General features: G+C 40.0%; 29 protein-coding genes across 59 annotated transcripts in view; 10 read left to right on the top strand and 19 right to left on the bottom strand.

Moving 5' to 3' along the window:
• Positions 1–4,994: 4,994 nt before the first annotated feature.
• On the bottom strand, positions 4,995–22,053 carry LOC141961821 (cytosolic phospholipase A2 epsilon-like). Its single transcript, XM_074909158.1, has 21 exons — positions 22,027–22,053; positions 21,301–21,381; positions 18,355–18,427; positions 17,632–17,768; positions 17,099–17,230; positions 15,595–15,635; positions 14,856–14,898; positions 14,018–14,093; positions 13,648–13,817; positions 13,426–13,506; positions 12,644–12,681; positions 11,844–11,979; positions 11,078–11,214; positions 10,434–10,656; positions 9,665–9,779; positions 9,147–9,284; positions 7,779–7,886; positions 6,909–7,100; positions 6,268–6,434; positions 5,704–5,890; positions 4,995–5,203 (listed from the first exon to the last, which is right to left on the bottom strand). Exons 1-21 carry the CDS (start codon positions 22,051–22,053, stop codon positions 4,995–4,997), a joined length of 2,511 nt encoding a protein of 836 aa, XP_074765259.1.
• Positions 22,054–25,804: 3,751 nt separating this feature from the next.
• LOC141962052 (cytosolic phospholipase A2 epsilon-like) lies at positions 25,805–60,453 on the bottom strand. Its single transcript, XM_074909579.1, has 21 exons — positions 60,358–60,453; positions 59,294–59,383; positions 50,638–50,710; positions 45,389–45,525; positions 44,769–44,900; positions 43,606–43,646; positions 42,454–42,496; positions 41,574–41,631; positions 41,002–41,168; positions 40,798–40,884; positions 39,607–39,644; positions 37,532–37,679; positions 36,509–36,645; positions 35,322–35,544; positions 33,730–33,844; positions 32,497–32,634; positions 30,983–31,090; positions 29,593–29,784; positions 28,628–28,794; positions 27,192–27,378; positions 25,805–26,013 (listed from the first exon to the last, which is right to left on the bottom strand). Exons 1-21 carry the CDS (start codon positions 60,451–60,453, stop codon positions 25,805–25,807), a joined length of 2,586 nt encoding a protein of 861 aa, XP_074765680.1.
• Positions 60,454–68,684: 8,231 nt separating this feature from the next.
• Positions 68,685–102,853, bottom strand: LOC141962053 (cytosolic phospholipase A2 epsilon-like). Its single transcript, XM_074909580.1, has 20 exons — positions 102,827–102,853; positions 100,518–100,590; positions 87,450–87,586; positions 83,801–83,932; positions 82,665–82,705; positions 82,172–82,214; positions 81,359–81,422; positions 80,666–80,829; positions 79,739–79,831; positions 79,153–79,190; positions 78,341–78,476; positions 77,454–77,590; positions 76,748–76,970; positions 76,065–76,179; positions 75,387–75,524; positions 72,209–72,316; positions 70,953–71,147; positions 70,468–70,634; positions 69,116–69,302; positions 68,685–68,893 (listed from the first exon to the last, which is right to left on the bottom strand). The coding sequence occupies exons 1-20, from the start codon at positions 102,851–102,853 to the stop codon at positions 68,685–68,687; spliced, it is 2,427 nt and encodes an 808-aa protein (XP_074765681.1).
• Positions 102,854–107,749: 4,896 nt separating this feature from the next.
• On the bottom strand, positions 107,750–132,612 carry LOC141961822 (cytosolic phospholipase A2 epsilon-like). Its single transcript, XM_074909160.1, has 20 exons — positions 132,586–132,612; positions 130,937–131,009; positions 123,341–123,477; positions 122,871–123,002; positions 121,637–121,677; positions 120,671–120,713; positions 120,020–120,083; positions 118,476–118,636; positions 118,178–118,270; positions 117,477–117,514; positions 116,643–116,799; positions 116,028–116,164; positions 115,251–115,473; positions 113,972–114,086; positions 113,204–113,341; positions 112,379–112,486; positions 111,134–111,325; positions 110,503–110,669; positions 108,851–109,034; positions 107,750–107,988 (listed from the first exon to the last, which is right to left on the bottom strand). Exons 1-20 carry the CDS (start codon positions 132,610–132,612, stop codon positions 107,750–107,752), a joined length of 2,469 nt encoding a protein of 822 aa, XP_074765261.1.
• Positions 132,613–135,863: 3,251 nt separating this feature from the next.
• On the bottom strand, positions 135,864–170,312 carry LOC141961773 (cytosolic phospholipase A2 epsilon-like). Its single transcript, XM_074909090.1, has 21 exons — positions 170,259–170,312; positions 169,774–169,809; positions 163,162–163,234; positions 158,687–158,823; positions 157,856–157,987; positions 157,195–157,235; positions 150,707–150,749; positions 150,052–150,115; positions 148,583–148,725; positions 148,343–148,432; positions 147,605–147,642; positions 145,791–145,926; positions 143,517–143,653; positions 142,097–142,319; positions 141,071–141,185; positions 140,165–140,302; positions 139,787–139,894; positions 138,761–138,952; positions 138,123–138,292; positions 136,936–137,122; positions 135,864–136,072 (listed from the first exon to the last, which is right to left on the bottom strand). Exons 1-21 carry the CDS (start codon positions 170,283–170,285, stop codon positions 135,864–135,866), a joined length of 2,439 nt encoding a protein of 812 aa, XP_074765191.1. The 5' UTR covers positions 170,286–170,312.
• Positions 170,313–177,455: 7,143 nt separating this feature from the next.
• On the bottom strand, positions 177,456–199,320 carry LOC141961772 (cytosolic phospholipase A2 epsilon-like). Its single transcript, XM_074909088.1, has 21 exons — positions 199,294–199,320; positions 198,932–199,015; positions 196,229–196,301; positions 195,305–195,441; positions 193,953–194,084; positions 190,981–191,021; positions 190,495–190,537; positions 189,689–189,752; positions 188,930–189,096; positions 188,673–188,765; positions 188,268–188,305; positions 186,986–187,121; positions 185,409–185,545; positions 183,574–183,796; positions 182,789–182,903; positions 181,804–181,941; positions 181,196–181,303; positions 180,536–180,727; positions 179,844–180,010; positions 178,871–179,051; positions 177,456–177,707 (listed from the first exon to the last, which is right to left on the bottom strand). The coding sequence occupies exons 1-21, from the start codon at positions 199,318–199,320 to the stop codon at positions 177,487–177,489; spliced, it is 2,517 nt and encodes an 838-aa protein (XP_074765189.1). The 3' UTR covers positions 177,456–177,486.
• Positions 199,321–216,288: 16,968 nt separating this feature from the next.
• PLA2G4F (phospholipase A2 group IVF) lies at positions 216,289–241,580 on the bottom strand. The gene is made up of 20 exons (XM_074909091.1): positions 241,470–241,580; positions 237,348–237,420; positions 235,119–235,255; positions 233,663–233,791; positions 232,210–232,250; positions 231,592–231,634; positions 230,287–230,353; positions 229,835–230,004; positions 227,671–227,784; positions 227,118–227,155; positions 226,045–226,180; positions 225,206–225,342; positions 223,900–224,122; positions 223,193–223,307; positions 221,909–222,046; positions 221,312–221,419; positions 220,220–220,414; positions 219,728–219,894; positions 218,891–219,077; positions 216,289–217,614 (listed from the first exon to the last, which is right to left on the bottom strand). Exons 1-20 carry the CDS (start codon positions 241,578–241,580, stop codon positions 217,394–217,396), a joined length of 2,550 nt encoding a protein of 849 aa, XP_074765192.1. The 3' UTR covers positions 216,289–217,393.
• A 2,176-nt stretch (positions 241,581–243,756) lies between these two features.
• Positions 243,757–270,143, bottom strand: VPS39 (VPS39 subunit of HOPS complex). 3 transcript variants are annotated; one of them, XM_074909581.1, is made up of 26 exons: positions 269,951–270,143; positions 268,280–268,345; positions 267,407–267,433; positions 266,894–266,958; positions 265,905–265,947; positions 264,759–264,853; positions 263,420–263,518; positions 262,627–262,719; positions 260,881–261,064; positions 260,244–260,364; positions 259,772–259,892; positions 258,878–259,007; positions 257,542–257,684; positions 256,536–256,679; positions 255,882–256,023; positions 255,517–255,603; positions 252,450–252,523; positions 251,737–251,835; positions 251,361–251,478; positions 250,751–250,879; positions 250,163–250,265; positions 249,177–249,222; positions 248,423–248,572; positions 248,116–248,250; positions 247,433–247,524; positions 243,757–246,288 (listed from the first exon to the last, which is right to left on the bottom strand). In XM_074909581.1, the coding sequence occupies exons 1-26, from the start codon at positions 270,021–270,023 to the stop codon at positions 246,213–246,215; spliced, it is 2,655 nt and encodes an 884-aa protein (XP_074765682.1). In that variant the 5' UTR covers positions 270,024–270,143; the 3' UTR covers positions 243,757–246,212. The 3 variants fall into 3 exon arrangements, with proteins under 3 accessions (XP_074765682.1, XP_074765683.1, XP_074765684.1); XM_074909582.1 differs by having other exon boundaries at positions 267,407–267,439; XM_074909583.1 differs by lacking the exon at positions 267,407–267,433.
• A 2,735-nt stretch (positions 270,144–272,878) lies between these two features.
• On the bottom strand, positions 272,879–301,009 carry TMEM87A (transmembrane protein 87A). Of its 3 annotated transcripts, none has more exons than XM_074909586.1 (20): positions 300,831–301,009; positions 299,736–299,793; positions 295,781–295,878; positions 294,807–294,923; positions 293,080–293,133; positions 292,934–292,990; positions 291,194–291,341; positions 290,393–290,454; positions 288,300–288,483; positions 287,367–287,466; positions 286,532–286,625; positions 285,283–285,355; positions 284,155–284,259; positions 282,933–282,991; positions 282,314–282,417; positions 281,879–281,952; positions 277,612–277,673; positions 276,386–276,441; positions 275,215–275,245; positions 272,879–274,872 (listed from the first exon to the last, which is right to left on the bottom strand). In XM_074909586.1, the coding sequence occupies exons 1-20, from the start codon at positions 300,960–300,962 to the stop codon at positions 274,831–274,833; spliced, it is 1,710 nt and encodes a 569-aa protein (XP_074765687.1). In that variant the 5' UTR covers positions 300,963–301,009; the 3' UTR covers positions 272,879–274,830. The 3 variants fall into 3 exon arrangements, with proteins under 3 accessions (XP_074765687.1, XP_074765688.1, XP_074765685.1); XM_074909587.1 differs by lacking the exon at positions 285,283–285,355 and adding an exon at positions 285,898–285,969 and having other exon boundaries at positions 284,155–284,263; XM_074909584.1 differs by lacking the exon at positions 285,283–285,355 and adding an exon at positions 285,894–285,969.
• Positions 301,010–301,086: 77 nt separating this feature from the next.
• GANC (glucosidase alpha, neutral C) lies at positions 301,087–328,310 on the top strand. Its single transcript, XM_074909588.1, has 24 exons — positions 301,087–301,336; positions 302,331–302,393; positions 303,934–304,042; positions 305,576–305,703; positions 306,233–306,415; positions 307,275–307,320; positions 308,710–308,776; positions 310,144–310,240; positions 310,815–310,995; positions 311,859–312,012; positions 313,186–313,421; positions 314,516–314,642; positions 315,302–315,381; positions 316,281–316,424; positions 316,826–316,922; positions 317,304–317,405; positions 317,891–318,134; positions 319,812–319,876; positions 320,400–320,476; positions 322,360–322,434; positions 322,853–322,966; positions 323,526–323,638; positions 325,131–325,234; positions 326,117–328,310. Exons 1-24 carry the CDS (start codon positions 301,308–301,310, stop codon positions 326,224–326,226), a joined length of 2,745 nt encoding a protein of 914 aa, XP_074765689.1. The 5' UTR covers positions 301,087–301,307; the 3' UTR covers positions 326,227–328,310.
• Positions 328,311–330,674: 2,364 nt separating this feature from the next.
• Positions 330,675–361,983, top strand: CAPN3 (calpain 3). Of its 4 annotated transcripts, XM_074909093.1 has the most exons (25): positions 330,675–331,308; positions 338,185–338,254; positions 340,104–340,222; positions 340,864–340,997; positions 342,064–342,232; positions 342,870–343,010; positions 345,476–345,559; positions 345,958–346,043; positions 346,801–346,878; positions 347,327–347,487; positions 348,031–348,200; positions 348,842–348,853; positions 350,024–350,232; positions 350,927–350,963; positions 352,650–352,667; positions 353,819–353,920; positions 355,295–355,372; positions 356,058–356,115; positions 356,699–356,763; positions 357,785–357,853; positions 358,413–358,491; positions 360,023–360,139; positions 360,485–360,543; positions 361,088–361,160; positions 361,340–361,983. In XM_074909093.1, exons 1-24 carry the CDS (start codon positions 331,015–331,017, stop codon positions 361,112–361,114), a joined length of 2,436 nt encoding a protein of 811 aa, XP_074765194.1. In that variant the 5' UTR covers positions 330,675–331,014; the 3' UTR covers positions 361,115–361,160; positions 361,340–361,983. The 4 variants fall into 4 exon arrangements, with proteins under 4 accessions (XP_074765194.1, XP_074765193.1, XP_074765195.1 ...); XM_074909092.1 differs by having other exon boundaries at positions 361,088–361,983; XM_074909094.1 differs by having other exon boundaries at positions 352,653–352,667; positions 361,088–361,983.
• Positions 361,984–363,082: 1,099 nt separating this feature from the next.
• ZNF106 (zinc finger protein 106) lies at positions 363,083–404,904 on the bottom strand. 4 transcript variants are annotated; one of them, XM_074909589.1, is made up of 23 exons: positions 404,785–404,896; positions 399,822–399,918; positions 395,706–395,791; positions 394,318–394,379; positions 388,015–388,212; positions 383,753–385,852; positions 382,313–382,937; positions 381,336–381,405; positions 379,575–379,729; positions 379,423–379,483; positions 378,761–379,102; positions 375,812–376,592; positions 375,380–375,438; positions 374,789–374,934; positions 374,359–374,493; positions 373,345–373,461; positions 372,338–372,529; positions 371,208–371,270; positions 370,606–370,725; positions 370,082–370,153; positions 369,340–369,411; positions 368,576–368,722; positions 363,083–367,583 (listed from the first exon to the last, which is right to left on the bottom strand). In XM_074909589.1, exons 3-23 carry the CDS (start codon positions 395,757–395,759, stop codon positions 367,527–367,529), a joined length of 5,628 nt encoding a protein of 1,875 aa, XP_074765690.1. In that variant the 5' UTR covers positions 395,760–395,791; positions 399,822–399,918; positions 404,785–404,896; the 3' UTR covers positions 363,083–367,526. The 4 variants fall into 4 exon arrangements, with proteins under 4 accessions (XP_074765690.1, XP_074765692.1, XP_074765693.1 ...); XM_074909591.1 differs by lacking the exon at positions 404,785–404,896 and adding an exon at positions 403,985–404,047; XM_074909592.1 differs by lacking the exon at positions 399,822–399,918 and having other exon boundaries at positions 404,785–404,904.
• A 1,202-nt stretch (positions 404,905–406,106) lies between these two features.
• On the top strand, positions 406,107–428,625 carry SNAP23 (synaptosome associated protein 23). Of its 2 annotated transcripts, none has more exons than XM_074909594.1 (8): positions 406,107–406,219; positions 415,915–416,015; positions 416,577–416,618; positions 418,358–418,406; positions 418,896–419,013; positions 422,654–422,806; positions 423,367–423,511; positions 425,976–428,625. In XM_074909594.1, exons 2-8 carry the CDS (start codon positions 415,959–415,961, stop codon positions 426,039–426,041), a joined length of 630 nt encoding a protein of 209 aa, XP_074765695.1. In that variant the 5' UTR covers positions 406,107–406,219; positions 415,915–415,958; the 3' UTR covers positions 426,042–428,625. The 2 variants fall into 2 exon arrangements, with proteins under 2 accessions (XP_074765695.1, XP_074765696.1); XM_074909595.1 differs by lacking the exon at positions 406,107–406,219 and adding an exon at positions 407,081–407,126.
• Positions 428,626–431,930: 3,305 nt separating this feature from the next.
• On the bottom strand, positions 431,931–437,582 carry LRRC57 (leucine rich repeat containing 57). The gene is made up of 6 exons (XM_074909598.1): positions 437,455–437,582; positions 436,530–436,706; positions 435,155–435,290; positions 434,159–434,427; positions 433,532–433,717; positions 431,931–432,957 (listed from the first exon to the last, which is right to left on the bottom strand). The coding sequence occupies exons 2-6, from the start codon at positions 436,611–436,613 to the stop codon at positions 432,916–432,918; spliced, it is 717 nt and encodes a 238-aa protein (XP_074765699.1). The 5' UTR covers positions 436,614–436,706; positions 437,455–437,582; the 3' UTR covers positions 431,931–432,915.
• Positions 437,583–442,228, top strand: HAUS2 (HAUS augmin like complex subunit 2). Its single transcript, XM_074909597.1, has 6 exons — positions 437,583–437,882; positions 438,419–438,511; positions 439,789–439,858; positions 440,677–440,809; positions 441,466–441,574; positions 441,711–442,228. Exons 1-6 carry the CDS (start codon positions 437,601–437,603, stop codon positions 441,858–441,860), a joined length of 837 nt encoding a protein of 278 aa, XP_074765698.1. The 5' UTR covers positions 437,583–437,600; the 3' UTR covers positions 441,861–442,228.
• A 16,245-nt stretch (positions 442,229–458,473) lies between these two features.
• STARD9 (StAR related lipid transfer domain containing 9) lies at positions 458,474–559,673 on the top strand. The gene is made up of 35 exons (XM_074909161.1): positions 458,474–458,537; positions 459,465–459,612; positions 460,876–460,945; positions 463,801–463,917; positions 496,176–496,292; positions 498,359–498,391; positions 498,481–498,542; positions 499,132–499,244; positions 504,729–504,798; positions 507,929–508,001; positions 508,900–508,967; positions 509,913–510,010; positions 510,229–510,429; positions 510,804–510,901; positions 513,090–513,167; positions 513,982–514,056; positions 514,762–514,941; positions 518,755–518,806; positions 519,660–519,797; positions 520,691–520,773; positions 521,783–521,886; positions 524,148–524,195; positions 531,376–531,566; positions 535,947–536,430; positions 537,477–548,738; positions 549,478–549,666; positions 550,457–550,640; positions 551,979–552,125; positions 552,754–552,859; positions 553,451–553,593; positions 554,226–554,290; positions 554,371–554,576; positions 554,939–555,018; positions 555,415–555,573; positions 556,621–559,673. The coding sequence occupies exons 1-35, from the start codon at positions 458,474–458,476 to the stop codon at positions 556,720–556,722; spliced, it is 15,408 nt and encodes a 5,135-aa protein (XP_074765262.1). The 3' UTR covers positions 556,723–559,673.
• Positions 559,674–559,688: 15 nt separating this feature from the next.
• Positions 559,689–594,103, bottom strand: CDAN1 (codanin 1). 2 transcript variants are annotated; one of them, XM_074909599.1, is made up of 28 exons: positions 593,980–594,103; positions 590,624–591,324; positions 588,830–589,054; positions 586,003–586,196; positions 585,446–585,565; positions 584,462–584,540; positions 583,950–584,070; positions 582,800–582,909; positions 582,010–582,099; positions 580,859–580,934; positions 578,497–578,705; positions 577,649–577,763; positions 576,695–576,838; positions 575,860–576,026; positions 575,159–575,240; positions 574,393–574,482; positions 573,180–573,234; positions 572,031–572,164; positions 571,243–571,346; positions 569,619–569,768; positions 569,099–569,162; positions 568,532–568,610; positions 567,362–567,519; positions 565,653–565,760; positions 565,212–565,275; positions 563,842–564,044; positions 563,003–563,110; positions 559,689–562,256 (listed from the first exon to the last, which is right to left on the bottom strand). In XM_074909599.1, exons 1-28 carry the CDS (start codon positions 594,073–594,075, stop codon positions 562,131–562,133), a joined length of 3,972 nt encoding a protein of 1,323 aa, XP_074765700.1. In that variant the 5' UTR covers positions 594,076–594,103; the 3' UTR covers positions 559,689–562,130. The 2 variants fall into 2 exon arrangements, with proteins under 2 accessions (XP_074765700.1, XP_074765701.1); XM_074909600.1 differs by lacking the exons at positions 559,689–562,256; positions 563,003–563,110; positions 563,842–564,044; positions 565,212–565,275 and having other exon boundaries at positions 565,659–565,862.
• A 112-nt stretch (positions 594,104–594,215) lies between these two features.
• Positions 594,216–597,455, top strand: LOC141961777 (uncharacterized). Its single transcript, XM_074909096.1, has 2 exons — positions 594,216–594,903; positions 595,716–597,455. Exons 1-2 carry the CDS (start codon positions 594,441–594,443, stop codon positions 596,372–596,374), a joined length of 1,122 nt encoding a protein of 373 aa, XP_074765197.1. The 5' UTR covers positions 594,216–594,440; the 3' UTR covers positions 596,375–597,455.
• Positions 597,456–607,246: 9,791 nt separating this feature from the next.
• Positions 607,247–708,935, bottom strand: TTBK2 (tau tubulin kinase 2). 3 transcript variants are annotated; one of them, XM_074909601.1, is made up of 16 exons: positions 708,548–708,935; positions 682,386–682,545; positions 676,997–677,144; positions 671,334–671,407; positions 670,240–670,380; positions 667,771–667,875; positions 642,351–642,416; positions 641,665–641,757; positions 640,611–640,736; positions 637,736–637,893; positions 635,952–636,168; positions 634,364–634,575; positions 631,015–631,618; positions 625,663–625,911; positions 608,835–610,105; positions 607,247–607,829 (listed from the first exon to the last, which is right to left on the bottom strand). In XM_074909601.1, the coding sequence occupies exons 2-16, from the start codon at positions 682,452–682,454 to the stop codon at positions 607,361–607,363; spliced, it is 4,002 nt and encodes a 1,333-aa protein (XP_074765702.1). In that variant the 5' UTR covers positions 682,455–682,545; positions 708,548–708,935; the 3' UTR covers positions 607,247–607,360. The 3 variants fall into 3 exon arrangements, with proteins under 3 accessions (XP_074765702.1, XP_074765703.1, XP_074765704.1); XM_074909602.1 differs by lacking the exon at positions 625,663–625,911; XM_074909603.1 differs by lacking the exons at positions 671,334–671,407; positions 676,997–677,144; positions 682,386–682,545; positions 708,548–708,935 and having other exon boundaries at positions 666,792–667,875; positions 670,240–670,261.
• A 10,703-nt stretch (positions 708,936–719,638) lies between these two features.
• On the top strand, positions 719,639–732,227 carry LOC141961779 (photoreceptor outer segment membrane glycoprotein 2). 3 transcript variants are annotated; one of them, XM_074909100.1, is made up of 4 exons: positions 719,639–719,838; positions 724,519–725,187; positions 730,038–730,284; positions 731,305–732,227. In XM_074909100.1, the coding sequence occupies exons 2-4, from the start codon at positions 724,607–724,609 to the stop codon at positions 731,569–731,571; spliced, it is 1,095 nt and encodes a 364-aa protein (XP_074765201.1). In that variant the 5' UTR covers positions 719,639–719,838; positions 724,519–724,606; the 3' UTR covers positions 731,572–732,227. The 3 variants fall into 3 exon arrangements, with proteins under 3 accessions (XP_074765201.1, XP_074765200.1, XP_074765202.1); XM_074909099.1 differs by having other exon boundaries at positions 719,639–719,810; XM_074909101.1 differs by having other exon boundaries at positions 719,640–719,746.
• Positions 732,228–739,196: 6,969 nt separating this feature from the next.
• UBR1 (ubiquitin protein ligase E3 component n-recognin 1) lies at positions 739,197–814,235 on the bottom strand. 2 transcript variants are annotated; one of them, XM_074909606.1, is made up of 47 exons: positions 814,055–814,235; positions 800,126–800,382; positions 797,953–798,031; positions 795,687–795,797; positions 789,980–790,110; positions 788,195–788,333; positions 786,548–786,610; positions 786,116–786,239; positions 783,273–783,380; positions 782,749–782,837; positions 781,850–781,948; positions 781,037–781,194; positions 780,328–780,427; positions 779,903–780,031; positions 778,926–779,106; positions 777,946–778,007; positions 777,620–777,730; positions 776,633–776,698; positions 776,389–776,490; positions 774,810–774,873; positions 774,261–774,385; positions 773,266–773,318; positions 772,162–772,264; positions 771,593–771,641; positions 769,471–769,625; positions 768,460–768,559; positions 766,720–766,829; positions 765,327–765,416; positions 763,568–763,755; positions 762,230–762,435; positions 758,831–758,924; positions 756,266–756,418; positions 755,715–755,812; positions 754,999–755,092; positions 754,164–754,312; positions 751,831–751,886; positions 751,425–751,521; positions 750,434–750,501; positions 749,361–749,511; positions 748,431–748,518; positions 746,605–746,738; positions 743,553–743,661; positions 741,682–741,738; positions 741,105–741,182; positions 740,303–740,473; positions 739,997–740,098; positions 739,197–739,522 (listed from the first exon to the last, which is right to left on the bottom strand). In XM_074909606.1, the coding sequence occupies exons 1-47, from the start codon at positions 814,133–814,135 to the stop codon at positions 739,381–739,383; spliced, it is 5,274 nt and encodes a 1,757-aa protein (XP_074765707.1). In that variant the 5' UTR covers positions 814,136–814,235; the 3' UTR covers positions 739,197–739,380. The 2 variants fall into 2 exon arrangements, with proteins under 2 accessions (XP_074765707.1, XP_074765706.1); XM_074909605.1 differs by having other exon boundaries at positions 788,195–788,336.
• Positions 814,236–817,857: 3,622 nt separating this feature from the next.
• On the top strand, positions 817,858–841,132 carry TMEM62 (transmembrane protein 62). 5 transcript variants are annotated; one of them, XM_074909609.1, is made up of 14 exons: positions 817,858–818,005; positions 821,499–821,610; positions 823,797–823,934; positions 825,015–825,060; positions 827,671–827,812; positions 829,838–829,962; positions 830,107–830,229; positions 831,079–831,234; positions 832,732–832,891; positions 834,514–834,627; positions 835,594–835,678; positions 837,224–837,328; positions 838,233–838,351; positions 839,225–841,132. In XM_074909609.1, the coding sequence occupies exons 3-14, from the start codon at positions 823,895–823,897 to the stop codon at positions 839,549–839,551; spliced, it is 1,542 nt and encodes a 513-aa protein (XP_074765710.1). In that variant the 5' UTR covers positions 817,858–818,005; positions 821,499–821,610; positions 823,797–823,894; the 3' UTR covers positions 839,552–841,132. The 5 variants fall into 5 exon arrangements, with proteins under 5 accessions (XP_074765710.1, XP_074765709.1, XP_074765708.1 ...); XM_074909608.1 differs by lacking the exon at positions 817,858–818,005 and adding an exon at positions 818,074–818,291 and having other exon boundaries at positions 821,476–821,610; XM_074909607.1 differs by lacking the exon at positions 817,858–818,005 and adding an exon at positions 818,074–818,291.
• A 5,971-nt stretch (positions 841,133–847,103) lies between these two features.
• PTGR2 (prostaglandin reductase 2) lies at positions 847,104–862,067 on the bottom strand. Of its 5 annotated transcripts, none has more exons than XM_074909614.1 (10): positions 862,000–862,067; positions 856,990–857,058; positions 855,472–855,590; positions 853,972–854,163; positions 852,850–853,020; positions 851,619–851,828; positions 850,695–850,816; positions 849,368–849,455; positions 848,599–848,638; positions 847,104–847,323 (listed from the first exon to the last, which is right to left on the bottom strand). In XM_074909614.1, exons 2-10 carry the CDS (start codon positions 857,024–857,026, stop codon positions 847,259–847,261), a joined length of 1,044 nt encoding a protein of 347 aa, XP_074765715.1. In that variant the 5' UTR covers positions 857,027–857,058; positions 862,000–862,067; the 3' UTR covers positions 847,104–847,258. The 5 variants fall into 5 exon arrangements, with proteins under 5 accessions (XP_074765715.1, XP_074765713.1, XP_074765716.1 ...); XM_074909612.1 differs by lacking the exon at positions 862,000–862,067 and adding an exon at positions 861,601–861,729; XM_074909615.1 differs by lacking the exon at positions 862,000–862,067 and adding an exon at positions 857,955–858,006.
• A 14,755-nt stretch (positions 862,068–876,822) lies between these two features.
• Positions 876,823–934,952, top strand: MIDEAS (mitotic deacetylase associated SANT domain protein). 3 transcript variants are annotated; one of them, XM_074909619.1, is made up of 13 exons: positions 876,823–876,912; positions 910,454–912,146; positions 915,042–915,359; positions 915,909–916,254; positions 916,710–916,776; positions 921,619–921,761; positions 922,621–922,724; positions 924,099–924,174; positions 925,349–925,437; positions 926,599–926,748; positions 926,939–927,115; positions 927,509–927,708; positions 928,873–934,952. In XM_074909619.1, the coding sequence occupies exons 2-13, from the start codon at positions 910,689–910,691 to the stop codon at positions 929,096–929,098; spliced, it is 3,354 nt and encodes a 1,117-aa protein (XP_074765720.1). In that variant the 5' UTR covers positions 876,823–876,912; positions 910,454–910,688; the 3' UTR covers positions 929,099–934,952. The 3 variants fall into 3 exon arrangements, with proteins under 3 accessions (XP_074765720.1, XP_074765719.1, XP_074765721.1); XM_074909618.1 differs by lacking the exon at positions 876,823–876,912 and adding an exon at positions 880,054–880,287; XM_074909620.1 differs by lacking the exon at positions 876,823–876,912 and adding an exon at positions 882,136–882,147.
• A 1,898-nt stretch (positions 934,953–936,850) lies between these two features.
• Positions 936,851–953,671, bottom strand: DNAL1 (dynein axonemal light chain 1). 4 transcript variants are annotated; one of them, XM_074909622.1, is made up of 9 exons: positions 953,563–953,671; positions 950,259–950,297; positions 948,314–948,423; positions 947,584–947,639; positions 946,099–946,154; positions 944,757–944,883; positions 944,203–944,349; positions 942,798–942,861; positions 936,851–937,337 (listed from the first exon to the last, which is right to left on the bottom strand). In XM_074909622.1, exons 1-8 carry the CDS (start codon positions 953,563–953,565, stop codon positions 942,815–942,817), a joined length of 585 nt encoding a protein of 194 aa, XP_074765723.1. In that variant the 5' UTR covers positions 953,566–953,671; the 3' UTR covers positions 936,851–937,337; positions 942,798–942,814. The 4 variants fall into 4 exon arrangements, with proteins under 4 accessions (XP_074765723.1, XP_074765726.1, XP_074765725.1 ...); XM_074909625.1 differs by having other exon boundaries at positions 936,851–942,861; positions 944,203–944,295; XM_074909624.1 differs by having other exon boundaries at positions 936,851–942,861; positions 944,203–944,346.
• A 189-nt stretch (positions 953,672–953,860) lies between these two features.
• LOC141962069 (acyl-coenzyme A thioesterase 5-like) lies at positions 953,861–961,648 on the bottom strand. The gene is made up of 3 exons (XM_074909626.1): positions 961,075–961,648; positions 958,064–958,266; positions 953,861–957,225 (listed from the first exon to the last, which is right to left on the bottom strand). The coding sequence occupies exons 1-3, from the start codon at positions 961,604–961,606 to the stop codon at positions 956,650–956,652; spliced, it is 1,311 nt and encodes a 436-aa protein (XP_074765727.1). The 5' UTR covers positions 961,607–961,648; the 3' UTR covers positions 953,861–956,649.
• A 182-nt stretch (positions 961,649–961,830) lies between these two features.
• On the bottom strand, positions 961,831–967,996 carry LOC141962070 (acyl-coenzyme A thioesterase 1). The gene is made up of 3 exons (XM_074909627.1): positions 967,274–967,996; positions 965,473–965,675; positions 961,831–963,724 (listed from the first exon to the last, which is right to left on the bottom strand). Exons 1-3 carry the CDS (start codon positions 967,881–967,883, stop codon positions 963,119–963,121), a joined length of 1,419 nt encoding a protein of 472 aa, XP_074765728.1. The 5' UTR covers positions 967,884–967,996; the 3' UTR covers positions 961,831–963,118.
• Positions 967,997–976,574: 8,578 nt separating this feature from the next.
• RIOX1 (ribosomal oxygenase 1) lies at positions 976,575–978,420 on the bottom strand. The gene has a single exon (XM_074909162.1). It carries the CDS (start codon positions 978,418–978,420, stop codon positions 976,606–976,608), a length of 1,815 nt encoding a protein of 604 aa, XP_074765263.1. The 3' UTR covers positions 976,575–976,605.
• A 9,192-nt stretch (positions 978,421–987,612) lies between these two features.
• The window catches only part of NUMB (NUMB endocytic adaptor protein), a 93,843-nt gene continuing 23,097 nt past the window's right edge, over positions 987,613–1,058,358 (top strand). Inside the window, exons 1-2 of the mRNA XM_074909163.1 lie at positions 987,613–987,707; positions 1,047,825–1,047,968. Coding sequence (XP_074765264.1) covers positions 1,047,843–1,047,968 — 126 coding nt within the window. The 5' untranslated portion in view covers positions 987,613–987,707; positions 1,047,825–1,047,842. The remainder of the gene's footprint in view (positions 987,708–1,047,824; positions 1,047,969–1,058,358) is intronic.

Genomic DNA, 1,058,358 nt, shown 5'->3' on the forward strand with positions numbered 1-1,058,358 from the left:
CTGAGTAGTACTGAGGACAAGTCAATCATACAGAATGACCTGACCTGCTTGATAAACTGACATGATTAACCACAGTTAATTCCAACACATTGAAGTGTGAAGTTATGATGAAAGGAAGGACAAGTGTATGTAACAATTTACTCCCCCTTACGAAAGGGAAAACAGTAGTGTGGAAAACACTAACTCACCAGCTTACGGAAGACAAACAACTCAGCAGAAGTCTCTAATGGCAAATGAGGACAACTGGATTCTGTATGTAGAAACTGGGAAGTCATCTATATGTAAGAATAAAAGAATAACAAGGCAATGTTCATCTCAGTCTATGGCAGTAGTGGGAAGGGTACTGGAGATGGTGTTTGATAAAGGGACAATAAGAGTTGTAGGAAGTGCAAGAACAGAGATACAGCTGGACATAGCAAATAAAGGTTTTTTATAATGACAACCTGAAGGGCTGAATCTACAGGTTTGACAAAAAGAAGACTGTGGTGTAACCTTGATATATTTTATAAAATCGACCCTAATGAAGAAACAGTGGTTATGCAATGGCATTTAAGTTATTAGGAAAAGATTTAACAAGAACTGATGTCTGGGCTCTGGCTAAACTAAATGAGGCTAGAAACCAGGTGCATACTTATTGCTGGAAGGTGATCACTCACTAGAACATGCTTCTATGAAATATCAACATTCCTGATAACTTTAAAAGAAAAGAGCTCATTTTTTCTTCAAGAAGGACTCTGGTCAGCCACAGGTGAGCAGGATTAACATTTAAGTAACTGCATGGCAGGTAACAGGCCTGACATTTAACAGGTCTAACAAGATGATCTGATGGTACTTCTGGCTTTTATAAATCTATGGGAAGAAATAAGATGAATAATCTAGTACAAATACAAAACTGTATTCGCTGTCTTACTTTGTTCTTCCACAGCCTAATAGGAGCTAACCAGAGCTAAACAATTAAAGAGCTCTGTGCAGTGTTATAAAATGTAGTTAATAAAGAAGTGTAAGCTGGTGGGGCCACTTAGCAAGCAGCAGTGGGAAAACCATACCCCAGAAAATTGTTCCTGAACATTTTGCTAAAAGCTTATCATTATGTACTTGCAAACAATGATTGCAAAGGCAAAGGATGCAAAGATAAATACCCCTTCAGGGGTTTTTAGCCTCCAAGACTTTCGCCTCCAAGACTTTCACAGCCTTCCTCACCTCTCCTAAGACATTCCAGTCTTATTTACTGCAGCCTACTGCTGCTCCTTGCTGAACATCATGGTTTCGCATGTGAAAGGTGTAAAAAGCCTCCTTCAAGCTTGTTGAATCCTGAGTTAGGCCTGACTGAGCAAAACCATGTCCCAAAAAATGCCTAAAATGAGACATTCTGCAAATGACCACAGTCATTTAAAAGAGTCTATCCATCTGAGGGGCAACCTAGAAGAAAAGGCAAGCACAACACCACATGGGAGATACACAGCTCCCCACTAGTGTGTGAACAGAAACTAGTGATACTGTAAGGAAATGACATCTGACCTGTTTGTAGCTGTAAGAACCATCCCTTGAGAGGTTCACACTGACTGTGCAAAGAAAGTGAGCTGGTCATGAGAAAATCAGTCCAGGCTAACTACAAACAGATCAACTCTCAAAGTTTTGTTCTGGAAGGATAAATGAAAAGTGAAGAAGAACCGAGAGCCAGAACCTGTCCATAATCCACAAGAAGTATCTTCTGAGAATCTACCCTGGACAAACAGGGTACAGCAGTACAGAAATAAACGTGTGACTATATCCAGAGAGCTCCCTTACAGGAACAAGGCAGGCATTCCACAGACACCTCTCCCATCCACTGACACTCCTCCTCCCCTGTATTTTAAAATAGGGAGCTGCACAGAGCACTTTTGTCCTTGTCTGGCTTGTCATTACAGAAACACTGTGTCCTGCTCCCTCTACCAGGCTCTTATGATGCTATTTAAAGCTTCAGAGTGACATGACTCAGCCAAGCACACTGTGGGTACCTTTATCTACTCATTAGCAAAGTACAGATAAAATCCTGCATGTGAGCCTTGAAATGTGGCTCGAAGCCACCCCAACAATGCCTCACCTCACTACCAAAACCTCTCTATATAAACCCAGGACTGATTCCTGTACACCAGGCACAAGTATAAACTGGGAGAGGAGTGGCTGGAGAGCAGCCCTGCAGAAGGGACCTGGGGGTGCTGGTGGGCAGCAGGCTCACTGGGAGGCAGCCGTGTGCCCCGGCAGCCACGAGGACAAAGCGGCCCCTGGGGTGCATCACACACAGTCAGTAGAACCCCCCAGTCCCCGGCGGGGATTATCCCGCTGGATTCAGCGGCGCGGCCTCCCCTGGAGCCCTGTGTGCAGGGCTGGGCCCCGCAATTCAAGAAGGGCCTCGAATGGCTCCAGAGGAGGGCAACAGAGCTGGTGAAAGGGCTGGAAGGAACGTCCTGTGAGGAGCCGCTAAGGACATTGGGCTTGTCTACCTGGGAGAAAAGGAGGCTGAGGGGCGACCTCACGGCTCTCTACAGCCTCCTGAGGAGGGGAAGTGGAGAGGGAGGTCTGGGGTCCAGTGGTAGGACACACGGGAATGGTTCAAAGGTTTGGACTGGACACCAGGAACCATTTCTTTACCAAGAGGGTGGTCAAACCCTGGACAGTGCCCTTAATACCATGCTTTAACTTTGTCAGCCCTGAAGTGGTCAGGCAGTTGGACTAGATGATCATTTTAGGTCCCTAGCAACTGAAATGTTCTGTTCTATTCTATTCTATTCTATTCTATTCTATTCTATTCTATTCTATTCTATTCCTTCTGCAATCCAAAGAATCATTCAGGTTGGAAAAGACCCTTGGGATCACCGAGTCCAACCATCAGCCCTACTCTACAAAGTTCTTCCCTAAAGAAGTTCTCCCTGAAGAAGTGAATGCTCTGGGAGAAACATGAAATAACTCAACCGGTTTGCATAGTATTACTGTGGTTTGTGTTATTAATTCAACCTAGAGCACAGGTTGCCTGCAATGAACTTAATCAAAATAATCTATTTGTGTGTTTGGAAAGAAATACTCTTGTGTATTCATATTTCTATAACCATGTGATCCAGGTTTGCATGTTTTTTAATCTCATGAGGCTGTTTCTCTACTGCTTATTTTTTTCTAATGACAAGTAAAGCATCTTAACCATAGGGAACAAATCAGGCAGTGAGACACATGCAAGAGGAGCTGGAGGATCTTTGCTGTGGGTGCAAGCAAAGCAAAGCGCCCCTCTGTCTCCTCCCTCCTGTGAACAGTGACAGAAGACTAAGATGGACAGCCTCTCATCATGGCACATTTGGCCCAAATAGGGAAATTATGCCATGTATGTGCATGTCTGTGCTGGATTTGGTGCAAAGCCAGTCCAAGAGAAACTACAGCTCTGGAGGCACAGATCCTCCTGCAGCAGCTTGCCATGCAGAAGGATGTACTTGCTATAGCAAAGCTTCCCAGAGGTTCCAAGGATCTCTATAGGTCAGCAGTTTCTTGTCTTCTTCACAGCTGGCACAAGGTTCACAAAAACACTCTAATTAAAACAATTTTTTTGCTATATCAGGAGGGGAAAAATAACATTCCTGAGCAGGATATCCTCTTTAGATGCCCTACTGCAAAACACAAGATCTTCCTTCTTGCACCAAGACCATGTAAAGTCCTTTCTCTCCCATTGTTGGTGCCTCCTAATTCTGCAGATGCCAACCTCATGCAAGACCAACAGCAAGGGCAGGCGGAGCTGATAAATTCAAGGGCTTGCACATCCTTGCTCTTGTTTTGAGGGGGTTTAAAGCCAGCAGTGTTATTCTGTCTGACTTTTATTTCTAACTGCTACACTACTACCACTCACACCAGAGGAGGGAAGACGGTTGGGTAGCCAGGAAGCAGTGAGGAAGCACACAGAGCAGATTTGTGGTCAAGTAGTGGAGAACTTCATCAATGCTATTCTGCCTTCTCAGTTGATCTCAGTACCAGAATCACAGAATCATCTAGGTTGGAAAAGACCTTGAAGATCATCCAGTCCAACCATTAACCTAACATTGACAGTTCCCAACGACACCATATCGCTCAGCGCTATGTCAACTCCACTCTTAAACCCCTCCAGGGACGGGGACTCCACCACCTCCCTGGGCAGCCCATTCCAACACCTAACAACCTGTTCTGTAAAGAAATGCTTCCTAATATCCAGTCTAAACCTTCTCCGGTGCAACTTGAGGCCATTCCCTCTTGTCCTATCGCTTATTACTTGGTTAGAGACTCATCCCCAGCTCTCTGCACCCTCCTTTCAGGGAGCTGTAGAGGGCCATGAGGTCTCCCTTCAGCCTCCTCTTCTCCAGACTAAACACCCCCAGTTCCATCAGCTGCTCCTCGTACAACCTGTGCTCCAGACCCTTCACCAGCTTCGCCGCCCTTCTTTGGACACACTCGAATAATTCAATACCCATGGCCTATGCCTCCTCTGCCTCTGACCAAAGCCTCCCTTGGAGGTGATATGAGCCCACAAGATGCCATATCACATGTCCCTTTCTTTAAACACTTGCCATGGTCCCAGTCACAAACCTGGCCCACAGGCTGCTGCTTGCCTCACCACCACCTCACAAACACAAAACACAAACTGAGTTAATAAAATATGCTTTTAATATGGTCTGTTCTGAACATGTTAGACTTAATTATTTCATACTGTTTCTCAAGGCAACTAGCACCATGCTCATCTTAGCACCTTCTTCTTTGTGGCTGCTCATCCTCTGTACCATACAATGACTCATACTCCACGGTTGTAGCTGAACTGCAATGAATTGCTGCAGTGAAATTCTTTGGAGCAAAAAAAAGGTTCTCTTCAGTCTCTTCTTTGTTCATCTGAGATTGCCATTTTGTAGTGTTGAGCAGGAATACTTTGAAGCCTGCTGGCTGATCTTAAAAGAGCTTCAGTCTCTTGGCAGGTTAAGGGACACAAAAGCATCCTCCCTTGTCTCACATTATTTCTTTTTCTGTCTTTTCCTTGCCACAGCTTTATGCAAGGCCTGCATAATGAGGTCTTTGTTATTTAGGATGTTGTATTCACCCAGCTGAACCAGACGGTCATATACCTTCTCAGTGTATTGAACTGAATATGTTGAATAAGGGGAACAGCAACCATAAAGATCAACTTTGCCATCTTCCATCTCTGACTCTAAGCGCTTCTGACCTAGAAGGCAGGGGTGACAAATCACTGCTGATAGATGGGAGTTACTCTGGTCATTAGCAAGCAAACAAAACAACAGGGAAAGGAGACGTCTCTCCACAGAGAGAGCTCATCATTTAAATTACTCTTGTGAGTTTAAACAAAAATTTTAAAACAAATACTTATTTTTCAAACTAAAAGCTCAGTGCCTTTCTCAGGTGGGTATCAGCTGCTTCACATCATGAGGGGAGAAAAATGGTGATTATTCCTCTTACATGGGTCTACACTGCAGTCTGAGCTCATGTAGATACATCAAAGTCACCTGCAAACTAACTAGTTTCAGGATTGAAACAGCACAGCCACGGCATCGAATCTGACATAGTTAAAAAAGTAACATTAAAAAACAGAGGTTTGCTGTATTAAAATAAGCCAACATTGAAGTTCAAGAGTTGGAGTATTAAATATACCTCCTTCAATAGGCTGGCTGTGATGTCACCCTTTTTTAAACATGTTTGATTACTTACCTGGTGCTTTGTATTTTTGGAAGGTATCATTAATTAGTGGGAAAAACAGCAGTACTGGCGCTCCTGGAGTCTCAGCACCATCAAAGAGGTAACACTCCTTCAGGTTTTTCCTGTCTTCTTCACTCAAGTCCACCCTGGGAAAAAGGATTCCCTGCTCCGAGCAGTACTTGCAGGTCTGGTCCAGAGCCTGGATCAATGAACAGAACACTGCTAAGACTTAAAGAGGGTTTCAGTGCTCAGGATTTCTTTGAGTCCAGTAACAAACAGGACATTTTCCAAGCTATCTGTGTGAAAGCTCTGAAATCCCTATTAGAAAGCACTGCATCATTTTAGAGAAGGTTTTTGTTTTCCTCAAGTTCTTAGCACAAAACAGTTGTATCATATAAGAAGAACAAATGGGAATATGTACAGCCTATAAATGAAGTATTGCATTGCAACATTAAGCTAAAAATGCTAGTGGTTAAAGACTTTTAGTAGGAGCAATATAGAAAGCACGGAAGTGTTAAAAACTTCCAGTTATACAGCTGTTGAAGAAGAAGTAGACACTGCTTCAATTCCTCTCACCTGTATCTGGGATCCTGCACTGTAATTTAAATGCAGAATGACATCCACCTTTCTCTCTGGTTTTAAAAGTGGCATGATGCTTGTATTGATGAAAAATCCCGTATCTATCAGAGACAGGAATTCCTCTGATTGTGTCAGCTGGTTGGGAAACGTGTCTAACACAGTATCTAAAAGGAAAGATTTTTCTTGCTGTAATTGCAACAGTGCAAAACTGGTTAGCCTGTTTTCCACTCTTACACAATGACCACAGAGCCCTAACTGGTTACTGTCTTTGCGGAAGGGAGATTTGCCATATCCCTTTTCTGCTCTCCCAACTCCAGCCACATGCAGTTTTGGACCTGCAGTGGCAACATTCATGCAAGGGGTTTCTCGTGCCTCCCCACTGAGTTCAAACAGAGAAAGGGAGAACCACCATCAGGAGCTGGTGCCCCTGCCTCAGGAGGTGTGTGCCACCAGCAAACCATTGGCATGGCGATAACACCATGCCATGCTACATCCTGGTGTGCCACAGCTGGTTGATCTAATAGTGATTCTGCCCAAACGTGGCCTCTAACCTTGGAGAATGGGTTTAATATCAAACCCGGGGTTTAGTTTTGTTCGGATTGTTTATTCTCTCCCCAGGCAGACAGATCTTCTGTTACCTTTCCACCTGCAGAAGTGCTTGTTCTCCAGGTAGTCATTATGCACTTGGAAGCCCTTTAGGAAGTTGTGCTCCTGGGCTACGCAGAAGCGGTCAGTGAGAGCGCTGCGCAGAGCGCTGCCGAGGGGGCCGGCGGGGGTGAACAGGCGAGTCCTCAGCTCGTGCAGCTTCACTGGTAAGAGGGGTTCCTCCTCTGCACAGGAAAAGACTGATAAATTCTAGCTGCCTAGAGCAAGGCAATCCCCCAAGATGTCAAGGTAAGTAACAAAAATCGGCATTTCCTTTATTTAAAAGGCCGAGGATGAAGAGGCTCGATGAGCACAAGTGACCCAATGAAAAAGAAAACAAAATGCTAGTCTTCCCAGCAAAATACCACTTCCTTACACAGTCCAGACTTGGATAAAACACAAGACCCTGTATCAGGCAGCAACAAAAATCTGCACCAGGCATACACACATTTGTGGAACAGTCTGAATGCAGGCTTTGGAAAAGGCTAACTTTTGTACTTATTTGCATTACAGTAGCTACTACTTAATGTAGTCAAAATCTTTTTGCTTTATTAATAATTTACAGATCAGTCTTATTATTCCTGAACATTTTACTCATCTACCAACATCAGTGTTGAGCCCTTAGTGAGCACATATATCACAGGACTGAAGATTTTTAAATTATCCAATCATGCTCTGCAGCATGTGACTTTGAATCCAATACCTTTCAGAAAGGTAATTGTAGTCTTTGAAGAAAGACTCCAAAAAATGCCAACTGTACTGTGCACATGTCACATACCAGATGGGTGTGATGTTTATCTAACATTAACCCTATCTAACAATAAATACACAGTAAGAAAGATGATTAAAATATGATAATTTACCTATATTGTCAATTTTGTCACGGGTCCACCTGTGCCAGAAATCTTCTGAGGAATGGGACAAATTCCATATGTATAACACATTTAGTGAGAATAAACTACTCCACATGCCTGTAAAAAGAAAGAGCTTTCTAACTCAAATATTCACACATCATGAATCTCAAAACTCTTACCATGAGATGAAATCTGCAAGGTTTATGCTTTTTCTTAGTTTGTTTTAAAAGGATGATGTGTCATTTTTGTTTGGCTGATGGCTTTTAAACCTTATTTTGGTCTTCATTTTTTGTCTTATGATACTTAGGGCTGGATATGTATTTTAACAAATGGAGCAATTTTTGTGAATTAATATGATTTAAGGAACTTGAGTTTTCAAAAGAGAAAAAACCCACCAACCAACCAAAAACCAAGTATCACAAGGCTTGTATAAAAAGAAAGAAGGAAAGTTTGCAAACTGAGGGATTTGATGGGGAATTACATTGATAAAGGTCCAAGTATAACATGATCTTACAACTTCTGCATTTATAAGCTTCCATTTTTGAGAATAAGCCTGTTAACACATGGAGGGATCAGTTTTGACTATGCATTTTTGAGCTTGAGAAACAATTTCTTTGGTTATCCCATAGGGCACAAGTTCCCACTGTTTTTTTGTTCAGGAAGTGCAAATGTATGAACATGCAGCATAGGCTTAGGCTAAAACAGTACAGTGTCTCCCTCACTCTAAGCAAAGTGGCCAGTCGAAGAGAAGTTTGCACTCAAACTAGTCACAAGTTGACAGCTTGTCTCTGTCTGGAGAACACAAATCCATGCTCCACTTCAGTCAGTAGCAAAAATTTTTCTGGATATGAATATCCTATTTTCCACCCAGGCTTACCCAGGCAATGTGGAAATTAGAGCCAATGATGTCTGGCCAAAGTAGACTGAAGCAAGGGGGACCTAGCATGCTCAAACATACCCTGATGCAGTGAAGAATCAACATGAAGGCTCACATTAACTGTCTATAGGAAGCACACAAATTACTGACTACCCACGAGATAGGCAAGAGGCTCTGAAGTTCAACCCTCTGGAGTCACATGAGCAGAACCATGGACTCCCAAGGACCTGAATTTTATTGTTGGACTGGAAGTAATAATATATTTATATTCAAAACTAGTTTTAAAAATGAAAATAACTGTGTGTCTGTCACTTAGAATTTTCTTTTTTACAGTAAACTGAATTCATTATAGTAAGAATTAATTCAGCAATGAGATATTTATCCTCTCTGGTGAAACTGCCCTGCCATTCATGCACTAGTGCTTTATTAGTGCGTAGTTTATATAGCTCACAATTTAAAAAAAAAAAAAAAAAATCATTCAGACATTTTTAAAAGATTACCTTCTAAGAAGCAGATCCGGGATTCAGGGACCTTCTTCATCAACCGACCCATGAAAAACTCACTGCCAAAATCCTCAGCACGAACAAAAGCTCCATATTTCTGCAATCCCACCTCATAAGGGGTGAACTCCACCCATTCTGTGAAAAGGAACACAAAAATGAGAACAATGTTTCACTACAGCCCCTTAACTGTAGATAAAAATGATGTTGCTATCACGGGAACAAAAGGAGTTGAAAATTAAAATAATTTCTTAAGTCTAGTGTTTCAGACCAATAATTATGAGTTATAAGCATGGTACAAAATGAAAACTCATGAACATGAAAGGTCTTTGAAATATTTTTGAGTCTGTTGCATTGACAGTCAAACTTTTTCCTGACCACGAGGACATTATTGAAATACACATCAGCCTGACGTTCTGATCTTTAAATGAGAGGGCTTTTTTTAGACTAAAAAGACTGTCCCAGGATTTACCAGCTTAAATATAAAGACAAATGACCCTCAGAAGTCTCATAATTACCTTTGAAATCCAGAGTGCTATAGCTGTTCTTGACATTGACTGCAGTATAGATAGGCAATGGGTTCTGACCACGATCAATGGCCCGTTGCTGATCAGAGAGTCTATGGTTGTCTTTCTGTGATTCCAGAAATACGGTTACACAGATAAAAATTAGCACAGGAATGTTTTCTCTGCATCTAAGATTGTAGGGCAGAAAAATTTCTGCCAGGCTTAGATTCTGAAATGTTCCTTATTTTTCAAAATTCCTTTAAGTGATCGGTTACTGAAAAATCTGCAAGCATCCAATCTGATGCCAGATTATTTGATTAGGATGAAAATGGAAGAAAACGAAGAGCAGAAAACAATGCTTTTGGTATAAGTCATCTTAACACGTTTATATAAGTACAACATATTTCAAAAGTCAGCAGGTCCACTAGTTAATATCTCTCAGAGGCATTAAGATAATGTCTGTAATCTTGCTATTTCTAAATGAAATACTTGCAGAATAAGCAAAAAAAAAAATCTTAAAATATTTTTTTTTTTTTAAACATTAATCTTGGAGTTTTCTCAGAAGAACATATCCAAAATCTAACAAGCAAGAATGCTGATTTCCACCATGGTTGGATATCTAAAAGATTGCTACCAGATATTTTTGAAACAGCTGTATATTTCCATACACAGCCTCATAACAAATTACTTCTCTCAGAACAAACAGGAAAATATCTTCTCCAGAAATTAATTTTCAGAAAATTGTAAGCCACTGTAAATGCTGCTTTATGATATACTGTACCCCATCATGCAACAAAGATTCCAGGACAAGCCCCCAGAGATCTATAAAAGATGTTTTGCGGCCCTCTCTTTTCCGTTGACACAGCTGCTTTTTGTAATACTTTAAATACTCCAAGGAAAGGGAATTTATTTTGCACTTTGTCATATGTTTTCGAGCCTCGTTGATTTGCTTGTCGAGATCCTTTTGTGACCAGTCAGCATCTCTGTACAAGTTTGACATGGTCCTAGGAAGAAGAAATATACATTGAAGAGAGAAAAAAACACACCAAGGTTTGAAATAGGCAATGGCTATATTTTATGTTTCTGTTTTAATTTCTTGATTTGAAATTAAGTAAAGGTTTCCTGTCTTCAGCTCCCTAAGAAACTATCATGTTCCCTTAGAATTCACAGTTATCATCCCTGTCAAAATGGCTTGAGAAATTCACCGTAAGATATTCTTAGAGTAACACTTGTTTTCATGCTGTTGCAAATTATGTGACTTTCCCCCATGTAAAGACTTTAATCTGCCAATTTTGGAAGAAGATCAAAAAAACTGGGCTACTGAGAAGGTATTATAGGTAGACTACTGCATGTCAGCCCCAGCCTACTTCAGTGCCTCGGTGTCATCAGGAAGACTCCAGACAAGAGCTGCCCAGTCCTACTTACCATGTAGTACCAGATAAGCCGGTCAGGTATGTGGCACAGTCCAAGATATTGAGTTTCTTGAGCCCCCTCAGACTGCCATACAGCGCGGTCAAAGATCTCATCCCTCCTCCCGTAGTCATGATGGCCACCACTGGGGTCTGTGCAACACACGGACAGAAAGGGCTGGCGTCAAGCAGCAGGCTGCAGCTGACTGTGGCAGAGACTTCCTACTGACACCACCACACGTGCCCAGGCACTGACTTCTTTCCTAATTATTCCTGCTGAAACATAAGCTACCACTGATTCCATAAAGAAGAACAGGAGTAAAAGTAATGACAATTTTTGCTTAGATAACTGACAATTGTCTCCAATGTGTTCAACACAGACATTTGGTAAAAAACAACTGAAAATGAGTTATTCAAAAGAGACGGTAAAAGAGAAAAAAAACAGTTTTAAAGGCAGGAATTAAACAGAAACCTTCTAGGTCGAAGAGAGGAGGAAGGATTATCAACAAAGATAACAATCATAGGGTAAAGACTGTGGAAGAAGCCATTTCTATATAAGTAATATCTAGCTGGCTGGCAATAACGGTGTAGCAGGAGAAGAGGTAAACTCAGGATAGCAGCTGCAAAAGACACAAACAGCAGGGTGAGATTAGAGGTATGCGGCAGTACTGGAAGTCTACTTAAGTTTAAAGATGAGGAAGGAACAGAAAAAAAAATAACTGGGAAGAAAAAGAGGTCATATTATGCTGTTATTCCCCCACTACTAAGCTGAATCTACAGACCTCATGGTCCAGCAGATCCTGTTCCAGTTGCAGGACCTTTTTCAGAGCAGGAGCAACATAATTCTGTCTTTTGCGTAGAAAGTCTTGCTCCTGCACACAGAGGTCAAACCCTAAACGCACATCAAGGTGATCTGGGCTGGAGCAGAGATCAGGAAAAAAGAATATTCCATTCTATTATTGGTAGACAAGATCAGAGTTTCAAATATAAGGAAATACTACCACATTTACAGGAGAAGCCATTCCTACGCTCCCAAGCAGACATACAATGATGCATGGAAGAACGACAGAAAAAGTGACCACTACATTTCTAAGCAGTTATCAAAACAAAACCTAAGGAACGACATTCCTGCAAATAATTTCTGAGACATCTGCTGTCTGGATTCTCTCACAACTTAGCCTGCACTGAGAACTATAGTAAAAATTTCTCATGTTTGTCTTGAAGTTGGCAACAAAGTTTACCTAGTTCATGATCAGCAGCACCGGGTGACCAGCTGCACTCTTACAGTGTTAAAAAAAAAGGTTAAAGACTGTGCTGAGCATAACACTGACTAGCACAATCGACTTGTAATATTATTTCTTCTATGTTATGCACCTTTTCATTATTCATGTCATAGTATGGATTACCTACACGTATTGTCAATTTAGCACATCTAGTTTGCTTTCAGCTCATGTGAATTCCATATCACTTGGTCACACAACCTACTGTCCTACTGTGAGCGCCTCTTCCCTGGTAAAGGGCCGAGGGTGAGACAAGTTCAGCTAAGGACTAGTTAGCCTCTAAGAGTGGCCAAGTCTCTTACCAGTCTTCTGCCTTTGCATGTAAATCAAATCTTTTATCCTGAAAAGCAAGAGTGAAAAGAGTGTAAGCATGACAACCTGCTTTAGCACCCCTCCCCTGCAGCCCCAGGAGGAATTTTAGCATGTGCCATCCTAGCAACACAGGTACAAATTGGGAGCTCTAAGTAATCCAGCAGCGTATGTGAATTGTCTGCGGTAGTTTATTGTCAGGTAAGTGGTTCAGTAATTCCTAATGTTTTCTAGTGAATGTAACATCTGAGGGTAACTGCTGTTTACAGAGGAAAGTAATGACAGTGTATACCTTACCCACCTCCGCTAACATCACCTCTCGCAGGCAGGCAGCAGCCACATTGCTGTTCTACACAGCAGCATTTGCTCTTCCCTTTCTGTAGCTTATACACCACAACAGCCATGATCCTTTCATTCTATATGGATTTTTTTAGCCATGAATCTGAAAGTGCTTTTCAAAGCATGGTCAGCATCAGCAAGAGACTGGTGCTACCTCAGTTAGTTCAGGTGACCCACTGGTGCGTGAGAAGGAGAAAAGCAAAGCCTCAAAATTTTGCATGAAGTAAGATCAGGATGGAGTTAAGAATCTCCAGTATTCCCATTCGAAGAGAACAAGACACAACCTGGCCTTATCACCTAAAGACCTACCACTGCTAGCCTGTGGCATCTTTTCCTGCAGACTTTCGTCATCAGAAGGTACCCTGGTAATCATCAGGGGGATGCAGACTTCCACACCCAGGTTTCTCAACCTCTCCACAAAAGAGCAGGCACTCACCTCTGCTAAGATCATGTTTTTTCCACTTGGAAGGGAATGAAGTTCCATGTTTGGGGAGCCTGTATCATACACATGGGAACGCTGAAAAAATACAAATACATCCGAGTTTATATTGTAAGAAATGCTACTATTTTTCCACCATGCAAATTAATGTTACTATTTTATGGTGCATGTTACTTTACATCCCATTATTGTGTTTTATAAAGTCCTATTATAACATACAAAGGAGGGCTGTCGTTTCTTCCCTGGTAGTGTAACATCCAGTGTTGGCTGCTTGTATCTTGCATAGTGGAATTTGGCAGGAGCAGAGAAGCCGAAGAACAGATCAGATCCCAGCATAATGTCTTGGGTGCCCTCGTAAGAGCCTTGCACTTTAAAGGAGAATTCTTTCTCTAAGGAACCAACACAAAAGCAGACACAGAGTAGTTTTCTCATCAAAATTGGAAACAAAGGTTCTTGCAGAGTCTACCACAAGGCTGCTCTCATGTTTTGGATTTGTTGGTTTTTTTTTCCCATTCTTACATTAAGCTAAATGCCCTCACAATATTAGAAGATCTTGATTTAAAAATAGCTGATGGAGAAATAATCTCACTTGATAAAGATTTCTTCTCCTTTTTCTTCTTCTTCTTCTCAACCACCTGAACTTCCAAGCAGCAGATTTTGCGAGACTGTAAGAGACACGAACAATAAAATACTTCATGGTAGGGAATTTTCCAGTCCGAGATTCTGTTTCCTAGTCTAAGCTCCTACTGATGATGATACAAATGCTATACAGGCAATGCACTTTGTCTTGAGGAAAACATTTTCTCTCAACCACAACCTCAATTTCAGATGCTGGCTGAACAGGAGGGGACTCTGAGAAACTGGATGCAGGCAGAGCAAGGCTGGGTGTGCAGCATGGATGAACAGGACTTGAAGAAAGGAGAAGGTGAGGGCAAAGTGAAAAACAGCACTCCCAGGATCCTGACTGAGATGCAGAGGACTGATTTAAGCAAAAATAATGAGGAAGCAAAACTAATAGATGAGTGTATGTCATGCTCAGAACTTCTCTGTGTAAAAAGTGCGGTTATGAATGCAGGAAATGGTGTATGCTTGGGACAGGACAAACCTCGTCACTTTGGAAGTACAGGAATTCAGGAGCAGTGATGTCCAAGGGAGACTTCACTGCTGTACCAGTGTCTCAGACCTAAGCCATTTCCATGCATTGCCTTTGCAACACCAGAGGAATGCTAGCATGGGGGATCTCGAGCCACAGCCTCTCCACAGGTGCCATCCACAAGGATGTGTTGTGAGGCAGATGATGAAGTGGGAAATGGTGGTGTTTCAGTGCTGTCTTTGCTCAATCAAAGGGCACGTTGGCCTGATGACTGTGAGTCAAGTGAAACAAGTGTGGCAACAGGACAAGAAAGGTGACAAAGCACAACACTCACCACTAGTACTCCATTAGTAATGATGGTTTCAGGAGGGCCTGAACTAGGAAATAGAAAGAAAAATACATTTTTAATAACTCAGTATAATTACAGTATAATTCATGAGCCGCACCCTTCTCCTGATTTTCCTCTTGCTTATTTTTAGTTGCATATTGGATTTCAAAAAAAAGTCCCAGGAGACTCATGGTACAAGTTTCCTCATGCTACTCTGTCAAGGCACAATCATCATCCTACCGGCTCATCCAGTCCTGGAGCTCAGCAAAAAATAAAGCAGTGCAGTGATTTTATGCTGAGTCCCAAGATATGGCTGCAGATGATTTCACAGAATTCAGTTTTTTAAAATTGCAGTCTGTCAGAGAATGGGACAGAAAGGACTCTAGACTGGAAACCCAGTGCATTGTCCCATGTTGTGCTCTGCAGGGAGGTGAACCCCCCTCTGCTGATCTCAAAGATGAACACGTAACAAAACAGCAGTATTCTGGTCTTAAATAGTATTTATTATGTTAGGCAAAGAAAAGGTTTTACGGTTTCGTCCCTGTCTGCCTGAAGTTCATGGGAGGTCATCCTGGCATGCACCAATTCGTCACCCAGCTCATAGCACAGATTCCTTGGGAAACCGTGTTCATCATCAGCATCATCAAGGAATGATGCTCTCTGGGCAATTAGACTAGATTATTTCATGCCTCTGAATTGCTGTTTCTTTTTGCTGCAGATAATGTTGCATTTCATGTTTACTCACATATTATCCAATGCAAATCCCACCTCTAGCTCCTCTTGTCTCTGGAAAATAAAGAAAGGAAAATGGTTTTGGCACTGTCTACTGGCAGTTCTCACAATGCAAGTTCTCATTCTCACAATATAGGTACGCATGCACTATTTGTGACTGGCAGAGCATTTAAAATAGAGGCACCCACCACCTCACATCAGTGAGCCTTGAGCCTCAAGATTCTTTATTGATAGTAAGTTTCTGGATGGCTGTAATAGCAGTTTTTAACAAAGAAAGTAGTTGGCTTGCCTGCTTCTGCTGGGACACAAGGGACAGACCCAGGCGGAGATGCTGTCTCATACCGAGTCTGTCAGCAAAGAGAAAGAGGGTCTGCTGAGGGGAGCAGCCAAAGACTTCTGATGTAAGGAGGGGAAACGGTAGCATGCAAAGCAACCACTTTGTTTGGCAATGTGCTGAGGGCATTGGGGCAGAGGTAAATCTGACGTTAAGACCTGGTCTGTGGGGTGGTGGAGAAGGCTATAATCCCTAGGAGGAAGAAAGCACAGGAGAGAGGAAAACAAAGGTGGAGACAAAAGGGATGATGAACAGAGAAGTGAGATCATGCTGTATGTTACTTAGTTTCTCAAATTACCTATTGCATTAATGACATCAAAAAGTTATTAATATAAGACCTAAAAAAATTACAAAGGCCTGAAGAATATGAAGTCTAACTACTGTAGCTTTGCAAATGCAGTAATGAAAGGCTTGGTTATGGCACCTGTAACCACCCAGAGAGTAATGAGCTGGGTTACAACTAGCCAGATGGTTTTATTTTACCAAGGGCTAGTAGAAGTCCACACAGCGGACCTCTGGTATTTTGCAGAAAAAGAAATGGTCAAATAAGGCATTTAAAGATAATGAACTGCAGAGCAGAGTTTGGCTGAATTGTGCGTGACAGATGCACAAGAGACTGGAAAGGAACTGGAAAAGGAGAGGGATGGACAGAACATACTGGGAGGTGGGATGTACGACTTTCAGAGCCATTCATGTTTTGAATGTGGACATTCAAAATAGGAATATTTCTTGTTGCCAAGCTGAGTGGCATGACTTAGACACCTTTTTTAAACACCCATGCCACAGTCCATAATTAGCAACTAGTCTGGTTCAACACTTCATTCTGATCACAAAGTTATTACTTCCCAAGTATTAGGTTAAGTGACAAGTTATGACAAAAAGAATCATAGACTGGAGTGGACACACTCCTCAATTGAGGCAGGCTCAGCAAAGTGACAATTTTGCAGAGATGCCTGAAGTCTGTGAGCTTTTATGGCCAACACCAAAAAACCTTCAGTGTGTCTACAGATCCAGATGTGAACAGGCTTTTCCATGTCAGAGTGAAAACCAACTCCCTTTTATGTGGCTGGGCAGTCCGTACACAAGAAAGAAAAAATGAGAGGTTTTGCGAATAACATTTTAGATAGAAAAGCAGACAAACATGTTTGTGCCAACCTATTCCATTTCTTATTTCAGATCTCACCTGTGAATCGCACTTGAAGTGCATGAAGACTTGCTCTCCCAGGGAAAGTTTGGCTATATCGAAGTACACTGTGAAGAGGTGGTCATCTTGAGTAACCACATCCTTATCATAGAGTGCCAGCTCCAGCACATTCTGGGAAGGGAACGGAAAGACTTTAGAAATGTGTCAGTTTTCATTCAAAGCAGGAGATCCTGGGGACAGCTGTTTAGAGTCAGCTGTGAGGAGTGGGAGGATGTAAAGAAAAAAAGCAGGAAGGGAGGGAGGTGGAGGGGAAATCAACTCCATGTAGGCATCTGCCTTTGAGGAATGAGAGGAAATCACAGACATCTCAAAGATCATATTCTACCCAATGGCTGAGAGAGATACTTGTCTTTCATGGCATGGAAAACCATCATAAGGATATGTGTTATTCTCACACCTTTCTGCATTTTTCCTTGCCTCTTGAGAAACTTACTTATGTCCCCTTTTCAAAAGGATAAAACCTGGCAGTTGCTCCCTAGGTCATGGCTAAAAGGCAAGTCCCAGCTCAGTACCTTGACCTGACTCTGGATCCTGAAGTAGAAGGTTTCATTCCAGACTGGATCTTTGCAATTCTTGATGGTTTTAGTCTGAAATTTGTCAGTTGAAGCAGTTGGCAGCCACAGGCTCACATAGCAATCGGTCTGGCTTACTGTATGTTAAAAAACACAAACACATCTAAAATAAGGATTTGCTCTTGAAGAAAGAATGAATTGAACAACACGAAGCTTTGCTTTCAAAGGGATACACTATGATACATGATAACTTACTTGTACAACATAAACATTACAATTTAGTAAGATGAATGGAGAAAAAGGAAGAGGGACATGATTATTCTCTGAATGAATATCATTAGGAACATAACAAATACATTAAAACCAAAGGGTTTTCTCCTCCTTTTGTCCTAGGCAATCAGTTTAACCCAGGATAAAGTCATTCAGGACAACCACAGCACCCTATATCTGCAAGGGTTAAGGAAACAAAGTGATAGCTTCTATTTTAGCCAGATAGTTCATTTAAATAAAGCCCAAAACATTAAAAAAAATACCTCTTGATTTCTGCATAAGTAAAGCTATAATATTCTATTATATTTCAGTTGCAGGTCATCAGAAGTGAGCCTAGAAAATGTCAAAACTTCTAATGGGGTTTTATCATGAAAGCTGGTACACAGGGAATCAGGGACTAGCTAGTAGCCCATGCAGGTTAAGAGGACTGTATAGAGCACTACAGGTACTTACAGACATCTGCCTGGTGGATATTTCTTGCTCTTATGACTCTTATAGTCAGTAAGTAACACAGAGATGATTCTATCTGCAGGGGAAAAAAAAAAACAACAAAACATTCAAAAGACAGGAAGGAATGCTAAAGGTAGATAGCATATTGAGAAAATAAAAATGATCAAGAGAGAAAAATACTTAAATCATGAACAACTTAGTTGACTTTGTTACATAAATATATTCCAGAAGAAAACACAGGATATCTTTCCACATTTTTTGCTTTCAACAGACTGCAGAGTTTTCTCTGCTCTCTTCGGGGATGCAGAGAAATATGTGCAATAGGTACCACTGTGACCTTATAGAGTTCCCATTGCACAGAACAGGGCGATGTGACTATGAAATGGCCAATACATTTATTTTCCTACTAATATCTAAATCAAGTACTAAACGGAAAGACTTCTCTACTTTTATAGCATGATATGTGGACTTGTATTATAGAGAATTTATTTGCTTTCTAACTAAGATCTAGCTGCACAAAGTGGTAAGGTTCAAACTCTGCTTGGGAGATTTACTTGTTAAATTTTCAAGATAGAAAACGAAAAGCTGTCTTAGGCTTTTTCCAAGTGATAAAATCGTCATTGTGGGAATCACTTCCCAAGCAGTCATCACACATGTTCAGTCTCCTGGGCTATGGGATATTATTTTCTCATATTCCTGCTCTTTTAAATGTACAGTACTCCCCAGAATTAAATGTTGACCTCTGATCCCTACGCTGCTTTTAAAGTCAGAGATCGCTGCTATGCCCTTTCACCATGCTACTCACTATGCATGTGATTTTCATTTACAGGGTCATAACTGCCCCTCTTGAGCTGAGCTCACCTCTAACTTTTTCTTCTGAGAAGTTTTTTACTAGTTTTGAACCATGTAAACTCTTTGTGTCCAGAGTTTCTTTGCACTGCTTTGCATAAGAAGTGAAAACAGTGGTTTACACCTGATGAGAAACTCTTATTTGTTCCCTTTGGCTTCCCTCTCTCATACTAGCGCATGTCTCCAACATTAAGGCCTCATGCTTGACTTCTTAGCTGCTCATATTGTTCTGGTCTCATGTTGGAGTCCAAGCATATCCCTTCTCCTTTTAGCATAAAATAACGAAATAAATACCATTGATCTCAATTTCCACCTAACCTTTTATTACTCCAGTCACGGAAAGGGGGAAAAGGCACAAGATGTTGGAATATAAATCAGGAGGAAAATTTTGCTCCAAAAGTTCTAAAATGCAAAAGGCATTTAGTGCAAGTATAGGGCCACAAACAGGTAGTGACACCACCTGCTCATTCCACCTACACTGCAGAAGGACTATAAAAAGACCATTGCCAGTCCTGAAGTGGCATTAGATGACAGTGACCTCATTAGTCCCACTGAGAAGAATGTGTGACACAGGTACCGTGGGAAAGGAGAGCAGGGCTTTTGCTCTAGTTGGTCTGTCTGAGCAAGGCAATTTGATATGTGCCATGCTTACCGTCTGTAAAAAGTGAAGTGATCAGTATTCATGGGCTCAATGGAATATATGTCCACGTGTGATGGCTCTCATAACATTTAACCTGAGTGTATTAATGCATGCAGCCGGGGATAATGAATATACGTTGTTGAGATTGGGGACAGTTAGCAAGTAGGCTAATGAAGAAACAGGTAACATTAGCCACCAGGTAACCAAAGCACCCCATTCTAGGAAAAGGCATCAACGACATTTGTGCCTGTTTGGCTGCACAGCAGGTGACCACATGTGCAAACCAAGGATGTCAAAGCACTGCTGAGAGTCCAAAGAATAGCTGTGGATAAGACCATCAAAGGCACTTCTATGCGTGTCTAAAACCCAACTCCTAAGACACAGAAATGAGGCAGGTATGGGTGGAAAGTGTTCAGTAATTACAGAGCCAGTAACTGGTGCTGCCAGTGGCTGGCTTTGGAGAAGGATCTTTCCTGGAAGGGTTCAACTGAGTTTCAGGGATTGGGTCTCCTGGAACCACCTTTGTGGTTTGTGATGACCCCAAAGCACCAGGGAGGGAGTGCAGATTAACGAAGTACTCAGGCATGTGGATGTGCCCTGTCATAACCAGCAGGCTTTGGCTTAGACATCACAGAGGTATAAAGCAAATGGCCAAAATACCGTCAGCTGTGTGAGTTTTGCCTAAAAAAATTTGTGAGGTCTGGTTTGTTCTTCTGAACCTGCCATGATCCCTGCAGCGTAGAGCTGCATTTTAGAGAATATTTTCTCATCTTTGGGCATTGTATTCAACCAATGAACAGAAAGGTTTGGCTATTCCTTAGAGTGTAAGCACAACACTTGTTGCTCAGCAGCTTAACTCAGCTCAAAACAGAACAAGGTAGAGAACCTAATTATTACCAAATGGCCTCAAACTAGAGATAACAAGGTTAAAAAATCTTTTTGGCACATCTGATCCTCTCATTTCCTAAACAAAAGATTTCCTATAATGTGTCTGAAGTCTTCTGGAGAAGTATTAGTTTTTTGTAGAAACCAAAATAAGGATTAATCCAGGAAATCAGGTGTTGAAAATCCACTTCAAGATTGTGCCATATTCTTTGTGGAAGTAAATGGCACAATTTCACATCTACACTGACAGTAAATTTGCCCTTGTACTTTAGCAAGACATATGCAGCAGAAAGCCTATTCAAACCCATCCTTTTAAAGATACTCGTCTTTTTAAAACAGGATTCATTTCCCACGTGCCAAGAATAAAAAAACAGCACTAGGACTTTAACATGAAGCAAGACTGCGTAAGTGATCAAAATGATAAGTGGGACGGTGTTTCACAGAGGGAGCTGGATGGGTTATGGCAACTAATTAGACTGTTTGGCAGATGCTGAACCCTATCTGTTCTCACCCAAGCTCCACCCAACAGGAAAGTCTCTTTTACAGTTTTCTTTTGAAGTTGTTGTGTGCAGTACCTTTGTAACAGGAGTCCACTGTTCCCTGTCAGGATCCAGCTGCATAATTCCTTCTCCTAGCCAAGTTTGAGTGATGGTCTCCTGCAACAAGAAGGGCCAACGTTACCCCTGGAAAAAACATCCTGTCTCTTAAAAGCAATCCTCATTAGGAACTGAGAACTGCAGGAGAGGAGTGAAGGGGAGCCCCTGGTCAGTGCCGGCCACAGAGCCTTGGCGGGTACAGGTGTCTCCTGCTGTGCTCAGTGCCACTGCCTGCGCCAGGCTTGCCCCAGTAAGCCTGAGCAGAGGCATAGCAGCCAGGGAAGGTCCACCCTTCGCATGACACACAGGGAGGGATGGCAGATCCTGTCCTGGCTGTTAAAGGAACAGCAATGATGTCTCCTGTAAACACACCCTGCCACTTGAAGAACATCTCCATGCTATTTAATACTTATTCTAAGGTTACATACATCACATCTCTAAAAGAAAGAAAAAACCCTAAATATACAAAATGCTCCCTTTTTAAATAAACTTTTACTTCCCAAGCAGTGTTCGCTTCCTTCCTACAGCTTGCTATAATTTTTAAAATATCAGTAATGAGTTCCTGAAGCACTGACTTTCTTCACCCCATGCAGAGCCATTTATAGCCAATGGTAGGTAAGAAAGCAGTACCACCATTGCACTATGTGCAGCATAAATAAACAGCTCAGATCCCAGATGCCTTGCTTTGCTCTGCACCCTTCTTACCTGAGATGAAACGCCATCTTGCTCCATTGTGGTCACTGTCACATACACGTCCAGTGTTATCTCTGGCAATGCAATTTCACATCTCCTAACTTTCACAGACACTGATAGTTAAAATGTCTTATACGCAGGTGAGCAGCTATTTATAAACTGACTCAGAGCCCCACCTCTCCCTGATTTCTTAAACCGAGTTATTCCCCTCCCATTTTCTTACGCTAGGAAGCTGAATCCTGTGGTCGAATAATTAGGAAAAAATACCTTTGCCTGTACAGTAGGTGGAAGTATGCTATTTGAGTCACTTTGCCCAATACTGGCCAATGGAAGCTTTATAACTCATGGTAAGAGAAGGATGTCATTTTATCTGAGTACTGAACTATCCACTTAGCAAGACCTTAAAGCTTACAGAAATACATCCTCTGCAACAAGATGCATCAACAGCACATTAATTGGATTTAGGTTATCTGTGGCAGTAAGCAGATGGGATGAAACAGCTAATGAAAGAAAAAGAGGGACAACACCATTGCTCTCAGACTAAACCAGTTCTTGCAGCAGTTTAAGGGTTCCTGCACCACATGTCCCTGCAATCCCAGGTCTAGGTGTGCAGAGTAGACACACTCATATGGTGGTTTATATCTACTCAGCCTTCATCCAGCAGGCTTGGGTCTCTTTTCAAGTCATTGTATTCTTTGTCCCTTCTTTCCTATGGCTTGTTACTATTTGTTTAGACGAAGAATCCTGAAGCAAAGACTTTCTTTAGTTTAGCTCCACCCCCTGTAAATACTTCTGTTCCGCTTTCCAGCTCAGACTGACTCTAGCTACAATCCAGCTGCATTTAAGTGCCCGTGACTGACACAATGAACCCTGCCAGCCAGAGGCAAAGCTCAGCACCAACTGCTCACTGCCCTCTGCACCGTGCCCGTCACACCTGTGAAGCCACCACCATGGCAGGACACCTGCACCTGCCCCTGTGAGCACTGAGCTGACCCATGCACCATTGAAACCAGCATGGCTCCCAGCCCACTGCAACACGGCAGCCAAAGACATGTATCCTCATCAGGTCATAACAGGTCGAAATCTGGGAGGGAAGGGAAACCCTTGGCTTCCCTGCTCTCCTCGTATATTGCCTATGACCAAAAAGCCACCCATTCCCTGAATGTTCTTGAGATTACTGGTTAAATGTTGCTACCAGTCAGCACAGTTCCCCTGTGCAAATTCCCATGCAAAATAATACCAAGTCATCACGATCGACTTGGTAGAATAAATTTTTGCCATAGGCTATGTTATTTCACAACACCACGAAGAGTTGTGACTACACACATGACATGTTTCCTCCATATGCCAGCTGCAATGATGTAGCTTGATGAAATGCATTTTTCATTAGGTCACAGAAAACAACATTGGCATCTTTCAGTCATAGTCAAAGGCAGTGCTTTATTACGACATCTCCTTGGAGCACCCAGCTATAAACCAGACTGTCCACCCGGACTGGGGCTCTGAGACTGTTGCTCCCACAGTGACAGTGGCCAAAAAGCTCTCATTTTCACAAATAACATTTGCAAGCCACATCAGAGACAGCCCTTGAGGGAGAGGGGGACCATGGCTCGCTTTGTACCCCTGCAATCTGTCTCTGAGACATTCCTTTATTCACAAAGCTCACAGCAAGTATTTGGTATGCTCTTTGCAGAGATAACAACAGTTTTGTTTTTCTGAAACAAGGAACACACTGTTAACCTGGAGCATATTACTGAAATGCCTGAATATGTGGAGCAAGGCAGAATTTTAATTTTGTAAACAAGCCTTTATTGTCCAGTTGTATTGTATACATGAAATATTTGCATGTAAATAACATTTCTTCAGAGCTAGAGGTGGAACAGTTTTATGGCCAAAAACTGTGTTTATTTTTTCACACCAGGGATTTCAGATACACAGACCACGTAGCACCATATTTCTGATTATAACGAGTGAAGCTACCATAGAACAAAAAAAACCCAGCAGAAAATTGCATATTTGTTCAAAACCTAAACAGTTTCAAATGTTAATATTTATGTTCTGATCTTTAGGCTTGCAACATCAGGCTACAGTTGCACAAAACAGTGAGGTTTGGTTTGACATCATAAATGACAAAAGTGTTGGCAAAAGTAATTGTGAACCAATTTGTAAAGATAATTTGTCATTGCTTCTTGCCAAAATTAAAATCCTCAGAGTGGCATTTTGCACCAAGCCAAACATGTTATTTGACTGTAAATGAAACCTGTTATTTTCAGGTTGAGTTCCCTGGGCTGACGAGGTAGGCGGTCTATTAAAAAGAAGCTGTGTTTCAAAACAAAGAAGTTTTGTAAAATTAACATGAAATGTTTCAACTTACCCAAGCATTTTCCCTGGTTTATTTTAGCCCCAGATTATGACATTTAGTTGATAGATCTTTTTCACTGAATAGACTTTGTTCAAAATTTTCCCTGTTGTCATTAGGACACAAAAAAATTATTAATAAAAAAGTATACTTTCAATTTGACTTGCTCCTGGAATGTGAAATTTATTCTGGATTTATAATTTTTACAGCTCACCCTCAGCACTTTCAAAAGTTCAGAAAAGACACTTTCCATAAAAGGGAAAATGAAGAAAGTTTAAAATGCAAACCGACAACAAATATTATTGGTGGTTTTGTGCTAGATGCCATGGAGGGTCTGTTCAGATTGTTTTGAGATGGTCTTAGTTGTTGCAGACTACTAACTCACTCCTGCTTATCTGCATAATTTGTTCAGGCAGAACTAAACAAATAAGCTTTTCTGTTGAAGATCATATGTCCTAAACTGTTTAAACAAATTGCATTTAGTAAAACAACAAAGTTTTTGTTGTGTAGTGGAAGTAAAATATTCTCATTCTAAGAACTTTTTAATTTAAGAAAGGAAGTTTAATATGAGAAGTAATTCAACTGGGAAAAAAAAAAAAATCCAGGGTGTTTTAGTTTGAAAGCTTCAAAATAAAATGTTAACTTTCTTGCATACTGTTTTAACACAAAACAATCAAAACGGACATAAGTTCACAGGAAATTTTGATGTGTCCAAATTACACGTTTCACTTTAAAAATATCTTTACGTGAAATACCTTATGCCACTTCCTCCTAAGTTGCTCCTTCCCATCTACATATGAATCATTCACACCCCAAGAGAGCCCAGGAGGTGGACATAATTCATGGGGCTGGCTGTGTGCACACATTTGTCCCTCTTACATTTCCAGCCTCTGCAGCTGCTCTTCAGGGCATTTGCAAACCAGAATTGATCCAGGGATGCAATGCCAGCTTCCAGTCGTGTCTCAGATATTCTTCATATTCCAGGGTTGGATGCACCTTGTGTTCCACAAAGAAGAATTGTGGGGAGCAGAAGTTTATACCCTCTTCTTATGGCCTGTAGGTGTGTTGGCTGGGTTGTAGTACTGTAGCACTGTGGTAGTAAGAAATTATTTTCCTATATGTCATACATTATAATAAGAGGCTTAAAATAGCACTATTTTAAAAATCTAACAAGGATTTTAGGTAAAGACTGTTTTACAGACAACCTTAATTTAGGGAACCAAGCATATGTAAAAATGTCCCAGGCTATGTCTTTGCCTGTAGAGGCGACTTCTTGGGAATGGAGAAGAAAAAACAACAACAAACCACTGAGCCACCTGGGGTAGTTTCTTTCTGTAGTGCAGAACGGCCAGTGTTCAAAAAGTTATGTCTCTTCTGTGTCCTAGAGTATGAAAAACTCCTCTGAGAAGATAGGGGCAGTTGGAGGGGTGATTAGCACATGTTTTGCCTTCTCCTTTGCATCGCTATCTGCAATGCCTGCATAATCATCTGTGAGTTGTTCAGAATGTTGTATTCGCTGAGGTTCAGCAGCCGGCGGTAGTTCTCATCGGTATATCTAACTGAGAACATGCAGTAGGGGGAAAAGCGACTGGTCAAATCAAGTTGTCCTCCCTCCATCTCTGAGCAACACCGCTTGACACCTGGAGAGAAAGAGAAGTTGCTGCTGTGACATGGCGTTTATCTCAATCAGTGATGAGCTGTCCACAGCAGCCCAAAGAGGGAGACTTTTCTCTGGAAGAAAATTCACAGGGTTTAAATGTATGAATAATGCAGATTATGTATCTCCACCTCTAGTCAAGAGAACGTCATGTGCCTCAAGCGATGAGGGCAGACAGAGAAGTGAGGGATTGCGATGTAATGGTCACCTACAGCTTACTCATTAACATCTGCCTCATTAAAGCCACGGATCAGTCAATGGTGTCAGCCTGAAAGGACACTCCAATAGCCACTGCCAACGCACTGCAGGTCCCATCCTGAGCAACTGGGACCTCTACAAACCCCAGCTGAGGGAAGGGAGTTGATAGTAACAAATTAGAATTTAAGTGAGAAAGAAGTGAAATAGATAGTAACATAATAGAATTTAAGAGAGAAGAAAGAGAAATAGAAACATACAGAAACTTAAAAGTTCCTGTAATCCTGAATGCAGTCTTAGGGGACTTGCCACCAGGATCCATCTCTGCCTTTCCATTTTTTCTGTCTCCCAAATTCCACAAAAGCAGAATTTAGACTACCAAGGAGCAAAGCAAATCCTAATAACTGACAGTAAAGAAGAGGAATACACAGCAGGTGGCCTGGTAGAAAAAGAATGACAGGCCCCAAGCACAGCAGAGTGAGCAAAATGACCCCTGGGCTGATGCTATACCAAAAGGAGACACACTGATCTTGACATTGCAGACTTCAGCCTGAAAGTCAGGTTCTTGCTCCCCCACCATTCATACATGACACTATGCCTTCTCAAGTGTAGAATGAAATCCCTGGAATACAGATAATATAGGAAGAGAAGAATAATCTGAGCATGCTGTACTTTTCCCAGGAAAAAAATCTTTCACTATTAGCTAGCAACACTTTATGTTACAATTGGGAGAGAGATGAAGGTAAATGCCATCCAGAAGACAAGAGCTGTGTCTGTCCTCTAAGGGTCACAAGGATGACATGTATGAACATAGTTTTGGCAGGGGTGGGGAAAACAAGTTTAATTAGCTAAAGTGCTCCCCTGTGAACCCAGCCAGCAAGGATAGCCAGCAGAAGAGAAAAAGGGTCTGTCTGAGTCAGGGAAGCAGGTCTTTTGTTTAATGCTTTGCCACTACTTGTCACTTACCAGGCGCCTTGTACTCTCGGAAGGTATCATTCACAAGGGGAAGAAAAATCACAATCGGACATCCTGGCAAATCTGAATCATGGAAGAGGTAGCACTCCTTCAGATTTTTCTTATCTTCATCAGTCAGAGAAATTTTAGGGAATGGGATTTTCTGCTCTGAGTAGTATTTGTACGCCTTATCTAGAGTCTGGAGTATCACAGAAATGGTCAGCATTGGAATTCAACTTCGTTGTCTTAAAGCCCCCAAATTGTTATCTAGTATTAAGGTTTAGTGACTCAGATCCATAGGGTGGGTTCCTTCTTATCAAGGGTTACTCCACACATAATTATCACACAGGGTAACCAGAATGCTAATCATAAACTGTAAACATAATTTTAGAGTTAGAGAATTAATCCAGAAAACTGCTTTTTAAAAAAATTTAAGCAATTTGCAGAAGTTTAGGGTAAAGCATGTGTTTGTAGTAAATGAAAGAGCCTGTGTTTAATATATTGTATAGAATTAATTAGGAAATAAAACCATTGCAAGAAAATGTTTAAGGTATATTATTAAGTGCTTGGAAGCCAGGAGGTAAGAAAGTTAAGTTTGAATGTGCAATTATGTCTCTGCATGTGCAGACTTTATGGCACAGTGTTAACTGAGGCTGATATTTTACTGAGGAAGTCTGAAGTACTAGGCTATACTGTAGGTTTCCCCTGAAATGTTTAATAAAATACCATGTCCTACTTTGTACTCTGCTCCGTCTAATAGTGGACACTATCAAACAGAAAGCAGTTTCTACAAAAGTGCTTAAAACTGCAACAACCTTTCTTCATAAAATTAATCTAGACAATGTATGAGGTTGAAAAGAAACTTCATTACACGTATGTCTCATGCATAGTATGGCTTATTAACAGTAGCACAGCTGTTCTCATTCACAAAAAGTAATTCCACTTAAGTGGGTCAAGATGCTTAATAGCAAGTTTCTAGCTAACCTCAGTTTCTGTGATGTAAAGAACCAAACTTCTTATGGGCAAGGCCTTATAGACAGCTAACTAACTTTATCTCCATGAAACTGGAGTTTCTGCAGGAAGATGCTTGTCGTTGAATTTTCCTAGTAGCATCTTATTTGTTAGATCAGAAATGATCTGCCTCTGACTGTCCACTTAACCCCTTTTATATTCTAACTTAAGTCAGGAGAAATTGCTTCCTCATCTTTATGCATATTCCTGTGTGGGATCTGGAAACATGTTTGAACCAGCATAAAGCAGAAGAGGCTCTTCCCATCATTCTGGAAGAGACCATGCTGATGTCCTCTTGAATAATTCAACATTTCATAAACCAGCAAGAGAGCTTCCAGGAGTGGCAGAGAGAAATAGCAACAATATTAACTAGCAGTTTTAGGCACCACAGGCTAGACAAAAGGAGGGACAACGCATGGTAACAAGATCATCCTCACCGATGTATGTGATCCAGTAGTATAACTTAAATATATGATGACATCCACTTTCCTCTGAGGCCTTAAAAGTGGTGGACTGCTGGTATTGATGAAAAATCCAGCGTCTATCATGCCCAGGTGATCAGCATTTTGCATCAGCTCATTGGGACGCGAGTCTAACACAGTGTCTAAAAAAAGAAATTATTTCTTGGAATAAGAAATGATATGTAGGCATTCTGACTGGAAAAAAGAAATGCAACGTGGAACTGGCCGTTCCAGAGGCCTGGTTTAATTTAATTGTCACACTACTGGATTGCAAATAGGCGTGGGAGGGACTGCAAAACACCACCTAAATTCTTGTTCTGAAAAATCTTCTATTTTGAGATTGCAGGCAATATATTCCAGTAACTTGTCATACTCATTAGTGACAGTAAACAACTTCTAATACTTAACCTAAATCTGCCTTGCTTCATTTCAGTCCCTGTTTCATCTTTTATCCATCACTGATTTGGAGAACAAGATATTCCCCTAGCGTTTTACATTCAGATTTATGCCCCACTCCCTCGGTCCCCTCTTCTTTGGACTACAAAGCTCCATTCTTTTCCAGTTTTCTCTCCTATGTCATATTTTCCGGGATATTCCAGTTGCTTCTGAAGTCTTTTGGCGCAGTCTTGCCAAATTAAGCTTTCTTCCTTGTTCACTCTGCTCTTTCCCACTTTAAATTCAGTTCTGTTGGCTACAAGTCTACCTTCTTGGTCTGAACCACAGAGATATCAGCTAAAGCACATAAACACATGTTTATATTTAAAAAAACTGTCTTAAATACCTGGCAGCACTGAAGTCTTAGTCTCGTCTCTCCATTCAGAGAAGAGATGATCTTTCAGGAGATTTTTTTTTCCCCTGCCAAGCCTGACAAGGTTTTTTCCTAAATTCCCCACTCCAAAACCCCCTGAAAATGATGCTTATTAAATCTTGGTGCCCCTTACCTTTCCATTGAGAGAAGTGCTCATTCTCCAGGTAGTTGTTATGCAGCTGGTAGCCCTTCAGGAAATTGTGGTGCTGGGCGACAGAGAAGCGGTCAGTCAATGCTCCCCGAAGGGCACTGGACAGGGGGCCAGGAGGAGTGTACATTCGAGTCCTCAGCTCGTGGGGTCTTGTAGGCAACACGGGGTCTTCATCTAAAGGAGGGGAGAAAAATTGGTGAACTGTTTGCTAACTGATGTTCATTTCTGGTTGTCCTGGTGTGTAGGAGACCTCAGGGGTTGTTCTGGGATGATTTACTAAACACAAAAACTATTCTGAAGGGGAGGAGTGGCTGCTGGACAAAGCTCTGCTGATGGTCTTAAACTCTGGCCTGAAGACAGTTCATCAGAAGCAGTCTAGTCCTAGAAAAGGGACACCTTCAGGGAACTAAGCAATTCAGAAAATGTCCTCTCAGAAAGTAAGTTACATACCCTCACAGGAAAATGGCATGAAACAGAGGCAAGGATGGAGTAAATGGGGCTGAAGCATATGCTCCCACTCAGCCAGATGGGCTACAACTGGGCACCACAAGGTCTGTTGCAACCGTGGCAGCTTCTACCTGATAATCATCCATGGCTACATGAACAGATGCTTGATCAGTAGAATGAGAGCACCCTGGGACAACCTGAGGCATACATTTATATTTAGAAACTACAAGTAGTTTTCAGGGTGGCTACATGGCAGCACATGTTGGTGAAAAGTAGAAACGGCACAAGGTGTGGTTTCCTGAATTCACAACCTGCTTTGCCAGACCAAGTGGTTGATGGTGCAGCAGGAGAGACTTGGTGGTTTCCGTGATTGCACAGATGTATTTCTTTATTTTCAGGATGTCTGTAATTATAGTTACTATCGTATTAAATGATTTAGCAATGAAACCACGGTTTCTATATTGCTTCAGAAAATACCCTCTGGGCATCATTTATCTTTGTGCCGGAATGAATCCAATGCAGTAATTGCTGTACTGAGTAATAAAATAAAACCCCAGGAAATATTGATTAACCAATTGATATTCAGGTTTATTCTCTGCACAGGCAGTAAAAATAACTTTATTCTCTGCCAGTGGTTCTTGGTTCTGTATGGCTGAGTGAGAACGGGCAATGCCAAAACACTTCCTGAGAAATGTGTGACCCCTCTAAAACTTCCTCTTAAAGACATAGGTTTTAATCCACAGGGGTTTAGTAAGTCTAGTAATTACAGCAGCATTTCCCTGATTACCCTCTTCCTCTTAGTCTTTACAGAGGGAGGGAAGTTGATATCTTAGGAGGATTCTATGGCTTCAGTGTAGTTGACATGATGCCAAAAGGCATCCAGAAGGCTAAGTGACCATAAATGAAAGGCTTAATATTTTCTCACCAACTTCTTCTATTCTGTCTTGTGTCCATCTCTTCCAGAAGTCTTCTGAACTGTGGGACAGTCCCCATATTTGTAATAGGTTCACAGAAAATATACTGCTCCACATACCTGTAAAAGGAGTTAGTGAACACAAGGACACATTCCAACAAGAAACTGCCTTTTTCCTTCTATTTTGACTTCCTTGATTAATTTTTGAATGGGCTTAACTTAAATATTTCTAAACTTTTGAACTGTTAAATTCCTCTTAGCTTTCTATGACACTGGTTCAGGTCATGCTGCTGTCAGTCCTGTGTCTAACCTACTACATGGTTCTAGCATATGGTAAAGGGAGAGAACAATGGGAGAGCAGTAAATGAGAAAAAAATGCTCACTGGAGAAGCAAAATAAGAACTCAGATAACACAAACATGACAAAAACATCCTTTCCATCCCTGTCTTTGTTACTCCATCTTCTCTTCTTCTGCACACGTTCTGATCAGCTTTCACGCAGCCTGAATTTTTTCACAGCAGGATGAACGGGCTCTTCAGCCATTTGGTTTGTAAGAGAAGATCTCACATGGCAGCATTCAAAGACTTACAGACACAGTGGGCTCCTGCTCCACTGTGCACTCTTTTCTCCATCCAGGATTGCCCTTCTCTTCCTCCTCACAGAGGCACTGGTGGCTTTGTTGACAAAACACAATGCCACCATTTCATCTGCTGTTGTAAATTTAAAGATGTGTTCTAATTAGTCTGCCACAATTGTACTTCTTAGTTTTCAGTGGGGCACAGAAGCCAGTACAGCATACACAGTATGCAGAAAATTAATTTCCCAGTAGTGGACCAGGTAAAAAAGGGCCAGCTCAGAAAGCAGTATTTTAAAGATACTCCTAAGGGTTATAAACTATTTAATATCACAACATGTTTACTGAAACCAATGAGCTTCTAATCAGCATGACTGTAAGAAGTGACAACTGAAACTGAACTTGCACTGCTCTGTGTTCACCTGACAGTGATACTGACTCCTTGGTAAAGGGATATTATTACTTTTACACACAACCCATCAGTACAAATCAGGGACTGACCAGAATGATTCAGAGACCCTTCTCTTCTGGTCTCATTTTTCATCCTGGGCAGCCTGCAACTTTAGTAGCTGGGATTCTCTACATGGAGTAGAAGTTAAGCCTCACAGTAGAAGCACAGCTGTTTCGAAATTTTCATAAGTTGGAGTGCATTCAGAGAGGAATTGGAAGAATAATCAAACAAGTGGGAACTGTTCCTTACAATGAAGGAATTAAGGAGATTTATCTAGTCCATGTTAAAAAGTTTGTACGTACCAAGACAGTGACAAGAAACTGAAAAAATATGTGGAATTTTTTTACTGTATTCTTTTTGCCAGACAACCACATACCCCCATTTCCATGCAGGCAATATTGTAGCCGCTTCCAATATGTTAGCCCAGAAATATCCACCCTTTGTTTCACAGTGTTGCACCCCTCCAAAGTGCCTCTCTGCCAAGATAATGCAATAGATCACCTTGAAGGTAGCAGATCCGGGATTCGGGGAGCTTTTTCAACAAACGTCCCATGAAGAACTCGCTTCCGAAATGCTCCGTGCGAACAAACGCTCCATACTTCAGGAGTCCCACCTCGTAGGGGGTGAACTCGACCCACTCTGCAATACAGCCACAGTGGGACACTTAAGGGACTGTCAGACACATGTGGGGAGCGGGGCAGCTAGGGCATGCATTGCTCAAACTTCTGTTCACTACGCTGGCTTTCCAAAGCCTTGCCAGACTACTGGCAGGGCTGGCAGCTGAGCTCTGCCCCTGTGGCCATGGCGAGGCAGAAGCAGTTACGCTGCTGCTCACGGTGGTGCTGCCAGTGGCACACCATGCACACCGGGAGCACCTCAAGGATCCAGCTCTTACACACACACACAGGGTTCTCCAGCATGTACGATGTTTCACTCTGCCCTTCATACACCACAGCTAGGGGAAAGTATTTCCATTGTTATCAACACAGTTAATTTAACTTCCCTTGAATTATTTGGTTATGTACAAAGACAGGCACTCAGCTCTTCAGAAATCAGGTTTTTTAAGAGACCAATTATATTCTTATGTGTGGTGCTAAGGAAGACAGAACTAGTCCTTGGCTTTCTTGGTTATCCTCTCCAAGTGAAGTGCAGTTGTCTGATATAACTGCAGTGTGAGCAAAGGCTGGGACAGAAAGGTCATGGATCATAACTTCCTTTTGTTCAGAAGTGGTTCAATTTTCACCTCAGCCATAAAAAATTTGACCTGAATTTCTTCTCCACCTCTTCTCCTCCTCCAGCTGCTTCTCCTCATGGAAAAAAATAACCAAAACAATGGGTAAAGCAAAAGATTCTGTTGAGAGTAGGTTGGATGCTTTCCCAAAGTTTACCATAACTATGTGGTCTTTCTTCATATTGAAACTATAACTAGGCATTGACAAAAACAGTATCTAATTCTCAGACAATTCTGATACTGCTAATTCTAGGTGGATCAGATAGTATTTCAAAAATGTCCTTTCTGGCAGGATTTCGACTGTGTATGTCTAGACAGTGAAATACTGATCTCAAAAAACTCTTCAACTAAAATTTTAAGGCATGGAGGTGATGGTTATTTCTCAAAAAAAGCAACTAAAGCACCAGGACAGTTTTCTCCAAGTGATACCAAGCGGAGAAGAGCAAATCACAGGAATCCAGTTGCGAGTTTTAGTCCCACAGGATCTGAATCATCATTCTCACCTTTGAAATCATTGGTGCTGTAGCTGTCCCGAACGCAGACTGACACATAGATGGGCAGTGGGTTCTGGCCATCACACAGTGCTTCTTGCTGCTCTGAAAGTTTGTGAGGGTCTTTCTGGTTTTGAAGAAAAAGAGTTATGTGAGAAGAGATGGAAGCAACACATGGTGAATTTGGTGGCCCCAGTGCTGGAGGGGCCGGGCAGCTCTGCCCCCAGCACACAGGATGGGCCATGGCAGCTCCACTGCACAGATCACCCCAGACACCCACCCACTGGTGACAGACCAGTCTGCCAGCATCGGGCCTGACTTTGTGCACAGCTTCACAAAAAGACGAGGAGAGGGAAAACTACTTCTGCATACGTGTCTGTACGTACTAGAAAGTACTGCCCTGGCAAGCAGGAGAAGAGGTAAGCTGACCCTTAGGATGAGGAGCTGTAGCGAGCAGTCCTTGCTCTCCTGGGGCTGAAAGAAGCCCTTGAGCATGTCAGCACCGAGTCTCCTTTCTTAGCACACAACAGCTATCACAGTCCAACCTTACAAGGGGACTGGAACATGGCAGTAAATTATTTGCATCCCACCCAGATTCTTTTCTGGAAAAGTATATTCTCATTGAAGAGGTTTGTAAAAAACATAAATTCTCATGAACTGCTGTCAAATTTAAGAGCAGCTAGTTCTGGCACATTAGGGAGAGGTTAATGGTTACATAGCAATAGTCAGCACTGCTCAACGGGAAAGATGCTTAGCTAGATTGTGAGGGGGACCTCATCTAGCTGAGATTAAGAATCAGCTATTCAGCTTATACCTTTGTTTAATATGTAGCATTCCTCTCTGTATTTATTTTCTGTTTACATATATATATAATACTATATATGTACTTATATAAAAATAAATAAAACCAAAGGTATGGCTGAATGACTGCAGCATTTCTGCCTCCTCTGGAGGACACTTCCATTCAGTCCTCAACCACTCGTCCCTTCCCACTTCCCAAGTGCCAAACACACATCCTTGAACTGCGGTCTAGCTGGAGAGAAGAGGGAGCAGACTGCTCTACTGTAGGCACAGAAACCACTTCAAATAACAGAAAAGCAAATTTGTTATTGCTTGTAAAAATTAATATCACTTAAACCAGCTACTGTCTGAGTAGTCCTTTTCAGCAAAAGTAAAATATACACTTGCCTCCAGTGTACCTGCAGATCAAATTACCTGCCAGTGGATGCAAATCACCAAGCACTCATAGATATTTCATGCCTGCTTCAGATAGTTTTCACACTGTTGAGATTGCTCTGCTTTGCATCTTGAACTCTTTTTGCATGAGTAATGTGCATTTTAGACAGACTGCCCAAGATTGCCTCCACTTCTATTTAAGTATCAGCCAGAGTTCAAATGGCTATATCCGCAACCTAATTTATTAACATATAGGATGCATTTCTCCCTAGGCAGACTATTAAAGGAAATAAAATAATGTGAGCGTTTGCTGACATGGAAAACACCACTCTATTTTGAGGTACATTCCCTGAAATAATGGGCTAGTTTCCTCTCTGTTCACTAAGACAAAAATACATGACTCTCTAAGAAATGGAAATACGTTATACCCCATCATTTAGTAAGTACTCAATCATGAGCCCCCAAAGATCTATAAATGATGTCCTGTATCCCTCTTCTTTCCGCTGACAAAGCTGCTTGTCATAGTACTTCATGCGATCCATAGAGAAACAGCCCATCTTGCATTTGGTTGCTTGTTTCTGGGCTTCACCAATATGTGAGTCTAGGTCCTTCTGCGACCAGTAGGCATCTCTGTATAAGTTGGCCATGGTCCTGGAGAAAGATAATACAGAAAGCAAAAGTCAAAAGGACCAAAAAAAGACTTAAAATTTTATGCCTTTAGGGAGAGAGGTTTACATTTAGGGATTCACTTCTGCTCGTACATATTCTGGTTTTGCTGCTCCGTCCAGCAGAATGAACACTCCAGAATTTCTATGACTGTTTTAAATCCCTGAAGGATAAGGTGGCTTTTTATGGTTTTTTTTTTTTCTTTTTAAACAGAACTGACAGCAGCTTAAGACATAAAATTGCCAAGTGTGAATATGGGTATATTTTTGAAGCACAAATTAGGAAGAAAATTATAATACATTTTCTTTACTTGTTTTCTAGGACTATAAATTAGTTCACACCAGCTGCTGTTTCCTGGCTTTGCATCATTTAGTGTTAATCTTATGATATCACTATGCTTTCTTTTAACACCATCCTCTATTTTACCAACCTTCCCTACATGGAATCATCAGATGTTGGGCAGTCGTAGGTCCTGTGAGCAGGAAATAACGCTGCCCGGGGGAACTCAGTTCTTTCCCAAACTGACAGGTTGCAGGGGTGAGTGTGCACTGTTCTGCAGTTTTCTCTGCATGACCAGTTAGAAAGCAGAGCCAGTCTCAGAAGTTATTTGGAACAGCAACAACTGGGACATCAGTGGAGGCATGATGCTATGGGCATCCACAGTTACATCCATAGTAACCACTTACTTAGAAACCATTTTGACAAGTGTAATTGTCATATACCTATTTAACTGCTGTAAGTATGGATTTGAAAAGCACGGTAAAGAATTGCTAATAAAAATTCAGTGCCTCTGATCAAGCTAATATGTAGTGGCCTGTTACTGAGAAACAGCTTGTTTCTACAATGTTTGAAGAAAATCTCCCGATTCTTGTCTGCTTTCAGAAGCTCCTCTCTGCAGTAGCATCACCCTCAAAAGGCCTGGTCAAGCCTCCTGCTTGAGTTGGCTTACCACGTGGTGCCAGACAGCCCGCTGATGTACGATATACAGTCCAGGAGATTCAATTTCTTGAGTCCCATGAGGCTGCCGTATAGTCCTGTCATTGATTTCAGTCCTCCGCCTGTCGTGATGATAGCCACAACGGGGACCTGTTGGGCAGAGGAAGGTGGGACATTCACACTGACGGCATTAAACATCACATCCCCGACTGCAGTGGGGTCTGACCACCACACCCAGCCCAGGTCCTGACCTTAGAGACCAGGTCCCTTTTCAGAAGGAATCAAATGCAAAACCATAAACCAAGCAATGGCTGCTACTGCTGCTTCCCTCTGGATAAACTTGGGTTCAGAGTTAACCCAAACCTGGGTTCTTGCCTATCTCCAGGTCAAATATAGGCACAGATGAACAAGCAGAAACCCTTCTGTGGAGGCAACAATGTATTTTCTCTAAATTTCCCACTCCTTTGCCACTTCTTTCTTATTTCACACATCTACTACTACGTTATGAAAATCCATATGCCCACCCCAAGAAGAAATGCACTCAGTTAACAGTGCTGCTAAGCTACTCTCAGCAGTGCTGTTACTCTTCAGTATCATGAAGTTGCTTTGAAATATATTTACTTTAAGGAATTTAAAAACCGCAAGAAAAGGAAGAGATTATAAAAAGCACTCAGAGATGTTTATCCTAAACTCTCACAAAGGATGACATTTGAACAAGGGAAGAAATCTTTGCTATGTAATGTATTTAATATGCACACAGTACTTCTGAACCAAGCAATTTATAGCATAGGATGGCAGGGTTGAACACACCTCACATCTGACAGATTCCAAATTGACAGTCATGAAGGATGCGATTACTGCAACTACTGTTTCTTACAATAACAAACCTTGGCAACAGAAGCAAATGTACTTAAGACACGTGGACAAGCTGGTACCTGCACAACAGATACATGCAGCCCATTTTGCTGACACTCATCTGGAAGAGTACATGAAGGCACTAGAAATTCAAGATCTACCCTCCCCAACAGACACATACTTCAAAATCCTGCAGATCCTGTTGTAGGTGAAATACATTTTTCAGTGCACTTGCTACATATCTTTTTCTTTTCCCCAGGAAAGCCATCTCCTCTGAACATAGTTCAAACCCAAAGCGCATGTCCAGGTCTTGGTGGCACGAACAGTTACTAAGATAAAAAAAAAACCAACACATATTTTACATATTAACACACCCATATCAATCTTAGGACTACAATCGAAGATAATCTACAGTGTCTTTCCTTTCAAACAGGGTGATGCAATATGACAGGAACAAGAGAGAATATTCTATATTTAAAAGTAAAAAAACTTATTTCAATTAGTAAACTTAACCAGTGGCATTATACCCCACTATCTGATGAAGAAAAAATTTATAGTATTTACAAATGAAACCGAATATTTAAATGAATATTTAAAAACTAAAATAATTTCCAGCTTAGAAAATCTGTGCAAATGGTCAAAAGTGAGTGCACTGATTCCAGTTTCACGGGATATTTTCTCATTCTAAATCTGAAACAAAACCCAATTTTCAGATGTTGGCATGTCCAACGTGAAGGAAAGTTCTCGCTTGAGCAGCTGGAGTGGGAGCGCATCCCCCTCTAGCGGTGAGCATGGCTGGGGAGGGAAGCCATCCCCCGCCCGCCGGGCACGGGGGCCGTCACCCTGCTGGCTGGAGGGATGGCCTCGGTGACACCCAGCCCCTGGACGGATGGAGATGGGTCACAGAGTTTTGTGGGGCAGGTTTTCACCCCCACTGCTCTGATCTGTCTGTACTTGCACAAAATGTCTCACAGGTCAACGCTGACAGTTGTATTTCACATCAATCTCGACTCAAAAATTGTAAAACATAATATTCCTCAGAGGAAGATTTCATTTGCATCACTTTTGAAGTGTAATAAGTCATTCCTTAAAACTCCACTGTTGTAGCTTATTTCCCTGGGCATTTGTGCTCTTCTGCTCATTAGCCTCCCTCCTGTCTCTTCCTGACCTGTGCCTACAAGACATCAATGAGCAAGAGGGCTGACATGGTGTCATCAGGCCAGAGCTACCCATGGGCTCCCTGGCTGGCCAGCTACCCTGGCCAGGCTTTGTAAAATGGGAGGGTTTCATTTCCTTTCAGTGACAGAACTTCTCTCTTCTACCGAGTCCAGAATTTCAATGAAACTAGTAATGAAATTTATTTATGAGATGTCTCCACCATCAGACTTGGATGAAATCAGCCAAATGATTACAACTGCATTTGTAAATAAAGATCCCCAAAGGCAATTGAGTTAGGTGGAGCTGAAAAAGCCAGTTTCCACTGTAAATCAAGATACAAACAAATTGTTTTTAACATTCTCTGAAAGTAAAATAAATAAGTGGGAAGCATGTTTTCTGTCCTGGAAAAATGCTGGTTTCACTGTTGTCATTGTTCACTTGCCTTTCTGAAATGAATGATAGAAAACTCTATTTGAATTAAAAATTATTTTTACCTTTTATTTCCTAGTCAGGCACACACACACAAAAAGGATCAGTTTGCCCAGTTCTGTGTGTCACGTATAGATGGATAACATAAAACATCTTCATGTTTACTGATGAATATTAATGAGCATGTCTATAGATATCAAATCACTACCCACATTCTCTACCTTAGTTTCTACTCAATATGCAGTATAACTGGACTTAACAGAATACAAAGTTTATTGCTACTGAATATTGGCAGTTAAGAAAAAAAATTGTCATAATTTCTAATCAAATTTAGTGTATACTACCTTTTAATGTTTACTGTCTATTTTTTTTTAATCAGCTTTCTCATTTTTGTGAATTTCAGAGACTGACATTGATCAAAAATAATATTCTGTGGTCAGAAGGGAAGGGATAATACTAAAATAAATACGTGTTTATTAACATTTATTGATTAAAGCCAAATTTTCCTAAGACTAATTATGTATAATAAACTGTGCATGTATTTTATGTTTTATTAAAAGCAGATTTGAGTTTTCAGACTGAGAATGCCTTCTTGTGTCATTTTCATGTGGCTAAAACAGTATCAAAATCAATAACCCGGGTATTTAGGAATAGAAGAAGATCTCTTACCAGCTCTGTGCTCTCACACTCAAGTCAAATCTTTTCTCCTGGAAAACAGGAATGTGTACAGTAATTTTTTAGTTTTAATTTTAAAATATCTTTTTTCCCTTTCTGTGTTGGTGTCAGAGCTTGATTTACACCCCAGCAAGGTCTGGAAATTGCAAAGTTAAATGTCTGAGATCTTGGAATATATTTCCAAAAGCATTCACTTATCCTTAGTGGAACATCGCTACCCACAGATCCAAACGCTTCAAGGCTGCTGAAACCATTAACAGTCTTGGTATAGGAGGTTCTTGAGACTTATGCAGTAGGTCTCATTTCCCGTGTTATTCACAAGCTTTCTGCAGCATCTTGAAATACCATCTTTTGTACGCTTCCCGTTCTTTATGCTCTAATACACAGCAGATCTTTGACATCCTGGCCCCAGTCTCACAGTGAAGAGACTGCAAGTCTGCGTTTGCTTCTGCCAAGACTTCATCCTGTCTTAAATCATTATTGCAACTTTCATATCAACTGTCAAAAAGTACTCTGTTCTGAGAGGAAGTTTTAGTGGCCCTGAAATCTGATACTCTCCTACTTCTTCACAACATAACAACTAATATTTGGACAAGATTGTCCCTAATAACCGGGACATCTGTAGATTTTTTTTTTAGCAGAAACACAAATTTTATATTAAGGATCTTTTCCTTCTATTCATTTCATTTAAAATTATACAGCACGTATATCTATTTCAAGCAATATTCTCACTACATTCTTTAAAATCCATACACTATATCTAATATTTTCCATGTATTTTCACATAATGTCCTTTGAAGCCATGTTTAACAAAGGGCAGGTTTACTGTTTTTTTTCCTAGCTTGTGTCGAGGGAGCAAAGAGTTTGGACCCTAAGCAAAGGAGGGGTCAATGAGCCTTTGGGTAAACGGGGAGAGATGTACTGAAGGAATCATCATATTTCTGACATCGCTGTTGGTCTCTGTATCCACTACTTGCACATAATGGAGGCTAATAGAGAGACAACCTACTTCTATGGAGAAAACACCTGGAGAAACAAAGCTCTGGTTTGTTCAATGTCTGACAAAAAAAAAAAAAAAAAAATCAGAACATTTCTGACCCTCTTAGCTGCCTTTGGGACAATATTATGAGGAATGGTTTCTACTTGAGTGGCCTTTTATTCCTAACAGCTGAAAGTGATGCTCACCTCTGCAATAGTCATTTTCCTTCCCATGGGCAGTGAATTCAACATCACGGCTGGGGAACCCGTCTCTGTAGTGTACTTACAGGTCCACTGAGAAAACAACATGCTTTAGGACAAAAACGGTAATGGCTTTACCCTCTCCCCCTCCTCCCACTTTCTAAAGAGGCACTCATGGTCAGTTCATCATTAAGGACACTTCTAACATACAGGGTGGTAGCGCCTCTTCTTTGGCAACATGACATCCAGCGTTGGCTCAGCATACTTGATATAGTGGAACTTGGTGGGACCTGATGGGCTGGCCACTCCATCGGGGCCCAACATGATATCCTGCGTCCCCTCAAAAGAGCCTTTCACCGTGAGGGAAAGCTCTTTCTCTGAAAAAGGAAAACAAAGGTCATGAGAAATGTCACTATAATTTAAGCAGAAAAAATTATGGAGTTTGGACTAATGGAAAGGGCTCTGAAGGGAGTGCTGGCAGCAAAGGGAAAGGAGCAAAGCAGATCCTATTTTCATAGAAAGGGGACTCTGACTGTTCTCACTGTTATATAGAACTAGGATTTCAACTTTAATGCAGATCTAATAGACTTTATTTACATATACCTAAGGGAGTATGAGATGCAGTTGTTGAAGTCTGTAACAACCTAATGTGTTTACCTGGTGTTAACTGCACTGAATACTGTAAATACTATTTACTCCACTAACATATTATACGAAAAGGGCATAGTCTTATCAGTAAGCATGCAATTATTGGTAAATAAATAATAAAGCAATAACATCACTTGATTTTTGTTGCATCTTCTCTGTCACTTCAACTTCCAAGCAGCAAAGTTCACGACACTGTAAAAGACAGTGAACAGAAATCTATGAGAAAGATTGTCACATACCAACCTCCTCACTGGGAACTGTGAATCACTCAGCTTTTGGACATGTCCAGCCACCTGAAGTACCTAGTTCCCTGACATTTCTGGACTTTTGCCCAGTAGCCACTGACTAAGGAAAAGGAAAACCTTTGGAGTGAGTTGTAGAGCATCCTGCAGTGAGAATGTCATACAACTGGGCATAGTAAGAGGGAGATACAAAGGAAGAAAAACAGGAGCATTTTCAGGATAGTAGTACAGATACAAAGGGTTAAACTAGGAAAAACATAAATGAAAGATACATTGCTGAGAGATCAAATGTCAGTAGTAGAAATGGTTTCCTGAAGAAACATTGCTGTTAACACTTCGGGTTAGTTTTTTTTTTTGGCACTCGCTCTTCTTTCACATAATGTAATTAGAGTAGGTCAATACTTAGTGCTACGCTTACCCACCAGGCATGGCTCATCTCCCAGGGGAGGAAAGGGCTGGCTAGGCTGTCGGCAAGTGCATTCACAGCCTTTCTACCATTGTACTTTGATGGACAGCAGTACATTTTTTGAAGGAGTACTAGTACTAGAGAAAATCGAAAATCTCTGTGTGTGTGTGTAAAAATATGGGACAAAGGGGAAATAATAGGATATCACCAATGAACAGGGCAATAAAATATCCCATTTTCAAAGTATCTAAATAGAAAAGAGGGAAGAAAGAGAAAGAACTAGCCTACTGGCTTCTCTAACCCCCATTCTCCCTTCGCTTTTATATTAAGGAAACACAGACCGTTTCTTAGGAAAAAGATACATACCACCAGGACTCCATTGGTAGCAATGGCTTCATGAGGACCAGAACTGGGAAGCAAAATGAAAAATATGGATATTTTTATATTAAAGAAATGCCCAGTCATCCTTGCCCAGGGTGTTGCCCTTTCTCCCCATGTAGAAGAATGACGGACAGAGGGACCCCAGCAGGTATGTAACAAGCTCCCTTCCATGCTTGCTTGGGCTGAATACTGCTCTGAGGGGACTTGCCTCTGTACCGAAGCTGAGTGATGTTTATCATGGCTACTTTTTTGCATTGCATTCTCATGATCATCTGAAATGGAATCTGTGGTTAGGCAGTCAAATTCTTTTCCTCACTAGAACATGTAAAGTACATGTATTTCAGCAGTAACGTGCTAATATGCTTGCATACACCCTTTAGGAAGCCCAGTTCTATTTATTTACTGGTATGCAAATAAAAATAAAGAGGCAGAGGGTACCAACTACATGGGGAAAAAGCTTTCAAGATCATTCAGGTAAAGTCAGGACATGGTGCAGAGTGACTTGAATTCTGGTCTTGGCTCCTCACTAATAGAAGGGCTGACCTTAGGCTCGTCACATAATTTCTGCTGTGTCTTAGTTACCTTGTGGCAACACAGAGACAAAAATACTGCTTCATACAGATGGTAGGATAACCATGCTGGAGGAACAACCCTGCAGTAGAGCTTCCAACACGTTGTCATTGTGTTGGGTAGAAAGAAAACAGAATTACTAGGACCAAAACAGTGCTGCAAGGTAAAATCAAAGGAGTCACAGATACACTGGAAACCTAGCCAGGATGGTTCAACATTAGGTGTCTGTCCAATGCCTAAGGTGAAACATGCATGGAGAGATTGATGGACATGTGTGCACACACAAGCGCATGCACACACACTCAGAAAATCTTCTGAAATGTCCTTAGGTAGACAAATCTGACAGGGTGGATAGAAGAGACAGTTCTGGGAGGTGCATCTTTGCAAGCAACTAAATTACAGAGCAAGCTGACTGAAGGGATCAGCTGTGTGTCTGAGACTGCAGTAATGGTGCAGAAGTCTGGCACTTTTTTATAGAAATCCCACAAAGTCTGACTTCTAATGCTATTTCTTTGGCTTAACATTTGGTGATTTTTGCATTTTTAAAATAACCTGTATATTACTTACGCAACCTCCAATTTGAATTCAACCTCTAGCTCCTCCTTGGCCTGAAAGGAAGAACAAGAAATTAAATAAGTAGCTACATAATGCTTTCTCCCTTGTCTAAACCCAGGTCCCTGGTATGCAGTTTTGAAGTAACTGACTGCAATGCACAGCCTGTGATAAGTACTTCAAACTGGAAGGTCTGAAATAACATTTCAAACCAGACAGTTTAATGATTCCTTCCTCACCTCCTTCCTTCTTCAAGGTATCAACAAAGCAACCTGTACTTTCATCTCTTAGCGCGAAGCTGCTGCAATTTGCAACTTGCTTTGACTTCCAAATTCTACCTTTTTCTCTTAACTATTCCTGTCCTGCCATGACTCACTCTCCTTGTTATTAGCTTAGAAGATAAAGATACTTTCCACTCATCACATTAATATAATAAACAGACAGGTATTATTGAGTGATTCAAAGTTACAGTTATGTAACCTCCTGTAAGGCAGCCTTGATATGTATAAGCTAGTTGTGGGTGACCTAGTTTGGGTACCAGAAGCAACCTGCCCAAGAGAGCAAGACTTGCATGCGAGATATTTCACTGTTCTCATCCATAGATCTCAAAGGGAATCAAGACTCTTTTTTCCATTTTATAGACGAGAAACTGAGAAACAGAGTAAACCAGTCATTCAGAGCTTCACACCCGCACTAATTCTGGCAAGTCAGCAGGTTTGGTCCTAGCTGAGGTATCACTGCAGGGGACAGTGCTGGGATACGCACAGAGGCAACTTCAATTTTGCCTTTGGAGTGAAAGTAGATACAATCAAAGGGGCAGAGGTTAGTGGCTACTGGTAACATGGGAAAAAAATTTACAGATTATTCACCCTGCAACAGCTATAAAGCCTTGGTGTTGCTCAGAGATAGCTCACAGTCAGATCCCTCCCCTTCCTATTCCTACCACACTGTTTCAGTCATACGCTTTTAGTAATTTAGAAAAATACTGCAAAGAGGGGATCAGGCTCTCAAATTCAGATTTTTTACCACGTATTTTGTGTTTATATTTTGAATGGTAATTCATGTACCAATTTGGGGGTTAAGTCATCCACAGCAGATTCAGAAATCTCATCCCAAGGTTTTGAAAGTGTTGTGTAACTCTCCACTGGTTTCTTAGTTGCTTTATTTTTTGCTCTCACCTTTGGGTTGGGCTTAAAATACAGGACCACTGTTCTTTCAATTGGAAGTTTAGCGGTATCAAAGAGTGCGCAGAGGAGATGGTCATCTGGAGTAGCAAAATCCTCATCATATACTGTCAGCTCCAGCACATTCTAGAAAAAGGGGGAGAAGAGTTTTTTATAGTTTCCACAGTCTGGACAACATTAGCTCTAGGGAAGAAGGAGTGTTGGGGATGTGCTCGAGAAGAAAAGTGGTAAAATTAAGTATCATCCCCCTTTAGAAAAACATACTGCAAATCAAATATTCATTCTTCCCTAGTTCAGTATAATTGCTGTAACATAAGTAATACATTGGCTATACCTACACAGCAGCTTAGTTAAATCACAGATTCTGTATCCATCTTGCACTGATTCACATGAGTCTCTAATTTCCCTAAAGCTTCAATATTGAGCTCGGTTTCTGGCCCTCCTAAACAGCACCATCGAACAGGCATGGGAACTCAGTCATCTATTCCGTTAAACAATTTGAACAGTCCCTTGTCATGTGCCATCTCTTAAACAATTTCTGGGCACAGTTCAGGAGATAGGTCGGACCCACCATGCACAAAATCTGCTTCAAGCAGACAACTTTGGCTTCTTACCTTGACCTGACTCTGGATCCTGAAGTAGAAGGTTTCATTCCACACTGGATTGTTGGAATTTCTCACAGTTTTAGTGCGGGACCTTTCACATGTTGCAGTTGGCAGCCACAACGACACGTAGCAATCAGCCTGGCTGACTGGGTAGGGAAAGAGGCAAAACACTTGTTAGTGTGGCAAAGTCGGTGGTACTACATGACTCTGGAAAGGTTACTGCATGGTACCAGCAGCAAATATGAGTTATATAAAGGCAGAAATGCCTGATATAATGTAACTCTTTTCAAGATACCATTTTGAGAGGGAAAAAGCACAGACCATAAGATGACCTAGAACAGGAGGTGATTTCTATTCTTCCTTGTGTGAGTTAGAGACAACAGCAATGTTGTATATACAAGCAGGTGGTGAGAATTTCCTCTTCTGGTCAGCCACTTTCTTCAGTTTCTCAACCAACAAGCTTTCCTATGCTCATGTGTGCATGCACACACACACACACTAACCCTCAGCTGCTGTCTGATGAGAGGGGCCTGGGAGCCTCCTCCACCTTTTGAGAACAATTGCAGAAGGTCTCCATCTCTGCCTTGCCTTCAGTAATCTTCTTGGTAAGGGTTTGTGAAAGCAGCTGCAGAACTACCCCTGTTGTAGGAAATGGCAGAGGCTTCTTCCAGAAGGAGGTCATTAAATTAGACATCAGATCAACTGCCACCTTCAGAAATGCACCTTAGTGAAGGATATTCCATCCCATTTCTCAAAGGCACCTAAATTACAACATATCTCAAATGGCTACAACCAAAAATGTAGCGTACAGTGTGCCAGCAGAATGCAATGTTTCTTCCTGCACGTTACACAAAATACTTCAGTAACTTGAACCTCTCTCTTACACAGTTCTTAACAATAAAATTATCAGGTACCATTTAATGCAAAAGGTAACTAACTTTGAGAAGGGATGTCCTTTGATATGAGACTTCTGAGAGAGACAAGCAATAGCAGCAATAAATGGAGAGGGCCCTTCAGCAGCAGGTAAGGACTCTGCAGGTAGATCAGGGGAACAAGAGCTTGCACACTAATTTGTGGGGAAAGGCAAAAACTTGCCTGGCTGCAACAGGAGCTTTTTCTTGTCTTGTCCTTTTCTTTCCTTCTCCAGCAGGTTTTGCCAGGTGTCACCCTACAGCCATTGGGTCTGTATCAAACTGGGTGGAGGCTGCATTTTACGTTGCTGAAAGTGTATTTGTTCAAAAAAAGATTGTTGCTTTTCTGTCCAAGTCAGAATGAAGAACTGAAACTCAGAACTGCTTGAGAAATTACATAGTACATTGTGATATGTCAACCTATGCCTTAATTATTGGTTTTATATTTTTAAAATGTTACAATGCAGAAATGGAAAACCGCTTTTAATTAATTCAATTTTTCCTAAAATCTGTGGAGAGATCAACACATTTCTGCAGAATCAAAAAACCAATACTCCTCTTATGGAAAAATCTGTTTGGAAAATATGCAGCAGGCCATAGCCCTCTCCTTCTCCTGCTCTATTCCACCTTCTATATCTTACTTTGGATTGAAAAAAAAAAAAAAAAAGGGTTCTGACAGCAATTTAAATGTCCTTGTCTGGAGTCATATCTTCCGCTTTCATTCAATTCTACCTTTGCACAACTCTTGTCTCTTAGTCTCCTTCCTTGTACTTTTCTCCCGACTGTTAGTTGGAAGGGCATTCCACCTCCTGCATTCAGGTTTCCTCCTTCCCTTTCCTCAAGGAAAAAAATCCCAAAGGAAAGGAAAAGGGCTGCCATGGGCTGCCTCCTTCTCAAGCCCACAGATGGAAACAACAGAAATTACCCCAGTAGCATCTGTTTCCCTCACACAGATGGCACAATGGGCTTTGCAGACTGATGACTCTGAGAATCATGATTCCCAGGGACGTCTTTTCACATCAGACATTTTGGTTGCATACTACATCCTTTTATCTCCTGCTCTCCTTTCACCCATGCCCACTTTCTGTTAAGGTCTGGGAGACATGCCCAGGTCTTTACAATTCCCATGGATACAGATAAACAATAAGCAGCATCAAAAGCCCCAAAATTTAAGAATATGAACACCCTTGAATGTGTCCAGAGGAGGGCAACAAAGCTGGTGAAAGGGCTGGAAGGAATGTCCTCGTAAGAAACAGCTAAGGACATTGGGCTTGTCTACCTGGGAGAAAAGGAGGCTGAGGGGCGGCCTCACGGCTCTCTACAGCCTCCTGAGGAGGGGAAGTGGAGAGGGAGGTGCTGAGCTCTTCTCCCTCAGATCCAGCGATAGGACACATGGGAGTGGTTCTAAGCTGCACCAGTGGAGGTTTAGACTGGACATGAGGAAGCATTTCTTTACCAAAAGGATGGCCAAACACTGGAACAGGCTTCCTAGAGAAGTGTTCGATGCCTCAAGCCTGTCAGCATTTAAGAGGCGTTTGGACAATGCCCTTAATACCGTGCTTTAACTTGGTCAGCCCTGAATTGGTCAGGCAGTTGGACTAGATGATTGTTGTAAGTCTCTTCCAACTGAAGTTGTCCTGTAGTTCAGTTCAGTTCTATTCTATTCTATTCTATTCTATTCTATTCTATTCTATTCTATTCTATTCTATTCCACTCCATTCCTAATCAATGCAGAAACCCTGCCATACACAGAGTACACAGACGATGCATGTTGCAGCAGGCTGCCAGGAGACATTGAAAACATTGGTTGGTCATACCAAATGTCTCTCCAGTAAGGGTAGGTCTAGTCATCCTGGCCAGTCTGGCTGTCTTACACACTGCCTTGCTTCGGCACATCAGTATCTCTCTGAAGGAGGAAGAAAAATGTCTCATCTGGGACTTTTCCATGCAAAGGAAGTTGCTTGTCTTTATTTAATTTATAGACAGAATTGATTTAAGAACAAGATTTAAGGCTGCCCTTCTTCTGTCTTAAGACACCACTTTTAACTGCCTATTATGTTTCAAATTGCAGCATTCAGTCTACGCATTTCCAGGAAGCATGTCTGTCTTGGACTGGGTATTTCGGGAAAGTCTCATCTGGAAGAGTTTAGCTTTTTTCTAAAGATGAGACAGAAGAAAAAACATTAGGCTTTTTCACATTAAAAAAGAAAATCATATCAGTGCCACGTTATAGTTCTTCTACACCTTCCTCCAGTGTAGAAGTAACAAGATAATTCTAGAGCAGTACTGCACCTGATCCAGCATCCATCATGCCAGAATAACAATCTCCCAAACCACAGTTTGCATTGGGAATTCTGTGGTTAATGACCCTTGCTAGACCTATATGCTCAATGAATAATTTTTTTTTGAACAGATGTATTTTACCCTCCATGCATGCCTGTGACAATGAGTTCCACAATTTATTTGTATATTCCTTTTATTTGTTTTAATTCTCCTGTTTCATAATTTTACTGGGTGCTTCTTTATTCTTACATTGTAAAAAATGGTGAGAAATAACTCCTTATTTGTCTTCCTCCTATTACTTTTTGTAGAAACAGATTCCATGTCCTCCTCAATAATTTCTGTTTCACTCTCAAGGCCAGCCTATTTAGTCCCTCTGAATGTAAAAGTTCTTTCAGATCTGTCATCACAGTTGGTGCCTTTCTACAGCTTCTTTTGTTACTCCATTTCCTCAAGTGTCAGAGGTTTTTGCAGTGGACTTCCCAAGTATATCCCCCCTCAGAGAACTGTATGAGCATTAATTTGATTCTGTATGACTGTTTTTTGTTGTTTTTTTTTTTAATCTCAGAAGTTCTATGTGGATAATAATGCTTTGAATAATGTTGAAACTGCAAAAATAGGTATCTGAATATGTTTGGAGATCCTAGAAGTAATTATATTGATTTTTAAATGTTTTAAAAGTAATTCTGTATGACTACTGCATGACTTCAGGTTTATCATTGGAGATCAATGACTGTTGGCTGGCTGACAAAGTACACTGTTCTACTGATGTGATTCATCATTCTTGTATCTTAACTGTACTTTGAGATACATAGTGTATCAAACAATCCTTAATTATATGAGTACATGCAGGCAAACTAGTCAGCTGTGTATTTAATGCAAACTATTGCTTCAGTTCTGTTTGCACAATCTCTTTCTACAACCTGGTTATTTGTGATTTTGCCTTGTTGCCTGACATGCAGAAGATCTGAGATGAGTCCTTGATGAAACCTTTCTGTGTTATTGCATCATCACACACGTGCCACAGCCATGGACCAGGAGGGGTGTGCAGGTGCAGAGGGTGCGACCCAATGATATGACCTAAGATACGGATAGCATATCGCTGACTCGCAGCTGTGACACAGGGAATCCTCTGGTATACCTTCCAGAAAAACATGTGACAACCACAGGGTAAAATGGGAATGGTACTGCATGATAAATCCAGATCTTCGCTTTTTAGAACATCTTCCCTCGCTCTTCCTGTGCAAGAGACTATAGTGCCAATTGCTGCCGCTCACAGCGAAACAGAAGAATCAAGAGGGATATCAGGGTTACACCATTTCCCTTCCACACTCACCCTAGAGCTAGTTTCAGCATCCTGTCACAGGTGGTCATGTAGCTGTATTGATTCAAACAAAACAAACTGTTAACTTGCCTATTTTGTATGAAAAGCCTCTCCTCAATGCATGCGTGGGTAGTACATGTCCTTTAACTAAACAGTGGTATTTTCCTTTCCTGCTCACTCCCCACCACTTTCCTGCCATGTGACTCACACACTTGCACAAGTCTGCTACAGAAACCTTAAAAGGGACAAGGCATCCAGCTCTCAGTCAGCAGGTTTTTTTCAGGGTAATTAATAATGGCATTAGCCTGGTGGTAATGATTTTGGCAAGTTTTTTTCTCGTTCATTTCATCTGTGTCAGAATCAAGACTGGGAGAGATGAAAAAGTTTGCTCCTCCCAGCCACAGCTCCCAAGGTGCTACAACCAAACAGCAAAACTACCCCTTGCTTTTGAAAACATGGGATGCGACCTTTTTCATCTGTGTCAGAAACTCTCCTTTCTTTCAGAGAAAGTACTTATCCTCAAAAAAACATTCAACTCTTAAAATGAACCAGAACGTACTGGAATAACGTTCAATAAAACAGCAGCAAGAACTGACCTGGTTTATAACAATTAGTTTACACAAACACTGGGTTATTTCAGAAACACTCGGAAAAGGTTGCTATATAATTATTAAAACAAACAAACAAACAACAAACCACCTTGTTGCCTGTACCAAGATATTGCTAAGAATAGAGATACTTACAGGTGTCCACTCGCTGGAGATTTTTCATCCGGATGATCCTTACAGTCAGCAGATAGCAGGGACTGGATTCTATCTGGAGAAGGGCAGTACAAAACAGAGTATGAATAAGCCTTCAGTAGGAAAAAGTGTCAAATGTGCAAACTGAGTGCTACAAAACAATAATGCAGTCAGTAAAAATTGTATCAGCTGTCTCACTACTCTGCAGATGAAAATCTGCAACATAAACTTCTGCTATTAAAGAAGTTTTAACATTTTATACATTTAACTGTCTTTTTGCTGTGTTACACTGAGAGCCTGGACTGCTCATCATAGCAGAAAAGAAATGGATAAATCCCTGCCAATTGATACTGTCTGTGAGACACTTACAAAACCCCTTGCTCTGAAATTGCGGGGATTTAGTTCTACAACATCATTCCAATAAGTGTCTTGAACAGAGTAAATGTACTGGTGGAGCTGGCAAAATACATGCAGTTACAGTCAATCCCCTTATTAACCTCCCACAAGGTCCCATTTCATTGAAAAGAGCATATTTGTTGTCACTGACTCTCACAGGATATACCCAAAGTACCACTCTCTGAGAGATGCTTTTGCTTTCTGCTTCAAAAACATAGATTTCTCTTTTTTTTCACTTTACAGTTGTACTGGGAAAACAGTAACAATAATCTGAGCTTTCGTAAATCAAACTATGTGATAAACCAGTGGTGAAGAATTGTTTCCAGAGGATTTAGGAGGTAAGGAATTAGGTATGGGTTGCCTTTGGAGAAAAATAAAGAACAATACCTCACTTCAAAAAACCCTTAAGATTGAAAGTGCTTAACTTTCTTTGGTCCCTTTGAATGTCTCAACCATAACCTTCTATAAAACAAGCCTCTCCAGATTTTGTGACTGCAGGGACCTCTTCCTATTTACTATTAGAGGATAATATGATTTCCTTCTTCTAAAGAAGGCGGTTTCCTGCTGGCTCATTCCATAAAGCTGTCTCTGGCTCAGACTGATCTGCAAAGGCTGCTATGACAAAGCCAATAAATAAATCAGCATTTCCTGTGGCTGTGACACAGGTTCATTTCCTCACACTCCTAGAAACATTTCCACCTGAATAAGTGGTTATAACAGAGCCCTCCAAATCATTCTTTTTGACAACCGCTATTTTTATCAACTGATTTCCTCTCATTTAGGAGCATCCTTCTATTTCTATAGCACTTCAGAGACTTCCTAGAATGACTATAAACAAGCAGACAGAATAGATGTTAAAGCAGATAAAGAGATGCTGGAAGAATCTCACTTAAAACAATATGTGCAATGTTGCCAATTTTTTTTTTTTTTTTTTTTTTTTTTAAGATAACAGAGCAAAAACAGTCTTATTTTCAGATGGGAAGACAGTTAGGCCTTCTTTGTCACAACAAATTATTTTTTCAGTGTTTTTTAATCTCTCTCCTAACACATCATGTTATGTTAAAATGTTTTTGCTGAGATCTTAAAAATGATTACTGCTTTCACCCCTCCTGTATATGCCTCAAGAATTCTTTGTTTTCTTCCTTTTTTAGTACTTCTGCATGAAATTCACCTTCAGCAATCCATCCACCTTCTATTCCCAGTGTTCTCAAAGGAGCAAAATCCTAACCAAAGCTGCAAAATTTGCAAACAGCTGGTGGAGGGGTATGTCCTCAGAGCTACCCCATGCAAGGACACTGGTTCACATTTCAGAAACAGTATAGCCATATTAATACAGTCCTCCACCCAGTTAATTAACCCTCTTCTCAGCTGGGTAATTAGCAAAGGCGGATCACCACACTCACATGTTAGGAATGAGCTTGGGCACCTCAGCATATGCCCTAGAAGGCAGAAACTCGTTGTTTGGTAGGATCTGCATAAGCACGGGGCAATTCTTGAAGCCGTTTATCTCTGGAGATTGCTCAAGGTGCTGCCAGCTCCTGGATCAGCTCCAGCTATGCTTCCTCAGGCAAAAGTCATTGCTTGAGTGAGAACCGATGGATTCAATATTTGCAAAGCAGTTTGAGATTCTTAGATACAAGACGTTAAGGAAGTGCAGTAGGTTGGGCTTTTTTAAATGATTATTACACGGTTTCTGCCATCTGATCACCAATCTCGTGGTTCCCATGTGATGGCTTTGTAATGTGTTAGCCAAATTTCCCTACCTGTTATGGGGAAATCAATTCTCAGAGGTGCAGTCTTTCACAAAAAGACTTACTGAAGTTTCACCCCCCAAAAAATCAGTGGTTTCACAGAAGCTACAGAAATCAGGGCCTGCGCTTGCACCAGAGGAGAGGCAGATGCCACCAGCCAGTTACCCGAAGAAGAGGCAGCAGCCAGGCATTAGCCATCATGGCAGCTCTGGCACCTTCTGATGGGGGCTAGCAAAGACAACAGGGAGAGTAGAAGTCAGGCTGTGATCAGGCCTTGCTAGTTCTACTACTCCCAGGAGGATTTCCCATTTTAATTAATTCCAGTAACATATTAACCAAAAGAAATGTCTTTAGCAACTACGACAACCATAACATGATGCACTAGGGTCTAGTTATACAAACGAAGAAAATAGTAGCTATGCATGCATAAAGCAAAGGATAGAAACTCTGTTACTCTGTTTACTTAAAGCGTATTATGATGTCTTTAACAGAAAAAAAAAAAAAAAAGGCTGCTGCTGTGTCATGATGTTCCACATATGGAAGTGTTTCCACCTTTGGTGGTGGAAGACCCCAAGCAATGTCTTGCCCTTGGGCTAACAAGGAGATACTACAACAACTGTTTAGCACTGTCACATTGTAGCTTTGCTTTTGATAAAATCAAGATTGGTGTGGTCACTCTGTGACTGTTTCACTGATTGTCTGTCTGTTGGTTTGTCTTCAGTTTGGTGCTTCCCAAACTGTGCTCCCATGTGCTTCTTGTACACATGTGTATAGCATAGATGTGTGCAATATAGCACGCTGCGATGACAGTGCACAAGCAGGGTGTACACTGCTAGTTTCTCTGTACTCCCAGGGAAAAAAAGTTTATTGGGATTTTCCACACAACAGCTCCATCAAACATAGAGCAGATCTCATAGTCTCTTCATCTAATTTTCCACCACTTCCATAAAAAAACCCCAACCTATATGGTATGTTACTTGGCACCAAATTACTATGTTGGTGGGAGTAAAGGATTTCTCTGTCGTGTGAATGATTCCAACTTTCTCCCACCCGGGTGAGTAAGAATTTGAAAACAGAAATTTCTCTGTCGTGAGCGCTCTGGTGATGCAGGCTGTCTGCATTCCTGGCAGATTTGTGCCTCTGTAGGTCTGTCCCAGCCCTCTTTAAAGTCACTTATATTCAGATGTAGGTATGTGTGGTATGCATCCATCTCAAGAAGCATTGCTGTAAATTACTCCACTATTTTAGCTGCTTAATACATCCTGTCACATCACAAGTGGCTGTGTAGCTCAAAAATGTACTCCTTAATGAGACAAGAGTCCATGAGACCAGAGGATGGATATGCCTATTTACCTTTTTTTACTTGCTTTTCTCTCAGTACCTTTCTTCAGCCTCTAGGCTTCTTCATCTAACAGACTCTTCCAGCATTGCTATCAACACCTCCCTGGCTTGCAGTATCAACGGTACGGACATTCACCACTCCACCATGCCTACTGCAGACTAGCCAGTCTCATGATTCCACACCAGTACAGCCAAACGTATGTCAGGTCAATGCATATTATGGTTTTCATTGTTAGCTCCTTGGTTTTTCATACATGTTTGATCAGGTAACAGAATGTTGTAACCGCCTTCCTAAAACAGAGAGCAGTCACCCAGCAACACTGATCCAGAGAGGAGAATTTACACTTGAATGAGCAGGGCCAGCCAACACATTCTCAGACTTGATTGTTGCCCTTTTTAGATTGGTATTTATTTCAAAACAATCATAAAATAACAGAAAAATAATACAGAAATCTTTAAATTCATCTTCAATGTGTGTGATGAAAACTGTTATCACTAAAAAGCAACTGTCCTCCAAGGAGGTGCTCAGCTGTTGCTTCTCTACATGAAATGTGGAATGCCTACCATCTAGTCTCATGAAGAGCTGGCCTTTGTCATGCTGGATGAAACATTATGATGAGGAAGCAGCGAAAATTATATGCCACAGTATGCTGGTACCATTACCTATTTCAGTGCAACCACACTGCATGCTATTCCACAAGCCATCACGCAAAGATCAGACAAGATTTTAAAATACCTTGAAGACAATCAATTTACTTTTTCAGCAGTTGAAAAAGGCCATTTCTGCAGGCCAACCTGAAAAAAATATTATCTATGAAAAGAGTTTCCTTTCCACTCACACATTTTTCCTGCAGTCACCCAATAATAATAACTCTATCTGTTTCTATGTCATCTACTGGCACAGCAGCCTTTCCTGGCACAGATAGCTTCCCTGCCTTGACTAAGGTCCCCCTGCATTCCTGGCCCAGAGAAGCATTCTGCTGAGATGAAATCACACACAGGATGTCACCAAGGCACTCTTTTCTTCATCACCAGGTGCTAATTTAACTAGATGGTAGCAAGGGATCAAATCAAAAGAACTAAAATACTTTGCCGCTGACGGTGTTTCTAGAGCTGGTGGTGTGTGAAGAAGTGCCTATCTTGAGCTGTCTGAGAGTCAGCTTTCCTCAGAGAATGTGCATCCTCAATTTTTTAAAGTTCTAATCGGGTTCCTTCAGGCTGTGGACATCACTCAGCCAAGCCCTGCCCCAGCCTCCTGGCACCTGTCTCCCACTGCTGTGGGATGTGCCAGGGACCCCACTGTGGCACACCGCCTGGGCTGAGCGTGGTTGGCTGCTGTGTTTAGTCATGTCTCCGAAGGTCTTCCTCATTCTTGACAAACCCAGCCTCCACGACAGAAAAGCAGCCACTCTAATTGCTTCCTTCCTTTGCCTCTTCAAGACACTGGGGCTGTGGCAGCTCCGTCCACAGCTGCAGGGCTGGGCAGGGGCTGGGGGGTGCCGAGGACCGCTGCTGTCACCGGCTGGTTTTCACAAGCCGTGTCTTTCATGATTTTTATTAGTAACATAACTTCTTCTCATCAGACCACTTTTCACCAGAATTAGCAGAAATCTGCACTGGATAACGGTGAATCAAAAACTCCCACAGCTGGATGAAAACACCCCTTTCATGCACATGGCCACTGTAACCCTTTTGTTCTGTCTGGGAAAACTTACCTGTGTCCACAGGAGCATGACAGGTGTATGCAAGGCCACAAGAATGGTGTCCTTCAGATCATTGCTTGCTCATACATACATCCACCATGGGACTCTGAACACTTTCAAGGAATAAGACTGTGCAGATGATACTGTGCTTGAAACACATTTCCAACAAGCAGAACTTCAGATATTGATCGACACGACATGGATACTCTCAGTGCACAGTAATAGCAACTTCCGCAGACATTTATTATTTGACTGATAACTCAGGCTAGTTGCATAGCCCTTTCAGTACTGTTAACATTGTCTTCCATCTTTTAGTGTTCCCATATGTTTAACAACCAGATTTTTTTCGGATTTTGAAAAAAAGGTCCATTTGAAAACATAGAGCATGCAACTGCCTGTTCAAAATTATTTCCATATGTAGAACTGTAGCCAGGGGAATAGAATAGTCCATTCATGAAAAGACAGAGTTGCTTTGCCCTTCCCAACCAGAACAAATATGAGAGAAAGAAACTAGAGTGAGCATTAACCATCTGAGTGTTGAGACTCATCACACCTAATTCCAGATAGCTGTAAAATAGGTGTTTACATCTGACAGCTGTTAGGCATTTCTGGAGTCTCATCCTAAGGTAGACATTACCACAGGACATGCATCATACTCTGAAAATCTCTATTTTTCTGACTACTGATTCTTAAGGGAATCTACAGGTCCATCTTAGACATAGATGTTTTACATTTTTGAGGTCAAATGTGGATAAGACAAACTGTATTTCAAAGTTATGAGCTGATGGGAAGTGGCCTCATTTGACCTTGCAAGGTTCATTTTTGAAGTGGGAGGCATGCTGGAGCATGTCATTCATTAAAGCACTCTGCATTTTAGGCATCCCAGACATCCCCATACTACCACTCGGGGTGGCAGGTGAGGCACCTGGGATCGGAACAGCTTCTGCAGCTGAGCAGAGCTGCTGCTGGTGCCACGCTCCTGCAAGAACCACAGGGCTGGGGGTGGCTCAGGAGCTGCTGCCAAGGCTGGAGCTGCTCCTGACAGCAGGCTCTTGTCTCTGTGGGAGACAGGGGCCCCATGCCTGGCACTACCTGCCTGCCTCAGCTCCTGGCTCACATGCTGGAGTCCCACCTCCAACAGAGGCAGCAGCTGCAGCCTCCTCATAAGCTCACCATGCAGCATGGCCGCTCCCCACTGTTCCCATGATCTCAGGAGCTGCTTCCAGCTTCCAAAACCCGGCAGAAGCCAGAGGTCCTGCTCTGCACAAGGGTGAGGGTTTAACCTGCCCCTCTTCTGTTCAAGTACTGCTGTTCTCCCAGCTGCACAAACCCTGCAAGAGCAAGGAGCCCTTGCCTGGCAGGGAAATAAGGAACTCCTTGACCTGAGGTATGAGGCACCTTACCGTTTTTAAGACATGGCTCATGCTGAATTCAGAGCTACGCATTCAATTTTTCCCCTCCCGTTCCCTCATGCTAATTATTGTATGAGACCTGCTGCAATCCTTAAATATTTTAATATAAGCATTGTTGTCTGAAATACCAGAGCTGGCTTTGCCTGCTGCTTTAGCATGGGGCAAAGGACCAGCCAAGGCCTGAATAATATAGATTTCTTAATGAAGATAAAAATCGTTATGTTGGCCTAAAGGTACATGCAGTTGCTGGGATATGCTGTGGTATGCTTCTAACAGATGATCCCTCTTAGCAGGCAGAGACCCTCATATTTAAATCTTCTGGTAGTTTCAGTGATTAAAAATTTACATTTGAAAAAAAACTGAGCCGAAGATAAGAGCATTTATGTGTCCTTCACATAAACACATGATTTGCTACAGCAGTCAAGTCCTGATCATGCAAGTGCATAGGATAGAGTGCTATGTTCTGGTCATAGAGGAAAAACAGTGACTGTAACCAGATGCAAGAACAACTCCTCAGTCCATCACCAATGGATCGTCATGAATTTTTGGAATTATGAAATGTTAAATATAATCCTTAGGTGAGAAACAGGGGCAATATAGTGTCTAGAAGAAGGTTATGGTCCCACACACATAAAATTATTCTTTTGGTCCATTACTGACACACATGCCCCCTTGAAATTTCATGACCCTTAAATGTCTTTGATCTAAACCTGAGTAGATAATGGAAAAACAAACACATCGCTGTGTGGGATTAAGAAATGGAGACAAGAAGCTACATGTCGTATCTGTAATTATCATAGGTAATTATAACCCAGAAGATCAAATCTTTTTGCTTTCTCTCATCATAATTCTAGGTTCCTTACACCTTGTAAGGAGCAGGCGTTATACCAAAGACTGAGCAATTAATTGTTTTTCAGCCTGTTTTAACTATCTACAAAATTATTTATCTTATGCATGGTCCAGAATTTTGGTGTCTCCACAGGCTGGAGATACCAGATATTGTAAGCCAAATATTTGCAAGATGAAATGCCACAAACTCCCAGGACTGATAGAATATATCCTGAGAAAATACAGTATAATCTTTTAATGCCACTGATTTTTTAATCTTTTTAAATGAAAATCCTAACATTGGGCAAACATGAAAGCTAAACTTTGAAAAGTGTGTGTGAAAAAGTAAAGATACTGTAAATGTGAAATAGAATTTGTTTAAATTTCTCAGTGTCTGAATTGTACCAGGACTACCTGATAACTAGCTTATCACAAAACTCACCTGACTGCCTGTTTACAGGATTACTTCAACTTCCAGATAAAATTCCTTTTCAGCTTCATTTTGACTCAGTTTAACTTGTCTGCATGGATTATAATGCAAATTTTCATAGAACTATCTGCCTCAGAAGTAGATGCTTCTTGGGACAACACAGTTATACGAGTCACAGTTCTCTAATCCTCACAGATAGGAAACAATGCCTGTACTTACTGCACAGATAACAAAGTGGCTGAATGAGGACCCCTATCGAAATCAGTTATTTGTAACAAAAATAAACCTATGACATGTTTAAAAACAAGAAATAGCTCTAGTACATTCAAGCATCACTCCTTTCACAGAATCCCCTGTTACAGTTTTCTTCTAATGGAGCACAGAAGAGATGGAAAATGAGGGTTCAATAATCCAGGACTCCCCCCTGAATTGCTAGAATAGAGATGGCACTTTCAAAGCCATTACAGCAGAATATGCATCACTGTTACTTTTGGCCCTTACAAAAATAATTGTGAAGCAGAAAGCTCACCAATGGATTTCTTTCACAAGAAAGTGATTAAAACAGTAGATATTCTGCATGCTCCCAATAAAACTTAAGAGAAATACAACAAGCAATTCTGAAAATCATAAACGTAAGTGGATACAGTAAAATGATACAAACAATAATAAATTTAAGGGTGTTTCCTTTGAAACATTCAAACTGCTGCCATCATTATTTATCTACCTGAGCCTTCTCCCTTTTTGAGGAAAACAAAACCATCAGCCCTCCTTGGTTCTAAGTGCTCTTGTTCATAATACCTTGAAATCACCTTTGTCTGGTACAGTACTTCCTTCGTTTTCTTCCTTCTGTTCACCATCTCCCAAGGAATTGATGTCTGAATCTTCATCCTGAAGAAAGAAAGAAATAATGAATGATAACATTAAAACAACAACAGCCGCATTATCAGGGTAGATAATTAATTCCTACTTGCAATAATTTATGCGGAAACCCCAGTTAGAATAGCTGTTGGTTACACCCAGCTGTGTTACAGTGCTCAGCATAGTGAACAAACCACCACATGGTTCAGCACATATACTTTCAAAATATTTTTACAATGTAAGATGCCCCCTTTTGAAACACTTTACAGGAAAACATCATTAAAGGACAGTCCTTATAAATATTATTGAAAGTATTCTGTTTCTGCTTCCAGAGTACTTCCTGAAGCTACCTGCCTTCATCCAGTCAAAGAGCAGACAGAACAACATACAAGATACTACAGTTAAAATTAAATGCAAATGTTGAAATGACCCAGAGAATGAAAAGTAAAATGGAAAACCCAGAACAAGAATGGGCATGTGGATATAGAATTCCATTCCCTATCCTTATGCTCTATCCTCTCCTTAACCCTCTTCCCATTACAAAAAATGGGGTTTTCGCATTAATATGCATGTCAAAATTATGCTATTGGTACTTATATATTAAGCTTTTAATAAAAGTAGCATTTAATTATGGAAGAAAAAAGATTTTTTTAAGGCTGGGTCTGAATTCAGGCTGATTTTTCAATCCCCTAAAAATTGTTTTCTTCCTTGTTCATTTTTTTCCACTTACTCTTCTTTTTCTGTCCTCTTGCTATGCTAACTTCTCTCATTTTGCCTTTCAAGCTGAGATCTTTGGCTCCAGTGGAATTAGGAGGACTTTTACCACGGGTAGCCGCAAAGAGAACATTTCATCTTAAATTCCTTCAGGCAGAGACATTGCTGCCTAGCTCCATTAGACAGTAACTTTGTACAGTAGCTTGTATATAAACACACTCACAAAGCAGGATTTTGTTTTCTGTCAAATACAGTGGACCTTAAGCAAACTTCTAAAGCTGTTTTCTTACCTGTAGTGCTCTTGCTTTTGATAGCATCATGGCCTTCCCTGGATTCATGTAAGAGAGTGTTTCTGGCACCTCCACGGGCAGCACTTCCTGAGACATGTTTGCAGGATTTACTTCTGTAGGAGTCAATGACAAGTTATTTTATAAAATGACCTGAGGCCCCACCCATCTCATCTCTACAAGTAAAGGACTTCCCTCCCATTGCCGAAGACAGTGGATCGCCAAGGATGACTGCTCCAGGGAAGGATCTTATGGGGCAAGCACAACACCCAAAAGGGATGCAGTACCTTCCTCTGGTTGGGAACCTCTCCCAGCCTGCGCTTGCCCCTTGGGTCCCGCACTGCTGCCACCCTTCTTCTGTGGCGAGCAGAGTCTCGGCCCATCCTGCCAAGCAGAGAAGCATGGAGGGCACCACTGCTGAAGTCTACTGCTTCAAACCCCGCTCTTCCCCACCTGTGGCACAAGGACTGCCCTGAGCAGAGAGTGATGCCAGCTCCTGTGTGGGGGAAACTGAGCCCTGGAAAAAACTTCCGTGTGTAAATAACTCCCAGTGACCTGCCTGCGTGCAGGCACACCTCTCTCCACTTTGACCAAAGCGTCCATATATGCAGGGTGATCCAAACTCGCTGCCTGCAAAGAGGTGCTGCCCTGTGCCACACAGGAACCCCGCTGGAAAGGGCCACCCCCACCACCTGACAGGTACTGCATGGACCAGCAGCTCTCAGCTCCTCCTGGGCTGCTTCTGCTACTTCTTCCCAGGGGAGCAAGGCCAAGGTGTGGGCACAGGACTGGGTCTCTGGTTTGCAGAGGTGAGCTGTAGGTAGGGGAGGTGAGAGGCATGGAGTAACAGTACCAAGATCATGTGCAATACAATGTCAGATGAGAAGGAGGTGGACATTTGCAGAGGGTAGTAGAGATGTTGAGGTCCACACCTGTGGCTACAAGCATTACCCAGAACAACTACTGCACCTGGCAGTACCTCAGATTTGACAAAAAAAAAAAAAAAAAAAAGCAAGGAAATATATAATAGCTGTGCAAAGCAGAGAGGAGTTACGCTTTTGTACGTTTTCCAGAGAAAGGCAATTGAACTTTACACAGAAACTGCAGGAAACTCATGTCAAGATGAAGGGAATATAGTTTCCAGTGGTTTAGTTTTATTAGTTTTATTTCAGAGATTTTGTTCAACCAAAAAGCATGAACAAAAGAGCACATGAACATCTCCAGGCATACCCAGTGGAAATTATGATCTTCAAACACAGAAAAACAAATGAATAACAAACTATCAGCTCCAGTAACAGTAGGCTGTGTCATAGCATCTGCATTTCCAGCATGAAAAGTAGCTCTGCCCACACTACCAGTACAAGAGCATCCTTTGGCCTCAGGTCATGGACACTCAGAGCTGCATCCTGGAGAACTCCTCTTGCAGCTTAATTTAGAAAACAGTCTTTTTTTTTTTTTTTTTAGCCTCATCAGAAAAAAAGACCTGTCTGACCATGGAAGACCTGCCACGGTACACTAAAAATACCATTATACTTATTAGAGCAGGCCAGCTTTCCCAAGGTTGATCAGTTCAGAGGACCATTAGCATAAGTGATGATATTCACCTAGAAACCCCTCTTAAGGTGAATGAATCTTAAGAAAATTGAGATTCCCTGTCCTCAAGGAAACGTGGAGAAGAACAGGCAGATTCTGTGTGCAGGCTTCCATGTCTGCAGTGTTCATTCTCCATTATATGCATACTTGGTTATCTGGAATGATCTGTATGGCCTTCAGCTAAATCAAGGTATTCTGCTCCCACCTGAGCAACAGGGAATGCCATAAAGAAAGAAAACCACAAGGCTCTCATTAACAACTGAACTAGTGTTATCTAATTTTAAATCTGAATGTACAAAGCTGGATGGTCTCAATTTATAGAATGAAAAGCAGAGGCTGCAAGTGGAATTATTTTATTTCTTTACATTTCATATTTAAGTAATTCAAGCATAGATGAAACAAAATAACCCATCTGCTTCAAAGATCTAACCGTAGTTGCCCTGGCAGCAAACAGCACACTACTCTCGTCCTTTAGTGCTGGCTAGACCTCGTACTCCCTCTAATACTTAAGTTTCTTATTCACACTGCAAGCCAGTTTGTAGAAGCATCAGTCACTTGGCAAAGGTACCTGTATTACATCTGACTGTAGAGACAGGCTGTGGAGAAATGGAGCTCCCTGACAAACTTACATTTTTTCAACATGTTTAAATATAGCTTCATGATTTCTTTTATCACAGTCTTGGACTGGACCAAAACTGCTGATGGCCAGCATCCCCTTAACTGCCTTACAACTGTATATGCTTGCCCAGCCTTCGAACAGGCCAGGCAAAATGAGCCTGGGGTTATTCTGGCAAGCTGGAAACACAACCAAGACTGGCTGTGACCACTGTTCATAGCTCTGAATGTAGGTCTACATATATAGGTACTGCTATATAAAAAACAGCGTTGGAGAGCAGAGTCAGATGGGCATTCTGGCTTGGATTTGTCCTCTTCCCGCAGGAAGAGCGGTGTCTTACACCATGACTTGTGCAGTTAGTGAAGGAAGGAGATGTGGAGCAGGAGAGGAAACTTACAGGAGGTAGGGGCACTACTGATGTCTGTCATCTTATCCCTGTCACAGGTAACAAGGAATCTTCTGGGAAATTAATTTGAAAGCAAGTCTTTAACCAAAGAGTTTAAAAGTACTGACATATATTTCTGTTAGGACATGATGATCATACCGAGAAAAGTACGGCACTTTATATCCATTACATATATGCATCAGCGTTTGTATGCATCTACGATATAACTAGTACACAGCTCTGATACTGACAGGTATTACTTTCCCAGTGGAGAGACAGGCATCATTAATGACTTTTTACATCACTGTACTCACAGTTAAATGCTTGTCTATGCTTATTTCCTGTTACAGTTGCTGATACACTGGATAAAGCCCAGCACTTACCATAGCAGTCTTAGAGCAGCCTAACTGAAGTGGAGATTTATGCTTCATTTTATTAACTCTCTCAGATTGTATGCATGTTACAAATGTACAGTCCTCAGTGGTTACCCGTACACCAAGAACGTCCTCTGTGCCTGGAGTTGTCTCACTGTGAGACATTTTCTGTACTTGGAGAAGGTTTCCCAGGAGTGCAGTAAACTAGAAGAGTGGTTCCCAAAGTTTTCTGAATCACTGTTTGCTCTCCACATTTCTGCAGAATACATGCAAGTTCAGCATCTCCTCACGAGCTGGAAACCAGCATGAGGGCAGCATGACCAGTACGGTGCTTCCTCCCACATCCCAGACCAGCTGCAGGTTACAAGCAATTACCTCCTGCACAAGCAGCAGCCATGGACCAGAGTTTAAGAGTGACCAGAAAAGGTATTTGTTAAGGATCTACAAAGGATTTTCTGAATACTGTTCCGCACATGGGACCAAAACATTTAATCTGTAACAAATTCTGTGATATCATATCATCTCTTAAATCTCAAAAATAAACTACCTCATGTTTACAAAGTAGATATCAAACCAAAACAACAGCAGCTCAAGGAGAAACTTGGAGCGTGGCTTACTTTCAAGACTGGTTGGAACAATTTCAGATGTCAGCCAGCTGAGTAACAGAAATTGCAAAATTAAAGAAACAACTGTCAATTGCTCAAGATTTAAAAGTGCATATTAATATGTAGAAACTTACTGCTCCTTACCTGATAGTTATCAGCCTCTAAGGATGCTCCATTACCTCAGCAGAAGAAAGGAAATAGGAGTTGAGAAAACATTTCATATATTTACAACTAATTTACAGATTATTAGCTGAGAGAGAGAAAGGTGCAATAAGCAGCAGCTGACAGGAAAAGTTGTGCTGCTAGGGGCTGAGGGACTGGCTTTTCCTGATGTTTAAGGGCAGAGAAGAGAAGAGAGCTAGGAGCTAGAAAGCACTCACAGCATGCATATCAGGCATCTGTAAACCCAGAGAGGTCAGAATCTCAGCAGTAGGGTTTAATGTTGTCATGTTTTCTGGATTAGGGATTTTTACATGCTATTTTTTTTAAGGGAACAGCCTGTCAAGACTGCTTTGAAGAGGAGGGATATACCTTTAGCTCATTTTAAATACTTGTCTCCACCACCCTTTTGTTTCTGATTTCCTCTTTCTTTTCTTCTTTCCATTCCCTGCCACCTCTTCTTTCCTATTGACTTCTTGGCTTTCCAAAATACCCATTTGCCTTCCTTTGTCCTTTTCAATACCACATAGCTATAGTTCCATTTTCCACTTTTATTTGGGTATTATAAAAAATTTTCTTTCTCCCCTTCCTCCCTCCCTTGCTTTTCACACTATCTCTTTTCTTAATCTTTCCCCTTTCTCTTACATATATTCTCCATACTGAAATGGTACCTCCAGAAGCTTCAAGTCTGAATGATGGAGGTTTGGTCATATTTGGAATGAGCATGAATACTACAAGTGTTAGGGCAGCTGGGATCAGGCTGTGACACCTGGGTGTCACACCAAACTGCATGGAGGAAAGTGGATAAGCAATAGTGGGTTGAGGGGAGTGCCAAGAAGACCTCAGAACCCAAGGAGGAAGGAACTGGACACATGACAAGACATACCAGAGTTTTGATATGAATAGCTGAAGTAATAGGGTAAGTGCTTTATGAATGCTACAGGTGTACTGGGGTCCAGTGGGAACCCTGCAAGGGACAGCCTCTCAGGAGGAGCTCAAAGGTACAAAAGTTCAATAGCATGAAAGACACACAACTCTCACCCATTGCGACCTGTTGACCAGCATACCATGATCAGGGCATGAGGAAACCAGACCTGCTGGAAATGAGGCTCTGATGGACTTCTATGCAGCTTTATCACTCTAGTAAGAGAGTGGGATATTGCACATACACAAAAGAGCTATGAACAGGTTTTGGCACAGGGTTTGTCAGAAGCGCTGAGTCCTGTTCTACCACCCACGTTCTCCTGTATCTGCTGTGGCAGACACAATTCCCATCATTCATGTGGCGCAACCTGTAGTCTCACAAGAAAATAGCTCACTTCACTTGGACTGCAATAATCTTTTGTTTGATCACTCTTGGGGCTACAGTGTAAAATGGTGCTGCCAACCATTCCATTAGTTTCTGCTTCCTCAGCAGCACTCAGCTGACAGGACTGTCACATGCCTCACAAGGGGTTAAAAAAATCCCACTACCGCTTTCCTTAGGTTCCTACTGGCTGACTCACCTCGCTGAGCTGCCCAGTCTTTACACCTTTGTGATAATCAGAAGGGCTGGGGCAAAGGTGCAATTGCATGCTAATCCCTTCACTTACCTACAGATAATGAATAGGTAAGAAGGAAAAGCCAGACACAGAAAAGATGCAGAACATATTAATTACAGTTAAGGAGGTCACCGTGTTAGTGTTTGTAGCTCCTATTACCACAGCTATCGAGATTTCTGTCTTTTAAAACATTTAGGAAAAATCATGCTAACTCCTGTCAGTGCTCACACTGTGATAGATAGAGCATGGGCCTGGATTTTTGCAGTGCTTCTCCCCCCTAGCTTACTTCCTCCCTTGAAGGGATAATTCCATGAAATTACTCCTATTCCCTGTAAAAAGGGACACTCCCAACCTGCAGAACCAAAAGGTCTTTTAAATGCCCACATCTGTAGCTGTTACCTACATTCTTTCAATGCCTCAGTACAGCCCAGAGGCTGAGCATGGGAAACATACCCCATTAGCAGCTAAACCAGAACAAAAATTGCCATAAGACAAAGCCACACAAAGCCTCCACACTGGCCTGCAAGAACTGACAACGAGGATCCTCTGCAAGTGTTCTGTGCAATTAATTAATAATTTTAATGATAAAAAGCAAAGTGAGCCTGACAAATTAAGCAACCCCCTAAATCACAAACAAATCACCTCTATTAAACATGGAACAGGAGTGCTGAGTAGATGGGATTCAGGAGAACAAGGCCATTGTTGAGGAACAGGCACCTGGAGACACCTCTACAATGTCTCAGAGAGGAGGAAACCAACTGTAGATGGCATGATGGGGCTGGTGCCCTTCCCCTCAACTCAAGAGCATTACTTATGTGGCTGCTACATATCTCCAGGTGAAGGCTCCCAGTGCCCCAGAAAAAAGATGGCTGGATGCAGGATTGTTAGACCTTTTTCAGGGTCTACTGTAACGCAGGACATTTAGGCATTTTCTGGGTAACAGCAAGGACTCGTGTGGCTGTGGGTGTATCTGAAAGAAGAAAGTCATGGATGTTTGAGGATTGCAAGGGGAGAATTGACAAGAAGATCCAGTTCTTGTCCAAGAGCTTTACCCATACCGAAAGCACCACTAGGAGCTATCGTCTGGGCCTGTCCAGACTGCTGGGATGGGCTCAGGCCCGGGCAGGTACAGCAGAGCATGCCTTAGTGGCACACTGGGAATAAATGGGGCTTCCCTCTGTTAAACCAACAAACAAAAACACAGCAAGAGAAGCAAAGGGGCATAGTTAAAAACAAGGATGGGAAGAGAGAGGCATGGTTCTTGAAATCTGGTGTCATCAAAAGACTCTGATGGCAGGAGTGTGAACTCCATTTGCAGCTCCTGAAGATGCCTGAAACCCCTGCTGGAAGATGTGCATGTAGAAGCAAACGCATGTGTCACCCTAAGTGGGTTTGCCATAATGATAAACAGAGAAGGTCGAGAGGGAGTTAGAGCTGGGAGAGAGGAGAGGCAATGCCTAAAGGGACTGCATGACTCAGCAGCAGAGATCACAAAGAGAGGAGCCCTTGATGAGCACCAGCAAGTAAACAGCCATTTCAGCACACTGGAGGTTTGAACCAGGGCTGCAAATCAGATGGAGGTGTGAGGGCCTGGAAAAGCAGCTGGGGCAAGGACACACCATCCCTGAGGGGACTGAGGTCATCAGAGGTGAGTACGGGAGACTAAAGATGACAAAGACTAGTGGAAGACAAGGTATGAAGGAATGCTTGAAGAGAGACAGATGATGATAACAAGAGGGAAAAGAAATTTTCAGACTTTTAGAGGTTCACATTTCATTTTGAATTAAGGATTTCTTTTCTATTTTGTCTATGATTCATTGTTCATAGCTCTATGTTTGCCAATACATGTTACCTCAGCACAGACAAGTGACTGCGTTTCATTTAAATTTGAAGTAATTAAGGGCAGCTGATACTGACTGAAGCATTATACTTTTCTTAGATTAGTATCTTTGTTGCAATGAAACAGGCTTACAGAGTATTTGCATTATTAAAATGCTTCATAAAACAAACAATTATTTTGGTCTTCATCTCAGAAATAAGCAGTTTCAGCAAATTGCCTTGTGCTATTTATAGTAGTTATATAGAGCATGTGTTGTTTATATACAGTCAGGGACTGACAAAGTTGTGCAATTACCTATGAATTACTCATGAATCTCAGTGTAAAGCACTTAGCTTGCCTTCTTACCACAAAATCTGAATGCCTCTTAGTTTTTGATGTTTTTATTCTCACAGCATCCCATCCTGTAATAACAAAAAATATTATCAAACCTGTTGAAATTAATGGGACGTGGATGCTGAGCTGGATCCTCTAAATACTATGAGTGTTCAGTGAAAAGCACAACTCGAGGTTAGGTACTTACACATGCACCAAAAGAGCTGATCCTGACTCACAACAGGGTTTGAAATGGTCACTTCCAAGGGGTTTTCCAAATCTAAATATTGCTGATGTAATAAAACTTGTAAATTCAGAAGTATAGAACATTTGTATTTTCCATATAAAATCTCAGATATATCTTATGTTTATTTTTGCATGTTATTTTAACAGAATTCCTTGCTGACACTATAGAAAAATAGTTTTTTTCTTTGAAATTGTCCACATTTATTATGTTTTTTTCTGTTGCTCTAAATTTAAAATAAACTCAATATCTGTAGCTCATTCGTCTTCGCTACACATAAAACTTCTACTAGTATAGTAAATTTTGAAAGAATTTGTATTTCTGTCCCACATTCATGCATTTAAAAAGCTTGTCAATAAGCCCCATATTTCCCAATCTTTGATTGAATGCATATACATGTACATACACGGAAAAAAATGTTCACAAGCAGTGAAATCCAACATAAACATAGTATAAGATTAATCATTACAATGTTCAATCTGTTTATCTAGGATCACCACATATAGTGGAGAAGAACCACAGGCTGAGACAAATCTTTGTACTTTCCCAAGCATGTCATGCTCATTCACAAATAGGTCTCAATTTTTCTACAGGGATTAAAAAAAAAAAAAAAAAAAAAAGAAAAAAGATACAGGTATCTTTCTGAAACTCAGGAGGGCATTTATTTTTTGCACTGTCGTTTCTGCTCTATGGCTGAATTCAGAGCCTGAAGGATCAGATGTTTGTTGTTCTGAATGTTGTAGCTGGTCAGTTCTACCAGCTTGTCAAACTCCTCCTCTGTATAGGTAAAGCTGTTTAAGCAGTATGGGGAAAAACCACTGGAAACATCCACGTTTCCCTGAGCCATCTCAGCAGCGCTGCGCTCCACACCTGAGAAATAAAGAAAGGTCATCAATGGGGTATAGACGCGGTCCCATATCCTGCTTTCCAGATGGGGTACAGCACTGCTCCTCACTACCCAGACATACGCATTGCTCTTCCATGGGAGCCACAGCAGGGGAGGGAGGGGACCATGCTAGGCCATGTCCCCAATCCCAACACAGCCAAAGGGCAGCCAGGTGGTGGGAGGACCATCTCTGTCCTATGGCTTACCAGGCTCTTTGTATTTTCTGAAGGTGTCATTCACCAGCGGGAAAAACACCACTGTCGGTGCCTCTGGGGTCTCTGGGTCTTCAAAGATGTAGCACTCCTTTAAATTTTTCTTTTCTTCTTCACTCAGGTGGATTTTGGGAAATGGGATTCCCTGCTTTAGGAAGTACTTGGAGGCTTCCTCCAAAGGCTGCATTCAGACCAAAAAAAAAAAAAAAGGTCAGAAATTCTGCCACCTCCATAACTTTTCCTAATGCACAACATGTCCATCAAAGGCCCTTCACAAAGATCCAGGAGCAGAGTTTGCTGTCAGTATTCCTTCTGGCCTTTGTCTCTTGCAGGAGATATTAAGTCCTAGTTATTAACAGAAAATGGTTCACAACCCAGTCTCCATCTTCCACTCCTGATTGTTGTCCTACCTCCTTCTCTTCATCAGCATTTATCTGCAAGATAACTAAGATGTTCATGGCTGTGGCCAAGGTTGGCCTATCTGGTTAGGACATAGAAACATGCAACTTACTGAATGAGCAGAACTGACAAGAATCTGAAATGGTACAGTTTTTAAATAGATTCACAAAGGTACAAGCATTTTGTTGACTTGGCAAGAAATACTGAAAAGACTCTAACTGCCTTAGATGCCTTAAGATGGTTGTGAAAAATGATGTAGGCATTTGGGAGCAAACATGATCTTGACTGAAATGTTGATTTAAACTTGTGGGTGTCTAAGTAATTTTTGAAAATAGGATTTTTGTTCCTGAATCTAGTTGGCACATATGAATATTTTAGTCTTCAAGCAATTCTGTTTTATCCATATCTAGTAACATGAATTATAGACCAGGTTATTAGCTAGTATCTGAAGCAGTAAATATGGCATCAGAGGGCAATTCATAACATAAAAAAAAATCCAGTTACTATTCTAAAAACAACTGGACAAATTACTTCTAATTCAACTACATGTAGATATCTTTAGATGGATATCACAAGACAAAATGAGTTCATCAGTGGTGGTACTAGTTCCAGAGAAACATTCCATACATATTGTAGCCTCGATAGCCATATCAAGACCCCAGGAGCACATAGGGTTAGGAAACAGCATTTACCTGGCAGAGTGTTAATTAAAATAAAAGATTTAGAAAATTGATACTACTTCTGTTTTCCTTAGGGGATTTGCCATGGTATACCAGCATCACCAAGAGACCTAGGTATCTACAAAATGGGAGCTGTACACCAAGAATCCTTTTCTCCTAGAATCAGTTTCTTCTACATAAATTATGCTGACTCCTTAGGAGTTAAAAATGGCTAAAAGGGCCAAAAGACAGCAGTCATTATAAAAGAAAATAGAGTGGTCATCGCACCAATGTCTGTGATCCAGAAGAATAGTTTAAGTGTAGGACAACATCCACTTTCCTCTCTGGCCTCATGAGTGGTGGGTAGCTGATATCGATATATCCCGCTGTGTCTGCCAGGCACATGAACTTTGCTGCTTCTGTCAGTTGGTTGGGGAAATTCTCTAGTACAGTATCTAAAAGGAAATATTTGTTATGATGAGTGGTTCAATGAAGAAGTAATATATGGTTGTTTGGTTAACAAGGGAGGAAAATAATCCTCTTGTCTCCCCATTACTTTTGTTTTCCAAGACCCTATCACACGATGGAAGCTCAGCCTTGATACAGAAAAGACCTGTCCAAGGTAAAAAGACAGAACTCCTTCACTTCACATGCTTCTCTTCTTCCATTCCCATTAGCATTAGTTGGCCTTTCCTGGAATCAAGGGACTTCTTGATGCTGATTAAAACACCAGTCATCTAAGCAGAAAAAAATTAATATTCATGGATGTTTACCTTTCCATATAGAGAAGCTTTTGCTCTGGAGGTATTCATTGTGCACCTGGAATCCCTTCAGGAAGTTGTAGAACTTTGAAACCATCACGCGCTCAGTCAGGACCTGCCGAATGATGCCCATGATGCCACATTCAGGGGTGACCAAGTAAGTCTCCAACTCATGGCTCCTGGCTGGTGGGGAAGGCTCATTTCCTTCTGAAGGGCAGAGGAAATGAAGAAGTTGTTGTTTTGATACAGTTCTTTGCAATACTTAAAATACCAAAAGGCATCTAGTATTACCTAGAGGAAAGAAGGTCCTAATAAGACATAGCAAGATACAGTCAAATCAGTGTCAAAGCAGGAAGAAGAAAGTCAATTTTCAGTAAAACATATTCTGTGAAAAACAAAGTCAGAGCGGCAACAAACTTCCTAAAGCTGGAAATAAAGATCTACTGCTTGATAGAAGTCATAGGTGGGTTCCCTGTGTGAAGGTCAGGGTAGGCTGAGAATCTGGACCAGTTTCTTTCAAAACTAGTACAAAAAGGCTTTAAAAAAAAATGCTGCCAGGAGACACTCAGAAAAGAACAGAGATAAAGAGCTGTGCTAAATGGCACCTCGTGAGATTGGGAAAGAGGGCCAAGGACTTTCTATCACAAGCATTTATTGAGCTTGGGTTCTGCAACCATGGAGAAAGTGATGAAAAATCCATAAACCACACTTGCTAACCACATTTGAACACAGGAAGGACAATCAACATGTCCTTTAAGAACACAGTTTTACAACAAGATCAAAGAAAATTGAAATGAAATTCCATGTAATAGATATATCCAAGTCTTCAACAACATACGAAAAGAACTATTTGCTCAGGTAGACAGAGAACACAGCACTGAGATGTTTGTTACAACGTGTAGGTTCACTGAAAGGCTGCTGGCAAAGATGATTTGATAGAAAACTTCAGTAGTTTTATATTTGGTAGCAAATCATCACTTGCATAGATTCAGTCCAAGAGAGACTAAGGGATATAATGTTGCTATGAATGAGTTCAGAGAGGAAACCTAATTAGGTAACAGTGGCAACATGACACCTCTGGGAAACAAAACAAAACAAAACAAAACACCACCAAAACCAAAATAAAAAAAAACAGCAGTGCAGTTTTGGCCTCAGTTTTAAGATTTTAAAAGCTTTCACAAAGATTTCACACTATATGCATCTGAATGTAACAGTCATTTAAATATTTGTAAGACAACAGGTAAAGTAGAAACCGAAACATAACCTACCTACATCAACAGTCCTGTGTTGGGTACACCTCAGTGAGCGCCGTTCTGTTGGGTCCGACGAATGCCAGGCATCCAGCAGGTTGTAGGAAAAGACATTGCTCCACAGGCCTGTGCAATGGTAGAGAACATGGAAACTGCTTTGGAAACATTTTAATGGAAAATGTCCCTTTAAAAAAAAAAAAAAAAAAAAGGTTTCAGCTTTGTAAGGCTTATCAGAAAGCCTCAGGGTTTCCAAACTCTCACCAAAGCTGTACAAAGTTCTCTTGTGGCAACTCACATTCTGTCCTCAAAGAGGAACCTAAATATTTTTAAACATTGTGCCAGGCCTTCAGCCACTGTAATTCATTGTCACATATAGCTGTTGCCGATACACTGCAAGCCAACATTTTCTGTACTATTAGCAACTGTCATCAGAGAGTAAAACCATGCTATTTCCCATAAAATTAGTGTTCAGTCTACAAAATATGTCATATACAACCATATACTCAGTTAAAGGTTTGGAGGCTGCTCCTGAACAGCCACGATTCAACTGTTTAGAGCACAGTTTGGGATAGTTTGCAGAGTAGTCCTCTAAAACAAGGCATCTTTGCTGTCCCTTGTAAGATTTCTTGTCACAAGTTCTTTTGAGTGAGAATCCTCTCCTTCTCCTTGTTATTCTTATCCCAATAGCCCTTTTTCCACTTTTGCCCTCCCACTTAAAAGAACATCTAAAAATGTCCTCCCAGTATAGAAATCTCCAAAAGCCTCTTGGGTCTTGAAAGGTGTTTCTTCCTCCACAGCTCTGCCACAGGCCCTGAGAAGGACTCTGCCAGAGAAGGCAGTGCTGAGCTTTGCCTTGAAAGTCTCTACCAGTGCAAGCTTTGCAAAAGCCATACATCACAAAGGATGCAATAATTTGAAATGGACAATACAATCATTATGCATTCCATAAATTAGTAACAGAAATACAATTCCATTTTAAACCTGGCTTGTTTGTGGAGTGGGACAAGAGTCAAGGGTCTTCTGCTTCACAGGAAGTCTCCACAAGGATGTGACTTGCTTGAGAAACATTAGAAAAACATAATTAAGTCATCAGATAGGGGCTCCCTGGCTCTACACTTAGCTGGCAACCAGAGTTCATTTGCAGATAATTACTGGCCAGTTTCCATCAACACAACCTCATCTCCCTGCAGCTTAAGAAACTTCTGTCCAGGCCTACTGTGAGAAGGCAACTCCTCTCGTTTCTCCTGTCTTCATTTGGTGCCTTCTCACTCCATAACTCTTCTGGCTTCCCAAGTTCCCAGAGTTACACACTGCTCATGCATTTTATTATCTTCCAAACACTGTTGTCGTCCCAGAACTTGGCTGTAATTACATGGCAATTTTTCCCTAACCTCTTGCACTGAATTTTCATGGTACCTGTATTTACTGAAGTAAGAACTATGAGGAGAGCTGGTATCTTTTACTAGGCTGACAGAGTTTAAAATAGCAGATAAGTTTGTATGCACACCAGCCTTTCTTCTGTATCCCCATAAGCTCATCCAATCCTTCCAGCTCTAGCTATTGCTCTTATAAAAAAACCTTTCCTCTCCCTGCAAATGACACCTTGCTTTTACCCTTAACGTATCATGCTGTAACTAATAGTACAACCCAAGAGAGCATTACATATTGTATCGCTAGATGGCAACACTGCTTTAACTCTCCACTCTTGTTATTTCTAAAGATACACCTATTGGCTGTGGGGTCAGCATCCTAACTCCGGTGCTGAGGGTGAGAACAGAGCTCAGCCCAGACTGGATGTGCTGGGTGTACTTGCTACCTGGCCACCGCGGGTATGAACACGCTACACCATTGTCGTTGTGAAACTGCAACGGAGGCACAATGTTCTCAGAAGGGTCGGTAGTCCCACCCAGCTCTGTGATCTACCTCCTATCTCTTGCAGTGAGCACAGAGTGCTTAATGGAAGAATACAAAAAATTGAAAGAATAAAGGGTTCTCTTCTCCAGAGCACTCTCCAGCATCTCCAGGTTCTGGATTTGGTACTTCTAGTGCTGGTGGCTGCATCTGAACTACTGTGTTTCCGAGCCACTAGAGGGACTACCTTCCATGAATTTCTCCTCCCCTTTTCAGACCTATCTATACTCTTGGATCCTGTGTTACCTTCTAAGTCTTTTCCCTCAGCCACCTCTTTTCTTAACTCATGTCACCACTAAATGTTCTAAGCATAGCCATTAAAGCTCTGAGATTTAGAGTCTGTGTGGTTAAGCATAATCTTCTGTTCCTCATGCCCAGCTATTCTTTTGTGATCATGCCAGTATGACTCTGGACTCCTCCTGCATCATACATCGGGGCGTACAACTTCCCTGCACATCAAATAAGGAAAACCACATGGTGTTGCTGGTGATGTGGATTTTTCAGTTCCTAAGTAAACCCTTTCTTAGTGGCATCTTTGGTTTCCTGTTGTGTGTCACGCTTCTTTACATGTAACATATCTGTTGTTCAGGGTGTAAGGAGCAGATGGACTTTTCTGCAGACAGCTTCACCCCAGCGAACCAGCGTACAAAATGATGTGGTAGACGGTTCTACCATTATGCAAAATTAAACCAAGAATTGCATAAAAACTGCAAAGCTGTCTTTCATGCATTACTGGGAACTACCCACTTTACTGAAATAAGGATGACAAAACTCATTAATTTAATCATGCTAGTAAAATTAGAAAGGATTTAGAATAGTATTAAACTTGTAAAAATATCAGTAACAGTCCAGAAAACTACTCAAAATTCCATGTTTTATAACAAACTCAGCAACAACATTGCTTTTTGTTATAAAATCATGACATTCGTAGACAAATTTGGTTTTAAGATTCCACTTTCAAAATACAAGTATTTTCCATGAGGAATTCTGCCGCTGATGGGTTCAGAACAAACCTAATCTCTTTAAGCAGCCCTGAAACTTCAGGCATGAGAGTTACCATTCAAGACAAAAGCAACAGTGAATAGTGTTATTTGAAATCTCCTCTAAGTATCTTTTAGCCCATCTCCAGTGTCTCAGGAATTCAGCCAGAGGTGAGAACAACGTGTTGTATGCTCTGCTTCTGTCCTGCATGTAGGACACTGGTTGCAATATGCAGGGTCTGCATTATATTTTTTTTTAAAGTACATTTTTATGCAATTCAAATTTTAGCAATAGAGCATATCACCTTTCATGAAACAGATGCGGGATTCAGGAAGCTTCTTCATCAAGCGACCCATGAAGAACTCACTGCCAAAATCCTCTGCACGAATGAAGGCTCCGTATTTTAAGAACCCGACCTCATAAGGAGTGAACTCCACCCATTCTGCAGAGGCACAAAATGAACTTTTAAATTTCAATCCTATTCTTACCTCCCTTCAGGAAGGGCTCTGAAGTGACAAGGAACAGCTGAAGGACAAAACCTATCAGCCAGGTGATCACAGACTGGCTTTCCTCAGGGTAAGGAGTTCTCATTCAGCTGGTTTCAGCCACTCACTCAGTAACATATCCCAGACCTGGTCATTCAGAACTTTCCAATGAACCCCTCCAGATAGGACATAAGTGAAGTTTATACCAAAAGGGGGTCAGCCTTTAATTACCCTATATGTGGAGCTAAGGCTTGTGAGTACCTTGGCTGTCCTTAAGCACCTCCCCCGGATTTCTCCTGCCCCATAGAAGATGGGTTCCTCACAGACCCTAGGCACAAAGTCTAGAAATGAAAGAGGAAGAGGAAGTTAAGGAGGAAAAGGAACTGTTTATGAATGCTATGGTTCAGCAGTGCAAGGGATTGCAGAACATGAAGGAACTGATAATGCAGATCGTTTGAACACCAACTGAGTCCAGATACAGCTCATTTAGCCATCACCTTTGAACTCAGAAAGGCTGTAGTCTTCCTTGATGTTGAGGATCATGTAGATAGGTAGGGGATTCTGACCCTGACTCAATGCCTGTCGCTCATCTGAGAGTCTGTGGTTGTTTTTCTGTGAATTGACCAGAAACAGAGAAAGAGAAAACCCAAGGGACCTTCTTGGCATGGTATATGGGCTTGCAAGATTACAGCAAAATAAAAACCTTTTCCCATCTTCATTTTCTAATTCTCTCCACTCGTTTTGAATTCAGACATTTTTTTTATCCAAGGAGTGATCTAAACATTTACACATCCACATAAACTTATTAAATTACAGGTGAACTGTAGGATACTTAGTGATATAATGGCCTCTTGTTCTTCCCAGTAAATGCATCCACTTCACATGCATTATTTAAGTTCTCATAGGGCGGAACGGAGCAAAAAAAACCAAGAGCAGGACTCTGCTGTTAGGAGCTCAGATACTCATACTGGTAGGAGGAGACATGTTTTCTGCTCTACAGAATACCCCTGGGCTGTTAATTATGTGTTGAGAGATACATGGGGATAAATCCCCTTTGTCAGTCAGCAGAAATCATCTGCTGGATAATGCTGGTATGCGCTCAGGATAGCATCTGTCCCCAAAGCTTCACTTTCCGTACAACAGTATTCAGTAGGTGTTAAGGAAAACATAGACACACTACCCCATCACTCAATGCTTTTTCCAGCAGAAGCCCCCAGAAATCAACACTAGAGATCTGGTATCCCTCTTGCTTCCGCAGTTTTAGCTCCTTGTCATAGTACTTCAAGCTCTCCAGTGAAAAGCAGCTTAACTTGCACTTGGTCATGTGTCTGCGGACTTCACCAATTGGTCTGGACAGATTCTTGTGTGACCAGTCAGCACTCTGATACAAATGTGACAAGGCCCTGGGGAAAAGAAAGGAAGTATGTTGTCATATGCTTGAGATGCTCTCACTTTTTAGACTTGGATTTAAGGACCACATCAAATGAACTAGCTGAGGTTCATTAAAAACATCTTTTGGGCTCAGTTTATTATTGGAGAGAAAAGATTTTTTTGATTTAGAGGACTCCCTCAAATCACTAGTGAAACCTGAGGACTTGCAAAAAGTCCCTCTGCATTATGTAGGTTTATGCCCAAGGCTGTGATTTGCACCAGGGCCACTCACTAGGAAAGATCCTGGAGATGAAACAAAGGGTTAAGGAAAATGTTATTCATTGTAAGCAGCACCTAGGCCATACACTGGCTCAGGCGATGTGTTCTTAATGCAACAATAAAAAAAGCTTGAGACTGAAGTAGTACACCTGTCTTTACCAAAACAAAGAGAATAAATCTCTCACACAGCAGACTATGGAGGTGACAAATGATGTATTTGCTCAGGATCTCCTTACCACGTCGAACCAGATGACCCAGTGATGTATGAAACAGCATCTAAGAGATCCAGCTTCTGAAGACCCAGCAGATTGCCTAACAAAGATGTCAGCGCCCGGGTGCCACCTCCTGTTGTCATGACCGCTACAACTGGTACCTGTTTCAACATCAGCAAGCAGGAACATAGTTTAACAGTACATGTGATTAGAGCTGAGTAAATTGCAGCATTTCTGTCCCACATGAAATTCCAACATTTCACCATTTCCCCAAGCAGGGGAGAAAAAGATTAAAACCTGGTATTTTGCACAGAAAAAAAACCAACATATTTTTAAAAATTTGATAATTAGCTAATTTTTACTTTTAAAATCAAAATTAATCAATTTTTATTCTAAATTTTTACATGCTGGCTTACCAAAACAGCTCAAAACTTGTTGTTTCAAAGCATTTCAATGTTAGACTGCATTTTCCTCAGCAGAATATCATCTCATGAGAGCTCTATTGTGACAAGAAGCAAAACTCATCCTCTCTTGTAAGTATAATGACTAGATTACATTTCCTATAAAGTACCTAGAGTACATAATTGCAGTGATGAACCACAAAGCCTAATCACATGGAAATCTAAATTGTGTTACAGGAAGACAAGTTACAGGTCTATAATTCACAGATGAAAAATAAATAAGGCAAGGAAAAAATGCCCGTTTATAGCATTCTGTTTTCTGAGCAAATGTGTAGCAAGTGAGTTTAATACTGCCTATGCTCTCTCGTTGTTTCAGCTAAATATTTCTGGATGCTTTACAAGGGGCACCGGAATACATTAGAGCTGGGTAAGGAACAATACGGGAATGGCTACAAGTATAACACATTCCTGTTACACAGCATGGTCCAGTCCCTGTGATGCCCCCCATACCTCATGGTCTTGAAGGTCTCGCTCTAAATGAAGTGCTTTTTTCAGAGCAGAAGCCACAAACTTCCTCCGTTTCTGTAGGAAATTTTTCTCCTCCGTACACAGATCAAACTCCAAGCGAACATCTAAGTTTCTTGACCTCAAACAAAGCCCAGGGTTGATTAGGATGTGCATGAACACTTACAATTGATGTCTGGACCCATGCTTACAAGTCACAAATTCTACTATTAAGCTTAGAAAAACTGCTATTGCAGCCCCACAAAAGCACATCACAGATGGTATAAGCAAGGTAGAGAAAAGCTTACTGAAACAAATAAACCCCAATCCAAAAAACAAAGCCCAAACCAAAAAAAAACCCCAGAAATATTGTTTATTGCTACACTGCTTTTCAAGAAGTGTCTAACATAACATGCAATCCATATACAGATAACATGAACAGTGGAATATTTAGGATTTGTTGCCTGAAGACCTCCAGATTTTATAAATATAAACACTCTGGATTCTTTACAAGTAAGGAAAGTGAGGTATAAAAACATATTTTTCTAAACTCATAGCTCCATGGATTTTGCAGCCAGAAAAGGTTATTCTCCCCATCCAAAATGAACTCCTGCATAGCAGCATAACAGGAAATTTCACCCAGCACAGTTACCCATGTCCAAAAAGTGAATATTATTAACTAACATGGGGTAAATAGGGGTAAATATAATCATTGACTCAATACTTTCTCCCTTAGTTACAGAACAAGGTAAGAAGGCAAAAAAGTTGGGCAGCATCTCTTTTTCACATCCACAAAACCCCAAACCCAAATTTCTTACCAGTCATTTGACTTCACATTTAAATTGATTGTTTCATCCTAGAAAAAAAAAAAAAAAAAAACCCTAAAAAAAAAAAAACAACAACAAAAAAAAAACACAATATAAGCACTGGAGGTGATTTATATCCTTTCCTTTAAGTCAGCTTTGAAGCCCTTTGTTTTTTCTAAGAGCCATATTGAAGCCACAAGGCCATAACTATCAGAAAATCCATCCCGTTTAACAAACTTCTCCAAGTCCATTCTATTTTTAGTTTTAGTTTTATAATAAAGATACAAAGAGCAGTATACAGTAAAAACCAGCACCAACTCTGCCATCATGCCCCACCTTGCCTCATCATTTGCATTTGTTCTGACCTGTGTTAGTCCCCCAGCTGGTCACAGAAATCCCTCTGTCAAACATTTGGCTGTGGTTTTTGGTTCTAATCAATTTATATGCAAATGTACAGGTCCATAACCCTCTGTTAGGAATGTGAGGGCACTAGCAATTATATATCTAAACCCCTAGTTCACACTGATACAATTAACTCATGCTCACTGATCTGTGGTCTCTAGCTTCACATTTATTCTAAAAAGTTGGTATCAATCACCTTTGCTACTGCTACTTTCTCCTTAAAGGGAAGTGAATCCAGGGGAATGGTGAGGGACATATGACAATCTTTTTTCTCTTCACCTGAAGTACACTGGAAAATAAATGATAATGTAGAAAAATATGTAATGTATATACCACAAAAAAACACTGTCACTAACTTTTTTTTTTTTTTTTTAATGGGGTCACTGTCCCACAGTTTCTAAGTTGGCATCTAATATTTGGGTGTCTTAGGGGATACAGTGCTCTTCCAGAGCAGAAGGTCACAAAAGATGGCTTTTAATTAAAAATACAAATTCTTTCCATTTGCCTCAGTCAAGTATGGAAAACTGTGAGTGTACTATGCTCACTCAAGCTAATCACAGAATCACAGAATCATCTAGGTTGGAAAAGACCTTGAAGATCATCCAGTCCAACCATTAACCTAGCACTGACAGTTCCCAAATACACCAGATCCCTCAGCGCTATGTCAACCCGACTCTTAAACCCCTCCAGGGATGGGGACCCCACCACCGCCCTGGGCAGCCCATTCCAATGCCCAACAACCCCTTCTGTAAAGAAATGCTTCCTAATATTCAGTCTAAACCTTCCCTGGCACAACTTGAGGCTATTCCCTCTTGTCCTATTGCTTGTTACTTGGTTCAAGAGGCTCATCCCCAGCTCTCTGCACCCTCCTTTCAGGGAGCTGTAGAGGGCGATGAGGTCTCCCCTCAGCCTCCTCTTCTCCAGACTAAACCCCCCCAGTTCCCTCAGCCGCTCCCCGTAGGACCTGTGCTCCAGACCCTTCTCTGGACACGCTCGAGTCACTCAATGTCCTTTTTGATGTGAGGGGTCCAAAACTGAACCCAGGAATCGAGGTGTGGCCTCACCAATGCCGAGTACAGGGGTGAGATCCCTTCCCTGTCCCTGATGGCCAATGATCACATACCAAGGAGAAATGAGGTTTCTTCTCTGCCAGACTCACACATAGCTCTGACAGGCTGTACTTGATGTAATGGAAGTTCAGAGGCTCCACTGGTTGCCAGGAGGAGCCCAGTGACAGGGTCTGGCTCTCTTCGTAGGATCCCTTCACTGAAAACAAGAAGTCTTTTTCTAAAAAAAAGTATGAGAAGTATACAGAGAAGTTAATGACTGTGATCTCAGAAATAGAACATCAAATGATCATTCAGAAGTTGTCATTATTATATACAAAACATTCAAAAATGCTTAAAAGCTCCCAGACTCTATTCATCCAACCAGGGAAGATTACAGGAAGAAGGAAAGAAAAAGAAAACAAAGAGCTTATAAAACAGCAGTAGCTGTTTTAAAAATTCAGACATACAGGCAAATCAGTCAAAATGTAAATCACTGAGAAATATATTTTTATTTCTATTTTACAGCACCAATAAGATTCATTATCACTTTAATCATTCACTCTAATTTCAAAGTCCAGTTTTTATAGTTAGTTAGCACAGACACACTATAATTGTTGGATACTGTATATACTCCTAATCATCCAGTTTGTGTGCTCTAAAACTAGGAAAATTACCAGATAAGAAAATGACCAAAAAAAAAAAAAAAAACCCAAACATTTTCAGTTTACTATAAAATAAGAATTTTTCTTTCTAGTTTAAAGTCTAACCTGAAGGTTCTTTCTTCATCCGTCTATTGTCCACCAGGACTTCCAAACAGGAAATTTCACGAGACTAGCAGGGATGAACGATAAGAGACTTAAGTATACAAAACATGCTATGTCTGAGTCACTTCACTGCTACCTGTCACTTGGGTCCCTGGGGTCTGGAAAAATGTCCACCCTGTGTGTGTTTTAGGCTGATAAGAGAAAGACCTTGGCACTCTGAAGGTGTGCTAGGTTTCAGGTGAAAGAAGAATGGCTGTGGTGCTGTGGCCCCTCTACAGGGCCAGGGCCGGGAAGTGAGAGGAAACAACAGGGGAGGGAATGGGAGTGTGCTGAGCCCTCCCGAGGGTGGACTGATGGATTGACTCAATTACAGGGCTGTTCTTGCAGCCATGCTTTGGTGAAGTTGGACAGCCGAGTGTAACATCCTCTGAACTGAGTTAGGGGCAGTCAAGAAAGCAACTTCCACATCATTCTATGGAGGTGGAGAAACAGGATGGCTGTGAGGGGGTCTCAGGAGAAGTCCCCAGAGGGAATGACACGGAGGCAATGAAAGAGCACTTCAGGCTTCGTCAGGAGGCTTGCTATCAGCTGGGGGTGATGGACAGGTCTCTGGGTATCCCCAATGACTGTGTTCACTCTTTCCTTATATGTCCCCCCACAGGGAGTAGCACAACAAGATGGCTGCCAGTGTCCAACCCCCCCCCATCTCCCTCCCCTCCAGCCCTGCAGCAGTGAGGTGTTGGGGCACCTGCCAATTTCACCATTCCCATCACTAGCATGAAAAAAAAACATAGAAGAGAAATAGTTTAAAATTACCACTAATACACCATTAGTGACAAGCTTTTCAGGAGGTACTGGACTGAAAGAGAGAGAAAAAAATGCAGTCAGAACTAATATGACCTAAGTATGTCCTTAATTGAACACCAAGGAATAACACATTTCTTAAAGTTTGCCTTGTCCAGCATTGTCTCAAATATGTCACTGATTTTTAATTTTGGGGGACATCTGAAATGTAACTTCTTTTTTTTTTTTTTTTAATCATAATGGTAAACAGTAGTTGTAATAAGCACAGTGGCTACAGTTCTTATTATCCTCCTCCCTCTTCCAGCAAATAATGGGATAAATTAGTATCCAGCGTGATTCTTGGTAGATAAGGAACAGTGTTTTAGCCAATATGCAAATAATTTGATAAAGATCAGCTGTTACTGTGATGCTGAGCATTTTAAACTATATTATACCAAATGCTAACGTGTTTGACTGCTTGGTTTTGTAAAGTACCATTCTTCAGTCCCTTATGGGTTTTACTCACATGCTCTCTGATGCAAACTCAACCTCCAGCATCTCTTGTGTCTGTAAAAGATTAATTCATTATAAGCATTTGAATTAATTTTATTTCTCACTAATGATGGTTGTCAATGATTATTCTGGCTCCTGAAACAGCTCTTAAAAATCAAATTTCCCTCCTGCTCTAGGGTATGCTCGAATGGGTGAAAACAATCAAGTTAAAGTGATTCTCCCTCCTTCATTAACCATCAGTACCCAGGCTGACTGCCTTTGTCCATTCAATGATAAGACAGAGTAAAATGATCACATAGGTAATCCCCAGTCCTAAACTTGTAATAATTGGTGGCTTAAAACTCTTTAAAGCTTTGGCTTTTTCTGGATAACGTTTATCAGAAGACTGAAACTGTTGGATAGCAAGGGGCATTCTCAATTCTTCTGATCAAAAGGACTCCTATAATATGGACAATACAGTGACCAGTTACCAGACAAATTAATACAAACTGCCTGCTGATATCACCATAGAGCTGAATACCAATACATACCCTATAAGAAAAGTCAGTGAAACAGCATATCTACAAACATATCTAACTCAGACATTCAGATCCCATGTTGAAGTCATCATGTATGCATTCAGGCACACTGAAGTAACAAGGTTGTTACAGTAATTGACCAGCAATGGGTTTTATCACCTCAGCATGGATCATTGTCTTATATTCAAGTATGCACTAAAGAATTACAGAGCAGAGTATCAGCTTTTAAGTGAGTCCTCCAACTTCTGTGCTAGACTGTGCCCAAACTCACAAGTGCTGGTCCCATGAAAAGAAATTCCAACAGAGAAACTGTGCAATGGTGATGAAGTCTTTTATCTCCAGTAAAACCTATTTGAGCAAGAATCAAGAAAAAGGAAAAAAGGGGGAACTCTGCTCTCAGAAAAAACCCTGCTAAGAGTCTTGAGGGGCTAGTAAAAGGTTATGTGCAAGGTAGGGAGGTAAACCTTGTCCACTTTGCTGAACAAGGCTTGGAAGGTAATATACAGGATACATGAAGTGCAAGCCAATAGGAAAGAAACCTCCCACCTACAATTGCTTTACAAGAAGTTATTTAGGAGGTAATAACAAAAATATATTTCTTTCCTGTGGCCAAAGCAGTTTTATTCCTCACCTTCGGGTTTAGCTGAAAAGTCAAGTGAACAGTTTCTCCGAGCTGGATTTTAGAAACATCAAAGAGGACAGTGAAGAGGAGGTCATCTTTAATGATTGCATTTTCATCGTAGACTTTCAGCTCAAGAATATTCTGTGAACAGACATACAGAATTAGGAACATCTCTAATTTGAGACCTTATGGAGGCACAACATGACGTACTCAGCATGTTAAGGAAAGCAGAGAAAGGAAGGGGAGAAGTGAGAGAGCATGCACCACCTTTTCATCCACACGGAGCTGAAGAAAGATATTCTGAACCTAACATAGTTGGGTTTGTTGATGAATTTCCCCTGCAGAGTAATTTAAATGACAAAGGCTAGTAGAATCACTGAATATGTAGCTCCCATGTTAAAAAACATGTCTGACCTCTAATTTGGTTTGAGGTCACCACTTTTCCCTGAACTTTAGGAAACCATCTTGTGGTCAGGGCTTTATTGCTATTAGTGAAAAAAAAAAAAAATTTAAAATCCTTGGATATAAGCAGTAATTAAAATGCATTAAGGAGGTGCCATATAACTCCTGCACAGTTGCATAATTATATGCCGTAAATTATTAAACAGATTACATGAAGATAATTATCATAGAATCTACATAAACTGATACATCTTTTTTAAACCGGTGACAAAATGCACAGAAAGCAGCAGAACAAAGGCCTATTTCCATCGGATTATATCCTACACCTCTCAACCTCCTGTTCCTTCCTCCCACTGCACAAATCTCCTCCTCTCCCTCCTCTGTCACCTGCCAGTTTGGATGGACAGGCAGGGTTAACAGCCCCTGCTGTGCCTGCTTGATAGGTGCACATAGGCTGGCTCAGGGGTGCCTCCCAGAGTGCTGAGTAAATTAACACTAACGGCTGTTTTCTCAGTGGGGAAATAATTCAGGCCTCTCTCCATATATTCAGCATCTCTTTTTCATGTAAATTACAGGGACCTTATCTCAGAGATTCTTACTTATCCGTCAGATTTAACCAAAGTTTGCTAAGAGGTTCAATGCTTATTAAAGACACACAGGCAAATGGTCTCACAAACAAACACATGCTCAAAAAAGAGTGAGCACATGAGCTTCATTGCCTTAAAAGTTCATAATGAATCACAGGAAGGTCCATAATTAAATCTGATAAGTGATTAAATATACAAATATACTGAAAGAAAGATGATCCAGAATCCTAGCATTCAATTTTGACATCTATCATTCCTTTAAGAGACCAGCAAGTGAGAGACAGCAAGCTGGAGTGAACTGGAGTTTGCAGTTTGCTGTCAGAAGACAGAAAAGCTGCCGCCCTTCAAGACCATAAGCATAAATGCATCACACTGTGCTTCAGCCAGAAAAACAATTCTTTTGGGGACTGACAAGGTCAGTCGTGGGTTCCTGCCCACCATGCTTACTAAGAGACACATTCTGAGAAGAGGCAGAGAGAAGCAGCCACAGCAACTCGGTTTACTGGCCAGCCATAAATAGCCTGTAAAGGATTATGGAAAGTGATGCAGGGGATATGCTTAAAAGCAATAGTTTGCAGTGTGTAGAGGGCAGGCTTACACTGAAGACCAGATCAGTTTTCCTGGCTGTGATACTGCAACAGACCATCCTTATTTGGCTAAAATGGCTGACTCATTTTATTAGTGATTGACTGATTTGAAGTCCCTCAGTTACTCCCAGCTAGCCAGGAGGGGCATGCACAGGCTGCTGGCAGGCTAAGGGAGATCTCTGTCTGCACCACTGGGATGCCATGTGGGAAACAGCCAGGGCATTTCACCATTTCTATCTGCTCCTGACAAAGGATATGAGGGCAGCATTGCTGGGAGCCAGGCACCGAGCAGGGCCAGCCCTTGGCAGGGCTGTGTGCCACAAGCTCCAGGCAGGGTGGCCATCCTGAGTTGGGGGAGCACTGCCCACAGCACCAGCCCAGGAAGCCCTTCCTAGCCAACTGTGCTTTGTCGGGTGCTCATCAAAACAGATGCATTTCAGTAAACACTCCCATTGCTGATGGGAACCAGTCTGACATAACCAAACAAAGTTTTCCTCTTCCACAGTGACAGTGTATTATACAATTTTACTGAGCTCTGGCTCCCATGATTTAGGAAGGTGAGTACGTCAATGATACACAAGACAGGCAAGGAGAAAATAACCAGATCAGCAGACTTTGGCTCTGCTTGGAAAGTAATGAGCAGAGCAATTGCAGTGCATGCAGAGAAATCTGAGCGAGCCTTAACTTGGCCTGTTGAGCCCAGACAGCAGCAAGACAGCACTGACAGACATGCTAGAGTGCTTTGGTTGTCACCAATCTCCAGGACACATTGGGGAGCCCACACTGAAGCTACAGCAACCACCTCCACGCTGCTGTTACCAGACACTGAAAATTACTGCAGCTAATGCCATGTGTTTTGTCTCCTGCTGCAAACACTGCAAAGTAAATGTAAGGTCTTCCTAAATACTAATCCATGAAGGACTAGTTCAAGCACCTTCCTGTGGCCAAGATATTTTTTTCAGCTGTAAAGTGTGGTATCACAGTTTCGAAAGACCTGTCAGCCACAAACCATTTCAAGGAGCAGGTGTTCTAGTGCAAGAATTGCAGATCAGTGTGCGCTTTTTCCCATACTACAGTGTTTGTCCCTTGCCTTTCACTTCAGTGATAAACCTGCAGGACTCAGTGAATTGTGCCCCACTGGTATTTTGAAAGAAGTCAGAATTTGTTAAAGTCTGCAAGGAAAGCACTGGATGTAGGCCACAGATGGGCAGATGTGTTAAAGCCAAAAGCTGTACCAAACAGGACCAGTACCACATAACTCTGTGGAAGGAAGCCTGAGAACTTGTACCATGGGCAATTTCTACAGACAAAGGCAAGAGGAATTATTCAATGGAGACCCTGTGGTGTAGCTACACTTTGAGCTATTCTTAATGATCTTTTGGAGAAGTTTATCGATGCTCAAGAGATCTGGGAGACTGGCCTTCTGACTTGGCACCTGGCAGAAATGTTCTTGTCCTGCTCTGACACCAGTACCCAGCACTAGGAACTGAAAGGTGAGAGCTCCCAAGAAGAGTTTAATTGCCCCAGATGTGAAGCAAGCTTGGTTTACTTGGTCTATGACTGATCTATGTGGACACCTAGACTCTGATGATGCTGTCTTTTGGAGGGAGGGGATAGTGAAACTTGCAAATCTTCTTAAACTCTAACATTTATCATCATGGTAAAACTCAGCTGGTCCTCTTTTGCAAATTTTAACTGTTATTTTGTGGGGTTTCCTATTGTAGGTTGTTCCAAAGGAATAGTAAAAAAGTACAGCATTGTGATGCTTCCGCTACTTAGTTCTAACATGTCTTTTATGCTGTTCAATTTACTCTGAGATTCTCACCCTTAATCTTGAAAAGCGATGATTAAAAAAAAAAAGTGGCAAGTGGTAGAACATTATATGAATAGTTGTGAAATATCCTGGCTATCTTTTACATATCAAAAAATAACAATTTTGCTGCTGCATGCTACTCCACATCCCCTTACCTATATCCTTGTAGTCACTCACACATATTTATTTTTATGGTACCATACATATTGATCACACAATGAGATCTCTGCCCCAAAAGAAAAAAGAAAAAAAATCACTTTGCATCTTACTTTTACTTGGCTCTGGATCCTGAAGGAAAATGTTTCATTCCACACTGGATCTTTGCAGTTCTTCACGGTTTTGGTGCGGACAGTCTCAGGGGAAGCAGTGGGCAAGGACAGGCTTACATAGCAATCAGTTTGACTAGCTGTATTTGAAAAGATGTATTGTAACTAACAAATTACTATAAATATCTGAGAGCATAGCCTTACAGCACTGTATAGACATCAAGCTGCATAAAGGATATATTATTTCCATTACTTTTTTACAGGTACTTATTCAATAGCACTCACTACTATTTGTTCCCTCCTGCAGGTGGGAGCTCTGGTCAATAATGAAGATTCAAAAGACAAGAAAAAAATATGCAGAGTTAGTTTTATTTAACAAAACCCATTATTGGTATGTGCCATTTGTCACAAATCAACAGATTTCTGTGACGGAGGAGAAAAAGGTTTACATTTTAGGAGAACCTTTTAACTCTTTGAGCATCTAGACAAGGGTCTGTATTTGTCCTTCACTCTTGAGAGGGGAACAGAAGAGCTGAAGAAGGTCTGGGTATGAAGGATCTTCCCCCCCTCTGGTCTGCTGCCCCCAGGTAGCTGTACCCATTCCATATAATGAGCCAACTGTCTCACCCAACATGCAATCACATCCCTTCACCATGAACAAATATGCAAAAATATCAATGCACTTTTATCTTACTGATCTAAACTCTGAGCCTTGATAGTGAAGAAACTTCTAATTTCTGAGAAAGGTGTTAATGTAACACAAGGTTGCACAATTAGCTACAAGTAAGGCATTAAATCCTCATAGTACAGGGGGGCTACTTTGGGGTTGGCTCCCAGGAACCAGCCCCAGCCCCAATAAGGGGCAAACAGCCTCCTGGCCAGATGAGCGCAGCAATGCCAGGCACTGCTGCAGGGTTTGATGAGTTGTCAAACTCAGGGACTGCCACAGTTTTTGTGTGAGAGGCATGTTGGGTATTTGTATGTCTGTGAAACTAGCTTTCCTTTTGTGTGCTAACCTGATGTATGTAGAGTATTTGGTGGTTAGGATTTTCTCTGATACTGCTAAGGTGATGCTTCTTTTAGCAGGGAGCAGTGCTGGGCATCTGCGCATAAGTGCGTAAGAGTTGATGTCACATGAGCCTGTGGTAATAAACCTGAAAATACAGTGAAGAGTGGTGGGTCTCGCTCTCTCCACACTGTCATTCACCCTTTCCAGCCCTCCCATTTGGAACAAACCTGCTGTCCTTCAGTCCTGTACATTGTTTGCACTTATTTTTAGACAGTGGACATTTCTTTAGTCTGCCGCGCCACTACAGCTGTCTCTAATGTCTCCAGCTCTAGGAACTTGTTTTGTAATCACAGCAACAGGTTGGGTTTGGGTGTAAACTGTGGAATACGTGCTAAGAGGCAGCATGACCAAGTGGGTAACCTTCTGGAAAAGGTGTCATGACATGTTGACTCCAGTCCCAGCTCTGCTCCAGGCTGATAAGTCACTCTGGGCAACTGCTTCCATTTAAATTTAATTTGCTTCTTTGTCTTTATTGTCCCATCAATAAATCAGTGATAATGATCATTTCCTCTTTTGTAATCTGCTTTGACATCCCATGATTAAAAGCATTATACAAAAAATAACTACTGTTATTGCCACATGACCCACAAGAAGAGAGTGCCTTATCAGTAATTATGTTATTCTTTCTCTACCAGTCTCTTGGTTCTTATTGCACACTTTCTTTAAACTTGTGGTGCAACCCTTGTGGCAATGAACAGGTTGTTCCTTAAAGCAATCTATGCAATCACCTTATGTATGATTTATCTTTCAAGTCTTCTGATACCGTCTGAACACAAAACATCTTACAGGTTTTCAGCATGCATTTGATAGTTCCCCCCTTACTGTCCATAGAAGGGAAGAAACTACTTTAACACTGCAAATGCAGATGTCTGTAATTCTTGTAAGTAATATTAAGATATTTTTAGAGTTACTACTGCAATTTTAAAAAGCAGAATATGTGCAATGTACCTGCAGATAACAATTTATTAGTAAAAGCAGTCATAAAATAATTTCTTTAGAGCTCTCCCCCACAATATTTTCTACAATTCTTCCATTGATTTTTAACGTTAGGAAAAGATAATATTACCTTTGCATAGTTACTTCTCCAGATGGTGTCAGAGAATATCTGTTTCTTCAGCAACTGTATCTGTCAGTTAGGGACTACTGAAATATGTGCATTTTAGAGAATTTGTTCATCTGTGGTCTGGAATATCTCTTTGTTGTACATACTAACTATGAATCCTGATTTAGAAGACAGGCACTGGATATTTTCAGAGTCTCAAAGAAGCCCTAAACTTGTGACTTATAATCTTGTATCTACATAGAGCTGTGACTGGATCTCTGTTCAGTTCTTCATCCTTCTTTGAGGACTTACAGCCAACTTGAGAAGTTAGTCCAGTCTTTAGCAAGGCTGTTCACCCTTAATAAGAACAAACCCAAAGTCCCACAACCTGATGAACCACATGTAACACCAGCTCAGTTAGCAACCAGCGAGGCCTCAATCTCAACATAGCCCAAGACAAGAATGCAGATAGAGACAAAGATAGCTGAATCTGAAAACAAGAAATTACAGCCAGGCCACTAACAAATTATGTCCCAGAATTATAATGTTACAAGATTTATCTGGTAAGTTATATATATTACACAGATTTAGATCAATTTTGGACCAGATCCCAAATACACAATGTTAAATGTAAGTGCAGGTGATGAGATTTAGCACTGAGATGTCTTTGCATACACTCCCAGCCCTGGACAGGAACAAGTGGATGCTCAGTGTCTTCTGTGTTGTAGTTCTTTTCCACTCTCCTCCTCCTCACACCATAAAAGGCTTTAACCGTTACCAGCTAATAAAATTAAACATGTCTGTATTGAAGAGGGTTGACTTAGCCTGGCATACGGGAAAGACCTGAAATAATTGGGTTTGTTAATTCAACAACGACAACACAGACTGTCAAATAACATGGTAATCAGCTCTGTAAATCCAGAAGATTGATGCAAAGAAGACAATGATCTGTGGCACTCCATGGCTAGAGGAAAATAAGCAGACAAATATTAGGAAAGCTGCTCTCTCAGAGAGATAGCTCTAGCAAGAGAGATTTTATAAATTTTTCAGGTAACTCATTTCAGAGGGTGCTCAGATATGTATCAAAGAGTGGCAGACAAAGTAAACTTGATCCTGCTTCAGGAGAAGAGGACCAGCACAGGTGAACCTGCAAGGTATCATATGGAATTGCTGCCACACGATGCCCTTGTTTATGCTGGAAGGCAATAAACAAGATAATTATTTCATGTCAATTATATTGCATGGAAACCAACTAACCGGTCTCCCTGTCAGTCTTGCCTGTCAAGGAAGGAAGTGATAGGACACCCTTATATTGTATACCAGCCCAAGAGATCAATTCCCAGATATCTAGGCGCTGTCTCCAAAACAACTCCAAACCTCCTTCTTTGACATGTACAAAGTAAGACTGTAAGTTCATTGGAAAAGTTGCCACCTTTCCTTTCCAAACACATACAGTGCTCAAGTAACAAGGCCTAAATCCATACCTAGGGCCTCTGCATACCATCCCAGTATAAGTGTCAGAAGGAAACAATACAAAAAGCAACACAATGTAATGCAGACAAGTCCACAGACAGCTGTGCTACAATTTCTCCCATTCACCCCCACACCTCCATGAACCAACAGGGGACAAATTATATTGCCTAAGTGGCATTTCGGGTACCTGCAGCTGTTCTTGCGAGATTTGTACATGCTGACAGAGACACAGAGATCATTAGATCACCCTTACATATGCTCTCTTTTGGCAATGTGGAACTAGAAATCATGTATTTCCATAGGTACACCCATTCTTAGACTTTTCATAAACATTGCCACTATTTCACTGTTCCCGCTCTCAGTGTCAGCCAGTAGGAACCAAAAAGCTGTATATTTTTGGCTAAGAGGTATTACTAAGAGGTCAGACTTCCTCTGTTCTACCTCAGACCCTCTTGAAAAGGTATGTGGTGCAGTCTCACATCTATCACTGGAAAATATTTTTTAGAAAGTTCTTTCACTTTCCATTTAAAAATATACTTGCTGAAAATTACATCTTGGCCAGACATCAACACTGTTGATGCATTGTGAGTACTCAGAACTGCTGGGCATCTGAAGAAAACAGTATCAGAGGAAAACATCATGGAAACAGAGTTGGAAACAGGATGAAAGCAGTACACTGAAGTGCCTTGAATTTCAAAGAAAACAGGAGTGGGAACAAAATCAATATCAGAAGCAGCTGAACCAACAGATGAACCCTCACAAATTTTCTTTCTTCAGAAAATATTCCTAAGAATGTTATTCACCTGGTAAGGGAATGAAAACAAAAATGTTTCTAACATGTAGCTAAAACTAATATACTTTTTGCCTTAAACATCATTATTTTGACTCAGAAACACCTCTGACATGCTTTATAAAAACATTTCGTTATGGTACCTTTTCTTGTATTCTCCTCCGGGAGGATTTTTCTGAAAAAGCAGGAGTAATACGTCATGAGAGGTGTAATCTTGTGCAGGAACCGAGGCTAAGCTGCAGCACCGACTGTGCACTGGAGCAGTAATTACAATTTGAACTTTTAAATTGAGATTCAGAGCACTGAAATCAAAACTTTGCTATGAAATAAACTAACTTTATGGCAAGGACAGTTCTTGTAGGTATCTTTTCTTTCAAGTAAAACTTGGTACTGAATGGGAAGTTACCAAAAACCTGTAGCTCAGTTATGATGGTGAAGACAAGGTCAGCTGACTGGCACAAGGTGTTCCTTTTCCACTGGGTTTGGAGTTTTTGAAAACCAGGAGGTGTTTACAAATATGATGAGTGAGGTTAAAAATATCCCAAAGTCTCACAGGTATCAGCTGGCACTGATAATAAGTAGGAGTTTATTGTAGATCTGTATTCATAAATAAAAATAGATACCTGTAGATGTTCTTTGGTTTTTATGGTGGGGACAGAAGAGTTATGCTAAGGAAACAGCATGGAAATAATAAGGCACATTGTTAGAACTGAGTAACAAAAATAGGGTGCAGTCACTTCATTCCCTCACACTATGGTTTGCAGCAGCCAGTATGAAGGTAAAGATCAATACTGATGAGTTAGTTTGGTAAGAAAAATTCCATAATGTACTGGAACAAATCACTGGAAGCAAGAGTGTTTACACCACAATGTAAATGGGTCTTCGTGTTCCTGAGAATTCAGCCTGAAGTCTGTAAATGACAGTCACCATTTTGTGAACTAAATTTTGGACCTACAGGGCACATCACACGTGTGAAGATTACAGTTTGTTTGTTTTGGTTCATTTGTTAAGGAGAGAGCTAATTCAGCCTGGATTAAAAGCTTACATTGCAGCAGCAGTTCATCCTGACATAAATACTACAACCTGGATGTGTTGCCAGCATGCGCTTTGCTTTTGGCAGCCAAGTCTTCACATTTCATACATCTTTTCTACAAAGATGTCACCACCAGTTTCTTTCACATCAAAGTAAGCCACAGATAAACACACAGCCTCCAGACTGTCTTTTATCACAAGACTACAACTAATCCTATTTTCACAGGGAAATTAAATGAGCTCATGTTCTGGCTGGAGTCCTCCAAGACTCCCAACTGATCTAGCAGTCTACAGAAACTTTCCTGTGAGTAAGAATGAATGAAAGCATTAAGAAAAGAGATATCCAGCTTACAAGGAGAATTTATACCCAAGACCTCTTTTGTCTAGTTCTCATCCTTGAACTGAAAGGGAGCTCTTTAAAAAAGGGTAAAGATTGGTTCTTAACAAATAGGAAAAGACGAATACCGTTGCCAGGCAGACAGTCAAACAGATTGTCAACTTAATAGTAGAATACTATGCAAGCACCAATTTTTTAGTGCAAACCAGCACCAATATTTGTGAGTGAATCTTAATTTTAACCTTCACTAACTACTACTGCAGCACTACTTTACCGGCTCCTGATGAGAATACAGTCAAACAAAGTGCCTGGGAGAGAAGCCATAGTCTCATGTGGACACTCTCACGCGTCTTTTCAGCAATGCAGACGATCACAGCCATGTTAAATCCAGCCTCTCTACTTTACATTGGCCTCCCATATAACAGCAAATCACATACTGGGTTCTTGGTCCTTATCTACAAGGTAAACAATGTCCTTGGTTCAGCAAAGAGGTTGCCTGAAGCTCCTCTCTAGAGACCATCACTGACTAAGGTCCCCAAGCTCTGTGAATCTCACCTGTGCATAAGGCTTTCCCTGGCGCTGCTCTGAGCCCTCAGATCAAACCTCCATGGGATCTAAAACATACCACAGACCTTATCACATTGCATTTTTAGAGTACACCTCACCTCAGCAGCACTCATCTAGATGTGTGTGAAAGAGCACTAAGGGAACACAGATGCATAAAACAAAACCGGTCTCTGCTCAGATGGTACGGGAAAGAGTGTAACACTGATTACAGGTATCAGTCACACTGCTTAATGCACAGCTGGATGAACTGCAGATGCTGCTGTCTTGATGAAACCAAAACAACCAGGACAGAACTAGAACAGATTGTGCAGGTTCTTTAACAGTGTATAAGAAAATCTATTGGGAAACAATGAACAAACATGCATTTAAAAGTATTTTTCACAATAAAATACTGAAGCTGAGAAGTTGTACTTTCTTCTCATCAAAGAACTACCTCAAAAAATCCTGAAGCAAGTTCTGCAATAAGTATAAATCTCTGTATCATTCTTCATATTCTTTATGAATTTCTTTGAATGTCCCTTGTAACCACTAATAGTCCTGTAAACACAAATCAGCTGATATTCAATTTGTGGTTACTGTTCAGTGTCAAGCAAAGTATGCTTTGGTCTTAAACTCAATATATTGTTGTGCAATAGTAAGCAAAATACAGAGTAAAATTTGGTCCTTATCAAGGATGATCAAAAACCTCACAGTACAACAACTTTTAAGAAGATGTGGGAGACTGTAAGCATGGGAAAAGGCAATGCTGAGCTTAATTTCTTAAGTGGTGAGAAGGTGTTACACAACTCATCCCAAAGAAATTTGTAAACATAGAAAGCCTATTCAGAAATCAAAGCACGTACTTCATCATCCTTATCTGTTGACAACCGCAGAAGTTGCTTACATATTTATGAAAGAACCTGCATGCTGGCCTTGTGCTATCTGTATCATTTATTAGCACAGCACTTCATGAAACGTGTCTCAGCTTTTGCAGCAACATCCATCCAGGTCTGCTGTAACTTTCTGAGTGCAAACTATAAAGTCACATCCTGAGCGGAGTCTGCCACTGCCTTTTACCTCTGTAAGCCAAATAGCAGAGGAGGAGTGAAGGGTCATGAATCACTGCATGGACCTGTGTCCTCTCAAAGCACTATGTGATTCTACATTGCTGTCATTGTCACCTACCATTCCAGCCTCTCTCCTCCACCCAAGCTTCTCCCTTGTTCATTTCCATTGCCTCCACCCTTTCAAACCTGTTTTAAAACAGGTTTTGACATTTAAAAAAAAAAATTATTAAACATTTAAAAACCTGTTTCAACCACTTGTTAACCAGAAGCTTCCTCTAAACAAGACGATAATGAAGCCTACTAGGAACATGTAGTACTGTCACAAAAGGCTTTAAAGATCATCCATCTCCAACGAAGGACAACAGCTGCAATATCACCTATGCTGAGATGGTATTAGAGCACAGTAGCTGCTCTCATCTTTGCCTTTGAGACAGAGATGAGCCTAACATTTATGTAAGGTTGTTTACTCATTTAACCTGTCCTTCAGCTAGTAATCAGTTCATCCTCCTAATGCCCCTGTGGGGCTCCTAGTGCCCTTGATGCATTCCTTACTTCAGAGATGAGGAACTAAGGTTTTTGAGGAAATTCATCTCCAAGGTTACACCAAGAATCTGGAGGACATCATGGGGGAACATCACACATAATCTTTTAACTGCCAGAACAGCTTTCTGTTCCTGCACACAGGAGTACACAGAAGCCAGCATGGCTGCAAGATGCATGGGTACCTACATACAAACCGCTGATACCTAGCAGTAGAGATGCAATTATTTTCACAGCTGTAAGGAGGTGCCCTGACCAAGATCCCTAAACAAATAACATATTAATGAGCTCCTTGATTATGCATACCATTGTCCTTTTCTGTGGCAGTTTATGACACTATGAAGGCACAGCGCAGGCTTTTCATCACCACACTTCTTACCATGTCTACAATACAATTGTGTATAATGCAATATACGCTACGGTCTATACAATACCCTCCATCATGGCATTTCTGGCGACAATACATTAAAGACTTGAGAAAGGGAAAAACCTTGAAATAATCTCTTAGACTAGAGAACACAAAATGGGTGATCTGAGGGAAACCAGGTTTTTGCATGTGTTTAGATGGTAGCAATGAACTGAGGAAGTGTGGGAGCAGAGTTGGGTAACATGAGTGGATAAAACCAAACAAAATATTGAATGGAAAGAAGGAGAGGTTGTTAACAACTGCAACTGTGAAGCTGATCCACATCGTATTCATCGAGATTATCCACTGATTTTTTAATCGTATTATTAACTGTTGTTATAACTTTGTTATTATAAACATCAGTCAGGACCAGGGCTCCATTTTGACAGGTACCTTAGTAGTTATGCAATTAACTCTTGATCCTGATCTAACCAGCTTACAATTACAACAAGAAAAGCCTTGCTTCAGGATATGACATCACAGGGAGGAGCTTCTGGTGATTAACAGTTGCTTTTGTACCTGTTTCAGTTTCTTAACCAGTGAGGAAATCCTTGTTTACAGGCCTTGTTGCAACTTGGCAGCTATTCATGTAACTACTTGTCTGTCCTTGTGCAGATTCCTACTGCCAAGCGTTTGTCCTGGGCTGCTTTAAGGATTTCTCTCCATTAATGCAAATGCAGCTTGAGCAGCCAGCAGCATCAGGAACTTAGATGAGGTGCCTTGCAAAGACATCAGCGCTCTTTTTCAGAGGACCATGTCCCACAATTTCTCTCAACCATGGCAAAAGTCAGTGATCACATCTGTTTGTGACAGGGAAGTGATTTCTCCCTGAAAGCACACAGGCTGTTAGCACTGGCCAGCCCGGATAGCTGCCTTCTGGAACTGCCCGTGCTGCCTGCCTGCCCTGTTTGCTGCTGCCCCTCACATCAGTCAATGAAAAAGGTAAGAAGTATGTGCAGCTCATTGTGTGCATGTCTTCAATTGGTCCTTTCTGCACACAGTAGTTTCCTTTGGAGAACACGGCAATGAAAGGGGAATCCTTCTTATGATGGTGTCACAGAGGACTTAGGTGATATAAGGGAAAATGTTAGTAATATTGCCTTCCAACTTTTAAAATCACTAGGCAGTGTAGTATTGGGATTTTGCTATGAAATTACATAGCAACAAGGCCCAGATTTAACAAGAACCAAATTTAATACTACAGTTAAAGACAAGCCTATGGTTTTATCTAATGAGAATGCTGATTGAGGTTAACTTGTCATATTAAAGAAAAGAAAAAGTAGTTGTTCACTTCAACTACATTCCAGAAAAAGCTTTCTGGAGCCTTGGACTTTGCTAAATACAAAGTAGGGCAAGCCAATATTTTTAAAAATATTTTTTGCCTCCTGAAGGGAGTATTTCTGTAAAATGCATGTACGTAGGAAATGTTAGTTTATATTTAACTTGTAGCCCATGAAACAAACAGGTTTCTCTCCCATAGGTGTCAATCTGAAGTGTAGAAGGTATTTATTTTCCCTTCTGGAAGACCAGTGAACTCTGCCACCGAGAAAAGGGCCACACTGAACCAGATTTGCCAGCCATGAGAGGCAGCCCATGCCCTGCTGTGACTGCAGTGGCAGCCTCGGGGAACAGCGAGTGCTGGGTGTGCCCCGAGACCCTGCACGGTGAGGCAGGTCTGGGCAGCCACACTTAGAACATCTACTCTGGGGAATTTACACATTGTGGGACTAGTTCTTGTTACAATCGGCACACAAGGAGTGAAATGCAGCGGTGCTTGGGCGGCACAGCAGTCTCCCAGAAAGAAAGTCTCCCATGGTTAAATGGCAAAAATGCAGAGCCTTTCATAAAGGTGGATTCATGGGGATCTCTGAAGAAATGGGTGGGGGAACTTGAAGATGAAAGATATGCCCAGTTCCAGTGAACTTGGCTGGTGGACCAGTCCTTAGCAAGCAAGAGTTTTGTAACCAATCCCTTCCCACACATGGGAAGCCTTCTGAAAGTCAATCTCCACTATGTCAACTGACAAACAAATTAAGGGAAGTCACTGGATGGCAGAACAAATTCAGAGCCTTTCAGCAGTGAAGGTCAAACTGATTTTTGCCACTACAAGAATGAGGCATTGAGACTGCAGCAGAGGTTTTTGTGACATGGAAACCAGAGGCTGGACAAAGACTGTTGCTGATGTATGGGGTTTATGTAGGTTCAAGAGTTGATAGGAGGTGTTGCTGCACTCATAGAAAAACTGTATTTGGCCTGGGAAGTTGCCAACTCTGAAGTGATCAAATGCTGAGAGAGCACAACGTGCAGAGAACACTAGTTTTGCTCTACTCTCATATTCCTGCCCAGGCACCTGCCTCCGGCCACTCTCAAACATGGACGTGAGAGACCTTTGGTCTGATCCAGCGCAGCCATTCTTGTGTCCCTGTGCACTGCAACAGGGTGCAGGAACATGGAGAGTCCAGCCACCTCAGCTTGTGACCCATGATCCTAATGCTGCCCATGGCTCCCTGTTTTGCATGTGCCTCAAGCCAGCCTGGTTGGATGACCAATGTCTGGACTATGGGCAATTAAACACTTCTCTCCAAGATCTCCTCATATCATCCTGTACAGTTGCAAAGAAACAGAACCATCCAGGCAGTGAATCCAGATTTTGCAGGAATGGTGGATGCATTTATGAAGATTTGTGACAGCCACAGAACTTCCACAATTTTAAAGCAAGAGACACCTGCAGTCATGCAGCTGTTACTGATAAGCTTTCTGCCATTTTTTGAATAAATACAAGGGGTCTGTTGTCTTTGTGTAAGAGTTAACCCTAAATAATGTGCAGAAAAGACCTTCTTAGGCCAACCTGAAAAGGGTCAGCTTTTCTCAAGTAGGCATTTCTGCTGCCCATGCAAGGCAAACAAGAGAAAAAAGCAAGTATCTCTAAGTATTTAATTAGCAATATAAGTATAGAGATCTCCCCAAAGAATAATACTCTGAAAATGGGCTTGCTGTTTTCCTATGACACCAAGAAAGAGCATCTGAGTTCCTCTCCAGTGCAAAGTGAGCTGAAAGATACTGAAGTAAAATCCCTTAGTGAGCTCCAAGTGCCAGAAATTTTGGGTATGGCAATAAAATGCAAACACTACTTTTGACTTAGGAGCCAGACCTCTGAGCCACAAACCTCATGAACTGTAGGTCTCTTGAGAGAGTGAGGCAAGGAAAAGCATGCCTCGGTGTTTGCCCTGTCTGAAAGCATTTATTATAGGTCAATTCTGGGGACATACTGTTGATCTGGAGAAACCAGATCTGGACCAGGCTTGTATCACTGTTCTTATGACTCTTGACAGGGGAAATTGAGCCAAACTCAAATTTTCCCAGAAATTTCAACAGCAGTGCCTTGAGAGTGATATATACTATTCAGATTGTAGCTGCCTGATAACCTACATAATGTAGGAGCAAATCCTCCTGATTCATGAGTAAGCCTTATGTGTATCAGATTTCAACACACATTAGTAGCCTAATTCTTGTTATTATGCTCATACCATGTACAAATACAATCTTTTGTCTCACATAAAGGGAAAAGGTCAGGAGATCATGATTATAGATGATTGCCACAGCTATCCTATAATAAAAAAACAAGTCCTATATTATATGACATGTGCAAGACCTAAGGAGGCATGGATGCTGTGGGTTGTGGGTACCAGTTCCTCTGCACAAGGAGGACACTTTAACTGCACAGTGACATAGCTGAAGAAAAGTAAAGTGTACTCATCTTTGACAGTTGGTCTTCCAAAACCCACAGCTTGGTCTAATAAGACTCTGACTCTAGCAAAGACCTGATGGATCTTTGCAGTTTGAATTATTTCTGTGCCATCTTTCAGCTCTCTGATCTCATCTCTGTCTCTTAACAACTTCAAGTTGTACAGAAATAGTGACTGAAACAAATAACTCTGAGGGGTAAACGTAACTGATTCTCCTTCTCCTAAAATAGATTTTGAATTAAATATATTTCAAATTTTTACATATGTTTGAATACATATGTGAATTACATGACAAAATGCATTCCCACAAAAAATATTTTTTTAAATTAATCATTTTTGAGCAAAGACTAGTTTTAAGAAAGTAAATATCTGCAGAAATACAGATATGTATGTCTAACTAGTTATCTTTACTTTTTTCTTATTGTTGCTACATTCAAGCGACTATTTCTATATACAATGAAATGCATAGATTAGGAATCCCCAACTTGCTTTCAAAGTCTCCACTTGTTTCACTGTCCTTAAATGCACTTCAGCCTAAACAACTCTCAACTTGGTATAGACTACAAAGTGAACTTTACTATACATGCCAATACCTCTCTCTTCTGTGGCAGAGGTTTTTAACAGCTTCCTTTAGATCTCTTCCTCTGAGGACTTCTCTCTTTGTTTAGGTATTAAAACCTCTCTGCACAACATTTTGTCAATAGCGAAGGGTCAACATGTACGATATGACACTCTCATACTGTTTTTCTAACTCGATTTGAAGCTTGTTAGTGGTTAAAATACTTTACAGTCTATCACAGTAGATATTTTGATTTGATATTTCCACTAAAAGTAACATTCTCTAAACTGGAAGATATCGTTTATACAAAAGTGTATTCTAAGAATAGTCTGAACTCAAATATGCACCAATATTTGAAACCATGGTGACACTTCATGCACAGATACAAGTTACAGTGCTTACTTATACTTTCTCCTTTCAGAACTGAACTGCTGGGAACCACAAGAAAAGACTGTTATACTCACACAGATCTGCCTTTCTCAGATTTCTCATTCTTATGATTTTTACAGAGAGCGAGCAGCATGGGCATTCTTCACTCTGCAGGAAAATGGCAAAGTTATTACCTGCATACATGTTAAACTGTTTATGCTTCATAAAACATGCCTTTCCATAAGCACATGTTGCAATTTTGAAAGCCATGCAGCAAAATTGGAAGATGAACTACTTGCACTGTTTTGGAAGTTAAAACCCTGTCTATGTAAAAAAAACGAGGCAGAAAAAGAGGAAATAGTCCTCTGTCTATGGAGGCTATTGATGAGAGAAGTAACAGTAGAGCATGTAACACCGTGAAATGGTTTTAAATTCATGCTTGCATTACATGTCAGGGTATTTTAATTTAAAATAAATCTTTATCAGTAATTAAGATGGGAAAATAAGCTATCAAAGAATGGGTGTGCATGAGAAACCTCTTCATTAAACATCTGTAGACAAAAAACGAGTTTTCAATTCTTTTGAACAGTTGAAATTTCACATGGAAAGCAGATAGGTTTTTTTAGTAAAAAATCCAACTTTTCATTTAAAATCTTTATCAGGAACTGCTCCCAGAAATGGTGGAGAGCAAATACATGAAAGGTAGTGAGGTGTTCAGCTGTTGCGGTCAGGAAGAGGAGAATGAAGGGATACAAAGAACTGTTAGGAAACAGAAACAATCCGTGGTAAAACATACAGTCATGATACTGTAGTTTTCAATGTCTTAGTTACGTTCAAAAGAATCATGACCCCAGAGGAAAATTAAACTGTTCGGCGAGACACCACCAGTACAAATGCAGCAGAATCTGCACAAAAGAAAACAACATAGGAAGAGATGTTATCTAAGCTTCCCCACCCAAACCAGATGCTGGATATTTGCAAAAAGGAGCATTAGCTGAAACACTAAATACAGACGGAAAGACAATTAACTAGACACAACCCAAGTAAATTATTAATTCCTGCAGATCTTAGTACCTGAAACTTTAGCTAATGCTTCACTGAAAGTCATTACCTAATCCCTCTCTCAGTCTCTGCTAGCAAAATGACTCTGTATAATACTTTAGGGGGGTTATGTCACTCCTTTTTCTAGTTAGAAATTGACCCAGCTGAGAAGTTGGATGCAAACTCTCCTATCATTCTTGAATTACAATAAGCCAACCTTGGTCTGTATTTTATGTCTCTCTCCAAAACAGAACGTCATGTTTTAATGTCTTCTGTCTGGATTCAGCTTCTGACTGGAACAATTATCCTGCCTCCCCTCACCAAGAAGCCTCTGCTTTTACTCTTTCTCACAAGCCTCCTTCAGTGTTAGGGGCAGGGGCATGAGGAGAGTGGGCAGTCCTATTCCTTGCTTTATGCACAGAGTTTTTGCACAGACCATTGCCAGACTGTTCATGACTCACCCCTCCTTTCAAAAGGATGAACCTGTAGATACTTAGTGTTTCTTTAACCAGTCTGGTTAGACATTCATGTTTTTTGTTTGTTAAGCCATGGGGGCCCTACATTTGAGGTCTCTCCAAGCATCAGTGCACACATGCTAACACACATCCATGTTATGGAGAGAAGCTCTATAATCAGCTCTATAATCTCTATTTTACAGCAGGGAAAGCAGAGCACAGAATGATTTATTAACTCGCTCATAGTCAAACAGCAGGTTAATATCAGAGCTTAGGAGAGAACAGAGCATATGATTCCCTTAAGCCCTAAAGGCAGTTTTAGGGCTTCCCCCAGCCTGAGTTACAGTCCACCAAAAAAAGTAATTAAAAAAAATCTCAGAGATTATGGACAAAGACAGATCAAGAATTTCTTGGGTCTTAGCCATGCACAAATGTTGAACTAGAGTCATCTTTGTTTCCATGATTAAGCACTGGTTTTTGTCAGCGACTTCTCTGCGTACACCACTACCAAGCAGCTGGTAACACAGCTATATGGGCACAGCGTGTGACAATGCTCATAGTTGGCAGATGCTGTGTCATGGAAGAGCCGAACTTACATGAAGCTTGCATCAAAACATAGATTTAGCCCAAATGCACAGCAAGCTCCTTGAGGCACCTCAGACTGCTTCCCAGCCTCCATGTGGATCACTCACTGCAGCTGAACTTCCCTCCACCACCAAAAGTGCCTTCACAGGGCAGCCAGTATCAGCAAAGCTATCAGTCAGCCTGACATAAGTAAGTAAATACATACATGAATTTGGACTAACAATTCCCAGGTCCTCTTCTAGGCACCAGAATCCCAGTCACAAACCCACCTCAGGTTATCTTCAGCTTCTAACGAATTACCATTTGAATTTTCTCACTCTTACCTCACCAGCACTCCAGTATGATCCCATTGTGCTCCCAGCTGCATACAAGGCAGTATGGATGTCACTTCAGCATTAGAGGCAACGGCTGGCAGTGACTCACAAAGTACCTCTGCAAACTTTAAGGAGGCACCTGCTGAGGAGCAAGTGTCTTAGCCATGCCCCACCTTCCTCATTGCCTGAAAGGGAAAGTACGGAGAGAGAAGGGGAGGGATATTTGAATGCTAAGCACCAGAGGTGTGTGTTGGGGGAAGGCTGTACTCACCGAGGTGCCAAGTTATTAGCTATTTAAGATCAGGGAGTGATAACACAGCACTTACGCGTGGATACCTGTGAACTGGCAGCCTAAGCAATGCACAGATCAGAGAAAATAATAGCAGCTACCTATAGGCTGGAGGAAAACAGCTCTACAGCACCCCAATCGACAATTCAAAGTATTGTGGACAAAATAACTTTGAAAGGCCTTCTATTTCAACAAAATTTTATTTATTTTCCTTTTCTTGGAGGTAGGGGGAGTTGAGCTGCTTGCTGGTAGATGTTTCCCTACTTTCATTCATACACACTTGTCAGGTGGAGATATGTTTTCCTGCTTTCAGAACCCTTCCACAAATACAAAACTCCTGAGTGAACCAAGACAAAAGGAACAAATTCTTCTCCAAATTAGAGTATACATTGATTTAGACCAAATGCTAATGTCTAGATGTTTTAAACACGATGTCATCAAATTATGATATAAAAATGACACACAACATTTCCATTTTCTGGCAGAAAACTGCAGCATCAGATACACAGGTGAATAACTCTTGCACAGGTCCCGCTGCTAAAATGACCAGATATCTGCTTTGAAATGACAACTTGAGAACTGCAGGAGGTTACACTATACACTCACAGTACCCATGACCTGTCTTCCCCTTCTACACAAATATATTGAGAAAATGCACAATAAAGGCCTTACAACTTCTCACTGAATTAAAATTACTTTTGTCATCAATGATTTCCGGATTAGAAATCTGCCCTCGGTGCTCTCCTGATTGAAGATGTAAAGTGACACAAGATAATGTTCCCATTAACATTGTGTCTGGCAAAAAAAGACCCTGAATCAGACAAGCAGCCTTGGCTATCAGTCCTAAAACTGATACTTGAAACCTGGACTAAAAGTGGCTAAACCTGGACTTCTTTGCTGGGTTCTGCAAAACTGATGTTTCCTGAGCTGTTCCCCTGAGAAAGCCTAACCTGGGGATGATGGGCTATGGTAGCACCAGGACTACGGAAGATGATGTCTGCCCACAGGGGAAAAAAAAACCCCACCAAATTCAACAAAACACAACACTTAAAAACACTGAGGAGTGTCTAGTTGAGATAGAGAAAGAGGTAGGAAATGGCCAGCTTCCCCCAAAACAGCTGAGAAACAAATGCTTCTTGAATAACTCCAGAAAAGAAACGGAGGCCCAATCTCCAGGCCTCTATCACCTCACCTACCTAGGGGGAATCACAGAATCATCTAGGTTGGAAAGGGTCCTGGAGATCATCTAGTCCAACCGTTCGCCTAGCACAGTTCCCACCTACAGCATACCCTTAAGCTTTAAATCGACCCTACTCTTAAACAGCTCCAGGGATGGGGACTCCACCACCTCCCTGGGCAGCCCATTCCAATGCCCAACAACCCGTTCTGTAAATAAATACTTCCAAATATCTAGTCTAAACTTTCCCTGGTGCAACTTGAGGCCATTCCCTCTTGTCCTGTCACTTTCTGCTAGGCTAAAGAGACTCATCCCCAGCTCTCTGCAGCTTCCTGTCAGGGAGCTGTAGAGGGCGATGAGGTCTCCCCTCAGCCTCCTCTTCTCCAGACTAAACAATCCTAGTTCCCTCAGCCGCTCCTCATAGGACATGTGTTCCAGACCCTGCACCAGCTTTGTAGCCCTTCTTTGGATATGTTCAAGTAACTCTGTCCTTTTTGTAGTGAGGAGCCCAAAACTGAACACAGGAATCAAGTGCCAAGTACGGTGACAAGATCCCTTCCCTGTCCCTGCTGGCCACGCTATTGCTGACACAAGCCAGGATGCCATTGGCCTTCTTGGCCCCCTGGGCACACTGCTGGCTCCTGTTCAGCCGGCTGTCAAACACCCCTCCAGGTCCCTCTCTGACTGGCAGCTCTCCTGCCACTCCTCCCCAAGCCTGTAGCGCTGCTGGGGGTTGTTGTGGCCCAAGGGCACCCCCGGCATTTGCCCTTATTGAAACTCCTCCCGTTGGCCTCAGCCCATGGCTCCAGCCTGTCCAGGTCTCTCTGCAGAGCCTCCTACCCTTGAGCAGATCAACACTCCCACCCAACTGGGTGTCATCTGCAAACTGACTGAGGGTGCACTCGATCCCCTCGTCTAGATCATCAATAAAGATGTTAAACAGGAGTGGCCCCAACATCGAGCCCTGGGGGACATCACTCGTGAACAGCTCTTACAGGAGTTTCCTCCACAGCCAGTGTTGCAGAGCATGGTGCTGGAGGGAGCCTGTCCCAGACACAGGCGGGGAAGTAATTGTCTCTGCTGGAATTGGACCTCGTAGTAGTCCCAGCACAGGCGCTAGGGACAAGATGTCTAGTGTGAACGTACAGCAAATAGCAAACCCAGTAACCCAAAACACTCTGTCTGAAAAACTTCTATCTCTGGTTTGGTTTACATTGTCTGAGATTTTAGGGTGCATCAAATTCTGACAAGGGACATGCAGAAGGTGAAGCAGGCTCTAGGAGGGATCCTCAGAGAACTGTTTCGCTTGTCTCAGAAATACGTGTTTTCTGACCAGTCTGAGGCTGGTAAAACCAGGAAGGAGCGGGTGCTCACCATTTACTATCAGAAAGTCCACAGGTGAAGTCAAGCAGTCTTTTGTCAATCCTGACAAAAAAAGTCCTCAAAGGCGGCCAACAGCTGAAAAGTGAAACTGGACAGGAGTACCTCAGGGAGAGCACAGACTTCGCAAAGCTGATGCAATGCCCAGAACTTTGCAGTAACAGGAGACTGACAAACATGATGACACTCTTCCTGGCAGACATTAAGGAGTCAGTCACGATTCCCATTTTGACAGTTTGGGTACCTTATTTTCAGCTTATCAGTGGCTTCTCAGATGAAAGAGTGGACAGAATTTTAGAAGATAATATTGAAACTATGTACCTTGTTGGTAAATTTCTGGAGAGAAAACACTCTTCTATAGCTCTTCCCTACTTCTTTTAGGCCAATCTACATAGGAGGTGACTCCTGTGAGTCTCAGCCTGGCTGGCCTTTGACAAACCCACAGTTGCCTGTGTTTCACAATGCTTCTATGGGACTGCAACCAAAAATACAGCAAAAACCAACTTCTTAACCAGCTCCAGTTCTAGAAAAAACTATCTCTCTTTCTCCAGTAACTTGCCTCAGAGGAATTATTCAAACTAGAAACAGAAGCTACATGTCTCTTTGCTGGACCTTTTTTGGCCTTTGGTGTGTCTGAGTAGATTCCCTTCTCAAAAGACCTGGGGTTTTGGTTTTGTTTCTTTTTAATCCAAACAGTTAACATTTTTTCATAACATCTGAAAAACTGTCCAAAGGGGCAAAAGGTTTACTTACGAAATGTCTCATTAGCTGAAGAGGAAGAAATGCAAGATATTTGTTCTGTTATATGTGCACATTCAGGTATGTAATTATGGTTGATCAATGTCCATGCTTTGGTGGAAAAGACTCTTGCTTCTTGTAAATGATACATGATTGTTTCCTGTACAGCTTGAAGAGGAGTGCTGCTTTTTGTTAATGGGTGGCTTATCAGGTCCTTCATCAGATGTGTGCAGACATCATTTGGTGCATTCCCAAGATGGACGTTTCTTCTGTTCTTTGGCAACCACACTGGTGTTTGAGAGCTTTTACGGTTCTGTGCTATGTGTGTATAAATCAGCTTTTACCTCTCAGCCACTGCACTTCAATGTACTTGTCAAATAACTAGCTAGACTGTGACAATCATATAATCTTAATTTGCCCTAGCATGCCTAGCAGACCTATTTTACGTTTTATCATTGTTTAACAACTGTGATGCAGTGAACAGAATATTGATATTTTACTCCATTTCTCCAGTGTGCAATTACTATACATCCTGCAATCTCCTTCACAGGCTGTTTCAGTAACATTTCAATTCACTACACTGAACGAGCTCCAGATGATGCTGAAGCAAAACTGCGTTTCAGGGAGAACTGCAGCACACACATGTGATCAGAGACAGAACACAGCTGATTTTGAGGAAATGGCAATGGTCCTTCAAAACAAATTCATAAGTTTGATTTAATTCATAAGACCAAATGTCATCAAAGTCCTAAAAGGCCACCATCCATGCATCTGTCATCCACACATTGAAAAATTAAATATCCTTCATAAGATGCATATATTTCATGACAGTTCCCAACAAAAAAGCATCTGTGAAACAAAATTCTTGAAAGGTAGAACACCATTTAATTCAAGTTATTAAAACCAAGTAAAATTTATTTAAATTGATACTGTATGGTTACCTACCACCTTCTGTGTGTGAAGAGGGCTTTATGGATTTGCTGCCAATGGCCCCAGTGAAATGCCAGAATATTTTGCAGATGAAAAAATGCGAGTAGCCACCAACACAATACAAGTTTACAGAGAGACCTAAAGCTATTTCCCTATCACACATAGCTGAATCTTCACCTTTTGAGCATCACAGTGAGAAGGTGTTAGCAACATAGACAGTTATTTTTGGTATCACAACCCCTGATCAAAAAGCAACTAGTGCCTAGTAAACCAAACCATGTGAAACAAATGCTTCAAGTTATCTTTTTTGAGAAAGCTACTTATTTAGAAAGAGATGGTGCCTGCCACGAACAGTGAAGTAGCTATTGCATTCAATATATAACTGATAAATACTTAGTAAGAGAGAGGAAAATGCTGTTCAGTCAGAGAGCTGTGCTTGTGATACTGGCTGGCTCGGACCTTGTTTCTTCCGTGCCACAGCTGTGCGCAAGGCCTGAAGAATCATGTTCTCATTGTTCATGATGTTGTAATTGGTCAGCTTCAGGAGCTTGTTGAAATCTTCTGCTTTCAGTGAGACCTCCCTGGTTGAATACGGAGAGCAGAAACTGGAGATATCAACCTTGCCCAGTTCCATTTCAGCAGCACTACGTGACATGCCTGTCAAGGTAAAAGAGGAAGATTTTGTATAGTCCCAGGGAATTACACTACTCTGACAGACTGTGTCAAGAATAATTTAGAGAAGTCGCAGATACAATTGATATGAAGACAAGTCCAGTGCTACAGTCTCTAAAAATCTACCTCTGAACAAAGCCTGCTGGAATTAAAAAAAATATAGTTGTGTCATACACCATTCCGTTGCAACCAGCACCTTCTACTGGCCAGTTCATGGCATGTCTTTTTATGTGGTCACAAGTGCTCATCTTCCCCTGCAGGTTCTTGAGTAGAATGTATACTAATGGTAGAAGAAATAATGAGATGTATAGGATAGGAGGAAGCAGAATATTAATAGCCTTGGAAATCATCATGAAAACAAAGCCTGCATCTCAAATACTGGTCCAAAAGGACACTGTGACTGTATTAGTTTATGTACTATTGCTTTGATTTTCCAGCATATACAGCCAACACATTAAACAACCCAAATAGAAAGAACAGTGGCCCTCCACAGAACCATTCTATACTCTACAGGTAGTTGTCCCCTCGATCTGACTGTCATAAAAATATATAATCTAAAAATTATGCTTTGTTCTACACCCTGAAGTAAACTTTTGGAAATCACAAGAATAAACTGGTTCCCATTCATCTGCTTCAGAAGAACATTTTCTTTTTCACTGAATTGCACTAAGACTCAAACTAAAATTATGCACAGGATTTCATACCAAATAGTTTGTGTCATCCTATTTGCAATGTATTTGCTAGTAGAAAGAAGCAATCAAAGGATTTTTGTTTGGCATGAGAAAAAAAACAGTTAGGGAGGAAGAAAGTTCATCGGGTCAATAAAATTAGTAGGGTACTAACTTACCAGGTGCTACATATCTTTGGAAGGTGTCGTTCACTAGAGGAAAATAAAGCAGCATAGGAGCTCCTGGGGTGTCTGCACCATCAAACATGTAACACTCCTTCAGGTTCTTCTCGTCATCTTTCAGCCCAACGCTGGGAAATGGAATTCCCTGTTCTGAGAAGTATTTGCAAGCCTGCTCCAGGGGCTGGTCATGGACCAACAGCAGCAATGCAAGGAAAGGAAGATACACAAGATCAGGCTGCTGCGAATGCCCAGTAATTCTTGCCAGACTGAAAAAAATAGACTGACAGAGCTGGACATCTGGCAATAATGTGAGCACCTGCAACCCCAGGGACTGTTCTTTTATTACCTGAGAAGCTGTTTGAAAATAGTCTTGCAGGAAAACACCCAATATCAAGATGGTAAAGAGAGTTTAAATATGTACCAAGACACTAAAGTAGGAGTATGATTTAGGAACAGAACAGATGAATTCAAAGACTGTTATAAAGCATCATTAATTAAAGGAGAAATAAGTCAGAAAAATTTAGATCTAACCAAAACTAAATTTGCAGCCCAAGACAGTAAGATTCAATCAAGTCATAGCAGTTTATGTAGCAGTGTAACTTGTGAGTAGACCTCAGTAGGCTTTAGCAAGGTTTTGAGACCAGTTTAACCATTTCTATAACTTAGAATTTTAGAAATAATATGAGATTTCAAGCTAACATATTTTAGGTCTCAAAATATAGTTCTAAAAGCATTCATCAGAAAGCTCATTTGTGATGACCAACTTTGTTAAACTATCTAACAAAACACAGAAGTACCACCTCAGTTTGTTTGAATTAATTATTTCCAAAAGACTTGAGATTACAAGAAAGAAATGTAGTGCAAATTATGACATATGCTTTTTTCCAGCTACAGTACAGGAATAATACTTTTTCTCATGGCATCACAATGTAAGAACAGCATTGAGGTTATCTTCCTCTTGTGAAAATGAGGGAACTTTAGCCAGTGAACTTTGTGTTTTCTGTGGTGCCGTTCAGGGACAGGCTTACAATTACAAGTATATATTTGGAAATCTAGATCTTCTTTTTGCATGGTGAGTATCACTTTCAAAATCTATATAACCATTTTAATCAAATGAAATTTTCTGCAAACATAGTAGATGCATTTGATATCTTGCTTCAAGCCCACTATATAAGGATAAAAATTGTATTTATTAAAAGAGGTAAAAATAAAGATGGAGAAATTCTTCAGTTGCCAGGTTGTTCTTGCACAGTTAGAAAACCACATATTAAAATAAAGACAAAGAAAAATTTATATGTTTAAGGAAAATGCAAATTAAATTCAGCATCTGAGTCACAGACACAGTTTTTCCAGCTATATTTATGCTATAAAATCTTCCACATATTGTAATGGAAGTTCCAGCTCAACCATCATAACTTCACTGTGCCACTCTCTCTGTACTTCACTGGTGGAGCACTTAGGGCTATTTCAAAAGTGGTTTTAGAATAGAGATATTTTCCCCTCTGGGAATTTCTATTCTTCTCCTAAGGTCTGGCAACTCCATGTTATTAAATTCCACTAAATTTCACATTTTACAGACACCTGTCTAAAAGCTGTGGAAAGTAAAGGAAAAGCCATTACTGAACAAAGACAGTTTTGAGAGTTCTCACCAAGGTCTGTGATCCACCAGTGTAATTTAAGTGTATGATGACATCCACTTTCCTCTCTGGTCTCATAAGCGGTGGACAGCTGGTTTCAAAGAAGAAAGCTGCATCCACCAACTCCAGGTGCTCCGCGTTGCCTCTCAGGTCATTAGGAGAGGTGTCTAACAAAGTGTCTAAAGATAAAAAGATTCAGAGATATTAGCAAACTGCAGAAAGACATCTATCAAGTTAGAAAGCAAAAGGAAGGCAAGCTTCCCTCCCATCCAGGATTTTCCCTTTGCTTTCACAGCAGTCCTAAAGCTCTATTCAGCCTCTCATGTTTTCCTGGTCTTTCCTACCCATGAATGCACCAAACCCATGGCAGGTTTTACATATGTGCAGAGCCCCACCCCAGTGATTTTCAACCCAGTGAGGACTTTCAGTACCAAACAACCCAAAAATTGAACAGTTGTGTTACTGGAAGTGAAAGACGTGAGGAGTAACTGTTCTTCTTCCTCTTCTCTTAGGAAGCACCAACCACTAACCACAAAACCCACTCAGTTCTTTTTTGGGCTGTATAAATGCCCCTTGCTAAATCCCAGCCCCTGTGCCTTCCCCAATGACTGCTGAGACACGTAGGCAGGAGTGCTGTCCACACCTTTCCATTTTGCGAAATGCTCCTGCTGGATATACTCGTTGTGCATCTGGAAGCCCCTCAGGAAGTTGTGGTACTTGGAGACGGCAGGGCGGTCTGTCAGGATATCCCGGAGAGCCGTGGAAAGACCGCTCGTAGGAGTGAACATGCACGTAGCCATCTCATACGGCTTCTCGGGCAAGTCCGGTTGTTCCTCTGGAGATACATGGCATCAATGACATGCAACTGAATTATAACCACGATTGAGAGGAGGCTAGTCCCAAAGAGGAGAAAGGGTCAGCGACTCTTCTGTACCAACAGTAACCGTGTGTTCATAGCTCTCAGCACTGCATTATTTTTCCCTGTGGTCTGCAGTGAGTTCCATTCAATCTTTTGGCAAAATATAAAATTACTTTTGTTTTCTAAAGCCTGGTTGGTCATGTCTGTCTAAAGGAGCAGTTTTCTCATTAAAAAACCCCATGATCTTAGTACACGTTATATTCACTTTTCCCAGCAAAGAAAAACAGGGAAAATAATTTTATTTCTATATTTGAGGGGATTAGTGCTTTTAGATACTATGTAGGTTAAATCTGAAATTCAAAGCTTATTTATAAAATTAAAATTAAAATTTTAATGTTTTCTTTTCCAATTAAATATTTTTATTTTTAAAAAACAATTTGCTCTATTTGGTTTGGGTTTGGTCAGCTGAATCCAACACAAACTTGCAAATTATTTATATAAACCCAGATGTTTGGGTGTTTTTTTCCAAAAACATAGTCTACAGAATCCTGACTCAAGTCTGTTCACTATGAAATCACTGATTTTGCTTGAATTTTTACATGAAGATGCTCGTGAGTATTTTCAAAGAATGGTCTTTCAGTACAGAGCTGCCTCTCTCAGCTGGTGTAATAGAGCTCCACTCCACTGACCTCTTTTGACCTCCTCTAAATCAATCAGATTTTGAGGGAGGCATGTGCTATGCAGGACAGATATTGGAAAAGGAATTGCTCAAGCTTCTGTCGGGCTAACAAATATTTGACATGAGGCTTTGACAAAAGTTCTTCCAAGTGTTTTAACACACCTTATGTATCCATCCCTATCTTCTTTGCTTATATCACATCGCTTTATTTTCCCAGTGCCTCCCATACCCAGAGTATGAGAGTGACAGGATGACAGAAGAACTCAGAATATGAGAAAATTGAGCACAACTGCCATATCAGAGGGGCCTGGACAAAGGATGCCATAAGTCAAAAGGTACTTGTGATTTACCTATTTCAGTCACTTTGTCTTGGGTCCACCTGTGCCAGAAGTCCTCTGAATTGTCAGCTGCATGCCAGGCATCCAAGAGGTTTTTGGAGAAGATACTACTCCACATTCCTAGGAAGTGGGAATGGTATAATAAGTAGTACTGAGGTAAGCACAAGGAAATTTTTTTTAAAACTGCGTCTCTTCCTTCCACAGATCTTCTCTAACTTTTTTGCATTTCTATCCAACTTTTGATAAGCCCGCACACCTATTTCAGTAGTAGAGTTGAGTTAAAAGGCAAACTTACTTCAGAAGAAATTTCAAACTTTTTTTCCTTCCACCATGTTTTATCTGGAACAACTTTTTTTTTTTTTTTTTTTTTTTAGAAATTTTATATTGTCATTCTCTTGGTTTCATTTCCTTTTTCCTTTGACAGAGAAATCTTTTCAGCCAGTTCCTTCCCTGATTCCCCTCTTTCTTGCCCTATTTATTTCTTCTCAACATTTCCTTCAGCTTCCACAAAGTCTCATAGATTTCCAACTTTCAAAATGTTTTGCAAGCTACAGGAAATGGTGATGCCTCAAAAGCACTCACAAAGGTACATAACAACTTATTTACCATTTTAGTTTCATTTTATCTCAATCCAAATGGTAAAACCATCTCTGCTAGCTGAGCAGTTGAGCAAGTCTTAGGAGACATGCTGAATTTCAGCTGGCTGAGATACTGAGCCATTTCTGATGTGACCCAGTACCCTTGCGGTGACATGCGACACAGCAGGTTGCTGGGGACTAATTTTCAGACCCATTAGTGTTTGTATTTTCTTGTCACTTCCTAAGGCAGGTGAGTCACCTTGCATGAAGCAGATCCGGGACTCGGGGAGCTTCTTCATCAGGCGACCCATGAAGAACTCACTGCCAAAATCCTCTGCGCGAATGAAGGCGCCGTACTTCAGAAAGCCCACCTCGTATGGTGTGAATTCTACCCACTCTGCCAAAACACACACCAACAGTGTTAGCTCTGCTGCTAAAAATGGTCAGGTCACCAATCATGGGATAAACCTTTCAGGCATCAGCCCTCACAGGAGAAATGGGTTAACACGTGCCCTGAGCAAACTCCACTGACAGCCACCTCCAAATCAGCTATCACACTGTCTGCAGGTTTGTGAAAGAACAATGTCAGGGCTAATGAAAAATTTTAATTCTTCTTTCTTTTTGTCTAGCAAGTGGGAAGTTTTCTCATGGAAGGTGGACTAGAACACAGATAGACTTCTACTTCTTTTATTGCCTTTAGCCGACCATGAAAAATATACATTAAGCAACCTTAAAGCTCCAGTGAATCACTTTCTTTAAAAATTCATAGGGTTTCTGAGATGTCACAGATCTATGTTGTGCTATTAGTCTGAAGTTAATGTCTGAATATGCACACTAACATGCCAGGAGATCTCACGAAATAGTTAAATGTTGCTGTCTATCCTGTGGCTGCCCAGTTACTCTTTACATCTCTGAACAAGACTTCTTCTGCCTTGGTATGAGAATTTAAAACAAATCAATATTTACAGTATCCCCATGCTATATCTCCCCAGGTAAAATCAGCTCTTTTCCCGAATTGAAAAATTACCTCTAAAATCTTTGGTGGCAACTTTGTCCTTGACATTGAGGGCAAGGTAGATAGGCAGTGGGTTCTGACCCCAATTCACTGCCCGACGTTGATCAGAAAGTTTGTGATGGCATTTCTGGATTTGGAAAAATAAAACCAACCAGTTAGCTGACAATCAGCTCCTTAAAGATATCAGCTGTCTGAATATGAGGTATCATTTTCCCGAATTCCCTCCTAAATTTGCTTCCATGTGCCTGAATAACAGAGGGCAAGAAAAATGTGGGAATAGGAATAATTGTTAAGATAACCAGCCTTCTTCTACATTCAGTATGCAACAACAGTAATGAGTTGCTTCACATGCTATGCTAACTTTGCATTGCTAAATGTAAGTGAAACAATAGAGCAGATCTGGGTAATTCACCTATTACACACTTTATCTGTTACACATATGAGTTCTTAATGACCCTTCTAGTCAAGATTTCTTTTGAAAATCATATTGAAAGTTAACATCCACAGAGTAAAAATCCTTGAGCTGTCCAATACTAACAATTTATCTTATATATGAAACGGAGTGTACTTCAGCCAAATTAAATTCTAGCAATTTTTGCTATGTACAACTGGGGCCAGAAATAAAATGTGAAATATGTGAAATGAGAGTATTTCATTTTATCTGTTTCACCTAGACAAAATATAAACTATGTTTACAGGATTTTAAAACAAAATAGCTTTTTCTACAGCTATCAATCAGTCTGCTAGCTTACATGGAAAGTTTTGCATATGTCATTACAGCAAAATTAGGAATGGGAGGTCCCAAAAGATCAAATCCAAAGTAGCTGAAAAGCACCTGCAATACCACAGTTTCTGTAACTAGGATGTCTCAGGAGATCTGGATCTGTACACTTCCTCATCACTAAATCACAAAGTGCAGTAAGTGTATCGGGGGTACATCTGCAGTATGTTCAAAGTATGACTGCAACTTGTTTAAATATTACGACCATGGAGACAAAAGCATGGGGCCATAAAAAACCTCTAAAAACCTAAAAAATTTCTTGGACAGCTACAGTGTTTATTAGCATGCTGGTTACTTTAGAGCTAGTCCGAGCATTTCTATGCTACACTTCATGCTGCAGTGTAGACATACACTATGCCTCCAAGTTATTAATGTAAATAAGTGGTGTTCTGCCTACATACCAAACACAGTATTATTGGCCAGGTGTCTCTTCCTAGGGTTTTAATTTCTCATAATTGTCATAAAGATCAAATCAACAGCTTTATGAGAAGAAAGATGTATAGACATTACCCCATCGTTTAACATGGATTCAATCATGAGCCCCCACAGATCAATAAAAGATGTTTTGTGTCCTGCTTGGGTCCTTTGGCTCAGCTCTCTGTAATAATTCCTCATACTTCTCAAGCAAAAAGCCCCCATCTTGCATTTGGCTGCTTGCTTCCGAGCTTCAATAATTATTTCTCCAAGATCCTTACGTGACCAATCAGCATCTTCATACAGTTTCGTCATTGTCCTGCAGACAGGAAACATGATGGAAAGCAGATAGAAATTAAGATGGTTTTGAAACTCAGGATATACTTTGCAGAGCTTTGGGCACTTATTCTTTAATCTTTATGTTACCCTCTTCTTTCAGCTTACTTTGAACAGAAATGCAATTCTAAAGGCAATCAGTCAAAAATCAATTGATCTGGAATCCAACAGAAACAGCTACACCAGAATCCAACACAAACAGCTACACCAGAATCCAACACAAACAGCTACACCAGCTGTCTATGCTGTCTCTGTCCAACAGTAAATAACCATAAAGGATCATTTTGCATACACTTGAGGATGTTTGCACTTGCAAGAAAGTCTCCTCTTGTGGTTAGGTATAAGTTACTTCAGTGACACCAAATGTATGACGTACAAAAAGCCTTTCATGGGTGACCCTGGCATTCACAAACCAAAGGTGGAAGCAATAACTCAATAGACCCCTTTTACCCTCCATGAGATCTAAAGCCCTAGACAAAACATGTGGTTTGCTTAACACAACAAGATCCAAACAACAGTAGAAAAATGTCTCCTCACCATGTTGTGCCAGATGAGCCACTGATGTACGAAACACAATCCAGAACACGCAACTTTTGAAGACCCAAAATGCTGCCATACATGGCAGTGAGTGCTCTTATCCCACATCCTGCTGTGGTCACAGCCACTATAGGCACCTGTTCAACACAAAAAGGGCAGAAAGCATAGGTGGGAAAGTGGCATTAAAGCACATCTATGTCAAAAGATGACAGACATCAAAAAGCAACATCGAAACTAACAAGTTAAAGCATGTAGATTAGAGATAAAGCAACATTGCTCTATGAGTTATAAATAATACAAGTTGCTGGACATGCCTGTGGGGTGTACTAGAAGATCTTGGCTCTTCAGGAAGGATTTTTAAAAAACACAGACCAAACTTATTGGTTTGAAGCACCTTCAAATGATTCAGTTGAAAGCCAAGTGGAAATAGAGACTTTGCTCATCCAGATAGACTGTTGAGCTCTCCAGCTGAGATCACCCTGGCTGCAAACAGTGCCCCGGAGGAGGAGCTGCTGACAGAAATCCTCACTCCTGACCTGGATGGAGGTGAGAAATCACTCCAGGCTTGAGGGAGAAAAAAGAGAAAAATCCCCCAGCAGTGCCTTTTCTGGTTACCTCATGCTCTTGCAGATCTTCCTCCAGATGAAGAACATCCTTCAGTGCAGCAGCAACCACCTTCTTACGGTTTTGTAGGAAAACCTGCTCGTCACTGCACAGGTCAAACCCCAAGCGGGCGTCTAGATTTCTTGGCCTGAAACACATTCCCTGAGTCCTGAGACCAGGGCACGAATATTATATCATTATTGTCCGCAGTGGTCAACTCCAGCTATGCTTGTATGTGTTTGTACAAACCAGTGTATGGACCGTATAATGTAATAAACGAGAAAGAGCAACACCACAGACAGTCCTCTGCTAATTGCTGTAGCTGCTAACAAGAATGCAAATGGGAAGGCAGAGCAGAACATGACATACTCTCCTGGTATGGTAACAAGGTTCCTACAACACACTTCTGGTTTTATTTGCTCATTTTTCAAGTTTCAGTAGTGCCTGCCATACATGCCTCTAACTAGGTAACTGCTGTCAACAGGCACTGCAGTTGATTAGGGAAAGAGCTTACCATGCCTTGGCGTTATTTTATTTGTATAATATGGAAATATTATTTCTTTCTGGAGCTGCTCGCTCCATCTGTGGGCATAACAGCACACACAAATGGGGATCTGCTTACTGAGCTGCACTAACAGCTTGGAAACTTGGAGGAAAAGGGACCCATGATTTAATTCTCCATCACTGAAAACAGAGAACCTGTCAAACAAAAGCCTGCAACCCAAAGATGAACACACCTCCACTTACAACTGAGCCTGCATGGACCCCTGCTGATTTCAAATGAGCTTTGTGTAGGTGCAAAGATCTCCCAGTTACAGGATCAGGTCTTGCTGAAGACTCACTTACCATTCATTTGCCTTTGTGTACAAGTCAATTGTCCTGTCCTGAAAATCGCAATACAAACAGTGTAAGCATGCTCAGGTCATTAATCCTGCGCCTTCCTCCCCCGCTCCATCTATGGGCTGGTTTACTATTTTTGATATCAGCAGTGCAGCTGCAGAATCTGGCCAGCAATGGTCTGGGTTGTGAGAGATATAATGAGCTCCAGTAGAGTCTGAGTGGAATAGAAGTGAGCCATTCATCCAAGCCAGGTGAGCTTAGGGCCCCTCAGCTTTTCATAGCTGAACACCTAGTTTAACCTTCATTTTCTGGGAAGGTCATTGAAAGCTGGGCATCTGAACCACAGGAATATGGGTATTCTCTGGTTTATCTTCTGCTTCAGACTTTCCCTTTGCAAATATAAGTCTTAACTGTCATATCCATTACTGTTAGCTTCTACACTATGTTGATGAACATATATAATATGTCCTGAGGAAATTAATTTAAACTCAGAACAGGGCTGAACAGCATGCCTGAAACCACATGCAGAATAAAAGAAAAAAGAAAAAAAAAAAAAAGCATAGTTGTAGAGTGACTGTAATTCACACCTTACACTGTAGCATGCACTTTGTCTGACAGGAACTGAATCACTGAACTGTAAGATTCTCATCACCCACCAAACTGTGTGTGTGTTGGACTGCTTTTTATTAAGACAGACTTGTTCTCACCTCTGCTATTGTTATTTTCTCTTGTATAGGAAGCGAATTCAGAGGTAGAGTGACAGACTGGTTCATATCGCTTTCATTTTGACTCGACAGAGACTGGAAAAAAAGGTTAAAAACAACGACAGTTAACTAGCATACAAAAGGGGGAAAAAGGGGGAAAAGCAGTCTCTCCTGCCTCTCTTACATACATACACTTACCAATTCCCTGCATACACAGACCTGCAACACACACTCGGGTCTTGGAGGTCCCCAAAGAAATACACAGCAAAAAGCCAGCTACACATTAGCGGAGATCACGTACCCTGCTGAGCCGCCTCCGCCGCGGTAGAGCCACAGTGAGCGCTGACTGGTTATACTTGATGTAATGGAACCTGGCCGGGGAGGTCGGGCAGAGGCAGGAGCTCAGCGTGTGGGTCTGGGTTCCTTCGTATGACCCGTCCACGGTTAATGCAAACTTTCTTTCTGAAGTAAAGGAGTTTCAAACTTAAGTTCTTAAAAAAATGTGTTTCTTTGCACAGCAATGTAATAGATGTTTTTCCTAAGTAATGACCTCATTTTGATACCCAGGTTCTAAGATAATAGACTGACTTTCTGAGCCTTTGGGTTTTGATTTAGAGCTCGTGTGCAGAATATGTTATATAGTAAATGTTGCTATAGTACCACTGCACTTCCATATACACTGTTATTGCTGAGACTACTGCTCTAGTCATTAGATGATGATTCACAGCTGGTAACAGTTTTTGGGGAAAAAAAAGTACTCTCTCCTGAAAGTCTGAAATGTTCAAAGTACTACAGCAATAAGACAGTGTGTGGTACTAAAATATTTTTCTGGTATAATAGTAAGGTATTTTGAAAATTTCAGACTTTTGAGAGACTTTTTTTTTTTTTGTAGCAGAGCACTGTTCTCTTTGGAACCAGTAAAATCTCAGCCCCTCTATCATGTTTCCCTTTACTTCAACCTGTAATATTTCTTCTGAAATAAAATTTCTAACACTTACAAAAATGATGCCTGGTGGTTTTTGGCCTTCATGTAATAAGCCCCAGATACGTCTCTTAAAATAACTGAAAAATGATCTTTTATATAGAATGTTATCAACCCAGGTTCAAGGTGAAATACACTATGTAAATTCAAACACTCAAAGGTATATAGTCACCCTTCAAAAGAATTATCCCACACAAGAATTTTCAGTCCCATCTAGCAAAATTTTTCACTGTGACAGCTGAGTTCAACTTATCATCCATGTGCCAAAGCAGTTTGCAGGATTGGGGCCATCAGATGTCCAAGTGTGATGTTTTAAAAATTGCGTAGGAGATACACAGGTCCACAAGCATGGGCTTGACACTGGAGTGATGCACTGCTTAAAATGTGCAACACGTGTCTTTGGTAATATACTGTGTGTCTTGTGTTTAGCCTATTGGCATGTTTTATGTTGTTACTCCTACAGGAATTTTGAGAAGTTAAATTGATAAAGGAGGCCCAGTCTTCATTCTGCTCATATTCTTTATCTCTGAATTCAGAAACAACAGGAATTTGCTCCTGTTTAAGACTCAGAAAATTCCAATTCCCTGCACAAATATTTTGGAAAGTTATAAGCATCTGATAAGTGGTTATTAGAGAAGAAAGTATTTTGTGGGGAAACCAGACCACATGGTCATCACTCTGCATTTTTTAATAATTTGTATATTTTTGACCAACTACAGCCCCCTCCACAGGCCACTGACATCCATGAGATTTTGTCTTGCATCTTAAATAACTATAAAACAGGGCATTCAAGTGTAAAGCACTGAGCGCTTTTGCCATAAAGCGGCATCCAGATTTGCTCCATAAGTCAGTGAAAGGCTCACCTGTACTGTCCTTCCTCAGCCTCCCGCCGTTCACCTGCACCTCCAAGCATGAAACCTCGCGGGACTATAAGAGACAACCAGGGAAAGAGAAAGAGACATTTGCTGTCAGCAGAGCTCTGCCTCGTCCAGTCCCTTGGGCTCATGCAGGGTGCAGGGGCTTGGGGCCTCAGGGGAGAGATTGTACCAGCCTATAATCCTCCCTACCAGGTCTGGGGAGGTGGCATTGGGTTTCCACGTGGGAAATAACAGATCATGTAGAGACGAGGAAAGAGAAAGGATCTGCTCAGTCCTGCCTGGAGAAGCAGTCCCACAAGGGCATGAGGAGGATGGGCCACAGGGGAAGGGGCGCAGGGCAGGATGCTCATCCCAGCTCTCCACAGGCAGATGGAGGGGTGTCGCTTGCCTGAGCCCAGCTCAGTTTGGGCAGAGACAAGCGCCGGCGACAGCTCACAGCTTTTGCAGTGGCAACCTGTCCCAGCATGAGTCACTAGCGGGGACCGCGCGGGAAAGCCAACATCGACACCAGCTTTAGGCTGCCTCTTGGCCAATGCCTTCATGCCACTGTATGGAGCAGCTGCCCAGTACCTTTGATGCCAGCTTTGCAATAAGCATTACTGTATGACAGAGAAAGGATTATGAAACAAAAATTACCACTAAAACTCCATTAGTAACAATGTTTTCAGGAGCATCCGGACTAAAAGACAAAATGAAAAACAATTAAAAAACAGCTTTCTCCTTTTTCTGTTTTGTTTGTTTAAAAAAAACCTCTTCTTCAAACATTATTTCATCAACTTTATCTTTAAAAGTCCATCTTTGGACAGGCAACATAAACAAACAACATCAGAAATTGTAGCTGGACATGCAATCCTATTTGCCTCTAGGGTTGAGTCTGAACTTTATGTATGGAGATCAGCTCCTCACTGTATAAGACAGGATTGTTTTCTGGCACACTGAAGCAAATTTACACAGGGATAGCATAATTACACTATTGTCCTGTATTCCTCAGTCAAACCTGGGAGATCAGAGCTGAAAAACTAGGGAATTCATCCAACATCCCATAACAAAAAAAGAAAAAATAATACCATTTACCTTAAAAATCAGCTAGCAGCGCTAGGACTGATTTACACACCCATTCTCCCCATCAACTGTGCAGTCAGCATAGAGACACTAAAACCAATTTTTATCTATTCCCACAACTAAAACAAATTCCAAGTATTATTTTCCCACAATCTTACTACAAAGCAAACACCTGAGATCGCACAGTAAGGAACAAGAGGGGTTTGAAACTTAAAAGTTCCTCCTGTGCAGAATATGCCCCTTGCAGCCTAGTGAGCAGCAGCCATCATGGACATCCCTATGCTCCCATCAGCATCTGTGCTAGCTTCTCTGCATGTCTGGATGCCCAGTGTAGATGCACACACATCATGCATGGTCACGCACCCCTTCTCTGTTAAATGTCCTACACAAACATTTCCAGAACACCCAAACTTCCCCCCTGCTTTATTCAGATGGTGACTGAATAAAGTTAGGGGCTGCAAGTGTAAAGTGATGTTTTGTGTCAGTAACGTTTTACCTCTGGCTTACATTTCTACTGATCACCTATTTGACATTACACACCTGCTCTCCATTGTGAATTCAACCTCCAGCTCCTCTTTTCCCTGAAAAAGAAAATGAATGCAGTCACTGCAGGTTGATTCTCTTGCAAAGAGAGATACCCTAAGGAATCTGCTCTTCGGGGGACTCTATAAGCTAGTGTCCACCTTTCGTTACTGCACATGCAACAGATTTGATTTTCTTCATGTTCCATCCACTATACTTCTAGTGTCACATACTTCTAACATCGTATCCATTATTTTAGCAGACTCCTAATTTGGACCTTGCAGGCCAAATGTAATACCTACTACAAGACTCTTGGCGGTTGCTCCCCTTTCTGCAGTCATAGGTTCAATCCCCCACTGTTTCGCAGGCCACCTACAATTCCACTTTCCTGTCCTCCTCCACAAGCTCTCAGTGCTCCCCACTGATCCTCAGCATGTGCAAGGCTGGATTTCTCTGGTGCAGCCAAATCACCCTACCCCTCTCCCAGCCCTCACCCCCAGACTATTACAGATGGGCCTGGTGGCACAATAATATGGTGGGGCACTTGGGCATATAAAATCCAGGGTGTTCTGGAGGGTGTGCTTCTGTTTGCTGGAGTCTGCACACATAGACTCATTGCATGCTGTCTTCATCTTTGTCTTTTGTAATTTCCTCCCCCTGAGATTTCCTTCCTCCTTCACAGGATTGGTGCAACTCCAATTATCTTGTTGGTCCCTAGCAATAATACGGCATGGAGAGCCAGCCTTTACAAAACAGGTATCAAATCAATTCAGGACTCACTGAAGTAAAGTGTTTCTAGGCCTAAACACTGTCCTTAAAATTTCAGTATAAAGTTGTTTCAACCTTATGAATCCAAGACCCGCTGAAAAACTCACTTATTGATATTAAGTTTGCAGCTTATGACTGCAGATCTACTTCTATATTAGCAGAACATAATACAGAGCTCAGAACCACCAGATCCAACTGTAAAGGGATACCGAAAACTATTGGGGTAAACTCTCAATAGTTTGATATCAAGGACAGCAACCAGGCAATCAAGCCAAACAATGTTGGCGAATTCTGTCTGTAGAAGCACTATCCAAAACTTGCAGTAATTACAGAATCAATACTGGGTGTCAACCTCTGAAATAGACATACTCAGATGGCTAAATAGGCAGTAAGAATGGCTTGTGTATGGGACACATGACAAGAAAGATGAATTAACCACATTTTCACCTGACCACGTCTCCTTATCTTTGTCCTTGAATTTTACCTGTGGATTCAGCTGGAAAGACAGTTGAATGTTTTCTCCGAGCTGAATTTTAGAGACATCAAAGAATACAGTGAGGAGATGGTCATCTTGAGTTACTTTATCCTCATCACAAACTTTCAGCTCCAGAATGTTCTGGAATCAAAAAAAAAAAAAAAAAAGCAAAAAGCTTGTATAAGGTGTAACAAACATAAGATGCCACAGATACTTCATTTTAGCTAAAGGAATTTGGGAAAGAAGTTCAAGAATGAAAGCAAAGGCAACAGTAAAATAGACATTTTGCAGCTGTACTCTTACAGACAATAGACCATTCGGAAAGATACAGTCTTATCCAACCACTGAAAGAGAGTAACCACAGTAAAAGAGTGTGAATACTTTGCAAAGGAACTCAGAGAGATCTGCTGTATGGAAGGGCTATACAGCAGGTTTGATATCTGGTAAGAATACCTGTTGGGGATAGCCACCATTCCTACCTTAACCTGGCTCTGAATCGTGAAGTGGAAAGTTTCGTTCCATGTTGGGTTCTTGGTGTTCTGGACTGTTCTGGTGCGGAAATGCTGCACTGAAGCTGTTGGCAGGCTTAGGCTCACGTAGCAGTCTGACTGGGTTACTGTTGAAGAGACAGAAAGATGAAAGCAATGGACCAGTGAAGTACATCTTGTACCCTGTAAGGTGTTGTACTGTGCGAATTTTTAATTTAAAATTTTTAAATTTAAAATTTAAAATTAATTTTTAAATTTAATTTTAACATGCCTTCATGTTTCTGAGGCAGCTCTGGCTGCAAGTTCCATCTTGTCTACATTTTTGGAGCACCTTTCTTTTCTCTAGCACATCTGGCTGCCAGCACAATGGCAACAGAAGCTCATTTCACTGAAGGTTCCCATGAAGCCCCATTGCTGTCACAGAAGGCAAGGTCTTCCACCAAAGCACTTAATCTCAGTGTGCCTTCTTCCCTTTTGAAAAGTTAAAGGGAACACATGCACCCACACCACAGAAATCAACAACAGAGCTTTTCAAGAAAAAAAAAAAATTAGAAAAATTTTCAAGGAAAATAAATTCATCATCTAAGGAAAAGGTGAATTGCATTTAATCTTCTGTGGATTAAAATGAGCACATGTAAGAAAAACATTGAAATGTTGAAGAGTCTGATGGCGTAACATTTGGTTTGAGAAGCAGCTGTCCCAAGGGAGAGTTTTCACCAGTAAAACCATATAAAAATTTATTGCTTAATGCCACTATTTTCACCTGCATCTCTGTGTCGCAGCCAGGAAGGAATAAGAGTATTTGCAACACTTGATGGACAGGTGAAAACTTGTCTGTGCTTCCCAGCACAGAGCAAGGTGATGTTGCTTCTTTGCACAAGATTGCATTGCTTTGGCTTTGCTGTTTCAATTAGAGGCGTGTTCAGGTCATAAAGTTCACCTGTGATTTTAAAATTTTTAGATGTAGGGAGGGCATCTTTAGTATTTTAATTTTCCTCTCCCAGATGAAGAGGCCAATTGTAAACTTTGGATTTCCACCTGAGCTCCCTCATAGGTGAGGGACGTTCAGACCCAAAGATTCAGTAGGAAACAGCAGTTCACAGCAGTCTGCAGTGCTTACATCATCAAGCAGCACTTTCCTTCTGAGGTCAAAATAATCTGCCTGCAAATGTTTTGTCATAGCTGTTAAGTAATAAAAGGCAAACGTGAATCATGAGATCAACAGTCCTGTGGACCCACACTCAAAAGTCAGGGATGATCACCCTACAGAATATGATCTGTTAGGGACAACAACCCACACAAGCACCAAAGATAGCATGGGGGAGTATTGCCCATAAATGCCAATCCCATCATTAGCATTCTATTTCCTCTATGTGTAACACCACCTATTCAAGCATTCCTGCCATTGCATAGCAGACACACCTTCGTCTGACTAGAGTTGGTCTTGTTACTGGTAGACCTGACTCTGGGAAACACAGAACTGACTTAGACCTTTACTGCATTCCATGCGTAATTGAAGAATTAACAAAGCCAGCCTTCTATTTTTTCTTTTTCCCGACTCCCCTGAAACTAAAAAGTCATCTTTTTCTGAGTAACTGAATGACACCAAAATAAAAGTAACTTTGAAGGCAGTTGTGGTATGTACAAAAATACATGAATTCTAACCAAAAAAAAAAATAAATCCAAACACATAGAAAATAGCTGAGTTTGCAACAGTCCTTATCACTCCCAAACTTTTGTGTGTATACAGGAAATGTCCCTATGAAAATCCTTTTTGGCTCTTGGGAAATTCAGATTGATATTAGCACAGTCTGCTGTTGGCTCTTGTCCACACTCGGAGGAGGATCAGAAGGACCCGAGTCCATAAAAGTGTGATCAATCCAAAGTTTATTTCACTGACATTTCCCAAAGAGCAATACATGCTCTGACTAGATCTATGGCAAAGAACAAAATATTTCTTCTGAAGTCCACCAATCTTTTCTTTTCTGCAAGTGATCACTGTATGCTACTGTACTGTATCATGCGCCTTTAATAAATAACTCCTTGTAAGACAAGAGAGTTCTGGCATCTCCTTTCAGATCTCTGACTTTCTCTAGGGGACTTCTGACACAGCCACTAAACGAGCACGCTTCCCTCTTCCCATCTGCAAAACATGTTTGGTGATGCTTTTTGTACTTCAGAGGTGAAACCTACTTGCCTCTTGCTCATGAAGTATTTTCCAGGTGTTATAAGAGAGGCACTTAAAATACCCAGAAATCTTTTTTACATATCTCAGATACTTCAGGCCTGTATTCTGCCCAACCAGCTCCAGGCGCAAGCAGATTCAGGAACTGGAACTCCACAGCTTACTCTGTGCCCACACAGCAAGATCCCATGGCCTTGTATCAAACACTTCTTCACGTATACATACAAGGCTCCCATTGCCAGCCACATGCAAGCAAATCATCATCACTCTGGTACGTAACTACGTACCAGCACCTAACTACGACGATTACGCTCGCACATGGTACACACAGCAGAGTCACAGCAGCGACACGTTGTGTCCCTCCCCTGGACCACAGCACGTGAGCAGCCGTCAAACATGCTTGGGGTGGCAGCCGTGGAGGTATCGCTGTGGGGCAATATCCTGCTAAAAGCAGGCGTGGCAGCAGGTGTTTATTACAGCACGGTCTCTTCGTCCAGTTATTACACTAAGTTTGTAATTATCTTCCAGAATAGCAGCAGGACTGGATCTTAATTGTGTTTTACCATTAAAAAACATTACAGTGACATGACCCATGCTCAGAAACACCATAGCCCCAGCACCACACTAGCACCCCTGACAACAGCAGGGCAACAGCTGTTCTGGCTTGAGCTAAAAATCTCACCTGTCTCATAGACAGCCCAAATTTAAATAAGTTGGGCTCATATTTTATTTCTACCTCCTTTTTGATACTAACCAATGCAACCACCAGCCCACGTGTAACCCAGACAGAAACCTGGACATCCTTCTCCTCTTGGACTGCCTTTAGTTGCTCACATTGAAGCTATTTCTAGGGAGTAGTAGATTTTTTTTCATGACTGTTAGGGTATAGGTTTTTTTATTGTGCTGAAGGGATTCGAACCAAGGATGTGGTCTCAAACACTGGTTTGCCAAGATCATCTCCTTGATCATGTCTCACCTCACTTGGACCCATCCACGTCACCACCAGCTGAGAAAAGCATTTTTCTTCTCCCTCCCATACTGTGGAGCTGAGCAGCAATCTGGCTGAGGGTGGGTAGACAGGCAGGCATTGTTGTTTTATAGAGTGCAGAATATTAGATAATTTAGATAACTGGAAATTTTTATATTCTTTTTTAAATAAGAATGTGGGTTACTTCTGTAAAAGTAAACATCTTTCTTCTCAAGGGCCTTCACAGTCAGGCTATCAGAATTTATTCAGTCCTGGAAGATCGGTTCCAGCCTCCAAGGAGCACTCAACATTAATTTCCTAATAGCTAAACTTCAGCAAAAAGCTTTCACACTTTCTCCCACCTGCCCTTCACGTTTGGTGAAGCACCCTACAAGTATCCCTAATCCAGTACCACTAGTCTCATTTACATCCCTCGTTAAAACATACCTTTATTGAGATGTTACTAAATAACCTTACTTTTTTCCTCCTTTTCTCCTTTCTTTGGCTTTATCAATCTACTTCCTTCTATTTTATAATGAGATTTCAAGCAGCACCTAGAACAATAGGCTGTTGGTATATAATTGTAACTGCTTAAATGGTGAAGTAAGTAATAAACAATGAAACAATAACACCACTGAAAAAAAAAAACAAAAACCCAAGCCACAAAAAAACCAAACCCACCAGAGGAAGTGCAATAAGTATCACATTGGACCATAGTTCCTCAAACAATAATGTATCTCACTGGCTATATTTCTTTTCAGGATGTCAAGGGCCTTTCCATGAGTTGGTCTCATGTATGGCAGAACTGCTATTGCAATGGTATAAAATACTACTTCTGATTAAAATGTAAAACATACTTAATAATTTTATAAAATACCCAAAATAATAAAAGTCTTATATTAAAAAGTCAAAAACTTGGAAGTTTTCAAAATTAACAAGCCTAATTTAGAAAAAAAAAATCCATAAAAGCTTCAAAAATAAAGTTTTCTTACTAAGAAAATGCTGAAGAATATTTTTAACTCTACACCAACCAAGGTCTATTTAGCCCAGAGCCCACAAGCAGTTCCACTGAGGGAACTTGGATGTTTTCAGGAAACAGGGAATAATGGCTTAAATCTGCTGACCTCAGTGTTCCCATCTAGTTGCCTATTTTTAAGTTTTTGTTTAACCCTTAATACTGGTAACTTTTTCATGTGTTAGTTCTACTTAATGATTTTGTTTCTCTCCAGTATCTTGTTCTTTAGCCCCTTTGTCTTTTTTGGGGAAGGATCTTTGGTCTTGTTAGGAATGGACATCAGTGCCAGAGGGGAATAAGGCCCACATTTAGAGGTGGGTGTCTAAGGAAGAGCATGAGAGGGTAATGTGCTCCCAACCATCACAATTCAGAGACTTCCTAAGCCAACCTTCACTGTATTTCTCTTCTAGAAACTTGCCCAGTCTCTGCCTGGAACCCACATAAACTTTTGGCACCTGTGATCTCCTGCCATAGGGAGTTCCAAAACTGAACCACATGCTATGAAAAGACACCCTTCTGTTTGTTCTGGAGCTATGGTGCTTGCCCAAGGACTGTGAGAGGCTGAACTTGAAATCTGAAATTCTCTGCAAAGAAAACCGTGTTTTTAAGGGTGGGTTGGATTGGTGGCACATCCAGGTGTCACCCCATTAGGGAGTCAGGATGAAGATGGGATACACACCCAAATCTGGGAACTGGCAAGCGTTCAGAGGACCAGGAACATCAAGAGCCCCGGTGAGCCTGATGGGGACGTGGGTGTGCTCAGTGGGAAGGGGGAATGTGGAGAACACAAACAAGGCACTAGATTCCCAGGTGTTATCAATGATACCAGCTATGCATCAATACACAAGTGGAAATTAGTGTTATAATTTATACACTTATGGATCAATGAGAAAAGGAGACAGAAAATAGTGCAAGAGGACATAAAAAAGATTTGGGACTTAAAAAGCAGAATGAAACTGTTTAAATTGTCTTAGATAAAAATACTGTCTTATGCACTGAACTTCCATTAAAGGTCTTGTATTATCTATTCTGTAGTAAGTGAGAGTTCAAGAGTCTGTTGTTATGGATTAATTTTCCTGTCTCTGTTACCTGGGAAATGGAGCAGATATAATGAAGTTAACCTGCAGCAACAGGTTGGGAGACCTTCTAAACATCAGATGAGTGTTAAAGTGATCCAAAAACTCTACATAAACCTAGTGCAACAAGGAATCTTGAGAGGAGAAAATAACAAAATGGGATTCACTCTGGAAACAAAAGGATGGGCACAATTGATGAGAGATAGAAGAAGCTGATTTAAAACATTAAAAATTTATAAAATGACTGAGAAATAGGTGACACTTGCCAACTTGTGCTATCTAGAAAAGTTTGCAGGAAAAGGGGAGTGATAAAAACAGAGTTAAGAAAAGGAAGAATGAGAACAAAAAAAAAAAGTGTTAGGAAAATAGTACTGTAAAAAAGTCTACATCACTGGTGATGGAAGTCCACATGCTTCTGGGTTTCCTAAGGCTGTGTCAGGCTAATCTCCAGGGAACTGTAAAGATGACTGAAACAACTCAACAATGTTCCCCCAGTTTTACACACAAGCCAGCAAAACTTTGTACAAGTGGTACATCTTTTATCTTAAGCCTCCCATTTTGCTGCTTCTCAGTGAAAGTCACATAGAGTTACCAACATGCAATTTACACTAGTTTTAACATTGCCAGTGAGTTTAACCAGAGGTTAAATTAATTTATTAAAGCATTCTAAATATAGGTTTATTTTATATGATAAAGAACACGTCATTGAAATATGTGACTTCTACAAGTCTGGCTACATAGAAAACTACATCCTGAAATAGTTTGAAAGCAGATCTTTCTGATAAATGCAACTGACAGATTTTACACTCAGCAAAATCCAGTGTGACTCAAATTAATCAGCTGTCAATCAAAAACAGATTCGACAATTAAGCGTAAAGAAGGCAGTGCCATGACTGATATGATTTTCTTTTCCTACATGATGGAAGTACCCAACAAGCAAAACATTAATGTTTTGTAAGTTTTGGTTTTGTTTTTCTTGTGCAAATTTTTTTCCCCCTCAATATTTTGACTGATACTACCATTTCAAACAGATGATCGCCTGGCAATGTTGGTGGTGAATGTCTGTCATTCCATGACATGTCTTCCACTGGGAAGCAGAAATGCCTGAGCATTTCAGTACCTGCCCCTTGTCTTAGAAACTTTCTAGTATTGGGAAGGACAGCATCAAAACATAGGAAACTCCCTTCAGAATGAGAATAATTTCAAGACTAAAAAAAAAAAAAAAAAAAGAAAAGCATTGATCTAGATGAGAAAAAGGTGGAGAGGAAATTTGGTAAGCTCATTATCATGCAGATGATTTAATAGAACATGATTGCGTGGGGAGATATCTAAGGGCTGTAATTTTCCACAACTCCTTCTTTCAGTTCAGAGCACATGGTTGTACCTTCAAATAGGTTTTAGCTGTAGCAAGGGATTTCTCTCCAGGCTATATCTGAGCTTCAAATCTCCTTTTTGCACTTTAGAAATAGTCCAGTGGGAGGTTCGTACAGACTCTTCTTCCCCATACATTCAGCAACAACAAAGTATCTTCTCTTCAATAAAAATCTGTGTGAGAAACTTCTTCATATACCTTTGGTCTCTAGAGAAACTATAGCAGAACTCAAAGCAAATCACTTTGGAAAGGCCCAAACAGAAGTCTTGTCTTGAAACATTTTAACTGAACAAAATTAGCATCTGGTTTCTATAGAAACTTTCTGGATTCTTATTTGCATAAATGAATAAATGCAAGACCATCCGCCATCTCCTCAGATTGGAGGTGATAGTCATTCACACCTTTTTTCCTAGTGCTTGTAATTCAGATATATATGGAGCATTAATAAACTTTTACGTAACTATCATAACTGGGCATTTTGTAAAGATAGTTAAGAACAGAAGAAACCAACAGTGTGAGCCCTCAACTAAGTTTTGAAACATGGCTGTTCCTATGGCTGAATCAAATTTGGCAGTCCCTGAGAGATGTCATGCATGCAGTCCTGAGCTCACATAAAATGTTCTGCGATAGGCGCAGGGAGATGCACGGGGTGGACATTACTGTAAGAAGGAACATAGAAATAGGTGCCCCATCTAAACTTCCCTGTGAATACAAAACCTTTCTTTGCAGATCCCAATGTGAAACATTTTATGCACTCTGTGCAAACATCTGAACTACAACTCGTGGCTAGACTTCAGCATTACACTGGTGAAGAGTATCTTGTAACTATTCTACCTCACCTTCATCTACAGTCATACATATCTGTCTCTCTCTCCTTTTATAAATACTCTGTAGTGCTTGTGACTCTTGGTTATTTTTCTGAGTAGTTTTACAAACATGTGGATTCTCCAGGGGGAAAAAAAAGATACTCACACAAGTCTGCTTTCCTGGCATTTTTCATCCGTATGATTTTTACAGTGAGCAAGTTGCATGGAGAGGGCTCTGTCTGTTGAACAGCATACAAAATGCACGGGATCAGCATGCAGAGAGAAAGAACAGAAGCACAGTCAGAGAGAGCATTGAATTAAGTATTTCAATTCCAACCATCCAAAACATGAATGGAGGTTCTTCCTTGTGCATTGTCTTGTCCTTTTTCCCAGAGGGTTTGCAGCTGGGTGTGGCCCAAGACCCAAAATGTACATTCAGTCACAGACCAAATCTCTGGTGTACTCCATTTTCCATTCTTAGGAAACCTGTGGTAAGCCTCAACTTGAGGTGTCTGACTCTTACAACCCAATCAGAGAGACATGTATGATAGCGAGCCTTGCTGTGTTACTAATACAGCTGACGCACATCTTGGTCTGTGCAGATTCAAAGGATGTCATATATATCCACTATATTTCACAACAACCAGCAGACAATCTAGCAGGGCAGGAATTAGTAAAGATATCATGGTGTAATGACGCTGCTCATCAGCTGGTTTATAGCTGTATAACTCCATTTTTATGTTTGATGCAGAGCAGTGCTGACTCTTTGAAAATGAGGACCTGAAAGTGTCTTTCAGAGACCTATACCAAACTTCTCAGAAGGGAGCAGTGAAAGCAACAACTTTAATTGTTTCTCTCCAAATAATTCAGTTCATCCAATCTTCCTTTAAGCAAAGTATCAATGAAAATTTTGGGAAACCACTTAAACCTAAGTATCAAAAGACATTTTAAAAACCTACCAGGAAACTGGTTTGGTTTTGTCATCCTCTCTTATCCTAAGCAAGGATCAAACATGATACCTAATCAAAAGTATGGGGACTGAAGGAGAGGCACTTTGTTCCCTAGATAATTTTTTTTAAAGAAAGAAAAGGAGGAAAAGCTGCACATTTAATGCTAAGTGACACAAAAACCCCCAAAAACATACAACAAAAACACAGCTACTAAAACCAACCAAAAAAACCCTTAAAACCACAAAAAACCCAACCAAAATCCAACAACCACGAGAAGTAAAAAAGAAAGAGTATAACTACATAGTGATGGAACAAATGCATATAAGAGGCAGTTCATGCACACTACCTGTCGGGTAGTGCTCAACCAGTAGAGCAGGGACTAGTACTTCAATACATAGATCAATATATGACAATGTGTCACCATTCATTCCCTTATGCCCCAAAACTGCCACAATTTTTAAGAGCTATATGTAACATCTCTCATAATATTAGTTTCCTGGATTTCCCCATGCTCTCACTGACATTAGTGGTACCTTCTTGGTTTTCCTCAGTGGGTCGTTTTGCCTAGCCCAGTTGGATGGAAGTAAAAGAAAACAGCAACAAACAAAGAGATATCTTTTTTTTTTTTTTTTAATTGGGGATTTTCAAAATAATTAAATTACTACAGTATTAAAGTCCTTGCATTCCTGAAGGCCAAAACACAAAGTAGGCACAAAACGCAGACAGAAGCGCCACTTTCCTCTCTGCCTTGGTGCTGAAGAAGAAATCTCACAGCTGAAGATACAGAAGGTAGAAAAACACCTCCTACAGTGGGTCCCCTATTGCCAAGGAGCTCATCGAACAGAGTCCTCTTTCTTTTTCTTACCTGGATCTTACTGTAGAACAGCCCCATCGTGGTCTTTTCCGCGTCCAAGCCAGGTGTAAAATGTGGCAGCGATGGTTACAGGGGAGTCTCAGCCAGGCAGCTTCTTGTGCTTTAAGCTGCCAGGAGCAGGCAGGTGTGTTAGTGACTGACTCACCACCGCCTCACCCCGCCACCACCACTTGAGCAATCCCCAACTCCTCCTCCTCCTCCTCTCTGCCTGGGAGGTGAGTGCATGCTGCACACTCGCACGCAGGCTCCAGCACTGCAGAAGGATCAGCTTTGCAGCTCTAGTTAGAGGGACATTAAGACCTGAAAGGGATCTCCCCTTTACAGTTATGGGTGCTGAGCAAATGCTGTATACTCTAAAGCATCCCCATCGCTTTTTGAGGAAGCCACAGTCCTTCAGCACACTGGAGGGCTGTCAAACTGCAGCCCCTTGTGTGGAGGTGGCTGACACCAGCCAGGGTCCATCTGGATGCCCAGGAGTGGGCAACAAGGATTTCTTTGGCCAAGGACATCCCAACAAACGAATGCACATGCAAAAGACTTTGTAGCTTTTTATTGCCTATAGGAAGTAGGTGGGTCTTTGCTTAAAGACACATCTGAAATAAATGGGTTTTTATCCGCATCTCACCTTCCATTTCATGTTCCATGCTCGACTCATGCAGTAAGCTGTCTTTCAGTGTCATTTACAGTAATAAATATTGCACAAAACAATTCCCAAATCACCCGTTGAAACTATAGGAGAGTTTCCCTTGTAAAGGCAAAGCTTTAAAAATTCACTTACTTTCTCAAAAATTTTGTTACTTTGTGCATCTGAACTAAGGTGCCTCGGTGAATGATCTCCAAGAGAATACATTTGGGAGGGTGAAATTAATGTTGAAATTAATGTTAATTATTCTCTATGTTCTCTTGTATTCTTCATGTCCTCATATTTATAAAGCTTCACTGTGCAGGGCACTGGACGTCATGTCAGGTGGTCCCTGTCTCAGTGAGGGAATACACAAAGTGAATACATAATAAATAAAAAAATGTGAGAATTTAAAAAAAAATCATCCTAGCTATTATGAATTTTAACAAAAATATCAAATTCCAAATAAACTACTTTGCAAAGAACTGAGAACTGATTGATAAAGGTAACTTCACAAGACATGATATCATTTGAATGTCATCAAACATTTGTCATTTTAAGGCACTCTGACTTAAGAACTAGATGCAACAAATGTCACCTAGAAAAACTTTAAACACGTTAAGGATGGATAACTAACAGATCACAAAAAGCAGCAGTCAATGGAAGGTAACCCCAAAGGAAAATAGTCCTAGAGAGATTGCAAACAGCTCAGTTATAAGACTATTGCAATGTTCTTGAAATACTGGAGAAGCTGAAGGAAGAGCTGAAGAATAATCCTGAGTGTAGGAGGAGCTCCCTCAGATAGGGAAAGGCAGGTTTCATATCAGCCAGCAGGACACAATGCAGATATACTCCAAGGCTGACTTGGGATGCAGCACACCTATGTCAGTACAGCAATTAGTCATGGTTATAAGATGGGCTAATTAGCCCCGATGAAAAGCAGGGTTAATCAGGCTCAGGCTGTGTCATACACCTATCTGGCTTTTTTTTCCCATCCTGTTATTGAGTAAGTTTCCCCTGTAAAACAGGCTGAAACATCTTCGTTCCTGCTCTGTTTCATTTCCAGCAAAAAAGTCTTAGCAACCATGGGAGTAAATCCAAAGATATCTCTGGAAAAGACCCAGAGGAAGCCCATGAGCTGATATTCTAGTATTTTGGAGCTGAACCACAATTACAGCTGTCTCACCTGTGAAGGGCTAATAATCTACATTTAAACATGCAATGCTTACCTGAAACCAGGGTTACACCATGCCCTTTCAAGTGTTTCAGGTGCATGAACACAACGAACATGCTCATCGGTGGAAACCATGGCTCACTCCCCCTCTTCCACCATCCAAATTACTCTAAGATGTGCCACCAGCTATTTCTTTTCCCATAGGAGAGGATCTTTCTCTCCCATCCATTTTCCAGAATTTTGTTCCATACAAACAGATTTGTCACTTCTGAGCATAATCGAGACTCTCCTGATCTCAACATCAGTTCTGCTCTGGTGACTCAGTCTGAAGTTCACTGCAACAGTAGGAGCCTTTTATTATCAAAAGAAAGATAATCCCAAGCATTTGTTGAGCTGCTGTGACCAGTCTCTCTGTGTATTTCAGCTCCACAGTGCAGGACTGCTGTTGTGAAAGACCGAGCTTATGACCTGTCTGTGGCAGAGCTGAGAGAAGAGAGACTTTGGCAGTTCCCTTCCCCTAGTAGACCTCTAGGATTTTTGATGAAGAGAAACCACTCTCTCAGAACAATCCCTGCACAAGACCATTTGCAAGTAAGTGTTTAACAGTTGTAAAAAATACATCTGGAAGGGATGTCAAAAGGCCCTTTTGCATTGCAAACAGCTAGCAGCCACTTCCCATCTTATGACACACTGGAAGAAATTGCAATGCCATATTTCAGGGACAGTCAAGGCAGTGGAGATGAGTGAGACGGGATAGTCAGCAGCAACTCCAAGAGAAAATGAAAGTTGGGTAACATGACTACTACTTAGGCTGAATATAAGTGGCTCTGTGAATAGCAGCTCAGAGGACTTGTTTGATTGTCTGAAACAAAGACGACCTAATTCAAGAGTATTTTTATTGATGGTGAAAACTGTACAGATTTTTACAACACCAATAGTAACAACTTATTTTCAAAGATTAGTGAAGAAAACCAATTAAATAAAACTCTTCATAGTGGACAGACAATCAAATCAGAGATGACAACCTTCAATAATTAAGATAAGCAAGACTAACACAATGGAATTTATCTGGTAAATAGTTAATCCAGTTCAAGGGTCTGCTGTTCTTCCAGACAGAAAAAAATTCCATATAAATACTGCTTTGATTCACATTTTAATGTACTACATATTCCATTATCTTACACAACACTGTATTAATTTATACATTTTTTATATATATATAAATTGGTAAAGTAATAAGGTAACAAAACTAAACACGAATTTGCTGCTTTGAAGTTTGTTTTGAATTAAACCACTGGTAAATTCCAATCTGTTCATCTGAACAGCCGTGTAAATAGGATGAATTGGAGTCCAGCACGTTCTCAGAATGATGCAATTTCTACCGCAGGTATCACTGGCAATCATCAAACATCTTGATATTCACCAGATAATAGACAACCCAAGAAACGGAATGTCAAAGCTAGTGGGCAGTGGCTAATAATTCCGCTGCTTCCTCCGTGCCACTGCCAGGCGCAAGGCCTCAATAATAAACTTCTCGTTATTCAGGATGTTGTAATCAGTCAGTTTCACCAGTTTGTCAAAATTCTCTTCACTGAAACACACCTCCCTTGTCGTAAATGGGGAGAGGATGCTGGAGACATCAACTTTGCCTTCAGCCATCTCTTCAGGGCTCCTTTCCACACCTGGGAGACAAACCACAAGGACATGCACCAATAAGGTTTTATTGTAATATGTGTCTCATATCAGTCATTTAAGTAATTATAGGTAGAAAAAGGATATTTGGAGGGAAAGATATGATTTTCCAGAGGGACACAGAACTACTCTAGTAGCACTGTATCCTTCAGCCTCTGGTTCAAACCTCTGTCCAAAAATAATGTAAACACAAAGACCTCAGAATGAGAATAATATTAGCAGCAGCAGCTCTTGTGGACCACTCCTTGGACAACATAAAGTCTTTGTTACCCAAACTAGAAAAGAGCAAGCAAAAGGAAAAGAAGATACTCTTGTATTGGATGAAATAACAACCCTCTCATCGAAAGTTCAGGAGAAACGATGGCACTCAGACAGAGGACATAGTTCATATTAAAAATAAAGTTCTCTGTTGAATGAGTCCTCAATCTGGGAGATTACTTTTAAATATGTGAACAAAACCCAGATGAATGGGCTAACATCAAAACCTCCAGAAGGTTTTGTCTTCACCTTTGTTTGTAAGCAGCAGTGCATAACAAGTCCAAGTCTGTAGAGCAAAACAACTTGTGCTGAGGATCTATCACTGATGCTGTACGTATTTGGGGAGCTTTACCTTCATACTATCTCTTGTAAGTCCTGTGGAGTAAATGGCTATTTTCATCTCAAATGTATTAGGAAAGTTTCAAGAGTTCTGATGGTTCAGACGTACTGACACAGACCAGTTATTTTTGTCAGTGATAAGACTGATAATGCCGGCATTGTAAAGAAGGTCAGAGAGGATGGTGAGATGTTAGATATGGAGAGCACACACCAAGCAACTGAATTTTTATTAGATTGCTAGCTGCAGATGACTCACCAGGAGCTTTATATTTCTTGAAGGTGTCATTTACTAGGGGGAAAAAAAGCACTGTTGGAGCTTGTGGGCTGTCAGCATCTTCAAACACGTAGCACTCCTTCAAGTTTTCCCTGTCTTCCTCACTTATCTCAATTTTGGGAAATGGAATTCCTTGCCCTGAGATGTACTTTGCAATCTGATCCAGAGGCTGGATGTATGAATAAAATAAACAAAATTAATACAAAGAATCAAAACTCAAAAAAGATCCAGAGATCTGGATTTTCTAAACTCCAGCAGCTAACATGAATATTCTAAGGCTTGAATTTTCCTCTGGGAAGGTGTTAAGTTTCAGGTGGAAACAGCCATAACCACACCAGTAATTGCAACTTATCTTATTTTCTGCACTGCTTTAGGCAAAACAAGAAAAGAGTCACTTTCTTTGAGCTTGCAAATGAAGCCAAAAACCACAGGACTGATTTTATAAGTCCAATGAAACAGGTTCAGAAGGGTAAGACAAAGAAACTGCAAGAATGGAGAAGGAACACATCAGTCCAGATTATTCTGCATCAATGTCTTGACCTTGTCATTATTACCACTTTTCCAATCTTTCTCTCCTCTGAATAGTTTCTGATTGTTTGGTAATGACTCCCTATTAAGAAATACATTTATCAACATACGTTATGACCTCATAAAAAAAACTTTAACAGCTATATTTGCTATAAGCCTATGTTTATTTTTATATTATTCTCATTATATATGCAACACTAATTATATTATTGTTCATTATTAATTAAGTCCAGCATCAGCCAGTACATTTCGCTAAGCCTGATATGAGATAAACAGAGACACATAGGCTTTCCCATTTAATCTGTTAAAATATTATGAGGACTTTCCCTTGCCTCTGTAATTTGCTCAGTTCAAGGATAATAAAAGTCTGTATTAGAACTCCAGAACACTCATCAGTCAGATCTTCAAAAAATCTTGGATCCACTGCTGTGAAGACCCTGATGATTTTAAAATGCCTATATCCATCATTGTCTTCTAATATCCTTCTTAGTTACTGAGAAATAAATCACCTAATAATCTAAATAATAAATCAGATAATAATCATCTAATTCCCATTCCAGTACTGGAAAATTAGTTGGTTTAACTGATGAATGCTAGAGAGGAAGAGACCATGAAGGAAAAAATATCATGGCTTTTCTTACCAGTGTCTGGGACCCTCCACTGTAATTTAAATGCAGGATGACATCCACCTCCCTCTTTGATCTCAGAAGTGGTGGGTAGCTGGTATTGATGAAAAAACCAGTATCAACCAGGGAGAGCTCGTCATCTGCTGTTTCCATCAGTTTATTTGGGAAGGAGTCTATTACTGTGTCTGAAACACAAACATTTCTCATTACAACAAATAAAAACCAGGACTGACTGCTGCTCTGCAGAAAGTTAAAGAGGGAAGAATGGAGAATTTTACCCCCCTCCCATTTTCCCTGCCTGCCTTTGACTCGCTAGCAGCACTGATCTAGAGAGGTGACAGCTTTATCCTTTCTTTCTGGGCACCTCAAGCAGCTCTGGCCCCACAGGGGAGATCCCTTCTGTTTCCTCAGGCTGAGCTCACCTTGTCCACTGGGACACAATCGCCAGACAACCAAATTCAATTTCACCCCTCAAACCCCTCAGGAAAATGAAATGCTATTCAAATCTGGGTTCTACGTCTTCCATTTGCAGTAGGGAGGAGTGGAATTTCAGAAGTCAGTTTTGTTTCTTCCTCCTCGTTGGAAATCACAAAGGAATTCCCAAACCTAAACCTCCTCAAAATGTTACTGAAAAAAAGACGGTGTTACTGTGCCTTTCCAAGTAGAAAATCCTTCACTCTCCAGGTACTTGCTGTGCATCTGGAAGCCTCTAATAAAATTAGGATACTGTGCAATGGTTGGGCGTCCTGTTAAGACGTCTCGCAGAGCAGAGGAGAGGACGCTCGAGGGAGTGCATAGACATGTGTCTACCTCATAGGGATTCATGGACAAAAAAGGGTCTTCCTCTGCAAGAAGCAAAATTCAGAGTTTAGGACATTTTTCTGAAATGATCAATATTTTAAAAATGGAGTAATTGATAACCACAGTTGCCATCATCCCCCCACCCCATAGATAAATCAAACGTCATTGTAAGCCCTTAAAGTCTATGCTACCAAATAAAACTCAGCAATAGATAGTGAAATAAATGGCAGCTACTTGCAAGCAGCAAGCTGCCAGGCAGCAAGCACCACCTCCCACTCCAGGCTTCCTCGAACGATGACCACCTCTATTGCAGCGTGTGGTGGAGGGGGGAGCCAAGTCCCAAAACATACAGGAGGAAAACACTGGCATTTGAACAGGACACCTTCAGAATGCTTGTGAATATCACCCAGCTGCAAACATGAGCTAAGTTAAGAGGCCAGTCACTCCAGGTTCCCTGTCTAATGAACAGCAAAATAGAGCTTTCTCCATGGGCAGGCAGCTTAGAGGAGAAAACAGCCCTCTGAAAGAGCCATTTTCTCTGCTGATGGTATTAGTGGCCAAGGAGGACTGTATCCCAACAATCTTGATGTGTTCTTATACAACATGATTTTTACATGCCTGCTGGAGACTGGTTTTATGTCTGTATGTCCTTTAGAAAAAGGTACAGCCTTGTCAAAGCAGCACAATTTAGTTGTTCTAAATCAGGCAGAAAAATTTCTTAGCTGACACCTCTGCTTTGCTTTCCTCATCTCTCTCTCTGACTTTGATAGTATCTCTTTAGGTATTTGACCCCTGCACAGAATATAAGCAATAGAAATTGGTGGTGAAAAAAAAAAAAAAAAACCCCGAAACAAAACCACAACACAAAAACATCTCACCAATATCTTTTACTCTGTCTCTGGTCCACCTGCACCAAAAGTCCTCTGAATCAGTAGCTAAATTCCAGACATACATCACATCTATGGAAAATATACTACTCCACATGCCTGTAATTGAAAGAGAGAATAGAAACTGATTGATGGAGTAGTCTTGGAAGAATTTTAATTGATACATACCTTCAGTCCTTCCCTTTGGATGCTTCCTTTATGTCTGGGTGGATATCTTTGTGGGCATACTTCCTAAGTATATCCTTGCTAAATTCACACCTGCTGAACCTGTTTGCTGGTGTCTTCCCAATGCTGTCCACCACAGACCACGTGCTCACTCACACCAGCTGCCTCCCGTGTAGGCCACTTTTCCCTCTAGGCAGTAGTCACCTTGCATATAGCAGATCCGAGTCTCTGAGAGCCTCTTCACCATCCTTCCCATAAAGAATTCACTTCCAAAATGTTCTGCACGAACAGATGCTCCATATTTCAGGAGACCGACTTCATAAGGAGTGAACTCCAGCCACTCTACAGCAACGGCAGCCAGATCATGAAAAGACAATAGTATGTTATCTATTGCTAAACAGAAGAGTACTAGAGAACAAATTATGAGAAAGACACTGGCTAGTTCATAATATGCCATTCACCAGCTATAGCTGTATCTGTATTGCCTACAGTACTAATGCCCTAAGGTCCTTTCACATCAAGGGAGGGCAGTCCCAGGCGGTGATCCAGCAATCTCCAGCAGAAAAACCTCTGGTTTGAATGAAACCATAAGCATTCCCCACAGTTAATCTTACCCAAAAGTATGTATTACTCATGTATAGCTTGTTCCTTTTAGGGCACCAGTGACAGGGAGTTCAGCTGCTCATATTAAACAAATACTGTGGAAATAAATACTAGAGGAAATAGTGATTTTCCTGCCACTAGACCAAAAATTCATAGTTTTCCCTTTAATCGTCCGAAATAAGACCACATGGAACCATCACACAAGTTAGTTTTGTTAAAAGGTTTTTGTGACCAGGATAAATTGTGAATTTGGCATCTTCTGTGGTATAACTATATTTTTTTGCTTCTGACAATGTAGAGAACCCAAATTCTAAACACTAAAAATGTTTGGATTTTTTATTTTTAAGAGTTAGTCACTGTTATCTGAAATTTTTAAAGGTGGTGGTTTTTTTCTGCTATTAGAATGAAAGGACTATTGTATTATTAAAGCTGATTACATGCGTTTAGTCTTATTTCAGATTACTTAAATTATAAAGTTGTTAGGAAATCTAAATCGTAACCCATTACCTCTGAATGCCTGAGCACTATAGCTGGACTTGAGGTTGATGGCCACATAGATGGGCAGCGGGTTCTGACCATTATCCACTGCCTGCCGTTGGTCCGAGAGTCTATGCTCGTCTTTCTGGTTTTGATTTAAAATGGTTAATGGAATGAGATGAAAAAAAAAACCTTGCACTTGAAATAATATAATGTGAGTTATCGGTTTTATCCAGATTCTCTTTCCTGTTCTCAGCTCACTGAATTGTTCAGAAATACCTACCATGAGATATTCCAAACTTGGCAAGTATCCCATAAGAAGCAGCTACAACCTATAGGGGTTCTCAGATTTTGAGATATGCAGAGAGATTAACTGTAGATTCAGCAAAGGAAAAAAAACATTTGCAGGAAGAAATATGTGGCTAAGGTACTTTCCTTGGCTGGATGTCAGTGAAGAGTTGATCGTATTTTAATACAGTTTACAAGTATATTCATATGCAAGAATATATTCTATTGCACATGACAATTTAAAACTTCCTTGTATAAACATGAGCCAGAAGGAAACCACTTAAGTTATACTATTTTTAAAGTACCAAAATACCTATCACTCTTTCTTGAAACTTGGTAACATATTTAGAGAATGGTCTTTCCCACAATTTGAATCATGTTCCTATGCATTCTATAACTAAGTCACTTTATAAATGTATGTCTTCATTTATGCTAGTGAAATTAAATATTTCAAATTTTTAAGTCTTCTAATCAGACTATTAGCAAAGTGTTTAGTTTACATTTCAAAATAATTTTTGTCAGATTTTTTTTTTTTTCTTTAAGAACAACAAACACCTTTGACTGCAATGCTGTGGCTCCTGCAGTTCAAGGTCAGCCTCACTTCAAAGCAAGAGTAGTGTTTTAATAATGGATGTGAATATACAGAATTTAATCAACCACTAAGCTAATTATTTGCATTAGTAGTCCTGAATGGCATCTCAGGATTTATTTTCTTCTCCTTTACAGCTATAGAAGTTCATCAAGTTTCTGGAAGAAAAGGAGTAGTACCTTATCATGTAACATGGATTCAATGACAAGCCCCCAAAGGTCTATGAAAGAAGTGTTATGTCCTTCTTTAGTCCTCTCCATCAGGTCATTGTAATAGTACTTCAGACAATCCAAAGAAAAACAGCAGATCTTGGATTTGGTTACTTGCTTGCGAGCTTCCTTGATTGCATCCTCCAGGTATTTTTGAGACCAATTAGCATCTTCATATAAGTTTGCCATTGTCCTGAAGAAACATTAGAAGAAAATAATGAAAGAGGAATAATACTGTGGTTTGGCTTCAGAGAACTTTTGTGCAAACTGTTTGCCTGTTTCTTAACTCTTACAGTGTTTTAAACTAAAAATTAAACACACCTAAAACACTCTCATTTCAGGAGCAGACAAAACGTCCAAGCTTTCCTGGTTTTGATGATAAAAGTTTATGTGGGCTCAAAAATGATATGAGAAATTCAAGGGAGGAAAAAAAAGAAACAACTATTCAAGGCTATTAAATACAAAGACCCCACACGTCCTCAGAAAATCCATTTCTTAGAAGGTGGAGAGTGTTCTAGGGAGCAGTCACTACTCTTTCCTCAATCTGCTATCAGCTCCTGCTAGCGAGAGAACTGGGCAGTTCTTGTGTCTTGAGCATGTCCTGGTACAGCCATTCTTACTAAAATTGTAACAGGTACACTCAGATCTCCACATACATACACAGAAGTTAAAAGAATTTTGGCGAATACTTAGGACAAACCTGCCGTTAAGGTTTGGGCTTATATAAAGGACTGACACACAGTTCAGTGCAAATTAACTCTCCACTTCCAACCTGAGGCAGAGGAGTGGAGCTACCTAGAACCCACTTAATTAAATACTTAAGTTATTTTAAGTATGACTTCATCTGCTGTTTGCCCACTGAGAGAAGAGAGCACTTTATAATGAGCAACCATAGCTGCAGTCTCTCTGAGGTCAGTAACTTGGCGTCATGTGTTGGACCGTCTGTGACAGAATTAATTCCACTAGCCCCAAATACATCTTTTACCAGAGGGAGATGCACTCTAAATCCAAAATGGAAGTGAGAATAACCAGCAAATGGCAGGCATAAATTCTTCTTCCCATCTTTCTTCAATTTCCAGTCTAAAGACAAATTCGTTGCATTCAGTCTAAGGTATAATTGATAAAATATGAAAAGGTAATAGAGCATTTACATCAAAATATCAGGCATAGACCATGTCAGTGTGGTGACAAAAGCAGCTGTTGAATGTGATGACTGATTTCTTATTCAATATGTTTTGTTTCTTTGCTCTAAGTGAACACAGAGGAGATTGTGGGGAAAATGGAAATGCTTTTGCTTTACTACATGCCATATAAGCTGATGGGGCTGTACAAATAGTCAACAGTGTTGAGCAGAATGTACAAACATAAACCTTGTTTGGGTCATTCTCACCATGTGGTACCCGATAAACCACCGATGTAGGAAATGCAGTCTAACAGATTGAGTTTCTGGAGACCCAGCAGGCTGCCGTACATCGCTGTCAGCGACCTTGTCCCTCCCCCAGTTGTCGTGATGGCCACCACCGGTACCTGTTCAACACAGCAAGGCAGAAGGAGTGATAACTGTGTGCGTATGAGAGACAGGCAATCCTTCTTACTGCCAAACTCAGATAACAGGTTACAGTCATTGATACAAGAAGTGATGTTACTTCATGCAAAAAACGATGCGATTGTTGCAAAAGGCTTCTGTTGCCACCACCTGCCTGATGGGAGAGGGAAGGCTTATGTCTTACCCACTCAGATCAGGTGGGTGGGAGGCTGTTTACTTAATATGCAATTGGAAATCAACCTCATCACCCTGGAATTCGTCTCAAAGTGTATTATTAGAAGCTGCCAAAAAAAATACAGGATTTACCATGCCAGAGCAGATTAGGGATCTGTGATTCTGCCTCCAACAATGAACAGTGTCTCAGAAGAATGCACAGCACCCTGTAATCGGCTATACCCCACAACAGCCAAAGCATTTCTGGCCTCAGGCCACTAATTACTTTATGTCCTGAAGCACAATCATCAATAGGCCTTCCCCCACTCCAAGGTCCAAGTGTAATTGAAGAGACAGACTATTCTCTTAATCTTTTCCTGATCTAGCACACCCTTCGCTTCCGTTAGCATCTTGAGTTGTGTGATGCTTACATCCCCTATGGAAAATGTCTATTTATACCTTTCAGCTATTAGCTTCTAATTTTATCAGGTGATCTGCTGTTCTAAAGTCAAATAATATCACTTGAAGAAAATATTTCTCCCATTTTATGAAATTAAAAGTCACCCACATAGATATTCTATCTACACAAAACTCAATAAGAATTTAAAATCTAGGAAATGTTATAAAATAATAATGAAAAATCTGATCATCTTAACTAAATTAGAATAATTTCCAAAAGTTATATTTTGCTTTTTACATTTTGTAACCTTTTTCATTATGAATTTAAATTCTAATTATTTTTTCTTTTCCGTTCAAATATATCAGTTAAGAAGGTAGAGGGAATTTTTTCCACAATTTTAAATATATGAATAGGAGAGCCAAAATACATGAACAGGGGAGCCACAGTAATTAGACCTTTTCAAAAAACAGCTTTGGTCTTACCACCTCGACTGCTTTTCTGTGTGTCAGGAAACTCTTAGACAGCTATGTAAAAATATTCTTTCTGGCTTTCTTGAATACTTTATTGCCTGTATTATTCTCTGCTCTGTAATTTTTTTTTTTTTTTTTAAAATCTGTACCCTATCCACAGCATCATTTCTTTTAATTGTCAGCTAAGGAGAATTTTTGCTGTTAGTATGTTTGTACTTTTCTGATTTTCAACAACCCAGCTAGGCATAAGCAGTTACAAAACTTATGACTGTATTATGGAGGTAGAAGCAGGGGCTACAGTGACCAAGCTAGACTTTTCATCAGCTATTTCATCTATACAACTCAAAGATGCTGTAAGATTCACTCTTCCAGCTTGATGGTTTTATTCTAGTAGTCAGTTTTCCCAAAAATACACTTTTTCTGCTACAGAAACCACCCAAAGTATTTTTATTCAGATGTCTGTGTGAAAATTTTTGCTTCCTCCCCTCAAAATCCTTTACAAATGCCATGATTACCACCTTGTCTCTGTTACTGAGCTAAGACACACTATTTCCCAGGCAGCATCCCCCCAGCTGTTCCATGTCTGACCACTATAAATTTTCCTCTCGAGACCCATGAGCAATATCAAGAATAAACAGGAATTGGCTGAAATGAGGAGCTGTTGAGAAGTTTTGGAAGCTGTAAAGGCATTGTCATAGAATCATAGAATGGTTTGGGTTGAACGGGACCTTAAAGTTCATCCATTCCCACCCCACCTGCCATGGGCAGGGACACCTTCCACTAGCCCAGGTTGCCCAAAGCCCCGTCCAACCTGGCCTTGAACACTGCCAGGGAGGGGGCAGCCACAGCTGCTCTGGGCAACCTCTGCCAGTGTCCCACCACCCTCACAGGGAAGAATTTCTTCATTATTATCTGTCTCCCCTGCTCTGCTGCATGAACCAGCTACTGCTTCTCTTGCTCATCTCCCACCCTAGGTGGCCAAGCCTGCCCCAGAACAGCAGGATTAACTGATCTGGTTTTTTATTTGTATTTCAATTTGTGAGCCAGGCCTCAATTCTCAGAGAGGAGTTGCTACCAGGGACTGTATTGGCTTGCCTCATGCTCTTTCAGATCTTCCTCCAAATGAAGAATCTTTTTCAGAGCAGCAGCAACATATTTCTTCCTTTTCTGCAGGAAGTCCTGCTCTTCCATGCACAGACTAAACCCCAAGCGCACATCCAGGTCTCCTGAGCTGCAACAAACAACAGGACAAATCAACACACATGTCATTTATAGCTGATTTCAAGACCTCTAGGGCAGGTAATCAGTAAAGTCCACAAATTATCTGTAAAACAAGCTATTTCCAAGTCTGCACATTGATCAAGGAACAGAAAAAAAAAAAAGAAAAAAAAAAGGAGCATTTCTATTTCCAGCAAGGACTAGCAGTGAGGATGAAGAGAAGTTCCCAAAGTGCTGTAGATTTCTTGTGAACACAGGCACAAAGACAAGACACACAAGTCAGGGAAAGATCACCTAAAGAGGTCATTTCAGGAATAAGTTTTTCTGTATCCATTCCTTTTTGTCACTGTGACATCCTGGAAAACTCAAGTGATGCCACCATCACATGTTCTCAGGTTTTGACAGTTCACTAACAGTATTTAAAGTGTAAGTCCTAATGAGCTGTGTGATGGAGCTTGAACCACAGAGTGAACATCAGTCCCTGCTCAGCCTTTGTCCTGTGAAATCCAGCCTTTTATCTGTGTGTGCGCTGAACAGATTTCTATATAAGCATTTGCAAGCTTCATCCTGCAAATATATAAGAATATCCATCATTTTTTCCACATGGGCAGCCACACTGAATTTTTTTCTTTGAGAAAGGTGAAATGCAATCCAAAAAATTTGCAGAAAGAAAGGTACAAAACCAACCAAATGATAGCTAACATTTTGTGCCTCCAACAACGCAAATGTATTTGTTACTGAGAAGAGCACTCAATATTGACAATCTTCTGGGTCACATCACCCTCTGGTGGCTGCAAACCTTATCCTGAACATTAACTAATATTTCACAAACATGAATGTTTCAAGAGTTAATATTAGTAACCTCTGTTCTCCAGCAAATTTAGTATATCACAATATAATTGTGAAAACAGAACAAGGTCAACTGATTGAACTTATAAAAACAAACAACTTCTAAGCAGTAGATTAAAATTTCCTTTGCTCTCTCTGTAAATCTGTATCTGTTAGATTTACATTTCAATATACTTTGTTAAGGGCTGAGATTGTGCAGGTAGCTCTTTTTCCTATGCTCTGCATTTCATGTGCAGAAACCGCTCCCATGGTCTGAAAATCCACCTGGCTTCCCTTCTGTGTATCACCCAATAGTAAGGATGCTGTGAACCACATGAAGTTTTCAGCTGTACCATAAAAGCTCATTGTCGTCAATTTTACATATCAGTGGTGCAATTCTGCGCCTATGAACAGGTTGGCAGAGGTGCAGCTGGTTTGGTCTCAGCTGCCATTCTGCTCAGTGAAGCTGAAGAAGGGGCAGAAGCCAGGCTGCCTTGTGCTTGTTTGGGTGGCTTTGTGAAGTTAAAGAGGAATAGAGTTTATTTCAGTCATATGCAGATCTGACTGTTGGCATAAATGGGCAATAAAATGAGTATGTGAGTAGTGTAGTTTTACTCATGTTTAAGAACAGTGGTTATAAAATAGGCTAATTTACTCTGAAGAAACATACCAAGGCTTATAAACCCATATTGAAGTGCATGATCCTGTAACTGCAGCAGATTTACACTTACCTCAGGCACCACGTGAGTACAGGACAAAGCACTCACGTGGCAGGTGTTCATCTCTCCACCTGTCATAGAAAAAAACCTAGATAACTAGTTTACAGTAATCCTGGATGATAGGACAAGAAGAGGCTATCTTACCATTTTCTTGCTGTCAAGTACAAGTGAAAGGAATGATCCTAGAAATCCAAAAAATAAAGCTAATTACCAGCAAATTTTAAAACATTTCTTCACTTCAAGCACAAGCAACACTTAGTAAGAGACAAGGTTCTCAAATAATAATTCATATAGATAAGGACATTATTTTGGTACAATTAACCAAAGTCTCACTCGCTGCTCTGGAATCAAATTCTCCCTCATCTAACAGGCCTGTCTGTTTAGGGCAGTTAGTGTGCCAGGAGCTTGCATGTTACACAACCTCATAGTGTGCACACTTAGAAGGAGCAAGAAGAATGAGACATTACCTTATTCAAAAAAAACCCAATTTATATCCAAATGCAGTCTTAGTGTTCCTGTTTAGACAAGAGCTGGCTTAAGCTCATATTCTAGACTATTTTTTTTAATTACTAGCCTTTCTAGAATTACCCCAATACCAAAAAAGAAATTTTTGAATGCCTGTGCATATGACAGTCATTTTTGTACATTGAAACCACTTAATTCTAGTTTTGGGATGCAGGTTTACAATGACTTTTGTATTACTGTAATTATTAACACCTGCTTCCTTAAAAGTGAATATGAGGGTTATTTTTTTTTAACAGTTCCAATAAAGAGCTGTACAATTATACACAGAGATTTTGTTCACTTGGTAACTTTATTTCTAGCAGGACAATATTAAGCACACTTTTAAAATATTTATTTCCAAAGGTTCACAGCACTCACCTCTTCTACTATTATTTCCTTCTGCAAAGGGAGTGAATTCAGAGGGAAAGAAAGGACCCCAGATTTCTCCGTTTCATTTTTATCCGTCAGCTGAAACAATGTAAAAAGTAGTACGGATGTGCACGTGAAAGGTTTGTCATCTCTTCTCCTACTAAGAGTATTAGTCCGGTTCAATGGTTACGTTAATTTCTTTTTCTAATTTCATTGAGGTTAATGGTAACATAGAGAAGGGGAACACACCTCTTCTGGCAATATGACATCCAGTCTCGTCTGCTCATTTATGACACAGTGAAATACGATGATCCTAAGGCTGGGGTCCGAGTCCAGGGAAATCTTCTGGCTTCCTTCATGGGATCCTTTCACTGTAAATGTAAGCTCCTGGTCTAAATATAGAGCCAGGGGACAGAGAATTTTAACTATTCCAAGCAATCACAATTTAATAAATAAAATCCGCTTCTATTCTGCACACTTTTTGTCTGATTTTCCTTGCACCATGATGATTAAGTAGACTTTGGGTGACCAAAACAGATTGAAAACTGATATAAAACATCTTGGTGGATCTGTATAAATCATTAACATACAGAAATCACATATTTTTGAAATACTGCAGCATGCTATTTGGTGGGTGCTTTCCATGAATAAATAAAACCAAGATTTAGATTTAAAGGAGTGTCAGTTTAAAGATATTTTGGGTTATTCACATTGAATAAGAGTTATTCATTTGATGCCAGTCCATTCTGGTTCATCGTGTGCATTTTATTGTATGTTGTGTCCGCTACAATAGTCAAATGATTCAAACCCAAAAATCAAGCAGACTACTTTACACATCACCAAAACTGTCAACCCAAAGGCTGTGTTCCTTGTACAGAAAACCTTTACATTTACAGAAAGACTGTATGCTGTTCTCTTGCAAGATCAGGGCCAAGAGGCATATAATTCTAGATCACTAACCTTTCCTCCCCATGTTACATTTCAGTCTGAAACTTCCTATAATGCAACTCAACCATTGCTACCAATTTCTTCATAAAGGTCAATTTTCTGTTCATTAACTATCTCGAAACAGCCACAATTTTTTGAGGTTTGCCCCATGAGCAGCTTTACACAGGCTACTGTTTATTTGAGTGAACTTAAAGGACTAGTGAAGAGTCCTGCTATATTTATTAGAGCTACATTTTATAGTCGAAGTCCTGATTTGGTGGTGGTTTGCATTTTGTGCAGATGCCTTTGATACAGTTCTACATTTAAACTTAAGATCTTAAGTTTATTATTTTTTGCTCAAGCAACCAAAATAAAAAATCTCTTTCAGAACCCTAAATATGTAGAAACTTTGTACATACTCAAACCCAAATTAAGTACACAGGATTTCTACTTACTAATTATAAAATAATTTTAAAGGAAGCTCCAACTTAGTTAAAAATTTTCATGTTGAACAAGTAATAAACAAAGAGGACTAACAATTCTGAACAAATTTTTAATTCTAGTGTATATAGCTCTATTTTTGCATCAGTTTAAGATTTGCCTCAGAACTAAATACTTGACTAACTTGAATTTGGACAGATACAATCTTGCTGCAAGGCGGGGCATGGCTAAACTAAGTATTATGTGACACAGCTAGAGTAACATGCACAACAGATTATTAATTTTTCTACATCTGTTATAACAAGTGAATCACGCACAAAAACAATAGGTTAATGAAGCAATAATCTCACTTGTGGATTGCTGCTTCAGCTTCCCTGTATCCACTCTAACCTCCAAACAGGAAACCTCACGTGCCTGTAGAAGAGAGAATAAATGACGATTGAAAGAAGCGTAAATGTCATTGCAAGTGATTCATGCTGTTCTCAACCAACCCCTCTAGTTGATCAATGAGGAACACAATTGTTATCTATCGCTATGTCTTCAGATAACATGAGTGCAATAATGACATTTCTAAGTTTGAAAGTAAAGAGGAGCAACTCATGAGCTAATTGAACTTGGAGAGACAGTTAAGTAAAGATGAGATTCATTCAAAATAATAGATGTATTGAGATATGGGACTCTCCTTATGAGCATTTTTTCACTTTCTTCATTAACCCCTATAGTTCTGGGTGTAATGTGGGAATAACGGGTGGGAAACTCAAGTTTATAGAGAAAAGTAGGTGGCACATGCATGCTGACAGCAGCCTCACAGCACGCCTTTGCAGAAGGTGCCAACACAGAGTGATGGGAAAACAGTGATCCTTAGTGCCAACAGCACATCCTTTTTCTCAGTAGGACAGTGTGGCTGATAGTACCAACTTTGGGACACAGCTCAAATTTTCCAGAGTTAAAAATATGAACACTTGTTATGAAGGCACAGGAAAGATAGTAAGAAATATACATTACCACTAGTACTCCATTAGTAATAATGCCATCAGGATAGTCCAGACTGAAAAATAAAATGGAAAATATAATGTAATGGCTGGGACAACTCAAATATTTAAGCCTGTGAGTTAATATATTACTCATTTTCCCCCCCATCAACTTTGACATTTCTGGCTTTAACATTCGCACTCAAAAATACTTCAAAGCTTTTATCAAGCATAGTTCTAGGTGAGAAGCCAAGTTGCAAGTTTTTTCATCCACCCATGATAGAATATGAAGCTGAGCTTCTACTCCTGTGGGTTTTTTCATACTTGATTTAGCAAACCATGTAATGAATTTTGATATGTGACATACTGAGTTTGAGGAGAGCTGGAGGATGTTACATCTATCTTGATTGTTTTGATCCTTACACAGTTTGACCCAAGGTTTTATACTTGAAAACTAATACACTTGCATAGATTTCCACAATTTTCCAAAACTGCCATAACAGTAGAAGAAATTGTACTCACTTCTACAAAGTGATTTGCAAAATGCACAAGAGATTTTAATATATCACTGTATGTGTAGATGTGTTTCCACTTATCCATCAAGGGGCAGAAGTGCATTCATATAATGCAGACACCGAGTTTTATATTCTCAAATAATTTTCCCGCAGAAAAATCAGGCAATGTCTCATTAAGGATTTTTTTTTTTAATTAAATTGCAGATGTAAATTCATACAGTATCTCAGTAACCCAGATTAGTCCAAGGGGAATACACATGTACATAAAATTATAAGGACTGATGACCAACTCCTCAGCCTGCAGACAGCATGACCTGTTTATTCAGACTTTACATATGGATTGTACATTCTGCAGTCTCACATAGTTATACAGATACATATTTCACCTCAGCTGAAACTAGAAAATACACTTCCTTTAAAATCAGATGAATAACACTGTTATCCATTTTACAAAGTTTATCACAACTATTAGATTTCAGTATAAACATGCATGAAAATAGCTTTGTAAAATTTCCCATGACAAAGAATTCTCTCAAAATTTCAAAGCTCAAGCAGTTTAAAGTTTCATGCCCAAATCAGTATTTTCCTTTAAGAGGAAATTATGAACTGGCTAAATACAATGCAGAACACTCAGGAATAAATTTCCAGTTAAAAAAAACCAAAACAAAACAAAACAAAAATGTCAAAACCAACCCCCTCAAAAAACCCCACAATTACAAACTGGAATAAAGAATTTTTCTTACGAATTTTGTAAGATTTTTTTTTAAAGCATATTTTAAAAGAGTTCATAGAACATTGGTCAGGAATGGGAAAAAAATGTTTAGTATTTCTACCTGTGTGCAAGGAAGCAGGTTTAAGTACCACTTAAGTTTTGTTTCAGATACAAAGTTTTGCACTTAATTGCTATTTTGCAGTCAAATAGTTGTAACATTACATGACATATGGTGTCACTATCCTCAAATACTTCATTAAAAAAATAAGGAAAGCAGATAAAGAGCATGGTGGGTATTAAAAGATCCCAGCCTGCATAGTGTGGTGAAATGAAGGGGGAAAGACCCCTCTTTGTAGAGGTAAATATCCAGTAGAGTGTAATATTATCTGAGGTATTGGTATCAGCAAAGTATAAAGTTAGGCTGGTAGTTAGGAGGTCCAAGGCATGACCTTCAACAGGGTGGAAGAACCTACACTGTTCAACAGAACAGCTTGGAAGGCTCAGGACAACACAGGCACTAAGCACTGACATCTGAGATGTCCCTCTTGGGGTGTCACCTCTGCCACCACTGCTGTAAGGAAGCCCAGCTACTGTCACTTGTTGATTATTCTCCACACTGCACTTCCAACTTTTATAACTCAAATTTCAAGACTTCTGCTGGTCACAGTGTAAGACAGATGGTTTTTATTTTTACTTTTCTAATCTGATGATCCATATGCTTGTTTTAAGAAGAGCAAAGGCACGCACTCACCTTTCTCTGAGGCTTTGGAGATTGACTGTGGCTAGAAACACAGCTGAGCTGGGTGCAGAAGAGCTCTTATTATTCAGGTTGGCAGGGACCTTTGAATATTTAGCCTATCTTTGGAGCACTGAATAACATCCACTCCTCAGAACTAGCTGGTAATTTCCCTAACAACCACCCTGCTATTAGACAGCCCTCATTACACATACTAATACTGCTGTCCTCTCCTCCATCACCGTTTGTGATTTGTGGCCTTTCTAAATGCAGACCTCAGTTTTACTATGAGAATTGAGAGCATATTATGGCCTGTGGGAGGGGAAGCCAGGAACAGAGACCCTGGGCATCCTTCTCCACTAAATGTCTATTGAAGGGGTGCCTAAGACTAAGTGCAGGGATCACTTCCCAACACTTGGTACGAATCAAACTGACACCTTCTCCTTTTCAGGTCATGCCTGACTTAATGAAATGGGCAATATTGTATGGGAAGTTACAGGCACACAGATTTTCATATCATGGTTCTCATTCAAAGTAGACCACTGTTCTCATTTCACAAAAAAAATGGATTTTTTTGATACCTATTTACAAAATTTTAATTCTGTCATGTCAGATCCAGCTTCCCCTTCTTTTATTAGCTTACACATAGTGCAGGCTTCATTTCTGAGCTTTCTGATGAGCCAAGAGGAGGGGGATGGTACTATTTCAATTTAAAAAAAACCACCCTGTATCCACCTCTAAGATTCTTTGCTTGTCATCTTTCAACTTAAAACTTTTGCTTTCCGTGCTCCTGAGGCCCTGTGACTTTCTGACACAAACACAAATACTAACAGTACATTTGGCCCCTCATGGATGGAGATTCTGCCTACTCTGAGACTTTCCTCAACAGTGCCCAAACCAAATGGCTAGCATGATCTGCTGGTCCCCCCGCACATGGGAGAAATTTCTTGAAATAACACAGCAGAACTACAGAAAGAAAAAAAGACTTTTATTTTCTAAAAATCATGCTTTTGCCATATTTCAATAATATTTAAATTTTATACAGCTTTTTGTACACCTATTTACATTTATTTGTGTTAGCCGGGCTTTGTTTTAAACATCGTCTTTCACATTTGAAAACAAAGAAAAGGGAGGGGGAGCTGAGAAGAAAGGGTGTGTAAGAGTGGTCCTTCATTCTTCTAGAAGTTGTTTGAGATGCACCTCCTCAACTTGGGACATCTGAAAGATAGAAATAGGCCAAAATGAAGATCAGCAGACCCAGCAAATACTACCCTGGGGCCTTCAGAGCTCTCCTTAGAAACTCCAAGTACCTTTTAGTTCATCAGAAGTCTCTTTGTGGCCCCTCAGTATCAGGTGTGGGCTTCATTAGAAGTCAGAGGGGAGGGGGATGTTGAGCGAGCGAAGCCACCTACTCCAGCGGGACCCTGTCTCTGTAGCAACTCGTACAGGCTCATGTTGATTCTGGACCCTACCAGTGGAAACACAGGGGAGAAAGCCCACGTTACCGTTGATAATCATCAGAAAACAACACAAAAGCACTGAAGTACACAAATCAGCAACCTGTGTACAACGACCTTACCTTTTCCGTCACTGCTGCTCAAGGGCAGCAGCTCTCACGCCAGCTGGGCTTGTGTTATGGGCCCATAAAACACTGGGCAGGCATTTGCAATCCCTTGGCTCAGTTGCTGGTGAAAGGGCACTTGGAGGAAGGAGCATGCCTTCCTCTCTGTGTCGTTAGGCTCAACGCATCTGTCTCTCTGTGCCTGCCACGGGTAGTGGCAGCAGAGAGGTGACCGTTTGCAGGTACTGCAGGAGTGGCATAAGACAGGCAAAGCTAGAGAGGGTATTCATCTTGCAGTTGCAGAAACCGAGCTACCAAAATGAAGGTTTTCTTCCATTTTAAATAAAAGATAGCAGGAATGAATGCAGGAACCAATCTCATACAGCCCACCAGTGTATTGTGAGGGGATTTTACAATGTTCTTTGGTAAAAGTAACACAAAACACAGTTTTTGCAGTGAGGTCAATAGGCAGACAAAAATAGGAGTGACAAAGCCACTATGGTAGGTGCAACCCAGGAAACTTTCTTGGCCTGGGGTTACACTTCATGTGTAATATTATTCATCTGAAATGCTGGAAAGAAAGAACAGGCTAAATACAATAAATTTTGCAACTGGTAAAATCTGAAATGAAGATGTGGAAGGAATGAAAAACTACTTCAGATAAATAGTGTCAGACAAAATGTGATGGTGGGAATAATTATTCATTTCAGAGAGAAACTGCCACTTTTACCCCCAGAAGTACGTTCTCATTGTTCCCATCACAATATCAGATTCATAGAAATTGTCTTGTGTGGTTATCTATACTTCCTGTTAGCACTATGGTTGGGTCTCCCCCTCTGAAAATTATCTCTGTCACCACTTCTTCCATCCAGCAATGCCAAAAATCCTTGCCAAAACCTGCTGGGCTTGTTTAACACAGGAGAGGTTGGTTTGGTCCATAGCTTTCTGGTGACCTATCTCAGCTACTTCAGCTCAGTCTTTCAGAACTTTCCAGGGCTTTTTGGTTTATCACAGGTAATGTGATCCATTGTCTCCAGTTTTAGCACACAAACCCTTTCATTAATTAACTCCTGACATCACTCTTTTTAATGTTGAGGGGAAAAAATACCCCTCTCAATACCCTAACAAAATCACAGTATTTAACCAGTTCAGATGTGCTTACGCCTTTATTCCAGACTTGACTGATGGGCAGAACAGCACTGACTGCCATGCATATGCAAGAAATGCAAATGAGGGATAGTGGGGGAAATGTTTATCTGCCTTCCAACAAGCCCATTTTCCCAAAGAAGCGTCTTCCTTTTTCTCTGTCCTGCTGGAACCTCAGAGGGATATTCCCTGATTTAGGATGCAGCAATTTCTTCCCTTTATGTGTGGAGTTCTTCAGATCACAACTATTAACATGGTCACCCAGGTACCATACTGTGAATTCAAAGTGGATCAGATGTGTTCTCACTGTAGCAACTGAGCCATGACTGTGATTCTTTTTAAAATGTGTTCCTTGGGACTTCCAAGGGTCCTTTTTATTTGTACATCCCAACCATCATCTTCCAACCAGTAAAATTCCTACTCGGACAACACCTAAATTTCTGACTTTATCTATTGAACACATCTCCAGGAAAAGGCCATTGGCTGCAAGGCCAAAGAGAAGAGTTGGATACAGAGCTGGTGCACACATTCTCTGAGACTAATTCCAGCATCCGTCCTCCTATGCAAACCCACTTGGGCATAATATCCAAGCCAGACAACCTACCTGGACCTCCCCCTTCAAAAGACAGGATTATCAAGAGTATGATCCTATGTGCCAACTCCATAAGCCATCCTCTAACTTGCAAATGAAGGAAGACCCGAGACAGGTCATTTGGGATGTCTACTGGAACTCCCTTCCCCCATTACCATTACTGATGTCGTGACACTCTTAAGCTGTGGTAGGCATCATTTGCCTTGTCATTGCTGGGCCTTCTGCCAGTTTTGGTGTAAACAACAAACAATCCACCCTTGTGAGTCTTCATGAGTTGTCACAGGAGGTTCTGAGACTCGTGTATCTCTGATGGCTTTTTTGCTTTTGAACTCTGGGAGATCTTTCCTTCTGCATTCATAACACTGAGCTACTGACTGCCCTTTCTCCATCAAGTCCCAATTTCCCCTTCTGTTAGGAATAAACATGTTATTCAAAATCTCCACCAGTATATTATCCTGCTAGGCCTCCTGAAGTGCCCCAAATGCCTTGAGAAGTTCCCAGCAATACCATCCCTTCACTAAGACTGTTTTAACACCACTTCCAGTCTAATAACGTGGACCAAATTGGTAACAGAAATCCTTTCAAGTAGAATATCTGTGATCTCAAACCAGACTCCTTCTCCAGTTAGAGCAACAGGCTCCCAGATTTCTCCACAGCATGAATTACCTGAAGCAACCACATCCTCTAAACAGTCAGGCTCCACTAATAGCTTTCAAGCCTACCAAGTGAAGCTAGTGCTGCTCCTCCAGTTTTCCTGGTTGCTCGGTCTTCAGCCTCCCACAGTGATCTTTGCTTCTTACTTTATGGAATAATTAGTTCCTCTCCCTGATGGAGCTGATACTCAAGTCTACTGCAGCTACCCATATGTAGCTGGATGAGCTGAACAGATCAACAGAAGAGCATTTTATAATGCTGTGGATTTGAAAAGCTACATTCCCCAAGAAGGGGGTCTAAGGGTCAAAACTTCCTGAATGTTATAATTGTCCTCGTACTTGTGTATCAATTCAGTGACAAAAAGAGAACAGGAGGAAGTTGGTGCCTAGGAGGTAGCAGTCAAACAGGACAAACATGACATTTTCAGATATTTAAAATCTAAGAATATGTATTCTGAAATTCCATTGAACTAGACTTGAGTGAAAACATCTAGATATTGCTTTCAGAGACTGTAGGTTTAAGAAGCACTGTCACATATGAACCATCTTCCCAGACTACTTTTATAATGAATACAACAGTTTATTTAGAATTTAGGACTCTACTCACGTGTTCTGCAATGTGAACTCCACCTCCAGCTCCTCACGTGCCTGAAGAGGGGGGGAAAAAGAAAGGTGCATCACTTTTCCTCATAGCTTTCATCATACAAGTCACATATAATTTGTAAAATATATATATATTTAGAATAACACTTAGGAAAATTCCCAGATCATAAAAATAATTTGAAAACCCATCCTGTGGTGTCAACTGAAGATACTGAATTCTAACATACTGAAAAAGCAGTTGCTAAAACCAGGTTTTTTTAAATCTAAATGACATATAAACCTGCAGATGTAAGAACTGCTATTGTGCTATAACAGCCTTTTTAAGATTTTGATTCCCAACACAAAAAGAATCAGCTGCTTTAATATTATTACAATTTGAAGTGGCTGAAAATTCAGAAATTATACTAACAGCCAACAAACATGCCAGAAATATTCAGAATTAAGTCACTGGATAATTAGATCTAGGTGGTTCCATCCTAGATTTTTAGCAGAGAGATTTGTTCCTAAGAAAATCTAGCATGAAGCACAAATATGGGGATTTAGAGTCTTATAACAGCAGCAAAATACAGTTTAAGTAGATTTTTCCTATAATGAAGCACTGTAAAAGGATATATTTTGATAGAAGGAAAGAATTTGCTTTTGTTCTCACCAATTCCATTGCTCACCTGTGGATTCAGCTGAAACTTCACTCGAACAGTACGCCCTACAGTGAGTTTATCTATGTCAAAGAGAATGGTACAGAGTTCATCATCCCTGGTGACCGTGTCTTCATCACAGACCTTTAGCTCCAGCACATTCTGCAAAAAGAGGTTAACAATATAATGGAGTTATTTCTATATCTAAGAATTCCATAAGGCAGGAAAATCTCAAAATTAAGTTCTCCTCTGTTCCCCTCTCCAGTTTTAGGAGAAGAAGGCAAAAGGAGAAAGAGAAACAGAAAAGGGAAAGAGATTTGGGAGCATTAGACTCCATGTTACTGATAACTGTACATACACAAAGAAGCATGCTTGTCTGCCTGAGGAAATGAAACAAGACACGCAGGTCATGCAGAACATTCATGAATTTGTGATAATAACCATATTAAATGTTTCTACATTTATTTTATGGCCTTTGGCTCTAAGTGTATAAACCAAACAGAGGTACATAAAGAATGTTTAAGGGATTTCCTCTCCACCATACCTAGAACTACTGTTATTTTTATGTGATCTTTATCTTAGGTTTCACTTGTTCATGTCAAGATCAGGAGTAGGATAGTAAGGCCATATTCTGCAGGGCATTTAATTGCTTCTCACTGGTTCAGTATAGTAGATATTTAAGTAACAAATAGCTGGAACACGACAATACCAAGGGGAGTGTAAGCAACAGAGGTTTTTTCGGAGGAATCTTTACCTCCTGCGTTTGGAAACTAACTATATACTTTTTGGTTTATTGTAGTTTTGCATAATCTACTGACTAGCTACAGACAGTAAACGGTGAAAACCATTTATTTTCACTACCTTGACTCGGCGGTCGATCTTATAACAAAAAGCTTCATTCCAGACAGGGTTTTTGCTGTTCCTGATGGTTCTGGTCCGAACCTTCTCGGTTGAGGCAGTAGGCAGCCACAGTGTCACATAACAATCTGAAAGAGTGACTGTATAACAAGAAGATAAGCAGAGTGATAATGTATCCAGAAAGAGAATTACTGCACTGTGCACATTTAACACTCATAAGACACTAAAATATATAGGGTGAGGAGTAAATAACACAGTGAAGCACTCACAGAAAAAGAGAAACATCTTCACACTTTTGCCATGCTCGTTCCCACCTTTTCACTTTTAGTCAGGCTTACTTTTCTTTTAAAACACTACTTTATATTTGAAATAGCACTGTACTCCACATGCAGTACGTGCACACCTATCCATGCTGCATTTAGGTTTATATTCATGACTATCCAAATAACTGGGGCAGTTTAATGTTACCAAACCATGAGGATATCTACCAGTATATGTCCTCTGCCACGTGCACTCACAGCAGCTCTAGGGTGGCTCCTCTGTTGCTCAGACAACACACCTCACAACCTTCTATCTGGGCTATCTGGGCTGCAGACTTGTTTTCTAGCATTTCCTCCCCAGATTTGGTAATTAACTAATTGAAAGCCTTTATCAAAGTGCCGGCTTAAACGAGGAACAACAGATTTTTTTATTTTTTTTTTTTCCAAAAAAAGTAAAGTGTTCGCCCATTAAAGCTGTAAAGTTTGATTTCCTTGTCACAAATCAGAATGTGCCAATTTCATATTCATTCATATATTTGACAAAATTTTTAGAAGTTGTGTCTTTCTTAGCAATCCTTTTGGAAAACAAGATCAGTTCCAGCATCACAGTTAAATTACTATTCATTCTATTCCTTCCTACTACTCTGCCTGCAGACTGGAAGAATCCTGTCATCACTCATATCTGGGGAAGGAAGCCATGAGTGCCAACAAAGACATCAGCTCCTTCTATATTCTGACCTCCCCCCCAGTTTGAAGGAAGAACTGCCAGCAGTGAGACTTGCAGAAGCTTGATGCAGGTGGCAACAGCCTTTTTCTCATACCTATAATGCAAAACATGTGCTCCCTATTTCACATTAGCAATGCTCAACCAGTCACCTGGTTCTTACAGCGACCCTGTGAGTCAGAAGAGGTCAAACAGTTCAACCCACAGTCAATCCCTGCATCACGCTCCAAACCTGTAACAGTGTTATTACATCATATTAAGTACAATTTTCTTCAAGTATTTCCTCTTTATCTTTCAGTAACAACTACAGATTTAGGTTTTTCTACCAGCCATTATTTTTCCAAGCTGTGCCTTTATCATGTAGTTAACCATGCAATCACAATCAGCAAAACCTTGATAATGACTGTGGGAAGGAAAGCGTTCCCAGAAAGTGGCCTTAGCCAAACCTGATCAGAAGTGTAAGACCAATAAGATGTTCAGCAGAGGCACAAGTGTAGGCAGATGAAAATATAAATGGCTAATGATGATTAATGCTACATCTTCCATTTTCAAAGGGCTTGAGACACACTGATGAATTACTTCACAGTGGTAATGTAAGGATTAAGCAAATAAGGACATTGAGAAAACTCGAATGACTTGCCCAAGATCCCACAACATGGTCAGTGTCAGTGCCCAAAACACAGTCTAGATTTCCAGGCCTATACCCAAATCTATTAAAATTATCTTGCTTTGGAACAATGGTAGGGAGAAATATTTTAAAAACATATTGTTTTTCACTGGTGAAGTAGATAAGAATGTGAGAATCAAAGACCAAGAAGAAAGATTTGCTTCAATAAATTAAGCACAAGCACTTCACTAACTAGAAAATATGAAAAAAAAAAAACAACCAAACGTTGACACGGGAAACCCCAAGGTTTAATGAGAAAAACAGGAAAGCTAAAGTGGAGGAAATAAATGTTAACTCAGAATTCTAACAAGCAGAATACTGTTACCATTACAAACAGGTAGAGAAGGGATATTTTCCCACAGCTGAAAATACTGAGGTTTTGGGGAAAACTAACTGAAATGTTTGCCTCTTTAATGCTTCAGAACACATAAAGACTGCCTGAAATATTCTTACCACTGCAAACAAATAATGAACAGGTTTTTCACAATAATTTGAGTTTCTTCAGAAAACAAGTTTTCTGCTGAGAAAATACTCTTCCTGAAAAGTTTTCAAATCTCTCTGCCAGATAGGCTTTAAACAAATCCTTGGGATGTCCAAGTTCTGGATTCAGGGCACCTCAGGTGTGTAAAAATATTATATTAATCTGTTCTTGAGACCAGAATACAAGGTAATAAAGCAGTATGATGTGGCAGACAAGCCAACAGCCTTCATGAAGAAAGGCTGTACAATTCACTGCAGTAAGGAGTGACTGAGCAAGTTGTTTCTGAGGAGGACAGACACAACGATTTGAAGCATAAACAGGCAACCTGCTGGAGTACACAAATGCACATGCAATTGTGCGTGCAGGTTTGCAGATACAACCACAGTGACTGCCTGGTCAGATCACATATTTGGCTGGTGCAAATCACCACTTAGGCATTTGAACACCTGGATTTTGTTAAATAAAAAGTCATGCATACAACTGTAAGCCCACAAAGTGTGTGCTTCTGTACATAAAAATAAGTCTTTAATCTCTAAGAAAATCCAAAACTTTACATTTTTTAAGGTGCTCTCACTCTGTCTAATGAACCAATTCCCTTTTTCAAAATGGCACAATAAATGTTATAAAACAAAGCAGTTTCATCATCCGTCATTTCTAGAGGAAAATCAAGACATAAGCAGAACACAAGGCATTCAGTAAATCATAGCAGAATTTTTAAAGCTGGAAAATAAAAGGAAAAAGCTAAACAGGCACAGTGATATTACACTGCGAAAGACACAGGAGTAACCCAGAGTACCACAAGTAAGTGCAGCAGCAGAGATTTGTTCCCTGATAATCATCATTCATTCAAAAACACTGTTGTTGTTAAGCACAACTTCCACATGTTCCAACCACATCTCTCCTGCCAGAAACCACCAAATCCAACCTCAGATAAGTTTTCCCTCTACTCTTGACACATCACACCAGCTAAAAATCTCAAAATATATAGTAGACTAACTAAAATTTACAGTTGGTTTCCTTAGAAACTACGATGTGCTGCATGAAATTCTGAGTGTAGCAAAAGAAAATTAATTTTGAGCCATATTCAGCAAGATTTGGGCGAACATATTGTGGACCTTTCCTCTTTGTTTTACATCTTTTCATTTTATTCTTGTGGTCTTTAGATCTGAATTTTCTTATTCTCCTTGCCTTTATTACACTGTTTTCTTTCATGCCTTTCCAACCCCTTTAACAAGATGTTTCACCATGCAAATTTCCCCATGAAAGTGACTCAGTAGCAGAATTGTGTTTTGAAAGGCACCTGAACAAGCTTCCGTGCACCCAGGAGGGTGGGTTATGGAGGACCTACGTCTGTGAAATAGAGGCTGTGAGGAAGCTCCTCAATGAGTTTAAAATTCATAATTACACCATTCCTTTTCCTGGGTGAGTCAGTGCCACATCTGGACAGTGAACAAACTGTTCTTTCCACCTATTGCAAGTCTCATTCTCCCACCAAGGATTTTAATTTTAAATTTGCTGCCACGCTCTGATTCAACAAGCTGATGCCCACTAGTCTGCAGAGACAGAGAAGGTGAATTGTTGCAGGGCTTCCACAGGTGGATACTGCCAGACTCTGTAGACTTCCCTACTGCAAAGATTTCTTCTGTCTTGGGCTCTTCTCACTATTAATTCTTGTTCTGTGATCTGGCTATAAACTTTTTTCTCTTGTAGTCTCTATCATAAAAACCGCTCTCTCACTTTCCCTCACTATCCCTCACTCAAACTTCTTTAAAACTCTCAGAGTGGTGCTCTGTATTTTTTTCTGACTTTTAAATTGCTCTCTTCTCTAGGTTAAATAAATTCCCAGACAAAGTGGATTTTATAATCTCTTCTTGCATATTTATAATTTTTGCAGATGAAATAGAATGTTTTTCCTTATACTTCTGTTATTTTCATAGGCTTTCCTACTACTGTTTTTACATTTGCATCACCAGCTCTCTTCTGTCCAGAAATTCTGTAGGGAATACCCAGGTTTCTTACTCAAAAGTACAATAATTGTAATCATTTAAAAAGCAATCCTCTGATCAGCAGCTAAATCTGAAGTCACAAGGGTAGGAAATATGCCTCATACAGTGAGGTATGAAAGCAAGAGATCAAATGCATCACCTTGCTTGAGTTAGCCTTTTTACACTTAGGAGCAGAAAGGAATGCTTCAGTATCACAACAAAAATAATTACACAGTATCACAATTTAAAAAAAATCAGCAACATATCTTTTTATTTCTACACAATTTAAGAACCATAATATTCAACACATATTTTATTTAAAGAATTATAAGAAACATCCAACAATAGTAGAGGTACTCACGCAAGTCTGCCTTCCGGACATTCCTCACTCTTAGTATTTTTACAGTGAGCAAGTTGAAAGGAGATACTGGTCTCTGCATGAACAATTCAAAAGATGAAAAAAGAAAAAAGGTGACATTGAGATTAATATTATAGTCACTACTGTAACCCTGAAGTTCTAATGACGCAGATAAAACAAGATTTTTGAGTCGGTATCATTTATCAAACCAACTGGAGCAGCTGGAAAAACCGTACAAATTTTTGGCACAGAACTCTTTTCAGGTCTGAAATAGAGGCAGCAGATTTCGAAACCACATATGAGTTGAGAATAGGTGCTGAGAGTTTGATTTGATAAAGATCACTTCTTTCTAACACCGCTCCATTATTATCACAGTAAACACCCCTACAGCACATGCATGGGTGTCCTCGCCTCTTACACACCACTGCCTGCAACAGAACAGACTGTTCCTGGGACACCAAGCACTGTCACAGTCGCTGTGCAAGTAGAGCTAAGCAACCAGCATGCACCAGCAAAAGCTCCTGCACCAGCACAAGCTCCCGCACCCAGCCTAAAAGGCCAGACATGCACCTGACAGATGACATGACAGACTTCTCATGAAGACTCTGATCCATCTCTGATCTTCAGACCTGATCACCAGCAGAAAGCGACAAAACTCTTTCCAGAGATGACCTTGGGAATTAACTCACAACTCCACTATATACCAGACACCTTGGGCTCAGAACCATTAATTCTATAATACCTCATAACTCCCATGGCTCATACTAAAGTCTTCATATTCCTCAGGCTATAATTTAACTCTTTCTCCATTTCACCTTGGAGATAACTACTTAACATCTTTCTCTCCCACACCAGTATCTCCTCAGATAGCTTCTTTCCTTTAAAAAACAACGTATGTACAGATATGATTTCTCTCAACACTTACCTAAAATTGGTATTTTGCTTTGAAACTACTGATTCTGGTTTAGAACAGAAACAGGTGTTTTGTGACCAAAACCTTGTTTAATCTTTCTATCTATATGTTGGTAAGAACAGATATAAAGTCTACCCATAAACCCTCTCACTCCTGCATTCATAAACATACTATACCCTAGTAAATTTAATACAGTGTCCTAAAATAAACACATGGGTTTTTTAACTTTGCATCTGCAGTGCCTGTATTAATCCTAAGCAGCAAAAGTAAAAACAACGTACTGATGTTAAGTAGTAAAATGTACATTGCTTCTATTTCCTTCATACATGTTCTACATCGTGGCAGACCATTTGTCTTTCCAGCTGTTGCACAAGGCTTATCCTGAAGTGCTTCACAATGCTTTGATAAAGTGTTCATCAGCTTGGACCATGACATGACATTGGACACTAGCACAATATAATGAAGCAGGTCCTCTGAGCCTGAGCACCTCGAAAACAGAGCAGAGATGAAGAGCAGCCTCCAAAAAAACAGCCTGGGTAATCCCCAGCATACCCTCTTACACTTCCCTTTGGGTTGGTAAGGGGCCTGAAGATGCAGAGCTGAAGGTCAGTGAGACAGCAGCAGGAGGGTCAGAGCAGACACTGATACGGGTACATTTGTCCTGCGTTATCTTAACCTGTCCAGACTCTAGCACAGGGCACAGTTTCATGGTGCACAGTTTGCAAGCACTGGAATTACCAGCTGTGGGACATTTCAGCTGTCTCAAAGAGTATATCACACCTCTGCCTGTTCCATTATCCCAAACATGGCCACAAAGGAGAAACTTTGACAGACACCTTGAAAGAAAAAAAAATAAGATTACAGTCTCCAATCAAAAGCAACTGAAAGACATCATGTCCAGACTATACAGTTGAACTGCCTGAACTACTTTTCCATATGCATTAAATAGAACTGGGTAAAACACAGAATTCCCAGGCACAGGGACTGACAGCCAAGGCTTGGGTATCCTTGTCAAATCTGCTGGCAAGTTTGCTACATTTATGCTTTCCTGCCTTCCCACCCAATAAATTCTAAATCACAGAATCATTCAGGTTGGAAAAGACCCTTGGGATCATCGAGTCCAACCATCAGCCCTACTCTACAAGTTCTTCCCTATACTATATCCCCCAACATCTCATCTAAACGACCCTTAAACACATCCAGGGATGGTGAGTCCACCCCCTCCCTGGGCAGCCTATTCCACTCTCTGACCACTCTTTCTGTGAAAAAATCTTTCCTAATGTCCAGTCTGAACCTCTTCCGTTGGAATTTAAAGCCATTCCCTCTTGTTCTGTCCCTAATTACTTGTGAGAAGAGACCAGCACCAATCCCTCTACAATGTCCTTTCAGGTAGTTGTAGAGAGTGATAAGGTCTCCCCTCTGCCTTTTCTTCCTCAAACTAAACAGCCCCAGCTCCTTCAATCGCTCCTCACAGGATTTATTCTCCAGGCCCTTCACCAGCTTCGTTGCCCTCCTCTGCACTCGCTCCAGCACCTCTCGTATTGAGGTGCCCAAAACTGGACACAACACTCCAGGTGTGGCCTCACCAGTGCAGAGTACAGGAGGACTATCACCTCCCTACTTCTGCTGGTCACACTATTTCTAATACAAGCCAGGATGCCGTTGGCTTTCTTGGCCACCTGGGCACACTGCTGGCTCATGTTCAATTGCTTGTCAATTAGAATCCCCCAATCCTTCTCTAACAGACCTCCCCAAGCCTGTAGCGATGCATGGGCTTGTGGTGCAAGCACAGGACCTGGCACTTGGCCTTGTTGAAGCTCATCCCATTGACATTGGCCCACCGATCCAATCTTTCCAAGTCTCTCTGTAGAGCCTCTCTATCCTCATGCAGATCAACACTCCCGCTTAACTTGGTGTCATCTGCAAGCTTACTGATGATACACTCTAATGTCCTTATCAAGATCAATAAAGATGTTAAACAGAAATGGTCCCAACACCAATCCCTGAGGAATACCACTTCTGACTGGCTGCCAGCTGGATTTAGCTCCATTGACCACCACTCTCTGGGACCGTCCAGCCAGCCAGCACTTGATCCAGGAGACCATTCGCTCATCCAGGCCATAGGCAGTTAGTTTTTCTATGAGAATTCTGTGGGGAACAGTGTCGAATGCTTTTCAAAAATCCAGGTAGACAATATCCACAGCTTTTCCCTCGTCCAAATGTTTCTATCCTCAGCAGTGCTATTTCAGCAGAAGAGGTGCAGCTTATCTTCACCCAGGAAGGACGGAGCTTGCATCCCCTGAACACAGAATGGACCTGTGCAGAAGTTCCCCATTCAGGAAACTGCTGTAACAACTAGGTTTGACACCATTTTAAAGGAATAATCTTTGCTCAGCTCTAAAAAAAATCATCTAGACCTCTACTTTGTGAGACAGGCTCATCTCCTCCAGCCCTAAGTGGCACACAGAGATAGGATCTAATAAGGGTGTTCCTGTGCTCAGCTGTCCCTGTTAGGGGACAGCTGGATGTACCTATTTATGTTCCCTTCTCAGCTGTTACAATTCCCATTCTGGTGTATTTAACTCTCCAAGCATATGAAGTCAATCCTCAGTGCTTCACCCTGGGTTATAGAATTCATTCCCATACTAGAGACTTAGAAGTCAGACCTTATAGCTCCTAACTTTTAGGTGACTGAATGCTTTGTCAAGTCTCGCTGTCAGCAATTTACTCAAAGTCACACAGAAAAACTATTGAGGGTTGTATCTTAAACTGGATAATCTGCTAGTAATAGGCAATGACTTCCACATCTTTCCCTTTAATGTAATGCTGACTATATCGCAGACTGTGTAAGTTCTGAGGCCAGAAGCCTCCCAGGTCAGTTATTACGCACACTTCGACTTTCAGCTTCTGTATTTATTTTGTCTGAGACATGATTGTTACCTCATAAACCGGAAACACAAGCCAGGTATTTTAATAATCACTGCTGAAACTACTTAAATATATGAGATTGCAAATGCAGGACTTGGTCATACTATCCTACGTCAGATAAAAGTTCAATTAGGTCCTGTGGCACACTTGTGCAATCCTTACATATCTAGTGCCAGGGGAGTCAACAGGAGTGTTCATATATGTGAGTGTTCATCCATATGTATTAAAGTCACACAACTGTGCTCTAAAACTTCTCTATTTCAGTAAAATTTCAAGCTTAAAAGTATTTTATAGATTTTTTTTTCTGAAGACACTAGAATGAAACACATACAATATACACAAGTTAAATCAAGAGAAAAGGCAGTTACCGAAGTAAAACACCATGTCAGATTTATTTAGAGCAGACCATTGTTCCCTTAGCTTTCTCTTCTAAAAGGAATAGAAATCTCACACTACTTTACAAATATGAAGACCAACAAAGAAAACATTCAGCCCTGTCAGAAAGAGTGGCAGGACTTTAAAACACCGATCACTGCCTTGCTTCTGACCCTGGGTCAGGTATGTGGCACCTTTTAACTTCAAAGAGTTCTGGAGCCTCAGAGGCAGGCAGGATTTCATTACTTTACTATGTCTACCACCTCAGGCAAGGTCAAATGCATAAGAAACACTTTTCCTCGTACTGAATGTTTTGTATTTATTTCACCCATTTTAAAATATTCCATAGCTGGGTCTTAATAAGCAGCAGAAGTCACTGGGGTTGTTCCAGAATAAAAACAAATGGAGCAGCAGTGACTCAAGGCCTGTTTCTTTCCAAGAGCTATATAAAACTTGCATGGCTTCAAGACTGCCATTTTCGTGTGAATTTTCTCCTCTTCCTGTTTGCAGCTCCACAGCTGGATTTGTATGTTAGAACAAATCCAAATCTTAGAAGAGAAACCACGTCAAGCATTTCCCCAGTTCAGCATGGCTTTTTCTCAAGACCACACTAGCCTACATTATTTTTATATGATACAGTAATCTGAGTAATCCAAAAAGTATTACTTTTTTGCCTGACAGCTTAAGGGCACTACCAACATTTTCTCACCAAATATTTTACATATTCCCTTTAATTTAAATGGCCGCTCAAGTTTAAATCATACACACCCCATGGGTTGTCCTTAAACTGACTGAAGAAAGATGATTTCCTTAACTGAGCCACTGAGTAACAAAAAACAATTCAGATATACTAAGCTTATATATTTATCATCATAAATACCAACTTCAATGGGGGGGAAAAAAAAAAACAACTCAGGTCCTTTCTTATTTTTGCCTCTTGAGCCTCAAAGAGTCAGGGCAGAAAGGGTCTCCAAGTCCTACTCTAAATTGTATTTACTATATTCATGTCAGTTCTGCCACCCTAAATACCCTAAAGACAAGAGGCACAATTTAAAGCCACTGAACTGGACAGTTCTCACACCTAGAGACCTGCTACTGATGTAAAAAGCACTAAGGATTAAAAATAAACCACATCAAAAAACCAAAACAGAAAACACAAAGCACCACAAAAACCAGCTTGATCTTCTAAACACAGGCTGTTTACAGGACTGAAAGTTACAATTTTTACTATCCTAGCATACTTTCTTAGGGCTATGAGACTGTAGACAGAGGCCTAAACATCATTTTAAAAGCTCCTTTTTGAAGAAACTCCGCAGTCTTTGCTTTGTCACCGCATTTCACTTTGAACAGAGAAGGTAAGTGGCTCTCAGGCACAATCAGGCATCAGATTCTGTCAATGCAGCAAACCTTCACAAGGCAGACCAAATTTACCACCATTTGAGAGAATCTCTGTATCACTGCAATCCCCGACATGGAACCAAAGCCCAGAACAAACCAGACTGGGAAACCCCCCCGTCACTGAAGCAGGGGCAAGAGCCCATCTTTCCAACTACAGATCCCCCGCTAGTTGCGACTCACATTGCCAGCCCCAAACCCACTGTAAGTTTCTGAAGACAGCCCCATCCTGTTACCACTGCTGTTATTCCCATTCATCGGCTCACAGCAGCTTATGTGATATATTTTCCTTTATGCTAATATCTGTTAACATGAACATCTGCTAATTGCCCAATGAGTTTTCATTTGCCTGTGCAAAAAATTCATTCTCAGTTCAGCCTTTACAAAACACCTTGTTGCTCTTTTTTTACTTTCAGAGAAGTTTGGGCACTGCTCCCACTCCTATCAGGCTGATGAGATTGGGCTTGTCAGGAGGTTGAACACAAGATATTTGTTCCACAGTTTTACCTGTTCTCACGCTGTGTTTTTAAACACCGTATTACACAGAGATCTGCAAGCTCTACAAAAGGTCATTACACTGCACAAAAATACTACAAGGAATATTAGGGAACTAAACAACTGAAAGACGCATTTAAATGGACTCTTCTTATGAAGAACTAACGTATAAGATAAATGGGTGTTTCATCCAAAGAAATCAAAACACCAAAAAAGGGATGAATTAAAAGATTAATATAGGTGAAGTACAAACCAGTCCAGATACAGCACAACACCTACTCACAGCATCATAAGCATCAGACACCAAAAGAGGCCAGACTATTTGAGAGTTTACTGAAAGCCAAGGCAATATTTTGTCTACAGAGTTGAAGTCGCAGCTCAGCTTTTCATTGTTCAGTAAATATTGCAGTACAGTTTCCCCCGAGCCATTGAATTCCTAACATTTTTTCTGGTGATCTGCATTCAGCACTGGACAGTATTTAATGAAGGGCCAGCTAATTACCACCTACCGTTCTCACCGCTGGTGCTGAAGTGCCCGTAAGTGTCTAGGAAAAACAACACAAGGCAAAGTTAAGAAAACTAATCTACACGTTAAACTCTTATTTTAGGCTGACATTTTAAAACATCTCGCATTCAAAGCCATACTTAGAGCTACGCTCATTAACGATGCTCAGTGGGTGCTTTACAGACCACCAAACCCATCAACCCTGTGCCAGCTTCGTATTTCCTTGACATGAAGCTTTTTCTTAAGGAAGCACAATAAGTAACACCATTAGCCCTAAAACATAGTTTGAAAATGCAGACATGCCACAAGTTCTGTAAAAGAATAGACTAGGAAAATCATCCTTGCAACCACGAGACCTGAGGAACAGCAAACTCGCTTGCCGTGGATCGCCCATACACCTCAAACAGCTGCTTCTCCTCTGTGATCAACTTAACTGAAATATCGTCAATTTTACCCACTTCATGCTTGCCATTGGCCTCCTTTGCTTACCTCATTTGAACTTAAATTTGATCCCATCGCAGCCCCAGTTGCATGTAAGTCCAATGTTAAAAGATACAGAGTCGTACAACTGGCAGGAACTCCTCATGCAGATTAGGGGTGGAGGAATAGGGATTTTATGACAAGGCTCTTCTGCCCCACCCCTTTATTATTTCCAGTCATCAGGCAGTCCCCTCCCTGCTTCCTGCAGCCTATTAGAACACCTCAACTGAGTCAGCAGAACAAAGAGCAATTTCTTTCCTACCTACAGCGATGTTTTGGGGGGTGGGACACTGAAACCCCTTTCTGCCCAGGGATTGCTTTCTTGAAAATACTACTGCTACTGGAAGTTTTGTATTTATGCAAGAACTCTAACCCCCAAGCAAAGCACTTGTGACTAATTAAATCACAGCTCTCAGAGTATCTCTACACTGCCACCATCATACCGCAGGTTAATGGAGAGAGATCTCAACAGCTTCTTTCCAAACCATGAACTCAAATACATGTAGCAGACTTCCCATAGTTCAGCAAGGTAAGTGACCCTATTGCAGCGCCACAACTAAATGATTGCAGGACACATGCTCCCCTGAAGCTATTTTAGGCATCTCTTTGCTATTCAGTGATCTCGCCATGTTCTCAGTATTCTTTGCCTGGATATTTAACATATATCCAAAAGAAAAGTGAATCCACATCAAAAACTCTTGCAGTTTGATTTTAAGTGCAACGAGAGGGAAGGGAGGAGCTATAAGCAGTAGGTGAAACTTGAAGGTGGAAGGGCGAGGCAGGAGAATGTTGTGCTCTCCTTGTGTGGGCTCAGGAGCACAACAGTTCGGCCATACTCAGAGCTTACTTCAAAGGGATCTTGTGTGTGTTTGGTCTCACAGAGGGCAACACTGGGGCACAAAACCCTCCCTGATTCCTCTTCACTCTGGCGTGCAGTGACTCATTGCCTCTAAGAGCAGTGTATTATAGTAGCCTTAAATTAGCATATATGTGCGGGCTAGTAGATTTTGGACTCTGCAAGACCAGACTCCGGCTCTCCCACAATCTTTCCGGTCTCTCTGCTTGATGACAGGAGGCAGCTAGTATTCACTCTTGTATCATGAGATCTAAGTGATTACTTCTAAATCAATCACATTCATATTGATGAATAATTCAATTCATGCAGGTAAAGAAGGTAACCTTGCAAACTGCAGTGGATGCCACCTACATGCACTCCCCTGTGCCATGAAAGCCAGTATCAAAACAATTCTGCACGGAGATACAGAGGTGCTGCTGTCCAAGGAACACTGCTAGAGTAAAACCCCCTCTTTACAGACAAGTTTCTTCATTCTATGTTGATATCTATGTGATGCATATGTGATGACTGTTCAGAAGGTCTTATCCAAAACAGGCAGTGGTACTGCCTGGTGGTTTCCAGGTAAAGCATTTAACAGCCTGCTTCTCGCTCCATTTTGCACAGCCATCTCAATAGATATGGAATCAAAGAAAAACAGCTCATAAATATGAACCTGTGGCATCTGAAATGCTCCTTGAAAGAACAACAAAAAGGTATTTCCAACAGACATGAGCATCTCTACCCCAAAGACAAAATATCTCCCTTAACTTCTATCTTTATATTTGTGCTAAATACTTATGAACAAATTTAGGTGGAGCAGTGACAGCTGAGAATCACTTACTTGCACTCTCGCAAAGCTAGTTTTTCTCTTGAAAGAAGAATGCTTCCCTGGAAAAATTCCAGTATTTAAAGTGGGAATCTTCATTGAAAATATCTGTAAAACATCCTCTATCAAAGGAAAGAAGGTAAGTTACCCAGGTCAACTTCCCTGAGTAGTCCCAGCAGATATATATACACCTATATACATTTAAATCGTTCCAGCTGTTTCATAGACTCTGACACTATTCTCTTACCCACCTTGCTTTTAAGATCCATAAATAAAACACCACTTCAGAATTTAGAACATTATTCCAGAGTCTGTACATCTTGCCCACTGAGTGGTTTCCTGATGTTGAGAATGTTTTCCCTTTCTCAAAATAATATAATTGCCATATCCAAAGCATGTTCCTAAATAATTCTCTCTCTCCTGCTCATGATCACCCCCACATTTTGTAGCTGACATTGTCTTCCCTTAACTACTACTTGTCCAAGTCACAGAAGGCAGCTTTGGAATATAGGATCTTTAAAAGCTTTTTACAAGTCAAGAATTACAATCTCAACAATTTTAATTCAAGCAGTTCATGATAGAACTAAGCACTGAATACTCATAACACCTGTAAGAGGAAGTCCCTGTCACCACTGAGAAAATTTTAACTGTTGATGGCTTATTCACTGGTGTCTATAAGGAGTACAGAATCAGTCCCTAGGTTTATGATTTCAGAAAGTTTAGTATTTCAAATGTTAAGTATCATGTTGCGTATTTTGCATGTCTCCTTAGTTCTTCCACAACTCAAAAAGAATTTCAAGCATGCAGTAAAGCAAATTCATGGGTGAACTTGCGCAAAGTCTAAAGAGCCATAAATGGCTCTTTTTAGCAACGACATTTCCTGAGTAAATAATTTAAAACCAGTAGTGATCTTCATAAACATGCTACTTATACTCTTACTTTGCTTTTTAAAGACTAGTGAGACTGTGTTACTGATGAGAGAACACACAACTGTCTCTTAAAAACTCTGAGCAATAATAAGTAAAAAAGGAAGATACAACTTTCCTCTTCTCTCCATCTACTTTGTAGTGTACATTTACACGCACGTTTTTGTATCTGTGTCTTAAGGCAAAGTGGAGCAAATATAAATATCTTGCTGATCTGAGGCAGTCAAAATTAATCTAAACTACCCTGTTGCAAGCACTAGTTTCCCCAACATGATATTCAGATAGTTGTATATCTAAGTGCAATAGGTTGAGGTAGCAACAATAGCCGCATCCAGTATCCCACAATTACCTTATATATCACTTTGTCACCTTCTGATAACCCAGGACTACAGAAATGTATGACTAATGTGGGATTTCATGTTATTGCAAGACAAAAGTATACTCGTACCACATTTGGTATGACAACTGCAGTTGGTCAGCATTTAAACACCTTGAACGTAACAAGGGTAAAAACCATACTAGAGGTGTTACAAAGTTATAGACAGATGTCACATTAGAAAATAAATACTCAGAATTAACAAATAAACAAATATCTTGTAGGGGATTTTCCATGGCTTTAGCCTTTCATCAGTTTGTTTTCCTTTTTCTTTATTTTCTTTTTTTTTTTTAAATGATTCTGTAAGCTACAAGACCTACACAGATCTCATCCTGCTGATCAAACAAGAGAGCAAGCAATCCAAGTCAAAATCCAGTTACACAATGGATTTAAACTCAATAATCTCTGCACAGAAGAAAATCTACCATGGATGAAAAGTGTCACTTCCTTCCCTATGGTATCAGATTTCAGCCTCTGAAAAATTAAGCTTTGGCTAGATACTTTTTGGCTTGCTACTAATTTAAAGTAACTGTCTGGCATTAAATGTAAGTAAGTAAATAAATATGTATTTTATAGATATAGATATATATATATAACTTTCACATTGCCATGTTGGCATTTCATTTTCATGTTTATACATATACTACTTTCAATACACCTGTCCTTCAATACTCTACAATATCCTTATGTTTTGTATCACATAAGATTAAAAAAAAAAAAAATCGCATAAGATGTAAAAAAATACTTCCTGGGAAAGCATTCTTGGAGAAGGCAACAGGGGTCACAGGTTAGAGAAAAAAGATTTTTCTTTTTTCTGAAAATTTTTGTAACATCCATCTGTAAGCAGGAGACCTTCAATCTGAATCTGAAATTAAATTCCTGAGAATGAAAGATGCAAAACCAGTCACTGGAGAGAGAGACCACATTAGCTGTTTGGGGTGGGGGGGGATTATATTTTTACTTAAGGCACTATTCTGATTATGACATATATGAAGGAGGACTTCTGCCTTCAAAAGACTATTGAGAAACTTGTAAAACAATTCCACATGACTTTGATGTGTTTTGGAGAGATAAGAATCTCACTCCTCCTACTCAGTCACCCGAAGCGATTGGGCAGTTTTGACAACCAAAACACATTAATAAAATACTGGCCCAGCTGTTCCCAATAGATGCAATCTCGCCTTCCGTTTTGTTGCAACAGAATTTCAAATCCAATCCTTGTCTCAAGAAGCAGTAGCTCACAACCCCTTTCTCCAACTCTCACTGTGCTCTGTAGATCTGAGCATCCAGCAGCATCTCTCTTCCTCTTTGCAGGAACAGTCTGAGGTCACCTGACGTTTTCAGGTTCATTCAACACTTCAGACACTGTTGAAGCAGCTTTTTCTCTTTCCTAACCCCATCAGACCACAGGCATGAGGAATACCAGCCCCAGCCTGTGTCAGCTAATTAGCCAGTAATTCCTTTGGCATAAATGTGGCAAGACACATTAGCCCGGGACCTTTACAAGGAAATCTAAAGCCAATTTGAAACTGAACCAATTCTCAGAATATCAGGAAGTCATCTCATGTCACCACCTAATTAAGGGGGTAACTTCATCTACAGTCAGCCTGAGAGATGTTTGAGTCCTAACAAAGACCATAAAGATTCACAGCTAATTGCTTACAGGATCGTGCCATTTTATTTAGCAGAGTTTGTGTGACAGACCACAAACATGTGTTTTCAAAAAGAAAAGAAATTGTTGTTGACCTACCTGGATCTTAAATAGAACAATTATGCCAATTCTAAATCACTTTGAAAAATACAGCCGATGTGTCATTGACCCTCTGCTCCTTCCTTAAAAAATAACCCCAGTAATACTGAATATCTCTCCTTTTTTATTTTTCATTAATAGCTGGCAAGCCACTCAAACATCTCTTCCCCTGTCCTCTTCCACCGCCTTTCACCACCACATCATAGACAGGATTCTGAGGTATTGCTGCAATGCGAACAACACAAACAGTGTTTAAAAGGACAGAAAAAAAAAGTCTTTCCTTCCCCAGACAAGAAACAAAATGAGTCCATTGTGGAGAAAAATCACAAGCCACTAAGGTAAAACCATCAAGCTTGGAGAGCCCAGGGAAAGCATTAGCCTTATACAGTGTTAGATCCCTGGATCCAGGTCCCAACTCAAACACCACAGCTTGGCTTTCCCTCAAGTCAAAATATCAAGCTGCTAAGCTTGGCAACTTTCAGGCAGCCTATGGTTTTTCAGTGGCTTGCTCAACAGGCCCAGATTTCTTAAAATGGACTCCCTTTCCTCAGCTCGTTCTAAGTCACCCTAATTTTCTGGGTCTGCTGCCAAAAGCACACATCATCACCACACCTTGGGTGAGTAAAGCTGAAGGCCCAGTGCCAAGTGTTGCAATCACCAAAAACCAGTTGGTGGAATATACCAGGCACAAACTGCACTGCCTCTGTCACATCTTCCTGAAGCTGTAAAAATTAATCTTGAAAAATCTTTAAAATACTTAAAAGACACTTAGCAAAAAAGATTATTCAAATATTTAAAACCCTATTTCACTGTTTTAAAATAAAATTATGAACACAACTGAGTTTTCAGAGTAACGTCTTCCTTTTCTTTTTTGCTCACAGAAAACTGTTGCTGTCTTACTGGTGAGATACAGTATCAAGGTATCCTAACCAAGGGCAAGAAAAGAAGGTGAAAAATGCTTTCTAGTTAAGAAGCCACAGTGGTAAAAGAAAAATTTATCAGTAACCAAGAAGAAGAAAAGAGTAGTTGGACTTGACCACCTAGCTCCATGAAAAGGAGATGCAAAGGTTACTGCCAGCAATGGCATTGAAAATACAGACAGTGATAGCCAAGTGCTACACTCTGTGTTACTGAATAAATACCTTGGTGTCTGCAAATACCACTATTTGGACTTGTACACTCCTCATTATCACCTTTGCCACCTTTGAAGTGGCAGTTTTTCCTTCAACGCTCCTCCAAGGTCATTAGCAAAGCTCTTGGATGCTTTTGTTCCCTCAGTATTTGATTTCTCAGTATCAGAAGCAAGAAGCATTTCTTCCCAGATCAACTCGCTAGCTGAGCTGAGTCCATAGAACTTAAAAAAAACCCACTTCAATGATTGCATCTTTAAGAGTCTTTAATGTGATTATGCATGGGTACTTAGTATTTGAAAGGTAGCTATTACACTGTATGTATATTGATATATACAAGAGAAAATACGATCTAAGAATGACCAGTTAAATATATTTTCTTAAACAAACATTTATCTCAAATGAATATGAAAATCTCATGAACACTCCTCTGTGTTTTGGATAGCTGTGAGAATAAAACTGTAGCAGCAACTATACACTGACCTTCATAACACTGCAGAAGTCAGATCTGGTTGTCACAAATTTTGTTGCCATCGCAAACACCTGTGAGCTCGCAACAGATTAATAAATGAGGACATGGTTATGGCCAAAGGCTAGGCTGTTAAAACTGTTTTTCCAAACACACTAAGTGTAGGATTTGAAACCTTAACTACTACCCTCAGCTGCAAATTCTATTTGTTAGGCAATAGTTCAGAGAGTTCAGCAAAAATGGATGCAGTCGGATGATTTTTATCAGACAGCTGGCAGAAAAATCAGGATGTTGTGTGTTGATAATTCTGGGGTAGTCCATCAAAAATACAGACTCAGTGCAATGACAGGCAAGCAAATTCACTGAAGGTCAGTCTTCTGCCTAACAGATGGATACTAAGAAAACAGAAGACATCATGTGCAGTTTCATTCTTTAATTATCAGTCTTCTTTCCCCTGGTGCAAACATTTTTGGTATATGGTTTACTCCGTGCAGTCACAAGCAGAGGTCTGTGAACAAGGCAAGGCTTTTCTTGATCTTTGCTTTGATCCCTGGTTCAAAGACCACATACCACCAAGATTTGTATCCAAGTCTGGCACAGACTTTTGTGAGGTTGAAATCTCATTGTTATATGGCTGTATATCCAAATAGGACCCGATAGCTCGACAACTGCCTTTCCATTCCCTAAAGTAGTGAAGAGAAATTTTTAAAGTAATCATAATTTTCCAATTACTTTAATGACAGAACCAGCACTAATCCTCACACACAGTATTGAATAAAACACATAATTTTGTATTTTAACAATCTAACTTGGATGTTCATTCTGTATGGATTCATGTTCCCTGAATATTTATTATTCCATTACCAAAACATTTGTATATCTCCTCCTGATGAGATTCATCAAACTTTAAGAGAGTTTAAGATGACTAAGGTGACGAACACTTTTTAAACTTCTTCTTTCGTTCCACTGCAGTTCTCAAAGCCTGAAGAATTAAGTGTTTATTATTCAGGATGTTGTAGCTGCAGAGGTTCAGCAACTTGTTGAAATTCTCTTCAGTATATGTAAGTAGACCAGTGCCATAGGGAGCAATACAGTTAGACACATCTACTCTTCCCTGCTCCATCTCTGCAGGACTGCGCTCCACATCTGAAATGAGAACATAGCAAAGTTCAATACATCAGTGTTACTGAGATGAAAGACTCCTACCAGGCAAAGAAAAACACACAGTAACAGCCACAATAAACTCAGTTCTCTCAGGGAAATAGTTCAAAATTAAATTACTGTATAAATGCTACATCTGCTGCACTAAAAATCCACTATTTCGCTCCCTGAGTACAGTCACAGCTGATCCAGAACTGACTGGAAGAACAACTTTTCCATGCAAAATGCTTTCCTCTCTAAATTGAAGTTTTCCATCAGAATATTTCACTTCTGCAGATTTGGAATTTTGTTATTTGAACTTTTCCACTGGGTACTGAGATGACAGCTCCTTATCTAGCAACTGGCAGAAAATGACACCAGGAAGCTCCTGGATTGGTAATCCTCCCTCTCAAGTGGCTGAGATTTTAAGCACATGCAGCAGTACAAATATGATGATGAGCTACGTGAAATCTTTTCCAGTAAGTTAGTACATGGATTTTTGTTCTGTTTTTGAGGAAAGTGTCCTGGACCATGCTAAATTAGCAACAAGAAAATCAGGGTTGATGCACGTAAAAGTATTTGTAAACTGAAACTGAATTTGCCAAGTAGTTTTTCTGATGAAACAAACAAATCACTATTTATTCTATTGCTGAACTAGAGAAAAGAATCTGGCAACTTTTCAAAAATAACAGATACCAAAGCAGCTTGTTATCTTGCTAAAGCCTTTGCTTCATTATATGTTTTCAACACTTTCTATTCTCAATTTCTTTTTTCATGTTAACAAAGTAATGAGAGGATTCTATCTTTATTAACAAAGGAAACACAGTATCTCATTACAAGACTGTTAAGTGACAGTGTTAGCTACCAGTGGATATAACATAATAGCTGCCTCCTGTCCTTCATTATCAAAGCAACAGAAACGGTCCCAGATGATAGATAAGGGGTTTTGCCTCATCAAGCTACAGCTATTCATGCTTTTAATTTTGAAACTCTTCAGTTCAGTCCCTGATTAGTTGGCCAACACTACATCAATCACAACAGGACTGGGAATATGATAATTTAGCCAAGTAAGAAGCTTGCCAGTCTCTTGTTTTAGAAGAGGAACAAATTCAGTGGGTAAACTGGATGTGACAACCTCAAAAAATGATTGATTAATGCTGTTAACTTACTTGGTGCCTTGTATTTTTGGAAGGTATCACACACCAGTGGGAAATAGGCCAAGACTGGTGCCTCTAAGCTGTCCTCAAACACATAGCATTCCTTCAGGTGTTCCCGGTCTTCCTGGCTCAGCTCCGTGCTGGGAAATGGGATCCCATGCTCCAAACAGTACTCTGAGAATAGGTCCAGTGGCTGGTTCAACAAAGAGAAGAGTTGCAACACAGAGGTTGAAATAAGGCTACCAAGCCATACTTATGTTTACAAATAAGGCTAACCATGCACTGAAACAAGCATACCCTCCTGATTTTAACATATTTTAGGTAACAGAAATTTGGTTGATTTGCTAACACTGTACATTAAGGCAAGATTACTGATTTCTGAAATTTATACAAAATTCAGATCATTTTTGTAATTTAGTGGGCACAATAGAGGATTTGGACCAGGAAATTTTGATTACACATGGTATCTCAGATCACAGGTTCTTGCATGTTTGCATTCAGGGCATCTAGCAATTAATGTCTTTGTGTCCTCCTACAAAGAGATCACATTAATTTCAATCATATACACCCCTCAGTGTTTCTTCAAACATGGCAGAACAAAAACCTGATTGAAACTTATGCTAACACCAAGAGTCAAACAAAAGAAAAAGTCCAAATTTTCATTCAAAAATAGCAGAATTATGTATTAACTAATCACACTGTAAAACTTAACTAACTACTGAGGAACTTGGTACCAGAATGACAAATCCACACAGATACACAGAATAGGTAATATTTTATGTGTCTGTGTCCAGGTGTGTGTCCCAGAAAGCAGCCAAATATAGCCCCAATAAAGACAGGGACATTATGGTCATGGTGTTGAATAGTAACACTGATATGATCATTTAACTTAGTAAAAATCAGACCATTTTCTGAAAAAAAGAGAAATGTGGTAATTCAGCTGCTGGAGTCATACAGATAAAGAATCACTATTTTAAAACGTCACCAGAGTCTGTGATCCCCCGCTGTAATTTAAATGCAAAATGACATCCACTTTCCTCTCTGGTCTCAGAACAGGTGGGCAGCTGGTGTTGATGAAGAAAGCTGTATCTACCAGCTTGAGGTAGTCACCCATTTCATTCAGCTGATTGGGAGAAGAATCCAGCACTGTGTCTGAAAGTCAAAAACTTACATTATCAATTGATTACTTCAGAAACAAGTCCAGTTTTTTCCAAATCAGCATAACAAGAAAGAAAAGACAGCCCAGACTTACATTAGTCTTTGACACAAAGCCCACAGTTAAATATTTGTCTTTGACACAATTTTAGCATCTACAGCTCAACTCTGAGATCAGTAAGAAGGAGCAGTTCTGAGACTCAGCTTCATTTGAAGTCAGATATTAAGCTGCTTTTTCAACTCATGTAAATTTGTGGCTGTTTAACTTCAGTGGAAGCTCTAAGTCATTCTTTTACGGCTCTTCCTAGGAAGAACAGAATTCAAGCAAGCCTGCTGTGGCTTCTCAAAACAAGACCAGCAGTAAATCATCTGGGGCTCAGCAAAACCAACTCCACAGACATATTAATCAAATATTACTAATCAAAATTTGCCTTTATGCTAAAGCTTATCAAATTTTTGTCCTCAGCAAGTATCAGCACTCAATTCACCTTCAAAGAAGCATCCAAAATAACTTACTATTACCTTTCCACATGCAAAAGCTCTCATTCCCTAAATACTTCTTATGTAGCTGCAAGCCCTTGAGGAAATTATGGTAAGTTGAAACCACCGGGCGTCCGGTCATCATTTCTCGAAGAGTAGTGGAAAGGTAACCTTTGGGAATGGATAAGGAAGTTGTCTGTTCATGAGGCTTCTTGGGCAGAGCAGGGTGTTCCTCTGTAAGATGAATGAGAAGAGGGTATATATCTGCATTTGCTTAGAGTGTTTCTCTGACAGTCATAACAACAAAGAAAAAGGGGCTGGGCAGTCAAGCCACCATGGTCTCATCTGTGATGGAGCGCAGACACCAACATGCAGACTGTTCTGGGCAGAGCTGGGTTTCAGTGTCATAGCATCACCTTGTTGTTACCTGCCTGCCCTCTCCCTCCCCAAAGGACTCATGGTAACACTCTCGTGACTAACAAAACCCCCCAGGGATGTTGGCACAGTGAGCAGCACCATGTTTTTTCCTGTTTTCCAGCACAATTGTTTCTCTCCTGTTTTTCCTTCATTCCCAAAGGCTTGGTGTCCCCTAACCCAGAAATAGGATACAAAACCAAATTCTTTACCAAATGTTATGTTTCACATTTCAGAGAGGTATGAAGACAATGCAGATGCAAATGAAGAGTAATCCAAGTAACTAACCAATGTCATGCTCAGTGTCTCGGGTCCATCTGTGCCAGAAGCTGTCTGAATGACCCGACAGGTAGACAGCGTCCATAAAATTCTGGGAAAATATATTACTCCATGTGCCTTGAGAGTTTAAATTAAAAAAAAAAAAAAAAGCCATACTTAACACCGTGTAAAATTTTTAGAGCACAGCTATGGCAACCTACTTAGATTCAGTCCCTGTGGCTGTTAAGTTATCACTGTTTTAGTCACCAAATATTGTTATTTTTAATATAAATATCAAAGGCCATGCCATTCCACATAACGTAAGGATTATGACTAGGCCATTTTAGAGACTCTGCTGTTTATAAAAGTCAGACTGTGACTTTAAATACTTCAGAAATTCATTTCTAATGTGTGTATTCTGTTTTGGTCTAACTTAAGAAGTTCAACAAATTAATTGTATTTGTCTCAAGAATTTGCTTCCTCTTTTGTCGCTTTTGGCTGGTTCCTTTGAGATTTAAATTGCATCAGATACTGGTACACTAGCAATGCTACTTGCAGACCAGTAGTTATTAGGTGACAATTTTGCATAGCCAACTACATGGTTATAAAATTGATGTTTTTCTGGGATAGTAAATCACCTTCCAAGAAGCAGATGTGGGACTCTGGGATCTTCTTCATCAGGTGGCCCATGAAGAACTCGCTACCAAAATCCTCTGAACGAACAAAGGCCCCATATTTCAAGAAACCCACCTCATAGGGAGTGAACTCCAACCACTCTGCAAATAAGGCATCAAGAAGGACTTACTGCAGGCATCTGAACACATCTTAAAATAACAGCTTACAGAATCAAGTTCAGGTCCATTTCTGTACCAGGAAGCAAAAACAGGGGCTGGAAAACCACTGATTGCACAAGATGTAGTGCTTTTAGTTCTTCTGAGTCAGCAGTGACACTAGCTACCATTCATTCTTATACTCTAATAATCACTGCCTGGGGAAGCTAAAATAACTGACCAAAACCCACCCAAATCTTGGCTGAACACAGTGGGACTGCAGATTGTGTCAAGAAGCAGACAGATGATCATGTTCAGTTGTAGAACCTCCTGCTTCATTTGGGCCAGAAAACACCATGGAAATAGTAACCAGCGTCACTGATCAGGGCACAGAGTGCTGTCCCTCCTCAGACACCTCTCTGCTTGCTGGGAGCTGCCTCCTGCTCCCACCCCTTTCCACATCTCCTCTTCTCCTCCCTTTCTTGCCCTCCTCCCCCAGCTCTTCAGAGCTCTCCTGGACTACTGCTGCCTGGGCAGGAACCCCAGCAGCTGAAAGACGCTGGGAGGAATAGGTGGGGATGAGAGAGAGAATGAACATCAGCAGTGGCTCTCAAGGCTGCCAGCAAAAGGCATCTCCACCCCTCACAGGGCAGTGTCTTTGCACAGGTATCTCCCTACCATAGCATTAGGATGCATGTTTTTCACCCAAGTCCAAACCCAGATGTGAAGACAGGGGAAAAGAAATTATTTAAATGATTTTTTTATCTTGGACTTACAGTAAAAGCTTCTGGCATTCAGCTGGCATGAAAAGAAAAATCCTTACATTTATAAAAGTATGTATAATAATCATTACCTTTAAAATCCAAAGTGCTAAAGTCATCCTTGACATTGAGGGACAGGTATATGGGCAGTGGATTCTGCCCCTGATTTACTGCCAGTTGTTGATCAGAGAGTCTGTGAGTACTTCCCTGTTTATAAAGAGCAGAAGTCATTGTAAAACATGAACACGATGCATGGCCTTAATATGGTATGTAAGCATGGACTATCAATGAAACATCTCCTAAACCTCAGCAGATTTTGTTCCGTTTACTTCAGATGTTTGACCACCCAAATGTGATCAAGTGTTATCCATTAACAACCTTTGCCAAAGCATTATCACTGATGCTTCTGAGAATTTTGGAATGGGTGATAGAGCAAAAATGTAAGAAACTTGTCTGTGCAGTCACTAGGATACGACTTGCTTTAAGGAAAGATAAAGATATTTAGCTACCTTGGAGGTATTGCAGATAAAAGTCTACCAGGGCCCATTCATTCAATAAAGCTTTGTTTGCTGGCATGGCTATATATTGCTATGCCTGAACTTAGCTCTGTCAGTGCCACCTCTCCTTTGTATGTTACTAAAATGCTCATTTGTTCTAAAGTTAAAGATGGAAAATCAGTTCCATTAACACCCTGACTTTTTACATGCTCAGACATTTCCCCTAGATGCTTACACTTTAGTCTTACTGTGGTATTTTTCTTCTAAAAAGCCAAGGAAAGACCCCTCAGAAGTTTTGAGAGCCTTTCCTATAACTGAATCCAGAACTTTAGACATGAAAAGTTAGAAATACTCTGGAATAAGTGATGGATATATAATACCTGATGATGTAACATACAATCAACGAAGAGTCCCCATAAATCTGTAAAGGACAGCTTATGCCCCTCTTGCTTTCTTTCACAAAGCTCCTTTTCATAGTATTTCATATGATCCAATGAGAAACACTGCAGTTTGCTCTTGATCACATGTTTCCTGATATCACCAACTGGCTCCCTGAGATCCTTCTGTGACCAATTTGCATCTTCATATAACTTTGCCATGGTCCTGGTAAAATGAAACATACCGACATACCGTAGTTCATCACTTGGTACACTACAATTCATGGGCTTATACCCCACATAAGTATTTTGTTTCAGGATACAAGAGGCTCTCACCCTTCAACTTTACCTTGGAAGAGCAGTTCAAAGCTGAGGTAGAATTTAGACTATAAAATGATATTTTTGCTGCAGGGATACATTCAAAATCATCCTATCTTGTTTGTTCTTAGAATCAGAAACATAATAAATCAACACCCATAACTTAACACAGCTTTTACTAGAATTACCCTTCGATTGTCCAGGTTCAAGCCACAGCTTCTGTCTGAGGCCAGTTCCCTCAGCTGCTTCAGATGCTGTGTGAAACATTAAGCAGGAGTTTAGCAGCAAACATTGTCCTGGACAAGTGCAAGAGCTCCTCACCTTGGGCACGCAGCCTCTTGGCACACACAGGGCAAGTCTGCCTGAGATTTCAGTTCCCAAAGTTCAAGCAGATTCCAGTCATCCCTTCACACCCCCACCCCACTTGTTCCAGTTCTGTCTCATGTATCTTTTTAGAGCAGCCCTCCAGAGCCAAAACATTTTAAAGCCCGAGACCCCTGCTAGTCATGCAGGGCAGTCAACATCGTGTGGATGACACTCTTTGTTTCTCAAGGCTTTTCTTTTAAATTCTCCTGTCCAGAGCTGCGTAAGAGTTGAGCCAAATATTACAAGAGAATTTCTGAAGTGTTACATGGAAGATAACCCACGAGACTTACAAGGGAGGGGAAAAGAGTATTTCCCTACTTTCATTTCCTCATTGCTCTCAAGCACACTTGGGGATCAGGTCTGCATCTTTTTCAGAGATTCTAGTCCCCAGGACTCCAGCTGCATTTCTTCTCTTGCACATCTGCAGCATCTTCCCTGACTTGTGATTAATATCTCACTCGCCTGCACTGGCAATCAAAAGGTTTACTTCTTCCCCAGGAAGCAATCCCCATTTCTTTCATTCCCAAGGAAATGCTAGCTTTTTGGCCTAGCAGACCCTGTTCAGTCCCTTGTAGATAGCCATAAATAACCACTTTTCATTCCAAGTGAAACACCAAGACACCTCTACCCCGCATCTTAACATAGAAATCTTTTCTGACAGGTAACTGGGAAACGAGAAATGAAACCAAGTCATACAGAATTTTCACCAAAAAATAAACACATTTCCCACCCATTCTCTGTGCCAGATGCTGAGTTTATGACAAAAACAAGTCCAGCACCCAGGAGAACCCATAATGCATGGCATGGCAGAAAGGCACATATTTGAACAGCCATTGGTGGGTTTGTCACCTACACCGAACTGCGGGGAGATACAGGTAAACCATACTGGCTTGTGCTCTTTTCTTTTAGTTTCTGTAAACACTTTTGTGCAATTATAGAAATACAATAGTTCTCACTCAATTTTTTTCTTGTAGCTAGAAGAAATAAGGGCTACAGCACTAAGTGGTGCCATGAAATGGATGAGCACCAAGAGAAAGCCAGGTCCCAGCATCATGCTGAATAAAATTTGTCTGCAATACAATATGCTTCACCAGGTTATCACTCTGCTAACACAAAGCAGAGTGCTTTGCAAGCACTTGCTCAACCCTTCTTACCATGTTGTGGCAGATAAACCACTGATGTATGAAACACAGTCCAAAACACCTAATTCCTGGAGAGCCAGAAGGCTGCCAAACATAGCTGTCATGGACCGCATTCCCCCTGCGGTGGTCACGACTGCCACCACCGGCACCTGCGCAACACACAAAGGCACAGAGTCATTCATCACCAGACAAAACAGAGAAGTGATGGGTATGCAGGTAAAGTAACAACACCACCCTGATTCGGGTAGGTTTGGATTCAATTCACCCTCTTCATGGCAGTGTGTTTGAGTTGTGTATGCTTTGGTGGGACTCGGTGTGTGCTGAAAGTATCTTCCTGATCAGTGATGCTCTGGTAAGTCAGAAGCTGTAAGTACAGCTCTTCTAAGCATAATCTATTTTCAGATTTGTAAAGAGTCTTTTCTGGATGTTTTTCAGTTTTCCTCACGTCTTTCCCTCAAAACACATTTTAAAATCCTCAGTATAACAGAGGTCAGAGGAGTAAAGCATCATTCTTGTTTCCTCTAAGTTTATATACAACATTTACTATTCTCCAGGCAGATGGTGCCGAACTTACAGATTTTAACATCCTCTTCATTACCCAGTTTACCTTCCCCTCCCCTGATATCAATGCTATATGTAATTTGGTCTTACTTTCCTGAGGCATGCAGCAGTTCCGTTAGCCATCCTTCCTTTGCCCCATAGATAGCACTTAAAAACTGAGACAACATATTTATTCAGTTTTAGGAACATATCTTGCCACTACCATTAATCCTGTCTTCATTGTATTTTACCATCTACTTGGGGGGTTGTTCTTTGTTTTTTAATTAATATGACTCAGTAACCCTTTATTCTCATTTAACACTAACAAGTCCTATTCGACTTGTTATTTAAGTTCATAAGCACTGACTTGGCTGACAAGTGCTGTCCTGCACACAGCATCAAGGGATGGGTGTGCTGGGAGCCAAACAGAGCAGTGGAGGAAATCCCACACAGGCACATTCTTCCAGTTGCAGAAGAATGTGTCTCCCTGACTCTTGCTGCAAGCATCACAGCCCCATAACAGGCCCATTACTGTCCTCCAGTAACAGAGCAGCTACCTCTGAGTCCAGGGATCCCCAGGAGAGGAGAAAGCAAGAGGTAACACACCAAAAACGACACAAGATGGATGTTGATGTACCTGCATGGTGAGAGTCACAGCCTTCCTCTCTGAACCTTGTGTAGCAGCAGAGAAGGGGAGAGGTGCCAAACTGAGGAGAAATGGTCTCAGTCCAAGCAACCAAATTTCACCAAGCTTGGCTATACATACATTCATCTCAACAAATTTGTTCTTTGAGTGCCTCTGAGTGAAGATGGAGGCTGGCAGAGAATAAAAGCTATAACTGACATCCTGACAGTTCCTCTTGGATTGGATCCTCTGTGCCAAAAATTCCTGGATATGGTCTTAGGTTCAAGTGACAATCTGGCCTATACATTTTATTCTAGAAGATATGGAAGAGCTATATGGGTAGTCATGCAAGTACCTCACATCCACTTCATTCAAAGTGGGAGGGACAGAATACTTTAAGTTCCCAAGATGCTGTCCCACATACCTCATCCTCCTGCAGGTCTTCATCTAGATGAAGAACATTTTTCAGGGCAGCAGCAACCACCTTCTTCCTTTTACAAATGAAATCCTGCTCCTCTGTGCACAGATCAAACCCCAAACGCAAATCTAAACTCTTGCAACTAGAGCGTAAGAACAGAACAAGACACATTAACTATAAAGCCATTTCTAGAGCCACTGCTTGAACTACCAAGCACAGTCATCAACAAAAATAAACCAGTTTAAAGAAAGGCTACTTCCATGCACATGAATATTGCCCTGTGCAAATTAAAGCAGGTATATGGATATCACAGACCCTGTATTTCTGTCTTCCTGTGGAGATTTTAGACCAGAACCATGTCCTGAACTATTTTAAGCAATCATGAGGAAGTTAAATGAATCAAATTCTCTGCTGATGAAAAACAAGGAACTTAAATGAATTCAAGTTGTTTCATTTTGAGCTCTGAAATTTGGACACCTCTTCATGTTGTCTTGCTATGTATGTCTTTCCTGAAGAGCAGAGGGGGCCCAAGCAGTCACTTAAACTTAATACACTTTAGGTAAAATGTCCCTAATATCGTGTTAGGCTTATCTCTAGTAAGAATGTGTGCTGTAAATACTTGAGTCAGAAGATGTCTCTTCAGTGTATCCCTTACATGATTACAAACATCATGTGCACCGTTAATTCTATAACTTCTATTTTCACAGGGCTACTGTTTCAGGGGGGTTTCAGCCAAACGGTTATTTTGTCCCTTCTGTGACCCATAATTAATATTCAGTAAAAACCTCTAATTTATCATGTCTGCAGTTAGTGCTTGCAATGTATCTAACTAATCAGTAGGGGGTAATGTTGCCCTTCGGAAAGTCACTGCAAGCCAGTCAATAAATTACTGTCCACGTGTTTCATTGAAAAACGACCTGCAGAGGACTGGTACATGCATAACAGTGTTAAACACATGTTAGAAAGGTGTTACACAGAAACCTGTATGTATTATAGATAAAGGTTATGAGACAGAAATTCTTAAGCATCAAAATTAGGAAGAGTCAACATTAGGCATAACATTATGACTGGTTATAACCCATACCTACCCCCTATTCCATGCTGAACTCTTACTGACAATTTAAAAACATGTATAACTTTAAGGAAGACTAAAATATGGGGAAAGGTTAATAATGTTACAATCTTTTTTCCTGCTTTTGAAATGACCTAGTTTAAGCTGTAGTTGGCTTTCCTCTAAAGACAATACTATGAAAGGACAGGAGATAGCCAAAAGAAATAAGAGATTTACCTGTCTTTTTCCTTCACAGACACCTCATAAGATTCACCCTGAGAATCAAGAATGAAAACACCATAAATTTTAATTAGAATTGAAAGTTTGCAAAAGCAAGTTTTACAGTATTAGAAATTATTCAGATATATAGTCTAATGATAAATCTTTGGTCTCTTCTCAGGCCTTCTGCACACAATTATCACTAGGATCCTGCTTTTAAAATACTTTTAAAGCAATCAGAAATTATGAACAGGCTAATTTTTCCCCTGAATAATAGTTATATTTTCAAGTGTATGCAGATCTGAGCACACATATAACTCAGCTAGTATTCTTTTAATATCAAAATTAATAATGAACTGGGTATTACATAGATATAGCTTACACTTGTTGAAATAATTCCAAATGCTCTCAAATGTTACTCACTCTCATCACGGTCACTTCCTTTCCCAGATCCAGAGAATGGAGAGGCACAGCCAGGGGACTACTTACATCCACTTCCCTCCTAGCTGAGCCATGCTGAATTAAAATTGGAAAAAATATATAACATTTTATATATATATAACAACAAGGAGAATATTATTTACAATCCATAGGTACAAATCTATGAGAGAAAGGCTAATTCATTCTGCTTGTCCCAAAAGTTACTTCAGCTGTTATCACCACCCACAAGCAAAACATACACCACAGAAGTAATGCTCCTTTGGCCGTGTCATGTGCAGTCTGGGTTGACTGTGTTTGACATAGTGGAACACAGTGCTTTCACCACTTCCCCGTCTGCAGCAAGGACCTATGGAAACATCCTGAGTTTCTTCATAGGATCCTTTCACTGTGAACGTGAAATCTCTCCCTAAGAAAAAGAAGCAAACCACAGAAAAACATTAACTTTATCAAGCCCTGAAAAATAACAAATAAAAATGCCCCAAGTAAAGTTTGAGCCTTAGTGCAGTCAACATTACTTTGGGCCACAATGTTTTTCCTCCCCCATAACCAGTGTGAGCAAGGGCCAGACTGAATAAGCAGCAAAAGGCCAGTGCAGCATTGCAACTTCTCCCCTGCCAAGCAGCAGAGAGCATGTGTTAGACCAACAGATGCCACTAGCAGCATTCACACCCCCTGAGTTTCCACCACAGTCTTTCCCCTCCCAATAGTTGTGTGTCTCCTCTTCTACTTTCTGTTCTCATCACTGGTATTTCCATTCCTTCACACTGCAGTGATGTTTCTGAATCTCCCAGCCACCTCCACAGTTTCTCTTCAGCTACAGTCACACCATCTCCAGCAAGTAGATAATTCCAAAAACACCTCCATCCCCAAGAAGCCCCGATACAGAGACTAAAACAGATCAAATATTTGTCTAGATTCAGCTGCACCTCCCATGTCACAAAAAGCAGCAACAATATTTAAATACTTAAATATTTAGATATTTAAATCAATAACCTCACTTTTGTAAGGGCTCTTCGTTTTTGTTTCATTCACATGTACTTCCAAACAGGAAACTTCACGAGACTAGAAGAAATAAGCAATAAAATCACCCATCACAGAAACAGTGCAGGATCCTCACTGAGGATCTAGGGGTCCTGTAGAAACACCAGGTTTGGCCATGATGTCCTGTGAACATGAAGAAATCAGAGAGGCTGATTTTCTTGTATAATTCACACAAGCAATACTGTGGTCAAGGGAGCTAAGGTGATCTGTCCCATGACATTTAAATACCATTCAATCCCCAACAGTTAACACAAGAATCTTTTCTCCTCATCTAGGCCATGCTTTAACTTTTGTCCACAGAATAGTGAGCTGAAGGATACCTACAATTCTGCAGAACAACTGGACAGATGGGCCTGTAATACCTTTGGGATGAAGCTGAAACTTCCCAAGAGAGTGCTGCCTAGGAGGAAGTACCAGCACAGGAGCATCACACAGTACTTTGGACATGGTGTGAAAAGGGCCTTCAGCTCCAAGGTAGACATTCAGTAATAAACTCTGCAGTGACACTGGATTCACTCCCTTGCCAGGTTTACTGCCATTTCATCAGTGAGCTGCTCATTAGCACTGTGGCAGAGTGCTGGTCCAAGCCTCTCCCAACACAGAACACCCTACAAGCATGACCAAATTCAAAACTTTACAATCACACCTGTGTCTCATCTGAAAAATAGTAAAGGCTACACCTAAAGGCATAGTTCTTCCAACTACATCCTCCAGTTCTACCCTACCATAAGAATATAAGCATAAAAATAAATGAAACACTTACCACTAGTACGCCATTAGTAATGATGTTCTCAGATACACCTGGACTGAAAAGCAAAAAGGAAAAGGTTTATTTAGGGGTGAGAATATGAGAAGTAATCTTTTAAATGCAAATAGTTATCTGAGCTCAGTTTTTCTAGCTGCCAAGTGCCATCAGCACTTCTATCTTTCACCTCTCTCCTGTCCACCGCCAGGTCACAGTCCCATAGCTCCTAGGGACATTCCCTCTTTCTTACCTCCCCTGACCAGCATTACCTCTCCTTAGGCTGAATTACAAAATAAACACCCACCCTCAGCGATAAATAGTGAGACTGTTGCTCAGGAAGAGATTTCACCAGATTCAGGAGAGAAAAGCAACCACAGAGGAGATGCCAAGATGGAATGTGTGAGCACAGGCGCATGGAGCCAATTCTCCAATGCTGCATTACCACTCTCTCTAAAATGCAAAGTTTTCTGATGACAAATTCCATAACATTTAGGCTTTACTCACATGTTTTCCAGTAGAAATTCCACTTCTAGTTCTTCCTGATTCTGAAATTAAGATTTATTTTTCATTCAAGGAAAATGAACAAATAAACTTTTTCCTTTGACAGAGCTCTGATGATTTTTGCATACCCCTTCCTTGCAAGGCTTTGCTATTCCCACACCCCCTGCATCATAATGTAAATGGATGGAGCCTTCTTTGACCACCCTTTAATTTCATATCTCTCCACACCCTACTGTTTACAAACCAACTGTCCCCCCAAGTGGAAAAGGAGAGTATCATGGAAGAGGGGGTGAAGGTCCCATTATTCTTTTTTTAGTGGGATAAGACATGGGTCAATCAGTGCCGAGGAAGGGAGGCATAACAGGTGAATTATGTAGAACATACTTGAGAATAAATGGACCTAGATGGTCAGTATGTCTGGGTTAAAACAAAGGAATTTTAAGAGTATAATGACTAAACATTAAAAAAGGGTGAGAGAAGAGACCAACTTGGAGAATGAAAACTGCCAGTGTGAAGGGAGGAAGAGAGAGAAGACTGAAGCTGTGAAGGGGAATGAGGGAAAGAGCTCACAAGGGCCAAATCAAGATGAGAAAGGGGGAACAGTGTAAGAGCAGGGAACAGCAACAGAGAAGAGTTAACACATCAACAACATAAGAGGAACTGAATAACCGTATTACTTCACTGCAGCCTTTTGCTGGATCAGTATGTATGGGACACAGCCAATCCAGGAAATGACCCACAATAACATATATCACAGATCTTCTTTATCACCCACAGAGGAGAAAACACTAATTAGTGGAAGATATAAATCTCTTCCTGACAAGTGATGGCAAAATTTTTCATTCTTATTCAGAACTAACCTTTACTGCTAAATATCCCTTCTGTCTGGCTGCACAGCATACTTTAACTTTGTGAAGAGACTGTGAAAACCATAACTGGTCTGATAACATAGCTGCCAAGGTAAAATCATCACTACAATGAAGGAGAAAAGTGAGTATTTTTGTATTTGCTAGTTCATGTCAGTAAATGAGACATCTCAGGTGGCTTCTCAGAGCTGTATCTGTGGCATGTAGCTCAGCAGCAGGTGGTTCTGCTTGCCTGTTTCTCCCAAAGTCTCTCTTTCATGAGAATTAGGGTGGTTGCAACGTAACAGAAGGCTGAGGATGGATTTTACAAAGTAGTGACCGTACAGAGATGCAAGACAGACTTTATCAAGCATCAGATTGTGACCAGTCTGTACTATCCAAATTCAGTGATAGTCTGTTCCAACTTTGTCCAAAGAACAGCGTAAAATGTTCCGGAGACCCTGGCTTGTAGCATCTACCTAATTGTACCCGCTTTATGTTCCCATCCTTCTTATGCTGTTGTACACACACTCACACAAATTGTATTTCTATTAGGCCCTATTCACATTTCTGTGGGTGAAAAACCCAGAGCAAAGCAATGGAAAGACGTGTTAGGCCACACAGTGATCAAGAGGCACAGCAGGAAGCAATCCTGATGCCCTGACATTACCCACCCCCCTCCCAGCCCTCCTTCTGAGATACCTTGATAGAGGAAAGACATCATTATGGGTAGAGGTGGCAGTACTGCCTATTATTAAGCTTGCCCAGCATGTTCCATTACTAAGTCACTTTTTTAAAAAAAAATTAACTGTGTTTTAAAAATCCATGTACAGACCATAATCTGTGATGCCTCATGGGCACCTGAGTATGAGTTGTGATCTGACTAAGGATGGCTTGACCGAAACATTCCTGAGATGCTGGTCACCTTGTCTTATCTCCCCAGCTTCCATCCTGCCAAGCCAATGGGTTAAGCCAATGCTGCACACACTTCAGAGCAAACTCATGGCTTGAATCACATCTGAAATTATCTCAGTCATGTAAGGCTTTTTCTAAGAAAGGCTACAGCCATCTGGAGCAGGTATATTGAAATCTTCAGTAAGGATGGACTTTCCAGAAAAGCAGCTAATAAACACTCTCCAAAGCAATAGTAATATAAAAACCAGGCAAGAGTGTTTTTCGCACAGCTTGAAACAGTGATTTAGAAATAAACAGAGCACACACAATTCTTAGAAACTGTAAATTCAAGCCCTTGTCAGAAGTGTGAAAAAAGCCCTGAAGTCTCGTTACTACAGAGCCTCCAAGTAGAGAAGGTGTTATATTTTGCAAAAAGTAATTTGAGTACATATTTTGCTCTCTTAAAAGATGGGTGTGATTTCTCCACCTGTCCTCTCAGCAACTTCACCCACGAAACATTTCATAAGAAACTCTTAATCCTCTCTTTAATACAACAAAACACAAAATTCTTTGAGACATGCAGCAAATAAAACTCCTAGGTCATACACTGACATAAAAGAATAAAATACTGAGGAGAAGAATAAAATACTGAGGAGAAGAATAAAATACTGAGGAGAAGAATAAAATACTGAGGAAGTTCTCAGCAGCTCGTCCTGAGCTGCTGGTTCAGCCCCTCTAAAAGAAATCTGTAACCCTGTAACAAAAGATCATAAACAGACTTTCTGAGAATTTTAAAAAAGAATGAAAGTTGTTTATCAGAAGGAGGAACAAAATTGAGATACTTTCATGAGAATATATAATAATTCATATATAATCATGTTGCCTCAAAGCACAGAACAAAACCTCCAGTGAAGCTGAGAGGAGGTACCCCTAGTGGAGCTACCAACTCCTGCTTTCTCTGTTTTTTTCTGACATTTTTGAAATCTAAAAAAAAAAAAAAAAAATCAGAATAGGAAAGCAGTTTTGCATCTAATTGCAATCACAACAGAGAAGTGACTGTTTCTGACCTCTCCTAAACCCTGAGCATTTAACTTTTTGCTTTACTGAGGACCTTTTAACAAAGTCTTTGTGTGTGAGAACAACTCTGTTTAATTAGATAGTAACTTGGGACAAAATTCTGATCAAGAGTATTATTTTATCTATCCATTTAATTTCACTCATCTTTTCATTTCTCACCTTTGGATTCAACTCAAAATTCAGGTGAACTTTTTCCCCAGGCTGAATTTTAGCTACATCAAAGTGAACAGTCAGAAGCTGGTCATCTGGTGTAAAAGTATCCTCATCGCAGACTGTCAGCTCCAGGATGTTCTGAGGAAATAGCCAGAGAAGGATGTAAATGCTGTATTCTGGGACTACTGTGCCCAAAAGGAAGGTCTGTCAAGAGTCAGCAGCAGGCAGCCCTCACATTGTTCAATGTTGACAGACTCCTGCACAGTGTGGAGCTCAGTTCAGAGTCCCTGTTGCTCAAACTGCAAAGTCAGGGATGAATCCTAGAAGAGGTAAATCATCAGATTTGGCTATGAGCAAAGAGCTCAAAAGAAAGGCAGCATAAGTGATGTGCATGATGGTAATATGCACTGGACAGAATAGAGATTACACTTACTGTTCATCAGATTCTTTCCAGATTCAAAACTACTATCTCGAGAAGTTTTGGCATATCAGGAAAAAGTAATAATAGAAAGCAAACAATGGAAAGTAAAGCACATTAACAAACTCTTTAACAAGATGTAAATTGTAGTGATTCCCCTTGCAATTCCTCAGTTCTTAGACTACCCATAGCAGCATAAGAAGATGCAACACTATTAAGCCACAGGAAGCTGACCCCATGTCTAGACCTTGTATCGCTCACACTCTGACAATCTATTTCTGCTAACTCTATAGATATTTTAAACAGTTTTTTTACAACTGCTCTGGGACAGAAAGAAGCATTCAACTTTATCCCAGATGATCCATAACACTATGAGTTTACACTCAAAGCATGGGATAGACTTGCAATAGAACCATGACTAAGTCAGACATATGGTTTGCTTTCTTACAGCCTAATAGGCTTCTGAAAATATTCCTGTTTAGTGATGAAATAGTTGAGTATTAAAAGATATTTTTTAAATTTTTAGAAAATGGCATTAAGTTATGGTACCTCTTATAATTTACAAACAGCATCACTGTTACTTTATAAAGCAGGTATTACAAGCTCCTGGTAAAACAGCAAAAATGCCTTCATAGTTGCATAGAAGAAAATATAACTAAACCTCTAAAGAGTTTATAAAACCTCCCATCCAATTCATGGGGTTCTAGTGCTTATAAAACGACAGAGATCAGTCAGGGCACCAGAGAATCCATAGCAAGGCTTGCAATACTTACTCGCTGGTAGGAAACAGCATGTCTCATGCTGTCTGATGCTTTCTGTATCTTTCTGTTACCATCCTATTCCTCAGCATAACTGAGGTCAAGGCTCACATAGAGTCTGCAGCAGCAGGCAATGTATGCTTTAGAAAGCATCTGCTCACTATCACAGGTGCAGATCCTACCTTTACTTCACTTTGTATCATAAACTGAAAAGTTTCATTCCAGACAGGGTTTCTGCAGTTGTGTATAGTTCTTGTCCGGGCTTCTTGACATGAAGCTGTTGGCAGCCACAGCTTGATGTAGCAATCAGTTCGGCTCACTGTGTTAACAAAAGGATGCATAACTAGTACAGCAGTACTTTATTATTTCTTTTGCCCAGTCAGGGAATATTTCATTAGACAGGAGGAAAACATTAGAGTTATTTAACTTTTCTATTTGCATTTATGTCAAATCCAAAAAAAAGTCAATTTTAAACCACTAATTCTATTTGATAACAAAAGCCAAAATATTTGGTTTCAACAGTACTGAAATAAAGCATTCTGGCTCTTCTGATTTTTTAGTTCTGTTTTCAAATATTTGCCAGGCTTCAAGCAAATTCATATATGACTTCATTTCCTGAAACTTCACTTTTTCAAAAAAATTAAGAATTTAGTTTTGGGGATTTTTCTGACCTGGTTCTAATTGTAATGCACAAGTCATCCACAGTGATATAGTAGTGAAGACACAAACACAGCAGCACCCAACACAACTACTGATTTTTCCTTTATCTTTCACAAAGGTGTCCCTTTCAGAAGGGAAACCAGCAACCTGTGGATAAAGGAGCACTGAAAAGTTAGGTGAAAGGGAAATATCACAAAGCAGCTGATGAAGGGAAGGATAACTTTTTTCCCCAACATAGAATTTATGTTCTATTTCATTTCTATTGTTAACTGTTTTCTAAATTATTTTAATTGAGTCTAAACAAAAATGAAAACAAATACAATTTCTTCAGTCAAGAAGCAACCTGAGACATAACTGTAATCTAAGCAACAGGTGTGCAAGAGCATCAAATTCAGATGACAGTGATTTTCTTGCTAACCTATAATCATGCCATCAGTGATACTTACACAGATCTGCTTTGCGGAGATTTCTCATGCTTATAATTTTTACAATCAGCCAGAAAAACTGAGGCACTTCTGGCTGCAAAACAATGAGAAAGATAACTTAATTATTAGCAAATAACTCAGATATAACTAACACAGCCTATCCTATAGCATAAGCAAAGGCCATTCTCACATTAATGGTGTGAATATGTTTTAATTTTAATTATTTGAAACAATTTCTGAGAATAGATTCTTTCTTGTTATTTGACACCATATAATGTCAGATTCCATTTATGTTTTCTAACCACTAATGTTTGAGATTAAGTTTTCTAAAGCTGTAGGTTTCGAAGGTTGTTTAATGCAAGGAATAGTAAGAAATATTACAAGATATTTTTCACACAAAAAGCCCCTACATAACTGCCCTTGTAAAAATCCAGCTGCCTTCAAACTACAAGATTTACTCCTCACATTTCAGGCTGAGTGCAGCAGGTTACAGCACAGCACTTCCCAGTGTGCCAGCTCAGGGACCATGGGATGCCTTCCTTCCTCTAGCAGGGACTGCAGCCCATCTGCAATATATTTTTACTGCAGAACAGGAGAAATACCCTCCATTTATAATGCCCTGGTCCAGATATCACTGCTACTGGCCAACCTGGCTGGGGGATACATAACACCGTAACATCCTTCACCATACTGAAATACCTGACTCTTAAAAGGAAATAAACAACTGAAAGAAGGAAGGAAGAAGTGAACACCCCAGTATGGGACTCCAGAGCTTTTCAGTTACACCAGCAGGAGAAAGGCTGAAACCAGAGGCTTGGGGTAAGCATTCTTCCATTTCACACATAGCTCTAGCATTTCAGTGCAAATTGACATGATCTAAGGCAGAAGAAGCTGTATTCATTCTCTTTTTTTTGGCTCTGTGTGACACTAAGATAACCTGCCATCCATAGATAGAGTCTACATTAATCAGGATGAAAAGACTTTATTTACCACAACATGAAGAACTGATATATGTACATAAACCAGGAGCTGGGGAAAAGCCAGAACTGAGTAAGGCATGAATCACAAAAATCTTTAAACAATTTAAGAAAATAGAAAGTTGCAAACACAAACAGAATTACAGATTTGATAGGATGACAGTAAAATTGTCAGTGTGTTAGATTATGCAATTAAACACAAAGAAGCAAGAATAAAAATTATAATTGTATATGAATGCATATAAACCAAAACAACAACAAAAGAAGCACAAATAGGTGATTCAGAATGTCCTGTCTTATTCAGGACTTCTGCATAATAGATTATTTTAAAAATACATTCACAGGGAAAAACCTTGATTTATCAAGGAGAAGCACCAAGGTATAGCAACACATTGACATCCCTCAGTGTAGGGCTCTACAGGGGAATAGCTTGAAGGCTCTGCAACCTCCTCCATTTTTTGTATTCTCCCTCCACTCCCCATCACAAATACAGCAACTCTATACTTGGTTACAAGAAAAACAAGACAGTCTCAAATATCAGAAATACTACATACAGAAACAGTAGCTCCATTAATTAAATCTGAAAGGAGCAATTAAATCTTGAAAGCATCATGATTTCTGAGAAACTGTCTCCTTAGATCCTCCTTGTGTACCTCTTATTTTGATATGCCAGTGTCCTGACAGGAGCAGATTAACCATCTAAAAAGCAGTAAATCACCGGGTTAGATAGATGGTATTTACAGCCCACTGGAAAAATTCTCAGCCCAGTGGTTTTCTCTCAGAAAATGCCATTTGAACAAAAGCAGTAGGTTTGGAAGAAACCCATCAGCCTCAGCAGAAATTTTGGCAGCAATGTTTCTGGAGATAGAATGACAGGAGTAGATGATCCAAACTGCCAAAAGTTCAACTTTTTGTCCCAAATACAGAGGATTAGTTTTTCATCCTCAGCTATAGTACCATCTTTATTCAGGATTTTGGAGAAAATGTATTCATGAGACGGCTGAAATACTAAGAAAATATGCAAACACAAAAGCAAATACTATTCCATAGTGATAGCAGATAGTGAGTTTACTGCTCTCCCAGATCTAGCAGAGCGCCTCACGCTTATGCACTGAATACAGCTAGGGAGAAGATTCAGGAAACTCAGGGGGAAAACACACACATCATAGATTTTTTTTTTTTTTTAAAGTTACAACTAATATAATTTCAACCAGACATTACTCAGAAAAAGGAATAATTGGTTACATATCCAGTATGTACCATATTCAGCACCTTCCAACACCTTTCACCAGTTCAGTTTCATAAAAATTAGCATTCAGAGTTATTTTAAGTGGCAGACACTGAATAATCCATTTTATCTGCTGATTTGCCTCCATAAACAATTAGAAGACTGAGCCTTGGGTGTTATGAGGTACGATGGCTGTCATATAGTGATGTCACAGTAAAGACTAAAATCCAGCTCTCCCGGTTCCTTGCCCAGCATCTAAACCACAAGTTCATCACCTTCCTCACCTTCCCAACCCCTAAGTCATAGTGAATGTTTTCCACTCTAGAGAGCACACTCACAATAGAAACAAATATTCCCTTAACTAACTGTTAAAAAAATATCACCTCTCATAGTAACAGCTAAGCTGAAGGATAGAGGGGAAAGGCTGATGGAAGACTGCAGGTAGCATGTCCACTGCCACTGTTCATACCCCACAGCCCCTCTCCCTGCAACCCAGAAGCTGCCCTCTCTGTACAGTACCTCATCTTCAGGGCTGTGCAGTCTCTCACGATTCCTCCTCCCGATTCCAATCTTCCTGTCTGGGTTTGCTTGGATGAACCGATCCTGGGGACAAGGACCCGAGAGGGGCCAGTGATTAAAGCCAGCAGCCAACAATTCCTAGTTTTCAGTTGCTACTCAGATTTGCCCTAACAATAGCAGGGAGTCCTACCATTACATCTCCATCTCACCAAGACCATCTATCCGCTGCTCTTACTAATAAATCTGCACACTGCAGATCTGTTTAACATTTAAGGTTGAAAATACCCAAGTACTTGCTTTTGATGAAACTCAGCCAAGACAGTCAAACAGATCCACCTGCCCCAGTGCTGATTTTCTCTTACCAAAGGTGAATAAGCTGATGATCCCATTAGTATCTCTGTTTCATAAAACGCAACACTATAATGGTCCAGTGTGTATGTCTCGCAGCTGGCAGGTGCTCCTGGACCACACTATTTTACAACAGAGGCAGGAAAGAAGAGCTGTATAGATTGACTCATAGCTCCACCTCCCACTGATTTCTAAAGCACAAATTATGCACTTGTTCTGTGCCACATGAGGATTTTTTTTTTTTTTTAACACCACAGTAATTTAGGGGCAAAAGGAGGAGATGGGTCAAACATTTTATCATAGGCTAATCCCAAAATAAAATAGTTATTCACTACCGCAAGGTCTGAATAACCACACACAGAGGGATATCCTGGGGCAGTTGAAACCCTCACAAACTAGAGAAGACCTAACAAAGCATTGCAACTACTGGTATCTACTATTATTTTCTCTAGTTCTAAAATCCTTACCTGCACTTCGGCAGCACTAAGTGGAGTGATCTGAATATCCCAACAGCAGCTCCTCCAGCCAGATGCACAATTGCAAGGGTTTTCACCAAGTTCGCCACAAATTACAGCCACAAAGTGGAGGCTGGCTCTCATGGGCAGCAGTAAATAGTTAAAGAAAACAGCTTGTAGCTTTTCTTCTCTCTTATTTCTTGTTACATAAAGGATGTTACAGGATAAGCATAGCCAGCAGGAGCTTGTTAATGAAATATTTTTTAGTGAAAGTGCTGCTTTCAATTATGTTAGAAACTCATATAAGCTTTAACACAAATAGCTACATATGATTTTTTTTCCAAAATGTTTAAGCATTCATGTCAAAATCAAGTCTGATTTCTTTTTCATTTTAGAATAATTTCACATTATTTTTCTGTAATAGCACTCAATAAATAATAACAAAAGTACCTAACACTATTACTAAAACATGTCAGAAGCCAGCTATTGCATTAAACATTTTTAAACTCACTAAAACGATCTGTTATTTAATAGTGAGAAACTGCAGTTAAAATAAGTTTTTTTAAAAACAGTTTATTTTTTAGAATTCCCAAGTCAGACAGAAAACCCGTTTGAAGCAGCAGGACTTCTTATGAAAAAAAGAAATCTGACTTTCAACCATTTCTAATGAAAGTATCTGACTATTCAAACTGTCCTGTAGAGGCGAGCTGCCTTAGATAAAATTTCAAATGATCATTATAATTAGTCTGGTCTTTCATAGACTCAGACATTGAATACATAACAGTTCCTGCTTTAGGTTTTACTGTCATTCATGCAAAAAAGGGTGATGAGTTCCCAGCTACAGGTTTTTTGTTAGTTTTTTTTATTTTGTGGAGCAGTTTTATTACAATAGAGATTTATTTCACTTTGATTATATGATAATGCTTTTAAAGTAACGCTCCCTGATTTGAAACAAGAGATTCTGCTCATGCTGTTACAAGAGGCCGAACATGACAACCATCATATCACCTAGCTCAGGCTCTTAAAGTCATTTTATAGCTCAGTTTGATGACAGTGGATTCTCACCAGCTCTTCAAGAATTTACCCATCCAGTTAGATAATATGCCATGCTCCCCATGCACCCCACACTTGGGTCTTTTGTGGATTTCATATACTAAATTAAGCAATATTTACTGCTCAAGCAGCTACTGTGCTATACTATACATGCTTGATCTGCACAACGTGAGAAAGAAGAAATACAGCAAAAGCAGACGTAGCCCAGAAACATCAGGAATTTACTTGATAACATGATATTGTGCATCATGAACATTGGTGAAGGTAAATCAGAAGTCAGAAAGCCGCAGGCCAGAAGACAAGATAGTATTTCATCAATACCGTCGTAACAACAGAAGCTTTCAGCAGTACTAATTGCATGGCCACTACACACAACTTGCAGCATAGGTGCCCAGGGTGGCAGAGCAGCAGACTGCTTACAGCAGCACCAGCACAGGCTCAGCAGCCTCTCGAGAGACAGCTGCAAGAGCTGGAGACTCCCATTTGCCACCAAGATCCCAGATCAGTTTTGACATAAGACTCAGAATCACTGTCCTCTCACAGAAATTTGAGACTGGAGATATCACCAATTATCAAATTCTCAACAGGGTTTCTACAGCTATTTGACAACTAATATAAGGCACAGGGGAAAAAGCCCTCAGAGTCTGGTGCAGATGCCTTGCAAGACTGCTAACTTCTGATAGAAAGGTGCTGTGATAAAGAGCTAAAGAGACCTCTTGATACACCAATGCAGCCACAGGGTACAACTTTATTTCTGAAAATACTAATGATTTTCTTCTTCATAATCCTCTAAATAAAAACTGTTGGACACCAACTCTGAATATCAGACTTGATTTACCTGACCCAAATAAAATATCTCAAACCTGGACCACTCATAATCCCTTTTTGGCCTAGATCTGACCAAACCTGAAGTGACATTGATTGAAATCCATAAGAAATTAAGTCTTCATGCAATCTTCAGAGAATCTGTTTAAAGCATTTGGGTAAGATGAAGAACAAGAATGACTTAATATTGTCTGTTGCACGTAAGTTGCACAATTGCGTTCATATCCTATTAAAGTTTTGTTCCAATACATGATTCAGTACATCCAGAAAAAAATTCACACTCACATTGCCAATTTAGGCCTTATTTACAAGTTAGCTGCATCAATTTTCTCAGATTATTTTGTAAGTACTTCAACGCAAGCTGAGATGCGTTGATACAAGTGACAATGGCAACAAATGCACAAGCTGCTTTGTGTTACTGCTGAGGAGACAGCTCCCAAGGACTGAATTACTCAAGAGCACCTTCCTCTCAAACAGCACTACTGGAATCACCCCATTCACCACTGAGGGAACGCTAAGTCACAGCACCCAAGATTCACCTGCATTTTCAGCTCAGACCAGAAGATAACACCTATTTATCACTAACTCATAGGAGACAGGGCAATCCCACACGAGAGACTCTGAATTAGGATCTACACCATCAGTCAAGTGTGTGACTGTGCATGTGGGCTAACAGTCTCCAGACAATGGAATTTATCATGCCCCTAAATCAAAAGAAGACAAGACCTCAAGACATCTTCAGTGCTTGTTCTTTACTGACACTCATTTTTACTGCTTTTTTTTTTATTACAGCTGTGGGCCTTTCCTGCAAAGACATGGGAGGACAGAGATAAGTATTGAGTATGAGTTTAATTGCAGCTGAGTCACTGTCGCTAGTTAATGAAAAGAAACAGGCTAAAATGCTCTCTGGCAGCACCTAAGGGCTGAACTGCTGCTCTTTGGAAGTGCCCAACCCTCTCCAGTGAATGTAATTATCATCTTATACCATTATGACACTTCAGTTATTTACCTACAGCTAGAAGCTTGCTTCTCTCCTCTATTTTTATTTTGGAAAGCATTTGTAGACAATACATCAAAGGAGGGAAGCTTGTAGGTGTGCAGCAGCAGCATCTATGAAGTATTTGAAAAAGCCCACTAACAATGACCTAATGTTTATATACTTTCCCTGGACACTTATTTATGCACAGCAGCAGTGCGCCCAAGTGGCCAAAAAGACCAATAGCATCCTGGCTTGTATCAAATAGTGTGGCCAGCAGAACTAGGGAAGCAATTGTGCCCCTGTACTCAGCACTGGTGAGGCCACACATCAAATGCTGTGTTCAGTTTTGGGCCCCTCACTCCAAGACAGACATTGAGGTGCTGGAGCATGTCCAAAGAAGGGCTACGAAGCTGGTGAAGGGTCTAGAGCACAAGTCTCATGACGAGCAGCTGAGGGCACTGGAGTTGTTTAGCCTGGAGAAAAGGAGGCCCAGGGGAGACCTGAAAGAAGGTTGTAGTAAGGTTGGTGGTTTCTTCTCCCAAGTAACAAGTGATTAGACAAGAGGAAATGGCCTCAAGTTGCATCAGGAAAGGTTTAAACTGGATATTAGGAAAAATTTCCTCAGTGAAAGGTTTGTCAAACATTGGAACGGTGATTCAGTCATTGTCCCTGGAGATATTTAAAAGACTTAGGGACATGATTTAGTGGTGGACTTGGCAGTGTTAGGTTTACAGTTGGACTCGATCTTAAAGGTCTTTTCCAACCTAAATGATTCTATGGATATAAGATTGGTTGGGGTCTTCTGTCAGTTGACCTTACAAGCAAGACTTTGAATCTAGCAGCAATACTCAGGCAGGCCTGATACATGAACTCCACCATGAATAAAAGTGTCATAGTGTCTCAAGCAGAGGAAATTAGGGATTGAACATTTAGACTGCTATATATAAATCTAAAAGAACATTAATCATAAGGCAAAGTCTAGCCTGCAGTCTATGGATTTGTTGCTCTTATCTGACTTAGAAATAAATTAAAGAGATACCTCAGCATAACTATAATAAAGTGTGGTGGGTTGACGCCAGACAGCAGCTAAGCATCCACCTAACTGCTCACTCAGCAGTAGTACAGGTGAGAGAATACAAAGAGCGAAATCAAGAAAACTCTTGGGTGGAAATAAAAACAGTTTAATAAGTGAAGGAAAGAGGATAAGAAACAACTGATGCAAAGGCAGCCACTCACCATCTCTCACAAGCAGGGTGATGCCCAGCCAGTCTTGGAGCAACAGCTACCCTGGAATACTTCACTCAAAGACAGATCTCAGACCAAAGAGTGTCTTAACTTGACACACCTAAAGAGTCATATTATCCATTTGACTTGAGAACAGATGCTCCCTAGCACTGAAGATTTCTCCAGGTGACAACAAAGTGGTCCAGATAAGATCTATATAAGATATCTAATGAAAAGACAACTTCTCTGTTAATACTAAGCATCAGTAATGTTTCGGTTTGATATCCAACCTTAGATATCCAATGTAAAATGGAGAAAAATAGAGTTTTAAATTGGGTAATTTTTTAAATTCACATTCAGAGTGACATGATATATCACATCCCCTAAATTCTTCTGCTTTAGGGTTAGAATGAAGAAAATAGATCACTTAAGGAGATTCAAGTCTTCTAGTACCGATTTCAGTTACTGCTACATTTCTTCCATTCAAAGGCCATGCAAAAAGTCTGCAGAATCTGATCTGTTATGCTGAATACTGTAGTTACTTATAAGAAGCAATTTATCAAAATCACCCTTACAGTGAATCATATTCATCCACTTATATGAAGAGCAGCTGCCAATGAGAGGTACCACTCCGTCTGCCCACACCTGCAGAACTGTGTTCCACTCCTCTGAAAGAGAAGAAAACTGTCCTATTAGCAAAGTTTCAGACTTCAAAGTGGTCACACAGCTGGCATCAGTCTTGACAGCATCTCTGCTTGTGACTGTTATAGACAGTACTTTATAAAATGGCTGCTTAGTGGAAAGATATTTTAAAATTAGTAACCTCAAAACCTGTATTCAAGGAGTCATCAGAAGAACAAGATGACGTGCATGATTCTCTCCTTCAGGAGCAGTGGGTGATGGTTGCTGGTGCAATATACAACATCAGTAAGGCAGAGTTTGTCTTCTGTTGGTGTCAGTTGATCAGGGAGCAAGTCCAGCTGCCAGTCAGGAAAGCAATCACTAGCACAGTATTCAGAGTTGGCCTCTATCTGTCTTCATTTTTCAAGGGAATCAAGCGATTTCAGCTTTCCAGATATGAGGAGCCATGGATAGCTGTCTCCATCACTGTCCCTTTACCCCATCCTAGAATAATTCCTTAGAGTAAAAGAGAGGCTTTGATTTATTAAAGCAATTTAAATTTTACCACAGTGGAATAGGTGCCATAAAAGGAGAACTTAAGGAAAAAATTCAGACATTCAGAAAAACTCAGGTGGTCCTGCAATTCTTGCTTGCAAAAAAAATCCCAAAAGCCATGAAGAATTTCCAAATGCCACAGAGTTTTTCTCATGATTCCACTATGCAAGAATTGGTGTTTTCTATATTCATAGATTCCTATGGGATCATAACAGATGATGACATTTTGCCTTTTATATGTAATTCATAGAGTAGTACACCAGACTAATGAGGTCATGCAATTTCAAAAGTGCCTGTTTTCTTCATTTGTTAAAGGATTATCACACTTTAGCACCAGTTCAAGCAGAATTTACTTAGTGAAGTCACAGCGTGACATCTCATTAATTTTATTTTCTTTTTTGAGGAATTCTTGGGAAATGCAAACCTCCATTCTTTGATCCCTAAATACTTCAGCTTTACAGAACTGAAGGAGAATACTGTGTCATAGGAGGAGCATCTGGATTAGATGCTCTGGACAAGCAGAAGTGTCAGACCTCCAAACAGAAAGCCACATCTCTGGGGTGGTGTTGAGAGTGAAGATCAGGTGTAGCTACACAGCTGCTGTACTCTCCTCTGAAACAGTGCTACCTAAGGGCTGACTGTACGAAGAGTAAGAGCACACAGAAACAACAAGCATTTATGTGAGCCTCAGAAAGCCCACTGAATTACTTATATCATGAATGGAGTTATTTCATGATCATTGGGCTGAAAAAAATAAACATCAGTGGATTTATCAGTATTTCAGAACACTGCAAAGACATACCATAGTATTCTCTTTTGGGGTAGGTCATCCTCAGGGAGAGAGGCATTAATAAAAATCTCAATCCTCTATCCACCCATCTATTTCCACAGGACTGCTAAGGATTTGTCTTCAATAAATAAGTCAAGTTCAGATCAACAACAGGTTAAAAAAAAAAAATATTGGAGTGGAATACACATGCACAGGGAACATGATCTCATAACTTAAGTCATGATCTTCATGACTTAAAAAAATCCAGGAAAAAAAGAGAGAGAAAACACATTCCAATTTCTTGGGAGTTTCTTTCAAATTAATCCTACCTGTATTCCTAAGGGAAACAGGATCCACATAATAAGGCTTCTTGGGATACTGGCACAACACAGCCTGGGAATTTCACACTGACCTCTGAGTCAGGATCAATAGTATAAAGCAAGGAGCAAAAACCAGATATTAAGGTTAAACGCAGAGGGTAAGCATAGTGCTGACTGATAAGTGCATTAAGCATATGTACACTTCTGTGCCACTCAGAACAGAGCAGGATCCATAAACACTTTTGTCTTCCCACACTGCTTGTGCATATTTCCAAAAACACAGTAATGTAGGAAAGAAAAAGTTAGCTGGTTATTATTATTTCTATTGACAGCCCAATACTCATTTTCCCTAGCATTTCTGTGTCCTTCTCACACCAGGAGAAATACCTTAAAAATTGCAGGATTTGCTAAAGAATGCACCTTTTAAAGGATCTTTGAACTTCCTATTGCTTCTGCTAAATATGAATACTGTATACAAAAATAAAAATATCAAAGCAGTCCTCCTGTCACTGAAAACACACACCCTTTGAATTCATACCCCTATGAAAGCAAAATACAATCATGCCTCTAGAATAACGACATCTCAATCAGCAGCAGATAACTGCCAGAGAACCAGGTAAGTAGAGGCAGGGAATTTTGCCCCCAACAGCTGACTGAAGAATAAATATCCCATGACAGTCAGATAGAAAATAGACAGCACACTGTGAGAGAAAACCTGAATTATCTGCTAACTGAATGGAGCTGACTTCAATTTCCTGATGTGTACTGTGAAGCCTACAGGACAGGGACCTCTGCATGTAACCCCAGGTATGTACCATCTGGCATCAGTTCAAACAGAATACATGTTTTCCTGAGGTTTTTTTCCCCTTGTTTCTTCCTGATACATTGCTTTAATGCTATTAACAGATTTTAAATGAACTATGGTGTAATATTTTCCCCAAAGCATCAGATGTATCATTATGCAAATTTCAGTAATGGATTCCCAGTAAAGGCCAAGGTGAAATTCACAGATAAAACATGCTTAAACTTGCCGTGTTTCTCAATGGAGTAATGAACACAGCTGTCCAGATGTCATTTTTCTAGAGCACTCATTACAAAACACAGGCTAACTTCTGCAGACAAAGCATTCACGAAGTACATGTAAAGTACAGTCCCATCCACTCTGATGCTACTATTCTGCCAAGCTTCTCATTTCCAGCTCTGATTTTCAGTTTCCCTGATTTTCTAGCAGAAAAGAAAAAACAAATCCCTGGTGAGTTGGGAAATAAACTTAATAGCAGAAGAGTTCCATTGCTCTACAGTGTTAGTGACCGGCTGTGTGGTGGAAGGCTAAAGTAAAACATCCCCACACCCTACATTTAAAACATGGATATGCCCTCAGTGAGTCTGCTATCTCTGATAAGGGCGTAACAGTGCTACAGTTGTACAATGGTTGCATTACCGTTTAGGTTTAGATGCATATAGCTGCTTTGCAATAGGAACCCGTAGTGCTGGAGATGGAAAAGAATGCATTGCAAAGAGAGAGACTGGTTAACCTCACAGCAATGTTGCACAAACCTACTTCAACTTCCACTTGTTACAAAGCAGAAGGAAATGTTTGTGGTGGTCAGGTGTGGCAGGGCCAGTAACCATAATTAGCCCTTTATAAAGATTTTTGTTGCCCCCCCCCCCCCCCCAATTAGGATTAATGTAATGATACTTTTTGTTCGTTTTAAAGTTGAAGGTTGTATGTAAAATGTAATTACCTATGAGTTGGCAGGAATTTTTTTTTTTTTTTTTTAAGAGAAAGAGATGTGAATTTTTGTCCGTAATTTTCTGAGTAGCTTTTATTCTCCTACAAGATATCACGCCTAGTTAATTGAGCTTTACAGGTCTATGTGTTTACCCTTAAGGTAAACTCAGCCTGACATTTACATCACCACCCTTGGTTGAAACTACACGAGGCATGAATCATAGTCTCTACAGAATTCTCATCACAATTTCTGGTCTGTAGGACATTGATGATACAACTCTTAGCAGACCTGAGCTGACCTAACTGTGATGGTTGGCAACATAATAACCAGTTTACAAATAAAAATAAAATTAAAAAAACAAACACACAAAAAAAAAAACAAAAAAACAAAAAACAAAAAAACAGAAAAAACCTCCACACACCAACAGCATTGCTGAGTTTAACTGCAATTGTGGATAAAAGTGCAGTAGTCAAAATCATAGACATGACCCACAAAACCACAGTAGGGAAGATGGAGTACACAACAAGCTTATAGTTAGGAAATGAGTATTTTCCAGGTCTCTCCTATATTACTAATCCCAATTCTAGCTGACCAGTTTTGCCCTGAAATTGAAAGGTCCTTTTCTAGCAAATACAGTTCAGAGATATTTTCTCACACATTTGCAGAAAATAGGATAGTTGTAAGTATCATTTTATGGCATGCCCACTAAATACAGCAGCCTACTCTTCCAACAGGCTAAGGAGGTTACTGTTTCTGTAGCTCAAAGTCTTGTTTAACGATATTTTAAGATAATAAATACAGCAACCGATGCCTTGTGTTAAGGAGCAGGTGGAGAAACACGGCAGTGCCATGTAAGAGAGCACTATCTCTCTTCAATGCCTTTGAAAATGCGATGGGTGATGGCTACGTGTCAGTGCTAAAGCACAGACTGTACAATCCCATCACTTTCAGGACAAAGTTTCACTCATCGCCACCAAAACAGCAGTGGTGATGGCCTTAGTAAGGGGCATCACTGTTGTGAAAAGGAAGGGTCAACAGAAATGAGGTTTGATACCATCGCTGTGATCTTCCCCCCCCTCCCAGTTTGGTATTTGGGAAAGCCAGTCAGAAGCTATAGTCTCACAGAGAAAAGTTATCATATTCCTTCATGCAATAAAGAATGTTTTCACGGCTTAGAGAAGCAATCTTGTGTTTTTGTGCAATTTTACTGAGTGCTGCTACTGTTTCATCAGGAGACTCAGAAGCATAGCAAGAATTACTAGACATATTCTATATAGATATTGGAATAAGGAGACATTTTCAACTATGCTGATCTGTTCCTTAGACCACAAGAACCACAATTCCTCATAGCAGTGTTTTAATTATATCTTTATGATGAGGAGGGAGCAGCACAGGGATATGCATGAGGATATTCCTTTAATAGCAAGCAGGCTTAGTAGTGCCATGAATTGCAAAAAAATTAGGTCATAAATAAATTTACATTCAACAGCACTTGGCAGGCTCCTCACCCTTCTGCCAAGAAAAATTCTATATCCAACTCCTACATTTCTTCTTTCCCGTCAGAGACATACATGGGCCACCTCAATACATAGTTCATAACCTCAGGGACCACTGGATTTTCCCGACAGTAGCTGCTCAAACATGTCTTTATACTGGGTCTGGCCATCTCTTGGTGAAGCCCCATTTCTGACACAAATGTCATTTGATTTACATCCACATCTTAGTTCCCACCATGTCTCAACCTGTTGCCATCAGGAGTATCTTACCTCCAAGAGAAGAAGTAAGAAGGAAAAAGAAACTGCTCTAGAGTATTACTAGGTGAAAAGGTCTGTTTCCTCAGCTTCATTCAGAACATAATACTTTCACAAAAAAAACCACACCCAGCCAATCTGGGAAGACAGCACTCCTTTGGTGTGCTTGACATGCCGCATGGATTCTCTCAGGGCTCACTCTGCCACAGACGTATGTATATACATCAAATTACCGTGGCTATGATTCTTAAATAGGACTTCACTGGAGGAGACTGGAAAGACAGCAAGAACTGTCCTCAAGCTGCTAGAAAGCCTGTAGTGTCTTACTGCCATATCAGCACACAGCCAAATGAAGCAGGAGCAACAAGGTTTGTGACTGAACTTCTGTGTTACAGCGCAGTTGAAGTAGTGAAATAAACATTTATCCAAATTCCTGAACAAACTCTGCAGCAAGCAGACTAGCCCTAAAGTAAAACATCATTATCTCTACCAGTGTGAGGGATTTATGTCTAAAGACCATTGGCTCAAGCATCTGCATCTACAATGTTCAGGCTTCCATTGACTTCATTTCACAGCCCATCTCTCCCAGTGCTGACAGGGAATACTACAAAGAAACTAGTGTGGTTAAACATCTCATTTCCTAAAAATACAGAATTATATAGGAAGACTGAAGGTTTGAGTAAAAGCTCATCCCCCAACTCCCTGGACATATATAGCCACTGAGCATGTTTGGGTTTTTTACAGCAATAAAAGTATCTTTTTCCATGAAAATTCATGTTGAGCAACTGTATCTTGCTTCAGCTCCTGCAGTAGTTTTTATTTTAAGGAGAAAACAATACAGGCTCCCTTTACTTATATAGAGTCTAGGGAGATAACAGCATTTCTTTTCCTACCAGTTGTTGAGCTCTGATCACAAAACCAGAAGATACACCGCAGCAGAACACAGCTTGGTAACACTGGTATACCTTTGTATAAATTGTTATATCAATTCATCAGCTTCTACTTTCCATAAATAAGTTAGCCTAACCATTGTCAAGTCTTTCATAAGTGACACAAAACTCTGAAACATTCTTTTCATGTTCAGCCTACGTTTATTCCTTAATATATCTGTTCTCACACCAACATTTTCTTTCTAGTTTTATCTCTCTTCTCTAGATTGCTTTCATAATAGACAGGTCCATTCTCAATTGTTTCTGTGACAAGAAAATTAACCTACAGTCATCTGGTGTCCTCTCAAGTAGCAGGTTCTCCCTTTCCCATATTTCCTCATCCATGCATCTGTTATGAGTTGGTTTTCCTTGAACACAGGTGACCAGTCAGCATGCATTGTTCTACATAAGACCTTACCAGAACTTTGACCAATGGTATTAGTATTTCCCCTCTTTCCACTAGAAATGTTTCAACCTCCAACAGCTCTGGATCTCATTACCTTTTTCAAAGACACATTGTATAAATACCATGTTCTGATTAGACACTGCTTCCTGCATTTGCCTTTTTTTCCTTTTGAGGTGTTGAGTAAAGTATCTCACCTGGCAGCTGAGTAGAAATGTGTGATTAAGTCTGTCGTAATATTTGCCACATTAAAAGCAATAGAGATAGCACCACTTCTGCCCCAGTTTAAGATTTTTGGGTGTGATACCAGACACATTTTTTCATCTACTAGAATTAATAATACTGTAAAGATTTTGTACAGCACTATAGAGAGATAAAGTTCAACATAAATAACATTGTTTGGCTTGTAAATAAATTCCTTGGAAAAATGCAAAAATTTCTTTAACCACCCCGCACCCCTGAGAGAACAATACCTTCCCTTTCCTGCTCCAGCACCTTTCCAGGCAATGCTTTTCCTAGGACACTGAGCCCTCTAATAACATTTCTGCTCCACAGAGCTGGCTTAAACATGCACAATGGCAGGCCACCAGTGTCTGCCCTCTCTGCTACCCCTTATCACAAGATTCTGCTCCCTCCTTTGCCCTGGGTATGCTGTTTATTCTGTGTTGCCCTGAGCAACCTAACAAATAAGCATAAATTTTACCTTCATGATATTGTGGTGCCTGCATTTTAAGTTTCATTCCACTTTAAATCACTGCAATTACGGTAAGACCTGTGTTTGGGAAGTGACTGGAGATGCAGTTAGAAGATCTGCCACATAGTAGTTTGCCTTCGACACTGAAAGGGAAGACAAACAAGCAGTTATCCTCATATGAAGTCACTGGTTTTTTAATAGCATATGATGCGCCTTCAGGCTTCAAAAATCCACAACAGAACTTTTCTAAAAAATCTTCCACAGAATTTCATTTAAACAACGTAAGAATTCATTGTTTACTTATACAGTAGCACCAACACTGAGCACAATGAATTACAAAATCTTAGTTGCTAAGCACTATACCTAAAAAGAAGCTTCAGCTCAAGAAGCTTCTCAGCCCCTCAGAACATAACTTGGTCATCATCTGTGGGGGAAAAGAAACCCCTGTTTTTGTGAATGCAAACAGGTCCCTGTCCATGGCAACCTAGCAACACCACAAAAGGAAGGCTACCTTATCTGTAATGCCTGTTTATATGAATAGGTGGTCTTGCAGGTGCAGGCAGTATGCTCTTTTTTAAGGATGATCATAGTTGAAAGATCGGATTGTTAATAGTCTGAAGTACCAGGTTAATTCATTTAGTTCAAACAAAAAAACCCAAACATTTTTTTAAAACTTTTTTTTTAAAAAGTGATTCTGCTGTAGGGACAGCAAAGCCAGGTGATTGCAATTTAAGTGAGAGTCAGTTCCAACTTCTAATTCTTACTAACATAATCCAAACCACAGTCTTCACTTTGACAATTTTGTCTCTTTCAACTTCTCAGTGGAGGTGGGTTTTCCACATTTTTCAGGCTCTTTAGGAAGTAAGTCTGGTATCTTGTTCATTCACCCCTTGATCAAGCGGCCTGTAGTAAACACCAACTATGGTATTTCTTTTGTTGGCTCAGCCTTTTCACCAACAAGCCCTCAACCTGTTCATCGTTATTTTTCAAAGACAGCTTTGTGCAATCAATCTATTTTTTACATATTTAAGGAGTGTACGAAGAAATACCATGAACTATACATACTAACCTATGATGTTTCCAAGTGGATCATCCCTTTGTTCCTCCCTTACCCTTTGGAAGCTCATTACTGTAGGAATGACTGCCAAACCTTGTTTTTCTGCAAATCATCACATGTCATTTCCTACAGAATAAGCAGTAGTTTAGTACTCCACCCTTTTTGGAGTACTAACTTCCTGCCATATATTGCTATCATGGCTTTATATGTGCGTATATATAAAAAAATAGAACTTTATTTCTTTGTTCTTTGTTTTTTCCTTGTTCTCCATATGTTAGAAATTAATTATTTTATGGAAGGGTACAAAAATGTGTTTTACCTGGAACAGAGGAAAAAACAATACCGAAGAGCTGTTGTTACTTGCACATAAATTAAGCTAATTTGGTGTGTACATCCAGGTTCATTTAAATGCTTATCACTTATACAGATCATTGACCCTGAACATTAATGAAGAACTAAAATTAACCCAAGTTAGCCTGCCAGAGGACAAATACAAAAGTGCTGTAAAAACAAGTTGCTGTTACTTATGACCCAGTTTCTCCAGTTCCTTTGATGTCTTCAGCTGACTGCCAGAGTGCAGTCAGTACCCCTTTGACAACTGCATGATGGTGCAAATCTCGTCTCTACTTTGCTGCTCCAAAAACTGACTCTGTGCCACTCACAGATACCTTCTGTCTGCATGCAAAAGCGATGCACGGCTCAGATCCTGTCTGCACTACAGCTTTGCTCACCTGGACCTCAAGCCCACAGCATGAGTAATAGCAAGTGTAGTAACTCAGTCAATTCAAGTGTAGTAATTAGAGCACTGAATTTGTTTGGTTTTCTTTTAGGAGTCCTCTCGTGCCCTGGAACTGCCCCAGTAACTTCTGAGAGCCCAAAGCCAACAACCAGAATAACCTAGTCAGAGCCAGGACTACCCACAATGGCTCAGGGCAAGGAACACTGCCTTGCACCTGGCTTCAAGGTGTACTAGGAGCTAGATGCAATCACCCAGGCTCACTGATAGTTGTAGGACTTGGGATTTTTGCTTCAGTGTGGTTCAGACAGAGATTTTGAGCAACATGTGCAAGAAAAGACAGAAAAGGGAGCTATGTGAATACCTGCTCATAGAAAGATGGAACAGTCAGGATGAGGATTCTGTGCCCACTTCTACAACAGTATTACTATATGAACTAAAATAAATCAATTAAATTTTTAATACTATTGAGTATCAGCATTGCAGCAGCACCAACACCAGCCATATATGGCCTTCAAGTGCTACACACAAAATTTGTTCTTTTGAACAATCACACACAGAGGAGAGGCATGATAAAGGAAACTGAAATGAGAGCCCAGGTAGCACTCTGGGGATAACAGTTGGTAACAACAGTTCCAAGTCACTGCATAATCTCTCTAGAGTAGAATATGAAATATTTTGAATTATTTCTCAGGATTAATCTGAAGATAATGTTGCTTAAATTGTCCAAGTTCCCTTCACCAAGAACACTGAGTCAATAAAACATTTGTTGTGGGGTTTTTCTTCCATTATCCAGCAATCTTCCAGTGTACATATATAAACACATTTAACTGTGGAATACAGAAATTATTCTATGGTGAGCTTTTTATGAAAGACTTGATTCATAAAAAGTGTTTCAAAGGACCCTGCATTATATACAAAAAAAGACTGAAAGCAATGCGTGAGTTATCAAATCCACCAGGTGCAGACAGTGACAGAATAATCAAGAAAAGTTACACGAACTTCCCTTTCCCTAAACTGCCACAAAGTAGGGCCACAAAACACTTCCCAGAACTTCATGATAAATTTTGTCTGCCTAAAGTTAAAAGCCACAATTACAACACATCAAAGATTATATCAAGGATGCCACTTCACGTTCTACATCCTGTTAAGAGAAAGAAATTTGGCAAGTGAAACGCCATGGTACTCCCAAGTAATTTGTGTCCTGCAGGAGACCATAGGACAGTTACCAAAAAGCTTCGTGTTGACAAATTCCCTCTTGAACACTAATATAATGAGTTGTTAAGCATTCTTGGCAAATAAGCAAGTATTTGATACTGCATGGCTAGTTTGGATTATGAAAGGGTATGAATCATGAGAAGTATATGATTAGCTGAGTGCACTGTCTCAGAACAATCAATCTTTACCAACTAGGCCTTCACTGGAATAAAATTAAAATATTAGAAAGACAGATTAGCCTGCAGGCTACTTTTGTACACATCTTGTTTCCAGACTACCAAGCCGCTTGCATGCATATCTACTCTTGTAAATTTATGGCAAGAGCAAGACTTCAACAGCCATGCAAGTTCTTCCTAGGACAAAAAAAAAAAAAAAAGGTGCATTCCTCCCATTTTCAGGGCTCCTCTCCCTACTGACACTCCTTTGTGAGAGCACTCTATCCCTGGAACTTGGCAAAAAACCCAAAAAGCAACAAACCAACACTAAACTTACCCTTCCCATTTCTCCTGAATGTTCATTTGATTTGGGATGCCAGGCTGATTTCTCCTTAATATCTAGGCTTGAATTTAAATGCCAGGACAAAAGACACATTCCTCCTACAAGAGAAGAATCATTTTAACAAGACTGAAGAACATATGCTGTACAGTGAGTGTACAGACTTGTGGACATTTCTCCTGCCATAACATGGAGTTTCAAATGAGGTGGCTACTTACATACCAGTTTAGGAATTAGCCATTAGGGCCCCATATGTTGCTTCAACAAAGAAACCCTGTCACTGTGGAAGAACTTACAGAAAAGCTGTTCCTTAAAAGACTCCACTGTATATGCCTAGCATATTTGAGACATTCCACCTTCCCATCTATATAAGGCTATCTAAATACCTGTATCTTCATAGTGTCCAAGCATTTCTGATTAGGAAAGGATCTCAAAAACAAGGACGTAGAAGTAAATCAAACCATGCAGTTCAACTCAGATTTACATCAAAAAAAAACCCCAACAACAACCAACTCAGGAGGAACAAAGGAAACTCCCATCCTACTACAAACATTCAAAGGCATGGCATGGTGACAGGCTGAAAGGCAGGAATACTTGAAAATCTTACGTGGAAAAAACCACAAAAGTCACTGAAATATGACAGATGTCCAAATCCTTCAAAGCAGGTAGCTGTGTGGCACCAGTTATAAACATTATAAACACCAATTATAAACATTGCTGTTTCTCTTAAAGTTAAAAGTTAAAGCTTAAAGTAAGTGCGTGCTAAGGAAAAAAGGATACGTTCTTACAGATGTCAAGGAATTTTAATCACCCAGATGAAGTAATTGGTTGAAACACATCTAAAAAATTTCAGTTTTGAGCTATGCTTCCTCAAAGAGAAGTCCCACAGTAAAGAAATTACTTTATACTGCTGTGTAGCACCAGTCCAAGATGGATTTGATAAGTCACTTTCCCACTGTCAGGTATCCTGATGCAATATAGTATTACACTGTCTTTTCTGCTTACTTTTTTTTTTTTGGAATAACAAAAAACATACCAAGATAAGAAAAACTGTGAAAAGCACATTAGCAAAACTAATATTTATTAAGAGAGAAACACATTTAAAAATACATCAAGAATCACACCCGTTTATAAGCCTTTACATCATTTCAGAAAAGACAAATTTTCTGTCTCCAGTTTTCAAATACAGAATCAGTACATTCAGCTCAACGTAAAAGCCACAAAAGTAAACAGTGTTTGTTTACTGCCCTTTTGTATTATTTTCCAACTGCTTAATTCAGTTTCCTGAGCTTTCTGCAAAGTAAGGTGAATTCCATCGCACAGCATAGCAGCATCTGACATTTTACTCATTCCCATTCATAAGGTGTGCCTACCTTTATGTTTCTAAAATACAGACACACCCAGAAATTCCTTGAACAAAGGTCTGGATGAACTGCAAGCCCGTGTAAGGAAAAAAATATCTAAATCAGACTCTTCAAAGAAGCCTTCCTTCCTCTTACACAGAAAGATGAGACTTAGAGCATTTTTAAAATTTCACCAGCTCCTGACCATCAAACTGTAGGAAGAAGCAATACAATCCCATGATGCTTCCAACTGTTAAATGTGAAAAAAGGCACTGTTACTTCATCAGAAACAAATGGTTACCAAAGTAAGGTACTCTATATTGAACTTCTGGGAGGCTAAAAGTCCTAATAATCCTTGAGAACAGTAGAAAGGAAATATCACAGAGATCTTTGAAACCATGAATGGCAAAAATGGTTAAGTAGGTAATGACTGTTCAACCTTGAAAGTGCATGGGCATCAGTTGGTAGAAGTTGAAAGCAAACGGACACATTTCCTCTCAGTGCATAGTTACAATCTGTGGACTTCCTTGCCAGATGATGTAAACCGTAAAAGTTCATGGAGGGAAGTTCAAAAAGCAAGGGAGATAAAGGTATAGAAGAAATCCTTGAACACCACCACTGCACGTTTGTCAAAAAGAGGTGCTTCACTCAATGAAGCTTGGAAGATTTTTCTTCAGATGCTGGAACTAGTCATCTGCTACCAGCTACTGTAAAATGAAATACTGGGATAGAGAGTTACTCTTCCCCACGTGACAAAGCAACAGTCCATGTTGTACTGTAAATCCCTTGAGTTTTCGTAAGAGCATTTGTTATCTGGAATGAATTTTCAGTGTCACATGTGCTACTCCCTTCCCAAGAAGGGAGTTTCCAGCTATTAATTTTCAGTATTTCTGTCCTGAACCACACAGCTTTCGTACACTGCAACTTGTCTGTATCCTCAGCTATAGAAGCTGCTCACGTATTGATGGTTTTCTTCAACTTTCTCCTTTGCAGAGCCAAGTTTAGGGTATTGAAGAGAGTGTCCTTGCTGTTCAGAACATTGTAGCGATTCACTTCCACTAACCTGCTGAAATCGTATGGCTCAAAGGTGAAATTTAGTGTACGGTAAGGAGAATCTTTTGACTCAATGACAAAGTCACCAAAGGATTTCTCCTCTTCTGACTCACGTTTAACTCCTGCAGCAAGAACAAAAAAACAAACACGGACAAAAAACCAGCTGTGGTAGACACCCTCCTAGCAGAATCCAGCTAAAATGTATCACAGATAACTCTGTTGAACCTTAATTTTTTTCCCTAAGCTCCTCTGAGGACATTTCAGCTCCTTCAGGGTCCAAAATGCTTGAAAGCTGAAGGTAAAGTATTATTACTCTTTCTATTTCCACTAGACTCCAAAATACGGGACTAAAACACATTTGCATTGTGATAAATTGTTCACATCCACGATTATCATGCTCAAAGTCAGAAATAAAAAGCTCAATGCTTCCTGGAAGTGCTGTTCTACACTAAAATAACACACTAACACCCCGAGTTCAACTGACCTTAGGAGATTAATATATACTCTTCAAAATATGGCAACTCATGTTTTTAGCACCCTGCCATTTAAATTTAAAAACAAATCTTGAAAGATGAACATTAAAGTAATTTGCTAAAACCACTTTTGCTTGCTATTACAGAAGTAGCACTCTTGAGCCATATTCAAGCCCAACACTTTGAAACTATTCATCGTTGATGAGGAAACACAGCCAGGTCCTGGCAGTCATTATATTATTAATACAGACAGCATTAACAGAGCTCCTTACATCTCCCTTGCCTGCGTCAGTCCTGCACATTCTTTTATATGTATTCCAAAGGTTTTCTTCAGGATGCTCTTACTTCCCAGCATGGGAGAAATAGGACACTGAATTTTGTCTTTCTCTTCTTAAAGGTCTGTTTCATCCCAGTGCTCTTGTTTGATTCACTGAGGTGGGTCTTACAGCCTATATTAATCACATTAAATGAAGCCAGGATCATTTATCACTTGACCTAACTCTACAAGCCATTTACCACTGAGTTACATGATCTAACGTACAGATTGGTCCCCAATGCCTTGCTAAGTGGTTTATTCATATCCAGTAAACAAATGAACTGATTATTTAATCTGATTTATAGTGCTTCCCTATATATTCATAGGAATTAGAAGTAACAAAATCAGGTATCAGGGCAGAAAGAAGCAAAAATATTGCTTAATATAGATTCTTCTAGCCTTTACTTTTTTTTTTTTTTTAAATCATCAGCCTACTCTCCCTTACAAAAAACTAGTAGAAGCTGATTCTGCCTTAAATGAAAGTAGCAATTAAAAATTACAGGGTAAAACTAAGAAGAATGAAAGGAGGGACACTGAGCCCGGTGAATTTTCCTTGTCAACACACCCAAGGGATTTAAAAAATAACTCTTGAAGATACAGCTCCCTTACCTGGAGCTTTGTATTTCTGGAAGGTGTCATTCACCAGTGGGAAATGGAGCACAATTGGAGCCTTTGGATTATCATCATCAACAAACATGTAACACTCCTTTGGCTTCTTTTCGTCTTCCTCGCTCAATTTGATTTTTGGAAAAGGAATTTCTCGCTCCTCACAGTATTTCTGAGTCAGCTCTAAAACCTGTTGTCAAAGAACATCAATAATTTCGATAGAATACCAGCAATACCTCTTAAGTTCATCTAATAATAATTCTCAAGGGGAGAGTCACTTTCGTAAAAAAAAGACAGAAATCTATCTTTAAATTAGCAGAAATAGTTTCTCTGGCTGATGATAGGATCAGAAATTATTTCTCTGGCTGAAGAATGCAGAGCAAAACTGAAAACTGCTACCAAACATCAACAGTTTGCAGCTTAAACTTTTTATGTTTTGTTACTCTAAATACATTCACCTTGACTTTTCTGCAATGAAAAATAAATACTTGTATACACAGGAAATAATTTATTTGCATGAAGAAAATCATCAGTAGCTGCTTTTCCATTAGAAGGGTACATCTAAGTAACAAGGATCATATGAGCTAAGCAAATACTCTTATTTTAGGTAATAATCTAAATAAGCTTCTGAAAAGTGTTAAGTCTTACTGCAGTTATCTTCTATCTCCTTGTGACATTCACAGTAAAAAGCATAGTACAATAACATTTGAAAGAGGTAAGGATTTATTTTAATGCATTCTTTCATTAGTGTTTGTATTCCATACCAACTGATCTGCTGCCATTGTGAACATCAGCCTATGCTTTTATCTTCACATAATAATGCTCAGCTACATCTCTCACCTCAAATGGAGCTTCCCAGGAAAAATTGAATGACAGGATAACATCCACATCCCTCTCTGGCTGAAGTACCAAAGGAAAGGGAGAGTTGATAGAAAAGCCACCATCCACTAAATACAAGCTTTCTTCCATGGGGGTCAGCTGGTTGGGAAATGCATCCAGATGAGTGCCTGAAAGACACTCCAAGTAACACAAGTAACTACAATGATTCATTACATACCTCTCAGTACAAGCAACAAACAGAGCTTATGCTGGGGCTGTAAGAAGAAAACAGACAGACATTCCAATATGCGTGTTCATCTGAGACTGGCCTATAAAGTCTGATGATCAGATTGCCTTATATGAGTGGATCCAATTTTTTTGCTACAGTGCAAGAAGGGATAAATTCCCTGACTTCAGTGGAACAAAGGCAAGCTCACTTATGTTCTCTAACACTGCCTGTCACAGAATATTAACACACTATTTTATATGCCAGACACATAGAGACTCATTTACCTCTCCAAGCCACAAATTTCTTGATGTTAACATAATCTTTATGAAGATACAATCCCTGCATGAAGTTGAAGGTCTCTCCACAAGTGACCCGGGACTTGAAGAAATCCTGAAAAATTTGTAACAAGGGGCCCCCAGGTATAACCAAGCGTGTCTTCAGTCGTGTTGGATCTCGGAAATGGAATCTTCGGCAGTCGTCTGCAGAAGCCACAGAAGGATGCAGAACACATAGAAAATGCTTGTCCAGCTCCAACATTTCAATTCAAGACTTTTTTCCGCAATATTTTATCAATTGTCCTAAGGCTGAATTTGCCCTCTAATAAAAAAAGTGTTGTAATGAAATTTAAATGAGCTACATATTCTATAGTTGGATAATTTACCTACCCTGTTTAAAGGCAAGTGCACTGCTCAGAAATCATTGTTCATATTCTTTTAAAACCCACCCCAAAAAAATCCTTGTTACCAAGTGACAACCAATTCTGTCTCATAAGACAACAGTCATCCACACACAGTAGCATTCATAGTTACAGCAGAAGAGTGTGGGGAAAAAAGCACAGAAGAAAAAAATCTCTCCCACCACTACTTACTATAAGGCTGTAACTATGCACCTGAGCAACTCTCAGCTCTCAATATACTGCCTTCTGACTGCTAGGGCAGCATTGTACAAATGGAGGACAACACGTCAACATACAACCAGCTTATCCAAGATTACAAAAATCAGGCCAAGGAGGAAACTGAAAACCTATTTTCCACATCCTGCTTAGCAGTCCAGCTTCTACTTTTCCTCTTCTCATGATTAAGAGCCCTGCACTGCAATATGTGTTTAAGACAGCTCCCAGAACTCACCCAAATTTATAGTCAAAGTCAGATACAAAATTTTTAAAAAAGGAGGAGGAGAAAGTGTACTGCAAAACTGTAATGACTCTCTTCACTATATGTGTGATGGGAGTAATACATAGTACAAGAGAGATCTACCCAAATACATCCTTTATGCTAATCTTGAAAACTACACACAGCAAATTTGAGTCATATTATTTGTATGATCATTCCAAAACCAGTAATCTCTCAAAAAGTCTTATTAATGTATGTTCTTACCTACAACTTTGATAACATCTTTGAAAGAATCTAGAAAGCCCAGTCCTATACCAACCACCTTCAGGCAGATGTCATCCAAGCTTGCAGCAAAGGCACTGCCCCACATTCCTGAAAAAGAAACATGGAAGAAATTAACACTCAAAAGGCTTTTCAGAAGTGTAGCCAAAAGGCCTATAACTCAGCTGTCATTTGTTATGGGAGAGGGCTGTCACTTGACCCCTACTATCCTAATGGTGATGTTTGAATTTAAACCTTTAAGTTAATTATGTGACAAATTCTGATGTAACAATATTATGCAAAAAATTCTCAAGAGAAAAGCTCCTTTATCAGCAAGGGAAAGATGGCAAGAGAACAGGAAGAGCTAAAGCAGAAGTTTTTGACAAGGCAGCTCATAATGGAGTCACCTTGCAGACTCAGAACCATCAGACTGTAATAGTATGAACTTACAGCTAAAGCTCTGAAGAAAGATTTGACATTTTTCCCTACTTAAAATTCTTTAGGAAGGGACATAAAAGGCATGGATTTAAGTTGATGAGTCCCAAAAGCAGCATAGTTCCTTTCTATCTCCCCATTTTATTCATTACTATAAGATCATACCTTGTAGAAAACAAATCCTAGGCTCTGGATGTTTCTGGACAAGCCTTCCCATGAAGAACTCACTGTCAAAGTCCTCTGTTCGGACAAAAGCTCCATATTTGCGAAATCCAACTTCATAGGGAGTGAACTCACACCATTCTAAGAACAAGACAACAGGATATTTACTCATCTCAGAGTAAACATAGGTGAAAATACTCATTTTAATTTCTGTTCACACAAAGGAGACAGAAAGGAGTTTACCCCCACTCTTCACCAATACTATGGATTTCCCTGCCGTTCTTCTCAGTGAGCCTCTATATTACACATGATTAATAAAAGCTCCTGTACAGGCTTTCATTGACTAAATACAATCTTTTTCCTGGCTTTTGGGAAAAAAAAGTCCCATCTTGCTCCATCTTGACTTTGTTACTGCAGAAATAACCTGCCTATTTCACTTCCACTTTAAACCATTCTGATGGCTCCCTTTTCCATCACAGATGGAAGCTACTTCACTCTTCTCAGCCTTTCTCCACATTACTTGCCATCTCTCAGCAACTATTACAGTACTGACTTGAAAACTCAACTGACCTGCTGTGTCTAGACTTCATTGTCTGCTTATCAATGTGTCCCCTCACGCCTGAAAGCCTTCCACAAATATGCAAAAAATTGCCATACACACACCCCTCCAGAACAAAACAAACAAACAAGTCCCACAGTGGTACACAGATGGACACAAGCATTTGTGTTCCTGTGTCACTGTATCTATCCTCACTAGCTGCATCATTTTTAAAGTTTCAAGTGACTTGGAATAGGACTGGCCTTCATTTTTTACTGGAATTGTATGGCCAGCAAGAACTCAGGCTCTAAATAGCACAATTTTGATGATGCATGATACAAAGTCACCGATCCATCATTTTACATGAATTCTACACAAATTGATTATCTGAGACTATAGAAGAAAGTATGTGACCTAATTATCAAGGACTTCCAATTCTTCAATTCAGACGCAGCCTCATTTATTATAACAATGTTCCCTCTCAGCTCCTGAAAATTTCAAGCACTTCCTATCAAAACATGTGGAGTGGCCAGCAGAGTTTAATCTCATTTTTCTGTTAGAGCCATGAAGATGACATTTGTGATGAGGATAACAACACTCTTGACAATCAGTGCCCTATTGCCTCTTGCACTATCAACTGCTGCCTGAGCCATGTTTCCTGTTGTCAGCTACTCACTGCCCAAGGAACTGGATAGGTGGAACGAATTTATGGATTTTAGCAAGCAAAAACAAATTTGCCATGTTTGTACCTGCAAAGTCCCCACTGCTAATATTTGGTCTCACATTGACAGCTGCATAAATAGGGTAGGGGTTCTGGGCCCATTTCACTGCTTCTTGCTGATCCGACAGCTTTGATGGATCTTCCTGATCACAAGCAAGGAAGGAGAAGCACACTTTCGTCAGGCAAGTTCTGTACCCATACTTGGATAATTTTAAGCTGTTGCTTAGCATTTCTGACTAACCATACTACTAATTAAAAATTCCTTTTCCTCCCTCCATCCATGCATATGGTTAGATTTTGCCAGAATATTTCTGCAGTTGCATATTTAGAATGTCTGGTATTATTAATAAACTAGTCACCCCTCTGATTTCCAGTTTCAATTAGCATAGCAAATACTGCACAGTAACACCATATTACAAAACCAACATTATTCCCTCAGGCTTAACCTGCCCAATACAAAAGCTATTAATTTAATAACAGTCATTCCAAATAAACACTACATTTTTCCATAGCACTGATCTATGTAATTTCAAAAATCTTTCTTAAAGAAGGGTGCTGGGAAACCCAGGGCAGGAAGAGATGATAACTCCCTATGTTTATTCCACAACACCATCTATTCCAGAACAGCTCACAAAAGTAGAGAGTAATTGGTTTCTTGACACCCAACACGTGGATGGGCAGAGCTCCCACCTGGAAGACAAACAGCAGTACACATCCAAACGTGAATTCTTTTACCTTCTGTTGTAGGAAATATTCCACAATAAGGCCCCACAAATCTGTAAAGGAAACTCTCCGTCCACTAATCTCCATTGCACTCAGCTCCTGGAAATAGTATTTCAGTCGTTCTGGGGAAAATGCCCCTGCTTTGCTGCTGGACACAGTACCCTGAGCTTTTCTGATTGCATCTTGAAGGTCTTTCTGCGACCAGTCAGGGTCTTGATACAATGTTGATAAACACCTGAAAATGCTTATATTAATGTCATCAGTAATAATTACCCTTGTGTAAACAATAATTTTAGCTAGTTACAATTAGTGTTGCAGCACTGAACTAAAAGCTTGGGAAGTCCAGCTAAAAGATAAAAACATCGTGAAGAGAAAAGAGACCATAATAATGGATCTATGAACTCTGAAATGCTGAAAACCCTGACATCTACGGACTTTATCCTGATTGCTCACCTACCGTTCAAGGATATTCCAAGCATCATATTAGCACACATGAGCCAGTTCATAAATGTGAGTTAACTCCAGGCCATAACAACCCTGAGCGACTGACAGCAAGGGTGCTTCTGCATACAGCAACAGAGGCCATAACCTTCATCAGAACACAGGTCTGATTAAATGAGAAACAAGTATGGACTATTGGCTATCCACATAAACAGATGCCTACACTTGTTTGAAAGTGTCTCTGAATCAAAAGGAGCAGGCCAGATCACAAGGTTAGGGGAAGAATACTAGGTACATAGGAGTTAATTTAACACACAAAGCTCTGGAAGGAAGGATTATACTGTCACATTGCACGACTCCTCAGTTAAATCATTTCACAAAAACAGTGTGTATTTATGAGAGATAATTTCACCACAGACTCCAAGAACTGAGCTACTGAAACATCCCAGCCATGTCTAACATTTCAGCACGTTGCTCCAGTCCACCAAAGGGTGAGCCAGTGCTATTCCCCTATTCAGCCCCATACACCACTTTGGAAGGTGGTGACATAGTGGTCCACGTGGACTTGATTCCAGTGACTCACACCACCTCACTTATGTTCTTGGCAAGAGCAAGGAAACAGGAAAAGTTTTTGAAGGGCTCCGAGGGAATGCACAGCAGTTTTATTTATGTAGTAAGTTCTAATATTCGACTGGTAGGCTTGCAAAAGCAGCAGATTCCTAAATTTAGCCAGTAGCTCTATAGGTTAGAAGTGATAATGAATCTCAGACTCTGTAGGATTCCCACCAGAACTCACAGGTGAGTTTTAGCCTTCTTTTGCATCAACACTACCATATTCACTGATAAGTTTCTAGAATCAATGCCGCAGGTAACTTACCAAGTAGAGCCAGAAATGCCACAGAGGTATATGGCAGCATCCAAAAGGCCCAGCTCCTGAAGCCCAGCCAGACTGCCGTAGAACGATGTCAGTGCTCTCATCCCACCTCCAGATCCCAGTACCGCTACAACTGGAACCTGCAGACAGTCAACTCAGGAGTCACCACCACAGACTTTTGAATTGCCAATAAATTACAGAACTAATCCCACTTAACTCTCATTCTTATAAAAATATGAGATGAAATCTCTATTTCTATTTACATTCCAAGTAATTGCAGGTTTGATTTCAACCAGAACTCCTTTGTAATTGCAATATATTGTTAACTATAAAACCATAGCAGTGTCATTTTAGGGTCAGTCACTTACTGAAATTACATATATTATCACACATTTAACTTGCATGCCATACAAAAGACTCATAAGAACAAAAAAAGGCAACAGTTCTTAGAACAGTAGCCAAAGATCACAGAGCAAGGTATCAGACGTCTAGATATGTATCCTCAAATAAGCAATTAGGAGCTGTTCCTGTAGTCTGAAACACTTTCCCCTCACAATTCAGAGCTCAAAGCCCAAGATACGGGAGTACACCTAAAGAAAGCAGATACAATCAGAAATTTAAATGTTTTTGTGTTCCAAAACACACGCACCCCCTCTCTCAAAATTTTAGATATATAACAACATTTGAGACTTCAGAACTGAAATGTCACAGGGATCTCTCTCACACCCAGGTGAATACAAACCATGTTTTCTGTTGGTTACAGGCAAAGAATCCTACAATACTTAATTATCAATCAAGCACAAAGGATTTTAGGAATCTCACTACAGCACTGTGCTCAATACCTCATCTTTTGGAGGGGATTCTTTTAAGTGAAGAGTCTTCCTCAATGCCTCAGAAACTATTTTCTTCCTCTTGTCCAAAAATTCTCTCTCCTCTTTACAGAGGTCAAAACCCAGACGTATATCAAGATCCCACGTGCTGAAATTGAAATCAAGACCAAAAAAAAAAAAAAAAAAAAAAGTTGGAGGATTTGTAATTACGAGGGAAAAACAATTTCTGTGGACACACAATCTAGGTGCTGATCTGAATCACTGGATCAAACCCTTAAACAAAGTTTTATTGTACATCTATACACCATCTACTTTGTAACAACAGCTTTTGGAATTAAAACTGAAACTTCTCCCTATTGTACTTCTCACTTAACATCTAAATACAAAGCCTGTGTCAAACCGTATTCAGATTAAGCTTCAGAAATTTCACAAAGGAAGAAAAGATTCTCAGCAGATGAAGAAGATCATATGAGAAGCAACTGAGATCACTGTATTGACATGAATGGAGAAATGAGGGGAAGAGTGATTTCAAAACAGAAGTTTCTGAACTTCTGAAGAGGCAGAAGGGGACAACTAAATACCACTAAACTTGCTATGAGGTTGTAAAAGGGGAGCAGAATCTTCAGTTAATGACTATATACCCCATGACCTTATCAACTTACTAGTCCACTGCTTGGTTTTGTTATTCTTCCCTTAACACTTCTTTCTTACACACTTCCTCTATTTTATAGTTCAAGCTCTTCACACACCAAGATGTCCTTTCCTATTTGTCAGCACAGCACATTTTCTGGGAATTATCTGTACTTAAAGCTACTTAATATTTACACCATCAGCTATTTTATGTTTAAGCATTAGGAACACAAATTTGTTCAGGTTTCAGCAGGACTGACACCAATCTGAAGTATGTGCGAAGTGAAGAGTCACAGCCTTCAGAAGAAAAATAACCAAAGAAATTTTTCTTCAATCTATCCCAAGAGATGAATGAAGACAAACCTCCCAGAACCATGGGGAGAGACACTCAGCTCCTTCACTATGAGAATAAAGGCCTTTTTGGATTTTTAGAGGTCTTTGAGGTTCCCACTCACCTCTCTTCAGTTTTCAAACTCATATCCAAACTTTGTCCCTGTGAAGAGAGAGAACACATCTTGCAATCGATAACAACTACATAGGTGGAACAACTAACTAGAGGTTATGACCCCAACACAGTCACTGGATACTAACCAGAACAGCACTCTCACCCACAAAATTGCATCTCTAGAATACCTTTCCCTTGCACCTATTTCAAACATTTCCAATAGTCTCCACAGAAAGTAAAGACATGTACTTAGAGAGCAGGGTGAAAGAAATTATTTCTTCTGCAAATTTCTTGCTTTTCTCCTCCCCTGATATTTTCCTTTCACACCCTAACAGACTTTTTGCTTTGGAAAGTGATGAACTTTATACTTATTTTGCAAGACCCAACCATGAAAATATTTTTAGAAGAACTGCACTGAATAATCTCAGTATTTCATTCTAGGTATCCAAGAAAACAGCACTCATAAGAATCAAGTGCAGCTTAATTTTCCAAATGCCTATAGGCAATGAGGGAAAAAAAGTTATCGCAAGTATGCTAAAACAAGTGCAGAATGTTGACATTACCTCTCCCAGAGAAACAATTCTATCAACTTTTTGTCCAATAGGAAGGGAATTAAGTGGTACAGTCCCCAGTCCCAGAACTGCAGTATGCTTTTCAATATCAGGGTTCATACCATCCTAATAAAAAACAAAACTGTTATTTGAGCTCTCCAAATAAAAGTTAAAGATATGACTTTCATATGCCAAGACAGCAAACAATCCTTAAGATCATTATAATTAAATCTTTCCCAGAAGTTTAGGGCTTTTCAAGCTCATCCTGCTCTCTGCTTGACAGATCTTTGCTAGGATTATTTCTGTTACTCACATAGCTGCTTGCTTTTGTTTGTCTTTTTATATATAGCTGTCTGCCACAAGCAAAAAATTTTCACCTCCAAATATAAAGTTTCCCCCCAAAATAGCTGTGTTCTGACACATGTCAAAGTTCACAAGTGAACTTGTATTCTGTCTTCAAAGATTTGGAAGGATTTGGAAAAGACACCAACAAGGCAACAGCATTAGACATACATAAAAGATACCACAAAATAGTAAGTAAGATAATAACCTTACAGACAAATAGGAGCATGTAATTAAAACATCATCTTTACAAGCAGAGCAAATTAAAGTTTGACAGGAAATCTGAGTTTTCACCCATGTTGTATTAGCAAGCTCTCTTAATGCAGAGCTGTGTACAGATTCTTATAAGAGAGGCATATTAAAATAACCCTCATTATCACAGGGCCACACTCAAACCTACCCAGCCTACCAGGTGGGCTGGAGCCTTTACACCCACCACAGCCCTGGGGAGGAGACAGCACCTTAAGGAAACAACAGGTTGTCAGCCTTCTCAAGAACTGGAGGCAGACAATGAACTACCCACAGATCTCAAACATCTTCTGACCAAAAACAGCTGTCCTGAGTAAAATGTCCCTCTAAATCCACTGTCCTCCTCCTAACAAGGGGCAAATAACATGCATTTAGGTGCAGGGCAAGCAACATCACTACGTTCCTGCCACTCTCCTACCTCTGATAAGAGAGGAAAGGTCAAACTGGGTAGCTTTGTGCTGTTCTATGCCAGCTCTTGAAGGATTATGTTCTGCTAGCTAATGGGGGTGGTTTGGTTGAGGGTTACCACTGGGGCCAGTCTCCATGGTGGACTTTTACCATGTTTTGCCTCGCTCTGAATTTCTGACTAGTTAAGTCCAGGTCTCTCTCTTCAGCTCATGTTTGCTGCCCAACCAACCCCATCGCAAAGCTATACTTTAATATTCTTTTTTGTGTTCTCTTCCCCGTAGCTGCCTCTAAAGCAGTCAAGACCACCATCTGAATTCATGCTGCCGAACTCCTTGTGCGGATGAATAATGTCACAGAATAAATAGTTCCCTTGCTCTCATTTTTGATGTCAGGCCATTGTAGGAGCAGTCATCACAATGAATATTCAGTCACTCCTGTGGGATGTACACACACTGCACAGGTCCCTGTAGAAACTGTGAAGTGACAAAGCTAAATAAACCTTTGCAAGTGCTCTAAAAGTTTCTCCTAGAAAAGACTTGCTATAGAGTATTTTCAACAGCTGAAAGTAAAGACGTCTTCATGTAGTAAGCATGTGCAGATTCAGGTATTTTTTTAATCCCCAAGTCTGAACAGAATTTAAAATTTTGGGGAGGGTACACTTTTAAGACAAGCTCACCTCCTTACCCAGTGTCAAAGATCCAGTGCAAAGTCTGACATTTTTATTCAATTTTTAAAATTATAAAATAGTAGGATGTAAAGAGCAATTGTAGAGAAAACCTTCTCTCTCTGTCCATAAATTCCTAATACATAACCAGAAAAATAATACATCCATTAAAAACGGGCTTCTAGCCTAGAAAATTTTGATATAAGTAGTTACAACATTATAGAATTAAGTTTGATGACAAAGGTATATCTGGAAGTGATTAGTAACCTTCTTAACAGATGGTCCCTAGCACCACATATAGTACTACAGAAGAAACTTGCTTCCAATCAAGCTTTTGACATCCACAGGTACATGAATAATATACCCAAAACAGACATCCCTGAACGTCTGAAGAAGTCCCTGGCCTTCTTATGATCAAATTAAAGCTATTCATTTTATGTTTAAGGAACCTTTCATGGACCAAAAGGGACTGGTTTCAGAGGGGATTTATTTAAAAGTGGGCTGTAGACTTACCTGTAGAACAGATAGGGTTTGCTCCACTTCCACTTGCAGTTTCGGATACATTTCTTTATCCACATGAAAGACAAACGAGGTTCCGTAATCCTTCTCATTGTCTGATCTCCAAGGAATACACAACTGCTTCTGATATGCCCCCGGAACAGACACCTTGACCTCACAGTTCCCTGTACATTAGAAGTTTAAACCACAGAATCCATTTAAATAAATGTTGAAAATCAGATACTTGTTAAGTGTAGCTGAGACTATGAAAACACAAGCAAAAACTTGTGCGGTGCCCAGTGGAAGTTACCAAATATTATTTAGTATTAAAAATAACTTTAAAGGTTAATTTTGTAGTCAGTAAATAAAAACGCACTGTACAGAGAGAGAATCAAGTCTTCCCTCTCTCCCAAGGAATAAACATGCTGAATAGCAGACCTGACTTAAAACTCTGCAAGCAGCCCTACCTTGTTGTTTGTCTTTTGTTTTCTCCTCTGTGTTGACAGTGCCTTGCAGAGACAAGCAAGGATGAACCTATGAAAAGAAAAAAAAAAACGGTCTGTTTATGAGACTGTAGTTCACTTCTTTCTTGAAGCTTAATCCATCTACTATACTAGATGCAGGTTTACAGCTCCAAGCTGTCAAAAAACCCTTAAGGATTATTTTGATCTTTCAAATAAAAAACAAGTTTTGTTTCAGCAGGACAGGATTATTTGCTCTTGCTTCAAAATCAAAACCACCCTTCCTATATCAGTTACTGGGGGTTTTTTGCAACCGGTACCTCACAGTTACAAGTTTTCAACACCTGGGGGCTTTTTTTGTTTTACCTTTTTTTAATGCATGCGTGAATACTTATTCAGAACCTGTTCAGATCCAAGCAAGTAATTCATAAATTCTGCCATGACTTTTGTCCTGGATTGTCCATGTCCTCATGAAATTTAGTCATGAAATGTCCTCATGAAATTCAGCTTCCATTCTAGACCAGCAAATGAGGTACTTAATTGTCCATAATTGCTCTAAAAGACAATAAACTACTTACGCCTCAACATAAGACTGATTTGCTAAAGGAAATAGGAACCCAAAGACCCTCTCCTGTGAAACAGTTTGCAGAACTGTGCTGTTAAATGTCACCATTTTTTCTCTAAAAAAAATGTTATAACTCTACATTTCAACAATGATGAACTCTTTCCCACCTTCTTCTCCTTATTAAAAAACATTACTTCCTTTGGGGGAAGAAAAGAAGAGGTGGTAACACCTTTTTGTATTTTTTATATATAATGCACTGATTTTCTTAGACTGATTGCCCCAAGAGAATAAACAAAGCCATCTAGATGAAAACGCTTGAGTCAGAGTGGGAGGCATCACCTATTTACTAATGGCACTGATAAAAGCTCAGAAATAATAGTTGTTAAGAAGAGGGACTATACCTGGCCAGCATCTAGGCTAGAAAACTCGGTACAATCTGCAAGACTCACTAGCCTCCTAAAGACATTTTCTGTTTACATCTTAAGAGCTCTACTGGAAAAAAACAAACAACCAACCAACCCACAAAAACCAACAACAAAAAAAACCCCTTTCTGTGAGTTTGTACCAGCTTTTAAAAACTGAGGAAGCTTTTTAAACCAGCAAGTTAAGAGAGGCAGATGCTGCAGAGAATATGAGCTATTTGCAAGCAGGAGTGGAATTCTCAACAATTCTTGTCCTCTCACTACCAAAAACCTACCTTCAGAAGTAAGTCCGAACATACATATAATTGACTTTCATGTACTCACCACAAGGACTCCATTAGTCAATACTGCTGTAGGGGCATCTGAGCTGTGAAAGGAATACATTTAATGCAAATGAGTTTTCTTTTTAATTTGCTTTATCCTACTTTACAATCTAATTGCCTGCTTAAGTAGTGGAGGAGAGAGGTCCTCAGTGTGAGAGAGATATGCAAATTAGACTGACAGCAAGAGTATTTCCCTTCACAGAACAACAGGGAAAAAAATTCCAAAGAAAAAATTTGTCTGTAACTATAAGCATGTGCTATAAGGTCTCCTCATGTCAGGTATTTTGATAACCTAGAGAAAAACTGATCTTAGACTACCAGATAAATTTGTTTATATTGCAAGGTTAGGAGTAACTCATCCCCAAAACATTTATTTCCTTTGCAGCACTGCCATTCCCACAAATCCAGTGAATTTTTATTTCTTTTTTGATACCCCAAAAATTTTGGTGATTGGAGCTTTAAGGATATTTCTGATCAGCCATTGGCAAATCAACTCAAACACCACAGAACTGTAAAGCATTAGTCTTATTATGGGCAAAACTGTTCCTGCACAGAAAAAGCAACTAGGACAACATGTCTGCAGAGCACAAGTTCATTCAGCTCTTCAGGTAAGACTCACCATTTCTCCAAGTAAAACTCTACATCCAGCTCTTCATTAGCCTTTGAAAATAAAAGTTGGACACAGGTGACCCTTGATCTTGGATATAATTATGAGAATTTTTTCTAAGAGGTTAAGCTTTTATCCTGTTACAAACTATAGTAATTATTTTTGTTGCTTTTACAAAAGCCCCAGTTAAATTTTACAAGATTTAAATTTATGCTTTTTGTTGATGTTCTTTAAACACTCCTCTCCTCTCAGACATATCCCATATGACCAGACACATGTATGTTTGAGGACACAAGTGAGAGTTGGCTCTCAGAGCCATTACTCTGTCAATGAGAAAAAAAAAACCTTCTGGCTCAAGTACCACTACACCACCACCTCTGCAAACAGCTTCTATATGAGTCTTCGTGCTTCCTCCCATGTACTATTTTAGTAGCTTGCACTCTTAGTTCATTACTGTCTTTGTCTTGTACAGATTTTGATCCAGACATCTTTTCCCCTACCATAGTATACAGTAAATGCTTGATACCAGACCTAACGCACCTTTTAAAATAACTAAGTAGAAGCCAATTTGGGTAATTGTCTTCATCGAAGTTGTTTCCAGTTCCATAATTACTGATCAAGATGATGTAAGCATTTAGCAAACAAGATAGGATTAGTGGGAACAAGGGAGTTACTAAGCCTCTTTCACAAATAATTCAGAGTGCCTATGACACTGACCAACACCTCCCTGCTAACCACATACCAGTTAGTCTGGTTCTGACCACACCAACAGCACTGAAGCCCAGTTTCTCAAGAAAACACATCATTAGCTCATAATCCAGACCTATTGTAGCAATGTGTTTGAGACAGTTACAAAAAAGATGAGACTGGTGACATGGCTTTAGCTATGTAAAACAAGCTGTCTTGTCAGAAGTCCATAAACAGGTGCACAGGGACCAAGAGAAGCTGATATACACCAATGTCACCCACATGTGAAGCAGAGGTTAAACGTAACTGAACATAACTCAGGGAAAATAAGATTTTCTTCGGCTTTTGACTTATTAAATAAAAAGGTAACCTTTGCAGCAATAGATTTCTTTACTGAAAACTGATGATGATTCACTAAGTAAAAGAGTTTGCAGTCCCCACAGTGATTGCTGACTGCAAATGCTTCATTTTAAGCCTAGTTCATGCCCCTCCGGTCTCCTGGAAAAATCAATTCCCTTTAAAGGTGTTTTAACATGTTCTGAAAGACAGCAGTCATCCCAAGTTTCATTTAGCTGGGCATCCCAAAGACTGTGCAACACACAAAAAAAAAAATCACCAGGGACTTTAGAAACATTTCAGATGACAGTAAAACTATATATGCTGTCAGCACCTCCTGGCTTCTATAACACAGATAAATCAAGCAGCATGCACTGCCAAAATTCTGGAATGATGAGCTGCAGCTTTTCACAGTTGACCTGGGAAGAAGCCAGGGACTAACCTCAGGGTTCAACCTGAAAGTGCGCAGCAGGGGCTGACCCAGCTTCATGCCCCCCACATCGAAGACAATAGACGTGAGCTCATCGCTGACAAGGACATCCTTATCATAGAGTGTCAATTCCAAAATGTTCTAAAATCAAACAGAAACAGTTTCAGATGAAGAGACAGAAACACTTAAACAACCTGAGTAGCTGTAGTCACTTTAGGCACTAATCTATAGCCTTCCCCCTTCTCACTCCAAAAAAGAAGTCACTACTTATAGCAGGACTTAGAGCATAGTTAAGCAAAAAGCTCCTAGCTGACAGTATTTAGCTAAAAGATTTTCTGAGTTTCCCAACTAGAGAGAGGCCCCAGCTAAATGCACGTGGCAGTACTCTCCACCAGCTTCAGGCACAGATTTGCCTGAGGAAGCAATAGCAATTTCCACTCTTCAGCACAGTTCAGTCCAGGATGATACAGGGACCTACTCAGCACTGTATTACAGCAGGTAAGTCCAGAAGAAACAAATTGAAGTAGACACAACGAGTACACATGGCACCCAAAAAATGGCCTTGCAGCAACTAGTTTTGAGGAGGCAAGACTGAACTTAGAATTGTGTTGGCACAGCCTCGCAGCAATAACCAGACTGAGGCCTCATGAGCCTGCTGGGAAAGAAAAAGCTCACACGCTCTAAAGCTTAAATTGTAAGAAAATTGCAAACAAAGTCAATTACCATTCCACATTTGTCACCAACCATTATGAAAAGGTATTCCAGTGAGGGTGATAGTTTCTTGTTAATAAGCACCTTATTCCAAAGCCTATTCAGAGCAATAGTGCCATACTAAAACTAATCTTTTAAAGTATAGTTTCCTTTCCTCTACCATTAGTGTCTGCTTCAAGAATGAATACTGACAATCTGAAGACTTTGTTCAAGAGTCTAATAGATCCTGCTCAGACAGCAGACAGAGGTACTGTCTCTTAGTATCTAAGAGTTTGAATTTTATCAGTCATAGGAAGTGATGGCAAAATTTGACTGAATGAACTAAGTGGCAAAGTGATTTGAAATTTAGTTCTCATTATCCTCACTCAGCCACTTGGCTATGTACGGGAAGTACTGCTACAAGAAGGCAAACAGCTACTCTGTGAAAGGAGAAGCAATCCTCAAATAGAAACTTGCTTTATCAAGGCATTTCCTTGAACTCTACCAGGTAGTGCCATAGCTTCCCTTTCCTGAGTTGCATCACAAGGACATTTATGGAAAACTCTAGCTGCAAGTCACATGAGAGTGCAGTTACAGAAGTGCGGTTATCACTGGACGTGCATCGTACAGTTTTTTGTACCACTGAAGACAACTGACACCTTACAAGCAACACTGGTTTTGAGGGTAATAACAATTTTTGGTTTTGAATGAAGTATCAAAAGTAAGCCAGTACACAAATGCAGGTAGCCCAACCAGCTCCACAAAGTGCACTACTTACCTTGACAGCACTATGGATTCGATACTGGAAAGTTTCATTCCACTCTGGGTTATCAGAGTTGTCAACAACCCGAGTACGGGAGACTATGGGAGATGCAGTGGGCAGCTTTAGTTCCACATAGCAGTCTGCCTTGGACACTGGAACAGAGAGTGTAGAGGCAGACATCAGAACAACTTTAAGCAAACATACTTTTTCCCAGGAGCTCCTCATTTTCTAGATCTCATTATATCACAGAAACCTGCAAATTTAAGGCTGGACTTGTAAAGCAAAAGCCTTTAATGAAGTACACATCTTTAAAGAGCAGCAAATTGAACATTAGGTATCTATATTTCTTTTTTCTGGTTCATCCAAACCATAAAGTCTTTCAAAAACAGACTACTATTCAAAACGAGGAAGATGAAATTTTCAGACAGGATTACTGCTGATATTGGGCCCATTAGGTCTTACCCTGTCCCGGGGCACCACTGAAGGAATCTGGCTCCACCTTCCTAACACCTTCCTTTCAGATACTTGTACACATTGATAAGATTGCCCTGAGCCTTCCTCCTATGAGACTGGCTCCAGTCCGTTTACAGTCTTAGTGGCCCTGCACTAGACTCTCTTCAGTGGCTCCAATCTCTCTCTCATAGCGGAGAGCCCAGAAGTAGACAGAGTACTTCAGCTGCAGCCTCACCAGTGCTGAGTAGAGGGGAAGAATCACTTTGCTTGTCCTGTTGGCAGTGCTCCTCCTAATGCAGCCCAGGACACCATTACCCTTCCTTGCAGCAAGAGCACACTGCTGGCTTATGCTCAGCTTGCTGCTCACTAAGCCCCCCAGATTGTTTTCTGCAAGGCTGTTTTCCAGCCAATCCGCCCCCAGCACACACTGGTGCACAGGGCTGTTCCTGCCCAGAGGCAGGACTTCCACTTCTTTTTGTTGAACTTCATGAGGTTCCTGTGAGCCCACTTTTCTAGCCTGTAGAGGTCCATCTGGATAGCAGCATGACCCTTTGGCATACCAGTCACTCCTCCCAGTTTCGTTACATCAGCAAAGTTGCGGAGGGAACGCTTTTCCCCATCATCCAGATCATTAGTGAAGACATTGAACAATATGGGACCCAGAACTGACCTCTACGTTACACCACTAGTCACTGGCTTTCAACTAGACTTTATACCACTGATCAACACGCTCTGAGCGCTGCCATTGAGCCAGTTTTCAATCCTTGTCTGTACATCCAGGCCATACTTCATCAGCATCTCTATGAGAATCTTATAGGAGACTGTCAAAAGCCTTACTAAAGTCCGAGTAAAATATATCCACCACTGCTATATCCTCATCTAGTCTGGCCAGCAGCTATGGTTTCTGTTTCTACTCCTTGAAAATTGCCAACTGTCTCAGAATCCTTCCTTCTTCCAGCTAGAGCCCCTTTAACAACACAAGTATGGGAACCATTTTTCACTCCAGTTCAACAGAAAGGCCATAAAAAGAAATTCTCTTCACAGTGTGATTCTAGCCCTCAGCCTTTCAGGAGGGTTTTTCATTCCCTGGACAGCCGTTTAGCATTCCAGTAGGTCAATGCTAGATGCCAGATATAAACTTAAGGCAGGCAAGGCTACCTTATTGTATTAAATCTGATGGAATTAAATCTCAAATGAGTTTTAAAGATCCAAATGCCTCAAAGAGCCCTGAGAGCTTTACTCAACACAGATGCATAAAAGGAAAGGAATACATACCATGCTATCAAAACCAGGAGCAGGTAAAAAGCAGTTTGTTTTAGAATCATCCAACCATCTACCTCCTTAACAAACTCCAATGACAAACAAAATAGCCAACACATGAAAGAAAGCATCAACACAACTGAGAAAATACACATTTGGAAGCTAATGTTGAGGATCGCTACTTCCAGGTGCAATAAGAGTGTTCAGTAGGAGCAAGGGTGAAATTTGCCACGATCGGAGGGCTGAATCCAGACAAAGGAACATAGAATGAGCAGTAGAAAAAAGGAGCAGGGAACTAAAACATTACCAGGACTTACCTGATCTTGTTTGCAAAGTAGCAGGGTTGATCTGCAGACCGGCCTCACATCAAGCTTTTAAAATACATATAATGCTTTACAAGAGAAGCCTTTGTTCAGACATAAAGGCAATACACTATGTGTAGGTAAGAAGCTTCCCTAACAGTGCTACCTGTGCTGCGGGTATGTACAAAACAAACCATCTGTTTTCATAGCATCTTGACTGAATACTTACATAGATCCGTACCCCTGATGTTTCTGGCCCGGAGGACTTTTACTGTTAGGTTGTAGTAAGGGTGTTTCTCCCACTGAAAAGAGAGGAACAAGCTCAGCATGTAGTTCAACTGCAACGCCTGTCCTATAACCACACTAGTATCAGTCTAGAGAAATGGATCAGACCAGTCAGCTCAAAATAAACTATTAATGAGTCAGTTTGGGAACATATGCAGCACTTCCAGTGTCCTAGAGAAAGACTAAAGTTGTCTAGGAGGAAACTCAATTCCCTTTCAGCATGGCAATGAGCGATGTCTTAGAGTAATTCCTCATGTATTCCAGAAAGTAAGTCCCCTGTTTAGAGTTTCCTCTAATTATAGATCAATTTTGATTTGCTTCATTCCTGCTGAAGGATAAACAGATACTGAAGCTACTCAATTTTAATCATGACTTGGCTAGTTTAAGATTACTTGTCAAGTGCACTTGCATGCTTGGAGTAACAGCAGAGATGGCAAGAATCTTAACGGCATGGTCTAAAGACATAGGAAGCATACACTGTTTGCAATGAGGACAAAACCCACTGTCTTGTAGGAACACATAGTTCATAGCAGTTTGAGCAAGACAAGACAAACCTTAAATTCCTTTTCATTCTGGACTGTTACTGGTATCAACACTTTGAACATGCATGTCACTTTATCAGCATAGATCAAAACATATTCTGTGCTCTTGAAAGCTTCTGGAAGGCTATTTTTGGAAAGTAATACTAGTATCCAAACGCCTGGATGTGAAGAGGGAAAAAAAAGCCTGACCGAATCCTAAGATCATGAAGGAGACATTGGGGGAGGGCAGGGGAAGACAAAAGAAAACAGCCTGAAGGGATTTAGTGCAGAGACTGTACAGAAGCAATTGTGTAATGCTCATTAACAGAATGGGATTCTGCCTCATTTCCACCAGTAATGACAGAAACGTGGCCAGCTAAGAACTTTTTCTATTCTTAAATCCCATTTCAAAATGCTTTTCACAAGTGGTCACTACTTCACATTATCATTTTCTACAGGATTGGCTCAAGACCAGTTTGATATCAGATACACTAAGTATTCATCTACAACTGAATTCAACAGGATCTTCACATATAACAAAATGCTGCAGAGTACCGAATATTATATAAAAACATAGGCCCTACATATCACTAACTAGGATCTCAAAGAAATCAATGAACCTTGAACTGTCAAACTCTCCTTGAATATTCCTTGTTTGATAAATGGAACTGTACTGTTTGTTAAGCAGCCACATACTTGTGGATTTTTCCTTATTTCTTTAAGATACTTGCCAACTTTTGCTAAACAGGGTTTGAAAGACACAATAAAACCAAGACATACATAGTATACTGAACATATTAGTACTGAGTATCACCCACCCTGACCAACAAGCAAAGGGTAAAAGTTACACACATCATCTAAGATATCTCACGTGCAGGTGCCAAATTAAATTTGTGCAAAACAAGCTCCGACTATACTATTTTTACTCTTAAAAGGCTCTTATTTGCAGCATCAACATGTCAAAGACACTTCTTCCCTCATTTGTTTCTGGGAACAAGACATGCCTTCACATCAAATTTCACCATGAGCTCTACTCTTCAGATGCTAGTTTTTCTTCCTTTTTAACCTTTTCTAATCACCTCTATTTTCTTCAATCACTGACACTAGTTTCTCAGGCAAAGCCTGACTTCAAGTTGGGGAATGGACTACAGAAATTCAAGATTGTGTGTTATTCTCACTGACTTCCTAAAGGTGCTGCAACTCTTCAATCTGTTGAGAAATGAAGCTACATAATCACACCCCTACTGCTGCCAACGCATTTTTCACTCATGTAGCCTGACTGTCACCTGGGATTCAGACACTATCAGCAGAGGAAGCACAGAACACCATGAAGATAGCCTATCCTTCCTTTATCGCACACCATCTGTCAACACATATTTAACATGTTCAAAAGAAAGTCCTTTCCAAAGGTCTCTAACAACCTTTGATTTGCAGTCAGTCATTACACAGCCGAGGATACATTTTCCACACCCAGATCATAATTTAAGGGCAGCCATTTCACTGTGCTCCCAAGCCTGTGCTATCAATTATGCCAGAACCTTCCCATGCACCTTTTCTACTTATCTTTTAGTCAAGGCACAGCAAGGTCGTAACATGTTGTGAGTTTGCAGAGTAACGAAGCATGAGAGCATCAGATATGCTGCATCTGAATGCACCAGGGAAAAGGCAGGCAAGAAATCTGTATGGGAAATGAACCAAAAATAATGACTGTTCTGCCTATATCAGTGTATGTGACAGCATACCAATGTATGCAATGGATGCAAGCAACCAGTTTCTACTTTGAAGTTTAATGATTTTTCAGAATCACCCCTTTTCCAGAGGTCAGAAGAGTGCATCTGAAGCAGAAAAAACACCTTGAAATCCATAAATGAGGGTACAAGACTGAATTTTTACACACTCAACCATGCAAACAACTGTAACTTTCATCTAAACTGAAGGTGCTGATGCAGCAGCAAGCAACTGCAAAACAAGATTATCCCAGCTACAGGACCCAGTAGTCTTTCCTCTCATATAGCCTGGAATACTTGCCTTTATACAGTGGGATGTAAGTGCTGGTATCTACTCCACATCTCTCAGTGGATGCAGAGGACTCGCTATAAGCATGTCAGCTTCATTACAAACATATTGTCAGTAGCAAATGAAAATGTAACTTCTAAGCCATATTTTCATGTTCACAGTTAACAGGCAAATCAGGTAGCTCAAAGAAACATCCGGTTTACCAAGGCAGCACTTTCTCCCCACCTTGTTCCTGCTCCCAAGTAAACATTGCTGCCCATAATTCCCTTTGTGGCCAAAGTGCCACAAAGCTGCTTTCAAACCCAAAAGCAAACTCCTGGCTTTCCTAGGCACGCTTTGCACTTTCCCTCTTCCCCCAGAAGCGTGTACCCACAGCTATGAAAGGAAACTTCAGACCCAGCCTAAGAACCACAGACTTCAGGAGGGCAAGTTTTATAATCTTGATATGAGTAGTGCTAGCAGCTCAGTATTACAACAGCAGTGGCAAACACTGGGGTCCTCCCAGGTTATTATTATTGTCTTCAGATGTGTGAAACTAAGGCTAAACTTGGGAAAATTAAAGAGATCTGATCATGTTGAATTCACCTACAAAGCCAAAAGGGGTATCTGCTGCCCCACCCCTTGCTCAAATGCTATTAACTAGTCAATACAAAATCTCTGCCTACCAGCCAGCACAACTTTACTAAGTAGTGTTGAATTTTTTGATTTATTTTTATAGTGAGCATCTAAGGGGAAACATCATATCCAGTAGTTTATGGGTTAATGGAAATCACAGCAGGCTAACACTAGTCTCTTCTACCCTGATTTCCCAAGTACTAAACAACAACATTAAAAAAAAGGTCAAGATAATATTTATCAGACAGCAAGCAGAGGTGCGGAAAGGCATACAGACAGCAAGTCATCTTGTGACATTGAACAGTCACCTCAATTTTAAGTTGTAGATTTGGGGGAGGGGGCGCAGGACAGGTAATCAGATGACAAACCAGATCTCCTGGGCAAAAGCTCCTTCACAAACATTTAGTGCAATTTAAAAATCAAGGTTATTGGCCAGACCATCTTTTACAATAGAATGATTATACACCAGTTAAAGGACAAACAACACTGAAGCCACTTTATCTAATGTGGTTGTACTGCATTATGAACAGGGGGTGAAATCATCGTTAATCTTCACCTACTTTAGATTACCAAGTGATGTGGGATAAGGTTGAGAGCAGAAAGGTAATCAAGGATATTTTGCAAGAAAACACATAAGCACTATTTTGTCTCCACAGATGAGAAATGCAGTATTCTGGACTCTCCCCCAAAAGGGTACATGGCATCAGCTTAATTCTGCTCCCCAAAACCTAAGGAAACAGAGACCTCTCTGCAGTGCCTCACACAGAGACCCTGAATAAAATCCTGGAATCTCCATTAGCACTATTGTTATCCAAAATTTTCCGCTAACAATAAAATTTTTGATCAATTCCCGCAGAAGTGCAAGACAGAAGTCACTGCTGAACACACGGGCTAAGCACTACAATTTGTCTTACCCGCCAGTGATAAAATCCCGTCTCTTTCCTCTCCTTCCTCTGGAAAAGCACAGCTGCCAGAAAAGGCAGCACTCTCGGTGGAAATGGGCCTCGCAACACCTCATGGAACATGGGAGAAACGTCCCGTCGTCTCCACAGAAAACCTGACAGGGAAGCGCAAAAGTGAGGAGGGTCCCCACACGCCCGAGCGCGAAGGGCAGCTCGCTCCAGGCTCGGCGTGAAGCTCTGCGCAGGCCCGGGCTGCGCTCCAGCTCTGAGAAGTGGAGGTGCGGCCTGCGCTTGCCAAACAGCCCAGTTCAAAACCTCGCTGGCAGGTTTTTCAAATGCTGGAGAAAGATAAGGGCAGCAAAGCAGCACGCAACAGGGAAGCCCTGGGCAGGAGGAAGCACCGCTCCGTAATTAAGCCACAGCCTCAAAACCCCCAGCCCAGATTTGCTTTCTGATCTAGGACTCCGGCTGTTTAAACCCTCTCAGAGTTTCAGCATATCCTAGAAGAGTATTTTAAATAGAAAGAAATTCCCATCTTACAAGCCTGAGGCAAAGCTGAATTTGTCATTGACTGTAGCTGTTCAGAGAAGTTTCAGGGAGGCCTGAGCAGAGCCACCACAATTTGGTCTCCATTAGGATGCCTCAGAGAATATTGATTCACCACCATGTCTAACCCCTCACTATGTGAGTGGCCTGCACAAGTCACCCCTTTATTCTCATTTTCATGTAGCACAGTCTTGATTCTTTCACCACAGGTTCTTGAAAAATTGTACAACAGACAGGACAGGGTTTTTTGTTGTGCCTTAAAAAGTATTTAGGTAGTAAAGGAAATTGTTTACATGAAGTCATTCATTTATTAACAGCTGCTGACAGTTGGCTTGTCTGGAGCTTTTTATTGAAGAGCTTAAACTGAAGTAGCAGACCTGAAGACAAACTTAAGTGTTTCAACAATTAGAAAGTGGCAGAGAATGTGTAAAAGCCAGTAATGCAGCATGTCACCAGCTTCACACAAACATGACAACATTCTCAGCAAGGTCCCATTCATTAATCATTTCCTGTCATTAGTGTCAGTCACTAGAACAGAATTTAAGAAAATAAAAGCATAGGCACTAACATTTAGAACACAAACAAGTCAGTACTAGTTAGTGTAATTCACAGACTTAGCATCAATATGCAAGCAAAAAGCAAACATAATGCCATTGCAAAACAGCCAGCAACTGCTGGCTCTCATATGATAATGAATGGTATGGTAAAGATAGACACTGGGCTGAAAAAGCAATGTCTTTGCATTTCTGCATGCCGCTGCTTTGCGAAAGTGAAGGACTGTCATATTAGGTTTTACTTCAAGAAATTGCAGAAACACACATATGATTTATACTTCATGTAATATAGCTCAACTAAATTACAGGAAAATTGAGGCAGCCTCACATAGTAAGGTAACTAGAGAAATCACACCTAGAGTTTATTACAGGCAGTACATAAAGCCTGTATTTTACCTTGTGATGCCCAACTGCATTTAAAATCCAGCTTACCTGCCTTCTGAAGTTCTCTCTCTCCTTCCAGTGAAATCTCAGCACAGGGATCTCATGTTTATATAATTTCTCTTGAATTTCTCTCTCAATAAAAACTGAAAGCTCTTTAGAACATATGCTTAAAAACTGTTTTATAGTCAACAGTGTCTGTGTGCAGTTTTAACTATCTACAGACACTGCTGACAGCCAACTTAATATCCAAAGAGAAGCTGCTCACTTTTGTCATTTCCTAGCAGACTAAGAAAACAGGCAAGCAAAATGGCACCAAAACACAAGGCAACAAAGACAGCCTCACACCTGGTAACTTTACTTCTGCTTGGATTAGCACACCCATAGTAGTAAAGGTAGATGTATATTTATATGTCATTCAATTATTTTTCTGTCAACAAGCATGAACAAATGACACCAACTCCAACTAGATTACATAGCACTTAAAATGTGTGTAGATATCACAAGGGACCCATTTTGCTCCCATTAGCAGCACTATGAGGAGAGCTAGGATGCAGTGCATAATAGAAGAGAGAAAGATTTCAAAGGATACTATCAAGGTTTCAATTTGGGTGATTTTTTGGTAGGTTGGTCTTCTCCAGAAACACCAATATACTCAATTGTCCAACATGGAGCAATTCAAGCAACTGCAAACCTGGGAATCTGAACATTTCCTGATTTGGTCACACAAAGCTCACAGAGCTCAACACCCCTTCCCACCCCAAAATAGCATACCACCACTCAAAAAAAATTGTCAGTAATTTTAGCGTTCTCTAATAAGTACATATTTAATGGTATAAGACTTTCAAAAACGTTATTCAAAGAAAGAATACAAAAGTGGTTTTAGCAGGATTTTGAGAACATTCACAAGCATACTATAAACTTGTAGATTTAAAAACCAAAGCTGAGAAGTGATGACAGCTCTCATATCACATGGCCTCGTTTGAATTACACACAGTAAAGCAGGAGCAATACTGGGAGCCCCTGCACTGAGTCCGATTTCCAAAAGAAAGTAAGGACCAACATATATATATATATATAAAAAAAAATAATATATATATATATATATAAATCTACAGCAGCCCAGAGAAGCTTAACTGCACAAGAAACACACACTGGTTCACAATATTTATTACAATCTATTGCTTTGATAAACCCGCTGTATGGTTAGTAAACCCAAACCACATGGTAAGAACCAACAAAAAAATAAAAAAAAAACAACAGCACAAACTACATCTCTGTAAAAGGTATGCAATGGATGTGAACAGAGGCACAACCTTAACTGTGTAAGTAAAAGCACAATGAAGGTCCTCATATGTGAATACAGCTCTCCTGGTAGCAGATAATGAAGGTAAATAAAAATCAGACTAACAGTACTAAACATAAGATAAGTAAAATTCAGAGCAATATTGTTATATCTGTATACAAAGAATACAGGGCCTTTTTAAATACCCTTTTCATTCTTAATGACCTGTAAACACAACTCTCCCAAACCATCTTCCCTCTGTACCTGAACTAGTATATAAAGATCTATACAGAATGTGCAAATCCAATATAAGTATTTTTAGGCGCTCTTCTTCAAATAGAAGAAATACAAGATTAAAAACATTAACACCACAGATTCCCTCTACCCAGCCTCTGCAGAAAGACATCAGTAGCAATACTGCCCAAGACATCCAAGTACAGAAGTAGTAAAACACTGGACCAAGAAATCCGTAAGAATGCATGGCATAGGAACAATAAATACAAACACATGTGGAAAGGGAAAAACCAAACAGTTATCAAGGAAACTATTAACACTGGCAAATGAAAGTGAATTAGGACTCTTTGTCAGCCTACAGCAGATCTGTTCCTAAAAACCACTCACATAACAAGGGCTTCAGTAAACCTATAATGTTAACCGAGATCCAATTACAACTTAGGCAGACAGGCTTTACTCATTTAGTTTGTTAAGAGGTGATATCTAGTAGTTACATGCCACGCTCCATACTATTTAATAATTACGTATTTATAAGTGTTGCTAGACTAGGACATTAGGAATCAAACAGCCACTCTAGAGTTATTTGCTACTGCTGCCTTTTCATTACCACTGCACGGATTCTTTCTGCACTGATTAAACATTTTAATATCCTCATATCGATCTGCTATAAAGTTTGTGGAAAAATAAGTTAGACAAAAATATTACAGCCTACAAGGAGTATGGTACGATCCAGTTCTTGTAGTTAAGACTTCTGGCCCAGGAGTAACTTCAGAACAGTACCAGCCTGAGCAGAACACAGTTCTAGAGCATTTCAAATAGAGAGATGTTGAAATAGTCTGGATTTTACTTCAGTGCTGTAAAGTGAACCAGAGACCAAAGAACTTATATATACAAATCTCAACTGTAGTCTAGAAGCTCAAGCAATAACTATAGTTCACTCCCTTCAGAAGTTGCTTTACAGGGTGTTCTTTGCTTTTTGGTATGAGTGCAGATGTGAATGTCTTAGAATAGTCTCTGAGCTTGCACTCATGCTAAGAGTGAACATATTCAGTGCAAACAACACACAAGTTAATTCAATTTTCAGCTCTCAAACTAAAGTTTAAAAAAGCGTACTAGTGGTATCTACTGTTTGTCTGACTATCTCCTGTGGAACTGCTTCTTATCAGGTCAGGTGATAACACTGAATATCAATAAAAAGATTCCTCTGGCCAGCACTTAAACATTCCCATTACTGAGATGAAAAGAAATTATATTTTCTAGGTCTAGAAATAGGCACAGAAGCATTCTCTATGCCAAACACCTGGTGATATCCATGCAACACTGATACGGCTGCAGACTTTAAAGGTATTTTCTTTTTTTGAAGAACTATTTACATACAAGACCAAATCACAACATTGTCACCCTAAGGAGGTAAGTTTTAGAGTAAAACTTCACTTGTGGTGAACGCCCAGCAGTTGTCTAACAACTCATTTGCAAAGTTGGAGTGCAATACAAAACTCACTACAAAAATCAGTTTCTATTCTTCATCTGAGTACTGAGAGGTTCAGCGTAGCTGCCAGAACTACAATAACATCGTGAAAGTCATTTTCTAGTAAATCGATATTGCCATAGGTACAGTCAGTCCACAGATACAAATGACTTCTATCCAGTGTAAGAGAACCTAGCAACAAGCCTCAAAAATCTCAGAGGCATCAACTTCTTACATCATCAGTTCTGAATTTCATAAGAATGTTGGGATTATTGACCATGACAAGGTCAGGTGTCCAATGTGTTGACTTCTTTGGAGCAGAAATAATGCACAACTATTGCATTAGGGTATCGAGCAAATGCACTGTAAAGAGAGAGAACACAAAAATCAACTGTCAATACAGCCAAACAGTTTTCCCCATTCAAACAAGAACATCCAAGTTGTGCAGAATCAGAAAAAGACGCTTACATAAAAGCAACACTTTTCTTGCTTAAATTATAGCCTGAATATATTATTGAGAAAACCAGACAAAAGAATTCTATGGATTTTGTTAAGAGTTTCTTTCTTAAAAAATAGTATCTATTTTCAATTCTGTAGGCACAAGTTACTTGGAAGTCACCGGTAACAAAGACTGGGCGACATGCTTGACCTTCAAAACCTTGTTGAACTTAACAGCATTAGAAAAATCCTAGACAACCAAAACTGTACTCCATATGCAAATATAAATTCTGATGCTACATACTAACAGCAAAAATTTGAATATGCACAGCAATAAGTATATTTAAACATATGCTCATTAAAATGTTTTGGAAGAACCACCTTTCCCTATCATTGTGAATGCTACCGATATCTCAGAAGGGTTCACATCAAGAGAAAAAATGAATAAACTAGTCATGTGGCATTTCAGTGGAATTCAAAGAGGAAAACAAAAAAGTGCAAATAAAATTTGCATTCTATCCTAACCCACAATTACCTATTAGGAATGATAGAAGTTATTGGGATCTGGGTATCAAGTGAGTTAGTTCTACTTTTAGATGTCCTAAGACAATTAGGCTACAAAATGTAACTCAGACAGCAAACCACAAAGCCAGATATAGAAAACACATGTATCTTAGTTTGAGATTCCTAATTCTTATATTATCCTTCCTAATTCTAGTTAAGAAGTGGGTAGCAGGCAGTGCCTTAGGAAATTTACCGAATTCCCTATGAGAAGCGATTTTCTGCTTTCTAGACTTGTGACGAAGTCTTATGAGGTTCTGAAAGGATTTTATTTTCCTTTGTTGAAAGCAGGATTAAAACTCTTGTAGTAAACTTCACTGACTAAATCTTTGATGTTTTCCCAGTTGAGTAATGTAATTTGTAATTCAAACACTCTTCAAATGTTTCCCTCACACGGCTGTTCTCTCTGTGTATATACACATTCCAGGTTTTGCAGCATTCTTAGTTTAGGTGTACCAGATTCATATTTGATTCAGTTTCCCAAGCTTTAAGATATATGCTCTCTCACCTGTTACCTATCTTCTTTTTACATACAGTGCACACCTTCTCCTCTGTAATAATGCACTTCACTTGCTGATGCAAGATCCGCTCCTCCTGGACCTAAAGAAGAATTAAAAAAAACCACACAACCTTGCTCAAAAAACAATGCTATACCATAGCTCCTGTCTAGTCTGGTGAAACTGAAAACTGTCACAACTTCTAATTTTCAGTGGCTGTCTACATTAACAAGTTGTACAGCATAAAAGAAGCAGGTCTGTAGAGCAGAGAGGTGGTACTGAACACCCCACACCCACACTATATGAATTGTAAGATTTTACTTTAAACTAGACTGGTCCACAAACTAAAGCATTCTAATCACTAAGGAGTGTTCAAGTGAACTATTGAGCTGCATCATCTGGTTTTGTTTATTTAAAAGAGATCCAATCTATGCTATCCAAGGTCATCCTGTAATGCACCCCAGAGCACAGTGAGTCCAGAGACTCACAGCAAAAACACACACCTCATCCAAACTAAAATGAACGTACTCACCATCTCCTGAAAAAGGACATTCAATCTACTTGATGCACACCTACTAATTTGAAGTGCACTACATCTAGAGGACACACATTCCATATAAGGAACAGTTAATTCAAATACTTAGTATCTGTTTTAAAACACCATTCCAGTAACTGACAGGTGGTGAGTACTTACCCTCAGAAACTCTGCATGGAGAAGATTCTTGAGTACTTGATTAAATCTCTTCTTCTGAGCATTTTCCTCAAGGACTTTCTCTAAGAAGATTCGAATCTCACTAATCTGCGTGTTTGCTGGGAGTAGGTTTATTGCCTGCAGCAAAATATACTCAGTTAGGAAAAATTAAAATGGAATAGAGAACAAAATAGAATAGAAATTGACACATTTAGCTTGACACTGTTACCATCTGTTCTCCTGCCTACTCCAGTACCTTCTGTCACCTTCTGCCAACAGTACACACTGAGAGCCTACAAGTCTTCCTTACCTTGGTGGTATCCAGTTTGCTGTGATGTAGTTCCAAAACCTGCAGAGCAGCCTGCAGATTGGCTTGAGGCTCCAGCACTTCCATCTTGATTGGTCCCAGGCAATGAACACTAGGTGGGGAGAGATACATCCGGAGCAGCGACAGATAGACCTATGGCACACAAAATGAAAGTTCTGAAACCACCACACACATCCACAATTGACAGCGCTGGTAGAACTCAGACATGGTACTAGTAAGTTGTACCCATGCCATTCAAAATTCTGAAGTGCTCATTTAAACAGCTCTTATCTTAAAAGAACAGAAACAAAAAGTACCAATGATGTTCAAGGCCTTCTAAGACTTGCATTCTACACTAAAGTTCTTATAGAAAAGTAGTTTTAAACAAGTCTCCCTCACCTTACAGAACTCATCCATAACCTTTAGAAACCAACACTTCATTGCTTTTTACCATTAACTTTTCTATGGATATATGCAGAATAAGCACAATGTTTTGTCTCCTGAATTATGTCAGAACTTTAGCTACAGTGATCCAGTAACATTCTCAACAAAAACCAAATTTTAAAAAATATAAATCAAAACCCCCCAATCATATAGTAATTCCTAAATTCCAAGAGCTCACACATAAATTCCTGTTCACCTACACAAACCCTGAAAAAGTCTATACAGAGCAAAAACTTTAAAGTCCATAACATGGTATGAATAGTCTTAATACGTTCTCGCTAAAAAGGAAGACTGAAAAGATGAAGCTACTTACATCTTTGTTTCCATCTCTGTTTCTGTCATAATGTTTATGGCAGTAGCTAGAACATAGAAGAATCAAGTGAGATGCAGCGAGTTTTGGAGTCCAGAGAATCAATCCACAAATTAATATTTAAATGCTCTAATTACTGAAGCCATTCAAGTTTGGTGACCATACATTCAATTCTGATCAATTAATCAAGTTGCACAACAAAATTACATTATTTACTCTGCATTACACTGCTGAGAAAATGGAAGGTTTGTGCAAGTCTCCCACTTAATGATGAACTTAAAAAGCTTTAATGCAGAAACTAAATTTAATTCAGCTGCGTAGAAAGGGGAAAAAAATGTCTCCAGTCAACACATCATAGCATAAAAATGTATGTGTAGATACGTCTAATTACTCTGAATCACAAAGACAAGGTGTTCAACAGTGTACACTGCATGCCAGGGTTGAATATCCTCTAATAGATATTTGCTGAAACCAGCTTTAAAAGATGTTATGTTGAACAGGCCCCAATGTTCAGATATACCTGACTGTATCAGATAATTCTACTTTCAGCTAAGTACTTTGGAGTCACTCAGGTGGTTCCCTGACACAGTATATCTAGCAAAATGCAGTATCTTTACTACAGAGGATTCTGCTAACTGAAGGAGCTTCACTTTGCAGTTGGGCAAGTGAATGTCTCTCCAAAGAGAAAGGAAATAAAACAAGATACAGAAGTTCACAAGCTCCTTAGGCAGAAACAAAGGACTCTCTGATGACAGTCATATTGCTCTAAAGTGCAATGACAGAAGAGCATGAAAATGTAAACCTCAAGGGGATGGCAGCATCATCTGTAATGAACAGATACCTGGAAGAGCCTAAAGTCAAGAAAGCATGGAAACCCAGAAGATTCTGAAGGCTTACAGTGCTTATGCTCCACATACAGCAACATTTTACTATACATCAATCCCTAGGACAGCAAGCAAAGTCTTGAAGGAAAAAAAACCAACTCTTACTTTTCAGCCATGTTGGTATCCTTCAAAATATGAACATAAATAAACAGAGCTTGCTCATGCTTCCCCATACGACCCAAGAGCAGAGCACGTTCTTCTAGGAGACCTAGTGACAGGATGAAGGATTAGTCAATAGCTACACAGAGAAATGTCCACATCTCCAAAAGCTCCATCAGTGACCAGACTAACAGAAGGAACTATAAACTGCAGTCTGAGCCCAGGTTAAACTCACACTGAGACTGTAAGTCTACTTCACTAGTCTCAATAACATTTTATGAATTCTTAAGTAACCTTAAGAAACAAGAATCTTCAGATCTGTTGAGCAGTTCAGGCTCATCAGAAAGTTCGGCTAACAACTGAAATGATGGGAGACACCACAAGGTCTTGGGCCAACAGTTACAGGAATCCTGCAGAGAGTGGTAAACCCAACTATGCAAGAAAAGCCAGAGCATACACTAGTATACCACCAGTGGCCTACAGTTACAGCTTTCCTCTCTGTTTCTAGTTACCATGATTCTACACTAAGTGAGGAGGTTTTGCTGTACAAGGTAATAAGGTAGGGTTTCATTAACCTATGGAAAATGAACTCACCATCAAAGGGGAAGTCACTAATTAGTCGACCAGGTTCATACCAGCTAGACTTCTCCAGAAAAAGTAGAAGCTTTTTCCGGTAGTCCCCCAAGTCTCCTCCTTCCTCCCCAGCAGGCACTGGAGTTTTATCTATATGTAAGAAAGCCAACACAAGTTACGATATTACAACTATTTCACTACACCAGCACACAGAAGAAGATAAACAAATCATTATGAGGACAAACCAAATGCTGATGAAACTGTTACATGGGCTGGGATTCTGGTGCACATGCCAAATTACCTCAGCTCCTTCAAACACACCAAGTGACTGGTTAAAAAATAGACTCAGTTATTCAAGACCCCTCCCTACCCTTATCATGAAGAATTCAGGGAGCAGTAGCTGCCATTTTAACTAATTATGAACAAAGTGTCACTTGGTCCCATAGTATCTCTAGAGAGGCAATAAACTAGACTTCCCCACAAACCCACAACTTTTGTTGTTCCAGATCCTTCATCACTTGGGATACTTTCTGCTGGATGTAAACAGGGAAGGGTTACAGCAATACACTGTGAAGGCTCCCCTGAGCTGTTCCATCCCCCTGGTCTTGCCACCAGAATAGGCTAAACATACCTGCAGGGAAAGAACTGAGATATTCTTTCATTAAGCCCTGCACTTTCTCGCAGTACAGCTGGATCAAACAGTTGTGAAAGTCTGCACCAGTTTCTTCCCAGACATGAATGATATGTTCCTGTAAATACATGTTCAGGTTCAGTTACAGACACTTCCACAGGGAAATAATTTGTTATAAGAATGCAACAGTTCCATGCCTGCATTTATCAATCTTGACTTTATAATTTCATATATTTTAATTTTTTTTTCTTTGCACAACTTATGGTAAAGCTAATATTCTCTGAGACAGCATCAGGCTCCTGTGCCTAGAGAACTGAAGCCTTATATCTAACATGTTAGACTGAATGTAATGCACTAGTAGAGACTGAGTTCTTACCAGATAAGGAATAGTCAAGCTTTTAAAATTTTCTATCAAGAAACTGAGCACTTTGTCTCGTGGCAAAGCTTCCACTTCAGGGAGATCTTCTGTAAATATCTGTTAAAAAAATTTTATTCACAGAATAATGATTTTTTTTTTTTTTTAAAGTGCCATGGTGTATTTTCTGAGGCACTGAAGCTCAGCATAACATCACATAATGTCTAAAGAGTAAGCACAGGAAGTATGAAAAAAATCTCAGCAGCTTATTCAGGCACTCAGAAGCTCTCTCACACCTGAACTAACATCCCCACTTCTGCCCTAATTAACATTCTTCTTTTACAGTGCCCAACACCTCCCAAATACAAAAAGTCAATTCTATATCAAAGAGGAGAGAGAAAATACAAAAGGCAAATTGACATTTGCCATTTAAATACTCAATCAGGCTCTTGTGCAAAAAGTGCAACATCAGCAACATTTAAGTGTTGTATCAAAGGTGCCTAGCTACTTATTACAAGATAAGGTACTCCAACAATGGAAAAGCATAAGAAAAACTGAAAGGCTGTTCTGCTCTAATTGCTGCTAATCTTACCACAGTACTGAACACAGAAAATATAAATCATAAATTTAATTGGATTTAACATTAATACATGGATTCTTATATTGAGTTCTCCTAACTACACACACTGCACTAAGAATGTCAATTGCAAGGTGCCAGTTTCAACCACACTTACCTTCAGTCCATCTTCAGGAAAATCTCTCAGCACCCAGACAGAGTAGGAAAATACCAAGTGCAAGTTCTCTGTGCCTGAAATACAAAAAGCAGCGGCGCTCAATGAAAAAATTCTAAAGAACTACTCACAGTACAGCAGATTCTTTCAGAGACAGCAAAGCTTAATCTACAGGAAGAATCCAGTTTGGGTTTTTTCCCTGCTCAAGTCAAGCAAATCACACATCCCAGGCTAAAACCACCATTTCGTTACTTTGCAAACATGATCTCAAACAGAAACAAGAATTAACTCAAATACTAAGTGCCACAAAATGTCAATTCAGACCAAAACCAAGCTCAGTTGTCTTAATCACATTCTAAAAGTCTTCCCTTAAAATTTATTTTTATTAGGGTAGAAGAAGCACTGTACTTCTCACTTGTGTAACTTCCTCAGTCCCTTTCCAGCCTGCCAGACTAATGACTTCTATAGCAAATGGTCAAATACTTCATAGCAAGTAACAAAACATTACAGTACTGAAATAATTGGCATAGAAACTACACAACAGATAACTTTTCCACATTTAAGAAAATTTAGGACATGCCTCTTAAAAAGAAAACTTTCATTTGGACAATTTGGTTCATAAAGTTTATAAAACATGTTAGGAAAACATGACTTCCCCCTCACCCTCCTGATCAGAACCACCAAGGCATTCACTGCCCCAACAATACAACAACACAACTGTATAAGAAACAGAAAGCTACACCAACAAGTCATGGGAGTAAGTTCTCATGCAGAACAAGAGACAGAGAAAGTCTAACTCCTTATAAACAAGTGTGAGACGAATTAGAACATCTCCTTTCTAAAGCACTGATCAAGTTGCCTTTACTGAAATCATGACCAAATCAAGCGTGAAGTTACAACCTACTCAGAACGCTCAAGATGGCAGAAGTTGAGGAAGGGCTCATCAAGCAACTACGAAAGTTTATAGATCAGAGTACTAAAAGGTCAACATCACATCACACCACAAAACAAAACAACGGGCTCCCTCAGCACAGAACCTTCAGCTGCATGGGGATTCACATTGAAGGTCACAGGCAAGGATGTTTTGTGCCGCTAGAATTAAAGCGGACACTGAATTTCTAAACTTTCTCAGCAACAAAACCCTAATTTAAATATGAGCTATAATAAGAAGAAGTTCTGCATAGCACTATTTTAACAGATAAAGAATGGTGTAATACACTATCTACTAAATACTTACCTACCCCTCAAATACATAGTTCTCCTGTGCCTACCTCTGCACAGATGAAGTATATCTTTGATGGACATGGACAGTCACAGAATTAACAATATTTGCTTTGATGCAATAAACAGTAAGTGTTTACCCTGTTGACACACAGTAAGTATCAAATCCAAATCAGTAATACATAATTGCTGATTTAAAAGACCACAACTACAAGCCTGGAGGAAATTTTCCCTACTTAACTGAGAACTATTTAAGAACGTTCAATTGAACGCCCAAAAACCTATAGACAAGAGATGACTAAAGGGTTTCTACTTCACTCAGAATGTAAGTGAAAGCGACTAAAAATACATCTCACACAATTAAAATCTTTAAAATAATTTTTAAAAGATCATTTTTTACTTAGATTAGAAGCTCATAACTACAGAAGCCTCACAAAAGGGGCAGGCAGAAGGAAAAATCTGTAGAAACCCCATACTTCAAAATGTTTTTATCATCTTATTTAAGGGACTCCCAGAAATTACACTTATCAATTAATGAAGGCAGAATGAGCAGTGCAGTTAAAAACACCCTCCCACACACAGTGTTACACTGCTGCTATTTACTTGGGGGAAAAAAATCTGCATTAGTGTAAAACATTCCATTTATTAGCAATAGTTAACCTTCCAGGTTGCTTCCTGTATTTCATTACTCTGAAGTGAATGGACCCAAATATCCTTCATCAGTTTTAAATAGCTGAGCAACAAGCATAGATGAAAACTGATTTTCAGGGGGTCCTGAAACAGAGAAGCTCCAGAAGTCTGAAAGAAATTTAGCAAACTGCCAAGATTTTAAAAAAGTATTCCAGACAACTTGGATAATTACAGGTCTTAAACATCATCAACCTCAGGTAAAACAAACAGCTGACATAGGTCAATCGAGATGAATTTATTTAAAATCTATTCTGTCCTTTTCCTAAGATGAGAATGTTTGTTTTGTAAAGATGTATGCTGAATATAACATACCTACACTTCTCTAAGATGACTGACATTACCAAATGACACCAACGAATAAGTGTAAGAGGCACACATGGCACAAACGGGAAAGCTCTTGATGTCATTGTAAGTAATGTATTACCACTGAATGAACATGTTGCCAATAGAAGCCAGCAGTTCTTGAAAAAAGTAATTATAGAAAAAATACCACTTTGCCAACAGTATAAGACCAGGAGACGAACAAAGGTATTTCCCCTCATAAACTGCTCACTCCCAAACTAGTACTGTGACATTTTTAAAGTGTTGTGCATTTAGAAATAACTAATATTATTGGATTGGAGGAGACTATTCTCAAAAGTAGTAAAACCAAGAAAGGACTTGGGAGTTCACAATGAGTCAACGAAGCAAGTTCCTACCATGATGCTGTGACCAGCAACTGTCAGGTATTTATTATCTAGATCTACCTAAACACAGAAAACAAAAACTTCATATAGGATTCTTCATCTCAGAAAAGATACTACAAGACCCAGCAACTGGAAGTCAGATTTTCGGCTGGAAAGCCTAACCCAGAAGTTAGACTTTCCTTTTGTCAGCGATGGTAAATTCACCATTGGAAGAAAATTCAAAATACTGTGGCATATTTTCTACCAATGGAAATTTTTATCAGAAATAAGGAATGTTCTCCAGTAAGATATTCAAGTTTCAACAATACGCTTGTGAACTAATCCTCAATGTTTGCATTACGCAAGAAACCAGACAAGATGACAAGGATACCCTTTAGCCAGATAATCTCTAGAAAGTTGCTGAACAGCAGAATAATCACTAAGCCCAAAACGAGTAACACCTTCATAAAAACAGCCCTCTCCTTCACACTCACCCAAATGCTGCAGATACTGCACTGTCCTCTCATGACCCTTCAAAGGTGAGTTGGCTTTCTTTGACTGATCCACCAGTACCTGTAATGCTTTCAGAACAACAAACAAGTTCATTCCTTTGTAGCCATAAGTATTATCCCAACTTGAACCACAAAAAAAAGTCTTCCTGTTCTGCTACCAGAGACAAAAAGTTTTGTTTTAAACACACGGACCAAATGGGTAATAGGAACAAACAACAATTTAATCACAAGACAGACCCAGAAACAGTCTCTTCAGAATATTGCCTAATTACTGAAGACAATTTAAAACTCAACACTAGGAATACCTGCTCCTAGCCCTTCTCTCCCCACCCCAACCTCATACCCACCTTTCTCATGCAGACCTTTCTTCTCATACAGTATTATCAGCTCACTATATTTGTGTGCCTTCTTTAGCACATGCTCACTCTCCTCAATATGGCAGTGATTGTTCTCCAGACGTAGCAATGGTGCCACCAGTGCTACATTTGTCTGCAAGAAAAAGGGAGCACTTAAAAATACTTCTAATGTGCACCTCCTAAGATAAGAAATGACAGTTAAACATCTTAGAGCAAGGCCCATCTTCATTTCCATCATTTGTTGGGACAGAAAGAAAACAATATATCAGAGCTATTCCCCTTCAAGGATGGAGATCAGCTCTGAAAAATTGTTGACAGCAAAGACGGTACTCTCCTGCATTTAACAGTACAAGGCAAGACAAAAAGTATTCATTAGATCTTCAAAATACACAGCCGTGGCCACATTCTTTTGACAGAGGCAGAGACCAGAAACAGACACATTGCTTTATTCCAAGAAACTACTTCCTGACCCACAAGCACACCAGCTAGCACCAAAGTTTCACAGATCATTTTTAGACCAAAGACAGATGGTTGTTTGAGAATTTCTGAAGTAGCTCCTTATGCTCCTTCTTAAACATTTCAGCCTGAAATTCCAATAGAGCTTGCACAGTAAAGGAAAGACCTCTAGGTCAGGCAGAAACTCACATGGAGGTAACACTTTAACAGGGTGGTATCAATGATTTGTAGCAGCTTCTTTTTGGATTTGATAGTGGGTGTTCCTTCCATGAGGGGTGAGGTACTGGACTGATGGTCTGAATCGTTTAGCTTCTTCACCAGCTGACTTCTTTTCTGCAGGACATCAAAGGAAATTTTAATAGGAAAAGGCCATGTATTTCTCTGTCCCACCTCAGCAAATATAACCCACCAAGTAAAAAGACTAAATTAAAGCAATTTAGTAACTTGCTTTAATTGTTTCCTAAAGATTTTTTATTAACTATTTAAGTATTCAACACATCATCTTTCCAACCACATTCAGGTGTATACATTTGTTTTATAAATTTATAGTTCTGCAAGATGTCAAGTCTTGAGAAAACAGTCACAAGGAAACTCCGTTAATCTGAACAGAGACATTTTAGAGAAGTCAGGAGACATTTAAAACATATGGAAAACAATTTAAGTTTTAAACCACCAGGCATAAAAACTATCCTCCTTCAGACACAAGCTTCCTTTTACTCTAGCAAGAATAGCAACTGAACAATTCATATTCCAGTTACAATAAAGAGGACAGGAAGTTACAGTACCCACTACCTCCCACTACACATTTTAATGCATGCTTTTGACCTCTCTCCTGGATAGAGTGCCCACCATGATAGCCACCAAACAAGAACAAAAGATCAAGAGCTCAAGTCCTCTTCAGAAGTCTTCTAGAAATTAAATACTGGACTCAATTATATCTGGTCCATAAGTCAATTTTATCCAGTCTTATCAGTCAGATGTGACGTGTCCCACTTATCTGTGGGGAACCTCATGCCTTCCAGTTCCCCTGCTTTCTCAGGAGCTGCTGCCACAGTTCACAACCATGAAGACAAACCATTAAGGCTAGCATGACAGAGCTGGAGCGGGTGTACAGCTTCCTGCACATCAAAGTTTACCAACAAAGTATGCTAAAACCGAATAAGCCTGCTCTGAAAACAGATATAGAGGCACTCACTTGAGTTAGGTAGTCTATCAGAGCTAAATGTGCCTTCTCCAGCTCTGCCCCAGAGAGCCCAGGCAGTGGGTTGGGATACTGTAGCTGTTTCCTGTAATCTGTGGGCAGGAGGTCAGGATACAGACCCATCACATGAGTGGGATCTAAGTAAAAAATAACTAGGATTAGTGACCACTCAGAACATTATTTTTGCAAACTCTTAAATGCATGTAACCTTCACACAAGCTTAGTTTTCCAACAGAGCTCTCTGTAGTCAGTTTGTACGTCCACAAGGTTCCAGATAACAAAATTTGCTCGCTACAGAAAAAAAGCTAAAACAAGGCAAAAGCAGCAAGAATGTTTCAAAGTCCAAGCACAACAAGTTCCAATCTGTGCGCTTGGCAGACCTGGAGGACAAGCCATTATTATAATCCTCTTATTGCTCTTCTTGGAGAATCCCAAAATCAAGAACTCTGACAGTAGGACAGGATTTCTAGGAACAGGCACTGTTTTAAGAGACGATTTGCTATGCTTCTCAAACAAGAACTGAATAGCACCATGTGTAACTAATGAGCAACCATTTTCATGGAGTTTAAGCATATTCAAAATTACTGCCTTCTAATTTAAGTTCCAAGTATTTTGAGATCTCAGTCCTTTTCTTTCACTGTAGTTTTCCAAAGTAAATATGATGTTATGATGTTAAGTGTCATCAAAACAAACAGAAGTTCTAGCTTTAAATGCACAAGGAATGTGCTGTCACCAGTAAAAAGAATCTGTCTTACGCACTATTCTATGGTACAGTCCAGTGTTTAGGTGTTCTTCCAATAATCCTAGTATGAACCAGAGAAATAGCATCAGAGACTACTTTGACCTCCAAACCCACAGAAAAGTCTCCTGGCTTCAGTAGCTTGGTCTATTAAACAGGAAACAGGGTTAAGGGTCCTCAGTCTAGTCCGAGTCCAAGGGTTTATTTAGCAAATCTGCAGAGGTTCCTTATTTTTCATTCCAAGCTACAAGCAGGCTTCTGGTAGCTACTGAAACCCTCAACTTCAAGGGTCTGTGTACACGCTATGCACACTGTAAAACAGCCTACAATACAAATATATTTTGCACAAAGGGCAAAATCATGATTTAACTTAACTCACTGAAGTTAATTAAGTACTATAACCAGTTTCACAGAAAAAATCTAAATAGCTGCCTAGGCTATTTGCCATTCACCGGGGAGGTCTGCACAAGACACCACTGTTTTAAAACAAAAGCAAAAGAAGAAAACAAACAGAAAACCTCACACAACAGTCTGAGAGCTTCATGTCGTTCCTCCTAACCTAGGTATCTCAATGTCAACCCAAGCATTTACCTGTTCCAAGCTTGGCAAAAACCTGCATGGATTCATCAAAGCGCTTCTGGCAGAAGAGGTTGAAGGCAAAGAGGTTCTTTATGTGGTGAATTTGTTGTCGCTTCTCACTATCGGAATCATCTTTCATTTCCTATATACACACAAATTAACAAACATTAAAAACTCTTCAGCCTTGTAAATGAGAAGGAAACACTCTACAGATATAACAGGACTATTATACTTTGGAGAGAGTAAGAAGTAAGATCACCTTCCAAAGTGAACACACCTGGTGGTGATCCTCAGATGCTATGCTTATTATGTCACTGAGATAATGTGGAAGATTTGAGAGCTACCCCTGCTTATCAATATGCTTGTTCTATCAAAGCAACTATCTTTTCACTCATTTGTCTTTTCAAATTTTTTTTTCAAGTTAGCAATATAAAATGCAATTAATTCATTTTAATGTAGTTCCAGGGAAGTTTCTGGAAACCAGAAAAACCTCACAGTAAGAGCAATACAGTTAAATGTACTGCTTCAGCTTCTCTAAGAAATTATTATGTTGCAGGAGTAATGTGCAGGGCCATTACAAAAAAACCTGGTCATTTGACAAAACAACATACACAACTCCATGCAAAACTGTTTACAAGTAGTCTGAAGATTAAACAGCTAAGAGATAACCTTTCACATACAAGATGATATCTCAAAATCTAAACCACAACAGATCAACATGGAGAAATGGCAGCACAAAACTAAAACTTAAGTCAAAAAAGGCCAGAGTTTATCAGTCTGTGCGAAGTGGACAGTAAGGAGATTAAACTCTCCAGACTAGCTACAGTCAAGCAGAAGGCAAACATCCTTTCATGTACTTTTGCACAAGTGCTTCTGTTGCAAACCCAGAGATTTTTGAGTACTTACTGCCAACTGCAAAGCCAACTCAAACTGCTTGTCCTGCAGAAGCTGCTGGATCTGTGTGGCTATGGACACCGGAATGAGCCGCCAAACAAAGTGATTACTTGCCACATATATAATATTTGTGCTGTAAACAAAACAAAAAGATCACTTACTAAGTTCCAGCACTGAGAAAGAATACCTTATCTGAAAAAAACAATCCTGGTTAATACATACATGGATCAGATACAAGGGCAACTTGAGCAATATTGAAAGCAGAAAGGAGGAGAATATTATCTCCTGTGATCAGAAATTCCCAAAGACACTCAATTATTATTTACTCAAGGTACGGCCTCCATTAATCTGTTCATAAAAAACAGACCGCTTCAATGCTACTTAAGCCAAAGGAGTCAGAAAATATCTTCTTCTCCCAGTTCCTCAGAGTGCTATCATACACCCAGACAGCCTGACAAAACTAATAATCAGTTACACTCAATACCCTCCAGAGGTGATGAAGCGTGGTCTCTGCAGCTCGATACTCTGTACCAGCAGGCGGGGTTCAAAAGTGCGGATCTCCACATACCGTGGCAGAACAGCAATGATGTAGGGAGGCTGGTGTTCTGTTAGTGAAACAAGTGAATAATATAAGTTGATTGTTCTCCAGTATTCCTTGAAATAAGCCATGACTTAAAGTAAGACCTCAATTTTTTTTCCCCTTGAAATATGTCCCTTTTTTTGCTTATTAAAAACAAAACTCAATGCCCAACACTGGCAGCATTTTGCTAACAGCCTACTACCAGGCTTTTTGTTCATCTTTCAACATAAGGAATTTATGTGGCACCCAGAAGAACTACAGTGCTTTAACACACTACCTTTCATTTAAAATCTTATCCCTTTATAAAAGACATGCAATATGCCCACTTCCTGAGGAGGAGACAGGCATACAGACCACATGCAAAGACAGGGAAGAAACAAAAATAAACACACAAAACCTTCCACAGAGTACAACTTGAAATACTTTAGAAACTGTCACACTTCAAATCCACCTAGTTATTTAAATACCAGTAACATAACAAATTTGTCATACACAATAGAATAAAGCAGCAAATTTTTAAAAAATTACTGCCAATTCTCACCCATGGCTATAGGAATATCTGTCCAATTCAAGGCACATTTCTGAGTACAGACCCCTTCTTCATTGAGCACAACTGTTAGATCATCTTGGCCAACTGCAACTTTCCCATCTGCTACAGGAGCAACTAATGGTTCCAGCTGCTTCCCTGTGGGAAACAGTTCTTTGATGGATCCTTTTCCATCCACCTAGAATAATTAAGAAAAAAAACACCCTGTTTTTGAAAGTAACTTTTATTTCAAAGCTGCAGAAGACCAAAGCCAAAAACCCCCCAGATAGATTTACAACTCAGACTACTCACTAACAGGACGAGTGCAATCTTAAAGAGTAGCAATAAGATTTTCTGCATATCATCATTTATCTTGCTTATACATAATTTGGAAATAAAGAATTAATACTGTTGCATCTGAGATGATGTATTCCTGTTGCTGTAACAGTATCTAAGCACACAGTACATACAGGTTTATAAAATGCACAGCACAGTAGCAACATCAGTTAAAGTGTCCAAACACTTCTTAGTGTAACCAGAAAATTTCATTTAGGCCAAAACTTTAACATGGTTTTATTCTGGCATGAGTGAATGTTGCCACATAAAGAACAAACTAAAAGCCTAGCAAGCTACTTAGCCTTTTTTCCCTGCCCTAGCCACTCGCTCTTATGCTGTCCAGGGAACTGCACCCACCCAAAAAAACAATTTAAAAAAATCCAAAGAGCTGTTTCATGAGCTGATCTAACATGTCACTGACACCAAAACAGAGAATCCTCCTCCTTCAACTCCAGCTGCATGTTCCCGCTGCTTCCCCTGCAGTACAGCTCAAGCATTCTTACAAATCAACAGCTAGCCAGCAGAAAACAATACCATAAAGACACACTTTTTTTTTTTTTTTGCCTATTTAGTTAAATGAAGCCACTCAAGGATAGGTTAGTCAAGCACCAGAACAACCCAAGTAGATACTTGGACAGCAAGTCTCTATTCTGGTTGCCTGAGCAGCTGCAAAGCTACCCATATCACCGGAATGGGGAATCAACATCTAGGAGAGGGCTGCAGAACAGCATCCCTTATGAGCATTGTCACTTTGAAGTGCCTGTAAAAATTACTGTGCTGTTTTCCTGTCGAATATAAAGCAGTGTTGCCACCCATGTTCATACATATGTGTGGTGCACCTCATCTTCACCCCATTTTCCTGTAGCATCAGTAGAAGCCAATTGTAAAGGCAGAAAAGAGAATCAAATATAGCTGTCAAATGAGGCCCAAGTGGAAACTGTAATACTAAATTACCAACAGTAAGTTTAGAGACTTTCAAACTGAAATGACTACAGTTCAGCAAAAGAATCAAAAAAAGAAAAAAAATGGTTAAGCTTCTTATCTGGCTTATTGGATGAGAAGTGGAGATACTCTTGGTCTTTTTTTCTCTTTTAGAGTTATCTCCTTTCCTAATACATGAAATAAAATGCAAACTGAGCTAACACGGACCACTGCCAAACCAAAAAATCTTTTTCAATGCCTTTTTTCTGCGAGAGCTTCAAAGACTGATTTCAACAGCAATAAACAGAAGAGTGCTTCCTGACAAAACATCAATTTAAAAGGACAGACTTAAGCTGACCTTTCCAAAACCACATATAGCAAGAGTACCAGATGCTGTTTTTCATAAATGTTTGTTAGCTAAATCCCTGAGTACAGGAGTAGCCTCCATAGTGTCTACTGTTACCCAGATCTTCTTAAACACTGTATTCTGAACTCCAGTCTTACCCGTATCAGATAATAGTCCCTCTTGAAGCCTACACAGATGGAGTTTTCACACCAGGCCATAGATTTGGGTACATCAGGTACACTGAAATCCCCCTGAGGGAAACAGGAAGAATAAGTCAAAATGGCTGTTACAAGAGAAGAGAAAAAGTCAAATCTGGCAACACAGAGCGTAACAGGCAGCACTGGTGTTGACACCATATTACCCACCACACGTGCCTGACTTCCGCTGATCAAGGAAGGGCAGTACACAATTAAAAGGCGAGATTCATGCACAGTAAAGAGGTGTGCTCCGAGTTAGCTGTTAACTTCCTAGAAGATATGCATAGCTGAAAAATTCTTTACCCATTTCCATTGGTTATTTTTATCCTTCCGGTGTTCACAAGTGCCGCTCTCTATGCTTCTTGCCAGTAACTACCTTCTGACTTAACAACAGACCTGGAGAACTTTGAGTAGAAGTGGACCCACTTCCATAGCGTTATAGTTAGGTGTACATTTACAGAGGCTGCACGCTAATACATTTCACTGACTTACAGGTGTCCCACAATCAGAATGTTAAAATATAGAACAGCCTTTCATTTAATTTATGACACTCTATTAATGCCATTAATTGCGATTTCAACCATGTATTTTCACTTTTATTTGCTGCTTCATTGTTAAATCACTGCAGAACCAACCGGAGTCAACGCTCTGGAAGTCATCACTGCCTCTGAGTAATAGGGACTGCACAGCAAGCACTAAAGAGCAACTACACTCCCTGTTGAGGCATGCTAGGCTACAGAACAACACAACTCACCTGTAGCTCATGGAACTCTCTGTCCTTCCAAAAATAAAGCTGTAGCTTCTTCCGCACTGCCACACACATTCTCAGCACCTCTTCCCCTGTATCTGACTGCTGTGAAAATAGACAGATGTAACTCACAGGCATTCAAACTAAGAGGCAAATAAGATAATACAAAGCCAAAAGAATCCTTGGCCTGAAGCAAAGCTGCCAGCTGAAGAGCAGCTTTGTTCATCCATGCCAGAAGGGCATTCCCTAAACCAGGAAGCACAGAGAGAGGGAGAGTGAGATACTTAAAAATTAACTTTGGCAGGGATTGTGACACCAAGGAAACACCAAAAAAAAAAGAAAAGGAAGAGCAAAGACACACATGCACACACACATAGATCAGTAGAGCGCTATCAGCCCAGACGTGAAGACTAGGATAAAAAGCTTGAACTCTGCACAGTATAGGATAGGGGAGAAAATGGAACACCACAAAGAATGTGTTATACTGACAGATGAAAACTTCAACAGGCATTTAAAATTCTAGCCTATTGAAAGTTTCCTGACAAGAAATACTAGAAAAGCTAAGCGCCTGCACACTCAAACAACAAGGCACCTCAGAATGACCAGATTTAAAGTTGTGTGGAAAGACATCACTAGTTCTAATACCTAGAAAACCCTAAGTACTTACTACAAAATATTTAACACTAAGCTCCCATAGGACAAAGAGATAAAAAGAAGAGATGAAGAGCACCAAGCCATCTCTTCTGGTTTTGAATAAGGTTTCTGAACAACATGGGTAGGCTAAGAAACTCACTTGGATAGAAATGAGTCACTTAATAAACCACAGCATATGAACAGAGAATTGCTATACTTTATGGAACCATTTTACAGGCTGAATCTACCACAACTGCCCTGGGAATCCCTGAGCCAATACAGTTTAACAGATACAAAACATAACAAAACCTATGATGGAGATGCTTGGCAAAGGTAACCACTATGAGCTTGTATGCTGGCAATTTAAGGGAAGGCAATGGCTTCTATATTGGAAAGGATCTTTCAAAAGGACAGTCAAAGTTACTACAGGATAAGAATGCCTTAAAGTTTTGTATCAGGAGGTTAAAGGCTACAATTACAACAGGCACAAGAAGATATCTCATAAAGCACAAGAAAAAAATTAAGGTGACATTAAAAACAGTTGCCCTAAGCAAAGCTTCAACATGCAGTAGGTACTATCTTTAAAAAGCACTAGTACCCAAGCAACTTGCATGTAACACAAAACTAACAAACCTAATTATACAGCAATAAAAAAAAGTTATCTTTATTACAAACAGTAAGGACATCCATGCCATTGTGTTCCTCCTCTTACCTGAAGATCACAAGTGAAAAGTGATGCACCTTTTGCCTTGGAAACTGTGGTGATTTGTTGAAAAGTCAACAGGTCATGGACATAAATGTTATTTTCTGTTTTAAACAAAATTCCAATTATTATTCAATATTTAACATATGTAAAGCTCACTGCCAATTCAAATAAGTTATCACATTTTATGTTTACATAAAAAGAACTTGTGAAACTAAGAACTGCAAGAAAGGAAAAGGAACATTTTCCCAAAAGCCGAAAAGGAAGTGCTAAGGCACGTACAAGACAATAAATGCAGAAAAGACGACTAACACCAGCATTGGTAAAATTACATGAAGGAACTGAGAACAGGAGCTAACCAAGCAGAGGAAGTGGTAGTGGAAAGGACAGCAGGCAGGCCAGAGCAAAGCAAGTCCATCATGGAAGATCGTATGAGCAAAGACCATTTTGAACTAGCTCCTGAAATTAGTGGAAAGTGAGCAGTTGCAAATGGAGGGTACTGTGGTCAAGTTTTTGTACGCACGAGGACGCAGGCAGCAGAAATCTACACATGCTGGAGTCGGAAGAGCCGGGACTTAGAGATCATAAAGAAGGGAGTAGTGACATAAGCAAAAAAAGACACAGGAAGATTGTAAGGTTAAATAAATATAGCCAGAGACAAGCAAACTTAGATCTTCCTCAAGATGGTAAAGATCGCCATCTGCATATAAACTGAATTTGGTGTAACACATCAACAGTAAGTTTCATACATCAAGTAAGTTTGGACAGAACTTTTAGCCCCTATCATACGGTGCACACGCACGCATGCATGTATGTATATATGTGTATATATACACAGTATGTATATATGTGTATATACACACACCAATACAGACAAACTATATACATACACACACACTTCAGTGCACGTATGTATTTTTTAATCACGAAACTTAGCATTAATACTTTGTTCTCCAAGCTGGCTTACAACAAGCAAAGCTGCTTCTCAATCCATACCGCATAATGCTTCCCCTTCAAAGTGAAAAAGCCTAAACTCTACACAATGACTTTTCAACAACTAAACAGCTATGCGGGTGTGTGGAAAGGGTGCCACATTCAGCCAAGTAACTGCATCAAGAAGAACTCGTTAAATATTAGAACATTTTCTTCACTTACCTAATAGACTGACCAGAATTTTAAACTGAGAAACAACATGAATCTGAAAGAAAGAATTCTATTAGTGAATCCATTCATAAACTAAACCTCTGACCAAAGCTTGATTATAGATAGTCTAAAAAAAAAAATGCATCTTAGATACTCTCAAAATAATGAAAATAGCAAAGCAGCTATCTATGTACAACTTTTCTCCAGCTATTGCAACCCCATTCACTTACACTCAGTTTTTACAAGCTAACACATAGGGCTTGCAACCTAGGATGGTAAAAAATGCTATAATAAGTGGTATGTTACTAGTACAGAAATAATTCTAAAGGATAGGCAGAGTGTTGCTGAAAGAGGCTGCATAATCTTTGAGCTAAGTGCTTTCCTGATATCTTTTATATTATTTATTAAATTATTTATTATCTTTTTATTTATTTTATTATATTATTATTATATTATTATTATATATTTTATAATATTATTTAATATTATAAAAATAATTATATTATATTTTATGCATTTATATTATGTTTTTCAATATAATCAATAAGCAAAAGTTCTCAAAAACCCCCAAAAGTGTATTAAGACTGGCAGTATTTTAGTTCTAAATTCCAAATAAGAGGAATTGCACTCACATTCGTATAGCGCTTTATTCAAGAGTCAACTTCGATATTAGTCTGTTGGTGTATTACCATCATTTTTATAAATGCTCTCAGTCAGAGCAGCTGAAGATCTACTACAAACAACAGCACTTCCACAAAATGCGAAAATAAATCTCTAAGATCCAATTCTTTTCTTTCTGTTTCAGCAACTAAATGAAGTTTATTCCTGTTATGGGAAAAGTGGGCTAAAACACCAGGCTATGCCACCTATAGAAGAATCTATACTTTGAGGGTAATTTTTTGTTAAGCTTTGCAGATATTCCAGAAGTACATTTGATATTTCATTTCTTAGCTGAAAACAAACGAAAATTGTCCCCACATCAAGAAGATGGTATTTCCTACCTGCTGGATCTTTTTTGAGAAGTTCTTGTTGGACTTCTCTAGTGTCACTTCAAACCTATTGCAACCTACCAGAAAGATTTGAGAGAGTATGTAAACTGAAGTTGTCCTTAAATTTATGTCTGAATATATCTTACATTAAATAGATTACAAAGAATTACGAAAGCAAACTTGGCCACTTAACACTAGAAAAATGACTCTTCCAACATATCTGTGCTATCTTTTACTTAATTGCTAAATGCATCAGAAGGACTTCTACATAGTCAGGCAAAAAGATAAATTACACTTCCTGTACCCATCTGAGAGCGTCATCAATAAATTTTTCCCTTGCTAGAATTTTAGATTACAAGAATTACATTTCGAAACCCAGAGACACAAAGATACCCAAAAAGACTTTATCCACACCAATCAAGTACCAGCAATTTAAATTGCTAGGGAACACATCACTGCAAAGTAGACAAGGAATAAACACTACACCACAATGGTTTAAAAGGAGTTTTATGGATAAAGACTTACAGACACTTTCTGATGACATAACCTCTCCTGGCATTGATGCAAAAAAGGGGGAGAAATTTACCATGTGAGATAAGACACTAGCAACTCAAGACTAGCATGTTCTGACTGGAATAGCAGCCTATAAATTTCAGAAAAAGCAAGCTGAATTCAGTCTCTAGAATCCAAATAGCTACAAATGAACAACTTTCCAAGAGCTCATGGACTTGGAAACAAATGTTTATTTTATTCTTTCCTGTCCCAGACTACATGGCATTACTCTGTTCAATAACATCAGTTTCTACATAATAGCGGATAATGCGAAATACAAATATGTTTAGTGAAAATCGATTTTAACTAAACTGAAAATAGAACAGTTCTATTTGTGGCATCTCTAGAACAGACTATGAACACTTATGACTGTCAAAGAGGCAGGGAGAAGAATAAATAGATGACAGAACTAGTTAGGAGGGATCAGTCTTCCCCATCCCTTTGATGCACGTGGACCCGCTGAATAAAGCTGCTCTTTCACTAATCCACTCCTTCATTAACAGAAGACAAATATCAAATCTCTGGCAACTAGTACACTACACTGCTTTTGCGTGTTTGTGCACTGTCTTCACAAAAATTAGACTAACCTCCTATACATTCAAACCTGAGAGACCCGATATAAAACATACTTTAGAACAGAGAAAAGGCTTATACTACTTGCTATCTTTCTTGCACATCTGATGTTATGTACACTTTCACCAGATTCCATACAAATGTTAATTAAACTCTATGTAGGAAAAAATCAGCAACTAAATATACTTGTGTTAACATCACTACAACCTCTTAAAGTGCAGGAAATAAAAATAACCTGACCAACTTTGTGTGCCATTCTTACAATGAACTTACCTATGTCTTTCTTGATCCTGTAAAGCAGAAGGTGCCCTTGTTTGGTACCAACAAGGAGCCATTCCTCTACAAAGACACGAATAAAAAGAGTCTAATTAGCTTCAACAAAGACTGACCTTCCCAGCCAAGTTACATTTATCAGCACACTTGGAAACTTCTTTCAAATGCCAAAGAGGACTTGCTATGGCAACCACATGCATGTCTCCTACCATCTCTCTGGTGGAAGTGTTCGGAAGTAGCTTTCATTCTCAGGAGAGGATGGCCAAAGATCAAGCAGTAAAACAGAGTACAGCCTAGACATCACATCCCGCTTGTTTATACAAAGGCAAAGAAGTAAACTATTGCATCTTTTCTGCAATCAAGAGGCAATAAACTATTCTTCAGACTTTACTATCTCCCAGAGAGCAACAGTGCTACATAATGGGAAGAACAAGAAGCTCTATGTAGGTTTATTTAGGTTTTAAACTAGTCATGTTTTTATAAGAACTCTCTGAAATAATCAGATATGCTTGGAAGGATAGCAGCAGCGTTGCTTAAGTGGCATAAGAATTGCTTCAATGACCAACAGTCATTCAATATTTATAAAAAGGAAACTTTTTGTGTATACACTCCGTGGCAGAGTTTCAGACTCTTCCTATTTACAGCATACAAAAGTGACAGAGTCTTTAATATGACTGAAATCCTTCCTCCTTGCTGAAAACCATATAGAAAAGAAGCATACACGAATACTTTCTACATCTAGTACTCCCTCATTATAACAGATACTTGTATTGTAATAAAATCTTGCTTCATGCAAGACCTTTCTTCCATTACTTGGTAGAAAAGTTGTAGTGACAGAATTGCACCTCTTTTTGCACAACCATAGTTACATGCCTGTAGGTTTAGACTATTTTCTATTTCAGCAAAATAAATTATTTCAAAGAGATGGAAGATAAAAGCCTCAATGCAGGAATAAACTATCTTTACATCTTCTCTACTACATAACTCTAGCATAAACAAGTTATGATTAAACGTGGCAGTACTGTTCAGGCTGTATTTTTTTTCTTGACAGATTGAAGGGGTCACAACTGCACGATGTCTGTTTTTTTTTTTTTTTTTAATTACCAATTTTGTGCTATGTAGTATATATGATGGAAACTGCTCAAGCAGTTTGAAAAGCCTTATCAAGCCTTATCATTACGGGAGCTGGTATAGCCACCTGACCAGAATCTCGACTGTCAAGTATGCCCAAAAATATAACCTATGCTTATATACCACTGACACATGCAGAGTCTCAGCCTAAGGCTTGAACACACACACCGGTGTTCCGAGATAAACTTTAGTCGTAACACAGAGAAGGCTTTTTAGAGAGAAACTAGCCGACCCAGGGTTACAGCACTAGAAATCTTGGCAGCCCCGTCCTCGGCGCCCCCCTCCCGCTGCAGGCACCGAAGGCAACTCAACGAGCCGAAAACGCGGGGAAACGGTCCCGCGCCGCCCGCACGCCCAGGCCCGCGACACGGCAGGGCCACCGGCAGGGCCACGGCCGCCCCGGGGTACAGCCGGCCGGGGGCCGAGCGACACCGCTACCCCGGGGCCGCCACAGAGCACGGCTGAGGGAGCGTCCCGGCTGCCCGGGACGGGAGAGAGGAGCGGCTCGGGCTGCGGCAGCGCCGCGGCCCCCCGGCTCACCCCAGGCCGCCAGGCAGTCAATCTGCAGCGGCAGCTTCTCCAGGATCGGCACATGCTCGAAGGCGTCGTGCATGGCGGCGGCGGCGGCTCCTCCGGGGCCGGCTGCCGCAGCGCCCGCCGACCGGGAAGAGGCAGGCAGTGGGGGGGCGCGGGGGGGGGTCGCGGGGTGAACGGCCCCGACAGCAGCAGCAGCGGCGGCGCCGCCGGCCCACAGCTCCCCGCCCTTCCCGGCAGCCCCCGCGCCCGCCCCGCCGCCGTCGCTTCCGCGCCCAGGCTCCGCCCCCGCGGGCCCGCCCCCTCCGCGCTGCTCCCGCGCTGCTCCCGCCCCCGCCTCGTCCTCTCAGCGACCCCGGCAGGGCCCGGGCGGCTCCGGCCGGTGCAGAGCACCCGCGCCCCGGCGCTCCCCCCGCCGACATCGAGCGGCCTGCCCCCGCGGCGGGGGGCTCGGCCACTACCGGGAAACGCGCGTCGGCACGGCCAGCGGCCGCCGGGGCGGGGGTGCTCCCTGTCCCTGAGGGGACTCGGCTCGCCCCGACGGAACCCTTGTGCATCTTCATACGGCCCGGAAAGGGGATCAGCTGCAAGGCACGCCTGGGGTCTGCCCTCAGCAGTGTTGTATCAGGGTGCCAGGTTGCCAGGTGATAGCAGGTTGGAAAGTCAGCCAGTATATAAAGACAAAAATTGACCAGCATCACCTAAGAAAACGAGGTGAGAACAGCAAAACATCTCTTGCAAGTAAATGTCGATTTTCTGAGGGCCTAAATTGTACTTTAATGAAGTTATCCTATGAAATTGGCCAGTGAAGTTCAATTTCCAGGAGGAAACATTTACTTGTTACCCTGTCCCTTCCAGAACAGGCCACGGTTACATTTACTTGGGCTGTGTGTGGAGAGGTGCAACGCTCACCCCCGCTGACCAAGAAGCTGAAGTAACCAAACTAAAAAAGCACACGTTGCAAAGTTCTCTGAGCATCTTCACCAACAGGGACCACTGTTGTAGCAAACGGGGACTGAAGACACTCTGTGCTGGGCGATCGAAGCACAGAACAGGAGGGACAAGCGTGGTACTCTTGCAGCCAACTTCTTTCCTGCTCAGGAATGAAACCCTGCTAAGGCACAAAACCACGCTGTCACAGCCCTTCACAGATACCAGAACTGCAAATTGCCAAAGGAGTTATGGCTCAGGCATGTATGTCGTCTCCTTCACCTAGCATTCCTGCAAAAGGAAGAGGGATGGAGCAACAATGTAATGAAAGAAACACCAGCTAATAATGACTTCACCTGCAAACGGCTGTAATCTTATTTTTACCAGAGTGCAAATTATGTGCAAGGCTTCAGCCTCTTCAGGTTTTGTTTGGTTCTCCTTTAGCATACGACATAAAATGCCACATAAAGTGAGCAGGAGGATGAAAAAAAAGCCCCAACAATAAGACAAACATACCCTTCCCTACCCCAGGTCTTATGATCCTGACTCACTCTGTGCCTAGCAAGCCTGTTGCAATTCTTTACCATGCCATGTGATCTGTTACTATTCAGTCCCTCCTTCAGAGCTCCTAGCAGGAACAACTTGTCACCCTAATGAAAAGCTGGTCAACATCATCTTCTTCACTATTAACTTTGTTCTCCTTTTTCCGCATGGCAGACACATGCTACAACAATTACATCTGTAGTGTCACGGCTACTTCTTACAAATATACACACACATAGAGAACTAATCAGGCATAAGAACACTAAAAAAATCCCTCTATATTTGACTTCCTGGCAGATGTTTATTTTCTTCCACAAGCAGAGCATTATCTGAATTAGGAACAGCATGTTGAAGATATTTGAAGTCAGTAGCCAAATTTTCTAAAGCAAGTTCAGCTTCCACACACCATTCTAGTCACTAAAAGCTCCTGTAAATCTCAGACCTTAGACGGTTTTTCCGTCTCCCACTCACCAAATCTTCAGAGTAGTCTGTACAGTTTGTTTTAAAATTACCTGTTTTGAAAGAATGGATATAAATTTGAATTGTCTTCCCTGTCTACATAACTAAAGGTAACAATCCTGCAGGATTTCTGGTTTCATGCATTCTAGCAAGCTAGCTTGCTGACAAAGCTTTCCTGACAAGCCATGGAACCCCCATGTCTTTAGGAGCCAAACCAGGAATCAGGAGAGGTGAAGATCTCTGTAGTAGAACCACCGCATCTGACAGAACATGCAATCGGGGAGAGGCCACATTGCCGCAACTCCCTTGCACACATACCCTTCACACCTCACCCACATCTCCTCTACTGCTTTTAGCCACCTCTTCAGCAGTTGTAATTGTGGGAGTACCTGTGCATGTGGTGCAGCCTGTGTGATACTGTTGGAACCGGGCTGTGATACAAGTTCTCCATGAGACTGCAAACAAGGAAGTCACAGCACATGCCTGCTGCATGCTAGGAAGCAGATGCTACCTTCCAAGGATACAGAAACTCTGCCAAATGAGTGGAAAAACAAGGACAGCTAACTAAAGAAGCAACAAGCCCCCTGGGGAATTCAGGACAACTTCAAATCCTGATGTAAGTTACTACAGGGACAGAGGGTAAAAGGCAGAAAGGACTGCCCAAGACTACTGTAGTTGTAGGCTGAAAGCACCACACTGCTACTAGAATTATTTTAGCCTTTAAATTATTAAACTGTGAATGCAATTAGGGAAACTGTTCAGAGATTTCACTTTTGTTCAGAAATTTAAGATTTGGCCTATCTAGATTAGTTTTTCAAATGACAGACTTGCACTCTATTGTCAAGCTTAACAAGAAAAAAAAAAGGCACTACAGGGAATAACTGCATTATAAATCCCATGCAATAAGGAGTTAAAGAAAAGTGAGGGAGCTTTGTGTAAAGATTTAACACTTCTTCATGGAAGAGAACAGGTAGTAAGAAAAAGTGGAAGGACACAATGTAATCCTTTCTACTCTTGGCCTAGCTTTTATTAAATAGTACATACAAACTTCTTTTGTGCTTTGAGTAGAGAACATTTTTCCCAAGTTGTGTCAAAAAACCCCAAACAACCCAAAACAATAGGACTTTAAAAAAAACCTAAAAAACAAAATACCCATTAAATAGCGAGTTGCGTGTAGCTTTATTTCACAAAATTTCCTCTCCCCAAAAGGACATGGAGGTAACTTCTTTTCATCTGTATCAATTAAGCATAGCAAATTAGAAGTGTTTTCTAATTAAAGTTTCTACCTGTGGCCTAAAGGGGATGGCAGAACTCCAGCAACTCTTGCAAAGGCAGGCTGAGGTGGTACAGCCACAGCTTTTCTTCTTTGCCCCTCTGCCGAGGGTTTGCTGCCCCCACAGCACATGTAGCAGAAGCTACTGTACACTTGTGCCTCAGCTACTCTACTGTAAAGTGCCATGTTTCAGCATAAATTGCTGATAAAGATGAACTAGAGCTCAGCTACCAGACCTTACAGTGGAATGAATTAAGTACAGGCACAAGTTCACTTCTGCTGACATAGCTATGAGTGAAGAACCATAGCTGACTCCCTGTGCCATTCCAGCAGCCACCACATCAGCCCCCTGGAAGTCCAGCTGTGCTGCTGCTTGCCTGGTAATTACCAGTTGTAAAGGTTATAAACCCAAATTAGAGCTTTTGTCATACAGTCCACAATGGTGTAAGTTATTGCAAATGAAGCCTCTACAGCCAAGCATAGAATAAAAACAGAACACTGTCCAAAAGCTCTTTTTCATTTGAAAAGGAGAAACAAAAAGCAATTATATAGAAATCTGCAACCTTGACTGAAACACAGTGATCTCAGAGTACCTCTTGGCCACAGGCACCAATTGGGAAAGAAAGCTCACCCATCAAATCACTTACATGGGAGGCAACTCTAAACAGACACTGGGAACAGAACTATCCCAGCACTGTGGACTCCCACTAAAGCATCTTTCAAGTAAGGTAAGCAGTGCGTGCACTCCCAGAAAGCAATGCCCTCTCCTCATAGAAGAGTGCTGACTTACTGGTAAGAGATGTTACATGTGCAGGGAGAAGAGTTCTGCTGAAACCTCTAGTTACTATCTGCTTAACATGAGTTGTCAAGTACTTGTGGAGCACTGTAGGAGTGGGTTTGGTGGTTTGGTTTCTGTTGTTTTTGTGGGGGTTTTTTTTTGTTTTTTTAAATTAAATCATGCAACACATGGAAGGTAGGGGCAAATCGTTTTTCCAGGCAACCACCACATTGCCGGCAATGAGATGTGCCACAACAGCAAGTGTTAGCTCTATGCAGCTGTTACCTATAGGTCAATGGCATTTAAAATAGAAAATCTTTCTTACACAGTGTTATGAATAAAATTGCACTTGGTTTTGTTAAAAACTTGTATCACTGTAACTTTTCCAAATATTTCCTTTCTGGTATCTTCATTTTCTTCATTAACAGGAGCTTCTCTCTAAAAACCTCTCATTCATGTTGGACACAACAGCAGTAAGCCATTATCTACCAGAAAATGGGCCTGTTTCTTCAATGCTTATGTCTATCTGTCCCCACCCTCCCCCCAAAAAGGTACAGGCAGTTCACTTCTAAGTGTCAGTTGTAACATTGAAATATAAACTCCTCAAGCAGACATTAGGAATTTTAGTTTCACAGATTAAATATTTGAAAAGTTACAGAAAGTGCTGGAATAATACACATTTAAACTGTTTACAAATCCAAACTTGCAGCAACTTTGTAAATTCAAATTTCCAAAAGGTTTATAATGTCCTTGTGAACTTCTTCCACAGCAAGACGCCCTCATGACAATAAAGCATCAAACTTCCAAGGCTGAGATCAAGAAACAAGTCAGCAGGATGCACTTGCTCCACCCAAGCAACTTTAAAAGAGGCGTCCCCATTTCCAATAGCAGAAAGCTATTCCTTCATTCCATTTTGGACCTTTCAAAGTGTGTAATCATTCTTTCCTGGAAAATAAAACATCCAGTGTTGTCATTTCCCCCAATTTTATGTTATTCAGAAATAAGGTAGTCAGTTTTGCACATTCACAGCAAACACACACTCATATGCATTTTAAGTCAGGAGTCCAACTTACACAGCAGAGATACCACTCCTTTTAGAATACACATTTGTGTGCTAAGAAGTTGTATTGTGGTTGTCCCCACTATCCTTCCCCCCCTTATCGTATTTCTTTGATCTTGTGAGTCCAGCAGTGAGTCCAGTTCTAATAAGCCAAGTCCTTAACAGCTGACTTATGACTCCTTTGGCATGTCAGAAGACTAATTTGAACTGAAGATTTGTTTACTGACCTCGTCCGAATCCAGAAGAGCTGGAAGAGCACTGTAGTGGGGAGAAAAAAAAAAGTAGTTATGAGAATTAAGAGCACTACTGAAAGCATATTATCAACAACCATTATGAGCCTTATGTTGCACTTTAAGTTTTTTAGGGCACAGGAGAGCAATACTGAAGATAGACATTTCAATTAAACAGATAGATATTAGCAAAAGACAAAGGAGGAAGAGCTCAAGAAGTATCCTCAATGATCTTCATAGAAAAAAACTAATTTTAAAACTATGATAAGTGTTATTACCAGATGAACAATTTCCAAGTTGCCATGACATAAGCCACACATTCATACAGGACCACTGCTGAACTACACTGAAAACATTGACAATATGAGACCATACTGTAAAAACACAGGCTAAAAATCAACAAGGTACAGTGATACCATAGCCTTTTCAGCTGCAATAGATCTCCTTCTATTTGGATCTCACCTCTTCACAACCCTGATCATACTTTGAAGAACAGAAAACCCTGCAGCAGACTACCTCAAAGTACCCTTTCCTAGCTTATACCAGTCTAGTTCTTGTTTGCTTAAGGAATCCTATCATTCTTCAAAAACTAAGTACTGGAACTGGGAAAAACAAATTCAATTGAGAAAATGCACTTTTTCAACGTCTTGAAGCTTCACTTTATTTCTTGTCTTTAACTAACTTCAAGCAGAGTTTTGTACTTAAATCCAGCGCCTCTGCCAAAATTACCTGTTCAGATTTGTGAACATAATTAATCTGTGAACTACTGTTTTGCTGTGAAAAATTTAGACACAGATACTGACATTTTTATGATGTAAAAGTGATTAAAAGCAGGATATGGACTGCCTACATAGCTGACTATATTGCCAGAAGTGTAAAATTGCTCAACAGATACTCCAAATACAATTGAGAACTAAATGACATTATTCAGTGGCAAGACACTCAAAAGGACTTATCAGAGCACTAAAGAGAGAGAGTGGCGTGAACTGTAAGTCCGACAGACTGCACAAAGCCAAGGGGAAACATGCTAAGAAGTCAGAGGCCAATTCCAGGCTGAACTCAGTATCTGCTCATGTAAGCGCAGCACACAAGTCTGTAAGGCATTCTAATTTATTTGTGTTCCTGTGCACAAGGAACCTGCTTTTATTGTGACTATAAAAATACTCACACATCTGTCACCGATGAAGGAACATTCTCCTCTACCCACTTCAGGTCATCCTCCTGCTACAAGGACAGAAATTAAGTGGAAACAAAAGTCAGTTTTCCCAAAACGCTGTCACATGCAAGCCTTTTTGTTCTCAGCCTACTTGACAAAAAACAATGTATTTATACTCAGTTCAAGAAAAATAAAACATCCAAACAAACAAAAAACCCACCAAAAAAACCACCTTCAATTTGATTTCTGAATTACAGAAAACACATTCCAAGAAAAAAAACAAACCCACCCACCTATAACTTACTGTCAACTCCATAATAGTCTAATGGTGACTAGGAAAAGCAGGCCCTCAGGACATTTTGGTTACTTAAATAATCTAGTTTAGTCTCCCACAAAAGAACATTCTCTTTAGATGTTTTAGATGAAAAATTACTATAAAAAGCACAAGCTAGATTTTGCAACAGTAAGTGAAACTGTATCATCAGATTTCTCATTTCTACCTGAGGAGCACTAATTCACAACACACCAACATTTGACCCTTTCTGATCTCACCCGTCCCCAAACTAGAAAAAAATCGATTTTCAAGTAATCCTCAGATAAGTAGTATACAGTTGCAACCAACCTTTGAGAAAAAAAACAATGTTAAGGACAAAAACATTACTGCTATTTTAATGAATTCCTACAGGTTCTTTCCAGTTAAATTTATGCATGAATTCCATTAAAGATTCCGAGACATGTTTTCTACCTCCTAGCTGAATGCAAAACCACCTCTGCTTATAAGACACATGTAAAAAATGCAGATATATTAAAAAATGTTTCACCCAAACTATTAGGTAGCTATGAATCACAAATCTCAAAATTAGAAGGCAATTAGTTTATTTAAAATGTGTCTCAACTTCCCTCTCAGCCTGACAAACTTGTTAAAATAACGTATTATTCATTATCAGAATGTAGTATTATACAGTTCTGTCTATACTGGATTGTGCAAAAATTCCTAAAGAATAGACTGAATTCTAAAGCTTCCATTGCACTTACAGGAAATTAGATAAAAACCCTGTATTTACTTTCTTTTCAGAAGTACTGTAAGCATGTGATACTTTGACTCACTCCCACTCTGAAGCAAACCAGGAAACTCAAATTTATAGGCTGAACACTTCACATATTTATGAGGTACTACTGGGGGGCAACCAAACTAGAGAGAGATCTGTATCTTTTGAAGGTAGGGAGGACATACTCACAGCTTTGTTTGCTTTTGCATTCCCATTTGGTTCTTGCTTTGTACTTCTCATTTTCATTCCCTCTGAAGATAAAAGGAGGAAAAGAGATTGGGATAACTAAAAATATAATTGTTCATAGACCATAAGGAAGTGTTGAGCATTCACTCAGAGTATTTAAGTCAAAAGAGGCAAGACAGACAAGTGAATCACAGAATAGTTTGGGTTGGAAGGGACCTTAAAGATCATCCAGTTCCAGCCCCCTGCCCTGGGCAGGGACACCTTCCACTAGCCCAGGTTGCCCAAAGCCCCGTCCAGCCTGGCCTTGAACACTGCCGGGGAGGGGGCAGCCACAGCTTCCCCGGGCAACCTGTGCCAGGGCCTCACCACCCTCACAGTAAAGAATTTCTTCCTTATATCTAGTCTAAGTCTGCCCTCTTTCCATTTAAAACTGTTACCTCTCATCCTATCGCTACACTAATCAAGAGTCCCTCCCCACCTTTCCTGTAGCCCCTTTAAATACTGGAAGGCTGCTATAAGGTCTCCCTGGAGTCTTCTCTTCCCCAGGCTGAACACCCCCAACTCTCTCAGCCTGTCCTCACAGGGGAGGTGCTCCAGCCCCTGATCATCTTTGTGGCCTCCCCTGGACCCGCTTGAGCAGGTCCGTGTCCTTCTTATGTTGGACACAGCACTGCAGGGCAGGTGGAGTGCATCTCATGAGAACAGAGGGGGAGAATCCCCTCCCTTGACCTGCTGGCCACACTGCTCTTGATGCAGCCCAGGACATGGTTTGCTTTCTGGGCTGAGAGTGCACATTGCTGGCTCACAGTCAGTTTTCCATCTGTGTTTCTCCCCAGAGCTGCTCTCAATCCACTCATCCCCCAGCCTGTGTTTGGGATTGGGATTGCCCTGACCCATGTGCAGGACCTTGCACTTGGCCTGGTTGAACTTCATGAGGTTCACATGGGCCCACCTCTCAACCTGCCCAGGTCCCTCTGGATGGCCCATCCCTTCCCTCCAGGGTGTCGACCATACCACACAGCTCGGTGTCGTCAGCAAACTTGCTGAGGGTGCCCTCAATCCCACTGTCCGTGTCACCAAAGGTGCTGAACAGCGCCGGTCCCAACACCAACCCCTGAGGAACACCACTTGTCACTGCTCTCCGCTCAGACATTGAGCCATTGACCACAACTCTTTGAGCGTGGCCACCCAGCCAATTCCTTATCCACTGAGTGCTCCATCTGTTAAACCCATGTCTCTCCAATTTAGAGACAAGGATGTCATGTGGGACAGTGTCAAAAGCTTTGCAAAAGTTTAAGTAGCTGATGTCAGGTGCTCTTCCTTCATCCACCAGTGCTGTAGTCCCGTTGCAGAACGCCACCACATTCATCAGGCACAATTTGCCCTTAGTGAAGCTATATTGGCCGTCACCAATCACCTGTGTATTTTCTATGTGCCCTAGCATAGTTTCCAGGCAGATCTGCTCCATGATCCTGTCGGACACAGAGGTGAGACTGACTGGCCTGTAGTTCCTTGGATTTTCTTTTTCCCTGCTTTGTAAAAATGGGGGTTATGTTTCCCTTTTTCCAGTCAGGGAGAACTTCACCAGACTGCCACAACTTCTCAGATAGTGGCTTAGCAACTTCATCCACCAGTTCCCTCAGGACCTGCAGACACATCTCATCGAGTCCCATGGACTTGTGCACCTTCAGGTTCCTTAGATGGTCTCGAACCTGATAATCTTCTACACTGGGATTTTCTTCCTTCTCCTAGTCCCCACCTTTGCCTTCTGTGTCTTGGGTGCTGTGGCTGAAGCACTTCTCGTGAAGACCGAGGCAAAAAAAAAAAATCATTGAGTACCTCACACTTCTCCATGTCCCAGGTAACCAGGTCTCCCATTTCCTTCTAGAGGGGGGCCCACATTTTCCTTAGTCTTCCTTTCATCTTATATCCTGCACCTATAAAAATTTTCTGCTTTTCCTTGACATCCCTGGCCAAATTTAATTCTATCAGGGCTTTAGCTTTCCTAACCTGATGCCTGGCTGCTTGGACAATTTCTCTGTATCCCTCTCAGGCTACCCGTCCTCGCTTCCACCTTCTGTAGGCTTCTTTTTTGAGTTTGTCCAGACGCTTCTTGTTCATCCAAGGAGGCCTCCTTGCATTTTTGCCTGACTTCCTCTTTGTTGGAATCCACTCTCCTGAGGTTGGAGGAGGTGATCCTTGAATATTAACCAGCTTTCTTGGGCCCCTCCTCCCTCCAGGACTTGATCCCATGCTACTCTGCCAAGCATATCCCTGAAGAGGCCACAGTCTGCTCTCCTGAAGTCCAGGGTAATGAGCCTGCTGCTCTCTCTCCTCACTGCCCTAAGGATCTTGAACGCCACCATTCCACGGTCACTGCAGCTAAGGCTGCCCTTGAGCTTCACATTCCCCAACAGCCTGTTCCTGTTAGTAAGACTAAGGTCCAGCATAGCACCTCTTCTCGTTGGCTCCTCCATCACTCAGAGAAGGAAGTTATCATCAATTCATTCCGGGAACCTCCTGGATTGCTTACACCCTGCTGTGTTGTCCCTGCAACAGATATCAAGGTGCTGAAGTCCCCCAAGACCAGGGCTTGTGAAGTGCTGCTCCTGTGTGTCTACAGAGGCCCTCATCTGCTTGGTCTTCTTAGTCAGGTGGCCTGTAGCAGACCTCCACTATAACATCTTCTGTCCCTGCCTTCCCTTTAATCCTGACCCAAAAGCTCTCAGCTGACTCCTCATTCATCCCCGAGCGGAGCTCTATGCACTTAAGCTGGTCACTGACATAGAGGGTGCGTGACACCCCCTCCTCATCTCCCCTGCCTGTCCTTCCTAAAGAGCCTGTATCCTTCCATTCCAACACTCCAGTCATAGGAACCATCCCACCACATCTCTGTGATGCCAGTAAGATCGTAGGTGTGCACACATCTCTTAATTCCTGTTTATTCCCCATGCTATTTTCATTTGCATAGAGGCATTTAAGTTGGGTCCCTGATGAAGCTGACTTACTGGCCAGAATTCCTTTGTGCTGCTCTCTTCAGGTGCCCTCCTGCTCACCTGTGATCCTTCTCCAGTCTATGGGCTTCTATTGCTGGCACTGGCATCAATCATTAAGACAATGCTTTCCCTTTGAAAGGCTTGTAGTATTTTTCCTGACAGGTAGAGTACATAGTTTTTCCTGAATTTTGCAATTTTACCTAAGAAATATCTAGTCCTTTTATTTAAGATAAATATAAGCAGCATAGAACTCAAAGACACAGTTCCCCAGAGAGGCTGTGGAAACTCCATCCTTGGAGATACTCAAAAGCCATCTGGACACAGTCCTGGACAAGCAACTAGGTGACCCTGCTTGAGCTGGGGGTTTGGACAGGAAGACCTCCAGATGTCCCTTCCAACCTCAACCATTCTGAGATACATGCAACTCCCAAAATGTATGTACCTACCAACTGCTGACCAGCCACTTCGTTCACTAAAAGCTGAGAAGCAACATGTGTCTCCCAGCCTGGCAGACAGCCAGATATAGCTGATTTAGCAAATGCACCGAAGTCAAACAGCACTGATATATCCAACAGAACTGATTTGTGGACAGAGAGCAGCAGTGGGTGTGTCCCCCTACCTTTTACGCAACTTATATAGTATTGTTATAATAGACACGGTAGGGAGATTGAGGCAGGGATGAGAGAGGATTTTATAGTGGGAGGGGTGCGAGGGGAGAAAAAGATGCAACCTAGTGTTATAGAGCAGGACTCCTATGTAACTCTCATTCATATGTAATTTTATGAATACATAAACATATTCATCTGTATGTTTACACTGAACATTCCTGCAGTAGGCCCAATATGGGAAATGAAGAAGACTACAAAGTTCAGAGAACAGAAAATAGATGAAAATCCTTAAACTGGATTTTAAAAAAGAACTGTAAACTAAACCACTGCCTAGCAACAATATCCGAGAGATCCTTGTCATGACTGGATCCAAACCTACGACTTCACGTATTTAATAAAACAAAGTCCAGCAAACACAGTAAAGAACCATGACAGGAGCAGTGTGTTCAGTGGCACCTGAAAACCCCAGTTAAACAGACAATGTAAACACTAAACCATAAAGCCCAATGTTTCCTCTACAACTGCGTAAATCAGTGGCAAAAGGGAAGCATTGACTCTGCTTTTACAGCAGTAATGAACTTTTTGCCAGAGAACAAGAGACCTCCCTCCACAGAAGTGTCTCTTCAACACTGAAGGTGTTCAGGTGGAAAAAATTTTTTCTCTTACCAAAGCTTTCCTTTAACATTGGCTCTTTCTGCTCATCATCATCCTCCTCTTCAGACAGTGGTGAGAAAGCAAACCTTTAGGAGGGAAAGAATGAAAGCTATCTTAGAATATTAACTCTTGTCACCCAAGAGATTCATTACACCAACATTCACATGACTTGATTATTTTGTGTAGTTTAGTGTTTTGAAGACTTATGCTAAACTACATATTTATAAAGAAGTGACTTAAACTTTTGATTAGAGTCCACCACCGGGAACAGATTGAATTTTATCTATGTGACTTCCTACACTTACTCTTCCTCAACCCCCTACACATGCTGCTTAGTAACCGCATAGATCAGTATACAGCAACTAAAAATCACCCACCAGTACTACTTCGGGTAAGCAAGCATTCCTGAAAAACAGCATTTTTAGAAAGAGTTAAGAACAGCTGTACCTTTGGTTGTTAGCAGATGGTCTCCACAGAATCATGATGACAAAAAGGATCATTGAAAACAATAAACGCCAGATGGCATCATCCACCCATAGCTCCTGCCAGTCCTGTCAAGGCAGCAGCACAAATAGAAAAAGTTGTGAAGGAGAGTCCGTGTCCTCAGCTCTTTCCAAGGGTGAACTAGAGGCATCTGACAAAGGGGTGAACTAGAGGCATCTGACAAAGGGGTGAACTAGAGGCATCTGACAAAGGGGTGAACTAGAGGCATCTGACAAAGGGGTGAACTAGAGGCATCTGACAAAGGGGTGAACTAGAGGCATCTGACAAAGGGGTGAACTAGAGGCATCTGACAAAGGGGTGAACTAGAGGCATCTGACAAAGGGGTGAACTAGAGGCATCTGACAAAGGGGTGAACTAGAGGCATCTGACAAAGGGGTGAACTAGAGGCATCTGACAAAGAGGCTCCTTACCACAACAATGAGGATTTTAGCACATGGTATATTACTCTAGACATAATTCACAGAAAAATCTGTTCTAGAATGCCCAATCTCACTTCTTACAATGCCAAATGTAAAACTTATCAAGTGGCAACAATTGCTGAAAGCATTCAATATAAACTCACCGACTGACAGTCAACCAGCCTGAACTTCATGGTGGTCCAGATGATAAATACAATAGATGCTGCAATATTAAAACAAAGAAGCTGCTTATTACTACAAAACATGTTAATCCGCATAGACTACTAACAGGACTGTGCTTCCCAAACAAAGGGCAAAGACCTGAATAGTGAATTCTTGGAATCCAATTTACTAGTTTTGGAAAAAAGATTGATCTATTGCACTGACCTTATATGGTAATTCAGCCACAGACCAGTATATTTTGCTCTTGGTTCTTCAGAGAAAGGCATAAATCAAGCATGAAGTATTTCGCCAAGTCCTCATCCCTATTCACTATTCTTATATTACTTTCATCTAGCCTCCAAACCATGGTTTCATTATCAGTTGATAATAAAGCCTACCTTGAAGTAACTGAACCATCTGATCTGCCTGAATCCGTAAGCATTCAGATCTTGACACACAGGAGTGGAAATGCTCAAACTATGCTCTCACCACAGTTTTAGATGATGAGACTTCCCTCCAGTAAAGTACTCTATGATGACTAAGAACCAGATGCTGAAAGGAATTTAATCAGAGCTGTTGATTAAAAGGAATACACTTCTCTGTTTGCTTGTTTAAATAAAAAAGCACAGTCCCTATAAGTTTTCTGCTCATCGTATGAATAGCATTTCCAAATAGATGTGGAGCTGAACACCTGGAAGTGCCAACAGAATTATTCTTGAAGTTCAGTTCATCACTACTACTAATGGAAAGAGAATCTGAATCTGTATTCTTCCACAATACAGAGGGCATTATGTTACAATACCAAGAATACTGTTTTTCCAAGAATCACTCTGGTCTTCAGCTATCTGATGTTCAGACATCTTAAAAACCCCACAGTACAAATACTGTGATTTTGACAAAAACTATCTCTGTGAAATTAACAGCATAGGGTAATAATATTTTGCCCCCAGCAACTTTAAGAGGGATCAAAGTACTTCATTAGAGCAGCTGCACAGGACTATTAGTCCTGATCTTAACACCAGGACTAATAATCCACTGCCTCTGAAGTATCAACATAACACTTGGCACAGACCCACTACTAGAAATGTGTCAACTATTAGAAATACCAAATACTTTGAATTTACAGAAAGGTCACCAAACTCAAAAATCTGCTTTAAGGATCAAATCAAGCCATATATGGAAATAGCAAATGCTCTTACTTGATTAACGTAATTTTCTGCTTACCTGCTACTGCCAAGATGAGTGTGTTGGTGAAGTGCCTATACAAAGAGAGTTTCACAACATTCCTTCGAAGTTTTAGCAGTTTCATTGTTTGAGTTAAGCTGATGAATATGTATGGAAAGTCAAGGAAAGCCTCTGAAGGGACAAGCTGGTCACAGACTTAGGAGGACACAGATCTTACAATCAACAGCTCTCCCACCCACACACTTCGCCCTCCAAAAAGATGAGCCAGACTCAGCAGAAGTTCATCCTATGACAAAGGTACCAAAAAGCAGGATCCATCCCCTTCACGCTATTTAGTCATCTACACCTAGAACTCTTGTCACACAAAAACGGTATCCAAGCATCTCTTCTGGATTATGGCCCATTCCTCCAGGAGAGTGTCAGATATACATTCAATAAATGGAAAATCAAGTCTGAACTAGAACTGAGTTAAAATCCAATTAGTGTATATAAGTGTCTCGACCCTTCTGTCTGAAATTTTATTTCCACAGTGACAAAACAAGTGCTTAGGAGAGACATCATGGTAGGAGAGAACTGGGGTTGTCATGGCTGGGCAGCAAGCTGTTCATATTTTTAAAAGTTTTGTGACTGCCTTCCACTAAAAACACTTTGTAGGGATTTTGCTATACATGGCTTTGAGTTCAGCATTTGACAGCAGTGGCTAAAAAGTCACACAAGATTATGGTTATTTGGATGCAATATGTCAAGAGACCAGAAAGTTAACACTACCCCATTTTGTCACCTACTTCAAGATGAGTTCAAATTTTACAGAATTTTAGATTTGATGCTGCTAAGCAACCTTCTCCTCAAAACATAAACGAGTCTGTTCTCCAAAGGCTACTACTATGGTACCATTACTGAGCTACATCAGAACAGACTGATAACGGACAGACTTAACTAACCTATGTTCAGGAGCTGCTCTAACACAAATTTCTACTGGTTACCTAGATTTTCTTGCACCAGCTGTAGCAGAAGTTTACTTCAACACTCAATTACAGAGGTTCTATTAACTCTACCAGAAGTTAAAAGAACATATACTTGAAGCTGATTTAAAAGAGTTCAGCCAAGAAGACTCCCAAAAATACAAATTTGAAAGAAAACACACCCCACCAAGTAAAATAGTGAAGGATATCCACCAGCACAGGGCAGTATCTAGGAAAGCCAGGGGAATAAAAGCCAAGGAGGCAAGATCATTCTGGGCCTGGAGACAAAGAGAGAGCCAATAAGAACAAACTGAAAAGGAAACAAGGTACAGAAGAAGTGAGGAGGGTCAGGCTATTTCATGAGAAACCACAAATACTCCACCACAGTATTTCAAGTTTTACTACAGAAACAAAGGGTTTGAACCAAGAGTTTAGCCCAATGCAGAGAGAAACTGACAATACCACACTGTCCGTTCTCAGTTCTCCACCAGCAAGGCAAGAAGTAATTTTCCAGACAAAGTCAGCCTAGCACCATTAAAAGGAGCCTCTGCTGAGGCAGTGACTGTGACCATGTGCTCTAGCCACTTCCATTACTAGCAATCAGCAGAGATAAATCGTTTACACTATCTATGGACAAACTGAATGCTTCACTGGCAGCCATGAGTTTGGCTAAAAGTGGCAAAAATTCCCTCTGTGTACATCAAAAACTATCAAAGTCCCGACTGAAACAAGCAAAACACCTTTTATTCCTTTTAAGTGTAAGGCAGAAATAATAAGCTGTGAATAAGCTTGTAGCATTCTGCAGTTTATAAAAGGATATCCACAAAATAATACAGGCATCAATCATGGACAGGGCCAAGTTTGCTATCAGAGCCACAGTGTCATAGAAAAACTGAAAAAGTACCAAATATATGACATGTTAAATATCTTATCCCAAAATACCAAAAACAGAACAACAGAAATCCACATCCTGAACGTACTTCTTAGTGAAGCAAGTGCCAGCACCACTAACATGCATTTCCCCAGGTACAGCCTCCAAAACTGGAGTGGTGGTGGGGTGGTTGTTTGGTTTTTTTTTTTCTGTTTGGTTTTGTTTGGTTGGTTTTTTAAGGCTCATGGCCAGGTGACCCCAATCTTTATGTTTGCGTCTGCAACTAGCCCTACCTAATCTGGACTATTACACACTAGGGTCTAGGCAGAATACAGTGGCTGTAACCCGACTAATCAGAAAACTATTAGAATTATTTCAAAATACACAGAATTACATCCCAATTAATAGAGGAGACATCAAACTTAAAATAACTGTCAGTATCTATAACCACAGTCTCAGAGTTTAACCACTTCACTGTCTCGGTTCCTTTCTTTCAGCATCGCACTGGGATTCTCCCTTAGCTTGTAAGTCAATAAAAATAGTATCTGTGGCATATGGGAAAATTCAAGCAGTTATTACTGACCCCTGTGACTCTAAGAACACCTTCCATGCCAGAAAATAATAGATAAAGGGCTCCAGCCATAACCACTTTGTGAAGAGTAACTCCAAGGCGAGGTCTGTAGGAAAACAAAATGAAAGTTAGATTTAAGGGGAGGGGGGAGGGAGTGAAGTCATGTCAACTTCATGAGGCATGAAGCATGTGAATAAAAGGTCCTTGTGACAAGCCACTTCTAGATCCAGAAATAACTGGTGCTCAAAGCTTAGTATTCATTTTGTTTTATGGTAAGATGTGACTAAAGAAGAGATTGGCAACAGTCCTGTTTCCTAGTTAATCTGTTTAGCTTCTTACAACCATTTCAAGAAGCCTCAGCCCACCTTTTCTCCAGTTCCCCCAGCACACCCACACTTGCTAGAAGCTTCCACTGCCACACAGCATGTTGTTTTACCATTGCATACAGCTGGGGACAGAAAGATGAGCAATCTTAGCAGCAAAATGCTCCTAAAGCAGATTCCGTCCCCTATCAGTGATTCTTGACATCCCTCATTTCTAGAAACTCCTCTTTGCCCAGAAGGCAGGCATATAAAGTTCTCATTCCAGTCAGTGAACTATCTCCACAGTGACTCAGAAACCTACCCAGCAGTGGTACATGGAAGGGAGTGGGAAGAACAGTAATCACTGTAAGGAATTCTATGTCTATTGACTAGTGAAGAAGTCTAGACATATACAGCACTTAACTAAAGCACCTACGTTTTAAGTAGCAAAAGTACAGGGAGATGAATACTGCCCTAAGTTATTAAAAAACAAGAATGAAAAGCCTTTTAACAGAACACAACAAACCTGTAGCACAATTACTCACTTGACTATCCCATATCCCAGGCTTACTATGATGACCAGCGTTCGAGCCAATGAGCGCTTCACAGCAGAAAGCAGTTCTGCCAGTATTACTGCTCCTTGAACTACCAAAAGCAAAGAGGAGGAAGCGAGGTTATTAAAATAGAATTTAGGTTTTATTAACTACTGCATGCAACTGTAGTATGAGAGCAGACAATTATTTTCAGAAAGTAAGCTATTAAAGTGTATAATCCTTTTATTACCTACATGTAGACTAAGCTTTCAGAAAAGTCACTTACAATAAAAGATGTTATTGAATAATTTTACATCCATAGAAAGCGGAAAGTGATCCATAAAATGTTTATTCCTAAGATCAGCCTGGGTGATCTTCCAAAGAAGTCAACCAACCTTCTGCACCATGGGTGTGACCAATTAACAAAGTCATGATGAAGTTCTACTTGCAGAGTTTCATTTGTATGCATCCATCCTAAAAACTCTGAGTCCCAAAGTTTTATGTGGAAATAATTGCCTAGGATGGATTATCAGGCTATGGGCTGAACACCGAAAGGCATCAGCAATGCTGTCATGTTTAACAAGGACTTTCAAAGTCTCCTTCCTGGGCCAATACCAATTGTCAGAAATTAATTACAAGCTACACTTAGAAAGTCCTGTTTTAAACTTCAAACCAGAACTACAGTGAATACTCTCCAGAATCTAGCGTATTCTATCCCTAACACATTCAGGAGTCAGAGAAGCAAGAGCATTTTAGCTGTATAAGAACACAGATCATCATATTTACAATATATTAAAAAAATGCAGAAACTCTGTTTCCTTGTTCTTTGTTCTGGAACAATCCTCAAGTGATCATATACTTAATATGCATCTGTAACCCCAATTTAGCAGAAGCCATTAGTGCTATGCCCCATCAATTAAACTGCAAGCTGCCATTGCTACCTACCAGATTCCCCTGTGTAGCGGATGTTCTGGAACTCTGCATAGAAAACTGCTTTCTCAAGCATTCCCAGGAAGATAACAGCACCAATCCAGAACTGGATCCTCAGGAGATCCCGCCAGTAACAGGCTGACCACGCAAGCCATAGAACCCCGAAGAATACGTACACAATACACATCACCATGAAAAACTAGTACACAAAAAGAAACAAGAAATGGGAATCTTAGACCCAGAAAATTAATCTCCTTGTTTCCATTCCACATTCCATTCCAGAGCTGTAAAGACAGCTCTGTTTTCTCCCCGAGTATAGCAACTTTTGAAGTTTTTATATACAGAAGTGACTAGAAACAAGTATTGCTTCTTTTGTCTTCTCTTGATTCTTTCACAGTGACAGTAATTTCTCACTGCCAACAAAGGGAGTCAGAGGAATTGAATTTCTGAGCAATTCCTCTTTTGAAGAGCAGTCTGCCAATTTATTCACAGGCGATTTCACTAAGGAAGAGATCAAGTGCCACTAGCTTTCGAAAACTCAGACAAGACCGCAGGCAAATCATCAAGTACTAGAAACCCTGTCCCTTCTCATATATTTTTATATTACTAACTCAATTTCTATTACTAACTCCATTTACAGTTCTCTGCAAATAAACTTACAAGTCACCTTCACACACCATTCCACAGAACAGAGATAAGCAACTGATGGTTGTAATCCCTCTGCTCAAATAATTTGACAATTTCTCTCAAAAGTTAATTTCCAGCAAACTCAGTTTTTGACCAAGCTTTAGATCAGCCAAAAATCTGGAATTGAAAAAGGAACCCAGATCTTTATTTAAATACCATCATTTTATGCTTTTTTTTTTTCCAGTCCAGTATTACTTGCTGCAGAACTTTCAGAGTACAAGTCTCCTGCAGCAAACAATAAACTTGACAATGCTACTCAGTGCTGAATTTTCTAAATGACAGCACCATACCAGAGCAAGTTAAGTTTTCAAAAAGGAGACCGAGATTAAGAAGAGGGATAAGGAGAGAGTAAGACATCAAATGAATAGCAGGAAATACTTAGCCAAAATATAGGACAGTAATAATGCAGTCTCCTCTTGCAGAAGGCATTTTTTAAACCAATCCATTGAAACTTACACAACTGAAAACAGCTTCCTTAGGAGAACACCTTACTGATCCCTTACAGATTTTCACATCTGACACATGCAGCTCAAATGGGAAGGACCTAAGCGTGCTATTCACATTCAGATGCTCCATTACAAACACATTTAGACAGAGACCTTCTTCCAAGCCGGTGACATGGGGATATTCACACTAGTGAATCACATGTCAATAGAGCTGCTGGAAGCTTTTTACTCCTGCAGGAAGTAAAACATGTTTCAGAAATGCCATCAGGTTCTCCTATTTACAGGCCGCTCTAGCCAATACAGTCAGGCTAGAGACCTTACTTGTTATTGATCCCCAGATAAAGTCTGTCTACACTACATAAATATTTAAGTTCTTTTATTTTCTTAGCCTGCTCGACAGAGGCAACTAGAAACCAAGTCGACAGCTCCTTTGAATAGAAAGGGGATTAGCTCTTTGTAGTTCAGTTATGCCTTCACTGTTAGGCAGTATTAAGGACCTCCTCATGGGGTGCAAGACAGCTGGTGGAGGAAGGAAGATTACACTGTAAAAGAACAAAGAAAGCAGTGACAAATGAAAGGATAGCTGTAAACAAAAGCATAGAATAGCAAGTTTTCCAAGATACAAGCTAAGGAGAAAAACAGCATCAGTAAAACTGCTCAGTTTAGAGCTAATGATACTGATAACTTCTAGAACTACAAATTGATAGACATCTAGTCAAACAATCCAGAGGAGGACAACATCAGTGGCACATGCAAGCATCCAAAATATCTGTGTCTGTTTTCCCTACCCTGTATTTAGTACAAAGAAAAAAAAAAAAAAAAACAACAAAAACCCCCCACAACCAAAACACACCCTCTACTAAATTATTTTTTCTGAGACACTGGCTTCATGTTTCCTCAAGTATGGAAGGAGAGTATTTAACTAAGATTCAAAGCATCTGACTTTATAGGTCAAAGAAAATCTGTTTTACTTACAATCATCAGAGGATAGTCTGCGAGTGAGAGGTACTCATATGGCCCCTTCAGTTCTACTGTCACTGTCAAAAGACAATCCAACAGCCAAAGTGAATAAGAACCAAAAGGAGGAAGCCAGGATAAAGTACTTAACTGATGTTTACTCAAGCTAAAGAAATTCCAAATCTTCACAGAGCTTTTAAACCTAACTTGCACTCTAATCAAAGAAAGTTAAGACCCATAACACACTCAGCTAAAAGCATGCAATTAAAATTACATGCTCCATCACCAGGTAACTCATAGCAGTACTTAAAAGTAATTTGAGCTGGAGATTCACATGTAACAGGAAAGCTCAGAAGCACAAATAAGTTAACTTTTCAAGGGGATTTTCAAACTTCTCTGGAGTCTGTAAAGGTTATCAATGCACTGTTAGACATCCTACAATGTAATTCCAAAGTGACAATTACGATCTTTATTAATAAACTCAATGTCAAATACAAAGTCAGTGTGTTGGTCTGGACATTTTTGAAAAACACCACCAAGCCTCAAAACTGAACTGCCTGGGATTCTTCTTTACTTCCATCACTAAGCTGACAGACCAACAACCTTAGGATCTTCAAGACACTAACAATCACCTATTTGCTCATGATATGAAAAGAGTTGTAGTAGGCAATACTTACATCTATGTGAAGCGAAAGATACTGTCTTGTGAAATTGAACCATACAGCATATATTAAAAGTAACTTAGAATACACTTGGACTGGTATACATAAAAAAAAATGGCACTACATTTTTAGCTTACTGTATAAACAGCTATCTTACTTGTAAAGGGTTTATTTTGATACGAGGAAGGTGTTGTTCTCTCCATTTTTTTAACTTTGGTAGTAGAATCCTTTGCAGTTGTAATTCCAATCTGCACAATAAATATATATGGCCCATCTCGCCAAGTTTTTATAACAGCATTCATTGCCTGAAAACAAAATGCCTACATGTTCACAGTGCATCATCAAGAAGACACAAGAAAGACAGAAGTAGACTCATCATACATAAGTGACATCTTCCACGTAAAGTTCGTATCTTCCCAGCCCTAAAACTTGTTAATAAATATTTGGCACATAAATTTCAAATCTATTTATTAGACATAATAATTAAAATCTAGTGTTTGAATCCAGAAGAATCCTCAAAGACCTAGAGGGTGATCATGGCTTATTTGCAAATCTAATACTGGCTTACTGCAAGAGTCGTCTCAAAGATACTGCTAAACCTACAAAGAATTTAGCAAAGCATCCTATTCTTTGTTTTCAGTCTAGAAACACCAGGACCGTCACAGAGATACTTCTTTCCTCCTGAAATCAATTGTTTGGCAACTGCAGAGCTACATATAACTCTGCTCCCTGGTGAAGGCTGAATTTTTTAGTATAAAAGAGGTAGCTGGGAAGTAAAAGCTTCCCATAGTAGTCATTTCCTGTGGAAACTACTACTGCACCTACAACAGCTCTTATACCTGTAAGACTCAAACCTTGCCAATGATCTAACCGAGGAAGCTTGCCCAGATAAATATTTGCACCATAAAATAAATCAGACACTTCTTTGGGTTCCAGAATACAAAACTGTTAAGTCCACAACTGAAAATGTTCTAACCATCTCAAAAATTGCAATATTTACCAAGAGCTTTAAGGTTAAAACTAGGACTATCTGTAGTATGCCACTCACATGACCACTGCGGCACTACAACAAAGACTTTTTTTATAACAGCCCCTCCAAGACAACTTCAGTATTGAGAGCATGCATCCCTTTTAAGAAACCTCCTGGCAACAAGACCTAAAGCCAACAGAATTTTATGTGTCAAAAAAAGTTTATGTTGATATTGACTGAAATTAAGACTTAAAAAACCAGTAAACTTGAAAGAAAATGGACATTTTTTATATACCATTTTTGCCTATATCTCCATCTCTTCCTGCATTGATCTCTCATTTCACAATTACACACACAGCTATTTATATTCTAGCTTTAAGGTAAACAGCCCCATAAGTACTCAGGGAGTTAAAGACATTTTCTTTGTCGGTATCCAGGGCATTCAATTTGAAGCTATGTTGACAATCGTTCCTGGTTAAGGCTTGAACATAATATGTAATAAAAATACTAACAGATTCAAAAATCAAAAGTAATCACTCAACCTGTTAGGTAAAATGTTTAAAAAGACTGACTAGTTAAAGATGAAACCAAGTGTAATCTCTAAGTATTAGTCACCACTTAAACCACATCATATCAATTATTAAATTACTATGAAAAAATACATTTATTTTTTAATTTATATCATCAGTTTGAATAGTACGAGTTCTGTATTTCACATATAGAACCAGTTACTCTGTTTTCTGTTTTCCCACACAGGGCTACCTAGTTTCAAGCAAAAAAAAATCCAGATGTCAAAAAACCAGAATTGCACCATCCCTGTAAATGCTACCAGTAATTTCTTTGTACAAAACCACAGACATTAAAAAGAAACCCACAACAATTTAAGACTGCTGGATTCCAATCCATGTTTAAATTCAATATACATACAGATTTATCTGCCACCATTGTGTGATTTCCTCCACTTTCCTTCTTATCTTTTAAGCCCTTAAAGATAAACAGAAAAATGGATAAATTAATATGCTAAAACTCTCTTCCACGCCTATACTTACTCATCAGAAGGAAAAAAAAATTACCTCTTGTTTCTCAGGCGAGAGAGGCTCTGGATGAACAAATTCTTTATAGAAAATCTACAAAATATAAGAAAGGTACAGCATTAATAGATACTTCATATTAGCATGACATCACCAGAATGGCTTTCAGTAAACTTGACAAGGAAGGATTGATTCTCTGTATCAGAGATTTCATTCTTCTAAATCAAATAACTGTCCATTTGTGGAGGGAGTCTTGAATACTTAGATAAGTATTTTGTCATTTGAGAATTGCTTTTCCACCCCTGAGACAACAGGTGTCTGTTTTTAGAACTGTACCCACAGACACAACAGTAGTGAAGTTAATTTTATTTTCTGAACATGAATCTGTTGGCTATCTCCATTACTAGATGAACTCTACGCAGACATAAACAGGAATTGGAGATTTCTGCTCTAGTCTATGCAAAAGAAAGTCCCTAGATGAGTGAGCACCTATTAGAGATTCAGATTTTGCCAGCTCTCCCAAATTATGGTGACATGAAATCCAGTGAAACTGCTATACCACAAGGAAAAAGCTGAACAATCAAAAGGAGAAATTGCTGTGAAACTTCAGAAATTAGTATCCAAGAGAAATATATTTTGTTAAAATTTCAGTAAACTTTACAAAGGAATTGGAAGAAAAGTCACTTAAAGTCTTTTAAAACCCCAGTTTTACCAACCTGGACATTCAGTTAAGATGCTCAAGTTCACGTTACACAGCTAAACCCACAAGATCTCTTCGATAAAACCAAGTAAAGTAGAACTGACACTTCTCATATTAAACATAAAAAGCAGGCAGCAGACAGATTCTTTTTTAAAAAACCTTCCAAGCCATCTTTGCATATCAAAGGAATTAGAAGCATGCAAACAGATTATTAAAAACCCTTTTCAAGTCACCCGTAGGCATGTTTTCTTAAAAAAAAACAAAACAAAAAAACCCCAAACAACAAACAAAAACCTGCAACACTAGGTTTGGTAATTATGAGATATTTCCCAGTATTCTGTACCCAAACCCTCTGTCTAAATCAGGAATGCCTGAATACAGATACAACACTAGATGATTTGCCTTGAATTCTTAAGTATGCACACCATTAAAGAAAGACAGCGTGTTACACTGTCATTAGTATGATCACACAGCTTCACTGGTGATATACAGCTGGTGCAGAGCCTATGTTTGCACATTACTTCCCTATGCTGTTCTACATTGTCTTCTCTCTTCCATTTGATTTGTTTCAAACATGTTTTAGCACTACTGATTTTTCATTTTTAGCCTGCCATCAGTGCATAAGTAAACCATTTCTCAACACTCTTTCATTTTCATTATTATAAATTAACATTATCTGAGCAAAAAGTGACAATCCTTTATTGACCCCAAATTTACGGGAGCTTCACTCTGCTGCCAGAGACTCACACTTCTACTCTACTAGCAGTAGCCTTCTGTAAGTGAAACAAATTCAGAACACAGCCACAAACAAAAAGAAGCACTGAACTTTACAGTGGTTTGGGTGTGGGTTTTTTCCCACCATGGTGGGCCAGATGTTGAACAGCAAGTCAGAAGTAAAGCAAAATTATGAAATCTTCATGGCAGTTTGGTTGTCCTAAACAGATAAAAACAAGTACCTCCCAACCTAAAGTGATACTTACATAGGAGGTTAACACATCTAACAGGAACTACCATCTTCTCTGTATATTGATTGAGAGAACAGAACAAACTGTGAAGTTTCTACCCATACCTGAGGCCTGAAGAGCTCAGAGCAATTTGGAAAGAGGAGAGAAGCCGTGGCATAGTATCCTGACCAACCCGGATGTTCTTCAGATGTAGCCCCAAAATAGTACTCTGCCTGTTCATCCTGCCAAACGCAGAACAGAACTTAGGTTAGCATCCAGTATATCAAATGGTTTATCTCAGCAGGCAGCTGCAAGACCTGGAGAGCACCGTAACTTCCCTCTCATCACACTCTCGAACAGAATTTAATAGGATAAAGTCCATCAAGACCACACAAGACTATAAAAACAAGGGCCAAAAACCCCCATACAGAATTTGAGTAAGATTTAATACCTACTTAAAAAAAATTAAAATCCCGGTATTCCTGCAGCAGAGATGCAGCACCAGCATAAACTTCAGTACACACAAACAAACTCTACATTATTATAAAGATTAAAGACCTCACTACTGTGTTCAGTTGTTACAACTGTCACAATATTTTAAGTAAACAGAGAAAGCTGTTACACAGTATAAACCACAGTTATGTTCTACCATATTCAATAGAAACACTATACATTTTATATAAATTACTAATACTTGCAATGTGCCTCCATAAAGAACAGGATTTAGCCTAAATGTGAAAAAGTCCATTTTTTTTCTATTTGCTGTCATTAAGCATTGTCATAAATAATTAGTTCATCTACCATAAACGCACACACTTCAGTTTTGAGTCAATGCACTCATTTAAGATTCTGGGTTTAGAAGAATTCTAACACACACATCCACCTTACCCAAAATCTACAAAAGTCAGCAATTCTACCTAGCTGTGGATCAGTTCCTCTCCATTCCAAATGATCCAGAAATGTGTTATCTTCTAGTGGAGGAGTGTGTCTTTCAGGCCCAAAGAGCAATGACAAGGCAAGTAAGACATCTCCAGACCCCTCACCGCCAGATCTGCTTACCCCTAAAAATGTAACCCAGGTTTTTCCACACAATTCTTACCCCGAAGTTGAAGACTTCATTGTAGCAGTCAGAATATCTTAAGTACCAAGTAACATTGTAACTTTGGGAGGGATCACAGGATTTTTCATCCCCTTCAACTAAAACAAACAGATAAAAACATGTAAGACACCCCCTACCTGCCATGTTTTTCCTCTCATTCTGTGCCAAACTACCCTTATTAATTTTAAACACAAACTTGAAAGCAAAACAATAAAAAAACATTTTCTTCAAGTAATTCATTACTGTTCAGTGAAAGAAAGCAGCATGTAGAAAACAGAACTCCACCATAACGTTACACAATTCTATTAAAGAGCTGAAGATCATTTGGAAACTTTTTGTTTTCAAAACAATCAGGGATACTTTCTCAGCTGCAAATACCAAATGAGAAGGCAGTGACTTATGGTGATTACAATATACAAAAGGATTTCCCTTTCCAAGATGTGGGACACACAGCAGGTAGAGAGAGCTAAGAACAGGTCAATACTATGGGCAATTTGCACAGATAATTTAAATATACCAATACCATCATCAAGAAAATAAATAAAAAGGTAAGATTTTGCAAGTTAACATCCACCCCAACCCCCCCACTCCCAAAAAACAAACAAGCCATCTATACATTAGGTCACTCTGTCAAAGCTGCAGTGCTACCTAAAACTGCAATAAGAACTTTCTACTTTGATTTATTAGAGAACAACACGTATGAAAAGTGAAACACAAGACTTGACCCCCGCCTCAGGAAAGACTGTATGATTTTTGTGTTTCAAATCTCATTCTGAAACTAAAGCCTGATGAATAGAATTTGACATTAAGTAGGCTTCACGCATAAACAAAATGAGCAGTGATACTCAGTCTTGAAAGAGCCATTTAGATGATTATGTTTGGGTTTTGCCAGTCAACAGATGGCAAAACTCTGAAGTTGACAACATGTTTCTAGTGGCTAACAAGTGCCCACACCTTTACAGGCAACATTTATCTCAGACTAGACACCCACAAAGTTGTTACACACACAGTGCTTTTAATGAATGTTTCCATATTGACCACTACAGGTAAAAAACTCAATTAGAAAAAAGACCCTGTCATGGAGTCTTAACTGGCTAACACCACTGTAAACCACATGACTACTAAAGCAAGTATACATAGAACTAAAAACTCAACAACTGAGCCTCTCATACCAAAGATTTAAAAAAAAAAAAAAAAAAAAAAAAAAGACTGGAATGCAATCACTGAAAAATAAGAGTTTTCTTATGACACCTTCTGGTAAGCATGAAAACAAGGCATACATTTTCCATGTAGCCCTAGATGTTGTGGAGGGCACAACAAAGAAACGTAATAGGCGATACAAGCACTGCAATGATATGGGTCGATGGCAAATTCTTAGAAGCCAAAGGTTCTTCTGATAAAAATGATCAAATGAGGAATATCTCAAAAAAGTGCTACCAAAAATAGAAGGGATTTTAAAGACCTTCTTAGCTATTAAAAATAAATAAGATTTCTGAAACTCTGTGTTCAGCAGTAACATCAACTGAAAGTAGAATGGGTCACAACTAGAACAATCCTCCAGTATCTGCAAACACCAAAATTACAGAAACCTTGAAATGGAAACACTCTAAAAGACAGAAAAGGCATCTATGGCATTTACTGAATTCAGTAACGTGGAAATCTAAGATCCTTAGCCTTCAAACACTCAATTCCAATGCAGTTTTTGTATTCATTTACAGAGAGCAGAATTTCTACCATGATCCTAGACAGGAAACCAGATGCCTTCTAGAATAGCACTTAACAAAAGTAGTAGATAAAAATAAATTCATTATTGACAATATTAAACACCAGTGGCAGTCTTCCCAGTCAGAAGCAGAAAGCATCAGACACCAATACACCACAAACACACACGCAAAAAATTAAAAATCAAGAAGGGAAAAGGAAAAGATTGAGGAGGAGGAGATGCAGATGCTCACCAAAAAACATGAACAGCCCATGAGCAATCATGGTGGGCAAGAAGGGTCATATTGTCCACACAAACATCAGCCAACAGACAGCAAACAAAAGAAGAGATGCCAGTTTCCACACAGACATGGGCAGAAAAAAGACAATATGTAGAGTCAAAGCCTCTTGGTATCAAATGCAGTTTAAGTATCATCTACGTTGAGAAACTGAAATTAAGTTCCTAGACATTGTTCCTTCCATCAGTGATTCAGAATCTAAATTCATGTAAATCTTTTAATCACACCAGTATGTAAAACAGGTGTCTTCACTAAAGAATTTTAAGGCTTAATGACTGTTTAAGGCTGACAGCACAGTGTAGTTGAAGTCCATTATCAGGAGCCAGGGGATCAAATTACTACCAGAGTTGCCACAAACCTGTCTTACAACAAACAAATTTTATCTTCTCTGTGCTTCAGTTCCTTCCTTCTCTTGACTAATTCAACCGTACACCTCACAATTAGACATACCACACACTTTACTGTGGGAACCCACCTCTTACATGCTATGTTAGTACGAGTATATGATTCCTGTTAAACTTTAGACAGGGAAGCCCAACACGTACCAAAGCTCCAAATGCCCTTTCAAATGCCCCCGCCTTTTCCCAAGCATCAAATTTGATCCTGCAGCTACACACTTGTAATTATCTTGCTGCAGACACAAAACTCAGCATTTGAGCTACACTTGACAACTGAGCAAACCTTAACCCTGACATGATGGACTAATTTACTAATAATAACCCTGACATGATGGACTGATTTACTAATAACATCTCTAATACTATTGTCATATTTCAGATTCATGCAGGATTAATGGAGGCACTTTAACAAACTCCCTTTGAAACAGTATCCCAAGAAGGACAGGTATCTGAAATTAAACCCAAAAATCAGTAAGGTAAGTACTAAACATAGTAGAGCACAGTAAGATACAATTTCATCAAGAAGCATCAGCTAATCCTTATATCAGCTATACCTTAATTTTCTCAGTTAAAAAAGAACACAATCACTGCAGCAACTGAGTCCTGAAGTAACAAAGGCACAGATCCCACTAATCATCTTTAAAGTTACTTTTATTTCCTCATTTCACACAAGTGCAGAAGGGCTTTCACAGGCACTGTACCTGTATAACTACCCAATTAGCAGCTGGAGATCAAACAGCTTCCCCCCATGGTAAAACTGGTGCAAACAACTCCTTAAAGGGCTCAAAGTACATGGGAAAGATTTCAAGTCTTTCTAAATCGGCTACTGGCTTCCACAAGTCACCTAGATCATCTCTTTACCGTCTAAATACTGCTCATGTTCGCAGATAAGAGGATATTTCCCAGAAACTCTCCTTTGAGCAGCAACCTACATAACCCACCATAGTCCTGGCCAGATCAAAGAGCAGTAAACAGAACAAACAGAAAGGCTGCAAATGTCTGCTATGTAGCACAGACACACTGTGATCAGAAGAAAACAGCTCTCAGGAGAGCTCTGCCATAGTGTGCATCCCCTTATCACTCCCAGAACACCCAGGTAAAAAGGAGCAAGGACTCAAAAAGCACTGCTTCCCGAACACTGGTATCCGTCACCCTGCAACACAAATAGCCCCCCTCCCGGTCTGCACCAGATCTCCTAGATGGAGGAATTTAGCATATCTTAAAATGGGAAAGCGCACCTCACAGCAGGGCTCAGCACGTCCCACACCTCATCACCCACTATCTGAAATGAAGTGGTGCTCCTATTGCCGGTCTTGCCCTCTCCACAGAGGGCCTGAACAGAACCATTAATTTCTGCTACAACCTAAACAGATCACAATTGGGAAGCTTTAAGGTTGTTAAACATACCCAACCATATCAGAGCTATGGCTTTCATCCAGTACTAGATTAGCTGTCACTGCAACCAGCGCAGTTAAAACACTTCACAGTGTTTTGACTCCCAAATGTTTAAGGTGTCAAACAGCAGGGAGAGCAGGTTAATCCCTTGTAACCACTTACATCTCAGGAAAATGGTGGTGTTGCTGAAGAGAATCTTCCCAAAGTTAAACTTCTTCCCCTGCAAAGGCACAAAAAAGTAAGACATATTAGAGGGCTTAATGTCACCGAGTTTAAGTAAACATCTTCCACTTGAGTTTTAAGTCAATACAGCAGTGAAAATGAATGCCAAATCAAGAGCCAGCCTTGCTGGATTTTCCAGTCATGCCTCACCACCCCTACAACCTACTCTTAAAGACAGCTTGTGTCGCTTGGGGCTTTTTTGTTCTGCAAAACTGAATCAATTTCATCGACATCTGTTGAAACGATTAGCATTTTCTTGCTGATGAGAAGGTCTAGACTACCCAACAATAAAAAAACTTTGTTCTAAGTATCAAGAGGAGCGTTCACTGGGATCCTTTAATTTTGTTCCTGAAGCTCAAAAGCCTCACAGAGAGCGTCCGTTACTGCCTTCCACAGCCTGGTAAAGGCTGATTTACCGCGAGGCAAACCAACTTTTCTCCACACAACTCCAAACACGGCCGGTACACTAGAAGCGCTGGAGATCCCTTCGCCTTCCCAGAGGCCCACTCCTCCCTCGGTTCGGCCTTCCAGGGGCGCCAGGCCAGCGCGGGGCCGCCAGCCCAGCCGCACGGGGGGCGCGGGCCGCCCTCTCCCCGCACAGGCCCCACCGAGGCCGGGCCGCGGCCGGCCGCCTCCCTCCCCACCGGCCGCAGTGCGGCCGGCCACCCCCCCTGCCGCTATTCCCCGCAGACGCCTTCTCGCCCCTGTCGCCACCGCCCACCCGCCCGAGGGGGGCTCCAGCCCGGCGGAGAGCCCCGGCAGCGGGGCAGCAGGCGCCCCGCGTCCTCGCAACAGCCCCGGTTGCGGTCAGGCTCCCCCAGGCGCGGCCCGGGCCGGACCGCAGAGGAGCGGGCGGGACAGGCCGCAGCCCTCCTGCGGACCGCCGCGGCGTTCCCCGCCGCCCAGAGAGGACGAGCGGAGCAGCAGCGGCCTCCTACCCCCGCCACGCCACGCACGCTCCGCCCGCCGCCGCAGCCAGCGGGGCCGAGAGCCGCCGGCGCGGCGCAGCGCCGCGGTCGCCCTCCCCGCACTCACCATGAGCACCGGGAGCCGCCATCTGGAGCGCTGCCCAGCGCCCGCCGCGCCCGCCAGCAGCAGCACCGCCAGCAGCCGCAGCAGGACAGCCTCGGGCCGCCGCCACCCCCCGGAGCGCGGCGCCGCCGCCATCCCGCCGCACGGAGGCCGCCGCCGCGCTGGCCGCGCCTCTTCCGCTCCCCGTGGGGGGACGCGGCCGTCGTGGGCCGGCGGGAGCGGCGTGGGGGGCGGAGCCGCTCGCCGGCTGCGCCTGGGCCGTGGCCGCCCCCGGGTGCCAACCGCCGGCCCGGCCGCGCTCGGTGCCCGCCGGCTCCCCCGGTGACGGGCCGCCGCGCCGGGGCCCGGCCGGTACGGGAGGAGCGGCCCCGCTTCCCCGGCTGCCGACCCTCCCCCGGGGGAGCCCCCCGGGCCCTGCAGCCGCCGCCGGCGGGCGGTCACCCCTTCTCCCCGCCGGCGGCCGCTGGGGGCAGCTCCGCTATGGAGGCGGTCACAGCGGGGGCAGTCAGGTAAACGCTTCCCGGCGGCGGCTCCTTGGCCAGCGCTCTCCTCGCTCCCGCTGTGGCCGCGGTAGCCCCTCAGCTTTCCGCGGGTAGCGGGGCCCGGGCCCTGCAGGGCCCCGCAGTCGGCCAGCGGTGGAGACAGGCGGGGGGGGAGGCGGAGGCGGTGCTGTCCGTGCTGTCCCCGCCGCCCCTGCCGGGGCAAAACACCCTCCTGCGTGCCCGGCCGCGGAGCGGGGGCCCAGGGCGGGTGTCAGGGCGCGCAGGCGGCAGGGCGCTTAATAACGGCAGCAGTCCCACAGACCTGGTGCCAAAACCCGAAGGTGCGTGTGTATCTTCAGGCAAAAGTGAGAAGAGTTAAATTGCCTAAATACGTGGTTGCTGTGAGGTCTCTAATAATAATAATCCAGGTCTATTTAGTTCACCGTGGTTGTGACCAAGTCTTCATGGCTGCAGGTTACATGTTGCATGTATATATAGTTAATAAATTTTTCTGTTACCTAATAGATCTAAAAGTTACCTTAAGCCTAGAGGTAACATAGCACTGTTAGCAGGGCCACCAGAAGCCTCCCTACTTCATCGGTTGCACTGCAAGTAGAAGAGAAGGGTGCAGGGTTTCTCCTTTTCTGCCAATCCTGTCTCTTCCTCCATTCTTACTACCGGAACATAATGTTTAACTGTAAGAACTGCCGAGAGATCCGTCTTCAAAATGCAGAGCCCCAAGAATTCACTCATGCTGAAACTGAGCTCTGTTAGTCACAGATTCAACTGTTTGCCAAAATTATCAAAGCTCAAAAGGAAATGGTTTCATATGGAACTAAATGTATAAGAAATTCTTCCCATATCCAAACACAGTAGTTTAAAGTCCAACACATTTTATGTCATCACAGTTGTCTGCACTCTCTTTAATCCTTACCGCTGTTGAGGAGGACTCCCATTATCTGATCATTCAGCAGGTGTTTGGTGAACACGTTTAAAAATTTTCTTTATCTGCTCTTTCTAGTGTCCAAGATGAGGCTGTGGACAAAAGGACCTTTAAGGAATGCAACCAGATTGCTTTTTACAGGTAAAGAGAAGAATTGTAGCATGGGTATTGTTTTTATTAAACTAGTATATTAAAAGATACAGTAAGTAGTTAAACATTGATTTTTAATCACAGGAAGTCTGCTGCTTTGAGGATTTATCTTTCAAAGTGAGCAATTCCACTCACCTGTCAGCAAGCAATAATCAGCATATTTTAAACGATGGAATCTTACATCCAAAACCTCTTCTGTTAAAATTCAAGAGAGTCAGTCCTTTCATCTGACAAAGCCCCAGCAATATTTTAACTACAGGTACACTCAGCCGCAGGTTGTCTTCTTGTTGTAGGTATTTCTTGAATATCTGTAGTTCAAAACAACAGAATTCTCAATAGAAACCATTAGTCTGTGACAATAGCATGCATGATTAGAGTCCTGTTGAGAAAGTACCTTGGCCAGAATGCAGCAGCAGATCTAAATTCTAGCGCATTAGTCTCTTAAAGCTAACCTTGAGCTAACTGATCCTTCTCATCCCATTTCTGAGATACCTCCACCTTTTTTTCCTCCCATCCTCCATTGTCTTTTGTCTCCTGCTGCCTGACTGAAAGGAGTGATTGCCCAGTGTTATTCCAATTAGTCACTGACATACTGCATTATAGTTTCAGATATTAATTTATGTTCTGCAGGAAATTGTGTTCAGAAAACCCCAAATAGCATTTTGCTAGTGGGAGCAGGACTCCTTCCTCTTTTCACACCAGGCCTTTCTAGCCTGTCGAAATTTTAACTTAACACCTCTAATTTCTCAGCAGGAGGTTGCCACACATTGACAAGCATCAGATCCCGTCTTTGCTCTGCTTTTAAAAGAAATCCTTTATCTGATTGCTGTCATTTGTGCAATATCCATTTGTAAGGACACAGAGTCTGTTTATTAATGAAGACGCTTCCCTTTAAGGTAGCCTCCAACACACTTGCCTTCAAATTGTTCATAACCTGGGGTCAGCAAGGAGCATTCTACAAACAGTGGAAAGAGCCTCTATTTCAGGGTCTGTGTTCTAAAAACATCATCAGGGCCATAAGCTGTAGTCAAAACTCTGTGGGCAGCAGGCTTGTTGAAAAACAATTTCCTCTGTGCGGTTACAACGTCGGGAGGTTACAAATTACTGACATCTACTGCTTTATCACCACAGAATGTAGAAGCTGTTCACTGAGGCGTTGCAGACCAAGCAGGGGTATATGACAGAAAATGAAGAATAGCTTGTTTAGCTAAAATTTCTGGGATCATAGAAAGAAGAATAACTGGACAACTGAGAGTTTGGTTGGACACTTGAATTAAGACTATTACTGTTTAAAAAACCCTATAGAGTGGTGATGGGTGGCCACACCCCTCTAACATCTCATTCCTAAACATGTATGTGTGCTCAGAACTGTATTCCTTCTTTTTCTCCTTGACTTGAAGCACTCATAATAATTGCATTTGAAAAAATTCAAGGCAAAATTGTTAAGTTAACATTTCTAACAATATTATGTCCCTCTGTGATATAAGCCACAACAGTTAGGGAGACCAAAAATAATTTTCTGTCTTGACAGGCGTCAGAAACTTCTGCATCCTGGAAAATCCTTGTATCGAGCATTGTTGGATTCAGTCACGTTAAGTGATGAGAATGTCAAATTCCAAATTATTCATGAGGAGAATAAGGTGAGATCCCACCTAGCATAAGAGGGTGCTTACAGAAAGAGCAGTGAGTATTATCCAGTCTGATAATATTTGCAGGTTTTGAGATTCTTTAATGATAGATACTTAAGATGTGATGCAAAGTATCAGTCTAAAGATGTCCTTGCCAATCTGCATTTATTTGATGGCTTGAAGCTGTGCAAGGAGAACAGGTATTTTAAGGAACTTTAAAAAATCTTTAATTACTTCATGAAAATCTGCATAGAACTCTTTTTATCTGAAAAAAAATGTCTTTCAGAGTTTTCTCCACTATTCCAAAATAATAAATTCTTTTTCTGTAATGGAATAAGACCTATGTTCCAGCACCTCTTAACCATACCTTTGTATTCCTGTGTTGGCTCAAAGGCAGCTTTTTGGGAAAAAGAAGCCTTCTTTGCATTTAAGAAGACAGCCAGGAAGAGGAGGGGTGTCTTCTATTTCTCTAATTTAACAATATAGCAGGTAGCACATTCACTTAGGGTATAGGCAACCTAACCCATCCTCCGATTATGGGCATTTGGAACTACAGCTCTCTTCCATGCTCTAAGCATCACACTGTGTAGATACTCTGCATAAATGTATTTTCTGCCTCTCTTGTTAATCCTGGCTTTCCTTGAAGTCAGCTAGAAAAAGGAGTCTGGTTTTTGTCTCGATTTTAACAAGATGAAAGACTGAAGGTTCTGTAGCTTCCTAGAGTATTTGGGAATTTATACAAAGATGGCATAATATATTTCCTAGGAAGCAGGATCTGGAAGTCCAAATGAATCTTTTTTCTCTTGCCTACTCTCCCTCTGGTATTGCAGCTCTTTCATGCCTTTGAAGAGAACATGGCTGACTGGCTTTGAGGTCAAGGGAGAAGATACCAGACCAAAATTCTTCAGCCAGATTTGTGTCTCACAGAAGGAGAGATTAAGAAAGGAAAAAACAGCAGAAAAATTGGATTTGTGGTATAGGGATCCTCCACAAAGGAAAAATGAGTCATTTTATATGAGCTAGAACAGAGGTGACTTCCCAGTTCTCTGAACTCTAAAATAGCAAGTTACAATGGGTAGGGCAGTATTATGCATTTTCTTTAGGTGTCTTTCTGACACAGTTCATCAGTGTCGGCACCCCTGTGAATACTAGTAAACATTGAGCACTGACATTTTTGCAAAAAGCCCATATCTCAGTAGTATGCCACTCTTACATTGACAGCACAGTAATGAAATCGTCCAGACTTTGAGATTAGTGTATACTACCCCTGTTTTCCATGCTTCTTGTGGGGAGGGCTGCAAAACGCTAGACATGATGGACTTGAAGATAAAGAGTCCACTTAAAGAGAGTTTCTTCTTCAAAGGGGAGAAGCAGAGTTAACTGGTGTAAATTCATATGGATGATGATTGTTGCTCAACAGTAGTAATGAACATTAAATCAGAAAGCACGTGGTTTTTTTTTCCAGACAGTGTTTGATGATGCTGAGTTGAAAAATAAGTTGGTATTTTTTATCACTACCAGTTTATCTGTTTTGTTTGCTCCCAGATTCTTCTACAAGTAGAAATTAGTGAAATAGAAGGCAATATTTTCAGGCTTAAAATTGATGAGGCATCTCCTCTCAGAGCAAGATACAAAGTTCCTGATGTTCTTATAAAGGAACCTACAACCCAGAGGTAAGCGATGGAAAGATGATTTAGCACCTCAGTAACTTACAACTTCATTTGCCAATTTTCCCTTCTCCCTCATTTGTGCTACACTGCAGCTGTCTCTCTACCACACAGTGTTTTTACAGGAAGAGAAAATAAAAATGCATGTGGTTAATTTACTTTTAAAAATTCATGTTAAATACATAGGAGAGAGTTTTATCATATACGTAAGAAACTTGAGGCTATTTGACCTAGTGAGAAAACAGCCTACTTGTTATGATGCATCATTTTTACCTGTGGTGTTACCTGTTAATGTGAAAGGAATGCAAACTCTGGATAGTTTTCACGGTAGTTCTGTAGCCACCTGTTGCACTGTGCAGTGAACCCTGAACACAGCATGTATTTCTGGCATTCTTTGCCTCAATATTAGCCTTGAGGTTTTTGTAATGTATGCACATAATCTCAGCCCATCTTTTGTTTCAAATCATTATTTAGTCACAGTGGATTTCACATGCTGCTGGTTCATAAAAAGCTGTTGTTGCTTTTCATTTGCCAGACTCTTCATATCCCAGAAGGAGGCAGGTATTTTGGCACTGTCAAGTGTTAATGAAGACTACAAACTTAAAGTCACAGCAAACCCCTTCCAGGTTGTGATACAGTCCAAGGGTGAGACTGTGCTGAGCATGAATTCCAATGGGTTGTTGTATTTTGAGCACCTACAACCACCCCCTGGTGATAGGTACAGTATCTGTCTTATCGCATCGTAGTATGTACTGTTTGTGCTGTGGCTGAAGATAAACGATTCTATGGAATTGTAGTTTCTGTGATAGAAGCTCTTACACATTGAAATCTGTCTTCTCTTTTACTTCATGCCAGTAAGTACAGTGATGAAGTTTTAACAAAGAAATTCTAGATCAATTAACTGCAGACTGTTTTAATCCCTTGCAGCAGCCATGTGCAAAATACTAACCTCATTTAATGGCCAATTCTGTAAAATACCAAAATATCCTGGTATCCCTTGTCTTTCTTGGGAATGAGTGATGGTAGGTTATTAGTTTTGTCTCCTTTTATGACTAAACTTACTCTTTAGGAAAGTTTTATTCACCATATAAGCTCCTGAAGTAAGTTTTGTTCAACTTACAATGTGCCATATAGCTAGCTGCAAGATTTGACAGGTCAATCCCATGGCAAAGGGTGAGAAACCACAGAGCAGGACACGTCATGACTAGAAAAAGAGCACAGCAAGCATCTCTCCTGAAGAGTGTTATTTCTAAAATTGTAATAAACAGGGAGCCCTTAACAGAGAATGACAAAGAAGAGAGGATCTTCTGGACGGGTAAAATGCTGATGCAGATAGAAATAAATGTGAAAGGCCAAGAAGTCAACCTGACTCAAACATGGAGTGAAGGTTATTTTAAGACATTGGATAGTGAAATGATTTGTCAGTTAGGGCTCTCAACTATGACATCAATTATCAGAATAGTCAAGCACCAGAACTCCTGTATAAGGGAGTGCATAATGCTATATGAATTTTCTGTTTGAAATCTTTCCTTACGGTAACAATAAACTGATAAATTCTATGTATTTGGTTTCACTAGAAAGCCTACAGCAGAAAATGAGGAGGCAGCAAGTGATTCCTCTAAGGTAATCCACATTTACTGCAATTCCAGCATGAATATTTTGTAGGAAAGAGAATTAGAATCACGTTCTAATAAAAAAAAAATTGTCATTTTCCAGTAAAATTCAAAAAGGACCTGGCATTTCATATTGAGATATTTTGCAATTTCATAGTTGAATAAAGGTTTATGTGTTTTACCAGGGCTGTAGAAAGCATCAGTCAGGTAGATCTAGCTCAAAAATGTTTTTACCATGGCCTTTTTATTTAGCATTTCTTTCTCTTTTGTTCTCTCATTCGCTTTGGAGTAGATGTGTAAAAGGGAGTTTTGTGGTAATACTTGGTCATTTTCAAATTCCCTGTTCATTGCAAAGAGACTTTCGAAAGAATGAGACCTGGCTTATAACTGTCAAAAAGTATGCCTCCACATACATTCATGCTTAATACAGAAGTAAGAATCTCTCTGAAAAAAGACCAGGCCTTGGCAGTGCATAAAGGCAGATACTAGTTTTCTCAGGAGGCTGAGTTATGTCCATGATGTAATTTTAGCCTCCTGTAGAGCAGATGGCTGGTTAGTCCACCATCCTGTTATAAATGTCAGGAGCTATGCTGCCTTCGCATACTTGTGTCTGAACTCTGAGTTCTGCCAGGGAGTGTGCTTGCTTTAGGGGAGGCACACAGCTGCAAGAGGCCACGTCTGCTTATTCTGGGATGTATGTAGAAAAGAAAACCAGTAAAGACGCTGCAAAAAGTGGAAATTCTAGGACAACAAATGGCAGGGCACAAGGCTCAAAATTTGAAAGACTAAACGTATCAATTACACACACAGGACTCCAGAGAGTGTGGAGAGTTTTTCTGTTGTCTGACTCTTACTGTTTAGGGGAGTGGGTTGGTTTCTGTTTGTATAGGTTTTCCTGTTTGGTTCCATCTGTGCAATCTTTGCATTTCATAATCATGTTCAGCATCCAGAAGAAAGATACTTTTTACAGTGAGAACAATCATTCAGCAGAACAACCTCCCCAGGGACATGGTAGAGTCCCCGCCACTGGAGGATTTGAAGATGCAATTGGACAGGTTGCTAGATAATCTCATCTAGGCTCCCTTTTTCACGAGAGGTTAGACCAGATGATCTTCTGAGGTCCCTTCCAACCTGGGCTATTCTATGATTCTTTCCAAGACCTCAGGTATTACTTTTATGCTGTAGCAAAGTGCATGTGTGCTCCACTAGCACATCAGTTCTTCAGTGTAAATTCCTGCAGCAGGATCGGAATTGTGTTTGGGATCTATTTATATTAACCATATTTGGCAAAAGAGCAGTTAACAGTGTACAAGTCTTCATGTGAATAAACATATTTTTCTTAGAAATACATGGTGTGAGCAGATGCATTTGCTAGGCTTAGCTGTTTCTGTTTATGCAGAGGAAACAAGAGGATCTAGGTCTCTGGCAAGAGAAATTTGGCACTTTCTTAGACATCAAAGCTCATGGTAAGTCACAGTCTAGTTCTGAAAACAGCTTTACTGCTTTGTATGTGCCTGTGTTCATTCATATTCCTGTCAGCTTTCTGTTTAGCAGCTTAATGTTTATCAATGTCTTGCTCACTCCTGCTTTTAACTTGCCTGTCAGATATCAGTGATGGGTAACACATTTGACAATACAGGAAATATTCATTAGATTTCTGTTCAGAAGGGAATACATGAAATGTGACCCATTTGTGAGCTCCCTGTGTGCCATTTCTGACACAGCATAACCCTATCTCCATTGGCTGACTGGTATATAATGCAATTTTTCCTTTTTTTCCTTTTTTTTTTCTTTTTTAATATTAGCACATAACATTGATTTCACTTATAGTTTTTTCTCATGTCGTCAGAAATCATGATATCTAGGCATTAATAATTTTGACAAACTATTTTTAAGTAGGGGACTATAACAGGAAATACTGAGCAGTCTTAAGGGATAAGAAGGTTATAGAAACATGTAGATCAGTAGCTCAAATACAATTTAAATTAATTAGTAAAATTTATGACCATCTGCTGTCTGTCCAGTTGTATTCTACACTGAGTGAGTTGGTTAGCTTTGTCCATTACCACTGTCATGCAGACTTTTATAGCAGCCAGCACTACCCAGCAGCTGCAGGAGGTAGAGGGAAGTCTGAAAGAGCTTCCTTTTGGTGACAGGAGCTTCTTCAGTCAAGACACAGAGGGGCAGGAAGCTGTTGCCCTTGTTGTTCATGTTGCATCTGGTGTATTAGGCCACCATCATGTTTTTTCATTTCTCTGTGTTGGAGAAATAAAGTCCATATGGTCAGGTTCTGATCCTGAAGCCACTGCTTGTCAGTCTACAGGATCTCTGGTCACCTGCCAAAAATTGCTCTGGATTCAGTAATGTGACAAGATGATGATATTCCTGGCAGAGGCTCTTGTGCATGCTACTCCCCTGGCTGAGGCTGAAGAGCAGTAGAAAACAGGCAACTCTGAAGTCCACTCTGCTATACCACTGTGCTGCAAAGCTTGGCTTGTAGGTACTGGGATAGAAACAGGAGATAATTTTAAGCAGTTTCACTACAGAATAATTAAGTGACCCACTATTCCATGTATTCTTTTTCTATGAAAGTGATTAATTTTATCTTCTTAAGCAGATCAAAATCCGAATAAGTACAATAAAATGTTTCGAATATGACCTCTGTAGTACAGAAGTAATAATGAAAGTGAAATCAAAAGCGAGTATGAAAGAGGTAATTATTAAAAGCTGCTTTTGGGGTTTTTTTTTTCAGTTAGGTTGTTGTGATCTGTTGGTTTCAGCTGAGCCTGAGAATGGAACTCTGTGGTCTTCTCTTTTAATGTTATTCTCACAGGTCCTAGTTCTGTAGGCATGGACTTCTCTTTACATGGATTTGACCATGTTTATGGAATACCACAACACACAGAAACACTTCTTCTCAAAAACACCAGGTAAAGGTGGCAGATTGCTAGTGAAAGCAGTATCATTTTTGCAGCAGAGAACTATAACATTGCCTTACTAATTTAATGGCAACAACAGCTTGAGATATGTACATTATATAGCGTATTTTTTAGTTTAATGATACAGCAAACTGAGTCATAGCCCCTATCCATGTGGAGTAAGTTGATCTGCTTTCCCTTTCCACTCTGCAATTTCGTGAATGACCCCTTCTGTTCTCTTTCAATTTTCCATGCAGTTTCTTTCTGAATTGCAGGATTGGTCATGTTTAAGCAGAACTCCTAAAAGAGCAATTCCACAGGAGGATGAGAGAGTTCAGAATTCATATTTTAGGACTTAGAGCAAATGAGCAGTAGTCTCACTGGCAGCAACAGTGTTGTTTGACTCAGATAGCTAGGACCAAAGCAAAGAAGCAGTAATCTAGACTGTCCACATTTCAGCTCTGGATGCTAAACGAAAGATCATAATACAGTGTGTTCACAGAGTTTAGTGGGATGGCAATAGAGCTAAAATTGGCCTAGTGCAGGATGCTTGCATATAACAAATGCATCTGTTTGTTTGTCCTAGTGATGGTGATGCCTACCGGCTTTATAATTTGGATATCTTCGGCCACAAGATACATGACAAAATAGGCATTTATGGTTCAGTGCCCCTTCTCTTAGCACACAAGCCTAACAGAACTTCAGGGATCTTCTGGCTGAACTCTTCAGAAACGCTGGTGGATATTAATACAAAGGCAGTAGCTGAGGTGAGAGTTGCTCACTTTCCTCAGACTTTGATAATGAAAGAAAACACTCCAGGGCAGGGTCAACAGGAACATAACACTACTGGAGATCTATCTTTTCCTCCCTAATGAAGAATTGTCAATCTTCCTCCTGTCTTCCCTACTACTAAATTTGTTGTATTAAACCACTGAAGAGAACAAGATGACTCCTTTCAAGAGTCAAGTTCTAGAAATTGTATCTTAACAGGTCTACAGGAGAAGGCAGAGAGGAAACAGGTAATGCTGGAGCAGAAAAAATCTGCATAGGTGGCTATAGCAGCTAGAAGAAAGGTTGAACAAAAATTCTGACAATCTCTTGGATATGAAGAATTTTTCTGATTTTTTATATTCTTGGAATTGCCACACATTTCTGCTTAGCAGGCTCATTCCTCTGTGGAATGTGATTTACCTTCAAGAAACATAAAATATTCAGGAAGTGAACTCACTCAACTCTTGAAACACAAACATGAATTCTGTTAAAATTGAAATAGAAAAAACATTCTTGCTTTATTCCAGCACTTCATTACACGGTTAATAACTTACTTTATTACTTATGTCATAGATATTACTCAAAGATCCTGCAGAAAAGGCATAGTCTTTCATTGTAGAGAAGCTTTAAATACTTTGCCTCTCATTACCCGTTTTTCCTCATTAACTATTACGGTATTTTGTATAAGCAGTATGCAAAGTAAAGGATTTGTGAAGGATATGTAAGAAACATTCAGTATCTATTTCTGTTACCTGCCAGGTACGTTTTAGTGAATTTTGTGCGTTTCCATCTTTGCTCCTACACTGAACAAAAGTTTGATAGAGCGAGCTATTCAGTTTTACCTTGGTTTCCTTCAAAGCACATGCCATCTGGATCTGCTGCGGAGACTGCGAAGCAGAGAGCAGTACCTCTAACTGATGTGCGCTGGATGTCAGAAAGCGGCATCATTGATGTCTTTCTGCTGATGGGACCCACTGCTTTTGATCTCTTCAAGCAGTTTGCACAACTGACAGGTACTAATTCACATAGTTGGAGTCAGTACAGCACATTTACCTGGAAAATTCTCTGAGGAACATGCTGTCCCTGAGAATGGGTTAATATTTACCTAGCCATTGTGTGCAGGAGGCCAGTTCCCAAACTGCAGTTTGTAAAGCAAAGGCTGGTGCCTTGTGAAGACAGGCCTCCATCCTTGTTTTACCTAGCATCTGCAGCTTGGTCAAACTTGGCCTTAATTGAGAAGCCAGCGTAATTAAACTGCTATCTGAAACTGCTCCCTCAGAGAGGAGACACAAGGGGCTAGAACTGCCAATCACCATCGAGGCAGGCCACCTTATAATGAGAAAAGACTGAAGTTATGGAGTAACACACCCTGGAGAGTAGAGAACAAATATAGGTGATGGCATGCAGATATGGGAAAGGAAAGAAGAAAGAGGCTCAGGAAAAGACTAAAAAAATGGAGGCAAGAGGGCTAACATCTTATGAAAGCAAAATTCTTTATGTACTAAAGAAATTAACAGCACAGAAACACCCCTGGTAGTTCTTTAGTGTGTTAACAATGATTGATGCACAGTTGTTACAGACATTGTGGCTCAGCTGAACAGGAATAGGAAAGTAGCCAGACTGCAAGAGCATCTTGCCCAGCAGAAGTGCACCCTCAGGAAGGTTTCGCAGCTCCCTTTTGCCATATGCCTACACACGTATTCTAACTTTTAAAATTCCCAACAATTGCAATTCCATGGTTCTCCTTTGTACTGCACCACCTGTGGGCCTGTTTACACTACTCAGGTTCAAGCAGTCACAGGAGTTGCATTCTGCTGATTAAAATCTATTTAATTGTTTGCATTAATGACAAGCTAATTAGAATATTTGTACATTAGAAAAAAATAAAGAATAAAATTATCTTGGTTACTGGAATAACAAGTCAGCATCACGGAACAGCACGTTTCTTCTCATTCTTGTATTATCATTACAGCCCTCTGCTCTTTCTGGCTGTTGAGCTTGTTGTGATGTTTGTTATTTCAAGAGTTCAGACACTTTGGTATGAAGAGCATGCTCTAGATTCAACTTAGGCCAGCGTTCCCTGACTCCAGACAGATACATATTAATCACATTGACTTTTCTAGAGTCTCTAGAGAAAATCTTGAGAGACATTAACAGAGTTGCCTTCATTCATACACTCTTCCTAGGCACTCAGGCCCTGCCCCCACTTTTTTCTCTGGGCTACCATCAGTGCCGGTGGAATTATGAGGATGAGCAAGATGTCAAGGCAGTAAATGCTGGCTTTGATGAACATGACATTCCTTATGATGTGATATGGCTGGACATAGAGCATACAGATGACAAGAGGTATTTTACCTGGGACAAGAAGAAATTCCAGAACCCCAGAAAGATGCAAGAACATCTCAGGAAGAAAAAACGCAAGGTAAATAATATACCAGGAAGGAAGAAAGCATTGCTTTGCAGTGTGAAGCTACCCAATCTAGCTTTAACCAAGGTGCTTCAGATACTGGAAAGTTTAACTCAGCAGAGTAAATTAGACTGTGTTGAGGTCTGGTGATTCTTCCAGTGCACAAGCTATCTTGTTTAATTCAGTTCCTCGTGCCACTTTACTATTTCGTAGTTTGTTCTGTACCCTGACCATGAGGCTAAGTTTGACCCTCATGAAGCTCCATCTTACAGAAACAGACCAGTCCTGTCCTTGAAGGGGACAGGGGAAAATTTTTCTACTTAACATGAGCTTCCATCATTGGTAGTTGCTATGCTTGCTTCAGATTTTCTTTGTATTGATAATACTTTTTATTTTCTGCTTATACTATCTGGGATTGCTACTTTATGTTGCTACGATTGCTTACCATAAGCTAAATGTTTTTTCCTTCTGGTGAATTCCTGGTATGATGTACAGTCTGTTTGCTTAGTTAGTCTTTATTTATTTCTGATTTTAGAGCTAAAATATTTTCCTTGGAATTAAAGAGATGTTAAAATGTACACAGTTAATATCTAAAACTTGTAGCTGTTTCTCAGCTTTACAGCAAGGCAGTTAATGGCAGCAGAAGGTAACTGCAAAATACAACAGATGGATGTTTAAAATATTAGAAACTTCTGTTGCTGTTGTATGCTATATAAACTAAGATATATTTAAATGTCTTAAGGCAAATGATTTTAAGCGGGGACACTAACATGCAAGTCAGACATTTACCCATTCACTGAATACAGCAGTGAATTAAACAGTGTTTTTAGGGGTTGGGGTACTTGCTTTTATCTGCAACAATGTTTTTTGGCCCTTATTTCAGACAAGTAAACATGAATTCATGCTCTCCTTATATATTCAGCTATCATGTATACATAAGTCAAGCATAGTATATACAAGAACTGGTAACTGCTTTCTAAAATCAGTGACACAGCTACCTTCTTTACCTGAACTGAAATCATTATCTGCCTTTTATCAAAAGTGAACTCTTACTGTTTTATTCAGTACAGTTCATGCTAATGATGCATTTTATTTTCTTGTCCTGGCAGCTTGTCGTCATTGTAGATCCTCACATTAAGGTTGATCCCATGTATACCCTGTATTCAGAGGCAAAAGACAAGGGATATTTTGTGAAAGACAGAAGTGGGCAAGATTTTGAGGGCATCTGTTGGCCAGGTAAAAAAACCCACTCTGTCTCTACATTTCAAGCTGTTTATTTTAAAAATCTTGCAGAATAGTTTAATTGGGACCCATGGAAGTGGAATGATATTCTTACATTCCTTGCATTTTTTATAAATATTTAGAATTTCAAATACTTTGTGGTTTCTTTGGTACAGTGATGTTCTAATTGCCTCAGCTGTACAACTTCCTCTGTTATGTCTGTTGGTTCTGCAGATAGTCCCAGTGTCTAGAACTAAAAAAGCTGAATTTGTTGATCAGAACAGCCATCCCTCTGCCCAGCTTGTCTTGGGTGACAGAAATGCAGTCTGGTCTGTTGCAGTGAGCACAGCTTATGTTGGCTGGATGAAGTTAAGGGAACCCTGATATTGAAGACTTTGATTCCATCATAATATAGTGATATGATGTATTATTTTTCATTAGGAGATCTCATTTCAGGGAGAAAAGGAGGTTGTCCCCTTCTTTACAGACAGAAAGCCCACAGTCCTGTCAAAGGAATGAATATGGGAAAAGTCAAGGACATACTACAACTCCAAGTAGCATGGCAGGATGTAGTTATTCAGCTTCTCAGCGACACTTTCCTGTATTTAGGTGCAAAGACAATGCATGCCTGCTCTTAAAATCAGGTAAATAATTGGGATCTCCCACATCCACAGGGTCCTCTTGTTACCTGGATTTCACCAGTCCTGAAGTGCGAAAATGGTATGCAGATCAATTTGCCTTCAAAACATACAAGGTGTGTATTTATTTGCTCTAATCTAAATATCCCAGAAAGCCTGAAAATGGGAAAAAGAGAGAAGATAAACTACTGGCTAAGCAAGTCAGTGGCTTTTGTAGCTGTATTATCACAGTGTAGAGGAAAATACCTTGATAAGCTGAAGTACCACAGAAGAATTTTCTCCATGGACTTGTCTACACTAAGAAAATTGGAACCCATATGCTACCAGTGTACCTGCTCACTTAGTTGCAGCAGCAGGATGGACAAACTTCAGGCATTCTAGCAACCCATAATCTAACACAGCTGCTGCAATTCCAGCTTTTACTACCACGATAGTACACAAGGAGGGATGTGGGAGTACTCTTGTAGCTTGTGGTCACTTCACCCCAACCTTCCTTCCAGCACTCCTGCCTCGTGCTGAAAGTGCCTGGCTGGACACTACTAGACACCTCCAGTTCCCCTCACCCCACCCCAGAGTTCTGCTTTGCAGTAGAGTTGTTGAAACCACTCCCCTAATAGACATTTGAAGTAGACATTTCCCATGCTGCTTTTCCTCTCCAGCTTTTCTTTTCTGGCCTTCTCTGATTCTTTTCCTCATGGCTATTTAATACTTGTCTTTTCCCTGCCTCTTTTTCCTCACCAGAAGGCAAGGAATAATAAGTACCTACTGACCTCTGTAAGAATTGCAAAAATCAAGTGGGCTTGTAGGCTGCCAGCCTGACCACAGAAGGGCCACCAAGAGAGGTGAGATGAATGACTGGCAGCTTTCAAGTGACCACAGGAGTATAATTACCATGTCTCACTTCGCTGCTGCTGTTTCTACTCATACCCCAGACTGGTCTGACACCCACTAGAGATAAACACTCCAAATCATGGCAATACCTCTGTTATGTCCTAATTGCACCCCTGTGTCATAGGGTTCCACTAATATCCTCTATGTATGGAATGATATGAATGAGCCTTCAGTCTTCAAAGGGGCAGAACTAACCATGCAGAAAGATGCTGTGCACTACAACAACTGGGAGCATCGGGAAGTACACAACCTCTACGGATTCTACCAGGTAGAGTATCTGGAGACACAAATCAGCAGTTACTCTCATGGAGTATGTCTAATTAGGTAATTTACACAGTAGTAGGTATTCTGTAACCTCCATTAAGGACTGAAACTCCGCTTTGACAGATATTGCTATATTTGAAATAAACTCTGTGATTGGTCACAGAAAAATGTGACAACATCTGTGTCTTTCTACCATAACAATGTAAATGACATTGGTTGTGACTACACAATATTAATTTTTTTTTACATTCAAGTATATTCTAGTAAGTGTTGCTTTAACAATAGGTATTATTTGTAGAGACAGATTTCTTAATTTTCTTGCCCTAGAAGGACTAGAAAAGGCAGTGGAGCAAATATCCTAATTATAGAATTTGTCTTCCTGACTTTTATACTCATGATTTTCAGCAAATGGCAACTGCAGAAGGACTCATCAGGCGTTCTTCAGGGAAAGAGAGACCATTTGTCCTCACACGATCTTTCTTTGCTGGATCGCAGAAGTATGGTCAGTAATGACTAGCTGGACGCCTTTCATGCTGCTTTGTTCTGTTAAGTTTGGTGTGTTGTAAGGTCTAGAGAGGACAGAAACCATCTCAGAAATACTGACATGGTGAGCTCATAAGAGTGCAAGTGATTTAAAAAGTCAGGAGAGGCTGGCAAAGTGTATACCAGTGAAAGCAGAATAACATCCTGTGTCCTGTGACAAACAAGTGCCAGCGTTCGTTGCATATTTCAGGAGTATGTGTGTATAAAGAAAAAAAAAAGTTGCAGTGAACAGGAGTTCACCAGTAGTTCATCACCATTTTGTCTTCTTTCCTTAACTGCAAGCATAAACTGAAGCATACGCTCAACTTTCCTGTGTAATGCTGAAACTGGGTATTTCCAGGGGCAGTGTGGACTGGAGACAACACAGCAGAGTGGGGTTACTTGAAAATATCCATTCCAATGCTTCTCACCATCAGCATGACAGGCATTTCATTCTGTGGAGGTAAGGTGTTCAGCTGCATAAAATCACTGGTGCCACCAAGCTTGTATCCCAAGATAGATTTCAACACAGATGGTGGAAAGCTTAACAGTGCAGTGCATTTCCAGGCAGTTTCACAGATTAGTCTGGTTTCAGAAGCCAGTAACCTAGCTCTCGCCATCATTTTTTCACTAACTTATGTAGTATTTGCATCTCACCTGGAGCAGCAGTCCTCAGGCGGTGTTCCATGGCATCACTGTGACAGTCCTCTGTCACTGGGGAAGGCACTCCCTTAACCTCCAAAAGCTTTCTTGAGGTTTTTATTAAAGGATAAGTTGCTACACCGGTTTTCCACTCATATTTGGACAAGCAGCTGCCCACAGCAGAACTGCAAGCACACCGTGAAATGCATGGTTTTATACACTTGGAATGTTTGTTAGAGGAGAACTTCACATTTTTCAGAGTAATTTCCAAAAATGTGTATTTTTATTTGTCTGCGCAATGTCTAGCTGATGTGGGAGGGTTTATTGGAGATCCAGAACCAGAATTACTTGTTCGCTGGTATCAGGCTGGAGCCTACCAGCCCTTCTTCAGAGGTCATTCTAACATGGAGAGCAAACGGCGAGAACCGTGGCTCTTTGGGAAGAGGAACACCCAGATCATCAGGGAAGCCATTAGAGAGCGCTACGTCCTCCTGCCATACTTATACACACTGTTCTATCGGGCACACACAGCGGCTGAACCGGTTATGAGGTAAGAGCATGTCAGGAGGTTTAGTAATTATCTTCACAAAGTTACTTGGAGGAAGGAAGTTCAATTACCAGCTCTTACTTTTGTGATTTCTTATTTAAATATTAAAAAAGAAAAAACCCACAGAAATTACCAGATTCTATTTTCATGCATTCTGCAAGCTTTGGTGGGGCTCTCAGAGGAAAATTACATGTTTTGTGGTTTTTTCCAAATGACGCCTGGCACACACTAATTCAATAAACACCGCACAGTCTTTAAACATACTTTTAAAGTACTGTGGCCTCCAAACTTCTCGTCATGATAAAGAACATTATGGAGTATTCCAACCCACACATAAAACAGGTTAATGGACTCCAAAGTTGATGACCTAAAAACAAAATGCCATTTTGCCCCTCATGAAAATATTTGTTACTGCTGAATTGTTAGTTATAAAAGCGTACTTCATATTGATAATCTGATCATTTATCTCTGCAGTATTTCTTAAAATTTTCTTTTAGTAGAGAATCTAATAATCTAGAACATACATGAAGTTAGAAAATAAACTTTTATTCTGCTGCTCTCTAACCTCTAAGAAAGTACCACAGTGGAACTGAGTGCAACAATCCTTTCAGCAAGAGATGAATGTCATTAATCTCCCTGGTATTGCTGTGTCTTTAAGGTTGCCCTAGAACTATTCTTTTGCACCCTTTTGCATTTACCTTTACTTATTGTTACACAAATACAACACATCTCCTAAGTTTTAAAAACATAAAGGTCTTTTTGATAAGAATTGAGTGGTTTGAATTTTGAAGATGATTTGCATTACAGACATAGCGTGAGCATCTGTCTGCACATGTATAGGCATAGATGCCCCTGTTGTATGTGCTGACATAGTGTGTTTCTGACTTTCTTGAAATGAAGCTTACATCGACAGGTGCACTGCCCACAGTATTAAATAAAACTTATTGCGTTAAATTTGCTGGAGTAGGTACAGAATTAGAGAGGAAGCATGGTATTTTTCTCACTGAGACAAGCAGAGTGGAAAATGTGTCTCATTTGCAAGCACAGTGAACAGCAGGGCTGCAGTGAACAAGTGGATGCCTTTGAGTGAGCAGGTGAGCCAGGCTTTTTGGGTAAGGAAACCCAGACTCTGTCTCTGGATGAGTTACTATTGTCATAATATCTCGAACTTTAAATATACAATTCCTGTTCTGTAACCAGATGGTTACTGCACTACCCTTTTTTGAGAAACTGAAAATGAACTTCTGGTGCAAGTTTTTCAGCTGTGACCAGGAGGAGACATGCTGTAAAAGCAGCAGAGAGCTGCTGAGAACAGGAAGGACTGTGCTGCAGGGACTAGCTCATCAGGTGTCAGCGTTGCTGGTGGACTGTGACAGAAAGGCGCATCCATCTCTCCTTTGCTAGAAGGAAGGTATATGTAGTGCAACCTTGTAAGGAGGAAGGCAAAAGGGAAGAAAGTGAGGCTGTGGGAGGCCAAACCATAGGTATATGGGAGTGTCTTAACCCATGCTGTACTGGGAACTCTCATCAGTGACTCAGAAGGGACCTTGCCCTATCTTCAGTTCTTGATAGCTGTACCTTGTAAAAAGGAGAAAATGAAGCCTGAAAATGCCAGGCGCCCTTGAACAGGCTGTTAGGAAGGGAGAAACTAACTGAATCCCACAATCTTTCTTTCTACAGGCCTCTCTGGGTAGAGTTTCCAGAGAAAATAGAAACTTTTGGTGTGGAAAATGAGTACATGCTGGGTAAGCAGGTGTCTTCTCATCCTCTCGATTTTGAGTTAAATATTTTTGAGGTGACAAGAGTGTCGTGTGACAAAAAGAAAACATGAAAACTCTGCCGAAGACTGTTAAAAATTACACTGTAGCTGAATATAGAACGTGAGACCTCTTTAAGGGACCCGGTTTTAACAGCACTTTGAAAATAGGGGTCATATGACATACAAAAACTGATTTCAGTCTCACTAGTCACTAGACTAGACTGGAGCAAACAGGAAATCATCTCTTAGACTATGAGGGACTCAGAAATGCCTCCAAGCTGGTGGGTATAGGATAGAGTGCAGCCCAGCACCATAACAGGAGAAGATCCAAGCGACCATCAGCTCCCTACACATGCCTTTTTATCCAGTGGAAAATGAACCTAAGCACAGGGCGTGCCCAAGCAAGCCCCTAAAATGGCTATGGGAGGCTGACAACCCCAGAGAGTATAGCTTCTGCTTCGATGAGATGCAGCCTTCAGGTTCACAGCCATGTTTATGTTTTTCTCTAGGAAATGCTTTGTTGGTGCATCCAGTCACGGAGCAAGAGGCCAAGGCAGTGAGTGTTCTGCTTCCAGGGTCAGAGGAGGTGAGGAACAATATGAAGTTGCTCAACTCTTTGGCCCAAAGTAGTATTTTATACATCAACCTTCCAGCTCCCCATCTCATAACTGCTGAGCACTGCTGATTTGTCAAGTGCTGGCTAGCCATTCTGCGCCACTCTGAACCTTCCTTCCATCTTGATATCTCACATTCTTGGCTAACAGTAAATTTACTTTCTTGCCTGTTGAAGAGCTGCTGCAAAAATCTCAGATCTCTTTAAATCTCCCCTCAAGGCTTGCTGCTTTTCATGGAACACCAAAAAAACAGCTTCACTAAATTGTTGATTCACTTTTTTCATGTATTTATCTTTGGGTTAAATTTCTCTTTTATGTGGAAGAAGAGGGATCTTTGAAGCAAGGCTATAAAAAAGGCAGAAGAAAGCTGCGGGGAGGAAAAATTATAACAAGGAAATACAAGCTTCAGTAGCCTGGGATGTGTGTAGCAAAGATTTTGACATTTAGAGATCAGTTCCTCTCTGAAGTTATTTATCCACAGGATGGCACTGTCATCCACTCCTCCAAAGAGTGTTCGGCTGCAGCAGCTGAGAGGTGGAGGAAGGGAAAGAATTTGAGGAAAATTCTAAGGGAAAGCCTGAGGTTAGAGAGAACGAGAGGAAACACAACAGCAAAGGGGAGTGTCTGAGACCATGCAGAGCCTTGTGACTCCACTCATACACCTGAGGAAATGTAGAATTCTTAACAATATAAGGAGAAAAACTGACTAGGCTCTCCAAACAAGTTAAAAAATGTATTTTTATCAAGATCTCTGTGGGAATTGACTGCCTGGCACACCTAAAGCAGTTAAACCTGCTGGCAGGTGTGGTGCATAGGAAGTTTGAGATGTAGCTCTTTTTTGCGACCTTGTTACCTGTGTAGAACCAAGTCTGGATAAGTGCCTAGATAGTGGTGGTAGTTAGATACACTGCATTTAATCTTCTAAGGAGGACAGGAGTCATGGCTTTACTATGTAGGCCTCCTTACTTTGTATAAACAATGCAGCCCTAACTAACGACTGGGCCCTTGAGGAGGAACTGAAAGACTAATAACAGGGGAACATCCTGCCCAGAAGATGCCAAAAGTTGAGTAATTGCCAAAGAAACATAAAGTCAGCAAAAAAATCTTTGCTAACTAATGGAAAGGTAAAGGTGGCAGGAAGAGATTGCAACCACCAACTCAATTTAAGACCAAAAAGACTTTCCTCCCTCACCCTTTGAGTTTGTGCAGAAAAATAAGCAGACACCATAACTTTAAATTGAGACGAGACATGTTGGTAACCAGTGAGGGACCAAATGATAAGAAACGAACCCATGATCACTACAACAAACATGTATTCATGTAGTTTGAAGTGTATAAATATGTCTTCTGCCAGTGTGCGGTATGCTGGCTTCGGGGAATTACCACCTAGCACCCATCTCTGCACAAACATGAAACAAAATACCTTTACTCTGTGTGTATATTGGCATCTTACACACTGGTTAAAAGGCCCCAGTTGTGGGACAACAACTTGTTATTAGCAACTTTGTTGTTAATTTTCACTTCAGTATAAATAAGCTTATTATGGAATTTAGCATTTCTAGATTTTTTTTAAAAAAATAAGAGGTATTTCATTGTTTTGCACTTCCAGATGCTTTAAGACAAACAAGATGTTACACAAACTGTAGAAAAGATCAGTTCTTTTTTATGCCTCAGGAATAAGAATTTCTTATTTCCATCAAGAAGGTAATTTGATTTAAAAAGTAAATGCTATTTCTTGCACATCAAATAGGCTGTTAGGAATAGTGACAGTAAGGTTAAGCAGAAGAGTAATTGCATCTGCAGAGGTAACATCTTGCCAGCTATGTCATGCTCGTTCTTTTTCTATTTTTCTTAGATTTGGTATGATTTCAGAAAATTTAAACGAATGGAAGATCCAGGCACTCTGAAGATCCCAGTAACACTGGAAAACGTATGGTTTTGTTTTAAAATACTACTTCCACTGAGCAGGGAAAAAACCAAATGGGCATTTGTTGTGTCAATATTCAAAATCAGGAAAGTGACGTTTCAATTTCCTTGTAGGAACGTAATCTAAAATAGCTTTTATAGAGAAGAAAAGTCCCATCTCCTTTGTTGTTAGATGTAAGACTAAATGTGTCCTGGTGGTAAAGTGAGGTGATGTGACTTCTCCAAGCAAAGATATTTTGCTAGTACACATACAGGAAGATTACTACTGTTCCCATTGTTAATTGAATAGTGTTCTTTATGTACTTGTGGTAGAAATTAAATTCTGAGCTTTGATAAGAGCATGTTTCAGTTATCCCTCTTCCAAGTTAAAATTATATGCTCAGAGTATATGAACCTTTCTATTCTGGCTTTGTTTTTCACAGATTCCTGTATTCCAGCGGGGAGGCACTGTGATACCTCTGAAGACCGCAGCTGGAAAATCCACTGAATGGATGATAGATATTTCTTATGAACTGCACGTGGCCCTGGACACAGAGGTACTCTGAGATGATGAGGTACTCTGAGATGACATGCCCTTTACAGAGTTGCCTTTTACTCCATCTGACCTTTTAAGGTCTTTGCTACCTGTTCAATCAACACAATGGTATTTGCATCTGTATGCCCAATGGCTCTCCTCTGCTTCTGTTTGGGAGGGCTTCCACCTCCCTCCCACCGTTCCCTCAAAGTGAGACCATCTGAGTATAGCAGAGGCAGAATATTTTTCTGACCTTTCTCAGCCCTCGTCTAGTCCCTTGGAAGAAGGAATAGAGAATGAGCAGGCCACAAACTTCCTCTTGGGGACACAGAGAGAATTTCCTATAGCTGTCTTTTCTAATGACATCTGACACCACCCACATCAGTTTACAAAACCAGGACGTCCAAGTCTTCAGGCACTCTCAGAGCTGGACTCTGAGCCTTCCAGGGGTACAAGTCACTAATGAAGAATAAACACACCCCCTTCACTATGAAGCATAACATATAGCAAGATGGTTTTAGTTTCATTGTCCAGCACTAGAAGCTGCTGTTAATTTGTACTCCATCTGGTGTGTTTCACAGGCCTGTGCAGTAGGTGAGCTCTACCTAGATGATGGGCATTCATTTCAGTATCTCCACAAGAAGCAGTTCCTCTATCGGAAATTCACTTTCCACAAGAACATTCTCACTTCCAGGTAACAGCAGTAATGGACAAAAGCCACACTGTCATTGGAAAACCTCGTCTAGTTCGTGAGGCCTTCTTAAAAGCTTAAAATTAGTCTCATCTGTTGCTTAGCAGAGTCCCAGAGCATGCAGAATCTGTCATAAAACTGCTGAGGTAAACAATGTTCTGCAGAAGTCAGAGGACAGCAACACATGAAATCTGAGTTGTCTTATATTGTTTCAGTTTAGTCACATTGGAGATTGTACAGTTTTACTAAAATGCAGAGGAAGTTATCAGCAAGAGTAAAGCCTATCAAAAAGACAAAGAAAGATAAACTGGGAGATTTTCAAATAGGCAACACCTGGAGTGTGTTTTCTAAGATGTATTTTTCTAAGATCTTTAGTGAGAGGGTGGTCAGTCACTGGACCATGCTCCCCAAGGAAGTGGTCACAGCACCAAGCCTGTCAGAGTTCAGGAAGCATCTGAATGATGCTCTTAGTCACATGATTTACTTTTAGATAATTCTGCGAGGAGCAGGGAGTTGGACTTGGTCCTTAGGGGTTCCTTCCAACTTGAGATATTCATGATTCTGTGTGGGTATCACAAACGGACACCATTATATGTAGTCTCCAAATGTCATCAACAAATGCACCATATATATTAGCATGATAAAATATACAAGCATGAGGTCACACAACCTGCAAAGGTTGAGTGAAACAACATGAAAGACAAATATCCATAGCTGCTTGTAAGGAAAGAGATGCTAAATATGTCACTATGACATTTTTACTGTTAAGGTATGTTGCCCATGGGGCTGTACAGTGCATAAACAGTGATTTTACAGGCATTTCTTTATTCCTTCAGGCTTCAAAAATATGCAGGACGTGGTCCTAAAACTACAAAATTTAACACAGAGCAAAACTGTAGACTAGCCTGGATAACATAGTTAAAAGTATGCTTCAAATCTCTTTAACTGGGATACGAAATCTGAAAAGCTTAGAAATGCAGGATAGGAAAGAAAAATGTTGCCATATTGCAAGCAAATCTGGAAGTTGGGGAAAAGTCATTTTGAGATAAATTACGTGATCTGTTCACTCCGGAAAGTTTCATTTTGATTTTTTTTGGAGCTTTTTAATAACAGTTAACAAAATGAAAGGCAGTTATGCCTCAAATTGAAATGTCTTACTTGAAAAATGTAAAAATTAGCTTTACATTTACACTTAGGAGTTTTTACTACCATTTGGCAAAAATCCAGAACTTTTCTGGTTGTCAAAGCCATACTTTTTGCTACAAAAGAGCTTCTCAACCTTTTTTCTTTTAACTTTGTGAAATCTGCTATGCAGTGAAAAATTAGCTGATAATGTGAGAAAGTTCTACTTGTTTTAGAAGAAGGGTAAATAGAGGAAAGGAAACCAGTGTAGGGAATTTTCAGGGTGAGACTGAAGTAGTACTTTCTCTGTACAATGCTGAACTTCTACTGATGGACAGAAACTAATGTCTATGAAATAATTATCTTTTTTCAGCTGCACCGATGAAAGTGGACAATACCACACCACATGTGTGGTTGAACGGGTGATAGTTCTGGGATTTGGACAGCAGCCCACTTCTGTGACAGCCTGTTCCAAGGGTAATGCACTGACTTCTGTTTTACTACAATTTTCTGAAATCCTGTTGCTCTGCGATGGTTCACTAGAGGTGGCAAACTGACAGCTCTACAAGGGAAGTGTTACAGCATAGGGAGCATCTTTTTTTAGTTTTTTTTGCTACTGTCTTTGATATCAAGGACAGAATTCAGTGAAAGGAGCCAACAGCTACTCACCACTAATATTACATGCAGAACTGAAGAGCACTTGCTTTGTAAGGCAACAGATACATGAGTAAAAGTGGTTCAGAATTAACAAGTTTAGGTAACTTTGTCCTGCACAGAGGTAGCATTTCAAATGAGGGGCTGACCATTTGCTCAGATCTGTAAGCCTGCCTAGTCTAGAACAGGAAACTTGCAGACAAGACCAGAATTACTTTTCTATTCTTCTTACTCATTCAAAAGTGTCTGGAGTTCCTGATTATGTGGGGATCTCTAGAAGTTGTGAGGGATCCCATATGGGTAGGTGGTAGTATCTACAGAAAGGGTTTATCATTTCTGGCTGCTTTCTAAGCACATCCCTTCACTTTGGGAATCGTGTGGACATGGACTTTCTGCCTCCACCTGTCAATCTTCAGAACTTTTGGAGGAAAACCTGTGCTGAAACAAGATTTTTTTTTTTTTTTCCCCAGAAAAATCCTTGACTAATTCCATAGTTTGATAAGTCAGAAAAAAAGAAATAGTTTTTCCAATTCTGCTGTCTTCTTGTGTGTATACTGAGCAGATTTAGCTACTATTTCTTTTTTAATTAATCCTTTCCACGAGTGGCAGGGACAGTCTGAATTAAAAACTGGAGTGAGTCATGTGTAACTGTGTTTCATAAGGGTTTGTCTTAAATCATGTAGTAAACTCTCTTGTCCTCTTCAGATGGGAAAGAAATACAAGTGGTGTTCACATATGATATGAAGACCTCTGTGCTGACGCTGGAAAATTTAGCCCTGAGTGTTGATGCTGACTGGGAGATTTGCATCAGCTGAAAGGAGACGCAACTTCTTCAGAGAATTCACTGAAAGGTTGAGGGGAAATAAGTTGGGAAGACTTAAAATGTTCACTTGAATCCAATCAAATCAAGGAATGTGTTTCCCACCCACACCCCCAGACTAACATTTCCTAAAATGTTTCTTTTAAAGCACTAATTTAAACTTGGATAGCTCTTCTATTCGGCAAAAGTAATAGCACTAGGATTGCATATTCAGGGAAAAAAGCTAAATATTATCTGCTCCAGGATAGCTTCAGTTAGGCATTAAGATTGAGTTCTGCCTTCACTTGCAGCAAAAATTTATAAATTGGTGGGGTGAGAATGTGGCTTGTTAGTATGGGGTTAAATATAAGTATTTGGAAATCCCACTATTATGAGACTGGAGCACTTGAGAAGAACAGATCTGGGCCAGTTCGACAAGCAGCATGAGTAGATATGCCAGACACGGAGGTTCTCATTAGAGTTCTGCCTGCAAGCTTCCTTGTGAAAACAAAGACAGAAGGAGCCACCCAGTGTGATTACAGACACTTCCTCTTCCCATCCTTACAACAATGCAACATTAGGCAGTCTGTACAGGAAAGTAAAGAGCAGGCTAGCCAAACAGTCCAGTCACTGAAGGTGAAGTTTGAGTAGGTTGTGCCAGTCAGCTGCATGATAGTAAAAGATAGTAGTGTGGGGAAGTGCAGAAGTCTCTCCAATAGCTGGCTTTGAAGCTGGCATGTGGATTTTGAAAAGGCACAGGTCTACTGTTGTTCACTTTCTTAAGTGCAGTACTGGCTTAGAGTAGCAGCTAGACTCACATGGAAACATATTCCACGTTACTGGTCTCCTCTCTGCAAGTACTACTTTAAGAAAAAGTCTTTTGTTATAAAAGAATTAGCATTTTTCAAGCATTGAATGTCATTGGTTAAAGCCAGCCCAGTGAAGCAACTCTTCTTATGGAGAGCTCTTCTCCACATCTTCCATCTCTTGCCAAGGTTTGGCTTCCTTTACACATATTTTAGTAATTGATCAGTTTTTAGGATCTGGCTAAGATTTGAGCTTGGTATTTATGAAGCAAATTTTTAATTTTAATGGGATTAATTCTGCATTTAGCCACCCCATTTTATGTTTATTCCCCCATTCTTTTACAATTCACCCTAATGTTCCCTTGCCTCCTTTTCCCACCATCTCCGCCAACAGAACTGGTGTGTCCTGATGCTTTTATTCCTGTTCAAAATGAGGAGACATCCTGGGTCCCACATCACCTACATACTGCCTATTCCCACAGCCCTTTCTGTATCAGGCATCTCTTTTCACAGGCTACCATTGCTCCACAGCTCAGGTTGTTTGCCCTTTCCATTTGCTATACTGGACAACTGTATTATTTTAAAACCAGTTGTGCTTTGAGTCAAACCTGAACAAGCCATCAGTTGCAGTTTGTGGATATAGAAGGGCAAAATTGACTTAATTTCTTTTATCAAGATAAGAAAGTATTTAATAAATATTTCAGTAAATTAACTCTTAGGAAACACAAGGATGATCACCATTTTTGCCAACTAAAGATAATGTAACAGTCCATTTGTACGTTGTTCCCTATGCTTCTTCCTAAGCCCTCTCTGTGTGTGGTTGGTCATTCCCACCTGCTGCTGTTTGTCCCCTGCAGGGCAGATTTCTGGGAACAGCAAGTGTGAGAGCAAACTGTGACTGCTCCGCTCTTGACTACTAAGTGCAGTGTGTTCCCCACCAGACCCTTAGATTCCTTCTTTTTCATCCTGGAGAACTGTTTGTCAGCCCCTTCGAGCAGGCAGTGTGAGTCTCCACCCCAGGAACTGGCAGCCTAAATACTGCTGTGCTTAATGCAGACGAGTTAATCCAGGTAGGACAGTAGCAAATAGATCTTTTACAGTTGTGAGAAGAGAGACAGATGCTATTTTTGAGACAGACCCTATTTTTCTATCAGCTTCTAAGCTTTAATTGATGATTGCTTCTTATGTTTAAGCATAGCAGCGCTTCTGAGAGGTTATAATTATTGTATAATAACTGGTATTTCTGAAGTTGGAAAGTAAGTGAAATAAAGTAACAAGCAAGTTATGTGCCTTATTCCTTTCAACCCTCTTTCTACTGTTGAGAATCACTATTGAGTATTCTTCCAAGGGTACCTGATTCAAGTGAATTAATAGCTTTTATACTCTGGCCCTCAGTATATCTACACTATAGTAAGTACTCATGGGTCAAATTTTCAGTGGTATGAAGTGCCTAACTTCTGTGGATTTTGATAGGAATTAGTTGCTGAAAAATTTAGCAGTTGTGTCTGTGTCTGAGGAAAGAAATTTCAAAGAATATAATTTATGTTGATATTTGTAACCACTCACATACTTTCCCATATATTTATGCCATAAATGAAGAAATAGATTTATAGTATATCTTTACAAAAAATAGTAATTGAATTCAATTCAACTGGAGATAAAACTTCATAAAAATTAAATAGATTATCATCCACATAGTTCACTTTTGCTCTGTCTGAACAGGTCAGCTGTTGGGGTACTTCTGTTTGCAAGAAATTCCATCACAAAAAAAGTGGTTTCATTCCTAATTAAGGGTTTATTTTGTTGTTTGTAGCGGTTAGCACATCTTCTCTATGGTAAATTGTATTTCTTTAAAGACAGCATTTGTCTTTAGTTACTAGCAACTGCCGTTTGTCACAAAAAAGACCTACATAGCAAAACTATATTCTGTCCAATAGAAAATAAGAAAAGGAGAAACTGTTTTTTGAAGTATAACCATGAAATGCTCCTGAACATTCCTAAACAGCAGCATGGCCTTATGAGAAGTACGTGCCCACCTGACATTCCCTATGCAGGCAATAGCTAGACTGTTAGCTATAGCAATAGGTCATACCCTGACACTTGCTGATCATCCCAAGATAAAAGAAAAACACATCTCATGCTTCACTTGGTCCTCCCCAGCAGCCCACAGGGAGTTCGGTAAATATCAGACCTGTACTACTGACATTCTTCCCAAAACAAAACTCTGTGTACAAGATGTAATAGATTAATTTTTGTATTGGGCAGGAATAGAGAATATGAAAGAACATATGCACAGGGTCCAATATGAGCACTTTTGCTGAAGGTGTGCAGTGAGAGGCCCTTGCATCTCACTACTTGCATTGCTCTTGAAATATCCTGGAAAGAGTGACAGATGGCTCTGCCAAGCTGTCCTGCAAAGTATTGTCAAATATGAGACCTGCAATCCTTGCATCTAAATGTAACAAGGAAGTCATCAATTCTGCATCTAGACAACCCACCCTGAAGCAATTGCATTCCTATTTCCACAAACACTTGAATCTGTCCTTTCCGATTGCCTTGTTGGTGCAAGAAGGCTTGTGTTCATGATAAAAAGAAAAGGATTTAGGCCACCATTAGAAGACTGAGGATTAACACTCCTAGAGGTTAGTCAAGCTTGCCAACTATATTACCTTTTTTAAAAGTTCTCAGTGGAATTTTTTTAATGACCTGTAGAGATTGTCCGTTGTACTGTTTGTATGAAATGTGTAGAACAAACAAATGGCTGAGAAAGAAAAAAGAATCAGTGCTTTGGAGAACACCATAGTGCTAGGGCAGAAGGTCAGCAATGTGTATATGAGCCAGAGTCCAGAGGCTAGTGTCATTAGGCAAAAATAACACTGATGTCATTATGTAATTTAAGATTTCCCAATCACAGAAAAATCAAGGTGTTAGGGGGCTTTTCTTGACACAAAACAATGTCACCTTTTAAAGAACTGGGTTATAGAGAAGAGCAACATGTTTAGATTTTATTTCACAGAGACTGTGAATTTGTCCCTTATCCCACAGTTGTGTGACAAAATAAATGTGCAGAGTTAGATGTCTGCTATAAAACTACATCCTAACACAGAGAGAAAATCCCAGTTTCCACACTGGGCCCCTTATAAACTTTTTTATCCGTATATGAAAAGGTACCTTTTACATGAGAGGTAGCTATCACCAGGTGAATCTTCGTGCTGGCAAGCTGCTGTCTAGAGCAGCCAAACCTAGCTGGCAGGTGTTGAGCTGACCTCAGTAGCATCAATTTATTACTTTTTTCACCATTAGGAGTGTGTCTTGTGTCTTCAAATAATCCTCTCTACTAGTAACAATCTCTATCTTTTCTGCAGCAAAGGGTATAAACAAGTTGAGCACAACAGTTCCTTCAGGAGTGTCAGGACTAGTTTATTGGCTGGCAGCACTACATAAGCACATTCCCAAAGCAGCAGGAGTTTAGCTTCCAGTTTCACTGGTCTCTCTACTTAAGGAAGAGATGAGCTGCTTTCACCAGGAGTCAGCCTGTGCACAGAGCCTGTCCCAGGAGCATGCCTGGACTTGGCTCAAGCTGCGCAGAAGGCTGACACCATCTCAATAACCCCTCCTTCTCACTTTCCCTCTCTCTCACTCTTTGCCTGTAGTTATTTTTAGATTTTGTGGGTTAAAGCTTGTCACTTCTGGATGCTCATATGCACAGGGCAGCCATACGCACATGCTGTAGATGCTACAACTCGGGCACGGGAGTTAGCCAACAGATCATCTTGTTCCACCTCAAGGAATAAATTCCTATTTCTTATGACAAAATACTGCCCTTTGAGAGGATGCACAACGTGTTCAACCACATGGAATTCTGTTGCTTGCAAATTTGACTAGGAGTCTCAACGGATAGAAAACGCGGTTTACACAGCAACTTCCTCTTTTCTCAAATTTCCTGCCACTTTGCAAGATTTTGCTTTCTTTCAACATTTGCTTTAAGCCTGAATCCCATGCCGTCCGCCATAAATGCAGCTGTGGCTCAGCAGACAGCTGCTGGGTCAGTTCCCAACGCTACTATTAGCACTACAACCGAAGGTGCGGGTGGGGGCACAGGGGGGATTTATTCTGCCATTATAAGTCGCAACCAGCCCATCATCAGAGTAAAGGAGAAGACCTATGAAGAGCTTCACAAGAAGTGCCTGGAGAAAAACATTCTCTATGAAGATCCTGATTTCCCACCAAATGAGTCCTCCCTCTTCTATAGCCAGAAAATCCCCATCAAGTTCGAATGGAAAAGACCACGTGTAAGTAACATGTTTGCTGAGTGCCTTTTACTTTCTGTAAATTGAAGTATTCACCCTGAGCTTGTATTTTTGCAGAAAGTGTGTGTCAGGTGAGGCGGAGGGAATAAGCTGGAAATGTATTTCCTTAGAGCTCTCCTGGAAGATAACTAGTGAGAGCTGTGGAAGTTCAGAGAATGTGTATATAATGGCTAAAATACAATCAACCAAAATGAAACAAACAAACAAAAAAAAAAGTGGAATGAAATATGTAGAAAAATAAATACGGAATTTAGTTTTCTTCTTGCTTGATTTGCTAGGGATTTGCTTGTCTGAAACTACCAAGGAAAAATTCTTTTAATTCTGCAACAAGTTACTGGGTTTGCTGAGGCTTAATTTTTAAACGCTACCTTATTTCACTTACAGCTTCACTTTAGTAGTCTGCTGTTTTCCTAATCCGTGAAAATAAAAGGGCAGGTTATGGTCTGAAACATGCTTTTATTCAGTTGTTTGTTCCCAACATTGCTTAGCAGACTTACAAAGGTTGTTTAGCATATTATCCACTTACCATGAATGTGGGTGTTGTAATCACTGTGAGGACTCACTCCTGCTTACTAATCCCATTTCTTTTTCCTACCTTGTGGGTATTCCCCACCCAGCCTTCCTCTTCTTTCCCCTTCTTTCTGAGTCTCTCTCACAGGCAGAAGACAAATTCCTCTATTCCCAACTGATTCCCCGTCCTACCACAGGAGGAGTTACCCTCTTCCCCTGTCATTCCTGCTGAGCAGCTGCTCCCCTCCAGTGAGGCAGCCCCCAGGACACTGCCCTGGCCCCCGCCGGCCCCCGTCCGGCAGCGAGGACGTGGTTCTGAGGAGCTTCCTCATCTCTCTCTCTGGCAGTTTTTGGCCACCTCTTCTAGATTTTCCATATTCCCCAACACCCAAATCTCTGCTTCAGTGGCAAAGTCAGTGGTTCCTAACCACAGGAACGTAACTAAATGGTGAGACCAGGAGCTCTCATGGGTGACTGTTACAGGGGCAGAGGAAGGCCACATGCTGCTGTCAAAACAACAATGTGAGCAACATGAGTCCCCCATCTGCCGTGCCCTGTGCATACGTGCTCTGTCATTCCTTCATCATCACCAGGGCTGCATCAGTCCCTGGAAATGCATGTGAATGAGTTAAACGCAGCCACAAGTCAGTCATCTTAAAGGGATGGGATTTCCCCTATTTCTACAGAGAGGAAAGTGAGATAGCAGTACAGTGGATGGGTGCCAGCACCCTGGGGCAGACGGACTGCAAGTGTGCATAAAAGAAAGCATCAAAACATTAAAAAAAGTAAAAATGTAACCTCAAACTTGTCTAATAAAACTGAACATGCACAGATCAAGCCCTTGTTTTTGGCAGAGTTCAGACTTAAGGGTCTCTATCCCAAAGATACTTCTTTAAGCCACACAGTAACAAATAAGTTCGGAAGCTCCATACTCTTTATTAATGTAGCAACAATAAACTGAGGATGTATAAGACTCAAAATACAACCTAAACACCAAAATGAAAGCTATTTGTGTTCTTCTGATGCAAGCATTCAGTCACCTGATGGATCTGTGGTGCCAGCTGCAGACAGAGCAGAGGCAAGAGATGCAGAGAGCTGCAGCCTGTGCTGCCTGAGTACTGGCATGCTCTGGGATCATGGACCCCGGCAGAGGTGGCTGTCCTGACGGGGACACACCGGGCCCGATTAGTAAAGATGCCTGTGCCTATTCTTGAAATAGGTTTGTTCTAAAACAAACCGTGTAATTCGGGTTACTGCTGTACCCAGCAGGTCCCCAAAGAGGGGAGACTCACATGCAACCTTTTCTTCTTTTATGACGTGTCCCCTACCTCATCACCCACGCCACAAAAGCAAAGTGAGACTTCTCTTGGGGGCTAATGCAAAAGACCTGTATCTATTCATGCCGATCTCAGATTGATCGCAGGACTTTGCTTCACTGGGTTTTGAAACTGTAGGTTATTTAACACTGGTAAGAGGACTTGTTAGATACACAGATAGCCACAACACACATGTTAATAGAACATCATAAAGTCAAATTAATACAAAGTAGTAATACTGCACTAAAGAGTATTTTGCTAACAGATCAAAGCAATCATTGAAGCAGCAGATGTAAAGGTTCAGCTGCACAGGCCATGTTTTGTAATAGTCTGTAGAGATATGGACATCTTCTGTTCTTAAATTGCAGTGGCATGTTTTTTGACAAAGAAGGTAACTAGCTTATAAATTGTAGTCTTATAAAATGGTAATTTTTAATCACTTTGAAATTCAGGTCAAACTTGAATTGAATCAAACTTGACAATGTATTCTAAAAGAAGACAAAATACAGACAGTTGAGAAGTCCTGAGAGAATATCCTAACACTGGCTTCACCCTAGATACTTTCCCTGATTTCTATAGCATATTTTACATGCCATATACCCCTGGAAATAGCAAATAAACAAGTGATCAATGCTCTAAGATCTCATTTAAAAGAGAGAGCTGGGAAATAGGCAACCTGTTCCTGGCTGCCTCTGGCGTCCTGAGTCACCTTAGTCATGCCACCTAATCAATTTGTTCCCAAGGTATCCCCCCTGCTACACGAGATTAATGTATGAGAATACAATATACATGAAAGATTAATGCTAGCCTTAAATGGCATTATTTGTGATGACATGAATCCACATGGGACTGTTGAATGCAAGTTTTTCCAGAAGCTCCAAGTATTATTTGAGGAATCACAAAGTTAATCTAAGATTTGCCAGTTAGCAACACGATAGCCGAGCACCGGTGATGGTGCCATTCCTCATCTGAACAGTGCTGCTTCGCTCTAGCTCTCAGCATGCTGTGCTGATGTATGGAAAGGCTATGAGTCTGCTTTTGAACTCAGGACCCCACGGCAAGCCAGCTGCATGGATGACACTCCCACGACCCCCGGTTCTGAGCTGAGGTGCCCATTTTGCCCAACGTTGGGCAACTCTGGCTGCCGGGACCTGGGCTCTCTCTGCTTCTCCTGGCAATGGCCGTGCTGTGACTTGACCTTTTTCTTGGGCTCCTGCAATTAGTTACTGAAGTGGGGAGAGGTGTCCAGCATCCCATCCCCAGAGCTACCCCTTTCTCTCACGAGTCTGGCCCTACAGGCTCTTCTCTTTGCAGTCAGAGCTACCCAGAGGTCAAGTCCTCCTCCACCACCTCCCAAAATGACCGGCCTCTGCTGCTGCAAGGGCACGAAAACTGGTCTTGTGCCTTACCAACAGGACGGCTGCCACGCAGGGCAGCTCTGAGCCTTGGCATGGGGCCAGCGAGAAGGCCCCTGTAATTCTACCCAGCTAGTGACTGCCATGCCATGCCATGCTCTGCACAGAGCAGACCTCCTAATACTCAATTTGGGAGAAAGCCAAGTGACAGCCCTGAAAGTTTCCCTGAGCAAAGACTGCAGGATCCATCCAGTGTTTCTGTTCAGAGTATGCATGAGCATGGTTTAGGTACGTAGAGAAGAAATAAAATCCCCCTCAGTTAACGCATAATATTAAATCATTTGCTCACCCACAGAAGGTAAGAGAAGCCCAAAGAACCATTCTCACCTGCACCAGATTCTATCCAGCTCAGTGAGGGGCTATGTTCGGCTTTCTTAATGGCCTCAGCCTCCCACACCTATACTGCCTCCCAGAGCTTCTCTAACCTGAGAGCAGGGATGAGGTCACCAATCTTTGAGAACTGAGAAAAAGCCTGTATTATAACATAATGCAGAGTACTGAGAGGTCCTACTGCAGTCCTGTTTGGATCTAATGACACTAGGACATGAATATGAAGTCTCTGTCATGACACTGTGCTTTCAAACGTACCATTGTCAGTCTTTTGCTGACAGCCAGGATGTCACAGCCCCAACTGCCAGTTTCAATGGCTTCCCTATGATAATCCTCTCCATAGCCAAGAAAATCAGCAGGAGGAACTTTCTTTTCATAACAAACACAAATAAAATCAAGTCAGCAGACTAGTGGATTTTGTTTAGAATAAAAATGAATCAGTCAGTTCATCTGCTGCACAGGTGTGAAGCTGTTTGAATTTAGTAATCACAAAACATGTGCCTCTGCAGCCAGTACCGCAAAGCAAAGATGGCATTTAATGCCACCAAGGCAGGACTTTCAGATGAGTATAATCCAACTCTGAACCTCTAAAACCAGCTTGGTGTCTGATGACATCAAGCTCTGCCTTGAAGTCTGAAGCACAGCTATTTAATAGCATGGTCTAGATAGTGAGAGGCCAAAGGAGAAGCATGAGGTTACGAATTGTCTTGGGCAGGCCAAAGAAGATGCTTCCTCTACTTGATAGGATCAGTTTAGGGAATTTACTTAGAATACCACAGTTTATTTTTAAAGGAATGAATGCCTTTTGCTGCAACAGTGTAAGTTTACTGGAGGATTTTTCCTGACACAGCAGAAAAGCTAATGAAAATATAACAAAGGTCAAATGCCTTTTTTAGTTGCATGCTACCTTTGTATTTTCCAGTGTGCCCTCCCAACTGAAGGTACTTCCCCAGAAGTACCCTCTGACCAGAAAGCAGCATGCATTACTAATAGGTTCTTCCTAGGATTCTCTGCCTCCCTTGCTGTAACTTTGACTCTTTGTAAAGAAACTACAGTGTGAACTGAATCAACCCAGTGAACACAAAGGTGCGTTGCATAGTACCAAGGCAGTCTGAGGCACTCAGCTCAGAGGAGACTCTTTCTAGATGAATCATTGCATCAGTGAAGTGCAGCCTATTGGGATTCTCAATGATAACTTGACCTAAGAGATGAAGAGCAATCCCTTGCTGAGCCAGGAAGACTGGAAGGACAAACCTGCCACCTTGAACACCAGGTTGTCTTGCTCTGCTGACTGAGTACTTTCATCAGCCTTGGAAGACCTTGAAATCTTTTCCTGTAACTTTGGCTGCACTCAGCACAGCTAGCACAGCTGGAGATGAACTAGAGCAATACAATATTAAAAACATATCCACAGTATACTAAGTGCATCTGGACACCATAAAGAAACCCAAGAAAAGCATTTCTGTCATAGCTAAATCAGTCCATAGGACAATTGTACGATTCCCTCCTTTGCATTCCTCTACCAACCCATCCTTCAAAGCAAACAAGCCCTAGATGCAATAAATCCCTCTAAGGAACAATCATTGCTGTACATTTGGTATCTGGAAACACTTAGGCAGCATCTAACCACTTTCATCTAAAACACAGCATGCCGGATTTCAGAGCATTTGTTACTTCAATGGGAGCAGGATCAAGCTAAAATACAGCAATAGAGGTTGAAAAAATGCGATTCAGAAACCTGGCATTTCACAGCTAGTTTTCAGGAGAGCACCACAGCAATGTGAGGGTGAATATTTTCAACAAAGCAAGTGGGTGGAGAAAAGAATGAAGGCATCTCAAACAGCTGCTTTCACAGAACTGGACTCCGGAACAGCTGACCAAGGCCCAAAATAACAGGACAACCCCTCCATTCTCTCCCTCCAGGAGAATAAGGTGACTGGGGGGGGAGCCGGAAGCTGGTCTCCCTATCTGGCTGTATGACTAATCCAAATATTTACATCAAAGCAACTCTGTTGATTACTGTGAAGGAGCAAAAAAACGGGTTCAAGCCAAGTGAAACTACCAGACCTGAAACATGAGTCTGGGAAAATCCAGGGCTACTCTGGTGACCATGGGAAAAATCTTTAGACCCTGGAGGTAGCATCAGCTGCCTGCACTGCCACACAAGCAGTTGTCAGTTGTTCTTTCTCCTTCCCACTCCAGCCCTGTCATCTTCCAGTAGATTGGGTTCTTGGACTATACTTTATGTTCTTCCCCATTTGCAGCTGTGCACAGAAGTGGTCCTCAGATTGCAATATTTTTCTTTCCTTACCCTCACAAGAGATGGGTCCAAATGTTGTTGTTTTTTTCTTCCCCATACTAATAAATATGAGAGATGGGATGAAGCGGGGACTTCTTTTTCTCTGTAGGACAGGTTGTTCCTACTCCTTCCCTTGGCTTTCCTATACCTTGCAGGTCTTTGTCCCATACAGAAAAGGTTCTGTGTAGCCCTGCGATAGTCCCACCTCATTCTCTGGTAGTTCCTACATGCTCCTTCCCTCCTTACAGCAATTCCTTAATTATTTATGCCTGTACAGTATCTTGTGCCCATTCTGTACCAATATAAATACTGACAAACCAGTACATTGTCCTAAGTGCAGGACAAAAGAAGACCTTCCTGTCCTCAGAGACAGATGATATCTGTATACATTTCTGAATGCAGCACTGGCGATTAAATACTGCAACATAAGGAAAAGAATAAAATCTCTTAACCAGCAACTGATTATTCCTGAGAATTAAACATATTTTAAGGAGGAGTATTACTGGAGTTCATTCCTGATGAAATGCATTCTTCAATCCTATTAGTGCCCCAGCATATTAGATACTGCAAATCGGAGACCTTAAACCTGCAGTCATTTTTAAAGAATTTAAAATGATGCTCCTTCCACCTACCCGCTCTCCCATCTCCTCCAGTGTTCTGTTTTGGGTTTTTTTTTTCATTATTGTGTAGAAGAATATTTTCTCTGTTCTTCTTATTTTAATGTGTTTGCCCCCCATACAGAGGCACCCCCCCAGGCTGGCTATTAAACCTTGTAGATACATGGAGCAAACTCTATCTGAAGCCTGGAACATCCAGATTCCAGAACATTTTCATAGCAAAACTCTGCAGCTGAAAACTCTGCAAGAGATTTTGATATCCACAAACTATCCTACAGGAAAACATTGTCCTAAACCAGCTGTTATTTCTGCGGCAAACAGACATCATAATGCATGCTTCTCCTGCTCATCCATCTGTTTATATTTTGTAGGAAATATGTGAGAATCCACGGTTTATTATCGGTGGAGCCAACAGAACAGATATCTGCCAAGGAGAATTAGGTATGAAATTCTTACTCCAATTCTGCACTTTTTGAAGTCTGCATCATAGTTTAGCTCTCACTTGATTTTCTTTTGCTTTCAAGGTGATATTTGAAATCCCCTGTCTCAGTATACCACTACACATCTGCTGATTCCTTCTCTCTATAGTAAATTGTTGATACCTGCCTAGTAGTAATTAGGAAAGAACTTTAAGCAAATGATGCTTTTGTTTTACATGAACTAATATCAAGAGTGTGTTACAAACCACCATTTGGCTTGTGTTTCAGGCTCTGAGTAGGGACAAAACTAGTTAAGACAAGAATAAGAGATAAAGAGAAGGAGTTATCTGATTGAGAGAAAAACCTAATCGGCTACTGTTGTATTTTTTCAGGTATTTAGTCCTGTTATTTCCACACAGGAGCTTCTGAAGGCCTGCAGTTAAGTGTGCCTTGTACTCAAGGACAACCTCTATATTGAAGACCTTAAGCTCAGATGCTCAAAGATACTTTGATATATAGAGCTGCTACTTAGGTACAAATGATGCCTCTGCAACAGTCATCCATGCGGCACTCACCTGCACTACTTTGTAAAGTCATTCCCCACTCAGGTCTCCCATGTTTTTCATGGGTTTATAACTTCTCCTGTGATCTTTTTCCTATGCTAATACATCCTAATGTGTGTTAATCTTTTTGTTTAAGTGATGTTCTGTGCTTATAACTGTCCTCATCACCTTCCCAGTACTTTTTTTTTTTTTTACCTTTATTTTAAAATTTTTTATATTTATTTAAAACTTTCTTTTTGAGATGACCAGAACTTCACAGCTGTCAAGGTGTGGACACAAATGAATTTGCATGCACAGTACGTTCTCTCTTTTGGTTTCCATTCCTTCCCCAACTACTCATATCATTATTTACTTTTCTGACCACTGCCAACCATTGGATGATTTAGAAAAATACTGGTCACAGTGGACTCCACATCTTTTCTAAGGGGAAATAAGTAACTTAGAATGTACCACTATATGTATAGAGTTGGCTTTCCAAAATATATACGCCAGTTTCATAAATTTCTTTCACAACTCCCTGCAACCAGGTTTAGTTTTCACTACCTTGTATAATTCTCTCACCTCACCAATTCACACTGTTCAGGCAAGCTTACCCGATAACCTCTCTTACAGTAGCAGCTATGAGGTCTTAATTAAGGGTTGAGGCATCCTTTCCTGAACAAAGAAGTACTATGGGAGAAAGTCACCTTTCCAGAGATCCCACAGAGGCAGCAAACTTGTGCAAGAGTCTGAAGGAAGAACTGAAAAGTGCTAAAGGAGACGGTGTTTACAACAGTGCAGACACAGATTCAAAAAGCAGAAAACATGTCAGAGAAATGAAGAAGGAAAGAGGCCCCACAGAATGATGATTGGGACAGTGGGTTATTCTGAAAGCAGAAAAGCAAAAATGAGAGACTGAACCTCACCTGTACAGAGCTCCACCTGCCACAGAGTTATCTCTCAACTGGTCTCCGTCCTAAGCTTGGAAGGAAAACTGATGTGGGAAGTCAGATAGGCATTTGCATGGGACAGGGAAATCTTAACATAAGCAACAGTGCTCATCAGATTTTAAGTTTTTTCTAAATTACAGGGAATATCTTCTATTTAACAGGCATGTACCTAGCCATGAATGATGCCAATGAACATTTCCGGAGCACAAATAAATTAAGTGCTAAAGTACTGCAGAACACATGGAGAAGAGCCCTCTCCTGAAAGACAGTGGCATGCTCTACTGAGAATTAACATCCCACTTTGCGGTATCTCAGGTTTTCCCTTTGATTCTAGTTGCTATGTCCCTTCATTTTCTCTGCTGCTTCTCCTCGTTTGCAGGTGACTGCTGGTTCCTGGCTGCCATTGCCTGCCTGACACTGAATAAAAAGCTACTCTGTAGAGTCATACCTCATGACCAGTCCTTTATACAAAATTATGCTGGCATCTTTCACTTCCAGGTGAGTCCCTTCATCTAGCAGGAAGCAGACGTAACTGTATTTTCCTGAGAGAACTTGGCTCTCAGCACACTCTTCCCTCTCACTTCTCCACCCTTTGGCAATGTGAGTGACAGCAAGGAAGGAAGAGGGATTGAATTGCCTCACCCCAAACTCGTCCAACAGGGCAGTCACAAGAAGGGCCAGCCTATAGAGGCAGCTAGGGAGCCTTAACCCACCAAGGAAGCATTTGCAGATCTCTGTCCCCTGCACGAAAGGGATGGCAGCAGGTGCCTGGTCCTGCCTTGCTGCTCAGATGCAGTGTTACAGCCAGCACAGACACGTGGGCAGTTGGCAAGAGCTTCTATTTTTAGGCCCACAAGCAGCTGGTCTGTCAAAAACAAGTTACTGAAGAACCACTTATTCAGAAAAGACTGACTGCTTTCCACATTCCCCTTGGCTCTCCTAATGGACCTCTCACTGTCCCGCACACGTTGCCCAGAGAAATTCAGCATGGCTGCCTCCCTCCGAACGGCCATCACCTTTTGCCACATTACGAAGCAGTTAATTTCCACATTTCCCCTCTCTCAGCCTGGCTTTTCAGCCAGGCTCCCCCTCCATGCACCAAGTCAACCCAGGGTTTTTTTCTGTTTGTCTTTATTCAGTTCTGGCGCTATGGAGACTGGGTGGATGTCATCATCGATGACTGCTTACCCACGTACAACAACCAGCTGGTCTTTACCAAGTCCTCCCAGCGCAACGAGTTCTGGAGTGCCCTCCTGGAAAAGGCCTACGCAAAGTAAAACAACTTGCCAGATGGTGCCAGGCTCCCCGCCAAGGCTTTGGCTGGGGAGGTGGTTAAATCGCTGTGTACAGGACTTAAAATGAGCACGTAGAGAGACTCTGAACTTACCAGAGCCTTTTCCCATAGATTCTCATGCCTCAGAATTGGGGATGGGGTAAAATGTATTTTATGGGGGCTTTTACTACTCATTTAGAGGTCTACATTTGATTCTCGACATATCTTTTTGTGTGTGTGTTGCAGGTGGCACATTTAACTTGTGGGTTACCAAACAAATGGTTTGTGGGATTTTTTAGTACGTGTGTTTACATATCTATATTTATACTTTAATATACTTTATTATACTTTATTGATACTTTAAAACTGACTATGAGCCAGAAACCTGTGCTTGCAGCCCAGAAAGCCAACCACATCTCGGGCTGCATCAAGAGAAGTGTAGGCAGCAGGTCAAGGAAGGGGATTCTCCCCCTCTGCTCCACTCGTGTGAGACCGCCCCCTGCAGACCTGTGTCCAGCTCTGGGGCCCCCAACACAAGAAGGACACAGACCTGCCCAAGCAGGTCCAGGGGAGGCCACAAAGATGATCAGGGGCTGGAGCACCCCCCTGTGAGGACAGGCTGAGAGAGTTGGGGGTGTTCAGCCTGGAGAAGAGAAGCCTCCGGCCTCCCAGTGCCTAAAGGGGCTACAGGAAAGCTGGGGAGGGACTCTTGATCAGGGGGTATAGGGATAGGATGAGGGGTAAAGGTTTTAAGCTGAAAGAGGGTAGGTTTAGATTAGATATTACAAGGAAGAAATTCTTCCCTGTGAGGGTGGTGAGGCCCTGGCACAGGTTGCCCAGAGAAGCTGTGGCTGCCCCCTCCCTGGAAGGGTTCCAGGCTAGGCTGGACGGGGCTTTGGGCAACCTGGGCTAGTGGAAGGTGTCCCTGCCCGTGGCAGGAGGGTTGGGACTAGATGGGTCTTTAAGGTCTAAACCATTCTAGGATACACACACAAGATAGATATAAATATATAGGTAGTTATCTTTAGCTGTGTAAACAGAAATCTCTTTCTTTTCTCTCTTCAAGACTCCATGGGTCATATGAAGCTTTGAAAGGAGGCAACACCACCGAAGCCATGGAGGACTTCACCGGAGGAGTCACAGAGTTCTATGAGATAAAAGATGCCCCTAAAGATATATATAAAATCATGAAACATGCCATTGACAGAGGATCCCTCATGGCCAGCTCCATTGATGTGAGTCCATATGAACTTTGCAGATGAGCCATAAGAAATGACAGAGGAGAGGGATCTTTCCATCTGTAACCAAACATATGTCACCTTCTGGAACTGCTTCATTTAGTCCACATAGCAAACATCCATTTCTAGGAGCTGGAGTGATCTCCTCTAGACAGCACTCATTAGCAAAGAGCAAGTGCCAAAAGGGAAACAAACAGAAGCAGAACATGGAGGTGGAAAGAAGGGGTGCAACCAGCAAAAGCAGCACCTCCCACCCTCAGTGCCCTCACCCAGTAAAATGAGATTAGTATGGGGGTGCTGCAACTCTGTGAAGACACAAGTCTTCACGTCAAAGATGTTAAGCCTTCAAACACTTAGGAAATTCACCCTTTGGCTGCCAGCATAGCCTTAGATTGTTTTCATTTATTGTGGTAAAAGTAAAAAAATAGTTTAAATAACCATTGTGGAGTATCAATTGCAGTAGAGACAGGAGAACAACCAGTGTTATCAACCACTGTAGATAAGCATGGAGATAATGAGGGAGAAGAGAAGTTGTCTAGGCTATCTTTTACCACTCACCTTTCCTGTATCATTTCTCTTCTCGCTCCCTGCCTTATCTTTGTGCATGACACTTTTCTCCCATTCTCTGTACCAGGATAACCTAGGCTTTTCCTATGGATCAGCTCCTCGAAGTGACATTGGGGAACTGATCGCTCGGATGGTGAAGAATCTAGAAAACGCACAGATGACTCACTCCACTGTAGACTACCAGGGGACAGATGAGAGGCCAGCCTGGGTTCGTATGTCTCCAGAAGCAGTTGACTTCACAGTGCTTTTATTTACAGACAGTTAGAGAAACATATGATCTCTGCTTTTAAATCCTTATTTGGCTTCATTGAACTATCCCAACATTAAAGACATGTTCTTATGGATGCTATTTGACATATGTATTAAAAGACTTCAGCACTTTCAAACACTAGAGGGCTTTGCTGATGCAAACGGTTGTTGGCTTGTGGCACAGGCTTATAATTTCCAGAACAGGAATGATCAGTGGATTTTTTCAAGTCCCTCACTTGCAAAGGTTGCAGAGAACAAGAAAATTAAAATACTTGAATTGAACAAGATCCCTGACTGTGTGGGGGATGTGAAATGAAAAAAAAAAAAAAAAAAAAAAGGAAAAAAAAAAAAAGAAGCTCTGCACAGCTCACACTCCAGGCACACAAGCACTCGGTGAACTTATTTTGAGACAGAGTGCTATAGAGCTCTGCCCACAAATGGAGGGGAGGCTGCACTCAGGATATTTCTTTTAGATTACTGCCATTAAGCTCCTCATTTAAAATGCCTAACAAGGAAAAGGAAAAACATGTTGAGTTTTACATATGTGATGAAATACAAAGTAACTCCAGCATACCTAAGTGTCTAGCAAAATAAAGGGAGGTATGTTAAAACTATTTAAGAAAAAAATCCCATATTGGTAAACTTAAAAGCTTTCAAATCTGTGGAAGGACTCATTACCTTCTCCTTCTCTCTGTCAGGCAGCTGTCATACCTTGCCCTATAGGGACCTGCATTTCCATGACAATGGAAATGAACTTGCATCTCGATTTACAGAGAAAACCAAAACAGAACAAAAACCTTCACAATTACATAATCTAAAAATTTTGGTTGTGCAAACTGTCTTCTGCATTTACAGCAGAAATAGATGATTTTTCCTTTTTGACACCCATATTTAGTCTTCCTAAAAGACTGAAATTGTGTAATTCTTCAAGAAAGCCTAGTATGACTGTCTTATTTTGCAAGCATGGCTGCCCAAATCACCCATGTTTTGGAGGGAATTTCCTCCCCAGTGACTGTCTGCTGTAGGAAGGTTGCCAAACTCTTTCTGTAGTTGCTGCCAGTTATTACACATTTCTGAGTCATCACCAGAAAAAAAAATCATGACTCTTCATGAAAAGAGGCAGGTAGTGCAGGCTTCAGAAGCACTTCAGAAAAGTGCCCCAGGGCACCAGCAGAAAATAATATTCTTAAACAGAAAGGAGAAAATGAGGTTCTGGCATGTAATGATGGCAACAAACCAAACAGAAATAAAGAAAAAAGGATATAGATATGAGGTTATAGGCATAAAAAGTATGAAAACAGGAGCAAGAAAAAAAAAAAAAAGAGAAACAGAAGCAGAGGGGAAATAATGGAAAATAATTGCGACAGCCAGGAAATATTTGGATGAGATCCTCCCTGTGCAAGCTGAGAATGTATCTGTGTGACCTTACTAATTCTCTGTTTCTATCCCTGCCTTTTTCATGCCCTCAGATGCGTCAGGAAGGGATGGCAGAGTTACTGGCAGGGCCTTGCGGTCACCTCTCAGTGACAGACATAATGGAGGGGGGGAAGTTTTGCACATGGTCCACACTGCACGTAGCAAAGCCTTCCCTTCCCACCATTCTCGGTGATCTCTCCTGCAAGTACAGTAGGCTGCGTGCACCTGCCCTTTTGCTCTCAATCTCCCAGACAAACAGCAGTCTGAGATTTGCAAATAAAAATCTGTAAGACACACTAACAGTTGCTTACCAAGACAGTATATGTATTTACACCTGAGCAACATATTACTGAAGAAAGTTATGCCCTTTCTGAACGTCAGTTGGAAAAAATTTCAATCATGAGGATTTTAATGATTACGGAATAAAATGTACATTTCCACAGGATTTTTTTTTTTTTTTTTAATTGTGTAAGTTAGTAGGAAGAGTGTATTAAATCAGGTGTTTTAATTCCATTGTGGTAAGATAACAGCTACGTGTAAAGATTAAAGCATTCTTTTAGGTGCTGATCTGCTCTGATGTTTCTAGTTAACATGTAATAACCTTATTGAGCCATACAAGAACATACTATCCCAGAAAGGGCTGAACAGTCCTACTAATAGAAAATCTAATTATTTTGATTAAGCATCCTATACACTGGCATGTTGCAAGTGCAAAAAGCAGTAACATACACAAAGGGAAAAAGTAAATCACAAAATGTCTTTTCCAATTGATATTATTAGCTTTTCACTTTTTTAGTTCATGCTTCACTCCTTTCTAGCCAACAACATTAATTCTGCAGACATTAAGCTTGGTCACCTTGGCAAACACAAAGAAGAGAACAAAACAAGAAACTCTGACACCTGAACAGTGTCATCCTCCCTCCAAAAGCCCTGGGTGGCAATACCTGCCTTAGAGGAGCCAGCTGAGCTTTGCATGACTCTTACAAGTTTTTATTGTGTGTCTAACAGACCATAGTGCCAATGCAGTATGAAACCCGGATGTCTTGCGGGCTCGTCAAAGGTCATGCCTACTCTGTCACGGCTGTGGAAGAGGTATGTACAGCCCTGTTCCTCCAGCTGTGGGGAGCTGTGGTCTGCACTGGCCTAGCACAACGCATGTCAAGCAGAGCTATGAGGATGGAGGAAGTCAAAGAAATTATGAGCTAAGGAAACAAAATTTGTATTTAAATAAAGGAAAGCCTTGTGGAGAAATAAACTGGTCCAGGTTTTGACTTTCTGGGGAAACAGATATTCAACTGCTTGGGCAAAGGTTGCCACAGCTGACCACCTCCTGGTTTTACAGCCTTCCTGTACTCCCCCAAGTGGGTCAGGCTGGGCATGGCCCAGGAAAGCACCATCACTGGAGGAGCTGGTATCAGCTATTTGACAGACAGAATGTTTCCTTTTTAATCTACTCTCAGTCTATTCTTGTTGCATTCTTTTTCAATTAGACAACATTTAAAGGGGAAAAAATACGTCTGGTAAGGCTGAGAAACCCTTGGGGGCAGGTGGAATGGAACGGACCTTGGAGTGACAAGTGAGTAAAATTGAGCTTCAAGTGATTTGAAACAATTGCAGCTTTAATTTGCCTTCATGCAGCTTGTGCATGAACCAAACATTTAATGATGACATGTCTGAATTGTCTTTGCTGTAATTTTGACACATGACACGACACATGCACTTTGAACTTGATCACAGGTGAGTGCTTAGCTGAATCTGTAATAAGCAAAGAATACCTAAAAAAAAAAATTTTAAGAGGGGCTTTAATCAATAGAAATGAAGAGACCCCAGCCCGATAGCACAGTCAATTAGATTTTACTGTCTAGCAAGTTCAGCAACATGCATTTTCAAAACAAGATGTGACCATAGAAAAATCTTTTAAGCCATTAAAGAACTGGATGAAGCAAGATGTCAGTACATGAGCAAGTCTGGATAAAGCTTCTCATTAGGCTTTACTAAAAGGAATTTCCATAGCTACTCCAGCAGTGAGAGTCTGTAAACACATTTTTTCTTCAAGCTAAATAAAATAAAGAGAGTTCAGCAGATTTTGAGAGCTGCTAGAAGGAAGTCTGAAGGGAAGACAGAGAGAGGTAGGGTAAATGCTTTTTTATTTGGGTATGTGAGGAAGAAGGTAGCATTGAGAATAAATGGTTGCAAGGCTCACAAAGGAAAAATTATATAGATGTAGCAAGATGACTCTTGCCTTTCCACTGTATGAGGCCTACCGTAAAGAGTAGAAATTTTAATGAAAACTGTATTGCAAATCGTAATCTATCTTGTTTGCTCTTTTGAAGGTCAGAAGAATGGAATTTCATTAATGAAACAGAGAAAATCCGCCTGCAGCACAAGATCGTGGAGGATGGGGAGTTCTGGTGAGAATATCAGTCAAAAACCTGTGCTTCTCTAGGAGATATGCAACCATAGCAAAAATTAATCACACTGTACTACTTAAATCTTCTAAAGTCATTGCAGTAATCCCTGTTTCCTTTCATATTCCCCTGCTCTGTGATCCCCTCCTCCTCCCACCAGGGTTTATTGAGTGCCACCAGCACAGTCCTTCTAATTATGCTACAATTCCACAAGCTTTCCACCACCCTTCCTATGTACCATCCTCTCAGTCCAGTTTCCCCCACTTTGGAGCTATACCTGCTGTGTTAATTGACCAACCAGCAGGCATTAGGAAATCATGGTGCTCCCACTGCAAACTTGCTCTAATAGTGGCAGTATCGTTGGTCACCATCCTCCATCTCACCAGGATCTTTTGGACAACCGCCCACCATGTATATCCATTTGGGTTCAGTTTCCCCTCAATTCCCCCAGGATATCATTTGAAGATTTCATGAGGCACTTTACAAAACTCGAGATCTGTAACCTCACACCTGATACTCTGGAAGCTGATAAACTCCAAACCTGGACTGTGTCAGTCAATGAAGGGCGCTGGGTGAGAGGCTGCTCAGCTGGAGGTTGCCGCAATTACCCAGGTGAGCGATGGGTCTTGAAAGATACGGCCTCTTTGATGGGGACTGTATTAGATCCCACAAGCAAAGTCATACCACAGCCTGATCCATGCTTGGCCATAGGAAAAGCCTTGCTTCCTCAGTGGACAAGGCACACGATTTTATAGCTGGAAATCTTCTGTCACTATGACTGTGACAGCACCTTGTAAGCCCAAAAGGTAGGCCTGGCAAGGAAAAGTCACTGCTCAGATGCTTCACTGCCCCAAGATAAAAGAGATGATCTTCACTCTAACAGATTTCACTTGGGAAATCCACTTTCTGATAGTTTTAGGTGCTTTGGAAGTTTGTCAGATGACAGTTCTTCATTTTCCTCCTGTGTTGTGCAGTTTTCTTAGAACTACGTAAAACCCATAATACAGCAAAAAATATATATACACATATTAGCCAATTTCAACCTTTCCCTTGGGATCCATGGGCAGGGAACTTAAAAGTTCTCTTTGATCATGAGTATCATTAGAAAACTGAAGCTTTACATGTTCGCTTTGGGTTGTTGGTGGGATTTCACAGATACATTTTGGACCAATCCCCAGTATCGCCTGAAACTCCTGGAGGAAGATGATGATCCTGAGGATGAAGAGGTTGTCTGCAGTTTCCTCGTCGCACTGATGCAGAAAAATAGGAGGAAAGAACGCAAGCTGGGAGCCAACCTGTACACCATTGGCTTTGCCATCTATGAGGTACCAGCTCTAGACTTTGTCCTTTGCACCATGGTCACAAATCCTGACAGTATGCATTTACCAAGAGAGTCACTGAATAATTTAGCCTAATTACATGAATTTCAATTTTTACTTTGCAAGGAACTCAGGGGAAATCTGGAACAGAAGAAGGAAATTCAAGGTTTTGTAACAATTCAGACCATAGTAACCTCAGGTTTTACCCCATCTATAAATAATACATTTTTTACACTTGTATAGTGTCTCAATGCCAGATTTTAGCATTCTTCCACATATACTCTTCAGTCTCCCTTTCATCTTTGCTGAAATTAAATATTTAATTGTCAGAATGGAGTAAAAGAAAGAAACAGTCATCCAGGACCCATGCGTAGTGATTAACCTCTATCCCTGCTATTGACTTCCTGAAGTCAATTTACACAGTCCCTTGCACACACACATTTAATTCAGATCTTAGTGGATCTCATGTAGAACCCAAGAAATCTAGAAAGGAAGAGAGAAATTGCTTAGAATATTTTTCTAACTTGGGGCATTTTAATTACTGGCTGTGAACCCAGAAATCTATGTGAATGCCCTTCTGTATGACCTATAAACAAGTGGACTCACCTAGCAGCTCTGACTGATTCTTCTCTCTGTTTCTCCCTAAGGTGCCCAAAGAGGTATGAGCAGAACGGAGGCAGATTGACACCTTGGTGTATACTCACAGCTAGTGTTACTGTTGTGCCTGTCTGTAAGTCAGCAGGAAACTGTCCAGTCAAGTTTGTTTTCAGGGATGTAACACAGAAGTGAAACTGCTAACCTTTCTGTTTTGAGTGTTTATTAGTAACATTTCCCAAGTAATTTTTAGTTCCTTCTCACCCACACCCCATTTTCACTTGTACCTTTTCCTCTTCTGTGTGAGACTTGTACCTCTTCCTATTCTGTATGAGACCTGGCCCAGCTTGCACGGTCGGCCAGTGAGCCGGGGCTGCAGGACGCAGCATCAGCCAGCACTTTGCCTTTGCACTCCATGCAGAACCACCCTAAACCACTTCCATTTCCTCCTGCAAATAATGCCAATGGCCTATATCCTGCAGGAACAGTTTTTTCTCTATAGTCTTAGAATTTGTCTGGAAAAATCAATGGTATTTTCAGCCATTGAAGAAAACATATTCAAAGTACACAGGTTAAGTTTTTCTGAGCCTGCCAGTAGCTGAATCATTGGCATCACAAGTTTTGCAAACAAGCTCACCCAAAGGCTATGTTACCTGGAAAATATGAAGATGACAGCCTGAAGGTTGTCTTTGCTGACTACTTTACAGGTGGTTATTTCTGCAGAAAACAGCCTGCAAGTCTTCTTAGCGCACAATTCTTGACTTAGTGTTCATATTTTAACCAATACAACATTTGATTAATGGGTTTCTTTAGCAGATACAGAATTCGTGTTTTCCCCAGGCAAGGACACGTTCCCACCGAAAGCACCTTCACCTCACCACACTGCATGTAGGACTTTGTATATACCGTTCCTTGCCATGCCACGCTCCAAGGAAAGTAGCTGAACTTTGGTTACACACGACTTAACATCCAACAAGTCAGTCAGATAGAAGTGCCTACCCAGCGGAACAGTCTGCAGGTGGGCCCTGGAGTAACCCTCAGAAGCCAGCTAGACCCTTAAGTAGCAACTCAAAGGTGACAGTCTGTTCCCAGCTAGCATCCCTCATCAGCTCCCTGCTTGCTAAGCTGCTGCTTCATTTGTGTTTTCTGTCCCAACCACGTACTGCCCGCATGACAAGCCACCTGGAGAATGTGTGAGACTTCGCTGAAGACAAATTGATTAATTTGTTCTGCAGATGCATGGTACTAAGCACCACTTGCAAAAGGATTTTTTCCTCTACAATGCCTCCAAAGCTAGAAGTAAGACCTATATAAACATGAGAGAAATCTCTGAGCGCTTCCGGTTACCTCCCAGCGAGTATGTCGTCATCCCGTCAACATACGAACCCCACCAGGAGGGAGAATTCATCCTGAGGGTCTTCTCAGAGAAAAGAAATCTGTCAGAGTAAGTTACAGTTCCACTTATCAGACATAAAGGTGGAGGTGAGCTCACTAATCTACTATAGTCATGCTCCCAGTTTGCTACGCCCTGCTTTTAATTTTCTTGACCTCTCTAGAAACTCCAAGCTGCAAACTCATTTCCCTGAGCTTCCCAAAGCAAGGGTCTGCTTTGAATTGTCTTTGGAGAAGCTCACTGCTTGCAGGATATCCTTTGTAAACATATCATTAGCCATTTTTAATAATGAAAATCAATCTGTTTCATTTTATTGCTATATGCCACTGTCTGAAGTTTTGGCCAGATAGATCTAATTTCAGTCATGAATTAAACACAGAAGTAGGTAGTTATTTCTTTTCCACCCTGCTCTTCAACTAGTTTCTTAGAGCTCAGCAAATTGCAGCCAGTGTCACTCTGTTAGGCCAAACAGCTTCTGTTTTACTCCCAGTTGTCAAAGTTCAGTGTTATCGAGGCTCTTTAGAGGAGTGAGCCAGGCAGCAGTCCTCCTGGAAGTGGTACTTGGGATGCTCAGCATCAACTGGGAAAAAGCTACAACTAGAGCCAGCAGCTGTAATGCCTGGAAGCAAGCCCACACCACTGGCTGTTTGGCAAGTTCAAGGGGCTGCTTATAAACCAGCTACAGAAACAAGCAAGGTCGGGAACAGTCTCTTTCCTCATTTATTTACTTTATGCTTTCTTCTAGGGAAGCTGAAAACATGATTGAGGCAGAGCGTCCATCAGTAAGTACTGTCCTGCACCTCTTTTGTACATGAATAGGAGTAGGAAGAGGGGGAGCATCACTTCTAGGGAAACCTACAGCAGGAAACCATTTGCAGCCATGTGACAGCTCCTTTAGCATCAATACCCACACTTTTTTCTCATCAAGGTACTTCTATTAACACTTGCTTTCTATACACTGTTTTCTGATTTAGTCAGACCCAAGTCAATCTGCCCGATTTGAAATCTGCTCCTGGCATAAAGAAGCTGGATGCTAAGCATTGCCTTTGCCTCCATCAGTGGATATTATTCATTCACCAGAAGAGGCCTAGGTCTGTTCTCCAAGATATTTTGCTTGTGACACTGGTATCTCTTCTAATAAAGAAAAAAGTACCTTATTTTGAAGTACTTGCTGAGGCGTGGAATCAAACTCTACAACTCACTAAGAGTTATAAAGTAGTATGTTTATTATGACGTCAGGCACACGTGGGATCCCTCCGCCACAAACGTGCGCGCCGGGAGCCAAAAAAACCAGCTCCTTTTATTGTTTGAAATGTTACATATGCATTAGGATTCTGAAGACAAGGAGGGAATATTACAATTAGTTCCGAGAAATTCCCCTCTTGCCCCCCTCCTCCATGTCCGTCTTCTTTGCGCCTGCGCAGTGCCTCCTGGTGAGGGTGGGCCGGGCTCTTCAAGGGTCTTCAGGATGAAGTAAGACTCCTTCCTCTTCATGAACTTTTTAACATCGCTTCCTGCGCATGCTCTCCAGGTTGTAGAGTCAGTTTTACCTGTTTGTTTTGTTAATTGGAACTTCTGTGTCTATCAAGATATTCCAGGAAGTAAATCCTTGGTGTTATCAGGAATTGGTCATCCTTTAGCTGGTACGGCTCCCCCTTGATCTCAAAGACAGGGATTAGTTTACTATCTATCCTGTTTTCTGTAAGAATGTTATCTAGCTAACATTGTCTGAGGGCTAGCATTGTTTAAGGGGGCTCACAACTTTGTCGATATTTCTTTGGGGTTTGTTTTTTTTTTTTTTGCTTTCCTCAGATCATTGCTTTCTGGAAAAGGATCCTAATGATACTGATTCAAACTAGCATCCGTGACAAGCTCTAACCCTTCATTCACCCTGAGGTTTTACACATCTTTGTGGGAATACAGTAGAGCTAACAATTTTGAAAAAAAAAAATCAGAGGAAATGCTCTTGCACATAATTGAGCTCCACCAAACATTGCTCAGAAGTGCTCCCCTTTTCTTTGCTGTCATGATAACAAAGTATCTGTCCAGATCTTTGGAATTTGATTGCCACCAGATAACATTGTACTTCTGTGCCCACAAATCAATCTCCACCTCACTGACAGGTGGGAAAAAGAAAAGGAATAGTCAGAGCTAAAAATACAATAGAGATTTTATTGCAGCTGACAAAGCCCCAGATGAGACAGGACACTGTTTTGCTATGGTTTCTGCGATTGCTGTCCTTCAGTATGCTAGTTCTTGGCAGGTGCATTTTCCCTCATTTTTGGAGATTTGAAAACTATGAATATAGGTAATGGGAAAAAAAAATTGTATGGACATGGAAAGAGAAAAATAAATGTGAGAGAGTAAGAGGTAAAGTTTTACTTTTTTCATCAGCTCTGCATAATCTGGGTAAAATCTATAATTCTGTTTAAAACTACTTTTTTTTTTTTTTGTCTCTTTCTGTACAGAAGAGGAAAAAGGGCAAGGTGGGTAACTGTGCAATGTGTTGAGTTCCAGCATGGCAAAGAGCATGTGCAATGCATACAGGAGGAGCAGAGTTCCTTGGTATCGTGCTTTCTCTGCATCTGGAAACTAATCTAGTTAGTGAAGGGCACTGGATAAGAGGCCATCTGCAGGAAGCAAAGATTTTGTCTTCCTACAGTAAATTCTAATGAAATATCATTAGCATCACATACCACTCTCACTCAAGGGAGTGGGCAAAAGGGTAATAGAAACTTTTCAGCTTTATAAGCTTGATCCTCTGAGTTGCTCAAACTGCCCTTCCTGCCTGCCTCTCCACAGGCACTCTGACAGCCCTTTCTAGTGAAACACACCCCTTCTCCAGACACACGCCCTCACATTGCTTTCTATTGCCTAATGCAGCTACACCTCTTTCCTGAAGTTTCTGCTCACCAAAGTCCACAATTCTCCTTTTGTTTCTACACAACACATTTAGGACCTTGAAAACGTAAATAGACATTTTAATCCCAAAACAGGCTGATTGCAACTAATAATCCAGGGTAACACCTTCACGTCTTGTAGCCACTTTCCTTGTTTTAAATGCACTAAAACAGAACAATTGCACATGGCTGAATGCTTCGAGAATTAATACAGAGCCAGAACATATGCTTTGCAAAACTAAAAAGCTCCTACACATATACTCCTTTTCTGTGTAGGATTCAGATTCTGTTTGTTTTCAGTGCTACTGTCCTTCATCAAGCGGGACAAGAGAATCTAGGAGGCTTATTTTGCTAAACAACAACAACAACAACAAAAAAACACAAAAAAACAACCCAAAAATCAACCCCCCAAAGAACTCAACACGAAACATTTAAACTGTTACTGACTTTCTGAAAAGCAAAGCTAGAAGCAAGAGATTTTTTTTTTTTTGGCATTGTTTTGTAGAAAGACTTTTGCAGCTTTTTTAACATGAGGCGAGCAGTAACTTCAGAAATTCCTCCACCTCTGTTTTCTTTCTTTTCTTTCATTCCCAGCCCTGGCTGCTCTGGTCACAGTCTCAGGGGCTGTTGCTGCATGTGCTTTACCACAGAATGGTTGTCGCCAAATATTTTCCCTTCTACTCTTTTCTTGTGTAATTTCTATTTCTCTTTTGGTCTCTTCCTTCTTCCTCTTCTAGCCTATCATCTTTGTTTCTGACAGAGCAAACAGCAATAAGGAGCTGACAGCAGATGAAGATGCTGACAAAGATGGTGAAAAAACCCACACAGACGATAAAAAGGTTTCTGCAGGGGAAAATAAAGCTTGGTCTGGCTAGCATGAAAGAGTGGCTGGGGAGAGCAGGGCAATGGGGCAAAGATAGTTGACAGCTGAGGCACTTAGATACTTAACAGCTTTTCATCAAATCTTAGCATAACTTGCATCTGGTTTATGTGGATCTAATGAGCATGAACAACAGAGACTATCCCTTCAGTTATTTAACACACGTGCTAGAGGATTTAGTTGCTTGAAAACATCTCCTGGTTGCTCTGGTATACAAGGATGCCAGCTGTGAGAGATCCCTTCCCCATCAGCAGCACAGTTCCAGCCACACTTGCTCAGCCTCCTCCTGCTTTACACCAGGCACACACATAAATTGCACCCGAGGGGCTTCAGGAGCTCCTGGCAATGATCACAGCCTCTCCCCATGACAAATTACACATCTAGGGAGGTGTAGGGACACCAGTCCCCATCGGTCAAAGGAGAAATGGGTGGGTAAACCCAGGAACTCCTGCACCCCTCCTCTTTTCTCTCACTACTGGAGAGGAGGAAGACAGGGTAGCAAATTCCGAGCTTCTGCCTGCAGGTGGGTGAGGGGTGTGGGATGCAACGGCCAGATCCTGCAGCCAGGCCCATGGCATCTGGAGGCACAGCTTGAGCATCTGCTGACTGGCACAGGGGGAACCAATCTTAACCTTCCTCTGCATTTAGACTAACACAATTCCACACACACCCGCCATCCCCCCCAACTAAGCAGATAAAATCAATTTACTTTTTTACACTAATTCCTGTAATTTAATGGCAGGGCGCACACACACGTAAAATCATAAAATCACAGAATACCAGGTTGGAAGGGACCTCAAGGATCATCTGGTCCAACCTTTCCTGGCAAAATTCAGTTTCCTTCTTCAGTATCAGCCTCAGAGTTCAGGCTTGCTCTTTGCATATGTTTGAAAAAGCTTCACTTTTATCATTCCCCTCTGTCTCATGTGCCACTTGTCTCCAGCAAGGGGCACCCCCACATCACAAAGAGCTCTCAGGCCCCAGTCCCTCCGGTCAGTTCACACCCTACAGGGCAGCTATGGTTCAGATAAGCCTCTTCTGCTCTGAACTTCTCCTTTGCTATGTTTTGAAACCAAAAATTGGGAGATAAACATTTGCTAATGAAAGTAATCATTTAGGCTCCTTCCAAGAGAAAGGAAATCAAGAGGATGAACTTAAATACTCACCAGTTTTGGCAAGGAACACATTTAACCAAAAAAAAGGGGAAAAGAACAGGAGGATGACCTGTTCCTCAAAAGACTAAGAGGCTCCCTTGCACAAGGGCGTGTGAGCCATCCAGGCCCTTTCCCTTCCCCGCTGGGCTAAGACTGTATCTCTGCCTGTCTCTTTTCAGCGTCCTTCAGCAAAAGCTCGTGAGGGGAGTGAAGAGGAAAAACAGTTCAGGAATATTTTCCGACAGATTGCAGGGGATGTGAGTATGCAACCGATCCCTGTCTCTGCCATCAAAGCAGTCTAGCCACAACAGCACCTAAATCAACTGCTTTACAGATTCACAACACTGAACTTCAAAATTTCCTTTAAATTTCCTTCTGACACATTTCCTTTGAGATCTGAAGCTAAGCAAACCCAAATCTAAATCCAATCAAGTATACAGCTATCCTCATGTGTACATATAAACTGTTCCCATTGTGTACGGGGGAGCCTTATTTAAATTCAGGCTTTTACTTCTATCACCACTACAAGATGCTATTTTGCATAGCATGAATACACAAGTTAGAAATGCAGTGCCCTTCAGTGTATGCTTAATGAGGGAAGTTAGAAGTAAAAACAGATCAAAGAACTGCACAAATCAAGAGGCTGCAAATTCATTACAGGGATTTTTGCATTTTGCTTTTTTGGCTTATACAGTGGCTTGAAATTACTGGTTGTTGTTCTTGTAGTTTAATAAGCACTATATGGTAACTTCAGACCTTCTGTGTACTGAAGCCTCAAGAAAGATTTGAACTGATGTTTATATGAACTAAAATGCTCTCTTCTTTGAAGCATGTATATGCCATCCTGAGAAACAACCATACTTTTAGTATATTCATCCATAAAATTATCTGCTTAATACAGACTATTGTAATTGATTATATTCTCACCACATTTCCCACCAGGACATGGAGATCAATGCTGAGGAACTCAGGAATGTTCTCAATAATGTCGTAAAAAAACGTGAGTTTGAGCATGTTTTTCAGTAACCCTGGACAAAGAAATCTGTGATATAACGTAACCTTCCACCCCTGAGTTACCCTCTAAAAATTATTTATGGTTTCAGACTCACAGATTTCCAGTTACGCTTCCATGGACTTTGCATCTGAGACTTTAGCAAGCTGAGTTTTTCATAGAGATGATCTCTATGAGTGATCAAGTACTGATAACGCAGAAATGCACAAATGTTCGTTGGAAGCACCGCACAGGATAATATAGCAATGCGTTTTAAAAAACAAAAATAATTCTAATGGAGAGGCAAACCTTTCTCCCTGTTTAGCAAACTTCAGCCCAAAGACTCTGGGCTTGCTTCGTTACCTGGAAGTTAGTTTGGAATATTCTGGAGGTTTTTATTTTATATAACAGGTCAAGAAAAGTCATCTCTAGTTCACAAGCAATTACATTACTTAAGAGTCTTCTCAGATCTTTCTACCACTCCTTTCTTACTGGAAGTAGGTTTGGCTTCTACTGTGAGTAGTTACACCTAAAACAAAGAAGCGCTTGCTGACCTACATGATCTGTTTTCACCTGGGATCATTTATTTCAGATAAGGACCTAAAGACAGAAGGATTTGAACTGGAATCCTGCCGCAGCATGATTGCTTTAATGGATGTATCCTTTTCTGGTGAACAGGGAGTGCTTGATACCAAACTAGTCCACTTGGATTGTATTTCACACCACTACACATGCACAACTTAGTAAACCAGGGAAGCAAAACAGTTCATTATAGTCTGTAGTCAGATAACACAGCATTCCTGATGTGACACATCTTGACTCCAGTCATCTCAACATTAGTGTAGTTGGCAGATGAAAATACCCCAAACCAGAAAACTAAGAATAAGCAGTCAGTATCATACCCTTCCTTAGGTATCAGTGACTGGCCAGCTCATTTACTAAAGCATGATTTTTTTTAAAAATGTTTTTTTAAACCAACTCAACATAACTACAGTTCTTGCCAAGAAACTTACTATATTTCTCTTAAGTTTATAATGTATTATACATTCCACTGTGTGCTTAGCACGCAACACATACAGAAATTGTCTCAGAACAAGTATAATAAAACACACTACAGGATGCCATATGGGGTTGCCTCTGATGCAACATTACTCAGTCTTCCTATTTGACATAACACATGATTTTGAGAGAACTTGAGCACATTCAAACATAACTAGAACAAAATTTTAACTACAACCCAGAGTCATAATGGTTAAGTCTAAACGCATTTTTGTAAATTGCTCAACATTTTGTTTAGTCCTCAATTCATTTTAAGCAAAGCATGAAGAGCTTTGCTTTACAATAAAACTCAGTTGTTTTTAAAAATGTTGGGTAAGCTTCATATTTGGAGGGATTTGGAAAGAGCCCAGTAAAACACCCTGCTTATGTACTTTGTTAATAGCTCCAGGAGCGACAGGTATTTGCTTCTACACGAAGTACAAACCATGTTTCACAGTCCTCAAACATAATACTATGAACAATAACCAAAATGTTCACAAATATTTTACTGCACAACTCAGACTGCTGTTAATGCCGAGAAGATTTGTTTCACATTTGTCCCTTCATCAGTAGTTGCAGATTTAATTAATTTTCTCTTTAAAATAGTGTGGGGTTTTTTACCTGAACGTTTGCATCACAGACAGATGGCTCAGGGAAGATAAACTTTGATGAGTTCCGACATCTCTGGGACAAGATTAAAAGCTGGCAGGTATTACTGGTATCCACAGCACTGTTCTTAGCAGGGCAAAACTTTGATACTAAACCCGAAACTCTCTACATATACTAAAACAAAAAGAAATTACAAATTAGCTTCTAAAAACAAAAGTAATGTCTTTCCTCATCCTGCTTACAGCCTAAGCAAATAGGCCAAATCTCTGAAGCTCCAGGCACTCAAATAAGAATTTCCCCCATGAGAACAGCAGAGAGGCATACAAATTGGAGGAGGAGGGTGGGAACTAGAATCAGGCCTCACAAATAGCTTAATTAGGGCAATCAAGAAAGAGGATTAACAGCATAAACTCAAGTCAAACAAGGAGATTCTCTAGGGGAGAGCTTTTTGCTTCTCATGGTACGGATCTAAATTATTTTACTTTACAACTGAGAGAAGCTCTGTGCCAACATCCCAGGCTGTCTGGCAGCAGCAATGTAAGGCAAATGGCAAAGCCTCCAAGGGCCTGAGGCACGCACCTCATAACCAGTCAGTGGCTACATTCAAAAGATGTACAAGCTTTTATTTCTGCTGTGTATTTATTTTTTTCTTTTTCCAGAAAATTTTCAAGCGTTATGACACGGATCATTCAGGAACCATTAACAGCTATGAGATGCGCAATGCAGTCAATGATGCAGGTACATCCCACAGTGTCCAGTGACCGACAGCTGAAGAAACTTTATTTCGCTTGATGTATCACAGGGTGAGATCAGGAACACAGTGCTGCCCTTGAAAGACAGACCCTAGAGAAGTTAAAAAGTCTCTTCCCCCCCCTCCAGCAGAGCTTCTCAAATATCCAAAGAGCAAGCCTTGTGCATCTTGCCAACCAAATAGGTTTATTCAGCTCTTTGAACTTGCCAGTGAATGATGCTCTGCTGTCTTAAGGATCTCCCACGTGGGGTCCTGCTGTTCAGGGAGACCAGGGAGTTCTAAAAAACTTGCTCTTATTAAAGCTGTGGATTCTTTATGTTTGTGTAAGTTATGAAGAAAGAACAGTGAAAAACCTTCAACCCAAGGGTACAGACACTGAAACCACAGCAGAGCAGCTCAGTGTCCAAGTTTGCATCAGAGGCAATTGGATGGAAACTTCTTGAGTCCTGCTCATGTTCTTAGGCACTAAGACACTGCAGGCTCAGTCTCCTCTTCTACAAGTGCAGTGAGAAGAAAGTATTTTTTTCAAAACTTGCAGTTAATGAAATTTGTCCTGCAATGAGAGGCTTTCGACTTTTCTTGCTTCTTGTCTCAAACACACTGGTGTGCTTCTTCCCCTGGACAGCAGGCCTGCCCCAGCAAATGTCTTTACCAGCTCTCTAAGGGAGCAAAATGACTTATCAGAAAATATGTAGTATCACTATAAACCTAGATGGGATGATTTCAGGGACACTTCATCTGCAGTAGTGTTTTGGCCCAACAGAAACAGATGGCTACCTCGTACTTTACCAAACATCAGTGATTCAGTCCTCTGCTAAGGACAAAACTACACCTGGATTTGGACTCCTGCTGCAGTAGAAATACAGAAAATTTTTATTTTTCAGGTTTCCATTTGCACCAGGAAAGTTGCCAATGTAAAAAAAAAAAAAAAAAAAAAAATAAAAAAATCAATACCTCCTGCCCTGACTTTAGCACTAAGAAAACATTTTACAACATAAATTTCTCAGTCTTACTGAATGTAGGCTGTGCATGATACTGCCTTAGCCAACAACCAGCAGCACTCAGATCACGGCGGACCCTTCATGAAGCGCGGTCGCAGACTGCAGCAGTGAGTGCCTCAGTTTGGTAACGCCACACCAAGGAGTTACTTCTTTATTTTTTGACCACTGTGTAGTTGTGTTTTCATAGCAACTTCCTCATGTGTTTCTGTCACCGTTTGTGTTGCTCTGCTCATATCAGGCTCAGCTAAACTGCAGACTCATTGGTGTAGACCTCTCCATGCTCACAGCGTGACGCAACTCACATGCCATTGGCCCCCCACATCGTTATTTCAAAATGTTATTCTTGTTTTAAGAAAGCAGCTGGACACAGAGAAGCTCCTTATAGCTTCATTTTATTTAGCAGCTGCGGCAGTACCGTCCAGCCTGAGCCTTGGCTTGGCCTGGGAAGCGCCTACGGCCAGGCCAGCGCTTCCCCCCGGCCGCAGCCCAGCTGTGCCCCGTTTCTGGTCCTCTGCAGGGTTTCGGCTGAACAACCAGCTCTACGACATCATCACCATGCGATACGCCGACAAGAACATGAACATCGACTTTGACAGCTTCATCTGCTGCTTCGTACGCCTGGATGCCATGTTCAGTGAGTGGCTGCCCCAGTTTTACTCCTGTCCTCACCCCCAAAACACAGTTGTACAGAAAGCAACATTTGTTTAAAGCACTACTGCCTATATACAGTATTAATAATTAAAGATACGTGCTTAGGGAATCTAAAATATGACAGCCCTCATACAAATACAAAAGAAACCACCATGTTTCTCCTTGTATTAGCTAAAGAAAAATGTAGCAGAAAAACTTGCTGACCACCTAAGTAAATACCTGCACGAGTCTGCATAACACAACAGGAACACACTTTGGCTTGCTGTCTGGGATTATCTTTACATACACAGTAATTTAATCTACTCTGTGTATTATTTCCTTGCTTTAGGGGCATTCCACGCCTTTGATAAAGATGGAGATGGCATCATTAAGCTCAATGTCCTGGAGGTAAAATGCTTTACACCAGTATTTCTAACACAACGTCACAATATGAAATTTTAATCATATTATTCATTGCACATGTTCTCAAGGGAGTCCGTGAGAGTTAGTCTGAAATTGTCATCCAATTGGTAAGAGGCTGCAAAACCTCCTACAAATTTTGGTACTAATTTTACACGGAAAACATTTGAAGTGCTTCAAAAAACTTTTGAGATTTTTTTTTACAAGGCAATTTAAATCAAACATACCGATATGGCATTAATTAATAATGGGATTTAACATAGTTCTCTACCTTTTAAAAATCTTATTAAGGCAACTTAGAAAGTTTCAACTTAAAAACATGTCTTCTGCTTTATAAAAAAACCCTCTTCAGTTTTTGCAAGGGAAGAAGGAATAGGAGCAAGAAGCCCAAGACAAAATTCCCCCCTGTCACTATGCTGCCTGTTAACTGTCAGCAGCAACTTCCTTCCAGCTAGAGATGATGGTATCTCAATACAATTTGTTGAAGGATACCAACAAGACTTCCATCTTTTAATTCTAACTCTTGTTTCAGTGGCTGCAGCTCACGATGTACGCGTGACACCAGAGTCAGAGGCCACTTTCATCATTCAAGACTTCTGTTTTGGGTAACTAGCTCCATTCATCCCCAAGTGCAAACAAGAACATTTGCTAATTATGTGCTTTGCTAACCAAGACAAACAGTGCATGGGAAGAAGCCCTTGGAAAAAGACAACCATACTCCAGTAGGCAGATCAGAGCACATATTCTGTAACTATTCTTGTAACTTCTTGATATTTTCCTTCAGGCAAGGATTAATCTCCTGATGACTGAATTAAGCTTTTTCTGCATGGTAAAGACACAGAGCATGCGTTGTTATTCTGCTTATGCTGACAACTGGAAAGTCTTCACTCAAGTCAGGCAAAACTGGGACTGTATCTTAACTGTGAAAATCAGAGGTGTTTACTACCACTGTGTAGTTAGTCATGAACTCTTTGCCCTGCTTCTGATACTACAAGTTCAGCCTCTTCAAAATGTTCACTGAATATCTCACATGAGATTGTGCTCAAATAATATTATGCATCCAATGACTTACGTTGCTACAGATGTGGCTGTGTGGAGGTTGGTTCTCCACTCTGGTAGAAATGGGGAAGTAAGGCACAGGGGACTGCAGTGCCTCAGCAAAAGGGTCAGAAACAAGCAGTTTACTCTCATTTTTAAGTACCCCCATAGGAACTTAATTACACATTGGACATTTCAAATGTTTATTATTGTAACTACATTGCCTATAATATCGAGAAAATTGTTTCCCGTTTGAGACAGAAAACCTCCTATACATACAGATTTATATAGCTACACAGACTCTTCCCTCCCACCTCAGGGTCCTATTTCCTGAGAGTTTTATGTGCATCTTTACTGTAACCCATGAGTTGTAGCAGAATCCGACACTATGTTAGCATGACCACTTTGGGAAGATTATTAGAATGTGTATGTACAATTAGTTTAATTGAACTGAAAATAAAATCAACCGGATTTTGGCCTAATTGTTAAGGTTGTTCTTTGTTTTTATTTTGAAAGAACACTCACTCTTTGCTTCTTTAATGCATTTAAAAAAAAAAAAAAGCACTTCAGCTTGAAAGGTTCCATCGTTGCCAGCTTCAAGGATGACAGACTTCCAGAACTGGTCAATTGTTTATCAACAGAAAAATGGAAGGACAAACAAAACATGGAAGAGAAGGTGTGACAAGACCAGACTTGTATCAGGAGAAGCTTCTACTTAGTTCTCCAGGGGTGAAAAGTAACAAAGCAATCCACTTGCAAAGCAAAACTGTAAAAACAAATTGTAGCATCAACTCAAAGTTCTTCTGATAAGTAACACATTTAACCAGAAGGTCACTAAGAAACAGAAAACCTTTTAACTATGAAGTTCTTAATGTTGTCTAGCACTGTAACTTACTCTGAAAGAGTAAGAAATCCCGTAGTTTGTCGAAAGAAGTTATTCTCCTTTAAATTCAACTTTGTTTTAACTGAAATCACTTTAAGATGACTGGAATGCCAGGAGCCCTGGGTTCCAGCCATGTGTTATCTCCCCATAGCTCTATTTTCCATGCAAAAAAATATGGCAGAGATGCTCTTAAGGTGAGATATTCAGAGAAAAACAAAATCTATCAGCCAAAAGATCAAAATCAGGATTTTTGATTTGCAACTCAAAACTGGTCCTTAAAGTCCTGGTGAGTGAAATACCAGCAGTTCCAGAGAACGTCCCTTTGCAACAGGCCATGAAGCAAGGGAGTCGCTACATCTTGGAGGCACCAGCTGCGTGGACAGTTTCCATTTTCCCTATCAAACAACTAGGTCTGAGCTTCCTGTACACCGGGAGCAAAAACTTGCAATATTCCTGCCAGTGCTGGAGCTTCAAAGTGGCCTGTCTGATTTTAATCTAGCCCTCTTCCAAAAGGAAAAAAAAAAATCCAAACCAAAGTCAAGTTCTACCAAATCCTGTGGAAGAATCATTCTATTTAAAACAAAGAAGAATCAGACTGACAAACCATAACAATATAAAGAACTTTATTATTTTTTCCCCTCTTAATTTTTATTCTTTTGCTGTGTAAAGTTTCATTATTATGCTCACAGCTTTGTACCGAAGTGAGAGAAGAAACCCAAGGTCAACCTGTGCACATGTTCTACACAGCTTATTAAATATTCAATCATGTTGTTTTATTCCATTTCCATTCTTCAAAAAGACTGTTTAACACTTACAGCAAAATGAAATTTGAGAAGATGGCAGTTGCCTATAACAGAATATATACCTACACAGTTTGCTTTTTCACTATTAAACATTTTACAAAGAGTAGCTGAAACCGTTTGCTTATCCTCCTTCACATGTTCTGCAACTCTGGACAACTTAGACTGTGTGAATGATAGTACCATGCAAGCCTGAAAACCAAGATTCATCTGTACCTGTGTTTTAATTCAAAAGAAGGGAAAAACATTTTCTCAATACCCAATTTTTGTTTCTGGGAACGTGTGGTTTCTTGAGTGTTTTCAGTTACCATTTACCTCGATCTGGCATTATTGTACAGTTTGAAAATGGGCATTAAGAACTACACTAAACACACTGCATGGCCAAACTCCTCTATTTTACAGAAGTCAGCTCATGCGCTGTTGCTGTGTTTAAAGTCTGCAATCCACACATAAGTGACACAAGGCAAGCAGAAGCTGGGATATTTAATGCATCTTCGTACCAATGGATGCAGCAGCATTAGGCCACAGAGTATTTTGGGCTGCCAGTTAGCTGTTATTTTTTTCCTGTGATTTGAAGGAGAAAGGAGCAACACATATAGACTAATTCTAGCATTATCTTATCATTCAATACATGTGAGGCTATCGGGGTTGGGGAAGGTCAAGCTCTGCAGCACATCTGAACATTGTGACCATTTTAGGCTCCTACAAGCTCAGGCAAGTCTTGGTATGCCTATGGCACAAGAAGATCTCACGCTTTTGAAGAGAATGATATTAACTGGTTTCAGGAGCACCTGGCCTGTTCTGGCATAAAAGCATACAGTGCCTCTGAGCACTCTGTCTGCTGAGGAGGCTCATAGCTTAACAGGTGCAACGTCAGTCCTGCTAAGAGGGAAATGGTGCCTTGCCCTCCAAAGGGCGTGCCATATGTAGTCAGCTATATAGCAAGTCCAGAGCTCATTATTTAATATTTTCCTGATAAAATGAACACAGCTAACCACATGACAAACCCTCACTCTAGTCACTCTTCCACCCACAACTTTTTGCTTGCATAAAAAAAACGTGAAAACAAAAATAGTCCTGAAACAAGCTTCAGATGTGCAGTACTGCTTTTCATGCAAATATTACACTTAAATTTCACAAATAGACTACCTTCCCAAAGTTACTACACTCTCTGACTGGAGGTATATCAGGAGTCAAAACCCTAAGTTGCAAGACCGGAGACGATCTAATTAGTTAACAAGCCAATACATTAGTGTGGCATCTCTCTGGAAGAAGTGAATGGCCAACAGTAAAAGCTGCACCAAATTCCTGCTATTCAAGTAGGAAACCTACCCACAGAACTCCAGAGAGGCCTGGGCATTTCCATGGATGCACAATAACTTCACAGCAAATCCTTTTAAGATCTCCTCAGGACAAAGCAGCACAGCATTTTCCTCTGAACCACTGAGCAATTTTCAAAATCGTTTTTAATTTATGAAGCAAAATTTTATAAACATTCCTGCCACCCTGCTATTTTCCTACTTCTTACCCATTTTAAGAGTCTTACAATATATCTGAAATTACCTACAAAGTAGCAAAAGACATCACTGCTAAAACTGAAGTTGGATTTCAGAAGTCCAGACTTTTCAGGAGGACTGTTTTCAAGGACAGATAAGGAAATATCATGGACTAAAAGAAAAAGAATTTGCTTCCACCAACTAGAAAAAAAAACCCCATCAAGCAATCAGGAATGCAAATAAAGTATAATAACTGTGTTTGTTGCAACACCACGTTCCTGAAAACAGCTGAAAGAACGTGAAGAATCACAAGGTGTAACAAAATCTTACTCTCACACACCATTTTTCAGAATGCTACAATCACTCCACATGCTTGTCCCTAGGACACACAACTCCACACCTTCACTTCAAGCACAGTCCATGAAGGACAGCTTGAGATGTTCACATTGTTTACGCCACACTTCTACATGCTCCCTCATTGTGGTTCAAAAAAAAAAAAAAACCACCCCAGAAAACTCATTAATATCCTCTTGAATATCAATAATTTTGGAAATGGTTTAAGTATTATGCAGTCTTCTGCTTTTAGGTCTTGGAAAAAGCAAATACTGTCTAGAGCAATACAGCCTGCATCAGAAAACATTTACACTGCTCAGACTTCCCTGAACTTGATTCTCTCTCAAATTGCTTCATCCACAGAAAGAAATTTTTAAAAGCCCCAAACAAAACCAACAAAAAAAATCAACACAAAACCACAAACACACAACCCAAAAAGCAAAACAAAAACACCCTCAAAACAGCCTAGGGTTTGAGCCACATACTAGTTTTTTTTCCTGTCCACAAACATCTTAATAAAAACCCCAAACAATCATCACAAAAGCACTGGAACCTCAGAGATTCCCAATGTCTCTGAAGTAGGATGCTACTACTTCTCATTCCTATCTCCTGACTCTCACAAAAAAAGTCATCAATGTCAAGCAATTTACAGAGAAATTATGTTTGTCTACTAAGACAATAGAAAAATAGTGTGCTTTACAGAAGGCCCTGAAGGTTCCTTGATTTGAGAGTAGTGGAACATCCATGGGCTTTCCTCAATCACTTTCTTGGCCTAAAAAGGCTTCATTATAGTCAAAGAATGAGGCTATAAAACTTATTTGGTCTCTGGTTGGCATATTGAGCCTCAAAGTAGTGGTGAAAGAGGTGCCCGGTAAAGAGAGTACATTCGATCTGTTTGAAAGGTGCTAGATTTGTTTATAATCAGCTCAGGTTTGACACTGGGCTGTCTTTACCTTCTGTTACAGTTTAAGGAAACGTCTGCTTTTTTTATCCTGAGCAGCAAGTTAGGCAAAAGTGAACACAAAGCTCCTTGCTAGATTAGTCTCGTTGTTTAAGAGAGCTCTTTGATAAATTAGTGTCATTATGGGAGAAAGGATTGCAAATGCAAGAAGTACGATTCACTGAACTTAATGGGTAAAGTTTTCTACCCCAAGGGAAACCTGTAGAGGAAAACAAGTAGCAACAGTCTTCCCCTCTGCACTGACTTCTTTGTGTTATCTTCTGTGCATTAGTAGAAACAAGACTTTTACATGTGATATGCATTTTGTATCCTCAGCTTCTGCTTGAGAACTGTAGACTTTAAAAAAATCCTTTAAAATCCTGCTCCATTCTTTCCAGTTGAGATTTTGTGAACTTGGTATAGCCCAAGCCAATTAAGCCAGTTCACAACAGAAACAAAACACCACCTAAGTGGATGCACTTAAACAGGCAGTGCCTTTGCACTTCTCTTAGTTTGCTATGCCATGAAGATACAGGACTGCAAAGCTCAGTCACTAGGATTCCAAATAAAATCAGGAACCCAACTGTGATGTTGTATCAAGACAGCAGTGGTTATGTTGACATTTAACTAAAACAAAAGCTCACACCACTTACTTCTTCCCTGTACATAAGGGCCTCTATTTAAAAAGACTAAGATTGCAAAACACAGTGAGTGGAGTCACTGTTTCGGCTGTTTTGCTGCTACTGGCATACATACCTCTCAAGAAATAACTGCTTTCCTCCAAATAAAAGTATCTCAGGAGGTATAGTTTTTAGGGCAGTCTGTCACTGTACATATTGTGCCAGTTATAGCAATTTTTACACAAGGAAAAAAATAAGTTACAATTAACATTAAAAAAATTAATTTATTCCAGTTCTCCATAAAATACCTTTCCTTTTTATGAAGAAAGTCAAAATGTACACTGGATGTTCAGGTTACATTGCTAGAATTTGATATTCTGGTTTGCAGAATGTTATTGAAATCAGCTAAAAAAACTGGGTACAAACACAGACATGTCTTAGACACTTAACAGGCTTCAAGCTGAGTTTACAAACATCAGCACCTATTGTAATCTAAGTTCTCAACATTCTTCTGAACTTGCCAAAGACACTCAGACTATGCTTCTTAAAAAAACCAAACCGACAACTAACAGAAGAAACAAACAACAAAACACCAAGGCAGACAAGAGGAGGGAATATTCTTATCTGTCAATGAATTAAAAACTTGCAAGAATCTTCCATTTGGGCCAAATCTTAATTGACCAGCCTTATTTCTACAGAGTACAACACAACCTGCAGTCTCTGTAGCAAGGTATTTCAGCCCCACTCCATTTTTGCATTCCAAGCAGGAAAAGAAAGAGGAAAGACTGGAGTAAGAAACTGATGTTATTTGGAATAATTCCGACATATAAAATTACTTCCCAATGTGGGAGGTGAAAAGCTTCATGAGTCAATCCTGCTGTCATCCTCAGCATGTCTTTCAATGTGTCCTACAGCATCCTAGAAAAGAACCAGAGAAGTCAGTTAATACTACTACTACTAATAATAATCATCACCAAAAAAAAAAAAACCCACAAAAAAACTTTGCAAAAGATTCTTGAAGCTTCAGTGAAAGTGACATTCTGGATAACATTTTTTGGGGCTTAAAGCTTCTTAAAAAATAAAAAAAAACCATGCCAAGCTATTAAATCATATATAAAGTATCTCACATACCGCAATTCAGGGCAAATAAAAACCAGCTTCCCTTCTGACTAGAAGGGTGTATCAAATAAGCATAACATATCCAAATCCAGTGCTTAAAAAGAAATTAAGGATTCTACTTCTGTTTCTTAGCTCTCCTCCCATTGTGTATTTTGAAAAAATCACTCAACAGGAAGGTAGTTTATATTGCCAAGTAGTAAAATGTGGATTTTACCATTGGTCTACAGGTAACAGCTCTCCTTCCATCCACCCCAAAAAACCCTTTCCACATGACTTTATCCAACCCTTATGTCTTCCTCATTTTTTCCCCTCCTATCTGTGCTAACATTTACTCAGAAATTTATGTGCTACTTAAGGATTGTTAGCAAAATCAACCCTGTGTGAAAAGTAAACAGCATCAGCAGCCAAAATGACAGGGGGTAGTGATGGATAAAAATTAAGAAGATAAAAACCTGTTTCAAGACTGATGTTTGTTCACCTTAATAAATTTTTCCTACAAAAACTTAATTACAACTTGAGTAATCAGAATTTCTTCTAATATTTCAAGATTTTTACTATTTCCATATAATATGGACCCTATCTCAAGTTATCACACCTAGCTGCACCCTTCATCTGTCACAGCCTAAACTGAATCCTATAAACCTTGTATAACTGTAACTGTATGCAGTTAAGCCTGTCAAGACTAGAAGAATTTAACCCTTTTTAAGAGAAATAGGATCAAGTCCCACAATTGTGGTGATATAGAATACTTTATACTACCAAATAAAACCATGTATAGTTCAACCACATACCTGCTTGGAACCTTTCCTGGAAGTAAAGAAAGCATCACAGTTCTTCCAACGACATTTTAGGGTCTGAAAATTTGGGTTGGTATGGTCAGTTAGCAAGTGTTGTTTCAGATGGTCCACAACTCCGAAGATCAACGAACATCCATGCCACTGGTAGAAAAAACATGCCAGAATAAACCAAAGAATTCTACCTAATGCTTTTTTTCTTGCAACTTCACAATATTCTGCCAAGACTGTTCACACACGTGCCACCTCTTGTAACCTTTTAATCTTCATATTCCATTTCCATTCTCAATGGTCTCTGTTTACAGCTAAGTAGAGCTTTACAGAAGTTCTTCCTACCTCTAGCCTAGCCTAGACCACTAGCAAGAAAGGCAGGTGGAAGACAAGAACTAAGTCTTTGCAAGATTTAGGCTTGTCTGAGAGTCACTGGTAATTTAATTAAACTTCTTTAGCATGCTAAAGAGTAAATCAGTTTTTTGTTGTCACTCAGCTGAAGTTTTTGATGTCACTATCTAAAAACTGCCAGGAAGAAAAATAATTTAAGATGCTACTACCACCTTGCCCCAAAGCATACACATATACTAAAGATCATGAAAAATTGACCTAGTGATATATATACTTACACTTAAAACATACATATACATTTTTAAAATACTACTGACTTATAGTAAAGGTCAAACTATCCAAGAGTAATTAGTGACAACCCCCAGAAAATTAGCCTAAAAACTACAACAAACAAAGGCTACAACCATTATGCTCATTACCCAGCAACGATAATTCTGCATCAGATTAAGCCTCACAGCTCTGACACTGCCATCATAGCATCCAGTGTAGATCTGTAAAAGAAACATTTACGGATAAGCAAGATGGGAATAATAGGAAAAAAATATTCAAATTTTAAAGGAGGCTTCAGTGTAGAGTGTATTAGGTGAAAAAAAAAAAAATCTAACATCAATATGCAAGGCTTCTAAATTTAAAAAATAGGTCTAACCTAATTATTTTAAGATTTGCACTCATAATTTACAAAAAATTACTAATGAATAAGAAATATTTCCATAACTTCTACTGTGAAAGTGTCATGTGTATAAAAGTTCAGAAAACTTTAAAATATGTTACTATCCACTAAGTGAAAAAATTTTAGGTGTAAATGTCATGTTGAATATATTTCCAGGACTTAGCCAGTTACATGTATATCAAAAAGGAATGGAGAGGAAGGATGAGGAAGAATATCAGAATTTCAGAAATAGAAGACTATGCAGATCCTGAAGAGGTAGGCAAAATGATATTTAAAAAAATACTTTTGTCAGACAGACGCTCCACACAAAATTGTCTTTTGGAAAGCAAAGCATGTCAGACACTCAACTTGATTTTTGTGGCTGGTATTGCTAACTTGTTCTTAGTCAGACAGAAGGTTGATTTAATTATCTGAAAAAAATTAACCTGTCTTATATATGCTTGTGGAAATTACAATCTTTTCTTTGAGACCAGTGAAAAGAAGGAAGTTACCATGCTCTTATGGATGGTCATACACATGATCATATCTGTGTGGCCTCCGTAGACTTGCAAGCGGTCATGCGACTTGAAAGAAACAGAAACAGACATTTAATAGCATGACAGTTAATAGCCCTTTTTCAGAGACATGCAAATCACAGTGCTTCCAAGAGCAGTTTCCTGGGTAGCAACTAAACTCCTCTGGTGGTTTCCAAACTTCAGTTACACCATGAAAGCTCACTTCTGATTACATTACTTCTGTGATTCCTTTTGTCCAAGTAAGAACTTTCAGGAAACAAAATTTCCCCACTTCTCTGAGCTGTCATTAGAATAACCCAGGGTCTAAAAAAAATAAATAATCATTTAGATCATATTCTTTAAAACCCATGTATTCTGGCTTGTGAGACAAACATACGTATCAAGCGACAGGAAAGAGAGGGATGGGCCAAAGACCAGTAAGCACTTAGATTACTTCCATTTGATTCAAAATAATCAACACATATTAGGTAAATGTCATTAGTAACCATCTATCTTCTTACCTGTAGTTCATAAACACGAACAAATTTATCCAGACATGCTGTCACCATCACTTTCCCAAGAATGTTCACAACTGTTACTGCATGGTTATGGCCTTTATAGATCCGTACCAGCTCTCCAGTCTGCATCAAGGAAAAGCAAAGGCAAATAGGTGTTCATGGGTTTTTTTTTTTAAAAAACAAAACAACAAAACAGTTTTACCTAACCTGGATAGGGTAGCTAGCTAGCTTCAATGGTCACTACTAAAGAAATGGAAGTCTAATAAAAGTGTTTCCATTTCCTGTGAAGGCACTTCCAGACTATGATCAAATACCACCTACCCTTTTTCTTTGCCCGTGTTTGTAGTAATATTTGCAAAAGCAAGATCCCCAGATAAAAAGGCATTGCATATTGTATTACAAGAGTCAGCATGTTTATGTATCCTCTGCATGCATCATTAGTTAGCCATAGTGCATAGTCACATTAACAAAATCATATGACTTCCTTTCCTGGAAGCAATTTGCCTCACCAGTCAGTCAAAAATTCTGGAAATACTGACTTTATAGCATAGGAATTCACTGCCTTAATACCAAAACTCATTCCAACTTTATAACATGAGACTTACATGAATGTTGTGAGCATGGACAGACTGATCACTGGAGCCACTGAAGACCAGATCATTCACAACCTTACAAAAAAAAGTTTTATTTTTGTTACAGATATGGAAAGAGGCAAGCAAAACATTAAGACACTGTTGAGTTTAAAGTTGTACTGTAGTATTTCCTAAATTTGACAGTCTTAAAATCAGTGAAGCCTATTAAAAAAAAGGCATGCATGGAGTTCTCTACATAAGAGCTAGAAAACATACTATGCTATCCTAATGATGACTTTTGACACTTCACAATTGGCATTAGAAGCTGTTAACCTACAGCCCATCAGGCTAATGCATCCTACTTATGAACTATTGTCAGCGGCAGCCACCCAGCAGCAGCTCACAGACCAAGGAAACTGAATACAGAATGCTGCTCTGCACATACACAGTAAAGCTCATAGTTTTCTGGAAATGTCAAATGTGCTGTGTACTTATACTCTGGTCATGTAAGAAAGACGGTGTTCCTGACAAGTACTAATCTAGAAAGGATCAAGAGGGATCAAGAAGGGACCACAGTATGCTGCCATGCAAGCATGACTAGGATAATCCAAAGGGCAAAAATGGCTGTTCCACTGCACTATAATATCTAACATGACAAATACGATTTATGGAAGTCATCCCCTATCTGTTACATGACAGTGGTCACCGCAAAGCAGTCAGACAAGCATATGTTCCAGTGTCTAATCTTAGGAGTCAGAAATCTGTAAATCAGTGTTAGTGATTCTTTCATTAACAAAAGACTACTTCTCTAGAGTTACATTTTTTCCAGTTTCCTCTGAAGTTTGTACCATCAGGATACATGAAAAGCAGCTTCAGCTTTTCCTCAACTTTCCCTCTGTTAGCAAACTCACATTTCAAGATTCCCTGAATCTAATCACATGAAATAAACATGCTTCCTACCTAGATATCCCCAACAGTTTTGCTAGGAACATGAGATATGACAGCCAGCCAGAGGCAATTTTCCTACCAAATTACTCAATTTTTATTATTTAAAGATAGAGAAATCCTCTACTTCCTACCACAATCTGCTCACTATTAGAGAAGGAAGAAAACCCATGCCATTTTAACCCTTCTTTGTCAAAAACATTTTCAGAGACACTTGCCTTCATGCAGAGTATAGTCTTGCTGTGACCTTCCAGGGTTCTGAGAAGCAGCCCGTTCCGTGCATCTCGCACGCTGATGGTGCAGTCGTAGGAGCCCACTACCAGCAGCTTGCGTGCTCCTTCCTGAGCTGTGGCTAGACAGCTCACTGCTCTAGGGCCATGGCATTCAAAGGTATCAAGCTGCTTGTTGTTCTGTTGGGGGAGGAAAAAATAGCATTTAAGAATTAGAACTTTGCTATGACACTGACTAGACCACAGTCCTTTTTGAGTTGTATTTGTTAGAACATCTGATTTCAGTTTATAACACACCATTTCAGCAGTGGTAAGAGTTACATCTTAACAACTAAGTTTCCAAATCAAGCAAATCATTCCTACGTTAGGCTTCCATTTTCTGTTTTTTAAAACATATTTCATTACATCAGTAAATACTCCATCCACGAACAATGACAGTAAATAGCGTTACGTGAAAGACACAAAACAGGATAAATGTATAAGGATAAATTTGAGAAATCAGTCTAGAATCCATGAAAAGAATAACCAGGAAAATAATTTATTTAAATAATTATTTTTATTCACTTTTAAATATCATGGAGGCTGCTGATTAAGCCCCTTTGCCAGAAAACCATGTGAATGAGTCTCTTCTATAACTGCAAATGGAGTAGGCAAAACCAGCAACACGTTAAAGCGTCTCACACTTTGGGCAAGAAAGGAGGATTCAAAAATAATCAACAGTGTCAGAAAACTCTCATGACACATGACTGGTAGGCCAGGTGGCACCTTAAGGAAAAACATAACAAGAATACAGCAGTCAAGAGAAAGGTAACAGGAGGTGGGACAGCTTTGTGCACTGACAAAATAAAGGTCCAAAAAGGGTCAACAGCAACCATTCACACCAAAATACTTTACAAATACACTTACTACTCAGAATAAAGGTTGGAAAGAAAAACAAAGTGGAGAGATATAGGATTGCAACAGGCTTTGAGGTGCCAATCTTTAAACAAACTAACCTTTATGCTGAAGGTAACCACACTGCCATTTGCAAGGCCTGCATAAAGGATCCGCCATCTACTGTGTAAACAAAGCACTCGATCTTCCAATTTAAACTGTTCCATGCACTCTTTGGACTGGCAATAGAAAAAAAAGCATTTAAAGCTTTTCATTAACTGGAAATGCAGATAAAGCCTGAAGTGAATGATGATTTTCACTTACAAGATGCATTTTCACCTGTAAGCTGCATTTTTTGAACCAACAGAGCTGGAGAAAATCATCTGGAAGTCTGGTGTCACATAGCAGTTTGATCCTGGTATTAATCAGCTCATTTCCATCTCTGAAACTTGACTGTACTTCAGCAACCAGTTATAACCCTAAACACTTTATTCTAGTCAAAATCTCTAACATATATAGAAATTTAGACTACAGAGAAAAATGCTACTTTACATGCCTGAGTTTGAGGAATCCCCACAAAGACCCTCACAGGGAAGTGCCATGAATCATGAGCTTAAGAGTTAAAAACCTCTGACAGTTTTCCCCTGAAGCAGGTATTTGCTTTCTAGTCCTCCAAGCCACAAGCTGGACAAGCCTTCCTATCATTTATCCTTAAGAGTGCAGCTTCAGGAAGTCTCAGTCTGCTCTTCCAGATGCCCTCAGGATACCTGTTCTCTCCATAGCTGCTCTACAAAAAGAGAGCAGTGCCTGCCATAAGCAATGAAGTCAGAAATACATCAAGGCAAATACGATATTCATGGCCAGACAACCATCCTACACTTCAGTTTCCAACATTCAGAATCCTGTCATGTTGTTCTGGCAAAAACTCCGCAGACAAGCTAGCCAACATACTAGGGTAGTAAATCACTTAATGGTTTGCTGGTTTATGGTTTGGAGTTTTTTTTGTCCCCCTGCTCCACTCTAATGAGGTATGAAGTGGGGCTCATATGGGTTTAGAACGCTTTTTTCATCTATATTTGCAATGAAATAGTTGCATAAAAATGCAGTATATGTTAATCAACACAGAGTTTGAGTACCTTAATATTGTAACAGTTGATAGTGTGGTCACTTGAGCCAGTGTAGAGTGCAGCATTCTTCCCATTTGTCTGAGTGACCAGGAGACAGTTCACTTTTGACGTATGTCCTTCAAAGATGGCCACACACTTCCTGCTCTGAAAAGGAAAGTATAGGGTCCATCAGCACAAAGCCCCATCATGCCTCTCAGGATCTGCGCCTGACAGAGTAGGGTAGGACAGCTAACAAAAGCATGCAGCAATCTCTCTTCCCTTATTCCTCTCATAGGGAGAAGGGATTAGGGAGGGTGAGAAGAGTTTTGAAGAATAACAAAAAAAATTAGGCGCTTGAAAAAGCAGTTGCTTCCTTAACTACATAGTAAGGCTTTATAAAAACAGAATTGCATCCCTGTGACTCCAATTAATGTAACACCTTTCTCACAGCTTTACTTACAACCAGACTGTAGGCACAAACAGTTCTGTCTGCTGAGCAGGTATACAACAAATTCCCAAAAATCTGAATAGCATTCACTGCAGCCACGTGTCCCTCAAAGCTTCCCTCTGTAGGTTCTTCATCCTCACCTGGCTCCGAAGACACTTCTGCACGACAGACACACATGTACTTTGATTACAAGAACACACTCAACTATTGTATGGGCTCAGCACCTTAAAGTCAGATTTCATTGTGGCATCTAGCTGGAGCCTGTAAGTGGCAGGAGGCAATATAAAAGGCCAGGAAGACCTTTATGTGATGTTAAGTCCAGAATGATCTTTAAAACAGCAGAACAATTGTACTATTATTTGTCCTACAGCTCTTCAGAGACTGTGGAGCGGAAGTGTTCATGTGGGAGGGGGTGGGGGGGATGTGGAGGTCAAGGCACAAAGCATTCAGTAAGAGATGACGTGAGTGAGTATGCATCTCTTCCCACTTCAGTTTTTAGTGTAGCTTTTGATCTTCAGGGCAAAATTCCCCTCTAGAAGCACTTTCTCAAGACCTGCAAGATACTATACACAAAGTATCAGAAGAAAAGCTTAAAATACGTACCTGATGAGTTCTTTGATCCTCTTAGTGAAGATGATATGGAAGTTTGTGTCTCAGCCACACTGTAACGCAGAAATAAAGAGTAGTGAGATTGGACTTTGCATGTTCATTTTCAGACAAAATACTGGTGTAAGTAAGACTCCAGAACAAGACTCTGCATTTGGTAGAAAATAGGCTGTGACAAATAAGCTCAAAACCAAACTTTCCATGGATGGCAGCCTTGTTTTTCTATTAGAAAAATTAGTAGGTAACAAGACACATTCAGTTGTTGGATAAAAAAAAGCAAATTCAATTTTCAGTCTCCCTCTTACTCCCTCCTGAATAAAATTAAAAGTTACTGATGTTATAAGACTTTGAGTAGAGTAAAAATTCAGAAGACAGGTCTATCATAAATACTGGATAATGCTTTTACTTTTGAGAGATCTACAGTCTCACCTTTTTTTCACATCATCCCTATAATTTGTGCCAATCTCACTGGTAGAGCTCACTTCATCATAACCAGAGCAAGACGCTCCTAGGATTGCTTGATCCACAGAGCCGCGTGAATCCCTCTTTGATGGGCTGTCTGGCTTTTCATCTCCCGACTCTGATGAACCAACGTCAACCACCTCACACGGGGGTGCTGGAACTTCCACCAGTTCCAGAGAAGCATCACTATCATTCTCCTCTTTGGTTCTTGCTGTTTGAGCCATAGCTCCATCCTCCTGTCTTGGAGGAGTGGATGTAGTAACCTTTTCTCCTTTGGGAACCTTTCCACCCTTGACTTTCCGGGCAGGCTTAGAGTCAATTATATCCTGTTCTGTATCACTGTTCTCTGGCACGTGGGCTGCCCTCAGAGTTTTCTTCTTCCTTAACTTTCTCCTCCTCCTGTTCCCTTTTTCTGCTGGGACTACAGTGGTTGGCGTCTGTTGCTTGAAAGGTTCTGCTGACAGTTTGGGGCTTTTATCCATTGGCATTTCTAGAAGGACTGAATGCTTGGGAAGAGAAGGGCTACACTGATCCAGTAAAAAGCTTTCAGCCACTGTATCATTTTCTTCTTTCTTGCTGAAAACAGGCGGTGAATGAGGAGAAGGGTTTTCAGAAAGTCCAGCCTCTTCACTGTCCACAGCAGGCTTGTGAACATCTTGATCAGTGCGCTGGAAACAAGCTGCCAGCTCTGACAAGGATATGGTTGCAGAGATAACTGGATACACTGAAGTTTTCTCATTGGTCTCTTCTGAAAACAGACTAGTGTTATATTCGATCTGTACAGTAATAAATATTTATGCAAAATTGCTTTCCCTGAGTTTTTCTCTTTATACCTAATTGTGTATGTAAAGTACATATTCCTACATGTTGAAAGCTATGTGCATATGCAGACCTGCTATTTCAGTCAGTTGTCCAGCCTTTAAAAACATAGCTGGGGAATAAAATGTTTATCTGCGTATCCAGAAGCAAATGAATGGGGCACATCATTCAAGCTGCTGGCTGACTATATGTTTTTTAAGTTCTGACAAACAACCTTTGGTGAATCCTACATTGTCAGCTTCAGATGCTGCCATCCTGCACTGTGTGCTCCCTTACCAGCTGTCACCACTGCCCTAGGACTGGTATCAACCAGTGCACACCTATTATGTCTCAGCTGCTCCGTGACAGTTTGAAGACCCTGTGCTTAACCCATCTGCATTAATTATTTCTACCGGGTTACCTGGACCTAACTCAAGGTAGAGGAGTCACGCACAACCATAGTTATGGGTGGGAATGGCAGCACTGTAAGCCATCAGGGTAAGCTCTGTTAGTTCATCTGTGGTGGACTAAGCGATGGGACAAACATATTCTGCCTATCATTTTAATTTGAAGCTAATACGATCAAATTAATCCAACCTCTTAACTGAGAGCAGCTAAGAGTGTGCGCAGCATCTCACAGCTGTGTTTCCCACACCCTGAAATTCTCCGGTTGCATTTGCAAAAACTACAATCCAGAACAGGATGTTTAAAGTTCACTGCATTTATTGGGTGGGATCCGTCAATACAAACGGGAAGTTGACAGTATTTGAAACACTTCCCTGGTTCAGTCTCTTAGAAACCAGCAAATTAAACCTACAGCAATGCTTGGACAAAGCTACTGGACTGTTTAACAGATCACAGTACAAACCTGACCCTCTGGAATTATGCATCCAACTAGAGACATCCTAAATGTGAACATCTCGCCCCACACCCTCTGCAGGTGGGAAGTTCCAAGATAAAAACTAAAACTTGCTGACAGCGTAGGGTACATTGTATTTAAAGTAAATCAATGAAAGACTTCTTCCCCGACCCCTAACTGTCATACACAGCTTCAACCTGTTAGAAAACGCTCTATACAGAAGAAACAAATGCTTAGACAAGGTTTGAACAGTTATTGTATTGAATTATACTGGGAAGAAAGCACAGAAACCCTTAAATTCTGAATACACCTGTAGCATTGTGCATCCCTAATTTCCCAAAGGAAGGGAGAGCTAAGGAACTTGGTCACTTAAAAACAAAACAAACAGGAAAATACAAGTAACTGGCAACTTAAACGGAAATTTCTAAAACTAAAAGTTAGTAATTCTCAGCACTGGGGAGTACTGCAGGTGTTAGAAAAGGAAGCAGGACATCGCCATGGTAATGCAAGAAAACAGAATCACTCAGTTCTGCAGATGGGAGAGACTGTTGGTGGTTAGGGGAAACCAAAGGTAATCAGCTCCTTCAAACCAAGGCTGAGCTGACCTCCTAGGGAGGCTGACAAACCAGATGTTCAACCACCAGAAAGCAGTCTGCCCTCAGAGAGAATTCCTCTCCCCCAAATTACAGGATTTACCTCATGGTAAATGCTTATTTCCTCCCCAGCTTACCAAATTCATTTGATGGCAGACACTCATTTTAGATGTAGCACATACAGAAGCTGATCAATACCAAAACCACATTGATTTGACAAACAAACATCAAAAGAACATGTTTGCTTTTAATATGTCAAAAATGTGTGTAGAAAACTGACAAATATGCTAATGTGATGAAGACATTTTAAAAGTATTTATTATTTAAATACAGCTATACATTTAAGGTTTCTTTATGAGAAAAATCTAAAAAACCTCTTCAGCTTCTGTTGTGCCTGTGCAGACATCAATAAAGTCTGAAGATTCTGCGAGCAGGGCGCTTCATGCCACTGCAACTAGTGATCACTAAATCTTCATTCCGAGTTGTCCAACTCTAACATTAAAGAAAAATGAAACCTCTCTTCATTGATGTTTAAACATAATGCAATGACACGTGACAATAAAAAATGGGAAAGTGAAGGAAAAGTAGGGAGTAGTGGCTTCCTACAAGTTCAGTCTTATTTTCTTAAAGCTAGTTCTCTTAAAACAAAAGATAAGCCATACATACCATCCTTCTGCTCTACCTCTTCTGCTCGTGAAGCACATTGAGAGCTCTGGAGTACACAATTCACATTTTCTTCTGAGCCTTGTGGAGACACAGGTTCTCGTTTAACATGTACTGAGGAGTCAGGAGGAGCAGCAGGTATGATGGCAGAAGATTGGAATGGTGATGGCATGTTTACATGAACAGAAGCTCCCAGTGAAGGTACAGAAGAAGACAAAGTGTCCAAAAGGGGCAGGAAAGAGCTTGCAGGAATTAGCTCAGTCACCATCTGAGACTTGGTATTTCTTCTCTCACTTAAGACACTGCAGGAAAGTTGCTCTGACAGCTCAGAAGGTTCATACGTTTCTAATGGCAAAAGGGAGACAATTAAAACAAACCACAGAACAAAAGTGTTCACATTTTACGGGAAAATTTAGTGGTACCAAGAGCTCATTTCTTGTGGACACATAGACAAGGAAGAAAAAAATTTGTAAAAAAGCCACTAGAGGGCACTACCAAAGATGACAGACCACATTCAACAACAAACACGTCAACCTTGAAAGCTTACAGTTTTACTGAACATTTTAAATGAGTGAATCCAAGTTAAATGCAAGTTTTACAAGATGCTGAGTTCAAAGAATATGAGAGTCAGCATTCCACTGTTGTAGTTTCAAGGTATTCCATACCTTGCAGCCCCTGCAAGATCTGGATTCTCTGACTTCTCAGTGTACTCATTTCCATGGTTATCTGCAAAACAGTTGTGATTTAAATCAGTCCTACTTAAGGCAGTTTTCCACACTGCTAAATTCTAGTTCAGAGTCTCAAAAGGCCACGTTACCTGTTGCTTTAATACAAGGAACCGTTGAACCTCAACATACGCAGCCTGCAGGGCAGCCCTAGCCTGCAAGAGACTGCTGTCCACACTATGCAGGGACTTGCTTAGCTCTTCTTCCCTCAGTGAAATAGTCAACAGCTGGTCTACCTGAGAACGTTCTGAAAAAGAAACAAAACGTAGAGTATAATTGCGCTTGACAACACATTAAAATACATTACATGTGATATCTCAGGAAATACTACCAGCTCAGAATATAAAAATCACATAAATTAGGTCAAGCACCAACAGTCTTACAAGAAATTGAAAACGAATACCTGTTCACAAGAATAGCCATGTCTACATGAAAGAGAGCAAAGTTCAGTATTCCTCTTTACAGGATCTCAGCCTTGACTCTAGTAACTACTTCCATCATAGCTTTGACAGCACTGATTTGGTTAGTTGAACAAAGTCATTCTCTCCCACCAAGATCTTTCCTTGAAGTACACGTGTACATAAAGTACAAAAACACATTTTCCATTAATGTAATCAAAAAGGCAGAGTCAAATTTAAGCTAAACAAGATTTAAATTATTCATATAACCCAGAAGACAAGGAAAGGCAGCTTAAAAGATACCAACGATAAAAAAATTAGTTACTACCCAGGATGATTTTGGGCCATGAGATTCACATTTGCAGTCTCTTGAGAAAGAGACTGAGCACTGCACTCAGTAGAAGATCCTCCTATACTACTTTCTAGAGTCCTCTGGCATTACACAGCTCCTCCAAGCAAATTAAGTTTCAGTTTGAGCACTGCTTAGTTTCATTCAGGTTATAGTATCCTTCAGTAGATTTACTACAATAATGATGATGCTGAAGCAAAGTAATGGGAAAGAGAGATTTTACTAAGTTGAATGTGTTATTAGTCTCCATAGTAGACACTAGTCATTGAACACAGGGGCTGATAAACACCACCTTTTCAAGTAGTGAAATATTAGTTCCAACAAGAAGATCCATAGTATTTTCCCCGCACTCCAAACAACTATTAATATAAATAATTATAAAAAGAAAAATGAGACATTTGAAAGCTATCTTCTGGACCCCAGAATTCCCAGAAGGTGATACAAGGATGTAGTTCCTGAAGAAAACATTCTGCCTAGAACACAGATCATTCGTTTTGATGCGTGGTGATGTGGATGCGTTAGGGATGTTTGAGAAAGACCTGCCTAATGCCAGAATAAGGGTTTGCTTTGGTCAGGAGCGGGAAGTAATGAGGCATTCCACATTCATTTCCATTAAGGGCAGGGAAGGAGGAGTCAAAAAATAAAAAAGTATTGCTGGAGATGTCAAAACCAGAACACAGCCCAAGTTATGGAGTACAAGTTTTCTGGTGAGACAACCCAGAAGTAGAAAGGGAAAGTTGCATGGCTGAATTAGAAGGGAGTGATGGGTGCTTCTCCCTTCAGAACTTCCATCTGAAGAGGCAACAAACTTCTCTTCCCTAAGCAGGAGAAAGCAAAGGTCATCTCTCTGAAACCAGGAACATGAACTGAAAGCAGAAAGGAGGCACAAAGTCTTATCTTAGAAATAATTTCTGACAAATTAAGATGGAACTCTTCAGAGAAAAATGTGGTGCAGATTCGAAAGCAGTCTACCCTATGATCTTCAGTAAGAGCCCAAGAAGCACCAAAGTAACATTAAGGAACCACCATTTTAGCCAAGTCAAAATACAACTAGGTATTTATTTATAACCTCTACACCAGTTTTACATAGTACGATATACACTCACCTTTTTTACCTTTGATTTTTCTTCTCTTATTCTTTCTTTCTAGACTAGGAATTTCAGGAGAAGATCCCTCCTGCAAGTAAAATAATTTATTAACAAAAGTTACAAGAGGAATTTTGTCCAAATCGAAAAGTCAAACATGGTCTTTCCAACCAGTACTTGTACCCACAGAGAAGAATATACAATTAATTTTGCACATTTTCCTACAACTCATGCTTCCCTCTGCCCTTAGGAGGGAGGGCAACAAAGTAAGAGGGATGTCTTCATCCCAACTAGGAAGAAATATTAAATAAGCTGACAACCTTCTACTTGCTCAGATGTTTAAGACCACGCCTGGATCAGATTTTGTGCTCTACAGTTTTAGTTGAGCATTTATAGGATTAAATCAGTAAATAACTAAAATCACTGCTTTCTGCATATGACGAAACCATTTTGAGGATTTTGGCAAGAAACATTTTTTTTCCCCTTCTTTGGGTAAGTCCAAGATAGGACAGTGAAACAAATTCAGATTTAGAGACATCATTTTAAGTATATAATTTTGTAAGAAGGGTTGTCTTTCCTTGCTTGACCATAAAACCAGGAACACCCAAGGAAGACAAATTTCTGCTACAGCCTAGCTTCCATTTAAGTTGGGAAACACCAAGATTCTATCTACAACACCAAGAAATTCCATGGAAATATTTTAGCAGCTCTCATTTACCAGCATAGCATGCCAGTTACCAAATCAAAATTAAAGAGCATTTGCCATTTATACTAATTAAAAAAGATTAGGCAGAAGTCCTGCACTACCAAGGCAGAAACAGAAAAGATTCTTAAAGAAAATTCAGTCAAACAAGCAAATTAGTTTGAGGCTATCCATGTACAAGGCAATCAAATGGAGAAAGTCCTCCTTGCAGAGATCATTTCAAGGTTGAATGACCATTGACAGGGAAAAAAAACATTTTTCAGTGCACCGAAGCTGAACAAAATTGCACACTTACTCCAGTTGCTCTTCGTTTCTTTCCAATTCCTTGGCTGTCATTCTGTTCAGTACCAGATGTGCAGCTACTGTCTGTAGCTGCATCCACGTTATTAGACACTGCAAGAAGTGAAGCATTAGTTGAAGCTGAACGATTTTCTTCTGAGATTTCTAGTACATTTTGTTTTTCAAGAAGAGGTATTCTCTTCTCCGGGCTCTCCTGGTCTTGTTTTATGAGGCTTGTGACCTCAGAGGTGGCTTGTAGGCTGTGTCTTCTTCCACTAGTCTCAGTTCTTTCCGACATAAATGGTGACAAAGGAAGAGAAGATGTTTCCTGTTTCGAGTCAGCCTCAATGTCAGCACTTGCCTTGCACCCAGATGTTACATGATGTGAGTGGTTAGCTGAAATTATTTGCCTTTGCCCACTTTCGTTTATTTTGGCTTGTTCACTGAAGAAACTATAAGCAGAAGGATTTCTGTCTGCAATGACACTGCTTTCAGAAAAGCTACGTTTTCTGGCTGAGCCAGGCACTGCTAAGGAAATTCCTTCCCACTGGAATCCTTCCAGAGTAGACAGATCAGATTCTTCACCAAGTTCTAGACCCTCTTGCTCATTTTGTACAAGAGGCACCATTTCTATGCCAAACCTTTAAGATGATAAAAAGAAAAATACATACACATGTAACAAGCCAGCTAAATCCAGAAAAGAGCCTCCCTTCTCCCCAAATGCACATTACTTATGTAAGAGATCTGGCAGCATATTACACTGGTATTCCGTGCTTTCTGTCTCACCTGGCAATGGAATCTCTTTTGCGTATCACAAAATTAGATTTAGTGGAGAGGAACTGACAGCATGATTTCCAAGTCAGAAATCATGTTATTGTAATTATTTCAAATCAAGTTTGGAATAAGCAAATATAACATCTTTTCAAGACACTTCAAAAACTTCAGGTTTAAAGAAAGTTTCAAACATGAAGTATTATATAATTGCTTCCTCTAAACACAAAACCAAACTGCATATCAGATTAAAAGATTAACAAATGAACAGGGAGCATTTATTCTCCCTATAGCAATGCAAGTATTTGTTGTAGTCCCAAATAAATGAAGAAATAAGCAACTGTCACAGCGTTGCTCACATCCTGATTGCGTTTTATATTCTTCCACTTACTTGAACTTGGAAAAGCAAATATACTGCTAGTGTCCATATTCAGATACTAACCAACCATTATGAACTGATCAGAATCTTTTCTCAGCAGCAGAATACTATTATCTATAGATAGACATCCACAGCAGCAAGCAATCATAAAAACTGAAATGTTTGTATATGTAAAAGACAGTGGTATAAAAAGCTTCCTTCTAAAGTCTTAATTCTAGGACTAAGGAATTCATTTCAGATTTGGAGAAATACAGCCCTCCCCCCTCAACACGCTGAGAGGCATGGTTAGATCTGAAAGCTACCAACCTTGGTAAACCTTTGCCAAGTTCCTGTTTCTTCTTGGTTACCTGCTGGATGACTTGATCCCAGTTTACATTTCGCCGGGAAGCACTAAGAATTTGCCTGAGGGTGGGTTTAAGCCCCGACTCCTTCTCAGTCTCACTTTTCCGATGGCCGCTCACATTCCGAATGCGACGTGCGTTATTGAGATTGGGCTCTGGAAGATGTGTCCCAACTTTGCTCTTCAGACTAATATGTCGTGTCAGGTCTCTTTGCAGAGAGGCAGGAAGGCCAAGTTTGCTTAAATCAGGAAGAAGGAGGCCTAGTGACTGGCTTCCTCCTTTTTGCAGCTCATGATCTGAAGGATTTTCAAAACCTTCCATTTCAAAGTGATCGTGTGACTTGACTTGCTCTTCATCCCCTTCTCCATCCTGTGAGGAGGCTTTCAAATCCACATGCAAATGGTCCTGACCACTTGATGGAGAAACTGTGGATTCCATCTGAAACACAGAATCTTTTATGTCAGCAGAAGCAATACTTGAAGGAGCTGGCTTTTCATCATCTTCCTTTTCAGAGGTGGCAGGTTTACCTTCTGGAGTATCACAGGGTAAGCAAGAACTAACAGAAGAACACAACTTTTCAATTCTTGCTTCTGACTTCTCGCTTCCTGTTAAATCATCATCGCTTACATCTTCTAATAAATCTAGTCTGAACTCACTCTTTGGCAATACTTTCTCAGTTTCTTCCCCACTCTGGTCAGCTGTATCCTTGCAGGAGCTTAAGGTAATATTTCGCAAGGAAGGGTTGGACTGAACATCTTTGGGGTTTTGTTCCGCTTCACTTAAGTTATTGATAGGCTCCCCAAGATTTCTACCAAGCACATCTTTGTTGTTTTTTAAGTTCCCAGGACATGCACCCTTCAGCTTTGATGAATAAGAGGAGAAACTGTTTGTTTCCAAGTTCAGTGCATTCAAATGATTCTGCTCTTTGCCTCTAGTTGAGGATAACAGAAGCCTGACATTTTTTAAGAGACTGTTTGTGTCTTGCTTTGGGGAAGGTAACTTCACATCTGTGATATTCAGAAGGGGGGATTTCAGTGATGGCATCTTATTACTTCTGCCATTGTCTTTGTCAGGCTTTTCACCATTGGAACAGTCTTTCATTACCTTGCAAGAATCAAGGTGATCTGAGGTTACATTACAAGGGGAAGATGCTTCACATTTTTTAAGTTTTGCAAGGCTAACACTGACTTCACAAGTTTTTCCTTTCATTGATGAAACAGTAAGAGGCAAAAATACAGAACCCATTTTATCTGGACTTTTAGAAATGTTATCTTCAGACTGTGGTTGCTGCTCTGCAGATTTCTGGGATGGATAGGGAGTCCACCGATACATTTTATCTCTGGAAGGACTGCCACTTTTTCCACTGGATCTTGAAATTTTGCTTTCCTGTTGCTTCGACATACCGAAATCCAACATACCCTCAGAAGGAAGTTTATCACTAGTAAAATCAAGCAAGTCACCCCTATTTTTTTGATCTCTGTATGGCAGAACATCAGTGTCTTTCTCCTGACGCTGCCATGCATATCTTTCCTTATTATATTTATTTGGCTCTACTGAATATGCATCTCCCGAGTTTCCAAAAATCCAGCCATTTGCACCATGAGAATTAGATTTCCAGTTTCCTCCATAACTCTTGGAATTCCAGCTAGAAAAATGACTTGTTCCTTCTGAGTGCCAAGTAGAATTTCTCTCCCTGGCACCATGATGCCAATTTGATGTTCCTCCTCCCCGCCCTCTTGCATGCCAAGCATTTCCAGAAGTCACATAGTTATGACGACTTGAAGAGCTTCCTGAAACATTCTGGTGCCTCCCAGAGCGTCCCTTTGGGCCACCTGAATGTCTGTTTGTATTAAGGATCCTCTGAGAGTGTGAAAATTTGCCTTGTCTAGGACTAATATAATCATCCTTTTCCCACTTCCAGTCCCTTTGTGATGCATTATGATGATGCCATGATGACTGATCATAAGCTTCTCTTTCTTTGTAAGTACCTCTTTCTTCTCGCCTTCTCTGTGATCTCCTATCTTCACATTCTAATTCTTTGTTTGCACAGCCTGGTTCAGCTTGCCTACAAAACAATTGAGAAAAACCTAAATTCTGATGCCATTCTACTGAAATCCAACAGCACACAAGCCTCATGCATTTTATTTTTTTTTTTACACTTAATTTAATTACACTTAATTTTTTTAATAGAAAGAAGCAGAGATAACTTTTTAGCTGCTTTACTGTTCAGGCTTCTGTAGCGTTTGACTTTCAAAACTAATGTTGTACCTTTACTTAAATACGGTATTTCAAAACTGCTCTTAGAAGAACTGATTCAGTGCAGGGACAGTTCAATAGATTAATTCTTAAGTATTTATGTAACTTGGAAGATAATATTCCTTTATTTTTATTAGTTATTGGACTAATAAGAAACAAACAAGAAGAAAGCTTTCTGTTGAATAATTTTTGTAATTTGAGAAATTCATTAGTAGTGAGATAATTATTTTTTTCTGAAGACCATTCTGATGGCGTAACTAAAGTGAACTGATACAAAACACAAGGAAAGCCAGGCTGCGAAAAGCAGTTATTCTACTTAGTGGAGATCATGTCTCAGTTTATAAAGCTTAACTTAAAACACAGATGTAAAGCATCCACAGCAGTTGTACCTCAGATATAAAAATACAGTTCACAGCATGCAATGCCGAGTCTGTATGAGCCTCCCAGAAGAACTGTCTACTGCCCTTTGAATAGTACTTGTGCTTGGCGACTTACCATGAACACGTGGTAAATTATCACATGTACATTTAAAGATAAATGCTACCTTAACACTGACAGCTATTCCCAGGGTCAGTCTAAACTCTCTAAGTATTTATTCTACCAAATGAGGAGTTTTTATTGAAAGTTTTCCCAAAAATGGATTACAGAAATGCTTTTATCTGACATTACAGGAATACATTCATTCTAGATCCCTGGACAAGCAAGACAGGAAACTTGCACACTACTGCTCAAAAACAATTGATTTGAGTAAACTGAAAATTCATATTGTACTACTATTTAAGTTTTCAACACATTCCAGTTTTGCTAAAAGATGCACAAATAATTACTCTCTAATGGGAAATGGCCTACTGCATAAGATAAAACAATCTCTAGGACAAGAATTCAAAGAAACTATGTCTAAGTGATACCGTAAGTTCTAGGAGCTGACTCAATTTGATTATGATCCAATAGAAACAATTTTGCTGTATTAGTAACTTAACCCATGTACTTCCTTTTTTTCCACTCTCCAAACCAGTATCCAGCAGAGAGAGATTTTAATAAGATTTTAGTTGCCTCGCAATACAACTGTACTGACAGTACTACTCCTTTACCACAAAACCAGGGAAAGTGACATTGCTGCTACCTACATTCAGCAATAGGAAAATATGACCAGCCCTAGTATGACAGAATGGTGTTAAAACCAAATAATCTCGACAGATTTATGCACATGGAGGTGCTCATAGAAATTTCCAGCCACAGCAAGCAAGAGCTTCTTTTAAAAAATCATATGCCCCCTTAATACCATCACCTTGCCATAAATCTATTAAAACAGTGTATTCCCAGCTGGAACATCGTATTAGTAGTGCACACTTGCAGAGTCACATGGAATATAAAAGCCAATACATAATACTCTCTGCAGCCTTCTGTTTCACAGTGAGCCACAAGAATTATGTTTCGCTAATGGTAAGCAGTAAGATAGAACAGGTAAGAAATTTCATTCAAAGATTACAGGATTTCAGTGGGACATTGACTGAACAATCCAATTCATTTTAAAAACAGACAATTTAAACTTTTACCACAAAGCATGTTCAGCAACAGTTTCTAAAAGGCTCAGTTCCTACAGACACCCCCCATCCCAAACAATATTACACTACTGTCAGATTTATTAACTTTACCCCTTTCAGTTAAATGGGTATCAAACGTCAAAATATTAGGGCTCTCAATACATAGGATTCCACACTGGGAACTGTTTTTATCCATAATAGAGAATAGTTGTACTTCCTCACTAGTAGTAGATCAACGCAACAAGAACATTCAGCAGAATCATATTTACATATTGAAACTACAACATCCACACAGGTCTCCTTGGATTGTTCTCTTAAGTACACTAACTACAGGCAATTGATGCTTCAAGAGGACCTAAGCCTTGGAAGCATATCCTAACTGTGTTAAAAGCAATTATATGACCTAAGAGGAGAGAGGAAAACTCACCGGTTCCGTTCCTTCCTTTGCTTGATTAGCTGAATGAGTTCTTTGTCAAAGTATTCTTCTTCTGCCTCTTCTTTCTCTTCTTCTTTTCTGTCATGGGCATCAACACTGTCTTTGTGCAGCTGGCTGGAGATGTGCTTGGCATATGCTGACAAACCCACCAGTGTCACTCTGCACACCCGGCATTCGTGGTTGCTGTCCCTAGGAAGAGAGGCAGAGGGTGGACTTTCAACTCTGCCAACAGGCATGGCAGGTACCTCTGGTCTTACTTTGTTTCCTCTGAATGTGCTTGAGTTCAAGGCAACTAGGTTTTGCTCAGTATATTTAAGTTACTCGAATTCTTTGGCTTTTTCTTTCAAGGTCTAGTTTTCTGATGGTCAGTTTTTAAAAGATTTTTTTCCAACAATCAAGAGGTAAAAGACTTGATAATAAAGCTGTGTTAACCGGGAGGAAGAATTCTTCTTGAATTGTTGTACTCAAAATCTTTTCAGAGGAAACATAGTGAGCGAGGAGGCAGAGTGGAAGGCTTACAGAGCTAGCAGGAGCTGCTCTGAAGCCCATCCATGGTGCCAGCTGCACTGGGGAAGCCTGGTGATAGCTTCTACATTTAATCCTTGCCTTGAGCCTTCCCCCAGTGAAATTTAGAAAAGGGAGGAGGCAGAACATGGATACAGCCAATCCTGATACAACATAACCTAAACTGGGACAGCTGAGACTGCTGCCTGGAATCCAAAGACTCCACAGCACAGCGACTGATGGGAGGGTGTCTTCAGTTCACTGTACTTTATTTGGTTCAAGTGTGCATGAGGTCTGCTTTCTACTTTAGAGGACTTATCTTAAAAAAATACAGACATTATTTCAGCTGGAGGAAGTTGACAGCTGTGTCAGACAAATGGCTTTACTCACGTTTCAGTGAATATGGATTGAGGTTACAACTTCTGCTTGGTTTTTTTTAAAGAAATTCAGTTTTCTAAAAATACCTCATTTTTTCTCATGACAAATCCTTTCAGCACTACACTGCTAAAGAAATACGTTGCCAATAATAAACCTAAACAAGGAAAATATGTTCACCAGTTAAAAAAAAAGTCAGAAAAAAAATAGTGAGAGCATAGTACACTGCAAATAACTCATCAGGACCAAGTTAGGACTCACTGCCTGCCTCCACAATGCTTTCTTCAATTCTGCCATTTAATTCATAAAAGTAGATTTGTATACCCCCCTAGCGCACTTGAGATAGAAGACTTAGAAGAATACCATTATAATACCAACACATAGTTCATGACTGGGGTAAAAAAAAAAAATGGGATCCATAAAGGAAAATGACAAACACAAATCCTTGTTTCATTAGAGAAAATTTAAAAATAAAATGAGAAAAAGTTCAAAAGATGCACCTTCACTCAAGGTATTAAGCCAACATCCTTATCAGAGTGGTTAATGGAGTGTCAGCAGCTATATTTTATTTATCCTGGAAATCTGTGGTTTTTCTACTAACATAGTTGAGATATCTAACCAATGCTATCATTCAGGCATGGCTAGAGAGGGGTTTATTTTAAACAGACTAATTCATAAAAATTACACTTTTGAATATTTAATTAATATCAACCAATTTCTGATTAAACATTTGGATAAATTTCATTTACAAAGTCAGAAGCTTACAAATTTAGTCTCTGTTTTCCAGAGAGGGGCGTACTTCTTTTTGCACACTTCACACTCACCAACAAATATTCAAAGCCCAGATACTGTATGTTGTACTTTGGGCTATTAACCCAATAAAGACAACCAAATGCAATCAGTAAATTTTACTAATGTCATCAGAAGAATCCTCTCCACACTCATAAATGGCACAGCTATGCATTGCTAATAAGACTTATTTTTAACTTGCGGCATCACACAAGGCAAACTGCTAACGGAAAGTTGGCTTCTTGCTGAAAAAGGTGTGTTATTTTTACATAACATTCCACTTCAATCATAAGGACACCTCAACAAGAAACATACCTCAGTGGTACTAATTAGGAAGAATTTGGATTGTTCCCTAAAACCTAAGACCCATATTTCATTTTTTTTAATAAAACTTTCATCGTCCTCTTTTACAGACTAACTAAATAAATGCAACTTACTTTGGACAAAGCCAGTGAGTTAGCAGCTGGCCTAAGGACAAAGAACTTGTTTCTATCACTTCTAACTTACAAGGTATTAATTACAAAGCTGTGCCTCTTGTACCAGCTGAAAGTCTGGAGAGAAAAGACTCAAGCATGTAGTGACTTGACTTTTCTGTCATGCTCTTAATCTATACAGACCTACAGGAGAAACAACACTTTTTTTTCTATATGTACAACAACTGCTTCAACTGAAGATCAACTGGCTAGGAGTTCAGATAGTTATACTTAAGGGAATGTAGAGTTCCTTCAGTTCTTTCCTTCCCCTATCCCCATTAATACCAGCCAGTTTTGACTACACTCCACAACACACAGATCACACAGAAACACCACACCATCCTAGCTGTTCAACAAAAAGTCCAAAAGCAGTTTGAAATAAACTTGAATAAAGTATTGTCAGTACAAAAACATCCAAGAACTTTATTTACTGAATGCGTACTTAAGATGTCAGACTCAATGCTCCTTGTATGAGAGCATTATTTCACTTTCAATTTAAAAAACCAAACCAAACAGATCAAATATAAAGCTTTGTATTTCACATACAATTCCCCTTATATATCACACTAAGACTTCAAGAGGAGGAAAAGAGCCTTCAAATGTTTCAGAAAATTACTCTACCCCTTGAGATTACTAAGGCAACTTTAAAATGAGAAAAGCATGAACTAACGTGTGCATTTCCTTTAGGTCTTCCCTCCAGGAAGTCAAAAAAGTGACTCCTAGTTGAATATTAAATTTGAAAGTAGTAAGATGTTGATACTACACACTTTGACAGTATTATCCCTCTGTTACACAATTCAACCACACTCAAAAGGTTGTTGCTTGTGCTTCACATTTTCTACTTGGAGTACCTTTTGCTTTACAAGGCTGTAAGACTCCTAAAAGATTTCTACTAAACTTAAATGGGAGGAAGAAGGAGAGGCACAGGGGAAAAAAACAAGGCTGCTGCTACAGTGAAAAATGAAGTTCATTATTTATTTTGAGAACACACATCTTCCATGCATTATTCTGAATGAAGTAATGAAGACCGTTACCTTAGTAATAGAAAATGTAACGACGATGAAACAGATTTAATTTCAGTCTTATGGTGGTATAGAAATATTGAGAAATTAAGCACATGATTAATAAGATGACTAACAATATTAGGTTTAAGAATTGTCTGTTCAAGCTAAGGAACGTTAAGCTCTGGGAACAAAAACTCAAGCCCATGAAGACAGAGACAGAGGCCCAAGGCCAGAGGAGGTGAAATCATGGCAGCAGAAGATAACGGGCATTTTCTGACCGAATTGACTGAGCCGAGGCCAAAGGGTGTGCAACATTTCCTAGATAAAAGAGGCAGCAAGCAGGACAGCCAGAAGAAACTAGTTCTGAGTCTTGGCACTGTCAAAACTGGGAAAAAGGTGACGAGAAAGACTACCGGCCTTCCTTCTGAACACCCCCGAAGATGACCACCAGGAGGCAATACGCAGGTGAAAAGATCACATAAACATTCCAGAACTGCTGACTCAGGCCTTCTGAACTAAACCCCACCTCAGTTATGTATATCTAAGTTTGTACTGTGCAACCCTATGAATATGTATAAGGTACCTGCATTTAAGATGTAACTTAAGGGGCTTGGGTGTGCACATTAGGTGGAGAGATACCCTGTGCACCCAGCGCTGCAATAAAGAATGCCTGCTTTCTAATACCCCCAGCCTGAGTCTTAAGAGAGTTCTTCCTCGACTGTCTTTTTTGGTATCAATGGAAATAGAAACCCAAGAATCATCAGATCACTTGCAAGGCACTGCAGACACTATATATAACTTCTAGAAATTACCATTACCTTCAAGAATCATAAACTAATAAAAAAAAATTAACTTAGAAAGCCAGAAATAAATTGCCAAAATATATGAAATTTTAAGTTGATCTCAGAACCACTGTCAGAAGAAGAAAGTCCAGAACAGAAATGCTCTACCAGTTAGCTGACCAGAAGCCTTAAGTCAGCTTCTAGTGCAGAGGACATTCTGGTTTCTGAGCAACCCCTTCCCAGCTGTTCGGTAACAGAACAAATCCTTTTCAGGCTCAACAGGACAGATATCGAATAGCACGATGTGCTTGATACCAAGCACATTTTCAGAATGTTCCTAGCTCCCAAGACACAGTTGTGTGGGGCACAGCAGAGATGGAAACAAGATTACCTGTTTTTTTTCTGGTTTGTTTTCTTTTCAAGTAGCTGAACTCAGAACAAAAAAACGCCCAAGAAATGTAGGGCTGAGCAAGGGATGGTAATGGCAGGAGGAAAGAAAAAAAGAAGAGGGTGGAGAATGTGAGGAATTTATCATTTTTATGCCCTCCATCTTTACTACAAAGCAATTTTTATTTGAAAAAAAAACAAAACAGCTTCTGAAAAGTTGCTTTCATACATTTTCTCAATATGACACAAGATTGTTAATCTGGACAACTTGAAGATTTTCTGAATCTTATTAAAACACATTTAGTTTCAAGAGGGAAAGATTATTTAATTTTCTGATATATTTTAAGATTTTGATAGTCCGCACAACTGATGATGGAGATTCAGAAGACAGAAGTTCTTTTCCCAGTTTATTAACTTGCTGTGAAGCTCCACACAAATTAAGCAAATATTAAACAGAAGTAGAAATTAGACAACAGAAGTTATTTATGGACAGTTAATATGCACTTCAAGGTAAGCAGTATCTTTTTACTTACTGTCCTGCAATAAGGGTGGGTTGGGCTTTGTTTGTTTTTTTTTTTTTTTGAGAGAGAGAAAGAGAATTTGAAATGTTAGCAGATGTAAGCAGCATACACATACAGATTTTCTGGAAGTCTACACCTAAAAACATTTTAAGCAGCTGACTTAGGCAAACTACAGCAATACTTAGAAATTATACACAACACTAGTATAAAATACTATACAACTGACTCAAATGTCTTGATCTGTGGCATGGATGTAATAAAATCTTGTGCTCCAAATATGGCCATCTTTCTGCAGCTATACTTATGTTTTGCATATAAAAAGTTACTGAAGAGAAATAAGTTTCTAACTTCCTCTAGTTTTGAAACATTATAAAACAAAACAGTTTAAGAATTTTACAAGAATTCAACCTGGCACAATTTAACTACATCAGCATTAGTATCTATCATAGTATAGATTAGAGCCTTAATTTCACTCAGCCTTTCTTTAATAGTTAACTCTTTAAAAAAAAGGGGCCTTGAACCCTAACAGCTGCTCTCACCTTACACAAAACAACAGAATAAAAGCTACCTGAATGAAAAGCTAGCATGCAAACAGAAGTAGTCTACAATTTTGCTTCTCTGAATGTAAGATAGATGTCCTGCCTGACAAAATGGACGTCCCACACCTCTAAGAGTTGAAAGAGGACCACTTCTTATCCTTTAAAAGGTGTTTAAAAGGTATTTACCATTTCCATATAAAGTTTGTGCTGCAAAATAATTAAAAATTTGTCTGGAGATCAAATACTTAAGTGTGGATTATCTGATCTCTCTGGCTAACCTCAAAGCCCATACACCTGAAAGCACTTTTAAGTGCACTCTGGTTACAACTCGATTCCATATTATCAGGATGATCTTTGAGTACCCCTTAGCTCTCTCCTCCTGCTTTCCAAAGGCTGCAAATAAAACCAAGGAAATCAGAAGGAAAACACCATCCACCATGGTGAGGTCCCTTAACAAAACTGGACCAGGGTAGCAGAGGACAAAGCAGTCACTCAAGCAGATGCAGACTTTACACCCAAGATATTGGTCTTCTCACAGTGGTTTAAAAGATTGACAATTGTTTCTACATCACTTTTAAAAAATATTTTAAAAAGGAAAATACCTATTCTGCCAAAAGCAGAATTCTATTGCTTCTAAAAAAACAAGCATGAAAATGGCAAGACCTAAAACCACGTTCTTTTATTTCACTGCAGACCAAGAAATACAGGAGAGCTTTCTTCCACATAATTGTTTGCTTCTTGAGTTTTTGACATTAAGAGAACATGCTCCTTGCCAGCTTTATCACAAGGCATGCAACTAAGCGATGCATAAAAATAAATTGTGCAAATCAGCTTGTGTGGGAAACAGGACATGAATTCTTTCAGAGAGTGACATACAAAATGCACAGAGAGGAAGGATGCAAGATTGTTCTCATCCATACCTTCCCTTCAGGTTTTCAAGTTCTCTGTGATGAAGCATGCTTCTCATGTGTTCTTCCATCTCCTTCAACAAGGGGAAAAAAGTAAAATTGGTCAAAACAAAATGGTATACCATATTTGAAAAGCTCACTTCTGAGAGCTCTTTTGCCTTGCAGGAAGGTGTATGCTATTCCTGTAGGGCTGTAGCAGTTGCCATTCCCATTTCTGTGACCATGAAAGCACAAGTAGTCACACACTCAGGAACTCATATAATGTTACCTTTCCTGAGGAAGGACACACAGGAGTCATTAGAATTTAATAGAAGGGGAGCAGAATTCCAGGAGAAAGACAAACAGGGGTGCACCTAGAAAAGCTTATTAGACTGATTTTTGACAAATTACTGTTGTTCATAATTTTAAAGTCCCATTGACACCACTCTCCAGAATCACAGTACTTAAAACAGTTTTTCTGTGCAATCTGAGCAGTCTCTCTGTATTTGCATTATGACACAGCTGTAATTGCATCATCACATACTGTTTTACTGTTAGATGTACTTCAGAAACTGAGGAGTACATAACATGTCAGTTTGCTCTCTACAGCACCCTTGATCCATGAACTGCAGCGATGTTATAATTAATTGCTACTGAAAGAGAGCTGCCAGAAGAGAAGGAAAGGTCGCAGTTCAGCAAAAGGAAGCAGTTCAGAAGATTTAACTTTCTCTTGCTATTTGAGCCAAAGTGTTTGTAGATCTTCAAAGAACAGATACTAATCAGTATCCTCTTTTAATCCTTGAAACCCCATCTGCAAAGGAAAAGAAACATCTTCTACCTTGAAGAGCTGTGTGAATTAATACATTGGCATTTGCAAGATATCCCTGTGCCACGTGGTTAAGCAATATATGAAGGTCCATTAAGAAACACTCAGTTTCAGTGCAGGCTTTGCATGATATGCAGTATACAGAAGATACACATCAAGTCGACACATTAATGAACACATGCTGTGATGCATAATTCCACAATCTCCTTCCATAAGGAAACACAGATCTTCCAAAAAGAATAAAAAAACCCAGTGTAGTACAGTATTCTTAACATATCACAATTTATAGCCAAATGAGTTTGAGTGCTTTTCACTTTAGCATCTTTACACAACAATATAAAAAAATAAAAATCAAAGACCTCAATATTTTAACATACTGAATCAAGCACGCTGCACAGCTCATTTCAAGAAAGATACTCTAAAGCACATGCAACTATATTATTTCATTTGTGATAGACCTAGATCAATATATTCCTGGTAGAGCAAAAAACCCTCATACTCTGCACAATTCTAAAACAAAAGCTTTTCTTACAAACATCTCATTAGTATCTTCATATTAGTATCTACCAGGAGATGTAAAGCATTCACGACTCACCTTTTTTGAGTTGTACACAATGTGACATAATACGCATTTTCGTTCTCGAACCATGCTTATTACTCTAGAAAGATCTTATCCCATACCTGCAAAGAAAAATAATTTAAAAAGAACCAACATTACTGATTACTTCCCCCCTCCATTAATCTGTTTTAGTAAGTAAAAATAAGTTACTATTAATGGAAACACTTGTGCTGAGTTTCTTTCAGAGAACACATACCTCTCGTGAATAGTCAATACTCTTCAGAAAAAGATAAAGTAGTTTTAAGTAGTCATCTAAACCACCTATAATAAAAAGTAGTTTTCCCTTTCTTTCATTTTTTTCCTTGTCCTGCAAAACATGGCACTTATTTTACAAGCAAACAGAGATCTGTAGAAATCCTCTCAGCTACTCAAATCAGATTAACAAACCACTTTTCAACTAGGATGATGAGAGGGACATAAGGAATTGGGGAAACCAAGCAGGGCAAACTCAGTTCTGTATTTCGGTACACAGGGCAGCTCATAAGATATTTAAGGCCCTAGGAAAATTTAAAAAAAGCCTGTCATGACAAAGACTGTCAGTCTTCAAGGTCTATCAGTCCATTTATTCACCACAAAACCTGCAATTATTTAAATTCAGTATTTTTCTCATTAACCTCGGTAAGAACTACACATGCGCGTGTACTGCAATACTCAATTTAGACAGCATTTAAGATATATTATCTAACACCATGTTCTACATGGGCACCTTATGTATTTGAACCATTAATAAAAGCTATTGATTTTCATTAATTATTCCTAACAGTACAAGATTATTCAAAACTTTGCACCAGAATATTAAACATTTTAACACTGACCTACTTAAGACTTGCATATATGCAAACAAAAGCAACAACAGGTCAAATTAAATGCTGTATGTATTTTATCACAATGTTTAATTCATAAGGAGAGCAATTAAACTAGAGAGGCACATCACAGCCTAGGTTACAATACAAAGATGGACATGACCGCATAAGTGACAGGACATAATCTTTGCCGTTTTCTTTCCTCTTAAAAGACCCTAAGATGTAGAATGATCAAGCATTAATAGTAATTTGTTATTGACTTGGCAGAGGCAGTTCCTCACCCTAAAGTGGAAAGAAATAAATCTTTTTACTAACAGGCATTTTTACATCTCTACACAAAAAGACAAATCCTTCCAAGCTTTGCTATTTTACACTGGTCAGCTTCAGAGCTGACTCAGCTAATACCATCAAACTTAACCTAGAATAGCCTTCCGCAACAGCTCACTCCACAGCTTACCCCACAAAGCTATTTCTAATTATTTACCATCAACCTTCTCTATCACAGGCAACAAACCCTTTGAATCTGGTACTGACTAGAAGCTGTGAGCAATGGGCAAGAACCAGATTTTTATGAAATCCAGATTACCTAAAGTAGCTTTGACCTTCAGTACTGTCCAACTGTAAACAAACATAAATAAGCAAGTAAACCCGCACCCACTCTAATTCCAAAATGTGGTTCTTTGACAAATAACTTCCCTCCATATTTGCATGTCCATTTACAGTTAACATATGGACCAGCATCTATCCAGTTTAAAGAGGAAGAAATTGAGAACTGCAATAGCCCTTTCATCTTTAGACAACAGAAAAAGCAGTTCCCTCCCTAAAAAAATTCCACATCATCATACCAAAACAAACACACTTAAAACACAACAGGAAACTCAATCATCATCTTATGTTCCCTAACCAGCATTCCTGGGGTGCCATTCCTGATCTCACTGAAATACCTGATAGCATTTAAATATGCATTTGCACCTGATGTACTCTAATCATTAGTAACTGCTATTAATAACCCAACAAAGGTACAGGATCATTCAGAATTTGCACCACCCTAGGTCATATAGAGCACGCATATAAATTCATGTGGTATCAGTTATGTGCATGCAAAAGCACCTGCCTTCATGGAAGGTCTGAACACAGAAATACCAAATTTTGGAACAAATTCTTTGGAAACCACGTATAATGAAATGTTGTTTCTAAACATATTTCAACTGAGACAGCAGTTAAGGAAAGTTTAAGCTAATACGAGCAGAGACAGAAAATGAGATATTTCAGCCTCATGATTTTCCACTAAGTTATTAGGTGAGTGTAGGAACATACCATCAACATAGCATTTATCCACAGATCTGTGCAGCAGCAAGATCTAAGAGAATTATTTATGATTATACACAAGTGACACAGGTTTTGATGCCTACCTAACATAAGAGAGCTGTTTTAACGTGATTAATATGAAGTTACTCCTACAAGGGTGCTAGTCCTTGCACCAATTTCAGACACTTCCTTTTGCATTAACTTATTCTGTACCCCCCAACATACTTCATTAGCACTACTTTTTAGTTTAGCGGAGTAATACCCTGCATGTGCTCAGGTTCTTGGTCAAGATTACGCAAGTATTTACAGAATTCATTCTGCACAGGGGTGAAATAGCAACATGGGACTTAAATCAGGAAAAGCAGGCCAGTAAAGTATGGTGACCTGCTGACACCAGTTAGCATATAACATTTAAAAGTCTTCACGAGTGGAAGTTACCATTACACCTGTTTTGGCTAATTAAAACATATAGTAACTATACACGATCACAGGAAGAGTTTTAGGCTAACTGCCCAATCAACTGGGCATTACTTATGACAGAGTACTAAAAATACTAATGGAATTCAAATGCTATTGGATGTTACTATGAAAAGTGAAACTTTCACCTCTACAGAGAGAAGCCCTTAGAAGCAAGGACTCAGAAGTAAAGAAATTCAGTAGATGCTACAGGGACTGGGAGAAGACAGACCCATGTTCTACTTCCAGATCACCTCTTGATTTACTGTCTACATAGAGATAAACCACTTCCCTTCATCCTTAGCTTTCTCTCAAATCCTGATGTAAAACCCATGACTCACTTCAATGAAGCAGTACAATTTCACTATAAAAGAACTTCCATGAAGTACATTGAAAAACATTATAAATTCAAGGTATTCCCTCACGCACTATGCAACAGCAACAAGAACCAGGCAGCTTTTGAGCCATGCAGTGAGTGATGGCAGTTCTCATCATACACTAGTCTGTTCAATCCCAAAACTTGCATATCAAGAAACTTCAGAAATGCAGGCATATTTGAAATTTTAACAAAAAACACCCCATAGTTTAAACAGAGAATAGCCTTCAAGCTTTTATAAGATTTATCAGTTTGTGCTTCCGAAATCATCAACTTGCTGTATAGCATGGCAAGTTAGTTTTTATGGGATGTTAATAGGAAAATGAGCTACTCTAAAATATGAGCAAACTGCAAGCAAAGATAAGGTTTTGCCAAAGAGACCCACCACCATATAAAAGAGAAACACATGTCAACAGCAAAATGTAAAGCCTTTAAAGCAAGTGAGATGTTACAACAACTTTCTACTTTGAGGTAATGTAACCATTTGGTGGGTCATTTTTTATTTGTTTGTTTTAAAGGGAAGGGATGCATTTTACAACTATGTGATGTAAATGCAACTTGCCCATAGCCTGCACCTGCCCAGAGCTTGGAAACGCCACACAGTTTTAATTAACTTAAGCAAGTCTGCTACAGAGATTTTGGAGAACAATTCTCACAAGTAAAAATAGCCTACAAAGAAAATAAGGCATTAGACTACTTCCTGCTACAACATCCATTTGTCCACAGTTATTCAACCTTACCGGATAACATACATTAAAAATGCACGTCAAGGTTAAATCTGCTATAGATCAGTGGCAGAACACTGACTATATAAAGCTACAAGTGCCATGGAGTGGGGCGGGCAGCCCGGCATTCCAGCTGCCTAGAAATCCTCAGGAGGCCTCAAAGAGATCAGCAGCACTGCCCTGCCTAAAGGCTGCATGTCCCTACAGACAGCAGTGGAAACTTTACACTTGACAAGAACAGGAGTCTAGAAATTCACTGCAGCAGAATGCTCTGCAGCAACACGCTCCTCAGCTCCTCACAGAGATGTCATTCCTTTTGCTTTAGTGACCAACTGCACATGTCCTCGGGGAGCTGTAGAACAGCGATACAGCTGCCACAGACACAGGACAGGAGAGGAGAGCAGAGAAGAAAGAAGCAACTTACCACAAAGTGCATTCATGAAATCTTTAGTTGGCTGATGGGAGGATGTGGCGGACACAAGGTCATTTTGACTTGGAGAGAAGCCTCTTGCTCAGAAGAACTAGGAACAGAAGCGTATTTAGGCCCTGGAAAACACTTAAACAACCACTGCGAGGCTAGACAACACATAGTTTGATTATCCACACAATTTCTTTTGCTAATCTGCCAAGAAGCCTGATTTTTTCACAGAAAAAACAGGCCTTTGAAAGAGGCATCCAACCACCTATTGTGATAAATGAATGCTACAAAGCAGTAACGACTGCTAATCTAACACATGTTTTGTTAAAGCCTAGTAATAAAGAGATTTTCTTGGGGAAAAGTTTTATAAACATAAAACCATTTCCCTGTATTACACACTGCTCCAAACATCAAAGCCCTGTACCACTGTAAGAATGCTGTACAAAAACAATTCATCATAACAAGACAGAGGTCTATGCTCAGATTTCATCACCCGGAGCAGAACTGATACGAAATAAAGCACCAACAATCAAAGACTAGCTTTCCTTCCCAGATTCATTGCCCTTGAGGCATACAAATTCACCACGTATCCCCTTGCTAGACTGTAACTTTTACCAATTACCTTAACATTACTTCTGGGCATATGCGGGAGGCACTTCAAGCTTCCTTCTGAGATGCTGATCTGTGCAACCCAACCCAATCAGCAGACGGAAACTTAAGGACTTACTAAAGTTAAGTCATGACTAACAGCATTATTCTCCCCTAGCACACTATCATGCACTCTACAAGCTACTTTGTAGCCACAGAGCTGATTTTTTAATGTGGCAAAGGAGATAACCGCATTACAGCCCAGCAGTTGAAACACTTGTACCAGAAACAAGACTTTTAAGGTAAATTCCTCCCTGCTTTCCAAGATTTAACTTCATCCTCATGACAGACCAGGGATACTCCAGACCCCTCAGCACTGAAGCAGCACCACTGCTCAGCAAATGTTATAACTGGGCAGCCAAGTGCTCACCTGTTTTGATACTGAGCCAGAAATTCTTTCACAGATCAAAGTTATTTAAGTTTCTGTTAAAAGCAATAAAGTTGACTCCTCTAACTAGCCTAGAAGACATCGAGCAGACACTGTCTGCATGCCATCCCACGAGTATGGCCGGCTTTTTACAATATACAGGGAAGGTATACTGGACACAAGGAGACTGTAGAGAAATACCTTAAACAGACCAGCTGTAGCTGGCAACTAGCTCACTCCCTACCCCCATGGTAGGATGGGGGAGAGAATTGAAGAGTGAAAGTGAGAAAACTTGGTTGTTGAGATAAAGGGAGTTTAACAGGTAAAGCAAAACAGAGCAAGGAATTCATTCACCACTTCCTATCAGCAGGCAAGTATTCGGGCAACCCCAGGACATCAGGGCTTCGTCACATGTAACAGTGACTTGGGAAGACAAACACCATAACTCTGAATGCCATCACTCCACCTTCTTCTTCCTCCAGCTGTATTTGCTGAGCATGATGTCAGACAGTGTGGGACATCCCTTGGGCCAGCTGTCCCAGCTGTGTCCCCTCAGCCTCCTCGCTGGTCAGGTGAGGAGCAGAAAAGGCCTTGGCTCTGTGTAAGCACTGCTCAGCAGTAACTAAAACATCCCTGGGATATCAACATTATTTTCAGCACAAATCCAGAATACAGCCCCATACCAGGTACTATGAAGAAAATTAACTCTATCCCACTCAAACCCATCAGGCACAGAAACACCTGGCATGAACAGAGTTGGGACTGATGGCTACTTTTATTTCAGTAAATCTAAGAATGGGGTACAGACCAGAAGAATATATACACCTTAATTCACAATCAAATTGCATCTAATTTGCTACATATAAGCAATGCTAATACTTTCATAATACCCAAACTAAGCTTTCCTTGCTGTAAACTGAGATAATTCTTCCCTACTGAAAGTAAATGTCTTATTGGTTTCTTACTTATGACAGCTTTCTATGCACCAGAAGATTCAGGAATATCCTAATTGGAATGGAGAGCTGTTCAGCATCATTGCTGTATGCTGTCATTTAGGACACCTAAAATCCATACACCTGGAAAGCTTATCTTTTCCTCTGTACTCCCAGTTCATTTTTCAACATATGCAAATTCTTTTTCTTCAGATGTTTTCCTCAAACATCACATTTCCTGAGCCTGCTAAAACTGCCATTCCTCTTTCCAAATTGCCCACAACTCTAAGAGAAATGTCCAAAACTGGACATAGTACTCCAAGTAAGATCCCTATTAGTACTTCATAATACTCCAACTAAGACCCCTTCGGAGGGAGGAATTGTCTTTGTACCCCTTCTACTATTACAGCCTCAAACATAATTAATAATGATTGAGACAAAGTCTTATTAAGAAGCAACACAGTGATTCACAAGATGCATGATAAATAACCTGATTTAGATATTTCTGTGACTTACAAAAGAATTCACAACAGGTTATTCTGATAACCTTTATAAAAGGTTAAAAGGTGTCACTTTATAAAAGGTCTTCAACAGAGACCTTTATAACAGTGACAGAAATATGCACCACTTAATTTTACACTTACTTCCATAACATTTCTCTGTATCTTTTTTTTTCCTTCCTAGGGTATTTAAGCTTATAATACCCTTCATAGATATGCATACTATGTCTCTTTCACTGATTACAAGTTAAGAACAGGGATTCAGAAGCCAAATCGAAACAGACTATACATCCCATCTATTCCACTTCCACAGATGCAGGTACCTGGCCTTGGCAAAATGACTCAGACTCTCTAAGAAAGATCTACTTTGACACAAGAGAGTGTGCAGGAGAGCATTCAGTCAGTCAGGAGGCTGCTTTTATTTATACAGTCACTACACGGTATGAAGAACCATGAAGAACCACTGGAGAGTGATTTGAAGCACTCAAACCAGGGTAGTCAGGTCACTCATCAGTATACGGAGCTTTGGTGATAAGGAAATTCAAGTTAAGGATCCCAGACATTAAGATAGCAGTCATTAATCACCAGCTAATAGAAATACAGGGGTCTGTCTGAATCCTTACATCTCCATAACACAGTTTGCCCCAGAGCTGAATATTAGCAGCTCTGTCAACTTCGGGTCAAAATGTAAAATAGCCTTTTACATTTTACAAAATAGATGAGAAAAATCCTTTCCACTACAAATATGAAAAACATTTTAATTAAAAGAAAGAAGTTATTCATAATGCACAGTATCCTCTTATTTTTCCTATAATCATCTTGAATCATTTAACATCTCAAATCTCATGACACCATCTGGTGGCAGAGTTCACAGATGTTAAAAATAATTTTATCAATTTGAATTTGATTCCAGATATCTTAGGAATTTGATCTTTACAAGATAAAGTGGGAAAAAAAACCAATGGAAAAATACCTTAATTTTACCTAGATGGAGTTATCTACAAGTTTTAGTATCTCCATACACATTTCTGATATGTATTTATAGGACAGTCCTTGTACTGGCTATAACAGCCCTGCATAAATTAAGATGGGTTTATCTAACATCTCATCAAATGCATAACATTTTTAGATATATGAGCTAGAAGTTACCCCGAGTTTGGTTGCAGCAGTGAAACTGACTCAGGTAACAGCTCAACATAGTTCAGCTAAAACCAATGACTTGTTTCAAATGAATAACACCAGAACATAGCTGCTACTTGACAAACTTTACATACAAAAATCACTCAATTGTGGAATATGTGTGGTGGTGCAAATGCAGTTGCCTTGTACTGCCAGGTCAGTTGAAGTCAAGCAAGGACGGAAAACAAGATAACACAGCTACCTTTAGCAGAAGAGACTTCAGGATAGGAATCTATTTTCCAAGGTAAGAAGTTTAAGTGACATTGCATTGGCCCTAGAACCTGCAACATTCATCCTAAATATTGCAGTGCTAATGGGGAGATACTTTCAAACTTCAGCAAAACTGTTAACCAAATTTTTGGAAGGCTTGAGTGGTTTTTTTAGGCTAGAATTTATCAGTTCAGCAAACCCATCAATTAGCTTAATACAGTACTTGAGGGTTGACTGAAAGAAGTAGGAAGTAACAAAAGAAGAGAAATAATCAGCACAGACATAGGAAAAGCTGCCCCAGGAACTCATGCTGAAAACTGAAGTCCACCAAACCTCTGTCTTCTTCTCTCTCAAGTCACATGTCAGAACTCATCTGCTCTACAAAGCTCTTGAAAGCTGCAGATGTAGGAAGAAGGTGAAAAGGAAAATTTCATAATCGCATGAGATCATTGTTAACAACCCCCTATCGATAAAGTATACTTAAGTATAAACGTTAATCGTTAATGCCACTTCTACCCAACGTTCATAAACTTTTCCAAGTTCAAGTTCATAAGCACCCCTGAACAGTTAACTAAGTTTGCATGTGAACTACCCTGCGTGAAATAATGAATTTTTTTAAATACCTCCTATCTCGTTATACTATTGAGGTTTGTTTCATACTATCAGTCCCACTCCTTTTAGAATACCAGACATTTATCACCACATTCATACACGCTTTCACGACGACACATTTTTAGCTGCAGGTTATGGGGAAGGTAATTAAGCGACTCTGTACCCAAAGTCACACTTCAGCCCTGAAAACACTTCTGGCAAGCACGAAGAGACAAGACAGCACGACAGATACTCATCTGCGACTGGGAAGCTGCGCTAGCAAAGCTTGTCTTTAACAGAGTAACAACGCTCAATGCAGCATCAACTGCTGCAATACAGGGCGCTCACAAGGCAAAGCAAAACACGTGCCCGCCGCAGGGCAAGGTGCCCGCAGCAGCCCCTCTAGGCCGGGCCCGGCCCCCCCGCTCCGCTCTCCTCCCCTCCCTAGGCCGCCCCCTCCGCCGGAGCCACCCCCCATCACCCCCACTACTGCCACAAAGCTCCCCCCGCGCCCTCTGCCTCCCCCCAGCCCCGGTACTCACACATCGCACCCCTCGCCAGGGCAGCGGCCCAGAACCCCATCGCCCCGCCGGGCCCGAGCAGGCCGGGCCGCCGCCTGCCCCGGAGCCCACCGCCCGCCTCACCCGCGCCGGGCCGACCCCACAGATACCCGCGGCGCGCGGCGGGGCGGGGCAACGGCCCAGCCCGGCCAATGCGGCGGCAGGAGGGCGGCCGCGCTGCACGCCGGGAGTCGCGCCCGCGCGGTGCCTGCCGGGAAATGTAGTCCTGGCGGCGGGACACCGGAGCGGCGGCCTGCGGCCGAGCCTTAGAGCGAGGGCGGCGGCACTTGCTGTCAACTGGGAGCATTTACCGGCCGACGATGGTAACAAACGTCGCTGTTATCTGTAAACGTAGTGTTATAAACACACATAATGCTACATGCTGCCATCCTACAAAGCAGGCGCTGGAGGCTGTAGGTACCTCAGCAGCAAGAAGCCGCCGACGCTGTGCTGGGCCAGACCGGCTGCGTCTGGAAAACCAGTTCCAGGAGCGACTGGAAAGACTGGACGAGTGCGTGTGCTGGTGCACGGGCAGTGCAGCGTGCAATAAGCCTTATCGCATCGGGACTTTTTAAGGAGCCAAAGCCCACAGGGGTTGTGAGCATCCCGAGTGGGAGAGAAGGGGAACGATCACAGCGGCTCCGCTGGAACGGGGACCTTGTACAGGCTCAAACACCACGTCAGCTGCTGCGGGCGTCGGTGCTGTGGGAGCGCCCGTCAGGGCTCCGAGCTAGCGGCCGTACGGCAGGTACGGGATCCTAGCGGCAGCCTGGACAGGGAAGAAGTTATGCACGCCTACGAAGGAATACGTCTCGGGAAAGGTCACCCGGCTCAGCTGCAGAAGAGGAGGTCCGCGATCCCGCACGGCAGCTTTCCCTTCCACCCCTCGTGCTCTGCTCTGGTAACAGACAGACGCGGGGCTGCCATGGTCCCTCCTACCAGAGAGCAGCTTACCCGGAGAACCGCCCCGCGGTGCGGACGGGGCTGTTCCTCTCCTGCGCCGTTTGCTGGCGGCGCTGCAGTCCGCCAGGCCCGCCCGGTCAGCGCAGCGCCCGCAGGCGCAGCCGGCCCTCGCCTGCCGCCATGTTGGGTGTACACGGCCTGCACGCGGCGGCCAGTCCAGCCCGCCGTCCCCGCCGCCCTTCCCCTTTGGGGGTGGCGGGGACTCTGCTCCTTGCTGGTTTGGGGTTTTTGGGGGGTTGGTTTGGTTTGTTTTTTCCCGCCACGTCGGGCGTGGCGCCGCCCCCGAGAGGCGGTGCTGGTTCCCGCTTCCGGGGGCGGGCGGTGACGCGCCCGCGGGTCAGCGCTGGCACCGGGGGCGGGGGGGAGATGGGCCCTTAAAGAGGCGGCTCGGCTCAGCGCCGGTCGGTTCGGCTTAAGGGCGGCGACGAGGCCTGAGGCAGCGGTGGCGGCACCGGTAGGTGTACGGCGCCCTGGGCTGGCCGGCCGGCCGGTCTGTGGCCGTCTCCCTGCTGTGTAGAGCTCTGTTTGAGGCGAATTTGGTTCCGGTGGGGCCTCCGCGGGATGGGGCGGTCCCGCCGCGACCGTGCTGGCCCAGTGGGTGCCGCCCTGGCTCGGCTGTCGGGCCCGCGAGTCAGCGTGGGGTAACGGGGCTGCTAGGGCGCGGCCTGCTGCCAGTCCGGGCGGTCTGGAAGGGCCCCCCCGCCACAGCCACGGGTGTGCTGGGGGGCCTCTCCCGGCCCTCTCCTGCGAGGGGCGTCGGTGCCCCTTCCAGGTATTTACGTGCTTGGTGAGAACGCTTGAATTGAGCCGGTAGTACCGTACAGGAGAAGATCCTTCTCTTGCTACGCATTTTAAACTTGCGTTATGTCCTGCTGCCTTTAGACTAATTACTAAGATGCTGTTCGGGTACGTACTAAGCATCAGAAATAACCAATGCTTTTGTGTTTCTCTTAATTGTACTTCTTGATGTCCTTCGTACTTTTGGGAAGCTAACGAAGTGTTAGCTTTACTTTTCACTCCTTTCATTTTTCACTTTCTGTTTTACCCAACAAAGGTTATCAAATCTACAAACAGGATTTGACAACCGAAAAAAATGACCTGGAGAAACTTTGGAAGTTTCTTTTTGCAACTTCTCTAGCTATTTACCTTCCTCTTTTTTGCTCTCTTAAAAAGGGTTGGCAGATGCTCAGTGTTCAGAACTAAAGCAGCTGGCTGTTTTACTTCTTCGCAACCACACCTGATTCAGTGCTGCATAGAAAACAGCTGTGTAGAAAGGTGTTCGGGGACAAAGGAAAAGCCTATGGTGTCAATTGCATGATTCATCCATTGACTTGAGCAATTCTTTGCCTACAGACAGTCCAGTAAGCAATCTATATGCCTGACCTCCCCTGCTCTGCAGCTTTTGAAGTAGCTTACTATATAGCAGAGCTTGAGCCATTTGGAGAAATGGAATCCGGTACTGTCTGTATGTGGCTCTAGGGTTGATTGTTAATTTGTGTTGGCCAGTAACTAATCTGGAAGAGGTGTCACGAGGCTTTTCCAGGAACAAAATTGAATTGTTGAGTGTAGAGCTGAATACACTACACAGAGGAGGTGGCATTGCTAGCGCCTATTCTTTGCGCTATCGACACTGTGCAGTGTGTTCAGGAAGCTGATAACAGAAAGCAGGAAGCATGCAGAGTAGTGTCTTGTTCTTGGGCCCTGGTTTCTTCCCCCAGAGTTACAGATGCTTTATTCATTTAACTTGTAGGCATAATTGCATGGAGGAATACATTCTATTGTTGATAGTTTATACCACTTTGCGTCAGTTGGGCTGAATTTCAGCTGACTAACAAGTAGGATAACTGTGTTAAGGAAGGGTTTTAAGAAAACAACACCTACATTAGTGACATAAAGACTTTGAAGGAAAGAAAAAACCCAACCCTCAGTATAAATCCATTTAATTTGTAAACTATTTAATCTTTGCATGAATGCACAGAACTTTCATAATTAACATTCACCTTTTTCTAAGAATATAGTTTCATGAATTTTTCCATCTTTTGGGGAAGGCAACAGCTTGCTCTAAAACAGAAGGAGCTGAGAGGGTGTTCATGATCATGTGAGGCTGTACCAATTTGCTGGTGGCTAAAAGTATAGCTCATGAGATACTGGCTTTCAGTCAGCTGCTGCAACATCAGGGTTATGTCATCTCTTAGTTCCTACCTTTGTGGTGAGATTACCCAAAAGGAGGCACAGGCTGCATTTCTCAATCATACTTTTAGATATATTGGTTAGTAGCTATTACTTAAAATTTCTTCCCTGGTATGTATATCAAACATCCAATGAAAAAAACCTAGTGAACTGGTAATTTTAGGATTTTAAGGCTTAATGCTTTGGTGTTCTTGCTAGTGGATCATGTGAAAAAGATAAAGTGTGTGTATTACTTTATGTTTTATCTTAAATGAAAGGGAAGTCAAATATAGTTATTTGGAAATAGAAAGGACACGAATCTATTGTGACTCTATAAAAATGAGTAACTTGGACATATATGCATGAAAACTTTCCACTGAACTCTGCTACATTAGTTCATGACTACTGGAAACTTTCACTGGATTTTGAAGAAAACAACATGAGGATGTAACTGTGCAATCTGTCGAACGCTTTGTAGGAGTTACTTGGGTTTCATTCAGAGCTTGGAAATAGCTCTTCTGAGAGAAAGAAATTATTCTAGAAGGCAAACTTAACCCTGTGTTTTTTGCATTAGAGATCATCATATACTAATCTTCAGCTCTCACAGCTATTGTTTTCCATGATCAAAAGTATTATGATGGTTTCTTACCTCACTTTATTTCATACTCATAAGAAAATTGGGGACCTCATACTTACTCTCCATTTATGGAACCAGGCACTGAGGCACAGCCTGCTGTGTGTTATTGATGTTATCAAAGTACCTTTAACAGGAAAAAAGGAAATGTTTGTGCTTAACTTCTAGTTTAGAGTTATCTGTGAAGGAGGAAGAAAATTTTGTGATACTGATTAGAAGCATAACTTGATAAAGGAGGAGCTAAGTTCAAATGGAGGACCCCCCCAGATGGTAAGGAACTAATTTATGATCTTTAGCAGATGTGATGGATGTATGACAGATTTCTGGAAGGCATTCAGTCTCAGACACAAAACTGCTGCATGTCAGCCAGAGATGGAGAACAAAAATCTTACGATTGTTCAAGGTGGGTTTGTGAAACTGCAAGCAATCAACAATTTCTTGGTCTGGTGCAAGTAGATCTGTCTGGTTTAAGAAAACTTGTTACTTTTGACAGCCTCTCCCTGCCTACAGTCCTTTCCACTGTAGTTGCAGTTGAGCAAGCACTGTATTAGGCCTTGTGGTGCCCTGCAGCTGGCTTAAATTCACAAAGATCAGAGAGACAGAATTCTTAGGGGTTTTGAGTGCTTTGGATAGCACAGCCTGAATATGCCATGACTGTCACAAAACAAGGAAGTAAGTTTTTTCTTTTTGTCTAGAGCTAATAAGCCTTAGAATTGCTTCTTGGCTAGTGCTGAAGAAAAGCATATTCAAACAGCATGTAAATTGCCTACTATAGCTTTCATTACCTCGGAAGTGTTTTATAAGCCTCAGAAGATTATTGGGATTGAAAAACCCTTGAAAAGACTGCAACCTCAGAGTTGTAATGGCTTTTGAAACTTGTTTACATTGGAAACTTGAGTGTTGGCATAAATAGCTGGCATCCAGTTTACAAGTAATTATGAATGAAAAAGACACTTCTTAGCAGTGCAGAGGAGTATCTCAGACTAATGAGAGAGACAACAAATAAAGATTTCATGTTCATTTTTTACTGTGTGCTCTGGAAAGATGGGTGGCAAAGATGATTCTGTTGTTGCTGGCTGCTTAAAATCATACATTGATCTGGAAGCTCTGTTGATTCAAATGCTTTATTTTTTCCCCAAAGTTTTAAATGTGCCTATTGTCAGAGGATCCGGGGGAGTTGAATAAAATGATCCTGTCTTAGCTTTCTGATCGCAAGCAGATAATTTAAACTTGGAAACTTATACATGCAGACACTGTGGGTATTCCTAAGACTGGATTTGCCCCTATTGCACTCATGCTTATGAAAGCTACAGCTTGGCAGGTGTTAGCTCTCAGTTCAGTAGTCAGGATTAGGGCAGAACGCTGATTAAATACTTGTGACGGGTTCACCAGATGTGGTAATGTAAGCAGCACTTTCCCCAAATGAAAATTTGCACTATAGTCCCATGGGATCACCCTACTGCTAATATAGAAATAGCTATAGCTCACATCAATGTGTCACCTTCCAGTTTTTTAAAGTTAGACAAAGAACCTACTAAAATGCTTCAGCTGCTATAAGAGTGTTGATTAACCAAATTAAGATGGCTAAGGCAATGATGCTTTGAATGAGTCTGGCACCGTGTTAAAACCAGCCCAAAAGTGCCTGTCATGTCCCTTATTCTGTTGCAGGAAATACCTTGAATTTTTAAACAGTTCTGTAAAATTGCCTTTTTTGTCTTTTCCTCAACCTTCTCCAACATAATTTCACATAGGAGAGTGAATTGCAGCTTTTTAAATGCATAGTAAGTGGAAAAGTTTTTTCCTTACCTCATTGTTCCTCTTGTCCAAGGGACAGAAATAACTTAAGTCTAATCCATCCTCAGCTGCCTTGGACCGTAATATTCTGTTTAATGTGTTATAATAGCAAGCTTATAGGATGGCTTAGCACAATATGAGTAGTCTTGTTAAGAGATAACATCTTATCTAAAGCTTGTGGTTGAAACTGGAATTTCAAAGAACTCTTTCTGACCCCACAATCTGCAAAATAAAACATATCAGAAAAGACAGATTCTTATGATTTGCAGGCCCTGTGTTTATTTCCTTGGTGCTCTTGTTTCTTGATGAATCTTCCTTTAAGACAGTGATAGTTAAGGTGCGTGTGTTATCTTTTAAGTTTTCTGGTAGAAGATTTTCATGAGGCCTGTTACTTCAATGAAGTATTATAGTAGCAAGTTTAGTTCTGTGTTGTCTGTAGGTGCCAGGTTTTCCTATGTAAGGGGTAGAGGGGGAGTTGCACTGAAATGTGTTTAACTTCAATCCTTGCAGTCTGGTAATTGACTAAATACTGTGGAGTACCCTTTGTTATCAAAAAATAAATACAACTGATATTACATCCTTCTTTAAAGGAGTCCTACTTTGTATGTATGCACATTAGTTTCTTGCTTAAGAGTCACCACTCTAGAGACACAGCAAACTAAACCAGTAGAATGTCGTTGTAATGTAATTATGAAGTCTCTCTGTAGGCTGTCTTCTCTCTTTCTTTGGTTACTTTGTGGCTAGGATTTTAAAAATGTAGGAGAGGGAAAGCAAAGAAGCTAGACATGAACCACTGATATTAAAATAAATGCTTCCTTAGCAAACCTTACATTGTAGTAAAATACATGCTAGGAACACTTTAGCTATGTCAAGTATTTTCTTCCTGAATATTTTGTCTTTTGGGGGGCATCTTAATGTCTTGGATATAAAATCATTTTGTTATGTACCATTAACTTAAGAGCTGGATGCCTCAATGGGTGATTTATGATTCCTAGGCAGAAATATAGGGAATGATTATCCTTTCTTTATCCCTGTGTTCTGTCGGAATAGCTGAGCTATTAGTTCAGTACAAATGGCCTCATTTTGAGTGTTCCAAGTTCTCCTTTAGAAATATCTTGCAATAAAGACACCTGCTATTTTCCAGCTGTTCCAGTTAGACATACAGCTATCAAGATTGCTTTTCCATCTTTGGAAACGGGCTTTTCTGGGAATGTTTGGTTTCTTCTCAATTATTCCTGTGTGCTTTTTTGGATGTTATCAACTGCTGTGTTATTGTCCAGGGAATGTCTCTTTCTATTCTGCCTCACAGAACTAACTTCTTGTGCAGAGCTCCTGTAAAGGTTGTGTGTGTGCTTATAAAAGCAATGCTGACCAGCTCAGCTGTACAAATTAACAGGAGTAAAACTATGGCTTTTTGGAGTCTAATGCATCAGGTTTCAATGTTCAGCATTCTGAAGAAGGAAATGCTGTCTTGTTTTACATAGCTCTAATGGCAGTGGCTGAAAAGTGAATGTGGGTAAGTTTGCTGGGAAGTCTAGACAAAGAAAGGTTCTGTCAGTTTTCAGTGACATAAGACCTCAAGAAGTGAAAGACGGGCAAGTAGCTGTACATGATTATCTGTGGTGAAAGATTGTCAGAAAATTAGTCTCTTAACCAAGTGTTCTGAGTGGTTTTATTTAGATTTCTCCCACGTAAGTCAGTTATCCTAGCAAGTGTAAACTGAGCACATGAACTATCAGTTCAAGTTATGTTTTCACCTCACAAGAGGCAAAACACTACAGGTGTCCAGCTGTGAGCATGAGAAGATAAGCACATGCATACCTCAGCTTTGAGGAATCTTGCAAGTAACTTTTTTGCTCTGTTACAGGTGTCTGCTATATACAAGGGTTTTTTCCTTCATATCTTGCAGGTGGATTTCTTCAGTGTTAGGTCAATTCATAAACATTTTTATTGTTTTAGGGGGAAAGTGGGAGGAATGCTGTGGGTTTCCGTAGATCTTGTTGTCTGGCAGCAGAGTTGTTCAGGAAGCTGTGAGCAGACTAGGGGAATGCAAAGCTTCTGTCAGCTGTTAGAACTGGTAGATTCAGTGGCAAGTACTTGTGTTTTTCAAGTTGTTGTCTGGTGTTAGATTCAACTTCAGACACTTTCTGGTTTAGTGTGTTACTACTAATTTATTAGTGTCAAATCAATGGATTGTTAGTTCTGTAGTGAGCTAATGTAAATAGGACTAAGTTGGTGGGGGGAATAGTTTGATAGCTAATAGTACATGGAGTAGCTCTTCATATAATTGCTATGTCTTTTCATGTAATTACTATCAGATTTCAACATGGCATTATCTTTCATAGGACTTTATTAATATCACAGTTGTCAAGCCCAGGGTGAATTTAGTATAGTGTACATGAGCTTCAGTCCTGAAGTTAATTGGCTGTCAGCTTCCAGTAATATGTTACCTTCCAAACTGTAACACCAAGATTTACTAGTTTGGGAGTTGGAAGTACCAACAGTTGTCTCCTTCCTTCTCCTTTTTCAGTCTCACTGCTGGTTGGTTTTCAATGGCTTCTCTATGCACTTCTGATTCTGGTAGCACAGGAGAGTGTTGTGGCAGTGTTGAATAAAACATAAAACTCAGTATCTGGACTGATAAAGTATACATTCTTTCCTTAGGTTTTGTGTGTTTTCTTGACATGAAGGTAGTGTAACGTATTTGCAAACATCTGTTCAAAGATAAGAGTCTTATTACCCATTAAAGGCTTACTTTTATAAACAAATCCTTCTTATGAGTGTTTGAGAATATTATTGTCATTCCCTTGCCTCAAAAGCAAAGAAACTGTTACTGTATTGTGTATTGTTGGCTGCAGTATGGCTTTTGGTTAACTCAAATCCAGCTCCTGAGCTAGGGTTGCCACCGTAGGGCCAGCAGTTGAGCTTGTGCTGGTGTGTGAATTCATGGGTTGCCTGAACCCAGCTGCAAAGGGAAGCAGGACACCAGGGCTGCTGAAAAAGAAATCTCCATGTCACTCTGGGATTACAGCTGCCTTTCCGGCCCTGTTCTGCAATTACAATGGGATTCTTGGGAAGCTGTTGTATTCACAGGGTGGGGATACAATATCCCTTTTGCTGTCCAGGATGAGATACGTGTTTTATGGCTCCAAGCTGCAGAAGTACCTGACTGTAAAGTAGGGAAAGTCTGGCCAAGCCTGCAAGTCACAGTAATCCAGATACTGCTTGTTCAAGGGCAACTATATAAGTGAAGTTTCATCTGGTTTCTGAATATTAAGTAAATGTGAGATCTTCACCCAAATCGTGAAAGGGCTCTAACAATTAAGACTAAACTGTGATGTGATGTATGAAAGTTTTGCTTGTGTTTTGCTTCATTTGTTTCTCAAGGACTCCTGACTCCTCAACTGTTCCCTTAGGTCCCTTTTGTCTGTTTAGATAAGATTGAAACACTCATTAGGCTCCCTACGTTAATCACTGATAGCAGACTCAAGGCCTTCAGTGGATACTTGGGCAACTCCTAGAATGAGATAAGGGGGGCTCTAACAAAGAGACACAGACCTCATTATAGAGAAATTGATTTTGCTGATTTAGGAGGGAGACACCTGGACTTAACTTCACAGCGCATGCTCTGGAAAGAGGGTCAACTAGCAAACGCTGAAGTCTACTTGCTTCCTTCTGCAGCCACCAAAGACCTTCACCCTATTTTCACTATACATGGCTCGACTATGTAAATGAATTCTGGGAACTCATCATAAGACACCCCTTTCTAGGAAATCTAATGAATATGTATGATTTGTGTATGTAAACTGATGTCTCTTACTAATAATTCTTGGGAGCCCTTATGGTGGAGAATCCCCAGGGTGCCCCAGTGCTGCTAATAAAAGAATACCTGCTTAACAGTTATATTGGATTCTGACTGTTAGAGTTAATTTATTTGTTTCAATCTTATTTTCCTGTGCTTAATCTAATTCGATGAAAATAGGCTCTTTTTCCCCTGTCCCTCCTTCACCAGTCCTTACCTGTGCAGAACCGCTTGAAGGGCATTCCCAAATTCAAAGTTGGGACTGAGCTGCCCTAAATAAACCTCAGGAAAGGAGCTTAAGTGTGTGAATGAAAAAAGTCACTGATTATACAGTAAAATTGGACTACTGAACTATTGGGGGCCTTGTGTGAGTGTCTGACTTTTTTTTTTTTTTTTAAATGATAGCAAAACCTAACCTGTGTTGACAGCTATTTAAGAAAACCTCCTAGACCCATAATCTGAGGCTGAGGAGGTGTGTTAGGTGTTAAAGACCAGACATGCTGAAGTATTCTCTAAATGGTGAAGTATTTCTGCTGTAAGGCATTAGGTGTCTTGATTTCAGTTCACCCCCAGAGGTATGCATGCTTCTTGCAAAGAGCTGTGAACAGCATCCATTCTCCAGCTACATCCTACAGCTGGGTGAACCTGCATGAATTTGCCCTCCAGAAAGCAGTTACTAATGTTATGTCTTATAAAATACTGATCTTGTAGGGAAAAATGGAACAGTTCTGTAAGTCAAGCAGAATGTTTGGACTGATCTCAATGGATAACATGAATTTAATTGGAGGCTACTCATGTGAAAGAGCAGGGATTAATCTAAAATTAAGGGGCAAAATACATTTTTTAAAATCTTATTGCTCAGTTTGTGCTGTCTCATTAAATTCTTCTATAGCCTGGGAGCTCTGTTTTGCAATTGCTAGGAGTGCTGTCTTTATTACCATTCCTCCAACAAGAATGCAGATTCTTAGCTGTGAAAAACCTGGCTCTGATAAGAATATGCTTATTGATGGGCTTGCTTTTTTCTCTTGTGTCTTCAGGCAAAAATGTATCTCCTGCTTATAGCAAAAGTTGAATTCTGGTGTGTTGGGACTTCAGTTATGAAAATCTTGATTCTATCTTTAGGAGAGAGGTTGATTTGAAAACCTTTGCTAGAGTTGCAGACATAGCATTAAAAACATGTGCAAATCCTTTTGCATTTGAAGGGATGCACCATACCTTAAGAATGTCTATTTCTAGAGTGCTGCTGGAATCGTTTTAGGTCATGCTTGGTCTGAAGATGTTTCCCCTTCTGACTTCTCTGTTGAAATCCTTGAAAAGGAAGGGGAAAAACACTTAGTTTTTGCTAGTAATTTAAATGCCTTGATTTGTCTCTGGATTACTGGGTAAACCAATGTGCCTTTCCAGTATGGAGAAGCTTTTTATTTTAAAACTATTTCCTGATTTATTTTTTTCCCTTAAACTAACAATAGATAGAATTTTAAAGCCAACACAAAACAAAGAGAAAAACCCCACATTTAGGAAGCCAAGTCTTGGAAAGGAAACTTATTTCTCACACTGATTGTTCCTGCATTTCTTTTTAGCTCCTCAGTTATGTCATATTGGCTGAATAATTTGTAGTGCCTTGTCTTAACCAGGTGTACTATGCAGAATGAAATGTATGGGCTTTCATTCTTTGAACAGTTTTCCAGTTTCAACTCAAAATACTGATAAAAGGATAGTTCTGATGCTTAACTGATAGCTCTTATTACAGGGGGGAAGTTTAACGTGATTACGTGGAAGTAATAGTTCCTCATCATGGCTGAACTATCACCTGAAGAAATTCAGCTGAAGGCCAACCAGGTCACTGATGAGGTAAATATTATAAGAAGCCATCTGGGATTACACTATTTATCTGCCAAGATTAAATATCTTCTAAAAATAAAGTCAGTTTAGGGTAGTGATTCTGCAAGGGTATAGGTGAATGTTTCAAGCTCATGTTACTTGGTAAATACTGGAGTGAAGACTACTCCTAAAAGTAAGAATGAATTTAAACTTCTGAATTGTGAAGTCATCTTCTTGACTGAGCACCCAGTCCTGATTACTGAGACAGTGCAGGCTGGGTACTTAGTGTTTATAGTCATGTTGATACTTAATGACTTTTTTTAACTGAAATTGATTTGAATATTTTTTTTATAATGACTTTCCAGTGGGATAAGCAAAGTACCAGCAAGTACTAAAAAGTAAGAGTTTGATAGCTACAGAAAAAAATCTCTAGTATGCTGCCACTATGACTGTTGTAATGTGTATTACATATGGACGGGCTGATGGACCTTTGTATACTAGTTGCCTTACTGTAATTAACTGGTAAAGAAGACGTTCAGACACTGATACATACTTACTGCTAATGCACTCATTTTAAAATTCTTTTTCTAGTCTTTGGAAAGCACAAGGAGGATTCTTGGCCTGGCCATTGAGGTAAGGAAAAGCTTTTGAATTCCCTGGGTATCACTTAATTTACGTATAAGAATCATGATGTTGACTATCACAAAGTGATCTTGATCACTTCTTTGTCTTAAAGTTTTTTGACACACACTTCATTATTACAAGTTGCTGCTTTAATTCAGTAGTAGAGTTGGAATGACTTAAACCTAATGTTTTTCACATTATTTCAGAACACAGAATGATCAATATCCTTTTTACTTGTTTTCCTCCTAAGTAAAATGGTCTAATCTCCAAATGCTACAGATAGATCATAAAAAGTTTTCTGTGATGATCAGTTCTGCCTTTAGCTGCTGTATCACTTCCCTCTCATAACATCTTTCATTTGTCTTTTAGCTCATTTTGCCTGTGAACAGTATGAAAATATCCTGCTTTGAGGAGGGTGGGGTTATAGAGGGTAGGGCTGGTTTTGGTTCTAAACAAAAGTAGTACACCTTACAATCTGTACATCAGTTTTAACTTTAAAGTTAGTTAAGTATGGTGATGAAACTCTTAACACCCTTATACATTACTTGAAACAATCTGTGTTTCTGGTTTATCTGGCTGGCATTGTACGAGGCATCTGTTCTACACTTACGGCTTGCATGCCCCATTGTAAAAAGGACTGAAAGCTTACTTGTGATACTGAAAATTCAGGAAACAATTGGTTGAGAGTAAGATAAAATGGCTGATAGTCAGATCTGGTAGACTTGTCTTGCTGAACCAGTTAAGCCTTGTTAATTTTGCTAGTACTTGGATATGCCAAAGACAAATGAGAATCCAAGAGACTAAGCAGTAATGCCTTTCAAAGCTAATGCCCAGACTTCTAGTGCTCAAGACTTGAGACAATTTATTGTCAGTGTGAGAACACTAAAAAATAATCCAGTGAATAAGGACCACAAAGTGTTTGATCACTACTGCTTTAGAGACTGTATCACTGTCCATACAGTATCAGGCTGCTGTGGAACTGAAGATACTACTCTTATCAGTGAGGCATTTGAATCAGCATAACCTAATGAATACCTCTAAAAACCACAACTGTTAAGAACATTTAATAAGACAACATAATTTCTCTTGGTATTGTAATTTGGTGATTCACAGAAGTTAAAATAGCTCCTTCCGTAGACAGTTCTATACTGCCAGTTTACAGTAAAGCATGGGTGCAGCTTGCATCCTGGAATCAAGACTGAGCCAGTAAAGAGCTGTGCTGTGGTGTATTTCTCCCTGCTGATTTATTTTGCTTGGTTTTAAAACTAGTGATGGGCTATTCTCTTTCTGATCTCTTCTGCTGAATTCTCAAGAATGGCTTTGCAGGCTTTGTTTTGCTTTCTTTTATTCTGGCTTCCAGGACTAAAGGCCTTGTCAGCTCTATTGAAGGGCATAGGGATAAAGAATGAACTAAATGCCACTTGTCAAAACAAGGCACAGCTAGGTTTACTTTTTATTTTGGCATTGTCATAGTTCAGTCTGAGTCTTATAGTAAATTTTATCATCTTGTTGTAATGTAGAAAAACCTCACAAACAAACCCTCTAATTGAGATAGTGTTAACAGCTGAGATTATTATCAGACTGACATAGGATCTAATTTAAAATTTATCATAGCTTTGCTAGAAGTTACTCCTAGCACAGTGTTTTAATATGAACTTGGTTGGCTTATCAAATTTACTGTAGAGACCTTATGATTTTGCACTGCTGTATTAAAATCTGGTTTTATATCTGCAAATTTCTTCTTGCAGTCCCAGGATGTCGGCATCAAAACTATTGCCATGCTGGATGAACAGGGAGGTGGGTTCTTCTTTTTTCTTCTCTAACACTAAAAATCAGGTTTATGACTAAGACAAAAGATTATCATTAAAAAGTTAAAGGTTTATTAAAGACTACCTATGTGACAATGAGATTTAATGATTGGCTATTCCCATGTTTGTAGTATTTAAGAGATTTTAAATTAGTTGAGAGACCACGTTATTTAGTGTGATACAGTTCTGCTACAAGAAGCCCTTACTTTCCACCATAGCATGAATGTAAGTGCATTTATTGTAAAAGCAGCAACTCGAGTGCTGCTCTAAGAACAGGGAAAATACTTTTAATGTAATAAGCAAAACTTATCACTTAATCTTTCTTAAAAAAATAATCCCAGAAGGCAGGAAAGAAGCAAGGTGTTAGCCTTGATATAAAGATAGAATAAATGTAAATTCCTGCTTGAAAGAAATGTTCATATTCCATCCCCACCTTCTCCCAGTCCATATTTATTCAGGTCACTTCTTTCTCTTCTAGATCAATTAAATCGCATAGAGGAAGGCATGGACCAGATAAATAAGGATATGAGAGAAGCTGAGAAGACACTGACAGAGCTCAACAAATGCTGTGGTCTCTGTGTCTGTCCTTGTAATAGGTGAGTTAAATCGGTACCTGGGTCTGAAGTTCTAGAATATGATCTCTAATAAAAGAACTAATTAAAAAATGCAGAATCTCTATGAAGGTTGTCTGGTTTGCTTTGTAGAGGTGAACTGTCTTGAAATTATCTGAGAGTAGCTAAAGCTTACTTGCATCTAACCATATATTGTGCCCCCTTTCACTGTAAATATAGCTGCTGTATAGCATCCTGCACAGTTGTGCCCCGATCTCCTTAAAGCTTATTTAGTAGAATGCTACCAATGTCCTCACACAAGACCAAACTGGACTGCAGATAGCTGTATGTAAGTGCTTGTCTGTTAGAATCTTGACTCCAAAAGTCATTTTTTCACAGAAGTACTTTTGTACTAACTTCAATGCAAGAAAACGTCTGTTTTGGGAAAGGAAAGCAATACTGGTTCTCTAGGCTTTTAAAAAATGTTCATGCTTTAGGAAACATGAGAGTAGGAAAACAGATATTGGTGTAGAAGCTTTAATATTTCACTAGTGACTACATAAATTCTTCCAGACATGCTTCACAGTACCTTTTGTAACACAGTTGTTATGGCTACCATATCCAAGTCAGTTAAGCACCATACAAAAGATTAGATTACTCTTGATTTGTACTTCTGAACAGCCTAAACAATGATCGGAAGTCAGTATTACAAGGAAAACGGTATTTATTTTCTGGAGGTGTGCTAGTTTATTTTGTAAGCAGCAAATGATCAAATTGGTTTGTATGAATTGGATGTGATCATAGTTCTTTCAAGGGAATGAGAAATGAGTTATTTTAAGAGTGATCACTGAAGTGAATAGTGTGTATGTTCATTTTTAGCTCTTTAGCATGAGCAAAAGGACCTTATAATTCAACTGAGAGGTTGCAGTAATTTAGGTAGAATTTCCTTGGAGTAGCAGAGTCTGATTATCCAACAGAATAATACTTTGAGGATTGTTTAGGATGGATATGAATGTGGCTTCTAAGGCTGAAAGTCTTAAAGTTTTAGTACCTCGAAAAGGCAGATAGCTCTGTGCTGACCTCTGGATAGGATGCACTTACTGCTTTATATTAGTTTTATCAAGCTGATGGACTCTGAGCATTTTGCCACACTCAGGTCTTTGTTTTCTGTAGTTGACGGTCTTAGTTCACTGAAGCTAAGCAGCTTTTTGACACTGAACAAGCTCAGAATTTATGAACTCTTGTGGCGCTTCAAATACGCAGTTAACAATAAAAGAAAGAGCCCTGTACCAAAGTGGGCAGTAATGTGCAGAAAAAATCTACTAGGTAAGTAGAGGGTGATGAGGAAACTGAATGCCTTTTACATATCCACTGGCACATCTGTTTCTGTTAGTGTGAGTTATTTGCCAACCAGTTAATTTGAAATTTTTCATTTTTTCCATGAAGCTACATCAGAACACTTGCTGAATTAAATACTGCTTTTCTCATTTCTCTTAGGCTTAGATTGTTTATAAAAGCTCTGTGAAAACACAGAATACTGGCAGTACACTAATCTATGTACTAATAACAATTAATAACCTGTTTGCTGGTCTTTACTGTTCTTTCTTCTCCATTCTCTCCTAACACTGATGCTTGCTTTCTAAAAATGAAGACTAGGATAAGAAGCTGTATTCACTTAACTGGTGAAAGCGGATTTTAGGACAAGGTCAGTCTTATTAGTGCAGATGTGTATTTAACTATCTGTGTGAAGTGATGCTTCCATTGGATCTGTGCTTGCATGTGCATGATGTCTGCATGCAGGTCTCCTTGTTGCTGTGATGTATTGTAAAACTGATGTGAATAGACAATGTCCATTACTGTTCAGTGTATTGGTGGCTGTGGAAATGTTGGAACAACTGCTTGAGCCCTTGCTGGTTTGATGGGTAGTATAAGTTGCCTTACTCTTACAGAAATGAAACATGAGAAAAGTGCATGTATGCTAATTAAAAAACATCTCTTAAATCAGGTGTTGAGAAACTTTGTTCTTAACTATGCTTAGTCTGAGTAACAAATCTGTTTCTAGCTGTCTGCTTCAGATATGCAAATAGTTTTCAGGCTGCTTGCATTTGTTCAGCAAGTTCCTCAGTTACCTCTGGCACCTAAGACTTTGCTAATCCAGAAACTGAGCATACAAAGCTCTCCTGCTGTTGTGGCTTCAGTGTGAATGAGATTAAAATATAATGTTCAATCTAGTTGCAGTAAACCTAGAGTTTTTTAAGCCTATGTGTATGCACAAGGACCTAGAATTGACTAGTTGAGGTTTCTTTAGGGTTCTGCTGCGTGCAACAGTTCCATTATGAACTGAGAACTTACTCCATTTCTTCCCCTTGATGTATTCATATTGATTACTTTTCATAGGGTATGACCTATGAAATAGCTTCCCGTTTCGATTACATAAATACCAGAGAGATGAGAGGAATCCTTCATTACCGCTAATTCCACACCTCTTCAAATGTGAAACATCCGGACTACTGAAAGGCACTATAGACAAAGAAATTGGTTACCTGTAACTTTAAAGTTAGATTTACTGAAAGATGCTACGGATTTCCCTTCACAGGCTTTTAAAGAAGCAGAAAAGTGGCAGTGGAGTCTGGATTACCTAGTTTAAATGTGAAAATGCCAGCAAACAAGGTGAACATGAGAATATTCTTCACAAAACATGTTCTTTAGTGTTCATGAGAACTGACATCAATTCAGATCAATTATTTTTCTGTTATATTTTCTTCCCCTCTTGCTTTTGTGGGTCTGATTTCACAGAATCATCAAGTCTGGGAAAGACCTTGTAGATCATCTAGTCCAACCATTGACCTAACTGACAGTTCCCAAGTACACCAGATCCCTCAGCGCTATGTTGACTCTACTCTTAAACCCCTCCAGGGATGGGGACTCCACCACCTCCCTGGGCAGCCCATTCCAATGCCCAACAACCCGTTCTGTAAAGAAATGCTTCCTAATATCCAGTCTAAGACTTGTGAGATGTCTTTATGACAGTATACTTTCTTTAATTGTTTTCCTCTTCTGAATTATGTGGTAAAAGTGTAATGGTAAGTTGGTTTGTTTGCTTTAATGGAATTAGTACAATTGAATTGTAGAATGAAGGCGCTATTTAAACATGGTTGCTGTTATTTTATAATCAGAATGAACCTGAGAAACATTAACTTTAAAAGAAAAACTTGACAACAGAAAATGTTTGATTAAAAACTCACAGATTAATGGCTTTCTTGCGTAGCGTAGCTATTTGCATTTGAGAGAGTGTTTTCCTTCATCCCCATTTCTTCCCTGAGAAGTAACTAATTCTGACTCCAGACCAACTCCTGATGTAATTGCAAGTTTATCTTATGACAGTGTAAGATTTCCTGTTACTGTCATAAGCTTCCCCTCTCTGGTAAATTTTCTTACTGTAAGGAAATTACTGTGCTTGTGTTAAAACTTAAGACTGAATTAATCACTGTCCCTAGAGTAACTCAGTTGTGTTTGTACTATCCCAATATAAGGAACTGTATTGTATAGACAAGGCTTTGTCTATACAAAGTATAATCTCAGGCACTAGACAGTTGTTTCTGAAAATCCTAGATTAATACAGAACTTCAGTCAGGAAGCCATATTTCTGATGTAGCAGTTCAGATTTCTTATTTTTATGGAGCAGGACGAAGAACTTTGAGGCTAGCAAGGCATACAGAGCAACCTGGGGAGATGGAACGGAAAACTCAGCGGATCATGTGATTTCCATGCAACCGAGAAGCTTAAATCAGCAGCAGCCCCAGACTTCTAGAGGACCAAGTGGTGGATATATTACAAGGTTTGCTGCTTCGTATTTCTCAGTCTCACATCCAGAAATCTTAAGTTACCTGTTGTCAGCAGCTTTCAGATGTATTTTAGCTGAAGTTGCTAATTAGTAATTTTTTTTTCCTACTGCTTGGAGAGGAGATGGCAGACACCTGTGCTTTCAGTATTGTGCTCATCTCACACTCTTACTGTTTTCATAGTGGTGGTATTATCGTCTGTTTCTGGACGTGAGAACTACAGAGCTTAGTGCTCAGTTATTGAGGGGACTGTTAAAAATATCAAGGACTTTCATTGTCATAAAGCCTATTTGAGACAAACTCAAGTCTTTAACTTCCTCTGGTAGCTGTTACTTTAAATTGTAAGGCTATTTTTGTTATAGCAGCTAGCTTAGCACGTTATTGTGGTGGGTTGCTTGCTTGGAATACATAGGGTTTTAAAAGGGGAAAACCATACCTTGGCTTGAATACATTGCCTGCCAGATAACTACAACAAAAAATTTCTTGTGAACTATATTTAGGGTAGGAAAAAGCAAGTTCTTGCTTCTTGGAAACATTGTCTTAATTATTTGAACAGGATAACAAATGATGCCAGAGAAGATGAAATGGATGAAAATCTTGCTCAAGTAGGAAACATTCTTGGGAATTTGAAAAACATGGCTTTGGATATGGGCAATGAGATTGATGCCCAGAATAAACAAATAGACCGAATAAATGTAAAGGTAAGTGTCAGAAGTGTTCTCTACCTTCAGCTTAGAGGTTGTAACTGAGAAGTTATAGGGAATGGGCTGATGGTCCTCTCTACCTGTATTTGCAGTAAATAAACATTAAGATTTATACCATCCTCTAAGTTGCAGTGATTTGAACAAGGGATATATCTTGTTGTTTGGGTATGTAGCTGAAAAATCAAATGCTTCAGAGTGTCAGGAAGCCTAAAAATACAGCACAGGTCACTACTTGCTCTGAAAACAACTAAACTTGATTGGATCAAAAGGGCATTTATTGAAGGTATAAGTGGGGGTTGTTGCTTGCAGGGCACCTTGTATGTGGCAGGGAATTGGTATTTTAACAGCAGGATTTTTCTGGAGTTCTTAAAGTCACTAGAATCACAATGTGAAATAAAACACAGGTAATCCATTGCCCTAATTCTTGTGGACAGGTTAATATTGGGGCTGGGAAGACTGTAGAACAGCAGGTTTTGTAGGTGCACAGGGTGACATGCCTTCATCTCTGCATGGAGTCATAGCCAGTAATGCTTTTTTATTTTATTGCTTTAAAGATTAACTTCCCAAAACAGATGAAACATATGTAAATATGTTTTGGGGGGTTTCTTTCAGGGGGCAACTTAGGAGGAAGTTAGCCATATTTTAGAAATCCTCATATTCTGAAATGAATAGAAGTTTTTACAGGCATCCTGGTTAAGAAAGGAAATGAAAGCTTTAATGAATAGTGTATATTAAAGATTTTAAAAAGCAGACGTGAACACTAATTACTGTAAAATTATAAAATTAAGACAAAATGGGAAGTTAAGGGTATCACTGAAATGCCCAGTAGGGTTAAAAGCAAGAGGAATGGCATTTTCTCACATAGCTAATCTGACATAAATGCTGTTTGTATCTGTTAGCATCTTAATACCACTGAGTTACTAGAAAAATTAACTTAGTAAGGCAAATCATCATGATCTTATGGACAATGCCTGAATTCTCTTTCCCTATTCCCTGAAACTGCAGATCTGAGGAGGTTATCAAGTCAAACATTTTAAAGAACACTGGAAAACTTAATTGGAGTTTAAAATGAGCTTATAAAGTGAACTGAAAATTGCCTGGTCAGATAAACTCCAAGTGGGAATTACTGTGTTTAGCAGTAGTGCTTCTGGTAGTCTTAAGCACCATTTTGGCTGGCTGTTGTTTTAGTTGCCTGAATAATCTTGCTGATCAAGTCTTACTATTAATATGTAAACAAGTTAGAATTGGTTTACCAAACAGCAATAAAAATGGAAGTGCAATTCCTAGTTTTGAGACTGGCAGTGTCTCTCACGATATTTAAATCAATCCTTTTCTGCTTTTAAATCTAGTGAACAGTGTGGAAACCAAATGAAAATGTTGAGGGTAAATCTCCAAAGGACAGTATCATATAAAATGCAGTAATAAGCTTAACTTCAGAATAGAGGTGATGCTTTGGTTTTTATTTTTTTTAATTCCAGCTCACCTGGGAAGTATGTAGGCTTGACTGTTATCCAGGACTCATAGTCTGAATAAACACCTAATAAAAGTTAGTTAGTGGCTTTTTCTTAGGAAAAGATCTAGTAGCAATGTGTTTCCAAAGTGGTGTTAACAGGTTAGTCTCACTTCTCTGTAGTAGGTTTCTGCTCTTCCCCAAACCTAAACCCAAAGTGCAGGAAGGAAAGAACAGGAGGAAAGGGCTTGAATTGCCAGTGTTCTCTTTCCAGCCCATGGCAGTGTGAATGTGTGAAATGGCAAATATTTGGCACAGGTAGAACTTCTCGGGAGTTCTGCTGTTCATGGTGAGGGCAGAGGCTAGTTTTGTCCTTATTACCCCTCTGTATTCTCCAGTGCAGGCCAGATAATCAGGGAATTATTTTAAAGCTCCTTATTATAACTTTCAGTAAAAGTGTATTTTGACACTTGTTCAGCCTAGATGCTGTGGCTGACTTTTGATGCCTTATAATAGTAAAACCATTACAATGCTTTTCTTACAGATACCATACTATTATGACACTAGGATTTTGGAGGGTGTCTGGATGAAAACCAGGGATTTTCACTAAGTAAAATAATTCCAACTTTATGCCCATAGGTCACCTCCAGTGTTGACTATTATTTCTAGACTATAGCAATAAAAGCTGCTCCGTGGAGGTCCTTAAGATTGTCTAAACACTTGGAGAGAGGGAATTTTTATGCCCTTGTTCCATAAATATTCCTCATGACTGGCTGAGGCAAGCTGCTGTACATTTTGAGGGTCAACTGAAGGCTAAAAGCTATTTCTTTTGATTCTGTTTCTGCTAAAATTGACAGCAGATACTGGCTAGGGGGGAAGAAAAAAATTACTTCCAGCTTATAAAAGTTGCTCCCCTCTGTCTACCACAATGATGATAATTATTCAGAAGTTCATGTCAGTTTAAACTGTTTTGCATGAAGTGTGAAAATGACCTATGAATTTCTCTTTCAGGCTGATACAAACAGGGAACGCATTGAGCAAGCCAACATCAGAGCCAAGAAACTAATTGACAATTAAAGCCTGCTGTCATTATTCAATGACAGTGTCTCTCCAGCTGCAAGCCACCATATTCATGGATCTGTGAAACTTCTCCTATCCTGAAATAAGAGGGTCCGGGAAAAATGAAGCAGTACCCTTTCTATAGGGATTAATTTTTCTTTTATTGATTGCTTCATGTAAATGTGGCTTTGACTCCAAGAAAGCAGCCAACATATTCCTCCTACTCATTTGCCTTCACTTTCTTTTAATTGCTCAGGGCTAAAAGTGTTAGGGCTTGAGAATCTTCTTGCATGTTTTATTCCCCCTCCCAGTCTCTTTTTTTTTTTCCTGCACCCAAAATATTGAAGATGAACAAGCAGGGTAACCTGAATTCACAGTTGTGGAAAGTTGGAGAGGGCACTTTGCACTGTTTGAAATACCTCAGAAGTTGAGTGTCTTCACTAAAATAGGGACTTGGTGAATATTGTCTGAGTTGTATATCTAGCAGGCTAACCATAGTTTCACAATCCAAACCACATGATTGGTTTGGGGTTGAGTTTGTGGATTACAGAATTGAGGGTCACTACTAACTACTTGTGGATTGAGGGCTTTGAAACTTCCTAACCACATGAACTTCAACATAAAGGTAACGGTAGGGATATACAGGTTTCCATCTCTTTACTGTAAATCGACATTGGTTTGGAGGTCATGACTGCTGCATTGTTCTAATAATGTTGTGTGTATATAGACCTGATCTAAACCCCATGCACATGTGAGTAGAGGGAAATAACACACTCTCTCAAAAGTATTTAATTAGTAAATTTTATGCCCCTCATCTATAAGGTAACTTTTAAGTATTTGAATGATGCATCCTAACTGGAAGAAACTGGGCAGAAGAGCATGCAGCTTTCTGACATACCATATCAGATTCTATCTTGGCCAGTTTTCACTGGAGTCCAGTTTATGCCCCTCTCCAGTGCAAAATAATGACTGAGATGTGGTGCAGGGTTTGCTCTCAGCAGTGACTTTAGGGCAGCTTCTTAAACCTACTGAAGACATAAGCTTATTATGAAGTTTGTCACAAGTCTAGAGGAAGCAATACCTATTTAAGAGCTGTATGCTAGTTCAAAATAAACTAGTTCTAAATAGATTCCTGACTGGTTTGTTATTGCAGACTTTGGGACTGGCAATTGGAAATATTTTGTCCAAGTTGCTTGCAACTAAAATGTTCCTGTTCTGTTGCAGAATAGAGGAGTTTCTGACCAGGTGAGGTAAAGATCTCTTCCTATGAAGAAAAACATTTTGGTCTTACTGTAATTTATTCCCAGGTTTTTCTTGAATAGTTTTTTGGGGAAGTAAATTGAAAGTGACCTGTTTAATGCCACCCAGCAATATGTCTGTTTTAAAGGTGAAAATGATGCGTTGCACTAACATGGGATACTCACTGTTGGATGGCAAAAATCTTACATTGGAGGAATAATTAAAACTAATAGTATTATGGGGCATGGTTTTTGGAAGGGCATGTCACAAGTATCCTGTAGCCATTAATAATGAATCCCAGGGCTAGAGAGATGACACTAATCTGCTGAAATGCAAGACCAACAGTGGTAACTCTTCTGTCTTTTGAAGAGAAACATAGTCAGTATTACTGGTATATTCTCAGATTGATCCCAGGACAACTTGGTATTTAAAGGAAAAAAAAAAAAAAAACGGCAAGCCTGACCAAAGGATGGAGCTGCTGCATGGGATAAATAGGCCAGTGGTAGCCTGTTTTATGTGAATAAGGTAAAGTTGTGGTTTTTTTTGGTTTTTTTTTTTAGGGGACTGCATACTTCAGTAGTGTGTGGTGGCTTCTGTCTGGCTTCCATTAATTGGTGGGAAGCTAATGAATTTTAAAAGCTACCCCACTTATGTGCTTAAACAGAAGTAGCAAAGAAGTACTTTTAAGAACATTACATAATAAATTTCTACCAACCACTTGCATGGGAAAGCATAGAGGATTTGTATGTTGTGGTTTTTTTTTTTCTGTCTTACTACTTCAGTTAACCTGGAGTTTGTATTTGCTGCTGGTTGTGAAAGCAAAGTATATGTTGTTTAATTATGGTTGTCTCCTGGAATGGAAGACTAAAGCAGTTACCTTATTCAGCTTACAACAGTGCAAACCTGCTCTGTAGCATCTGGACATTCCAAACATTGGAATGTTTTTCTCCCTTGCCATTACTAGTCCATGTTCTTGACTTCCCTGAGCTCTAACAACAAAATAGCATGTTGGCTGAGAGAATGCTGTGATTCGTATTATCAGAATCATAATATTGTGATGAATGCCACATAAGGAAATAATTTCTGAGACTCTTGAGTGTTAGAATATCAATACTATTTTCTGATGCAGCAAGGGCCAAATCCGTAAGGGAGTTGGTGCCTTTGTTAGTGAACAACAGAGTCTGCTGCTTGGATTGTCTTCCTGTTGTCTATAGAATAGATGCTTAATTTCTGTATCTGTGGAATGGAATCAACACTTGTACATCTTTGTATTTCTGAATGCTATTAAGAATGGTTTAGAGTTTCTGCTTTTGATTGTTAAACTATATATTGTGCACAGAAAATACATACTTTTATAACTGAATGTGGTTTAAAACTATTTTATCTTAGAAATGTCTTTGTTTTGTTTCCTGTCCTTGAAAAACTTGGCAGAACTAGTTGCTACTATGCAACTAGGAAGTTTCACTTCTGTTTTTATTTCACAGAAATGATAATCCTAATGCTAACAAAGGAATGGGTGTGGTTGAGAAGAGAAATATTGTGATCTCTTTTAACATGCTAGTTTTCAGCCCTGCATAATCAGCATCACCTAACTTCAAACTATAAAATGTGTCCATCTCTTCTTTGAAGGACTGTGATTTGACATGGGACTGACTGTACTTTGTGATGATAAAGGAAGTAAAATAACTTAAACTCTCCAGTCAAGTATCAGTAAGAGACACCTAGCAAATACCTAGTCCAGTAGGTGAAATCTAGTAATTTAACCTACCCCCAGTGCAGTTTCATTTGTGAAGCAATTTAAATTGTATTTTCTCTGATACTAGAGCCTCAGAATGGTTTTAGCAGGGAGGAGATGAGGGGGAAATACAGACTTGTGTTGACTTGCAGCAGTTTTGAGCTGCAAAAGAGAATAGCATGTATTGGAATGTCTTGGAAGAAGTATTTCTGATACTGCATTTCTACCAGTGACTAGAAAACAAAAATTAGGGACAGTCTGCATATGTAACTATTCTGAGCATGCAGCACCTGTCCCAGGGGTACACTTAAATGACAACTGGTAAATGGAAGCTAGCCTACCCCTTGATGAAAGATGAATTGAGACTCTTAACGTGGGGGTAGCTATAGTATGAACTGCAGTACATGCTGCTTGTGCGGCAATTTGCAGAACTTTCCGCGGAAGGCTGTATAGTGAGTCAGCTTGCTGTTTACACAATGCAAGTAGTAGCTAATAAACCTTTGCTGCACTTGGAACAGTAATGTGCTATCTAAATGTTGATTGACTAGATGGATGAAAAGGGCATCTTCCTGCAGTGGAAAACTGGAGAGCAAGTGATATGGGTCTAAAATAAAATAGATGAATGATTTATACCAGTGGTTCTCGACCTGTGGACTGTGGACCCCTGGGGGGCCTCAATGTTGTCACAGGGGGTCTGCCAAGGCTTAAAGCAGGGGTGGGGAACATCCAGCCCAGAAGCATTTGGTCTGGCCTGTGGCAAGTGCTGTACCTCCTTTTCCCACAGCCCCCTCCCCTCAATGCTCCTCTCTTACTCACACCCCACCTCCCATGTGCCCTGGCACACTAGTATATTTGGTGCTAGTGTAGTTGGTAGGATCCACTTTAACTAGGTGGTTTTTCTCTCAAAGACATTTTCTTAACCCACTGGCCATGATGGGGCTGAAGTCTGTTCTTCCAAGTGGTGGCCTTGGACCCATTAACAAAAATGTATGGTGACCGAACACAGACAATCAATGGGGGAGATGAGAAGAATTGTAAAAACTTTTCATCAAATTTTAATGTAAAAATTGGCATCAAATTCAGAATTAGTGTGTTAAAATACCATAAAATGGGCCATTTGAGCAAGAAGAGTGTGGATGCTATTAATTTCATATGGAATCATTGTAATAAAAATATTGTAATAGGTGCACACTAACATTAATTTATTTCCCCTTCTCTCCAAATTTGAAGACCCTTCATGAGAAAATTGAAATAAATATTTGATGCAGTCTAGTGCTTTAAATGTTGAATTCTTAAGTGGTCTGTGGCCACAAAGTATTTAAAAGGGGTTGGTGGTGGAGGAACCCTTGTTTATAGTTAACTAGAGTAACATTTCCTACCTCAATAATTCCAAAACTAAAAAGCTGCAAGTGTAATTGTGTATGGAATTGGTTTACAGTGTCACTTGTACAGTGGGGGTGGTGAGAAGGAAAAACTGAGAAACTCAGTATAAAACTACCAATAGATTACATAGTGCTGAAATACACAGAACAGTGTTACTAAGCAACTTTTTTAACCTCACAGCAATAACTAAGGTAAGGGTATCAGCCAAATTTTTTTTTTTTTTAAACATAGTATTCCTCCATTCTGGAACAAATTTGATTAATCCAGGACAAAGCACCATTTGGTATTTCACTTTACAAAATTTTTGATAGCTGTCATAACTTCAAGGTAGCAAAGGAGCCCAACAATTAGTTGAAAGTTTCTAAATGTACTAGGTGATCACGAAGAGAAATGTTGACTTTACCAAATGCTTCCAAAAGCAGTGGTTTTTTTTTTATAGCAGTGCTAACTGCATTGTTTTCAAATGCCCTGATCTACTCTAACACAGCTGCTTTGAATAGATGAAAGAATCCTGATAAGCAAATGTTAAATGAGAGAAGCAGCATGTCTGAGCAGATATTTCCAGTAAAAAAAAAAAAAACACACCAAAAACGACCACAAAAACCCTCAGATAAAACATGCAAAAAAAGCCCTCCAGAGCACAACATTGCCAAGTACACTCCTTTGTAGTTGTTAGAGCTGCTGAATGCAAAGGGGGAATTTGCTAACTGAGGGGCTTTGTTCTGTGGGTGTCTCATATATGGCTCATCTCTAGAAAAAGCTAATGCTTTAAAGAGGATTTAGCTATCAACTAGAAGGAAATTCAAAACAAGGCCAGTGGCTTTAAACTATTCACTGCTGGATTTGCATGTCATAATCTGTAGAGTCTGTTAGAATGAAGCTGAATGGATTCCTGACTATACAGGGCCCTGCATTATGGTAACTACAGGTGTTCTTAAAGCATTTCTCTACTTGGAGTAGCCTCATCAACATTGCCTGCTGTCAGCTGCTACGTACAGGAAGTTAGTAGTTTTTCCATAAAGTAACACCTGGAATGGGGGTTCTTCAGTGAAACTGGTTCCCTGTTTAATGACGGATTGTCTCCATCCTTTGAATAAGGAGCTGATGTTCCCTAAATAATAGGTATTACTATGTAAGACTTCAAATCAGACAGCACAGGGTCAGGGAACTGGATACATCTGAGCATCTTATAAAAGAACCACTTATTGTTACTCTTGATTATAGCTGTTACACTGAGGAAAAAAATTGGCACAGAGGTCACAATTTTTTTTTAACTGCAGGTGGTGTAAGATATTGAGTATGTTTGGTTACACCTGCACCTTTTAAGGAGTTTGCTGTACATGCCTTTCCTGTCTCATGTAGGAAAGCTTAAGTATAGGAACCTGTTAATGTAAGACAGTTCAGCAATAGATGCGTACATAGTACAGATGTGTACATAGTACAGCTCCTACTTCACTGTTTGAGCCTGTAGTACTTATTAACTGAATTACTACCAAAGGGTTTACATACTCCAATCCTCTGCTTTCTCAAAGCAGCAGAAGCGTAACTGTTACCAACAACTAATGGAACTAAGTACCTAAGTGATGGCTTTTAGGGATTGCTTAGTACTTGTCATTAAAATGACAACAGCAGCAGTTACACCAAATAAACTTGAACTGATTTTTTTGAAAATTATTTACTAAAATAAACAAGTACATTTTCCTTTTCAGTATAAGTTTACATAATTGCATACATTTTTAGCTCTTTCTAGGTGCTTTTGGTAATAAGGCAGCAGCAGTAGGCTGGCGACTAAAACTTTCAGCATTGCTCTGTACACAAGGAGTCAGTGCAAGGATATTGTATTTTCTGGCAATATACATTTTTACTGAATACATTGAAGATGAACCTCTTTTATTTGATAGTGCTTGAGCAGAAGTGGACTGTAGTGCAATTCTTGCTTATGGGAAAGGAAAGTCTTTACAGTAAAATATGAATGATGCTCCAACTGTGATTTCTTTACCAGAAGCAGTTAATAAAATAGCCACAACTATTTGTGCTTCATAAAAAACTTATACAAGTTATAAACTAAAACCTCATCTGTAGAAGTTCTCTGTACGATAGTGTTTACTGCAAGATACACAATGTTTCAGATCTGCTTTGGTGGTAGCACTTCCATGCGCTAGCATGGAAAAATGTTTCCAGAAGAAATGATCCTCTTACAAATCAACAGCCAGCTTCCTGACAAAATGGAACTGGCAACACTGAAACGCTCATTCCCTTTCTCTGTGAAAGAACAAGCCTTAACAAAGGAGAACATGTATTGTGTTAAAAGCTACAGTGGCACAAAAATCAAAACTGGCCCCTGGACTGGTTCATCAGTTCAATACCCATATTCTCTAGTTCAAGTGTATTCAATGTGGCCTTAACAGACCGTATCAGACTACCAGAGGAGGAGCACTCTGATCATCTCCTTCATCCATCTTGGTTTAAGTCAGTGAACCAGGTGCTTCAGTCACTGACTCTTCTTACAGGGAATACACAGGGTGAAAATAATGATCATGCAAACTTCTTCTTTGTAGCTGTAAATCGTTCCATGTACTACAAAGAAAAAAAATAATCTAAGATTTGTAAATTAATACAAGATTCATTAATACTAAAAGCAGCTAAGCTTCTGCTCTCAGACTCAAAAGCACTCTGCATCTAAAGCATATTTTCATCTCCCAGACATAATCATTTAATTAAAAAAAAAACCTCCAAAAATTTTCTGCTGTTTGCTGTAATTCAGATCAATGCTCTAGAAAGAAAGTCCTCACAATGCTGAACAGTCAAGTCTCAAGGATGAACTAATGTTAAACAGTTAAGAATGCTGCATAACAGGAAAGATCTGTTATTTTTTGTCCCATCAAAGTGAAGAGATGGACCTGTCATCATCAGCTGCCCTTCAAAAGATGCTGATGAAAGAACACTGATCCTGAATCCTATGAGAGAGTTCACCTTTGAAGAACTCTTGAAGGTATTTTCAGAGATTAGATACAAATCCAGTACCAACAACAATATCAACAGACTGTTTGCACTTTTATTCACTAGCATAAAAGCTTAGTATTCTAAGGAGGTACTGGGTAAGGACTTCACCAGGAGCTTCTTTAGAAAAAAGACAGGAAAGGACACCAACCTTGTCATAACCTTCTAGTTCTCTGAGTTTCTTGATTTCAAAGAGGTTGCCTTCTACTGCAAGCAGTGAGATCTGGGAATCACTGAGGATACTCTGAGGAAGCATGCTGAGTTCTAGGCAGTTTTCTTCTAAACGCAAGACTTTGAGGCGTGGACAGTGGGAGATCTGCACTGAGATCTGGGAAATCTGGTAGAAATAAAGTAACACAGAAAAGCAGGATTAAAATGTTAGTGATGCATGATTAAGTGATTTGTTTCAGACTAATATGGAACCATTACGTTAGCAATAACTACTTAACAAAAATGTACAAGCAACGATAATAATGATCAAAAATGCAAGTTTTTTTCTTCCGTGATGACAGGCAACCTACACATCTGTTTATCAGATTCCTCCTCAAGAACTGTCCAAATAATTTTTTTATGTCTAAATTCAGGATTTGTTAGTCAAATCAGGCAGTTAGATGTATCAGTACATAAACGGTACTTATGATCCCTCGTTTCTATTGTGTCCAGGATATGTCTTTTAGCGATAAATTTTGATGGTCTCAGTTTATGTTCTGTGGATGTACTAAGTCCAAGATAAACCATGTCTTAAATCTACGTGCCCATAATATCTCAGTTACCAGACCTGATTCTGATTCAAATTGAGTTCGATAGCCTGCAATTCTCCCACAGTGTCGGGAACATTTTGGATCTGGTTTTTGGAAAGATCTACCACATCCAAGTGGCGAAGACCGGAGAGCTGTGTAGGCACAGTGCGAAGCTGGTTTCCAGAAAGGCTCAGAGTTTTGAGAGCTGAAAGTTGTCCAAATGCAGCTGGTAGCTGCCTCAAGTGATTGCCATTCAAGTGTAGTGTTTCCAGTTTTTTCAGTTTACACAGCTCCTCAGGTAAAGCAGCTAGAAATAAGTGACAGAACAGAGAGATGACCTAAACAAAGAGCAGTAAACATTCATACCCATTTCATTCAAATAAGCTTTTGCATGGAAAACAGTGCTATGTTACAGTAATTTCTCACAGGATTCCTCCCCATTTTCCAATGAAGGCACAGATCCCTGCACAGAAACTTAAACCCGCTGACAAGACATGCTTTTTAACCATCTTCCATAAGCATCTTAAAAACAATCTGCAGACAGGGCAAATCTTCCAGTCAGAGGCTGAAAACGCTACCCTGAGAGGCTTTTAGCCTATCGGTTACACTCCTTACTAACCACTTTGCTGGCATATTCTATGACATTTGAAGTACCAAACAATTCACAGCTTCAGGTCTGCTGCAGCCCTTTGAAGGTATTTCTCAACTCACTCTGACGGTGCTCCTCAACTGTACTAAACCATCTAACATGGTTAAACCTTCAGATCAGACAAGTCACAGCCCAGAAACGTTAAATGGTTTTAAGTACTTACATGTCATTGTAAAACTGATAATACAACTAAGTTGGCAACTAGTTTTGAAGAATTTATGGTTTGGGGTTTTTTTTCATCTACATGAATTCCAAAGATTTCAGTTTAGGTAACTAAACTCCCCATTTATATCCTGTGAGAGTTAAATCATTACATTTAGTTTCGGATCAGAGCAGTCAGGTTATTATTTTTAAAATCTGTGGAGATATTAATTAGCAGGCATACTCAGTTTGTTGTTGTTTAGAACAAGGCTCTTCAAAAAGGAAAATTTTCCAATGAGTGGTGGCAAGAGCTCTATTTTGTTGTTCGACAAGTCTATTGTCCTTAAGTTGCTTGTTAGCTTCTGCAGATCTTCAGGAAACTATGGAGGAAAAAAAAAGATACAGCATATTGGATATGATTTTGAATGTTCAAGTTACACAGCTTAAAATTCTAATTGAAATTTGTATCACTGTGACATACTGTCATATGTATCACCATGTCCAGTCACTACAGTGTGCAACTAAGTTGGCAAATTTGCTTAATATATATTTTTAAAAATACTTTTTCATCTGAGGAAGTGAAGAGGGATATAAAGGGGACAGTCTAACATCTAGGAAGGGTAGATTTTTATCCAAAGAATTTAAATTAAAAAGGGAGAAGTAAGTATACCATGACACAAGCTCCTTTATGTTTTAGTCCTCTTGTGTGTTTATCTTAAACATGCCTGTCATTTTAAAATACTCTACAAGTAGTTAATAACCCTATTATATCTTAGCAGAGTAGGATTGGGATTTTCTTCTCTTGCTTTCCTTTTAAAATAATTATGTAAGCCATTTTCCTTATTCTTATTGACATCTTGTACCACTTTAATCCCCACTTGGCACTGAACTGAAAAAAAACACGAAAAACCTGACAATCACCATCAGCAAGACCTCGTCAACAGGCCAGTGGTTTCGATTCTCCTTTAGTTTGGTAGAGGAAAAGGGAAAAGAGAAGATAGGATAGTGGGAGAAGATACTTGAGAAAAGTCTTGGAAAATTACTGCATTATAGAGATATTTTTGGCCATCCTGTGAATTTGGATTATCCTGTGTTACTTGATGTATGGTTCCAGGACATTCTATGTTCTCCTGCAGTTGAGTCAAAGTCAAGACAATTTCTGATATAATAAACTTCAAGATGCTTGCAGCCCAGTGAACAGCCTGTACAGACTATTCACATGACTACAATTAAATAGAGCGTAAGTATGTACACGTGACAAATTGTGCAGTATCTTTCCAGTTAACAATAAGGTTATAAAATTTATGGGTTTTCCCTCAAGTTTACAGCCCTTTTTTTTAAAAAGGACAACATCATAACTAGTACTTCTTGAACATACATGCACTCTAAAGCATAAACTCATAAGCATACATGTGCCCTGACAGATAAATCCTCAGTCTGAAGTCAGTGCAAGCATACATCTCCTCTGCAAAAAGGAAAAAAATATTGACATAATATTATCCATCACAGCTTATGAGAAATACATATGTACAGTCCATTAGGACAATGAAGTGGGAATTTCTCTTCAAAAGTGCCAGCCAGGCAAACAAACAGCCACGTTTTCCCTACAATTACATTACCTCTGTAAGTCCCTTTCCCGTTAGCTGAAACACACCAGTTTTCTGTGCTGTCTCCAGGTGGGCTTTTAATGCACTATTTCCCATTCTAACAGTTCTGTCAGGTGTACAGAGTTTGAGCGATAGCCTCAGCCAGTTTCTCTCAGTTATTCTGCACTACTGAACTTCAATCCAAAGTCTCTGTGATAAAGCAAATAGTAAAGTCACTTTAAGTGTACTGTCTTCAACACTACAAGCATTGCAATATACTGAACCGTTTCATTGCTGCGTTTTCACCTCTCTCATAACTAAAACCTAGAACTTAAAAGATTTACCTTGCTTAAGGTGCCTTCGTTATAGCAGTTTGAAGGTAGAAATGATGCAACGAATCTAGTTAAATCTAAGTGGAAAAATTGCGTACTTTCCACATTTCTCCTCTTTCAGGGCTCAGTAGTGCAAGAAGATTCTCCATGGAGACTAGCTGTGATTTTAGTGGCATCTACCAGCGCTGACCTGCTGTCAACATTACAGTTTTGTTTTCTTTTTTGGAAACATTTGTTTCATTTAGAGACTTGACTCCTCTGCCGTGACTCTAGATGCTGATACAAGAAATCCATCTCCCGTAACCCAGCAGGGTTTAATCCCCCGGACAAACTAAGCCGGATTACAGGCCGAAGGTTTAGCGTCAGGTTTGCAGCCGGGAGGTGGGGAATAAAGCCTAATACAGCAGGCAAACAGCCGGGACGAGGAGCCCAAGAGAAGCAGAGGCGAGTCAGCAGGACTCTCGGCAAGGGGCGCAGCCAGCAATGACCCGCTACAGACCCCGGTCTCCTCGCCTCAACCCCTCCCATGCTGCTCCGGCCCCACCGGGGCCGCTTGGCCCTCTCCCCAGCACCAGCACCCCAGGGGGCGGCGACGGCCCGGCCCAGCCCGGCCCGGCCCGACCCACCTGTACAGGCGTCGCTGGCCGACACTCCACGGCGGCGGAGCCCCCAGCCCGGCCCTCGCCGTAGGGAGAACCGACGTTCCAGAGGCAGTTGCCGGCTCCCCAGGAACCGGACGCGGGTCACCCGCCCCTTTCCTGTCACACCCAACATGGCGGCCGCCCGCCGGCCAGGGGCGCCGTTATCCGCGCGGGCTTCCGGGACACCCAGCATGGCGGAGAGCCGCCCCGCTACCGCCCCGACAGAGGCCGCCACGCACCGGCCCCGCGGGGCGGCCGGGTCCGGGCGGAGGGCGCCGAGCCGGCAGCAAGGCGCGAAGGGCCGTGAGGAGCGGAGCAACGCCCCGGCCGCCCGCCGCCCCGGGCAGGTGTGGCAGCCCTTGGCGGTGGCCACCATGCTGCAGCGGTGCCTGGCAGCGGGCGCCGTCAGCCAGGTAACGGCCGTGCAAGATGGCGGCAGCGGGGCAGTGGTGACGCGAGAGAACTGGCCTGCGGGGACGGTGCCGAGAGCCCGGGGCCAGCAGCTCGCCCCTGCCTCACGGGCAGCCTCACTGCGGGCTGCCGGCTGCGTGTCCTGAAAGGAGATTACGCTGAAAGTGCGAAACCCTGTTCCTGTTGGCGTAATGCTTGTTAATGGGAAAGGCAGAAAAAAATTTCTGTTTATCGGGGGATTTCTTGCGTTTTGGTAAGAAAGCTGGTGGCAGCTTTCCTTACAAGGAATCACCGTGCCCTTGGATGGGTATTTTTCTGAAGCCTAGGCATTTTATTTTCATTCATGTTCCTTTTCCTCAAATAAAGCGTGTTAATTTTATGACTTCTTCAGATGACATTTACTGTATTGCATAGTGCATCAGATTAACTAGACTATTAAAAGCCATCCTGAGAATTTGCCTGACTTCATTGTTCCCCCCTATTTTTGTTCCCCATCTTGCTGCTGACTGCATTTTATCCTATTGTTTTCCTCTCACAGGAGACATTGGATTTAACCTGTAGAAAATCCCCATGCTTTGTGAAATTCTCAGAGGCGGAAAAAATGGCAAACATGCGAGCTGAGATCAATGAGGTACAGCCTTTACTGTTGTCAGTGTACACTCAACACTTAAATACTTAGAGGGAATACATGGCACCTGAGGAGGTATTGGACTGCCATGTGCTATCGTTTCGCTTTTTGCAGTTTTTTAAACAGTTTAGCTATTTAATAGTTGGCACTTATTCCCCAGTGGACCAAGTTGTTACAAAGAAAAGAACAAAATAATGAAACAAAATTTTTTCGTATAACTGGAAAGATGCAGCAGCCTGCGTCTTTGACTGAAGTGTTACCTGAAGCTTTCTGGAAAAAATGAAGAACAAATAAGAATTTGAAGTTGTCTTAAATTCATGAAAATGGGGTTTTTTTATAGGCAACTAGACCGGCTGTTGGTTAGCAAGAGGTAACCTCGGTCATTTCCTACTGCCTGAACTGGCTGGTGGCTTGTATTTTATGATGTTTTCTGAGCATTTGTTTGTTGGCACAAAACTGTGCTTATTAAATTACACAATATGGGCTCCAGCAGCTACAAAGCCTTACTGCAAAGCAGTGTGACAAATTCACCATTTAATTTTTGGAGAGTGAGTTAAACAGCTGTCATCATCCTGTATTGACAGGCAGATGGAACGAATGGTTTCCAGCTCCCAGTAAGGTGGCTACTTAGCCTCCTTTGCTGGAAGCTTTCACATACAAAACACTCTCTCTGACAGATGTGAGTGAAGCAGGTTTATTTTTGTCCTCTCCTCAGTGATCAAGAAAACCAAAGCAATAGTTCTCTGTGTGTCCCAAGAGACTGATGTGTCATCCTTTTCTATACTTTCCTCAGTCTTCAGTTGTTTAGCCAAAATGACCACAACTCTTTCGGCCACAGGAAGGTATCTGCTGCTCTTGTGCTGGTTTATCACAGGAAAGAATTAAAGCTGGGAGTTTCACCTGAGAGAGCTTTTGCCACAGCTAAAAAAACCCAACACAACACAAACCAGTCTTTGCCACAAGGAGGAAACTTGGGACTGTGGTATAGGAATAAATTGCAGGATCTGGCTTTTCTGGCACAAATTCCCAATAAATCACCAAATCGTTTAGTTTTTTTAAAACAGTCTTTTCCTGTTGACCAAAAAAAGCCCCACCTAGTAGTACAAACACTCCAGAGAGCGTGATAACATGATCTCGTGGAAATGCTGTTGCTCTTTCATGCATGTTCTCCTCCCCCATGCTCCTACTTTCTCCCTTTCTACTTCCTCCCCCACCCCAAGAGAGTCAACAGTATCTGGATACGTATGTTAAAAATGCGTTTTCATTTGATGTTATTGTAGAAGAAACTGAAAGCTGAAATTCTGCAGTTGGAGAAGGAGATAGCAGATATTGTTCACCCTTTTTACTTAGGTAAGTGCAGTTGTACTTTAGAAAAGCCGAGAGTATTAAATGGCTTTATCAGCAAATCAACATTTCATCTGAGTACATGGCACTTTTGAAGTTTTTGCAGCTGTCTCCACTGGATAGCTTGTTAGAGGTGACGGGTGTTTTACTAGCCCCTAAAGAATGCTTCCATACTATTTGAACTTGCACCCTCTACTGTCTCAGTAGAAGCTCCATGTCTAACTCATTCTCCAAAAAAGTTGTGTCTGTGGGGTCAGCTCCCTGTGGTCAGCGGAGCAGCAGGAGTTCCGAGATCATCAGTAACCTGATTTGCTTCCCTTGGCCTATGTGCTGCTTTGCTGCTTTTCCAGTAACTCAGTGTATTTCTGCTACATTTGTATGCCCCTAAAATTACTTGGATTTTTATTTTAGTATTTTGGGAGCATATTTATTTGTTTCTCTATTAATTCACATTTTTCCCACTGTGATTTGATGGATGCTTAAAAACGTTCTAGCTTGCTACTACTGTGTTAAGCTAGTGAAGTTTATTGTAATACTGCAGTGCTATGGTATAATTTAAGTCATCAGCTTCATCTCAAAGGCAGTTTATAGATAATGTAAAACAATTAACAGAGCTGTAAAAAGTAGGTGTTATGACTTTAAGGTGCACTCTGATATTAAGTCCTACGCACTCTAGAAAAAGTCATTCTGTTTAATGGTATCTTTCTTGAGTGTAAACTGTCCGGTGCAATAGATCGGACTTTTTCTTTATGTCTTTCTCTGGAAGAAATGTTGCTCTAGTTTTAGCAGGACAATAGGTGCAACTTTGCAATTTCATTTTATAGGCAAAAAATGCGAGATTTTGCAAGATATGAACAGACACTTGGAAGCTGTACTGAAAGAGAAGAAGGCTCTTAGAAAGAGGTTGGTAATGCCCAGATGTCAGGAGACTCTGCCTATTGACGCTGCTTTCCACAGGTAGGCATAGAAAAATATTGTTCTTTGTCTGCATGAGTCCAAATTAATTTGAATTAATAGGCAGTAAAAATCACATGCTTTCATTCACTTTTCCATCGATAAGAATAGAAATTTAAAATGCTAGCAGAACCTTAGCTAAAAACTAGCAGTTTACTCATTGCTAAATTCATAGGAAGGTAGTGATACATATTTTTATGAATATTTGCTTAGGTTATTAGTCTTCTGAAGATTACAGAATAATTTGTGATGTATTTTTTTAAACAATGTGTTAAATGCTTGATTGATTATGGTTCCCAAAAGCTAAGAATTGTTACTTCAGCATTTGGTGTCTTTCTTCCACTGTGACTTGCTCAGAATAAATGTGTGAATGATTCCCAGACAAGCATAGTGCATGTTTTAAAAATTCAGTCTTTCTCATGATCTAAAAACCTACTCCAGTTACTGAAGTACATATTAACTTCTGTAATTCCTGCCTTACTTGTTGCTGAGACTCATAAAAGAAGTGTAATTGCAGAGGGATTAATTAGATGGTTAGGAACTTGCATAAAACTGGAGAAGAGGACTTTCCCCACAGGGGAAAGAAATAAGAGCTTGGAATTATTAGATCCTCATTGTTTTGCACAACTTTTGAGTAGGGGACTCCTTCTTGGTTACAGGTATGTAGTAGAGTTGTTGAATGAGGCTGTGACTTTCATTGAGAAACTTGAAAGCCATTTGCAGACCGTAAGAACCATGCCTCAGATACCAAACATCATGAAGAATATGGTGAGTAGCGAAAGAACTGAGCTGTCTGTCTCCTCCAGCATTAAGAATTCAGTTGGTGTTTCGTTCTTTTAGTTATTTTTATGTCCTGTTTAATTGAAAGGATGTATAGAGATGAAATCCAACTCTTCTGTTTCAGGACACTGCTTTGACAAAAACAGAGTTGCTCGTGATGGACTTGGAGGAGCTGGCAGACCAAATACTGAAATGGGGAGAATGGCAAAAAGAAGTGTATTCTGACAGCATCTGCAATACTGCTGGATTGGATTTTGGCTTATCTTTAACCTAATCGTTTTCCTCAAATAGGATGACTATTCAAAGAATGACCTTTTTACGGTCTTTTTCTGAAAACTACAACATAGTTGTGCTTTAATCCAACAGGGACTTTGTAGGTAGTTATGTTTCTGTTCTTACGTAACAGTTCTCCAACTATTAAAAAAGCCAAAAGGACGATAAGTAGCTCATAGGAAGACGGACTACTGAGAAGAGTGTTAAGGAGTTCCTTTTTGAAATGGTTGGACAGGATTCCCTTGCAAATCTGTTTTGATTTTTTTGGTGCACTTACTATAGTGTCTCTACTAATTTTTATAAGCATCTTGATAATACAGTGTATTTTGTATGTTGTTATAAAACCTCAATAAAAGAGTTCGATTTCAAGAGCTCAGTTTCTTGGGTTCTATTCTGTGATAATATTCTGTAATTACAAGAACAGTGCAAAGTCTTAGGTCCCAGCTTATGCTTCCATAGGAGTTCTAACCAAGAAATTAAACTAGTTTTAAATTACTGTTTATTATGGCTATGATGTAGTTTTGTGGGAAAGCAAGGAACAGACTTGGCGATACATGGCAGGTGTACTGATTTGCAAGCCACGCTTCTATGACAGTGATAAATATTCTTCAGTCTCTTTTGTTGCTTGCCCTATTTTCAGTGCCCCCCTCCCACGCGAATAAAACTCTTTTTCTATCAGCATGACTGACAATTCCGCAAAAGCAATGATTGTTCCAGTTTGCAACCTCAGCAACTTCCATGTCATGGAAAGATTTGTTGGTAAAATGTCACTGGCAGGCCATTTATAAACCAGGATAGTTGGTTGTCTTTGGAGGACGTTCAGTCTTGTATTCAGGATATAGAGCAAACTGGAAGTGGTGCAGATGTATTCCTTTCCACCACTGTATCGTTTATGTACTCTGAATTCATACATCCAACCTGTTGTTTCTATTTCTGAAGGGAGTCCTTTGTTTTTAAAGTAACCACTAGATGGCTCAATACCACACAAATTTCACTGTAGTTTCTCTGATCACTGCATTAAAAAGTAGAATTAAGGAAGAAATCTTTGGTTCTTTGAGCATGCTGTGATCTGACTTGCTTGTAATTGGTCTACTCCATACTCGAAATTTTAATCTTTGTAGACTATATCTGTCTGCAGGGTGTGATGACAAGGTGCGTAGCTTAATTTCTAGTATGCTCTGTAAGCGTAGCTGATGTTCCTCTCTGCTGCTTTTGAGAAAAGTGAAGAGGATAGAAACAATTTGCACTAAGTCAAGCAGACTGTCAGTAGATAGGATCTGAGAATATAAACTTGCATTTGAGTCCCATAAACTTTAATGGCATCTTTGTGTGAACACTTTATACATTATTGCACGACTTGGGTCCAAAGTCCCATGTCACTGCTGTTTCAGACGTGAAAATGAAGGTCTTTCACACAATTGCAGAGGAGCTGGCATTTTTACTGAAAACACTTTGCACGTTGTGTGAAATGGGAAGAAACAGGATCCAGACTTCTGGAATCAGTCATGTTCATCTGTCATAGGCTTAACCTCTCATTGTCTTGCAGTGATGATTTAGGTCAGGCAAGTTAAAGCTGTCATAATGCTTCCAGAAGTAGGATGACAACATTTCTAGTTAGTTTGACCATTATAATTTCTTGAAGTGAAGACAAACAGGTGGTTTTGCCATATCCCAAAGAGTCGAGCATTATTTTCTTCTTTACCCATTGTTGAAGAGTTGGCTGTGGAGAGGGTAGAGTTTAGGTGATGGCATTTACCATTGACATCAATTCATTCTTTAGTATAATTAAAGCAATTCTCTGTTGAATCTTTGGTATTGAATCTATTGAAGTAAACAGCAATTCGTAGCTTGTAGGTACCCATTTGGCATCCCTATGGCAGATCATGAATTGTGAAAATTGTTGGGTCCAAAGGATCCATCCCATGCTTCACTCTGGAAGGTGTTTGTATTGTGGTACCTTTTGAATTCAGATTTAACGTTTCTGGAGCTTAAGGCAAATTGTCTCATGAGGAGAACTAAAAGTACAAATAAGTAGTACAGTTAAAAGGCAATTTAAACAGAAGTTGTTTAAATGGACTGTAAAACACTTCTATACGATATTCAGATGTAGCTCGGTTTCTCATATTTTGAAATGCAAAACCAGACAAAGTCCAGTTAAAAATGAGTAACAACACTGGCAAAAAACCCAAACAGGAATTATCTGGTGGGCCTGAGATCATGTTTACACCAATGCTACTTGCTCTCTCTCGCCTTCACTATATTGTCAGTAGCTGACGGGGCCAATATTCTAAACACATTTTTAAAAAACTTTTGGTGGTTTTTATGTTATTCTTAAGCGCAAAACCTTTATCGATGCAACATTTGGTTTCAGTTATAGGATTTTTTTTTTGAAGTTTAAAAATTTTATTATTATTATAATACAACACCCATAAAGATCAAAGGTTTTCAAAGGAATTGAAAACACTTGAGAGCTTTCCTTTAGCCCTAGTAAAGAAGGGATACTTATCTTCCTTAAATTACTGTCAAACTGCTTAAATGTGGAATGCTTTGCCCTTTAAGCAGTGCTGGTTTTCTGATTGCCCTCGCGTTACTAGGAAAAGCAATGTGCCCGGGTCAGGCTGGCAGTTCCCCACTCCTCAGACGGACTGGTTTCCCGGGGGTCGTGCCTAGCGCTTAGTTTCCGGGCAGCACCCACCTAAATGGGACTGTCGGCATTAAACTTTTCAGTTAAAATCCGTGTGGTTGTGCTGCTGCAAGCGCGAACTCGGGGGTGCTGCCGGGGGAGCAGGGGTATCCCCGGCCATTTTAAGCGTGAAACCACCGCTTCGAGGTCTGGAGGTCCCGCTCTCCCGGGCGGACCTGTTTTAGGCGGGAAAAAAAAGCATTTTGGGTGCTGGGAGGCTGCTGTGGGGAGCGTTTTGCTGACCCCCCCGGTCCCGCTCCGCCCGGGGAGGTTTCCCGGGCGGGCCCGTCCCTCCCCTCCGCGACTGGGCGGGGCTGGCGGCTCCGCCCCGCCGGGCGCCGGGCGCCGCGCCGGGGGCGGGATGCGGGGCCGGGGCCGGGGCCGGCGGGCCTGAGCCGAGCCATGGCTAACGTCAAGGTGGCCGTGAGAGTCCGGCCTCTGAGCAAAAGGTGCGGCGGGGCGGCTGGCGGGAGCGGAGGGAGGACGGGGAGGTCCCGGTGGCGGCGGCCGCGGGGCAGTTACGGGGAGGCAGCGAGGGGTGGTGGGGTGCCGCTGCTCCCGTCCTCGGGGAGGGGGGGGGCGCTGGGGGGGGCTTAGCCGGGACCGAGGGGGGACAGCAGGCGCTGGGGAGCTTAACGGTGAGGTGCGAGGAGCGGCAGGACTCTGTCCGGCTACTAAATAGCTTGGAAAGTTCTCTCGGAAAAGTCACCCACCGGTGCTGTTAGGCTGACTTCCCTCTTCCTGAGCTCCCCAAAATAGGACAATTGTCATCCAGTGTCAGGGAATCTTCCCTTCCCCTTCTGATGTTGCTGTTTTTTCCAGCGGGAGGCAGAGCCGGATATTCCCATTGTAGCTCAGCTCCGCTCCCACCCCGGCTTGCTTGGCTCCAATAGAAATCCCAAAAGCTGGATGATAGGGCTTGAAGACAACTCCCACAAACAAGAAGATGCCGTAGCACAATGCTCTGGGGTTGTCTGGATATAATACACAATTAAAACCTTGAAAACTTTGGAAATTCGGGGAGGAAAAGAAAAAAAAAAATCAAGCAGCCAAAATCAGAGTGGCTGGTATAATAATAGAGTCCTCCCGTTAGAGAAATGCAGTAGTACTTCAGGCTGAAGTGGTTTGAAAAGTGCTACAAGCTCTGAGGGCCAGTCTTTGATTTCATGCTGCCCTTCTGTTTAGCGTGAGTCCCTCACATTGTTTTCTGACTGCATTGACTTCTGTCCTAAGTAACACTTTCATGTCGTAAATAAAATGATTCTTGAAGAGTTGCCCAGTCAGAAGACTAGTCTAGGCATTTAGCCGGCAGTGCATCACTGTGTTTTGGACTCTTTAAGTTCTTATTTGTGTATAGATTTTTTTTTTCAATAAAAGTTACCAGAGAGTGTTGAGTAAAAGAAAAAAAAAACAAAACACCCAAAACAAACCTGCTAGTCTTAACAGAAAAGGGAAAGGTGGGAAGTAATTTAGAGGTTTTAAACATATTTTACCTGTAACTCAAAGCTAACCATTTTAAAAAATACTCTGTTCATAATTTAATTTGAAAACATGTTTGGGTAATATAGTACTCATTAGTTGTACAGCTGTGAATGGAACGGATTTTAATAGATAATGACATAAGAGTTGCAGCATTGAAGTAAGCTGTTTAACCTTTCATTGCTTACTGTTGCTTTGGTGTTGAAGATACTATTTGATTTTTATTTTCTTCTGTATTGTTAGTCATTCTTAGCATTTACTGGTTAAGTAAATTGCCATGATACTCTCTAGAAATTAAAAGCTGTATTGAAAGTAGTTAAAACTCTGACTTGGCAATGTATTGCATTGTGCAGTCAATGACATATTTGTTTCTCCCACAATTGTATCTGGCTACTTGCAATTTTGTCGTGGACCTAGTAGGGTCTCCTGTAGATAGAAGTTTAAATGGGTGTTTCTTAGTAGTTGGAGAAGAGAGGCCAAAGACTGAATTGGCAGGGGTGTAATCTTCCCTTTCACCAGATTCTCCTCAGTGAGGAGCTTTGCACCATGTCTGTCTTAAATGTTTTTTTCCCCTATGGGTAGCATTAAATGCTGCATATATCATTATGGCATCAAACAGCTCTTATAACTCCGTCAGAGAAGGTGTGATAAACAGGAAGACACTTCGATACAGTCAGTGTGGGCTAGCTGTTGGGTAGGGAATGTAGTTTGGAGAGGAAGGTAGGATCAGAAAGGTGGACAGCCTCCTGCCCATGGGAGAAGCTCATCGTACAGATGTTTGTATGAAGGTGAGAGGCGAAACCCAGGGGTTAATGCGGGAAAAGACTGTGAAGTAATTCCATCTGCTCAGCCTTTGTGGGGTGTAACAGATGGGATGGGGAGGCAGAGGCCAATCTTGTGGTATTTAACCCCAAAGGCAATAGGCCATTGGTTCCTTGTACTGTGTTGCCACAGCTGAGGTCAACAAAAGCATTTCCACATGGAATTTTGTATTTTATAAATGGGAAGGGGAAGTTATTGGCTATTCTCTGTGAAGCCTCTGACATGAGAACCTGCTTTCTAGCCTTTACCAAAATTGCACAAATGTAATGACTTTGAGGGAAATACCAAATATCTGGAAGGCTTAAAGTAACCTTGATAGACACTGAAAGGTTTAAAGCTCTCAGTGGGGTTAAAGGCCTGCTCTTCTTGTACCACTGCCATATTGCGGTCACACAAATCTCTCACCCTCCCTATACACCTTCCCCCCCGCCCCGATTGCCTCTAACAGGTACTCATGTTGCCAGAACTCTTTAGGTGCTTTAAAAAGAAAAACTTCCTCCAGAAAAATTTCATTTCAACTGGACTGTAGTACTCTATGTGTACAATCACAGTTCCAGCCAAAAATATTACTTTGCTTTTTAAGAGTCCCGAAGTTTGAAAAGCTGTAGGCACAGGCTAGAACCTAGAGGGTTAGGTGGTTGTTTCTAGACTATCACACAAACTTAACTTCCTCGTTGCTTCTTTTCATTTAATTTACAATGGCAGATGAACATTCATTTTCCATCTTAAAATTTACAGAATATTCAGATGTTAAAATATGTTAATACGGGAGTTCATAAAATCCTGCTTTCTGTTTAAAGTTTCAATTTTTTATAAAACATAATAATCACATTTGCAACTTGTTATTTAGCATAAGGCAAAGAGTGGTCTTATTGTTCTGTGCCTGTATGGCACCCATCACAATGCATTCTTTGACAGAGAGAGCTCCTATGCACGAATAATCCTTGATAGTTATAAAGCGAGTACAGTTACACAGAATGCAGAAGTTTTTCCTTTGACTAATCTTTAAATAGCTTGTAGCCAATGTTCTTCATAATGCCATCAGTCACTCGGTAACAGATTAAATGATTTTTTTATAACCCAAACATTGTCCTGGGAGTAAATTCCCTGAAGTATGTTCCCTGGAGTGACACTGCTTTAAAAAGGTCTTTATTGTACATTTACTATTCTACATACTAAAAAAGATTTGTTACTTTGTGGTTGTATGGATACTTGTTCTGTGTAAACACATTTCCCCCTCAGTATGAAATATGGAAACTTGAATGGGTGCTATAAATTGCCTATAGCACTAGGTAATAATCAGGTATTAAATAGGAGCTGGGAACTGGTGAAATCCCTTGATGGTTTATTTCCGGACATCTTAATGATTGGTCTACTAGATATTAGGCTTTTGTAAGGAAAGTGTAATGTTATTTTTGGCTGTTAGTCAGAAACTGTTGATGGAAACAGTTTCAATGTTAGCACGTAACTATGTGAACTACGAATGTTGGTTCTTTTTCTTTCTTGATTTCTGCTGTGGAGTATGCCAACACCACGGTCTGCAGCATGGTGCTGTGATAGCAGATCTGACCCTACAGACCTGGAAATAGCGTGACTGGCTGGAAAAGAGGGTACATCACCCTTCAAGTATTTCAGTACTGTGTCTAGGGCTCTCCTTGTGCCTGGGTAACTAGCTCTCTTAAAGCTGTGCTGGGTGTTTGTCCCTGTGGTATCCCATCGCAATTCTAGTACCTAGTTGTGGCTTCTGATTGCTTTTGGGGTGGACCTTGGCCCTGTGTTGTTTGAGAGGAGGAAGGGAGGGCTGTGTTAGTGCATCGGAGGCCCTCTGGGAGGGGAGCGGACGGTGTGTCCAGGACAGTATCATTGGGACCAGGACAGAGCACAGCTGCCTCATGCCTTTTCTTCCACAATCCACTTCTGCTGCATCTTCTGCTCTGCATCCACCTGGCCTCAGTTCACTTGTGCATACCCAGCATGCATTCCCTTGTCACAGGGTCATTTGAGAGCTGCTATGTAAGCAGTCCTAAAGACAGGAAAGAAGAATTTTAAAAAACAGTGCTCTATGCCACAATAAAAAGCCTCATGCATTACTATAGGATTCTCTTTTTAGCATGTACCAGTGACTAGAAGACATTGCATTCCTTCATGGATTGTGGATTGAGGCCTGGGTAAAATCATTCACAGCAAGTTTGTTTAACTGAATTGTAAAATGATAATGGTGTTAGTTAAAAATGTGACACTAGGGCATGCAAGTCACCCCGTGACACTTTTTGAGATTTTAAAGTACGTTGCTGGGCCCTGAAGTTTGGGAGCTACTTGTGCAGGACCCTGAAAAACAGAAGACATACTCTGCTGTTGAAAGTATTTTCGCTCTTCAGCCGCCTCTGTGGCCTGGAAAATGAGAATCTGGCAAGGAGCTCTTATTTGAAAGAATCTTTCCTGATGTCTTTAGTAACTCACAAATTAACTCTCCCATCCTCTATGAACCTCATAGACAGGTCACCTGAAAGAGTTGCTACAGATTTATTAACCCAAAAGCAGCCCTTTGCCGATTTCTGCTTTGCATTGTTCAAAGATGGAACGTGAAGCCTCCTGGCCAGCTATTTCCCAATCCCCTCAGGAGTTCCTGAGCTTGTCCTCCACACACTGGCAAATGAGAGCATCAAAAAAATGTCTGGGCAGTTCCAAGAGGCCAAGCTGAACAGCACTTCCATGTGCAGGTGTTTACTATCATAGTCTGAGCTGCTGCAATTGTTTTTCTCTTGCTGCTGCTCAGTATGGCATAGTCCTCTAACTGCCTTCCTGGGATGCAGCAGGTAATGAGGCTTGAGGATGGGATAGTGGTGGAGGAGTTAAGCCTGAGGTCCTAAGAACTCAGGTGACAAGAGTGAGCAAGGCCAGGGCGGGGAGAGAATAGTAGGGAAAGTCTCTCACTCACAGTTCCCAGAAACGTGCTTGGTGTGCCAGGCTAACCTGAGCAGTGCGTTGAGCATAGCTGCAGTGAATAGGTGAGAGAGGAGCTCAGCAGACCGGTGCATTATGACATAAATATGTAAAATTTGTTTCTATTCGAAAGGAAAGCCATGTCGAAAAATAAAATTAATTTTAAAATCATTCTGGAAACGATGCAAAGTAAATCACTATTGTTTTTTACTGGGCATGCCTTTATGAATCTGCTGCGGGGTCTCTTCGCTGTGCTCCATCTCCTTTGTTCTTTGTAATCACATTTTGGTTAAGTACAAGGAAGAATCATTTTGTAAGCAAGATTTATTGCTGTTTTATAGACTGTGCTATTAGCTATTTTATATGCTCATGTATAACCACAAGAACTTAGATACAGCAATATGACCTACTGCTGACAAGAACAATAACTTGTAGCAAATTTTGTAGAAAACATTCCCTGAATGCATAACAGATGTTAAATGCCATCTCAAAATAAAATTGAAGCAACATCAGATTGGAGATTATTGTTCTCCCTCTTACTCCCACCAAAACAAATTATTCAAGCATATTCCTTTTAAAATGTTTATTCTTCACTAGTTGCTCACTGATGCCCTTTTTAAGCACTTTTTGAGCCAACTCTATTCAGGTGGTTGTATCTCTGTCTTAAAACTTCATAATGTCACTGTTAAGAGGAATGTATTCTGAGGAAAGATAGCCATAGACGTTTAGGTTAACAGTTCAGAAGCTTTTCCAATTGTAATAATAATTTTTTAAAAAGCCATGACCCTACTTTATTCAAATTGTTGTGATACACTATCTCAAATGTATTTGATGCAAGTGAATAATGACACAAGATATTGACATCATTAGTATTTCTACAGTTTATTTTTGTCTACTACTTGAACTTCTGCTTAAGTTAACTTTTCTGTGCTTTTTGGATAGTGTTTAAACCGTGTTTATATTTAACTTTATTGAAAAAACCCACAATGTTTGCGAGGAGAGAATATTTATTTTCCTATGTATTCCTAAAGGCAGATGTGAGGGGGTTTTTTTCTTCCTTTTGGTACTTATTTAAACTTTGCTCTGTGACCCAAGTGCATGTTGGGTAAATTAGCTCTCAATGGAATATGGCTATAATCTCCATTAGCTGCTTTACTGGATATAATTGGAAATAACTCCCTTAGAAACCTGTATATATTTTACATTAGCACAATGAATATATTGCAGTCAAAAATTCTCTGGAAAATGGACGTAATATAATTCGGTTTTATAGGCATTCCACATATGTTCCATATGGATGTAATTTTCAAATACGAAACAAAATACTACTTTCTTTGAAGAAAACGACAAAATTGTCTTTGATTTCAAAGGGACCAAAATGTATCTGTGAAAATAAAAGGTATAGATACAGGGAAAAAACACGTAACGGTCAAGAGCAGAAAACACCTTTCAGCTTGCTTAGGAGAGTTACATACTTGTCATGATATTTCAAGGTATAGGCTAAGGCAGGCCATTGAACCCAGTATAGTGAAGTGTATTTCTTCTACCCTGACCTTGTTTCCTTACCCTTCTCAATTGTATATTTTAGTATACATTATTCCTTGTTACCTCAGTGCTGTCATTCTCTTGCCCCTAGAGAAATGGCAGGCTTTTATCTACTTTTATCTATGTGATAGCGCAGTGAGTGTTGTTCCTCTGTGTCCCTCTGTTACACAACAGTCCCTTTCTTCAGGTGGTGGCAGTTGAACTCTGTCCCAACAGCTGTGGGTTTTGGGGTTGGTACCTGATGGTGGGAAAGAGCTGTCTCAGGCCTCCAAGTGTTCCTGTCTGAAAATCTGTACAGACTGCATTGGTTATGCATTGCTCATGATTTCAAGCTTCTTTTCCACAGAAGAGCTGGGATTTTTTTTTTACAATAAGTTGAGATTCTAATTTTGTGTTTATAAAGAAGGTCTCTCTCCCAAACCAAGTGTGTTTTAATATTTGTGTATCCTGTTTTGTAACCTAGCCTATTGTTAAGGTTATTTTGACATCTTTGCCCCTCTCTCTTGAATTAGTTATTTTTCTTTGCCTAGTCTATTATTTAAAGTTTCATGTGAACTGTCATTGAGGTGGCTGCTCTTTTCTCTTAGTATCTGTTCTTGATATTAGCAGGTGGTTTTCATAAGCCACATCTGTGTTTTTATAAGGGTACTGCATCAGCAACCTTTCCCAGATGTAATCTTGCAGTTGCATGAACCAAGCTCTTAAACTTTGGTGAGGGGCAGACTTTCTAGCTCTTTAAAAGGGCAGGACTCTGCATGTCCTGAGTGGCCACCAGCGCCCATTCCACAGAAGATGATGCTTCTGCTGATGTTCTGTGACAATACTGTGCCTCTATGCATTCAAGCCAGGAGCAGAAGGCGTTAACTACTGGTGATTTACTTCCCAGAGTGAGAGACGACTGTCTCATCTCTTTTTTTCACTTCCTTTGTTGCCTGTGCAAAAGCAGGTACAACAATGTCCTAAAACAACAGCAAAAACAGCTTTTGGAAGCCTTCTAAGTGGTACTTTTCATTTTCACAGAACACTTTTCCTCCCAAGTCCTAAAAATACATTATGAGCATCAGGATGTTTTGGAGCAGGGATCAGATTTTTTGTATGCAGCAAAGAAAAACGAGACACAATGTCATTAAATAACCCGGCCAGAACCATGTCTTTGCTGGGCTGTTTCATTCTCTAAGACCACATACTCTATCTGAGAGAAGTCATAGTAATGTAAGATGATACGACTGCATGTGTAGAGATCGTATCTCCCCTGAGGAATGGTGCAGTGGTCAGATGCCAGCCTTGTGTAATCTTTGTGCAGTCCATGGCGAGACACCACTACTGTGCACAGAGAATTTATGCGAGTTTTGGATAGGATTTCCCCCGTTTCCTTGTCTTTAGTCCAGTGCTCTATGTAAACTTTACAAAGCGGTGCATTTCTAAAATTTTCCTGCCATCTTCCTATCCGTAGCATAGATTTTAAACAAAACGATGAAGTTTTGCACCTCTGTTTTTAGAATTTAAGGGGTTTACTGTAGTAGCTGCTTTTGAGACAAGGAAAGAGGTACCTAAGTAAGAGGGATGAGACGGTGCATCACTGCATTCATTGTCATAGTCGTTTATTTAACTATGATTGCAGACTGATGTTCTGTCCTGGTGGAATGAAAACTGATCGCTGTATCCAAATTCTGGTTTGCATGGAAATCATGAGATTTGCACAGAACGTCTTTGATGCAAAAGTCCGTGAATTGTACTATCTCATTACTCATCAAACAGCTGGAAAATCAAGGGTGGATGAAACTGGACTGACGGGACTGTAGCTTTGTTTTAAATCCTTATTTCATGCTTCCTTAAATGCTGGTGGTATGACAGATGAAAAGACTTTTTCTTCTCCTCTTCCCTCCTCCCCTCAATGCCTCTGCTTGAAAGAAAGCATCCTTATTCCACAGCTGTTCAAAGCACTGATGGATCATCAGGAGTATTTCTGCCTTGGATTGCTGAAGGGAGATGCCTGATGCTCTTGTTCTAGCAGTACTCGACTTCAGAGGTGGTGCAGACAGGAATGCTTTTCTTGTACTGTGCCATTGCATGGGCAGGATTGCAGAGCTTACTGTGAGTGGAGGAGGGCATCCTGTGCTTCCTCTCCTGGCTTATTAATAAAGCTGGTAAGATTCTTTAACTGTTTGAACAGGCCTGTATCTGAAAAGAGCAGACAATGCCTCATGTTTATCTCTGCACCAAATATTCCTATTTTTATTGCGATATAATATTTGTAAAGAAGAATAGGGGAAAACCACATGAGGATTGTGGTGATCAGTGGGAATGGTGATTTTTGACTATCAGATTGTGTTAGCCACTATCAGAGCCAATGAAAGCTCTATACAGCTGGGAGTAGCCTTGAAAGATAACTTGAGCAGCACGTCTAGTACAGCAGCGTGCTGTCTTGGTGAACTCTGTGTACTTGGCTTCAGTATAGATTTTTAAATTATTTATAAACATCTGTTCTGAATTTGGTAGGAGGATTGCTGGCTGGGTGTGCACTCCCATTTGCAAGACACAGTAAAACAATTATGACTTAAAGAGAAATATCCAAAATGGTATTGGGTGGTACTAAATAATGAGAAACATTGAAAACAAACTTTAGGTAAATTGATTGTCGATGCACTTTTTTTTTTTCCCCCAAAAGCCAAAGCGAGGATGTTCATAGTATTAGCAGCTTGACTTTCACAGGTTACAGCAGTAGGGATAAGGATACAGATTATGCTGGTGTTGCAGAGGGGTGCTGTGTTTGGGAAAGTTGTGGCTGTAGGTACCTTAACTTGTCCATAGAGTGCAGAGGGTCTAATGGCTGAAGGTTTTGACATCCTTCTCTACAATTTCTGATGTAGCAGCATGGACTCTTAGTATTGTTATCATTGCACCTTTGGTCTCTCAACACGTGTCCTCAACTCATTTTGTTTGGGACAACATTCTCTGAAGACTAGTCAAACTTAGAAAATACACCCTGCGTTTCTTTGTTTCCGTGGCCAGGGTCAGTCACTCAGGAGGTACAAAGATGGCAGCTTCTCAAAGATACCTCTGACAAGGCCACCAAGAAACAAGAGGCGGAGACACTGTACAATATACCGTTAATGGAAAGGAAAAGATAAGTCTGACTCCCTGAAGTTTTCCCTCTAAAACCTTTAGACTTAATGACCAAGAAAAGCTTTGGGTTAGATTTGCCTCAGGACTGTACTTCAGCTGCTGGCGTGGTGATTGCACAGGTGTGCCATTAGATGGCACAAAGTGTCCCAGGTACAAGTGGAGGTAGTCTGGTAAATGTGGTACCTTACTTACAGGCTATCATAGTTACGGGTCACATCCTGGGAAGTGACAGAGTCCTGGAGACAGCAGCAGTGACTGCTGGCATGCATCCTGCTGTGCTCTCTACCGGTGTGCTTTTGTTGTGTTTGTAAGCAGAGTGGGAAAATGTTCCCCATCACAGTAAGCCACAGAAGACTGTTTTTTTCTAGAAAAGTCTAAAGTGAATTGTCGGAAAAAAAAGAACCTACACAATTGCCCAGATCAGCAAAAAAATCTCCGCAAGGTGGAGGGACTGACACTGTTGCTGTACTGCTTTTGAGATCCCCTGTCTCAGTACAGGTTGAACCAGGGTTTGGAGTTAACTTGGGTGATGGGAATTGGTAGGAAAGCAAAAGTGCTTGCAATGATTGCAAGGTTATTTTCAAAGTTTGTATGAGTAGACACATATTCAATTCTTTGAAAAATTATTTAAGATTTCTCATGTACTTGAGTGTATATATTGGCTTTGGTATGTCTGATGGGTACTTCGGTGCTCTGTGTTTGTAGAAGCTGTTTTGTTGCATGACGTGACTACTGCTAATGACTTATTTTTTGCTTTATTGCATGTACATGTTTTTAAAATAGGCAACTTTTTAGAAGTCAGCTCTTTTGTTCTCCAAGAGCCTGACCTTTATTTGAGAGGGTGGAGAAGCAGGGCAAATTTCAATTTCACAAAGCCTAAAATAAACACCTTTCTTTGCACCTACTGCTTCCTCCAGCTCTGTATACCTCCTTGCATTTCTGTACTCTGTGGCTGAACTCTTCTCTGCAAGATCCAGCAAGCTGTGGAAATGTCCCTCTCAGGGGTATGATCCTCCCATGATTCGTTTCTGCTGGCTCATTCTACATCTTGCAGAGTGTCTGGTGCCCCTCTGGAGCTGCATTAGCTTTACATGTTGGCTGCAGAAATAATTTTTCATAGGAACAGCAAATGGTATGAGGAGATTTCCTTTGGACTGCCCCTGGCTTTGCGCTGCCGCAGCTGCTTTGCTTCTGTCAGGTCTCTCTTGTAGCTCCCTGCTACAGCCCTGTATTTGTGTCACTGTTCTGTTGCTGGGTCTGCATTTCTCTAAAACTTTGTCTGAGAAGATCCGGGTCTTTCCTGGGACATGCACCATTAAATGATCTTTCTACAGCTCTATCTTTGTCCAGATAACTTGTTTTCATGCAAAGTAACTTAGAAGAAGAGGGCATTTCCAAAACATAGCATGAATTTTTCAAGAAGTATGGAAGAAGGGAGAATGGGGAAACTGAATGTTAGGATCACTGCGACTTCTGAGCAGCAGAAGTCAAATGTGTTACTAGAGAAGTGTACTTTGGAGTTGAAGTTATTGGTACAAGGAATACAGCTTTCATACCTGTGGAGCAGAGCACCCATTCCTAAGGATGACGGATTGCTTCATCAGTCAAAGGCAAACTGCGGTGCGCATATGTGTAAGGCTGTACTGACAAACACATGTTTTGCTGAGAGAGCTTTTGTAGTGTTTGCAATCTGCAATTAAGGTCAGGACATCTTGAACAGCTGTGAGTCTGCTTTGCCTCCTGGGCTTTCGATATTAAACTGTGCTTTCTTCCCCAGAGTTCTCTGGTTCGTACCTAAGTGAAGCGTGATATAAACACACGTTTACAGGGAGGTTGAATGTACAGTTTGTAGAGCCGGGGATGGCTGCAGGTCCGCTTTTGTTTATGCTCAATGCTCTCTGGCTGTCAGCTGCTGCAGAAGGAAGGGGGTCTCCATTCTCACCACCACATGTTCCTGCCCTTCCTCTTGCTTTGGCTCAGCAACCGTGTGACCACTGTGCTCAGGGCTTGGGAAGGGCTCGCTGGCCCGGTGACATCGTGATTGTTTATTTTGGTGTGTTTCTTTTCTGATCACAGCTGATCTGAGTCATGGCATGGGTGGGTGATTGCTAGATCAGATGCAAGAAAAGAGGTGGGAACACATATTGGAGGCTGGAGCAGCAAAGAGAAATTGCCTCTTGTAACAACAGCCTGCAGCTAAGATAAAAGCTGTGAAGCTGTACCTAGAGCAAGAGGAGACTTTAGTTCTGTCCCTCTTTGCTGGTGGTTTTCTTGTAGTGTGAGACTTGAACAAAGCTACTTGACTGCTGCATAGAGCTTTTTGTCTGCATAGTGAGGAACCATTGTTACCCTGTGGTGAAAGGTGGTGTGGTAATTTTATTTTGTGTTGTTTATATTTCACTGGTTTTATATTTATGTTAATGTAAATGTGAGTATAGAAATTTTTATGTATGAAACATTTTCGTACCTTAGGTTTTATGCTTGGAATTTCTTCTTTATCTTGAATCTTCAGTAATGATTGTGGCCTGGGATAAATCAGGTCATGAGAACCCTCAGCATAAAGTCATTCATTCATTCATAGGGATGTGTATAATGCATATGGACTTAAGGCAGTGAGTCTTATGTAATTATCATAGGTGGGGTTTGCAAGCACTGCTTGTTGTTGAGGTAGCCTTACATCTGCAATTAGAATACCCTGGCATTTAAAACTATTGAAAGCAATGCCAGATTTCAGCCATTTGGGCAGAGATATTCCTTTCAGGAATGCCTTCCTTGGGCTAGATATTTTTAATTATTTTTAAGCTTTGTCCAGTACAGTTTAGCTCCTACAGAAGATGAGGTTAAGAGAAAATTAGGTTTCAAAATATTTAAAAGCAAGTTAGGGTGACCTTTTATTTGACTTTCACAATTTATTTGAAATTAGAGATCTGGTGTGCTTTTTTTTTTAATTCCCCATCTGAATCTACCCATTTCTAACCAAGTTATAAACAACTAAAACTAACATGCACAGCAAAGACTTGTAAGAATGTAGCAGACAAAGGTTTTAAGATCTGTTTTCTCTGAGTGCATCTAAGCTTGTGTTCTCCAGAGTTGACCTAATCGTGCTTGCACCACTCCCATAAGTCAAAAAACTCATCAGTTGAGCACTGCCTTAAAAAATTGAGCTCAGTGTTGTCCAAGTCGCAACTGAAGCCTGGGTATGGGAACTGAGAGCAAGGTCTTTGTTCTACTTATTTCAATAATTCGTTTGCTGACTCCATGTGATGGTTTGACTTTGGCTAAATGCCAGGTATCGACCCAGTCACTCTATCACTTCCCCCCCCCCCCCCCCCCCCCCCCCCCCTTTTCCCCTTGTTTTCTCAACAGGGCAAAGAGGGGAAAGAAAATAAGATAGACCAACCCTTGTGGGTAAAACAAAAGCAGTTTTAATATAAGCAAAGCAAAGCAACGGTCCACGTGTGGAAGCAAACAGATTTATTCTCTGCTTCCCATGACCAGGTGATGTGGGGCCTTCTCCGGAAGCAGGGCTCAATACACTTAGTGGTTGCCTCGGAGGACCCAGGGTGACCCCACCCCCTTCCTCCTTTCTCCCAGCTTTATACTGAGCAGATGTCACATGGTCTGGAATGTCCCTTTGGTCAGTTCGGGCCAGCTGTCCTGGCTGTGTCCCCTCCCAAGATCTTGCCCACCCCGTCCCACTTGGGGTGGGGGGGAAATGTTGGAAAGAGCCTTGGTGCTGTGTAAGCACTGCTCAGCAGTAGCCACAACACCAGGGTGCTATCAATACCCTGCCTGCTCCCAGCATAAACCACAGCACCGTGAGGGCTGCTGTAGGGGAAAACCAATTCCAGCCCAGCCAGACCCAGTAAATCCCAGCTGGTGTCCAGGAAGAATTGTGAAGGGTACAAGTAAACTTGGGATAGAGACTGGAAGAGCTGAGGAGGACAGTAGGATCATGTACCTTTGGAGCAGAGAGATCAGCCTAAAGCCAGCTACAGTGCAGTAGTAGAAAGGAGATGAGAGCAGATGAGGACACTAAAATGGAATGTGGTTCCATGGACAAGATGTCAGAGAGAACAGGTAGGAGGTACCTGTAAGGGATGATGTGTGTCCATAGGGCAAGGAGGATGGGAACTCAGTGAAGTGTAACTAAGGTGATAAGACTGGAGGGTTAACAGTAGGACTGAAAAGTAGGGAATGCTTGTGGAATTAGGAAGCAGGATAAGGCCAAGATGATACTGGGGCAGTGGAGGAAAGAGTACATGTAACTGAAGCAAGCTCACTCCTAAAGGATCCCTCTGATTTTGTTGTCTTCTGCTGTTCTTAATTCTTGTGCAATTCTGTCAAAATGTCTCATTTCCTCTTAGATCTGGTCTGCTGTACAGGGTAACTGCCAGCTTTGTCCATTAGCTCACCTGGCAGAGGTTTGTATGTGGATACACAAGTCCCCAAACTTGTGTTGGAAAATATGTGCTTTTCAAAACATCTACGAAGTTGCACCTGTACAGATTAAATGCATCAGCTGCAAATTTCTACCTTAGATATGGCGTGTATCCTTAGGCACTTGGCATTCTTCATTTGTTCTTTAGGGAGCCTTATGAGGCCTCTGTTCAGTACTCAGCTGTACATAATGCAACATTTGGTACCCAGCTATACATAATGCAAATTGTCTCTCCTGTGAGTGTTTCTTTTTCTCCTGGGGTCTAACTCAGGAGTCTGGTGGCTGCTGTGTTGAACTGCTGAACACTCACAGCTTAATAAAACCTCTGGGAGCTGTGCTTGTATTTTCTATGAGAAGTGCCACATACATGTATTACAGGAAGAACTAAATTCAGTCTGTCTCAAGACAGATGCTCAAAATTATTAATGTGAAGCACAGAGACTTTAAGATAAAGTATTATTTCTCTTTGCAAAACAAGGACAGCCTGTGCTGTTTTTAAAACTTCTTTATGCCTGTAAAACTAGTTTGTAAAACTTCTTTATGCTTGTAAAGCTCATGTGCTACAGAGATTGTCTCTGTGGAACGCTTAAAGGTCCTAAGGCGTTGTTCTGAATGTTGTTTTGGTACAGAATGTGTGGGGGAAAAACTCAGAACCATTGAGGAGACCCCAGAGGCTGGACACATTGTGCTGTGTGCTGCCTGGAAGTTAGAGCTGTCAGTGAAAGAAGGTTCTAATCTGTGGGGGTGTAAATACCTCTGTACACATGTAAGGAAATATGTTAAAAGACAGATCTAGGGTCATAAATAGTGGCGGAACTCTTGTTTTTTCTTACCTTGTTTTTAACTGGCCTGATGATACCAATCCAGCTGATTATCAAGTTATATATATAGCTAATCTCAAATGACAATGCCTGTGCCTTCAGCTTAATTTTAAACAAAGTGTGACAAAACTGCACTAAGGAAAAAATTGATTTTATTTCTAAACTCATTTCTTCCAGATTTACAAAGGCATTAGGCTTCATCAAAATAAAGTTTCCTGGTAAAGTTGCAACTCATAAGATTTGTCTGTATTGGAGCGCAAAGCAAAATTTCGAAGAAATATAAAGGATAAAAAAATTCTTTCTCCTGTTCTTAGCATCTCAGTACCAAAGTGTTTGTTTACTTTTCTTTGTCAGAGAAGTAGGCCACTGACCTCTTCTTCCTCGTTTCTGTCTTGCTATATATAAAAAAAGCCACAATAACTATTGAGAGGGATGTGAATCAACATGCCTATAAATAAGAACATCCTAGTAGCTATCATGCTGTTGGCACAGAAATGGTTGGGGTTTTTTTTGCTTTGGCCACATCCTTTTTTCATTCTTTTCTAAAATGACTAATTATGGAAGTGGAAGTTTGCTGTAGTAGCCAGTCATAGGTGTGTTTATTTGGAATTTTAGACAGTATGTATAAGTGCATGGTCCTTTGCACTTGGGGAGCAATCCTATCCATTTACATTTCAGGACAGTTTTGTTTTTCTGAAGAGTACTTTTTTGAGGACTATTACAAACGCTTGGGATGATGTGGTAAAAATCAGACAGCACGACGTGACGACACTTGTGAATCACAAGTCTCTAACATGAATCCATACTCCACAAAGCATAACTAGTCTACCAGTGCTGCACTCTACTTTCTCGTAAATGTGATTTTAAACAACTCTTAATTAGAAATAAAATCCTAACAAAGTATTTAGGGCAAGTACTTTGAAACTGTTTAATCACCACAGTCCTGCATTTTTTCACCTCTCACTGTTGAGATACCTGGCTGTAGATCTGCAAATGCTACTACATGTCACAGAGTCTCCTATAAACAAAAGTACCTGTTTTATAGCTCTGATTTGCAGTTCGTTAACGTAAACACAATTTTCTGGGGTTTACGAATTTGCTACGCACCTTTCTGTGTCTGCATATTGTAAATGGATTTTTTGTGCTCTGTTTCCAGAGAGAGTGCAGAAGGAGGAAGAGTGATTGTAGAAGTTGATGACAAAGTAGCAAAAGTCAGAAATATAAAGGTATGCTTTTTGTTGTCTTCTCTTTCTCATGTAAAGATCCTGATATCCTGATACTTTTCTATGTTTGCTTGGCTGTTGGATCATTCTAGTAGAAATATTAAGGGTGAAGCTTAAACTGACGCATCTCTAGAAAAATTGCAGCAAAAGTATGGGGAACGATTGTTTTGGTTTGGGATTGATTTGCGGGTTTTAGTTTGGTTTTTTTTTGACAGGGGATGTAGTTGTGCTTTCTGTATTTTGTATTTGTCAAAGCTTCTTCAAACTGGCTGCATGCCATATTCAAATCTGTAGTAAATTGTTTAGGATTCTGTGCTCCTACTGTTACTAACATCTGGATAACTTCTTTCCTTGTATCTCTCCTCCTCTTGTATTTGCACTCAGAGTGCCATTGACTTACATGAAATGGAGCAAAATGTGTTCAGCTACACTTTGGGCCTTGGTAAAAGACCAAGAGCATTAAGAATAAACTGAATGTAGCTGTCGTCCTCTGAGAGCTCTGGAGCCAGCGTGCATGGGAACCAGCCCTCTGGTTTATACTTTCGAACTACTTAAAGCTGTCATGGTCGTTCACTAAATTAATAGAATAGGAGCAAAGCAATTTTGTGTTGTCAAACATGTTTCTGCTTGAAAGGCAAATAAATGAACCATGAGATTACTGTGGGGATCCTAGAAGTTGGATGTTTTCTGTTTCTTGTCTCCTTCTTCTTCATATCTGAAAGCAACCCAGTGATTCTATACTGCTGGTTCAAGAGAAATAATGCATTAGGTTTGGAAGAGGAACCTTAGCAAAAATTAAATTAAAGGATTTGAATTATTTACCTTTTCTAATTATAATTATTTTTGTATTGACTACAGGTGCTTGCTTTTAAAGAAAGAAGAGGGGGAAAAGTTATTAGCTGTATGAGAGGTCTCAGGGATTTAAAATGCTGCTTATTTTCTGTTATTTCCTTTTCAAAGGCTGTATTTGTAGAGTCTGAGACTCACTACTTTCTGAGGCAATTTACCCCAATTTCTTAGGCATGTGACAAAGCTCTCAGAAATGCAAATCCTCAGGGTGCAAAGTTCTTGGGCAGGCTTTGGTCCCTGTGCCGGGGCTGTGAGGGTTTGGGCCTCAGGCTCCCTGCCCTCACTGCAGAGCCTCCCTCGGCAGGTGCCTCATTGGGTCCAGCTGAGCCTTGTTAGGCCTAGAGGGCTTTTTTAAAAATTTTATTTGTTTAAAGAGGAGCTGTGGGCTGCCTTGGGATACTGGGCAAACCATAGCAGTGGAGCAGACTGCTTGTAGCAGGCGGAGAAGGATTATTTGGAGATGCAAAGGCTGATTTCTGGATGTTTTCTTTTTTGAGGTTTTGTAATTGGTGAGTTTTGTAAAGGAAGTGAGTTTGCTTTATACATAAACTAAATTTAGACAGCGTTTGATGAATCTAAGTTAGTGTATAAATCAGTATTTATACAGTCATGTTTACATCGCTGTATCTGGCATAGGTGTGCTTTGTAGTTCAAAACAAACTCCTTCTTACCAGAAGGATTATCACCTCTGTGATCAGGGGCTGGTTTTGCTGAGGTGGAGGGACATTTTTAAAATTTTATTTTTACATGTCACAATAGGAAGGCAGCACTCTAAGCTATCTTTTCTGCCTATTGCAGCAGATAATCTAAGAAAACAAAAGATAATAGCATAAAAATCTCTGAATTGCCACATGTTAAAAATGTCATTATTGAAGGTGATCAATAAGCTTGTTAAGATGTTAGTTCTGACTAAAGGAAACCTTGGTTGTGCTTTGGTGTGACAGTGTTAGAATCACGTGGGATCTAAAATACGTGAAACCCCTTCACTTCAAAGATAATTTAGTTATTCCTGTCCTCTTTTGCTTTGCTCTTTCTTGGTTTAAAAAAAGCCCCAGAACTACACACCTGTCAGATGGGCCTGTAAATTAATTTTCCCTGTAACCCTCACTGCTGGTGGCAGAGCAGTGCTTACAGTGCCCTTTATCCAGTAATCTGGCAGACAGCACTGTCACCCCTATTTTTTGGGGCCATTAGTAAAGCGGTTTGTTTAGGTACTAAATTGTAGTGAATCTTTTTTCTGCTTGTGTTATTGCAAACATCAGGGTCACAATGCAGTTACCAATTAGGTCACAATTACATGTGAATGGTCTTAATTTTATGTAATGTTTTGACTCATTACTCTCTTTGTGAGTAGAATAAGTATGTTCCTTGTTCATAAGCTTACCTGTTTTATTACAAATCACTTGGGCAAGGTCATGCAGAAAGATTTATACAATTCCCTTGATATCAGTCACCATTTCTGTCTATTATGCTAGAAAGGATTCACTGTCATTGTTACTAACCTGTAAAGGTTAGGTTTGTAGTGTGCAGTCCCAGTGACAGAAGCATTAGGTTGCCACCATAGCAAAGCAAAGGGGAAATGTGGGAAGAGATCTGCATTTTCAACTACGCAGTGAGTAAAATGGTTTTGTTTTCTCACTTGAGGCCTCATTTCTGTGATGCGATTATCAGTGAAACAGAATGACAGAGAAACATCAAGTGTTATAGAGCTTCCCTGCCAATGTGTAGATGTTGTTAAGATTAACTGAGCTGTGTTTGTTCTATACAGCCTGGAGGACCTTAGCTCTAGTTAATGAACCCTTCAGCAAAAATGCTTCAGCAGGTCTGTTGTGGATGTCTCTGACTCACTCTAAGCATCAAAGAAAATTGCATAAGGAGGATAAACTCTTGGCCATTCCTTTCCACAATACAGATCATAGATAAACTTCTTCTAAGTTTTATAATGCTTACTTTTTGTTCAGATTCCAAGTTAATAAATCTTTCTGTCTTTTTCTTCCTGCTGTTGTTAGGTTGACAGTAGGCTTGATGGCACTTGGGACTCGAGAGAAAAGACTGTGGCCTTCAGCTTTGATTACTGTTACTGGTCAGTTGATCCCGAAGATCCAAAATATGCATCTCAGGAAATGGTAAGTGATGCTGTTCTTCGTGTCAGTTTTTTCTGTTATAATCACCTCTACAGAAGAGATTGAGATGTAGGATACATGAAATTTTCTTTTCTTTTTTCTTATTTGTTTCTATTACTACAGTACTTGGTCCTTTTGTGTTAAAGTAGGTGCAGTAGGACTGCAATACCCTTGTTTGTCAACAAATGCATGCTTTCATTAGATATATTAATTTAGGTAGTGATCATTAATTGTGATGATCTGAGGACTCTAGCTTAGCAATGAAAATTTCTGGGGGGAAGGATCAGATTCTAGAGGGAGAAAGTCTGATGTGAAAGGAAGAGTGTTGTGGTGATTGCTGAGAGGATTGTCAGGGAAGTAATCACATCTTTAAATAACAGTAATAAATTATACTATATTGTTCTCAGCATTTTTCTTTATTACTAATAGAGACTCTTCCTAGCTTGAAGATCCAAGGTTTGATTGATTAAGAAAGAACATTGAAGGATTCATTATTAAAATAGGATATGATTACAAATTTTTGCTAATAAACAAGCAATTATTAAATCTACTACAAACAAATATAATGCACAGCTATACAAAGATTTAACTCTGTATACATATAATCGCATATGTTGGCATTAAAATAAGTCATTTACTGCTGTTTTGTCTTCAGAATTGTATAATTTCATTTTTTATTTGTCAGTACAATTGTTCCTGAAATTTCAACCTGTATAATTGTGTTGTTTTTCACAGAAAGTATCACTTAAGAAATTTGTATTTCTCGTAGTAAAGAGCATGGGATTTTTTTTACTTTTGAGAGTCAGTATTTTAAAACTATCAGACTTGGCAATTACCAGAACTATACCAGAACTATAGGTGAGATTCTTAATGGTGTTCCATTTCTGTCTTGGTGCAGTAGTGTGAAAGAGGTTTTGAGTACTTGGGAAGCGTATTTAGTGTTTTAAAAAGAAAGTTGTCTCTCTAAAGTACTCAACAGTAGATAAACTTCCATTTTAGGGATTATAAATAACAAATCTTTTAAATGTTGAACAGTTGGGGTTCCTCCCCCTTATATTGTCTTACTTGCTTATTTTGATTTTGTGTTTTTTGGGAGTTTCTCTCCTAATATACTTCGAAGCATGCTTCTTAGAACTGTTGACAGTACAGTTGGCATCTGAAATGGTTTAGCAGATGAAATGTTGATACATACAGTTTGCCAAGTCAGTTTTAGTTCTACTCAGTATGTAAAATTATCAGAACTGCCAAATGGAAAATATAAATATTGGCTACAAAGTGTAAATTTTTGTTCTTGTTATTGAATACCGAGTGCAGTTGAAAAAGAATGTAAAACGCAACATAAACAGTGTAGCTTCCTTACTGGGGCTGAGTAGGTATTCAGACACTGTGGAGAGCCTTGTGTTATCAAACAATAGTTTTATCCAATAAAAATACTGAGGGGAGAAACATTAACTCCTTGGCCATAGAAAATTAAGTAATAGGCCATAGTTTCCTTACGGGTGCCTGATGGAAGCTGAAAGGACACCCAGTGCTGTTTCATTGAACTGTTGGGTTACTGAGCCTTAGACCAGATGTGTTTCATGAGTTATGAAAAGTTAAGAGGTGGACTGATGCTTTGAAAGGCCTGGAGTTGTGAGTGAATTTCTTGGGCTTTCTACCTGTCTTGATGATTTGGAACGAGTAAAGCATACTTTAAATGCCCTTGTGAAGAGGGCTGCTGGAATACTGCAATCTCACCATGCTTTTGTGCATTTGTCTGCCCCCTTACACTGTATGAATGAAGTTTATTGTACTAATTCCATGTTTTGAGCCATTATTTCAGTGCTGAGCTTGAAGTTTCTAAAATTCCTTACAGCAATGATGCTATCAGCAGCCAAAGAGGTTTAGTAACACTGTCATCCAGTAAAAGCTCTCTTTCATGAGCTGACCTTGGATTACTTGTTCCATGAAGATGTCCTGCCAACTGTTATCATATGTGATTCGTGTATTGGTTGAGGATGAAAAGTAGATTAAAGTATCTGCCTTCAAGTTCAATTTTGTAGAATACCATCTTTTAGTAAACTGTCTTTTCCGTCCCCTGGATGGTCATACAAAAATGAAGTCCGAACAGTTTCTTCAGTAGTTAAGGATTCTGTGACAATAAAACAATAGTGGGAGGGCTGCAAATCACAGTGTTTAGGTAAAAATGTCTTTTCTCTGAATACTACTTACAGTTTCTTCCAGATGTTAACATCATTCACTTTAGGTTCTGGTCCCTTGCATTCCAGAGATTACTCCAGACAATGCATTTTATTACCTATATATTTTGATCATATACTTCACAGGTACTTGTGACAGGCTTAAGTCACACATGTGTGAGTAATTTCAAATGCTGGAATGAAAAGTTTGGATTAATTGTTCTGTTTATAAAAACTGTGCTTTCTCTGCCACCTGTATTCTACTTGTATTTGCCAAAATGGGAATACATGTTGTCCACCTTCCTTGTTTTTCCTAATATATTCATGTTAATATTTCTTCTATTGCCTTTTTTTTAGTTTAAAAAGAAATGGTAGGGAAGGTATCTTTTCACTTTAGTTTGGGGGAAGCAGACCTTGCAATGCAACAAACTGAAGAGGAACTGAACCAATTTAGTAAAATCTGCAATGCCCATGTGACAGGTGATATGCCTTAACTTTTTTTTTATAACACTGAAACTGAAAGTGCTTTTCCCTTCAAAAAGCTGGAGCAAACAGAGTCAAAAATTAATTTAAGAAATGTTACTGTTTGCATATTTAATTTAAAGCTGAATTTAAAAAAAATATTCTTGCTTCATGATATATACAAGCTTTCTTGATTTGCATTACATAAATAATGGAAGCATCTTCATATTTCTGAAAAGAGGAAAGTTTGCTAAATTAACAGAGCTGATTTTTGACTACTGAAAGAACCCATCACTATTGATGTCTGGGAAATAGGCTTCTTAGCAGAGAAGATGATTTCAGGTGCAAGTGGATAGTCTTTGACTGTTATTCAAAATTATTATTTCATTTAAAACATTTGAGGAACTAGATATGAGGCAGAGTTCTTTCTTTAATTCTCTCCTAACTGTGGTGAAATATGAAAGCTATACAGTGTTTTTAATGTTGACTCCGAAATTTATAAGCTTAGTTTAGAAGTCTAGCAGCGGAGGTCTGAATTCTTAGTCTTCCTTTAGAAGTTACATACATTCTTTACAAAATGTAAGATTTTTTCAAATAGTTCAGCTATGCAAGTATTACAAATTATTACAAATAATATGAATGCCAAATTTTACAATGTGACCTTTGTTTTTTAGGTGGCCAGTTTGAGTTCCCTGGGCCTGTTTCTTTTGTTTTCTCACTGGGCAGTTGGATACTTTGTGTTGATACTGAGCTGAGGTTTTCATCTCCTTTCACAGATGCACAGTTCTTTCCAAAGGGGAGTTTACCTTCTCTTTTTAAAGATTTTAATTTTTTTTAAAGTGGATTTGTTAGTGCATAAACAGAACAGAGGAATCAAGAAATACCATAAGGGAAGAGTCACTGGCTAAATCAACCAGAGCTACCAGCCACTAAAGGAAGAAGGAAAGGAAACAGGTGTGCTAAATCCCTCTAAGTACGGAGAGATGAAGCAGGCCTGATGGCTACATCACAGAGAGAAAGAAACTGTGTATGAAAAAATTGTGTGGGACCAGAGAAAGAACAGATAACAAATAGGAATGCAGGACAGGGACAGAACATTTGATGGGCAAAAGGAAATTCTGGAAGATTATAGGCATTTAAGAGAAAAATGGTCATGCATAACTTCTTTTTGATCTTAACTTTGCAGTCTGTTACGTGCATTTTCAATGGTTATAAACAAGGAGATGGTTGTCTAAACCATCAGTGTGAAGATATACTTTTTAAAAAAAAACAAACAAAAGAGAAAACAAACAAAAAAACCCACCCCTCAAAAAAAGCCACAAGAAACTGTAATATTTCTGGTGATGTTCCTTTTCCTGCCACTTTTGAGACCAAAGATTTTTTTCTGTGCTGTGTTTCTGCAGAATTACTTTAGTCTCACCACGGGAGAATGCTGAGTCTCTGCACCTGGGCTTTACCGCTTGCATACAATGAAGTAGTTTCACCATGTCTCCCTGCATTCTTGTATTAAGGTTTTTTCTGGGAAGTGAATGTGATATTATGCAAAACCTTCTTTAGTAAAGGGGGATATTTTGTGTAAAGGTGACTAGTGCTTCCTTCTCCCCCATCCCCTTCCTCCACAGATGTCTTCAGGAAGCTCTGTGTAGTTCAGGATTGTTTTCCAAAGACAATGTTGGAAATCCATTGCTCTTTGGCCATGGTATAACTATGGGATTATCCTTTAATAGACACTCATGACCTATTTCCATTTTGCAGTAAAATTACTGTGTGATAATGATATTGTAATGATATTTAGAGTTATAATTTTTATTTTTATAGGCAGAATGATTCTGCTGGTTGAATATGATAGTTAATATGTAGGTGTTTTGAGACCTTCATAGTTCTCCCACAAACAAACATCTCAATTTAAATTTAGTTAAATTTTTGTCTGGTGTAGAACAGTCTGTTTCAGTTTTTTGAGTTTCCTTTGTCAAACCTAAAATAGCTCTTAATGAATCTTTCCTAAAGTGTGTTTTAGCTCCACCAAGCAAATCTAAATGTTTAGAACAGTTGCAAAATGTAACTAAATGCCCATTTAAATCCTATTGACAAAAAAAAAAAATTCACCTTGATCTAATGCAAGCACAGTTAAACAAAATCTTAAGGATATTCTGCACAAGAGTATTTTTAAGGCTACAGGAACACATGCAAACATTAAGTATTCTTGTAGCTGGTTGTTACAGCTTCAGTCCTCAGCTTCCCTCCAGCCATCCTACCCATCCGGTTATTGTGCATGCACAGTAACCACGGTGGGCAGGCTGACCCACAGGATGTACGAGCAGGTATTTGCACACAGCAGTTGCCTTAGATAGCCAATGTGTAGCAATCTGTTCCCTTTGATAAGAGAAATACATCCCATGACTAATAGGCTTTGAATGGCAGAGACAGTGAAATCTAGAGAAGTGTTGAAGTGCCCAACTTGCACTGATTTCAGTGAGATACAGATCTCCAACTGGGTTTTCTTGAAACACTCTTGTAGAGCTCAAGCTTAATTTTTGTATCTCAGTGCATCAGTTGAATGGAGATGATAATGTTTATAAGGGACATCATAATTTAGACTTCAGAATTTTTACCTCAGACTTTCAAATAATGCAATAAATGATAAGTATATTGATCAAGGAATTCCACGCTTCTGGGTTTGACTTGACAAGGATTTTATTTTGGTTTGGCATAGTGTATTAGGTTTATGCAGGTATGAATATTCCTTCAGTGTGTCTCTGAATATTACCATTTTCAGTAAGACTGTGACCCTCATGCAACCTTCTAAGATGCATTCATATAAGCACTTGACCAAAAATGCTATGACCAAACGAAAAGATGACTGTCTTTTGAGGTAAGACTAGGAAATGTAAGAGTGCACAGAGGTTGTTGTAAACAGCTGAGTTGATGGTATACTCTTGAATCTTTTTCCCTGAAAGATTACATTGTCTTTTTGAAGAGAAGTTCCACTGTGATGTGTCACATGTGAACAGTATTATCTTAACAAATCAGGATGGTTTTACAGTGAGATAGCAGTAAGGCTATGAAAACAAGTCTTATTTCAATGTCAGTAACTGTTCTTAATCTCTTGACCTTCTCTCCCCCCACACTCCCATTCTTCAGCACTGGCTTACCTAGTGTAAGTGAAAGAATAACTGTGATTCTTTTTTTGGTGCACTTCCACAGTGCATTTGAACGATTGAGGGGTTTACAAGACTGTTCAAAAGCAAGACAGTGCATTAAATTAAAGGTTGTTTATTTCTAAACTTTATATAAGAAGTGACGTAGGTTCTATTTGCCCGTCTGTCCATTGCAAATGTGTGCTAGGAAGAAAATTCCATTCAAACACATTACCTAATTATTTCTATCTTTGCTTATACAGGTAATAATTTGTAAGATTGGGTTTTATTCTGTGGTCTCAAGGCAGAAATGCCTTCAGGGGTTGCTGATGGCTCATGCAAATGAATACACAAGACCCCTGTAAACAGATTTTTCATTTCTTACTTGTTTTAAAAGTACCATAATTGCTTTTTGTCACACTTGACTTCCCAGAATACTTGAGTTTTATATTACTTCCAGCTAAGAAAAGGGGAAAAGGGCAGAGGGGCAGATGATTTTCCTACCCCCTTGTCAGAGTGTAAGCGAAAAGCAAATAGAAGAAACAGGTATGTTTGTTTTAATATGAAAGATCTTCAATATGACACTAGGATTTTTGTTTTGCTTTTGGAGGGGTTTGTTTGCTTGTTTAACATGTTAATTGAAAAAGTTTAGAAAAGTTACACAACAGTACTGTTTGGAAGCAAAACATTAACATTGCAACATACTTTCCAACTCATCATCAAACTAAGTTTCAGTACTTGCTTTTTTCTTGCCCTTTTTTAAAAAAAAAAAAAAATAAATGCAAGCATAGTCACACATCTGAAGAACTTTAACTGAGACCTTTCCTTTCTAAGAGAGTTTGTGACGCTTCCATGCCTCCATACATTCCCTGAGAGATTCAAGTTTTTGTCTTATGAATTCTTAAGACAAACTCAAATTTTCTTCTCTGGTATATGTGCTTAATTATAAAAATTATAATAAAGCTCCAATTTAAATCTCTTGAAAAAATCCTTCCATTTGTTCTCTCTTTCTGTCCCCATCCCCCCACCCTTGTCTTGGTGTAAAAGGGAGGAAGAGGAGGAGGCGGCGGTGGCTGTGGGTGTAAATGGAATTTTCGCATGAAATATTTGAAAAGCAATAAGTATTCCATCCACAAGATTTTTATTTTTTGTTCTCCAACCCAGAGTGCAACAGAAGTGAAAAGGAGAGCGTGCTATAAGAAAAAGGCTTTTTGTGCAATAATTGGATCAGTATATAATGGATTATGATGGAGGGAGGGAAACCACCATGAGTGCGTGCTATGTATCTTCTGCCAGCAACACAGCTGCTGTGTTCAGTTCGTGATCGAATAAGGTCATTCTTTCTGGCTATACCAGGATTTCTTTGCAGAAAGCTTCTCTCAGAATTATCATGAATAATTACAAACTTCAAAGCAGGCTTTCTTGAAAGACAAAAAAAGCATCAAGTTGATTTTCAATTTACCATGCATAACATTAAAACCATTGTATTTTGCTGAGGAAAAAAAATGAGGCATTGAGTTAATTGATAGAAATGAGTCATATACATCACACACAACTATAAATTAATGCAGATACATTTCAAATATGAAGTCCAAATAGGAGTACAAGAGAAAGGATTAAGATCAGTATTGGTGACACATTGAGGGAAATCAATAAACTGTTTAACAATGAAATAATAGGTTGTTTTCTGGCTGTTTAGTCTGTTAATGCTCATACACATGCATTCTGCTTCCCTGTTGCTTACTAGATACAGAGCACATTCTTTAAAATAGACAGGCAATATAATTTGCTAAATAATACTGAAATGATCTGCAAGTGCATTCATCAACTCAAAGAGAATAACAAGTTCTTTGGGTTGCCAGTTGTGCATGTTGCAGTGAACCCATATGTTTGCAACCTGCATTACTTCTATAAACCTTGTGATTTTTGCATGTCTTGCAAGCAAAACCAAAAACTTGGTACCAGTGACCTATAAACTTTCTTGACAGCAGTTTTTGGAAAGATGATTTTTTTTCTAAATTAACTTCTCATGAATGAGATGTATTTAAAAAAAAATAAAAATCTGTTCTATGGATAAGCTGTGCCAATGTTGGTTGTTCTTTCTTACCTGCAGATGACCATTCACAGTTTAAATTCCTCTGTGTAATCACACCACAGTCTTTCCTTCGTGCTCATAAACTAGTGTTGTTTTTTTACTCTGTTAATCTAATCTGAGGACCATTCGTTTTTCTTTCTGCTTTGCAAACAGGTTCCCTTATTTATCTGCAAGTATTTCCACATCATGGCTGGACATGGCAGGTCATATTCACGGTGCTTCCAAAGTAGCAGATTGATCTAAAATTAGTTTTTAACTTGGAGTGATTTTTCTCCATTGTAGCAATGTTGTGTGAATAACTTCATTTAAACTGATCTTCTGGGAACTGAAATTACTGACAAATTAGTCAGAGTCTCCAAAGTCATATTGGTCTGTGAGTTCTGTAGTCACTAGATGGAAGGATGCTGATGGACTTTTACTAGGAGACTGGGCCAGGTTGGGGGGGGGTTATTTGGCTTTAACAGGCAGCTGGCTTATGAAAGATTTTCTTGGGCAGGACTGTGCTAGCACTGAATAGCAAGATACATTTATTGCAGCAGCTGTGATCAAGTTCAACACAGCCATTTTGTTTATTTCTGAAAATATGACATGTTTCTGACATGTTGCAGCCATGAGATTGCACTTGCATGCCTAAGTAGCTAAAGGCTAAAAAATGTAAATAATATGCATATGTCCTGTATCACTTTTCATTAAGGTGTTTGGTATGGCAATTGTTCCTCTACATTATAGCAAAAACCAGCCCTTCCTTTTTTTATAGATTTGTGCTTGCTTTATTTATTTATGTTTACTAGTGGCTAACTTTTTGATTTTTCTGCTAAAATGATATGCCTCAGAGATGTGTGTGTGGCCTTGAACACAAGCTGAATGAATCATCCTTTTGGCTGGATCTGAGCACCTGCATGTTGACTCCTACTTCTGTTTTGGTTTTGATCAACAAAAAGTCTGCCTTTGAGAGCTTCTATGTGAAAAGCAAAATTAACATCTCTGTTCAGTTGTGGCTTTTCAGCTAAAGAGACTCTGGGCAGTGTGCCTAAATTGCACAAGAAAGAGTGAAGATGAATAAAATTAATTCAGTCTAGAAACATTTACAGTAGCCTCAACACATCAAAATCAGATTTCTGAGTGTCAGTTTGGGGTTTCTTACCCCCAGATGTACATGCTGTTATGGATAGGTTTTCACTCTTTATACTTTCAGTGTTAAAATATCGGGACATTCTCTCTGAAGCAGGGGAGATGATGATGTTCAGTATCAGACTGGCAAATGTATTTTGAAGTGTGTTTTACCAGAGTATATCACTGTCACATGACATAGTTGATTAATAAGTTTTGGGATGGACCATTTGAATCAATCCTTTCTGGACAGGTTATATTCTCAAGATGCTGAATGGCAATGAATGTTTTCCTAGATTTTTGTTGTGTGTGTAAGGATTGACTTGGATTCAAACTTGAAGGATAGGTTTCAACTTCTGCTGTACTGTCACTGCAAGTGTCTTCCATTCTGAATTTTCAGACATCCCTCTCCTGCACACACTTACATCTTTAAGAGTATGTACATGGATTGTATCATCGACACTGGGTGCCTTTACAGTATTATTGGCAGATTTTCTTATAAAGAAGAGTCGGTTTCTAAAGACTATGTGCCTCATCCCATGTGACAGGCCTACATATAAAACATCACATCTGAAAAATAAATCTAAGGAACTGTGAGGATCCAGCCCAGAATTAATTTATTTGGCCTACCTCATTTTCATAATTTTTTTAAAAAATTGTATTATTATTTCATAGATAGAGGTGAGTAGCTTGATATCAGTGTGTAAGGAAAGCCTTCTCTAGTTAGCATCTGAGAAGCAGAGATAGAAATTTGCAGGGGATTATTTATTCAATTTAAAGTAGGCATATATTCAGGGAGGTTATATTTGTACTTCATACGTGGTTTTGAAAAAGAACTGTTCACCTCTCTAGGATTTTGTTTTGTTTGGAATATGACTAAAAAGAAGAGGAGCTCAAATTACTGGTGCAAGACTGCTTTATGCCTTTTGTTTTTGTAGCTTCAGTTTCTCGAGACCATAAATGTTTTGCAAGTTTTGCCAAGATCTGTTGATTTTAGTAAAAGATCTTTCAAGTTATGTTTAAAGTGGGGTTCAGCAAAGCAACATCCAGGAAAGAACCAATTGCTTTGAAGGAGAACAGAACGGAAGGAGACATGTCTTAGCTTGTGTTAGGTTTTGCTGAATGTGTTCTCTGAGGATAGCAGAAGATGGACTCGAGTAACTGCTAATGAACTTAGGAATAGATAAACTTCTTTTGTATAGAACAACATTGTTGAAAGCCTCATGAGTAATACTTTTTGTTTTCCTCATTGTGGAAGAATGGGGTTTCCTGATGGAATTTAAAAGCCAAAAATCTCTGAGCAGTGATACGCGGTCTTTTGAAGCAAGCCCTATTGGGGCTGTCTGTGACCTTCACAGTAAAGACCACAATAATCATTTCCCCAAGTGACCAATAAATGTAACCTGGCCACTTGGAAGTATGATCAAAAGAGCTTTCTTACATAGTGCCCTGAAAGCACATACCCCTTTGTGACAGGAGAGGTGCATCTACAAATGCCATCTGCAGAATAGAAAGTGCTCCTTTAGCTGTTGGCATTGTGACTCACAGGCTTGGGCTTGCCTCACTTGGGCTTTGGACTTCTGTGCTCCCTCCCACACACCATCTCCAGGACCTTCTTGTACATAGGCAATGTTATTGCTGATGGTGATGGCAGGTAACTCAGGCTACCCTGCATCATGCATGTCATGCGTGGTCATTATGCTGCTCTAACAAGTGACAGTGTTCTAAGGCCATTTTCTTTTCCAATCTATCTTATTTTGGTTCTCGTAGTTGCGTCCTGTTTCCTAGTGACTGGAAGTAATGGCCAGACTAGTTCATGAATGGCCAATACATTTGTTTTTTATTGCTGCATGTTTTACATCTTTCTTACTAAAATACAAGTTATGCTTTGAAATGTATGAGTTGTCTGAATTCACTGACTTTCACTAGCTAAACGAAATGTGAAGCCTACTTGCTTTTATTTTTTTCTTTATTTTTGTGGTTTTGATTAGAACCAAGAGCGTTTCTCATAGCTGCTTTGAAATATGAAGAAAAGATGGAATAATGTGAAAGATCTAGAGAGAGTTGATATGGATTTATAAACAGTGAATTTTTCTCATATTCCAGCACTTTTAAATTCCAATTAAGTGAAAGGGTTTGGTGATGCTAGTTTGCATTTTAAAGCCAAGTGTCATCTCACTTCTGTAACGATTAGGAAATGTTCTAGTCAGCAATCTGAGTCTGTTACTTGTTCTTTTTAAATTTTTGATGTCTAACATTGTTATATCTTTTAATTATTTTTGATGTGTCTTAACTCTAAATCAAGAAATTGACACTGAATTTTCAGCTCACATTCAGAAAATTAGCAACATTCTCGATTCCTTTATATGGGGAATGAGGTAATTTAAAGCCTGGGCTTAAGTACTTATTCATATTTTTAACTTAAATTCAGCAGAAACTCAAATTATCAATGCCTTAAAGATACATTTAGTCTGAAAACACAATGATTTCAGAGGGTTGTAGAAACTTGCTTCCAGCTCTTCATGTTGTCCTTCATTTTTGTGTGTTAGACTCTGCTTGGTAGAGCACAATGCTTTTATTGTCTCACATCCTACTGCATGTCATTTGCATAAATTTATTGCTTTTTACAGTATATGGCATGTAATATTTTTCTATTCAATTTATGATGAGTGCAAGTGGCTATTTACAACTGAATGGCATTGGCATGTTGAGTTGAAAGAGAGCAAAAGCAACTAGATGGTCATCTGTTGCTCCTCATTTTATTAACCTGGAGTTGATGCTTTTTACCTCACAGCAAACTGAGGCTGTATCTGTACAAGTAAATAAAATGTCCTCGTTTAATGCCAAAAAAATATTCTTGAGCACTATATCTTGGTCTTCTATACTGCTTAATTGTTAGTCACTCCTGTTACTGTTTGGGCTGGGAAAGCTGCTACAGTCAAGGAACTGGCAGGGACCATGAGCATCCCTGACTGGCAGTTTGCATGGGGACACCCGGCTTTGGAGGCCGAGTACTTGATAGTATGAATATAGGCTGGTCTGAGTCATCTGGGCTGGGCATGTTTAAATCACTAGTGTTGCAGCTGTAATTGTATGGTCGTGTCAGAAGTGCCTGTAGCCCTGTTCCAGAAGTGATACTGAAGGGCTTCTACAAGTGACTAGAAATTATCCCTTGGAAAAGGGAGAACATTTTTCACACATGTACCTCTGGCTCTGTCTTCCCAGGCTTGTGGGACAAAACCCCCAATATTACATTTTATATTGATGTTATCCCTGACTTTGTGAGGTAGAAGGTAGCCTGCAATGCATAACCAGCAGTGGACCTAAAGCTGTGATGGGAGCTGGCTGAAGAGTTCTGTTCCCAGCAGAGGAATTACAGATGGAGAGTTAATTATGAGGGCTGAAATTTGTTTTATGCAGTTTAGCACCTTTGTTTTAATGACTATGCTTCACACTAGGCATCAAGAACTTTTTTTTTTTTAAATATGCTATCCACAAGATGTCTAGCAGCACACACCTTGTAATGTTGTTCTGGAGCTCATACAGTTGGGTAAGAATCCGAAGCCCATCTTATAGCTAGACTGCGTAAATCCTTTTCCTGTGTCTTAGGCCAGGGCCTAAGTGTGTCTTCCCTGTGTCTTAGCTGAGAGCCCCTGCAGCTTTTGTTTTTAAAGATGGATTTATCATTAGAGATGGTTCTATATAGCACACCTTCTGCACTGTGCAGTTCTGTACATTTATTCACTGATCAGGCACCTGACATCACATCCCAGAATGAGGGCATGTTCTTTATCGTATCTGTACAGTGTCAGAGATCTCCGAGATTTTCTACAGTATTGTATTCCTTCTGTATTGTTCCATACTCCTGATAATTGTTTTTGCTACTGTGACAAATACAGAAGTTATTTCATAGACTCTTTTTTGCCTAAAGAAAATGGGGATAGGAGACAGAAAGAAAGATAAAACAAAAATAGGACATAATTAACACATTTGAGGTAGTGAATGGCTGCTATTTAAAATAAAAATATTTGTTTAAGAAACATTAATAAAGACTAAAAGGCTAAGCAGGGCACAGACAACTTGTCACTTGAAGGAAAGAGACTGTTCATTAGGTTTGGGTTTTTTTCTTCTAAGACCTAGCTATAAAAAAAGTTACATAATTTCAGGCCCCAAGGTAAATCCTTGCAGTCATTTCCATCACAGGCACAGCTTGCAAGTAACCTATGTAACCGTCTCTTGAGAACACAGAAAATGCTGAAGTAGCTTTGCATAGAATTGACCCCTCCCCCTATTTTTCTTTCCAGAAGGAATGACATGAGTTATAAGTTGCTTTTAATAATAAAAAAAGTATTGTTACTATCTACTAAAAGGTTTTTACACTTCATAAATTTATTACAGTCAGCAGTATAAACACTGATACCTTTATTTGCAAAGCATCAACAAAATTAACTTTGAATTTGCAGTGCAGTTAGCAACTGTATAATGTTGTTAGAGGCAGCATGAGATATACACCTTTACTGTGAAAAGTAATCCACATAGGAGCTGGAGGATGTTTTAAGTAGACTTGGCTGAAATATTTTAATGTAAAATGTTTTCTTGTTGAGTTTATAATGGTAGAAACTTGGTTAAAACTTGTGGCAGACAACAGCTACCTATACTACACTTCCTAAACAACAATCCAATAACTATGCAGTTCATGTATATTGCTTTTTCCGAATAAAAATTAATACAGTTTTTTGTAGTCTTTTAAATGGGAAGAATTGCGTTATTGATTGGCCAGAATTGTACATGCAATGTATTCAAAATGAAGTTGGCAGTTAGTAAGGAAGCATTTTGAAATAATGAAATTAATGTAATTTAAAATAATGACATGAAATAATTTTAAAATACTTTGCCATAATCTTAACTGTTTTTTCAGTTCTTACATACCTTAGAATAAAAGCGTGCTTAATTAGAAGGTAATTTCTAAAAATGAGGAAAAGGACTTGGGGAGAGAAATTATTTGATAATGGAAATCTGGAGTAAACAATGATATACATAGAATAATATTTAAAAAAAAAAAAAGGCTTTTGAAAATCCTTTCCAAGTCAGGCTTTGACTTTCTAAAAATGGTTGAAGGACTAATAAAAAATGAAGTGTTACAAGTGAAATGGTCTGATCTGTACAGAGCACTGTGCTGGCCTGTTTGTGCAGCTTTGATCAAAGCTGGCAGCCATTTTTAAAAACAAATAATTTGCAGATGCTGGGGCCTTTTTCTTTTTGAGAGCAGACTATACAGATGTTGAATGTAAGAAACACCTGGTATTTCTGCTCTAAGTCATTACACTGAAAAGAGAGAAGCCTGAGCTGAATCCCTTAAAGACAGATGGTAATCTTAAACAGCATGGTTGTCTGAAAATCACCCAGCAACTTTGGCATGTGGTCATTATATTCAATAGTCTCTTGAAACAGGAAACAATATTTTCTAATAACTGAATTTCTAGTTAGGTCAAGGATTCAACTGTTCTCTATCTAGAAGAGAAAATAGTGGAGATAAAAATACCGATGTTTAGGCCATCATATTGCAATACATCCTCAGGTTGTGTATGAACCTGTTTTTTTCTGAATCAGTTTATCATAATAAGACAGCTCTAATAAAAAAGAGTTAAGGGTCATGTATTTAAAATGTATTGATTTAACCTATGCTCATGTCATGGTTTAACCCCAGATGGCATCTAAACACCCAGTCGCTCACTCACTTCCCCCTAGTGTGGGATGGAGGAGAGAATCAGAAGTGTAAAAGTGAGAAAGCTCATGGATTGAGATAAAGACAGTTTAATAGGTAAAGAAAAAGCCATGCACACAGGCAAAGCAAACCAAGGAATTAATTCACCACTTCCCATCAGCAGGCAGGTGTTCAGCCATCCCCAGGAAAGCCGGGCTCCATGACACATAACGGTGACTTGGGAAGACAAATAACCACCATCACTCCAATATCACTTCAGTGTTTATTGAGAAGATTGCAAACCAGCAGGTCAAATCCCAGAGCAAATTTCTTGACTGTGGTTCAGCTCTTCAAAGATTCTTGCAGCATAAAAAAAGAATGCTGTCTGCTGTATGTCCCATAACTTTTTTTAATAAAATATGGTTCATTCGGAGCTGTACAAGATCCTCAGAAAAAAAAGTCTTGTCTGAATTTATATGGTTTTAGCAGTGTCCGGGAGAATCCAAACAACAGAAGGTAATTTAAGGTCACTTATGAGTTCATGGAGAGAGTTTTTAGTATCTTATTCTCAACAATATATAAACAACAAAGTTTGCCAGGACTAGTGGTTGAGTAAATTGTAGATTCTGCTCTTTTACTGAGTCAGTGGCTTCTGTTCATTGAAGTGATATCTGAATTCATGAAAATGTGTAGACTTTTCCTTCACATCCTTTTTGAGAAAGTCAGCTACACACTTAGTCCTCTGAGCAGTCAGGTAGGTGTTTCAAAACACAGGCATAATGATAATCCCGTTGCTGTAAAGGGCTTTACTGAGTGGAAATATCAGTGTTCTATCACTGTTCCCTGCTCATTGCAGGGGAGGTTGGAGTAGATGACTTGTAACGGTCCCTTCCAACACAAACTGTTCTATGATTCTATATATGTGGCTGTGCCTGTGAGAACAGTGATAGCAGATCCCTCCCTTGTGAGCCATGCTTAATGAAAATAGTTGGTGCTGCTTCCAAGTGTGGGATAAAACCTACGTGTATGCAAGTATGGTTGATGGAGTATCTGTTTCTCAACCTGTTCTTCTGGAAGTAAGCCCTGCACACATTCCAAAAGCCGGCCAAACTTACATGTCTTTATTTTAGAGCAAACAAGCAACAGGGAAAAATACCTCCTAATGATTAAAACAGATGTAGTCCTAAATCTGTTGCCTGAAACTAGCAGGATTACATTAATCTACTTTTTTATTTTTTTCCATCGTGTGAAAGTTAAAAAGTAGGAGCAACTGCTGTGTATTACTAATGTGTCTTTTAAACTCATCTCTCCAATTATGGAGACATTATTTCTTTTAAATATAGAGACTTCTCTCGTAAAATAGCAACACTTCTGGTTTGTATAGTAACATCATAAAAGGAGTTGTTTATAGGTGACCTGAACTGCTTTATTAACACAAAATACTTCGGCAGCTTGCTTAATATCCCAATTATAAACAAAATATATGTCTATATTGTATTATAGAATCAGGTTAAAAGTTGATTCTTCCTTTGATGCATCTATAACAACTTAAGTCAAAGGATTTGGTTTTCACTGGCTGAATTTGATGAGACAACCACTGCACCAGAGTAAGAGAACATGGTAAGCCACTCCTTTCTTTGCTTAATTGCTGCTGATTTCTGCACTCAAAATATAGATTCTTCCAATTCCAACCTCTTCAGGTAAGGCTGCGTTTACTTGTACGCTTAAAGGGAAACAAATTATTGCAAGAAATCCAAAGCCCCTTTTTACATATGCTGCTAATAATACAATTGAGTATAAAGTGGAAAATTTCATAGGAGTTGCTTTTTATTTGATATTTAATGTTCTGAACTTGGACAGTGGAAAAAATAGTTTAAAAATGAACCTGTGTTCAGGGAACTTTCATTGCTGCATTTTTGTGCCTTTAAAAGATTTTAAAATTCTAAAGGGAATTTTTTTTAATGCATCAGTTTTCACTGGAATGTTTAAAATCGGTACTTCTGGTTTTTTAGTTTTTCAAGAAGCTTTTGTTTTTAATTTATTTTTCATTTATCCTTGGAGATATTTAAAAGATGTGTAGACACGGAGCTTAGGGATATAGTTTAGTGGTGGGTTTTTGGACTTGATGATCTTAAAGCTGTTTTCCAGCCTAAATGATTGGAAAGCTATGATTAGCTTATAGTATTTAGGTAGAAGAAACTCAATATACACTTCATTGAAACAGTTACTATATATCTTTCAAACAGCTGCCATGATTGTAATTGTCAACAACTGAAATTTGAGGTGCAGGTGAGACCAAGCACTAGTGAACTCCAGGAGCACTTGTAAGGTTTACCCAGATTAAACAATGCCAAATACAGGACATTTACTTTCAGAAACATGAAATGAAGCCTATCAGTTTTGAGTACTGTTGAAATTCAATTCTTGCTGATAGTTTTACAAATGGAATCTGCCTTGTAGAATTTCTACTGGTATTTTAAAAGAATTGTTGCTATAAATTAATATTTTTAATGTCTTGTCGTCTCATTTTGCTTAATTTTTACTTTCTTCTGGCAATGCTGTCTTTTGTATGAAGGTGAACAAATAAGCTTGTTGTAAGGAAAGTGTATTTTACAGGCTTAAGAGTTGTTTTCCAGTGTAGTAATTTTAACATCTGATGATCTAATAGAAAAAATATCAACTTGAATTAACGGATACATGAAAAGAGAATACCCATTTCCATCTGAAGGGAAAAAAGCAGAAATATAATCTTGATAATGTCGTTGTGCAGTTTTCTGAGTATTTCAGGCAATTGTTAGCCCTTACTGAGTTACTGAAAAACTTGGATAACTACTTTTTTCCCCCCATCCCTTTGTAATAAAATCAAGGAACAGTATTTTTTTCCATCTCCATCCTCTGTCTTCTCACAAAATTAGTGGGCAGTTATTTTCAGAGAGACAGCTGAGAATTGATATTTGTCCCTGCTGCCTTAGACAATAAAACTTACTAATTTTATGTTGTTGTTCTTTACTTTCCTTTCACATGGAATCACAGACATCCGCTAATGACCTGGGATCCTAGCCAAGAGCTAGCAGTGGTGGGAGAAAATGTAGGATATTTATAACTTCATTATAATCCATTATTTATTCCTTGCTCTTTTCATTGCAAGACAGATATAATTCAGTATTAAAAAATCCCAAACAATTAACTGCTCAGTTTGTGTTTTGTTGTTTTTTGTTTTTTTTCTTCTTGTAGACACAGATAATGATGGTATCACAATATTTAAAGTGACAAATTACTTCATGCCAGAAAAATAATGTAATATCTGGGCCAGGGAAGTGGGATATCTAAAACATTTTCTAGTCCTGGTGGAGTAAAACATTATGACTGCAGAGGACATTGTGCTGCTTCTTCCAGCTGTGACATTAGTCTTTGCTAGACCTATAGAAATGCTGAAGTTTTTAGTTTCCCCTGCGGTTCCATTCTTGTATGATCTGGCACAGAATTCACTTGGGAAAAGTCTTCCTTTGCTGAATATTGCTGGCACTAGTGTACATCAGCATGTTACTATTCTGCTGGTGAAGATGAAATCTGTTTCTCTGACAACCAACCCATCAAATAAGCACCCATGTGGATGCAGCAGCCCTCAAACCTGCAGTCCTAGGTTGCTGGGACAGAGAAACAAATACACTTGGTGTTCATCTGCTCGTTAATTTGTAGACAGTGTTGCAGGTTGCGTGTCTAGGTATGTACATGTAACTTTCTCCTTCATTTCCCTAAGGATGTTTATTGATGTTTATATTCAGTTTTAAAAGTCTGGATAATACTGTGATGCTACAAAGTAGTCTTTCATTGCCTTCTGCAGAAGAGTCATTCACTTTTTTGCAGAAGGTAGGCATAGTCAAAAATCCTGGGGTTTGAGCATGTCTAATCTTTTGATATTTATATTTTTCTTAAGACATGATCAGTTTGACTCCTCCCAACCCCCAGTCTTTTATTGCAATTGTACCCTGGTAAAAGTTTTCATACCAATGGAAGAATTGCTCAAAGTCAGACAAGAAGTGTTCTTTAGCTAGGAAGTAAGCAGGATGCATTCCTGAAGCCTAGGGAGGAGATCTAGAATTATACAACTGCTCTGAATTTTCCTTTGACAGAGAAGTTGTGAGAAGTTGTATACGTCCAAGTAACTGTATCTGTAAGGACTGTTTTACATAAACTGAACAGGGCTCTTGGAAAAAGAGTACGTGTGACAATTCTCTTTTACAGAATATCTGTACAGAAAGAGGATTGAAGTCTGAAGTTGGACTTCTGCCAAGTGATCCACAGGTTTAGATCAGAAAAAGAAATGGCTCCCCAAGACAAACAGTCCTTTTCCTTCAGTTCCTCTGAAATAGTGACAGTTTGTAACCATTAGCTTTTGAGGAAAAAAGAGGATGTTTTCACTGTGTCTCCCTAACAATATTGCAGTTCTCATGGAGAGAATTACCAAGCCTAACATAAACTTCACAATTCACTAAGTGAAAAGGGTCCTTAATGGATATGATTTGCCTATGTTGATTCAATGGAAAGATGAAATCCTAGAATAAAACTTACATAAAACACGATGTAATGTGTAAATCTTAAATATTCATTTATAAAGCCAAAAATTATGTCAGGTTTGGTTTTGGTTTTGTTTTTTTTTTTTCTGTGAAGGCTTTACTATGACAAGTATAGCTGAACTGAGCTAAGTCAGTTACTGTTAGAGTGACAAATGCTGTGGGATTTGAATTGTGTATATCTTGCATTCAAATTCCTCTTCTGTAATCCAGTGATAATAGGAATCCCTGTCCAGCAGGAAAAGAGGGATTTGGGAAGAATGTGGTTTTGTACAGGTAGACGAAATGCCAGGTGGTATTTTTATGATGGGTATCTGATCTTTCAGGTCAATGTTTACAGTGGAATAGTGGAATACCAGCAATTTAATAAAAAGAGAAGGAAAAAAAATAAAAGTGTGGAGTTGTGCCCTTGGTGATGGAGCACTTTAGAACTTATAGAAGTTCAAGATTTTTATCAGAACATTTATAAATTAGATTGATGTGGTAAGCAGAAAGCTCTCTTCTTTTTCTGAATGAGGTAGATTTTTGATGAGCAAATAAGGTGTGTTTTCATGATTGTATAAATCAGTGATAAAATGGCAGGAATATAAAGCTACCACTCAGCCTAGTCAGTGTTTCTTATATCCTCCCTCCAGGCCCCCAGAGAAACAGTATATATTTGTCATATATTATCAGTGACTTTTTCTAGTATTTTACAATTCCACCTAAATACCTTTATCAAGATGGAATTGTCATGCTGTTAAATATAGTGTGTGTCTGTATGTACATTACCACGCAGAGCAGTTTTTCCACTGGAAAAAAATTACAGCTGATAAGATGAACAAAGAAATCATTGTTGTCTCTTGCAGGGAGAATTAAAGCACAAAGGGATTTATTTAAGGACACGCAGGAAGTCTGTTGGCAGAGCCAAGAACTGAACTGTCTCTTAAGTTCTAGTGCAAATGCCCCTGCACAGGCCAAGCTTTTTGAGCTGGAGAGAAGCCGTCCCTTTCACTCCCCTGCTTCCGGTTTGACTGGGAAAAGAAACTGAAAAGGCTGGATAGAGAGAAGGGAAAGAAGTAATCCTAGTTGTGAAGCTGTGGCCTCTTAACAACAGAGAAGGAATGTTCCCAAACTAACCAACCGATGCTTTTTTTTTTTTTTTTTTTTTCCCCTCCCTCCTCTTTATCCCATTCAAACCAAAAAGTAATGTTGCTGAAGTAATCCTAATGTCACAGTAGTGGGTTCTGTGCAGCTGATCAGAATAATGGGCTTCCCTTTGCTTGTGCTTTCCCTGGCTGTGTACAGGAAGCCCTTCAGCTGACATTTGGTTAATATTCTTTAAGAGAAAACATGTGCGGAAAAAGCCTTGCATTACTGGAACAAACCCCTAGATTTGTTTTCAAATATTCCTTTCTTACATCCTCTTTCTGCCTTTTTTAATTTAAATTAATCTTTTGTAAAGGTTTTGGAAGCAAGGCTTTCATTGTTTTGGCATGAATGGTTTAGTTCTGCATAACTCTTTATTTCATGAAATATTTTTTCACCTTAAATCCAAGTCTTGGATGCTACATCTGAGATGTATCAGCAATTTAATTACACAGAATTTGGTCCTAACCCAAACAGTAACAGCTTGAGGGGGGCGGGATTCTGTAAAGGAAAACACCCCAAATATGGGATACTACATATTTGTAGTTCATAGTGGAGATGGTGGCAAATAGATCCTTCAGGACTGAGCCTCTTAAGTTTTATGCAGTTGCTTAAACTGTCCTGACCTATTGATTGGGCAATTTTTGTTTGTATAGTAAATAACAGCACCTTTTTTATACTAAATTAATTTATACCTGGATCTGCTGCAACTGTCTTGATGCTCTGAAGCTTTCTGTTTACTGATGAGGAAGTTTTCTGTTCCCTTGTCTGCATGGCAAATCTTTAATGGAAATTGAGCTGTTGAGTTTTTTCAGTGTTTATGATGTCGCTTTTTGGTTCTATGTCAAAAAGCATCTGTTGGCTATATGTCTTTCTTACGTTTAGACTTTTCCTTTCATTAGATCAGTGGTATTTTAAAGGCTATTTTTGAATTGTGCTCTGCAAGAAAACAATTTTCTTCTGGTTTTGGTCCCAATTATTAACCTGTGGGAATTTATCTTAGTATTCTAACTTTAGCCTAATGTTTTACAGTACGAGTGGTTTGCTTTTAGTGAGTTGTTTGTTGATATTGATGCTTGTGGACTATGCCTGTAACAAGTAGCAGTTTCATTTATTCAAAAAACTTTTTTAAAAAATACTAGAAGTTTTTATGCTTGTCTGTGGTTTTGTTTTTGGGTTTTTTTTTTTTTCCTTGATCAAATAAACTCCCTTGAAATTTTGGAAGTTCCTGAGATTGGTTTCCTACTGGTAATATTACATATTGACCATTTCAGATACTTGCAAATAAAAAAACCCCAGTTACTGTACAAATAAGACTTGATCATCTATGCTATTAGTTTGTTGCTCCTAAAAGGTGTAGCTCCCTCTCTTCTCATTCTGCTTTCTCCTCCCTTCTCCTCTGCTTCAGTCAGAGTTGGTCCTAGCCTGTTCATTGTAGTCTAAGCAAAATGCAAGTATTATTTTCCAGAAATAGAGGGAAGAAAAATAAAAAAAAAAAAATAAAACAAAAAACCAACAAACCCCCCTTATTTATCAATATTGTTCCCTTAAATTTGCAAACTTGGCGTTGCATGCTGTCCCTGGAGGTTTACTGGTTTTTTGGTTGGGTTGTTTGGGTTTTTTTTAATGTTACTCAGAGACTTTGCTTGAGTGACTTGGGAAAACTTCCAGTTTCCCAAATTATTAAACCCCAAAGCAAAACAGACAATTTACAGTAGTTTAAAACAACTGCTTTTTGTTTCCTTCTGCAATTCAGGTTCTGATTGGATTAAGAAAAAGGAGTGTTTTACTCAGGAAATTCATATTGCCAGAACTTAATTTCTGATAGAATATCCCCATTATCTTTGAAATTAAAACATTTATTACTGTAAGAGGGACATTATCACAGAATAAAGAGAGCCCATTGCAGTTACAATGTAAAATATATATTTGCTGTCATCAAGTATCCTGGTTTCATGGCGATTCAATGCATAGTAATTCAATGAAAAGTCAAAGATACTGATATTAACTGAGCTTCATGTTACAATAGCCAATAGCATTACTTTGCATCTTATGCATTAAAGGAGAGTTTAGTTGTCTCCAACTTTTTTTTAGGATCAAAAGAAAAACTGACAGCCAACACATTTCTGTCTCTCCTTGTGACACATGGAAAGGTTATAGATTTCAGGGGTTGTCCACAGGCCATTGGTTTGATAGTAACTAAGAGGTCAAGGAATAAAAAAGAAAAAAAGGCTGCATCATATACACAGGCCATTGGGAGAAATAGAATATGCTAAAACTTTTGTACAAGAAAGAAATAAGCCTTTCTGAAAAGAAGAGTTTAAAAACAAAAAGCTTAACGCTTTCAATATCCAAGCAAAGATTTCAACATAAACTAAGGAAGTCCCAAACCATCACTGTTAATAACAAATGTCTGTCACTTATGGTGTCTGAGTGGATGTGCTCCATGCCATATTTTATTTCTTTTTGGCACTAACACCAAAAAAAAGTGTGTTCATTCCAGAAGAAAATATAGTCATCTGTCTGCTATGTACATTTATACTCAGGCATGCAGGTCTAATGTGGTATAATCTGAGGCTAATAAATAGAGGATTTTTCAGTATCTTGAAAATTCATTATTTAAGAAAGATGTAGAGAAGCCACTTATAAATTTTGACTTAAGCCAGCAAAAGAGAGAGCTGAGATTTTTAGCTTCAGAAGATTTCTGAGCCAGCTGTCCAGATGGGAAAGGATCAGAATAGAACATCACTTCCCTGTTATGAATCTCTTGGTAGTGGAAAAAGTTTGTTTTGCTTATTACCCACAAATCTAATGCAAAGTATACTCCAAATTTCTAAAAAGGGAGAGTTTTACTATTTTAGTGTTGCAAAACTGATTTTTATAAAGGGTCATTCAACAGGAAGAAAAAAAATGTCGTCTTTCAGTTGGTTGTCGCTGTTTCTTTGAACATGTGGTATACTTTCATTGAAATCTCTTGGACTCCTTCAATTTTTGTATCTTTCAGTAATGCAAGGTGCATTTCCAGTTAATGTTCTTCATATGTCATTTTAAAAATGGACTGTTTGGAAGAGTTAAAATTCTCGATTATTCCTGAAAAAGCAACCCAAAACCATGTCTCAATTTGTTCTGTTTTATCAATTTTTATTTTCTTTTAAAATGGATAATAAATCCAGACTTTCTTATGAAGGATGACCTGATATAAAGTGTTTGTTGCGGTTTTATTTTGTGTTCCAAGCTGACAGCAATTTGCACTTCATGATTTTTCACTTCCAATAGTTTCAGAGATTGGTTGCAGAGTGGCACATTCATTTGACCTCTTAATACATTTGAATTTCAAATAAAATGTATAGTCAAATCTTTCTAGCTTTTAATTTTAAATAGGATTAATTCAATAGTGATAATTAGGCTGCTCTAAGTGACTACTTTATTGTTGCCTGTCCCAGTTTGAGTGAGTGGCAGTGGGGTTTTGGTAGCAGGGGAGGGGGCTACAAGGTCGCCGCTGTGAGAAGCTTCTTGAAGCTCCCCTGGCTCCACGTCGGACCGTCCTTTGCACCAAGACTAGGCAATTTGCTGTACCTCTGCAATAACATGTTTAGGAAGGGGAACCCGGGAGGAGCTGTGGGAGTTGTAAGGAGAAATTTCGAGGAGAACATCCGTGCAGACACCAAGGTCAGTGGAAGAATGGAGAAGGAAGGGGAGCAGCTGTGCTGGAGCAGAGACTCCCCTATATCCAGTGGTGAGAGGGGTGCGGTGGAGCAGACCCTGACCTGCAGCCTGTGGGGGGCCCCACGCCGGGACAGGTGACTGCCCCCAAAGGAGACCAGGACCCCATGGGAAGAAGGTCCTGCTGTCGTAGTTGAGTGCTGGGAGAACTGCAACGTGTTGGGGGGGAACCCACACAGCCGTGGGAGTGACTCGTGTTGGAGCTGGTCTGTGGAGGACTGTCTGCTGTGAGAGGGGGACCGTGCTGGAACAGGGAGGAATGCCAAAAGCCTCCACCCCTAACCCAAGGAGGCAGAAGCAGCAGGACTAACTGCACCCCCCGTCCTGCACCCCCCGTCCTGCACCCCCCGTCCTGCACCCCCCGTCCTGCACCCCCCGTCCTGCACCCCCCGTCCTGCACCCCCCGTCCTGCACCCCCCGTCCTGCACCCTGTGCCGCTGGGGGGGGGAGGAGGTAGAGATATCAGGAGCAAAGCTGAGCCCAGGAAGAAGGGAGGGATGGGGGAAGGTGTTTTTAAGATATGGTAACACTTCTCACAGCCCTACTCTCTCTGTTAAGTGGTGGTGGTGTTAGTGTCTGTATTAAGAGAAGAAAAAAAAGAACATATATTTAATGAGTCTGGGTTTGCCTGTGCCTTAGAGGATGAAGTCATCCCTCACTGTCCTTATCTCAAAGTTCCTGGGTCTTTTGCTTCCCTCCTTCTCAGCACTAGCCGAGAAACAGAGTGACCAGTGTCTTTGCTTATTTTGTCCTTCTCAGTGTTGTGGGGGAAGGGGTGAGTGAGTGGCTGCACGATGCTCAGTTGCCCTCTGAGCTCAGACCGTGACATTTCCCTACATAACAGCAATTAGAACCTGAATTTGTCCTCATTTGAATGTTTTGCTTATATGTCATATGAAAATTCTTTTGTCTTTGATATATTTATTTGGTTATATGAAACTGAGTTTTGGGGATTTAGATGACCTCAATTTGTCATTCAGAAGTATTTGGAAAACATACACTGTAGTGAGACTTTATCTGAAGTGTTTTCTGTTTGTGTCTTCAAAATTCTGCAACCCAGGTGTAAACAGCATGTATTAGAATTGGCTAGAAATACCTGTCGATGCTCACAGGTGATAAGGTAGTGACCAAATTAAAAGAGCTGGTGGGCAAACCAGAGGAGAAAAAGAAAATAAACATAAATTGATGGGAAGTGGGCATACTTATCTCACACAGGCATTCACTTTGGTGTGACTGCCAATGGTAAATTTGACCTTATAATTCTAATTTAAGGTGCTGGACTTGAGATGCATAAAATCTTTTAAGAGTCACTTTTTTTTTTGTCTTTAAAACAGTTTTGGAATAGAATCATAGAATTATTTTAAGACTGTTAATTTTAAAAAATATTACATTTGAAGGGGGGGGGGTGGGTAGGCAAGGAATTTAACTTTTTGTGATCAAATAGTCTACCATCTAATAGACACTTAAAGGCATTTGTCAGGGCTGATAACACCAAGCCCAGGCTCATGGAGTATTTGATTTAAGTCTTTTATTCTTTGCTCGAATGGTAGTTTTCCTTGGATGATGTGGAATTCTTTAAGACTACAAGACTTTGCACTGGAGGTTTGTTGAAACAACAACTCTGAAGAGAAATGATGCTCATTGAGGGAGAGGGAGAGACAGAAAGAGGAGAAAGACATTTGAGCAAGTCACCTGTACTCCAGTGCACTGGATATGCATTTAGGAAATAGTTTTTCTGCTTCAGAAAGATGGTGTAGCCACTGAAGTCATTGATGATAATGAGGTCCTTCTGCACTACTGGGGCAGGATTTTCGAAGTTTCCTTCATTAACTGTTGCAGCTTGCACTTGTAGTGCCCAAAGTTTGCATTTCACCCAAGGAGCAATTGAGCATCTGATGTGCCCAAGTGCGAATTATATTTCAATCTGGTAGTATAACCAAGGAGGATTGTAAAAGTTTATATGTGTTTAAAGGGTATAAGCATATGAATTTTACAAATGGCTTCAAAAAATCACCAAGAAAACAGGTAAGATCAAAATGAATATAATTATATTTTCAATTGATTGATAGAAGAAGTAGCCACCTTGGCACATAAATCTGTGAACCTTGAATTGTTTTTAAAAAACAGTTTCAGTTGAAATGGTCTGGTTTTCTAATATGGACAAGGGCAAGTTGCTAATACTGTAACTTTCAGAAATGAAGTTCTGTGATTCTTTGAGTTAGGACTGAGTCATAAAACTTAGGTTGCTGCTTAAGAGTTGGTAAACCTTGTACCTTAATATATACTTAAGTCTGTTGTTTTTTTTTAATACATTCCACTATGGTTTCTTAAGGGCGGGACTCCTGTTGTAATCTTTCTATATGCTTCTAACATACACTTACACAACTGCACAGCTTCTTATGTGAGATTTTACAGTGAGCAGCTTAATTTATATGTTCTGCAAATATTTAGACTCTGAACTATTTCTTGTATCTTCTAATGGAGCATTGAAATAGGTTTTGAAATTTTAGTGATTTGTCATTATACTTGAAGTAGATGACTCTTACCTAATATAAAACAGCTTCAACCCCAAATCTGTTCATATTGCAACAACTTGGACAGCATTTTGGTATGCCTGAACTGCACAATTAGGACATTTTAACTATATTTTAGATTAACCCTTTTCCTTTCTGCCATCTGTACTGAAAGTCCTGTAATGAGGTCTAACTAGTATGATTCAGGACTTGTTAGATTTGAACTGGAACCTGGCCACTTTGTAGTGAGCATGCCAGCAAAGTACCTTGAATGATAACAGTCGTCTTATATACCCTCTCATAACTTCTTCAGAAAGGCATGTTTCTTCCACTATTACGACAGTAGACAGGTAATAAATTGTAGAATGTTTCACAGATCATATTGGGATATAGACCAGATACAGCTGGACAAGTGCAGAACAAGGCATAGTGAAGCCCTTTAAGGCTTTGTTGAAAGAGGCATTCTTGCATGGAACAAACTGAACAGTGCCAATCATGTAGAGCAGCCACGCAGGGAAGACATAGTAATCTCTGCCAAATGGCGTGTTCTCTGCAGGAAGCCATATCCAACTCATGTTCTTTGAAAAAAAATCTCGTTTTCCTGAAGTTTCATTTCAAAAATGAGACTTAGCAGAATCCCAGAAGAATCCTCCTTTTTTTTTTTTTTTTTTTTCCTCATGATCAACAAAGCTCAACAAAGATCAACAAATGATTTGACTGATTATATCATGAAATATGCCTAGTATGTATGTCCACAATAATTAATCTTAGAATTTTTTGGTATAATCTGCAGCTGTTGATGCTGATGGGTATTTGGACTAATGCCTCTGATATTAATACAGAAAAAGCTTTGATTTCAATTACTCTCCTTTATTTTTAAACAAACAATAAATTCATTGCTGTGCTTTGCTTCTCCATTTTTTCTGCAGTACACTAAAACAAAGAGGCTTTTCTGACTAAATTGAGACTATATTCAATTAAATGAACTGTAATTTATCCTCACAAAAGGAGAGAGAGTAATCTGCCAGAAAGAATAAACACAGAACTGTACAGATCAGCTTTTAATAGGATTTCAGTAAATAATTTTCGAAAATCTCATTCATTACCATAGGGTTATGGCACTGTTTTCAGAGTTATCCAATTCTGTTCGTAATAATACGTCTTCTCAAGACCTAATTCAAAGAGGACTGATTTGAAACATTTGAATTGAAGAGTCTGAGTAGCTGTGTGTATTTAATAGAAAGTAAATGTAACAGAGTTTTGCTTCACTGGGACTTTGGTGTTAAATGTCCTATCAGAGAGTCCAATCTATGAGGAGAGAGGGAGAGAGCACACAGTAATTTGCACAGTTAGTTTAAATTGCTGTGGATCTTCTAAAATCACAAGGGATTTTATGAACACAAGTGAGAACATCCCACAATTTTCTGCTAATGAATAGCATTATTCCTACTTTATCTGTAGGATAATTGAACCATTAAAATGTTAAATGAGTTGCACAGTGTCATATAAAAAGTTTTAACAACAGAGCTAGAAGTAAAATGCGGTTCTAAAATTCCAACTTTAATGTCCAGATGACATTGCTAGCATTGTTATCCCAGAGGCTTCCCACCTTGTGAAGATTTTGGTTTATGTTACTTAGATCAATTAATAACTCTCAAAGATCCATTATGAACCTTCAGAAAGGAGGACAGCTCTTAGTGAGGATATTATCAGAATCAAGATACTTGTCCAGGCTGCATTTATCCCTGTTCTCAGAGGTTCTACAATGTGAAGTACAGGTTTCTGAATTGATACGGAGTACACAAGCTGGTTTTGGGAATCTTCTGTGTACAATGAGCCATGCAAAAATCCTGAATTTATTCAATGTTGATACTCTGACAAGAAGTGGGCACAGACTTGCCTTGCTTCTATTACTTCAAGATAATGCATCCTGTCATTCATTCTTAGCCCTACTCTTTATACTGCCTGACTCCAATCCCACTGGATTTGCTGGTCCGGAATCCTACCCTCTGGACTCCAGATCTACAAATGTCTGCCTTTCATACTTTTGTCCCTGTTCTTTGTCCTCCCTATTAACCCAACTCAAGGCCTTAGGCAAACAGGTTGGGTAGCTCAAGAATTATGTTATGAACATTTTGCTTTGCAGTCTTGGGGGGGGGGGGAGCAGGATTCTGACATCTAAGTGAATAGTAAGCAGCAAAGTAAAAGGCTGGGAGAGCAGAGAGGAGGCGAATTCTGGAAGTTGGGGGGCAAAGGGCAGGCAGAGTGGGCAGGAGGAAGGCAACGACTGTTTAGTAACACAAAAGACGTTTGAAAGAGGGTGCCATTCTTTCATTTTTTAAAAGGCTGTGTGACATGCTGTTCATGACACAGATTTAAATTATAGGGAATTTCTTAGTGGCCTTCCAGGGCTGAGAATCAGTCTGTGGTATTTGGCGCAGGCTTGTATGCATTTCCCCTGGTAGCTGGCAGCTGCTAGAGCAGCTGGCAGTGTCCCATGTTTGGGCTGGTCACAGAATCATCAAGGTTGGAAAAGACCTTGAAGATCACCTAGTCCAACCATTAACCTAACACTGACAGTTCCCAACGACACCAGATCCCTCAGCGCTATGTCAGCCCGACTCTTAAACCCCTCCAGGGATGGGGACTCCACCACCTCCCTGGGCAGCCCATTCCAACGCCCAACAACCCCTTCTGTAAAGAAATGCTTCCTGATACCCAGTCTAAACCTGCCCTGGTGCAACTTGAGGCCATTCCCTCTTGTCCTATCGCTTGTCACTTGGTTCAAGAGACTCATCCCCAGCTCTCTGCACCCTCCTTTCAGGGAGCTGTAGAGGGCAATGAGGTCTCCCCTCAGCCTCCTCTTCTCCAGACTAAACACCCCCAGTTCCCTCAGCCGCTCCCCGTACGACCTGTGCTCCAGACCCTGCACCAGCTCCGTTGCCCTTCTCTGGACACGCTCGAGTCATTCAATGTCCTTTTTGTAGTGAGGGGCCCAAAACTGAACACAGGAATTGAGGGGTGGCCTCACCAGTGCCGAGTACAGGGGTGAGATCCCTTCCCTGTCCCTGCTGGCCACGCTATTGCTGACACAAGCCAGGATGCCATTGGCCTTCTTGGCCACCTGGGCACACTGCTGGCTCGTGTTCAGTGGCTGTCAATCAACACCCCCAGGTCCCTCTCTGACTGGCAGCTCTCCAGCCACTCCTCCCCAAGCCTGTAGCGCTGCTGGGGGTTGTTGTGGCAGTCATACCCTCTTCCCCAAAGCAATACATCTTGTGTCCCAGCTCTGGAACAAGGACAGCTAAGAGTGGATGTGAAGATATATGAGAGGATGGCAGGGAGCGGTGGAGGGGTGTGTGTAATAAATATCCATGAGAGAATTGCAGGAGGCATAAGAGGGTGGGGATTACCTATAAAGCCACTGGTTGCAGTTTGGTGTAGCAGGTGAGTTTTTACTGGCCTACACGGTCCCGAGTTGTGAGCCTCTGTGTTGTCCTTGGTCAGTGTACAGTTTTACTATAAGGGATTAGTTAAACAGATTTCTGAACTCATGAGACTGACCTATGGGCTGTACAACATCAAGGAACTTGACTTACATCCTGCATTGATTGATGACTCCTGCCAAGGATCAGTTGCAGTGATTTGCATTGCTGCTGTTAATGCTGCTGTTAATGCTCAGATGCTTTCCTACATTCTTTATTGAAGAAAATACCACTATAACAGATTAGTGTTATTTTAAATACATGTTATTTTAAATACCGGGCTGACCTCTTTCTTCACTGAGACTAGAAGGAGTGCATCAGTCAGAATCATTGTTTAGCCTGTAGCTTGCTCTGTGTTTATCACTGTGCTCTAAAGCAGTGACATGCTTATGGTCAAACATAGTGTGATCAGCTCTGGCTGTTACCTGTGGCAGCCTCTTAGAAGATTGACGTGACTATTGCCGAATCACTAGAACAAATTGTGAATCTCAGTTCAGAAGCGGGAACTATGCCGGGACGGTATATATGGCATACTGTCTACACGTGGCCAAATGCAATCAGGTTACTAAAACAAAAACAGTAAATCAGGAGCAATAGAAGACTTGGAACGTGTCATAAAAGCGAACTCTGAAACAAACACAGGGCTGGTTTCTGCAGACCTTCTTCATGTAAGAAATCCCATTGCAGTCAGACCCAATGAATCCCACTGATTAAGTAAAATAAAAGAAACAGGGATAATGATTTTTAAGTGGAGCTCCCATAGATGAAGGGATATAAGTAAAAACAGATGTTGAAACACTGCTAGAAGCAACCACTAAGAAAACTCAACGCCCAGCCTAATCCCTGCAGTTACATTTTCCCAAAACTCGGAAAGCAAGCCTCAGGGGCAAAGTGCTGCCTGTGATTTTTTTTTTTTTTTTTTTTTAATAATTTTCAGTATATACTTGATTTATAAGGAACAGTTTCCTCTCAGTTCTTGTTGTGGAATCAGCAAACATTTGTATCTGAGATGGTTAGCAGAACTACGACTTTTGTAATGGCTCTGAGACAGGTTTCTAGTGGTAACCCCATTCTGCTGCTGGATGGAAGAAACTTCCTTTTCCCCTTACCATATCAAGTGCCACTTTTCCTCCTTGTCTGCAGGGTTCAGAAACTGCTTTGTAATTGTTGGTCTGGTTTTTAATCTTTCTTTTGCCTGGTGCTTTGAATGTGTAGCTAGTTTTTCTGTGTGAATGGCCAAACCATTAATACTTAAGGTTTCTTTTGAAAGGCCAAAGCTGTGCTACAGGGTTGGCAGCCTGCCTACTGGAACCTTTTGCTTCACAATGTACTTCCTAGCAAACCTTACCTGGTGTCATTTCAGATGGTCCACGGTATGGTTTTGATGTGCTGAGAACATGGTCACAACATGGGGCAGCTGTGTCTCCATGAAGGGAACAGGGAAAGCAAAAGAAATGACTGTTCAGATCTTGTTGTATGGGAGGTCTGGCTGTAATGGTCCAACTTTTGCAGTCACAGTGGGACCAATGCAAGCTTTGGAAGACCCTAGGGGTTGACACTGACTTGTTGGTAATAGTTCCTGGCTCTGTATTATAATGAGCAAAAAGCAGCACATCACTGTGCCTGTGGCATGACAGCAAATAAAGCATTTAGCCTTTGGTGGTGTCAGTTACTGACCAGGTGGGTCAGATGGAAGTGTTGCTTGGGTGAGGTCTGCTTGCAGGCTATGGGTTAGACTTAGCTTTGCTTTTGACCTGTAATTCTGACGCCTAATGCTCCTATTAATGTCATTGCATCAAAGTGCCTTGATCATGCTTTTCTGTCAGATTTATGCTAAAGACTGTAAAAACTCAGGGTGGGGGAGAGCCTCAAGAATTCAGAGTCTAAATAAAATAAGAGATAGCAGGCAGGGAAGCACAACTAAACTCTACTACTTGGTTTCAGCACTCTGCTTGGCATACCAGCATCTGGAGGAAGATATAACAAGTGAATGCTGGGCACTTAACTTTGTGTCTGATAAATTAGAAAGACACATACTGTGAAGATCCGCATTCCCATTGAGTTATTCAAGCTGCAAGATCTATAAGTAATGCAGATTGTTTATAGGGAGGCATATTATTCATGGACTGTTTTGTTTCTGTTGGTCTTTTCAGGTGTTCCAGGACCTTGGCACTTCTGTGTTGTCAGGTGCATTTAGAGGATACAACATCTGCCTCTTTGCATACGGACAGACAGGTTCAGGGAAAACGTACACAATGATGGGAACACCTGTGAGTTACACCAGTCATTTTACACTTAGGGTTGAGGGTGGGACATCCAGCTGAAACATCGCTTTATTTTTAAACTGTCATTATGGTGCTTGTTGAGCAGAATGCTTATACATGTTTTATTTGGTATTGATATATATAAAATGAGAGTCAGGCCTTTACATTTAGGTAAATAATGTAGCATCAGCTAAAAAATCTAGAAATTATGGTGTAGTTTAAATATTTTAGATAACCTTGATCTTACTATGTATGAATCTTATCATCATGTTAGAGGACAAAAAAAAAAATCTATACCCCTGAATAATTCTGGGTTTTAGGAATGTATAGCTCAAGATAATACAATGTATTAATTCTCATGGAGTTTTTTGGCAGTCTGAACTATGTTGAAATTAAATTCCTTTTTCAAATAAAACTGGACACAATTCACAGGAATACTTTTGTAACAGGCTTCATTATCTACTTGAGACATTTATCTGTTGCAGAAATTATCCTTTAGCCTGTGGAAACTGATAGCTTGCTTCACTTCCAGTTTTGAAATATATTTGAATGGTGTTCAAAGAAGCTGTTACATTTTAAGATTTTTTTTCTACGAGGAACCACTTAAAGTACATTTAAATCTTGGTACTCAGATGGATGGAGTCAGTTGAGGATTTCCTGTGTTCTGCTGCAACACAAGGCAATTTGATATCTATCCATGAATATTCTTGGCTGTTGGTGAAACATGCCCCTGAAAAAGTAAACTTTTATTTAACAGTTTTATTTAACTTCCTACACCCATGGGATTCAATTTTTAAGGTGAAATAAGGGTAAAATTTGTTCAAACCCTGAAGATAAAACTGTTCTGTCATGGTTTGTGCTTTTGATAAAGTTTGGATTTGTAAAGTTTTATTTTTCTCACAGACATCAGCAACAGGGTTTTGTTAAATCATGACCTGATTCTTCATTCATTTTATGTAAGATCGAGCTTAACTCCATGAAAGCCTGAAGAACTGTTAAAATTGGGGTTAATGGGTGGCAAACTAAGATACTTGTATTACATTATTTTGAAAATATCTTAGCAATTCATAATGGCCACATCTTGAAATTATTATTGTTTCCAAGGAAATTTCCAGGTATACAGTTTCTAAGAGATTTCTGGCTTATAAAGTGATTTCTTTCTCTAGTTGAATCTTGATTTGATCTGCTCTTGTATTCACCATGGAAGAGTGTTAAAAACTAGGAAGAAACAAGTGAACTGAACTTTTGTCCACTTGACAAACCTGGACTTTCTCTCCCCAATGCCATTTCAAGTGTTCCTTCTAAAAGCCTTTCATGCTATTCAGCAAGCAGATTCCACCTAAGCCTTAGGGCCTTTCTCAGGGCACGTTGGCACCGTGCTCGCTGAAGTGTGAGCAATCATGTCATAAGAACAGTTCATTGCAGAAAATCACACTGTTAACTCAGTGCTGTGTATACTGTTTGGGCGAAGTCTAAATCAGCTAGTTTGGGTACTGTTAGCAGCCCTTATCCCATTCTTTCTGAGAGACTAAACTTATAAATCTAGAACATACGGCTATTCTAAGCCTGTTCTGTGACGCCACAGCATAAAAAAATAAAAGAATAAGGTAAAGCCAGAATATTCATGAGCAATCAAGCTAGTTTCAGTGTTGGCCTTGCTTCATCTAGACTGCAACACCTCTGACATAGGCATGTCCAGTGTCTTTACACCAAAAAGCTCTTGGATTTAACCCAAGCCTCTAAACTTTCTGTCAACGGTGTATAAGTTGTTCTAAAATGACTTTTGATATAAAATGTATTCACACTGATGCCAAGGTAGCTGACATTATTCAGTGCACAAGTCCCTGCAGGTTCCACGTGCAAGAGGCTTCAACAGGAGTAGTAGAGCATTGCCATGCTGTTCTGAACTACACTCCAAGGCAGTTTGTGTTGTAATCTACCATACAGTCATTATTTTAATGCTGAACTATGATTCTGTCCTTTTCTTATAACTTGGCTTTTATTTAAAAATAAGTTTTGCAAGAGCGATAGCAAGTATATTGTTTAATTTTTTTTCTGTTTATTATTTAAAGGCATCCATTGGGCTCACACCTCGTATATGTGAGGTACTTATTTTTTATTTCACTTGCATTTGTTTAAGCAGTTAGATTTTCTTGATGGATGTAAAATTAACATAAATTTCTGGTTTGTGCAGGGCCTCTTTTCAAGGAAGGATGATTACTCAGACCAGACAGCATCTTGCAGAGTAAAGGTCAGGTAAGTATGTCACTGTTTCAGGCAATGCTATGAATGCTTTCAACAAGATATTCCTGCAGTCAAACAAAGGAAAGTCTAGTTTATTTTGTTTCTGTTTTCTCAGATGATAATAATTTTGGAACAAGGAGGAGAACACAGAGGAAGAATGAGAAAGTGTTAGTTTTAGTTTTCCGTCTCAGTATAGTTCTTTGGATGCTGTCCACTTCTGTATAGACAGCTGAGATAGGAGTGCCTTAAAAATTTAGTTCCTGTTTAACTCTTAAATTTGAGCCATAATCCTACATTCCATTCTTATTCATTGTTCCCATTGATCTAATGAAGCATTGTGTTTGGAAATCTGAGAATTTGAACTCACTAGTGCTATTTTATGGATTTTTAAATAAAATACTGAATGCTTCTTGGAAATTTTTCACTAGTTCTTTCTACATGCACTTCATGGAAAGGTGCTGTAACAGGAAGAATGAAAATTAATTCATTAACTATCATGAAAGATCTATGTAAGATTCAGGTAGTTACATAGTCTAAATACATGCTTTCTCTTTTTTTAATCATGTGCGTTTAACATTCCGTGTTTTTTTTTTCTTTTCAGTTTTCTTGAAATATATAATGAGCGTGTCCGAGATTTGTTAAAACAATCAGACCGAAAGAAACCTTACACACTTCGAGTCCGAGAACACCCTGAAATGGGACCATATGTACAAGGTGAGAGCAGCTTCACAGCTAGCATCAGAATTTCAAGTAAACGTGTATCAGTTCTGTTAGTATCGTTGCATATGTTCCTGGAGTGATTCTAATTGCTTCTGCTCTTCCGGAGTTACTTTCCTCAAATATTTTACTTGTTCATATGAACATGTGTAATACACTGAAAGCTTTCCCTCTGTTATCCCACTGGCTGGATATCCTGCACTTTTCTGTTTGCCTTTCCAGGCGTAGGTCATTTGTAAGCCATAGCGTTTTGCTTGCTTTTATTTTAAAGAAATCTTAAAAATCTATCAACATCAGCTCTAAATGGGTTCTCCAGGCCAGCCTAAGGTCCCTCCATACCTTTTCAGTCCTTGGCAGCAGTGTATGTGTAAAATAATAATAATAATAATAATAAAGTAGCAGATAAACTCAACTGTTTGATGTTGTGGGCCAGGCCATGACAAGTGATTAAAATCTGTATTACCCAGGTGAGAGCCCAGCAAACTTCATTTTCCTTCATTAAACTGAAAAAGCACGGGATGGGTAATGTAGGTGCATTATATGGTTTTAAAACATCACAGGCTTTTTAATTCACACTTGCAACAGCAGCCCCTCAGGTGGCTTTGTGTTTTCTAGTGAATCATAGCTTTCAAATCAGGTGACATATAATAGTACAGATGGAAGAGACCCCACATGTATTTTTTTTCTATTTCAGTTGTCTGTCTTACTTAGCTTCTCTCTCACTGCTTTTGTACTACTTCCAGTTCATTTTCACTTCTGATCAGTGCCTTCGCTTCAGGGTCTTACGTGGCTTTAAACTGGAGTTTGGCCACTGGTACTTTGTAAATGGATTAGCTCCCAATGTAACTCTGCCTGCTACACTGCTGTTTATCTGACCAACAACTGACAAAAGGCATGTCTCGCAAAATCAGTGCGCCAGTGCAAAATCATACAGAGTAGCTTTACGGTGGAGATCAGATTTTTTCCAAACTGATGCAAGTTTCAGAAATTAGTGAGTTTATTTAGAAAGTAAGTGCTATGGGTTTTTTTTCACTGTGCCTTATATCTGGTGGGCAGAATTCCAAAGCTGCCTCTGGTATTACTCTGCAACTGCTTGGCTGGCCACCAAGTGGGCAGTAACACCTGGGGGGTATACATTTAGTATGCAAAATGTGTATCACACAATTTTATTGGTCCTGTCACAGCAGATCAAACACTGATTTGTTCTGGCTTTTAAATAGAGTTCTTGTCTCTGTTTTGTGACTTCCCCTTGATCTCCCTGATTGATGTTTTTCCCTCTCTTTTTTTCTTTATCATGGGATTACCTGTCAGATTGTTATCCTCACTTCAGAGATTAAGGCAAAATGTGACAACAGATAGGGTGACTTGACCGTGTGATTGAATGGAGTCTGGAATTCCCAGCTCGCATTCCCTAGGCACCTGCATTATGGGTCATAATACATCTAACAACTGATGGTTGTTGCCAATTCCTCCTCTCAAAATTTGAAATAACCACTTGGGAAGAGTTGAACTTGCATGGTCCTATACACAAAGGGACTGTCTGGCATTCTGGTTATTTCAACTGTGCTTTCCCAGCACCTCAGCATCCTGTTTAGGGAGAGCGGGAAAATAGATTAATTGATGATCTCATTAGTATGGTCAACTTATCATTCTTTGAAAAGCAGATTCATAGACATTTGGCCTTTATTGAGGTCTTTCCAAGATTCTCTTTCTACCTGCTTGTTATTGGAGAACTTCGTTGTTGGTGGAGTACAGATACTAATTATTTTCTTTTAGCAGCTGCTCATTCAACACACAAGAATAGGTCTTTAAACTGCTTCCTTCCTTGGCAGTTTCCATCCCTTTTCTCAGGCCTTATATCTCCAGTGATTCCTTGGCTGCATATAATGGAGTTTTCTTGTTTTAAAAGAAAATGAAGTTATAGCTTCTGCCAATGGGCTGGCCTGCCTTTTGTCACTATTTTGTCTTTATCTGGAACCTTCCAGCCCAAATCTGTCACTGCTTTTCTAGTTCTGGTTTGGTTTTTCTTGTGGTGTTTTTTGGTTGGTGTTTTGTGTTGTTTGTTGTTTTTTTTTTTTTAATTTAATTTTAGCCCTTTTGAATAAGGGTTTTATACTTAGATACAACTAAAAACTTTTAAGTGGAACAATTTTATGCTAGAGTTTTGAATATCACATAAAAGTTCCCAATTGATTAGATTTTGTAAAATAAGAGGAAAGGATGATGGAAAAAGATTAACCTAAATAATATTTGCCAGCTTTGGCCACATCTGTAAATCCAGTATGAATACTTTATTTTAGAAGATTCTCTCCCACTGTATCTTATGACAGCCTCCAGAAATAATTTTGTTAATGCCTGTAAAAAAAAAAAAAAAAAAAAAAAATGATAAATGTGATTTGCATTTTTAGAAAAACTCATCAAATACATGCAAAATGAAGTAATTTCTCTACTGAAGGCATCATGGAGTGTAATTAGATGCTCTTGTGAGAGCATGTGAACAGAAGTGATTTCAGGCTGATGAGTCAGTGGCTTAGGGCAACAGATGACATTGTTTTTTATATGCGTATATAAGTATATATTAATAAATAAATATGCTTATGTACAGTTCACACAATTAGGGACTTCAATTTGCTTTACTTGAGACAGCCCTGGTGTCTTTTGGGGAGAGAGACTAATAAAAAAGGTGCGATTACATAGCTCCTTTTGGAACTGCACTTGTTAGCTCACGTCAAAAGTTAGGAGCGGTGAGAAAGTCCAGTGGTCTTTTGAATGCAGGTGAGGAGTACAGTTTGATTTTAATAACATCAAATTCAAGAAAATGAAGTGGTTCGTAACACTTGTACAAAATTTCTCAACTGCAATAATATATTGCTGCAATCAACCGTTGCTGATCTCTAACGAGAGCCTTCTACGTGCTGAAGTAGTTTTCGGCAGTTTTATTTGTCGTCTCTCTGTGCAGGACTATTGTTTCCAATAGCTAGATGGCTGAGATCAGAAATATCAGCAAGCTTACTAGAAGGGGATCTTATTTTGTATTCCCTTTCCAGGCAGTTTGCTTTATGCAAGAAATAAAAATTATTAACGTTAGCAAAGCTCAGAAATTTTCCGTTATTTCCTATAGATCCAGTATGTTAAGGACTAGCATCTGTATTTGCATCATATATCTTGAAAGCTATCAGCAATTTTAAGATTTACTGACTTAGATCAGGAGCTCCCCAGTGTACCATTAGTTTGTCAGTTGTGTGGTTGGTGTCAATGATATCAGAGTACAGTTAGCACTGGATAAAAAACAGACAGAAAGGAAAATCAGAAAAATTAACCCCTTTAAGGATGCTTAGACGCTCTGGGCAATGCATTTTCCATTTGCAAGTCCAGTCAGGAAGTCCCAGCTCCAACTACTAAGTATTTTGAATAGTTTCCAGCCCATCATTTTTCCATGTAAAGACTGTGAGATTGTAGCCTTTAAAATGCTGAAGTGTTTCAGTGCTTTGGGTTGGAATCATTTCAAACTTCTCCCTCACAGATGGTTGCACTGTTAAGGAATCGGCCTCTTAAATCAGGAAATGATGCAATCTATTTTGTTACTCCGAGACAGATTTCTGGGGGAGATCCTTTCTTACTCCAAGGCAGATTTCTAGACGAGCAAGTGGTTTTGATTTTTCTATGGGACTTGAAAATGACTTTTTTTTTTCTAACAGCCAACAGAACACTTTGTCATTGCTTTTCAAACGACATTTACAATATTTCATTTAGCTTATTGAAAAACTAAATGTTTTGAGCTCTGTGCTAGATTCACTTATGGAAATGTAGGTAGGTAAGAATTTCTTCCATGCCTTCATTTTATAACTGGATTTTTATTCACTTAAATAAGACCCTGAAGCAGGGTCTGGGAAAACAATATGTGATAGTTTCCATATTTGGAGCTTTGAAGATCCCAGTGCTGTTGGAAAAATAATGGACCTCTTCCTCAAGTGGAAAATGTGATAACTTCTGGAATTAATGTATTGTAAAGGGACACTAGAGAGCAGAAGAAATGCTTTTGTTTGAAAATCATCATATACATTGTGTGTGTGCAAGAGCGCATGCATGCACGCACAGTACAGTTTGGAGTTGTGGGGTTTTTTTAAAGTGTGCATGATCCAAAAATCTTTTTTTTCTTCTTTATGTGTATCAGTTGTTAAAGGACTGAAATAAATTCCCATCTTTGCTTTCGATTTTGCTTTCATCTAAAGTTAAGAAAGCTGTTACCATGTAAGGATAGACTCCAACAATGTCAAAAGTACTTACTTCAGTCTTGTTGAATTTTATATTGAATTTGACTTACATTCTAGCAGCAGATAAATTATCTGGTCCAAATAAATCATATTTTTCAGTACTCTGTCTTCATCCACACTTTTGTGGCCTGCAATAAAACAAACCAGACCTAAATCAGTGCAGGGGTAAGGAAATACCCCTGGATTCCAGCTGTCAGAGGAAACATTCTGCAAAGGAGTGTTTTACTAGGTACTGTGGGATGAAGACTTGCTTCACAACTCTGGTGTGTTTTTAGGAGTCAGTGCAGCACAAATGATAACTGATGGTCATCACCGTAAAATACAAACGAGGCATATTAAACTGGGTTTATGTGAAATACAAGCCTGTTGAGGTTAACTTTGTGTGTCTGCTGGAATTTGCACTTTGCAAGGGGCTGGCAGTGCCGCTGCAGCACAGCAGCACACTGCCCTCCGCCGGGGCCGGCTGACTCACAGCCACCGCTCTGACAGCAGGCTCTGCAATGCAGGATTTCTTTTGTTTGTTTTCATAGGGTTTTTTCCCCCTTAAAAAGAAAATAAAATTGAAAATAAATAAATTAATTAATTTAAAAAAAAAAAAAAAAAAAAAAAAAACAAAAACACCAAAACACAAAACCAAAACACCAAAAAAACAGAAAACTGAAAACAGAAGTTAGGAAAAGGCCAGATGTTTCATGTCATTATTTGGGCACCCTCTGGGGAGAAAAGAGCGTGAAGGTGAAGACTCCTTCGTGTTGCAGGCTGAAGCCTAGTTAAGTAAATGGTAACTATTCACAGGGGTTGGTTCCTAATTTTGTTTGTTGCCCGAGCAAAGCCATCATCCAGAGGCAATGAATGACAAAAACTTCTTTACAGGATCTGCGCCCAATTAGCAGTGAAACAGCTGAAAATTTCTTATGGAGTTTCAGTTATACTGGTTTTTTATATAACATTGTTCTGCAGACAAGTTGGAAAAAGGTCTGTACTTTAAAGGTACAAGGCATTTTTTACTTCTGATGTCACTGCATCTGAAGGATGGACTGAAATGTTTTAATTTTTTTAAACTAAAATAGGGGTTTTTAAAAATAAAATAGTTACTCTAGTGAGAGACTACTTGTAGAACAGACTGGCATCCCAGCAGAACATCCTTGTACTTCTGATGTTGAGTAAACTAAGAAAAATATGCATTTAATCTTTTTATCTTTGGCAGGATTGACTCAACATTTAGTTACAGACTACAAGCAAGTTGTAGAACTTCTAGAAGAAGGAATAGCTAAAAGGTATTTTATAAAGCAAAAACTAGCTCCATCTTTATTTAACACTTCTTTCACCGTGTGTTGGTTTCGTTGATGTTTATTTTACTGACAGTATTGCCAATGCTTTGTCATGCCAGGATGATAGATTTGCCGATCCTGCATGACATACACATAAGATGTTATGTCTCTTCATATTATCCACAATAAGAACTACAAGCACTCATAAAGTTGTTTCTTCAAAACTGATCCCATCCTGAGTTATCCACAAAATTCAGCTATCTGTCTGGGATAAAAAATGCTGTAATTAAACTTCCATTTTTCTCCTTCACTTGCTCATGACGCTTGAGACTGTATAGCTTTCAACTCACTTTTTAGTGTAACAGTGATTTAAAACTGATGAAAAGATAGTGGGTTTTACTTAATTTCTAAAAATATTTGTTTTATAATTATGTTTTAATTTTTATAAGTATTTTTTAAAGTTCTTGTTCCAAATCATGCCATATTGGCAAGAGGACTGTGGGAATTGTCACACCAATGAAGCCAATGATTTTGGCTTTCATTAGTCAAGATACTTTTTTACTTTTTTGACAGAGAGCCTTGGATATCAATACAACTGCCATTACAGTGATGGAAAAGAGTTTTGTTTGAAAGCATGCTCCAAATACAAATCACAGTTGCAAAATTGATATTAAGTCTTATCATAAGAGAGGTGGAGATTTTAGGATATCAGTGATGCTGGGAAGTAAATGAAAACTAAGCTGAGTTACCACAGAAACATAAAATAAACAGCAGGATTAAGTTTTGCTGCTTCTGCTTGTAACGATTAAGAGATGCAATTCTATGGTAAGAAGAGACTTTTTCAGAACAACAAAATTTCAGTCTGCCTGGTAATGTAACCCTACCCTACAGTTGTCTCATTGATAAGGAAATAGAAGATGCAGAGAAAACAAAATCAGAGGTTCAATATTTATCTGCGTAAGTTTGTGTGATGCCGAAGTTGTCACTTGCATGAAACCTAGCAACTTCTTTTTCTGAGTAACTTTTCAAAAACTTACTTGGCATATACATGAAACTCCTCTTTACCTTTTTTTTTTTGTGTGTGTGTGAAATATTCTGCAGAGTATTTATTAGCACATTATAACTGCAAACAAACTAATTTAAAACATCTGCAGTCTGAGAAATGATGCTAAATGAACATCAGCAAGGTCTTAGGGGTAAAGAGGGTGAGGAACAGGTTGCAATTGTCCCACATGGCTGGAGGCAGGAGTGGAGCAGAATGGGACAAGATGGCTCCAGGTCTGACTATATGGGAAAGATAGGAGGGGAAACTCCCCTTGAACAGGAAAGATAGGAGGGGAAACTCCCCTTAAATATGGGTGGTGCCTTTCATGGGGCAGAGGGCAGCTCCTGTGCTAACAAGCCACAGAGTTTACTGGAGGCATTTTTTTTAACCAGTTGGTTTTATCAGGCCGTCTCCAGCCGTGCTCTGGCTGCACCCATCCATCATAAAATTAAACAAGATTTTCAACACGCCATCATTATCTTTGTTGTAACTCTCAGTGCTCTTATATTTTTTTCTCTTGACACTTTGCAAGGCTCAGTCTCAAATGCTTAAGAATAACATTTTTAAAATGCAGGAAATACAAATTTCCAAAAGCCTAGCCCTGGTGCTGTGTAAAGCAAAACAACCAATGAATCTAGATAATACTATTAGAACAGTTTAAAACGTATACCACATACCGTGATGAAATAGACTATATGAAAAACATAACACATATGTTCTTCTCTAAAAATGCTGACATGGTTGTGAGTAGTCGAGTTGTGAATGTGCCCTCCAGTTACCCTGTGTATTGTTGGGGGTGAGAAGCGAGTACTGACGCTGCCTCCTCCAAACTGCAGTCCCTTCCTGTTTCTCTTTTGCTTCATAGACATCAGTGCTGTTCCTTTACATTCTCTGTCCACTGTAGAGCTGTTTTCTGTCTTCTGTCCTTTACTTAATTGTTTGTCTTCCTCCCCCAGCATCTGGAGACTAGTTCATGTTCTCCTGCTTCCTCAGCTTAGGCTCGCTTACAGCCGTGGTGCACTAGGCTGCCTGCAGCGGCTGGCAGCGCCTGCTCACAGGGCTGTGGAGGTGTAGGAAGCAGAGAGCAATGGGGAGGGGGTCCTGGCTTTGGCCTTCTGCAGCAGGCGCTCAGCGGCGCGCACACGGCTACAGCTCTCTGCTCTCTAGTGCAACTGGTCTCTGCCGTTGCCTGCTGACAGCTGGGCTCGTAACAAAAAATTGGTTCCACATTCTTTGTCAGTGCTACCAAAATTGCCTGCTGTTTTTCAGAATAATCTTGGCAAAACTGATGCTGAATATTCAAGGCAAGCTACAAGAGGGACAAAAAAGACCTGAGACCTGGCTTCTACCCTTGGCAAAATCTCGCTTTCTTTGGGTTTGTCTAATCAAAACAGCAACAAAGAAAGTAGAGTTTCCAAAAGTCTGTATTACAGAGATAGTGGGAGAGTGCTGCTGCTGCTCCTCTTCCTCCTGTGCCTGGTACCTGCTAGCCAGAGTGTAGTGGTCGGAGGGCTAGAGCCAGATGACTGGTCTGTCTGTGTGGTAAAGCCAAGCCAGTGCTACATGAGTGAATTACAGGTATTCACGTGTAAACTGATTAATCTCTTTGGACTCCTCTAATGGGGTAAAACCACTGTATCAGCCCTGTGACAGAAGGGAGCCTCAAAAGTGGTGTATGAAGCTTTTTGGACCCTTTGAAGTGCCAAAAAATAAAAACGGGGTGGATATGGAGAACATGTACTGAGCCAGTACATTCAGTGGCGTTGGGGTGAGCTGTACGATGCTGTCGCTGGCTCTACTTCTCTGCTGTGTTCTACCCTTACACAACACCTTACACCTGTGCTTGTCAGGCTTTAAGATATTTCTTCAGAGTGCTGCTGGTAGATAAAAGCACCTCTAACCAGACTTTGATTTCCACTCTCCCAGGTCCTCTGCCACACACTCTGTGATCAGATCCAAGAATACAGTCTACCATATTCTTCAAGTTTCACATTCCTTCATCTTCATTTATCTGCTGTATTTGTTATTTTTGTATTCCATGAACACAGGGAAATAAGACTCTGTAATTGAATGGTTTGTTCTTCTTTTTAGAATCACAGCAGCTACACACATTCACAATGCCAGCAGCAGATCCCATGCTATCTTCACCATCCACTACACTCAGGTTAGCTAAAAATAATCCAACTTCTTTTTTTCTTCACTCTCAAAAAGCATTGCTCAATGTGTTGTGCATTTTTTACTTGTCACTGTTTTGTGCTGTTTGTAATAATCTCAGTGGAAGCTGTTACTTACTTCCTTTGGATCACACGGCAGATATGTCACACTTCCTTCACCTCCTGATGTGTTGAGTGTTTACTGAAGTATTCTTGTTCCTTTATGCAAGCTTAGAGTCAGATGTGATGCCAAAGAGTCACTGTAAAAAGAGATGTTTACAGTTTTAATCAGCCCTTTGAAATGCGGTATCGTGAATGATGCTGTGAAAAATGTGTGAATATGTTTGAAGTTATATTTTGTCACACTTGCTTAGAATCCTTAATTAGCATTAGTTTAACACTTACCAAAATTTTGTATCTGTCCAGCTTTTCAGATGTGCTCATCTCTTTAGCATTTGGCATCCAGTACTCTCCCAGAGACAATGCACCCTTTCTCCAGAGGAATTATATCCTTCCCTGGCAGGGAAGTCATTCAGTGATCCAATAGACCTTTTCTATCTCACACTTCTAACATCCTGTAATCACAGAACATTTTGGGATATTTTTCAGTAGTTTCACGAAAGACCTTTGGAATACATTAGTGGAAAATAGCTCTGCAAGGTCTACAAGAAAGGCTTTCACAGTCTCTAGGCAGTAAAGTTTTTTTCAAGAGGAAATTGGCATAAGAGGGCAGTTTCTCTGTCCAGTGAGAAAGCTGTTGAGTTAATGGATTGAACATAGTCAGTGGGTCAAGGTCACAAAGAAAGGCAGTGAGACAGTCATATGTACAACTCCGTTTCAAACAAAAGAGCATATCTATTTTCATTAATTAAGAGAAATAATCTTCCTTATTTATATTTTTCTCTTCAGGCTATATTGGAGAACAATCTCCCCTCTGAAATTGCAAGCAAGATCAACTTAGTGGACCTTGCAGGCAGGTAATAATATATTGAGGGTCAAAAAGGTGATTTTGCCAGAAGATGCTGATAGTGCTGCCTTAAAAGATGAAATATAATATTTTAAAACTTCATTAAATTCACGGTAAGCCTGACTTCTGTATACAGTAACAAGGAATATTGAGCTAATAATATCGCTGTCATCTGTTCTTCTGTATTGGGTGTTGGATTTCATTGTCCTGGGTCCTCAGATCCAGTACCGTGCCACTGCATACATTCAAGGTAATTCCATACAACCCTGTATTCTTCAGTGGCTTTTGTAGCTATTGGTGGACTTACCAAACCTGACCTTGAAAAGAGAGAGGAAAAAAAGGAATGTATTCCTCGTGGCTGCCTAGCATGGGTGGGAAAAAATAGTCATATCTCACTGCTGATGATGTTCATGTTCCGAAAGTTCCTAATTCTCTGATCTTAGCTATGCATTTCAGTGCGGAACATGTGGTTTTGCTGGATATGACAGAGAACAGAAAGATGGAAGTTGAGCTGAAGAGTTATAGAACAGTTGGAGACAGGACATTTTTCTTTCTCAATGTAAATTGCCAGGAATGTCTGAGCAGAGAAAGTAATTTTGAGAGGATATAGACTTCTGCATTGAACCAGTCTACCCTTGCAGAGTGGTGAAATGTATGTTGGGGTTTTTTAAATTCAGAACCACTGTGACTGGGTTGCCCAGTTCAGGCTTGAATTTATGTTTTGACGGGTCTTTAACAGTAGTTTGCACCAATGACCTTTGCTCATGGTTGTTTGGACTTTCTGAACCAGATAGCAATGTAAAGTATTCAAAGCATATGGTTTTTTCATTGCAAAGCTTGCAATTTCTGTTTTCTTTTACGTCAAAAATACATAATGTTTTCATATTGATTGTATGTTAATAATTAAGCATTTTTGTTTGGTTTGCATTGTCTTTTCCATGTTTTTGTGCTACAGTGAAAGAGCTGATCCCAGTTACTGTAGAGATCGCATCACCGAAGGTGCCAATATTAACAAGTCATTAGTTACACTTGGAATTGTCATCTCCACTTTAGGTAAGCACAGTAGTTCTTTATATTTGAAGGGTAGTGATAAAAGCATAGGACTTGCTCACCATGTGCTGTATCTTAATGCTTATCTATATTTACAACAAAAAGCTGGACAGAACAGCTGTGTGGTGTCTTCATAAACTGTAATGACATCTAAGAAAATTAAATAGCCATGACAGAAAAAGACAATCCCTTTCCTGAGCTCTGTGGCATTTCTCCTCCAGCACAAAATTCGCAGATGTTCAGCAGCTGCCAGAGCATAAACACCATAACAAGCGAAGGGGAGAACAGTCATGCGGACAGCCCTTCCACGGGCAGCGTCAGCGGGACCAGGCGGCCAGCTTACATCCCATACCGGGACTCCATCCTCACATGGCTTCTGAAGGACAGTCTGGGGGGCAACTCCAAGACCATTATGATTGCCAGTGAGTTTGGTTTCTATTCATTGTTAACATTTTGCACTACATTACCCTCTTAAAATACATCTCTACTGCAGTGAGAAGACGGCTATATCACTTAGAATTTGTGCTTCGTAGGATACTCAAGGAAATGAAAAGGCATGCTGATTGTGCATGAAGCTTAAGAGTCTTTCCAAGGACATAGCTTTTTGATATAAAGTGATTTATTCAGTTATAATCTTGAAGACATTCTCTGTGAGCTTGATGAAATACTTCTAAGGATATTTTTGGTGTTGTTTTTTAAAGAAACAAGACTAAAAATGTCCACCTTTTTGAAAAAGTGACGGGTTGAACTGATTGCTTTTTAAAATGGTGTTTTTCTATTTGTTTTCTGTCTGTAGCTATCTCTCCTGCCAGCTCCAGCTACAATGAGACCATGAGTACTTTGAGATACGCTTCAAATGCCAAAAATATTATTAACAAGCCCAGAGTGAATGAGGTGAGGCCTTGAGTTCTGATTTTCGTTCTTGTTCCATTTTGTTGTGTGCGTTATTTAAGGTTTAGTCAGTATATCTGCTCTTGGAATGAAATTCATACACCTTTTTCCCATGTTAATGACAGCTAAATAGGAGCCTGGATATTACAGAAATAATTTCCTTGATCCCCTGCAGGTTCAACCATTTAGAATTTCACACCTGTTTTGCATTCTTCATCTCTGTTCATTGAGTTTCACTCCTTCTCTTTGAATTGTTGTGACACGTATGTTTACCCTGTATGTTTATCCTAAATATTGGCAGGATTACAGATCTGTTAGGATTATTTGTTACTACTTAACCTGTTACTGTAAGTGCATAACCCTTGCAACTATTCCTTTTGGCATATTATAATAAATGAACTCTGTTAAGGCTGCAAAGTCAAGAATTCAAGAGTTAATATGCCAGGCCTAAGGTAGCCTATGTAGTTTCAATTTGTCTTCTCAGTACACAAAATGATGAAGCCTTTAAATACATTTTAACAATTTTTGCCACAGAACCCCAGCTTCATCCATCCATTGCACGGAACAGTCCTGTTCCAGGGATGAACTCTGACTGTATGGCAGATTAATCTGTTCGATTCATGGGAGTCCTTCACAGGGTGCACAGGCTGTTAAGGGGAGTCTGATGCTGCCTTGGAGGACTGGATTCTATCCCTGCCCCTGCTATACAGCATTCTTGTTCAATGATAGTTCAGATGCTTAAAGTAAACTTTCAGTGTGTGATTGTTCCTCATTTTCCACCCTTACCTGCAGACCACATTTGTCAAATGGGAGAAACATAAACTCTCCCAATCAAAGCTGTGATGTTAAAACAGATTGATTAGCAGTTGTAGGGTTTTAGACACTATATTGATTGAGAACCAGCATAAAAAAAATCCCCAGGGAAATGCATAATTCTATCTGTCTTCACAGCAAAATTCAAATAGCACATAATAATCAAGATCTATGATCACACATGCTAGAAATATTAAAACACCTGAATTGCTGCTCTTTAACTGAGCATTCTTCACCTGGCGTTCTTCACGAGGCTGCCGGCTTATAGTAATCACAAAGCTTAAGGACTAAATCACAATGTATCCATTTAAGGGGACTGAATTTAATTTCAAAAAAAGTCTTGATCCCAGCATTTTCTAATCTTTGAGCCATCGGCTTTACAACTTTAGTAGTGTTCTTTTGTGATTTGGCTTAGCTTTAGATAAAATCAAAATTTTATCTGTAGATAAAAGGATAGAATCTTAGAAATGTACCTCTGTTTACCTTCCTAATGATACTCTGTTAAATCTTGGGCAGAAGGAAACCCTTCTAATTTCTCCAATTTAATGTGCATCCATATTACCAGTGCCTATAACTAGTTCTTAGACATCACTAGTGGCAGCAGTAGTATGTTTGGTTTTGGCAGCAGCAGTTCTCAACTCTGTGACAGGCCACAGGAAAGTACAGACAGTCCTCCTGGGTTAGCCTGCCAGTTAACCCAGCCACAGCTTCTCACCTCCCAACTTGGGTGCCCATCCCTCTCTTGCACAACCCATGCCAGACCCTTAACTCCATCCCTTCAGCGAGCTTCCCCTTGCTGTAAATTGACCTGAGCCAAAGTGTCACTGGCAGTCCAGAGAAAGTTGACTCTTGACTCAAGAGTTTCCCTGAACTGACAGCAAAAAGCTGGTTTCCAGAAACTACCTGTGCAGAGATGCTTCTCTGAAAGTGAGGTAAATGCTGCCACACAAGCAGGCATGAAATGCTTTGTATATCAGCTGCAAGGGCTTTTAATACCATGGTTTGTGACATTCTGATTTAGTCTCCTCTGTATGACAGAAATAACAGCATTTTTCTGACATGTTGGGACTATTTTGGAGGTAAATCCATAAAAGTACCGATGTATCCAGCAATTGCCATGATGGGAACAATTACTATAGTAGGTCTGTGTTCAGAAAAGAGATGGAACAAAGTTCATGGGAAAAGACAACCTATCAAAGATGGGAACCACCTGCCCCTAGGCAGTTCATCCCAGGGGCCTGGCGGAGCAGAGCAAGGAGCACTGCTGTGAGTGTGCCTGTGCTCTCCTCCTGGATCTTGGAACAGCTCTGCATTGATTTCTTTAGCTAGAATTTTTTTTAAGAATGATTTTTCCAACATCTGTGTGTCAATGTTTCAGGATGCAAATGTGAAACTGATCAGAGAACTGCGAGAAGAAATTGATAGGTTGAAAACTATGCTGATGAGCTTTGAACTGGTACGTAGTAACACTTCCCAACTGGAGCTCTAATGCTGCTTTAGGTAGCTACAGTGGCTTACTTTTGTTCTATCTGTTTGTTTCCATGTTTATTGTAACTGGGGGGAAATTAAACTGTTGTACAAGTTCCACAATGATTGTAAGGCTAACTTAATTTCTGTTCTCCCTCCTTTTTCTGGCATTATATTGATGATCCTGAAGTATAAGCAGTGATGTAATGATTAGAAGGGATTTTCTTGCCAGACTTTCATGGAGCTGGATGGTTTTGTTGTCCAGAAATAGCGTGAAATGGAAATATTTTATTTGTAAGGATCTGGAAGCACCAAGACAGTACAAAATATTAAAACATTGATGTAATTTCCCTGCCAGACTTGTTACAGTCCTATTTCCCTAAAAAGTGAGCTAGCAGACCTCAACAGCATTTTAGAGGTTTTACCCAGCCTGCACATTCTGTCCCCCAAAAGGAGTTGTGAGCCCTCACAATACAGCTGACAGTTTCTCCTTTGTAATAATAAGTGTCTTGGTTTTCCATGCCATGAAGAGCATGTTTTGCTGGGAGAGACTGGAACTAAAGTCCAGGATTTATTTACACAGAAGTATCTCTCTGTTAATGCTCTTTCACCAGGTCTTCACAAAAATTTACATGCAATAGCTAGAGAGGTGTAGGCTAGATACTAGAAGGCAGCATCAAACATCTGTGTATTTTGTCTTTCCTGAGTTCATCTCCTTGAAATCCAGGAGAGTGAAAGGACATGCCTGCCAGTTGTGAATAAGGAAACTAACATGTAGATCTCGGTGGCTGTTGTTTGTACAGAGGAATTCCAGTCCTTCTTGGAGCGATGACAGGGATGGAAATCTGACGGAGCTGGTTCTTCAGAATGAAATGAAGGTGTGTATGATCTATTTGATGCTGTAACTCTCTCCTGTTTCACTGGGTGGGGGAAGGTAGCATTGCCATTGTTTTGAAACCACAGTGAAAATGTTTTTGTCCTAATCATTTCCTGTTTGCTCTGAATATGCAGGAAACTGCCATCCTTAGTGCATGTTGGGTGCTCTCTGTGATGGAAGTCTGATGTCCTTAATGGGATACTGTCCATTGTGTATCACTGTCTGCACAATCTACTCCTTATTTGAAGGCTGTCTTAGTATCATCACAGTAATTCATTATACAGAGCCTCTCTTTTCTAAGATTAAACTCCTCCAGTTTGTTTGAAAGAAATTATTGTTCAGTCATGAAATTACTAGGAAGATTTGCTCACTGGTGACCTGTAAAGGTATTGGAGATCTGAATTTTAAGTTTTGCTTGAAGACAGGCAGAATAACTAATTAGTGTGATCATGTATCTTTCTGACATTTTGGGAATGAGTCTTCAGTAGGTTAAACCTGATTCACTAGGTGGCAGTACAGGTTTTATCCGGATTTTTGTTGCCTCAGAAATGTATTGCAATTAGAAATACACCTGCACTGCAACTGGTAAAGAATTTTGCTTCCAGTAACTGGAAAAAAAAAAATTCTGTTCTTCCTGAAGAAACTTGTGTATGAGAAAAATTAACCTGCTTAGTAAGTGAAACAGTTTCCTCTCCTATTCTTTAAGATTGAGCAATTGACCAAAGACTGGACAAGTAAGTGGATAGACAGGAAAGCCATCATGGAGGAATACAGTGTGGACATCAACAAAGAAAAAGCTGGAGTAACAATAGATTCTAATTTACCTCATCTAATGGCCATGGATGATGATATCCTCAGCACAGGAGTGGTGCTGTATCATCTCAGGGTAAGATTATCATAAATTTGTCTTATTTTTCCCTTGAATTCGAAAACACTTGTTTTCTTTGGAAATGGGGAGTGGTTAAGGTGGCATTACAACAACAGCTATCAAAAAGTAAAGGCCACAGCTCGCAAGAGACACATAACAGGGGAAAAAAAGCAGAAAAGGGTACATGAAAAATGGAGGAAGTTGGCCTCTTATGAATGCATGTGCAAACTATTTGATAATGTATCATAAGCAAAGTACAATATTCAAATTAGGCATTAGTAGTTTGTCCACAAAGCTTGAGGTGTGTGTACATGTCTCTGTGTGCAAACATAAAGGATGGTGCTTATAAATATATCAGAGCTACTGGTCCAGATTTTACTAGGTACTTGCATGCTTGAGGCTGGAATACTCATGTATGTGTAGATCAAAGTAACCTTTAACAGGCACAAGCTCACTCTGACAATGACTTCTATATATTGCTCTTTTAACTCTCCCAGGCCTGTCAGGTAGATTCGAATGCTAATTACTTGTGATCCCACTTGAGTGGCTGTTTTCCAGGATCAGGTAGAAATCCAGGCCTCAGGTAGTGTTTTGTTGTGTAGCCGCTCATTGAAGGCAAGGTTTTCATCAAGGAACTTCCATATCTTTGTATGTATGTTACTCCACATTGCAGTTTATGATGTGCATGGCTAGGTCAAATAGTCTTAGGGGATTTTTTTTTTTTTTAATAAGTCAGTGCTAAGCTGGACTTTAACTTTTCAACGTTTAAATTAATAGAAATTACTGAATTATTGATGGTGTTTAATGTAAAAGGAATAACGGATGGGTACCCCTACAGAGATGCACTCATTAGCAAAAAATGTATTAAACATGGTTTCAAATCACATATCTGTCTATTACTAAAGTATCTTAATCCAAATCTAAGTTTTGTGTGACTTGATGTAGGTTAGGGACATGGGATTTTTTTTTTTCCTGTTAAAAAGCCGCAACAAATATTTGAAACAGAAATCATGCTGTTCTTAATAAGGTTTCTCTTTCAACATGATAAATTTTTCTCATGCCAGCACGAAGAAATTGTACCAGGTAATAATTAGGGACCAAGTCATAATGTCCAGTGCCGATCAACATGTAACTTGAACTACTCAATCCTAACATTAACATTAAATGTTAATTAAAAGTAATTGCTACTACTTAAATGTTTTTCCATTATGTGTCATGATATTTTCATGTACTAATTTTGACAACACCTAAAGTAATTTAAAGATATTGATTGTAATGGAGGAACCAAGTTTGAAGGGTCACCTTCTGAAGTCATTAGTGTGTCTCTGTCACACTAACACCTTTGTCCCCTCTTTCTTTGCTCCTAGATGCTGCCTTTTCTTTTCTTTGTGCTTTGAATCTTTTAGACTCTGATGTCTATTACCTTCACCTGAACAGCAAGAAGGTAAAAACATTAGTGGTTGTTCCTGAAATACCAGGGCTTCAACACATAACAGCACTTTACATTGTACTTCTAGAGGGAGGTCATGGCCACAGTTTTCAGACCATTGTGTTATTCTTTTAGTCTCTCGATACTCTGTAGTATTAATTGCACTAATCAACGCTGTGCATATGCTGAAGAACCTTTCTTTCTTAGGTTCTGTTCGTTTTTCTGGCTTTCATTAACAAAAATGTATGTTTTCCTTATAATTTAACTGACCTTTTTGCATAGCTTAAAAATATGGGGGTTGTTTATATTGTTTTAGGAAAAGATGTACTTCACAAATTTTTTGAAAGTTGGAGTACTCCCAAAACTGAAAGGGGAAAGCAATCTCACTCTTTATGGTGCTATAATGCACCTTGGGAATTCTGCCCTTAGTCAGGAAACACTGCCAGAAGAGGGCAATAATTTATAAGCACTTCAACAGATATGAAGATGTACCTGAATATGTTAAGGTGAAGTTGTGCAATTATTTCCTCTGAATCATCTTTCTTTCACTTTTTCAGGTAGAATTCTCAATATTAAATTAAGAAAGAATATCAATAATTAAATTATTAGCTCAGTAATAGCATTTGAAAAAAGGAAATCAACATAGGCCTGGGTTATGGCTATTTTTGTTTTGTTTTGTTCTTTAGGTGGAGTTAGTTTGCTTGTATTGTATCTGTACCTTTGCTCTCAGCTGCAATTTTTAGTTGTACTTACCCAGAATCATTCCACTAACCTGGATACTGTTGTGAACTTCATGAGCCAGTACTGCTGTAATGTACTTTTCTGGATTAAATTGTATTACCAGAGAGTTATTTCAGCATGTTGGGGAAAAGTTTCTTTTGGAATTAAAGTAACTGTTTCTTTCCTTATTCAAGAAGGTAATCAATAAAGAGGTCTTTTAGGAGTTGGTTTACTTCTCTTTGTATAAAATACATGTTGCTAACTCACTTGATTGTGTGAGGTGAGTTAAAGGCCAAATGGATCCTAAGTTTTCTACAAGCTGTGGCCAAGCCAGATGGATATTTTGTGATTGAGTCCACTGAATGTAAAGCTGACATGTAGCTTGATAATTACTCCGAAGCAAGGGCACTGGACACAATCCAGCTTTCAGCCTCTCCAGCCAGGGAGTCTCAGCAGAGTTTGTAGCAGAGGACTCTGTTAGTAGGTTCAGCTAGCTGAGGTCTGTGAGGAACTGAGTGATAATCACCCTTTCCCTTCAGTGCACAAAACCACTGTGATTTACCCATAATTATGCATAACTGCATCGTCTTACAGTAATGCACAGCTTCCCTTGTCCCAGTCTTCAGGCTTCCAATTACTACTTCTTGCTTCATCTTTAAACCTAGCTTATAATATGCTTGGAGCAGAAAGCATATTCAGTTTATTCTAATTAGAATACAGAAATGAAGTAGTTTAATGACCATAATTAATATGACCAAAAGAGTAGGCATTGGAGTCTTTTTAGAGCACATTCACTGATCAATTTACAATAATCAAGTATAGTGTCTGTTCAGAGCTGGGAAATGATCTTGCTTTGTTTTCCTAAGGAAAAAGAACTGATAATGGAACATACTAGACAGTTGGTAAAGTCATTGCTTTTTTGGGTAGTTTTTTTCTCATAGTATGGATTAAATGACTCTGTTTTATTGATATTTGCACTGTACCATAAGAACACTGTTTCACTTCCATCACTGGCCCATAATATGGTTTGAGTCTTCTTGTTCTGGAGACTTTTGTTCCAAGGCAGATCTTTTCTTTGAAGTTATTGATTCTTCAGGTTTGGGAACTTGCCCATATACCATAATCGCCAAGAAGACTTTTAATAGATGTTATTTAAGTTCCAGAAAAAAGTTCTCCTTTAGTGGTTAGTTTGAAGGATTCATAATCTGTGACAAAGTTCCCTTACAAAATAGGAATTCAGTTACTTTTATATCTGAAAAGCCTAGTTAACTGAATAATCATTTTGCAGCTTCTTTCTTCTTGCATGGATATATATAAAAATAATTATTTCTGCAAACAACAAGTCTCACTGTAAACTATCCATGCATGAGAACATGTGTTCATATTCAAAATATTTGTCTCAAGCACCGTCCAAAAATCATCCACTGAGGGTTACTTCATCTACTGAAGTCATAATAGGAGAAGCTGACATAGCTGCAGAATAAGAAATAATTGTGTTGCTATGGGAGACAGTGATCTGAAGTATTATGAAGTAGTAGATATAGTTTGCTCGAAACAATTCAGTCATTCAGAGGTGACTTTTTTGAGATATTTGCTAAGATGCTGTACCAAAGCTTTTTAAATTATTATATATAATCCACTTTCAGTAGCTGACTTTTAAATTAGTTCTTTTCTTGTTCTAGGAAGGAACAACCAAAATTGGGAGAAATGATTCAGACCAAGAGCAAGACATTGGTAAGAGAATGATACTATAAATTATTTTATGATATGGTCTGCTCATACAAAGAAGTCTATATTTGTCATGTGTAATAGCTAAGTAATGTTTCTGTTTGTCAGCTCTCTTTACAGAAGAAGGTAAGTAGGAGAGAATAATTGTTTAATTGGATAAACTCTTTCAGTTATCTTTTGGTTTTGTTTATGAAGTCAAAAATGGTCTTGACCTAAATGAGATCTCTTTAGAATTTTCTTCCCACTTGTGATGTGCTACCACTAGAGTTTAAAAATATCTTCATCCATCATCCAGATCTAGGTACATTCCTAAACTAGTGGCACAAATTGGTCATGAGACATTGAAAATTATTTCAACTCTACTGGGCAGAGTATCTTAGATATAAAATCCAAATTATTCAGAATACTTTTTATTTAATTTCATTTCTGCTCTTAATTTTAACAGTCAATATCAAGAGATGCAAATTATAATAGAGAGTTGAAACTGTATGCTGAAATTGGAAACTCTGTGGAATATCAGCTTTGGTTAAGTTTGATTATTTTCTGCCAATAGTGTAGTAATGTATAAACAATAAATGCCATAATAGCAATAAGAAAATTCAGCACAATAGACGAATTTGCACATCAGCTCACAAATCATAAAGTAGTGTATAGTTTTCCAGAACCAGAAATACCATCGGGTACTTGGCTAGCAATCAAAGACAACGATTTTATCTCCTTGTTCTGCACATGACCTCGTTCTCTGAGGTACGAAGTATGCCGTCATGGTATCAAACAGCATGTGGTACTTCATTCTGAGGAAAATAGTGCAATCCCAATCCCTTAAACAGGTGAGATAAACCAAATCTATATATCATAGTTTTGCAGGGACGGTGGATTGAAAGGGATCATTGTATGATAGACAACAACTGTGGGATTGTGACACTGCGACCAGTTCAGGGCGCACACTGCACGGTGAATGGATGTGAAGTCACTGGATCATGTCGTCTGTCACAAGGTGAGGCTTGCTTTTTCTGTGAATGCTGCGTTGTAATAAACTTACCTCTGGAGTTTAGAGACAAGGATTTATGGAACTCATGCATATCTAAGAAATACATCTCTGTCTCCTCCTGCTCTAGCATGGCCAGAGCTTCCAGACTGGGACAAATAAATTAAGTACCCCACAGAAAGTAAAATGAAGACATAGGTGACAGTATTAAGACCCTTTTTGGCAGTAGTAGTCTATAGGCTTCTGAAAAAGGGAAGACCTGTGGTCAGAAGCACTTTTATGGGAAGTAGTGGAGACTTACTCTAAGCCAGCTAACCACTGGTAGGGTTTTTTGGCAATTATGTAATATGATTGAAATGACTTTCAACTTTTCACAGTGTATTAAGGAGGAGGGTACTAGCCAGTGAGTCATAGGCTGTGGTGATTGATCTCAGATGAAAGGGATCAGGCTCCTGTATTTTCAAGTTGTTTAAAATAAAAATGCAAATCCAGTTTCTGGGAACTTGTAGTGATCTGGATTCTTTAAAATATAGTGTAAAAATGAGTTCAGAGCAGTGGGTTGGTTGTGGTTTTTTATGAAGTCATGGTGGTCTTTAATATGAGCAGGGAATTTGCTGTTATGATGCGTTTGCAGAGAACTCCAAGATTATTTTGCTTGGATCCTGTCATTACAGAATGATAACTCTGCTGTTCCATAGTGGTAGATTTTAAAAATAGTTCTCTGCTGTGTGACAGTCGGAAAGCTGTTGGTCAGAATGGGGAGGGGGTATTTAACATATTATTCTGTAGTAGTTTGTATATGCTGTAGTCTGTATACTGGAGTTAAGAAAATTCTAACATTCTAGGGAACGACTGTTTGATGAATTATCTCTGTAGTCTTGTAATAAATTTTTTTTTCACAGGGGCCCTTGTTGTCCTCGGCAAGTCTCATAAGTTTAGATTCAATCACCCAGCAGAAGCTGCTGTCTTAAGACAAAGAAGATCAGTAAGTTCTAACACTGTATTCTCTCCTAATTCTTCATTGATTTTCCTAATTATTTTCCCTCTTAAAAGCAAGCCTGATATAGATAATATTTCTTCTCATCATCATATTCCCTTGCTTCATTTCCTCCATCTAATGGTTTGTAATGACACTAAACCTTTTGTGGGAGGACACTAGCACTTCTTTCAGATGTGCTTAGCAAAAGATGATGCAGATCCCTTGAATAATTTAGTGTTTCCTATTTCTAGTCATGACTAGAGTAGCATTGAGGCAGTCAGAATGCTGCAATGAAAAGACCAGTTAAGAATCTTTCTGAAAACATTTGATAATTTTCTGAATTAATTTTTCTCCGTCATTTCACCATCCTAAATGAGGTATATTAGAAGAAATGGAAAATTTATGGGATTAAGTGCTCAAGTATTGTTGACTCGGAAAACACTTAATTGTTATGTGCATCAGAAACAGATAAAGCATTTCTTGATACATTAATCTCAGAAACTAACTACTGCAAGACGTTATTTGGTCAGTTGGTCCAATAATGTTTTAAAAAAATTAGATAATTCTTAAAATGCCTGGCATATATAACTAAAAAACCTACCTTAAAGAATGTACATTTTCTGGTTTAGGACATAACAACATTGCCAACTGATACTGGCAAGAATCTACATTTTTAATGGATTTTCATATAGTAATACTTTCGACTCAACTGTCCTTTTGTACTCAGTTCTGTAGTTAAGGGGCTTCCATTTGTTTTCATTCTTAATGTCTTGATTAATGAAACGTGCAGTACATTAAAGCAGAGCTACAAGAAGAGCATTTAGTAACAAATACTTAGCAATTTTGCAAAGTGTCGAAGACTAAGCAGAAGCATAAGTGAGATTATAAATTCACAGGGGAGGTATTATGCAGCATTGCATGCAGTAGTTAGCAACAGTGGTATTAATGGTAACTTGGAACTTCCTGGGTTGCTGTGATATTTTTTCTTTCTGTTCTCATGCCGTGTGTTTTGTAGATTAATGAAACCCCACCCATTCTGAGCCGTAGAGCTTTGGACTGGCTCAACTTGGATGGAAGTTGCACTAATTCTCCTCCCTATGTCCTTTCTTCTCTTGACAAGTAAGTTGGGTTTTTTCTTTTTTAAAAAAAAAGCAAAACCAAAAAAACCCCACAAACAACAAAGCAAACATGTCTCGTGGGATGGCGTCTGAAATCAGGATTTGTTTCAGTTAAAGCTGAGTTGTGTAAAGAATAGGTCCCATCATGTTCTCAAGTGATCAGATAAAAGTGCCCAAGAAAATGCATTGGCCAACTGACTAATATACAGTGCTATGATATTCAAGCAACAAACCTGAGAAATTATTTATTGATGCGCAATCAAGAAAATGCCTTGGATGAGACTGTCAGATGTCAGACAGCCTTAATTCAGTTCACTTGCACATTTGCATTATAGCTGTTTTGATTTACAAGCTAATCTATAATTCTTACAATATTCTTACTTCAGTGCACAGAATATTGCAGATATGATTTAGCCAAGGTGATTATTACCAATTCAGTTTCCCTGCTAACTTGGTGGAAATCAGAAGCTTTGTTTGTTCATAAATTCCCTTTAGTTCAAGTCCTCATTGAGCCTTTCATCTCAGGAAGCCATTGTGATTCCTTAATTTTTTTAAAACCAAGCAGTAAATAAGGCATAGCCAGTTTCCAAAATGTTGAAGAGCTGCTCATACTCAGGGTCTAGGGTATGCTTTTCATGGCAGAGCCTTTCTCAAAAGGAAAGGATTAGTGTGATAAAGGCAGTGATTAATATGTATGAGGAGAATGAATTGAGGTACCTCCTGTGTTTCTGTCCATAACATTAAAACCAGAATATTACAGAATAAAATCAAATGTAATTGAGTTCTCTGTATTTTTTTAATTCCTCTCAGCCTGGCACATTCAGTTGACCTGTTAAAGGCAAGAAACAGCCATCTTCTCATTCATATCTGTTGATAGTTCTGCTTCTTGCTTAGAGTGGTCGGTGTGGTAACATACGGGGAATTTTATCTCTTTCTAGAGGAAGTATCTTGTCTTTATGAGCATAAAATGTTATCTCTGTTTTGAACGTCTCTTCGTACTTCTGATCAAGTGGCTTGCTTTTCACCTTGGACAGGGTGTTTCTTTGTGTTCTCTTTAACGTAACTAATCTTTGCATTTGCTTTTCATTTGGTGCAGTGATACCTTTCTATACAAAATGGTATTTAATTTTGTTTCTTTATTGGGGTACATTTTACACATCACTGCCGTTACTTTCCTTATAAAAATTACAAAGAATTTAAAAATAAGGGTTTGTCTATTGACCTTCAAAAGTTGCTTTTTACATGGGTACAAACATCAGACATGGGGCTTTTGTCACAGAAATTTATTGATGGTCCTAGAAAAAAACTGCAGAAATCCCAAAGCATCGTGAACAGTTTAGAACAGAACTGCGCCTGGTTTTCCCCTTTTTAACCCAACAAAACTGAAGAACGTTTCAGACTGATTTTTATCAGACTACGTTCAGATAGCAGGTTGGTTTGTGTCGATCAGGTTTTTTTTTAATCACTTGGACAGGACTATGCATATTACATCGTTTAACATCACCCTTGTACTTAGCTAGAGTGTTTCAAATGGTTACTTCAGTGAAAATTAAAAGCGTTATGGTATTGCATTTGCTTGATTTTTCTGAATGTCCATCTCTTACAGGAATAAGATGTGATATAAACTATATCTAATATTGGTTGTCTTTCACCTTATATAGTCCAGTGGTCTGTCTTTCCTCTTGAATAGTTTTTTTGGCAAAGGTAAATTGAATTGATCCACTTAGCCTTCCCTTACAGTAACCAGCAAGCCTGTGCTTCTGTCCAGACAAGTAGTTTTGCTTATGGAGGGGGTTATGATTGAGACATCTAGGAAAACATCTGCAATATGAGAATAAAATGAGATATATGTGGTCTCTCAGACGTCCAGCTTTCATGAAGAAAAATCAGTGTCAATTACTAAAAGGTGTTTCTGAGGTACTTTGCAAGCAGTAATACAGGACTAAGTGGACTACAGGGAGTGCTTATTTGCTCACCAGTAAAAAGTCCACCTAGTACAGGGTCTTGTCTCTGTCAGAAAGAGATGCTTAGAGGAAAATATAAGAACAGAGCAAGCTCTGTGTGAGTGTGTGTGTCTGTGTCTACCTCTCCCTCCCCTCTTGCACTTGATAGTTCTTGATGCTCTCCCAGCTGCTAGAAAGTTGCATTTTAGAGTCTTCCTCTACTGAAAATTACAATATCTCTGTGTATAATAGACTTTAGTGAAGCTTTCTTCCCTTCTTTTTGAACATTTTTATGATTTCCTGTTTTTATTTTTTACAGTCAGAAATGTAGAAACTGTAAAGAAAACAAATGTTCTCCTGAACTAAGGTAAGAAAATGTGTCTAAATCATGCTGAATTTTTTGGCCCGCCAGATTTGTCACTTTTCTGTGTACACTGATTTCCTCCAGAAGAGCTGCAAACTAGGTTTCAAGCTTTAATTTGATTTTTATCATGGTGAAACAAAAATCTCTACATGCAGCTGAGTTACAGGCAAGTGTCTGAAACTATGTTCTTTTTTCATACTCGATCTTGTGGGAATGATTTGCACCTTTGTTGCATGTGTAACCTGTCTTTTAAAGCCATGATTAGAGTGGTATTTATGCTGAAGCTGCCACCAATTTACAATATATAAGAACCATAAAATATATTAAATTTGATATCAGTAGTAGGTACTTGAAAATTGAAAATATTGTAGTTGGTATATTAAATGTTCCTTGGACAAACTGGATTCTCTTCAGGCAAGAAGAAAATGGCTGTATGGAAGAGTCCAACAAAGAAGCCCCTAGCATAGAACATGGTTCATTCATGCAAAGAAGCACAGCAGCTGCACATAAAAATAATTCAGAAATTGTTGGGCTTCCATGGGTTTAAGTACTCTTTAATCAGGAACTGATGGTACTTTGCTTTTTTTTTTTTTGTATTTTTTAAATTCAGAATATTATGGTAATGAATACTTACAGTCTTATCTCCCATGCTGTCAGTATGATGATATTGTTCTCATCTGCTTTTCATGAGTTGAATTACTAGTTCAACCTCTAATTGTATGTTAAAATATTTTGAGAAATGAGAGAGAAAACAAATCTCTACCTTTGCACCCAAATATTAAAACTTTAAGCATGAAACTTTCCTTGAAAAGGGGTGTGATTCGTTATACTCACACTTGGATGCTTGCTCATACGCCCTTCTCAGAAGAGCCCCAGCACTTCAAACTTCTGATATTTATTGTCCGCCAGCAAACACACAAAAGGCATGTGACTGGCATCACTGTACATAAGTAGATAATGAAGTTCTTGCTTCTGTAATTGCCTTAATACTATACTGCATATAAATATAAACCCTGATTTTTGTTCTCTTGCTGGTTTAAAAAAACCCCCAACAAACAGGACTTGTTTCATTAAGAGTCCAGTGGTATAGCAGTACACTGAATTAATTTCAGCTGATTGGAACATGTTTAAGCTCTTTCCTGAAAAATACCAACATTGTTAAACCGGGGGGGGGAAAAAAAAAAAAAAGTAATCTTACAGGAATGTGTGAAATTCTACTAAAGCAGAAGGGAAACAGTGCCCACAGAAATGGCATCTGATGCTGGAGAACACAACATAATTATGTTGTTACTATTCTAATGGTGGTATAATTAACAGGTCCAACTAATATTTGTAAAAATAATACTGAGTTCTTACTTTCATTTGAGAATTTTGAAGTGCTCTGCAAATACAAGTTAAAGAAATCTTTTGCATCTTTTAAAAAGATCCATCACATGTTTCATTTCAGAGAAACGTACTGTGTCAGTTACAGCAACTCTACAATTTACAGCAGAATCGCATATAGTGGGTTAGCAGAACTGACTGATTCTATATATAACTGAAATTGTAAGAGGAAAACCTCTGATAGATTGTAGTTCCAGCTCAACTAGAATTTAGCAAGGCAGCGGTGACCTTTACTGGAGTATGTGACTGTCTTGTGCCTGTGACTCCTTGCCAAAAAGAGGTCTGTTTTAGAAGTGTATTTATCGGGTTGCCTTAAATAAGTCATCGTCTGACTTGTTTTGGGGGCTTAGGCAAAGAAAAAAAAAAAAAAAAAAGAAATTTTGCATTAAAAGGCTAAAAGAAACCCAACCTGACAACAACAACAACAAAAAATGCACAGGTGTGCTTTTTCTGTCAGCAAACCAGCTAACTGGAAATCCAAATGATGTTTCACCTGATAGTAATTTCCATGAAAGGGATTACTCTGTGTACATTTCTGAAGGTCCCTTATTTCTAAAGGTTCCTGACTGCTGGCTGTTTTGACAGATTTCTGGTTCCTACCTCCTGCCCACCACACCCCAGTGTTTGCTCTGAATTGTGTGAGTGACATTGCTTCAGGAGGACGGAGGAGGTGATAATACAAGGTCTTCATATCTCCTTCATTGCTCTTCCCTTTGCTTTAGGGTGGAGAAGGGAGATGTTTGAGCCTCTGTGCTAGGCAGAAGCAGATGCAGGATGCTGTGGAGCTGCGTGGTGTCTGCTGCTCTGTGATGCTCTGAGGCCCTGCGGAAAGGCCCCCGGATTGGACACGGGTGGAGAGGGAGGATGGAGTGGGGGTGGATGTATATCAGTGGATAGGCTTGTAACCCTGGCTTGGGATTGCTCTCAGTGCTGGGATTTGCAAGGGTGCAAAATGCCTTGCCAACATCTTTTTTTTCTGCTTTATTATTAACTCTTCTTCCCCTGGAAAAAATCGTTTGTGAAAGAAAAATGGGACTTGAACACTAGACAGACAGAAGGATGGGGATGCTAACTTGACTGATGTTTTCTCTGGGAAAACTGGCAAATTGCAGCTTTTAGCAACAGGGGTTATTTTCACTTGAGTTTCTCTATTTGAGCCTTGAGATTTTGTTGCAGAAGGCATTCAGCCTCACCACGGAGCTATTGCTGCCATAGTTACTGAAAACTGCATTATGCTGTAGCAGCCGCCAGCCTCTGCATCAGCAGTAGAAGTGTTTGGGGAAGAGGGGAGGAGAATTGCACAATAGGATCCCAGAGAGCTGACGACAAAACAGGCTGGAAAAAAATGTGGATTTACAGATGGTTCATTTAGCATGCATCATGCAAACTTTGTGGAGAGAAAAAATGAGATGGAAAAACAATCCGGCAGCATTGGTATAATATGACAATTTTCTCAGTAATTTGTGATTAGTTTAAGGTTGGTGTCTTTCTGTTGTAATTTTACTTGTTGTTTTTAAAGGTTTACTTTGCAGGAGGGGTAACTGTTGACACTTCTTGCTGCATTTGGTACACCTAGAAATTTGCATGCTTTTAGGAAATTCTGTTCAGGGTTGGTTTTTCTATATGCTGTATGCCTGTCCCATGAAACCAAGATTTTATGTATGTCTTGATACCTACAGAAATGAAGCTGTTTGTCTTACGTTCGTCCTGAGGTTATATTGTTTCCTGCCAGAACTATACTGAGTGTAGATTATTTATGTGGGAAGGCAGGAATGCAGGCAATAGCAGAAATTGGTCTGTGCTTAATTCTTGTATTTCATAGTATTCCTATATTTCAAGTCTAAATTTAACAGTACATCTGATTTTAAGATGTTTTAGTTTAAAAAAAAGAATTATCTCATTTACCTATTACAGAATATGACTAAATTCTTATGTTAAATGTAATGATATTTGCTTTTAGTTTAATCATTCAAACATGTATAACACAAACTGATTTTTAAATTGTCTATTAGCTGATTTAGCTATGAAGTGTGTGTGTGTGTATCTGTTATTCTTGGGGGGGGGGAGGGGGCATTTTCACCTCATTTTTTATTTTAGTTTGTCATGCTATTTCCACAAACCAGCAAGAGTGTGTTGACGTGACATAGCATGTTCAAAGATAGAAAGGGAGTGTTCTTCTTACCTCATGTTCTTGGTTTCAGCAGTTTCTGTGAAAGACAGATCTGTACCCCAAACCAGGCAGTCATTTAGGGCTCTCAGTCAGTAGTCTCACAGCCAGAGGAAAAACGTTTTCTGTCATACCTGTATTATGTAAGTGTCTCTGCAGGAATGTTCGTTATCTCTTTATTCCACTTGAGAAAACCATCTTTAAGAAGCAACTTCATAAAAAGGTGTTTAATGTTCAGTCTCCATATTCAGACCTGTCTTTACTTCCCTGCCTGTTTTTTGTTTTGTATTATTAAAAATATGAAGCAAAGATGCGCAGAAATAGCAGCAGATTCGTATATATACCTTCAACAACAGTATTTAATTACAGAAACTTTAGCCTTAGAGAAAGAGAATTGTACCAGCTAGCTACATTACCAGAACAAAAGCAGTAACAGCACAGCAACCATTGCAGCATTGCGATTCTTTTCCCCAGGCTTTAAGTGAAGTATGGGTATGTCTCTGTACTCTGCCTTTTTGGGGTGTAGCCATAGTATGGAACTGTGATTAATAACATCAGTTTGGCCTGCATCGTGTTCTGCTCTGTGTGCAAATACACATGCCTGTTGGAAAGGATCTTACAGTTTAGTGTTAGTTCAGCAAAAAGCCATTACCACACACATAAGGGAATACGCTAGTGCTGCTGAGAACAGCAAACACCACTCTTCCATGTGCATTGTTTGCATTGCTTATTCTCTGATACTTTATAATACATAGGGGGGAAGGTTCAGCATTGTTGGAAAGTATGGGGAAGGGCTTGTGACCTTCTTTCCCAGCTGTGAAATGATGTTACCTAACTACCTCTGTGAGCATTGTGAGGTCTTTGGATTGAAATGCAACACTGAGTTGTTTCATAACTTAAACCCTGGGTTTCCATTTGTAAACACATTGAACTCTGATAGGCCGATTTTATGGAAAAGATGGCCGAGGGCTAAAAGTCATGGCTAGGAAGAATATGAGACATTTTGGAAGAGGAATTTTATCTAGTTTTAGTCAACAGTTGCAGAACAAGAATTCTGTCTACTGTTTTACTATCATGCTTCAGTTTCCAGCCTTATTGTCAATGATTTACTCAGTCTCATACAGAATAGTGATAATAATGATAAATTGATAGAAGTCAGCTCTTGTGATACTTTCTGATATTTGATAATGTTAATGGATCCTCATCACTCCTCTTGGATGAACATACTTTGCTTCTTTCGCACGTGTCTTGGACTAAGTGACTTGCCCAAGGCCATGCAATTGTCCAGTAACAAATATAGACTCACATTTTTCAGCTTTCATACCACCATAGGAATCAGAGCTTCTATATGTTTGTTAGCAAAACAGGTTAAACACTACCCCATCATCAGAGTATGCACAGAGACTTAGCATTTACAATTGCTATTGAGGTTTATTAGTTTTAAGGTACAGCAAGGAGAGGCTTCGGGTGACATCAGGGCTCTGTTAGGTTTAGTGCATAGGCATCCAGAGGCCTCACCCTGAAGACCTTGCAGTGTAAATATGTGAAAGCACAGAGGTGATACAGCTGCTCTAAAATCAGAGACGTTTTGTCTCAGATCAGTACTTTAACCTTCAGGTTATATGGCTGTTCCATTACGTTTCCCTTGGAAAATACAGAAGATAACCTGGAAGCTGCATTCAGGGAAGGCCTCCCTCAGTGCTGCCATTAAAACCCTGGGAGCTTTTCCTAAATGAGATCCTTCAGCTTTAATACTGTGTTTGAAAAGGGATTCTTCTTTAGTTAACCAGTCTAGTTTTAACCTCTGAGTTTGTCCCCCAGTCGTTGGTGGCATTACAAATACCCGAACAGCTGGAGATTTGTAATGGTCACAGGAGCGTTTCAGTGCTGCAGTGAAGTGTCAACTCAAACCTACTTCAGCTGAATAAAAAATGAGGCATCCCACTCCTGTTTCCCAGGGACCAATTAAAGTTTATCTGAGAGGAAAAAAATTACACATCACAGATTGTTGGCATCTTTGTAGTCAAGCCAAGGACAAATAGATCTTGGAGCTGCCTATTCTTGTCTTTTGTTCCTTTGGGTCCCAAACAGATATTTGGCAGATGACAGTAGCAGATTTTGTACTCTGACTGGTAGCACCGTGTCAGACAATTAAACCAAAGATGTTCCTCTTCAGTTATTCTCACCATGTTACATTTACATAAACGTTAAAACCCAGCTGAATTCTCTTTTCCTCAGGTGAGCAAAAGAGTCACAGTAAGGTTGTAAATTATTGAGAATCTTAAGGCTTTTATGTAGTGAGGCTTTCCCACTGCTTCTTAAGAAAGTGATACGTATGTTCCATGTAAAAGTACTGTAGAAGATTTGTAGGCTTTGGCCGCTTAATTGTTTTATCTGTTTTGTCTGCTAATCTAGCACACAGAATCAAAGTTGTTGCTGTAGAAATGGTCGCTTTGAACACATGTTTACAGTTCTAAGTAGAGATGTCACATTAATTCCCATGTAGCAACAGTCAAATGCTCTTTTCATACAGGTGACCTTGTATTGATAATGATTTTACAAACAACATGATGCTTCCAAAGCATTCCCTTTGAAATTATATTTTTGTTTTCTTTTGACCTTCAGGGGACTCTTCAGAATTTTAATAACTTTTCTCTCTTTAAAACTATAATAAATACATCATTTACTTCATTAGTAAAATATATTAAATTTTTTTCCAAGACTTAAAAGTTTAATTTTTTGAGGTTACACATAATAATGTGGTGTTTAGAAACGAAAAAGTCAGTCAAAGGTCATATAATAACTTTAGTGTTAAAAATTTCTGATGATAATGTGTGGACAGGTAGAATATATATTCCTTTCAGAGGGTTAATGTAATTTGAATATTATCATGGATCATGCTAATAGATAACTATTTTGATTAATACACTCTGTGTGTGTGTGTAAAATTCTGGCACACAGTTACGAACTAAACATCTTGGAGGGAACTGGTTAGTCACTGGTTACCTGTTTTTTTGCAAGGTTAGTCACTTTTCTGGTCACAATTCTGGTCCAAATGTAGAAGCAGTAACCTAATATGGTTATTGCATCCAGAAGACAACTGGGTGATCAAGTTCTTTCCTTGGAACTGCCTGAGACTGTCAGTGTAATCTCAGCAATGCCTGTAACCCTTTCTAGGTTGGAGATTTTTGATGTGAAAACAGAGAAGAGTGCTTGTCATTTCTGTAAAGCACTTTAAAATACTTAGATGACAAATATCCTATATAGTGGTTATAAAATTTTATAACGTATAAACAACCCTGCTCATGAATTTCTTTTTTGGAAGATCCACAGCAAAATGAAAAGTGAAAAGATTTTTAAGATTCTTTTTGATATTATTTTTCTGGTGATGGAATTTTTTGCTTCACCATGAGAGCTTTCATGTTTGCTGGCATTTATGATACCTACAGGATTGTAGCCTGCAGTGACAGGCATATACACAGCTACTTTACCGTCATGAATTTTTGTCATAATGCACCCTTATGAAACAAAACAGTACCTTGAATGTTGTCTTTCTTTAGTAAGATGACTTGTTTTATCACAAATGTTTGGTATTTGTTTCTGGTTTAAATTCACTGTCAGCATTCCTAACAGCAGAGAAATAGATGCTGTGCATGAAGAGTACAAACAGAAACTGAGAGACCAGGAAGCTTTCCACAGAAAACAAATTCAGCAGCAGCAGCTCTATGTTGAAGATTTAAAGCAGCAGATCTTGAGAGGACAGATCAAAGCAGAGCGGGAACTAGAAAATGACCAAGCACTAATCAACCAGCAGATCCAAGAAAGTGGGTACCTGCCTCTTCCTCTCTCTCACTTCCCTTCCATTATTGCATTCTTTCAACCTCTTGATGTTCTTGTCCTGGTTATGCTTTATATTATGGGTGGAACTTTTACTATGACTTATTACTAGTTTTCTCTTATAATTGCCTTTCCCTTGAGAACAGTTACAGAGCTTTGGTTACCAGGACTAAAGGGCCTCCTTTGCAGCACCCCAGCTGGGAGAGGTGGCACCAGCATGCTACTCTCCTGTGGCACTGAGCCTCTGTCTCCTAAGCTGCTCCCCATCCTGCCTCCCTGCAGCTTTGCTCTGCTCATATCTGTAGTGGAATTCTGCCATGTTGCAGTGTAGACCAAGTCTGCTATCGTGTTTTAAGTTTTTCTTGTGATATACCTGTGCTTCACCCAATGAGTTGTTCTAGGAGATTGAAACTGAGATGACTGTGGTAGTTCCTACCATAAGCTTTCAGTGAAAACTGTTCTAACGGGATGTGATAGGAACCAAACAGCACTTCCAAAGCAGCAACTTGTGTCGGTTGAGGTACTCTCTTTACACATTTCATTGATGATGTCACCTGTAACAATATAGACCATTTTCCATGTGCTTTTAATTAATTTCACTCAGTAGGAAAAATGGGGCCATGGCATAAGACCACAGCTCAAACTGAATTTTCTGTGATTGCTATGTGAGTTTTAAATAGTGAAGACAAAGGAAACACATCTGAGAAATAGGCGGGACACTGAAGTTCAGAGATAAAATCCCAGCTCCAATTAAGGAGAAGAGAGTTTCACTGGCTTTTATGGAGTCAGTATTTCCCCACACCCCTGCACTTTTATAGTATGTAGATAGTCTGTGGTAGAAAATGAAGTGCGACAAATTAACACTAAAAATAAGGTGTGGGGTTTATTTACCCTGAAGATGATTAATTAGTGGTGTTTCGTTCTCCATTGCTGAATTTGTTTTAAACCAAAACTGAATTTAAAAAAAGAGGGGCATGCTTTGATTCAAATAGGAATTATTTCTAGGAAGTTCTACAGTGTTATGCAAGGGTGCTAAAGGCTAGATCAGTGATCAGGTTTTGAATGGCAAATAGCTATGTCAGAACATGGAGCCATGGTGTATTTGGAGAGGTATTCTTTAGCGTCAGTGGCTCCTGGCCTCCAGAGGTGCTGCCTTATGTGCAGGCAGACATACTCAGTAAGATGTCTGGGTAGGGATGGGCTGCCCCTTAACGAGTTTATAGTCTGATTCGGGAACATTTTTAACCCTGAGGCATTTTGAGCACTGAAATTGGGTTGTTATAGTGTTCTCTAGTTTGTCTTCTCATGAATTATTTGATCCAGGTTTCTTGATAAGCAAAGTATGCCTATTGCAAAGGCACTGTTCCCACTTGGCAAAGCCTGCTGTTGGTTCCTGGAAGAAGAAAACTTCTGTGAATGTTTGGAAGCTTCTCAGACACAAGCTTATGCAGTCTGCTGTCTTTTAATTATGCCAGCCACAATGAAGATGTTAAAAGGAAATTGTGGTGATGAGACTTAGGAGAAATGGACTTAGGATATGTGGATAGTACAGAGAACCAGGAGAGTTCCCCCAAAATGTCTTTATTTCAAGGCTCCATAGACTTGTTCTTTGCCTCCATCTAGTTCTGCTGGTTTTGCTGTGTTCATGCAAAGCTTAGCCAGGCAGGTAGTTTTTGCCAGCCAAATACAGTTCTTCACTTGGCAACCCATCAATTTCTCCACCTTTTCTGCACCCTCAGTGTCTCAGCTCCTGACAGAGGCAAATTTGTGAGCAGAGATTAATTATCATTTTAGAGCTTGCAGCTCTGTTGCAGGGAAACTCTTATCAGCCAAATATTCTGCTTGCTAGAAACGTGCTGAAGAGGACAGATATGGAAATAGAGTTGAGAAAAAAGCTTTGTATGTGAAAGGTAAAAATATTATTGAGCAAAGTTAAGTAAAATAATTACCAGAATGCTTCCCTTTTATCTGTAGAGTAACCACAGAGTTACAATTCCTACTTCTGTGCATGTGCTGTGTGCAGAGTTGCCAACATAAACGGAACAGGAGACTCATTGTGGTAGGGATCACTAATGAAGGATGTTTTACAAGATCAATAGTCACCAAGCAAATGATGCTGACAACGCCTCTGCACTAATGATTTCTTACATTAGGGAAACTTCCACAGCCCGAAATTCCTCTCTTGCAGCAAAGCTGTGCAGAGCTGTGGGTAGACCTCGTTTGTGACATCAGACTTAAATACCTCTTAATTCCTAACCCCCTGAAAGTGCAATGAAAGGTTGCTTATTTGGTAGAGGACTGCAGATGAAAGGTAAGCCCAGCCAAAAAATTGTTGCTGCTAGTAAAACAGAAGTGGTTTGAAAAGCTTTGGTCCTTTGAGAAATGCTCTACTTGTCAAGGAATGTTGCCTGTGATTTTTACATTGCTTTTTCAGCTAAGGGTATTTTTTATTTGCTTTGTGCAACTGAATATGTGTATTTTTATAGCAGCATAAAAATGAACAAACTGCTTCATTAAGAGAACATGTCCAAGCCATCAGACACAATCTGGTAGTGATGATCTCAGTAATCTGTCTTTAGATTGTTACAGTTCATCATAGCTCAGATTGAAGCAAGTGCACTCTGAAAAACATCTAAGTGCATCCCCTACATAGAATAAAGTAGTTTGCTGTCCAGGGTTAAAAACAAATCAACCTGGTGTTCTGTGTTCTCTGCTGCTTCCCCATTGATTGCAAAGATCAGGTTCAGAGTATTTAGAGAAGACTAAGAGTGTAAGCAGAGGTAACATATTTTATTATTAAATTAGGTTAATTGTTTGGTTTATGAGTATATTTAGCATTTATGAAATATAGGGGACATTAACTCTTTGTGGAGTGGTGATTTTATGAAAAATAGGCATTAACTGGTGGTATGAGCTTGTCTTTTTTGAATTACATTCATCCTGATAGCTAAAGGTTGTGTTGGCTTCACCTGTGTCATTGCCATGGGAGTATTTGATTTATTTCAAGCGCATTACATGCTAAAGTGCTCGTATACAATATACATGGGCTCCCATCAGGCTGTTTTAGCAAGTGCTTGTTGGAGCAGCCATAGTTGCAACCAATAGTAAATTTGTTGGTTGGTGCTATACCTCGGCCAGGTGTCACACAGGATTTGTAGCCGTAGTTGCAACCAATAGTAAATTTGTTGGTTGGTGCTATACCTCGGCCAGGTGTCAGTCTGTTCAGTCTGATGGGTTTGGAGAGGCTGGCAGAACTGTCCGGCAGGTACTGACACGGTGAGTTCCTGGTAGCCTTGTCTTCAACCCACTTGGAAGGTTGCATGCCCATCCCCAGGACTGGTAGCTGGCAGCTGTCCCTCCAAACAAGGCACATCCCAGCTGGGGCGTAGAGAGGGCTAGCCCTCAGGCTTACTGAACTTGCCACCAATAAGGGCGAGCACAAAAATGGCCGTTTCCTGTGCAAAACAAAGGTCCTTAATATGGCTCTGGGATCCCTCATTTTCAGCACACCTAGGTAAGTGAGAGAAAATAGTTTGCAGGTGGGTTTTGTTGGCTCAGTCAAGTTAAGGAGGGCTAGGAGCAAAAGGCATGAAGTTACACAATATTGCAAGTTATCTACATAATAGTTGTAAAACACTCAAATGCTGCTGTGAGAAGTCACTAACATTTTTAAGATTTCACAAATGCTTATTTTTTCACTTGAAATGTAGGAACTTATTAGCCAAAGGCTCATTAGTCTGTGCATGAAATTCCATTTGCTGCATTAACACAGAGGCTCTGGTTAGCTCTATACAACTTCCTCTTCTAGCTCCCTTGTTAACTCTGCTCTCAGTGTACATACATTCATTCACTAAGTAACACATGCAAAGTTTAACATGTGACATCAGAATAATTAAAGCAGAACTCAGTAGCATATTTCACAGCAAAGAGCTATTTAACCCATACTTCACTACTGTGAATATATACCCTATGAAAAGTGCAGAATTTAACTCAGGCCTTTTAATGTTTCCACTGTATTTTAACAACAAAATTGAGGTGATGTTTGAGTGTAATCTTCGAGAAACTGAAACGTTCTACTTTTTGTTTACAAACAAGGTCTTATCCACCAGTCTCCTTAGCTGTAATCAGCCAAGCTTGTATCTTGCAGTTGTTACCCAAGTCCTTATCCCAGTGGAGAGGCTTGTGGTTATGAGTAAAGTTCAGCAATGATGCGTTTTTCTCTAAATGTTTTGTAAGATTCTGCTTTACATCCATAGAAATTCTCTTCTCAGATGAGCTCTCAAGGTGGATTAAATTAAGAAACGAGGTAGTAACAAACTATTTTTCCTATAATTTTTATTTTCTTTCAATCATTGTTTTGTTTACAGACCAGCAGTGGCTTATAAATGAGAATAAACGACTGGCTGCCCTTCAGCAACAGCAGAGGGAGTTTGCAGTGCAGACAGAGCCTACGCTGTATGCAGAGGCTGAGGTACAGAGTACCACTGGGCTGGAGATCTGCCCTTCCCTGCTACAGCAGAACAAGAAGAGACTGGTGCAGCTGGAGCTCTTGCGAAGATATTCCTTAAAAAAGGCAGAAAGAAACATCAGACGGAAAAAGGTCAAATTCCAGCTGGAAAGGATTGTCAAGAAGCAGAAGTTATTGGAAGCCAAGCGAAACCTAGAGCAGCTGGAAGCTCGCTGCTGGCTCGACGAAGAGTGTGTGAAACAATCCCAAATCCTAAATGAAAATAGTGCTGCACAGTCCTCTTCAGATCACCAATTGCAAAAGAGAAGGAAGTCCTTGGGTTCGGGTTCCTTGCAGCACAGTCAGCATTCGTTCTGTAACCCATGTCTGCCCCAGGTACCCAGGTAGGTTAACATCTGCCAATTCCTCTGCACTTTCAAAAGTAATTTAAATTCAGGATACTTTCAGTGGCCACCTATATATAATCCAGAATGCCTTTCAATGTATTGAAACAATCCCAGAACTTGCAATATCAATGAACTTAGTATATTGTATGTCACACTAGAGCTGTTTGTCTTTTTTGCTCAGGTCTGTAAAGTGCACTCCCTGCTTAGCTCTTTGACATGGTCTTTCTTACTGTTTTTTACATTACTCTCTCGTGCCTTTTCAGCATTTTTTTACCTCTTTGTGAATGTTTTCCAGAACTGAATTAACACTTGTTCTTACCTTATTCAAACTGTTGGTAAATACTAATTTCTGCATAATTTTGTCTTGATTAGGGTCAAACTTCCTTCAGAATATTTGTATCATTGGGGTGATTCTGGTTTGGATCTTTACGTTGGCCAGCCTTTCTCAAGCTAAATAAACATAGAATCACATAATTACAGAATCACAGAATGTTTTGTGTTGGAAGGGACTTTAAAGATTAGCTAGTTCTAACCCCCCTGCCACAGGCAGGGATGCCTTCCACTAGACCAGGTTGCTCAAAGCCCCGTCCAACCTGGCCTCTACACAATGCTTAAAAAGATGGGGTGCTAGGGTGTCTATCACAGCATGGTCCTGGAGGCAGGAAATAGCTGAACTCTGCTAAGTGGATTCCTGTGACTTAGAACCATCGTTTATTTTTAACTAAAGTTTGTAAATACTTGAGTCTAAATACCAAGCAATACCACATAGCACCGAGCTATTCCTTTGTGTTGCAGAACGTCTTTCAGGATATCTAGGGGACTGTGCAGTTACTGACAGATTTTTTTATTATTATTATTATTATTATTATTATTATTATTATTATTATTATTATTATTATTCTCTGCTAGAATTTGCTTTTGAAAGGCATTAAGATTGTTGCTTCGTGTATTGTTACTTTTAACTACAAGACATTACTGATGTGGAAGCATTCAGTACATTATTCAAGCAAGGATTGGGCTTTATTTCTTCTTTATTTCCACAGCTGTTTGTTGAAGAGGGAGACTGTCCCAAAGTTATCTACCTCACCAAATATTGATCAATGCTGTGAAGTCAGTACACCAGGGAGATTGTCATCTGTAGAATATCTTTACAAAAGACGTAAAGATGTTTCTGGGAGGGATGACCTTAATGATGAAAAAGAGATCTCCTTTTCAGTCCAGGGGCAGCTAACTGAAAACCAAAAACCATCTTCATTTGGGAAAAAAAAAGGAGCAGAAAAAGACTCTAATGATTCAGCTATCATGGCTTATATCGATAAAAATGATCAAAAAATTGAAGAGTTGGATGACAAAGCAGGGCAGGCTGGATCTCCAAACCAGACCTCTAAAGGCTCCTCTCCTCATCTTTTTAAGGAGAAGGATGAGCCTGAAACCTTTATTACAGGGACAAGAATGACAAAAGCAAAGGTGCTAGGAGATTTAAGTCTGCCTGCAAGTAGCAATCTAGAACAAAATAGAGCTCAGGTATCCAATAAAAAGACTAGAATGGATATCAATGGAAAAGGCCACAGCACTTCTCCAGAAAACTTTCCTAAAGAAATTAAGAAAACAGTGTATGGAAACGCACCATCAGTGCATCTAAACCAAACAGCTAAGAACTGGAAGAGAGAGCCAACCTCAGCCTTGCCAAGTCATGAGAAATCATCGGTGGAACAGCAAGAATTTCTGATGGTGGCAACATCAGTCGGAAATCTCACTAAGATGAACATACAGGCACCGCTCCCTTACATTGAAAAAAAGTGGCACAGTGCTGAGATGCTAAGTGCTGGAGTGTCCAAAACAGCTACAGATGTGCTGGGGAACTGGCAAGAGGATGATGAAAATGAGATTTCTGATACCGACAGTTCCTATTCTGTAGATTCTCTCTCCTGCACTTATGCAAAAGCTTTCACAGAGAAACTGAAACAAGAAGATTTTGACAGAAATAAATGTCTTGCTAACCCAGAAGATTCGGAGAGCGATGACAGTCAGATGTCACAAGACTCTCTAGTAGAAAAGGAAAATAAAGCCAAAAAGCAAAACAAAAGCCGATTTCACAAGTCAAAGGTCCACCATGAGCCAGCTAAACTTTACAAAAGCAGAACTGATCACCACATTTCATCTTTGGTGACATCATATGCAGCTCATAGGAGACTGGGAAAGCCTGAAAGAAGCTTTTCTCTGGACAGCTTAGCTGATGGAGAAGAGATGCCAGCAGAAGATCCAGTAGAAGAATCCAAATCTGATTCATCTGATGAAGTGCCAGCAGAGATTTTTTGGAAGTTACAAACTCCAAGATCACCAACTGTACAGACTGAGGAAGACCATGAGTCCAAGACCTGTGACAGAGATACAGAAGGGACCAATTATGACCTGAAGCTGAGCAGTTCCTTTTATTTGGACACTAAACCACAGCCTGCTTCCAGTAACGCTTGCAAGCAGTTGCTGAGGGGGTCAAAAGTCTCCTTTGTAGAACAAGAAAGGTCTCTTGATAGACAACTGTATTACGCAACTGGAAATCCTTTTCTCACTACTGATGCTTGGTCTTCCTGTGACTCAAAGGTTGACATCAGCAGCCCCAGAATAACAGCACCTTCTTTCCATGAAAATTTGGAATTTCAAGAAGCTCATCTGTGTTCTTTGAGCAAACCAGAGCTTTGGCTGAAGAAAGATGATCTAAAGCAGTCAGCTGCTGAAGTTTCTTTTGTTTCTGGCTCTAAGCAGATACACAGCATTACTCATTTATCACATCATATAAATGAAATAAACACAGTTTTCTCCTCTGACACATCAGAAGTACCTTTACCTGAAACAACAACAACTGCAAGCAGAGTTTCTGAGAGTGGATCATTAAATAAGATTCTTAAGGGATGGACAAACTCTAAGGAAAATTCTTCCTTAGAATCTCAAGATGTAGTGTCCTCATTTGTTAGCTCAGTAGGACCAAGCTCCTCTTTTGTTCCTATTTCAGCAAAGCATGATTATTATGAACATTCAAGGTCAAATCATCCTGAACAAGAACGACTGAATGAATTATCCACTTATAGGTCTACCACTGAACGCACACAAACATTCAACTGTTTGGAAAGCGCCTCCACTGCAGACTGCTTGTCACTGGTATCTAGGAAAGAGGAGCATTCTCTCCACAAAACTCATCCAGAGCTGCCAAAAGATCACAATCTGAAAAAAACACCTTTTATTTCTGTGTTACCCATGCACATTTTGGAGCAGAGAAATGGCTGTGTAGATGCAGATTTAGAAGATGATTTCTTCAGAACTTTTGAAAAAGATGACCTCAATGATGATTACAATAACTTCATGACAAAATCAAGTGTGTCAGATTCAGGCAGTGGAAGTGCATCTGTCAGTGCACCTGCTGCTGAATCTTCCACAGGACTTGCTCGTGATACGACCTCAACACAGACATCTACAGTAAAAGAAGTAAAATTTGGAAACCATGGACAGCTTTTTCCAAGAAGAGAAATGCCAACGTATTGTGACGAAGGTTTCTTTCTCAGTGAATTAAAAAATAAGAACTGCTCTCTAGTAAGCAGTTACGAGCTTCAGACACTGTCTGGACAAGGAGCAGAATCGGCCGTTACAGTAGGTCTCCTCAGATCTGGGGAGAGTAATTTGGAAACAATGCAAGAAACGGATTATGAACAAATATCCACAGAAGAAATAACAACAGAGACAGATTTTTCCTCACAGAAGACAACATATCAATGTAACCCATTAGTTGTTGCTCACAGTGCAAGTTACGACCAATCTGCAACGCCAATAGAGATGTCTCAAAAAGAGATTATCTGTATGGAAGCAAGCACAGATAGTTTGTCAGAGATTGTGCCAGAGGTGCCTTCGTGCAGAGATAATGAAGAATATGAACCAAAGGATGAAGACTTGTCTTCACTGAATCATTATGAATTCAAAACCAAACCTGTTTCAAAAAATTATACCCGTGAATGTGCTCTAGCAGACAGTCAGGCAAGTTGCCTATCCCAACAAATTTCAGAAAATTCTACATTATGCATTGATAATATAAGAGAAGAAAGCAGTGAAAGCAAAGATCACTGTGTTTCAAATTCTCAGGCTGTAGCTCAGAAAGAATTTTCATCCAAATTTGAAAACTTATTGGTAAATGAAGTAAGTTATCTCATAGTGAATGTGAATGGGAAAGACACTGAATCCTTCCCTGCTGCTATTTGTGAGAGTACAAACGATTTTCTCCCAGAGTCCAATGCAAGCATATTTTACAAAGCTTCAACAAAAGCTAATCTTTTTCAAAGTGCATCCGAGACTGAAAATGATGCTAAGCTATTGGAGCATGTAACGATAGTGAAAGGAGATTCTGAAGCTACATCCAATCTTACTGTGGAAGTCAGTGCCACAGAAAGTTGTTCTGATGTACATTCTGGCTGCCTTTGCACAACATGCTCTTCAAAATCAGCAGGGCAGAAAAACAGCACGCATAAGATGGGTGACATTTCTGTGGAATTTGATTCAACCATTCTCTTGGAAACAGAAAGACAGAACAAATCTTTACTTGAATCAAGAGAAGACAAAGAGGCCTTTTTCGAAAGTGATTGCCCAGAGGGTATCTTGCTTGCTGAAGATGATGTAAACTCAGAGTCGGGAAGAGTATTTGAATACGACACAAATACATCAGCTACTGTTTCTCAAGAGGAGAGTCTGTGTATAAATAAGGAATCCAAGTTTTTAAGAAACCCAGAAACCAATCCAGCAGAAACTATCGTTCCTTATCAGAGTACACAAGCAAACACTGGTGAAGAAAGAACAGAATTAATCAACAGTGCAATCAACTTAGAAAAAAATGCATTGGAAGTTAAGTCTAGGCAGATTGAAAACTTACCTGACTACCCAGTAGCCAAAGCCCAAAGTGTAACTGAAGACAGGAGCGGAGAGGATTTTAAAGGCATTAGTCTATCTCAGAATTCAAAGAAACCCGCTGATATTGTAGCTTGTGAAGTTCAGTGTGAGTTTTATACAAATCTGTGCCTGACACAAGAAGATGTGGAGAAAGATGAATTGCAGGTAGTCAGCACCAGGGTAGAACACACTCAGGAATCAAAAGCAATTCTGCATTCTGACAACCAACTTGAAATTAGCAGCTTTTGCCAAAAAGCAAAAAGAGAGAAAATGGAAATAGGGATTTATTCACCAGAGTTTTCTGTTCCTCCCAAAACCACTCCAGCTGTGTGTTCCCACACAACAGATTTTACTCAGAATACTTCAGGCTCCCTTAATAATTGTGAGGGGCTTTTACAGATAAACAGAACAGTAGAAAATGTGTTTAATACAGAGGATGTAGATGCAACGGTACTAATCACAAGTAGTCAAGGAAATGTTTTAGCAAAACCTGAAAACGAAGGACAAGTAAATTCTAACAATTTAATTGAACATTGTGCATCAAACTGTTTGCCCCAGGAAGACAAGGTTAATGAATATGAAGTGACTGGGAGTGAAGAACAAATTATCACGACAAACACCGAGGGGTTGATTATTACGAGGCAAGAAGTCACATGCACAGATGAAAATGGTTTATTTACTGAAGAGTCTCCAGCTTTACATCACGTGTATTGTGACAGAGATGACAAAGAGGAAATTTTAAATCGGTTTAAGATCCCTGAAAGATACCTGACAGCTTCAGAACTTGAACAGAATATGCTGTTAGAAGGTGATGCAAGATACCACGATTCTACTGAACTGAGTGAAGGTGGTGGCTCAGTGGAGTCTGTAAGAGATACAGGGAATGCAGTCATGAAAGATATCGATACGTATGAATATTTAATTGATGATAGTACTGATATTGACCAACACAGAACTGAACAAGAATTTAAAAGTCTCCACTCGAAAGAGGACAGCCATGCGTATATGAGTTGCTCTGTGCGGTATCCTGAGCACGGCTCTTCAGAGAAGTTGAATGCGAGTATCGTTAGAAAAAGACCTGATACTTGTGAGTTGGATCTGGTAGGCTCTAGAGTTGCGGAGGAGCAAGTGCACTTGATGAATCTAGTACAAATGGCCAAAACAGCTGAAGAAAAGCAGGTGTTTGTAGAAAACACGGAGGAGGTAGAACTGATCGTTTTACAAAACCTGAATGAACTATTCCCTGGAAACAAAACCAGCTGCCAAATGACATATGATGACAGCAAATTAAACGAAATCTTAAGAGAAAGCCAGTGGGTGTCTACCAGCTTTTCTAGAAATAACGAAGATATCGGCAAGCAACAAAATCGGCCAGCAACGCTGAAGTCTACTGAAAAAAACAAAGAAGGTTCATTTGAAGACTCCCCGTTCCAGTCTGTAAATCACCTTTTGTATCTTGGAGTAAGTGATGATTCCCATCTTGTTCAAGATGTTCCCACTGGATTGAAAAGACATACAAAACCATCTGGCATCATACAAAAACATGCTGGAACTGGAGCTGTTCTGCCTTACTATGAAACGTTAATGGAGAGCGAGGTCTGTGTTGGCACACCAGCTGCAGTCAACAAAATGGGAGAAGACAGGCTTTCTGATAAAATACAAACTAAGAATGTAGCTTTTCTGCAAACCAGGACCACACAGGACAGTCAGGAGGAACAATCCTTTATATATAACAGTGCACCTGATTATGCCCTATCTGAGCAACCTGTCAATGCAAACAGCTCTTCCAATCCCTACAGTGCAGGTGGTCCCAAGTCTGAAACTGCTGTACTTCAGCAAGTGGCAAATGGAAACTCATTTTCCTTGGAAAAAGTAGATTCTTCTGAAGATACAATTCAGGATGTTAATAAAGCTCACGAAGACCACAGTGTGGATTTAATGGTTAATAAGCTATCCAAAGGCTGCCTTAATTCCTTAGAAGATACAGCTCAAGAGGAAAAGGGTGCTGTTGTGCCTGATTCACTGCTCTTGGATAATTCAAACCTGCTTTCTTTGGAGAAAGAAGTGATGGAAGATATAGGGGGAGGGGAAACACATTCTTTACTAGAAAGCTCTTCTCAAAAAATGTTTCACAATATTAGTACACCTCGGAAAGTACTTCACTTGGGGAGTTCACCACAGCATGATGGGAAGGAAAAAATTTTAAGCACAAACTATGCTACAACAAACAGTAAAAATGAAAATGCAGGGTTTCCTGGTGTAGCTGGTTATCAGCATGAGCCCAGAGAAAATCAGGGACACAGGACTTCTAAAGAGTGCTGCATAGACCAGCTGGGCAGCACTGTTTCCAAGAATGCTTCAGCCCTCTCAGAAGGCCTGAACAAGTCTCCATGGGAAAATCCACATTATAGTAAGGAGTTTCTAAATTATAATAGGAACTCTGGCAGTTCTGAATATTCTCCTGGTCTCCTGGATCATCCAGCATCATCTGCTGATGTTCTGATTGCCAGCAATGGAGACAAAGGTAAAAACGATGCTGTTATCCCTGAAGAAACAAAATACTTTGAAGGTGAATCAACGGATTTAAGTGTATCTGTAACTTTCCCTGGTGTTTCTCAGACAAGAGATGAAAGGAAAAATAATTCTGCAGTTGCAGAGGCCATATACACTCAGAATAATAAACTCCCTGAAAAAGTTGCAGGAACAGATCAAAAGGAGAAAATAATTCAAGGTTCTTTCCAGAGTTGCAGTGACATAAAAGAAAATAAAATTCATGAGTACTCAGAAAAATACAGTAACACTTCTAGTGTGACGGTACCAGAATTGGGCTTGCTTACTTTTCAGAGTCAAGGACAGAATGGCAGTAAAGAATCAAAGTGTCTTCCACCCTACTTTGCAGAAGATACTCCAACTGATACACCATTTCAAAGCTCCAAGAACTTCACTGCTTTTGACACTGCTTGTTTATTTGATGACTCAAAATCTCTAATATTTAGTCAGCTTGAGGACTCCCTCCAGAATACCTTTCTGACTGAGCAAGTGTCCTCTAGTTCTTCAGGTGTGTGCTCTGTAAAAGAAGGAGATTTTTCTCAAGCATTTTCAAGTGTCAATCACCTATCCTTAGCACCATTTTCAGAGTCTTCTTTAACTGCAGACACAGGCCATGGTGAAACCAGCACGTATGATATTTCACATTCAAGTATATTGAAACATTCTCCATTTGCTGCTTTGCAAATACAGGACACTCAGTCCGATAAGGCTGTGGTTTTCGATGAACCAATATGTGCTTCAGGAAGTATTTTACTTTCTCTTGCAAAAGAAAACAGGCATTGTCCAGTATCAGACACAGACTCTACTTCATATAAAAATTCAGCTGTAGATGGGGAACCTGTATATGGAAGTAATCATAAAAATCTTGACAATGATATAAAAGATGATGAGCACTACTGGGGTAAAGTTCCACCACAAAAAGCTTTCACAGAACACATAGAGAAAGTACTAAATGGTAATTCTCTTTTATTACCATCATTACCTTTCTGGGATACTGGAAGGGCAATTCTTGTTAAAGACGGACAAATGAGAAAAATACTTAATAGAAATGAGGAAGAACTGCATTCAAATACTGAGGCTGAACATTTTGCAGTAAAGTCAGAGCAGAGAAAAACGTTAAGTAGAGAACCTGATGAAAAGCAAACTACTGTATCCTCAACTTCTGCAAATGAATTAATGGGCTCGGAAGTTACAGTGTCGGAAAAGCTGTGTCCCGGGGATGTTGATGTGGATGCTGAACACACCTGCAATTCATTTAGTCCAACATATCCCACGTATAGCAGAAGCACCGATCCCAGAAGACTGTATTGTACTGTCTTGGGCTTTGGAAAACAACCTGCAGATCTGCAAGATAATTGTCAGTATGTACCTACAGGTAAACAGATAGAACAGGTGCCAGATAGAACAAATGCAGATGGTAGAAAAGAGATTTGTCTTGGCAAAAATAATACAGGTTCAAGCATTGATAGCCCTGCTGATGATGCCAGTGCAGACAATTGTTCAAGAGGAGAAGCTATAATGAGAAATAAGACTCTGAAATCAGAAAGACTAAGTTTTTCTGTGATGAATAATGAAAGTACCCCCATAAAGTTTTTACCACAAAGCCATGATTTGCCTCCTCAAGATTCCAAACTGGTGCAACTTAGGAGCAAAAGATCATATTCTACTACACGGAATACAAAGAGCTGTAAACAAAGTGAACAGAGACCTTATTTACAAAGTCACAGACTATCAGCCCCAGCTATTGCCGTCTTCTCTGATACAGAATATACTTTGGAAGCTTCAGCTAAGGCAGATCCTTTGTTATATTCTGCATCTAAATCACTACAAGATTTAAATATGAGTGTTGAGCCTCCATCACCAACTGAAGAAGATCTTCACGGGATTGAAAGATTTTCAAAGCAGGAATCAAAGAACTTTTTACAGGTTAAATCTAAACCCAGATTTCAACAAAGAATGGCACAAACTAAGAAGCTTGCAAACTGTGATCCCAACAACTTACAAAATTTTGCAGCAAGAACCCACAGCAGCCAGTCTTTAAAAGACTGTACTACTCAATCTCCACCATCCTTACTGCACACAGCTCACAGTTCTGTGGGTGGAGAAGCAAATGTCCATTCAAAGAGTAGTTCTGTAGCTCAGTGTAGTGAAGGGAAAGCTGAAGAAGATGGATACCAGCCAGAAACAGATTTGTTTTTGCAAGGCAATAAAGATACAATGCATTTTAGTTCAAGTGATATCAACCCATACATTCATCTGTGGCAACAAGATGGGTCATGCAAGATTGGCTGGAAACAGTATGTTTTTGGAAGTGCAAGTGATGTCTCTTGCAACCAAATTCCTTTAAACCTGGAAAATCGTAAAGTTATGAGATGTTCCAGTGTAGACAATGGATTGAATTCTCAAAACTCTCCTTTTCGTTCTCATCTCAGTTCATATGCTACAGCAAAAGTTTTATCAAGCACTTTAAGCAGCATTAAAGGTCTTCAAGGATGGGACAATGTCAGACAAGACTTTAATTCTGCATATTTGAGTGACAGTACCAAGCAATATAGCAGTGTTTCCAGTGAAACATTGGAAACTAATCCAGAAAATAACACTGCTGAATTTGAGAGCCCTTCTGCACAACCTGGTAACTCTTCAATACAGGTTGATGAAATTGTACTTTTATATCCTTCTGAGTCTGAAAGGTCTTCCAAAAAACTACCGGGGATTACATGTGAGCAAGGAACACAAACAGCAACTACAGGAAGGTATAAAAGGCAGAGGAGACATCAGAGAAGCTATACAGATGTTTCCACAAGAAAGCAGGAAACAAACAGAGACCTATTTCATCAACCTTCTTCTTGGACAAGCATGCAGAACCTGTCCATGCATCTGTCACAGCTTCTTCAGAACACTTCTGAGCTGTTGGGAAACCTCTCCCAACAGAGTGTTATAGATAATGAACAGAATGCCAAAATCAACCAAAGAGGAACTGAAGAGGTTGTAAAGGCTACTAGATCAGATAGCTGCACTCAGACTACAGCAGACGTAGGCACTCAGACTGAGAGTTTGGAAGAACCTCAAAGCAAACATGAACAAAAACATGGGAAAGTAAAAATGGAAAATGAATTGAGGGCACCTCGGGCAGTAAACATTGCTTGGAAAGGAATAGGTGCAGATGCAGTAGGTAGGATTCCAAAAAGGAAAGAGGAAACACTCTCTCCTGAAGAAAGAACACAAGAACGAACAGGGATGAGAAATCTGGGCAATTCTGACTTCCATGACAGCCTTGACAGCATTTTGGAAGACTCCTTTATGCGCCTGCCTCTCCTGCCCAGAACCTCCACTCCTATCTCGGATTTTCAAAAAACATCATTAAATGCACAGCAGAATGTTGCTTTTGCTAGTACCAGAGTTTCATCTGTCGCATCATCTTCGCTGAGTTCAGGGCAAGATGGTTCTTCGTGCACTGTAGTTAGCAGCCCTACTAATAGCACCTCTCAATCTCTGGCATCTCACGCTCGGGATAAAAGAAGCATCAAAGAACTAGAGGTTCCAGCAGAAAGAAAATATTGTTACAAAAACACCCTGCTAGTCGATAGGGCCTCTTCCCCTATTCTTACTCTTAGTGCTAGTCCCAGCAGCCAGGCTGCTTTTAGCAAGTCTGCCTGCTCTGTGAAGGAACCTCTTGGATATTCCAGTGATGCATCAAGTCCCCTTCACCACCAGAGAAAGCAGAGGGCAGGTCCACAGTTGAGCGTGCAACTCCATGTGGACAATTTTTCCCAGACAGAAACAGACAGCGAGTCTATTGTTTCTAGAGAATGTAAAGCCATCTTTAAAAAGACATCTGGAAGTTTCTCAGGTGAGAAAGCAGCCAAAGAGCTTTTAGAAGAGGGTGGTTCAGAAAACTTGGAACAACAGCATAGACTCGCGGTTGACACGCACACCACCATTTGTGCAAAACGTCTCTATCACTCTAGTAGTACATTGGAGGTGTCAGACCACAGGGAAGTTTTAACAGGTGATGTCAGAGACTGCAGTCCACTGGCACGTTCACTTCATTGCATGTATGTTACGAGGGGAGGAAGAGGTTCTTCAGCTGGAATCGGACACGTAAAATACGTTGGTAATTCTGATACTGCTTTGGTTCATAACTACTCACTTCCAAATGCTGACTTACTTTTTAATCAAAAAAATAGTGCCACTTGTTCAAGTAAGACAAATGCTGGTATGTCCTCAGAACCTCTGGCAGAAGCACCTTCTCTACAATTTCATGATTTCTTCTGGAAAAACGAAAACAGCTGCCCTCCCCCACTCTCTGATGTGAGTGATGTGCAAACTTCCTTCCAAGATGACAACACAGGTTCTGTCACTGAAAGCGAGTGTGATACAGAAATTCCTCTCAACAAAAATACTACTTTTGCAAAGTCCTACAGGCCTCGGAGCTACAGTCTCCGTGACTTACCCATACACAATAAATTTAGCAACTGGTGTGGTGTTAAGGGCAGCCCTCCTCCTTCATTGCTGAGCCTCAGTGGCAGTGTGACTGATTTACGAAGTCAGGCAGAAAAGAAACCTCGAGGCACACAAGCAACAGAAACGGAAGGGAACTCCCAGCTTTCAGACAGCAGGAGCAGAGAGATTGAAAGACTTCAGAGAGAGCGTGCCCAGATTATGTCTGGCATTCACCTGGACCTGCATCAGCATCCCCTCACTGTGGAACTGGCCGAAGCAAAGCTCAATTACGGCATCGGGGAGACGGACGCCCTGCTGAGGGTCCTTCAGAGCGGAACTGCAGACGACCTGGTGGCCGTTCCAGTGAAGCAGCAACTTTATGAAAGGTAAATTACTTGAAGTAGTGTTGTATTGAGTGTTTTGATGCTTCATGTACACTTCACGCGGCATAAATAACATGCAGTAATGAGCACTTAATCATGTAATCACACTGAGAGAACTGTATGTGAAGAGATATAGTATTAAGCTTATTTTCCATACAGTTAAGTAATTCATTTAAGACAAAATCTCGGGGTCACTTGAAGAAAATAAGGAAAATTTAAAGATTTGGTGCAAGTCAAATCTAGCGTCATCCCACTCTTAAAATTTCTAGCAGCTGTGAGAGTGATCCTGTGTACCTGTTGATTATGGGAATATATTTCATTGATTCATTGCAATGTATAATCACATACATCCTATTTATGGGAATACCTCGTAATAAATGAATAAGTGAATAAATGCTGCTGTATGAGTATGCAAAAAATATTTTAAACCCCTGTAAATATACAAAATACATTATTAAAAAATCAATTTGCCTCTCAGCCATTACAGGCAGTAACCAAGACCACCTTATGCATTTCCTACTTGTTATAAAACAGCGGAGTTTTAGAATTTCTGCATCGTCTGTTAGCATGCAACCAAAGGGGTATTTGCAAGGGGACTGCATGGTATTAGATACCTATAAATATTACATTACAAAGCTACCTAATATTTAAGTGTTTTTAAAAAATCAGAAAATGTAACTTTGCGGGGGTGCGTTTTGTTGCTCTAATCAAATTTGTTTAATCTAATTTGTTTCCCTGACAGACACATGAGGACTATTGAAACTCTGAGGAAGGAAAGAGAAAAAAGGCTGCAAAGAAGCCGGAGTCTGAGTCCCCAAAAGCATTTGAGTCTCTTGCAGACGCTGGATGCAAGTCAGAGGGATCTGGATCTCCCCAGCAGACGCCGAGAATATCTGCAACAACTGAGGAGAGATGTGGTGGAAAATACCAGGTAGGGCATCAGAAATCTGTTTTGGCCTGATGATGTTAACAGTGTTCGCAGAGGGTGCACGTTAATGGTTCTTACTGCTGCCTGAGACTTCTGAGGCAGGAGAATTCTGCTCGATGCGCAAGTGTTAAACTTTGGGATAGAAAGTGCTGTCAGGGAAAAAGTGTGCTTAATTTTAGAAAACATCCATTAAAACCTTCTGTCTAGTTTATCTCTGTTCATAACAAGTGTCTATTTTGTGTATGATGTATGGGGACAGCCAGGTGTTCAGTCTTGACTCATTATAGACCAATCTGTCTTCTTACTCCTTCACTAACTTAAAACCCACATGAAATAGTTAAGTTTCATGTTAAATATCAAAAAAGTTCTTCTGCAACCCTTCACCATTTAGAATTTGAGTTTCTCATCCCCCACCATATCCCCTAAATGACTTTTGCTTCCTTTGCAGTAGCTCAGGAGAGGGTTGTTTTCCCCAACACAATTATTTTGTGTGTGATATGCCAAAGCGGTAACCTTAGATCATGTGGAGAGATGACTTAGAATCTAGTGCAGTCCCTGGAGTGATCTCACTGGTAAACAGGACTTGCAGTCTGAATAATTTTCCCAGGTTAATGTCCATGCAGCCTTCAGTGAGCAAAGAGAAACTTTTTGGAGGCTTGTGGGGTGGGTTTTAATTGTTTTTCTGGCAAGTTTTCCTGTTCAGTGTTGCAAGATGATTTTCTCGTGGCGTTTTGTTCAGGTGACCGCACTTCAGGTAATTACGTGTGTTTCCCTCACTTGCCTTTCCTTACAGAGTTCAAGAACCACAACGAAGAAGCATTCAGCATCCTTCAGACATTGAATTGTTGCTCCGAGACTACCAGAGGGCACGAGAGGAAACCAAAACTGAAATTGCACGAGCTAGGGACAAACTTCGGGAGAGAGCCGAGCAAGAGAAAAGGCGTATACGGGAGCAAATACTTTCTCAGTTACAGAAGGTGAGCATTACAGAGGAAACTATTATGCATTATTCACATCACTGCATTTTTTTAAAAGAAAATTTTCCATGGCTAAGTTATTCTCCTGTTTGATAGACATCAGCATAGAAAAACCAAAGAATTAAATGCAAATTTGTGCTTAAAAAGATCTTGGTAATACTGAACTGATACTGTTCATGCTTCTGAACTACATCTTCCTGAAGCCACATTTTATGTACAAGAAACTCCTTATGTTTTCTCATCGGATTGAGCTCATACAGCCATCCCGTGGGGCATCTGCCCAGTCTGTGGAAGAGTTTTGCTAAGGTAAACTGAGTTCATTTCAGTATATCCTTAAACACAAAGACCATTATTCTTTTCTTTCTTCTATTTCTCTTTTTAGATTGTCCTCTGTGTGTGTATTTGTTCTGTACATTTTTTTTTCCTTCTACACTTGGTTACCCATCTTGCACAGTCAGGGAAGTGTGTGCGTTTTTCTCCCAGGTGCAAGGACAACACCTCCTTAGGCCGTGTCTGTTCTGCCCAGTTTCTAGCTGTGCTTTTATGCAGTAACCTCTGTCACTGCCTGACAACGCAGCTTCAGTCATGGCTGCAGGCCTCCTCTCCTCATAAGTGTCTGTGTGTATCAGGTGTGAAATGCGGTGAACACTCATTTCATTGCTCTGCACCCTTCAAGGCACCTCAAATGCAGGCACCTCCACTGGATGGCTGGCTCTTACCACACCTGCTGCTCTATTTTTCTTGTGAAATGTAGGCGTACTTCACTGGAGTTGGGAAGCCAAACTTAAAACTGCACTTGAAAGTATAAATAATCTTGAGGTTCTCAGTGTTTTCTTATTACATCATTTTTATTTCAACTTCTGGGCTGGCATTGGGTAGTTGCACTGGTTAAAGTAAAATCTTTAGTCTTTTACAACTACATTTGAGCAGCAAGTTAAGTCAGGGGCTACTCAAGAAGTAGGCAAAGAGCAACAAATGGGACTGAAAAGTGAATTATTTTTTTAAAAAACGTTCTTTTTTCCCTTAAGAGCATCCTACCATTGGTTTGATAGCCTGGACTGTTGTATGTGAAGAATAACAAGAGCAGAAGCTGCATTTTCCCAGCCTGCCAGGTTTTACAGGGCAGTTTGATCTATGGCTTATATAATCTGAGTCCTTGAGACGAGGCTGCTTATTTCATACTTTCTGTATGGCAACAGCTTTTGTCCTGTCAACACTCCTTGAAAGAAATCTATAGATTATTCCTCTTTCAGTGCTGTTATCACAGATTTGACTAGCTGTTGTGCATGGTAAGTTTTGTGTGGTTTTTTGTTAGTAACACCACAATGCTAATTACAGGAAGAAGCAAGGCTGAAGACTCTTGCAAGTACGAGCACTTTGTGTACAGACTCCAGCCTCAGCCTCTCCTCTGGCCCTACGTCTGGTTACAATAGCAGCAATACTGCTACCTATACTGCAAGTAACCTCAGCAGCCAGGAAGGACAGGTGAGAAACAACTGGCCTGTGAGGCTGATCTCTCCTGATTCTTCAGCACTAACAGATAACGTAGGAACAGCAGACTTTTTTTGAGAGGGTTTGTATTCTGTCACAGCTCTCAAGCAATACAAATTGGTGTCACTAGTATATAGAGGGGTGACACAGGGTGGAGGGAGCGTTACCGTGTAATTCCAAAGGACAGAGACACCTTTATTTTTCTGAGTGCTTTTTTGTTTCTAAGCTCATAGATAAAAACCAGATAGCATTACTATTGTCAGTAATACCCCTCTGTCAAATGTTTTAGAAACAAGCCTCTTCTTGCCACAAACCAGCATCTGATATTCTCAGTGTGCCCCCCTCAGTGATGCATATATTGACTTCAGAGTTTCTGTGAATATGAGCTTACCTGAAGTTACTTTCTGCAGTGCACCTGTGCTAGCTCCTTACACTTGGCTTGCTAAATTTCCCGAGTCAAGGCATCACTTCATAACCAGGGGAAAGGCAAAGGAGTGACCTTATGATGAATCTTCCAACTTTGTAAGGCAGATTTGCTATGAATATTCTACTTGCTATGTAACATGATTTGTATTTCCCAGTTCACACCGAAAGCTCTCCCTTCTACTCTTTTTTAAATCAGGTTTCTTCTGGAAATGCTTTGCTTTCAAGAGATACACGAGGTCGTTCAGCTGTTAGAAACAGTCAGCTGTATGCATTAGAGCAACTACAGAAGGATTCAACATTTGGTAAGTAGAACATATGTCTGTTTGAGTTGTATCCCAAAGCCTAATGAGATTTGTTATTTGTGCAAACCAACATCTAATCTGATCCTCAGTATTTTGGGGATGTCCCTGCCATTCATGACTTCAGACAAATACTGTCAACCAGTAGCCAGAGCTTGCTTAGAATTTCTTGAATAAGTAAATGGTGATTTGATCCCTCTGAACTTTGTCTTTCGATGTGGTGACATCAAAGCACAGCGTTCTGAGAGGGTGTGAGGAAGGTGCTTTGAATGAACCAAGGAAGCCTTGAGGGGCTAAAGCTGCAACGAGTAGAGGATTGTACATGTAAGTTCTTATTTTTATCTTCAAGGCTGATGTCGCCTATTCTTTAGGTTAATTTATTAGCTTACATGTGGTAATAACCATTAAACTTGAGAAATGTGAGATGTAACTGTAGGAGCCAACACACAAGTTGTCTAGATAAGGGATGTTACCAGTCAGTGCTTCAGCAGGATCAGGTGCATTGGGTGCTCCAACAGAGGCTTTAAATCTCTACAACTACAGAACAGTAGTGGGTTTCCTTTTTTTTATTCCCCTGCGGTTTGTTTCCCGCAGAAGCCAGCAGAATTCAGCCGCCTCTTCCTTCGAGTAGCACCAGCTGCCGGTTCACTCATGGATTAACTATTTCCGTCAGCTCCTCTTCAACAAAAGGCTACCAAGATTTATCCAAACATATCTTGGCCAATGCTACCACTGAGGTAAGTAAATAGCAGAGTTTCACCTATTCCTGTACCTCCTACTGGAAACTGTAGCAAAACTGGGTGGGACCAGCCTGGTGCTACACTGCCAAGAGTTGCCCATTTGTCAGTTACAGACACTGAGCAGTTTAAGTGTTGGGGGAAGACGAGCCAGGCTGCAGCAGGGGGGTTCACAAGAGCCTGCTGCACGTTAGCTGAAATGTTTGAGTGATGCCGCTGAAAGTGCTGAACTCCTCCAGCGTCCAAGGAGTTCTACAGCACAGGTTTTACGTATCTGCGTATGCCAACTGTGGGTGTGTAGTTAGAAGGGAAGTGTACCAGCCTTGTATTTCACACCAGGTAGCATCACCTCAACACCGCTTGGAGATACACGCTCCCCCAGCTCCTGTTTTCTCACAATAGTTGAGGCTAGTATACACCTTAGGCTTGTATAGAGAGACATCCTCCTTCAGCAGAGAAGACAGGCAAGTCAGCCTGGCTGTTAGTACTCCCTCAGGTTTACTAGCACTGTAAAACTAGCTCAGTAGTTTGAGTAGAAGATAGTGTAGCGGCTGATGTAAATGTAAAAGCTGAACGCAGTTTGTAGTTTATACAATGTTCTCTTACCTGGACATTTGTCACTGTTTCCTAAGGTAATGGCTGCATGTTCTCATAACCTGAGGAACCTCTACACCTGCCAGGCAACAGCTGGCTGGAAGTAAGTTTATGGTGGGTCTTTACTACGAGAGGCCCATTTTGGTACTGGGCGAATGCCTTTCACTTACCTGTCTTTGACAGGTACCAATGTACAGAAAAAGAGGTGCTGGTTTACTACAAAGTGTTCCCCTCAGCAACAAGGCATGGGTTTCTGGGAGCAGGAGTGATAGAAAGACCTCTCCCCTGCGTGTGGGGACTAGTGCGGGATCCTGGCAAACGGCATCTGTACGACAGAACTATCAACACCGCGCGAATACACAAGAAGGTGACCAGCCATATTCAGCTGGGTGAGCATCCACACAAACGACTGGCCCCCACTGTCTTTATGTACTTTCTCAGCTCAGGTTAACAGCTGGGAAGAATCTGACTTCATTTGCAAAGTAAGGACAATACCGAACACACCTTGCTGCAGCAGTACAGCTAGAGCCAGTGCTTTGAAAGTCGAAATAAATCTTGAAATAAATAAATAAATAAATGCTTGAAAAAGCATCTTAATGACACGTTATAGCATCACCTAGAGTTCTGCTCTTAGGCAAAAAGACGTCAAAATAAAATACACATGTGCATTTAAAGGGTGGGGGAAATTGTGACAAGTTAAAGTTGTCAAAATCTAATACCCTTTTTTTTTTTTTGGTGGTGTTTTTCACAGTATATTTAGTGACTGATACCTCCCTGTGTTACCTGAAGCAACCTCGGGATTTCTGCTGCATTACTGTAGAAGCCAAAGAGGTAAAGTGAACATTCTCTCTGAAGGTAGAGGAGTAATTGGTCTGAAGGTGTAGTTCAAGGACAAGGGAGAGATGGAAGGAAAATCTACACTTGTATTTCTAGAAGTGACAGGGTAACAGGAGGAAAAGCCAGGCTGATGTGATGCAAATGAATTATGTATAAAACCCTCTTGTGAGTGACAGTCATCAACCAAGCCCTGTTAGGGAGTTACGCAGTATATTCCAGTTACAAACATGCAAGATTATGTCAAAAAAATATTTAATAATACGAAAAATATTATTTATTAAAAGAGCTCTCAAATAATATGAGAAATACACCTCACGGTAAACAAAGCAAGCATGATTGTATGCATAAAAGGCTTTTCAAATTGCCACCTTTACACTTTGTCACATGCAGGAGAACCTGTCTGTCTTGGCTATTCAGTCTGTCTACGATGCATCCATGCCTCGCCCTTGCAAAGAGGTGGTGAGGGGGGAGATTTTGCCAAGTGCTTGGATACTGGAACCTGACGTAGTGAATGGAAGAGATATCACCAGAGTTATTTACATGGCACAGGTAAGATTTTGCTGTATGTCCAATGGGGAATGCAAAAAGCTGTTACCGCAGAGCTGGTAAGTTACAAAAAACCCAGAATCCTTACGCTATGCTCTGTGAAGTGACCATAAAAGTCACCTCCACTTCACACTGTATGGTAATGCAGAGAGAATCTTACAAGGATTGTGCTTAAGCACACGATCCCAAGTCTTTACGGCATCTAAAGCTTCTCCCTTGGATACCAAGACTCCTCTGTAAAGGTTTATTAGCAATTTTAGTGTATGTTGTGTTCTTCTCACATGATGAGCTGTGTTTGCGTTTTCATCTTGCTGGGGACACAGGAAGTGCCCCTCAGGTTATACTATTTTCAAAATGCATGGAAATACTTACTGTTAACTTTCTGCAAGTGATGTCATTAATTCTTCATTCTTACTAGACACAAATCAAGATTAGGGTTCCAGTTAAGAATAAGAAAATCATGACATCCATTTATTACAGACTCATCTGAAAAGTAGGCTCTCTTTGAGACAGTGCTATCAAGTACTTAAAAATGTCGGGAAGAGAATGCCATAGCGTGTGTAATTTATTTTAAAGTGCTCATCTGAAAGCAAAATGGCTGTAGTCCTTTAAACTTATGTATAAAACCCATGTGTTTTTTGAATTGTATCTTTAAATTATAGTAACCCTTAGATGCATTTTACAATGTGTATGTGTAGTGTATATGCATTTTTAAAAAGGATAAGCATTTTATATTGCACTCTAGTATATGCACGTACATTTTCAATAACACTGTATGTCTCGGGCTAGTCGTATTTAATCTAAGTTCAACTCAAAAGCAGTGTGGGTCATACGTGCTGAAAGCAACATCAAATTGCAAAGCTTTGAAAGTCTGTGAAGTATTGGGAGGGCAAAGATACAAACCACACCGTAATGATAGCACTGGGCTGTAAACTACTCCTGTGCTTAACAGCATCTACTTGCACTATCAGAGCTATACCCAGCTGGGACGGGTTTTGTTCAAAACCGGGTGCAAACCCCAACATGTGGCCTTTTGTCTGCTTCCTGCAGGTGGATCTTGGTGCCCCGGCCATCCCCGCAAGGCTCCTGAGTTCCATTGCCAAGCGGCAGCCGCTGGTGATTGCGCGGCTGGCACACCTCCTCGCTGCTTAGGGCTTGCTACGCTGCAGAACCAGACACTTCTCAGCGGCTGGAAGTTCAGAGACACGAGCAGCTCTAAGGGTGATGTAAAATGCTGGCTCAGGCAACAGTCACAGTCAAGCCTCGCTTGAGGAACCCAACTGCTAACGTTGGACTATACAAAAGTATAGTTAGAAAAAAGGATCATTTGTTTCAGCCAACGCTGCTCAGAAGAAACCCATCAGGTTTGGTGGGGAACCTGTCCTCCTGCAGGGCAGCTGTGGCAGGTGGTGTGCTGTCTCTATAAAGAGCAGAGGAAGAGACTGTGCTTGACAGTAGCCAGCATCTTACATGCAGAAGCGTATTACTTCATTTCTGTTTCAACGATCAACCTTCTTTCTTTAAGAAAGTTTAGGCAGCAGTGAGAAAAAGGCAATGGAAGCAATGACATGCGCTACAAACTGGAAACAGTACACGTAGGGCTTGAGACCTTTTACAAGCTCTTGAGTAGAGCTGCAAAGCCACTTTCTAAGGCCGAGGCAAGGATGAAATGAAGAACTCCTAACAGTGTAGACAAATGATTGAACTTGGCCAGCTGGCTCTCCTTCCCCTTGAGAAGGGGAGTTAAAACAGCACGATACCCACTAGTCATCCTCCACCCTGGACAGATTTTTCTCACGTAGTTGGCTGACTGCTTGCAGCCAGCAGAAGGTATTTCAGATTGCCACTACACTATGCAGCGCCAGTGGAAACCACCACACCTCAGGACACAATTTTACTGCACTGCAGAATTAGGTGCTTTGAAATAAACCAAACTGACAGTTGTAAAAACAGTGATACTTTGTCATTAATAGGGAGTAGTACTGAGTAATCAGCTTGTTTCTAGAATTTAAATCCTGCAAGTAAGAGTAGCTCCAGCATCTTTCCACAATGGCTTTTTCCATCAGCCCTTCTACACTTTTACCCAAATGCACTGGGAGTTGGAAATCCACCCTGGTCATAGTCTTATCACACTTCTTTGTTCATAACATGAACCATGACCAGCTGTCTCACTGCAGTGAATACAGACTCTTCCCGCTCAGTTACCTCATGGTATTTCTGTTGAACTCAGTCCAGCAATCTTGCTGTCAGGCTTTACATGTTTGTTCAACACACTCCCTAGTTTGGTCACACATTCCTAAAATTAAACAAAACCACAACCCACTTGAGTATCTGAATAACTTCATTTAGTTCTTCAGCACAATGGTAAAGAATCACTTCAGATATCTAAGCAATAAAAGCTGCTATGATATGCTTTCTTTAGCTCAAAAAAGCCCACTTTGTTCAAGAAGCTGTTGCACTTTAAATTTGTCAAGTGAGAGATATGTATTCAAGCAGCCACCTTACCAGAGTCAGCATCTGCTACTTTAACACAGTTCCTTTCAGTAAAAGATGCATTTTCCCAGCATACAGTGAAGCTAGGTAGCTGCACTTCCCACCTTTGAGTTCAGGAGCCAAGATCTACTTTTACTATATCTTTGCACAGGTGTAATTTTGGCTCTCAGCTTCTATGTTACTTCTTGTTAATATATTAAGTTTAAAAAGCAAAGATAGTAGCTATTTTGAATTAATATTTAAGAAAATAGCAGTTTTGAGACATACCAACCCAAGGCTTTCCCCCCCCCCCCCTAAATTATACCAGGTAGGCTAACAAAAGCTTTCACTTACAGATTTGCTTTGTTTTATCTGTAGATGGTCACGGTTACAATTTTACCACCACTATCACTGTTCTGTTTTGGTGAGGCTCAACCTTTTCTTAAATGCCTGCCGGACTGAGTCATGGCATGGTTCACAGCCAGGGGCGTGCATCTTCCATAGCCCTGCAAGAAAAAAGGGGCAACCCGACAGAGTTTTCTCTGAGCGGTAAGTCAGATTTCCAGATTTGCAACCTGTCATATGGTCCTGCCCTTTTGGGGGAAACTCCAAGAAAGAAAGTGTGGACAAGGCAGTACCTAAAAGCCCTAGAAAAAATGAGCAGAAACAGCAGCATGGGGTATTGGCTCTGTCCCCAGTGTTGCTGCTGGATTTCTGGAGGAGGTAGGGGAGGTCTTCATCCAATTCACAAAAGATTTGCTCAGTGCTTCACTTTTTTTCCCTTTTTATTTTGGACATGGCACTAGTGATAAAGCAGTTTTTGTAGGAAAAACATCTAGGGGGACTCCTGTCGATCAACGATGCCAGTGCCTATGATGGATAAAGTCTTATTGTACAGTGCATCAGATGTTTATTTTTATATATACATAAGATTTTTTTCTATGTTTACAAATTAAGTTATTTATATATGCTTGTTTTGAAGTGTTTTTATATGCTATCAAAGCTAAGTTTTATTTTTATCGGTATTGATGTAACTTTTTTTTAATACAATCCTCAACTGATACTAAAAAGCCTATTTATATGAATGTTTTCTTTTGCAAATATAACATTTTATGGTACCTGTTAATGTATGGCATTGGTTTGTTTGGAAGGAAGAAATAAAAACCCAACAGATACCTAATTTGTTAATCTACAATGGGCAAAACCCAACTTCCTCTAAGTTACTGCTGAGCAGTAGATGACCAAACCAACTGTATTGTACCACCTACTGTTGCATCTCTGCTCTTAATCAAGATTGCTATTTTCATATCCACAATAAATGGTATTTTCTACACAAGAAAATGTGCCCCATGTTATTTAGTTCCAGCTGAGATACCCATCTATGGAACTATGCTGGATGGAGAAATAACTTAAAGGCTAGCTTGGGGTAGAAGATGTAGGTCCCTTACCTAACTGCTGAGGAATGTGCATGGAATATGGATTTGTGGCACGAGAGTCAAACAGCCAGTTACTGCTTAAAATACTGGGTTTCTGTGACACAGGGCCTTGTCCAAGCCAAAGGAGTGGTTGGGTTTGGTTTGAAAGGAGGCACTGGCTGAAGCTTCTTCCTGAGTCCAGTTACACAACTCCTCTGACCTGCAGGTCCCGAAGGAATGGAACAGGCCATTTTTCCTCGTTTTCGAGCGTCATGAGCGTGCAGTAGGAAAGCCTGAGGAAAGGAAGGCCACGGGCTCCGCCGTGAGAGCTCGGGCAAGAGGAGACGCCAGCTCTGTGGGACTGCCGCATGTCACCCATCCGCCCGTGCGTGGCCCCGCTGCTGAGTCTGTAGAACCCCTCCTGGGGGTCAGTTACACAGCTGCCTGTCTGCCTCCAGAGAGCAACCAGGGCATGCCCAGGAACCACAGCACCTGCATTAAGATGTAAGAACATGGAAACAGGGGTGGTGGGGGGCTGTTTTTCTTATCACTGGTTCACCTGAAGAGCTGCCGCCTTCTGCCCAGCAGGGCATAACTGTGCTCTCTGGAAGTAGTAAACTACTCCTGGGGCTTGGTCACCTTTTAAATAAAAATTTCCAAGCATATTGTATTAGAGGGGGATATGAGGTACGTTGGTTTCATGACAACAGCACCAGAGGCCAGGGTATCTATGCAAACAGTTTAAGAATACACAAATGTCAGTTCCAGAGCTGAGCGCACCCTTTGAATCATTATGGATTCAAGCTTCTTCCCTCTTCCAACCCCCCCCCCCCCCCTTATATAACAAAATAAAGTTCTAGTTCAGTATAAGCAAAGCAGCAGCAAGCTGGACAGGAGAGGTGACTATACTTTCTCTGCCCCATGCTTTGTGACAAGGCACCTTTTTGTACTTAGCCCCAGCACAAAGAGGTCACATAGCAACAGCTGGAACACAAACCAGGACATTTAGTCATGTTTATTATAACAAACAAGAGCTTCAACTGAGATCTGCAGCAAAATGTCACATAATGCTCAGCCTCAGGGAGCAGGGAGGGTAAGACACGGTGTACTCACAGTGCAACTCACATTACCCCATCCTGGCTGCACGCGCAGCGTGTCTCCTTCTGGGGAGCCTCTGCCTCAAGCACATCCAAGAAGCCCTCCAGTAAGGCAGGCAGAGGGAACACGCCAAATCTTTCAATGCAGTGCTTAGCAACCAAGGCAAGAAAAATCTCAGTACAGTTCAGACACTGATGTTCCTCTAGGGTTTCTCTCTCCATACAGCAGATATATTTGAACAGAAGCCAAAATTCTATCTAATTAGGTCTGTTTGTGGTTTTTCTTAAATCACTGACTACAAGATGCTACCTTTTCTTGCTTTCTACAAGGAAGAGGTAAGTTATTTAGCAAGCTAAAGAGCCCTGGGCTTCACTCTGTCCAGATGTCATTCTTACATAACTCAGTATTTGCTTTCTGAAAAAAACAACCAAAAAAGTCCTGCACTAATAGGACTCTCCTAGACAAAAGGAAATAATACCCTCACAGCTACAGGGGAGAAAAAAAAAAAAAAAAAAAATCCCATGAGATAGCTAATGAGCCCCTAATCATATTGTGCTATAGCCACCAGCCATCCCTACCACAAACCTCAGTTTAAGGAAACACTGTGGGGGTGAACAGGAGATCACACCCTTGGGGAGGGCAGAAAACACCCACTGACTCCCTTGACAAGGTTTCCTTTCCAAAGCAGCTCTCTGGGGGATGGCACAGTGCTTCCTTCACTACTTTTATGCCTGCTCTTCTAGGCTGTAGTTTTCTTGCTGCAGCACGTCCTGTCTGATAAAATCCAAATTCAAGGCAAGAAGGATTATAAAACACAGTGAACAGCAGCCAGATGCCCTTTTATGGTCACATACTATAAAAGTGTCTTAAAAATACTGTCTTCAGTAAAAAATATAAACAGATATTTTCTCCCTTATTTCTATTAAAAACCCTGGGAAATTACAAGTTCAGTTTCCAAGAGATGGAAAAATGCTTAAGCATCTACATCCTTTAAGAATAATGCCATCAATGTTCTGGTGTATGTATTTAATATGGTTTAGCTTTTAGAGTGAGTCTTAAAAAAAATTAAAATCAAACCTTCAAAATTTAGCTTACAATGAAAAATAAATATAGGCTCATCTCCGTATGGTACAGGTTGACCTTTTCCCTCCCCTGACAGTACAGTCTCTGATAAAAGCCAGCGTGAGGAATCACATTAAGTTAAGAGAAGAGACAGCCACCAGGAAACCATCTCTGATCACGACATATCTTGTCCACATGAATTGATTCATGGGCTTGGTCACAGCCTGGTGCTGCACGAATACAAAAAGTGTCTGAGTCTAAACCATGGCTGCTCTGAGCCACAATCAAGGTGCTTAAAGGACTTCTGTCTTGGGGATCTATTTGCTGATGTAAATCCTTCAGCATAGTCACCACAGCAAAATGTCCATCAACAGAAAGACGAGTGCAGGCTTTGCACCGTGACCGCCTCTCTGCAGTACGCTCCCAGCAAGGAGCTCACCAGGGATTCAGAAACACTGCAAATGCCATTTGCATCTTCATTAGTAATTTCTGTCCCCAGAGAGGCCACCTCCACTAACTCTGGGCTGTCACGGTACCTAGAGATTGTCTGCTCAGCTCACAAGGGTTAGTCCTGCGCTCCTCTATATGATGTTCTGATATAAATACTCTGGACAGCATTTCCAGTTCTTTTACGAAATCCTGTAACAGAGAGAAACCAGAGAACCCTTATTAACAAATGTCAACAAAAAGGCTTACTTCATTTGTCCTGTAAAGAACTTTACAAAGTTAAACATGTTGTTGATAGTTCTGCAGTGCAGAAACTCAGAGAAGCTAAAAAATTGATTGCAAAGGTGAATGCCTGTAGGTCTACACCTTCCATCTCCCCTCTGATCCCCACACCCTTCTCAGCCAAGCTCACTGCCCCAGTTTAAATGGTTAAACACCTCCAATATGCAAGCACTCCCCCGCCTTCAAACACTGTCCCTTTTGAGCAAGGGACATGGGCGGTTTCCTACATTTTGACTCTGGTTAGAATCGCCTGAGTCCTCCTGCATTCTGGTGGCCGGAGGCAAAGAGGTTTACAAGCAAGTCTGGTCAGCCAAGACCCTTCTTAACACGTCATTCTTGGCTGGAGCACGGCAAACACGTTCAGGCTAGAACAGAGCTGGCACCTCAGCCAGCTGCTCTCCAAACCAGTTTACAATTTTCTTGGAAATGTCTCCACTGCGTGGGCAATGCTGGGATTCACACAAGTACAGATTTCAGCCCAATAGCTCTAACAGTGCCAAGCTTGCTGGAAGCCAGTCCTGCTGCTGTGTTAAGCAAGGACTATGGACAGGGAAGGTTATGGGTTTCATCTATATGAAACAGAACCACAAGGACTGACTGTTTATGTAGCTTTACTTTTTATTTCATGTATTGTTGACACACATCTAATTACTTACTGAGGGCCAGTGGAGCTCTCTGAGGCTACGCAAGCAACTCTCCACTTCACCAGTTCTCATCAGTTCATGTTCTACAAGACCGTTAAGCATGAAAAGGAACAAATCCCACTGCAGAAGAGAAAAGAGCATCAACAACTCAAAACCAAATGGATTTTGTGTTCGTTCTTTTATCCCTATACAATTCTTGGTTTTTCTTCTTGGATTAGAATGTGGAAAAAAGGAGCAGGAGATGAAAGCATGTTATTTATCTGGGTGTGGCAATGAAGGACACCAAAAAGCAACATCCAAAATGAGTGAACAAAATTCCTCTAGTCATACACTGTATCCTACCATAAAGTCTCAAAATTTCAAATTCTCAGTTTCCAAACACACTAAGTATTTCATTCCTTTGTGTTCAAGAACAGCTTGAAAAATTCTTTTCTTACCTTCTGAAATGAGCTGGTTTTAGCCTGCAACTAAACAGGGTGATTTTCAGCATCATAGCTGGAGATCTTATAACACTGATACGCAGCAAAAACAAAAGCTGATGAGACACACAACCAGACTCACATGTGTTCAGTCCTCAATCTCCCAGGCCAAATGGGCCATTTTGCCATGTGTCCCTACATAAAACTATGCCTTCCTGACAGCCCCCCAAAAGGTACTGGACACTGACTGGTAGTATGCAGTCCTCTTTCTCTACCCCTGCAGAAACAACGCCAGCCAAGAGCAGAGCAAGCCCTGCCGGCCTCCTTCACCTGAGCAATCAGTTAACACTGCGGGCAGGCACAACTCTTACATGGATGTGTCAGCCCAGAGCAGGTAACTGGCAGCTCCACAGACCTTAGAATAAGCTTTACCTCTCGCTGCTGAACTTCTGCAAGATAACCGATGTTCTTCTTGCTGAACATCAGCTGCACAGGAACAGGTGTCCCAAAGTCCTCCTTCCAGAGAGAAAGCAGCAGTTTTAGAAGGCTGTAGGTGGGACTATTCTTTACACGCAGCCTCTCAGAGCTCTTCTCTGGGGACTTGATCCTGAGACTCAGAGGGACACGATCTGAAACTGTAAGAAAAGGAAGAACAGTCAACTTCTATAGCTGCATTTGCCTTTTATAGTCACCATCTTGGTCCAACAGCACATTTTGCATAGCTGGTATCTAAACAATCACTGAAGTAAAACCACTCAGTGAGTGTAAACCAGTGAACTTAAGAGGACTGGAGTTTAGAAACATGCAGAACTATGAGCTCTGAAACTATATAAACATTACATAGGAAGAGATTTATACTACTCAGATAAAGAATACCATTTGGGTGGCATATAGCCCCAAGGCTTGAAAGATGACTAAATAAAAGTCAGACTAATGTTTAATATAGGAGGACCCAGGTATTACTCCAAAGGAGAGTAATACAGTAAAACAACATTTAAATCTATAAACAGATTAAATATTTGTTTACAGTTTTGACTACAGGCAGAGTTGCCTAACTTTATACAAGTGAAAGTAAAGCTGAAGTTGTTAACTGCAGCTAAACACACACAGAGGAAAGATACCAGATCCTCCTCAGTACAGTCTAATGGAATAGGGCAGATTTACACTGCTGCCCCCCAGAATGAAATTTCACAGTACTCAGATGTGAACTGCTTTCTGAAAGAACAAACCATGTATAAAACTTCTTAAGAAGGTTCTAAAACCAGGACATTATAAGGTTGTCCAGGGAGAAAATACCTGCATCCATATCACTAGCTCCTGATGAGAAAAACATTGTCTTTAACACATTAGATCAAGAGGAAAAAAAACCCAACTGAAAATGCTCACTGAGGCCACAATACACAGAACACAAGTTACTTTCATTCTCTCCAAAAGGAGACATAAAAATCTAATTTAAGGGAGCAGGAAAAAAACCCCAACAACTTAGCCGCAACTTTTCAAAGGCAGAAATACTGGAAAACATATCACATTTTAAAATGAAGGTATCAATAAATAAAACAGAAATGTGAATGAGAACACCAGATCTGAAGGACAGTTACAATCACAGTACAATGCTGCTTTGCAGAAGGTGGAAACAACTAAAAGCAACCACCCAAACTGACAGAAAAAAATCTGCAGACTCAATGACACCACAGAGAATCAAACATCCGTGTGCTCTAAATACTGAAGCCTCTGACCCCAAGAATTTAAGAGAACTGTAATAACAGATTTCCGTCTTAAATAGCTTATCGTGACTGACTTACCCAGCAAAGAAGCCAACTCAACTGTGCACTTTGCCAGCTGCTGTTCTGATGTCGGACACATGAACTGGAAAATACAAAAAAAAGTTGTATCATTGTCCCTATACTGCAGACTGGACAGGGGCTTCACAAGGGATGAAAACATCAGAGAAGGGCAGACAATTTACAAAAAGCAGCACAGAGCTGTAATCAGGAGACCACTAAGGACTGAAAGACAAGAAAAGACCATATATGAAAAAAGAGGATCCACAAAGGCTAATTTTAAGTCACATGCATATCTACACAGCACAAAACACTGCAGTACAACATTGTCACATCTGAGCTCAGATAAAAAAACATTGAGCTGAACACAACTGTGAGGCAAGGCAAGCTAACAAATTTACAGGTATGAAGACAGCTCAAAGTGGTCCAAAGGTGTTTTCATTGCTTTTTTACTACTTCTACCTTTCTGCATTGAAGTGTCTGACTCAATCTTCCTAGCAAGCACTCCAGCCAGACGCAGTCAATCACTTCATCCTCATCCCGTGGGCCCACAGCAACACAGAGCACATCCTTGATGAAAAAGACAGCAGTAATTCATCCATTAACATCCCGCACTTCCACAAACAGATCTTTGGAGCTGTGACAGAGCAGTTCATAGATAGTCCTCAGGTCCTCAAAAAAAAAAAAAAATTAAGCTAGTATCCTCCTCATTTCGTAAACCAGATTAAAGCTGAATATTTTACAACCTTACATAGATCTGATTTTCTTGATAGTTCTCACTAATGAAGTCAAAGTCAATGAGAGCAACCAGTTCATCCTTCTTAAAAGTAAATAGCTCTGAAAGCTCCAGATAAATCTGATACTGCAGCAAGCAATTTCAGGCCAGAAGCACTACAGAAATCCAGAGTCCTCTTATACTATCGAGGTAGTTTCAGTGTCAACACAAAGCTGAGTATGAAGAGCACTAATAGGTTACAATACGAAAACTGCTTTAGCCAATTTTACACGTGGTAGCACTTTCCATTACCAGCAATTTACCATTTAGTATCAGAAACACAGAATAGAAATCAAAAGAAAAAAAAATAATTTAAAAGCTGTATCTCAAGATACCATACAAAAATATCTTCAAAAAGCAAGAGTTCACAGAAAAAGCCCCTTGTTTCCTCACACACCTTACCCTCCTCTTTTTATTTTAGCTCAAGAAAGAAAGCATTAAAGGATGCCTACTCCTTCTTACACAAATGCTGGGTCTGTCTGCGATGACAGTGAGATCCAGTATTATTGCTCAAACAGACAAGCAGCAACAAAAAAAAGGCAGAATACATAATGGTAAAAAAGTGAGGTTTTTAGAATTCTTTTGCTCATGGGTTACTCACACAGGTTATATAATTGCATGGTTTTTACAGGAACAGTGACCTTTTAAAGGCCTGGGAAAAAAGACCAAAATGTAATTTAAATCAGCTTAAATAGAAAATTGCATGTATCTAAGGCTGCAATTAAATCCATACCATCCCCTTCTTTTTAAAATATTCTGATTCTCCCTAATTACAGCTGAATGAAGGTGCAGATGCAGACTGGCAAAAATCTTTCAACAGATTCGTACACATTCATCTGGCACATAATTCAGTGTAGAATTCCTGGTGTATAAGATGGGACAGTTTACCAAGTTCTACAGAACTGGAAGGACCAACAGAAATACTGTAAACAGGGACCAGGAGACTCTCCATGAAAAAAGTAGGTCTACAAAAGAGTAGCTATTTTGCTACGCTGACTCTTCAGCATACAGTTGTACACAACACTCACCACACTACTGTTTATGCTATTCATATCAAAAAAGCCACTGCCATGCCACCAGGAATTCTGTATTTGAGGTAGTACTCCTGACCAGGGAACTCTGATCTACAGACAGCAAGCAAGGGGATGAAAAAAACATGAGACCTTTACCTCATGCTTCCTAAACACTCCTCACAGCCAGTTCCTTAGAGCCAGAACACCCCTTTAAAAAACAAACAAACAAACAAAAAAACCCCAAAACAACAAACACCAACAAAAAAAGCCACACAAACCAGCCACAAAACCTAAAAAACCCCACAAAAACAAACAAACTGAACAAAAACCACCAACATGAAAAAGAGAAAGGGAGTTAAGGCAAGCAAATGAACACTGTGTACCTTAATCTCGTTGATGATTTGGGAGGGAAACGGAGCACAGTGCTGACAGCCTGGAGGGCAGTCCCTTCTCGACTCCAGAGCATCCTCGCCAGGCAAGGGAAGTCCTGGGACTTTCAGCATTCTGCTGAAGGTTGCCTTCACTTCTCGTTTGATGAGTGCTACAAAGGACAGGGAACAAAGCCTGTCTACTTCAGCTTTGTTCTCCAGCGAGGCAGACAACTGTTTCCAAACGCTACCCTTATTAGCCTCTCATTCCGAGGGCCATGGCAAATGAGAAAAGGACAATTTACACTTTCATACCTCTCACTCTGAGCTCCCATTATATTTAATGGGCAAAGGCACAGGTGGAGAGAGTCTGTCAACCCACAGCTCTAAAAGGCAGCCACCCACCACCACTGGCAACTCATCGCATTCTCCATCAAAATATTTCAGCAGGTTTAATCAACACAGTAGCTAAGCCAGGAAGCACTGCCAAAGTAGAAAGCTGAATCAGCGTGATCACACCGGTTCAACCATTGTGCCCATGAAAGCCATATGTTTCCTACCAAAATAAGTTTTGACCTGCATCCAAAATGCTAAACTCCTGCTGCTGCAAATGGTGCTGGATATTCCTCTCCAGATTCTTGGCACAGCCTCCTGAAACGACGGCTTTTCAGAGATTCTGAAGAGTTGCCAGAGCACTTTTACAGAGTAAAAGGACTACAGTTGCCTTCAGCCTGCTGAAAACACACCCAGTCCAAGAGGTGTTTGTTTTACAGAAGATTTCAGAAGCACTCTATACATGTGGACCATGAGGTGGCTCGAGAGAGCAGCTGTCTGTATCATACTTTTGAAGTGCTAAGACAACTTCAGCACATATGACATTTTCAGAAGAAGCTTTCCACAGCATTCGTTCTCACCATCCTATGAGCCTCCATAACTAAAAATCACTTACATGGGCCAAGCCTGAAAAATCCCTGAAGAAGGTTCTTGGAGCTAGAAATCATTCCTTATTCCTAAACAAGGAAAGACAGAGCAACTGCATGCTTCCCACTAAAAGAAAAATGAGTAGGACCAAGTACTTTATAACGCTGGAATAAATTCTAGCCCTTGATCTCGGAAAAAAAAAAAACAACAAAAAAACAAACCAATACACAGATTAGAAGCACCAGTTCAGGGTAAGGGACTCACCTGCAATGTTGGCAGAAAGCCAGCCACAGGCTTTCTCAGTAGCCAGTTCCACTGCAATGTCTTCTGCACTACTTAAAACCTTTACGGGGACAATAACAAGTGACAGGAGATTTACTACCAGCCACAGCACTGTAGTCAGTGAGAAGTCAGAAGGAAGTCTAGAGGCAAAAAAGCTTAATTTTGGCATGCAGCATTTAAACAGAGCACCAAGACCTCTGTGGGAACTGCTACTCTGAGACACAGGACTGACCCATTTTCATTTCCCAAACCTCATCAATCCTATACAAACCCCATCAACTCTCGGGGAGAGCATTATCCTTGCAAGATGAATGCAATTTATGTACCACTCTAGTCTCAGCAATTAGCTAGTGGCTAGAGTCTCACTGGAGCCAGAATATCCAGGGCAGCCTGGCAGAGGGGACTCTCCTTAGCTGTTAGTCCTCACATGAGGGCATCAATAGATTCCACTGTCCTGAGCTATTAAGGGATAAATGAAGCAGCAATGGAAAAATGGTAATGGACCAGACAAAGTCAAGGCCTTTAGCAAGTTTTAGTGAAAATACATACTGCTCCAGACGTCTCTTCTGGCAATAACACCCTTACCGCCTCAGGACCCTTCTTTTTGCAAAATCTGCAAGAAAAGAAAGAAGACGTGCCACAGGATTAGTCAAAGTTCTTGGACAACACTCAGAGGTTCATTACCGTAGCAACTTTCACACGCTCTCTTACTGTCAAAACCAGTTGGAAGACTGTAGTGAAGTAAATCAGACCAAAAGAATCAGACAAAGAAAGAATAATTACAAGCCCCCAAGCTGCAATACTCAGTTTTCCAAAGAGTGGAAATACAATACTGCAGCGGATGTCTGCTTGGAGCTGGATGCAGAGGGACACACAGCACCTTTATTCCTTCCTACAAATACGGCATTAACTGGCTGGAGGCGCAGCACACAGTCACCCTAAGAAGAGCAGAGGTCAGGGTTTATAATTACCAGAATCTGAGCGTGACAGGCCAAGCCGAATAAGGCTTATAGACTCCACAATAAGAAGAGAAGGGAAGGCACAAGTTTAAATAACTTTTCCTCCTTACTCTCTGCCTTTGATGAGTGCCTGGGCCCCTTCCTCATACAGATGAGTGCACACCTCTTCAAGCAGCTTGTCATGATTAGCATCCTCCTCCTTCACTTTATCCTGCAACATGACTTCAGCCCTTTGAACCAACTCTGCTACCAATGTTGCCCTGTAAAAAAAAAAATCAAGAACAATCAGACAGACTGAAATCAATACAAGAAACAGTGCACATTAACTGTAACCAGCTGTTCTCCCCAGTTTAGGAAAATACCTATCTCAAATGCAATAAACCACTCTGCTGAAAAAGAATTAACCACACTGCGTTTAATACTGTACCACCTCCTTGTTCTTTTTAGAAGGAAGCAAGCAGCAATGAAGATATCAAAATAGTACTAAGACTCAAGAGTCAAAAGCTTGTAGGTTTTAACAGAAACGTGTATGGTTACAGGTACCTTTCCTGGCAGCAATACCCTTATACTCTCAAAGTTCAAAGATGTCAACAGCAGCACACTACAACCGGCATTCCTGGTTGGTATCATCTAATGTCTTCAACAAGTTGGACAATGGGACAGTGCAAGCTCTCAGCAGTCTCATGGGTGACATGCTGGAGGGCAGGGCTGCATCCAGGACTGCTACACGGTGGAGAAACAGGCTGACAATGGGGTGCGGACTATGCACCTGTACAGGCTGGGGTCTACCAGGAGGCATCTCTGCAGAAAGGGCTTTGGGGTTCCCAGCAGACAAGCTAAATGAGTCAGCAGCAGCCAAAGGCAGCCAACCTTAGACTGGGCTGACATTAGCAACAGTGCAGCCAGCAAGTCAAGGGAAGTCACTGCTTCCCTCGCCACTGTGAGGTTGCATCTGGAGTACTGTGTCCAGATTTGGGATGCCAGTATAAGGCAGGCATTGACAATGTGACTGCAGGAGGAAAAAAAAAAAAAATCATTAAGATAGCTGGGATGCTGGAGCACACAACCTACAAGGAGACTGGGGGAGCTGGTTTCATTTAGCCTGGAGAAGAAGAGAAGGTGATGGAAGAAGGAAGGGTTATAGAGAAGACAGAACAAGACTCTTCCAGAAAGCATGCAGCTAAAGGTTGACAGGCAACATGCAAAAGCTGGAAGAAGGGAAATTCCGATAGGCTACAAGGAAACATTTTTCACAAAGTCTGGGAAAATTAAGCACTGGAACATGGTACTAAGAGGCTGCTGAATCCCCATCCTTAGAGACTTTCACAGTTCAGCTGGAAAAGGTGCCAAGCAACCTGATCTAACTTGAAAGTTGGCCCTGCTTTGAGCAGGAGTTTGGATCAGATGACCTCCAAAGAGTCCTTCTGATCTGAGATTTTCCCATCATTAGCAAGCACATTCTGAAAGGGATATAAAGTCTCAAAATGCTGCACTATGTTAACATTCCAAGTGTCCCACAGTCATACAACTCTCTTCCCTGCACCCCTTCACAAATTCCCCTCCATGATGGCAATCAGATGTTGCTGGACCCCCTGACACAGCCTTGGTGTTCTGCTATACAGCACGCTCCAAGGGCAGCTTTTTCCCCCATACACACAATTTTAAAGGATCAATTCTTTGCCTCCTTAGTGTAAAGTTACTTCTTAAGTCACAGAACAGATCACCAGCACTTACTTGATGTGCTTAACACAGTTGGATCCCACCCTCTCTGCCACAAATTCAACTGTTCTCCGTAGGGAGGGAGGCTGGTTGTGGAAGAAGGCCTGTTCCAACTCTACCTGTTCAAGAGAAAAGTGCTACAACTGATTAGAGCGCTCCACCCAGAACCTCCTCTCCTTAACACAGGAACGGACAGAACTATCATCTGGAATTGTGCTAAAAGCCAGGCTATTTGCCTACACTAGAACTTTCTGCTACTGTAGCATTCAGCACCCCTTTAAGACATTTGGTCCCTATTTCCTTCTAACTGTTTAACCCAAAGCTCGTTATCAGGGTTTATGAAGCTACAAAAGCAAATGCCCAGTAGAGGGAAGAATGGGAGAGTTCTGACAGCACCTACTAGTAGTGAGTCACCACACAGGGTTTGTTTTGGAAAAAAAGCATCCTCTCTTTTAAATATGGGCTGGTAATCCTGTAGGGTCCTACTTGGTGGAAAGCCTGGCTACAATCTAACCAAAACAGAGTAGGAGAAACATACCAGCATTTTATGTTAAAGAGGAGGCAGACAGAGAAATAGGCTACTCCTTTCAATTACAAGAATGTTTACTTAAGTTATCTGGATTTCAACACCCACATAGTATCCCAGTCACATATGAGGTGTAAGGACACCCAACTGTTAAACACAACGTTCCCTGCTGACTAGGCCCATTCTTTTCTTTCCCTGATATTAGAATACCACTGTATACCCCTACCCTCACACAACTTCTGCCCTGCTTCCCCTTGTGACTCCCTAATTTCATTACCTGCAGTTTCCGCTGTGTGACAGAAGTCTTAGATGCCAAGGACTCTGCAGCTGTGGGAGTGATTTTCCTCATAAATCCACCATTTTTTGCTCCATTACCAGCCACAAAAGAGGCAAGTAGTTTCCGCAGCTCACCTGTACAGAAAAACATGCAAAACCAGTTATCATCCCCATAAGCAAGGGAACAAATCAAATCTCAAGAGACTTTCACATTGCCAGTCCCATTTACAGAGCAGATTGTCTCAGCTTCTGTGAAAGCTGAAGTTTCAGAAAAGCAGAGGGGCATCCCACCCATTTAAATGGCAGAGCAGAGCAAGGCCAACAAAGCTCTGAAAATAAAAGAGGTGGCTTCCAAAAATTTCCCTGGCACATAAGACTTGTTCAGAAGCATCAGGGAGAAGTGATTTCTATGCATCCCTTTTTAGCATGGCAAGCAGGAACTGTAAAGTCTACCAGGTCAGTAAGGCAAGCAGACTTACACAAAACTCCAACAAGGTCATGAGACAATACCAGGGGAAAAAGATTGAAGACATGTTTAAGCCCTAGAAGCTTTCGTGATACAGGTTTAGCATACAGTTTTCCTAGCAGATAATTCCAAAGAAGCAGAGCAGCACCCCACTATCTGGGACTCTATTGTCTGTGAAGAGAAATTTCACCAATGGCACTCAGATCCCAGGAAAAAAAATATCCCAACAACCACCTGATAAAGCACAGGGCACAAAAGAATTCCTCCCCTCTGCCTGGCAGCTGAAATATGCTCAAGGATAAGACATTCCTCACAGTACAAACACCTCTCCCTATACCTAGGATGGAAAAGCTGTACGCTTACTCCTTATAATGCTTCCTTCCAGTTTGTGAAGTTTGTTCCCCCGTCCCTCTATATTCAAGGTCTGCAGATCAACTATCCTGACTGTGTAGCCTCCCTCCCCCAGCTACACCACATACTACTCACAGCTGCATGAGCTTCTGCAACACAGCTTTTTATCAAGGCTGACTCATACACAACTGAGACCTGAAGTTGTAAGCATGGGTAAGAAAGATGATCCAAGGACTCACAGCACCAAAGGACAAATATAAATACAAATTAAAAATCTAAAAAATAAATACTAATATATTTTGTTTCTATAGAAAATATAAATAAAATACTCACCAAGATAGGGACAGCAGGTATAAAGTAACTGCTGATCCACCAAGGGTACACAGTCCTGGTGAGAAAAGGAAGGAAATGCTGAAAGGACATAGCAGGAACAAAAAGTCTTTGGTAAGTCAGAAATCCCAGGTTTCAGAACTACCTTTCCATGAAAACAATAGAAATAATTGGATTCCAAATCCACTGTAAAATTATGAACTTTACAGCCCAAGCATTCAGTCCAGACCTGTAACACACAATGAACTGCTCTACATTTAGTTAGGAGAGCTCAACCTTTACTTCTGCTCCCTGCTGAAGCCCAGCCGAAAGCTGACAGTTCCAGAAGGGAACCAGGACTGTTAGCACAGCTGCTACTCATAAAAGAGACCAGCTATCCATGGAGGAGAATAAACGAGGCACATCTGCTATGCATTACACCTCCACAGGTGTCTTCACCCAGGTGCACTGTGGAGTAATGTCACCAGGCAGCCAGAGGCACAGGAGGAAAAGCAACTTCAGATCCCATCCAAGCAGGCAGTGTGTACTGCACTTATCTGGAAAAAAACCCACCCAAACAATTGATCTCTGAATCTTATCTCTGCCACTGAAGAGAGAGTGCAAACCAGAACTTTCTAATTAGAACAAGATACACATCGATCATAGCAAACAGACCACTCATTTTTCAGGGAATACCATGTATTCTCTTGCATGGCTCAGAGTTACCTGAAACACCACATGTGCCATAAACTCACACCTTTTCTGCTTGCTCATATAGTTCAGTTATCCTTCATCATGCAACTGGAAAACAGGTGTCTTTGGACAGCAACCTTGCTCTCACATCCCATGTTACTCTTTCTGTTGAGTCCACCATCACTGTTACTTATTTTTGCGAAGAGCTACAGTCCTATCAGCTCACCTTGTACCACAATAACCAGTGAGTAGGAAGAGAACATCTGATCCTCCAGCATAACTTGGCACCTATTCTGCTAGCCATTGCAGCAGGTGAGATGGCTCCTGCCTGACAAACGCCCCAGAGTTGTAACACACAGTTTACAATCCGGGATACAATGTGATTGAGGCGCTGGGACAAACTGGGGCATCACTTCCATTGGCCTACATGTGCTTAATGCGGTTGCACTGAAGCCAAGCTCCTGATAAAATCTTAAACTCCTGAGGCTGTGGTAGGTCCACCCTCATCCACAGATTCAGAGGACATGCTACTGCACTAACTCACCAAAGCCTGAGCAGAAGTCACAGTACCCATCATCAATCCCTCCTGCCTGATATCAGCGGTAAAAAACAACTCTTCAGGGACTGATGGAACCTGAAACAGAAACCCCAGCAGTTACAACCCAAACAGCAGTCAGTAACTTACACCATTTCTGATAAAGAGGGCAGTAAAATCTCACCAACCTGCCACCCACAAAAAAAAAAAAAAGCACTAAGGATCCTCTCTGCCCTAAGGAGAACCTTTCCATAAAATTAAAGATTTAGTTAGATCACAATAACATAAACCCCCTTCCTTACCCTCCCCATACAGCATCTTTCACTTCTCCAACAGATTCCTGCTTACCATTTACCTTGCTTCCAACTGGAGGCATGAAAGGATTTTAAAAGTTTATCACACACCATCCCTTTATCAGACAAAAAAATTTCCCAGTAATTTCAAGGCTACCAGCTAGCACTCCATCTTTGTGACAAGAGCTTCCAGTTTTCACAGGAATCAGCTGTCAATTTGCTTACAAGGATGCAGATTTGTAAGTACAGAATGTGTTTCAGCAGCAATTAAAATTCTTAGTGGAAAAAAAAGTTGCTTCACACAATTCCACTACAGGAAAATAATTCTCCATTACAATACGGAGGATTCTACACTAGTGTAAAAAACCCCAACAAAACAAGAAACTTTGCAGTACTTTAAGTCATTTCAATACTATTTGCTATTGAGTTCTGTGGCCTGCTTTTTCTTCAGGGAAAAGCTGCATGCACACAGGAGACTCTACCTGAAAAAGCCAACCCAGAACTGCAAGGATCAGCAGCTTATTCAGGAAACTCATCTCCTTATCTTCAGAAAGGACCTTTAACCTGCCATGCAGCAAAAGAAGCAAGAAAGAGTGTTAGATTTCGGTAGCTCAATTCTCATTAAGGAAAAAAAATCCCAAACCACTTGCTTTCTAATTATACTATTTGTCACCACATACATATTCCTTACTTGTTTGACTAAAGAGTGGAAAGCAAGCTCTACTTTTTTGCACGAATGCATCTGAATAACACACTGTTTTAAGTTTATACTGGAAAAGCCAGTGTTAAGTAACTACAGAATGTGCTTCAAATTTCCTCATGTATATAGGAAAGAAAACTAGAGCATTATATAGGCATGGGAGACACTGTAGGTTTAAGGTTCAAATTCAAAGTTTAAAATTCACACCTGCAGATGCAGAAGGGGTGAGTAGGGATTTAAAGAATTTTGTTTACTTAAGGAAAAACCACATATTGAAATCAAATGTTAATCTCTGAGTTTAGGATGTGCTCCCTCTTCAGCTTTGTGTAAGATAAGAAGTACTCATGATTTGCACATAAAAGAATACTTTTATAAAAATTTCAAACTAGGGCCAGCATGCATTCTCAAACACCAGGCACCTCACCTAAGCAAGCAAACCTTCACAGTAAAGTTCTTAACAAACATCCTTTCCCAGGCTCTTACCTGTATACCTGCAGCAAGAGACAAAATACTTTCCTGTAGTAATCAAGGAAGGGAGCAATATGATCCACCAGGGAAAGGTACTCCACAATCCAAGGAATAGTGAGGATAGAACGTTGATCCCGAATAGACTGTCTCAGAAGCTTCAATACATCCAGTACAGGCAGGGTCTTAATGGACAACAGAAGTTACAGCAGCAGCTTGAAATTACCTCTTGATACTTAAAGAAAAACTTTATCTATTTTGCTTATTTGTCTTGACTTTCTGTCCAGGATTTAATCTTCCGTACAAATAAGAGGTGACTTTCTGGCTAATGGAAACATTTCTTTGCACACGACCAGAGCTGAAAACCATCCTGTGATGGCAACCAGGGGTCCCCCACCAGGACTTCCAGAGGTAAGGCTATAAGCCTTACTACACACAAGGGGAGTCAAGGTGTAACCCCTGCCTTCTTGCATTCAGTCTGACACACTGCCAGGAGATGGGTGCAAGTCTAACAAAAACATTCCTGGTGGCTGGATTTTACACTATACAGACAAGGCTTCTTAGCTAGGGCAAAGTTCTGGTATGACAGCCCCAGATTAGCACAAGTAACAGAAGACTGAGTACCTCACCACAAATGCACTGCTCCCTCTTTTCTAGCTTACACAAACTCTTCTTTCCTTTGTCCCCAACCCCAGAATATGCAGCAGGGGCACAGAACAGTATATCATCATCCCAGGAACCACTGGCTTGCTTTGAAAGGGCATAACTATTAATAATCCCCGTCTTGGATTAGAAAACCTGCTTGTCAAGCAAAAGGCCATGTTATACTTCTTAGAAAAGTCTGGGTTCTTACTTGGTTTCTTAACGCTACTGCAGAGTCTTGCAAGTCTCTAGTTGGTTGCTCCACAGTGCGATATGGCAGGAAAACAAGAAACCCCAGGAACTTGGCGAGGAGTCGTAGGCTTAGCAGGACCACAGTGAAGCGCTTCTTTTCATCCTGAAATGCAGAAAAGCAAGCTGGGGTAATGCTACCCTAAACTGGCAGAGCAATTACCTACACTAAATTTCCACTCCCTTCACATAAAAGGACCATATAGCTTCAACACTGCTTTTAATAAGGGTAAGATTCTAAAATAGATACTTACCAAGCATTTCAAATTGCTTCTGTCTCCACTGCTTCACTTATACAAGAAGAAACTAATTCAAGAGCTTTCTAAAACAAGCATCTGCTCTATCACACCTTCTTATTAACAACTTTGGAGTCAATGAGAGGACAGAGCGCTGTTGCCTCCTTTATACCATTACTGCTCTGCAGGTCTTCATAAACCTTTGGCTGCTGCTTTGCTAACAGACTATAAGCTGTGACACCTCTAATAGGTATAGACGACTGAAAAAAATATCCCAACAGGTATGAAAAAGCAAGACTACAAATTCATTCTAACTAAAATCTTTCTACATGGAAAAGTAACAAGGAGCTACTGCAACTGAGTGCAACAACTGGACTCAGTTATTTCACCAATCTAACACAAGGTACAAAGAACCTAAAAAGAGGCTCTCACTTCTCAAACTTTTGTGCATCATCTCTTATGACACAGTTCTGTGAAACACACAGAAGCATGCAAGTGCAAGGCAAGGGACTTCAACACCCATAACCAAGTTGCAGAATTATGACAAAACCAAAAGACATTCTTGTACTGCAAATACAGTGGTAGAAGCTTCGGGCAACTCAATCACGTCAGTAATTCTTTGGGTACTGAAACAGCTCAGGGAAATTCCTGCCGGGTGGGCTTGCAAAAAACAAGCTTACCTGTTCATCCATATCTGCTTCCCCATCACTGTGCTCGTGCTCCACCAGAGTAAGGCCATTCAGTTCGAGTATCTTCAGGCACAGACTATCCATCAGGTGCTGATTGAACTGGTAACTTCAGCAAAAGATTATGATGAGTCAGACTGGGCTGAAAACAGCGGTAAAACCTCAACTAACACACTGCAAAATTTGAAGCTTGTCTCATGGGTTGTATGAAGCATCAGCAGACAGCCAATGTAACACACTGACAGTCAAGAAAGCAAGGGACAGGACTAGTACTGACTGACACCCTTCTTTTCTGCTCTTATTCTGCACTTTTTCTAACAGATGCTGTTTAGCAAGTCCCAGCATAAGGATAACAATATGGATCTGTCGAAGCAAGAAGCTGTAAAATAACTGAACTTAAGATCACAACTCCTCCATGCTATAGATTTTGAACAACTCAGTAAACAAAACCATGAACCTGGCTTCATCCTGTAACTCCTCAGCTTCATGCACTACTGCACATGAAACACTTGGCCGGTCCAGTGCCCTTGCTAGGCAGCACTGCACACCTTGGCACAGGGAAATCCCAATGGCCTGTGATAAGATATTACAGTTTTATAGAAGGAAAATTATTACCAAATAGTCAAGCCTGATGGAGCACACAAACACATTCTATGCTCCAGACAGAACCTGTTTATTCACATGTTCACCACACGTGCTGGCCAAGAACACCAAGTGTGGCGTTACGCAGCTTAAGAACATTTCTGATTTGCTCCACAACTCCTCGCTGCAAGAGCAACATGCTGGTGTTCCCCACTCGCCCACACATCTCACTGAGGAAACAGCAACCATGGGCAGCTAACCTTCCCGCACTGAGGATGAAGTCCCTGAAGAACTGCTGGCACCCCGGGAACGAAGGGGGTGGACAAGGTCCTCTGATGCTCTGAGGAACAACAAATCTTTCCTGCAGCCTCTTCAGACGGCTCAGATTATCAGAACCCAGCATATTAAGGACATCCTGGTCAGGGGTGTCTCCCCAGCTTGCGCCACCACCAATAGGACCTTTACACATCTTCAGGAGACAGAAAGAGCAGTGAGGTGGAAAATTTGTAGTAAGGCATCATGTCACTTCTCTTATCCCACATATTCTCCCTTCCTCACAAGACTTGTTTTAGGAATAATTTTCATGTGGGCCACATACAGAAGATCTCTTTTCCTCACACCAAAACATGCTACCCACCTTGGCCATAAGCAGCCTAGAGATCTTGAGAGATGGATTTCCAATGCCATACATCTAACAGGCTACATCTAGATGTGTGGAGACAGCACCTATCACTCATATGGTCTTCATGAACCACTCAGCAGGATCTTTAGCCCAGTCTCCAAGCACCATGATACTGCACTGTGATACTGTGTTCTCAGACCAGGTTTTTGTGGAGTTTTCACAGAGTTCAGTAAAATTAAAAAATTAATGTCCCCCTCCCTCCAACACACAGCTACTACTCAAGACTCAAACAATCACAGAATTGCAGAACTGTTTAGGTTGGTTGGATTAGATGATCCAAGAGGTCCCTTCCCTCTTGCTCCATCAGGGTCAGCTACAGCAGGTTGTGCAGGACCACGTCTAACTGGGTTTTCAATGTCTCCACAGATTGGGACTTCACAACCCCGCTGGGCAACCTGTTTCAGTGTTTGACTACCCTCACAGTAAAGTACCACCTTCCTTTTTCTCAGTTTGTGTCCATTGCCTCACGTCTGTCAGTGAACACTACTGAGAAGAAACTGTCTTTCTCAGCGACATTCCCTCCCACCAGGTATTTGTACTGTAGATACACAGTACTAAGATAACCTGGACCCTTCTCTTCTCCAGCCTGGAGAGCCTCCAGCTCTCTCAGCTCCTCTTCATACAAAAAATGCTCCAGTCTCTTAATCATTTATGTGGCCCTGCACTGGACTCGCTCTACTACGTCTGTATCTTTCTTGTACTGGTGAGCCTAAAACTGGACACAGTACTCCAGATATAACCTAACCAATGCTGAGTAAAGGAAAGAGATGACTGTGTACTTCTACACCTAAGACAGGATAGTTTTAATGAGAAGGATCACACACTAAACCCCAACATTTAACTAGGCATATCAAATGAACAATTACTAGGCCCAGTTACTCCAAACCAAGCATCCTCCCCTCCAAAAAGAACATCCCGTTACACTTCCCAACCTCTACATTATCAGGCCTCAACATAAATCCTCAGTCTAGGTTCTTTTCTGCATGCGTATCATAATACACATAAGATGCTGCAAATCACTTTCTAGTCAGACACATTGGGTTCACCGAAGACTCCCAGTTATCAGTTTAAATCTTTGGTTACCCTTGTGAAACCCTGCAGTCTTCATTAAGAAAGCACAGATATAAAGGAGAAATAGAGTACCTAGGACTTATTAGATCCTGTTGATGCAACAAAGTCCACCTCACCTCTTCCCCACAATCTCCCTGATCACACACATCAGGTGGGACATTGATGCAAACTCGGAGCAGACACTAGAGGAATTTTCAACATTCCAGCAGCTTGCAACTTCCTGGCAGTGTGTGTGGGCAAAACTCAAGGCAGGGCTTTGGGTTTGTCTTGCTATCCAAAAGGAAGTCACCAATAAAGACAGCCATTTATAGAGAATACAGTGTATATCTATACTCCACTCAGAAGCATCTTTTCTTTCTTCATTCCTCCAGTTACAGTCAAGTCAGATGATGCTTGAAACTGGTCAAAAAACTGCTGTGAACTACAACAGCAATACCACATCAAAAAGAAGCTGTTGCAGTGTTGCACACAAGAACCAGAGACCCTCTGCGGGTAGTACATTTTGTTGCTAATGAACATAACTGGGAACCTCTGCATTTGATACATGTCAAAATGCATCCTAAAAATTTCCAAAAATGCTAACTGTTCTAAAATTAGAAGGTCAAAGTAAATAACCATGGAGAATGAACCCTTGCAGCTCATCATGTGCTCAGTGTATCTTATCCCTGATTTCAGAGTCCATCAGTAATTTGTCACTGATTTGTATTTTTGGAAAAAGAAATTTCCATCCTGAAAACTTGGCTCTCCCAAAAAAGTTTCAATGGGAAAATCTCAAAGAAACTTGCAAGACACAGTTTGTTATCTCAGGCTGTAGAAGCATCAAATCAGCACTGATGTATATCTTCATTTATAAAAAGAAAGCTGTTTACCTGGATAAGCTGTTTCTGAAAAAGCCTGGCAAAATGGCTGTGGTTGCAGGTTGCAGATAGGTGAGCCATCATGGCCCTGTGAAGGAAAACATCACAAAATGCTGACTCTGTCTCTGTGGTACAAAAGAAGTGTTCTAACCTCAAACTATACCAAAAGCATAAAATAACTGCTTTTAAGAAATCGATCTCAAAATGCCACTGTAAACAGCAACATCTTTTTAACCAGTTTTCCCAAGCACGGAGCCCCGTATTCTGACCATGGAAACAAAAATTCTCCTTGAGCACCTGCAGAGCGAACACAGCTGTAGCAATAAAAAGACTCTCTTCCTTTCCTGCAATAACACTGTTATCTAGGAAGAAAATTAACTCATCCAGCTCCCACACTCCCCTGTGCAGAGCAGTGAGCTGGGAGTTCACACATATGCAAGTAAGAAAAACAGGAATAGCAGTACTTCTGAAGCCCAAAGAGAAGGAAAATTTCTCAGTTTAAATCTCAGCCTTGTTTTGCTCCTGTGATGAAGAGTCACCTTCATACATGTAAACTGAGTAGGCTGGTGGTTAAGACTAACATAGGAACCCACAAGGCAACTTCTTTCAAAACCATAATAATTTCTTCATATATACTCCATTTTGATAAAGCAATAAATGAATAAACAAGTTTGCTTTTCACAGAAAAAGACACAGTTGTGTTGTCTTCCTAGTACAGAACACAGAATACAGTATACATTAGAACCCCCCTGAAATAACTAGAAGAGCTAAGAGCTTCTGAACATAGAACACGCTTCTCCACACTTAAGAGGAGTGGGGCATTGGAAACATGAAATGCACACTATATAATGACGATGTTCAGACCACAGCATACTGGTTGTGAGAGTGGTTCTTTCTGTGATTATGAACAGAGGAACAGCTACACCAAGACCGATCAAATTAGGCCTTTGTCACTTATGCCTTGCTTCTTTGAGATAACAGTTGATACTTTCAAATACAGAAGCAAGTTTACATTGACAGTATCTTCAAAGAAGCAAAGCTCCCTTCAGATTAGTCCAGAAGACCATCAGAGAGAAGATGGAACTTAGGATGCTGAGCCCAGTATACAGCACCAGCAATTCAACTACATTAAAGAGCTAGCCGAAGTTGTGTAAGGCTCCTACCTGATCTTGTTGCCCAGAACTCTTTCAAAGTCCCAGCCAGTTTTTTCATGGTTATCCTCCCATTCACGCAGCAGTTCATAAAATATATCCCTGTGAATCAAGACATTTAAGGGTATGAATTCCAACTCTTCAAAATTTGAAGTAACAACAACTGAATATTCAATCGTTCCTAAGTTCCCCAGCAAGAATCTACCTCAGATTAAGTAACTCAAGCCTCTAAGCATTCAGATACCTTTGCAAAACTCATTAATGTTAGCGGTACTTCAGGGAGTTTCCATTTTCCATGTCTGTGACAGCAAGTGCTTAAGCTTGTTATGCCCAAGCTCTGACGGAATGACCAAAACACCCATTACCAGACATACTGAAGACTGAGAGGCAGGAAAGAATAAGCCACATGAAATAATACCTATGAGGAGAGAAAAAAGGACCAAGACAACTTGCCATTCTCCCCTCACCCTGTTGCTGCAAGCATGGAGGGAGGTGGCAGGAAGAATAAAAGCATACCAGATTTATATGCAGAAGCAATCCAGTAGGATGACACACTGTACTGGCATTTACCAGAAGTCTCAATAACTCCTGAAGTTATTCTGTTCTTCACTAAAGACATTAAGCATTTAGCTCCTGCAGTCAATATGGACAAAGACTTTTTTTTTTTTTTTTTTAATTAGAGTGAAAATCTCAAGATTTTTCTACAGCATGTAGCATACATGAGACATATTAATATCCTTTGTTCACAGTCATGGAAAGATTACACCCTGTGAGCCACAGAGTAACAGTAGAAGAAACTTACCTTTGTTTCTTGAAAATGTGAAATGCTCTGTCACTGGGAAAGTTAGAGCGATTGTCAGTTTCTGGCTGGAAAGAAACAGACTGCACAGAGCATGGCAGCAGGAGAGACACCTGTTAAAAATGCAAAGGCAACCATCAGACTAATAGTAAGTCCCTAATTTATCCAACAATCTGAGACCTAGAAAAAGCAGGGAAAAAACATGATGAGGAAACCAAGTATCACTAGTTGAGTCATTCAGACACCAGCCATTTCCCAATCGCTAACTGCTAGTGAACACCAATAAGTTTATAACCTGCATGACACTACAGAGGCAGAATCACTCAACATTATGAGTGGAAGCATGTCATCTCTCTAAGAAATCTCTGCAGAACAGACTGCAATCAGTACTGATATGGTGTGGAAAGAATGCTCTGCAAAGTCCAAGGGTAGCTTCACTATAGGGCTCCAGAGAACACGGGACAGTGGCTGGCAATTTCTGTATTATTCTTCTTTCTCCTATTTGAAAAGCCTATGTCTTGACATAACCTTAGAGACCTTTACCTACAGCTTTAACTAAAAAGCTCAGCTACTGACATGCCCTAGTCTCAGAAAGCACCCTGTACTTTCTTTGCCAAGAGACATTTCCACTTCTAAAAGATGAATGATACAAGATACAAAATACTTTAGGGAAGGCATTCCTACCATCCACTTTAGTTCCCTAACACAGATGATGAGATGAGGAAACCAGTTTTCACAAGCTGCACCGTCTCCTCTGAAGCTTCATTGGCCTAAAAGGAGTCTGTAGCTATGAAGCAAATCCCCTTCTTCCAAACTACATTGCACATAACCAATCATTCTTCTGGGCTCCATGTTTATTAGATGAGAATCCCAAAAGTAAAACTTGACCCTGTCAAAGTCGCTGGCTGAGGTCAGGGCCTGAAGCACAATGCAAGGCTAGCCAGCAGTGACTCACAGCTAACAATCACTGGACCTAGTAATTCACTCACCCACTGATAATAAAAAAAATGTAGCTTTTAGACACTTGACAAAGATAACATGACAAGGTACTTGAAGTAGAAGCAATGAGATTTAACATCAAAGCCATGGCAAATAAAAGAGCAACAGCACAAAGGTCTGAAGCAACATCAGTTGATCATCTGCCAATTTTTACCTTGGCTGTGCTGCTTTCATAAGCCTGCCTGAGCCTCTTGTGCAAGGTGGGAGAAAAAGATGCAATCCGTTCATTTTCAGCCAAAAGCTTCAGCATCCCCTTTTCTAACTGGGAAATAATTCTGCGAAGACAACATGGATAAAACCCAGACAGACATAAACAAAATGTGATCAGACCTAAAGAAATGCTTATGCTCATTGTTCATGGGGTTACCGAGTAAAGAGCTCTAAGACCCAGGCACCCAGCATGAAATCCTACTGGCATCTAGAGGGCCAATTTTCTATTACTCCCATTTCATGACTTTCCCATTCTTGCATAATTATACTGAAGTTCAGTAGACAGATCAGTTCAAGGAAAACTCACAGACATCCAAACACAGATCAAGTTGTGTGTTCTGAGGAAAAAATAACAACCCTGTACCTGGAAGTGGTAAAGCTCTAAAATCCAAGCACACTTGCTTAACCTCATCCACATCTGCAGACACAAGCAGAGGAAAAAAATATTCAACTCACTCATACTGATAATCCAAGACTTGAACAGCAAAATAAACACAATTGTGCACACTTCGGAAATGTTGTCTCACTGATGCATCTAAAGGAAAAAAAAGAAACATGAGACACAGCACCTATCACCATTTATAAACTACAAGACTAACAAGTAGCTCTCAAGGAAAGCAGGAACTGCCATATCCAAAAATAGTCTTCCAGACCAGTATCTAATTTCCAGAAGTTCCCATTCCCTGCCAGCTGAATAGACAAATCCTCCCATCCCTATCCTTCCTATACCTAAAGGCAACCAAAAGGTTTAATGCTGTATGGGAATGAAAAGATTCCTTCTCCACATTCTGGCCAACAGTAAGCAGATCCAAGACAAAAAGCAGACCAACTTCAATCAGACATCAGTTGCTGTTCCCATAGCTGGAGACTGTATTCCTAATCTCAGCCCTAAGAATCAGTGAGTGGCAAAACAAAGGTCAAACTGAGGCATCTGGGGCGGGTGTCTCATGTTAAAGCTCCTCTTTTGGTTTTTGTATCCATATCAAAGTACTAACCACATCAAGCTTAAGTCTGAATTTGCCAAAAGGCAAATGCAACAATTACACATCTATATGGGTGGATCCTGTGCACTCATAACCCAACCTTCAATTTAAGATACACAATAGCAGATCAAGAGCACTTTTGAGTTGCAAGGACCAATGGAGGGGAGACTTTAGCATATCTGTCGTTCTCTCTGAAAGTCAGTGTTAGCAAGCAGCTACAGGAAATCTCACACAAGAGCAGAAAACTAGATGCAAACATTATCTAGTAACTTCACTCTATCAATTTGTAGAAGCACTTCCCATACACACACGATTTTTGTCAGCATCTCAGATGAGTCCCACAGTGGTAATAAGGTGCTTTTATGAAATTTAAGACTGTTGTTGGAGCTAAAGGCACCTACTCTGTATCACATTATCATTCCACGGAAATTACTTTCCTCTCAATACTACTGCTTACCTTCACTTCTTTCATTGACTTCAAGGTCACTATCCCCATCTTCTGCAGTAGATGTGCCTTTAGATGTCAACAACTGCAGAACAAAAAAGAGCTCCAGAAAAATATTTGGTACCAGGTTTTCTGGAAGAGAGGAAACCAGACACTGAAGGTGGATATTCAGTATTGACCTGCTTTAATAAATGAAGATAAAAAGATAGATAGCTGTTCTATAGCAGAGTCAGCAAAGAACTCCCTTCCCACACATAGCCACAGTATAAATCAATATGGGAATTACTGGGAAGATGCGTTAGAGAAGGGTCTGGTTTCAGACAGGGCCATACAACTTCAGCCTACTGCAGCTCAGAGTACTGCATCAGATTCACTTCCTTCCCTAAAATTATACCTAGTAGCCATTTATTCTTATAACTGTGTTGGCTTGGTTTATTTTCCCAGGTGTTATTTGTTTGTATACATGTAACTGTCCCACAACTTTCACTTCTCATCTACCTTCCCCTCACAACACACATGCAAGTTCAAAGCTCAAAGAAAGGGCAGTCTTGTGTCTTCTGGGTATTCACCTGCTATACACGATGAGTAGAGCTGCGCCAGACACTCCAACTGTTTCTTGCAGGAAACCTTAGTAGGATTTGCACAGGTCACCAGATGGCTTTCAGCAGGAAGGCTAGAACTGCGGGTGTAGCTAGGCTTAGTAGGAGTACCAGGATCAAGGGACATCCCTGCAGGAGAAGATGCCTGGTGCAGCAATTTGCATCTGAAATTCAAGAGCAGTGACATACCATGTGACTGACGATGACAGACAGCAGCCATGCGGCCAGAAGAGATCTTTCTCTTGCAGTCTAGCATGAAGGAATTCCTGCAATAACTAACCCTGTCATTTACACTGTCTAAAGCTGCTTTTAGCATGACAGTAATTTAACTCATCTTTCCCTTACTGAGAAAGGATCTTGGGACCAACAATTGAAAAAAAAATCACATTCAAATTCCAACTCTGCTAAAATAGCGTGGCACTTTAGCCAAATTATCTCACTAACCTAATGTTATTGCTTTTCAGTATTTGTTAAGGACATGGAATTTGTTAGAGACCAGGTCCTAAAAAAAAAAATCTTTGCATGTACAATTCCTGAAAGCTAGACACTTCACAAAGTCTACGAAAATAAACTTCACCTCTATATCTTCAGATATATTTGCAAGTTAATGACACCCTGAGAAGATCCAATACCACTAAGCAGAAAGGCAATGCAACAACTGATGAAATCCTAAACTGGCAGTTACACGACAGAAGGAACAAACTACTTTAATTGCTGGACTCTATATTGACAATGTTCACTCAGTTAAATACACAGATATTGTAAAAAAAAAATTATACCTACAGATGTCATGCAAAATGCAGCAGCAGAGTGGCATATGTGAGAAGCAGGAAAAGCACCAGTAACAATGCCAAATGACTATTAAAGATCCCAATGGAATATCCATGCTTGGAACATCACAACACCTCTCACTACATTGTCTCAAAAATAAAATCTTTGTAAGTCACTTTAAAGGCTGTGGGGAAGACAGAAATGTTTTTATCTGCAGCAAGGAACTTTTTCTATTGGCCTGTTTCTAGTGGAACTGCTGTGATGAAGAACAATTTAGGCCCAAAATGGGAGTAGAAAGTTTATTTCAGAATCACGGAATCATTAAGGTTGGAAAAGACCTTGAAGATCATCTAGTCCAACCATTAACCTAACACTGACAGTTCCCAATGACACCAGATCCCTCAGCGCTGTGTCAACCTGACTCTTAAACACCTCCAGGGATGGGGACTCCATTTCCAGTCAGTCGGGACCTCCCCAGTCAGCCAGGACTGCTGGGAAATGATGGAAAGCGGCTTGGTGAGCACCCCAGCCAGCTCCTTCAGCACCCTCGGGTGTATCCCATCCAGTCCCATAGACTTGTGTGTGTCTGTGTGATGCAGTAGGTCACTGACCTCCTGGATTGTAGGGGGGTTTCTCCCAGTCCCTGTCCTCTGGCTGAAGAGGCTGGATTCCCTCAGTACAACTGGTCTTGTTATTGAAGACTGAGTATCACCTCCCTTGCAATGAACATAAGCACCCAACTGACACAACTGAAAATTATTTATTAAAAACTTCGTAAACCCAGCAAGGCAAGACCCTAGTAATGTAGTTAAGACTCTGCTTCACTTCTGCCTCAGTGTTGTCCTCTACCTTGGCATGAATTTCACCTGTTGCCCTTGCTCAAAGTGATCCAGCTGACTGGGGGCCATGTTAGTTCTGTACCGCACTTCACCGCCACTACTGATGACACAACAGCAGCTCCCAGCTCTCAAGCATGACGGGTCAGACGAGATCACCTCGTGGGCAAGATTCAGCCCACATGCTGCAATTTCACCTACTTTAGTTTACACATTTCAGGTAGAATTCAGACCGGAATAGCTAATTCTCTGAAGTGCAGAGAGGCAGGTTTGAATCCTGAGCAGTTCTGTTCCAGGTCTGGTACAAAACATAACTCATGAGACTCTAGTGGGTCTGTCTCAGCCAGTTCTGGTCCCACTGAAGTGAACTGCAAGGCTTAGCAGGAAAAGAATTCCACCCACATGCCCTGAGGAGTTTCCCCAAGAACAAAATCTACCAAGAACAGCAACTATAAACAATGGCTTCTCTGCTACTGTGCTTTGCTTTTCCTCTGAAGTATCAATCCTCGCAGACTAGTAGTGATATCATTTTACTGAGGATGAAGGTCACACAGTAATTGAACAGCAGAGACAAAATTAGAAGCTAGAATTCACTTCATCTCCCAGCACACAATTTTCAACATATAACTGCAGTAGTAACTTCTAAAACAGAATCTCACACTACCCACGTCCTGTTTTTTCTGACTGCAAGCTTATGTTAGTCTGCCTACCTTGCAAAATCATTAACATTTTCCCCACGTTTGCTTCGCTAACTCATTTTCTTCAAACCAGGCTATGCCTTCCATCACATGCGCAATTTTCAAACAGCCTAATTACACCAGCTCAAACCCACTTGCTTTGCCTGTGCAATCTAAGGAAAGCTGCACAGGAGATGGCCACATGTGCAAGCCCATGGTGAAACAATCTTATGAAAACAGTGAGGACTGACTAAACTTCTGAAAATAAAGAGATAAAGTGAGGGTCATTGGTCCAGAGTCTGCACAACTCTAAAATGACAAGCATGAGCTAGATGCATTAATATCCTAGTCTGATACCAGAGTCACACTTGGGTTTTGGCAAATTACAGTTGAAGGTCACCACTATCTGTTTTGAATATTCTTCTGGTCATTTCCACTCTGATATTGGTACCACCTTAAGACAAGACAATTAAGAATCAATACAAGCCCACTGCCACCCTGCTCAGACTGTACCGTTCCTTCTTCAGCATCTCCCTCTCCTCCTGAAGGCTGTTGCTTATCACAGATGTAAGGTTTCCTTCCTGGACAGCGGTAAAGGCCTCAAGGCTTGACCCAGATGAAAACCGAGCTGCTGGAGACTGGCTGACGGGTGTAGAAGTGAAGCACATCTTTGGTTTTGAGAGGGGGCGCTCAGCACTTACAGGAGTTGGGTTGATTCGCCTTGATGGTTTGCTTTTGCTGAAAAAGTGAGAAGTGATTCCACTGAAATCAAGCTAAACAACAATAAAAAAAAAGGTCTCAAGACACACATGCATGCAACTCTTCCAGGAAAACCTAATGCTAAAATAAAATGGATATGGAGTCAGGATACTGACTTTCTAAACTGTACGTACAATTGCCGACTTTATTCTGATCACTGAATAAAAAGTCATGGAGCTACAGACTGCTAAAAACAGCCTGCTGATCCTTGCTACAAAATTTATCAATCAGCAAGCACAGAACAAGTACCACAGTGCCACACAACTCTTCATTTGAGAGGACAGAATATGCCTCACTTTAGTAAGACACTAATTCGTCAGAAGTTTCTAACAGGACCATGAGAAAAAAAGAAAACAAATAATCAAGCTGTCATTGTCTATTAGTAAGAGTCCTGGCTCCCGAGTTACCAAAGGCCCTTTAAGTTTAGGGAAACCCATCCTTCTTGCATAAACCACCCAGATTTGCCATTCAGGAAAGGGATCTGTAACGCAGTTAGACATATAGTGGAAATGAGATACAAGAACATAAAGCATCACACTTCTCAAGTAAATGCTGATTGCTACACACTAATTGCTATGTTGTTCTCAAAATCGGTGTAGTGTTGGCTTCCAGACACTCTGTGACCTCTTTCCTCACTCTATTTCCTACTTGGGCATAGTGCAACTGAGGAAGAGAGACTTACTGTCTATACTGGAAACACACCTTATATCCCTTGGCCAAAGCATCATCTAGAGCACCATCTAGACCCAGCATCTGGATCTGCTGTACCACAGACCCATCAATTTTCAGAAGGAATTTTGTATGTCCAACTAGAAAGTCCCACTTCCAGAGACCCGTGACTAATATGCGGAGCAAACAGGCTGATACGAAAGCCTTATGTTTGGTAATGAGAATTTCAAAGAGTAAAATCTCAAAGTGAAAGAAAAAAGGACCGAGGCAATCACAACACAAACAGCTGCCCAGAAGCTAAGCCAAAGTCACCACAGAGATCAGGGCCTTCTGCAGACCAAAGAGAACACAGGCATCAGCCAGCTATTTCGTCCATGATCACAGGGCACAAACGAAGCCGCACACTAACATCTGTTATCAAAAGCCACAGAACGTCAACCCAAAAGCTTTTTTGCTAGCATCAGTAAAGCTGAAGAGCCTTCCAGGACTGCTCTTCGTTAACAATTGCTATTGTGTTAAATGAGAAATGTGAAGAGCCGATATAATGCTGACTTGTTAAAATATGCAAGGATAAAGATGTGCTCAGCTTTGTGTCAGCTGGTCTGTGCACCGGTAAGCTGCAGGCAGCATCACGAGCGAGAGGCTAGAGGTGTCTTGGGCGAGTTCACCGAGCGGGAACCTGACTACCCGTTGAAGCAATATTCCCCTACAAGTCAACCGTAATGAAGCTGTTCTGCCCAAGGAGCCCAGAAGCCAGCCCCCAGGTATTGTTCATTACAGAATCTTCTGTATCTGGGCACGCACAACAGGACGAGCCAGTCAAGGAACAATAACCTGCAGCACAGCGCGAATGAGACAGCAAGGCAGGCTTGCTCTTACTTTGTCCAGCCAGAGGCAGAACCCATGGGCGGAAACTCCTCCAAGTTGTTAAGGTTTAGCTGGCTGGGTGGGGATCTGGCAGAAACAAGAGGCACTTCGCTCCGCTTCCTTCTCCCTCCACTCCACGGTATACCATCATTCTTCCCGTCTTCCTCTTCAGCAAGGGAACGTCCCAGATCCCGAGCTACCTGCCGGCCAGAGGTGCTGACCGAGCTGCTGCCTTTCCTTCGGCCTCGCCTCGCTGGCAGGGCATCAGGCGTGGCTGTAAGGAAGCTCCCCAAGCTGGCCTTCTGAGATGACCGCTTCTCGCCGTGGTTAAGCACAGGGCTGTACCCAAAGCTTGGGCTGCTACTGGAGACCACGCTAGGGAAGTCACTGCAAGAGCTAGATGGGTTTGACCCAGAAAAGGAAGAGGAGACGCTGGATGTTGTAGCTGGAGAAAAGCTGGTATCTGTGGTGCAGGTGGTCACTGAAGTTTTTTGGGAAAAGAGCTGCACTCGGCTGCTGGTTGCGTGGCCTGCCCTCCTTTCTGATCCTGTCCTTTGGCTCCCGGAGGCCTTAGAATTAGGAGTTTTAGCAGGAGTAGAGGGTCCATTAGTCAGGATCTGGCTGGTCTGCTCCCTTAAAAAATTTAGCAGAAAAGGCACAAAGTCTTTCTGAAGCAAACTAAGAGATACCAGCTTGTCATGGATGTGGTTCTCCTGGAAGAAAACAGGACAGACCATTAATATAAAGATGCTTCTTTCCATGCGCCCAGACTCATTCAAGCAGGAACTGTGGGACTGCAATACACAATAAAACACAGTATGACTTGTCAAAGAAGGTCACTGAAATTCAAGCGACCTTAGTGCTGGTCACAGATCTGAAACCCAGCCTCCACACAAGCCCTTCTGGCAGAATTTTTCCTATGGAATCATTCACTTTGGTCTCCGACTGGGAAACAGTAGAACTGTTCCAGGAAAACATCAGTAATACTGAAGAGACGGATGGGGAGAACTTGGAGCAACTGGCACCCCTAAACCCAACGTTTCAAAAACATGGGTACAGAAGCAGCTAATTCTAATAGAAAAATCTAAAATCTGCCAAATTCTGTACCCTAATTGTCTGTGAATGCCACCTGCTGCCACAGAGGGGTGCTGTAACAACAACTGTTGAAGCACTTTGAGCCCTGCAGTGTCAAATACAAGACCAAAGTTGCTCTTCCGTTTCAATAATTTTGCTCCCTTGACACCTCACAGAGATCTAAAGAGACACTGTGCAACTTTAAGGTACATGAAGTTTATCCTTAAGACACTTAAACAAAAAAACCCACCAGAGACTCAAGGCACTTAAAATCTAAACAGATGGTGGTGATCTTACAAGTGTAAATCTAGGCGAAAAAGACTTCATGTTACATGCACAGTTCAAAGTTTTGTACACTGGGTAAAACATCATCCTAACACTCCACCAAGTTTCCGTTTCCTCTCAGTGGGATTCAGCAACATTTGCAACAACAGAAGCAGCTTTCACAGGCAGCAACTTATTCTTTACCAATATTAAGATCATTGCACACATACTCCTGTTGGTTTGTATTCAGACCTCCATTTCTGAAGGACGTTTTCGTACGAAAGGAGGCAATGAGAGCATGGCCATGACTAGACTCCTACTGTACTCAACACCTACGCTCATTTGAGAGTCTGAGACCAATTCAGCATCCTGGAGAAGCACGAGACTCTGACACAGCCTGGATAAGAAGCCAGGCAGCCAAGGCTCGCTGCTTTAGCACTCTAACAGTGAAAAACCACAGGTCAGAACACAAGCCCCATGAGGTGTCAGAAGACCCAGCTTCTTACCAGCTCCAGTCCAAAATAGCCACGAAATCTAGAGCAAGCTGTAGCCCACCATTTCCTCAGGTGCCCGCCTGGGTTTAGCATAAAGGCACAATTACAGTCTGCGCTATGCACAAGGTCGGGTAGTTTCTCCAGCTTTGCAGAGCACAACCTGCTTCCACCCATCTTTTTCTGCGCAAGTTAACAGAGGTTTGGTTCCTCCAAGGCCGGGTAACAGCGACCTGTCAACAGCTGCCAGCTGCGAGCCTCTCACTCGCTTTCTCCCACGGAAGCAACGCAGCCGCTCCCAGCAGCAAAAGGCAGTTTGCACTCCCTCGCAAAGGCAAACTTCTAGGCCCCCGCAGCCCTCTCCCACGCAGTGCTAGCTGAGCTGCCGGCGTCTCAATCTTCCTAACCTCCGCGGGTCTGCTTCTGCGAGTCACGCTTTAAGAAACAGCCGACAACATAAAATGCTGGTCCTGTCTTCCTGCACAAGTTTAGGACGACAGCGATACTTGACTAACTCACGTGGGTGACATCAACGAGTTTTAACTAACATAGGTAACACTCTCCGAGAGGCTCAGGCAGAAAATGCTTTAAATACAAATGGTTTCCCTACTCTATCAGTGAAATACAAGCACTCATAGTCCACCTACGATTACAAATGCTTTTATCACCCCAGGAACCCAAACTCTCCAGCCCTATCCCATTGCAAAACTCAGCCTTACTCAAACCCTCTCCCAGCCCTGAGAGACGCTCCTCACGGTGCAGGCAGGACGAGCAACCCGCCGGGCCTCACCGTGCCGTCTGCACGGGGCCACGCACCGAGCCCTCCGGCCCGGGCCGCGCTTGCCAGCGGCAGGCCCGAGTCTCGGGCGCTGCACTGCGCCGCCGCCGGCCCGCGCCGGTGCCCTCACGGGGCCGGTGACAGCTTCGCCCGCCCCGCGCCGTTACTTTCCCGGCTAAAGAGGCGGGGAGCGCCACCCCCTCGTGTCCCGGCGTTTCCTCGGTGCCCGCCAGCGCACACAGCCGGGGGCCGAGGCGCCGCCTTCGCGCCCCGCTTCCCGCGCAGCGACCGCGCGGCCGGCCCGGCTCAGCCCCGGGCGCCACCGCCCCCCGGAGGCCGCGGCCGCGCGGCCCAGGCGGCGCTCAGCTCCCGGCGGGCGGGCTCGGCCCCGCGGACTTTAACGGCGCCCGCGGCGCTGGCACACGGCGCCGGTCCCCGCCGGCGGCCTCGCCTTCCCGCCGCTCCGCTCAGAGCCCGCCCGCGGCGGGGGCGGTGCCGCCGGCTGTTAGACGGAGCTCGGCCCCAGCTCCCGGCCGCGGACGGGGCCCCGCGCTGACTTCGCCCCTCACAGCGGCGGGGGGCGGCCGCCCCCCAGCTCCGGGGCGGACAAAAATTTCCCTGCCCGCGGCGGCGGAGGGAGCCGGGGAGGGGTGGGGGGGGGTGGTGGCGCGGCGGCAGGCCCGGCCCCGCCGGAGCCAGGGCCCCGCCGGAGGGAGGGAGGGAGGGAAGACGGGCGGGCGGGCGAGGCCGCCGCGCGTTACCTCAGCTGAGCGGTGTCCGGGGCCGTGCCGCAGCCACCGCACCACGGCGCTGACCGCCACCTCCTCCCGCAGCAGCAGCTCCAAAACAGCCGCCATTCCCCGCTGCCGCCGCCGCCGAGCACGCGCACAGCCGGCGGGGGGGGACGGGGCGGGCGGCGCCGGCGGCGGCCGGGCGGTCCCGCGCGGGGGCGGGGCGGGGCGGCGGCGGGGATTCCCGCCGGGGAGGCGGGCGGGGGCGGGGCCGGCGCGGGCCGGCCCGGGCCCGGGGCCGGGCCCCCTCCCCATGTCAACACGCGGGGCACGGGGCGCCTGCGCCGGCCCCTGCGCGTCTTTTCCTCTCATGCGCGGTATTTGCTTCCCCAGCAGGGCTCGGGGCCCGGCCTAGCGGCGGCGGCGGCTCCCGCGGGCCGGGGCGGGGGAAGGGGCAGCGGCGCCCGCCCGCCCGGCCCCCTTAGCGGAGGATGGCCGAGGACTCGCCGAAGCGGCGCAAGGCGAATTTCAACGAGGCGGAGACGGAGGTGCTGATCGAGCAGGTGCTGAAGCACGAGCAGCTGCTCTTCGCGGCGGGGCCGGGCCGCGCCTCCCCGGGCCAGAAGCGGAAGGTGTGGGAGCTGATCCGGCACAAGGTGAACCCGGTGGCCGCCTGCCCCCGCGACGTGGAGGACCTGAAGAAGCGCTGGCGGGACCTCAAGCGCCGCGACCGCAGCAAGCTCTGCCGCCTGTCGCAGGGCTGCGGGCCGCCGGGCCCCGCCGCCCTCGGCCTCCTCCTGGCCCCCGCGGAGATGCCGCCCGCCGCCGCGCCGCCCGGCCGCCGCCTCCACCACCACCACCGCGCCTACGGCTCCCTGCTGCCCGCCGAGGCCGTGCCCATCGTGGGCGGCATCGACACGCTGGAGCTGCCCGGCGCCGTCGTGGGGGAGATGGGTGAGTGCGGGACCGGTACCCTCCGCCCGGCGGTTCCCCCCGCCGCGGCCGCGGGAGCCCCGGCAGCCGCTGCCTCGGCCTCCGGGGGCGGGAGGGCGCGGACCCGCCGCCGGCGCGCAGGGCCGGCGGGTACCCGCCCCGCTCGGAAGCGCCTGCTTCGGAAAACTCTTGCAAAACGCGCACACGGCAGAACGGGGTATTTCGGGCTGTGGGTCGTCAGAGGGCATCCAGACAGCGCCTAAGTGTAACTCCCATCTCGTAGTAGCTGTCCGTCTCTGAGGCGTTAAACCCCGCCGCCCACGGTCACCCGTGTCGTGCTTATTCTTGCAGATGCAAAAAGCCCCGCCAGCATGCAGTGCTCGGCACTGCAAAGTGCTGCGAGTACGTAACTTCGTAGGTACCGGAGAGACATGGCATTAGCGCGCTGAAACGGTCACCTTCAGTACCAAGGGATTTCTTGCAATCACAGTGTTTCAGCAATGCTGTTACTGGTTACCGTTGTGCACGGTAGAGCATGAAATGAGCTTGCGGTGAACTTTGTCTCTTGGAACCTAAAACTCGGCTTCTGCGCTGGGGCCGGTGAGGGATCTGTAGTATGCAAATATATGGTTAACTGGGGAATGCGTGTTACGGTTTCCTTCCCGCCTGTCGAGGCAATATGTATTCTAAAAGCAGCAGTGCGAGTTGTAGACTAGCCTCGGCACAGCTGATGTTAGTGCTCAGTGGATGAGAATACATTTCACTGACTGCCGAGGTCACGAAGCTTCTTACTGACTCTGCTTTGCTTTTCCCTTCCCCCCATTCTCTTCTAGGGTTTAATGACGATCCTGGCCCGTCTCATCAATCCAGTCTTGAGAAGATGAACCTCAAAGAAGAAATAGTGGTGAAGGTGGTAGAGCCCGAAGAAAGCTCTGAGGACATGGCAGTGGTTCCACCTAGCCAAGAACAACTAACTTTTCTGGGGACATCAGGCGGTGGTTCCTCTGGGAAAGTAAAAGCCAAAACAAAAGGCAGATCCCAGGCAGATCAAAATGAAATAACTGAAGAGGACCTGGTGCAGATTCAGCAGACCCAGATGCAGGTGATCCAGTCCGGCTTTGACAGTGTCAACCACAACCTCCGGCTGCTGCAGCAAGGCATGCAAGATCTGAGTAACAGCCTCAGCATCATGGCGCATACACTTGTTGCTATCAAGAACGTCTACGTGAAAAACAACACTGGCCCGACCACGTATGCCACCGCCTCCACTCAGACCACAGCTGGGTACCTGAGCCCGGGTTCTCCCCAGGTCTCCCCCGCTGAGGACAGAGGTAGGGCGCAAGTGGCTGGGAGCAGCAGCAGGAGCAGCAGCTGCAGCTCCAGCTCCATGTCACAAGAACCAGGTCCTTCCGAGTTTCCTCGGCCCCCCCTGAGAACCATTAAGAAAGAACATCCAAATGGCTGCTACTACTTCTGCTTTGCAGATGTGTAAGAACTTGAATATATGTAAAGTGACTATGGTGTTAGGTGCTGTTGTATGTTCTGCTCCGGCCTGTGACTTTGAAGGAGCAAAGTTGACTTGCCTCCCACGTTTTTCCCAGTGGGAAATATTTCGCTATAGGTGGCATTAAACACTAATTACCCGTCTCCTGTTTGTTAACTCTGTTGCAAGTTGGCTAATTTTCTTCTGTTTTCTTTATCCTCTTACTCTCTTAAAAAAACCCAAACAAACAAAAAAACAGATTTATTTTGACTAAGACTCTTGTCTGTATCATCCTTTGTTTATGTGACCTTTTCAAAAATAAAAGGCATGAGAGTGGGGTGAAAAAGTAACACTATGGTTACCAAGCGACAGGAGCTGTCTTACACAAGTTGCTTAGTTTTTTGATTAAACAAACTTCAGAAGTAGTTGTTTTTTTAAGTACTTGCTTTTTCTAATAATTATAATGTCAGGGATGTTTGCTTGGTGAGGTTGTTTGGGGTTTTTTTAAGTCTGAGCTGTGCAAGACATCACAGGGAGAATTTGACATACCAGCTCGCTGTAGGAATGGTTTAGGACCGAGCTGTTGACTCATGAATGTACCCCTCTGAATTCATACAGCGTTGTTCCACTTGGCTATTGTTCGTTCCCAGCTTGTCAAATGCGCCTTCTCCTCGTAGGCATTTTGTTTCACAGCACTAGCAGGGTAGGCTCACTCTTGTCACATCATTAAAGTAGAGAAATACAGCAAAAAAGTACTAATTGATGAGGGATGCCTGGCTTTGATGTGGTATATTTTTTCCCATATGATTTATAAGCAGTCAGATTCTGCAAGCCTTCTGGAATCAGTACCACAACATTTGAAATACAGAGAGCAAAAAAATGTCTGTATTTTACATGAAATGGAAGTTAGATTTGCTGTTAAACAAATTACTTTGCTCGAGACAGAACAAACGCTGCTGCATAGTTTATGAAGCTTTCATCTTCCCCTGTCAGAGACAGGAGTAAAAGCTTCATTCTTTTAGCTGTATATCCAAGGAAGAAGACAAGGAAGAGCTGGAGCAAAAAGTAACCTGTTAAGTGTCAGCTCTGAAACAAGCACAAAAGAATCATTTTATCTTAATGTGAAAAAGTAAAATCTTTTCACATTTATATAAGGGGAAACTATTGTCCCTGGCACTATTCTTAAAATACACTTTTAAGCCTATATATTAGAGTCGCTCTACTTTGCACAACTGAAAATGAGCAGAAGTAGTGTTTGTATGGCCAGTGTCCATACTGGAGAGGGAAAAAAAACCCCTCTCGCCTCAATTTTATCCGATGACCTGAAAAATCATGCAGGTCCTCTTAAGCATTTATCACCAGTATTAAAGTTCTGCAGATAAATTTGGCCTGTAGTAATGACTAGTTGCCTCTAGTTTTCCAGTCATTTTGCACAAGCATTCCTGTTGCAAGAATTTAGCAAATAAAAATGACACAGAGAATGGCAACCCAATTGTCCCTCTCCTAGCAGCATAGGAACATGTAATCACAGGGTAAGCCACGTCACTTTTGCAGTCAGCTTTGATAAAGCACTGTACCATACGAAATGTACATTTAAGTACTTTCTTTTACTTCTCCCCTTATACTATTATGGTGTACTGATTACACGCATGCCTCAAAACCCAACAGCTGCTGCCTAATAAGACATGCACGGAGGATAGTCACGTTGTTAGCAAGTGTTTCCCTTAATTATCACAGATGTAATAAAATATGCAACTATCTCACAAAACAAAAACATCTACATGTATGGCACATTGTTAATTGGGATTAATACCTTGACAAAGAGGAGGTTTTCTTTCTCAGCTGTAACAAAAGGAGGTGGTGTGGATGACAGGGATCACTACCTTATCCAAAAATTGCTGGTTTTCAAAATGGGAAAGGAATAATCCTAAATCTGACTTTTGATTGTATGTTGTTAAAATCTTTCCAAATTAACCTGCTGGAAGCATTATTTCTCCCCTGTTAGTACAGATGGGCTCTCTCGAGCGGTGTTTTCTGTAACTGAAGAAAGCACCCTTCATTTGTATTTTGTTCTCATGGGCAAAGCAGCCAATAAACGCTACTGTGACATTCCAGGTAGATTAACAAAACAGGATCTAGAGTTTACCTGCTCCTTCTGGGCAGCAGTTTGAGCTTGTACAGGTTGCAACAGCCAATTCTTACCTGTCTGCCTTTCTTTCATTGTTTTCATTCTTTCTCCAATTGTTAATTCTTGAATTTCACTTACTACAGCATTTCTAGGAAGAGCTGACTCGTGACTGCTACATAACTTTCTCACGTTCGAGTACAAATTTAAATGAGAGGCAGCTACAGTGCAAGTGTGGAGAAGCGCAGCAAGATCCTAAGAGCAGAGTGGGTAGATGGGTTCTCCTGTATGAATGAAGACGACAAGCCAGGCAATGCTGAAAGACACTTTAGTGGTCAGACAGCTACCAGACATCAACATCGATCAGCCACAGCATTTGTTCCAATCTTGCTTCTTGCCCACAGTCTGTCAGTTGTACCGCTGATGTATACTGGAGACAGATCAAAACCACTCTTCCATTTTCTGTTATGAGCCAGATTTACATCATATTTTTAAACAAGGAAAGATACTGAGCTACCTGTTGCCAGTACAGAGTGCTCAGATTCATTATTTTCATATTCAAACTAATATAGCTGGCTTGCGGTTTCTTTAGGTGCCCTTTCTGAGCCCAAACAATGGTTCTGTTGAGAGCACCAAAAGCATACACCATCCAGAAGCACGCCATTAAATTTCTGCCTGCTCTTAACAGACGAAACATCGTTTTCTTGGAAATTTGGAAATTACCAAGTAAATGAATTCCCAATTTGTTTCCTGTCCTGTGAAGCAATTTGGGTTATTTACATAAATGACAAGACCTAATGACCTAGTCATGAAGCTTAATGAAAATACTGCCCGTGATTTGAACAAAGGCAGAGCTGGCTTTTAATTTGCCTTACATACAATGCATAACAGTGGTAATGCTGAGAAAGAGATCCAAGGAATTTTCTCCAGTTCTCCTGCACAAAGAGCAGGCAGTATTTTCCTCAGCATACAAGGACTAAGACATGCAGGCACATAAACCACAAATACCAGTTGTGATGATATTGTACTCAGTTTTACTTGAAAGAGAAATGAAAGGATCTTGGAGGAAAGTGGAGCAACTGGTAGCTTAACACTGCATTTCCACATAGCACCAACTGCTCAGATTCAGTAACAACTTCCGTTCATTCATTCCTCTGCCATCTGTCACTTAAGTGTATTGTACAGAGGATGACAGGTCTCCTCAAGTGGGCTGTAAAAGCTCAGAGACTACATCCAGACAGCTGATCATCTCCAAAGAAATCAACTATGGTAGCTTCTGACTATGTAAGAAATCACAATTTTGAAGGGGGAGGGGAAGAAGTAACTGGCTTTTCAGAACAACAAGGCTGGAATCCACCATATTTTTACTAAAATTGACCTGATGTTGCTGTAGAAATCATTTGTGGTTTGGCTGAATACAGACAGTATGGATAACAGCGAGAGCAAACAGGGAAGTTTCTGAGGAGGATGGTTGAGTTTTTCTATTCTTATGAACACAAGCACTTACTAAATCAGTAAAACTTCCATTGATCCAATCATTCCAACTTGCAGTATGAACACCTGACTCATGTCGCAGTAGTACCAGCGGACACTTGCTTTTTGCTTTCTTGTAACAGAAACAAAAAAAATCACTGTCAAAGTACTTTCTCCATTTAAACTACAGTGTTACAATAGTAAAAATTACTGGAAAAAATTCAACTGAAGCTTTATAAATAATTAAATCATGATACGAACACAATCAGGAATTGAAGTTTTGCATGCTGAATGAGTATTTTATTTAGAACCAGTTTATAAAAATAAAATACAAAATAATTTGAAAACAAAACTTAAAACATTGTACAAAGCCTTGATATGGTACAAATGAGAAAATAAATAATTACAACTTTATGTACAAATGACAATTACAAGGGCATTAACTTTTTATGTTCTTGGGTGCCTGAGCAAACTTAAAAGGAAAAGAATAGCTTAGAAGATTTCCAAGCAGGGGAAGAGAACTGCAACTGCCAAGCAAGAAAATTTGATGGACTCAACATTTGTCTTCCTCAGTGGTAACAAATAATTTTGGAACTACTTTCCACTTAATTTAGTCATGCTACAGATTTTACTACTGAGTACTTAATTTTGTATGGGGTGACAACATTGTACTTTTAATTAATACACAGATTTCAGTCTTTGTGGCATTGCCCAGAGGTTTCAGAATAGCAGCCATTGGTTGGCAGCTTCAGAAAGTCAGTACTTGTCTGAAGGCATTGCTGGTGATTTCCTTAATTTACTAGATTGGATATTCATAGGAAAACATTCAAAAATTGACATCTGTTAGCACAGCACTGCAACTTATCTCTAATCTGACTCTATACAAAGAAAGTTGGGGAAAAATTTCAAATCTTGCTTTCTAGCCAAGGAAAGTAAAGAGGATGCAGAGAAGGCTGCTAGGCAACTAATCCAGATTTCCAGTCAGAGGAAAAGGATGTGAAATAGCCAAAAAAAATCCCACTGCACTTTAAGTCAAACCTTTATGACCTTGCCTGCTACACAGTAGACACGGATTTAAAAGCATTTGAAGCCAGGCAGATGAAACCACACTGTATCTTTTGGAGCAAGCTGGTTTGCTGTTATTATACTTCATTTATATAAAAGTTAGGTCAAAGATCAAGTGATCTCAAAAGGAAACAAATATCTGCAACTCTTAAATCCAGCTGAGTTTCCACAGACAGTTGTGGACGATCAGGACCTTCTATGAGTAGCCCACTTGCGGTACTGTTTTAAAAGAAACCACTTTGTGATCTTGGCCAAAGCTGGCTCTCAGCAGTAATTCTTGCACAAAAGGAGAGCTCAAAGGGCATGTCATACCATAACAGTAATTAAAAAAAAAAAAAAAAAAAAATCCAATTTAAAATACAGCAGCTGCAGGTATGTTATTTATAGTGAGTTTATTCCTTCAGTCCCTAAACAGGGGAAAACAATTCAACAAAACAAGACCCTATACTGATTTTAATGGAAGTTTCACCTGCAGAAAACCAGCAAGAATTCCCAAGGATCCAAGTTCTTCATGTGGAAGAGAAACCGGAGCGAAATACACAAATGGCACATGCTAACATTTGCGTTTGTCACCATTACTGTTAAGAGAGAATGTGTTACCAATATGGAGAGTAAAATCAGCCCTCATGTTCAAACCCGGGTGGCTAGAGTAATGGCCAAGTTAATACATTAGACTTCAAAACAACACTCCTATGCATTTTGCCTTTAAAAAAAACCCCAAAACCCAAAAAACCCAAACACCAAACCTCAAAGGCTAATATTTAAAAGCCTGATTATTTAAACCACAGGAAAATGAGTGATAAAAACTTTTCAGCATTTGACAGTATCTTAAGATAATTCCAGACAATTATTACAGGATGCAGGCTGACTCACATAATTTCTCTTTTACAAATGTTATACGTAGGGAAGACTAGCTTCAAGCAGACAGCTGAGGTATTACCGTGTGAGGTGCGTGTTTATGCAATTTGCATATATTAGCTAAGAAATGCATGACCTATGCCTATGTAGTGCATGTAGTCAAAACAGCAAACCTCGCTTATTTTTACCAGCGTTACCTGTTACTGAAAATTGCAGTAATTGGAACCAGACACTTGAGCCAAAAGCAAAACAGCAAACAAAACCCTTCAGTTCACTGCCTACTAAATTAGCTGAAAGAAGTAGAATAAAACTATTATGCACTGTTCCACAAGTTTCAGAAATAGGAACGAGCATTCAAAGCTTTTACCAGCTGAAGAAAGGAATCATGGATAATCATTCAAGGCTTTTATTTATATAGCTGACAGTTCTCTGACCACTCCTTATAGTGGAAATGCATACAGAGAATGTGCCACAGGGAATTACGGTGTTAACCTAAGACACCTAAGCAGCCCCTTGCTCAATGGAATTGACAAGAGGGGCATGGCTCTCATCACCTCACCGGATCAGGCCTGCATGAAAAAATTAAGATTATAGGCCTATAATGAGAAACCAATTTGACTCTGCGCTCTCCTTTATTCTCCTATTCCTTTTCAGCAGATTCCTCTCTCATTTAACATATATTTAAAAATTGAAGGCACATATCCCTAGTTTGCTGTTACACTCTTTTAAGAAATTGGAATAATCACCTTCTTGCCAGAATTTATGCCTCAGTGTTCCACAAAAACGTCCAATTCATTACAAAAAAAAAATCTGTTTTCAGGAAAGAGCCTGTACTGTAAGTCTGGCTTTGTCTACATTCGCACTGAAGGGAAAAAGAAAATTTTTTTTAGAAGCATTACAGTCTGCCATTGCAAAAATGTTACTGCAGTAAGGAGGACTTCTGGGAGTTTTGCCCAAGTGGGACTATAGGATCAGGCCTTGTAATATGGAAAAGACGCAGAATCAGAATTAGGGCATAGCCAAATCACGGTAGATGAAGAGGAGATCAGAGCAAATCAAAGCAAAACAGGCCTCAGCTCACTCTGGCAAATGAATTCTAGTAAACAGGATGCAATAGCTGAGACTGTTCCTATTTATATGTATATACACACATATGTATGTATGTATGTATGTATGTTTCTACATAATATACAGTATCTATGTAAGTGTATATATCGATACACTTATGTACAAATACGTATTTATATCTATAAAATCAAAACTGTGTTTTCCCAGCTATAGTTAATACCGTAAAACTACAAATTGGAAATGATAGAGCTCTTGCAATTCTTTTTCAGATGAAAAATATTTCAAGCTATTTTTAAATATATAGGACCAGATCCTCCCCTTTACGTCAAGACTGTTTAGTGAGGTATGTAAGAAAGCTCGATCTCAAACATGCAGACTTCAAGGCAAAAATATGTCCAGATTTCCCAAGACAGGATGTGGCTGGTGGCTATAATGAATGCCCCATGTCACTCCCCAGGGGTTTACCTCCTGAATAATTGTATATTACTAGCAGTTAAGAACTCATACTGCTCCTGCCTTTGAGCACTGAAATTTTCTATGCTTACCGATTCTGCTCCAGTAGTAGATAGGTGCCTAGCATCATATAACTTGCCAGTGTTGCTCTACTGTATCACAGCTTCTATTACTTTTAGCAGGGTTTTACTTAAGTAGTAACTGGCATTTGTAATTAATAATGAGGTTTATTAATATTAATATAGATTTTTGAGGTTGCAACTTAAGATTGCTTATACCATGCAGTATCACAGCACAGAACACTGTGAAATGTTCAGTCTTTTCAAGTTCTATTTTAGTTGAAAGGCTTCATGCCTCAGTTTCTCTAAAAAATGCTCCAAAGTGCTGGCCACAACACAGGAAACACCATAGAGAGGAAATGTGTGTGCAGCATCTGCTACATGTCAGGGCTCCATTGCACTGCCCTCCAAAGAAGTGGAGGCTTGAGGAGGACAGAGTAACAGCTCCTTGAATTATATTGTTTCCCAGCTAAAATCCCTGTGTAAGCCGCTGCGTGCTATGCAGAATAACTGTAACCAGTTTTTACAAAGGAGAAAAACCTTCCCCGTCCCTGAAAGTCTGTTGCAGATAACCCTCCCTAAACCATTCAATCACACTCTGGGCCACACACATGTACACTGGTGTTTTTATGCAGTCAGTTGCATATTCAAATATCAAAGCTTACAGAGTGCTTGATTATACAGGCCCTCTAGAAATATTAAGCTAATATTTATGTGTGAGTTGATCAGCTGACCATTACCTAACCACATTAACTGATTGCTACATTAGACTATAGTAAGCAATTCTGTAAACTTTTGGGGGGATGGTATCAAGCAATAAAAAACTCCATAAGAGTGGGTAGTTCAAGATAAAGTTATTCACAATCACTCCTCCATTCATATCTTCACGATTTTCTCACTAGACCCTGTTGAATTCACAGCAAAAAGCAACTGGGGCTATACAGTCTTTCCACCTTTTTCTGCTCTGAAAGAAGCCTGGGTCATCAATCCTGATTAACAACTCTTTCTCCATTTTGGCATAGTTTACTATTTTTACATTGGCAAGTAGTTCAAGTACAAGTGAGTTTCTACAGCATTGATTTATTTTACATAGTAATGTGCAACAATGGACAAGTTTGACTTTGAAGACAGCACAGAAAATCCTTAGGTGTTATATTCTTTCTCACCTGTAAAGCAATTACCTGTTTCTGGATCCTGCTACACTGGAGAGAAAATATAAACACCTCAATTTCAGCAGTTCAGGCAAGGATACATAAAATTGGTACCGATTAAAACTGACCATGTTAATGTAGGAATAAGCTTACAAGACCATAATAAATGATTTTCAGAAATAAGGGAAAGGGGAAGAAAAATAATCATAGACTGCCACACCACCTTAAGAAATAGTTCCAGCAGTGCCCAGGGCAAAAATATTACAATAGGACCAAATTCTCTTTATGGTATACTGTAAGGAAGCATGAAGAAAACAGGAAGGAGAAGATGGAATTTGTTATTGTCACATTCATCTGTTAGGTATTCATTGACTGTCACTGCTCCTATATGACAAGCATTCATAACAATTAAGAACTCACATTATGAAATAAAAATGAGTAACCACAAGCCCTGTTTGTAATCAAAAATAAAAATACCTTTGAGTCTCTCTTCTTGTTCCATATGCAAAAGCACACACAAAATTATAAACAAAAAAAGCAAGCTGCAAGACAAATCATTGGCTGGTTGAGAAATCAGCAGTCCTTCAATCTTATACCAAGGTATAAAGGCTATTAGAATTTGTGCATTCCAGAAATTGTTTGGGGAAAATAGAAGATGTAATGCTAAAAGTATTCCGAAATAAACAGAAAGGGAACCGTATTATTTGTGGTCCATAAATTACAAATGAAAAATGAGAAAGAATGAGTTTATATAAGCATATACATATATGTATATATATAAATATTTATATTATATAATTTACCATGAGGACATGCAATTATTGGTATAGCACCTATTATACAATATAATACAAAGGAATAGGACTTTCCAATGGTACAGTTTCTGCAGAAAAAGCAGGTATACCCTACCTATTGCATTCATCTGTAGTGCTTGAAACCTGAATGAAATTAAGGTTCCACACTGTGCTACATTACATATGGGAAACAATATACATATTCATAGTAAGAAAAGAAAAAAGAATAAATCAACATAGTCTGACAAAGCAAGTGAACTTCAGTGCAGCTCCAGGGCAGCTTTAATGCAGCATTAAAATGTGTTAGCTCAGAGACAAAATATTCCCTTTTTAATCCAAAGGTATTCATTTGGCAGAGGTTAAATAAAAAAGCAGATGCTGGCTGGAGGAGGCAATATGACTGCAGCAAGCAGATCAGTAACTGACAGGTCTCCTATGCATCCAGCGTCCCCACAATAGGAATAATTAGGGAGAGCTGGCTGCATCTTTCTCAGGCTTGCATTCTTGTGCGTTACTACTCTTAGCCACTATTCCCTTCTGACTATAGCAAAAGGTGCTGTACCGTTAAGTTCCCTACAGAGATCCTGTAGGGCACAAGAGATTATTAAGTAACTACCAGACAAAGTTGGAGGAATTAGACACCACAGACTTTACTGACAGACAGTGAAGCTTGGCTATCAAAAAAACCTTTGGGGCAAAACAATGACAAGAATCCAACATAAAAAATATCTCAGATTGCCTTCTGTATGTTTTGCTTTGATGACTAATATTCTTAACCAGATTTTTTAAGGGTGTTAAGTATATTTCTGTCACCTGTAGCCTACCAAGTTCATGAAGTAGACAATCTTCTCATCTGTTTCAACTTTCATGTTTTTATTTTAAAAATGACCAAAAAATCAAAAGCAAATCTTGGTTGATAATCATCTCTGCACGACAAGATCAGCGGTTTAAGTGATCCATAACTAATGGAAAAACAAAAGCCAGCATTAATAAGAGTTAAGGGAAAATAGGTACTTCTGTTTTCTAACTTATTTACTAGCTTACGTTGTAATTTATCATAAATCGGCAACATTCACTGAAGTGTAGACATCTCCTCCTTTCTCTCATTTCCTAGACAGGAATAGTTCTCCAAATGCTACCAAACGCAGTTTGAAGAACCCCACCATGACTCCTAAAGAAGTGCATGATATAGAACTGAGAATTAGCTTCTTGGATTCTAATGAGTACTAAACAAATTTCTAAAGAATATAGCTATAAAAACATCTTGGAAAATGTTAATATTCATTTTTAAAACGTCATCAGTGTCAAGAAGGGGCAAGGTATACGATAGGTAAAAAGTCTGCGCTATGGTAGATAGGGGACAAGATGAGCACTGAGTGACTCAAGAGATGTGTGCAGCTCAAAATGGAAGAGACTTATTAGGTAGAAATACCATCGTCTTCTAAATGGTGTGCTTTTTTAAAACCACAAAGACATGCTTGAGCAGTACTAGTCTCCCAAGTGGTGACGTTATTTTGGGAATAACCGTTGCAGGTTTCCTTACGTACTCCTCGAGTATGCAAGGCCTTAAATAGTTAGGCCAAATCTCCTAGCTAGGTAAACTAAAAACATAGAAATAAATATCCTTTTAAGACACTCACCTTAGAGATTTATTTTTTTTTTTACTCTAAATACATTGCACCTCGTTGACTACCTAGTCATTCTTATCCTGGCCTCTACTTTCCCTCTCACAGATCTGCTTGCTGCCTGCTCTTAGGCAATGCCTGGCCACTTATTTACACAGTATGCTTTCTCATGAATAGTTTATGATGCTTGCTTTCTTTAAAAAGCGCAGATTCAACAACTTTTTTTAAATTTATTTTTTTGGATTATTTTTTAAAATACACAGTACACAGACACAACATGCATCAGATTTAGGAGGAGGCTTTATACCTGTCAAGGCCCAGTTCCTATCTGCTAAGCTTAGTGGTTGATTTGCTCTTTCCTGTGGGAGTCTTAGTGTTAGGGGAATGGTGGAAGGAACTGCCAGATCCTTTCAGACCATTCTTGCTTGGTTTGTTGCAGCAGTGCTCTTGTTGGCAGGATCTCCTAGAAGATGAGGAGCCTGAATGGCTAGGAGGTGATTTACTCCTCCCAAGATGTGGGGATGAACTCCTCTGATCATGATGGGGTCTCCCAGCCCGGGACGGAGAAGAACTGGCAGTACGGGGTAAGGAAGAGCTCCTAGGGGAGGCACTAGGACTGCGTCGGGGGATAACAGGGCTTTTGGGTGGTGTTTTTGGACTATGTGGAGATCCTGGACTCTTACACTGGGTAGAACTCCTTGGTCTTTGAGATCCATTCTGTAGGATTTGAGCCAGACGAGAGATAAGATCTGAGTCCGAGCTGCTACTCCCTAGGACTCTGTATCTGCGTAACCTTAAGAAGAAATGAAGAAAGATTATTTCTGTTCCCGTCTATTCACTAAAACTCATACAGAAACACAGTATCACTAAAAACTAGTGATGAGCTTACATTGCAGAACAGACACCTGGAGCTGAACTTTCCTATAAGGTAGAGGTTCTTGGATCTAGGCTTTGGCTTCTGTGTTGTTCAAATCAACACAGTATTTATATCTGCATAAACTCACACACATAAACACCTTAAGTGTTTAGAGGGTAACTGAAATCTCCTGGTGGTGCTGGAAGAAGCGCACTGAAGAGCAGTGCTTATTGCCTCTGTTTCGGAGGGTACATCCATTCCTGCACACCATCAATACACTCCTATACACAATTTTAAGGGATGACAAGGCACACCACAACTTCCTTCAGAGGATTTTGCACTATTGTATCAATATTCTCCTTATCCCAGTGACGTAGGCACCAAAGAAACTAGATCGTAGTTGTCTGTATATAGAATTGGCAAAGGGGGGCTTCTAGAATTCACTCTGCTCTCCTTTAATTAGTTGGGTTTACTTAGCCATGATCTGAGCATGGCTAGCTAACTCAGTACTGACAGCTGGAATCTCCAAACCTGAATACTTAAAATGTCTACAATAAGAACAGTTTATTTTTCAAAGGGGCTGGATATGACAGAACCTATTGATTTCTCTGGGTTTGTGAATAATGAACAGTTCCAGAAAAGTGACCCCACTTTAAAAAAAAAAAGTGTAAAGATTTAGTTATAGATTGACAGGTTTCAAAATACTGAATACACATCTGCTGATGTATAAGGTTGAACGGTGAAGGAGGCTCCTTCTTGTGTGACAGCCTTTCCTCATTCATTCTCCAACTGTGTAGGATTTCTCAGAGAATTGAAGCCTGGCATTTCTGAAAAACTAGTTAAAGGATGGAACTTCTAAAGGATTACACACTGCAAAGTAACTGCAGTCTAGCTCAAATCCATTTTCAACCTGAAAACCTATTTCTACTTTCTCTGCATTACCTAGCTTCTAACCCAGGTCTAGTAGGTGGTTTTCCTGGTGGTGGCCGAGGAAAGAACTGAGCTGAACTTGAACTGGTGACTTGATCAGTGGTTGCCCAGGACACTGGCCTTGGAATCTTGCTTTTTCTGGACTGAGGGCTGCTTGGAGATAGAGAGCTATCTTCCGTCTGCTTGCTGAAATGAGAGTCCAGTGTTAATCTAGAAAATGAGGATAACACACCACCCTCAGAAAACGGTACTGGAGCAGCAGCCATTTTTTCCTCCAGTGACTTATCAGAGGCACTTGAGAGGTCACCAAGGAAAGATTTGAGCTGTCTCTTTTCCATAAGTAGTCTGACCAAGTCTGTCTGATGGGCCTTTTTTAGAAGAAGCTTTTCCTTTGCTGAAACAGGAGAAGAGGACTCTGACGTTGAGTCTATCTCTTGTGCTAAAACTGGGATTCGGCTCTGCCTGAATACAAAAGCAGATTTAACTAAGTCCTTCTTAGATCGATGAGAATTCTCATTTTCTGAAATGCAGTGGAATAATTCTCCATTTCTGGGAGCATTTTTCTCTTTTTTGTCCTCCTGGTGCAAAAAAGTAGTAAGGGCCACTTGGTGGCATTTCAAGTCTTGGATACGGACTTCTTCCTTATTAGAATGAAAACCATTTTCCTGAACTGGTGCTATTTTGCTTGCCTGTCTACTGACATGTGGGTTGGTAAGTCTTGGGGGAGAAAATTCTGATATTTTAGGTGTTACTGACTTCAGGACCTCATCTTGACTTGGCACCAAATAGATGGGCCTTGGCTTTGATTCTTCAGCAGCTTCAGTATTTGTTAGAGGTTCTTCCTCTGCAGATTTTGAGTTTCCTGGCAAAATATTCTGTTCTTTGCTTAGCATTTCAATGGCATCCTCAGAAACCACTGGAAGCCTTTCTTCCTCAGTCTCCCCTACAGGAATATTTTCAAATTCTTTCTCTTCCTGTATCCCACTATGTTGTTCAGGCAGGTCCTTTTGGCCACAGTCCAGGACACTGACACATTCTTTGACAAGTCCTTCCCTGTCAAGCACCTCTTGGCTGATATTAAGTACCAAATCTGGTCTGCTGGCACTAGCTGGAAGTGAGTCTTCTGTCACAACCAAACCTGGCAAACTTTCCTTCGGAGAGGAAAGTTCCATGGTGTGCTCCATAGACTGAGCATCCTGCTCTCTTTTCTCTAGCTGGTGGCCATAATGAAAGCTCTCTGAAGCAGACTGTGTGGATGCCACTGAAGGTCTGGGTATTGTTATCTGCATTGGGAAATTAGAGAAGGAAAAGGTGAGAAACTCAGAAATGTTACATAAATAACATTCTCTAAATAGCATTTTTGATTCCATGTCTTCAAGATATAATATATAATGATTCCTATGAATCTCAATGATCAAATAATACCTAACTTCATAATTTACATTTAGATAATTAGAACAAAAATACTCTATCAGCCCAAGACAGAAATGTGTAACAGGCTAAACCAAACATAATCTCAGTGGAAAATGTTGCAGTTACCAGGTAACCCTTCTGGAAATGAGATCCAGCCTAACAGGTAGGGTTTTTATTTATTTTATATTAGTTTAAATACTCTTAGAAGTTGTATATAAACATAAAATCTTTAACAAGTACACACAGTATTTTTAGACAAGTACAGGAGACAAAGAACACAGCGAGTTCCAGATTCAGGAATGGACTTAAATTTCAATTTAGGCAGAATTTAGATACTTTGTTAACAAAACAATTAACAAAAAACTTTATTGACCTAATTAAATACATCCATACCCATAATACCTACGTTTTTGTCCAGAAAAACTTCCCTGAGTACCCAAATTTTAGCTATTACCTTCCTTATGGAAGCTTATGCCTCCTTTTAACTAAGCAACCTGGCTAGGACATCTCTTTACCTAAGGTCATTAAGAGATTCACAAACTAAATATTCACACATCTAAATCCCCTAATAGGTCTAATCCAATATATACACTAAAAGCACTCCTAAAACCTTTATATAGTATTGAGTCAGAATCCCTTTGAAAAAACAGTTGGTTACGGTGAGTGCTGTCGCTAGTACATAGCTTAATTGTTAGAGCACATGTCCAGGAAATGGGAAACCTGTACCTCAGGTCTCTGCCCACCTGAGAGACATAAACCCACTTCCCCCAGTTCCCATCAAGTATGGACAAAACCAGAATGGAGTTGCTTCTCACGTTCCCCGTTGAAGTCAGGCCACTGCACAGACAGAAATGCAAGAGTCATGAGGTCAGAGGGTGAGAGAGCACACACAAAAAGTGAGAGGAGTTTGACCTCTACGGCCAAGGGAAGAACGCACTCTTATGTGAAGAGGAGTCCTGGATTCTGGTTTATACATATCAGATTGAGCTGTTTGGTATAAACAGTAGGAAATCAAGGGGCTACCCTTACATCTTTATCTATATGGACAGGGAGTTCAGCTCCTTTTTTCCTTGTATTCTTTAGCCTCGTTCATCTGACATAGTTTGAGTTTGTAATACTCAACAGAAAGTAGAAGACCAGACTCTGGCTTTGCACATAAAGATTTTCCTGATGCACTGATGGTTGAAGAGACAACTAGTGGTAGCTTATCTCCAGTGTTGTCAGGATTCTGCTATGTTACAAGATAGATTTTGCTTGACGTTGTTGCAGAAATTATACATGCTGCTAAGCTTAACGGGCTTTTGCAAGAGCTAGTACATTGGTACTACTGGGTGGTAGAAACCAAGCTCATCTGTCAGGACCCATAACAATTTATACTGTGTACTCAACCTTACAAATACAGAACAACTCTCCAAAATATGAAATGGGAACTGACAGTGAAGGAGATATAATCAGATTTCCCATGAAAGTATAATAGCTTCATTGAAATTCATTGAAATTTTTTTTCCATTTTCTTCATAGCCCTGTATAAAAAAAAATTTCCATGGGTGCACATTTAGCTTCATGAAACACAAACATCCAACTGATATTGTAAACAGTTCACTAGAACAAAACATGAAACACAAATCACAGGCATAAAGCTGAATTAGAAAGAGGTCAATTATTTATGTTAAAGAAATTATTTCTACAGTATAAAACATATTCAGAACCTCTCTAATTTACCCAGTGCAGTTCTGGGACCTTAATCTAAAAATCTGGACTCATTTTTGAGAAATTTGGAATAAAATTAGGAGAAAAATATTTTCTTAGTTTTATAAGTAGGACCACTTTGTTAGGCTACAGCAAGTGGTATTTTGCACTGGGGAGTGGGAGAATAGCAGAAATGTAAGATGATTGAACTCCTGTTTTCTCAAGCTGACTTAAGCTGTCTGTATCATCCTCCCCAAGTTAAGATTTATTCAAATAGTGGGGAAAAAAAAACCCAAAACTAAACCAAAACAAACAAAAAAATCCCCACTAAGACCTGCAGCAAGAGGCAACTTTTTGTCTCCCTGATAATTTGTTTTCAAGTTCGAGCCAATACGGTCCCCTCATGTTTGCTGAATTAAAATGGTACATTGAGAAACAAACTGAAGTTACTTAGTTTCAGCAAAACAGTCCTCCTCATCTCCTCTCACTCTCAGTCTGGGTTTTTCCTCTGAAAGAAACTCTAATCCCAAATTAAAGAAGTCTTTCTTACTTCAAAAGCTTTCTTGTGCAAATCCAAGCACATCAGTTTAGCTACAGAAAAAAACAGAGGAAGTAGAATTTCACTTTTCCATGATTAGGTCAATTAGTGCCTAAATCTCAAGTGTTAAAACAAAAATAGCTCAGCAAGACCTCTGCACAGAAAGAAAAAAAGATAAAACTGGAGAAAAAAAATGAGAAAAAATGTCTAGAAAACAGGACACCTATCCCATAGGCTTCCATACATCTCTAGGACAACACATCTCCAGGTATCATGCACCAAAGGACTCTTTCACATGACAGAAGAACCTATTTTGGATTATCACACAAAAATCATCAGATCTCTTTGAAATTCTCAACTACAAGCTGCGTAAAAGTGGGTTCAGGAAATTTTAATGCAATGTTGTCCTTGGAATAGCAGGTTCAGATTTTGGAGAGATCACTTGGGCATTTGCTGTCCACTCAGCTCTGTCTCCAGCTTGTTTCAATACCTTGTTCTCCAGGGCTACAGATGGTGTCTCCGAAGTAAGGTAATCTTGTAAAATATTTCCTTTTCCAAACTTTTCACTTGATGAGCTAGTCTGGTTGCCAATTCAAATAACCCAGGAATGAAAAAAAACAGAGTTGTCTTCCATATATCTGAAGAAGGATGACTTCCATTAGAATAGTATTATTCTGGTGTCCTCTCAATTTTCAGAGGTAAAGACAACCCTAGTTATTTGCTTTTAGGAGGATATTTATCTTCTTGGTACACTTCCAGAAGGGCTGCAACTGCATTTAAATCCTCCTTTGCTCAAATATGTTTACATGGAAGCTCTATTTTCCTTGTGACCTCTCATATGTCAATTCTTTGTTAGGTGAACCCAGCTCCAATCTGAAATTTATTTACAGTTTTCAACAGACTTCATATCCTTTGCCACATCTGAAGAGAGAATTTCCTAGTTTTTCAGGCCTGTCTTGGCCTACCCAGATTTAACCCTTACACCCAAGACATAGAAGCCTAAGTTTGTTGAACAACCTACAACAGAACAGGCAGGAGTTATTTGTGAAAGAAAAACACTGAACAAGTGCAGGAAAGAAAAGTATACTGGATGACTAAGTATCATCAAAGACTCAGTACTAGTGAATAGGTTCACAGTTTCAGAAATGGCTTTTTTAACACATATATCACTTTCTTGATTTGCGTTCCCTAATAAGCAAAAGTTTGTTTTCAGATGGTCAACAAACCCCTTATTAGTCTTCTCAAAGCACAAGAATTAAATCATATCCCCATTGGGCTTGACATTTTACTTATATGTGCAATTTGTAATCATGCAGAAGTGCCTTTCATGCAAGGGTTGCTACAACTTCAGGTGCAGGTTTAAGAGAGAAACAAAAGATCAAGGCCAATTTTTTTAAAATCTGTGAATGTGCATGAGAAAACAGAACTTGTATAGAACTGAACTCTGTTAAATCATAGAATAGTTTGGTTTGGAAGGGACCTTAAAAATCATCTAGTTCCAACCCCCCTGCCATGGGCAGGGATACAAATGCTTTCATTTGGAAGAACTTGGATAGTCAATAGTCAGTTACTGAAGAAATGGAAGAAGCTTGTAGACAGTCCTCCTAAGGCTCCTTGTAAGATTTCTTTGGGTAAAGCATCAGCTTCTTTACAAGGCTGGCCACTACAGATAACTTCATGATTCACACTATGAGGATTCTAAGTAAAAAGACTGGAGGAAGTTTTTAATTCCTTAAGACCATTTAAATATATATATATATATATAATTCTGTAGCCTTAATTATTCCATAAATAGTCCTCTCGCTCTTATGTTTGTGAAACCTTGCAAGATAGAAGTCATAATCAAGGAGTCTGAGGAGGGCTGATCCTGACACATGAAAAATACACCAATTTAAATTATCATTTAGTCTAATTCAGGGAGACAGAAATCTCAAGGTTGTTCAGTGCATATCTAGTTACAAAACAAATAACACATGGCCTCATATGTAAAATTCAAAAAGCCCATCATAACCATAAATGAACCTCATACTTTCTTTTCTTCTGCCACTAATTAAAATCTTACCCTGTGAGATTTCTATGCCTGATCATGTCAGTTTTGTAAAACACTGAACCTGAGGAACAAAGATTACAATGCAATGTGGGCAATTCATCTGAGAAGAAAAATGCGGGGAATAGAATTCAAAAAGCTGCCTCTCAGCTCATTATAATAATCAGTTTATAACACTACCTACCCAATTATTGCAATAACAGAGGTTACGTGATACAGCAGATTACTGAAAATGTCTGAGACAATATATGGAACAATGAGTTTAAGGTTCTCCTTTCACTAGAAAATATTTGAGTGAAATTATTACCACCACGGTCTTGAATCCTTTGGCCTTCCCTAAATAATTTCTTCATTCCTTTCTGATTTCTCAAATTAACACTCGACTGAGACAAAAAATAGGACTGCATTTTCTTCAAGAAACTTTACAAGATGGTGAGTGGGATGTTAAGAAGGAAAAAGACCAAAACAACAACAACAACAAATATCTCTTGGACATCTGTTATGACATCTGACAAACTTTCCTCCTTTTAAACCTTTGACAGGCTGCAATAGCAAGTGATATGCTTCTATAAAATCCTCTGTGAATGTATATAGCAAATTGCAGAGGAGTAAAATACTGGGTTTTGGTCTGCAAAGTTGCTAAGTCTGAAAGATCTAAAGGTGTGATTATGGATTATTGTACAATACCAGCAGGTAAACATCTGACCTCTCAGCAATAGCTTCTTCCCTCCACTCATGCTACCTGATACTTCTGCAAACATGTCAAGTGCTGTCAGGACTTCAGCCTCTTAGAGGTGTACAGATCTGTTGTTCAGCTAATACTGTCATCATTTGTAACTTCTCGTATTAATAAATTGTTATCATATTACTTGGCATTCTGAAGACACTTTACCTAATTCTTTCCTGCCTTAGTAAAGTTTGTTTATCTATAAGAACAAACCTCATGTATCTTTTCTCTTTTCCCTGCCTCTCTTTTTCATCTGTCATTAGTTCTATCACCTACCAGAAATATGACCAATGTTAGTATGAGTTTGCAACTTCTGCAATACCAAACAACCTCCCTGAATCTTTCCAGTTCACTGGAGTTTGTTTACATCACTTAATTTCTATTTCCTTGCACAACAATTGCCTCTTCAAAGAAATCTGAACTGCAGTTCGTATACAAGTTGTGTAAAGGGCATGGAAAGTTTGTGTAAAGGATATGTTAGCACACTGTCCTGTAATTTACTGCTAGTGTAATTCTGACATGAAAAACCACTGCTATGCTTACATCTCTGTAGACAACTTACCTAGCTTACTGCTCAGAACAGCCCTCCTAGTTTTCAAAATCCTCCCTATCTACTACTATCATTCCTACTGACTTTTCAGAGTCTAATCCTTTGTATCCCTTACATTCCCTTTCCAGATTAAATTCACAGCAGGGAAGAAGTTAAATATAATTAATTATAGATTTTCTAAACTACATTGGCTATTTCTACAGACAGACCAATATGGGGATAAACAGGAGAAATATATGGCTGTAATAACTCTCTACTCTGCTCTTATGAGACCCCACCTGCAGTGCTGTGTCCAGCTCTGAGGCCCCCAAGAGAAGGACACAGACCTGCTTGAATGTGGCTAGAGGAGGCCACAAAGATGATCAGGGGCTGGAGCACCTCCCCTGTGAGGACAGGCTGAGAGAGTTGGGGGTGTTCAGCCTGGAGGAGAGAAGGCTCCAGGGAGAACTTACAGCAGCCTCCCAGTGCTTAAAAAGGGGCTACAGGAGAGATGGGGAGGGACTCCTGATCAGGGGGTGTAGGGATAGGATGAGGGGTAATGGTTTTAAACATAAAGAGGGCAGATTTAGATTAGATATAAGGAAGAAATTCTTTACTGTGAGGGTGGTGAGACTCTGAAACAGGTTGCACAGAGAAGTTGTGGATGTCCCCTCCCTGGAATTGTTCAAGGCCAGTGGAAGGCATCCCTGCCCATGGCAGGGGGTTTGGAACTAGATGATCTCTAAGATCTCTTCCAACCCAAACCATTCCATGATTGTACAATTCATGGTGTTATGGAACATAAGATCAGAGATGATTAAGTTTTGATACTGAATCCCTTTGAACAGTCCCATATATATGGCACCACAAGCACTGCAGGCATTTGTAGGAACTGATGGTGCCCAGGGCTCCACCTTCTGTTGTTAAAAATTCACACATGACAGGCACTAATCCTAAACTAAAGAGAAGAAGCATATGAAGGCTTACTTATATCTATCTATCTATCTATCTATCTATCTATCTATCTATCTATCTATCTATCTAAAAAAAGAAGCATATTGCTTTCCACAGCTCTTCAGATATATTCTTTCTGCTATTCTATAATGCTAAATTTTGCATTGATTTATATGGAGGTTGCAAGAAATGGGCAGTGAATAGAATAGAGATGCAGAGCTGTGAAAGTACAAGATAACTGTGTTTTCATATTCTCTAATGTGATAGGTATCTCTTGAGGATAAAGAACTTATAGAACTGTGTGTACAGTCTTTCTTTAAGGCTTATTAATCATGGCTTAATTTCAGTGTTCTTTAAATATCTTCCCTTTTCAGTTATTCCTATGCCACTTACCAGGTAAAGGAAGATATTTTTTTTGTTCTGACATAAACTCATATTGTCAAATATTCAATAAGACAAACAGTGATTGCTCTAAAAGTAGTATCTTTAATTGCTTTAGAGTATGGCTGTCATTGCAACAAGTGGCTAGTTTGCTAACATGACTAAAACAAGTACTCATTTAATTTGAAACTTCATCTATATAACACATAAACCAACTGAAAAATATTCTTATACTTATATATAGTTGGAGATACACTATACTTATATAGTTGGAGAACTGGGAAGCAGCAGTGCTTACAGACTATTACTTCATAACACTCAGTTAATACTCTTGTAATATAGTCCCATTAAGAATGGGCGGGGAATTGTAATATTTTTTGTGAGTTCCGTGAGACAGTCTTTTCCTAACAAAGCAAGCATGAATTTGCCCTAATGCACAGTTCAGAGGTATGAAAAGACGGCAACTGAAGCCTATTTCACCTTTCCATCTCATGCTATTGTTTCCTTCTTTACAGAAACTGAATTCCTACCTTACTGTGCTTATTCCTAAAGTCACAAAAAGATCTAGAGATTAAGAACTATTTTCAGAAGCCTGACCACTCAAGGACTTTTTCCTCTGGAAAGTTGGAAACTACTGATTCCATGAGGATTGTGGTTTTAGTAATAAAGCCAGTGAGTTCATATCACACTTTAAGCAGCACAACATATTCAGCATTTCTAAGTCTAAATTTTATAAAACATCTAACAATCTTCAATAAGATGTTAATTAGTTCTCCATAAGATGTTAAGTTGAAGTATACTTAGGGACTCTGCTGCTCAAGTATACTTAGGTGCTCAGTTAAGAAGCAAAATAAACCACTACAAATTAGAAGGTTCCTCCTCTAACAGAGGACACATTAAGTACAAAGTGACATTTATTTTTTTAATGATGCAACCACTTTTGGTATATAAAATGCAGTTAAAATATTTTCACAGCTATTATTATAGCTAATAATGATTTAAGCAAAACTCACTTTGTTTCAGCAGCTGTAAGAAAATAGTATCTATTTTCCTACTTTAGAAACAATTTTTACTACTTTTGAATGATCTTTTTAAAGATAAGCTCTATATTAATATCTGACCCTACAGAGAGAATAACTGCAATTTTCAGAAACAATAAAAACACATGCTAATATTTCCACAGGAAAATCCTGAACTCTCATTTTCAAAGCCATATTATACCTTGTTATAAGGACCAGTACATTAATTTTTTTAAAATACCATTTCTTTGAAAAATTAATTTGATATGCTCTATTCTAAGCCAAAATTCAATCCAAGTAAATAGTCTTTCTTTTTCATGAAAAAAAGACATACATGGAGACTCTGAATCACATAAAAACTGTTTTTATGTGTAACAGTAGTGGGATTTGGCTACTACTGCTTAGATTAATACTGAATATTCCCCTCCAATATATCAATTCTAACAAAGGGTCATCATGAAGTATCATGATGACCTTAATACCCATGTGCAGATCTCAAATATGTCATTTTTTTCTGTTTCTATCTGATTCCTATGAGCCACTGTCTAATTCTAGGTTACTGCTGTGCTATTCTTATGCTTCAGTTTTGCTATTTACACTCTATTTTTGGATTTTTCTAAAGGTAAAAAAGTATTTCATATTCAAAGAGCAACACTCTAACAAAAGCTCCAACAACACATAAAACAATAAAATCAAGAATCTTCCTGACTTATGATCCTCCAATCACTCATTTGTATGTTGCTATAAATTAAATCCAGTTCTATCCAGTTATAAGATTGGCACTATATTAGCACATGTTGCCCACAGCTGTGTTATGCTCGCAAGGGAGAGTATCTGTGAACACTAAAATTTCCACCGATGAATCAAACATACCAGAAGAACTGATGAAACCACGCAAGTATAGTTTTAATACAAATTCTAATTTCAGCAGGATTATAATTACTGTACACATAAAATTGAATTTTCAAACTTGAAATCCAGATTAAAATTTTCTTAAAATCTCTCCTCAGAATTAGATCCTCAGGATCTGTTTGAAAGCATTATGGGTTTTCTCATGCCCACAGTGCACTACCACCAACAGTAGTTGTACTTCACGTAAAGAACTAGCTGCTTTCAGTTTGCTTACAAGTATGCCTAATAGATATCCTTTAGAGAGGACAGACCTAGAGATAGGTGTCTTACTGATATTATTGATACTAAGGGTCTTTCTCTTTTCTTACAATGTTTTTTTTATGTACTCTCTCCTCTGCACACAAGGTTTTATAGTTTCAAAGGCTGCAGACACAAAGATGCGATTAGAATCCAGCTTATCTTTTAAAAACAAAATATCTGGAAATTTTGGCAGCCTATTATGTTACATAGTTTTGCCTTTGTGAACAGGAGTGATGATAAATGTAAATTACAGCTCCATGAAGCAGCTACAATACAGCTGATTCCAGCCATGCACTCAAGTGATCTACAGTGTAATACATATTGTCAGTTATTTAAGATCCTTAAAAATATTTAAGGGGCACTATCAGTTTATTCTGACTTTGTTTTGGTTACTAGCCTGGTATTATTAAGATTAGATAAACCAATAAAGTAGTGTCACTTCAGCCAGTTTGTGACCTCTCTACATATATCGTGTTCTGTGTTTAGAAGCTGCCTGAAAGCATTCAGAGCAGCTGTACATTTGTAGTTAGGTAATAAGTAAACACAACTACCTGTGGTTCATGTAGAGCAATAGTGTAGAATTGCCAAATACTAGAAATTTTAATAACAACTTGAAACTGAACCATTTTTTTTAAATTACACAGTGGTAGCTTAGAAATACAAGAGACCTCCACTTAGCACTTGTCCTAATTTTAGTGGTTTCCCTTTTTTTCCCCTATTCTATAAATTTCTGTCTTCTTCCCATATAACAGATCTACCCAACCAGGAGAAAATGCTGATAGTGATAAATTCACAAACTTCAAATAAAGACTTTTTTTCCTGTCACTCTAGTTAGACTAGTATTACAGGCAATTTTCATGATAGCAGACAAAAGATTTTAAGATATAAATATATCTTAATTAAATATTATCCTATGGATTATATTATAGATAATATCTGCAATTATATCCAATATTTATTACATTAATTAGATCAATTATACCTTAATTACATGAGAAATAATCATTAGTCCTTGGGCATTATGCTCTGAATTGTAACCACCTATTTATATCAAGATTACTGTGTGAATTGTCATGGAAACAACTGTTGACTCCACAGGAGATCAGCTCTCCATGGGAAATCCCACAGACCATTTAGCTTTCCTGAAACATCTTTACTTATTCTATACTAATGAAATTATGATGCTAGAAAAGTGTACTTTTCTAGTACACATATAACACATATGTTTGAGATAAGATTGGCATTTAATTTTTTTATTTTTTTTAAAATAATTGACCACTTCACAGACCAACAAGAACAGATGAACCATGTGGCTATGAATTTTGGGTATCTTAAAAGTACTGTGGATTCCAGAAAACATGAACATTTAAACCAGCAACTTTTTACAGGTTTTTCTTCCTACACAATCACTGTATGTGGATGCTATTACTAAGGCTAATTTATTGTCTTGACATTCACTATGACTTTTCTGCTGCTTCTAATAGAGAGACCTGCAGAAGGGGATTGGCCAAGAGGGTTCAAGTCACTAAAAGCGGATGCAGTCCCTACAACCAACACACTGTTTGAAAAAAATTGACGTTGATACCAACTGATTGTCCTCAACTGTTAATTCCTTAATTTATAACTTGAAAAGTTTCCACTGAAAGAACAGCTAACCTAATATGCTGTGATTTTTAATTCTTCTTTACACCAAAGGCAGATGTAAAAAAAGCACACATGAAGAATTTCTCTCCTTCAGACAAAAGACCCTACTAAGTCCTTGGAGGCAGCATTTAGGTTTCCATGTATCAAGCAATTTCCTCTGCCACTTGGATAAAAGTCACAAATAAAACTTTTTAGTTGTTTGCACTAGAATGAGAGTGCGTTGATGAAAGTTGTTCAAGAAACATCATTATCAATATAAAATCTAGTTGCTTAAAAGAATGGGAGTAACCTGTGAGCTTATGTGTCTTCCAGACATCCTTTTTATTCTAAAATAATGTTTCCTGATATTCCTCATCCTATGTGTTTTTGTATGAAAAACTGACTTACTCCAGAGAAACCTACTAATGAAAAAATAATGACACTGTAGCAGGGATCATATGTTGATTGCCTTTCAAGAACTTAACAGTGACAACCGAAACCAGTAAGAATTCTGAACGTGAGCTTGTCTTTTGATCTGATCATAAGCATTATCAAATGTTTACTTTCATGGATGATAAGTGAAGGCTGCAACATCATATCAACTTAATTTTCAGGCTAAAATTTCTTCAAAAATTAACAGTTCTTAACAGTTACCCTGTCATGAATAAGATCATACAACTTCTGCACATTTTCCCTACTTAACAAAATTAGATCTACTGTGTATGAAACAGTTCCAGTAGCTATGAACTGGACTAACACTTTGAAATTTCTACCTTGATTAAACCCAATGTTGTAAACGGTATTAGCTATTAGCAGCCTCTTCAGATAAACCTAACTTAAGCCTCATGCTGACTCAATATAGTTTCCATCAGGACAGCGAATGGGGGATTGGGGGGGGGGGGGGGGGGGGGGCGCGCATAACAATTATGTAAGCCCTGAAATCAGAGTCCTTTTTTCTATAGCCGACTTTAACCATGGCAGCATTAAAAGAAAAAAAAAAAAAAAAAAGACTCACTGAACAAAGAATGGCTTTTTCTTCTTTTCCTTCCAGGACACATCTATTTGATAATGTACCATGTCTTGAAACAAATTCTGAAGAGGATTTTGGACAAATTCCTGACATTTTAATGAATAGGTACAATGCTAAATTAGAGTTTTAACTAGCTGAGTTGTAAGGCAATCTTAATGTACCTGACAACTTCAAGTTAATGCTACTAACAAATTAAAAATAATTTTAAAAGAACACTGTATAAGAAGAGAGGAGTATCTCTGTGGTTTTGTTTATTTATTTGTGGTTCTAAAAGGTATTGATAAATGTGAAAACCAATGTAAATGTTTATCTCTTGCTATTGCAGACTAGTGAAACCTGCCAAAATTAGTTCATAAAAAATGGCAAAATTTACAACATTTACGTGCACTCCTGGCTCATAGGCCTAAAACATCCAAAATAAAAAGACAGTTATATGGGATATGCATTCCTTCTCTAAAAACCCCTTGAACATGTCAAGAAGTCTTACCTTATTCTTCGATAGGTCCCTGAATTCCAGTGAGATGCTTTAAAATTAAGGTAAATTTTTCAACTCAGATCATTATATTATTTCTCGTCTTGGATATGAATATGAATATGATGGTTTGCATTTCCATAGCATCTTGTGTGGGAAGATTTCAGAGCATTTTGTAACTAATAATATAACTATATAACTACAAAATAATTTTTTAAATGTTCCAGTAAGGTAATAATTTGTGAAAATTCAGACATAAGAAAAAAAGCACCAAATAATTCCGATTACTTAACCTGAGACACACAGGTTATTCGTTCCTAACAAAATGAATAACCGCAAAATCATTAAATTAAAATTATTCCCCTTGTACATGTCTCGTTAAGCATATTGAAAAATGAAAATATGCCAGAATGACACAAAAACTGGAATCCACCTTTGTTAAGGGCTGAACCTTATTGTACAGTAGTCAATTTAGAAGTACTCTAGATGGCTGCTGTGGCTAGAAGAGGTGTTCACAACCTTATTGAAGAACTAGAGTTGAGAAACCACAGAGATCAAAATCTGACGTCACTGATCTTGATTGTTTCTCAAGACACAGTTACACAGTTTGCACAATGTCTACCTAAGCAATCTCTTCAGACAGACCTCTGGCCAGTAGTTGCGCACTCACATCTCCTTTTCCACTGACCTCACACAACACCCTATGCAGTCTTCTAATGAACAGAGTTCAGAGAACTTACCTGGCTTAAAAATTCACAGAAATTAGTTATGTTTCACAAGGATTTGCTGTACATTTGGACCATGCTATAGAGGGAAAGGATGCTAACAGCACTCTAGCCCCACTCTTCGGATTCAAGCACAAAGAATTCATTCTGGTTTCTGTCAGCTCTAATGCTGCCAGACTCTTTGTTTGTGCTGCAAATTCAATAACTAAGGAGAGTAGAAGCAAAATACTCCCAATTCTCTTCCATAATATATGTATGGCAAGAGAGGGGTTCTCTTCATTGAACAAATAAATGTAGACCTACATCCTATACCCTCTCTGCACTAGTGAGCAGAGAATATATGGAAATTTCATGACCTAATCTATCTGATGTCAAAATAGAGGAAGGTGGGTTACAGTTCCTGAACCCTCACTCACCAACAATAAGGAATGAAAATCCCTTTGCTTGATTTCAAGAACAAATGTAGCATCTTTTCATTAATACATGAAACTAAATTCTACAGCACAGATTCCCCTACTTCTGCAATTCATCAGTTATGAGTGCTGAACAAAACTGCAAACAGCAGGAAATACACAAAAATATATTCAGTACCAAATATTTATACAGAATAATACAGAATGACATTAAAATTCTTTTTCATACTTAACTGGAGAAAAGCTTTAGGTTATTAACATGCATATTCGTCTTTCATGCTGCTGGAACTTCTAGCTTCCTAAGGACCTAATATTGCTGCACGGTAGAAAAGAGAAGGACTTGCAAAAGTATTTCAGTTTCTTCAGTGAGCCATAAAGTACACGAGGCCTTCATTGTTAGGATGAACTAAAGAATCACGTGTTTGTAGTTTCCACAGCAAATGAAAAACTGGAAGTTAAATTCTCAACAGAGTCAGGACTTTCAAAATCACAGCTTGAAAAAGAACACAGCAGTCATGGACTTACCAGGTAAAAAGAAAGAAGAGGCTGAGAAGCTACATATAATCCTCACTCCACTCAGTAACCACACCTGGCACAATACCAGTTCTTTTTCACATGACAAGAAAGTATATCACTTTGCAGACCCTATTAATATTGCTGCTGTATTCATTTGTTGGGTACTAAGGAAGCCAGAGTAGACCCTCTGCACCAACCTACTTTCTTTTGAGTAGTGTGAGCAGTTTGTTAATTATACCTGCAATACATTCTGATTGGAAAATTTAAATGACAGATGTACAGGCAAAAGCAAATAGGTTATTTTGCATCCTGGGATACAAGCTAATCCTGAAAAATACCGAAGCTTAACTTTTAATGAGTTAATTTCTCCTAAGTCCTTTTCCCTAGTCGATAACATCAGTCATCATGAAGAATATAGTATTTTCATATCCCATCAAGTTTGGCAGCTACTGTTTGTCCGTTTCCATACATTGAGAGCAGAACTATTTTTTAATATCTAGATAAAAAGCAGCCAAGAGCTGCAGGAAAAAAACACTGCTTTTTGAGCTAACAGACAAAATGCTGATGTAAGTACACTAGCTACTTTGTTTGCCTTGCTATCACTCACCACTGATCCTATGGAAGTTTGAAAGAAGCTAATGTTGATGGATAACTTTTAATATCGACACTTCTGTGCATGATTCACTGAAAAAAAAACTCAAGTCTTTCACACAGAAATATTTATACTGAAAAATACATTGGAAATAAAAGGCAACAGAAAATATAATTCAAAGAAACATTAATGGTAAAATGATGATGATATGTTACGGTCTTATGCATTAATGCTATGTCATACTGCTTTACCAGTCAACACAAGCTCATGCTGCTTAGCAAATCTCATTATTTTTGTGACTAATACACAAATTGTGGCTAACTTCAATTACAATTCTGAGCCTTCACCTTTTCCATATTGAAACGAAACTGGGAGTACGAAGCTATGAAAAGTCCTCTTTCTCAAGTGACATTTTCCATTAGCTATGATTCCCGATAATTACCATTTTTGTTTTGTATACTGCAAGAAGCGGAACAATTCATTATTCGTTCATTCCCAAAGTAGCAATTTGACTATCTCTAGACCCTGTTGTCTCAAATTAAAATAATTTAAGAGTCCAAATTTTAATATGTGTTCACAGTTCAAAATCTACCTGGTATTGATTATAGGAACACATAAAAAAGAAACATTTTAATCATAGCAAAAATCTGTTTTCTAGATTTTATAATCCTACCTTTTTCCAGGGAAAATCCCACTGAGAACATGCAACTATCTTCCAGAACATCCAGAGATGCTTGGTGCTCCATATCATAACCTGAATAACAGCTATTTAAATATTCCTCTAATTTTACCTCTTCAAAGCGGGACAATATATCTTCCTCAGAGTATTCCTGCCTCTGTTCCTGAACAAGATCCATTCTTATTCCCTAACTTGATCTTTCAAAATATTTTTAGGATGTTGTGTATAGCAGTATGACTAGCATATGCCTACTACCGGACTGTGCAGAGCAACTCAAAATGTTAAACTTTGCAGATGACTGCTACAGCGCAGTCACTTTTATGAAGACAAGGCTTATTCACCTGCTGAAGTTGTGCTTTTGAGGTGCGAATGACAGGGGGGAACTTGTTGCCACAGGGAATGACAGGAAGCTGCCTACGACCAGTTGAGCGGGAAGAAGAGGAGTGGCTCTCAGCTGATTGACTCCTTGGTAAACCAGCCTCTTTCAGAGGGTCCGAGTGGATGGAAAGATAGGCTATAGGGCTCATGGTGCGGAGGATGGGACTTGAAATTCTTGGAGTGGAGAAATGCAGCATATGAGATGAGTTGAGCTGTGAGAACAACATGGTGGGGAAGAAAATAAGGTTTAAAAATCAATACTTTAATAATTCTTGTTTATGTCTTGCCTATGTGCATTTCCTGAGAAGACCATATACACACCTCCCTCACAGGCTAAAAGTTGATGATTTAAGAGGCACCTCAAGTCTAATCTTCACATTTTCCATCAATTTTTAAAAATCCAGTATCAAAATCAAAAGTGAGCATCCTTTCTCTAGCTGGCTCCTACCTTCCTTCCTTCAGTCAGTAACAATCTAGGGCAAATTTAATAAACTAACACGGTCTGTTCCAAGGACATTGTGTACACAAACTGGTTGATTGTTGACTGGTCCTTGCAAATGCTTAACACATCGTGTTTTCTGAGATGACTATATTTTTAGCATATACACCCATTGCAGGCTTTACAAATGTGACTGTACAACTAAGGCTATAACAGCATATATTAAGAACCATAGCTGACAGGATTAATCAGTAAGTTTAGTACTAAACAATTTTAATTAAATTTCCTAAATGTGGGATTGAACTAGAAGGATACACTGGCCTGGACAATCCATGAACAATTGCTTCATCTTGAACTACAACACTCAAGCATTTAGAAAAGAAGGGGCAGGGAAAGAACAGGAACTGTAAAGTCGAAGTGTTCCAAACTTTAGAGAAAGTACATTTTCAAAATGGGTTTTGATGATTCTAATAACCCATAGCTTTGACATACAACTCTGAAATCAACTGATTCTCTGAAAGACCTTTTCCAGTGCTGAATAAATATCTCATGGTGACACATGTAAATACCTGTAAATGAGATTGCTATATACAGTTTGCAATTCTTTGTCTAAGTACATTTAGACAAAACCGTGAAGAGTAAAGATATGGAAAACTTTTGCAAGCTTCATAAAGGTGATTTTCTGTTTCCTACCATGGGTATTTGCAATTCTAACCGGTATTTCTTGGAAACAGAGGGCACCTATCAAGCATTCCAGTTTCCAAGGAAAAGGTATTTTCAATTGCATCAATCCTAAAGCTTCAGTTCCCATAATGCATAGGTGTCTCTCAACCGGGAAAAAAAAAAAAGCAGCAACTGAGAACAGAAGGTACAAGAGAATTAAATTACTTAGAATTCGGACATAAATGGAAATTTAAGACCAGGTTTTTGATAAAACATAATATTACCTCAATGTACAAAACGCTAATTTCAGCAATATTTCTAAATAATAAAAATAAATAGATTCACACAGTCAAACCTCTTCTATAACTGCGCATATATATATATATATGGTATTAGGTTGTCAACCAGTTGTGACCAGAACAAAGTGTTTCATTTAAACTGAGGATGAAAATGGACTTAGCTGTTACATATTCAACTACTTCAACTCCATTATTATTTCTTTCTTGAGGCATCTGCTTCACAAATATATGTTGTGAAGTTTCATGCATGCACTGTATGGACTTCACTGCAAACAGTACAAACGCTGTAAATTAATGAGGCCATAGTTCAAGAACACAAGACCAGCTTTAGGCTCTTAGTACCAGATCAAAGAAAAGAAAACTAGAGAACATCATACATGATACCAAGTGCTGCTCCAGTATAAATTCACCATTAGTCTAGATCAGCTCAAATGCTTTTGACAGAATTACTTCATACTAGCAGATATTACAGCAAATCAGGTACTGTCTGTCCTCCTGAAGCCAAAGTGAACATAAAGCCTTTATGAAAGCATGAAGTCAGCATATATACCCTTGCATGCTCTGAACAGTTCAACAGAAACGTGACCACGTGCCCATGACTGAGCCAGATCAAACTGGTATTTGCTGGTAGCACACAGAATCTGTATTGCAACTGGAAAACCATGACTGATAACATGAAAATTACTTCTCTTACTTGCAGGTTTTTTTCATAATAGGTAGAATAATTTGCTGTAATTTTTTAAGCCTGAAACTTGCTCATCCCCAAGCCAATAACTTACATGTTTTATTTTTTGAGATCATGTTATTATTTTTTGAGTTCATGTTTCCTTCCTGAAGTGCTACAACTTTACATTCTTACTAGAATGCTGATGCTGTGTGAAACAGGTAAAAATGATATTATCATCAATTACAGGAAGTCCATGTACACACACAATTTCAGGAAGAACATTTATCTACAAATGGAAGGACTGTAGCCCAGCAATTTCTTTCCTTCAGGAGAAAATAAAATTAAGGGTGAGTATATAAACCTTTAGTTTCTCATACAGAAACATCCTTGCTACTACTGACTATTTAGATAGTGAGCAATAAAGCTCTGAAAGAAATAAAGAATAATCATCAAAGTAAAAATGAAAAATCAAAAATACATAAAGCAGGAAAACTATTTTATTCATTCACCATTGAAGTAATTGCTTGCATCTTTAACAAACCAGAATATGCTCAAAGAAGATAATAACCAAATCAGAATAAGCTCAAAAAAGATAATTCATCATACTTTCTATGGTAATTAAACCCCACGCTAACAGGTCACCAGAAATCCATATGGGAGGTATATTTGTAAGAAAGATGACCATGAATGCCAACATGTCCTAGAGTTTCAAGCTGTTTGAAATGAGTAAACTGTTTCAGATATTAAGGTATGATACTACTATAATTTCAATATCTATTTTTAACCCCTTTTAATAACGCTTAAGTAATTTGATTTCTGATCCTAAACTTACGCTCTTTTGTCCAAGCCTGTTCTCATTAACTGGTGCAATATAATTAGATGAGCAGAAAAGTAAAGTACAACCCTTTGCCCATTATTTATATTGTCAGGGAGGTGCTACCTAGAAAAAAATTACTGAAGAACAAGACCATCTGATCCACAAACAAGGACCACATTCAAAGAACAGTTTCAGGCAGGTAGATGCTTTGAGGAAGAAGGAAAAGTACTCTACCAAACAGCTCCCTAAGGTCACCAGGACTCTTGAACAGAGAGAACTACTGTACAAAGAGGCATACATCAACTGTCTCCCTGTGAAGTGACCCGGACACTCACCTATAAGAACAGCTAGGTTCCGGTACCCACCTCAAGGACTATCTAAGTGTCTTCTATGAAGTGGAATACCATCAACAAAGGACAGAAAGAACAACTCGCCTACAAATATCCTCCTGGGCTTTGTTTTGCTTTCAAGGACTAATGAAGTAGACGGAGGACTACCACATATTGCCATCACAGTTGGAACAGACACACTCAATAGACACACTCTGTTCCTCATTTCTAAATTGGCCAAATAATTTCTATTTTGCTTACTCCCAGTTCAGATTATATTTTCAATTACACATGATTCACCTTCAAAACAGCAAGTTCCTTCCTGCCATTCAACTTGCCCTCACAGCACTACTTGCCCTTCCAGGATAATACAAGCCATATTGATTTCCCCCGTTTTTGAGGTCATGCCAAATATCCCTTACCTGCTTGCAAAACCAAACTAAAATATAATCTCACTCAAATATCTAAGGCAAGCAGTATTTCTTCCAATACATCTTATAATTAATTGACCTTGCTTGTAACTATTTCTGCTCCCATGCTCAGGAGCTTCTTCTGTTCCAGATATTGTCCATTATTTGCGCTGTAGTACATGATACTTATACCACTTCTACTTTCAGTTTTAAGTAAAATAGCTATTGCCCCCAAAAAAGCCAAGTTTATATAAAGTAGAACAGTGTATTTGCATACAAAATAGCAAGCTGTTTTTTAGTGGCTTTTGAAATAAAAATTAATTAATAATTAGTATTTTGTACAAGACTAAGTGTTGCTTTTTCTTGTCTGTTTTACTAAAACAAACATTAAAATACAAAAATTGAACAACTGTAAACAACTGAGCATTTTAAATTAATTTCTCATCTTTAGAAGTTTCTAACCCATCAAACACTTTCATGCAATTAATATTTAAACTTAAATCTCAAAAATCTTCTGTTGTTTAACACAGTTCTGTATTTTGAATCATGCAGAATGGATCTTCTATAAACCACATCACTCACAAAGTATGATATCTAAATATGATCTTGTATGAAAGATAGATCTTGCATTTTCCAGGAGAACCTAGGTGATTTGAATTTTTACTGTACAGCCACGGTTAATTACATTGAATAGTTCATTTTAACCATAAGAGATATTCCACACCTTATAATAAATGAGTGGTTGGTGACAAGTTTCTTTTTCTAATGAGCTGGCTGTAACTTTCACAAAAAGTGGCGATAAGTAAGGGAGAAGTACAGACAGGTTTCTTGGCTCAAAAGAACTTGAAAGAATTGCCCTTTATATCATAGATAACACAGTATCTACTGAGAAAAGGAGAGAAATAAAAGCAGGAGCTGATTTCCAAAGACTTAACCATTAATATCACTTCCTCCTTAGTTAAAGCCAAAGTTGTTGCTGTTTAGAATTGGTGAGAGAGGAGAAAAAAAAGTAGAAGTTCAAAAACTACAAATGAGAATTCTTTAGAGAAGATGGAGAAACAAAAAGAAGGTGCAATTGAAGCAAAGCAATCTGTCTAAAGAGAAAATTCTGGGAGCAAAGCAGTAGGTGCAAAATCGTCTTGGAAGTGAGAAGTAGTAGCAACTTATAAAAGCCAACCATTGGTTTGTATAAGAACCATTAGAAATTTCAGAGGAAACGGGAAGAAACAATGGGAATTCCGAAAGAAAATACTACATCAATGATGGTGAGAGCAAGTAACTGTTTCTTTTGTTTCAGCCATTTAGGCTTTTCCTGAAACACATTAAACATTGTAGCACAGTCTTTTACATATTCGTTGTCATTTTATGTTTATGTACTGCAAATATATATTTGCATGTGTAAGACTGATTAGGAATCACTGAATAAGGAGCTTCTTTATATAAATTTTTTTTAAAAAAAAATTGCAGCCAGTTCTGTGGATCACACCTGCAGAACTATTAGCCACTTCCATGGGACAATGTAAACACCCGTGTAACAGAACACGGAAGATCATTCCGCAGGAATCAAGTCCCATATCTGATGAAACCAGGAATTTCTGCTACGCTATTGTATTTTAGTCACCGCCTTTTCCCTTACCTCATGTAATTCTGAATAAGGAGAGGTTCAATAAAACAGCGACCGTTTCTCTTACCGGAGTGAGCGCTCCTTCTGCTTGAGCTTCCATAGGACTTGTAGGGGTGGCTGCAAGAAGCTGTCCAGCAGCTCCGGACTGAAGTTCCAATTTATCTGTAAGCTGTTCGGAAGCAGCAGGATGACACTCCATGGCCAGAACAAACTCCACCCCTGAGGTTTGGTTCTTGACATGGACACTGTTTCCTGCCCAACCACCCTGTCTGGGCTGCTCTTCCGGAGCAGACTCCTCTAGAACTTGTAGTACCTCCGGCTCTTCATCTGAAGGACTTCCAGTAGTTTTGTGCCCTAAAGCCTCATTTGTCCTGAAGTCCTGCAAGTCCCGTTCCTTATCTATTATCACCCATTCCTTAGAATCAACCTCCTGCCTGCAGGAGCTTAAGTTGACAGCTACAAATCCATTGCTAATAACACCATCAACATGTTCTGGAGAAGCAGCTGACACAGGCTTTGAAGGGTCTGGAAGATATTCTTCATCATAGTGCCAAACATGGTCCATGCGGGCAGTCACAGGAGCAGGAATGGGTGTCTTCTGAGAAGGAGGAGGAACAGCAGCAACAGGAGTCTCTGACGCAGCATTCAAGTCTTTCTGCATCTTCTCCAAACTTAAGAAAATAAGTTAATATCTGAATTAGTTAAGAATTAATTAAATAATGTAAGCTACATTTGAAGGTTTTCAGTAGAGGAAAACTAGATTTACATAAAAATTTGTTGTCATATTTTAGAATAATCTACAGGTGTTTAAAGATCCACAATCTGAGACAAGTATGTAAAAATGGGCAGATGGTCTTGGAAATTTGCACATATTTGAAGTGTAATTGTAATATATCATATTGTATTGTAAATGTAGTTACCAGAAGGGAGAAGAGTGAGTGAATACCAACTCAGTGACGAGGCTACCACCAGATGTCCATTGCACTTAATTTATGCAGAGACCTAATTAAGTGGAGACTCAAAGCAGACCAGAAGAAACAGATGTCTCCAGCAGCAGTTAGTAGATACTTTCAAGAAGGATGTTATTTTTGTCATTGATTCTTTATTTATGCTTTGCATAACTTGCTTCATCAAACAAATTCAAATTCCTATCCCCACTATGATTTAGAAAGATCTTGCCACTGTCAGCATCTCTGCTGTCTTCTACTGTCCCCATTCAGCCTCTGGCCTTTCAGCCAGATTTCGCTGTGTCCTTCTCCCCTTATTCCTCCTACACATAGGCAAACTGATTGAATCTATTCTCACACATCTGTCTCTTCCCTACATTCAAATTCCATTTTAAGACCTCTGTCTTTTAGAATCATAGAATGGTTCCAAACCCCCCTGCTATGGCAGGGACACCTCCCACTATATCAGGTTGCTCAAGGCTCTATCCAACCTGGCTCTGAACACTTCCAGGGATGAAGCATCCACAACCTCCTTGGGCAACCTGTTCCAGTGCCTCACCACCCTCACAGTAAAAAACTTCTTCCTTATATTTAATATAAACCTCCCCTCCCTCAGCTTCCAACCATTACCCCTCGTCCTATCATTACAGTCCCTTGTAAAAAGTCCCTCCCCAGCCTTCTTGTAGGCACCCTTCAGGTGCTGGAAGGCCACTATGAGGTCTCCCCAGAGCCTTCTCTTTTCTAGGCTGAACAAGCCCAACTCTCTCAGCCTGTCCTCATAGGAGAGGTGTTCCAGGCCTCTGATCATTTTGGTAGCCCTCATCTGGACTAATTCTAACAGTTCTATAACCTTCTTGTACTGGGGGCTTCAGAGCCGGACACTGTATTCCAGGTGGGGTCTCACGAGGGCAGAGTAGAGGGGCAGAATCACCTCCCTTGACCTACTGACCACACTTCTTTTGATGAAGCCTAGAATCTGGTTGGCTTTTTGAGCTGCAAACACACACTGTTGGGTCATACTGATCTTATCATCCACCAACACACACAAGTCCTCCCCAGGACTGTTCTCAATCCCCTCATTACCCAGCCTGTACCTGTGCTTGGGATCACACCAGCCCAGGTGCAGGATCTTACACCTGGCCTTGTTAAACTTCATGAGGGACTGTCCAGGTCCCTCTGGATGGCATCGCTTCCCTCCAGTGCATCAACCACACCACACAGCTTGCTGTCATCAGCAAACTTGCTGAGGGTGGACTCTATCCCACTGTCCATATCGCCAACAAAGATATTAAACAGTACCAGTCCCACTACCGATCCTTGAGGGACACCACTTGTCACTGTCTCCACTTGGACATTGAACCACTGACCGCAACCCTTTAGGTGTGGCCTTCCAACCAATTCCTTATCCATTGAGTGGTCCATCCATCAAATCCACGTCTTTCCAACTTGGAGGCCAGGATGTCATGCGGGACAGTGTCAAATGCCTTGCACAAGTCCAGGTAAATGACATCAGTTGCTCTTCCCTTATCTATTAATGCTGTCTCTCCATCATAAAAGCCCACCAGATTTGTCAAGCAGGATTTTCCCTTGGTGAAGCTATATTGGTTGCCACCAATCACCTCCACATTATCTATGTGCCCTAGCAGAGCCTTCAGGAGGATCTGCTCCATGATCTTGCCAGGCATGGAGGTAAGACTGACTGGCCTGTACTTGCCCAAATCTTCCTTTTTTTCCCTTTTTAAAAATGGGGACAATGTTTCCCCTTTTTCCAGTCAGTGGGCACTTCACCAGACTGCCATGACCTCCCAAATATGATGGAGAGTGGCCTAGCAACTTCATCTGCCAGTTCCTTCAGGATCTGTGGATGGATATGAGGATGGAACTGTACATCTTCAGGTTCTTTAGATGTTGTTGAACCTGATCTTCGCTGACAGTGTGCGGATTATCCTTCTCCCAGTCCTCCTCACCATTTCTAGCAACATTTTTTTATGTTAGGTCAATACCTTTGGGGAAAACTTAATTTGCTGCATGCACGTAGGTTTCTATCTTTATTTCATAACTCCACTTCTTGTAAACTGTCCTTCTCATGTCATATAATACAACCCCATGCTACCTCTATTGAGCACCTGATGTCATCCTTTTTATTTAGGATGAGCCATACTGACTGTCAAGAGTATCCCACTGAAGAAAAAAGTAATAAACATCAGAGCTACACCACTAGGTCATAAAATAAAAAATTCTCAAGTGTAAAAGTCTGACTTTAGCACTAATCTTTTTTTAAAGAAGCTGCCAAGTGGTGAAATCCATTAATTGAGCGGTATTATGAACGCAGTAAATACTTTGCTGTAACTTGCATAAGCATAACTCAGCAGCTCCATTCCTGGTTTTCACACAGCAGAGGAAAGATTATATTATCTTAACTATGTATCCTGAAAAGATCTAAGTGTAGGAATAAAATAATTTCTTTACCAGGTCTCAAGAAATTTATCAGTGTCTGGCTTTGACTCCAATGTCAGACGCTTCTCCAGTTCAAAGCTGTGAATTGAACGTAACTTTCGCACCAGTGGGACATCTCTGTCTAGCTGTGTGGTCTCTGAGCGAACACGAATTGGAGAGCCAAGACTCGGTGCATTAAGCATTCCATTCACCGGCCCATGGCTGTTTTCTTCTTCTGTGGCAGCCTGTGAAAAAAATAAAGTAAAAATGTAACTCACTAGGAGTAGCAAAACAGAGGAGGACAAGATACTACATGGTGAATACCATCCAGGTTTTTAGTCTGTGATAAGCCAATTTGTCTTTGGAATGGTCCTTAAGTTCATGCCTTACTTAAAGTTGGTTTAGACACGCTCTTAGGCACATGCCTACAACAGACAACATACTAGTAATACACTAGCTCTGCGGAGGTCTGAGAACAGGAGTCTCAAAAACCCAGTAATACACTTGAATTTACTCTGATATTTCACACTCATCTCTGAATTTTTTTTAATAATAGCCCAAAACCCGGCACTCGGTAGCATCTCCAGTTTGCTTTACAGTCAAGTGCTCTTATTAAAGAGGTTAGCTTCCAAGCTGTCTTTATGATTCTCTAGAGCATATACACTAAACCTACTAGATATTTCTGTGACTTAAAACTATGTTTTAGTCCAACTGAATTCCATCTTGTACACTAACTGGATGTGTTTTAAAGCTGGGAAATCATGAGCATCCTTAGTTTCAACAGATATAACGGATAGAAATTGCCTTTGTTTAAAGCAGAACAACCTCCTTTCTCCCTCTTTGGTAAAAAGCAAACTAACAAGTAAGCACATTTGAAAAGAGGCACCATGCCTTATTCTTTCCCACAATACATTTTTTTCTAGTAAACAAGAAGTAACAGCCTCAAAACCAGACAGCCCTCCTAGCTAAAGAACATTTCAGTACCAGATCCCTCTTCACATTCAAAACATTTTTATATCAAGAAACAGGGCTACATTTGTCTGAGTATGAAATGTGATTGTGAGTAAGGGAGGTGGGAACCACTTTTCAGAGACCAGTTCTCAAAATTAAGCAGCATTCTTTTCTAAAGACCAGCCCACGAAACTCTCTGGATCAGTACAAAGGCATCGTATCTTATGGATTCAAAAACACCAAGTGAATCAAGTGGACACTGCCAATCATACTGCCAAACTGTCAGTGGAAGAATAACATTGAACTGGTTTTTGTATATTCAGTATCTAACTTCTACACATGCAAGATGCAGGAAATTTGCTTTGGTTTCATTCAGTGAGCAAGAATCAAAATCATGTCTGAAGAACATGAACATACTACAGAGAATCTCAAATTATCAGCAATCCACTATTCATCATAAAGACCTGATAAAGTGACACAAAGCCCAAAAGCTCGTTCCAGTATACAAATCACTCTAATAAAATTCGTTAGCTCTACCATAAATCTTGTTTTCTTAGACCATTCTGGCTAATCAAAATTAGTAAGACTGCATCATTAATTTTATCTTACGTGCACTATGAGGACAGGAAACTGTTCAAAGATGGTCTTTGCAATGCAGATTTATAAGTACCTTACAGATCCCTAGTTTGATTTTGTTTCTGTTTGCATCCATTTCTTCCCAAACGTCTTTTTCCTGAGGACGCTGATGCCCAGGGGATCCAGGAAGTTTCTCTGGTGAGACACCAACTGGTATACCATTCTCTCCATCAGTGAGCTGTTCATCAGGAAACACTTCATCTGTGTTTTCTCGCAGCAGATCTCCTGGGATAGGAGTAGCATTGGCAATTCTACAAAAGTAATTAAAAAAAAAAATAATTGGAAAGGTAAATATTTTGAGACTTTAATATATTTCTTGAAATTCTTCTCTACTCTAAATTAATTTATACTCTATTAAAAGAAACAAAATTGTACAAGCAAAAGCATGCTTCTGTGGAAAACTAAATCTTCTAAATTATTTAATATAAAAACTCTACTTGACTTTCACAATTTATGTTTCTTTAATTTAGGCACATAACAAAAGGTGTAAAAACCCAATCACTTTAAAGCTGGTTTTTTGAATGTTTTTCACACAACTTCTGAGACAATTTGTCCAGGCTCAATTTCACTCCTGACTCTCCTACACATATTTTTCTATTCAGAAAAATTAATGGCAGCTTTCATAATATAGTTTCCTTTTCCACAAAATTTGGTAGAATAACAAAACATACTGTGTGGTGAAGAGAGATCACTCAGCAAACTAAATGCAGTTTTAATTATTATTCTTATCAAAGTGCTACTTTGATCCAATTATTGATAATCAAAACATAAGTATAATGCTAACAAGACGTTACATTTTAATTAAAGTTTCGTATCCCCATTGATTTGGGGCTAAAGAGGGCTATGATTTAGCTCAGTATCTGAAGCTGAAGCAATGCTATACCTAAAAAGTGAACGGTCAGAAGGTCAATTAGAAGTCATTCCTTTAGAGTCACCAACACTGTTAACTGAAACCAAGACTATCAATAACTCCAGTGTGATGCATAGTGTGATAATGGGACTGAACCATATGCAAAACCCTGTCAACTTCAGTGTGTTCAACAGTGCACACTGTACACCACACACCGTACAGTTAATGTCGACTGACATTTATTTTAACACTTTGATTTTTTAAATTACCTTCAAATACTGGGAATGTAGTACGTTCTACATGAAATTTTGGCATTTTTCAGCCTCACTACACTGGCAAAATTATCATGTCATAACCTTCGTGACTCTTAGATAAAAAGTTGATCTACTCAAGGGCTAGAACAGGCACAAAGTCTTCCTCCTCACCTATAAAGACCTCTTACATCCTCCAATCCCCTGAGATGAGTACTGGCATTATTAAACATCACATCTCATCCACCTTACTTAATTACAGAAGGTCTCAAAGACGACATTAAATATTATTTTAATCATGACCAAAATCTATTTCCAAATTTCCTGTAAAGATTCATTCATTTTTCAAAGTTATAAGGAAACCGTAGCTAGTAGTTTATTCCAAGTTTACAGAAAACAACGGGTTTGTTTCCAGGCAGTTAAATTCAGGACACTTCATTTAGTTTCACAAAGTATGATTTTGCAAAGGATGGACTAGCAAATTTACATGCAATTTCCTGAGTTACTATTTTTTATTGCTATAAATTTAAGACTGCAGTGCTGATCTTTCAGGATAGTATAAACAGGAACCCTAAAGAGGGAAATACTTCAAAAATGTTCCCAAACCTCCATTCTTCTATGTATTCAACATCCTGCAGAAAAAACCTGAAATATGGAGATAATTTCCCTTTGGTAATCTGTGGCTGCTTTTTAAGTGGCCACAATGTGCACACATACCCAATTGCAGCTGGAGTAAGACGGGTGTGTAACTGAGGTGTGGTTGAAGTTGTTGTTGTTGTCAGAGAGCCATCAGTTCCACTCTTCTCCCAGTCAAAAGGGTCACTTTCAATAACCCCAAATGTTTTCATGCTGTTGTCAAACACAGACATGAGAAGCTAAAAATGAAGAAAAAAGTTTATAAGCTTCATTTTTGCCTAAGAGACCAAGCAATTAAATCCTCCTGTAATATATTAACGTGTCTCTTCTTTAAGATTTTGACTGACAATTTTCAAAAAAAAAGAATACAGCTTATATATTAACCATTTCTCATTTTCCAAGGTTTCAAAGTCAAGATAAGCAAAATTCTGTTCTACTTAAAAAAACCCAAACCACCACATCTGTGTTTTTATCGGTAGAGGCAAAGATACACCAAAGGCTTCCATAAAAAGACAGAAAGACACACACAGAGGCATAAAGACATTGTTGCAGGATAGCATCCAATGGCTCTCCAGCAGAGTAAGATAAAAGAATATAGAGTAACATGATTAGAAACCAAGGAAACTAATGAGGAGTGCGTAGGGAAGGTTATTGATTTAATTCATACATTTCTGTCATTTAGAACCATGTATCATTTACTTAATCTAATGCTGACATTCATCCCACAGAAATGACACAAGGGAAGCTTTCCACCCTTATTTTATGCTATGAAAAAGCATACAGAACAATTGGTGTCCATGACAGAGAAAGAAATTGCATCTAGTTTCCTCTCCCTGTGAAAAACCTTTGTCTCATTGCAGCCACTGGTGGGAAGGCTGTGTCTATATCATATAATCTCTTAACTCTGTAACATTTCTAAAATTAATGTGGGTTTTTTTCTAGAAGCTAAAACTCTACTTTTCATTCTTTCCTCCAATCTAGGATGCTGAAAGTTTTTCTCTGGACTCCTTTAAAAACACAAACCCTTTGGCAACTTAAAATGGATGGGAAGTTTGGCTCATTTTTCTTGTATAAAGTGGTTGTATCCATTTTATCCTTACTCCGAAGAACCTTCGGTATGCCATTTATCCCAGTCAGTTCAGAAACCCTGCTGAACTGCACAAAGTCACAATTCACTCTGTCCCATATGTACTCTCCTTTATTCTCCTTTTCCTGTAAACCTTAAGCAGTCTCTCTGGAGTAATTTGTAAAGTCATTCTTCTTTAAATCTTTTCTACAATTTCTGCTATAATGCAAATACAAACTCAAATGCTTAATGATGTCAGGAGGCTGAGGCAATGTGTGCATAAATACCTGAATAAAATAAAAATATCTGACATAGGCAAATCAAAGGTGGATTCTGGGCCTATGTAATGAACTTCTTAGATTGTAAACTTTTCAAAGCAGGGATTTTGACCACATACATTCTTGTTCAGTGCCTAATCATAAATACGAACAAAGAATGGCACATATTATGAATAGCATTGCTACAACAAGCACTAATTAAGAGAGACCAGAGTTTAAATAACCACGGAAAGTAAAGAACCACTCTAAAAACTACCCTGCTCTAGCCTAAAGCACACAAGCAAGACCATGTCAGAAGGCTCAGGCTGCAAATGTTCCATGACCAACCAGAGGACTATAAATTACTGGGCTGTCTCTATCATGGAGAAACTCTGTCCTGGAATCATGTTAATCCTTGAGTGTGGGTATTTATTTCAAGGTGTTTATTTCTCAGGAACACTGAGCATTTTCTGTATTTGTAATAGGATTTTTTTTACATTCAAAGTTTTGCACCAAAAAATGGGGTTTTTTTGCAAACATGCAAAAGAACATACTGGTACATTTAGAGAAATTCACTTACAGGAAATCAGTTATCCCTTGAGATTTTCAGTTCTTATTTCCAATTTTATATATCTTGATTTCTCTGTTAATCTTACAAAGTAAAGCACAGGAATCATTCTTATCAAAGTTACTACTCCAGAATTAGAATGATTTATTTATTCCATTGAACCAATGCAGTCTGCACACCAGCAGAAAACCATTCCTTCTGGTTTTGCTGAGTTAGTGAGTTGAAAAAAATGCACAGAGGCAGACAGACAATGCTAGTGAGGAGCTGACAGGAATATGTGTTTCTGAGAGCCAAAGGGAAGGCACACAGGGACAACTTGTCGTGGTGTGATGTTAGATAGGTTTAACTTCTCCCACAATTTGAGACTGAGAATACTCTTACTGTCTCCCTCCCTGCTTTCTCTGAGCATTCCTCTGCTGATTTCTAGATACTGGTAGAGAACAAAGTTCTATCTTTGAGTTTTATTTATTGATAAATCATGGGTCAACACTAAGTGAACAAAACACAGGTTCTATAGTATATCGTCTCAGCACCTATCACACCTTATCTCCGAGCTGTGACTGTCATTTCAGCAGGTAATACTCTCTCAAACAAAGAAAAATTACTAGTTTTCTGGTGATCTCTGCAGGTAATACTTCAGTCTTAAAAACCCACCATGTCTGCACATTGTGCTCTGGCTGTATATATTGTAGGTGCTGAGCTCCAGATTTTGGTAAACTGCCAGGATGACTATCACTGAGAATGCAATCTGATTTAACTTAAGGAGTACCCAACAGAGGCTATGGTAGTAGGATAGCACCTGATCCTAACAGAATACTGACTGCAAAGTGGTTGCCAATTGTTTTTAGAAACTTAACTACCTTACTCTTCTCAAATGGAAAAAAAAATGACATCTTTGAAGCGCAAAGTTTCCGTAGCACTAGATGGTCATTAAAATAACTTTGCAGTGGCACAATCCATAATCACTATGAAGGCTACACAATGACATCAAATGAAACTGAAGATGAAACAGCATAAAATTCTGCTATTTAAAAGTCAGAAACACAAAATAGTAAAAATGTTTACCTGGTAATCAGGCTTTGTAAAATAATCTAAATTAGAAATGTGATCCAGAAAGATGCTGAATTCTTGAGGAAGATGTTTCAACATAAGTCTGTGCTCATACCTTTCTTTAATGGAGCCCACTTGCTCCTAGGAATAAATAACACAACAAACATTAACATGCCTTCATTCTCTGCTACAACATATTCACCTTGTATCTTACAGCAATTCAATACGCTACTGGCCAGAAAGATGGGTAAGTACATTACACTGAGCAGTACTGAGGAAGGCCATTCTACATCAGACGAAAAGATAAGAGATTCTGTCATTGCCCTCAGTACCCATGCAAAATAATGTACAAACTACAATTTCAAGATGAAAAGCCATTTAATTTTCTCCTGTGTTTGAATGCTGCCTGACATCAAGGAGTGCCGTCAGACACTCCAACCCTTCTAAAAAACATGTTTTAAAGACTGAAATATCCTATTGCATCATCTGAAGTTCAGTCACTTTTTGGTATTTGGTGTATATTTAGTCATCACAGTATATTATGTAACATTCAGTAATTCCTGTTTAGTAAGATGAGTAAATCAAAACCAAAGAAGAGATGCTACGTATATACCACATTGTCATCTACCAATGCATAAACCACAACAGAGATCAACCTTGTTTCAATCTAATTTCAAAAGAAGTTGAAAGAAGTAATTAATATTATAATTCACTTTGTTCACCAGCAAACAAGAAATGACCATTTCACAAATAGTCAAAATAGGTAAGAAATCCTAAATGTGTGATAGGTAAAATCAAAAATAATTAAATGAAAACAGGAAAATGCAATAAGTGGCACATATACACTTACTTTTGCCATTTAAAAGATTTGCTAATTAGAAGTAAAATCCAATCCCTGCCTAGAACAGTTCATAAAACTTGATTGCTTTTTATACTATGATGCTAGATTGGAAAATGTAATGTTAGAATTAATGAATCAGCGATTCTTAGTGGGATCTTTATCACAGGATTCACTTGCAGTCCAAAAGTAAATCTCCCTCGTGCTCTTTAGTTTCACTTCTAGGTTTACCTTATCTTTTATTTTTCTCCAAGGCAGTTGCCCAACCACAAATTCCACCAACATGTAGAACAGGGACCAGAGGTCATCATGCCGACCCATTTCCTGTGAAAAAGAAATATTATTCTAATGCATCTTACAAATATCTGTAAGACATAAGGGAAGATAGATTCTTCACTGCTCTGGAGACTTAAATTATTATATATAAAATTTAATATAATCAATGCTGCAAAACAAGTTCATATAATTAAATCCAGCAACTATTTTAAGTAGAAACATAAAAGTAAAATTCCATAAAAGATACAGAGAAACAAAACAGACATCGAAGTGTGTTAAAATAACAGTGCCAGTCTCTATACTGGAAAAACTGTTTATTCATATTTCTTTAGTCTATGATATTAAGACGACATTCTGGACATTATGCATTTTATCAAACTCAGTGACTTCACCTTTTTAATTTATTAACTTACAGTACAATTGAACACCAAAGGTAACTATTAAAACCACTATTTCTTCTACAATACTTTTTTTACCCTCAACTACAGCCAAGTGTGTTATCCTTTCCCAAATTTTATAAGTATTAATTTCCACATGATATATACACACATAAGAATACAAAAACAAAAATCAATAGCAACTGCATTACTGACTGCTTTCAGCTACATGAGATGGATATGATATAAATCTGAGATACTCACTCTGTTTCTATGAGCATTGATTGATGCGTATCGTACTGTTCCTCGAAAACCAGCGACAGCTCGTGGCTGTCAAAGAATAGAAAAAGATTCTCATTGTCAGAAATAAACCCCCCCGACTACTTAACTTGGCATCTACAAAGTGAGTATAGAGCCACAACAAATATTATATGGGATTTTCTGTTTTATTTCAATTTACTGTGTTTCTCCAATTTCTCAGGAGAAATCCAAGTAGGCACCACAAAACAACATAGGTCATAGTTTTTGAAACCATCTCTTTATGTCAGTTTTTGTTCTCCACAGGCATCAGGTCCTGTTTATCTCATCCCTCAAAAAAGCTCTGTGGCAGAACTTCCTCTTTTTTCTTCAGTAGTAACATTATTTCTTTGTTTTAACTATTAGAAATTTGAGGGTTTAAATTCTGACAGGATCTAAACAATTTCTTCCACTTCACTAACATACACCAATGTTATATGTATGAACAGACAACCAACCACTTACTGAAATGTGTTTGCAATGTTTTCAAAAATTATTTTCTGAACCAGCAAACCAATCACTTTTTTGAGAAATTCCAAAAGAAGGGAAAGCCACAGGTAAGTCTCAAAGCTGTGGCAGAGCAATAGACATCAAGGGATGCACTACAGGCACCAATTAAAAATATTTCTTTCTTTACTAGTTTCTGAATACCAGCATTTACTCCCTGATGCTCTAGATATTGATAAGTCAATTGTTGTTGTATAATCAAAGAATGTTTTTCCACCCTTCTTTCCTTCAAATAAAATACTACAAAAAGAATTATATAATTTTTATTGTCATAATTACTACACAAGTTTATATTTTTTTAAAATCAAACCATGGTGTTATTACTTTGCTTTAAGACAGATATCCAACCCCCTTCATTAATCATTCTATATAGAAAGAACTGCCAAAACTGCTAACTTTGCTTTCTTTTACACAGTCTTATATTCCCAATCAATAATTATTTTTGTTTTTTCTAACAGTGAATGTGAGAAACTTGAATTATGTTCCTCACTTCTGACTTGTACTATAAAGGGTATTGGTGATCTGTCTGCTTGCCCTAGACTCGTGGCAATTCTTAAGATTTTAAAAAGTTTGCACAATACATTGAAAAGTCTGGTTTGATATCCACACAAAGATAACCACAATACAAAATTATTACCCTATTTAGATAAAACACTTCAGTCTTCCTTCACCTATGTATAGGTATAATTAACATAATATGTATAGGTGTGTGTGTGTATATATATATATGTATAATTTCTTCTCATCCACAGAGACGCTGCACTGAGAGCTATCATTTAAGTACATCAAGAGCTGCCATTACTGTCAGTATCAATTAAATACAGTGGGATTATGCAGCAATGTCTTTAAAAAGGATTCAACAGCTCATATAATCAGTATCTGCTAGAGTGGTATGATAAGAGCTGAACCAGTGTTACGGTGGAAAATACTTTCTACAGTGCTCTTAACATGAACAGGTTCTCGGATTATATTCCATAAATCTTAGGTTTTGCACGTTATCGTAACATTTAAATGGTGCTTGGACCACATTTTGTGTTCAAGCAGGACAGAAAATTGAATTACTATCTTAAATCTTGCAACCATATTGTATTCCATACTGAACATTACCCTGAAATGACACATAACACTATAGTTGCAGAAATTTCACAGTACCATGCAAGTATAAAAAGACCAAAATGTATGGAACTGCTAAATTTCAGGATAAACTAAATTTTTAAAAAAAAGGCCTTAAGTCTCTTTCTTAGCAGTTCTGAAGATTGCCAAACCATCCAAGTAAGAATAATATAGTATTGCTGCCAAGACATTCGAAATACAGGTAAGTTTCCAAAAAGATGCCGTTTGATGAACGGCACTTCTTCAGAAGGGCACTGAGCGCTTAACTAAAACACTCAGAAATACAATTTCAGTAAATCCCAAGAGCATAAAGTTTCAGAATATGAAACCAAATGCTTAGTGTCTTCAGCCTCTGGTCTGAATGTTAAAAAGGAAGGACTGGATTCAGTTTTACTACGTTAAAGATTTCCATTCTTCTGAGAACAATGAAAAATATTAAAACTATGATGAATTGAGGCTTTTATTCCTATGGTAAAAACTTTGATTTCTACTTTAGCACAAAAACATTCCAGTTGCTTGACAAGGAAATTTAAAAAGAGTAAGAAATGGCATATGGAATCTAAATTATGCCATGCAGTTTACAAAAACTAACAATCTGACCTATTCCAGTTCTGTCCAGGGGTAGAAAAGTCCATATGAGGAATTTTACTGTGTACCAACTCAATTGTTTTTGAATGTTAAAGTCACCGCCACCCTTAGACATTCCTATGAAATTATTTGTCCTAAAATGATTTCAATTATCTGAGAATCACCTGGCTGGGGAAAAAAAAAAACACAAAAAGCGTGAATATTGTTTCTATCTATTAGCTCACCATGAAAAGAATTCTGAATTCTTTCCCTCAGCAAGGATATCTAAATCCTTTTACAAGCTCTTGTCTTAAAATGTAGTTTTTATAAATCTGACTTAAGAGCATACGTAACTCTGTTACATTTTAAACCACAATGAAATACCTTTTGGTAATGCAGCTGGTCACTATTTAATAGTAGTATTACAATGCCACACACCAACAATAAATTAATTCTATCGTGTCATTAACAACGTGAATGATGGCTCTAGTAGCTCAAATAAAGTTTGCTCAATTCAGAATAGAATTTATAGACTTCTCAGAATTTGCAAAACTTCTGTAACTCTTTCAGCACTCTTTATGCATCTCACAATGGCTCATGTAGTAAAAGAGAATTATTACAGGCAATAATAGCAACATTCTGAATGATTCACTGCATTTTTAAAAATAAAATCTGATCATGTTAATTTGGTTTTAGACACCTCTAAATTTTTCCTAAGCTCACTTGCCGCCAAGTGCAAAAAAAAGCACTTTATAGAAACATTGTTTATAGTATTGTCTTCCAGATACCTTATCTAAGAAAGCTGCTACCACAGCAATTGAGTAAAGTAGATATCCTCGTTGAGAAAAAAGCTTAATAGGTCCCATTTTTTTAGTCATTATGGGTGACCCATTAAGACAACCAACAGAACCTATGGCATTTTGGCATAGAGCTGTAAAGGGCATTTGTAGGGATTCACTGTCTCTTTAGTACATTTGAATACATCTGCAAATTCCACTGACAATCTTGATTAAAATGGATCACATCTACGTTCCTTTCCATAACAAATACCACAATCAACGTTCTCCTGGTTTTTCACTTGAAATTTAGTAGGGGTTTTTTCTTATCAGTCATGTACTGGGAGCAACCGCCACATGCAGGTGCTGTCTCAATTGCAGGGATCCATTAACAGTCCACTCAGCAGTGGATTCCATTCTTCAGCTCTTCCATATTTAACAGCTTTATTTAACTTGCAGTAATTTTATTTATTTATGGCAATTATTGTTATCATGTTTTTTCTTCAGATAGAGTAAGAAAGTTTCTGAAATAGACAACTCTCAAGCTGGCACAGGAACAAATGGGAAATTAGAGAAGAGTTCTCAGATTCTGGAGTCACACTTTCTGCAGAAAAAAAGAATTCCTACAAAACTGTGCCTTAAATCCCAGGTATGAAATTAGTGGCAATGGCCATACAGATCACATGATTTAATTCCTTTATTAGAATAAGGGATATACATTCTAAGAAGGCTAGAGTTCTTCCATACTTATATTTGACATAAACCATGCTTTGCAAATCTCCAAAACTGTAACTTGTTTGGATCAGTTTATCTAAAAAAGTTTTCCCTAATATAATTACCTCAAGAGGAGAACTGGAAGTCAGAATCATCTCAGATTTGATTACTAACACTAAATTCTTCAAATATAAGTTAAAACAAATTATTTTGAAAATAGAGCCATATGGAGCAGATCCAATGACCTACACATAAAGGTACTTTCTAACGTAACACAGTTTTCTCTGGAAGTGGCCCTTACCTGGAAACACATGACAGTGTCTTAAATAAACTACATGCAGGAAATTAGGAGCTCATAGAAAAGTGAACTATTTCCTCTAAGCACACAGGTTTGCAGATTCCTGGGAGACACTATGCTTACAACCTGTCTACAACTGTTGCTTCTTTGGAGGGTCTGTGGAGAAGGCAAATCACACTCCTTGGCTCAGTTTAGTATCTCTAGACAAATGCTCTGGCTTTATTGCTGTGGGCAATGTTGGAAATGGTATGCAAAGCAAAAAGTTAACTTTTTACTGCATTCACAGAAACTAGCTAACAAACATGAAAAAATAAACCAATGATGATTCTTTACACTGTATCTGACACACACCATGATTCTTTCTATCGGTCAGGCAATGACTGAGACGTGTCTTTAGGTTCTGGACTGAGAAACCAGCTCAAGCAGTGAACCCCCATCTTCTCGGTGCTGCCCCTAAAGCCGAGTTCTAAAGCACAAAGGAGGGTGGGCAGAGAAGCAGCCACCTACATTACCTCTATTTCCCTTTGGTAAAGGGAATACCTCTTCCCTTTAAAAAGTCTATTTCCTAGTTCTTTTACCCAACAGGAATATATTTCCAGGATTGGAACTATATACAGTTACAATTCTTTGGAACCTTTCTTCATACCAAATGGCTTCAACAATTCACATTCCCATCCCCCATTTTTTTGTGGATATAGGCTTTACATTCTAGTTTAGCACCTAGCATGTGTTGGCACCAGTTTAAAGTAAATTTGTGGATTATCTGGGTAAGGAAAGATCAAGCAGTTGAAACACAATTGCCATTACAGTATATTAGACATCTCAATTAGTTTTCACTGTATATACAGCTCTTCAAACCCACACTTTTAGCTCTCTATATAAAACATATCAGACACTAATAAATGAGTACTTGCACTTCGAACTGTTTATCGACCCATCTCCTACCAGCTGTCAGTACGATATGCTATTTGACTCAGATCTACCTAAACAGACGTTGTGACTTCCAAACATTGATTGCAGCTGTCTGATCCTATGCTACCTAGTTCCAGCTGAAGCTGGGTAACAAGCCAAGTTAACATTTAACAGTACAGTTAAATTGTGCTATTGGAGTTCTAACAGACGTGATGACAAATGAAAATGTAACTCCAACTGCCTGTGCTATAAAGAGCATCACCATCTCTAAGACAGCAATATTTGATACACGAACCAGCTCCCAAGCTACTCAGTTTTCAATCTGGAATATTTACTTAGCCAATATGATGCATTAGCTGAAAACAGGAATTGTTCTAAAGCTGATTCATGAGCAGACAAAAAGTCTGGTGGGCTGGAGGTGGTAACAACCTACTAAATGTCTGTCACAAACCTGAATTTACTGCAGTGAAAAATCATACAGGATAAATCTGCCATGTGTATGATTGCTTTGTCCTGTCCAATCTTTCTTCTTCCTGACATACCAGGAGCTGAAGCACAGATTACTGTAAGAGGAAGGCTACCTACATAAACCAGCTAATGCTCAGGCTGAGAATTTCCCCCAGACAGCAGAATATTGTTTTACTTCTTTCCATAGTAAAAATGTTACAGTTGTTCTGCATTATGGGAACTCCTGTGCTCTTAGCAGACTGGACAATCGAGACCTTCACTTTTGTTTTGTACATCTCATCCTCAGTATTTATAAAGGATAATGCCATACATTAAAGAGTTGCATCAATCCAGTAGCAAACTTATTTCAGTAGTACACTTACTTTCAGGTAAGGGTAAGAAGCAAAAGGGCTGAAGCAAGCTAATATACATAAAATAACACTCTTTTCAACTATTCAAATGAATTTTTCATAACTCAGCAGAGAATTAGAAACTGAAGTTTCTGGTTTGATTTTGGTTTGCTTCTATTTTCACCAGGAAACAAATTTTACTGGACCAATCTGCTTTTCCACTGTAATAGCTTTTAATTTCAAACAAATAGGACAGCTCTCAAAGACTTTCAGCTCCTGCAAGTTTCATGAAATTGGTGATTAAAGACAAAACCCAAATTAGTACCTTGACACAGAGGCAGAGAGTTAAAACTCAGTTAAAATGGCTCACATCCATCTTCAGAAAACCAACCAACTGGTCGATCGGCATGTATTTCAGATGGCAAATAAGCACATGCCTAGTCCTGAAACTGCAACTATGTACTGGTCAGAAAGGTAGTATGAAGCTGAAAATACTAAGAAATTTGGAAGGCATAAGGGAAACAGTACGCAAAACCATAGGAAAGCAGTAAGTTTCACCATTCTTAGAATAACTTGATTTTTTCCAAAGATAGTATCAAATCTCAGAGGAAAAACTATTTCTCTTTTTTTTTTTTTTTTTTTTTCTTAAAGGGCTTTTACAGCCCATTCTCCTGAGCATCTATCAGTTCTATAGAAAATACAGGAAGTGCTGTAACAGAATATAGAACAGCTGTACAGCAAACCAGAACTTCTAAATGAAATTGTTCAGTGAGTGTTTGGATGTGGTATCAGTGTTCTGCACACCACAGGAAAGAAGAAGAAAAACAATATACCCCAACACTTACAAAATGTTATATTATGAGAATTAAATCTTTTTCATATCTCAACCATTTATCATCCTGTTCCTTCAGGCAGGATATTAATAGATTGTGTACTCTTTTTATTTTTTACCCCAAAACTCCATAAATATTCCATAGAGATGTTAAAAAATAATCACATCACACAAAATTCATATATCAATTCTACTGTACCATCTTCTAAGTCAATTCATAATGGTTTTTATCTTTTACATTAACTCATTACCTGCTTTTTCACCTTGTACTATCATACATGAGACACCAGCTGTCTGTCTCTAACACTGATTTCCTTCATTTCTTCTTTGTCACCTTTATCAGTAATGCAATCAAACTTGCAAGGATCATGTTCAGCAGAGGCTGAATAATTTTGAAACCTAACAATTTAATAGTTATTTTAATCAATTTATTCAGAAATAATGTCTGCACAAACCTCTCTAACTCCCTTGTCTTCCCTATAAAGTTATCACTCAATCAGAAATGAAGCCTCAAATGACTAATGTCATAATTCTTTTGACTCAGGCAGAATCTTGCTTATAAAGCCAATAAAACAAAGGACTCTTGGCTTAGTCTCTACAGCAAATAACCATTTGCATGTAGGATATTTTGACATAAAAATCTAAACCTTTTTCAGTTTCTCCTGGGATTTAAGGAAAAAAAATTTAAAGATTAATTAGGCTCCCATCTTTGTTGACTTAGACGACATGAGGGAAAGAATTAAGGAGTATGTATAGATCATTTAAGAATGAAGCTATAGTTTATGTCTTGCACTGAATAGCTCTGATATTATATAATTCCTTTGCTACAGAACTCAAGGTTATAAAGAAAATAAGGCTGTAATCTTAGACTCTTTAACAGAACTCCATTTACTGAAACAAAGCTTTTTTCTTTAAAGTAGTTAATTTTTTTAAAAAAAGCTATCAACTATAAAATGCTTAGCTCAGAATTTAGAGGGAAATCTTGCAAACCTCATCTATTTCCAAAAATATGTGTAATGTTGTCTAACTGGTCTAGCGAAGAAAAGCTGAAAACAGTTTTAATATTTGTTCTTTAGACATTTTCTTTGTTCGACAGTAGCAAAATGTAAAAAATTTAATTTTATAGACATGAAAAGGCAGAAGTGGGCTATAACAGGAAGGGATAGTCAGGTTTCCAAAAAAATTACCCCAGTCATCTCTTCCAACACTACTTGTGAATATTTATTTATTTATAAAAATATTTATTTTAGAAACTAAGAACATAATAAATAGCTTCCAATTTTATTTTCAGGAGCTTACTGCATTCTGCTTGGCACCTGAATTTTATCACATACATCTCTGTTGCTCCTTCTTTTATTTGGCCCATAATAGCTGATTTTACTAATTGCTGTAAAACACACAGTGCAACAACATTATTCAAATAAAATAAGGTTTACATACTGAAGATTTAAAATATTTGTTTATAATTTCTTGCTCATTCTGCGCCTTTCTGCTGATTTATAGAGAATTCAGTACAAAACTATTGCTTAATGTTTTACAGTCCCAGCTCCTAATCTTCCCAAGAAGTGCTGAAGAGAGGTGGCTGTTAGGAGGCTGATCTCAAAATACATTATTAAGATTCCTGTCCTATGGTTTAAGCTAAAACTGCAACTTGCCAGCTTATTCCATCAAGTCAAACTCCTCAGTAAGTCAGTAACAATGAAAAATTAGACATAATTTAGCTTTGTTGCATCACACACTTCTTCCCCATCTTGTCTTCATTCTCCCTTAGAACAAGTATTTCTAGAAACTGTTTCAAGAAGTAGCTGACCCAGTGCAATGCTCTACAGACAGACTCCTTTTGGTCCTGGCAGAGCACAGTGGTCTTCCCAGGCTAGATAGCCCACACAAAGCTTCACACTAATGCAGCTGAACTACTTCCAGATTTAAAGTTCACCAAGGCATTCACATGACACCTTTGAGGTTATCACCAAATGTTTCTGGTTCTTTGTTTCAGCACCTGCAATCTTTACTTCTGCAATATAGAGAGGGAATGAGGCAGGTAAATATTAATTCTCAAGTCACCTTTTTCCCTCTCCTCCCCGTTTTCCCCTTGTGCTTTATGTGTGTGCGCCTCATACACTCCATCCCTCTCCCTTATTTCATGGAATCTCATCACGGATGGAAAGGAATAAGGGAAAATCTGAAGAGTTAAGTGGAACCAGCAGTGATTTGGTAAAGACTGGTTGAAAGAACTATGCAAGTTACATAGCCAATTAACATCTGATGTTACTTCACCGTGTTCAGTGACTTCTTCACATTAATTTCTATCTTTGTTAGACAAACAATGTAGAAATGAATAAGAAGAATTCTGGTTTTAAAATTGCCCAGTTATAGACATTTCATCCTAAGAACTTCTCATGCCAAATTTTACCATGCACAGGTCTTTGCTTTGTAACCATTAGCACTGAGGTGTCCAGTACATCATGCTTAGCTTTCACACAAATGCTGAGGAGGAAAAGTAAAATTTTGTCACTTCCCTGCTCCAAAAAATTAGGTTGCAAGATAATGGTGTGTTCACTCAAAGAGACAACTTATGCAAGATCTTATGTATATCAATGCATACAAGCCTCAGAAGACTATTAAACAGATAGGAACTTATTAACACATGCTTTGCTTCCTCCATTATCCTTTCCATAATTTGAATCTTTCTATGACAATAAGGAGGAGAGGGTAATGGTGTTATTGGTCCAATACAGCAATAATGAAGAGAACCCTTTGCTGAGCTTGAGCCATGGAAGGCTCGCGAGTGCTTCTTGTGCCATGCCTGAATAGTTACGTAGCTCTCACCCCATGTCACAGGGTGCCTCCATGCCAAGCTTGGGAACACATGTTGAACTATTCAAGTTCTTGTGTTTTTCAAACAGGTTAGGAAAAGGATAAAAGGGAAAGATAAACCATGATTATCTTAAGGTTCAACTTTCTCCTTGTAACATATCATGTACAGCACCTACAACTGCAGAAACACTTTTTGGTCACATTCATCACTTGCAGCCCAGACAACAGCAGCCTAACTACACAGCAATGAGACATGACTCCAGTAAACTCTACTCACACAAGACTGACAGTGAAAAGAGGAGGCTAAAAAGAAGTTGTTGCAATAACTGATAAGGAAATAACCTAAGGATTGATGAAATATTTATCAGAGTAGAAAAGACATATAGATAAATTTTAGAGAATTTTGCATAAGTTTCAGTGAGAAAATAATATGATTTAGTGAAAACTTGAAGGTAAAAAATGAAGAGCAGCTCAAAAACTGTATTGCAAGTTTAAGTGACAATACACTTTAAATATGAGGTGGGCAGTATAGCCAAGGAAGGATGATAAGACTTCAAGAAGAAAAATAACTACAATTTTACTTGTTTAGGTGCAAACATGCAATCCTCAACTAATCACATCCCCCCGTGTAATGTACTATTAGGGACTGAAAGAGAACATTACTGAGAAAAGATAGCATAAGGTAAATGCCAGCAACCAAATGCTTCTCAACAGGATGAAACAACCACTGAACAGTATGTTTAACAAAATGACATGGGCCATTACCCTGCAGCATCTGGCTTTCAACAGTTTTAGTCAGGTTTGGAAAAGAGGTCTTTTTAGACCAATTAATAGATTTTAGCCAATTATTTATTATATGTTTAATATGGAACAGTATGAATTGAAACAGGTCCCTGGAATGTTTTTGTACTATTGATTTTTTTTCATATAATCCCCTGCCACTTAATATTGTGCTCATAAAACACATCCTAGCTGTCCTTCGATTTTGCTTTAATCTGTATCACTCAAAGCAGAGAATGTATCAAGGAACTGCTGAAGATACCACGTATCTTCCTGCTCTTATTAAACAAAACCAAAACCTGAAAGTGTACCCATTTTCTGGAATTGACCGAAGTGCTGCTAATCATTTAATAGGCGGTCTCAATTTAATCCAAATTTTAATCTGAATGCAATGTTCAGTAAGTATTCTTGAACAACTTTCAGTATATAGATTCTTATTTATAATAAACACATGCAGTCAAGGAATTATTTGGGAATAGTTACTGACACAAATTCTAAATCATCAGTGGTACTGAGACAAAGAAAACTGCACCAGTTTTAGTCAGTGCTGTCTGTGGGCCACTTCCAAGTAATATCAGTGTTTGCAGATCAGGCTATAACAGCATTTACTTGAAAAGGAGATTAACAAGCATATATAAGCAATTGATCTTTAAGCAGTCTGTGGGCTCAAATTGCCTTAAGAGAGGACAGAAGATTTGCAATGATCTTTTCTTCTTGCAAGAGTGTAGCTTCACCACTGCTCCTTTAGTTCTTAAAATGATCCCTTTTTTTTTGCCCATCATAAAAAGCATTTAATTGATATAGCTTCCACTCTTTCCATAGCAGAAAAAGGAGGGGGGAGGAGGTGGGGAAGGGATGTGGTGGTGGGAGGTGGTAGTGGTGGTTTGAGTTTTCGGGGTTTGGTTTGGTAATTTTGTGGGTGGTTGTTGGTTTTTTTGAAAACAAAAAAGAATTCAGCTTCTTAAAGTATATTTCCAGGACACCATCTGTCATCCTAAAGGGAAACTTGAATATAAACCACTCATTTTCTGGAAAATCCTCAGAACCTGAGGGCACTGAAGAAAGGCAAGCAGCACTTACCTGATTTTATAAATATATTGTTTTTATTTACTGTATATAAACACCTGAGTAGAATAATATGTACATTGCTTGATGCAAGCAGGTTTGTAACTGCTTCCCTAGAGAATAAAAAGATCTAAACATCTGCATTCACAATTGCTTCCACTGCATTTTTCTAAGGGTCAGACTATACAGCAGCTGGTGTATCTTCTGCTTTAGCAGAAGTCAGAGACAATTTTGTTACTGACAGGTCACCAGTAAATAGCATGAGTAACTCCTCAGAAAATATTGGAGGATACTCTGTCTCCATGGGATTTGAATACTTTTGCTAATGTTTAGAGTAAGAGTTGTGTGACTCCTTTAATGCAAAGCATATCGGGGGGAAAAAAAAAAAAGTGTTACATTTCCTAGTTTTTCTAAAATCAGAACTTCTCAGCTTGTTAAGGTTTGACATTTCAAATTTCCAGGTTAAAAAAAAAAAAGTAGTCTAGCAAGTTAGATCTAAAATACTGTAACCCTCCTTAATGTATGTTAAGAGTATGTAATTTTGATTATTTACTTATTTCAAATAAACACAGGGAAGTTTAGACACTTGAAATAAGGTCATGATAAACAAACCTATGAGGGTGAGAGCTCTTGTCTAAACTCTTCATTTTGGTTAAATAACAACTGAAGAATGACCTAAAGTCTAGTTACTGGGAAGGACAGGAGAAAGGTGGGGAGAGGGGGGGAAGAAGTCACAGGGTAACTCTCCTTTTGACCTAAAAGCCTTATTTATCAAAAATACACAGAGAAAACAGTCTCTTCAAAATACTTTTTAACCCACTAGTTAGGATACTCTCAAAAAGGAAGCCCATGTTCCAAACTAAGGACCAAGTTAGGCAAAAAGTCTTCTCCACTCATCTTTGCAGAGTCCAAATCACCAGACTCAGGGAATTGGTTGTTAAATTGACTAATTCTTTAGGCTGCCAGTCAGTGAGACCTGTATACTGAGCAGAAAAACACAGATGTTTTAGATAAAAAGGTTTTATCTAAATGCCACCTTCTTACAGATAGTTTTTCAATTGTGTTTTTCCCTAGCTTTGTCAGCTCAGCTTGCATACATGTCATACCATCTTTGTAAAACAAATACAATTCAGTTCTTTGTAACCTGAAGTCCACATAAATAAAAGACCACAAAACTCAGGCCTGTGATAATACATGATGGTGGAATTTATGGATATTTTAAAAATTATGACCTCAAAATCATTTTTAAAGGTTATCTGTTTAAGATCAACGAGTAGTGGCTTCTTTTTTCTTTTATTTTGCTTTCTTTATATTAAATTTAATAGTACCTCAAAGAACAGTTGCGGTTAATATTCATTTTAAAACAGCAGAGATGCCAATTGCCCGAGAGCTAGCTGTAGTACTGATGATGTTAAGAATGCAAATGTCCTTCAGATTTTATCCCTCAAGGTTTTCTATTTCTGTACCACAGCTGACACCTACACTTTCTACTATCACCATGTAAATAGAGACATATAAACTGAAGATTGTATGAAGTTAGGTTTACATTCAAAAAGAATCATTTATTCTTTGTCTCAAGAAAAAAAAAACAGATGCCAGTGCTACTTACTTCAGCCATCACTAGGACAATGAGAAACAAAATGGTAGGTAACATAACCCTTTGACAACACTCAAAAAGTAATAAACAGTAGACTCTGAATCTCATAAATATACTGAACTTCCATCCTGATAAATGTATTTTCCTGATGGTTAGACAAAGTCTCCCAACAATTAAATTCTAATTACCCTGCTTTGCAGTAATCAATTCTTATCTACACCATTAATTCAATTATTGGCTTTCTCGACAATTTATTCCCCTGTCTGTTTCCTTCTTCCTTCTTTTAACAGCCTACATCATCCCCAGCAGTTTTTGTTCTCCTTCCCATGCACATTTTTCGCTCTTCTGACCTTTACTGTCACCAGACAAGGCTCCTCCCACCAATTAGTGGGTTTTTATCAACTTCCATTCTAGAATTTAATTCTACTCCAAATACCTGCATCCTAGTACTGTCCCCAGCGTGTAAAATTTAGTTTCAGAAACCTATACACACACACTACTGCCTGAGTTTCCATATTCTTCATCCTACTCCCAGCCACACATGTATCACTGCTCAAGGTTTCCCCAAAGTATATGTAATTAAAATACATTCCAAGCAAACAAAAATAGAATGGATGAAGAGCCAGGGTTCAAATAACAGAGAACAGCAGCATAGTTGCAGAAAAATTTGTTCATATGCCATTTGTTTACATATGTTTTTCACAGTTTAGAACACACTGGCATTTTATTTTTTAGATACTGCACTTGGGTGTTCAGAAAAATTTCATTCTAATAAAATAGTACTAGATCTTCAATGCATATGAATCTGTGTACAGAAAAAAAAAAAAACACCAAACAGATCAAAACTACTCACTGTAAATAGTAAAATATATGTTAATAGAGTGAACACATTTCAAAAGACCTTACCTGCAAGAGTTACACTTTTTCCTATTACTCTTAAAGTGAATATACAGTACATAGATAAAGTGGCAGAATAGGTAAATTTCATCTATACTTTAAGGTACATAACACCAGTACTCCCTACATTTAGAATACAACATTTGCATTCAGAAATCTCACCTGCAAAGTTTTAAGTTTTTTCCTGATATATTTAAGTCAGACTTCAAGTTCTTCAGTTAATAAAACAAGGTTAAGTAAATTGAAATTGAACAGAAAATATAAAATAATATTACCAAAGCTCTCATTCTGAAATGTGTGAATTATTCTACACCCTTCCAAGCAACACCATGATACATATTGGTCATTACTTCCTTTCTTACATCCTTCACAACCCTACAAGCTGCAATAAATGTTTGTTTCTGACTTTTAAGTTGTAACCAGGTAAATTCAGATCATACAACTTAATGAACTGCAGCCCTTCACTAGTCTCTTCAACAAGTTCATACATTTTACAAACATTTTATTACTGAGATACAAGGAACATATACCTCTCTATTTGAAGTTACTCCTAACAAACATAGTCAGACAGCTGCAAGACAGGACAACTTCACTAAAATTATTCAATTTCAAATTTAGCAGTTAAAAAATACTTTCTTTTACAGTAATTTTTCTGAAAGAACTATTTGTAGCATGCTGTGGTTTGAATTCGGCTGGTAGCCAATCTCCACGTGGCCAATCATTTACTTCCTCAGTCCCCATCAGTGAAACAGGGGAGGGACAAAAAAAAAAAAAAAATGTGTAGGTTGAATAAAACAAAAAATTTAGCAAGAGTAGCAAAACAACAGTAACAATAGTAAGTCCAAACAGGCAATATACAATGCAGTTGCTTGGTGACTGGTATGCAGCCTGCCCCCAGCAGCAATCCTGACTGCACCAAAAATCCCACCATGACGACCAAAAAATGGCAATGAAAGAGCACGCATCCCCTTATATACTGAGCATGGTGTCACATGATATGGAATACTCCAATGACAGATCTGGGCCTGGCCCTCCAGCTGTGCTCCCTCTCAGCCCAAGCCAATTTAACTATCCTGGATGAAACCAGCACAGTCTCCACCCCTTATTCCATACCATTTATATTATGCTTCAGGCATTAGGGTTATTTACATTATGCTCAGGCATTAGGGTGCATTGAGCACCAGTGTCTGTTAAAGCCTTATACTGCTGGGGGTCAGATGTGCCATGCCATCCAATCCACACAGGCCAATAGACTCGATTGTCCCTGTCCCCTGCCTGGCTGGAGGCAGGGCCCCTCTAACGTTGGTCATAATACGCACTATCAACAAATGGGTTAGTGTGGTGTGCACAGGTTTCAGCCTCATCTTGATCGCTCACTTCTTGTGAATACAAATCAGAAGTTCTTCCCACAGGATCGTGAGCAAAGTTGACTTTTCTGCTCTGTTTGGCCACTTGATTACTGGAAACCAGAGAAGCAATTCTCCTAAAAGAACCCAGTTCTGTAGTTGTTCTTCCTTCCAACTCACACACCCATTCTTCTGGGAGGTAGGTAGGTTTTCCATCCCATTTCTTCATGTCTTCTCCACGGTCATGTGGACAATGCCACAGGTTCCCCTGTAGTGTGTACCAGTTCTCTCAAGTAGAGAAATGACTGCTCCTAATAGCCGACATCCTAGTCCGTGCAGGTGGGGAGTAGGACATGTCCTCTTTAAATTGCTGGAATTCTTGAGAGAATTTCTCCATAGCTGCAACAAGGGGGAAAGAGAGACTTTCTTCATACTGTCATAGTCAGCGAGCCGATTCATCCACTGCTGGTCCCTCTTCATCTCTCCAGTCCATTAGTGCTAATGCATTGGCATATGATGATGGTGTGCTCTGTACAAACTTTCACCCCATGGGCTGGATGCGTTGGACTTCATCTGGATCTGTGGGTAGCTGTGTATTATGTGAGTCACAGTAAACCATCTCCCACATGGCTAGCTTCCTCAAGTATTGAATACCTCTCTCCATAGTGGTCCACTTACTTAGATGACATGCAAAATCTTCCTTGAAGGGATACCTCTCCCTCACACTTGACAGGAGTCGCCTCCAGAGAATTTTGTGTCTTCTTTCCAACAGCTTTATCGATGTCCCCTTCCCTAGACAGGGATCCCAGCTGCCTCGCCTCCCTGCCCTCTAGTTCCATGCTACTGGCCCCACTATCCCAGCACCGGAGCAGCCAGGTAACGAGTTGCTCACCTGGATGGTGGCTGAAATCTTTTTGCATGTCTTGCAACTCGCTCAGGGATAAGGATCGGGTGACTATCAATGGCTCTGCCTCCTCCTCCTGTTCTTCTGATAGGCCTGGTTCGTTGTCGCCCTGTATACTGTGAGGGGATTTTCTTGTGTATTTCTTCTTCTGTATTGTAGCAACTGACACCATCATAGGTTGGTCCTCTGGCTCAGCTGCAGCGCCTGTGGTTGGGGTTGTAGTGGCTGCAGCTTCTGTTGTGAACTTTGGAGTGGTTGCAGTGTCTGTTATTTTGTTACCAGATCCAGAGCCCTTCTCTTCATTCTGAGGGTGCTGAACAGTGTTTAATATCACTCGGTAAGCATGGGCTAGGCCCCAGCGTCTTGCAGTGAGCTGCGCCTCTCTGGAATTACCCAGGTGACAACATACTTTTTTCAAATATTTTACTAGTTTTTCAGGATTCTGCACCTGTTCGGGAGTGAAGTGCTAATACACCAGAGGTGCCCACTCTTCTAGGTACTTGCCCATGCTACTCCACATCCCCAGCCACTCATAATTTTCCAACCTTGGGGTAGATTTCTAGCTGATACTCTTAAATAGTTGCTTAACACTGAACAAAACTGGAACCACATGCAGGAACACACTGGCTCCTAGAAGTAAGGCAACCATGTTAATGTCAACATTCCAAGGATATCTGAAATTCCTGAATTTCTCAAACACAACTGTAAATAGCCTCGGGACCAATGACTGCATCGTGTCATAGATCAGCATTACACAGTACAGAAAAAAAAAAATCTTAACCTAACTCTCATGGATGGTGAGCAACATCATGGGGAACACATACAGCAAATGAGGTGATAAAATCTTAAGGAACTAAGCAGTAGACATTATGACCTGATCTGTCATTATCTCAAACCTCAGACCCCACACTGGGTGCCAAAAGACTGTGGTGGTTTGAACTCAGCCAGTAGCCAATCACCATGTGGCCAGTTATTTACTCCCCCCCCCCCATTTATAATCAATTCTATCCCTTTTTACAAACTTTACAGCAGATTACTACCTACACAGTCAATGTCTTCGAAGGAAGATGTGCTTCTGTGTTTTCAGAAATTTACTCCCAATTCTAAAAACTGGTGGAACTCCTCTGTTCTTTAACTCCGTGCCATCCTTTGTATTGAAAGCTTGGGTCAAATGGAGTGCATGACCTAAAAATACATCACTGGCTAGGTCCCTGAGTTGAGGAAAACCTAACTGATAGTTAAGAAACAGATACTTCATGTGAATCATCTGTGTCCTTCAGATATGTAAAAATCAGTCCATTCTGTAGCAATAGCTCATGAAAACTGCTGCTTGCTGACTTCAAAAGCTTAAGCTTTATGATTTTTCTGCACTTTTCTTGAAAAAAGGGGGTTTGATGGATACAAAAAAGTGGGAATAAAGACAATGTTAATACCTACAGAAGCAATTTCTTAGATTCCATCATATTCTTGGTGGATAAACTACAATATATTTCCTTCAAGTCTTATTTTTTTACTTTCAAAATCAGTCATATTGTCATATGGCTTCTGCAAACCAAATGAAGGTCATTTTAGACAATCTAATCCAAGGGTGAAAAATCACTCTATTGCAAATCCCACTGGGAAAAAAACAGTGAAATGGGCTGAAAACTGCTTGCTCCTCAAATCTGTAATCATACAGTCCATATGAGGCACTCCAAAATGCAATGAAAAATACAGTAAGTGCTACAAGTGTTGAACAACCAAATCACTCACTTGGGACTCCTCTTCCTGTTCTTTAAGTACTACTTTCTGAGAAGCTCTTAATATTAAACCTGCATTTTTCAAAACAGTATTGAGATAGGAGCAGCTACAGCTGAATGGACTCCCTGGTAGCATGGTTTTAATGGTTCTAAAACACCATGGAATCTGACATTAAGATGGGTAGTATGAAGATGAGCAACATCTCTGAAAATGACACTGAGATGCCTGCCTTAGCAGCTGACAAGCATGACAGAAAAACTTTGGGCTATCGTTTAATACAGAAGTATGGCTTGAAGTCTTCATGGAATTAGTTGGGATGATCTTCAAGAAAGGCTTTCTCATTCTACACTCTCTGCCTTGACCTTTCTTCCAAGTAAGAAGTCTAAGGAGACACCATAACTTCTCAGGAATGAAATAAACTGACAACAAAAAAAACCTCCCTTCAAAGCTGTCTATAAGAAACAACTAAGAACAGACAAAGTGAAAGTGCGATGTTGAAACTAGTTTCTTCAGTAATTCAAAATAAGAAGCAATATCTACAATGCACGCACATAAATAAGACTTCCTATCATTCACGTATGGTTTCTTGTGTTAGAAAATAATACCTTCCATATGCAGCATTATCTCCATCTTTGTGTTGTTCTATACAGACTGGCACTAAATTCTGCTTTTTGTTGTTAAGCACGCCTTCCATTTAAACCTTAAATAATAATTAGTCATTACAGACTGTATTTGAAGGTTTAATGGTCAAAGATTATTTTCAGCTCCTACAGAAAATAATGATACTTTTCCAGTTTCGTTTCCAAACAGCGGTTTAAAAGAAAACAGTGAGGTTTTGGGTGGTTACAGAAATCTCCCTTCCAAGATAAGGAACACTGAAATAAAGAATGAAGTTCCTTTCTTTAAAAATCCAGAAGTAGGCAATGGAGGCAGGTCACCGTCTTTGCTGTTGCTTATCTTTACTGTGAATGAAAGACAATAGGCTGTGAGGGCAGAGATCCTCAAGAGCCTTAAAAATGGCTTGAGGATACTTAAAAGTAGCTTGTTTGATGCTTTAGAAGGGTAACATAATCAAAACAAATCACATATACTGTGTCTGTAGTAGAACCCTGAATTTTGGTGCTTGTCAAGACAAAAACCTTGTATTTATCACACCAGAAAAAAGACACTGTAACAGGCCAGGGGATGGTGAACCTACACAAGAACTTCAGGTTTGTGAAAGAAAAACAAAAAAACCAAACCCATACATACACATATGAACACATGTGCGTATTAGACAGAAAACACTGACAGGATATATACAGAGACTGGATGCGAAGACATACCAAGTCAAAACTGCCAGTATGCCTTGGTGACAGGAAGATGGTATCACATGCAGTGATTAGGAACAGAAGTAGCGCTGAGTGGTTGGCACAGGAGAAAGAAGACTACAAGCATGTTGAGTTTGAGTTCATCATAAGTTATTCACAAAGATACTAGGGACAGATGACAGTTTTAGTTTGAACAGAAGGAAACAGTATTGGAACAGGGACATCATGAATGTGAATCATGTGCCTAGAAATTAAAAAATGAGTTTATGAATGAGGCTATGTGAAGATAAAGGGGAAAAGGAGGGAACATAAAACTAAAGAGGGATAGGCTGAAGAAAGATTACTTGAAATTAAATTGTGAGAGAAGATGAAGCCAGAAGGAAGTCAGATAAAGGAAGACTGTCACCAATGATAAAGAGGCAGAAGCTACATGGATGCAGGTTTAGGACCTGTATTAATGGAAAATGGAGAAAACTGAGAAAAGGAGAGAAAGCTGACAGGAGTCACAGAAGACTAAAGCTAGTAATGCTGAGACAAAAAAAAAACAGCACAGGAAAAGAAGATGTCAATAGACAGTATGTTGTTATCACAACGGGTGTGGGAGAAGCCATAAATTAGTTCTGACGGCATAATTACAGAAATTTTAAAATTCTGGATGCTAACATCTCTTAGTAAACACAAGCTAAACATCTTCTTTCAACTGTAGACTAATCTACCTATGCAATTTTCTTTGGAAGCTTGATTATATTATGATCCCCAGACAATTTAATTAATATGTATTTTTTAACAAGAAAATAATTTCAGCTTACTAATATATGAGCCACTATTCGTTTCTAGGTAGACTGAACCAGAGTAGCTTTATTTGTTGTGAACTTTGTAATAAACACTACTTATGGTAAACAACAGCAGAAGAATCAAAACGGCAAGATAAACCCTATTTTATTTCAGAGTAAATCATAAATTAAAATACATTCTTCTTCTAGTTAATGTGTCAAATATCTCATTTTAAAACTTCTCTCTAGCAATAAACAACAATCAAATGAGAATTCAAGAAGTAGGTGCCCCCACGAAGGAGAAAGATAGCTTGCACAAGCTGAACTGAAATAAGCATTAAACTCAGGCTTTGTTTGCCTATAGTGCACAAAAACCCTGGGAGCAATTTTTACTGTAACAACATCTATTTACTCTAGAGAATAATTTAATTTATCGCGAAAGATAGAGCTGCTTTTAACTTCATTCTGCAGCCATTTCAGAAAGGTAGAAAAGCATGGCAGCAAGATGAGAAAACAGACTGAAGTGAACACAAATATATCCAATGCTACTGTAAAATTTGCCCAAAGGAGTCTATGCTAACACATTAAAACCCTGCAATTAAATTAATATGATGTGTGGAAGACTTCGTTCCATAAGCTGTGATTTGGAGTACCATAGACAGGTAAGTACACATGAAGAAACTAACGTTCAGAATGGGTCTACACACCACAGAAAGATAAGGGAGAACCAAGTCCATGCTAGGGAAGCGTCTATGTCATCAATGCATTTTCTGTAATGAAACCAGGTACGTAATGAAACCGCAATAACAATGTGAAACAAAAAATTAATTACTACAGATGGTATGAAAAAATATAAGTTCTCTAATGTGAATGAACCTTCATTTCTACTTTAAAATGTAAACATTTTATATTGCAATATTGCTGGAACGTCATCAAAATTTTTTGACTCATTAGCACTGCTGTCTGTGAACTTCACAGCCAACATATCATATATGGCACCTGAAGTATAATCTATACTTAAACACTGGCCACTACTTTCTGTGTAAGATCCTGCATTCAGCCACTTGAAACCTTCTGCATACTTAAGCTGAAATTCTTCATGTTAGATGACTCTTTTTGTAGCTGCTTGCTTTTAATTCAGCAAATTATTTCAAATTTTTCTTGAATGCAGCTGAAACAAATGTTTGTTTTGTTTATTAACTCCCACAATAATATGTAGGAAGCCTATATCCCCAGTGTGCCTTGGAATGAAGACAGACAAGGAGGAGGAATTTGAGAGCGTACCATGATGACGTCAAGGAATCTTCTGCTAGCTATCCAAACCCGATTACGCCTGAGCTTTTGAAAACTAAATTTTACACAAACTCAATACAGTCCTGTTTGAATCCTGGAATGTGTGGAAGATAACTTCCTGACACAGCTGGTGAGTGAACAAACAAGAGAAGGTGCCCTGCTGGATCTCCTCTTTGTGAACAGAGGAGGACTGGTGGATGATGTGGCGGTTGGAGGCCGACTAGGGCACAGCGATCATGAAATAATAGAGTTCTCTATTCTTAGAGAGGCCAGGAGAGGGGGCAGCAGAACTGACATCCAAAGGGCTGATTTTGACTTGTTTAGGCAACTGCTTGACAGAATCCCTTGGAAGACAGTTCTGAAGGGTATAGGGGTCCAGGAAGGCTGGGCACTCTTCAAGAAGGAAGTGTTAATGGCACAGGAGCAGGCTGTCCCCAGGGGCTGTAAGAGAAGCCTGTGATGGAGATCACCCTGGCTGAACAGGGAGCTTTGGCTGCAACTCAGAGAGAAAAGGAGAGTTTATGGCCTTTGGAAGAAGGGGCTAGCCACTCACAGTGATTACAAAGAGGCTGTGAGGATATGCAGGGCAGAAATCTGGAGCTCTAAAGCTCAGCTGGAAATTAATCTGACTTCAGCAGTCAAGGATAACAAGAAATGTTTCTATAAATAGGTCAACAGCAAAAGACAGACCAGGGAGAGCCTCCATCCCCTGCTAGACACAGCAGGAAACATGGCAACGAGTGATAAAGAAAAGGCTGAGGTGTTTAATGCCGCCTTTGCCTCAGTCTTCAATAACAAGACCAGTTGTACTGAGGGAATCCAGCCTCCTCAGCCAGAAGACAGAGACTGGGAGAAACCCCCCTACAATCTAGGAGGAGACAGTCAGTGACCTACTGCATCACACAGACACACACAAGTCTATGGGACTGGATGGGATACACCCGAGGGTGCTGAAGGAGCTGGCTGGGGTGCTCGCCCAGATGCTTTCCATCATTTCCCAGCAGTCCTGGCTGACTGGGGAGGTCCCGACTGACTGGAAATTGGCCAGTGTGACACCCATATATAAGAAGGGTCAGAAGGATGATCTGAGAAATTACAGGCCTGTCAGCTTGACTTCGGTGGCCAGGAAGCTGATGGAGCAGATCGTCCCAAGTACCATCACACAACATGTGCAGGACAACCAGATGCTCAGGCCCAGTCAGCATGGGTTTATGAAAGGCAGGTCCTGCTTGACAAACCTGATCTCCTTCTACAACAGGGTGACCTGCTTACTGGGTGAGGGAAAGGCTGTGGATGTTGCTTGCCTTGACTTTAGCAAGGCCTTTAACACTGTTTCCCACAGCATTTTCCTGGTGAAACTGACTGCTTGAGACTTGGATGGGCACACACTTCACTGGGTAAAAAACTGGCTGGATGGCCGGGCCCAAAGAGTTGCGGTGAACGGAGTTAAATCCAGCTGACAGCTGGTCATGAGTGGTGTCCCCCAGGGCTTGGTTTTGGGGCCACTCCTGTTTAACATCTTTATTGATGATCTAGATGAGGGGATCGAGTGCACCCTCTGTAAGTTTGCAAACGACACCAAGTTGGGTGGCAGTGTTTATCTTTTCTTTCACTCCTTCAGAATGCTTTCAGGTTTCATTATGGTGCAAAGAAAGGAAACTGAGAGCAAAGAAAATTTCACTTAGTTGTATTGTACTATTCCAGTGGGCACCAAAACTGCCAGGAGAAGATAAATTAGTCTAACTGGAACTGAAGCAATATGAGGAGGTGGACATAGAAAGGAAACCCAAGAGGAGAGACAAAACAAAAGATTCAGACTGTAATAAGCACAGGCTTTAACAGAAATGCAGAAGGGTCTGAATGGACGAACAGTATCCACCAGCATGTACTTCAGTCAAGTGGAATAAACCATGGACTCCCAAGTTATATAATTCTTCTTTTTATAAACACACCCAGAACAAGAACACCTTATCACACTGAAATTGTATGAAACTCTGCTGCATTCCTCTGTCTTGGTACAACATACTGGAATTGACTAAGAGTCTAACGTTGGGTAGCTTAATGTTTTGATAAATTTCTCATTTCCTCTTTGCTTTTTGACCCGATTGCACAAAATAAAGCAGTCTTCCTGACCATAAGGACCTCTTCTCAACTTCTTGTGTGAACTTCAGTCAAGTAGCACTTATATTAACAAGACGACATACTAGAAAACCAATGATAATTTATTCTTGTAATTGCCTTTTAGTTTCAACTCCCTTGCCAGTCTAAGTTGCATTATGCCAAAGAACTACACAAGAGGCTTCTTCTCTACCAGTCTTAAAGCTAACTCAATTTTTTATCTCCATCTGTTGGAATGTATATGCTAGCCAGTGGTGCTGGCCAATGATTTCTGGAGGGAAATACAGTCCTGTCAAACTTTTCTGCTTTCAACCATATCCAAATAAGCCTCTTCCTTTTTTTTTTTTTTTTTTTTTTTTTTTGAGTTGAACAAACAGATTTATGTCCGCCAGGAAATCCTTAATGTTGGGGGAAATACAAAGCTGCCAGAGGACTAAAACCCGATACTATAATTCCCGAAACTTCTCTTCTGATTCTTTTAGAATACATCATGGAAACTCAAGGACTCAGGGATGATATGCAAAATCTCAATGGCACTGGATTCTTTATGCAGAAGTTAGGTGTATAGAAAAGTAGGTTTATGATAAAAATCTAATAATCAACCTTAACTAAAGAACCAGTTCCTATCAACAGAGTACTATGGTTTTTGGAGAACACACTTTTACATTGTTCCAGGTTATTTGCAGTATCTGCTGAAGAAATCTAATGAAATTTAGAAGAAGGATAGCCTTAAGGAAAAGCACATAGCACATTTAATGAAAATATTAATACATTTTATTAGTAAGCAAGGCCAACAGTATGATTGCTATCTATACAAGAGCCATTTCTGACTATTAAGTACAAATAAAACTACTGTCTTTTCTTTCCCCTCACTGCCACTCTACTAATAAGGGTTACACTGTCAGAAAATTCTAAACAGATTAAATTGAAGAATTACTTCAGTTACATTGTAGGGCACTGCAATGAAAAACAAAAGGCAAGAGCTGAGTTGCTACAAAAGAAAGAATAGCAGAAATATTAAATTTTCTGTTGTTATCTCCTACTTTTCCTGAAAATACTACCATTGGTATGTGTATATATATATATATATATATAAAAATTACAGAATCTTGGGAATTGTTTTCTTTTTGAAATTACAGGCCAGTTAGAAAAACATTAGAAGCAGCCAGACATACAAAACATGACAAGAACACCGAGAAATAAAAAAAAAAAAAAAAAAATCATTTAAAACTACTTAAAATATTCAGCTCACCTTTCCAACAGCATCAGCCACTCTGTTGGTCTCCCTTGCTCTTTGCTTTCATTGCAGTGTCCAGCATTATGGCTGAAGGAATAGAGTACAGCAGAACCCCGCTAATTTACCTGACTAATTCACATACCTCATAATTTGCACACAAAAATTTGCCACTTTCCCAACTTCTTAGGCAAAATAAAATTGAAAATCCTGTAGAGATGGCTTCTACTACTCAAATCACATCACATTAATAAATATGCTACACAATACTGAGTAGTACATTATTCAGTATTACCATCAAAATGAAAACTAAACTCGTTTAATACAGAAAATAAGTTTCTATAAAACATCAGCATGTACAATGGCACTGACTTGTTCATTTTCAAACTTTTAAATTAACAAAAGGAGTGCCCGCCAGTGAATTAGGGAGGCTCTACTGTACTTAAAATTGTAATATCCTCATTGATACGCTTTTATCTACAATTGCCTTCAGACTGCATCACATGGGAATATAGCAACTACACTTAACTATGTCCTGTTATACATTATAATTAGTGTTCTATCACTGTTTTAATTACTCAGACTTTCTCTTTTAGAGGATTATACATTCAGCTTAGTGTTTGACTTTTTTCTCCTATATAGATTTTTTTTTTTTAAATGCAATATATAATACCAAGTGAAATTCAGCTCTGGTGTGTTACTCTGATATTTAATGAAAACCTACTTGTCAGTTGATTTTCCAAACCAAAAAGCAGATTATCCAAAAATATCATAGACTACACCTCTGCCTCAAGCCAAAAATCAGAAACCTGATTCATTCCCAACTGTCAAACTTTTAATATAATCAATAAGTCACATGGCATTTCTGATCTGGGATGATGTTTGTCAAGTTTAGATCAGTTACCAGTACAGTGCAACCCCCGTATTTCTCCAGGAAAAAAGACAACATATTACTATATTCAATTAAACAAACTGACAACTGTGGAAAAAGTCTTACTGGTCTGACATCCCCACATGAGTTGGTAAATTGCCGTGCCAAGCCAAAATCCAGCATAAAACACTTCCTACAGGTGCTAGGAAAACGTCCCATTGCAAAGTTAGACTAGGAAGAAAAACAAATACAGATAGTTATATAGATACATACACACACATGTTTCAATATATGCACATCTTAATGCAATAACACAATCATAGAAAATCCATATTGTACTTCTTTATCCTTCCTTTCATATTTTCAGTTCTACTAGACTCCCATTAAATTTGAAGACAACGTTGTTAAGAAAATCAGACATCCAACTTCGCATATCTGAACAGCAGCCTATGTGGTCCAAAGAGATAGTCATCTTACTTCATCACTTAAAATATACTAATTTTTATCAAGAATTTTCCAATCATGTCACCCACTCACATATTTTGATTTGGACATTTGAAAAAACTACCAACCTATGGGCTAACAAGTTCATCTAAACACATTAATATCATACATGCAGAATAGAGAATAAGTTGTGCAACCTGCCATTTCCTCTTCATGAGAGGGTGAAGAACCAGGGTTTAAAAAAAAAAGAAAACCTCAAAAAAACCCAAGACACCAAAAAAAACCCCTCAAAACAACGAAACAGTAAGAGCTGGAAAGTCAGTGAGGGCTTATGGAGGTAATTCATACTGAAAAGCTTCAGTAGATGTTCTTATTTGTCTACAGATTAACATTCCATGTTAGCCCTTCAGAAAAAAAAAATTCTTAACACTGCTAGTTTATGACATTTGAACATGTTTGTTGAATCAGTTCAAGTCTCCCCCCACCAAAACCCCTTAAAATGGATTACATGATATAAAAAAAAGATAAAGCTAAAAGCAAGTTTTGTGAAACGGAGTTGAAACTACACATCTGAGCAAGCTGGAAGCTTAACGTAATAAACTTAGAAAAACTACTTCTTTCATTAAGTGAAACAGCAGTACTGTTCTACATAAATATGAAATTACAGCTGCTTCAATGTCAAAGGTTGAGGGTAAAAACGAATCGAAACCATGAATTGAAATGAGTGTGAGCCACATTATTTTTAAATGGAACAGAATTTCAGCATTGCCTAATTCATCACAAGACAAATAACCACCCATGGATTTCAAGATTTCAGCTCAGCACAAAACTTGATTTTATTATAATCTATACATAAAAAAAGATAAAACAGACTTGTATTTTCAAGCCAGGAAACTGCGTGCTAGAAAGCAATCACGCTTTCTTTTACATGTATAAGTCACAATATAACTCCTAGAGGGGAAGAAAAATTATTTTATGAATCTAATATATTGCCTCATACTGCTGTTTATCCTGGCTCAACGTTTAACTTTTTGGGTTTTTTCCATCTCCTAATAGCATTCTCCATTTCCATCCTATTTGAGCCCACAGACTCCAAGACACAGCTAGATAACAACATGCCCCCCGTACATCCTGCCAGCCATAAAGGAACACATTTCCCATTCAAAACTTGAATTGTTTTCATCATTAAAATTTTGCACTCCCACTAACTCCTTCTCACCTATTTCACTTGACATTCACTGCCTCCTCTGTGTCCTTTCCATATTAAATGAAGTCTTGGGGACAGGTCAGGGAGAATACAAGTTTTATAAGAAGTTGCAAGGAAGAAGTCAGGAAAATGAAAATTCCCTAATGCACAGAAACTTATCAGAGATTTTATGTAAACATCATTCAGCTGGACAGGAAATTTAGCAATATATGCCAGATACAACCAGCCATATTTGCATCTATTAGAAACCACAAAATGCGCTTATTTCTTCCTCATTTACAAATTGTGAAAGTTCAGAGTTCTAATCATATTTTCAATGTAGAGCAATATTAAAAACAGCTTATCCAATTTCAGGAATAAATACAAAGAAAAATGAAAAAATAATAAGAACAGAAGTATGATGCTATCAGATAGGTACTTTCCTCACGACAATTTGACAACACTCATTTTATTAGAATTGCACAATAAAACAACTGAATAATTTTCTCATACAGTCTGTTCTTTCTTTCCTTGTTATAAAAATATTAAATTAAAAAAAAATGCTACTGAAGAGCTTATAAATACACCCTAGTTAGTATCTATTATCTTAGATTTATTATGTGAAGATATTAATTGCCATTAGCCAAACTCATTATATAATATCTAATATAATATATAATGGCAATCACTCTTGATTGCATGACGCTACAGGTAAGAGTTGGAAGTTTTAACCTCAGAAAATTGCAAGGAGGCCTAAGTAACTAGAGGCAATGATGACAAAGACCGAAGTTGTTGCAACCCAATATTAATTAATAGAAAAAAAATCTGCCCTACCTGATGAATAAACATTTAATTATCTGGCCTTTCTCATGTTTTCATTTTAACATCTAGAACCTATTCTTATTTATGCAGTCATCTAATGGCAACATATTACTTGCCTATTTTGATTTAATGGACAGACTTACCGGTTTTATGTCCCTGTGCAGGAATCCCACAGAATGAATACTTTCAATAGATTCCAAAATCTGCTTCCCAAGTCGCAGAGTGGTACTAATGGTGAATGTTCCTCGAGACTGGCTCCGACGCAGGTCTGCCAAATTCCGACCCTGATAAAATTAAAAGGACATTTTCATTCTTCCTATTTCTCCTTTAGCTGTTCATGGCTAACAATGGAATGCTCACATTACCTATTTGCATATTGAAAGATAACACATTTCACCTCAATGATAAGTATATGTCTCCAAGTACCTCCAACATTAAATTTAGAATATATTTTCTAAAATATGAATCCTAGTATCTTTCTACTCCTAAGCAACATGGACCAAACTAATCTCTATTAGAGGCCTAGCACGTACCCTATAGTTAATGTTGTATCTGTGTCACACCTGAAAAAAGGCCACCAAGAGAACACTCACAAAGACTTCTTTATGCTCACCTCTAAGGAAAAGTATGTAATTCATTCCATTATACAGTATATCTTAGATGACTTAACCTAACAGGTGAGAAATATACTATGCAGCAAATACATACTGTTGATCTGACACAGTAACAGATGATCAACAGTATGAAGTGGAGCACACTTCTTTTTCCAAGTAATAAAGGACAATAATCCCATAATTTTAAGTGTTCATCACCCATTTTATCCCTTTTCATAGGAACAAGTCTTTCAGTAAAGTGACTTAAATGTTTTCTTTTACTTGCAAAGGGTATTTTTTCACTTTCATCAAAAAACCCAACAAAATGCACAGATTAATATATTTTAGACTATCTTCAAGTGAAAACTTCAGAAGACTGTTAATTATCTCAGAAGACATCACAGTTCACTCTTTCAATAATCAGGTCTTTCTGAGGATGTAAACTTTCTCCGTTGAGAGAATCATGGAAAGGATATCAAAGGCAAAAGATAGAAGGATACGCTCAATTTAGGTTTGCTCACTACTATGCGTTCATGATCTTTTTTTTAATTTATCATCCTCTGTATTTTACTGGTATTTTCATATATGCTTGGCTTACAAATCAAAACACATAACAAACTTTGACCTCTGCTTGGGACACTGACCTGCAACTGCATGACGACATAGTTAAATCTGTCATTTCTTCCACATCCAATGAATCTACAGACATGATCTTTTCCTGAGAGAGGTGGGGGGGGGGGAAAAAAAAAGGCAAATCAGCCAATAATAATTAAATTATTCCTTTAAATACCTAGCAAATTACTGGAAGAGATAGTTATATTTCTTTAGAGATCTTTAATAAACTAAGCCCCCCACAGTTCAACAGCTGTAAAACCAATGTCAGTTCTACCCCCAATTAAATAAAGGTTTTCTCCAATAAAACATGGAGCCCTACCGCAGATTTCACTCTTCCATATGAAAATGTGCATGGCAACATGCCTAAATGTCCACAATTTTGTGGCATTTTGTATTGGGAAAAGGTTCTTTTCTTGCAAAGCTGATGGCTTGTTATAGACAATATTCCTAGCCAACATTCCTCTTTTTCTATAAGTTGCAGCTGCCGCAATGGAAGAATACAGTAGTAGTCACCTACGGGTCATGTTTTGTATTAAAAAATTGTAAAAAATGTCATTCAACTAATCTGATTTATGAAAACCTTTTTTCTAGAATATGATCTTTGCTATTTAGCTACAAAACACAAATTCAACTCAGGTTCTGAACTGGGGATAAAAGAATTGTAGTAGTTAAACAAACCCCAACAGTTTGGTTTAAGCCAATTTTCTTTAAAGCCTCCTCCTATCCTAGGAGTAAACTAGAACAGAAGACAGCTGGTCAAAAATAATATCCTTACTATCCTGCAGTAGGGACGCAGAAGGGGAATGCAACCTCTGTCATTTCAGTATCTATGTTCATCAACTTGGAGAGAAGCTGGGACCCCCTACAGCCCCCCTCTATGACAGAACAGGAACCATAGGGTTTAAGTCCCTCAGGCGATTTACCTTCCTTTCTGACACCATGGAAGCTACAGCCAGAAGAAAGCTGACAGTCACAAGTGGCCACTAAAGCTGTGGAAAATTTGTGTCACCTAAGGTTTCTTTCATTAATTTCTTCGCCCTTAGGATTACCAGAATGTCATAAATGAAAAAATAGAAGTGATAGGAGACAAGAATTAATTTTTTTTTTTTTTTAATTACTGTTTTCAAAACACCATTACTGTTAGCTACACATCTGGAAGGACTTTTTGTTACTGCTGCACTCATAGCTCCATCAAAACCCTAAAATTTGGCCCTACAGCTTCCGAATATTCTCACTTCACTTGACAGAAGTGTGTGGTTGCCTGTTTATTGCTTCCTCAGGAAGCTCGCTGCCACATACAATTAAAACAAATAGGCCCATTTAAACAAAGAAAATGGTACAGGATTTATCAAAATAATTTATTTTAAAATAATTATTTTAAAATAAATCTCCACAACTTCTGCAAATACTTAAGTCCTAAACTGTATCACTGCTTTTTCTCTCCTTTTTCCTTCCAACCATTTGTTTAAGACAGGCAATATTACAGACAGTATAATTTTATGAAGAAAAACGATCTGCAGCAAATTTGTCAAGATGAGATTTTGTATATTCATTGCTACAGTTTCCAGTTAATGAAGCCTCATCTCAAATATTTATGATTCATTTTACAGACACTGTGGGTACGCTGAAGGAATGTATTTTAGTCAGATTTCATCTTACAAATTCAGTAAATGTCCAAAACTCAGTTTGGTCAGAGAAGCCATTTTAACTGTGGCAACAACTCCAGCTCTATGGTAAATTTTCTGGAAACTAACTTTTACAAAAATCTGAGGAAACAGCCAAGGACAGAAGTAGGGTCTGTATGCCTTTTCAAATAATAGCATGATCCTCCGCCACTCCGATGTGGCTATACGCACCTACTACACTTTGCAGATACCTTCAGTTCCTTTTCCCTCAGCCAGAAAACAGTATTTTCTCACACCTGTGAGCCACATGGCTGGGGTGCAGGGGGAGAAGATGATGGTAATAGGCTGCAATGAACAGCTACACTCCTGAAAAGCTTCCTAGGGAGGGTACAAAACCTACATGCCATTCCCCAGGCTGCAGTGTATCACTACAGCTAGCTTTTCAGCCTACACCAGACGTACCCAATCTCTAAATTTTGCTAGAGAGCTGTAAATGAGTGAGGGAGATGTCTGTAAGGTTGAGAGACAGAAACCAACTGAGTGAGTCTCACTCTCACTGAGTGAGATGTGATAAATCTGTCTTCTCCCATATGACTGTGGGAACAGATGGCCTAACAACATGATTAAACAAAACAACCATCTGTTGCAGCAGATTTCTTTTTTAAAAAAAAGACAAAACAAAACAAAACCACAAAAACAGAGCTTAAAGAGTTAAACAGTATTCTGACAACAATAATTAGAAGACAGCATCATTGGCAGGGGGAAAAAAAAAATCAAAGATGTAATTGATGACTATGCTGTAATAAATGGCTGTATCAGTGAACATACTCCTCCTTCAAAATTACAAGAGAAGTCATACAACTACTCATGTATTTAAGCATGTTTTGCTAGATCAGAGTCTCAAAAGAGTCTTTGAAGTTTTTCATTATTCACTGTACTGCATACGTACAAAGTTATGACTCATTTCATCCCCGCAACGAATGACCACACTTTTTGTTTAATTTTCAAAATTTCTGAAAGCAAAAATAATAAAAAATGGTACATCCCTGCACTTCTGCCAACAGTTATTTCATTTTCACAGTTTCTGTGAAATAAGATTCTAATACAGAAACACTGGAAAGCATGTTTATAACCTCAGGAATGTGCCTAGCTCTAGTAAAGACTGGATGAGCTGTTTTGCTGGATTGAGACATATTACACCTGTTTACTTAATTCTTCTCTAAATGCCTGTTTCTTCATAATTATCCCAGAAATTGTACATGATGATAATTTAAAAAGAAAAAAAAAAATCAGATACACACATCAAGACAACTCTGAATGACACTGTTAGCTCACTATCTCTCATTACATACTATTCATAGATAAAACTTTTCCAAAATTTGCAAGAAAAAGGATTTCATGGCAATTACATTCCCTCCTCTCATTTATGTTCAAGATAACTAGAACACCTTGAAAGTAAGAGAACGCAAGCCCTTTGAGAAAAGGATAGTAATTATATACATACATATATATATACACACACACACACATACCAAAAAGGGATAGAACAAGATAAAAGTTGTTCTCAGAGGAGGTATGCTATTCAAAGCTTGTTACAAAAATATCCTAGAAGAACTGTTTACAATTTCATCTGCTCCGAATCTACATTAAAAATCTTGTCAAAAATAAGAAAAATTTCTAGATAGTAAATGAAGCATTTGATAAAAAAAAATATTCTTCAAGGAGCAACATTAAAGTTGTTTTCTACTCCCTACTTTTGTCCATTTCTCTTGATTTTCTCTCTGCTTCAAATTTTTAGCTCTTGTATACTGAAAACTTCGGAAGGTAGAAGAATTAATGGAAATGGCTCCTAGGAGCCAAGATTTTATGTAAAACAAAATAGTCTCTACCGCAATCTTATATAATAAAAGTCCTTTAAATATCATAAAAATATATGCATGTAAAAATAAAGTTACGTATCTGTGCAAACTATAAATCTCAATATATGCAGATATCTATACTTGACTGTAGTCACTTTCTTGACCATCTGCAACATTCCCTATCTAAAACCAGAGCATTTACACTGTAATGTGGAACTCGCACAGCAATGACTAAAGGTCACCTCTAGTGTTACTATCATGGAATCACAGACATTTTTCTTTTTTTTTTTTTTTTTTTTTTTAAACTGTTCAAGAGAATAATAAGCAATACAAATTAGGAAATAATATTCAGATTGTCAAAAGAGCTCCTTCCAAAAATCAGTTATGTAAAAACTTCTATTTATTGTTTTCATGAAGAAATAATACTGAGAAAATAAATAACTGAAAAATCTTTATTTGGTTCATATATTATAAGGATTATTTGAGTCAGTGGACCTGTTATTTAGGCGTTTCATTATTCTGTTCTTTTTATCTAGACAGCATTTCCCATGATTCAGTAGAACCAGAGACTTTTGCAGGGAGACTTGGGTTTTTAAAGGAATTATACTCCAAAAGGAAGACTGAGAAGAAAACTATAACTTCTGTAAGGCCCTATGACAATTATTCACAAATCAATTTTTGATTATTTCAGCAAACAGTTTTGGTTTTCAAAAATATTTCATAAGGTAAAAAAGTTTTTACTAACAAAAAAGCCTTTTGTAACATCTTAACTCAAACTTCACTATACTTAACAGTAGAAAGTCATGAGGCACTCCAGTTATGCAGTCATATACAAGATTAGGTTTTTACAATCGGCATTTTAGTGCTCCCAAATTCCAATATTTTAATTTCAGTTATTACTATTTCCTTATTACTTTAGCTGCTTCAACTATACCATTTTAAAGACTGAATTTTGTTAAAAATAGGAGTGGAGAAAAACAAAAACCAAAAAAATTATTCTGAGCATTTAAAAACCCAGGAGTTACAGAGTCTTTGTTTCTTCAAAACTCACTATCTTTAAGATAATTTCTTTCAAAAACTGTGACAGATGGTTTCTAAATTTACGATTGGTAATACAGAAATTTACTATTCATCTCTGGACTAGGAGCTCTAAAATTCAAAGCAAGATAATATGCCGTTCCTGAATCTCTTTGCTCAACTGCATAATACTAGATGTTTTCGTGGCATTCTTTAAAAAGATATCAACATAGGAGCAATTTGTTAACACTGTAACACGTGACATGCTCGCCCTCTTAAATCTATAGAGGCTGTCAATTTCTGCTGCAATGTGACCTTTACAGCAGATTAGGCAGCACCATATGTCACACAGATTTTATTTTATTCAAATTAAGAGTTTGGAAAAATCAGGCTGCTGACAGGGATGGATGTAGTCAAAATCTTTCAGATTCAAAAAAGTGTTTTTTGAAGAAAAAAGCCATCCTTTCAACTTTCTTTTTATAATCTTAAATTGTGAAAAGCAATGAAGATACGCCCTTGCATATTTCTCTATACTGGTAGTTTCAGACATTAAAGTATTTAAAGGTACTCCAAAAGTGACTATCCAAAGCTGGATTCTGAATTGTTAAGAACCTGTATTCTGGAAGTATTTCAGGACTCCAGGTGCCACTAATATTCTTCTACAAGTTACAGTATTTTACAGTTGGGTTTTTGTTTGTTTGTGTGGGGCTTTTTGAAATATGTTTCCCATTTCAACATTAGAATTTTTTGCAAAGACAAAGAAATACAAATATTCTTATCCTGGATGCCACGTGAAGGACATGCAACTATTCAGTGCTTAGACAGTACAGAAAAAAAAAGACCATCTTAGAAGAAGAAATAAAAGGCTAAAACCAACAAAGTCTAGAGCAAAAAAATGTAAGGAGAAGATATGGATCCAGAATAAACTACACCTGAGCATAGGTATTGCAGCAATTCCATCTTTTTGTTGTTCTATTTATTTTCATGGCATCCTGTTTCAAAGAAAAGGTTCATTGCAGCAACACTTTCAGAAGCTGAAAGAGCTTCTATTCCACTTTTAATAGCCGTTTAGCAATAACCTGCAGAATATGGGGAATATTTGCTCAAACTATGACTAAATAGAGATTATAATGATTTTTTAAGAAGATGCACTGACATTTTACTTCTGGCATATCCAGAGCACAGCCTTACCTTGCAATTTCTTCAACACAGCTACTTCCATTTTCAGCACTTGCTTTGGCTGCTGAGCTGATTCGACCTTCAGCGCAACATTTTCCCGAGTAAGCAAGTCCAGTGCATCGTAAATTTCTCCAAATCCTCCACCTCCTATTTTCCTCAACTATATTGGGAAAAAAATAAACAAAAACAGATATAAAAGAGGGGAGAAGAGAAGAAACAAAACATCAATACTTCTTTGTACTGCCTGCCATGCTGCAAATGCTGTGTATTACAATAGATTTTATAATAACATAATCGTATCCTTCAGTATGTAAAAGAACTGCTGAATAATCTACAAAGGTACAGTTAACCACAGTCTGCAAGAGAATCCTAGGAAAACGAGTTAATACACCTGATCTCCATCTCCACCAAATTTCTTGTATTTAATACAACAGAAGAATGCACTAGCATTCCCAGCATGAATCTGACCAAAGTCAGCACTCTGAATGAAGTCTTTCCTCAAATAGTAACACACTACCCAGAGAGCTTCAAGTACAAATACACAGTGACATTTTTTAAATATGCCATCTTTTTTTTTTTTTTCAGAAATATGTACACTGAATACTAAAGGTATAAAACTTCTTTCTATTACATGCAGTGGCTTACACACAACAGCTAAATCATAAATGATAAGAAATGGCTAAGATTATAGTTGAACATATAGTTTAAATGTCACTCACATTTACTTATGGTTCACCAATACCATGCTTACTAACAGATATACTAAAGAAACTTGGACCACTGAAAGTTTCATCTGTGTTAGGAAGAATTCTCCCAGCCTATTAATTAGTTTGTGGTGCATTCAGAGCAAATACTAATAGCTGTGTTTTCACTCTGCTTTAAATGTTCACAGGGAACAGAGATTTGTCTGGTTTTCAGTATCAAAAATGTCAATGTTATTTCACATAATGTTTTCATATGGTGATATCCCCTGTGGCAACCACGCTAAAGCTGATAGAAAAGGAGACAAAAATTACTTACCCTCAGAAACACACAATACTGTATTTCTACTATATTTTACCTTGGAAGAACTAATGTGTTTCTTTAAATGTCATTTGAAAACATACAGTTGCTAAGGTAATACAAATACACTGTATTAAATGTCATCTGAACATTCTGGGGATCTAGCAATCAGCAACATGCTGACCTACCTTCAGATTCTGAAAATAAATCTAATGTCTCTTAATCCAGACAATCAGCCATCTGACTAAGAAGGAAAAACAACTTTTAAATTAGCCTAGGCCCCTAAGAATAAGGAAGAAGGTAACAGATAAAATAATCTTATTGTTTGCTTGCATTTTTCAAGTCATATTGTATGAAATTTTTATTCCATATGATTACAACATTATTTCATCATTCACTTTCTATCCTGAAGACCTTTTACCACGAAAAGCAACTGCTATTTCTTAATATATTTAAAATGAGGAAAATATGGTCCAAGATATGTAGCATTATCTACATTACTCACTTCTGGCCAATTCATTGCCAATTTTGAAAAGGCACACAGGATATGACAGCACACCGCATTTTTAGACCTACAGAACTAATCCACCTAAACATCTGCTTCTAGTGCAACACCTGTTGACTGCAAATTGACATGTTCATTTCTTTCTACAAGTACACTAACTGTTAGCAAATGCAATCTCCTCCACAAACTGTATACTCTCTCTGAATCAGTGTAACATGCATACTACCAACATCACAGGCTTAAGCCTATTACTCTTTAACCTACACATTTCAAGAACTTAAGTTCAACTACAGAGTTTCACAAATCCCTAATAAAAAGTCTGTGTGTTCAGACATGACTTGTTTAAAGTACTACTCAGGTAAGAATACAGGGTTAACTCTGAAATAATGACAAACCATGAGAAATAGAAACCTTTCAACTCCAAAAAAATAATCAGCATAACTTGGTTACATTCACATGTATTTAGTATATGCAGAGTGTTAGTCCTTACAGAAAGAAAAGAGATCTGCCATCTAAATATTGGGAAAAATAGCAAGTTTTAACAAGATTTTATATATATATATATATATATATGCATATTTTTTAAAAAATATGTAGGTATATACATATATCTCTCAAAGATGTAGTCTCGTGACTAATCTGGCCATTTTAAGTCTGCACTTTTCCGTTCCACCTCTTGGTTTGGTAATGCCATTATCTTGCCTGAGCTCTGAGCTATAAACGGGGCTCCAACAGCTAAACACAGACATTGATCTGACTGCAGTTTTCAGCATAAGCACATACATTTTCAGTATAGTGCAAGCACAAAGGGAGACAGTGAGAATGCATGGTGAAAAAGGTGAGAGGAGAAAAGGAAAGGCAACACAGTCATCCTCACCCCCATACAAACTTATAGCAGTTTATCATATAACTTCATGTACCAGCTTTGAGAAACGACCAGACTGAGAAAGACTGCATCTAAAAGGTAGGGTTTTTTCTGCTTGTGTTCTAAAAACAGAAATTTAAAAACAGATAAAAAACAAAACCAAAACCAAATGCACCACCACACTAATAAACAGATCAATTTCTATTTCTACCCTCAGATAAAGTACACCCCAATCATTAACATACATCCAATAATGACATCAGTCAATAATTCCAGGCACAAATTATTTAAAAAAAAAAAAAAAAAAAGAGTATTTTCCACACCCTCTATCACTGGGTCACACACCACATTCAGCAATGAGTCCACATTTTTCTTGGTCTTCTTTTTGCTGCCAATGTGCCTGTGGAAGCCTCCCTCATTGCTTTTTGCGTCCCTCACCAGTTTCAACTGCCAGCTGAGTTCTGGCTTTCCTACACAGTACTCCAACACACTCCATAATAATCTTAGGCAACCCATCTCTGTTTCAACCTTCTGTTTGCTTTTGAGTTCATATAGGAGTTGACTGTTCAACCATACTGGCCTACTGGCACATCTGCTCAACATCTTTTACCTTGACAAGGACCACGTTGCCCTCATTTAGACCTGTACCACATTCTCCCATTTTGTACATTAGTTTCAAGCTTCTCTTCTTTGCATTCAGTATCTCACACTCCAAACTCAGTTTTTCCATTCTCTCTTCCACTCCTATCTCTATGCTTCAAGTATAAAGCATACCATTTCCAACATGTTTTATCTTGGTACGTTTGCTTATACTGCATATTGAATAATGTCCTTAAACTTACCTAAAACCAATTATCATTACAATCAAGTCTCTCCAAATCAAGATTATAATAAATGTCTCAAAGGCAAAACAGAGGAATGAGAAAAGGCATTGACAAAGGACAAAAGCAAATGCTAATTGACAGAGACCCCAGTAGAAAGAGTGGGTGTCACTAGGAAAAAAATTTTATAATGACTTTTCTATGCTTACTTTTCAAAATAGTATCACCCTAAAGAATACTCAGGTTAAAATTAAATTTAATTGAGAATAGTTTTTAAAAATGTTTGTCTCAACATATTCCAGGTATGTTTTCACAATTACGAAGACCAAGATCCTGAACAACAAAAATTCTGAAAAATGCATTTCAGCTGCAAATCTTTACATAACTTCCAGAATGTGTTTTTTTTTTTTCTTAAGATGGTTACAACAAAATAATCTCATGCAATTATACTACAGAGCTGCCATTCTTCAACAGGAAAACAAACGGAGGATATTGGGACTGTTCCACAAGGAACAATCAGAAGTACTACTGATAATTAGGGACACTACTCATTATCATCAAAACTTGCAAGTCTACCGGTTTATATCACTTCATCTTTCTACACAAGGAATTTTTAAATACTGCTTCAAGAACACTAGCAAAAAAACTTCAATATTTCATAACCCAACAGAACAGTATTAATTATGTTAATATAGATGTGTCAAGCACTAAGGAAATTCTAAGATTTGCATGCTATTTTCTTCCACTGGCAGACTGTCCTATGAAATCCTGAACTCAGGAAGAAGCGTACCGTCTTATATGCCATAAAGAAATCCTTCATGTTTGCTACAGAAATTAAGAAATTGAAGAGTTGCCCACAGACAATATTTGGCACTTATCTACCTGTAATACTTGATTTGGAAAACATACAAGTTAAAATGTATAATCACATGAGATGAACAGCCACCTACTCTTAAGATTTTCCACAAGACACCAAGCTGTTCTTCATTCTTCATTACACAGGACAGAAAATAAACCTGAAGAAAACAGGACTACCGTTGCACATCTCGGACAACTGGGTGGCTTTGTGGACAGTAATATATTAGTATACTATTATCTATTTATAATGCTATTTTATTCTATTTCATCTGATTCAAGACTAAGATTTCAGTTTTTACTGCACTGCAACACTGAGATGCAATATAAGAAATTATTTTACAAATACTTACACTTCAAAGATAGCCATTTAGGTTCTATTTACACAAAAGGAAATATAAAGGTTTCCTACCCAAAGCTACTATCAGCTTCCTGCATTTTTGAATGAAGGAGAGGGCACAAGATAGTTGAAATTATTTTCTCTATATGAATATGAAATGAAAGATGAATCTGTATCTTCTACGTTCAGTTTCAGAGTTTTAAATAAAATATTGAAATATGGGTGTAATGTAAAGGAAAGACAGTGCAAAAATAGTGAATCAGTATCCATTCACAGCCTACTAAACACACAGAGACCCCCAAAAGGTTGTTATTAGGAGGTGGCGCCTTTTTGCCTTTTTTTCGATCTCAAAAATATCCACAAGCAAAAAAATTCTAAAGTGCTCAGGGAAATAGAGAAGGAACTAAGAGAACTCAGCCTGTTTTTCCCAGCAAAAATAGTTTCAAATAGGCACTATTTCCCTCTAGATGTAAATCAAGGATATGAACACCAAATGGGAACAGAGTTATTTATGGTAAAGCCAATACTGGCACACAATCAAATGGATATAATCAGCCAGGAATAAATCTATTCTACAAAATATAACAAACAAAAATCATTTCTAACTGGAAGAGCAGCAACGTCCTATAAGAAGTAGCAAATCTCACAATCTGACTAGTTTCAAAAGGGTGCCTGACTGATTTCCAAAACGGACTGGCATAAACACTGGATGATTGGATTCAATATACTAACAGGACTCTTCCAGTTGTGCTCTGAACAGGCATTAAGTCAGGATTTAAAAGCCTTCCTAGGTCCTTAGCAGAAAAAAAAACCAAAACACCTTAAATCAGTATAACTTCTTTCTAAAGTAGGATAAGAGAAAGAAGTGGTTTTAAAGTTGTTTCACCATTTAACATACGTATTTAAGCAAAATACATCTCACATGAACTTTGAAGGAGATTTCAAAGCACAAACTACTACTTTTTAGAAACATGTTTTAAAGAAGGAAAAGAAGAGCAGGAAGGCATACTCACCACCTTCCATCTTTCTTTGACCAAGATTCCCACACTGAGGATGTCAGGCTGCTCCCCTCCTCCACTCATTGCAACCTCCTGACGCAATGGAGCTGCTATGCGAAGTCTGTGTCAGTAGAAACCATCCAGATCCCAGGAGTGGCTTCCATTTAACCAGTGACTGCAGAAACAGAGCAGAACGTAGGATCTCAATGATTAACAGTAACAAGAACTACAGAAAAAGTTGTGTATATTTTGGAGGCAGTTTCAAATTGCTGTAACTGATAATTACATTTAAATATAATTTTAATAGCAACTTTAAACATCTAATTAATAATTTACTAAATAATTGGTTAAGTGATTAATAGTAATATATAATAAGCTGACAGTAATATTAACCAAAAAATTACAAAAACACATACTTAAATCAGAATTACAATTTATTTTATTGTAAAATGTAGAATAGTCTGTATGCAGTGCAATGTGCTTCACACAGCCAGGATTACTTATGCTTAAATATGTAAAGGACAATTTTGTTGGTTTATGTCATTGTGCAAATAGCTAAAGGAAAAAAAAACCTTGGGTAATTTTGTCAGTTTAATTTTTTAATTTTCTGGCTTTAGGCAATCATCTCTAAATTGAATTTTATACCGTAATAGAAAAATTTGTCTTTTGGAGATTAATCCATCCATAATGACTCCCATCAGTGACTACTACAACCAATTAAAATCTTACTTCAATTGTTTTAAGTTTCTCTACAATTGTGCTTACTTGTTACACTGATATAAGTGTAACTCTTTGTATAAACTCTCTTATCCAACGATAACTCTTCAAAAGTGTATTTGCTTTAGGTGTATTTCTATCACTTCCAAAATCGCATAAACTGAAGGTGAAAAATTCTCCTTGAATCAACACATAAATGGTATGCAAAATTGGTACAACCATTCTGATTTAACAGTACCCCCTTCCATGTGAATAAATGCCAATATTACTACTGAAGCTAAATTATGCTTTTTAAAAAACAATCTGCTACTTAAACAACCTGGCTTTTAAAATAGACATTTATTTGACATGACAGTAACTAAAGCTTTTTTTTCCATATTCTTTCATATTTATTTTTCATATTCTTTCATATTTATTTTTCATATTTCCTTTATGCTTTTCTTGCTTCAATTGTAAATTTTGACATTTAAACCAACTCTAAACAAAACAGACCCCTCTGGAAAAAAATTAATCTGGATTATCTGAAGAGCTAAATTTATACCAAATTACAGCGGATTATATCCCTGTAAAAGTGTTCATTCAGAATATGCAGCCTGAATTGGTTTAATTCAAACTAATGAAGGGAAAACAAATTAAGATTGCGTATTCTGAGTAACAGCATCCACCCTGCAATTTAATCAAGTTGAACTAAACCAATTTAAATTCTACCGGTGCTGATAAATTCTCCCCTGCAGATAAAGTCAAAATTCTAAAGAAAACTACAGTCATTTATGCAAACACCCCTAACATTACTAGCCACTGACCATAATTATTGGCCTTTCTAACAGAATTATCATAACACAGTCAAGAACTAAGTCAAAGAGAAAATGAAACAGCACTAATGAAGGGAAAAAGGTCTGTTTCCAAAATTACATCCTTGCAGCATGTACAGTGATTTTTCCATTTGCTCAAATATTTGCTTCCACTTCCACCACGCCCCAGTCACACCAAAGTAGGTGGTGGCCTTCACTAAGTACTATGTTTCCTCCTATACTGGGACTTCAAGGGTGGGGTTTTTTCTGACACCCGCTTAAAAAAAGGTAATGGAGAGAACATTCATCTCACCAAAGCAAAATCTAAAATTGGCAAGTATGATTTTTGCTAAAGCTTTCAAACATGAGCAAAATGAATCACCTGTAGGAAAAGTAAATGCTTTATCAAAGCACAGATATGACAACAGTGGATTTAGAATTTTTTGTTAATACTATCAGCCTTGATCTGATACCCAATTTGATACTTTTTAAAAATACATTTCAAATCGCAATTTATAGTCACAGCTCTGACAAACATTTCTGAGAGCTATTCATTCATGGACTCTTGAGCATACTAAAAAGGCATCAGTAACTGGCCCAGAATGCAATGGTACAATACATATTTTCACAGAACCACCCCATACTTTAAGAATTATCATGGAAGTACCATATTACTGTAGATAAAATCTGCATGGCAGGGTAACAAAAATCTTCATTTATACACAATTCCTCAATCCTATTCCAATACACTAATTCCTTATTAAATTTCTTGTCATCTTACATCATTACAAAGCAATTAAATCTATTCTATATCATGAGTCACCAGTATTCAAAGCACCAAAACTCCAGGACCCATTACACTGTTGTGCACAGGAGGCAAAAATTCCTGAAGGGAAGGTGCTAAACACCTCCTGAAGCTTAATAATCAACTGCAAGCACTATTTTAATTGAAAAATGCAAGTTATACAAACATTTTAAGGTTAATTCAAAGAATCCGGTTTTCTTCAAGACCCCAAATAAAGTAGCAGGAGGATTCAGTCACAAATGTCAAGACCAGGAAACTTGAAATTAGCCCAAACTTTTACCTGATCGGGCCACGTAACTTCACCCCCTTCAGTGAATTAGCACATGCTAACGTGTAAGAGTCCAAATGAAGAACAGTCCCTGTCTTCACTGGTAACATGTTCCAGCATGCCCCTTCCATTACAGTAAGCATGACTTGCTTTGTTTCAAGGTTTAATATATCTAATTTTAGTTTCTTACCATAGGTTTTGGAAACAAAATTCCATTCCCAGTAACTGCACTTCACTTAAGTATCTAAACACATTTTTTAACCTCCTCTAAATTAATAAAATAAGCTTTAAGCCTTCCTTCCATAGGTCTTTTATGTCCTCCTCCTTTGAATACCCTCTCCTTGCTCCACATTATTATTCTGGTATGGGTAGCAACATTGAGTTAGACACCAACACTGAATTACACTCAATCATACCAATACCTAATATAAAGATACATTTTTTGTTTCTTTGTGATAGTCTTATTTCCCTAAGTTAAGCCCAAAATCATTTCATACTTTTGCTAAATCACAACTCTACTAGATGCTTATACACCTCCATGCTTACACTCAGGCACTGCTGCAAGAATATGGTCTCTTTAAAGCCTTTATTCACAACCCAATCTAGACTGGGTTTCATTGTTCTGATGTGTTCTCTAACGACATTAACAGTTAATTGGAATGAATATAGAATTTTATGAGATATATTAACTCATCAGTTTCTTTATCAGACCAGTTTATCAGATCAGAGGAAATATGTAAACAGAATTATCACCCTTAAAAGCAATTAGCCCTCTGTCAAATTTATTTCCAGGTGACAGGTCATGGAATAACTAGGACAACACAATGAGTACAGATCTTGTTTCATAACACAAGCCTTTGCCTGGGAACTGATCACAGTATAAGAACAGGTAAAGAAAGGTTAGTGCTTATATTCAGAATTTATTATTGTACAAACAGCATCCATTATTTAAAACTCTTCTATCCACCTAACTGCTTTTAACTATATATCATCCCCACAGAATTTATTTAATTTACCCCAACCCAGTATAGTAAAAGATTATATGCTATTAGAAAACAGTGCAAAACTTCCAGAAAAACACAAGCCAATTTTGTGAAAGCCAATTATAACTCAGCAAAGAAAATTGTTTTATGTAATTTGTGTGCATGTAAATAATTTCTTTAGAGGTGGCCCTAAACTGAAGCCAATCTTTGTTTACCAGCCTCTGTTGATGTTTAAATCCAGATCTAAGGCTAAGAAAGTAGTACAGACAATTCTGGCTAAATGATGGTACCGTAAGTTTCAGGACAAAGCAAGTAAGGACAGAAGATTACTTCTATTCCACAGAATGGGAAAATATATGTCTTGTTGCTTCCCCTGTGGAATAATACCAACCTTTTGCTATTAGGAACTCTCTATGCTTACTAGACGCTCCATCTGCCTGCTTTCTGTTCATTAAGAAACTAGTACATGAACTGGAATCTACCAAAGTTGCTTTCCACTTCTCTATTTTCTACTTTTAAGCAGAAGAAAGATTTAAAGGAATAAAGAAAAGTTTAACAACTCAGCATAAAGAGAAAAACAGGGCAGGAAATGTCCAAAGGTCTAAATTCTGCCACATTTATGGTAAAGTCCAATTTCTTACACAGGCTAAAAATTCTAAGATTCAAAACAATTCAAAATTCAAAAATTAAAAAATTCTAAGGCCAGAAATGTTTTACATGTGTCTATTTGAACATCCAAACTAGAAAGCTGAATATTACTAAATACATTCATGAGAAGCCGGGGTCCTGAAAATCGTCATTCAGCATGTCCATGAGAAATCTAAATTTAAGACCTTGACCTACATTTCCAACTGTACTGGTTGTGAATAAAATCTTTTAAAAAATTCAACACATAACCAATACCATTTTAGGTTTTCCTATCTCAAGCTCTTGGGTGCCAAAATACTCATCACCACTTGCAGATTCCAGGTGTGAAAAGCTCCAAACTGTCTTGTGTGCTATTGCCAAAGAGTCTAGATTTCCTTCTGGCAACTTCTGCACTTACAGCTCTGTTGTTATTACAAAAGTGGCACTATTTTCTCACTTTGAAGAGAGAGTTAAAAATATAACATTTAGTTTTAAGATAACAGTCTTATTTTTAAAAAACATATTTCAAGCTACCACACTAATTCCAGTTTGCAACAGAATTCAGCACCAAAATGTTACAAAAAATAAGGCAATGTTTATGGAAGAAGTATATTATCTTTTACTAAAACCCTACAAGTTTTAGGCACACAAACCCCTCTTTAAGTCCAAAACACAATGAGCAACTTTAAAACTAAATTGAACTTGAAAGCAATTGCACTGAAGTAAGCTTCATTACATTTCTTGATGAGACCAACTGAGATAAAAGGTACTCGATACCTTGCCTTAAAGGGAAGCACCCAGGTATGTGCATGAGAGGGAGACACCACAGGGTTGAGGCTCCTATGAGAGCCACAGCATGTAATCTATTACCTATAGAAAATCAGAAATTTTTGGTCAGGGGGAATTAGAATGAGTCATAAAACAAACCTATTTAATCCATGATACTTTTGCCATGGTATTTTTCGACTGAGTTGATTTCCTAATTTGATCTGTTAAACAATTACACAAAGACTTATGTCAGAACAAGAGAAAGAATGGAAGTTAGCTGTGGGGGACAGGGAAAGGCTGGACTACTGTGGTGCTTCCAACTCAAACCAGTTGAACTGCAACATCAGGTACAGAGCCTTTAATACTAATGTGGAAACCTAACCCTTTGGAGAGGTTAACTACATTCCAAGTAACACTGTATTATTCTCAATTTTTTTCGTACAACTCAGAGTAAGTTCCAGATCAAAAAGAGGCTTGTAAAACCTTATGAATTACTCCAGAATTAATCTGAAAACCTTAAAAGAGGCATTTGTATTAAATAAATAAATAAATAAATTTTTTAAAGCGCTGTATGTCTGTGTCTTAAATTCACTACAACTGTTGGGGTATTTACAACAAATCTAAATGGAACTAGAAGCAGGGGTTTTTGCTATTTTAAGAATTTGTTTCACCTGTCATAAAAGTCTCCTTCAAAGAAACTATTTCTCTGATCAGTTACATGAAGTGAAAAATATTTTCAAACATGCAAATGGAAAGTCAGTTCTGCAATTACCTAAATTATACAACAAATTATTACTTTTCAAGATACTTGTAAAATTCTCATTGCAGAAGATTTAAGTGACAGTAAAGTGTGATTTTGAAAACTGATACAAAGACAGTTTGAAGTCAAACAATTAAGATTTTTAAACAGCAACATAGTAATATGATATCAAACTAATTATAGCCTGGATTTATCAGCAAAATAAAAACCTTTGTTTCCAGTTTTTTGGAATGTTAAAACAGTCAGTTACCTCCTTAGGATACACTTAGAATATGAATAGATTACCATCAATGTCACTAGCTTTATATACCAAGGAGTAACATAAATTGATCCTTTAAGACACTCCAAACTATTGCCCTTTCCACTAGTACTATCTACTCCTATTATTTCATAAATCAGTTTTCTCAGTCAGGAAGAACATACAACACCCAACTCAGGCATACAACACACAACTACAAAAGGCAAACAATACACTGCTCTGAAGAATTTCTTCCAAAGCATATGAAACTTTTGGCAGTAGATATATAGCTATTTACAGAAAAAAGCTGCTGCTAAGGACTGTGCAAGAATGATGTAAGGGTGTATATAAAACTTACTGCTATTAACTTCTGAATGTTTAATCCAATCAAGTAAAGTCCAGAGTAAAGTGTAAATATAAATGGGAATAACACTTTAACTTTTTTGAAAATGCAAAAAATAAATGGGCAGAGGAACATTGGTGAGAGGATCAGATAGACAACATGCGAACACCAAAATACTGTCTGTGCTCACAGTGTTCAAATGATCAACAGGGCTGCCAGCAGCAGACAAGCAGCCCAGCTGGCAGGCCACAAGACTATACTCACTGTATTGTGCCCAGGCTGCAGCACCATGTCTGAAGCAATCTGGACCTTACTAACAAAAGCTGAGAATTCCCTTGATACGTCAGTTGATAAAGCACATCACAAAACCATCACAAACCATAAGGCCTGACAGTTTGCTAAGCAGAACAAGAGAAAAACAGAGGAATAAGGTTAGGGGGGTTTTTTATGTCTAATTTCTCAGCAGCCTTATCTTAAGGGCACATAACTCTAACTCTGCAGCAGTATTGTGATAAAGGGAGGGCACTGGTTGTGCACACATAGGTATTCCATCTCCTTAAATACCTGAAGACAGTAGCTCTCCCTTTTGCCAATGTGTGAAATGAGGTCAGTAACTGCTACAGCAAGCAAGATGACTCCAAAAGAGCCTAGCTCACAGGAAGATGAAATCTGAGTCAGCCCACGCAGTGCAGTCTACTAAATTCTGACAGGCTTTGGCCTCCTTGATGAGGGGAATACACAGCCATCCTGTCACACAGTGCAGCAATCCCTGAAAGAGTTAAGGAGGAAAGATGCACCATCACATTACAGTTTCTGCAGGAGACACCTCAGTATATTCAAGGATTGTAGTTTCCAGCAGCAGGTCACAGCACTAGAGAAGTCAGGCACAAAGAGAAGATGAAAACCACAGAGACCCTGTGCTGACCCACATGTCAAAAACAGCTCAGCCCTGATGTCAACATCCCCAGCACCAGTGGGTAGGAGACAGCCATGTTAAGCGGGTCCTTATGAACTGCCAAATGACATGAGAGGTGGGAAACGGCTTGGTGCTTGGCTATGCTAAAGGAGGGTGGCACTAAGGCAGATAAACATACAACCAGCTATTGCCAGCAGAACAGCATAAGCTATTAGTTTATCTTCAGCTTGAGCTGGCTTCAGAGGGGCTCTCTACAGTACCATGGAGTCTCTTGTTCACGGGATAATCCACAATGATCACTCTGGCTCAGGCAACACTGAATCTAGAAGCACAATCCTGACCTATCTGCCCGTAAAAAACATTCATGCTGGGAACTTTGGTGGTACAGGGTTAGAGTCAACAACATGACTTGGCCAGAGCATGCACTTGCTTCGTAGCTGTAGTTGAAGGCAGCTTCAAGCAACAGTGACTGAAAGTTAAGCTCCTGACTGGAGGTCCTTCAAAGTTTGAAATGGGAGACAGGTATTAAAAAACTGAAATGAAACTTTGGCAAAGGCATTTAAAGTTGGGAAAAATCCAAAAATATCAACTTAATTTGCAGCAGAAAAAAAATTAGGTTAGACAGTGGAAAAGTAGTTAGCATGGACAGCTTATCACAAGAGCAAACAGGCTGTATTACATCAAAGATCCACCTTAGCCCAATCTCCTGTCTCTGACTATTGCCAGCAGCAGACGTCTAAGGAAGAATACAAGGACACAGAAAGCATATCATCACACTTTCCCAGAATACTTTTTGAGGATAAAGCAAGCTGGGACACAAACCACTTTCTCAGCCAAAGATGATATTTAAGATTTTTCATCTCCTGAGTTCATCAGATCTTTTCTGAACCCATGAAAGCTTTTAGCGTCTGTTATCATTGTACTGCAAATAGATTGTAACTTAATTCCATACTATGGGAAGAAGCACATCTTTGTTTCCGATTTGTCTTCTGCTAGTTGCATTTGAGGTTCACTAACCCTTGTACTGGAAAGTAGAATTTACAATTGCTCTCTGTTTACCTCTCAGTCCTACACAGGGAATACAGTGCTACCATATGCCCCCTCATTTACCCTTTCACCTATCTAGTCTTTCACTGATTCTGATCACCAGCTGCGTGATTTTTCCAGTTCTCTACATCCCCTCTGAGATGTGGAGACCAGCATTGTTATTAGGCACTGATCTGCTATTTCCAGAGAACCTGCAAGACCCCATTCCAGAGAAGTAAGCTCATCACTGTGTAAAATTTTAAATTATTTTTCCCTACATTAATTGCTTTATGATAAATTTTATTTAGCACTACCTCAGAGTTGCACGGTCTTTCTCCAGCTCTTCCCTGTTTGTCTTCATCATCACTAATTTTAATATCCCTATATCACCAGACTTTGTAACTTCAGTATTTGCACCTTTCCTAGAACATCTGCAAATATACACTACAGTACAGAGAGCTATACTTTTTAGGCCAATGAGCTATCATTTATCAACTTAAATATTTATATTTTCAATTCAGGTTCCATTAAAAAAAAATATACTTTTGCACAAATTATTCACATATAGAAAGCCTGACTCATGATCTTCCATCTGGATCATTAATGGCTTTTCTTTCAAATTTGGAATGGATTCCTTGGCTATCTAAACACAATCCTTCTTCAAATATCATTACTCAGCATGTGTCAAAATTCATAGTCACATTTTTTAGAGATACTGCCTGATCGTATCTCCCATTTCTACTTTATTTGGATCTTGTAAACCAAGTAGTCTCTCTGTCACAGACCAAGTGGGAAGCAAAGTGTAAAATATCAATTAAGTATGAATTCAGAAAGACCTGAAAAAGGCCAAAAAAAAAAGCCAACGTGAATCAACAGGAGGTTAAGAGAATTTCCATGTAGAAAAAAGCAAATAATAAAAGAAATGGTAAATTACAGGAAGTGCAAAAGCACAAAAGGAACAAAGCAAAATAGGAAGAAAAATAAAATACATTATAACTAATAAAAAATCTTTCTCCAGACAATGGGAATAGAAAGCTTGCCAGAGAATATGTAAGACCAATAAATGCTCAGGGTATAAGAGGTGTATTCAAAGAAGGTAAGACTGCAGGAGATTAGGTCAATGATTTTTTGCATCTGTGTCGACAGTGAAAGAAAATAATAAAATATCCAGAAAGACTTCTTTTCAAAACACATCAGAAAATTTGCCTTAAATTGAAGTGACTGAAGGAATAGGGAATAAGTAAAACACAATTAAAAGTACTGTCATCAGAGTCACATGATATTTAGCTAGGTCTAAAAGAAACTTAAAAATTAAAGACGTAACCTCTCATTTATACCTGCACTGGCACATAAGGATTGGAGTGTGGTAAATATATTGCCAATTTTTAAAAAGGGTTACACAGACATCCAATAGGCTTCAGGCTTGGAAATTCAATATTTATACCCAGCAAATTAGCAAAAAATGTAATGATAAATAGAATTACTGGATGCTTGAATAAAAGTGATATAGTTGAGAAGATCCAAATTTCGGAGTTCTTAAAAGAGACAGTCACGTGGGTAAGAATAATCCAAATAAAGTCTATCCGGATTCCTAAAAGGTATTTGAAAATCTTTTTAAAGAAACTAAACAGACATGGCATAAGAGGACAAGTCTGATACACAAAAAAATACCTGGCCAAAAGGCCGGAAACAGAGGACTAAACAGCCATTTCACAAAGTGGAAAGAGGCTACAAGTAGAGTTCTGCAAGGAGCAGGATATGATCTGTGCAGTTCAAGGAAAACAGGGTGAGAACTAAGGTAACAGAAGTCAGCTGACAATAATATGTGACTTGCTTTTTAAAAAACAGAAATAAAGAAAGATGAGGGACAACTCTGGGGAACTGCTAGATGACTATGGTACTGAAAAACCGGGCAATAAAATGGTAGGTGAGGTTTGTGTAGGTAAACGTAAGATTATGTACATCAGAAAAATAATTCTAACTTCTCATTAAATATATGAGAAACTATTAGCAATCAAGAATAAGATCTTGGTATCATGATATACAGTTACAAAAGATGGCAACTCAATGCTAAATAGCAGCCAAAAAAAATTATCAAATGTTAGGAATTCAGACAAGGCAGATGACAACATGAAGATCATATATATGTCCATGGTTCACTGATACCTTGAGTATTGTATGCAATTCTAGTCCTTCCTATCTCAAAAAAAAAAAAAAAAAAAAAGAAAAGGTTCAGAAAATAGAAAAAGATAACGTGAGATACACACTGATTTCCACATGATGTAATGAATCAGAATTTCTTTGAGAGATGATGGGGAAGTAGAGAGAGGTATCAGACAGAGGTCTACAAAATCATTAGGGGCATGGAGAGGTTGGCCAGGAATGAACTATTCATCAACTCATTCAATAAAGTAACTAAAAAATATCAAAAGAGGTCATCAGAAGCCAGGCTCAGAACAAACATGAGAAAAAAGTTATTTATGAAGAACTTTATTTATGAAGCTAAATTGTGCAACTTCTTGCCAGTGGATACTGTGAATTATAAAGGTTTACAATGGTTTGGGAAAACACTGGACAACTACATGGAAAAAAAAACTACTATGGGTTACTGAAAATATATATTAAGCATATTCAGATCAGGAAGTTCCTTAACAGAAAACGGAAAAGTACTAGAGGAAATTATCCTGTATATTTTCTTGTACTTATCCTTAGGCATCCACTTACGACCACTGTTGAATACAGACCTTTAGTCTGCTCCAGAATTTTACATTCATACATCATGTTTGGGAAGATGGAGAGGAGACAGACTAATTCTGCTCCCTGTAACATCATAAATTCAAATTATCTGAACTGATGAGCTGTGATTTGAATTAAATTCTTGTGCATAATCTTTTGTCAGTTACTTAAAAGAAGTTCCAACCCTAAAACTGTTGACTAACCGTTGTGGGAATGATGACAGAAAGCAAACCATTCCAACTCCAGTAAACTTTTTCTGTCACTTCTGTGAGGTTGCTATGTTGGAAAAAATAAAAAATAAAACCTTGTATGCAAGAAACACTCAGGATCTCCAAGTACAATTTGTTTCATTATTTCAAATTCTATTTTTCACTTGCTATCCCGTTTATGCTGGGTTTAGTATCTAGTCTCAGTGTCTCTATTTGTAATACTCTTCCCATCGATTGGCGTATCTCCTAAACCCTCCAGCAACGGGCTTCTCATTCGAATGCAGATTTTCACGTGCACATTAAAAATTAATACTAATCACTAATATTATAAGCTTGAATTCTACCTCTAATAAAGATACATCAAGCCGCTCTGTGAAAAGCAATGAAATTATGTTGATTTAATAACTTGTAGCTATAGTACAGGCCTGCTGCTTTCAATGATCTTCCATATTAGCTCATCTTTTTTCCACTTATGATTGAAGTAGAATACTCCTTTTTTTAATTTGGTATCACTACACAGAGCAAGTCTGTGATCTGGTCAACCAATAAAATTAGAAACATCGTCCGCTGCTGAAGCATCAAAATCTATTACAATATGTATTTTTTAAAATACAGAATAAAATCCTTTTAAAAAATAGTTTCCATGTTTCTTTTACAACATGTTAACTTACATAAAAAAGATGTAAGGAAACATGGCTTGGAGCTATCAGTGTAATGTGGGATTTGAAACCATTTTAACTATAGCAGAGATCAAACCATTCATAGGCTGTTAAATACATCTCAGTTTTGGTGACAATTCATTAATGTTCATTATATTTTCATGATTATGATCACATTTGCATTCTTACATAAATATCAAATAGTTTCTTATAATACTCCTAAAATCCTGTGTGGTAACAGTGTACAGTTTTAATTAAACCTGTTGCTATAGAAAAAAAGTTAGGCTATTCACAGAAGATGCTAATACAGTAGAAGACTTTCAGAATTATGTAATATCATATAATCATACTTAAATGATATCACAGCTAAGTACTGCTACTTGAATTACAACAGCTATTTCGATTAATTAAAAAAACAGAACTGGTTTAGAAAGTACTTTTTAAATTTTTCCTATTTATGTTGCACTTGCAATTTACACCACATGACAGAGATTCTGATTCAAATTTTGGCAGCAGACGTATAGTTCTTTTAAACTTTTCTAAAACTGGAGATTCATTTTACAAAACAGACTGATATTACTAAGAGTCCACAGAAGCACATGACTTTTTGCTAATTCTATTCTACCAATAGAATTGTAGAAAAAAATCCTCAGCTCTTGTAAACTTCAGAGCAGTCTGCCACAGGATCTCACCCATTCATTCTCTGAATAAACCCAAGTCTGCTCTTCTCAAGACTAATGTCCTTATTCTGCTTCTCACCCTCCTCACTTCCCTTTGGTCTTAACGCAGTGTCTCACAATCACTGCAGCCAAGGCTGCCAACAGCCTTCACATGTGTGACCAGTTCTTTATTCCTAACAGATCCAGTAGTGCACTTCCCTGAGTAAATTCATTCGGCATATCAAAAACCTGTCCTTAACGCTCCAGAGTACACAATCAAGTAGACTAAGGAATATATTTCAAAATAACCCTTTCAAAAAAGTTTAAGATAGCTCAGTTCCCTGATCTAAATCACTAAATAGCAATAAAAATCATTCTACCAGGAGAGAAGGTGAATGGGTAGAATTGCTTTCGAGGTGGCAGTGCTAGTTTAAAGCACCTACAACTTATATGTAAAGTAAAGCACAGATCATGTTAGCTTAGCTGGACATTACTACTGTCAATAATTTATTTTTCCTCCTATCCTGCCTAGCTAAAATCCTTACTTTATGCAATGCACTCTAATAATTTTTGTCACAGAGACAGAAGTTATGCCAAAATACTGGTGATTTAATTATTTAGAACTCTCTTGACAACAAGAAAAACTTGTTGAATCCGCAAAAGAATTTTAATTCAAAAATACACTAAAATCATACAGGCTTAGTCCTCCATTAATCGCATCACAATCATGGTTGGTTTTTTTTTCTTCCTTTTTTTGTCTTTTTTTGAATGCCTCACCTACTTCTCACCCACCCAATAATTTTTCTCAGTAAGTCTAAACACTCCTCAGTCAATAGGGAGCCTTACGCATGCACAGAACTGAGCTAGTAGAACTTTAAATGATGGCATGATTCAATAGTGGTGATCATGGGCAGACAAACCTGTAAAGACCATGGATGATCTCTAAACATTGGTCAGGTGGAAATAGCAAATCTGCCTTACCCATGAGCTCATACATCACTTAAAATTTTTGCATTACTTTATCCTACAGATGCCAAAGAACTCATGCCAAGTGCATCCATGCCAACCCTAAAAAGACAATCCCATTGCCTCTGCTGTTACTGTGTTACCACATCGCTTTGTTACACAACTTCAAAATGATAAAAAAAAATACTATAGCTGATGATAAAAGATATTGATTAGACAAGGGATGGGTTTTAGTCCCTATCTGGCTTCAGAAATGACTAGGAAATGCTCCTAATCATCACACTCAAATAATTCTATAGCTTAGATGTCACGAACCAACACATTAATACACATCTCCTAACCTCAAGGCTATTTTTCTCTTAATAAATCTGGTGCAGGCATCCAGGGTCAGGTTTTTAACAATGAAAATTCACAGAAAGCATTTGAACTCACTGATGGTCAGGTGCTGCAATGCTACAGTTTGAATACAAAGAAAACTTTCATTTAAAAATTGGTTGTTACCTCTGGCAGCAGTAAAACATATGACAGTGATTTTTATACAGATGACAGGAAAAAAACTTTAGGCTGCTAAAGGTCTGAGCATCAAGAGAAGCAAGGGTGTAAACAGCCACAACAACTGTGATTGTCATATCTACTTTAGGTTACTTCACAGAACTTCAACACTGTGTTTAATTTAGCCCCCCCCCAAAAAAAAAAAACCAAACCAAACCTTTCTCATGAACAGCCATAAACAATTGCTGTAAAACAATTGGGAAGACCTACGACTGTCCTTTCACAAATAACTTACAATGTAAAACTAATGAAAACGTGGACAAGAACTCCTGTAATGCTGTTGCCACCTGATATGCTGTTGCCACCTCAACCTTCTTTTCACATTCCTAAATGGTTGTGGTCAGATATTCTTCCACATAGCTTCAAAGTATCTTTGAATTTTAGATAAATTCTAATCTTTGACACCTTTCACACAGAAAATAAGTTAGAGAGGGAAATCCCTATTACACGTAATACCATGCACGATTTTTTGTTCAATTCTTACCACTGGATTAAGACTTTTTGTTTTCCTAATTACTTTCAGCACATATACATCTATTTTTGGTCTGGCACTACCTGCATACAAGAAAGAATGATACAAAGATTTCTACAGCGTTTGCTAGGGAAGCGATCACACACTTTTGCTGACATAAAACTTCTTTCCCCAAGAGGACTAGGCTTTTACCACATTATTAAATATTTAAAACCCTACAAGACCCTACAGTGTAGGGAAAAAATCAGGGTAGAAGTATGCTTTTTTAATCCATTTGTTGGTCATTAACAGTTGTCAAGCCTGACAAAAGGACAACCTGCCCCTGGAAGGCTTACTGAGCTCAGGTAGCTGGTGATGGAAATAACACAAGAAGAGATTCACATTTCAGGTGCATTTTCAGAAGTTTTACTTAATCGTTGAGGGCTTCAGTATTGAAGTGCAAAAAGTGTTTTTAATTTGCTTCAGTCCAGTAACGAGTAATAAGAGTTCAAGAACTAATAATAATTGTTCAGTAAAAATTTTAAAGCTGAGAAATCAAAAAAGTAAGCGAGAGGTTTACATCTTACTTTTAAGGAAAAAAAGCACCAACTGATAGAGTAATAGTCATACTCTCAAAAAAGGAAAGTAGTTCAATCAACTAACTAGAGATTACATTTTGTGTCTGTGAAATAAAATTGCCATGCATATGGTAATACATAAGAAATGAAGCACACTTACTAAAACATGATATGGATTTAAAACAAATCAATTCATAGAAATCATTTTCCATCACCATATTCAGAGACTATACAATCCAATTCAAACACACAAATCCTAAAAAAATAAAAATAAACTAATCTTCTATTGTTTGCCTTGTTTTAATACATCTACAGCTGCCTCCCTCAGGTTCCCTTACTTATTAATTCTGATTCTTTGCTCTAGCCTATGCAGCATTGCTTTGCACTGCACAGAACAGCAGTCATCTCAAGAAATTCAGGCTGTTGCCTGAGAGCCATGGAGTCCTCACAGCAAAAATGCATCCCAACTGCTTGCTCACCAGGAAAAGCCTGAGGAAAAGAAATTAGATGGGAAAAGGGGAGAAGGAGGAAGACACCAGATGTTCGAAACACCTTCTAGGGCAGTGGCACTCCTTTGTCTTGCTTCTCTCCCAGTTCTTATTACTACTTCCTCATAATTGCTAATGAGGCCACCAAAGCTCAGGAGCTTCTACTCTGCATCAAGACTCTTGAGGTATATCTGCATCGAAAGAAAAATTAATGCAGGGAATCAGGAATGTAGTATTCTTTATAATACTGGTATGCTAATGTACTTTGCAATAAAAGAATATTACATAACATACTTTTTAATATATAAACACATCACATATTATTTTACATTATATATATGCATATATGTTTACATTATATACATATATATTGTGTACATTACATATACACTAGTAAATATTTTATGGGAATACAGAACCTTGTAACTGTAAGGATTCATGTCTTTAACTATAATGGCAGAAAATTTGGCAATGTAGCTACATATAGACCCAAATTAATAATGTTTACTAAACAGGCTAAGGTATTTATAAATAAGTGAATTACTAAAATAAAGGGCTTTAATAATAATTTTAAATGGTGTTATCACTAATTGTCTTTAAAATACATATGAGAAAAAAGTGATGTGGGGAAGAAGACAGAACACACGAATTACTGGGATGTAGAGGAAAAAATGACATTACTATCTGTAACAAGCTGGAAGCTGTTTATAGATGTTATTTTCCAAGTTCATCTTCGGAGGCTGTTTTATAGGGTTCTCTTGAGTCCAGAGCTGAGATGACAAAACAGGCATTTTGTAATAACTGTTAAGCTACAGGCAGATTGTTTTTGCCCTTTATACACTGCCTGAAAGTTCACCAAGATGCACAGCGACCACTTAAATTTCACTTTATAGTGAAACTTTATAGAAGTGCATCACAAAAGTTTCTCTCTCTTGCTTGAGGATGTTACAGATACATTCGGTCTAATCTGGATGACAAGGAACCTGCTTCTGAGGAGTTTAGCATAACTAGGGCTGTTAAAAAGCCAGGAGCTGCGGTTCTGGGAAAACTTCTTTCACAGTAGAGTTTTCTTACGGTATAGGTAGCAAATGCCTAAAGGTTTTCTGTGCAAGTCCCGGGACATAATGGTATGTGAAAATGAGATGCTACAGTCAGTGTTAGCCTTCTTTTTGTAGCAAAGCAATTAACTCCTTGCCTGGGCAGCTCTCAAACACAGGCACTCTGCCTGGCTGGCTCTCCAGGTCAGGGTGCTGAGGCTGGCAAGCGCTGGCAGGCAGCACCCGGGTCACGTCAGCATGGCCGGCAGCACCCCACGGCCTTGCTCCCCAGCCTGCACCCCCCAGCCCAGACAGAGAGCCGGGAGAAGCCAGGTGGGCATCCCGAGCACAGCAATGAAGGATCAGTCACTCAAAAAGGTCAGGGAGACATATTGCAATGATGTATCTTCTATTCCCACGATAAGTATTAGTCAGATGCTACTAAGCTAGACAGGTTGAAAAGAACACATCTGAATAATTTTTATTTAATAGGAATTTTCAAGGAGACTTCTGATTTATCATTGCAGATTCCAACAGATTCCTGAAACATCAAAAGCTCCAGATGACCATTACGTTAATGTTTGGAGAGGATAAATAAATTACTTTGGTAATTATGGGCCATCAGCTTGGTATCAATTCCAGACAAAATAGAGGACTTGAGAATTAAAGGAAGACAATTACTGCTATTCAACTAGGTTCCCATTCTTGTCTAAATTAATATTTTATGATGACATTACAAGTTTGGCATATAAAGATAATAGTTATTATGGCATTTATACTTCTATAAGAAATCTAAGTTTGTACCACACAGCACAGTCTGTTTTTAAGAAACTAAAACGGCAGAAAATCAATAGATCACACATTAAATAATAGGTCCCAAAATATAACTGAGTTAACTGAACTAATATTTCTCTAACTGGTCCCATAAGAATCAATTCCTGATTTTACACTGAGGCATTTTTTACCAGAAAAAAAAATATAAAGTTTATAGTTGATACTGAGATCAGGAAGTGGTATAGAACAAACTGCATGAACTGTTTAATGCACTGCAATCAAACAACACATTTCAACTCAGACGAAAGAAGACATTATGCATCAAAGAGCAAAGAATAAATGGAAACATTACCTAACACAATACAGATAATCAGTCACTTTTGATAAATGCATCTGCTGCAGTATTAAGGTTATGACAACTACGGATGAGTAGGCATATAAATACGAAGGGAAATCATAATACCTCTCTATCCACTCATTGTAGGATTGTGGCTGGCATATTATATCCACTTCTGGTGTTCACATTTCAAAAAAAGATTTTTTTAAAACAAAAAGATGCAGAAAACCAAATTATTAAAATACTGGAGAATATGTATCGAGTGTCAGAACTGTGAAGCTCAATTCCTTCAGATTAGCTAATAAAAATTGGTTTAGGCTCAAAAATTGCAAGAGATCTTCATTCTGACATACAAAATCATACGAATAAAATTTTGAAACCTTTAGATTACTTACAAACATAAAAATATCTCCAAGGTCTTTAATTTTTGTCAGTAAAGATATTCTACTATTAAAATACTTGATGAATTATTTCAGTTCTTCAATTCTTAAAAGACAGCGGAATGATTTTCTATATTATACGCTCTTATTCAACTACTGTTAGTAGACAATCCAGAGAAGTCCTAGGAAGCTGGTGTTCTGCACAAAGTTAGCCTGAATAAGCACAACAGTTCCCTTCATCTTAAAGCAGTCAGGCTAAGTGATGAGTTTTTTATGTTTGAAAATTAACTACACAAGTATATTTCATTATGAAAATAAAATTATCCCAGGCAAATTTAGTATGCTGAGACTGTCCTAAATCCACAGAAGTACTTTTCAACAACCCAGGGATCAGTTGAAAAACTAAAGCGTGGCAGGATGATGAGGCATAAGAATCAGTAAGTTTATGTCTTTTAAACACAGGGATCAAGAGACTTTCAAAAGTTACATTAATTTCTTACACATCAGAAGAGCTAACAGAGCTAACAGAAAACTCAGATTTTAACTATCTGCCAAACAAACACAAAACTATTTGTAAGGACATAACAGCAAAGTTTCCCCAAAACAATTACAGTCTTTCATTTCATCCTTACTTAAAAAGTATTACCTATTGGTAACACTTGCTTTAACAAATACTGGCTGTGTGTAAACAAAAGACATTCGATACCAAATGTCTCAGAATTAAAACTTGGGCTTTAAAAATAATCCTGGCTGTATGTTTGACCTATAACCTGCAATATTTGTCTATTTTGAATGTTTAAACACTTTATCTATACAAATAAAATGTCTAAAACTAGAAGTTTTATTTCAGATTTAGTTTTACAGAAACAGTAACACGACACCATAATAGCAAAAAAGTGTAATAACCCTAAAAATAATAACAGTATTCTGTAGGTTCTTGAATTTACTGATAAGAAAGGCAATTCTATCAACACAAACTCTAAGTTTGTTTGAAGTTTTTGGTTTGGTTTTGGTTTTGTGTTTGGTTGTGGGGTTTTTTCAATACACCAACAGTCATTAAATTTGCTGTTGCGGTTTAAACCCGGCCAGCAGCCACACAGCCACTCACTCAGCAGCCAGCAGCCACACAGCCACCCCACCCCTGCCCAGGGAATGGTGGAGAAACTGAAGGGGTAAAGATAAGGACACTCACAGGTTGACACAAAAACAAATTAATAATTGAAATAAAATAGACTAGTAATAATAACAGAAAATACAAATGGGTAATGCACAATGCGACTGCTCACCACCTGCCAGCTGATACCCAGCCCGTTCCCTGCTTGCAATCCCAGAGAAGAGAAGATCCTGGAAGAGCAATCCTGGAAACAAGAGCTCCGCACTTCCCAGCCAACCCTAATTTATATACTGAGCATGACACTATATGATATGGAATATTTCACTGGCCAATTTGGGTCTGTTGCTCTTGCTACACTCCCCCACAGCTTCTTGTACACCTGCACGCAGGCAGGACACGGGGAGTTGGAAAGTCCTTGACTTCTTAGCAACAACTGAAAACATCAGTGTATTATCAACATTCTTCTCATATCAAATCCCACACTGACTCCAAAACACAGCACTATTCTAGCTACTGAGAAGAAAAATTAGCACTATCACAGACAAAACCAGGACATTTGCTTTAAGGATATTCAATTTTAAACTGTGATGAGATACTTCTTCATTTTGAAATCATTATTTAAACAAAAAATAATTTTTACTCTGTAAGAGAACATGGTGGATATACAATCATATGGCAAGCAGGGTTATGAGATTTCTACTGAGAAACATGAAACATACAATGATAGGGGTGAAATATGTGGACTTTTTTTATTAATACTAGGAACTAGAATAGTAATCATACAGGTAATAAATAAGAATATAGTTATTGCTACTCTTAAGACCAAGATTCCAGCTTTTACCTCTTTCAAAGAATATAAAAGCACATTATATGTCAACACCAAGTATAAGCAATATCATACTACTTGTATGGCAGGCCCTGGTCCTGATTCAGACCATAAATCAACTCTGTCCAAACCTTTACTCCAGGAAAAAAACCATTTCAGGGAGCCATTACATGTCAATGCAGGTCCTCACAACAGAATTGATGTATTACCTACCAATCCTAACAAGCCAGCCCAAGCACAGTTGCTCCCTGATTGCAGAGGGAGGTCAAGGAAAATTGACTCATCAAGGGGAGGTTAGCCCAGTCTTTGGAGATACATACAGCAGCACTGCCACACGACTGAGGTATCCTAGGCTCAAAACTAATGAAATACATAAGAACAATATGGGCAACCGGGAGAAACATCCAGCCTGAATTTAGCATCTAGACCAAATTTCCTTCTAATCAACAGAGAAGAAAGTGCAACATCACCTCAAAGCAGCCTTTCAGATAAAATGTTCCTCTTGCTCTTGCTTCCTCCCCAGGCTGACAACAGGCAGAAACACCTATCAGCTAAGCACCCAGGCTACAGAAATAGAAGGGATTTGGTTATGACTACTATCTCAGCTAGACATTCAGGGTGAAGTCGCACAGAATAGCATGAGCTAGCAAGAGTTACAAACCTATCTCCGCAAAAAAGCAATATAAACAACTCCCTTCTTACAATCATTCTCTGTCAAGTTAGCCAGTTGAATCAGCGCAGCTCAGAGATCAATGGGCACTAGAAAAGGCACAGGCAGAGGACATCATCATCCACTTATAAACAGCAGCCAGCTGTTAGACTGGTTCGACAATAACGTGTAATTTCATCCGCAGGAGCTAACACATGAAAAATATGATTATATGTATGTATATCTATAAATAAATGACAACCAGCACCAGACAGTCAATAATGGAACTTCTTTCCTGCATACATCTGCTTTACTGTGGGAGGCTCACAGCTTGCCTCTCAGCTTCAGCATCGATTTCTTGGTTCTTGCCTAGTCAGGACAAGAACTGACTGGGTTAGCTAGTACACTTCTACAAGACCAATAAATACTTTATTCATGCTGATCTGTCTTGTGATTCTTTCACAATTTTTCTCCATCCAGATGAACTGTTCAACAGGTTTCCGCATTGGAAACACCATCTTGCTCAAAACTGCAGAACTATAATTTCACCCAAGTCACAATAATCTCTAGAGCTTGACAAAACACCAGATAAGCTTCGTGCAGAAAAAGAATCGTGATCCAGTATCAATTCCCGTCCTTCAGCTCTCAGAGCATGACATGCCACTTTGGTTTAGGCTGATTCAACTTAGGGAATTATATTTTGATTTTATTGACTACCGGAAATGGAAAATCAAAGTGTCACATATAAAGGCAGGGCATTCAAAGAAACTCAAGGAGTAGCACAGTCATTCCTCATCTAATACAATTTTAGTCAGTTGACAATGCCCATTCTGGATCTATTTAACTCAGGATGCTGACAAATGGAGAGATAGGAAAATAATTCATTATTTCAAGACAGTAAATAACATAACACTATTTAAAATAACAATACAGATACGTTCTAAAAAGTCACCAGTTTGATGCTGAAAAGAAGCATGCTCTATTTATCACCCCCTTTATTTTTTTCAAATACCTCAACACTGTGAAGCTAAACAGACATACTTAATTTGTTCAGAAGCTCATCCAGAGTGGCATTTGAAGCATTACTACAGCAGTAAACTTAACAGCTGCAACAAGACACATCCTGCTGATACACCACACATCAAAGCAATCTCATTCTTACTACACTGCTGAAGAACACTGTATCAAATAAGTGTTGCTAAAACCCTCACAAAACCTTAATACCCTGAGAGACTGCATGGCAGAAGCAACAAACATTATCTGAGAATTATCTGGGAAGTGACAGAGAGCAGAACGAACCCTCCCTTTCAGAACCAATAAGCAGTTACTGACTGGAGACAATTCCCAAGTACTGAAGAGACACAAACCCTACAAGACAAGATCTTTCTAACTGTGGATGTGGTCAGTGGAACAAGTCGATTAACACGGGATACAATTTTTGTGTAACCTCAGTTGTGAGAGAAGTGCATCAAAAACGTAATAAAATTATTCCCTTTAAACAGACTAGGAGAACACCAACCTTGATCATTTGAAGTTTTTCCTAATGTGAGCTCCACATAGTAACATGTCCCTGCCACAAATAACAAATCCCTTTGCAATATCCAGATATTAAAAAAATGGCCTCATATTAAAAGAGACTTCACATCTTTTACAAGCTCTCAAAGCAAGTTCAGCAAATTTCTTTACACATCAGACAGCTTTGCACTGGAAAAAATTACTTTCCTCACCAACACCATCAGTGAGCTGGTTAACTTCATCCATGAAAACTCAGCCAGCCTTCAACCCTTCCAACTACTCAGAAGCTTCTCCTGCACTCAAATGCAAGGCTAAGTAACATACGCACATTTCTCTTGAAAGGAAGAATTACCGGATGGACCTTCTCATCAGTGCAAATAACCTAATTCTCAATAATTGATTAATTTCTTCAGAGACAAAGCAACAGCATGAAATAGCATTTGAGCAATGCTTTTCATCACAGAACTGCTCTCAACCCTGCAGCACAAGAACCACAGAAAAACATGCCTGAATGTAACAATTAACACATTTCTGAATTCTTACTCCAGATACAGTTTTGTTAAAAACGCTAGGCTTCTTCAGTTTCCCAGCTTGTGCTCCTTCTCCTCTCAAAATCAAGCTTTCCTTTCTCCCAAGAATACTCCTCAAGGTTTTCAAAGATTTGCCTCTGTTAACTGGAAAACGAGTTTGAAGAATAAGTTACTATAAGTAATGACTTGCACAGCTTCTCCAATATGGGAAAAAGATACTCAACCAGATCAAAAGGCGCAGCGTCAAAAGGTCAGACTTTATTGCTTGAATTTTCCACTACTTAGGAGTCAAGATAAGTGATCTATAAACTAATACAGAAAAAAATATCTATAAATTTAAACTGCTGAATATGGCACCTCAATTTCATAAGCAGCTTAAAAAAACCCTGAGTTACCAGATTCCCTTAAAAGCACAGTACTTAACATCTAGCATTGAAGGGGGGGGGGGGAAGAATCCAACTCTAAAATTTTAATAAATATAATAAAGTTGTAAAGACTAAGTAAAAGATTGGATATTTTCAAAGAAATAGTTTTGAAAGAACATACAAGATACAGTTACTAAAAGCCACATTATGGTATTCAATGTTTCCAACAAAGAGAGGGGAGTCAAACTTTATTCTACCAGTGTGTGACACAGAATACACTGCAAGCATTAAAGCACTATATCAGTGCATGGAAAGCAGAAAAATTAAACTGCTCTGGTTTATTTCCTCTTCTTAAGGTTAAGATGTTTAACTCCCATTTAAGTATCCTAGATACTAAACTGTTAAACAAAAGAAAAACAAATAAAGGATTAACCATTTGAATAAGTTTCATCCAATCAGGGACAAAAAATTGATATGAAGAAATTTTTAAACACAACATGATCTGTACATCTTGGATTCCTTAATGTACACTTTGCATCTACTCAGTTTTGCATGTTTTAATTCCTGATCATCTATTCTTTAAAAACTGGCCCATCAGACCGATCTGCCAGACCCATGGCGCAACACACTGCTCTGTGAGATCAATCAAATGAAGCTCAGGTTTCTCTGACATGAGGAGAGAGTGCTTTAACAGGATGAGGGAGGAAGGACAGCGGCTGGTCCATGGACAAGGACGCATCCCTGTGAGACCACTACGAATCCTGGTGTCTTGTACTGAAAAGGCAGCTGTTTCTCCTCCCTCTAGCCAAACACAAAGGCTTTGTGTAGTGCTTTCCCAGAGCAGGAGAAAGACAACACAACACACAGGAATACATAGAAACTGTCAGTCCCCTGTTGTAGAGTATCAATTCATTCCCACTAGATAAACAAGTCTTAGCTAACACAAAAAACACAGTAGTATATCAACATACCATACAGCGCACCTTCACACACTAAACAAATGTTTAATGTTCTGTACACATATATCTAGAACTGGTAGATGCTAATCGTTTAGAAATCAAACAGGGAAAACTCCACTCATCTCTCTGTTTTGTCAGACTCAAAAATCTTTCTTGATTTAATCAGTCACACTGGACAAACCTCTCCGGAATTTGTGATGTTAGAGGTAACAGAGCCTGCAGCATGCAGCAGCAGTACAGCAACTACACCAAACCTAACCAACATCATGACATTCCGGTTGCTCAATTTGCTCTTCTCATTCTAACCCCGTCGTTTCCAAAATAGGAAGTTCAAAAAGATGCTGAACTTCAGGAGCATAATGGCACATTAGATATAGACATGTAAGAGAAGAACAAAATATTATCAGAGATAACTTAATCCATCTTCACATTTAAACTACAATATCTTGATGCACTATTTTCAAAATAACTTTTCACCCATGAATATACATAGTATCGTAGACAAAGCTTCCTACATACAATTTTTCTGACAAGTAAAACAAATGTTAATTAGCATACTTCTGGTTTAACAAGCTAAGAAAGTTTTAATATTTCATTAAATGCAATTCTCACTGTAAAACAAAGGAATCATCGATAAAGTATGTTGTGCAATTTAACATGGAATTAAAACATTGGATATCTTTGTACCATGAGTTCAACATTAAGATCCCCCCCAAAATTTCCCAAAATCAAACAAGCACAGAAAAAAAAAAAGTACTAATCTCTTGTTTCCTCAGACACAACTGCTAAATTGAACTAACATACCTTCAAGCATAGCATGTGTTCACCAGAGACATGGTATTAATTATGCAGAATATCTAAAAATTCTACTTGTTTTTTCCAGAACCACAATATGGAAACTAAGCACTAGTTAAGGCTAATGCAATTTTAAAATAAAAAGAGTATGTGTTATTTTAGAACTCTCAACCTTCCTGTCAATATAGCTTACTAACTCTGAATATCTGAGCTGAAATTCAACTGGTTCTGCACATACAGTCTAACTAAGAAAGCCATTACAACCTATTTTATAACTCATTTTCTATAGTCCTTTCAGCTTAATTATAAATACAGTAGGAGGTTCTCAAAAGGCTGTGCTATAGTCGGGGTCTTTCCTTTGTGTCCACACCTCCTCCCCGATAACACTTTAATATTATTAATATTCACAAATCCATCCCCGTTCACACTAGCAGTTGTTCCCAAGTGCTCTGGCTCACACGAGGTTAGAAACCTCGTACCGATCTTTGTCCTCTCGCTGCTTTTGCTCTGAAGTGACAACAGAAGTACAAGGATGCAGCTGCAGCTCCAGAGATGATCTGCAGACTTAGGAGCAAGGTATCTCCCCGTTTCCTTTTTTTTAAAAAGCTCTAATTATGCATAATGATGGTTTTTTAAGTTTCTTCCGTACGCACTTTATATGTTTACTATTACCACCGTAGCGAGGGCATCTGCGGCCTAGCCAGGCATATCTGTATTCATATATTGATGCAACTGCTGTTAATGGCTCCAGCACTTAAAGCGCTAGACGGCAGCCACCGATTCCCCATCCAGCCTTGCCCACACAGGCATCCGCTACACGCACGCCACGATTAAGAACTGGAAATATAGCTGCAGCTATTTTAAAACAGGGCTGTTTCGCCACCAGAACACGTAAATATCTGGACCGTTTGCCTTCTTGCAGCAAGTGGGAGGGACAAAAAAAATCTCGTGCCTATAAATTTGATTTCTCCGTAGAGGCCGGGGCGGGGGTGACTGCTGCCGGAGCCCGCCAGCCCTGCTGACCTTAACTCCGCAGAAAGGATCGCCCCGTCCTGCCCGCGCCCCCCCCCGCCGCATTAAGCCCCTCTCGGGGCGGGCCGTGCCCCCCCCCGCGAGCTCCCGCGCCCGGCAAACTCCCTCTCCCGCGGGGAGAGAAACCGCGACGCGGCTCCCACGCAGCAGCCGCCGCGGCCGGGCCGGTGGCGGGGGCTCGCCCGCCGGCGCCCGAGGGCCGCGCCCCGCTGAGGCGGCCGGAGCGCTTCCCCCGGGGCCGCCACCTCCGCCCGGCTGCCGGGGCCCGCGCCGGCGCCCGCGCAGGGGTAACGGCGGCGGCCGCGCAACGCCGCGTCTCCTCACCTGGAACGGGGCCGAGGCGGCGGCGGCGGCTCCTCGGGGCGGCGCGCACGGCCGGTCCCTGCGGAGCCCGGCGCCCCCGGCCGCCGCGGGGATGGCCTGAGGGGAGTGGAGGGAGGCAGGGAGGGGGTTAGAGCGGCGCCCCCCGGCCCAGCCCCCGGCCCAGCCTCCGCCCCATGGCGTGCGGCGCGGTCTCTATGGCGACTGCAGTGCCGGGACAGCGCCGGCCCGCCCGCGGGGAGGGATAACGGCTGCGCGCAGCGCGGAGGGACGCTCAGGGGGTTACGGAGGGGCCCGCGGCCCTCCCCAAAGCGGTTAATCCCCTCGCGGCCGCCGCCGCCATCCCTGCGGCAGTCCCGGCCGGAGCCCGGCCGCGCTCACCCGCGCCGCCTCCCCCGCTCTCGCCCTTCCTCGGCCGCGGCGCCACCGAGCCCGCTGTCCTCCGGGGCCCCGCCCGCCTCCCTTTTTCCGGAGCGGCGATTGGACAGCCGCGGAAATTCCTCCCGGGCGATTGGTTGTCGGGGCGATCAATTCGGGTACCGGAGGCGGGCGCACCTGGAAGCGGCGCTGTGTGCGCGGTTGGTTGAGAGCCGGCGAGCCCGTTACCAGCCGCCGCCGCGCAGCCTCGGGCCGAGGTGCGCGCTGGGCGCTGTAGTCCCCGCCGCCCTGCCGGCCCGGCACCGCCGGCCCCTTCCCGCCGAGGTTCTGAGGGGGCGGCGGCGGGCAGCGCCCGTGACGGGGCTTGCGGCTGGCCCACGGCGCTCGCCGCCGCAGGGCCGCTCCCCGCTGCAGCGCCCGCTCTGCTCCGGGGGGGAGCCGCCTCCTCGCTGCGCTACCGGCCTCCGCCTCAGCGGCCCGGGCTCGGCCATCCCCGGGCCTCAGCGGCGAAGGCGCCCGCACCTGGCGGGGGGGTGCCCGGGACCTGCCGCCCTGCCCCCGCCGTGCGGGGGGGCTGAGGAACGAGAGGCTGGGGCGGGGGGGACCGGGCGCGGGGAGACGGGCCCCGCGCGTCGCCTGAGGCACTTGTGTCCCCTGGGGGGGCGAGCGCCGCCCTAACGACCCAGCGGGGCGGTCACCCCCGGGCTGTGGCACTGGCGGGCTCCAGCGCTGCCGGGCGACTCCCCAGCGCCCCGAGGCGATGGAGCGGGCGCTCGTCGGTGGGTGCCCGTGTGCCACAGCCCACAGGACGCGTCTGTACCCACGGGGTCAACCCAGAGGCTGGATCCGTCCGGCCCCTGCGTGAGACCTGTCCTGGGGAAGGGGGAAGGACAGGTTGGCTGTGCTCGCAGCAGCTGGTATGAAGTGAGTAAACACACTGCAGTTTTACCCTCGTGTGAAGTTTCCTTAAGAAAAAAAAAAAAAAATATTTCCCTGCTGTCAGGCAGATAATCTTATGATAGTGTGAATAATTTAAGCCCCTTCTTCATTCGTCACAAGGCGATCGTAGTCAAAGAGTAAGGTTAGAAAACAGTATCTCCTGCTGCTGCTTTGTGACTAGGAAGATCTTAGTTCTTGTAGATGACAAATGAGTTACCCGGCAGCGGGAGCTGTGAACCTAACCTAACACTGAGCCCAGACAGTTGTGACTTGCTCAGTGTCAGCTTCAGCCTGATGCTGCTTCATTCACAAAGTGAACTACCTCGAGCAGCGGGCCACCAGCCGCAAGCGCGGCCGGTAAGCGTTCGTTCCTCTACAGAGAGAATGTGCGTGTGTGCCTAATGCGTCCTAACTAACAACTCAAGCAGTTAATAAGAAAGCTGATAGGAAGAAATGTTCATTTTGTGAGTGGAAATGAACCAACCTTGATTGAAATAGGTGGGGATGGTTGGTTTCACACACCTTTTCCCCAGTTACAAAAAGGAGTTATGAATTTGCTTACCTTTGGTGGATATTTACAATTTCTCAGATAGAAAATATTCTGCTGGAGCTACACATTCTTCCAAACCTGTCTTAAAGGCATGGCAAAGGTAACAATTATTCTAGGATACGCCTGCTCCTTATACCTACTCTTCTTATGTGGGAACAATTTTTTCACAGTCCCTCTAAAGTAGACAAGTACTTTTCCTCCCAGATTATAATTGAGGGTAGATGAATGACTTAACCACCTCTTAAGAACTGCCGACAAAACTTGCACTGTGCTAGATGTAACAGAGAGCTCATGAATATGAATCCATCTGTGAAGAGTACTTTATTGTTCTCTAAATAACTGACGTATTGCCTGAGGTGTACAATTCTTCAGGAAAATTTTCTGATTCGATTAAAGAGAATAGAAAGGCCTTAACAAACTTGTTGATCTGGTTTGTCTGTTTACCTGTTTATCATTGCTAATCCGAGGGGCATAGTTTCTCTCATCCCTTTGTAACTTCACAAATTCATTCATTATCTAATAGAACCACACTGTCATGCACAATATCATGGAAATCACATCACGACTACAAGTCTTCTTAGCATACTGTAAGTCAGCATGCACACTGCAAGCTTTAAAAGACCAAATAGCCTTTTCCTTTGTCATTGGTTAAAATTAAGCAATCTGTTAGTTTTCAAATTACTGTGGACTCTTCTTAAGTAGACAAAACCTGAACGGTTCAAATAAAAGTCAAGCGGGGGAAAAAAATAAACTAAGTCTTCTCAAAAGAAAAATCTGGTTCCACTTAAGTGCAGGAGGTCTTTACAGAAAAGATCTAATCTTTTTTAATTCAGTGCTCCAGAAATATACCAAGAGGTTCTTCAAGGCTTTCTGTTCTACTATTTTCGGTTCAAAGATGATGGTAAATATAACAGATACCAGCGCTTCCTCTGTCAGTGCAAATTTGCAGAATATCTTCACCACACACACACACAAAAAAACCAAAACAAAACAAAAACCCCACAACACATTAGAATCTCTCTTTATGTCAAGATGGAATCAAGCGACTGTAGCTTTCTTGTGGTAGCACAGGTAGTTAAGCTTAGATGCATAGTGTTGGTTGGGTCAGGAAGAAGTTATCCTGAGCCAACAACTGTCCTACGCCATTTACTCAGGTTTTACATTGTGAGTTCTAATTGGTTGTCTCAATGTAAAAATATGCCTCTTTTTGCGGTATAACTATAACCTTGTTCTAATCTTTTAACCAATTGCATTTTGTTGCTATATTTGGCTTTGTGTGGTAGTTATCTGGTATTCCATAGCATCCTATTAGCAACAGTTTTGGATGCAAGGGATGTGAAAGGGGGATTAACTGTAAAAAGTGCCTCTAAATAGTATCTACTCTTATCTAAATAATATCTACTCTTTGAGACAGACTAGAGGGCCAGGTGGTTAACTGGTCTGACCCTATAGGGTATTTCTTGTATTCTGATGTAACTGTGGTTTTTGTACGGGAGTTTATCATGCAGCCTTTGAATCAATATATCAAACATATGTGAGTGAAGAGCCATCTCTGAATCTGCATGGAATAGTAATGAGCGTCCTGGGTCCTCCTATAAAACCAGAAAGCTCTTGCAAGCATATTCAAGTGTGGTAGCCCAGCACAGATAAACATTTAACTCAGATGTGGCTGTGAATTAATCTAGTCATTTTAGTATTTATGTAGAAAGAAAAGGGGAAAGAAGAGGAGCTTCTAACTCCCGTCTGTTGCAGATCTCTGAGTCTATTCCTATGATGTATATTCTCTGGAAGATGAATTCTCATATGCACGTTTTACTTGTCCGTGTATGTAAACAGTATACCTAAATATTTCTTCTTGAAACTATTACATCGCTTTCATTATTCCCGAGAAACACACTGAAATTAACATTTTTATCATAAATTATACCAAAAATGTTACTTTTATAAATAAACTATTAAAATTACAGGAAGGTGAAAAACATTATTTGCATCAACAAAGATTCAGATCTTGCCAAGAGGTGAATTTCACCTTGGAATGGGGAAGAACAAGTATTGGAAACAACTGTCTGCTGGTTTAATTTTTCTGAAGTCAGAATGTTGACATCAGCAGAAACTTTAATCTGTTAATTCCAAAATAGAGGGAAAATGAAGTTATTTAGCAAAGTTAGTCAGCTGTAAACCACTGCAAATGGTGGACACCTCTGCCTCTGTTCTGAAGATTTTTAAATAGGTGGTGCCAATTAAATCAGTAAAGCAGCGTCTCTTGTCTTAGTTCAATCCTAAATGTCTAACTTGGCAGTAGACTGCAAGGAGACAAAAGAGGAGTACTGCAGGCCAGAACTCTGAAGTTGGAGAGCAGGAGGATTACTGTCAGAAATTACTCCACGTTCCAAAGGGTTACCTGACCAAACTTTATTATAAATGAGTAGTTGCTATGGAAATCTGTGAACAAAAAAAAAAGAGGTAAAAGGTAAAAGTTGTGCTGGAATGTACATGGCAATACAACTTACTGATAAGTTTGACTGCATGAAAAATAATCCCCAGTCCTGTAAATATTTTCTTACCTGTCAAATATAGTTTCAGTATTTAATAATAAGTATTCAGTCACCTGAGGCATTAAATAGAACTGGTCTGAATTTAAAAAAAGTAGAAACAAGCATGTAAGGACCAAAGTGACAGCAAACTGTTTCTGGACACAACTGGACACAGCCCTAGCTTTTATGATTTTTTTATTTTAAAAAGAGCAGAGACTGAGAATATACCCACGTATATATCTCCTGATATCTTCCTGATATCTTTCTTTCTTTCTTGTTTAAAGAACTAGATCAGAACTTCCAGGATGTCTGTAGATGGAACACAATCTTCTAGCGATTCAACTTCTGCTTTCTTATGCTTCATAGTGGATAATCATGGAAAAATAAGTTTGCTTTCCTAGAAATCTTCTTCCTTGTGGGGTGAGGGAGATGTGAAAATTTTCATCAGTGTATTTTGTCTGAAAGGAATGATCTAATGTTTCTTCAAAGACTCTTTCAAAATTAAAAATCACACCTATACACAAACTTATTCATATATCTGCTAGTGGAGAAGGGTGACATGATGGACAATATGCAAGACCTTCTGATCTCTGCTGTTATTTTCTTCAAATAAATGCGTATGGGAGTAGATGATTCATTCTGTGAAGTACAGACTCCTTAGTTTCAAATATTTTCACTGGAACTTCTTTGCCTAGACAGCAGGGTGTTTGGGTTATTTATTTATTTCTGTGTGACTCAGAAATTCTGAATAGTGTTTCTGCTTAGTTGACCACAGAAGTAGGAGACAAAGATCCAGAAAATTTTTGGGGCTGCTACAGGGGAAAACCGATTCCAGTTCAGCCAGACCCAATACAGGGAGTCAGAAATCAAATGGTTGTCAGAAAAGATAAGAGAGAAAAAGAAAGAAATAATAAAAGGGGGAGGACAAATAGCAAGATGCACAGACTTCATAAGTATTTATTCCCAAGAGATGGAAAATTCATAGGTTTGGTTAGTCAGTAAATGAGCATCCACCAAATCCTAGTATTTGTTTAAAACTGTAACTAAAAATTAATATATAAATGGAGGTGGAAACAGTGCTGTCACTGAAGAGTAGAAAGGTAAACACATTTTATAAGCTCACATTTCAGGCAAAAGTCAATGAGCAAAAGAAGTATTGATCAAAGATAGGATAGCACTTACAGAGTTTTGTAAGATGTTTAAACAGGTATCCAGTTCATAGCAAATGAAAAATCACAGACCTTGAGACATCTAGTTCAGCCTTGTCCAAGGAAGGACCAAATGTCCCTACAACATTCCTGGGCAGTATTTGTCAACCTCTTCTAAAAGTACTCTGTTGATGGAAATCAAACTTTCTCATGGGCTGTTTACTATTCGCACTAAAAGAAAGATTTCACCCATTCTTTCTCCTCCTATCATGAAAGGAATTTATTCCCTTTCTCTGTACAACTACCTTAAAATTACTGGAACACTATTTTTACCTCTCACCATCAGTGTTCTCTAAAGTAGAAAACCAAGTTCCTTCCATCTCTTTTCATAGGTCATGACTTCCAGACACAGTATCAATAAGTATGAAGTCACCACTGAAGGGACAGAGGGATCTTGGATCTTTTTCAGAAGAGCTCTAAGAACACTGTGTCTAGATGCTGCTTTTTGTCTATTTGACATCTTCTGAAACTTTGTGGGTTTGGGGTTTTTTGTAACGGTCTCTTTTCTTTCTAAAAGAGTCTCAGATTCACTACAAGATGTCCTGAGTAACACTGTTCCATTCAGATGGTGTCTAGAGATTGAAAAACATCACCAACATCAGGTTTCTAACAAGGTGAGAATAGGGAGACTTCCTGATTGGTGTAGGAGGTCTCTTTGAGGAGAAACATGAGAGTGTATATCTGACTACTTTGCTAGGGGAAGAAGGATCAACTAGCAGTATAGTGAACCAAAGTATTGATGCTATGAGGTGATTCGCAGAAAAAAAGACTCTACGACTCGAATAGAGTTATAAAGCCCGTATGTTTACTCCGGCCGGGGTGCAAGGGGAATTCTCCACAAAGCTTGCACACCCACTGCACATTTTACCAAAACTGATAGAGTGTAGATATCCATATTCATTGGGTAACATAACACAAACATACATATGCATGAGTAAGGCTGGGTTAGTTAGAAAGCATGGTGTCAGCAGTTTATGTTATCGTTGCACCTGCGCATTGTCTCCTGGTGGGTGTCTTCGGGAGGAAGGCTCGTAGTCTTTCTCACCCTGTTTTTTCCACGGAGCATGCGCAGATTCTCTTGGCCAATTTCTTGAATAACAAAAGTGTTTTCCAGCTGATTTATTTTTCTATCTTATCTAAGAGAACCAATAGAACTTCTACCATTCATCCATGGCTATCTTTACTCATTAACAAAATTCCAACTAGTTAGAGCCACCTGTTACTCAAGGACAAAAGCATACTATTTTGCTGAACATTATAATCCTTGGTAGATTTTCACAGTGAACTGCTTTGTTTTGATGAACACAGTAGTCCTTGGTAAAATTCCACAGAACAGTCTGGGCAAGCAGGATTCTTAGCAATATTTAAAAATTACTATATCTTGCTATAAATAAGTTGCCAAGCAGTTTTCTGTAAGTAAATAAGTAAATAAATCTCAAAACAAGTAATCATTTCTCTGTATCAGAGGTATGGAACAGAAAAAGGAAATTTTACCTCGTTATGTAAGAGGAATTTTGTTGGGAGCCCTCATAATATGTGTATAATTCCATTCTACAAAAAGCTTCCTGATGACTGGCTTGTGATGGTACAGTCCATAGTGAATAAGGTACAAAGGTGAAAAACAAGATTGCTGCATGGTCTAATCATGAATAAGGTCATAAAGATGGATTCTGGTAAATTCATTTTTCATAGATTCAGAAAAAAGTTAAAGCCCACATGAAGGTTTTGGGTTATCAACCAATTTAAAATATAGGTTCGCTTTCCAACTTTACCATAGACTGCTGGTCTGATTTTAAGGTGAATACACTATTTCTGTGCCTTAGTTTTCCATTTGTAATGACTCACCATGAGTCAGGAGTGGATGACTCAGAGGTTATGGACAGTACAGCTCCTATGGATTGAAATCAGAGCCAACTTGCTCGGGACCTGCATGGTGTTTCCCGGAATATACAGGAGCCCTGAAGACTAGCAGTACATGTGCAATGCAGTTCATGCAAGTCTGCTATACTTTCCTTTTTGCCTGAGGCTGGATCCAGTATCCATGTTGTTATAACCTTTAAACATCTGAAAAATGAAAATTATAATACTTCTTTTTCTGATTCATTGAATTTGCTCTGTTCTTCAGGCAATTAAATGAGCTACAGTTACAGTAATTTTGCATGGAACATAGTACAGCGGGCCTTCTGGTACAACTGTAGTTGTAAAAACACATAACTGACGTAGTTTGCAATAAGATTTTTGGCATTCTAATTTACAAGCTGGGTTCTTTTAAATTACTGTCTCTTGCCATTACCTCTTGCCTTTGAGTTTTGACATTCCCTCTGCCAACTGCAATTTCATAAGAATTTCAAATGTTGAGATTTAACTTAGGTATCTTAAAAACAACCCAAATCACCCACATACCTCTATACTTCCTTCCTAAACGTTCAAACTTGTATTTGAGATATGAATATTCTGCAAAGACCCAATTGCTTCTATTTGCCTAATAACTTATGCCTCTCAGTGTCTGCCATGTGGTTCAGAACTTTACAAAAAAAGCAGATGAATTCCCTTTTTCATACCCTCTCCCCATTAACAATATCAGTGAGAATCTCTTCTTGAATATGGACTCTCCCTCTGAAGCACTGACATGTTAAAGTCATAAGGTACCTGCTTGTGTCAGACTTACTGAGTGCCTCCACTTTTAGTCCCATTAGTCCAAAATCTCTTTATCATTAGTTATCATTTGCATTAAATACAAGATGAAATGGAAAGCCATCAAAATAAAACAACTTTTGGAAACTAGATATGAAATGAAATTTTGCAGGATGTGTCATCCCAACTTAGCTATTTAATTAGGCTCATTCATAACACATCTGTCCTTGCTTGTGGACTTATATATGAATGGTACTAAACAAATAGGTGATTGGCCAAACATTTATTAAATTTATTTCTTTCAGATCCAAAGCTGCAGCACAGCAGTCTCCACTGCTAACAGGAAAGTGTGTGTTTTATTTCTATGCCAGTGGGTGATACCTAGATAGCAGACCCACATGTGACTACTCCTGCTGAGTTACAAAATGCTACCCTACCATTATGGTCTGGGTGTCCAGGCTTCCCAGCAGGTCTGTAAGTGCATCATGGTTAGATTGGCATAAAACAAAACTAATTTCTGAATAATTCAACTTTTAATATTAACTTTGAAGCCAAAACCATTTCCCAATATAAGATGGAACAAAAAATACAGGTATCATTAACCTCTAATTGAATTAAAATTGGATTAAAATTATTTCTTACAATGATGCATTCCTGATCTTCCACTAGCTGTGTGAGTGACCTCTAATCTCTCTAACACAAAAGAAAGCTTCTTACTTTGCATTGCAGAAAAAAACTACGTACAGCAGCACTGCCACCTTCTGCTTGCTTTCTTTTGTGCATGCAAGTACTAGGTTTATATTGCAAAGCAACAACAAGGAAGGTACATTTTTCTACTAGTCGGTATCTGAAGCGATAACATTTTCTAATACTCAGGGATAACGTATGTCTGGAGTTCCACAGATGTGGGGAGTTTTCACACATTAACTTTTTCTGGGCATAGTAAAGGACTTCAAAAGTTTGTCTAGGATTTCTAATATATCACATCCCAGCCGGAGCAATAGCTCAAAAATCTCAGGTAAATGTGTACATTTGTGTTCTTTTGCTGTCCACAAGGAATATACTCTACCTATTGAATATAGTAGTGTTGATCTGTACACAGATGTACACATTTGAACAGATCTAACATATTTCTTGGGGTCTGTACGAGTACAGCAAGTCCAAAGCATGAATGATCCATGGGCATAGGACTAAGTCACTGCAGCTGCAGTGTATTTGATCATATGCCAACATTTGTGTGGCCCATATACAGTAGGTCCAACAGGTCCCAGATGTATCACATATGCTCTTGATCTGAAGTTTCCTGGATGTGCTATACATGAACACATAGGCAAGATAGAAAGCTGTAAGCCGTACTTTAGGATATTTTCTTTAAAAGGGTGAAGGCATGGTAAATTATATTTTCTGAAGTGAAGTTGCCAGCAAAAGGCAGACTGAGCCTGTATGGCCCCAGGGACCCACACACATGTGTCAAGGAAACAGCTCTGTATAAGCTGGCCATGTGGTACTAGACAATGCATTGTTGGATGGAGCTTTCAGCATAAACATGAGTTTGACTGTATCAGAAAAGCTGTAAAGGGGGAGAATTTCACTGTATGACTTTATACTGCTGGGACATGTCCTTGGGGTTTTTCACCCTGTGGAGGCACAGAGTGACACTGTCAGTTAGGAGCTTCCCTCTTCATGCAGTAACATATGAAATGACTTCTGGCAAGTGAACAAGTCTTAATTGTTTTTTCTTCCCAGAATATTGTAGTTAGGTATTCCAGTCTCTGCTTTATTCAAGACTTTGATAGACTGAGTTGCACCGATAATGAATCTCTTACCTTTCCCTGATACTGATGCATGCGGAGGGGTGTCTATCTTTACAAAAGCATGAGACCATAAATGAGATAAGCAGGAGTATTCCCAGAGCACAGAGATAGAATCACAGCAATATCATGGTATCGGTTTATTGCTCATCATTAGCTGGGAGAGAACAGTTTATGCTTCCAAGAATATTCATATGCATTACAATCCCTGGTGCAAGGTCCCTTGCAGTCAGTCATATGTGCTCACTGAACTCTCTCTGCTATGCTGATGTATTATGGACCTGATAGACAAACTTGGTCCTGCTTAGCGATTCAGTTCTGGTACTAACATCACTACTAACTTGGTCAAGCGTTGCTGCAGGCTCAGCTTGTTGCCACTGCTGTTGCCAGTTCAACCCAGCTATGTCCATCCCACAAACTGCCACATGTTGGGCTCAGAAATGCAAAAGGACAAGATGCTTTTGCTTCTGGCTTAGGATAAAGCTTTTAAGAGTCTACTAGATTGTTCTTGAACCTGGAAAGCTTCCCAAACCAGAATCTACTGTGACTCATACAGGATGATCCAATTGCTCTTGGTTACTTGAATTCCTTTCTTGGACACGCTGATCCAAGTGTATCACAGCTGATACACAGAGGACAGATAATTCCACCCAAAGCAACAAAATATGGAATGATAGGTAAAGCACATAGTAGTGAATGTAAATGAGGATTGCCTAAGACAGATTTTCCCTTTCCACAGAAGCACAAAGTTTCATTATTCTCATTCTTCTCTCTCTTGGACCCATATTTACTGTCAGGTAAAAATTCAGAACTAAAGAAGACATTAGCAGGTACTGAAGAACAGTTTCTGTTAGTTACTAGCCCAAACCTCAGGGGGGTAAAAAGGTAAAAGTAGTTACTACAAATCCATTTTGTTGGTAAGATCTCAGTTCACACTCAGTTAATTGGCCTGTTTTGCAGGATTTAACTTGGTGGCATAAGAACCTTGTAATAAATCTCTTAGCTACGATTAGAGATGAGAGATTAACACAGGCGGGAGAGCTGAAGTCTTTTTCTCCATCTCCGTTGGTGAGTCAGTGTAAAGACAGAAGAGCTATGCAGACATCAGGAAATCAGTACTTCAGTCTTCCTTGGGATGTCTGATCCAGGCATCTTCTCCCCTGTATTCAGCAAGTTACCAGTTTTGAGATCCTGTTCAGTCCTCTGAAGCAGGTCAGTGGTTTATTTTACGATGTCACAGGTAAGAATGTGTGTTTAGCTAAAATGGCAGATTTTAGTGAAATGGGTAAGATAAGATGTGGTTTGCTTGTGACAAAACTTCAAGTCAAATTTCTTTGGACAGTTGGCATTTAATAAGTTATAAATAAATAAATAGCTCTGCTATGTCTTGTTCTATGTATTTAGAGGAATTTGATAGCAAAGGAACAGGTAGGTGGCATCTTGGAAGCAAAAAGCTACCGTATGCTGATGGAAGCTCTGTTTGAAGTGAGTTAGACAAGGAAGGCTTGAGACCAGTATCAATAATATGGGAGATTTCCACATTTATTGGGCTGTTTCTGTCAAAGGAAATATTTTTCCCTTTATCCCTTTATTATTATTCCCTTTTAAGAATAAAATCCAGCTTGCTCTCCCAGAGCTGGGGAAAAAATATCCGTGTGTATAGCTTCATAACGCTGGAGTGGCTCATGTATGGTAAGGTGTGTTTCTGAGAACTTTGACAGAGATGTTACTACTGCTAGAAGCATCTGTGGTTTTACAGTAGCCCACTGCCAAATATAACTTGCAGAAGATACATACTGCAGAGCAAGACAATGACACTTTTAGCTCATAATTGTGCTTCAGTTCTTTTAACTGGAAGAACTTTCTCCATGGTGCTCAAAAAATGCTACTACATGGCAGTATGCATGTTGCAGTACATCATGCTAATAAATATATTCAATACTTCATTGAACAGTTAGGGAAAGAACAATGTTATGGTGTATTTACAAAATTTGTTATGATGGGAAGAGAGTCTTCTCATTATCTAAATTCAGTAAACTGTTAGCATAGGAAAAACTCATCTCAAGAGAAATGTCCATGTAGAAGGTGGGAATACAGGAACAGAGTAGGTAAGTTGTTCTGTCCCAGACTCAATGCACTCAAAGTTTCACGAGAAGCACCATTGTCCCAAAGATGCTTTGAGCAATCCCAGGTGTATCAGTGGCAGCCAGGGTCACCTGACAAGTGGTCACTGCAGTACAACAACCAGTCATTCCCCCCTTTCCTCTGGCAGTGTGGCTCATACAAAATAGATCTTATACTGCCGGAGGACTGTGGTGTGGGTACTTCTGTGAGATGAGCGTGAATATTCCATGAAATCTAACCTTATAACAATACCAAAATTGCACCAAGGAGGCTGGAAATACCATATGAGAATTACCGGAGGCAAGGACTTATGAGAAGTGTTGCTCTTGCACATTAATTTTTAATTTTTTTAAATTTAGGCATCTGAAAAAGGGGGAGGGAGCTAGATCAGAATAGCTACACGAGATTGAAAGTATCCCTGCTTATGGAATTCAGCTTCAAATTTCTTTATGGCTAGAATATGACAGAAGGTCTCAAATCTACATCTTCCAAAATCAGCAGTGTCTCTTGAGTAGATTGATTTTAAGTAAGGGTAGAACTGTTTACAGCTTTTGTTCAAAGGGTAGAGCAAAAGATGTTTGGCAGGTAGGGTGTCCTCAGTGACACTGTAACTATGTGTGTGCCTAACAATTCGGAGGCATTTTGCAAATACATACATGCGTTTCAGAAATGAACAGTGAGTGATGTACTTACGTATGCTGGCCCTTGAACGTGAACTGCGTATCAGTAGCTAGGAAATTTCACAACAGATTCTCTCTCTTGTGAGCTCTGAGACCTGAGTATCAGGGTCAAATAAACCTATTTGCAGCAGCCATTTAGAGCTATTTAAGTTCAAGTCATGAACTGCTTAACTGGTGAAGCAATCAAAGATACTGTCTCCGGGTTTAGCAGACAGGCTGTTGGCTGAATTCATATGAAGGCTTAATTCTGTGCCAGCAGAAGATGATCCTTTTAAATGAGGTCTGAAGGATACCCTAGAAGAATGGTGTGAAGAAAGTAGTGTCATTTTATAAATGATTGTTCTCTGGGCTTGTTTGTACAGAGGTGTATATCGGTAATCAGTATTTCACCATGATAATCAATATGATTATCACAACACGATCACAATTAATATTCAACCATAGCCGATAATCAGCCTTAACAATCATTAAAATTAGGACCCTGTTTTTCAAGTCAGAGAGCTGCTGGCCTCAACAACTTTGGAAATAAGACCAGTTAGGAAAAATACTGTGCATTTTGCACACTATTTTATGTATTGTACAAGAGATAAAGAAACATGAATAGTTTTGAGGGGAATTACTGTCTTCTGTAAATGAAAATAAATGCAACGTGAATTAATTAGATCTCACAGGCGTTAAAATGCTTTAATACTCAAATGCATGAAGATATCTTACCATATCCTCATATGAATGGAACCCCCTATTCCTCGCCTATACAAACAGAATTGATTCTTTCCAACATATACAGATAACTCTGGGATACCATTATGTTTTTAAACTATGCAACAATCTGCTTACCCAATGTTATGCTTCACTGCAGCTGTGGATCCTTTAGTGGATAGGTATAGCCCTACTTCTGTACAGCTGGTCTGCAAGTAGTTTTCATGCTGTTTTAGCTGATACCAGTTTTATTCAGATGAAGCTAAGTAGTAGAGTCCAGTAGCTTAAAAATATTATACAAGAATAATGCTGCTTATGCTTCTCTATTTCCCCAAATTTATAGGACTATGTTTTACTGTTTATAAATGCCATTGTATTAGTGGAATTAGATGACTGTATAATCGTATAAATACATAGTTGTACAGTATAAAATCACTTTAATGAAAATTACCGAATTTGTACAAGACCACGCTGAGAGCAGACTTTCTGGTGAGGAAAGAAAGAACAACAACAACTCCCTATATCTTGCATGTGTGGAGGAAAGACAGCCACAAAGTATTGGAAGCACTGAAGGAGGATGAAGGTTCATGGTTTGATCCTGAAGTACTGCGGCATAGTTCTACATCCACATCATATACACCAAAAACACATTGTCTCCAGCTCCAACAGCTTTTAGAGCTTGGATGTTATTAGCTGCTTTCTGCCTGTGATATAACTGGAGAGGTGCAAAGGAGAAGTTATTAGTAGTGTTGCAGAGATGCAAGGTTAAAAGTGCTGGGGAGGATGGTATCTTTTCTTAGATCCGCTAATAGCTGGGGAAAAGAAGACAGACCTTGAAACACAGAAGTCTTCCTTCAGCTGTGAAACTGTGAAATACCAGATTTGAAACTCAGGGCAGAGAAGAGTCTCTCTGAATATATTCTATGCCCATCATTGTGACCTTCGAAGAGAAAAGTAAGAGTTTGTAGATCACACAGGGAAGTTATTAAAGGACTGTTAATAATGTAAGAACAGGTGTATAAAAAACAAGCTCATAAAATATACAAATTATTAGACACATGAGTATTTTCCTGTCATTTTTCAAATGGTTCCCCTTCAAAAAAATATTGTGGTGTCCCTTGGGCTGCAGAGCCTTCTTCACATGGGAGAATGGAAGCAGTTCCAATGGGCAATGAATAATTCAAAGTTATTGCAGAAAGTGCAAACCAGGAATGAAGTTCAGGATTGACTGGAATATGGAGGACTCAGAAAGAAAACCAGTCTACAGGTGGCAGGAGGATTGGAATAAGGTGTGATTCTTACAGTTCTCAGGACAAAGGGAAAGAGCAAGCAACTTTAGGTGCAGGAACAGAGGTTAGGCTTAGTGATGATTCCCTAAGGATTAAATAGGCCTCATTTAATACATCACGGTATTCCCAAAACTGTATTTTAATAAGAACTTTCAGAAAGAAAGGAAGGACAGTCAGGTAGAGAAAGAAACAGAGCATTTTAAACTGCTGGGTTTTTTTTTTAAGGTGTGAAGATGTTCTGCTTTTTTGTGTAGGGTGATATGTTATTTCACATAAAAATGATAGTGCTTTTATGCCAGATCAAGTGGAAATATGTGGTGGAGGATGGTTTGTTCACCAGTAATATATTCAGGTCATAGCACTTAAAAGTTAGTAAAATTTTGATGTTATTTTCTAGAAAACTGACAGTCATTGATAGTTTAACTATTTGTTGAACGTTTTGTGTCTGTGGATAACCACAGTCAGTTCCCCCTGCAGTTTTTGCCAGCGTGATCATATCTTAGTATAAGCATAGGAATAAAACTGCTTTTTGCTAGCAAAATCATATTTTACTGCACATAATTAATGAAATGACTAAAGACACCCATAGCATACTGTGTTTCTGGTGCTATTTTCATGGGGCTTTTCCATATGGAAAAAAAGGCTTACATAACTATGCTGTATATATCTGCTTGTTTGTTCTGCTTGGTCAACCTTTGAATGCAAATCTGACCATGACACAATAACCTAAGTATTATAAATTCCTAGAATCATCACGAAATTACAGGCAACAAGAAGGAAAAGGCACCATAAGTCTTCTGGAGGGAAAGACAGCAGATCAGCTCACTTCCAGACATCAGAAAATCTACACAGAAAATTGCTCTTGACAAAAGTCCATAGGAATCCAGAGTTCATTGGGTTTACTGTTTGCTTGTTTTTAACTGCTCTAGTCAGTCCTTAGAATTTTACATATTTTTTTAAGTAATTCACATTGTATGAAATACAAGCAATAAATGTCACTGGGGCACTCCCATGGCAGGACTCAAATTGCGTGAGGCTGTACAGGAAGTTTTCTGTAGTCTCTATAAATACTTAGTCAAACAGACAGTAACCTCTCTCTCTCTCTCTCTCTCTCTCTCTCCTCTCCAGATTTCTACTGCATGCTTTGGATACATGCTTCTAATCAGCTTACGAGCTTTCCTTGACCTGTGCTTCTTTTCCTAACACTGATCTGACTATGGCTGTCCTCAAAGTAAAATTCACCAAAACTAAAAGGGACAAATTGGCTCAGATCTTATGGATCCTCAACTGGGTTTCGGTAGTAAGTGGGGTCATTCTCTTCAGTCTTGGCCTCTTTCTGAAAATAGAGATCAAGAAGCGCAATGAAGTGATGGCAAAAGGGGACATTAACTCTGTCCCCAACATGCTGATCTCTGTAGGGGTCATAGCTTGTATCATCAACTTTCTGGGTGGCAAAATCTGCTATGACTGCTCAGATGCCAACAAGTTCTCTCGATGGAAACTAGTTATGCTCCCCTACATCGTATGTACCTTCTGTTTTACCTTCTGCATCCTGGTGGGTGCTCTCTTGTGCTATACCATGAGGAACGAGCTGGAAGAGTCTCTCTATCTAGGACTGAGGGATGCTATTAAGTTCTATAAGGACACAGACATACCTGGACGATGTTTCTTAAAGAAAACAGTGGATATGTTACAAATTGGATTCCAGTGCTGTGGAAACAACGGCTTTAGAGACTGGTTTGAAATCCAGTGGATATCTACTCGTTATTTGAATATGGCTTCCACGGAAGTGCTGGAGTAAGTATTTACTAGTCATAACAAAAAATTCTAGAAAAAAAATTCATTGCAGAAGGCAAAGTAGATACTAATTTTTACTGGACCTTTGTCTCTTAGTCAAAGAACTGTAGAATGACCACATTACTCACAAAAGATGCTAACTACCTGCACAATCAAAAGTTGCCTTTTGCTAAATTTTTAGGGACACTAGGCAAAGCAAAGATGTATCTTTCCTTTTTTAACATGGTGAATTAACTACCTCAAAATTTCAATTATAGTGAGCTGATAAGGGAAAGAAAAAAAGGACTGTACTATCAATACATTGCACAGTCAGTCCTAAACACTGAAAGACCCTTCTCCTTCAAGATATTAGACTTTGCAAGCCCAGGTTCAAATCCATATGTTCACATGTGAAAAACTGCCAACACCGTGTACTCTGCATAAAAATGGAGAATAACCCTCAAAATTTTTAGTGGTGGTGATGCTTCACATGATGTAGCAATTGTGAAATTATATGGTCAGAAAGAAGAGTCTGGTAATTCTTACAGACAATAGAAAAGGTAACAATAAACAAATTTTTAAAGTAGACAATCCAATATGTAATAATTCTTCTAAAGCTGAAAAAAAAAAAGTCTTCACTGATGAGAGCATAGAAGCTATGTATTCCTGGGAAAGACAAACACAAAAAGCTTGACTGGCATTTGTCAAGTGTTCCGTTTTGTTGAACTCAAAAATCAGTGACAACAAAGCCAGAGGATGGGAGGCCAAAGACCTTACATTCACAGAATGTGCAACTTGAAACTGCCATCATAGCAAAGCGTATATACAGAGCTGCAAATATAGCAGAGGACAGGACCTAGGAGAATCCCGACAAGAAGACATCAACATGCATAAGGCAGTTGGCTGTCGACATAAAGCAAGCTTTAGAACAAGTGTTCTCAAGAGGGAAGTTGGAAAACAACAATGACACAAACCAGACTGACCCAAGATGTGGTTTTGATCCTGGTTCTACACTGACATGACACCAAAGATGGTCCACAGAACTTAAGAGTAGTATCTTATTGTGAGGACAAAAGTAAAATCTACTGCCTCTTATTTCTGTGCAGAACATGCAGAAACAATAATGTTTTACCCAGGGTCTTAGCTAAACTGTTTTCTTCTGTAGGGTCACCTGTGCTCTGCCATTATTTTTTAAATAGACTGTCAATTAATTTTTGCCCCGTGTAGGCAAAATATGGCAGTGAAATGTGTGTGAGGAAGTGATCACATTGCAGAATTTCTTTTACCCTGCATAAATTGTATAATTCCATCTTGATTGCTAGAATCCAAGATGGTGCATATAACTAAATTATACTATGATTTCCAAAAATCTGGTAGTGAAACATTTGATATTAAATTGTTGGAAGCAAAGTCTAACCGGTAATGTTCAGAAAGGATGGAGAAGAAACCAAGTGGGGTTTTTTTGTTTTATCTTGTACTGTATGTCAGTTAGTACCTGGTAGATTATGAAACAAAGCAGGTGAGAACAGATGTACTGTCAACTCACATGTAACTTTTGCAAAACTGAACTTTTCACCTTCATAACCCTCTTTCCTCTCCTCTCTTCTGTATCCCCATTGCCAACACCACAATGTGCCAAGAAATGGAGAGAAATAATGGGAACGGTAGGAGGATGAGGCAGGTTACAGAAGTATAATCCTATCATTGCTTTGGTTGGGTACAAATCATCTTTTTACAGCCGGAAAAGCAACTTTTGCTTTACAATGCCATAACAACTTTGAACTGCAAAAATAAATAGCAGTGAGTGTCTCGCTCCCTCAGCTCTGTTACCGAGGTCTTCCCCTCTAACAGTACCAAGATACATCATTCTTTAATCTGCCACTATTAAGGGAAACACGATGACAGGGGGACATAACCCAAGTCTGGAAACCGCTGTTGTTGGTAGTAGAAAGAAGATTTCTCTTTATAATGTTGCAGGAAGAAAAAAAAAAAAAAACTTGATGCTTGGGATTGACAGAAAAGCTTAAGACCTAGTTTAAGAGATCATATGTTAACCATTTTAGATGCTGTACCGTATTTGGGTCACGTCACTGAAATATAGAGGGCATTTTGCTTGCTGTGGTGGGTTGACCCTGGCTGGATGTCAAGTGTCCACCAAAGCCACTTTGTCACTCCCCTCCTCCGCTGGACAGGGGAGAGAAAATACAACATAAGGCTTGTGGGTCAAGATAAGGACAGCGCGAGATCACTTAGCATTTACTGTCATGGGCAAAACAAAATTGACTTAGGCATATTAGCTTAATTTATTACCAATCAAATCAGAGTAGGATAACAAGAAATAAACCCAAATCTTACCTTTACTTCCGATTTGTCTACCATCTCCCCCCACCAGTGGCACAGAGGGACGGAGAATGGGGGTTGTGGTCAGTTCATGACCCGTTGTCTCTGCTGCTCCTTCCTCCTCATGGGGAGGACTCCTCACACGCTTCCCCTGCTCCAGTGTGGGTCCTTCCCACGCGAGACAGTCCTCCACGAACTGCTCCAGCGTGTGTTCCTGAGGTCGCAAGTCCTGCCAGCAAACCTGCTCCAGCCTGGGCTGCTTGGGACCACAGCTCCTGCCAGGAGCCTGCTCCAGGGCAGGCTGCCCACGGGGTCACAGCCTCCTCTGGGCGCATCCCCCCGCTCTGGTGTGGGGTCCTCCTCGGCCTGCAGGTGGATATCGGCTCCTCCGTAACTGCCGCGGGTGCAGGGCTCAGCTGCCTCACCAGGGTCTGCCCCACGGGCTGCGGGGGGATCTCTGCTCCCGCGCCTGCAGCACCCACTGACCTTGGTGGCTGCAGAGTTGTTGCTCTCACATATTCTCACTCCTCTCTCTGCCTGAAGTTGCTGTTGCACAGCAACTTTTCCCCCTTCTTAAACACGTTATCCCAGAGGCGCTACCACGGCCGCTGACGGGTCTGTCCTGGAGCCGGCCGCGTTGGCTCTGCCGGACACAGGGGAACCTTCCAGCAGCTTCTGACAGAAGCCAGCCCTGTACCCCCCCAGGTACCAAAACCTTGCCACACAAACCCAATACACTGGCCCACGTAAAAACTTCCCTTTCACAACGCGCTGGCCTTCCTGTCCTCCCTCTGTGAGGTTTCTTTTCTCCTTCCCCATTCGAGCCTTCCATTTGATACCTCTCTGGTTTTTCTCTTCATTGTTTCCCTCCCAGTGTGTTGTTTTGCCAATGCCTGTTACACTGCTTGCACACTTAATTCTGGTTTCAATGGATTATTTGGGTTCTTTTTCCATCGGTTTCATTCAATGGCCGTTACCAGGAATGTAACCAGCCATTCAATGGCCGTTACCAGGAATAGTAACCAGGACAGTGACAAAGTGAAGAGCTAGCCTTTAAAATGGACAGGAATTCATGCCTAACCTGCTCATAGGTGGGAAATGGCAAACGAACTCACTGACTTACTTGGAAAGATCTTTGAGAAAGATATTTTTGACAGAATGTTAAATGAAACAAAACATACCACCACTCCCAAAAATAAAAAATTGAGGTTGTTTTTATCAGGCCCACAGCAATAAAATGAAGGCAATTATTCTGCCATCCCAGCACAGCCACAAATACTGAGCTTCCTAGCAGCTTATATTTCTTATGAAGGACACATTTAGTCCCAAAATGCCTGAAGAACACTGGACTACAGAGTTTCTGCTGCTTCTGTTCACCTGAGGAGCTTCTTGTGACATCTTTTTCCCTTTAATTTAGCTTATCTGTAGTGGAACAAGAAAATATTATTTATAAATGTTAATAAATAAGTTTTGGAAAATATTCTCCTATTAGCAAATGGTGAAAGCTGGATATCTAAGAAAGTTGTCTCATGTATTCTGGCTTTCTAACAAAGGCTAAAGGGCATGGGCTTCATTAAAAGTGGCCATGCTTCTCACCTGGGGGGCTGTCTCAAGAAATAATACTTGTACAATGAGAATGAAAATAGATACTTGCTTAGAGGTTACTTCCCCAAAGTGTGAAAGCACCTCTCAGCATCTTACATAATCTCCAGTTTCTGGAAAATCTATTTCTCTGAAGAGCCCACTTAGAAACAGACGTCCTCACAAGGATGCACTAGCTCAAGAGAAGGTAATACAAGGAAAATGGATGTCAAGAATTCATTTAACTCTTCCAGAAATTTGATTAATCTGAGACTGTGTTCTCTTTCCATCCTATGACTTTCTTCCTCCCTCCTATTTCTTTATCTTTCTTCTTTTCCCAGTTGTTTTTCTCCTGATCCTATAAGGGAGGGAAAGGAATAATTTTTAGCAATAAATACAGTTTCAAAAGTTACAAAAAGTATAGTTACAAGAAGTAGAAACCCCCTTATGAATTAATCTTAAAACATGTGCCAAACCAGCCATTGCACACAGGTACAATGAGGAAATGCCAGCAGACAGTATCCAGTGGTTCTCATGGCATGCAAAGTTGTATTAGGTTTTCTCTTAAGGAATGCTTGTGTTGAAAATCAGTCCAGAAGTAGTCAATCATGGGATTTCTAGGGCCATAACTTCCATTAGAGTTCCACCGAGATACTAAAGACAATAACTGGACTTATTGTCAGTGCAGATACCTAAAAAGGCAACGTCTCCGTAAACAGTGAATCCACATCTTGCACGCACAGTGCTAAGAACCACGTGAGATACTGTGCTGATACCACACATAAGAAATGCAGCAAACGAAAAATTTAGTTTTCCTGCAGTAAGCAACTTTTCCAGTAGGCCATTGGAGAGGCCTACATCACAGCAGACTTGAGTTACATCCTTCTATAAAAACCACAGGCACTGTCTCCTGCTGATCTGTAATGCCCAAACTTTCTGTCCTGTTGCAGCCGTCTAAAGAGCAACATTGATGGGAAGTTCTTGGTGGATGGAGTACCCTTCAGCTGCTGCAACCCAGGCTCCCCACGGCCCTGCATCCAGTACCAGCTGACAAACAACAGTGCTCACTACACCTATGATTTTCTGACAGAGGAGCTCAATATCTGGATGAAGGGGTGCAGAGAGGCCCTGCTGGAGTACTACACAGCTATTATGAGATCCATTGGTATTACAGCATTGCTTATTTGGTTGTTTGAGGTAAGTCTCTCAAAAATGGTCTGTGTCAGATTAACTGGAGTCTTCCTGCTCTCTAGGATGGGAAACAACCAGAGTGTAACATACTCAAAGTGCCTTGGTATGTAGTGTAAAGTCCATAAGCACTTCAAGAATGTAGCTGGACTTTCTTTAGTACAGACAACTTTCTCAAAGGCCCCAGAGCAGAAACAAATCTCACTGAAGATGAGAACTATTAGAAATTATGTATATAGTTCTGTATATTTACAGACTTCTTCAGTAGACTGTGGCATATTCCCTTCCCTGAAGCCTTTATGGGATCAGATACGAGATGACACGTACAGTGGCACAACCGCAAGGAAATTAGGTGAGAAGGTGGTGCCAGAAACAACAGGCCTTTGGTAGCTCATGAAGAAGCTGTGAACTAGCTCTCTGTGCTCCCTTACACATCAACAAGCGGGGCAGGTTGATTGCGATTCCAACAGAACTGTGAAAGTGCAGCTTTTTCCTAAATTTATGCTTGAGCCTCTACTATAGGCCATCCATCTTAATTTTAATGCATTGGCATGTAGGACACATATGGCTTACATAGGGATGATTAAACTCCTTGGAGAAAAAAAAAAAAACAACAATTTAATCAAGGCCAGTGCAAAAAATAAAACAAAACCATAGAAATTAGCAGACTACAAGTTTGGGTTTTTTTTTTCCCAGTGACCAATGGTTCCATTAATTGATCATCCATTCTACATGAGTTAGTTGTAGTCTCCGAGGCTGCAGTGCTCCCAAGTACGTCTAGGTATTTACGTGCTAACAACATGCAAGCGGGAATGCTACCTGAAGAATGGAAGGAGAATCAATCAATCTCTCCCTGGTATTTTTCTTTCTAAATCTAATTAATTGGGAGAGAGATTAGATATATTGCTGAGATCAAGAATTTGTCTGCCTTAGTCAATATTCATTATTAGGCCTGTAAATAAGTCAGAAAGCTGACTTAATGGTGGGATTAAGGTTGTAGTTTAAACTCTGTTTAACTGTTTCTTGCAGCTGTCTGTACTCATTGGTGTCCGGTACCTACAAACAGCAATGAAGAATGTCCTTCTGCTAGGAGATCTAGAGGGCGAATCGGATGGTTGGTTACTAGAAAACAGCTTTGTGGAAACTGCCAAATACAACATCAGCATCATTAAAAACCTTGGCAAAGCCAACCAGATCTCCACTGTCTCAGGCATAAATGACCCCAACATTGATGTTCAAAACACAAACTGTGGCAAAACCAATGATACAACAAAATCTATCCCAGCAGCTAGCTAGGCAAGTCTCCAAAGAAACGACATCACAAGTGTAGCTTTGACATATTACTTACAGTTAACAGATTTATCACTGGTGGGGGGAAAAAGGGTAAGAAAACTAGTAAGACAACTGAGCATACCACGGACTAGAGGCAGCTCCAAAACCATACTTTTTGGATACTTCTTCTTTGGCTGGATGTATTTTTACCCATTCTTGTGAAATCCCTGATTTTCAACACTGCACAGAAACTTTTGGAATTTTCCCCATTTACTCTCCCTTGCTTACATACTTCTGTCATGTTCTGAATACATCAGAATAATCATTATGCACAAGGAAATATTCCAGATAGGATCGGTCTACTGTGTACCAACAAAGTTTTGTCATTACTGGCATTACATCTATAGAAATCCCATCAGAAGGGAAATCCCAAAAGAAATTATTACACTGGATAAAATGGTTCTTTAAAAAAAGACAAAAACTATGAAATGAAAACTCTGTTAGTCCAAGTTAGGATAGAGAGAACTTATACATATACTGCAGCCCTTCTAAAAGAACCTAGGTGAAATTGAGTTGAAGGCAATGAAAGTTGGCATCATGTATTTCACTGTTCTTGAGGGTTTTTTCCAAAATAGTCTGAAGTACCTCTTCATTTTTCTCCTTCCATAGTTTATAGAAAGCCAGCTGCCATACTGCTGGAAGGAGTTCTCTGCTCAAGAATCTAACCAACAGCTCATGCCAGGACATTTAAAATTCCAAGTAGCATGCGATAGCACAAGTTTAAGACCAAGCAGATAGTTCTCAGAAAACAAATACTTATGATTCTAGACGTTTAAAAGCTCCTAATTTCAAAAGTACTTACATAGATCCAGGGGCTGGAAGATAAGGGATTATTTGGAACCAGTGAAGGCAAAGGCAGACTGAGAGAACTCCCATCATGTTCCTAGTACAGCGCTCCGGAACGGTGTCAATGCATGAAGGGAAAGCCTGCTACACCCGAGACACTTGTAGTTACCTATGACTGTAATTCATCATTAATAGTAAGCAGGAGAAACATACCAATAGAGGATGAAAAACCAAATGAAATATTTTACTTCTTACTGTTCCAAATAAGACATTGTTTGAATATAACTTTGGACAGCCTATGCATTCTTTGTGTATAATCAAGTAAAAGAAGTTATATCATTGGGATATTCAAAGCAGATCTATTCTTGCTTTTGAAATTGTGCAAAAGTAACAGTGAAGATTCCTTTACCTGCCTAAACAACATTGTTTTCTGTAACACTAGAATAAGCAAGAATTATACTGCAAGAATATCTCGTAAATAAAGTGTGTGATGTAATAATTTGTACTGTAATTCAAGCAGGCTATATACATGATCATAATTTCAAATGCAATTGCTTCACTGCTTAAAATTTTAGGCCTATTCTTAAGTATGTTAAAAAGAAAAACGGACAGATGGGGTTTGCCTGTAGCAGATGTTTTGCAAAAGGCGCATAAAAGGCAAGACCATTAGAAAACAGTTCTTTCCTCTCAACTTCCAGGAAAGAGCAGCTTGGGACTTGATATGACAAAGAGGGTATTTGTGTCACTGTATTTAATAAATCTCAGAGGATATTTTTATCTATGAATTTGCATAGTATTTTTCTTTAAACTCATTCATGTTTATGATATCCAAAACACAAGTTTCAATTTCTCATAATTCAGTTCTGCATTGTTTGAAAAACTGCTCCTCTTCGCTTGTTTACTCCCTGACAACTTAATCAGGTATCCCCTAATTCTTGCTGTAAGATGTAGCTGATTCCTTATTTATTCCCTTCCATGTCATTCCTGATTTTACAGTCCTTTATCATCACCTCTCTTGGTCCTATCTTTCCAAGTTGAAGAAGTTGCTATTTAACCCTTTCTTCTATAGAAGTTATTTCACATCTTCGATAATTTTCACTCTTCTCCAGAGGGTAGAACTGAAGACATCATGAACTAAATAGCTCTTCCGTCTTTTTCTTTTCCTAAGAATTCCTATTGATTGCCCTTTTGACTCTTTCTGAGCATTGAGATAACATTTTCAGAGAACTATCCACAAAACCAGTAAGAAAACCTTTGATATGAATATATCTGGGGGTGCTGGTGGGCAGCAGGCTCACTGGGAGGCAGCCGTGTGCCCCGGCAGCCACGAAGACAAACCACCCACACACAGCTCATTCACTTTCATACAGAGAGAACGCATTTTACCGTAAAAGACTAGTTAATATTTGATAACCTTCTGTCGCTCAGCCAACTGCCAAAACCTGCAGCAGTGGCTAGCGATGTGATCACTTGTGAAATTAACTGAGTATCAGCATATGTTTCACAGGGAACAGTCCTTGTCTTGACTATCAACAGCAATTACTTAGTCATTAGATTGTTCACTTTATCCTCTACAGACATTCAGAATCGCAATCAATATAGATACATTACAAAAAGATGACAGCTCATTTCCCAGTAATCAGGATAAAATTTATTTTTTAAAATAAATGCTTTCTTCTTTGCTTTGTATGTTAGCTTCCTCAGACAGTGGAAGTGGACCCTACATATCTGTGAAGCCTGCTTTGCAGCAGCTGTTGCAATAGTTTGGGTTTCCTGAAGTACTTAACATTACAGCTACTGGATCAAGAAAACAAACTCAGGTAGCAGCAGACTCCATCTTTAATTCTCTGTAATTTATAAAGACAAAGATGGCATTAGCAAGCCAAGCCTTTAAGCCAGAGCATCTGCTCAGATACAGAAATAAATACGATTTGGGGGACACTTATCCTACTTGTTATTAATGCTTAATCCAGTCAGAATTAATAATGATACATTTGTGCAACAGCCAGAGTAATAATTCACCTATGCATAAAACTATCTTCTTTATTAAGTTCTTCATAAAAGAAAACCTGGAACATTTAAATTTTCAGTTTCTGGTGAAGGCACTATTAACAGTTCCTGTAGAAATTCCGATTATGATGCTCTTCCTTTAAAGCTTTCTGATTAATACTGAAAACTCTGGCTCTACATTGATCATAAAGAAAAATAAGAAATATACAAATATAGCACATTGAGTTACGTTTATATTTTGAAAATGAACACAGCACATTTCCTTAGAAGCTAGAAACATCCCTTCTGCAAACTGATTTTTAAAAAATTGTATGCAATCATACAGTTCTCTACAAGATTCATGGTATTTAAAAATCTTACAAATCACTTGGTACAATGTGCTTTGTATCAGTTTCCCACCATGGGAGAATTTTGGCTCTGCATCCATGTAGTTTAGCAAAGAATCATAAAGGTGTAAAGCTCATGGAACACAGGTGGAGTCTTTTATTTCCGATAAGACCATCACTTACATGGATGACATAGTCCTGCTCCTGTAATATCAATGAACTAATGCGGGCTGCCTGGAATATGTAGATCGTATTGCTCGATGAAGTTCTGTACAAGTCTGAACTGGGAAAATAAATGTTCCTAGATCATCTACACTATCACAATATTGAGAGAGTTTGCTTTTGCCACTTTTAGTAAAGGTTGGCATGATTCACAGAAAGGTAAGTGGGATGAAAGAAGATTGGAGGTTTTTTTATCATCTAGAGTGGATTATTCCTCAGGCTGCCATGGTACGTTCAGGATAAGCTTCAAGCAGAAACTCTGGTACACTGGGACGACCTCTCCCCAAGCACTAGACTATCTCAGTATTTGTACCGAGAGGCTAATATCACACCTCAGACACTATTAAGAGGAAGGTTCTGCAGTCTGCTGAAAAAACCCACAGATCCTCACAAATACAGCAAGGACTTGAAATGATTGTGAAACCCACAGTCCCCACTACCAGCTTCACAACATTTTGCTGAGGGTCATTCACTCAAGCCTAGAAACCTCCTAAAATTAAGTCTGATGGATTCTAAGTAGTCTGACAACCTTTAATTAAACAGCACAATCTATCAAACTATACTTTTTTTTTTTTTTTTAAACACTGACCTCATGAACAATAGTCACACAGAGATTAAAAGAAAATTCAGGTCCAGTTTTAATATTTCACATTCAGCTTTATACCTGGTCTCTTCTTACTCACCGCTACTTGAAATAACATATATGATTGCATTTCAGCTCACTCTCCCTCAGTGCACATTTCCTTTGCACAGCTTCTCTCTCATGTACACTTTTGACCATCTAAATTTAGAAAAACATAACTAGGATTAGAAATAACTGGATGAGACACTTGTACAGGACTGGATTTTCATTATTGTTTTCTGTACCAAACCCCCAGTTTAGCCTACTCACAAAACACAGATAAAAAAACAAAGAGATTGTGCCAGAGAATTGAAACAACTTTTGTTTTTGAAGAAATATCTTTGAAGATCTTGTCAAGTAACAGGTTAAAAGAATCTAAGTAAAAAGCTCAGATGTTCTATGAATCTAACTAGTTTACAAAAGTAATTATTCAAGGATATTGTCTAGGAAATAAGGTGGATTTCAGGCATAAAGCAACACATGATAGCCAAAATCCTCCTCTATATGATTTTGTACATTTGTACATTGCACCTTGAAATTCTTACTATGCAAGAAATGGTGCTGTGGCTTTTCTCCTTTTTTTCTCCTCTAATGAATGGACATCTTGTTCTAATGTTCTTCAGAACATTTTTACTAGTAGACTTTAATCTATCTACCTTTACCTTTTACATGCTGAGGAATTGCTTCTTAAAAGAGTAAGCACAGAGAGCAACACCATTAACACCCAAGCTCTGTGAGCTTAATGGTGCCCAAAAGCTACAACAAAGCAGCAAGAAAGCGAGGACAGCCAACAGCTTGTAACATAAAAAGGGTCAAGAAGTACTGGCCGTTTCCATGTAAAAGATATCTTGGCTGTTTGCTTAGCTTTGTAATATTTTTTTTTTTTTAAATATGTATCACGGCACTTCAGACCAACACCACAAGCTTTCCCTTTCTAGGGGTTAAGTGACAGACAGTACAGCCTGTTCTTTAAGAAGCTACAAAACCAGAATCACTCAACTAATCAATTTAGTTGAGTGATTCTAACCAATCTAAATATTAAATTTTGTACTCAAGACTTCTTTTACAAACTGAGGTAGACACTGCAGGAAATTTGCATCTGTAAAATACTAGGACAAGTTTCAAATGGAACGTTTCTTTAAATAAGAAAAAGCATGCCACCTTTACTAACTGATGATACGCACTACACGGATAGCTGGTATTGTTTACCAACCATTTGCTAACACTTCCCCTTTTCCATACTGACAGACTCAACTATAATACTCTTGTAAAATGAACTGTGAAGTTTCAAAGTGCCCCCAAATAAAAACTGAATAATCTATGAGAAGTTACTTTATTTCTTTTTTTTTTAAATATACATATACAAGATATTTTATTTCAAAAGCACAAGAACATTATACAAGTTTCAAATTTACATTTTTGCAATTAAAGATACCAATATGTGCATTATCAAATAACTTCTTCTGTCAGCTTGGATGGAACAGAAATCAGTGGCATTAAGCATCTTGCGATCACTAAATACAGATTATACTCACAGTGAACAAAACTGCATAGTAATTTATGAAATGAAAGATGACCACGCTAGTCAGTGAATGATACGGGAGCCCATTTGCTAAATTAGTATGTGCAAATGTACAGAAAGATGCAACTTTCCTCTCCCACGTCTTCAGCTACAAAGATATTTCTAGAGCTTTAAACATGAGCTCACATGCTCAGACCAGCTCCCGTCCTGATATACTACAGTTCAGACAGAAAATAAAATAAAGTGATCTCACTGCATATTTGATAACGGATTTTTTGTATCGGTGAAGTGCAAGGTAACTGAAAGTTTCTGATAAACGAATAGGTAAATATCAGAGGGAAACAGTAAGTGAACACAGTTTTGGTATCAATGAGGCATACAGTCTGAATCCAATATTTTTGTTGGAAATAAGTGTTTTCATGACCTTAGAAATCACCAGTGTGTGCAAGTTCTCAAGACAACTGTTCTAAATCCAGTATGCATTTCAAATACATTTTAGAGAAGACTAACAGAACAAATGCTTGTCTTTAAAGAGTTTCATATTGAGGTTTAAAATCTGAAAGATTCAAAATAAGAAGAATGGTCTCAACTGCAAGAAACAGAATACCTGAAAAATATACCAAAGCCAACTATTTATATCACCAGGGCAGAATTACAGCAAAAGATATTTAAAAAGTATTTGAAATCAGAACAATATTTGAGCTCACTGGTATTCCATTTTCAGATGAGTTATGGTGCTGTTCAGTGCACTCATATGTACTCTAAAAACTTGTAAAACTAGAACAATGATATTTATATCTAAATCATTATTTGTGATTCTACTATCTCTCTTACAATCAGTAGAGAAAAAAAACACAACAAACAAACAAATGGAAATCATACAAAGACACAGTCTCAGACATTACTTTAAAAACCTCCCCTTGCAGGCCTTATTAAAATGACACAGAGGAATCCAAATAGCAAAGGGATGGGGAAGTTTAGAATACTGATAACTTCAAACTTTCACACAGAAATGGGATTTCCTGGGAAAGCATTTTTACCCATCACATTACAAATTCTCTCATGTATGTTATGGTTGAAATTCTGAAAACAGAACAACAAACATTTAGAACTGAAGCACATACACATATCATTGAGAGAGAGTTCAATCACAATGTGCTATTAACTACTGAAAGGCAAAGAGACAGACTTAACCACCCTTTTTTCCCTTTTCTGCTCTAACTGGCACTGATCCACTGAACAAACCCCCCAAAACACACCATTTCATTTATGCAGGCAGGGCTCCAAACAATAGTGACAGAGGATGAAGAGTAGAAAATTTCTCATGTACCGACAAACTTATTTCTGATTCTGAAACTTGCTGCTTTTGGGCCTTGATTTTAGTCCAGTGATAGCTTTGAAGGTTGTCTACTGAGGTCTCTGGCTCTTGAATAACTTGTAGAGCTACACTATAACTACCTAACAGTATTCTCACGTTTGGTTCTTGGGGAAAATCTCAGAAGACAAACAGTAAAAGAAGTAAAACTAACCACAGCTTAGCCAAATGGTGTAGCCCTAGACCTCTTAGGATATACAACATTAATAAAGGACAAATTCATTAGATAAAGTGCAGTTCTGGCAATGCAAAAAGCACAGACTTCGGTTTTTGACGCAACAAGCAAGATGGTCACTCCCCTGTGCACTTTCTATCCACACTTCTCCTTTAAAGAGTTCATTAATGAAGACTCTTCATTAAATCCCAGGATATAGACAAACACAGGCTTTTTCTGTACAACTTAATGCTTCCTGTACCTGTTGCTACAGATTACTAAAGGCCTGGCACCAATTCCACTCCAATATTATGCCACTGATCTTGAACTATTTAAACGCTTCACTAAGCTTGGGAAAAGAACCCAGGAAGAAAGTAAAGGAGGCTTTTCCATCAAGACCATTTAGGTATATTCTCAAGGCATGGAAGAGACAGAAATGTGGTATGTGCTCTGAAGCAGAGCATTTGGGAAGCTGTCCTTGTCAAAACACATGAAACAACTACAACTTCTCAAAAAAGTGGAAATATTTCTGGACCTGAATGTTCAGTAAGATTCGGGGGGGGGGGGGGGGGGGGGAAGAAGGGCAAAATATATGATGTGGGATTCTGTTCTGTTTCAATGTATCAGTAATACATCCAACCTAGAGAATCCGTCAATTGTGTCTGAACTACAGAATCCACTTGAGAGTTGATTATTTACTGCCACCCTCCTCTCCTTTTCCAAAGCAATGCCAAAGATAAAAAAAAATCAAGAGACTCAGAGCAGTTGCCAGTTGAATCCAAAGAAGATCTGATTCGTTTCTTGGCTCCTGGCAATCTCCTCTATGATGCAGTGTTGCTGCCACAGCAGATGGAGCTTACGGTAACGCTCCCGACATAAGTGCAGGGGATTGCCTCTTCTTCATAGAAGGAAAAAGGAGAATAACAATAAGCATATCAGAATAGCAGCTGACAAACTGTTCCACTGTCTAGCATTAACACTCTCAATGATAGCCAGAAAACATTAAATACTTGTATGAACACAAATTCCAACAGGTCTACTGGAAGTGAAAAAAAATTCTACATGCAACAAGCAATGACTGACATTTCAGCAATGGCAGTTCCTGGGCATTTCTGATGAAAAGCATACAAAGTATTCTTGAGAAAAGTAAGAAAGTTTAACAGTACCAAATAAGTGTGTTTTTCCATTATGAATGACCCATTCACATGACTGGAAACTGCCATCAGGAATTTGAAATTAAGTAATTTCACCAAGCCAAGATACATATTACAGTGCTGTACAGCCAGCAGGGAGAACATGTTGTCTAATGGGTTTAAGAAAGAAAGAGATACCAAAATGGAAATGTGGAAAAGTCAGTCAAACATTTACTTACTTCAGACCTGGATCTGTTTCTCCATATTCATCCAAGTAGGGGGCAGGATATAAGCAGCCTCTGGTTTTACCTTCAATGAGGACAACTTTGCATTCCCTGATTCTTAAGGAAAAAAATAGCTACATTTAAAATACAAGACAACTCCCAGCAGGTTCTTAAATTTCTGTTAAGCTATATTTTAGGTCAAAGCAATGTTTCTTTAATCTCAAACAAAAAAGAATCAAGTGCTTTAACAATGTTGTGAATGTTGACTGTCAAATATTTCCCTTTACTCGTTAACACATTAATCTCTGGCTAGCTACTTACTTGAGAAACATACAGACTCCAGCTCCACATTGAAGAGCATGAGAAGTACAGGCTCCCAACTCCTCCCCGTTCACCAGTTCCTGACAGCAAGTATTCTGGGAACACAACATAGCCCCACAGAATAAACACAATACTGGATGTTTTTGTTCATCATCAGAAGACCGTGGGCATCTAGAAGAAGTGTAACCAGAACGTTACTGCAGGAATTAAAACTTTGAAAGAAATAACTATGGATAACGTTCCTTAAAATGACAACAACCCCGCCCCCCCAAAACCCCAACCCACAAACAAAAACCTAAGACATACTATGTCATAGCCAAAGGAGGCAGATATGTGAAATACGATTATGTTTTTACATTGCTTGAAATATTTTTTCTGCAAGGTTATCTTCTTTGAGCAGGAGGTTGGACTAGATGATCTGCTGAAGTCCCTTCGAACCTGAATTATCCTATGATTCACTCTTCCTGGCATAAAACAGGGCCAACCTCCTGGGCTCGTTCTGTCCAGTGCAAAAGTTATTTTCAGGCTTATAGCCAAATCGAAAACTGGTGAAAAATGATCAGCAGATTAAGTTATAATAATTTTATATGCTATCCCATCAGACACAAGTGACTTCATTTAGTAAGCTGTTGTGTTTCAGATCTAAAATGAACATGTGCTAGTATTGGCCAGTATAACCAAAACAGTGCCTTCACTTCTGCAAAATAATTTCTGTACATGGTTTTAACACCAGTTACAGTAACCGCAAGAATCTAAAAGTGACAAAACACCTGGGAAGACAACTAAGTATCTCACATCTTACCTAAACTGAGAGGCTTGGTTTAGAAGGCAGCTATAGTCTTCAGGAAGCTCGATTAAACTATTTCTTTTCCTAGGATACCTGGGTAAGTTAAAAAGAACTATTATGAGAATAATAAAGATCACAGCAAAGAACCGAATGGATAGCTATAAATTACTCCTAAGCTTTTGGCCCTTTCTGCAAACTCCTCCAGTTCTAGAGCAGTTCTTCAGTCCTAGAAGCCCAAGTGAGAGGCTCCACATGGGAGCTTCAGCATTTCTATATTCCAGCAAAGGTGATGAAATCCAATTTCCTACAGAACCTGCACATATAGAGCCATTTCACATTTCACTTAGCTTTTGTTTATTCATAGAGTAAGCTAGATAACTTGTTTAACAATGTTGTACATTCTCAATGAAGAGTCACTTCATGAGGAATAACACACAACCATTTAAAAGGAAATGTACTTTTGGTAGTAGAGAAGGAGGAAGAAAATACAAGCACAAAAATACAATTTGCCCACAACAAGCACTTCATTCTTTCAAGAGTTTTAAGTCCAAAACATAAGAAAAAACAACAATAACAACAGAAACAAACTTACCTTATTGCAATGCTTTTCCCCTTCAAACAACTTAACAGCACAGGGTCAGCACACCACCTATTTCAGACAAACATTTGCAGATTACAGTGTTTAATAATAATAATAATAATAATAATAATAATAATAATAATAATATACATGTAGGATCACTAACTACACTAGTAAGCAATAAGCAAGCACAGAGAACAGATAAAGCATTGATAGTTCTAGCTAAAACTTCACAAGGAAAACCAGCTATTCTTTACAGTTTTGCTTCAGGAAAAGAATTTAAGTTTGCATACAAGAGAAAAACCTATGTGAAAAACAACAATGCTTAAAATGATCAACATGCACACGAAAGCACAAAGTCAACACAGTTAAAAAATGCAAACAGGTTTCAGACTTATTCAAGTTCTCAAAGTGGGCTACGACACGCAGCTCCTTTCAGGATATATCTGCTGAAAGCCACAGCCTAAGAAAATATCATACATTCTACTAGAAAAATATTCATTGCTTTTATTTAATAACCATTACCTAATGGTTATTTTACAATGCTTTATTGCATATTGCATCCTTGTTTAGAATGATCAAATGTGTCCACCAAAACAATGGTAGATATCGGCAAGTTACTAAACAGGGGAACTGGTGCATCTAAGACATCTTTTAAGTTATTTCTACAAAAAGGAGGAGAGAGAACTCCAGCAGATGGTCAGTCTAGTAAACTTCATTTAACACATTTCTCAACAATGATCAAATTTAGCCTTCCGAAAGCAGATTCTTTCAAAAAACATATGTGAACGTGCATGATGATTTGACAACTGTTACTATTACATTAAATGTGCAGCCTGCTACTTGAAACCTCTGGTTTTGACTGGGAGCACTATGATGGATTTGTTAGCTATGCTTCTAGTGATCATTTTCTAATGGTCACAACCACCTAATCTCTGTGTTTTCTTAGAAGCACTGCTATGTCTCTGAGCAAACATGTAGGAACATATAAGACAAACCATTTAATAATTTACTTGTGAAAACACTATTAATTTATAAGTAATTATATATACTATAAATGCAAACAGTTATAGTAAAATTGTACGCAGGGAATTGTTTAGGTCAGCTGTATGGACTGTAAGTTGGAGTCAACAGCTCAAAATGTCCCTAAACTGAAGGAATCTAGACAACAAACCAGAACAGAGGTAAAAACAAACAAAAAAGCCCCCAAAAAAGATAGTGTGAGCCAAAGAATTCTGCCAAGAACCAGCAATAATAGTGCAACCAACACAAGGAGATATTCTCCAACACAATATAGCAGGTTTATTCTCAGACTTGGAGGTCGAATGGTGTGTCTATTTTTGTGGTTTTTAAGAGAAAATTCTACCAATTATTTATTTGCTGCTAGACTGCAATGTACATAATACTCAAATTATACCTTTTAACCATCAAGCTAACTTCCAACATTTATTAGTCTATTCTGGAAATCTAGAGAAGAAATAGTACAAAGCCTCACCCTGACAGCTACATATTTTCCATATTCTCATTTTATAGCTCATGTAATCAGCACTTCTGCTGTAGACAGATTAAAAATAGGACAATGAACAGTAACTGGCATACCATGAAAGAAAAGGTTTATAACTGCTTTCTGCATGAATGAGTTCATGTAGGTCTGCAAGCACTAGTCCCTTAAACAACAATTGGTTTAATTTTTAAGTTATAAAATATAGAACGTTTTAGGCTTTTTAAGTGCTTTACGAGATTCAGCATACCAGTGCACATCAAACAAATGTTTAGAACTCCAGTATGACTTTGAGCTCAATCATTTATTAACAAATTTGATCCAGAATTCCCACACAGCCATCACAACAGAAAAACATGGCCTGTCCAGTCCCAATTAGTACCTTTGAAGCAGTGGATTTACTGTGTCCCAATATTCTTGGAAGAGCAGGAACAAATTAGTAGGTAAAGAGAGGTAACTACAAAGTGCCTTGAATTGCCCTTCTTCAGAAACTGCGAAAGAAAAAGAAAACGTGAGCAACTGTTAAAGCATTTTGGCACTGCTGAATAATTCTCTCAAAACTAGAAATTTCCTGTTCCTTTTTCCATTGGATAATATGTACTTTACAGCTTCAGCATAGCTCCTAGTTAGTACAACTGGACATAATTCCACTGACTTAATCAGAGCTATAACGATTTGCATTAGCTGAGGATCTGCTTTAACAAATCTGACACATATTAAGTAATTTTAAAGTCACGTGTAAGTCACTGTAATAACAGAATTCCTTGCTTAAATTCCATCTCACTGCATATATAACATATGTTAGTGCAGTAGATTTCTGTACTTACCACATTTTAGGTTCTCACTATCCTTTTGGCTTGCAATGACAATAAATTTTGCTACAATAAAGTCAGTGCTAACACATTACATAAAGTTGGACTAATTTAATAGTTTGCTGGGTAGTCATCTATCGGCTCTGCTACAGAAAATCACATTGCTGATTCACCAGGAAGACTACTCCCTATAGGATCAAAATTCCAGACTAATGATAAGAACAACAGCATATCCCAAAATGCAGAGATCTCAGCTTGTATATCCTAACCAAATTCAAACTTAATTCACAGTTTTATATAAATCAATTTAAGATGCTATACTTTGCCTCGCTTGTTCAGAGCAATTTTGGTTCTCCTTTTCAAATAGTTGATGATTCTGTGTTTCACTGCGTTTTGACAGAAGACAAAAAAATTATTTGGGGGATTAGATTCTGTAATGCATTAGGATCCTTTAAGGAAGAGGTTTAAGTTTTATAATGTGCTTTATTTCTACTTGGCTCTATTTTGCTGAATTCCTACGTATTAAACATTTACCAACATTAGCAACTGCACAAAAAGGTTTGTTTGGTTTTTGTTTGGTTTTGACCTGGTTACCCAGTACACAGAGAAGTCTGAGGTACTCAATGAATTTTTTGCCTTAGTCTTCACCTGCAAGGTCTCCAGCCACACCACCCAAGATGCAGAAGGCAAAGGCAGGGACTGGGAGAAGGCAGAACAGGCCAGTGTAGAATAAGATCAGGTTCAAGGTCACCCAAATCCATGGGACCTGATGAGATGCATCCACAGGTCCCAAAGGAACCGGCAGATGAAGTGGCTAAGTCACTTTCCATCATATTTGAGAAGTTCCCACTGACTGGAAAAGGGGAAACATAACCCCCATTTTTAAAAAGGGGAAAAAAGGAAGACCCAGGGACCTACAGGCCAGTCAGTCTCACCTCTGTGCCTGGCAAGATCATGGAGTGGATCCTCCTGGAGACTAGGCTTGAGCACATGGAAAATAAGGAGGTGATTGGTGACAGCCAACATGGCTTCACTAAGGGCAAATTGTGCCTGATGTGCCTGATGAATTTGGTGGGTCTTCTATGATGGGGTTACAGTGCTGGTGGATAAGGGAAGAGCAACTGACATCATCTACTTGGACTTTTGCAAAGCTTTTGACACTGTCCCACATGACATCCTTGTCTCTGAATTGGAGAGACGGGTTTAACAGATGGACCATGCCGTGGATAAGGAATTGGCTGGGTGGTCACACTCAAAGAGCTGCTGTCAGTGGCTCAGTGTCCAAGAGGAGAGCAGTGACAAGTGGTGTTCCTCAAGGGTTGGTGTTGGGACCCATGTTGTTTAACACCTTTGGTGACATGGACAGTGGGATCGAGTGCACCCTCAGCAAGTTTGCTGACAACACCAAGCTGTGTGGTATGGTTGACACGCTGGAGGGAAGGGATGGGCCATCCAGAGGGAACTGGACAGGATGGAGAGAAGGGCCCATGTGAACCTCATTAAGTTCAACAAGGCCAAGTACAAGGTCCTGCACATGGGTTGGGGCAATCCCAAGCACAAACACAGGCTAGGGGAGGAGTGGATTGAAAGCAGCCCTGGGGAGGAGGACTTGGAGGTATTAGCAGATGGAAAACCAACTATGAGCCAGCAATGTGCACTCTCAGCCCAGAAAGCCAACCATGTCCTGGGCTGCATCAAGAGCAGTGTGGCCAGCAGGTTGAGGGAGAGGATTCTTCTCCTCTGCTCTCATGAGACACACTGCCCCCGCCCTGCAGTGCTGTGTCCAGCTCTGGGGCCCCCAACGTAAGAAGGACACGGACCTGCTCAATTGGGTCCAGGGGAAGCCACAAAGATGATCAGGGTCTGGAGCACCTCCCCTGTGAGGACAGGCTAAGAGAGTTGGGGGTGTTCAGCCTGGAGAAGAGAAGGCTCCAGGGAGAACTTATAGTGGCCTTCCAGTGCTTAAAGGAGACTACAGGAAAGGTGGGGAGGGACTCTTGATCAGGGGGTGTAAGGATAGGATGAGGGGTAGCAGTTTAAACAGAAAGATTTAGATTAGATACAAGGAAGAAATTCTTTACTCTGAGGGTGGTGGGACACTGGCAGAGGTTGCCCAGAGAAGCTGTGGCTGCCCCCTCCCTGGCAGTGTTCAAGGCCAGGCTGGAAGGGGCTTTGAGCAACCTGGGCTAGTGGAAGGTGTCCCTGCCTGTGGCAGGGGGTTATGACTAGATGATCTTTAAGGTTCCTTCCAACCCAAACCATTCTACGATTCTACATATATTATGATTTAAATATACTCCCTATTTCTCAGGTGATGTAATCTAAGCCCCTAGAACTGTCCTTAAATCACAAAATCTTTTTATCCACAATATTATCAGTACATCATCGATAATTCACATATTTGCACATACTCAGAAGTAACTCTTTTCCATACAAAGAAGGCTGAGACAACTCAGCTTCTCATCTGCCTCTTCTTAAACAAATTAGTACTACTTTTTCTTTCGAAGCCTTACTCTAATGTTAAATTATTGTTAAATTATTGTGAACATTTAAAAATTCCATTCTTCCAAGAAAACAGTAAACAAAATCAATATATAGATACATTTACTTTCTTATATTTACCTTGTAGTAGTTCATCAGGTGGAGAAACTCCCAGCAAATAATGAAAAAATAAAGCAGCACAACGAAGGTAAGGCATGATGCCTTTTTTAACACAATCCCACACATGCCAGCCTGGAATATCCTGACTAAAGCAACTGTAATACACAAATGAGAAATAGCTGCAGTAGTTCACAGCGTAAATCCTTGTAACACTTTCACATTTTGTCTAGAACGGCACACATTGGTAGAATGGCAGCTGTGTCAAAGCAACACTGATGTATCCCAAATTCTGTGAAACACAGCCACCAGCACTAACTTCCAACTTCCCCTTTGCCTAAGGAATGAGTCCTGAGTTTACATACAACACTTAACATTAAGCCTTCAAATTATCTCAACTTATATTTTCCAGAATTATGAAAACTAAATAGCCAATACATAGCTGTCTGTCCACCTCTAAGTAACACAAGATAACCTGATTTAAACCACTCAATACAGCATCACACATAGACCAACTGATTCTTATACTTTTTTATTACCAAAAGCCAGCAATTTTTTGAAATGGTGCAAGTTTTTAAATTTAGTTTGTGCTTTGAATGCAATTCAAAAATGAGAAAAAAACCCTAACAGCCAAACACAAAGACTCTTCGGGAACAACAAAACCAACAGAATTTAAAAATTAGTGTGTCATACTTCATTATGGAAGTCACAACAGGAACACTCAGATTGTTTAGAATAAAGCTATACTAATCCCATTTTTTACAAAAAATACTGGGAGTGATACTCATCTCAGTACTTATTCTTGTAGCTTTTGCAATATGAGCATTTACGCTAAATTTCATAGTAAATTTAACTTACTAACAGTGTCTTTGTTTTCTAAAAATTTTAAATTTAGTTAAATTCATATTTATGTGAACAGGATGTTCACACAGATGTTGACCAGGACCTGCTAAGGAACAACCTGTAAAGCTGTATTATAACATCACGGACCATTACAAAATTATTTTGCAGATTGTGAAGCTTAAGCACAGATAGGTCAGAGTTAGAAAACGACTATGCATACATAGAAATGAAAACACTAAAAGTTTCAGAGCTGTGTTGCCTGAACTTTGGCTTTTAATTCTGTACCTAGGCATCTCAGTATGGTGACCTGATTCTCGAAAATACACAGCACCTACAATCCTAAATTAATGCCTCAAAAATTAGTTCAATTATTTTAATACCAAAATTTAAATATTTAGAAATTCAGATGTAAAACTTTTAGACAAGCGGGTAGCATTGTCAATCCTTGAGAAACATATCTTTGCAATTAGCCTTGGTGAAGATAAATCAAAGCAATATTTTCTAGTTTATTTCAATCACAGATATTAAAGAGTCTGTAGCTATACCTATCAAAAAAAGTCTGAAAAGATGGGCACTAGCACTCAAATAAATAAGACAACTAAATAAGTGTTTAGCTTTCTGTTTCTCCCCCTTTTTTAACAGAACCATTTCCTTCTGGCTTCCAGAAAAAGAAAAAAAAACCCAAACAAAATCAAGGCAAATAAAAAATCACTACTATAGTTACTGGTTGTATTTCTCTCCAGAATGGATATCGGTATCTTTTTCATCCTTAGACTAAGGATTTACTCTGTTGCCCACAAAAGTAGCTATTTTAACTAAAAGTGTTCCTTTCACCAGTTTCCTTTTTTTTAAGTGCTCAGGAGTATGGAAAGGAAGCACAAGGCATTGTGCTAACTTTCCAAACAAAATGGACAATTTTTCTCCTGTTTTCCGTGTTGTTCAGGTCAGTCTGTTTGGAATGCCATCTTTCTAGGAAAACACAATGCTGTAACTGAACTGCTACTTACCCGCTGGCATACTGGCAAAGCTCTCTACAAAAAGACTGTGCAGAACGTGCCTCCTCACTGTTGTCAGATGATCTAGCAGTAGGGGATTCTACACACAAAAAGATGAATCTCACTGTAAATGCACTTCATTTGTGACACAATTATCTTCTTTTACATATACTTAGCTCTTTTTTTTTTTTAATTGCATTTGAGAAGTATTTCCACTTTAGTTTGCTTAATTCTTTTTTATTTGCTGGTTTTAAGCTAACATACGTTCTCCTAAAACTGCATGCTATAAAGAGGAATCAGAATAACTGCCTCATTGCTCAGCCTCATTTAAAAACTGCTTCCTTCCCTTGAACTTTGGAAGTTATTGTCCTACACAGATTAAGCTACAGGAATCATTTTTGGTTTTAATTCCCATCATGCTGAAGAAAAAAGAAAATAGTAGCTAGGAAGCCTGTAGGTTACCAAGAGTTTTTAACAGTACTATTAAATAGAGAAAAGTGAAATTCTCTCCTAGTAGTTTATAGGATTCTGTATTTTGGCTCTGGGTATTTACTAGGTTGAAAGGTAAAGAAAAGTTTATTTCTCAAATCCATAACAACTGCCACTGTACAGCTCAGAGTTCTGCTGCTGGGCAGAGCTTTACTTATTCTTCAAGGAGTGAGGATGGGAAGTTATCACTTTGGAATGACTGGCTTGAGCAAGTACTGATATATCAATAACTATTTTGTTTTCTTAGGCTAAGCACACAGAAGTGATATAATAAAATGCTCTGGAAATGATGTAGTGCTATTTATATTTTACCAGGAAACAGTTATTGCTACCTAACACTAAATGTTATTTATTAAAAGGAAGTTTATACCTGGAAGACACTAATAGTGTCCATTCATTATTTTTAAGAAATTGGTAAAATGCCAGAATAATCCAACCCAAATACACCTCTACCTGTTGCTGAAGAGACGACGATTTGTGTTATGTGTGCCAGTGTTGTCAGATGAAAGAGGTAGAGGTGGTTATAGGCTGAACTAATTGATGAAGGTTGCAAGTCTACAGCATCCTCCCAGTATAAAGATGGAAAGGATAACACAATTCCCACCTACAGTGAAAGGGAAGGAGCAAATATTAAAGTAACAGAAATTTGGTAATAACTACATGGGAAATAGAAAATCTATTTCACTAAACATTTATATTTAATTTCTGTAGTCAATTTAATTGTATTCATTTATCTTGCTAGTTTTAGTTCACACAGTGTAGCAAAAACTCATTGGAAAATATTAACCATTTGTGCCCCTCTAGCACATAGGAAACTCTGATATAGTTTTACTGTAAATGCCAGTTTAGAGATACACCAAGAAAGCCTGTTCAGCTCCTAGAAAGCTTAATTTCTGGTTTTTGACATAAGACAAAGCACATTGAAAAAAAAGTGAGATGCAAGATCAAGCATTAGTTAGAAAGGCAACCAGGGAAAAACAGGTTTTACTTTGGCGAGTTTGGGTTTTTTGTTTGTTTGGGATTTGTTGGCTTTTTTGTTGTGTCGTTTTCTGGGGGGTTTTTTAATAGTAGAAGAAAATATAATACAGATTCATATTAAGAACAGAAAGAAGAGGCTAAGAAGACTAGAGAAGGTAATGAAAGTGAACATGAAGGAATCCAAAGGTATGAAAGGCCTATTGAGACAAAGTGAAAGTGAGGGAAACAAGCTGAGTGGGTGCATTTCTCAATTTTTTTCTGAGGTTTGATAGCAATGGAGACAGTAAAAAGATTAATGAGATTGCAAGCATAAAATTTAATAAGAGTGTGACAGCAATGACTTGAAAGCTAGAAGAACAGTAGAACTAAAAGTAAACACTTGTGCATAGCAGCCATATGTAATCATTTGCTTGAATGAAGTGCTTATGTATAATCATGTGACACATGCAAGTGAACAGATAATGCAGGACTATCTACAGGGTGAAATACACAAAAATCCATGCTCAAAAAAGAAGTATTAATATGAAGAATAAAATGAACCTGCTTACCAAAACGTGGAACATATCTACTTCTAAGAGGGATGGAGTGTCCTCCACTTTAAAGTTTGGTAGAAGAACTACAACGTAAAGATATCAATTATGCATTTGGTACGTATGCTCCTCTTTTGGGTTGAACTTCAGTATCAGAATCTGATTTTAAAGTCTCTATCATTTCTGTGTTTGCATCCAAAAAAAAAAAAGTCCACATCTCTGAACTAAAGAAGTATACATTTAACTGTTTACCACTACTTAATTGATTGTGCATCTGTTTAGCTACTTCCACATGTCCAACCAGCTCATAATTTTAATGACTATATCTTCAAATTTCTGAGATAAAAATATTTGATTTATTTCTCCAGCTCTATAAAGCACATACATTGTTAAGGCTGGAGTCCACAGATGTACTTAGGCACTGCAAAGCTAGATGACTCACAACTTAGCCCAATACAAAAGCCTGTACTATACCTAAAAATTCTATCGAATAGAAGGCAAGTCAGAGTGAGATTCACAAAAGCCACCGTGTTAACCTAATCAGTAAGAAACATGGAAGGTAGCTATGTGGCTTAAACTAGCTCTCCCTGAGACCAAAATACCTTAAACTAGGCTGCAAGCAGCCTTTTGAAAGTACTAATAGTTTCGTCTCACAATTAAGAGAGGAATATCTGGTTTGTGACTTTATCCACTTGTTTAGCACAGAATTTGAGTAATTTTGAACACTGACAGAAACAGATTGTTAACTATCTGTATATATGCCAGATGTATCTCCAGGCCTAGGTAATCTGGGATAGAGGATTTTTTTGGGACTTCAATGGTACAGAGCTGGGGTAACAGAGGTGTTGATTACTTAAATTCAAGCAGTACTCCATGATCTCAGGCAACATTAGAGAAACTGAAAGCACTGTTGCCAGCAGTCTAACCTTTGCTTCTGCACTGTATTGTGTGTGCATTTTACAGTAGGAACTTCTGCAAACAAAAGAAGTAAAGAAAATGAATACAATACCTCCTAGAAGACGAATCAGATGTTTCTGAATCAGGACCTGTGGTGATGTTGTTCTCTGAGCAGCTGCAAACTGCACTAATGCTTTAAGGCCACTGTGCTAGAGCGCAAGAGAAAATGGTTGGACAGGATAAAAGAGAAGATGTAATAGTGAAAAAGCTCTAAAAACTTATCTACTTCTACAAACAGAAAACACATTGATAGGTGAATTTAATATGAACCTCCATGTATAAGTAGAAAAATTATTCTTCCAAAACACTCTTTAAATTATCAACCTAAACAGTTTGAGAGCTATCCCTCAACAGAGAATGATCTTGATGTTAGAAGTTTCAACAGTTTTTCATATATGTGTGTGTATTGTATATACAAACTTTGTTTAAAATGTATTGCATATCTTACTTGCCCATACCTGTCTATTTTGTAGAGATCCAAATAAAGGCTTGCCTTCTGTTTCCAAGAGGTTTTCTTAAAATTAAACACAAAAAAAAAATCAAGTTGCTTCGTTCTACAGGAACTACCATAACATTTCTGTTAGAATGCACTTAGTCCAAGATTAACTTATTCTTAGTATAAGTACTTCTTTTTAAAATTCAATTTTGTTCTGATAAGATACATTTTTCAAGAGAATTCTCTTAAATGGTACTAATTGTTTCCAGATAAATGGTTGAAACAAGCTTTTTAAAAACATTTGGTTTTCAGATCTTCCTAAATTTGGATTTAAAGGAATACTGTTTCACATGAATGCCAAGACATTCTACAGATTTAGTTGCATTTTCAGTGACACTTCTACAATACTCAAAGCCATCAAGGTGTGTTTACAGGGATGCTATACAGCCATCTTACCCTCAGATTTGTACTACTGCATTTGACTGTAGTTTAACAAAAATATTTTGAAAATAAAATTTCCAACTTGGAATACAATTCAGCTTCCCTCCCTTAGAGCATTGGTTCTGAAGGGATAATAAAAGAGAAAATAAGCCCATTAAAAGTATGAAATCAAATTAATTGAGCAAAAAGGTATCAATTCAACTGTTTTTTGTGCTTTAGTTACTTTTCAGATATTAATCAGTACACTTCAAAATCTTGGAATTTTTCTTGGTTTTGCTGGGTGGTTTTTGGTTCTGTGTTTGGGGTTTTATTTTTTAACCATCTCTAATGAAAAATGGAAGTATTTTAATTTAACACTTCCACAAAACATGTGGAGCTGCAGAGGAAACACAGGGAAAAACAGATTTGTATTTTTAATTGTCTGACTTTAGGCAATAAAAGCAATTCACATCCCTTGGGTCAATGACACTTTGGACATCCTCACTCCACTAATACAGGCAGCTAAGGTTCCTTGTCCAGGCAGCTTGGCTACATGCCCATTAAATGGTTTTAAGAATGCACTGTATGACCAGATTCAAAACCAGCATACTAGAAGCTGTGTAGACAGTTTTGCTTTATAACTTTGTGGAAGCCTGATCTATTTGTGAACAAAAATGAATCCAAGGAAGTGGTGTGGTCTAGGATAGGTCGGACGGTCACAGTGGTCCTTCTGGTTTTATAATCTTGGCCTGGTAAGGCATCTGAATTTTCTACTTCTGACATATGCTTTCGATATCGCATCTGTGGTAACAATTATTGCACACTTGCTGGCAAAGTCATCCCTGACAGCCACCACAGTCTTTTTTTAAATATCAAATGAAAACAATATGCACAGCATTAAGTACATAATGCAATAGACCTGTGTGGCTTCCAGTTCTCTCCTGACCCATTTCTGGTGAAATCCAACATCATGATCCAACACCAGTATTCATGACTATTCCTACCTTATCAGAATATTCTCAACACTCCTAAAAACCTTTTGAACTCTTAATACTCCAGTTGGGTGAAGTCCACTATAGATTTAAGGTAGACTATGCTTGTACCTCAACAGCTTCATCAAGAAAAAAAGGCATAATTGGCAAATCATATTTATGGAGATGTACAATTACATCCTCAATTTTTTCAGCATGCACTTCAGATTTACTTCTTGCCTCTCTCCCTGCCTGTAAGCCACTACAGATTTATCTACAGCTTCATGTTTATTAGAAAAACTTCTTTGTGTATATAGTACAGAAATGAAATTAGACTGACTGGTAAACAGGTAATTATCCCCCAAAATACAGTCATTTTTATGTTAATTATTTTGCCTTCAAAGAGAGATTAATGCCAGAGAATGTTTGGGTTTGGGTTTTTTTTTCTACAAGGTATCCGCTTAGCAACTTCAGAATACAAAAGACCATATTTCTTCTACAAATTCCATGAGAATTCTTTGAGAATAGAGACAAAATGAAATAATGAGAGAGGAAGTACTATTTCATAGCTGTTAGATATTCAGCTGTGCAGGAGATGTCTGCAGGTCAGTGATCTTTGGCAGCCTGTAGATATTCACTGAACATGCTTAATGTTACAATTAGTAATGTGAAACATGATCATTCCCTCCTCTCCCAGATTAAACTCAATGTTGGCATTCCATACCTTATTTTATAAACTACCATCTAACAAAAATATTCTGTTATTTATATTGGATTACAGATTATCATTCTATTATTATATATGTAATTACATATAATATACATTGTTATACTATTACATATTGCTCTTATTTATGTAGAGCTATTACTATTATTTATACAATCAGGTTGTATGAAATTATACAGTCAAACAACTAAGATGTTCTCAAGTAATGAGAAGGAATAAACCCAAATTATGTTTTACCTATACACTGGATGGTAAAAGCACATGTGCTCCAGGTCATCATAGGAATCCGGTAATCAGCTTCATTTGGAGCAACTTTTAGCCCAACTCTATAAATGGTGGTGGCAAAGAGAATAAGCATCTCCCTGATACTGCTTGAGTATTTGGCGCTGCAAAAGCAAGCCAAGATAATTTCAGTCTGAATTATTAATAGTGCTCATTACTTAGCAGTCAACCAATCACTAACAAAGTCTAAGTTATTTATGAAAGAGTTCTTGAATACAAAGGTTCTCTGTCTAGAAGAGAAAAGAAATACTAGTTTCCATTAGTGAAGAAGTACCTCAACATAACAGGTTCTACAAATCGAGAGATTAAGAGCTGTCAGGTTGGAAGGAGTTTATTTCTGTACACTGTATTATAATTTGCATTCAAAAAAGGCAAGCATTTAAATCAAAGTAAAATACAACAAAAAAATAAATGCAAGTAAGCAAGTGTAATTAAAGTGCTGGGAGTAAAAACATATCCCCATCTCATAAGGCACTAAAAATGGAAAGACATTTCAAATGTGTTTTACATTTTTTTAGCATTTAAGCTCCTTTCAACTGACACTGAGTTAGTTTATGCAAATGCAGTTATACACAGAAAAGTGCCTAGGCAAAAACAAGAGGTTTTGACCAAGAGGTCCATCTAGCTCCGCTGAGATATGACATTCAGTGAATGCTTAAGGAGAAGTATAAGCAAGCCCATATTCAGACCAAATAAATCATATGCCTTTCCTTCAATAAAAATCCTGAAGTATACCTAGGTTGTTTTAGATAATTAACCTAATGCAGAGAGCACTTCCAGTAACACTTACGAGGACTGAACTCCAAAGCTAAGGATGGAATGGAATTCCAAAGTAGAGTTCCCCATTCCCTTGTTGGTGAAAGTTGGAAGATTTTGTTTCTCTCCTTCCAGAAAAAAAAAAGTTAGATCCACATTAAAAAACAAAGAAGTTGTTACAGCTTTTACAGTCTAACAGACGTGAGACATCTTTTTATTTTAAACTTTTTGAAAATAATTGTAAACAGACCTCACCAGCCAGACTGTCTTCTAACCCTCTTCCTTAAGTAACATTTTCTTCTATTCCCAGAAACATGAGGATTAGAAGTAGTGCTTTGCTGGTGAGGAAAAAGAACTTTCCTGCATTATAAGAGTGCAAGGAAATTGTTTTCTAAACGTTCATACATGTTTTTATTTTGGCCCTTTTAATTTCATTTTTCTGCTTTTTACTATATCACAGTCAATACAAAAGTGTAATTAATCCTCAGTGTTAGCTGATGACTATCCTGCCCAAGCATCCATAATTTCTTTCTACAGGGAAGATGGAAAGAATTTCACAGAAACCAGGAAATTGGTGAGGGCACTGTGAAATCAAGACATCAGCTCAGGAAGGGTCGTCCAGCTTTATTTGATACTGTCATGCTTGATAGCAAAATGTATTCTTTATTTGAAATTTTTTGTTGCTATTAGTTAAAACGTGCTGGTATATTAGTTATCCCAGAGAACAGATTCAAAATTAAGGTAACAAACCTTTCGCATTTTTCACACTGTAGCCTGATATCCTGACTATGATAATCTCCAGCCACCTAGCCAGGGAGAGAATTTGAGCTACTGCCTCTGCATCCTCACTGAAAACAGAAACAGAAAGCAAGTTTTACTTTAACACTCAAAGAATCACCTTATCTTTCAAAACAGAACACATTTAGATCAAACCACATTAACTCAGTACTTGTACCATTCTGCTGGTTTTGTAAATTTTGAGCAAACAGTACAAAATGAAATGTTAGGCTAAATACTAGGTCTAGGTACTTTCTCACTTCACATCACCGCCTAAAAATAGCCAATCCAAAAATGCTTTTTTAAAAAAAATTTAAAAATTGACTGCCAAAAGCAGTCTATTTGGCTGAAGAGTCAATAAGGAGATATGCAGTCTTTAATGCAGATTAGGAAGGTCAGCTAAAGTTTTTCCTCCAAAAAATTTGAAAAGCCAACCAGCCCCGAAGTAATTTTTGGTTGAGGTGGTTTTTTTTGGTGGTTGGGTTTTTTCTTTTAATTAAAGGTTGTGGAATCTGGTGATTTACCTGTTTATTTTTTGAGCCTGCAATGGAACGATAGGAATCACAGTATTGCACAGAGATTTGCAAAGTGGACAAAGATACTCTCCATTCTCTAAGTCAAATATCTGTTCAACATGCAGACGTTGTCGAAAGTTCAGCTGCATGGCTTCAAAGTACCTACAACATTGAAAAGGAAATTACTAGAAAGTGGAATGACTCAAATGTGACATGAAAACAAATGTTCAAGTAATTAAAAGTATTATCTAGCAAATACCTATTCAAGCCAATAAACAAGTCTTTTCCTTTGATTTATAACTCTCTCCACATCCAAGCACATGAAATAAAATAAAACCTTTGAGCACATAGATGAACTCATGCAAAAGTGCATGGTATAAAACTCATGCAAAAATGACGGCAACTTTTCCTTGCTTTTAAGATCCTTTTCACATTTTTACAGACAAACAGTTCTTATATCTTCTACTCTTCTCTCACGACATCTTCAACACAATGAAACATTGGAACATCTAATATCTCTGATATGCAACTCATTACAGTAAGTTTGAAACAGGGATTGTACATATTTTCATTTAATTTTAGGAAAAACTACCAGTAACATTTCATGAATGAATAATCAGGTATTTGTGGCAATGACTGACCCTCATGACTAGACAATGAAACTGCAGCCTTATTTTAACAGGAAGAGAGGATAATTTACATTACAATATTGCCCTTGAGCTATTTTAAACTCAAAAGGAAACTAAGAAATAACTACGCTTTTACAGATTTCATTATAACTTTGCCCCCTCAGTGGACGCAGTAAGCCTTCAAATTTCATTAACATCTCAGTGGTATTATTAGGAACAACAAGATCCAACATTCAAATCTTCTTGCCTAGATACAAACGACTAAATTCAGTACTAATGTTCAGACTGAGTACATAGGATCTTAAACACACATATGAAGTTATCTAACTTCCTCACTAAGGTAATAACTATTTTTTTTTCTTTAAATCATACATTTTAAGGGAAAAAAAAAATCTCATTTATGTAATATGAGAAAGTGTGCATGTGGGGGCATCTGCAGAAGTTCTAAAGGTTACAGAATATTTAGGAAAGTATTCTGTTACAATCAACGAAAGCACATTTATTTTCCTTGATTAGTTTTCAAACAACTACTTTTTGCAAGCAACTCCTCTTCCTCATATGTAGCAACTACAAAGATATTCCATTCATTTGAACTCGTACTGGTTTAGAGAGTATTTTGCAGTATTTTTTGGCTGCACAGATACTCTAAAAAGATGTGGCAGGCATCATCTGGAGGAATATTAGTAAGTTAGAATGTCTGTTATGTAATAAATAAAAGACTATACTCAAACCTTCTGTGCCATCCCGTATGAGAAGAGCCTGTTGTCCATTTTAATCCCATTTACCCATACAGCAAGTCATCTTTTCTTAAAAAGAGCAAGGGAACTGAGCTCCAATGTTGCACTACTTAGATCTACGCAGATGTAGATGGATCTGCCAAGAGCAGATATATTATACTTAAGGAACATACTTCTATATCATTTTAAGTGTGTGCACCTATTTATTCTGTGCTGTTGTTTTATTGTTAAAAAAAAAATCTAAAATATATATATATGCATATAGAAAAGTAAATGGTAAGCACTAGAAGTTTAGCCAGATTTTTTAAAGTAAAATGGCACAAGTACAAACAAATCTCAAGAGATTGTTTATATCATACAACAATACAAAGTAGCTTGCAATTGCATAACCCAACTCTCTTTATCTGTCGATAATACTGCAGTGGGATTATTTCTATTATTATTTCACGCTGTTTATCTTGTTTAGACTTCCCAGACCTATGTGGAGTCAAATGCAGAGAACATTAGCTTTGCTCTCTGTAATCCTACAAATGTAACTGCAAGCAGGATGACTATATTCTGCAAGTTAAGTAATTTGGTCTTTTAATATTTGAAGTCACATTCCAATCCAACACATTTGGTCTAAACTGTGAGCTCCCCCAAACAATAGAAATCTAGAAAAGTTTTTAAACACTATCAATTGTTTTCTCTTACTTGTTATCAAGAGTCTGTTCACTGACAGGGAAAGGGTGGGGAAGAAACACTGGTAGTTTTAACCATTCACATTCTATTCTAAATGCCAGATTCTCATCTAAAGACTCACTGGAATCCTTTAAATACTGACCTAGTGAAAGAGTTTCAAAATACTGTTGCTATAGAATGCTCACCTGGAAGATTCATACTGGTTCTCACTGGATTGCTAAAAATAAACCTACTAGATATGGTTTCTTATTCGTGACCAGTTTTACCCCCTTGGTTTTATCTGCATAAATTAGTAACTCCTTAGATATTCTTTTCTGGGTCACAGAAGGCACTAAAAACTTTTGATGATGATTTTCTTCATCAGGTCAGAACTTCTTTCGTGCCATAGTTAATTTTTAGATGAGTACAAATAGTTTTGACACCTGAATTAAATATCCACTTACTGTACTGTGTTTTCAGTGGGCACTTATATGTTTTTAAAAATAGATTAATAAAAATAAAAAAAGGCTGCAAAGACACATCCTTACTTCTGCCAGCAGGCTGCATGCATCACATGACCACAGCTTCCTGTGTGTGTCCCACAAGGTAAGTCAGGGTGCATGAAAAGAGGATCTAGAGTATCTGGAAAGACACGGCAGAAGTAAATTGTTTGAAGAACAACAACATAAATCCCCATCAGTATGAACAGAAATGAACAACAGTATACACAGAACACAAGCCTTCAGCTTTTATTTTCCCACAGTTCACACAGTCACACAAAAATCCCATTTGGACAGCTTTCCCAGACCAATACTCCAGCAAAGTAATCACGAGACAGAGCCCACTTAAACTACTGAAGACTTTCCACTAATTGTGAAGAAAAAGGCAACAAAATCCAAAAGCAATAGTAAATTGCTTAAAGAAAAAAGAAAAAGGTTCATCATTGGAATAGCTCTGTGGTTGGATTCTCTATCACTGAAGTTTTTAATGTATTCATTATTTTACTTCAAAGTGAAAGAAAATGAAACTACTAAGGCCCAGAAAGATTAGGCATTTCTCTAATTAAACCCCTGTATTTTCAAACCACTGACACGAGTGGCACTCCTAAATAACAATGTCAAGTCTATCTTTTACTTACCTTGCATAATTCTTAACAGCAAAACCATTATGAGAATGTAATGGTGTCTTTGTGCTGCATACACACCTAAGGTGAGATTCCATTTTCCCCTTAAAGATATCTAGATAATACTGAACAACAGCAGTCCTCCAAAACTCATCTGATGGACTGCTGATTATTTTGAACAGATAAAGCCAAATTTGACAAAATGAAAAAGAAAAAAAGAAAAAAACCCCATCACTCAAATTGCATTGAAAATACACTTCTATCTGACAGCAGCTGAAGGTACTCTAAAACAAATGGAGACTGAAATAAGAAAGTGAACCTTAGTATAACACTAATTTGCCACTGTCTGCACTTTTGCTGTGAGAACAAGCATTTTTCCACCTATTTAGTTCTTAAAAAAAAAGAGCTCTCACAGGCCTGCTTCTAACAGATGAGCTGCAGAGGACCATGCAGCAGAGAGTAAGTGCTATAAATAATATCCAGAAGTGGCTTTAGGAAAAGGAACTTCATTCCCCTCTTTTTTCAATTATTTCAATAGTCCAACATGTCACTGCAAAAACCTTATGAGCGTATCTGACTACAAGAGCATAGGATTTAATTTGTACTTCAGAGTACCATAGAAGAGGGGAAAAAAAAAAAAGGATGCAATTAGTACATGGCCTAGATAAAAATTCTATACAGCTGGCTCAAAATTGACATTATCAGTAGTTCACTCTTAAAAAGAAAAATGGATCAAACAGGATTCTGCAGGAGTCTGTGCTGGGTCTAGGACTATTCAGTATTTGTTAATGACCCAAAGGAGGAAACACAGAACACGTTATTAAGTGAAGCAATTTGATAAAGGTTTGCAAGCATGATAGAGAATAGGGTAATACCCTGGAGAAATAAGAAACAACGCTGAACTTCCCTTTGCTTTAGAATTCTATTCAATAACATTCAAGAGTGTACTTCTAAACTAACGCAGAAATCATGAACTGCACTAACACAGAATTTAAAGCTATTTCTTAAGACAGTAGTGTCATTAAAAAAATGGGACATAGTGGTCAGCTCATAAAGCAAAATCAACACAAATCAACAATACCCTGTTACAAAACAAGAAAAAAAAACACAACAATTTGGAAACAGTAGGAATTAGAAGTACAAGCTGTAACATCTTAACCCTGCAAAGGCAACAAACTAGAAAACATCTTGAGAGCACTCTCAGATCTCCAATTTTATTGTCTTTCAACACTGCATCCTTATTCCTTACATATTAGTTAGCTTGAATAAGCAGGATTTGAAAAAAAAAATACTCAGCTTTATAATATATGGACAGTTACATAGAGAATATATATTAATAAATATTTAATAGATAACAGCTACTATAATTTTTATCTATGCTAAATATAATTCAGTTTACAGGGAAAAAATACCACTTTTAAATTTTAATTATTATTTAATCTTATAGCATGCTTGAATCAAACTAGTAGTTTATAATGAAATGTTTATGCACCTTGGGGTGATTTCACCTAAACAACGTTTGCCTAGGCTCTGTATCAAGCAGGACAGAGTCAAAAATTCTAATAAACATGAGAATAAATTAACTTACCTTCTCGTTACCCACAAGACCAGTTATCCTGGTCAAAGAATTAGGGTGGCTTACTAAATTCCTTTCTTGATAAATCCATTTTTGACATTTCTTACTGCTTTATTGTCTGTCTTGACTTTTTATATTGCCTTATCAACTAATAATAATAATACTATCATCCAACATACTGGGCATCCAGACTGCATGGAATATTCAAATTTTTAATACTTCCTCATTTTACTTCTGTATTTTTGGTGGTTTTTTAGACAAATACTTGTTTGCCCTTTTCAGCCTTCTGAGATCTCAACTATCTTTTATGTAGTTTAAAAAATAATTAAAGAGTATATTGAAGACAGTTATTCTGATAGTCCTTTCAATATTACTTTATTAAGTGACAAGGTGAATACACTGAAGTTATTTAGATACTGTTTCAACTTTTCTTATCCTATTCTGGACTGTATTTCTCTCTTGTTAAAATTAACCACCATCAAGCATCTCATCATGAATTAATTTTCTTTTTCAAAAAGAGAACAAAAAGGTCAGTGAGTACTTAAGTTTTCCCTTTTTCTTCTATTTATTTTCTTTCTTTCCCTTAAGTAACTGACTAAAATCCTTCTCATCTTTAATCAACTGTTACAAAAAAAATTCTGGTTGGTCTTTTGTTTCCTCCTACCAATATGCTATTATGCAACTCTAAGACTTCTGTTTGCATTATTCTCCTGTACTCATTTTTTTTTCATTCATCAGATGATATATCATCATCCTTGCTTACACTTTTCTTTTTTATGTTGCTGTTTTTATTACCTCCTGTACATAAAAAAAAAACCAACCACCCTGAGGCTGTCATATTGGCCTCTGATAAATGTTCACATATTTCTTCCATATTGGCAAGTTTGCTGCTGTACTTGAATAAACAGGAAGTGTTAACATCCTTGGATTTTTTTCCAGAGTGACTGCTGGAAGATATATAAAAATATAATATATATATAAAATATAAAAATAATATATCTATTTATAATATCTTCTTGTGAGTTTGAAGCGTTTTCTGATTTCCCAGAGACAAATAAAAATCTTCATACACTTCTCATTTTTTAAGTTTTAAAGCATGGATTTCACAACAATTTTTAAATTTTCACTTTCTTTTTACTAAGTAAGGTAAGCCACATAGCAATCTGACTGAATACAGATTATGCTCAAAGGGTATAAACTCTAGGTACAGAACTGCTTGTAGTATAAAAAAAGAAAAAAATTGCATACCCCCTGAGAGTTCAGGAATTCTGCTCCTATTCTGAGTTAAGGCAGTTGATTTCTGGACACAGGCAGATAATACCATGGCAGCACTTTCCAACTTCACTTCCTGCTCCTCCTGACAAAGAATACAGGTCAGAACTTCTTTCTCAGCAACAGATGGACCTCGTTTGGGACCCAAAGCAATTTTGGAGTAATCAATTGCCGAAGACGTGCTGTAAGACCATAAGTGACACAGATATAAAATAATCAGATGGCTTTTCCTAAACAAATTTATTCTTCCAGGCATCTAAAAATGTCATATACTGATAGTATTTGTGGTTTTATATCAAAGTTCTTTACCAAACTAAACAATGACCTAACAATGAAGAAACACCCCAATCCTCACTAAAATGCAGTATTCTTTAAAAATAGGAAGTGGAAACCGGCTAACAGAGTAACCCAATGAAACGGATTCAGACAGCAGGACATTCAGGAAACTGTATTCAATACAGATTAGATTAAATCTTACAGATACACTAAAATTGTTTCCTGTTCTTGAAGAAAACATATCAAAAATGAATGCCACTACCTTAATTCAAGACTTTATGACACAATAAACTTCCATGGATTTTTAAATATTCCTTATTCCAGAGTTTAACAATGATTTATAGAACATGATTTATTAAAGATCAAAGCACACAGAAGTGATCTGTACTTTATTTTTCCAGCAGATATCTCTATCTTCCTGATTAGTTTTGTGCAGCCCCAATTAGACCAAAATTGTGAGGTATACGATATTGTTGAAGCATCTCTAGAGCAGGAGCAATCCATATGAATAAAATTATAACCACGGTGAACCAAACATCTTCAGTATGAAATTAGATTTTTAAAACTAACAAAAAGAAATATCGGCAACTTGAGCTACAAGAAGTATATTTTCTTAATTGCAGCTTAGCCTTAAGACATATTGGGTTTCAGATTCTTTCAAAATTAAATACTTAAATTTTCACATACGGTAGACAGTCACCTCCAAAATTACAGTCTTGTCAACTCAGCAGCTTTCTAATGACATTTTTTCAAATGTTAAGCAATATAAATATCCACCATTTGAAGAAAATTAAATTTATCATTTATGCTGCTCTACAAAGGGAGTCCATTGTTCTTACATTAGCATACACATGCTAGTTTACACATAATTCTGTAACAGAAGATGATTTAAAAGTAAATAGAGACACAAATTTGCTGACTGGGATGACACCATCTGTCCCTTGAATGTACTTTCAGAAATTTTATGTAGCATAATGAACTTATGCAGTGGGTGAACAACTCTTCGCACCAGAACTCTGGATGTCTATTTTCTCTTACCTTTCTTCCTCCATAATAGCATCTTCTTTCCCCTGTGACTCCAGTGTGTTTTCATACAGCAGCTTATGGGTTTCAATGAAATTCCTTTGCAGTGCAGACATCTGGGCCATTATCTTCTGACGGTGCAACCTAGCTGCTTCCGCCTTTCTCTTCCTCTCAGCTTTCTCTTTATCCTGGGTGCTCTGGGTCTTACAAGAAAAGAGAATAAAGAAATCACAGACAAAAGAGAACATCAAAAAAATAAGAATCTTTCCCTAACTATATGCATTCTAACCAGTGACATCAAATTCCCTGACAACACTTTAGCAATTAAAAAGTTAACTGCTATCTGAAAAAATGTAAAACTAAAATCTTAAATGTTGACTAGGTTAATTAATCTAGTCTGAAGAAAGAGATTTTGAGAGGTCCACAAAAGGTCACTAGCACAATCCCCTGCCCAAAGACAGGATCAATAACACCTGATCCATTTTAATTAGGTGCTTGTTTGTTCTTAAGAAACGTTAATGAGGTGAACAGGACAAGCCTCCTCCAGCGTTTTGTTATTCTCCTCACAAGCAAAACCCCTACTGAGTATTCAGTATCTTCCCCTACAGCAATTCAAGAAAATTTTATCTTCAACTATCTATGAATAACACAGCAGATAGGTTGTTTCTACATTATTGTGGCAGCATTTTACATATCTAAGGATTGTATTTTCCCCTATTATTCTTTACTGTAGACTGGAAAACTATTCTTCCAGTATTTCCTCATCTGTCATGTCTTTGAAAACTATAAACAAAGTATTTCTATGCTTTGAAATGTAGAATTCAAAAACCACAGATAGACTTAATTAAAACATATAGAACCTAATTCCTCTTATTCAAGTACTTAAGGCACAAATTCAACATTATACACATTTCTTCCATTCACAATACCATTACTTTTTGAGGAAATGAAACAACACAAATTCCTCCATACGTAGCAGAACTGTAGGAGTCTTACTTCTTAGTGACTTCTGTATTTTGTTTCCTTACCTCACCAAATATCATATGACACCTCTTTCGAAAAAGAAACACAGCATATGCTGTGATAAGTTTAAAGCTCTGCATGCAATGACTAGTCAAGAGGTATTTTGGCAGAACGCTGTTGCCAAACAGAATGTGCAAGAGCAAACTGGCCGGTCTTTCCACACAACGGGTCATCAGGTCATCGGATTCTTCCTTTCTATTCACCTGCCAATTCAAAAAACCTCACGGGACTGCAGTAATCTTTGAAATCTCCATTTCACTGTGTCATTTGACCTCTGGCTTCAAAAGTTACTTTGAGGGAAGGGGTAAAGACTGATACAGAAACAGAGTAAACACCTAAAGCTGATGTCTACAGTCAAGGTAAGGCAGATTAACCTCTTGGTAGGTCAAAACTACAAGACATAATTTTAAGTGGATTTATATTTCTAACTATTGCACAATGACAATATAATCGAAAAGACGGTCAAATCATAAAGATAAGAAGTGGAGAATTGAACATAAATTATTCCTTCACCCCCCTCGGTTATTTCTTAACTTGAAAATACAACCAAAACGGCTGCTGGTAATTCCATGAAACATGCATAACAAAAATAATTTAAAATATTAATCTTGGAACATATATCAGAATTTAATCTTTTTAAACTATAATTTTATGTAATAATACATAAATACAATAAATTTAGGCACATTTTGAAAACAGCCACTCAAAACATCAAATACAAGGCTTTCACTGAACTTTTTTTTATTATTACCTCATCACTTTTTGTAGCTTCTGAGACTGATGTAGCTGCTACTGTTGTCAAACTAGATTTTTCTCTCAATCTTTTCACGGTGTCAAACATCTAGGAACAGAGACTTAGATGTTAAAAATGCAATTTGGCTTTTACTACAGTATAGACAGGATTAAAGTTTTTAATCTTCCGTTTCATGTTATTTTCAGATTTTCAAACAGATGAAACGAACTGCCATACTCCTAAATAACAAAACCATCTGAGACCATATGTGCCCTCCTGTAACACTGCTGTGTCTGTATCCTAAACCTGATGAGCACTCCTCAGTATGAAGTAAAATTCTTCAAAATTTTCCATTCTAGCACTAATACCACGAAGCAGCTAAATCATCTGTACATCAGAAGAATGAACAGAGACTGCTAGCTTATTTCAAGTATGTGAGATGTGAATCATCCCATGGAAACAGTCACTAAAATCATGTGAAAACCTATATATCTGGAACAGCATTTGCCCAATCAGTTAAAAGTAAGCCTTCAATTTTCATTTACTACATTATCCAGCTATTTTTACTTGAATAAGCATCCTGAAGTTTTGATAATATTAAATATTCTACGTTTCCTATACGTATCATTAAAAAGTTAAATATACTTTTAAAAGTACATTTTTACTTTTGCCCTTAGAATTTTAGAAAAACTTCTCAAAAAAAATAATCTTTCAAACCTGCTTCCCTAATGTACCAAGATAGTCCAATTTTAATAGCTGAGGATAGTTTTGGAACCCTATTAAGGATTCTTACCCTCTTTTGCAAAAGCACTGTCTTCTATATTTGCCACCTAAAACCCAAGAAGCCCCCTAAAACAAGAAGCCCGGATGGAAAAGGACAGTAGTACTTCTGCTAAGAAGCAGCAGCAGCCTTCTACGTTAGAGAAGGTGTCACGGCTCAAAGTTTTTCCCATCTCTGACTGGGTAATAGCAGGGAGTTAGGTGGAAAAATTCCCGAAGTCAAACATACACTATGGCCATTAGTTAGATCTGTATGACTCAAGTCTTAATACAAGCAGTCTCTGAAACGATTTCCCAATTAATAAGCTTTTGCTTATCACTTGCTGTTATTATGCATCAGAAATACGAGGAATAAAGTTTAGAAATTTTTAAAATGTCATCACTGGAATGAGTTATCTAATCAAAAATTGACTCAGTAACGGAAAGCAGCAATAGCAAGTACAATGACTCGTAAGTGTTAATGCAGTATTCAAGAAACCATCTTGTCTGAGGGGGAAAAAATGTTCCAACAGATTAAGCTTCTCAAGAAATCGCAGCTCTAAACACTGGGTTATTTGTAGGAATCATAGCATCTTTTATAAAAGCTTTCTAAACTACTAAGTCAGATCATACTTATCTCTCCCTTGTGTACCTGTAGTATCCAATTGACTGTGTCCTTCTGTGCCTCTAACTGAGGAACTCTTTTTAATTTTTCCAGAAGCATTAACACATTCACAGCATTCAAGGCCGAGCTTCCCATTCCTTTACAAAGGAGAGAACAATAAAAAAGCATGGGTCTTCAGAGTAAAAAAAGCCTCAACGTTTTCATGCATTTACAACCACAGACATGCCTTAAAATCTTGCTGATTATATAAAACACATACATGAACACAACCTTTTAGTTACATTTGTTTTAATTTCATCTGTTTATTCCAGTTAAACATAGTATAACCTTTCCCCCTTGCAGATCAATAATTTTTGCTACTTCCAAGAGCAGAAGTACAGACGCAAGCAGAAACAGTAAAGCTCTTATAGCCCATTTAAGTTTGCAAGGAGCTCAGCATGCACTGTATTTCTGTCACAAAAACTATTATAATTAATTGCCTCCTCACACCTTGGTAACAGTGCATAAGGTTCTAGGCCATTCTCTAACACACACGCTTTAAAATTGAGACCATTCTCTTTAATTATATCTTTTTGCAGCACTTTCCATCTGAAATTAATTTGCATATTTTTAGAAGTGTGACAAATACATTACAACTCTTTTTCCCCCAATCTCTTTTCAGTAAGAGTTCTCTTCCAAAAATACTGATTATTTTTGTATTTATGTACAAACGGGGCTTTGTTTTTTCTGGTTATGCAAAACTAAAGCCAGCAAAGAATTCTCTGACATCTCAGTTGTAATTACTTTTAGTGTATTCCTACAGTTGACGTGAAATATGTTCAGTGTGATGGCAATACTTCTTGCTCAACAATAAGAATAATTCTTAAAAAGTGAAATGGGAGTGTTTTTCAAACAGTGACACCTCTTTACACAACATTTTTGAAGAACTAAATAAAGGCAGTTCAGCTTTATGTATTTATTTATGTAGGAGGCATTTAAAAGACACAGATGTGGTGCTTAGGGACATGGTTTAGTGGTGGACTCAGCAGTGCCATGTTAACAGTTAGACTCGATGTTTTTCAACCTAAACAATTCTAGGATTTCACCTCACAATTCTTATCTCTGTTTTATTTCTCAAGTGACAATTATGTTTAGCTTGATAATGGATTTTTAAAAAAATATATTCTTACATAGTGAAGAAGAAACTGTGGATAAAATGGAAGATTATTTAGAAAATATAGATTCCAACTCCCACTCACTAGTCTTGAATGTAAGATTAGGAAGTGGTCTGCAGGGATTTGGAAAAATAAAGAAAAAGAAAAAAGCACACTTCATAGACACTAAACTTTGCTTCTATTACCACTACTGTAGTAAAAGACTTGAACTTGCAAGAAAATCAGTAATTGTACAGGCCAGGATTACAAAAGATGGAGACAGTTCACTTAAAATCCACTGCTGTTTTTCAAGTTCTTAGTTCTCATTACAAGAATGTTCTTGTGAGGGAAGAACCATTTTCAGTTATTGAACAGCAGTATTACTTTTCCATTTCTTTCCCAGAAGAGAAGCACATCGCTTCTTCAACATACTTGGCAATTGGGAACAAAGGAAGCTAGACTAAACCTGGCTTCTTGATTATTTTTTTTTTAAAAAAAGCAGGCTTTAATTCTGTAGCAAAAAGTAAATCCTTTCTGACTAAAATCATTGAATACCTTCTTCCAGTTTATTTTTGTTCTTACAAAATGAAGTTAGTATAATAAACTTTGCTCATTTAAAGGAAAGGAAACATACTTGTCGCTTTGTGATAAAAATCAAAGGTTACTTCTTCTTCTGGAGACTTCTGTAACTGCTGCTTCTCTTCTAGTAACCCTAAAGAAAGGAGATGAAGCACCTAAAAAGAGAGAATAAGAAATCTCATTCACTGTTGGAGGTCTGGACAACTGGCATATAAAATAAGGATGTTTAATATAGTTCTGTACTGTGTGCTGATATAACCATTATAAAACACAAAAACAAGAGAAAAAATTGCAGAGATCATACATGGAAAGTTAAATAACAATGCAAGATATCATCTTCCTGCATATTACTTGCACTAAAATTAATAAACCTTGTCATTTTCCTGATACAAATCTATGAATATTTCCTTAATTCCATAATCCAAAGATTAGCATGTAAGGCAAGGCAGTTAAATTATCTATGCATTCTAACAAAATTGATTAATTCAACTAGCCTGTAAATTCAGGTCCTAACCCTATAAGTATTAAGGAAAACAACAAACAAACTTCAACAATATCAGTAATGTCTTTTTTTTCCAAGTATAAAGTCACTGTGGTGAAATGAAATGTTTAAATACTTACAAAATTCTATTATTTCATGACTGAGGCTCCAAAGACATTTACATATTTGGAGACTTTGCACCTTACAAGATGAAGCAATTCCAATTTATTTAAGATGATCAAAGAGTTACTGATTTGCACATTAATTTCCAAGAAAAAGATGAGGTAAAAATTACATATTGAAACAGTTTCAGTGATAAGGCAACACAGGGGTGAAAGCAAAATAGAAAACTGAAGAATATTCCCTATTTAATACTACTGTGTTTCACATTTCTATTTTACAGTGGAGGTAAGTAATTAGAAACACTTTCTTCGTCAGTAAGATTTATAAAAACAGGTCTGAAGACAAAAAAGTAAATTCTTATAATTCAAAGTTGAAGTTTATCTTTACACATTCTGATCTTATCATAAGCAGTTACGATCAACACAGGAATGACCACAGGAAGAAGACCAAAGCTAACCATACCATTTGGATCATAGCTTCAGTCCACAAGTGGGTTTCCAGCTCTACAGCTCTCTGAAGAATGGTCCGCAGTATGTGCATCATAACATCACAGTTCAGAATCCTCACCACGTTGCTGAATGCAGGACTGAAGTCTGGAGGAGGAGGTGGTGGCAATGCTAGAAAATGGAGATGTGCAAATATATTAACAAACTGGCATCTCAGAGATTGCAGGCAAAAAGTAGAGAGCACAAACACAATAATTCCAGTGAAAGAACAACCAGACCTTTAAATTAAGAAAGCCACGCTCAAACACAACTGTTCACCTTAGCTTTTATCTTCAGCAAAACTAAGTACTTTTACTAAGTTCTTATATAAAACACATGCAAACTAAGCTAAATAATCACAAGTACTTAGTTGTATCTGTAAATGCACATATTTAATACTTTGCACTGCCTTATCATTTATGTATCACTAACAAACATACTGTTTGTGTTTTGCATCAGACAGTTTTCAAGTCACTGAACAAGAGCAAGAAGTGGACCTTCCAGAGTGTAGTGTCTCACATGAGTGTCCCATGCCTATATGGCTGCAGCTCTAAATTCTTCCTGTACCAGGGCACTCTGACCATTTCTACCTATGCACATTTTGTGAGCTAATATTCAAACCTTGTGATGTGGTGTCTCACCAAGGAGACACCTGGAATCTTTGCATCTACAAACAGCAGCTCATTTAACATCACAGCCTTTCACTACCTGGAAGCATTGACTTAAGTATTCTTTTGGTACTTGGATGCCTATTTTCAGAAAACTTCATGAATGCAGTGACTCTGAAACCATCAATCTTTTGACAATTTAGACTGAATGAATTATAAAGTTACTGACAAAGACATCACTGCCACATAAAAGCATATGCATGAAGTATCTGCAACAAAGTGGGTAGCCTCAGGAGAATACACATCAACATAAACAGTTATCTTTATTTTGGAAACTGGAATTTTTCCATTACATGAATGTGAGTTTCTGACAATAACATCTAAATATCTGCATTTTTAAAAATAAATGTCCCTGCTAACATTTTAAGTTGCTGAAGTGAATGGGGGAGGTGGGGATGAAATTTAGAAGTTACTGTTGGAAATCTGTGAACTGTATAAACAGTGGAGGAAGAAACCAAAAGTAATCCAAAGATACTTTTTTTTCCTCAGTATTTTCCAGCTGTCACAATCTTCTGGATTACTTATAACTGAAGGAAATTAAATTTTTCCAAAGAGAATGTGATTTCCAATTTAACTGCATCCCTCCTAAATGACAATGGAAAGTTATTCTTTCTCAGTTCCATAGTTTTTCAACTGAAAGGAACCTAAATAAATTAAAATTTACTCAGAATTAATTTTAACTATCTTAGGTATGAAATTCCATACTGTCCCTAACTGTACACAAGAATCAAAGTAAGTTTTAGAATAGGAAGTAAAGATTAAAGGTATCCAAAATTGGAAGGTCAATCTGGGAAGAGAAAAATAATTATATTTGTGGCAACTCAAAAAGCAGATGATAGCCGATTTAATTAAATTGTTCATTGTACTTATTTGTTCAACTTACAAAGTCCTCCTCAAATGAAATCAATGCTCGTGACTTGAATGAGCAAAACTCAAAAGGGAAATAACAACTGTGTTACAATGGAAACATGGAGTTTTATTATTACATGTATTTGCAGCTTCTAAAAAAGAAAATTTTGATTTATAAAACTTAAGCCTCAAGCTACTTTCAGAATGGATATAAGCACTAATTCCTGCAGCAACCTTCTCTACATGACATTCTGATGTCTTAACACTGTGCTAGAGAAACCACTCACAAAAAATATACTTTTGCCTCCTAGTTACTCCACCACAAAAAACTTGGAGTTGTTGATTTTGTCAATGGGTACTATGCAGTATTTATCTGTTGACATGCAAATTAAACTAAAAGTTCCAAAACTCCTATCTTTGCATTAATAAAAAAAGAGAAACATCAGGTGCTAATTCATTACAATTACAACAAATCTAATATGAACTCAACTATCCATGATTGAGTCAAAAGCCACCTCCCAAAGCTTATTTTATATGCACTGAATTAGCACATCTGTTGAGACATCAGTTACAAAATTTTACCTTCATCCCTGTTTTCTTGTTTTCTTCTTTTCTTTTGTGTATGTTCAGCCTACAGAAAAAGTAGTGTTGTTATATCAGCATCTCTACAGAAGCACACGAAACAATAAGAAACCCTAAACTAGAAATGTGGCAAGATACATAATCAATACTTGTTTGTGTAATCTTGACTGAAATCCATTTAACAATATTGCATTTTGCATTTCGTATTTCAGTTTGTAGTAGAGATAAATAAGCAGACATATTTGCTTCCGTAATAAGGGTTATAAAAGCAAAGCTTGGGATTTTCCAGTTCAGAGATAACTCTTAAGATATTTTGTTCTTAGCACAAACAGTTAACAGAGTTAATATAGAAGTTACCATAGGGAAAATAGTAATACAAACCATAACACATCAATTTTCATTAACAATCTTGACTTCTTTACGAGTTTATTTTGAAGTTACTTATATGTAATCTTTACTGAATCAGTTTCTTTAGAATCCATTAATTCCTTTGATTCAGCAAAATTATTTGGACATTGATAAGTATGTACCATTTTTTAACTTCTGAGAGTGAATCTCACACTACTTACCTTGCTGTGCTGGGTCTTAGTATAGTGATAAAAGAACATATTGAACTCCTTCAAGCATTCATCTTTCAGTTCATAAACTCCATGGCCAGATACACCTGGTTTCCTTACAGAGAAATATTTCATGACATACAGATTAACAATGCACATCTTTGATTGCAAACAAACTAGTAACACACTTTATTTTCTAAGGAAATGCTAATAAGAAATGGAATAGTGATGGTTGGTCCATTAACTAAAGAGCACTGAGTGAGCAGAGTTATCAGTCTTTAATTTTCATGACTGTTTACTACTGTAAATACTACTCAGCAGCAGAATGTTTCTAGTCTATACCATATACAGTACACCATATAGCCTCTGACAGATAAATTCTCAGTTTATGGCTCAGCATTTCAGACACTGCATGTTATTGTATAAAATTCATTACTGTACTAAGGTACAAAACAAGTAATACAAACAGCTACTTTCCAGACAGTTTTTTCGAACCTTATATGTAAGTCCCAAAGCAAAATTCCTAGGTACACCTGTTTCTCCTGACTAATCATTAACAACCAAGCCACATGACATTTAAAATAAGGTATACTAAAATAATTAAAATTACAAGACATTTTTCTGACAAAAATAGCACACATTTGAACTAGTTTTTCTCAACTGCTACTATTGATTATTCTATATTTTCTTGCATATATATAGGTATGTTAAAAAAAAAATTAACTCCCAACTGAAGTTACAGCGTTAGGAACTAAGTAACATCTAAACCAATGATTAGGTGGTGATTGTCAAAGGTACAACAAGTTTTTAAGGCTCCCAACCATCTCTGAAATAAAATTAGTTTTTGAAGATTTTCCCACTAGGACTTGAGATTACTAAACTCCTGAGACTCCTTAAACTGAATGTGAAGAAAGGGGGCACAAAAGGAGAGAAGCAGCAGCTTTGGATACTTCATACACTTTTCTTTCCTATGCATATTTGAAAGCATATAGATTTTATTAAGACTGCAAAATATTAGCTGAACAGAGACTGTGCAGTGCAGCTTGTTTAACCCATATAATCTAAGAGATCCTATTTCACGTTCAAGCTACTTATAAGACAATATTAAGAACTTACTTAAATGTAGCCACTTTATCAATTACATTCTCCAAGCCAGTTTCATTGTTCTCCTGGTAAAAAATTTAGTTTGGGATAAATATATAAGGATTCAAATATCTTCAGTATTATGCTAGGTTTAACAAAAATAGACATACAGACTTAGATCAATTCCCTAATTTATGACAATACATTCTGCCCACTGTTATTCAGAAAGCAGATATTCATAATTGACAAGTTACAAGGAAGTAGCGAAGACAGATAATACTTTCATTTAATCATGTAAATTTTATTTATAACAGAGCTGATCTCCAGAAAGAGCAGTGCCTTACCCAACCTCAACAGAGGGAAAAGCAGAGTTATAGTCTCTTAAAACAGTGGATGTGGATCACGCATTATAGGTTTATGATAATATATTCCAGGCTATTTCATTTATAGTAAAACGCACAATAAAGCTTTTTGCATTGATTGTCAGCCCTGAAAACTTGCACAGGCTATACAATCTAATCTCTCCTTTGCTTGAATTTTCAATAGTTGGAATAGAATGGCAGGGGAATTTGTGCTTTCAAATAGACCTGTACAATACTTGACTTCCAACTGATCTGCACAGGTTTAAGTGATCAAAATTACGAGATCAAATTTATTGATGGTAAACGGGGCAGAATGGAATCCAGCTGCATAGTCCTACAGGGCCAGAAGAGATAATTTTAGAGCTTCGCTTTCTGAATCTAGGAAAACTACAGCTGAATATTCCACCTCTTCATCAAAAAGCATAATCCCCATACAAACCTTTTCAGATTAGGCCATTCATGAATCCATGACATTTACCAGTAATTTACCATTACATCAGTAAGGTATGTAAGACCCTTTGTCATGCTATTCTGTAATTCTGAAACCAACATTTAAGCTTTATATCAGACATAAAATGCTTCCATATAAAGATATGTAAGCTAAAGAAGAAAGAGACATAAACCAAGAAAAGGTCAATTAAGGAAAATAAATAAACAAGGACTCACATTTTCAGGCAAGGATTTGGTAATTGCACTGTGAGCCATTGGTTCAATACATAACAGATGGATGATTTCTCTCATGGTAACATCTTCTTTCGTCACATTACTTACTCCAGGCACATATCTTTCCCCTACCAGAATGAATCAAAAGGACAAGAATGCCAAATATGACAGTTATAAAGTAATTCTGAATTTTGCACAAAGGTAATGTTATTGCTGGGATATTTCATAATATAAGTTTGCATTCGCCAGAAACCTATCCCAAGTGTGTGAGAAGAAAAATGTTCTTTAGCCTAGCTTCCTAACAAAACAGGCTGAGATGGAGTTTCTCTTCATATTCTACTTTAATAGTCAATTATGAAGTTACCTAGCAGCTTCTTTCACTATGCAACCCCTATTGTTTCTGCTTAACAAATACTTGTGATACTGAACAATCTATTTAAAATAGACATTCTCCAGTATCCTCTCCATACCATCTATGTTTAAGAAAGCCATCAAGCCTGTTTAGTCAAACTGTAATAATCCATCACTATAACAGAGAGAAATGAAACTTACCCACAACATAGATGAGAATCTGTAGCATCTCTTCTATTAACACATTACATTGTTTGATCAAATCCTACAAGAATTACAGAAACCAGTTTTTAAAAAAATCAAGCACGATAATCTGTCAAACGACACTGAACTCAGAAGACACCTCCATTCTAACAAGCTAGAAAAAATACCTGTGCTTGTAGAAAGATATTATTCTGCAACTGAAGTGCAAGATTCACATCCAGGAAGGGGAACAACAGCTAAAAATGTATCTCAAATGAAGGGTTACATGAAAGTTCAAGCCTCAGGAAGTAACACAACAATCCAAGAAACTTCCAGCCAAAATAAGAACACATAATAGAACTTAAGAGACATAAATTTTATAGAGAAATCATTTACGTGGATTTTGGTAGGTGTCTGATGAAATAAAAGTCAAACAGGGCAAATTCTGTTAGTTCATTTTGAGTAAGTGTATTGGGTTTATGTGGCAGGGTTTTCGTAGCGTGAGAGGGGATACAGGGGTAACTTCTGTGAAAAGCTTCCAGAAGCTCCCCCAGGTCCAAGTTGGACCCACCTCTGTGGGCCAAACAAATGAGCAACGTATTTAAGAAGGGGAACCTGAAATGGAGGGGGGAGTGAGGGTAGCACCTATGCAGACACCAAGGTCAGTGAAGAAGGAGGAGGATGGGGGGCAGGAGCATCAGAGCAGAGACCTCCCTGCAGCCCATGGTGAGAGGGCCAGCTGTGCCCCTGCAGCCCATGGAGGCCACTGGTGGAGCCCATGGGGGACCCCACGCTGGAGCAGAGGCTGTCCCTGAAGAAGGCCGCGACTCTGAGGGAAGCCCACGCTGGAGCAGCCTGTTGCTGGGAGGACTGCCCCCCTGGGAGGGACCCACGCTGGAGCTGTTTGTGAAGAGCTGCAGCCCTAGGGAAAGGACTCACATTGGAGAAGTTAGTGGAGGACTGTCTCCTGTGGGAGGGTCCCCACGCTGGAGCAGGGGAAGAGTGCGAGGACTTCTCCCCTGGACAAAGAAGGAGTGGCAGAAACAATGGGTCATAAACTGACCACAACCCCCATCCCCTGCCTCCCTACACTGCTGGAGGGAAGCGGGTAGAGAAACTGGGAGCAAAGTTGAGCCCAGGAAGAAGGGTTGGGGGGAAGGTGCTTTTAAGATGTGGTTGTATTTCTCACTGTCCTACTCTGTTCTGATTGGTAAATTAGTAGTGGTGGTGGTGTTCAAATTAAATTGATGGACCTTTTCCCCAAATCAGATCTGTCTTTTGCCCATGACCATAACAGGTGAGCAAGACCTCTCAGTCCTTGTCTTAACTCCAGACCCTTTTGTTGTATTTTCTCCTTCCCACTCCACCAGAGAGGAAGAGTGAGTGGCCACATGGTGCTTTGTTGCCTTCTGGGATTAAACCACAACAGTAAGCCTCTACAAATTCCAAATACAAAATTATTTATCCTACCACTAGGACATGTGTTGACTTACTTTTAGTGTGGTCTTAAACATGCAGTTATCAACCGTAACTAGTTTCTCTTATTAATGTTCCATAAACTCAAAGCAAACAATCAATAGAAATACTTGCCACTTACCTGATCTTTGGTGGGCTTGATCTTTCTGAAAGCATCAGTAAGCTCATATCTCTGCAGTATCAGCAGGAGGAACTGGTTTGGATCCATAAGAGATGCACCTATCTATCAAAAAACCCAAACTAATATGAACATCAGTTACTATTACAGCTCTTCACTAATTATAAAAAATACTATTTTACCAAAATTAAAAGAAATTCCATGAAAATTTTATGAGTCATGCAAGCAATGATTCAGAACTTTATACCTGGAGCATGATGATGTCTTTATCATACATCTCTTCTCTGCATTTAACATCTTGGTAATAGAATACCTGAGAAATTGGAAAACAAAATGAAAACAGAGATGCAATGCACTGTCAAATATGCACCAGTTAATGTCTGAGGCTTTTTTAAACTGCACAGCACCTTAAGTGCTGAGTAAGGGACAGTCCCATGTTTCAAAACAAACATGTACTTTGATGGAAATGAAAAAACGTTTTTTCACATATCCAGGGAACATCTAAGCCATAATTCTTCACACCCTCTTCCAAGACAACATCACTTTAATGGCTGCTACTGCCTGAAGTCAAAATCTCCTTCTCTTACCTCAGCTCTCAAAGAGACAATTCTACAGGTGGCTACGAACATTTACTTTGATTTCACCAAAGGGTCTTATGAAAGGTAGACATGGAAGATCTCTTCCATCAAAGAAGAAAAAAACAAAACAACCAAAAGTGAAGTCAAAGCAAGAAAAATACAAGTACTTAAGGACAGACTCTTGCAACAAAAAAGCCCACAAGTAAGTTTGTCATGTCTAGTTACATGGCACTTGAAAGTTTAGTATGAGATTGAAGTAGTTTAACTTCTGCATATAATGATTACCATACACTAAGAGATTCTTCTAACATTTTAAGTTATAAGCAACAGTACTAACAGTACTTATGCAGTGATTTCTTCACCAGATCTGAAAGCAGTTTACAGTAGACATCAGTAACATTAATATCATTTCACAGAGTCAGAAACAGTCATAAGAGAGATGAAAATACTTATTTAATTCAGGGAGGCAAGCCACTGATAAAGCTGGAAACCAAACCAAGTCATCTAAATCCCCACCTAGAAATATTTCTATTTAGTGTAGAAGCAATCCCCACAACCTCTTTCTGCACTGGACAGAAACAGCAATGGGAGCATTATTGAGAAACATTTGCAAACACCATTAGGACCAACTAACTACCAAATATTGTAGTGAGTACCTGGCTTATGAGGGAGAGCCCATTCCTTCTCCACATCTCTGCAGCAACCTGAGCAACCAAGACAAGACATCGCAAAGGATATTCTACTAGCAGTTCCACTTGAAATTCTTCCTAGAATTAAAAAAAAAAAAAAAAAGAAAAAAAATTTAGCTAGTCTGTCAGTGACTTTAGAATTGTAAGTCCTAGTGAACAAAGACACACTGACAGCAGGAAAATAATTTATGTGTGTATAGCATTAAAGTTACAGGATATAATTCCAGGCTTTTTTCTTCCCAGAGTCTAAATCACAAGAAGCATTTTGAAAGAAAAAAAAAAAATCATCTTACAGGAGAAACAAACTCATGCAATCTTGAGATGGTTCCAGTCTTGCTTAATCGTACATGAAGACCTACAAAACCAAAAAGAAAAAAAAAATAGAAAATAAATCAATAGAAAATAAATCAAAATCAGTAAAGTTGCTCCTCCAACCTATTCTAAATGTTAGCTAATCATCTACAGTTCAGACAATTACAGAAAAAAAGTCAGTTTATTTAGGAAAGACTTGTTACTTTAAGATATGTATTACATTATCACAACAGTTCTTACCAGTCTTCCAATCCGTTATTTTATGAATAAATCTACTCATTTAATGAATTCATTGAATTGAGATTCTAAGCAGTATTGTAAAAATTCTAATTTCACATCTAAATCATATGTCAGTAACAACTGACTTTCAAGACAACAGGCTTAGCAGATGCTATCTTGGTATCAAATGATGTGGTAAAGAATCTACAACTTAATAACAGCATATGATTTCATTTGTATTGTAAAGAAAGTAGCTATCAAGCACTGCTGTAGCCCTTTGTACTCTGACTGGAAATCTGTCTTGGCATGCTGCAAACATGTCTTTTTATGAGGAGCACTTTAACAGTCCTAAGATACATGTGGCTGGAAAATAAATTTGAGATACAGTAATAATAACATTCATTTATGCAGAACAGGTAGAAACAGAACCATGTAAATTCAAACAGTCTAGAGAAAACTGAAGATCTCATTAAAACCTGAAACTTCCTTCTCGCCTGACTTATCTCTCTGCTGTTAAAAAAAACACCAAACAAAAAACGTCCTCCAACCCCCATGGTAGATGTTTTTTTGAGAAAACCTTTCCCTTCGTGGAACATCTGGGAAACAGGGTTGCCTGATCATGAGAATGTCACGAAGTGACTGATCTGTGAAGTGCTTAACCTAAATGCTTTCTAAAATAAAGAAACAGAGATTGATGATAGACATCATTCAAATAGCAATCAAAACAAAACACATCACTTACCGGCAAGAGTCCTAGAGAGCGGTAAATGTATGCTGACAGGGTCTGCAGACACTCTGTAATGCCTGCTCTCCAGAATATGGCCACACAAGTGAAACACTGTCTTTTCCCGTGAGCGGCCATTTGTGCTGCACCTCATCACAGCTTTATGACATTCCCTGTAGGCCTTAAGCAACAGTTCTTCCTATGAATTTAAAATAAATGCACAGCATTATATTTAAAAATCATATATATACACTAAAATTTCTCACTTTTTTCTGACTGCATAAACAGTTACTCAAAATCCACAATAGAATTACTACTGTTTCTTAATACTGAGATGTACTGGACTGAAGCAGCAGAACATCCACTAAAGCCAACAGAGACTATGCTTCTGTTCAAAAAAAAAAAGCTGCTCTATCAAATACTCTAAAGTCTATGTACTTATTTAAGCTGCAACATTAAAAATTTGCATAATTAGTACCCCAAAATAGATCAAAAAACTCCTGAACTGCTGTAGCTGTTCCTACTGAAAAAAAAACCTAACCACTTCAAAATATCTTTAAGTTTATAAATTGTAAAATTTCCTTCCTTCCTCCAGTACAAGGATGAGCTCCATTAAGACTACTTACAGTGCAATTACCCAATGAGTGCAAAGTTTCTGCAGTCCACATTTGCAATTAAAAACGAACAGCATGCACTTCAAAACATTAAAACTTGACAGTGATACCATGAACCTAATTCTCAAAATTTTGAATTATAAGAAGTATTTTCGCTATGATTTGCCTCACACCCTGCACAGCTTTGTCAGCCAGAGAATTGTATTTCTTCCAAGATCTCTTCTCTCTGTCACACCACGGATTAATTCTTTCAGACTTATTTTTTGTAGGGATCTGTACTGAACAATAGTGAGCTTTTTAAAAAAGCTGCTATTTAAAAAGCACTCAGGAATATTCACAAAAGGCACGCGTGTAAGAATCCCAGACAATTGATATACTTACGTCACAGGCACACCACTCCTGGAACATCAAAAGAATGTTCTTGAGCTGCATCTGTATAGCAATAGCTGCTTCCCAGTCAGGGTCCACCTCAATGTGCTGACCAATCTGTCTTTTTATCTCCTCCATTCCCTGAAATGGAGATATCACAAAATACTCAAGCTAGATCAGCAATTACAGGCTTAAAACAACATAAAATCCCATAAGCAAGTGGTAAAATATAGGCTGTGCAGATACATGTAGCTAAAATGGATGCATATTTTATAAACATTACTTTTTCACCCACCAAAGATAGGAACTGAAGAATTTACCATCTTAATTGCATATGTATATCCACAATATTGCTATGTCCAAAAAGATGAGCTAACAAAGTGCTGTAATATCTTTAAAATAACATATTAGAAAGAAATTATTTAGATGTGTTGTACCTGCATGCAAGTTAGAATCCTTAGGAAAGAAACAAATCCTTCCAAAAACCGCTCTCTCAGACGGTCTGTCCATAATGTAGGCTTGCTGACTAAGACATACCTGTCCCCAAAGAAAATATTATCATCTTCTGCTCAGACTTCTCTTCTGCTTATGCTTGTATTGAAAGTGTTCTTTGTATTAAAATAATCAACTGCATCATCACATTACATCACCCTCCCCATTTCAAAATCCTCTACTAGAGTTGCTTCGTGCAACTGCAACAGTGAAATTAACAGATTTTTTTTAATTCCAAGGTATTTTGGGTGGTTTGCTTTGACATTATGCAGTTTATTATTAGAGTAATTTGGGACCTGTAAGAGTGAAAAATGGTATGTAGATGAGGATTATACAGCCTTCCCAGAACGATAATGAGTGGAAGCAAATTTCCCATACTGACTCAGAGTAGATATATTTTGTTTATTAATACAGTTGTTATATGGAATGACACCAGGGAAAAATCATCAAAAATTGTGTTTATAGAATAGAATTTTGGTATTTGAAAATGTTAAGATTCCACCAAAAAATAAAACATTAACATTTCAATGTGTGTTTTTTGAGGATCTGGGGTTTGTTTTTAAAGCATTTTTAGCAATAGATTCCTGAATTGAAACACCTCATCCTACTACCAATTTTTTAAGAACTGCTCTAGCTTCTCAGCTTTACACTTACCTGAGGTCATATATTACTGAATATACCCGGTTCAGTTTGTCCTGACTGTAACCTTGGAAGTTGAACTTGTCATTTTTGTCTAGGTACTCTGGAAGCACTTCTAGGAGTGTCTCTGTAATGATAGTGATTACATTTTGCTCTTCAATAAGATGTCGGGCCTGCAAGAAGAAAATTGAAACTTTTTCTTCCTATTTTTGCTGAAGAGAACTGTCAATACAATTTTTCCTTTGAAGAAATTATTTCAAGCATTTGTAAAGAGTCCAAGCTATAAAAACTCCCATAGAATTAATTACATATGAACACAATTTCTATCAACTTAGCATGTTTGTTCACTCTGACAGCTTCAATGTAACAGACATGCTACTTTTTCTAGAAAGATCTTGTAGAGAAGGACTTCTACATTAGTACTTCAACCAAGAAATATAACCTTTAAAACCTATGGGTATACTTTGCCCTCCTAGGATTTAACATATTTCACCCACACAAATATATTTTTTTAATACCTCCTCCCCCCAAGTTTTTAAAGTTACTTAAGAAGTTAAATGTTAACAGTAAATGAGCACAGCAAGTTAATGCAGAGAACAATGCTGCCTAAAAGTTCTACTTATTTGCATTCCCTCTATCTTCTGTAAAGAATTTTCACATAAACTCAAGCTCCTGCTTTCATATTGGCCTTCACAAATCTCAAAATCATTCATTTTCTACTCAGCAATGCATAAGGACTCTCTGCCAAGTACAGCAGTCTGCAAAGGTGGTACTGCTAGCAATTCTCAAATTTATTTTAAATTTATAGAAGAGACAGGCTATACATACCAGAGTAGGTACAGTGAACATCTGAACTGAGAGTGCTGTCACAGAGAGAACTCTCTCATGATCATCACTGATGTATTCTTTCTGCAGTGCCTTGTAATACTAGGAAAAGAAAACATTGGGGAACTCAAATAAATAAAACAAGTGTTAATTAGAAGTGTTTACTTTTTTATTTGTAAGGATTATGTCTCAGCGTCCTTCTTCCTTTCTAATAGAAGCAGTTCAAACAAAAACGGCACAATGTCCTCAATGCACCAAAGCAATTAAGAATGTGCCCCACTGCCTTAATACTGGTTTATATACAATTTAACTGTTCAGTCAGACTGGAACCAAAATATTTTTTCTATTACAACCAATCTTCCCCAAGAAAAGAAATTAAATATCTGAAAAAAAGGATCAATAAAGACATTAACTTGTTAGAAAACAAGTCTTCCTCCTGCAGGGAACTGCATGGGTATTTATTCAACAGCTGTCTATAAAAGATGTGTACAATGAGGAGTGTAAGTCTTTATTTGCTTTGTTTCAGAGACATGAAGCGTCAGTCACCTTTATGAGAATTCAGAAGTCACACCATAAACCAAAAAACATTTGGTCTTATGTTTTGTGTATTTCTTAACTATTGCGGCTAACTTAAAGACAGACCAGTTTCGATTGCAATTCATTTGCCATTTCAAAAGATACACACAATACTAACAATACTGCATTCAAAATGAGTATATCTACCTACATGACTATAAGGAACAAAGCAGTGACATTGGAATTAATACACTTTAAAAAAGCTAACCTAGTTGTTGATGCTCTGCATGTTGAAAATTCATTATTGAAAAAAATCTCCAGACTTCTTGGGGGAATTTTACAAAGCTAGTAAAAATTCATTGCATAAAAAGCAAATAATCATTTACCTTCACAAATTCCACAGCAAAAAGTTTTTTATATTCCATTTCCATGAAAAAGCTACTGAAGATAAGTTCATGAAGAACCTTCCTTGCCCCTGTAAAGAGCCAATACAATGCACGTCACTTTATTGTACTAAAATCCAGCGTTTTGTGGAAGAGGAGCAGGTATTAAATTGTAATTAAAAATCATTAAAAGCCATGGAATGGTTATGAAGTATATGAACAAAGTTGTTAATTAATTTTTTAATCTTTAACATTTATTGGTATGTATTTAAAACAGAGTAATCAAGTCAGTCAGGCAATGTCTTGTGAAAAGATTCTTCAAAATATATAAAGCAGGAAAAATTTAAAAGGCAAATACATTCCCAAAATATTTATTATCTCAGCTGTAAAAAAAAGGCTGTATAAAAAGAACAAAAGTTATAATGAAATGTAACTCCACCCACAGAGCACTTAGACTTTTACACATTTGTTACACACATGAGAAGTTAATTTGCCTCTTCAGTTTACAGCAACGTGGATAAACAAACCTTTATGAAGTTTTGCATCCCATAGCATCAACTTGCTTATGAAGCACGGCTTTTCAGACCCAGCTTCTTCTCTGAGACATATCTGACAAAAGATCTGGCGAAAGTCACCTATAAGGATAAAACTATTCATTTGTACAAGAATGCTTTGATAATTAAATGACATGAGCCAACAAAATGAGAATTACAGAATTCTATATTTTTTTTTAAAAAAAGGCACCTAAGTATGAATTATTTTTTAACAACACTTTTTCCTCAGTGAACATACTCCTACATACTCTCCCCCTTCCTAATTTCTTATTTTTATTCTTACCTACTTTATTTAATAAATCCAGTGATGCATTTAGATAGCTTTGGAAAGCAGATCCATAAAAAGAGTTCACTATGTCAGCACAGAAGTGCACAAGCTAGGCAAGTCTATGCTGGTCCCTGCCTTGAAGCCTGAAAGTCTTTTGTAGAATTTCAGAACATTATTTTATATTTTCTTGCACCTATCAGTAAACACAGTACTTCCTGAAGCAGTTTTGGGGATCAACATATCAGAGTCACCCATAGGTTACTAATGTTCAGAAATGAGCTCTTATATTACTAATGTCAAAAGGAAAAGTGGAGTGCCAGGAATCAAGTTCCTGACAACCTGTTAAGTAAATACTATTGAATGCTTCTTGATCCGTATTCTACCACTTGAAGTAAAACCAGGAAAATAATAGGAACCACCAGACCACAAAAAGCATCTATGCCAAAAGCATTTATGTATATAATCGAGAAAAACAAGGACAAGAACGTTAAGACTTCGATCTTTGTGTTTGAAAACTCTTATAAAACTAATATATTAAAGTTTCAGTTGACCTATAACAATTTCCTAACCCAGAATGCTACACCCAACACGGAAGACTCCTTTTTAGTTTTAGTTTATCTCATGAGCTAAAGAGGTAATGCTTAAAAACTTAACATTCTGAGGATTTGCTGGGGCACTGACACTGATTTGTCTATATTCACACAGAATCAACAGATGAACAATTAGCTGTCAGTTTGTGTTTTAGAGTAATTCCATAAAATTGAAAATAGTAAGAAAAAGTATCTAGGAATGAAAATGTGGATAAAAATCAATCTTTCACTAGAAACCCTGAAATAAACCACATAGTCAAAAATTTGTACCAATTAAAAGAACTGTCTAAGGAACTCCAACAAGCAAGAAAATAACATCACTGAAATAAATACAAAGTTGAAAAAGAACAGAAAGCTACAATTTGTAAAATCTTGTAAAGAATTACAAAAAGGTACAATTCTGATATATGTATTTCAAGGGAAAGGTTGGAAACCTCATGAAGTTCAACAAGGCCAAATGCAAGGTCCTGCACAAGGGTCGGGGCAATCCCAAGCACAAACACAGGCTGGGGGAAGAGTGGATTGAGAGCAGCCCTGGGGAGGAGGACTTGGAGGTACTAGCAGATGGAAAACTATGAGCCAGCAACATGCACTTGCAGCCCAGAAATCCAACCACATCCTGGGCTGCATCAAGAGGAATGTGGCCAGCAGGTTGGAGGAGGTGATTCTGCCCCTCTACTAAGACACACACACCCTCCGCAGTGCTGTGTCCAGCTCCGGGGCCCCCAACATAAGAACAACATGGACCTTTGGAACAGGTGCAGAGGAAGCCTCAAATATGATCAGGGGGCTGGAGCACCGCCCTTATGAAGACAGGCTCAGAGTTGAGGTTGTTCAGCCCGGAGAAGGCTCCAGAGACCTTACAGATGCCTTCCAGTGACTAAAGGACTACAAAAAAGCTGGAGGAGGACTTTTTACAAGGGTATGTGGTGACAGGACAAGAGGTAATGGCTTTAAACTGAACGAGGGTAGATTCAGATAAGATAGAAATTCTTCCCTGTGAGGGTGGTGAGGCCCTGGCACAGGTTGCCCAGAGCAGCTGTGGCTGCCCCCTCCCTGGCAGTGTTCAAGGCAGGGTTGGATGGGGCTTTGGGCAACCTGGGCTAGTGGAAGGCGTCCCTGCCCATGGCAGGGGGGTTGGGACTAGTTCGTCTTTAAGGTCCCTTCCAACCCTAAGCCTTCTACGATTCTTTGAAAGTAAGTGTTCAGGAATAAAGGTAAGAAATTCACTTAGTTATCCAAGCTTACAAAAGAGGCTAAAGCAGATCTACCCTATCAAGAAGGAGAGTAAGTAGTGAGTAGAGCTTAATCTATGCATATTTCTATAGTGAAATTTTATAATGGCTTTATTTTGGCAAAGCACGGGTACAATAAAACCCTATAACAGAAATCAAAATTAGATTGATTCAGAATTCTTTAAAATCATGAGCATCATCAAACACCAGAACAATGTTTGAAAGCTTAAAATAGATTTTCCACTACTGGAAAAAATTTTAAATTAAGGTGTGTGTTTGTTTTACTGCACTGTCTAATTACATCACAGCTATCAAATCTGAAGCAGGAATTAATTCAAGCAGAGGATGTACACTTTTGCTCATGGAGATGTTCTACAGCTTTTCACCAGCACTGGAGAGAGCAGCTTTTAAGCGAAGAATTCACTGAAACGGGGTATGTGATGCTGAAACTGAGGATAATAAAACTTCTACAGGAACAGACAGAGCTCGAGCAGGGAAATACATTTATTTTAGAAAGAAGGAACAGAAAAGTACTCTATTCATAACCATACAGATGGATAGCAGCACCCATACTACCATACTATTTATTTACTACTTAGGAGGAATGTGAAAGTATTTTAATGAGGGAATATCATATATAACACTGGTAAAGACATTTTTTAAGAGAATTAGTCATTCAAATACTGACATGGCATTATCATAACAAAAATCAGTTATTCTTACTTGAGTAGCTCATGAGTTTGTTCAGCCAAGAACCAAGGCGTAAGGCAAACTTCTGGTGAGCCATAACATCAGCATGCAGAACCTCCACATGAAGTGGCCGTTGAGAAACATTTTCAGAATGCCTCTAGGAGTCAGGTAAATATTAGCAGATATAAAATAAAGTTAACATGAGTTTTCTATTTGTCTTCACCTCTCCCAAGCAACAAAAGAAATCAGTTTGACATTTTATTTATGAAGATATCTATCTATCCATCCATCCATCCATCCCAAATGTGGTGGTGTAAATTCAGTTTCAAATAAGTTCAGACAGGTTATAAAAACATGGAAGTACTAAGTTAAAGACTGTACAGCAGACAAATAAGTCTTCCATATTAATAATAATGAGGTTGAATTGTTTGTTTTTTAAATGAGAAAAAAATTTTAGAAAGTTACCTTGATTTCTTCTTTTGCTTCATGACAAGAGGCGTAATGTCCTGCCTTAACAGCTCTACGACCCTGTATAAAGAAAACACTGAGCATAAGACCAATATAAACCAAAACCGAAGTGTCAGAAGCCTGATCCTTGCTGTGGTTTTACATATGAAAGAGGGACCAACACCACACCACGCTGCTTTCAGACATCTAGAAGTCAATGAAAATTAGTAATTATCTTTAGAAAAAAGCTGATTTAATTAACAATGGAATAACAAAGTAAACTCTGGGTATCTTAATATAATTAGATGAGGAAAATTCATGTACACATTAAAACAGATGAGAGGGATTTCTGCTTCGAATACAAACCACATGAACTTTCTTCCTAGCACAAAGTACACTCATTCTGGATTGCTTTCCTACAGTCTTCCCTAAGATTTGTTACTTCTGTATATGAAATAGCAAGGTATGTAAGTGTGAGTTTGACAGCTCTTTTAATAAAGTCAAGAACAGGTCCAGTCTAGACCTCAAAATTTACTCAAAGGAAATCAGAGGTATGAGCTTCCAAAACAAGTTTTCCATGCAGCAGAATTTCAGCAAGATGACAGGACATAGCTGTATGTTGTGGAACTGTTATAACTATAGCGATATAAACTAGTTCTGTGCTGTAGCAGGTGCTTTGTAAAATGAAGAGTCTGATCAACCCTGGATCTAAAATTTAGGTTTCAAACAAAAGGAACCTTTGTAATGGAAACTTTTAAAAGTTACCCTATAAGCATGCATGCTACATATTTTACGAAACATGCAACTGCAGGACAAGACTTGTAACTGACACTACTAACTAAATACAACTGAATTTTCACTACCTCAACAAAGAGAAACACAAAACCTCAGTTTTTACTGATCAATAAAAAATTATAGTATTAGTAAGATGTTTTATAAGTAAACATACAGTAAATACATATACAGCTATAGACAAAGCTTCTCTGTGTGCAAACATGTAAGTTTTACACTTTTGTGAGGTAAAAAAAATGGTTGAAATTAAGATAATTCAAACACTGATCATATTCCACCCCCCTCAGTGGAAAAAAAAAACAGCAAAAGCCAAGAAACATTAGTAGTGTAAGGTCTTTATGCAGAACACTAGTTTCAAAAGTGAGGTAGTGAAATTGTCAGGTTCACCCACATTCCTTCATGGATTCTTCCTGGTTTCATCTGCTTAATTTGAAGTTTTAAGATTTTCAAATGAAGTCTGAGCCAGAACAAGCACTAATTCTTGCAAAATGTAAAGTATATTTCTGACTAAATATAACTGAATATGTGTACTGTGGACTTGTAGATTTTTCCAACATATATTGTGAAAATGAAACTTTAATCTCAGCTGAGACAAAAAAAAAGAAAATATGTCAAACATCAAAGGAGCAATTTCAGAAAAATCAGCTCTTCCCTTTCTCAAGAAACTGGGGTTTTGTCCTGAAGAAAAAAAAAAGAAAGTGATACAGTTAAAAAACCTTCTTGAAGTAAGTGCTGATTAACAATTATTCCGCAACATGCCTTTCTCTCTCCTCAAGCTCCAGCATCCCAGAAACAAAGATTCTATGATCAAGGGACTATAGTAGCACTTAATAATTAAAAAGTTACTTTCTTCCATATCCAGAATGCACTAACCTCTTTATCTATGGCAGTAGTATGTAACTGGGCTTCACCGAGTTCGCAGCCAAGTGCCCTCTGCAGGCTATAGATGACATGATCGTAAGAATGATGTTCATCATTGAAAAGGACACAGTAGTAGCTGTCTACCTTCTCTCTACTGGGAAAAAGCCAACATATCATCATACAAATAAAAATAATATTGTAAATAGTGTTCTATCCAATACAAGCAACAGCTCACTTGATAGCTTGAGAGAAATGTAAAACACAAAAAAACTATAAAGCATATTATTCATGTCAAAGACATACCCCCTTCACCATCTATACCAGAAAAAGTCACAGAAACCATGCACCAAGGACAAAAGAGGTTTTAATTTATGTGATTATTCCATTATTATTTCCTCACTATAATGTTTTATCATCCCATTTTCTTTTCAATATGACACACAACAGTCTTTTTTCCATTTTCATAGAATCATAGAACATGGGGCTGGAAGGGAACTTTCAAAGTCATCTAGTCCAACCTCCCTGCAATGAGCAGTGACATCTTCAACTAGATCAGGTTGCTTGTCCAACCTGACCTTGAATGTTTCCAGGGATGGGTCATCTACCACCTCTCTGGACAACCTGTTCCAGTGTTTCACCACCCTCATTGCACAAAAGTTCTTCCTTGTAGATCTTGTCTAAACCTACCCTCTTGTAGTTTAAAACCATTACCCCTTGTTCTGTAGTAACAAGCCTTGCTGAAAAGTTTGTCCCCAACTTGTAAGCACCCTTCAAGTACTGAAAGGCTGCAATAAGGTATTCCTGGAGCCTTCTCTCCAGTTTAGAGGGAAGGATGTTGTGATGCACCATGTCAAAGGTCTTACATAAGTCCAGATACATGATCTCTGTGCCTCTTCCCTTTTTCACTGATGTAGTCACTCCACCACAGAAGACCACTAGGTTGGTCAGGCAGGACTTGCCCTTGGTGAAGTCACACTGGCTGTCTCAAATCACTTCCCTGTCTTCCATGCACCTCAGCATAGCTTCTAGGAGGATCTGTTCCATGATCTTCGCACACACAGAGGTGAGGCTAACAGGTTGGTAGTTCCCAGGGTCCTCCTTTCTACTTTTTATAAAAAGGGGTACAGTGTTTCACTTTTTCCTGTGGGAATTCAGGGATTTCACATGACTGCTGTGACTTTTCAAATATCATGGAGAGTGCCTTGGCAACTACATGAACCAATTCCCTCAGGACTCTGGGATGCATTTCATCAGGTCCCACAGACTTATGTATGTTCAGGTTCCTCAGGTGGTCACAAACCTGATCTTCTCATACAGTGGGAAGGACTTTGCTCCCCCAGTACCTGTCTTGCAGTCCATCCAGTTAAGAAGTGTGGGAAGAGACACTGCTAGTGAAGACTAACACTCCCTAGGCTGATTTTTATAGGTGTGGGGGTGGTCATGGTTGCTCTGGCAACACCCAGGCCTCAGTCAGCGTCACCAGTGAGAGCTGACAGCCTTTCTGAGTCTCTCCCCTGTCCTGATGTTTTCCCTGCCTCAGGAGAATTCCCTGTGTGCCACGATCTGCTGCTCCGCTCCAGATTGAGCCAGCTCCAGAACAGCTCCCCTTAGTGACTGATGGGATACTTCTCATAAAGTACCAACAGCTCTTCTCTGTGTAACTGTAGGTCAAAATACTACAGTGCTGTTTACAAGGATTTTGGCACCAATATGTTTGCATGAGTGTAAGAATACCACAGGCAAAATTATTAGCAAAGTTTCTAATACCTTGAAGAGAAAGTTGGAAATACTCCCTACCTAATAGTGAGCTCCAGAGGCAGTTCCTTCTCTTCTTCCCATATAAGCATATCTACAATGTATTTTATCACAGAGGGAAACACTCTCCTAGAGTGCTCCATAATTTCTTCATTCAGCTGACATTCAGAATTCTGTAAAAACAAGAGATAATATTAATATGGAAAAGAAATTTGAAAAATAAAAAAAAGGGTTGGTAGAATATGGTATTACTATATTTGTTTCAGGAAATTAGCATTTTCATGATTTACTAGCAAATTAATCATACCAATCTACAAGCAAATTAATTTCTTCTTTTCAAAATTATTTAATCCCAAGAGCTCCCAGAAGTATTCTAGGTAGTAGTGGCACCTACCTTTTTTTACACATACAGTTTTTATCTAGGAATAGACTATGAAAGGTCTCATCAAATGTGTTAGGAAACTTGATTTTAAAAAAAAAAGTTTAAAAAAGCTGGTTAGCAGCTTTCTGTGCGTCCAAAGATGTTAAAAGTTTGCAGTCCAGACCAAAATTCTTCCTTTGAATTGCTTGCTCTTCTATGTGGGTAGTCTGTCAAACATTTATGACACTCCCTGAACAGAATCATCCATGGAAACCTAACTCAGAGATCCCATCTCAGACCTAGAAATCATTCAAGATACCCCTCTGAACTGACATATCCACCCAGATAAAGCTCATTAAGTGAACTGTCTACATCATCTAACATTATTAATCCTTTCCATAAGCATTTAAGCAGGAGAGAAATCAAGGTAATAAGCAAAGAAAATCACTGCTAAATCTGCACTTAAGAATGAAGCAATCAATATTCAGGTACAAGACATAGATACATTGCAACTATATTGTGTGAAACAAGGGCTTTAATCCAAAAGCCCTGAAGACCTCGTCCACCTTCCGTTCAGCATATGCATATATAAATGGTACATAATGTTAATGCAATCAAATTTCATATACAAATATGACACAGAAACGGAGGCTGATATTTTCTATTTACACAAGGTTTCTTGTAATTTTAGGATCACGCAAACTTCCTAAAAAAATCTGTGTATGTATGTGTTTGCCAGAATGAGAAAACATGAGAAACAAAGACACTTTCCAAGAATGAGGCTTTTCTCATGTGACTTTTAATCCCGAAGTACAAAGGGCATTCACCTCTCCAATACACAATCTGACATATGTTAAATATAAAAGAACAGAAAGAGTAATGTGTTTAATATAGCCAAGGATCATGGTTTTGAAAAACCATTAAATCAACTACAGTCACATCCATTTATGAAGATGATTGCTTTTAAAAAAATTTTAAAACTCAACCAAAAAATCACATTGTGTGCATATGATAGAAAAGCTAAAAATGTAGTGGAAGGGAAGTAAAGATGCATTGACATGACCAATTGCCTCCAGCAACAGTTTTCTGACTTGATAAGCATTGGAAGAATAATCTGGAGTCAAACATACCATTCAAAATGCCTGCCAGTAAAATCACGGTCTATAAATATCACTGTGTGTACATACTTAATTTTGGCTAAGCTTGTGGTAGATTTTGGTAATTAAGAATGTAAATGTCTGGGGTAGTTATTTTTTTCCCCGACTGACAAAGCTATCATCATCATAAAGTCCGAAGCAGAATAAAAAAAAACCCTATAGTGCTAAGAATAATCTAATTGAACTGAGTTGTAAATATACTAAGATTTTTTTCCAGTATTTCTGAAGAGTTGGGTCTTCTAAGCATTAACATATGTTAAGCAAAAATGATATAGAGCTGGAGGAAAACACAGAGCTATGCATAAGAGATACCCCAAACAAGAACCTTGTAATAAGATATGCTGCTCTCCTTCAGGCTGTAGAAGAAATCAAAAGGAAACCACGTCAAAGGATTTATAAACAATTAAAGGGAGGGATTGCATTCATACAAATAGCAAAAATTTAAATGATGCAATGCCACCTCCAGTGCCATCCACATTAATAGAAGTCATGGCAAAATGAAATTAAGATTCATCTAATGTAACCTGAAAGGGCAAACATAAAACTGCCTCAGAACTGTGCCCAAAAATATGTAATTATTTAAGCTTCAGGTAAAGCTTCAAAAAACAAAATTGTGGAAGAATGAACAAAGTATGTTCAGAAATCAAAGTTTAAAAATAACTAACAATTTAAAAAAAAAAAAAAAAACAAAAACAAGTGTGCCTGGGAAGTATTTTTACCTTATCTCAGACATAAATTCTTAAAGTTATCTGTTTTTAAGCATACATTTAGGCAAGAGTGTTTTTATATTTCTGGCATAGTGAAGACATTAACTTGAAATCAATAGGGAACAGATAACTCCTAAAAGCCTGGAGTGGGGATTCTAAAATGAAGGACTGCTTTTCTGAGCCCCATACTACGTTTTTACAGAACTTACTGGTATATATATCATTGTAAAACTTCTTTTTTAAAACCAAGGTTTAACTAAGATTTTTGTAAGGATACTGTTTACTAGTGTTCACCTCTATTTCAGAAATGCTGAAAACTCTGGTGTGTATCTTTAATGTTGCAGGTTGAAACCTGTCCTCTACTAAGGGCTTATTTTTAAAAGGAGGTCATTCTGTAGATCAAACTCTAAACTTAATCTACCTTTTAAAAATAGCAGTCAGTTCCTAAGCACATTTTTACCAAGTTCTGCATAGCAGGAAAACATATCCCTCTTCTTATTTGCACCTACCTGACCGGAGTAAGTTTATAAACACCCTAACATGATATATCCTGTGCACTGGTGAGGATCATCCAGAAGAGAGTGCTTTTTGTTTCACATAGATAAACTTCTATACTCTCATGCTGAAAAAGAAATATGCGAGATATCTGTTCCAAATGTGCTTTGGAACTCATTTAATAAGCACTATATGCTGAGAAAATTACTATATTATGAATGTCCTTGATTCTCAAATAAGAGAACAAACATCGAGGTAATTCAAATGTCCTTGAGCATCTTTGTCATAATAAAGTTTCTGACAGACAAGTCTTTTATTAAAAAAGGAAGATGGTCATACAATGCAACCAAATAGTTAACATGTAGTATATATTAACATACAGATGCATTTTATTATTGTAGTGGTTGCACTTCTGCCCTTTTACTAGAGAGTCTACTTATTATGCAGTCAGTATAACTACATATATTGACAACAGAGAACTATTTAAAAGTAACTTTCTACTTCTTCAAACTCAAATGTCTAATTATATGCTTTCTATCATTTACGACTCTCAGGTAACACTCATTGTAGGAATATGTTCCGGTTCATTTGACAGCAGCCATAACACAGCTTTGGACTTGCACAACTCCATGACAGAGGACAACTCCAAGATCAAACAAAGTCACTGCAAACCAACCAAAGACCTTAGCAGAGACTGGAAGAGAAAGATTATTCAAGGAAGCATGGGAGGTTCCCTGTTTCCTTATTATCACAGGTATGATTATGTTTCTCAATAAAATTTAAAACCAAGAGCCACTGTGTTAGTGCTATGCTCTCATTATTGATATGATCTATCCTTTAAACTTACCTCCCTTGGATACAAATGGCCTGATGAATATTCTGACTATCTTATCTTCATCCAAACAGAAATAAAATGCTGCAAACTCCAAGAGCATGCAGTCTCCTCTCAAGCTTTGTTTGAATATGGTTTTGAAAAAGCTCACAAAATTGGAACAGTGTAATTTTAACAACAGTAAAACAGCCTTTTGATAAAATTGATAAAGGCTTTGGTGGTTTTCCTAACATTTGTTTTTTGATTATTTTGCTGTTATGAAAAAGCCTTTCTAAAGGAAAGGGAGGTAAAAAGCAGACTGTGCTGTCACAGATATAAATACCAGTTCTGTCGCAGATGCAATTACCAAAATCTATACCTTTAAGAGGAACAGGTTCCCCAGTAGGAAGTAAACATTTCATAAACCATTTCAGGGACTCTAGTCAGAGTTCTTGGAACAAAAAAATACTATTATTCTCAAAAGTAAAGTGCTGAAACAAGTGTTAGAAGATCTCAGACACCCCTAAATTTTAAAGCTGGAGATACTCTATTTTGTTTACAAGCTCTCTGTTGAAGTTCTTAGTGTGCCTCGTAGGTCCACATTCATACAGGTATCTGTGTAACTTTTTTTGTGAGCCATCACAGGTGAAATCCATACTGTATGCTAGCTACTATCTATAAGACAAACTAGTCACCTGAGGCATACATAATATCACTTACCCAGAAGCAACAGAGATGCTTTGACTGGAAACAATTTTCAAGGGAAAGAATGCTTAATTCTCAACTGAGACTTACATTTTGTCTTAAGATCATTGTTGCATTCTCTTCATGACATGATAAAGACCTCTCACCAATCAGCTAGAAATCTGATACTGAACATCTTGTAACATAAAAGTTTTCCATAGTATCAAAAGGTGGCTTTGAAGCTGGTAACACAAGTGCTCTACCTTCCCATTAAATCTTTATCAACAGTACGTGGAATCTACCGTTAAAAAAAAAAAAAAAAAAGAAAAATTTTCCTTGAGAACACAAGGACAAAAATGAATACTTCCCAAAGAGGAACTGTGCTAGTTTCTTCTTCTGGCAACACCTCTAGAATGTGCTGGAAAAAGTATTAAACACGTATGTAGTAACAGTGATAGCACTAAAATTAACCATACCATAGGTATTTTTCAGTATTCTAACACTGAGGAGACAACTTGGGTCTTTTGATGGCAGGTTTTCATAAGTAACATGTAGTATCAGCCACACATACATCAGATGGCTCAGTACTCAGGGGGTAAGTACTGCACCGCAGAATAGACTTTACTTAACTAGAAGCAGGTGAACATTACAGTGATAAGCTCCAAGCAGTAATCAGATGACCCTTTCTTGGCACTTAACTATTTTTATTTCTGAAATCCATTGAAATTCGTGGGTTTTTGAAGAATGAACAGGTGAAAGAAAACTTTGTCATATTTTTCTGTAAGACTGGTGCTCTTTATTCCTTTTCCATTTGATATTTTGCCAGGTGATAAAGAACAGTACTTTTGCAACAAAACCAGGAGGAATTAGGGGTCTATCTGCAATGATGAATGCTAAGATTTTTTGTCCTGATTATCTCAGAATGTAGGGCTCTGAAAAAACAATTCTACCTGAAGCAAGTGATTTGCCTACATTCTCTTTGAGAACTACATATAAGATGGCATGTTTCTCATTAATATGCTGCTTTATGAGGCACAGTAAGCATGAGACATCCTAGTGTAAGAAGTTAGTTTTAAAGCACAGGGACTTATTTTAGTCATAGTGACAGATCCCACACCAGAAGTAAGTGACAAAAAACCCTGTTCCATAATGCAGTAATTTGGAAAAGAGTAAATATTATTAAAAATCAAGTACAATGTCTAAACGTTTACTAAGCACTGGGAAATCAATTATTTGTAAATAAAAACTAACACGCATAACAAAGAGCAAGAGACTGCAGTTTTAAAGACCAAAATGCAGAGGACAGGTAGATAAAACTGTTCTATTGTTTTTGCTTTTATTTGGAGATGAAGGAAAGGTCCAACATATATGTTTGACCCCAACAAGCACCTGACCAAGGAAATTCTGATTCAACTTGATTGGATCTGCTATAGAGCTTATACAATATACATACTTTCACATACTGGAATAAGCACTTTTGTTTAAAAGGCAACATTTAAAATGTTTATTCTTTCACGTTGAGCAACATTCTTACCTCTTTTGCAGAGCCTGATGATCCAGGCTCATGTTTAGTACACAGCGGTCCAGCCTTCCATGCCTCTGTATCCCCGCAGTCACAAAATCCACCTCCCGTGGAGCTATGCATCTGTAAAAAACAAGTATTTCAGTCACAAAATACACACATACAAAGCAAAATGGAAATGCATATTTAAGTCAAATGCAAGTATAAACACCTCCTTACAAAATACAAGAGTCACAGCATAATCGGTAGACTTACCACAACTTTTTTCTTTTTTTACTTAAAAGGAGATTTACCAGGGGACCAGGGAGAAAATCTATGTAAACTTCCTGAGCAGAAAATAAAGGAGGAAATACAGTTGCTGCTGCAAAAAAGTATGCAAGTCTTAAACAAATTTAACTAGAAAGTAGGTGAAAAGCCCATGACTGATGAATAAGCTCTTCATAAATGGCAAAAATAATAATTTCTGGTTTTATTAGCAAAATTATAGCAAAGGTACTTAGTGTCTTCTTTAGAAATTACTTGGTAAAGTTTGAGGATAATCTAAATAAAATATGTGTATATTAGACACCTAGTAGTACCTCTGCTTCTAACCAAAGAAAATAAGATATAGTCAGCATCTAAACACACTCTTGCAAATTGAACTTTGCATCACACTTCCAGAAAAGTACAAATTCTGACCCTCCATTTTCACACAAAGTTCAGACAAAACTCAGGCAAAAATAATTACCCTTAGCTTATTCTAAATCCCCAATCCTAAAATAATTACAAAAACCACTAAGTGACCCAATAAAAAGACGTTCAAAAATTTGTTATTTACTTGAAATGTTTTAAAATAACCTGATCTAATTAGACATGCTTCGAGCAGGAGGTTGGGCTAGGTGACCTCTTTAGGTCCCTCCCAACCTAAATTATTCTATGAATCTATAAAAGACCATAATCTGTACCCTTTAGATTGCATCTTTAAAATGGAAATGCAGAAAATCTGCTCCCATCTGACTTCCTATTTCCAAGGCTGAAATTTTCCCTGAAGAAGTTACTGAAAAACAGGGAAAGGACAACAGCTTCTCAGCCCAGCTGTGATTCTAAATTGCTCTGTAGTCATTATAGTCTATTTTCCCTGGTTTTCCTCTTACATATCTGTAAACTGCGTGTGTGCATGCATGTGTATACAGAATTTATATTTGCATTATCCAAGTAGTTTTGTATGTCTCTGACTCAATATATACAAAACATTCACATATCAGTATACTTATACAGAGGGGCAGAATACTGTATTTTAGTCCCAGTTAATTTTGAGATTGCTTTTGGACCTTTTTCCAAACTGTCTCTCATTGAAACACACCCACTTAAAGGAGTTTTTCAACCAAATGGTAATACAAGTAAGACAAATCTCTTCAATGGATGTCATGTCAATGAATAGAAGGAATAGCTGCAAAAAAATCTAGCCCACTTTTTGGTCATAAAAGATCATTAAATCAAATATGTGATGCTTCTGTACATTTTCTTGCCTATTGCAGCAGAATTAGACCAGCTTTAAAAATGACACTTAATATGTTGTTTTCCATTTCTGCTTCCAAGGCTGTTGAAATTACAGAGTCCTCAGTGAAGAGGGCAAGCAAAAAAGGGGGCCTAGGAAGGAAACAGATGACAGTTAGCTAAGAATTATTTAAAAGATCCTTCTTTAAAGCATGGGAATATCTCAAAGATAACACAGATTTGGCTCAAAGATAATTGAAAGGATATCAAAAAGAGATGATCCAGTTCTAGAACAAACTTCTCAAAAAAATTTATGCTTAGCATGTGTTATAACTTTATCATAGTCCACACCAAGCAGAAAGTAGTTTATGCAAATCTAAATGGAGGAAGAGTGGAAATGTAGAGACTGCATCAGCGACGTAAGTGCTGAAGTAACGGCCCTTGTATACACACACTCGGTCTAAATCTCCAAACCATACTGGCTGAGACTCAGGACAGGACTGCCACTTTCAGTGATGCTTTTTTGCTCTAACATACACTTCTGTGATACTGCCAAAGAGAATAACAATGTATGCATTCATAAACACTCCCTTATCCTTCGGTTCTTGAATAAGAAATTTACTTTTCTTGAAAGAGGCTTTACATAGTTAGAAACATGAGAGAAAGATAGTTAACTACATAGTAAATCCCAGATTTTTTAAAATAAAATTTACTAATGGTTTATGTGCAGTTTATTATATCCTAAAAAAAAAAATCTTCTCTGAAGCTAGAAGTATGATTTCTTAATATAAGATTTTTCTACCTTGTACCGGTGGTTCTTGTGAATGCTATTCTGGAAGCAGTCCATACAGAGTACACAAGTGGGATCAACTGCACAGTCTCTGCAACAAAAATGGTAACTGGAAAACTTTCTAAAACAAACACATGAAATTTTCATGCACAAAAGAAAATGCTGCTCTGGAAAAAAAAAAATATTAGCAGATTAAAATTATAAAAACACTGGCTAGTCCATGTCACAGAAAGAAGATGAAAATCAATCATGTTAGGCTTGAACTATGTACTTGAACCTGTTATACCAGATTCTAATCAGAAACATGCTTGAGTTCCACTTTCAAAACCTGCTGGTTTTTGTTTTTTTTTTTGGCTAAGAATAAGCAGCTATTAAAAACCATGATGATTCTGAAGCAATCTTTATTATTGTTTCCAACAACTGTAGACAGCTTGCTAATGAAACTTTTGCTATGCTTCTGCTAGGTTATGTTTCTAACCTAAAACTATTAGAAGTTAAAATCTAAAGAAAATTACTTTTGAAGTGAGACAAAGAATATATACTTTGAAATTTAATTTCAACAGTTTCAGTCATGGACTCAAATACCTGAAAATCCAGAATTACACTCATGAGCAATCTAGTCTGAGTTTTTTCTATGCTCCACATATACATGGTTTTTTATATTGCCATTTTTCCCTAAAACAGTCACTCTTTTTTCTTTAAAATTCATTCTATGCAAAATGTGGATGACAGGTGTTTAATGACAACATATCAAGTTTTTTGTTTTATGCCATCTAGTTCAAGCCTCCTTTACAATACAACTAAAATAGTATGGTAATTCTGATTACAGAATTAATTTCCTTTCAAACCTTTAGATGATAATTATCATTACAGTAATTTAATACTTCACTAACTTTCATTTATTACTGTTAATCTACTGCAAGGTGAGTTAGAAGAAAGAAAAATTAAGACAGAAATGCCTGCTAGATTTGAATGCCCAGTTCAAAATATTTAAACTTTAATATTTCAGAGTATCCATTATTTTTAGCATTTTATAACCCTAGAGAAAAAGTACATTTAGCTTCAACTGAGTAGTAAGTACAGTATTTGTATTTTTGCAAGACAGAAACTCAAAAAAATAAGAAAGAGAGACCACCTCTGAGATACATAGCTTTGTCTTTTTGCCTGCTATCATAAAAGAGCTCTGCAGAGGTAGGAACAGAATTATTCCTGTTACAGCAGCACTAAATTGCCTTGACCACCCTTTTCCTTCATATAATCCAATGTCGCAGTCGCTATACACTTTCTATCAAATACATAAGGACTTCTTCAAACCATTCTCCTTTCATACGCAACACTTATTCCTAGAAAGCACTGAAGAGTACGCGATTGATTAAAAGCTTACAGTGTAATTCATAAAGTTTACAGAGAGGTTTCATTCTGACATTTTCTAAAATTGTTTTCTAAATTTTTTTTCGAATTCCAAAGACTATGTTTTTAGCCATAATAATCTTCTTTTGGTATTTCTGATTACTTTTTTTTTTTTTTTTTTGCTTTTAAAATAAACCAAAAACTACAATAAACTATGACAACAGCATCATATTCATATTAATGAGTTGCCAGCACAGTTGCAATCTTTACATCCACCACACAGACCTCTGGCTTTTTAATATTATTATTTTCATACTATTCATATTCATTAATATATTTGTAGTAATGTGAATTAATAAAATAAATTGTATCAAGGCAATGGGCTGCCATCTTAATATACTCCAGGATGAGAAAAAGTGAAAAATTACCTTTGGTCACACAGCTATTGCTTAAGCAAAGGACTAATGTTCAGAAATGCTGGATTCTGTTTAAGACTTTGAGAGGGCAAAGTCTGCACAGATTTTGATGCCTCTCCTCCCTCAATTCAGGTACAGACCCCATAGTCATACCCTATCATCCAATATTTTTAACCAATATTTGTACGTTTAGTATCCTTTCCATTTCCTTCCTCATTTCTCTGCTAGAATCTGCTTTTCATATTCAGTTTTCCTCACTCTAAACTGTTTTAAAATGTGAAGCAAATGCCACTGTCAGTTAAGCAAAGACCCACCACGACACAAGCAATGAACAGTTAGCACCACAACTAATTTTATTAAACCATTTTGCTGCATTATCTTACATGGGAACATTAATGATAACATACCTTCATTCTTACCTGCAAGAGTATGTTGTCTCCCCTCCTTTGAACACCTTGCCACAGAGCTGGGAGGTTCCACTCTGTTGTAGTTTCTCCAGGAATATATCTGGGTCTTCCCCAAACAAATAACATTCCAGGGGATATAATATTGCTGCCTGGACCATTTCTTCTTGTTTCTCCAGCAAAGGGTCCATTTCAGCTGAGTAAATATTTGGCACATGTTTTGCCAAGCACTGTAGAAACGTAGCTTGGAAGTTGAATCTCTCATCACACCACTGCAAGAAAAGTACACCCATAGATAGACATAAATTAATAAATAAATTTAAAAAAAAAGATTAAGCATTTCTACTATGAATCCAGAACTCTTTTCCACATCAGAAGTCAGTTTTGCAATCAATAAAACCCAAGAAGCCATGGTTTCCCAAGAATTTCTCTGCTATTTTCCTTTCAGTACCCCCCACAGTAACCTCTGTTCCCTTGAAGTCTTCTACTAAAACACTCTAACGAAAGAGCTGGTAAGTGCTATGCTACTCTAAAGCAACACATGCACTAATTAATTTTCAGCAACATGCTTGCGAACAGGCCAGCCAATACACAAATCTTGATTTCTGTTCTGCTGCCTACAAATGGAAAGAGCAGCAGCAGGTTCCCCTGTCTTAGCTGGGAAATAAGTTTGGGATTCATTCCTTAGGCTGCTGATAGTCACAAAACACGCAGCAACTTAACAGTCTTTGAAACTGTTATGCTTCAGTCAAGTCTTGTTGGAACTGGTCATTAGGGTTCAATAGTTATTGAAGGAGTAAGAAGCCCAACTGATTATATAATCTTAATGTCCTTGGGAAACCAGACTAAAATGCAATTTCATATTTATAAGACCATTAATAAAAGTGGCTTGACTTATGGACTTAAATTAAAACTAAGAACCACAATTTTACTTGTAAGTACTCTAGTTCCCTGAGAAGTTCTCTCCAATTGTTCTATTTCTGTCCTTCAAGTCTGAATGTTCTTTCACATTATTCCCATTTGGTTTTCCCCTATTGCAAATCACGTAACAAGTTTACCCACCAAGGCTCCTAAAGACAACCTTTTTCATACACAAACTTCATTTATGCCCAAAAATTTATTTTTGCAAGAAAAGACAATACATATGTAACTTCACAAATAGCTCTGAAGGGAATTTCCTCTAGGCTAGCAAGCAGCTAATGATCAAAGCAACCACCAGACTTCAAATTAAGAGAAGGCTCAAAGATTTGTAAAACTATGCAACTTTTAGAGGATGAAAATGCACATGTTCTTACGTAAATAACAAAAAAAGTCCTGATTTCTGATTTAAAATTAAACCTACATCAATGGATTGCCCCCCAAAATTAACAACAATAAGGGATTAAGTAATAGAACCATAAGGCTACTACAGCTCCCTAGTTTAGTACTTAGATTAGAAATCCTCCAAAAAAATAAATGTATCTAGAACACCTTCAATCCAAAGTGCTACAATCACAGTACTCTGAAAGCCTGATCTGCAAACATCAAGTAGAAACTGCGTATCTGTTTGCTGAAAAACTGTATGTCTACCTAATATAGACAAGTACCTGTCTACATACAAAATCTAAACAGATGAAACAGAAATAAGATACTATGTTGAAAGAACCTAGACTAACATCCATCACCCAAAACTAACCTGTTAAAGGAGATTCGTTCCACACTGTAGTCACTCTGAACACTTGCTTTATGACTTTAATAAGACACACTACACTTCTAGTATGTTTAGTTTCAGCCTGAGGCTTCTACTGATATTTTGGTTATCAATCTTCTTTAGCGTTGTTACCCTTACATAGTCCATTAATTCATTTGTCATGGTGATTCATGAACTCAAAAGTTATGGAAGAAAATGCATGGCAGACACTGATGGAAAAGAGAAGCCATGCACAATGTGGTCAAGCAGGAGAGCAAATTTGTCCTCAAATCATCCTACAATATCCCCATTTTATAATAAGTGCAGGTTGACCAGTCTATCAGATGTCTTGAAGCACAAAGCATTCAACCCATCCTTAAATATCTGAAAATGAAGATTCATCCATGAAGTGAACCATTTATTTAAATTCCAATTCTAACAAAAATTCTTGATCAAGAACAGATTTATTACTTGAACAGTAAGCACCACTGTGATCTCCATATCAGTCATAAAACTTTTCCATATACATGCAGGTAATACACATGCATTCTGTATACATATGCATACAAGCACTCAAATAGGTACATATTTATTTTCACATATTGATACGAGGAAATGATCACCTGCTTTGCAACTTATTTACTTATAGCAACTTATACTGATTTCTGAATATTGCTCAATAATCCTGCTTGCCCTGACTGTTCTGTGGAAGCTTACCAAGGGCTACTGTGTTCGTCAAAACAAAGCAGTCTTCTCTGGAAACTTACCAAGAATTACTATGTTTGGAAAAAATAAGAGACATGTCCTTGGAAAGCAGATGGGTTCTAACTAGTTTAGTCTTTGTAGTGACTAGATAGCCATATATGGATGACAGAAACCAATATGCTGGTGCTTTTAGATAAGATAGAGATGGTAAATCAGCTGGAACAACTCTTGTTGTTCAAGAAATTGGCTAAGAGAATCTGTGCATGCTCCAAGGAAAAGTACAAGGTGAGAAAGACTGTGAGCCTTCCTCCAAAAGGCCCCTGAAGATGACCACCAGGAGGCAACGCGCAGGTGGAAAGATAACAAACTGCTGAGACGAGCCTTTTGAACTAACCCAGCCTTACTTACGCGTGTGTATAGTTGAATTATGTAATCCAATGAAGATGTATATCCACACTCTATAAGTTTCTGGTAAAATGTGCTGTTGGTGTGCAAGCTCTGTGGAGAAATCCCCTTGCACCCTGGCGCCAGAGTGAACATACCTGCTTCATAACTCTGAGTCTGTTTCCACAAATCAGTATTCACAGTGTTAAGGAACAAAAGAAAAAGGAAACAAATTAACTGACTGCCTTTTTATTTAATGAAGTTGCTCAAATTCTTCCAACAACCTAGCAACAATGTTTATAAGAAAAACTATGCTTGCTTGGGTCATAAAGACACCACATTGTAAAAAGCAACTGAAAATTAAACCCCAATCCATAAAATAATTGCGTAACATGACTTGAAAAAGAAAAATATCACACTTAGCTGGGGGCTCTCAAAAAGATATCAAATCATAAAGGTAACTGAAATTTGAACTCCTTGATCACACGTGTATGTTTTATATATCTGGTTTAAAATGAGTGGAAGTAAATTATTCCTATCATAATTAAACTCCATAATTCAATGTACCTCCTTAAACATGTGTTATGGCCCAGACTGGAAGCCCAGGGATTCATAAAGGTTTTATGATCCCCTCTGGTTAAATTAAGGTGAAAAGACACCAAACAACCAGTTAAAATCTTTTATTTGCTATAGAAACAGCTTGATTTGGAAAAGGATAATAACCATTGTGGTGCCTTACTGATAAATCTATAAAAAAAGGAAAGAAAACAGAAAGGAGAAAAGGAGTTAAAGAATCCAGATCACCACCCCCGGGTTCCAGCTCTGTCTCACTTCTGGTATCTTCAGTGGTGAGGACACACCCAGCTAAGTTTTCTGACACCTTTTAAGTTCATCTTATCAGCTGATTTGCATACTAGACAGGAGAGCGCCAAGTATTTCACGAAATTATTGGCATGAGAGACATGGAAAAGGTGGAACATGGGTTCTACATGTGCACTGAGAGGGAATGGGGTGCATTAACCCTTTTGTTCAATTAAGTCAGTGGTGGTGATCTCCCCCTACCACCTTTATCTTTTCCTCAGTTTTTGTTTCTTGGGCAATTATCCAGTCATTAGCTGCATCTTCTCTCTTAAGACTTTTAGCTCTTCAAGGCTACAGTCGTACATTAAAGTGTAGGCCTTAACCCAAACATATGGTTTTACTCAGTCTACATCTCCCCTCTTTGACGCTTATCTAGGGAATTTGGCTATACAACTGCAAGGCAGCAGAGCCGAGCACCCTTCAATACACTCTGTGCTTCCCTAGGCTGATAATTCATTCCTTAGACTAACCAAAAAGACCACAGTTTGTCCTTGAGGCTTTCTGTGTGGATGAGACATTAACTCCTTCAGTTCCTCACAACATGTTTCCTACTGTAACTTGTTTTTAGTTACTGTTTTAAGTTACCGCTCCCAATTTGGTTACTGTATTTGTTCAAAAGGGGGGTGTCGGATATTACCCCCTGGCACGCTCTCTTTCCAAAGCACAAGAGAATCCCAGTCTATAGCTCTTCTAACTTAAGTTGTGTTCCCCAGAGATGTTGCAAGTTTAGCTTCTGCATTGTTGAAACAGAGCACATCATAGTTTCAAGAAACACAGGGCCAAACTTTCCTGAAAATATGCCAGAAGTGTAGAATGGGTTCTCACACAGCCTAACTCACAAGCATTTCAAGCATTCCTGCGCAAAGCTTTTAATTCTATTTAAACGTTGTCTAGAGAAGGGAAGACAGGAAGTAGGGAAGAAGAAAGAGAACTCTCTCAAGCAGGCTGGCTGCCTTCTGGTAAACACACTAAATTATATCCTCCACCTATACACCACCCAGGCAATACCCATTATACTCCCAACAGAAACAAGAATATGCTTTTTCTTATTTCTAAAAGCTGCACCAGGCTAAACTTCAGACCTATCCCATACCCCCCATGTCTCCTAGGAGAAATAATGTATTCCTTGCGTCAAAATCTATTTAGTATCCTATATTCAACTGTATAAAATCACACACAAGACTATCAAAAATACTAAAGCTGCCAAATAAAGCACACCCCTAAGTTAAGACTGACTGTCCAGTGCTAGCTTGGTCCTCTTAGACACATATATTGAAATTCAGGTTTGAATACTCTGATTAACATTTTGAGTAGTCCCACCTTCCCTCTGCTCACTCACTCCTTTATCTGAGCACATACCTACCAAGTGCTCAGTTGCTACAGATATAAAAATCATCAATGAATACATTGTTAGCTTTTGTTTATTGACCATACACTGACTGATGAAGGGGAAATAAAATACTGTATCATCACCAAGTTCTAACCATCCTATGCACAGGATTAACTGGGAGTCTAGAAAAGCCCTAGAGCTGTGCAAGACAGCTGCAAGCAGAGATGGGGCTTGCACTGAAGCTTGCTGCCCAGCCCTGGCAGCAGGGGCTGCCCTGGGAAGTTGTGGAGTTGCCATGCCTGGACGTATTCAAAAGGCAGCTGGACGTGGTCCTGGGCAACCTGTACTAGGTGACTCTGCTTGAGCAGTGAGTTTAGACAGAATGAGCTCCAGAGGTTCCTTCCGGCCTCAACCACAAGAAACCTAATTTCTTTCTCAATCTCTATTAATCTTTCAATTTCTCTACAACTAAGCCCTACAGAAAAGCCATTTTCCAAATCTGATTCCACTCAAGAATAAATTTGAAATAGTGTACTGAAAGCGGCACATGTCACGAGATAACACAATTAAGATAAAAACATTATCATGTAATTAAAATACTACTATCAGTTGGCTCCCCACAGCTCCCCAGCACTCTCACTCTACTCACTGGAGCCCACAGCCTGGAACTAACAAAGGAAAGCCCAGAGGAAGCAGGCCTGAACACACTCCACTCCAGTTGGCACTATTCTACTGGAAAATATTTTTGGGCTGCAAAATGAAGATTACAGAATTTAGAAAATCACCTCTACATATGTTTGGAGTAAATTAAGACTCCACCTCAAATCTGAATTCTGAAATTTCTCAGCTTTTAAATATCTGTATTAGCAACCTTAGTCAAGTTATATTGGGTTTTTTGGGCCATTTTCTCATTTTTATTAAAAGTTAGCTGAAGAAACAGCCATGCCATCACATGGACGATGCAGACATATGCATGTGGCCCAGAAATAAAACCGCCACAAACAACGACCAGAATGAGCTAGGGGTAATCATGGCAGCAGCACCCCACCCCTCTTCCTGTGGAGGGAGCAACATCCACACAATGTCGTCAGTGGGCATTCCAGGTACTGAAAACAGCAGGCAAAGGTGACACTCGGAACCTGACACTGGAGAAGAGCATGCATCAAAAACACTCAATGTCTACTATCTCCTCTTTTATACTTTGTATCTCTAACCTTCTCCAGCCCCATCTCTCTTCCTCCTTTAATCACATGTTCCTGTCACATCCTCATTTTTTTAAGGTGACAGTAATTCTCAACCTGTGTGAAAAAGGGACATGAAGGGAGCCAGGAGGAGTTGCAAAGATATGTTTCTCAAGCATAATAAGCAGTTTTGTCAAAAGACCAAAGACAGCAACCATTCTGACCAAGACATTTGATTTGCTCTGTATAACAAAAGCAGTAATCTGTAACCTTTAACGGCTCTTCAGAAGAATATGACCACAGAAGCAGTACCTCACAATACCACTTGAGAAAGAATCATTAGGAGACAATCCTTATCTTGCACAGAAACATGTCCTCCTCTGTGGGATCAGACTACTAATATTTCTTCCCACATGTAAGCATACAAAGATCTTCCCAGAAGCCAATTCCAACCAAACACACAGGTTTCTCCTACATCTAAAAGGACAGTTCGGAGACTTTTTCCAAAGCCTTTAAATAAGCGTCATGTCAGAGATCAGAGGATGGAGAATGGTGTTTGCCTACAAATACCATTATAAAAAGAGAAAAATATCTGTCATTGATATCTCAAATATATCCGTATCTAATTTTGTCATTCACAAACACATTCATTTGTGAACACTGCAAATAGTAACAAAAATGACAGCTAAGTATATAAGGAAAAAGATTTTTAAAAATTTACAACTAACTCTCTCAATGCATTTCTCACCTATAGATTAGCACTGATGAGATTTCTCACCACTATGACAGAATTTATCATTGCAACAGGTTTATTACATACATTAATTCAGCAGCTATTACATCCTGACAGTTTTTGATTTACATTCCAAGCACAGTTCTGTTTGAATTGTAATGCATTTTTTATAGTATTGTCTAATGCAAACAGTTTGAAAAACAGCTCTACTTCAACTGTGCTGATTGACATACTGATCTTTAAGAGAAAAAGTGATTGCATAAATTTCAAGACTATATTTTTCGATATATACATTAATGTAATCAGTGAAAAGAAGGAATATTAATATTTATAAACATTAAATAACAAATTATGAAGGAATAGACACTGCCAGTAGCACAAACTAAAACCTGTACCTGGTCCAGTATTCCAATTTAAGGGAGTTGTAAAAAAGCTTAGTTTGTGCATGACGTATCTGTCAAGCATGAGACGGCAATACCAGGTGCCTCTCAAAACAGCTGGTAGAAGCAGGAATTTAAAAGTAAGTATATAAAATTCTGGGGACATACTGATTTCAAGCAGGTGCCATTCAACATAAATTCCAAATGCAAAAGGCTGCTTTAATGCACAGAACAGTTACTAGTTAAAACAGAGATCAGCAGGACAACGGATCACAATAACTGTTATTCTGATATCATCTATCCCACTGAGCAACATAAAAGACATTTTAAAAGGATAAACATGCAGAAGTTCTTTGGTAAGTACACAGAACATTTAAAATTTTTTAGAAAGCAAACTTCAAAAGATTCCTGAACTAACATTTTCATATAAGGTTCTGCTTTAAAATTTTTAGTGCAACTTTTCCTTCTGTTTATTTTAACTTAAAATTAACAGCTTTCTCATGCACTGAAAAGAAGATCCAACTTCCAGCACAAAACACCTAGGCATTATTTTTAGTAAAAATAACAAGGAAACGAGGCAATCTATTTCAACCTCAAAGACATACATTCCCCAAAGAAGCAGCTTAGAAAATAAGCACTAGAAATTAATTATCGTATCTGTTTTTCCTTGCCTTAAGTCAAACTGAATTTTTGAGGAACATAAATTCTACTAGTATCTCAGGAAGGGCACAGTTCAGGGGGTTAAAATGGAAACTCACCCTAGTGTTTTGGTACATAAGCACTGTGTAGCTGTTCATGACATGTTACACATTCTCCAACAAAGTACAGCCAATGTTTTAGTAGAGAATCTAAGCTTAACAAATGACAGTTTAGAATTCAATTATGAAATATCTGTTTTCTGACACGTCAGTCACATGGGTCTTTTATATAATATAGCTGGGAACCAGTCATATAACAAACTGTCGTCTGCTCTGCATATCAGTAATTACACTGAAAGAAGCAAGTTTGGTTTCAGAAGTTATTTTCTATTGGCACAACATGGGTAGCATTCAAGACTGTCTAACACTGTCCTAACTAAACATCAGCTCTGACCTGAAGACATAAAAGAAGTGTTTGATCTCTACATTCATTTAAACTTTGGCCCCTAAACCAAAGCAGGGTGCCAATTAATGCTGAAAGAGGCTTTAATGATGCAGGTGTTTGCCCACTGGGAATGAGACCCATAACAACAGAGCAGACTACTAAAGCTTTGTCTACAGTAGAATCTATCTTGCTTCCAGTAGTCTCCAATGACTACCAGTGTAGCTGAACGGAGCAAACCAGTGACAATCAGAGAAGCAAAAGTAACCACCAGCACCATCAGTTACTGTTCTGGCTGCTGGACAACTAAAACTAATGCCATCTTCAAGGCAGGTCAGGTGTCAGTTTTGAATCACAGTCGTCTCCAAAATTACAAGACTGCAGCTTCAGTTCATGGGGGTAAGCACTTGAATGCAAACAGATGCCCAGGAGACATCTGAAGTGAAATCACAGCCAGTAGTTCTCTCTGCCACGCTGTAGATATCTCTGCCATGATGTAGATATCATACTGCCTACCAACTGGACACTCTAGCCTAAATATGCTACAAAATTAGGTAGGCTCAACAGGCAAAACAAAGTAGCCAGAAATTCTAGAAGTAACTCCCAAGTCTTTAAGACATGCAATCTAAACACCTTTCACACTCCAAATTTTTTGGCGAAACCTGCGCTATGTGGATAGCAATGTACAATTAACACATCAATACCAGGGGAAACAAGAATTCAGTGTCACATATTAAAGCAAAATAATGTGCAAAATACATATTTTTGAGGGGAAAAAATTATTCTTCCTAGAAAAACAGCAAAATCATCATCTTTACAGGTATTAGTAATATTCTGTAAGACTTTAAAAACAGAACCTTTTCTTTTGGTTCTGACTGTTCATTTGACAGAACCTTTTAATTTTGTTACTAGAGAAACAAAGGAAAGACTGATTTTTTTCCTTGTTCGATCCTTAACATCCATGCTGTAGTCTCCTACCTTGAAGGAATATATCTACCAAATTTCTTAGCATCAGACTGCACTTCAAAAATTGTAACTACAGGGAATATGTATAAAGACGTAATTAATAAATTTGGTATAGTTATGTTTGAAAAACAAAATAAAAACAAAAAAAACTCCACTAGGTTTTTGTATTAATTCCTGTGTACTCAAACTTGACTTAACAACTACCCAATTTTCCAATTATCCTGAATTTTAAGATCCATTGTATACATGGTCGAATTCTGCAGTGAATGAATGTGTAATAAAATTCAGGTGAATCTAACTGGTTTTAGCACTCACTCAGCATCTCTCAAGCATCTCCCTTATACAGCAAAACCAACCTGTTTATCCATAGCTTCTCTACTGCTCTGGGATCTAGAAACCACTTAAACAGTTGCATGCTATCAAGAACATCCACTTGCACCTACATTCTCCTGCAGCCACATACCTCTTGCAGCACTCTAACAGTATTACAGCAACCATAATTTGTGCACTTTATGTGGACTTGAGCAAAGATGACTGATACCTTCACAATCACAGTTCACACCTGCACTAACAAAAACCACAAAAATTACCATGAGTAAACATGAAAGCAGACAAGGAAGGAAAAACCACAGCATTGCTCAATGCCATAGCAAAATGAAAGCACTTCAGTAGAGTGCTAAATGCAAGCGGGACCTTGGCGATGCTCTAGTTACATGCTGCAACTTCCATGGACTTCTTAGACACTGATAGAAGCAAGTGTACAGTGTTCTGCTAACACACTGCTCTGTTCAAAAAACACCATCTTTGACTTTATGCAAGTCAGGGCTTATTTACACAAAAGGATATGCTGGTTTACCTAAAAATGAAATTTTAAGCTAATTTAGCTTAACATAAACTGATGTAAAATTATATGAACATGTCATCTATCTAAGCAGGTTAATTCAGTTTAGGAGAGGTTAGATTTGAAGCTGGAAGAAGTCACTGCAACTCCAAAATACGATGCTTAATTAAGATTTCATTAATCTCAAGAAATAACTTGCATATGAATATGAACAACCCCTCCATATTACTAGTTCATTACAACACAGCTCCAAAGCAAGGCTCCTCATAAGCATTTTCTCAACTATATAATAGCACTGAATGACAGAAAACAAGATCTGAAATACTTCAGAATGCACAAGTGCCTGTATCATGTTTTGCTTTCTGGGATTTAAATTCCAAATCAAGTTATTAGGCTTTTAAGGAAATAGCCTAAAAATAAAGCTTTTCTCTTCTTGTACACCACTATCCTACTTACATCTGTGCTTCTGTATAGGAGTATTGACTGATGACAAAAGATGGGACTTCTGAGAAAAAAATCCCTTGCTTCAGAAATATTACTCAGAAGGTAAACATACATCAAAATTTGAAGATCTAGTATAAATTAAAATCTTTGAAATATTTTAATATCTAAACATTGCTCATATATTCCAAATAACAGCCACCAAAGCAGGCAGGAGTCAAACTGGAAATTGTTTAGAATACAGATGGCCAAACAACCAAAGGGTTGGGCTTCAGTCTGCAAAGCAGGCTTTTTATTAGGCCACCAGCAATGCCTGCTAGCCAACTGCTTGACAAGCCAAGTCCAGCCCACCAGTCAGCCAACCAAACTGCAGATGCTGTTGGGAAAGAAAAGAAAGTAAACTTAAGCTTGGCAGAAAGGGTTTACTGCTAGATCAGTGCCAGTGCAGCCCAAATTCAGCGTTTCAGGGCAGCTCAGCTCAGGAAGCAATACAGCCACTATTGCACAGGAGAGGGCAGAGACAGGACCTGACAAACTAATGCAGTGAGACACTAACTCAGGTATTTCCAACTAGTCATCCAACCTGAAGAGTTGGAGTTAAGCGCACAGAAGAAACAACCAGTTGGGCTGGGTGCAGAAGAGTTTATTACCTGAGTCATCACCATCCACTCCAGAATCAGGCTGGCTCATCATTCAGGTAATCCTGCATCATGCACCCAGCACTCGGGGAAGGTTTATTGCTCACGCAGCCAGATGTGGTGCTGCACCACAACCAACCGCACCCAAATCCAGAGATGAAAAGGAGAGCAAGAGTCAGTCTGACTGGGCTGACACTGAAACAGATCTGACAAGTTCAGCTCCAGGGCCCCCAGCACAAGTAGGACATGGGCCTGCTTGAGCAGGAGCCATGAAGCAGGCCACAAAGATGATCAGGGGGCTGGAGCACCTCTCTTATAAAGACAGGCTGAGAATTGAGGTTGTTCAGCCTGGAGAAGAGAAAGCTCCAGGGAGACCTTACAGAGGCCTTCCAGTACCTAAAGGGGGCCTACAAGAAAGCTGGAGGAGGACTTTTTACAAGGGCAGGACAAGAGGTAATGGCTTTAAACTGAACGAGGGTAGATTCAGATTGGATATAAGGAAGTTCTCCAATGTGAGGGTGGTGAGACACTGGCACAGGTTGCTCAGAGAAGCTGTGGCTGCCCCCTCCCTGGCAGTGTTCAAGGCCAGGTTGGACAGGGCTGTGAGCAACCTGGAATAGTGGAAAGTGTCCCTGCCCATAGCAGGGGGCTGGAACTAGATGGTCTTTAAGGTCCCTTCCAACCCAAACCATTCTGTGATTCTAAGTTCAGTAAAGCAGGTCACTCCGTTCAGACAGGTGTTTGTGCTCCACACTTCCACAACTTCCTGATTGTAGCACCAGTGAAAGCATGTTCAGACCAACTGTGCACAGCAAAAACACAACTCAGTCAGGATACATTAGCCCTGCCTAATTAGTGCCACCTTTAGTACAGCAAAAACTGGGTGTACTGCTTCCAGATTACAGCCATCTCTGGCATCACTATAGCCAGGTTTGCAATCTAACTTCATGAATGTTGTCAGACCCAACTAATTCCACATCCCTAGCTCCCCTTCTCCCTTAATATAATACCCTCACTTAATACAAATTCCTGCAGTTTGCTTGGATGTATGGCAGACAACACAGCCTGGGTAGCCACCAACCTCTTGGAATAATGGTACGCTGGCACAGACTCTCAGCTGGCTGCAACCACATAAAAATTAAGACAACTTAGTGGACAAGTATCAACTCTGAGTAGCTGAGGATCTCCACGTTTTTCATAATACCCCTATTATCAGTTTTACGCATTGCCTGGGCTAACTCAGCCTCTTACGTCCCTGAATAATGAAAGGCTGATTGCATTGCTTTGCTGCTGATTGCAACCCTTCCCACAGGATCCCTCTGATTCCACACATGGGTCCCAAGCTTAAGGAGATGCCTGACTCACATTGCATTTTTTGACATTATAATGCAGTCAAATTACATTTTTACTAAGTAAAAATTAAATTGTTTCTAATATAGAAGAAAATCCACACATAGGTCTGTTATGGCCACAGAAATATATTTCACTTCAGAGATGGCTCTAGAGTCACAAACTGGATGCTTACGATTTGCAGATACCCTTACAATTTGTTGTACCTTTCCGCTCAGAAAAATGGTTGTTGGCTTAGCACTGCCACCTGCAAGAGAAGTTCCATGAGTAAACATCTATTTATATCTTCCTAATTTTATTAATGGTGTGTAGCATCACACAAACAGTAGCTATTCTATGGGCTTGGTACTGTCCAACTTTTAAACATCCACAGTCAAGAATTTCAAAACCATACTACATGTTCAGGTTGTTACAAGAAAACATAAGATAAAACGTAAGGTTTCTGATATACATTCAGACTCCCTTTCTTAAACTGACTGCCCCTGGGTTTTAAACTCCTCTAGCAAATCTGTCTGTGACACAGTAACCATTCACAAGGCTGTGAAGGAAAGCACAGAAGGCCCTTACTTGCTACCACTGGACAGACTCAACACCAAGTTGTGTTCAGTAAGGGAATACTAAATCTATAGGTGATTAAAGTCGTTCACAGAAAAAAAAAAAAAAAAAAAAAAAAAAAGGATAATTCAGTTCAGCAAATAACCATCTCCATCTACAACCTTTCTAAACTATTTGTTCCTTCATTTACACTCTGCAGAACAATCATCCGGTATTGTTCCTTTTTTGTTCCAGAGTAAAGTCACCTTCAATTAAGAAAGGTAAAGCCAGAAAAAGGATAAACGATGCATGGATACACCACAGCACTGTAAGGACACAGGACAGTCTTTGAAACCTTCTAAAATGTGATCTCGTTTCATTACGTAGAGGTCAAACCAAGACAGGGGACAGCGGGTGGGGGATGCTGCGGGGAGCTGACCACAAACCGCTTCCCTCGGGGCCCCGTGACAGACTCACCCAGCCTCGGCTCTGCGGGCCAGAGGCAGCGGCCGGGGACGCCGCCAGCCCAGGCCACCGGTACCGGGGCTGTGCCGGGCGGCGGCCGGCGGTGCAGGGGGGCAGCGGGCCCCACAGCCCCACAAGCCCGCGGCCGTCGCGCCTCGGCAGGTGCCGCCGCCACCCTCCGGCAACACACAACGGCGCGTCCCGCCCCTCCATGGCGCCGCACGGCGGCACCCACCCGCCCTCCCCCCCGACCCGCGGAGGGCACCGGCTCCCTCCGCGGCCGGAAAACCTCAACCGAGCGGCGGGTGCGCGGCGCGGGCAGGGCACAGGCTGCCCCCGCGCGGGGGCAGGGGGAACGGCACCGCCGCGCCGGGCTGCAGCCTCACCATGGCTCGCTCCTGGGGCTGCACGGCGACCCGGCCGCCCGCCGCTCCCGCCGCGGGCCCTCCGTCGCCTCCGTCCGCCATTTTGAGAGCGAGGGACGCGGCCGGCGACGCCGCCACCGCCCGGAAGGAGCCGCCGCCGTCACCCGGCCGCCGCGCCGCGTCGCGTCGCGTCCACGGCCCGTCCCCCGCGGCGGCCCGGGCCGCACCGCGCAGGCGCCGCCCCGCCTCCGCGCATGCTCCGCGGCGCCCGGGGGTGCCGGGCTGCGGCGGGGCGGCCCCTGCGCCCTGACCTGAGGGCGCCTGAGGGCGGGAGGCGCGGCACGGCGCGGCACGGCGCGGCGGGGCGAGGCGAGGGCCGTGGCCTTGGCCCGGCCGGGCCCGCTCAGGAGCGCTGCGAGGGGCAGGGAGGGGCCCGGCCCCCTTGGGCAGCGCGTCCTGCCTCCCGCGGGAGGCCGGAGCCGAGCGCCTGCCCGCGATCTGTCAGGGCGGTCGGCAAGCGAAACTTGTGCTGATCCTGCCTGCGGAGTTACACGGATGAAGTTCCTCTGCGGGCACTTAAATTGCGCGGGGGGGTGTTCACTTAGGGCCCTGCATTCATAGCAAGATAATAGCTGCAGTCGCTTTCATATATGCAGATGCAGATTCGTACTACTTCGGGCGTGGCGTATGTCTCCTGTTTGGGCCAAGCGAAGGCAAAATTTTATGAACTTTTGTACAAGCATAGATGGCAGCAGTAGCTTTAGGCGTGTGCCTGTCCCCTGTCAAAGTGTTTCCACCCCACTCCTTGCTACAGCATATGGTAACTCTTCTGGGTACTCTGTGTTTGCTACTCTGGCAGAAGATTCATTTAAGTTGGCTGGTATGTTGACAGACCTGGCCTAAGTGCTGCTGGAAGTTTTCCAGGTTGTTGGAAACCAGTCCAATTGCAGAGTTCCCTGTGTCTGTGTCTTTCTAGGGCTGGGAAATTGGCCAAGAGCCACAGCTTTGGACCTTGCAGGCATACATACTAATCACCTATCAAATGCCTAGTATCTCTGTTTGGGAGAAGACGGCATCCTTCCATTGTAGTTTTACTGCTTCAAGCCTCCCAGCAACCTCTCCATGTTCCTCAGTTGTCATTTTGGATGGGACAAAGTTTGTGAATGACCTTTCAAGTACATTTAATAGTTTTTTCTCACTGTACCTGGCAACAGGTACTCCTGAAGTTCTTATGTCTTCAGAGCAGAGAATCACTGAATGGTTTGGGTTGGAAGGGACCTTAAAGACCATCTAGTCCAACCCCCCTGCCCTGGGCAGGGACACCTTCCACTAGCCCAGGTTGCCCAAAGCCCCGTCCAACCTGGCCTTGAACACTGCCAGGGAGGGGGCAGCCACAGCTGCTCTGGGCAACCCGTGCCAGTGTCTCACCACCCTCACAGTAAAGAATTTCTTCCTTATATCTAATCTGAATCTACCCTCTTTCAGTTTAAAGCCCTTACCCTTCATCCCATCACTCCATGCTCTTCTGACTGTAGCTCTTTCATAGTAGCTACCACTCATCGTCATTTTAAGAAGTCACTACAGACTTACTTATCTTATTGAAATCTGTCACTTAAAACTACCAGGTAGATATTGTCACAGAGACAGGTTTAGGCATGAGGCATAAAAAAAGACAGAGTGAATTTTGCCATTAAGTCAATCAGTTCAAAGCTTCATCTAATTTTGTCTGTACGTGTTGCACTCAATCCTTTCCAATTGCATGGCTGACCACTATCCAGCAGTGTTGTTTACACAACAGCCAAGTTTAGACTGTGATTACCGGAGTCCTCTTCATATTTTAGCATCAACAGTAGCAATTGTATAATCCATCTTCTGATCTAGTCGAGCAAGAGAAGCAAGGCTGTGATTCCAAGAGAGGAACAAACATGCTCAAGCAGCGACAGGGCTGCCTGCAGTACCCTCTGCTGTGAGACAAGCGTCTGGGGTGGACTATCTTTTAGCTGAACTATCAACATGGTTTCACTTTTCTGTGGGGCTTTTAGAAGAAGTTAAGCTAATGTAAACCAACTGCTTTATTTGAACAAGAGTGTAAACTTATTAAACAAAATAATACAAAAAAAAGAAGCATTTGGAACCCACCATGTGCTGGGAGACAGCAAAATAAGTGGCAGCGAACCTCTGAAAAAAAAGTTGTTAGCACTACTCAGGCAAAAATGGCACAAACCACCAAGATCTCCATGGATACTGAAGTAATAGAGGAAATAAGAACAAAATAGGAATACAAATAAATTTTAATAGAGACAAAATGCTGAAGTCTAAGTGCTAGAGCTAAAATAAAATGGCAGAGCTCCAGAAAGAAATTGAGCAAACCCTACTTTTCAAGATTACTGCCCAACATTACCAGGTTTATTGACTGCTAACTGTTGATTTAAAAGCAGTTGTTAGGGGTGTGCTTTGTGAGGAAGTAAGAAGCAGACAAGCAAGATGGAAGGCAGCTGGAAAAAACAAAGCAAACGTACATTTAAGTCCCACAAAAGAGTAGCTAAATTATCAAGAACATCTGAAAACGGGTATAATATATTCACAAAGTGTAACTTATCTGAAAAGTGTTTGTCATGATCAATGCTAAAAATTAAAATCTTTGTCCTATTGTTGAAGATTCAACTTTTAGAAGAATGTAGCAATATTATGCTTAGGTCAGGAAAGATGTTCTTTGTATATGTTAAGGCCAAAGGCATTCCTAATCAGAAGAACAAGTAGAGAGCTACCTTTGAGCAAGGACATCCCGGAGCCATTAGACCTTGAAGAGGGTACATTGCCCACTTGGCAAGCAAACTCAAGGCCCCCATATCCTTCACTGAACTACCCTCATTATAATACTAAAAAACACACTTATCATCAAGAAGACCCTTGCCCAGGCGAAGACCCTTCCCCTGAGCATGTGTAGTAGTAGAATTATGCTGTCAGCAGTATTATAATTATATGTAAATTACTAACCAATCATCGATGGAATTGGAAAGTTACTATCTCTGCAAATTTAGTGTATAAATACAGCGTGAAAAATCCTGTTGGTGTGCTTGATATGTGGGAAACCACCAAGCACCCAGGCACCCACAACCCTAAAATAAATAAGCAATATCTCTCCAGAGTGTGTGATTATTGACCTATTGCACACCAGACAACAAATCAGCTTTTCGGACAACACTATGACAAATTATATGAGCAAAGATAATGAAAAGTAAGCAATACTGAATTAGGAACTTGTACCTGAAAAGTTGTATGAGAATACTGTGTTAAATAACAAAGTGATGTAGTGACGGAAGCTTTTTCAGGTGAACTCACAGTTAAGATGGTGAGAAAAAAACCTCGACAGTAAATGTGGGCAGCAGTTGGGAAAAGAGACGAGTTGATAGCAAAGAATAATTTACCAATTATGAAAGTGTACTGTTGCTACAGTAAGGTTTAAAATGGTGCATAAGAAAAAAAATGTGTTCAGAAGACTACAGAAAGTAGTCAGGAGTAAGGAAAGTCGATTGCCTAGATTTATGAGGGGGGGGAAGCGAATGTTTATGTGCTGTACTTGGAAGAAAGCAGGTGCGACGCTGATCTCACACCTGGTTTTCGTCCCGACCGCGGACGGAAGGCATGGCCCGCGGCCTCCTGCGGTACTCGCTTCCCCCCAGTCCGGGGAAGAGCTGCAGGCCTGGGCCGGCCACACTCTTCGGGTCACGTTTCGGCCCGTCCTGGTGTAGCCTCGGCATTTCCAGCCCCTCCTGCAGCGAGGGGGCAGCGGGCACGGGGGCAGCTGCGGCCGAGGGGGCAGGCGGCCGGGAAGGTGCGGGCGGGCCCACGGCCTCGCCCGAGAAAAGCGCCGAAAGTCGGGGCGGGAGCGCCCACCCCTGCCCCGCGCGGCCATCGGTCCTCCGAGGCCACCATAGAGGAGCGGCGGGGGCGGCCCGACAAGCCGAGGAGGTGGGCGGCGACGCGGAAGCGCCGAAGCCAGCGGCGCTGCCCGGCGGCGGACGCGGCCAGGCGGCGGGCGGGAGGGCCCGGCCGGGGCGGGCGCGGGGCGGCGGCGCGGCGCAGGATGCTGAAGCTGGCCGTGGGGCTGCTGACAGCGGCCGCCCTGGCGCTGGCGCTGGTGCTGGACTGGTACGCGCCTCCCGGGGCGCCGCCGGCGGTGGGCGCGCGCGGCGGGCGGCGGGGCCCTCGGCCCTTCCCCGGGGCGGAGGCCGGCGGGCTGCTGTGGGTGCTGCAGGTGAGGGGTGACGCCGGCGGGGGCGGGGGGCGGCGCACCCCCCGCTTGTCGGGGCCGCGGTGGGCGGGCGAGGGGCCTCCGCCTGCCGCGCTCCTGCGCTCGGTGGGAAGCCGGGGCACCTTCTCCCGGCAAACGCCCGCCTTTGCTGTCCCGGCGGTTACGGGTGTCCGGCCAGCTCGGCAGGCTACCCGCGGGGAAGATGTGCGTGGTAGAAGCGCGTAATTAAAACTCGCCCAGTTATTACACTCTCCTATATATTGCACCAGTGGCCGGTACGGTATTATCTGCTACCCCAGTGAGAAATGCAGCCTCTGCCTGGCCCTTTCCCCTTCCAAACCTCAGAAAAGCCGTGCGGCTGAGAAAGTGGTTACGCAGACCTTTAGCAACAGAAGGAAGGGGCTGGGCCAGTGGAAGAGCGATCTGTGTTAGGTTAAATGTACGCAGCTTAGTTTCCGGGTTGAACACAAAATCCTAATTAACCTGGCATATTCTTGGAAGTCAGCTGTCATGTCTGGGTGCTTCTGTGGCCTCTTTTGTGACCCTTCCCCCGCCAGAGCATTCCTGAAGCACTTGTGTATAACTAACCGCAAGCTCTTTACATATTTGCAGGTAATCGGCGTCTGAGATGTCACGGGTTGCAGTGCAGTTCCTTCTAAAAAATAGGCTACTTTTACTGTTTTGCTTTTAGTCTTGAACTCAAGGACACTTTGCCTAGATGTAGTAGCTGCTGGCAGTGCTCTTAGTGCATACGCTAGTGTATTATTAGTCCTTTTGTTCTCTCCAACTGCTGTGTATTTTCAAAGTCAGTGTTTACAGTAATTTTTCCTTAAGTTATTTAAGGCTTATTATCTTTACTGCAGCAGAGATTTTAAGGTGAGAGATATGCTTGAATTACTGTAGATAAAGTCCCTATCTTGAGTTGGTATCTTGAAGACAGTCAACTACAGCAGCATATGGCAGGTGCAGAGCTATGCTGACAGGCAGCATGTGCAGCTCCATACTTCTCTGGCCATGTTCTCTCTCTGTTTTCTTTCTTCTAGTGGAGCTCTCCCAAGCATAGGCCACGGCATTGCTAATTTGAGACTTGGCTTTACTTTCAAGTGGTTCTGTTCTCTTTCAGATGTGCCCTTTAACAGCTGCTCTATCATGACCTAACTTGGAAATTAACCAGGCACTAAATCCAGTGTTGTTCCTGATGACTTTGTGGGAAACAAGCTTCAGGCTCCCTGATGACTCCATAGGTCTAGCCGAGGTCACTGGATAGAGCTCAAGGTTCTGACCCCAGCAGTTCCTGCCTTGTTTTTCCTCCCATCCATAGGACTGTGTCTTCTTAAATTGAGATAAAGTGCAATCTTTGTGATATAAACCTATATTAATGGCTCTTTTCTCCTTTCTTATAGCAGAACTGCCTTTCTTACCCAGCGCCTAATATCACAGGCACTCTAGTTCAATATTTGACAAGCTTACAGTTGTCAGCTGGATGCATTCTACTGTTGCTGTAGGCCTTATAATTCTCCCTTGTTAATGACTGCCTTTCCTGAGCCACGTCTTCTCTAGATAAGGAATGCGGATGGTGATTCCTCCTCACCCCTAAGCTTCTTCCAACCCATTTTGACAAAAGTTACTGCCTATGATCCAATGAGAGAGGCCGAGTTTCCACATCAGTCAGAGAGAGGGGAAACAGGGAAAAAATGCAGCAAGTGGGCTTTTACCTACATATTTTGAAATTAAATAAGAGCATTGCAAGCTTTTCTCCTTGCCCACTGAATTCCCTTTTATTGGGATATGCTTTGAAGTTAATTTTAAAAAAATGTGAGAAGCTCCACTTCCAAGATCTTCATGTTTCATGGCTTTTAGTGATGACAGAAACTTAGTCCCAACTCTCAGAAGTCCCTGGATACTGTACCTCTTAGAACTTATAAGAAAAGCTATTTGTAAATCTTGTATCACAGTAGGGGGAAAAAATGGGATGATCTTTGTAGAAAATCAGGCTTCCCAACTACTAAAAGATTGGAAATTTACATCCTTCATAGTTATGGGTAGAACAGGAGTAAGGTTTCTTGTAAGACTTTTTGCTCAAGAATCTGGAGACAGCAACAATAGTAGTGTTTATTTTCTGCTTGATCGCTGAGATAGATGAATTGCAAATCCACAAACTGAGGAGAAGCAAAATAAGATATTGTATCCTTGTCAATAATTAAATTAGGTTTGATGTATTGAGGTAGTTTTACTGTTCTCTTTAATTCACATAAGCTTTACATGAGCGAGGTTTATTAAATTTAATGTAAAAGCTAATGGTTTTCTTTCTCAGTTAGTAATAGTGTCAGATGGCCATGAGCATGTGCTCACTATTTTCTGGGCATCAAATACCATTGGTCTAAACTGAGGAAGATAATTTATTAATTGATTAACTGAAGTAGAATGGAAAATGAAATTGGAACCATTCACCCAAGATTTACTTTGGACAGACCCAAAAAGCCACAATATTAAAAAAAAAAAAAAACAAACCACCCCACCCCCCCAAAAACAAACAAACAAACAAACAACAAAAAAAACCCCACCAAACTTACTTTTCTTATTCTCCCCATCCTGTCCCATACAGCTCTTCTGATGTGAGGGCTTTGACTGTTTGATTCAGAGATGAACAGCATCGTTTACAGTTATGTACAAGTGGTATCATCATTTCTCGCTCAGGCTTTGCCTTCATGAAGGCACATGGAATGGGGTCTAAACACGCTCATTAGCTCTATTAAAATGCATGGGTAGAATGTCAGAAATCCTTCCACCCAGCTACTGAAAATGTCACACCAGGTATGAAGTTAGTTATCACTATGCTTCAAATCCTAGGTAACTTTAACCTATTTTTGCTTTGTAGAACTACAGCTCACAGAATTTGTAAGCCAACAGGTCACTTAGAGCTGTCAAAACTTACTGTAGATAGCTAAGTATTTCCCATATTATTGTATGCCCTTAGATTTAAGGAAATTTTCTTGTTGTAAATGTGATTTTAGGGGTTAGAGATGCATATGCTTGCTCTTCTTTTGTTCTCCACTCATCATCCACTTCTGTTTTTCCCTGTATCCCTTGTACTGATATGAATCACTATGATTGCTCTTGTGTTGCGTTCTTATGTATTTGGCTTTGTGGAACAATCTGGGCAGCAATAACCCTCTGCTTGGGACAGTGTTTCTTTTTTCTCTTTTTCAGGTGTCAGATATTCATATCAGTAGATTTCGGGATCCCAAACGAGCTTCTGACTTTGAAAAATTCTGTTCTGAAACAGTTGATATAATTCAGCCAGCACTTGTTCTAGCAACAGGTAAGCAATTCAAAAGAATGTGTTTCCTGGTGAATGTGCTGTCAAAGAAAGAGCAAATGAGCAAAATTCATAGATTCATAGAATGGTTTGGGTTGGAAGGGACCTTAAAGATCATCTAGTCTCAGTCCCCTTGCCATGGGCAGGGAAACCTTCCACTAGACCAGGTTGCTCAAAGCCCCGTCCAACCTGGCCTTGAACACTGCCAGGGAGTGGAAGTGCCACTCTAAGGTCTCCCTGGAGCCTTCTCTTCTCTGGGCTGAACAAACCCAACTCTCTCAACCTCTCCTCATAAGGGAGGTGCTCCAGCCCCCTGATCATGTTTGTATCCCTTGTCTGGCTCTGCTCGAGCAGGCCCATGTCCTTCCTATGTTGGGGGCCCCAGAGCTGGACACAGCACTGCAGTGGGTGACTCACAAGAGCAGAGTAAAGGGGAAGAATCCCCTCCCTTGACCTGCTGGCCACACTGCTCTTGATGCAGCCCGGGACATGGTTGGCTTTCTGGGCTGAGAGTGCACATTGCTGGCTCATAGTTGGTTTTCCATCTGCTAATACCTTCAAGTCCTCCTCCCCAAGGCTGCTTTCAATCCACTCATCCCCCAGCCTGTGTTTGTGCTTGGGATTGCCCTGACCCATGTGCAGGACCTTGCACTTGGCCTGGTTGAACTTCATGCACAGGCCCACCTCTCCAGCCTGTCCAGTTCCCTCTGGATGGCACATCCCTTCCCTCCAGCGTGTCGACTGTACCACACAGCTTGGTGTTGTCAGCAAACTTGCTGAGGGTGCACTCGATCCCACTGTCTGTGTGACCAACAAAGATGTTAAACAGCACCAGTCCCAACAGCAACCCCTGAGGAACACCATTCATCACTGCTTTCCACTCGGACATTGAGCTATTGACCGCAATTCTTTGAGTGCAACCATCCAGCCCATTCCTTATCCGCTGAGTGCTCCATCCATCAAACCCATGTCTCTTCAATTTAGAGACAAGGACGTCATGTGGGACAGTGTCAGATGCTTTGCACAAGTCCTGGTAGATGATGTCAGTTCCTCTTCCCTTATCCACCAGTGCTGTAGTCCTGTCATAGAAGGCTGCCAGATTTGTCAGGCATGATTTGCCCCTAGTGAGATTCTGCAATCTCAGGAGAGAACTTTAAAGCCTTAAGGTATCTTTAGCAATGGAAATGGAGTTGCAGCTGAAGACAGACTGTTAGAAGCAGGAGAGAATAACTTCTCAACTCAAGAAAATGAGTTTTTGTTCAATGTCTTGAGTCTGAGTCTAGTGTGTATTATATGTAACAAAGACATAATTAGGCAATATGGCTATTGTTTTCCCAATATTGGTTGCTACACCTTAGTTCTTGCTAGCAGCTACCTCCCTTCTTGTCCCGGTAGTGATTCTACATCATTCTTTGTATTTGGAATTACAGAAGTGAGCAATGTCTCTGATTAGTCACTGAGAGCCTGTTCCTCTATCAGAACAATCCCTGCTCATTTGTGTGAAATTCACCTGTGAACTAATGCAAGATTCATTGCTGGTTTCCGTTTGAACATACCATACCAAGATAGGTGAAATAAGCCTTGCCATTTCATTTGAAAGCTTGCTATTGCTATTGAAATGGATTACGTTTTGGCAGGCAAATCAAAGAGATTTTAAACCATTACTATATGCAAGACTTCAGAGTCTTAATGCTAGACCTGGACTTTTGTTTCTACGGAGACTTACTTATCTGCTGCTTGCTTTTTAAGTTAAGAATTCAGAGATAGTTAATATTCATCTTTTAACTCATCTTTTAACAGGGAGGCATTGCTATATGAACAGAAATGGCAATGATTCGAACTCTAGTTGGAGATTGAGGGCATATAGAAGGTTTAAAGTTAAACAGAGCTTCTATGACTAGAATCTTTAGGTATAACGAATGCGTAACAATTTTATTTACTTTGGCATGGCATTAGTAAGAGTGCTGAGTGACATGATTGATAGGTGTTTGAACAGGCTGCTGCATCTACATTAGAAGGCATTTACCCTTATAGTAACCTCTTGGGCCAGGTGACAGGAATGTCCAGATTGCGCACAGGAGGCCTACAGCCACTTGCACAAGGAGTCTTGGATTGCATGCTTGCCTAGTTACAGTATTTGTGTAAGCTGTGTAGGCCTCTAGTTATATCTCAGCTTTGTATGCTTTCAGGTGACCTGACAGATGCTAAAACAAGAGATAAACTGGGATCTGGGCAGGTAGAAGTAGAATGGAAAACTTACCAGTCAATCCTGAAGAGATCAAGGGTCATGGAAAAAACCAAGTGGATCGACATCAAAGGGAATCATGGTAAGACAGAAATTAAACATCTCTTTCTTTCCTGTGATTACAGAGCTGATTTAGGCAAGTTAGAACATAGAGGTAAAGTGGTAGTCCTTACTAGCATGTTAGGGGTGGCTATGAGTCAGTAGAAAGCCTTACCATCTGCTCTACTGAGGGCACACTGTTTATTTACTGGTGTTACAGTACCAGGGAAGTAAGAGTCTTTATTTATGCTTTTGTCTGGCGCGTGGTAGAACATAGCTTCAGGTGTTAGTTTCCAGATCATTACTTTATATACCCTATCTTTTAATGGAAAGGAAAACTATCCTTACCCTGCTGAAGAAATGGTTTCAATATACTTTTCATAGACCTACCCCTACAGGTTTTAGTTAAAAAGTATCACATGTTCGGCAGTTAAAGCAAATTTAGTTTCTTTTGGAAAGAAAACTCATGGAAGTTTGTACACACCATAGTTGTTGCTACATTCCAAGCATCCAAACACAGGCTAACAGCCTTGTAGGCTATATGAAGGGCAAAACTAGAAAGCCTAGTTCTGGGGAAAAAAAAAAGTGCATGCTTTGTCATATACAGCCTGTCTATGACATTTCACTCCCACTTCCCTGTCAGGCTTCTCTTACCAGCCTTAATGGAGAAGTGGACCCCAGCTGCAGTACAGACCTCCTCGACCTGCTGTCTGTTTTACACAGGCTGTTCTCTGATGCAATTGCTGCTTTATTTTCCTTGGATGAGTTAGGTCTGTCTCATAGAGAATGCACCCAATCTGAAAAGCTTCTGAAAAGATTTATGGCTGAAGTGGAGACACAGAGTTAGCTTGTAGTCACTGAAAATTTACATTCCCACAGCAACTTTATCTTTGAACTGAAACTTAAATGAGAAAACTATCTCCACTTTTAGGTCAACTGCATCAACTATAGACTGTCTTCTCTGTACAGTTAGACAGTCTGCTTGTCAATTATGCATTTTTAAAAAAATAGCTCTTCAGTGCCTGCTGAGACTGCTTTATCTCAACATTAGGAAATAAAATACAGAGGTCACTGATCAGTTTGTTTTGAAAGTTTCTTTATTTCCTTTTTCTCTCTCTTACAGATTCATTCAACATTCCGCACCTGGACAGCATTCAGAATTATTACAGGTACATTTATTTACCACACAGATGCTGTTAAATTCAAGGTCAAACTCACTAAACAGTATTCTGGTTTCCATTATCACATAAATGCTTTTTCACCAACTTTCTTATAGTCCAGAATCCTATTTGCTATTCCCTCTGTCTTTTCCAGTGCCAGTTAGAGTAGCATGGATTGAGAAAATAGAGGATTCTTTGTGCAGAATTCTTATCTCTTATCCCTCTGTGTTTTGTAATTGAATATATTGTAAATCTGCCTGTGTCTAGGAAATGTTCTATGCATTATGTGTTACAGTTTCTTCAGAACAGTTGTGTGATACATTATTGTAAAACCAGCATTCCCAAACAATGCTTTTCCTCCTTAAAATGGATGAAAAAAGAAAAAGAAAGCAAAAGAAACCTTCACCTTTTTTTACGTTCATTCCTCATTCCCAAAAGGGCTTTTCATGTCATATGGGTCTAAATTTTATCTGATCCATTTCTTCACATCTGAGTCTTTTTAGAAAATTGAAAGTAGAGAAGGCGGATGATGATGATGGGTGGACAGATGTTCTTGAGGATCACACTTGAGATTTAAATGTGAGGATAAGTGAGGAAACTTTTCCCTCTTCAGCTGGCTCTTTTGCTGGTACATTGTAAAGGTAGCCTCAGTTGTAACTTGTGTTTAACTTCTCAGTTTCTTCTACTCTTCACATCTGAACACAAAATCCTGTTTCATAATTTTGGTGATGCTTTCAGTTTTGACACTTTGGAACTGGAGGAGAACTTGGAAATATAAATTCTCCTTTAATTCAGGCTCTTAAACCATCCACTTTGCAATAAGAACACAGATTAATCATTTGATAGTTCAGTTTGCTTCAGGTCTCTGTGGCCCAGCAGGAGCAGATAGGTATATACCCATACATTCTGTGGGATAGGATGCTACAGCAGCTGCATGTTCAGGAGAACATGGAATTTACGTGTGGATTTACCAAGAAGGGATGAATGTGTGTGCTAACAAGGCTTTTGGGTGGGCTAGTGCAGTGTCCCTGTATCTTTTGCCACAGTTGTGGCTACATGAGAATCTAGTACCAATGTTCCACTCTAGTTTAAGGCTGCTATCAGAAATCCTAGTGAGGCACATGGGAAGATGTAGCACCAGTGAATTTGCTGGATCATCCCTGAATTGTTATTTAGCCTGGACAAGCTTACTGATTGGGAAGATGTATGGGTCACCTGCCTCTAGTCCACATTGAAGATACACTGCTAGCAGAAGGGCATGGAAAAGATCAGGGTGAAATTTCAAAGAAATTTAGCCAACCTAAGGATTTCTGAGTGAAATTCTGTGTCAGATGAAAAAGTCTTTGCCTGTTAATTAACAGTCTCATGCTAAAAAATGTGTTCATGTAATGGTTTTTGCTTCATTATAGTCTGTCATCATAGCAAAACAAAAAAACTTTAATGAGATTTACCATATGCTCTATCTAAGACTGAAGAAAGGCACCAAGAGTCCTCAAAAGCTATTAAGCATCACTAAAGACAGAACTTTCTTTACAGAGGCAATTTTATTAATCTGATGCATTAATAAAATATAAAAATGAAGAAAATTTTCAGTAAATGTGCCATACTCTAGGAAGAGAGTATGTGGAAGGAGAGAACACAACGTCTATATTCAACATCTGTATTTATTACATGTATTTATCATAGCCAGTATTAGCATAAAACCCCAGGGAAAAAGAAGGTGGAATTAGTTGACATGTCTTTTAAGACCTGCCCTGTTTACAGTTCTCTCTTAGAGTATTTTAAGATTAATATTAAAGTGCTCAATTAACATTAAGTAATGTTCAAAAGAGCAGCAACCCTTTTTACTCTCTCTTTTTACTCTTTGAGTGAAGAATTCTAATAACATTCCACAGACGACAGGAGAACTGGTAAGATTTGCTATGTCAAGAAAGGAAAAAGAGTAATAAGCAAGAGGAAATGCTGCCTTCTTTGCTATTTATAAGATTTGGTGTAGTGTAGTGTCTCCATTTTGGATCTTTTGAAAAATATCTGCAATGGTTCAATATTTCTTTGGTTCAAAATCATATTCCTTAGCCAACAGCTGATCATTCCACATCAGAGTAACTTAAGAGATCTCTAACAAAATAGTAGAGGCAAGTCTTGCTGTCCCTGGTGTTTCTAGGTAAGCAAGGAAAAATTCTTTTAGATACCAACAATGAACAGAAGACAGTATTTTTTTTTCCTTTGGAGATCTCCTTTAATTAAAAGTGATGTAAGTTTCTTCTGTTATGTCATCTTGCCTATTTGTTTTGCATCATTTATGCTGCTGTCCTACCTTTTATCCATAAAAAGTACTATGTTGCTCAGGGAAAGTGTATTTGTGCTAGCATTTTTTAGAAATGTTTTAAAAAATTAAAAATGTGCTAACCTGCTGCTTGTCTGAACACGTGACCCGTGTAATGCATCTTCTTTGAAGTACAGACTTTTCAATGCCATTGATTTTTAGGAAGAGACTTTACTGCAGTAACAAGATGAAGCTAGATCTAATGCAAGAAATCTTGCATTTATTCTATGCAGGTCATTGTTGTCATTGTTTTAAGCTTTCCTAACAGCAGGATTTCCATTTTATTTTGGCAGGAAATACTCTGCCTGGCGTAAAGATGGATCTTTCCATTACATCCACACCACTTCTTTTGGGAACTATTCATTCATCTGCGTGGATGCCACACTCAGCCCAGGCCCTAAGAGACCCTATAATTTCTTTGGGATTTTAAACATGGTAACACCTGGCATTCCATTTTTCTGGCTGTTTTGCTTCTATAGTGGTTTGTTTGGGGGATTTGTTTGTTTTGATAAAGAAGAATTGTCTGAAAGATTTGTGTTAATCTGAAAGAGTCTTTATGTTTTTAAGTTACTATGCATGTGGGACATTTATTTAGAAAAATGAATGTATCACTTAACATATAGAGTTTCTGTGTTTTCTCTATTAAGAAATAATCCAGTAAAAAAAATGTCAAATTAGACATTTTAAGGACACTGTCAATATTAATATTCTTAGCATTTAGCTAGACTTGAGTGATAATTTCCTTATACGCCATAAAGTTTATTAAAAAACTAAAGCAAAACCTAAACTTTCTAATTTCACCTTTTGCTTTGTTAGATGGATTTTTTCATTAATGTTATAGATGAGGGAGTTGTACTTATCAATGGAATAATGGTAATGCTATAAAGAGATGTGTCATTTATGTAAGTGAGAGGTCTGATCTTCTGAGACCATAAAAATTACATGGTATTCTTTCTAAAGAATAATCCCAGTGTTTAAATCACATATCATCTTAGATAACATTTTGCTTTCCTTTGATTTTTCTCTGTAGTTTGTTGATATGCTATAGTTCATGAAATACTCTTCTGAAGTGTTGGCAGAGAGTTACTGTGTTCTGGTAAACAGATCATATTTTGCCTGTGATAATGGCCTTAATGAAAATTAAAATGTTCTCCCTCTAATCTTGTTTAAAGGAGGCTTGACATTTAATTGTTTATAAAGCGCTTGGCAATACTTAGGTGAAAGGTGATGTAGGAGTGCCAAGTACTGTGCTCATTGTTTACTGTAATCCATAATGGGTGCAGTAGGTTTGCAGACACACTCTCAAGGAGCTAAGAAACGCAGTCGAGTCTAGAGCTGCTGTCCTTGGCTGCAGTAAGTCAAACTTTGCTTGCTAATTACCCAGCAGCAGGAGTCCAGAGAGCATCATCTGCAGATTTTTTAAAGTAAAGGTAGATACCCGTAACTTTAAAAAAATAAACGTCTGCAGGAATTTGAAAAAGATATTCGATTTATATCAATGATTTGTTTGCATAGCTTAGGTAAAAATATTCTGAAAGCCCAAATTCACAAAGGCAAAAGAAATATAATTTCACTTAATAAGCCAGTTACGTTAATCCAGAATGATATGCTGAATCCATTCTTTTTTGATATACCTTTATTTCTCTTTCCTTTATTCATGCCCTTCAGGGTTTCTTTTCAGATAGGAGGGAAAAGAATATGTTGGTGATTCTCTGGGTTAGTCTGAAAGATGATGTGCAAAATGGTGAAAGAGTGGATTTGTGTTCTTTTCTGGTTTTAGTTTTCCTGCCTCCTCTGTTAGACTTTGAGATCTTATTGGTATTGGGAGTCTCTCTGGACAGTAAGTGGTTGATTTAATATTGGAAGCCAAAGAAATAAAGGAGATAAATTTTATCTGCTGTGTAAAGGGTTAATTTTGCTTAACTTTGAAGTAATGACTGAGTAATATTTTCAAGATTCAGCATCACAGTTCATCCAATTAAATGACTGAAGCGTATGGTGCATGTTTTCTGTGGTCTGTCGTGCCTATAAATGATGTCATTGCCATCTAGCAACTCAAGAGATAGGAGGGATGATAATTGTAAAGGTAAAGATGTTTGTAAAATCAACTCAAGCATGTCATCTTTGACTGTATAAATAAGCAGTAGAAAGGATAGAAATACAGTTTACAAAAATGCTTCTTTGTATTGCGCTTTTCTTGTGTTCAGTTGTGAGGAAGGTGTTGAGTGGCTTGTTTTCAGTTTCTTTTTCCAACATAAGATTTTAGGAATACATCTAGTAGTATAGTTTATTCATGCAAATGTCCCTGAAGCAACTGTGAGTATTCTCTGTCAAAAAAAAAAAGATTAATTGCATTCTTCACTAGTTTCTTTCTGCTTTCCTTTTGCTATTCCTTCCAAATAGCCTGAATGTTAAACGGGTTGTTTGGTTCTTTGTCTTTCAAACACCTGCCGGTTTCAGAATCAAATGAACGAGCTATCTTTGATGGCAACAGAGAGTCTGCACAGCAATCATACTGTCTGGTTTGGCCATTTTCCCACCTCAACAATCATCTCCCCAGCCCCAGGAATACGAACATTAATGAGGTAAGATCTTTCCTTTTCTCCTGTGTGTTTTCATTAAGTATATTTCTTGCCTCTTTTCACATACTTATCTGTCACTTTTCAGGTTTTGTGCAATGGTATTTCCTTCCCATCCAAATAATCACAATTCGTATGTTCTTTTATTAGTTCTGCCACAGCTTATTTATGTGGACATTTACATACATTGGGTGGGCTGATGCCAGCCTTGCACAGTCAGCACCATGGTGGCACTCTGGAACTTGAATTGGGAGACTGGATGAATAATAGGAGGTAAGTAAACCCTATGTGAGCAAATTATTATATGGACCCTACCCGGTTATACTGTGGTACCCTTTTATGCTGTTTGGAGAATTTGAAAGCAGCATTAGATCTGCCTGACTGGTTATTACTATTACTGCTTTTGAAAAATGTCTCTGTAAGTTTGGGATTTTTTTTCCCTATCCCAACAGTATGCTAATAAATTAAGTAATTTTTTGATTCATTCTTGATATTTAGAAATTGAAAGAGGACATCTAGATGTCTGTTTAGTATGTGTTTAGTATTGAAAGTAGACAAATAAATTGTTATCAAATTTCACATCACTACTTCAAAATACCCATGCTCTGCACCAGCTGTTAGAATTTTAGAGACAAAAATAGTCTACCTAAGAAATGTTACCTTAGCAGCATATCAAAGAGCGTCCAATTCTACATGGAATTTATAGTAGTATATTAGCTTTTATTCAGCAGTAATCCTAAGAAAGATACTTTTGTGCATACAAGAAAAGAGCACACTGGGATCCTTGTCCATAACTAGAGTACCTACCCAGACACTGCAGTAATGGAGATTATATTTGAATTATTTAACATCATGTTCATCTATCTGATTCATGTGCAAAATCCAATAGATCTTTACATTTGGAATGTTGAGTAGTGCTTCAGTGATTTATAATAAAATGAACCTGATGTGAGGTAACCAGCTTACAGTTAATGCAACAGAGCTGACTAATACAGGATCAACTACAGAAGAGAATAAAGGGAAAATAAATCAAACAAGTTCTGCTCAGGAACTTGGGAAGCATGGGAATCAGCTGTGCATGCAGTAGCTTGTATTAACAGAACGTTTTTCCTTTTATTATAGATACCGGATCCTTGCATTTGATCATGACCTCCTTAGCTTTGCAGATCTTAACTTTGAAGAATGGCCTGTAGTTCTCATCACCAATCCCAAATCCTTCCTTTACAGCAGTTCTGCTCATGAACCACTAGTCAAAATTCTTTATTCCACTCATATCAGGTACTCTGTAATCTCTTAATTTCACAATATTTAAGTATTTTTTAATAGTAGGGGTCTTTCTTGGTTGTAATGTACATCTAGATTTATATGTATGTACACAAAACTTTTTTTTAAAACGCATGTGTCCACTGTTCTCAGAATTCACTTTCCTCTGGAAGTTTGTTCCTGAGAGCTCACTTTGTATCATATTTGTGATAAAAGGAGTTTATATAGTAGTAGTTCATGTTTGTTTTATTTATGCAGAACTTTCTTATGTAACAAAAGGTGATAGAGTTAGATTAACATGTAATCTGTGTAATTAATCTCACGTGTTCACGTTGCCTCCGCTGATTTCAGGATTTTGTCTACGTATTTTTTTAAGCGTTTATTCACTTCTGACTTCCTAGCCTCTTGTGTTTTCAGTTTTATATACTTTATAAATTAAAACATCTTAAGCCTCTGCCAAATTTCATGTCATTTTTAAATCCCTCCATCTTACCATTTCTACCTTTTCTATTTATTTTTTTCATTTGTATTGCGATTTTCTATACCCTTTATAACATCTTATATTTGCTGTTAGACCAGTATGTATGAAATATATGGGTATACTGCATACACAGAATTACAATCAAAAGAAATCCATCAATACTTTTCAGTTAGGAAGCAGTGTTCTACTAAGTCTACCTACTTTCCAGTTTCCTATTTAGAACCTTCTCTGTACGTTCATATGATTAAGTATATGAACTGGTAGAATCATTCACCAAAACTGTATGAGACTCCTTCATTTGACTGAAACATGTTCTGGAATGCCTTTTGTATTACCAGAAATGAAAGAAATTGTATGTGCAATATATGGAGTCTATATTAGTATCACTGTTTCTCTGAATATATGCACTGCCAAGTGACAGTAGATTTGTTGGTATCTCAGATCTGTAATACCAGTCTTGCCAGTCTTGCATTCCACTCCATTTCTCATAAATTCAGTTACAAATTCAGTTACAAAGACTGAGAGGTTATATTCTGACTAGCAAAAATAAAAAAAATTTAAAAAAAAAAAGGGAAAAAAAGAAAAAAAACACCAAACACCTACACCAAACAACAAAGAACTTTAGCAAGAGAGACTGGCAGTTTTTAATGAGGACATCTACAAGTATTTGATTATGTGTCTGTAGGCAGGAAGATGCATCCCACTTGTGTTAGCAAATGTTTTGACAGCAGGAGTTCTAAGATTATTTCTGCCAGGACCTGAGGATCTCTGCCACTTTTTCATCTGTTCCACAGCCCAGTTTTCTAACTTATTCTTTTGCACAATACCATACAGAACTTCTCTTTTTAATTGTAGGAAAGAGCTGCCATGTTAATATTAGCCTACAGATATTTCACCATTTTAATTTCTAACTCTTTTGAACTCTTAAGTGAAAGGTAGCATCATTTTTAGGGGCTTCTCTTCAGGAGGTAATGACAAATCTGCAAGTCCTGTAACAAATCTGTTTATTTTGCTGTTTATTCACTCCTTAGAATTCTGGCCTTCTCTCCTTCTGTCATTATCTCCGTCAAAGTCTGTATAGATGGAGTTCACTTGGGGAATGCGCATCAGGTGTCTGGCCCTCTCTATGTGCTGAAGTGGAGCCCCCAAAACTACAGCAAAGGGTTCCATCACATAGATGTGACTGTCCAGGTAAGGTACTGTTGGCACTCTTTGTGTCGTCATCTCTGTGCCATCACCCTTCTGCATCATATAACTAGGAACAAAATACATGATAACAGACTTCCTTTCATATTTGTCTGATTACAAAAAACCAAAGGATTATTAAGTGCAAAAACACTGCTGAGCGCTAAAACATTCATACAGCATCTGGACAAAAGAAAGGATTCTTACTTTTCCTGGGACATATAATAAGACAAGTAATTGGTCAAAAATAAATTATTTTGAGTAACAGGCAACAAGTAACTTTTAAGGTTGTCTTGGAAAAAAAATAATTGGGCTTGATCAAGGAAAGTAAGAAGTAGCATCATGTTCCTTCAGAAGGCAAAGGAACTGTGTCTGAAAGACTGGAATGCTGTTTTCAATTATCTGTTTGAAGTTCTTTTCATGATTTTTTTACAAGGCTGACAGTGAATACAGTTTCTGTTTCTTAGAACATCAGACCTAACTGATATTAGATTACTGGGTGCAAAAAATGCCTTTTGGTGAATGCTTCTGTTCTTGGTACTACATTTTTTTTTCTGTACTTTCAAGTGGTCTTTGAAGAACTCGATCAGAGGGTACTAATACTCTGCACATTTGCACAACAGTAATGGGAAAGTCTGCTTTGTCCTGCTTGGTGGAACCCAGCTAGGCATTATTTCTCACAGGACAAGAGCAATACTGCTTTTTTTTGCTAATGGCTTTTGTGTACTTGCCAGTGTTCTACCTCCTAGCTTGTTACTGATTTCTGTGATGCTTTACTCGGAAAAGCTGCATTTATTAGTGGTTTGGTTTTGGGGGGGGGGGGGTTTAATTATGATGAAAACATAGGCACAACACTGAGTAACATTTGAAGAGGGCTATACAGGCCTGCATCGCAATGGTTTGCTTGCAAATACATGCTTGTTATCAGATAACTAAATGGGATTTAAAAAAAAATATTTTTCTTTCCCCTTCAGTCATAAATCACTATTACATCTAGTAAATGAATAGTTTTGGGAAAGCGAGGAGGATGAAGTGTTAACTTGATTTAGGTACCCAGAGAAAATAAAAATACTCAATTGCTGTACATTGTTTCTGGGTTTGTCCAAATATTGTGTCAGCTGTAATCACAATAAACATACTGAACTTCACCATAAATAAACCATTTATTATGTACTAAAAGATAAAGTGTCAGTGTTAGACATGCAGAAATACCAAACTGTTGAATAAATGTAGCACTGTTATTTATCAATATCCGTTTCTAGCAAATACACCAGAAAAGAAGCACAACAGAGCTTCAAAATATTTTGAGATGGGCTGTTATCTAGAGTTGAGCTTTGAGAAAACAAGTGGTGGTGGTGGCAATAAATAGTCACTGTTTTCCACAAATTGCTGAATCTCTGACAGGATCTCCTTCGTGTGTAGCAGTTTCAGATTATAATCTTACAATTCCGAATTTACTTGAAACCACAAAATTGGCAGTAGGTAGAAGTATTTAATACAGCAGTATGCCAGACATGCATGTGTCAGTTGGATCTTTCCAGAAAAGCCACAATGATAATTAGCAATTTTAACTAGGTATTTTGTGCGCTACTGGTATCTAATTGCTCTCTTATTTTGTATCAATCTAGGATGCTTCAGGAAGAATTAGCACACAGGGTCATATATTTGCAATGGAAGAAAACCTCTCTCTTAGATTTGGATTTTGGCCATCTGTTATTCTTCTCACTGACCACTATGTTCTAGTAAGTACTTTCAGCAAAACAGCTGTCATTCCATGCTGGTTTCCCCAGAGACCACAGGAGGCATTTTCCTAATTCCTAGTAGACCTGAATGCACTTGGATTGTTCCAGATATGACTCAACTGGAATTTCACAAATATTTCATGTTTCCTTTCTCAAGTTGCACCTCTTCAGATGTGAATGTGCAGCAATGGTTCATGCAAACAGTTGGCTTTCTGGATTTAGTCACAATTGTCCATTTTTGGGTACGGGTATACACACATCTTTTGCAAGCAAGAAATGAAAATAAGCTGCTGGAGATAGCAGGAAAAGGAAACATTAATCAAAGAAAACGTCACTGTAATCTGTTGCAGTGTGTGTACCAGCAAGAATGCTGGGAAAAGTCTCACATCAGCTGCTGACATTATAGCTAGCTCTACAAGGGGCAGGCAGAATTCCCATTGACTTCAGTACGTTCCAGGTCTTATCCTGAAGTGTTACGTCTCAGTACACGCAAAGCAGGCATGTTATAATAGTTTAGTTTAGGTGCACTTACAGAACGACATAGGAAAGTCCACGTGACTCTAGATAGTATCATGTTTGGCTCAAAATTATTATATTAGTTTTGCTAATCTGTAACCAGTATTTTCCACAATGTCTTGAACTGCAGTTCTGTTCAGTACAGCACACAGAAAATGTTTTACATAGGAAGCATATTTACACCTTTTCAACGGATGTGTTTTACAAACCTGTTTTTGAAAGATTCAGGTCTATAACTTTCAGCCATCCAACTGAATTCAAGTCAGTAAGATGCAAGCCCAGTAACTCAAACTCTGAGGTTTCTTTTTACTTTTCAGTTCAATGACACCATCAAGCTTTGAGTATGTGTTTCAGCTAGAAGTCCTTGTATCATCCTACCAGTGTCCATAAGGCAGGTCCAAAGGCAGCTACTACTCCAGGGCTGGCTTAGAGTTAAAACTGTCTTTCCAGGCTCGTGTGCTCTTTGGACTGATTGTGCTGATACAGATCGCCTTGCTCTTGATTTTCAGATACCTCCAAAAGCCAGCCCTCAAAGGTATGAACCAATGCTTGTCTGTGGCTTTTAGAGGATCTCATTTTCCCTAAACTTTTTTTACTATTTATCTGTATGGTAACAATATATAAGTAATTGTGCTGTTAATCACCAAATGCATTTTGCATCTAGTGCTGTGGAGTTTGATTGGGTTCTCAGAAGCTGCTGGTTTGCTTTTAAGGGGACCCGGAAAATTTCCAATATATCAAATAAAATAAATTTTAAACTAGCAACTTGATTGGGTATCTTTGTTTAATCAAAAATTCAATTAATTGAAATCTAAAGGTTTCATTTAATTTTCTCACTGAAGAATCCAATACATAGGGAAAGGGATGTTTTATTTTGTATTAGTTCTGCATGTGTGCTCGTTTCACTGCAGCTGGCACAGAATTCTCTGTCACCAGAGTGGAGAAACAGATTTCCTTCTGCAAAAGTAACTTTTGTTAATCTTTGCGAAGAACTTGAACAGGCTTGGGTCTTTCTCAAAATAGTTTTAAGACCAGTTCTGACATAACTTGAGATTTGGTTTGTGATAAATCTGGTAAATGAAAATTAATATTGTTAAGTTTGTGGTGTTTGTCCTTTAAACAATTGTTTGAACCACACCTTACTAATGAGATTTTTCTGGAAGCCACCTCCCTTCCTATTCATGTCACTCTATGTCCCTTCCTTTATACTCAAAATCACGTAGCATCCTGAGGTAACTACAGCAACTGCTTACATAGAAAAATAATAGATTTTCTGTTGTCTTTATGGAACTCGGCAGCTCAAAATGAAAAGAGCTCGCACTCTGGGATCAGCTGGGTCCCCATAGACCATGTTAAATATTTTACAAATTAGTGAACAAACTTGTTAGAGCTGTTGATTTCCAAAGGTCAGGCTTGCCCTCTGGGAATTACTGCTTCGTGAGAAGGGCAGCCACGTAATAGGTGAAACTCTAGAAGCTCACTTTTATAGGAAGGCTCCCTCAATCTCCATCTATGAATTGTCTGCTTCAGTTAGAAAGTGAATATTGGGGTTTTTTTGCTAAAATCACACATTTCTCAGAATGCTGCCATTTTAACACTTCCTTTTATCTGAGTTGCTATTAGATCTCACTAAGTAGAGTTAATCAAAGAAAATCTGATCAATCTAGTCCATACTGACCTGCCTCTTTGGGTTTGCAGTTACTGTTTTGAATTTCTTACTTTTCATTTAAGATTAACTTTCTCCATGTTTTTCATTCTAGCTAACTTCATTTTCTGGGTATAGAATGGTCATTCAGTTTTATTTACATACAGTAAGTGTACTCATTTAGAATGGCAGCTTCTTCTGCTGTTTTTAACATAGATTTTTATATTTATCAGTTCCTTACTTTCAGTTATCACAGTAATAGTAGAAATGCATTCCCCTGAGTTTGTTCTGTAGACATACTAAATATTATTTTATATCTCTTATTTAATAGAGTAAGTAACGTGCAGATTTGTTTCAGAAAGACCAATTTTTATATATGTGTGTGTGTTGCAATCTGAATCAAGTGTATTTTTCTTAAATGTTGTCTCTGTTTAGAAAAGCCAGGATTACTGACTCTGACCTCATATTCCCTTCATGTCTTCAGTAAAACAAACACCGTCTATTACTCAATTCTGGTTCTGAATTTATACACCATTCTGGGTAAGTAACCTAGAGTACTGGAGGACATAAATTAGTGTTTTTAAATTACATATCAGATCCTGGTGAAAAATGAGACTTCTAACATCTTGGAGAATGGGGAAATTTACTAAAGTTACAAAATCTATGTGGAACTTGAAAAGTTAATGTTCAAATACACAAAGCATTTGTTTCTAGGAGCCTAACTTAGAAGCCCTGGAGTTAATTAAACGCCTAAATTATTAAATTACTCTGGAAGCATAGTGAGTATTTTTAAATTTAATTTGGTTTTCATTTATTCTTTGAGTAAGATCTGGTTGTACCTTGGTGTAAAATGAGGATATGGAAGGTATGCTTCACCTGACATGTCACTAAAATAACTCGGCTCTGATGCTAACAATTTTAGCTTATTTCTCTGATAATATGTTACTAAAATAGCTATGTTCTCGGCAGTCAGTGTAGTGTGCATAACATAGTGCAGTCTGTCCATTTTGACTTCTAAACTGAGCCAAACTGGCATTGTTTATGACTACATCTTCCATATAGCTTACTGTAATTCTGGGAAAAGGTCAGCATTTGAAAGGAACTATCTTTTCACTTCTCTTGTAAGCAAAATGTTATACCTGGTGTTGAAAATTGTCACAGAGATTAAATCAATTTAACTTATGAATTTATTAAGTTAACTTATTAACTTAACCAATTAATATTCATCGTGTGCCACAAGTCATTGGTGTACCGTGGTATTTTCACATCAGGAACATTTAATCAGATTGCTGTTTGTGAAGATGAAAACATGAGGCTTATTTCTACAGACTAGCAATAGAGAAGTCATTTTCCCCAGCTAACCGCTTTGTGCTCAGGAGTACAAAGGGCCATGTCTCTATTGTGTTTTCTGGCGGGGCTGAATGTTTGGTTTCCTTTGTTTCAGGACCGTGGTTTGTAGGTGAACTGATAGACGGCCAGCTGGGGGCCTGTTTCTCCTTTGGCGTGTTCGTTGGTGGTTCCTTCTTACAGGGCAGTCTGACATTTGTGGTCGGGATTTTACAGGTATGTACTTACAAAAATTAAGGCTGACAAACTGCTTTTTTCTGGGAATTGTTTGGGGTTTTTAAAGTTTTATAAAGAAAGGAGTCTTAGAAGGATAGAGATTAGTGGCCCTGCCTGACTACGACAGCTCTTTCTAACCTTTCTGTAGTTCTAAAAGGCAGAAAAGAAGGAGGTTGTGCATTATTTTCTCAAACTTCTCTTTCCCTCTCTTTGATGTTGCTTTGGACTCCCTGGACGCCTGGATTAGAGGCCATGTCTACAGATTTAGCACTCCACGTTTTTCTATTGTCCTTGGCTCATGCAGAGGTTGCAGTGACTAAGCAGCAGGACCTGAATGGCCCGGGCAGCCTTGCACGCTGGGTAACCCTTCAGATCAGTGGCTGTCCCTCTCCAAGTCCATTGGTCCAGTTTTCCCAGCAGTCTGATTGCCTGCCCTCTGGTTTTCCCAGCTGCCATTAGTCTGAAAGAGAGGGTATAGTTCCTTGGCATTTAAGCCAGACCAGGCTAGTGCTGCCTCCTTCATTGTCCCTCCCTTATGCCAGTGCTAACACTAGTCTGACACTGCAGTGGGCTGGGTCAGACATACGGATCTTCCTTTTTTACCATGCTAGTATTTTGCCAAGTCTAGCTCCCTGAACCAGCTCCAGGAGAGGTCAGATGCATGTCAGTGCCTCCCAGTGCAAGGGAGGGGGCAGGAACGCTTGGCCTGGGACTGAGGCACAGGCAGCCACAGTTCTATCGGCTGCAGAGTCTGCTCTGGGAACTGTGCTCAGAGCCCTTAGAATGGAACAGTTTTACATGCTCTCATCTTTCTGTGCCCTCACGTATGTTACACTTGGCTTGCTCATGGTGTTACTTTTCTCTCCTTTTCAGATGTTGTTTTTCAACCTGCCATTAATGGCCTACCTGTGCTGGTGCCTGCTGGTGCGATGCCAGGGCCACAGCTTCCGCTCTCACATCCGTCAGGTCCGGCGCCCCGCGGCTGTGCTCGTTCACCTGGCCATGGCACTCCTCCTGGCCTGGCAGCTCTATTCCTGCTATTTCCTCCAGCGAACCTACGGGACCTTGGCTTTCTTCCTCTCCCCAATGAGAGTGTGGCTGGTGGCGCTGACCTCAGCTCTGATTTATAAAACCTGGACACTGAGATCATCTGAGCTCAGAACTTACATAGTGGAAATGAAAAACTGTCAGAGCTCCTGAAGCACAGTGTAAGCATCCAAGGTTCTTTGACGTAAAAACAGCCAAGGCACAACCTATGGTTTCGTGATGCTGGAATTCCATACAGCCCAACCATTAGGTGGTAAGACCTGAAGCTGCATTGCTGCAGAGTTGTATTAAACAGTAAATGTATAACAGTATGTAATATATACTTTTATTGTATTATACATATACAATATACTGTATAATACATACAATACAATTATACATTAATACAGTAAACTAAAATAATCTCTGTAATAGGGGGTTTTGTGATACAGAAGAGATAAGTCCATATGGATCACAAATGGAAATGTTTGCTCATTACTACTGTGAATGGAAAAATATTTTTAATTCTTTCTTGATTTTTATAATGCTGGGAAAAATTAGCATAGATCTTGATAATGAGCTCCAGGATTTGTGCTTACCTCTGCTTTTTATTTCAAGATTTCCATATATTTTTACAAGACTAACTACAGGCCTAGACCAGATGCCTTTTACGAAGTAATGGTTATTGCAGAGGTGCTGTGGTGGCCTTCACAGTAAGTCCTACGCTTGAGCACTTTTTCAGTTCATAATGCTACCTAGGAGCCCTTTGCAGGCTGTTAGGTGTGTGTGTTTGTTTACCTGAGCCATGGCCTGTTGCTCTTGTCCTGGGAGCGCTGGCTAATTAACACGCTCACTCTCTGGGAGGAAGTAGGTCCGTTTCCCACTGCTGAGGATGCCAGTTTTCCCACACTTGACCAGTGAAAGGACAGTGAATGATCAGTGTTACTGGGATTCTTGGCTGTAGTCAAAGTTCAGCTTTAAAGCAAAGAATGGAGACAGTATCCTCAGGATGGGAGAGCCTGAAGGAAGCATGTGCTCTGATGCCTAGAATGTCTGTGAGCAAGGGGGTCAGGGCTGCATTTCTGGGTCTCAGTCAAATGTGCCAGAGTGACCTTGGAAAACTCACTTGTTTTCAGTTTTTCTAAGTCTAAAAATGATAGAGCAGTTGTATTTATGAAGGACACAATGATACAGAGCCAAGAGAGCTGAGGTGCCTTTATTTGCAAAGCAAGGAGAACACTGGCCTGCTTCACAAGACTGCTGTGAGTGGAATGTTTAAAATACTTTAGGTAATTTTGCAGTACTTATTTATGACTCCGCAAGAAAAAGGAGGGGTAACTTATTTATGGCACCTTAGAAAAAACCAGCAGTGACTATAGTAGAAAAAGGAAAATAAATTAAAATGGAAGAAAATATTAACTACAACTAAGACTTTTTGTTATTTCTGAGAGGTGATAGTTCTCCTATTCCTTCATTCCTGTTCCCCAGTGATTGATGATATAATAGGAAAAAAAGAGAGCAACAGCTCTCATTTGCATAAGTTAAAAAACTGTGAAGAGAATACAGGATGTCATTTGTTGCTATAACAGTTTGTTTTGCAAAGCTGTTAGAAAATCGGAGGCAGGGCACAAAATGTACTTGTGAGAAGCACTACTCAAAAATTATTAATAAACCTGACATTTCACAATTAAATTATTTTATGTGATCAAGGGGCATACAAAGTAGCAATAAAATACTTTTTACCCTGGGACAAGACCCTGTTCTGAAATTAGGACATGGCATTTTTTGTTGTCATAGGCATTCATTACTTCTGGTGTATAGTTCCTTCTTTTAAAATTGTACTGCGTGGCTGTTTTGGGGTAAGCACGAGAACGCAGAGGTCTCCTGAAGTCAAGCGAATCCCTTCCAGGCCGTTCATTAGGAGGACAAATCGGAGCTACATGAAGTGAGCAAAGCAAGTGGCAGATCGTGGAACCAGACTGCTGAAGTACTTTACAGACTGCTGGCAGCCATTAGTATGATCTGTGACAAATCAGTCTTTCATAGTATAAATGCTTCTATTACAACGCTCTGCAGGGTTTGTTGTTTTGGTTTTAGTGGTTTTTAATCTGCATGGGAGAGCCCCTTGAAAATACTTAATTACCATTTGAAACTACTTTAAAAGGACACTTGAACCGATTATTTGGAAACAAAAACAATTCTGACAATGTCTTTCAAATTTTGTTCTTTCTTTGAAAGGATTATTTAGAAACAAAAAAAAATTCTGACGATGTCTTAATTTTGTTCTTTTTGTTTTTACTATGTCTCTTAGAAAAAGCACATGTCATTTTTCATGCTGCTGTTTGCTTATGAAGGAATTCTTGTGTTCATCGGTGAATTACAGCTAAGATGCTGTGAAATGCATGACATAAACTAGGAAAAAGAGAAGATTCTTTTATGTGGGTTATCCTCAGTGCTCTGAGGGCTGAGCAAAACTTGCAGAGGGAAGTTCCCAAGGGAATGGCATTGCTATGCATAATTTCCTACAACTGTCATCAGTGAAGGCCTGTCCAATCCAGTGAACCCAATAAAGAGATCTTGGCATTCAGTGTAGTGGAAAATGCAAGCATGGGGGGGAGAGAGGGTTTTTCCATGTGCTTTTCCCACTATCTCTGCAGCATACTTAAAAAAAAAAAAAACAAACCAAAAACCAACAACCCCAAACCAAACCAGTTCCAAAAGCTCAAGAGAGAAAGCACTGGTTCCTGGAGCTGGCTGAGGCAGAGGGGAGACAGCTGCCTGCAGGGCACCCAAGGCTCCCTCAGGCTGCCTGGCCCCAGGACAGGGAACAGGCTGTTCCCGTCTGAAATGCTCACTGCTGCCCGTGCAGCTTTCTAATGGGATTGTTATTGCACAAGGGAAATGCAACTATTGCTGCTCTGGGGGAGCAGGACATAAAGGCAGCTCCCTCCCAGCAGGAAAAGCACTAGTCCATGGTGTCCTGCCCCCCCAAGTCACCCCCAGAACCAGGAGAAAGTCCAGCTGTGCTGGCTCCTGTCCAGACTTCACCCCATCAGAGCCTGGTCCTTGGCCCTTTACTCTCCCCTCCCATATTCCCGGCCTGGGAGGCAAAGGAAAGCAAGCAGGGGTTGGCGGGGGGGGGGGGCGAGGATGGCTCCTTCTTGCAGAGGAGTAGGGACTGAGGGAAGGTCTCAGAGATACGGAGAAGCCCATCCAAGAAGAGGGTGGAGCTGAGGAGGGAGCTCCATAAAACCTTACTGCCTTCTCTCACCACGTGCCCTTGGACTGTCTGCTATAAATTGCATCTCCCTATTTTTGCCTAAACATTGCTTTGATACTTCATGCTTTCAGTTTTCTTGCTGTCCTGTTCAGCCATCCTTCCACCACCACTCTGCCCAGAGTAGAGTGCTGTAGCAAAACTGAATTTTGCTATCCAAATTATCTTTCCAGTTGCAAAATTCCATGTTCCTGTGTCTAAAAGCGCTTGACGGATTTCTGCTTCTTTCTGTGCTTTTGCTAAAGAGTTCCCAGTTGTGTCTCAAAATATTTTCTCAGTTTGGAGCTTATTCCAGCTGCTGTTACCCTTTCTTATTGCAGGATAATGCCATCTGCCTGTCATCTTCTTTTATCCCCTGGCAGTCTATTTATGGATTGTATAAACATTTCCCACTGTGAAGAGAACCCAGTAAAGGGAAAGGCAGTGTAGCAACAGAGAGCAATGTTACGAACAAAAGGATTAAGTAATCCTGGCATCTGCTTCTTCCACAATCAATGCATTAAAATATAGAATAGAGAGATGAAGCTATTTGAAAGGCATCTGCCTTCACTCTCTTCACTTTCTTAACAAGAGCTACTACAAACTGCAGTAAGAAGCATTTATGTCTGGGCTGGCAAGCTCCTTTCACAGTATTGCTGACATCTTCCATGAAATCCTGACACTAAACTACTAGGTGCTCCTATGAAAAAGAACACATTTTTCTGATTATCAATCAAGGACAAAGCCAACGGGGAGGACAAGAAACATGACCAACTAAAAGAAAAAATTTAAGGGAGGAAAAAAAGTTTTATTACCCTTTGCAACAATAAATGCTTACTTATAAAGATTATAAAAAAGTATAGCTGAACTTCTAATACCTTACTGTGGTCACACAACTCCTCTGAATTCCTGCTTGCCCTTGCTTAAGATCTTAGAAACTATCACTCACCATCTTTGTAAGGTAAAGCTTTGTGGGACAAACACTGGTGCTTCTGCAGCCAGTAACTGATCATCTACTACGTCCAAAGCATCTTGGCTTTTTCTTACCAGTTATTTGTCATCCTTTGTTTAAATGAGACCTCTCCTATAGTGCAAAATACAGGATTGCTGAAGAGTCACACTATTACAATCACTAAGAATTTAAAGACAAGGTGAAAAAATGTATCAATATTTTTTACAACTGTGGGCACTTGTTTAAAACATTTTCTCTCTGATTTTTATTTATTCTTAAGGGGTAACATGAGCCAGGATTCACAAGAAGCGCTTCTGTGAGAATCCTAAACATTGGGGGTACCAGGATGAGGTTTACTTTGACTGTCCCCATCTTTTTTTTTTTTTTTTTTCCCCAAAGCCATCTGACTAATGCTGATAGAACCTATATTGCCCTCCATATCTTACCTAACTACAGGAATGCTGCTGCAATCCAGCTGCCTTTATTACAGTAAAGAATCAGTATCTCAGCATGATCTCACTCTGGATCATGCCTCACATCATCAACTCTTAATGGGCTTATGACTTGTGTGGATTACTAAGCAATTGCTGTAATAGTGCTGGGAATTTTATAATTTTATTTCAGATGTGAAAAATAACTTCCTAGAGGACTGTCATTCCTGCAAGGTGTATCAACTCACAGTGCCAAAGATGAGCTCTCTCTGGAGTAGCTCTTCAGCAAACAGTGTTCAAAAGTACAGAATATGTGCTTTGGACAAACAAATGCAACTCTGGAAACACAAATATATCAGATTGAGGCCTCTACCGATACCATATGAAAGGAAAACATTTTAACACCTTTTCAGCAATGATTATCATTACAATTGCTTTCTTACATTCATACAGCACAAACTCACCACAGTTCATAGCTGAAGCCACTTTTGAAATATACAGGTATTTCATTAGCTTGCTTTGGATACTACCCTATGATACACTTCCTTCCAAGCAGGCTGGAATAAAACAAAAGAATGGTCCTCAGTTTTAAGAATTAAAGTCATTTTTCTCAAAACAGGCTGTTGAAACTGAAATAAAATTGATAGACTGGAGGAAGCCAAATACGGAGAAATGCATGTTATAGGACACTGAAACTTGTGTGTGGGAAGAGGTTAGCCTTCAGAGGTGGAAGAAGACAGGAAAACACCATGGTGACACCATGCCCCAAAAAGCACCATATATAGTTATGCACTATTAGACAGACACACAAAAAACCCCCACAAATTCAATGGAAGACTTTCTGTTCCTAATGAAAACAGGTACTATTTCACCTCAGCAGGAACAGCAATACTGGTAAGTCTCATTTGTAAAAATACTCTTGCATCACTAACAATTTTCAGGAGCAGTACAAAGGGAGTCTGAGGTTAAAACCAGCTTTGCTGTGGGGATGTGGAGTTGCTTGGTCATGTAGGTGGAGTGGGCTGTTTTCTTTTGCATTCAGGTATTTGCTTTAGGAACGATCTATAAGATGAGGATGTTTATTCAGAAAGATAAAGTATGTTAAAGTGCACGAAGGCTCATCTGCTGCCTGGCAGAAGTTGAGTGCATTATACGGGGTGTGTAGGCTGACGGTGAATATTCCCATCAGGCATATGCATGTGGGAACATGTGGGAGGGAAGAAAGAAAGGAAAAGGGACAACGGACACATCAGCACACTCAGCAGAACAGCTGGAAAGGTTGTATTCCCATCAGCTCCCTCCTCAATAAATTCAGCTGACGTGACAGGAATCCAAGTCTAGAGACATGCCCAGGATCACTGCACTTCCTTCTGCCTCTCATTTTAATATACATACGAATTATCAACCTTACAAGTCTGCATTGCTTAACTGTCACAACTGAGTTACCATCCATAGACAGTCAACATGCAGGAATTCACAGAATTTCACTCACCTCTTGCTTTGTCTTCATTTGCCAACTCTGATCATACTGATTTTACTGCATAAAAATTTTGGTTTCTATCTCAGTGTGACACTTATCAATGCTGCTTGAGTTAGTTATGCTGATGCTGGATTTGCAATCTAGTTGAAAGTGATCCAGTCACTAGTTTTGCAGTTGAAAAATGCATACTGGAAGATTTTAGACCATCTAATGCTATACTGCAGGTGTCTTTCTCTACCTCAACGTTTATGGCATCTGTCACTGCATGCTTCCTTCGTTCAGGACCAGCACTAGGAAATGAAAGGATTGTTTTCATACTGCTTACAACCATATTAGGCAATTTTGATACTTATCTTTCTTTCCACAGCAAGCAAAATGATTTATAATGCCAAATTTCTTGCATGGTGTTTCCTTCCTAGTCCCTGGATTCCATTTAGTTAGGCCTAGGTAGTGACTCATGCAGATCTACATAATCCATTCTCTGGACAGTTCAGATGACCCTGCTGTTGGAAGCACTTCTCTTAAAGGCAAACAAATTAAAACCAAAACCCAATCACCTATAAATCAGAACGTGTCATGAACAATCCTATTCTCTAAATAAATGTGTTAACGTCCCTAAATGTATATAGCAGTGGAATTCTCATGTCTAAGATAATTATCTGTTCCCTTTTCTGTTCCTTGCCTTTGAAGACACACAATTTCATCAGTCCCACATGGCTTGGGGTTATGCTAGTCAAACTTGGAAACGGTGACTCTGTTGTTCAAGTTTCCCCACTGAGATGGTAAAAGTGCATTGTTAGACCAAGAATTTTGAGCCAAGATAAGTTACTAAGGGAACAGAAGGTCACTGTCCACAAAGTTACCTTCTGTCATCAGGCATCCTGTTTTGAGATTTTGTCTGTCACCCTGGAGAGGTGTAAAAACCAGAAAAACTAGTGAAATCGGGGAGATTATCATAAGAATAAGATACAGTAGATTTTAGAAAAGGAATTCTAAGAAGAAAACTTCACTTAAGTCTGGAATGCAAAGATCTGAGAAGGATACATAAGGTTCACCCTACCCCTAACCTATCTCTGATGGAAGTCTCAGGACGCATGCAGATGGAACTGTAAATGAATTAGGTTTCAAGTGCTCTGAAAATAGGAGATGTAATAATGCAATACGGAGAAATGGACAAGGCAGATCAGTGGAGAATTGTTCCAGATGGCAAAATGGAAATAGCTTTGTTATTAGAGACCTTGAACTCCAGAAATGGAATTTTTCATTGCAATTATCTGTAAAAACAAGAACAGTTAAATTCTAACATGATTAGCCAGATTGATTGAACTGTCAGGGCAAATTTACACTACTAAATTAAAAATTCCTAGAGAAGTTCCTGGGCACTGAAACCAACTAGCATGGGAATGGTGCACATCTCCACTAGTAAATTCTTCTAACGACCAAAACTAGGTGGCTGCATACAAACTGCTTATTGGAAATGGTTCCTGGGATGTTCTAACTTTCAAACCATACCCATGAAATATTTGCAAGTGTGCTAGCTGGCAACTGTCAAAATCATGTCAAAGAATATATAACTCATTTCTACTACAAATGATTGCATTCGTGTCTCCAGTTCTATTTAGTTTATTAGCATCCCAGAATCTCTGCTTTCAGTACATACATAACAATGTAATTTTTTTTTAAGAAGAGGGAAATTAGCCTAAGTAAAATCTTGCTCACTATTAGAGATAGAATCCAATTCTTTTTCTCGAAGCAATGACTTTTACTTAGAAACTAAGACGATCTGTTTTCCAATATTGCCTCCATTCATCATGGACTGGAAAGCGGCTTCAAGAGAAATAATGAAATAAGTTAGTGCCAAGCAAAATGTGCCAAGTAACTTTGAAAAAGAAAAAAAAAATTATAGACACAAATGTATGAGACAGCTCCCCTAAAAGGAGAGATAATGTTTTGGACCTAAACATATTCATCCTTAATAACATGCTAAATTAAGAAAAAGATATAGAAACCCTGTCTGTAATAAACTACTAAGGGCAGTTTTGTGTAACAATTAAAAAACCTGATTTGTAAGCAAGTGTTTGGCCCTATACAAGTTAATGATTACATTTGTGGCTTTTGTGATGTGCCATACAAATACCAAACAGAAATACAAGATGTGTCTGGAGAGCCCACACATGCTGTAGGTTTCACAAACCTTTGTGAAAGGAAAGGGTTTATAAATGCTCTATATAGTACAGTAAATGTGGGAAGCTGGAGCAAAATAATAAATCTCTGAGTAAACAAAGTATGAAATATGACTGCTGTATTTGATCAAATTCCTTCAAGATACATATGCGTACCAGTAAGTAGCAACGACTAGAATAAATTTAAATCTGTAAGATTTGGCTATTGCTTAATTCTGCTGGTTTCTAATCTTGTGGGACTAAAGACTGAATGGACTAAATCATACTTTTCCTTGTTACTTGAAAGGGAAGCATTCTTACAGCACATCTTGAATGACCTGGCGCTCTGGCTATGTCTCACTGGATCACAAGACCCCCTTCACTTTTATATTTTCTTTGTTACAGACTTTTTTAACAGGATACAGGCTCTTTTGTTCCTTTACAATAAATTATTTTTTACTTTGTTTAACAATCTCTACTGTTTTCCCCTTTCTTGTGTGTACTTTTCAATTGATATTTTTGTTAGCAAATCCCATAACAAGCACTCAGTATCTAAGGATACTGAGGGTTTTTTTAAGTATAAGTTCAAGGTTTCCAAAATAACATTTACCTACACATAAGTTCTAAGAAATGGGCAGCACTTTAAATCTGTAAGATCAGAATGACTGACCTGCTAAGGTAGCAGTTTAACAGTTAATTCCCCCCCAACAGTAAAACAAACAAAATCTCAAAATTTATATTCAGTGGGTTTTTTTAAACATAATCTTTTCACAGAACATTTTAATACCTTGTGAAAAAAACTCTATTATAACATAAAAATCATGCTTTAGATAAAATACAAAAATCTGAATTGCCAAATGAAACAAAGGAGGTAGTTAACCTCTACCATCGTTGTATTTAATCAGATTAGTATTCTCAGAAAATGGTATAAAAATCTTACCACCAACATTTGCCAAGCCTTCTACCATGGTCTCTCTGACCTGTCAATGCAAACAAGTCCTTTTAGCCTTCTTCAAACAAGGTTTTCTTAGAAACTGCCACAAAACCTACCAAAATCTAAAGAAATCTCTCGCTACAACGGACAGTGATGTTTGGGCCAGATTCTTTCATGAGGAGAGGAGTAACTACTTTCTGATGAACATATAGGTAATTTAATTCCACAGTCAGAACTGGAACATCCCTCTCCCTGACAAAATTTCATGTTTCAGGATTTTCCACGGGAAAACGTGCTGATCAGCAGAAGAATCAAAAACTACTTTAGACAGACCACACAGGGAAAGGATGGCTAAAGCATCTACGCATCACAAAATAATAAATGATGATTATAGAGCTTGAAACAAAACTTCGGACTAGATCCCCCAAAGCATTCAGGACACTAACTAATCAGGTGTTTGAAAGTACATATTTCTGAAGGCCTGATCCCTTAAGTAAAAAAGCACTTGCACTTTATGCTGAGAGAAAGAATACAGACATCAGTGGTATGTAATCAGAAAAGTCTGTCATACTACAGTTACACCAACCTCAGCAGGTACCTACTGAAACAGTGCTACTCCATAAGCTTTCAATTATACTTACACATTCTTAAGAAAATCTGTTCAATTCTGAGGTACGGTAAGAGAGCCAGGGACAAAGAAACTGGACTTCCTGTAGCCAGACCATGACCTGAGAAGACAGTATCAAAGGCATCAATTAAATGTAAAAGTCCTTACCTTCAGTTTACCCTCTTGGATCCACTGACAGAGTTGTAATACACTAGCTTCCTGTTTGTCCATGTAGTTCAACACCAGGAATCTCTCCCTGTGAAAGAAAAGAATGAGCCTTGAATTAAGACACGCTGGGAAGCATATTTTGAAAGCTTTATAAATCTTTTCAGGAAACAGCATTACTGAAACTGAAGGGTTATGAGTACTGATGACAATGCGACATCGCTCAGAGCTTTGCCAGCTTGTTGAGACAGCTCCCTGCAGTGGGAGCTTGACAGTAACACCAGACTTAGACAAGTAACGTAATTCTGTTCAAGTATCAGAAAGAAGAGTAATAAAAATCAAGTAATATCACCAGAACAACCAAATGTCCATAAAATGTGAGCAAATTCCTATTATTTTTTTACCTTTTTTTTATGGAGCAGGGAGAATAATTAATGGACTTGCTGCTAGATGACAAGTATAAATTAACTTTCAGGCTCCCCAAAATTTTGCATATCCTGCTGGCAGAGCTGTCTGTAGTAATCAAGAGAAACTGAAACAATCATCAAAAATTATAATTACTTGTAGCAACATAGTGATTGAATTCTCCACTGCCTTCTACTGTGCATGGTGTACTTTATCCATTTTTAGAAGTGCAGACAACAGCAACAGGGACAAGAAAACAATTTTAATTAGGTCAATCCATTTGCACAGAAATCAAAAGTCTCCCTAAATTTCTGCAATGCAATGAATGAAAAATCTCATAAAACTTTGCTCCTAAGATCTGCCTTAGATCCACTTGAATCCTGACAGAATATTCAGCAATTCCCATAACAAAAATCAATGTTTTACCTGTATATATTTGTCACACCTACAGTCCCATTATCCCATTATACCCCAAAACCTCAAATACTAAAAATGTTATTTCAATCCTTTGACTGCATCAGCTGCATCCTTACTTTAAAAATATTTGATTTTGTCTCTGCCTGAACTACTCACGTGGGGAGAAGGCACTCTGCAAAACATCTGAGAACAGAACCATGGCAACACCTTCCCTTGTACTGAAGAATGTGTCAGAGACTCCAAGACTCAATCAAGCAACCACAAAGCATAACAACAGACAACTATGCTAACGTGTAACAACATCCCTTCCCATTTTTTCATGCCAATACAGACAAATGTAAGAGAAAGGATTTACTGATGTTGTGATTATAATTTCCTTTTTTATTATGGCAACATTTTGTTCCAATTACACATGCCTATTGCAGATCTGCAGACTACATTCTGAGCAACAACATCATGTAAGCAATCTACTTGGAACCTGGTCACAAGTTCTGGAGGAGAAATGTACCTTGTGATATTCCTTTCTTTCCGTATTTTTTCTATGTCAGGAGGCAGTGGAGGAGGATAAGGCACATCTTTATTATACTGAGAAATCTGTCCACACAGGATGATATGGCTGTTCCGATTCATCTGTTTGGGACAGAACAAAGTGAGAAAAAACACACTCCTTGGTCTCAGAAACTAAATTTTCCAGAGATTCAATAGATTATATTGCAAGATTTTCACATGGGTATCCTTATTTACAGCCATATTTCCAAGAAAAGAGTGTGAAAATCGCAGGCAGTCCCATTCAACCTACGACAACATTCAAATACATAAATGCAGGGTAATAGAGGAAAACTAAATGCTATATAGCCTATGTGTAATTTTAAAAGGCATTAAATACAAGCAATGTAAGAAATTCTTATCTTACTGTTTGCCCTTTTTGTCAGGAGGTGAGGGGTAACAGGACAAAGAAGTTTGAAACAGCTGTTGGAGAGCTCCCAAAGATGGCCTTGCCACCAAAGCCCCCCTGCCATCAGACTGAGTAGTTTCACATTAACAATGAAGAGGGCTGGTCAAGAGTCTTTATGGAGGCCCAGCAGAGCTGGTCTTTTGTGAATCCAGAAAACCAAAGCTGACAAAACACAAGATTACTACACTAACAGACAAGGTTTTAAGAATATTACCAAATCTCCTAGCCAAAGCAGTGAGAGACGAGGAGCAGAAATTGTGCTTCTATTAGTATACTGCCAGGCTAGTCCAAATGACAAACACCAATCTCAAATATCTGATTTCTCCTCAAGACCAAGATCAGCACCTGGCTTAGATCAGTGAAGTGGAAAGCCTGCTCTGCTGTATTGCAGGCTGGTCTCCAGTATGAATTAATCCAAAACTGGGCACACAGACACAGGAGAATGACTAGAATAAACCTGACAGCTGGTATAATCACCTGACTTATAACTGTATCGCTGATGTCTCCACCAACATTGTCAAAATAAACATCCACACCGCCTGGGCAGAGTTTACGTAGCTGCTCTGCCACATCCCCCTTCTTGTAATTGATAGCAGCATCAAATCCCATTTCTTGGACCAAAATGGAGCACTTCTCATCTGTGCCAGCAATCCCCACCACTCTAGAACAGCCCTCCAGACGGCCAATCTGCAAGCACACAGTTAAAAAAAAAAACAGAAAAAACCCCAAACAATAAGGAGAAGTTAGATCACTGGTCTGCATAAGGGTACCCTGGGAGGAAGGGGGCCTTAGGGGGGTGTTACAGTTATCCCCCATCCCACTAAGCACCAGACTGCAAAGTTCAGCACATGCTCCCATCTCACGTGACACAATTCCCTCTTGTCACTCCCTCCTCACACCTAGAGAAAGGGCAGATACAACAAAAATCTGCCATCTTTCCAAACTCACTGGCCGCAGGAGGTATAGTCTGTGGAGTCACCAACAACTGGCAGTACTGGAGAGCCAAATACAGTATAAAATCACCATCTGCCAAGTACGGTAACACAGCTAATAAAAGGCCAAAAAAGACTGGACAGTAATTGATTTAAATATATTCTTCATAGATTTGCTTATGCATTGTTTCTTTATAGCTTCTCTTTATCAGTAAGTCTTAAGCTTGCTTAATACCTACTGTGCTTGGATATAGATGGGGGGTGGGGTGGGTGTGTGTATTTGTAGATATGCACATACACACACACACACAAACATACCACAACAGGTTCTGCAAAGCTGAGCAGGATAAAAGGGCTGCAAATCTCAAAACACGGAGGATGTCATGGGACACAACACATAGGGTTTACTACATATTTTTACTGACTATTTTCTAATATAGAAAAAAAAATGAAAGTCACCAGTCAACTCAAAGACTGGGTTCAAATGGCAGACTACTATATAAATATATAGTAAATACATGTATTTATACCATCTACTTTGTTTAGTGACAAGTAATCACCTTGGGCCATTTTCTCCTATGCCAGTTTCATGAAACTTAAGTTTCACGCAAAATCTTTCTCATTGAGAGTTTGAGCCAAATCTGTGAAACTGGCCCTTCCCATGGAGTTATACCTGTTCATGTTTACAATGATTTTATCTGTACATTTACTAACCAGTGTGTTTCAGAAGATAAACTTGATAACATAGTATGCTTGTATGTCTTAAGCCTACCTACCTGGCCAGCCAAAGAGCCACAGGCACCAGCTGCTCCGCTCACCACCATTGTCTGATTTGCACCCACAGACACATGTCCTTTCTCCTTTATACCTAAGAGGGCCGTCAGTCCTGTGATGCCAGCTGCACCGAGAAAGTAGGAAAGGTGTCCATTTACAAGTTGTGGAACAAGCTAAAAAACAGAAACGCGTGGTGCTGTTCATTTCTTTTCACAGGTGAAGTTTTGCTGTTTGCTATTTCATTGTCTGAGGATAGAAGACTAACTCAGGATATTTACCAGGCAAGTTACAACCGTTAGGGACAAGCTATCTATAAACTAGCTCTACCCTAACAACAAGTTTATAAAAAATGAAACAAAGATAGTATTTCCATAGTTTCAGAAAAAGTTTTTAAACAAAGTCACTCACAAAAAACTTAAATTACAGAAGTGTCAAAAAGCAGATGGGAGGTAAGTTTCCAGCAATGGTGAACTATCCCTGTGTTAGCATAAAAGATAAAATAGCATCATTTTATCAAATATAGAGACTGCAGATCAGTAGCAAAAGGTCCTAAGGAAGGAGCTTACTGGAAAGTACACATTCTTAAACTACAATAATTTTCTGTCACAAAAGGATGATCAGCACAATATCCGTAATGCACTGTTATGACCTCATTTTCGACTTCATATTGAATACCCTTTCTTTTGTGGATGTAAAATCTTAAGTAAAAGCTTTCACTAACATATGTTAATGAAGTAAACTGAATTAAATATATCTAAAGCCTTTTAGGTCTTATGACTACACACATGTATAATGATGCCTTACGTCTTTTATGTCTTATGACTACACTCTCATAGAATAATTAACAGAATTAACAGAAGCAGCTTCAGGGAAATTTATTAAAAATCCAACAATTGAAATAATACTGGCATGTCTGGTAACCAACAAAAGCATTTACATTTTAATTTGTTAAGAGAGAAACTGATACAGATTTTGCTACCTGTGAGTTGATCCACCTTCTGAGAACTGGTTGCTCCAGTAACATTGGTTTGGTTTTGACTAAGAAATAGTATCATTAGCTGCTATTTTAAAGAAAGGTTTAGGAAAAGAAAATAGTGACAATCTGTGGTTTGCATTTCCATTACCTTTTGTAGCAAGCTTCCATCTAGAATTGCCACTGTCTGCCAGGGCCAACTGAAGGAAATGACAAAGTCTCCTTTAGCAAGGTTATCGTGCTTGCTCTCCTCCACAATCCCAATGCCCCCCCCATCAGCAACTTCAGACAGCTGCCAGGGCAGGAGGTAATCCGAGCCAGTATCCTCATTCATTCGACAGCGCTGAAAGGCAAGGCTTTAATGAGAGGCTCTGGTAGAACACACAGTTTGTTTATGAGTTCAAATGAAGCTGGGGCTGAGACACGTTTGAAACTTCAAACACAAAGGGATACTCGAAAATCTCTCAATAAGCCCCAAATATTCATCGTCTTTTCTTAGATCCCTCTTTCCTCTCTGTTTGCTCAGTACAAAAGGAGGACAAACCATTCTGATCTCCTCCAGCAGTGTTACCAAAGCCAACATGTTTTATAGATGCTGTCTCAAAGTCAGCCATGCAACCGAAGATGACTGGCTTGGGTCTGATGAGAACTGTATAAATGCCATTCCTTAACAGGATGAATCACAGAAACGCAGGATTGAAAAAACCACCCACAAGTCATTTAGTCCATGCCCATGCACTAAAGAACTGTCAAATCCATGTAGACCATCCCTGACAGAGATCTGTTTAATGAAACATCCTGAAATCTGAGGTCTTTTTTTTCTGTCTCCCCCTGTAGCCTGAGTTAGTTTTTCAGGATTCTTAAACTTTTAATCAATTCCCAAGCTAAACCTACTTTCATGAAATTAAGACTGTTTCTTTTCTACTATCTCCACCTATGCAGGGAACAAATGACCAGAATTCTCTTTAAAGCAAACTTTTACACACTAGCTGACTGGGTGTGTCTGGTTCTCCTCCTATCTTCACTTCCATTTCAACCCACCACTTTCCCAACCACGTTTTCTACAGTTTTGCAAAATTAGGTTCAAGTGCTGGTTATCACTTCATTCACACTCTCTCTCTGTTCGCATTGTTTACAAAGTATTGACACATTTTTTTCCTGCCATCACCCACTTAAGGAGAAAACCTAACTTTCATTTGTAAACAAAACTTAATTTGAATCATTTACATGTTTTGTCTACATTTTTTTCTTTCCTGGTCACATCTCGCTTCATCATGAAATATTCTTCCTCTATCCACACTCCCATCAATTGAAAAATACTTTCTTCCATGGCCAAAAAAAGGTGTAAAATGTATATAAAAAAGGCAAAGTCCAGAAAAAGCTAATACAAACAAATCTGTAATGGTATACCAGGGCTCAGTCTCTTCTGGTCCCATAAAGTCATATTCCTATATATATCACAGGCACATTAACGCCAAATTCCTTCCAGACACAATTCATCAGAATGAAGAGAATTACTAAGCTATACTAGAGTTTACTAGACTACATTTGTCCTACAATTGGTAGCTTCGGTGTTAAACATCACGACAGATACAGAGTAGAAGATATTTTTAAAAACAAATGCTGGCTTAGCTCTAAGTCCACCACGTACCATGTAAGGGTCCACAGAAAGATAAAGGGTTCTGACACGCACTTGTCCTGCTTGGATTGTATCTGCTATTGCACTTTGTTCCAGTCGGAAATTTTCAGCCACTGGCACTCCATTCTTACCTAGAATCATTTTAAAATCAAACAAATAAATTAATCAAAATAGAGCTTCCATTAATTATTATGGGAAAGCCTTTTTTAAAAAGTAGTCAAAGTCAAGGTATATTTTTACTTAGGTATAAAACTACTGACCAACTGTCAGGCTTTTGTGTCACAGACTACAATTACCTGCTCATCTATCAGCTTAGCTTACCTGGGCCAGTACCAGGCACTTGTACTGACTGGCAGTTTCCATGCTGTTTGCTACATGTATTTTTTAAGAACAACTAGGGAAAATTTTAAAAAAATGGGTTGTTCCCATTCTCAAAATATGAGAGTGTGCTGAAAAGTTCCTAACTTTCAAAACAATGACATGCACTGGGATTTCTCTCACATAACAAAAACATCATGCACTATTTTGTCAGTAGGAGATGACCATAAATTTGAACCAGGTTTTAAACTCTCACCTTTTAGTCTTTTTTGACTGAGTGAGATAGGGGGAATACAGACAATTATCACTGCACATACATATGCTGCAAGAGCATCCCTTCACAGCTACAGACAGACCTCCTTAAATTAAAGCTTCCCAAAATCACCTACGAAACGTCTGCCAAGAGTCCCAGAACTGGAGGCTTCGCCCTCAGGTTGGTACCACATGCAGCAGACCAATCAAACGGACAACTGGAACCACTGGCACTACAAAGGGAGAGCCAGATACCCACGGATGTTTTAAGTCAGACTGACTGGGCGACTACAGCAGGCTACTGCTGTAACATTTGATTTGCATTAGGAAAGACTTATTTGCAGGTCATGCAACACTTCTTACCTGTTAGGACTATTTTGGCATTAAGCAGCACACAATACACCCCCAAAAACTTAATACACACATGTGGGTCTTCTACAACAGACAATTTATAAACTCACTATTCAAAATATTGTGCTGACATTGGTGACAAGGAGAATGTGTATGGAAGCAAGGAAGTAAACAAATCCTCAACAGTGTAAATTTAAAAAACAAACACTCTGAAACACAGGAGGAATAAAAGATTCAATATTTACTAAAAGGAAACAAAAATGAACAGCAATAAAATACTTTTTGTTCTCTTTGCATTTTAAGAGATGACTAATGTCAGAACTAAAAAAGCAATTGCTTGCTAATCTTTATTTGCTTTTGAGTCCCTACACTTAAGATTTTCTCATATATTATGCATTAACCCTTTTTTTCCCCCCAAAAAAAGTTTAGAAATCTGTATATACAGACTAAAGAAATCCACTTCACAACAAACTTTATTTATTGCTCCATGCAATATTAAGATATATAAATGTCAGTATCTTAAGACAGTGTTTGTTTCTAAGTCAGCATTTTGGAGCATTAGGCAACCATAACAAAGACATTGCTCCTTTATTGGAGAGAAATACATACCAGGGCGTGAATTCAGCACTACTCTCTGTATAATCATCCCTGCTTTTGCAGCAATTCTGTGCTGGATTTCTACAAAGGAAAACATTGTTTGAAGGGCTGGAACATAGATTTTCTTGAAAAAGAACATGCAGCAAAGCAATAAGTAATTTGGAAACGGGATGAAATACAGGCCTCACCAACTTCAGCATCCATACCCAAGAATCATTATGAAACAACCTCAAATGTAAAATGAACAAACTTGTGAATAGTTTCCCTGTTTATCTTGTTAAAGCTGTGATTTTATACAATGTCACAGTAGCACCTTCTGGAAAGGCTGAAAATCATAATGTACCATGCTCCTTGTAGAGAACATCATCACCCCCTACCAGGTTGTAGGAGACACGTTTGGTTTGCTTTCCTGCGCTGACTGAGAACACTGTTCCCACCTAAAAGACACCGAGGCAGCTTTGCATGCATAGGTCAGGTGTAACTCAACAGCATGCACACATGCCAGGCATAGCAGCATGCAGGTATATGATAAAAAGACACTGCTGTGTATGTTTCACATGAAATAGCACGTCTTTTGAGTAGCAGCGCATTTTCTCCTAAGATATAGTCTGGCCCAGAGATGAGAAAGAATTAGATCACCATTTCATCTGTTTTACGGAAAAAATGTCTCCTTGAATTTCAACAGTTTAAAAGAGATCTGTAAAACTGTGTTCTTGTAACTGTGAGATGCCAAAGTGATTAACAGGGAATGAACCAGCTTTAACAAGAGAAAAATCATGATCTATGCTTTCAGAGCTAATACAATATAAAGATGTTCTTCCTACTATTCTCAGCTGAGTGCCATAAATAACCGGCCTCCACAAGAACCAAGGACATTAAGGAATGAAACATGATAGCTGATGTCTTTATTATGTTTATTTTGCTGACAAGAACAGCAAATTGGAGCGAAGCTAAACAGATGAACCTAGAAAGAGTACCTCATCACCACTTTATTCTTTGAACACTGCAAAATACAGAACCTTCTGTCTCTGCTGTTATGGCTCTCACAGACCATCAAGAACTACAGCCTGGAGTGCTGAAAAAGATAATTAAAAAGTTATCAGGAGAAGATGGGCATATCTCTGGTGTTTCCCTCTCCTCTAAATCCCACAACTGACTCAAACCGTAAGTATCTCGTTCACAAACCAGATAAAGGTTTAACATTTGATTGTGTTTGCACTTGAAAAGCTACTTATTAGGCAAAAATTATTCAATAGTTAGTTTATTTTGAGTACTTCAGCACCTAAGGGTGCTACAAGAAAAACTACGAGAAATAGGTCTCAAATGTGTCTTTACAGCACCACATCAGTGAAAAATAAGTGACCTGAACAGTTCTTTAAGGACAGAACAATGTAGAACACCATCCTACAAAAAAACCCACACTTTGATGAAGTTGTTAGCTACAGTTTAAAAACAAAAAATGAGCACTGAAAATACAGGAGTTAATAGTTAAAGAGGGTAGTAAAAATCCATTTTTATACCCAAATAGCTGATAGAATCTCTGGAATATACTCATGTAAAACCCTAACAGGAAGAATGGCCTAAGATACAGTTTGGCAGATCTTGGGTTCAGCATCGTACTCAGACTTCTTATGTGATTGTGGGCACATCACTTTGTACTTCTCTTACAAAGTATTTTTTCAGAACAAAATTCCCAATTCCTACTGATAACATTTACCTAACAAAATTACATTCAAGTGGTACAGTTGTTATCCCCAGAGCAATTGTCTTAGAACTGAGAATCTGTGCTAATTCAATGAGCGTTTTATAATTGTCAGATGTGCCCAGTGCTATTTAAAAGGACAACCATACTCCAGCAAACAATCTGTGCACATACAGAACTTGGCTGAAATTTATAACCCCTAATGAAACTGCTCTGTGCAGAAATAATGAGTTAAGAATGCAGTGACTATAAACTAACAGCAATCTGACAGCTCACATGAAATCTGGGCAAGTCATTCCTCTATATACTATTCATACTCAGTTCAAATCTATCCATGGCATTAAGGTTTGATTCACTGTTTATAACCCATACAGAGCAGGCAGAATTGCTGTACAGCTCATGCCCACATACAGAAAGGCCCACTATCAAAACTGCTGACTCAATTTTTGTTATCCTGAAACTAAATACCTGTATTATACAAATACAAAAACACAATCTGAACAAGAAAAGAGATGATGAAAAGCATTTTTATTGTACCTAACACATACCTGAAATATCTGCTTTTTATGATAGTGCGGGAAAAAAATAAGAGTTCTTTAAAGAAAAAAGCCAATTATATTAATATATTAAAGAAAAAGCAATACAGAGCAGCATTAGAAAGATAAGAGTGGAAAAAGTATACAATCTAAGTTTAGATTACTTCTTTGAAAGCATGACATTCTAAGGGAACAAAAATGCTGTTGATTTCCCAGGTCATTTTCACAGCTTTTGGTTGAGAAGCCTGTGTACTAATTCAATTTGAAGATCTTCCAGATACTGCAAGTGGGTGGACAGAAAGCAAGGCTGGCAGCTGAACCGTCACTCATTCTATGGCAGCTGTCACAGTAAAACACAACACTGGAAATGGACATTTACTTCTAAATATGACTGCACTTACTCTACAGTGGAAGCCAGGACACCATTACACAAGCAAACGTTCACACTAATATCATAACATCGTTAAGAACCTCACATTATAAATAATACAGAAGTGACTAAAGAAAGTAAGTAGAGGCACCATCCTTTAACATTGTAAACCGAGGAAAGCTTTTGGAGAAAGAGAACAGATTTTTAAGTGAAATAAAGGGAATTTTTATCATATACATAATCCTTTTTGATACATGCATAATACTAGTGTGAAGCGTGGAGTAAAAATTAATTACAAGCTTTAACATCATCATTCTACGCCAAAATCACCTGACCCACCCTGTGAATACAACAGGAGCATTAAGCAGCACATCAGCAGTACCATCAAGGGAGTCTCAAGTATGTTTTAGCCCAGTTTTATTTTTATCTCTTCCTCCCCTTGACTGTTTTTTCCCATTTCTGCAGACACACACGACAACTCCTTTTAAAAATGTGAAATAAATTCCTCAGTGCTAAAATGTTTGTTTGTTTCTCCTGGCCTTGGTTCCTAGAACTTCTTGTTTCTGAGACTGCCTGAAGATACCGTTTTCAGTTACACCTATTTTTGCCAAAACGATTCACCTGCTTCCAAGTTGTTGCCCATGCCAGGTGCAGCATTGGAGGAAGAAGGCAGTCAATCTAAACGGAGGACAAGTAAGACCGGAAGTCTTCTGAAACTGCAGTGTCAAAAAGCTGGAACAAGAATCCTCAGAGGAAATTCAAAGAAAGAAACTTCAGGGAAGAATTACTCTGAATGAGGAACATGCAGGAAAGAAAGATGGTAAGGACAGGCACTAGGAATCTGTGAGAACAGAGAAACATGGCAAGCATAGCGACTTAGAGGCCTGTGAAGAAGGGGAATGAAAACTAGAATGAGGGAGAACTAGAGAAACTGGGAATGATGAGACAGAACCAAGCAAACTGAGAGGGAATGGCTGGGCAAAAACCAGAAAATGATAACTGGCAAGGTGAGGAGAATGGAAATGAAAAAGCAAGTGTAATGGATTAGGCACCAAAGTCTCTACCATTCCCCTGAAGACCTCTCTACATTTGAGCAGTGTTAATTAATCGCCAACTCAAGTTTTCAAAAAGTAGAAGCCAGAATCAATACTGTCACGAATAGAGAAAAATGCATGCTATAAAAAGTACTTTCATGAACTAAACTAATAAATCCAGATTTCCTAATGAAGCATGACCCATCACCAAATTCTCTGGTGTGAAGTTCCTCCCATCGTGTTTTCTCCATGTGGATTCCCTGACACACTGTAGTGGTTGAGGGCAGGCTGCAATCTTTCCCTCAAGAAAGAAACGGGTGAAAAAGAAATCCAATAGTAGTAGGATCTTGAACCAGCCATCTTTTTCTTCTTTTTTTTTAATATTCCAAGAAGCCTAATATCTTTGAGCTTTTTATCAAATTTGACTGACACAGAGAGCAAAAGTTCCAGTAGATATACACACTTGTATCCACACACAATAGGATTGTATAAACTTTACTGTTTCAGATATAGGTGTCAAAAAAGTTGCAAATTTTTGGGTACAACCTCTTGGGTATTTTTTATTTTTAAATCACAAACAGTTGCATTGTATTAGTTGCTGAAAACTGTTTAAAAATACCAAGACACAAGGCCTATTTTTTCTTAGCAGAATGTCAAGTCAGGAATGAACACAAGACTGCAGACTGCTGCCAGAAAGGAAGAAGCATCCCTTCAGCAGAAGAAACACCTGATATTTTCCCGAGAAGCCTGTGATGCAGTACACAAACTCACAGATTGGAGCAATCCCAGAGCATACCAATTACCCACTTTCCTAGGTGTGACCCAAGACCCAGTTAGAAATCACTGCTGTCAAGGGTGGAAGAGCCCCTGGAGACTGCCCTGCAGATGGTTCAATACCAGTTTCAGAAACCACAGATGGAATAATGTAGGAGAGGGAAACCCAGAGGTCAGAAGCACAGATGGATGTTCACATTTACGTACCACAAGCAGCCCTGACGTGGGTGCTGAGGAGGAATCCCAGAGGAAGGGATTCCTCCATTCATCCCTGGCCACAGCTTGATGCGGGGGCTCAGTAAAGCGCAATTCACGCCCCTGTTCTTGAGCTCAGGGCAATCCCAAGTCTCCTCCAAACGTCAAACCCTTGCCCCCGCCTACCCTGCGCGCTAACCCCCCGGAAGGAAGACAGGGGCCCTGCCCCTCTGGAGGGCCCTGCCAAGCTGCCCTCCAAGCGAAGCAGGCCGCAGGCCCTCCCGGTCCTACACCTGGCCCCAGGGCACGCTCATCTCGGCGGGGACGAGAGCGACCACCGCTCCAACCCCGAGGCCCCGCCGCGCCCCACGGTTCGGTGCCGGGGCCAGGCCGCGGGGCGCTCCCGCTCACCTTGAGGCGCGCTTCGAGCGCTCCAGTACGGCCGTCACGGGTCAAACTGGCGGCCCCGCCCCGGCCCCCGTGCGCATGCGCGCAGCTCTTAAACAGGGAAAGGCCCAAGGGCACCGCTTAAAGCGGCGGGGTAGGCGGTGGGCCCGCAGGACGGTCCGGAGGGAGGCCCTCGGCCGCCGCCCGGGGCTGCAACCCGCCAGCGGCCTCCCCGCCGCGGGAGGGGCCTGGTTTCGCCTTCCCTCGCCGGTGAGGCTGTGGGCCGCCGTCTCCCGCCGCGGGGCCCGGCGGGGGCGAGGTGACGGCGGGTGATCGCGTGAGGCGATCGGGAAAAGGCGCCGCAGCGCGTCTGGGGTTTTTCTGTGAGGGTGACCCTGAGAGATGTTCGCTCCTTGTGGTGGGCGAGGGGGTCTGCTCGTTGGCGTGAGCCGGGGGATAAGGCTGCGCCATAGCCGTTCCTAAAGTTCCGGTCAAGTCGCTGTTGTGGGCAATATAATATTGTATTTACTATGCACGTACTTTTGCTGTGCTCGGATACAGATGAAGAGGCTTCTTTACTTCAAGAACAGGCTGTAGGAGGATGAATAACTGAAGAGGCAGAGCCCTCCTGGGCTGAGGTCCTGCTCCTGCTTAATCCGACCCCGTGTACTCGCCTTACGTTGTAGTGACTCGCCGTACTGGAAAGGCAAACAGGTCTGTGAGGTGGCCACCGAGTCGGTGGGAGTTACTGCGGAGCTTAAAGTGACCGCTTAAGACTGGAAAAACTCTTCCAGACTAATGATCCCGATGGCTTTGTATTCTGCCTCTCACATAAAGACAGGTAAAGCCTTTCTATTGTAGCTGTGCCCATAGCGCTTTAATACAGGTCTGAAGTGAATTGTTTATAGTTATGCCACCATAATATACGAAACTTTGCATTTCACATTAGTTGTAATAACATCATTGGAACTGGGATGGTCTGGGACAAAAAAAAGAGGTATTTTAATAAGGGATTTATACCACCATACTTTTGTTTTCCAACTTGTATCAATTGGGCTAATGACAGGTCAACTTCTTACCTGTCACTGAAAGTAAGTTTTCGGGGTGGAAGTTGTCCCCATAGTTTCACGTGGGCATATTTTGTATGTAGAAGGCCTGCATTAAAATGAATGAATACTGACTTGCCACATACTTGTGTAAGAAGAGAGCAGCACAATTATAGAAATAGTTATTTCAGAAACCAATGTTATTATATGAGCGAACAGGAAAAGATGATGAAGTATTAATGGAGAACTCCCTGTTAATTTAGAAGTAGTGTATCTCAATGGCTAGTAATAATTGAAAGAAAAGTAGGGAAAAGGTATGTGTAATTTTTTCCATATGTTATGTAATGACGGTATAATTTCAGATATCTTATAAAAGTACCAACAAAAAACCGACCCAAACCCCAACACATTAAATGGGCTTTCAGAATTTCTGTACAACCCCACTTTCTCTTGCCTAGCCCAGGGTGACTTTGTTTCCTCCACAAAGTTATCCTGAAAGGTGCTTACAGCAATCGTGCAGTTTACTGTTTTAACCCTTATATTCACACACACACCATTGTGTCTTCTGTTAAGTAATTGTTAAGTGAAGCTATTGTGAAATACGCTTGGATGTTAATTTAAAATGCAGTAGCTATTCTGCACTGACTTGCCTTGTGGACACATGTTCTTCTCGAAGAATGCCTTTTTGTGGTTTAGCTTAATCCACCTCAAACCACACAAAGTCACCCTTCATGTGAAATAAAACTGTCCACGCAAGCAGGCCATTGTGGAATAGTTGTTACATAACAGGTATTAGGGGTTGTTACCACATATAAACAAGGCTAAATCAACCTGGGTGTCATCATTTTAAAGTCAGTCGGAGATGGGGCAGAGATGAAATGGTAGATGCTGGAAGATGGTTGTGGTCGTTGTTAACAAACTATTGCTGCTACCCAACTAGGTAGTGTCACTCAATTGAGCCTTACTTAACTGAACAGATACTCCCCCCAAGTCAAGGTTTTCTCTGACCGACTTCAGGCAAATCTGAAGAAACAAAAACTTTTCTTGGCCACGTGGTGGTGAAACAGCGCAATTAACAGAATACACTATAACTGTTAAGCAGGTGTTCTTTTATTAGTGGCTCTGGGGTCGCCCTGGGGATTCTCCACCATAAGGACTCCCTAGAATTAGCAAGGGACATCAATTTACATACACACAATTCATACATATTCATTAGATTTCCTAGAAAGGGGTGTTTTATGATAATGAGTTTCCAGAATTCATTTGCATAATCCAAGCATGCCTAGTAAAAATAGGGTGAAGGTCTTTGGTGGTTGAGGTAGGAAGTAAGTAGTCTTCATGGTGTTCGCTAGTTGATCCTCTTTCACAGCATACACTGTGAAGTAAAGTCCAGGTATCTCCATTGTAAGTCAGCAGAATCAGTTTCTGTATAATAGGGTTTCTGTGTCTCTTTGTTAGAGCCCCCCTTATCTCATTCTAGGAGTTGCCCAAGTGTCCACTGAAGGCCTTGAGTCTGCTATCAGTGATTAACATAGGGAGCCTAATGAGTGTTTCAATCTTATCTAAACAGACAAAGGGACCTAAGGGAACAGTTGAGGAGTCAGGAGTCCTTGAGAAACAAATGAAGCAAAACACAAGCAAAACTTTAATCACAGTTTAGTCTTAATAATGGTTAGAAATTCATTTGTTTGAGCACTTCCATTCCCTTTGGGATTAAAAAGACTTCATCCCATTTAATGCTTTTTTAAAAAAAAGGCAAAAAAAGAAGCTCATGGATACAAAGCCATTGGATCCCAGAATCATGTGTAAACTTGACAGAGTGTAAAAGTGAAACAATTACCTGTTTGGAGTGGTGAAAATCATATTGCCATCAATTGTAGTGAAGCCAATAACAATAGTTAAACTCAAAATCTGGAGGGTTTCTTTTATTTTCTTTAAAGTTGATTGACTGTTAGCTGACGCCATCTTTTTATTCTTGTTTACCTGACCTTAATATGGAAACAATAAACCTTACATATTCTATCTGTACTGTGAGGCTTAAATGTTTTTAAAATACAAAGTAATCCTGTTCATTTTTCAAGATTTGCTGAGCTCATGGATCATATTGATGAGAATATGTGATAATAGTTCACTTTTTAACACTTCCGTGTTCACAGGTAACTCATAATCTTGGCAGATGAGTGCTATTTCTTTGTTATTTTTAATTAGTGTCACTATAATAAGTACTCTTTTAAAATCTGTATAGATGAATAAAAGAGATGTAACTGAAGTGCAGCTGTGGTTTTCTGGTCATCAGAATCCTCTGGGGTATGCATGAGCTCTGAATGACACCAGATTCTTTAGTGTCTCTGTATAGGGTGCAAAGTGGTCTGTGAGGTCTCTCAAGCAACATCCTTCATGGCTTCCATGGATAGGAATGGTCAATTAGATCACTCAAATCCCACACCATTTAAATCTTTTTGATATAGTAAGTCTCTTACACAACAGGAAAATAAGATATCGTCGTCTTCTGTGGGGAAGCATTTTTCTAAGGGTACAGAAAGGTAGAGAAACATTTTTGAAACTATTCAGAGAATTGATGAAATGTTGCTGAAGGTATCTTGAGAAAAGGTGTGCCTTCTCCCTTGATAAAACTGCCTTATGGAAGAATTCGATGAGTGGTATCTCTACACATTCTTGGATAACAAAACCAGTTCACTTGTACAGATTGCAGTGAGAAAAAATATTGCAAAATCATCTGTGGCAGACTGGATGTTTTGGGTTTTCTAAACTGTTTACTAGTCTTCAGTTAAGTTTCTTACCCTCATTGCTGAGCCAGGAGGACAGACAATTAGAAAGCTCCCTTGTTCACTCGATGCAATGTCAGCTAACAGCCTGAAGTGCTGCTGAGTGTAATTTGAGCTGATCCACATATCTTTACATGAAATGTTTTAAGAGCTTGCAGATGATTCATTCTGCCAGCTAAGCTGTGGATGCAATAACTTCAGCAGAGGACAGTAACACGTTAGGTCATTATAGCCATTTGCAATGACTATTTGAATCAGTGTAAGTAATCCAATACATGAACTGAAAAATTTTAGCTTGAGACAGCTGCTGAGGTTGAACGGATCTATTCAGCTGACGTTATGTCAGAGTGACACCATGCTGTAGAGTGCAGTTTAAAGCTGATTTGCGAGCAGCTCAACCCCCTGTTGGCTGAAAATGTTGGAAGGAGTAGGCAGCTGGGGAAAGCAAGTTATCGTCCAACTCAAGTCATGCCGTCCACTTCTGAATTGTTTCTGTCTTGCAGGTTTTATTCATACACATCCTGTTTTGTAAAAAGAAAACTCACAATGTATCCCTGATGAACTGGGCATTAGCTTGAGGCAGAGGTATTTGGGGGAAAGTTTTGCAGGTGGCCACTTAGCTGACATATGAGACTAATGCCTTCTGATGCTAATTCCTAGCTAATCACAAAGTGGGCTTCATCTGTACAGGCAAATCTACAGATAAGAAGCAATTGCTGCTTTTTACAGTAACTTGTTTTTCTGATGTTGAATGCTGGGGAATGCTCCAACCCACTTTTATTTGTCATTGTTTCAAAACTTCCATCTGTATTCTGACTGGCTAAAGGGTATATGGAGGATTTGGATTTGCTCTGCTGCTTAAAATTTTTGTGATAGTAAGGAAACAGATACAAACGTTTAATAATAAATGGAATAAACGGATTTTGCTAGTTAAAACCACTGGTTTTGATATATATTAACACAGAAGACTATCTTTAGGGCACTTCTTGAAGAATCACATTCATTTTAAGGTAAATAATTTCTTTTGTTAGTAAAGTGTCAAAAACGTACCTTGATATCTGACTTCTGTAAGGAAAACACGGGGTTAAAAGGCTTTTGCATAAATATTGTTGGGCCTGATCTTTAACCATTTGGTATTTTGTAAAACCATTTAAATTCATTAAAAGTGAGCACAATATGTTATCATTCTAATCTGATAGTGATTACTACTGTTTGATCATCAAAAACTTGTAGTTTTGCTTCCTTTTCTGTCTGTTCCATTTTGTCATCTGTAAGATAAGAAAGAAAATACTGAAGTGCTTGCTGCAGAGACTGATTTTCCTGTTGTCTTTAGTTTGTGATGGTTTCTTAGATCAAAAACGTTCAGGTGATGTTCTAGTAACTTTTATAATATTAAATATGGTGAGGTTACATTTTAGTATAGCTACTTATTTAATGTTTATAAATGACCTGAGCATATTGTAGATGAAAACTATCCTGCCGCTATGCAGCATCGTATCAGGATCATATCTTTCATTTTTTACTGCAGAACAGTTGAGGAAATTAGGAACTTCTGGTTTAGAAGCACACTGCTGGATAAGCATACACATCTGTGTAGGAAATTTGTTTATTGCTCTGTGTGCCATTTCCATTTAATGGTATCTCCCAGTTATACAAAAAAATAGTTTTACTAATAGTCCTTCAGAAATCTGCAACCAGTGGTTTCATACTCTAAGATTCAGTCATGCATGTCTGTATCAGAACAAAAATATCTGGAATTTTCCTGATTTAATATAGAGCATCACCACTCACCTATTGTAGATGCCATTGAAAAGTTTAAATTTTAATTTTGTTGTCATGGCCTGTAGTTGTTGTACATGCTTTGTAACGCTAATTATAATTCAAAACAGGAAAGACTGAAGGGTTTTTAAATTAAGAATACCAATAACCTTGACAGTATTTTTCTTACTGCTGTTTTCTCCACTTTGTTTAAAAAATATTGCAAGATTGGAAACAAAGCTGTTAAATGTAAGCGATCCCTTATTTTTTTCTTGTTTCACAGCTCATGGGAATGGAAATTGAGAACATTTAGTGAAAAGGAAACTAAATTTGTAATTTAGATACAAGATATTATATCATCCTGAAAAATAAAGGGAAGGAAGAAATGTGGTCACAAATTACTTATTCAGAACACAAAATTATCTTTGCACAGTCACACAGTAATGCTAAGTTATGTTTCTTTGGTTTAAAGTTGCTGGCAGCAAATGGTCAGGACAAGTGTTTCTGTCTGAACTGGGGGCAGAAAACATATGAGCTTCATCTGCTGAAAATGCTACCATTTGCTGCACCAGAACAAGAGGCAGCAGTAGGTGTTAGACTGTGCTGCATGGGGAAATCCTAATATTCATAGAATATTGCACCTTATTTCTGTTCTTTTTCATACTTGAAATTCAGAATCATTGTAAAACCGCCCTGTTTTCTCATTTATGCATCCTAACCCTCGAAGGGCTAGTGCTAATGGCTAACAGCAGCACAAAGAGAAACCGGTCTTCTAGAACCAGAAAAAAATTGTTCGTGTGAGGGATGTATTTGAGGCTGCGTGAAGTTACATGTAGTATAGCTTCCTTGTATTCCTTCTTGATATGCAACTCCTTGATCAAATAGAATGGAAAAGTACCGTCTTGTGGGTTTCAACCTATGTGTTTCTGGAAAAACACAGTTGGGATGTAGATGAAAGATGGAAGTTGACAAAAGGTGAATAAAGGCAGGTGCGAGCAAGGTGGAAAGTGAATGAGGAGGAACTTCTCTTGCACTGGCATCATGTTTATGCAGTGCTATTTCTGAAAAGCAAGCACTGATTTGTGAAAGAGTCTTGCAAAGTCTCAAGATAACCAAAGGCATATTTTTAGAGTTCTGTGCAGGGCTCGTTTCAGAGCTGCTGGATATTAGTAGAATACTTATCATCAATTCAGCATGTGGACATTCCCTTCTGGAGATTTACAGCACTTGGTTGTTATCGTCAATTATTAACAACTTTGATATCAGCAAATCAGCTGTTGTATTCCACCAGCCCAGAGATGAGAATTTGCAAAGACTTTCACCTGTTTCCTCTAAGGAAAAGAAGAGGGACCGGTAAGCACAACTGGCCTGGAAGGAATTAATGGTGTCGGTCACTGTATTCTAGGAGACTGTGCTTCCCCTTGTTATTATGGGTGATAAAATATTTATTGGACATATGAAACTTAGATGACAACTGTTTTTGACTCTCAGCTAAGCAACTGTAGGATAACAGTGAGGGTTGTCTTCTAGAGGCTGATCGACAATTGGTAACTGGAAGGTCTGAGGCAACTAAGCAAACCCAATTGTAACTGCATGCTGTGTTTTACCCAGCATAACTTGGAGGCAGTGAAGAGGCTTTCTGCCATTTCTGAGCAGTAGATGAGACTATCTAAATGACAATCTCTGAAGGCATTTTAGGGAGATCATTTGTACTTTTGCTGAGGAAATGAGATCTTGTTTGGATGCCTTCCTCAGTTCTTTGTGTGGCTTTCTGTGGTGTGCCATGCAGTATAGTACTAACAGGATAGTCCTCTAGGTCACTTAGTGGGTACTGGCTTTGCAAATTGCGTTAATTTTAAATAGAATGGTGAATGCTAAATGACAGGAATAAATAGGATATATCAAACATGTATTTTTAATTATAAATTTTATTAGCCATATTAAATTATAAATTTTGTTAGCCATACATAACTAATTTGAGAGATCAGGTCTACAAATTAAGGAGCTGTCTGCGTGGACTTGTTAGAAAATTTCTGCAATTAGCCTTTTCTCACAGGTCCCACCACTACTTGTTGGAAGCTGAAACAACATGACATAATTTATTTGGGTGTCAGAGAAATGAACACAGGATGTGGTTCTCTGGAACAGACTGAAAGAATTGTGGCTGAGGGTCTGCTGGTGATATTTGAACCATAGCTGATAACTCGAAGACTGAGGTGAATGCAGTAGGAGAGAACTGCAATTTTTACAAACAATGGTTTCCAAAAATACGCTCCTATTTAACTCCATTATCTAATTCTGTATGTTCCTATTGATTTCTCTGTGTGCCTCCTGCACAGCAAAGCTCCACCCTGCAATTACAAAGTCACCTTTCATAGTGAATTGTGACAGTGTTTTGTTGTTAGGAAGTCTTCTTCCTTGTCTTCTGTGTTCCTTTGAACCTTTGATAATGTCTTCTGCTCATTAGCCAATCTGCACCTTGCAACCTTTTCCTTACTTTCATAGTTTGTTTCGTGATAACAGGCAGTTTGAGGGTTGTCTGTGGTTGGTTTGTTTGTTTGTTTTTTAATCGGGCTGGTTTTCCCCCTGAAGTCTTCAGTGAGAATTTCCTCAACCACTTCCTGTTCCTGAGAGACTCTAAGTTGTAAGTTTTCTCCGTCTTGTCTCTGGTGTACTTTGATCTAGAAAGCCCAATGTCGTGATTCCACAGTGATGGCTAGCGGACAGGGGATTTGATACTCCCTGCCTTAAGCATGGTGGATTCCTGCTGTTTCTTGTTAGAGTGGCACCATGAAGACAACATAAGTATGTTTAGAACATTTCCTGTTGGGACAAGATCTTACTGAGGCCAAGGTAGTGATTGCTTTTGTATTGAAATATTATATTTCAGCATTATATTGGGGATATTCGAGGATGCCTCTCATATATGTGAGGAAAGACCGAAGAAACTAACTTACAAATACCTTACAAATAAACAGAAGCTGTGGTAAATCCAGCAGATACATAACTCTAGAGCAAGTGGTGTTGCTTGGTATATGAATACCTTTTTGGTTGTTGCTTTTGTAAATCATGTGTATTCCTGTGTCTGTTCTACTGTAGCTCTTGGTTACATTAGACTCCTCCAGCTCATTTCCTTTGCTTTCTCAATCCACTGTGACTTCAAGGAGCTAGAGAAGACTCTGCAGCAGTAGGGGGGGAGGTAAGGGAGAAGCAAGCATTTGCAAGGGGGGGAAGATCCTGCGCAGTTTGTGGGAAGGGTAGGGGTTTAAGAGTACATGCAAAATGGCTGAGATGTGTTGATAAAAGACGTCCTTGCAGCCTGTTGGAATTGCTGCTCCCCGTTTTCTTCAGGCTAGCAATCTTGTGACAGCCATTATGGTATGTGTTTTTGCTGAGCATTATTAGTGTATTTCTGGGAGTTCAAGTGCTCAACGGACAATATACTAATATAACCACATCCACATGTGGGAAGCATTCCTGCCTTGGAACATCACATCCTACTAGGGCTAGCGCTTTGAAATAACATTTTGTGCCCTATGTAGATTTTGCAAAATAGCTCTAGTCGTACATTTTACTTTGAGCATGAGACTTTTTAAGGTTCCATTGACAAGAAAAAATAAATGCCCCAGTTTCTCCTAAAAAAAAAAAAAGGAGAGGTGTGAAGAAAAAAGGAGAAATTCCTTAATGAGATTGTACCAATAAACATACAGAGGAACTGAATTAATTTTCTGTATTATTGAACATGCTATGTTTCTTATAACAGAATTAAGGAGTGTTCAGAGATCACAGACCACCCAGTTGTGATAGGACACAAATTGGCATTGGAAGGCAGCTTGGAGAACGGCCAAAATGCTTCTGGAGTCCAGGCATGAAAATCAATATGATGTAACTTGCTTGTGAATCCGAGAAAAATAAAAACTGCACAGCAATTCACTGGTTACACTGCAGTGTAATGGTGATGACAGAAAAAGCTCTGCAGCCTGGTTTGCACCAATGCAAACTGCCAGCACAGGCAAGCATGGACTGTCAGTAAAGAAGGATTAAGGAGCAGAGGGACAGATAAGGTCATCAAGGTGCATAATTATGTGGTTCCAGATTATCCTTTGTATTTGGTACGTGCCTGTCACACGGACTTTATTTATATAGTGTTGGTGACTCCTTCTGTGATTGATTTATATCCCCTACTCCTTCTAGAATTTATTTATGAGATGGAATAGGAATGAGTCCCTGTGTGAGCCCACAGGCTGCAGGAACAGCCACAAACCCACGGATGAAATGCAGAGTAAATTTATTCTCGTTACCTCGTGACCCAGGGGATCTCCATAGCAGCACTTGGGCAGAGGCATGCAAGCAGGGACGCAGGCACCGTGGAGCTCAGTCCTTGCAAGCAAGAAAGAGGTGAAGGAGGGAAAGAAGGAAAGAAGGAAAGAAAGAATCTTGCAATTGCTGCTTTTGCCTGTATATATCAGGGATTTTCTCAGGCACAGTTTTCCACTGTGCTTTGATCTTTCCCACAGCAGGGCAGGAATCTCAACGATGTTCAGTAAGGTGCCTCTGAGTCTCTCACAGGCCTGTGTTATCTAAACGCAGACATTCTACCCGACAAGCACACAGAGCTGAACAACAATTAGTATGATATGTGTGGTTTTTGACACCCCAGCTGCAAGTCACTTGAGCGTGTTTACAATCCTCCTCGCCAATCTTCCGTTGCATTCCCACAGTCCCCATGAGACACAGAGTGCCATATGCTACCTGTGGAGCCTGATGTTAGCAAATACTTGCTTTTTGATTCCCCCTCTGCCTCCAGATTTATACTGTGTATGTTTCAATTTAAGTGCAATGGTACTGAGTCAGTAAAGCCTGTTTGGGCTGAAAACTCCTTGAATGATTGCCAGCGTCAGCTGATTTGAAATGGGCTTTGAGATTGCTACTTGTAAATATATCAGCTACTGAAGCTCAGAAGGAGTTCCTAGTTGATGTTCTCCATAAGATATGACTTTAAGGATGCTCTTCTAGATATGTACGTGTATACATAGATATTGTACATAAAAATGTACCTAATAGAAATATTGAACAAGGCTCCAAATCCTGCAGATATTTATATACCATGCAACATTATTTATTCTTGATAAATAGTCTTGTTTTTATTAGTTTTATTTTTAGTTTTATTTAATAGTCTTATTTTTGTGGCACGAACTGTTATATTTATGTAAAACTGTTAGAAAATTATTATCTGTGCCCAAGTTTCCTCAATATGTGGGTATTTTTTTCATGTGCAATGGATAGATTAAATAGATTTTTTTCAGCAAGATTTTTAATGATGCTTGACAGCAGAAATGCTTTTTTTTTAAAAAAAAAAAAAAAGCAGTAAGGAACTGAAAGCTTTTGGTTTTCCGCCACAAGCCATTGAAAATTTAAATTTCCACATGCATTAGCATTTGAATAATTTGAAAAATCATTATGTTTTAGATGACACATTTGAAAGAACAGAAATACAAAGGACTTCCATAACTCAGTTGCATTTCTGTTTTCTCTAGTCAGTGCTGCTGGGAAGACAGGTGTGCAAAGACGTTCTTAACATGAAACTTCAGGATTGCTGGTTTATTCCAGTTGTCATTAGTCCTAGTCAGTAGCTGGGACAAACAGTGGGATATAAGGAAATATTAAATGATTCTTCTGATCTGAGGGTTGCTGTTAGTGGGCTGGACAGTGTGGGAACTGTTCAGGTGGTATACAGCCTGTGACTTCCTGCATAAATTGAGAATCCCTTAGCCAGATAAACAATCTTAGAGCTGAACGTTGGCTGTATTTTCCATACAAAGCAGAGAGAGAATTGCCTTCATATTGGTGTACCAGTGAGGAATATAGTGTATGTGAAAATGAAATAGAAGTTGAACCAAAGCACTTGAGTGTTGAATAGACTAATAATCAAATTCATTAACTACTCCGTGCTTCAATAAGAGATTGGTCTACTCAGACTATTAAAGGAACAGCCTAAGTTGTCGTCTGTAAAAATAATTCCTAGTATGTAGCATTAATGTTATATAAAGGCAGAAAAATATTGCAGCTCGTTGTTTCAAATTCCAGTCTTTACTTCTGTTATTACACTAAATTCAGTCAAACTGTGAATATTACTCTACAGTAAATGCTCTCGGTATTTCTTTTTTTTTGTTGGTTTGTTGTTGTTGGGACTCTGCGTACTTCTAGGGGGTTTCTCTGCCTGGGCTTAAAGCCAACTTAAAAAAAGCACAGCTGGTTGTTTTGGGGATAAAGAGACAGAAGAAGCCTTAGTGAAAGTTACCTGCAAAAACAAGGTTCAGAGGGCTGCTGCCATATTTGCTTGGGAGCTGCTTTAAGCTGAGGCTCTTGCATGTGGCCCTGCCTGAGCTACATTGCAGCTGCATTGCAGCCATACATGTATCTGACACTTGATCCTGACCCTGACCTGTGATCTTGTCTTCCCAGCTTAATTTCAGCCTTGCCTCATCCCCGTGGGGGTGCCGGAGCCCTGGGTTTGGGGCTGCCCCCTGGCCTGCCCTGCTTTCTCACTGGGGGTGACAGTGGGACCAGCCCCAGCTGGTGAAGGCCCTGCTCAGCCCACCTTGGGAATCCTTGGCTCCTGACCCTAGGCCCTTGGGGAGCAGCCCCAGCCCGTGGTGCTCCCCACCAGTCATCCACTTAAGCCTTAATCAGAGTATTTGTTACCAAAAATAAAACCCATCTGATTTCTAGATAGTGTTGCATATGAATTTCATAGAAACTGTAGAACTACTCTCATATTTTATAAAGCATTCACTGTGAAACCAGTGTGGTGCAGGAAATGACGTAAGTGCTCTTGAAAGCAGGTCTTTGAACTTCCAAAATGTTAAGGAATGGCCTCAAGTTGCACCAGGGAAGGTTTAGACTGGATATCAGGAAGCATTTCTTTACAGAAGGGGTTGTTGGGCGTTGGAATGGGCTGCCCAGGGAGGTGGTGGAGTCCCCATCCCTGGAGGGGTTTAAGGGTAGAGTCAACATAGCACTGAGGGATCTGGTGTAGTTGGGAACTGTCGGTGCTTGGTTAACACTTGGACTAGATGATCCTCAAGGTCCTTTCCAACCTAGTTGATTTCTGTGTGATTCTGTGAAAGTTTTGGAAATTACATATATGCACACCCATAGTAGTAAAGTGTATTCCTTTTAAAGATGTTGCATGCTTGCATGAGAGAGAAATTCCAGAAAGATTTGTTGAAATCTGTTATAATAGTGGCCATCAAACTGTTTAGTGATTATAGCATTAAAAATATGTATTAGAATAAAAAATATGCATATCCCCACTAGTTTTTGATACTTATTGCCCACCATGTATTTCTGGAGTATTTCTACTGATCTGAAGTATTCTTGATCTTGTTGAGAGCTTTTTCCAAGGTTTGTATATTAATAATAATTCATAGAGCTAATGAATTTACAGTGCTTTACTTTTTCAGAGTTCTAAAATAGAATACTACATATATCTATTATTCCTTTTCTAAGAGTTCCTCTCAGTACGTAGGAAAATATAATCTCTAAATATTTAAGAAATAAGGCAGTTTTATCGCCAGCTTTTTGAAAATTGTCTTATTTTATGTTTTGGTTTTTATTTTTTTTAAGTCATCTTGTTTAAGGTAATTTGAACCTAATTTTCAGAAGGACTGTGCCACTATTCAGTCAACTGAGCAGCATGAAACATTTGGTGTCCTATAATTGTATATGTATATTAGTGACAGTTAGATGAGAAGGCATGTTGTAGTTTACTACAATCTGTAGACTGAGCTCCTAAAATACAGGAAGAGTATAATGTGACAGATGAATTCACATGTGGACTTGAGCATTCGGAGCTAACCAGAGCTCAGCTATTGAACCTCCCTGTGGCCTTCAGCTCACCACTTAGCTTCGGTTGTAAACAATGAATAATGTTACCACGGACTATTGTTTGTAAAGCAAACAAACAAAAAATGTGGGATTCGGGGAAAAGTTACAGTAAATGCAGAAAGGACTGCAAAGTGTGTTTAAGGCTATACAACCTAGCAAAATTAGGATGGTTTCAGCAGTCCTGGTTTTCAGCATGCCATATAATTCGGTACTTCATAGATTCTTACACCGTCTTTCTCACCGTGGTGTCTGAGCTGCTTTCAGTAGTGTTTAAGCAATGTGAGTAACTTTTCTTTTTTTTAAAAAAAACATGTGGTTTCTTCTCTCAACCACAGTGTCCCTCCCTCTCCCTCATGTAACAAGGTCTCATCCTGGTTCTCAGGAAGCCAGTTCATGACACTTAGTGTCTCTGTGTGTGTACATATGTATTTATGCACACATGCTCTATAAATAAACACATGTGTTTTTCCCTAAGTTGATCAAAGAAACTGAATCTTGCTCAAGTTAATAAAGCAAAGTCAGTGTTTTAAACTCAGATATGAAGAGTAAAATAAATATGCAAGACCTTTTCTTTTTCTTTCTGCAAACTCTTTTTAAAAAGGCAAATCCCTTCTTACCAAACATTCTGTCTGACTACATCAAGTTTCCGAAGAGAAATTATACCCTAGAATAATATTTCAAATGTAACATCTTGAGTGTTTAATTTTAATTCTAACTATGATGGGGTATTGATACTGGGGAATTTCAAATTTCTCTGTAGGAAGGAGTAATTAATCTTGTAGAAAAAGAAAAAAAGCATTTTTAGAAGCATTTTATCCTGTAATAATGCAGCTGAAAAATGCTGACTATGAGGGAATGGGTTTCTTTGTATTTATGCTGATGGTCTTTTAAATTCCCAACCTCAAAACTAAAGTCCAACCAACCTGAAACACATACAATCACTTGTATTTCCTATAAATTTTTTTCAAACTATTTCAGTATCATTTAATTTCCCTCCTCTTATGTGAGATAAGGGGATTTGCTTCACTCAGGTTGGAGAGGACTTTGGGAGGTCACCCTGTTCAACCTCCTGCTCAAAGCAGAGTCAACACTGAATTCAGACCACCTTGCTCAGGATTTTCTTAGTCTGGTATTGGAAACTTCCAAGAAAGGAAATTTCACAGCCTCTTGTGGCAACCTGTTGCATTGCTTCACTATCCTCACTAGCTGGTTGGAAGTTATTGTTTCAAGTCATGACCAATACATTTCAAGTATTCCAGGTGCAGACTGGAATAACAAATGATGAATAAAGAGGAACGGTTATTTCCCTTAACCTAGCTGTGCTTTTTTTTAATACGGGCTAGGATGCTGTGAGCCTTCACTACTGACTGGTGTTCACTCCACTGTCCACCAGAACCCCCAGATCTTATTCATGGTGCTCAGTCGCCTGTGGGTCCCATCCTGTGCAATGGCAAAAGGTTAGTCCAGCTAAAGTGCAGGGCTTTGTGCCAGTCTGTGTTGGACTTGATGTGGTTCCTGTCAGTCCATTCTCTAGCTTGTCTAGAGGCAGCCCTGCCCTCGAGCATTGAATATATTTGTGGGATGAACACTGTAGCTATTCATTACTGGTTTATGCTGTCATTCAGTTTAAAAAAAAATATCACATCCAATGGAAATTTTAGAAGAAATTTCAGTGTGATTATGAGATGGAAGTTTTAGGTTTATTGGAATCTGCAACTTCTATTGCAGAGAGTAATTATTTTCTTACTAGCTACAGTGATTAGGGCCTTCATTTTACACTTAATTTCAGGGAGAACTAATAGCTCCATATTGTCTCCCATAAAGCTGGAGCACGAGATGGCCTGAGAGAGGAAGGGACATTGGCTTGGCTCTGGCTTGGTGAACAGAGTGCCACCTACTGAGCGCAGGTCCCAGTCCCGCCAACCTAAGTATGCAAAGCACAGGCTTTAATCCAAATTCTGACTCAGTGCAATCCAGTTTATTAATGACATGCGCCGATGTTGTTACAGCACCAGATGTGTCTGTACAAGCCAAAGAAGCCTAAGATTTTTATATAGTGATAGCTAGGAAATCTTCCAATCTCCTCCTTCAGTGTAGTAATAAAATAATGACATGACAGGGAATATATGTGTATTAAATTTTGTTACTGTAAAATGGATGGAAGTGCAGCGTGCATGCAGTCTCAGCACATGCTGAGAAAAGGAGAAAAAAAAGCATAGCAAGAGCTGCTACAGCAAGAAAGAAAATGATGGTGGCTAGTTCTGGAGGAGATGTAAGGACTGTGTAACATGAGGAACAGAGAAACAATTGAAGAGTGCATAATGGCAAAATCTTTACAAAACACTTCATAAAACTGTTTATTGCTCAGTAAGATAAACAGCAGCGTACAATGCTATAAACACTCCACATGCCATGGTGCCTTTGAAGTGTGCTGCTTCTATTTCAGATCTATAAACTGGCTGGTATACCTACGGCCTTGCCCGTTTTTGTTCTTATCCCATTGGGTAATGTTTAGGAAAGAAGTAGTATCCTTTCCTATAGATGTTGCATCTTACAGTGTGTTTCAGCTTTGTCCTTGTGGTTACTATGTTGTCTTTGGCTCAGTAAAGAAGGATTCCTGTCTACCTTCTACATTATTTGTGAGGCAACTATTGAAAACAAACAATGTTAAAATGTCTCCCAGGCAAGGGTAGAAAGCATACTCCCCGGTCTGTGCAATGTTAGCTTCTGTAGCCAGATGATGTTTCTGCCACTGTCTGCTGCTTTTATGTGATTATGAATTGTGAAACATGAGATGCTGCTCATCATTTTGCTTCTCAAACTCCAAACAGGTAAAGTACAAGTGTTTGTTCTGGCTGAAAGGAAGAGCTACACTTTGCTGTTACAACAGGATTTTAGTCATAGAGTGGTGTTTTGTTTTGGTTTGTTTTCTTTTTCCCAAAGAAAATTGAGATTAGCAATTTCAACCTTATCAATATCTGATGTGCTTCATGGGAGGCACCGATTGCCTAACATAACAGAGAAGGAAACAACTCCAGTTAATGGAATCTGTCTTTTCAGTCTTTAGGGCAAATTAAACTAACATTTGCCTTTGTGTGCCTTTGACTTCAGTTCTAGTAATTGTATGTTCAGTTATTTAAGCTTTCTTTACGTTTTAGGTAGTTTATGAGCAGTTGCGAATATTCTTTCTGTATTGATTTAAATAGTTATTGACCTATTGCTCCTGTCTATTCAGGAGTTCAGAAAAGCAAATGTACTAATGGTACTATAGAAGAGTTTGCCATGAATGTCCAATTGAGAGAGTGTTGCATCAAATGATACCTTTGGTTGTGAAAGAAAAAAAAAAACCTTTACCAGTACTACCTGTGGCTACTATCTTGCTCTTCACCTCCATGTGTCTCACTGTTATTCTCTGCACCGTGACAGGAAAAGATTGGGTGTGGTAATTAGACTACTGACCCGGGACTCATCAGAGAAACCTGGTTATGCATCAGATACGTTCTGTAGTCATGTGTAAGTCACTTCTCTGGACTCCTGTTTCCACACATCTTGAGCTTCCCTGGTAAAAAGTTCTGCTTAGAAGCCAGGAACTATTGTGAAAGAAATGCAAACTAGAGTCAGCAGTGCAAAAATTACTTCTATATTTCACTCCATAAAGCAATACATGCTAGAAGGGAAACTGGCCTGCTGCTCTGAAAAAAAATAATAAAAAAAAAGCTATGCTACTGTGTGCACTGAAAGATCTAAGCCTGGATGAAGGTAAACACGTGGCAACGTGAACGTTGGGGAAAAATGTTTGGCGTTTTCATGTTGCTTGCCATGTTTCACTGAATGAGAGTCTACTCTGTGAACGCTAAATGTCATTTTATATTCTGAAAGTTTTGCTGATCGTGAACAAACTGGAGTATTAGAGCAATCTACAGGGGGAGCAATGACGAAGCAGCTTCTTTATTTCCTGCCTTAAGAGGAGTAGCATGCCTGCATTTGCCAGCACACTGTGTTTTTTATTCACACACCAAGGCAACAGAGGAAGCCATATTCCAGTAGACAAACTGGACATTTTTAGATACCTCAGCAGTATGTGTTCTTGTGAAAGTAAATTTCAGCTTTCTTGTGGAAAAAAATTTCGGATGTTTGGCCAACAGTACAGAGATGACCTGAGGATCTGTATTAGATATAAATCCTTTCTCCCTTCCCCGTTTTTCCACTTTTTCTTCAGAAAAAGCTGTGAAAAAAAAAGGGGCCAAGAGGCAGACACAGAAAACCATGCTTTCCTCTGGTACAAGTGGTTCCTTAAAAACAAAAAGCCTTTAGTTTGTTTTTCTTTAGAGAGAAGGGCTACGAGGCCTGATCACGCTGGGGATGCCGGCACTGAACTGGGGGCACCAAACCGGCGAGTTTTGCCCGGTGTTGAACGCGGCAGAATTTTGCAGGGCTTGGCTGCCAAATCAGTGCTGCAAACTCTCTCCCCGCCCCTTACTCGTTGGGGATTTCCCCTCCTTCCCTGCAAGCAGCAGCCGAAGCCAAGCGCGGAAGGTCAAGCCAAGATCTGTGAAAAAGGGCAGGGGGGCCAGCCTGGTGCCAGGAGGAGACGCTGAGGGAGGGGAGGAGGAGGAGGAGGAGGAGGAAGGCGGGAGGAGGAGGAGGAGTTGAGGAGCCTGGGCCCGGGAGCCTCCCCACTTACCGCACTAGGAAGTGACGCTTTCCCTGAGTCCCGGAGAGAAAGAAACAAAGTTTGGTGGTTCCCCCCCCTCAACTCCTTCTCTTTTTCCCTCCGCTTTGCTCCTTGCTGCTCCGCGGGCGCCCGCCGCCGTCCGTGCCTCGCTTCGCAGGTGAGCAAGCACGTTTTCTTCCCTCCCCTGTTTTCCGCGGGCTTAGTTGTGTGGTGTGTTTTTTTAAATTTAATTTTATTTTTTTTTCCGCACGATTTGCTTCCGTTTTCCTGCCATTTTGGACAGGGGGTGTCTTTCCTGAGGGCTTTTTTTTTTTTTTTTTTTTTGTATTCGTGGGGGTGGAGGTGTATGCTTTGTTTGTGGGTGCAGGATGAGAAGTACCTGTGGAGGTGACTGGGGCGGCTGGCTCGGCGCCGGGGCAGCCCTGCGGCGGGCGGCCAGGCTCGGCTGCCCAACCGTTTCCTCCTGCTTTACCGTGAGTCGTTACGCGGGCTGCGGAGGGGGTCACCCCGCTGCTGCCTGGCTGCAGCCGCGCATTAAGGATGTATCTGTGTCCGGGTGAGCAGCCCGCCGATGGGATTTGGGGGGGGGGGACGGGTTGGGGTTGAGGGTTTTTGTTTTTTTTTTTTTTTTTTTGAGGAGGGGCTTTTCTTTTTTCTTGCTGGGGCCGCTCCGCGTGTGCGGAGGGCTGCGGGAGAGCGCAGGGAGCCGCGGCTGGCAGGGGCTGGGTTTCTCTGCCTGGATTTACGCAGTGGAAGGGGGGCGGCGGGGAGGAATTTATTAGATAATTTCTCAAAATCCCGTGCTCTCCAATGTGCAGCTCTTTCTCTGGCAGCAGCTGCAAAGGACCGATTCTTTGCAGTTTACCAGTAAAAGCTGACAATACACCCACGCACGTATGTGAGTCTTATATAATACTTACGGGTTGGTTGTTTTTTGGTTGCGTGTTTTTTTTTTTTTTTTTTTTTGAACAGGCGTAAGCAGGATTTATTTTTGGTTTGTAAAGTCTTGTGTGGTTGCATCGTGCAGAATTAGATAAACATTCTCTTTGCTTAACAGAGATTTACTTGGAATCCTCTTTGAAACAGCTTCGTTTTTATAATACTTTTGATTTCACCCTGACTACATGTTTTGAGTGCAGTGTGCAGGCCGTCTGTGCTGGAGCAAGCAGTAAGCAGTTAAGGGAGGGGAAGAGAGAAATGAAATGTCCTAATGCGGAGACTGATAGTAGGTTGTTTAGAGGGCGAGACTGCAGTTCCAAGCAGCAACAGCAGCAGCTTTATGACTGTGTGTAATTACAGAGTGATTGCATAGGACAGCATTGTTGAACCGAATACGTATACACAGGCTATTGTGCAAGATTTCTGTACCGAACAAAACCTTTTTTTTTTTTTTTTTTTTTTTTTTGCATTGCAAATACTGAAAAGAGAATGTGTTCTGCGTTGAACTGCCACGTTCCTCTTGGACTTCACCGAAGAATTAGCAGGGGAGGGGAAAGGAGAAGTGGAGCGGGGGCTGATCGTAGAAGTCAGACCTGAAATACTCAGCAGAAACGCCACCAGTAGTCTCTGAAATCACAGAAGAAATGGAAAGCTCGTTGAATCTGTGGGTTCATGTTTCTGAAGTGATTATGCAGCAGGTCTGCTAACAGTCCTGCAGGTTTAGTGTAATTCTTGCTCTGGTCTAATTTCTTATGTGGGAAAAACGCCTGTATAAAAATAAGCAAGTGCAGTTCAGCTAGCTTGCTTGGAAGTGGGAAGCAGAGCACTGGGGAGAGTTTCTGTGTCAGGCCACAAAAAATCAGAGGTTGAAAGGAGTTCTAGACTAGACATAAGTTTTGAGCATGCTGTTGAAACTGTAGTTGAGTAGCACCTTGCTCAGTGATCTTGCAGGCAGCGTTGGCTGAGGGATAGGACAGGGCACTGAGAGTGTGCCACTTGAGTCTGTTAGCGATTCTTTTAACTAAGACTTTGAAGGACCATCAAAATTATGCCGAAGTTCTTGTGGATACAACTTAAGGTACCTAAGATTTGTTTTTCAGAGATGCTGGTTATCTGTAATTTTTATCTGTTTAGTTCTGGAAGTATTTGAAATTCATGAAATACCAGATCCAAAAGATTTTAGATCTGGTACTCAGAAATTGGCCTTTCTGAGATTAAAGACAGTTTTCTAGAAATGTTATCTTTAACCATCATTGCTGATGTCTTAATGCTGTGAAGGCTTGTAAAGTGTTTTGGGCACGGTGATAGAAAGTACTGTAAAAATGGCAAGCTGGTTAAGAATTTCTTGGTGTTCAACTAGAAAATATTATTTTAGTTGAACACACTAATAATCTTATTACTGGTAGTTTCCTCAGGTTGTCAACCAAATGCTTAAATAAATGTATGTAGCTTTGTTTATGAAGAATAGTGATGTGCTGAAGATGTTTGGTTTGTTGTTGTTTTTTTAGCAGGTGGCTAATTAACCACAACTTTAGGCCTATCATTTGACAAACCTAGTATTTTCACAGTGATCCTTCTGTAAGTTTATTGGAGCATTTTATTTTAAGACAAAATAAGAAAAGATACATTAATCTGTGCATTGCTACGATGATTTATTTGTAGATTTTTCTTTTAATTGTTCTTTGCGTCTTGACTGACTTGTGAATCTGTGTTACACTGGGTGTTTTAATGTCAAAATTGCTTCTGGGGAAAAACAGAAACAGTGCTGAAAGATTCTTTGAATAATTTGTGGTAGTGACACAATACAGTCATTCCTTATGCTAAGTCTTTGGCTTTTCACAGCCTAGATGGTGGGAGAAAATTGTTTTAGGCCAGGGTTCTTCAGGCTTGTATACAAAGGAGTAGGTAAGTTTCATGTCCACGAGTAGTCCTGTGGTGCTTAGTGGAATTAGTCATAGATACACATTTGCGTGCGTAGTAGCAAAAGGGAGGTGCAGCCCTGCTAGCCTGTAACCCATCCAGGTGCATGAGAGTAGCAGTGATAGGAAATGATGAGTGCTGCAGCACAGTACAAGCCTTCTGAGAGCCGACATAATCATTCCAGATGTTAATTTATGCCTTTGCATTTTAACCCGTGTTATCAGCTGTAAGTAGTAGCTGCAGAACTGCAGGAGATATTTTCAAGCCTGGCATCCCTCTCATAATGCTCTTCTGTCAAGCGGCCAGGCGGTCCCTGAAGTTGCCCCTGACAAGGACCTGCAGCCTTTCTTTGGCAATGGCCACCCTGGCGATGGCGGGTAGCAGCAGTGTGTGTGGGCATGTGAGGGGACAAGAGCGACTGCCAGGAATCTGAATGGGAGTCTGTCTAGCCCGTGGTCCTCTTTCCGAAGGTGGATACGTTTTCTATACGCTTAACAGTTCTTGAGAAACTCAGTAGTTTTACCTCGAGCTCAGGTAAACAGCAGCCACTTTTTTTTAATCTGTCATGGAATGAGGATGTTGGAGTATTACAAGTGTACAAGTTGGACTTGTATTAGGAATAAGAGCTGATTTGGTTTTGTTCTTTCACCTTTTCTTAAAAAATCCCAGTTGCGTTCCTTATTTTTCTGAGGCATTGCATAACATCTTAGTATTGGTTGCAGTGAATTGTAGTTTATGCTAAAATGAGATGTAGTGATTATGCATATTATCTCCAGTGCAGTTACCAGTGCACTACTGCAGTGCAGTTCTAAGTGACATAAAGCGAGAAATAAAACACTTTTCTCTGAGTGCTCATCATAAAAGGGAGGGCGACGGAGGCGGGAGCTCTGGTGGTGAGGTTTGCAACACATGTCCAAAAAGCTAGCAAATTCTGGCACAGGCAAGCAAAGGCTTATGAGTCAGCTCCAAATGGAAGAATTGTCACTGAGCAGTTTGTAAATAGGAGGATGTACTGCTAATTCAAGGAAATATCATCATTAGGACCTCCCCTAATAATTGGAAGTGTGGCACAGAGCTCTCTGTCAGACGGGAGTTGTTTGTGCTTTGAATCACGTGTTGCCTTTAGTGTGATTTTGGCATTCAAACCAAGAAATCCTTGTGTGATATGTAAGTCCCTGAAGGAGGTGGTTGCTCAAGTAATAATTTAAATTTTTGTAGCTGCATACCACCAACTTGCATTCCTCATGGAAGCTCCTTGGCAGCCCCCAGTGCACAAATGGCATGTGTTTCCAGCGTGAGGCTCCTCAATAAGCACATCACAACGTTTTGTGTAACTTCAGTTTCTGAATGGTCTCCAACCGTAGCCCTTATCAAGGGCTCCGCTGATCAGTTCTAGCGACTGAAAAGCACACAGAATGTTACAAGAAAAAGTTACACGCTTCACACTGGGGAAAAATGTGAATGTGTGCATTTTGAATACCGCCGACATTCAGGTACTCGGGAGCAGACGATTGAATGGGGATGCAGAGAGAAATCTTGGTAACTAATTATTTGCTTTTCTGGCTGTGTTGATGCTTTTTATCACATTTGGTGCAACTGGAAACCACCTGACAAGCCACCTGAATTAATATATTTGTGTGTGTGTTTATATATAGTATGGAGGACGTACAGATATTCTTCGAAATTTACAGCTCTCAAAAATGAATGTTCTTTTTGTGTCGAGTAAATTACATTAATGCTTCTTGTTGCATTGACAGCAGGTGACAGGAAGTTAAACTCTGGGAAAAGCTAGATTTGGAGGTGATGACAAAGTCTTCAGTGGGGTTTTTTGTTGTTTTTTTTTTTTCTTAAATGCATCTTGAAAGGCCTACAGCAGAACATGGAACATTGTTTTTTAGTCTTTAGTTTTTGAAACTGAATTTTAAAGTTCTGTGTAGTTTGGCCTTAAGTATTGGTAAAGATTGAAACAAGTTAATGACTGAAATAGTAAACTGAGAAACAATTCTAATATCTTTTTTACTAAAATTGTTACTGATTCATTACATGTTCAGCATTGGAATATAAAGAGATAGGAAGTGGAATTAAGTCAGTATTCATTATTTCTTCTTTACTGTAGATTATATTCTCACATGAAAATTGGTTCTCAGTTGTTTGACTTTCTCCATCATAGCTTACTAACAGGAGAGGTTATAGTGCAATAATATATATTGGTATATCCTCTTGTCTTTTATTTTGGGAAGATTAATTAAATATGTATATTTATGTATATGCACACTATTCTGTTACACATCCTTAAGTTTCTCATTCTATAACTCAGTTTCCCTGAGAACAAATGTTTCTCTTTTTTTGAGATGCTAGAATACTGTTTGTGAAGGGTTTTTATTTTAAAAAAATTTTCTTGAAATTTTTTTGTTTGACTGTTTGTACTATTATTTCAAGCTTGAATATCAGGCTATATTTTGGGTTTTATCTTAATTTATTGTTTTTAATAATGTTGCTTTTGGTATTTCTAGAGCTGTAGTATCCGAAACATGCATGACTTGTGACTGCAAGGATTGTACTTGTCTTTTTTTATCACGAGCTTTTAACTGAGAGGACTTTTTGAAATACTGGTTTGGCTTTGCAGTCTGGTTATGGTACAGTGTTGTATGGTTGATTTCCAGCTGCCAGATTGGCTGCATCCCTTCAGCATGGGTGAACTAGAATCCGTTCTCTGATGAAGCTACATGTTGCAGGCCAGTAGGCCTGTTGAGGTGCTTGTCACCTTGTCTGCAGTGAACACCTGCATCTTTCTTTTAGTGATCTGTCATAAATTACATTATTGTTTAGAGTTTTATAGTAATGAAGTCAACTATTATTGGAGTTTCATAATATCCTTAATTGTTCAGATTCTTGGTCCTGAACCTTAGACACAGTGAAAAGTAAAGTAAAATGAAGTACCATACATTAAAAACACTCTTTGGATTTTACTGGATGGTTTTCAATTAACTGTCTTATTTCCAGGCTTTATTTCTTCCTACATAGTGTATTGTTAATTCTTTCAAGCGTTTCCTGAAAAAAGAGTTTGCTGTGTTTGTGGGAAATTACTACACTTGGGTGGACAAGAATTTAGGAAAGTATTTTCCTATTTTTAATTTGGTTTTGTACCATTTGAGAACAAAATCGCAGCACTGCCAAATTCCTGGTGAGAGAGCCACAGCTGTAAGGCATTCTGATTGTTCTAGGAAATTCCAGTGATGACAGTTTAGGATGCCAAATACTCATGGATGTCAAACTGGCAGGGAAATCTGACTGCCCCTGTGATTTAGTTTGATACTGTGACTTAGAAAATTCTGGGTTGAATTATTCTCTTAAAAATCTCTTTTTGGCAGGCTCTAGATGTTATCCTGTATGAGACATGCTAAATATTGGGAATATTTATATCTTTATTATTTTGAATAAAGATTATAAATTTATAATTAGGATTTTTTAATTGGAAAGCTATTATCTTTTCACATTTTTAGAAAATATAAATATTTTTTCAAGTCTGTTTCATGAATAAATCATGTAGTCTTTCTACAACAGTATTTGTTTAAATGAAGATATTTCAAGGGATGTTGAGATGCCTGGGAAGAAGTAAATAAATGAAAGCTAGGAGTTGAAAGGTATTACTGTACCATTGGCCATTCTTATTATTAAGAGTTTAAGCTGCACTCCTTGAATGTTTGGAAAGTATTTTCCACACAGAGGGTATTATTGCAAGTAAATAATTGTGCATTTGATTATGGGCTTTGTTTTTTCTGATTTAATTTCGGTATTGAAGTGGTATTTGTTACCGTGATTTTCTAAATACATGCAAGAATGCAAAGTATGTTTAAGAAATTTCTTCTTTACTATTGAGAATTGCTCCTTGGTGGTTTTTTGTTTTAGTGCTCTTTCTTTGGCAAAAGTGAAGTATTTAGGTATGGTACTAGCTGACTTATTTTGCTATTACCACTTTCTTTCTATAGAAAATGTACTATAACTTTTTTATGTAAAAAAATTTGGATCTGTAATAAAAATGCTCTTTTATTGTCTAAGAATATGAAAAGAAGAATGTGGAACTCCTTATAAATAATTCATTTTAAGTTTGAATTGGAGATGCAAAGAATAAACATTTGAAGTACTGAGATATTAAAAACCTAGGAAGTTTGGTATACATGATACCGTGCTTAGGTTTTATAGTTGTTAATGGTGAATTATGGGCTGCCTTGCAAGAAGCTTCGTTGAAGTTAATGATGATAATTTTTTTCTTTAAAGAATGAACAAAGCCTATCTGAGGTTTTTCATTTGCAATATAAATAAACCTAGTTACCTTACATTTACACAGGAAATTAAAATACAGGGAGCTTTGTTAGCAAAATAAATAATATGCAGATTTGAATCCTTGACTTGTGCAGTTTTTCTCTACAGCTAGTAGAGCTCTTAAATAATAATAATAATTGGTATTGAATAAATTGCACACTGAAAGATTTGGATTCTTCATTCAGGTAATCTCTCCTAGCGTTTTAAAATGAGCTAGCCTGCCTGTGCACACATGTATGCCAAGATGCAGGCTCTTGTTTGTTTGTCCAAGAATGACATAAGCATATATTTGTTAACTGTAAAGCACAGGAGACAAAAGAACCTCGGGCACGCTGGTCATAAAGAAAAGGCATCTCTCCAACACAGGCAATAGAGCAAGGTTGGAGACTTTTCACTGGACTTCAGGTTGCACTGCTGCTTTTCAGCAGGTTTATGGATTTCTCCACAAGGCGCCTCTGTCAGAGGGATCATTAGGCAAGTATGAGACCAAAGGCAATGGCCCAAATACTTGTCAACATCAACAATTGCTTGACCACGTGTACTTGGATATTTAGTTAAAGGGACAGTATGTAATATTTGGAGTTGATGTTAAAACAGCAATATTAGCAAGATGATGCTGCTTTTGTGCTGACTATATATTCGGGTGACACTGAATTGGCTTTTACTTTTTTTTTTAAATGGAAGTGTTTTGTTTCGTATTTTTCCCCAGCGGTGATAAATCTCAATCGATAAGCTGCTCCAATCCTGACCAGCAATATTCCGTTCTTATAGTACTGTGAAGCTGCTGTTGATGTTTGTGGAAGAATGAGTTTTAGATGAAAGGGCAAAATTTCTTGTTTTTAAACAAACAATCCCAAACCAAACTAACATTCTCGTGCACATACAAAATAAAAAAGTGCCATAGCAGGAAGATATTTAGATTTTTTTTTAATAAGCTTTTAACGCTTCCTTCATGGAAGGTATTGATATTTAAAACTATACTTGGATTTGGATCTCAAATTATAGATGCTCACTTCAGTCTGTCTGCTATGGTAGTAGTATATTTCCAGGACTGCATGACAAAAAGCATACAAGAAAACTCAGTATTTGAACAGGTTCACATGTTGCTCAGCTAAAGGGCGGAGATGGCACTGTTGTTTGCAGCAACTCTTGGTGTCTAATACAGAAAGGTAATTTCTTAACAAGTGTCTAGTTTTCTGTAGTCCCTTGTCAATAATTTGAACAGAAATCTACTGAAGAGGGTTTGCGAGAATAATTCAAATCTGTGTAATGTGGTTTGCTTCTGTTCTTCACATCATGACCATTAATAAAAAAGACTGCATCTGCATTGTAATTTTCTGGCTACATGGTATAGATAAGTCTGCTGTTTGTTTTGTATTTTGAGACAATATGGTTTTAGTGCAGATTTTTACCACTTTAGTCTGAATAATACATAACAAAGGTGAAGGCTACACTTAGACCTTTAGAGGCCCAAGTGATCTATAGGTGTCCCTTTTGTCAGAAGCACATTTAAGGATCTGATTTGCTAGTGGAGGTTGCAGGGCCGTGACTGGGTCTGTGCCAGCAGTTCTCATGGAGGTCTGTTTCACGAATACAGCCTAGAAATCGCAGTTAGGGGGAGCTTTCTAAGGCATTAGTTGCTCAAAATGTTTAAGAAGTCACATCCATACTCCTACCAAGAAGTCAGGAGCTTTATATATTTATCCTTTAAAAATCTTAAGTAAAATCTTAATCTCTCTTATTAGCCTGAAGTGCTTTTAGTGTTTTATTGCCGATTTAACTGGTGTTAATATTCAGGGGGGGCAAAAACATTTCTATTTATGATTTCATTGAGCCTTTTATTCATAGATAGCCACAAGAAGCTGCTTATACTGAAATTAAAACAGGCAGCAACAAGGAGCAGGTACCTTGAGCTTAGAGGAAGTCTTGTTCTTTGCCCTGACCCAGAAGCCCATTAGGTCTTCCAGTCATGGAATTTCCTGCATCTGATGAATGAGTCTACACTTAAATTTACAAATTGTTGGACAACTAAGACCAAAGACAGACTTGAAATAGAAGGCGACAAAATGCTATACAGGGAAGAAGTGTTTTCTGGTGCCCTAAGACACATAACAAAACTGTTTCCAGCCTTCTCCCTTTCTTGCAATCTCGCTGCTGACAAATAATTTACATTGTGCCTTGTTATCATCCTCGTTTTAAGGTGAAGTAAATGCCTTCAAGGAAGAGGCTACAGAACCATATGGAGTCTGGGAATGGAGGTTTTGCCCCACCCAAGGGAGCTGATTGTTGGGGGATCAGTTAGGGGAAGGTGTGATATGCGAGTCTGACTTTGCATCTCCATGGATGGGTCAGTGTTTTGTCAGCAGGCTTTGTACAGGAGATCACACCCTCTCACACCTACTGTGAGAAGGAGCTGGCTTTGTTGTTTGGAAATAGTTACTGACACCCTCTGTGGACCTCCAGCAGATAAGAGGCACTTAAACCTTAGGTAGAATAGCATTTTTAAAATTCAAATGCAGATACATGTTTGCCTGTATGATGCATCCTCTAAGGGCCCTTGTGACTAGCTTCCTCGACATTCTGATTCAAAGGCTGACTTTTGGTTCTTTGGGAGATGCTTAATCACTTCATATTCTAGATATCTGAGACGTGGACCTGAGGCTGCTGGATGCACTCTAGAAATGAGACACTAATTTCTGTGTGGAGCAGATTGAGTAAAGTTTCCTTAGCTGGGTTAATTACTTGGCTTTAAATGAGGTTGTCAGTGAACAAAATTTTCTCTGTGGTTCTGTGCACTTAGGTGATTTCAGTCTGGCTCTTATGTGGAGTTATTGCATACTTTTGTGTTTCTCAGTTGGGTAGCTTTGGTAGGGTCATCGAAAATGTCAAAGATGGAAGAAACCAAAGTGGAGGATCAACTTTGTTTTTTTGGAACATGGTTCCAAGGCGTTTTTCCCTGGGTTATACATACATCTGTCAGCTGCTCTATTATGTTTTTTATTGTGAAGATGAACAGAACTACTCAATTTTGCTGTGTGCTAAAATGTATTTTAAGATGACAGTTCTTTCTGAGTGACTTGATTTATGAGACAAAAGTACAGTTTGGAGGTGGAAGGATATTCTGTGTTTAGTGACAGCTATAACTGAGTTATTGTAAGTGACAGATCTTGCTTGGGAAAGTGCTTTAGATTAAGCGTAGGATGCCTGGCTGTTTACAAGTAACCATCTGAGCTGTACAGTTTGGATGCATGGAGGGAATGTGAAAATCTATTGACATCTTTAGTTACCCAACTAGTTTATTTTTGGGAGCTCATGAATTGGCAGGACATAGTGACCCTGTCTGGAGGGGAAAAGTGACTTTGAATGCAGGAAACTTAGTGAATACTTTGTCAAGTTACTTGCTACTATTTCTTTGCAGCAGCAATAATGGAGATTTTAACCCTTTGCTTTCCCACTGAACTTTTGCACAGTGTTGATATATTTTAATGAAAATCTAATACTACTCTGTCAACATGAAATCGCTTAATGCATCGTACAACAGATTTGAAGAGTATGAGGTTTTCTTGTTTGAAAAAGGGGAAGAAAAAGACTTGGTGGTAGGTTGCTTGTTTGTAACCCTTTATGTTATACCCTTCATTGGGAATAGCTATAGCTTGGTTCAGAATTGGTCCTGGGCACAAAATGCTACAACATAGAAAAGACAGAGCTGTCTTGCACACAGGTAATACTGGATTGAGGACAAGTAAGCTGCTGAGAGAAGTTGTGTACAAAAGCGCAGCTGTATTTTGCATGACACTGATACTGCCTTTGTCTGTCTGACTAGAGAGACCCAGCAAACGGGATCAAAAACTGACAGTAACAACTGTGAAGTCTTGCAGACTCTTCACCCTTCCTATTATAAATTTTCTGCATTATTCCACTTAGCATAGTGCATAAGGAAATAAGAACAAGAAAGCTTTCTTGTAGCTACTACCACAGTCCTGGTTTGGAGTGCTGATACAAGGTTGTGTGGAGTAACTGGGGAGTTCATTCTGGAAGAAAGTTGATTTTTCTTTTGGCTTTCAGTATTCTCTACTCTTACACCATCAGAAATTCTCAACTACATTGTCAGTTTAGTAGAAAACTACTTTGTTGCTGAACATAAGTTACTACAAAGCATTTTACTTAGTGTTACTTGCAGGTGTCTTACTGAAAAGATAAAGCTGTATTCATTACTCTTAATTATTCCATATCCCTTTATTCATTCATACAATTCACTTGTGGTCACATACCAGCATTTCTTACAAATGCTGAATTTTGAGAACAGGTGACTTACAAATTACTTTGAAGGGAAAGTACCACTGATTTGATTTTTGTGTGTTATACAAACAACATTTTAAAAATGCCAGCAGATGAAGAAATAAAGAAAAGGATAGTACTCGGCATGCTGACGGGATTCATGGAGACCGTTTTGCTTCTCCTCATCCCTTTTCTTTAAATAGAAGTTAAAATTTTTTTTTTAATAAGATCTGGAAAACTTATATGTTTCTGGAACAATGTCAACTGTCAGCTTATCTGTTCAGCAACAGTCCCTCACTATTATTAAATACAATTGCTGGAAAATATTGTCTTGGGTCTCACATCTTAATTGAAGGCAGGGATATTAATTTATTTTTGAAGACTTTTTTTTTTCTGGTGTATATTAGATACTAGTTTCAAACAGTATGAGTTCTTTTTTCAGTACCCCCAGTGCTACATTTTGACTTCATTTTAATAAATCTATAATTTACTAATTTTTCTAGCATTTTAGATTATCTGTCCCTAGTTTTAAGAGTAAAAGCTTCCTCCATTGGAGTAACTTAAAAATTAAAATATGTCCAGCTGAAATATAATTTTTTTCCTCCCCTTTGTAGATCACCTTAAATATAGGTTTAATATTAATTATAGATTACAAAGACCCTGTTGGTTAAACATGAAAAAACATATAGTTTTACTTTCATGTTGCTTAATAGTTTGTTGATAACTTAAGTTTCTCGATCAAATTGAATTTTTGGAGGTGAAAAAACTCTGAAGTCCTTGATGCGTCTCTTACAAGAACTTCTTCAATGCAAAATAACTGGTTTTATTTCAAAATTGAAACAAGGGAGAGTTTTTACAATTCCTTGATGACTGTAAAGACATAATTATGAATGCTCCAGCATATTAATATAATCAGATTGTTTGTGTATTGCTCATTTGTGGGGATAAAGCATCATTTTAATAAAAAAAATATTTAAGTAAACTACTTAAGAAGAATTTCTTCCATTTAAACGGGTTCTCACCTGCTGTGTTTGTAGTCATGTAAATGAATGCATGTATACATACACTGTAGGTTATAATGTATAGCCAAACCAGAATATAGCTGGTTAATGATTGCAGGTGTTGCTTATTGTTGTGACTTCAAACAAAATGTGCTTTGCAAACACCATTTTCTCTCTTTATTGCCAAACAAAATATCCAAATATAAATTGGATGCTAGTATAAGGGAGAACACCACCTTACACCAGGCTGCAAATATGTTATGGCCTTAATTTCATTGAAAGCATTCCATCTCTTGGAATCTGGGGATTAAAGCAGTTGAGAGATAATTTGTTTTAGGGTTTTGCTGTAGCGTTGTGGGTAGCAGTGTATGTGTGGTTTTTTAATAATCAAAACAAAAAATCCTTCTCTGTTAGTGAAGTCTGAATGCTGTGATGGAGCTAGGCTCTTTTAAGTATAATTTATCATTTTAGGCAGCTCAGCTTTCCTTTGAATGCAGAAGTTGAAAAAAGCTGTGTATATTCATGGAAATGCAGAACAAATAGTATAAACAAACAACAGTAGGGGTTATATATATTAAAAAAAAAAAAAAAATCCTCATCAAAGCCCTAAATGAAATGAATGTATTCCAGGATGCTTTTACGCACGCTGTTGCACAGGGTGTTGCAAATGTCTGTTGCCTCTCCTGTCTTTGCAGGGGTGTTCAGTGCCTGGTGGGGCCTGAATTAGTGTGTGGGGGTGCTGGATGTCACAGCAGCCGCAGCCACAGGTCGTGGCATGCCAGGCTGCCTGCGAGGGCAGGGGGAGCTGCCAGGTGCCTGGTTTGAAGGCAGCTTGTTCTTTGTGACTTCTGAGACTGCTGCGCTCAGCTGCAGGGTGGACACAAACCCTTTGAGAGATACTGTTTCTTCAGGCTATCACTTGGGTTCTTGCTCGGCAGCTGATGCATTTCATTGGGAAATGCAACATCAGAAAAGCACGCTTTTAGACTCCAACTGGCTTTGGAGCAGCTGTACTACAACTAAATAAATATAACCCTCTGTAAGAGGAAATAACTTTTCTACCAGATATATGCACAGATGGATTGTAATCATACTGAGGCCAGTGTTTGCCTCAGCAAGAGAAAAAAACTTTTTAGTAGAAATCTATAAATGGAAATTTGTGCTTACACTAGCTTCTTGCAGCAGCAATTGGAGAACATTTCTCCTGCCTAGTGGGAATCAGATAGGCATTTCAGGGAGTTTGAAAAACTAAAGGAGCTAGGGAGATACAGGCCATGAACTATAGGAGTAATGTACATTAAAATTTACTGGTCCCCAGATGCCTACAAAAGTGTCTGGGAGCAGTTCCTTTACAGGTGTGTGAGTGAACACGGATAACAGAGGTGTGTGTGCCGGAGGTGCTAATGTACTGGATGTCAGTCTGCTCCAAGAGAGTGGGGGGGTGGGGGTGTAGCCTTCCCCTGCCAGGGGGAAACCCAGGGTCTTGCCGCCTCCAAAATATAGATTTCATTTTGGATAGAAAAATAATTTATTAAAAACAAAACAAAACACCAATTTGGGGAGATATTTAGTAATTACAGATACACTTCCTAAAATATTTTATAATAAGAGCAAAGTACAGAGTTAAAATTATACGCAGACAGCACTTGTGAGAGCTGCTGCTTCTTCAGGAAGGAATTATGATGCTAAAATAATGGATCTGGTATAAGATCATTCCAGGATTATTTTTTTTTTCCTGTAATGAATGAGGGAGTTCTTTAGTGAATACCTCAATGAAGTATCGTTCATCACTTGATCTTCAAATACTAAGATACTTTAATGAAGAGGGAGTTGTCACTGATGGGATTTTGCTTTAAAAAGACAGCTTCAAACTGAAAGCAAACTTAGATTTAAACGACATTCTCTGTGTCTTAAAATAAATGGATTGTATCTTCTAACAGAAATGGTGCCAGTATCCAGAGGAGGCCTTAGGGCCATGTGATGGAGCTGCACGCCTTAAAGACTAAAAAGTGTCTTTTAAGTTAGTGCATACGTTTGCAACTGTCATTTTTCCTTGGGGGGAAAGAAAAAAAAGAAAAAAAGGTTGTTAAACTTTATCGTGGGAGGGAAGAGGTGGTCAGTGATTGCTTTTAAACACTGAGGTTTTCCAGAATGCCTGGGAAGGACATGGTGCTGCTTTTGTGGTGCACGTTCTCTTGAGGGCTGTGCAGCAGAAGAGACTGCAGCAGAACTCTGGCAACAGCTCGCTGTGCTCCACGGGCCCGTTTTCCACAACCCTCAGCACGTTGGTCACCACTGATTATTCTTTCCACATGTCGATTTTGTGCATGAAGCTACTTCAGCGAATTGAAGCTGAAATTCAGGAGTTGGAAGGTTAATTATTTCCCTTGCCTTTTTGCCTGTATGTGCAATTTGCTTGGAGGGAGTGGGAAGGAACGTTAACCATTTACAAGTACACATCTCCCCTCATTCCTCCCCAGAATGACTGTGGAAATGACTTCTGGGCTGGTTTAGTGAAACAGCTAAACTGCTTTCAATAGTAGAGACTGTTGTAAATTCGCAGATTAGCAAGAAACACACAGTGGGTGGATTTTGTTACTGAGGAGTTAGTTCTCCACAATGAGAACAGAAAATGAACAGGAAAAGGAGGCGTTCGTGTTCTGCTGAGGAAACTTTTACTATTGCAGCTAGGCAAGTAAAGTATCTTTATTGCTGTGGACTCCATTTTAAACTCTTTATTTGAAGACCACCAGAAGTGTCACTTTACTCGCCTAAGGTATAAAAAGCTTGAAAAGTTGGAATGTGGTAAGCAATTTCCTTTTTTAAGATTAGAGTTGCAGATCTGCTTATTTTAGAGTTTGACTAGAGCGCTGGTGAAGTGATACTGGGAGTTGAGCAGCTGACAGGTGGGGTTTTTTTCCAACTACTGCCGTTAAAAACCTGAACGTTTAAATCCAATGTCTACTGAATCCAGTGTCATATTGCATATGAAATCTTCCGTTGATTTTTGAGAATTCACAATCTTTCAAACTATAAGGAGTTCCTCAAATGACACTGAGAAATTTGACACACCGTATTTCTTTCCTGTCCAAAAAAAGAAGTGTCAATTCATCTTTACCATGCAAATACCTGTGCATAAAATTAAAAGATACGTATTAACAAGTGAAATGCTTGCGAAAACCTTATATTTCTTCAAGGAAGGAATCTGAGAAGTATAATTAAAATGATAACTTATTTTTATTGGTTGTTTTTTTTTATGTCCAAATCTGTCCTGTTACTTTCAGATAAGGTAGAAGTAAAAAAATTATACTAAAGAAATGACCAATTGTGAGAAGCTACTTTTAAAAAAAGAAAAAAAAAGCACACTAAGAAGTTATTACACTTGCTTAACTGGATGGGTGGTTCATGTCTTTTGAAACAGTTTGTCCTACCATGATACCTTTGTGGAAATAAGTACCTATTTAACTGGAAGGCATCGTGTTCTAGAAAATGGACAAAATGTACTGGGAAGATGGGTGCAAGAGGAGGGGCATCTGCAGGGACCGATACACTTCTGGTTTCAGAAGGGAGATACTTTTTCCTGCTAGTTCTTTGTCATCTCACCTTTTTCTCACGTGTTGGCTTCCCACATGTTGCAACATTAGTGGAAACCAACCATTTTACTTGACCTCAATCTAAAATCGAAAGTGGTAAATTCTTCAGCCCTGGGCCTCTGAAACTGCTGCTTGGGGGAATCCCTGTCTCTGCAGATGCTACTGTGAAGCTTTATGCCACATTTTGCAGAAGGTGAGCTGAAGATACCTGAAGAATGTGGAAACCTTGCTTAAGCAAGCAAGTTTAGAAATTACTACAGTAACACCAGTTTAGCTTGCTACATGCAGGAACTATGTACATGTAGAAGCCATTCTTTTATCTGAACTTTTTTTCCTGATGGTCTTATGTGCAGGTAGTGATGAGTGTGAATTCTCTTCTGCTTTTTTTGTTCAGTTTTGTGGCTCCGACAGTACTTTCATGACTCTGATTTTGCAGATTTCATCTGCAAGGGAACCTTTTGTGCTGAGTGCTCAAGATTTTTAGTAAGGAAGAGAGAGAACAAAGCCACAAATATAAGTGGTGGGAGGTTTAGGAACAGAATTGACTTAACAACTTAATCTACTGTAATAGGTGAATTTCATCACAGTTAATGTGCAAATTAGTACTTGTTCTGTCTTTCTAAGTAATACTGTGACTACTGTGACTTAGCATTCCTCATGCATAACTCTCAAGGCTGCTTTTTGGTTGGGTGATTTGGTTGTTGGCTTTTTCTTTTTTTTTTTTTTTTTTTTTTTTCTTTTTTTTTTTTTTTTTTTTTTTGGTAAGCAGCTGCTATAAATACATAGCTTTTTATGGAAAGGGGAAAAACAAGACTTGCAACTTCATCTCTAGCATTTGCATTTAAAAATCTCTGGCCCCTATTTTTTTCCACGACACTTTGTTATGTTTCACAAACCAATGTGTGATGGTTCTACCCCTCCTTAAATGACAGAAGTCTGATTGTGGTTGCAGAGCAAAACTGGGGCTGAGGACCGTGGTGCCCCCTCACCTCCAGGGCCTCGGGAGTGCCAGTGGTGGCAGCAGCAGAGACCCCTCGCAGACCCTCCTGAAAGGGTCCTTGTTCCTGCAGACCAGCTGCTGTGAGTTCTGCCATGTTCCTGCTAAAAATCAGTATGAGTTTTGCTCTTAACTTGGCTGGAGACAGGGTTAAACAGAAGCTTCATTCAGAGGGTTCAAGGGTTTGAAGTTTGTTCCCTGTACGGGTGGGCTCTGAACACGTGCAACTCCGACGCATCCGTTTCTTGTGGGGCTGAAAGCTGTTTCTTATTTGTGGTGCCTTAGATGTTGCAGTTGTGGGAAAAGAACAAAAATTCTTTTCCCTTGGAGTGGTTGTCAGGAAGGAGGTTGCAAAGATGGAATATACATGTCATGATAGTTGCTAAAAGCACTGTCTTACAGGATTTAAGAGCTCCCCTTTTTTTATTCTCTGATTCCAGAGTGTGCTTGTATGCTTATGGTGATGATAAATGATGTAAACACATGAAAACATGTATCAAAGCTGATCTATTTATAGCTGTAAATGAGTATATTGTCCCTTCTTTCTTCATTTGAATTTATAATTACATGCAGGGAAGGGATTTGATGAGGCTCTTTGGCGTTGTTACCCAATCCCTAGACAAAATGAGTAATAACGTCATGTTTGCACCTGAATAGGTCTGCCTAGTATTCCTGAATTGCTCTGTGTCCCCCGGACACTACTGCAGCCGAGGCTAATGTATCGCTATGCCTATATGCCTTAGAGGAGACAACTCACAAAAGCTAGAAAACTATTTTTAGATTCACAGTAAACCCGCATTGACTGCTGTATGCTTATCTTGAGTTTATCATTGTTCATGGGATACAGTCTCATGGGCAGGCTAGAATAGGAAGAAATATTTCAGTGAGCTTTCGTTTGCACTTTAGCCATCTTTAGGATGGGATTTCAAACTGAGTAAGAAACTAAAGATGATTGAAAAGGTAGGGCTTGACACTGAGTTGGGCTCCCTGCTCTGTCATAGACCAATCTTAAAGGCAAGTCACTTCATAGTCTCTCTCTGACTTAGTCCTCTTCAATAAAAAGGAAATAATAGTAGTTCCCTTCCTTAAAGAGGCGTTGCCAGAGTAAGTACATTAAAGAGCATACAGTGCTGTTATACAGTGATTATGAGGTCATGCAACTGTGTAAAATAAGAATTGTTGTAATTCAGTTTCTGTGCTACAGTGCAAGAAATGAAGCCATGGACAATAAGAGGACTACACCTGGCTAGTTTGTGTTGTCATTTTCTTAAAAAAAAACAAAATACAAAACCCCCAACCAGTACAGTTCATGCAAATGGAAGAGCCTTTTGCCTTGGCCCGCAGTTCCAGACGGAGCTTCTGGACTTCACAGAGACATTGTAGAACACTGCATCTGTGGAGCATTGTAGAGATTTCTTAGTATGACACTGCCATATATATATATATTAATGTTAGAGCTCTTGTACAGATATGAGTGGGTGAACTTTTATGTGCTTTGGAAGACACTGTGATTCAGAATATCAAAATAGCCTTAACGTTTACATCAGGGTGGGGGGAGTTCTAAGAATATTTTAAGTAGTGTTCTATACCAGTTTCTGAGTTTTGGTGCATCTGTTCAAAATGATGCTTTACCTGACATCTCGCAAATGCAGTCTGTATGTACACAGTATGAAGGAGTGAACAGTGGACAAAACTGAGATCAAGGAATTCCAGGAGAATAATCTCTAGTTGGCTACCCATTTAGTGCAAGACAGGCTGTGTTGTCTCTCTTTGTTTACCTCTTAAAAATACAGAATGTTGCACGTGACACATGTTGTGAGGTTGGATAAATTGATCTTAATATGTTGCTATAACTGTTGCAAAGTGTTACATAAATATTAAGTATTCTAATAACATCAAGTTTGTTTGGGGGCAAGTTTCTTCAGCTACTTTCCCCAAATTAAATTTATCTTCCGTGTAGCAACTAGTAGAATGTTTTTCTGCCTCAGTTGATGTGAAGATCTCTTCCAAATGGGGGAGAACTGTGTAATGAATGTCAGCCTGCTGATGGGAGACTGGATGTTTGTTCTTATTGTTTGGAGATTTGTTGAAAATAGTAAAGTCATGAGAAGCTGTGGAACGTAAATTGAACTAGTAAACTATCTGAAAGAAGATAGTGCTATCTAGCTGGTGTGGAAAAATCCTTTAGAATCCACTAGATGAGTTAAAAGATTTTAAAGGAGCATCAATCTTAATTTCTTTTTCTTTGGTGTGAGAGGATCAGGTTAGTGGAATCCATACACCTGAAAGGTTGACTAGTTCATTAGCCTTTCATTCTGAGAGTCAAAACTATAAGGGATTTTTTTTTTTTTTTTTTTTTTTTATAAGACTTGGAGATTTCTTTTGGCTGTGGTGAAGTGTTTAGCACTGATCCTCTTACTGGCTTGTCTACTGAGTTCCTGTGTGACTTGCCAATTATTTATGGACTGATTTTTCACAATTAGGAAGGACTTACTGCTCCTCTTAATAGCAATTAAACAGTGTGTATCTTCAGGAAATACAGCTATTCATGGTGTAATGTGGGATTATTGACCCAAAATGTTATGACTTCAATTAGAATGCATTTATATGGTTCCAGGATTGGCAGAGAGAACTATGTAAGTTCAGGAGGAAATGTAAAAGCATGGTATACTTCTGATTTGCTTAATGCTCGTAGAATTCCATGTGCGGGCGGATTAATGTGTGAACTGAGTCTTTTGATTAATTTAAAAGAGCTTTATAAGGGTTCTTAAGAGAGGGCACTCGCCCTCGTGCTTTTGTTGAATGACATTTTTCCTTTCTAGTTGTAGAGTGCAGGATGGGTGGTTTATTTGGTTTCAGGTAGGTTTGTTGAGCTGAAGCTTTAGGAAGCTTCTGACTTTGCTGTGAGTATGTATGAGGCTGTGGAAGCGCATTATAATGTTAGGAAGGGTACAAATAAGCCACCTCAGAAATGAAAGAGTCTTGCTTTGTATTTGATCCCGTATTGGTGCCAACCATCTGCTCTTTCTTTCTTCCACTGAAATCCCTGTGGCTAAAAGGAGGAAATCAGGCAGGTGACTGGCAGGTAACTAGCAGGGAGCTCTGAATCTGGGGGCCCAAGAATGCTCTGATTCTTTAATTAAAGATTCAGAAATGAGTGCTCTCTGGGCCCCTGGATTCTTCAAACCTTTCTGGTTTCCACCATGTGATGATTGTGTTTGCCCATATCTTTCAGTGTTCCTACTCCCAGTATTAACTGGCATGTGCATTTGCTTAGCTGCATTGTTGCAATGCCTGATGGCCCCAGTGATGGCTGAGAGCTTACTGTGCCAGCACAATAAAAAGACCTTTTATATTCAACAGTGACCACAAGACTTCTTAAAAGACATAATTTTAGAAATTTGAACTGAAGTCCAGTCAGTGCTGTTAAAGACTGGCTGCTAGAGTAGTTTTATAATAGATCGGCTCAGTCACTGCTGGCATCTGTCTGACTGCAAGTGTGTGGATGTGGGCAAACTGAGATCAGCAGTGCTTCAACTTAGATAACTGCTGAAAAACAAAAAGATATTTCTGGGTTGAGGCAGGGACAGTCATATGACAAAGGAACAACTATGTTATTATTTGTGTGACCTTTTTACCTCATTTCTTGTCCCCCTCGCTCTTCTTTGGTTATTGCATCATGTGTTAAGTTCTAAGCTCTTTGTGGAAGAATCCCCATCTAGCCTGTTAGTGGGTACTGTTAAAGATAACATGACTTTCATGACCTCAAAATACTTTATGAATTTCAGTGTATTGGGTTTCGGGTATTATTCTCATTTTATAAACTGATCTGAAGTGGCTTGCTTAAGATGTGTGTCTGTAGCAGAGCTGGAAATTGATCCCAGATCCTCTGAGGTTCTACCTATGGTTTAGTCCCAGCTATCCTCCATCCAGACTGGGGTGAGTAATGATGCCTGCTTGATGGTGTTGAGAGTGTCTCTGCTGAGAGCCATGGTCTAGGTACTGGAGTGCGTTTATGTCTTTCATGAAGAAGCCTCTGGGAATGGAAAGTATCACAGTCCCTACGCACTTTCCCCTTTCTCTTCCCTTATTTGTAGGCCATTACCTCCTGCAAAACCTTGAAGGGAATCTGTGAAGCACTCAGACTGTGGTATTCCATACACTGCACACCTACATACGTCTGGTTTTGTGAAGGAGTGCTGGAGAGGCCAAGACGGAAACAGCTGAACCTGCAGCAGTCTTCCCTGTTGCAGCTCGGCGCATTCAGATGTGTCTTCTGCTCGGCGCTAAAGCACAGAGAGATTTTTGTCTGTCTTTGGGGTGTATCCACGCAGTTCTGCAGCTGATGTGTTTGTGGCGGGAGAAGGACATGGACATGTTGTGGTTATGTCAGCTATGTGAATGCCAGGGCAGGGAGAAGCTTTTGGCCTGCTCTTTGCCATTCTGACTTTAGAGCCTGCTGTGATTCCTGCCTGTTGGAGTGTTGGTCTCCCTGTTGCTAGCAACTGCCTTCCGTGACAGCTCCAAACAAAAAAGCTTAAAATAGCTATCTTAAGTGCTTACAACTAGAAGAACTGTTAACCGATTTCCAGTGGGAAAGAACAGTATGTTTGTGTAACTTTACAAAGCCTGTAAGCAGCGTTTTATACTCCTTAATTGCTGTGCTCTTTCTGCGCTCTGGGGCTGCCCAAACCTCTTCAGATCATGGTATTTATCATGATGACAGAATATAACAACTAATAATCCTAACTTCAGTGCAGTTTATAAACATTAACTAATTTAAGAAATGTATGATATACCTATTCTGTTAAACGGTAAGCCTGCACTGTGTTGCAAAGCCGGTTATGAAGATGGGCTTTCCTGCACATTTGTTTACAAAAAGCCCAGTTTACATAGCTGTCTCTTTCTCATAGTTCTCTCCAAGAAGTGCATGTTGTTGCTGTGCAAGGCAAAAGATGAGTCTGGTGCAAATCATGAATCATTTCATGAGAATGATGTTTGGGCAAAATTTCAATTATTTTGGAAATACCACTCAAAGTTTTTCTTGAGGATAAATTAATTGAGGATATAACTTGTATTTGCTATAGTGCCTATTCAATAGCTGGTAGAAACAACACTTTCAGTTTCTTTAAAAATAAATCAGAGTGGGTTTTTTTTCTCCTCCTTCTGTTTCTTTAATAATCTGCTAAATTTTAAAATTCCAGTCTGTCTTTTTAGTAGTTTTTCTTCCTCATCCATGGTGATTTTTTTTTTTTTTTTTTTTTTCTGGTGGAGCTGTTTGTGTAAACCAGATTTTGCCTGGCTTGTTTCTTGTAAGGACAAGACTAATCCGCACTTAACGGGCATTTTCTTTGTAACTACAACTTTTTGTATCTTTCTCATCCCTTTAAAACAAAATTATGTGGAAAATACCAGGCTGAGACGCGAACCTCATACTTGTACCAAGCTTACAGCTTGAATTGAGGGAGACATCCCAAAATATAGATTATTTTTCGAGTGTTCCTTGAAAGTACACATCTCCCTTTTCATAGAACTGTTATCTGAACGCTTCCTTTTGAGGTGCATCTGTTGAGGTTCAGACCCCACAATTCGAGAACTAAAAATCTTTCTTTATGACGTCCTGTGTGCTAAAATGCATCTGTGTGTTTAGATGGAATGTGGAAAATTGTGGTGATAGGGAATAAATAAAACCACGTCCATGGGTGTAAATAGTAGGTCACAATATAATCACAGTGCCTGCTTAGGTGAATTTTAAGATCATTTGAACAGTAAAGCAAGCCGCTCAATTAAATAACATCTATGAGAACACATTTTCACTCCCTTCCTTCACTGTAATAGACCAGAATATTTTACTTAAGGCTTTGTATTTCTCCTTGGTTTGCTTAGTTCATGTGGTGTAGTTAATATTTTCTACTTAGGTATGTATATTTTTCCCAAATGATATGCTAATCCTACATTTTGTGTTACTGTGGTTGCTGTAGGTAATTAATTTATGATGCTGAATGTCAGGAATGATCTAGATTGGAGCGGTAGTTTGTCACATCTGGTAGTGCAATACAAGCTACCTGATTTTGCTGGCACATGGTCCTTCAGCATGACCGTTGTCTTCCCTGATTCATGTCACAGAGCTAATGGATTTCACTTTTGAATCTCTGGTTAGTACAGTAGTTTAATACAGCTTTATCAATTCCCAGCCTCTGAAAATGGGGAAGTGAAAGTGGTAGAAAAGTAATTTTAACCATGCTGTTGAAGTCAGTCATAGCTTCAGTCTTTCTTCCCAATAGAAATGGGCCAATCACGTGAAAAATTCGGGTAGGCCATAAATGTTTTCCATGTGTACTACTTTAGGTATGTGTTTGCTAGCCCCAGGCAGGCACCTTCAGGCAACAGTGGAAGTTGTCAGACTTCCTGGATGCCCTGTTTTCCCTTTTGTCTGTCTGTGAAGCACTTTCTTCTCTTTGCCCCTATTTATGCGCTGTAGAGTTCCTTTTTTGCTATGCAGTGTTACGCAAACGAGTAAGCCTTCCCCATTTCATAGGCTTGATTGATTCTAGGACTTTTATCTGATGTAGTTCTCTAGATTAGTTTCTTACTTGGAGGTGTTGGAGAGGGATGGTTGTCACCTACTTACTCTTTTGTAGTGGACTTAATTTAAACTGGAGCCTAGTTGGTTTTGTATGTCCGCTTTGGGATTCAGTTGCTGCTTTTCGCTTTGGGATTCAGTCGCTGCTTTTCGGTGCTGGACAAGACGCCTTTCACTTTAGAGACAGGCTTTCTAGGTATCTGTGGAAGACGCTGTACCATTTGGGATAAGGTGACAAGGACATAAAACCATAATGCTCCGTTTAAGTTTCTGGCTTTCTTGGACAATGTTGTGTTTCTCGGTTGCTTTGAGCTTTCCCTTGCCTTTCTTCAGAAGATAGATTGCTGTACTTTGCGGTATAGAATTTATAAACATGGTCTGTTTTCTGTTTTTTCTTGTTCCCTCCCAAGTGATGTGTAGGAAAGCTGTGCTGTTATCCTTCCTGTTCAAGGTGTCTGAAGGTGGTGAGTGGGAGGTTGCAAACAATCTGCAGGAATTTTGATGTAGCTAACTGTCTGGAGGAAAATGTGACAAAGTGAGTGTGCAGGAGAGGCTTTTGAGGGAGAGATGGAAGCTGTTTTCATATACAGCAGAGTAAGCATAGGATACGGGTAAGCTGTGCAGTAAGCTTTGCAAGTCTTCTGCCCAACACAAAAACTGTCCCATGTTTTCACTGCTTTCTTAGTTCTTACTCAAGACTGTTGCAATAGGTGGTGGTGGTGGTTTCATAGGTGGTAGTTTCATAGGGACAAAATTTCTGTTACTTGGAACAAGTTCCTTGTTTGCGATGCTCTGTAAGTCTCCCAGTCATTTGAAAAAACAAACCGCCAAAACCAGAAATAAACCCCACCTGATTGAACTATCTCTGCCCTGCTATTGCACTGGAGGAATTAAATTTTCTTTGCCCTTTCTGCACATGTGTAAATAGGGCACCCAATTTTTATCTTCTGCCTGTAGATTTAAACCCACGTTTTCTTGCAGGATTGGAGAGGAGCTGGTAGCTAGTATCCTATATTCTGTTCTCGATTTTTGACCTTGTTTGTTGTGCGATATTAGAAGAGAGTTAGTTCCTCTGTTTTTGTTCCTCATTGGTAAAATGTGTGTTATGATTCTTTGCCTGTTTTATAAATCTGGGATTTGATCATCATAATGAGCAAATTAGAGAAGGAAGGCTTGATTGCTCTGTCTCAGAAGGACATAGAGTAGCTTGCTGTGTTTGACTTAAACGTAAAATTTGTTCTTGGAACCTGTTCATCATCATTAAAAGTGATAGCTTCTTACAGGGAGGTCAGTAACTTGAGCTGCTGGCAGCAGAAGGATTTAGTGAGAAGTGATTCTCATCACTCCAATTTGACAGATTTCTCGTAAGGAACTGTGACAGCATTGTTGCAGTTAAGGCTGAGAATGTACATTAGCTAGAACCCAGGAACACTTTTGATTTTTCACGTGAAAAACACTTGAAGTATTTAAAAGCTAAGATTAATGTGGTGAAATAGAAGATTGTCTATGATCATTATTTTCTGCATCGTTAATTTTGCCAAGGTGTGTGCGAAGTCAGAGCCTTTCCCAAGTAATTTCTGCAGCAATACTGTCAGAGAGAATTGTGTGCAAATGATCTCAAAGGAGATTAGGAATGTGCAAAACTTAAACTTGCTTATCATGCCGAATATAGGTGGTGTAGCAAATGAGCTAAGCAAAGGACAGGACAGCACAGCGCTCAACAGGTGGGCTGAAGAGTGGAGTTTAAGGTTACTAGTAAGTTCGTGAACTTGATATGTGAAATTGTACAAATATACATACTTAGTGAGGAGAATATTTAAAGAAATTGAATAATGGTGGATGGTTATTAAATATACAGGCAAAAAGTTTTAAAGGGAGATAAAGATATTTTAAATGGTTGCAACTTAGTGTTGTTAATTTGACCTCTAAATCAAATAACCTTTTAACTTAAAAAAAAAAAAATTAAAAAGGTTGTATAGCAAACTCTCTGGGCTCATGATAAACTGGGACAAGATGGTTGCAACAGATAGGTTCTGCAGAATCGTTCAGACATGCCTACTTTGGTTTGAGTAAAATATGCTAATGGGTGCTCAGGGCTGGTACCAGCCTAGTGAGTGGTTTGGAGTGCCTGTGCACTGCGCTCCTCAGATACCTCTGCTTTGAAAGGACTTTATTAATTTGAGAACAGCATCCTGGATGCAGGCAGAGACTCCTAAGTCCTGTTGTATACTTAAGTCCTTCAGGAGGCTTTGCCTAAATCTAGCCCATGTGGTGTTTTGTATGTATTTATGATTTTCTTTAACGCTCCAGTGCAGATATGCTGGAGAAGTTTTAGCTAAAAATGCAAAGTCTTAACTTCTCTCAATATAGGTGCAATAGGTTACTTTGCTAATGTTTCTTTCATTTCAGAAAATACTGCATAATTTGACCTTTTTTTTTTTAGGTCTAGGTGAGAAAACCTTGCAACACAAAAAATTTCCTTAGAAATTAGAAAATATTTACAGTATTAGAGGAGGTGACATAAAATTTTATTCAATTGAAGAAAGTTTGAGAGATGTTCTTGCGTGCCAGAAGTTCCTGGAAGTGAAAATAACTGATGATGTTGCATGCCAATTCTCAGAGTTATTAAGACAAAATATACTGATGCTAGGTTCTGCTTTTTCCCTGCAAAGTGTAAAGGAAATGCAAGGTATCATATCACTTGAGCATATTTTGAGGCAAGACATAGTATCTTCTGGGAATTAGGGTATCAGAACTGGCTCTGCTTGGTTCGAAAGTAAGAGATGGTCAGGGGTGTACTGCTCCAAAGCACACGTAAGCCTGGAAGCGTGTTGCCATTTTACTGCGCTACTGCAGGCTGACTCTTGTGCTGAATTTAAAGTAAAACAAACAAAAAACCCCAAAGCTGGTAATTGGCTAGGATGATGATACTGTGAGCTCATTTCTCAACCCCAGGGAGGGAAGCCTGCTTAGTCATAGAGCCAGCAGTGCTCAGGCAATGAAGCTGCCAAGTGTGAGCTTTCCTGGAGCATAGTCATGCTGCAGCTTGAACATCTATCACTTCAGCTTGAACTACGGACTATTATTATTAGGGTGACCTACCAAGAAATTTTTCTGCAGATTTTTCTATATAGAAAGGAGGTTTAAAAACCTAGTTTTGTGATGCTGGATGCACCAAATCCTCTTTTATTTCTTGCTGACCACTTAGCTGGGATTTATTTTTGCATGCAACTGGGAGAACTGGGATGTTCAGTAAGTGTGTTTTGTTCAAAGCACCTTAAATGACTTTCCTCCTCAGTCATATCACTTCACTATCCCGGTGTTTGTGCTGCTGTAACTTCAGTTGTTCTTCAGTCACTAGTGTCGTCTTAAGCGACAAGATAACTTTCCTAAGAGGCATATAATATTTTTTTAGGACTCTCTTTATGGAACACACAAGTACGTATTCCTCTCCCTCCTTTAGATTATGTCTGAACTTACTTTTTGTGTGAACTTGGCATCTTAATACATCTTAATGCTTCTGTTACATCTCTTTCCTAGATGGGTGCAGTTCTAAACTGGTCTGAGTTAGGCTTTGCAATGCTGGTGGCTTCTTATCTAGTAATGGAAAAAACAAAGCCAAAATCCACACAAGTGGGGGGTTTGGAGAGCTGTGCTAATGCAGCACTTTCTCCCCATTTGGAGACTCCTCTTTCTAAAGGTCTTCTGGATACTTGTGTGTATGTGGTAGTTGCAGATCTCATGCACCTCTGTTAAGAACATAAACAGCTGTTTGGTTTTGTTTTTTTTTTCCCCCCTTGTTTTTTTCCCTTTTTTTTTTTTTTTTTTTTTTTAGAAGGGTTAAACGAGTACCCTTGAGATGAGATCTATGCTGGCTTTTGGGCAGTTATCACTGCATTCTTCCTCAAAGTGTAGACAATCTACAGCAGAGCTTCTAAAGGCTGTCTGGCAGATTTAAACTTGATCTGATGATTATGTCTTCTGATATACAGAATAACTTGCATTTTTTTATCAGAATTTTGTGAATGATCAACACAAAAGCACTCAGAAGCATCGGTGGAAGAAAAACTGTTACAATGCGGTCTAGTTTGGAGAGAAAAATAGCTCGTGATTTCAGAAAATAAGTGTCAGAAACCACTGTTAGTAGTATTACTTCAGGTACTGTGGTTTAGCTGTTAGCTCTGTTACATTTGTGGCAGTGCTGCAAAAAGCAAGGAGAGAATATAACATGAATGCACCTGAGAGGCATATAGCAACCTTTCTACCTCTACATTTTTGCTACCAGGGATCCAGTTTCCTGCTGTACGATGTTTTTTCCACTCCTAATGAAGTTTTGAAATAGGAAAAACTTAGTTTATTAAATCCTCATTTGTGTACCAGTTGCAGTTTAGAGAGAATTTTCCATCTCACGTGTCCATAATTTCTCCTAGGGTTATTTTTGTCCTGTTGAGAGAGGACTGGAAAATGAGCCGAGACGTTGTGCTTAGAGGAGGGAGGAACGCCCTGGCTCCGTGATACGGGGTGGCAGAAGTCCATGGTTTGTAGCCAGGGCAAAGGGGGAGGGAGCGTGGGGGGGAACAGCTATGTAACAGCCTGAGGAAGTGAGTCACTTCACTCTGAAACACAGGCCCATGGTTCCAGTAGCGCTGAAGCCAAGAGAGGCCTCTCAAGTGGAAGTTGCGTAAGTTAATTTAAACTCTTTTGTCTTTTCCTCCTCATGCTCCCAACCCCAGTATTAAAATCTGCACTGTAGCAATATCTGTTTAGAGGAAGCTCAGGTTACAGGACTTCAGTGTACTCTATGCTTTTGTTTTAATATTTGTCATTTTAGAGAGTGAAACAGAGAAATTGACTCAACAGTAAAGTTTGTTACTGTTAAGCAGGTATTCTTTATTAGCAGTGCTGGGGTCGCCCCGGGGGATTCTCCATCATAAGGGCTCCCCCGAGTTAGTAAGGGACATCAGTTTTCATACATAAAGATCATACATATTCATTATGGGAAGGGATGTCTTATGATAATGAGTTCTCAATCCATTTACATAAGTTGACACCCCTTTGAGCATGTGTCCTAAGTTCTGTTGCGGATTTTCAGTGGTTGAGGGAAGAAGTAAGCAGTCTTCCTCACAGTGTTCACTAGTTGACCTTCTTTCCAGCGCATGTGCTGTGAAGTCACCTGTAAAGTCCAGGTGTCTTCCTCCTCAATCAGCACAAATCATCCTCCTCATACAGGGTCTCTGTATCCTTTTGTTTGAGTCCCTCCTATCTTAGTTTGCACATTCCAGGAACTGTCCAAGTGTCCATTGAAGGTCTTGAGTCTGTTATGATTTACGTAGGAAGCCTAACGAGCGTCTTAAATCTTACCTAAACAGACAAAGAGGCCTAAGGTAACAGTTAGGGAGTCTTGGGGAGCAAAGATACAACTGGAGCAACACAAGCAAAGCTTTCATATATCACAGTTTAGTCCTAATCAAGGACTGTCATTAATTCATTTGTTTGACCTCTTTCAAGAGAGAGATAAATATATTGCACGTTTCATTGGAGGGGATGTATGTGTTAGTCTTACCTGCTCCACTCAAGAGAAACCTGATTTTATAGCAGAAGGGATGCAATAGGAATAGGTTTTTATCAATTTATCTAAATCTTTCTGAAATATATTGGCAATGTGATTTGAAGTGGAACAGTGCGTATTGAAAAGAGATAGTAATGGAGACTTAATAACTTGAGTGTTAGTAGTAGTTTAAGAATGTAATTAAATTTAAAACTACTTAAAAGGTTTTAGGTGTCTTAATAGAAGTACTAGTGTATGTCTTAACACATTAGACCTTAATCCTGCAAACTAGGCTTTTAAAGCCCAAGTTTGTGGATAGCTTTTTTTCTGTAGAAGAGGAGAGTTGTCCCAGACTGCATGTACGGGAAAGTCTTTCTCCTGTATGTTTGTAGCTTTACACCGACAGATACTTGCTGGTGTCCAGGAGCAGCTGTAACAGTCTGCCTGAACTACTCTTCCATGAGTGTGACCTGAGCAGGAGCAGTTGCTTTCAGCTGTTGAAAAAAGCATCTGGAAGGGCGACAGTTGAGCAGGCCCTGTCTTCATCCAGCGCTTGGGTCCTTGGTGGGCAGCTCTTAATTGGAAAGCAACTGTAGTGATTGGGGGAGGGGGAGTGAACGATGGACTGCTGCCTGATCCTTTCCTTCAAAACACCGACTTTGAGCATCTTGCTGCGTGTTTGGCTGCAGCTTTCGTGTACATGTCTTATGTTTTAAATGTCCTTGGGAAATGTGGCCTGACACATTTTTCTTTCGGCGAGTCATGAGGGGTTTTTTGGTTTGTGTTTTTGAGTTCAGATTAAAAACAGATTATTCTGGCTACAGGAAGACGTAGAAGTAATTGGCCAGATGAGAGGAGTTTAAGAGAAAAACCTTCATGATGAGCTTGAGTGATTAGTCAGAAGTCTGTGTGCAATTGGGAGTTTGCATCACGCAAGTACAGTGTGGTATCTGTTTTGTAAAACTAAGCTGTTTTGGTTTACATTCTTCTAGCAGGTCAGATCTATTATTTCTTACACATACTATCCTGATTTCACTTCCATGGGAAATGGGACAGACACACACATTGTTTCTTATCGCGTGAGGGTTTATATGCCAGTTATGTCTGTTGATGATTCATTGCAATTGCTTCTCTATTTCAGGACCTGTAACTAACTGGACCCTACTGACCTCTGAACCACAAAGGACAAGAGTGAAAAGAAGTGGGAGAAGCACACGAAGAAAAAGGAAGTGGATATACTTTCATCTGGACTTCTTTCCTGCCCTTTATTACTAAAACTGAATGGAAAAGAGAGACTTCCGTGCCTTTCCTCCCCCAGCCTCAGGGATGGGTGGATTGTAAATACAGTGTGTGCAACTGGGAGAATAGACTGAACCATGAATCTTCAGGCTCAGCAAAAGTCTTCAAGCAAAAGGACTGGGAAACGAATTGCCTATTTTAATGAGCAGGAAATAGCTGTGTCATCAAAAGAACCACAGCAGCAGCTTAAGGAAGGACAGTACTATGGTCATGGTGGGAATATACCTGTCTCCCAAACCATGGAGATTTCTCACGCAGGAGGATTAACAAGTGCCCCCAACAATGTTGCTTTGATGAACTCTGTTTACAATCACGATAGAGCAGAATCAATGATGATGCCCCAGACGGTGGCAGCTGTCAAATGGCAGAATTCACTGATGGGAAACAGGTTGCCAGAGAGGGGTGACAGCCACTGGCAGTCTCCACCTTCGATGTGGAATCACAGTATGGTTTTTGGGGGCAACCCAAAAGGACCTCACTCCAATGCTGGTGCCCCGGGCTTCTATGGCCACTCCGAAGCTCTTAAAAGAAGTCAAGAGAAAGGAGTGTTTGTGTCACAGCTGGACTTGTATGGAGATGCTGTTCAGCAGATGATGTCCCAGAAGGCTCAGCTGGAGCAGCAAGCCCTGGTTAGACAGCAAGCTCAAATGAATTCTTTTCATCAGATGCAGAAACAGCAGCAGCAGAATCAGAGTCTGCCATTACAGCCTTTCCAACTTGCATTTGGTCATCAAGGCCAAAAGCAGGGTCTTCCTGAATTGTTACATGTCTTTCAAGAGGCCCCAGCTTCTTCCAGTCCAGCATTTACTGCTCAACAAAAACAGCAGGCTCTTCCCCAGCTACAACTGTTTGAAAATTTCTATCCTCAACAGCAGCAGCAGCAACAGGCTGCCACACAAGCCTTCAGTCTGCAGCAAACTACTTCCATAGCACAGCCCCATGTGGCAGCTGCAGCACCTCAGCATCACATGATGGCACACCAGTTTCAGCAAACAGAGAGGAACCAGGAACTATTCAAGGCTCTAACAGAGCAGAACCAACAGACTGTGCTACCTCAGACCCAGATTCCCTTTCCAAGAAGGTCACGGAGACTCTCCAAAGAAGGTGTTTTGCCGACACCTGCAGGGGAAGCGTTGGCTTCCAAGCAGGCAGAAGAACAACCTAGCAATTTATTTCTGCATCACTGGCAAACACATCAGCAAGAGGTCCCATTACAGCAGCCACCTGAATCACTGGCCCACAACAAAAGTAGCTATTCGCACCCCAAGAGAATGGATCTGGGGCAGAAGGATGTCCCAGTCAACAGTGAGCTGTGCCAGATGGAAACAGACAGGCAAGCCACAGCCCAGAACGGTAGAGATGGGGAGAAACAGGTAGAAGCAGCTGAAGAAAACGCTCAGAGAAGTAATGATTTTCAGGGTGTCCGAGGTGGGGTAATCCAGAGTACACGACGGAGACGGCGTGTATCTCAAGAAGCCAATTTGCTAACTCTGGCCCAAAAAGCTGTTGAGCTGGCCTCTCTTCAGAATGTAAAGGTAAGGTATACATCCTAACCAATATGGCATGGTTTAGACTACAAAATAGGACTGAAATGAAAGGAATTTATCTACATATGCATGATAGGGTGATATCTTGATGCAAGGCGTATTGTAGTACAGCAAGGGCAGCTCTGGAGTGGTGGCATATAAGTTCAGCTACTGTAATTTGTAGATGTGGGAGAATAGAGACCTCTTGGTGCAGTGAAACCACCTAAGGGCATTTTTATTTCACTAATACTGAATGTGGTTTTAGCCTAGGGCTTCAAATATGGACATTTTCAGCTTAGGCCTCAAGCTGATCAGAAATTTAGAGAGACAAGTATAAGCAGTTCAGTTTGTGTCTTTTTACCAATTTATCGCTCTTTTACGTTAAAAGACTGTTGCTTACCTGCCAGTTTTTTCAGTTTTACCAGTTGTTTTCTAAATTCTGCTGTCTAAAAACTACATAATGCAATTTACACATTCAATATTTCCCAAATATTAAAAGCCTGAGGAAGCTTCACTGACATGAAGAAATTATACCAGGCCTAACAAAGGTCTGTCGGGTGCTGTGTCCTGTTTCTGAGAATGACCTGCAGCGGATGTTTGTGGATTGGTAACCTGAGGACATAGTGTGTCTGTAGAGCTTCTCTAGGGCTTGATGGGGAAAAAAATTAGTGTTGGCTGATTAGGTAGTTCACTACTCTTATCCTTTTGGTGTCCCATCAGTCTGAACTGTACAGTATGTATTCCGTACAGCAAGATGACAGGGTTCAAAATTAACTAGCCTAGGTGAGACAAGTGGTGGGGTTTTTCTGAGGGTTTTTTGGAGCTTTTCTTTCAGTTGTGGTTTGACTAATCTTTCATTGAGAGTGTCTCGTGAGAAGTAAAGATAACTTTTCTTGGGAAGCTTTGTTGCAAGAGGCTGATGAAGTGTGAGTGTTAGAGCATGAGCTACTTTTATGTACGGTTTTGCCACTTGAGTTGCTGCCCAGTCAGACAACAAAGGGAAGGGAATTTTATTCCCTCTCTTGTTCTCGTCATCATTTTTTTCCCTAGTCTGTCTGTGGCTGTTTTTTCCAATCCCTTCCTTAGAGGGATGTGCTATTTGAGTGAAAGAACTGAACTAATAAACAATGAGGCAAATATCCATAGCCTACTCCATTTCTTGCAGAGCAGACAACACGGTGACTGCTGATGCTGTCTTTAATCCTTTTTGCTCTAACTCCAGTTGAACAAGCAGCTTTGATAGAAAACTAGTAGTAGTTAGCAGCGTGAGCTATTTGCTCATACTCTCCCCGCTGTTGTATGGTTGTATTGCAGGGAGGCATCTAATTCACACTGCAGACTGATCACCAACACTGTGGCAAGAAAAAGCCAAGAGAGCATCTAGGAACAGGCCCTGAGAGGCAAAGCAAGAAATTGGCCATTGGAAGGCATGTCTACTTGCAGCTTGATTCACAATGTAAAGACTGAACATGGGAGTGTTTTGACAGATGCTCTTTTGTTCTTTGCAGTTATACAAGCAGCTTGTTTGCTTCCATGATGACACTAGCAGAAGAACTCTTTATGTTTAGATCTCTTCAGGCTTCCAGGGTGAGGTTTTGAAAGATGTTAAAATTCTGACCTGAGGTCTGATGGATTTTACATCTTTAAGGTAGCTGGATATCATGTGAGGGAGAAAAAGGAACATGTTTACTGGAGGAGAGTGGTCTGCTGCTCTTATCAGTGTCTTTATTATAAACAACCTAACAACTCTAGCAGAGGTTATGTGAAGAGCATGTAAGAAGGACATTGATGAAGGAAGACACATTCATAATCTGAACCAGTTGTTTGAACACTCCAGTGTAGATGAATACCTTATACAAAATTAGTATTTGAACAGTAACATCTGTCTACATGTAGCATCACAACTGATGCTTTGCACCAGAGCTGCCCATCATACTGTGCCTGCCTATTTCAGGTGGTGCAACAAATTCTCAACTGAAACACCCAAAGGAGAATCTTCTACAGCTTCTAGACTGCAGTTCATTGAAGCTCAAGAAGGCCTTTTGCATCCCTGAAGAGAGAGAGATGCTTTTAAAAGTTGTACTTTAACACCTGGCTTCTAAGTGAGCTGGCAACTACTTTTGAATTGAGAGTGGAATGAACATGTGGATAGTCAGTTGAAGGACTAGAAATCACTGATCTAACAGTACTGACGTCTGGTGTTACAGTATCCCTGTTTTTATTCAGGGATTTATACATTCTCCATTCCCATCTCTTTGGAGCTCAATTTTCTAGCGTTTCCACGAGTGAAAGAAAGCAGAGACATGGAAGCTGTAATACCAGTGAAAAAAGTGCTGGTTTGCAGTTACACCATGTTGATTCTGCTGAGAAAGAGTCCTTCAGGCTCAAGCCTCCTGACTCACATCCTCAAAGACTCCAGTTATAAGAAGGAAAGTTGCTTCTGTCATGTAAATTGGAAAGAATGCAGTGAAAAGCTATCTCTGTTTTTTGTATGAGAGATTTAATTAAGATTATCATGGTTCAGGCTTTCCTGGAACAGAAGTCCAATATTTCAAATTAATAACCTGCAGCTTATGATCATTACTGAGACTGAAGAACCTTTGTTGGAAGTTACATGGCAGGGCACAAATTCATCTGGAAAATACAATGCCAAACTACAGGTAGTAGAATGATACTTAAGAGCAATGTATACAAATATTCTAGCAGTTGAGACTTCAGGCAATACTCAGTTCTAAGAAATTTTGGTAACACTTTTGTGAAGTGTTCTTTTTCTTCCAGTAACATTTTTCCAAATCCATTTCAGCTTGCAAATTGCATTGAGAAACTTGATATGCACTGAAAGTGAGATATCATTTATTATGTTAAGTGCTGCAGAACTTCCAAGGAATCTATTTCTCTTCTCAGGAACTGGATACTTCAGAAGAGAAGGGTGTGCTGATAGCAGCTCCAGGACCTACAGCTGCAAAAAGTGTTGTGGAATTCGCCAGTTCTCCACCAGCTCCCAAAAGGGCCCGGGAGGATAACAGTCTTGTGCCTCTTATCATTCCTGTATCTGTGCCAGTGAGGAAAATTGACTTCCAGAGCCTTGGAAAAGAAAAGTCTGAAGATGGGAAGCTCCAGAAAGGTCAAGCAAATGATCGATCTCCTTGTGAACGCAAGCCTTCTGTGATAGTCACTCGGAGGCGATCTAATCGTAATGCTAACATGGAAACCTCAAATCAGGTACAGATAGACCAAGAAACCAAAGATGAGCCGAATCTGTTAGGTTTAATTATGTAACTTTTATCCATATGCTTTTCTATTAAAGTAGTTTGATCTCAAGGCAGAGAAATGGCGGGCATCTAAGGAAGCCTCTCTGCATTTAAATGCTTGACCATCTAAGACAATATTATCTTGTCTTCTGTTCTCTTACCGCTATTTGGTGTCGCCCTGTATCTATACCAGGGTTCTGCTGTACTTTTATGTCCTCTTTTAAAGCTACCACGGGGTCATTATCTTTACAGCCAAGACTGGACCAGACATACGTGTAGTTCTTGTAAAACATAACTTCATAAGCACTCAGAGCTAGTGTTGCTACCTAATGGTTCCTGTGTGTCCGTTCCATTACCCATCTTCTTCCTTCCTTTATCCCTTTGTGCTGATTGTTGAGACACCCTCCAACTGCCCTATCCAGATTTTGAGCTGCCATGAAAGAATGTTTCATCCCACTGAAGTTTTTCAAATTACATGAGCTTTTAAAATGAAATTAAGTATGTAATTCTTTTCTAACAGCATGAAGATGCTGTTCCAAAGGATGAAGCAGAGGGCTTTGCCCGGAAACCAAAGCAGCGACCAAGACCTGAGCCACTTTTCATACCACCAAAAGCTGGCACCTTTATTGCACCACCTGTTTATTCTAACATTACTCCATACCAGAGCCACTTACGGTCACCTGTCCGTCTGGCAGATCATCCTTCAGATAGGAACTTTGAGCTACCTCCTTACACTCCTCCACCAATTCTTAGTCCAGTGAGAGAAGGATCTGGGCTATATTTTAATGCTATCCTCTCTTCAAGTGGTCATTCGGTTCCACCTCCAATGACGCCTAAAAGTGGTCACAGAACTCTTCTTAGATCAAGTAAGTTTCACTTTATCCTTGCTTTCTTGGCTAATTTATGATTAGGATCTGTGGAGTAATAGGAGGAAGATCATGACTTTGGGAGGTGTGGTTAGGTGGGACTTTGTGATAGTCTGAGAAGCTTGGATGGAGGAAATGCAATGCTGCTTCCAAATGGGCATGCATGTTAAGATGCATTCACAAGTAATCTGCAACACCCCCTACTGACGTTCTTAGGGATGGAAGTCAGTTCCTCTAGAATAGATTGTCATTATCTTGAACGGAGGGGACAGTAAATAGTTATTACTAAGTCGTAGATGGCGACTGGAAGGTAAGTTCTTGGTCATCTTAACCTCCTTTAGTGTATGGGTACCTTTTTTGAGAGATGGAGAGATCTGATTAGATTTACAAGCTGTGTGAAGAATATATCTCAAGTGAAGATAAGCTGTCTGAGCAGTTCTTTCTTTTCCTTGCAGATAGTTCGGAAGTTACCCCTCCTGTTCTTACGGTAGTCGGGGAAGCCACCCCAGTCAGCATTGAACCGTAAGTACCCAGAATATTCTCAGCCTGGTGGTAAACATACTTCCTTTCTTCCTCCTAAACCTCAAAGCTGATCCCTCTACAGTCGATGTATCTCTTAGAAACATAAAAAGATATTCCTACTGGTGACTCAAAATATTAATTGTCTTTATTTAAAATTACTCCATATGATAAATAATGTTTGGGCAATCGTACCTTGTAATTCTGGTGATGTTAACTGCTTTGTATTACTGCTCGTCTGTCTCTGGGCTGAAATACTATTGGTTAGCTAAAAGTGAATCTGTCCTGTTTTGTTGCATACAAACCCTTCTTTGTATGCTGTGTGTTTGGTTTAGAGTGGGGAAATAATGCTCCTTTAGAGGAAGGCCAAAACATAGTATGGGAAAATGTAATTAGCTGTCACACGGACTGGTCAGATTGCAGGTCATCCATGCAGTGTGCATTAGCTGTATCACAGCTGTGAACGTGACTTTGCTCCCTCCTGGGCTGCCTCAGTCTGAAAGCACTGTAGCCGGTTGCACACAGTGTGTGTGGCCTGAGCTAATAAGCCTCATTAGTCTTTTTAGCTGGCTGTGTGCTGGGAAAGCTCAGACATATGTGGACCCAGCAGCGCTAGGGAACACAGTTTGGAGTTACTGAAACTGGAGTCAGGAGCTTAGGCTTGGTGCCAGTCCTGCTAAACCTGAGCAGCGTAGCAAAAAAAAAGCCCTTGCAAATCCTCTGGGAGTATTAATCAGCTCCAGTTCAGTGCTGTAGAACTACAGTGAGGTAGTTCTGATTCATTATTATACCTAGGTTAATGAACTCTTGCAAAATCTAAACATGGAGGTGCATGGCATGGAAACACCCATATGGCACAAAAACACCCACGTGGCACTGCATTGCTGACTCCGTGCAGTCAGGAATCTCTGCTCTAACTGCAGCGTATCCTGTAACATTTGAGATATTTAACTCAAACTCTTCCCAAATGAATACCAGGTTTCCTTTACTTTTTCTTCTAAAATGGCTTGTATTTTAAAAATTGGCTGGAGCATTTGCCGTCAATTTATTTTTCCTTGCCATTTTTCCATTCTGCCTTCCTGTTTGAAGCTGAGTTTTCTGCTCTTTTGGCAGCAGGCTGTCCCGAGCAAATGTTGCAATTGTGAATGCACCCAGATTATTCTTGTCACCTTTGCAAATCCCTTCCAGGCTGAGCCCATTCATGAAAATAAGCGCATTTGGTGTTGTTTAAATCTGTTTTAAAAATGGCTTAATTAATCTTTTTGTCGTTGGTTCATTTCACACTAATCCTGGGGAACCTCATCTTGAACAGATATTTTTTTGTTCTCTTCCCAGGTCTTGATCTTTGATCTCTCTGTGGTGCAGTTGTCTTTGGTTGTGTCTGTTGGTTTAAACTGCTGAAGCTAATGACATAAAGTTAGCTGCAGTTTTAGTCATATGTGAAAATTTTCAGATTTGTTGATGGAAACTTCAAACTATTCTAACTTAGTAATGCAAGTTCACTTCCTGTGGCCAAAAGGAGTTAGGTGCAAAGAGTTGTCCTACTGTCATTTTAAGTCTTATTGAACAGATGCTTATGTAGGTAGATAGCTTTAACTTCTAACCAAGATAAATTAACAAACCGGTGTCATTGTGTTGTCAAAGTAATCAGTTTGCTGCTCTAAAGCTAGTTTGTGCAGCACTGTTGTGGTCAGTTATGTAAACATATCTTCTATGAAGGAAACATGTAAGGAAGTACTTTTTTTTTTTTAAGAAAAAAAATATTCAATTTTATTTGTAGTCTTGGTTCTGTCAGAAGTTGACTGTAACTTGTGATTACCCAATACTGTGTTCTTAATTGCTTGTGCTTTGCCAGGCCTTCTGCTAATGCTTCTCAAAAGGTCATTTCATTGCAGAGATTTAGAATAGGAAATGCGATAATGAAACTTAATTCTTCTATTCTTAAAGTAGTACAATAGGCAGCTGGTGTCAACAGATCTTTGTGTCCTACAGGTTTTGTGGTTCAGTTGCTTCAAAGCCTTAAAGTCACCCCTCAGCTAGCCAGCCTTGAGTATAGCTGTGGTGCATCAGTTGTGAATTGCCTTCCCAGTCCACAGCCTCAGTTCTGGATGTGACCAGGCTCAGCTGGGTACTGGCATGTCCCAGGAGCACTATCAGTGCTCACAGAAGAGCGCTTTTGCTGTACTGAAATCTAGGCGGCTGCTGCTGGGCCAAGCCCCAGCTCAGGGCAGACCAAATTAGATCAGGTTACTCAGGTCAACTATTGCAGTAGAAATCTGGTTTTATTTGAGCATTGCAGGTATGAGGTCTAATTCTTAGGCTTTTCTAGCTCAGGGATGCCCTATTCTAAGTTTAGTTTCAAGATTAAAAGTAACTTCCGATAGCCTTTCAAGAAGGCCTACATTCTTTCCTGCAGCTTTTCCAGTTGCCTCTCTCCCTCTCGCAGGTGAGGTCAGAGGAGTCTGTGTCTTGGAACACAAAATCCCCCAAATTTCTCAATGCAGTAACAGCCTTTTAATCTGTTTCCAATTGACAGCAAAGTGTCATTTTCCAGCAGCCCTCTCTTCTCGGGTTGATCATAAACCATAACCCTTTCCTCCCCTGTGAAACTGCATACTGAAACAATAAGCGAGACTAATCACAGTGAGCAGAAGACTCCACATGAACATCATTCTGCAGTCCATCACAGCGTGCTGAAAGGAGGACTTATCCGTGTTTGTCTTGCTTTGCTTTTTGGCACGGTCTTCTCAGTCTTGCATGAAATCTCTTGCCTTTTTTTTTTTTTTTTTTTTTTTGTCTTTTGTTTTTTTTGTGTGTCTGGATTGTGCTGTATCTGTCAAAAATAATCAAGACAGGTGAAGCAAAAATGGAAAACTATATAGTGTTCTAGTTTTAATAGACTTGTGTACCTGTAAAACACTCAAAACCAAGCTTTGAGGTTTTCTTGGGGTTTTTCATTTTCCATGCAGGTTCCACTTCTAGTGCGCATTTGAAATTGAATTACTATTGGGAAGCAGATTCTGAAATAGTTACAACCATGGGCATTGGAGATGGGACCTTTTTGCCTGCTTTAGTTCTCCCCTGCCCACAGCCATGATGAGATGTGTAATAGTCCTATTACTTTACCTTCGACATGTATTGGAGATAGTGTTTTGGGGAAAATGACAGATGGCAGACTGTCTAAAATTTTCCTGCTAGATCTGTCATACTGGATGTCATCTTGTCGTCACTTACTGGAAGGAAGTTAGCATCACTCTGTGCGTCTGGCAGATTCAAGTAGGGATCCCACCCCATCCATGTCGAGCTGCTGCTGAGCAGGTGGATGAAGTCAGGACAAGTGTGTAAGACTTTCATAATAGACAAGTGTGTGTCATTTCAGGACAGCAGAGGACCAGAAAAGTCAGGAGGCTGGCAATTCTCAGATTTCTTGTTACTATTCTTTATTGTATTGGATCATGCATTTTCTCTGGTAGTGGTGTTTCCCCTAATGCTGGGGAGAACAAAGCTAAGACTTGAGAACTATAGCAAACCTTGTCTTGGGTGAGGAGTTTTACCTTTTTTCTAATGAAGGAACTCCAGAGTTTAACTATGTTGGGGGCACTGCCTGATCTACTCTCTCTCAAAAAAAAAAAAGCTCATTTCTCCATCCTTTACTATTTCAGGACCTACCAGTATGGTGCTAGTTGACTGACATCTAAAAGAGGAACATTTTTGCATTAAGCATAGATATCTTATTTCAGAATAGATTTCATTATATCTTAACTGGTCTGAGCAACAGCTGCTTTCAGAGATCTTGTCTTTCTGATATCTTGGGGTTCTGACGGGTCTTTTTGTTAGCTTAGCTTGGACATGTCTTTTGTTCTCTCTTCTGGACCTCTGAACTGCATTCATGGTTGCTCTGTTACTTAGAAAGTTGTCCTTGGACTTATTTTACACTGAGTTTGTGTAGCTACTGCTGTTTCTGTGTATTTTGCCACTGACTAAGAGATGTAGAGCAATGACAAAGGACATCCATGCTCTCGCTGTTTGCTGTGCTGTTGGTGTAGACCTCCAGACCTCCAAGTCTGGTAGAGCAGTCTTTCAGTGGTGGTTCTTACCTGTCTCTGTGCACAAAATCATGTTTGCTAGTATAGAGGAGAATCTCTGTGGTCACTTGGTTTAAAGCAAGTGTAGTGCTCTGTGGATTGCATGTTCTGAAAAATCTGCCCGCTAATTCAGAATCTAAAAGTATGAGATTGTTGCTAAAAGAATGGGATTTGGTTTTGATATAGAATGAGAAATACAGCTTTTATTGGTTTATATTTTTGGTTTCGGTTGTTAGAAATAGTTTCTAGAAGATATTAGCTTGTGTCAAGGTCATAAGGGACTAAACCTTGAGATTGATCCTGCTTTGAATGGAGAGTTAGACCAGATAGTGTCCAGAATTCCCTTTCAACCTAAATGATGCTATGATTCTGTAAAACGGCTGGCAAAAAGTTAATACTAAAACAGGCTCACCTATCTTATGCACAAGGAGCAAGCTTGCCATAGAAGAAGTCGGCATGACAGCCTCTCAAAAAGGGGTTGTTATTGAACACTAATAACTGGTTTTGAGCAGTTATTGGGGGATCCCAATTTAAATGCAATGTCAGCCATTGTTGATAAGACAATGAAAATTGGTCATGGATGTAAAACCTCTCAACTTTGAGTCATACTGATGTAACCTACAACACCTGAAAGCTGTTCATGTTATATGCAAGAGCATGCTGCGTTTCAGTGTCTTCATAATTAGTACTTCTAGCAGAGATGGAGACTTTCTGTGTATTGTAAAGGGGGCCCGACCATTAGTTTTTACTTTTTCTGCAGGCGAATAAATGTAGGAGCTCGCTTTCAAGCAGAAATACCATCACTCCAAGACAGATCTCTGGCAGCAGTTGATGAACATAAAGCAGAGCTGGTGTGGCAGCCATGGGACGACCTGGAAACCAACAAAGTCACCCAAGAGAATGGTAAGAATGTGGAAACGGTACTGAATTGTCACAGCTGTTATAGGGGTAACCACATATCTACTGTAGGCATAATTTAAAAACTCTCAGAGCTGCCAGTCAAGTGACATGTTTGAGTGGTCTTGAAAACAGTCTTAGGAGTAAAGCTTGTTTATCAGGTTGTGTGTGGCAGGGGAGAAATTGATAGGATTGTTTTTTTAATTGAGATAAAATGGGACCGTTTGTTACTGGTCAGGCAAAAAGCAGCCTTTTGCTCAGTGAAGGTTCCTTGTCTTTGTTAACATTTGAACTCCACGTGCACTTAACTTCTGCATTTTCAAGGGATGTTCTAGACACAACGGTGTTTTGAAAAAAACAAGTTGTAGACAGAAGTCAGGATGAGGAAGCCAGAGTTGTGGCAGCTAGTAGCAGACTTGTGCACCATCAGCAGACAGCTCCCCATGGGTTGTGGCATGTATAAATCCTGAAGGGAAGAGGAAGTGTGGAGGCTTGGAAGAAATCTTTCTGATGAGAGAGAAAAAAGGGTATTGTGAAATGGAAATTCACAGTGTGTGTGTGTGTGTTTGTGTGGATTCAGGAAACCTCTGAGGTGAAGGGAGATGGGAAGACATTATAGGAGGGAGGAGATAAGAAACTCTAAATAGTGCTGCATGCGGAGTAATGCTGCATGGCCTAATGAGTTCTTGTGTCCAAATTTAACCCAGATAAATTTTCAAGGACTTTCAACATCTCTGAGAGTTTTACTTTGTTATGTCTAGCCCTGCTTCAGAAGAGGGCTAGACATAATTAATGATACAAATCCTGTAGGAAACTTGATTTTAATCTTCTTATCTGAATTTGTTTGGTACCTCTGTGGAAATAGTGGAAAATCTTCTAGCTGCTGCCTGTTCAAGCATTTTTCCTGGGGCTGGAACCAACCAGGAGCTGGCGCTGCATTTCTTACATGAAGCAAAGGGAAGCATTCTGGTGAGTCTTCCGAGCTTTTCATCTTGATGTGGTCAAAGATGTTAATGAAGGCCAGGTAACCTGTGATTCCTGAGAGGAGAGTCTTGCAAACTCCTTGTGCATCTGGCTCCCACTGTTCAGTGTCCCTTGGGTGTCCCTAAATTGGGTTCTGCCTGACATACAGTGCCTTGTTCACTTACTATCTTGCATATTTCCAACTTTGATGTGTTTGGCTTTTTAGCAGAATAGACGGTCTAACAGGGTGAATGGGCTGAGACTGCTAAATGAATCTTACTGGGAAGATGACCATGTTGGAAGGAAAAATAAGGGGCTGGGGCTGAAGCTGAGACATCAAGTGCAGTGTCTTGCTCCACTTACTTTTGGCAGATCCATTTAACTTCTCTGTGTCTGTCTATAGAACAGCTGTGCTGCTAACTTTCTGTCAGTATTGTAAGACATGATACACTTTCATAAATGCCCTTTGACACCCCTGGGAGGTAATATCAAAGAGCAGAGTGTAGCATACAGCACAGAGTTATCATCCTTTTATAGTTCTATGATCGATTTAACCTGGCATAACGCAGCCCTGTGGTCAGGAGTATTCCACATTTTTGCCTGGCTGCTTGTTTCCCATCCCCTGTAGCGTGCTAGCACTGACACTTGTGATACTGTATTGACCTGCATTGGAGAAGAGAACAAATAAAAGGTAATTTTTGTGTGTATGTGTTAGGCTTCTGCTAGATAAGCAGAACCAGCCCACCATTGTGAAGCTGTTGCTGGTATTAGGGAGCAGCAGGGCTGCTCCTGACAGTAAGAGCTCACTGGTGGTTTAAACTGCTAATGGAAGCATGGCTCCATTCTCTCCTTCCTGCTAATTTTGAAAGCACTTCCAGTTTAAATTCAAAATAAAAAGCAGCTTGAAAGGGATTTTTTGTGTGGAAGCTTTCAATCACATGACTGATCTGTTTTATTTTGAAATATTGCTTAGTTAACTGAGATATCTAAGATCGCAATGACTCGAATGTTTAAGACAGTCATAATTTTGGGCAACACTTTTGGATGCGAGTACATAACTTAGGCCTTTAGAAAATGAGAGGAAACTGCTGCGTGCTCTCTGTGTATGGAATTAACCCTCTTCCAATGCCGCAGTGCAGTGCTTGTGTTGGAAAGTGTCAATTTGCAGAGACATGAAGAGGTGCTGCGAGCTTACCACTTGCCTGTGGTACCTAAGACTCAGCAGATAGTCAGGAATGTGATTTTTAAAGTTGTCCCAATTGTTAAACTGTGCTATGATTCTTTTCATTTAGCTTGCCAGAAAGGAGAGGGGTTCACAATTGCCTGCTCTTTGTTTCAAATACCCCCCAATTAAATTACTTTTATTTGTGCTTATCTTAGGGAGCTTTGACCAACCTGCTATTGAAGAGGCCAGTACGATCACCTACTCACCCTTTGGCAGATTATCACTACACAGGTTTGTTAACCAGAATAACTCCACGCTGCCTGTCCATTATAAAGGATTTTTTTTTATCCTTTTCTACTCTTTTCGGGAATTCTAACATTACAATAGGATTAAAAGACCGCTCTTCTCTGTGGTAAATGAAATGATGGCTTGCCAGGAATTTTGCCTGTGCAATTTATGATGCTCATAATGTGAGAAACACTGCACGTCTCGGAACATGTGCATGTGTGTATTTGCGTGTGTGTGTGTGCATTCGATTTCCTTTATGGGGAAAAGAGCATGTGATCCCTTACACTAAACCACAGAGAATGCAAGAAGATAGCTAGTACGTACAAGAAAGGCTGTGGTAACCTCAGAACAACAGCTTCTCTGCTGTGAATTTCCAGGGTGGAGTTAAGAGGGGGTTTTATGGGAAGAGTTTTCAAACTTGCTGAAGAAAGCTCAGCCAACTATTGATGTTTGTCAGAGTTTCTGCAAAATTCAAATGCTGTAAACTGCCTTTGTAGTCTTGTACCTAATTAAAAAAAAAGTCAGCCATGTGACACTGGCTTCAGTGATCTAGAGTAACCCTGGCCACCTGAAAGGCCTGATGTGTGGTGGTGGAGAGACATATAATAGCTGGCACCACAAAGCATGGAAATTACATTTCTTCATTATTACATACTCCTGCTATAATGGTTGTGAAATATTACTTGAGTAATATCTATAAGGCTGGAGGAGATTCCAGAATGTGTTTATTATTAGAGGCAAGGGTGCTAGGATAGTAGGAATATTTGAGATGTAATAAATCTTGAAGTATAGTGGGTTGCTGCTGAAAGAGAAGACCCTGTTCTCCTGCTCCACCCTTGTATAAAATCTAATGACTGGGCCACCACAAAGTGTCTATTCACCTTGTTGTTTTGCTGGAAAACATCTCAGTTCATCTAACTGACTGGTTTTTTGCAAGCTGAGCTGAGTTCACCTGTGGTTATGAGTACTTGATTTAACACAAAGGAAGTGATGAGAGGAGGGCTGAAGTGGAGAGGGGTTAACAGCAGTCTGCAGTTATGCTGGTTTAGGTGTGATGAGAGACTACACCCTTGCATGTGTGTATTGGTCTTATTTAAGACGAACATGAAGAAAAAGTACACAGAAGAGTAAACAACTGAAATTGCAAAGGTTTCCATTACAACTTGTTTTTCTACAGGATCAGACAAGTGGAAAGTTGCTGAAAAAAAACTTTTCAACAAAGGCATTGCAATCTACAAGAAAGACTTTTTCTTGGTACAAAAGCTTGTAAGTTCCTTTTTTTTTTTTTTTAATGACAGCAATGAAACTTTCTTACATGTTAGTTGAGCATTTAATACAGGGAGTTCAATCTTGATTTTTCTGAAACTTCAGTATTAAGCGTTATATAAGTCCTACGCTCAGAACATTTCAGAGGAATTTTGTGATCAAACTCAGCAAAAAATCTCACTACAAAGCTAGAACAATAGTGTTTATTTTACTGTTGTTGTTTACTTAACTCTTGTACTTACTGCATTACTTCCATTAGTCCACACTGTAGGTATCACTTCTACAGGGCGTATTTATAGAGTGCTGGTAATGTTCCAGTACGGCTTAAATGGCTTGCTTATAAAACTAAATAGAAACACATCCTTGCTACTGATGAAAAGGACCAAAGAAGGATATGTGAATGAATGATGCCTCCTTTAGGATCTCTCTTTCTGCTTTTCTGTGACAGTGGTAGTAAAAATGATCACTCCCATCTATTTTCATGAGGTGTGACACTTCAGTGGGGGGAAAATCACTGAAGGAGAGTGTAAAACCAGGAGTTGCATACATATTTACTGAATAAATTCCCCAAAGGCATTTAAGTTGCAAAAGCCCAGAAGCTAAGAATATATTCCAAAAACTTCCAGAAAAACCACTGATTGAGGATATGTAGGCCGTCACAGGTCTGTACTGATAATCGTCTACCACCGCGTGTGTATGAAATGCATGTGGCCAAAATGGGAAAGGGCTGCAAACCTTCCTTTCCATTTTTGGATCGGTATTCTGGTCTGGTCTTCTCTGAAGTGCTGCTGGAAAATACAGCTCCCCCATAAAACTGAAGGGTTGCTCTCAAGCCTGACAGCTCATTTGGAACATTTTGGAGCCTAAGATGTGCCTTAAGCTTACGAAGTGCCAGGTTCTGTCAACTTTACATTGACCAGTTTTTCCTTGGAAAGTTGGTGCTGTAGTTCTCAGTGAATAACAGTGGCAATAGGGGATGGGATGGGGCATGCACATGGATATGACACAGAAAAGGCAGCTTTAACAGCAGTTGTGCTGGAATGGAGACCACTGAGGAAAGAAAAATACAAAGTATATTTATTTATTGCACCTTTAGTAATTATTTATAAGCCTTCTTAAAATCATGTAATCCATTGGTCTTTTATGGCTTTTAAACACCAGATAAAAACCAAAACAGTGGCTCAGTGTGTGGAATTCTACTACACGTACAAGAAACAGGTGAAAATTGGTCGGAATGGGACCTTAATCTTCGGGGACATTGATGTTGCTAATGAGAAGTCTATGAAAGATGAAGCTGAAGTTGACATCAAGGTAATTACTTAAATTTCTCTCACCTCTTTTGGGCTGTGGTGTGAAGTCTGATTTTGTGTGTTGTCTCATTTGCTGGTAAAACCAAAAGCAGAAACAATCTGCTGAAGGAGTCCAGACTCACAAACCTGTCCTGTGTCACATATTTACTTACAGACACCAAAATTAACAGTTCCTTTATCTTCTGGTGAAGAGTTCCCATAGGTTTGCACGTGTTCTTCCTCCCAGAAGGGACATTTACAGTGAAGAACAGGAGCATGAGGAGGAGGAGGAAGAGGATGAAGAAGATGAGGCAGAGGAAGGGCTGGATAACAGAAAGAAGAGCACAGTTCCTATCAAAGATGAACAGACACTACAAGATGGTGTAATAGTAAGTGCTGCATTGTGCATGTTGTGCTCTCTATGCCACCTTCACTCTGCAACTCTTCTAACTCTGTTAGAAAACACCAGGTGGGCAGTTCCAGATACAAAAAGTTTCCACCTCTGAGTTCAGCCAGAGAAGAGACTGGGCTGAGGTAGCTGAGAGTATTGCTAGCAACCAGACTGTGTGCTGTGGTGGGAGAACTGGGGTGAGCAAGGGGGAAAAAACCAATATCACTCTTTGTGGTTGGTGCACACATAGGACCATGATGGGAAATGTCCTGAAAATATCCTGAAGACTTCTTGATCTGGAATAAAAGAAGCACAGGAGCTCAGCCATTGTTTTTCTTCTGATGGTGAGTTTAAGTTTCTGTTTGCCTTAACTGTTCCTGTCTCTCCAAAGGCCGATGATGCCGATATGAGGAGTCAAGAGGCGACTGTCACAGGCAGAATTGGAAGGAAGCCAAGGGAGACAACAGTGAAGCCTCGAAAGCCTATAACTTCTCCAGTGCAGAGGAGGCGGCGGAAACAGAAGATAAAATCAGATGCTACCAGCAAAACTCAGAACACAGAAAACACATTTCCATGTAAAAAATGTGGCAGGTAAGAGCAACTCTGCTTCCAGCAATAATCATAGAATTGCTGTAGGGCATCTCCTGTGGAAGCTTGCTCTCAAATGAGCTTTCCTTCTGTCTATTTTGGACAGAGACTCTGGCAATAATTTTAACTTATTATCCCACTAATACTCACGGATTAGGGATTTTTACATATATTGATGTTAAGATACTACTGCTACTTGGATAATTACCTGCTGCTGACTGTTATTCCTGAAATGGAATGAGACACGGCTTGCATTTCAACTGTGTGCAGTATTTGGTGTTAAGCTGCGCTTTCAAACAGCTGCTGTACTGCCCCTCTGTAATGCCTACATTATGTATTTGCTAGATCACATATTGAGAACATGGTGTAGATTTACTTATGAATGGTGGTGTAGCAGCACGAGACACTACCATTGTTACAGCAGCAGATGTTAGGCCAGCGGATGCACAGTTCATCTTAAGTTAAACTTGCACCCGTCTTTTGCGCCTATAAAATATATTTGTCTTTCCTCACTAGCTTTTGTAGGTTTGTTATCAACAGATTCATAAAAGTCAAGAAAATTCAGTTCCCTACATAAACGGCTTAGTCTTAAAATAATAGAGGGTCTTGTAATACCAGTGGTTATCCATTTATTTTTAAAAGGCACCAAGCTAGGGGGATGGTAAGAAAACGCAATCTCTGCCTAGTTACATCACCAGGGGCAAGTCAGGAGGAAAATGCTCCAAGTGTTTCCAGCTGTGTGGGCAAGGCTCAGGAGCAGCATTTGGCCACTGTTCACCTCCTTGTTTATTGTATTTTTGCAGCATAGGTGGAATGCCTAAAAACCAGGGCCCTGTTGTGTTAAGCAGCGTGTGCGTATTTCAGACACCAGCTCAGCCGCCCTGAATTTATAAAATTTAGGAGCTGAGTGAGAGATAACAGGAAATTACCATGTTAAGAAACAGAGTGAGTGGTTTGAGGGTGCTCAGGATCTCCTGCCAGCATTCCACCTAGTGCTGGCACATGCCGAGTCAGAAGTGGTGTTTGCGGTAGATGCTCTATATGCCAGCGTGAGTTCCTGGGCTGAAGCTCACAAACTTGGGGCTGGAGCAGCAGGAGCTTATTTGGAGACTTAATGAAGGAGGCTGTAGGAGAGACCAGTGCTAACATACATGTGTGTTTCCTCAGGGTGTTCTACAAGGTGAAGAGCCGCAGCGCTCACATGAAGAGCCACGCGGAGCAGGAAAAGAAGGCAGCTGCACTGAGGCAGCAAGAGAGAGAGGCAGCAGCAGCAGTGGCCGCGGCGGCGGCGGCAGCAGCCCATAGCCAGGCCCGGCAGGAAGAGAGCAGCGAGAGTGGGAGCAGCAGCAGTGGAAGCAGCAGTGCGAGCTCGGATGAAGATGGAGAAATATAGCAGCAGACCAGAAGTGGAGGGAGTAGCATGGCTGGACCCACCTCCCTCTTGGTGGTCTCACTTTTTTTGCTTGCACTTTTCTTACCTGAACCATCAGGTCTCAGTTTCAGTGCTGCCATTTCCTCATGCCACATGTTCCACTTCACCTCACCAGTACTGACCAAGCTGGAATGGTGGATGAAAAAATTTGTTTCAACTTGGATTTCTTTTTTTTTTTTTTTTTTTTTTAAACAAATAAGATTTCTATTCTATTTATAATGATGCCTGAGGTACATAGTAGAACAATGTCACCTGCAGTGGAATTAAGTTCTCTCTCAGGTCAGTCAGACCTTTCTTTTTGTGCTTGTCTGGAACTGTAACAGGACTCCTGGATATAAAGGTTTCCAGACCGGAGCAAGAAAAAGATGCTCTGCTCTGAGCTAAGTGTATCCAGTTACTGTGACACTGGTGATTTCTAGATGTTTCCTTTCTCAGCAAGTTCTCCTTCCTGTTACACTTTCCTGGCTTTCTTTCGGAGCATTTATTCAGGCAGCCAACAAGTTTTGTGGAAAGACGGTGCACACTTTTGGCCTCTGCTTCACAAAAATGAAAAGCAGGATGAGAAAGATGCTCTTCTTCCTTTTGAGAGGAAGTTTTATTTTTCAAAAGGAAGCCTGAGGTTGTTTCTTTTATGCCATTAAGAATGCAGCAGTGGATATAAAAATATCCTGTGGGATTAGAGTAGCCACAGTCCCCGTGGGTTGTCTCATCTTGGAAAACAAAATAGTCTGCCTTTGATTAACTTAATGGAAAGTAGTCTGGGCTTCACAAGTGCAATTTGAAATGAAAACTGCTGGTTTTGACTGCTTAAATGGGAGCAAGTTTGTTTAGTGAAAATGAACCACGGCCTTCTTGTGCCCTGGATTGTGTGCACCTCAGAGATGGGAGGAATGGACTCTCATCTCCAGCAGTGATCCCTCTGTGAATGAATGGCTTTTACCTCTCAACACATCCATTTCTTCTTTTGTGGCAGTCCTCATTTATTCCTTGAAATTGCCATCATCAAGAGCTTGTATGATGGGGCCCTAGTTTCCCAAATACTTCCTGTCAGACAGTATGTAGGTGTGGGAGAAGCTTGACACTGATTTCCACACCAGTGGCTGGACAGCACTGCCTGCTGGGTTGTCCTGCTGTGAGCCTTGCTCTTTGCCAAAAGGCTGACTTTTCCTTCAGAACTGACACACGCTAATAGCCCAAAAAGTCTAGTCACCAAAAACCTGCTGGCAAAAGAGAGTTAAGAAGTAGTAGATTGGTCCAGGTGACATAGATTTGCCCAGGATTGTTCTGTACATCTTTATAACCCACATTTATCATTATTTTGTAAAGATGCAAAGAATCAATGGCTTCCTTGTGCTTCACAGCTGGTCAGTCGGGGCCGTACCCCGGGGCTCCCTGGCGCCGGCACTGTCACACCGCCTGCGTGCTGCTCGGCTGGCGTAGTTCCGAAGGAGCCGCTCGCTCCTGCCTTCCCAAGCAGGCATCCTACCGGGTTGCTGTACATGAACTACAGAGTGTTCCTGACTGGTTGATTGTTTTTTTTAAGTCTTGACCCTTCAAGCTGCTATATAAATTCCAGGTTAACTATGGAAAGTGGCGCTAACTCCAGCATGCCCTTTGGCAATCTTTTCCTGCCCCATGGTTTTATGCAGCCATGGTTGTTTCACTCTCTAAGTCTGAGAGACTGTGTGTTGTACCATGTTTGTTTTGTCATATATATGCCTTTGGATAGAGTCCTTTTTCTTAATAAAAGAAACAGTTACTGCTCTTACAAAATAAGTAGGAGTATCATTAAGGACTGCACTTTTTTCAGTGTTGACACTTTTGCCTTTAAGTGTTCAATTTTCTGCCAAGGTTGTGTTTTTCTTTCCTAACAAAATTAGGTTTCCTTGCAGCATTTGGATGAGTGTTCTATGTCCCTACATGCACGGGTCTTGTTGACTAACTAGGCTGTGGAAACAGATGGCATGTCACAAATTGTTAAAATCATTCAAAAACTGCAAAGAACTAAAAGCTCTACTAATCTTTAAAAAGAAGCTTAAGCAAATTAATCTTCCTGTTAAGACTTCCAGAGTTAATTGTTATCTTTTTCCTTTTGTAAATTGGAGAAAATGCTTGTCTACCATTATCCTAGGGCCCTTAGAGAGAACAGAAGCTTTAGCACACTGTGCCAGGACAGACAGTAGGTGAAGCAGCTGGACCTCATGGTCCACTTGTATTGTACTGGCTTTAATTCCAGTAAAAAGCAATGATGTAATTAAAGTTCTGAAGTATGTTTCGGGAAGTGGCCAATAGTTACCAGACCTTGAGAACTGCAGGGCAACAGTTCAGAAATGAGCAGGGCTTGTGCATATATCTAAAAAGGATTTAAAGTAATGTAGATACATTCATTACAACAGTATAACAGTATTTGCCTGGAATACCAGTGTCGCAGCAGCAGAGCAGTGTACAGTTGCTTGACAGAGACTGGTGAGGCCTAGAAACACATAACGAAGAATGGAGATGGAGGTGGAACTGGCACACATTGAGAAACATGGCAAAAACGAAGATTTTTTTTTTTTTTTTAGATTGGAGAGGGGGATTTTACTAAATTTGAGAACTAAAATAAGGTTAATCAAACTGTCTTAGGAAAATGCTTTTATGGTCCTTGCAAAATCAATCAGTATGTAATCCCTCAGGACAAAACGGAGACTGGTCATATTGGGACAAACCAAAGCTCTGTTTAGCTCCAGGTCTTGTTTCTGACAGCGATCAGGAGCAGATGGCTAGGAACAAGTGAGGGACAGTATGGACTAGCAGGTATAGTGCCAGCTAGAAAATAAGGATGCTAAACTAGAAGAACTTAGGTGTGTTCTCCAGTAAGGCAGATCTGCAGAGAGGTTTGTGCTGAAGTGTTCAGAAAATCAGGATGTTTCTCTGCCTTTTACTCTTCTGCTCTGTGTATCACCTGCAGTTACTCTGGTATTTTTAGTGTCTGGAAGTATGCCTGGGTGATAATGAGCAGACATTTAGTCATGGCCCTCAGGAGTTTTCAAGCTTGAAGTAGTTTTTAGATATGGCATAGAAAATTATGGTGACAAACAACTGATCAGATGAAATGAAGTACAAAGATTTAGGGAGCAAACCATGGGATTGCTTTAAGTACCAATTTAATCTTCTTTCAGATACGATGATGCTTGAGTGCAAGCGTTATTATAGTCTTCCAAAGACCACATCTTTCACTGATTCTCCTTATTTTAGGAAATTGATATAAAAGTAATTTTTCCTCTCATCCAAGGATACACCATTGAGGTGCTGATAAGAACAAATTAAAAGTTTTTCTTTAATTGCACAAAAATGGTGTGTGTGCTACACACTGAATTCAGTACTGGTTGTTTCTCTCCCACCCTGCTGCAGTAGAAGAGAACAGGAAGATTTGATAGCAGTGAGGTCTGTCACTGGAAGAAAATCAGAAAAGGGCTTTTTCTGAGGATAACCTCTAACAGCTGTGAGTTAGCATGGCTGACCAAAATCAGGTAAATGTTCCAAGTAAGTGGCATCAAATGGAAATGTTTCTGAGCATGTTTACATATTGCTAGTAGCTACCAGAAGACCCCTCTCCTGTCATGGTAATAAGTGAAAATGTTCCTCCGAGTGTCTTGTTCAAAAACAAACAAGCAAAACCAAACCTGCTGCCCACTTGCTTACAGTAGGAGTTTGGAATTGATCCTACATCTAAATTAGATCCTGCCTACTAGCAAGAGCTGGCAGAGAATTGTTTTAAAAAAACCAACCAACCAACCCCCAGTTGCTGTGGACAAAGCATTTGAACTGAATTTACTGCAGCACAGTGTTAACTGAAGGCTGTGTTGTTCCAGTTATGATTTAAAAAAAAAATAAAAATCTCGCCTATGTTCTGTTGATTTGTCTGTTATAATACCCTATGCTCATTGTCATTGTTTAAAGGCCTGTTTACTGATCCCCATTTAGTATCAGGGTTTGCTGTTAATTTAGGAAAAAGGCAGTTATGTTCAGTCGTTGAGTTTGAACAAGGCATCTCTTTGCTTTAGCTGTCTTTACTATGGGAACAAATACAAGATTATAGACTGCAATTCTGTAAATGTGTACTAATAGATTTGCTTTTTACAGTGCGAGATCAGGCTTCCAGTGGTCAGACACGCAGTAGTCTGTCAGGTGACTGTCTTTCAAAGCCATTAACTGTTTGAGCCTTGATGCCAGCGGCGGGCGTTGTGGAGATGCAGTGACAGATCGCGTTTTGCCCTGATCACGTACTTCTGCCTGCGTTGCCCGCCCTTTACAGATAGATTCAGTCTTTCAGGTTTGTGATCTGCATGGGATAGCATCTCAGTTTTGTAAGACTGTGTGTGTATATAATTACTAGATATATGCATGCACTTGTGATGCATATCCGATATAGCTACAAGTGTTCCTGCAGTCTAGCTGCAAGAACAACTCTGCATTTTTAATTTCTTTTATGTTTTTCCATTTACTGATACAGGTAACTGTATCTGAGAGAACTCTATTCTCTGAGTTGAAAGCCTACTGAATTTCAATTGGCTGTGCAGGACCTTGGCATGTTGTTAGCTAGGACCAGGTAGGAATATAGCTGTTTAAAGGCAGGGCAAAGAGAAACTCTAAAGCTTAAAGGTAACTCATCTATTAATCCCATACTAAACATGTAAAGTCCAAATCAGCTAAAAGGACCCTCTGATTTACCAAACTGAGGCTTTTGGTCATTTTTATCATTGCAACAAGCTTAGATTAATACCAACATTCAAAAAAAGTGGTTTCTAAACCACAAAGAGTGAGCTTTCTCACTCTCAGCAGTTACACACTCTTAATTCTCTTTCAGGCAGCGGACTAGAAAGTTCCTATATATACATATCCTATTTTACAAGAAATGGGAGTAGGGAGGACTATAGCCATAGAAGTCTCGTCTGCTTTCATACAACGGCACTTTTAGTCCCATGATTACCTCTGCCAGAAACCTCATTCTAAACCATATTTTCCCACACAAACTTTCTCCCTGTTTTATCTTCTGATGTATGCCGGAAAGTTTATAAAGCTTTAAAGAGACAGAGAAGCAGTGTCTACAAATCATGTTTGATTTTTGTGGGGGTGAGTTTCTGTGTAAATTCGTCACTGGGGTTCAGCTGCTTTGCTCTCCTTCATTCTCTCCTGTGTCAGATGTTGGGAAGACACAGACTTTGAATCCCCAGCTGTCTAAGGATTTTTCTTTCCAAGACTAGGATTCCACTGACAGCTGAGCCTGAAAAAAACCCCTTAACTTCTCCAGATTAGAAGACAACATATATTTTTATAGAAATGTTAATTGTATATTTTAAAAACCAGTTTCATGCAGCTTCTCCACATGTATTTTTCCCCTTGTAGTTCAGATTTGATATACACTTTTTTGTGTTCATTCTTTTTATGTTCTGTTTTTAAATTTGTAGTCAAAGCTTTGGTGTACTGTACAGGAGCAGTCAGCCTTTGTAATTACTGTATAAATGCTTTATAATAAAGTATATTACTTTTATTTTAACAAGTGAGCAGACACTTCCTTTTGTGTGTTTGCTGCCTAGGGCACCTTTTAAAAGACTGTTACATGTTTAAAATGTACATATATAAATATATTTACCTGTTGCTGTACAGTTGTGATAGACTGGACTGAATTTATTTTTTGTGTGCTTTTTTTATAAAATATTAATACACTAAAGGAAATCTTGCTGATGTGATTGTAATGTACTATGTAACTTATTTACTTAATATCCTCTATATATCTAAAAAACCTTTTATTAAACAAGGTTTAAAAAATAGTTCCACAGCTGAGTTTTTTGATGGTATGAGGGAGTGGCTGGGAGGTTTGGGGCAATAGTGACGGTGATGCATTCATACAAAGGAAACGTTTTTTTAACTAGTCTGCTCTCTCATCCATACCCACCTCTCTATTTTCCATAGCAGTCCCCGAGGCTGTTTCTCAATGGAAACTTCTCCCTGAAGACACCAGCCCGCAGTGTGTTTTATGTCTTAGATCCAAGAAAATAACTGGCAGATGCAGCTCCAGGTGCTGTACAGGAGTGTTGATGGTGTGTGTGTCGCACTCCCATGCTGGGCACCTTCCCAGTAGGCCAGCAACAACCTTCATCGTGTGTTAAATTCACGGGGAATAGTTCTAGGTCCCCTGTGGAGTAACTTGGTACCTGAGGGGCCTGTACTGGATCTGAATTCCTGGATGGCTGTGCCTGGGACAAAGTAGAGACTGAAGTAAATCTAGAGCTGCTGGAAATAGAGTTAACATCTTCCCGCTGTTCAGGAGTTGAATTTGCTGATTGTAGAAACAGTGACTCCAGTTGTAAGTCTCATTGCTTTTAGGCAATGGTAGAGTTTAAAAAACGCTTTAGGAAATACTGTCTTTAAGGCACTTGTCTGTTACCTGAATCGAAGGGGGTTTGTAAACATATTTTGTTATACAGCACTAATCTCATTTCCTCTGGCAGTAGCTGGATCTCTTGCTGTGGATTTTAAATACTAATTTGCTTCCATCCATCCTCAAAGGTTCCTTCTGTTTTGGTAATTAACTGGTTATAGTTAACTAGGCTACATAGATGTTTCTCATACCTGCGGGCATGAAGTCTTCAAAAGCTGCAAAAGTTTCACTACATAAAGCAGATGGTAGAACTGTGTATCAGTGACTGACCTCCTGTGAGATTTCAGTTAGAATTGGAGGCAGCACACCTGTTTTCTTTCTAGTTGCTAATTTATGCTGACAAATTTTTGTTTTTCAATATTCTTGCAAAGCTGGCAGGAGAAAGACTCAGCCCAAGACACTAAAACGCTCTTTTTTCAGCTCCGTGTAGAAGCCTTTGCTTTGATTTACTCCTGTGGATGTGGCTGTTGATCAGCAATAGTGTTTGGAGAAGTAAGTGGTATTTTGTTTAGTGGGCGAAAGAGATCAGGAACACCGAAGCCTTCACTTCAGATAGCAGACCAGGACTTTGTTTAAAGCTTTAAATAAGGTTATTTGCCTCCCTGTCAAAGCCAACTGGCAAAAGTGCTAAAGATTGACTACTTTGTACTGAAACTGTGAAGCCATGCAAACAAACTCTGGATGATGAGAAAAGTCACAAGTTTTGGGCATTTTGGATTTCATCTCTTTTTTTTCAATTGGTGGATCCAAGCCCAAACTTCTGGAAGTTATTTCAGCTACTGAAGGAGATCTTATGAGCATTTTAGTGATTAGTAAGCTTTGAGTTAGTGGCACTGTGTGAGGAATTCTGCAGTAATTCCCCATATGTTTTTTTAAATAGCATTACAGCTGTCATTGCAGGATGCTGCTATTGTCTTTATTGAAACTGACTGCTGTGGACTGGGTAGTAGAAAGCTTTTTTCTTTATATCTGAGTTTTGAAATTACATTTCAGTGACACTGTCTATTGATGGCTAAAGTTCTTATTACAGAAGTTTATGAATCAGTTAACCTTCTCTTGTCTGGGATTAATGGAATCGATAGTATATTGCTGTTAACAGAACTCAAAAGTGAATTAGTAATTTTGTACTGAAGAAAGACTACCCATTCATTTAACTTATTTGCATTTTTTCCCCCCTATAGCAGTGGTAGACTTTTTTCTGAAGACCCAAGAACAAAGTCTGACAACCAGTGTCTTAAAAGATTGAAAAATATTTATGTATCAGATGACAACAATCACAATATATCAGCATTTTTAAAGTCCAAGTTATTTTCTATTCTAAAATATAGAGGCAATAAGGAACAGCATTTACATACTATAAATACATTGCTCCCTGAGCAGCTAGGAAAGTTTAATGAGAACAAAATTTAATTTCAGAACGCTCTCGACAAGCTGAACTATTTCATTACACAACAGCCAAAGATGTTTGTATAAAATAATGTTATATTATTTTTAAACAAGTTTCACAGAATAACATTTATAAACATAGGCCTAAATAATTTAAACAGAGCAAATTTAACAGCTGGGTCATACTACAAAATTACTGTATACAAAAGATAGCCAAAGGGGATGTTAAAAAGTGCCCTCTTGCTTGAAGATTTTTCTAGATGAGTCTACTTCTAGTGTAGCCTGAGTCATGTGCTGGTTCTCAGGTCTCTTCTCACATTTTTCCAGCAGTTCTCAGTATATCAATACTCAATACTGCATACATCAGCTCTTTGAAGAGAGGTCAGTGTGCTAACAAGCAAGTAAAAAAACTTAGCTATTTCCTATCACTAATTTAATTTTAAGATATTTCTCTAAGGAATAAAGTGGATGCTAATCCTCCATAATTTCACTGGGAAAAGCTGAATTCCACATGGCTTGCAAGTTTTACATGGGTGCTCTTTTCATCCATGAATAATAATGTGCTTACTACTTTGTTGGATGTGGTGCGATAGGGAAGAGCAAAGAGCGATACAGAAAGATGAGGCTTTCAGCATTTTTCTCAGCCGCTCCCTGTGGGCGTGCAGGCCGAGCTTCACTGTCAGCTTATATGTGATGTGGTGTAGCACCACCGGTATGCAAATCAGCTCCTTTAATTCTACCACCTGTGTATGTCTTCCACCACATCCAGTGCATCATTTTAAAGTGCAAATTTTAAAATTTAGGAAAACTTATTTTAGAGGAGAAAAGGTTCGGGGGTGTGTAATTTGTTCTTGAGAGTAAGGATTCAACAGGCAAAGCAACATAAGTTGAACCTTCCACCCAGCTTTGAGCTTAAGCATCTCCTGACAAATGAAAGCCACAATTTATTCTTTCCTTACTGTATTGTTTCATTGAGATTGACATACAGTTTTTACCAGAAGGGTTTTAAAATATATGCTACTTTATCGCATCATGAATGTATTGTAAGTGTCCCTTACTGCCATTATAATTGTGTTGAGACTGGATGCTCCATTCTTTCAAGAATGATTTTTTTTTTTTCCTTTCTCTTTTTTTTTGTGGTAATTATAATGCAGCCCCCAAAAAAGAACTAGAGAATTTGTGCTGTTAAATCTGTGAAAAGAGCTGATGATAGTGGGCCAAACAGTAGGCACAGCTGTACCACCCACAGCAGTGGTTCTGGGACTGAGGCCCACAGGTGCAGCCTGTCTGGGTCACTGACAGCAGCCAGGAGCTGCTCTTTGCCCTCATGTCTTCTCGAGGGGGCTGTGTTTCGTTCCAATCATCAGAACACTAGGTTTATATTCTGCTCTCAGAATGTCCCAAAATAGCCAAATTACTGTAGAGTATTTGTTGTATCTAACATGACCTTCAGAAATGTATAGACTTAGACCACAGAGGAGGACTGGTGGATGATGTGGCGGTTGGAGGCCGACTAGGGCACAGCGATCATGAAATAACAAGAGTTCTCTATTCTTAGAGAGGCCAGGAGAGGGAGCAGCAGAACTGACATCCAAAGGGCTGACTTCGACTTGTTTAGGCAACTGCTTGACAGAATCCCTTGGGAGATGGTCCTGAAGGGTATAGGGGTCCAGGAAGGCTGGGCACTCTTCAAGAAGGAAGTGTTAATGGCACAGGAGCAGGCTGTCCCCAGGGGCTGTAAGAGAAGCCTGTGATGGAGATCACCCTGGCTGAACAGGGAGCTTTGGCTGCAACTCAGAGAGAAAAGGAGAGTTTATGGCCTTTGGAAGAAGGGGCTAGCCACTCACAGTGATTACAAAGAGGCTGTGAGGATATGCAGGGCAGAAATCTGGAGCTCTAAAGCCCGGCTGGAAATTAATCTGACTTCAGCAGTCAAGGATAACAAGAAATGTTTCTATAAATAGGTCAACAGCAAAAGACAGACCAGGGAGAGCCTCCATCCCCTGCTAGACACAGCAGGAAACATGGCAACGAGTGATAAAGAAAAGGCTGAGGTGTTTAATGCCGCCTTTGCCTCAGTCTTCAATAACAAGACCAGTTGTACTGAGGGAATCCAGCCTCCTCAGCCAGAAGACAGAGATGGGGAGAATGACCTTTTAGACTGGATATTAGGAAGCATTTCTTTACAGAACGAGTTGTTGGGCATTGGAATGGGCTGCCCAGGGAGTGGTGGAGTCCCCATCCCTGGAGGTGTTTAAGAGTAGGGTTGGCATAGCGCTGAGGGATCTGGTGGAGTTGGGAACCATCAGTGCTAGGTTAACGCTTGGACTAGATGATTTTCAAGGTCTTTTCCAACTTTGATGATTCTGTGATTCTGGCTAATTCCAGAGAGGCGCAGCTCACTGCAACACGCTGGGGCCTAGCCCAGGCTTACCACGTGCTATTAAACACTGTTCAGCACCCTCAGGAGAGGAGGGCTCTGGAGCTGGTAAGAAAGTAACAGAAACTGCAGCAGCTACAAGCCCATCTTCTGACTTGGAGAATATGCTTTTGTCTCTTCTTGTAAAAGCAATTTAAAAAGAAATCTATTAGTTAAAACTGTATTATGTATTTTAGCAAGGCTGAGAATAAAAGAAACACACCATGCAGATGATGCCACATGGAGTAAATGGGTCACATTAATCACACAACAGGCTCGAATAGGGAGCCCGAGCCCTCCAGGAATACTGGAATTGATTACGAATTGGCCAGAAGGCAAAGATTTTTGGAATGGCGCCAGAGGAAGAGGTAGCACGTGCTGAGAAGGCCCCACCATATAATTACTGGATAATGAGAAGCAATGTGCCTTGTTTACCGACGGGTCCTGTCGCATTGTGGGAAAACATGAAAGGTGGGAAGCAGCTGTATGGAGCCCCACACGACGGGTTGCTGAAGCTGCTGAAGGAGAACATGAGTCGAGTCAGTTTGCAGAGGTGAAAGCCATCCAGCTGGCCTTGGCTATCGCTGAGTGAGAAGTGGCCAGTGCTCTACCTCTGTACTGACTCTGATGGTGGCAAATGCGCTGTGGGGGTGGTTACAGCAGTGGAAATGGAGCAACTGGCAGCGCAGAGGCAAACCAGTCTGGGCTGCTGAATTAGGGCAAGATACTGCTGCGCGGGTAGGGAATCTTGTTGTGAAAGTACATCATGTAGACACTCAGGTACCCAAGAGCTGGGCCACTGAAGAACAGCAGAACAACCAACAGGCAGATCAGGCTGCCACGATCAAGGTGGATCTGGACTGGCAACATCGGGGTGAACAATTTCTGGCTCGCTGGGCCCATGAATCCTCAGGCCATCAGGGAAGAGATGTGACATATAGATGGGCTTGTGACCGAGGAGTGGACTTAACCATGGATGCTACTGCACAGGTAATCCATGAATGTGAGACATGTGCTACGATCAAGCAAGCCAAACAGTTAAAGCCTGTGTGGTATGGAGGATGATGGTCAGAATATAAATATGGGGAAGCCTGGCAGATTGATTATGTCATGCTCCCATGAACTTGGCACGGCAAACACATATGTGCTTACAAGGGTGGAAGCAGCCACTGGTTGGAAACTTAAGCCGTGCCCCATGCCACTGCCTGGAACAGCATTTTAGGCCTTGTGGAGAAAGTCTTTCGGTGGCGTGGCATGCCAGAAAGAATTGAGTCAGATAATGGGACACATTTCTGAAACAACCTCATAGATGCTTGGGCCAAAGAACATGGTATTGAGTGGATATATCACATTCCCTACCATGCACCAGCCTCTGGGAAAATTGAGCAATACAACGGGTTGCTAAAAACTACACCAAGAGCAATGGGTGGTGGAACTTTCAAACACTGGGACGTGAATTTAGCAAAAGCCACTTGGTTAGTCAAAACCAGAGGATCTGCCAAGCAAGCTGGCCCTGCTCAGTCAAACCTCCTACATACTGTAGATGGGGATAAAGCCCCTGTAGCACACATTAAAAATATGCTGGGGAAGACCCTCTGGGTTATTCCTGCATTGGGTAAAGGTAAACCCATGCATGGGATTACTTTTGCCTAAAGACATGGGTGCACTTGGTGGGCAATGCAGGAGGATGGAGAATTCCAACAGATGCCTCAAGCAGATTTGATTTTGGGTTAAAACTACCAATGAACTGGACTGTCAAATAACCAGTTGGTGCCTTGCAACATCCTCCTGCCACATCCAAAGCCTCCTGCTCCACCGACTGAGCCAACTCTACCTCATTCCTCCAGTCTTAAAGACTGCCACAACAGATGGAACCCAAAGTTACGGACTAAATGAACTCAGTAGACATTTTGTAAGGGTGGCCCATAGACTGAGGGCATGATATCTGTAGACCCAGGAAAGGGGTGGTGATTCCTTAGAATGTATTTGGAACCTGAGCATGATGTCAATAACAGGTGGAGACTGTCCTGGTTTCAGCCAGGATAGAGTTAACTTTCCTTGGGCTGAGAGGGAGCACAGCTGAAGGGCTGGGTCCCGATCAATCATTGGAGCATTCCATGTCACGTGACATCAAGCTCAGCATATAGGTGTGGGTTTTTTGTTTTCATTTTCCAGATCAGCAGGGTGGGATTCTCTGGTGCAGTCAGGTCACTGCTGTGGACGGGCTCTATACCAGTCACCGCTCAGTGAGCCACTACTGCATTTTACCTGGTTTGGACTACTGTTGTTTTTTGTTAGTATTACTATATATATATATATATTTATTTTTTTTTTATTATTCAATCTACAAATCTCTTCTTTTGTCCCTCCCCTATTTCACCGGCAGCTGGGGGAGAAGTAAACAACTGGCCATGTGGCAGTTTGCTACTGGCTGAGTTCAAACCACAACACCATCTCATCTCATCTTCCCCACTAACTACATACGCTTTCTCTCACTGCTTACATCTGTGCTTTCATACAGAAAGTACTATCCCCCAAATCAAAATTTTTTGTCCTCAAGCCCAGGTCTTTTGTTCACTGTTTGTTTCTGCAGTAGTATCAGCCTACTTAGTTACAGGAACATTCCGGAGCTGAGAAGGATTATGCCACCAGTGACCCAAACCAAAACTAGGAACCAGCTGTAGGCTCATAGGCCACATAGTTCAATCCAAAATAATTTCTAGTAAGAGACAAAAAAAAAAAAAAAAAGCTAGCAGATATTTTAGTCTCACTGAAACCATGCAAAGAATTCCCATTGCCTCTTTAAAATAAATAAATATCTAAGTTACACATGGCCTTCTAAGCAATGCAGCTGAGTTCCAATGCAAGAAGCCCAATTCAAAACTTAAGACCAGTAGCAGGTGATCATCAAACCAACACCTTTTTTGTGCGTAGGTCCACAACTACTGGACCTGTTTGGCATAACAGTTAAGGGGATGAAAGGGCAAACTTGCATATTTAAAATACTGAGGGACTCCCATGGTAAAATTAAACACAACAAAGCCTGTAATGTGTCTCTAAACCACAACATTGTTCTTTTGGCCTCAGTGTTTCCAATGATAATGTTGGCCAGCTGCACCAAACAAGCAAAAATGGTTCTGTTATAACCCAAGACTCAACAAGCACCACTAATCAGGGATTAAAGATAGCTACGTATTAGTTTAGGTAAAAATCTCTTGTTAGCCAAACAGCAGATAAACTCAACTCCACTGGTCACTATAGAAGGTGTCATAAGCTTGACAAAATTGTATGCCTGAATTTTGGTAATTAACTCTTTGGGTGAGAGACTGTAGAGATAAACTGGTCTTTTAAAAATTGCCCAAAGATTTTCTTCAAATATTTTATATAAAAGTTCTAAGTGCTGAGCTATCTGGAGTTACTTAAATAAATACCCAACAAGAAAGTGTCATCAGTTTGCTCCTTCTTCATCTTCTTCTTGTTTAATAACTAGGATACCTAAGAGGAAAAAAGAGAGGAAAAAAAATCTGCAAAGATTTATTAATAGATTACACAGAGAAAGAAATAGTTAATGCTGATATACCTGAAAGCTACCCTGGACTGTTGGAAAGAGTCAGACCAGCAGAAAGAGGGAAGAGTTCTATTTCCTGCCTCTGCTTCTAACTGACATGAACTTCTGCATACCTGAATGGCTCTTAACTAGAAAAGCCTTCAAACTGATGAGATCTTCTGTTGGATGTTTTTCCAACTACTCAAGTAACAGAGAATAAAAAAGGTACTGAAGCAGGACCTGCAAAGATCAGCCTAACTTGGTCACTGGGAGATGCACCATGTTGGTTCAACTGCCAACAACCAACTAACATGTCACCCTTCTCTTGCGGGTCTTTACCTGACCAAGTTAGTATGTGATACCTCCTCACTGATACCTAACCAGGGTGTCCAGGCTACAAACTACAATTATATTAATGTGGCTCCAAGAAGCAATATGGTCACATCTCTTAGGACTAACCTGGACGTCATGGTATAAAGCTGCACTGCACAGTAGTGTCATAGTCTATACCCACCCCTTGAGTATTTTTTTTTTTAAATCACTTTTTAATTGCCATGTCGAGCAAGGGCACCTCAGACTGTGGCAGCCTTCAGGGTTCACACCATCTCACAGTGATGTGTTCGTGAATTTAAAACAAGCTGAAATGCTAATAGCCCCCAAAAGATTTGTCAAGTTATAAATTTTCCCCACAGTAGCAAAACCCTATAGTACAGGTAAGCTCACAGCACACTGAACTAGCACACTCAAATCCATGCCCAGATAAGTAGTACAAGAACAGCACGGTGTGCAGGTAGTTGTCCATTCACCTGTGCTGTCACATGGGTAGTGGGAACTGGGTCATACCAATGCTTTGCTCAGCTTGAGGCAGAGATTTGAACTATGGTGAGGCTTTGTGGTAAGGGCCCTTTGCTTACTGTAAGACTGGGGTGCTGTGTTTGTTTCTTCACAGGTAGGAAATGGAAAATAAAACTACCAGAGCCTGGTTTCTGTTGTGCTTTAGGCACCTAACTGCTGACCAGTGTTCCTGGCACAGGAACTAACAGAAAGGCAACGCCCACCTGCAGAAAGAGACCTTCAGTGCTTATTTTTATCCAGAACATCTTCAACCATTTCAATAATCAGTCATCCAACATATAGTACATAAGCACAACAGGGTAAGTTTGAAGAGAGGAGGGAGGACTATAGATGAAATGGGCACATAGATGAATTTCTGAGGTTATGATTCATTTCCCTGTTGTCTTTGTATTAAGCTGTTAACTCACACCAATTGCCTCACGCTCCAAACTCACCATCCAGCTTTTTCAGCGTGGGTACCCGTTTGGTTGCTTCTTCAATCCAATTGTTCTTCTGATCAGAGGCGTATTTCTCTTGTAGTGGATTGCCTACAAACACCAGATCCTCTAGTAATGGCAGCTCTGCCAGTCTCACAAACTCTGCTGCAACCACAAAGGTGAAAACACCAACCAGATTGTGGAACGTGGAAAACACATCTGCACCACATGTTCCTTTCAAACTCAGTGCAAACATAAATAGCAGGGGATACAACAAGATAAGGATTGCCTGGGCTTGAACCAGTATCAGACTGAAGAACAGGTATGCATTTTAAAAGAGGTCTGAGAAAGAGGATTCAAAGAACAAACTTCATAGGGCTTAGAAGTTAAATTTAATATTCTCACTATTTTTACTCTCTTGCCTAAGTGGATATTTAGGGATTCTATGCATGTCTGCAGGCTTATCAGTGAGACTTAAAGCCCTCGAACGTACAGAACTATTCTTCGCTTGGCAACTTAACTCATGCATTCACCATACTACAGAAGTTACAGAATAGAGAGGTGTGGCTTACCCCAGTCTTTCACCAAATTATTTGACATATAAAGAACCTTCAGCTTCTTCATTACACGGATACCCCTCAGTTTCTCAATGAAGTTGTAGGAGATCCACAGCTCCTCTAAAGTATCTGCAACTGCCTCCTGGAAAATGACAGGACTGCTCAGGTAAGCAGAAGTATATCCTCCTTATTCTTCAGATTCTCTCTTCACCCCCAGCAGGTCACCTCATGTGAGAAAACACTAAGAAATACTGATCCTCATTTCCTATTAAGCCAGTCCCTAATTATGCATGATAAATGCTCATGGGAATTAAGAGCAAAAGATCTGAGATATATTTAGGAGGACAGAAATCACAATATTAAAATAAGACAAGGAATAGCTGGCTGGAGTAGTTGTTCTTAAGGCATAGGGGCAGAGAAGACAAATTTGACTGCTTGTGCACTGCAGGGGTACATGAAGTGAATGCAATTCAACACCACTTTAGAAGGGGTTTTATACAATATGAAGGAATGATTAATTTCAAGTGCATGTATGTTTCTACCTGTTGGCCAGAAGTTGCTTTCATAATTCTCTCAAAAGAGAGGTTTTTTTAAACCAGCCATTACGCATTGACTCTGCATTTCTCACTTAAGAGATACAGCATCTCTGAAGATGGGAATAGCTTTGAAGAGAAACATTCTGTGGGAGTAGCTCTTGAGGAAGAAAATAATTTCTATATTAATTAATAAAAAAGTTGATAGGAAAAAATTTCTTTTGCCCTTAATTCAAATGTAACAAAATTGACCCAATTTTTTCCTCAACAAATTTTCCCCTACCTGGTAGACTTAGTCCTGCCACCATCCTCTCCCCTAAAGCCATATTGCTCTGGGCACCAGTTAACATAAATACAACATTCTCATGAAGTGTGTGTTCGTAGGACTGCTAATATGTGCAGTAAAGAAGCACAGTCTAAGTATCTTCAGGTAGAAAACTCCTCACGCAAAAAGTCTGTAGGAATTATTTTCATCTAAAGCCAGTGGAATGTAAAGGGCTTTACAGACAGACAGCAGTTTTCAAGTAAAAGTTCTGCTCATCTTTGTCAAAGACAATGATAAATCTTCTAAAATCCTTTTATGTAGTAAATTAGCCCTGAAGAATGTCCAAACATGAAGAGTGTTTAAACAAAAAGAGAAAGACTATCTGAAAATTCAGAAGCAATGTATAATAGGGTGAACAGAACATAGTGAAAGGAGAAAATAAATGGTTAGGGAATAACATAAATTCAGCAGACTTTTATGAACATAAGGGAATTATCCCACATTCTAGACAGCACTCCATTTTGTTAGTGAAGAACTGATACTAGTAAGAAGCGCATACCAATCCATTCAAGTTCTTTATGTTATTTCTTCCCAAAGACAGAATCCTCAGATTTTCTGTAATAGATAAAAGAAAGTTTTTTGTTAGTAATTTTGGTTTAAATATAGGAAGATGCTGTAAGTCAGGTAAAACACCACATTTACTTAGAAACAAACTGCACTCTGAACAGACTGCAGAAGATGTGAACCTGTACACAGAATTATCTACTTGACATAACTACAATATCAGATATATACATTAATAGTAATCTTTTCCATCTTAAAGATTTCTCATCTTCCTCTCTGCAATAAGCAAAAGCAAGTGTGTCATAATTAGTGACTTGTTTTTCAAAGCTATAAGCACTGCTTTCTCCCTCTTTCACAGAAGCCAACTGAGACAATATTTTGTACCTTTAAGAGATAGATCACGTAGTTCTAGTTTGTCTGGCTTTAGGATCAAATAGACTGGATGTTTTGATTCTACATTTTATTAATACAAATATTTAAGATGCTTTAAAGGCTTTTAATGTTTTATCCCTCTAAAAAATTTCATTGGTTTCACTTTCATATATAACCGCCTAACTGTTTTTTGCTCATGATAGAGTTACTCAAATTGAAATATTATAGTACAGTTAATTGGAAAGACTACTGGAATATTTTTGCCTGATTAGTATTTGCAAATTTTTTGAAGTCTGAGCATGTTAGGAAAACACATACATTTATCAAGCTCCTTGACAGCCGCACTGGTGAGTAGCTGGAGAGAATGGGATTCCATGTTCCTTGACTGTCCACCTGGCAATATGATAGGGACAGAAAAGCCTGGATGCTCCAGCCCAAAACCTGCAGCTCTTTGCCAGCCTCATGCCACAGAGTCAAACTCCTGAGGACTGACCATTAAAACAAGTTACCGACTTGTCCCGAAGTCGGTAACCCAATGTGTTCCAAGGTTTCATAGACAACTGCCCAAGAAATAAAAGTTCAGTTCCACTTCTAGACAGATGGCACAACCCTTTCAAGTACAAACAAAATCAATCCTCTACAGAGTGGAATGACATTTTTCCATCCAGATCTACAACACTCCAACCAATACCGCAATTACGGAGCTGCTGAACTGCAGACTATCTCCATCATGAGCATGGAAATTGGTCATTAAATCACTCTAGAACCAAATAGGTGTTGAGTATCACAACTAGGCCCACTGGAGGGTACAAAGGTGCTTTCCAAATGGATTTTTTTGTTTGTTTGTTTTTTTTTTTTTTTGTTAAACCTGCACAGTGAGACAGCTGCCAAGGCTAGTGCCAGGCTACAGGCTTTAATACACCATTACTGCTAAACATGCATTCACCAGTAAGACTGATAATTTTAAAGGTAACTTGTAATTTTCTAGGAGGAAGGAATTCAGAAGGATAAGAATAGGTATAAAGCTGGACACATATAAAAATTGTGGTACGTGTTCTACCTAAGCAACTAGAAAACAAACATAATCGCTCACTGGCTTGTCACTTACTTAGGCTGTTCAAGTTGGCGATTCTTTCAATGCAGTTCGTAGACAGTGACAGTTTCCTTTAAAAGCAAGAATAATGAATTCACAGTATACAAGGGATCACTATATCAGAAGAGTTCAATGCCCAAACACCACTGCATTAGAAATAATTGTTTATTCTTCTCTCATTAGATGGTGAACTAACTGGATGTGTAAACAGACTCAAAACATCCTCAAACCATCAAGACTCCTGCAACTTTATTTAGCTTCTGGGAAAGTACCATGAGTTAGTTATTTACATGACATACCAGATTACCTTTTTATGCCTAGCCTTATCAAATGCAGGGACATTTATTTCTGAAATGGCTCTAATCTCTTTCTGAAAATCCTGCTTGTCTCCTTTGTTTTTTGCATAAATTTTGGCACCAATCATAAATGTGCCAGTTAGCTGATAGACCCCAAACATGAACCTGTAATTACACACCAATAAACAGTATATAATTTTTCTGAAGACACTATATCAATACAGAATCTAACCTAACATCTTCTCAGTTAAGTGACAGGGACCTTTGAATTAAAAAGAAGAACCGTGTGAGGAAAAAGAAGAAAAAAAAAAAAAAAGAAAAAGCTGCTGCTTTGAAGGTCACACTTAAACGTAGTAAATACGTATTTCCACAATGGAGAGCATTAAACATAAAAATTAATATAGAAAAGAGAACATTTGGTTTCCAATTAGTTTTTTAACTGAACTTACTCGCAGTTAACAAGTGTGGAGAGAGATTCATCCATCCTCTCTACAGGAGGAATCTGACCATACAGTTTCACCTCCTTTGCCTCTGAAGCCTTCTGGCCATTTTTTTCTTCCTGAAGAAAAGAGAAAGTGAAGAAGAGGCTCACTGCTACATACAATTACTAAAAATTACTATACTAAAAAAATACTATAGAAGTAACGACTATAGAACTAATTCCAATATACTACTAGAAGATACTAAAAGAGAAAGCATTTCAGTACTGTTTATCAAGATTGCTGCTGGCATAGCATGCAGAGGGGAAGGCTAGCTTATAATCAAGATATCAAAAAACTTATACATTACATATGCTTTCTTTAAAAGCCATTTTACACTTGAACAATTTCATTAAGGGGTTTTCTTCTGTAAAGAAGTGGAGATTAGATGGTGGTTTAAAATTCTGAACGAAGGTACTTCCATGGAGACATCTAGGAGCCTCAGCTAGGGCCGATCTGTAGCAGAAGCAGATTCTTAAAAGCTCTGACAGAAAAATCTCCTTCCCACTTCAACCAGAAAACTCAGAACTCACGCCTAACAACACAAACTGAACGCAGGGTTTTGGGGGCGAACCTCAACAGATTCACAGAATCTAAAAAAGTTTTAAATTAAAGAAGAGTGGGGGAAGATTTTACACTTTAGAGAATACAGCAAAAGACAAACTTCCTATTTACAACCTGGGTTGATAATTTTCTAGATGAAATACTTTATAAAGTCCAGAGCTTTAGAAAAATGGCCATAACTTCAGCATCTGAGTTTATTAAAACATATAGTCTATTAAATCTTTTAAAATTCTGAAGCGATGGCGATCACTGACTAAATACTTGGAGCAAGTATCTATTCGGGTAGTATCACCAGTTCTGACAGCTGCCTCCCTGACAGCACAAAGGGAGCATTTTGTCAATTCACTCGGTGTCCAGTGGGAGGACTGGAGGTCCATTAACAAAGTAGATATCTGTTTCACGCTTTCAAAACAAGGACTCTTGTTTTCTCCCCCATTTTTATGCAGTTACTGAAAAGTGAGAGTTGAGGTCTGGCCTGGTTTATATGGCACTTTGTAATGAAATGAATTGCATCCCAGAAGTCTTTAAGAATTTCACAGTACAAGATCAGGTTTTGATTATATTATTTTCTCTCTTATGTACCCAAAATACTTCAGGCAACTTAATTTAATAAAAAAATTAGCATGTTGCCTTGTGCATTTACTTACATTTCAGTTTCTGTTCAAATTCAGTGTGATGCTATTTTTACTCACAAGTAGCAATTTAGCAAATAAGCATGTCAGATGTTTTGCTAGAATATGGTGTGTTCAAAGTAAGTCACTAAACAAATGCAAAATTTCCATTTTATTTTCTAAGAACAACACTGTATCTATTTGCATTTATACTCAGTTCATAATCTACCAGTTTATACCAACAAATATAAATTATTTTTTTCTTAAAAGCATGAAAGGGAGAACACTTCCAACACAGACTGTGGCCAGCAGTGAGCACTTGCAGGAAGACCTGCTTGCCGGAAGGAAGGTCAGTTGAATGACCACAGTAAGCCACAGAGAAACCAGAGGTAGAACAGACACTTTTTTTGAGGACAGGCTACCTGCTTGCTAAATTAAACTTGCTTTGATTTAACTAATGTCACCCTGACTGTAGGTCAGTGGTAAACCCTTACGACAAAGGGAACAAAAGCATCTGGAATGCAACGCAACACCAGATCCAATTTTGCGAGTCATATGGACCCAGATGAGGAGTAGTAAAAGGAAGATTTAGACCCACCCCAATAACATGAACAGCAAAGTGAATTCAGCACTTCATGCCTAACATTTTTACAATGTTTGAAAAACAAATTTAACTGAATACAGTCAAACCCCATGCCACAGAGTATTGCAAAGCAGCTAGATACCGTTCTACTACTTACCCATTTGGCTAGAGCTTCTTTGATAGTTGTTGCTTTTGCCTAAAAATGAAACAAATTTAAATGAATATTAAATGCAAATTTTTAGTTGACTTCTTCACTGTAAACCTATCTCCTCTCCCTTCTCTCTCGCTATCCTGCTTGTCAACTCCCTTCTACTACTTTCCTGGATTATATCCCTCTAGCTGAGTCTAAGAAGATGGAACCCCTCAGTGTCCCATAATTTTATTTTCTGGGGTACTTTGTAGCACTTTGAAAAGCAATCAATTGGCTTCATGCAAAGATGTTATCTTCCTGATCTTACTCTCTACCCTGTGTGGAACATGGGTTTGGGACACTGCTTGTTAGTGTTGACAGTGAAATTCAATTCAAAGACATAAGAGGTTACTGCACTGAAAAAACGTGGTCTAATGCTCTTAAAACACCCCCCCCCCCCCCCTTCTATTATTTTGCATTAGCGAATTTCTGTCTGAGAGCAAGTCTGTGAGGAGACAGAGTGATACAGCCTCTTAAGATTCATGGAGGAAAATAAGGTACAACTTGTCAAAAATCAAGAGCAATCTGGATTGTCTGTTTTTCTCCAATCGTTTTATGTCGAGTCACATCGTGCAATGTGAAAACATGTACTATTCAGTTAGGAAAAGTCTGAGAGCTGCTGTACAAGGCTTTTTAGGGATTGACCCTGTTGTGGTTTTAAATCAGCCAGCAGCTAATTGCCACATGGCCAACTGCTCACTTTCCCCCTTCCCAATGAAATAAGGGAGGGACAAAAAGAAGAAAATTCGTAGGTTGAATTAAAAAAAAAAAAAAGAAAAGAGGCATTTACTAATAGTAACAAGAAAAACAACAGTGACAAGATGTAAATCCAAAACGGGTAAAATGCAGCAGTGGCTTACTGAGCGCAGTGACAGGTACGCAGCCCGCCCCCCCCCCAGCAGTGATCCCACCACGCTGACCTGCAAAACCGAAAAGGGCGTGAGCCAGAGAGCGCCCGCGGCCGCCTGTACACACTGAGCATGACATCACATGGTATGGAATACTCCAGTGATCCACCCGACCCGGCCCTCCAGCTGTGCTCCCTCTCAGCCCAAGGAAAGTTAACTCTGTCCTGGCCAAAACCAAGACACACCCACTAACCAACTTTCTGTTGTCACTAACTCCAACTTTCCTGCCTCACATCAGAGTCTTCTCAAAACCACATGATGCTATCCAAAACAGTCATTAGATAAACTCTGATATATCCTAAACATTAAACATATTCCAAGATGTCTTTCAGACTAAAAACGTTCCAGAGACTAATCTTTCACAAAAACTCAGCAACAGCCTCCTTTCTACAAAAACAAGAGGACTCTAGTGTGGGTGTTTCTATTGCTCTTTGGCATAGCACTACCATATGTGGAGAGGAGCAGCCTTTCAGGTAAGCAGATATAAAAAAAAAATTGTAAAAGTTAAACCCAACAAACTAACTTCCACCCAAAATCTTAAGGGCAATCACCTTGGTCAGAGAGCTTCAGTGTTGGGTACTTTAGACACCTGGAAACTCTGAACCCCAACAGTGAGAGACAACAGTTGAGGAAGCACATGTATAAGAATGGCTACAGTCACTGAACACCCAACAACAGTCTAAGACCCAGCAACACCAAGGATGACTCTCAAATATCAATATATACACCTTGATTTAGACGTACATCACTGAGCAACCTCAGATGTTCCAGCTGCTCCTGCCCACTGCTAGGCACTGGCTTTCACCCTGTCTATACCAAACGATAACTAGCTCTAGGCCCTGTTGTAGATGACCAGGCAAACCCGTGCCATGGCAGTATCTCCTCGGTGTCTGCTGCAGATAAACCTCCTCCTGTTCAGATCACATCCCCAGTTCTGATCCAACAGCCTCATGAAACCCAATTAACAGCTGCCAGCATGCCCGCAAACACAGCTGGCTTCGCATTAATCAGGTTTTTTGGACACGAGCTTCACTGCATTTTTCATAATTGTGGTAGCCAATTATTACAGCATTCAGGTACATGACCTCAGTCACGCATGTTGAAGACGGAAATGGATCTATATGACCAGTGCCTGCTTCTGTTTCAAACTCACACCTAAAACCGGGCAGGAATTTGGAGCTAGCAATCCATGTGAGCACAAGAAGCAGCTTCTTCCCTGACCTGGCTGACTTGTCTCTCCTGTTGTAATATTCGATTTGGTGGAAATATGAAAATCAGCATAGTGGGTTACGAAGAGAACACGTATCAGGGATTTCGCTTTGTTCTTTGAAGCTCACATGAAGTTTGTGTAGATAAATTATAGTATCTTCTGCTAAGGGAGGTTACTTAAGGGAAATCTCCTTCTGAGAAGCGTATTTTCAGGGTTCCTCTACCTGCATATCGAACGATTTCCTACAAGTATTTAGATTAAAGAAAGTCAAATTACATAAAGTATTTAAAATGCTGAGGGGTCAGTAACTGAAATTGTCACCCTGAAGAGCCACCATCAACATAGCAGGAACAAGAAACATAATAAGGGGAAAAAATACCCCATCCCTGTACATATAAAAGCTATAACAAAAGAAATATTTTTGAAAAAAACCACGGCTGTTGGACAGAGTACTTAAAAAATTCAGACAACCAGGAAAAAGTAAAACAGTGACACTGCCTTCGTTTGCAAATATTTATTTAAATGTTAAATATAGCAAATCAGAATTACACAGCAAGAGATACCAGGTAATTGCTGTAGTAATCGCAGATACTGTTGCCTTAAAAACAAGTACTAGCTCAGGTTTTCATATGACGGCATCCCAGGCTCCCCACTACCTTGTTCCATCCGTAAAACGCCCCCTTCCCAAGGCACCCTAACGGGCCACAACCCGCCGGCCCCGGCCCCGGGAAGGGGATGCCTTTCGGCCCGCTGACGCCGTGCCCGCGCTGCTGGGCGCCACGGAGCCGCTCGGAGGAGCCCCGGCGGCGCAGGGCTCGGCTCCGCGCTGCCGCTCGCGGCGCGGCGGGGCGGCGGCACTGCCAGAGCCGGCCGCCGGGGACTGCTCGGGGGCAGTCCTGAGGGGCCGCCGCCCACACACCCGCCGGCTCCTGCCGCGCCAGGAGAGCGGCACCGACCCCCGCCATCGCGGAGCAGGCCCCGATCGTCGTGCTCCCCCCCAGCCGCCGCCGCCAGGTCGCGGGGACGCCGCGGGTCAGCCTCTCCCCAAGCCCCCGGCCTCCCCAGCAGCCGGCAGGCCGGCCGCCACCCCCGCAGGCCCAGCGCCCTCCCCGCCAGGCGCCCGCCTGCCCGCGCCGGCACTGAAGGCACCCACCATTGCCGTTGCTACCGTTAACGCTCCGGTTGCTATGGCACAGCCGCCTCCCGCGCATGCGCAGCGCCACCGACACAGCGGGGCGGGGGGGCCGAGCGCGAAGGCAACCACACCTGGCGGTCATAGAGACGCGCGGCCACACAGAAAGTCCCATCCCGGAAGTCGCGTAGGGGCCGGCCCGCGATGCATTGTGGGACGTGGAGGAGGCGTTGGCCCTCCCGCGAGGCGCCCCCTGGCGGTCTTCCCCTTCCCCCTGGCTCTAACCTTAACGGTAAAAACAACAACCCCGCGCCCGACCGGCGTTAGCAGACACCTTTTATTGAAACCAATCCGTGACAAAAATTAAAACGATTTGCAAACTACAAACAGCACCAAAAGCCCACCCCTCCCAGCGGCACTTTGATCCGACAAGCCTCTGTTAGCACACGGGGGCTGCCTGCTCAAAACTTACTCAAAGTTTACTCACTGCACGCCCAGCAGGCCCCAGCGCTCATGGGACGCGAGCAGCAGCCGGGCAGAGCTTTGTTATAGCCCAGCACGGCCGTACAGCTGCCTGGGGGTGCTGCGGGGCCCAGATGTACCTCGTGAAGCTCACCCAGCCACCCAGGCAACAGCCGCCGTGAAACACTACAGGAATTTTGCCAGGTAAGGAATGCAAAACAATGTAAGTAACATGGCTTTATCTAAGGCCATAATCAGGCACTTAGTTTAATGTATGCTTCAGGAAACTGCTGTATTATCTGCAGTGTCTGCAATGTATCTTTGGTCTCCAAGTAGCGTTGCAAATATGTAAAATACTATTGCAAAAGTTGGCTGGTTTTCTACAGACCCTTCTGTGAATTATGTTGTCCCAAAATACCGTGACCTGTTCACAAAAGGATCTTCACAGTAAAATTACATTCTTTTCGGTTTTCCTCCTTTCTTTGTTTAAAAGGTGTCATTCAGCATTCCAAACAAATGAACTATTCAGAAACGAAAGTGTAACATCAAATTGTTACATAGGCTTGCTTTTTTAATGAAGTGTTTTAATTCTCTCTCAAATTGCATATATCTGACAACATCTAACACTGGATTATTTTAAAGGCTTGTGCTTTAGAAATGAAATGTGAAGACTTTTAAGCTACCTGGATTTTCTTTTATTTACAACTTAACATTTACTTCCTGAACCTCCAGCTTGAAATCTTGCATGGCAATGGATATGCTGAGGTAGGACTGCAATGTGTAGACACGGGTATCAGTAGTGGGAGGGAGTGTTAGGGGAGGCACTGCTCTACAACAGTTACACCGCTCCGACTACTGAAGATGCACATAATAAGGCAGACCAAATGAACAGAAACCTTCAAACAACCTTTTCCTCTATGGTTGCAACTTGGAGTGAGATTGGAAAAAAGGCAGTGTACTATATACGGGTGACACCAACATGCACATCACAGCAGGCTGTCAGCCTGGACTTCTGGGGCTGCTGGTTTTAATGGAGGTTCAAGCGCCAGATACGACTCTGCAAAGGCCTCTTCAGCTAGCGAGGGATTTTAGAGAGACTAGGGGTGAAGACGTGGTGAGTGGAGTGAGCAGGATGGAGTGGATGGGTAAATTGTTCAATTGGTAGTGATGGCGTGTGGAGAACTTACAACTTCAATCAAATGATGGGGAGTAACAATAATTGCAGAAAGCTAATGAGAGCTGAGCAGCAGCATAATGACAGTTAACTGGAGAGCAAAGGTCCCTGAGAGCAAAGCAAAATTCAGTACCATAAAATAAATTAAGGTTTTGAATCTTCCTCGATGGCTCTCAAACTGGTCTGACAAAATGACCCTAGAAGGAGAAATTGTCTTGATAGAGGCCCTTCTTAAACAGGCCTTCAGCACTAGCAGCATTCCAGCAAGACCCTATTGAGAGATCAGCTCATTTTGGAAGAAGTTACTTCTTGCTACCTGAATAGTGGGGAAAAATAAGGCACTAGACAAAAATTAATTGAGATTAAAAAAACCCCAAACCAACCCCAATTTCAGGCAGTCATGGAAAAGATATCCTGGATTTGGGTTTGGGGGTTTTTTTGGAGGGGGAGTAGTTGTATGGGGTTTTTTTAAGTATTGTGATTCTAACAATCATCACCATAAGGTGACAGCTTTTTATAGTTTGTCTTAATCTTCTACTGGCTAGGTTTTCTGACTTTCAACTCTGCTTTCTCCTTAAGAACAGCTGTCAACATCTGTTGACATCAGTACTAAGGAGTTCCACAAGTAATTAATCCCTAGCTTAATGGCAGGGGTTATTAGTTTAAAACAAGCAACGAAGAGAGAAGTAAGACTTGCACATAGCATAACTGCATTTAACTATGCTTTAACCTATCCAACAGAATTTTAATACCCTGAGTGTCAAATGTCAATCCAAGACATTATAGATGGTTACATCCCTAATACAAGACAGTGTTAGTGCTGCCATTCTGCTGGGACAACAGGAAAACACTCATTTTCTCACTCTATAGGTCATTTTTGTTGGAAGGAAACAGACTGTCACCAGAAGATGGCCACCTAAAGAAAGCCCAGGTATGAGCTTCATTGCAAATAGGTATCTCCAGGAAATAGAAGACATTTCCAAAGTATATATGGCTGTAAATCTGAGAGTTCTGGGCTAAAGCAGCTTAATACCAGGATCATTCATCAGTCTGATGTCAAAGTTTTTCATCCATGGGTTGCCATCATTCCCCAGGTGCGATCCAGTCTGTCATTGCTGAGGGTACAGGCTAGCTGTTAATTTCTCTGAGTCATAAATACTGCAAGCAAGAAAGTACCTACTGCTCTCTTCAGATACTTGTTCCTTGCTATCGTGACCAATTCAGGCTTTCAAATTTGTACTACATTGCAGCCTGCTTATCATTGTTTCACTTCTCTGTGTACCTAGCTAAAATAACTTATGCTAGTCCAAATAAATCCCTTTTTTTTTGGATTTATACATGTAGCTAAGTAGTTGTTTGGTTATTTCATATTTCAAAGCTTTTCTCAGTCAGTCCCTCCAATTCACCTGTCATTTTGGTGGCTCAAGCTCATTCCTCTGTAGTTCAGCAACCACGTGCAGGTGCTCAAATGTTCATCCCAAATGCAAGTGCAGAAACTCCTGAATCTTTCTCCAGGAGTGCTCCTGTGCATGGGCATGTGCTTTGCTTTCTCCACCCCCAAGAACAGGCACCCCCAGAACACGATCCATAGCTACTTGACAAAATGGAGTAGAAGGAGGATCAATTCGGTGACCTGCTCCTGGATAACTCAAGAGTTTAAAGTTTTCTTTCCCATGCTGGCGTAGACGCCCAATAACCAGCTCAGCATATAAGGAGCTCTTCCACATACGATCATCTTCCCCTACCACTAAGAGAAAGTGACCTTCTGCTTTTTCAATGGGAATTGTGCAGGGAGAATTAGCAGGATTCATTGGGTCATCCAGAGCTTCAAAAATGTCAAATACGCCAGTGTCAGAAACACTGACCTTATTCATATCAAAACGCAGCCCAGGCAGAGTCATCTCACCATAATGGAGGTCTGCAACTGTGTTTGAACTACATCCAGAGATACAGACAGCAGCCACTACTTCTGGCAGGAAGGTGATCATGGAGAGGGCTAATTCTGCCCCTTTTCCAGTCCCAATCACTCCAACTCCTGGTCCCTTCACCTTCAGATAAGATAGGGGGTGGGGAAGAGAGGAAGAAAGGAATAAGGGAGGAATGCATTATAATGGGATTAGCCAGTAAATGCCTTTGGAGTTGTGTTATTAAAAAAAAAAAGTAAGGTTAGGTTAAATATTGATGTGACCTGTTAGAAAGCTACAGCCTGGACCCAGGCTCCTCCCTCTATTTAGTGTCTTATTTTCCAGAGGCAACAAGAGCTGTCAAACCCCACAAAATAACAGAGATAAGCACAAAAAGTACCACCACTTGGATGTCACCTAGTCCCTGCTGCATGTTTTGATGCAAGTATCTTATCCCCAAAACAGGTAGCAGGAAATTCAAGCACAGTCTATGGCTGTGTAAGTCTCAGGCAAATAAAGTAACCTCACAAATGACATTTGAAGGATTAGGTAAGTAGTATTTAGCCTTGTCCTTTTCTAGCCTGGAAAGTAAAAGTGAAAGCAACATGCCAAGTCATCAAATCCATTCCTTTGCTGACTGTTGAGTAGTTTTGTATCATCATCTCTTAATGATGTGAGGTTTTTTAAAAATGAAAGCAATTAGTTTATCATCACTGCTCCTGTTTGGAGGATATTCCAGCACTTCACTGTTCTAATGATAGGAATCTTCTAGTTTCCAGCATGAATTTATTTATCAGCTTGTGGTGGAAGAAATTCACTCTCCCCAGTCATATGCATAGCCAACTATGCAGGACCTACACTTTTCCCATTATTGGGCCTAAACTTGCACAGCAAAAACTGATACTCAAAAAAAATCACCACCACCACTTGGGCATGACTGCTGACTCCTCTCTTGTCCTAAGAGATCTCTCATTACACTCACCTTTGGGTGGCGCTGTAGGAATCTAGCTGCCTCCTCAAAGTACTCGAGATTGAATTCTTTCATGACCTTAGGCAGATCTTCAAAATCAAAATACGGCAGAGAAAGCGCAGCGAAACCACGGGTAGCCAGGAGACTAGATCTAAATTCAATCAAACCTCCTTCGTCACCATACATGTCAATCACTCCTGGAAAGGGGCCATCCCCTATATTCAAAAGAGGAGGTACAGGTGACAAGTTATGAAACAGGACACTAAAAACTATCTGGTGAAGAGTGAACAACAAAATATAAAAGGATTAAGACATTTTCTATTATTACTCATTACTTTTCCAACAGCAGAGATTAGCGAACCAGTGTTGTATTCCACTTCAGCTATTTCAAACTAAGAATACATCCTTACCTTCCCGTAAAAATATGTGGAGTTAAACTTGGTGGTTTTTTTTAAAAAAACACCTGTTCTAAATGTATTTTTCAAAGGTCCGAACCTCCCACCCTCAGAACAATCATACTCTACATGGGCTATTTTCCCAGAAGGGAGTCATGCCTTAATTAGTAAAGTGCCAGCTCATTACTAATGTGGCAAGAGCACTGAGCCCTGGAGTTAAATTCTACAAAACTTATCCAAACTCTGGAATAAGGTGCATTATGCAAAGCACATGAAAGAGACACATATTGCTAGATGAAATCAACTGGATTTACTAGCTCTATCTTAACATCAGCACTGTAACACTTGGCAGCAGAACTGCTACTGCGGATGTGAAGAGACAGTGTAAAACAGATATGGGTGCGGTTATATGTGTGTGTCCCACAAAACTACAGAAATAACCAGAACCACAATTTTTAACGAGCATGATTTTGCAGCCAAGATTGTGTTGCGATATTACTGTATGTCATGCCAGCAGATCTTGGGTCGAAAGGCTAACGATACTACCTCTTGGAACTATGAAGATCCCAGGCAGGCAATTTCTTTTTTTACCTTTTTTTTCCCCCCCCTGGCCACCAGATGGCACTACTGATGTACTCGGATCCAGCTCACTACAACTCTCTCCGCAGGAAAAGCACCTGCTTGTGCAAGAGCGCATTAACTCCCTGACATTACCTATATGCAATAAAGAAAAGACCTCTGGCATTTCAAGGTGCTTGAGAAAATGAAGTTTTGGACAAGACATGCTAGATGGCAGAAACTCCTAACATAAAGCATTAGGAAGCCAGAAAAGGACTGAAACCTACTTTCGGGTTCTTTCTGTTTGAAATTTTTCATAGAAGTTCAATATTCTACTTGAGAGAAAGTATGTCTAGATAAATTTATTATAATACCATGACCAAAAGTAACTTTTAGTTAACAACAGTCAGTGTAGATGGCTAGAAAAAAAAAAAAGTATTCACTCATTTATCACCCCTACCTGGAAAGCTTTCTAACAAGAACATCATTAGAACACAGTCAAGCATGAATGCGTTTCTCTCTCATAAAGACAACCTTTACCTTACACAAGGATCCTGGACTGCCTTCCTGAGTGCCCAAGTATACAGTTTCTGCATAGCTCACTAAAAAGCAGGATAAAAAACTTCCCTAATGCTTACAATGCAAACAAACAAACCCTATACCTGTAACTTATGCCTGAATTGAGAAATCTCTTTCATATTAAAATTACAGTGTAAGCTCACTCTCATCTCACTTTTACTAAGAACGGCTGGTTCCCCTTTAAGATTCCTATCTTAATAACATTAACATTTTTCTATCCCTGGAGCAAAGAATGGTATAGTAGTAATGCTGTAACTGGATCCTCCATCAAGAAGGATGCCAGTATCATTTAAACAATTATTCCAGACTTTTCCACACTATTACACCACTAGACTTTCTAAAGGGAAAATGCAGTTCCATCTTGCAGATCTCTGGATTCCCACTGAGCTCAGCAGAAACCCAGCTCATCCTCTAAGGCAGGATGTATCAAAACAACCACGTCTCAGAGATGGAAAATCCAGCATGCTGACTAAGTATTTGATCCAAAATTCAAAGTTCAATCTCTGTTGTTGTTTTTTTTTCTTCAGTGGACTTTGGATCCGTATCTAAATGGATAAAAAGATTATTGGTTTGGAAATCATTCACTGAAAATACTTGAATCTCTAATAACTGTAGTGGTACTTACAAGATTTGCTGAACCAAGGCATCACAAATTAGAGGTAATATGGAGGGCAGTTCTAGTAGCACAGCACTCATGGAAATACAGGAAGTTTAAATCATGGCTCAAGTGTACAAACACCATCATCAGTGTAAGGTTTAATTTTCCAAGAGCACTAGCAGACCACTGGAATATCACACCTCATAAAGCACAACCATCCCACAAGCAGAACAGGTAGAACTTGCTCAGGAGTCTATTTTGCATTTATACCCCAGAACAACTGAAGTAACTCAACTATTAACTCAGTTTCAGCTCTGGTGTAACGCAGGTGAAATACCACGATTTTCTAGAATCTCTTCTGCTGCTCTCCTTACTTGCATGTGTTTCACAGGGAAGAAGAATGCCTTTTTGATTCGGTCCTACCCAAGATAAAATCCTTGGGAGATGTGGCACAGGCTCACATGATGATGCATATCAGCTTTTTTGAATGTTACAGATTCTGGTAGTCCAGAGCCTCAAACCTACTAAAAACCGTAGACTGAGAGCAGCGTCACAATAAACTCTAGGACCCCTCTTCTCATTCAGCTTCTGCCTGTCTCACAAGGAAGACTACAACCCCTCTTCTCATGTAGCTTCTGCCTATGCCTGCCCTGCCCTGCCGACAAGGACCAGGCAGTGTGGCCGCGCACAAGTGGGGCCGCGTCCCGGCAAGCCTTTGGGAGCGTCTCCGAAAGATTTTAAGTAATAAAAAAGACCCAAACGAAGGGCCACCTGTCTGCGGGACGGCGTTATGGATTTCCCGGGTGATGCCCTACGCGTGCTTCCCTTTTAAAAGAGCCTTTCCTTGCTCTGGACAGAGAAGCCGGGCGGTCCCGCCGGCCCCAGGCACTCACCCGGCGGCAGGAAGAGGGAGCCGCGTACGCCTCCCTCCTTCAGGCGGATCCTCCGCACGCCGGGGGCCGTGAACCACCGTTCCACCTCGGCCTTGGCCACCACCGGCCCGGGGAGGGCACCGGGCAGGCTGTGGCCCTGGTGGACCAGCACTTCCACCTTCAGCGGGGTGCCGGTGCTGCGGGGCACCAGCCGCTGGTACGGCCTCTCCATGCCGGCGGGGGCGAGGCTCCAGAAGAGCCCCATGGGCTCCACGCCGGTGTAGTCCCCGCCGTGCGCCGCGTCCGTGCCCAGGTGCAGCTGTCCGCGGCTGTCCGCCCAGTAGTGCGCGCACGACTGGAAGAGGCAGCCGCGCTCGTCGGCCGCCACCGCCCGCAGGGTCACCGGCTGCCCCGGGCCCAGCCCCGCCACCCGCGTCTCCACCCGCTCGTCCGCCAGGCCGGCGGTGGGGGACACGGCCACGCTTACGGCCCGCGCCGGGGCGCGGCACAGGGCCCGCGCCGGGGCCGAGGCGGCGGCCACCGCTCTCCACATGACGGCGGCTGGCGGCGAGAGGACGGCGGGGCGGCCGCTGCCCCCGCCAGGCAGCCTCAATCGATAGCGGAGCCCCTCTCCTCCCGCCCGGGCGGCGCCTCGCTCCGGCGGCGGCGGGACAGGACGCCTGCCGCCGGGCCGCTCCCGCCTCTGCGCCGCCTCCCGCATCTCCCTCCCGCCCCGCAGCCCTCCCCTAAGCCATGTGGAACAGCGAGCCGTGGACGGACGTTAACGTAGCACTTTTAATCCGTTAGAAAATACAGTGAATACAAATCGCATCAACACGAGCAGCAGTTTCACCCACTCAGCTTGGGTTTGTAAGGCACTGGCGTGTTAAAAACTTATTTTCAGACAATAGTGCAAACTCATCAGCGCCCCATGGGCAATATTCAGCGCTTTTTCTTTCAGACTCATACTTGGGTGCCAACCACGCGTGACAATCCCCAAGCGGGGGGCGAGTGTGCCCAGACACCCTCCAGAGCGAACCAGAAGCGAGGCCTGCAGGCCTGCGGGGCCGAGTGGGAGAGAGAGCAGGCCCGGCCACCGCCTCCCGGCCCGCTCCGGCCTGCCTCCCCACACATGGCAGCTCCTACAAACCCGCCGGCATCGCACTCAGCGCCAAGGCAAAGATGCTTCAGGGAGCTGCCATGCCGGCTTCGCAGCCTTGCTGGTCTTAGCAGCACTTACAAGCAGGCAGCTGTGGAAGCATTAAGGGCATGTACAGGCAGGGAGAAACTGCCCTCCAACAGGGCTCTGGACCCACAGAGGAATATACAGCCCTGCTAAGGAGATGCCCAGGAGCAGTTCCAGGCATAACCACCAACAGGTCCAATTATGTTGTTTCTTCATGCTTACAAACTTTCCAAAACCATACAGATGTCTCATTTCTATTGCACGTGCTCAGAATGATTTTACATCAGACTATGGGCTGGTTTTGTCTATAAATGGTAGGTGTGTTATCTGAGGGTGCAGGCACATTATTTCACTGCATTGGCAAGTGAAATATTAGATACTAGATATTAAGTGTTAAGGCAGATGCATTTCAGTGATGTGGGAGAAGGAGCAGTGAAGGAGAGGGAAGTGCACAGGGAGAACAGCAAGATTACTGCAGGCAGGAAGAGAGAGCATCTGCTTCCAGAAAAACTAGCGCACAAAGCTGGATCTGGCAAGGACAATGGCATACAACATGGTTCCTTTGAGAAAGCCAAAGCAAGTTTTCATCCCAGTTCTCAGCTTGGATGAGTTACCTTCTATTTAAATTCACATTCAAAGCAGACCCAGCCTTAACACCACCATTCGTCCACAGATTGTAATCCCATACTACACGAAACAGGAGGCCAAGACCTTCAACCAAGGTTAGAGGAGGGTGTTAAAAGGAAGCAGCTTTCATGTTCTCACCTACTGTCATCCTCCAAGAAACCCAGTAGTTTATTTTCTGATGTTCTTTGTTCTCATTTAACGAAACAAACTTGAAACACCAACATCTTAATCTGTAATGTAACCTAACTCACATCACAGTTTACTGGATGTTCTAGGTGGCTTGCCTGTGAGGTGTTTGTGGAAGAAAGCTTGGATCTGCTGCCACGCATCTATCTGTGCCTCACAGTGTGCCTTGGGCTCCCCTCCCCACATCACAGGCTTCCCAACTAGCAGGTGCGTTGAGGCTGCACACATTGGGAAAAAGGGGGGTTCAATGTAGTGACCTGCTCCAGGATAACAGACTATCTCAGGCTTTTCCTTCCCGTGAGCTTGCAAATGTTTGCTCCCCTCAACTGCAAAGAATTCGCTTTTCCAGTTGTGATCATCCTGGCCAACAATGAATAAGAAGCGACACTCAGCCTTCTCCAAAGGGATAAAGCTTTGGCGGTCAGGCCCTTCTAGAGGGTTGTTCAGTGCATCGACAATATCAGCAATCCCGGACTCGTTGATCTTGATGCGTTTTACACTGAAACCAAGGGGCGGAATGGTGATGTCCTTGTAGCGGAGCACTGAGCCAACATTTGCCACAGAGCCATTGATAAGGGCAGTGGCTGTGATGCCCTTTAGGAAGGAAGCCATGGAGACACACAGATCACCCCCCTTTGAGATTCCAAGTAACCCAATCCCAGGACCTTTAACCTGGAAGGGAGAAAAGATAAACCACAAGCAATTAATCACAACACACCACTTGTTTAAAAAGTTGCCACATTTGCAGCAGTGTCTGTCCTGAATCTGGACCCCAGGTATACATATATAAGGTCCTGTGTGCAGGGTCCACGTCTGAAGGACCCTAGGGCCCTGTTCCATGCTTGATTTATGATCATAAGCCCTGCTGAGATCGCAGCATCATCCTAACAAAGCTACAAGGCTCAGTGTGGATGAGGATGCTTCAACTGTTCTTGCAAAAAACATGCAGATGTGCAGCCCCAGATTCACTTTGCTTATAAGGCAGTTCAGGGAAGAAGAGGGAAGGAACAGGGTAAGCCTCTTCAACAAATGCCTTCTTTCAGTTCAAAATGCTCAACGTCAGCAATGACTATGATACTGTCATGACTTGTGATAGTGTATTTCTTATATTCAATCACTGTCTTTGATTCCCCTATTAAGAAGCTAACATGGGATAGCAGACTTCACATCAGCTGCTCTCCCGTTTCGTTAGTATGCTTGGTTCTAACTGTCAGTGAAAAGGAAGTATTCTGAGTTAGCTTACTCGTTAAAACATATCTCCCAAAAAATAACCTATTAAAATAATTTTTCTAAGCAAATTGTACAGTCCTCTGGACTCCATCTAGAATAGGTTACCTTCACTTTCTTTTACAGAGGCAAATTAACTAGAATAGGGAAGTTAAATGATTTTACAGGGTGCTGAAATCCTCTAAGGATATCGGAAGAAGGTTAGCTAATATCACAACTGCTCCAATATCCAAAGACCCTCGGGGGTAAAAAAGCTTTGAGACAGCATCAAAATGTAATACCTTTCATACCTTATCACCAGTGTAATAAGGCTCCAAACCCACTGACTTTGAAGCATGGAAATGAAGAAATTAGAAAATATGGCTGAAACTTTTCAACATGTTAAAAATATGGTGAGGGTATTAGTAGAGGAAGCTATGGTACTGCTCTCAGGGGAAAATAAAAGCTGTGTGGGAAGCAATTTTCAGAGTTTTTTGGGCAGAGAGGTGGCAGCAGCAGTTGAGGTTAGGGTGACTGAAAAGCAACCAAGACCTTTAACAACTACTCATCTTTCTGAAGTTGAGCAAAATATTTATTTTGAGCTCTCCAGAGAAACCAAGTGTTGCCTTGTGCAATTCCAGTTACTGTCACACACAGCTACTTGGAGGGAGATGCAGAACTGAGCAGGGTTCTCTTCCAAGAGGCGTTGACTTAGAAGGATCCCAAAGTTCACACCTAGCTACTAAAACCCACACTTACCAAATACGAACATTTGGAGTGATTTTAAGAGCTTACACAATACACAGCAACAAATATGTACTGGTGGACTCCCTTGAAATCTGGACCACAGAAGGTTATCATAGGCTCCACAGCTGAAAAGGACATTTAGTTCTGAAGGACATTCTCCAGAGCATAAACCTAAAAGCCTCACTGGAAGTCCAATAAGTCTCCAGACAACCAGTACCCTTGTTATGACACTGGGTTGAATAGAGCTGAAATTACCAGTATGTGACTTTTGTGTCACTGTGTCACCTGGCCAGTTCAAAAGAAAGAGTTGGAATAACCTGCCAGAGAACCATTGTAATAGGAGCTAAAGATAAACAAATTAATGGAGATGCTATTTTAAGTACAGGTGCTCTGCCCCATCTGCAGTCTGACAGGACCTGACTAATGAGAGTTCCCTGTAGTGATAGTGTGTCAATGAACAAACCAACCTGGGTGTGTTGTAACATATAGTTTACAGCTTCTTCAAAATATTCCAGGTGTAATTCCTTCATATCTTTGGGGAGATCTTCATAGCTGTAGAAAGCCAGAGCCAGCACAGCAAAGCCATGGTTGGCCAACAGACATGCCCTGTATTCTGGGAGTCCTCCTCCAGTTCCATACAGGTCAATAATTCCTGGAAAGGGGCCATTTCCTGCAGGAGACCACATAACAGGACACATTAACTTAATTATATTCCAAATTCATAGGCCTGGGAAAGTAAAGAAAAGAAGAAAAAGAAAAAAACCATAGAGCAGCAGAGTGGTACTAAGGGTCAAGTTACTGTGCCAGGTTTCAGTAATGGCTACATTGTTTCAAGATTAAACAGGACAGCACCAAACTGCAGGCCTGCTAATGTTTTGGAGACTATTGGGGACAAGCAAAGGAATCCCTTGACAGTCACAGCTAGTCCTCTGTATCATGCACATTCACTGCAAAGGTACCAAGCTCTGCATCAACAAACCCAGGAGGCTTCTCCTCAGTGCACTGCTCAGAAGACTGACTGAAAAAATCTCACATTCTGATGGTTCCAGCTTCTCAGTTTCACTGTAAATGTACTACAGCCATTTATTCTGGGATTAAGAGAAGAAAGTATTTGTAACCAGCCTTGCTAACCTGGTGAGGGAAGCTTTACATTAAATTCATCAGGGGAGTGGGACTGAAGTCCTGAGCTGAGAGGGGTTGCTGCAAACTGATAACAAAGTATGGAAAGGAGGAGGCTGAGAGGGAGACTCACATTCCTGCTCAGGAGGGAGGGTGAAGTTTCCCTCAGATGTTTGCAGACTATCAGGCAGAACTTGAGCAACAAACAAGAACTGGAAATTCACCTCCAGCCACAAGGCCACAACACAGAGTCTGGGACGCTGGCTGGAACAGCATGTATGATTTTGGCACTATCATGGAGGAATTCCCAGGGACAGAGAGGGAAGAAAGGGGAGAGGAGAAAGCACATGCTACGTAGAGGAGCTCCTTGAGTACATAAGGTTCCAGAGACATGCTTGGTGAAAACCTCTGGATCACAGGGGAAAGGTGGGATGTAGTGGTGCTGCAGCTGCTACAGATCACTCAACCACAAAGAGGCAGGAGATGAGAATTCTTACAGACAAGTAGCAGAAGTCTGTACAGCTGCTGGGAGGACAACACAGCATTTGGTCAGGCAACCTTCTGAAAACCTCACAGACCCTCTCAGTGATTATTTTCTGAAAAAAAAAATACCATAAGAGAAAACCTATCTAATGCTTTACTTGATCTTCTGCTCACAAATTGGGAAGAACTGGCAACAAATGTGGTAGCAAAAGGCAGACAGGTCTGCAGCAACTATGACATTACTATGACATTCAGGATCTGTGGAGAGGATGGGAAGGGATGCAGCAGGCCTATGACTCAACTCTTCAAGAGCAACCTTCAACCTACTCAAAGAATTACTATCTGAATTCCCTTGGAAAACAGCCAGGTAGAGCATAGGTAACTTGAAGCCTGGCTGATGCCACCTCCCACGGCATTTGGAAACAAAAATGGTACTGCCATCGATGCCCTCGTGTCCAACAGTCAGTAAAACAAACCCCCATGCGTTTTAGCCCAGGCAGCCGCGCTACGCGAGGAGTGTGGCCAGCGGACCAAAGCTGGTCGGGCTGATCAGGCTTTGAAGAGATCCAGCTCCCCCTTGTCCTCAGGGGGAGTCCGGAGGGGCTCTGGCTCCAGCTCTGGGAGCTCCTTTGGCGGGGGAAGGGGCCCGGCACGGCCGGTACTCACCGGGGGGCAGGAAAAGCGTCGCCCGGACCCTCCCCTCTCGCACCGGGACTCTCCGCACCCCGTCGCGCAGGAACGCCCGCTCATGCTGCGCCTGGGCCAGGAGCCGCCCGGGGGGCTCCCGGTGGCCCTCCAACACCTCCAGCTGCAGGAGGAAGGGGCTCTGCACGTCCCTCTTCACCAGCCGCCAGAAGGGCGTCTGGGGCTGCAAAGCCCAGAGCAGCCCCATGGGCTCCAGGCCGGAGAAGCTGCCCCCCGGCAGCGCGGGGCAGCGGGCGAGGTCCAGCTCCCCGTCGTCCCCCGCCTGGTAGCGGGCGCAGGCCTGGAAGAGCTCGCCCGTCTCGTCCCGCAAGGACGCCCGCAGCGTGACCTGCTGCCGCGGGCCGAGGCCCCGCACGGCGATGGCCAGCGGCTCATCGAAGAGGCTGCGGGCGGCGGGCGAGAAGTGGATGGAGGGGGCCGCGGCGGAGAGCCCGCGGGCAGAGCCCGTCCCGGGCGGCTGCGGGGGCCTGCGGCGCTGCGCGGCGGCGGGCGTGAGGCTGGGCCAGGCCGGCTGCTGCTGCCAGGCCTGGGGGCTCGCCCGGCGCAGGGAGCGGGCCGTGACCTGTCCCATGGCTGCCGGGTCGCGTCTGCCCCCGCCAGCCGATGCCGGGGTGTGTCCCCGCGGGACCGGGGCCGGGGCCGAGCTCGGGTGGGCGGTCGGTCCGGGAGCGCCCGCCGCGGCGGGGAGGGGCGGGACGGCAGGTTCCTCGTCCCGCCCGCCCGCCTGCCTCCTCCCCTGCCTTCCCGCCTGCCTTCGCTCCCCTCCGCTCCCCTCCCCGGCTGTGGGGGGCTTCTCCGCCGAAGACCCTCTGGTCCGAGACCCGTCCTGGCCCCGGGGAGCTCCTCCCCGGTGCTCCCCCGAGTCCCCTCCGCGGGCCCGGGCGGTGGCTGTGGGCGAGGGGACGTGCGGCGCAGTGCGGGCAGGGGTGCGACGGGCCACCGAGTCGGGATTCTCTATCAGGACCGGGAGAGGCCTGTGTGCCGCGACCGCACGGAGATGGGGCAGCGCAGGGCTCCCGCCCGCCGGCAGCGAGCTTGAGCCTGAGCCTGAGCCGGCCCCGGCCGCGGCGGGGAGAAGCGGAACTCGCGGCGGCCCGGCATTGCTTCCCGCTGCTGCCGCCTCTCCCGCCGTGGTTGCCCCAAGGGCTGGGCAGGGCGGGTTAATGTCTCCGCCAGGCTCTGCCCAGCGCTGGCACCTGCACAGCCAGTGGGCAAGGACCGTCAGGGCGGTCAGGGATGTGCAAGGGGGGGCTTCCACAGGCTCCCGAGGCAGGTCAGGAAACACCAGGCTCTTCCAGTAATGGACTGTGCAGCGGTTTAAAAAGAAGGCTATTCAGTCCGTCCTATCTAGAGCTGGATCTTTTGCTCTAAAGGGAACTACAAAGGGAGAGCTGCTTCCACAGGCTCCCTGACTCCTCCTGGGAGATGCGGGTAGAGGTGCCTCTCGCTCAGAGCTCCCTGTGTCTGACTTAGTGGTGTGAAACAAGTGGAAACATCGGAGGGAATCCTCAGCATTGCCCTGTTTTGAAATACTAAGCGGTCAGAAGTATTGGGCAGAGTTTCACCAGTCTTTTGTTCTCCATGGAGATTACCCCATCTCTCCTAAACAGCTGAGGTGCTTTCTCATCTAGCATTCGCATATGTTCCCTGGCATCCAGCCCTCAATGTGTGGCAAACTTCTGTTGTTGAGAACAACACTCCTTGCTTGCAGAGCTGGATTTGATCACCACCTTGACCACATGCTGGAGCAGATGCTAAGGGAAAGGGCCCTGCAGGGGCCTTGGTGACCCAAGCGCAGTGGAAGAGTCAAGGTAAGGGAGCTATGTGTCAGTCTCCTCTGGTCTCCGCTCCCCCACCTGGGTAGCTCTTGCTCCCAAGCTCCTGCAAGTTCCACCCTGGAATGAGAGAGTGGTTAAAAAGCAAAGATCCCTGCTTCTAACCAAAGCACAGCAAATTACTCCACGGCTTTCAGATCTCAGTCTCTTTATTACAATTCTCACCCTAATAATGAAGCTGAAAAGGGGCCACATCACATGAGAGAAAATCACAATGGCTGTAAATTCAGCAGAATGGCTTTTTGCATGACATCTTGCTGCCATGGGCCCTCCACAGCAATGGCAAGAGGCAGATGGAGGGGGCCACAGGGGGTGAGTGATGGGAAAACACCAGACAAGAGAAACCTTGACTGCCATGGCCACAACTGTGCTTGGCAAAGACAGCTGGGAGCAATCTGCAGCTACTCCCGTGATCCACTCATCTGCATTATGGTTGTATTTAAGCTGAATGTGCTGGCTCCTGTGCCTGGGCAGCCAGTCATGGAGAGCTGCTTCCTTCTCCTGTCATGGCAGGGGTGGTACTGCTGGCTCCCCTCCCCTCTCTCCCTGCCCCATGTAAGTGAAGCCCCCCCGTTGTGAAGCCTGCGGTAACTGTATGATTCAAAAAGATGCTGTACCAGTTGTAAGGGACTGTGTTGGACTCTGTTTATCTCAACATTGCTGTTGGATCACCACCACTTCCTGGCCTCAACGTCTTGTTGACATGGAGAAGTATGCTCTGGAGAAAATGAACTATCCCTGACAAAACCACAACATCCACCCAAAGTTAAATCACCGCGAGGAAGACGTGCAGGCTGTCACGAGCACCGTGAATGCCGGAGCACATGCGCATGGAGGACCACAGGGCAGCACGTATTACAATGGGCTCCATGAAAATGGGTGGACTTTTCGGAGAAATCGTGGGGACTGGGATAATAAAAGGACTGCGTACTCCTCTCTCGGGATGCTTGTTATTTCTCTTGTCTCACTCTTGCCATCACTCTTGGAGTTTGGAGCACCATCACCTGCACCGAGATCGAGCCAATGGTACATCACTGGTTCCGTGGTGGTGGTAATTAATCTCGCTGCATCTCTACCATTTTCTTGCTTAGGGATTCTGACTTTTCCTTCCTTTTTCTCTCTGTCCTATCGCTGTTACCAGTTGTGTGTAAAAATAAAGTTCACAAGGTTGTACGGCATCTAACCTTGTTTGTGTCTTAATCTCTCTCTTGAGATTGTGTAAGAACCCTCCCCGATATCGGATTGGGACACCAGTGCCCCAAGGATCTGATTATGAAAGCAAATAAAGACCTGCTCTCTTACAGCTCTCCTGTCCTGCACAGCTCCTCTTGGAAAACCTGGTGGATTTGCTCCCTGTGGCTATGTCTGTGTTTCTGCACTGCTTGGAAGCATGTGAGAGAACCCTCAGCATGGTCCTATTTTGTAACACAAGGTAGTCAGAGGCATCGGGCAGACTCTTAGCAGATTTTCCTTGCTCATGAAGATTGCTTTTTCTCTTCCTCTGAAAGTGTCATGTGCTTTCTTATCTGGGATTTTTATGTACAGTCCAGAATCTGTCCTCCATCATATAGCAATTTCACCTTGTGTGATCCAAGGAAAAATACCCTGTGCCCAACAAAAACTCATCTAATTAGTTCAAGGAATTCTGATCCCATTTTCTCCCTATAATTCCAAAGCAAAAAGGATACTGCATTCTTCTGAAAGCAGATTGTACTGACTATAAATCAAGCTGAAGAGCTTGTAGGATGACAAAGGCATCTTGATTAAAAAGAAGCCCCCAGTCAGAACACATACTTCTGAAGGGGAGACAAACCCAAGGTGCAGAAGACAAACACCTCATCCAGTAAGAAGAACTGGTTCCCCGCAGCCTGAGAGCTCTCTGCCATAGACCCTGGCATCCCAGTTATAACATCCCATATTGTATCTTTCCTGCTGCTCTGTGAGCTTTGAGACTTTTCCATTTACATTCAAGGTAAACCTGGTGAAATCCCTACACTGCATTTTGAGGGGGTGTTTTAAAATATGACCTGAAGATACTAAGCAGGCAGAGGAGAAGTAAACTCTTTTTTTTCTCTTGTTTATATATAAGAAAACTCAGTTCTGGCCAGGTCATAGAGTAGTGGCACATGATGAGATGTCAAGGCAGCCCTGGCAGCACCTGCGGCAGGGTGGGCTCGGCACAGCCGGTCCCCTGGCACTGCAGGAGCACCTCCAAAGGCTCTGCACAGGCCCCCACACCCCCACAACTGCACAGGCAGTCCCTGCCCACCCTCTGAGGCCAGCTGCCATGGGGGAAGCTTCCACACAGCAAGTGCAAACATAGGGCAGGATCTTGGGAACAATACGCCATCAGGCCTGCTGGTTATTACTCTTGCAGAAACGGACCCAGGGGAGGTCATGCAGCTGCAGCCCCACACCCAGGCTTCTCTCCTAAACTCAATGAAGCTGCAGGCTTCCTTTGAAAAAGGTTGCCCCTTTCTCTGAATTCATACATGTGGGGAATTCGCAACAACGGTTTGGGTATTTACATACATGTAATGGAGGTCAACTACCTGTGGTGAAAAGGATGAATCCAGACACTTACGAGAAGATCCAAGTACTAGTACTTAGCAGTAGGAGTACTAAGGGTATACCCAGGTTTCTGACAGACTGACTCATCAAGGACTGATTCTGCTGTATCAGCCATCCCTTTCCTTCTGGCAGACATTCTCAGGCCATTGATCAGATTGCTGCACGGGGTTATCATGAGGGGTGAGGTACAAGATGAGATGAGTGGAAAACTCCACAGAGGAAGCGCCCTGTGGCAGATAACCACTTAGAAGCGCAGACCTGTCTCACCCATAGATAGATTGTAATGCCAGTGTATTCTTGCACTTTTCCTGTTTCTCCCCAATGGCATAACTGCTTCTCGGTTCCACTCGCCTTCTGTGAACCTCGTCACCACCATGAGGTCATTTTGGAAGTCCATTCTGACTGAATCACTTTAGGTCACATGGGGATACCATCTCTAGAGCAGGGAAATGTAGCAGGAACCCCTTTTTGCAGGACGAGGCCAGAGCCAAGGCACACACCAATATGGTTAACAGTCATGCTCCCCACTTTATTAGAAAGCAAGTCCTTATATATTCTTGTGCATGCTAAAAATAGCAGCAAGTCCTTATGTACTTGTTGTGCATTCTAAAAATAGTGACAAACCCTTATATACTTGTTGTGCATTCTAAAAATAACAGCAAGCCCTTACATACTTGTTACTACCTTGCATTACTCTTGCGCCTGCTCATTTAAAAAAAATAGCCCCTCTCAGTACTTTCCACAAACATTGCTACCCACACGCAGCCAGTAGATAAGTTCCTGCTTTTGTAATTCCAATGAGTCCCTTCTTTATCAGTTTCTTCTTTAACAAGCACATTCTTTTCTTCTGGCCTTCTTGCTTTTAGACATCGTAAATCTTCTGACACGAATGCTGGTTATACTTTTGCATTGTCAGTGTGTGCGGAAAGTCCAGCAAGCCAGCATACACACCCACAGGGAAAGAGAAAACAAAGGGCAGCTGTGGGAATGATGAAAGTCTCCCCTGGTGAATGTATCTCAGATCTTCCATATGTAAATATAGAGAAGATCAGAATGCCAATTATCTGAACAGGTTTTCCTCTCCAATGCCAGATCCTCCGTGATGAAGTGTGACATCAGAAGGTTTAACAAGGGCTCTCATAAGCATACACATTATCAGGCTGTTGTAGCTGGAGCAACATGGGCTGGTCACCAACCCTCCCTCCTTCTCCTTGATGGGAGAAGTCCCTGCTTGGAGGCTGCTGATCTGTGTGTGGGTATGGGAAATCAACTGCTATGAAGCCTTATGAAATCAAACAATCGCCTGTTTTCTCTTTATCAGCACCACTGCACTGTGAAGTCATCAGAACCCAAGAAGGGTACCATTGGATCCAATATTATAAAAAGCCATAGAATAGATAGGCTTCAAACAAACACTCTGATTTAAGACACGTCAAAAATCAAGGGAATTGGGTGAACTTAATTTTGACCCATCTCTTCATACTTGATTGCATTAGAAAGTGAGAGACCATGCAAATTTCTTCTCTAAATTTTGCAGAAAATGCCATGTGCTTTTGGCTGAGCTACACAGAGTTTTCCTTGCTAGCCATTGTCTATAAAATGAGGACAATCATAGTTTTTTACCTTGCCTTGGGTTGCAAACTGAAAAGTATTGATGCTTAAGAAATACAGAGACCTTCAGTGCTGGAGGACATTAGTGAAGGAAGGAGTAGTGCTACTGCAAGTGTATTTATAGCATTATTATGTATTCCACATCCATTATTATGATGATGATGAATTCAAACATGCATGGAAAATGCATTCCTATTTTTATATAGGGAACAAAGCATGAAGCAGATAAATTACTTTCTTATTCCATACCCGAGAGATCAGGTTGTCACTAGGTCTGAAATCCTTTCAGCATGTTTAGGCATCTCACCATTTTTCTCAGTGGAAGTCAGTGCAGTGATCCTGAAGGGAAGACCACTGTACATCGAGCAGTTAGTGACCCACAAGAGAGTTAACCCAAGCACGCCCAGGCCTGTGCTGTGCCTTGCTGCATGTACAGTGTGGCCTTCAGGCTGCACCGATCCCCTGGCCGCAGCAGGAACTCAGCCTTCCCTGCAGAGTCTGCAGGCAGCTCCCATCCAGTACCTGCGCTTATGCCACCCTCATGGTCTTGCCTTTATTGAACAGTGCAGCGAGACATTCTCATGTGAACATTGTTTCTCTTTGACTGTACCATGACAAACAGACCTGTTTCCTTATACAAAAACCTTACAATATCTTGAAAGACCGAAAGGGGAGAATCTGCTATGGACCATGTCTGCATGGCGTGCTGCATGTGGGTTGGAGTCTTGTTACATGCTACGCTGCTTGGGGTTCCCAGCATCTAAAGGGATGTAAGATTATCTACGCTATTCTCTTCTGAGAATGTTAGCTCTGATAAATACAATTTTTAGTGATAGCTTCCAGAATGCGAGTGCCTTTCTTGCTGGGATCATAATGAACCAGCACCTCCTAGTGCAAAACACTTGGTGCAGTCAGGGGGTCTCAGTGAGTAATGCCTTCTGGAGGAAGAAGAAGATTTGTGCTGGCCCTGCACAAATCCATGAGGGGTATTTGCAAGGTGTTTAGCCCAGTTAGTTTCCTTGGTGTATTTAGAAACTGAGGAGGAATTATCAGAATGTGCCACCCCAGCTGAAGGACTATGCTCTTTTATCATAGAAAACAGGGGCCATGACAGGATGTACTGGGTCTGGCTGGGCTGGAATCGGTTTTCCCCTACAGCAGCCCTCACGGTGCTGTGGTTTATGCTGGGAGCAGGCAGGGTGTTGATAGCACCCTGGTGTTGTGGCTACTGCTGAGCAGTGCTTACACAGCACCAAGGCTCTTTCTGACATTTCCCCCCTTCCCCCAGTGGGACGGGGTGGGCAAGATCTTGGGAGGGGACACAGCCAGGACAGCTGGCCCGAACTGACCCAAAGGGACATTCCAGACCATGTGACGTCTGCTCAGTATAAAGCTGGGAGAAAGGAGGAAGGGGGCGGGGTCACCCTGGGTCCTCCGAGGCAACCACCATCGGAGCCCTGTTCCTGAGAAGGCCCCACATCGCCCGTTAACAGGAAGTAGAGAATAAATCTGTTTTCTTTTTGCTTCTGTGTGCGGACGTTTGCTTCACTTTGCTTACATTAAAACTGCTTTTGTTTTACCCACAAGGGTTGGGGGTTTCTTTCCTATCTTATTTTTTTTCCCCTTTTTGTCCTGTTGAGATAAAAAAAGGGGAAGGGGGGAAGTGATAGAACAACTTGGTGGGGTCAAACCACCACACAGGAAAAGCTAAGGAGAATGTGTGCCATCTTTGGTTGTTACTAACATGCTTGAAATGGACACAGGGGTGCTTACAACCAACACAGAAAGAGCTGTGTGCACTGTACTGCCGGCGCCTACCATAAGCCACTGCGGTGCAAGCATCTAGGGGACAGCCACTCGCACCCCAAGTGCCCGCGGTGCAGGCAGCCACGGCGCAGGTGCCTCTGGTTGCAAGGCAGGCATGCAGAGCAGCCCAGGGAGGGCACCAGAGGCACGGGCTATTTGCCAGGGGGATGGATGGTGGGAGGAGGACAGCCGATCCTCTGGTGAGGACAAGTAGACAGAGGGGTCGGACAATGAGTGCAGCAACAGCATTTCTGTCCAGCCACTAGTGATTCACAAAGCCCCTGAGGGCACCTCAGCACGCTCTCGTGGTGTGTGATTTTATACATCCCAAGTTTCAAGATTTAGCAAAAGCATATGGGCAAAAAAGGGAGGAAAGGCAGGCACACCAGCTGCTGCAAGTATGGGACTTTGGAGGAGACAGCGTATGCTTAAATCCTAAACAGTTAAGAGTGCGTGGGTGCCATCTCACAAAATTCTGACGACCCAGGAGCTCGGAGGAGCACAGAGTAATGCAGCCTGCTCCTTGTGGGTATGACCTCAGGAGGCTTTAAAGACAGAATATCCTCCACCTCCCGCCTGCAATGATAAAACAGCATTGTGGAAAAGTATACCTGAGGCTTGTCAGTATTTATGGGAACTGGCCACATGGCTAGGCATGTATTCGTGTGTTGTTAGGTCCTGATACACAACTTTTGCACTCAGCATGAAACCCTCCATGTTAGAGGGTGCCCCATTTGTCTTGAAAGGTCTAATAATTTCTTTGCTAGGGGGTGCCGTGGGAAAACCAGTGGGGGAGGTTATTCTATCACTAAGACAGCTTGCAATTACCAGACTGAAAAAGAAGACACGGCCTGAAGCATTTCAAGTGCAGCAGTTCACGTTTGCATAAGCGTGTCCTGCTGCGCTGCGCAGTAAGGGCAGGACCACACAGGTGACAATCGCACCGAGTGGGAGCTGCCTGAGGGCTCTGCTCTTAGGAAGAGTTGGCTGAGTTTTTCCTGAGGCCAAGGGATCTCTGCAACACAGCACAGGCCTGAAGGCTACACCATATGTGCAGTACAGGCACATAGAATGGTGACCATCACCACATTAGCCTGTGAGTAACGAGAGTACTTCCTGCAGTAGGGCAGGCTGCTTTAAAACACTGTAAACACACAGATGATTTACAGACTGCAAGAAAGTTCACTAGCTTCCTGAAGTTACCTAGGGTGTAGTAATACGGCTGGTGAAAGGAAGAAATTAAAAAATTAAGGACTTCCTTTCTCTTGTCACACAGTCATGCAGAATCCCTCCTAGAGCTGATACCCACTTTAATCAGAATATCTGATTTTTCTACCCACGCCAAGGCCCTTCTCTGCCCCCAGATGAGATACTGTGATCCAGACTGCTGATTCACATCTAGCAGGTGTACGGTGAGAACAAGACAGAACACCTTCTAAACAAACGTATGTTTATTTTGTAAAAAAATAGTTACACTTGCACCAGAGGCTTCTTTGTAGTCAGAATGCCCTTCTCAAAGAGGAGAGTGGCTAGAGAAATCTTGTCCTCCAAGGTTTCACATGGAAGGGTATCCACACTGACGTGGTTTGGATAGGAAGACAGGAGAAATTCGATACTGTCTGTATACTCAGGATCTATCTCAAGGAACTTGGGTTCTTCCCCGTGATACACTCTTGAGTTTTCCGTCGTGTAATACAGCATCACACCTGCTTCTTCGTTACACAATCTAACGACACCATGGCGAAGGAGGCGTACTTCTGTGTCTTTTGTTATCCGTATATCGACATCGCAGGGGCCTCCATCTTGCCACCGGGCTGGGAAGCCGTACACACTCTGAGCCTTTTCACTTTGCGTAAGCACTGGGGGGAGACAGTCATGAAGAAAGGACTTGGCTCTCTGATCCACAGCAGCATCAATGGGTGCATAGTCCACGAGTTTCTTTATCAGGCTCTGCACCTTCTCCATAAAGGCCGTCCGGCGAGCATCGTGTGCGTCCGAGTTGGCGACCCCCATGTACCCCAGGTAGTCCATGGGGAGCCCTTGCCGGTACTCCACGTCCTCCTCCAGGGCCATCTGCAGGGCGGCTGGGAGGAGCTTCTCCAGGAGGTCCCCCCAGGAGTTCCTCTGGTAGGAAGACACAGTGATGTGGAGCGAGTGCGCGTCAGGGAGACAGTCGCCCTGGTGGATAAAGCCGCGGGGGAAGTACAGCAGGTCCCCGGCCTCCAACACCGCCTCCAGCACGGGCTCGCCGAGCTCTGCCTGCGTGAGGTTGGCACTGGAGAACTGGGGCAGCACCTCAGCGTCCGTCCGGGGGCTGTAGACACGCCAGTGCTTCTTCCCCTCTAGCTGCAGCACGAAGGCCTCAATGTCATCGTAGTGGGGGGCGAAGCCCTGCGTCCCCGGTGGCGTGAGGTACGTGTTGGCCCCCGCCATGCTGCCGAAGTGCTCCTGCAGGATGGAGAGGAAGTGCCAGACGGTGGGGGAGAAGGCCTGGGGGCTGAGCAGCCGCAGGGAGCAGCCGTTCTGGTAGAAGTCCCAGACGACGGCGGGCAGGGCCCGGCCAGAGGGGTTGTGCGTCTCCCGCACCCCCTCGGCGTAGCTGGTCACGTCCAGGTGGGTCCCGAAGTGCACCTCGCCGCCTCGCAGGGCGGCCTCGAAGTCGGCCGTGGAGAAGAGCCCCGCGTAGTAGCCGGGGTCCCCCCGCCGCACCAGCAGCGGCGCCCGCTCCCAGTGCCGCGCCAGGAACAGCGCCGGCGCCACCGGAGCCACCAGCCACCCGAACAGCTCGGCCGCCCGCTGCCGGCTGTCCTCCAGCCGCCCCAGCCGACGCAGCAGACCCACCACGCCGCCGCCCTCTCCCGCCGCCCGCGGGCCGCCCCGCCGCTTCGCCTCGGGGCCGCCGCCCGCCACCTCGGCCCGCTCCAGGCGGCCGCGGGGCCCGGCGGCGCCCGGCGGCGGCCGCGGCGGGGCCTCCGGCTGCGGGCCGCGCCTCGGCCGCTCCTCGGCCCGCTCCAGAAGCCTGGGGGCCGCGGCGGGGCCCGGCGGCGGCGGCGCCTCCGGCTGCGGCGGGGCCTCCGGCTGCGGGCCGCCGCTTCCCGCCCGGCCGCGCGCCGGCCGCGCCTTGGCCCCCTTGGCGCCCGCCGGCAGCGGCGTCCCGCGGCGGCGGCGTCCCCGCCGCTCCAGCCGCCCGGTCCCGGCCCCCGCCGCCCGGCGGTACACCGAGAGCGCCGACACCCGCCCCAGCCGCCGCCGCTGCTCCTCCACGCCGCCCGCCGCCGCCGCCATGGCCGCTCGCTCGCTCCGCCCCGCCCCGCCGGGCCGCGCCGCTGCCGCCGGGGCCTTCGCGTGTGGGCGCACCGCGGCGAGAATCCCGGGCGCGGGGTTCCGGGGGGATGGACCCCGCGGGGGGAGCCCGCCCGGCTGCCCGCGGAAGCGTTTTAAGTGTGTGCTAGTGACGCTGTATAAAACGGAATGATAGGATATGTTTTATCATCGGCTCCACATAAAATGCTCCAGGCTCACGCCTTCCCCCGACCCCAACTGATACCGGAAAGCCGGTTGAAGAAAAACTCTCTAAGACTCAGAATCAGAGCTTTAGAAAGCAGGCATTCTTTACTGCAGCGCTGGGTGCACGGGGGAGCGCTCCTCCACAAGCTTTACCACTTAAATTTAGATTTACCACTTAAATGCAGGTACCTTACACATGTTCATAGGATTGCACAACACAAACATACACGTTTACTATTAAGGCGTGGTTAGTCCAAAACACTTTATCAGCAGTTTTAAAACAATCATGTCACTCTCGCGCCTGCACATCGCCTCCAGGTGGCGGTCTTCGGGGGTCTTCAGGAGGAAGGCCAGTCGCCTTCCTCGTCACCTTTTCCCCAATTTTGAAATCGCCAGCCCCTAAAAGCCAGACTCCACTGACTAAATCCTTCGTTGCCCACCTTATGTCCAGTGTGATGTCCGTTATCTTCTGTTGCCAGGGCCTGAGCCTAATCCTTTGGGTCATAGAGTGCCCATTATCTTCTGTCGCCATGGTTCCACATCTTCTGTCCTTGGGGCCTTTATTTATGTTTATGCGAGTTTCTTTCTTCGTTCCTACAGCTCAGAAACTCCTTAGCTTAAACAGACAACTCTTAGGCCTACTACCACCATCTTACTAGTTATGTACCAAATTTCTTAACATTTCATATATCACAACAAAGAAAACGTGAGGCGGTTCCACTACCGTAGGCAGATCCGTTCCTTGACTGGGAAGCTGCCTTCTGTAAGGGTGCTCCAAGCACGTGCAGAAAAGCCTTTTTTCTGGAGGTGTGCCATACGGATATACTTTTGGACAGCGTGCGGTTGCTTTGCAGACTAATGAGGCGAGATGAGGTCAGACCTATTTCTTGAGGTTCTGTTGCACAAGGAATAGAAATCCAAGTTGGATGGAGCCAGTTCTGGTGCGCTGTCCCCCCTCCCCTTGCTTGTGCTTCTAACGGAGATGCCAGGTGAAAGACTGTGTCCTCTCAAAGGATCCCAAAAAACCAAAAGGCTGTCATGTCATGTAGTGTTTGGTTTGTTTTTTTTTTTTTTCCCCCAAAGCCACGAACACCTAATAACCCCGTCAGACCTTTGTTCTCTCTCCATCTCTCTCCTAGGCCTGAAGCTTCCCAGAAGGACAGTGGCAGTGGCACGGCAGGTACTCGGGCAGCCTGAGGGCTGCTCTCCGCTTCCAGGGGCTACAGCTTCAGCAGCAGAAGCTTTGCTGGAGGGTAGAGGACAGACCAGCGAGACTCAGCTCGTGGAAAATGTGAAAATCTGTGGGGGTTTGCATTGTCAGACTGTTGGTACTTTTGTGATTGGGAACAAGCTTCAGTACAAGAAATTCACCATGCAATCCTTCTGTGAGAAGAGTCTTTGATGGACTCACAGTTCATGGGAATGGATTTTGCATGAGAATTTAATCTCCAGAGGCTGCTGTGAGTCTAAAGCATTTAACTGGAGCCCTTACTGAAGTGTGCCGAGGAACCCTCTGGCTCACCAGGGTGTTATTAGCCTCTCACAGATATGAATATCATCTTCGCACAATATGTTAAACAAGCAGCTAACATGCATGAGGCGTGTGCAGATTCGTTGTGTGGGCCACTTAGGGTACCCGGCCCAGGATACAAAGCTGAAAAACAGATTTTCTCCTCTTTTAACTTTACTGTTGCCAGGGTTTCAACCCAGACCTACATTTCAATTTTCACAGAATCACAGAATCGTCTAGGTTGGAAAAGACCTTGAAGATCATCCAGTCCAACCTTTAACCTAACACTGACAGTTCCCAACGACACCAGATCCCTCAGTGCTATGTCAACCCGACTCTTAAACACCTCCAGGGATGGGGACTCCACCACCTCCCTGCGCAGCCCATTCCAATGCCCAACAACCCCTTCTGTAAAGAAATGCTTCCTGATACCCAGTCTAAACCTTCCCTGGTGCAACTTGAGGCCATTCCCTCTTGTCCTATTGCTTGTCACTTGGTTCAAGAGACTCATCCCCAGCTCTCTGCACCCTCCTTTCAGGGAGCTGTAGAGGGCAATGAGGTCTCCCCTCAGCCTCCTCTTCTCCAGACTAAACACCCCCAGTTCCCTCAGCCGCTCCCCGTACGACCTGTGCTCCAGACCCTGCACCAGCTCCGTTGCCCTTCTCTGGACACGCTCGAGTCATTCAATGTCCTTTTTGTAGTGAGGGGCCCAAAACCGAACACAGGAATCGAGGGGCGGCCTCACCAGTGCCGAGTACAGGGGTGAGATCCCTTCCCTGTCCCTGCTGGCCACGCTATTGCTGACACAAGCCAGGATGCCATTGGCCTTCTTGGCCCCCTGGGCACACTGCTGGCTCCTGTTCAGCCAGCTGTCAATCAACACCCCCAGGTCCCTCTCTGACTGGCAGCTCTCCAGCCACTCCTCCCCAAGCCTGTAGCGCTGCTGGGGGTTGTTGTGGCCCAAGGGCAGCCCCCGGCATTTGCCCTTATTGAAACTCCTCCAGTTGGCCTCAGCCCATGGCTCCAGCCTGTCCAGGTCTCTCTGCAGAGCCTCCCTGCCCTCGAGCAGATCAACACTTTACCACAATTCAGGAGCAGAAATCATTAGGTAGGCCTAATGAGGATGAGTTTAGCTGTTAAGTCTTAATTCTGGAACAGATGCAGACATTTTAAAGGTCCAAGATTTTTTGAATTGCCTTAAAACCAACACAATCAGCCTCACATCCTGTCACTGGGCTATAAGCCAAGACCCATTTTGTACATATGCAATAACAACTATTTTCATTTCGGAGGTATTTTTCTGACAGAGTTCTGCCGGGACAGCCTTTTCAGCCAAAGCTGTGGGAAGAGCAACAGCAGTAGAAAATTTTCCTGTTTGTACCGTGATGGTTTTAGCTAAAGGAGCCGGATTTCAGACGTGCGTTGGCAACGCTTTAGTCTCCGGTTTAACGCCTTGAACGTTCTCGGCTTTGCCAGCAGGTGGCAGAGGCCGATCAGCGCTCTGCACGCCCGCGGTGGCAAACACGCGTGGAAGGGGATATCGCGTTTTCCTGTCAAGGCGACTGGCGTGGATGGGGTTTAAAACGAGAGGGAAGTGCAAGCTGCCTGTGTGTGCTTGTGTAGACTGGAAGAGAAGGGAAGGGTGAACTCTATTTCAATCCATTCTTTGTTTTCTCAAGGTTAAGCCCTGCTTACCAGAATAATCTTATCAGCTGAAACCGTTTCAACAGAACTGGGCCCTTAACTAAACGAAGATGCAGGCACTTTGAAATATGGTAGAAGTTAGGCTATTGTATGCTTTAATTATATGTAAGCATGGTTAAATAGGCTTGGGAGGGGAAGACCTTTGACAAATCTGGGCATCTGGGTTGTTATTTGTGTTACTGTTTAATTTACCGGAGTGCAACTGATTCTTCTCAGAAGAAACTGGGCACTGTACACCATAATATCTGTAATGACTGCAGCAAAGCTATTCTGGATGTTTACCAGCATGGTGGGTTCAAAGTCTCATTCGAGGGTTCTGATCTTCACATGGATGTCACTTTCTACTGCTGAGAGACAGATGATTGACATTGGATTTTTTTTTTTTTTTTTGGATGTGTAACAAAGTCTCAGAGTGAAAGACACAGTGGAAAATAATGGTGGTGAAATCTCTATAACAATAACACATTTCTTTTGACAATTTAGCCTTTCTAATAGTAAATGCTTTCAAGAATGAAGAATGTTGCTATTTTTCTGCCCGACACAAGAAAGGGTTTTGACCTAAGGCAAAAAGAGAGCTTCAGTATCACTTACAGAGTACTCAGATGGTTGTCTAGGAATAGCCACAAGGTCTACATGCTGTTTTCATTCATTGTCCAATATTTCAAGTGAATTTGTCGTAAAGAAAGAACAGTGTCACATACAGCTCTTTAAATAAACAAAAGGAAAGTAGCACAGATCTCTGAATGATTAGGTGGTCCCCAGCTGCTGCTCACATAGACAGAGTAGCAACTGGAGGCTCAATTAAATTTCTTAATTAGAATTTAGCACAAAGTTACTCGGATTTTATGAGCCTATAAGCTGCATTGCCAAGAGCCACACGTGTTTTATTTAAGAGGACATAAAAAATGTGGTGAGTACATCTTATTAAAGAGCCACAAGTGACTTCAAAAGAAATAAGTAAATGGCACCTCAAAGAGATGTAGGGTTCATTTGATATTTTAACCTTATGCCATTCCCTGTTCAAATAATGGAGATCTCAAGTTTAAAGAGCAGTTCGGGTAAGGCCTGATCCTGCAAAGCTGTGAGCAGTCTTTGTTAATGAGTGGAAAGGGCAAAATCCTTTGCAATTCTCTGCGTATCGGATACTCAGTGGCTCACCACCATGCAAACTGCCCACTATTCTCTGTGTTCCCGGCAAACCATTAATGCAAACCAGTCACCTTTAGAAAGTTAAACTCAGTTTAATCCTTTTTCTCATTATTACTTTGCTGGCAACCTTCCTTTTGCACTGTCAGTTTTGTTCTTATGCCAAAAGCAATACCCAGTAAGGAAAACGAACATTTCAAGTCTTCACTAGCGGGTTTCCTTAGCCGACAATCTTTCTCATACAGCCTAGCGACATCCAGTATGTCATTACTGGAGGGACACTGGGCTGGATTGTGAAGCCTACTCCTCGTGAAAGCTATAAAGTTCACTGCCAGATAACAAGACTGAAAGCTAATTCAGGAACTGTTTCTCAAGAGCTGTCCTCTGGCCCCCCTCATCAGTGTGAATGCACTCACTCACTGAAGCATCTCTTGGCAGAGATTTTGGCCTCTCTCCAGCTGTTTCTCTCTTCTCAAGGATTTTCTTACTTAGTGACTGGTTGTGGTCTTTAATCCTGGTTATCTTGTACGTAGAGCCCCACTGAGAAAAGAAATCTTCCCTGTCATGGAACAGTCCAATTAAAACAAATTTATAAAAGTAATAATTACAAGGTCCAGATTATTAAGAAATAATCTTTTTGGAGGGATTTAGAAGCACAGACATCTTCTCTTGTCCTGCGTGATATTAAAATACACACTTTGTAAGTTAAAGCTGAATTTGCATAACGTATTGGAGTAGGACCCTTGACTGAGCTTACTCACTCCCTTGACGGGGCATGCATACTTTGAAAGCATTTTGAAACAATTTCATGAGGGTATTTGCCCTCTCAGTAGGACAGCATCTAGCATACGGTAGCATCGAGCAGATACCATCAGCAGTAACTCTGTAGGCAATGACTAAATACAAAGCTGCAGAATCCGAGACTCTGTTCTTGTTGCTTTTCAGCAGAAGGAGAGAAGTAAATGGCCATGAGGGGAAAATCCTCATTCTAAAATGAAAGCAAAGAGAACCCCTGGGATTAATCACATCTAGACAATTGAGATAGAAAATATAGTCAAGTTGTTCCTGCATGCATGGTGTATTTTGTGCTAAAGAATATTCTTTCGATATGCACAAACCATGTATCTTGACAAGCTGTTTGGGTGATGCTTTTCCATGGAAGAAAGATTTTAAAGGATTCTTGCAATTCACATCCCTTCTGTATGAATGATGGCAACTGCATAGCTTTGCTCATTAAATATATTTATGCCCACTATTTCAAAATGAACATATAGCTGTGCTAGCATAGCAGCACCATTCAACATTTGTTTCTTCTGTAAGTTTCGCCTTTTCAGAAACCTTGCAAAAGACTTTACCTTTTATTTCCTCTAAAAGCTGCCTATACTGAAGCTTTTCTGAAGTACTCTGAAATTGCTTGCTCACCTCTGACGCAGCACTACCGAGATGGAAATATTGTGCAAACAGGATGTCTTAGTTTAGCAATCATATTGTTCAGATCTGCTCAGAGCATGATAGGAGAAAGGCCATGTGGTACTTGCGTATTTGCTTCCTGTAGTAGATTGGTATTGCTGCTAGACAATATGGCACCTTCTAGAAGTATTTTTGGACATTTTCAGTGCTCATCCACACACACAAGCTCCCACTGTTTTACCTGTATTGTCAAAAAGATGGAATTCCTCTTAGGCGAGCACAGTTATAGCAGCATAAAATTGCTTATGTTGTAGTATTTATACTGGTATGGCTTGTTCCTAGAAGGGATAATATTACGGTGTGATTAGAGAAGGGAGATTTAATCACTGACATTGTTTTAGATAGCCAATAGGGGAGAACGATGTTAAGCCTCCGGGTACCTGCAGTGAGAATATGGAGTTTGCATTATCATGAGTGCGTGTGTAACGTACTCTCAGGTCCCTAGGGGATAGCATACTATCCTGCCGTCCCACTGCGACCAGGAAGGATCTCAGCTAGAAAGGCAGCGCTGGCAGGAATAGGTGGGCATGACAGGAGCAGCTGAGCCCACTCATCCTACATATTACGCACAGAGCCCTGTTCTCAGTCTTAAAGAAAAGGTGGAAAGGGGGAAAATGGGTTGGGCTTCTTGGGAACGCTATGAAGCCTCTCCCAACTCTTTGTTTTCCATAAGGATTAAAGCACCTTGAAGCCTTGCTTCCAGTGTCAGGCCTTGGAGAATGAATTTCCCCCCTTGCATGGGAACTCTCTGTGGGAAGACTGACGACACAGAACGTGACTTGGACCCGCAGTGCAGCGCTGCAAATGTGCAGTTTGCTATGTTAGATGCTCAGCTTGTCTAGCTAGGTGACCTCTAGGGTCATCTTCCTTTCCTTTCCCACCACAGCCCCCCTTCCCTTCGGTCACCAATGACTCTGTGGGGAGGTCAAGTTAGGGAGAGATACAAACAGCTGAGCAGAGAAGCTCTGTAATGGCAACACATCAATTTAACTATAATAAATATTTGTAAAAGCTATATATAGCTGAAGTATACATTAGAACTTTATTTACAATAGCATGTCCTGGCCTTTTCCTTGCTAGGCCTCAAATACTTTTCATTTGGAAGTAGAGCATCTTTATAATATGGGAATTGTTCCTTAGAAATTAAAGTTTAGGGTACCATGTTTTGTAAAAATTTTTGTCAGAAATCCAGAGACTGTGAATAAGATGAAGAGTTACACCAAAGCTACACCAGGTCAGGAATGTTTTCATAAAATGGAAAAAAACCTCAGGACTGGTAGAAATGTCTTGCCTGTCTAGTTGTTTGGGAACATGTTTGGCTCAAACATAGCTGTGCTGTGCTGCTGGCTGAGAGCAGCAGTCTGAAAATAAGTGAGAAGCAACTGTGAGAGGGAAGGCAGCTCTCTGCTTTGGTTTTGCTTTCCAAGCAGAGGGATATGAAAAAAGATCTAAGGGAAAAAAAAAAAAAGGTATCTTCTTCTTAGTTTAATTTGTGAACAGGGGATGATTTGGGGGTCAAAGATTCAGTCTGAAATTCAGACTCAGTGTCACGCTCATACTTCTGCCTGAGCACCTCCTATGCGAACTTGGTAAATTATTTTTGCACACGATGTTCTGAAATTCCCACTGATTTCAGTTGCTCTTTTTTCTGGATCTTTGCCAGTTTACATTAAGGCCCATGTTCTTTGTTGCTCTGTTTCTTTGCTTGATTCAGAAACAAAGAAGAATAAGGGGGATGGTGCATGCAGGGAGCAGATAATGATGCAGAGAAACCTCATGTAATCTTTGCATTTCAATTTCCTGAGGGTTTTTTGTTGGTTGGTTGTTTTGTTTTGTTTTGTTTTTTTCAGCTCAATGCTCTGGGAACTGTTCTGGCTTGCATTTTGGATGAAGTAGCTGCTTGAAAGTCTGGTGAGAGGAGGCAGCTGTTGGAAATAGGCATTCTGGATAATGCGTTCAGGCCAAGCCCTGTATGCACAGTCACACGGGTGCCACACGCAGAGGATTCCCCTGGGTAACTTCCCTTTGAAGCGCAGCTTCCCCGCTGAATTCAGCACCTGGTGCTGCCTCCGCTTTGAAAATGGAGGCACGCTTGTGTTTCTTGGGCCGAAGGAAGGAAACCCGAGAACACTGTGGATCTCCGAAAGTCCCCATCATGGAGGTTAATGCGCAGCGGAGAGGAGCCTGCTCACGTTCTTTCTGCAACCCGGACTCTAGCCGATGGAGGCCATTACGTGCGCGGTTTCTGGAGAGCTGGCATTAGCAGCACGCTTCACCGCAGCCCCTGAGGAAGGCGTCAGTTACCACACGGGATTTACTGGGGGGAAACCCAGGTGGCTCCGGGCCCCGCGGCTGGGCCTGCGGGCGCCGTCCTCCCTCCTCGTGCCACCGCTGCCGCCAGCCCAGGCCAGGGCGGCTGCCGCTCCTTCCTTCGAGGCTCTCCAGGAGCTGCCAGGGGGTCTCCCCGCTCGGGGAAACGTCCCCACAGCGGCAGCGCCGGTGACAGCTTTGGGGCAGGCGCCTGTCCCCGAGCTCTCCCGCACGGCAGGTGGTGGCGCCCGGCCACCCAGCTCCCCGCACTCAGGCGCTTCGGGGAACCCACAACGCGGGGCGGCTCTGCCCGGCGGCCCTGCCTGGCCGGGAGCCGCCTCGCGGCTGTGAGGGGACGCGACCCACGGCGGAGCCAAGCCGCAAACAGCAGGCGCGTCTCCCGCGGCGCGGCAGCGGGGCGGAGGGGCTCGGGGCGCCGGGCGGGTTCCGGCCCCGGCCCCCTCGGGGAGAACCAGCCGCCGCGGCCCAGGTGGCAGCGGCCACTCGCCCTCCCGCCGCGCAACCAATCCTTGGCTGCGCCAACGTAGCCTAACCCCGAGCGGGGGGGCGGGCCCATCGCCGCAGCTGGCACCTCTGGCAACCTATCCTGGCACGCTGCTCCGACCGCTTTAGCCAATCAGCGGCGGCAGAAAAAGAGTGGGGGCGCCAAGGCCCCGGCGTGAATAAAACACCCGGGACCCGTGGGCGGAGAGAGTGGGGAAGAGGGCGTGGTCGGGGCTGTGATGAGCAGCTCCTCGCAGCAATCCAAAGGCCGGAGGACGGGGCGGGTGGCCAATGGGCCGGCCGGGATGGGCGTGGCGGGCGGCGGAGCGGTGGCGGGGGGGCGGGGGGGAGCGGCGGCGGCGCTGCTCCTCGGTGGCGACGGGCGGCTGAGGCGCCGGAGGGAGGAGGCTGCGGGCAGCAGGTGAGCGCGGCCGGTCCGGTCCGCGGCGCCGGCTAGGGCCTCTGCCGCCGCAGGCCGGGGCCGGGGCCGTGGGCGGGTGTGGCGGGGGCGTGCGAGCCCCGCGGGGTGCGGGGGGTGTCTGGGCGCCCCGCGGGAGGGGGGGGTGTGCGCCGGAGGCGGGGGAAGCCCGCGGGGGGCGGTGAGGGGCGAGGGGGGGTGACCCGGGAAAGTGCGTGCGGGGGCCGGGGGAGGGGGGGGCGCCCTGCTGTCCCCGCCCCGGGGGGGGGAGTGGGGTGGGCCCCGGCGCGATCCCCTGGGTGGGGTGGGGCGGGGGCCCGGCGCAGGTGGAGCCCACGGGGGCGAAGGCCCTGCGGGGAGCGCGGAGCCGCCGGCCCGGGGGAGGGAGCGACCGACCCCCGGGGCGCTGCCGCTTCCTGGTCTCCCTCTCCTGGGGCTGCCCGTGCCCGCGGTCCCTCCTAGGCCTTGAATCCCGGCCAGGTTTCCGTCAGAGGGTCCCCCCGGCGCGGCCGCTCCCGGGCCGGCTGTCGCCGTGCGCGGCGCTTTGTATCGCCTCCCGCCCCTGTGCGCGGCCGCGGGAGCGGGCGGGGGGCTCCGGGAAGTTGGGGCTTTCCCCGGCCCCGCCGCCTCGGCTCGGCCGGGGCTGGGGCGCCGGGAAGTTTGGGAGGCGTCGGGACGAGGTTCCGAGGCGGCGGCGCTGCCGACCCGGTCTCGCCGCGGGAGTTGGAGGGGCAGGGGCCGCCGTAAGCAGCGAAACTCGTCTCTTGCCACCCGGTTCGTGGCTTCGCCGGTCCCTTTCTGCCTGTGCCACAGCCCGGCGGGCCGCACAAAGGAGCGGCCGGCCGGGTTCGGCTCGTCCAGCGACGCGCAGGAGGGATGGACGAGCAACAGCGTGCGAGGCGGAGGGCTGCTGGGCGCCCGGGCCAGCATCCCTGCCCTCCATTTCCAGTACATAATGAAGGGTTAAAACGCAGCTTCTGTTTGGAATGCGCTTAACTCCTTTTATTGCACTCACTGAGATGAACAGTCCTCAAGAATGAAACGATGCATCCCTCAGAGAAGAGTTAATGTCTTGCAGCAGCTCCGGTCTGCAACTCCTCGGTCCAGTAGATTTATGTAACCTAGTCATTAATGGTTTATGGAATGATAAGGGAGCTTTTGGGTTGTTTTCTGTGTGCTACAGTTTTCATGGTTGTTGTCAACGTTTCTTGATTCAGCTGTCCGGAGTAGGAGCTACTTGTAACTGTTAACAATGTCTGATTGTACCGTTTAAGGGGTTTTGTTTTGCTTTGCTTTGTTGTTTTGTATTTTTGATCTTCCTGCCTCTTCAGATAGGCTCCCGAATGAGGAGAGTGGTAAAATGGAAGGCACAGTCATTCTGTTTGGCTACAATATTACTCTAGGTACGGCTTGTAGCAAAAAGTGTAAATATTTAAATGGATTTCTGACTCATCAGTTCTATTTGACTTATTGATCTATGGCTGAAACAGTCTTTATGATTATGCAGGAGTTAATAGTTACCATAGAGAAACAGTATTGTTTTTCTGCTCATCAGTGTGTGTTTTCCATTTCTTCATCTCTTGGCAATTCTCTGTGGAAATGCTGCTTGTTTTCCCTTAGCACAAATCTTATGGAAGAAATAAAAAAATAATGCAAGCAAAGTCCAAACCAATGAATTGGAGATGTGTTCATCCTTGCCTGTGATTCTTAAACTCTTTTGACAGCCTGAGTTATCCTACAGTAAACTCTCTTTAATCTGTAATTGAATAAGGTGGTGGTTTTAAGCCTCAGTGAAAACTCTGATTTACACAACTCTAAACATAACACATCAAAGAAATTTTCCTGAACTATACATATGAAATGCAATTCAAATCAGCCATTTAAATCCTTATTAGCAGAAAATGTTTTTTTTCAGCCTGGGAATGACTTTCCTGCCTTTATTACTTGTCTTAAATGTGTGGAAACTGAAGGTGCATGTAAACTAGACAGAGTAGACAAGTTTATCTTCTCACCCTGGAGCTGTGAAACCCTCTGATTTTGTATTAGTAGCTGACAGCATTAAGCATTTAGGAAGGAAAAAAAAAACAACCAACAAGCCACGCTGGCCTCATAAAACTCGCAAGACTTCCAAGTATTGGAAGTTTGATATAGCTGCTTGGTGTTAGAAGGATCTGTAAGTACTTTACTTTCCTACCATAATGAGCATGGTGGGATAAAAACCTTCTGAAATGACAGTGAAAATCCTTGCAAAATTGCTTGCCTCCCCAGGAATAGGGGCTATCAGGAAAACATATTGTTGTAGATTTTTTATTGTGTGTTTGTAAGAGCTTGTTACAGCACCATACAGGATTCTTGAATTCTACCTATAGCTGTTTTTATTCCACTAATATTGGTGGAGCTGCATGACATTGGAAAAAAACCTTAAATTGCCCTAATGCTATAGAAATTAAATCTTCTGCACTCTAGAAAAGATGTTTTACAGAATCTCTTGGGTAAGAGATTCTCATGGCAGCCTAAGCTAGTGTAATTCCTGATTTTGGAGTCCTGTCCTGCTTACTGCACTCACCTGACACGCTGCTGACCTTGTTCCTTTTTTTGGGGGGTGAGGAGTCAAAGTTTATATTCTTATTTATTTTGCCATCTTATCAGGCAAGGTTAGTTTAGACTAATGTGAGATCACGGCCTTAGTTTTGCTTTTGGAGTTTGTTGATCAGTGAACATCTATTAAAATGATAGATTACTTGTTCAGTACAGGGATCTCAATTTTAATAAGTGACATCAGAGCACATTGCCCTTTCTTTTTCTACAGAATACCAAGCATAAACTCCATCAAGCTGAGACTTAACACGTTCTCTACAGTCATGTTATTGCATTACCATTAGAGCAGCTTTGATTTCTCTGGCGATGCTTTCGCCAAAAGGAGCTATTTTTCTCTGTTAGTCCTTTGCTGATCCAGCTGAAAACGGTGATACAGAAAAATGTTGAGCTTCAGTTGGATCAACTGCCTGAACTGGCTGACTTCATGGCTATGCAAATGTTATTGCTCGCAGAGGAGGAGGAGGAGGCTGTGACCACTCTTTTCTGAAGCAGCTCTATTTTAGTTTTGCCTAAGCTTGTCAAGAAACTTGGCAGCTTAAACTGGGGCTGTGGTGGTCCTGCTTCCTTGACTGTGCATCTTCCTATGCTGGCAAGTAAGCCTTTGTGGCAGTGAGTTAAGCAAAGTCAGGGAGTTAATCAGGCTGGTAATGAATTGCTTTTTTGTTTTGTTGGATTTTGGCTGGATTGTGTTTCTGAACTGGCTTAGTGTCCAGGTCAGGGGTGGGAGTGGGACTTCCTGTTGAAGTGAATGAGATAGAGGGTGGGAGATGGAGACATAGTAGCTTTGACTTAAATTTCCTTGAGCTTTTCTGGAACTGTACCTTTCCATCAACACAACCTAGGTTAACAAAGTCCTATAGCAAGCTGTTCTAAGCTGTCTTGGCTGATAAAACCTCAAATAAATTGGAGAATGTTTTTCCATTTTTCTCAGCTGGCACATTGATGTGGGTGGTAACAGCGGCAAGCAGAGGATGAGGAGCTAGGAATGGACTAAGTGCAGTAACCTCAGACTGACACAGCTGTGTCTAGAAGAGGATTTGTTCTCATCTTAATTGTGGGATCTGTCAAATACCCTTTTTGAACTGATGTTCTTTACAGTGTATAGCTAAGGCAGATGTTGCATCAGATAGAAGAAACTTTCATAACAAGCAAGATCAGGAAGATTATTGTGCTGTGCAGGAGGCAGTGGGGTTTTTTTCTTTTCATTTTTATTGTCCGAGACTTGCAAGCATTAGTAGGCTGCCATCAGTCTAGAACTATAAATGGCATTATGTCATGTGTAGCTGCAGTTACACATTCATCCAGAATTCTTTTAAGTATGTTGTAGGAGATACCTCTCTGAAAACTTGAATTGCTTTGTTCAGCGTTTGTCCTTACAGAGTATAATTCTTTGTGGAGTCCTGGTGTTCTGTAGTTATCAGATGTGATGGCTCAAAGATGTTTCTGGATAGTAATTTATGTATCTTCGGTTTCTGCTGAGTTGTGACTGAAAGTGTGTCAGGACAAATGATTTGTGTGTGAGAAATGGGCTGAAAGAGGAATATGGATGCCAAAATGTAAAGGTGCTCTTGAGGAAACTGTGAAGCTATTAATTTTAGAGTTTGGGGTCAGAAACAAGCTCTTGGCTGCTTTGAGTGCTGAATCTGTAGGATTTTTGAGATTTTGCTGGTGGGTTTTGATACTGAAGCCAGAACGAAAGTTACTAGCCTTCTAAGTGAAATAATGGTTTCAGTTACAGTGTATTAAGACTTGGAATAAACTGTTTTGAATTTTTTCTGATTACCTTTCCTTTTCTAGGAAACAGCAATCTTGACCTTCCTGCTGAATTGGATTGTAAGTGGTAGTCTTTAGGTATACCCAGAGAGTTTATTAAGGTAGGTATGTACTTGGTCACTGGCCTGGACTTCTTCACAGCCATGTATCCAGGAGCTACAAGTACTGCTGAGGCTATTAAGAACACACATACACCTGGTGCACTTGGCCACAACCATTCTTGCTGTATGCTAACTGTTCTTAATCTGGATGTGACCACTTCTAATCAGTTTATTTTTCTGGGGAAAAACCCCAAACATCAAGGGTCAATCTTTCCTTCAACTTTTAATGTTGTTTAAACTTGATAAACACAGTTCAGGCCTGTGTTGAGGCTCCACTCCCAGCAGTGAACTGATTTTAGACTGTTGAAGAAACTCATTTCCATAATCCACCAGGACTAGGGATACCTTATGTTTCCCAAGACTATGCAGTTTCCTGATGGCAGTTACATGCTCAGTGGTGCCCAAACTCTCCTAGTTACTCAGTTTGCCTTGCAAGTAAATGCTTAGTGGCTGTTAAATGCTTGTGTCTTTAGTTAGCTGATATCTTTGTGTGTTGACTTAAGATTCTGAGTGAGGATAGTCTGCTTTCAAAGGCATTAATTCATCAACTGCTGAAGTAAAAATCTATGGAGACATGGGAATTTGTTCCCAGTATGGAGGAGTGACACAAATAGAAACTTGCTTCACAATTGATTTAGGCCAGGTCTAGTAACTTTTGTTTAGTAACTAATGGTAAAAGTGTTGGACTTGTGGTTTTGCTTTGTATGCAGAGTAGGAGGGAAAAGCACGTATGTTTCTTTCTTCTAAATGTGTTTAACAGTAATCTTCTGATTTTGTTCGTGGATTTTTTTTCTGGAACTTGGTAGCACTAGACCAGTTTGTGAAGCAAATAGCTAAATACTGTCGTTCTATGAAACTTAATTGCTGGCTTGGCTTTTTGCTCTAATATTTGTTTTTTACTCAAAGTAATTAACAAATTTCTGTGGAAAATAGTCAGTGGGTACTTTTTCCGATAAAAAGATAGTTGATACTTATTTGATTTGTGCAGGTCTCTAACTGCAGGGCTACAGAGCTATGTAGGCTACTCTGGGGGTTGTGGCTGTCTTATGTCTTGGCAGTGGGATAGATGAATTTTGCAGCCTTTTCCCCCACTTTACTAATATGTCTTTGTAAAGTATATGTATTTTTTTAAGGCTGACTGTTTTATTTTTAAAGTCTGCTTAACGTGATCTTTCTGCTGACTATTTTTCATTTACAAGAATGAGACGTGATGCTGTTTCTAAAAAGCCTGCAAGGCTTAATCTGGTATAAGAAGCCCAAGAAAGCATTTACTTGTCATTAAGATGGTACTAGTCAAGGTTTAGTGCTTTGTGCTGCACCAGGGTTCCTGTGTGGATTCTTCCCTGTAGTCTTGATCAATGCAGAGTCTGCGTTTATGTTGAGTCATGGCCTTTCAGGTTGAAACGTCTATCACCTGTGTGTCAAATCCCCTAACCCAGTCTGAGGATACCATGGAAGAGAATTAGTCTCTGGTTTAAGGTCTTATGTAGACCAGGTTTTATAGGGTTCAGTGGTTGTGATATTGGTTTTGCTCTTTGTATGTTAGCAGATATTTGCTCATATAGTGGCTTTTGGGGGTTTCTTTCCTTCCCCCCTCCCCAGTGAATTATCAGTAGTCTAGTTAGTAGTTACAACTAATCGTGCACTCTCTTGTATTAACAGCCCTTGAACATGATCAGAAGTCAGTTTAGTATTAAGTGTTCAATTTTGCTTGTGTCTATAAATTTTGATGTTTCTGCATAGGTTACAGTGTCTACGTGAAAAGCATCTCTTATGTAATGTGCTCTTTCTTTAACTGCATTTGCACGGGGTGGCTTTGAAAGAGTGTCATGACATTTCTATACATACTTGTTTACACCTTTGGAGTGCTTGCTCTTTTTTTAATGACATGAATTTGTTTTTTGGAGGCAATTTGTTAGTTTAAAGCACCTCTCATCTGTACCATGCATGGATTTTCCTATGTAAAGTAGCCTGTAAAAAGCCACTCTTTGAGGAACTAGGCAACCCTGTGTATTTCTCTTAGCTTGGTAGCAGAAAGCCAGCCGTTCATGAGGGAATGAAGGATGGCCATTCAGCTAGCCTGTATCTTTTTGCCAGGATATTTACTGAAAGCTTCTATAAAATAGTTGTTTTTATAACAGCTTTTTCATTGTTGATTATATATATATATATATATATTTTAATCTATGTCTTGGATTTACTGTATGCAGCTGGCAAATAGAAGAGAGCCACTGAATGCTTTGTTGAACTCTCTGGGTGTGTTTTGGGTAGGTGCATCATGCTAATACTGATTATGGATTGTTTATAATTTAAATGTCTGTAATAGTGTTATGTGGCTTTTTTTTCCTTTGGGTTTTATTTTGTCTGGGCAAATTCTGACCTGCTAGCTTAGATGGTCTAGAGACTCCTCCACCAGTCTGTAATGAATGGGATGATAACTAAGTTAAGTCATTTCTGTGCTGCCCCCAGGAATAGCACAGTGGTACATCAAGATAACTTTTAGGTTTTCTCTTAGCCTTTTACCAGCCTGGCTACTTTGTCTTGGATTTTCATAAGGAGTACTCAAAGTCTGTGTGCGTTATCTTCCAAATAAGGTCACTGGTATTTTTTCCTTAATACTGCAATACAAATGTTCATAATTGTTCAAAGGCGTTAAATGAAAGCTTGTAACAGCCAAAATAGATTTCTTTGCTGCCTAGCCAGGTAGGGTACACCCCTTTAAAGAGGTGTATGTGTAGTACTATCAGAAAGTTTTCCTTATTTTTAGAAGTACAGAATTTGTGCCTCAGTTTCATGTCCATTACCTCATATTTCAGACATGGTACTGTAACTTCAATTTTACTGTCAGTTGTAGTCAGTTACTCTCTGTGTAATTAACTCTTGCTTTTGACATAATTTACTTTGTGTGCAAGCGTTTGTTCTCAAGCTAGTCATATCTATATAGTGTTTATTATCTTGCCTATGCACAGATCAGGTACGTAACTGGGACTTAAAGTCAACGTGGTTTGTCTGTCTACAGTATTTGTTGGCTTTAAGCTAAGGACTCAATTCTGCAAATCTTAGAGTAAACAATATTCATCGTTCAAGTGAAAAAAAAAAATTGTCTTTAACAGTTACTAATTTGACAGCTGTTAAAATGCTATTCCAGTACTGTAGATTTAGTTCGTCCTTTCTTCTAAGACAGGCAGTTCTGAGGTAGAAATACAGATGCACCAAATACAGCGAGGTCCTGTGAACTGTGGAAGTGTTATTCTTGTTTTGAAAATCCTAAGGATGATTGAGAAGTTGATCAAAATAATTATTTTTGAGGAAATCCAGGATGAAAATCTATCTGAGTCTGTCTTAATTTCCTTATTTCTCAATTTCCTGTCTTAATTTCCTAATAACATACTGCAGTGCTATGCTGTGAAGGAGTATGGTCATTTGGTTGGAAAAAAGCATTTTCTACATAATGGTTTGCCTTCTTCTGTTGGATGTTGTCTCACCCACAGGAATCTGGTTGACTTGGTAGTTTATTACTCTTTCATCTTCTACATTTCAGAAAAAAAATAATTAGGTATTCAGAGGTAAGAAACCTTGGAAATCTGATATGTCCTGGAATTGTCTCAGATGCTGAATCGTGCCTTATCTCGTCTTGCCTGATGACAGCTAAGCCTCTTGTAGTTCTGAATTGCAGTTTAGCATCCCAGGAGTGTTTGATTGTACATTCCTTTCTTGACTTGAATACATGATAAAAACGATTTATTTTTTCCAGGTTTGTTTTCAACAGGATCTGTTCCCTGTTTCCACTTCTGTAAGCACTAGCAGTGGAGCTTTGGGTGGGGGAAAAAGAGCAGAGGGGCTGTGCTGTTGCTAAAAGGAAATGACATGGATCCGGTGCGTACAGCTAATGAAACTGTGACTCAGTATATTTTGGAAGTGGTCCTGCCTACCTTCCTTGCCCTCCAAAGGTCCCAGCTGAGGTGAAGATTATGCATTCGGGAGCTCTCTCCCTGAAGTTTCTTCTAGATGCATAAGTGATCTCTGTATGGGAGAGAGGCCACCAATAATGTGGTACAGGTAATGATGGCTCTATGCCTCTTCAGTAGAGAGGCATCTGTAGCTCTGGTTATGTTAGCAGCTGACTACTGATTGTCTTGCCATAGGATGTAGGTTTCAGAGATGAGAGCGCATCCCACATCCATCAGTGATGGTAGATCTCTTGAGTACTACCACAGTGTCTTGCTGTCTGCTTCTAGTAGATGGCATGATGTTATCTGAACCAGCTGGGTTCTTCCCATTGCCTTAGCTCTTGCTCTCCATATAGTGTATCATAATCCAGTGGCCAGGTTTAGTTCTGTCCCCTTGCATAACAGCCATAGAAGCAGGAGTTTCTGCAAGTAAAGGCTGTGCAGCCCTCTAACCACAAGTAAATAGTAGTAATTGAATGGATGTCTTCCTTTTTACAATATTAGATCAAGTGGGAAATGGAACCAATTGGTGTGGGTAAAATGCAGGCAAATACTAAAATGACTAATAAGGTGATTGTGAAGATACAGTTTATCTTGCTAATGACAGTGTTCCTTTAGGGGGGAAAAAAAAAAGTAGTCTCAAAATCATCCTTCTTTCAGACCTTTAACAAAGAAGGGAAAACTTCATTTCTTTTCTGGATCTAGGCTATGGGGTTGGGTTTTTTGTTCCCCTTCACATATTCTCTCTGGCTCCAGTTACATCTAAAAACTGCAAACATGCTTACTCCAGGCTTCTTAATGTGGCTTTTATGTAAATGATTGCTTATTGTTCGGTTTACTGCTTCAGTGTTTGGTATAGGTAAATTCCGCATGAGCTTCCTTTCTGCTTTCAAAGACAGTCTTTCGGCTTTCTAATGTGCACCTTTCTTCTGTGAGACATATCACATGTATAAAAACTGATTAGTTGCAACTATGTTTGCCTTTATCTTCATGAAATAGCTAATGATTTGTTGCCTCATCTGTTTGAGATGGCATTACCTCCGGTCTAGTTCTGTGCAGAGATACTAGATCGATCTACTGTGAATTGCTGTCCCAGTTTCTTCAGTGGAAAGGGACTGGCATCTCCCAGTCTTGCGTCATATCACCCCAAAATCCTGAGGACTTGTGTTCTATGGTAGGTGTAAAATGGCCATAGCTGTAGTATTTTGAATTTCAAGTTAGAATTAATTCCATCTTCCAGGACTTTGCTTTCTGATATACTTTGTGGCATTTGTGGATGTCACCAGCATTTAACGACTGAATTACCATGTGGTGCAGCATTTAGAAGGCATCTATGGCTGGCAGGACTCTAAGCAATACTGGCTTAAAGCTGCAGGCCTATTTCCTGGGCCATTCTGTTTTCAGAACGCGGGGAACGGTGCCAGTGCAAAATACAAAATAGGCTGGGAATTGCTTCTATCCACAGCTATTTACATGGAACTGTGTATAGGCCTTCGACTCAGGACTTAATAGCTCTAAAGGTCTAAGCAAAGTAGCTTCTTGAATTCTGGTGTTAGCTCTTGCTTCTTTTAGACACATCAGAATTACTGAAGACAATTATTAGTTTAGGGAAGTAGCAAGGATGGTCTTGTTTTTTTGTTTAGTTTTTTCTCAGAAACACCACATTAAGTGTTTTCATCTTTTAAAAAACAAATAGTCGCCATGTCAGGTGTCATTAATGAGTACTTATTTAACTTCAGTAGGCTGTTTAAAAAAATAATTAAAAAAGTAATGTTCCCCTGGTAATCCTGGTATGGAGTGTATGGGCATTAATCTCATTTATGCTTAGGTGCTAAAGCAAGCTGTGTTGCTGTGTTAAATTAGACATACCATAATTCTCCATGTACTTCGGGGACTTCATTATCTGCTCTTTTAAGTTTGAAACTGGGTTGCGCACGTTCCTGGGTTTTAATGCTAATTCTTTCCTTTCACGCAGTTTAGAAGTTGTTTTTATTTTCCTGAAGATGGGAGTTCATGTCCCCATACCCTTTTCACAAGTCTTTAGTCCCAGTAACATTTGTAAAGGACTTAACCAAGAGAACTGTCATTAATATGTATTATTTTCTTACAGTTATAATTTCCTAATGGGGTTGGGATCATTTAAGTTCAGACGCTTGGAAAATGTGTGAGGTGGTTACTGTTCAGACTGTAACATATTTCATTACTCTGTCTTGTCCAGAGCAAAATTAGGGAAGTTCTTCACATCCATTTTAGGTTTTTATGACTCATCTTTTTGGGAATAGAAATACCACTTACGGTTTATCTGAAAGGCGATCAGAATACTTCAACGTGCTTAGAAGTCTTTATTTTGTAGTAAGTCTGTATCATTGTGTAGTGATCTTCAAGCAGGTAGCAGAATGTTTCCTTAACTGCAATTAATGGAACATCTGAGTATCAGAAATTCAGGTTAACAGGAAGGGAGAGAGGCAGGACAGTATCAGATTGTATAATTCTGTGTTACATCAGTGAAATAACTCCAATGTGTAGGACTCATTCAAAATAGAATTCTTATGGTACACAGAAACAATGTTGAAGAAAATTGCAAATTCTTTGCTTATTTTGCAAAATAAAATGTTCCATGGTGTGGCACAGGTTTGTTGAAGAGGAAACTGGTTCATGTATTCTCTCTCTTTCCCCCCCCCCCCCCCCCCCCCCCCCCCCCGTTATTTTTCTTAACCTTCTCCCATAGAAACTTCAAAGTGAAAGGTGCAGTTCTTTAGTGAAAGACAAACTTATAAAATCTGCCTTAATTTTTATTTTGTTCTGCAGATCTATTTGCTAATAGGTTATCTGGGGTTAAATCCAGAAGACTTAAATTTTGCAACATTAACCTTTAGGTTCTTGGCATGCCAGACTCGGGGTTGTGAATCATGTTTTGGTTCTCCTGTGTGGTGTATGGTAGAAAGTTAGGAATGTGAGAATCTCATTGAAAAGAAAGCGTGTTTACTGCTCGGTGTGGCAAATAAAACTGAGATGAGACTTGAGTCCTCTTACTTTCTAGGGTTAAGGTGCTTCACTCAAAGCTGCAAGATGGTTATAACCCTTTGGATTTATAGTCGTAAGCCTCTTCTGAAGTTTAAAGCATTTCTGTGGTTCATTGGTCATTCCTTCTAAAATACCACTGAAGGAGGTGGTAGATGAGCCTCTAGGCAGTGTTATGACATGCAGAGAAACAGCTGAGGGTGTGAGCTGTAAGCTCAAAAATGTATTTCCCAAGCAAGTCCTTTCACTAACAAGTATTTTTGATCCTGGAAATGACTCTGTTGAGGATGTCTGAGCATGGCCCTGCCTATCTCCTGAATTCTGAACCTGACTGCTGCCACTGGAAGAAGTGATCTCATTGCCCATTGTGTGCTTCTGCTGTGTCTTTTCTGTTTGACTCTTTTGTAAATCATAACCATTTGATGAAACCAGCAAAAAAATTGAGTATTTTCTGCTGCTGTGATGAGCTGAATTGTCTCCAAGTGGTCTGGCAAATGCTAGTGTAAGGGAGAAAGGGAACTAAGGGGGCAACGGGCTGTCGGGTTGGTACAACCACCTACTGCAACCTGGTTTTAAACCTGAAGGGATCATAGTTTACATCAGATTAGGTTCTCTAGTACAGGGAATAGAGAAGATAATTTGCTAGTTAAACCTAGCTTGGATTTCCATGTGGAAGTGTCATGCTGATGATTTTTGAGATGATAGGAGAGCAAAAAAGTTGTTTGTGTGTTGGGGGGGGAAGTTGCACAAAGTAGTAAACAAAAAGGACTTGCACTTGAAAAAGTACAGCATTTCAACTTTTTATGATGCGGAAGTGTCATCACTTTGAAGATGTTCCTCATTCCGAAAGAAGTAGTAAAAGATGCACAGGACTGGAGAGATGGGCCAAGGGTGAGCATGGCCTTCAAAGCCAGTTGTCAGGGCCCCCTTCTGAAGGAGGAGAGGATGGTGAAAAGTTGTGGTGACTTATTTGGGGACTGTGGAGTGCTGCTTTTTTTTTTTTTTGGTCTCCGGTGTACAGATGCAACACTCTTACTTGATATGTGTGTGGTTTTCCTTTGAAGGAGGGCTACTTGTTCAAATGGTTGGTAAGTTGGTGTTAGGTGGGTAGTGGTGGGGAAGTACCGGCTTTGAGGAGATCTGTCAGATGCCTGAGGTGTGTAGCCATGACTAGAAGGGACAAGTGCAGGGCTTGCATGAGAATGGGTGCGTTGGAGAACTCGCTTAAGCAAAGCTTGAGCAATGGCAAACTTCAGGCTGTGAGAGGAAGGAGGTTATTGCTCATGGGTCCTTAATGTCTGTTTCCATCTCACCCCATTGCTGACTGCTCTTCCCTCTGCCTCTCAGGGGAGGGAAGACGAACCTCTTGCCTGCCTAGTCTGCCTAGAAAACCTTGTTCATTTCAGGAGCTGGCTCTTACAGAGAGCTCTGAGCATTGATTTTTTTTTTTTTTTTTTTTTTTTTGAGACAGATGCTCTAATGAAAATAAGCATTTGTATGTTAGTTTCTGAAATGTCTTCATTTAATCGGCTCCTGCTTTCAGAAAGGCTGCATCAAACAGCAGAATTTGTATCTCTGTGCTTGAAACCCTGAGGCACCAGGGAGTGGAGGTGCAGCCACTTGCCCTAACTGTTCAGTACAATCTGTAGAAGTCTGTATTTCACTTGTTAAAGATGTGGAACCATCGATTCACTGTATCTAACCTGCTACAGGCTATAGCTGTGACATGGTCACTCAGTGTTCTGTGTTACTGAAGCATCAAGTCAGTACCTTTGATGTTAATGACCTTTCTAGCAAAATGGTGTAGCAGTACCAGGTACCCACACCTGGACTGGTAATATTTGTAGCTGATTATTGGGCTGTTAGTCCCCAGATGAGGTCTGCCAAGAGTACAGAATTTCTGTGGAAAAAAAAAAAGCTTCTGCAAGGAAGTGTAATGTATAGCTGAGCTCAATTAAGTTTAAAAACTCATCACATAGTTATTAGTGAGGCAAACGCCTTGTCTTTATGGAAGAGCTAAAGAATTTTAGCCACGAAAGAAATGCTGTATGATTGTAGACTCAGTAAACTTTATTTGGGTAGGAGGAAGTGTTTAATTTCAGTCTGCTCCAGCCAACTTTTCTGTAATACTCTGTAATTCTAAATGCCAAGTAATCGCTGTTTTTAAAAGTTATTTTGAAGTAAACTTGAATGTTACATATAACTTGGGAGAAGAAACTGAATATTAAGTACACTTTGATCCGTTTTCCTGGTAAAGATGCCTGCTGTGTTTATTCAGCTAGACTTTAGTACTTTATCCTTAACATTTCTATGGAATTTTCTGACTCTGTTAACAGTTTGCACTTTTTTTTTTATTTAAAGAGTGGTGATTGAGCATTGCTGTGTGCAAGTCTGACTTTAAACAGGCAGTAAACAGCAGAATTTGAAACATGTGGTTTTCCAGTTTGTTTAGTTCTGTGATGAGGACAGCTGATCTAGAAAAATCTTAATAGGATTATGTATGCTTTGATTTTATTAAAAGGACTCTGGTTTTACCCAAAACTTCCCAACATAACTGTTGTAGGTTCAGTTTTATTTTGCAGAACTGTGTGTGCCATTATAAAGTCCAGGTGCTTTTGCCATTTAAACACTGTAATCTGTTCCTACTCTTTGCTTTAAAAGCCTCTACATTTGTTAGTAATTCACTGATAGGATGTTATTTGGGCCTGAGTAGTAGCAGGAATGGTTAATTTTGATAAATTAGAGTGTGTATTTTTCTTCCTACCCCCTTCATTCTGGTGTGTGACACCCAATGGACAGCTTATTTGCTGTGGTACAGCTGTGATTTGGCTCTCTCTGCCAAATGGAGTTGTCAGGTCTCCTGTATGTTAATGCTGTAAAGGTGATCCGATAAGCTGTATGTGTGTGTTGGATAAATCTTATTTTTATGCCTAAAGTAGTAAGGGGTTATTCATATAATGTTGTTTTTAAAAATGGGTGTTTTGGTGTTTCTATAAAAGCTCTACCAGTTGTTATAGTAACTTATAAATCTCTATCTATAGACAGGCATTCACCTTTTAAAATTTAATTCCTTGGTGCTTTCATCTTTGCGAAATAGCACAACCCCTGTAGCCATGTACAAGCTGATAGGTGTCGGAGTGGGCTGCCTGAAAGGGAAGTGAGACATGTGCTTGGGCATGGAGATGGTCCTACAGATACACCTTACAAAGATAGCTGCAGAGAAGTCTGAGCCTGAGGAAACTAAATAATGGATGCCTTTGAGCACTGTTTAATACAAAGGAGGCGTTAGGGTAATAAAAGCGATTGATAATCCAAGTTACTTGGTGACATCCTCCCTTCTGAAATGATTACCTATGTAGCTCACTTAATTTTTCTTAAATTATAGCGAGACTGAATTGCCTTCGGTGAGTTGCCTTCAGTCCCGCTGCATTTATCCAACTTGTTTAATTCTGAGAGCAGTTACTTCAGATTCTGACTTTGCAACTGTTCTGATGGACTTCTCTTAGAGCAAGATCTTTGCTACGAATGTGAACAGGTTTGTTTCAAAGTTAAGAGTTTAACAGAAATTGAACTAGGAAAAAGGCTGAGAGTCTTCAAAGTGGGAATGCGTATTAGTGGAAACATTGTGTGAGACTTTTGGAGAGCAGTTTTTGTTTGATTCTGAAGTAGTCTGGATGAAGTTCATCTTTTTAAAGTTGATATTGAAAGTTTTTTTCTCTTCTACTTGTTTCTTGATCATGAGTAAAATTAATTTTCTTCTTCTCAAAGAAAGCTTCCCATTATTCTTCAAGTGGGAAAGCTTAAAAGCTTAAAACTTAGAAAACTTGAAAGGGCAGATCTTATCCTGGATAGGCATATTTTCATACTGAGTAGATGAAACAACATTTCCTGCTTCTTTCTTAGTGAGGCATGCTTGCTCAGAACAGGCAAAGCTTAAGAGGAAGCTTTTACCTGGATATGGTTTCCAGCTCTTGTCCCTTTACATCAGGACCCTTCCTTTCGATCCCACCAAGTGCTTTCAGGAGGATTGCTGCCTGATGCTGCTGTAGGTCAAAGATCAGGTGCTCATTTCAGAGTGATTGCTGCTAACCTACAGGCTGTAGAGGCCTCTGACTAAATTGTGCAAATGAAGATGTTCCTGCGAAAGTGCTGGGGGACTCGACGCACGGTGATTTTTCCAGTGAAGTGGTTTGTTTTATTAGCACAGAGATAATGGTGTCTGCACCGAAGAAGTACTAGTAACATGAGCGAAGGAATGTGTTGCTTTTGCTTTAGAACTCTTGCTATTCAAGCTATGTTCTGCCTTGTGGCTCTTAGGTCCCACGCTAGGTTAACGTAAGCGATGACCCTGGAGGAGGCAAGTGTAAGACAAGCTTTTTCTTCCTCCCACGGTCTTATTTTAAGTTTGATTTTTTTTTTTTTTTTTTTTTTTTTTTTCCTTTTTCAGGGGTTAAAAAATACATCGGTTCCTGAAGACAAAAGGGTGTAGTCAAAAGACACTTCAAGGAGAAAAAAAATAATACAAGAAATTAAGTAATTAGAGGTTGTAAGTACACAGTGAAGACTATCTATTTAAATAGAGGTGACTTGCAAAGCTTGTGTGTTTTTTTTCTTTATGGATGCTGGAGCCGTAAGGTCTACCATGATTCTTTTAAAATCAGTTCTGGATATGAAAGTGAGGGAAGGATCTCGCTGTTGTGATAAGTCACAAGTCTAATTTCATTTTGCAATTAGTTCAGTCATGCCAACTGAAGTTTTTCAGGCCCATAAATTTATTAGTGTTCATGATTAATAATTAGAATTTGTGTTAAAATATATAGACTTAAACACCCAGAAATCCTGTGACTGGCTTTGAGAGTGAAGATCTATCCACTGAAGCAGACAACGTAATTCTTAGATGCTGGAAAAGCTGGAAAATAACAATGACTGAAAATGGGTAATGTTTTTCAACTAACAGAACTTAAAATATGAAGCCTTGTCTGTAGGAATCCTTCCTCTAGAGGCATTTTCAACCTGGTTGCTAAGAGAATCTTGGGTCAGTTGGTAGCAGTGGACATGGAAAAATGGCCATTTCCAGTTTCTCTCCTGAACCCCAACTCTACTGAGACTATGGTAGTATTAACCACAAGTGCCAATCGACAGTGCTCAAAGGGTATGTGGTAATTTTAAAATTCTAACTATAGGAGGCTGAATGCAAGCTGATACTCCCAAAAAAATGTGTTAGCATCACTGAAAAAGAGTTTGTTAACAGCTGGTAACATCAACTTTTAAGAAAAGGGCTTGCTTTTTTGAATGAGATTATTTTAGAGGTTATAATTTGTCTTAATACTGCTACCAGACAAACATGAAATCTCCATCTCTACATAAGCTTTGAATTAGTCTTCTGTACTATTCTTCATACAGCTTTCAGTCACAAAATAGAACTTAGAATAGAAATAACAACAGTAGTGAAAAGAATGTATATGTCTGGAAATAGGGTACTGAGCTGATACTGAAGCAGTTTGGTATTTGGTATTCTTGCATCTAGCACTGTTGGCAAAAAATTCTGCAGAAGGTAAATTTATCAGAATTTGAGTCTAAAACATGCAGACTTGCAATGGAGGATCTCCTTTCTTTTGGAGTAACTTGTGAAGACAGATTGTTCTTCACAGAACAATAATCTATAAAGGTGGCTGAGACATACTTCACTTCTAAGGTATGAAACTGTGTTTATTCATTTTCTCTTCTGTTGTAATCTTGAAGGCAGTTTAGGTGTTAAGGACAGAAAAGGCTGAATTTCTCACAGGTTTCCTTCTCTTTAAACTGGGCAGTCTTGAAAATGTGTATTCGAATGAAACAGGACTAAGATAAGGTCTAGTAATTGTTAATAACAATAAAAAGTACCAAGTTCCAGTTACAGGTGTTCACTTAAATCCAATTAAAGCAATCTTTTCTGCTTTTCTTCCTTAATTATCTTAATGAAGGCAGACATCAGTCACTTTGAAACTCTCAGTATAATGGTTCAGGTCTTTCAAAGGTTTGCTCTAATAACTGGGGGAGAATGTTGCCAAAGTCCAAAAGAAATTGTGAAATGCAGTTTATAGTAATTGGTGTAATGTGTTTTAAATTTATTCTGTGAAGTCTACCTAGTAGAGAAACTACTAGTATTAGGAAAAACTGTTGGTGTTAGTACAGTCACTAACTAGACAAGTGAAGACGGACTTAATTTATTATTTATCATTTGACTCCCAGTAGTTTATATAGGTCTACTGAAACAATTCCCTGCATTGGCAAAATTGCAGTTTACCTCTTCTCAATGCTTTGTGTTACAGTGCCTTAATTATAGTTAATAGTGAAGTTCCAAGTGAAACAGATTTTGTCAACATGGAAATATTGTAAAAAAACAGATTTATTTTTGTTTTTTGTACCCTATCAGGGATGTTGTTGATGCAGATGGAATTAAAAGCTCAAACTTGCAGGTTGTTGGTTATCCTCTGTACTTTCTGAAAAGATCAACTATAGGTTGCTGTTAGCTCAATCCTGATATGTTGAACTTTTTAGTGGCTGCTGTACTGTAAAGCCTTTTGGTTATATCGGAGGTAGCCAGCTGTTAGCTTAGGGTCCAAAATCCAGTCTTTAAACCAGAATTTTTTTTGTTTGTTTGTTTCTGATCCTTTGTAATGCCTAAGTATAGTCAATACTTGTTTCTGGTTTGGGATTTTTTTTGGATTGCTGAGTAATAAATGCATAGATGCAAAGTCAGGTCAGATCCTGCAAGGTCTGTTGGCTAGCGCTTGTTACTATGCACCCAAAGGAGCAGTGTTGTCAGGTCCCAGCTGGACTGAGGGAACAGTACAGCTGCTGCTCTCAAGCTCTTCGCAGAATTACAATTTCTACCAACAGCTGGTTCTGTACTGAGCAGACCTCTGTGCCACAGTACTGCTCTGGTCCTCTCTAGCTGCTGCACAGTGCTGGGTCTGTCTCTGAGATGCTGCCTTTTGTAGAGCTGCTCTGGCTGTGTCTTTTCACTGGGCTTCCCAGTCTGCATCTGCTTTATGCAGGGGTGAGGGGAAGTGAGAGGGGCTGCTCAGAGAGCTGTGCTGGCCCTGCATTTCCCAGGGTGATTCCAGGGCTGAGGAGTTGGCATAGGGCTAGTGCTGCACCCGGGCTGGCTTCCCTGAGAAAGGTGGAGGTTGTGAAGTAGCTCTGTAGCTCCTTGGCTTTATGAGCAGTAGACTTGGTCTGACTCTACTTAGGTGGGTCCCAGGCTTTGTTGCAGGGGACGGTATGTACACTATAGCTCAGCCTGCCTTTGTTCTAAATACTGAGAGTCTGTCTCTGTGTATTGATTCGGTCTGCAAACAGTGGGCTGTGCAGAAGTTGTCTACTCTTAGATAATGCAGCTGCCGTAACTTCTTTTTTTTTCCTCTCTGGAGAAAAAAAACCCAAGGAACTTTGCCTTGTCGTTTCTCCTCTAATACTTCTTTAACAGCAGAGCATAGCTCTATAAAGCTCAGTGGTGTGTACTGTGTATTTTAGCACATCTCCAATGAAATTGATCTGCTCCTAGTATACTCTGAGTAACTAAAACTTTAAAAAAACCCCAAACAACAGCAAAGACAAATGCTTACACTTTTAGTGAAGTGTGTCTTGGTCCAGGGTTTGAGTCACAAGCAAAGTTCTGTTTAAATGAAAGTTTTGTGGGATCCGGAGTACTATTCTGTTAAAATTTTACATAAGTGACCCCTTCCCTTATAGTTTGTGATTCAGGTTAGGGTACAGGTATTGAGCTAGCTGCATGTTTGCCCTTTGCCTGTACTGAGCACGCCCCAAGTGTTGGCCTTTGTGAAATTCCCTATCAAGCTAATAAGGTACAGAGTTTCCTTTTTGTCTGAGGTAAGGGCTCTGATACCTTATCGAGTATCTGGGCTTATCTAGGAGGTCTTCGTGTGTTTGGGCAGATGTCATTAATGAACTTAGCCAGCAGTAGTACTGAAATTTTTGTCTTGAAGACTGCTTCTTAAGAAGCGCTTAGAGGAAAAAATCAGACAATGTGTGTTAGCTTATATAAAGGCTTACCCAAATGGTCAGCTCATTTGGCCTAGAAGCATTAGGGACTGGGCACCTGGTGTCTCAGTCTGGGTCTCTCCTTGCTCGCGCCACTGCAGCAGTTCCCTTTTTTTTAAGGGGAAAAGGTGGCAGCTTTAAAATGCAACCAATCTCATCTCTGGCATGCAGACATCCACTCCTGTCTCCACATTTAATTTCTCAGTGTTTAGATAAGGCTTATGTCGAGTCTCTGTTTTCCTCATTTTCTTTCCTTTCCTAGGGGCACCGTCTTGAACTAAACCAATGTAGTCTAATTGCAGATCTTTTACTAGGTCAACTATTTTATAGTTAGAAATTAGATGCAACACAGTTTCTTTTGGTGACCATCTGTGGTAAAAGCCTAGACCTAAAGCAGCAAAGTCATGTTTTATTTGAACTATATCTTATGCTGTAAATCACACACGCTTTTTTTTTTTTTTTAAACTTCAAATGTTGGATTCTCCTTGTGTGCCTTGACAAATTATTCCAGTGGCTAAAAGTAAGCTACAAATATTAGTCTAGTATCACATGCCAGCTACTTGATCTAGCAGGAATAAAGCACAAGATGAAAAGAAATTTGAAGTCTTTGTCATTTAGATTATCATCTAGTTGTTGCTTAACTTTCTGTTACATATTTCAGAAGTTGATTAACCTGAATACAAGAGCTCAGTTTTCATGTATGTGTGGGAATGGGTTGAGGACCTGCTATTACAAAGCTTCTCCTAAAATATGGGTACCCAAACTGTAGGCAATACTTCAGTGATAAACATGAAGGAGACCTTGTTAGGTGGACTGTCAAGGGTGCTTCTCCTGCCCATACGTTCTGAGATCATTTCTTCTGTCTCTTACAGCATGAAGTATTCACCTAGCCCTCACTTCCTTACTGGCATAATCCAGGAGAGTCCCTACGATGAAAATTTAGTCTATATTCCTTTTTGTGTATATGTGATCTTGTGCTTGATTTGTCATAATCCATATTGAAACAAATTCGCTGTGAAAAGGAATCTGTTGCCATAACTAGTCCTTTGCTGTTTCCTCTGAATTTGTCAGTTTCTGATATTGGCAGATTTTACTTCTAAATATTGTTCTTCCCAGGCATAAGTACAGTACAAGCAGTATTAAGCCTAACACTCATCTCTGCTGGACACAAGTAGGAGGACCTTCTTTTCCTTTCCCTGATGGGCTCCTATTTACCTGTTAATCCAGTTAATTGATCTCAAAGGTAAACATTTAATCCATTTGAATTTAAGATTATGCAGTGAAATTTTATGGAGTTTAACACTGAAATCATGATAATAGAGGTTAGTTTGTGATTATGGCAATTCTTGTGACAGAATCTTGGAGCTTATGAGGAAATACTGAGATTGTATTTAATTCTTTATTTGCTAAATATTTATATTAGGGAGGTCTGAAGACTTCTGAGTAGAGAGAAAAGAAAGATTTCGTTACTGTATTACTATCTGATTAATTCTCAAATTAGTAATGTAAGAAACCATGCATTACGAATGAGCTTAGAAACACTTCCTTTATTTGCTGAAGAGCTAGTATGGCCATTGTAAGAGCTCCCAAGATGTGAAGCAAGCATTAGAATCTGTGGAGAGTTCATTCTAAAAGTATTTTGTTTTCTGAACATAATAGGATTTACAGTAGAAAAAGCAGGATGTAAAATCAAGTAATTCTGCAGTGTGGTTATGGCTGAATTGTGCAAGTGAAAACCTGTCCTTTCTTTTCTACCAGATATGAACTGATTTATATGTACTCCAAATAGTGTGTAGGATATGCTTCAAATTAATCTATTTTAAGTTGTTTAGATGAACTTCTCTTAAAGTGGCTCTTGGGAAGGTGGAGTTTAGTATTGCATTATGCTCATTTTTCCAAAGAAGTTGAAAAAAAAACTATTGTACTTCACTGTTCTTTAGTGCAAAATGTCCAAACTTTTGGAAATAAAGCCAGAAATAGCAAACCAGAGTCTTTAAAATAATATTTTGTCCCATACATCTGAAAGCAGTTTATGAAAAATGTTGTTAGAAACCTCAGATGGCACCCTTCAATTTAAAGGAATAGTAAAATGAGTCATTCTAAAAAAAAAAAAAAAAAAAGTCTATAGAGGTTTTTGTCCAGTAATAGGAAAAGGGATTGAATCTGGATATAAAATGCTGACCTTTATTGCATTTGCATTAGGCAGAATTATTAACATTGTATTGTAGAGGCTGTGGCACATTTTTGGCAAGCTGGTACATTCCTCCCTTTCTCTGTTGCTTCCTCCCACTCAAGAGCTTTTGTCTTTCTCCATCTGCTTTTTGAAGAGAGAATGTGGTATGCATAAAGACCTCTGAAACTGTAACTTGAGTTTGGATTTGACGTAAAGCTAAATTGTTACCATAAATTCAGACTGCAGAAATACGCAAAATGAAAAAGCTCTGTTTTCTTATTTAAATAAACCCAAATATAGTTAAACTGTAGAATCAGGCAGTAGGAAATAAACTGCCCAGACTTTTGTAACGCATACCTGGCAGAGCTGAGAAACATCAACTAAGTTAATCGTGCCTGTTCCACGTGTGTTTGTGTATCATCTTTCCTCTGTTGAGAGAAGGCTATTATGAAAGATGAGTGAGTTAAAAAAATAAAAGAATGAAACCAACACTTGTCATATCAACACAAGAAGTGTATGAGAATATGATGCAAACTACTGTCATGCTCTGTTTTTAGGAAATACGAACTAGGTCCGTGGTTTTACTCACAAATACTAGCCTTTATTGGATCCATTTGTGTGGAAGAACAGCAGAACCTTTAATTTGTTTGTTAGTATGGTAAGAACTTAAATTTTCATCATCAAACCTATTGGATGCCCCATGTAATGTAGGTGGAAATAGTTATGTGCCATGAGCTGATACTTTGGAGGATTCTTTTAAGCCTGTCATATGCAAAACCTCGCTAAGCAAAGTTCAAAGGTGGCTCCATGCACTGCACATACAGAAGATCTTTTATGAACAGCCTTGGAATGCTACATGTGTGGTTGTTTCTAAAACAGATAGTAACTCTTCCCTTCTACCTCTGTTTATATATAGACACAGATGAATTAAAAAGCTTTATTCATCTTCAGACCGTTTCTATTTATTTAATTTATTGAAATAAAAAAAGCTGGAAAAAAGTAAAGTACTCCTTGAAATGGATATTAAAGTAGTTTAGGACTAATTAAGCAAGCAAGTTTTTTTATAAAGCTAGTAATATTTTACTTTAAAGATATTTTCCTATGATGTTTTACATCTAAGGCTGAAGAATTATGTCCCTGTAATGAGAAGAGAGAAATGGAGGGGGGTGGGGGGGGAATCTGACTTTTCATAGCCAAGAATATCTAAAAATGGGGCATAAATAGTAATACTCACTTTCCTTTTTAGGTCCTCTTCAAATTTTATGCAGTACAGAAAAGGAGGTCTAATCCTTGTTAGGAAAAGACAGAAAATGTGCTGCACAAAACATGGAGACATGGCCCATTGTTTTCTGAATGTTGCAGTTTCTCAGGTTTTATAAGTTGCTGTGATCTTAAGGGAGGATAGAGGAATGTTCTGTAGCAGTAACCTGCAAGTCTTTGGTCTGTGTGTACACAGTAGTATTGGATCTCAGAAACAATTTCAAACTGATTTAACTAGGTGGTACTTTAAAAAAAAAAAAATGTATTAAAAAGATCTCTTATTTCCATAGATTGTTTATATCTTCTTGGAGCAAGGTTTCTGGCTGTCACTGTGCTGCTTTTAGTCACTGGAAATTCTCATCTGTAATGCCTTAGTTATAACTATTATCGTGAGTTACAAAATTTCTGAAAAAGCAGAATAGCTAATAATTTGATAATGGAAGACATCTGGCTTATTCCAGACAAAGCTTTTTTAAGTGATGGCAAATAGGTTAAAAAAAAAACCCCAAACCATCCAAAAAATGCTCAAAAACCCCAGAAGCAAAGTGAGGAGGGGAAGTATCTAAATATCTTCTTTAGGAGGTTGTCATGAAAGTTCAGAGATGCTTAAGAAGGTGGGGTTCAGCTTTACTGGTGAAGTGTTGCATCTTGATGGCTCTTGTTTTCAAAACTGTTGGTGAGGTCAAAGGTTTTCAAATATTCAACTATCACTCAAAACTTTCATCAGCGTTAAGTTCAAATCCTTAGTGATATGCTGGCATTATGGCTTCTTCTCTCTCATCTGTTGTCTTAGTGTACACTGGCTAACTACTGTTGGCCATTTTCTGCCCTTTGAATATTCAGGAAGGGAAACTGTAGACCACTTGAAATACTTTAATCTGTACAGTCATTGGGTTTTTCTCAAGAACAGACTAAACAGCATGTTCATTTTAGTTAGGGAAACTTTGGTTGGGCGAGTAATGCTTTTGTCCATGTGGGCAAACCAGTTTTTCTTGTTCAGTGGTAACCAGCATAATATAAAATAGATGTATTTGGATTGTCATTTCTTCATTTCATTTGTAATCTAGTATTTTGGGGGGATTGTTTTAAGCTTTCCTGTGCTGCTTATGTTGATCTTGACATTTCAAACTGTAAAACTGTAATGAAACCAGCAATATGCTTTGGGAAAGCTAGCAGAAAATCCAATTATTCAGCACCTGAAGACCTTTCATTTTGGTTTTTCCTCTTCATGAATGTCTGTTGCTGGTTGTTTGCAATTTAATGCAGGCAGATGAACTGGTTGGGACTTAAATTGTAATATTCTGTAGCATTGTCCTGGTCATATCAGTGTTTCTGAAAACAGAATGTCCTTAAGCAAGTCCTTTGAGAAATTTGACCTAGCAGAGCTCACTATTAGTGCTCCCAGTTAGTGCTCAGGAAAGCTGTGATGAGCTTGTTGCTGCTTCATATTGAAGACAGACCTGTGATATTTCTAGCCCTGGAGAGAAACTCATTATTAAGGATAATTTTGTAGCCCTATACTCAGCACTGGTGAGGCCACATCTTGAACACTGTGTGCAGTTTTGGGCCCTTTACTACAAGAAAAACATTGAGGTGCTGGAGCGTGTCCAGAGAAGGGCAGCGAAGGTGGTGAAGGGTCTAGAACACAAGTTTTATGTGGAGCGGCTGAGGGCACCGGGGATGTTTAGCCTGGAGAAAAGGAGGCTCAGGGGAGACCTTATCGCTCTCTACAACTACCTGAGAGAAGGTTGTAGTGAAGTGGGTGTTGGTCTCTTCTCCCAAGTAACAAGGGACAAGAGGAAATGGCCTCAAGTTACACCAGGGGAGGTTTAGATTGGATATTAGGAAAAATTTCTTCACCGAAAGGGTTGTCAAGCATTGGAACAGGCTGCCCAGGGAAGTGGTTGAGTCACCATCCCTGGAGGTATTTAAAAGATATGTAGATGTGGTGCTTAGGGACATGGTTTAGTGGTAGACTGGGCAGTGTTACCTTAGCGGCTGGACTCAATGACCTTAAAGGACTTTTCCAACCTAAATAATCCTGTGATGCTAGGATATGTTTCCTCTTCTTATATATAGTGAAATCTATAAGATAGAATAAGAAACTGTTGCTAGGGCCTTCAGCTATTGAGTTTAATTTTGGGTTTGGGGCATACTGTAATAAAAAAAAAAAGTAGGAAAATCATTCCCCATACTAAAGGTACTTTGGTTTTTTTCTTATTTTTTTTCTTCCAGACTCATGTAGCATAAACAGCTATGTTGTACAACAGATTTTATGTTTTTGTTGATGATTGTTAGCAGTGGCCAAATAGGGTCAGATATGGTAAACACAGGAATTTTCTTTGGGAAAGAAAAGTACTATTATGAAATTGTCCACAGCGTGGAAATGATAATTTATACTAGTTAATCTAAGTTTCTCAGTTTTGTAAAGTAAATTCCATTTCTTTAGAAGCCAAAGTAATTATTGGCCAGGTAGACTTGTCTGAGCCATGTCTGACCTGTGGATCACCATCAAGAGCTTTCTGCTTTTGCTGTGCTGAAGCTTTTTGTGAACACACATTTTGCTAAGAAATTAAATATTGCAACTCTGATAGAGCTGCGTATCTGCTAGTTACTGAATGCTACCGGTTTCTGGACAAAAAAAAAAATAAATCTATTTTAAAATCTTTTAATAATCTTCTTGTCAGTCACACTTTTTCCTTGGACGTGTAGAGAAAGAACTTGGAGGTACAAAGCAGTCTCTGCTTTCTGTGCTCAAATGCCACTTTAGACACAAATGCTGGGTGGTGTGACCCATAGCGGTGTTTCAAGTCAGGCTTTCAAATACTTGGTCAGAATTGTACTGATACATACACAGCTTTGGCCATGCTGGTGTTTAGAGAGGCTTGAGATGTCATGGGTCTCACATTAAATATGTGGGTTTTCACTTCTTCTGTTGAGAAGTAACACGATTTTGCTTTCTGAATGCATGGAAGTTAATGATAACTAGTACCTGAATACAATTTAAATGAACAATACTAATCTTTGTAGAACCTTATTTTTCTTCTGTACTGATTTGTTTTGGTACCTGTTCCATGGAGTTTTGAATCTGATAGGTTAAAAAAAATACTGATTTGTACAGGTATGATGTATTTTCACTAGCAAAAATACTTGCTTGGGCAGATCTTTGTATTCACTGCCACACTTAGACATGAAAAAAAACCTCACCGACTTGTTTCTGAAGGTACCACTCCCAACATTTCTTCATCTGTCATTCTACTTTTGTTGATCTAGTTGTGGAAATTAGTAGATAAAACAGCTGCATGCTGGCTGTTTCAGTTTTAGTGTGGTTTGGGGTCAAACAAAAATAGCAGTACTTATGTTGGGAAGAGGGAGGACTGTGCTCAACTGATTATACTTGTAAATGCAGTGGAGTTTTACTTAGAGCACTGAGCCAAAATGGGTGCTTGTTTTGGAACAGACTTAATTAAAGTTTTGTTCAAAGGCTTTTTTGGTAAATGTGTTAAATCAGTTTGTGAGCCACTGATTTGTAGGGAACTGGTTAAGGATATACTGTTTTGTTGCCGTTTTCTGCAGTTCAGACTCTTTGTGCCTTTAACAGTTGCCTTATGTCACATAGTGGCAAAGTGGCTGGGAAGCCTCTAGCTGGAGAGGATTGTTTGAGAGAACAGCAACAGCGTGGCACAATGTATACCTACGTGTAAGAGGAAGAGGAGTGGTAGGAAAGGAACATTCAAGTTCCATGGTGAAAGCCATGTGTACACATTTGTAGACTGATCACTTGTGAGCTTGAGGGAGGGAGGATGCTGGTGTGGAGTCCTGTTACCTGTTTTTGTTACCCTGAGAATTAGTTTCTGATATGTGACATCTCTTACCAGCCTCTGTTAGATGCTTTCTGAAAATCCAGATATGTTTTTTGTCTTTAAACAACTCAGCTAAATATAGTTGACAAGAGTTCTGATGGACAGCTAAAGTAATCTGGATTTCTACAAAATTGGGTTTTGTTTGTCCCATTTACAAGGCTTGAAATAATTTATTATTTTGAGACAGGGTAAAGTTTGGGAATACATTGTTTTTAATAAGTGTAAAGATGATCTCATTTTCATCTGTCTTGACAGATGTCAAGCTGTTAATATCAGCTATTCTATGCTTCTCTGGAGCTTTCATTGCTGCTGTTTGTTTGCAACGCTTTGTTTAAATGAGCTTATCATGCTGAAGTATGGTTCGTAACTAATTCTCAGAACTGCTCCCAGCACCCTTTAAATGTGAGTGCAACACTTACTATCCTGTGGCATGAAAGCTGGCTTCAGTATGTGCATACTGGTATCTCAGCCATTTGCTGTGTACAGCCAGAGCTCTTTAATTCATACTATCTGGACCTAGTGAGTTTAAATTATTTGTTCTAACATTTAACCTCTTGACATATGTATGACAGTGCTGTGCCCTAGAAATGCAGAGCAGTCTGTAAGGTATGGGTTGATGCATAAGATGAAAGAGCTATATGTTCTAAACCACCAGAATACATAACCATGGGGATGCATCCTTTCAGTTTCCTGAAAGTAACAATTCACTTTCATCATAGTTATAAACAGGGACGTTGTGCTGCTGTTGCGGAGACAGCTGTCTCGCTACCTAATCATCTTCATTCCTGTGCATATCACATCTGTCAGTCAGACTCTGTTTTTGACTGCAGGAGCAAATTTAGCCATCATTAACATGATACTTGTGTTGTAAGGTTAAGCAGGGTAGAGACACAATTTAGACCTTATTGTAACCAGTTGGTTAAGGTTTCCTTGGTTTGTTTGTATTGTATTAAAATGGTTGTTAGAATATACACCCAGTAAGAATTCTTTTAAAAGTGCCTTTTCCCTTATTTTGTACTTTTTTGAATCTGAACTGTGCCTCCTGCTTGTGTGTGTGTGAGGAATGACAGCAATGGAATGTAGAAAAGATAGGGCTGGGAGTGGCTTTGGGCCTCAGTTTTCAGGCAAGTGTTCAGAGACATGAAGGGCAACAAGAAGGGCTTCTGCAAATCTGTCAGCAGCCGAAGGAGGATTAGGGAGAACCTGGAAAAAGCTGAGGTACTTGATGCCTTTTTTGCCTTGATCTTTACTGGTAAGATTTGCCTTCTGGAGTCCCAGGCCTCAGACTAGTGGGAAAGTCTGGAACAGTGAAGAGTTAGCCTTGGTAGAGAAGGACCAAGTAAGGGAACATTTAAATGAATTTGCTATAAGGAAGTCCATGGGACCTGACAAAATGCACCTATGAGTGTTGAGGGAGCTGATGTTGCAGCAAAACTACTCTCAATTATTTTTGAAAAACTGTGACAATAGGAGATGATTCCTGAGGACTGTAAGAAAGCAGATGTCACTCTTGCCTCCAAGAAAGGCAAAACGGTCTGGAGATGTAAAGACTGATCAACCTCTCCTTGATCCCTGGGAAGATGAGGGAGCAAATTCTCCTCTGAAGCCATTTCCAAACATATGAAGGACAAGAAGGTGATTTGCAGTAGTCATGATGGATTTATGAAGGGGAAATCATGCTTGACCAATCTGTGAGCCTTCTCCGATGAAATGACTAGGTTGGTGGATGAGGGAAGAGCAGCTGATATTGTTTGACTTTAACCGTGCTTTTGACATTTTCTCCCTTAACATCCTCACTGACAATCTAGCTGATGACGTACAGGCTGGAGAAGTAGACAGGGAAGTGGATTGCAAACTGGCTGCAATGCTGGGCTCAAAGTCCAGCTGGAGGCCCATTACTAGTGGTGTATCCTAGGGGTTGATAGTAGGGCTTGAGCTGTTTAACGTTGTCGTTAATGACCTGAACGATGGGACAGAGTGCGCCCTCAGCAAGTTCACAGATGATGCAACGACGGTTGCACTGCCGTTCAGAAGGACCTTGACAGGCTGAAGAAACAGACTGACAGGAATCTCATGTTCAAAAAGGTTCAACAAGCAAATCTTCTAGAAGTGTGCCTGCATTCCAGCACCATAATTCCCGTACTTCACTGTTTGTACCGTTGTCGGCTGCTGGCAGATTGCTTGTACTTGGGCTTGGGCAGCATACTGCCATTTAAGCATGGTGATTAGACTAAAAATATGCAAAACTGTTTGGAGGGAGCTATCAAAGTCCTAGAGAAGAATGCGATAACAAAACTAAAACATTTATTTTAAGGATACTTGAAGTGTCGAGGAGGCGATTTTCACAGCTCTGGACCATTATTTAAATGTTACTTGATGTCAGAGTTCAGTGAAACAAGGAATGTGAAAGTGGTTTTAATCACAGTTTATGTAATGATTTGCCCCTTAAACTTACAGGGTCACTACTGTCTAGACCTGTGTTTCTGAACCCAAGGTCTGTCATGCTTGGTACAGTCAACCCTGCTGCCTGCCACAAGCTTGCATGTGGTTTGTAAGTTATTTCTTCATGAAAATGCAACATCTTGTCCAGCTTTAAGTCTTCAGAACTAGTGTTGCTGCTTTATGTTACTGTTTGCTTAAGCACATCTTTTTCAACATTCCAGATGCTCATGTAGTCCTGGTTTGCAGTTCTCATCTTTAGAAATGTTTTTAGCTGGAGTTAATGGTTACACAAGAAGTGGATTGTGAAGAGACAAAGCCTTTGAGTATGAAGGCTAAGAGGAGTGCTAGGAACAGACTCCTCAAGTTGCCTGTGTTTATGGGTAGCCAGAATAGCTTTAATAGAACTGTTGGGGTGTATGTTGAGCATCTTGTATGTAACCATATAAAGCATTTGATACAAGAAACTGGAGTCCAAAAGAAGGACTTGGAAGATGGTGACGTGGATTGATTGTTACGCCCAAACTTGCACAGTAAGTAGGCGTTGTGTGAACTCTGGAAGGTTTTCATAAACCTTATAAAGCAAAATTCTAATGTGACTGCACTTGCTTGAAGGAGCAAAAAGCAACAGTTCTGTAGCAGCAGTGCTGCATCCGATCTTAGAAGCAAGTAATAGTTCACAAGCTTCAGGAGAAAAACTTGGAATAGCTATATGCTATAAATGTTGCTTTTTGATACATTGGGCTTTTTAGCAGAAATTTCTGTTATTTAGGATTTTGTGATGGCCTGTTGTAGTACATCTTTATCATGGTCTGAGACTGTGATATCCTTCCGTGGCTTTGTTCTTTCATGAATGGTGGTGTATGACTGAAAAACCCATTACAAGCTTCTAAATTATAGGTAGTCTCCAGAATAGAGAAACTCATCAGGATAGTTAAGCCAAAATAAAAAAAATACAGCTTGATTAATGTGATTATGCAGAGAAAAATTTTAACTTGGTGTCACTAATACTTGATGCAGATGTTGATCTATACATCCAACACCTTCACGGGCTTCTGTGGTTATCTTTTTGCTTACATTGGCTGGGTAGATTTGGCACAGCTAAGAGTGGATTGTATTAGTGCATCAGTGATAGACTTCCACGTGTATTCATTTAGATAGTGAAGCTGCACAAGTATCACAAGTTTGTGTGAGAAGGCAGAAAGGCAGGCTGGTTGGCTGGAGGTTTAAAAATCTCTTCGTGTACTAAATCTGGAAATATTGTTCCATGTGCTCTATGGATTCCAAGGTACTGTTTTATAACTACTTTTAAAGGGGCATTCTCAAGCTTATGTATAAATCAAACTTCTGAAGCCTTAAATTTGCTGCAGCATTTTCTGTTGACAAATATATGTAAGTGCCTATGCATCATCATACTGCAATCAATTGCAATCAGTTTGGCAGTTGCTTAGATAATCCTTGTTGGAAGGAATATGTCAATGGAAAGAGGTTCCTGTTTTAATCCTAATAATGCAAGCTGGAATGTGTGTTGTCTGCTGGATTGTTATTTGAAGTGGATGCCAGAAATTCTTATGATAAAATCAGTGATAAACATTATGCCAATTTAAGGAGACACCAACTCCACCCCAGAAGTTCATAGGTAACAAAACCTGGAACATTTGGTTCAAGATGAGACTGTATATTGGCCCTGGAACACTTACCCCAGACATGGGGACACAAATTCTAGAAGCCTGTTTGCTTGTGTGACTTTATTTCTTGTCTGTGAAATTGATCTTTGAATTTTGAGATGCTTTTGGCAGGGAATTGATAAGAAAAATATTTATATGGTTGCAGCTGGGTGGTTCTTCCTCACCTATATATTTTATTCCGGATGTCTAGATCCAAGCAGGAATTAAATGGGGTTGATTTTTTTTTTTTTTAAAGGAATGGTAGTCAGTCCATTATATGTGCAGTAGAGTGACTGCTGCGTAGCTTTCTGAAGAATCTGAAATGCCAATATGTCTTAAGAAGTGTTTTAACAGAGGTGGTTTCTCATCTAAAATCGGGGTAATTATGGGACAATATAATATGTGAACCACAGCGTTACAAGCAGGTAAGCAGTCCAGGAGGTTATAAAAATTCAGCAGAGGTTTTTTGATAAACTTTGCTCAGTCTGAAATTGGAGCTCAAGAACTAACCTTAGCATTTAGATCTCACTCAGTGCAGTTTAAGCTGAACCCTAAAAATACAGTGAAAGCAAAACAGTTTTGTGACAGCTCTTTGAAGTGAATTTTTGTTTTGCTGCAAGTTTGTACAAAGCTCAAGTAGCAGCTCATAATACAGCTGTGCTTTCTAAAAATTTATGTTTATGAATCTTTTCCATTTACTAACATATTTTATCAGTATTTAAAGTAGCATTTCTGGATTTAGCAATACTTTTAGTTCCTGAAAAACAGAGATCTCAATCTTGCTTTGCTTTATAGGAAGGGGTGTGTGTATGTTATATGGAATGTAACCGGAATCTGTAAATCTTGATATCTGGTGTATTCAGTCTGGATTATGTGATTTGCTTTGTCATTGTGTAAGAAGTACAGTATGTACATCTGCTTTACTGTTTGAACTGAGATCTTAATATACACAAGCTCAAATTTTACTCTGGCTTGGCTCTGTGTTTTGTGTTCTCTTTGCTGTTGGATAAAATGACATTCTGTCCCTCAAAAATTCTTAGCTGCTATTCTAATCTGATGTTAAAAACTGAGGTAATGGATTTTACCTAATGTATTAAGAGCTTGAACTGGAAAAAGTATTAACTATTTTTGAGATTTCATCTGCAATCTTTTTTTATTCCCTATCTCTGTTTCAAATGCAAATATCTAGAAATGCAAACTGATTGCTGACACTTCGTAATTGAACTAAATATGAGAGCAAGCTCGTTCAACTGTCTCATTCCAGTAAACACTTTAAAGGGATTATAGCACTACATAATATATATAGCACCAAATCTCACTGAATGAAGCTTTTATGTAGTTTTCAGTAGACATTTTACTAAAAAAAAGATTGAAATAATGTTGCTTATTTGCTCAATGCGCTCCATTTGCCTAAACTTCAAGAGAAATGCAGATTAGTGCTCAATTTGGGGCAGAAATGGTAACTAAATATAAAGGTCTAATAAGAAAAACGCAGTAAAGACACAGTAGTCATTCAAGTAGTCCGAGCCAATCCTTTTGTTAATTGTGTACTTCAGAAGATAAGACTTTTTGACCAATAAAGCAGTAATTTTACTTAGGAGGGAGATTGGTAAAATATTAGCCATTCATTTAGGAGCTTTGCAGTTTATTATTGACCTAAACAGCTTGCTCTATAAGGACTTGGTGCTAGTACTAAGGAACAGGGAAAATGAATCTGCTAAAATACATGTGACCTTGTTCCTTATGTCATGTGCATCTCCCCACAGGTTTGGGGATGTAGTCCTAAAAAAGGAAAGACAGAAAAAGACACAAAAGCAATCTTTCCTAGACAGTTTCCTTAGTGACCAGATAAATTCCAAATCTCTATGTTGGAAGAAATAGCAAATAAATATTTTGTTCTGCTAAACCAATTTCAGGAAATGTGTAACTTCAAAACAGAATGGATGTAACAAATTAAAGCTTTCACAGAAGACTACCACATACAGAGCTTAACAAATACATTGTTCCTAGTTCCCTGCAGTTGCAGAAGTGGCCATGCTCACAGGATTTCTGAAGTGGACAAGACTTGGTTAGAAAAGCCTCGATGCTCTTAGACAATAATTTTTTGGAAGCTGAAATAAGTAACTATCAAAACTGTATTTATTGTTCTGATCTCCAAATTTGCATGCTTGTTACCGCTTTCCTGACAGGATGTTTTGGAGGACAGTGTGTCCCTCCCTTGAGGTCAAGGCAGGACAGGGAATAGATCTTCATCCTTAAGAACTGGAGCCATTTTAAACAATGATGCACCTTTGATATGTGATTGTCTGCAGAGAAGAGGGGTATCGGCTACAACACTTCCTCATATTGTTGTGTACTCCGAAACACGTCACTGCGAAAGTCTCAAATCTTTACAAAGTCCATGTTGTAAACTGGAGTGTGTGCAAAGCTCTCATTTATGAAAGCTCAGTTTCTTGAAGACCTTTGTACTAATCAGTTTAAAACTCTACCCTGCTTCGAGGATATAGTTTAACAGGTTGCTTTACTCCATGTGACACAGCTGTTTTAGGTGTAGCAAGATAAATGTTGAAAGGGATTTTGGGGGTGCTTTTTGTTTCTTTTTTTTTCTCCTTTTTTTTCCCCCCCAGTCATGACTTTTAATTTACATCCTTCACATCCTTATAGACTGACTAGTAAAAAACTTTATAGTAGAATTAGAGGGCTGGGTTGGTGGGGATTTTGTTTGTTTTTAAAGCTGTGTCTTCTGCTGGAAGTCTCCTTGTGAACTTTCTTCTGTGGAGTAACTCCCTTCTGTCTTTATGGACCTGTGAGTTGGTGTTAGGTGGGTGCTGCTCCTGGATTATCTGGATTACTGCTCTTCATTGTGTAGGTTTCCCAATTTGAAGGAGTGTCACTAGTTTAATTTCAATGGCATGGATGTGACATTTCAGGAACTACTTGACGCAAGGAATGCAGGAGGTTCCATGTCAGCTAATAAAGATCAGGCTTATTTGCTTACTGGCCCGCACATTAAATTCTGAACCAGCAGTTTAATGTATTTTCCCATGTGAATCCCATTTTACTGATGATGTATAACATGCTTTCAGATGAGTGCAAAGGAGCTGTCTTTGTAAATGAAAATAAAATTTTGAAGGGGTGTGTGTGTTGTGCTGTGTTGGGTTTTTTCCCTAAGATCTGAATGTAAATCTAATCTCTGACTGCAACTAAAAGAGCTGACAGAAGATAAAATGCGATGGTTTGGTAAGTGGTTAGCTCTTTTGGGAGGAGGGTTGTGAATGAATAACAATTTTCATAAGAGGTTTGATTTTTTCATGTTAAAAAACACCCAACCCACAACAACACACACACACCCCCACCCCCCTGTTCTATTCAGGCAGTATACTCTACTGACCAGAATGTCCTTTGAAACAAAATCATTGTTGATACAAAGCTGTAGACTTGCTTCAAGGTATAAGGTTTAAGTACTGATACTTGTTAGGAATTTAGGATTTGATGAGGAAGTGACTGAGTTGCAGAAAGCCACATGCCAATATATAGAGAATTCTAATAGAAAAATGATAATTAATAGCACCTAGCAATTTCATCAGGGATTAACATTATTTAGTAATTCTGAGTAAACTATACATAATCTTGGCGTACTTGTGGCAGCTGTAAAACAAATCTTTCACCTTTAAAGGGAAAAAAAAGATGGGAAAAGGAGAGGAAGTCATGGGAAGCAGGGTGGGTAGGCTATTTGGATTAGATTTAATATTCACAACATAGTGGTGTGTTGACTACTGTGATCAAAACTTCCTATTAGTACCTTCAGGGAGATGGGGAAGAGGAGATTATAGCTGTGACTTTCCTACTGAGAGTCTTTAATTTTGGTTTCTACAGAAATGAAGAGGACAATTGCCCACTCCTGACCCTTCCTGAATATAAATATGATCTTGCCTTTCACTTTCTGGATTGATACTGTGGGTTGGTTTGTGTTTTTTTGTTGCTTTGTTAGTTTTTTGGTTTTTTGTTTGTTTTTTTTTTTTTTTTCAGCTGAGAAGCACTTTCTTTTCTCTGCTGTTTTTAATGGAATGGAAAATGGAGATGAAAAGGCATGAATTCTTCTGGAGTCTGGAGTTTTCAGAGAGGCACTTTTGTCTGTCTCCTTTGCGTGGGTTGCTGAGGATTGAAATCAGTCAGGGCAATAGGGCAGTCCACCTGGGAAGCTGTGATGGAAGGGCACAGTGGAGTGGCACTGGGCTCTCTGAAAACCTTTGTCCTCTCTGTACAACATACTTACAGTACTAGTCCAAGCTCTTTAACCCGTAATCCCAAGCATAGTAGCAATTTGGATCAATTTAATTCAGGAAACATTTTGGTGTGTGGATGAACAAGTGAGATAAGACTTAAGAGCTTAGCGTTGCTCTGCAATGAAACTTTACAAGTTAAGTGAGCTGGAAATCTGGCCCAAATTTACCTTTTGCTATTAATATTAGGACTTGATTACTCTGGTTACATGAAGTCTGGTGGAAAGTTTGGTGGTCCCTCTCACATTTGCCTGTAGGATATTTTGCTATGAGTGAATGTGTTCAAAACATAACACTTTGGTATATGCTTAAATGGTAATTGGTGTTGGGGGAGTGCATTTCCTGATAATTAATGATGGTTTAGAAGATGTAGTCATCACTGGCCAGGAAATACCAACTCCAGATTAGATAGAGTTGATTTATCTAAAAGATATTTCAATGTCCAACAGAATGTGGTACGTTGTCAGAGACATTGTGTTCATAATAGCTGTAAGGGACTGTCAGCCGTTTTGTCTTGGCATTGCTGTTATGTCGTTACCTCCCCCTGAAGCCGCAGGGTGGTGTAAGATGGCAGCTGTCTGTTTCAGCACATGCCATTTCCTAGGCCAGGCCTCCACATCCCATTGCCAGGAGGACAAAATCTGCCCGGAGCTGGGAAAGCTGCGTGTGTGCGCAGGGTCGGGGGACGTGCGGAAGCTGGAGGAGTCAGTGGCCGACCCCGCCTCGGTACGAGCACTGTGGACACCTGGGCATGAGCACATGGGGGAACACGGGGCCGCGAATATGCAACTGAGCTCTGTGACAACGAACAAACTAGTGGTGGGTACTTGACAAAAGGGGCTGCATGCTCCTCTCTGGCTAAGCTTCTCACCCGCAGCAGTTTTTTGATTGTCTTCTGTCTATCCCCCGCCGAAGCTCTATCTCCATCGCCTGCACCGGGACCGGACCAATGGAACGCCACTAGACTTGTGGTGGAGACATTCCCCATCCAATATTGCCACGTCACTGACAGAAAATTTGAGCACTGATATTAGAGAAAAGCGGTGTTTTATTCTCTCCACTCCTCCACAACCTTTTACAAACTGAAGGAGGAGCTTGTTTTGCCTATTAAGTTCTTTCCTACCATAGCAAAAAACATTTTAATGTGTTGCATTTTCACAGAAGCTCATCAGACTTTTCAAGGTGAATTGCCAGTCTTGGGTTAAGCAGATGCCACGATAAACTTCAGATCACTCTTTAAGAGATCTTGAGAGATAAAATACCAGTAAGGCTGAGTAATGTTTCCTTTTTAATCCCATTCATCCTGCTTAGCTTAGTATAGATAAAGATGTGCCTCCTCCTTGCAGGAAAGGGTGCAGATATGATAAAGCCTTTTGTACCAGCCAGTAAACTGAACTGGTCAAATAAACTAGATGACCTTAATAGCTTTGGTTACATAAAAATAAAACCACCCCCAAATTGCTGATGATCTTGTACATAATAAGTGTATCTTGTTACTGTATAGCTTGTGTATTTTTTCTATGCTGTTTTTCCAATATTGAGAACTCTCTCAAGGGCCTGAAATTCCAGGTGTAATTTGTCACTTCATGTAATGCTATTTCAAAGCACTTTCCCTTTTTTTTTTTTTTTTTTTTTCTGTGGGTATAAATTCATGATGATGTTACTCTTCTGTGGTTAGGTAGTCAGAATTTGGAACCTGTAAAATCTTTTTCCTAGTTTAGGGAAAAAAAGCATATGTTGGCAAAAATTCATTGTTCAATGTTAAGATGGGACCTGAATATTTATCTTAAAATAAGGTTGAGGTATTTAATTTAAAGCTTCTTAAAAAAGATCAGATTTGATACAGTTACAAGGCAAAATCACTTCTCCAGTTATAGCTGTACTGTTCAGCTGATTTGGGGCTGCTTAACACCTTAATGTGAGAAGAGAAATAGTAATCCAGAGAAGTGCTCTTAGCAAATAATTGCATGTACAATTGAAAAGGGATGGGAAATTTTACAGATAATATCTAGAAAAACAAGTATGTACATTCATACAAAGTATGACTTTTTTGTCATGCAATGATGTGTTTAGTAAGGGTGGTGCATCTTAGTGGATGGCAGTAGTATGTATGTGGCTTCCTACAGTAACAGAGCTGCTGTCTGGAAATCCTCTCTCTTCCGCTGGCTTTGCTGAAGCAGGCTCTTTACAGCTGGGTGCTCTCTAATTTTCAGATGGATCATTAGTCTGCACTCTTCTAGGACATGTGCATCTTATTACTTGATCTCTCTAAACCAAGTAACAGCTCGTACAGGGTTCATACAGTCATACAGGGTTCTACTCCTGTGCTTTTATTCCAGTGTACAAGCGTTACAGCATACTTGGCATGGTAGAATAAGTAAGTTTATGTAGGAAAACTGGACAAAAATGCAGAGACTGGCATATACCAATACCAAACAATGCTGGTAGTTCTAACCAAATTGGCTTTTGTTTTCTGATTTTAAAAAAGAATATTTGTAAGTAGTTGCAGAGCCTTCTTCCAGAGATACTTAGTCCAGATATTTGTTCCAGTCTTTACTGTCTAGGTAAACCATGTTGACTGAATGTTTGTGGGGAGTTGAGGGGGGATAAAAACCACCAGTGACTTCTTGTAATTCAAAGCTGAAGTGAGAAATTCTGGGAATGTCTTCCTGACAGTCTCAATCTGTCTTCTGCCTTTTGGCTTCTTTCCTTCTCAGGCCAGGTGAATTTTTCCAGCTGTAATCTTGTAAAAATGTATATTGGGACTTAACTGTGTAATTGTAGGTCTCTCTGCTTCCATTAAGTATTATGCTCCTTTGGAATAGACTGAAACTTCCTGCTGTCTAGGCTTGTAACTGTATTATTAGTACACCTAGAGATCCTTTCTGTTATTTTTATAGGTGTGTGCTGAAGAGTAAAGTAGATCTATCAGTCATACCACAAACTTGGACACCATGGGTGAAAGCAGGATTCGTGAATAACATTTGATTCAATTTATATAACTAAAAATACTACGTGGTTTACATACACAAGAACTGATTACTCTAGACATTACCCTACTCCTTGCCGTTTGTTTTTGCAAGTTTTCTTAGGCTGGAGCTGGCTAAGCCTTGCATGTGCTTTGAAGATGCAGAAGGAAATGAGGCATCTCCTGTAGAGAGCAAGGAACCTGTGGTGACCTGTCCCACTGATGTGATTGCTCAGGCTTTGCAGAAAAGGCGTGGTGTCACTGAAGGTCTTGCTTCAGTTGTACCCAAGAAGAGGACTGTCAGTGCCTGCTAAAAACCACTGTTTTTTGTGTCATGGAAGAATGGACTTTATGAGCAGATTAACTGCAGAACAACAACAAAAAAAGGAGGGTTAGTAGGGTATATTTTTAATTTTATGTAGATTGTGCTGCTTCCGGTGGAATGTGATAAATGGCAGTCACAGTAAGCTGCACAAGTTTCTATAGCAAGATATTGCTACTGCTTCTAAGAGATGTCCTAACATATTATGATTGGAACAATCTTACAAAATGCTTGCTTGGGAGTCAAGTGTCTCAAGTGATGCAGGTGGTGTCAAAACCTGTGCAAAACTAGACAGCTGAAGATGGCTTTGGTTTGTGCGCACTGCAGTGTCTAACAGATCTGAATTAGGTACCTCGGAGGTAGCATTTATTTTGACCCAAGGCCGAGTCCAGTTTGTTTAGGTTTTCCAGAAGCATTTCAGTGTACCTGACCCAGAAAGAAGGCTGTCCAGGCCCTTCCTGTTATGTGTCACATCTGTGTACCTCATGTGAGGAGATGTGGGTGGTGGAAGAGAATTTGCAGGGAGTGTCTCGGGGCAGTCTGTCCAATGAAGCCTGTGTCACAGCCGCAGTCTCGCCTTACACGCTCTCTCTTGCAGAGGTTTTCCTTTTCATGCTCTGAATTTTTGAGAATTATATAATCTGGATTTATTTGTGTGTAGTGTAACTGGCCAAGTCTGTGTGGGTAGTAATCGGTGGACGACTTAAAACAGCAGACATTTTTTTTCAAATGGTAAGTTAAATACTATGGAAACCAACAACTTAATTCTGTAGGTAAAAGTGAATGTTTCATAGGAGGCTTTTCTTTTTAAATCCTGGGTGGACTGGACTCGAATTATTAAAGGAGGTATTTGTTAAAACTTTTGATTGACTTAGGTACAACAATGTACTCTCAGTCAGTTCTGCTTTCTTTGACCAGTTTAATAATATATTTATTTCCTGAACTAAGCCTGTGAACTTCACCTTCATTTCTTAAAAACTGAATACCACATCTTTTTACCTTAAAGATTTTGTGAGTTTTAAAACTTGAGAGATTCTAAGAAGGATTGTAAATGAATTGAGAGGCACCCTCAGGAAGTTTATTCCTTTTTTAAATGTACATTGTCATGTAGCTGAGAACATTGTGTAGAAGTGTTTTTCAAGTTCTCTGAACTCATCTCTACCAAAACCTTTATATTTAGTGAGATCTTTAGACAGTGTTTATGATTGTCTTGTAGTGGACATCTTTAACCACTTACAATACATTCAGACAATTATTTACTTGTTACTGGTATGTTGAAACAGTTTGAACCTTTGAAATGTATTAAATAAACACTGGGGGTTTTACATTGTATTTAGTAGATACATCTGAATGTTTCTCTAGTTTGAAGACTTGAACCTTGATTGGATTTGCTTTTAAACATCATACTTGATAAGCTGATCCATAATGCTATTAATACTCAGAATTCTACTTAAAATCTATTTAATCTGTGATGCCTATCAATAATTGGACACCTTAAAAGCTAGATAAGGTGCCACTCAGCAATAGCTGTGCTAACAATGAAGTAATTTCTTTTTACTCATGTTTTAGTCCTCATTTCCTTAATTTTTTGCTCCTCAGACCTAGGACTTACTGCATAGTCAGTAATACTGACACACATTGCCTGCTCCCAAAATCTGTGGGTAACTTTATTTTCAAAAAACGCTTTGTTTCTTTTCTTTCCCATTACCAAACTAATTGTGCAAAGGAGAATTAGAGGACTTGGTTGTAATTGTGTACTGGGGTGAGCATGTGTTAACTTTACATAATGTGCATCAATCTGGGATGCTTAGGTTTTACAGAGGTGCTCAGTCATCTCCCTTGCTGGTGTACTGCAGTTCCCTTGGTCCCTTCCAGAGTCCCCCTTCAGAGAGAAGGGGAGTTCTGCTGAGAGCTTCACATTTTGTAGCTGTTTTAATTTTACCAACCTGTTTTTGTGTAATGTAATATTATTGTCCAGTAGGAAATACAGCCTCCTACTGTGAACCTCAAGACTATCCAATATTTTTTGGAATGCTTTCTAACCTTCTTTCCAGCATCAGGGAAATCAGTATGTCAAATATCCCTGTCCTGCACAATTCCCAGCCCCTACCGCTTTAGGAAAAAAACTTATAAGCTTGCTTTAGATGTCCTGACTATTGTGAAATGTAAGATGATTTTTTAAAAAATCTATTCATATTTTAATTGTTTCAAAAGTCCAGGGTAGCTTCCACAAGAGGGCCTTAACAATAACAAAATTTACAAAAAGCCTTCTTGGTAGAAAAGTCATTTAATTACAGAGAATATTTTGAAAAGTAAAAATTTTCTTAGCAGAATAACATCCCCCCCTCCCCAATTAAAAAAACCCCAAACAGTTAAACGGCAAAAAATGGAGCAGATCTTGTGTGTGTTCATCTATGAATATGATCTTAAGTGTGGCAGATTTTAGGCATGTTCTTTGAAGTTAATTTAGCTGGTCATTCAAATCTTTTTGGATCTTTTGCCTTATTAGATGATAAGGAAGGATGGAATTGGCTTATCTGCTCAGCACTCGTGTCCAAGTCTTAACCCATGCTGTTTGAAATACTGAAACTTTAAAAGATCAATCTCAATTATTCTGGAAATTGCCACTAGATCAGGAATTGTAGAAGTTCATTTTATAATAGTAAAACGTATTCAGTCTGAGTGCATTGTCAAGTTAGTAACCTATATTACGATTTTTCACTGCAGAAGCAGGATAGGAATGAGGCAGAGCAACTACAAGTCTTACAGCCCCTCTCTGAGACAGAAAACATGGAAATGCCTTTTGCTGCAGAGGTGGTTTTGCAGTATAAAACTCGGACCGGAGGCTTTCGATGCTCCTTAGCCTACCTGTATGTCAAACACACCTGTGTTTTCTCTTCATCCTCATGTCTTGTGTTACAGGCCAGTCTGCTACTAGTTAATGCATTTTTTCACACATTTTACTTGTTTTATCTAGAAAAGATAAAAATTAATAACAGAATTGTATGCATCAGTATGTAATATATGGGGGGAATATGTCTGTAGCCCAAACCCCTGATTTCTTCTGCAGGCTTGTCTCTTGTTTGCTCTATTTTCATGAGAGTTCAGAGTGTGCAGGCGGCATGCCTTAAAGTAGGCCAGTTCCTGAATCTCCTCCTCTTCCTTAATTTTGTAGTGCTGAAACTTTACTCTGTGTGTAATTACTAATTGGGTCTCCTACGTATGGGTCTAGTCTCCTCCTATATCTACAGAACTAGATATTTATAGCAAACCTGTCTAAATTTATTATTCCAGTGATGAGAAACTGATTCAGTGTGCATTGTGATTCCTCCTGCAGCTACATCAGTGGCCAACTGTTGAGTTTTGGCACATGTTGCATTCCTGGGTGTGGTTGTAGGACAATACAACATAGCCTCGGTTATCTTGGCTTTGTTACAGCAGCTTGTCGCAGTTTGGAGGTTCATGTTAGAGGCTATGAAAAGCATTTCATTCCAGATTGAGATTATTTTGTCATCTTCATCTTTAGTTCTTTTTTTGTAAGAATTGAGAGAGAGAGAGGTTACATGATTAGTAAGAAAGGCCTGGTGTACTTCACAAACTTAATATATTTTTAAAATATTATGAGTCATGGGAATAAAAAATTCCATAGTTGTGTTTGCTTTTCATCTTTGGGGTTTGGAATCCAGGGTACGCTGAATTTCATCCTGTTCTTTCTGCTATAGATTCAGGATTAAGGAGGTTTCATCATGTAACACTAGCATGACTGTAATGTTTAATCTTGAGAAGCTTCTAAAATGCAAGTTGACTGACCAAGACAAGACTCGGCTGAGAATTAAGGTTGAATGTAGAAGGACTGAGCATGGAAAAAGAAAAGCCACAGTAGCTGTCAAGACATGATGCATGGACTGCAACCCATTCTTGTGACAAGGAATTCCCAACAGGCAATATGAATATGAGTGTACTAGAAACTGTTGTCACTTAATAGTGTTGGCATCGCTCAGACTCAAGACTTGGAAAGGCTAAAAGTTCTGTTGGTTTGTACAGTCAGAGACTGTGTACTTCATGGAAATGTTTCTATATAATCCCAGTATAAACAGTGCTGGAGGTCAAACTACATTTCACAATAGAGAGGGGTGGAAAAGGATAACCCGATTTTTGCAAATGTGGCCTCTTTATGGAGTATTTGTCTCATAGACAGTGAGGGAGCGATAAGGATATAAAACTCATTAAGAACTCTAAACTTGTTCAAATACTAAACCTGTCCTTAACAAGAAAGATGGAATGCCTAATCTAGGCTGCCCTTGCAAATTCATATGCTACTGCTTTTGCAGCTTGATAAATTTCATTGAAAAAGCCTTATTATGTAAATATTGAGTGTAAATAAGTGAAGGATATGTTATTGCGTGGATGATTGATCTTTTCCAGTAATATTTGTAAGTTTATCAACTTTGTGTAACCACTGGAAAAAATCAATTTGGCATAACTCAAATATGCTTGGTGTGAAATTTGAGGAAAGGGGGTTTGTGGCTTTGTGTACTTCTTGAGGCATGCAATTAAAATGCCTGTAGACACTTGGATAATTTTACTGTCACTAGGCTAAATTGGCCAGAGAAACATATGTAATAGCTACTTGGCTTTTTCTCCTCGGAATTTATAAGAGTTCTGCGATGCTGCTCTTTCTGAGTAGGAATCCAACTCGTTGAGTCTCGATGCTGGGAAAACTGTATGATAAAATGTCTGTGTTTAGAAGGGAAAGCTTTATATAAATTCTTTTATCATCTCTATCTACGGTGGTAAGCTAGGCTGTTACAGATGGCAAAAGAAACCTTTTAGAGAGATGAGGAGTTCAGCAGTTCTTGTCTGAGAATCCTGTCCTTTTCCAGATAATAATACTAGTGGAGGAGACCACTGCCTTTAATAACGGTAGCTGTTTATTTGGTGTGATGAGTGCAGCTCCAGAAAGCTGCAGGTAAGATACTGTTGTGTAGATTATCTCCGAAGGAGAAGTTTGAGCTGGGAAGATACAGAACAAACCACAAGCAGAGTTGAAGGATGGCACTGTATTGCCATCTGAGTGGCACCTGATGGACAAATCTCTTCATTAAGAAGTGAGGTATTTGCACCCAGGAAGTGCTAGATAATGCACATAGGGAGACCCTACCCATTCTGATGTAGGCAGCCTTTGGTTTGTTAGTGCTTTGTTGATTTATGATTGCAAGACAGTAGTTGCCATCTGTTAACCAGGGGTGAAGATTCCTAAAGCTGCTGGACCAACAGTGCAGTTTGAGTGGACTTTCTAATTTCTGCCATGTGCCCAAATGTTTTCTGGCCAAGTGAAACACGTGGCTTTGGTAATCTCAAAGGGGTATAAGATGATGCTTGGTCCCCCAGGGGTTGTGGTAAAGATCCACTCTTGGGGAACTTCCCAGCAAGAAGGGATTATTTCAGCTGCTTAGGAGATCTGATTTTCCTAGAGTGGAATAAGCTGGCTTTCTATCACTATTCGCTACCTACGTCACCAGCTTGCTATTTGCATCCCCTGCTCATAAGTTCTTTTCGTGTGAATGTAGTAAGTAAGGTGAAGTTTAATGTACATAGAGGAATTGTAGGATAATTGAGGAATGTATAATTGGTGCCCTGTGAAGGTAGGTGATGTTGTCTCCCACATAATTTAAATGACATTCTGAATGGGGTATCCATATTATCAGTGACCTATATGCTCCCTATTGTATAAGGGACAACTGCGCGTTCTGTAAAGAATATACTTTTTTTTTTTTTAATGGTTTCTGGACTTAGGAAGGGAAGGCAGAGGGCACTGTTAAGAATGGTGATCTATGAATGGAGTAGTTATGATACAGTCACCTGCCAGAATAATTGAGTTTATTCAAGGTGCTTCTCAAATCAGTGGACCCTGTGACTAGTCACTGGTGAAGATAACACAGCTGTGACTTTTTTTTATGGTTGTGTGAATCTGGTAGCGCAATATCCAGTGTCCTTTGCACCAAGTCCCTATCGTGCCTGCCCTGCTGCTTGGTGTCAGCTGTTACATTGCAGGCATTTTTAGACTGCTTTCCTCTTCACCCTGTCTTTTGCTTCCAAGCTCAGTTGGCATCCCAGGAAGCAGCTGTCTTTTGTGGAAGTAAGGTGATGTGTTGCTGTCTTGGTACGGAGAACAAGGCGCATCATTTCATCTACCAGCCTGGGCAGCAGCAGCATGGTTTTCTACTTGCCCAGGCTGTAGAGCTCATATTGCTTCTGTGTCAACCCCATTCATACCAGGAGTGAAATTTGTTTCTTGCCACTGTGGTCATCCTTCCATTGGCAGGCAATGCACAGTATGGCAATGGTAGAATCTGATATATGTTATTCAGAGGAAGCTCCTGCTGGTGATGACTTGGTTCCTTTGATCTACCGCTTGCCATGTGCTGTGTCTGGTTTTGAGGAGTGACTGGTAGCAGTGTGTTCTGTTGCAGGTGTGAAAGGCTGCTGATGGGCGCAGGATTTCAGGGTCATCAGGTGGTATTTCTGTCTGTGCTGAACTTGAAGCTTCATTGATTGCTCTGATGAACACGAGGCTCAGTGAGAATGAAAGCAGTTTTTCTGGTTGTTTCCGGTTTGACTTTTCTGTTCCTTTGCCAGGCGGTTTAAAGTTGGGAAGATGACAGCTAGCGTATGATTCAGGAGGCTACTGCAGCCACGTGGTTCTCCAGCACGTGTTACTTCTGGGCAATGCACTTCTTGGCGCGCACTCTTTCTGCCACCAAACTCTGTGTGCTGCAGTGGCTGGTTGTAGCTGCTTTACTATGGTGAACAACAGCTGATTTAGAAAGGTGAGACATCTGTGGATTTCACAGTTCCAGCCTGGCCAGCCTGGTGTGCTTGTTGAGGACTGTTGGCATCAGCAGAGCTGCTGAATTGCTACTTCTCAGCAGCCTTGCCTGCACTCCCGTACTGACTCACAGGCAGACTCATTCCCCCTGGGAGAACATGACCTGCTCTGTGGCTGTGGGACATGTTTAACCATCTGAAAGAGATGGAAGCGTGATCCTGTGTATGATAAATGGGATCCTGTTTTACTTAAAATCGTGGCAGGAGAGAAATAATTTCTATACCAGTAACATAATTAATGTGAGGACAGCTTTAGGGATCTGTATTCTCCATACTTCTGTAGTTCAGTGTGATGTTAATATTGGACTTTCTTCCTGGATTTGAACAACAGAAACAAGAAAGCCAAGAGCTCAATTTGTTTGAATAATGAACATCTTTGTGGTTTTGTCCATATCTCAGCTGGCAGCTTATTTTAAATAAAGTTAATAGGCGCTCAATTGCAGTACAATACGCAGTCTTTCTGTAGCCCTTACCTGGCCCTAGCTGACAAAATTTTCTTTACTGGTGGGTTGAGATATTTCTGACTTAATTCCGCAGATATTGTTTGTAACTATCATTTGAAGCTTTTGCTGAAATAAAAGGCACTTTTTCATGCTCTTCTGCTGTTTTTCTTTATTTGCAGAGCAGGGCTAAAATAAACACAGTAGTTTAGAATCTCTTAGGTGGGAGAACTGTTCATGACTAATGGCAAAACAGGAGGTTTGTGACTTTTTACGGGATTTTGGTATTTGTGAAAGAAGCCGATAGTCTGAGCTCCTTGTACAGATAAAGTGGGACCCTGAAAGGCAGCACTGTTAACTGTTAAAGTACTGTTGGTTAAACTTTATCTACCTAATAAATGTTCTGTATCTTCCTGCATTAAGAGTATGGGAATACTTCTCTGATCTTAATTTCTAGATCCTACAGACAATTTCAGTGGAGGGAGGTTGTTATTATGTGAAGGTTATTTTAAACTGTTGGTATTAGGATGCACATTGTGGCCTTTTCTTAAAATCCATTTTGAGATCTGAGTAAAACTTATAAGGAAAACATACATGCAAAGGCTTGTTCTGGCTTTTATTCCATGTTTGTTTGTAGTTCTTGTCTGTATTGTAACAGAAAGTCCGTGCTGATCTTGAAAGAGATAATAAAACCTGTATGCTAACAGCTGGAATTAATATAGGGAAGAGAAAGCTAACAGAAAAAAAGCTGAACTAAGATCCCAATATTTTATGACCAGCAAGGTGTGGTACAGTAAGGCTGAATCCATTATATTATAAGCCAAAGACTTGGCTTGTGTGCTAAATTACCATAGATTTAATTTTGACTAGAAGCTGAAATGCTGATGTGAGTGCTTGCAGTGCAGTTAGTAGGTAAAGCAGTCTTAATAGTTTGGAACAGGCTGTCTCAGGTGATGAAATGAGACTTTTTTCCCTCTGTACTAGAGGATGTTATATTGGGCTAACTGGTTTAAATATTGTCTACAGGCTGAAATTTAGATCTCACTGTGGTGCTGGAAAGACCAAGTATTTTGACTAGGTTGTTACAGAATTGAACATATTGCTTCCATTTAATGTTTTCTTAAAATCTTCATTATCATGGAGGAATTTTGTAATTATTAATTTGATATTAGGCAAAAAGGGTGGAAACCATCTGTCTGGATGTCTACCGAGTTATTTAGAGAAATATGTTTTCACTGTTAAGTATACTTAAAGTAGGTTTTGTATAACTGAGCTGTTTTTTCTCTCAGCTGAGTCTAATGAGAGTGTAAATAATCAGTTTGAATGTGGACCCCTGGATTTACAGATGTCTCAAGCTGTATGTGATAACTCTGAGTGTGTGGATTCATAATATATTACTGCTAATCAGCAATAATGTGTTACTAATTTTAGTGATCATAATGAAACCTGGTAACTTCTGTGAAAGGCAATTTCAAAAAAATAGATCCTGTGAGATTTTGTAGCAATAGTAGTTAAATTCCTATCTACTGCCTCCATAAAGACAAATGTTACTATCAATATAAGCAAAAGTCTTTAAATGCCAAGCGATAGGAAAAGGGTGTAGGGAGGGAAGTATGCATCTGTTTCTAAGAGCCAATCTAAAAAACTTTAAGACTTAGAGTTCTTCCAAAATAACCCAAACCTTTAAAATGCAGTCTTGATTGATTAGTCTTTTTATCCCTTCATATTTTTGGAACAGAAAAATCCTCCACCCAAATCCCTCCCCAGTTCCATTTTAGACACCCCACCCCCCCGCCTGCCTCTGTTATCCCCAACTGATAATAAGCAAACACTGAAATTAGAAGGTAAAAGGTTTGTGCAGAGGTCTGAAAAGCTTCAGGTCTGTTGGCATGAACAAAGGAAAATCCAGCCTTGACTGGAGTTGTGGCTAGTTGGTCTAATGGTGTAACAATTTCACATTGTGGGGTGGTTCTTTAAAAGAAACACTTGAAATAATCAAGAAATCCATGGACTTTTGAGGTGCAGGGAAGAAAGGACATAAGTTCTCAGTTGAAATCTTTTTTAGCCCATATTGGACTTGACTTTATCATCTCTTTTTTTTCAGCCCATGGGTTCATATTTTTTTATATATCCATGTAGTCAAGTTTATAGCTTCAAGAGAGAGGGATTTTTAAGAAAAGTACTGTTGCAGAACCTGAGGAAAAAAAGGTCAGTCAGTCAACAAATCATATTCTCGTTACTATCATATGAACGTTATGTTCTGGTAACTGATTCTATGACACTTGGTGTTGGGGAATTTTTTGCTGCAAATTACATAGATGAGGATTTTATGAAGTTAAATACTTTTAAAAGATACCTCTTTAGTTATGTTGCTATATGTAATTTTCAAAATCACTGAGTAAGCGTGCCACTGAAGTTGTGCTTGGATCTTCTTAAGGCTTCATAGTAAGCAGATACGGGAAATGTTAGGCACAAAATGAAGTTTTGCATGCTGTGTGATCATAAGGAATACAAGTTGTGTATATACAAAATTGTACCAGAAAGCTGGAATTCTGTTGGAGTACCCTGTTTAGACGCTTCTTGTAGGGACTATGGTGACAGATTCCTTAAACGTTGTGAGTTCTTCTGCGGGTGATGAAACATGTGGCTTGTATTAGACTCTGGGGAGGATGCAGAATATTTTTAAAGGTATTTAAATGATAGGGGAATTCAGAAAACATTGCATCCTGTGTGCTTAAAAGAATTTATAGCTTGTATCTGACTTTAAGCTAGCTTCTGATTTGATTATATTTGTGTAAAGCAAACAGATTCGGGAAATAATCCTGTTAGTTCCCGGTAATGTTTTGCAAAGAGATATTAGGAGAAGAGAGTTATGGAACTCAAAACTTGCACTAGACAGGTGTACAAATGTTAATATTAATTCCTAATATAATGAATAAGAAAATTTCTGTGAAGAAAAATTTGTTCTTCCAAGTCAACAACAGTGGCTATGATGGACACCAGAGCGAGTTCTTTAAGATTCTGCCCATCCTTTATGTGGAAGTGAACTTTTCTAGGTTGCTAGACTTATGGAGGGATGATCAAATGATTTTTCTGATATTCTGACAGCCAGAAATAGTTACTGTATCTTTTCTCTAGGCTCATTTTTATTATCAGAACCTTCCATTTTCCAAAAAAGCTTAAGGCAAAGCCTTCACAATTTCACTTTGAGTTATAAATGAATATTAAAAATGCCTTTTGTGGCACTCACCCTCCTCCTCCTGCATTGGCTGCAGTCAAAAGTGTGGCTGATGTGCTATGAACAAGCTGAAGAAATTGCACAGATAAAAGGACCTTAATAATATTTATCTAATTTTTGGAGGATGGGAGTGAGTAAAATGTCTTGAATTGCCATGTAACAGCTGCCAAGCAGTGACTGACTGAAGTGCTTGGGCCCACTGCAGTAATAGTGTAACAAGGAGTCATCTGTCGTTCTGTGAATGTATGAGCTAATTTTTCCTCACACATACTTCTTGGCAGTTTAAGCTAACTTTCATTTTCTAATTGAGATTGACTAGTGCACACATGGCTTGTTGCCACAGTAATTCAAATTTTGTGAGCTATCTGGAACGTACAAATTCACGCGCTGGTTTCAATTTGAATGTCTTGAGCTATAGTAACTTCTGCTTCCATGGGTTTGGGAGAAGGAGATCCTTACTACATATAGTGAGCCAGCTCTTGGTGGTCCTGGGGTGTAGCTGGGTGCTAACAACTCTGCTGTGATGCTGTGACAGTTGTAACACAGGGGTTTGGCCAGCTGAAATGATGGTGAAGGGGAGACCAGCTCGTGAGTTATGCTGGTTCGTAACAAGGGCTCTGTAGCACAGTAAGTCTCTCTGATACAGTCAGTGTTGGATCTTGAGGAAAGATAGAAGGTTAAAGCAGAGATGAAATAAGCCTTCCCGGCTGGTCAGAGTGTACTGGGTAATCTCCTGAGAGGGAGGCTGCACCTCCACTAGTTTCTAATAGCCTTTGGAAATTTCGATCAAATAATTAACCTTTTTTTAATCCTTTTCTATTTTTAGTTTGTAAAACATCCCAGGGCAAAGGACTGTGCGAGTTAATTCTGTATCAAGAGAAAAATATTTTTTTGAAACTTGGACTGCTAGAGAATTCCATTGCTTCTACACAATTTCTGCAACATAAGAACTGGAAAATCACCATTCGCTGTTCATTTTCTAACACTTGAGATACTGTTTTTGTAGCTCTCACCACCAGCAAATTGCTTTTCGTAGGTGAAGACCTTTGATGTATCTAATCTGTCCTTGAACAGAAGCTGTTCATGTAGTCCTAATTATTTTTGTTACCTTCCTGCACCTTTTCATTTTATTTCAGAAAGGGTATATTAACTACAAGAACTATGTGGTATTGAAGCTGAGTGCAGTCTGGTCTTATGCTGTGGCATCATACTGGTTTTGCTTTGCTCCTTTCATGATAATTTTTACTAGTTTGCTTATTCAACAGTTACATTTTTAGAGGACTAAGTATGTGCTTCATGATCTTTCCTAGATAATGGTAATAACTGTATTCATGTTCATCATTATTTATACTTAGGGTCATTCTCTTACCCTTCTTCCATGTGCTTTTCTCTGCTGTTTTTATTACAGAATAATTTCTTCATGTGAGATCCTCTTGTATGTCTAAAATCAGTTTAATCCAGTCCAGAACACTTTGCATTAGTTGTAAACAGTCACTTAACTATTTGCTTTTGAGAGCATATGTAAATAAAATAAAAATCACTGTTTCCAGTGGAGAGCCCCGTGTAACTCCCCATTCTGTGTCTGAGCATGTATTATTCTTGTGGATTTACCTAGTGTGGTTTACCTAGTTTCTCTACTTCCTGACAGACTTAGCAGCACTACTATCCATTCCCAGTAAAGACTACTCATGAACCTGATAGAAATTTATAGTTTATTGTTCTAAACGCTTCTGGTGTGTGGATGACATGGAATGGACTTCAGAGTTGCCGTGTGCCAGTGCAGAGCACTGCTGCTGGATCAGTTGTCTAAAATGCTGTGGCTTTCCCTTTTGTGTTGAGCACGATCATTGTATAGGAAACACTGCATAAAGCCTTAGTATGAATACATTTTTAAAATCTTGCTAAAATGGATCCTCCGGGTAATCTCATTTAGAGTGCATGTTTGTTCCTGAAACACATGCTCTGGATCTGTAGCTTGTTTGTCTGCTGTTTCTGCTCTCAAGTATTTAAGATTTAGAACTAAAAATACAGGGTGTGTTCAATATGTTTCTGAGCTCACAGTAAGTAGGTAATGATCAGGTCAGTAGCACAAAGGTGTGATTGATTGGTTTATATTTGACCTTTTCTACTCCAAAGCAGCAGGTGTTTGCTGTACTGGATACAATTCTGTGTCTACTCAAACATATTCAAAAATCTGCTTATAAAACACTCATAGATCATACTGAAGTAACTCCAGTGTAAATACATTAGATCTGTGAGTGATTTACCAGTAAAATATGCCTATTTTACTTGTAGAAGTTACTCCGTTTTGATTTTGAAAATGCGTTTTTTTTTTTAAATGAGATTTGATATATTTAACTTCAAGCTTAGGTTCTTGGATTTGGGTGATTAAAGGAAATCTTTTTCTACTCTTTCAGCCCTTTTTGTACTTTAAGTTCTTTTCTAAATTCAGCATGTATTTGTAAAGATACCTTTTAAACCCGAGATGTTCATGTTTGAAAACGGTTTCATTGTCTGAGATTTAACTGCCCTAAATGTAAATGATTCAGTTGGAAACGGTGTGACTTGGTTAGTTAAAATTCTTCACATGCGTGCAGATGAGCTGCAAAGCAGATTTGCTCGAACTGCTTTCCACAAGGCACAGCTAGTGTTTCTTTAGAAAAATTTTGCTTGTTTTCAGCTATTATAGTTAGTATAATTCAACTCATCGCATAGAAACCTGCTTTTCACTAGTGACTGACAGTCATTGCAGAGTATTCGTAGAGTGAACCTATGAAACAAGGGGATTACTGCCTCTTATCTCTGCACCAACATTTTAGCATACTGCATAGGACTAGTCAGAGTTTGCAGTCGCTGTGGAGTCTGAATTGGGACATTTCGTTTAGAATATTTATTGATGGAGGAAATGAGACTTGTTTTATTTGCAGAACTTCACAGGTTTGGGAGAGGCAAGTGATTTCTCTTATGACTGTTAAAGAGCATTGCCTGTCTTTAGGTATAACTGCTGCCTTGCAATGATCAAACTCATATCTTTCTGACAGTCTGAGAGTTTGAGTGCAGTTGCTGTGCTCGTAATTCTGTTACACACTGTTGTGGAATACGGAATCCAGTATTTAATTGCTGCAGTCTGGGGATATTTATGTTTGAAGAGTCTGGCCTATTTTACAAAATTCTAAGCTTTAAGAACAGAGCTTCTGGTAGGTGAATGTGTTAGCCATGCTGTTGTTAACTGTGTATTGGAGTACAGTTCATGGATTTAATTTCCTGATATTTCATAATTTTTTTATCTGCAATTTTTGTTTAACTCTGTTTTTTGCCACTAAAATGTTGCTGTCTTAACATTTTTTTCCCCCTTCTTCCACCATCCTCTGTGGTGCAAATAGAATTGTCAAGTGCTCTGGCAACAGCTGTGGAGTGCTCACATGATACCTTAGCTCAGGTACAAGACAGCAAGAAATCTTGTGGATTTGAGAGGATGGCTATACCTCACATCTTATGATGACAGTGCATGACAATTTCCAAGAGCAGTCAGAGATAATTATATTATTGTTATGGGCATGACCTCTTTGGTCTTATATAAAGAGTTTAATGTTGCTGTTTCTGCTCTATTTTCAAAGTAGGATCTAAATATTACTTTTACCACTGGAAGGTGAGTTTTTTACAGCTGATATGTTTGTTTCAGTAGTCTTTTTATTATGTATCCAACACTTATTTTTCTGCAGCAAGGAAAATGCCCTTAATTGAATTCTAAATAACAATAATAACAAAATTTATTTACTGGCTCAACAAATGAAATCATGCTTCACCTTTGTGTGTATTTTGACGTCTTAGAATGCTTACTTGTAGTATTGTATTACTGGATCTTAATTGGGTAATGAAAGGGTAAATGGGTTGGAAAGCTGTGTGGTGAATAATGTGGTGAATAATGTGGTTAGTCATCGGATTGCGCAAGCGGGACTGTTACCGTTTTAGTGAGCATGCTCATATGGTTACGTGCCTTCCTTTGCTTCAGTGTGACAGTGCTGGATTTAATTAGATTTTATGGGATCTAAACTTACAAAAAGGCTCAAAGTTCTGCATTCAAAATCTGACACGTGGGGTGACCTTTTCTTCCTTAGAAGATAAGAGTACTTTGTGTTCTTGTGCTGGTGAATAATTGCAGAGAAGCTGTTGCAGGGCAATTGCAGCAAGTTTTGGCTAACCTTTACAGTAGGACTGGAGAGATAGGGCATTACATGTTTTTGTACTGCGTAAGTGGGAGAGGAGGGGAGACCGTTTGTTTAGCAGCAATACTTAATAAGGATTTTTCAGAGAAACAAAACTTCATTCTGGCAGCTTCATAACAGACAGGGACAGACTATTTACCTTGGCGACAATCAATTTGCCTCTTTCTTATAAACATTCTTACCTTGTCGTCTTAAATTTAGATATTCAAACTGTGCATTAGAAAGGAAAATAGATCTAAATGGTTTGAACCACTTCTTTATATGTGTGCTTGTACTGCAGGTAAGCCGGACAAAACCAAATCCTTTCCCGAGAAAATGGTTCGAAACAAGCATATTTCCTCTCTGATGTCCTAGTCTCCCAGTTATAGCCAATATTTACAGTAGTGTTGAAGTGTCAGCACTGAATTGAGTTTTAAAGGAAAAAGCAATGTGGAATACTCTTCTGCAATATGGAAGTGCAGGCTGTTTGTGTTTCCTGGTGCGGACCCTTGTAGATTTTGTACCAAAATTCAAATTTTGATAATGCTAAAAAGCTGTTAGACATCGAGTCTTTGGACAGACATAACCAGGTTGTACTTGCACAAGAACTGAAAGCCACAGAGTTTTCTGAGGATACAGATCTTCACAGCCATGCTGGGGAATGCTTCTGGAGTGTTTTTCTAAGTAGGTTAGGCAAACACATTTTTTTCAATGAGATTTAACTAATTTGCATGTCCTCTTAGGTCTGAAGTACCAGGTAACTTTGGCAGGAAAAATGTATCCTTATTTAGAAAGCTTTGATGTCAATAAATGGGTGGTATTTCTTAGGCAAAAAACACATGGGAGATGGATGAACTTGTTGCTCTGGGTTTCAGTCTCTGGCTTGGTCCTTTTTTTTGTTACCAATATTAGGTTCATTTCACTGGGAGAGAGCATGTAGGAGCTGATAGTTGTGCAGCTGCTCTTACCTCACCTGTGTGTGGCCAGCAGGCAGTAGAGGTATGAATGAGACTTTTTTTAAATGACTTAGTCTGATTGTAACATGTTAATTGAATTAGTTTTATGTGGAGGCTTGTAAATTTTAGAATTATCCCTATAACACATTGTTCTTAAACCTGGATTTCCCTGCTGTTTGAAATGCATACTTCTAGGAATTTTATTGATGTGTCAATTTGGTCTACTCCTGATGGTTCAGGCTTGCAGGACGACTTGTACTGTAAAGCAGGAGGATGGCACTGGGGTGGAGGAAGGAGTAGGGGATATACTGAAAAAGTGGCTGAACCAAAGACTTAAAATCAGCTTTTGTCCTTTTCAATTGCAAGCAAAAAAGATACCACATAATTGAATGCAGATTAAATAACCATTGTGAAGGCTAGAGTTCAGAAGAAAGATAAAATTGTTTGTGTTTTTTTGTCTAGTGTTGAAACTTTAAGTCGTTGCTTAGTGTGAAATTTGTAGTACCCCAGCCTAAAATGTAACCACTTAAATTTGTGAAGGCAATTCAGGTATCAATATTGTCCTTCTGCCTTGCAGATTCTTTAGTTTGGATCACCCTGTAGCAGCAACTGGTACACAAGAAACATTTATGCAAAATGTATGTATGTAAACTCCTGCAAGGCAAGCTAAGCTCCAAATTTGCATCATCCGCAGCTCCCACCTGATATAACTTCAGTTAATGTGAAAGCTTACCCATCTCTCACTGAAGGGCAAATTGCTGGCTTGTGCTCACTGAAGGGTAGAAGCGAACAGATTCGTACAGCAGAGCAGCTAACAAGACATGAATTAACATGCTAGTTTATCTTGCAGTAATTTGTTCTGCAGCCATAACCTGATGATGCACAAAACAATGAAGTCAAGAGTGCTCCAACATGCACTTTTATCTGTGACAGTCTCTGTGCTGCCTCTGAGTCATCAGTGAACTGATATGGCTTAAAATTATATTTTTCTGACCACCTGAAATAGTAAGTGCCAAAGCTCTCCTTAAATTGACTTTAGAGCTGTGTTTTCAAAGTATCCAAAATGTTTAAATTTGCGTAAAAATAAATGGCCACATAAATGTATAAGCTCACAATGTGAATAACTTGTCTTTTGTAGATGCTTGTATGGTGTTTTGGGAACTGGTCTAATGTTTAGTCTCATTTAATCTCTTGGATTGCAAAAATGGTGGAGGTTTTCTAGTTTTGTGGGGGTTTTTGTTTGGTTTGTATTTTCATTTTGTTTCCAACTTGCATGACCATTCAGATGTTGAGCTGTCTGGAGTTAGCCACCTGGTAGAGATAACCTTGAAATGTAACAAGAACCCAAAGTGGCTCTGTTTCCTTTTTCCTCCAAATCTCCGTGCTTTCAGGCTTTCACAGAATCGTCTAGGTTGGAAAGGACCTTGAAGATCATCTAGTCCAACTGTTAAACTAGCACTGACAGTTCCCAACTACACCAGATCATTCAGTGCTATGTCATCCCTCTATGTCAACCTCCAGGGATGGGGACTCCACCACCTCCCTGGGCAGCCCATTCCAACGCCCAACAACCCATTCTGTAAAGAAATGCTTCCTAATAGCCAGTCTAAACCTTCCCTGGTGCAACTTGAGGCCGTTCCCTCTTGTCTTATCGCTTGTTACTTGGCTAAAGAGACTCATCCCCAGCTCTCTGCACCCTCCTTTCAGGGAGCTGTAGAGGGCGATGAGGTCTCCCCTCAGCCTCCTCTTCTCCAGACTAAACCCCCCCAGTTCCCTCAGCCGCTCCTCCTACGACCTGTGCTCCAGACCCTGCCCCAGCTCCGTTGCCCTTCTCTGGACACGCTCGAGTCATTCAATGTCCTTTTTGTAGTGAGGGGCCCAAAACTGAACACAGGAATCGAGGGGCGGCCTCACCAGTGCCGAGTACAGGGGTGAGATCCCTTCCCTGTCCCTGCTGGCCACGCTATTGCTGACACAAGCCAGGATGCCATTGGCCTTCTTGGCCCCCTGGGCACACTGCTGGCTCACCAGTTTGTCTCTGATATAATGCTATGTTTTCGATTTAACTAGATTTTGAGTTTCCCATCTTGACTTTTCACCATGTTTATCTTCAAATACTCTTTGTTGATTGCCCTCTCTTTGGGTCCAAGCTGGATTTGGGGTTGTAAGAGTGAAAAGGAAATAGTGTCTTTGGTGGTTTGGTTTGTTCTTGGGGGTTTTTTACTTTTAATTACAGAACAAAAATCAGTTGCTAGATATAAAAAAATCAGGGACAGATAACTTCCAGCCTGCATAATCCCAGGACAGAGTATGAAACTTTTTACAGTATTGGTGATGCTGCTAGTTTAGTAGAAAATACCCTGCTAGTTTGTTGCAGCCTGGGTTGGTGTCTCTTGGGTTGGCACGTGTGCTACACTTGTATGGGAATGTGAAGTGCACTGCAAAGAATTCAAGCAGCAAATGCTCGCTCATTTTTCTCTAGAACTCTTGTGCAGGGATTTTGAGCTCCAGACAAAATTAGTAGACATTTCAGCACTTAATTGTAGCAGTTCATGTGCTTCTCTCCTCAGATATGCAGCCTATGTGAACTGCTTTACTTAATGTTTTCTAATCAGATGGCATTTCTAGTTATATTGGGCTGACAGGCATGTTACAAGCAAATTAGGTGTTTATAGGGCAAACTGTTTTGCAACCTGCTTGAAATAGTCTGACATCTCAGAATATCCGAGTGTGGCATTTGGAGAAACACCCTGCTTGCCTGACCAGAAACTAATTTTACTATTTGTCAGCATTTCTATTAAATAGAATAAGCTATTTTTAAACTGCTCGTTGCCAACATGACCTTAGAACATGTAGGAAAATGGGTTTGGTTTTCAGTGAAAAGGAAATACTTTTGGGCAAAATGCCACTTCAGCTTCTCATAGGAAGTGTAGTTGAGGAACTTTTATTCTCATCCTCCTCTGAGGATTGAGATTCCTGGTCAGAATAAATCTCCAATAAGGTACCAGTTTCATGGGCAAAAACAATGCTTCCTGGGAGAGGTCCAAGGAAATGCTCACATAAGCCAGTGCTATGGTAAGGCAATTAGGCTGCCATTTCGCAAGTGGTACAGTGGCCATGTGCTGCTCTCTCTTCTTCTTTTGTTACTCACTGAAGCTTTTGATATTCAGATACCTTGAAAACTTTTCTGCACGTTGTTTTTCACGTTTGTAGGTTTTGAAATTTCTACAAAGCGCTTTTTAATCAATCATACTCAGAATACTGGCAGATGAGCCTTACTGCATGTATTTGTATCAGTTTAAAGAGTCTGCTGTCCTTTTGGCAGAGAGGAGTATCTATGCCTGTTTCTCAGTCACTGGAGTGCAAGGTTGGGCAGCTGGGCTTTAAGCTACGTGCTGAATGCGATGAGCTTTGCACCGAAGCAGCTGGAGCCATGGTTTTGCTCATCGTGCTCTGGCACTGCCAGCCTTCAGCGGGGACAAGAGTGGGTGTCTGTGTCTGTCCTTGTGAGGCGGTGGTTTGCTGCAGTATGTGCCACCTGTTCCAAGTGATTGAATGGCCAGCCTCAAAATTCTGCTTACTTTAGACTGAGGCATAGACTCCTCTGCAGTTTGTAAAGCAAAATACATAATACTGTTCTAATGCCTCTCTAAGCCTTAATGGAGAATAGAAGCCTTGCACCTCCTCTTAAGACTTCCAGAACTGCCTTTGCACATTCAAAGATTTTAACTGGCTTTGAGCTTGTAAAATAAAAAAACTGTAGAGAAACTGCTTCAGCTTGGTTAGTGGTAAGAAATGTGCGTGGTTTTTATTTTGCACACATTCAAATCTATGAATCCTACCAAGTAAATTCAAGAAAATATTTAATGTTACTAGTTATGTCAGGCATTTTGCAGCTATGAAGGATTGAAGCTAACACTGCTGTGTAACTAGATAATTGTGACTGAAAGTCCCCAAGCAACTTCCTATTCCTGCTCTTACACTATTAGAGTTCATGGCTAGTCAAGGTACATGCTCCTTCCAGGGACAGTCGTCTAGCCTTTGCCATACATCTCTCAACCCTTTGCTTCATTTGCGAGAGAGATTTGGATTGCTATGAGTGCTTTCAAATGCTCATCAAGCAGCTTTGAGTGCAGGTGTTTGCTGCAAAAGCAGAGTTTGGTCTGACTGTTTGCTAATGTAAAAATACTTCAGGAATTATCATTTATTCTGAAAAAATGGCCCGCAGTGCTACAAGACCAGGCAGCATTGCATTTGTCACTGAATTTGTGCATGTGAGTAGCAAGGCTATTTACACTTCAAGTATTAACATCACCACATGTGAACTTCCCAGCTCTAGCGATATATTGGTGTTTTCTTTGTCCGTGGGTATATCTTTAAATTATTACTTATTTTACAATATTGCCTTTAAACATCTTAGGGAAAAACATAAGATTCTAGAGAAATGAGCCAATGCCATGCCCGTAAGATACAATGGGAACTGACTTGCTTAATGACTTAGAGCTTGAGGAGGAAATTAACTGTTGCTGAAGTAGGATTTGGGGAGTCAGTGACAAAACTCACACTTTAGCCATTCCAAACAACAAAAAGGTATGTCATGAGATATATAAAACAATTTAATATTTTTAATTTTGCTGATCAGAATTAGTAGTGGTGGGCAGTGATTTTCTGTTATGCTTTTGATTTCTGACTTTTGTTAAGCTTTGAAAAAGTTGGATTTGAATTTAAGCTTCTTAAATGTCAGATACCACAGACATGAATGTGTTGATTTTTCACACCAACGTTGAATAGTTTTAACTGGAAGACACTAGTTCTTTTCAGAGTTTAAAATAGTGTTCAAACTGCGTTAAAGCTGCTTTCATTTAAAGGCTACCTATTGACACCCATAAACATCTATATTCTGGAGTTTAGTTAATCTAATGGGAAATAAGTATATATAATCCAGTTATATTTTTGTTGCCTTGCATTCTGCAGCACCTATTTTTCCTATCCAAATGATATGTCATGGTTTTAAGATGTTGTCTTTTCCAGGACAGAAGAGCAGTATCTCAAGAAGCCTTTCAGCATGTTTTCTATGTTCCCTGTATTGTATCCCATATGATTTTACTTCTGTAGCTGAATATTAAGTCTTTGCATTAGTAGCACTTTTTCTGATAACTTCTTGGCTAGTTGTAGTTTGAATCTAGTAAAGGTGCATGTCTCAAGTATAAGTTGGCTTGCGTATATAGAAACTGATACGTAAGAGAATAGTGTATAAAAAGCATCTAATTCTGGGCTTTGGAAGCGTAATTACAGAATGGTCTTCCCCCTTTGAAGAGATAAGACTTTGTAATTGTTTAGAGATTTACCCAGGATGTGGTAGTGAATTCAGTGCATTTGTCATTTAAACATAAGAACTTTTACTAGTAGACTAAGCAAGGGCAGGGCTCTGCCCCTCAGTAAAAGTGTGAACCTGTCACTTGAACTTAAAGAACAGCATAAGCACCTGATTTTAGGATCAATCTTAGGGCTATGAATCCTTGCCTTGCATGGGTGCCTTGGAAGCTTGTGCTATTGATGTCCTGCTTGGTTGCTGTAGGTAGGTGTTTAAATTCGGGGAGGGAGAATTTCATGTGCATCGCTCTTCAGAGCTGCTCTGTCAGCTATTTTAGGTAACCTGATGCTCAAACTATCAGTTATTCCTGGGCCTAATGCTTCAGTTCCTGTGGAAAGATATTAAGTAATGTGGATTTGTGGTTTCCACTTTGAAATGAGTACCTATCTTTTTCTGGATCTATGTCCAAAATATTTTCCTTTCACTGGTACCCCCATTCACATTTGCAGAAGCTCAGATTTTTCACAGGGATGTTTGTCACGATAGTGGTTGACCCAAAGTGGTTAAACATGTGTTTTGGTGCCTATTGGCAGTATTCTTTTTTTCTTCTTCTAGGACGTGAAAATCTGAGAAATGAACAAATTACGGCAAAGCTTTAGGAGAAAGAAAGATGTCTATGTCCCAGAGGCCAGTAGGCCTCATCAGTGGCAGACTGATGAAGAAGGCGTTCGTACTGGCAAGTGTAGCTTTCCTGTTAAGGTAAGAGTTTCTGCCTTTCTCTCGGATATCCATGAGGTACTCTTGCCATGAATTATTATTTGGGGTGTTTTGGTAAGCATAAGTCAGTGGCATGCTTCATTACAACTGACCTATTTTACAGTCAGCTCTCATTGCGAGGGATGTGGCGCTTTTTTTAAAGCCAGATGACTCATGTAACGAATGCCTTGGAAAATCGCTGTCTGAGATATCCTACATTACTATCTAGTTGAAATAAATCATATAGCTAGGCAGAGGAGTAATATAAAATTTGTCTTCATTTTTCTGGAAGAGCAGAAATGATAGACCTCTTGGATTGCATGGCAAGGTACTCAGTTCTTTGTTAAAAGTCTGACTTGCTTAAAGTTCACTTGTAAGGTAAGCGTGGGTTGTGCTTGGAAAGGAATCCTTCCTCCCTTCTGAAAATTGAACACACTGCCAAGTAGCACCTGGGTTTCCTTCCAGTGCTTGAGGTTATAAGCACTTGCTAATTTCTGAGAGTGTCTTCTGTGCTCTGATTTTTGTGTGTGTGCATATTACAGACTATTAATGCATGTCAAACTGAAATTACCTTTTTGTATTCTGAGAACTCATTCTAGATTATCAGAGTATTATGCATAGATATTTTCTTTTGTCACCATTTCTACTTCCCCCTTTTTAAAGAAACAATATTTTAAAAATATTTTAGAATATTATTTTATAGTAATACTTAAGAAATGCAGTAATAAAAATAAATATGAAATTTAAGATGTTCTGTTGTGTATGCTCCCCTTGTAATCAAAAGTTTTCTTCCTCAGGGCACACTAGTACTAACTACACTAGGTTGTAAGCAGATGACAATTACGAAAAGCTAACAGGTTAAGTATCTGTGCACAAGGAAAACAGTCTATGGTTCTGATACTGAAGAACTTTTATTAGTTTTTGTCTGTATGGTACTTAAAGTAATTCTGTCTGATAGTTAAACAGTGATGTTGCTAGGTGGAACTCTTGAAACTGTAATGTATTTTTGTAAAGCTGTGGATATGTGCAGATCTACAGTAAATCTGAGAATTTTCACACTAGGTTCATGTCCTATGCTACCCTACTATAGTTGTTTATGTGTGCTTTTACATATACCTAAGTGTATATAACATTTCTAGTTTGTTATGGTTGCTTGCTTATTTGTCTTTGTTTTATGTTAGTTTTTTGCTTGAAGGAAGGAACTGCAATCCAGTATTAAGCAGAGATGGTGTTTTGCCAGAACTTTGAAAGCAAGTAACTGCTCTGCGGAGGCTCAAACTTTGATTAAGTTTTAATGCTGTCTAGGAGAGAACATAGCTGTTATCTTGACAATCGTTATTTTTTTATAATTTACCTATTATGCAGGTTGAAAAGCCAAATGTTGAATTTCTAGCCATTTCGTTTGAGTAAAACTTTTTCAGTCCTTTACTGAACACAAGGGGTGTGAACCACTTCTTGCTGTTTAAAGACTGACTTTTTTTCTAACTCTCAGCCAGGACTTGCACTTATAATGACAAATGCTTCCTGTATTTAAATGAAGTATTCATCTATTCTAGGCACATGTATCCAAAGTCAAAAAAGGTTTTGGTCTATTCTGTGCTGAAGAGGCATTATAAATGGATGAGTCTTTGCATCATCCTGTCATCACAATGGGACTTATTTACCCTTATTTGCCCACTTTATATTGGAACTCACTGAATTAATTTCATTTGTTCTTTGGAAAAACTACTCTGAAGTAAGTGCATCTTTACATATGTTTCTTGATTTGGTCAGAATGTTAGACTATTAATACTTAAAGAATTTGCAATTAGATGGAAACTTAAAATCAGAACAATCAGAGGCGTTTTAGCTTACCCGATTACAATTTATCTTCCAAAATACTGTGCCTTAAGATAGGCAGTAGTGGAAATTTTTGTTAGGCTTGGGATGTAAAGTGGGTGTTAACTGGTGTTTAATAGATACAGACAGGAAGTGTGCCATTGTGAGTGAATAAGATTAAACCAGATGTGGAGTCATCATTTTAGTGGGTGGTACTATATTTTGCTCTCAAAAAGAATAGGACTTTGTGCTATTGAAGGGGAGTATCCTGTCACCCTGTTCTCGGGTATTATTTGGAAACTCATACATTCCAGGAAAAGTTTGCTGTCTCCTATGTCCTTAAATATCTGATGAGTGACTTCTCTTCCTGATGCTCCTCAGTGGAGCAGAATAAACTTGAGATATTTGGGGGAAAATGGTTAATGAATAGGAATACATTCAAATCTGAAACGTGGTGAAAATATCTTCATTTTCTCAAAGTTCCTAAACAGGAGTTCCAGAGTGGTCCATTGCCTGTAGTATAGCTGCTCAACCACAGTTTAATATGCTTCTGGGGCAGTGAGTCTGTCCTTATTCTTTATGGTTTGCCTTGCCCACTCTCTAAAAACCATCAGCTGTAGTTCTTTGGAGCTCAGAGCATAGCTGAGCGGCAAGACTAGAGTCTGGCTTTTGCAGGGGTGATGAAGATTTTACCTGATGAAGACCTGAGAATTGTTAACAAATGTCTCTACAGCTGTCTTCAAGTTTTTCTGTATGAAAATAAAATCATGGAATTAATGTAGTAGCAGTCATGTTGAGGGCTTTGTTTCTTCTAATGCTTGCTATTTTATTTAGGTAAGATTATTGTTTTGGAGAGAGGAGGAAATTGCAAATGCCGAGTAGGGAACTTTTGCTCTCAATTTCTCTTGTCAAAGAGAAAGATCATGAAAGTTTGATGGGTGAAAGATATGTCACTCTCTTAAAGCAGTGTTAAGTTGGTTTGTTTTTTAACTTCTTGCCTTTGGGCATTTTTATTTTGCCCAGAGTTGGGGTGTTTGTAGAGTGTGAACACAGATTTATCCTTTTTTTTAGATATTACAGAACATGTGGAAGCACTTTGAAAGTCATGCTGCTAATAGGATTTCATCCTGCCTCCAGGCTTCATCTGTTAGTGTTGGACAGGGACTGAAGTAGCTCCTCATTCATTGTGCTTTGAGGATGCTGTACTGCAAACAGATTCAATGTTATTGAAAGGTATTTTTTATGTTGGCACAGTTCTTGAAGCTCTTCCTGTGCTACATCCCCAGCTGATCCTTATTGTTAATTAAAGTCCATAAGTGTGCTGTTGAATTTTGAGCAAATGTGATTGATCTATGGATCACCTTCATTTCAGTAGGGAAGATACTCTGTGGAAAGTATTGGCAAAATTCCTATTACATGGTTGTTTTAAAATTCAGGGAATCGGATTTGATGTACAGTTGGTTCTCTCCAGTGCTGTGCTCATAAACTTGAAGGTTGTGATAATTCTGGGCAATAACACTTTTTTTGTTTTGTTTTGTTTAACAGTCTGTGTTTTTCCACTAAGTTGGAGTGGCTGTGTTTGTATGTAACCAGCTACTGATCACACTTTCTCAGTCATCTTTGTGTGTAGGATGTATTTACAGATCGCTCTTTACTGCATTGGAAATCTAACTGTACTTGAGGTGGTAATCTGACACATTCAAAATAGGGTCTTGGAATGGCTACTGGCTTTCCTGTAGTGCTCTTCTGTGTATAAACAGTTTTGAATCCATGAAAGTTATGTTGAAGAGCCAGGATGCTAGACCGTATGACTGAATGGGTTTTTTGCACTCCACTGCATCAAGCCAAGAGACTGGTGCCTGTGTGTCAGCAAAGGTATGAAAAGGATGTTAAACTTGTGTTTAGGCAAGTGTGACTTGCACACTTTTGCTGTTCCCTTGGGAAGGTAAAGGTACTGCTCTCCTAACCTCTGTGGTGTGGAGGATTAATACATTGCAGGTTTTAGAGATGTACTCAGAGCTGCCCTGTTATCAAATGTGGCAGCGTTAAAGCTGCTGGAAAATCTGTGCAGAAATATATTTTCAGGGCCGATTTCTCTTCCGCTGTCCTAACAAACTAAGAAGTAACTACCATGTTTCAGTAGTGAATCTTCCCTCTGAGAGAAAAACTGTGCCAGATATATGTAATATATAAGGGACTCAGATGGAGACATTGTATTCAGAAGTAGATTATTCTAACATACATTACAGCTGAGCTTACCAGCGCTATATTTTTTACAGTCTTTATACATCATAATTGCAAAAAATGAAATTCATTGTCATACACATTTTCAAACTTGCTTTCTTGCTCCAGACGCTACCTCACTGAGATCATGCAGCTGTTCTATGTTTTAATGACTAAAATATTTGACACTAGGGCTTCTTTTGTCTGAAATGCCTTTTCGAATGTCCCTCTGGGTAAGTAGTTTTTATTCATACAAATGCACTTTAGAGTAACTGGCCTGTGAAATTTATATCAGAAAAATTAGGTCATTTCCCTCTACTTAACAGAACTAAACAAACCAAACATTTGCAAGTTCTTGGTGGTTCTGACCAACTGGATATATTAAACAGAATATTAACAGCTGATTTGTACCTGTGGTTCTAGAAGACGCAACAGTCGCGTATATCTTGGATTAATTCAATTAGTTTTATTCTGCCACTGGTTTTGGTGGTCAGTCACTTTTGAGCTTAATGCATCTAAGGCTACTGTTGCCTGTAGCCTGCAAGTTTACTTGCATTTTTTTTTATTCCATTTATTCCAACTGGAAGACTGAAGATATCAGTGAAAAAAGTCCATGTGGAAGAGTAACAAACCATATTTGCATTTTTGAATTTGCAGTCCAATATTTGCTGCCGCGTGCCTGGTATCATATGAGTTAGCCTTTCCACTGAATCTTGATTTCTATGTTAGTGTTGACAAATAAAAATTGTATGGCTACAGTTGTACGTTCACACGTACAGGAACTGACTTTTCACAGTAAATACTCTTCAACTGTTTCCTGTCTAGCCCTTGCTTTGGGAGATGTTTGGAGTACAGTGTACTGCTCTGTATTCAAGCAGAGACAGAAAAAAAGGGAACAAAGTGCACTGAGCCCTGTAGAATATCCTCACTGGGACCTGTGAGTGTTAGTTCTTATCCTTGGGGTCCCTGTGACTCAGCAGCATCTTACACCATTAGGCCATACGTGGCCGTGCTGAAACCACTGTCAGTAGGAAATAGGCCATTTCTGTCACTTTGCTGTGTGCTCTTGTACCACTTGTAGCTGCCCAGTTGTCCTCTTGAGTTTTGGAATTTATATATTGATCTTTATTGCTTAATGTCAAATTTATAAATCTTATATTTAAAATAACTTCCTGGTTTTAATCAGTTTATAAATACAGCTTGCATGCCATTCTGTCCCTCCAGATCAGAAAGACTGGTACTCAGCACAGGTAATGATGGCTTTTATTTTGTCTTAAATGCACTTGTAGTTTGAAACAATAGTAGCTGTGAAAGAGTTTACCAGCATGTTAATGCTAAGTGCCTTTAAGTTAGGCATGTGATATTTTTGACTGAAAACTTGAGATGCTTGAATAGTCTTTGGAAACTATGTTAAGTATTTTTAAGAAGTTAATGTGACAAATCTTCTGATTTCTGAAATGTCGCACAGCCCTACACATTAAATGCTACAAATCCCTACCTCTTAAGCATGAACTGGTGTTAGCAATGAACAATAACCATTTCTACTGAATGCTAACCCAGCACCAGCAAAGGTACATTTTTAAAATCCTGCAGCATTTAACATCACAGGAAGAAAGCTTGAAGACAGCTAATTTTAAATGAATGGTGAATATAAAAGAAGGTATGAGACTTGCCTCTAATATATTCCTAGGCATTTTTGTCATGTTTAAAAGGAATGTAATACAATCCCTAATCTTTAAACTTCTCATGTTTTTGTCCAACCCTTAGTTTTGTTTGAATAGCCTTGCAAACAAGAAGTTTTAAATGAAGCTTCTTACTCAGTTTTAAAACCCTCCTGTCTTTGGCCAAGGTCAAATTCCTAAATTGTTTAGTAAACTTCAAATTGTTTTCAAGATATCACTATTAATGTTTAGAGCCATAAAAAAGATTTGGATGTCCTTGCAGAAATATTTTTTTAAATGCAATTTAGGTTTTAGAAATCAAAAAGTTTTCATTGGGTTATACTCTTTAATTCTGGGCATTTTGGTTGTTAAAATTAAGGGATTTCTGGTGTCATAAATGGGAACTGCATTTTTGGCAGGACTTGAAGAAAAGGTACAATGTGCACGCGTACAGTGTGTTTATAAATCTTTGTGCCATCAACACTTGATTTTTCTTATTTTCTTTTTTTTAAAGAAAATTTTATATTTATTTACTCATGCTGAACTCCTGGAAAAGTAGGAATTACACATCAGAGCAAACGATCGAAAATCTAAGTCTAACGGTACATACGTGAAGCTGTAACGGGGCTAGGAGAACAGTGGGTTTAAGCTTTATCAAGGGAAATTTAGGATAGGCGTTAACGACGACAATGCAGCACACCAACCTCCCTTTCTAACAGTGAGGTATGTGAGTTAGTGTAGAAGGTCTACCCTATTGATCTCCAGTTACAGAAATGTCATAGTACTTCAAGGTTGACTTCTCTGATGTAGATGTGGAAGTAGATCCTGCCTGCAGGCAAGTGCTGTCCTACATAGCCTCCTGAGCTCCTTCTGTGCTTTGTTTTAGGGATTTGTGAGAATATGAAGAATATAATATTTTTGTATCCTGTTGAGTTTTGCTACTTAAATAGTCCTAACTGGAAATGTGTGTTATTCCCTCACAGTGTTGTTTCTGTTCACGCTGATAAATACGATATGAGAACCAGTAAGTGAAATGCACAGCGTGGCTCTCACGTGGGTGTGATGTGAAGAGACATGGAGAGCTATTGGTATAGATACTGGTTTTTTAGAGTTAGATTCTTTTGACCTACACTGTTCAGAGACATTTAGAAGTTAGGGTGTTACAGCTCCTGTTTTGGGAGATTTAACTGGTTGATGAGTCATTTTCATTTCTGGTGACTTAGGCAAGTGGAGAAAGTCGGACCCTAAGGACATGTGTAGCATTGTAACTAAACTGTAGCTTTGACTAAGCAAAAATTAAGCTCCGTTTGTTGATGCTTAATCATGGAGTTTCTATTGTCTGTACTTCTGCAGCACTGTCTCAGCAAACACCTGTTTCAAACTGATAAATTAAAAAAGCAGGAGCATAGGTATGAGAGGAATATTGAACATTGGAATGTAAATCTTACAGAAGTTAGTGGAAAAGTAGCTCAGCTTTAGGATGTATCTAGGCTTTCTGGGTTTAAGCTTATGTCTAGTTGCAAGACAGTATTTCACTGTGAGACTGTGGAGCTCAAGCTTTAATTCTTGAGCAATACCAATTCTAGAAGTGTATCTACACATGCATGCCAAGCAGTCTGTCCTACTGTTACATGTAATACCCCAGTTGTAGAGAGAATAGTACTTACACAGAGGAAGAAAGAGGAATGTCACTGCCTCTAGGAAAAATACTAAGGAAATCATGGTGTGTTTCTCTCTCTATGGTAGCTAGTTCCCTAGGACGGGACACCTTGGCCAAGACTTACAGTAAACTCATTTCCTGTGTCCGTCTAGTTTCAAGTGTAACCTGAGGAACCTAATCTGTTATTGCAAATAAAACAGCGAATGTGAACAGCTGCTGATGCAGCTACACAAATCACTGAAGTTCCCTCTGTATCTATTTGGAAGAGAGACTGTAATAGCATGTTACCAGGCTTGAACAAAGAAACCTGGCTTGAGTGAGTTGTTCTGGTGAAGGATCTTTCTTTTCGCCAGCTACTATTGTTGAACTTTGAAATTTTGAAAACTGAGTCAGCCAAGTGTCTGTGAAAGAAATGAAAAGAAAGAAGGAAATGATCAGGGCAGTATTTCTTGTACTAGAACATGGATGGTAGATCTGTTTTGTTTCTGGCCTGATACATCAGCACTTAGTTTTCTTAGGACCAGATTCAATAGCATATATTTGAGGAAGGACAGTAAGACAGCTTCACCAAAACTACTTGATATGATAAGTTGTTCATTTTTAGATGAAGTTAAAGAAGTTTAAAATGTTGAAAAAATAAAGTTTTTTCAAGCACTCTTCAAGTTCTCAGGGTGTTTTGCTATGTGCCAGTTTAACTTGTTTCTGTGTTGATTGCTTTCTGTTTGACTCGAGACTGATGCTGAACACCACCAGTGGTGAAAGTGAACATGAAGCCCAGAGGTGAAGAGGAAAAGTGTTTTGTTTTTGTTTTTTATTACTTGCTATACCATCTTTCTTTCTTTCTGAAAATAAGCAATAGTTATATTTAAAAATGTTTGCGTTAAGGGGTTCTCCAGCAGCCCCTGAAAGTCATATATTTGGATTAGAGCTTTTATTTCATGTTACTTTGTATGTGGACTCTGCCCCCAAGGATTTTAGCTCTCTGTAAAAGCATTGGTGGTTAATTTCTGGTATAACGATTAAATCGCTTACAGAACATCTTATGGCTGAGAATTGCTGATGGCATGATTATCATTCATTGGTTGCTATGGAAATAAAGTAGGAATGCATTCAATATTAATACTGCATTCCTACTATGTGCACTTTGATGATGGAAAAGTACTTGGCTTTCTCCATGAATGCTAGTTGCAGTGATCCTTGTTACAAGGAGTGCTCCTTTACAAATATGTTTGGGGTACCCCTTCCTTACTGTTCTGCAAAGTCATCAGTCACCATGGTATGGCTTATGCTCTTCACATCAATTTTGTGCACCCAGTAATTATGTGTCCCAGTCCTTGAGTGTGTTTGTGGTAATGTGCTGTGATGGATTTGTATGAGACTTTACTTACATAGACAAGTTGCTGCCCAAGCACTTCACAGTATGTTCCTTTTCCTTTACTTTGAAAGGAATGTTCCTTTCAGAGATCCTAAAAGGTTGCGTATAGAAGTGTGGGACTTGTGTATCTGCTTTTTAAAGTGTTTTCTGTGCAATCTCTTTCCTGTGGTGGGGCAACAGAGTTTGGTGATGGTTTATTTTTAAGCCCTGAATTCTGGTGTTTAATTTCCACTTCTGTCTTAATCTGACTAGCAGCTGTATTTTCTTTCTCTATTAAATTTTGAAATGTCATTCATAAAGTGCTGTTGCACTAGTAAGTTGAGATAATATTTCAAATTTAAGGTTAGGTTGTGATATAATTACAATTTAACACTTCTGATTAAAATGTAGGGGTACTAGAAAAGGTCTTAGTCTGTAGCAGAACTGTTTGCCATGTTTCTTGAAGAAATATGTATGTCTTTGATTACTACCCATTAAAAATTAGGTAACTATCATGGCACTGGTTAAATACAGGAACAATGTATATCTAGAGCTCTCAGCCTAGTGGGGGGAAAAAACTTTTAAGAAATAGGCCTGAAGACTTGGAAGAGGACCTGCTGCTTAAGGCACACTTGACTAAAAAATAGAGGACGACCACAGCATTCTAATTATACAGTTGAAAGTTATTTTTACAGGAAAGAAACTTAAAAATATATTGGTATCTGTAAGGAATTAACACACTACCACCCCATCCCAGGGGAAAAAAAAATTGGGAAGAATTTTGAAACTGCCGGTAAAATGTACAGGGCCACTGATACTGGTAGCGATGAGCTTCTGGCTTCTGCAAAAATGGTGCAATGGGAAGAACAAGGTTTTTTTGATGAAGGGCTTAAAAGTGTAAAGTGTAAGTGCAAAGAAAGCACCTTTTGTCCTCTATATCATAAAGAAGTATTGTGTGGCAGTGTAATTTCCTTTATAATTCCGAATTGATTGATGCTCAATGAGGTCTGTGGATTGTACCCTTTTGGTGTGGGTAGATGCACTTGATATGTGCAATAATGTCCCCATTCACTGGAGTGGAAGCAGTATTGAAAACTGCAGCTAAACTTGCTGTCTCTAGCAGCGGTGGCATGACTGATTGCTGAAAGTTGGAGCATGGGACTTGAATAGAGGTTTGGCAACACAGGGGAAAATGGTTGTCTGTTTTGGAGTGTGACATGAGGCAATATTTACCCTGCTCTATTTCTCCCTTTTCCAAGCAAACGGCAGGTTGCCAAGTACAGGGACTGAATGGTTTGGATCTTCAGTTGGAAACATTTTGCCTACGCTGGGGTAAATGAGATGTGCAGATAGCTCAGGAAATCCAAAAGTTGTCCTCTATTTGTATGATAGTTAATGCAAACTGGATGGCTCATTTCATGCATATTTTTTTTTTTTCCTGTCCTCTATAAACCTCAGCCTTGTTCCTGTCTATATCCCTCCCTTTTTTAAAGAGAAGTTGACAAACTTTCTTAAGTTACTAAACCCAGAACTTTTCCATGACAAATATGTACAACCACAGAATTTCTGCATCTCTGGAACTTCCAGAGGAGTCATGGCAGAACTGAAGATCCATCTGTGATAGCTGTTGATATAAATATGTACTTCCAGACACATAGGAAATGCATCTTTAGTTGT

Source organism: Athene noctua, chromosome 6 (genome assembly GCF_965140245.1).
Source record: "Athene noctua chromosome 6, bAthNoc1.hap1.1, whole genome shotgun sequence".
NCBI classification, from domain to species: Eukaryota; Metazoa; Chordata; class Aves; order Strigiformes; family Strigidae; genus Athene; species Athene noctua.

What these genes read in the sequence shown, in the direction of transcription:
- LOC141961821 (XM_074909158.1), bottom strand. Translation starts at nt 22,053, where the DNA reads ATGGAGCAAGATGGCGTTTCATCTCAG. An exon ending in TATCCACCAGGCAGATGTCT is followed by an intron (nt 17,769 to 18,354) that starts GTAAGTACCTGT and finishes TTTAACATACAG; the next exon opens with TAAGCCAGACCGATTGCTAT. An exon ending in AGAAACGACAGCCCTCCTTT is followed by an intron (nt 13,507 to 13,647) that starts GTATGTTATAAT and finishes GTATTTTTTCAG; the next exon opens with CGTTCCCATGTGTATGATAC.
- VPS39 (XM_074909582.1), bottom strand. Translation starts at nt 270,023, where the DNA reads ATGCACGACGCCTTCGAGCATGTGCCGATCCTGGAGAAGCTGCCGCTG. An exon ending in GATACCAACATGGCTGAAAA is followed by an intron (nt 249,223 to 250,162) that starts GTAAGAGTTGGT and finishes TCTATGTTCTAG; the next exon opens with CTACTGCCATAAACATTATG. An exon ending in ACAGAGATGGAAACAAAGAT is followed by an intron (nt 248,573 to 249,176) that starts GTAAGTAGCTTC and finishes TGTGTGCCATAG; the next exon opens with GTCTATCTGTCGCTGCTCCG.
- SNAP23 (XM_074909594.1), top strand. Translation starts at nt 415,959, where the DNA reads ATGGCTGAACTATCACCTGAAGAAATTCAGCTGAAGGCCAACCAGGTC. An exon ending in TTCTTGGCCTGGCCATTGAG is followed by an intron (nt 416,619 to 418,357) that starts GTAAGGAAAAGC and finishes TTCTTCTTGCAG; the next exon opens with TCCCAGGATGTCGGCATCAA. An exon ending in AGTGGTGGATATATTACAAG is followed by an intron (nt 422,807 to 423,366) that starts GTTTGCTGCTTC and finishes TTATTTGAACAG; the next exon opens with GATAACAAATGATGCCAGAG.
- DNAL1 (XM_074909622.1), bottom strand. An exon ending in TCCACACTTGTTAACTGCGA is followed by an intron (nt 947,640 to 948,313) that starts GTAAGTTCAGTT and finishes TTGCTTTTAAAG; the next exon opens with GAAACTGTCACTGTCTACGA. An exon ending in TAATTTGGTGAAAGACTGGG is followed by an intron (nt 944,350 to 944,756) that starts GTAAGCCACACC and finishes TTGTGGTTGCAG; the next exon opens with CAGAGTTTGTGAGACTGGCA.
- TTBK2 (XM_074909601.1), bottom strand. Translation starts at nt 682,454, where the DNA reads ATGAGTGGAGGAGGGGAGCAGCCTGACATCCTCAGTGTGGGAATCTTG. An exon ending in GGAGAAAAATAAAAGATAAG is followed by an intron (nt 640,737 to 641,664) that starts GTAAACCTAGAA and finishes ATTTATTCCTAG; the next exon opens with GAGCAAGTGGGCTCCATTAA. An exon ending in CTTACTCCAGCTGCAATTGG is followed by an intron (nt 636,169 to 637,735) that starts GTATGTGTGCAC and finishes TTACTTTTGTAG; the next exon opens with AATTGCCAATGCTACTCCTA.
- PTGR2 (XM_074909612.1), bottom strand. Translation starts at nt 861,658, where the DNA reads ATGGAGGAATCCCTTCCTCTGGGATTCCTCCTCAGCACCCACGTCAGG. An exon ending in TTTCTGTGGACCCTTACATG is followed by an intron (nt 854,164 to 855,471) that starts GTACGTGGTGGA and finishes CTTGCCTTTCAG; the next exon opens with CGCTGTCGAATGAATGAGGA. An exon ending in GCGATACAGTTATAAGTCAG is followed by an intron (nt 850,817 to 851,618) that starts GTGATTATACCA and finishes TGTCCCAAACAG; the next exon opens with ATGAATCGGAACAGCCATAT.
- CAPN3 (XM_074909092.1), top strand. Translation starts at nt 331,015, where the DNA reads ATGCCGTCCGCCATAAATGCAGCTGTGGCTCAGCAGACAGCTGCTGGG. An exon ending in CTGGAAAAGGCCTACGCAAA is followed by an intron (nt 340,998 to 342,063) that starts GTAAAACAACTT and finishes TCTCTCTTCAAG; the next exon opens with ACTCCATGGGTCATATGAAG. An exon ending in AACGGACCTTGGAGTGACAA is followed by an intron (nt 346,044 to 346,800) that starts GTGAGTAAAATT and finishes GCTCTTTTGAAG; the next exon opens with GTCAGAAGAATGGAATTTCA.
- UBR1 (XM_074909605.1), bottom strand. Translation starts at nt 814,135, where the DNA reads ATGGCGGACGGAGGCGACGGAGGGCCCGCGGCGGGAGCGGCGGGCGGC. An exon ending in GGATGCAAAACTTCATAAAG is followed by an intron (nt 782,838 to 783,272) that starts GTTTGTTTATCC and finishes GGCTCTTTACAG; the next exon opens with GGGCAAGGAAGGTTCTTCAT. An exon ending in TCAGTAATATATGACCTCAG is followed by an intron (nt 780,428 to 781,036) that starts GTAAGTGTAAAG and finishes CTTTGGGGACAG; the next exon opens with GTATGTCTTAGTCAGCAAGC.
- LOC141961773 (XM_074909090.1), bottom strand. Translation starts at nt 170,285, where the DNA reads ATGGGATCAAATTTAAGTTCAAATGAG. An exon ending in CAAATTTAAGTTCAAATGAG is followed by an intron (nt 169,810 to 170,258) that starts GTAAGCAAAGGA and finishes TGTTTTTCCTAG; the next exon opens with ACACTTACGGGCACTTCAGC. An exon ending in TCGGATCTGCTATATGCAAG is followed by an intron (nt 139,895 to 140,164) that starts GTGACTACTGCC and finishes TTTCAATTACAG; the next exon opens with GCATGTGGAGTAGTATATTT.
- LOC141961772 (XM_074909088.1), bottom strand. Translation starts at nt 199,320, where the DNA reads ATGGGATCATCAGCTTATTCACCTTTG. An exon ending in TGCACAGCCCTGAAGATGAG is followed by an intron (nt 196,302 to 198,931) that starts GTACTGTACAGA and finishes ATTGTTTTGCAG; the next exon opens with CCAGAAGTGCCTCAGTTTTT. An exon ending in TGATACAAAGTGAAGTAAAG is followed by an intron (nt 194,085 to 195,304) that starts GTAGGATCTGCA and finishes CTATTTCCTCAG; the next exon opens with AACATCCTGGAGCTGACAGT.
- STARD9 (XM_074909161.1), top strand. Translation starts at nt 458,474, where the DNA reads ATGAGAGCAGATGAGGACACTAAAATGGAATGTGGTTCCATGGACAAG. An exon ending in GAAGAAGGAATAGCTAAAAG is followed by an intron (nt 504,799 to 507,928) that starts GTATTTTATAAA and finishes TCTTCTTTTTAG; the next exon opens with AATCACAGCAGCTACACACA. An exon ending in ACAGAAGGATTCAACATTTG is followed by an intron (nt 552,860 to 553,450) that starts GTAAGTAGAACA and finishes TGTTTCCCGCAG; the next exon opens with AAGCCAGCAGAATTCAGCCG.
- CDAN1 (XM_074909599.1), bottom strand. Translation starts at nt 594,075, where the DNA reads ATGGCGGCTGTTTTGGAGCTGCTGCTGCGGGAGGAGGTGGCGGTCAGC. An exon ending in AGTCAATGAAAGAAGTGAAG is followed by an intron (nt 584,541 to 585,445) that starts GTAAGCAGTAGT and finishes TTTTTCCTTTAG; the next exon opens with ATGCATCAGTGAGACAACAT. An exon ending in GCACTCATCAAAGGCAGAGA is followed by an intron (nt 569,163 to 569,618) that starts GTAAGGAGGAAA and finishes CTTTTCTTGCAG; the next exon opens with ATTTTGCAAAAAGAAGGGTC.
- LOC141961777 (XM_074909096.1), top strand. Translation starts at nt 594,441, where the DNA reads ATGGCCGAGGACTCGCCGAAGCGGCGCAAGGCGAATTTCAACGAGGCG. An exon ending in CGCCGTCGTGGGGGAGATGG is followed by an intron (nt 594,904 to 595,715) that starts GTGAGTGCGGGA and finishes ATTCTCTTCTAG; the next exon opens with GGTTTAATGACGATCCTGGC.
- RIOX1 (XM_074909162.1), bottom strand. Translation starts at nt 978,420, where the DNA reads ATGGCGGCGGCGGCGGGCGGCGTGGAGGAGCAGCGGCGGCGGCTGGGG.
- LOC141962070 (XM_074909627.1), bottom strand. Translation starts at nt 967,883, where the DNA reads ATGGGACAGGTCACGGCCCGCTCCCTGCGCCGGGCGAGCCCCCAGGCC. An exon ending in GACGCTTTTCCTGCCCCCCG is followed by an intron (nt 965,676 to 967,273) that starts GTGAGTACCGGC and finishes GGTCTCCTGCAG; the next exon opens with GAAATGGCCCCTTTCCAGGA. An exon ending in ATATGTTACAACACACCCAG is followed by an intron (nt 963,725 to 965,472) that starts GTTGGTTTGTTC and finishes TCTCCCTTCCAG; the next exon opens with GTTAAAGGTCCTGGGATTGG.
- MIDEAS (XM_074909619.1), top strand. Translation starts at nt 910,689, where the DNA reads ATGAATCTTCAGGCTCAGCAAAAGTCTTCAAGCAAAAGGACTGGGAAA. An exon ending in ACCCCAGTCAGCATTGAACC is followed by an intron (nt 916,777 to 921,618) that starts GTAAGTACCCAG and finishes CTTTTTCTGCAG; the next exon opens with GCGAATAAATGTAGGAGCTC. An exon ending in AAGCTGAAGTTGACATCAAG is followed by an intron (nt 926,749 to 926,938) that starts GTAATTACTTAA and finishes CTTCTGGTGAAG; the next exon opens with AGTTCCCATAGGTTTGCACG.
- LOC141962052 (XM_074909579.1), bottom strand. Translation starts at nt 60,453, where the DNA reads ATGTCTCAGGAAGTGCTGCCCGTGGAGGTGCCAGAAACACTCTCTTAC. An exon ending in CAAAAGCAAGAGCACTACAG is followed by an intron (nt 59,384 to 60,357) that starts GTAAGAAAACAG and finishes TTCTTTCTTCAG; the next exon opens with GATGAAGATTCAGACATCAA. An exon ending in GGGCTGTCTGGCACCACGTG is followed by an intron (nt 35,545 to 36,508) that starts GTAAGCCAACTC and finishes ATCTTTCTCCAG; the next exon opens with GACCATGGCCAACTTATACA.
- TMEM62 (XM_074909607.1), top strand. Translation starts at nt 818,121, where the DNA reads ATGCTGAAGCTGGCCGTGGGGCTGCTGACAGCGGCCGCCCTGGCGCTG. An exon ending in GGCTGCTGTGGGTGCTGCAG is followed by an intron (nt 818,292 to 821,498) that starts GTGAGGGGTGAC and finishes TCTCTTTTTCAG; the next exon opens with GTGTCAGATATTCATATCAG. An exon ending in TCACTGACCACTATGTTCTA is followed by an intron (nt 834,628 to 835,593) that starts GTAAGTACTTTC and finishes CTGTCTTTCCAG; the next exon opens with GCTCGTGTGCTCTTTGGACT.
- LOC141961822 (XM_074909160.1), bottom strand. Translation starts at nt 132,612, where the DNA reads ATGGGGCTGTTCTACAGTAAGATCCAG. An exon ending in CTTTCCAGCTGAATCCACAG is followed by an intron (nt 121,678 to 122,870) that starts GTAAAATTCAAG and finishes TTTCTTTTTCAG; the next exon opens with GGAAAAGAGGAGCTGGAGGT. An exon ending in GAATTCACAATGGAGAGCAG is followed by an intron (nt 120,714 to 121,636) that starts GTGTGTAATGTC and finishes TTTGTCTTTTAG; the next exon opens with TCCGGATGCTCCTGAAAACA.
- LRRC57 (XM_074909598.1), bottom strand. Translation starts at nt 436,613, where the DNA reads ATGGGAAATAGTGCATTAAAAGCCCACCTGGAGACAGCACAGAAAACT. An exon ending in CGGGAAAGGGACTTACAGAG is followed by an intron (nt 435,291 to 436,529) that starts GTAATGTAATTG and finishes TTTCCTCCATAG; the next exon opens with TTTCCTGAAGATCTGCAGAA. An exon ending in TCAATTTGAATCAGAATCAG is followed by an intron (nt 433,718 to 434,158) that starts GTCTGGTAACTG and finishes TATTTCTACCAG; the next exon opens with ATTTCCCAGATCTCAGTGCA.
- GANC (XM_074909588.1), top strand. Translation starts at nt 301,308, where the DNA reads ATGGAGGCGGTCACAGCGGGGGCAGTCAG. An exon ending in CAGCAAGTGATTCCTCTAAG is followed by an intron (nt 307,321 to 308,709) that starts GTAATCCACATT and finishes CTGTTTATGCAG; the next exon opens with AGGAAACAAGAGGATCTAGG. An exon ending in TGTGACAGCCTGTTCCAAGG is followed by an intron (nt 325,235 to 326,116) that starts GTAATGCACTGA and finishes TGTCCTCTTCAG; the next exon opens with ATGGGAAAGAAATACAAGTG.
- TMEM87A (XM_074909587.1), bottom strand. Translation starts at nt 300,962, where the DNA reads ATGGCGGCGGCGCCGCGCTCCGGGGGGTGGCGGCGGCCCGAGGCTGTC. An exon ending in TCAAAATAAACCCTTTACAA is followed by an intron (nt 290,455 to 291,193) that starts GTAAGATAGCTG and finishes GTCTTTTGACAG; the next exon opens with TGACAGTAGAACTGAAGGGG. An exon ending in AATGTTAAAGGAAAGCTTTG is followed by an intron (nt 277,674 to 281,878) that starts GTAAGAGAAAAA and finishes TTTTATCTTCAG; the next exon opens with AGGGAATGAAAATGAGAAGT.
- PLA2G4F (XM_074909091.1), bottom strand. Translation starts at nt 241,580, where the DNA reads ATGTTCCATGAGGTGTTGCGAGGCCCATTTCCACCGAGAGTGCTGCCT. An exon ending in TGACTAATGGAGTCCTTGTG is followed by an intron (nt 230,354 to 231,591) that starts GTGAGTACATGA and finishes TTCTTTTCATAG; the next exon opens with GTTCATCCTTGCTTGTCTCT. An exon ending in AACAAAAGACAAACAACAAG is followed by an intron (nt 230,005 to 230,286) that starts GTAGGGCTGCTT and finishes TCTAATGTACAG; the next exon opens with GGAACTGTGAGGTCAAGGTG.
- ZNF106 (XM_074909592.1), bottom strand. Translation starts at nt 395,759, where the DNA reads ATGGTTCGAGAACGAAAATGCGTATTATGTCACATTGTGTACAACTCA. An exon ending in CAAAGGAAGGAACGGAACCG is followed by an intron (nt 385,853 to 388,014) that starts GTGAGTTTTCCT and finishes ATTGTTTTGTAG; the next exon opens with GCAAGCTGAACCAGGCTGTG. An exon ending in AGAAACGAAGAGCAACTGGA is followed by an intron (nt 381,406 to 382,312) that starts GTAAGTGTGCAA and finishes TTTTACTTGCAG; the next exon opens with GAGGGATCTTCTCCTGAAAT.
- HAUS2 (XM_074909597.1), top strand. Translation starts at nt 437,601, where the DNA reads ATGGCGGCCGCCCGCCGGCCAGGGGCGCCGTTATCCGCGCGGGCTTCC. An exon ending in CAGCGGGCGCCGTCAGCCAG is followed by an intron (nt 437,883 to 438,418) that starts GTAACGGCCGTG and finishes TTCCTCTCACAG; the next exon opens with GAGACATTGGATTTAACCTG. An exon ending in ATTGACGCTGCTTTCCACAG is followed by an intron (nt 440,810 to 441,465) that starts GTAGGCATAGAA and finishes TCTTGGTTACAG; the next exon opens with GTATGTAGTAGAGTTGTTGA.
- LOC141962069 (XM_074909626.1), bottom strand. Translation starts at nt 961,606, where the DNA reads ATGTGGAGAGCGGTGGCCGCCGCCTCGGCCCCGGCGCGGGCCCTGTGC. An exon ending in CTCCCTCTTCCTGCCGCCGG is followed by an intron (nt 958,267 to 961,074) that starts GTGAGTGCCTGG and finishes TTTTGAATATAG; the next exon opens with GGGATGGCCCCTTTCCAGGA. An exon ending in TCCTACAGCGCCACCCAAAG is followed by an intron (nt 957,226 to 958,063) that starts GTGAGTGTAATG and finishes TCTTATCTGAAG; the next exon opens with GTGAAGGGACCAGGAGTTGG.
- LOC141962053 (XM_074909580.1), bottom strand. Translation starts at nt 102,853, where the DNA reads ATGGGATCATACTGGAGTGCTGGTGAG. An exon ending in GGGTCATCTGGTTCGACGTG is followed by an intron (nt 76,971 to 77,453) that starts GTAAGGAGATCC and finishes TCTTTTCCCCAG; the next exon opens with GGCCTTGTCACATTTGTATC. An exon ending in CAGAAAATACAAAGAGCCTG is followed by an intron (nt 68,894 to 69,115) that starts GTAAGCCATAGG and finishes TTTATTTCTCAG; the next exon opens with GTGTGGAGCGCAGCGCTGCT.
- LOC141961779 (XM_074909100.1), top strand. Translation starts at nt 724,607, where the DNA reads ATGGCTGTCCTCAAAGTAAAATTCACCAAAACTAAAAGGGACAAATTG. An exon ending in GCTTCCACGGAAGTGCTGGA is followed by an intron (nt 725,188 to 730,037) that starts GTAAGTATTTAC and finishes GTCCTGTTGCAG; the next exon opens with CCGTCTAAAGAGCAACATTG. An exon ending in TGCTTATTTGGTTGTTTGAG is followed by an intron (nt 730,285 to 731,304) that starts GTAAGTCTCTCA and finishes TGTTTCTTGCAG; the next exon opens with CTGTCTGTACTCATTGGTGT.